The 995,120-nt window shown below is 35.3% G+C and overlaps 4 protein-coding genes across 9 annotated transcripts; 2 read left to right on the forward strand and 2 right to left on the reverse strand.

Moving 5' to 3' along the window:
• The first annotated feature begins 20,446 nt into the window (after nucleotides 1-20,446).
• Nucleotides 20,447-179,706, forward strand: DCTN4-p62 (dynactin subunit 4). Of its 2 annotated transcripts, XM_090399205.1 has the most exons (14): nucleotides 20,447-20,761; nucleotides 32,421-32,491; nucleotides 58,905-59,083; nucleotides 67,817-67,860; nucleotides 73,186-73,287; nucleotides 93,016-93,080; nucleotides 107,394-107,503; nucleotides 118,817-118,926; nucleotides 133,495-133,568; nucleotides 133,668-133,722; nucleotides 145,156-145,260; nucleotides 145,444-145,541; nucleotides 161,788-161,863; nucleotides 175,070-179,706. In XM_090399205.1, the coding sequence occupies exons 1-14, from the start codon at nucleotides 20,621-20,623 to the stop codon at nucleotides 175,199-175,201; spliced, it is 1,362 nt and encodes a 453-aa protein (XP_090255331.1). In that variant the 5' UTR covers nucleotides 20,447-20,620; the 3' UTR covers nucleotides 175,202-179,706. The 2 variants fall into 2 exon arrangements, with proteins under 2 accessions (XP_090255331.1, XP_090255338.1); XM_090399212.1 differs by lacking the exon at nucleotides 32,421-32,491 and having other exon boundaries at nucleotides 20,627-20,761.
• An 11,177-nt stretch (nucleotides 179,707-190,883) lies between these two features.
• LOC150110418 (S-adenosylmethionine synthase-like) lies at nucleotides 190,884-251,962 on the reverse strand. Its single transcript, XM_090393622.1, has 9 exons — nucleotides 251,780-251,962; nucleotides 240,138-240,215; nucleotides 237,414-237,536; nucleotides 234,454-234,566; nucleotides 218,731-218,874; nucleotides 215,082-215,300; nucleotides 210,766-210,948; nucleotides 204,148-204,281; nucleotides 190,884-191,480 (listed from the first exon to the last, which is right to left on the reverse strand). Exons 1-9 carry the CDS (start codon nucleotides 251,943-251,945, stop codon nucleotides 191,378-191,380), a joined length of 1,263 nt encoding a protein of 420 aa, XP_090249748.1. The 5' UTR covers nucleotides 251,946-251,962; the 3' UTR covers nucleotides 190,884-191,377.
• Nucleotides 251,963-386,701: 134,739 nt separating this feature from the next.
• Tbcd (tubulin folding cofactor D) lies at nucleotides 386,702-678,145 on the reverse strand. Of its 2 annotated transcripts, XM_090399238.1 has the most exons (15): nucleotides 677,722-678,145; nucleotides 630,342-630,526; nucleotides 601,088-601,226; nucleotides 592,248-592,458; nucleotides 579,978-580,176; nucleotides 576,093-576,241; nucleotides 555,070-555,295; nucleotides 534,041-534,184; nucleotides 510,672-510,964; nucleotides 502,180-502,341; nucleotides 477,085-477,285; nucleotides 456,199-456,503; nucleotides 438,430-438,581; nucleotides 398,088-398,283; nucleotides 386,702-388,296 (listed from the first exon to the last, which is right to left on the reverse strand). In XM_090399238.1, the coding sequence occupies exons 1-15, from the start codon at nucleotides 678,082-678,084 to the stop codon at nucleotides 387,709-387,711; spliced, it is 3,513 nt and encodes a 1,170-aa protein (XP_090255364.1). In that variant the 5' UTR covers nucleotides 678,085-678,145; the 3' UTR covers nucleotides 386,702-387,708. The 2 variants fall into 2 exon arrangements, with proteins under 2 accessions (XP_090255364.1, XP_090255373.1); XM_090399247.1 differs by lacking the exons at nucleotides 630,342-630,526; nucleotides 677,722-678,145 and adding an exon at nucleotides 612,534-612,660.
• Nucleotides 678,146-678,239: 94 nt separating this feature from the next.
• LOC150110420 (eukaryotic translation initiation factor 4B-like) lies at nucleotides 678,240-955,930 on the forward strand. Of its 4 annotated transcripts, XR_016548405.1 has the most exons (14): nucleotides 678,240-678,452; nucleotides 720,264-720,401; nucleotides 737,261-737,445; nucleotides 764,302-764,418; nucleotides 767,900-767,945; nucleotides 782,027-782,137; nucleotides 823,806-824,072; nucleotides 857,582-857,773; nucleotides 893,983-894,190; nucleotides 911,400-911,553; nucleotides 911,792-911,924; nucleotides 927,616-927,818; nucleotides 936,821-936,952; nucleotides 953,889-953,945. XR_016548405.1 is itself a non-coding variant. In XM_090393633.1 (13 exons), the coding sequence occupies exons 1-13, from the start codon at nucleotides 678,440-678,442 to the stop codon at nucleotides 953,964-953,966; spliced, it is 1,845 nt and encodes a 614-aa protein (XP_090249759.1). In that variant the 5' UTR covers nucleotides 678,240-678,439; the 3' UTR covers nucleotides 953,967-955,930. The 4 variants fall into 4 exon arrangements, 3 of the variants coding, with proteins under 3 accessions (XP_090249759.1, XP_090249771.1, XP_090249779.1); XM_090393633.1 differs by lacking the exon at nucleotides 936,821-936,952 and having other exon boundaries at nucleotides 953,889-955,930; XM_090393645.1 differs by lacking the exons at nucleotides 857,582-857,773; nucleotides 936,821-936,952 and having other exon boundaries at nucleotides 953,889-955,930.
• Nucleotides 955,931-995,120: the final 39,190 nt, after the last annotated feature.

Genomic DNA, 995,120 nt, shown 5'->3' on the forward strand with positions numbered 1-995,120 from the left:
GTTACCGTTTTGGATTTTGTTTAATGGTACTATGAATATCAGCTTGCTAATACTCAACCTTTACATTCTTATTCAGATAAGGATTAGCAAGCCTCGACTTCAAAACGTTCACGGAAAAGCGTCGGACTGTTAGAATTCAAACTGAATAACCAACGAAGAATAGAAAAATTGTTTATATACGAATCTATTTAAATAATTAAATTATTTTTAATGAAACTAGCAAATGATCGTCCCCATCTTCAAAAAAAGGAAATGATAATGAATGTCAAAACTATAGAGGCATTAGCCTTTTAAACACCGTATATAAATTATATTCAAGTCTCTTAAAGACTAAATTAACAAAATATCTCATCTCCTTTCATCTTCCTTTTACCCTCTTTTACCTTGCGGTGTCGAGGGTTTATTAATCATCGGACCTCAAACCGCTCACAGGATAAAGTGATCAGCCCTATGCCTCGGTGTATCCTATGTCTGTAGTGTTGAGTTCTCAAGGCTGGTTTGCCTGCTTTACGGGATGAAAAACCACAGGATAAACTGGGGAAACAATCCTACCGTCCGTGCCCAAGACCGGCTAACTTGGCTATGGCTGAGGAAGATCCTTCAGCTCCTCATGTCACTGACGGGAATCGAACCTAGGACACTCCTTCCCCAGGCATATGGTTGCGAAGTGCACAGCCACTAGGCTATGCGGACTTAACCAAATAATATGAAAAATATTTTTGGAAAGGAACAAAACGGTTTCCGTCAAGGCAGATCCTATATTGACTCCTTTTTCATGCTCAAGCTCCTGATAGAAAAAAAGAAGAGAATTCAATTTAGCGAACCAATATATTATTCATCGATTATAAAAAGGCTTTTGATAAAGTAAACTGTAATAATCTACTGCTGGAAATTTTAAGAGATTACAACATTCCTAACCAGTTAATTAAAGCAACTGTCAATATATATATAACAGCAATCAAATCGCAATAAATATATCCGCACAAAAATCTGTATCACAGAACATAAATGCAGATGTCTGACAAGGATGGAACTATCGCACACTTCTGTTTAATATCTATATTAATAATATTATAAGAGAGTGGAGGAAAATAACCAGTTTTGGCATTCACATAAATGATTACACCAACATCGATACAATTTTATTCGCCGACTATCAGGTTCTAATTAAAGATAACGAAGATTCGCCACAGCGAACAGCCTTTTCATTAAATGACTAGCAGAAACATATGGAAATCTCTGCTTCCAAAACCAAAGTCATGGCATTCAAAGGCCGAGACCCAATTAGAAGCAAAACTTGCATCAACGATGATATTATACAACAGGTTAATACATGCAAATATGTAAGCTGACACTTTTTTATGAAAGAGAGAAAGACATGCAACATAAAATAACCAGTTATATACGAATGACAAAAACTATCAATCAAATATTCAATCCAGATTTAATAAGCGAGAAAACAAGAATAAGAACCCATAACTCAATAGCAAGACCTAACCTAACATATGGTTAAGAAGCTCGGACCATAACCCAAGCAGATAGAAAAAAGACTGATAAGCTTTGAAATGAGATTCATGGGCAAAACAGCTAGATATAATAGACTAGACTTCAAAAGAAACAGCGACAGCTTAAAGGAATTTCAGGTGATATCTGGTTTAGACTGCATCGATCTTTATAGTGAGATGGGGTGAAGGAAGACTTCCAAGAGAGATAAAGAGATATCGATCTCAAGAGAGAAGGAATAAAGCCTTTGAAAAGATGGGAAGAGACTTTAACAGGCCTATTACTGGAAAGGAAGAGGAAGAAGCAGATTTTTAAAGAGCAACAGGAAGATCCAGTATTATTCCGTATAAGGCAGAAGTGCAAGAAGTATGAGAAAAATTTAATATCTTATTTTTGATCATATTTTTGATGTTATATTCGTTAAGCCCTTATTTATATGAATAATGTCAAATCTTATAAGTAAAAAATTAAAACTACAGACATATCAGTGCAGTAACATTTTGAACCATCATATTCTCCCCTGTTGTTCTGGGATGATGACACATGGCATGGGGAGAAAATGCCAGTCACTGACATGTCATGAAAATAAGCGAAAAATATGCTGATAAGATTGCGCATTCACTTGCAAAAGTAATGCCGAAAAGCAGGGCCATACTTACACCTTATCCGAGGTGAGAAGGGGCCCGACGTACTCTGGGACTTGTCCTTCATTCTGTTTGGGACTCTTAAATTGGCCCTAATTTTGTGGAGCCCGTTAGCTAGAGTCTCGTGCACCTGTGCATGCGTACAGACCTACAAAAGTGAGAATAAATGTACAAATAGTACACCTATGAATGTAATAAAGAGACACAAAGAAACACAGAATAACAAAATTATAAAGCATATACAACTTAACGGTTTGCAAAAAGATTTGAGCTCCACCAATTTAATAATTGCACAATGGAAATTGCCAGAACCGCAATCTGTGGAACATTTGCCACAAACTGAAAGACTGAATAAAGTCATTAGGAACTACGTAGAAATATTAAGCAAAAACATTCTTGATCATAATCATCATCATCATTTATATTATTTCTTCTCACTTGAGGACTTCAGTTTTACAAGAGGTTTTTGTTGTTGGACTTTTTTCTTTATGCTGATGAATAGATATTTTGCTCTTGAATCTGGATTACATTTCTTTTACTATCTTATTTTTCTGGAGGTTCTTTATTTTATCTAAACGAGATCAACGCATTATGTTTCGTTATTCAGCTGCAGTCAGTGCTTCATCCCTCAGCTTCTTGAGATCTGTTAACTTCGGTTTCTTAATTCTTAATAAAAAGGAGAGGGTTGATTGATTCATAAGATGTGCCTCGACCACTGACGCCAGAAGACCTTGTGGATGAATGGCGCGTCTTCCAGATGGCCAGACGGTCAATGGTGAGTTTTATCTCGAAGTTTTGAAGAAATTGATAGCTAGAATTCATCACGTACGGCATGAATATCATGACGACCGACCGTTCGTTAAAACACACTCTCCCTCTTGGCACTATTACTCGGCTTCTAATGAAACAAATGTCATAAACAGTTGACACAACACTAACGAAGGTTGCCGCTTTCGACAACAAAATGATATAACAGGTGGCGCCACTAGTTTCTTCTATTTTCGAAAAGTTTGATTTCTTTTGGACAGAGAGTGTAGAGGTTAACAGTTTTTGAAAGGTGCGAGGCACAACAAAAAAAAATTCATTTCTTTCTAAGCAGCTAATTCCAGATCACTGTTTCTGAGTAATCCCATCACATCAGAATTAGGAGTCATTTATCATTACTTTTCTAATGAACACATTGCACTAATCAGGACGACCATCTATTTTCTTTATTTCTGAAAAATCGTTCTATTTTTGCATTTGTTCCTAAACTCAAACTTTCTCCAGTGAAAGAACAATTATGTTCGAATTGCCTTTCAATATATTTCCCAATCATATCTGTAGAACTTGTAGTATTTTGACAGGTCAGAATACCTGAAGATGACCATTCGGAGTAACTGTGAAACTGAGAACTCCCTTTAATTATATGGTTTTGTTTTGGTCCAGATTATAATAAATTTCTCACAGGACAAACTTAAGAAATATCTAATATGAGAGAGTAGTTTGTTTTATAAGTTTTATAAGTTTGTTGTATAAAACAAGTAGTTTGTTTTATACAGCTGTCTGAAGCAAATGTGTTGTCTGTATCCCTTGAAATGGATAAACTTCAGTATCGTGCGTTGATAAAATTCTTTGTAAAAGAAGGTTTAACACCAAATGAACTCATTCGAAGTTCATAAAAGTTTATGTGTTTTGAAATTTGTTGCAGAGTTTGAACGCGGCCGTACCAGCCTTGAAGATGATCCACGTGAAGGACATCCAAGTGTAACAACACCAGAAATCATTGATCAAGTGCACAATATGGTATTGGATAACCGACAAGTCAAAGTGCGTGAAATTCCACAGACTATAGGCATTTCAAAAGAACGTGTAGGATATATTTTGCATGAAGAATTGCAAATGGAGAAGTTTTGGGCAAGATGGGTGCCGCGCTTGCTCTCACCAGATCAAAAAGCACTCGCATGAAAATCTCTGAACAGTGCTTTGAGCGTTTTAACAAGAATAAAACAGATTTGTGCGTCGATATTACTATGGATGAGACTTAGATTCACCATTACACACATTACCATTACACCAGAATCCAAACAGCAGTCAAAACAGTGGACAGAAGCTGGTTGTTCAGCGCCAAAGAAGCCAAAGTTGGTTCCATCAGCAGGAAAGGTCATGGCATCGGTATTTTAGAATGCTAAAGGGATTATGTTTATTGATTATCTTGAAAATGGTAAAACAATAACCTCGAATATCATTCCGATCTTTTAACCAGACTAGACGAAAAAATTCGCTAGAAAAGACCCAGTTTGCAGAAGAAAATAAACATCTTTCATCAGGATAATGCATCTGCCAACAAAGGTGCTTTGGGAATGAGAAAAGTAAGAGATCTGCTCTGAATTGTGGAAACATTCACCCTATTCCGCAGATTTGGCTCCCTCTGACTTCTGTCTCTTCCCAAAAGCTGACACTCCTCCTTGCTGGTCAGCGTATTTCTATGAATCAAGAGGTGATTGCTGCTGTAGAGGGGTATTTTGCAGATCTTATTGTGAGCCACTACAGGGGTGGGATAATGGCGCTGGAATAAATGTATTAGTCTTAAAGGAGATTACGCTGAAAAAAAAATTGAAATTATAAATTCGTTTTTTCATTTTTAGGCCGAGAACCTTTCAGACCACCCTGTACCGTTAATGATTTAATGAAACATGCTGAACAATACATCTAGACCTGATGTCTTAGTGAAACAAAATTTTATGCAACTTCATTTCAAATTAGTGAGATTATATTAAAATGCTCAGGAGACAATGAACCAAAAGGCGATTTTTTCTCATGAATTGGATGAAAAAGCTAAGTGATTTACAACGGTATCTGTAACCTGGAAACAATCAAAGAAAATTGAAATTTTGGCCTCAGTAATCGTTTCTGCCGAGCAGTGTGGGCTCGGAATTTTTGCATTTGTATTTAAATCAAAAGATCTAGGTTTGAATTCTTCCTGCGGGGTGAATAACAAGTGAATGTATGACGATTAAGAGCTTAAGCAGATAGTTTTATAAGGGGGTACTTCACGACATCGCTACAAGATCCTGTTTCCCTGGTGCGAAATTAATAATATTAGTAATGCTGTTAGAATTCAGAAAAGAAAGGTGAAAGAATTAGAATTGATTGTTTTGGTTGAACCAATGACCTGAGAGGTGAGAAGTATTGTGTGAGGGAGGATGCGAAAGAGTTTTTGGAAGAAGAGAAAAAGAAGGTAGAAAAAATGAAACTTTTGGGTCTACTGCATGATTATGATAGAAACGATCTGAGAAGAAGAGGGATGATAGGTAATGAATCTATACGAAGGTTGTGGACTATACAAGGTTGTGGACTTTATAGATTGTACAAGTACAATCTATACAAGGATTCACGTTGAGTTTGTGGACCGCTGCGTTTGATAGAGAGATGAATTTGTACAATGCTCATGGATTCCACTTAAATAAATTCACAGTTAGGTGTGTAGAAATAGCTTTGAAACTGGTCATTGTCATACTCATTTACTTCAAGGTATCTTTACATTTACTTGTCTGCATTCGACATAATTTCATTATTTTTCCCCACTTTCTGTTTTGACACTCTAAGTGAAAGTGGAGAAAACTAATGAAATTAAAGCGAATGCAGACAAGTATAGGTGAAGATACCCTACCCTTGCAGTAGATGAGTGTCAAGAATTTAGTCTTTCAATCAAAATTATTCAATAAGGTAATCAATTTCGTAGGTTAAGGTAGTTGGGGACCTAATGGGATGCTGCAGAGGGAGGCGTTTTTTGGCATTGATTAATGTAACCTCGTCAAACTTCATAAGTATAGGTAAGACTTTTCTAACTGCAGATGGTGTAGTTACAAGGATAGAATGTGAAGAATTTAGTACTTTCAAGGTACTTTTTAGAATATACAAGATGGGGTTGGGCATTGTTGATGAAAGTAGGTGAATTGCAATCAACAAGAGTAAGTCGAGCAGGTGGCAGTTCTTTTTACAATATGGTGTGACATATTTGAGGTCAATAGAATAAAATATAAAATTGTTTGCTGCAATATGCAAGGAATGATGTGGAAGACATACATCAGCAGAATACAGTAGTATGTGTGAAGTCAAGTAATTATTATTGGAGAATTCACCTTCAGAGACATAGGTTGAATAAGGATGAAAGATCACTTGGCAGGAAAGAAATCAAATTTATCCACTTACTGAGGCATAATTCCTTGAAGCAGAATGTGACGAGGGTTATAGAGATACAAGAGTACTGGATTTTGTTTTTGTTTTAGGATGAGAAGTCGTTCGTAATTCGGGGGGGGGGGAGAATCAAGGAGTATCTGGAGGAAGAAATATCACACTCTATATCAAGGTAAATTGGAATGGAGTTAGCTAGATGAGTGGGGTCATTAAGCAAGAGCTGCAAACAAATAAAATATTGTATGAGGTATATAAGGAGAAAGGTGAGCAAATGCATGAACAGTACAAGAATAAGAAATGAACAGCAAGTTAGAAAGACAAAATCAGATTACGAAAAGATATCAAGTTTCTGGGCATAACTAAATGGTGGACAGAATATAGATATTCAAAATGGCGAGAGAAAATCCCAAAGAGTTTTTTTCATTATGTGGAAAGCAGGAAGAAGAAGAATGATTATAGAAGGATAACTTTAATGAGTGCAGATGTTAAGAGATAACAGAGGCAGACGGAATTTTTGAGCTACTAAATCATCATTTTGCAAGCGCATATCATTCAATTATGGTTTAATATTATCATTCAATATTCTTGTGAGAACATAGGTTGAAAATTATAGGCACTTATGATGTCGCAGTGTCTGAATTCAAATACAGCTTGGGATTGGATGAGATATCGGCTTGTGTTTTAAGAGAATATGTAGGGGAATGGCGATTTTTTTGACTGGGCTGTTTAATTTAAGTTTCAGCTCAGACAAAGCCCCAGAGAGTGGAAGGAGGGGGAAATAATTGTTTTCCATAAAGGAGGATGTGTAGCTCAGTGGATGTGGCGTTTGCATACCACAGCGCTTGGCAGCACGAAGAAAGACCTGGATTCGAGTCTAATCGACGACTAGAGGAAATTTTTCTAGACCTTTTTTCGACCAGTTCCAGAGTAAGTAGATCTCTGGCACTGGCAATCGGGTTTTTTCTCCTGAAAACTCGGGTTTTTCGTCCCGTAAACTCAAGAAAATCGACCATAGAACCCACATTATTTCAGACATTAAATACGAATGTTAGGGCTCAGGACCACGAGTGGCGGCACATGTAGTGCCGTCTCTCTCTCTCTCTCTCTCTTCACTGCGTGTCGCTTAAGTAGTGATAGCCTTGGGCCAGCTATCTCTGATTGGGTACCAGTGGAGATTGAACTGCACACTCAGTCTCCAAAAAAGTTGGATAGGGCTAAAAACGGCCTCGCCTACTCCCTGTATATACGAGAATAATAAGGCGTTAGCTGATTTTTTTTAATTTTTTTATAAAGGAGGATCTAGGTCTGTATTAGCAAATAATAAACCAATCAGTATTTCAGGGGTAGTAAAAGTACTGGAAACATTGATGAAAAAAAAGAGAAATCAGGAATTGTTGGGTATGAACATGATACTGTGTGAGGGGCAGCATAGCTTTGTGAATGGTCAGGCATGTCTTTGTAATCTACTAACTTTTTATAATAGAATGACAACTGACTTGGACAAAAGGAAATGGCTGCGCGATGATACTACTGTACTAAATTTTCCAAAGACGATTGACTAAATACTACGTGGAACTCTGTGATGTAAGCTGCAGTAAATGGTGATGGACTGGAAACTTGTGATATGGATACTGGGTGGCTGATCGACAAATAGTAAAAATGTACTATATAGAGGAAACGAATCAGAGAAGGCGTGGGACTGGTGGTGCGCAACAGAGCTGTGTGCTGGGACTGCTGCTGTTTAATTTGTTATATGGAAATAATTTAAAGCAAGATATATTCAGTTTTTTTGGTGATATTGTCTCTTTAGCTAGGGTAATAATTAATCAAGATGACGCAGAAAACTTGCAGAATGATTTGAATGGCATACACAAAACATAATGTATGTTAGTTTAATGTAGAAAGGTGTCATAAAATTGTGGTACTAAAAGAAATTGATGAATCCAGGAGATTCATGATGATAGTAGAAGATAGAAAGTTAAAGTTTAGGAAGCATATTGCTGAAGTCCAGCATAACCAACAGGATTAGTTGGTTATTGATGAACACATTAACATTCAGAGATAAAGAAGTAATCTTTCCCGTTTATAATGCCTTGACACTACCACATCTGGATTACTGTGCTCAGGTCTTGTCACCTGAGTTTATCGGGAATGAAGTGGTCGAGAGGATGCAAAATCTAGTGATCAGGATGGTGAATGGTTGGTAGAATGCTCCCAAGGAGAGTTTGAGGAGTTTTGGATCACAAGATTTGGTTGAAAGATTGCAAGAGTAGGAGAAAAAAAAAGGCGTGCGATATGATATAAAATTGAATTTACTTAAAGGGTGTTATAAGATTGATCCAGAGGAAATGTGTCAGCACTTAGATAGTGGGACCAGAACAAGAGATCATCCGTGGGCAAGAGTGTTGTTAGCAAGTGCATGAGGACTAGGTTTTTCTGACAGGGAGTGATAAATGAAATGAATGGGTTGCCAGAGTCATTTGTGACTTCTTTGTCTATCATTGGTTTCAAGGAGAGATATGATAGGTATTATATTGATAGTTTGGGTTACCCATGATGAGTCATTGTACTGGAGTTGTCCGTGCAATAATAATAATAATAAGTGTAGGTGAATAATCAGAACAGCAAATCGGTCAGCGAATATTCAAAGTTAAAATGACCTATTGATTATTGGTTTTCGTTGCCTGGTTCGCAATTTCAGTTAAACAAAGCTGTAATCATTCGTTTTATAAGAGTAGTCAGTTCAACTACGGAACTGGCTGAGAACTGCTGCTGTGATTCCTACGTTAGTTTTGAACAGTCATTAATTTCAGGTAATTCCCAAAATATTCGATATAATATTTCCCTTAAGTGAAGAACATTTAAGTTATTATATCTACTAATAAACTGTTATGAATGAGAATAATAATAGGTTTTGAAAGGAAGTTTTTAAAGTGAACAGTATTCATGTTGTTTTCATTATAACCGTTACGACTGCTTGCATAAGCAAGTGAAGAACAAAGTTGTGATATAACAACGTATGCAAAAATAAACAATACTTTCATCTACAATACGTGTATGCTAAAATTAATTAATTTAAAATGATAAAACAATATGATTTTCCTTACACAGATTAATTATAAGTAGGATGTTGATTTTTTAGTTGATTCTTAGTTATCTAATTAAAGGTAATAGATCCCTGTATTTACACCATGTGTAAAATTAGAATATAATGAGAAGCCAATGAGTGCTTGATTGAATGGTATTTAGCTTGAAAGAGTGCAGGATAATTATAGCTACACTTAGAGTGCTAATGAATTTTAAAATTGATCCACTAATTTAAGAACCTGTCTTTCTGTCTAGTTTTTATTACCCATTGCAAGATAAACCTGTTCATTTGAATCCAGGCATATACTGTGCAGTATTATGATGTGTTGAAAAGTCACCTTGGTAAGCTGATGATGATGATATTGACAGAAAGATTGAGGATACAGTTGGAAGTATACCTTGCAGAGGAGCAAGCAGGATTTAGGAAAGATACAAAAACAATTCAACAGATTTTGACAATGCAGTTAATACCAGAGAAAGCTAGGAGAAAAACAAAAACATACTTGCTTTGTTGATTTTCAGAAGGAATTTGACAGTATCGACAGAAAGTGACATTACCAATGCTAGAATCCTATGGAATTGACTCAATTTCAGAGCTCAATTCCCAATTCCTAAAGAGCTCATTTGAGGTTATTTGGTGTGAGATTGAGACTGGCAGAACAAAATATACAGTTGGGTGCTGCTATAGACCAGGTGATGGAATAGATAATGGAGATAGTATGCATAAACAAATTGATTAAATGAGTGGAAGGAGGGTAATTATTATGGGGGATTTCAACTATGGTAACATTGGTTGGAAAGAGGAGAGGACACATGTGAGGAAGGAAATAGATTTTATTCAATTGTTAAAGGTTAACTATCTGAGACAGCATGTAATTGAAAATACTAGGAGTTTGAGAGTGCTTGACCTGGTAATAGCATCTGAGAATTTGACCGTAATGAATATGATCATGTTGCCACCTATTGGTGAGAGTGATCATAAGGTCTTGACCCGGGATTTGGCTAAAGGTGTGTAATTTTCGATTAAGACAGGGTATATGTGGAATTACCATGCTGGCTAGTATGACAAGCTCAGGAGATTGCTTGGTTCAGTGCGATGGCATGAAAAACTGCAAGGGCTGGATGTCGATAGAGCATGGGAGGTGGTCAAGGAGCATTTACAGGAGGTTATGGCTGATTGTATACCTAGGGTCCGAATAGTAAAACAAGTAGGGGCTAAATGGATGAATAACACCATTAAGCTAGAGCTGCAAAAAAAGGAAACAACTGTGGAGCGAATTTAAAGAGAAAGGTGAACTGCGCGATTATGAAAGGAAACTAGAATCATTTTGCTGCAAACTGTACATGGCAAAATGATTTTAAGGAATGATGATGGTAAGGAGGTCACTGAATCAATCGATATAGTGGAGTTAGTGAGCGGGCACTTTGCAAGAGTATATCATCCAGGTGGTGACATTGAAAAAATGAAGGAACCATTAGTTTATATGGGAATTGTGATGAATGAAGTGGAGGTGAATAGTCTATTACAGAACCTGTGCCGGTATACCATCCAATCCCACAGAATACATCTGTGGGATTGGATGGTATACCGGCACAGGTCTTACGTGAAGCGGCTAAAGAATTATCAGTGCCATTGACCATGTTGTTTAATCTGAGTCTCGGGTCTGGTTTAGTCCCGAAGGTGTGGAAAGAGTAGAAAATAGTTCCACTGCATAAAGGAGGATCCAAGACTACTGTTGCAAATTACCGACCGAATAGCATATCAGGAGTCGTTTTCAAGGTCTGGGAGAAAGTAGTCAAGGGAAAAATACAGGAATGGATTGATGAAAATGAGATGCTGTATGGGGGACAGCATGGCTTTGTGAAGGGTAGATCATGCCTCAGTAACTTGCTCAACTTTTATAACACAGTGACGGCTGAACTGGATAAGGGTAAAGGGTATACAGTGATACTGTTGGACTGGCTAAAGCCTTTGACAGGATACCACATGGAATTCTAATCTGTAAACTGCAACATATGGGAATGGATATAGGATTGGTGAGATGGATAGGTGGGTGGTTGAGGGAGAGATATCAGAGCGTAGTTTATTGTAGTGCAAAGGGTGCTCCGCACCCCCCCGGCTGCGGAGCACCCTTTGCACCCTCGGGTTGGCGCAGCCCTGGTCACAGCTAAGGTGAATGTCACGGCTTTCTCGCAAACAAGCCACCAAAAACTTTAAACAATATGGTATATCAAATTCTCATTACTTGAGTTAAATAAAATAAAATAAAATAAAAAAGGAAGAAAATTAAGAAAAATTACATTAGCAAAATACAAGTTGTTATTCAGGACTGTGTGTTTTCCCTTTTGCTTTTAATTCCCGTTCCTAACTTTACTTGTAGTTAAAATTTAATCATTCTATTTTTGTTACTTATAGTTAATACAATTTTTTTATAAAAAGTATACGTAAAATAAAGCTGATGAATGTGAGCTTTAAAACATCACAATACAGTATCGTACTATAGAATAACGTGTATGTCACAAGAGTAAATAACTTTATTATTATTATTATTATTATTATTATTATTATTATTATTATTATTATTATTATTATTATTATTATGTAAATATTTCATCTTATGTATCATCAGTAGTGTGCATGCTCAAATTGGAATCCTTCTATGTATACAGTCTTGTTCATGGACTGAAAATTATTGGGCTGAAACTAAATTAAAACATAGCTGATGAATTATCAAAAAAAAATCAGCTAACGCCTTTTTATTCCCGTATATACGGGAGTAGGCGAGGCCATTTAGCCCTATCTAACTTTTGGAGACTGAGTGGGCAGTTCAATCTCCACTGGTACCCAATCAGAGACAGATGGCCCAAGTCTATCACTAATTAAGCGGTACACAGTGAAGAGAGGCGGCTGAAATGTGCCGCCATCTCGTAGTCTCTAACCCTAACACAATATATTTAATGTCTGAAATAATGTGGGTTCTACGGTCGATTTTGTTGAATTTACAGGACGAAAAACCCGAGTTTCCGGGAGGAAAAACCTGCTTGCCCGTGCCAGAGAGCAGGTTTTTCCTCCCGGAAACTCGGGTTTTTCGTCCTGTAAATTCAAGAAAATCGACCGTAGAACCCACATTATTTCAGACATTATTGAATACAAATCAAAAATCAAAAATCAGCTAACGCCTTTTTATTCCCGTATACGGGAGTTCAATGAGGATAACAATTTCCCAATTTTTGGAATAGTTTGACAGTCATTTCGATTAAGATTAGGTCTATGAAGTAAGGCTTCAGCACTTTCTTTATACAGTATAAACGTTCTTGTTAATATGTGTGGTAGTAACTTGGCGTTACTTGTAGTAGCCGTGTGTTAACCGTGTAGTAACTTGGCGTTTTAGCATTGGATATTGTGGACAGCATTTTCGATTACACGTTAACAAGGCCAGATTTTGCGGATTGATAAGGCGGATGTGGTCTCGATGTTCAGAGATACGTTTATTTATATATCTTCTTGTTGTCCATAGTAAGACAAGTTATATGAACATGCTACTTGGTATATGCTAGGTAGTATCATTGGTGAGAGTTTGTCTTTTGGAGAAGGTAACAAGTTGCTAATTTGGTTGAGGGGTTTGTAGATAGCAATGAGTTGATGTTTTCTCATAACTTTTGTCATACGTTCAGAGATGCCTTTTGAATATGCCATTTGAATAGGATAGATTGAAGACGATACAGGATAGGTGTTAGTTTGGGGAACAAATTTTTAGCACAATAGGTGAGGTACCTTTAGGATAATATGACTTGTTTGTGTTCAGGTTATTAAGGATTCCTCAGATTTTTTATTGTTGTTATTAGAAGAATATGGGTGACATGTTCTTGGTGGATGGAGGGAACTTTTCCCAAGTCATCAATGCAGGAATTGGAAGTGAAGAGTGATACCAGATAAGTTGACTTTGTCTTTAGATGAGGTAACTACAGTACTATTCCGATGTGAGAGTGGTGGAAACCTGAGTGAGCAGAAGTTGTGCTCAATGGTTGACAAGGGAACAGAAGGAGCAACTGCCATTTGGGCAGGATGCTTTAAAGTATGATTTGGGGATGATTCTTTTACTACTGATGTGGGTGCTGTATAGGCAGAGTGAGCAGTTGGAGTTCTGGTCTAGAGCCATTCGTGGTAAGAAGGGGTTTTTTCCTTTACAGCATTGCACACTTTTTTGAGAACCAATGCTTGAATGGTGTCTGGGAATTTGAAGTGGAATAAGGAATGAATGCCTTCATTCCTGTGAGGATGATTCCTGTTATTCAGTCTGAGCAGGTGTTTGGATCAAAAGAACTGAAGCAGAAGTTAAAGTTATGGAGGTCCTCTCGGTTGGCACCCTTGTAGTGCAAAAGGACACGAGAAGACTGTGAATTGGTGTGTGAAGGTTGTTCTGTGGCAAAAGAGACTTGTATGAGATTGTGGTCTGAGTTTCCAAGAGGAGAATCGACAACTACAGTATACCTGGAAGGGAGTATGTTAGGAAAAGGTCAAGTGTATAAACGAATTGGAGAAGGGGTTGTTTGGTATTCTCGTTAGAAGTTTGATGATCTGAGATAGGTTATTACTGATGGCAAACACCTCAGCATCCCTGCTTGCTTAATCGGTGAAACTGAAGGAGGAGAGGCAATGTGAGTTGTGGACATTGAAGTCCCAAAGATGGACGACCTCACTATTGAGATACTTAGACTGCAGAAAGTCGAGCTTTATAGTGAGAAATTTGAAGAGCTCACAGTGGTTGATGGAGTTTGGAGCGATAGAGAGAGTGCATATCATTTACATCGCTGTAAGTGATATGCACTACCAAATCCACTTCACCACAAATGTTGGTGAAGTGGATATGGCATCTTTTTTTTGAAAGAATTAGTATTGGCAAGTTGTATTGTTAGATTACTGTTGGCTTTTTGGTGTTTTTTGTGGTATCTGTAACTATTTTTTGTGAGATACGCTGCAACTAATAGTAATGTTGTCCTGTTCCCGCATGTTCGTCCGTATACGGGTGGGATTTCAGACACATTTATCGTATAAGACAATAATGCTCTCATCAAGAGAAGAAGGTGAACCAATATATTTAGCAACAAACCATCTTACATATTGAATTGCCTGGCAGGTCTCCTGATTTTGGTCATATTTAAGCATGTCTGGAATGATCCATTTTTGCTGATCTGAACCACTTTTCTGAAAACTTTATGGGACATTAGAGAATTTTGCAACACACTGATTTTTATTACCAAATGAGCCCTTTGACCCCATTTTCCTGTGAGAGTTGTCGACATTCCTTATTGACCTGATTTTGACAATTTTATTTTGAACTCTCTCTCTCTCTCTCTTGACTATTTCACATGGTGAAGGGAAAATGAGTTAAAGTTGTCAATTTAATGTTGCAAAATGTAAGGTTATGCATTCAGGTAGAAAAGGTTACATACTGTGTATCACATTAATGCTACTGAATTGCAGAATATTGATGAGGCCAGGGATTTGAGGTTATTTGAGGTTAACGGTAGATATAGAGTTGAAATATAGAGAGCTTATTGCAGTAGTTGGTAAAATAGCTCAAAGGATTAATTGGATATTGAAAGGCATGCTAAAATTATACCGAAGTTATACTTTATAAGGCACTGCAAAAATCGCTTACAAAAATATGCAACACGACATCAATCAAATCACTAACTGGTTAACCGAAAATGGCATATATATAAACCCTGGAAAAACAAAGCTAATGATATTCAAAAATCCCCAAACCCTGCCCATAGAAACTAAATATCTCACTATCAAACATTCATCCTCCTATACACAAAGTGCAGAACCTAAAATCACAACCATCACACAGGTGAAAACAACACGCTACCTTGGACTTCACTTCGATGCAGATCAAAGTTGGAATAGCCATACAAACTACCTACATACCAAGCTTAGGATAATAGCAAGCAAACTATACAGATTAAAAGACATTGCCCCAACCCACATAAAAATACTAATCTATAAAGCATTATGTGAAAACATTTTAAGATATGCAATCACATCATACGCATTCTGTGCAGACTACAGACTTAACAGGCTACAATGGTTGCAAGATAAAATGATAAAACTGATATTCTGGGAACAACCCACTCTTATGCAGGAAGCATGGACAAAACACAAAATATTTAAGGTGAAACACTTACGCCACTACACAGTCATGTTAAAACACTACTACAGCCCTACATATAGAGTAACCAGAACAACATATCAAATAACAAGACCACAGCCAACAAACTACATAACATATAAGTACAACAATCATCACGGCAAAGCCACCCGAAACTTCTACGTACCTGACATGATAAACAAACTGCCGTTCGACAACAGAAACCTAGGAACATACAGATAGCTGAAACAGGCACTATATAAATATTATAGCGAGAATGAAAATTAGAGCAATTCCTGTTTCTCTCTCCCCCCCACCACACATACACACACACACAAACCTACGACAACCCCCCCTCTCAAAAAACTACCACTACAAGAACACAAAGAAACAAACACACCATGTCTAAATCCAACCCTATTTCTACAAAAAAAAAAGTTAAACTGTAATAGCAGACCAAGTCTTTCAAGCACGTACCAACAAACAGTGAAATCAACACCTGGCTTGTGACCACTATAGGAACACAACCATGAAACCACCACCCTCTGTCATCTATTATCTTCCTCAGATAAGCTCTGCTAAGCTTCGAGGAAGAAAATTACTAACTTGCAAGTATCTGTTATACACACTTGTAATGCGTTATAAATATTATATACATATAATTACTACAGCAACTATGTATGCAATTCATCTGAGACATAAAAAAAAAATTCTGTATAATCCTTATTGTAAATACTGTAAATATTATTATTGTATGTAACTTATACTGAGACACAATAAAATGTAAAAGAAAAAAATTATTATTATTATTATTGAATTGTGTGTGTATGCTGCATTACTGCATTGTATCGTGAATTGTGTGCACATTGGTGCCAATCCATATTTAGCTAGTTTAAAAAAAATGTATATTCATATTTATAAAATGTACTCTGCATTTTGTATATCGAATTTTCGTACTGTACAGAAAAGATATGTTTTTCATTGTGTGTGTGCAGATACTCTGTGTGATAGTAAACCTTATCATTTTCATTGTAAAAACAAATAAGTCGTTTATAAAAAAAAAATTTTTTTTAAAATTATTATTATTATTATTATATTCTAAATTCAAAAATTCTGTATAAACCTTGTTGTAAATATTGTAAATATTATTATTGTATGTAATTTATACTGAAACATAATAAAATGTTAAAAAAAAATTATTATTATTATTATTATTTGACACCTCCAGGGTCTCGTCGAGGGAGGGCACGTGCTCTACAACTCTGTCTCCACCATCTCAATCCACCAACTGACCGCAACTACACCAATGCCATCTATCACCAACCACCACCACTGGTTTTTGACAATCACAAACATCCACGCCCACTGCTGGATTCGAACCCACCGTCTTTTTGGCCGAAGAGCAGATATGCTAACCATATAACTAGCCAGGCTTGCAGGCTATGATTTGGCTATGAGTGGCGTTCACAGATGTGTTCACCTGTGTTTTTGAGGGGACCAGGAGGTGGTAGAAAAGAATCAGATACAAGTGAATAAGCTGATGACAGATCTGTGGAATGCTTCTTATGAGAATAGGTGGAAGATGCGCATGTAGGGGGTTTCAAAGTTTAATTGATAGGTGGAAAACCAGAGACATTATAGAAACTTTTAAGATATAAAAGCAGATTTTTTTTTTAATTGATGCAAACGAAAATTTTCAATATAGCACAAATTGTCAGACAAGTAGAGACCATCCATGGAGTTTTGTAAAAGTGTGGTTAGTAGAGCTGTGCCAACCAGGTTTTTTTTTCATGTTGAGTGGTGAAGGGATAGAAAATATTACCATAAATAGTTGTGAGTTCCCTGAGAGTGAATGAGTTTAAGAAGAGGTATGATAGGTTTTGCGTGTGTAGCAGTTACTTTGGATCTCCCATGAGCAGCTTCTTGATTTCATTGAGATATTATATTAAAAAAAATCAACTAACGACATTTATTCCCTTATAGGGAGTAGGCAAGGCCTTAATACCCTATCTAGCTTTTGGAGACTGAGTGGGCAGTTCAATCTCCACCGGCAGCTAATCAGAGATAGCTGGCCCATGTCTATCACTAATTATAGCAGCCACCGATGAAGAGGCTGGCAAACAAGTGTTGCCATCTCTTGGTATCTAACTCTAACAGGATATGTTACAGTCTGAAATAATGTGGGAACTACGATCGATTTTCTTGAGTTTATGGGATAAAAATTCTCGAGTTTCCGGGAGGGAAAACTATGCCCGTGCCAGAGATCAACTAAATCGGGAATCGGTCGAAGAAAGTCTTAGAAAACATTCCTCCAGTCGGCGACTAGACTTGAACTTAAGTCTGACTTTGAGCAACCAAGCACAGAGGATGCAAGCGCCACTTCCACTGAGCTACACAGACCTCGATATTATATGATAATAATAAAAAATACTACTACTATTTTTTTAATTTTTTTTATTATTATATAAAAATATAAATAAGCGTATTATTGTTTATTATTAGTAGTAATACTAATACTACTACTAATAATAAACAATAATACGTTTATTTATATTTTTATATAATAATAAAAAAAATTCAAAAAATCAGCTAATGCCTTTTTATTCCGATATAGGGAGTAGGCAAGGCCGTTTAGCCATATGTAACTTTTTGGAGAATGAGTGGGCAGTTCAATCTCCACTGGCAGCCAATCAGAGATAGCTAGCCCAAGGCTATCACTAATTAAGCGGTATGCAGTGAAGAGACAAAGAGACATGGCTCAATAAGTGCTACCATCTCGTGGTCCCTAACCCTAACACAATATATTTAATGTCTGAAATAATGTGGATTCTACGGTCGATCTTCTTGAGTTTACGGGACGAAAACCCGAGTTTCAGAGAGAAAAAACCTACTTGTCCATGCTAGATATCGACTTACTCGGGAACCGGTCGAAAAAAGTCTTAAAAAAATTTCCTGTAGTCGACGACTAGATTCTAAACAAAGCCTTCCTTCGTGCGGTAAAGTGCCATGGTGTGCAAACGCCACATCCACTGAGCTAATCCATGTGCAGGTGTAGTAGGGGAGACATTTATCCTACACAATGATAATTCTCATCTCGATGGAGCGAAGCTGGTGGACCACTATCTTTAAGAAGATATTATCGAAATCCTATTGAGCATGCATATGTCGATGTGTTGCTGTCCCTAACTCTTGTTCCCAAAACCTTGACAGGACTTTGTAGAAATTTGCAGTAGCAATAGGTTTAATTACCAGCTGAGGTTTTGAACACCATTATAAACTGTTAGAGACATCCTTGTGAATGCTGGATTTATGTGAGGGGAAAAAGGAACCATGTTCCTTATTGATTTACTTTGATAATCTGATTTTGACCTCTTGATTTTGATGATTGTCTTCACGTACGCATTGGTTACTGAATTAAACTATTCATTTACAATTGTTGTGGGTGGGTCTTTTGCATCTCATTCAATTTTACTTTTCACCATATTGCATTAAATTTTATCATGCAGTTTTTCAGCTATAAGGATTTGTCTCATTTCTCCTTTATTTATGGAAATCAGTGTATTTTTGCAGTTCTTTCTCCTTACCAGAGTCCGTACTTTTGCTCTGTGAGTTTCGATTTGTGTCTTCTTGATACATATCTTAATGTAATTATTCAATGCTTTCTTTTCTTTTTCTGCTGTTTGCTCGACTTGCAAAAGTCCACGTTTTTCACCTTTTCTCCACGTATAATTATAATTATATGTAATAATTATTATTAGTAGTAGTAGTAGTAATTGACACCTCCAAGAAGTCCAAAGATACATCAAGGGATGGCACTTCCTCTACAGCTCTTTGTCTCTGCCACTTTATCAGCTACAGCGAACCGCTGCTGCCATCATCATCTACACCAATAGCATCTACTGCTCACCACTAGTATTTTTGTTTGTAAATTGTGTGTGTTCTCAAGGCCGATTTGTCTGTATGTGGAATGAAAAACCCGAGTTTTTCATCCCACATAAAGACATCTGCTACCAGGGAAGCCCCAGTAGTGTCCAGCGCCTGTGTGCAAAACTTTAGTTGGCGCCCCTATCCCCCCCCCCTTTAATAAAAAATCACTTCAAAAATGCTTTTTTTTTTTTTTAAATATTTCCTCCTATTTGGCGCCTGTATGCGTCACACACATTGCACACATGGCCGGCGCGCCCCTGTCTGCTACCTAAGTGTGAGATCGGCTAACTTACCTTCAATTGAAAAAAAAACAAAAAACATATTATTATCATTAAACACCTCCAGGGAGTCCAAAGACTCATCGAGGGAGAGTGCGCCAACAGCATCGAACGATTGGTCCCCTTCCAACTGCGCTCAAACTTACTTAACTGGGCCATTAGTTGCAGAGGCTCTACCAATCGACCAACCTTTGCCGGCATATAAAAATTCTTCTCATCACTTAGTCGAACTTAGGCCTTTTCCAGTCGAAAGGAGCAAACGTATAAATCGATCTATTTATATGTTTAATATTCTAATAGCTGACTGTATGAGCTTTGTTTTAGGTTTCACAAGTTAGTTAATTTTTGGCGCAAATAACGTCTGTTTTTTTCTTCTGGAAATTCGGATTTTTAATTCCACAGCTCAAAAATTTGAAAACAGACATTGCACTACTAGCATAAATCTGGCACTCAACTAACATTCAAGGCCGAAGTTTGGGGGAAGGCTTACAAGTGATCATCAAATAGTTAATGTGGGCTGAAGGAGCTCTGTCTACTCAATTTGGAGAAGGAAAGGCGTTAGAAAATTTATATTGGATTATTTTCAATTACTGAAGTTGCAGAAGCACTAGGTGGCAGTTACACAATGTTGGTTCTTGCAACTGACACTTGTGCTACTGAAAATGATGTTTAATCTTACGCTTCAATAGTTATGAGTTGTTGAGTCATAGGGTAGTGTATGTTGCAGTATGATTTTATATTTTGAAGATTTCGTACAAATGGATATCCTCACCGTGTGACACGTATATAATATATATATATATATATTTCTTAACTTTGAAGGTCCTATCCACGCCAAGTATTAGAAATGGGTGATAATAGTAATATTGTATTTTTGCGTGATAGAGTAAAATATGTTTGTACTTGTGGATCCATGCGACCGATAACAAGAATATATTTCTGTCGGCATTGTTCAGAACTCAGGTGTGGTGACTGCGTTTCTCACGAGGTAAGGAATTTAAAAAGGAGTGGTAAATTTGCGGTTTCAGTGAATGTATTTTTCGATTCAGTGAATCTCTACGAATGGTGCCACTGGTTTCATTCCCCCCCCCCCGCCCGTTCTCTGCTTTATTTTAAACTGCATGTATTTTCCTTTGGATTGCCTGCTTATCCTAAACCTGCTTCCTGAATTTATGAAAATATTCATATTTAATACCTTTTATGATAGTTTTTACATCATCATATATGCAATAAAATATAGCATCATCTGAGACCTGCAAGGAATCAAGGACTCATCCATGGAGGCCGTAGATGAGTCACACCAACTGTTGTTATTATTATTATGTGACACCTCCAGGGAGTCCAAAGACTCATCGGAGAGGGAGAATGTGCAAACAGTTTCGAACGATTGATCCTTCCAACTACTAACTGCGCTCAAACTTGCTTAACTTTTTGCGAGCCATTGGTAGCAGAGGCCCTACTAATTGACCAACCTTTGATACCCACTCTTAAACTCATTCACACTGGATGTACCACTATTTCAACAGGCAAACTTCTTTGAGAGAAAAAAAAAAAACTAACTCTTACTACGTTCTTAACTGCACCAACAACTTTTATAGATGCTCACTTTTCACCTACCATGTAAAAAATAAAAAAAAAAAGTTTCATCAGCCAATAAAATATAGCATCCTTTTAGAAGTTTAAGACCTCTATCATGCATCCCTTTCTACTGTTAACTACATTCCATAATCCTAATATCATCTTTGTTACTCTTCTTTGCACCCTTTCCACATCTCTGAATCAAGGAGACCAAAGCTGTGTACAGTAGTCCTGGTGTGGTCAACCAAGATTTTGTAAAGAGGCAGAAAGACTCCTTATATCCTTTCATACTAATGTTCATTTGAACATTGCAGTTATCCTGAAATGCATTTGCAATTTTTTTTATATGACTTTTGAACTTCAGTTCCCTATCCACCATAACTCCAATATCCCTAGCCTTATAAATTTCTTATAACATAATCCTGCTAATATAATATGCCATTGGAAATCTAATCATGCCAATATGCATAATTTTACATTACTAAAATTGAATATATATAGTACACCCAATTAAATTCCTATAATAGGGTAATCAGTCTGTATTGTGGGATGAGCTATTTATTATTACATGTTGGAAAATTAACTTCTCTTTTATGATCATTGTAGTTAACTGTGTTGCTTGTATAACAGTTGGAAAATTTTACCTATAAAGCATGTGATTTTGCGTGTTGGCGACCATTTCGTACGCCCTTCATTTCTTTCTCCCCTTCAGCATGAATCGACTATTCTTGGCATGACACCAAGCATAGATCTACAGACTGTGGGCGAACTATAGCCACTGTCATTTGCCCATTGTCAAAGCTTATTCAAATCATTTTGTAAGTGCTATATATCAGTATGCTCTGCACTGTGAATAATGTGTTTTCAAAGCTGTGTGAGGAGAAAGGAGTGCGGTTTCAGAACATGTGGGATGAATGTAAGCATTATGGAGGATAAAATAAAATTTCACGAAGGATAAAATGTAGTGCGGAGAGCATAGGTTTTCAAGACTTGAAAGTGCATTTGGAAAGATGGACGAGATGAAGTACATTCAAAGTAAAACAAGAATTGTAGAAATTGAATAAAATAGTGTGGAAAAATGGAATGGAACGTAGCCATGTGAAAGAGGGAACATGATTCATCAGTGACTCTTTGTGGAGATTCAGTTATTTTTACCTGACACCTCCAAGGACTCATTGTGGGGTACTCTACTTCACTCCATTGCATACTGTCTCCCTTACTACTTAATTTTCACACTACACACAACCACAATTAATGCCATCTACTGCTCATCACCATCAACAACAGTATTCCCTGTCTGAATTGTGTGTGCACACATGCTGATTTGCCTGTACACAGGATGAAAAACCTAAGTTTTTGGGAGAATAAACCCTGCAAACTCTGTATGAGATCAGCTAACTCACCTTCAACTTAAAAATCCCATATAAAGATTCCTCTCAGCATGATGAGAATCACACTCAGGCATTTTCCAGCTGAAGAGCATGCTAATAGTACCTCCAATTGCACTATGGAGGCACTATTAGGTGAGTGAGAAGGTACACAAGGTTTATTCTTCTGGAGGAATAATAAGCAGAGTGATTGAGATATTGGACATAAGAAGGTATGGCAAGTGAGCAAAAGAGTTTGTAGTGGTATTAGGATCAAACAATTTAGTTAGGAAGAAGGAGAATGTGAGAATAGATATCAGAAGACTGTGAAGAGAGCGAAAAGTAACTGTGTCGAGGTAAAGGTAGTCAGTATGTTGACCAGGTATCACATTGCATTGAGACTCTGAGCAGTTATTGTGAATAATGTGTTTTCAAAGCTGTGTGAGGAGTGCAGTTTCTGAACATGTGGAATGAATGTGAGCATTATGGACTGCATTTAAATGGTTTTGCTTTGCTGTGAGTTAAATGGAGTAGTTGTTGCAAGGGGGGAGTAATGACTGCAGTAAATAGATATGAAAAACTAAAATATGATGTGTTAGAGCAGAGCAAGAGATTGAAGCTGCACTTGTGAATGGAGAGATTAGTGTGACAATTTTAATTATACTGATATTGACTGGAATAAAGAGATGCCATCTGGAGGTGGGAGGGAGAGGGAAGAGAATGAATTTCTCATGATTTTGAGGAACAGCTACCATAGGCAGTATGTAACAAAGGGAGATGCAAAGGTCTTGGAACTGATTTTCATCTCAAGATTTATTATAAAAGAATGCAAACAGACAAATGGGGAGGTCAGGGTGAAAAGAGAGACTTTTTTTTTAGGAAGAGCAGATGCTGGATGCAGAAGTGAATATGTGAGCAGACAAAGGAATAGGATGCAAGGGGAGCATTTGCATCTGGAGAAAACTATGGAGTGAGTAGGATAGAGAGGAATGGCCAAGGAGAAGTCACACCTGCGATATATTTTTTATGATGCTCATAGGAAATATTAGAAATAAGGGAACCAAAATTTGAATAAGTGGGATGTGGTTGGATGAGAACCTCATCCTGATGGTATTATAAATGGAGAAAAGTAACATATTTTGTGAATATAGAACGGGCATAAAGAAAGAAAGAAAGACAGAATACCATTGATAGGAGAGGACTAATATCCATGCAAGAGACAAATACCGGCAGTATGGTGTAAAGTAGAAGTGGACAGGATAAAATATTAAGTTGGATGTTGCTGTATATCTGTATGTGGAGTGCATTAATAAGGAAAGGTATAGACAAATTATTGTAGCAATAAGAAGAGTAATCATTATGGACAATTTTAATTATACTGATATTGACTGGAATAAAGAGATGCCATCTGGAGGTGGGGGGGAGAGGGAAGAGAATGAATTTCTCATGATTTTGAGGAACAGCTACCATAGGCAGTATGTAACAAAGGGAGATGCAAAGGTCTTGGAACTGATTCTCATCTCAAGATTTATTATGAATGGTGTGGTGTTGAATCTCTCTCTTCCAAGTTGATGGGAATGACTATGAAGTTGTCACTTGAGTAGTGGCCAGCTATATGATGACCTCTGTATATGTGGAACTACAAGGCTGGTATTATGAAAAGCTCTTGAAACTGCTTGCTGGCCTGGTTGGCCGAGTAGTTAGTGTACCTACTCTCCAGCTAACAGGCTGTGGGCATGGATATTTGTGATTATGTTTAGGTGAAAGATGAATTTCATCACCTGGTGTGAGCCCACTGCCTCACTTATTGGAGGACTGAAGTGGCTCAAAAATGTTCATGTTTGGTTTATAGAGCAGTGTTTCTGAGCTGTAAAAAATAAATTTAAAAGACATTAGGACCTGATGATATATCACTGTGTGTTTTGAAGGACTGTTCCAGAGACTTAACAGCCACCTTGATACTTGTTTAACATGAATCTTACATTGTGTCGTTCACTACTAAAGAAGCGGAAAGAGGGCAGAAGTGTTCTACTTCATAATGGAGGTGATAAGACTGAGGCTTTAAATTATAGATTAATCGTGTATATATATATATATATATATATATATATATATATATATATCATGTAAAGGCAAAAATACTTAAGGAATATAAAATCAAAGTAGTATTTATCCCTTTCATCAAGATGAGTTGACCACTCTGATTCACAAAACCTCGACATAGCTCACAAAATTAATTGAACAACATTGAAGAACACGTTCGAAATATTGATTACCATAGGAATGAAGTCTCAGCTTTGTCATCGCATGTACTCTCTTCAGCTAACCCACAAGACACTTTGCAAACAAGACATCAGTTGTTATGAGATAAATCGGAACTATTACACCTTTTCAGAGAAAAAAATTGGGGAGTATTTGGCATTAGAGCCTTAACATCTAAATATTAAGCCATATATCAACTTGTCAGAATACATCCTGGCCTTCATTAGCCAAACACGTGTACATAAATGCATAAACACAGGCAACATGCAGTTAGAAATATTTTAAATTAACATCAGTCTCTTCTATAATAGTAGCCACTTTTGTTAGTCCTTACTGTTTTGTCTACTAGTTTGTTTACACCTGAAGAGATCCTGTGCAATTAGGATGAAATAGCATGTTGTCAATTAAAATAATGGATGCAGGTCAATTTTCACAGGTCACCACTGGGTGACCTGTGAAAATTTAAGTGGGATGCTGCATATACAAAATAAGAAAAATAATTAATTTTTTTCTAATCAGTAACCAATTTATTAATAAGTAAATTTATATATTAAACAGTTTGCTTTATTAAAAATATTTGAAAATAAAATCCATTCTTCTATTTTTGCCTTAAACTTTTGCTAAAAATATTTCACCCTCACAGTGAACACATACCAATAATAAAAGTTTCATATCTCACAGAAATAACGCATGCAATTTATCTGTAGCAACACTACTCAACGAGCAGTGTTGGATTCACTTGTTACGTGCAGTGACAAGTGCAAACAAATATCCGCGAGTCTAGCCGAAACTGACGAAACGTGATAATTCAGACACAGCATTAGATCACAGTGCATTTGTTTTGTAATCCAAAGCGTTAATCAAACATTTCCAATTATTAACTATTCAATCAATGTTGAAACATAAGCTGTAACCTTTAACATGTTTGTATTGCATTTATATAATGTTGTAAGCATCGTTATTATTTATAAACACAAACAAAATTTAATTTTTTTTGTTTTTTTCCTTTGGGGTGCCGCAGTGTCTATGTACAAGCTGCCACTGTTATCATCTTATCCTAATGTTATGCCTTATAAACTCTTAGCCACACACACCTCTCATCCCACCCAAGAGATACAAGAACCTATAACACATCAGTGTCGTTAAAGAGCTGTTGGTTGAAATTGTTGGGAAACACATGCAGGAGGCTGTTTCAGAGGACAGAAATAGATGGATAAATTGACTTTGCTTCCCATACTTATAAACACTAGACTTATAAACTTATAAACACTAGTGTCAAAGCAGAATTTTGCACTACAGTAGATTAAATTTGATATTCCACAATATTTTAATATTGTTCTGTTTGATGAAACTTGCAAAACCCTGCATCATTGCCCTAATCTTAACTGATTGGGCTGAATGCCTTTCTCAATGTTTTAGCAAGTAATCATCATAAACTGTTCATTTTTATATCAATTGTAGTTAAATTATGGAGCTATGCTTGATTCTCTTGAACTGTGATAGTGCACTGTCCACTTCATTCAGCTGTGACTGAGACGTGAGGAAATGTACTCATGCTATATAACTCATTCTGAATTATGCTGTTGTTGCAGTGGGCAAAATATGAGTTTATATTAAATTCTAATTTCCTATATGTATGTAAATTGTTTTCAAAATATATATTACTATTACTAACTTCCTGTCAACAATTTTCCTCCAAATTAATGTTATCTTTCAGGACTCCAATATCATCAGATCTTATATTTCAAACTTTTAAGGCACTTCTGTGTTAGTCCTCTAGATCTTGGTCTTCCTGTAGGTCTTTTTTCTTGCCATCCTGGGAAAAAATACTTGCTTTTGCTTATTCCTCTCCCATTCTGATGAAGTGACCATATCATCTTTGATTAGCTTTGCTCACATATTTCCTGAATGCTAACAATGCCTAGGTGGTGCCTTTCTATAAGGGGAATTGGAAAGTAATCAATTATTTTTAATAGGTCATTTTTAGCCGATTTAAATAACACATAAATTATTAAATTTAGTCTTTATTTGAGTTGTGAGTCAGCAGTTAGAATTGAAGGAAGTACAGGAAGATGGTTTAATGTTAAATCTGGTGTGAGACAAGGATGTACGTTATCCCCTCTGTTATTCATTATCTATATGGATCACATTATGAAGGAATATGGTATTAAACCTGATATCAAAATTGGAGATGTTAATGTCAGCTCTTTGCTTTATGCGGATGATGTTATACTTCTAAATAAATCCGCTACAAGTCTGCAAGATTCTCTGACTAAATTGAATAGCTGTTGTAATAGATATGGTATGAAGGTCAGCAATAAAAAGACAAAGACAATGAAAATAGGCAGAATCATTGAAAATGTCAACTGTGTTGTGAATGGAGAACCTGTGGAACAAGTAAAACATTTCAGCTACTTAGGCACAATTTTTACTGAAGATGGTAAACTAAATATAGAAATTGACAACAGAATCAGCAAAGCTGGTATCGTGGGAAGTCAGTTGAATAAATTCATATGGAATAAGAAAGAAATTAGTCTGAACACTAAATTAGCTGTATACAAGACTGTGTTCAAACCAATTTTAACTTATGGATCTGAGAGCTGGGTCAGAAGTAAAACACTTGACCAAAGACTAGAGACCGCAGATATGAGAGTCCTGAGAAAGATTAGAGGCGTGAACAGATGGCATCAATGGCAATATCATATTAAAAATGAAGATATTAGGAAAGAACTTGACATTGTCAGCATCCAGGAATGCGTTAGCAGAGCTAATCTCAGATGGTATGGTCACTTAAATAGAATGGGAGAGGAAAGATTAGCAAAACAAGTGTTCTCTGCCAGGTTGGCAGGAAAACGACCCAGAGGAAGACCAAGATATAGGTGGATTGATACGGTACAAAGTGCCTTAGACGATAGAAATATAAGATCTGATAATGTTGGAGTCTTGACAAGTAACAGACTGATTTGGAGGAAAATTGTAGATAGTAAGTTAGTAATGATGTAATTTTTTCATGTAGTACTATCATATCCTGTACACCCCTTGAGGGTACATGGCAGGAATTTGATGATGATGATGATTATTATTAAATTTGATTTTTATTTAAATATTAGCATTACTATTTAAAAAATCTGTTTTTTTTTAAATTTTAGATTATTATTTTTTAATATGGCGGACTTTAAAGTTGAAGAGCATCATTTACGTCATTGTATGCTGTTTTTGTTTCACCAAGAAAAGAATGCTACCAAGGCTACCAAAATCATTTGCTCAACTTATGGAGACGTATTGAAGGTTACAAATGTCAGCGATGGTTTAGGAGATTTGCAGAAAAAAATTTTGATCTATCTGATTGTCCTCAATCTGGAAGACCTCTTGCTCTAGATGACGATGCTCTTAAGAGTCTCGTTAAATCAGATCCAAAACAAACCATACAAGAATTAGCAGAGAAACTTAATTCATCATAGTCAACTGTCCAAGAGCACTTACATAAGAGTAGCAAGGTTCTTAAACAGGGTGTATGGGTACTGCATGAACTGTCAGAAAACAATCAAGCACAGAGATGGGTGATTTGCAATTCATTGCTGACCAGACAACAAAATAACCCCTTTTTGGAACAAGTCGTAACTGGTGATGAAAAATGGGTACTGTATAAGAATAAGTTTTTTGATGGCTTTTTCTACTGCTTGTGTTAATATGCACTCCTGTTGAATATTTTCTACCACTCTTTTGTCACTTCTCATCTCAATTAGCAATCTTTTAAAACAATTATATCTGATATCCAGAATATCTTCAGTTTTATTATCACCTTAATCATATGCAATTCATTTTACAGTAAGTATTCTTTCCTCTATTTCTAGGCTTTTTTCAGTAGCCCCAGAACATTTTGTCTTCCCGATGTTTATCTTCTTACCAAAGTCTTTCCATGAATTGTTTAGCTGCTTTCACTCTTGCCTCCCCTCTCTCTCTCTCTCTCCCTCTCTCAAATTTTTCTCTGTATTCTTTCAGAGCTCATGTTGATTTATTTGCTTGGAACTTTTGATGTGCTCTCTTCTTTTCATGACTGCCTCTTTACTTTCTTGAGTCCACCATGCAGTTCTAATTTTTTTTTCTATCCTTTCAAATAACTTCATCATATGCCTCCCTGCTGAAGGTCAGTATTTCCTTCCAATTTTGCTAGTGAGTCTCCAAGGTTTGGTTCTCGTCTTCAAATACACTCATTTCTTCTTGAATAATATTTATATAATTGAGTCTATGGTTCATCCCTGTAAACTGCTCAACTGTAATCATTTTAAGTTTCTTATACTCTTTTCAATATGATATTCAGTTTTATCTTCTACAGAACTAAATGGTGATCTAGTTCAAACCCCTTGCGTGCTTGTGTCATGAACCAGCTTGAAGATTTCATTATCAACAACAACATAGTTAGTGAAAACATAATTCTTCTTTTCATGTGAATTTTTTCATATCTTCATATTTGAACATGGCATTAGCAATGACTAGTCCATGCCGTGAATAGAAATCCAGTGGCTATTTACCATTATTATTAACTTTGCTCTTTTCTCCAGATTTTCCCAAACATTTTTATATATTGGGATATGTTTCAATTCTTACTATCATCATTATCACGAACCATGGGCTCACTGCCCATTGGTGTCCAATGCCTCCTCCACTATCTTCTTACACCTTTCTTTGTCCAGTGCACACTGTTGCAGTTTCTGTATACCCATTCCGCACGAGTCCTTTATGTTGTCTACCTCTTCTGTTTACACCATCCATAATACCAAACATGAATATCTTTATCTTCGGGTCCTCACTCATTCTGCAGATGTGTCCAAATAATTGCAGCTTGTGTTTTATAATCTTCTGCATTAGATTCTCCTTTGGTTGTATCTTCCAATAGAGTTCGTCATTTGTGACTTTCTGTACCTATCCTATTCTTAGAATCTTTCTGTAACAAGTTCTTTCAAATGCCAAAATTCTTTTTCTTGATTCCTTATTTATTACCCATGTTTCAGATCCATACAGTACACTGCTGAAGATGCATGTTTCCAGTACTCTTAGTTTTGTTTGCAGGCTGATCTTCAGTAATAACAATGTCATCTGCAAACATCAGATTGTTAATTCTCATCCCATGCACTGATATTCCTTTTGCATCTTCCTTCATTTTATCCATTTATCTTTCTAAATGTGCAATGAAAATGCTTGGCAAATTGGGTCCTCTGTCTAGTACCTCTGCTTGTTTTAAACCATTTCTCCAAATCATCACCTATTCTAACTGCTGCAACTGCATTCTTATAAACATCTTTTAATATAGCCATTAGGTTTTTGTCAATTCCATAGGATTCTAGCACTACTGTCTGTCACTTTCTGTTTGATACTGTCAAATGCCTTCTGAAAATGAACAAAGCAAGCATATATGTTTTTGTTTTTTCTCCTAACTTTCTTTGCTATTAACTGCATTGTCAAAATCTGTTGAATTGTAGTTGTATCTTTCCTAAATCCTGCTTGCTCGTCTGCAAGGTATGCTTCCAATTGTGTTCTCAATCTTTCTGTCAATATCATCATCACCACCTTACCAAGATGATTTGCCAAGGCAATGGTTCTATAATTTTTACATTCTAGCTTATTCATTTCTTGTATAATGTCACTAATATCGATTTCACCCACTCCTCTGGCATTTTTCCTTCTTTCCATACCATATTACATAGTTGGTGCATCTCTGTAACCATACTTTTGCCACCATATTTAATCATTTCTCCAGTGATGTTATCATTACCAAGGCTCTTGTTGTGTTTTAGCCATCCTATTGCTTTTTCTACCTCTCCTCTTAAAATGTCCATATACTCATTACCCAGTGGTGATATCTGCTTCAATTCTTCAGTCAGTTTCCCAGCACTATCTAAATCTAGTTTTATTCATGTAACTCACTACAGTGGCTTGTCCACTGCTGTACAGTTTTATCTTTATTCAAATACTTTGCCTTTTTCGTCTTTAATTGTTGTCTGTTTTGGTTGCCACCTTCTATTAATGGTTCTAATAATTTTCTTACTATGCTGTACATTTATGTCAACAAGGACTTTTTTTTTCCAGTTAGCTCTTGTCTAATTGCATGAAAAATTCCTTCCCTTTTTCCTTTGCAGAAACTTCTCTGGAACCCATATGCACAAATAACTTTCATTGTCCAGTTCTCCATTTTTATGTTTGCCTACATAACTACTTAATGTTGCCTGTCATAAGATTATTATCCTTGTATTTAATATTGAATACTGTAGTTACCCCTTCCTATGTCTGATTGCTATTGCTTGAATATAACATCTTGTATTTGTTATTTAAAAGAATGTCACCTGTTTTTGTCTTTGTTTTGGTAACACCAGCTGTGTTAGCCTGGTACTTCTCCAATTCTTCGTCTGCTATTTCCACTTCTTTGTTGATGCCTCTTATGATGATAGTACCAAATTTGAAAATTGTTGGAGTTTGTATTTAGAAACATATCTGTATACAATTCATTATTTATATATGTATCTTCTTCTTTCACTATGCGTTATTCCCCACTTCCTATGCAGGGTCCGCGTGTTACTGAGATGCGACCTTTGTTATTACCACTCCCAACCGACCTGTCGCTGCTGCTGCTGGGGGGGATATATTTTTGACTGTAGAAGTGTATGTTAACAGGGCCGGTTTGCCTGCTTGTGGGATAAAAAATGGCAGATAAGCTGGTGGGAAAAACCCTACTGCCCGTGCCCAAGACTGGGTAACTTGGCTATGGCTGAGGAAGATCCTCAAGTTCCTCATGTCTTCGACGGGAATCGAGCCTGGGACACTCCTTCCCCAGGCATATGGTTGCGAAGTGCAAAGCCACTAGGCTAGCCGTGCGGACCATTATTTATACATGTTTATAATACAGAAAAAAAAAAAAGCGAGTATGCGGACCATTATTTATATACGTATATATATGTTTATAATACAGAAAAGAAAAAGCAAGTAAACTTTCATTTCCACGAATTGCATGTGTTCTTTCTTCTGGCTAGCTGCCTGTTTTGTGTGTGTGGATGTGTGTGTGGTGGCGGATTGTGCCATTTCTTTTCGGCAATTACAAACTTGCCTTCAGTTGATGAAAAACTCTTATAAAAGTTCTTTGCATCTTAGATTGGATTTGACCCAGGGATCGTTTCAACCAAAGGTCATTATAGAACTGACTGAGTTGCAGAGGGGTCATTTTAGGAATAAAGTAATTTATTTTGCATGTGAGGATTTTTTTAAAGAGTTTTTGGAACTTGAATAAAACTTAAAACATCCTTTTTTATATCAGTACTGCATATTGCTGAATAAACTTTTTAATCATAATTTTAAATGGTGATTCAAAACATCTAGGATAATGTGTATCCCTACCCATGTCTTTGTAATTTTATTATACATACATGTAAATAAATTCTTTCATTTTAGGTTGATTCACATTATTGCCCAAACTGTTTAGAATATATGCCTTCACCAGAAGCAAGACTCAAGAAGAATAGGTAGTTTTTTTTCCCCCTCTCTTAATATTTAAACTCTGTAACATGCTTATTATAAAAACTAATCCTGACCAAAACCTTTTGTAGAACCAAAGCTTTTGTGATTTCCTAGAACAAATATTTGCTATAATAAACTATTTCTTTGGTTTCATTGGCTTTATTGTAGTAAGAGTTAACTTAAATAGCCAGTAAATAAATAAATAAATAAATGTCTATGTGGACACCTTAAATTTAAAATATCAGTTGGTTTTTATTATTATTAACATCTGACCTCCACGAAGTCAGAGACTCATCGTAGAAGATACACACTATTGCATACAATGCTCATCCAACTGTGCTATAAACTGATTCAATGTGTCTACATTTACAACACACTTGGGCAATGCATTCCACTCACCAACCACTGGCCACCTTTGTGAATCTTCTCTGGACCCTTTCCAATATTCTCGTATAATCATAACCTCTCTGTTTCTGCATATCAGGGTCCTCTGCATCATTGTCATTATCCGATGTGACATCTTCACAACTTGTGAAGTTTCGCATCCCATCATTGCTTACCAAATCTGAAAACCTTACACTTTGCAACATTGAATTGAAAGTTCCATTTACCTGCCCATGCTCTCCGCAGTTTTGCATCATCTGCAAACACCTGTATATCACTAGTTAAACCCATCCCAATATCATTAACATAAAAATTAAACAGCTATGGCCCCAAAACTGATCCCTGCAATACACTGCTAGTGACCTTCTCTTTTGGGATACTGTCCCCCCTCCCCCCCACCCACACACACATACAACTTTCTGATACCTATCTGACATCCATTCACTGATCCAACTCAGAAGTCTGTTATCCAGTCCATCGGTTTTATTCTCGTATAATGATAACCTCTTTATAAGAGCTTGTCATGTGGCAGTCCATCAATAGCTTTGTCAAAATTCACTTACATCACTGTATGTGCATCTCTCCTGTCCAAGGTATTTGTCAGCTTGTTATAGTATATATAGTACAAACCCATGCTGATAACCACAGAGAATACTGCTGTTTTCAACCCATTTCTGTATCCTACTTCTCACCAATCCCTCCAGTACCTTCACCACAACTCCATATATACAGATTGGCCTATAATTTGAAGCTACAGCCTTATTGCCACTTTTAAGCAGTGGAACAGTTTTACCCTCCTTCCACTTCCTTGGAACCTGTGCTATTGCAATACTCTTATTAAACAGGCATGCCAATGCTACTGCCATTTCCCTGCAACATTCCCTTATGATGCGTGGTGATACTTCATAAAATCCTATCGCCTTATTGACATCAAGTTTATTTCCTCAAATATCTCCTGCTCACTCACAATTAAGTCATCCTTTCATGTCCTCTACATTTAAATTCCTTATGATTTCACCCTGATCAGGATGAAACACCCTTATAAATTGATCACTGAATACCTCACTGATTACTACTTGCCACATCTCTAAAAAAAACTCTAGGATTTTTCTTCACTTGGTTTACCAATTTCTGCTCATACTGCACTTTTGTTTCCCTTACTAACTGAGTCATTCTCCTGAGTCAATTTTACCTGCAATAAGTATACTAATGGAAAAGGATACTTTTTTTGTTAACCGACTATGCTCAAATCAGGTAGTAGTAGTAGTAAATAAGTGATGGTTGATGATATGGGATGATTTAAATATGCTGACATTATGACAAAGGATAATGAGTACCAGTTTACTGTGATAAAATCAGCAGGCTGCTCTTTAAATTCTCATCGCCAGAGTCCTGTATTTTCTTCCTTGTTAATTACCCCCTGATTTCAGTATATCACCTACAGCTATAGGCTAGTATGGACTAGCCTAAGCTGTGAAGAGTAATTTGACTTCCACCTTTGTGCAGCAGTATAATTCTCTTCCTTCTGATTTCCCTTTCATTCTTTGTACAAATGAAGCTGTGAAGAGTAATTTGACTTCCATCTTTGTGCAGCAGTGTAATTCTCTTCCTTCTGATTTCCCTTCCATTCTTTGTACAAATGTAAATTTTTTACATTTGTCATGTATATTTACACCTTAGCTGCTTATACACAGCCTGATATTGATGTCCTTCACCATTTTGGGATGAATCTAGCATTTACTATATAGCATATAATGTTTAAAGGTTTTATTACACTGGTTTACATAAATTAAGGAACAGAGAGAAAAATCATGATATCTCAAAAAACTATGATGAATTTTTATGCAATTTGATTAAAAGTAGTATGATATGTAAAAGAAATGTCCACAAAAATTGTAAATGAATAGGTGAATGGGTACATGAAGACAATGGTCAAGAACAAGTAGTCAAAATAAGAAATGTAGTTAATTAACCTTCACAGCTAAATACAACACTCATAGTGATGTTTTTCATACTGTTTATAATGGTGTCCAGGAGCTCAGTTAATAATAACAATTGCTCCTACAAAATTCTCTTAAGTCCCTCAAGTGTTTTTTTTTTTTTTTCCCTAGGAGGTTTGAAACTATCAACACATCTATCTAGAGCATCTCAGATATGTTCAAGAGACCTTACTGGCTAGTCCATATGTACAGTAATCTGACGAGCTTTGCTCGATGAGGATAAGCATTATCATGATGCAGGATAAATGTTCCCCTATTGCACCTGTATAAGTATGAACATATGGATCAATAAGTTGCAGCATTTATGGTTCTGCTAGTAAGCACATACAGGTTAGTGCATCCACTCAATGAAATAGCTCCCCAAACCATCACACCACTTTCATCATAAGTGTCCCTTTCACATATATTAGAGGGATGATAACGTGCCTGGTTTTCTCTCAGATCAGAGAATGCCTTGTATTGCTTTGTACAGCAAATCAGGACTTGTCTATAAACAGTACTACCAACCCCAATTGGTCTTGAGTCCAGTTGATGTGGATCCTGGCCTATTGCAAACATTCTCTCCTGTAGTATGGGGATAAGGGCATGCTGATTATCAGTCAGCTAGCTTATAGACCACCTTTGAAGCCTTCTGTGCACAGTGAAAGCAGATATCAGTGTTCCTATACAGAGCCAACAGCATGGGTAATACCTCAAATCATGGCTTATTTGAGGTATTACCCATGCTATGGTGATCAGTTAATCGTAGGAGGTTTAAGAACTGGTATGACATTCACACATTGCCTGTCATACCTGTTCTTAATTCCTTGATTGACTATGCCTCACTCCTGGTAATCCACTCCAATCTCTCCCAACTGAGGTTGTAGCCTGTGGCCTTCCTTCATTGTCTTTGGGGTGCTGTTTGTGATTGTTCGAATTGGTTCCACAGTCTGTGAACCATGGAATGACTCATGCAACCATCTGGCTACCTCTGGCTGGCCTCTAGTCTTACGATGGCTTGTCGTCTGAATGCATCAGTTAAACAATGTTTTGTAACCATATCCAAGAATTTTGCTATCACGAAGTGTCTTGTTCTCACTCCAAAAAATTAAATGGAAAACCACCCCTAAGTGCCCACTTTTATGTTGCATGTGTTTACATCCCCCCCCCCCAAGTTATCATGATTTTTCTCATCATCATCATCAAATTCCTGCCATATACCCTCAAGGGGTGTACAGGATATGATAGTACTACATGAAAAATTTACATCATTACTAACTTCCTATCTACAATTTTCCTCCAAATCAGTCTGTTACTTGTCAAGACTCCAACATTATCAGATCTTATATTTCTATCATCTAAGGCATTTTGTACCCTATCTATCCACCTATATCTTGGTCTTCCTCTGGGTCATTTTCCTGCCAACTTGGCAGAGAACATTTGTTTTGCTAATCTTTCCTGGCCCATTCTGTATACGTGACCATACCATCTGAGATTAGCTCTGCTAACGCATTCCTGGATGCTGACAATGTCACGTTCTTTCCTAATATCCTCGTTTTTAATATGATATTGCCATTGATGCCATCTGTTCACGCCTATAATCTTTCTCAGGACTCTTATATCTGTGGTCTCTATCTCTAGTCTTTGGTCAAGTGTTTTACTTGACCCAGCTCTCAGATCCATAAGTTAAAAGTGGTTTGAACACTGTCTTGTATATAGCTAATTTAGTGTTCCAACTAATTTCTCTCTTATTCCATATGAATTTATTCAATTGACTTCCCACCATACCAGCTGTGTTGTTTCTGTTGTCTATTTCCATATTTAATTTACCATCTTCACTAAAAATCGTGCCTAAGTAGCTGAAATGTTTTACTTGTTTCCACCGGTTCTCCATTCACAACACAGTTGACATTTTCATTGATTCTGCCTATTTTCATTGTCTTTGTCTTTTTATTGCTGACTTTCATACCATATCTATTACAACAGTTATTCAATTTAGTTAGTGAATCTTGCAGACATGTAGCAGATTTATTTAGAAGTATAACATTGTCCGCATAAAGCAAAGAGCTGACATTAACATCTCCAATATTGATATCATGTTTAATACCACTTTCCTTCATAATGTGATCCATATAGATAATGAATAACAGAGAGGATAATGTACATCCTTGTCTCTCACCAAATTTAACATTAAACCATCTTCCTGTAATTCCTTCAATTTTAACTGCTGACCTACAACTCAAATAAAGACTAAGTATTGCTTGATATAATGCCCCATTGACACCATATAACTGTAGTGTATTGAATAGCTTCTCTCTTGGCACCTTGTCATATGTCTTTTTCAAATCGACAAAGCTTAAATACAGATCTTTGTTATATTCCCATGATTTCTCCACTATTTGTCATAAAGTGAAGATCTGATCCTGACAGCCTGTATTTGACCTGAATCCAGCTTGTTCTTCACCAAGCTTTTCTTCCACAATTCTTCTCAACCGTTTCTCAGGTATACTTGTATATATATCTTACCAGGAACACTCAGTAGAGATATACCTCTGTAATTCTCACATTCAGTTTTATTTCCCTTTTTATATATGGGTACTATGAAAGCTCTACTCCAATCATTGGGAATTCGTCCCTCTGTCCAGGTCTTCTGAACTATGCAGTGCAGCCACTGTAAGACTCTTATACCACCATACTTCAGCATTTCTGGTCAAATATCATCTACTCCTGCTGCCTTTCCACATTTCAAGCCTTTGATGGCTTTTTCTACTTCAAGTATGGATATATATTCCTGATTGTATGCCTGTTGAGTGTTTTTTGCCACTGCGCTATCACTGCTTGTTTTATTTAGCAATTTTTCGAAGTAATTTCTTCATACTTGAAGGATATCTTTTTCTCCCATTTTCATGTCACATTTATCATCTCTAACTCCTTTTACAGCACTGTTTCCTCCATTTCTAAGCTTCTTCAACAACCTCCAGAATATCTTACCACCTTCTTTATATTTATTTTCTATGTTCTTGCCAAAGTCCTCCCATGACTTTTGTTTAGCTAGTTTTACACAGTGTTTAGCATTCTTGTATTTGTCTCTATGTTCTCTAAGAGCACAAGCTGACTTATTTGCCAGTAACTTTTGATATGCTTTCTTCTTTTCCTTCACGGCCTCTTTAACTTCCTGTGTCCACCATGGAGTTCTAATTTTTCTATCCTTGCAGACAACTTCACCACATGCCTCTCTGGCTGAATCAATCAGGGTTTTCTTCTGGGCTTGCCACTGAATCTCCAAGGTTTGTTTCCTGTTCTCAAACTCTTTCATTTTTTCTTCAATAATCTTTGTGTATTTTAGTCTACAGTTCATATCTGAGAGCTGCTCAACTTTTATTTGCTTTAAAACTTTCTTACATGTCATTCTTTTCAATATGAAATTCAATTTTATCCTGCTCAAGACTAAATAGTGATCACTTTCAATTTCAGATCCTCTGTACACTTTGGTGTCCTGCACCAGGGAGAAAACATCACTATCAACAATAACATAGTCAATGAGACTTTTCTTATTCCTTGCCTCTTCTCTCCATGTGAATTATGATTTTTCTCTTTGTTTCTTAATTTATGGAAACCAGTGTATTATTAACTGGGAATCTCCATGACATTCCGAGATTAATCATTGGAGATTTATCCAAATCATCATTCACACACTGCCTGTCACACCTGTTCTTAATTCCTTGATTAACTATGCCTCACTCCTGGCAATCCATTCCACTCTTTCCAACCAAAATAACCACCTCTTACATTTTTGCCAACTGGATGCTTACTCATTTTTCAGAGGTGACTTCTTGTTGTCTTTCACTTCTGTCTTGTATTTAAAAATTTATTTTGCATGTATCTTTTAAAATCCCATTTGTTTTTATAATATCCTTGTCCATCAGCCAGGTTTTGCAATCTAAACTTTCAGTTTATCCTCATCTCTCATGGCCAAATCTAAATACTATAGTCTACATATAGGACTTATCATGAAGTGACAATACTATCATTATTCTTATTAGTGTCTTTTTAAAAATCCTCTTGTTAATTTGTCTGTGTTTGAAATAGAACTAGAGAATCTGTGGCCACCATCATCCTCATATCCCTAAACTTGTTAATTTTTTGCAGTGCAATTCTGTCGGTGTAATACTCAGCTTATAATTTCTTCACTCCAAAATATATACCCTTTGTGGCATTACTAGCAACCATTCTCCTTTGCTTCCAATATTGGTCTTTTCAAATTTCTGTATGATCTTTACATATTGTTGCCTTTTCTGGTTTAACATCATCGACAAACAGTTGGATGTTCAAATTGCACACAATATTATTATGAATTAAATAGATATGGTATAATCCAGAATGCTGTGTACATCACAGTGTTAAATCTTGAAGGAAAGAGAATTTATATTATTACCTTTCATTCAGATTTAACAAATATCTAAATTCTCAATGTAATACTTGTATATAAAAAAATTTTGAAATTGAATGTAAATGAAATGATAATAACATCCTTGATTTGAAATTTGCTGAATATTGTATTGTCAAATGTTTTATGTGAAAAAAAAAGAAAGAAAGAAAGAAGGGAGGAAGCAATTTAGGAATGGGTGAAGTATGTGTTAGTATGGCTAAAACCCCAGACAAGATAAGAAGATTAAATCATGACCTGAGGCGATCACGTACACAAAGGTCTATGTTGCACGGGGGGGGTCTCCTGTGGACGAGAACGAGAAGCGTTGGAACAGAGTGCAGAAAATTTGAGGTGCCGTGTGAAGGTCATCGAGGGAGTATATATTTTTTTGCGGCACGAAAACAAGGCTTTTTTCCTTTTGGCTTTAGCCTTCAGTCCGTTCCATTCATTCCCGGAGAAAGGAAGTTCCAGTGAGGCCAGGGTGAGATGAATGAGAGAGGCTATGCAGCCAAGTAGAATGGCAATGTACGTATAGGTCACGGCATAGCAGAAGGTCAGCGTAGGCCGAGAAGGATATACGGAACCTTGTGGACCGACAACGGCAGCAGTGCTTCGTGAACGTCGTAGGCAACTAATCGTGATCATATTCGCATATCTACCTTCCAGAAGCAAGAACCTAAGGAAACTATGAGCCAGGTAACTTCGTCGAAAAGGGACCAGATGAAGAAAACACGAGCCGTATTGTTCCAATTGATGATCGCAAGTGTAAGCCAGTGAAATCCCGACACCTCGGTGAAGTAAGAACCTTTCATATTTTGTATACAAAGAAAGTTAGACTGTGACGGTAAAAGGGACTAATTAGAATTGTGATTTATGAAGTGTTGTAGGACTTTAGGAGTTGAATCACGAGTATGGAATGATTGATCTGAGTCAGAAAACTTGGATAAGTGTAGTGTGAAAATATTTTAATTTATTGTCAGGTAGTTCTTGAACCAATAATTGTATGAAAATTATCTAGGAATGTTAAGTAATTAGAAGGACATCCAATTTAAATAGTATTAGATAATATTTCATGTTATAAGGGAACTAGAATGTCCATGTTACGTCGAGTTATCTTATTTACCTTTCATACCAACATTTATTTAAGTTAGTGTCTATGAAAATAATTGTAACTAGCTTTATTAGTAATGAATAAATTTTTTCTTGTCAATCAAATAACTTGCCTGATCACCAATCTCAATGCACCACTCATAAAGAGAACCTATGCGTAAATATATTGGGGATAGTCATGACTGCAGTGCAAAAATAAGAATATATTTGATTATTGTGTTTAGAAATAGAGAAGGAAAGGATATAGGATCGTGTGCCATACTAGGTGTTTGCTCTCAGATAAAGAAATTTCTCTTATCTATAGAATTTTGGTGGTGCAGCGTAAACAAATAAATTTTCCAAAATTTCAAACAGGGTTAACACTAATATTCTAGCAAAGAAATTGTCTCTAGCCAGAGGCATTTCCTTTGTCTATAGCAGTGCTTCCCAAACTGTGGGCCGCGGCCCCGTTGGGGGCCATAGGTTTTGTTGAGGGGGGCCGTGAAATAATGAAAACAAATTTAAAATGTTTTAAGACTAAGTATATTTTTTTTTATTTTAAAAGAAACGTATTTAACTTTTATTATTTCTTTTTTGCTATTTTTTATATTTTAATGGAAAAATTCACACAGTGGTAAACAACACGCCCTCCCTAAGAGCCACTATACTGCAGAGGTAATAAAAATAAGTATTTTTATTATGCCAGTGAACAAGGTATGAGGAGTCTGTGTAATATATTTCTCAACAAATAGTGCAATTAGAGACAACTGGGATAAAAACACACTAATTAATGAATCACATGTCCCCTCTACAGAAACTATGCTGTATAGACTGAAACAAAACCATATGTTGCATGGGCAAACACAGTATCTAACTAAACACTATTGTTATTAATTAGATGTGTGTGAGTTCGATTTCCCAAGGCAGCAATAAAATTCAACGGAACGTGTTAAAATTCGTAAAAGTGTTAAAACTAAGTAACATATATATATATAATGAATGTTATGGCAGTTTCACATATGGAATTCAGTTGAAGAGAGTTAGCATTTCAACTCAATTGTCAGCTATGCTTTTATCTTTCGGTTGCGCGATCTTTTGTTAATACCGCACCAATCATATGCACATTTTAATAAACAGACTGCCTTTGCTGTCTGTTTCGCGTTAGGCTTAATTATCTTAAAGGGAGAAAAGTCACAAAAGAGAAAAATGTTCCTGGTCTGGAGATTCCATTATTTAGGTAATATTCACTAATTTCATGTTATCAGTCTGTGGTGTACAAGTATCGGTAAGTGGTGATATTATTTGATCTATTCTACATTAAAAAATTTAATCCTGAGATGGATAAGTGGTTGATAAAAAATAAAAAAAAATCCCGCGAACAATCAGAAGAAGCAGAAACAGAATAAAAAAAAAAAAGGACAGTATATCATATGTTACCAGAACAGCCCGCATCGTCTTCAGAACCAAACGGTAAGAGGCAAAAAATGTAATATATGCATTTGATTTTTGCAATATTCGCTGTGTATGTTTTGTATTGAATATAAATACAATAAATATTATAATAATATATCTCTATTACGATTTTTTTTCAAGGGGGGGCCTTGACATCCAGAAGTTTGGGAAGCACTGGTCTATAGAGTTTTGCACACGTGGGGAATACACTAATAGCGGCCAAGGGTTAGAGGTAATAACAAGGGTAGAGTCTGTAAGAATTGTATAGGACAAATATTTTGAGTTGAAGAATTAACAAGTAAAATAAGAATAATACAACATAAGCCAAGATTTAAGGAAAGGATATAAGATCATAGAGCAGCGCTTCCCAAACTGTGGGCCGCGGCCCCCTTGGGGGCCGTAGGTTTTGTTGAGGGGGGCCGTGAAATAATGAAAACATATTTAAAATGTTTTAAGACTAAATAGATTGTTTTTTTTATTTTAAAAGAAACGTATTTAACTTTTATTATTTCTTTTTTTGTTATTTTTTATATTTTAATGGAAAAATTCACACATTGGTGTTGGTTCACAAACTTTGCTTCCTGCGTATTTCGGCGCTTAATGAATATTAGCAAATATTGCTTATTCATATGTTTCATTTCAAAGCAGTGGTTAATTGTATTTACTTCGAATGCTCGCCAGGGAAGCTCCAAATCTTCCTGTCCCTTTCATCACGCGTTCGTAATCAGGGACTGTTGATATTGACTTTATATACATATCAAAACTCGTTTTATATTATCACTGTCATCCGAGCTAGTTTTCTGTTACCAATAAAAGTTTCGCATATACTTCACACATGAAAAAAGGCTTAAACAAGTTCATGTGTTGAAATAGTAACTCGCTTGCAGTGGTAAACAACACCCCTCCCTAACAACCACTATACTGCAGAGGCAATCAAAACAAGTACTTTTATTATGCCAGTGAATAAGGTATGAGGAGTCTGTGTAATATATTTCTCAACAAATAGTGCAATTAGAGACAACACACTTTGGATAAAAACACACTAATTAATGAATCACATGTCCCCTCATACAGAAACAAAACCATATGTTGCATGGGCAAACACAGTATCTAACTAAAAACTACTGTTGTTAATTAGATGTGTGTGAGTTCGATTTCCCAAGGCAGCAATAAAATTCAACCGAACATGTTAACATTCGTAAAAGTGTTAAAACTAAGTAATATATATAATGAATGTTATGGCAGTTTCACATATGGAATTCGGTTGAAGAGAGTTAACATTTCAACTCAATTGTCAGCTATGCTTTTATCTTTCAGTTGCGCGATCTTTTGTTAATACCGCACCAATCATATGCACGTTTTAATAACCTGCCTTTGCTATCTGTTTCGCGTTAAAGGGAGAAAAGTCCCAAAAGAGAAAAATGTTCCTGGTCCAGGGATTCCCTTATTCAGGTAATATTCACTAATTTCAAGTTATCAATCTGTGGTGTGCCAGTATCGGTAAGTGGTGATATTATTTGATCTATTTTACGTTAAAAAATGTAACCCTGAGATGGATAAGTGGCTGATAAAAAATTTAAAAAAAAATCCCGCGAACAATCAGAAACAGACTAAAAAAAAAAAAAAAGGATAGTATTTCATGTTTTACCAGAACACCCGCATCGTCTTCAGAACCAAACGGTAAGAGGCAAAAAATATTGCAAAAATCAAATATGCATTTGATTTTTGCAATATTCGCTGTGTATGTTTTGTATTGAATATTAATACATTAAATATTATAATAATATATCTCTCTATTACGATTTTTTTTCGAGGGGGGGGTGTAAAATATTTTAATTTTTGCATACTAGTATTCTAGCAAAGATATTGGCTCTAGCCAGAGGCATTTCCCTTGTCTATAGAGTTTTGCACACGTGGGGAATACACTAATAGCAGCCAAGGGTTAGAGGTAATAACAAGGGTAGAGTCTGTAAGAATTGTATAGGACAAATATTTTGAGTTGAAGAATTAACAAGTAAAATAAGAATAATACAACATAAGCCAAGATTTAAGGAAAGGATATAAGATCATAGAGGACTAAACACAATCAACAAATAAAATTTAATTAAAACAACATATTAAACAAGATAAAGATAAATTTTACAGAAGGTCACCCATCTTCTGTTTTTTTCTCCATAACTATTGATATTAGTCTCTTAGCTGTTCTCTTTTCCATATCACTAGCTTCATTTGTTCTGGTTTATGTAATAGAATTCTGTTTGGTATCCTAAAAGTCCAGCAGTATCATGATCTAGCCATATTTTCCTTATCTATTACTAACTAATATTATAATGGAATTAACTCACGTAAATTATTCTTTATTCGTAGAATTTTTGCCTGAGTATCACATGCATCATCAGTACAGGTCATCATCATCATCATGCATATCAAGGATTTAGGCCTAGCAGGCCTGTTCCGGCCTTAGAAGTCATCGTTTAAGAGTATGTCCTGGTTTTCTTTTTCCTGATGGCTTGTACTTTAAGGCTTGTTTTGGTAATCTTTCTGTTTTCATTCTTTGAACATGTTCCATCCATTTATGTTTATATTTTTATATTTTTTCTATTACTGGTTCTTGGTTTAATTCTTTCATAATTTCTTCGTTTCTTTTGTGATCAAATAGGGTATACTTTGCAGTTTTTCTCATAAACTTCATTTCTGCTGTTATTAATCTTTGTTTGTCTTTTTGTTTTATTGTCCAGATTTTGCTTCCATACATTAAGACTGGTAGGGCTAATGTATTGTATACTTTTAGTCTGGTTTGTTTTTGAATTAGGTTTGGTTTAAATATAAAGTTAATTACACCTGTTATTTTTTAATATGTTGCAATTTTTACGTTTATATCTTTTTCATTTTCATATGTGATCATACACTCTAGGTAGTTAAATGAATTCACCTGTTCTAAGATCTTGTTATCTATTACTATTTTAGTTCTTGCTGGATCTTGACCTTTAAAGGCCATAGGTTTTGATTTTTCTGTTGATATTATCATACCATAAACTTTGGCTATCTCATTTAGATCTAAAATAGCTTTCTGTAAGTTATCTTCAGAATTTGTAATTATTATTTGGTCATTGGCAAAAAGGAAAGTGTTTAAGTTCACTGTAGGAGAAAGTTTATTTCCTTGACGTAAATTTTTATTCCATTTTATTATTATTTCAATTAAGTAGATATTTAAAAGAGTTGTTGAGAGGGGACATCCCTGTCGGACCCCTTGGTTTATCTCTCTTGTATATGATACCTCGTGATTTAATCTTATTCGTATTTGATTATTTTCATATATACTTGTGATAGCTTTTAGGATATTATTTGGTATTTGTCCTTCTTTTAATATGTTAAATAATATGGTTCTTTTAACTTTGTCAAATGCTTTTTCAAAGTTAATAAATGCAATATGTGTTTCTAAATTGTATTCTCTTCTTTACTCTATTATTAATTTTAGGGCAAAAGACCGGGTCTATACATGATCGTCCTTTTCTAAATCCATTCTGTACTTCTAAAATAAAGTTTTCAGAATATTTCATTAGTTTGCTATTTAAGATTCTGCTATATATTTTGTAACAGGAATTTAGTATACTGATACCTCTATAGTTTTTAGGGTAATTTCTATTACTTTTTTAAAGATAGGAATCACAATTGCTTTTTTCCATTCTATTGGGGGGATACCAATTAAATAAATTTTATTTAAAAATAATAAGAGTCTTTCTTTGAATCTTGTTCCTGCGTATTTATATAGTTCTGAACCTAGCTTATCTTCTCCAGGTGATTTTCCGTTTCTTGTTTCTTTCAGGCTGATTTCTAATTCTTTAGTTATTTCCGTTTCATTTTCGTTAATTGTTTGCCAGTTGTCTTTTGTAAAATATTTGTCTGTCCACAATTCTGTGTAGTAATTTAGAAATTCTTCTAATTTCAATTCGGTGTTTAATTTTATGTTTTCTTTGGTATCTGCATTTAAGTGTTTCAAAATCGTATATACATTGGGTCTTATTTTATATAAATCATGTTCTAAATTAGAAACAAATTTGTTCCATGATTCTCTGTCTTTTTCTGACCTCTCTTTTAGCTAAGGCTCTTATTCTTTTATATTCTATTACATCTTCTAATCTTTTACTGCTTAACCATTTGTGATAGGCTTCTTTTTTCTTTTTGATTATTTCTTTGATTGTATCATCCCAGATCTTCAGTTTTTTCCTTTTATTGAATTTTTTGGTCTTTCCTTCGCTTTCATTTGCTGCTGCATTTACTATCGTTTTTATATTAAGCCATTCTATTTCTATTTCTTCATTTTGTTTTATTTTATCTAGATACTAGTTAATTCTTTGTTCATGTAGCCATTATACATTTGTGTCATTCAATAGTCTAGTTTTATAAACAAATGTTTCAATTTTTCTTTCTGTTCTTGTTACTTGTAGCCATTTAGGTGGTAATCTTAATTTTATTTTAACAAGGAAGTGGTCACTGCTTATTTCATATCCTCTGTGAACTCTAACATCTAGTGAAAATTTTGATGTCTTTTCATTTAATATGAAGTAATTTGATATTGATTTCCATCCTTTTGCTGCCCAAGTATATTTATGTATGTATGTCTTTATGTTTATAGAAGGAATTCATTATTTTTAGGTTATTATGAACTACAAAGTCGATCATTTTTTACCATTCCTGTTTAGAGTATGTTCTCCATCTATTCTTATATTATTACTAGGGGTCTCTCCCCCCCCACGCCTACGGTGCCCAACCCCCAGAGTTGTTCCAGACTCGTAGGCCAGTTCTCCTTGAATTTTGAAGACTTGAAAGGGGGTTTCGTAGCCCCCTCCCCCCCGAGTTCTGGACTGGTAGGCCGGTTCTCCTTGAATTCTGATGACTCCAATTTTGAAAACTCGACACTCGTGGTAGTCCCTGAGTTTCAAAACGTTTCAAATAACTTGACAAAAAAACATGACACAAAAATTTTACAAAAAAAGGCTTATCATTTTATATTATAGAGTAGATTAATTTTTGTGTTTCCAATTCTTGCATTTAAGTCTCCTGCTAAATTACATAATCATTTTTATTTATTTTATTATATATGTTTTGTAGCTGATTATAAAAATCAATATTATCCTGTTCTCTTCCTTCTTCTGGAGCATATAAACCAATTATTCTTAAATAGCCTCTATCTATTTTTATTCTAGCTTCTATTATTCTTTCATTCCATAATTTATAATGTTTTAACTGTTTTGGAAGGGAGTTATGAATCCAAATCATGACTCCTGCTTGTGCTCTTTGGTCTCTGTCGACTCCACTGTATATCACATTAAAGTTTTCGGTTCTCATATTTCCTTTTAATTTCTTTTTTTTTTTGTTTCAGTGATTATTGCTATTTTAAAATTTCTTTCATTTAATAGTTGGTCTAATTCTATTTCTTTATATGCTATTCCTGTTACATTCCAGTTTGCTATGTGTATTACATTTTGTCGTTTCCATTTTTGTTTTACCTTTTCCATTCCAGGGTCATTTTCCATAGATTCAATCCGATTTTCTTTTTCTGTCAACTTACAAGTAGAATTATGTTCTCCATGTCAGGGGACTAGCCTGACGATGGAATAGTTCAGTGGTAGGGCTGCTATCTTAAGTCTTCTGAACTAAACTAGCCTTCTTCCAAATTTAAACCCATAGGAGGAATAGGGTATATTGAAGGAGGAAAGAGTAGATTATAGAAGAATTATAGTAAGGTTTAGAGAGAGGGCATAGTTGTAAGGCCAGAAATGAAAAGATCCCATGGCCCTCGAGTACTCTAATAGCATAAGGGTCATAAAATAAAAAGAGTTGGCTGATAAGGCCTTATAGGAAAGATTAAAGTAAGTGGATCTTTCTCAAAGTAGAAGAAGAAGAGGAGAGATCCAGCTAGGGATCCATGGGAGTGCCACTTCCCTTACAATCAAGATGATTGCCCCTTATGGCCCTGTTTGTCCACGAGTCCTTATTCAGTATATTCGGACCACCCCACCATACACACGCACACACATGGTGGGCTCCTCTATCTGCCACCCAGGGGACGTGCTCTCTAGGGGGTTACAGGCTAATTAAACAATAACTGTTATATTTACAAAGTGGCACCTAAGTAGCTAAGTTAAATTTCCTAAATTTATTTAAAAAAATAAAATAAAATAAATAATTTTATTTATTTATTATTATTATTTTTTAATATATATAAATACATATATATGTGTGTATACAATTACAAGTTAGGAAAGATTTGCTGTTTTATAGAGTACTATCTCCCACAAGGGGGAAAGACGTAGACCATCGGATCTGTTTAGGTTAGGGGAGTGAAGTAACGTTTTGCATGTTTCTTTTTAAAGCTGTTCCATTAGGAACCGACTTTTGAGAATGACTTTTGTCTTGTTCCACTGAACTCTATGTCCGGTGTTGATGGCATGCTCTGTAAGTCCAGACTGTTCAGGTTCAAGGTACTGGATGTATGACTTGTGTTCTTCTTACCAGATCAGAGCAGATCTTCCTGTTTGTCCGAAATATAACCCACAAGAGCAGGGAATCTGGTAGACACTTTAGTAGCTGAGATGTGGGAGCTTGTCCTTTGGAGACATGAGGAATGTGGAGATTTTTGTAACGGGTCGAAAGGCCACACAAATATTCAGTTGTTTTAACACTTTAGCTATGCGTTCGCTAATGCCTTGTACATAAGGGATAGGTATATGCGTAGGTTCTTCTGTATTTGAAGAGGATGCTGGAGCATGACTGCTTAAAGCTCTTTTTATGAAGGAATTCTTATAACCATTGGATATGAAGGAGGAATTAATACATTAATTCCTCCTTCATTGTAATAGTTCTTCTGAAGAACAAAACGAGTGGGCTATATGAACCAGTGTTTTTATGGTACCTGCCTTTACCAACCAGAAAAGCATATATCTTTGTTTTATTGATTACACCAAAGCATTTGGTTCAATAGATCACAAGAAATTAATACATATCCTACAGAATAATGGGTTAAAAGGAAAAGATCTACGTATAATTACAAATATATGCTGAAATCAAATGGCCTCAATGAGATATAAAAATACATATTCTGGCAACTTTGAAATCAAAAAACAAGTAAGGCAAGGATTGTGTCTTATCACCCTTACTGTACAATATATATAGTGAGCAAGGTTTTAAAAATATTTCAGAACTGAAGAGTGTAAAAGTCAGAGGTAGGAACTTCAACAACTTCAGGTATGCAGATGACAGTTGATCTTCAAAACTTAGTCACAGAAATTTACAACAGAAGCTTAGACATGGGACTAATTATTAACCTAAAGAAAACAAAGTGCATGATTATATCAAAAGAACCAATAAATAAGAAAACATAACTGTTAACAAAAAGAAAATTGAACAGGTTCAGTCTTTTATATATTTGGGACAAATGTTTACAGACTGAGGAAATTCCCTTAAAGAAATAAAAAGAAAAATAGAGATATCAAGAAAAGCCTTTACTGATATGAAAACTGTTCTAACACCCAGAGACATTAATATAGACACAAGAAAAAGATTAATAAAATGCTATATCTGGTCAAGCCTTCTCTACAATAGTGAAACCTGGACACTAAATAAAGAAGCAGAGAAAAAATTAGAAGCTTTCGAAATGTGGGCCATCAGAAGAATGTTGAAAATACCATGGACAGAGAAAACAAAAAATGAAGATGTTTTAAAGAAAGCAAAAATGAAAAGAACGTTAATGAAAATAATTAAAGAACGAAAACTTAAATATTTTGGACATCTAACTAGACAAGAAGGCACATTCAGAAATTAATATTAGAAGGGAAATTGGATGAAAAAAGAGGGAGAAGTAGACCCAGGAGAATGTGGTTTGAAGACATTAAGGACTGGAGACTGGCTTGAATTACCATAAATGTTCCAGAGCAGCAAAAGAAAGAAAAAGGTTCCATGACATGGTTGCCAACCTCCTCCTAGGGGATGACACTTGAAGAAGATAGAATTTGTGAGTAGGATTCACAAAAAAAAAAAAAAAAAAACTGCACATCTTTTTTTTATTTCCATCACATCAGTTGCCGTGCTGTCTTCATCTGGATAATATAACTTGTCAAAGTGATCACCTACTAATTCAACTGCTAATTGCATTAATTAAAGTTATCTATCCATAATCATTTTACTTTTTTACTTGCTGCTTAGCAAAAGAACTCTAAGATTTCTTTTGGCCTGCTTGGCTAATTTCTTTCTATAATAAGATGTCTTCTTTACTATTATCAGGGGTGATGTACAATTTGCATTCTGCCTTGGGCCAAATTGTTACAGCAGTTTGGCTACATTTTTTAAAGCTTAAATTTTTAGGGAAAAATAAAATGTACAGGGTGTTTCAAAAAGAATGTCAAAAAGAATTGATGTTGTCTGTGCAGCAGGTGGAGGGCACATTGAGCATTTGTAATTGTGGTGAGTGAAACTTTAGGCCTTACTTCATACTTGGTAATTTATTTTGTAACTGTACCACATTTTCATTATTAAATATAATTATTTGAAATTGGGTCATTCTTTTTGAAACACCATGTATATAAAGTTCAGTAGATATGTTTGTTGAAAATAGCATTTTAATATGATAAATTTTATTTTTGAATCAACAATTTTTCAGATATCCACTGAAATTTGAAGTTGCTGTGTTGTGTATGTTTTTGTAAATTTTTTGCACACTTTATATCAAAGTGTCTTCTTCTTATATTCTTTGTGCTTAGCAATTGATCACGGCATATCAGACATAACAGATTTAGTTTTATATTTAGTTAAACAATACTTATGCATTCATTCTTCTTTAAACTGCATGTGTAATAAAGTTTTGTTTTCTTTTTATCCATATTTAGGGATAAATTATCTAATATATAGTTATATATACAACTGGCTGCTTTAGTAACTACTTTACAAATTGATGAAATAAATTTTACCACAAATTTACATAGACATGGAATCACATACAGAATAATGCATAATATTCACTATGACTTGAACATATGATGCAGCAACAAGACTACCCACATGCTAATTATAAAATAATGAATTGTTTACATGTGGGCATTACTGGTGCGAAGTTGAGAAACCGACTAATAAAATTTTAGTGTTTGTTTAGTGCATGTACTATTGTAAAATTCGATGTAGCTGGGAATTTTACAAGCACCTTACATCGACTTTTACAGAGGTCACATCTCAAAAGATTGTGATATAAAAAGAATTTTTGTAAAAAAGAATATATTTAATCCTATAATAAATTTAACCTGGCCAAGACACATTAAACAAAGAATGAATAAAGTTTGAGAAACAAAAGAAAATGCTATGTCACTCCAACCTATATGTTATTGTTTAACTAAGTGCTTTTGAAACCATTGTTTACAAGCTCTGTGTGTGCCCACCATCAAGATCATTCTTAAAAGGGATGGCACAATTCACAAGTAGTTCCAGTGTCCGTGTAATTGGATTTTGTGTAGTATACCAGGAGAAGAAAGAATGGGTCGGTCGAAACAGAAGATCAAAGAATTGGCGTTTTCTTCTGCCTCTAACTGCTGATGATTTTCTGTCGATCTTCAATGCCTTTTTATTTCACCGTCTCTGGGGCGTTGTGTGAAGCGTTGAGACCGACAGAAAATCATCAGCAGTTAGAGGCAGAAATATCGGGAGTAGGATCCAGTGGACAGGACGTTATGGTGAAGCCATGCCAGAGGAGAAGCTGATGGAAATGATGAGATAAAAATGCCAATGTAAATTCAGTTTCGTTCAGATGTCTTTAGCTTCAGGAGGTCAACCGAAGCCAATAGCCGCAGAACGAACTTCAAGCGCCTGAGAACTTTCCTGTATGCTGAAACCTCTTGCCTGAGCTATTCAAGTGCCGGAGATTGAAGTCCAAAGCCCGCTACTATCCTGATGAAATGCCCCTGAAGCAAGACACTTCAGAAGGAAGCCTAAGGCCCGAGATGAAAGGAAAAGCATAGGGTGTGACACAGAGCCTCTGTAAGTTTGTTCCATCTTTTGTTATACGTTCCCTTTTGTAATCTAGGAGATACGTTATAGATGAGCTGATAAGAATTAAGTTAATAGTAATAAGATGTGTTTATAAGAGAGTCATTTGGCAAGTTAATAATTAGTATAAAAATTGTGAAATAACTTGGCATAGTTAGCTAACCTCCTTGTATATAGACTAAAGTTTCAATAAGTTGAATTTTATAAGCAGAGAGTAAATAAGTAATCGTGCTATAGTTATTTAGTATTGAAGTGGAAAAATTCTCTTTTTTCACTAAAGGTTTAACAGATAGGTAGAGAGGGAAACCTCCCTATCATTTGATTGATGTACCTTTTATACTAGTGTAAATAAAATGTGTTTTGTTTTGTGACTATTCCTATTCTTACATTTATTAACCTGAAGATATGGAGGTGTGCATGCATGCACCCACTCACTCACTCTTACCTTTACATGCTAATATGTCCTCTCTAATACTGCACATTTTTTCTCACTGGCCCATACTTTTTCCAGATATCTACACAGGTGTCAGAATTTTCTCCCAGAAACTTTTATTTTTTTTAGAATAATAACAGGCCACAAGAATATGCAATTAACCAGTATAATATACTGCCCTTATAGCATTATTTGCTTTGCCTGTGCTTCCAATACAATGAAGATGCTTGATTCCCAATTTGTTTGTATAGACCAGTGCTTCCCAAACTTCTGGATGTCAGGGCCCCCTTTGCAAAAATTAAAATATTTCATGGTCCCCCCTCGAAACAAAATCGTAATAGAGAGATATATTATTATAATATTTATTGTATTTATATTCAATACAAAACATACACAGCAAATATTGCAAAAATCAAATGCATATATATTACATTTTTTGCCTCTTACCGTTTGGTTCTGAAGATGATGCGGGCTGTTCTGGTAACATATGAAATACTGTCCTTTTTTTTTTAGTCTGTTTCTGCTTCTGATTGTTCGCGGGATTTTTTTTTATTTTTTATCAACCACTTATCCATCTCAGGGTTAAACGTAGAATAGATCAAATAATATCACCACTTACCGATACTGGCACACCACAGACTGATAACATGAAATTAGTGAATATTACCTGAATAAGGGAATCCCTGGACCAGGAACATTTTTCTCTTTTGTGACTTTTCTCCCTTTAAGGTAATTAAGCCTAACGCGAAACAGACAGCAAAGGCAGGTTAAAACGTGCATATGATTGGTGCGGTATTAACAAAAGATCGTGCAACTGAAAGATAACACCATAGCTGACAATTGAGTTGAAATGCTAACTCTCTTCAAACGAATTCCATATGTGAAACTGCCATAACATTCATTATATATACAGGGTGTTCGGGATAAATTTGACATATTTATAATTAATTATATTTTTCCGTAAGTTACATGTATTAACACACACTTCTCTTCATTTAAAAGTTTGGACCCTTCTTCATTCATATACAAGATGTCAGAAAGGATGGATAGCTGGAACCCACCTGAATCATGGAAGAGAATAACTTGTATCATGATGATTCGTGCCCGCCATCAAAATAAGGATATTACGACTGCTGCCCAATGCTCCCTGAATACAGTAAAAACAATCAGGCATGAACTAGAGACTTGCAATGGTGACTACGAGGATGTAGCAAGAAGAAAGATCCCTAGCAGACGATCTGATTGCGTTCGTACAGCAGAATTCCTCGCAAATCTGCAGGAACAGGTGTTGAAGAACCCTGGCATTGGAATTCGGGCTTTGTTCGTGGAGTTGCTAACTGTAGTCAAGCCCTGGATAACAAGGGTAGCCAATGGTAGGCCGTATGTATGGCAGCAGGATTCGGCCCCTTGCCACACCTCTGGGAAAAGTCAAAAATGGTTGTCTGAAAATTTCTACGACTTCACCAGTCCAAATGTTTGGCCTCCAAACTTCCCAGACCTTAACCCCATGGATTATTTTGTATGGGGCGCAGTTGAAAAAGACACCAATCGCACTTCCAGTAATACAAAAGCCCAGTTAATGGATAAAATTAAAACAGTTTTTGCGGCCCTTCCCAGGGAGACTGTAGCATCAGCTTGTTCGAGGTTCCGAAGCAGAATTGAAGCTGTGATCGATGCTAATGGTGGTTATTTTGAGTAAATCTTGTTGATAGTATTGTAATTAACTCTACCTGTAATGTTTTTTTGTCAATTCATTAAATTTAATAGATACAAAGAAGATTTTCTTTTTCCTTACAAAACTGTCAAATTTATCCCGAACACCCTGTATATATATATATATTACTTAGTTTTAACACTTTTACGAATTTTAACACATTCAGTTGAATTTTATTGCTGCCTTGGGAAATGAAACTCACACACATCTAATTAATAACAGTAGTTTTTAGTTAGATACTGTGTTTGCCCATGCAACATGTGGTTTTGTTTCAGTCTACACAGCATAGGTTCTGTATGAGGGGACATGTGATTCATTAATTAGTGTTTTTATCCCAGTTGTCTCTAATTGCACTATTTCTTGAGAAATATATTACACAGACTCCTCGTACCTTATTCTCTGGCATAATAAAAGTACTTATTTTTATTGCCTCTGCAGTATGGTGGCTGTTAGGGAGGGTGTTGTTTACCACTGCAAGCGAGTTACTATCTCCCCACATGAACTTGTTTTAGCTTTTTTTCATGTGTGAAGTATATGCGAAACTTTTATTGGTAACAGAAAACTAGCTCGGATGACAGTGATAATATAAAATGAGTTTTGATATGTATATAAAGTCAATATCAACAGTCCCTGATTACGAACCTGTGATGAAAGGGACAGGAAGATTTGGAGCTTCCCTGGAGAGCATTCGAAGTAAATACAATTAATCACTGCTTTGAAATGAAACATGTGAATAAGCAATATTTACTAATATTCATTAAGCGCTGAAATATGCAGGAAGCAAAGTTTGTGAACCAACACCAATGTGAATTTTTGCATTAAAATATAAAAAATAACAAAAAAGAAATAACAAATAATAAAAGTTAAATACGTTTCTTTTAAAATAAAAAAATCTACTTAGTCTTAAAACATTTTAAATTTGTTTTCATTATTTCACGGCCCCCCTCAACAAAACCTACGGCCCCAAGGGGCCACGGCCCACAGTTTGGGAAGCGCTGGTATAGACCATCATTTATAAGTCTTTTTTTTTTTTTTTTTTTTTTTTTTTTTGTCCTTAAGAATCACTCTTTCCCAAACCTATGTATTGACTCATGTGTTATCTTGGACCTGCTTCTCAATTCACACATATACTGCAGCAACTGATGCAGTCTTTACTCCCTCTCTCACTTTTTCTTCTTTTATTAGCTCTTTTATAACTCTCATTCTGTATTTGTCACCTTTCATTCTCCCTCTTTATATTTTAACAATATCACTCATCTTTAATTTTCATATCTGAAAAATAGTTTGTCACACTAAGTACAGCTCTGATTATGGGTTTGCTGTACAATACATAAAAGTTTGGTTTTCTCCTTTGCATGACATTGGGTTCTTTTCAGATCCCACTTTGAATCTATTTGTTCTTGATTATATCAAGATATAATCAAGAGGAAATCAATTTGATCCTGGGCATATGTAGTGAAATTATTCTCCTATTTACAGTAATTTCCATTATCTAATCGCAATGGGTTGAGTTTGCTTGTTCATTAACTAAGGGTAAGGATTTTTTACTCATCATGCCTTAGAACATTGGTTCCCAATTGGTGGTACGCATATCCCCCCCCCCCTCCTGGGAGCATGTTAGGCCATTCAGGGATACACGAAAATAATCAGTAATAGCGGAAAAACGGATTTAAGACTGCATCTTGCAGTCTTAAATCCATTTGTCCTTTGAGACACTGAACAAAACTGTCAGTATTTAAAAACAGCTTTTTAAAACAAGGGGTACAATTTATAGAAATGGGTTTAAAAGGGGTACACAAGTGGAAAAAGGTTGGGAACCACTGCCTTAGAACATCTAAGACACAGTACGATGAGCTTTGTGTGTGACAGCGGGACTTCTCATGATGATTTTTTTCATACTGAAATTAGATAATCATGTATTTCATTATATAATTACATTATCAGAAAGATAATTATTATTAAACACAAAGAAATTAAATAATGCAGGATAGTTTTCTCATATTCTCTTTTTTACTTTCTTTCTTTTTGCTTGTTATTTGCCTCTTTGGCATATCACTGATAACAGTGTAAGAGCTGCTCATTTTACTTGTCTCTTCTTAGAGAAGCAAGAAGTTTGAAACAGTATTGTCAAGTTATTGAAACTAAAAAAAAAAAAGGAAAGAGAAATCTTAAAGAGCAAGAACGCAATGCTTCAGAATTGTATATTTTAAGTAGTATATTGAGATAAAGGTGCGGGGAAAGCTCTGCTGAGAGTGATAATAGCATTGTGTTCTAGAATGAACTGTATAATGGGAAACGTGATACAGTTCATTCTAGAACTGTATCACGTAAAATTAGCAAACAAATATTTTGTACCAAAACTAATAGTACATCATTAGTATGGAATAACAAGGTAATTTAACCTCTCACAGCAACTGCAACACCAAAAAGATAATATCAAAGAGATAATCATTTCTGCTGTTTATATAGGACAGTGGCGAGAGCGAGATTGCAACACGTGCGCGGTTGCTTATTTACTTACGCTTATTCGATTTTTGCGCATAGACATACAAGTGAGCGTTAATGTTCTAAAATTCATCAGCATACATATTCATTTGTTATTCATTCATGAACTAAACTTCTCTGTGTTAAAGAGTTGAGCAGGGTTGGTAGTTTTGTACATCCTATAGAAATACGTGAGTAGGTATATTATTTAGACTTATTACTTTTGCTTACTGACTTCAATTTTCATTATTTTGTTACAACCCCAATAACCACAATGGCAGCTTCAGATTCTAAAAAGAAATGCAGACAGTATTCATTAGAATATTTGAAACTTGGGTTTATTGCTTCATTAAGAAACAAAATTAGGCCTATATGTCTTCTTTGTGAAAAAACTTAGAATATAGAATTCCGTGGCGATTTAAGGTTGAAACTTACTAATTTTGAACCCAACATTGCTAATCTTGTCAAGAGTCATGAAGCACACCTTCACATTGACAACGTTCGTAAATTGTATACTGAGTTAATAAAAGTCTTATTTTCATATATATATATATATATATATATATATATATATATATATATATATATATATATATATATACAGGGTGTTCGGGATAAATTTGACATATTTATAATTAATTATATTTTTCCGTAAGTTACATGTATTAACACACACTTCTCTTCATTTAAAAGTTTGGACCCTTCTTCATTCATATACAAGATGTCAGAAAGGATGGATAGCTGGAACCCACCTGAATCATGGAAGAGAATAACTTGTATCATGATGATTCGTGCCCGCCATCAAAATAAGGATATTACGACTGCTGCCCAATGCTCCCTGAATACAGTAAAAACAATCAGGCATGAACTAGAGACTTGCAATGGTGACTACGAGGATGTAGCAAGAAGAAAGATCCCTAGCAGACGATCTGATTGCGTTCGTACAGCAGAATTCCTCGCAAATCTGCAGGAACAGGTGTTGAAGAACCCTGGCATTGGAATTCGGGCTTTGTTCGTGGAGTTGCTAACTGTAGTCAAGCCCTGGATAACAAGGGTAGCCAATGGTAGGCCGTATGTATGGCAGCAGGATTCGGCCCCTTGCCACACCTCTGGGAAAAGTCAAAAATGGTTGTCTGAAAATTTCTACGACTTCACCAGTCCAAATGTTTGGCCTCCAAACTCCCCAGACCTTAACCCCATGGATTATTTTGTATGGGGCGCAGTTGAAAAAGACACCAATCGCACTTCCAGTAATACAAAAGCCCAGTTAATGGATAAAATTAAAACAGTTTTTGCGGCCCTTCCCAGGGAGACTGTAGCATCAGCTTGTTCGAGGTTCCGAAGCAGAATTGAAGCTGTGATCGATGCTAATGGTGGTTATTTTGAGTAAATCTTGTTGATAGTATTGTAATTAACTCTGCCTGTAATGTTTTTTTGTCAATTCATTAAATTTAATAGATACAAAGAAGATTTTCTTTTTCCTTACGAAACTGTCAAATTTATCCCGAACACACTGTATATATAAGGAAGATTGTATTATTGTTATTTTGTTATCTAAATTAAATTTTATATTTTATATATTATTTATCCCTTCTATCGAATAGGTAATGTTAAGAAGGATGTCAAAAACAAAAACGTATCCCTTTGACGTTAAGCGAATATAATAATATACACTATATTATACATACAATAAACACTGTACTATAAAATAAACAATCTAAAAACTCATATAACATCTTTTTTGCTTGTCAATTTTTATATTTTATTATTATGTAATAATTACGTAATAATAAAATAGAAGGGGTCAATAAAAAGTCAAGAAACTCTTGAAGGGGTCAACGGTCAAAGAAGTTTGCCGACCCCTGATATAGGATAAGATTCCTAAACTTTCAGGATAGAGGCAGTCATTCTAATTACCTGTGAACTTCTTTAAAAAGACATTTAAAACTGCTCCTATGAAGATAACATCATTCTAGAGGATACTATCATCTATACTCTCAGTACTGTTTAGGGTCCAACTTTTGAGGTTCGAGTTATTTAATGTTGTCTTTACTAATCCTTTTTCCCACAGAATTATCTATCTGTCCAAAGAAGACAGGCTGTTGTTCTATGCTGATATACTGTTAGTTTCAGTGTAAAATGTTTGCTAATTTTCAGTAAAGTTATATACCCTAACATGTTTCACACTTGATTACTATGCCGTAGGTTCTATTAAAATTAATAATGCTGTTATCACTTCCTTTAATGCAAAGTACTCATATTTCTGTTCTACTTATCTGATGGGAAAGATGGAAGAAAAATGTAATATAATACTGGTTTTAGTTTCTCTCAATAATTTGACTCTTCCTTTATATAGGTTTATTTTTTCAATAGGGTGAAGGTATTGTTGACCCTGCTACATTAAAGATGTTAACTTTTACAGGTGTGCTAATTGCTTTGATTGTCCAAGTTGTATGCATACATTATCAACACGTGCAACTAGTATTCAGATACCCAGCACAGATGATCCAAATAAAACTGTTCCAAAAAAAGTATATTATCTTGTTTGTGGATTTTGCCGTTGGACCTCCAGAGATGTTGGCATTTCTGACCAAACTGTGGGTAAGATTATCTATCATACATAATTATTATTTTTTTTTAATTTATTTTTTTATGTCAGGAATTCCTTTACATGAATTACTTGAGACTAATAAACAAAGTGATAAATCAAATGACAGAAAAGCTGTAATAACAGTTTTTGGTTTAGGTTTGGATTTGCTCACTATAGCAAACCTAGGAACTGGAAAAATAGTTTATTAGCATAAGGTTTGTGATAGAGAATTTCAGGGAGGGGGAAAAAAAAAGACACCCTCTTGTCCTCCTGGCCACCTCATAATTTCATATTGATTTATTTATTTATTTCTGGAGTTATTCGTATGGAGTTTCCACCCTTTTCTCTCCCATCCCTATTCGGGTGAGTTGAGCCCCCTTGTGAGGGGGTTAAGTATTTATGACTGTAGATCCGCGTGTGTTCACGGGGCCAGTTTGCCTGCTTGTGGGATGAAAAACCCCAGATAAACGGGTGGAAAAAACCCTGATGTCCACGCCCAAGACCGGCTAACTTGGCTATGGCTGAGAAAGATCATTAAGCTCCTGACGTCATCAACGTTAATTGAACCTAGGACACTCCTTCCCCAGGTTTGCAAAGCGCAAAACCACTAGGCTAACCACGCAGACATATTTAGTATTATATTACTTCGTGAAAAAAAAATTCAGATTTTAGGCTTTTGCAGGGAAGACATTACTGACATAAGCATATCGAATTGAAGGTTTTATTTTTACCAGTTTGGTGTTTGGTTCAATTTTATATTCCTAAAATCTGAGATTAAATAAAGCTGAATAAATTTATATGGAATGAGAGAAATTAGCCAAATCATCAAACTAGCAGTATATAAGACAGTGTTCAAACTAGTTTTAAGTCATGGATCTGAGAGTTGGCTTAGAATTAAAGCAAAGACTGGGGACCATAGATATGAGGGTTCTGAGAAAAATTAGGGGAGTGAACTGATGGTTTCAGTGGCAGAATCATATTAAAAATGAAGATCTTAGAAGAGAACTTGACACTATTAGCATTCAAGAATGTATCAGCAGAGCTAATCTAAGATGGTATGGCCACATAAATAGGTGAGGAAAGGTTAGCAAAACAGGTGGTGGATGCCAAGATGGCAGGAAAAAGATCAGAGGAAGACGAGATCTAGGTGGATTGATTCAGTCAGAAGTGCCTTAGAAGAATGACATATTAGATATGACAGTGTTGGAGTGCTAACAAGTAATGGACTGATTTTTAGGAAAATTGTTTATAGGAGATTAATAATAATGTAAACTTAATCATGTAATGCTGTCATAGTAACCTGAACACTCTTTGGGGATACATATCAGGAAACTGAAAATGAATAAGCTGTTTCTGACAAACTTTTTAACTTTTAATTTCATATTTAAAAAATATTGTATATTGCACCGTATTTCTTTAATTTCCAGTATCTGTTCATGCCAGTTGCCCATCGCAATTAGAAAGCTGACTTCTTCACAACTGCTGTGCTGATCACTTTCTTCTCCCATCGTAGTCTGACTAATTCAGGTTACCTCTTCATCACTTGTGTTTACTTGCTGTAATTAGTGCATGAATTTTCTGCAGTTTCCTTTGTTCTGTTTCCTCAGTGTTCCTTTAACTGATTTTGATTACAGTATGAACCTTAAATTCATCACTGTTCACAGGTTGTCTTGACTATAAAATATTGGGTATTTATTAGCTCCCCCCCCATGTAGTAGTGTGCAATGTAGAATTGTGATAGTCCAAAATCTGTATGCTACTGCATCATGCAAGTTTACCTTCTTGACTTACCCTCCACATCCACAATGCTAACACATTTTATTATTATTATCTGAGACCTCGAGGGAGACTGTAAATTACCCAACCCAGCTATCATATCTTCCCTTAAATTCATTTACACTAGATGCACTCACTACCCCTAAGGGCAAATTATTCCATTCACTCACTGCTCTCTGAGAGAAAAACCTAGCTCTTACCCCTTTCTTGATTGAGAACAACCTTAACTTCCATGGATGCCCCCGTGTTCTCTCCCCCACCTTCCATATAATGAAAAATTTCATCTTTTGAAATGCTATAACACCCATTCAAAAGTTTATAGACCTATATCATATCACCCCTCTTTCTCCTGTTAACCAGAGTCTGTAATCCACATACTCACAATCTGTCCTCATAATCTAAATCTCATAATCCAGATATAATATTTGTAACTCTTCTTTGTGCCCTTTCCACAGCTTCTTTATCCCTTTGGAACCCGGGAGACCAAATCTGAGCACAGTAATCCAAGTGTAGTCTTATCAAAGCCTTATAAAGAGGCAAAATTACTTTCTTATCCTTACATGTCAAGGTTCACTTCAGCATAGAAATTATCCTCTGAGTTGTATTTGCAACTTTTGCTATGCGACCTTTGAACTTTAAATTCTTATCCACCGATACACCAAGATCCCTTGCCTCTTCAGTTTCTTGTAGCATAACCCCGCTAATATAATATGCCGCTGGATCTCTAATCACGACAAAGTGCATAACTTTACACTTACTAACATTAAACTGACAGCCATTTTTGTTTGCTCAGATTTCCAGTCTATTCAAATCATTTTGTAATTGCTGAATATCAGTAGCCTCCCTGATTGCCTTCCCTATCTTTGTGTCACCAGCAAACAATTGCAAATCTGATTATAGACCCCGCTTGAAGTCATTAATGTATAGATTGAACAATAATGGCCCAAGGACTGAACCCTGAGGTACACCACTGGTTACCTTAAATCTGGCAGATTCACACCTATTGTATACCACTTTTTGATATCTGTCTGTTAACCATCCCCTGATCCAAGTCAATAGATTATGTTCCAATCCCATATTTTCCAGTTTACACAACAGCCTATCGTGTGGTATCCTATCAGATGCCTTAAAAAGTCTAGTGCATCCATTTCCTTTATCCAACTCGGCTGTAACATTGTTATAAAATATGAGCAAATTGCTAAAACATGACCTTCCTTTAGTAAACCCATGCTGTTCCCTGCAGAGTATAGTATGATTGTCTACCCATTTCTGTATGCGAGTTCTTACTAACTTCTCTAAAATCTTCACTACCACACCAGAAATACTAATAGGTCAGTAGTTAGACATATCAGTTTTTGCACCACTCTTGTGCAATGGGACTATATTACATTCCTTCCATTCCTGTGGTATCATTCCTGAGCTGAGACTCAAGTTATACAAATGTGTGAAAGGCCTAGCCAATTCAGCTGAACATTCCATTAACATACAGGCAGATATTCCATCTCCCTATTGACAAATTCTTATCCAGGTTATGCAAAAGCTCTTCAACCTCATTTTCATGAACCTCTAACTCTTCATCCAATTTAGCAGTAGCACTGTGCACCATACTACATATACTTGGTTGATATATCTTAGCAAAGGGAGCACTCATTAACTGAACAATCTCCTTAGCTTCCGACACTCGTGTACCATCTCCATTCAATAAAGTTATTCTTCCACATTCATTCTTTCTTTTGCTTGCAGCATAATGATAAAATTCTTTTGGATTTCCTTTAGCTTGCATGGCCAATTTCTTTTCATACTCCGTTTTATCTTTTCTCACTATACTCGTTACTTTTCTGGCCTGAGCTTTATATATTTCATAACTTCTCTCACTCTTATTCTCACGATACTCTTTCCACATCATCTTCTTGTGGATTTCTAGCTTAATAAGGCTGCACACCCAACCTATTTACTCTTAGAACACTAGGGATACATTCAGATATTGTCTCATTCAAGTGCTTTTTCAAAGATTCCGATGCATTGCTGGCATTTTTTCCATTCAGTAACTGATACCATGGGACTAAAGATAGTATTCTTCTGAATCGATCATAATTTCCAGCTTTGTAGTTCAGCATGTAGCCTGTTTTAATAGGACTTCAATACAAGTAGATACTTCCCAAGAAAGAACAGCATGATCACTGTCATCAGTTGGTGGTAAAATAGCTATATTCTTGAGAGATCCCTTCTGACGCTATGAGCAAATCCAACATTCTTTGACCTTGAGTTCCTTCTTTCACATGCTGCTTGAGAAAGTTATCCCGCAACAATTCAATAAATTTCTGTTCTTTCTGATTATGAGATTTCTCTTCTACCTAGTCAATGTTTGGAAAATTAAAGTCACCCATAATGATCATTTGCTTGGTACCCATAAGGCTAAATTGGTGATGCATTTCTTCGTCCCCTACAATTGAGCTGCCAGGTCTGTAGCAATACCCCACCATATATTTCATTCTGTTAACCTCCACTTCACACAAAATAGACTCAAGCTCATTGCCACATGGGACATTGTTACCAAAGTTGTTTTCTTGTATTTCTACCCTAACTGGACTAGTCTCAATCAAAAGAATCACCCGACATGGCTTTGTCGGGTGATTCTTTTTTTCTGTTTGTGGTAAAATTTCCAAATAATGAAAATCCCGATTCCTCCTGATATTCTCTGATGCTGTAAGTTCATCCATTCCAACAAAAATTGAGATAAATTGATCTCTAAATTTTAATGCAGACATTGCATTAAAATTTAGAGATCAATTGTAATCATGTTATAAAATTGATGCGCATTTTGAATGTATACCTCAAAAATGCGTATTGCCAATTTCTTTGGCCATCTAATTGTCTTTCGTAAGGTGGAATAGTATGAAAGCATTTGATCAGAAAGATCGGTGCCTGACATACCCAAATTATAATCCCTAACGATATTCGATTTTGCGCTTCAACCATTTCAGATTTGTGCATATTTGAAATGGAAAGGACTTCCCTCTTATCCTTCCATTTGCTGACTACAACAGGACCTCGTCTTCGCCATACAAATTCCCCTTTCTTTACTTTCTTCTGAATAACATCTGGTGGATTGTTTTTCCTATTATTTCTCAGCGTTCCACACGCATACATTTTTCTGTTGGTAAGCGATTCTGTTAGAGCTACAGAATTATAAAAATTGTCCATATGCAATACATAACCCCTGTCTAAATATTCTTCCATCAAGTGGAATACAACATCATATGCATGACCCATTTTCGCTAAAGAGGATTCAGATTTTCGTGTATAAATTTTTATTTTTATCACCAATCCATTTGATTCGCACAGTTCATAGAATTTCATGCCATATTTATGTTTTTTGTTTTTTATGTATTGCCGAAATGCCAGTCTACCGTGCCACAACACCATTGACTCATCAATACATAAGTTTCTATCTGGTGTGTATCAATTTCGCATTACACTATTAAAATGATCTAGGACTGGTCTTAATTTGTGCAATTTATCATTAGCTGCTTGGGAATTACCTGCGAAATGCAAATGACGCAATAAAATTTGAAATTGATTTCGGCTCATTTTAGAGCGCCAAAATGGCAAACTGTAAAGTTGATTTGTACTCCAATAATGCTCAATAGATGGTAAATTACAAGGACCCATATGAAGTAAAAGTCCAAGAAATAATTTCATTTCAGGTATGTCTGTTGCTTTCCACTTAGAAATTCTTCGACTTTTTTTGAACTGCGCTCGGCTTTCCTCAATATTTTGTAAAACATATAAATTGGTTTGTTCTACTAAAATTGTGAGAAAATCTTCAGAAAAGAAAAGTTCAACTAACCTTTTCATACTGAAATTTCCAGTGTCAATTTTTAAACCTGCAGTTTCAACAAAGTCAAATTGTGGGGACTCTTCTTCTTAATTTTCCTAATAAGTTGATGTATTTGGCTGGTTGCTAACTTCATCTTCAAAAGTTTCTTCATCATCGGAGTCACCGCTGCAGTCATCTGTAGGATCATCTTCGGAATCGGAACCAAATATTTAATGAAATTCATCATCGCTCATATTAGCATAAGCTTCTACTTCTATATCAGTAAGTTTTCTTTTACTGGCCATGGTGAAATTGAAGGTTCTTAGAGACTAGAAACTAAAACTGAACTAGATGCAATAAACACTGGCGTCAGCACATGTAATATATATGTGGAAGTCATACCAGATTACTCGTAGTTGGCCTATTAAAAAAAATTCTGCCTGATAAGCCAGCTACGAGATTACTCGTAGTGACCTTGAAGATGGGAGTGATACGAGATTACTCGTAGTTGGCGTATGAAACAAAATTCTATCTGATAAGCCGGCTACAAGATTACTCGTAGTGACCTTGAAGAGGCGAAAGCGCTTGGCGTGTGGGAACAAACTATGACTGAGTAGCGTGGCAGCGAACGTGTTAAGGGTCAAATCTGTATAACTGAGAGGAGACCTCCACATAGCTTTTAATGGAATGCGGAGAACCGACCAGGGCTTCTGACCTAATGTCCAATCCTCACCTTCTCGTTGAAAGTTTATTTTTCACTTGGTTAGAGTATAATAAATTTAGTTTAATCCTTTATCCAAGTGTGAGCAAACAAAGTTTATGCCTGAAAGTATCTTCAGGACTGGGGTATGGTGGTACACCTGGGCACTCCTTGCAAAGGTGGAGCAAGCTATGAACACTCCTATCTCGGTATCTCCCATAATGCAAAACACATCTCCTTGCGGATATATCTAATGTTATGCATTAAGGGAAGAGCCACAATCCAGACTAGTTTCAACCTTTATTGAGGTCTCTTCAGTGGGAGCCAGGCCCAAGTGGAGATACCAGGCAGAAGCATTAGCAGGTCATCTCTTCCTGTAGGAGTTGCCAAATGGTGTGCCACCCTTTTTTAATAAATTACCCTGGATTTAGAGAAAGATGTTGAAAGTTTATTTTTCACTTGGTTAGAGTATAATAAATTTAGTTTAATTCTTTATCCATGTGTGAGCAAACAAAGTTTGCGCCTGAAAGTATCTTCAGGACTGGGGTAAGGTGGTACAACACCAGGGCACTCCTTGCAAAGGTGGAGCAAGCTATGAACACTCCTATCTCAGTATCTCCCATAATGCAAAACACATCTCCTTGCAGATATGTCTAATGTTATGCATTAACGAAAGGGCCACAACCCAGACTAGTTTCGACCTTTATTGAGGTCTCTTCAGTGGGAGCTACTCCTACAGGTAGAGATGACCTGCTAATGCTTCTGCCTGGTATCTCCACTTGGGCCTGGCTCCCACTGAAGAGACCTCAATAAAGGTCGAAACTAGTCTGGGTTGTGGCCCTTCCCTTAATGCATAACATTAGACATATCCGCAAGGAGATGTGTTTTGCATTATGGGAGATACTGAGATAGGAGTGTTGGTAGCTTGCTCCACCTTAGCAAGGAGTTGTCCTGGTGTTGTACCACCTTACCCCAGTCCTGAAGATACTTTCAGGTGCAAACTTTGTTTGCTCGCACTTGGATAAAGGATTAAACTAAATTTACTCACCTTCTCGTGGTGCACCCTGTTGGGTATCTACTTGGATACTGAACGAACGAGGATGGGCTGGCAATTTGGAATTTAGCCGACCAAGTTGTATTCTTATTGGTTAAACCAAAAAAAAAAAATGATGGTACAACATTTTATGCCGGCTGGGGGGAACCCCCTTTCGAGTCTTCAAAATTCGAGTCATAAGAATTCAAGGAGAACCGGCCTACCAAGCTGGAACTCGGGTGGGTTGGGCGCCATAGGCATCAGGGGGGGCTATTTATATATATATATAGCCCCCCCTAGTATATATAATGTATATAATTAAAACAAATATATAAATATATATTGATTTAGTTATATACATGTATATAACTAAATTAAAGAATTTCTGAAAATTCACCAGAAGACAGAATGAACATTCTGAATCTAAACTGTGATTTGATACATGTCAGCAAGATTTGATTAATCCTGTTATGTGAACAATAACAGTTTGCATTACACCATTTAGTATGTTGCCTTCATTTTGAAATTTGTAGCTTTATATAACCATCAAAAATAGTTTTAATAATATTATTTATTAATATTAATTTCTAGAATGCAGCAACACTTTTTAATTGATAAACCATTGATTGTTGTGTGTACATTGTATTCCTGTTTCTCTGATTCACTTGTTATTATGTACTAATGAAGTACTGTTATTTTTAGTACGAAATATACGTACTTTCATTTCATTAAAGTTAATTAGTGTGGTTATCGTGTAATTTATTTAAATTTGCAGCTTTTTTTTAACTGTGTGTATACATTATGTTTATCTATATCCTGAGATATTTTAATGATAGTGCTAAATCTATTCTATAAAATATAATTTAGTACACCCAATGTATGTTTTCATTTCACATTTCTTAATGGCAGTATTATACCCTTGTTAAAAATATATTTTGCTGGATTCAATTTTATTTAGAACTCTCCTTTTGTGGGTATACTGGCTTATCTCGCCCTCAATATATGCAAAACTATTGAAGCTTTTTTTTTTTTTTGTGTGTGTATATATATATATATTTATAAAAATAAATTTAACTGACTAGAACCCGAGAAAGTATAACAAAAACCTTTAATACATCACAACTAGTTTACTTTTTTACCGTGTTATTTTATGTCTTATGTTTTTATTTCTCACCTGAAGAAGTCGGATCACCGATGAAACTAGTTGTGATGTATTAAAGGTTTTTGTTATACTTTCTCGGGTTCTAGTCAGTTAAATTTATTTTTATAAATGTATACATCCCGAGTAAATCCTAATTTCAACAATATATATATATATATATATATATAAAATTCATTTTTATTGTTAGGCAAGTTTTTTTTTTTTTTTTTTTTTTTTTGCAGACTATTAACCTCATTTATTTTTTGTCTAACAGCAAGTGGTGGCTGGCAAGAACCAGAAAATCCTGATAGTAAACGAGTAAGTAGTTAAATCAGAGAAGTACTAATGGAACTAAATATATTGAATATCATTAAATAAAGATTGCTTAAGAGCCAGAGCTAAATAACTGGAAATGACTGTCTTGTAACCTATGAGGAATGTGGAGAAATAACCACAACTTCTAACCCAACATTCATGCTTTACCTTCTCATAGTGTGCCATTATTAGGTCATCTTCTTGATAACACTACTTATATTAACATAGTATTTGTATATTACTCATCTAACTCCACCTCTTTCTTGTTGATACTTCTGATGTTCATGATTCTCATCTTCAGTTCTGTCGAGTTTGAGGTTGTTCCAGTAGCTGACATTTCACTGCTAATTTATTATGGTTCTCTGATGAAAACATCAGGCCTTGTTTGCTTAGGTACTACCTCAGCCAGCGTAATGTTTGAAACACATTGTAATTATATTTGGGGTTTAAACTAATTCAGAAGACATAATGGTTGGCTTATTTCCAAATAGGTACTGTATTTACTCGAATATAAGTCGCCCTTGTGTATATCTCACACTACTGATTTTACTTTATAAAAAAAAGAAATTAAAAAGTTTCGATATACCTCTCACACGAAAAAAGTTTAAAACTTTAAGAAATGGATAGCGAATGTTGTTATGGCAATTTCAGATATTTTGGAATTCGGTTGAAAGGAATCAGCATTTCAACTCAGCAATCATCATCTTACCTTTGTCGTTGAGTTTGTGCCTTCTTTTGTCAATACTGCAACAGTCATATGCACAGAGATGGAAGCAACCAGTAGAAGAAATGTTGGAGTGAGTACATTAACTTCTACTTGATCTTGGATTGCACAGGGGTGGATTAAGTTTAAGAGACCATCATTAGAACTGTTGTGTAACTGAATTTTGAGAGCTTGGGACATTATTTTGCCAGAAATAATTAATTTAATTATAGAAGCATTGTCAGCAAAAGATTCAAATATATATTGCATGATGAAGGTGAGTGGCCAATCGCTTAAATAACATTAATAATTAAAATTTAAATGCATTCATTTTATAAATAATGTGAGCAATTATAAATTATAATGAATACCGAGGATTTAATTATAAACGTCAATTTCATTTTTTCCTGAAAAACTTTATAGTTTCCAAAAATCCCCGCATATATCTCGTACCACAATTTTCGTTTTGGGAAAACAAAAAAGTGTGTTATATTTGAGTAAATACGGTAGGCTGTTTTTTGATCATACTACAGGAAGGTGAAGATTGAACATTGGGTTAGAAGACTATCAGTTCTTCAGTGTTTGTAGATTATATGGAGATTGATGGTAAGGCTTATGTGTTGACTATTCATAATTATATTTTTTTAAGGAAATTGCAACACAGACTGTTAATTACAGTAAATTTAATTATGCCAAGAAATTATATTCTTGTTTAATCTTTTATTCAAGTGTAAGTAAACAGTTTGTACATGAAGATTCTTTATGACTAGGCTATTTGTGTATAGAGGCTAATAACTTCACATTAGCATGTGTATAATTTACATTTAGGTTTGTATAATGCTATGCATTATGGGAAGGGATTCTACCCAGACCATTTTGACCTTTATTGAGGTTTCATCTGATAAAGTTTATACTTGGATAAATGATTAAATAAGAATATAATTTCTTGGCATTTTATAATTTAATTTATAACCAAGTGAAAAAACTTTCTACAACTATCTCTTTTCCAGAGTATTTTAATGAGTTACACCTTTTCACTATTTCTATATTGAAACTTGTACTTGTATTTCACTTCTATATTGAAACTTGTACTTGTATTCACTACTCTGGAAAGCAGAATGTCTATGGCTATCCATTTTGTTTGTTTGTAGAATTTTCCTTGCCAAACAAAATAGACTGAATTCATAGTGAACTTAAATTGCAGTGAGATATTGGTAGAAAATTCATCATAAATAAGGTGTAGTGTCTTTAAGTGGGGCATTGATGAAGTCAGAACTGACTATGATGTCATTGTGTTGGAATGTAATGATTTCTAAATTGGCTTGAAAGCAGGCTGAGTTTTTTTGTTTTTTTTTTATCTGCCAGTATATTGGGAGAGCATTTTGGCTAATTTGTATGTGAGTTAATCAGTGCCATCTACAATTCAGCACAATGGTACATTTTGTTTCTGGATTTTTGGCAGTTCATATATTTGGTATATCTGAGAGAGGGGATTCTAGAATTGTATGATTTTAGTTTATTAGTGATTTCAGCAGGCCAGGAAGTGATCTTTTTAAGGAGCTTATGAAGCAGTTTGATCTGTGTATTTGTTGGGTCATAGTCTAGAGGAAGGTAGGTTGAGCAATCTTTAAGCTGAGGCAAGTTCTTATGTGTAATTGTGTAGTTAAGAACTACGGCATTTTTCTTATCAGTTTTAATAATTACTATTCTGTTCTTTTTCATTTCTAATAATGCTTCATATTTCTTGTGGGAGAGAGAGATTACTTTTTAATGGTTTTGCTCGTGTCAGTGGCCACATCTGATATTGTTCAGCTAAATTGAATAACTATTGTAAGAAATCTGACATGAAAACCAGCAATAAAAAGACCAAAACGGTTAACATATACAGGAACATATAAGACTTCAGCTGCATTCTCAATGGAGAACCTATAGAACAATTTCAGCTATTTAGGCACAATTTTTAGTGAAAGTGACAAATTAAATATGGAAATAGAGGAAATAGACAATAAAGTAAGTAAAGCTGGTTTGGTGGGGAGCCAATTGAACATTAAATTAGACACCACATGAGTAGTATACAACTGTGAAAACTAGTTTTTGTACTTATGTATCTGAGAGGGGATGAGAAGTAAAACACTTGATCAGATACTAGTGACTATACCTAGGAGAGGTAATAGAAAAAATAGGAGATTAAACAGATGATATCAATAGTAAAAACACATTAAAAATGAAGACTTAGAAAGGAACTTGACATTGTTAACTTTCAAGAATGTCAGCAGAGCTAATCTAAAGAGATGCAGTTATTTAAACAGAATGGGAGGTAGAGAGAAAAAAAGATTAGTGTTGTTTGATGCCTGGATAGCATGTTTGTCAAGATGACATGTAAACTGAAGGTAATGACATTCTAGATATTTGGAGTAATTATTTTGAAAGATTGCTAGATAAAACAAGAAGTGAAAAAACAGTAGTAAAAAATTTTCAAAAAAGAGAGAGATGCAATGAGACATATCAGTATTAGAGGTTGAAAAGTGAATATCTGACAAGTGGAAAGATTGCTGGAGTAGATGACACTTGACCAGAAATGCTCAAATATGGAGGTATAAGTTTTACACTGCCTGCACTTCATAATACAGGTGGTCTGGTCTAAATGTCAAATTCCAGATGATTGGAATAGAGATTTCATAGTACCCATTTGCTAAAACAGAATGAATCTACCAATGTACACTTGTCTGTTACAGTTATTCTACAGCTGAATGAAATAAACGACACCAAAATTATATATTTGTGAATCATAAAAAAAAAAATGGATCTAAAAATAGACCAAAACCATCACCAAAAGTGAAAGGCTATCTGGAAATTAGCATATGATCTACTGAATACTTGATTTAAATAAATTTGGCTGTAAAATAACTGTCAAATATTTTAGTGTTTTTTACTCTCTTAAAAACAAGGAAACCAGTAGTCGGTGATTGTATTTAGAAGACATAATCTGTACACGAGGATGCTAGATTGAAATTCCATGCTTGTGATTGCCCTCACATTGAGAACTGGAGTAACTCTGGATGAAATACTGGTAATACAATATTTGCTTTTTTTTTTTAACCTGATAAGCTGTTAAACTTTTATTATTACTAGTTCAAGTCGGTATCTTTTATTTTTTAGCAAAATTTTCAGATATGCTGAATTTCATTGGCGATCTTCAGTGCAGTATGATTACTGCACAAAAATATTTTGAATAGAATAATCATGCAGAATAAAAAGTGAAACAATAATGAGTATAATATTTTAATGCAGAAGGATATATTGGTCAGAACTACCAGTTGCTAATTGAAATAAGGGTAGAGTAACTAAACACTGTTAAAGGAATCAGAAGTGATAAATGTGATGTAGAAACTGAAGATAAGAATATTCTGGATGTATCAAGTAATTATTTTGCAGAATTATAATTATTATTAGAACAGGATAGAAACTATTCAGGAGAAATGCATTCAGGATTCTATATCAATACTCGAGGTAGAAAAGGCAGTAAAAATCTGAAATATGGAAGGCTACTGAAGGAGATAAACTTTGACCAGAAATGCTAAAATGTAGAGGTATGAAAGTTTTTCAGTGGTTACACTGCTTAATTCAAAAAGTCTAGTTAGAAGGCTGAATTATATATGTTTAGAGTTCTCATAGTATGTGTATTCCCAAAGAAGAGATGGAGGGAGCTGGTAGAAGAGGACTTGAGGATGAAGAACTTGGATGTGGTGACAGCCCAAGACAGGAAGGTGTGGAGGAGACTCATTATCAACAGTGACTCCACTTAAGTGGGAGAGCTGCAGAAGAAGAAGAGTTCTCATAGTATGTATTTGTAAAAATGAAAGGACTTCAGTTCTTTTTCCAGCAAGTGGAGTGATGTGGCTGGAAGAAATCACATGCTAAAGCATTTGTTAAACTCCTATCTTATATTGTTTTCATGTTCCTGTTAACAGACAGTTGCTGGCCATGGTGTGATAGAGCACATGACCAAGACGCTTGACAGGCTTGCATTGATAATAGATCGAGTTGGTGTGTAGGATAATGTGAGAAGAACGTTGTCTTGCAAGTCAGTCAGAAGAAACCCCCAAATTTATAGAACTTAGGAGACTGACACATTTTTTAGATTAACTGGTGTATTGAATGATAGTCATATGAACATTTTCTCAAGGATTAGTTGTGCGTGCATGTGTGTGTGTGAGAGAGAGAGAATCAGGCTCAGTTGTCTAATAAGATCCAATCTGATTGTCACGTCAGTATGATAATCCATTCCATTCTTAAGATATTCTCCTTTTTTGTATAGTAACTTTTTTTTTTTTTACCAGGAAAAAAAAATTTCATTCGGATTTATAATTGCACATAGACACAAAATTTCCATTAAAATGTCTAAACATAAGAAAATAAATTATACCAAATTTTAAAAATCATTTGAATACAGTTAAGAATCAAGATGATGCAAAGCTTAGTGCAAATCTGTGTTAAAAATAGGTATTTTTTTTAATGGAGTAATAGAAAATAAAGTATTTTTGAGATATGAAGGATAGTAAAATGGAAATTGTATTTAATGGCTTATTTTTACAGTAGTTTATTTTAATTTTCGATTAACTTAGATCAATGCCCTCTTTGAATACTATCGTTCACTTGCTCAGAAGGAAAAATTAGAAAAAGAACGCAAAAAGCTTAGTCAGCGTTGTGGTTACCTGCACTTTTCTGTAAGTAATTTTTTTTTTAACTTATCATTAGTATTCATGCCAATGTCCTTATTTTTCCAAGCAGTTGATATTTCAAATAAATGGCAATTTCTTGGAGTAATTGTAAAATAAATAAACCACATGACACGAATAAAATACTACATATGAAAGAAATACTACAGAAATAAAATACTACACGAAATATGACACGAATAAAATACTACATATGAAAGAAATACTAAAGAAATAAAATACTACAGGTGAAAGAAAAACAATCTAGCTTTAAAAATTTCTTCAGTAATTAGTAACTCAAATTATTAATAGGTTTCACAATAAATGCTGTTGTAATTTCTGAAACTTAGCTTAATGGTGAGGTTCTTGATAAAAATTTGTACAAAGGAAATTATGATGTCAGAAGAGAGCAACTAGGAAAGTGAGGAGGAAAGCAATAATGGAGGAACATTATTGCTCATAAAAAAAAAATCTTGAGCTGAAATTGACAACTGTTTAAATTTGTATACTGAAGAGTTTGTGACATTGTGGTGCTTAATAATTGTGGAGACTGTACAATTAAATGTTATTGCACTAGCGAATTTAGTGATATTATGGAATATTGTTCAGCAAGTTAAAAAAACAAACAAACCGAGCACTGAAAGTGGGCAGTTTTAATATCTGTCCAATTTCTATTTTTTATTACCAGTTTAATGCTCAAGCTGTGTGCTTTTTGATCTATTTGCATTTTCATATAATCAAATTATTTTCAAGATGGTGGTAGCTTACCTTGAATTGTCCTGATTGATCTTTTTTTCCAATTTTGCACTCTATCCTATAGGCTCCATAAGTTTGATTTTTGATTGAAGCTTTTACCCCTATGAAAATAATTGCATCCAAATTTGCAAAAAAAAATTAAAAACAACTGACTTTAAATCCTCACTCCCCCCCCCCTTCCCAAAAAAAAACATGGGAGGAAGAACCAAATAAAAGCTTGAAATTTTTTGAAGTGCTCTTGATAAGTGGCTATAAAGAAAAATTGCTTCTGTTCTGTAATTTTCATTTGTTCAGCTTAGACAGCTTTTTGAAATTGGGGAAAATTGAAATTAGTATTATTTTTCTTTCCAGTGTTTTTACCATTATTCACTTTTTAAGAGTTCCTGGGCGGTGTGAAGTAAGCAGCACCAGCTATCAAAAGTAGAATAAAATGTTAAATAGAATACTTATATAGTATTAAAAATTTGTAACAGCTGTGCAGGTAATTACATTGTTAGCCAATTTTACTTAGCAGTTATTTTTATTACCAAGTTATTACCATTTAAATGTAATTTTTTTAATTCTATCATGGTGAAATGAGCTTTGATGATTAGATGACTGCAACAAATTCAAAGCTGTCTGAAGCTGAATAGTGGAGGATAGCAACATTTTTCTCATTAAGACAGCTATAATACATTCTTATGTTGGCGGTCTGTTTTCAGTTTTGTCAGTTTTCTATTCATGTTATTGTCTTTACTTGGTTTTTCCGTTTCAGTCGTTTCCGACCATAGGTGACTTTGTAGGCATTGCCCACAAAGTATTTCTGGGTAGTTCGCTATTGCTTCTCCTCCCCCTCCCCCCAGTTTTATCCAGGTTCAGGACTGGTATATGGCTGGGACGTATTCATGACTGTAATCCGTGTGTGTGTGTGTTCACGGGACCAGTTTGCCTGTTCTGGGAGATGAAAAACCCAAGTTTCTGGGTGGAAAAAAAAAACTCTACCTCAATATGAGACTGGCTAACTCACCTTTAGTCGAAAGAGACCAGATAAAGGTTCCTCACGTCACTGACAGGAATCAAACCCAGGCCTTTCCAACCAAAGGTCTTCGTCTATGCTGACTGAGCTACAGAGGCTCACTTGTCTATACTAGATAATAAAAAAAGAATTTCATATATCAGCAGTGTTGCTAGAACAACAACACTGCTGATATATCGGGTTGCCGCTAGAGGGCTACATGGTGTGTAGTGTTTTCAGAGAGCTCCCAAAAGCCAAGTATAATTTTGAGTGAAAATTGGAATATAGGTTTAAATCATAACGTAGTATTGTCTCATTTTGGTAGCTTGTTGTGTCTGTGTGATGTTGGTGTGAATTCCGTTTTATTTAATTTAGTATTTTAATGATACGTTTCATAGAATAGCACATGGCGGCAATGCAACGTAAGATAATGGCGTCTAAAAATATGACGCCTTTGTTCAAAAACTGTAATGTGAGGGAGTTTGTCCAATGTAATGTGGGTGGGATGTATGCATTCCCGAAGGAGGCTGGAGTTTGGATGGAAAGTGATAGTGGTCGGAGAATGTGCAGAAAGTGTAAGCAAAGTGAGGAATTGAAGTATGTGTCAGATTGTGAGATAGTTATGTGAGTGAAAATAGTGGCTTGATAGGGAATTGCGATGTTGTACAAGATGGCAATGAGAGTGGTGATCAAAGAGAGTGAAAGCAACTATACAGAGAGAGAGAAAATGGTTTAAATGATGAAAAAAATGAGGAATTATTTGTAGGGAGTGAGATCGCTAGGTTGTGCGCAGTGATACAAAATGTGCAGCGGCAATTAGAGCACCTGCAAAACTCTTTCCAGAGTGCCTCGGCTAACGTAAATAAACAAGTGTTTGAAAGGAAAAATAAGCATAAGAGTGGAAGAGTGTTGTATGGTGACTTGTTATTAAGAGGAGTGATCGATAGGAGTTTAACTAAATCATACTTACCGAGTATGATTTAGTTAAACAGAGGGTGAAAGAATTGATAGTTGTGGCGGGTATGAATGAATTGAAAGGAGATACATTTTTTATGAGAGAGGACTTGAAAGTATTGTTAAAGGTAGCGAAAGAAAAGAGTGACAGAGTTAGGATGGTGTGTCTGTTGCCATAGTATGACAGAGAGGAGTTTAGAAGCAGGGGCCATAATCGCAAATGACATTATGCGCAGGTTATGCAGACAGTGTGGAATGAGTTTGATGGGTGAAAGGATTTATACAAGATCGATGGGCTGCATTTGAATGGATTTGGTGTGTGGAGACTGGAAAAAATGTTGCTGAATGAAGTGAAAATGGATGTGCAGAACCAGGGAAACTAGAACTACCAAGGAAGGGGGGGGGGTGGATATGCGGACATCAGTAAGACAGTTGAGTGTAAGAATGTATATGATGTACCCGAGCCAGTACTAAGGACAAAAAAAATCGTAATGGGATAGTTAGAATAACGCATCAAGATAGGGGTGGGACAAAGGGACCTCTGCATTTCATGTATACTAATGCCAGGAGTATTTAGGAACAAGAAGGATGAATTTTTGGCCTTGATTGGCTCTTCCTGGCCACAGGTTATTGGCATTAGTGAAACATGTCTGACGGAAGATGATATATAGTGTTATCTTGCTAATCCGAACTAATAAAGAACATTAGCGAAAAGTTTGGAGTATCGAACTTTTCCCCAAGAGACAACAATAACTAGCGTTTAAAATAATCAGATTTTAATGGTGCATCAATTTAATTCTGTAAATAAATGAAGTAACTAATAGAAAAAAAGCTACTGTACTGTAATGTAAAACAAAAAAAATAATACAGTACACCAGTTTATTTTAGTAAAAAATTTAATTTGCACGTACCTGTACTGTATTGAGGATTCTAATTTAATAAAATTGCATAGTTCAGTGCATAACTTAATTTGTGTAAAAAATATCACTTGTACACAACACAAAAAAGTTTCACAAAATAACACAAAAAAAGTTTTTTATTTCTTTGTAAAAAAGTCACTAATTTTCTTTTGCTTCTTGGAAGTTAAACTTTTTTCGAATGCTTCTTCTCGGAGCTGCATCAGCAATAAAAATTTTGTGGAATGGCGTATCATTCTTCTTAACACATTCTGTACACATATTAAAACTGTCAACTGCCTCTTCATATTTTACTTTTTTTTCTTCAAGTTCTTCATCGTCATCATTGTCTTCTAATTCATTCTGTAGCGTCATATTTATAATTTCAGCATCTGATTTGATTTCAAATTCACTTTCGGTTCTACCTGTAATCCATTCCATAACATCTGTTTGTGAAATTTCAACATCTGGATTTATATTTTTAACCAAATTATGCACATTTTGAGTTTCCTCTTTTTGTGTATATTTGTGATTCATGCCGACAATACAGTACGTACTGTACAGTATAAAAAAGCAAACTTTAACACACAATACATCAAAATAGGCCTCCAGTATAACCGTACAATCGACAGTATGAAACAAAATTACTGTACTGTAGTAATAATATTTAATAATTATTAAATAAAAATAATAGTATACAAAATAATAATATGTGATAGATAAAACTTTTTTTCTTTCAAACAGCAGTTTGGATTATGGAGTGTTCGGACTAAAGAGGTTCAGATTAGCGAGATACCAATGTAGTTAGTGGAAGAGAATAAAATGGGGGGGGGGAGTGTTATTGATGATAGCTGATGAACTGCAGCCAAGGAGAATTGAAGTTGTATCGCAGGATAGTGAAAAGAGCTCATTTCAGGCTATTTGGTGTGAGATTGAGACTGGCAGAACAAAATATACGGTTGGGTGCTGCTATAGACCGGGTGATGAAATAGATGATGGAGATAGTATGCATAAACAAATTGATTGAAATGAGTGGAAGGAGGGTAATTATTATGGGGGATTTCAACTGTGGTAACATTGATTGGAAGGAGGAGAGGACACATGTGAGGAAGGAAATGGATTTTATTCAATTATTAAGGGATAACTATCTGAGACAGCATGTAATTGAAAATACTATGGGTGTGAGAGTGCTTGACCTGGTAATAGCATCTGAGAATTTGACTGTAATGAATATGACCATGTTGCCACCTATTGGTGAGAGTGAACATAAGGTGGTTTAGCCACCTGGGAGGTGGCTAAATGTGTGGAATTTTAGATTAAGACAGGGTATATGTGGAATTACCATGCTGACAAGTATGACAAGCTTAAGAGATTGCTTGGATCAGTGCAATGGCATGTACAACTGCAAGGGCTGGATGTCGATACAGCATGGGAAGTGGTCAAGTAGCATTTACAGGAGGTTATGGCTGATTGTATACCTAGGGTCCGAATAGTAAAACAAGTAGGGGTTAAATGGATGAATAACACTGTTAAGCTTGAGCTGCAAAAAAAGGAACAACTGTGGAGGGAATTTAAAGAAAGAGGTGACCTGCAGGCACACGAATGGTATAAAGTGCAGGCCAGAACGGTAACGAGTGTGGTAAAAAAAAAAAAAAAGCAAAAACGGATTATGAAAGGAAACTAGCTATGCAAGCTAAAGAAAATCCCAAACAGTTCTTTCAATATGCTGCAAGCAAAAAAAAACTGTATACAGCAAAATGATTTTAAGGAATGATGGTGGTAAGGAGGCCACTGAATCAGTCGATATAGTGGATTTACTGAGTGAGCACTTTGCAAGAGTATATCATCCAGGTGGTGACATTGAAAAAATGAAGGAACCATTAGTTTATATGGGAATTGTGATGAATGAAGTGGAGGTGAATAGTCTATTACAGAACCTTAATGTGAATACATCTGTGGGATTGGATGGTATACCGGCACAGGTCTTACGTGAAGCAGCTAAAGAATTATCATTGCCCTTGACCATGTTGTTTAATCTGAGTCTCGGGTCTGGTTTAGTTCCAAAGGTGTGGAAAGAGGGGAAAATAGTTCCACTGCATAAAGGAGGATCCATGACTACTGTTGCAAATTACCGACCGATCAGCATATCAGGAGTCGTTGTCAAGCAAGGTCTTGGAGAAAGTAGTCAGGGGAATAATACAGGAATGGATTGATGAAAATGAGATAACTATGAGGGACAGCATGGTATCTCATGCTGTCCCTCATAGTTCCACTGCTGGACCTGGCTGAGGCATTTGACAGGATACCACATGGAATTCTAATCCTTAAACTACAGCATATGGGAATGGATATAGGGGTGGTGAGATGGATAATGGGTGGTTGATGGAGAGATATCAGAGCGTAGTTTATTCAGGAGTAGAGTCCAAAAGACGGCCTGTGACTAGTGGTGTGCCGCAGGGTTCTGTTCTTGGACCACTGCTGTTTAATTTGTTCATTAATGATATAGGGAAGGATCTAAGAAGAACAGTTCGTTTGTTCGCTGATGATGCAAAGTTGGGTAAGGGCAATAGTGAATGCAGAAGATGTCAAAATCTTGCAGGACGACTTGGATAGATTGGATTTCTGGGCTAAGGAGAATGGATGTCAATTTAATGTGACAAAATGTAAGGTTATGCATTTTGGGGTGAAAAAATTCGCAGCAGTATACGACATTGGTGGAACTGTACTCCAGGAGATTGATGAGGCCAGGGACTTGGGAGTGTTGGTAGATAGGGAGATGAATTTTAGGTGGCACATTGCAAAAGTAGCTAAATCAGCTCATCAACTCACTTGGTTGTTGAAAAATACCTTGACGAGCAGAGACAAGCCAGTTATTGTACCTCTGTACCGAGCCTTGATAAGTCCTCATCTCGACTACTGTGCCCAGATTTGGTCACCTAGGTTTCTTCTTGATGGGGAGGAGGTGGAGAGGATCCAGAGGCGAGTGACCAAGATGATAGCAGGTGTATGGAATGAACCATATGAGAACAGGTTGAAGATTTGTGGGTTGCAGAAATTAGTTGATAGGCGGAAAAGAGGAGATATGATTGAGACATTCAAATTGCTAAAGGGTTTCTACAGTATTAATTCAGAGGATATTTTTGAGATCAGGACTGGTGGTGGGAGAACTAGGGGACGCCTAAGGAAGCTGGGCAAGAGTGTTGTTAGCAAAGGTGTTAGAGCTGGGTTCTTTACTTTTAGAGTGGTGAATGAGTGTAATAAGCTGCTGTGGGTGCTATGACAATGAGTGAGTTCAAGGCAAGGTATGATAGATACTGTGAGAATGTCGTATAGTTGTGTGGACATGATGTTTAGGGCCTCCCTCGATGAGTCTGACTCCCTCGAGTCGTCCGTAATAATAATAACATTGTAGTTCTGTAGCTTTCACAGTTTTAACATGTTTGGATATGATGATTTGTGTTTTATTTGGTTCTTGTCATGTCCTACTCTTTCTTTGATTAAATTATCACCATAACTTAAGACCAAACCCTTGGTCACCATATTTCTTTATCATCTTTAGTTATCATAATGCCATTCTCTCTTCTAAATGAAATGGAGTGAAATGTAAAAATAGAAATTAAATTACGTATTAAAATTACGTATTGTTTTCCTTCAATTAGATATTTGACATCAAATTTTTCTTTACGTAAATGTTTTTTATTTTTTTAGTATTCCTTCATTTATATTTTAGTCCCATATTTGCTCTTATCACATGGCACGCCACTCAGGTCATTAAAAAAAAATTGTTTTGATAACGAAATATGCTAAATGCCACAAAAAAAAAAAAAAAAAAATCAGATTTCTTCATTTTCTAAAGGCTGTTTAGACTGAATGGATGAAAATAACAGAATGGGACCAGTATTCTTTTATAGCCACACACTGAAACCAAAGTGATGTTTGGAGCAAAATTTTTATTTTGTTTCCCACATAACATAACTTTTTTGGGATTCAAAGTAAATTAAATTTTGATTAAATTATTACCTGTCTTATAATTTCACATACATTCCTTTCTCTTTGATACTTCTGCATGGAAGAGGACAACATCTACAGGAATAGAGATGTTTTTTGCAAATTTTGAGGTAATTTTTTCATTGAAGAAAGTTTCAAGGAAGATGAGCAAATGCTTAACAATCATGAACTCTCCCTTCTTAATAATGGAGTTAATTATAAGATATATGTATTAAAATTTAGATATCCCACAAGTTTAAAATATAAAAATTAATTAAAGTTAAGAAATTTGGAATAAGCTACTATTTTGTTGTTATTACTTATATGGGTACTTCATGGAGTTAAAAGACCCATCATGGGGGATCCATTAACACACTACCTATCGTACATCTCCTCAAACCTGTTCACTGTTGGGGCACTCACAACCATCTCTAGTCTGGCAATTCATTCCACTCATTTACTGCTCTCCAGGAAAAGAACCTAGTCTGCACACCCTTACTAACCACACTCTTAGACAACTTCCAAGCATGACCCCTTGTTTTTCCCCTACTCCCCATGTATTGAAAAATGTCTTCTGTATCAATCGTCTGGAATTTCTTTAGTACCTTATAAGTTTTAATCATATCCCCTCTCCTCTACCTGTCAGCTAAACTCTGCAACCTGCATACCTTCAATCTCTTGTCACAGGGAACATTCCACAGACATGTCAAAAGCTTGGTCACTTGTCTCTGAATTCTCTCCACCATCTCCTGATTCCCAAGAAAAGCTGGTGACCAAATCTGTGCACAGTAGTCAACATGTGACCAAGTGATAGTCTTATAAAGAGAGATAATAACTTCCCCATCTTTATTTGTCAGTGTGTTCTTCAGCCTCGAAGTAATCCTCTGAACTGTTTTGCCAACTCTTGCAATATGTCCTCTGAATTTCAAATCTCCATCCACTATTACCTACAAATCCCTAGTCTTATTAATTTCCTGTAAATTAGTACCATCGATATGATATGACGTATGCAATCTTTTTCATCTCAAATTGCATTACCTTACATTTTATAACATTGAATTGACAACCATTGTCCTTTGCCACACTGCCAATTTATTTAATTCATCCTGCAAGATATATTCATCACCTTTATCAGTTATTGCCTTCCCTAGTTTTGCAACATTGGTAAACAACCGAATTTCCCCTTCATATCTTCTGCTATATCATTATTGTACAAATTAAAGAATAATGGTCTTAGTACAGGGCTTTCCGCTAGTTGCTCTCATTCACCTTGGTTTGCACTTCATCCTGCAACATCTCACTGTGATGGTTGGTGGAATATGAGACTTCTGAGGAAGTGTCATACTCCACCAACCATCTATATTCAGTTATTTAATGCACACAATGTAGCACACTCTGATTTCCTTCCCAGATGGGAAGCATAGATATGTTAATGGTTCAAGATCTGAAACCTCTGTTGGTTGTGCCTATATTGTCAGGATATAGTTCCTGACGTTACTATACCCCACCAGATATCATTTGATTTCAGTAATTAGACTACAGAGTTGCATGCCATTCAACTTGTGCATATAAAAAAAAATGCTACCTAAAGTGTATAATTTATACAGACACATTGAGTTCTTAACAGGCCATCCCATCTACTGTGTATAATCATTTGTGAGATTTTACAGCTATTGTACAAAATGAGACCTTTGATTCTGATATTTGATCAGCTGCTGGATCAGCTCATAATTTTTCCATGTACTGTTTGAGTCCTATATACAAACTTCAGACAGCATATAAAGATAAAAGCTAATTACCCAGTGGCAGCCTTTATGGCATGAAGCACTGACAAACAAATTGCATAAGATTAAGCCTGAAATTGAGCATTGGCTGTCTAGTCAGTGTAGAAACAGAAAAGAGAAAGTTTTTGCCAGGCGTACACATTTTTATTTACCAATGGCTGATGACCTCACTATGCATGAAAACAACACGTGTCTCACCTTTTGTCATGTTCTGGTGAAGTGCCACTTCACACTATGCTAATCAAGCTGAGCCCTATACACTCAGCCAGATGTTATCAGATTTAACTTTTTTTCAAAGAATTATATATGCATATTTGATTATGAATGAATATTTTGTGTCAGTATTGCATTGCTTAATTTATAAATATTTTAAAATTTGCTTTTTTTGTACAGAACATTATTTACTAATTTATTGCTTTATTACTGTTTATTATTACCTTGCATATGCTGTAACATTTGCTTTGGCACAGTATGACGTTTGCTGTCTTTGAGCCAATAAACCATAAATCAGTCAATTAAACCTTAACCTGCAGAGCTACTATGAAGATCATCTATGAGGAAAAGTGCGAACCTGAGAGAGAGAGAGAGAGGCTTTTACTGTAGACGATGATGAAACAGAACCATCTGGATATCAGAGGTGCGATCAGTGCTTGGGACAGAAGCATGATTGCCATTTGAACATTGCAAGTTTATTGCTCTTTTGCAACCAGTTTTGGATGTGTTGACAGTAAAGGAAGACTGAGATTGGGATAAAAGCCAATTATGGTATGCTTGATTCTTCTCTTGTGCATACTTGGCACACCCTTTTGAAGAGCCAAGGCTTAGATTAGATGGGAGACCAGAGTTTAGAATAGAATGGGTGATAACTGTTTCCATGCCAATAATAATTACTTCAGTGATATGTTCAATGCATGTGTTCAGGTCAGAATGCCAAAAACAATAACCCAGCATAGAATTTGCAAAGATCATCTCACTTGGCATTCTTATAATGCCAGACAGCTCCTGGATGAGAGTGGCTGATATCTTGCTCTTATGGCACTCCAGGTGAAAAGAGATCTATACTGGATTGTGATGTGAATTACCTTGAGGACAAATAACATTTGCAGTATACTTTGAAGGATCACTAGTGAGGAAGAAATCATGGGTTGTCTGGAGAGCAGCTCAGATTATCTGGCATTCTGGCAGAATGTGCATTAGTATGTATAAGATCAGTGGTAGCAGCAAATCTTCATTCAAACATACTTAGTCTGTGCATTTAGGGAGGAAAGCCATTCGGTGTTGTGAAGATTAAAATCTCTGAGTAAGATGATTTCATTGTTAGGAAAGATGGACTGAAGAAAATCAGCATTTAAGGAAAGGAAGTTGCAAAGTTCAGAATTTTTGGTGGTATTCGGAGAGTGATAGAGAGAGCAAATGAATTTGATACAGTTGAGCAGAGAGATTTTCAGGTAAAAAAGGTCAATATCAGGAGATTTCAGGTTTGATATTCTCTGGCATGGTATATCAGAGTGAATATATGTACAAATGTTACCTTTGAGATGATCGAATATCCTTATGCTCTAACAGGTCGCTGTCAGGTTAATATAATTTTTTTTTTTAAATTAAAAACTTTAAGTCCGTAAGCTTGGTGCAAAGAATGAAAGAACAGAGATCCTTAGGAGCCATTTAGGGAAGGTGGCTGAATGCTTCATCAGTGAATGGAGTAAGGAGAAATATGATAGGTATTGTGTAAATAATGGATTTCTCGTGATGAGTCTTTTGACTCCATATAGATACCTACATAATAATAATAAATGTATTCAGTAGGGTGAGCATATATATATATATATATATATATATATATATATATATATAATTTATCTGTTTATTTTATTTTTTTCTCTCAATTATTGCCTAATGAAATTTAAATCCTGCTGGCATGGTCACATGAATTATATGTGATATGGAAGATTGGTATATTAAAGTAAAAGTAACCTGTAAGCCATTGGCAATAAGCGTAAAATTTGGGATCATCTTATACAGCAAATGTATCACAAAAAATACATTTTGAAAAGAATTTTTGAGGTTGTCTTATATTCCTGGTCAACTTGTACACTGGCATATTTGGTATGTGCATTTAGCAAAATGCATGAGCCACCAGTAGGGATATTTTAATGACATTTGATATTTGGAATCAATTTTAAGACACACACGGGTGGTTTCATAAGTTTCTGGCGACTAACTTTTGCAGCTGATAGAAAGAAGAAAACAACTGTGTTACTTTTCAACATAATCTCCCTTTACTTCAACACATTTTTCACATCTTTGAATTAACATTTCTATGCCCTTGAAAAAACAGTCTGTACTTTCTTCTGCAAAATTTCCTGAAACTGCATCTTTCACCTCATGTCATCTGCTATTGCCGTTCTTAAATTTTTATATATTTATCTAAAAACCGAGATTTTCTTGTTTGTAAAATACAATACCGTTTGATAGTATTTTATATAATTCATTTTGTAGCAATAGTTAATGTGCTGTGCGGACTAGGGCTAGTATCAGTACTAGCAAGTATACTCAAAGCTGAAGCTGCATTCAATGCAGACCGTACCAAATCACTACCTAGTGGGAATAACGCAGTGGGTGTAATGCGTAATTTACGTGCAGTTTGGGCTGGCTGATAGCATTGCAGCCCCACCACTACAAATTCTAACATGCCATCACTGGACCCTATCCATGCCACCTGCCTCGTATTTCATTATTATTATTATTATACGGCACCTCCATGGAGTGCAAAGACATCGCTGGAGACTCAGTCTATCAACACAACCTATCATAACTCTCCTTGAACCCATTAACAGACAAAGCACTCACAACTGACTCTGGCAACCTGTTCCACTCATTCACCACTCTCCAAGCAAAAAATCTAGTCCTCACACCCCTACTGACTACACCTTTATTCAACTTCCAAGGATAACCTCTTGTTCTGGCTCCTCTAGCCAATTCTTCCTCGAAAGTCTGTCTTCAGTTTCGAGAAGAGGTAGTAGTCACTGGGTGCTAGATCTGGGCAGTAGGGTGGGTGTTCAATCTCCTGGAAGCCATAGTCCTTCGCTGCAGCCTTTGCAACAATAGCCATACGGACTGGAGCATTGTTGTGAAGCAGGCGAACACCATGACTCAACATTCCTCATCTCTTCTCCTTTATGGCATCGTGCAGTTTTTGCAGAAGTGAAGCATAATTCTGCATTCACAGTGGTGTTCCTTTCCTTGAAGTTAATCAAGAGAATTCCCCAGCAATCCCAAAAGATTGTTTCCATGGACTGAGTGACGGAGTGACGTTGGTTTTTCTAGGCAGCGCTTTGCCTAGTTTTCTCCACTCCATGGATTCCCTTTTGGAAAGAGAATTGTAATAATGAACCCTGGTTTCATCCTCTGCTGTCAATGGATTCTAGCACCTCTCTTTGATTCCCTTGGCAAAACTCTAAAAACTTGCAGGAACAGGTCACATGATGCTCTTTCTGAATTGAAGAGCAGTCAGGGCACCTGCCTTGCATTGAACTTCATCATGTGAAGCTTCTCATGAATGGTACAAAAGATGGTTATTATAGAAAGCCCCAACCTTGCTGAGATTTCTTTGAGCTTCAGCCATCTGTCATTGAACAATTCCTCCTCAACGAAAGAGACATTTTCCTCAGTCATCACGAAGATCATCTTCAATGCTCTCTCTCTACTTCTTTCCATGAAAAACTTTATCCCATTCCTTTATGGTGGAATATGAAGGAGAAGCTTCCCCATAAATACCATCTAATCACTGTTTGAAAGCACTTGGAGAAAGCAGCCCTTCTTCTTCTGTGAAGAACTTTATCACAGCTGGTACTCAAATTTTAACATTACAGCCACTTAGCGTGCCATGTGTTAGTCAAACGAGTGTCTCCAACTGAGTGACGCAGTTAGAGAGTTGAAACTGGTACACTAAGCTCCAGCTCTCCATAGATGGTGCTGTCACACGGTGTTTTGAAATTGGTGCGAATTTTGTATGGCAGGCCAGAAAATTTTGGAACCTACCTCATGTGTGTATATATATATATATATGTTAAAGATACCAAGTAATTTTAAACCTGGTTTTACTCCATTTCCCAAGTAAGCAAACAGACTAAAAGTCAAGTTTGCGCCTGCAATTGATGCAAGTCTAACTGATCCCACAGGTAGTGCAGGACCAGGGCAACTCGTGGCAAAGGTGGAACAAGCTCCGATCACTAATCTTAATATTTACCCTTAATGCCAAAACACATCTCCAAGAAGGGGATGTATGATGTTTTGCATTAAAGGCAAGGGGCCACTACCCAGACCGGTTTCGACCTTTATTGAGGTCTCGTCAGTGGGAGCTAGGCTAGAAATAGAAATACCAAGATTTTGTCATACAGAGCTTGTAAGTATTTCTACAAAACAAGTTACCATAAGGTGATCGGAGCTTGTTCCACCTTTGCCACGAGTTGCCCTGGTCCTGCACTACCTGTGGGATCAGTTAGACTTGCATCAATTGCAGGCGCAAACTTGACTTTTAGTCTGTTTGCTTACTTGGGAAATGGAGTAAAACCAGGTTTAAAATTACTTGGTATCTTTAACATATAACATATTTATACCCAAGGTAAAAATACTTTTCTACATATATCATCATCATCATCATCAAATTCCTGCCATGTACCCTCAAGGGGTGTACAGGATATGACAGTACTACATGAAAAAATTACATCATTACTAACTTCCTATCTACAATTTTCCTCCAAATCAGTCTGTTACTTGTCAAGACTCCAACATTATCAGATCTTATATTTCTATCGTCTAAGGCACTTTGTACCGTATCAATCCACCTATATCTAGGTCTTCCTCTGGGTCGTTTTCCTGCCAACCTGGCAGAGAATACTTGTTTTGCTAATCTTTCCTCTCCCATTCTATTTAAGTGACCATACCATCTGAGATTAGCTCTGCTAACGCATTCCTGGATGTTGACAATGTCAAGTTCTTTCCTAATATCCTCATTTTTAATATGATATTGCCATTGATGCCATCTGTTCACGCCTCTAATCTTTCTCAGGACTCTCATATCTGCGGTCTCTAGTCTTTGGTCAAGTGTTTTACTTCTGACCCAGCTCTCAGATCCATAAGTTAAAATTGGTTTGAACACAGTCTTGTATACAGCTAATTTAGTGTTCCGACTAATTTCTTTCTTATTCCATATGAATTTATTCAATTGACTTCCCACGATACCAGCTTTGCTGATTCTGTTGTCTATTTCTATATTTAATTTACCATCTTCAGTAAAAATTGTGCCTAAGTAGCTGAAATGTTTTACTTGTTCCACAGGTTCTCCATTCACAACACAGTTGACATTTTCAATGATTCTGCCTATTTTCATTGTCTTTGTCTTTTTATTGCTGACCTTCATACCATATCTATTACAACAGCTATTCAATTTAGTCAGAGAATCTTGCAGACTTGTAGCGGATTTATTTAGAAGTATAACATCATCCGCATAAAGCAAAGAGCTGACATTAACATCTCCAATTTTGATATCAGGTTTAATACCACATTCCTTCATAATGTGATCCATATAGATAATAAATAACAGAGGGGATAATGTACATCCTTGTCTCACACCAGATTTAACATTAAACCATCTTCCTGTACTTCCTTCAATTCTAACTGCTGACTCACAACTCAAATAAAGACTAAGTATTGCTTGATATAATGCCCCATTGACACCATATAATTGCAGCGTATTGAATAGCTTCTCTCTTGGCACCTTGTCATATGCCTTTTCCAAATCGACAAAACTTAAATACAGATCTTTGTTATATTCCCATGCTTTCTCGACTATTTGTCGTAAAGTGAAGATCTGATCCTGACAGCCTCTATTTGGCCTGAATCCAGCTTGTTCTTCACCAAGCTTTTCTTCCACAATTCTTCTCAACCGTTTCTCAAGTATACTTGCATAGATCTTGCCAGGAACACTCAGTAGGGAAATACCTCTGTAATTCTCACATTCAGTTTTATTTCCCTTTTTATATATGGGTACTATGAGAGCTCTACTCCAATCATCGGGAATTCGTCCCTCTGTCCAGGCTTTCTGAACTATGCAGTGCAGCCACTGTAAGACTCTTATACCACCATACTTCAGCATTTCTGGTCGAATATCATCTACTCCTGCTGCCTTTCCACATTTCAAGCCTTTGATGGCTTTTTCTACTTCAAGTATGGATATGTATTCCTGACTGCATGCCTGGTCAGTGTTTTTTATCACTGTGCTGTCATCACTGCTTGTTTCATTTAGCAGTTTTTCAAAGTAATTACTCCATACTTCAAGGATATCTTTTTCTCCTGTTTTCATTTCACCTTTATCATCTCTAATTCCTTTTACAGCACTCTTTCCTCCATTCCTAAGCTTCTTCAACAACCTCCAGAATATTTTGCCACCTTCTTGATATTTATTTTCTATATTCTTGCCAAAGTCCTCCCATGACTTTTGTTTAGCTAGTTTTACACACTGTTTAGCTTTCTTACATTTGTCTTTGTATTCTGTAAGAGTAAAAGCTGACTTATTTGCCAGGAACTTTTGATATGCTTTCTTCTTTTCCTTCACTGCCTCTTTAACTTCCTGTGTCCACCAGGGAGTTCTGATTTTTTTATCCTTGCAGACAACCTCACCACATGCCTCTCTGGCAGAATCAATCAATGTTTCCTTCAGAGTTTGCCACTGAATCTCCAAGGTTTGATTCCTGTTCTCAAACTCTTTCATTTTCTTTTCAATAATATTTCTGTATTTTAGTCTACAGTTCACATCTGAGAGCTGCTCAACTTTTATTCGCTTTAAAACTTTCTTACATGTTATTCTTTTCAATATGAAATTCAATTTTATCCTGCTCAAGACTAAATAGTGATCACTTCCAATTTCAAATCCTCTGTACACTCTGGTGTCCTGCACCAGGGAGAAAACATCACTATCAACAATAACATAGTCAATGAGACTTTTCTTATTCCTAGCCTCTTCTCTCCATGTGAATTTGTGCACATTTTTATGTTGGAACATGGTGTTAGTAATAACCAGTCCATGTCCTGAGCAGAAATCCAACAGATATTTGCCATTATTATTAGCTTTGCTCTTTTCTCCAAATTTTCCCAAAATATTTTTGTATGTCTCACAATCATTTCCTACTCTACTATTTAGATCCCCAACAAGGACCAACTTTTCTTTTTTCATTGTGTCAGTTGCTTTTTCTAAAGCCTCAAAAAATTCCTCCACTTCTACCTTAGTAGAACCTTCTGTGGGACCATAGGCACAAATAAGTCTCATTGTCCAGTTCCCCATTCTCATATTTGCCCACATTACTCTACTTGAGACTGACTGCCATTCAAGAAGATTAGCCACGTATTTTGTCTTGAATACTATGGCTACTCCTTCTTTTCCTTGATTGTCATTGCCTGAATATAACATTTTGTATTTATTGCTCAGAAAGATCTCACCAGTTTTGGTCTTTTTTGTTTCAGTCACCCCTATTATGTCGATCTGGTACTTATCTAATTCCTCAGCTAGCTCCATTTCTTTGCCATTCAGGCTTCTTACATTGATAGTACCGATCTTTAACTCTGGTGATGTTGAGTTGGGGTTTGTTTTCAGATTTGTTCCAGTAGCTGACTTTTCGCTGTTCGCCCTGGTTCCCTGGCGAAAACAACGGGGGCCTTGTTTAACCGGGCGACGCCCCAGCCGGCATGAAATTTTGTCAAGTTGTACCATCATTTTTTATTTTGGTTTAACCAATAAGAATACAATTTGGTCGGCTAAATCCCAAATTGCTAGCCCATCCTCGTTCGTTCAGTATCAAAGTAGATACCCAACAGGGTGCACCACGAGAAGGTGAGGATTGGACATTAGGTCAGAAGCCCTGGTCGGTTCTCCGCATTCCTTTAAAGGCTATGTGGAGGTCTCCTCTCAGTTATACAGCTTTGACCCTTAAGCACCCCTTCTACATATATATATATATATATATATTTTTTTTTTTTTTTTTTTTTTTTTTTTTTTTCCCCCCATATATATTTTAATAATAGTCGGATCTATGCAAGGCATTTCAAAACTGTACAATAGACCTCTGGCTGTGTGGAATTAAATATAAAATTAGGTATTTAGGGTGTATATAATGCTAAAACACATCAATTCAATTTTGGTTACAATTAGATAATTTTTACTTGCAAAACGATATTATTATTATTTGACACCTCCAGGGAGTCCAAAGACTCATCTACTCTCTGTCTCTACCACTCACTCCACCAACTGACGGCAACTACACCAGCACCATTCTATTGCTGACCACCGCTTCCACAGACAATCACAACACATCCATGCCCATGCCTGGATTTGAATCCGCAGCTTTTTGGCTGGAGAGCGGATACACTAACCACTCAGCCAACCAGACCGACAATGATTCCATTCTGGTTGAATCAAAGTTAATGAATTTGGTATTTAGCATTTCATTTAAAATGTCTTGCATCATCTCAATTTTGGGTTGCAATATTGAACCAATTCTTGTCTTCATTAATATTGAGACCTTTTGTAACAAAAATACATAAACTATAGAGAAAGCTGAGAAAATTGGAATTTCAGTTTCTGTCATTAAATTTAAGTTTTTAGGTATTGCAGATGAGATGGAAATGAACACTTAAGGATTTCAAAGGCTGTGAAATTTGCTTTTGATTGCATAGGGCATGCATGTTTCCTATTCAGTGTTTGTATTCCGGTTCCACGATCTCTATTAGTGGTGCTTGATTTCCATATTTTATAGTTTTGCTGCATGAAATTCTAATCAATAAACTACAGGACATGATTATGTATATAAAGTTGGTGAAGTGGATAAGAGGGTGGTTAATGGAGAGATATCAGTGAGTAGTTTATTCAGGAGTAGAGTCCAGAAGAAGGCATGTGACTAATGGCATGCCACAGAGCTCTGTCCTTGGGCCACTACTGTTTAATTTGTACATTAATAATAATGGTTGATAATATTGATGGAAATGATCTTGTTCTCGCTGAGCAAAAGTAAGATCTGGCTACACTTGAACATGAGATAGGTGAGTATTGTCTTCAAATTAGTTGTTCACAGCTAGCTGTAAATTCTGATCTGCTCATCATTGTATTACAGGTCACTTTTACTAGAAGTTAGAAGTTTGATCCATTTTTTTTTTTTTATTGTGATGACTGCATTATATTTATTTTTGGCATTGACTATTTCTTGAACTGTCAACACTGTGTGGTTGTGAAGTATACTTAGGACTTTCATTGGAAGGTGCTGATTATGAGTCATTTCAAGCTTAGTGTCTGTTTTGTTTATCACTCTAATCAAAGAGTGATTAGAGTGATAAAGAAATGAACTTGGTATTCATTCTCCCCTTTTTTCTCATAGTCTTGATTAGATTGATAAAGCATTGTTCTATATCAGTATTCTATGGTTAAAGGACTGTTTATCTGAAGAGAGGCATAGGATAGAAAAAAGGCTAATTGAAGTTCGCAAGATGATTTTGTGCGAATTCATCAATCTTTGCACAAGAAGCATGTGACCACTGACAACAGAAATCACACATATGACCATTTTTGCATCTGCAGTTGCAATACCTCAAATCTCAATGATATTGTTAGTTGACTGCACTGCAATTGTGAGACCTATAGTGTGCCCCGTCATCATTGGACTTTGTTGCTGCTGTCTTTGTTTCATGCAGTATGCATTATGAATGTCTGAACATGGCTAATATTAAAACAGGGGAAAATTCTATTTTGAAACACTCATAGTACTTATGGGTTGCACAAGGAATATTCAGTCCCTTAGGAATTATTGCCATGATTTCATTTGGTCTGGAAATTTCGAGGAGATAGCATTTAAAATTGATAGAATCAGAGAGCTTAAGTTTAAAGCAACATATTTCAAATTGCCACCACTCATGAGGGGGTGGGGTGGATTGACTTTAAACATAAATTATATCAGTATTCCTCCTCTCAGACAAACTAGCTAGAACATGTGGAGCTGAGTGGCATAGCATGCTGTGAAAATCACAAATTTATATAGGATAGGCCAAGATTACTTGGCCTGTCCTATTTCAGGATAGGCCAAGATCTTGGCCTATCCTGTAATTTTGCTTAATATGTTAAAAGAATATGAGATCACATAGATCAAAAATTTTGGATGCCCATTTCTGTGCTGATTACTTTAACTATCCATAAAGTGGAAAATTGTCTTCTGTGTAATGCATCATAAAATAATGTTAGGCAAATATCTTTTCAAAGTGACTAAATTGAGTGATTTGTTTATTGTTTATTTATTTATTGATTTGTGCCATATCATATTATTAGGATAAATATGGTATTTCTGCAGTAGTTGCAAGAAAACTGGCAGGGATGTCTCCAGGTTCCCTTGGGTAAGTAACAATTAACACATTTATTTTTTAATAAAATGATAAAGGTAGTAACTTTTGACCTTATGACTGAGTCAACTCATATCACTGGAAATGAATACTAAAATAAAAAGTCAAAGTATATATTATTGGACATCAAATATGTTTGTGTAGACATACTGCAGACCAATATTAAAGAGAAGTGTTTACATTATGCCTCTAGTATATATCTGTGGGTATATCATGACTGGTTTCTGAAAGACAGCTTTTTTTTCCAGGGTATATTCTTATAGTAATACCCTACCTTATGATCCTTTGCTTTATGATGATCTGCTTATACAATGCCACATTCACTCATATGATAGTTTTAGTAACATGACATTGCCGTGAATCAGCCAATGTGCAGTATTTGTGAACAAAGTTTATTTACAACATTGTTGCTTGTTATATCTCTGTGTTTTGGTGTTTTGCTGTGAATTATAGACTGTTTATAACAATTTTATTTTATTGTTAGTACCCAAGATACCACATGAAAGGCTGTTGCATAAACTAGAGAATGTGGGATTGGAATATAAACTACTGGCTTGGATACATGGGTGGCTGATGGACTGGTATCAGAAAGTGCTTTATTGGGGATGTTAATCTACCAGATTTTAAGGTGACCAGTAGATGTTAACTCTACTGGTCACCTTACTTGTCTTCCTGTCTGCCCATAGTAGGCCAAGTCACAGTCATGTAAGAATAAAAATATTGTTATCATTAAAGCTGGTAAGGGTAATGCAGCAGTTATCATGAATCAAGAGGATTACAACAAAAAAAAATACATCTCAAATGCGACAGTTCTACTTATCAAATTATAGATCAAGATTCCACTATGTCTCAAACGAAAAAGTCTGCAAATTATTGACAAAAGTGACTTCTTGGCCCAAAGAAATCAACAACAAAATAAATCAGGGCTGGTAAGTATAACAAGCTTAGGAGATTGCTTGAATTAGTGCCATGGCATGTGACACTGCAAGAGATGAATGTTGATTAGTGCATGGGAAGTGGTGAAGGAGTGTTTGAGAGAAGTAATGGCAGACTGCATACCTAGTCAAGAGAGTAAATCAAGTGGGAGTTAAATGGATGAATATAATCATTAAGCTGGAGCTACAAGAAAAAAAGAAAAAAATTGTGTAGGGAATATAGGGAGAAAGGTGACTAGCAGGCATCATCAAGGTAGAGATATTGTAGTAACGAGAGAGAGACAAAGACTTATATGGGAACAGGGGCGAATATTCTGGATGTGTGGTGCATGCCCATGTAATAGCAATATCACTGATATTATATTTTTGCATTTATTCCTGTTAAAGACTCCCCTAATTGTTTCCTGGCTTTGCATGCCTAAAATTAAACACATTGTATTAATGCTTCATGAAGAGGATACTTTTCACCATGCAAAAATCACATTGCATTTGCGTTAATAGCCTGGGTGTGCGATCAGAAATATGACACCTCTGAGCCCTTTAAACAGACATACAAATGCTGCAGTGTATCAAATTCTTAACGTTCCAATGGTTTTAAATCATCCAGAAGGTGAGGCAGAGCCTGGACTGAAACAGTATCACCCAGAATCCATAAGTGGCTGTGATTGGTTGTCGCGTAAAGCAATTCACTTGAACGTTGTCATTTGTCATGAGTTGCTGTTTTTGTTTTCTGAGTTTCATCTGTTTTATGTGCATGATGTGTGAGTTGATGTGTTTATGACACTGATATAGACAAGTTTTTAATATATATTTACAATTTCTATAAATAATTTATAACTTTTTTGTCCATATTTACAATGGGAAACAATGTTGACAATGTACTGAATGTCCTGCTTTCTACTAGAGCTTTTACGAATTGTATGATTATAGTTGAATGAGGTTGGAACTTATGTATAAATATGTAAGTAAAATGAGTTATTTCAGCCTTTCTTTAGTTCAATCCAGAAAAATAATAATTTCTCAAGTGAATTACTTTCTCCATTTCTGTGCATATTATATAGCTGTATGTAAAAGTCATATCAAAATTCAAATTATCCATGTCTCGCTCTAGTATTTGCCAATGATAATCTAATCTCACCACAAAGCATGAACTCTTTGTTATTTCTCACATGAATGGCGTGCGTGTGAAGAATAGCTGTTGTTCATTTGACTTTTATGCTTTCCATATTTAAAATTATATTAATTGATAAATTAAAGTATTCAAAGTATTGATAGAACTGTACTACAATTAATTGCATTGGGCCAATTAAGGTGAGTGCTGATGTGCTGTGCACTCTTAAAACTTGCATACATCAATTAAAATGCAATTATACAGTCAAATTGACATGAATTTTGTAGCACAGGTTGCATAAGCCACATGACAGCACACCTAACCTAAATAATTATGCCACTGGTGGAAATTGAGGTAAATGAAATGGAGGTGCATAGCATAATTACAGGTGCTAGGGAAATGTTGGTGCCTTTGATCACATTGTTTAATCTAAATCTTGACTCTGGATTAGTCCCAGAGGGGTAGAAAGAAAGGAAAATAGTTCCATTGGATAAAGGGGGCCCCCAAGACTGACGTAGCAAATTACCAACCATTCAGTGTATCGAGTGTTGTTGTCAAGGTACTGGAGAAGTTGGTCAAGCAAAATACAGGAATGGATAAATGGAAATTGGATGCTGTATGGAGAGGAGGGGGGGGGGGACAAGATGGTTTTGTGAAGGGTAGGTCATGCCTCAGTAGCTTGCTCACATTTTATAATACAGTGGTAGCTGAGTTGGATAAAGATAATGAGTTTACAGTGATACTGCTGGACTTTGCAAAAGCCTTTGACAGGATACCACATTCAATTGTAATCAATAAACTGCATCACATGAAGATGGATATAGAGTTGGTGAGTTGGATAAGAGAATGGTTGATGGAGAGATATCAGAGAGCAGTTTATTCAGGAGTAGATTCCAGAAGAAGGTTCAAGGTTCTGTTCTTGGGCCACTACTGTTTTAATTTGACATTAATGATATAGGAAAGGATCTGAGAGAAACTGTTCAGCTGTTTGCCAATGATGCAAAATTGTGTAGAGCAATAGTTAATACAGATGATGTTCAAATTTTGCAGGATAGACTGGCAGTTCTGAGCAGAGGAAAATGGATGTTAGTTTAATGTGGTAAAAGTGTAAGGTTATGCATTTCAGGAAGATTACCATCTGCATACCATGTTGATAGAACTGTACCAGGAATTTGATGAATCCAGATATTTGGGAGTGATAGGGAGTTAAAAATTTTGAGAGCAAAAGTAGCTAAAGCAACTCATCAGATTACTTGGTTACTGAAGAATACTTTGCAGGTTATTATTCCTCTTTATTGAATCTTTGTGCACAGATCTGGTCACCTGGGATTTCTTGGCAATGAGGAAGAGGCGGAGAGGATCCAGAGGTGAGTGACTGAGATGGTAGCATCTCTATGGAATGAACCTTACGAGAACAGATTGAATATTTGTGGGTTACAGAAATTGGTTGACAGGCAGAAAAGGGGTGATGTGATTGTCTCAATCACATCACCCCTTTTCTGCCTGTCAAATTACTGAAAGGTTTTTACAAGATTAATACAGAGGAAATTTTTCAGAACAGGTCTGGTGGTGGGAGAACTAGGGGCCATCCTTAGATAGTGATCAAGAATGTAGTTAGTAAGCATGATACAACTAAATTTTTGCAGAGTGGTGAATGAGTGGAATAGGTTTCCAGAGTGTTGTGGGTGCCATGACTGTGAATGAGTTTAAAGCAAAATATGATAGTTACTGTGCAAATGTTGGATGCTTGGCATGATTCCCTTGATGAGTCTAAGGACTCCATGGAGTAGCCCGTAATGATAATAATAAAACCACTTCATGTTAACCACCCTGTATTTATGGAACCTAAAATCCACAAATCTAATATGTCCTGTAGTCAAGATGAAAAGCCAAATGGCTATTTTTTTCTGTGCGAAGTTGATAAATTAAGGGGATAAAAATCCCTTATTGTTTTTCAGCCAGTATACAAAACTCTAAGATCGAAAACTATGATCTATAAGTGTTTCATGTCGACGAACTATCGGCGAATCCAAGTGTAAGTGATCACTTGGTAGTACCATACCAAGGCAACTCGATACAAAGGTGGAGCAAGTTCCCTCACTATTTTTGATATTTTCTCATAATGTAAAAACACACAGCTCCTATGAGATGTAATACTGCTTTACATTATGAGGAGAGGTCACCACCCAGACCGGTTTCAGCCTTTTTTTTGAGGTCTCATTAGTGAGTAGCCAGACCTAGATGTCAAAGTTTAAGTGAAAAGAACTTGCATACCTTCGCTATATGAATGCCAGAAAGGTGTGCCACTATGTTATATTATAACATATTATAACTAAGATGAAAAGCCAAACAGCTATTTTTTTCTGGCAAAGTTGATAAATTAAGGGGATAAAAATCCTTTATTGTTTTTCAGCCAGTATACGAAACTCTAAGATCGAAAACTACGATCTATAAGCGTTTCATGCCAACGAACTATCGGTGAATCCGAGTGTAAGTGACCACTTGGTAGTACCACACCAAGGCAACTCGATGCAAAGATGGAGCAAGCTCCCTCACTATTTTTGATATTTTCTCATAATGTAAAAACACACAGCTCCTATGAGATGTAATACTGCTTTACATTATGAGGAGAGGTCACCACCCAGACCGGTTTCAACCTTTTTTGAGGTCTCACTAGCTACTCTAAGAATGGTATGTTAGCAGAAATGTATGGAGAGAAAGGAATGTAGTTTGTTAATGTGGAATGAGTTTGAAGGAAGAATTGAACTGTAATAAGAATGACAAATTGCATTTGAATGGTTTTAGTGTGAGTCATTTGGAGAGACTGCTGCTGGAAAGTAGAGAAATGAGTGCATAGAATGAATCTGAGCAAGTAAGAAGTGATATGAAAGAGTGGGAGAATAAGGAAATAGAGATTGAAGTGGTGCTTATGAATGAAGAAGTGGGTAGCATGAGTGTAAATAATGAGAGGACAAGTGTGCAAGGAAAACAGGAAAGTATGGAGAAGTCACATCTAATAAGTGGTATCAGTGAAACTTGTTATAGATCCAGGAATGAGCTGCTATATTTGCAGGCAAATGCTAGAAGTATCAAAAACAAGGGAAATAAAATGGTTACATTGATTTTGTTCACCCTAAAATTGTTGGAATTAGTGAGACATGGTTGGATGAGGATGACATATTGACAGGAATAGAGATGGAAGGGTATAATGTGTTCCATGAAGAGAGAAAGGGTAAAAAGGAAAGTTGAGTGTTATTGATGATAAAAAAAGAGTTACATCCTTACAAGGTGGAGATGCAACAGGGGAAATAGTGGTAATGGTTTTGAGGGAGTATGATGTGAGATTGAGGTGAATAGAATGAAATATGTTGTTTGATGTTGCTGTAGACCTGATAATTTGGAGTCTAGTGACCAGTAAATGTATAAGCAAATTAGCCAAGCAAATGGGAAAAGGATGATCATTATAGGTGATTTTAATTATGACAATATAAATTGGGATGATGAGATAACAACCATAAGTAAAAATGAATTTCTTTAGTTTTTGATTGACAACTACCTCAGGAAGTACATAACAGAGGACACATGAGGATTGAGAGTCTTGGATTTGATTATCTCACCAGAGGATGTTATTATAAATGAGGTGTAATCTCCCTCCAGTTGGTGACAGTGACCATGAGGTAATTACCTGGGTGATTGACAGCCATGTGAGAACTTATGTGTGTGTAAAAGGTATATGCAGAACTCTAAGGCTGGTGATTATGAGACGCTCAGAAGACAGCTTGTAGCTGTAGCATGGAATGATGAATTGGGTGGGAAGTTCAGTGCTGCTTGGGTTATATTCAAGAACTATCTAGTAGAATAAATAATTAATAAGGCTGTGGGACTTGATGATATATTACTGCATATTTTGAAGGAATGTAGCAGGGAGTTGACATCTGCTTTGACATATTTGTTTAATATGAGTCTTACATAGTGTCGTGTTCCAAAGGAGTAGAAGGAAGGAAGGAGGGCAAGATTGTACTTCTTCATAAAGGAGGTGACAGAATTCAATCATCAAATTATAGGCCAATATGAATTCAGGTGTTGTGGTTAAAGTGTTGAGAATTGGGATCAAAATTGGGTTGACGAGTGGTATTATATTTCATGGACAGCACAGATTTGCTAAAGGGAGGTCATGTTTTAGTAATCGACTTACTTATTACAATAAGGTGACAGTGATATACTGCTACTTATTACAATAAGGATGTGAAAGATGGATACACAGTAGTATACTTAGACTTTGCAAAGGCCTTTGATAGACTACTACATGATAAGTTGATAGTCAAACTAGAGTAGCTGGGGTTGGATATTAGACGACACTGACTTCTAGAAGTAGGAAGATTCTGGTTCCATTCTATAAGTTTCTGATTAGGCCACATAATGGGCTACTCTGCACAGATTTAGTCACCTGGTTTTCAAAAGGATGAAGAGATGTTGGAGTGGGTGCAAAGATAATTCACCAAAATAGTTTCTGATCACTGGAATGTTGAATATGAAGAAAGATGGAGACAATGCTGTTTACAGAATCTAGTGGATAGTAGGAAGAGGAGTGATATGATAGATGTACAAGTGTAAAGGCTCTATAGAATTAACGTTGAACAGGTTTGCATAAAATGGTGAGGGATTGGAGGAGAAAAGAGGTCATCCCTAGAAGCTGTATAAGGAGGGTGTGAGCAAGAGAGTGAAAAGCACGTTATTTTGCATGAAGAGTTGTGAATTATTGGAATGTATTGCCTGAGAGTGTGTCGTCTGCAGAGAATTTGAATGTGTTTAAGGTTTTAGTATGATGAGCTGCATGAATGCAAAAAAGGACTTCTAAGATGAGTCTGTGACTCCATGGTGTTTTAGAATAATAATAATAACAGTTTGCCTTTTCTTGACACATTAGTCACCCACCTTTTAGTGGGATCAATATCTTTTTCCATTTACAAAAGCCAGTACACACAGGAAGATATCTACATAAGCAATCACATCATCATCCAGCCCAACAGTATGATATGTTTAAAACACACAGAGAGGCAGAGTAATTTGTTCTAATGATACAGCTCTTTCCACAGAACTTAAATATCTGTGCCATATTTTCTTGGCCAGTGGCTACAATTCCTACAAAATAGATAAAATACTACATAGCCCCAGTACTTCTCCCTCCTCTAATACACAAGAATAAAACATTACTATTTCTATTCCATATGTCAGAGTACATCAGAAAAAAATAGTCAAAGTACTAATAAAACATGGCCTGCAAGCTACATTCAAACTCCATGTTAAATTAGCAACTCTGATCCGCTATCCTAAGGATAAACTCCATTCTCTAGCATATCTTGGAGTGTATATGAAATTCCTCATGACTGACTTGGCCTACTATGGGAAGACAGGAGGATCTGTTAACATCCATCTTGGAGAACATAAAAAATACATTAGCTACCATTATTATGGCAAGTCAGGACTGACATACCACACTTTGGACACCCATGCAGACAAGAACTCAAATGTGTTATTTAGAAGTCATTACAGATCAGAAAGATTATTTTTAAAGTTAGCCATGGCTGTGAAGAATTCTCCTAACCTGAACAAGTATGGTTGCATTAATTTGACAAAATTTTGGGAGACTGTTATCTTAAGATCGACTCCTTCATAACTGTAATAATTCTTTTTTTACATTAGAAGGTGCTAAATTAGGACTTTAGATCATTTGTATCCATTACAGTTTGAATTGTTTCACTTATTCATTGTCACCTTTAAACTATAACATTCTGCTTTGGACTCTGAAGATGCAGGTTTGAAATCCAGCAAAATATAAGCCAGTTAATAAACATCTTGTTTATAAAATAGTTCGTTCAGTGTTAATACCATTAAAATAAGTTATGCATATCTTGGAAAAGATCTGTATGTAGGGAAAGACTTAAATCTGTTTAAGTGGTCATACCATTTTTGATTATCCCTGCTTATGCATTCATGAATATTAATTACTTATATATCGTCATCATCAAATTCCTGGCGTGTACCCTCAAGGGGTGTGCAGGATGTGATAGTACCACATGAAAAATTTACATCATTATTAACTTCCTATCTACAATTTTCCTCCAAATCAGTCTGTTACTTGTCAAGCTGCAACATTATCAGATCTTATATTTCTCTCATCTAAGGCACTTTGTACCGTATCAATCCACGTATATCTGGGTCGTTTTCCTGCCAACCTGGCAGAGAACACTTGTTTTGCCAAAATACAAAATGAGGGTACAACATAGTTAATATATATATATATATATATATATATATATATACAGGGTGTTCGGGATAAATTTGACAGTTTCGTAAGGAAAAAGAAAATCTTCTTTGTATCTATTAAATTTAATGAATTGACAAAAAAACATTACAGGCAGAGTTAATTACAATACTATCAACAAGATTTACTCAAAATAACCACCATTAGCATCGATCACAGCTTCAATTCTGCTTCGGAACCTCGAACAAGCTGATGCTACAGTCTCCCTGGCAAGGGCCGCAAAAACTGTTTTAATTTTATCCATTAACTGGGCTTTTGTATTACTGGAAGTGCGATTGGTGTCTTTTTCAACTGCGCCCCATACAAAATAATCCATGGGGTTAAGGTCTGGGGAGTTTGGAGGCCAAACATTTGGACTGGTGAAGTCGTAGAAATTTTCAGACAACCATTTTTGACTTTTCCCAGAGGTGTGGCAAGGGGCCGAATCCTGCTGCCATACATACGGCCTACCATTGGCTACCCTTGTTATCCAGGGCTTGACTACAGTTAGCAACTCCACGAACAAAGCCCGAATTCCAATGCCAGGGTTCTTCAACACCTGTTCCTGCAGATTTGCGAGGAATTCTGCTGTACGAACGCAATCAGATCGTCTGCTAGGGATCTTTCTTCTTGCTACATCCTCGTAGTCACCATTGCAAGTCTCTAGTTCATGCCTGATTGTTTTTACTGTATTCAGGGAGCATTGGGCAGCAGTCGTAATATCCTTATTTTGATGGCGGGCACGAATCATCATGATACAAGTTATTCTCTTCCATGATTCAGGTGGGTTCCAGCTATCCATCCTTTCTGACATCTTGTATATGAATGAAGAAGGGTCCAAACTTTTAAATGAAGAGAAGTGTGTGTTAATACATGTAACTTACGGAAAAATATAATTAATTATAAATATGTCAAATTTATCCCGAACACCCTGTATATATATATATATTATTTATTTAGTGTATGGCTCACACATGATAAGTTACATTACATTAATTCTTAATATATATGGACATAGTAATAAACATATGTACAATAATAAGACATAGTACAGTCATAAAAGAGACACTCAAGAATAGGCTACAACTGTATGTTTAGGTTGATTATTCAGTCAACTGCATTTGGTGTAGCATGGATGAAGTTTGACAGGTTTCCACTGAATGCACATTGTAATATGATTAATTGTCTGGTGGGGTGATCCACTGTTGCACTTGGGTGAGGCAATCCTGTCTCATTTGTAAAGGTGGTCTGCACATCTGCCATGATTGGTGCGGATTCAGTTAAGGGTAGACCAAGTTTTCCGAGGTAGGTCAAAACCCGAAAGCATCTGTATTGGATCCACTAATTCATGGAAGATTCCTGTTGAAGTGTTACACCAGGACTCTTTCCACTTCTCCTTCATGTTGAAACTTGCCTCTGCAAGATTTTTTGCTGTTAATATTGGAGGGTGCCTTGACTTTACCCTGTTTATTTCTAGGGATGGGATATCTTTGTGGATTGGAAGATTTTGGATTTCCATGATTTTGCTGTATCCATGTAGAAGAAAGTTGGATCTGTGGAGGTGGGATGTTGCTTACACTGGGAGCCAGTATGTTGCGGTTGATTTTACAGTTCCAGAAATAAGGCGCATACTGGTGTTAAGTTGAGCATCAACCAAATACACATGGTGCTGTTCAGCTATACGAGTGAGCAGTATTCAGCTTCAGAGTAAACGAGGCCAAGAGCAGTGCAGTGAAGCATTGTTGCTGAGACACCCCAAGTTGTTCCACATAATTTTTGCAGTATTGTTTCTTGTTTTTTTAGCTTGGATGCTGTGTTAATGAAATGTGGTTTAAAAGATAGAGTTCTATTCAGAGTGATGCCCATATATTTTGGGAATCTGTTGTAGTGTAGCAGTTTGTGGTTGAATTAGACCATAAGTTCTTTGTTAGCCTAGTTATTGTTCAGGTGGAAGCATGAAACTTCTGTTTTGCTAGGATTTGGGCGTAATCTCCATTTGCTGAAGTATTCACCTAGGACTGCAAGGTCATTTGTTAGCATATCTTCCATTGTAGTAAAATTGGTGTGTCTGGTGACTAGAGCAATGTCATCAGTGTAGCTAAACTTCTTGGAGGCTGTATTAGGCAAATCTGCGATATATAAGTTAAAAAGGAAGGGAGCCAGAACTGACCCTTGTGGTAATCCATTATCTAGTGTTCTTTGTTTACTTTTATTCTCGTCCATACACACTTGGAACAGGCGGTTGCTTAGCATGTTATCATTTAGTTTTCTATTGTTTTGCATGGGACTGCACGGAGCAACTTGCAGACTGCACCATGCCTCCAGACTGTATCATGAGCTGTGGTAAGATCTAGAAAAGCTACAGCTGTTTTCAGGCATTGTTGGTAGCCTGCCTTTATATGTGTGGTAAGTGACAGAACCTGATCATAGCTGCTTCATTTATGTCTGAATCTGGTCTGTTCCTAAGATAATAAAACAGTCTGGGACTTGTTTTATTATCTTAGGGGCAATTCTATTGAGGATGAGCCTTTCTAGGAGCTTATAGCAGTGCTAAGTAGGGCAATTGGTCGGTAGTTTCCTAGTTTGTTGTTGGTTTTTCTTGGTTTTAAGATGGAGATCATTTTTGTCCTCTTAAATTCTTTTGGAAGTCTACCAGTCTGGAGGATGTCAGAGAAAAAACAAGTCAACCACTGTCGAGCTTTTTGGCCTGTCTTCAACAGGAAATCAGGATGAATTCCATCGAAACATGGAACCTTGCCTGGTTTCATATCCATTAGAGCAGTGTTAATATCTTCAAGAGTGAAAAGTCACGAATATAAAGGGTCTGATGGCCTGTTATTTTTCAAATATGTAAGTTCTCTTTTTATTTGAAGAGTGTGTTGTTTGTCTTGATGGTATATCTTGATGTGTTGACAGTATGTGATGCATATTGGTTAGGAGGAATAGCTGATTATTCTCTGGCAGTCATGGTGCCACTACCTAGTTGTCTTTGAAGGCTCCATGCTTTTCTACTGGAGTGCCAAAAATTGCATCTTTCTACTGTCTCAGTTCATTTCTTCTGTCGGCTGGTGTCAAGGCTGTGAATGAGTTCATCTGCAATGTCAGGATCGCCACACTCTAGATATTCTTGATACAGTTTATTACTGTCATCATCCCATCCAGGGATATATTCCTTCCAGAAGCCTCTTGGTATGGTCTTCTTACCTACAGCTAATACATCTCCCATGAATCTCTTGTAATTGTTGCTTGTTGGAAGGATCCAACGGACATATTTGTCAAGATAGGCAGCAAATGTACCCCAGCTGGCTTTCTGGAAGTTCCGGTGGATGGATCTGACAAGGGGTACCTGCTTATCTACCTCTAATATAATTGGTCTATGTTGGCTTCGGGGAAAGTTGGAGAGAACTCTTCTTGATGTAGGTAACAGTTGTCCATTGTTGTCTTCAGTGACGAAGCAGAGATCGGGGTTGTACTCCCTGTTCCAAGCTGCTGACTTGAAGGAAGATCTATCTTTTGCATCGAAAATTAGGTGCATGTCGTGAATTTCTGTCCATTCACTCAAAGTCTCCACATTCATTGTTTGAAGCATATTTCCATAGCATGTTGTGGCTGTTAAAGTCACCTATATACATCGCAAGGTGGTTGCACTGGTAGAACTTGTGGAGGCCACAAGAGGGCAGGGTATTTATACACGTTGGTTGGTAATGGTTATGTTCCCTATCATAGTTGTTATCAGATGCACGCCGCCGACAATGCTAGTTGTAATGAGGTGGGAATCTTCTAGGGTACTACGTACATATGCGTGATGATAAGTGATTCCAATGATAATGTAACCAGGAATTTGGCCCTTGCAGTGGAGCTGATCCTTATCCTTACAGTGGATCTCTTGAACAAGAACAATGTCAACATTGTTGTCATATAAAATCTTTGAGAGGTATTCACATTTTGCTCTACATATACCCTCACAATGTTAATTTGGCAAATTCGGACAACAGATCCAATATTTCTAGTTATCTTGCCCTTAAGAGAGCTAATTTGTGTGTTTGAGTTCATGTGTGCTGTAACCAGGAGATCAAGAAGATAGTCTGGTTGCCAAGTCGCTCTAGCTCTTTAGCATTATCCAGGGTGCACCACGAGGAGGCAAGCTAGAATTGCACCCCAATATATATTATATATATTATTTATTGCTCTATGCATTTCATCTCCAGAGTCTAATATATTAATTCCCCTATAATTTGAATAGTTTGATTATCTCCTTGCCTATGTTTTTGGGGTTATGATGGGCTAGCGAGTATAACTAGGAAAAGCAACATATAGGCATAGGCCATAATGCAAAGAAAAATAACTTTACATCACTTTTACACATTTAATATATATTTAAAAATGATGCAGAATTTGAAGTTGAGTAAAAGAAAATTAGCTCATTTCCTATATTGAATATCAGAATACGTCATTCTTGTGAGTTCTGATATAAAGACCACATAATTCGAAGATAAAACTTTATGAGTTCTATACTTTTGTACCAGTTACATATACCTTTCTGTACACTTCTTCATGAGAGTGTTAGATATCATTTCGTAATGTTTTACGTTTCAAGGAAACAAAAAACTACAAAATTGTCTGAACCTTAAATGCTCTGACTGTGTACCAGTATCATAGTTTTGTTAATAGTAATCAAGTGATTACTATTAACTTTTCATAATAATAATTTTTTGAACTTTAATTTATTTAATTGCAGAAAATTATACACTTGTTCCTTTGAACTCTTAATAGCATAATCCTGTCGACTCTGCTGCAACCAAAACATGAGCTTGTAAGGAGCATATGTTATGTGATCAAAGATGATCAAATTTGAACCAGCTGGAATGAAGAATCTTTGTCTGGTTCCAGAACTCTGATTTAGTGGCCTGAAAAGCAAGGCTGGACTTGTTGGATTCCAAAATACAACATAGCCTTGATGTTTTTGGATTCTAATCAAAGCAGAGCATTCACTATGTCCAAAGTAGCAAAGGTGACATGAATAGCAGGTAGAAATTTGACCTTGAAACATATAAAAAACTACAAAATTGTCTGAACCTTAACTGCTCTGTGTACCAGTTTCATAGTTTTGGAAAGTGATTATTAACTGTTTAACTATTAACTTTTTATTAACTGTTCATAATAATAATTTTTGAACTTTAATTTATTTAATTGCAGAAAATTATACACTTGTTCCTTTGAACTCTTAATAGTATAATCCTGTTGACTCTGCTGCAACCAAAACATGAGCTTGTAAGCAGCATATGTTGTGACATGATTCATGTTTTGAATGTAGTTGACAATCTTTCTCCTTGGCAATGTCTATGTTACATTGAATGTAACATATTTGAGGGTTTTTTAAAATAAAATTCGATATTTTTTCTACATGTGTAAGCCACATAAGTATCTAGAAATGTCTAGTACACATGTTCCTTAAAACCTTAAAGATGCAATAACTCTTATGTCTAGCATATAAAAGAAAAATTTCTGAAATACTTTGACCACATGACATACAATAGCTTTCATCTCACTGTGCAAGATCTCAAGATATTTTCATCCTACTGTGCAAGATTTTAGATTTTTTTAAAATCACCTTCTTAACCTGATCATCTGTTCTCTTAAAAGAATCGAGGATTTATAAAATCTTCTGATATACCACATGTCAGAATGTCAACATAATCAACCGATGTATTTGTGTATATTTTGCTTACTGTTGCATTGTTATTTCATTTTTATTTTATACACCTTGCACTTGTTAAATAATTTATTGAATGGGAAAACTCATTTTACTTTTTTATGAAAGGCAGATTAAGAGTTTTAGTGCAGATAACTAGCAGGGGTGGGGGGTTAAATTTTTTTGTTTTTCATATACATTTCGGCTGTCTCTTTATAAAGCTGTATTAAATATAGTAAATTGCTTTTACTGTTTTCAAATTTAGGGCCAAAGAAGAAGAATGCAAAGTTGCTGAAGAACACTCTTCTGAACCAACAGAAAATGTGGATCCCTTACCAAATGAATTCTTGGATCAACCATTAAATTTGAGCAAAAGTAATATATTATTATTTTGTTTGAAATGTATAATATTTGATTTTGTACAAATGTGTCTTCATTTTTATTAGGATTTGTAGGATATTATGGTATCCCATGGAAGTTAAGACTTAATTTAGTTTTTAGATGATTATCTTCCAAATTATTCGATTATTTACCATTTCAAAATTGACCCCTTTGCAAAACTTTAGTTACCATTCTTCTGTTTAAATGATCTTACCACTGTAGAATTTCAACAAAATTTTAATAATGCTAATTGCCTTTCTAAATATAGGTGACTTGTTATAGCAAATTTATGTGATCATGAAATGATCAAATGGGTTGTGGCTAGCCATATGAAGACTTCTGTGAGGAAAGGATATATGTGGAAGCACAAGGCTCTAATTATGGCTCCTAAACTTGTCATAATTATTGCTCATCTCCTCATCCGAATGGGATGAGGAGTTGAGCAATAAATGATGCTTGGGAATTGACAAAGAAATACACACACACACACACACACACACACACACACACACACACACACACACACACACACACACACACACACACACACACACAGCATCTGTGTGTGAGTGTGAATGTATTCAGTATGTGAAGGTCAAAAAGTTGAATAAGGTAGGTTCAGAATGGATGAACGAGTGGATTAAGCATGAAATCTGGAAGAATGCACTTTTGGAGGCAGCACAAGATGAATAATGGCAATATTCAGTTGCCTGCAGGCCAGGTGAGTGACTAATCTGGTAGGTCCAATAAAAGTGCAGTACAAGTAGAAATTAGCAAATCAGTCCAAGTAAAACCCTCATGAGATTTTTTGATATGTGGCAAGTAGAAGGAATAATGATTAACCTCATCCTACCATAATCATTCTTCCTTCTATTTCCCATATATCTGATGAAAGTGATAGATTGGTGACTGAGAGACATAGTTGAGTTGTTCAGTAAGCAGTTCATCAGGGTGTTTCATCCTCAGTGTGAAATCAGAAGCTCAAGTATAGAGAATGAAATGAGAAAAACTTAATGGTGAGCGAGTAAGAAGTATAGGAGGAGTTAAGTAAGCTAGATGTCAATAAGGCAGTAGGACTTGACATATCAACACATCTTAAGGAAATGTTTAAAGGAGTTAGCATCAGCCTTGCTCTACCTATTTAATAAGAGTCTTGCAACAGCACAACTCCCAGAGGAGTGGAAGAAAGGCAAAATTGTTCTGCTTTGCAAAGGTGGTGGTGATAAGGCTAAGGCAACAATTATAGGCCAATTCTGGAGTTAAGGTATTGGAAAGATTGGTGAGATATAGGATACAGAAGTGGATCGATAGTGGTATTCTTTGTGTTTGTCAACATGGGTTTATTAAAGGGAGGTCGTGTTTTACAAACTTGATTATTACTATAACAAAACGATGGATGTATTGGATAAGGGAGATGCATAAACAATGGTATATTTAGATTTTTTTGCAAAGCCTTTTGATAGATTGCCACACCACATGTTGGTCACTAAACTGAAGCAGATAGGATTGGATGACTAGTGAGTTAAATAAGTGAATTGCTAGCAGATAGGTATCAGCAAGCTGTGTATTGGGGGGGGAGGCACTATCTCGAAAGAGGAAAGTCGAAGTGGTGTACTGCAAGGGTCAGTTTTGGGACCATTGTTATTTAATTTATATAATAATGATATTGGGATAGCTTTAATGCAACTGGTGATATGCAACTGTTTTCAGATGAAAACTGGGGAGAATGATGAGGAATCAAGCATAAGTTGTGACCTTACAGGAGGACTTGAATAGATTGTACGAGTGAGCAAGAGTATGGAAGTGTCAATTCACTGTTGCCAAATGTAAGTTTCTGAAATTTGGTAGGCAACAACAGGATGTAAAGTACATACTTTACAGGGAAATTTTGGAGGAAGTTGAGAAGATAAGAAACCTTGCAGTGGTGGGGGACAAGGATCTGAAGTTCAGAGGTTACATTGCACAAGTTGTTCAGGCATCACATCAGATTATAGCAATGATGCAGAGGAACTTGTAGAAATAAAGAGGTTTTGATTCCATTGTATAAGTCCTTGATCAGGCCTTGTATGGATTATTGTGCGCATATTTCATCCCCTGGTTTTCATGGTGATGAGGATATATTAAAAAGGATCCAGAGAAAACTGACTAAAGTCATAACTGGTCTTTGGGATGTGGAATATTAGAAGACTGTGTGAATGCAGTTTGCAAACCCTTGTGAATAGAAGGAAGAGAAGGAATACAGTCGAGACATTTAAGTTGGTAAAGAGTTGTTACCGGGTTAATGTGGAATAAATCTTTTGTAGAATGGGGGGGAAAGATCTAGAAGAAGGGAACATACCTAGAAGTTGTATAAGGAGGGTGTGAGCAGGAGCCATAAGAAGTAGGTTCTTTGCATGGAGAGTGGTTTGTCAGTGGAATGTTCTGCTGACATTGTAGTGAATGCAGATGCATTGAATGAATTTAAAGCATGGTTTCGTGGGCTTTGTGTGTACCATTGTTTGCCACCTACAAATGAGTGTTCTGACTGCAAGGAGGTCTGGTGTTAATAATTTATAGGAATCACAGGAACAGTTGTTATAGCAGATAGATTGTGATAGTGAAGAGTCTTTAAAATGGCACTGTGCCTATGGGACTTTGTTCAGGACATGTTTTGTTTGTTTGTTTGTTATGGTGAGAGTTAATTGTACAGTGAATGTTTGCTGCAGTAAATTCATTAAGGCCAGAGAAAAAGTTTATTGCAGTGCAAAGTGTGCTCTAGAGTTAAAAAAAATAAATCTTCACCCCTCTGAACTGATTCTTAGAAAAATATTGAGAAACTACTGGCATTTGTACAGGATAACTAATTTTTTTTTTCTCTTCTACATTAAGCTTTCAGAATGGGATCATGGTTTCCTTCTGCCCTGCCCTACCCTTCCTTCACTTCCCTTTCACACTTGCTTACCTATTTCATACTTAACTTTGCTATGTAACTTTTGCATTGATTGAAATGATTTTAATTCACATTATAAATCTACTTCAACACAAGTGTTGTTCAAAATTTTGTTAGAGTTACAGGAACGACAGAGAAAAATGGCAAGGGGGATTCAAAATAATTCGCGATAAATTTATCATGCTCCAGCGTGAAAAATTCACTATAATGACAACTTGATAATATAATGCTTATTATTGCTTTAAGCAACAAGAAGGGTCTTGATTTGGCATTGAAAATTATTAAAAGAAAGGATAATAAATATCCATTACTGTTTTATTGCTAAGTAGGCAAAGTTTGATATGTCAGTCTTCTACTGACAAGTGATAATCATAGTAGAATGATGTATAAAATTTGACGAGAAACAAAGTAAAAAAAATTAATTATTGGCTTTATGGTTCATTCATCCATTGAACCAGAAAGGATGATCTGCAAATCATTTAGGAGACAACACATAAAAATAAAAAAAAATTAAAAAAAAGGAACAGAATAAAACACTGTTGTTAATGAATTAAGAAAGAAAGAAAACTAAATTTTAGAAGTGAAGATAGAGAAGAATTTTAAGTTTTTAAAAAAGTTGTAATTTAAATTGTCTATTTCTGAAATTCTTTATAATGAACTAAATATCTGTGATTTGTCTTCTGACAAAGAAAAATAACGAAACCTTTAAAAGAAATTAGACTTGATTCTGTATTCCAACTTGTGAAAAGTTACCATTGAAGAAAATGACCTGATGGATAATCCTATCCTATAAATAATTAGTGATGGCATGACTGATTATAAAATTATCATGCCAACAATTTTATAATTGAAGCCATCAGTCATGAATAGAAGACAGAATGTGGTGGTAGAATTACTATGATAAAACACTTGTTATACATTAGTCAGCTTCCTAAATAGTGGTTTCAATTGGAGGGAAGGGACACAAGTATGGAACAACATTCATTGATCTGATATCTGTGAAAAGATTTCTGTGGAGATATTGGAAAAAGAAAAGTGAGTTGTATGTATTAATTCTTTATCCATAAAATAAGAACTGTAGCATTATTTTTAGATGAAATCATCACACAAATCAGTTCCTTTTGCCTGTAAAAAGAAATGTCTTAGCAAGTTTGATATATGTAACAGAAAAGTTTCAGAGGAATCTAGTTTGTTTTTTAATATGTATCAACTTCACAATGAGGGTTGCTACAAAATATCGTCAGTGCCTTGTGTGTGGGCTAGTTTAAGAAAGCAAGAAAGGAACCTGATTTATTTTTTAACAACTGCAGGTTGCAATCCTTAGGAGAAATTAGTGAGATAAAGACTGTTACAAAGGATAGAGGTTGTTGATAGTTTTTTTGGCTATAACCATTTTTTTTTAAATGGTTACAGCCAAAATACTATCAACAAAATTCTGTACAAGAATTTTGTTGATAGTAAAATCCCAGTCATCACTTAAAAACAAAAATAAACTAGACTGCAATAAAACTGTAACCATTCCATATATTAAAGGGATATCCGATAAAATAAACAGAATACTACAGAAATACAACCTTAAAGTCACTTTTAAACCTCCTGCAAAGTTAAAGAACTTAACTCATCCAAGGATCCACTCTCTCCGCTGGCTCATCCTTGAGTATACCGTATTCATTATACCTGTAATTTGCCCTATAGGGGAAACAGGATGCACAATTCTTATTAGAAGAAAGGAACATAAATGAAATGAGTCATTAAATATAATAACTATAGTCAAGTTGGCCTTTCTGATCATGCTCTAAACACTTTACATAGAATTGACTGGAAAAGCACCTATTGTTTACATCACAATAAAACATGGTATCAATGTAAATTTAAGGATGCCTGTGAGATTCTTATCAACTACCCTAATCTTAACAATAATGATGGTCTAAAAATCCCAAGAATATGGAAGGCACGTGTTCTACTCACTTAACCTTTCTCCCTAAGAGTTGATTATAAATAGGACCATAGGTAATCCAGGATCTTAAATCTAATATAACAATTGTCATGTTAAATTAAGACATCATTTTTACTGTAATAAAACTATCTATATGAAAGAATGTTTCTCTGATGTTGTCTTAAATAGAATATAACTTTGATGTAGTTATTTTATTTTATTTCTTTATTTTAATTTTATTTTCACTACAGATCATGCCAGTAGAATAACTGTTGATCAAATCATTGTCTCTTTAGCATACTGTGTGATATGTAATTTAGCTTGTCTCTGTATCTATCTCTCTATCTATATATATATATATGTATATATATATATATATGTGTGTGTGTGTGTGTGTTAAAGATGCCAAGCTATTTTAAACCTGGTTTTACTCCATTTCCCAAGTAAGCAAAGAGACAAATAAGTCAAGTTTGCACCTGCACATAGTGCAAGTCTAGGTGACCTGCAAAGTAGTGCAAGTCTAGGCAACTCGTGGTAAAGTTGGAATAAGCTCTGATCACTATTCTTAATATTTACCCTTAATGCAAAGCCCATCTCCTTGAGGAGATGTATGATGCTATGCATTAAAGGCAAGGGGCCACTACCCAGACTGGTTTCGACCTTTATTGAGGTCTCATCAGTGGGAGCCAGGCTTAGAAATACCAAGGTTAAGTAATAGAGAGCTTATAAGTATTTTCTTCTGCCTTTACCATGAGTTGCCTAGACTTGCACTACTTTGCGAGTTACCTAGACTTGCACTATGTGCAGGTGCAAACTTGACTTATTTGTCTGTTTGCTTACTTGGGAAATGGAGTAAAACCAGGTTTAAAATAGCTCGGCATCTTTAACATATATTATACCCAAGGTAAAAAACTTTCTACATATGTATGTATACTCCAGATGACCTTAATATGAAGGTCAAAACATCGGGAAATTAAAATAGTTATTTATAACACAGTTGTAAAGTCCATAATTTGTCAAAAATGAATGCTGATCACTGTGTAACACTAAAGGAAAGGATATATATGTTGCTCATCATCAATCCATTAATGGTCCTAATGCCATATATCTTGATGAACTTTTCATATGTACAAATAAAACAGATTTCTTCCTATCATTCTTGAAATAAATTCTTGACATCCTATTAGAAGTCAATGAAAAAGATAATAAACTTTCTTTCTCAATGTATAGAAAACCCACCAACACAGGAAGATTTCTTAATGTGGCTTCACACCACCACCCTTCGCAAAAAAAATACGTCTAATAAAAACCCTGAGAGACAGAGCTTATAATATTTCTAGCACAGAAAAACAGAGAAATGACGAATTGTAATATTTAACACAGATCCTCAAAAAAAAAATGGTTATGAACTCAAGCCTATCAAAAAAATCCTCCACACACCTCCTACAAGCATCTCACAGAAATAAGATTTCAAAAACGCCATCATGCTTCCATATATCAAGAATGTTACAGACAAGACGGCTAAATTACTAAACAAACATAACATCAAAGTAGCCTTTCTGCTGGAAAAAATTTCAAGATTTCTATATTTCCCGAAACCTCCACATCATCCTTTAAAAAAAAAACGTGTTTATAAAATTTGTTGTTCTTGTGGCATCTGCTACGTAGGACAGACAGGAAGATCTGGGGAAATATGCATGAACGAACACCAAAAGGATGTACAAAACAGAAGAGAACACAAATCGGGTCTAGCTTTCGATACCACTTCTGCCAGCCACAATGTACTCTGAAAGAAAACAAACATGTCTTATATAGAAAAAAACTGTTACATAAGGAAATTTAAAGAAGCTGCAAACATGCTTAGAATTTCAACACAATGCAATAAAAACTAAGGCTTAATTCTACACCAAGTTTGGTCAGCTTTGATAAAAAAATATACCTCAGTCTGACCTCGGACATTATGATCGTGAACAACAGAACATGGCATCATCCAGCATTGTTTAAACTTAGCACTGCTTTGAATCTGCATTCCGAATTTTAATTTTATGAACAGTCAGACGTCTACAACTGTATAGTATAAACTATTAATTTCTCTTTTTTGTTGTTCCCTGAAGATGTAAGCCACACGACTTACGAAACTTGTCGGGTTTTATTTCTTTATTGTGATTTTAGCTTAATAAAAAAATGTGGTCCAATTACCGGAATATGCCTTATGAACTTCTAAACCACAGAAACCTCCACTTACAATTCTCTATTTTTTGCTAGATAGACCCTCACTAAGTAAGTTATGGGTAAAGCTACCTATTGAGGTTTAACTCATCATTTAGTGGAGTAATAACTGCTGCAGCCAAAAATGTTATGAGTTACTGTGAGTGTATCCCATGGGTGTTTTATGACTGCTATCTCAGCTTGTGGCTTATGTTTATCACATGTAAAATTTGATTCAATGAGGCTGTGATTATATTCAAAAGTTGTACTTGCTTTACTTAAAATATTTTAAATCGCTGCAAGCATGCACACAGGCACATGACATTCAAAATAATTTATTTTCACATTTCAGGAATTTAAAATATGAACCAAATAGTGTTATAAAGACAATAATTCTTAATACAAGTATGTAAAAGGAAATAACAGTATTAAAGTAAACATCAAATGTTGAAGGTCTAGAATAGTATAAAATTTCTAAAGTTAAAATCTAAATTCTGAAACAAACTGGATCCATTAAAAGTAGAGTCAGAAATAGCAATTAGCAGTTTCTTCTACAACTAGCCATTCTGGCAATAAATTGATCATTAAATGGTGTGCATGCATGGGAAGTTCATGATCTTCTTGCAACCACATCACCCTGCATCGTTGGAGAGTGAATGCATTTTTAAAGTTCTGTCCCTAAAATAATTTTGAAATTTACATTTCAATTTTTCAAGTAAAGTTTCTAATCTTCTGCAAATACGTACTTAATAAGTTAATACACTGGTGTCTAAAACCTAAGGACAAACACCATTTCTGAAGATTACAACTACAAATTAGCTTATGGAAATTTGTATAACTGTTGATTTTGAGTAGAAAGTGGGTACACATTCAAATTTTCAAATAAAAAAAGGGGTCATGTGGTAGCACTCAACAGGATAAAAAGCTGCGCCTAAGCAAATTGTTTTTGAAGAAGCTCTTTTCGTGAAGAATAAAGTTGCAAACTTGGATATCTTGTAATGTCTCAAAGACATCATCTCAGTGATTTCATATGGGTAAAAATTATTGGAAAGCTTGAAGCAGGCCCCAGAATTGCTGATATTGCCAGATTTGAAATCTCACATAGCATTGTATCCCAGATCTGGGCAGCATTTGAAACCAATGTAATGTTTTCCAGATGTTTGCTAAAGGTCACCCTCATTCTACCACGGAGCATAAAGACAGATTTTTGGTTATAACAGCAAATAGTAATCAATGCAGCATGGCAAGTCAGCTTGCAAGTTGGCTCCATTCAAGTACAGTTAGGCATATATCAACAAATTGTGGCAAAGATGTCTGCAACAAGTAAGCCTATGTGCCCAAAGCCTTGTAGTCTGCACCCCTTTATCCACAGCTCATCATAGAGCATGGTTTCAATGGGTTTGCCCATAAAAAGTTGGACAAGACACCAGTGAGCTAATGTTATCTTTACAGATGAGTCTTTTTAGTCTTTCTTCCAAATTTAGATGACAGTTGATTGGTGGGAAAGTGGTACTGCTTATCATTGCAAGAATGTTCTTGCAAGGGATAGATACGGCAGTGCCTGGGGTCAGGTGTGGGGAGGCGTTATGCGTAATGGACACACTGAGCTACAAGTGCTGGAAAAAGGGACTATGACTGTGAAAGATGTTGCAACAAAGTTCTTCAACATCATGATTGATTGTTCTTTGGTGCTGTGGGCAAAGAATTAATTTTTATGGATAACAGTGCCACACCACATCATACACGAGCGGAGATACTTCTGGAGACCGAGAATATTAATTGAATCGAGTGGCCAGCACGCTCCCCAGATCTCAACCCCATAGAACACATTTGAAACATAGTAGGGAGATGCATTGCTGCTCAAAATTCCTCCAAAAAACAAACAAGGCCTTATCCTTGCTCCGAAGGTGGAGTTTGCCTCAAGAACTCCTGAATCACTTGGTGCTAAGCATGGTACAACGTTGTGAGAGCTGCATCTCAATTCAGATTGGACATATTCCATGCTGAAATGTCTCTCTGCATAGTTTTCTGTAAACACTGTACATTAATTCCTTAACTACATCCTTAGGACATTTGTAAGTTTTGCCAAAAATGTATTGCAATTTAATTTGTAAGAAATTCATCACACATTGTGCATTATAATTTATTATTATGCTGGGAATAAATTTATATCCACATTTGGCTGTAATCATGAAAAATTTTTCATATACAGTGTATAATGTAGTTAGTTTGGGGACAGTGTATTATATAGTTGATTTTTTTCAGCAGCTTTAAAAAATAGCGTGCATGTTTCAGTGCTTCACATGTCAAAAGTAATAAAAAATAACAGTGTTAGAGAATTAAAAAAAAAGTTGAAGAAATCGCAATGTATATATACTTTCAGGGAAAGAAGAAGTAGTAGTTTCTTTGTGCAGCTTTTAAGTTGAAGATAAAGCAGTGAAAATCATTAAAAGATAATTATTAATTTTTATGGCTGTTTTGCCTGTTTTTGTTTAGGAGTGCTTCTTTTATTATGTCATTAGCTTTTTACTCAATTTTTTGAGCATTTGATGTTTTAAAGACATAGATATATATATTCTATATATATCTATGAAGAAGAAGATTCTATATATATATATGAAGAAGATATATATATATATATTCTTCATAGATATATGAAGAATATAATGAAGGAATAATTTTGGACATACCTTTGTAGCATGTTCCTGGTTGTCATCTTATTGAGTGGCATCTGGTGTATGGCAATATTACTAAAGTATGAATGAAAGGAGGTGGGGTTGGAAATGTGGAGATAGATGTGGGAGAATTGTGGGTAAGACATAAGGTATGTGAAATTTAAAAATCCAGGTTTTGAGGGTGGACTGGGAGTTCTTTGGGAAGAAGATGAAAGATGGAAATTTTATAGGAAAAGGAGAAGGATAGAATATGATGAAACAAGATTAGGAGTATCAGGGTGCAAGCCATTTCAACTGTGTGACACCTTTGGAGCTCGTCAGAAAAGTGGAGGCTATGTCATGTTGGTTGGTGTTTTTGTCTTGGGTGTATCTGTGTTGTTTTCTATTGGTCGGAGTTGTGGCCTAATTTTTATGTTTTGGAGCTTCCAACTTTCGGAGATTATATAGGAGCAGTGAACGTTTATTGAGTTTTTGTTGCATTTTATGGCTATTGTTTTCTGATATTCTAAGCATTGTTTCGTTTTCTGTATGTCTACTATTACAGCTTGGTCGATTTGTGGGCTGTGCTTCTGTTCAAGGGTGTGGATTGCTATTTCTGTTTTTCCTGTATTTTGTATTCTGTTTTTCTTTTGGTTATTACGTTTCTTGTTGCTTAAATGTTCTGGAATTGGTAGGCTGCAGTCTCGGTAATGTTCCTGTAGTCTTGCCCGTAAAGATCTAATCATGGAACCTGTGTAGGCGACATCACAGTCTTGTTAGGCAAGGAAATTTATATACCACATTGTTGTTCTAGTATTTCTTTGTATGTGTGAGATTTTCTAGATTTTAGAAGTGTTGCCAATTTTTGGTTCGTAGTGAACACTAATTTATAGTCACAGTTAATTGGCAGTTTATTGACACTTTGATCCACTGCCAATTTCTTTCCTCACAATTGTTGACATGCTTTACCTGATGTCACTCTGCATTACCAGTGCATTTTTATAATTATATTTAAAATACAAGGACTGATAATCTAGTAAACATAAAAACTGTTTTGTCTTCCTCTTAAAGCAAGCTTTCACTAGGCTTGTTGAAAGTTTTTATAAACTTACTAAGCTTCTTAAATCAGTCTTCATGCTTTGAAAGCTTATCATATAGAATCCCAGAATTCCTAGTTAGTCTTTCTGTCACTATAGCAAATATTGGGACATTGAACTTACTGCATCCGACTATCCCAAAATCATCAGTACTGTTCCACAGGATGACTGGTGAACTTACTATGGCTGAAGCAGTACATTTAAGAGTAGATTATGCATTCTTATTTCTTTCATAGTTCAGCCAAATATAAGCTGCACAAAAATAAATCTAAGGGTACATGTCACTACTGTCATACAGACTGGTATTGATAGTTGGCAGGGTATGCAGTGGTTTGAACTAGTAAACCACTAAGAACTCTTAGATGGAGAGAAATTTCATGCTTGGCAGAATATATTTAAACAGAATAGGATGTATATAATTTTGTTTTTAATCAACAGTTGCTTAAAAAACAAACTAGAAATTTTGAATTTTCTTTGTTATAGTCTGTTCACTTAATCAGAGATTGATGCATCCAGAGTTCCAGCCATCTCATACTAGCCAGATGTTTCCTCGCCGTAAGCATCTTCTGATCAAGAGATCCCAACGCTGCAGAGTATGTTGATTATTTTACTTCTTCAGAGATTTGTCTGTTTCTATATTTTATTGAATATGTAATATATAACAATTCTAAATTTTTAACTTTCTCCTTTAATCACCCATGCTTATTACAATGGACACATTTGCATCCATGTAATTATTGATGTGCATACATGTCAATTATTGGAGACATTTGAAAAGATTGCCCAGAGATTGGCATTCACGGTAGCAGTGAGCTCCTCTTCCAGTACACAAATCGCTCAGTTGATGTCAGTGAGTAGAACATGTATTGCACCCAATCTATCATATAAAAGGGTGAAGATGGTGTGCTTATATATGTGAAGCACCTTTGGTGAATTAAAGTGGTGTTTTTATTTAACAAAGTTAAGGATGATGTTAGATTGTGACATTTCAGAAATGCTAACCTGTTCAGTTGTCTAGAAAACTTCAGTTTTAACTTACCGTACTGACAGGCATTACATGATGTGAAATTTCAGTGGATTTATAGTAATTCTAGTAGTAAGGCTTATATACTGAAGGAAGTTAAAAACTTGCACTAACATGTTAATTAGAATAAATTTGGCAATTTGACTTTGCCAAAATATTTCTAATATTTTGGCAAAGTCAAATTGCCATCATCATAGAAAAGTGAACAAACTGATGCATACAGGTGCTACATTAGGTAAGCATTACCAAAGCACAACAACAAACACACGTCCTAAATATTGTCCCTCGTGGGCTGGGATAGATGTCCTTGGCTGTTGAGCTGAAGTTCTAGGATAAGTGTTTCCCAGATTTGAGGCAGTTACATAAAACCAAATTTGTTCATAGTTGAGTGGCTCCTTAAGACAGAGGCAGATTTTAGGGAGCCTTTCGTATTCATATTTGCTCCTGTAGAGTAAGGTGGTCTTTTTTTTTTTTTCATCATATTTTGTGGTGGAAGTCCATGGAGTGGTCAGCAAGCTGTGAGAGGCCATGGTGTTTGAACTAGATGTAGTTTTTGTATTTGGTGATTATGATTGCTCCCAGCCTGTTTGGTGATAGTAGGAGTTTACAACATAGTACCCAGTGGATGCCTGGCAAGTCTAGAGATTGTTCCTGAGGTTGTGGCCATAATTATGCTCTTACACCTAAAAAAAAAAAAAAAAAAAAAAAAAATACCTACCTACCAAGAAAAGTATGATACAGACCAAAAGAGGGATTCACAGCCTTCCTACCTACCCCAGTGACAAACATTATCAGAATGAATGTTGTAACTCAAATAAGACCATAAAAAAAAAAGCAGCTCCTCCTGCCAGCAATTTGAAGAACTACTAGAGATATGAAGGATAACAAAAGAATTATAATTACAAAAACAGATAAGGGGAATACCACTATAGTTCTTAACACACACAAACTTACCCTCTGCTTAATAATCATTCCACATACTACCCTTTGGACTTGGATCCTACCAACACAAATCAGAATCCTCCACAGGCTCCTTAAAAAGGTTACCTCTTGGACTGTGGGAATTACAAATAAACTTAAACAAATACAATTTCAGATTCCCTCCCAAACCACCACTACCTGTGTGTATTGGTTCTCTGGCCTTTCTAGACATCAAACTTACCAGGTTGTCTGATACTTTAAAAATCTCAATCTTCAGAAAAACCTACACATACAGATAGATACCTACATGCATCCTCTCACCACTATCCACCACAAAAATTAGGCATCATACCAACTCTCGCTCATCATGCCAGTTCTGTATTATTAGACAAAGAAGAAGAGTCCAAAAATGAACTGAAACATCTTAAAAGGACCTTCATAAATAATGGTTATTACTCTTCAAAAAGTATTAACAAAATATATACCACCATCATCAACATACTAATGAGGTTTCTACTAACCCCCAGAGCCTACATCTCCTTACCTTACATCAGTTCCCTCTCCCCTAAACTGGCAAGAATTTTGAACAGGTTCAATATCGAAATGTGTTTCTCCACTTGGATACCAAAACTTCGGTCAATCCTAAGCCACCCCAAAGAAAATCACTCTTCAGTTTCCAGATGTCTACAGTATCGTATGTGATTGTGGGAAGCCATATTACGGCCAAACTGAAAAGTCAATCTTTCTGCGTCTCGAAGAACACCAGAGAGACATCTCATATCAGAACCCGAGCCATGTCCTCTCCATCCATGTCTTGTTCTCAATTAACTCCAATGATGAAGGCCACCAACATCAAATAGACTGGAATTTAACATCCAACATACATAAATGTTATGATGAACTAGAACGTTGTATCTTTGAATCAAAAGAAATAATCCTCGACTCTTTCCACATGAACAGCAATCTCAGTTATAGTTTGCCAGACTCGCAAAGCTCTGCTATTCAGTATTGGCGAACAAGAGAAGTCACACACTCGCATGTGCATAACACTAGAACTGTAGCTTAAACTCCAATTCAAACATAACTACAGTTTTTATGTTCTGTTGTTGTAGAAGTGCAATGTTTTTTACGGTCTTTTATTTACTTTTGTGTTATCACACCTGAAGATGTCGGCATCCCGACAAAACTAGTTGTGTGGATATATTAAAGTTACTTGTTTCCTTATAATCTTGGAGTTCAGTCATTAGATAATAGTTAATATATATATATATATATATATATATATATATATATATGAGCTGCTGAAATTTCACAAATAAAATGTGTTATGACGACCAATTGCGGAAGGCACTGATTCACATATAAATTAGCTGAACATTTAGCCAAAGTGCTCACCCAATATAATATTGCAGTACCTCTACACAGATTAAAAACTCTGCCTGCTTTAAGATCAATATAGGAAACCTCATATTCCAGTATACTGACATGTTGTTAGTTTTGATGTCTCCCCTGTATGTGAATGCAGTATTCACGTATATAGTATTCCTCTTAAGGACGTTTTAGAATTTTCCTTGACAAACAAAACTCTCGAGTTCATGGTAAACTTAAATGAGGCTGAGATATTAGGTAGGGAAGGAAAATTCTATGAACAAATGGAGCTGACAGCCATGGGTCTCCATTTTTCCTTCTCCCTCTCCTCCTGATAAACTACTTCATGGAAAAACTTGGAAGAAAAAGCCTTAAACGTCTGCCTCAAATAGACGTATGGTTTGGTTTTGCTATGTACAGGATATGTTCTCCATTTAGTTGCATGGCTCTGAGGCTATTAACCTTTCTAACACACCTTAATAACAAGCACTCCAGGATTCAGTTCACCTTGGAAAAAGAAAACAACATTCTCCTCTTCCTAGACACTAATTATGTACTATGATGAATCCTTGGCATTCTCAGTTTACATATCCCCCCTCCCCACACACACAGACAGTCACCAACAGCTACAAACCCTCCCAACAGTATGAGATTATTTAATTAAAGCCCTGAACAAACAGGACAAAATTATCTTCAACAGTGATGACATTGAAATTGAACACATCCACACTTTAGCCACTAGCTAACAAAAATTCTACAAAAAAAAATTTTAACCACTTACATCTATCCATCTATTCATTGGACATTATAAGATGCCATATGGCCACTCAGTTGCTCAGTGATGTGCTACACCAATCATCACCATGTGGTCCTGTTGTATGCTTTTCAAGAGGCTTCAACTCTCTGAAGATCAGTCACTCCATACACACCATCCATTCATCCATCCATCCATCCTTCTAATTGATGGTCTATCCCTATCTCTTTTTTCAGGAACTTGAACCTTCTATTACTGCTTTGAGAAGTTCTCTTTCTATCCTTTCAATGCATCCAAAGCGTTTCAACTTTCTTCTCTTGATATTCTTATAGAGCCTCAAAGTTCTGCCAATCCTTTCTAATGCCCATCCATTTGCTTATGATATTCTCAACAGCCTTCTGTAATACCACATCTCAAAAGCAGCTATCCTTTTTTTATCAGACTTCTTTAGGTTCCAAGTCTCACATTCATAAGTTGCTGTTGGAAAAACATCTGCATTCAAAATCCTAAACTTTGTTCTTGTGGAGATAGATCTATCTTTCCAGATTTTAGACAAATCTTTTACTGTTGTTTAAGCCATTCCTAATCTTCTTCTTCTGAACAATGTAAAAATTATTATTTTTTTGTTAATAATTGTTTTTATTAATTATTGTTATTATTATTTTGTTTTGTCGGCCACGCCATATTAAACCTTATAGTATCGCATCGTAATAATTTCCTTTATATTTACTTATTGTTATGTTTTTCCCCTTGTCTAATCTTAATCTTAGGTAGTACTTCAAGCTTATGGCTGCTACTAATATATTGTTCAAGTGTGTGAAACTCTGATAACAAAGACAGTGCCTCGGGCTAGAGCCAAATTCTTTGTTAGATTACTAGTGCTCAATCAGATTAAAAATTTTGGAAATTTATTTGTTTAAGCTGCACCACCAAAATTTTACAGGATAATAGAATTTTCTTTATCCAAGATTAAGACACTCAGTATGGCTCACAATCCTTAATTCTCTATCTTATTCCTATGCAATAATCATATATGTTTCTCACTTTGCAGTCATGACTGTGTCCAAATACATACACATAGGTTCTGTTTATGAGCAGTGCATTGAATTTAGTGACCAGGCAAGTTATTTGTTTGACAAGAAAAATTTATTCATTACTAAGAAAAGGAGAAATACAATTGTCATTCATAAAATTTAACTGAGTCTAGCATATAAGATCTATTAAGCAACTCAATATAATATGTACATTCCTGTCCCTTAACTAATTTTGAATCTTTCAGGTACCACGTGCCTAGAAATTTACTCCTTAAAACTTATCTTATTTTAGACTATCATCATATAAAATTCAGCTTCAGGAATTATCTATTAACATCAGATTCTAGAATTTCACTCTATAACTTAGCTATGTTCTCTAGCACAGAGTAATTGATCTCATCTAATGGTATAGTTCCTAAAGTCCTGCATTACTATATAAAGTACAATTCCAGTTAATTTTTCATTCACCATCACAAAAATTTACTAATTTTCTTCCTACTAGACATATGGAAAGTTCTTACTTGGTAGTGAAGTCGGAATCTCTCTGGCTTTTACTTGTGAACATCTTTTGAATTCCTGTGGCTCGTAATTTCACATCAGTTTCTTCCTAGACGAGTTTAACTGCTACGTTCCTCTAGACTTTGCTTTGTGTATGTAGGTCTGGGAATACAGTCACAATTCATTGCCTGTGATCCTTGCGTAGCTTAGCTGCCATTGTCCTCCTCCTATTTCCACACAATCTCCTCGGGTTACGTTGACTTCATTGTCGTAAGCAGTCCTAAATCTCACATCGAATTCTGCTTGATCACATAACTGCACTCGGATACTCCACTCTCGACAGTACTGGAACCACAATTCTCAGGAAACAACAGGAAAAAAAACCCTCTTTCAGCTTAGTAAATTTCTATATATATATATGGCTCCGATGACCTTCCCGCGCTTACGTCATCGTCCACTTGGCACCTCGGTGTCCTGCACCCGTCACCCTTCTCAATCATTGTGTTCAGGTGGAAAACCCTCCACTCACTGTTGACCTTCGAGGTTGCAGTTGCCCCAGGTCATTTGTTAATACCTTAATCTGTCTGGAATTACAGGTGACTAAGAGATTTCTTTAGCAATTTATCTTATACTCATTTTCCTTTGTTATTTTACAATAATTTTTTAGGTGACAATATTCAGTAATATACAAAAAATATTATTTCCAATTTAAAAAAATATGAAAATTTCTCTATTAACTCGCAAGTATTTTTAGTGAATTTTGTTTACCAGTAAAATCGTTAGATTTTACTGGTAAACAAAAGGTGATCCGGTAAGTGTGATCCTATAGTGTTCTGGTAAAATACTTATAAGCTCTGTATTGCTAAAATCTTGGTATTTCTAGCCTGGCTCCCACTGATAAGACCTCAGTAAAGGTCGAAACCAGTCTGGGTAGTGTCCCCTTGCCTTTAATACTTATCATTATACATCTCCTCCAGGAAATGTGCTTTGCATTAAGGGTAAATATTAAGAATAGTGATCAGAGCTTATCCACCTTTTACCATGAGTTGCCTTGGTCTTGCACTATGTGTGGGATCACCTAGACTTACAATACTTGCAGGTGCAAACTTGACTTACTTGTCTGTTTGCTTACTTGAGAAATGGAGTAAAACCAGGTTTAAAATAGTTTGGTATCTTTAACATTTATTATACCCAAGGTAAAATACTTTCTACATCTATCTCTCCTCCTGAGATTTTTATTTAATAAGGTTAAAACACCTTATGGTAACTTGTTCTGGTAAAATACTTATAAGCTCTGTATTTCTAGCCTGGCTCCCACTGATGAGACCTCAATAAAGGTCGAAACCGGTCTGGGTAGTGGCCCCTTGCCTTTAATACTTATCATTATACATCTCCTCCAGGAAATGTGCTTTGCATTAAGGGTAAGTATTAAGAATAGTGATCAGAGCTTATCCACCTTGTACCATGAGTTGCCTTGGTCTTGCACTATGTGTGGGATCACCTAGACTTGCAATACTTGCAGGTGCAAACTTGACTTACTTTTCTGTTTGCTTACTTAGGAAATGGAGTAAAATCAGGTTTAAAATAGCTTGGTATTTTTAACACCTGTTGTATAGTGTTTTCACCACTTCATATTGTTATGGGGGGAGGGGGGGATTGTTGGTGAATGTACCTGCCTGAATGGGTGGGTTTTCTATAAACTAAGAAAACCAAGGTTCCATCAGGCTGTGAGGTGACTAGTGTGTCTAGGAAAGGGAGGCTGTTGTTTTCCTCTTTTTCCAGAGTGAACTTGATTCTGGGATGTTGGTTGTTTAAGTGTATTAAGAAGGAGAGGAGTATATCAGAGCCATGTGGCCAAATAGCGAAGACATCATCAACGTAGCAAAGCCATATGGTTGGTTTTTGTGGGGCAGAGGATAAGGCTTTTTCTTAAAAGGTCTCCATAAAGAAATTTGCCAAGGGTGGGTAGAGTGGTGAACCCATGGCTGTCCCCCCTCTATTTGTTTGTAGAATTTTTCCTGCCAAACGAAATAGCCTGAGTTCATTGTGAACTGAAATAGGGCTGAGATATCAGGAGAAAATTTAGCTTGGATTAGCTCTAAAGTTTCCTTGAGTGGGACATTTGTGAATAAGGAGGAGACGTCAAAGCTGACTATTATGTCAGTATGTTGGAGTGTTAAGGTTTTCTATGCTGGCTTTGAATAGTGGGCTGAGTTTTTTATGTGTGATGGTATGTTGCCAGTATAGTATGTGAGCACTTTGGCCAAATGTTTAGCTAATTTGTATGTGGGGGAATCAATGCCATCCACTATGGGACGTAATGGCACATTTTCTTTATGTATTTTTGGAAGTCCATAAATATGGGGGGGGGGGTATAGAGTTAAACGGTTTTAATCTGTTAGTAACTTCTACAGGCCAAGAAGTGACTTTCTTAAGGAGCCTGTGAAGTTTTCTGATTTGTGAGTTGGTGGGATTGTATTCGATAGGAAGGTAAGTAGCCTAGTCTAATAGTAGAGCATTATGCTTACCTGTGTAGTCCGTTTGGTTAAGTACTACAGTTGCATTTCCCTTATTCGCTTTGGTGATAACTATTTCTTTATTATTCCTCATTTCCTGCAGAGCTTTATATTCCTTGTTGGATATGTTGGTTTTTGGTGGTCTTGCTTTGGAGAGGACACAAGCTACATCCAGTCTTACACTGTTGGCGATTCGATTTGATTCAGAAGGTGGCGGATTCCATGTTCGATCTGGATCATAATATCCTCACTAAGTATTTTTCTGGGAGCAATGGTGAAGTTGTGGCCATGTGAAAGCATGTTGAGTACTTCAGGCTTCAGGGTGACTGAAGCCTGAAGAAAGGTTGATTACGGTATTGGTAGGAAGTTTTGAATTGACAGTAGAGTTCTTTTTTAATTTTTCGAATATTTTGATCTGTCAACCTTGTATTTTTTCAAATTCTTTGTCTGCTGCAGTACATGAGACGTCATGTAAAATTGACAAAATCTCGTGGTTTAAAGTGCATAAATAGCTTTGTTAATGTCCACTAAGAGAAACTGCGTGGCGGAGAAACACAATAGCTCCATCACTTCGTTCTCAGTTACTGTGGTGTAGTGCTTACGTGCACGTGCCTTTTTTTCAAGTTCCTTTTGAAGATGGCAATGTGATGTTGCCGAAATATCGGAAATATTTATTAAAGTGTAATTTAATTTATATTCTTATCTATGTTGTCAATTCCTTAAGTGATTTAGTAATAATAATAATATCATTTGACCAACATGGCATGGCACGAAGGCTAGGCACTAAAAGAATGGACAAGATCAATCCTAATACTGATTCACAGAAAAAGGAAGCAAAATGGACTGCAAAATCTGCAGAACAATTGCTCTAATGAGCCATGTGGGAAAAGTACTAATCCTAATTAAAAAAACACCTTTTTTTTGCCAATGGCTACACCTCCCAATAGATAAAAAGAATTCTCTCACCATGTGCCCACAGTCCTACTCCCCTTCCCAAATATAGATTACAGCAAATCCATCAACATCCCTTATATTCATGATGTTAAATTGTGAATGAAGATATTTATGTTTTAATACTTCATTCACATTTAACATAATCCACCATGTCATAAGCAAGCCTTGTAAATATTATTCGTTTTTAGTCTCTTGCTTGTATTATATTATTCATATAAATGCTTTGAGTTTTATTTGTTATTAATTAATTATTTAATCTTAGAATATGTAATAATAATGAAAAGACTATATAAACATGTCATTCATTTTGTTTAGTTTATTCTGTAAAATTATTATAAGAAACTATGTATGTAAATTTAAATATATATCATATGAATTTTGATGTATCTTTTATTTCTGTATGTATGTGTGATTTTATGTGATTCTTTTGATTGGTTGCTGAAGGAGAAATAGAGTTTGTTTTAGTTAGCTCATGCGGAGAACGTGAGCTACAAGGTATAAACAGAGAAGCCAGTGGATATAAGCTGAACAGGTTAGAACCGGATTTTGGCGGGAAGAAGGAACAGAGTTGATTGGAAAACGAAAGTAAGTAATGAGAGAAGCTTTAGAGATAGAAAGGAGACCAGTTGTGTGTAACAGAAGGTGGAGTTGATATATGCTGTGAATCAACTACGAAAGGACCGTGAATTAATAGACATCGTGAATTACTTCTATGGGAGTTCTGACACTACAATATTTTCCAAGTGGTTTGTGGAAGAATAGTGCAGAACCGAAGTTAATACATAGAAGAAAATAAGGAATTAGTAGATAACTGAAACCTAGTGCATCAAGACTTGTATATTACTTTGTCTATAATTTAGTTAATATTGTGGAAGATTTCTTTAGTACTGTGTTGCCATAAAGTAAAAAGTCAATAAGAATTTCAAGTGTGTCTAAGCGTATTCGATATATAGAAGCAGTAACTCGGTAAGAATTCTCCTTTCTGTAACTTGTGAAATTATAACTGTTAACTCTGTCGGATATATTTTAACCTTAGCTGTGGTGTTATGTCAATTAATGGTCAGCTGTTAGATGTACTAAAGTACTTTCCCCTCAAAATGATAAGCCTCATGTTGTTCTGTTGAGTATTAGCTGACTGAGAAAAATTATAGTGTAGCCTGTCATAAGATTAATTATTGTAACATCTGGAAGGTCGGACTTTTAAGAACTATTTTCAACTTGATAGACTGAACATAAAGAACTGATAAGTGAAAGTTAGATAATTTATGGATTGTAATTATTCTGAATACTTTAAACTAAGATAATATATTTATGATGTGATTCATCCAATTGGTTAGAGTGAAATATGTCAGAGAAATACTAATGCTTTGTGATTTAATAATTGTTAATATTTGTCTTGATCCTCAAACCTAATTGAGAAGCTATTAATGTATGAATGTGAATTCTTATAATATTTTAATCAGACAACCTTTTGGCAGATAGTTATACTTAAATGTATATATTGTACTTTTCCACATTAAATGTTTTCTTTTGTTGAGTTAAACTTGGTGTTTGCCTGATTTTCTTTCATTACACCGCTCATAAAATTATTCGGATCTTTTCAGAAGCCACCCTAATCTGAATATAGGGTGGCGCAGTATAAATATAAATTTCTTTATATTCAGATGAGCATCAATCAACAACTAATGAATAGAAACGGAATTTAAAGAGTTAAAGATAAGTCTGACAAACCAACATAATTGAATCAGTCAGTTAGGAAGAAACACGATCCAACAATGACATCTTAAAAAAGGTGGCCCAGTATATTAAAAAAGATAATCTTGTGACCACTTATAAACTGCACAGAAAGCTAGCAATCCTTATCTGCTTCCCAAAGACTAACTACAATCACTATAATTACCTGTAGTATACCAGGTACCCTGCAGCCGCAACCATTTTCATACTGTGGCCAAACAGCAGGACAGCCAATATGTGTATATATATCAGAGCACTAGGACTACATCCGTTTTCACCATTATGGCCTCTCATGATTAGCAGACCATGCCCTGGATACTTGGCACAGGATCCATTGGGAAAAAAGCCAGTTTATTCCACCAAATTTAAATTTGAGAGGCTTTTCCTTGAATCTGCTGCTTATCCACTATCCCAACGTAAACAAATATGGTTGGATCGAATTGTTTCTCATATGGGAAACCTCTCATCTGCAGACATTCAGCCTACCGGCCAAGAACACCCAATCAAAGCCATTAGGTGGTGTGATTAAAGGACTTTAGGTCATCCCTGAAGGTGCCAGTTTACCTTTGGCAAAATATAGGAAGTAATAATTTAAATTTTCTTTAGTAATTATCTACTGCATGTTGTCAATTTCCCAAAACAACACAATGCTGATTTTGAATGTTGTGAAAACCACTTAAGGAAAGGTCATTGAAAGTTTACTGTTGAAAAGATGTTTTATTTTTGTAATAAAACATCAAAGCTGGGAGACAAATAATTACATCAATAAATTTTTTATAATTATTGATTTAATTAAATAATTACATCAATAAACGCCTTTTAGCATTTTTTGATGTAATTATTTATCGATGTAAACTATAAATACAGTACATTATTTTCATTTTACATCGATTTTAATGATCCTTAATTCTTGGGGGGAAAAAGTATTCAGAATTAATACAGTTTTTAGCACAATTTCATATATAAAAAAATTGATAAATTTTATAAAAAATCAACTAATTAATTAATCCCAAAATCCTAAATTAAATTATTTCAGTTTAAAAGCATAAAAAAATCATAAAACTAAAAAATAAAATGATATTAAATTTCATACACTTACCTTTTAAAAACGTCTTTTTCGGTTTAAATTTGTTTCACTATAAATTTACGATTTACACTTCACTCAGTGACTCACTAGACACAGAGGGCAAATGAACTGGTCTCGCTGTTCACAAATCAGAAAAAGATGAACCAAAAACAGGAACATGTGTTTTATTGTTGCAATAAAACGCGTATTCTTTGGCTACCTCGCCATAGGCCGAAACAGGCCAATGCATAATAAAATTTTAAGATGGACAAAACTTTCCATGATCAAGGGTTTAAGGTTACATATTTCAATCACTCTTATCTTTATAATTTGTCGAATTTTTTTACTCGAGCCTTGCAGGGGAGTTCCCTGTTTCCCCCACCACCACCACCCTCTGCAGATGCCCATGACCGTATGATTGCATTTTTGTCAATGTATGAAAGTTTGAGAGTATAACGCATCAGCACTCATCTTAATTGGTCCAATACAATTAATTGCAGGGTAGCTTTGAATACTTCTGCATAGAGTGGGGGAACAATCTGTTTGTTTTAAGATTTATTAGAAAACAACAATGAAGGAGAATGTTATAGTTGGTTGGTATATTTAAAATGTTCAAAGATGAAAATATGCGACCATAATTTTTAAGACATGTTAGAATAGGAAATGAAAAGAAAGAGTAAGTGTGAGTAGAAATACTTTCATTAATGGTAAACGTATTAATAATTGACATTTGTGATATGTGTGCCCTATAAGTTGCTGGGTTGAGCGAATAGCATGATCCTATAAAATCTAGACATGAATAAGTGAATTTATGATGGCATAATTCAAAATAAAACTTACGAGGAGACAGAGAATGGCAGGAATAAATATTGTTTGATGGAGTAGCAAATCATCTTGTAAAATTTGTTGCCCATGTTATGTGTATTTCTCTGGTTTGTGTATATTTTGTTCTGTTTTCCAAGAAATTTCTTTTATTTACTGAGACTCAGTATACATAACATCTGATCATTATCAGAATTATCCACACTTTCAAGAATCCTACATTCATCAATTTTTTAGTATCAGCGGTGGTTCTTTCTTATGAATCTGATATATGCTGATATTTTGTTGTAGATCAACAACATTTTATAATACACAGAATATTCATTTTTATTCAGGAATAGATATTTTTTTATTGTCTGTTATTTCCAAAGACTAGAATAAAAATGTCTATACCGTTAAAATGCATTCTCAACAGATGCTATACCCATAGCAAGAGAAACATTTAGGTTTTTTCTCCTAACATCCACTTTCAAATTTTCAGTTCCAGAAAATGTGTAACAGCTGTTTGTAATACAGTCATCAGATACAGAAAAGTGCTCAACTCATGACAAGTGACAATATTCAATTGGATTGGTTGACACAATGACCAATCACAGATGCTAGGTGCTGGATGAGCTCAAAATGTTAGCTCACCCAGTCTCGCCTTCTCAGTGGTTTAAAAATATTAAAACGCTAAGAATGTGATCTGCTGCACCCTCTTGACATCTTTTTGAAGGCTCAAAATTGTATGCATTTTAAAAGCACACCCGAGCTATTAACGCGAATGTGACGCAATGTTTACCGTTCGAAAAGTATCCTCTTCATGAAGCACTAATGCTTTATTATCCTTGTAAAGAGGAACAATGAAGCATTAGTATATTGTGTTCAATTTTAGGAATTGTGCGAAGTCTGCAAACAATTGGAGTCTTTAATGGGAATAAATGCAAAAATATAATATCGATGATACTGATATTTCGTGGATGAGTACTGCACACCTAGCACACCTGGAATATTTGCCCCTGATATATATATATATATATATATAACTCAAAGGTTTGTGGAACATAAGTTAAGTTCCAACTGTAGGTTGTATTCCTGATATGCATCTTATATGTGTGATGTTATATAATCTTGTATTTTGAATATAGTTTTACCATTTCTTAGCTCTCTCTGAAGATGCCTCTGTAAAAAATAAAATAAAAATTAGGATGGAGTAAGGCTAATAAATAATAATTTTTACATGTTCTTAAACCGTTACTCAAATTTTTAGTAAGTTTGTCATGCATGTTTCACTAAATTTTGTGAGTGTGCAGTTTTTTCTGTTGGAATAGAATGAAAAAAAAATAAAAATTTCATTATAAAATATTTATTCATTTTTGCACAGTGCAGGTCAGCTAGCATGTATTAAACCTATCTTATGTACATGATTCTATCATATTCGTCGTCGGCGTCTGGTAGCTCTAGCAAGAGGGTTGCAGCAGATGAGCAGCTCTTCTCCATTTCTCTCGGTCTGTCGTCTCCGTCATTCTTAAACCAGTCCATTCCACGATGTCATTGAACCACTCTCTAGTTCGTCTTCCCCGTCTTCTCTTCTCCTCAACTTTCCCTTGTAATATAGTTCTTGTCAGGTGTCCCGAAGAACCTCTCAGAAGAGTCCTGCAAATCTGGTCTTTCTTTGCATATCACATTTATAAATAAATCATTCATAGCTTATGACATTTCCACTATGTAGAAATATGGAAATCTTATTTGTTCTTAAATTACTGTTGTATTAGTTTCTTATTAAAAAAAAAAAAGTGTTCATTTATGTTTGATAAATGAAGTTAACTTCATTTATCAATCATAAATGAAGTTAACTAAGATGCTTAACAGACTTCACTTTTATAAAATAAGTTAACTTAATAGCAAGTGAAGTCTGTTAAGCATCTTAGTTAACTTCATTTATGATTGATACAGTCAATATATATGTTTCGCTTTCTTTACATTCGTTCACTTACAGATAGCAAAAACTGTTGTAGTATGAAACTTAAACTGGTGTTAAGCTCTCCTTTTTTGCTTAATAGATAGCTTGTTCACTTTGTAGTTCACATACTGTTCAAGTCTCACTCTGGTATGGATGTTTGTGAATCTATAAGTGGTAGATGATTTTTATTGCACAGTGTGAAATAAGATGACTGACATGCTTATTGGGAAATGACTTAAACTGTCATGTTTGGTTTCTCTGTAGAACAAGATTTCCAAATTATTTAAACCATTATTCATGCTCTAGTACTAATATAATTTAATTTTACAACAACCTTTAATGTTTGTGATTTTTGTAAAAATAAGAATATATTTTTCACTTATCTTGCTTTCATTTTTGTTCTTTTTTTTTCCTGATCTGTTTTGTTTCTTTTATGGTAACCCAATTAAAACCTACTATTCATTAATTTTATTCATTAAATTTTAATTTTTAAAGCTGTTGTTTTAATCTACCAATGTTATGTTTCAGAAATGTGAACATAATTTGAGCAAACCAGAATACAATCCCTCATCCATTAAATTTAAAATACAGCTGGCTGCTTTGTAAGTATATTTTTCACGTATAACAACATGCATAAATTTGAGTTACCTTGTTAATTCAGTTATCTTTACTAGTTAACAGACTTTTCTTTAACTTTTTAGTTATCATATTCCCGAAATACGTATCAAGAGTGTACCACCATTGCACCCCCAGAAAGTAAGACATATAATAAATCTTTTGTGCGAGATTTTGTTACAAAGTTAAATTGGAATCTTTATCAAATGCTTATTTTTTGCTAACTGTAGATTTTTGTAATCCATGTTTCAAATGTATTTATTTTTTGGATAGTACTGAAATTTAGTTTCTGCAAATCCAGCTGTATTTCAGAACTTTGTGCTAGTTAGATATTATTAAAGAGTTCATGTTATGTAAGTGTAGGGTGATTATTATTAATACATATTGAGTAAAATAACTGTTTATAACTGCAAACACTATTCTGTGTGCGAGAGAAATACTATTTAAATATGCTGCAGGGGATAATCACTTGGATAATCTTGAATCCTGTCTCTTATGCTATGTGAATCTTGGGTGTGGATATCTATATAGAGATTAGAGAGATGGATATCACACTAACATAACCACTAGTACCTGTACCATTCCTCCTGGAACTTGATGCTTGGTGGAGATAAAAATCATATAGATGGGCCCATGAACTTTTTAAAACTAGTCCTTTGAGATAGTCATCTGTAACATGCCATAGATACAGTAGAATCCCACTAAAGCAACTAGTTTTAATGGACTTTCACAGGAATAGTCTGCTATAGTGAATTTCTTCTCACATAACATGGTACCTATGTGACTTTGGTATTGTATTTGCACTTATGGGACTTTTTTTTATAGTGAGCAACTTCTAAATTGTATGACAGAGAATCTTTTAACACACAAAATGAATATTTTGTGTGTTAAAAGATATATATACAAAATATTTATTGTGGCAAAGGAGACACATCATCCAGATATGCTCATTGTCATTTTTGTTCTCTTTTAGCTGGTTAGTTAGTCCCTGCTTTTTCGAAGCATCAATTAAGAATTTAGTTTCTCACAGCATGCAAAGTATCCTGCAAATCCATACAGCAGTAAGTCTGTATATATATGGTCAACAAGGCTTTGTGGCTCAGGTTGTATTTAATGTGTTTTTTTATATTTAAAAAAAATTATTTTATTCTCTTTGATTGGAACTTAGTTCTTTGTCTAGGAAAGGAGGGATAAGATCCTTACAGGAGCTGTTCTGATTTATGCTGATTCTTTTCAAGAGGTCTTTGGAATAAGGAATAATGACTGTTTCTTTGTATTCAGTCATTTACACTTGTTACATAATTTTTTTTTTTTTACATATTCTTTTTATACATATATTTTTATATCTGTTTATGCTATTATTTTATATATTTACTATGTATTCATCACGTTGTACAGAGCCATGACATGTATTGGTACTTAACTGTCCTTGCACCATCATTATCAGTTTCTTCATATGTACACTCAAGGGGTGTTCAGGCTATTATGACAGCACTACATGATCAAGTTTACATTATTATTAATCTCCTATCAACAATTTTCCTCCAAATTAGTCTATTACTTAGCAGCACTCAAATATTGTCATATTCGAGTGTCATGTTCTTCTAAGGCACTTCTGACTGAATCAATTCACCTCGACTTTGGTCTTTCTCTGGATCTTTTTTCCAGTCATCTCAGCATCAAAAACCTGTTTTGCTAACTCCCCTCCTCCCAATTTTATTTAAATGACCATACCACCCTAGCTCATGCGTTCTTCAGTGCAAACAGGGTCAAGTTCCTTCCTAATGTCTTAATTTTTAATATGATTCTGCCATTGATGCCATCTGTTCATTCCTCTAATTTTTCTCAGAACTCTCATATCTCTGGTTTTTAATTTTGATAAAGTGCTTTATTTTTGATGACTGCCAGATCCATAACTTAAAATTGGTTTAATGACTGTAGTAGTGCTAGTTTAGTGTTATGGCTAATTTCTTATTTATTTCATATAATTTGTGCAACTGGCTCCCCACTATATACCAGCTTTGCATATCGTATTGTCTATTCTGTTGTCTATTTTTATTGTCTATTCTATATTCTGTTGTCTATTTTATAAAATGCAGGCCAGAAAAGTAATAAGTATTGTGCAGGAAGCTAATCAGAGTATAAAAAGAAATTGGCTATGTAGGCTAAAAGCAATCCAAAAGAATTTTGTGCTGCAAGCCAAAGAAGGAAAGAATGAATGTGGAAGAATCCTATCTCTCCTTCTCATCTGTCTAGGATGGGTTGAATCCTCTCCTAATGAGGGGTTACTGGCATATTAATGCAGCCGGATTGCCACTCCTCTGCTGCATCCCGTAAGGGCGATATTCATGACTGTATCGATGTGTGTTCACGGGACTGGTTTAGCTGCTTGTAGGATGAAAAACCCCAGATAAACTGGGGAGAAAAACCCTGCTGTCCATGCCGAAGACCGGCTAACTTTTCTATGGCTGAGGAAGATCCTTAAGCTTCTCACGTTGTCGACAGGAATCAAACCTATGACACTCCTTCCCCCAGGCATATGGTTGCAAAGTGCATACTACTAGGCTAACCGTGTGGACTGTGGAAGAATAACTTCATTAAATGCAGATGGTACTCAAGTGTCAGAATCTAATGAGATTGTTCGATTAATGAGTGTTCACTTTGCTATGATATATCAACCAGGTGCTCCATATAACATAGAGCACACTGCTACATTGGATGAAGAGTTAGAGGTGCATGAGAATGAGGTTGAAGAGCTGTTTCATAACCTTGATAAGAATTTGACAATAGGGATAGATGGAATATCAGCATGTATGCTAAAGGAATGTTCAGCGAATTTACTAGGCCTTTCATATATTCGTGTAACTTGAGCCTCAACTCTGATGCCACAGGAATGGAAGAAATGTATAATAGTTCCATTGGACAAGGGCAGTGCAAAAAACTATTGTGTATAACTACTGGGCTATCAGCATATCTGTAGTGGTGAAGATTTTAGAGAAGTTGGTAAGAACTCGCATACAGAAATGGGGTAGACAAACAAGCTATACTCTACAAGGAGCAGTGGGTTTACTAAAGGAAGGTAATATTTTAGCAATTTGCTTATATTTTATAACAATGTTATGGCTGAGTTGGATAAAGGATATGGATACAATATGATAGAGTTCAGTCCTTGGGCCATTGTTGTTCACTCTATACATTAATGATATTAGGATGTGCAGTTGTTTGCAAATGATGGGAAGATAGGCAGAGCAATGAGGGATGCTACTGATATCTAGCACTTACAGAATGATTTGAATAGGATGGAAATTTGGGCAAATGAAAATGGCTGTCAGTTTAATGTTATACACTTTGGCATGATGATATTTCCAGTGGCATATTATATTAGCATGGTTATGCTGCAAAAAAACTGATGAGGCTAGTGATCTTGGCATAATGGTGGATAGGAATTGAAAGTTCAGAAGTCACATAGCAAAAGTTGCAAATATAAGTCAGAGGATAATTGCGATGTTGAAGTGAACCTTGACATGTAAGAATAAGGAAGTCATTGTACTTCTTTATTGGACTTGACTATTGTGTGCAGATTTGGTCCCCCAGTTCCAAAGGGATAAAGAAGAGTTTCAAAGATTATACTAGGATTATGGGATTTAGATTATGTGACAGATTATGAGTATGTGTATTACAGACTCTGGTTAACAGGAGAAAGAAAGATGATATGATAGAGGTCTATAAATTTTTGAATGGGTATTGTAGGATATTGTATGATGACATTTTTTGTTATATGGAAGGTGGGGAGAGAACAAAATGGCATCCATGGAAGTTTGTTCGCAGTTAAGAACAAGGTAAGAGCTAGGTTTTTCTCTCACACAGCAGTGAGTGAGTGCAGTAATATGACTTTAGTGGTAATGAGTGCATCTAGTGTGAATGAATTTAAGAGAAGGTATGACAGCTGATATGGGTGATTTATAGCATCCCTCGATGATTCCTTGACTCCCTGGAGAAAAAAAGCACATGTGAAGTGGAACATTGTCCAATATGAACATGCTAAGTCACATTTCCCCTTTAATCTTTAAAAGCACCTGTAGCATAATGATCAGGAGAGAAAAACACACACACTGTAAAAAAAAAACTTGAATGAAATAGCACAGATATTTCATCTGAAATTAATGACATTCAAATTGATGTGCAAGGTAAATACAACAATTGGTTGACCATTGAAATGGTTGATGTGTGTTGGTAGAATCATAATAGTAATAAAAAAAAATTCTGATATATACATAAAATGAAAATCTCACTTTCAGGAGAGAGGCGATCACTCCATTTCAAATTAGGACAGTGTAAAAGGGCTTTGCTACTTTCTTTGAAGAGATGTTAATATTTAAAACTGCATCTATGGGTAAGACAAACATCATTTCAAAGGATGTTATGTATAGTATCACTACTTTAACGTGGTAGACCATATTTTTGAGGTTTAAGGTATTCAATATAATCTTGAATACCTTAAACGTGATATTTTCTCTCCAATATGTTTCCCCCTCTGACATTTTTGAATTATTCAGACTCTCCATTTTATTCTGATTATTTTTCATGGAAAGGAAAAATATATAAACAACTAGATGAGATATGGGACTTCTAAAGGTCTTCCCCCACACACACACTAGCCAATTTTTATATAGAATTTCCACACAACCAAGCATTCACCACAGCTACAGTTTGACTGTTGCTGTGATGAGTGCTTGATTTTCTGGAAATTCTATATAAAAACATTATATATAAAATTCTGTATAAAACTCTGTGTATGTTTGTTATTTAGCCTTATGGCCTATACACATTAGTTGATATTTTAGTACTTTTAAACAGCCAACATTCAAAAACATATTTCAATATAGTAATAATATTTTTGGTTTACAGATCAAGTGTTGATCAATTTTATTAACTTAACCAACTAGTTTCGCCACACGGCATCTTCAGGGCACTTACATATAGGCTGAAACAATCTCACAATTATGTGTAACTGTAAAACTGACAAGAATAACTGTAAAAAAACTGACTAGAATAATTACAAATAAAATAGTATTGAACGTGCGTGAAACACGTATTACGTGTACAAGATTAGCTAGCTGTTGCTAAGGAACTTTCTGTATTTAAATTAAGGGGATATTAAATCCCACATTGTTTTAAAACTGAATAAGAAACTCAGAGAGTTTCATGCCAAATATAGTAAACTATAAAAATATTGGCGAATACTAGCATGAGCCAATGCAAGTAGCCATAGTACAATACCAGGCAACCCATTGCAAAGGTGAGTAAAGTTCTGATCGCTGTTCTTTGATATTTTCCATAATGTAAAAACACACTTCCTAGGAAATGTATGCTGTTATTACATTATGGTAGGAGGTCACCACCCAGACCGGTTTCAGCCTTTTTTGAGGCTTCATCAGTGAGTAGCTAGACCAAATTAATACCAAAGGGTATAGCAAAAAGATTAAGCTTTTAAGCAAAAGGAACTTTCTGAGTTTCTATTAAAGTTTGTTTCTTTTGTTTTTAGAGATTTGATTAGCGTTTTCCATATCTCTGGGAGTATTAGACCTCGATTTCTGTTAAGGTTCACAATACCAGTAGAACGGACGACTGTGTGCCGCTTCTTTGAAAATTCTTGAATTGTAATCTTCCTCTAAGTAAGGGGAACAACTTTTCTCCCACTCGATGACATGGTTAGTTGTAGAGAAATGAGACGCCAGAAATGTCCTGTCTGTTGTTTTTGACATAGCCAATGTGCTCTTTTTGCCTATGTCAAAAACAACAGACATAGGCAAAAAGAGCCTATGTCTGTTGTATGTCAAACATTTCGAGAAGCCTTGAAAACAACTGATTTCAAGGCTTCTCGAAGTCTGTCCGATGTAACTAGAGCCACACGAGCATGGAATATTATAAACTCCAGCATATTTATAGAAAGGGTGGTTGTCTTTTGGAGATCTTAGTAGTTTACGAATATATTCTATTGGTTTAAATTTTACTCTTATTTTGTGTTGTTTGAGGAGGCTGGCGAGCTTGTTGGAGATGCCACTTACAAACAGAATTGCAATAGTTTTTATATATTGAATATCTTCTTGTTCTCTTTGTGGTGGTTCAGAGAAAAGGACTTTATTGACTAGTTTTCTTGGATAGCCATTCAAGTACAGATTGTGGGAAATTAATGTTAACTCATCTCGAAGGGCCTCGTTGTCTGTTGTGATGCAAATCGCTCTCTTCTTTAACATATGTACAATGCTGAGTTTATGTGAGATGTGGTGAGAGGAGCTGAAATGTAGGTAGCAACCTGTATTGGTCGGTTTTCTGTACACTGATAGATCTATACTGCCATCAATTTGTTTTTTGATTAAGATGTCTAAAACCGGTAGTTGTTTTTCTCTTTCAAGTTCCAGAGTAAATTCCAAAGTTCCAAAGTAAAGAGAATGATGGAAGGAGTTGATATTTTTGAGAAAATCATCTAGGTCATCTTTGTTGTTGTTCCGCATGATGAAGATATTGTCTACATATCTGAACCAAATTTTAAGTTTGGGAATAATTTGGAATAGGATTTTATTTTCTAAGTCTTCCATAAAGAGGTCAGCACATGAAGGTGAGTGAGCTCCCCATCGCCAAGCCTGTTAATTGTTGGTAGATCTTATTTTTCCCAAGAAAAGTAGTTAGAATTTAGGCAGTGAGCAAACAACGTGGTTATATCTTGTGGGAACAAGGTACTTAAGATGTCAATGTTCCTGTAGTGGAGGTCGTTCGATACTATTTTATTTGTAATTATTCTAGTCAGTTTTACAGTTACACATAATTGTGAGATTGTTTCAGCCTATATGTAAGTGCCCTGAAGATGCCAGTAGTTAAAGTGTGGCGAAACTAATTGGTTAAGTTAATAAAATTGATCAACACTTGATCTGTAAACCTAAAATATTATTACTAATTCTCATGATCAAGAAAATAAACCTTCATTATGAATATTTCAATATAGTTATTCCCGTCTAAACAGTTCATTAAAAAACCGAATGAGATCTATACAGCCATTAATGCGTGTTAGCTGGAAACAATGCTATTTGTTTTTGAATTCTGTGGTTCACGCTCACACTGTCCGAGGCCTAAAATTGGTAAATTTTTAATAAATGATGACCAAACTTGATTTAACGAATTGTTTAGATGTTCACAATACCAAGAAATGAACTAATTTTTGTAATTTCTAGTAGTTTGTGCTTTAAACTTTTAGTTCTCTTTACCCTGGAAGATGGTAGTCTGACGACTAACGAAACTTGTCGGGTGTTTTTTTTAGTACTTGTTTAGTTTTAAAAACAGTTTTCTTTAATAAACATGTGGTCACAAAACCAGAATAACTATATTGAACTTCTTAACCACAGAAACGTCTGCAGGGATAAAAACATATTTCACTCTAGAAAAAGAAATTGTCTCCCTTTTCTAGATGTATTAGTGACTCAACTTCCAAATGATTTATTTTCCTTCTCTGTTTATAGATAACTTGTGCAGACACACACATGGGAAGGTACTTATATAAACAATCACACCATCACCCATTCCAAAAGTATGCCACTTCAAAGTACTCACACAGAGCCAATAGGACTGTTTTTTCAAATGGTGCAGCCCTGGAAACTGAACTCTGTACCTTTTGCAACACTTTTTTTTTAGCCAGTGGCTACAATCCCCATAAAATACACAAAGTACTGCATGTTACCCTTATCTCTCCTGCAGCTAATTTCATAATAACACAACAGAACTATTCCCGTCCTTTATATTAAGGTTGCATCTGAAAAGATAGCTGAAGTTCTCTTCAAGTATAATCTTAGCACTCAAACCACATTCAATGAGTAAGTTTTGCACATTTTTCCCAAGTATCAACTTCATCCTGTTGCACATCCTCATGTGTATAAAGTTCCCTGTGCCTGCAACTTAAACTGCTTTGAATAGGCTGGTAGATTTGTAAACATCTGCCTTGAAGAACACTAATAATATCCAACATCTGGATTCTGATTGAGTGCTATGTGTATCACAGTTGTGATTTGTGCTCTCATGCTGATTAGAAAACTAGTGAAATTTTGGTAAAAATTAAAAAAAAAATAATAATTCACATTTGATGCCGTAGACGCCATATGGTCACTCTCATACCTCACCGAGTTTTTGGAGTGAAGTCTTCTGCTAGAATAAGTGGTAGGGTCGCAGATTCTCTTTCCACATAGAGTTAGTAGGACAATCACAAACATCCATGCCCATGGCAGGATTCAAACCCCAACCTCTTGGCTGGAGAGTGGATACACTAACCACTTGGCCAACATGGCTGGTGATTTGGTAAGTTCAATAAGTTATTTAGTTATTGTTTTTTCTTCTCATGTTGTATATACCATGAAGCACTGTTATGAATAACCATTAAATAACCACTAAACTGATATTAATCATTTCATTAGGCTGTTTTATTCCATTAAACCTGAAGATGAACTTAAACCATCACCTAAGCCCCAAACACACACACATTTTGGAACTCTCACACACAAAAGGTTGTAAACCTAATTGTACATTAGTACTATTGATGGGCTAAGGGGTTTATTTTTATTATTTTAGATGTATGTATGTGTATATATATATATATATATATATATAAATTTGTGACAATGATACTTACACTGAGTTTAATAGATCATATTAAATATCATCATCATCATCAAATTCCTGCCATGTACCTTCAAGGGGTGTACAGGATATGATAGTACTACATGAAAAAAATTACATCATTATTAATTTCCTATCTACAATTTTCCTCCAAATAGTCTGTTACTTGTCAACACTCCAATACTATCAGATCTTATATTTCTATCGTCTAAAGCACTTTGTACCGTATCAATCCACCTATATCTTGGTCTTCCTCTCGGTCGTTTTCCTGCCAACCTGGCAGAGAACACTTGTTTTGGTAATCTTTCCTTGCCCATTCTGTTTAAGTGACCATACCACCTGAGATTAGCTCTGCTAACACATTCCTGGATGCTGACAATGTCAAGTTCTTTCCTGATATCCTCGTTTTTAATATGATACTGCCATTGATGCCATCTGTTCACGCCTATAATCTTTCTCAGGACTCTCATATCTGCAGTATCTAGTCTTTGGTCAAGTGTTTTACTTCTGACCCAGCTCTCAGATCCATAAGTTAAAACTGGTTTGAACACTGTCTTGTATACAGCTAATTTAGTGTTCCGACTAATTTCTCTCTTATTCCATATGAATTTATTCAATTGACTTCCCACCATACCAGCTTTGCTGATTCTGTTGTCTATTTCTATATTTAATTTACCATCTTCAGTAAAAATCGTGCCTAAATAGCTGAAATGTTTTACTTGTTCCACAGGTTCTCCATTCACAACACAGTTGACATTTTCAATGATTCTGCCTATTTTCATTGTCTTTGTCTTTTTATTGCTGACCTTCATACCATATCTATTACAAGAGCTATTCAATTTAGTCAGAGAATCTTGCAGACTTGTAGCGGATTTATTTAGAAGTATAACATCATCCGCATAAAGCAAAGAGCTGACATTAACATCTCCAATTTTGATATCATGTTTAATACCACTTTCCTTCATAATGTGATCCATATAGATAATGAATAACAGAGGGGATAATGTACATCCTTGTCTCACACCAGATTTAACATTAAACCATCTTCCTGTACTTCCTTCAATTCGAACTGCTGACTTACAACTCAAATAAAGACTAAGTATTGCTTGATATAATGTCCCATTGACACCATATAACTGCAGCGTATTGAATAGCTTCTCTCTTGGCACCTTGTCATATGCCTTTTCCAGATCGACAAAACTTAAATACAGATCTTTGTTATATTCCCATGCTTTCTCGACTATTTGTCGTAAAGTGAAGATCTGATCCTGACAGCCTCTATTTGGCCTGAATCCAGCTTGTTCTTCACCAAGCTTTTCTTCCACAATTCTTCTCAACCGTTTCTCAAGTATACTTGAATAGATCTTGCCAGGAACACTAAGTAGGGAAATACCTCTGTAATTCTCACATGCAGTTTTATTTCCCTTTTTATATATGGGTACTATGAGAGCTCTACTCCAATCATCGGGAATTTGTCCCTCTGTCCAGGCTTTCTGAACTATGCAGTGCAGCCACTGTAAGACTCTTATACCACCATACTTCAGCATTTCTGGTCGAATATCATCTACTCCTGCTGCCTTTCCACATTTCAAGCCTTTGATGGCTTTTTCTACTTCAAGTATGGATATGTATTCCTGACTGCATGCCTGGTCAGTGTTTTTTACCACTGTACTGTTATCACTGCTTGTTTCATTTAGCAGTTTTTCAGAGTAATTACTCCATACTTCAAGGATATCTTTTTCTCCCGTTTTCATGTCACCTTTATCATCTCTAATTCCTTTTATGGCACTCTTTCCTCCATTCTTAAGCTTCTTCAACAACCTCCAGAATATTTTGCCACCTTCTTGATATTTATTTTCTATATTCTTGCCAAAGTCCTCCCATGACTTTTGTTTAGCTAGTTTTACAGAGTGTTTAGCATTCTTGCATTTGTCTCTGTATTCTCTAAGAGCACAAGCTGACTTATTTGACAGGAACTTTTGGTATGCTTTCTTCTTTTCCTTCACTGCCTCTTTAACCTCCTGTGTCCACCAAGGAGTTCTGATTTTTTTATCCTTACAAATTCATTGATTGATTCTCTGGCAGAATCAATCAATGTTTTCTTCAGAGTTTGCCACTGAATCTCCAAGGTTTGATTCCTGTTCTCAAACTCTTTCATTTTTCCTTCAATAATTTTTGTGTATTTTAGTCTACAGCTCACATCTGAGAGCTGCTCAACTTTTATTCGCTTTAAAACTTTCTTACATGTTATTCTTTTCAATATGAAATTCAATTTTATCCTGCTCAAGACTAAATAGTGATCACTTCCAATTTCAAATCCTCTGTACACTCTGGTGTCCTGCACCAGGGAGAAAACATCACTATCAACAATAACATAGTCGAGACATATTAAATATAGATACTTAAATCAACTAGTTTTGCCACATATCCTTAATCGCTTAATTTAAGAGAACATATGCTTGTTCTCTTAAGTAATGAAAAGCAATCTTTTAAAACATATGCCTGAAGGTACTGTATGTGCATGCACATGCAAATTCACCTGTTCAAGAATTTTTTTTTTTTTTTACTCCAGTGGGAATTATGCATTTCAGTGTATTTTTCTGTTTTTGGAATGCAGCCTGTCCTACATTGATCTTTCTCCAATTTTGATTACATAGCATCTGGTTGGTTTCTAGATAGTCATAAATATTTTATTTTTGTCTGCATTCCCTTCAGCATAGTTTCCTGTAACTTTTCTGAACAATAATTTTCACAATGTTCTCTTGATGTTAACAAATTTCACTGTCATAACAATTTGATCAAGAAAGAGAGAGAGTTGGGTGAAATGTATAAATTATTCTTGAAAAATATTTTTTTTTTTTTTTTTTTTTTTTTTTTTTTTTTTTACATAAATTTTCTTGTTCCATTATTCAGGAATGCAAAATAGAGTTGACAGTATGTAATCCATCTCCTCATTCAGTTCATATATCATTGCTACCTGTGGAAGATCCTCAAGTATTAAAATGTGTAACAGCCAAGGTGGGTAGTAGTGAAAGTGTATAGTTATACTGTTAATATTTAATATACTGATTGTCATATTTAGTTAGAAATAGCATTGCGGTTATGGGAAAAAAATTCTCAAACTTCAGATAACTATTTTATTTTATCATTCATATTTTCAATAGTCTCCAAATACATGTATTTCTGTCATTTAATATCTAGGTTACCATACCAAATGATGAGCTTGTTTTGCCAGCAAGGGATGACACAGCAGAATTTGATGACATAAGTGACAATCAGATATATAAGGATGATCCACAGTAAGTTTTTCTGTAAGGATTTATATATTGTAGCTGAAATGACTTTGTAATTTTTTGGAATAATAACAAAAATCATTTTAAAATTTCAATATTCTTGTGAATAGTATTGATTACAAAATAATAAGAGTAAAGATGGTAATAATTTTATGATACTTGGACACATGTTATCTTTTAACTTCTGGTTTCAATATTTTCATACTGAAAGTTCTTGAGATATTTCTTGAAGAAATGTTCTTTTCATCAAAAAAAAAAGTATGATTTGACTGATATCGGATTGATAGCATTTCAGATTCAGGTACTGTGGTGATAAACAGTTACTCACTGAGTAAACTGATTTCACTCTCTTCCCTTCAAACTATATATATATAATAGATCACAGTTTTTTTTTTAGTTACATTTTGTAAAATCTTGTAAACATTATAAGATTAATTTTGTCTCTGTCCATACACAAGTTATTTAGAGACTTGGCTTGGATTTTACTGACCATTCTAATTTTCATTTGAACCTTTGCATTAATTATGTATTGCAATAATTCTACTCTAGCTGACTAATTTACTCTTAACAAGAAATATTGTATTTATCTTTTACCCAGCATGAGCATGTGAAATTTCTTTGTAACTAATCTACTTCCGTATGGAGGTGGGTAATATATAAAATTACCCTAGTAGTATCCCATAACATGCATTACACTTCCTTTTGGAAAAATGACCCAGACTGGTTTTAACCTTTATTTGAGGTCTCATCAGTGGGAACTAGACTCATGAGAATAAGAGATCTGAATCAGTGGTTTTTTTATAAAGATTTATAAAAATATATAAGATTTATAAACCTATAGCACATTTGTACTGTTGGTGTGCTAAGGATTTTTCTATTTCTGTTAATTTTGTATATTTTTGTATTTATTTATTTACACAATTTGAAAATCCTGCTTTAAAAATCCAACACGGAACTTTTTAAGTCGGTCTTCCAGTGAGCAGGGCAATGGTTTAAAACCAGGCAATGAAATTTATTTGTCACTTAAAGACAGCCATAAACATCCATGCCCACAGCAGGATTCTGTTGGTTGGAGAGTAAATATGCCCAAACACTTGGCCGGCTGGACTGGTGATTTTAATAATATGATTATAGTTATTTATTTTAATATCATCACCATATTTTAAAATACTCTGAAGTACAGATAGTTGTAGTTAGGTTTGTCACATGGTTACAAAGAACATATTTGTGAACACATGTAGTTACTTTGCTTGCATCTTCTTGGGTAAAGGATAAAAGCAAGAATTATGTATTGTTAAGTATAATTTATTTTGTAACCAAGAGTTACATAGTAAACAAAGTATCTATCTTCCTGAGACAAATCAAGGGTTGCTGGGACTCTTTCCTTCTCAAGTGTCTTCAGCATCTTCTACCAGTCAGGAAAAAAGAACAAAAAATATAACTGGAATGGACATCCACAAACTAGACTCCCACAACATGCATTGAAAAAAGACCACTTCATCAGATGAAAGAATGAAATTTATTAAAAAAAGACTTTTTTAAAACTAAACATGTACTAAAAAACAAACCCGACAAATTTCGTTAGTAGTCAGACTGACATCTTCAGGGGTAAAGAGAATTAATAGTTTAAAGCACAAACTATAAGAAATTATGAAAAAACAAGTTCATTTGTTGGTATTGTGAACAACAAAAAAAGTTCGTTAAAAAACTGAATAACAGATCTATACAACCGTTAATGTGTGTTAGCTGGAAACAATGCTATATGATGTAGCGTTCTGTGGTTCACTTTCACTCTGTCTGAGGCCTGAACCCAGTTCAGACCTCAGACTGAACCTCGGTCTGGGTAAATTTTAATAAACGCTGACCAAACTTGATTTAAAATCAAACCTTGATTTTGGTTGCATTGCGTAGGAATTTTAATCATATTTGCTGCCTCATTGAATTTTCTTGTGAAACAGTTTTTATCAATGTAGGACAAGTTTGTTCTGTCTCAGAGTACATCATGATCAGTAGAAGCTGTGTGAAATGCCAAGCGAGACTTATTTTTCTCTCTTTTTTGTACGTCCTTTTGATGTTCGCACATGCAGATTTCTCCCAATCTCCACGTCTGGCCTACGTATAGTTCAGTTTGTAACCCAGTGGAAAATCATTGTACTAATGGAATGAAGATGTATACTAGAATACACACACACACACACACACACACACACACACACACACACAGTATGTATATACAATATGTAGATGTCCAGTTTTGGTTTCAGTTGGATCATTCTTAGTGACAAATTAATTCCATCTGTAATATAATTCTGCTCTGACTGAATGGAATTTAATTAATGAAACAAATTAATGATATTAGGAAAGGTCTAATAGAAGATGTGCAGTTGTTTGCCAATGATGTGAAGATAGGCAGGGCAATAAGGGATGCTACTGATATCTAGCACTTGCAGAATGATTTGAATAGGCTGGAAATTTGGGCAAACGAAAATGGCTGTCAATTTAATGTTAGTAAGTATAACATTATGCACTTTTGTGTGATGAGATTTCTAGTGGCATGTTATATTAGCAGGATTATGCTACAAGAAATGACAAGGTTAGATATCTTAAAGGAATATGGAGAACCTACCAGGCTTCTGACCTAATGTCCCATCTTCACCTTCTCACCGTGCACCCTGTTAGCTATCTATCAGGATACTGAACAAACGAGGATGGGCTGGCAATTTCGGATTTAGCTGACCAAATTGCATTCTTATTGGCTTAAACCACAATATAAAATGATGGTACAACACTCAGAGAATTTCATGCAGCTGGGGGCCCAGGTAAACAAGGCTCCCATTGTTTTTTTGCCAGGGAACCAGGGCGAACAGCGAAAAGTCAGCTACTGGAACAAATCCTAAAACACACCCTAACTCAATATCACAAGAGTTCAAGATCAGTACTATCAACATAAGAAGCCTGAATGGCAAAGAAATGGAGCCAGCTGAGGAATTAGATAAGTACCAGATCAACATAATAAGGATGACTGAAACAAAAAAGACAAAAACAGGTGAGATCTTTTTGAGCAATAAATACAAAATGTTATATTAAGCCAGTGACAATCAAGGAAAAGAAAGCGCAGCCATAGTATTCAACATTAAATATGAGGCTAATCTTTTTGAATGGCAGGCAGTCTCAAGTAGAGCGATGTGGGCAAATATCAGAATGGGGAACTGGACAATGAGACTTATTTGTATCTGTGGTATCACAGAAGGTTCTACTAAGTTAGAAGTGGAGGAATTTTTTGAGGCTTTAGAGAAAGCAACTGACACAATGAAAAAGGAAAAGTTTGTCCTTGTTGGGGATCTAAATAGTAGAGTAGAAAATGATCATCAGACATACAAAAATATTTTGGGAAAATTTGAAGAAAAGAGCAAAGCTAATAATAAAGCCAAATACCTGTTGGATTTCTGCTCAGGACATGGATTGGTTATTGCTAATCCAATGATCCAACATAAAAATGTGCACAGATTCACATGGAGCGAAGAGGCAATTTCTTCCTGGTGCAAGACACCAGAGTGTACAGAGGGTTTGAAATTGGAAGTGATCCCCATTTAGTCTTCATCAGGATAAAATTGAATTTCATATCGAAAAGAGAAACATGTAAGAACGTTTTAAAGCGAATAAAAGTTGAGCAGCTCTTGGATGTGAACTGCTGACTAAAATACACAAACATTATTGAAGAAAAAATGAAAGAGTTTGAGAACAGGAACCAAATCTTGCAGATTCAGTGGCAAGCCCTGAAGAAAACATTGATTGATTCAGCCAGAGAGGCGTATGAGGTTGTCTGCAAGGATAGAAAAATCAGAACTCCATGGTAGACACAGGAAGTTAATGAGGCAGTGAAGGAAAAGAAGAAAGCATATCAAAAGTTCCTGGCAAATAAGTCAGCTTGTGCTCTTAGAGAATACAGACAAATGTAAGAAACCTAAACACTATGTAAAACAAAAGTCATGGGAAGACTTTGCTAAGAACATAGAAAATAAATATCAAGAAGGCGCAAGATATTCTGGAGGTTGTTGAAGCTCAGAAATGGAGGAAAGAGTGTCATTTAGCAACTTCAAAAAATTGCTAAATGAAACGATCAATGACAGCACAGTGGTAAAAAAACACTGACTAGGCATACAATCAGGAATACATATCCATACTTGAAGTAGAAAAAGCCATCAAAAGCGTGAAATGTTTAAAGGCAGCTGGAGTAGATGGTATTTGACCAGAAATGCTCAAGTATGGAGGTATAAAAGTCTTACAGTGGCTGCACTTCATAGTTCAGAAGGCCTGGACAGAGGGAATTCCAGGTGAATGGAGTAGAGCTCTCATAGTATCCATATGTAAAAAGAGAAATAAAACTGAATATGAGAATTACAGAAGTATTTCTGTACTGAGTGTTCCTGGTAAGATTTATTCAAGTATACTTGAGACACGGTTGAAAAGGATTGTGAAAGAGAAGCTTGGTGAAGAACAAATAGAGTCTGTCAGGATCAGATCTTCACTTTATGACAAATAGTTGAGAAATCATGGGAATATAACAAAGATCTGTATTTAAGTTTTGTCGATCTGATAAAGGCATATGACATGGTGCCATGAGAGAAGCTATTCAAAATGCTACAGTTGTATAGTGTCAGTCGGGCATTATATCAAGCAATACTCAGTCTTTATTTGAGTTGTAAGTCAGCAGTTAGAATTGAAGGAAGTACAAGAAGATAATTTAATATTAAACCTGGTGTCAGACATGGATGTACATCATCTCCTTTGTTATTCATTATCTATATGGATCACATTATGAAGGACAGTGGTATTAAACCTGATATCAAAATTGGAGATGTTAATGTCAGCTCTTTGCTTTTTGCAGATGATGTTATACTTCTAAATAAATCTGCTACAAGTCTGCAAGATCCCTGACTAAATTGAATGACTGTTGTAATACATATGGTATGAAGTCAGTAATAACAAGACAAAGACCATAAAAATAGGAAGAATCATTGAAAATATCAACTGCATTGTGAACGAACCTAGAGAACAAGTGTAACATTTCAGCTACTTGGGCATGAGGTAATTAAATATGGAAGTAGACAACAGAATCAACAAAGCTGGTATGGTAGGAAATCAACTGAATAAATTTATAATGAACAAGAGAGAAATTAGTCAAAACACTAAATTAGCTGGACTTGACAAGATATAGGTGGATTGATACAGTAAAAAGGGGTGAGATTTCTTTAAAAAATTTATATTTCAATCTTGGAAGAAACTGTTCAAACCAATTTTAACTTATGGATCTGAGAGCTGGGTTAGAAGTAAAACACTTGACCAAAGACTAGAGACCGCAGATATGAGATTCCTGAGCAAGATTAGGTCGCGAACAGATGGCATCAATGGTAATATCATATTAAAAATGAAGATATAAGGAAAGAACTTGACATTGTTAGCATTCAGGAATATGTTAGCATAGCTAATCTCAGGTGGTATGGTCACTTAAACAGAATGGGAGAAGCAAGATTAGCAAAACAAGTGTTCTCTGCCAGGTTGGCAGGAAAAAAACCCAGAGGAAGACCAAGATTAGGTGGATTGATATTGTAAAAAGTGGTGAGATTTCTTAAAAAATCTTATATTTCAATCTTGAAAGATTGAAATATAAGATCTGATAATGTTGGAGTCTTGACAGGTAACAGATTGATTTGGAGGAAAATTGTAAATAGTTAGTAATGATGTAAATTTTTCATGTAGTACTATCATGTCCTGTACACCCCTTGAGGGTACATGTCAGGAATTTCATGATGATGAATGTCACATAGTAAAAGTTGCAAAAACAACTCAGAGGATAATTGTTATGTTGAAGTGAAACTTGATGTAAGAATAAGGAAGTCATTTTGTTCTCTTTATAATGCCTTGATAAGAGTGCACCTGGATTTTTGTGTCCAGATTTGGTCTCCCAGGTTCCAAGGGGGATAGCTGTGGAAAGGGTGCAAAGAAGAGTTACAAAGATTATATTGGGATTATGGAATTTAGATTATGTGACAGATTACGAATATGTGGATTAAAGACTGGTTAACAAGAGAAAGAAGGATGATATGATAGAGGCCTGTAACCTTTTGAATGGGTGTTGTAGGATATTGTATGGTGAAATTTTTTGGAGAGAGAGAATATGAGAGAATTCATGGAAGTTGGTTCCCAGTCAAGAAAGGGGTAAGAGCTATGTTTTTCTCTCACAAAAGAAGGAGTGAGTGGAATAATTTGCCTTTAGGGGTAGTGAGTGCATCTAGTGTGAATGAATTTAAGGGAAGGTATGACAGCTGATTTGGGTGATTTATAGCCTCTCTGAGTCCTTGACTCTCTGACCTTTCAGATAATAATAGTATATCTGTTGACCATCATAATCTTTCAATGGATGTGATATATCCATTTTCCCTAAATTTTACTGTTTGCTAGTACTTTTTCAAGTATTTTGTCTTACTTCGCATCTCAGATGCTGAGGGTGTAATTTGACTAACTCACTCTAAAAAAAAAACAAGTCAACATTTTTTCTGCGACCCGCAGTCTTTCCAGTAGAAAATATGGCCCATGGAAGGTGAAAGGTTGAAGATCACTGCCCTAGAGCATTTCCTCCAACACACAATGATTTATTGTCAAGTTAAACTTGATGTATAATAAGGCAGTTGGACTTGATAATAACTCACTCATCATCAATCCCTCCACCACCATACCCTGTACACTTCAACTTCACATGATGTTGCCTTCACAAAGATAAAATACCCTAAGTAACTGCTCATTAAATACCTCAACTATATCCTCTGCAATAATTACCAATCTACTATCAACTAACACCCTCCCATAGTCATTCTTTCTTCTGCTTGCAACATATCGAAAGAACTATTAGGATATTTCTTGACTTCATTGGCTAATTTATTCTCATTCTGCACTTTTGTTGTCTTTACCATCCAAGTCACCTTCCTGGCCTGTTCTTTGTACTCTTCATGCAACTGATTATTACCAGCATTCATGTCATATTGCCTCCATAATGCCACCACCTTCTTCCAGATTTCATGCTCAGTCTCTTTGTTCATCCATTTTACTCCTTCCTTATTTAGCCTTTTCACTTTTGGAATACTGTGACATTGCTGCTGTTGAATAGCTCTTGATCAGAGCCCAAGCAATGTCTTTCTTTTCACTCAACTTCTATTTCCATGCTAGAGCTCCTAGTTGTCTCCTAAGTTTTTCAGTCACTGGTCCTTCTTCACAGAAGTTCTCATATGACTGAAAATGACCTATGTGATCACTTCATGGTCATTCTCACCAACTGAGGGAAGATTAAATATTCCATTCATAAGTACATTGTCTGATATGATCATTTCTAAGACTCAACCCAGTGCTTGCCATTACATATTACTCAAGATAGTTTTCCTTTAAGAATTCAAGAACTTGCATGCTCTCTCTCTTCATTCCACTCAATACTGCCATAATTAAAATCACCCAAATGATCATCCTTCTCTTGCTCACTAAGCCAAGTTGCTTATACATTTTTTGTCTCCACCCTCAACATTCTCCCTGCATATAGCAACACCCAACTAAATATCTCATCCTGTCAACTTCCACCTCATGCCACTATTTCAAAACCACTAGTGTTATTTTCCCCTTGTATCTCAGTCTTGGGTAGACATAATTTCCTGCTATCATCAGCCGCACTCCTCCTCCTCCCTTCTTCCCTTTCCTATCATGAAAAACGTCATACTCTTCCATTTCTATTTTGGTCCAGGATATTATTCTCATCTAACCAGGTTTCTCCTATCCAGCTATTTGCAGACAAACAAACTCAACACAATTTCATCTTCCTTATTTTTAATATTTCTGACATTTATAAGTATAATAATTCATTTCTTGGTCTATAACAAATCCTACCCATGCCACCCTCTCATCTCTAACTTCTCACCTGTAATGCTCTCGCTTCTGTAATGGTACACATAAAACCATAAGAATTGTTAATTGTATATAGAAGAGGGCAGATTGTCAAATATGTGAACCCTTTCTCATACTTCTTTCAGTTTTCTCACAGGTATTCTTATAGCCACTTTTATGGACATTGCTCCACCAAATTGGCCATTACCATTTCTCTACTTTCTCTTATCATGTAAGACGTAGAGCAGCTGCCTGCTAGTCATCATCCATCCACAGTCCATCTCCAAACATATTGAACCAACTTCACATCTTCTTTCATTTTGTCTATTTCTGTTCTTTGGAACAGTGTTATCCAGTGAGTAATCCTCCCCCCGTGCTTTTCAAGGAGCATAATCAATTACTTCTTTCTCCTTTATCTCTTGTCAAAACATGGCACAGCTGTGTTACAGGTCTTGTGATGTGTGTGTGTGCGTGCGCATGCCATTAAAAAAAAAAATCGAGATGTGACATGAATAACATTCCTCACTGAAGTCACACAGTACCCTTAAATAAAATCAAAATACTCACCCTGATGATCTCAACTATACAATACTATTTATAAAATCATTTACCAGTAAAGTTATGATTCCATGTGCATTGGATCTTGGATTGTTACATCCTGAATGAAGAACCTTTAAAAGGAAACAATTCATTCAGGATTTAACAAGTCAGAAAAATCAGCTGAGAGAAAAAACTTGTACTCGAGCAGAAGAAATAAAGTACTAACTGTAAATAGAAATAGAATTACCTCCTTTTAGTGGAATTGTAAGACCATGTAAAGAACTTTGTGTATAAATTAGTATTATATGAATGCCTCATGTATACAATGAATGGGTAAATTAGATGTAAACAATAGTCCAAAAGTCACGGGCAGGCCTGAGGCATTGGCAATCTTGGAAAGCGACACACATTTGTTTCCCGGAAGATGCTGCTAGAGATCTCGTGATGTGCCAAAATTCCTGCGGACGAAGAAAGTAGCGGGCGAGAAAAGAAAGAGGGTGCTATCACAGCTAGTAACAGGGTGCTAAAAGGGGGGGTGAAGGGAGAATAAAAAGGATTTGCACCCCTTTCTCAAGGCTTTTTTCGCCTATTTTGCTGGATGATGATTCGACTTCTCCCATGGACTGGAAGTTCCTGATGGTGTTTCTTGGTGATAGTACGATATCGTACGCTGCGCCTTTCCCTTCGATGTCTGAATTTCTGCCAGTACTAAAGCGTGAGATGTCAGCATATGCTGTCTTCACTCCTTCACTGGAAGTTCCGACGGAATAATATCGCGGATGTATCTTTTGAACCGGCAGTAGAAATGACGATGGTCCGAAACAGATAGAGAATAGACGGGGGGAAAACGCCAGGTGCAGAGCATAGCTTAATCTGATGACCATATTGACTCACCACGTGGACACAGGCTTATGGAAGTATCGAGAATTAATCCAAACAAAGGAGGACAGTTCAGGCGGACCTGGAGATCCTGCCCCAAGAAATGGTAAAGTACAGATTTTGTTGTATAATTACCCAGTCAGTAAAAGTGAAATATCATTGTAGTGTAATAATCAAGTATGGACAGTATTTAAGAACTTTAAGTGATTATTTAGCAGTGGCTAATGTCATAAAACATTGTCTGAAATGATAATAGATGATTGTGACTGGTTTAATGTGCAAGACTAACTTAGTAGTTAGAATATTGATTAGAAGTGTATAATGTGTATATTATGTGTGTTTATTCTCTAATTTAAAAGAAGGATTTATTGTTCATGCATTAGAGTATTAATCAGTTTGATTTAGCATGTCATTGAACTAATTGAAAGTGAGCTTGGTCTAAGTGTATATTATGTTTTTAGATTCCGATAAATGTGTTTTTTTCTTCTATGCCTGAGTTTTGCCTGTGATATGAATCAAAACTACCACTCATTAATCTGAACCATAGCTGGGAGAATTGAAAGAAAGGTATAACATGTTGTTGTTGTTGTTATAGAGGTTACGACTGAACCAGAATTTATTTAGCCACAGTAAAACATTTAATTGAAGTGTTTAAGCATTAAATTTATTCATCTATTTGCACCAAAAGTCTTCCTGAATAAGAGTCCCCTCTATTCTAAGATATTGGCTGTCGCAGCTTTAAAAAATAAATTTGTCAATATATGAAGAGGAGACAGCCCCAGAAAGAAATTAGAGGATTCGTTTCTTTTAGCAAGGAATAACCTTTATCAGTCAGGGTAAGCACATGAGTAAAATTAGGAATCGGCTAGAGATATAGAATTTGCTTTCCTTATAGAATGAACACATAATAAGTGATACAGATATTAGAGTCAGGGAAATTTTCTAAGTCTTATAGTTATTATGGAAAGGATTCATAAAGGAAGTGTTAGATCCTGAATGGAGGATTTTCTAAGAAGTTGTTCATTCAGAATCTAACATGAAAATTCTAACTAATTTAAGATAATACCTGCACACCAGCAAAAAGTAATAAGACCTTGTTTATTGTATAAGAGAATGCATATTAATATGTGAATTGTATTAGAAATATTTATAGTCAAAAACAGAAAACTAAACTAGAGAATTATGTCAGATTAATGATTCTATGTAAAAGAAATATTAGGTTAAATATGTGTCCTATTAAGCTATCTCAAATAACGTAAGTCACCAGACAGGTAATGAGTAACAGTGCAAAGTTCGCATCTGAAATGTACATATCGGTCGTAATGCCGGAGGCTACAGCGTACGCGGAAAATAACGTAAGCGCTCTTTCCTCGAAGACAGCACCTAACAGTAATAGGGAGAGTAAGGATCATCTTAAGGGCATTATCAGCTATCTCAGCATGGCATTAAAACTAAGGGTAGTGCGAAAAAAAGGATACGGCAAAAAGAGGGCGCTAGAACATAGAATATAAGGCAATATGCGCCATATTACAGGGCTGTTTATTCTGAATTTCATCTTGAGGATTCTTGACCGGTGGTCGGAGAAAGCATGAGCCAGGGTTCTATGATGTTGGACAGTGGGCTGTTTTCCTGATTATGCTGAACAAGATTCCACACGGAGCCGTACGCAAATCATCAGCCTATGCAGAAATCGTGCCAGCTGCTGGATGTCCCATTGGAAAGGAGTGGAGATAGCCCTTAGTCGTGGAAGAAAATAGTTGTGTCCGGCAGCAGTAGAAAGGACGACGTAGCCAAAAGCCAGGCGCTGAGATAGCCGATCGAAGGATGACCAGAACAACACATGGTAGTTAATATACCTTCGGAAAGAACTGGGTAATGTAGAGATCTTTGTTATTTGTTATGGAAGTGATAAAAGATAGAAATTTGTGTTTGATTAAGTTATGTGGGCAATCTTTAGAGAACTTGGATAAGATTTCGTATTTGAGACAGCAAGTTCTGTTGGACACGGAATTGTCAGGAATGAATCTAATTGTATGTGACTGAAGTAATATATTTTGTTTAGTAGATAACCTTAACTGAGAAAGCAACAAGTTGTATAGTATGTACTCTATGATTAGCATGCATGAGAGAATCTTAATTTAATGTAATATTGTCATTGCTTTCTATTGTTCTGTGTGATTAACAATTTGATCTGTCTAGGTGAACTTGATTAATTTAGAATTGTTTAATTATCTTAGCATGAGATTTAACCTTAGCAAGAGATTTAGAAGTTTTAGTAATTTGATTCAAATTTAGTTGTAATTGTCATTTAGTTCCAATAAACATGTTTTATTACATATGCCTGAGTCATGCCTGAATTCGCGATATCAAATTGCCACTTATAAAATTAGAGCCATAGCAGGAGAAATTTTAGATATATATGTTTAAGTAATAAATCATTGATCACGACTGCAAAGTACCAATATCTATTTAAGTGTGTATTAGAGTGTATGCCAATGAATCTAGGAATATTTCCCTGAACTTGAATAAATTCCTGTTATAGGATACTGGCTGGTGCAGTATAAATACAAATTTGCCAGTATCTGAAAAGGAAATATCCCTAGGTAGAATCTAGTTAGGCTACACACAAGAAAAGATAATAGAGGTAAAAGAAGTATATAAAAATAAGAAAATTATTAAGGAAAAGTAACGACATAACAATGGCACAGAATAAAAATATAACAGGATCAACGCAAAGGGCTTTTTTTTTTCCCCGAGCCATTGATCACTTCAAGATTTTGACCTCTATATAACTCATGACTACCACAAATAAACAAGAATGCTCTTGCCAAACTAAAATAAATTGTCAGGATATCTTTTATGCAATTGATACGATGTATATGCCTAAAATTTGAAATTGCTGCCATAACATTGCCCATGGATATAGCCACATTTTCCTTATTGAGTCTCTCTTGTTGAGGAAAGAACTATTCTATAAATATCACATTTCAGTGTTGTATTGCCCATATGGAGTACTGAATCACTTTGCAGCATATCTTTAAAAGCATAATAATAATAATAATAAATTCCTTACCTCAATCATCCACCAGTTTTTTCTTTCCTCAACAAGAGAGACTCAATAAGGAAAATGTGCACAAAGTAAGCTATGCTTGACATTCTTTTGGGTAAAGAATAAAAACAAGATATTTTTTCATGCAGTATACTTTCTTTTTTTAAACCAAACTCTCATTTATTACCCAGGTTTGACAATGTTATGGAGTTAAAGGATGTAGCCCTTCCTATCAAATTTCTCTCCCACCTTCATCCTCTCCTAAATTCTTATGATATACGCCTGTTCCTTCTTCATACCTCTTTTTGCCTCCTTTTTAAATGTCTTTTTATTTAACCCTTTTTTTTTTTTCAGTGCTTAATTTTGTTAGCCATCATAACTACCCAGTCCAATATAAGATGTACATTTGTTTAATAGTGATTTGATTTTGAGGTTCTGGTGCAAGGCTATTTTGTATGAGAATGATGCTTATTTCAATCTTCTGTAAGATAGGTGATTTTGATTTGGGTGTTTTCTTATAGTGAGTCTATTTTTAGTACATTATTATGGTTTTCACTGGATTTGCTGGATTTGGTGCATTTATGAATATATTTCTAGACATTGTTAATTTCAGATAATGCTTTAAAAAATGGTGCTAAAATCCCAATAAAATAATTAAGTGGCAAATAAATAAATAAAAGCAAAGGCTACCATCGATGCTAGAGACAAAACCTTTGCCAAAGAAAAGCATTACAATGCTGATATTGATCTTAAGAAATTAAGGTAATTTGACTTATATTTCCAGATTAAAGCAGATCATTAGGTGATTGACTCAGGATCTAGAAAAATGTGAATGTCTGAAAAAAAAATAGGCAGTGGTTGAATTTAATGTAAAATTAGAATGTAAAAAAAAAAAGAAGAAAAGAAATAATATGCTATGGTGAATCACTCATTAAATTTGAAGTTGAGAAACAGAAAAGTAAGAGAAATGGTAGTGCACATAGGAACAAGTGATTTAATTAGTGATAAATGAAGAATGAGAGAGGATATGAAATGATTGCTGGAAGAAGGGAGAATAAAGTGATTATTTTGGTTTTTATTAAACTGAATTTTTACTCTAACACAGTAGTTTCCATAATTTTTATGATGAAGGGAGAATAAAGACTGAGTGAATGAAAATTGTTAGTCTGGTACCAAGATATCATATGACTGGGCTGTGAAAGAGAACTATGATAGCAAGTGATTCATAACATAAGCAGTGAAGAAGATAGGGATGTGAATTTTTGGATGTTGAGGTGAGTTTGATGGTACTAAAGACTTGCATAAGAGGGATGGCTGCCTTGAATAGATTTGGCATCAGGAACATGGAAAAATTATTTATTGAGATGAGATCTAATTCAGAGAGTTAATTTGGGGAACCAATAATCATGGAGCAAACAGCGAGAACATGTGTAAGTTCAGCTATTGTATGCAGCCATGATAATGATATGTTGTTGAGCATGGTTATGAATCTCATGAAAGAGTGGATCTGTATACTCAGGATTTAGACTTGGAGTGTGTGGGGGCAGGGGGAGCAAACAGCGAGAATGTGTAAGTTCAGCTATGGTATGCAGCCATGATAATGATATGTCGTTGAGCATGGTTATGAATCTCATGAAAGAGTGGATCTGTATACTCAGGATTCAGACTTGGAGTGTGTGTGGGCAGGGGGTAGAAAACACAGGAAATAGAAAGCTGTCCATCTGGGCAAAGCAGACTACATATGTAAGAATATGAAAAAAGCCAAGGGGTAATTTGTTATGTCTATATACAAATACAAGGAGCAAATGGGTGAATTTTGTTTCTTTGGTGAATATTTTGTGACCTAAGATTGTTAGTATTGATGAAACCTAGCTCTAAGAGTAAGATGTTGTAACTGGAATTGATAAAAAGATAGAAGAGATAGGAGGGGGGGGGGGTTCAGCTAATGATATTGAATAATTTGAGTCCAGTTACAACAGAAACTCATGTTAGCAATAATAGTAATAATGTTCCATGCAGTTAGTATGAGGCCATCTTATCCTGCGTAACTTACACTTCAATGTGTAAGTTACGCAGGATAAAATATATTCTGGATGTTGCTACAAATCTGATGGTTAGTTCAGTTGCTGGGGACAATGAAATATGTGTCCTAAATGAGTAATCATTATGAGTGACTTAAATTATCTAAACATTGATTGCATAATAGAGAAAACTTGATAAGTATGAAAGAAAATTTAATGAGCTGTTGTGACATAGCTTTCTTAAGCAACGTGAAAGAAGGAACTCAAAGTCAATATGTGTTAAATTTGATCATAGGATCTCAGTTAAGAATGTGACTGTTTTGCAACCAGTTGATGACAGTGATCATGCTATACTAATCTGGAAAGTTGAAAATTATGGATGTTCCAGTTAGGAAGGGTTATGTGCTGTGAACTACAAAGCTGGAAATTATACTATGGAGAATACTGTGTTCAGTCCCAGTCCTGTAGTATCAGTTACTGAATAGGAAAGATATCAGCAGTGCAAGAGAAGTTTCAAAACATGCTTAAATGATGTTGTATCTGAATGTATCACTAGATTTTGACAAATAAGGTGAGACTGAAATGGGTGCAATCTTATTAAGCAAGAAATATATAAGCAGGTGATGCAGATGGAATATCATGAGAATTAGGATGAGAGAAGATATAAATATATAAAAAGGCAGACTAGAAAAGTTAAGAGCATTGTATGGAAAGCTGTCAGAATATGAAAAGAAGTTGGCTGTGCAGGCTAAAGACAGCACAAAAGAATTTTGTTATGTTGCTGTATAAAAGAAAAATGAATGCGGAAAATAATTTTACTGAATACAGACAGTGCACTTGTATCAAAAGTTCATGAAACTGTTCAAATGAGTGCTTACTTTGCTAAGATCAATTCACTTGGCTAAGATCAACATTGTTCTCAGTGCTACCACTACATTGGATAAAAAGATAAAGATGAGATGGGCATGAGAAGGAGGTTCTAGAGTTGTTGTATAACCTGTATAAGAATTCAGCAATACGAACAGATGGGATAGCAACATGTATAAGGGAAATTGAGTTGATCTGGTTAGACCTTTGACATGTTTGTGTAATATGGTCTCAGCTCAGGAATAGAAAGAATGCATTAAGTCCTCTTGCAGAAGGGTGGTACAATAACTGATCTGTCTAACTACTGACCTGTCAGCCTTTCTGGAATGGTAGTGAAGATTTTATAGAAGTTGGTGAAAACTTGCATACAGAAATAGGTTGACAGATGAGCTGTGAAAGGGTGCAACAAAGAATTACAAAGATGATATAAGGATTACAGTAGATTATGAGGATAGATTGACAGTATGTGGACTGCAGATTCTGGTAAACAGAAGAAAGAGGAGTGATATGATAGAGGCCTATAAATATTTGAAAGGATGTTATAAGATATTTGTTGATGAAATGTTTTGTTATATTGAATTTGGTGAAATGCAAGGCACATCCTTGGAAGTTGAATTTAATAGAGTTTAAGAAAGGAGTGAGAGCTAGATTTTTCCACTCACTGAGCAATGAGCGAGTGAACCAGTTTTCCTATTAACGTGATGACTGTATTTAGTGTGAATGAGTTCAAGAGAAGTCATGACAGCTGCTATAGGTTCTGTGTGAGCACCCTTGATGAGTTCTTGACTCCCTAAAGGTCTCTGGTGATGATAGTATTGCTTGTGTGCACCACTTTTACTAATTTTAGTTTGTTATGCTCGACTGTGCTCTTACTTTGGGTTGTAGAATGAATCAGTGCTATATTATTAGTTTTTTTTTTGTTCATATGACGTTTGTGTAATAGAAAATTCTATATTCTATTCATTTTAAGAGTTGTGACATTTCGCAAATCAAATAAGATTGGTTTTCTCATTTCTGTGATTCCTCAGGAAGAAAAGGATGTTAAGGTAAGTATGTTTTTTTTTTTTTAAATTAACAACAGAGACTTTTTAAAAGAAACTTTAAATCATTGATAGTATGTAAAAATCATTATGCAATTAGCCTAAGTAGAAATGTTTTGTTTTGTATCCCAGTTATGACAACTTGGCTTAATGTAAAGCCAAGTTGTCATAATCAGTCTGCTCTGTTTGATATTTGTTTCTTTGAATCAAAATGATTCTTACTGAAGTATTTCCAACCAAAAGTTACCATCCCTAATAACTTTGCTGTGGAAGTGTTGCTATAAATTATAAGAATGTAATTCTCTGTTTTCATTTTAGAAAACCTCTTCAAAAACAAAATGTCTAAATATTTACAAATCTGTATAACTCTACCTTTTATGCATCTTCATATTATGTTGGTGAGCAAAACTAGGCACAGAGAAAGATTAGAAAGAATCGACTCTTGTTGCATTTTTAAACTTCATTCTGTGGCACATATATTCACATCCATATAATTTATTTCTCTCTTATGTCTTTGTGACCCTTATAAATATTAAAGTATGTCTTGTAAACTAAATGGCTTTACATTGTGTATATTTATCTGATGTTATTGTTTTGTATGAAGTGAATTTTGGAGTAATACTTTTACTGAATATGTTCTGTTTAATGTTGTATGGAAGTGTTTTTTTGTTTCTGTTTATTGATTATCAAAATCCTGATGATCATAGCTAAATAAAGGTTTTAGGAATTTTTGGAATTAGTATTTTGTTCAAGTTAAGATGAGAAGAAAAATAACTGTTTAATAAAAACTAGCACTTCAAACTTGGAATACATTTTTAGAGTTTTGCCACGATCCATATAATTTCCTAAAGTATTTCATATAATCAGCAGTTAGTGCTGATTATTCAAATTATGGATTAGATAAATCTATTTATTGAATGTCCAGTCATAATTATAAAAAAAGTAATTACTGTATAACAGAAATGGAAGAATTACTATGAAGTGATTACCTGGGTGTTTGCTAACCATGTGAGGAATGGGTATATGTGGAACTACAAGGCTGGTGATTGGGAGAAGCTTAGGACACTGCTTCCAGTTGTAGCATGTAATGATGAGTTGGTTGGGAAGACAAGTGCTGTTTGGGTGATATTCAAGAAGATTAGATATGGTAGGTGTGAAATGGATCAATGACGAGATTAAGCATGCAATATGGAGAAAGAAGGCATTATGGAACTAACATAAGAGGAGTGGTAATAATCAATTCCACGAGGAATACAAAGAACAGGCTAGGAGGATAACTTGGTTGGTGAGGGTAACAAAAGTCCAGTATGAGCAGCAGTTAGCTAATGAAGGGAAAAAAAAAAAACAAGAAGAAGAAAGAATGGTAATTATGGTAGGATGACATTGATTTGAGAAAATGGAAAAAGGACAATTGCTGCAGAGGATATAGTTGTAGTTGAGATATTTAATGACACTTAATAAAGATCTTTCATCCTTGTCAATGTGGCATCATTGAGAGTTTGAGAGCAGATGATGATGCGGAGGGACTGACTGTGAATGAGAAGAGGTATATGGGGAATTAAGCAAACTTGATATTAATCAGACTGTGGGACTTGCTGATATATCACCATGTATTTTGAAGGAATGTGTCAGCGAGTTGACATCTGCCTTGGCATGTTTGTTTAATATGAGTTACATTGGGTCAAATTTCAAAGGAGTGGAAGGAAGGCAAGATCGTACTGCTTCATAAAAGAGGTGACAGAATATAAGCATCAAATGATAGGTCTCAGGTGTTGTGGTTAAAGTGTTGGAAAGGTTGGTGAGAATCAGAATCCAGAATTGGATTGACAGCAATTGTATTATCTTTGATGAATAGCATGGATTTGCTAAAGGGTGGTCATGTTTTAGTAGTCTGTTTACTTATTACAATAAGATGACAGCATCATTGGATGTCGGAGATCGATACATGGTCGTATACTTAAACTTTGCAAAAGATTACTTTGCTGTAAGTAATCTTTTGACAGATTACTGCATGATAAGTTGATAGTCAAACTAGAGTAGATGGGGTTGGATATTAGACTAGTGCATTTGAGTGGAGATTGGCTGTCTAATAGGTATCAACAAGTTGTGTGTTGGGGAGCAATATCCCAGAAAAGGAAAGTCACTAGTGGTGTGCCTCAGTTGTCTGCTTTAGGGCCATTGCTGTTTAACCTGTATGTTAATGATATTTGAGGAAGATTTGAATGAGGATATTCGGTTGTTTGCAGATGATTCAAGTTGGAACTATGAGGAGTAGAGAAGATGTTGTGACTTTACAAGAAGACTCGAATAGACTGAGTTAATGAGCACGGGAATAGGGATGCCAGTTCGACGTTGCAAAAATATAATGTTTTAAAATTTGGAAAACAAAGATGGGATGTAGAATTTACTCTTGGTACGGATATGTTGTTGGAGGTGGAGAAAATAAGAGATCTTTGGGTGATGGTGAATAAGGATCTAAAATTTAGAGGACATATTGCCAAAATTGCGAGGACAACACAATGTATTCTGGCAATGATGCAGAGGACACTAACTTATGGAAGTAATAGATTCTGGTTCCATTGTATAAGATTCTGATTAGTCCATATATGGACTACTGTGCACAGATTTGGTCACCTGGTTTTCAAAAGGATGAAGAGATGTTCGAGTGGGTCCAGAGGTGACAAAATAATTTCTGATCTATGGAATATGAAGAAAGGTTGAGATAACACAGTTTGCAGAATGTAGTAGATAGGAGAAAGAGGGTTGATATGATAGAGACATACAAGTTGGTAAGGGGTTGTTATAAGATAAACATTGAGGAGGTTTTCATGAAATTGTGGGGGATTGGGAAAAAACAAGAGGTGATCCCTTGAAGTTCTGTAAGAAGGGTGTGAGCAAGGGAATGAGTGCAGTTTTTTTTCATGGAGAGTTGTGAATGATTGCCTAAGAGTGTAGTGTCTGCAGAGAATTTGAATGTGTTTAAGGCACAGTATGATTAGCTGTGTGTAATACAAAAGGGACCTCGTAGGTGAGTGTGACTCCATGGAGTATTAGGATGATAAGAATAATGTAGTTAAAGAACTGTATAAACAAGTAAACTGAATTTCACAGGGAAACAATTTATTATATTTCATACTTCTTTTATATTTGTTTAATGCTGTTTCTTATACAATAAATGTAATTCCTCTTTAATTACACTAGCAGTCTGACATGCAGAAGAAATTCTAGGATATGAAAATAAGTTAACGCGTTCGCTGCCAACCACGAGTATACTCGTATGTCGATTTACCGACCTCCTATGCCAAACACGAGTTAACTCTTAGTATAATTACCTTAATTTGGTCTCTTGGATTCTGAATAAAGTGGAGAGCACGTCTAGGGGCTTGGTAGAAGGGAAATAATTTCAACTAAAATATAGTATATTATATATGTGACTCAGAAGCCAACTACGAATACTCGTAGGTCAATTACCAACCTCCTATGCCAAGTGCAGGCTAATCCGTAGTATAACACGTAATTTGTAAATCAATTTAAAACTGATAAAATTAATAACAATAATAAAATGAAATCAATAAAATAAAACCAATTTATTCAAATTACAAATGATACACTTTGAAACAATTTTCCATGCACAATGTTGGTTTTTCCTGGCAAACAGGACAATAATAACGTGTTTCACATCGTTGTTTGTTTCATGTACATACTCAGCATGGCTTTGTCGGTGAATATTTTTTTCTGTAGGTGGTAAAATTTTCAAATAATGAAGATCCCGAATCCTGCTGATATTCTGTGATGCTGTAAGCTCATCCATTCCAACAAAAACTGGGATAAATTGATCTCTAAATTTTAATGCAGTCATTGCATTTCCAGTAATTATATTATATAATTTATGTGCATTTTGAATGTATATATCAAAAATGCGTATTGCCAATTTCTTTGGCCAGCCATCTAATTGTCTTTCGTAAGGGGGAATAGTAATAAAGCATTTGATCAGAAAGATCGATGCCTGACATACCCAAATCCCTAACGATATTTGGTTTTAATTGAATTTTACCATTCCGATTTTTTGCTTCAACCATTTCAAATTTGTGCATATTTGAAATGGAAAGAACTTCCATTTGCGATGAAGAATTCATTAAATTCATAATCGCTCATATTAGCATAAGCTTCTAATTCTTTATCAGTAAGTTTTCTTTTAGTGGTCACAGAGAAACTGAAGGTTTTTATAGATAAGACGCAATAAACACATTCGTCAGCACATGTAATATATGGGTGGGGTGATACGAGATTACTTGTAGTGACCTTGAAGACGCGAAAGCGCTTGGCGTCTGGGAACAAACTTTGCCCGAGGAGCGTGGCAGCGAACATGTTAAAGAGATTGGTTTAATGAAGAATGTGCTCAAACAGTAGTAAAATATATATATATATGTAGCATACAAAGAACTTACTGAAAGACCAAGTAGATTAAAGAAAGAAAACAAAAAAACTGAGAAAAGATGCAAATAAAATCTGTTAAAGAAAAGATTAGCTCTTAGTAGAAATATGCATAACAGAACAAGATATGAAAGGATAGGATAATCAAAGAAAAAATAAATAGATGGAGATAAATAATAAATTACAAGATAACCACAGTAATTAACTTTAATGAAAATAAAAGCACAGATATTTTGTACTGAATAACAAATTCAAAAATACATTCAGGATATTTCAGCTGGAAAAACAAGATCTATAAACAAATTGAAGGTACTGCCTTGGGTATCCTTCTGTCTTCACCTTTGGCAAACTGTTTTTTGAACCATTTGAAGATACCTTGTTCTCATCCATTCATCCCCAACCCTCTCTTTGGTTTCAATATGTTGATGATGTCTTTGCTATTTGGCTGTTCTGAAGAGGAATTTACTACTTTCCTACAACAGATCAATAGCCTTCACTCACGCATTCAGTTCACCATGGAAAAAGAAAAAGATCAACATGGCAGCATTAGAAAGATTGTTATTACAATTTGTTTGTATGAGAAAGGCTTGCAGGCTCTAAGTGTAAACATCTGCTAAGTCAGTCAGAAAGGTTCAAACAACTTTCCAATGGCTGGCAACTTACAATTAAAAGAAAGCAGAGGAGAACAAAAGGCGTGCCGAACTTGAAACTTAAGATGAAAGAATCATACTGATTCTTTGGGGGTTGCCAAACTTCATGCAAGGTCTCAGAGGAGGTATAATAAAAAGGGACTGAAGCAAACAGAAGAGGCTGCACAGATCCAGAGATTGCTGCAGAAGTAGAGGGGGCCCGGTTCTAGAGACGTCCACAGAGAGACATGAGAGGCTGCCCGGTTCTAGACGCTGTCAAAGAGGAGGCAGCTCGGTTCCAGACATTGCTAAAGCTGCCCAGTCCCAGATATTGCCGAAGAGAGACAAAGCTGCTTGGTTCCAGACATCATCAGAGAGCATTCCAGATCCAGATGTTGGTTGAGAGAGGAGTTTTCTGCTTCCAGAAAGGAGCTTCTCGGTTCGAGACGTCGCTAGAGAGAAACGACTTCTAGGCCACAGACAGGGCTTTCAAATTGCTGAAAGGAGAAGTCCCAAACGCCATAGAAGAGAAAAGTTTCCAGTCCAGAGGGATCCTGATCAACTGCTGACAACAGTTTCATTTTTCTTGGAGGCGGCATTTTCAGTTCTTAGAGGTGGCAATTCAAGCTACTAGACGGCAGTCGTCCAGGCATTTTTGGCGAGCCCAAGTAGAGGAGAAAAGGCGAGGCAAATTTCCCGAAGTACCTTCGCTCGTAAGTTTTTCTTTTCGCCGTGGGAGAATAACATTTTTCCGGAACTGTACAAGTCCCGCTACATTCCCAAATGATATAGCCGAAGCCAAAATTCCAGATGAAGATCTGGGATGAAAGAATTGCCATAGAACTTTTAGTGAAAGACTTTTGACTAATTGTGAGATACAGAGCCTTTGTAAGTTCAAAACTTATATAATTCCTCTTATAGTTGTATTAGAAAGACTTTTAGGATATATGTTTATTGTTTAATAAGGTTAAGAAGTGCCCTTAAAAGAATCAATTGGCATGCTAGAAGTTGATATCAAATTTGTAAAGATAACTTAACAGAGAGATTTAGGTAGCCTCTTTGCGAGTAAGCTTGCAGTTTAATAAGTAAAATTTGTAAACTGAGAGTAGATAACGTTTTGTGTTAAAGAAAGTATTTTAAAGTTGAAGAAAAAAGGTTCTAAATTTTGCTAAAGAGTTTTTATAGAAGGATAGAGAAAGCATTCTCCCTAATGTTTAAATTCGTGTACATTTCATAGTAATGTAAATAAATGTTATTTGACTTTCTTGTAAACATAGCATGTAATAATATAAACGAGAGATTCTGAGAGAGAGAAAGTGTGCACAGCTAGATTAGAATAATGGAGAATAAAGTATAAGGTAAAGAAAAAAGACATCACAAGTAATTAATAGAAATTACAAGTATACAAAGTTAAAATAATAATAAAATTTTACAATGTCGCACTAATGATAAGATAGCAACAGTAGATTTATAACAGTACGCATCTCGATAGGCTACTGGCCGTAGCGCAGTGCGGACTATTATTTCGTCTCTGTGTCGTGTTGTGTAATAATTTCTTGTGGGTATAAAATAGAAATGGAATCAGAAATTAAAAAAAAAGTTATCTGCTGCACAAAATCGTAAGCGTCATGCTGCGCAAGAAGCAGATGTTAAGAAACAAACTGGGGCTCTTAATAAATTTTTTAAAATATTAAAATATAAAATATTCTGATGCAGATTGTAACCAACTCGATACATCAGAAATCAGAGTTGAAGAACCGTGCACATCATCCAGTTTGCATGAAAGTACTATTGCAACTATTGAACAAGATAACAAGATGTGATTTAAGTGAAAAACAGTTAGAACAAGATTTAGCTGTAGTTGACCACAAAACTAACACATTGTTAGTCGCTGTAAATTTAGAAGATACATATGGTCGTAAATTTGGCGACACGTATTATAATAGAAAAATGGAAAATGGACATGAGAGCATAGACATGAGACTAGTTTAGCTCACATGAAAAATTTCTTAAAATGGAAGGAACTTGATAAAAATTTAAAAACCAAAACTACTATTGATTGCCAGACTCAAAGCATGTATGAAATGGAAAAGAAACATTCGACGAGTGTTTTAGAACGCTTGATTGAAATTATAAAATTCCTTGGTAGCCAAAATTTAGCTTTTCGCAGATCATCTGATAAATTATATGAAAGGAATAACGGCAATATTTTAAAATTAGTCGAACTGTTTGCGAAGTTTGATCCCGTTATGGAAAATCATGTTGAAAGGGCCCTACAAGGAAACAGTAGAGTACACTATTAGAGTAAAGACAGTCAAAATGAAATATTGGAAACTTTAAGTAATGCAATCAGGGATACAATTTTATTATCATTTCAAAAATCTAAATATTATTCCATAATTTTAGACTGCACACCTAATGCAAGTAAAACAGAACAAATGACCATTATTATTCGCTTTGTTTCCTGTGACAATGGAATTGTCAAGATCAGGGAAAACGTTTTAGGTTTTGCAGATATATCAGATTCCACAGGACGTGGTTTATGTGCAACAATAGTGAAACAACTGGAAAAATGGAATATTCCCATTGAAGACATGTGAGATCAAGGGTATGACAATGGGGCAAATATGAAAGGGAAAAAATATGGGCTCCAAAATTTGCTTTTGAACAAAAATCCTCAAGCTTTTTACGTGCCATGTGCTGCTCATACTCTAAATTTAATCATTAATGATGCAGATACAATTAGTTTCTTTGCAATTATTCAAGAAATATATAATTTCTTTTCATTCTCTTACAAACGTTGGGCAATCCTTTTAAAGTTCGTAAAAAAATTAACATTGAAACAGCCATCAGAAACGCGATGGGAAGGTAAAATGAATGCAATCTGCCCTCTGCAACATCAATTAGGAGAAATTTACGATGCACTTTTTGAAATAATGAAAATTTTAATAAAGAAACTTAGCATGAAGCACAAACATTATGTGCTAAAATGAAGGACTACAAATTTATTTGTTCTTTTATAATTTGGCATGATTTACTTAACAGAATAAAGCCTGTAAGTAAAATGCTTCAAGGCAAAAATATGAACATTACACCTGCTTTAGAATCTATCGAAAACTTAAAAATATTCTTACAAGAGTATCGATCAGATACAAATTTTAAAGAAGTTCTAAAACGGCAAAAGAACTGAGTGAAGAAGTGGACGGAGAACAAGATTTTAAAACTGGTACGGAAGTTCGACGACGAAAGATGACACGACAACTTGACTACGAGCATCATGACAAAACGCCACAATCGCCAGAAGATAAATTTAGAGTGAATGTGTTTTATACACTTCTAGACGTTGCAATGTGCGTTAATAGAACGTTTTGAACAACTAAAAACATATTATGATAATTACAATTTCTTGTATAGATTACTACAAATTAATAACGAAGATTTACGAAAAAATTGTGTCGATTTAGAGATTCTCTTGAAGGATGGCGACAATAAAGACGTAAATGCAATAGAACCACATGACGAGTTATGTGCTTTCCAGGATATTTTTCGGAAGGATAATTTAAATATTCAAAATCCTTTCGATATTCTTAATTTTATTGTGTCCAATAATTTATCTTTCCCTAACTTTTCAGTTGCTTTAAGAATACTATTAACTTTACCTGTTAGTGTAGTGAGCAGTGAACATTCCTTTTCCAAGTTGAAATTGATTAAAATCTACTTAAGAACAAGTATGTCACAAAAAAGGCTTTTTAGTTTGGCATTAATAGCTATTTAAAATGATGTATGTGCGGAATTAGACGTTAAGGCCATTATTTCTAATTTGGTGAATATGAAATCAAGAACCTTAAAATTTTAATAAAAAAATTTCAAGTATATTTATGTAATTTAATTTATTTTCTGTTATTCTGTAAAGATTTTATTTTTTGAATACTTATATTAATATCAATAAAATGTTCTAATTATTATTTCTGAATTATTTTCTTATTTTCTCATCAATCTTGAGTTTCTTTTATTTTCCTAAAAGATAGGTCCACTTATAAAAATTATTAAAAAATTTTTACAACTTACTAAGAATTTAATAAAATGCAAGAATTTTTTAAACTTTAGTTCAAATAAATTTTAACTTTAATTAAAATTCATTTTAATTTTGTTAGCAATTCTGGTCATTCCCTGTGTCATTATATTCAACGATTAAAGTGAAGTGGCTTTATCAAAATTTGCTTTAACTTTTGAAAATTTTTTGAATATTCGGGTTTTTAATGATTACACTGGCCAACAAAAAAAAATTTTTTTTCTGCTGATTATTATCTGACACTTGTTTTTTACTAATTTGGTTGCGCTGATTTCAAATATCAACCCCATTTTTCTCTATCACGTCAGGTTTTTCCTCTATGGCATTTTCTTTTTGCTAATTTGTAAGTTTTTGATAGTTTTAAGGAGGCAGTGCTATTTAGAGGATCAAAAAAATCGATTTTATAATATTATTTTCTGAAAGTATGTACTTTTAAAAATCTGTTCCTAACTTTTTATCAAGAAATTCGAAAAATTCCTGAAGATATAGCCTATTATTCAAAGCGGTGCGCAGATCAGAATCGGAGCGCTCACTGCTCTCGCTTGTTAGTAAACGAATAAATGCGTAAGAACCTGCAATGGCATGTACTGGCGCTTTGAATGCAAGAGAGGCCGATAACTGACCTAATACATTTAGGCGATGAAAATTAGGATGACAACTGCCTTAAACAAATAAATGAATGCTATATGCATCATAGCAGACAAAGAATGATCGAAATCAGTCAATCGTTAATCGATCGTGAAAGTATGATGAGCGCTTATAACGTTTCAATAAAGTCTCTGGTTTTTTTTTGTCTTGTTAATTGCATGTTAGTCGGCAGTGAAGAAAATACATCATATCTACTACTCGAAAATATGTCAATAGTGTAGATTCCTTCTGCTACATTTGTAGCAGCTTTACTGTTCCCAGTCAAAGGACAAATATCACTGATTTTGTTAAGAAAGTGTACTTTGCATACTTTGACGTAAAACTTGCAGAACAGGACAATTCATGGGCTCTAAATAAAGTGTGTAAGTCATGTGTAGAAAATTTACGACAGTGGAGCAAGGGAAAATGCCAAAAATTAGCTTTTGGCATTCCAATAATTTGGCGTGAACCGAAAAATCACATAGATGATTGCTATTTTTGTTTAGTTCAGACTTCTGGTTATAATAAGAAGAATAAGAAAAAAATTGTGTATCCAAATCTCAACTCAGCAATTCGGCCAGTTGCTCATTCCAATGAAATAGCCATTCCAATTTATAAAGGACTTCCTTTACTTGAGAACGAGCATGATCGGAATGTGCCAGATGTTCTTGAGGAACAAGACCCAGATGTTGATTTAGACAATGAAAATTTAATTTCTAGTTCTTGACTGCAACGTTTTACTCAAGCAGAATTGAATGACTTAGTAAGAGATTTGTGCCTATCAAAGGAATCATTGGAATTGTTAGCTTCAAGATTAAATGAAAAAAACTTACTGGAGCAAGATACGAAGATAACTTTTTATTGTAGCAGGGAAAGTAATCTTGTAATATTTTAAACACGGGTGTGGGTTTGTTACAGGTTTACTAACAGAAATGAGTGTTGTACAATATCATCCAAATGAGTGGTGTTTATTTATCGACAGTTCAAGCAGAAGTCTCAAGTATGTCTTACTACACAATGGGAGTGTATATGGGTCAATTCCTATTGGCTATTCAGTCCACTTAAAGGAAACATATGAGGACTTTAAAAAAGGTTCTGAAGTTATTAAAATATACAGACCATAACTGGATCATCTGTGTGGATCTTAAAATGGTGAACTTTTTACTTGGCTTTCAAAGAGGATATACAAAGTTTCCGTGTTTTCTATGCTTCTGGGATAGTCAAGCTAGAAACCAACACTGGAGTCAGAAACATTGGCCTCTTAGAATATCCTTAAATGTTGGAGAACAGAATGTTATAAATCAACCTTTAATCGACAGAGAAAAAATCATTTTTCCACCTCTACACATCAATCTAGGTCTTATGAAGCAGTTTGTTAAAGCTTTAGATTTACAAGGTGAGTTTCCAATACATATGTGAAAAATTTCCACAACTTAGTTATGAAAAAATTAAAGCCGGTGTATTTGATGGACTGCAAATTAGAACTTTAATGAGAGACCCAAATTTCATCAACTCTATGAATGAAATTGAGAAAGAGGCCTGGACTTCATTTACGATGGTTGCGAATAATTTTCTTGGAAACAAAAAAGCGTGCAATTACAAAGATCTAGTGGAAACAATGCTTGAAAATTTCCAACGCCTAGGTTGCAACATGAGCATAAAGCTTCATTTCCTATACGGTCATCTTGATAGATTTCCCGAGAATTTAGGTGCTGTAAGCAATGAACAAGGCATAAGATTTCATCAAGACTTAAAAACTATGGAAGATTGGTACCAAGGAAGATGGGATTCTCACATGATGGCCGACTACTGTTGGAGTATTCAAAGGGATTGCCAAAACAGAACACACAGCAGAAATTGCTACTAACAAAAATTTATTCCCTGAAACTCATGTGTAAGTAAAATTGTTATTTTTTTATAAATATTCTTGTAATTTTTAATGAATATTATTAAGTAGTTATGTATCTAATTATCGGCCTCTCTCTCTCGCATTCAAACCACCAGTACATGCCGTTTGCAGGTTCTTACGTATTTATTCGTTTACTAACAAGCGAGAGCGGTGAGCGCTCCGATTCTGATCTGTGCACCGCTTTGAATAATAGGCTATATCTTTAGGAATTTTTCGAATTTCTTGATAAAAAATTAGGAACAGATTTTTAAAAGTACATACTTTCAGAAAATAATATTAAAAAATCGATTTTTTTGATCCTCTAAATAGTACTGCCTCCTTAAAACTATCAAAAACTTACAAATTAGCAAAAAGAAAATGCCATAGAGGAAAAACCTGACGTGATAGAGAAAAATGGGTTTGATATTTGAAATCAGCGCACCCAAATTAGTAACAAACAAGTCTCATAAAAGTCAGCAAAAATTGTGTTGGACTGTGTTATCCTGCCTAGTCAACACCCCCGGTTCATTACATTTAGCGAACCAATGTGTGGCTGTTCTGTCAAAATTTATTTAAGAAATTTCAAATAATTTAAATTTTTATTATCTTAAAAGAACCACACATGCCTGGATCATTACAGGGATGCTTAGATAGACATTGCATGTGGGTGGCAAAGACCCTAGTGCCAGCTCTGGTTAGTGGCATCACTATGGACAGCATTAGCAACCAGAATGAAGGCGAAAATCCTGTATCCATCGTTTTAAACCCTCCTGACACCTACTATGCTGTGTGATATCCAAATTCCATGCATTAGTGTTTACAACTCCCCTGGTGGTGAATTATAGTACTACATTTTTTTTCCTCAGATGTTGCTTCCAATTGATGTACAATGTATTCCTGCAAAAATTTCACACCGTTTTGATCATTTGGTGGTGCCCCATAAGGCCTTAAGCATGGATACATTAATTTTGATCACCCTGTATGTGGGATGAAAGGGGGGCAGTGAAGTTGGTTTGGTGAATTTCGACATGGATTGTAAAAGTGTGTTGTTTATATGAAACTAACTTGCCTTCAGTTTCATTTGGAATCCTTTTATAGAGGTACCTTGCATTTCAGATTGCTAGAATAATTCCTTGGGCTTAAAGCTGATTCAAGGGGTCAGTTTTTTTAAGGTCAAACGAAACCTTTTAAAGACCATTTCTTTATAGTATGTTGCTTTTTTTTTTCATTCAAATTTCCCAAGAAATTAATTTCAATTTATTTATGGAGTAGTGGCTGTTACTTGTATTCTAAATCATATTTTATATTACGTAACAAGCTTGTTTTCATACAGAAATAAGATTAATATTGAGTTAAGCTAATAAAAATTAGATCGAAAAATGTTTTCTGTTTATGATTATAGTAAGCTTTGTCATGTATACACACTGTTAATTTCTGTGTGGCAGAATTTAACCAGTTCATATTGAACTGTGAAAACATTGTCACATTTTTCAAAATTTTAAAAATAACATTGTAAAAATATTATGTAACACTCTTTAATACTTATTTTATTTCCTATGTAGGTGGCCATCAGAATGAAACATGATTTTGTTAATATTATAATGCCTCTTCAAGGAGAGCAGCGAGAACCACAAATTATATGGCTGACTCATTCATTTTTACTGAGCCTTGGTACTCTCAGTGGAGAATCTTAGGATAATGTGAAACCATTGATGTAATTTAAATATAAAGCATGTTTTGAACATATTTGCTTATGAACATTTTTTGATTGTGAACAGTAAAAACCATGATATTTTTGAGATACTAATCTCCTCTGAATATACTCAAGACTTAATGGTATGGATAACACATATGGTAATTGAAATAATAATACTGTCACTATTGTATCCCAGTCAATCAAGTATTTTCAGGTTACAAAATTCATATGATATAATTACTATCACACAAAGGTAAACTAGAACTTACACTGTTGTCCTGACATCTTTGTTTCATTTGTAGCCTGTTTACAAATTGAGATGTACTATTTAGTACCTCTCAATTTTCCCCTCAAGTCTTTTCTTCTTTAAAGTGGCTTCTTTTTATGGGCAGTAGCTGTTTTTTGTATGACTGATGAAGGTTTATTTTATTTATTCATATGATGATACAATGCCCATAAGGCCCCTTTTATAGGGAAGTACGGCACCATCTCAATCCCCCCAAATTTTATCTGGCCTCGGGACTGATGAGGGTATCCACTAGATACCCTCATCAGTGTTCATTACCAAGGAATGCTGCAATACACTTAGTACCACACTAGTACTGATCTCTGGGTCTACCTTATTTGTTCTCTTGACTAGTTTTGCATTGGCTTTTTTTTTTTTGCCTCAGATGTTATTTATTGAACATGTTGGTTTATAGCATACTGTTAAATGATGCTGTGCAACAGCTAGAAAAATAGCAAATGAAAAAGATTAAAGGTGAAAAAATCATAGGTCTGTCATGTTGATTGGGCTATATGTTATAATAAGGCTGTAATGGTGACTTATCAGCAGCATGCATTTTTCAATGTGTGAAAGAGTTAGCTCTACCCTTGACCTGGTTGTTTAATGAGTCTTGCACTGGAAAGAGTTCCTAAGGAGTAGAAAAAGGCAAAATGGTGCCACTGCACAAGTATAATTCTAAAACCAAAAAAAAAAGTTTCCAATTATGAACCAGTTTATATATTTGCAGTTGTAATTAAGTTATTGGAGGTGTTAGGAATGGAATATAGGATTGGGTTGATCTACATAAGCCCTTTATGATGGTTAGCATGAGTTTATAAAGGGTATCTCCTGCTTTGGCAAATCTGCTTGCATTTTGTTCTTGGATAAGGGAGACTCATACAGTTAATATTGACACTTTGCAATTGCATTTGATGAATTGTCACTTGATAACCTGGTTGGCCAGGTGGTTAGTGTAGCAGTCCGCTTTCCTACATAACCTAACCAGCAGGCTATATGTTTGAATCCTGCCTTGGGCATGGATGTTTATGATTGTCTTAAGGTGGGAGATCAATTTCATCATCCTGTGTTTGCAACCACTGCCTCATTTTTCAGAAACCTGAAATGCTCGCGCTTCATGTTTGTTTTTTTAGAGCATTGTTTCTGGATTATTTAAAAAATAAAAATAGAAAAAAAATCATCACCCCCATCCACAATACTACCATACTATAGGTTTACAATCTTTCATCCTATACAATCAGTCACATAAAAAAAAGAATAATAAAAATAAAAATTTTAAAAAAATGAATTGGCGATTGGCACTCTAAATCACCAGTAATTGTGTGTGGTGGAGAGCAGTGTTCGAGAAAAGGAAAGTAACCACTAATATTCCACAGGGTTCTGTTCTTGTTCCTCCCCTACTGTTTAACTTATTTGTTAATAATATTTCATGTGGAGTGATTGATCGTAAATCTTCAGTTGTTTGCTGATGTTGCAAAGTTGGGTGGAGAGGAGTTATGAGGAATGAAGCTAACAATTCCCTTCAGAAGATTTGAATAGACTGATTGGACTGATTATTGGAATTGCATTTTTGATGTTAATAAGTGCAAGGTTATATCTCTGTACTTTAGAATGCTGAGTAAAGCTCTAATGTTCTACTTGAACACCTACACAATTTAAGTCAGGCTAGAAAAATCATCTTATCTTATATCCTATAGTCAGATGGATATTTACACTGTTCAATAATGGTTATACATTTTCAGAATATACTGAATTTGCACATAATTCATTGTAATATTTTACTGTAAAATATGGTCTTACATATAGTTCACTCCATCCTATAATTTATACCATCCACATTCAATAATCCTTTCATTATTGACATTTATTTTTCTATATGGAATCTCATTCCTGCGCACACACACTTCTTATTTCTAGGTTATTGGTTCATGAATAATTCATTCTTCTCTTGCTAATTTATACCCAGATGTGGACATTATCTTATTTCTTTCCCTACTACATAGTTTTGGATTTGATAGAAAGTGCACACAACAATTTGTGTACCTGTGAGCAACTACATCATGAGACATTTGGTTCCTGCACAACATAGCCATGTGAAAGGTAAGGAATTAGTTTCTTGCTGATTGAGTTGCATGCATTCTGTTTGTTATCGAATCCCTTACTCTGGATAAGACCAAATACATGGCTTGCCATATAATGAATGCCCTTTACCCTCATAGATCTTCATCTGTTAAACAGCAGGCTGGCTTGCCATGTAATGAATGCCCCCTACCCTCTGAGATGAAAAATTCTATTATTTAAAATAAGTTGTTTCAAAGAAGCAAGACATTTTGAAAAATTGCTCATGATATCCAGAGCATCTCACACCTCAAGGTTTGCTGGAAAAAAAAAAACTGTTTAGTATGAAAAAGATTTGAAAGGTCAATTTTAATCATGGCCAGAAGGTACAGACTGGAGTAGGATAGTGTGTGAGCTATTTTGATTGTATTAATTGCTTCTTTATTCTTAGTCTGAAGATTCCTCAGGAGTAAAACAGTGATACATGTAGTAAAGTTTATTTAATAATGAAATTTGTTGTTATTAATACAATTAAGTCTAGAATCATGTCTAATCAGCACATAAGTCAATCCTGATATTTGTTTATTCATCTGAGTATACTTTATAAATAGTAGATATTCTTCAAAAATTTAAATCTTGTATGCATGGTAATTTTTTGCTCAGCTTGCTGCTTATGTTATAAAAGGTCAAGCATCTGTAAATGCACTATGTCTTTTGTATATTCATAGGATTATTGTAGTATTCCAAGAATATTCAGTGGAATGGTTGATTTTCTTGACTTTAGACAGCTTAGTAGTTTTTATCATATCCAGTGATTCAAGCATATTTTGGATATCATTATTTAAAAATAGTTATGTCTACTAAGTTGTGTATAAGCTTGAGCTGCATATGTGATCTTGTAATATTCTCTGTCATTTTGTATGCTACTGCTTGTAACAGAAGATATGGTATAGTTGTCTCTCACTATGGCAAACAGCTATAACAAATTAATAATCAACTACTGAAAAATTCTTGCTAAATTCTCCATAGCTTTAATGCTGATTTAGAGGACTCTCATTGTAGTTAGCTTTCACTGTAATAAACTTCCTATTGGTCCCTACAAGTTTACTGTAGTGAAAGCTAACTGTATTTTTATTTTGGTACAGGTGCAGCTTGCAAAAAAAAACTTCTCAGATTATTAGCATATCATTTCCTTTTTGACATAGCTAATGAAAGAAAGATGGCCTTAAGAATTAAATGGCATCACATAATATATAGAGAAATCTCTATTTCAGTATTCACTATTTTTTTTTCACTCATTTAATAATAAAATCATGTTCCTATAAACAGAACTAAGCTGTACTTCATAGGTATTGAGCACACAAAAGCTGTCTTGTTTCCTGTCATTCAAAAGCTGAACACTTAAACCTTAAATGCTATGATTGGCATTGCTTGCCTACATTCAGAGAATATAGGTTGTTTTTTAGATGGCCTGACAACATTAAATCCTCTTTTCTCAGGCATAGTGACATCACAGTTATCCAGTGATTTGTTTCATGTATTTCCTTTGGCAGCTTATTTATTCACAATTCTGCTGAAGACAGTTTCCCTTCCACTGACTTATTATCTGTGGGGGAGGGCAGGGATGGGGTGAGCAGGGCATGTACATTTTGAGTATTCCATTTATATTGTGCATATAATGTACACAAGCGCTTGCACTGTAAAGTTAAATATTTCATAAAATAATCCTTTATTAATGCTTTTTAGAATATTTTGATAAGTTTGCACTCTCAGCTCTTATAGGAGGGATATCAAATATCCAATTCGTAAACAGTTTTTTTTTTTTTTTGGAAGAGGGTAAAATAATGCTTTTATGCTCGAGTATTTTTTTTTTCTTTTCCGCATGACCTGTTTTTTTTGTTTGTGAATTCATGTATTTTGTCTTTGTTCTATGGAATTATGTGTATATATAAAATAAGGTGCAAATATCTGCACCACATTTTTAATTGTTTGTATATTATCTGAAAGAAGATTGATATAAAAGTAATTTTCTAACATGTATGTCTAGACAGAAATTGTTACATAGCTGGTTGCTTTTTATGTATTTAACAATATTGGCAGCAATATTTGTAGAAATAATCCTTATTTATATGAAAATTGAAATAAAAACTTAGTCTGCATATTGCATTGTTCTCATTAGATTCCATTTAATTAATCTTAGTTTTTTAAAAAAATTGACACAGATAATTTATAACTATGTACCAGTTTTCTGATTTGAATTACCATAACTGACTAAAATTCACTTTCTTTTGATGTATATAGCAGGGGTCTGCAACCTTTTTTGACGGGAGAGACATTTTGTTAAAAATGGCATTCACTCAAATATTTTATGTGCTACATTTGAAAAAAAAATGCCAGAGTAATAAAAAAAAGTTCGATATTTCTGATTTAAATTGATTATACACGTTTACCTTGAAATAAGTTTTTAATAATAAAAAAAAGATCATCCTCCAATTATTTGCCTAAATTACAGCACATATGTGGTGTGGCATAGATTCCACAAGGTGTTGGATTGCATCTACAACATACTAGACATTCACAAGACATTCCTTTAATTGACTTGGATTTGATGGAAGAGGACTTTGCTCCTGGATCTGTTTTTTTAACATCTAATCCATTCTCGAAGAGGTTCAGATCTGGGCTTCATGGTGGCCAGGGAAGATGGTGGAGGTTTCTGTCATGCTTGCTGAACCACTTATGAACAATTTTTGCGCTATGGACATTAGCTTTATTGTTTATGAACTGTCACCTATTAGATAAGAAGTCAACATTGCAGGAGGGATTGGCTACAATGTTCATATATTGAAAGTTTTTTTCACTTGGTCAGACTATAAATTATATATTTAGTTTAATCCTTTATCCAAGTGTAAGCAAACAAAGTTTGGTCCTGAAGATTCAGGCACAAACTGTTGGCTTACACTTGGATAAAGGATTAAACTAAATATGTAGTTCAGATATTCTTTGGAGGACACCTGACCTTCCAGCAATATCAGGGGACCAATTCCATACTAACAGAATATGCCCGACACCATGACATCTTCAGAACCTTGAGTTGTGTTTAAATGGCAAGCTGGGTTCATTGCATCATGGGGCTCCTTCCAAACTCTCTACCTACCATTGGTACAGAACAAAGTGTACTGATTTCTCACACCACATGACTTTTTTTCTAGTCTTTCAGTGTCCAGTTATGGTGTTTCTGACACCACCGTAGATGAACTTCCCAGTTCTTCACAGAAATCATTAATTTCTGTATAGGCATGTAACTGCCAATACTGATCCTCTTCAATTCCCTGTGCATAATTTGAGGTATAGGTTGGAATGATCTTCATTAAAATGCTTCAGTCAATTGCTGCACACAGGATGTTCTGTTTGTCTGTACAAGCCCTCTCAGATGACGTTGATCTCATTCCTGACAGAATGTCTTAGGCCCACGGTTACACCTCTTAGACAAGCAATGTGGATTATTTTTTCCACTGGTTAAACACCTAGGATATTATACCTTTTTAGAAACCAGTCTGCTCTGCTGTTTTCAAAATGGTAGCTCCTAGACCCAAAATAAGCCCTTTATTGAACTCTGAAAGATCTTTTTTTTTTTTCCCACTGTGATCAACACTGTAGATGATTACTGACAACAGCAATCTTAAATAGTTGCCTAAAGCATATGGTAATGTATGTGACCAAGTATTTCACATATATGCTGCATAAGTAGCATTTACATAATTCACTGGCTTGGTGTGTGTGTGTGTAGTTAATGTGTTCCAGCTAATTTTCATTTTTTATTGTTGATTTTTATACCAAACTTATTATGAGAGAAATTAATCCTAAAGACTTGTACTAGATTTGTTTATAATCTGTATAAAGCAAAGAGCTGAATTGAATATTTCCAATATCTCTGTCCAAGTTTAATGCCACTTTCCTCATCATATGCCCTTGTCTTACATTTGATATTGCATCAAACTTCTTCCTTTGATTTTAATAGCAGATTTTCAACTGAATATAGGATATATTAATCTAGATAATGTCCCATTTACATTATATAATTGTATAGTTTGAACAGCCTTCTTCCTCTTGGCACTTTTAACAAATATGCTTTTACAGATCCTTATGTTCCCATGATTTATCAACTATTTGTTTTCAACTAAAAATCTTATCATGACAACTTTTATTAGACCTGTATGTAGCTTATGCTTACCTAAATTTCTCTTCCACTTTTTTTCCCCCTTTTTTTTTCTCTCTTTACAAGTGTTTGCATAAATTTTACCAAGAATCCTCAAGTAGGGAAATTTCTCTATAGTTCACAGTCAATTTTATTTATTTATATGTGTGCGTGCGCGTGCACTGTGAGAACTCTGATCACCTAGAATTTGAAACAATTCTACAATTTTTCGTTAATTATACATGTAAACTGCAAACCTTTATAAGTACATATGCGACCATTTCTGGTTAAATATTTTCTACACTAGCTTCTTTCCACATTATTCTGATGGCGTTTTCTGCCTTAAGTTTGTGCTTGCTCTCCTCTTGAATTATCATGGTTAATATATGTTTGTTAAGGCTTAAGCACTGAGAAAAACTCATGATAAAAGTTTAATGGACTGAAACAGCACTAGGAAACGATTAAAAGTGGTATTTAATGCTTCCAGTATTTCATCTCAGTTACAGACATTGTCAGAAAGTACAAAATGAGACTTTAACATACACACAAAGGCAGTACAAAACTAACTAAAACACATGGACAAAAGACTAGAGTCCTAATTAGGTGGGGGCATCCTCTATGGACCCTATCTGTGGTCTAGGATGTAAACTGGGATCTTGAAGTGTTAGTGCTTCCCATATTTTCGAAGTTTTATGCAACCGTATTTATTTAAATTAGGCTGATTTTTAAGAGCAACAGCAGATTCGAAAAATAGTCTTCCTCTTCTGAATTTACCGTGATGGATCATTTGATGGTCTTCTTCCAATTGATTCTGTAAGCTGTATCCAAAGCATGGTCATCGTGGTTCATTTGCTGTTTTCAGACGGTAGCTTCTGTTGATTCCTTGAACCAAAATTAAATTTGAATTTGATTCAAAAATTAAATGTGGTATTCTTCTGGCAACTGGATACCAGTTGGAAATAGATTGATCATATAAGTTTGACTTAATTTTCCTTTCACATGACATTATTTGTGTGTCTACAGGATTGTAAAGGGTGGAGTGGTCTTGGCAACTGATATTTTCTACTAAAGTTTTTATGGCACTAGTTTCTTGACAAACTAATAGTGAGCTATTTGTGTTCTACTTACTCAGACTGGGCATTAATATGTAATGTTACATGTGAATTTTTTGACCCCACATGCGAGAATCACAAAACCTATGAAACAATACTACCCTATGTATGAGCAAGTGGTTAGGAAGAAAGAAGAAATATGTTTAGTTTTTTTGAGAAGCTAGAGTTCGTATTCAATGAGTAAACAGTGTGAAGACTGTAATAAAAATAAATAAATAAAAGATAGATGGAGTGAAAGAATGAAATAAGAGACTGTTTCAATGTTTAGAGTTAAAATGTGTACAGATGTTTATCAGTGGCTGCTTGTGCTCTTATATGATCAGAGGAAAGCAGAGCATCATTAGTAGCCAGTTCGGTGGAACAACACCCATGAAAGTATCTATTAAAAAATAAAAAAAAAACAATGTAGAAAACAGAGGACCTATGAGAAAGTGACTGGAGTGATTCAGTGAGAGAAAGTCCACTTGAGAGAGGTGCACTACCTTCTTCAGTAAACAATCAAAAATTCTTAAGGAGCTTTTGGGTGTGGCACTGCAAATGTAAGAAGAGTATTCTGAAGTTGATTGGAATAAAGTGTCAGAAATTGAGCAGGAGAAAAGCACTGTTTTGAACAAAAAAGAGTAGCAAGGTTTTTTAGATGTTTTGGGAGCTATGAATGCAGTATTTGTCATGATAAGCTCAATGTGAAAGTACCCAAGAAGGTGAAATTGATCTTGAATGGAAATCAGAACACGATTAAAAGTAAAAGCGATGTAGAATGAGTGATAGAATTTTTGTTACAGTGAGCAGAATTAAGAATGTGATTAGATAGTGTATTGGCTCTAGTTCTGCCATATGGGATGTCTCACATGCTCTTCCATATGCAACTCAGTGAATTTCTCCATCTGACCAAAATATAGCACATTGCAGTTACACCAAAGATGGTAAACTGTGGGATACTTTAGGCATCCAGTGATCTGGAACAAATCGGAATACATTGTTTCATGCTATGATGAGCTGGAGATAAGAATTGTGCCAAATAAATCAATTGCATCAAGTATGTGTGTATTTTTTTTTTAAATTATTTGTAAAAGATTAATTTTAATGGAACCTGTGACATAGTAATTGATAAAGAAAAAACACATTAGACACAATAAATGATTATAATAAAATCAGCACAAATTTTTCAAACTGAAACTAGTAGTACAGCATTATTAATACTTCATCCCACAGGACAACCTTCTTAATGTACTTTTGGAAGTCCGTATAAATGTGGAGTCCTCCCAAAATGTGAGTTGTTTGCTCTTGTCATCTCAGCTGAGAACTTCATCAAGGATCTGTATTCAGTTGCCTAATTTCAGTCATAACTTATTTTGTGATAAGTAGATGTATCCTGCAAAAGGAGGTTTGTCTTCCTCTCACAGTTCATCTTTATCCATTACTACTACAGTTTTCATTTATCTGCTTTCATAATATTTTTTTTTTTCATTGAAAGTAGTAATATTCTGAATTGAGTCGTAGGTAAATTAGAAAGTGCAACTGGCTTTAAATAGTGCAGTGGAAACTTCAAACCATAAGTTATTAGAATCATCACTTAGAAAACCAGAAAGACTGTACTCGATATTATGTAAAAACATCAAGATACAGAATGACTATATACTGCTAAATCATGTTCTTCAGCTAGCAGACTAGTTTCAGCTTCAGTCAATAGGCATCAAGAAATGCTAACAACTATTTGTCAGTAGGGGGATTTCCACCAGTATATTTAGAGGTTACCAAAATAATAATAATATTTGTGTGTCTTCAATATAACAAAGCATATTTTTCTTGAATCATTAAATGCTTCTCAAATGAGCAAGTTAATGATTGTTTAGAGACATGAAGAATGATATCTAGTAATTTGGCATTAGTTCATATTTAAAAAACTGCTTCTATGGAGCTTTATCCATAGAAGTATTTTTAAATATGAATGTCTCTTTAAAGAAAGTCCTGATACATACTCCTGTTATGCTGGCTTAATTTGAATCAGAATTAATGCTTCTCTTTGTGAAAAGTGAGTTATCATCCTGTGTAAATATCAGAAATGACTTATTATATATATTTGATATGATTCTTCTAGCATGCAGCCCTTGCTATTATTAGTTAACTGATTGTTGCATTTGCTTTGTATTCTGTCTCTGAATTGCTTGTGTTCCACACTAATGATGTAATGTTAGCTTTGGTATGAAATTTATATTAGTTTTTGTATTATTTACTCTAATGTGTTTTCGCTTGATGATTTGGAATATTTAATCCATTTAAGTTAATATTCTAAGGAAGTTTTTATCTGTTAATATTGTTAATATCATTCAAGGCTCTTGTCTTTATAGTCAATATGAGCTGCTTGTTTCTTGTTTAAAATTCTTCTTGGTTTCATAATTTTAAAGTAAATTTGAGTTTATGTAACAGCAGCTTAATTTACAATCCATTGTGTTCTTCAGATAATTTATTTCATATACTTCTGTTTAGCTTCTTCATATGTTTACTATCTCTCTCTCTCTCTCTCTCTCTCTCTATATATATATATATATATATATATATGTAGAAAGTATTTTATCTTGGGTATAATAAATGTTAAAAATGCCAAGCTATTTTAAACTTGGTTTTACTCCATTTCCCAAGTAAGCAAACAGACAAATAAGTCAAGTTTGCGCCTGCAAGTATTGCAATTCTAGGTGATCCCACACGTAGTGCAAGACCAAGGCAACTCATGGTACAAGGTGGATAAGCTCTGATCATTATTCTTAATATTTACCATTAATGCAAAGCACATCTCCTGGAGGAGATGTATTATGCTATGTATTAAAGGCAAGGGGCCACCTACCCAGACCGGTTTCGACCTATATTGAGGTCTCATCAGTGGGAGCCAGGTTAGAAATACCAAGATTGTAGTAATACAGAGCTTATAAGTATTTTACCAGAACAAGTTACCATAAGGTGTTTTAACCTTATTAAATAAAAATCTCCGGATGAGAGATAGATGTAGAAAGTAAGTTTGCGCCTGCAAGTATTGCAATTTGTCTGTTTGCTTACTTGGGAAAATGGAGTAAAACCAAGTTTAAAAGAGCTTAGCATTTTTAACATTTATTATACCCAAGGTAAAATACTGCTCAAATTTGCAGTGAGTTTTCTTGATTTTCTTTGTGTTTTGTTGTTTTTTTTCCATAAATTATTATTAATTAAGCCACCATGGGGCTGCAGAAGAATAGTGATAGCAGCAAAGCGAAAAGAAAAGTTGTTAGAACCACGATAGAGATGAAAAAAGAAATCATATCCAAACATGAAAATGGCATTCGTGTCTCGAATCTTGCTATGCAGTTCGGTATGTCGAAATCAACGATATGTACAATACTAAAAAATAAAGAGGCAATCAAGAAAGCTGATGTTGCAAGAGAAGTGAAAGTTCTTACTAAACAAAGATCACAGGCTATTGAAGAAGTGGAAAAATTGTTGTTGATTTGGATAAACGAGAAACAATTAGCTGGTGATAGTGTTTCTGAGACTATGATTTGTGAAAAAGCGAGGTGATTACATGATGACCTGTTAAAGAAAAACCCTGGTACGAGTGCTGATAGTGATGTGTTCAAAGCTAGTAGAGGGTGGTTCAAGAAATTTAAGAGGAGAAGCAGCATACATAGTGTGGTTAGGCATAGGGAGGCTGCAAGTTCAAACCGAGAAGCTGCTGAGAAATATATGCAAGAATTTAGTGACTATGTAAAGGCTGAGGGTTTTCTTACCCTACAAGTGTTCAACTGTGATGAAACCGGCCTATTTTGGAAAATATTGCCAAAGAGGACCTACATCACTCAGGAGGAAAAAGCATTGCCAGGACACAAGCCAATGAAAGGACAGGCTGACTCTTTTGTTACGTGGACACGCAAGTGGGGACTTCAAGGTCAAGCCATTGCTTGTATACCACTCTGAGAATCCGAGGGTGTTTAAGAAAAATAACGTGATGAAAAGTAAATTGCCTGTTATGTGGAGGGCTAATAGTAGGGCTTGGGCAATTGTTTATTGAGTGGATCTCGCCCCAAGTGTGAGAAAATACCTTCAAAAAAAAATTTGCCAATTAGATGCCTTCTTGTGATGAACAGTGCTCCTGCTAACCCTCCAGGCTTGGAGGGCAAGTTAGTGGAGGAGTCTGATTTTATCACAGCGAAGTTCCTGCCCCCCCCCCAACACAACTTCTCTAATTCAGCCCATGGACCAGCAGGTCATTTCGAACTTTAAGGAACTCTGACACAGAATTAACACTCAGAGAATTCTGGAAAAATCACTTCAACATTCTCCATCGCTTAAGTATCCTTGACAAAGCCTGGGCACAAGTGACTTATAGGATGATGAACTCAGGAAGAACTGGAACACCTTCAGAAGGAGCAGCAAAAGATGGAGGTGGAGGAAATGTCTTCAGACACAGAGGAAGGGATTGAGGATGTTCCTAGTTCTTTGATCAAAGAAATGTGTGCAAAATGGGGGTGAGGTGCAAAGTTTTGTGGTAAGATATCACCCTCAGAAAGCTGTAGCAAACCGCATCATAAACCATTTCAATGACAGTGCCATGTCTCACTTCAGAAACATTTTAAAACACAGGCAAAAACAAATGTCATTGGACAGGTTTTGAGTGAGACAGAGGCCCAGTGTGTCTCAAGCAGAGTCGAGTGGTGCCAAGAGACAGAAAAGAGAAAGAGAAAAAACCCCAGAAGGAGTTTTCCCTTCTGGGGGTCCCCTTATTCACCTTCTTCCACTTACTCCATCAACTCTCCTCTGTATGTATAGTTTAAGTGAAATTAAATTTTCGTTTTTATTTTATCTATTTATTGTGTTTATTCTTTTTATGTAAGATTTTATGCATTTTCATTATGTTTGTATACGATCTTATGCATAAAGTACTGTTGTAAAGGTTTAAATAAACAATCACCTGGGATTCGGGAACGAATTAATCCATTTTACATTAATTCTTATGGGAAAATGGTTTCAGTTTTCGAACAATTCGGTTTCCAAACAGCCTTCGGGAATGAATTAAGTTTGACAACCAAGGTTCTACTGTATATATCTTGTATGCTGAATTGTGTAAGCTCATTCCCATATAGCTGTTGCAGTAATTTGTTTCCTTTGTCATAAATTGGTATCACTAGTGTATGAGCCTAAGGTTTTTCTGGTATTCTATATCAAATTTCAGGAATCTAAGTTTTTTTGTTTTTTTTGAATGGTTTATTAGTATTACATGGAATCCCATGAATCATTATATTTGTTTTTTGGCCAGGTTGGCCTGTTATATTTAAAGAAAGACTTTATTTTTTTTCATGTGAGACTAACTACCTCACCTTGTTGAAAAAGTTATATATATACAGCTTGGTCATAAAAGCCATATATATATCTGCTTCTTCAAGTGTCATCCCCTAGAAGGAGGTTGGCAATCATGTCACGGAACCTTTTTCTTTCTTTTGCTGCTCTGGAACATTTATGGTAATTCAAGCCAGTCCAGTCCTTAATGTCTTCAAACCACATTCCTGGGTCTACCTCTCCCTCTTTTTCCATCCAGTTTCCCTTCTAATATTAATTAGAATATATATATATATATAAACTGTGATCTTGTATTGATGCAACTTTATATGTTAATAGGTTTATTTTCCATCTTATTTGTTGTTTTTAGCCATCTTGGTGTAAATTGGATTTTTGCCTTTACCATATAATGACTTTAATTCAAAACTTGATAATCTCTTACATCTAGGGTTAATTCAAATAATTTAGCATTGGCAATTACGTAGTCAAGAAGTGATTGATATCGTCCAGCTTACTGTGTATGTTTCTTTGTTTAAGCTTTGAATTCCTTTATTCTCATAAAATCTCATAGTTTGTACTCATTTTAATTAGTTTCCCAAAATTTACTTATATTTGATTAACTTTGCTCCTTATTCCAGTGTTTAAATCCCCTGGAAGTAATAAGTAATCTGTTATGTTAGTTTTATCAATCACTTTCTGAAATGTATTTATAAAAATCATTTTCCTCTCTTCTTTCTTCAAGTGCAACATTAACACCATTTATTGTGATGTAGCCTGATGATAATGTTTCAAACGTAATATATTTTTTCATTCCAGTAATTTTAACACAATATTTTTTTTCTAGTTTTTAGTATCAGAATAATACATCATGCCTTTGCCCTTTTCTCATTGTGTGTAGGATTTTCTTGTTGCCTTTTAGCTTTTTTCTTTGTTTCTGTTATTATTACACATCCATCTTTATATTCACATGTTGGCTTGTGCATACAGTTCATCTTTATGTATATGTTGTTGAGAGTAATTAATTTTTTTCTGCTAGCTTGTTGCTTAGTAGTAACCACACCACTGGATGGGCATCTTTTACAGCACTCCTTCAAATAGATATTGGAGCTATATATCCCATTATTGAAATTTATACTTGGGAACCATTATTGTATTAGTGGACACTCAGGTTTTTTAATTATATTATTATTTTTTTTTTTAATATCAAAACTTAAATTTCTGTAGTGTGTTACATAAAAATTATGTTCAGCTTTATTTTTTATCATTAGTTTTTGTGCCATATTGTTTATCCATGGATGGTATAATAAACAAAAAAACATCTGGGTAAAAATCAAGTATTTTAAAAAGTATTGTGGTTTGTTTTATTGTACTATACTATTTTTGCAGTTTTAAGAGAATGTGTTTTGTATCCTATGTACCAGTTAAATATGCATATGTGGAATTACAGATTAACAATAAAAATATTAAAGTTTAAATTAAATTTAAGCTATTCCATAAATTGTCATTATGAAGTACTCGGATTTTTTGTTCTTGCAAAATACATTGGCCTGAAAATGGGCACACTACAGATGGATGGAACTAATACTTCTGCTGTTTCACAGGCCTAGCTACCTTACTTTAAAATACAAAATGAAGTAAGCTGTTATAGTTATTTTTGAAACTGCAACTGCTGTACACATACAGACTTAGGAGGTTATTATTATTATTATTTCATGATACCTTGTATCAATAATAATAACCTCCTTTCCAGTAATAATAATAACCTAAGTCTTATTATATCCATGATATTATATTATTATTATATTTGTGATACCTCAAACTGTGTGGAAAAGAAATCTGTGACCCTACAACTAATTCTAGCAGAAGACTTCACTCCCAAGATCAGGTGAGGTACTGGAGTGACCATACCGTGTCTATGGACGTCAAATGTTTTTTTTTTGATACCTCCAAGGAGTCCAAAGACTCATTGAGGGAGGGCACCTACACTACAACTCTATCTATACCACTTCCATCCATCACCTACACTAATGCCATCTACTGCCCACCACCACTAGTATTTTTTTGTCTAAATTGCATGTATCCCAAAGGCCAATTTTTCTGTATGCGGGATGAAAAAAACCCGAGTTTCTGGGAGGAAAAATCCTGCTACCTCTGTGTGGGCAGGTTTTTTTCCTCCCTGCTAACTCACCTTCAATTGAAAAAACCCATATAAAGATTCCTCCCTTCACAACAAGAATCAAACTTATGCCTTTTCCAATTGAACGGCACAACATAACCATCGTTCTTCTAATCGCATAATACAGGCGATTAAAAAATTTCACACTTTCGATGAGGATAGGATTCAAACCCACACATGGAGACCCCAATGGATTAGCAGTCCATCACCTTAACCACTCGACCACCTCATCCTGTAAAAAATTAATGCCAGCAGCACCCAGGGTTCCCTGGTGCTTACCCCCCCCCCCAAAAAAAAAAAAAAAAAAAACTAACTGGGCTCAGGTTTGCTTAACTTTAGTGATCAGACGAGAATTGGCTCTTTCAAACTGATCGGGCCACTAACATGTTTGACAGGTTTATGTAAGAAAGAAAATAGTACCTATATTCTTTGACACAATCTCATACTTTCTTGCATATGAAATGCAAACCTGTTGAAGGTGAGATTTTCCTATATATAAAACCAGTGCTTTTTAATTTTCATTTATTTATTTATTTTTGAAACAGTATGCAATGATACAGTGTACTGGTACCTTTATTAACAATAATACACGACATATAAATGCTGTATCATATTAATTTTCAACTTTCCTGCTAGCAAACATCTATACTAGCACACCTATTGACAAAAAAAAAAGCTTTTATACTATACTATACTTTGCATAAAAGTTTTATAATTTGTAAACTTTTATCCTTTTACATTTCTAATCATTTGGATAATATATATTATCCATGAGTTTCTTCCATGAAAGCATTAGTAATATCTTGCATATCAAATAAAAGGTGGTCAGTATTGCTTTATTGTTTTTTAATGTTTGCATATTAGAACAAGTGGAATTGACATGTCTGAACGAACAGTACTTGGTGTTTACTGTAGGTTAATATGAAGGGATGCAAAGACGAAAGTTTGCATAACATTCCTTCTCATTCTTGATATTTAGTAGGAAAAATCCAAAAATTTGTCATGTTTTAAAAAATTTATATTTTTTACATAATTGCATGTAGCTGTTGTCAAAATACTAGCAATTTAGGCTGCTCCCATGGAAATTCTGATCTACCAAAATGACCATAAACACTTGTATTTTGATAAATTGGATTCTTCAGTTTTAATTCTCTGAAAGAAAAGAAAAAGAGAAAAAAAAATCACTTTATGAATTCATAAGACTAAGGAGTTCAGAGTAGAAATCATTAAAGTCAAAATTGGCAAATTTATTTGCTTAGATTACTGTAATTCATGGTTACCTTAATTTTGTGATTGGTAGCCAAAGGCATAACATATATTTAAATTTATGAAATAATTGCAATTGATTCATTTGATCTGGTTTAAAAAAATTCAGTTTTTTAGTAGACAGAATTGTTTGATTTTAGTTTATTGAAAATTTTTGCAAAGAACTCATTTGTTTTTATATTTTAAGGGACATCAAAGTTTCGTGCATATTCGCATGTGATTTGAAGCAGAATGTTTATATTGAAAGTAATCTCCTTTTGACTGACTATTGCTTTACAAAAGAAGTACTCCTCATAATAAGCAAGCAAATCAGTTGGTAATCACAGTGGGAATGAATGATTTGGTTGGAAACAAGAATGTAAAAATGGTTATCAGGAGTTGCTGAGAAGAGTAAAAAAAATAGTGTTGTAGAAAAGAAAGTCATTGTTTTGCCTAGGTGATGAGCTGAGACAAAGCAAGTATGCACAGATGTGGGAAGAGAAAGTAATGCAGTTTGTGAATGTTTGTGATGAGTTTAAGAGACAAATGGAACTATATAAAAGTGGACCATATTTAAATTTAAAAAAAATTAAAAAAAAAAAAAAGTAGCACAGTAGATAGCTTGCCAGTCTCATAATCTGAAGTTCTTGAGTTCGATACTCACCTGGGGCAGAGAATTTTTGCTTTCTTGGTTGGCCAAGTGATTAGTGTATCCGCTCTGCAGCCAAAAGGCTGCAGGTTCGAATCCTGCCATGGGCATGGATATTTGTGATTTCTGTAAAAGTAGTGGTGGTGGGCGGTAGATGGCATTGGTGTGGTTGCAGTTCGTTGTAGTTGGTGGATTGAGTGAGTGGTGGAAACAGAGTTGTAAAGCAGATGCCCTCCCTCGATGAGTCTTTGGACTCCCTGGAGGCGTCACGTAATAAATACCATCAGTTTAGGCTGGTATTTAAATATGGCATTTTATATTTAAATATAAAATTTTTGTATTTTATATTTAAATATAAAAGAGAAAAATAAATTAATGTATGAATTCATAATTGTGATCTGGAGGAGCTGTTGCTGGAAGGGAGTGTAATGACTGGAAAATAGATCTGATGAAGTAAGATAAGATACTGTAGGAGAGATTAAAGAAATACTTATTCATTGAGTGGTGGGCAAAGAGCATGAGAGAACAGGAATGCAAGAGACCCGGAAATAATGAGGCAGGATGGATGGAGGGTGTAGAAAGGATTGTGGCATCTGTAATGGGATAGAGGAATGTTTCGAGGATTCGCATCTGAGAAGTGGTTGGTGGCACTCGATAGTAACAGAAAGATCCAGAAATGAATTATTATATTTATATATGAATGCCAGAAATAAGAATGAAATGGCTGAGAGTTTGTTCACTCAAAAATTTTTAGAATAAACGAGTCTTCTTCTTCTTCCTAACATGGAGTTTTGGCCAAGTGGCCTGTTCCGGTCTCATGCCATCTCTTTCTTGGTCTTCCGATTCTTTTCTTTCCACTTATTTTGTATGTGTATAATATTTTTGGTAGTCTGCTGTTGTCCATTCGATTTAAATGTTCTAGCCATTTTTGTTTATACTGTCTTATGTAGTGATATTATAAATTGGTTTTATTTTCGGGGATTGTAAGATTTCTTCATTTGTTTTGTGGTCCCACTTGGTATATCCAGCTGTTTTTCTGAGGAACTTCATTTCTGCTGTTTGAATTCGTTTTTCATCTTTCCTTTTCATGGTCCATGTTTTGCTTCCGTATAGTAGAGTTGGTTTTGACAAGACATTATATAGTCTGATTCTAGTGTGTTTTTGTACCAGGGATGGCTTAAATATATTATTTATTATGCCATTTACTTTGACAAAGTTTGATATTTTAGTGTCTATGTCTTTTTCTTCTTCGTATGATAGATCACATGCCAAGTATCTGAAAGTGTTTACTTGTTCTAGTATTTTATTATCTATCACTATTTTACTTCTTATTGGGTTTTCTCCTTTGAATGCCATTATTTTTGTTTTTTCTTTGGATATTGTCATATTATATTGCTTTGAGATATCATTTAATGATTTTAATGATCTTTGTAAGTCATCTTCTGATGTAGCTAATACTATTTGATCATCTGCAAATAGTAGTGTATCTATCTTCATTTGTGGGGTCATTTGTATACCAAATGGGTTATGCTGTTTCCAGATTGTTAATATTTCATTTATATACATATTGAAAAGCAGAGATGAGAGGGTACATCCTTGTCGTACTCCTCTTGATATATCTTTCCATTCTGAGGTGTGTTCTAATTGAACTGCTATTTTATTTCCTGTATATATATTTCTTGAATAGATTGTAAAAGTTGGTTTGGTATGTTTAAATCGGTTAATATTTTAAACAATTTTTGTCTACTAATTTTGTCAAAGGCTTTTTCATAATCAATAAAGGCCACGTGTATTTCTTTTTGAAATTCTCTTCTCTTTTCTATTAATAATTTTAAAGTAAAAATTGGATCTATGCAGGATCGGCCTTTTCGGAAACCATTTTATTCTTTTTTGTCATTTGATGAGAACAACTTCCTGACAAGAATAGTTATGGAGAAATATGCTGTTTTTTGTGAAGTAGAAAGGGGAAAAAAGGGAGGGGAGGGGTCAGAGAAGTAATGCAATTGATGATAGCAGAGGAGTTATGCCCATCCAAAATGAAAATGCAAGTGGAAAATAGTAGCAGTGGTTTTGAGGTTCTCATGTAAGGTACAAGTGGATAGAATGAAAGATTTATTGGATGTTACTACAAAACTGGTAATGTGTAGTGCAGTGACAGTGAAATCTGTAAACAAATGAGCTTAGCAAATAAGGAAGATGGCCATTAAAAGTGATTTTATTTATAGTAATATGCACTATCTGATCAAAAATACCTGACACCCCTTTGTAGTAATGGATATGACTATTGTAGGCTGCTACATTTACAACAGCTCAGTTTAGGAAATTTCTGCTCTGCTGCAGCTACTCAATCAATTGTAAGTGATGTTATTGTGTGGTGGAAATGCCTAGGAACAGCAGTAGCACAATCACAACCTTGTAGGCAACATAAAATCACAGAGTGGGACTGCCAAGTGCTGAAGCATGTGGTATGAAAACGTCCTCAGTTGAAACACCCATTACCAAGTTAATAAAATGCCTCTGCAACTACTGGCAGTACCACAACTTTTCAGTGGGAGCTGAAGAACATTGGTTTCTATGGCTGCACACAAGCCTGTCAGCAAAAACAATTCTGATTGCAAGGATTATATATTGGTTATTCATAATAATATTAAGGAATTTACAATATTCACTGTATATTAATTAGAGTACTTAATATTTCCAATATTAATTCTTCTATGTGTTAGGCCTACTGGCCTGTTGCAGAGCTATCCTAAGCCCTTCAAAGTCGTACCCGTCCCAAGGATAAGGTGACTAGCCCTATCCCTCCCGGTATATTCTATGGCTGTAGCTGCATGTGTTCACAGGGCCAGTTTTTCTACTTGCAGGATAAAAACCCTGCCCAAGACCGGCTAACTTGGCTGTCTCTGAGAAAGATCCTTAAGCTCCTCATTTCGATGATGGGAATCGAATCCAGGAAACTCCTTTCCCAGGCATATGGTTGCGAAGTGCATAGGCACTAGGCTAACTGCACAGATTCCAATCTTAAATAAAAGATATTCTTTTAACCAGTTTGTCAGACCATTTAAAATTCCATCATATCCTTCCCCTTTCCCAAAAATTTTCTATTTTCACACCCTCCCAAAGTATTCTCTGCCCATCTTTAATAATATAAAACAACTCTAGTTTTTCAAAAAAGTTCACATACCCCTTGCCTCACCCACCTCTCTAACCCCACATTTTCCAACCCCCCCCCCCTTCCTTTCAGTCATACTTCCTTCCTTTTAACAGCAGATGAATATATATTGCCACATTCCGGGATGCCACTGACATCCTACAAAGGTATGTCAGAATTATTCCTTCTATATATTTCCCTCGATGAGTCTTTGGACTCCCTGGAGGTGTCACATGATGATGATAATAATAATAATAATAATCTTCATATATCTGTATATATAAAACATCAGTAATGCCCTGAAATTTTGAGTAAAAAGCCAATGACATTAAAAAAGGAGGCTCTCCTAAACAAAAATAGGCTAAATAGCCATAAAAATAATATTTGCTTAGAACATCAGATCCCAAGCAGTGGTATGTGTACCCCCAGGGTTACATGCTGGGCCGTTCAGGGGTACACTAGAAATAATCAGTAATGGTGGAAAAACAAGTAAACTATTTTACATTAAGATAGGCACTGGGAAAAAGTGTCAGTATTTAAAAACAAGGGGTCAATTTATAGAAATATGTTTAAAAGGGGTACACAAGTGGAAAAAGGTTGGGAACCACTGGCTTAGAGGAGTAACATGGGAATTTTCCCAGAAATAATAATAATACCTAAAAATTTGGCTTTCCATATCCACTCTCTCAAAGACCTGCCAGATACTATGCCGCTGTAAGCTGTCATATTACAAACAAGACAGAAAATTTAAGAATTGCCAAATACAAACTATCTGGTTCCACCACTACAGTCACCCACAACAAGATACAATAGAAAACTCCACAGGCACAAATTTAAATATGACACTTCTGAGAATTGCTTCAGACAACTATCCAAACCTAAACAATTTTGGTTGTATGAAGCTACCTGAAATCTGAATAGCACTCAGCCTTAAAATTTAGCCCAACAGCCAAGAACATCAATCTAGTAGTTCAGACTTGCCTTTGTTGTTCTCCTTCAGTCATACTTATCTTATGTAATGTTTGTGTGCACATATCAGTTTGTTCATCGTTCCTTGAAGGTGGCAGTCAAATATTGTGAACACTGTCAAAATATTGGTGGTGGGTGCTAATGCCTTTTATTCCCTTACAGGGAGTATCTGAGGCCATTTAGCCCTATTTAACTTTTGGAGACACTGAGTGGGCAGTTCAATCTCCACTGGTAGCCATTCAGAGATAGCTGGCCCAAGACTATCACTAAGTGGCATCTGATGAAGGGACAAGTGTTGCCATCTTGTGGTTTCTAATGAACTCACAGGACCATAGAACCCACACTGTGGGTTCTGTGGTCGATTTTCTTGATTTTCCAGGAGAAAAAAAAAAAAGACCCAGAGATCGACTAACTCATGAACCAGTAAAAAATAAAATGTTTAGAAAATATTCTTCTAGTTGGCAACTAGAATTGAACTTAGGTCTTTCTTTGGGTGACCAATTGCCACTTCCACACAGGCTATTCAAAGCCCTTGCTGTTACATTAAGTAATGTATCAGCAAGGGCTTGCTGCCATTGGACTGTGGAGCAGTGGAAATGGATTCTCTGGAATGAATTGTGCTTTACCATCTGGCAGTGTCATGGATGAATCAGGATTTGGTAGATGCCAGGAAAGTGAAAGTGCTACCTGTCTGGGGTGTTGTGCCAACTGACGTTTGGTGGAGTGAGTATCATAGTTTATGCTGGGACCCCTAATTTCAGGGTCGAGAATCTAGGCAATTCTAACTTTATGGCGACAGTTCTGTAAAAGTCCTTTTTCTTTATGAACTAAACTATTCCTTCTTGCATAAAGCAAGATCTGTACGGGAATGATTTGATGAGATGGGTGTTGAAGAACTTAATAGCGCTGAGTCCCATTGAGCACTTGTGGGATAAACTGCAATACTGATTGTGAGCTAGGCAAAATTGACCAACAATGAACCTCATTAATGCTCCTCTGGAAGAATGGAAAGGAATGACCAAAATGTACCAATGTACCAAAATCTAATGTAAAACCTTCCCAGAAGATTGCTGTTATAGCAGAAAATAATGAATTTTTTCAAATTACTGAGAGGTAACAAAACAGACGGCATGCGAGAATCATAAGTTGGATTTGATCATCTCATCAGAGGATGTTATGAATGGAGTGTTCGATCTCCATCTGGTTGGTGAGAGTGACTATAATGTGATTAGTTTGGTTGGGAACCGCTGTATGAGACTGCGAGAAAAGATATACACTGGTTTCTATAAATTAAGGAACAACGAAAAATAGCGATGATGTGGGTGGGAAGGTAAAAACATGAAAGTGAGGTACATTATGTAAAAAAAAAAAAAGTGATGCTCAGAGTTTATCGTATACCACAGCCTAAAAGCAGACATTTTGGAGTGGTATTCCATTTCTTATCTGGAGCAAAAACAAGACGTTTTATGGTAGCAAATATCTGGAATGTGGCTGCAAGACAATCAACGAATTCAGGTGTCAAGTTATTTTAAGATGAGGCTGGTCAGATAGCCAGATGATTGTATACGAGTTATTCTGTGATTCACAGACTGGAACCAATTCTTACAGTCACAGACAGCATCCTGGAGATGAATTGAAGGAAGTTCATGGGCTACAACCATGGTGGGTGATATCCCCAGTTATCTGCTTGCCAAAACAAGATGTGCTACCCTGAATCAGCTAAAATCTGACCTCATGTTGTTACAGGAGCATTGGTATCTGCTTCCAGTGTTGAACAGAAGGCTTCACAAATGTGATCTGTATGCTAGGTGACAAGTTAGTCCAGGAAGTGCTATCCATGCCACAAGAGAATGTTTATAATGGACCAGGATCAACCAGCTGGCCCAAAGGCCAGTCCCAATTTGCTATATATAAAGTGATATAAGGTATGCTAATTTGCAGTGAACCAGGGACACTTATGGTGGAGGTAGCATGATGATTTTGCGAGTTTCTCATTAGGTGGATTCACTGGCCTGTATGCGATTCCTAATAGAACTACGGTCTGCAATTTATAAAGTTGTGTGCCCCTATGTTCGTCCATATGTGGGTGCGATAGGGAAGATAATATATCATGCATGACTAATGCTTGTTCATCAACATCTTTAAGAAGATGCTATCATGTGTATAGACTAGTTAGCCAGGTCTTCTGAATTTAATCCTATCGCGCATGTTTTGGGTGCTCTCAATCCCCCCCCTTGCCGGGGGGGGAGTGTTGAATGACTTAGGAGAGTTTTGCAAGACTGAGTTGTTACTACAAAGCTCCTGGACACCATTATAAACAATATGAAATCTTTGTGAGCGCTGTATTGCTGACAGGAGTGACAATGTTCCTTTCTGAGGCACTTTGACAATCTTGTTTTGACCATTGTCTTCAATGATCCATTTGTTACTGAAACAATTGTTTGCAATGTCTATGATTGTTTCTTTCACATCTCATATATAATATACTGTTTTTTTACCAAATTGCATAAAATCTATCGTACAGTTTTCTACTGATCGTAATTTTTCTCTTGCTTCCTTAATTTATGTAGCCAGTATAGTCATGCAAAGGTTGGTCAATTGGTAGAGCCTCTGCTACTAATGGCTTATGCAAAACGTTAAGCAGGTTTGAGCGTAGTTAGTAGTTGGAAGGGATAATCATTCGTTACTGTTGGCACACTGCTCCCTCGATGAGTCTTTGTAGTCCCTGGAGGTATTACATCATAATAATGTACTATGTTGACAAACGCATTTGACTAGTTGTGGTCAAAAACATGCATTTTAATTACATTTCAAGTACTGAGTGGGACCATCTTTGACCTGAAGGACAGCAACTATGGGTGTTCATATTAGTTAAAAGCATGCTTTCAACCAATTTCTGATACATGGCAACAGGAATGTTCTTCCATTCCTCATGCAAAGCTACCAACATTGCTGATGCTGATGATGATGACCATTGTGATCTGGAACGAATTCAGCATTCTAATTTGTCTGGAAGATGTTCAATGGGTTCACGTCTGGACTCTGAGCCGGTCAGTCCAACTTTTCAACGTTGTTTTGTGAAAATCAGTCTCGGACACACGTGCAGTATGGCATGGAACACTGTCTTGTTGAAACATGCAAGGGTTACTGCCAAAGTACTTCCACAGCATCATAAGTCTACCTGAAGTTGTTCAGGTAGACATCAGATGTCATGGTTTTGGGCACTTCCACCAGTGGACCACTCCCCATCCAACTGAAACACCCCATACCATTTCCGAGTCTTCACCAAACTTGACAGTTGGAATAATGCACTTCTGCTGAACTGTTCTTTGGGTAATCTTCATATCCAAACAAGATCATCAGAGTGAAACATTTGGAAGTGTGATTTGTCACTCTGCACAACCTCTTCCAATCTTTACAATTCAGGAATGGTGAAAGTAGCTAATTCAAACGTTTTTTGGAGTTGTGGGGGAATATGTGTGTGGCTTGTTCACAGTAGTTCTGCCGTGATAACCAAAGGCATGTCGCATCTGTTGCACCCCCCCGGTCCATCTGCCTGGTAGGTGTAACGTGATTCGTCACTCCGTAACACATCTTTCCAAGTTTCTGTGTTCCACTGTACATGCTCTGCACTGAAGATGATGCTCATGGTGCTTCAGGTAATGAGAGGCTTGCATATTGTGGTCCTACCATGGAAACCCATGTTTTGAACCTCAGTTCTGAATGTTTTTGGTAGATTTATGTTCTAGTCAATGGCCAGAACTCCACATTCAACATGTTAGCAGAAGAATGACAGCTTTTTACATATTATCCTTCATAGCACCCTACGGTCACGTTTGGTAAGTTTACAGGTAGCACTTGCAGTTGATTCCCTGCACTCCATCTCAGTATGTGATCACTGATTGTGGACCTGCCCAATTTGTCAAAGATAAGACCTGAAACATGGCATCCTATCATGCCTATTTCAAACTCCATCAGTTCCCTTCTCACAGCCATTTCACCTGGACACAATTGTGCTGATTTGGGAGCATCATATTCCTCCAGTTTATACCGGCCACAAACACGTGACCTGTTATGTGGCATGATGCAACTTGGCCATGTGGGTGTCCATTGATTTCTTGCCAAGTAGTTTATAGGGTATCTTAGAGCAAATAAGAGCTCTAGTGATGGTAAACAAGGACCTATAATTATCAAAAGATAATTGCAATGCTGAAACAAACTTTCATGTGTAAAGATAAGGATGTCATTTTATCTCTTTATAAGGCCTTGATAAGACTTCATTTGGACTATTGTGTACAGGTCTGGTTTCTGTTGTAATTCTGATACAGTGGAGAGAGTATAAAGGAGAATTAAAAATGATATCAGGATTGTGTAATACTGATTATGAAGACAGATTGAGAATTTGTAGAATGCACGAGCAAACAGGAGAAAGAGAGGTGACATGATTGAGACTTACAAATTTCTGAAGGAGTTACAGGATTTCAGTTGGAATTTTTCATTTTATGGAGGATGGGGAAAGGACAGGAGGGCATCCTTGGAAGCTAAGAAGGGAGTAAGGACAAGATTTTCTTCTCATAGAGTGGTGCGTAATTGGAATGGATTGCTATTGGATGTTGTGTGCAAGCAATGTGAATGAATGCAAGAATGATAGCTGGTGTATGCATATGATAAACATGCTCGAAAAACATGTCTTGCTGAGTTCCTGACTCCCTAGAGGTCTTTCTCTTAATAATAATTTATGGAACATTGCTAAAATTGTGGACAGCAGAAGGCATTCTGGTAGTTATAGTTATGCAGAAGACACTATCATATAGAAGTAAGGAGATTATAGCTAAGGCCTGGATTACTGTGCACAGATTTGGTCACCTGGTTTTCAAAAGATGCAGAGGCAGTTGACTAAGGTGTTTCTGGTGTCTGAAATGTTGAGTAGAGAAGGTTGAGAGAATATAATTCACAGAGTGTAGTGGATCTGAAGAAGAGTGGGGTTATTACTAGATTAATGAAGCTGATGTTTTTCATGGAGTGGTATGAGAGTGAGGGAGAAAGATCGGTCATCCCTGGAAGCTATATAACAGGAGTAGCCAAGTTTCCTATGCCCAAGCCTAGCAGGATTTTTTAAATGCTCGCGAAACCCTAAATATTTTCTAAATATAAATATAGATCCATATTTATATTTAGATATTAAATATAGATTTAATATCTAAATATAAATAATATATTTAGATATTAAATCTATATTTAATATCTAAATGGAATAATATAAGATTAATAGATATATGTATTTATCGTATTATTGTGAAAAATAGAAATGTATGAGGAATTTTTTATGATGTGTACACACACAAGACACAATGTACCTTGCTCATGTAACGAGTCACGTGTTTTTAGCTGGTATAATTTGGAGGAATGATGCTCCCAAGTCAGTGAAACTCTATAAAATGGCTGAGAGAAGGATAGTGACAGAGTTTGAAAGAGCAATTGTAATAGGATGCCATGTAACAGGTCTGCCTGTTCAGCAAATTACTGACAAATTGGACCACCCTCTCATCAACAATCAGTAACACCATACTGAGATGGAAGTGCAGGAGTCAATTGCAAGTGCTACCTGCAGTAGATGACCCACCACACTCGCCAAACGTGACCGTAGGCCACTACGATGGATAGTTTGTGAAAACAGCCATTCGTCGCCCAATATTTTGAATGTGGAGTTCCGGGCATCGACTGGAACACGAATTTGCACAAAAACATAATGAAGGCTCATAACATGGGTTTCCATGGTAGGACCGCAATATGCAAGCTCCACATTACCCAAGCCAACATGCAGCGTCACCTTTCGTGGTGCAAAGAGCGTGTACAGCGGGACGTGGAAGCTTGAAGTGTTATGGATCGTCGAATCGTGCTACACCTTCTACCGAAGAGATTGACGGGTATGGGTGTGGCAGATGTCCGGTGAACGTCTCTTACTAGGGTGCGTTATGTGATGCTATGAACACTGAACTCCGAGAGGTATCTGAGCATTCTGGCCAATGCAGTGCTTCCTACATTTTGGCTGTTCTACAGAACTGACCATTGTCTCTTTCATCAGTACAATGCATGGTATAAGGCTGCTGCTGTAAATTCGTAGATTGTGGACATGAATGTCATCACACTTGATGGCCTCCATGTAACCCTGATTTCAACCCTACTGAACATCTGTGTGATGAACTTGAGTGTAGGATGAGATCAAGGGATGCCAATATACACACACACACACACACACACACACAACACTCCAGAACCTCATTGCATGCCTACAGGAAGAATGGTTCAAAATTCCCATTGCTTGCTATCGTACGCTTGTGGGAAGTGTCCTGTAGCATTGCTGCAGTCATTTCAAAAGGAAGTCTTATCTTATTAAGGTGGGCGCCATGGTTGTTTGTTCCTCATACTATGGTGTCTGTTGACTTATTTCCAAGCAGAGTATACAGCTTGATCATGATATTACTGTGGGTGGACTGAGGTTTTGATACTCCATAAAATCTGCTCTACAGATTAAACATAGAACTTTTTCAGGTCTCTTAAGTGGTATGAGGGCAGATGTAACCATGGCAAACCAGGCTGGCTAACTTGCAACTTGCTTTATTTTGTAGAATGTGAAGGATATTATAGTGGAAACGTTTATTAGAGGGAACATTTGAGTGATTCATTTGTGTCACATGCTTTCAAGACTGTGAAAGACATCTCTCCAACTGCAGTTGTTGGCCTGCTCCTGTGTGCACAACCCTCCTCCTCATTAACATAATGTGTAACTTATGGACAAGTTCACTTTGCATTTTAGAAAATTTTATGTGAAAGTGAAAAATTGTTGAGGGTGGTTATTGAACTGCATAGTGGCTTAATTGTATTTTCCGTTTTACCTTTACCATGCAGTTCACATATTCAAATATTATCCGTAATCATAAAACATAAACACTCTAACATCCTTTTGCTTTCCATAAGGAGCACTCCCCCCCCCCTTTTTTTTTTAACTGATATACAGTTGGTCTTTACTTAATATTCATTTGCTAAATTTGAGTGCATTCTTTTGCTGGTGGTAGATGAGACACTCCCAACCCTAAATTTGTGTTCTGTGTAGCTGTGCATGAATGATATTTGTTCCATAACAACAGACTTTCTGCCAACTAGCTGGCTTTATTTTTCCAAGCTGGCTACCAAATTAGTCACTCTTTAAAGGCAGATGCAAGATTTTTTTTTCTGTCCCAGAAACTTGAGGTTTTTAACCAAGCAGCTCAAAACTGGTAAGACTTACTATTTCAGACATTATACCTGTTAGAGTAAAACCACAACACAGCAATGTCTGTCATACACTGTCTCCTGAAGCCTGTGAAATCATTGATAGTGGTGAGCTAACCTGTTGTTGGAAACAACCGGCTGCCAGCACTTCATACTCAGTTTGGAAATATTAGAAGATTTATTTATGAATGCGTTCTTCAGTTTGGTTTTTCCCTAAATTGTTGAGCGATTAAAAACTTGAGTTTCTTCATGTGAAGGAAGGATGAATAAATTAGTCTGTGCCAAAATGTCTGAAATCTGCTGAAAAAAAAAGTTTGGAAAAGTTCCTCTGGTTGATCAGAATCTAACCTGTAGTGATTTTTCTAATGCAGATGTAGCATCACCATCACGCACGTTACAAGGTTATGTACAAATGCATGTATTTGAACTAATGTGTAATGGAGTAGTGTGTTCTCCCACGATGAGTCTTTGGAAGTGTCATTTAATAATAATTCTAAGAATAAAGATAATCAGAAATTAAACATATAACTTACTTAATAATTTTTCCTGGCCGAAGATCGAAGTTATTCTTTACAATCTGCAGTAATTCTTTCTGAGATTTTGTTGAAGTTCCATAGGAAAATATTGCTACTGATAAGGGTTCAGCAATTCCAATGGCGTATGACAGCTGTTATGGAAACAAAAGAAATAAGGGTAGCAAATTACATTTTCTTTTAACCTAATTGAGCTCACACTATTGCCTATGACAAAGTCAGATCATTCTTCCTGCTTCTCTTATATCACAGTAGGTACATTGTGTAATGTAGAATGGCCTCCTGGGATTGGGCCTTAGAGACCATTTTGTGTCATAATAAAAAAAACACGGAAAGGAACTTTCGCCTTTAAAGTCTTAAGATATATTTAATTGATAGCAACATTTCCATTTAGACACTATTCATCGATTGTCCAACGAGCATATTGATTAGAAAAAAATAAAAGTAATGCATTTCAAAATGCCATCTGAAAAATACACATCAATTTCCTACTTATTATTAATGAGTTATCTCTTTGAGTAAGCACAAAAACAATCATATTCAGCTAAACCAATTTTAACTAACATCGATTTTTAAGTTATGCAATTTATGCTAAATTGCATAACTTAAAAATATTTTGCATGAAAATAGACAGCAACATGGAAAACGTGATTTGCATTCTGTTGAGAATCTGTAGAACGTAAAACATTTCAGCTATTATGCACAGTTTTTAGTGAAGATGATAAATTAAATATGGAAGATAAAAAAATAAGCAGTTCTTTAAGGTGGAAAGCTGGTTGAATAAATTTCGTACGGAATAAGGAGAAATTGGCCAGAACTCTTAAACTAGTGGTGCACATGACAGTGTTCCAATCAGTTTTAACTGATGGATCTGAAAGTTGTGTTAGAAATGAAACAGTTGATCAAACTATAGACCACAAGATATAAGAGTTCTGAGAAAAATTAGAGAGTGAACAAATGGCAAGAATCATTTAAAAGGATGATGTTAGAAGAAAATTGAAACTTTTATTTATTATAAAAGAATTGTCAGTAGAACTAATTTATGGTATATGATCAATTAAACAGAATAGGCAAGGAATTGTTATCAAAATGTGTTTGATGGCAGGACAAAGACCAAGAAGAAGAAGAAGACTTAGTCGAGAGAGTGAGAGAGAGATCGATAGATAGATAGTAATGCTTACAACAGGGGTTCACAAAGTACGGTACGCTTACCACAGGTGATAGGCGAGCTGCTGCTCAGTGGTACGAGGTCGTTGGTAGAAAATACAGGTTGCCCTCGGTTTACGACTGTTCAATTTATGCCGATTCACAATAATGCCGGATGCCTGTGCGCATCTGGCATTATTGTGAATCGCTTTCTTACTGTAGTGTGGTCTGACTGAGAAACGACGTTTGGGTGTTTACAGAGCTACCACGACGTATATGTATCAAACCTAGTTTTACTGTTGAATCTACCAAATTGTTCTATTTGTTTTTTTTTTTATATACGTATTTAAATTGATAAAGTACGTAATTACATACCATGTCTGATAAAAGAGGTGCAGAAAAGTTAGCAGAACTTGGTGTTAAGAAGGCGCAGAAATCAATCGCACTTGAAAACAAGGTGGATGAAGAATGGAAGATGGGCAGACACATGCTAATATCTGTAGAAGTATGAACTTACCTACATCGATTGTTACTACAATTCTGAAAAATGCAGATAGAATAAAACAGTCTGCGCAACAATCTACGGCAGTACTAAATGCAAAATATGTAAGTTATAGCAGGGATAAACTCCATGAAAAAATGGAAAAATTATCATTATGGGTGGATGTTTTGAATCATAAAGACATTCCTCTGATGCAGGCTGTTATAACTGAGAAAGCAAAAACAATTTTTGAGGATCTTAAAAAGACAGATGGAGGCGAAGAAACATTTTTAGGAAGCAAAGGTTGGTTCATGAGATTTAAGTCTCAAAGTAAGTGCCATAGTGTCGAATTGTGGTGAGGTGACAAGTGCAGATGTTGCTGCAGCGGCTGCCTTTCCTAAAGAATTTCAAGACTGTAGAATAAGGAAGTTATCCTCCTGATCTCATTTTTAATGTTGATGAGAGTGTGCTCTACTGGAAAAAATTCCATCATGCGCCTTCATTTCCCGTGAAGAACATTCCGCTCCAGGTTTTAAAGCTACAAAAGATAGACATACTTTTGTTGGGTGCAAATGTCTCTAAACTTTGAAGCTTAAACCAATGTTGGTGTATCATTCCCAGACATCACACGCCTTCAAGAATCTAAAAGCCATGCTGCCAGTCTATTGGAAATGGAACAAGAAAGCTTGGATTACACAAGACGTTTTTATAGATTGGTACACAAATTATTTTTCTCCTACCGTACTTCACTTCTGTGAAGAAAATGATTTGCCACCCAAGGCATTGCTTCTCTTGGATAATGCCACTGAACATCCTCAAAACCTTGCTGAAATAAGAACACCATTGGATGTCAAGGTTGTTTACGTCCCCACACACAACAGTGCTTTTGCAACTGATAGACCAGGGGATTATATCAATCTTCAAATATTTTGAAGGGCATTAACAACATCAAGGCAGCTTGGAACGAAGTGTCAGCAAAGTGTTTAAAAGGAGCATGGCGAAAACTTCTTCCAGCATTTATGCACGACTTCGAGGAATTAGAGCAAGAGGAGAATGTTATTGAAGTTACCAAGCTTGCGTGAGAGGTGGGATTGGACGATATTGAAGCTGAAGATGTGACAGAAGTCTTAGGTAGCTATGATAAACTGCTTTCCAATGAAGACCTAAAAGAATTATCCGAACAGGTAAGTCAACACCCAAAGGAAGAGAAAGAAAACGAAGAAGGTCCTCTGAGAGATATCAAAACGGCCGATTTAAAGAAAGAAAAATAAAATCTAGGCAGCTAACACCGGATACTTTTTCAAAAAAATACAGGTGATCCGAAATCAGGAACTTCAACATAGAAATATGTAATATCTTTTCGAAGTTTCATATTTTTTGTATATAATTTTGTTTTGTTTTCGTTATTAATAATTTTATTTTAACAAATATATATATATATATATGTATTATCAAAGCTTTAAATATAATAATGTTACACATACTTCATGTGCATATTTTTTTGACTGCACGGAACATAACTTTGCACCTCCCATTAAAATTGGGTTCGGTTTACGCCCGTTTTTTCAGGAACGAAAGTAGGGAGTAAATTGAGGGCTGCCTGTATAACGTAATATACAAAAATAAAATAAAATGCGACAGGAAGTCAAGGTTGAAGTTATTCATTTATTTTAAATGTCATTTACATGACGTCCATGAATGCCTGACGAAACATGGCCGCAACACAAGCAATGAACACAATGAAGTTGCCAGTCAACTTGAATAACTAATTCGACACAATTAGATTAACAAGATTCACATTCCACAAAAAATAAATCGCTTTTATTAATTCTTAACTCACTACAAGGGTGCAAACGCCTCAACTAGAACGTGCTTTCAAAAGTTACATTAATAATACAGCTGCATTGCTGTCACATTGTTCGCAGCGATTACCAACATACAACCAATCCATGGAGGAAAAAGGCATAGTCTACCGAGACGATGAAAAAGCAGAAGCCTTTGCAGACACCCTGGAACTGCAATTTCAACCAAACTACACTCATGCGGACTTGCGCTTAATTGAAAAAATCCACAGGCAAGTACGCTATGCACTTCATCATACCACCAGCTGTGACAACACAAATTATATTACGCCAAAGGAAATACACAAAATCATCAAGAACCTCAACAACAGAAAAGCACCAGGTCCTGATCAGATTTCAAACAAAACCATAAAAGCACTCCCTCACAAAACAATAATGCATCTAGTGGCAATCATCAATGCGATGCTAAGACTCAACTACTCCCCCACTCGCTGGAAGCAGGCTGATATAATCCTCATGCACAAACCGAGGAAAACACCTCAGTTCCCCCAGAATTACAGACCTATCAGCCTCTTGTCAGGCCTTGGGAAAATTGCTGAAAAAGTAATACTAAAACGCCTTCAAATCGAAACGGACAATCTAGACCTAATCTCAAAAGAACGATTTGGTTTTCGAACCGGTCACTGCACAACTCAACAAATCCACAGACTTATAGAATATATAACTATCGGATTTAATTGGAAACAACATACAGGTGCAATTTTCTTGGATGTGGCGAAGGCCTTCAATAAAGTGTGGCACAAAGGCCTCATCCACAAAATAACTGCAAAATACTTAATAAACCTCATCTAAATCATAGATTCTTACCTGAAAGATCGAAAATTTCAAGTGAAACTCCGTGGACTCAGATCCGCTACAAGAAGTATAACAGCAGGTGTCCCGCAAGGCTCCCTATTATCACCGCTACTCTTCAACATTTTTATCTCTGACGTCCCAAGCACAGCATCAATCACCATGGCTTTCTATGCAGATGATATGGCGATTCTGACCAGATCACTCAGACCATACCTAGCCACACAAAGACTTCAAAACGCAGCAACGAATCTTGAAGAATGGTTACGGAAATGGAGGATAGATGTCAACGCCGACAAGAACACGGCCATAGTGTTTACAAGAAGGAAAGCAGCCCACCACAGATCAGTCACGATGTTCGACACTGATATCCCATGGAAAAAAGAAGTAAAATACCTGGGAATCAAACTAGATAATCATCTCAGCTTCAACTCCCACATCTCTCATGCCTACAACAAAGCAAACTCAGCAATAGCTCAATTCTACCTTCTACTCAACCGTAGAAGCAAAGTCAGTCCAGAAAATAAACTAAGAATATACAAAACAATCATTAGACCTATACTAACCTACGGTTCACCAGCGTGGAGCCACACCTTCCCTAGCAACATCAAAAGATAACAAATAATCCAAACCAAATGCCTCCGAATGATCTTCGATGCCCCGTTGTTTGTGAGGAACGCTATCCTCCACCAAGACAGAAATCTGTCAGATATACCCACGTTTCTACTCCAGATAGCAACGAAGTACTTTGCTCAAGCATCACTCCATCCCAACCTTCTCATTCGTAAGTCATCAGATTACGATGAAAAAGAGAGATGGAAATGTGAACCCAAAGACGATCCTGATCACAGATTGAAATATTTCTACACAGCCCTAATTAGGGCGAGCCAAGTGTTCAAAACTTTCTTTCTGTAAACAATTAAAAAACAAAATACCGATTAAGGTATAAAAACACAAGGGCCTGATATCCATCCAGCCATAGAAGTTAGAGGTGTCACATTGTTATAGAAACTTAAACTAAACGTTGCTTCCTGATCAACTTTTACAATGCCCTGTGTTAAATCACGAGAACTGCCGAAGCTCAAGACTCAACAAGTAGCATTCACAATCATATTTCATCCATTATTTTCAAATTAATGTCGTCATTTCGGTCCAGATAACTAGATAAACATGGTGAGGAAGCAGCGTTGCGCCAACCGCCTTTATACCCATAAACCTTCAAATTGTCAAATTATGATCCTCCCCCCCCCCCCGGGGAAGTTGAAACCCATTGTGGTACATAAACTAAGCTCGGTAATGTAGAGTGGTACGTGGTTGAAAAAGTTTGGGAACCCCTGCCTTAGAAGATAAAACCAATATCTAACAATATTGGAGAATTGCAAATAAATTAATTTGGAAGCAAACGGTGATTAGAAAGCTAGTAATGTAAATTTAATTATGGAATTGAATGATGGAAGAATTCGGTCTTTGATGGTTTACTCTTCTATTAATATGGACAGCATAGAAAAGTGATTTGTGACTTGGTCTAACTAATTTATGACCATACCAAAAAAAAACAACACGTTGCATGTCTCATTGATATTTTTTCGCCAGAAGACATCTGAAGAATCTTGGCAAACTTAACATGTTTGTAAATCTGAAAACACCAAAATTATCATAGATATCTAGTCAGGTTTCTACACTAGTCAAGCTCTGCTGAAATGTTGTAGTTTTTCTTCATTCCATTGGTATTGGTAGGAATATGAACTACCTGTCATGGCCATTTTTTTTTTTTTTAATGTTAAAATATTTACATAGTATCAAACCAGTCCGGATCAGATTGGAATTATGGCCAAAGCAACTAAGACCATGAAACCGGTATATGCATCCAAAATTTTCTTATATTCTTCTGGCTGTTTTGTAAAATGAAAACCTGAGTTTGAGGAAGTGGGGGGAGGGGAGAAAACTGACACTTTTCTATAAAACTTGATGTAATGTGTGTGTGTGTGTGTGTGTGTGTGTGTGTGTGTGTGTGTGTGTGTGTGTGTGTGTGTGTGTGTGTGTGTGTGTGTGTGTAATTCACACACACACACACACACACACACACACACACACACACGTATGTACGTGTGTTCTTACTGCTTTTCAGTAAGAACACACGTACTTACAGAAACAATGATTGGAAGTAAGAATTGTATTTAAGAAAGAACGCAGATCGTTCAACTCTCATACATATCTACATTCCTTTTGCAACTGATATCCTCTAGCATTTCGTTATTCAATGTTTTACTCAGAAAGTCGAAAAAAATATCAAAATATACTAAAAATTCTGAAATTGAGGGGGAAAAAAATAGTTACCTGTACTAAACATCTCTTGCAAAGGTCTGCTTTCACTAATGACATTGCAACCCATCTGGCAGCATACGCTGCTGATCTGTCTACCTTAGTAGGATCTTTACCAGAAAATGCTCCACCGCCATGGGCACCCCATCCTCCATATGTGTCCACGATGATTTTTCTACCTGTTAGCCCAGCATCAGCCTAAATAGGACACAACGAACATTGTGCAGGTATTAATAAGTTACGTAGACATGTTATAACGTATAAGTGGAAATAAAGGGAAAACTCAAAATACCCGCATAAATTAAATAAATTATTCCTTTTATTAAAAGAGAGTATACAAGATATATTGGAACTAATTAACCTTTACGAAGATTAATAGCCAGTCAATCTTCACCTTAGCTATCTGGCTGACCAAGACTATCAATCATAAGCGCTTAGCAAAGGCTGGTCGATTGGTAGAGCCTCTGCTACTAATGACTCACGCAAAAAGTTAAGCAAGTTTGAGCGCGGTTAGTAGTTGGAATGAGTTCAATCGTTCGATGCTGCTGGCACACTCTCCCTCGATGAGTCTTTGGACTCCCTGGAGGTGTCACATAATAATAATAATAAATTGGAAGAACTATGGGTCATTCGATTCTTGTCATTACGAAAGGAATCTTTATATGGGCTTTTTTAATTGAAGGTGAGTTAGCTGATCTCTTATGATGGTAGCAGGGTTCTTTTATCTTGAAAAAAATCGGATTTTTCATCCCATGTAGAGACAAACTGGCCAATTTACTATCGATAGTGGTGGGCAGTAGAGGGCGTTGCGTATTGATAGTGGTGGTAGTACCGTTGTATGTAGTTTGGAGAATTAAGTAATGGAGACGGTGAGTTGCATCTAGTGGAGTTGAGTACCCTCCCACAATGGATCCTTGTGGGTGTTGCGTAATAATCATAATAACCAAAGGGCATCCGAACTCAGAATATTTCAATGTGTTAATTTCAGTTAGCACATTTTATGAATAAACTGTGAATTTATAAATTAATACTTGAAATTTATTTTAATTTCAATAAAATGCCCTCGTGACGTCAGTGCTATATCCCTATCAGAACAGTTGACAGTTATGAAATGTGCCGATGCTCACCGCAAACAGGCAGTAGGTAGGCATTAACTAACCTAATAGATGTTGACTCGAAATAATGAAATAAAATAAAGATAAAAATGTTTTATGCATTATTTTATTTATCATGTTGACAGCGTTTACTCGCTAATAAAGCTATGTGATTTATTTAAAAATTATTACTTGTATCTGGAACACACTAGAAATGTACAGTTGGGTGTACAGTATTATAACTCGAATTTTATGGCATACCATGTGATTTTCAACAAGTAACATAGCACAATCAATATTTCTATGCATGTGAATATCTTAATGTCATTAGACTCGAACATAAAAGTGGTTATGTTCGAGATAAAAAAAAAAGAAATGTACACAGGATTAAAAATAGTTTGTTTATGCAGCATTGAATAAATCTTTAAATTCTTAGTCTGTCATCATATAAATTAATATGGAGATAGCTTCTTTTATTTATTTATTTATGGTTATATTTCTGTTTACTTAAACCAGAATATAAGAAACCAGTAAAATAAACAAAAAATACTAACTAATAAATAATAAGCCGTCCATTGAGAAATCTTTAAAATGATTAGATAAGTTGGATAGCATAAGTACACGGTATAAAGAGCACATATGTGCTATGAAACAAATTTTAGACAACAGCATACAAATCACTGCTTGAAAGATCTAGATCATGCAGATAAGCAAAGTCAAAAGATTGTAAAGATAGCTATAAAAAGGTGGACTTGAATATGACTAAAACAAAAAGCTCTTAACAAGTGCTAGAAAGAAATTAAAATCAGCTAACATACTGTTGAAGTAGTTAAGAATTTTACATATGTAGGAACTGATATTGATAATGAGGTCCATCCTCATTATGACAACGATACAACAATGAAGATTGACGAAATCAAATACTGCTTTTGTAATACTGAATAAAATATATATGGAAATCATCTACAATATATATTCGAATCAAAATAAAATCTATAGTAATGTGAAGCTATATTATTATATGGATCACAGACATGTAAACTGACCAAATTAAACAGTTTCTAATATTTTTTTTAATAAAATATATCTGGGAAAGTTTATAAATTATTAGTTATATAAACAGACAAAGCACAAGAGTATTGCCAGTGGAATAATAAGACTCAGATGGAAATTGATTGGCCATGTACTGAGATTCGATAGAAGAGAAATGGTAGATGACATGGATCATGGAGGAAGGGGCTAAACTAACTTGGAAAAGAATGACAGAAAAAGAACGAGGCATGATTAATATTGCTAGACAGAACAGAATGAGTTGTCAAAAGGGTAACTAGAGAAAATGAATCTCATGTACCACAGGATTTGAAGAGGATAGGTGGGTTTTTAGGATCACAAGGCGAGCTCTGGAATTTCTAAAGAAACTTTGCTTTATTATCATTATATAGATGCTTTAAATTTTAATGATGCCATCAACAATAAATATATATAAAACTTAACAATTACGTTGTGAGGCATGCGGAAGCTATATCTGATAAAAAAAAAAAATAGTTTCAAAATTCACCATCAGGGACGCTGTATAATGTACCGAACGAAGATGTAATGTTTTTTTCCTCTTTCTATCTGTGTATAAGGAGAAAAGCAACATAGGGCTGGTAAATTATCAGGATGATCCCAATTAACCCTGTATTTTTTTTTTCATTCCCAGAGTAAGAAGTCAGAAGGGGTCAGATCAAGTGAACGAGGAGACCATGCATGGGAAACTCACGGCTGATCACGCTCTTATATCATTCTGCTATATTATTAATTTTATTTTTATTTTATCATTTTCTTTTGTATGATTTACATCTGTCTTGGGGTGGTAGCAGACAAATGCTGCGAAGAATATTTGCAAGACTAGGAAGTAGGAAAGGTAAGAGCACTGTAACACTAAACAAGGTCAAATAACAAAGATTACACATGTTTATTGCTGAAGTTTTCCGTTTCCTTGTATCTTTTTAATCTGTAAAAAGAAACATTTCTTGAGGCAAGATTTAGTTGCACGAATTTCGAGAAATGGTAAAACTAAGGGACAAGTTCAGAGATAAGTATGCAGAATAATATTAGGAGGTGTGGATATTGTAATTAAGCTAAGGATGATGATAGAATGGAAAATATCTCAGTCAGGTAAATAGGATAACATTATCATGAGCTAAATAAGCTGTGGAGAAAAGTTTACCAAACGGTTGCAATCTTTCAATGGCTGATAATGTGGAAGAAGATGTGGCTGATCGACTAACTCGGGAACCGGTCGAAAAAAGCTTAGCAAAATATCCTCTAGTCGTCGACTAGCTTCGAAACAAAGTCTTGCTTCGTGGGGTCAAGCGCTTTGATGTGCAAACGCCACATACACTGAGCTACACATGAGATCTTGTGTAGTACTGAGATCCTCCAGGAAATTCGCTTTTCCCTTTTCACATTTCACATTTCCTGATACTAACTTTATTTCTCATCTCTTAATTTTGTTCCACCACTTCTGCTTATAATACGTGTTTTAAAACAGTTTTCTTTATTATCTCCATTTATTTAGCAAAAAATAATAATAATAATTTTACTACATCAATAATAATATTAAAACAACTTATATTAGTGCGTATATTTATTTTGTGTACACCCAGGCCTGTGTAACCTTGTGGAAATGACATTTGTATCACTAGTGCTAGACAGTCCAATGAAATGTCATTCTAAGTTCGATTCTAGTTGCTGAACTTTTTCCAAGTTCAGCAACCAGAATTAACCAGATGCCAAGACAGTCGATCTCTGGCGCAGGTGAGTAAGGGTTTTTCTCTCTGAAACTCGGATTTTTCATCCTGCAACTCAAGAAAAATTGACTGTATAACTCGCACTATTTCAGACAACGATATATGCGAGATGGCGGCAGCTTTCTGACATAATCTCTTTCCCCGGATGCCAATTAAAATTGCTAATAGTCTCAGCACTAGTTATCTGAGATTAATTAAAGGTGGAGATTGGCTATTGCACCTCCAGTTTCCAAAAGTTAGGACTATTTATTTCTTTATTTATAGTTGTACACTCTCTGGGATCTAGTGAAACTACTGATCATTTCAATAGCGCACAAAAAATAAATAAAAATAAAATAATAACTATTAAATTTCAATTACGTAAACGATTTGAATGCTTAAATGAGTGGAATAATTAAATAATGAACAAATAATAAGCCAGCATTAAATTTTTAACACTCACACTTGGTCCGCCAGCAGTGAATTTTCCACATGGGTTCAGGTGATAAATTGTTTCATCGTCGAGGTATTTATTTGGAATTACTGCTTTTACAACATGTTCCATTACTTCTTTCCTTACTTCTTCTACACTTATCAATTCTGAATGTTGTGTCGATATCACAACAGTATGGACTCTCAGTGGGATGGCAGCACCATGATCAAAATAATATTCACAGGTTACCTGAAAATTGTCACAAACATTATTGCTTACTTGATAATTGTACTGACAATGAATTATTGGAATGAAATATTTAGTCAACTGCTGCAGTTTTGTTAATTTTGCAAAATTTAGAAATTATATACGAAGTGCCACCCATGAGCTCGGGGTTTTAATAGCTCGCCTGAACCGATTGTAGTACAGCCTCCCGCCGCTATAAGGGACGAACAGAACCTTTTTGAATCAGTATGCCAACAGCTGGCAAGCTGAGAGACTGTGTTATTGGGTTACGTGCGTTTTTTTAAAGTAGTGTTTTAGTGGTTCGGTGATTTTCTTCTCCAACTGAAAATGCGGATTTTAAGAAGCAAAAAAAAATCTGCTGCTGAAACCCTACGAATGCTCGAGGAAGGAAGAAGCGTTTGGTGATAATTCTATGAACCAAAGCAAACCGTTTTTTGTGATACAAACGCTTCAAGGACGGACAAACGTCTGTCAATGACTACAAGTTGCATTGCAAATGTGTGCGAGGCTACCCTTGCAGATCGTGAGCAAACTATTCATAATGTTTGTGATATCGTAAGCAAAATGTCGTCCACACATTACTCGTTGTTCGACAGTACCTGGCTTCCAATAACACAAGTCATTCCCCATCCTCCCCTATTCGCTTGATCTCGCTCTCTGCAACTTTTTTCTTGTTTCCCAAGATGCAATTCCGATTGAAAGGGCGTCGTCTTGATACGAATGAGGAGATTCAGGCAGAAGCTGTTCAACACAGTCACACTTGAAGATTCCAAGGATGCATGGAATTACGGAAAAAGCGCTGGGGTCGTTGTATATACATGCCCAAGGAGGACTACTTTGAAGGAGACGGTAGAATCCAGTAGTTAGAGTAAGTAATATATATATTTTTTCCCTTAAGATGATATTCCTCGAACTTTTGGGTAGCACCTCGTATATATTTAATCACGATATTTGATTTTAGCTAAGCATTTCACTAAGACTGCACTGATAAATTCGCTAATACTTTGCATTCCTTTTGTTTCATAAAGTGAGCTGGTCGCATTTCAAATAAAAAGCTTCATATGAAAATTTGTAATATATGTGTTGAATACCCAACTGACATACAAGTACCACATTGCAACCCAGTGATACGCTGTATTCTTTTGTTTCAAATAGACATATTTTTGTTTTTACATGATACTCGACAATAACAAAATATGTTATTTGAATTTAATTTTGTTGGTAGGAATACATTTAGCCATCCAACGATGTATATACAATAAAACGAGATTTTAACACACAAACTATTAATTATTGCTGAATATTCTTCTTTTTTAGCTTCCGCCTTAGTCTGAGAACATTTACAAAATTGTTTGTTGAAATCCATCTTTCCACCATATTTTTGGTCTTCCAACTGGTCTTCTAGTACTAGCACGTATAATTATTCTTTACCTTTGCATTCCGTTAACACACTTTTGCCATTCCTTTTTCTTGTTTGCCATCAAATCATTTATTGCTTGTAAGGCACATTGAATGGCGCTAATTAAGTAGTAATATCGACCTTAAAAAGTCGCAAAACGTCTCTTATAATATCATTAAACACAACCTGCTCATAAGTTGGAATTTTAAAAAGAAGGGTTATTGATAAGAGCCCTTCTCCTCTCAGCCCAAAAGAACTATGGCTGTTGAAAACAACTTTATATTAGAATACTATATTATTAAGAACATCTTCCTAACATCGTGCTGCACTTACCTCAGTTATCTTTTAAAATCATTGCACTTTATTCTGGCGTTAAGTCAAAAAAAAAAAAAAAAGACTCATTCTGCAAGAAAAAAATGAAAATAGCATTTTTCAGTTGTAGTTAATGCGTCGGCACGAGGATGATAAGACAATAACCATTTAGTTGAAGTGGCATAAAAAAATTAAAAAAAAGGCTCAAATTCAGTCCGGGACGAAATGAATATTCAAGACTTTTCAGTTGAAAGTGAGTTTGCCGTCCTCATATGGCTGTGGCAGGGTTGGATGTTTCCTCTCAGATGCTCTGTCTTTGCATCCTGCAAAAGCAGACAAACTGACAGGGGAACACACACACACACACACACACACACACACACACACACACACACACACACACACACACACACACACACACACACACACACACACACCAGATATTCATTGGCCTTAATCTTAAGTTGTTTCAATATAATTAAAACCAAGCAAGCCGGCTCTTTTTATTATTATCCCACAAATATTTAGTGGAAGTTCAGATCTCGTCATGGATGTACTCCATTGCCCGAAAAAACGAAGTTACCGGTACTAATTTTCCTGAAACTACTCTTGCACTGTTTGTGCTACGGCGTGGAGCATTATTGTGCCAGAAGTAGCCATCACAATGCGAATAAACACTCATCAAGGGATATCTCTGTGTTGCAACGAGCTCTATATAGGATATTGTGACTATGCATTGTCAAATGATATTAGAAGACAGCATTCTCCATTACCTTCTTCAGCAATCGACTACCCGATACTTCATAAACTTCGTGTCGCTATTTCTGTACATTGTAATTAAAATGTATTCGTAATTCACCCGATCAAATACCTTTTTCCAGTTGATGACATAAGTAGCACTTGGCTTGGCTTGGCTATTATAGCTAAAAGAAACAAGAATATAGGTATAATTTCGATTATTGTTTGTCTTGTTATCGGGAATGTCTGACCAGTTTAGATATCATTTAATTTCTTGCATTCGAATGCATTTGTCGATTAATTGTTTTGATGCATATAAGATCATTTGATATTCGAATTCCAAAAACATGGTTACTGTTTGTATTCCAGCAACTTCTCTTTTGATGCCTACACTCAGAAGGACATCAGCAAGTGCTGATATTACGAACAAAATCTGTTAAATCGCGATTTTTATTTATTGTTTAAAATATCACAAACTACTGCACACTGCACACCAACCACATGGACATAATGCTAGGAAACAGTAGTTACGTGGTTTGAAGACCCCTAATAGGTCACTGAGAACTGACATTTCTTCTCATTACTAATAGGTCAATATTCTCTATCAAGAACAGTTTTGTTGTAACTACAAATCTTTTTTGGATTTTATAGTAGGGTTAGAATAATTTTGGGTTGGATATATTCTCAAATATTTCAGTTCGCCTGAACTAAATAAACCTCTTAGAAGAATTCCTTACTGTCAGATGTTTAAGCTTTGTATAGCTGGTTTGCCTCAAACGAAAAATATAGCCTCCCACCTCTAGAAACTCAGAGGTGGGGCTATATTTTGTTGTTGATTAGTTGAAAACTAGCCCACGAGAACACAAGCAATTAACAGCATTGATCTCATAGCCTCTTCGACCGTTCACAACCAACTAACCACTATAGATCATAAATAAAATAGTATTTCCAAGGGTGGATGACGCTTTTTATCCATATACTTACCTGACTTTTAGTGTCTGGCCTTGCCCACCAAAAGGTTCCGTTTCTTCTCAGCTCAGACAACTTTGAATTGAGCTTGTGGGCTAAAATCACAGTCAGTGGCATCGCTTCTGTTGTTTCGTCAGTCGCATAGCCAAACATCAGTCCCTAGAATAGTAAATAATTTATACCTTCAGTTAGTTTCATAATACTAATTCCACAGATATTTAACATTTTTAATTCAAACTATATACGAATATATGAGTAGCGGTAATCAGTGAATCATTTCATGATAATATCATTTGAAATTTCAATGAAATGTTGATTTTGACCGATGTAAATTCTTTGAAAGAAATAATAAAAAAATAAAGAAACAAACTTATTATTGCAGGACGAATTTATATAATTTCAATTCAATTTACTTTTAAATTGGGAGGAGAATAATTGACTTTAAAGTTGCACAGTTCCAGTTCTGCATAAATTGATACCAAAAGAATATTAAAATAAAACAACGCGAAAAGAAAAGGAAACTGCGTGACGAAAATGATAATTAAGAGAACTATATCAATCGAACAAGAAGCTGAATAAAAAAGAACGTTAAAATTGAAGGGAACGAAGAAGCAAAAAAAATGAATGGAATAAAAATAATGGCAATGAGTGGAGGGGATAAATTCTTGTTTCGTTCTTTTTGAGTGTCTTCAGTTAGTTATGGTTGCAGGCCGTCAGGATGTTCCTTGGGTTTGACCGAGTGCCTTCCATGTGGGAAATTTTTTGTAAGTGAAGTAGTGTCTGTTTTCTCAGCCTGAAAACGAACCCACCTTCTCATCCCATTTCATCTCATCCCATGAAAACGAACCCACCTTCTCAAACCTATTACTGAAGGCATTCCTTCAGTAATAGGTTTGCTCTTTTATCCTTTTTTTTATGTGAAATCAAAATGAGTTTAAAAAAAATATGCACTACTTTAGCAGTACCTGCATTATTGTGGAATTTGAACGATAAATAAACAAGAAAAACAGAGATTAAAAACGAGTGAAATACGATTTATGAGAACTGCAAAATACACATTATTAGACCAAAAAATGAAGGAAGATATTTAAAAAGAGCTGAAATTAGAAAATCAAACCAATCGAAGAAAACCTAAGCAAAAAAAAAATGGATACAACATATAAACCGAACGAACAACACTCGATTTTCTAAATTAATAAAATATAAACCAAATGGGAAATAAAAGGTCTGGTAGACCTCAGACGACGCTATTAGGTTAAAATGAAACTGGATCAGATCATAAAGTCTATCCGTATTTAGTGTTACGGCGATGATCATCAATTAAAAACTAAGCATTAGACAATGGGCTGCTATTAAAATAATAACCATAGGGTTTATCCGTAAATGGCATAAAACTGCAGAGTAAGGATGTTAGCAGTGTATGAGATATAGTTAAAGGTATTTTAGCGGATGCAATATTAAATTGTATACCTATGCTAAGGAGGATTAATCAGACAGGAGTTAGATGGATTAGTAATATCATTAAGAACGAGCTGCAGAAGAAGAAAATGCTGTGGAGGGAATATAAAGAGAAAGTTGACCAGCAAACTCATGAACAGTACAAGGCTCAAGAAAGATATCCAGCATAGCAAGGAAGGCAAAATCAGATTATGAGAAAAATCTAGCAGAGCAGCCCAAAGAGGTCTTTCGTTATGTGGCGAATAAGAGGGAGAATGACTGTGGAAGATATATCTTAATAAGTGATGATAGTCACGAAGAGACAGAAGTGGATAAAATAGTTGAGCTACTAAGTGACCACTTTGCAAGGGTATATGATTTTAGTAAGGTTACTGCTTTAACCTATATGACAGACTCTAATGTGGGAACAGAAGTAGATGAATTGATGGTTCTTAGGATATTGCAGAATCTCAATGTAAATAAAACTGTAGAATTAGATGGAATATCAGCTGGGATTTTGAGAGAATATGTACAAGGGAGCTGGCAGTGCCTTTGACTAGCTCTTTAATTTAAGTCTCAGTTCTGGTAGAGTTCCAAGAGAGTGGAAAGAATACAAAATAATCCCCTTGCATGAGGGAGGTTCTAAGAGTGCAGTAGCAAATTATAGACCAACCAGTATCTTAGGCGTGGTGGTAAAATTGTACTAGAAAAATTGGTTAAAAAGAGAATTCAAGAATGGATAGATAAAAATATGATACTGATCAACATGGCTATGTGAAGGGTTAGTCATGCCTTAGTATTTACTAACTTTTTACGATAGAGTAACAGCTGAGTTGGATAAAGGAAATGGCTACACGATGATTTTGCTGTAGTTTGCAAAGGCATTTGACAGAATACCACATGGAACACTGTTACACAAATTAGAACAAATGGAGATGGATATGTCTCTGGTTAAGTGGATAAGAGTGTGGCTGCTGGACAGATATCAAAAAAGTGGTATACGGAGGGGAAGAATCGAGGCGAAAACGGATGACTAGTGCTGACTCACAAAGTTCAGTGCTGGGATCATTGCTGTTTAATTTGTACATAAATGATATGGGAAATAACCTGAAAGGAAATATCCAGTTGTTTGCCGATGATGCGAAATTAGGTGGAGTTAATCAAGGGGATGTGAAGAGTTTGTAAAACGATTTAAATAGGCTGTCAGTATGGACAAAAGATAATGGGTATCAGTTTAATGTCGAAAAATATAAAGTTATGAATTTTGGGATAAATAGATTACAAGCCATGTATCACATTGATGGCACTGTACTCCAGGAAATAGATGAAGCTAGAGATTTAGTCGTGGTGGTAGACAGAGAGTTAAAGTTTAGAGGATATATTGCTAAGATTGCTAAGGTAGCCCACAAAATTACTTGGCTATTGAAGAACACATTAACATATAGAAATAAGGAAGTTGTTATGCCTCTTTATTAGGCCTTGATACGCCCATATCTGAATTACTGTGCTTAAGTCTGGTCCCCTGGTGGGGATCAGGAATCAGTGGAGATGATTCAGAGGGGAGTGACCAAGATAGTGAGTGGCCTGTGGAATGTTCCATATGAGGAAGGATTGAAAGTGTATGGATTTCAGAAGTTTCTTGAGAGGAGAAAAAGAGGGGATATGATAGAAACTTCAAGTTGCTTATAGGGTTTTATAGGATAGATTCAGGAGAAATGTTTCAGCACTTGGCTAGAGGGACAAGAACAAGGGGTCATCCCTGGAAGTTGAATAAAGGTGTAGTTAGTAGGGATGTGATGGCTAGAGTTTTTGCTTGGAGAGTTGTGAATGAGTGGAATGAGTTGCCAGAGTCAGTTGTGAGCACTTTGTCTGTTAATGGGTTCAAGGAAAGGTACGATAGATTGGTCTCCCGCGATGAGTCTTCGGACACCATGGAGTGCCCGTATAATAATAATAATAATAATAATTTTTTTTTAATAATAATAATTTTTTAATGATTTCTGAAATATTTACACAATTACAATAATCATCTTTAGTGACATTCCAACTTGTAATTTTTATAAAATTCAGCACTAAGTGCTGCATATGTATTCATTTTCTGCATTGCATTTGAATTAAAATTTTGATAATAATACTTCTTTGCATCTATATTTACAACACGTGTTCTTCTAATATTAACAATGAAGATTACACGGAATTTTTGAATAATGGATAATAATAATAATAATAATAATAATAATAATAATAATAATAATAATAATAATAATAATAATAATAATAATATGATAATGTCTCAGATAAATTACATACATATGATTATTACAGACATTTTTTGCATGTTTACACATTTTGTATAAAATAACAATTTGTCTATTTATTTATTTATTTATTTATATTTTTTTTTAAGTTTGAGAAAGAGTGATTATTCATACAAATTTCTGCATTTGCTTATAAGGATTACTTGTAGATGAGTGAGGCAAGTTAATCCCACCTACTTCGAAGCTTGGGTTAGCTTTTATGAAGAGAGTGGGATTTAGCCTTCACTATTTGTGTTGTTGCTACTGTTTATGTATGGGATGTAGGCATTGGATGCTAGTGATTTATGATGTGTATATTAGTGTTAATGGTTTCGTAACTTTGTTGGTATATTTTCCAGAGTTTGTTTTTTAATGTTCTGTAGTTATCTACGTGTTTTAACTTTCTTGGTAGGTTATTGAGTTGCGTGGGTATCTGATGTGATCTCACAAAAGAACCGTATGAGTTGTTGGAGGGTGTGGGAATGTAGAGAGTTGTTGAAGGTTGTGTTATACGGTATGTGTCTCTGTTGTTTCGGTAGGTGATGTTGAAATAATTCCTTGTTAATGTCATGTAGTGTTTCAGGTTTTTAATGCTCAGAATTCCGTGTATCTCCGTGTACTTGTCGGATATTGGTTGTTGCGTAAGTTGTCCAGATCACTGTTGACACGATTTTCCTGTGTAGTGTTTCTAATTTTGTTAGGTGGCTGTTTGATGTATTTGCATAGACTGTTATTCCGTATCTGAGTAGGGATTCACAGATACTGTGATATAGGAGTTTTTTTTATGTTGGGTGGAATAATATCTTTAACATGGAAGAGTTTTGCTGCGATGATCCGGAGTTTGGTGTGTAGGTATTCTATATGTGTTGTCCATTTAAGGTGGGAATCCATATAGAGACCGAGGTATTTTGCGTGTGTTACAGGTTTGATTTCGGAACATTGGCAGGTATTTTTGCTGTTAATGCAGCGGTATGTGTGACAATGTATCGATAGTGATGCAGGGCGTATGATTCTTGGTTTGTGTATTATCAACATCTGCGTTTTGGTGCCGTTATTTAGAATTGCGTTTTGGTGGAAGTATGTTGGGATTTTGTTTAGGTCTTGTTGTGCTTTGCAGAGAGTTGTGTTAATGTCTGTGTGGATTGCTAGTAGTGCAGTGTTATCTGCGTATTGAAATATTTGACTTCTTATGGATATGTTATGAACATCGTTAATGTATATGTTGAATAGGGTGGGTGATAATATGGCACTTTGAGGTACACCGTGTTTTACTTGTATACTTCGACTGTGACATGTACCTATTTTTGTTACTTGTGTTCTGTTTAAGAGGTAGTTCTTGAACCATGTATGCAGTGTTCCTCCTATACCTATTGAGTATAGTTTGGTGAGTAGTATGTCATGTTCAAGTGTGTCAAATGCTTTGGTTAGGTCCAGCAGTATAAGGACGGCGTACTTGTTTTTGTCGAGATCTTTGTTTATTTTTGTCGGCGATGTCTTCTAATAAAGTAATGGTGCTTTTTGTTTTCTGAAAGCCGTATTGGTTTTGTGAGATGATGTACTTCTGTAAATAGTTCTGTAGTCTGGTGTGTATTATTTTTTCTAGAATTTTTGAGATGACTGGTAGTGTAGCTATTGGTCTGTAGTTCTGAGTATCGTTTCTTTTGTAGTGTATGTATATTGGCGTAATTACTGCAGTTTTTAGTTGTTGTGGAATAATGCCTGTGTCGAATATTATGTTCACGAGTTTCAAAAGTATTGGATTTATTTGTTCAAAATGTGTTATAAGGTCTGTGAGTCTTATTTTGTCTATTCCTGGAGTGGTCTTTGGTTTTAGTTGTATGATTGCTTCTTTCAGTTCCTGTTTTGTTATGGGTGGAAAATACATCGTTTGTTGTTGACTTTGCGTCGGTAGTTTTTTGTTGATCGTTGGTAGTTTGTCTTTTTTGAGTTGTGTGATGTTGTTTGTGAAAGCATGGTTGAATGAGTCTGCTAGTTCCTCTTGGTTTGTGACCGAAGCTTTTTGCAATAAAATCTTGTGCTGAAGTTTTCTTTTTTCGGGTTACTAATTCGTTGAGTGTAGCCCATGTTTGCTTAATGTTGTTGTTATATTCCATGAATTTTTGGAAGTAGTATCGTCTTTTTGCCCTAAGAATTGTTAGTTTATTTCTTGTGTTTTTGTATAAGGTTTGTAAATGTGTGTTACTGGGTGACTTTTTAAGTTTTTTCCATAGATTTTCTTTTTCAGTAATAGTATTTAGTATGTCGTCATTTATTCATGGATTGTTGTCTGTTTGTCGCCTCGTTTGTGTAGGTTCTGTTGCTTTTTTGTATATTTCTGTGAACTTTAGTTGAAAATTCTCGTATAATGTTACAGGATCGTTTATTTTAAGTAGGGAATTCCAGTCTGTATTTTTTACTTGGTTATCGACAATGCTCTTTAGTATGATCGAGTTTTGTCGACTTTTGTGGTGGTGGGAGGGGGGGGTAGGAAACGTAATAAAACGAAGTTGAGACAAAGTAGTGATCGGCAATTTTTATGTTAATTACTGATGATGTATATGTATGGATCGGAGCCCGTATGTTGATATGATCAATGCATGATTGTGTTATTGAGTATTTCTTCTCTTGTTGGGGAGTTAATAGTAGGGTTTATGTTGTACTGACTTAGTATATCAAGATATGTGTTAGTGGTTGAAGAAGCGTGGTCAAGAGTATTTATGTTAATGTCTCCTATTAGGATAAGCCTGTGTGTTGTACGCGGTTCGATGCCGCTTAGCCATGTTTCTAACTCGTGAAGAAAACTGAGTGGATTATTATCTGGGGGTCTATATATTGTGTTTATTGTGTATTTGATACTATTGTGGCTATTTGTGAGTTCCAAAATTAGTGTTTCCGCATGTTTGAAGTGAGTTTGTTTTTCTGTCACATTGTATTTTTCTTTGATAAATGCCACAATGCCACCTCCTCTTTTTTGTTTGGTCTGCATAAGTTGTAGGTTTGATAATTGTTTATGTTGTATGCGTAAATTTCTGTGTCATTTATTGCAACTTCGGTCAGTATTAGCGCATCTATGTTTATCATGGTATAATTGAGCTGTGTTATCAACGTAAGCCAGTGTTTTTTTTATACTTCTTATGTTTGTGTGTATGATAGCGAAGTTGGTGTTGGTGGAAATGTTGTCTGACCATTTCTTCAAAGAGTCAAAGACCTTGAAGTTTATGTTGTCTGACTGGATATGTTCGCCTATGTTTGAGATCTCCATTATATAGTTTTTAAATGAGTTCTAATCTTATTCTTAAGGATGTAAAGAGTTAGTGTTTTATATTGGTAGGCTGTGTAAGTCGGATTCACTTGTAATTATGTATACTCGAGTGTTTTCATTCTTTCTCAAAAATATCTGGGAATTATTTGTCACACAGGAACTTGTAGTTTTTCTATGTTTTTGTCTTCCTTGCTTGGTGTAGAAGATTTTTGAAGTATGGAGTCCAGTGTTCCGTTATATAGATTGGTGTTGGGAGTTTCTTATCAGTTAGGATCGTTGTTCTCGGCCTTGTTTTCTTGCTTGCTGTAAGAATGAAGTCTCTCAGATTTCTGTTGGTAAAACGAGCGATAATTGGTGGCGGTCTCTCTTTATTTTTTTGTGGGCCTCGGTTGATACAGGTGATATCTGTGGTTGCGATTTGAATTCCAATTTTGCTGCCGATCAGTTGCATTATGTTACTTAAGTCTTCTGTATTTTCTTTCGTTATTCCCCCAATAATAATAATAATAATAATAATAATAATAATATCACTTTTCTTTTTCAAATTCCACCCGATTATAAAGTGTCGCAGACCTTTAATTTTCAACTGTAGTGCACTCAGAATATCTGGCATCAACTATGGCTAATGTCATTAAAGATGAAAAGATGATGGTGAAAATAAACCGACAAACAGAAGTCAAGCATACAATAAACTGAAAGAAAAGGAGTGGAAAAGTGCTGAAAGGGGTAATGCATCCATTTCGATGTCCATTAGTAAATTCTCCCAATCAGGAGTTCAAGGCATGTACTCCTGGGTGATGTAAAGGTTAGAGTGCGCAGATATTCTGGATATGAACCCAATAGTGCATCTTTGGAAAGACTTGGAATGTAGAAGGACAAAATAAATGCTTCAAACTCCAGTAATGAACTGGCTGCTAGGAATGAGCCAAATATCATGTGTTTGTTTATCAACATTTAATGGAAAGTTTTTCCAGGAAAATAGAATTAGAGTCACTTCCCAATGCGGGTTGGCAGTGTATTGGTTTGTAAAAATGAAGCGTTTGCGAATACTGGAGTGTCCGTATAATTCTTGCAATATGCTTTATATGTAATACGGCACAATGAATGACTAATATCATATTTTCGAAATGCTTTCACTTTGATGATTCTCTTCATTAAATACCATTTATTGACCTTATTAAAACAAAGCGGAATGTAATTATGGAACACCAACTTCCTGAAAGAAATTACGAAAGAGTTATGTAACAGTCCGAACTATATTGATTACTGTAAATAAGCCATCAAGCTAACATCTGGACGAGTTCAATAGGTCATCGCCTGATGCGCAGTTTACGGCTTATCAGTAGTTAAGCCCTGAGAACCCAGTGTTTCTAGAAGTGTTCGATGACTTGAAACAAGGTTGCAGCTGCTAAAGCAGACAGGATATTATAGCCTGAATTAGGGCTTTCTGAGAATATATTATATCTAATTATTAGATATAATTATTAGATATATTAAATCTAATATATTAGTATATATATTAGATATATACTAGAATTATCTTAAAATACAAATTAAAAAAAACATATATATATAATTTTTCCCCTTTGCTGCATCTTCAGGAGACTAGCTAAAGATCATGATTAAAAGTTGTGATGTTTCAGCAAAAACGTTCAATTGGTGTAGCTTTTTCATATGGGCGCCTGTTCATCCATTTGTTTCATCCATGCTTGGTCTATAATGAGAAATTAACTGACATCTGAAAATATTATAACTATAGAGGAGAGCGCGTAAGGCATTTTCCGTTAGTATGCGATAATGAAATAGCTTCCATGAATCACTCTTAAAAGTGATGGTTTTCAACCGACTTCTTGAAACGTTGCGAATCTCGTACATTATTATCATGGATGGGATTACGTTAAATAATTCGTAAAACTTGTTCTAGAAACCAAACTTGGAAATTTTTCAACACTAAATTCCTGTAAGCAAATGATAGTTTTATCCCGACGAAGACCTAAGCATCCATCTGCAATGTGGTTGTTTTAAGCATCCATTTTAAACTCCCAGTATAGGAAAGGCAACAACCTTTAAGAGGAAAACGAATAGAATGTTAGTGAATGGATTCCTGAAAATTAATATTTTCAGGGATCCTGTTCATCCGTACTTGGGAAAAGTTCTGAGTTTAATATAATACTTGTTTATTAATAGCTTAAACCCGGGGCAGAGCTGACTACTACCGGGTGCGTCCCCAGGTGGCGGATCGGGGAACAGCCTTCAGATATGGAGGTTAGCTGCGATATAAGCAGAGCAATCTGGCGAATAAGCAGCCGTGGACCAACAGCGACTGAGCTATCAGGGCGTGGGGGAGCAGAAGTGGCAACTCTGTCTCACTTAAAACCTCACAAAGCCCAATGACAACTCGGTGACATGGCGAGTAGTGCCGCCATTAAATAAGTACCTACTGGGGTCACCGCCCCTGACATTGGGAAGCAGCATTGTCAGTACTGACACAAGGTTGAAGCCAAATGATGACAGAAAAGCTTGTGATCAGAGATTTTCAGATGGCAATATGATTATATTGTGTACGTCTGTAATACTGCGGAGCAGAAAGCAAATGGAGAAACTACTGCTCTACCTTATCTCCAGAACAACCACCATGGCGAGCAAACCCTTACAATTGGCCCCAAGTTCCCGGCGTCCCTTAAATGGGACAGGGGTGCGAAGAATCTCCGGGCTCAAAATGGTGTCCACTTTTAAAATTACAACTTGGAATGTCAGAACTCTGTATCAAGCTGGCAAATTAAGAAATGCCACAAGAGAAATGAAGAGGCTGGGCATCCGGATTTTGGGAATTTGCGAGACAAGATGGCCAGGATCTGGAAAGTGTCAACAAGATAATATGACAATGTATTACTCTGGGAATGATGAGAACAAACATCGACATGGTGTAGCTGTAATAGTAGATGAAGAAATCAATAAATCAGTAATAAATTGGATTCCATTTTCTGAAAGGATAATGCTGTTACAACTTAAGGGAAACCCCGTTAACATAAATATCATCCAAGCTTATGCACCCACAGCTGACAAAAGTGAAGAAGATGTTGAAGAGTTTTATGAACACCTAAAAGAGATTAAAAACCTAACAAAGAAATATAATATAAACATAGTGATGGGTGACTTCAATGCAAAAGTGGGAAGAGGGGGTGATGGAGAAATTGTTGGCGAACATGGCTTAGGCACCAGAAATGACAGAGGAGATCGCCTAGTCCAATTCTGTCAGGAAGAAGATCTAACAATAGCAAATACCTGGTTTAAACTTCCACCCAGAAGACTGTACACTTGGAAATCGCCTCAAGATAACCAACATAATATTGTCAGAAATCAAATTGATTATATACTGATAAATAAAAGATTCCACAGTAGTATAAAGAGTGCAAAGACTTATCCTGGAGCAGATATCTCATCAGACCACAATCCCACAGTTGCAGAAGTACGTCTTAGATTAAAATCAGCTAAAAAATCACAAAAGAAGAAAAAGAAAATTGATGTAGAAAAACTGAAAGACCCGAACATAAATAAAAGTGCCAAGACACAGCTTAACCTGCGATTACAACAGATTAACATAGAAGAAAATAAAAGTGTGGAATCTCTTTGGAATAGCTTAAAGAATGCCATCGTAACAACAAGTATTGAAGAAGTAGGTTATGTGAATAATATAAAACAACAGGAATGGATGACAGATGAGATTCTTTCTCTTATTGATACAAGAAGAATGTATAAAAACAAAGACCTAGCCAGGTATACAGAAACACATAACATCATCAAGAAAAAAATAAAAGAAGCCAAGGAAAATTGGATGAAAAATTTATGTACTGAAATTGAACTGCTTCAAAAACAACATGATAATTTCAATCTGTATAAGAAAATCAACGAAATTTCCGGGAAAACTGAGGAAAAAGCAAATAGTGTCTCTAAGAGACGAAAATGGAAAAATAGTTCTAGAAGAAGAGAATAAAGCACAGATTTGGATAAAATATGTAACAGAACTTTTCAATGATACTAGACAGAAACCTATAAATATAAAAGATAACATTCAAGGACCAGCAATCATGAAATGCGAAATAGAGAATGCTATACAAACAAGTAAAACAGGAAAAGCCAGTGGACCAGATGGTGTGCAAACAGAATTTTTAAAATTAATCGAACCAGATAACATCAAACTTCTTGAAAAACTATTTAATAAAATATATGAAAGTGATGAATTTCCATCATCCCAAAGAAACCCAAAGCGAATTCCTGTGGTGACTTCAGACTTATTAGTCTAATGAGCCAAACATTAAAAATATTTTTGAAAGTAATTCAGAATCGCATTTATAGAAAAAGTGAAGAAACTCTAAGTGAAACACAATTCGGCTTTCGGAATGGTTTTGGTACTAGAGAGGCCCTTTTCTGTACCCAAATATTGATACAAAAATGCATAGAAAAACAGAAATCTGTCTTTATGTGTTTCATAGATTTTGAAAAAGCATTCGACAAAGTCAGACACACCAACTTAATAGAAATCCTTCAACAAATAAGGCTAGACGAACAAGACATAAGACTAATAACAAATCTGTATTGGAATCAGTCAGCTACCGTTCAATTAGACAACATTACCACCAGTGATATTAACATCAAAAGAGGAGTGAGACAAGGATGTGTGCTCTCACCACTCCTGTTCAACATATATGTAGAGGTAATCTTTAAAAAAGCATTGGAAGAATGTCCAGAGGGAATCACAATAAATGGAAAGATTGTTAACAACCTACGATATGCAGATGACACCGTGCTAATTGCAGATAACATTATGGATCTCCAAAAACTCGTTGACAGAGTATACATAGAAAGCCAAAGAATGGGAATAAATATAAACATCAACAAGACAAAATACATGATCATCAGCAAACATCCAGCCTCATCAATGAAACTGACACTCAATGGGAAAAATATTGATCAAGTGTCAAGATATAAATATCTTGGTTGCTGGCTTAATGAACGGTGGGATCCAGAAATAGATATAAAGACAAGGATTGAAGTTGCACGGCAGTCCTTCATGAAAATGAGAACACTATTCTGCAATAAAGACCTAAACATGGAAGTCAGATGCCGAATGCTGAAATGCTACGTGTGGTCTATTCTGCTCTATGGAGTTGAAACATGGACATTGAAGGCGACAACCATCAAGAAAATCGAAGCCTTTGAGATGTGGCTATACAGAAGAATGCTAAAGATATCATGGACAGAAAAAATTACCAATGAAGATGTCTTAAGCTAAACATCTTGTACAAATAATCAAGAAACGAAAAACATCATATCTTGGACACATCATGAGAAACAGCAAATGCCAACTTCTACAAACTATTTTGGTAGGAAGAATTGATGGCAAAGGAACTAGAAGAAGAAAAAGAATATCATGGTTTGACAACATCAAGACGTGGACAGGAAAGAGCAGTGCACAACTGCTCAGATTAGCACAAGAGCGCAGTTTGTTCGCCAAGATGGTCGCTGACCTTCGATAGAAGATAGCACAATAAGAAGAATAGCTTAAAAATAAAATAACTGAATTAAGTACAGCTGCAATACTGCATTTGTATTAGCCTGTGGTGCTGAGTCGTGTAAAATTTGTGATTTCATAAGCTATTCACCAGACATTTATGATGATTTCATGCAGATATTCACATACGTGGACATGGATGTTTGTGATTATCTTTAGGTAGTCGATGAATTTCGTAGCCCAGTATGAGATTACCGCCCCGGGTTACTTGGGGCCTGAAGTCGCTTGTAAAAATTCCATGTTTGGTCTCTGGAGCAGGGTTTCAAGAAAAGGTAGAAAATGCTAAAAAAAAAAAAGTAATAAAAATTATCGTTAGCCTACTCGCAGTACTAATGTACTACAGGTTTTGTAATCTTCTGTGGATAGGATTTACATAAATAAATAAAGGAACAGTAGCAAGATAGAATTGCAGTGTTAACGATGTGTATAATGGGACAAGGATAGTAACACAGTATTCAATCAAGACTAATTACTGTGTTATTCGTATCGATCAGAGACCGAAATGAAGAGCTTTAAATGATTCTGTATTGCACACACTATATCTGTGCATGTTTTTCGAATATGCACAGTTGTATCGTTCAGAGTTCGACTACCAAATTTTGCAAGGTCTTCCTCTTTTGACTACAAAGAATAGTAATAATAATAATAATAATAATAAAACAGTAAGCTGTCTGAATTCTAAACTTATTCAGTGAAACATTTTTTTTTTTTTTTTTTTTTTTTTTTTTTTTTTTTTTTTTTTACCCAGAGTAAATTATAATACGCATGTACAAATACCACACAGAATGGAATAACTACATACATTAAAATATGTAGTCAGGAAAAAACAAACAAAAAGACTGGAGCTACTGTAAATTAGTTTTATTTTATTTTATTTTATTTTAGCATTTCATTAGATCTTTTTGTTTCTGAAATTAAGTCATTCGAAGCAGCATAATTTCCTGCAGTTATCGGTGAGTATCCATAAACTGTGTATTGTTATTATTGCGCTAATTACATCAATGAATACACTTAAAATTTTATAAATTACATTTCATTCATTAATAAAAATAGAATAAAAGCTTAAGCAATATTTAATCCAGTATTTAAAGGGAAAATAATAATAGAGAGGAAATAGACGGAAAATAATAATAAATCATTAGATTGACAACTATGTGTATTATTTTTTTCTTTTTAATAATAATAATAATAGCATTAAGTACTACCTAGTGCTAGATATTTTTGGTAACATATTCGTATTTTCTAAAAAGGACTGAGGTGTTGAAATAGATCGTTTGGTCTCGGAAGAAGGATTTCCTTATATATATACTAGCCCTTCCGCGGTAATAAAAATGTGCTATAATTTGCAACCATTCTTGGATGTGATTGGTATAAAATAAAGGATGTTTTCAGATCAGGGAAATGAATGAAGAACAAACGAGGTAGTATCTATTGTCTTACAACAGCATGAACATTAACATTGACTGCAAAGGCATATTAACAATTTTCCATGCTATTTTTGAACAAATCAGTTCTAATACTAGATGAAACAGATATCGACCGTGTCTATGATTTTTGTATACATCTATGATTGACAAATTCAGAATAATACCGCGTGAAATGTCATTAATTAATCAAATTATATATTTGGTCTAATCCAAAAATATTGCTTTAGAATCTATAACTTATACGAGGGTAATCTGAAAGGGTCTCGGCCTAACAATGAAAAAACGAATTTCAAAATTATTTTTATTTTTCAACTTAATGCTCCAGCGCCATTATCCCGTCCCTGTAGTGGTTCTCAGTAAGATCGGCAAAATGTCCCTCTACAGCTGCAATCACCTCTTGATTCGAAGAAAAACGCTGACCAGCGAGGAAGAGTTTTATTTTTGGGAGGAGGAGAGAGAAGTCAGAGGGAGCCAAATCTGGGGAACAGGGTGGATGTTCCAACAATTCATAGTGCAGATCCATTAATTTTCCCATTGCCAAAACACCTTTGTGGGCAGGTGCATTGTCCTGATGAAAGACAAATTTTTTCTTCTGCAAACTGGGTCTTTTCTCACGAATTTTTTCGTCGTCTGATTAAAAGATCGCAAAAATATTCCTCGGTTATTGTTTTACTCCTTTCAAGATAAGTAATAAACAAAATGCCTTTAGCATCCCAAAACATCAATGCCATGACCTTTCCTGCTGATAGAACCGACTTTGTCTTATTTGGCGCTGAACAACCGACTTCTGTCCACTGTTTTGACTGCTTTCATTCGAAGTTCATAAAAGTTTATGAACTTCGAATGAATTTCTTTTGGCGTTAAATCTTCTTTTATAAAGAATTTTATAACCGTGACGATACTAAATTTTATTCATTTCAAGGGTTACAGACAACACTTTTGCTTCAGACAGCTCAATAAAACAAACTACTTGATAGAATGACTTGCAATTTCACATGGATGCTTATGACAGATGTACCAACTTAGAAAAAAAATTGTCGAGGCTGAGAACTTTTCAGACTACCCTCGTACGTAAACATTATAAACTACTAATGTCTTTTATTTCCATAAGGAAGTAGCAAGGCCATTTAGCCCTAACTTTGAAAACTAGAGGACAGCCAATTTCCAATCACAGATAACTGTAGTAAGACTATTAATGGTTTTTAATTAGCATCAAAAGACAGGAGTATGGTAGCCAAGTGATACCGTCTCATGATCCATAATCCTATCACTACATATTATTGTCTGGAAATAGGGTGAGTTCTAAGGTCGATTTACTTGAGTTGTAGGAGTAAACCTCCTCGAGTTTCCATTATTCCAACCAGCCCACTACATTCTATAGTTTTCGGCATGATAATCGCTACCTCAGAATGCATTGCTGAAATTAATACAACTTTATATCGAATCGATATTTTAAATTCTGAAATCAGAAACTAAAATATTTTGAATTAATTCTAAAAGTCTCTAAAACATATTTAGAAATGGGTAAGTTAGCTGAAAATAAATGAAAACTATTTTATTATTTTTCTGCAACTAAATAGCAGCTGAAGATTTATCGTCGGTGTCCGTTTTTTAACATTTCTATGACAATTTACATACCATAATATATGCAGTACGTCCTCCCCCTCATCGTTTGCGTACTGCCAAACAAGCATTAATCTTAAACTAATCTAATTCTATAGAAACCATTATTTCTTCACCTACCTGGTCACCTGCTCCTAGACTTTCTTCATCCTTGTTATGATGAACTCCACTAGCAATTTCTAAATGTTGCTCTTCAAGAGCGACCTCAATTTTGCAGGTCTTGTAGTCAAGTCCTGATAAATTATTAAATTTCATGAGTGTAAAGTTACAATAGTTCATTTCAACTTTTAATTTTTCACCCATTCTCCCAAAATATAATGTGCATAGATACTTTCTCCAATGTTCCTTTTTGAACTGCACAATTACAGATCACATGATATCGACCTCACCGGGTAAATCTTTTTACAACGCTAGTGACAACAAGATGAAATATAGCCACCCACTCTACTGACTGATCTATTCTGTAGGCCTTTCTTTAAATTGCAGGTTAGAAAGAAAGAAAAGAAAAGGCATTAACAAGAAATAGAAACCTATTGACAAAAAATATTCAGGATTTTCCACCTGTTTCGTTTACAAGAGAGTATTTTTTTCTTTTGTCTTCCAAGTATATGTATTGCCCTCTACCTCTGCTACAGGAGCTTATAATAAAAAAAAATTAAGACCTTGAATAAATTCCATCTATTTCTTACTGTTACTACTAAAAATCAATTTCTGAGTTAGCTTGCGAAATTGGTAAAAATAACCTGTGAACAAGAAAGGAATTATATGTTGTTTTATTTGTGCTGTTAACAAAATCACTGATCCAAAGATAAATATCTCCTCCCTCCATCCACCCTCGAGATCCTTGTCATTTATGTAGTTCTCAGTTCTTAAATTTCTCACAGTGCCGTCGAATCAGTGATTACATTGTTGTACTGGCGAGACTACTGCAAGGAAATGTGAAGAAAAGAGATTTAGGAGAAGAAGTGGACAGGAAATTAACCAACTGGTGAGAAACGTAGAACCATCGCTATCAAAAACATTGGTTTCTTAATGTAAATCAAACCAACTTGTGTTTTACTTGGTTTTAAAAAATAGGGCGATTTAATCTATTTCACTGAATATTCAGTAAAACGTTTAGTGAAATGTTTTAAGGCTATCAATGAAGATAAAATATTTAACCTATAATCCATTTTACAAAATGATCATATTTGACTATGCAAGTATTTGTTTGTTAAATTCTGGAAGAACGTTTATTACAGTATAGAGTTTTTACATGCCATAACAATGCAGCACATGCCTGAAAATATACACATGGTGTACATTCATCGTATTCTCAGGTGTATTGAACAAAACTGAGAATGTTGGGGACCCACTTTTGGTTTAAATGACAGTGATGTTCTGTGGAATGCTCAACAAATCTATATGAATAAACTATTAGAGCTCTACATGATCTATATCCACATGAATAAACAATTATCATCTGAGGTCTCTATAATTCTAATTGCGACCTTCTAAGCTTCAAATTACCACACTTAAATCAGTTACAGGGGCGGTCAGGACTTATAGAATCAAGATTCCGAGATTGCGTTCCGAGATCCCGTTTGTGACGCCAAGAACTTCTAAAAAGGCTTCTGAACTGAATATTAGCTATTCTCATACGAAAGTGAAATGGTTTTTCTCCTAGAAACTTGGATTTCTTCTTGGATGTGTATACCAACTTCTTTGGTATAAAGGTGCAGAACTGAAGTAGCTTAAAAATGCTGTCTTTGTTTTTAGGGCAGGGTTTCGGAGATCATCTAATTCTTAACAGCCCACTTAGCGCTAATGTGCGATAGGTGTCTATATAGGATGATTATTAATTTCGAGATTATTCACATCTCGAAATAGTGACGACCGATTTGTATGCAATAATCCAAACGAAGTCGTCTTAAGTAACTGCATCTCTACTCGTCAATATCCTTCGCAGAATTACCGCAGTTCTTTATATCGTATTTATTATTTTCTCAGTGTGGCAGCCGTTATCTTCCTGTTTGTCTCATAGTCTTTGCATTTTCAATATAGCGCAGTCGAGTCAATTATTACATTGCTGAATTGGCGGAACTGCATCAAAGGGACTAAAGAGAAAAGTCAAGGCGTAACAGTGGACAGAAAATTAAAATTCAAGGAAAACGCTTCCGAATTAATTAGGACACATCCAGCACTTCTCTTCGATCTAGAATTCAATATCTTACACTTGAAACAATGAACCTTGTCTCCTACGATAGGCCTATCCAGGTCCTTCTGAACAATATCAGAATTATTCCATATCGTTTTTGCAACTCTGAATCATCAGGAAAAAATTCGTTTCATCATCCGCATTATCATTAACATACATTAAGCTGTAGCGAGTGGCTCGAGGAGTCTGTGGTATTCTGCTGGTCATAAACTCAAAAAAAAAAGTGAGAACTATTATTTAAGCTTTTGAATTTTCACCTTCATCTTAATCAATTCAGTTATTTCATTGTTGTTGTATTTCTTAATTGTCTTAAGTAAAAAAAAAAAAAATTGATGGCACGACATAGTCTTTGCTGTTTCGCCCCCTTTTCTTACTAGACTGGTTAACGTATATACAACAATCGCTTTGAAGTTTGAAACGTAGGTTGTTTACTTGCTACGGCTCATTTTATTTAGTATACCTTCAGAATGCTGCTAAGGATTAAATGAGCCATACATAAGAAGGCCTATAATATTCCTATTGTCTTTAAGTGGAGGGATTTGAACTCTCGTTCGAAGCGACTCCTGGACTGTCGACTATGCCAAATGTACTTAAAAAAAATTACACCATTAAAGATAAGTAATACAATTGTCGATTAAGTACCTAGTAATTTTTAAGTATTAACATATAATGACACAATTTAAATTATGGATTTATTTTATACACCCCATCACGAACTATTTTAAATCTGATGTCGCTTAATATTGCAAGTTCACATTCCAGAGGAAACAGTTATTAGTTGTACAATTATACCAAAGTTATAATTTCGTTTCATAGTAGTGAAATTGCGATATTAATCTCCCTCCCTCAACTTTAATTCATCAGCAGTTGCGTCAGTACTAACCTTTCGATTCATGATCATATCCTACATATTTAATGGTATTTTTTACTACATCCTCGTGGTTGACATTGGCTGTTGAGGTAATCTCTCCACAAACCAACACTTTTCCTGCCTTAGTAACTGTTTCTAGAATAAAAAGAAAGATAAAATAAGCTATTAGTAAAAAAGAAAAAAAAAGAATAAATTAATCCTAGAATAGGATTTTTCGAACAGTGTGAAAAATAACTTTCACTAGGCAGCGAATGCGCACAGGCCTTGAAAGAAGCAGTGAAAAAGTGACTGAACAGTTTTTAAGTCACAGTTTATTGGACACATAATGTACGTGCTAGAAGATGTGCCGTAGTTGCATTGGTTGTAAATGAAAAAATCAACAACATATGTTTATTTTAACATTATTGAGCTATGAATTGGAAGAATGACATGTTCATCAAATGAATCAAATTTATAACTGTGGCATCGTAATTTCTACAAATTGAGTTCAAGGTGCATTACAGGTACTTATCATCTACTGCATAAGCAATCAATGAGTATGTACGTTCTTTTCACTAAAAAGCATCTTTAAATCCTGAGTTTTAACATAACTGACTAAGCAAATGTGAAGTATTTTTTTTTTTAAATAACGAAACCTGTGGTGCTTCATAATTAGAAGAAACACACGTATAAACCACAGTGAAAATTATTTAATTGTAAATATTTCATCCTAAGTATCTTAGGACATCATCAGTACAGTATTTAAACAAAAATTAGGAATAACATACAGTTAGGGCGCATGATTACAATAGAATCTCATGAAAAACGTGCATAACGTGCTAAAGTAGTACAGAAAAAAAAAAAAAAACGTTAATTATTTAACACAGTTTTGTATGATAATTTCCCATACTTTAGGAATAGTAAGAACGTCGTTGCGGTTTAGGTTTGGTCTGTGTAGTAGGGCTTCAGAACTTTCTTTATATAAACGTTCATGTTTAAATAAAGATCTTACTTTGGACAGACAGGTAGGTCTGTTCAGAAACGCATCTCGGAACATCAAGACCACATTCGTCTTCTTAAACCGCAGAAATCTGGCCTCTCTCAACACGGAATTGAAAATCCAAACCATAGGATCCATTGGGAAAAGGTTAAACTTTACGTAGATCTTTATTTAAACATGAACGTTTATACAAAGAAAGTTCTGAAGCCCTACTACACAGACCAAACCTAAACCGCAACGACGTTCTTACTATTCCTAAAGTATGGGAAATTATCATACAAAACTGTGTTAAATAATTAACGTTTTTTTTTTTTTTGTACTACTTTAGCACGTTATGCACGTTTTTCATGAGATTCTATTGTAATCATGCGCCCTAACTGTATGTTATTCCTAATTTTTGTTTAAATACTTTACTGATGATGTCCTAAGATACTTAGGATGAAATATTTACAATTAAATAATTTTCACTGTGGTTTATACGTGTGTTTCTTCTAATTATAAATGTGAAGTATGTTCAGTCAGAACATACTTCGTATTTGCTTAATCAGTTATGTTCGCCTTCCCTCTGCGCGTGAGCACACTGATATCAACAGAAATAATTATGAGCACGTTAAAACGTTTGCTGGATAATAGCTGATCTGTTCACGAAATTGTAAATAGCACGATGATTTCAATTTTGCAATTAAAGCGTCTATACCATGCACAGTGATTTTTGTCACCGGACGGAATGTTAGGTTGCCAAAAGGTCAATAGAATTCGGACATTTTCATTGTGTGTGTGTGTGTGTGTGTGTGTGTGTGTGTGTGTGTGTGTGTGTGTGTGTGTGTGTGTGTGTGTGTGTGTGTGTGTAAAAAATAAATGGAATTTAAATGTAAATTATAAAGTGTATGTAGTCATTAAATAAAGCGGACTTGACAAAGAATGTGAAGACATTCTGAAATGACTGACCTGTTCAAAATTTGACGGCGTTGAATTTGTAGCCGATTGTAGCAGAATTTTTATCTCGTGATTTACTACAATTAAATATATAGTTTTTTTTTTTCATCATTCGCTGTAGTTGAGTAATTTTTTTCCTCTGTTTCTTAACCCAGGTTGGGTACATTTGTTAAATAAGCCAGAGTTTGTACATCTCGATATATAATACCGTAATAGATACAACAACATTTAAAGCACTATTTTTTATATATTTATTTGATTGAAATATTTCATGATGCAACATATGGCCCTACACTAGCTCATTTTATACACGTATCAATTCAAATTACGTAGATAAGTAATGTATATAAAACTTTTTACACTGACAAGAGAGAGAGAGAATGCTTCAAAAATATTAAACACTAAATCGAAGCTAAATTCTCGAAAAGTGTGTCACAGTAATGATGTACTATAATCCTGTTCTTTTTAGGTAACGTATTCACGAGTGGCACCATGTTGCATTAGTTTTGTCACTCCCTTCAAATGCTACTGAACTAGCGTCGTACAATGAATTCCCATGAAAATCCCAACAAGAGTTTCTTATATAATATTAAATAAAGTTATTAACGTTCTCTTCCAATTTTTTAGCTTATTGGAAAGCTTTCGATTCTTGACAGTAATAAGGAGGAATTAAAAAGTCTTACGGACAATCTCCTAAAGGGATTGAAGATAAATGCAAAAATAAAAATAAAATAAAATAAAAGTGTAGAGAGAAGAAGAGATATCTTTAAAACATAAAATAGATATCTCCTCACGAACAATGTTTTTAATCGTGGACTTACCGCAGGCTACCTTGGCGTCTGGATCTTGTTCAAGATGTGCATCTAAGACGGCATCACTGATCTGATCACAAAGTTTGTCTGAAATGATCATAAATTAAGTGAAATATGAGAAATGTAATATGGACATTAATCGTGAAAACCATCGGTATTCTAAATTTCACCTAAAGAATCTGTAACACAAAAATATCGCCGGTTCTTTAAGTGAATAGCTGATCTACTGTTTATTACATTTCGTATATATGCTTTTCTAGATTTCATGCATGCATCTTCTTGTTAAATGCAAATATATTCACTTAGTGGAAAATGTTGTCTACTCAAGTGTCATTTCCCTCCAACCTACGATAAACAATTTGGGTGCTTCTGTCAAGTTATTAATATTTCAAAGCCACTGGAAGTTTTAAAATATTAATGACGCAGTAAGTAGCAAGATGGCATTTGGTTGACAAAATCTGGATTCGAATCGTCTAGAAGGTGAGAGATATTTCATTTTGAGGATAGTTAGAATCTCACATATGAAAGTAGCAGGATTTTTCTCCCTACAAAACAGTCCAACCAGCTGACATAACAGACAACTCCGTCATCAAGATTGTATTCCATTTCATAGCATTAATTAGATTTATGTGCAGCCAAAGCCACTTGATCTGATACATAAAGGAAAATGATGAGAAGTGATCGCATCTCGAACTTTAGCAAATTCAAAGATCTTTGTTTTTGATTTGATTTTCAATACTCAGTTTCGACAAATTCACACTTGGATTCAAACTTTTTCACTGTATGAGACAATGATTGCGACCGTTTACAGCCACAAATGAACTTAAAATAGAAAAACAAAACAATGTTAATCATAAGGAAGTTAACTTACTGGTTAACTTAAGGAAAAGACCAAATTAACTTCCTATAGATGGTTATTTCATAAGCTGTCAGACTACGTACTTCATTCGACGATGCACCGATCTTGTGTTAAGGGTATTTAATTTTGTTTTGCACAGTCTCAGACCGGATGATATCGATTTTGCCATTAAATAGCTATCAGAAGTAGAAGCAGGTAACATTAAATTGCAAGATGTACTTTCAATTCAAAAATTCAAGCCTCTTTAAAGTAATCTTGCAAATTAAAAAATGCCATTAAAAATATATAGAATTAACAATTATTTATTTTGTAATAAAAAAGTATTAAATGCTATCGAACAATTATTGTTGAATTCATAATTCCATAACAAGTAATACCATCCTGCGTTATAAGACAGTATAAAATCTGAAATTTAAATTTATTCAATGTAAAGATGAGGAAACGTCATACATTAACAAAAAAATAAATAAATATAAATAAATAAACCTGCATCCATTAAAATCGAACTTTCGAAGTGTGGATGCTTTCCTATCTTCTAAAGCTAGAAATATATAAATTAACTTGACTCTGTTAGTTATCAATAAAAGGCGTGTCATGTTAAATAACACAACATGTTATTTGAACATTTATTTGTTATTTGTTATTTTTTGTTATTTTATTGATTATTTGTTATTATAACATAACATGCTATTGAGTGACAGCTGAGAGTTGGATAAGAGTAATGGGTTTACAGTGATACGCTGGACTTTGCAAAGGTCTTTGACAGGATACCACGTGAACTTGTAATCATTAAACTGCAGCATATGGGGATGGGTATATGGGGTTGGTGAGATGAATAGGAGGATGGTTGATGGAGAGATATCAGAGAGTAATTTATTCAGGAGTAGAGTCCAAAAGAAGGCCTGTGACTAGTGGGGTTCCGCAGAGTTTTGAGTTAGCTAGATTAATGCGTAGATGGTGGATTTACGCGAATATTTTTAGTCAGTTAATCACTTCTTTCAATAATTCTCTTTTTCACTCTCTAAAAGTATCTGGAAGAAGAAGTAACCATAAACAGATTTGGCACAATATATAAAATAAAAAATTCATCTAAATTTCTGAAACAAAAATCACCCTGAAGTAAAATTACGAATATACTCTCTCCTTATTAGCCATCCTAGCAAAATCCCGTTAAAAATATTATTATCAAGAATCGAAAAGAAAATAGAAAGCAGACAGACTCTCAGATGAACAAGCAGGTTTCCGGAAGTCCAGAAGTACAATCGACCATATTTTTACAATACACATACTAGGTGAAAAATACATAGAGCATAACACAAATAATTTGTCACAACTTTTTTTTTTAGACCTTCAAAAAGTTTTTGAATCAATATGGAACGAGGCATTATGGAAAATTTTAGAACATTATGGCATTGACAACAAAATCATTAGGATTATTAAATCTCTTTATTCCTCATCTGATATGAGAATTGAAATTAAAAATTACAGCAGTGAACTGTTCCGGGCAGAACGGGGGGGGGGGGTAAGACAGGGATGCATCTTGTCCCCTCTTCTTTTTAATTGTTTTCTGGAATATGTCATAGATGAAGCTCTTCATGAATATGACATTGGAATAGTACTTGGCGGACTAAGAATAAACAACTTACGTTTTGCAGACAATATCGATCTTCTGGCAGAAAGAAGAATTAGAGATAACCAGCCACATTTTCGGAACATTAAAAAAAATCGATTATACATAAACCTGCAAAAAACAGAAACAATGATAACCTCAAATTCAGACATCGAACCTTAAAGATACAAATCGACAATAAACAAATTGAGATGTAAACAAGTTCACTTATCTAGGAAGCACGCTGAATCAAGATGGTCGCTCCAAAACCGACATTAAATACCGAATTGCTAAGCAACTGTGTCCCTACAAAAGTTAAAACTATTGTGGAGAGATAACAGAATAGCAATCACAACCAGACTAAGACTAATTGACACTTGGGTGAATTCTGTCCTCTTGTATGGTTGTGAAGCCTGGACTTTATTGAGGGGAAGATGAGGGGAGACTCCTGTCTTTTGAAATGAAAACTTACAGAAGACTCTTGAGAATTCACTATACCGCCACGAAACCAATGAAAATCTTCGGAAACTGATTAATTTAATAGATGGGGAAAAAAAGGGAAAATATTCTGACAGTCATCAGAAGAAGAAGGCAGATGAAATCATTCGGTCATGTGGAGAGGGCTAATGGCATTCCAAAGCAAACACTAGAAGGAATCGTTCCGGGATCAAGAGTTAGGGGCCGACCTCGATTAAAATGAACTGACAACATCAAAAAATGGACAAATCCTCCCTTTCTCAAACGACATCAAGAACAAGAGACCGAGATGATTGGAGGAGGATAACAAATAACATCATCTACCAGCCATGAATGACCCAACGGTCCATTTAGGACTATGGACGAAAAGAAGAAAGACTCTCTCCTTACGCTATGTTAACGTATGAATTGAAAAATAATTTGGCCACCTTCTCTATCAGATGTAAAAAAAAGTTGGATAAAGTATATGTTTACTTGGCACAGACAAAGAAAAACACCTTTCCAGTATCTCCTGTAGAGTGGGTGTCAGAATTTTGGACAGAAAAGAAAAGAACCCTAGTCTGTGGTAATAAAATGGAATTAAAAGCAAACTATTTTGAAGATTTGATCAATATTGTAGAAACTTTCTCTAGAAGAGTCTAAGTTATGCGAAAAACCCTTCACATTGCGATAGAGTCTGCAGTTTGATAACGAACAAATCTAGCAAAAATCGTGGATGTTATTCAAAAAAAAAAAAAAGTCAAACAGTTTTGGATCTGTTTTTCTTTTTTATCTCCCAGAGAGAGTAATAGATCCAAAGGAAGATAGAGAAAGAAATGGAGAGATACGATCATAGTAGCAGGAAACGACTGGACGGGACGACCCGAAAAAAAAAAAAAAATCGAGAGGTCTTTTCTGAACAGTGGGATTCTACTGACTGTTATCATCATCATCAAATCTGACATGTTGAGGCAGTGGCCCAACAACGACTTTCCCATTAGTGACTTTATTTGGCCAGAAAAATTAGCTACCGTTTTTATTATTTGTTTATTTTACAAAGTGGACTATCTAAAGATTTTAAAGGGCCTGCCATAATATTTCTGCGAAAATTGTAGTTATGCCATTGGTCTTAAGAATTCTCTACAAGGAGAATCTCTACAAGGTTCATAATATTCGTTGTTTTGATAATACCATTTAAATAAGCGAAGAAACATGGTCATACTATTACCTTTCCGGGTTTTTCTGATAATATCAAAATATATTTGGATATAAACCGCAAAATGTGAGAACTCAATGCATGAAATTTATTGCACTGTTTTTAAAAGCATTGAATAAATAAACTTCAGTTTAAAAAAATTCAATAAGTATAATTATCGTATTTTATATTTAGTATTGATATTAGTATTGCTTCCAAGACCCCATGAGGTTTAAATGCTCGTCGCAGGAGGTTGAACACTCAGGGACGATAGTAATCATCATACATTGCCTTGAAGACATTCAGTGCTAGAGTACTCACCACCCACTCCGGCAATGCACTCCACACATTCACCACTCGCCATGTAAAGAATTTTTTTTTCACCTCTGCTTACATGACCTTTGTACAATTTTCCGAGATGACTTCTCGTTCTCTCATCATCCAATCGCCCTGCTCAATAATCCTCTGAATCTTTCTGATTGGTCCTTCTCACCAATTTTTACATCCCAATCAAATCCCCTCTCCCCCCCCCCTCTGCTCTTAAGCTCTGTAGACCATATTCCCTCACCTTGGCCTCATGCTCAACTTTCCAAGATCTGTAATTATTCGCCTCTTCACTCTCTCCAATGTTTCCGTATCGTCACTATAACCAGGTGCATAGAAATCGAATTGTATCCTGATTAAAACCTTATGTAGTGGAATCATCACCTTTTCATCCGTACCTATGCATAAATAAGAAACATTCATATTTTTCATAGTTTATTTTTCAAGTTTTGCGGAAATAGAATATAAATGTGCCTATTTTAAAAACTAGGCATCTTGTTGTGTTATCTAAATTCATTAAATGCAAGCAAGTATATTGGTATGCTTATCATGCTTATGCGATTTATTTGATTTTCTTATAGTTATATAATTACCATCTATTATGGTTTGCTTACTTATGCTCTTCAAATACAAAAATGGGTACGTTTGCTTATACAGCAGGTGTAGAATAAGAACTTTTCTTTCTTTTTTGGCCAAGTGCCACTTGGTGGTCTTCTGTGTCCAACAGTAATTTGTATACGACCCTACAGAGACGACTGTTGTCAAAAGAAAAGGGATGTGGGGAATTTGTACGCTACGTAAGACAAATCCAGGTAAAGAATATTTTTTTCATTTTGCATTTTCGAATTGCAAAACCGGAAAACGATTTATAGCTGATCCTGATGTGTCATAATTATAGATTAATTACGGTACCTAAAAAGTAGCTGTCAGTGTTAAATGAGGACTTAGTCAAGTAAATATCTTCTTATTATTATGGCTCTAACGCCCAAATCTAACGCCCAAAACGTCCAAGTCTCAGAGTATCTGCCATTGGCAGAGTATGCCATCCACTGGCAATGAAAGCCAAAGGCAAAACATAACTGGGGAAATGCAGCCTATAAAATACTAATTAGACAGATAGGTCTTCTGTATCTGAACATGTCAGAATCAACCACAAGAATTTCTTTAGACCTTTCATTTGTTTATGTAAATGTAGGTAATGTTAGTTACGAGATCTACTGTTGAACAAGGACGACTGAATCCATATTAATGGTTGCTACTTAATTGGTTGGCCTTCAGCTAGTGAAAAAAATTGATTGTTGATGATCTTATCCATTGTTTTCAAGAGAATAAAATTGAAGGCAATGGGACGCTGGCTGACATTAATCTCTCTTTTGGAAATGTGCTCAACACGGCGTTACCTCCATGCCGTAAAGTAGATGCTAGAAGAGTGAAAAATTGCAGATATTTTTCTTGTGAAATATCATAGGGGGAATGTAGTAAGCCATTATAGTGTCAGGTGATTTGCATTGTTCATCTATACGGGAGTGATGTTATGAGGATACCAGTGTGTGTATGTGAGAGAGAGAGAGAGAGAGAGAGAGAGATGTCTATAGAAATGGTGAAATATTTCGGCTGTTTAGGCACGGTCTGATGAAGTTGGTAGATTGCAGCATTGGACAGGAGAATGGTCAAAGGGTCTTAGGTGAAAGAATTTGCATGAGCTAGGTTGGTCTGAGCATATTCTATATGAATCTGAGGGTTTGATTCGAGATGCCATTTGATCCCTCCAGAATCAAACTGCAGATATGGGGATTGGGAGGAGAACTGGGACAAGTGCAGATGCCATTGGTGACAGAATCATGTTGAGGGTGCGGTTATTAGGGAGGTGTTTAACATTGTTGACGTTCAAGAGAGTGCAGAAATGTGTGAGCGAAGTCGGCCTCAGGTGATGCGGTCAGCTAGAGGAAGAGGAATGTCTAGTTGCATTTAGAGATGACTTGAAAGATGGAAGTATTGAGCTGACAACATTGGTGTTGTGACCGATAACAGACTAAATTCTAGAGGCGTTTTCAGTACGAAGCTAGTAATAATGTAATCTTTTCATGTAATGCTTTCATGATATCCTGACCACCGTTTAGCGTACATACGGAATTTGATGATTATTATTTTTCAATTATTTGGATTTTGTTAATTTAATCAATATAAATTCAGTTATGTTGATGTTATGTCACTTTATCATGCACATCAAGATGCGGGTAAATAAATGATAATATTTATTATTTACCTATTATTTATTACGTAAACAATAAATAAAGAACACCAAAATGCTCATGCGCTATGGTTGAAAACTTTTTTGGGGGTGGTACACATAAAACACTGAATGCAAACAAGCATGGAAAGAAAATTTTGAGCTACCGAGAAGAAGACGGACTCAAGTTTGACATATAATGTAATATCTGACAAATGCATTGAAATCCTTGTGATGGAATGTGAGTTGGTGGACAGTAGTTGCTGAGACTGCCAGCTGAGATTCTGTAGGCAACAATTGGTCTAATTGTTCTGAAGTAATGGTTCTTATCTTGTTATCCATGTTTGTCTAGTTGCATTTAGAGATGACTTGAAAGATGGAAGTATTGAGCTGACAGTATTGGTGTTGTGACCGATAACAGACCAAATTTTAGAGGCGTTTTCAGTACGAAGCTAGTAATAATGTAATCTTTTCATGTAGTGCTTTCATGGTATCCTGAACACTGTTTAGAATACATGCAGAATTTGATGATTATTATTTTAGGCCTTAAAAACTAGGCTTATGAGGAGATTGGTAATAATATTAAAACTCCTACTCTTTGTACCTTTCCAACACTATTCAAGAAGTAGGTAAGGTTAGAAGTCATGCATAATTCCAAACGTTCTTTTTCTTACTTACTCATTATAATAATTTGAGATAAAATCAGAAAACAAGTAATGGAACATTTGGAATGTGTAATATGAGATTCAAGATGTATCTCGATAGATTATGCTTAGCAGCAAAAGACAATCCAGGTCATTACTCTTCTGCAGAATGTCCACCTGAAATGCGGAATCCACACGTAAGATATGTATAGTAAAATCTCAATATAGGGGACCTGATATCATTAAGAAACAATATACGTGCATGATTTGTCGTGTCATATAAAAATATCAGCAACGTTCAGAAGTTCCATGTAACCAGTAGCATATGGTTCTAAATTCAACTTTAATGGCGTTCATTTTCATTCCATCCTTAGAAGAAATGCTCTGCTCCATCCATTCTGTTGCTCATATAGACTAAATTTGGAATTTAGGCCGGATTGCAAACCTAAATTTAGAATTTAGACTTGCATGTTGCAGTCTTACATATCCATAATATTATTGCAGTACGGCATGAATACTTAAAGAAAGTGATTAAAGTTAATGTTCTCCAGTATAACAAAGCATCTTCAGAGCTAACGTAATTTAATACAAAAACCATAGAAACCGTTAAGGAAAAGTAAAATTAAGTCAGGTGCTTAATTCTGTTCGAAATATAAGGCGAGCTCTCTCTCTCTCTCTCTCTCTCTCTCTCTCTCTCTCTCTCTCTCAAGGGTCCCATCGAATGTGAAACGCAGAGGCATTTGAGACACTTCAGGATATATCATCATTTCCATCATCATGATTTTTGTAGTTGCTATGCTGCAACAGATTCCCGAAATATCTGGGTGTCACTCTGGATAGAACTATATCTTTTAAACCACATCTCATTAACACAGCATCCAAGCTGAAAACAAGAAATAATATACTGCAAAAACTATGTGGAACTACCTTGGGGTGCCTCAGCAACAACGCTTCGCTGCACTGCTCTTGGCCTCGTTTACTCTGCAGCTGAATACTGCTCACCCGTATGGCAGAACAGCGCCCATGTGTAGTTGGTTGATGCTCAGCTTAACACCACTATGCGCTTTATTTCTGGAACTGTAAAATCAACTCCAACCTACTGGCTCCCAGTGATAAGCAACATCCCATCTCCACAGATCCAACTTTCTTCTACATGAATACAACAAAATCATGGAAATCCAAAATTTTCCAATCCATGAAGACATCCCACCCCTAGAAATAAACAGGCTAAAGTCAAGCACCCTCCAATTTTAACAGCAAAAAATCTTACTGAGACAAGTTTCAACATGAAGGAGAAGTGGAATGAGTCCTGGTGTAACACTTCAACAGGTGTCTTCCATGAATTAGTGGATCCAACCCAGATGCCTTCGGGTTTTGACCTACCTCGGAAAACTTGGTCTACCCTTAACCGAATCCGCACCAATCATGGCAAATGTGCAGACCGTTTTTATAAATGGGGCATGATTGCCTCACCCAGGTGCAGTTGACTGGATAATCAACCTAGACATTCAGTTGTAGCCTATTCTTGATTGTCTCTTTTATGACTGTATCATGTCTTATTATTGTACATATGTCTATATATATTAAGAATTAATGTAACTTTTCATGTGTGAGCCATACGCTAAATAAATAAATTAATAAAGGCATATTTTTACTAAAGGATAGATTCCAAGGGTGGCTTGACAAAGTGAAATACATTAAAAGTTCCACGTTTTTTTTTTAATTTTTAATTTTATTTTCTTAGTTTAAGTAAATAAATCGCAAACAAAATTTAGAAATCTCAATTCTCTTTTGCTATATTTTACATATATAATGTGAACTGCATAAGTACAGTTTTTTTTTTTCAACCTTAAATTACAATTTTGTCTGAAATTGTTGACTTGATGGAGGTTTATGTTATGATTATTACGTGCAACTAAGGACTCCAAGGACTCATTGTGGGAGGTCATTTCACTCCAGAGAATCCACTACTTAATTCCCCATCTATATACACAAAATCTAATTTACTACTGACCAATAGTATTTTTGTCTGTAAATTGCATATTTCTAACCGATTTGCCCGTATGCATTAATGTAATTAAGATCTGATATTAATACATGCACGTATGGTGATGATATATTATAACTTAATGATGTATTAATGACATAAATTATAACATATGGCTTTAATGTAATATTATAATTTATTGTTTCGAAAAGATGTTTACTTTCGGCAGACAAATAGTCTGGTTTGATTTGCCTTAAGACTAGCAACTAAAACTATTACACTTTTTTGTTGTTGTTTGTCTTTGAATTCCATCCAAGGAAGATTGTAAACTTATAGTACATCAGTAATGTAAGTGGGCCTCTTATACTAGACTAAATAATCTTTATTGGACAAGCTCTTCATTATAAATGAACATCCGTCCACTTCTATATGCCCATTAAGCAATGCGAGTCAATCATGTAGACAAAGGTCGATACTCCACTGATTTCGTGGCTGTTTATCGCATAATCAGTTTATGGCCTCATGGAGTTCTGTGATGACAGACGACCCTTCAAACTAGAAATGGGAAATATCAACAGTTAGTGAATGAGAATGAATGTGATGATGCAAACCCGGATGAGAGCATAACAGCTCTTGCCTGAGTGATGTGCACTTGTTAGGTCTCACAATACTTAGTTTTCTCCCTTTTTTTTTTTTTTCTCGTTCTTGGGATAAAAACAGGATGACATACCATTGAAATAATTTGTTTATTTGAGAATTAACTGACCATTTACTTTTTCTTAAAATAATGATTTTTAATTGTGACAATATAAATCTTGAGATTACTGCAGCTCTCGAAAAATTAAAAAAAAAGTTCACCCCGTCAACATTTTAAAATATAAATAGTGAGAATCGCAGATATGCCTTATGAATTATTTAATAATTATAACAAAACAAGTACTTATATAACAAAACACATATATAAATGAGTATACATATGCAAACATGAAATAACATATATCGACGAAGAGAGATCGGAATGCTATTTGCATAAATAAATTCGCTAACGCCTTTTATTCGCTATAGAGCAGTGGCGCACTCAAGATTTAATCCTGGATGGGGGGGGGGACGAGAATCATGGTTTAATCTTGGGGGGGGGGGTGAGTTGAGTAGACGATTTCAGAATACATACTACGCATTGCATACGACCTATGACTGAGCATTTGCAGTGATCGCCAATACATGAAACCCGTGATCGCTGGCAGGCTCTGGCAAACAAAGTATCGCCCGAGCACTACTTCGTTCGCCTCGCGTTCACAACGGCCGTGATTCCCGATTTTTTCCGGTATTCCCAGCTTATGTGACCGCTAATTCATAAGTAGTATAGAAATAGAAGACACGACACAACATGAATAATAATAATAATAATAATAATAATAATAATAATAATAATAATAATAATAATAATAAAAAGAAATAAAGAATTTTAATTAGGAAAAGATTTTTGGAAAATGTTTTAGTCTTTTTTTCCTTTTTCTTTTTTTGTGGCCAGGGCCCCCTCCCTGGGTGCGCCAATGCCATAGGGCGCAGGCAAGGCCGTTTTAGCCTGTCTAACGTTTGAAGACTGAGGGACAGTCAATCTCCACTGTAGCAAATCAGAGGATAGCTGGTTCAAGATTAACTTTAAATTCAAGAAATAAAAATTCACGTGTACTGCAAGAGAATTTTTGCGCCATAACTTGGACACTGGTATTAAACATTTGTTGTCACAAATATATGTGTGTGCACCCTCTTTATGAGCTTTCTTTCATGAAATTATAATACTATGTGACTACTGCAATAATCAATCGAAAGATTGATTCTCTGCGACTATGTTTAAATAGGAAAGAGAAATGTTTTATAAGTCTAACATTGTGACGTAAGCATTGAAATTATGCAAAACCGATAATGATACTTTTGGAAAGAAACTCATCGAGACGGTTTATCTCGAAAAATTCGAATGTTTCGCGAGCAAAACCCTTGACCATGAAATTTATAAAGGAAGACTAAAGAAATTATTTTCTGTTTGCAACTTTATTCGTAATAGTGACAATAAAGCAATAGAAATATACACGGAATGAAGGCATATTTTTCCAGCACAATGCAACCACACACACGGCCATAACAACTACAATCCTCCTGAGGTGGAGGTGTGGGGAGAAAGAATGCCACGTCCATTAAAGGCGGTATTTCTCCCGGTAGCTTCATTAAACATACTGTCTATTAATTTTTAAAAACCTACACTACACACACACACACATAGAGAGAGAGAGAGAGAGAGAGAGAGAGAGAGATAAAATTAATTAGTTATTAGTAATCAAGAATTTACCTGGATGTCCTTCACCTACAGATTCCGAAGTAAACAAAAAGTTTTCGCCGACACCGTGATGTTCACGAAGCCCATCATGTCGATTTAGACAATGCACATTATTTTGTTCCACTACATTGTTCATTATTTCAGGGTCCGAAGGTATTCTTGCTCCTAAGGTTGCCATCGAGTGCACGTCTTAAGTTTACCAGGGTTGTATAGAAAAGTGACTACGCGATGTTTAGTTTAATATTAATCAACAAATGCAGACCACGTGTTTTCCCCTCTCTTCCCACTTCCGCTCTTAGTGCAACGCAACAGATACGTTTCAAAAGTACTTTTTTTTTTTTTTTTTTGGCTAACATTGCACCACATCCATTTGTCTTCGCTTCCGATTAGATTAGAGTATCCAATACTAAGATCAAATGGAAACGAAGGACGCCCAACAAAAAAAAAATCCTGTTTTCAGACGCATTTTCGAGGTCACAGTTTTAACCATTTAAAAAAAAAATAATAATTACAATTTTTTAAGTCTAAGAAATTATTTTATTGAGGTATTTAGGATAGAAATACTGTAATGAAAGAAGTTAAATAGTTTTTGAATTACAATGAAGGGGTGTTTCAGAACTGAACCAATGTTCGATTATTAAGTTGAAATCAGTGACGATTGTGATTTATTTAGGTGGCAGTTGTGCTGTGTCACTCTTTCTATCCATCATTGACCGAAGAATAAAACATTAGCAAGGTCAAGTGGTTGTTTGAAGTTGAAAATAAAGTTGTATATACATAAAAAGTTAATATATATACATACATAATCATAAATATGTTTACATGTTACGCTTGCTAATTGTATTGCATGCACAACGCGTACACGTAAATAATGGCTTCCTTCTACGAAGTTATTATTAATGATGCAAGGACTTCTCTAAAGATTTGCACGACTGCCCGTCCAAAAATAAATAAAATAAGCATCTGTTAATTTGATCCACATCGTTGGTCATCCCTATTCTGGAAGTTCAAATGAGGCAGAGGAGGCGTTTCCATACGACTTTTTCTTAGTTGAACCTTGTAAAAGAACTAAACTGTATCCAGATTTATGATTTTATCAACAAGAATTTAGATAGATTTAGTAAATTTGTACGGATCATGCAAGAATACGCAAGAGGAAAATGTGAGACTTTGACTATGAATAACAACAATCTAAAGTAAGGATCAGCAACCTCTTCAGACTAGTGGGCCACATTCAACTTTTATTTTTAATAATCAGGCCGCAAGTGTTTAATTAAGTAAAAATAGTGAGTGAAAAAAAAAAAACTTAAATTATCAATTTTTATTACATCAATCTTAAAAACCACAGAAATATATATAAAGTACCAGATATGAAACAAGCATGAAAATGAAACTGAATAAAAAATTATCACGTAAAAAACAAAGCAATATAGTGTATCCATCACAATATGTGCATATGTCTCCCGGCTTAATTGTGACTTTTGTGATTGTTTTCCCTTAGCCAAATTATCTAGATCCACTTTATAACCTGAGGTGCATTCGAATCGAAGCATGCAAATATTTATCAGTCAGTCGAGAAGAAGTTTTATTTTTTCTAAAACTCATGGCAGAAAATGCTTATTCGCAAATGTAGGTGCTTCCAAATGCGACTATCATCTTTGCGAAACTTATTAATCCTTCAATTTTTTAAAAAAATTTTTTTAGGTAAGCATCGATCAATGCCGACATTAAAAGCGTTCAAACATAATCATATTTCGATGCTATTTTGTATGAAAATCCACAAATCTTGTTGAAAATTCCGTTTGTAAATTTTCAATAATATCAGCAAAAGTTGGTGTTTCCAAGTTGCACGGGAGATATCACGAAGTATAGGTATGAAATTATTTTTAATTTATTATTCATATTATAAAATGTATTATTTAAATAATTCAACATGCGGGACACATGCCGTGTAAGTATGGTCAACCTTTCATGGGCCGCCAAAAATGCACGTTTGGGTCGCATGCGGGTCGCCGGTTGCCGATCCCTGATCTAAAGTAAAATATAAAAAATAACAAATATTAGATAGTTTAGAATTCCTTATCCCCGATGGTTTATGTATGGCGACTATAAGTTCAATAATTAGCACATTAGGTTGTTAATGTTACCAAGGCGAAATGAAAATAATAATGATTTGCATAATTTTGCAGAATGGAATTTCAGGCTTGCTTACTGCGGAGAGATGTCTGATTTAATTGAGATGTTTTGATTAATTTTGGTAAAGATTAATAACATCAAAATTTATCCGATTTAAAAAGACAGCGGTATAATAAAACTGCTGACAAACTACTACTAAAATTTCAATATATTCCTTAGTAATATAAATTATTATTATTATTATTATTATTATTATTATTATTATTATTATTATTATTATTATTATTATTGCAGCATACCCCTTGGCTTCTCATAACAGTAGATATATTTCAATAACATAACCACCCTCCAATCGTAGCCAAAATTTCACACACACACACGATATTACCTTTTATTATTATCATTTTTTTACCTTTGTAAGGCTTGCTCATCTTCTCAACTCATTCCATCAAATCTGTTCGCAAATATTCCAGGAGTCCAGGTGCGATCTATACTGGAATGACTACCTCCTTATCTTTACTTGTTAATGTTCCTCTTACAGTAGTATCACTTTCTGTGCTGTTTTCACCGCGTTTGCAACACTTCCTCGAACTTCAGCATCTTATCTACCATTATCCCCAAATCCCTTGTTCTTCTCTCAACTCTGAATGTGGCACATCGTTATATTTACCATTTCCAAGTTGCAAACCTATTGAGCTGGTAGACATCCTCACTCTTCTGCCACAGCTGGTATATTCAAATCGCTCTAAACCACCATTATATATATCAACAGTGACGCACCCAGGGGGGGGGGAAGGGCCCCTGTTCCCACAAAGAAAAAGGAAAAAAAAAACACTAGAAAATTTTTCAAAAATCTTTTCCTAATTAAAATTCATTTTTTTTTATTTACATTGTGTTGTGTCTTCTGTTTATATGCTACTTATGAATTTGCGATCATTGCAGATGTTCAGTCATAGGTCAAATGCGATACGTAGCGTGTATTCTCAAATTGCCTACTCAACCCCCACCCCCCCAAATACCGAAATATCGCCGTACATGAATATGAAAAAGAATAAGACGAATAAGATTGAATAATGTGATTACAAAGAGGATACGCCTTATACACCTTATTACAAAACTTAACCAGATTAAAAACAAGACCACCCTTAATGATCCATGTCTACTATTATCTAGAATATTTCCATTATCTCTCGCGCCTGTATTCATAATTAGCTCATAATTGAAAGATATCCGTTACTATAAATAAAAATAATGCTTACGAATCTATCTTGAGCAACTTAGTTCAAGACATCAGATTTATAAAATAAAATTTCTAAAATTCATAAGTAGGAAACGTAATTATTTTACGAATATCGCATTCCATTCCCTAGAAATGTATTTACTAACGTATTTTTATATTGTGTGTGTATTGTATATTAAAAACCCCTTCGTTGATAACCACAAAGGAACTAATATTCTAATGTAAACAACCATAACGATTGTAGACAGTTTGGTATAAAAACCAAATATCAGATTTGAAGAAAATCCTCCAAAATGTTCTTCTTCTTCTACCCTTCATAGACTTCTATCTTGGATCGTTTTGTGATTTCTGAAAATTTGAAATCAGTCTTTTCAAAAGTCAGTCTTTAACATGAGAGCACTGCCATTTTTCAAAGATCTATTTCAGTTCTATACAGAATCTTGTCGAAATCCACATCTGAAAAATAGTTTTGTTTACTGAGGAGATATCAATCAGTTCCTTCTATCCAGCAAGCGCATGAAGACGGAAAAGTAAAAAGTCCCACAAATGGTCCTCCTTCTGGATTAAAAGGATCGAAAGATACCAGATGATGGTAGGAGTAACGCTGCCGACAGAAGGATTTATAACCGGGAACCACGAAAGAGCAAGAAGTGTGGTCGGTTCTGCGTAATAAACATAAATAAGTATTAGAATACAACCAAATCTAAAAAATGGCGACAATTTATTATAAGAAAACCAAACATAACATTTTTACAACAGCAGTTATAATTGTATAATATATGTAGAAGGAAATAACGTATTTTAACTTATTATAACGTAACTGCTTTTACTTGTAAATCCCAGATACTTTCAATTAAATACGAAAATCAATTATGACAACAAAATTTAGAATTAGTATCTTAAAAAAATGTTAAAATATAAATAAAAACTGTAAATACACATACTTAAAGGGGGTTGATTTCATTACTTATCACCTTTCAGTAATCTTGATCCATTTCTCGTAGATCAAAGAATAGGTGATCTCCAAAACAAATATTTAACGTATTTATTTATTAATTTATAATTAATTATGAATTATATAACCAATAAAAATAAGATCAGTGAACTAATTAGCAATTTTAAAATATTTTTGTGAGTCTAATTTCTACAAAAGACAGTAAATCTATGAGCGGACTAAGGTTTACATAATCCGTAAACTCAGCTCGAGCCTCCGTAGTTCGGTCAGTATAGTCGAAGCCCTTTGGTCGGAACACCTGAGCTTGATTCCCGTCAGTGACGTGAGGAACCGTTATCTGGTCACTTTCGAGAAAGGTGAGTTAGCCGGTCTCATACGGAGGTGAGATTTTTTTTCATCCAGAAACTTGGGTTTTTCGTCCCCAAGAACAGGCAAACCGGCCCCGTGAACACGTACGGATTAGTCAGGAATACTGCCCTTAGGGGGATGTAACAAGGAGTAACTACCCGGATGCATTTTTATTATTATTATTATTTGACACCTCCAGGGAGTCCTAAGACTCATCGAGGGAGGGCGCCGACTTTACAGCTCTCCGTCTCCACCACTCAACCTCATCCACAAACCGCTTCATCTGCACCAACGCCATCTACTGTCCACCATCACCACTATTATTTTCACAGACAATCACAAACATCCATGCCCACAGCGGGATTCGAACCTGCAGTCTTTTGACTGGAGAGCGGATACACTAACCACTCGGCCAACCAGGCCGCCATTAATTAGTCGTAATTTCCCTCCCCCCTGTTAGGGGGAACTAAACGCGTCGTAGGATGGATGAATGAGGAGAATAGGAAACTCAGCTCTGAAAACCATATCCCAAATCTTTTTTTTTTTTTTCAAAGTCATTGTAAATACTCCCACTGAGTAGGGGGGAGATTCATTTCAGCAATTTGGTTATAGCCTTCCCAAACGAAGAAATTACATTTTTTTTTTAAATTTTACTATTTCGAGTATGAGTTTTTAATCGCTCAAAAAAAAAAAAAAAAAAAGAAAAACAAATCGATCTCCAACAAACTATTTAAAAAATAATGCTAATTTTCTAGTTTAAGATTAGGACTACGAGATGGCGACAGTTTCTGTTGTAACTGCCCTTTCGTTGATATTCTTCAGAGAATGGTTGCCTATTGATTTCAAAAGTTAGGAATAAAAAGCTGTGGAGGATTTATTAAACTTATTAATATTTATATACGCACCAAAAAACAATATCGGAATTGAAAATTTTGGTAGAACAACTTTCGGGATAAGGAATACCATTTTACACACAAAATGGTGTCACGTATTACCCGAAGTTTCTCTAATATTGTTGCCTATCGATAATGATTATACTTAATTCTATTATTACTAACAATATTAATTACGTCTAGCTATTTTTTACAATCACTACATTGATATTAAGTGTGAATAATATGAAATACAATTAATTAAATAATTAATATTCAGCGGTAATTAGTGAATAATCACCTATCACTGTATTCGTAAGAAATGTTCTTTAAAATTTACAGTATGATAATTAATTATGATAATTATCTCATTCATTTTTAAAATTATTTAAATTAGCAGTATCCTTAATCCGTTGTTGAAGGATACTCCACATAGTCTCCATAAGACACATTTGAGCAAAATTCGGGTATAACTCGTGAACTAAACTTGTCAACTTAAATTAAGTGATTTCTCTTTCTTCCGAATTAAGGTCAACCAGTCACAGGGGTAATCGACTGAATTTTATTAATTACCATGACATAATCCTTTCGGATTTCCTTATTGGTCTCTTCTGAATGCTTTCGATTCTCTTGACATACGTTAAAAATCCGAGGGAACAAAACTGATATCCGTAATCCAATATTAGCCATGTAGCAACGACTTATGTAAGAATAACGTAATTTATTTCTGTTTACAAGTGGAGTATCTTTGAATTAAAACAACAAATTTTGAGCTTTATCAGCTATCTTTTCAATAGAATTTTCGAGTTTAAATTCGTTATATCATATATTGGGAGACTCCATCAACTACCGGTTCTTAGCCTACCCTCTCATTTTGTTAAAATAATTCTACTCTGCCTTTGATCCCCCCCCCCCCCCCTTATGTCAGTCAGCTGATCTAGAATCAGGTAGGAGGATTTCTTCGTAGTGTTCCGTCCCACTCATCACATTACACGTCCAGAACCGTTACGATAAAAAAAAAAAAAAAAAAAAAAAATCAGAAGAAAACGATCAAGCACGACAACGACGCCATCTACGTTTATTTCTCGCTTGCATTCTGTATATTATATTACGTCACATTCATCTAAGTCAAGGGTCTGAGAGATTATATATATGCGCGCATGCACACACACACACACACACACACACACACACACACACACACACACACACACACACAATAAAGAATGTAATTACAACGTATTTGTAATTATTTTCACCGTAATAAGATTTATTTATTTATTATTTATCCAACTTACTTGCAGGATTCGATCATTACTTTCTGGCTAATTTTCTTAGAATTGAAGACAACCACCCACTGTCCGGATACATTTCTGGCCCAGCCAGGCTGTAATATTTCTACTTTGGAAGGACAAATGTATGTTCCACTGCGTTTTTCGTTATGGCCCGAGGCACGATCGTCTGAATTCTCTGTTGAATCAGTGTGTAGATTTTTCAGCAATACCTGAAGCTGATTATGGTGCTGATTTGTCAACGTGTCGCAAGCATTACTGAAATATATAAAAAGAGCATGAGAATTGAAGGAAAACAATTTTCCTTCAATTCTCAATATAGTTCCATAAAACGATTAATGTCTATTAAAATTTGAGGATAATAAGGATTTCTCTAAATTGAATGGCCTTAATTTAGCAAGAAATTCGTAAGAAAAGGATGATGTGGAAGGAATGCCATCTGCATAAGGATGATGTCCGTTATGAAAATTATAAGCAGTAGGCCAGAAGAGTCACAACTGTTGTACGGAAAGCTAAGTCGGAGTAAGAAAAGAAACTGATTCTGAAAGTTAACGATAACCCAAAGAATCTATCGATATGCTGCAAGTAAAAGAAAGAATGAATATGAAAGAATAACTCAACTGAATGCAGATGGCGTGAAAGTGACATATGCAAAAGATGTTGTTCAACTGAGTGCCCATTTTGGTAAAAACTATCAACATGGTGTACGCGACATTGAGCCCACTGCTACCTCTTCACTGGAGGAAGAAATGCAGGTGTATGAGGATGAGGTATTAGAGCTGTTGCACAAACTGAATAAGAATTCAGCAATAGGGGCTGATGGGATATCAGCACGTATGCTAAAAGAGTGTTCAGCTGAACTGACTATTTCATTCACTAAACTATGTAATTTGAGTTTCAGAACAGGGGAGATTCCACAGGAGTGGAAAGAATGTGTTATAATCCCATTGCACAAGGGTGGCGGTGCAAAGACTTATGTATCCAACTATTGACCTATCAGTATCTCTGGAATAGTGGTGAAGATTTTGGAAAAGTTAGGACTTGCATTCAGACACGGGTTTGACAAAGAATCTCTACTCTTGCAATGAACAGCATGGGTTTACTAAGAGAAAATCATGTTTTAACAACTTGCTCACATTCTATAACAATGATTTCATTATTATATTATTACATTATTATTGCCATCTACAGAGTGGAACACTGATGCATAAATTGAAGAATATAGGACTGGATTATGAAATATTAGCGTGGATATAGAGACGCAAAGAAAGGTAGGGTAATCAGGAATTGTGGACATGGGAATGGATATCAGCCTCAATGTCAGTAAATGTAAAGTCATTCACTTCGGCATGATTAGATATCCAATGGCGTATATATTGTTGGGATTACGCTTGAAGTAACTGATGAGGCTACGGATCTTGGAGTGTAAGTTGAAGTTCAGGGACCATGTAGCAAGACTGCAAATATAACTCAAAAGATAATTGCAATGCTGAAACGAACGTTCACATATAAAGATGTCAATTTGCTTCTTTACAAGACTTTGATAAGACATAAGACCTCATTTGGACTGTTGTGCATAGGTCTGGTCTCCGTTGTAATTCTGATATATTGTTGGAGAGAGAGAGAGAGAGAGAGAGAGAGAGAGAGAGAGAGAGAGAGAGAGAGAGGTTAAAATTGATATCAGGATTGTGGAATACCGACTATGAAGAAAGATCGAGAATTTGCAGACTGCAGACACTAGCAAACAGGAGAAAGAGAGGTGATATGATTGAGACTTACAAACTTCTGAAGGGGTCATACAAGATTTCAGTTGATGGAATTTTTCATTTTATCGAGGGTGGGGAAAGGACGAGGGGGAATCTTTGGAAGCTGATAATGAATGCTGCCAAGAAAGGGTGAGATCCAAATTTTTCTCTCATAGAATTGTGTGTGATTGGAATGGATTGCTATTGAATGGTGCGTGTGTTCAAGTAGTGTGAATGAATTCAAAAACAAGTATGACAGCTGGTGCAGGTAGGGAGTGACCTCCCTCGATGAGTCCCTGACTCCTTAGAAGTCTCTCTTAATAATAATAATAATTAACTAGCTCTGTGACTTTGCTTCTTCACGTCATTTTAAACAAATGTTACACGTGTACGTGTGTGTGTGTGTGTGTGTGTGTGTGTGTGTGTGTGTGTGTGTGTGTGTGTGTGTGTGTGTGTGTGTGTGTGTGTGTGTGTGTGTGTGTGTGTGTGTGTACGCGCGGTTATAATCATGAGTTTAAATAAAGCTGAAGTTTTGCTGAGACGCTAACTGTGTTTTCGAAATCCCCCCCTCCTCCCCAACCTTTCAGAATAACGTTTAATCTGTGAACAAATTTAGACTTTTCTTTGCTAGCAGCAAATACTTCATTTGTAGCAAATTCAATGATTTCCGTAATCCTGACAAGCCTTTTATGGATAATTCAGGAATCTTTTTCAACACACCTGTGACATTCATTTACAGTTAAATTGTTTATATGAGTTGCACACATGAAAGGTCACCCATTACAAAACGTATCATATTAGTATCCTGTGTAGTTGGTTAAGATCGTTAAGAACAGAATAATATTTTTTCAATAGCTGAGTATTTTTGAATATAGGGATCACTTCCTGAAAAAAACTTATTTAGAGAATAGCGGGAGGCGAAATGAAGATAAAGAAAAGGAATTAGTTCACTAGGTTTAAAGCTGGAATGCGAATGTCAAAGCAATCACTGCTCGTGTAATTATCGACTTTGCTGAAATAACTCACTTGTGGAAAATATAACAGGAACAGAGCAACTTTAAGATAGCGGTTGGTGTGAGTATGTAAAAGTGAAAGATTTTTAATTCGCCGAAATTAATTTTTCGATAAGATTTTCTTTTTTTTTTTTTTTTGCGATGCACTTGAAGCTGAAATAAAGATAAATATCAGAATAGAGTCAGATAAATGAGAGAGAGAGAGAGAGAGAGAGAGAGAGAGAAACCTGATCTTGAAGGTAAACCAATACCTGTATTAAGGGGGAAAAAATAAAGGATTGTGTTTTCTTAGTACTGATGTTCACAGGGTTGCCCTCACCCCGCTGATGAATAGCAGTAAAGTCAGGTTTCAGACACTGTTGTAGAAGATCTTGAAGCCTTGGAATGTCTGAGTCCAAATGAGAAGATGAGCAGGATATGGGGTCAGTGAAAAATGCCATTCGTGTATAGCAGTAAGAGAGGGGTAATATATAGAATACAACTCGAAGGCATTCCTTCGATGGCAGAGTTGAGAAGGATGGAATACTTTGCGACGATATTTTGCGAAGCTTGCTTCCGTGTCATATCCAATTACATGTCCTTTAAATATCATGAGTGACTGCTAAGATTATACAAAACGGTACATATCCGCTGACATGGAAATTATAATTGATTTACCATTTCATTCGACTGTAAATGAATTTGATCAGCAGATAAAAAAACATATACACATCTTATAAAAACTGCATGTACATATCGAATTCCACAGCAAGCCAAGAAAACGCTTAGGATTTTTTTTTTTTACGTCTAACATATATTGATAGATAAGTATTGTATAAAAAGAATGCGAAAAATAGGAATATTAACACACAATATTGAAAAGCAAAGCATAGGTGAGATTTCAAGCTCATAAGATTAATTTCATATTAAAAATGCTAAAACAATATTAAATATTGAGATATAAACAGTTAATGTCATATTACACATTGTGCCTCTTCTACTTATTGATTTGATCTCATTAAAATACAGATTTATGGAAAACAGATGTGCGATCGATGAGCGAAAAGTGACTTTAGTCTACTGCTCCTATAAGCAGTAATTATTTTGCTCAAAACAATATATAGAGATCATCCCTATAAATTTTTATTGTCATTAAGTTTATTTTTATTTAGTTCTATTTTTAATACTATATTACATTACCTTGTTGAAAAACAATATTTATAAATATATATTATCACTCTTTCTGCATCCATAAATCATTTATAAATAGTTTACCTTTAGTGGAATTAAAATTTATTCATTATTTGGTTATTATCTTTGGCAAGAATGTCTGCATTGGAAAATTGCCCTAATCTGAGCTAAATCCGGTGCGCTGGTACTGTTTCTGACGTTTACAGCAGCTGCCGAGAATTCATCTATATAAAGTCAAATCCATCTTCACGATGGACATATCATTATTATTATTATTATTATTAAGACGTACCTCCAGGGAGCCAAGGACTCATTGAGGAAGGCCGCATACTACACGCACCAGCTGCCATACTTATTCTTGAATTCATTCACGCTGCTTGCACTCGCAACATCCAATAGAAATCCATTCTAGTCACACATAACTCTATGAGGGAAAATCTAGATCTTACCCCCCCCCCTTCTTGACGGCATTGATTCTCAGCTTCCAAGGATATCCTATTGTCCTTTCTCAATCCTTCATAAAATTAAAAATTTCATCAACTGAAATCCTGTATGACCCTTTCAGAAGTTTATGTCTCAATCGTATCACCCCTCTTCCTCCTGTTTGCTGGTGTCTGCAGTCTACAAATTCTCGATCTGTCTTCATAATCGGCATTTCACATTATATACAATAAAACCTGACAACGCCAGAATCATGAGTTGGAAGTGTATTATACCGATTTGCATCGATATAATACACTTCCATGTTATATTAATGTGGACCAGTAATAACACGTGTAAAATATCTACATTCTTCAATAAACGAACTAAAAATGTACGATCGTATGAGCATTTGGGAAAGTCTGTTGGTAGACAAGTGATTTTTGTACTTCGGTGTGAGAACTGTCGCCCTACTTACAGAATTCCTAAATTAGTTTGAATCTTTGGTCTCTAGTGCAGGGTCTTTTTAGCTCTTAATCCAATAAGAGTGCTAACGTATGATAGAGATACAAACTTGAGTGTGTGTGTGTGTGTGGAATTTATTTAAAAATTTTAATATATATATACTGTATATATATATATATATTTTACTCATTTCTTTTATTGTGACAATTGTCATAAACAATCACCTTGTTTATGACAATTGTCACAATAAAATAAGTTTTTGTCACAATAAAGGATATTAACCGTCATACCTGTGTAAAATTTTGAAGGTAAAGATCGTAAAAACTTGACAAAAGACTTGATCAGAACGGAGACCGTATACAATTAATAGTGATAAGCACAAGATACCAACAATCGAGTGCAGAAAATACATTCAGATAAATAAAAAATGTAAAACGAAAAAAAAATAAACACAGATGAATTATACAAATTTTGCATTTGAAAGAGCACAATAAAGAAAAGGAATAAAAACTTATGTGAATCACATTAAGTGAATGTTATTCACATCTGATGACGTTTTAACGAAACGGCCAGCTCTGTTTATGTTTGTTGTTGCTTACTATGTATATAACCGAACCGGTTTTAATTCCTTTTCTTTATTCTCAGTTTCTTCAAATCGAAAATTTGTATAAATCATCTTTTCCGTGTTTATTTATTTATTTTTCGTCATTTATTTGCCGCACTGAGTTGTCTGTATCTTGTCATCACTTTTGATTTCACACCGTCTCGGCTTTGATCTAGTTTTGTGTCAAGTTTTTATAATCTTTATCGTCAAATATTTGACACACGTATGTAAATTAATATCCTTTAATTAAAAACTGATTTAATTATAACTTTTTTCAGCCTGGTCATTATAAAGGGACCGCTCCATCGCCAAAAACAGCTTAGCTTTTTCTTTCCTACTTGAACCAATTTTAGGAGCATCATGACTTCAGAAACTTTACAGTACTTAATATATTTAATATTATATTAAAGTAACGTAAAGTCTTATTAACATATACCTTTAAGTCCTCCAAAATTGTATGATAGAAACGTAAGAAACTTCGAGTAATGTGTCAACACACGCTTTTCCTGTAAATAATCTAATGAGAGAAATCACATCACAGAAGATACGAAAAAAGTAACAAAACGAATGTGTTCAAATTTCTTTGGTTCACTTTGTCTTATGGCCCATTTCTCCTTGTCTTCATACAGAAGAGGAAACAGAACAAGTTCTTTTTATCTTCATTTTATTTTGACATCATCTTATTGGAATGCAGATTCGTAATAAGAAGCGGTAATGGCCATCGTGAGAAGCGAGACCTTCCTGTCAGCCACACAGATCACGAACTCGAATTATCACTATCACTTTAATCTAGCACTAAAGTGAAGGAAGAAGGTCAAGGACCTGTCTTGAAGTTTTTCAATTAATATAACATCTTTACTAAGAATAGGGTGTTTAAGGTACTGCCTCCTTTATTCGTAGAAAATTATTCTACGATGTATCTAGGTCCTGTTTTTGTATTGTAATAGAGGTCACAGAGAAGCTGCACCAACGATGTACTTCATGTCAAAAAGATTGTTCAAATAATTTGTGTGCATAACTTTCTTAGCTGTTTTTAAATGTTTTATTTTAATAAGGACACACGTGTATGAAGTGGAAAAATAACTGTAAGAGACCTTAACCTAATTCAGAATTCTTCGTTTTTTTTTTCCATGAAAATTCCAGTTTGTTCATGCTTTTCACAGCGGAAACGAAGGGCTACGAAACATTTTTATAACTGATTTTTTTCTTTATAATTAGAAGTGCCATTAATATAAAGGAAACATGCAGTACATCACACACGTTGAATAGTCACATATCAAGCCATCTTGTTTGAAAAGCGCCAGATGTGTATTGTAGATGATGATGATGATGACAACGTCCATCGGTTAATAGACATCTGCTGATAACTACAACTAGTGCAGATTGTATCTAATAGCTACTATTGAGCAAAAATGTCTCCCTAAATTATTATTTCAATATCGAGAAGATTCAAAATCAGTAGCTAAGAAAAATAACTTAGTTCTGTCCTGCTATTAGAAAAGCATAAACTTACCTGGGATACTCTTCCAGATGCGAACAGTAACCTTGAAAGTCATTGGCGCATTGAGGCAGTTGAGTAAGTACAGCATTCTGGTTTAAAATCTTGCCTTTTCCATCAACCTTATTCCGATGTTCTTGATGGTAATTTTTAGAGGAGAAACTCCAGCCTCTAAAACTTCCTCTGGCTAAAGCAGGAAATACTAATTTCGTTTTATGACTCGTTGACGTTTCATTTGTTTTACGACTGTCCCTAACAGATGTTTCGGTTTCATTAGATAGCAGAGACGAGCTCAGTAGAGCACCCTCGTGCAAGAGTTCATCTGTGGTTGCCTTTTCTAACTGAGGCTGAGAGAAATTTTCGTTTCCCATAGGTTCTACGATTGCCCGTTTCCGGACGACAGACTTGAGAATTTTGACCGAAAAAGGTGAATGAGAATACTCAGCATCATCACGAACATCTGTTGAATTCGCTGTTAAATATACAGATATATTAGAGTCTTTAAGATTTTCAGAAACTGAAGAAACTTTCGAAGAACATCCTAATGTGTAAGGGATCAGCAGTACCTAAGATTATAAATGTTATTAGTAACAGATCTATGCTAAAGTTTGAATAGTAATCGATATGCTGTTCAAAACAGACATTTGAAATAAAGTATGGGTTACATTTTACAAATGAGACAGGGTTAAAGAACGTGTATGTGAAACATAAAAGGGGAAAGAAACAGACGAAGTAAGCTAATAAAGTCTCTGTAGCATAGTTGGGAAAACTCGCTACTTCTTGATCGCAAAGTCTGAGAGTTTGAATCTCCCGTAAGGCATGAATATTTTTTCAAAGTTTGCTCTGAACAATCTTCAATCTTTGAATTTTATATGACTTTCTAAAAATACGTGGATATATGCTATAAAATGGAAGTAGAACTTTAAAATTCTTCATGTGTTTTAATTAAACCTTCACTGAATGGTTTGAAATATATTATCAAAAAGGTTATGCGAAGATTTGTGTGTGTGTTGAATGATTGATTTGAGAATTTTGAGAGAAGAAGGGGAATGAGAATGCTCTGGGTCGTCACGAACAGCTTTGAATTCGCCATAAAGTTCTTGACATTTCATTAGAAATATCAATGACTTTGTGCAATATTATAATATCGAAATAACGTCCCGTAAAGAAACAACGGAACTGTTTCTAATAATATTCGCTTGCCACTGTTTGGTTTGTTAGATTATTTATAAAATTATCCGTTACGTTATGTATAAAATTTAACGAACTTTATAAGTCATGTAATGTAAGGTAGAAAAAAGTTATTATATATTATAATAACATAATATTAATATTCTACATATTCCCCATGTATAACAAAGGTTATACATTTGTTACAACGCTGTTGCATCATTAGCAATCCTCGGAGAAAAAACATCTTTCCCTTGTTGCACATACCAGTCATTTTTCATTTTTGTTCTAGGTGTTATCAGAACTTTTCAGCCCCCCCCCCTCCTCCTCGTAATAAGAAGACTTCTGTTTAAAAAATGTAAAGGACTTTGTACGATATTATAATATCGAAAATTATTTCTAAAAATTAGAAAAAAAATTCTTGTCTATATTGCTACCAAATCTTTAAATCAGCGTTATCAGTTACAAATATTTATATCTTGGCATTGAAACCACGAAAACTTCAATAGTAAAATTTCTTTAATTAAAGAGAACTTAAATAAAGAAGGACAGAAAAGATGTATTAAAATTTTATTAAATAATACAATAATTTATGTCACGTTCACCGAACTTCGGTGTTAATATGTTGTCCAGCTCCGAAGTTCGGAGCTGGACAACATATTAAAGTGATTTTCCGTTATCATTCATTTGCACAGAATAAAGCACGTTAAAACAGATCATCGTATGTCAGGCTTCATTTAGAGTCATTGACCAAATATGAAGTGGGTCTGGTATTCTCCGTTTGCGACAAACCCTAATCCTTGTAATACAAACACTTTTCGATTGCTTGATGAATGCTAATAACGAGATTTCACAAATCGGTTAGGCGAGAAGTTGGTAGAAAGGGGGTGCTATCCGAACGTTCCGTTCTGCAAATAGCGATCATAAAAACCTGTTCTATAGTATTAATGGCAAATTAATAATTACACTGACTTAAAACAAGATACCTTAAGTGAAATTCACTTCGAGAGAGAGAGAGAGAGCTTAGCTTGACATCGCATAAAGTTCCTCACCAACAAGAAGTCGTACATTGAACTTACCAACAGCAGAGCAAAATAAAATTTCCTGATAATATGACGCCATAGATTCATCATCTCGTGGAGAAACTTCTCGTGTATTTATGATCTGCACCTTTGGTTATGTATTCAGTGGATACCGCACGATATGAGAGAATGAATAAAGAGCGTGATAGACGTTGAACTCCTCCTTCCGCAGGCTAAATGTCATCATCATACAACGGAGAAAGTAGCATGACAACCTCCGACCGTGACCACTGTGACGTCATCTACGGAAGAGATTGTATCCTCTGCAAGTTATATTAATAGGAGGATCGCCTGAAGGTGTTCTGGCCACATGTAAACAAACGTCGAAAGACCTTAGTAAAGTGCATCTGAAATGGCTGCGGCCCTATGTTGAAAATAGCTCTGATTTCAGCGAAGGCGGAGGAGAACAGCTCTAAAGTGATGTGTGATGACATCTTACAAGTAGTTTTATATCATCCCATGAAAATAGCTTAGAAACTTTTCAAATGAATATATCTCACTAGTACGCATATGTCAGGAATATACAGCTGATTATATATATATAAATGTATTGTTTTACTCTGCTTTCTCGTTGATAGGGGTGTGTTCCACAAAAGGGGTTCTTGTGGAAGAGGATATTTTTTTCTTTTAAAGCATTTTCTCATAGTTATTAAAAAGTTGCAGTTAACCCATTCTGGCAAGAAAATAATGTCGAAACCTTATGTGAAATGTTTTACGTGATTAGATAGTTTAACGGAGAATACTTATTTTATTTTTACTTTAAGGAGTTTCCGCTATTCAACGGTTACCTTTAATAAGGCTTTTTTCAAGGTACACAAAAATTTATCTTGTTTTCTGCCCTTTGGCAACTCTTTTTTCCCCTTATGATCTGTTGTGTTATGATGATAATATTATCACACAAGATTTTCCGGGAGTAAAGTCAGCTTGTTCATCTGACATACAAAACGTAATACCTTTCTCTAAGTTATAATTTTACTTAACAACCTGGTACTCGTGGAGGCCATCACATTAATATCTCTTTAATTTGAAGGATCGTTCTTATTATTCTTTTTAAAAATGGGAGTTATATAAAGGGTTATATGAAGAGTTATATAAAGGGAGAATAACGTATAAAAATTAGCCACTGATGTAAAGTCCTGGTATCCAAAAATAATGTCAAGGTTTGAATTTCTAGCCAATGATGCACTCTAAAGCCATACCATTGATTAGACCAAAAATCGAAAACTCTCTTGCAATTCGGTCTGTATTGCAATAACCTTTTTTGCAATAGACACCGAAAGATATTGATCAGGAACTAAGGAGAAAGGAAAAAAATATCTTACAAATCTTGGCTTCGGATTTGATATTGTTTAAAAAAAAAAAAAAAAAAAAAAACGGAGCCAAACCTTTATTTTTGGATGATTATCCTCATTTCCTTATTTTTTTTTTTCTCAAAGGCGGATGGATACCGGTCTTTGAGAAAAAAAAATGTCCTTAGAAAATATCAAATATCAAATGCCAGTGTAAAGTGTCAATAGGAAAAATAAAGCTAATATAAAAAATAAATTAAATTAAACTATCTAAATGTGTAACGATAGTTTATTAAAGTTTAATGACATGCAAATACATAATACACATACATCCATAGAAAATACACTCTTCATACGGGGTCTCGTTTCCTGACAGATTGGGTTACGCGGTGACGTCACTCTACTATAGAAGACCTGAACCGAATAAACCGCACATTTCGAAGTAAAGCGTTAAGCAATCAGTTCACACAATAACAACAACAAAAGTACGCTGTAAAAATACACATAAAGAGATTTTATCAATCACATTTGTTTTTACCTTCTCATCTTCGATTTGATGAAGTAGCCGAAGAGGAATACAACTAAAACAGCCTAGTTCATGGTGGCCTACTTAGGCGACATATTTTATTTCTTTAAACGAGTTAAATTTAAAATTTTAAGGCCCTAACATAAATATTTTACATAATAAGAACAGCAATATAAAAAAAAATTCGCTCGCGGATACAGTGAGTTTAAAGGAACATTTTAAGACTTTTTGTTTTTTAACTGAATTACAAAGGAAATAACCTGCAACTGACAACTCAGATGTGATTTGTGCAGCAATTAAGAAACGCCTTTGAGGACTTCCATCGAGCTTAAATGAATATTTTCCTCTAACTGATGTCAAAAAAATGAGTCCAACATCCGTTTATTACTCATAATACGGAAAATTAAGAAATATTATAATTAATAAATCACAAATTCATTAAATGGATTCATTTCAGATTCATTCATTTGTAATTTCTGATCTGAAATAGGAAACTCGAATTTCTTTCCCTCCCCCCCACATAAAGTTGTCATGCCATATCATCATCATCATTCAGATCAACATTATCATTCATATTAATTTAAATTCATATTTATTTAAAAAATAATAAGAAATACCTAATAAATAAGGCCTGATGGTTGAATCAGCGATGAAATTGGGTTTCGTTTCTTTATTTAAACCTTTTCATTGCAAAGGGAACTACATGAAATTCGAAATGTTTGTTCTCTTTTTTTAACCAAGCACCATTAAAGTTAATAAGCTAATAATTTATATCATTTTTATGTCACTATTTCTATCTTATGCTGTTTATATCTTATCCATAGTAATTTTTCAAGTTTTCCATTCATTTTCAAGTTCATAATGGACAATATCCAAACATTCTTTTCATAATACATTTTTAGTTGTTGTTTTTTTAAATAATTTCAAAGTTAGAATTTCAAAGTTAGTCAAAGTTAGAACAAAGATCTGCATCTCTTGTGGGTGATTTTAATTTTGGATGATTAGTGGGGGTCAATATTATTGTGAAAAAGGGAATCTCAGAAACGGAAATTCATTCATCAAGTTCACATAGGCATCTGAGTATTTTATTTGATAATAAATGGATTCAAAGATTTTTTTTTTCTTTTTCTCAACAAAATCACTTTCAGTTCTAAACTATTTTAAGACTTTGTTTTGCATTTCTATACTTTTTGTCGATGCAGGCAACTCACAAACATGATTATGTTTGTGAGTTTCCTGCTGAAGCATTTGATATATTCTTTTAGTCTAATTCGTAATATTCCTTATTTAAAACAGACGTCAATAAACCTTTATGTTTGGCAATAGATATCAAGGATAATAGTCCAGTGGGTGTTAATTATTATTCTTGAACTGAATTTCTTAAAGTTCTTAAGTCTGTTTCAGAAATGTTTCTTATAAGTAGACTTAGAATCGCACGCATATAATTGAATGATTCCCTCAAGACCATATCCGATGTTATTAATATACAAGTTAAATAGGAATAATCAAGGACAGAACCCTATACTATCCCACTAGTCACTCTCATTCTCTTATATTCGTCTCCTTCATACATCACTCGTTTGATACCTTTCAGATAATCACGCTCCAATCCATGTCACAAGCTTATTTTACATACTTAACCCACTGAGTTTGTATAATAACCTCCTGTGTGGTTTGTCCAATACTCGTACTATGGAAAGTTTAAACTAGTTATTGTGTACTAATTCTCCTTATTCATCTTCGCTGTCACTTTATTGTAAAGTGCTAATAGATTGGTAAAACAATACCTATCCTTAACAAATCCATACTGTTCTCTCTCAAGTGTGTGTTATCTAAAATCTAAAGATAAAGGTATTATGTATCTAAATCTGGGTGTCATCCAGAGATACAGATTAGTCTATAAATGGTTGCATCGGTTCTAGCCAATTTTCTATGGTGGAATTATCCTGCCCTTCTACTTCTAAACCGCGTCCGTGTTGAGACTCAAGTGAAACAGTCAGGTTAAGGGCGTAGCTAATTCTCTAGTACATTCTTTCAATACCCGTGCCAATATTTCATCCAAATTCACTGTTGTGTTAGTGTAAAGCTCCTGCGATATTTTAAACACCCCTACCTCTTTCGCTTCTATCTTTTCATCCAAATCCATCCAAACTTGAGTAGAGCTAATGGATCTTTAAGGAATGTTTAGCTTACCAAAATGCTTAACAACTCGTTTTTTAGCAGCTTATTTGACATTTTACTGCCATCTGTGTTTACTAAGGTTATCCTTGATCATTTTCCCTTTTACTAGCTACATAGCGAAGCTATTCTCTCGGATTTCCTTTTATTGTTCGGCAATTTTTTTTCTATTCTGATTTCATCTTCCTAGCCATGACTATCAACTCGCCTGGCCTGTACTTTGTACAGGCCAGGCGAGTGACAAAAGCTTTAAAGCATGACGAAAGCTTTAAAGCATGTGCTGGATCGTATGAACATGATGAGCAGCACATGCTTTAAAGCTTTGGTCATCCATTTCGCATTCCTATGATTAATTATTCTGACTCTCGGAATGCAGTCAGTTAAAGCTTCATTAAAACACACCTTGAAAACTTCCTATACACTGCTACGTATATACCTATACAGGAAGTAGTCTCTCTCTCTCTCTCTCTCTCTCTCTCTCTCTGCAGTTGCTCATCTCATATCATCAGCTGCTTTATAATTTCACATATATCCCTTTTTGGTTAAAATTCTTACATACATTCTCACACCCCCAAATCAAAATTCTATGACTATTTTGCCATTTGAAAGCAAAAAAAAAAAAAAAATTACATTGTTTACTATTACTATCAGATTACCAGATGCTGTTATCAGATCTAATATTCTTGTAACATAAATCCTTTCTATAACGTTCTGCCTAAGGAAGTTGTCCTTTAGTAATTCTATAAATTCTTATTCTTTCCTCCAGTTAAAATCTTCCATAAAGATTCCACATCCACAAGATTAATTTGCCTGAGCAGTTCCGAGTTCTCTTCAGTTGACCCTGATATAACTATAACATTTTGTTCCAGTAAACGTCTACTTGACACAAAACAGCCTCTTGAACAGCTCCCATTAATTCCCAATCTCTATTCTAGTCAGAGGCGTAGCTAGAGGGGCGGAGGAGGCGATCCGCCCTGGGCGGCACACTGAACCTTTTTGAACTTTTGTAGTTAATTCTAAAATGCAGACTCGAGAACTCATTTCCAATTGTAATACAACTGCGAATTTTTCTCACAATTGCTGTAAGTGTTGCTAGTTGTGAGAGGAGTGTTTCTAAATTAAAATTGATTAAGAATTACCCCTCTATTACTATGAAATAGACTTCGCCAATGTTATCGAGATTTTGCTAACAGAAAAGCAAGAAAAATAACATTTTAGAATGTTGGAATTAAAGTTTTACTTATACGTCGTTTTGACTCTTTGTTGTATTTTTGATGTGTATTGAGAAGGCGGCAAACTCAGGGACGGACCGCCCCGAGCGGCAAAAGCTCTAGCTACACCGCTGATTTTAGTTGACTACAATTCATTTGTAATTATTAGCAATCTACTCCTTCCTTCTTGTTCTTCCTATTTTCCGTGCATACAATGCATCAAACAATAATTCTGTCCCCATAGCATTCTATCCCACTGAGAATAACTGTTAGCTAAAAAGTTTAGCTGTTCTCATACTTTTTCTTCTAATAGAAACTATTTACGGACTTTGAAACATCATTTCAATGAGTGTGATAATACGTGGAAAAGGTGAATCAGAAGACTACCTGTAGCAATTGAGCCATGTAAAAATATCTGAGAGGACTCGAGATAAATATGTATGAGGACTTGCCCGCTTCCTCTTGAATGCAAAACAAGCATCCGTTATAAGGGAAGCCGGGCGTGTAAATCAACAGGATCCACAAATCATAGAATTAAGTTTGTAAACTGTACGTGGTTAACAAAATACTGCATTATAAACCGAATATTCTCTTTTATTATTCTCTGGAAACGTGATCGACAAATGAATCGACAATCTTCCTTATAAAAAAAAAAACTTTTTCATGGTTGCGTGCAGATTTAACGCGAGAGGCGGATGTGCTACTTTCAAGAACCGAACAAATGCTTGAAGACGTCCTTTTTTTAGCTGGTAATAGTGAACCCGTTTCCTGCTTGTCGAACAACGGTTTATGTAAGTCATTTGTACGTCATCTAAAAAAAATATACTGAAACATGCAGCTCCCATTTCTGATCAGCACTGTGAGTTTTTCGCATTTATTTTTTTCACGTAGGTTTTTTATGGTCAGTTCTTAGTATTGTTCAATTGATTTATTTTCCACATTTGGTTGTGATGCTTTCTTTTGACATTTCTCTTTTCTGTTGTGGAGCTAAAGGAGAATTTTAATTTCTCCTTTAGCTCCCAAGCCACTTTTCTTCACGTATCACATATAGAATTATATTATACATATCTCTGTATATAACGAAAATTTTCGTTTCATATCAATTTGACGTCATCTGATACTTGAGTCATGGAGGTTGTGATATTATCTGATTATTCTCATGGAAATATTAGCTTTTGCATGCTTCTAATTGGCAGGGTCTGTCCTTTATGTTGTCAACGACAAAATATGTTCACTACTACTTTTCAATGTACTACATGCAAATCTAATTTACGTCATAAGATGTATACGATATTTTATCAAACAATGAGAGTCAAAGCTTTAGTTATTAAACATGGAACACGAGAAGATTTGAAACAATGATTAAATACAAAACTAATATTTGTTATATGAAATTAATATTAAAATTATATAGTCAAAATTTAATAGATGGGGGGAGGAAATTAATGTTGTTGGCTATTGCTTATGAATAGCTCGAAATGTGATGCTGAGTAGATAGCAAACCCGCCCTCTACAACCCACAGGTTGTAGGTTCGAATCCCATATTAGGCATGGATGTTTGTACAAGCCTTTAGAAGAGCATGATAGCTCTTTTGAGTTTATAGGGCTTGTCTTGATTGTAATATATATATTCCTTTCCCAAAGAATTTACATGGCAAGGCTGTTGGTATATTCTTACAATTCGGTTTCATCTTCCCTATCGATATCATAATTCATTATTAAGTTATTAAGGAAGATAAAAGCTTTTTTTTAACGATAACACTACGACTAATATAATACACGAACGACGACTTAAAAGTCGATTCATATTCTCCGAAAGTTTAGAATTTGCTAGGATTAATTTCGAAATAGCCTGAAGTCAACAGAATGAGCTAATTGATCAAGCGAACTAGGCTGAATACCTCAGCTGGGTAGTCACTTAATCTTGTGTTATGTCCAACAACAAAAGGTGCTTTATGATGTGTTTTATCAAGCAAGATATCAAAACCCTTGTAAATAATGCAACAAATGTACATGCTACTCAAATAGACGCATTACATTATGAAAGAAATATATCATGCAATCTGGTAAATGGCTGTGTAAATTTATGTCATATTTAGATAAATAAAGCACCAAAACTGTCACATGTTTACTTTAAGTGTTCCTATCTGTGGCATCTATAAGTGTGTGTGTGTGTGTGTGTGTGTGTGTGTGTGTGTGTGTGTGTGTGTGTGTGTGTGTGTGTGTGTGTGTGTGTGTGTGTGTGTGTGTGTGTGTGTGTGTGTGTGTGTGTGTGTGTGTGTGTGTGTGTGTGTGTGTTCCATTCTGAAGGAAGCACGATAAGAGGAAGAAAGAAACAAACAACAAAACATCGTGACCTTGTTCACTAGAGACAAACCTGTCCCAGTTACGGTTGATAAGGATATTAGAACCAACATCTAGCAGTTTCTTCTACTACTACTAAGGTTGTTCTGTGAACCAGAACCGCGCCTTCTGCATCTAATGACGCATGTGACATCAAGAGATTGACAATTACTTAAGTGTAATTACTTGCCGCATGTAACAATTAACAGACACCAGTATTTATCGGTTTTTACTGGAAATTAAAACCACTACTTTCTTGCATCAGAAATACACAGACCACTGCCACACTTAAGAGGTACTTCATTGTAAGAAGAGGAATCACCAGTTATGAGGAAACCGGGATGTTTGAAATGCGCTATGACCTACTGAATTGCAAGCACGCGATGACAGTCGGGTCTCAAATCATTTCAAAGAAAGCCCAAAATTTGAAAATTTCAAGGTTTACGCTCCAATAGTAATGATCATTACTATTATTTTAATTTTATTGTTTCAACAAGCATTTTTGTTATGGTTGAAAATAATAAATCGTATATAGGGTATATAACCTAGTTACAAATATGTAAATTTGACCTAAACTTTCGACATTAACGGAAGTTTGAAGTACATCGTATTCCAGCGTCGTTTGGCTAACTGAAGCAGCTATCATTATTAGGATAGGTTTAGTATTTTTATTTCTTCAACATTTCGTTTATTCATTGTCAAATAAAATCCTCCTTACGTTATCCAGACAAACTAAAATTTTTAATTTTGGTTATTTTGAATGATCGGTTTTAATTTCATGTAGGAGAGATGATCGTTCATGTAGTTCTCCCCATGATCTGTTGCTGAGTGCAGTTCACTTGAACTAATGCTATAAAACTAGTGTATATTTCCCGTTACTTTCAATGCTGAGTGTTTATTTAAGGCCCAGGAAATTAATTCCTTAGTATTATAATGGTATTTGAATTCCCAGTAACCAAAGATGCCAATGAAGTCTCAGCGCGCATAGCTTGGTGATTAATATACTACTTAAGTGTCCAAGCACGTAGTATCATATATAACAGCGTTCTAATGTTATCTTAAAAACGGAACTAAATTATCGTTTAAGAAAGTATTTTTTAAATAAATATTCATTGACCAGAATACTATTGAATACTATTTTTGAATTTTTTAAATACTATCTAAAAATAGTATTCAGATCTTGAAAAGTACTTATGAGGAAGAGCTGACGATAAATTCAGAAATATTCCCTCGAAAGCAGTAACCGCTTGGAGCATTTTTTGAATAAAGAGCGCGAGAAGGTGAAGCTCTTATAAGGGTTAAACATGATTATCTCCTTTATAGTGTAATTTGGTGTTTGCTTCCTATTTTCTGTGTTTTTCTTCGTTTGCTTTGCTAACATTAAATGCTTTTCTTTCCTTATGTACTCTATAATTTTCTATAAGTAAAACTCTTCCTTATTTATCTCGGTCACGTATGAAGCTTTTCTCAAAATTATCAACACGAAAGATTTAGATTGAAAAGCCGACAAAGCGAAACCATAAAAGTGTGACCTTCCCACTTTAGACGCCATTGGAGGCATTTAAGCAACCGAACGAAAATCCCAGATTGTCACTTTGACCGATAAACTAATCCTTTAGGGCGTAATCACCGAAGTCAGAAAGCTAATTCTGAAACTTCAGGAAGAATAGGAATGGCAGAACTTTTCAAGGAGAATTATTTAAGACGTTGATCATAATTTCTTAATATAGCAGAAAATAATGAGAGTGGGGAATCAATGTGTTCGACTAAAGTAATGATACAGTATCATTCGCCATCAAGTGTGTGTGTGTGTGTGTGTGTGTGTGTGTGTGTGTGTGTGTGTGTGTGTGTGTGTGTGTGTGTGTGTGTGTGTGTGTGTGTGTGTGTGTGTGTGTGTGTGTGTGTGTGTGTGTGTGTGTGAGAGAGAGAGAGAGAGAGAGAGAACCGGAAGGCTGCTCTGAACCGAAAAGAGTAACCATTGAATCCGGAATTGGTTAATTCGATCTTGACATAGAAATGAAGGAGAAATATTCTGCCAGTTTCTTCACAGACTTCCCTGTTTCTCCAGAAACGACTTCTCTTCATCATTTTAATTTAATAAAAATTAAATGATGGAAGTATTTAGTTGAACGTATCGCTTTGATTTTTTTTTTGTTTCGTTTTGTTCTACTGCGAAATTCCCACGACTTCCTAGCCTATGAGGAACTTATTTGGACTGCCTTCAGAAATTTATCATCATCATCATCATCATCATCATCATCAAATTCCTGCCATGTACCCTCAAGGGGTGTACAGGATATGACAGTACTACATGAAAAAATTACATCATTACTAACTTCCTATCTACAATTTTCCTCCAAATCAGTCTGTTACTTGTCAAGACTCCAACATTATCAGATCTTATATTTCTATCGTCTAAGGCACTTTGTACCGTATCAATCCACCTATATCTTGGTCTTCCTCTGGGTCGTTTTCCTGCCAACCTGGCAGAGAACACTTGTTTTGCTAATCTTTCCTCTCCCATTCTATTTAAGTGACCATACCATCTGAGATCAGCTCTGCTAACGCATTCCTGGATGCTGACAATGTCAAGTTCTTTCCTAATATCCTCATTTTTAATATGATATTGCCATTGATGCCATCTGTTCACGCCTCTAATCTTTCTCAGGACTCTCATATCTTCAGAAATTTATGGTATACGAATTTTTTTTTTTTAACCTGCTTTATTAACAGGGTTAAATAAAATAGAATTTTAACATCACATAATATACTTATAAATAAAGCGATTCGCTTTCATCTAATTAAAAACGAGGCTTCATTAATTACGACATATTAGGAATGAGAAAAAAGTGACGAAATAAGGTTTCCTTTTTTTATTTTCTTATGCAGTTCACGCTCTCCCTATTGCAAACACCATTATAACGACAAACTAACAAAAAGTTCCTACGAGTTCGCAAATAGTGACTGTTGACTGTACTTTCATTTGTTCGATAATGGACAAAGTCATTGAAAGTCAACTTCTTCAGCACATAGAGGCAGACTCGCTAATCAGTGACTACAACATATTTCCTACTTTTGATCCACAGCGGTTCCACCAACATTGCCCAACTATGGACAAAATTCATGGCAAGGTTTAGAGAAACCGTGTATATATATATATATATATATATCTTAAAATTTTCATGGCATTTGACTGGATCTGGCATAGAGGCCCAATGCAAACTACCTACCATTCCATTGTCTGTCCGCTTTCCATTCCTTGCGTTTGGGTTGCCAGCTTCTTCTCTAGTCATCCACTACGTATCAAAACAGACGGCTTTCTTAATTCGGATTTACCTCAACAACGTTTGAAATATCCCATGGCTCTTTACCTTCACTCGCGCTTTTTCTCTTACATATAAATAACCTTCTTTTCATTTCACTGATCTTAAATCAAATCTATAGTTTTGTTGATCACAGAATACACTTAATTTCTCTTTTTCATTTAACAAAACTTGTAGTGCGCAAGCATTCTTAGCTACGTTTTTATTTAAAAAGACTTAAATCAGAATTCCCGTCTAGAATGCGCAGAACGTTTAAGGACTTTTCACCTGAAGGTGAAATAGTCAATCTCACATGGAGGCAACAAGGTTTTTTTCACTCAATTTTTTATTGTTTTTTTTTTTCTATACGGCGAAACAGGCAAAACTCTTAGAAGAAAACGTAATCGACAACACAATACAACCTCTTAGTTACTTCGTCCGTAATTTCAAACAACAAGAATAACTGTTGAAAATCTTCCAACTAACTAATAACACCGATCTCTTTGCGAATCTTGAGTGGGATGAGGACAGCCTCCTCAACTTTAGTGCTACCAAAACACATCCGTTTTTTTTTTTTTTTTTTTTTCACAAGAAGAACGTCACTTCATCTCCTCCTCTTCCTCCTTACCTTTGATAACACCCAGATCTCTGAAGTTTCTTTTCTTAGAAAACAACCACCTCTATCATTTCCTGGAACAAACATATTATAACATATAAACATATGACATCTATTTCCCTCCCACACCCGTCCAACAACTTGGTGTAACTTTCGGTCAAGATATTTTCTTAATTGTACATCAGCTAATCTTATACAAATTGAATCTGTCCGATACTCAGAATACTGTTTGCCTGTTTGAGTGATGTGCCAAAATTATTCCTAAAACTGCTGGATGCTATTCAGAAAAGAACAATCCCCTTAATAGATCTTTCTCTCTCTCTCTCTCTTAATGATCACGTTGTTTTAGTGTTTTGGTTTTGGTTCGTTAATTGCTAAGTTCATTTTTTTTTATTTAATAGATTCTTTATCACAAGCGACCTCAATCGCGATCCACCAGCGTTGCTTTATTTTATGAACATGTTTAACACCTCATAATTCTCTCTCTCTCTCTCTCTCTCTCTGTTATCTGGGCACAGATTCGTATTTTCGGTACTGGGTTTTTTTATTGTAAATCTCATCCACAAAAAAAAGTTGGCAGTATGTGTTCTTTTACATCGCAATAGCTTAAGAGTTAGATAAACTAGGGATTATGTCCTGTCCTGCAGAGTAAATATGTTTTTTTTTCATCCTCTAACAAAGTAAAGTAGAGATGCCATATTGGAACAGTTAAAAATAATGTCAGTTCTTTCATAAATGTTCACAAATATGCATCTCTCAGAAATTCCACCAGGATGGATATGAAATTATTTTGTCCTCTATGTGGATCATAAATGAAAGACGTTCCGCTATGACAAAAAATATCAGCAGAACAGGAATAGCACACAGCAACGAGGAATTCATTCTATAGCCGGTCTTAAACTTTTGATTAAGCACTCAGTTATGATCATTCCTGAATTGTATATCGAGTCATATGACTGAAGACGTTAGGTCAAAGAAATGAACTGAGGCGAAATATTGGAAACAAGATTAACAGAGCAGGGTAGTGCTTTTTTTTTCAAGGATGGGTTCTAAATAATAGAAGATGGCTCTTTGTACATACAAAGATTTTCAAAAACCTAGATGATAGACGTCATTACAATGATTAATCTACTAAGTGGATGAAAACAAACTACGGATTAGAATACCAACATGTGCACGGATGCTTGTGGATGTCTTTAGATAGTACACGACTAATGTCATCACCCGGTTCTTTGTTTAGTCCGTAGGATGTGGTGATTTAGGAGATTTCAGATGATTGGAGATTTTGTTGATTGGTAGAAAGCGACCGTTAGGGGAGGATGGCGAAGTAATCTTGTTATTTTATCTGTGATTAATTGTATATATTAGAGAATCACTGCTCCATTATATTTTTGATTTATTTGCTCTTCTGCTTGTTTTGGAGGTTGAGATAGAATTTTTTTTTTATTAATATTCCGTTGTAGCCATTTTTTGGAAGGAAAGGATTAAGATATTATAGATCTTGTTTTGTTTTTTTTATTCATGTTCGTGGAAATTCTGTACGCTCTATAGTGTAGGGAACGGATGATGCCCAATTTTTGCGCTGGGTGGTGATGAGAAGTTTCGTGTAGACAACGTCCTATGTTAGCTGGATGAACAGAAAGAAGGATTAGCTATGGACTCTTCCTTCTCTGCTATGTTAGCTGAACTATTCATGGAATGGTTCGAAAGAATAGCCCTCCGATATCAAGGAACACAACTAAACATTTGGCGAAGATACGTCAACGATATTTTTATTATCTGGCCAAGTTCTACTGCCTCAATTAGAATATTTTGTTACATTCCTCAACAATATTCATTCACAAATTAAATTCATAGTTGAAATAGAAATAAATATGTTTTACGTTTTTTTGGATACATTAGTTGAGATATCAGAGCAAAACACTCAACTTCTCAGTCTACAGGAAACCACCTAACACAGGACATTATCTACACGCAACTCCTCATCACCACCCAGCATAAAAAAGGAGGAGCTTCATTCATTCGTTCCTTATGCTATCAGAGCCTACAGAACAAAAAAAAAAAAGAAAAAAAGAAAGAAAGAAACCAAGAACAAGAGCTACAGGATATCTTATTTCTGTCCTTCCAAAATGGCTTAAACAAAACATTAGTCAAATTAAATTCCATCTCAACCTACAAAACAAATAGGAGAACAAATAAACCAAGAATACAAAGGAGCAGTGATTCTCCCATATGTGCAATCAATCCCGGATAAAATAGCAAGATTACGTCGCCAAAAAAAAAAAAAAAAAAACCTAAAAGTCGCTTTCTACCCAATCAACGAAATCTCCAATCATTTGAAACCTCCTAAACAGCCACATCCGCTAATTAAAAAAAAAAAACAAGTGTCGACAAGATCAGTTTCAGTTGTGGGCTATACCACGTAGGAAAAACTGACGAGATATGTCGATCGGAACACATGAAGGACGTTGAGAATGAAAGAAAATACAAATCAGGACTGGCAGCAAATATAACAAATACAAAACATCGAGTAGAATGGCAACAAACGGAAATGCACCACATTGATTATTGCTTTTACTCAAGAGCATTCAGAGAATCAGCTGAAATATTCTCTACAGTGTAACAAAAAACGACCGATGATTTTACTTCAAATCTGGTCTTCCTTAATCCATCACAACACACCTTGTATCTAGTAGTAGTATACAGCAACCCACGAACCTGCAGCCAGCATAACAACGAATGTACACTGTCCATTGTACCATTTGGAATCCATTGTTTAAACGATTTCAAATATTCTTCACTAGAAATGTTAACTGCTATTAGTTTGCTTGTAGTGTCTTAATTAATTCGTGCTATTTTCTGATGAATTGAATCAAAGTTTTTTTCACGAAATTAGTCAAATTAAAACATAATTTCTTTTTGATTTCTTTGTGTGTTTTAATACAGAAAGATAGTGATTCTAATATGTCCTTCCTTTCTCCATAGAAGCCTGCACAATGAGATATTCAGTCCTTTAACTCGCTTACTGGCAAAGAAAATTATGTACAACCTTTCCTGCATGGGATTCACCTTAAAAAAATTATACAGTACGAGCTTTTAATCAAAGCAGAAATAAAGTTTTTATTTTCTTTTGACACTGATTAACAATGATCTTTGAAGCGGTGCATTGTTATTTCTTAGGAACAGAAACATGTCTGATACTTCATACTGATGGAAATGTTAAAGGAAAATTAAAGCATGCGTGAAAAGCAAAACAAAAACCGAAGTACAATAAATAACTTAACCAACTCTAAGCTGAGTTGGTTAAGTTAACACAGGGGTCCGTGTTTAATAATAATATAATTTCATATTATAAATAAAAACAAAAATAAGAGTGTTTATAAAACGCTTTTGGAAACATTTTAAGGAATGATCAGGTAGGATCTCTCTTATTTATTAGCATATATGGACCAAGCTTAACTATTTGTATGTTCGCAAGTGGTTTAGTAAACCAAAAGAAACTATGCTTGTATTTAGGGGGGGGGGTTGGACTACTTCATCATTGACCATAAAAAGGAACAGAAATGCATTAAAATAATTAAAAAAAAAAACAAGGAAGCTATAGAGTTCAAAAGGTTACAAACGAACGATAATCTGATCCACTGTGGCAGTGGATCAGATTTTCGTTCGTTTTATGGCTTTTATGAGGAAGGAAAAAAAAAGAATTCTTTTTTTCTTCCTCATAAAAGCCATGTAATAAGATTACGTAAAATCCTTTGCTATTGTTGGGTAAAACAAAAGGAACAGAGAATGATGTCAATACGCATCACATTGGAGGAAACAAAAGAAAAAAAATTCAAATTATTAGTACAAAGGCTATCAAATTTTTATAATGCTCTTTTTTTTTTCCCTAGAAGTTCACCAACGGAGTAAGGTAGAATGCTTCCTGAACTGTTCTTATAAGTCACAACTTCTTGAAAAAGACTTCGAAATTTGATACAGGAGATTATATAATTAATTCTGAAAGCAAATGACACATTTTGCTAGTTAAAAATGAGGTTAAAGTAACGATCTCTTTCTCTCTAACTTGCCAATTACTATCTTTCTCAGAATGGTGTGAACATAAAGTGACTAAAACGACTTGGGTTTGCGACAACAACTCCAGGTTATAACTTGTTTATGTTCGGCATCACAAATTTCATAAAGAAAGGTTGAACGACGGTAATGCAATCAGTGAACTGCAACTAATACATACATACCGTTCTAAAGGTTGTCGAAAATACCCATGTCGCACTTAAAACAGTTCCCCTACAAGATAAGGTTGTAGTTATAGTATGTAGTTACAGATGACTGAAAGCGTTTCTTGCGTTAACAGATGTCGACTAAGAGAAGGATGTAAACTGGAACAAGGGAGAAGATTGATTGTTTCGATAAGCATAAGGATATTGGTTATTCTCGAAAAAAATACTACACTTAGCCTTCTCAGTTAAGAAAAGTGAATAAAGTATTATTTTAATTTTGTTGTTTGCTCAACATCATACAGTAAAATTTAGAAAATGCTCTGCCACAGACAACACTGAAAATCAGTAATTAAATATCATTTGTGAAAGCAAGAATACTTTAAATTTGTAACGTAATTAAAATTCACCTGAAACAAAAGCATCTTCAGAATAGATAGAAATAGGGGATATTAAAGTTCCACTTATTTCATGGGCAGAAGAAAAAAATTGATTTTTTTTCTTAGGCCCATGAAATAAGGATGAAGCGTCGTAGCTAATTGGTATAGACAAGTCCTCTGGTGGGAAAGACCAGTATTCGAATCCCTTTTAACGTGAGGAATGATTTTTAGGTGTATTCAATCAATGGTGAGTTATCCGGTCTCATATGGGGAATTTTTCCTCTCGGAATGTTGGGTTTTTCCCTCAAAACTCACACCTGCCTGGTGAAGAAACAGATCTATAGGTATAAGGAAGGAATGGCAAGCAAGATGCATTGATTGGCTAAAAAGATCTAATTAGGAACTCATCGCAGAAATGAAACCTTTGGCTCTTTTTTTTTTTTTTTTGATTATTACAGTTTACCTGACCGAAATTCACTTATATAAAAGTTAACTCTCTCCTTCACACATTGCAATGCTTTGGCATTGAATGAAGGATTTTTGCCCTCTCTAAGTTAATCCCATTTAGAAAAAAAAATTAAGCACCTAGTAGCCATACTATTCAGATAGTTTCATTTTTAAACTAATATAATTGATAATAATTAGTGAAATATTGTTATTTTCTATCATCAATATCATCCTGACTAACTGGTTGAAATATGTTATCGTCTGAGTCAGAGTAATTTTTATTCCTCTAATTTTTTTTAAATATCCGTTTTAAGTCATTCTCAATAGAAATACATTCTATTTATTAGAACATAATTTTTCTAATATTTTAATTCTAATTCCAACTTTTTTTTCTCGCAAAAAGGATCTCAGATCACTAACCCTTAACCCCAGCAATGCACAAATTACCAAAAAGAAAACGTTATCTCATTGGACTGACATTTACTTTCATCCTCTCCTGTCATCCTTTCACACACACACACACACACACACACACACACACACACACACACACACACACACACACACAAAACTAGGCATTCTCTTCCTCTCAAGATACTATTTTTCATCTCCCATCGTTAGATCTCTTCACATGTTTGGGGTGATGCATCTAAAACCCCACCCCTAAAATTCTCGATGCTTTCCAGAAGAGAACAGTTCGACTCATAGATAATCTCCTTCAGACTCACTTCAACCGTTTTCTCACATTCGCTCTGTTTCTCTTCTACAGATCTTCCATGGTCACTGCTCTAGGGAACTAGCAGCCATCATTCTTCAGCTTTCTATTGGGTCTATTAAAAAAGCAGCATCTGCCCAATATCCTTTTCATTACAACTGCAAACACATCGAATCTGCTTCTCCTCTTCCTCAATTATTCTCTCTGCCCCCTCCACTCTGGAACAGCCTTTCCCACACAAGGGATTTTCTAACAATGACAACCTCCAACTCTTCAAGAAAATTCCAATAGAGTTCTTTCTCAATCCTCCAACTTCACCTCATACACGGCACTGATGTGTTACTGCTTCTTCTTCCTCTTTGTTGCATGAGATAATTATAAAGAAATAACATTTCACAAACGAGATAAATTATATCATATTTACAGACTATTTAGATATTCTAGCCGTTGTATAAATTGTATGTAATTATTATAGATTTTACTTATAGATTTATATTATATTATATTATATATTTTAATTATTATACATTATAGAATATACGCTGTCAATTCCTTAAGTATTTAATAATCATGTTTAACCAGCGTATAAGCCTTTCAAGAATTATTATAGATTTTAAATTTTGCATAAAAATATTGGATTTCATAAATTTGAAATACTGAATTCGTTTGATTTTGTTCAGCTGTGCCAAAACTCAGATTTTATACTGCTGCAGAACTTATAACATCACACCTATTTTGGAACGTTAATTTTATGCTTTCCATATTAATTTTTTATGCAGATCATGTTTCACTGTTTGAAAATGATACCTTTTTAAGGTTTCATTAAAAACATAATACCTAAAGTGACTTGAATGGTATCTTGAATAATAACTTGAATGGCACTTCATTAAAACAATCAGCATAACTGAATCACAGTAGTTTTTGATTTCAAGAAGATAGTAAAATTTCCATCAAAACGGATATCATAAAATTTATATCAAGAACTAAATAGCATGCGGTGTCCTAACGAAAAATTTTAATTTTTCGTTTAAGTTTCGAACATGATTTTCGAAAATCATGTTCTTTAACACACTCGCTAATTTATCAGAAAAGTTATTTAGCCAATTGGTGGAATTCAGACAAAACTAATTCCACTTCTCCTTTGAATCGGAAATCGGCAAATAAACAACTAGAATTTTATCTTTGAGAATTATACAATGATATTCAATAATAAATAAAGTTTAATCAAAATTTAAATTTTAATTTTTAATCTTAAAACCTAAAATTGTTACAAATTTATCATTAGATAAAAATATCACAACTATTATTCAAATCCTAGATCCTGGTTATCTGGAGAGGAATGTGTTTGCTTTCACAAAAACAAGTTGTGACTTCAAATTCTACTGTGGCATGGATATGTTCAGGATTCTTTCTAGCTTTGAAAATGTATGAGAATTAACAAAAAAAAAAAAAAAAAAAAAAAAAAAAAAAAAAACGTGATACCAGCATGAATATTATTTCAATCTTGAAGTATGAAACCCTATTTTATATATTGAGAATCCAAAGCTGGAATCTCATTATATCCCGGTGTTTTCTTGTTTTTTTTTTTCTGTAACCAGAATTTATAATTAGTTCCCCTTGTATTTTTCTCAATATGTAGTTAAAATAATTAATATCGAATATAGACGGAAATTAAATGACAAAAAAATGACACTAATGGACAATTTTGAAATAAATGTAGATGTAGGATACGACCGACTTACATTAAATTGAATAGCGTCATGAAAAGACTGAAAATTATTTTAAAGTATAAAATATTTTATACGATTTTATATGAATGAGTTGACACACACACACACACACACACACACACTGATTTTCTTGTATGATAAAAGACGTACTTAGAGAGTAAAAATATCTGCTAAAAGTCGGAAGCTATCCAATATAAACCATACAATTCCTAGAACTAAAGTAGACAACAACACCATAATGTGTGATTAAAACAAATGCTAAAAAGTGTGAAAATGTGTAAGAATACTAAATAATATTTCTTATTTCTGAATCTTTTGGCCAAGGCCAAGTTATAACGGCTGTTTAGAACTAAAACGCACGGATATCTGAGACATTGAGAGACGCCAAGTTTTAATTATTTGTGCTCACTGTCCGGTTTTTTCGGTTTTTTATTCCTAACAATGTTAAATTTAAATTTCCCTGCAACAAATCTAAAAGAAAATGCGCATATCTACGATAGCTGAGTCTTGGTACAAATGATCATTTTTATTTTCTCTTCTCAACTTCGATTTATGACCGCGATGCGGTAGAAATGGACCGGAACTTACCCTCAATCCCTAAATTCACATGAATTTTCATATCAAGGTTATAAAATAAGATATTTGATTTGCCTGAAAAAATTATCCAATTTTATAAACTGAATCTGTGCGTCCTACCTAGAACAGATGCAGATCCTTAAATCAACCACTTTTTTTTACTATTCTTGCTATTTTTAAAGAAGCAGTTTAATCAATAAAAGTTTGTCTTAAAAGAAAACGAATATTTAGAATTTATATCAAGAGTAGGTTGTTAACTTTCTCGCAATGTTAAAAATCAAAAAGAAAAGGTGAAATGGAATCAGAATAATTTAACACAACATTAATATCACAGAAGATTATGAACAAAGGAGAATTCGTTTATGGAGACATAAAAAAGGCTTTGCCATATGCGTGAATGCCTTTTTCGCTGCAAAGAAGAGTTACGATATTTAACTTTTTTTATCGTAACGAGGAAGAAACACAAGAGTATTCCTAAAAGAAATTTTGGTGGGCTTACAGGTGCAAATAGAGTTCATGCTGAAAATACTGAAATGAAACAGCCAGTTATTTTTACTATATTTGAAAAACAACTCTCTCTTTCTATCTCTCTCTTTTTTCGTTCTTGTAAATAAAAAAAAACATTCCTGTTGGCCTTAATATCCATGGCGCATCGTTTGTGATGATTTAGGCTTTGCTTTGCATGTTTCACAATGCTCAAGAGTAACGTCATCCTTTGTGCTGATGAACTTTCCATCCGTATCTGATTGCTCACCTGATGGGTAGTTGGGAAGAAACACCCAACGAATATCTCACTGAATTAGTGCTTTATTAGTGGTACAATTTTCTCTAATAGGAGCTGACCAACTGCTGTGTACTGGGACCATTGAAGCTGCCTGCCATGGATGAATTAGCGCGCGCGCACGCACGCACACACACGCGCACACACACACACACGCGCGCACACACACACACACGCGCGCACACACACACACACACACACACACACACAAGCTCCTAACTAGATCTCGCTCCCCAGGCAATGAAAGAAGTGAAGAGAATAAGTAATTTTTTGTCTTTTATTTATTGTTGTAAAATTTCAAATAATGTATTTCTATTATTGAGTCAAACGCATGTTTATAGTTTATAAAGGTAAAGATTTATTTATTTTTGCTGCATTTCCTCCGTATCTGTTCAGCTAATTGTAAAAAAAGAGTATAGACTGCATCAGCTGTAAATCTCCCTTTCCTAAATTATATTTTATCTTCTAAATGTGCCTCATAAGTTGCTTTAATTCTGTTTTGCATAACTCATAAATATATTCGTATATCCGATGGTACTGCTTGAAAATATTTCGTCAATCGTACCAGTAGCTCTTTTCGAATGCCAATGTTCAATGCTTTGGAACCATAAGGTTTAACTTTGTCCGAATGATGATTTGAACCAAACTTCAGCTTAATTATTATTGCTGTGTGTAGGAGGGACTGAATCCGTTTCAAATCTTGTGAGAAAATGGTTTATGAATTCACAATTCGAGCAATGTACAGTATATTGAGTATTTGTAGAGAATTAAAAGCTTATTTTACGTCTTTAATGTGCTGTAATGTACTCGTACTAGGATAACGAACTTTTTATTTCTCTTCCCAAATAAAACAATAGTTATGAGTGAGTAGAATATCTAAATAGTCTGAATTTCGCTTTAGTGACTTTCAGGTAATTGCTTGAACTTTGACAAATCACATCAGTTGTCCTTCTCAGAATAAATTGATAGTAAGATTAACCTTGGGAAGGTCGAGAAGCTATACTTGCTACTTGCTATTATAAAAGATTGTTTTCTATTTTTATTCTTTTAAATGCATTGTGTTGTCTATTCATATCTAAAGATCATTTTACTAGATTATCTTACACTGCTCATTATCTTGTCTAATACTGTTCGTTATCTCGAACAATACAAGGCGCATTGAAAGTGTTCAATGTCGTGAGTAATACAACTTTTTATAGTAATTAAAGTGACACTGTTAGAGTGAACTTTGGACATTCACCGAGATGAAATAAATTCGTTGAGATCCTTTTATGAATGAAAGTTACATAAGGAAACTTGGGTCAGTCACGAAGAACTTATTTGATTTGTTTGGAGTCAGAGCACGTTTCTGTTGTTTGATTCGTTATCGAGGGACGACTTGAATTCATAAATAATCGTAAACAGTAGGGATGTGGGGGAGAGAAATCGAAACTACTCCGCAAATAATTGTTTTTGATATCCATCGTGAGAACGGTTCAGCTACTATAGATAGTAACCCCGAAATGCGTGGAATTTTTGTAAGGAGGTCCACTAAAAGCCTTTTGCAGTGGAAGTGGGAAGAATCCAAATAAAAATTACAATGTATTTTTATTTTTCAGTAATATACTTCCGCGCACTTTAAAAATCTGTAATAAAGTTCCGGTCACCAAAAATCTTTAGCTTCGAATTGCACTAAAAACGTGAGTTGATTTGGAGTGATTTTGCGATTTGGATTAGTGCAATCATATGTGAACAAAAAAAAGAGCATTTTATGTTTAAATTAGAATTGGTATTCGTTTACGAATACGATTTCTCTGACTTTTCTCGTTTTAATACAACGCAATCAATTATTTCATCAGTCTATAGTAATGATAACGTTTTGCTTTCCATTGCGTCAGAATGATCAACTCGATGATAGCTTTATATGATTACTCCATCGCACGTGATTTAACTAATTAGGTGTTACTAACGTCCAAAGCATTCGTTGTTTGTTTAATTTTCCCCACCCATCTTTGGCTGTGTTTTGCGTGCTGTCCTTCTGAGTCTAAAGTCGAAGGTTGAGCTTAAAACACACACAACCGTTTTCTACATATTTAACGTTATGCTTGCTAACTTATCATTTGTTATCAGCTAATCTGTTTGTTTTCGCTTAAATTCTGTGGCACGTAGAAAGAAATACTGGGGGAAAAAGGAGTTCAAGTTTATATATATATATATTATTTTATAATATACAATGCAGCTGAAAGTCTTGTTAGAGAAATTATTCGGTGCAAGTTTCATCTACGTGAAAATTTTAATCGATGAAACTGATCTAGTTTCCTCAATTTATAAATTTTCACATTAACGTAAGTGAAGATAGTTTCGTCATAAGGAATAAAATTTTGCTGCAATGTGAAAGTTTGATCCGTTATAAAAGCCAATGGACAGATGCCAATTAAAGCAGTGTGTTGGGTTGGGTTGGGTTGCGTTGATATGAAGTATGGCTGACACAATTAAGGAAATGCAGCCAGTCTATTATGTTTGTCAATTGCGTTTATTATCTAGCGGCTCTGTGTGTTTTGCGATATTAAAATCCCTGGAGCTTTCGAGAGAAAACTCCGTACTAGCCTGGCTGGTTACGTACAATTAAAAAAGCCATTTTAAAGGGTTCCTAGTCCTAGGCGGGATTCAAAATGGTCTTACCATCCGAAAGGACAATGTCGGGAAGTCCTTGCGACTCACCGAAATAACATTGGTATAATATGAATTAAAAATAAGCAAATTTTATTTGCTATTTTTTTTTTCTATTCGCTTTCCAACTAACAGGGTTTGAATGTCAAGGCGACATGGACGCCTCGCAATGATTTTAGTTGCTAGCTGATTTTTATCACTAGGTATGTGGTATTTTTCACCTATCACGTGGGTTACTGGAAGTGTGAAGTGGGTTGAAAAAGTTTTATGATTATCTCGCTCATAGGTCCTCTACGGCACTAATGAATAAGTTTATATTCTTTCAGAGGTGGAATTCTTGCCCCTTCAAAACAAAATTTCAACAATGTCAACTGTGAATCATCTACTGTACTGTCAATCTACAATAAACCACTATTCTCTCTCTCTCTCTCTCGCTCACTCTCTTCTTTGTGATTCGCAGATTTTTTGATTTATGTGGCTTGACAGGAAAAGTTTTTTTTTTTCTTTTTAATGATATTCTCGTCCCCTAAACCTATACATACATATAGGTTTAGGGACGAGATACTGTTATCCGGAACCAAGGTCATTTTAGTTATTGAAAAATTATTGCTGTGAAATCATAAATCCAAAATATGCAACTACAGAAATGTTTCCATGCCCTCATCGGTACTTAAGTGCACGTCTGTCTGAGATTACTTTTAAGCATTTTAACTTGCAGTTTTTATTTTTATTTTTTTTCCTGGAGAGGGAATATTACGATTTTTTCCTTGCTTTAATAATATCACTTTTTTTAAATCTTTAATAACAGGTTTTTGTTTTTAATAACATTTGAATTTTTATTTTTAAATGCGTTATATTCTCTCTTTTTTAATCTCTGAAATTCATCATCAGCGTTAATATTAATCCCCTATACTTGTAGTTTCTGTTCTCTCTAAAAGAACCGACAGAATGATAATGAAATATTTAAATAATCCAAATTTTGTTTCTTAAATAAATTCACATATTTAGAAAGACTTAGTGACAAACACATTTAACACAGTCAAATACCAACTTAACAATAATTTTCAGAGAAAACGTTTTGTACACTAAATATAGGAAATATACTAAATTAATGGTTCTTTATTTTATATGGCACAGAAAGAGGAGGGAAGGTTACTCCAGGATATCCAATTAAAATAATGCCAAAGTCAATGACGTAATATTTTTCATATTTTTCACCCAGCGAAAGTTAATTTTATACCAATTACATTGTTTGAATGAAAGAGTTTGTTAAATATTATGAAATGCTTATTCAGAGAGAGAGAGAGAGAGAGAGAGAGAGAGAGAGAGAGAGAGAGAGAGAGAGAGAGAGAGAGAGAGATGAAAATCCTTATTTCATTCCACTGAAAATTTTCCACGGAATTTCTTTATTTTCGAACTGCATTAACCAAAACGAATGACACATATGCATACAAATTCTTCATAATTTACTCACACCGAGCACATCAAAGATTTGTTGTTGTTGTTGTTGCTGTTGTTTTCATCTATTACGGCCCATATATATGAATTTTAGGAGAAGTGTTATTATTTGCTTTAATCTATAATCGCAAATCAAATCGGGTAATAATAATTAAATCAGAGAACATCTCTAATTTTATCACATTGAGGAAAGAGTAAAAAAATGATATTTTTTAAGGAGAGGATTATATCTGGAAAGAATATCGTAAACGAAAAGTGGAACCCTTTCTAAGAGACATTTTGAGAAAAGATATGCTTCACATTAAAGCAGTTTAATTTATTTTTTTTAAATCATAGAAGAAAAGCAACATTGACGGATGCAAAGAAAATCCCATTAATAAAAAAAAATAAATGAAAGAAAGAAAGAAAGAAACATTTTTGACACTGAAACAAAAGTTCTGTATTGCTAAAATAAAGAGCCAAAAGGCTTCAGTTCGGCGATGCAAAAATTACATAAACAAAGGGGATAATAGATCCGTCATTATTTCAAAGCCAATGTAGAAACTATGAAATTTTCGTAATAATAAGTTGACCAGAGAGCTTTCACTTATTTTTTTTATTTGTACTTTTTTTACTTATTTTTACAAAACTTTCATAGTTTCTACATTCAGCTTTGAAATAATGCTGGATATAATATCCACTTTACTTAGTTCTGTATTACTTTTGAATAAAGGAAGAAAGGTGGATTCCAACGTCTCCCTCCTCCAAATATTTCAAGCAAATTACTTTTACAGTTCTGATTATTATTATTATTATTATTATTTTACATCGATTTCGCAGTTTATTGTAGTACAGACAAGTTTAAACAATAAACACGATTAATCTAAATACTTCATCAGCATCTCATATTAATTTGTATTCAGTGACGTCTGTATGCTAAACGACATCGAGGCTAATACATCTTCATAAATTATAAAGTAATCCGCAATCTTCTCCTTTTCCTCTGCGCTTTATTCCTATGTTTCTTCCTTCGCCTCCGGATGCAGATAACCTTTTATCTCGTGCTCACTAAGCCGAACGGCTAATAAAGTTCAGCTTGTATGAAATCTGCTTCAGGGTCGTGAAATAATGAATGACTAAAATGCTGTGCTCGAACGTTTTTCGTTTTGGTTGACCGCATTCCCACTCAATAGTGAATGGATATAACTTTGGCTTCCAAAATGGATCTGATTTATTCAGATTTATGTGTTTTCTATACGGGAGAGATCATTCGATTTATGAAGAGTTTTGATGAAATTAACTATCACGTGACAACGCAGTAGGAAGGAAGGAAGAAAGAACACGCGTCTAGTCCAACTGGAGTTTTTCAACATTTAGAGTTGTTAATGACCTACTTTGAGTAAAAAAAAAAAATGGAAAATCCAGTGATCTGTAGAATGTGCAGTAACTTTTAAGAAACGAACAATTTTCTTTGACAGTGGAGAATGAAAAGAATTACATGAGTGTAAGAGGGAATAAAATAACAAATTTACCCCAACTATTTAACATTTTTTTTATGCTCGTGATCAGTGGCGGCAGGCTGCGGAACTGCAGCACCCCCAATTTTTCTCGATACATAAATGTATTTATTAATTTATTTATATTTGCTTGTAATATTTAATTTTATCATCAACAATCGTATAAAATTCTCTTATTTTGTATAAAAAATAATAAAAATCCATCTTGTAGCACTTAGGAGAGTGAAGGACACTAGCAGTACTGTGTTTACCACAGTGACATACTGCTATGCTACGCTCAAGCATTTACACGTCACAGCGAGATGCGAGCTCTTGTATCTGTAATGCGGCACTGTCCGTCGCGCAGTTCCACTGTTGTTTATATGCAGTTTGCGCCAATAGTAAAGTGTTCGTAGTGCTTATCGTGTTTACTCCGTCTCTTTAAATATTTAGACATTGCAATTAAAGACATAACATTTGTTATAGTTTTTATTTTAGAACCTTATTGTGGTTATGATAATGGATTTCATGTATAATTTTATCGATAATAAACAATATTTTTTCATGTTTAATTTTTACCATAATTTATCCAAACACGTATACACTGTACTTACAGCGTGTATGTATATTTCGAAAGTTACAAACACCCCCACGATTTCAAGCCACGAGCCGCCACTGCTCGTGATGAGGCAGTAGTGCCTTGCTATTTTTAACTGACATTTGAAACGACTTTGAAGTGGAACGAGTAAATCCTTTGTTAATTGAGTTATTGGATTTACTCCACACTCGTTGTTTCAGTTACTGGATAAGTTTAGTTATCAAAACTAGTAATTTAGGCGCTACTGCGCAACGGTTTCAATAAATGAAAGTTGGTGGTGCGTCACTGAAGCATTTGTTTCAATCAGTACATTCGCCAAAGATGGAAGTAATGATCCATTTTAAAGTGATCTTTCCCGTTTCTGATTATTCATAACTGTTTTTGAATTTGTTGGTTCATACCTTTTTTATTTACTTGACTTTAGTTTTCAGTACTGACAATGTCAGTTGGAAATGTTGTTTTTCCAAATGACATTGTCATGGACCTGTCGACTGAAAAGCACTATAAAAACATGGAGCTTTAAAGAATTCAGAAGAACCTCTATGTGAGAGAAGGATGAAGATAATTTTTAGATGAAATTTAATGTCATTTTATTCACTTGGTTTCCCTTTTCCACTGATCTTTATAACATTTGGATATAAAATGTCATTTTCCGAAAATATTTTAGATTCTTTTCTTTTACTCTTCCAAAAATTTCCTTTTCCCTAGGAGTGTGCTTTTTCATTTACTCCTGCGATCTGCCTCCTCTATCGTAAAGAGGTGGCGGGATGTTTCTTCCCGAAAACGTGGGGCTCTCATTATGCTAAATAGAAACACTGGTCAGAACAACACGCAGTTTAGACATAACACGCTGGCGTCATAGTCTCAGTGCTTCAGCATAATCCCAAACAACAATTGCTCATCCATATGAAGCAATTCGAGAACAGATGAACTGAATTTGATGAAATTTAATATTTGAAGACTTTGAAGAAACTTTTTCGAGGAAGATTTTTTTTTATTAAGCTCGGACAATAATGAGTACGACTTATTTACCTACTAGTTACTTACTTATCCTGTTCGTGCCTCGTGGCGCATCAAGCCGAGTTCCGTTTCTTTCAGATGCCTGTGTCCCGAGCCACTAATTCGTCAGCTAGTCAATCTTCATTCCTTTTCTATCTTTCTCTGCCAAGTCAACATACCATAATTTTATAATAACATACCATAAATGAATTGTTTAATCATTGTATGCAATTAAACAATTCTAACTGTGAAACAGTTAGAATATAATTCCTTTTCCCTTCTTGTACCTATAACTTGTCTCATAATCCAATCGATGACTATATTAAACAATAACTTAAGACATTACACAACCCTGCCTTGCGCTAAATCTTATGTCAAACCATTCGGATGTTGTTTGCTGTGCAATTACCTAACTTTTACTCCCTTGTACATTTTTGATTATTCTCACATATTTGTTGGGTATTCCATAACTTTCAATGATTAACCATAATGTTTTTCTGTCAATACTGTTCAAATGCTTTAGCAAAATATATAAAATTTAGGTATAATGGGCTTCTAAATTCTATGCTTTTTTCAATGATGTTCTTAAAGTAAAAATGTGATGCACAGTACCACTTACTTATTTTAATCAAAATAGCTTTTTCATTGCATCAATGAAGAGTGCTGTGAGAATAATTTATAAAGCGCAGTTACTCTTCGGCGGCAGTGGTTTTATCGGTACCCTTGAGATATGAATTGTTCCCGGCAAAATAATATCGCACGTCTTTTCCCACATTGATCTTTATTAACCACATTAATCTTTTCTACATTTTGTTTATTAGATAACCATAGCTAAATAACACGGCTCAAGATACGAAATGTACCAGCAATGTTACGTTATTACCAAACCTAATCTCAAAATATTAGTCGACCAATCATTTCCAAGAATGGAACAAGTTCTGGGATTATATTTTTCTTAAGGAGAATCCCATCCAGAAATTATTATAAACCTATTATCCATTATCATACCACCATAAGTGGATTAAGAATCAGATAATTCGGAAATAATTATCTGGATTAACTGAACAAGATTTCTAATTTTGACTAAGGATTAGAAATGCCTGTCCTATAAACCAGACATGGACCTTTTTTCTATTATTAAAAGACATACATAAACGTCTATACCTACGGTGAGATCTGAACTCATGTTTGGAAAGCATAAGTACTAACAATCAGGGGCGAATTCTCCATGCTTACTGCGCAAGCTCATTAATTGAGAAAGAAGTAATATTTATTTGTTAATAAATACATGCATTTATAAGCAGTCCATTTAGGCTTTTATTTTTGTAGACAGAAGACGTCTTAAGCTTGCGCGGCAATAATTGAGCTTTGCGTTGTGTATCGAAGGCCGATGCTTGCTCGTCTAGTCAAAGCTACCTTGGTCTGCTCGGTTGTAGGCGCTTCCAGGTCCTCGCTGCAGCACTGTGATTTCATGAGCGCGCATAGCCATTTCCGCTCCCTTCACGTCGTCTTAAACACAAGGCCACACGCAGTGAAAGTAGCTCTAGCCAGTGAGCTTCAGCCAGCCTTTACAAGTGTGCGTATTGCTTGGGAAAATTAAATTACAACCAACTTTTTATGACGATGTTATTGACCAGTTCATCAAGAAGAACCGTAGGGTAGAATTTGTATATTGTAATTTGTATAAAAAGATAGAATATCATTTGTAAAATAAATGTTCTATTTGTATGATTAAATGTACATACATTTCTAAATATATAGTTTTAAATGGTCAGTAATTCATTATTCCGCTAATCAAACTTCAATCACACCTCTCACTCCCTGAATGATAACAGGAGCAAGCGTGAATTTCAAGACCAGCATTCGCTCCTGCTAACAATCCGTGCTCGTCTCATATGGAGGGCCGGCATGATACCCCCAAAACTCTGATTTTTCAATCTCCCCAAACAGACAACCTAAACACACGCCTTTACCAGTCACTCAGATAGGCAACACATTTGCAAGAGCAAACTAATTTTGTGAATAATATATGCACGTAAACACAAGAAAGATATTTAATTAACCAAATATTTCGGTCTGGAAATAGCAGACCATCTTCAGTGGCACTACAAGAACAGTTTTAAAAAAATACAAGGTGGAATACTAACAATAGATCATTTAAAAATAGAACAAGTCGCGTGATGTTATATCACGCGGCTTGTTCCATTGTTATACGCTTAAAAAAGATAGTAATTAATAATATTAAACAACATAACATTAATATGAATTAATGAGTTATCCTGATTAGACTTTCCCAGATTTTTGATATAGATATACAGTCATTCCGATTCCGGTTAGGACGATGGAGTAAGGCCTCTACGCTTTCTTTGAATAAACGTTCAAATTTATAACGGGATCTATGTAAGAGGCGAGTTTTTGACCAAAGGATGTTGTGGTTAGTTTCAATCCCGTGCTGAGACAATCCAGATTTTCCAAGTTTATTGTGATGAATGGAGGATTGATGTTCTTGGATTCTTTTTTCAAGAGAACGTCCAGTTTGTCCAAAATAGGAGAGATCACAGTTGCAGGGAATTTGAATAGAAAATCAAATTTGATAAATGTAACTGTGATCTCTCCTATTTTGGATAAACTGGACGTTCTCTTGAAAAAAGAATCCAAGAACATCAATCCTCCATTCATCACAATAAACTTGGAAAATCTGGATTGGCTCAGCACGGGATTGAAACTAACCACAACATCCTTTGGTCAAAAACTCGCCTCTTACATAGATCCCGTTATAAATTTGAACGTTTATTCAAAGAAAGCGTAAAGGCCTTACTCCATCGTCCTAACCGGAATCGGAATGACTGTATATCTATATCAAAAATCTGGGAAAGTCTAATCAGGATAACTCATTAATTCATATTAATTTTATGCTATTTAATATTATTAATTAATATCTTTATTTCAATCATGTCTCTGTTAAAAATATTCCTTTTAATACTTAGTGATATAACATCACGCGACTTGTTCTATTTTTAAATGATCTATTGTTAGTATTCCACCTTGTATTTTTAAAAACTGTTCTTGTAGTGCCACTGAAGATGGTCTGCTATTTCCAGACCGAAATATTTGGTTAATTAAATATCTTTCTTGTGCTTACGTGCATATATTATTCAGTCTTTATGTCACAAGTATCCTTAAAACATCAAATTAATTTTGAAATATTCAAGAGGGAGTAATTTTAAAATACTTATAAGAAATATTTCTGAATACTTTTATTATAAGAAGTCATTTCTATGTTTACAACCCTATATTTACATATTGCATAGCATTTCAGGAGTTGTTGATGATGGCAACAACTCCTGAAATTTTATATATATATATATATATATATATAGACACACAAACATACATATGCAGTGTCTCCCAGCATACACTTATGTTTACCCATCAAGGGAAATTGTCAACTGTTCAGCCATGAAGCGACTTTTGATGACAGGATTGCAAAAACTAAGTACTGAGCAATGATGTCCAAACCAGGTTTATAGGTCTCTGATTGCTTCTATCAGAGAAATAGTCCAAACCATCATCTTCTGTACAAAAAATAAAACATAAATAAATCAACGGGAAAAGGCATCTGTTTGAGTTAGGAAACAGACTGTGCCATATGACATTCACCGTTTCTATCACTACCGAAACTCTATAGCAAACCTCGTGGCAGCCAATCTGTTTGAATGCAGTCAGCAAAGCAAAACACTCGATAGTTTCACGCTTGAATTCCTGCTCAAAGTCATCACTAGGTCGAAGAGCCGTTACCAAGTACAGGTTACTGGACTAGCTACTTATTTCCGACACTATCTCGCGGAACAGTCTGATGGGGGGATGGGGGAGGAGAAGGAAGAGAGGGATGTCATTCCTTACGCTATACTCTTCGTTGAATTAGAAACAAGGTCAAGAGAATCAGAAGGAAGCACTCAATACTGTGAATGGTTGGACTGCATTCCCTCAAACCTAGAAGGTGGCGAAACGACTGTCCCCAAAAATCGAATGCTGTCCCGCTCAGTTTCTACCAATGAGGGCGTGCTCTCGTTCTTATCCCCTTCTTACGTGGCGTGTGCCATAATAAAAAGCTCTTATAGAGCCCATGGTTGATTTTTCTGCCTCTTTCTTATCTGGGAAGGTGGAAGAAGGAGTTTCAGTCGCGACATAAGGGGGAATACAATATTGGTGGTAGTTCCTGTGTTTCTTCGATGCCTACTGCTGCGGTAATCATGGCATCTTGGTCGTTAACAAACCAATTTTTAAGAAAGGTAGGACATTCTCTTCTTTAGATGGTTTATTCATTGTGTAAAGAGCGAGGTTGTTATATTTTTCTTTTATTTTTTATACTTTTGAATCTTGCAAGGTGATGGAGACAGTTAAAATAAAATGATTATATTTGGTTAACTAAAGTTCATTACGATTTTCATCTAACGACAATGGGACATAAAGATTTAAATTTAGGCTCCCAATTTGGGTTGCGATTATGATTGACTTATATTTTCGATTTCATATTTCAGTTTATGCAAAACTTGGTCGCCTCTTTAAAATATTTATTATTATTATTATTATTATTATTATTATTATTATTATTATTATTATTATTATAAAAAACCCTCCATGGATTCAAAGATTCATCGTGGGAGGTCCCACTATTAGACAGTTCACTGTCTCTGCGCTCACCACACTCTCGGGCAATGTATGTGGGAATACATACACTGTGCAAAATATGTTTCCGAATAAATTCGGCTATAGACATGATAAAATTATCATTTATTCCGAGCTAAACAGAGTGATGATCGTGAAATGGAGAAGTATAATTAAACGAAACCTCTTGTCTAAATGTGCGACATGTTTTCAATTATTACAAAGTCAGTAATATATTCTATTACAATATTTAAATACTGCTGAATTCATCGACGGTATTCCGTTTATTAATCTATTACCGGGTACTTGAAAAAAGTAGTCATATTTCTAGTAGTGACACTTGATGACATTTTGTGCTCATAATTTATCTGTGATATATTGCACTTTGTTGACCTGTAAACACCTGTAATGCTGGCACAATTACAACTCTTGGATGCCATTCTGATCAATTCCCTAGATCATTTTACTGTGTATGTGCATTTGCGGATATCTGAATAACAATAATAATATATACAACAGAAGTATACATATTTTCATATTTTGGAAGAACCCAACTATGCCTTAATAATTTTTAATTGTTATTAGATGCAACAGGCTGGGTTATTATTATTATTTTTTTAAAAAAATAAAGTATCATTTGACTATCAATTTATTTGCAGTGTTTTGAAAACAATCGTATTTGTTAAGTTCCACGACTTGGTCATTTGAATAAAATAGATTGACTAGATATTTATGGGTGCATTTAGCAAAATGCGTAAGCATCTAAGCGTATTTTACATTACTTTTTTTTTCTTTCATAAAATGCCACTCTGGACCGACGGATTTCCTTGAAATTTTATATATATTGTGATTAAGTTCTTTGTAATGTTTATAGAATGGCAGTCACTGATGTTAAGATTTGCGCATTTTATTTTAACATGTTCTAACATTACACTATATGCTTCCACTGAAATATCGAAATCACTTCTGTCAAAGTTCCAGTATATTATATGGTGGTGTAATTATCATTCGGGCAATCAGTCGATCTTGAATTGTTTTATAGATAGCTTTTTTTTATTGTCCTTCGCAACACGGAGATATCAATATCAGTTGGAATTGTTCTGCTAATCCTTCCTAATTCACGCATAGGCCCACACTTTACCGGTTCAAAACTAAATCCGAAGGAATATAGTGATTAATACTAATTCCCGTAATTTCCTATGTCTGTATATTGCGTGTGTTCTGATAGCCAATTTATATGTTTTGACTGCGGAGGCTCTTGCCTAATGTTACTTACTTAAAAATAGTCTGTTTTCCAAAATTTAGATAACGTGATATACCTCAGTGAAGATTCTAAATATGAGCAACCAACCAACGTACCAACGCTGGTTTCGTACCAACCAACCTTTGGAGTGGAACAATTTCACGCTTGAATTTGATATTTTGAAATGTTTTTGTCTTATTATTCAATGTAAATGGTTCGACTCAAACCACAGTGAGATCGCAGAACATATTTTAGCAGAAATAGAGTTTGGAAACGACACAAAATAATAAGATGATAGTAATATATATATATATAGGCAAACTGGCTAGAGAAGAAAAAATGCTTTAAGTTTATTTGTGTAGATAGTGAATAGTGGGGACAGTGTATGTCGATGGAGGATTAAATAGCTTAGTGGGTGGTAGTGGTGAAGCGTGCCCTCAAGTGATAAATCCCTTGACGCCTTGAAGGTGTCAGTAATAATAACGATATACTCTTTTTTTGTGGGGAAGTTACGTGAGAATTTTATACAAATGCATAATAAGCATTTTTGAAATATTGTAATTTTGTAGCTTTTTTTTCCTACAACGAACCTACTAGGGATATAACTAATATGTTCCGATTATGTGAACTCTTGACGGCAAGACACTAAATAAAATAAACAAGACTTGCTCCAACAGAATACAAAACAACAGAACAACCTGATTCTGAACGATCACCTATATTCTCACTCCACCGACTGTTTTTTTTTATTTTTAACTTCTGTCAAAGCTTATTAAATAGTAGCTAAACCTTTTTTAGAACCCATAACGTTTGGTATGATTGCAGTCTAGTATGTTGTATTTTCTTTGTTCTGAAACATTTCAATTTGTTAAAGGGAAATCTGTGGAATCTATGGATAAGTTTCTGGATCACACATTTTTATACTGTTTTAAATGCTTTATTACGTAAAAGAAAAACAAGTTTTCCGAACTAAGTTCGTTAAAGAAAAATTGATCAAAATATTAATTCTTAAGAATCTGTGCCTACTTCTCAAAACAATTTTACCTTAGTTAACTCATTTCAGGTGTGTACTGAAAATATTAAGGCAGTCGTGATTAGTACGAAACCGTAAAAAACGCGCTTCACTTCTGTTTTTGTTAACTATCATAAATACGTGTGAAAACAAGAGTATATTTTTTGCATAAACAGTGTCTTAGAGAGTGTAACATTGAAATGTATTGTTATAACTGAATTCCTCAAGAACGCTGTTTTCTAAGGCAGATATTAGCTGTGGAGTCGCCTGTCACTTCGATTTCAATCCTGCTTTTGACATGTATTCAGATTATTAATACAACATTATTCTGAACTTTATATCCCTACATCAAGGTTGTTTGCTGACAGATTTTTCTATATATCACGCTACAGTTACACTCGAGTAACTCCATTAATAACAGCTTCTAGCAGAGGCATCGCACATGGCTGAACAATCCAGGAAGGCAGTAGAGGATGGTAAAAAAAAAAAAAGGAAATAAAAATAAATAAAAATGAAGACATTGATGGATGGTATTGCCTGAGAGGTGATCATGTAATATTTTGTCGTGGAAAACTCAACTTCCAAATATAAAGCAGAATCCTATTATCCATGTTAGCGATAATGAAATAAAAATTCCATAATTGCTTTCATTTAAACAAAAGTTTTAAATATTTTTTTTAGAGTGTACATGTTTTACTATTATTAATATTTTAGCAAACAGATACATGATTCAATTAACATTATTTTTGCTGGAAATTAATCCTATTATGAGTTTCCGCTTCTACTTTTAAGAAAAATGTTCTTTCTAGAATTTCAATCTATTTATATGCGAAACAGTTGAAAAAGAATGAAATACTTGAACAGTATTTTAAAAGTTTTATTTTCACACTCTCCCAGGAAATAGAATAAGAGAATATTATATGACTACTATATAAAGAACGATAATAATGATAGTACGCTCTATTATGAGCCTTCCGTATCACCAGTATATATCTGCACTTAGAGTGCAAATAAATAAATAAATACGGACATGAACAAACATGTCCGTATTTATTTTTCAGTGTCTTTACTGTTCACCACAAAGATTTTCTGTGATTTTCATACGAAGAATAAAGGATATGGCTGTAGGCAATTATAAAAAGATGTTTCGTGATAACATTCTTACAGAAAGATATTTTAAATTTAAATGAGATAGCCAAAGATTATGGAATGATAATATAAACAGGGAAAAAAAAAGCGCTGGCCTTTAAAGGACAAGATCCAGTAAGAAATAAAATAGCAATAGATAAAAAGATTTTAGAATAGGTGAATTCATTTAACTGCTTAAGATGTATGATTACATATGAAAATGAAAAAGATATAAACCTAAAAATTGTGAAATATTAACAATAACAGGTGTAATTAACTCTATATTTAAACCGAACCTAGTTCCAAAACAAACCAGACTAAAAGTATACAGTACATTAGCCCTACCAGACTTATTGTATGGAAGTGAACTCTGGACAATAAATCAAAACGACAAACAAAAATTAGTAACAGCTGAAATGAAGTTTATGAGAACTGCAAAGCATACTCTATTTGATCACAAAAGAAATGAAGAAATTATGAAAGAATTAAATTAAGGAATAGAAAAAATTAAAAAATATAAACATAAATGGATGGAACACGGTGAAAGAATGAAAACAGAAAGATTACTAAAACAAGCCTTAACGTACAAGCCATTAGGAAAACGAAAACCAGGACATCCTCTTAAGAGATTCAACGATGACTTCTAAGGCCGGAACAGGTCACTCTAGGCCTAAATCCTTGACAAGCATGATGATGATGATGATAATGTGATAACATTCTTACAATCTGGAATTACATTCTGGAAAATCATAAGCTGGGGCATGATTTTCCAGCCAAACTTGGAAATTTCATAGACAATCTGTTAACCATTATAATTAGCAATTTGTTAGAATAGTGTGTGACGGATATGAATGCAGTAAGGTCTTTTTATTTTAGGATTTTTTTTAGCTTTATTCACAGTTTTCATAACACTTATCTTCGTGTATAAAGTTGATGAATTTATTTGGATATTAAAGGTCTGCCAAAATAATGCTTCCATCCTCTCAAAAGACAACTCTAAGTTTTGTAACTTGGATTTTTTTTTCCCCTCGCGTGTGGCGATTTACACTTCAGTTCTCGGGATTGGTGTTTTCAGTGACATAGTCTCGTTATTAATAGTAACATTCTTGAAAAAACGAGGAAATTTCATAGACCGTGGCCGATCTTTAAAAGTCTCTGAAATGTTTCATAAGTTGGTATCCACTTACAAATTTTCCGGTATCATTATCTGGACACTAAGGGTGTTGTTCCACCTCTCTGATTTCAGTCAGATGAAGTGTCCAATAGTCCATTTGTTCCGTACCGATCTTCTAAAGTACTTTTTACTGATTTTATTTTGCTACTCCATAGCACTGTTGATATCAATGGTTTCTGAATTACGACAATGAACAATTCTCATATTAAATTCACGGATGTTTCCTCTCCTGATTTGACTATGAACTCAGTGAAGACATGCTACCCATGCGGACATCACTTGCACTAGCAACTGCTAAAAACCTTCAAAATAATAATAATAATAATAATAATAATAATAATAATAATAATAATAATAATGTTAGTTTTATAGAAAAGGTAAAAAATTCATAACTTTTGTAATGACTTTTGCGATTGAAAAAGTTATTGCAGATAAGTATTAGTTCCTGTCTGGAAAATCCTGCACAACCCAGCGCCACTGCAGGTATATGATCGACCGAGGGACTGCGAAAATAATGAAATAATTCTTCTAGTGTTTCGATATGCGGGCACAGAAATACAAAATTCGCTGATAAATTAATGAAAACAATATTAAAATGAAAGTTGACTAAATTGAGAAATGAATGAAAAAAGAAAAAGAAATTAAAGATTGTTCTCACATAAATAAATTTCGAAATTTTATGCTGTTATTAATTGCTATAACAATAAACACGAAAAAGCAAATCATTGAAGTAATTAAGCTCTTCCTGTTATGGTAGTTATTATCGTTATGTTATACTAGTTGCTCTATTAACAAGAAAATGGCTTCTTAATTTCCTATCAAGTCCAGATCCTTACGAGTTTCACCACACTGCCAAGACGATTGTCTGTTTGATGCTTAAGCGTAGATCCACATCATATCATGCAAGTTTCCGAATCTAGACCCAAATGGGATGGTAAACCCTTATTTCCAATAGTTTCATATTTTTATATAGTGCATGTTCTTCTGGCTGTACGTTTCCGGGGGGGGGAGAATCCTTCAGCTAACTCACCTTCAGGTGAAAAGCTCGAATAAAGATTCTTAGAGTTCAAGAGGGATTCGAACCTAGATCTTTGTGACCAAAAAAAGCATCGTTAAAAGCGACCGAGCTACGGAGGCACTCTTCCGGAGAGCTACAAAGCCATAGTCCTCCATACTGAAATTATTTTGACCGCTTTAAAATTTCCATCGTTAATATATTAATAATAAAACAATTCCTGGAATATCTACTTAGATTTTACGGTAAAAATCTCATTACTGAATCAGAGCAGCTAACTTGCTCTTGTAACAATGAGGAATTAAAAAAAAGAATCATTTTTCACGACGTCCTTTACAAAGTCTTCCTCACTCTACACAGTTTTAATTGTTCTCCTTAACTGCGAGCTATTAAATTTAAACGATGTAAATCATAATATTGTTATATGTACGTTCTAATTTTAACCGGAACTTTATTTTCCCTTTGCTGCGTTCGTCGGTCAACTATAACACTGTGCCGATTTTCAGCATGACCGAAAACGCTTTAACATCTTATGCTTCTTCTGATAAACACCATTCCAAATATCTGCAAAACACAGGTTAAGAATTATCGGGTGAGTGATTTGTAGGCTATCCGAACAAATACAAATCAAAACTACTTAGTTTAGAGGTTAGACAGGTTTATTTTAAACAAGTCAGAGCATATCGGTTCACTGGATTTTCTTTCTTATCACAACCATACTAATGGATAAAAAATACAATAATAACTGCTTCGAATTCTTCAGAAATAACTATTTCACTGTAGAATTTTAGGAGCATGAAATAGGATACTGGAACATCTGGGTGATTTCTTCTTATATACGTTACCGACAGAGGATTCTATTGTCAGCACAGTTATTGGAACGAGGACAAATTTATAAGTGGAAACACAAAATAATGTAGTACTTTATTCCCTTATTTCTTTTTTTTTTGTTCAAAACTTTCGTAGATATTTCTTTCATTAAAGCTGATTTCTTTTTCTTTTTGGAAGCAGTATCATCTTCTCACGTTTCCTTTAAAGTGTTAGCTCTGAGGAAGCAAAGCTTTATAACATCGGGAAATAAAGAAAATCGGTTTCCAGATCGTTATAATACTGAATTTATCAAACTCCAATGGTGATCAAAGAAACGCAGAAATATGTTTCTTAAAATTATCCAAGAAATAAACCAATTAATATTCGGAGAGCAGCGTACTTCACAATTACAGCCACATGAAAAGATATTCGGGAGAAGGCTCTTTGACACCATTATTACCCTCGGAACAGCAACAACTAAGTGTGGTTTGAAATTTTTCTGTTGTTGCTGTTCCGAGGGTAATAATGGCGTCAGAAAGCCTTCTCCCGAATATCTTTTCATGTGGCTGTAATTGTGAAGTACGCTGCTCTCCGAATATTAATTGGTTTATTTCTTGGATAATTTTGAAACCGCGAACTCACCTTGGTATTTATGACAAGATTCTGACCAAAATGTTTCACAGTGAGACACACACATGGGTGTGACTATTCAATTTGGGTCACAAGCAGTCATATTTTGGCTCCTTCTATATCAGTATTGTAGCGTGCTACCAGCATTCGTTCCTCTGATGAATCCTGTTGAAACTGCAAATCGTGCTTAGTAGCATGCTACAATACTGATATAGAAGGAGCCAAAATATGACTGCTTGGGACCCAAATTGAATAGTCACACCCATGTGTGTGTCTCACTGTGAAACATTTTGGTCAGAATCTTGTCATAAATACCAAGGTGAGTTCGCGGTTTCAGATACAAGATTTCTCGAGAAATCAGAAAAATCTTGTTGCGAAAATATGCAACTTACAGATACACATGCCAAATGATTGGCTACATTAGTATGGAAGCAATTAGTCATCAGAGGCTATGATTCTTATTTCCACGCCTTCTTCTGATTTGCCCTTTTTTTTTTTTTTTTTTTTGAAGAGAAAGGAATAACATTCCATAATTCGATTTGAGTTTCTCATTAACAGATAGAAAGTTTGTGGTTTTAGGCTTCTGTAACTCTGTCTCTATCGACAACGTCGTTTAGACTGAATCGAATCACGTTTAGGACAAAAAAACTATATATATATACAGTATATATATATACTATTTGCATTTAGGACCAGAACATTGCTAGCTATAGTTGCCTGCGTACTCTCTCTCTCTCTCTCTCTCTCTTAATGCCTTTGAAATCACATGGTAGCTCTGTTAGATCTCAATCTTTAACCCTCGATAAATCTTGCTTATTAACTGCCAAAGATATAGCCAGTTGCTGTCGATTTCCAAAAGTTGGTTAGGATAAAGCAGCTTAGACTACTTTATGAATAAAAGAAGTTAGAGGATTTTTTTATTATTATTCATTTATTTATGTATTTATTTATTTTTATTGCCTGAAGGGTGTTGTAATTACGGCCTGGGAACTTAAGACTATGGGGGGGGGGTCATAGTTAATTCGTGTGGTACTATGCCAGTTTTGTAGAGTTTTCGATGTAAAACCACCACACCACAAGGGATATCTAACACTATAAGTGAAAAGAATTCATAATCAAGTTTCCTTGTGTCATAGACAGGATTCGAACCCGGGTCTTTCCAAACAAAGATCGTCGATACTGATTGAAATATAGAGACTTTATTTTCATATCGACAAATGTTCGAAATAGCAATTTTACGTTTTTAACTCGCGGCATCAGTTTCGAGATGGCCGGACTTTAAAGCACGATGAATAATGAAAGCATGGTCATGAGCAGAGGCGCACAGCATGATCTGCGTACCACACTTGCAGAAATTCATCGACAGCTGCTTTAGATGTACCGAGAAAACGTCATGATATGAGACACATTTATGTGTGGTTAAATCTTTTGCTAATGGGAAGACAAAAAAAAAAAAAAAAGTCGAGCCTATCAATAGCTGGTGAGAATGCTACAAGCGAGAAGTTCTGAACCACCCACTACACTGCCTTGATTTCGGATTTAGTGATTTTCGTCTGTGTGGGCCACGATAAGAACATCTAGCTGGAATGTAATTTGCGATGTGTGGCATTTTAACGTGTGTGTGTGTGTGTGTGTGTGTGTGTGTGTGTGTGTGTGTGTGTGTGTGTGTGTGTGTGTGTGTGTGTGTGCTGTTTACACATATATAAACAACACACACATCGCTTGCCCTTTATATACACGCATATAGATTTCGTTTTTTTTTTGTTTTTATTTTTACATTCCTTAGCAGTTCTCAATTTTGAGACTGATTCCGTTGAGAAAGAAAGCTATAATGATTACGAAATATTATTCATGTTAATAATTCATTACTAAACGAATCTTGAAATATTTCTTTCCTATGGTTCCTCACTTCTCGAAGTTAATTTTTTTTTTATTTTCACAGATATATATTGTAACTGCACCTACAAATCTGAAAGATGTCATTCATTGATTTGTTGTGTTCTTTTCCTTTCAGATCGCTGCTTTACTGGTTATAGCCGTGCTGACAGAGACCACGCCTTTGATGCACCAGCGGTTCAGGCTATCTACTCGACCTCAGTTTTTCCTAAATCCATGGCGCCCCCTTCTTTCATTCATGCGAGATCCTTTAAGAACGTCTGCTCAGAGACATGTTCCTACTAAAATACTACCTCCTCCTTTTACTCCTATCTATCATCCATTAAGACCTTCATCTACTATTACGGGACCCTTGGTCGTACCTCCTCCAACCAGATTCATACCATTTCCACAGAATTTCGGACAGTCTAGTTCAAAGTTCATTCCTCAGATGTCATCAGCATCGCCCGCTATTACCTTATTACCCCAGTTACCCTCTTCGCCAACAGCGGTGATAATCAACCCACCAATGTCTTCTTCCATGCAGTCGTTCCGTCCAACAACTAGTTCGACATACAGTTCTCAACCGTCGAGGATTAATTTCAATAGCATGGCCCTCTCCCGTCCGATGAAGACCAGTGTCCAAGCAAATAGTCCAATGCCACACTCTATGAATGTTGTCCAATCGTTGTTAGACTACCAACAATCTGATAGCTATCCCACAATCATGGTAATTGAAGAAGGTAATCAGGAAGAGGAGGAGACGCAACAAGCCTCTTCGTCAACGGAAATGAGTTTTTCAGACAACTTCAAGGCATCAGGAAGTCGTTTATCAATTCCACTGGTGTTGCCAGGACCATCTTCGGAAACCAGTGAATACACTATGGCTGAAACGAATAATGATGAGAAAGAAATCAACTCCGGAAATGGTAATCAACAAATTTACCTGCTGGTTGCAACAAAGAAAAACCGAAATCAAATGAATAATAAGGAAGAATTTATATCTTCATCACCAATGATGATGAAAACAAAGAAAAACCGATTTGTGTCTCCTTATTTTACTACTGAAGGAATGGATTCTTCTGATGGTCCTGTTTGGTTCGTGAAAGAGTAAAGAGTTAAGACATCGGATGAACTGGGCATTCTATTATGGTACTATTTTTGCATCTGAAAATTATAATTCTCATTAACATGCAAACACACTCTGATAATGAAATATTCATCACTTACTACGCTCTGTCCTTGCACGTTTTGATTGAAGACTCTGTTAACAAGAGAAGAATGAAATTAAGAAACACGATCTTGAAGATTCCGAAGAAACGTCAAACTGATAATATAGATTATTAATATGTAATAAGAAGGAAATGCGATCAAGTTAAAGACAGTTAAAGAATATTACCATTTGAAGTATATTATATCTTAGAAAATTTAACACACCAGATGGACGTCATCACTTGAATATGATCACGAACAAATCCTCTCCTGAAGCCTTTTGTAAAGTTTGGTTTGTTTAATTTGCAAAATTGAAACCTTCGATCGATGTAAACCTGTTAAAGAACGACAAGCTTGTTTTATGAAGAGCTCCCATACACATACACACACACACGCGCGCGCGCGCAGACACATTATTTTCGGGTATGTTTCTCTTTGTGGATAGCCTAGATATGACTTTTTTAAATAAAAATTATGATACATGATTACAACATTTGCATCCTTTTTTTTTTTTTTTTTTTTTGAAATCGAGAATAAACAGACATCTTCCTTAAAACAACATCAACAAAGGAAGCTGTTAACACATACGCTGGAACGCCGAATCTAAAGAAGCAAAAAAAAAACGAAACAAGAATCGAAATTATATGTCAAGCGTTTACAGAAGCAAAAAAAAAACGAAACAAGAATCGAAATTATATGTCAAGCGTTTACAGAAACAAAAATATATAAAATGTTAATAATAACTGCGTAGCATTGTGATAAGATGAACTTTAGATTCAATTTTTCGTTGCCTGCTCTTGCCAGCACAACATTCATAATTAACACTGTTAAGTATTCTTTTTTAATTTTTAATTCAATATCGTTTTGTAGATGCATATTCGTTTTTGAATTGCAATTATTAACAATTGATCTTTGTCAAATTCCTCCTTGATTTCTTTTAAACATAACGATCTGATAGGTGTTATTACGTTAGTTTATTATTTTTGGTTTATAGCTCAATTTAATTTTACAAAATCCAGACATAAAGGTAGATTCCAGAAATAAATAAATAAATAAATAAATAAACTTAAGAAATCTCTAGAGCGCCGTAAGAAACCCAAATCAAGTTTAAAATCGCTTAGAAATAATGGATTACATATCTATTTTCCTGGCTATCGTTTTTTTTTTTTTTTAAATCTCCCCATAGCAACCCCGTATGGATCACATATTCTAAATCAGGAACTGGAGCTCCACGTATCATAAGCTTGCTATTCTTTAACTAATTTATTTATTTTATGCAAACTTTGAATGCTACGTTAATACTCAAGTCAAATTTGACACTTAAATAATTGACACAGGCCTGCTATATTTATGAGGAAGTCATGTGTTTTATTGTAACAAACAGATCAGTTTTGCTTTTTATGAATTGTGGGTTGCTTGCGGTAGGAAAGAGGAATCCAAAGCACATTTGAGCATTACCGACCATAACAGTTACATAAAATATCTCCGAACATCAGAACGATCTGAAATAATTTCCGTAAATATTTCTAATCAGCGATAGCAGCTTTCGACATATGGTATTACTGAACTTAAACGCAGTTAACGGATGACAAAAAGTGTTTTGGCAAAAAAGTCTTACATGATGAAAACATAAATAATGCTTTGTCATTATTTGTGATTAGGGGATAATCTATACGCACCGCTGTATAAAGATAAGAGGTTTCAATTTGTATTCAATAATCTGCACAGATTGCTCATAACAGCAAAACGCACTAATCGCACTACCTACTTGCCTTATTAAGGTTTACACCTGAGGAGTGTTCAGACTAACTGGACACTCAGAGAAATGAAATTTAAAAAAATTATCAATTTTTTTTTTTTTTTAAGAACACAATTCACATTTTCTTGGTAATATTTCATTACGGAACACAACTGGGCATTCAGACAAATGAAATTAAAAAAATGATCAATTTTTTTAATTTAAAAAAATAACATAATCACGTTTTCTTGGTAATATTCCTTTATAGAGCATCCATAGCTCAGTATGTATCTACAATGCCTTTTGGTTGGAAAGATCGCGGTTTAAATTTCGTCTAGAAAGCAAAGAACTCTCATAATAGCTTTTCAGTTGATGGTGAGTTAGCTGGTCTTCGTCAATATGAAAGAATTTAACAATGGGGAAAACTTGGTGAGCATTATTGTGATTCATGGCTTACAGTTTTAAGAAAGTATTAGAATATATCTGCATATATTTTCTGAGGAAGTATAAAGAAACTTCGAATTTCTTTTTAAGCAAGTGAAAACGTCAATTATACAGATTTTATGTCCAAGGTGACCTTTCTGCTTTGTACTAATACCTCATAAGGAGAAAGGAAGATTCTAGAAATCCAAAAGTAATAGCCTGAAATGCTCATGATGAGCAAGTGGGCAATTTGCCACAAGCGACAAATTAAAAAAAAGTGCTGTTTCACAAAACATTTGAGCCTATTTAATCGTGTTCAAAAGAAGTTATTTGAATGACTGTCGAAGAAACTAAGGCAGTGAATTGTTTAAGTTAAGGGATATTACATCCCATATCGTTTCTTAGCCGAATAAGAAACTCAAAGAGTTTCATGCCGAATATAGTAGAAACTATATAAAGTTCGGCAATTCCAAGCGTAAGCAAATACCTGGATACTGCAGCAACTGACCCTTAAGGTAGTGCAAGCTGAGGCAACTCACGTCAAAGGTGGAGCAAGATCCGATCACTATTCTTGATATTTACCCATAATGTGAACAGCTCCTAGGAGCTGTGTTACTGTTCTACATTATGAGAGAAGGTCACTACCCAGACCGGTTTCAACCTTTATTGAGGTCTCATCAGTGAGTAGGTAGACCTAGTTAATATCAAGTTTGTAGCGAACAGAACTTACAACCCTTCTATTCTAGAAATATATTCTATTGTGATACATAACCATGGTTTCTACTATAGGTGATATAATATTATAGTAATTTCTAGGTGGCTGAGATTCCCGTAATAGTAAAATTAATTCTTAGCAACTTCATCGCCACCATCACTGCAAACCACGTTTTCCTTTTATAGTTCAAAGCTGCAATGTGAACCGAAAATTGACTTCAAATAGTCTGCACACAAAATTGCGTTTCTATTTATATGTGCAATAATAAATATATATGATACATTACAATCACGCCCTCCAGAACATGAAAATTACTGGGATGTTCATAGTTTCATATTTATAATCTGTAATCGCTAGACATTACTCCAAAGCACAATTAGATAAATATCTGAACTTTGTTTCTTGAGATTCATTTCTTCTATGTCAGGATATTTTGTGCAACTTTAATCGCAAGGGAGAATGCATATACAGAAAAAAAACCCGAAAAAAATGCAGTACTTCAACTTAAAAATGAAGGAAAAGATGCTTGGTGGTACTTCGAGTATAGCAGTCCTATATTACTTCAGTGATCCAAGTGCAGGCAGCTTGGAAATAAATACTCATTTAGAATATCTTAATAATAAAAAACAGATATTATTCTGCATCTTTATGTGTTTGTTCGTGTGTATGTCACTGTAGATAGCATACTTCTAAACATCTGCCGCTGGATGTTTGCGATGCTTGTGCTTAGAAACAAACGGTACAGGCTAACGGCAATCAGATGTATCCATCACTGTTTATAATTAATAAAGCTTTGCCATTTCAAAAATAAACGGTGTGATTTATTTTTAAAACAACACACTATCTCAACACAAATGCCAACTTTCATTTTAGTGAAACTTTTGTTCGCACTAGCCTCCATTTTTCGATGGTATATTCTTTTATTATTCCTTTCGGGAATAATTCTGTTTTTCTATTTCGTTCTGTCTTTTTATTCTCATCTCATCATTCCTTCATGTGAATAATTCATCATATCCATCAGGTTCATTATATCATTTGGCTTAAATCTCAACAATACATAGAAGAATATTATTATACATTGCAAAGTAAAGCCAAAATTTGAATGATATAAATTAGATCATAGCCTTCTAAAATCTGGAGACCACTATAATAAAAACGGATCACAGCAAATACAGAGAGGAGTATTTGCTCTAGGTAGCAAATTTTCTTTTCAATAATTAATTTCTGAAGTGGATTATTACATTTTGATGAGGATTTAAATAATATGTAAACAGTCTCCAGTATAATCCTTATATGCCTTATTTCTCAGAGGAGCATAAAAGTAATTGTAATCATAAAAGTATTGGGCTGTTCGAAAGGTTATAAAATATCAGAGCATGTAGTAAATCATTCTTTGAAAACGTTATCTGATGTTGGTGGACATAACACTGGTTACATATATTAAGAAGAGTGCGCCAGGTCTGTACATGCAAAAGTGGCACTCAAAGCAACATGGCTACGAGACTAGAGAAATGGAAAATCTAAAATTGAGGGGTGCGATTCATATGGGCCCAAATATATATAATGAACAATTAATGGAGAGGAAGCAAGGTTTTATGTGCATTGCGTTCTAAACTGTATATGGCGACCTTAGCGAACTTAATGGACAAGAGTTATGAAATTGGGTAGATATTTTGCCCTTTGCATGAAAAACTTATCAAATATATCAACTGTTTTCTTCAACATTCCAACCGTGCTGTATCCATTTTTTGTTTCATTGCTACTTTGGTAAATGCACAGATTTAGCATACTCTTTTGCTTGTTGAAGCAAATAAATAATCTATTTGACCTTAATATAAAAACAATTGTAGATTGAAACTGTAAATCACAAGTGTCTTTAGCACTCCTTCAAATTCGTAAAGAAATTTATCCTTTATAAAATAGGATAAAGGGGTGTTGTCCACAGCGTTTTATGTTGAATTTGAGTATTCTCTCGAAGTGATAGATAAGAGCAGATGTTATATTCCTAATTCTGCCTAGTGTTTATTTGTATGTACTCGCACGTGTGTGTGTGTGTGTGTGTGTGTGTGTGTGTGTGTGTGTGTGTGTGTGTGTGTGTGTGTGTGTGTGTGTGTGTGTGTGTGTGTGTGTGTGTGTGTGTGTGTGTGTGTGTGTGTGTGTGTGTGTGTGTGTGTGTGTTCGTTCGTTCGTTCGTTCGTTCGTTCGTTCGTTCGTTCTATGGCTGATTTTCCTGAGCTGCGGGATTAATAATCAGAGTTTTAGTTGAAAAAAAGAAAATTGCTACTTTCATTTCTTAGTGGTCGACTAATTATCAAATGAAAAAAAAAAATCTCAGAAAAAAAATGTTAATCGGTGATTAAAATAGCATCTAATGAGGTCTTCTATTGCAGACCTAGCATCACGTAAATTATCACGCACCTATGCAGACCGTTTCTCCTGTGAAGATGCATCAATTGTTTAATAAATTAGTGCAGTTATAGAAGAAAAATGACATTTCCCATTTAAATTTATTAAACTGATAATAATAATAATAATAGTTAGGACACTTTCAGCACATTTTTTCAGTAACAGAGAGAGAGAGAGAGAGAGAGTCGATCAGTTTTTGTCTCGGATGTTCTCTTTTCTTTTCTTTTTTTTTTTCTTTCGTTTTCTAATATCAAGGGAAGTAGTAATGAACAAAATTCAGATGAGAGTAAACCATAACAACTGTCAGCATCATTGAGTTACAGTAAAATATTGGGTTCATTTGGTGTATTGTCTAAAAACTGTGAATTAGAAATTTGTGATATCTCTGCTATCGTGTCATTCCAAGTATCGCGTTGTGGTTATTAAAAACTTGAGAACAAGAAATGTAAAGATTACAAAGATAATCAGCAATGAGCTGTCGAGTGAAATTTTTCTCCATTTCAGAAAAGTTTGTTTCTGATGCAAAAAACATAATCGCTTTCATTAAAGTTGACTAATTTTCCTCAAATATATCACTTTAACTCTTATAAAAGACCATGCGCAATATATTGTGACACATGTTTAAGGTGAAGGAGACTGTTTTTACATGAAATTTTGTAATATGCAAAATTATTATTTTGGTGTATTATCCTTTTAAGTGAAAAGTAATACTTTTGCGAACAGTCAAGTCATTACCCCCCCCCCCCCCAAAAAAAAAAAGGCCGAATATATGGCCATAGTACGTGGAGAATGCAGGCTAGATTTCGTAAAGATAAACGACTAGACTTATTTTCTGGAAATTTTCTACATATTTTGGAGCTTTCTTTTCTAATTTACACATCATTATACATCAGAGTCTCTCATGGTTTCAACAAAGGATATCAGCAGTGAACGGAAAACTCTGAAAATATACTTGAATGATGGAGTGAATGTATCCTTCGAGTTAAAAGAACAAATAGGGAGTGCATGGATGTGCAAGCTTATTAAACAAGAGATAGCAAGAAGGAATATCATAACAATGAGGATGAGAGGAGCTATGAAATATACAAAGCGCAGGGCAGAAAAGTTATGTGTATTGTACGGAAAAAGCCAGAGTATGAAAAGAAACTGACCAAGTAGGATAAGGCCACACAAAAGAATTTTAATGGTTATGCTGTAAGTAAAAGAAGGAATGAAAGTGGAAGAATAATTTATTGAATGCAGACGGTCAGAATCAGATGCAATTATTCAAATAATGATGGCACACTTTGCTAAAATCTATTAAACCAGGGTGTATGTCACATGATGTTACTACACTAGATAGGATGGTGTGTGTGTGTGTGTGTGTGTGTGTGAGAGAGAGAGAGAGAGAGAGAGAGGGGGGGGGGTTGCATGACCCTAGAACTGTCGTCTTGACTAAATTTCGGAAGTCTGGACAAATCGGATAAAACATGTATGCTAAAGGAATGTTCAGCTGTATTGATTGGGGACTAATGATTGTACAATTTGAGTCTCATAGCTCAGGAAAGATCCCACAGGAATGGAAAGAAAGATAGTCCTGTTTTACAAGGACGTGCAAAAAAAGATGTGTTTAACTACCGACTTATCATTTTCTCTGAGGTGGTGGTGAAGATGTAGAGAAGTTGGTAAAGATTCACATACAGAAATGCGTTGACAGTCGAGATACTTTGCAAAAAAAAAAAAAAAAAGAAAAAGAAAAAAAAACGAGTTTACCAAAGGGAGGTCATGTCTGAACAATTTGCCTATATTTCATAATAATATGATGGCTGAGTTGGATAAGGGTAAAATAGATATACTATGATCAGTGGCGGCCGGTGAAAATTTTAAATGGGGGTGCTGCATATACAAAATAAAATTTTTAAAAAAAATCTTTTTTTCCTAATCAGTAACCAATTTTTTAATAAGTAAATCTGCATATTAAAAATTGCTTTATTAAAAATATTTCGCCCTCACCACGAACACACACCAATAATAAAAATTTCGTACACAGAAATAACGTGCGCAAGCATACAATATCGGTAGCGACACTGCTCAACGAGCAGTGTCGGTTTCGACATTCCAACACTTTTGTTTCGTTACATATTTGTTTCGTGTAACGATAACTGAGAAAATATAATTCTTTTCATATTTTCAACAGTGACACTAGTCATAATTCAGCCTTGTATCTATAATAAATAAATAATTATATGTTATTTTAACAGAATAAAATAAGATTTATCAACAAATATTTCGCCCTCACCACGAACACCAACGAAAGTGATAAAAGTTTCGTCTCTCACAGAAATAACGCGCGCAAGCATACAATTTATCTGTAGCGACACTGCTCAACTAGCAGTGTCAGATTGACTTATTATGTGCAGTGACAAGTGCAAACGAATATCGGCGAGTCTAGCCGGAACTGACCGAACGTGATAATCCCGACACTGTGTTAGATAGCAGTGCATTTGTTTCGTAATCAAAAGCGTTAATCGAACGATTCCAATCATTAACTATTCAAGCAATGTCGAAACATAAGTTGTAACCTTTAACATGTTGTATTGCATTTATATAATGTTGTAAGCATTGTTATTATTTATAAACACAAAAAAATATAATTTTTTCGTTTTTCCTTGGGAGTGCTGCAGTGTCGCAGTGCTTATGTACAAGCCGCCACTGACTATGATACTAATGGACTTTGCTAAGACTTCACAAGACACCTCATGAAAGTCCTTTGCATAAATCAGAAGATGTAGGATTGGAATATAAATTATTGACTTGGAGAAGAGAGTGACCGACGGCAGTTATCAGGGATTGGTGAATGAGTGGGGGAGTGAGTTAGCCAGATTTCAGATAATCAGTGGTATTTCACAGAGATCAATCCTTGGACTCCCAGGATTGGAACATTGTTCTTCAAATCTACACATCAATGATATTTTAAAGGATTTGACAGGAGATATACAAAAAGAGGCTACACTCAAAATATATTTAGTATGTACATTTAGAAATAGCTTAACTGAATACATACATTCAACGCGTAAACTGAAATATATCCACGCGTGAAGTCGAATATTTTTAACTTTCAACTAACGGCACAAAACTCATATGAGGTAATTTCAGAAAGATGTTGGAGAAAGCTCAAAGTCGTTTAACAGGACCAACGATATGAAACCTAACTCTTTTTGAAGATGAAGATTATTCATGCCATGATTTATACTATTTTAAAAAGACATCAAGGAGATCTTATGGGACAGTCAATTGCATTTTTTAGAGCGTAATTACAAAATAATTTATTAAAACAGAACTTTTATGTATAAAAATTATCCCATGATTTTAATGCTATTAAATACATACAATGAAGACACGAAAGTATAAGCAAGTTGATGATAAACTAATTTTTAAGCGCAAGAAAGATAAAGTTAGATAGGAACGGAACAAAAATCCTCTTGAATAGTTCGGGAACACAATACGCCATTGCTATCCTTAAAAATGTTGCAATATGCTAATCTAAACAAATAACTAATCATTTTCATCAAAATTGAGTATCTACAATTTTACATAAGTCTGTAAAAGAATAAGGTATACTTGGCAGGTTTCGCTTTCTTCCAAGGCAAAGTTCCCGAGCAAGACGTGCTTTTATCTGTAAGATATGAATACAATTTAAATCAATTGGAACTGTTAAAGAGCAAAAGAAATTGTGGATATAAATATGTGTGTGATCAGAGTTGTTTTCATTTGATATTAACTGACTTTTTAAATACTGTTTCTGAAATACACTTGGGAATTTTAATTAAATATGGTTTTGAAATTAAAGATTTAAAAATGTATTGCTTACTCTACACACAGAGTAAGCAATACATTTCAATGAATTACTCGAAAGAAGATCCGAGACATTTGTCATTATGCAATGTTTCTTTGAAAAGTGTTAGCAGAAATCCTTGAAAGAAAAGGGAAAAGAACATAAACAAGAGCATACGATTAGTTTTTTTTATTTTCAAATAAACATATTGAAGTTGATATTATAAATAAGTAATATCAGTAACGATAACATTCCTGATATTTCTTTTCCAATATATTTACCAGTCTGAGTGGCCAAGTGTTAACATACCCGTATTCTAAACAACAATCTACGGGTTCGAATCCCCGAAGGGATGCTTTCGAAAGCTTGAAGCGGTTTGAAAACGTCCCATGTTTGGTCTCTAGAGCAAGAGGGTTGCTACGTAAAAAACAAATAAATCGAAAAAAAAAAAAAAAAGAAAAACCTTAGCCCATCCACTGTACTATAGATTCCTAAACTTTTGTGGGAGGCAGTCCCAGTGACTCAGTCGGTTTCGACGAAGCACTTGGGTTGGAATCCCATCTAAGAGGCGCAGACCCTTTATCAGGGTTTTTTCAAATTAAGGTCAGTTGGTAGGTTTCCTACGGTAATGGCAAAGTTTTTTCCCGAAAACTTGGATGTTTCATTCCACAAAAACAAGCAAACCGGTCCCGTGAATATAAGAAATTCCTAGACATAATAGATCATGAAGACAGGATTAACCGCCCTCTCAAAGTATTAATTAGATTTGTTTCAAACAAATCTAATTAATACTTACTTGGCAGTCACAGGCCATTCAGTCTAATACGCAAGGGAAGGTGGGATGGGATATATTATTCAATACCTTTCTCATATTTAAATATGTACAAGAAAGGAAAAAAGGGTTGAAGCTGTCGAGTCCAATATGTAAATCATTTCCGGATTAAACTCACAGACTGCATTTTTCATAGGCATTTTGAAACCTGGGTTGCAGGTGGTCACCAGATAATGCCACCAACTAAAAAGAGTAATATACTTTACAAGTCATTTAAAATAATCTACTATCTCTATGATGATAAATTTAAAAGCTTAATATTAAAAAAATATTTAATAGATATAATTAAGTTTTTTAAAATGCTTTAATAACATGATTTAAAAAATTTTAAACTTTAAAAGGGGTAATGCAAAGTAGTATTTATCAGCGTTATCGCTTTTAATAGTGTGAGTGGGGAGGAGATAAAAATTGCTCGAAAAAAATTCTTCGACTAAATATTTTAATCTCAATTATTAGCATATAATTACAATGTGTTTCAGTTACCTTAAAGATCCTACTACAACGTCTTATATTGTAAGGCAATGCATTGTGCAATAACTTATGGATCCCAAAGAAGATACGAATTGCAGCCCAATGTGGTTTAGGGAAAATAAATGGAATTTTTTTTTTGATGTATGAAATTTTCGGATTCATTCTTATTAAAATAATATATATTTAACCACAGTTTTACAATGCACTTACTTTCGTTTTCCAGCGGAGGTCATTTAAATCCATGGTAAAGTTGGAATCTTTAATCCACGTTGGGAGTTTGTCGGTCAATAAATCCCACCCTTTTATAGAATTAACCCAGAAAGGCATGTCCAAAATGGTATCTTCGTTTCTTACTTGTCTTTTATTGGAAGATCCTACATCATCACAGTTTTTTGAAATAGAAGGTCCATCTAGCAAGGGAGTTGAAGAAGAAGAAATGCAAAATGCTGAACAGTTCTCACCACCTCGGTGATTAGTAAAGGAATCAGGAATCGACAAAGCACTGTCACTCGAAGATCTCAGTTTGGTAACAGTTATGTTGCCATCCTCTGGGCTCAAACATCGAACTAAACCACTAAACTGTACCTTAGATTTCTTTGTCTCCAACAATGACCACGTACGTTTTAATCTGCAGGAGATTTGTAATGATCGAACGTATGATTCAGGACTCTTGTCCACGAAAGGTGAATGGTGGAGATTCTCTGGAGCTAGAGGATCACCGAATTCTTTACAAGATGGAAACAAATGCTGAAAATTTTAAATATATATATATTTAATAACATTCACCACAATCCATTAGAAATGTTTGAAACATTCAAAAAATAAAATTTAAAAGTACATTGACTGAACAATCACACTTTTGAGGTTATTTCTTTCATCTATTTTTCAACGTTTCCGAAAGAAACCTAACACTACTAGCATACTTATATCTATAACTTCTATGAAAAACGTTTCTATACCTTCAGTATGCAAAAGGTATAATTATGTATAACGTTTTTAATCCATATTATTTCATATTCCGTTTTCTTCACAAGTCAACAGTGGCCTGTTATGACCAGTTACGTTGCTTCACATATCATAACCTATAATAACAATAAATGCTACGATAAAAAAGAAACTTGAACTTTCGGTAGAAAAATCCCTTCCAAAACTGTCTATGAGATCGGCCAACTTCAGCAGAAAGGTTCGGAGTAATAATTATCGTGTCCTTACAGGATTCAAATCCAAACTTTTCCAAAAAACAAAACAAAAAAAGGGCATTGGTACTACATATTACACTATGATTATTTTTTACATCAATAAGTCTCCTGATCTAGATGACATTCATCCTTCTGTGTCTCAAGAATTAACATTGTATCGCCTATATAAACTGCCACATTCATCTGGCATCTATATGGCAGTTTATATAAGTATCACATATTTATATAGCGATATAGCCTTTATATAGCTTGGACCTAAAAAGAGAGATATAAAAGTAATCAAACTATTGTCCCCATCTCTCACCTCGGTGCTCTCGAAAGTGATGGAGATGGTCATCAGCTTCTTCACTACTTGGAGAACCATCAATTACTTAGCGATCAATAGTATCGATTCCGCCATTCTCGTTCTGCAGCCGAACTCCTCGTTAACCTTATCCCTGGACATAGATCATGGAATGATTTGGAGAAACCAACGTGGTTGCTTTTAATTGAATTTGACGTATCTGGCATTGAGACCTTTTGAACAAGCTACCATCTTATGGGTTCCCTCCTGCCGTCTGTGATTAGATTGCTAGTTTCTACTCCAGTAGTTCGTTGTGTGTCATGGTGGATGGCTTCCTCTGATCTAATTTCTTTATCAATGCTCCAGTATTAGTGTTCTGTGTACTTTCACTTATGCTCTTCGTCCTTTACATCAGTGACCTTTTTCTGTCTGACTTCAAATCCTATTTAGTTTATTCTTTCTTTTTTTTCTGATGACAGTACTCTCCATTCCTCTTCTTTCACTCCCTGTAGTACTCAAATGATTCAAGCTTCATGATCCTTCATAATTAATGACTTAAATACTGATCTTCTCACCATTCTCATGTGAGGTGAAGACAACTTAGTAATCGTCACTGCTATTAAAACCCACCCCAGTCTTATTACTCGCAAGAAAGATCCAACTTCACTCCCACTTTTGATAACGTTCCGATATCCTTCAAGATCAGTTTTCTCTTCTTGAATTGACTGTCATATTCAGCTTATCGTTGCACAATCATATTATAAATAGTCTCCTCAGCCATGGTACTATTTTCCGTGTAAAACACTACTTCTCTCCAGATCAGTTCCTAATAATTTATAAGTCTCAGATCAAACCAATAGTGTTATATTGTTCTCAGATTTGGGGTGGTACACTCTAAACCTCTCTAAGAATTATTGATGATATACAGGAAAGAAATCCGTACAATAGGTGACCATCCCTCACAGACTTTCTTCAGTCGCTTTCCCGTAGGTTCTGTTTCCGCATTGTGCCTTTTCTATAGGTAATAAACATTGTTCTGTCTTACTAATTTTATCTAATGAGTAAAATCCCCAACTTTTTAAGAAACATATTAAGAGATTTCTTCTTTCTCCTTAACCACTTCCCCACTCATGCCGCTATTGTGTTATAGATCTTCTGACTTTCACGTGTGGGTTCATTAAACAGAACAAACAAAAATCATTATAATCATTAAAGTTCTGCAGAATACTACTGTACGATAGTACTATATGAAAGTTTTTACACTATTAATAATTTTCTATCGACTATTTTCTTCCAAACGAGTCTGTTATTTTTCAGGATCGGAATCTTATATTTCGACATTGGTCTTCTTTTGGGTCTTCTTCCTGCCATTATAGCATGAATTACCTGCTTTACTAATCTTTTCTCTCCCTTAAGTGGCCATACCAACTTCCATTAGCTCTGCAAATACATTCTTTTTTTTTCTCTTTCTGATTTTCATGCCAAATGTGTTATACCAGTTATTCAATTTAGATAGGTAATGCTGCAGACGTCTACCGTAAGTATTTAGGAGTATAACATGATCTGCATAAATCTGCAACGGGCTGTGTTTTACGTCACCAATTCTGGCATCAGGTTTAAGGTCAATTTCCTTCATAGTGTGATCCATAGAAATGATGAATATTATTGGATATAAGCGTGTTTCTTGTTTTAAACTTGAGTTATCAAACCATCTTCTGTATCTACTTCAATTCTAACTGCTGACTTGCGGATTCCTTTTACGGTTCTTTTCCTTCATTCATTTCTAATCTTGTTCAATAGCCTCCAGAATATTTTGTTACCATCCTGATATTCATCTTATATATTTTTACCACAGTAGTCTTTTCATGACTTTTTGTTTGGCTGCTTTTACACATTACTTCACTTTCTTACATTTTCTCTGTATTCCTTCACAGCATAATTCTGTGAGAGAATGCAGAGGAAATATTTAAAAATATATACTTGCTTAGGAACCTTCGGAACGCTTTCTTCTTTCTGTGACTGCCTCTTTAACTTCCTGAGTCCACCATGAAGTTTTGATTTTTCGATCCTTGCAGACAATTTTACCAAGTGTTTCTTGATGAATCAGTTAATATTTTCTGCAGATTTTGCCATCCAATCTCCAAGATTTTAAAACTGCTTCACTTTGATTATGTTTTAAAACCAGCACATGTTTTATTTCAATATGTTATACTAATTTTTATCTCTCTTAAGAGTAAATGGTGATCACTTCCTATTTTAAATTTTCTGTACACTTTTCTGTTCTGAACTAGTGCGATTTCGCACAACAATAGCATAGTCAGTTTAGAGCTTTCTTATTTCTTGTGTCCTCCTCCATGTAGGTTTGTGCACATCTTAATGCCGGACGTTTTTCTCTTTTCTGCAAATGCTCCCAACGCATTCTTACATATCTGGTATTCATTCCTAAACTGCGGCGTAGATATCCAACCAGAATAGAATTTTCCTTTTTCCTTATGTGAGCTGCCTTCTCTAAAGATTCAAAGAATTCCCCCGCTTCTTCCTTACTAGAACCTTCAAATGCGACCATAAGCACAAATAAGTCTCATCGTATAATTCACCATTTTAATGTTTGCTTACATCACTCTGCTTGACAATGCTTGCTATTCAAGAAGCATATCCTCGTATTTAGTGTTGAACACTACTTCCTTTCCCTGATCATTATTGTCTAAATGACATCTTGTATTTGTTATTTAGAAGAATTTCTGTTTTCGTTTTCTTTGTTTTGGTAACACCAATTACGTCGAAGTGGGACTTTTTAAAATTTTCTGCCATTTCTACTTCTTTTCCGTTGATTGATACTTCTTATGTTGATGATGTCTAACTAGAATTCTGCTGCTGTTGACTTGAGTTTAATTTTTAAAGTAATACTGCGTGTTAAATTAAAACTGAAAAAAAAAGTAGATGCTAGTTTCTAATTGTTCCCGGTCCCTCTCTATCTAATATTCATCACAGTCTGTTAACATATTTGGCTTTAAGTTGTCTTTATAACGTTCGTTCCTTCTTTCCATTGTGAAAATATTATTGAAATTTTTTCCAGTAAATTCACTAGAGATATGATTATGCAAAGTTTGCAAGAGAAATTGTAGCAAAGAAAATTCCAACCGAAGTTGCATTTTTCTTCTGCTTGAAGGTCTAGAATAAAGAGAGTGTTAAGTCTCCCACCCAGGAATTTGTTAAAGTATAGTATATTTTGTACTGTGGATGGACTGAGGATTTTTTCCCTATTTTTATCAATTATATATATATAAATCTAGTGATTATGACAAGTGAAGAACACGTGTCATAATCATATAAAATGCAGTAAAATAATATTTTTGGAAGCACAAAAAACATCATCATTTCGGGACAAAGTCAAGTACTGAGAGGCTATTTCTTCCCTTTGCTGCCTTAAGGCATTCACATAAAAATCTTTATATTGAAAAAACGAGCAAGTTTAAAATTTCATTCGGTGGATGAATTCTGAACTCAGCGCTACTATCACGAATGATTTTCATGCTACTTCCTTTGTAACCAGAACGGAGAAGCACCTCATATGGTATGCCATCGTAAATATTACTGAGAAGCATTCTAAAAAACTCAGAAAGTACTAGCACCACGTTATGAAAAACGACCTCACGTCTCAAACTGTTGTGTGTTGGCCCGGAACGACACACCACATGACGTCAGATGCGACGCTAAGCATCCATATATTGTATAATGTTGCCGTAGAATTCATTTCACGGTCAAGAGATAAACTTGCCAACTGCAGAACTAATGTACAATATAGTTTGAAGGAATCACATTGGAAGGCTGATATGAGGAGTTTTATATGATTATACGAACTCATGCGTAGTGCATACAAAAAAAAAATTATTACATCATTTTATTTATAATATCAGTTATTACATCATGGTACGATGCGAGAAATTACAGTGGCCCACAAGAATTGTTAGCGTTTCAGATGTTAAAAAAAATGAATACCCAATTAAACAGAATTATCAATCATCGTTTGATGAAATACATAAACTATTCCTTATTTTATGCACAATAAAAATAGGGCAAGGGAACTTTATGGTTTCCTATATGCGGGCGAATTATGTAAGAAATAGTACTAATTCAACATATTTATTATTCAGTTACATTTTGAAACATAACTAGTTTGATCAGTACATCTCTTATTTATTAATAAAGGATATACTGTCGACAATCTATAAAAAACAAACCTACGAATCTACTTATTTTATTTTTTTTATTTTTTGAAGAGATGGTCTTCATTAATGCTTTGAATTCTGCACCAGGGTGAAGAAAAAGAAAATTCCGATTTATTAGAGAAAAATATACTTCCATAAAATCCTGCATACCTATTCTTTCGCTAACACCCGAGACCAAAGCACTACTATTCCTATCTCATACACCAGTAAGTGATACACATCTGAAAGAATAGCTAAAGTAGTAAAGAAGAAATATAACCTTCAAACCAAACTTCAAACATGCAACCCAATCCGATCATCAAAAGACAAGTACTACAAATACAAACTCCATCCTGAATTAAATCTTGGAGTGTATCACGTGCCCGTGAATGCAACTTGGCTTATCATGGAAAGACAAGAAAATCTGTTAACATCCCTCGGAGAACACACGAAGTGCATTCGCTACCATCATTTGTGGCAAGTCAGGACTGGCAGACCATGATTTAGACCATTGGTCTTCTGACACTTGTGGAATGCTTATCTCTAATTATGATTTCTATGGAACCCTATCCAATTCAGCCTACTCGTATTTTTAGCTATAAAAACGAATTAATTTTTAGAATTGTAATATTTTTTGAAAATAATAATACAATAACAATATCAAAAAATAAGGATTATAATGAAATCAAAAGGGTAGAGCCATACTTATGCACAGTTGCACGAGGATCTAGCTGGGGCCCCGAAAAATTAGAGCCAATTTAAAGGCTCCAAACAATGAGAAAGGGGTCCCGGAGAACTTTCGCACCTCTGCCCCTTCCCGCACCTGGAAAAGTGTAAGTACGACTCTGCAAAAGGGGCATATTCAGAGGGTGTTAAGCAGCTAAACTGTTTAAAATCAATTCGACTTGGAACGGCTCGGTACTCGAAAATATGCATAATTTCCATGGGGAAAGCGTGGTTTGTACAGATATTTAAAAATTTTAAGGGCATACGTTTTTATATTTATTTATTTATATTTTTATTTAAATTATGAGTTTTATTTATTTCAATAATTAATTGAAATAAATAAATTTTCTAATATATAAGAAAAGGACAAAAATCAGAATTGTATTAAACATATTTCTGAGGAACCTCCGAATGTCCCACAGAACATGTATGATTGGATGGAAAAAATCTAAATTATTTGTAACATGTTCTTGTCCGCGCGGTCAGCCTAGTGGCTGTGCGCTTCGCAACCATATGCCTGGGGAAGGAGTGTCCTAGGTTCGATTCCCATCGGAGTCGTAGGGAGCTGAAGGATCTTCCTCAGTCATAGCCAAGTTAGCCGGTCTTGGGCGCGGGCAGTTGGGTTTTTTCTCCAGTTTATCCTGGGGTTTTTCATCCCGCAATGCAGACAACCCGTCCTTGAGAACTCAACACTACAGACATAGGATACACCGGGAGTAGGGCTGGCCACCTTATCCTGTGAGCGGTTTGAGGTCAGATGATTAATTAACCCTCGACACCGCAAGGTAAAAGAGGGTAAAGGGAAGATGAGATGAACATGTTCTTACATAATTAGAGGAAAGGGGCGGTCGCCACCACTGTCAACATCCATATACAGTTCAAATTCAAACATATTAAACCACCTTCTCATCTTTTATTTTATCTATCTGATCTTTGGAACAGCCTTTCCCATGTTTTTCCTAAAGAATTAAACCCACAACTTTTAGGGAAATTAAGATCCTTCCTTCTCCTTGACCTTCTGAGGAACCTCCGAAAATGTCCCACAGAACATGTATGATTGGATGGAAAAAATATAAATTATTTGTAACATGTTCTTGTCCGCGCGGTCAGCCTAGTGGCTGTGCGCTTCGCAATGTAAGTTTATAATGGCAGTGTAAGTTTATAAGTTTTGTGATATCATTTATGTGACCAATACTACTACTACTACTACTACTACTACTAATAATAATAATAATAATAATAATAATAATAGACAGCTGAAAAAAGTGGATTTAAATACTAATAAAACAAAAGCTCTTAATTTTGATTTGAACAACAAATGTACCCAAAGAAATTAAAATAGCCCATTATATAGTAGAAGCTAAGAATTTTGTATACTGACAACTAATGTTCATGCCGAAGGTGGAAATGAAGAATGTCACACAAACATTGATGAAAGCAAAATATTGCTTTAAAAAGACTGAATAATACGAGGGTGGTCTGAAACGTTCTCTGCCTAACAATGAAAAAACGAATTTATAATTTCAAAATTATTTTTATTTTTTAACATAATCTCCCTTAAGACTAATACAGTACATTTATTCCTGATAATGGCGCTGGAGCATTATCCCGTCCCTGTAGTGGTTCTCAGTAAGATCTGCAAAATACCCCTCTACAGCTGCAATCACCCCTTGATTCGAAGAAAACCCTAACCAGAGGAAGAGTTTTAGTTTTGGGAAGAAATAGAGGTCAGAGGGAGCCAAATCTGGGAAATAGGGTGGATATTCCAACAATTCAGAGTGCAGATCTCTAAATTTTCCCATTGCCAAAACACATTTGTGAGCAGGTGCATTGTCCTGATGAAAGATGGATTTTTTTCTTCTGCAAACCGGATTTTTTCTCACGAATTTTTTCGTCTAGTCTGGTTAAAAGATCGGAATAATATTCCCCGGGTTTTGTTTTACCCTTCTCAAGATAATTAATAAACAAAATGCCGTTAGCATCCCAAAACCCCGATGTCATGACCCTTCCTTTTGATAGAACCGACTTTGTCTTCTTTGGCGCTGAACAACCACTGTTTTGACTGCTGTTTGGATTCTGGTGTGTAATGGTGAATCCAAATCTCATCGATAGTAATAAATCGACGCATAAAATCAGTTTTATTCTTGTTAAAACGCTGTTAGCACTGTTCACAGATTTTCATGCGAGTGCGTTTTTGATCTGCTGTGAGCAAGCGTTGTGCAAACCCATCTGTGCAAAGCTTTTTTATTTGCAATTCTTCATGCAAAATATATACTACATTCTTTTGAAATGCCTATAGTCTCAGCAATTTCACGCACTTTGACTCGCCGGTCATCCAATACCATTCCATATCATGCACTTGATCAATGATATCGGGTGTTGTTACACTTTTTGGACGTCCATCACGTGGATCGTCTTCAAGGCTGGTACGGCAACGTTTAAACTCAGTAGCCCATTTCTTAATTGTCGAAAACGAAGAAGAGTGCCCATAAACTTTTTTATGAACTTCGAATGAATTTCTTTTGGCGTTAAACCTTCTTTTACAAAGAATTTTATAACCGCTCGATACTCAATTTTATTCATTTCAAGGGATACAGACAACACTTTTGCTTCAGACGGCTGTATAAAATAAAATACTTGATAGAATGGCATGCCGTTTTACATGGATGCTTATGACAGATGTACCGACTTAGGAAAAAAAAATCTTGCCGATAATGTTGCTATCTATGGTCGAGGCCGAGAACATTTCAGACCACCCTCGTATATGGAGGTCATCCAAATATCATAGTAAAATAAAAACATAGAGCATCACTAGCAATTTGAAGAGCTTATAATTATAAGGATTACAGATACGAAAACTGAGGAAGAAACAGAAAGTCAAAGTAAAGAACTATCGAACAAAGTGTTTTGGGTAAAATATAAAAAAATATTTTTGTCACAACATAAAGTCGCGATATAACAAATAATGAGTTTTATAAACATAAAAAGCAAAAAAAAAAAAAAAAAAACTACTGTAAGTGAAATAAAAAAAAAATGAAAATGAAAATCGATTGGCCATGTAAGGAAAGCTCTAAAAGCAAAACACGGCAGGCAAACACAAAACAACGAAAAAGAAAGAAAGGTGATTGGTCAGGAGAGTTACAGAAAAGCAGAATAGTCGTTTGAGACAGGTAATTGAAAAACATTCTCTGCTTTATGTGAGATGGGGCACGAAGAGGATAGTAGGTAGGTACAGTATGCGTGGACATCCTCAAATTGTTTTGTGTTTATGTAAGTTTGAAGTGATACTTCCAATGGGACCAGGACAGTTAGGTTCGCTTTATATTAGCAGAAAAAAAAATTAATGCAGAATTCAATTAGAAGTCTTTTTCAGACAAAAAGATGAACCCACGAATATAGCGGAAATGAAGGGGAAAAGCAAGAGTAAAGAAGTTGCTTCCTCAATAAACAAGAATAAAACAATATTGGGAATTTTCACAGTTAAAATAACGACAATAGCCCCTATTTGCTTTTGTAAATAATAATTCAAATTAAAAGTTTGAAATTAATGGCTTTAATGAAAATGTGAAGTAAATTTTTAATAAAACAAGAAATGCTAAATATTTAATGTTTTTCATTCCTTCCTTCCAATATCTGTCAATCGTCTCTCTCTCACAAAACTAAAATCAAAGTCCGTCGCAACAAAAAAAAAAAGTCTTTCTAAAAAAGCTATTAGCAGATTTAAAATAGTACATGAAGTTAGACAATAAAATACATTTATTCGATATATCTTGATTTCAAATAGTTTGGCTTTAGAGGAGCCAAGCATTTAAATATATTGGCAGAACTATTTACTGTTCCATTACATCTTAAGTTCTTTTAAGAATTTCAACTCGTTAACAACTTTTATAATTTTATGTCAGATATATGTCACATTTTTATCAGTTAACATTTTTAACATGCATTTTTACTTAAACACCTTTTTTTTAAAAAAAAGAAGAAGAAGAAGAAGTAAAAACTATTGCTTAAACATTTCAGGTGTTTTGAAAAAATCCTATCAATTAACGACCCTTTCTAAGCTTTGTGCCCGATCAACCTATTGATAAAACAGATAAAATTATTCTGCAACGGCTAATAGCAGTACAGCAAAAACAAAAAAAAAAAAAAAATTGAAAGTCTAGAGTAGACACCATTCTTACCTCATCAACTTGGTAACCAAAAATATAATCGAGATGAACTAGTAGCATCTTTACTACTAACGCCATCTTGTAACGTTTTTCTGGAAAAGGGTTGGCAATAAATCCAGTTTTATATGACCACATCAAATAAGGCCCAAGGAACCAGCCAGCCATGATGGGAGTAGTGAGAGTCAGAGGAGCAGCGCGACATATCTTACGAACCACCACTAGGAGATAAATGAGAACTGTTGAGTAGTCTGGGGGAATGCAGCCTGCAATCCTAGTGAAAACGAAAAGGAATACATAAAATAATACATAAAAATGTATGAATCACAAGGAAAATGGATAGATCATTAATAATTAATTGCACTGCTAAATATATATTTATATATATAAATACATTATAACTTCTATAACGCGCTTTATTCTCAAAGATAGAATTGGCAGAGCTCATTTAGCTCAAGCTCATTTTTTTGAATATAAGTGGACAGCCAGTTTTCATCATCAAAATCTTCGCTAACAGTGAGCACAAATTATTAATGAATCAAAGATTTTCAGAAGAAAGTATGGCAGACTAGTGACGCCATCTCTTGACCCTAAACCCAAACACTACTATTCTTAAACGGGTAGAAAGGCTTATGTGTTCGTCATACATGTTGTTTAATTTTGACGGTATATATCAGAACACAGAATTATTGCTGATATTTTGCTGGTGTTATAACCAGCATCTTCAGAGCACAAAATCACAGTTTGTCACAATACGCAAAACTACAACAACATGGTGTAACAAAGGGACTAGTTTAACAAAATTACAGCAACAACTCGAAGACTAAAGTCCTAATTAGGCGTCCTCTATCTAAAAAAAAAAAAACTATTCTATTTTTCGATTCACAGGATACGAACGTATCTAACAGTTTTAACAGTTTTCCTTGTTTACAGTTTCCATTGTCTTTTTAATTAATTAATTACTATTACGTGACACCTTCAAAGAATCCAAAGATTCATTGTACGAGGACACTCAGCTTTACACAATATACTTACACTACATCATACCAAAAAATTCCTGATATGTATCCTTTCATGAAAAAGTTAAATCATTACTAACTTCCTATCCGCAATTTTCTTCCAAATCAATCTGTTAGCTGTTCAAGACTCCAGCATAGTCAGATCTTATATTTGTAACTTCTAAGGCACTTTTTACCATATCAATCTGCCTATATCTTGGATCTTTTTCTCAACAACCTGGCAGAGAACGCTTGTTTTGCTAATCTTTCCTCGCCAATTCTGTTTAAGTGACCTGAGACTAGCTCTGCTAACACATTCCTGGACTAACATTGTCAAGTTCTTTCCTAATATCCTCGTTTTTAATATGATATTGCCATTGATGCCACCTATTCACGCCCCAAATCTTTCTCAGGACTCTCATATCTGTGGTCTCTGGTCTTTGGTCAAGTGTTTTATTTCTAAACCAGCTCTAATTTCTCATATTCCATATAAATTTATTCAGCTGACTTACTACTATACCCGCTTTGTTGATTCTGTTGTCTATTTAAATATTTAATTTACAGTCTTCACTAATAATTGTGCCTAAGTAGCTGAAATGTTTTACTAGCTTTATAGGTTCTCCATTCACGATGCAGTTGATATTTTCAATGTTCTGCTTATTTTCATTGTCTTTGTCTTGTTATTGCTGACCTTCATACCACATTGATTACAACAGTTATTCAATTTAGTCAGAGAATCTTGCAGACTTGTATTGGATTTATTTAGAAGTATAACATCGTCCGCATAAAGCAAAGAGCTGACATTAACATCTCCAATTTTAATATCAGGTTAAATATCATATTTCTTCATAATGTGATCCATATAGATAATGAATAACAGAGAGGATAAAGCACATCCTTGTCCGCCACCGGATTTAATATCATCTTCCTGTACCTCCTTTATTTGTAACTGCTGACTTACAACTCAAATAAAGACTAAGTATTGCTTTATATAATGCCCTATTGACATCATATAACTGTAGCGTATTGAATAGCTTCTCTCTTGGCACCTTTTCATATGCCTTTTCTAGATCTACAAAGATTAAATACATATCTTTCTTATATTCCATGATTTCTCAACTACTTGTCGTTAATTAAAAGCACAGACATTATTCTTTTAATAATGTCTGTGCTTTTAATAATTCTAAAGTGAAAATCTGATCCTGACAGTCTGTATTTGGCCTGAATCCTGCTTGTTTTTCACCAAGCTTCCCTTCCACAATCCTTCTCAACCATTTCTCAAGTATACTTGCATAAATCTTACCAGGAACACTCAGTAGAGAAATGACTATGTAATTCTCACATACAGTTTTATTTCCCTTTTTATATATGTACTATGAGAGCTCTACTCCAATCATCCGGAATTCGTCCAGGCATTCTGAACTATGTAGTGCAGCCACAGAAAGACGTTTATACCTCCATATTTCATCATTTCTGGTCGAATATCATCTACTCCTGCGCCCTTCCACATTTCCGGCCTTTGATGGCTTTTTCTACTTCAAGTATGGAAATGCATTCCTGACTGTATGCCTGTTGAGTGTTTTTTTACCACTGTGATGTCACACTGATTGTTTCATTTAGCAATTTTTCGAAGTAATTACTCCATACTTCAAGGATATCATTTTCTCCAGTTTTCATGTCACCTTTATCATCTCTAATTCCTTTTACAGCACTCTTTCCTCCATTTCAGAGTTTCTTCAATAACTTCCAGAATATCTTGCCGCCTTTCTGATATTTATTTTCTATGTTCATACCAAAGTCTTCCCATGACTTTTGTTTAGCTATTTTTACACAGTGTTTAGCTTTCTTACATTTGTCTCTGTATTCTCTAAGAGCACAAGCTGACTTATTTGCCAGGAACTTTTGATATGCTTTCCTCTTTTCCTTCACTTGCTCTTGAACCTTCAGTGTGTACCATGGAGTTCTGATTTTTCTATCTTTGCAGACAAACTCACCACATGCCTCTCTGGCTGAATCAATCAATGTTTTCTTCAGGGCTGGCCGCTGAATCTCCAAGGTTTGGTTCCTATTCTCAAACTCTTTCATTTTTTTTTCAATCATGTTTGTGTAGTTTTTTCGTCTGAGAGCTGCTCAACTTTTAATCGCTTTAAATCTTTCTTACATGTTATTCTTTCCAATACGAAATCCAATTTTATCCTGCTCAAAACTAAATGGTGAGCACTTCCAATTTCAAATCATTGTACACTCTGTTGTCTTGCACCAGGAAGAAAACATCACTATCAACAATAACATGGTCAATGAGACTTTTCTTATTCCTTGCCTCTTCCCTCCATGTGAATTTGTGCTCATTTTTATGTTGGAACCTGGTGTTAGTAATAACCAGTCCATGTCCTGAGCAGAAATCCAACAAGTATTTACCATTATTATTAGCTTTGCTCTTTTCTCCAAATTTTCCCAAAATATTTGTGTATGTCTGACAATCATTTCGTACTCTGTTATTTAGATCTCAACAAGGACCATCTTTTCGTTTTTCATTGTGTCAGTTGCTTTCTCTAAAGCTTCAAAAAATTCCTCCACTTTTACCTTAGTAGAACTTTCTGTGGGACCATAGGCACAAATAAGTCTCAATATCCAGTTCTCGATTCTGATATTGGCCCACATCACTCTATTTGATATTGCCTGCCATTCAAGAAAATTAGCCTCGTATTTTGTGTTGAATACTATAGCTACTACTTCTTTTCCCTGACTTGCACCACTTAATCTTTTATTAACTCATAATACTTCTACCACAATAAACATACCATACCACCTACCACCCACTAATAATTTTAGTCTATAAATGTGTGTGTGTGTGTGTGTGTGTGTGTGTGTGTGTGTGTGTGTGTGTGTGTGTGTGTGTGTTTCTTATGATGATACAACGGCCGTGAGTCCCCTTTACGGGAAGGTACGGCAATATCTCAATCTCCCTTCCCCCCCCCCCCCAAAAAAAAAAAAATTATCCGGGCTTGGAACCGGCATAGCTCACGAATCAGGCTTATGGCTGGGCCAGTATTCCTGGCTGTAATCCGTGTGTGTTCACGGTGCCGGTTTGCCTGCTTGCGGGAAAAAAAAAACTCCAGATAAATTGGGTAGAAAAACCCTGCTGTCCACTCCCAAGAACGGCTAACTTGGCTATAGCTGAGGAAGATCCTTAAGCTCCTCACGCCGCGGACGGGAATCGAATCTAGGATACTCCTTCCCCTGGCATATGACTACGAAGCGCAAAGCCACTAGGCTAACCGCACGGACTGTGTGTGTGTGTTCTCTGAATTATTTGGCTATAAGTTTATCAACGTTTTTTCATATTGTAGTGGAGGGGAGATATGTATTTCCTGCAAACGTTAGGGCGTTATTGTCCACTCACTCTCCATTCTTCAAATAGTTTCCATCTTTTCTTTAAACGTTATACATTTGCTTGGTTTTTTAGCAACATTTCCATCGGCAGATACACTTCCGCTCTTGCGACCTGATAAGGTTCCAAATTCCATTATTATTATTTTATTATTTTATTTTAACGAACAAATTTATTAAAAAGGCACAATGTAGAATAAACCTCGATAAAGTAGCACAGCTATTATAAACAGAGTACAGTATTTAAGGCCACAAATCGAGTTCTAAAAGAAATTTACAGTTATTGTTAAGAGCCCCTACTGAACGGGACAGAGAAATCTGACATAGTGAAACACAATGCTCAGTCCGCACAATAACTGCACAATGACTTTCTAAATTTAAAAGTAGCGGCACTGAAGAATTTTCGAGGGAATCTAAAGAAATTCTTAGAAATTTCTCAAACCGGGATATTCAAACAGCGGAAATCAAATGGTAAATGGAGGCCTACTAAATGCTCTTACAAAATGAGTAAATATAAATAACAATAAGTTGCAAAAAAGTGGGAATTTTTTTTTTTTTTTTTGGTTGGTGTCCCCTATTTTTCAGCTGAAAAATAGTGAAGGCAAAAGAAGATCTCCACTCAATGCAAATAATAATAATAATAATAATAATAATAATAATAATAATAATAATAATAATAAAGTTTGTATGCCTGGAGTTGGTTGGTCTGGTTGGTGAAAATAAACAAAGTTTAGAGGCAACGTGCCCGTGTGCGAAAGGAAGGTGCAAAGATAATTTAGGGAACAGATATTTGTGAAATATTTGCGAAAAGTACGTCCGAGTCAAGTGGATGCCCTAAGATGGTTAACTCTCGACCTGCTTGCAACAGATTAGAGCATTTTTGCAGGGCTTTCAGTGCCCCAGATAGTCGCACAGATTTGAAATCCTAACACTTTTATAGTTATCATGAACAGGTGTGAGTTTTACTGACGATTTCTCGGAGTTCTGGTGGTCTAGCATTATGGAATCAAAAATGTTGTTACATGGTTATCCCTCTGAGAAAAAAATCATAATTCATATTTACTAGCGCTGAATAAACGCTGATCTGATCCTTACTGTAGAAGAATGGTTTGAATCAGCATTTAAGGAAGTAGAGATAGATATTCTAGAAAAATGAATGCTTCAGAAGGAAAAGGCAGAAGTGTGAGATTATTACAAACATTGAAATTAGCACAATGGAAGAATGTATAAATACAGAAGACATTCATTTTTGTTAGCATAAAAAAAAACAGAAACATTATGGAATTTTTTCGGGCCATAATATTGCTGGAAAAAAGACGTTTTTTTCCACCAATAATATTAAAGAAACAAAAATCTTTTTCCAGCAATATTATGGCCCGATACGCTAAGCTCAAATTTCTCTCTCTCTCTCTCTCTCTCTCTCTCACACACACACACACACATACACACACACACACACTGATTTCATCTCGTTGCACGAAATGGATTGATTATTTGTAAATGGAGTCCTGAAACTACAAGACATTCCAAAGGAAAAAATATAGTGACAAAAGTATAATCAAATCACTGGTTATAATCAGCAAAGTACTGTTAGAAAAATGCAATGTCTAATCTAAAAATAATTTAAAATGTGATGCTATAATTGCAATCGTGTTGTTTTGTTCTTAAGAGTGGGGGTTTTCTTTAAATTACAGGGAATATTTTATACAAAATTTTATACTTAGTGTATTGAATTTTGTATTAAACATTTCAAAATGCTTTATTTGAAGTGCTCCTTGTCTTTCGGAGTCAAACTCTGAAAACATCATGTACTGTACGTTTTTGAAGTTGTTCGTATTCAGGAGAATTATTTTACTAAGCATAACTTAGAGATGCACTTTCTTATTACAATTGCTCGAATTGAGAAAAAAAAATCTTAAATATTTTGGTAAGGCATGAAAAACATAACATTTGAATTACTCGCAGTGAATTATTTTTAATGAGAGTTTTATCAAGAATACAGTTTGTAATTAAGAAATAAAATGATATCTATTTCCTTTTTATCATGTCTAAGACATCTTGATAGTAGTTGAAGTCGGTTAACAATTGAACTTACATTTTCGCAGCTTCTCTGTGACGCTGGTTCTTACAATCCATGTTCGCTCTCATCCATCTTTCGTAGAGTTCACAGCAAAGCAAACAGTCAGGCAACTTTTGAAGGAAATTCTAGAAAAATAACAGATCACTAGTCTTCCACTACTAATCAAAGTTCTCTTCGGAGTACTACTACATACATACTAGTGTTTACATAGATAGTGAACAAGAAATAGTAGAGGTGTGTGTGTATATATTATTGAGAATTGTGGAGTATCAGCATAGTTATAAATTTCATCGAGATGTGAACTACACCATAAATAATCAATATGCGATTCTTTGCTGCTTTGAGAAATAAAATATAGTCGAAAGGAGAGAGTGGGGGATAAATAAAAGCCAGTCTTAAAAGTGTGAATGAATTTAAAAGATTGTATTCTGAAATGCAGAGCATTTCAGTAGCACAGACCAATAATTACTAAAACTGCTTGGAGGAAAATTCCGACTATGAAATGTTGGCGTACAAAATGTTTTGCTTCTTTCATTACTTATATTAGACCACTAATAATACCATATAGTTTATCCTTAAAAAAATAGAACAATCAAAGCCTTCTGAAATATATTTCTTTAATGTCAGTCGAATTTGTTTGTGATGAAAAACATACAGCCTCTCAAGTTAACTCTGCCTTCCTGTTTCCACCAAAAGGACACTGGCAATACCAGTGAATATTCCCACTGTGAAAGGATACCTTCTGAATTGTAGGGAAATGCTAACTAGACCTACCAAGTGGTACATAACCTTCATTGCCCTTCATGAAAAGAATACAGCTCATTATAAGGGGCTTTAATTCACAGCCTACAATGAAGCCCGAAACAAGTGTAAAGTCATCATTAACAGGGAAAAGTCTGACTATGAAAGGATCAACATATAGAAAACTCTCCGTCTGTGTCAATGGCAGTCGTGTCTCCTGGTCACTCGCAAAACCTGTCGAGAACAACTTTTATCTACCTTTTGCTTCTGCCTCTCTCTCTCTCTCTCTCTCTCTCTCTCTCTCTCTCTCTCTCTCTCTCTCTCTCTCTCTCTCGCCTTATACAATGCCAGAACAGATGATCAAGGCAAATCAATTCCTACAGCAGGAATTGATTTGCACTGCATGCCTCCTGTGACCCTCCACAAGAAAGATATCAGAAGACTCTAGACCTAGATAACAAAAAGGCTTCTAGACCCTGTGGTATCCGACCAATGGTGCACAAGTGATGCGCTCCTGAACACTTATCACCTTTATAATATATCATTATATTATACTCAGGTAGCATCCACCCTACAGCATGGAAGCAAGCCCACATACTGCCCATTCAAAAAAAAAAAAGAAAAAAAAGGTAAGTGTCCACTATAAAACTGTCAACATAATGCTCTCACTTCAATGCAGAAAGTCAACAACAGTTAACTTCGACACCTTGTGAACCGTCATCTAATCAGTGAACACCAATATGAGTTTCTCCAATCACGTACCATGAAAAGGTTTGCCTTCTAACATTTGTAATCGGATTTCCAGTTTTTTCTTAGGTCATTCCCTACTGTAGTACTGGAAGATGTTCTCGTTTCAGATTGTCCTATTAATGCTGCTGGGATCTGTTATTTCATCCACTGACTTCCTCATATACATAAAGGACCTGCTCTCACTGACTTCAAATACTATTCACAGTTTTGCTAATGATAGCACTCTCTCTACTCAGCCTATTCATACGACAAACCATGCAGTGCTCAAATATTTCAATCATTAAGATCATCTAATGTGTCCTAAATACTGATCTCCATACCATCCTTCAATAAGCGCTCCAGCTCAAGAAAAACCAAGTCATCTTCAGTGCTTCTAAAATACAGTTTTGTCTTTTTTTTTCTCTCAAAAATAAATTATTATTATTATTCTCTCTTACCTTTGATAATGCTCAACTGAATAGTCAAGACCGGGAATGACTCTTTTTCCATTAACCACTTAACATACAAAGACGTCTGTGACACGTCTTTTGTTTATTGCACCAAAATTGATTTTGAATTTTGGTTTCACATATAAATACAACTGAATATAGACGCTATACAATCTTGTGCCTATTTCCTTTCAGCCGAAAAAAGTTGCCAACGGTGTGTACGGCTATTTCGTTTGCGTTTGCACAAATTCATCATTATATTTCAAATAATGATGAATTTGATCCAGCAAATCACTCTCGCCCAAACAATTGGCAGAAAAACGACCGCTTTCTGATTTTTAATTGGTACGTTAAGGGGATAAGAGTCATTCCAAAAGGCTTTTTGGAATTACTCTTACTCCTAACTTTCTTTTTTTTTTTTTACTTGCCCAGTTGTTTACTTTGTGTCAATCCCAAATTCACCAAACCTTGAAATACTCCTGTTAACTTTGGGGATGGTACACCTAAAATTAAAAAATTCTTAATGCTGTTGAGAAGAGAGTGGTTCGGTCGATTGACACCTCGCTCTCACAGACTCTCTTCAGCATTGTCTCTTCTACTGATATTTACATGGGTGTTGTTTGGCATAAGTGACATTCAGTACAACTAATCTGCTAAGCGAATCAAATTCTACTGACTCGCTGAGCAGGTTAGGTCAATACAAGCAGCTTCCCCATTCTTCTCTCATTCCATCTACTTACGTTCTGTGGAGAAGCCTTTCCCAGAACTGAAATCTCCAGCTCCTCAAGAGGAATATCAAAAGAATTACTTTACCCTTAATCCCAGCCTACACACGTCATCTATTTACAACACTCTATGTACTGCTGGTAACCTTAACGCCAAAAAAACCTCAAATCAATCGATCATCTATTTGCTATAGGCCTTGCGGCCATCATTGTGCGGGAGTGATTAAAAAAATCTTCATAATAATCGTGAATTTGTAGGCCTCATTTTCGAGTTGATAGCGTACCGACTTTCCAATCAATCCCGCTTGAAGATTGACGTTTGTGAATTCTTTTATTTTTATTTTTTAGATGATACTGGTGACGGTGATTGTTTTTAGATGAGATGAATTTCACCGTCAAATGTGAAACCCTTATTCTGCTCATTGGAGACTTGTAGTGGCGTGACGAAGTACATCCTTGATCCGTACAGCAGGATTTCAGTATTATCTAATCCTTAGCCAACTAACGGCACTAATACTAATTTACTATAATTTTACAACTTAAAAATTAGTTAAGAGAAGAAGACAGTTAAAAGAAGCTGAACAATGTCTTTACCTTTAACACAGAGGCGACGGTGTAAACAGATTCTTTGTGCCAATTCACCTTGCTGCCAGAAGAAAGTTTGTTTTTTAATTTCTTACACATCTTCACATCTGGGGTTACTCCAAACAAGTACATTTTTCTGGTTCCTTCAGTATAGAGAAATTCCAGCATTGACTGTAGAAGAAAGGCAAACGGTTACATTAACGGTTAGCTATTAGTGTCATACACTGGTCTCATACAAGAGAAAAACAATTAAATTCAATATACTCTCCAGTGTGTGTTTATAATGAGGAATGGACACAGCGATATCCTATTGAATGCCTTTAGCTTTGTTTCACTTTGTTAAAGCAATAGGTTGTAAATCCCCCAAGATACACATGGCGGGTTCTTGAATGTTTCAATGATGCTTAACAGCAGGTTACGGTAACTACCAGGAAGACCACACAAGTCAGATGAGTCTAAAATGAGAAGCCAGACAAACTAACAGTCTTCCACCCTAATCTTAATAAATAATAAATAATAATCATAAATATTACTATTTTTATCATTTAATACATAATACATAAATGCTATATAATAAATGAACAGTTGCAGTGTGAGGAAATCATCCAAATATATTCGTATAAAGCTTATATATATATATTAAAGAGTTGAAGCAAAGAAAATCATTGAGAAACTAAAGTTAGGACTTTAGAATTGAGAAACTAAAGTAAAGACTTCCAGTAAAAGGAGAAGAAGAAACACTTGAATTTTGGAAGTCAAACCAGGAATAATCCTGATAATAAAAACACCTCATTCATTATGGAAAGAGAATGAAAAAGGAAAGAAAAACAAATGATACGTAATTATTAACAAAATAATCAGTGCAGAAGATAGAAAACTGAATAACCAGACTTCATGGATTTTCGTTAAGCATCGAACCAGCCTACATAGTCGAAGCATAACAATTCATTTGTTTGAATCAGACTCAGTCTAAGATTGGATGATTTTTGGTCATACATTTCTCTGCATGAAAAGGGTACAAACCGAAATAATTATCGTCCAATAACACGCTTCAACCACTTTTTTCTGCAATCTTGACGAATTACATATATCACTATTTGTCAAAGAATCAAATTTATTCGAAATGAGCAAAATAGCAACTTTAAAAAGATATAGAACGAAATATCAGCTACTTATTGTACAATTTTTGAGGATACTTTTATCCTCAAAATTCAAAAGAAGGAAAATGAACTTCAACTTGGCACAGATATTCAATTGCTTTCTTGTAATCTATCTGACTACAACTGACTCTCTTTCACATTCTTTGATCTTAAAATTATGAAAGATTTCAGAATTAGCAGAAGCATATGTACAATTTTTTTGCTGCCGCTGTGAAAATTTAAAATAACAACTTGAATAGTCAAGAATAAACAATTCGGAGAAGTTTTTGTTGGATTTGTTGATGAATTCTTAATTATTAAGAGATACATCCAGACCCTTCTTCACTACTTCGACAACTATTCAAAATTAAAATACAGAACAAGTGCCGCATTTCGTTATTATTCACAGGTGAAGATGACCATCGCTTTATAAAAGTGTGAAGAAAGTAGGTATTATTGATTGGAATGTGATGAAAACACACACACACACACACACACACACACGAAAATTAAAGTCAGTAGAGTAAAAAGAAAACGATCATTATAAGAGAATTTGATCACTTTTCCAATTCTCAATCTTAGCTTATGCCTTATAAGTACCTTCTGTGCTTGTCAGATTATAAAAATAATCAAGAATCAAGAAAATATGATTCTTTTCCATCAGTTTCCGTTAGATAAACTATTGTACCGTATTTTAAGCCAGTCAATCTAGGCGGTGGAGTGTTATTTCTACGGAAAATCATGTTTGCCTCAAAACAGGCAAACCGGTTGCGTGAACACACACACACATATATATAGCCATAGGATACTATTGGACAAAGGAGCAACGAGAAACTACCTTATTCTGTAATAATATTTCCTTAGTAAAGGAGAATTGCTACCCCAACTAACCATTGGTTTGAAGGAAAACACATACTGTACTGTACTGTACTGTACCGTAATGCACTGTACAATACAATCAAGCAAAACAACATTTGGCTATTGAATGCAGTTCGCTTTGCTTTTTTGAATTGGATTGATACTAACTTATACTAAAATGAGATTTAGGCCTAGAACTCTGCAACAAAATACGTAATAAAATGTTAAATAAGATCATTCAGTATACAAACAGATAAGCAGCTTACCTTCAGAACAACAGGAATTCGATTCCTATAACACATAAACTCTATAGGTATTCCGAACTTTAGCCTACGAACAAAATACATTCGGGTGTAATTAAAGTAACAACATCTTTAATCTTGCATATACTCAAACAATAATTCATTAGTATCGTAATGTGGAAAAATTGTTGAATTACCTGTTCAAAGAATTCGAAAACATTTTCGGCTTTGTTTCATCGAAACATATGCTTCCGGGGTTGGTAATTATCAAAAAGTGGCAGATATCGATTTTAAAAGAAATCAATACAATACTAGCTAGAAAATTAGGAACTATACCGTGTAGACGGTATAGTTCCTAATTTTCTATAAATAACTATACCAACAGAAACTATTGACAACAAACAGAACTCAGCATTGCGCTGTCTGAGAGAATTATTCAACTTTTGGGACTAAACTGCAATACCGGAACTGTTTATGTGCGGTGAAATTTTTCTACAATTTCAACAATCCGATTACACAAAACCAATATATTGAATTCGGTGGAGAAACTTTCAATTACCGATAAATAGGTTAATAAACTCTTACCTGGGGTATCTCTATAGTTTTATCCTCAGCCAATGCTTTGGTTTAATTGAACTGATTTAAAATGAATCAACACAAGAAATAACCTTTGTTAAATCAGTAGTTCACAAAAAAAAAAAAAACATCCATGGTTCTACAAATTTTGAAGAACATTTGGACTAGTTATATATTTTCAACAGCAGGGAACTGAACTAGAGTTAGATGTCATATCGAGGGTGAGATAAGAATAAGAAACCATTTTTTTGAAAGGGAGAGGAGATTAAGAACCGTTTCGATAAACATCTAGGCAGCTATAACTGCTTATTAAATTTGCCATCCTCACAACGATATTAAACGGCAGGTTCAAGACTGTTATGCACACATAATAATTATTGCACACAGTACTGTTTTTAACAGTAAACGGCATGCACTCCTTCTCTCACTGGCTTAAAATTAGTCAAAAAAACTGCAAACCTGCAAACTAGAGGAACCGGTAGCATGACAACATTTAATATAACTTATTAATATAATTTAATATAATTTAATATAATACTACTATTTACCTTTGTGTGTGCGTTGAATACACTATTTGATGAATAGCGTATATAAATTAAAAAAAAAAAACTCTTGAACAGAAACAAAATAAAACATACTGACGTTAAACATCGATTCACTCGATTTTAATAATTTTTTTTCATTGCTTTGAAATATTTATTGCCTAATTAATTGTAATGGAGAGGGAATATTTTCACTATTAGTTTAAAAAGAAACAAACAATTCTACTAATTTTTGATAGAACAACGCTTAAAAAGTTCAGAAACAGCTTAAGTGAATAACAACAGGATTATTCATTCAATTAAATAAGCGTACAATTAATAAACCACAACTTCAGAATAAACAATATAGTCTTCAACAGTTAATAAAAAATACGCATAAACTGTACTTTTTCTTGTTCTTTAGCCAGTAACCATAACCTTGAGGATTCCAAGGAGGACAGACTGCCATAAACTCATCTATGTTGATTTCCATTAACTTTTCCATGGTTCTTGTTGTGCTACAAGTAGGATATCAGAAATTTAAAACAAAGCTATAAACGATTACACTAAAATCAAGGAATATATTGAGATAAATAAAAAATATTCTTCCAATATAATCAGAAAGTACTAGTAAATAATAGAGATAAATTACTTATACTTTTGTAATATATATAAAATTATGCCCGAGGTCACACACACACACACACACACACATATATATATATATATATATATATATATATATATATATATATAATGTAGAAAGTTTTTTACCTTGGGTATAAAATATGTTAAAGATACCAAGTTATTTTAAATATAAACCTGGTTTTTTTTACTCCATTTCCCAAGTAAGCAAATAGACAAGTCAGTCAAGTTTGCGCCTACAAGTGTTGCAAGTCTAGGCGACCCTGCACGTAGTGCAAGTCCAAGGCAACTCGTGGTAAAGGTAGAATAAGCTCTTATCACTATTCTTAATATTTACCCTTAATGCAAAGCACATCACCTGGAGGAGATGTATGATGCTATGTATTAAAGGCAAGAAGCCACTACTCAGACCGGTTTCGACCTTTATTGAGGCTCATCAGTGGGAGCCAGGCTAAGAAATACTAAGTTTTAAGTAAGACAGAGCTTATAAATATTTTTTACCAACACAAGTTACCATAAGGTGCTTTCACCTTATTAAATAAAAATCTCAGGATGTATATATATATATATATGTGTGTGTGTGTGTGTGTGTGTGTGTGTGTGTGTGTGTGTGTTAAATATACCAAGTTATTATAAATATAAACTTGGTTTTTTTACTCCATTTCCTATATATATATATATATATATATATATATATATAAGAATTGAATGACTAGAACTGAGAAATGAAGTAGCTTTTTCTATTTTTTGTAAGTAGTGTCTCCTTTGGTATAAATTTTCCCTCCATAAGATGCAAATCTTCTGCGTATTGAATCAATCTTTATTATCAATAGCGCAAAACCACCTGCAGATAACATTACCTTAACAGAACGCAAAGCTATTAAAATTTTAAAAACAACAGAGATATAATTATCCTTCCTGCGGATAAAGGCAATGCAACAGTAATCCTCAAATCTGAAGATTACCTGAATAAAATGCTTGAATTACTACAAAATGATACCTACTCAATACTCGAGAGAGAGATCCAACTCGTGAACTTCAAAATCGTACAAACAAATGATTAAAAACAACCACTGAATTATCCCGTAACGTTCGCTTATCTCTACGCTCTCTCCATCAGAACGCATATATGGTGTTCCTAAAATCCATAAAGAGAACACCCCATTACGCCCCATTGTAGAAGGTATCAATTCTCCGACGTACAACCTTTCAAAATATCTTGCCACTAACTAAAAGGTTTTTCAGGCAAGTCACCATTCTTTATCAAGAACACTACATAATTCGTTACATACATCAAGGATATAACAGTTAATGAAGAAAAAATCATGGCTAGCTTGAACATAACTTCTTTGTTCACTAATGTTCCAACAGATGAAGTTCTAACATTACTCAACGACAAGTTATCCAAAAAAAATGTTAGCCTTGCTTACACATTGCATCAAGTCCGGTTAATTCAAATTTCAGGATACTATATACAAACAAAATCATGGACTGGCTATGGGTAATCCTTTATCTCCTGTTCTCGCAAATATTTACTTAGAAGATTTGAAACCAAGGCTATCTCTTCCTTTATTTTAACACCTAAAGTTTGGAAACGCTATGTAGACGATGTCTTCATCATTTGGAGCCATGGACATGATTCTCATATGGTTTTCCTCGAACATCTCAATAGCCAACATCAGAGTATTAAGTTTACTGCAAAGCTTGAATCGGATAATTCCCTGCCTTTTGTTGATGCCAAACTGATACGCTCCTCTGGTAAACTCAAAATATCGATGTATAGAAAGCCAACGCATACCAACAGATATCTGCATAGTCAGTCCCATCACTTCCCTCCTCATAAGATTGGAATAATTTCCACCTTGGGACATAGAGCCCATTCTCTTCTGGATGACCCAAATGAACTTCTTACAGAAATAAACCATCTCAAAATTTCTTTCAAAGTTAATGGATATTCCAAGAGAATCATTGAAAAATTCCTTCTAAATCCTCCTAGATATCACTCAGAAGAAACAAATAGATTCAAAGGCAATATTTCTATTCCTTACATAAGTACAGTTTCACATAAATTAGCAAACGTTCTAAGAAAATTCAATATCAGAACCTTGTTCACTCCATTTCCAAAAATCCGTTTCTTAATAAGCCACCCAAAACCTTGTCATCATCAACTCAAATACCCTGGTGTATATAAAATATTGTGTGATTGTGATATTCCTTATTTCGGGCAAACAGACAAATCTGTCGAATTGCGTATGGAAGAACACATGAGGGACATTACTTACAAGAGACAACGAGCCAGTGCATTATCAAGTCATATCCTTTTCTCGGCTAATCCTAATGATGAAAGCCAAAGTCACAAAGTTTCTGGGAAAAATCTACTAACATCTTCCGTTGCAATGGTGAACTAGAGAGAAAAATCGTAGAATCTAGGGAAATCATCTTCAATCCTGTTCATCTAAATAATAACTTCAGCTACAACCTCCCAGATAGTCATTCAGCTGTAATCATGTACTGGCGTTCAAGAGATGCTACTAGTACGCACTTTCCCAACAATACCACAAACGAAAGAACAGCTTTAAATACAATCACAACGTTTTGATGTTAATTATGTATAGACACTCTCTATGATGTTCTTAGTTTATTTAAGCTTCAGTGTTTTAGTGTTTTTTCGTTTTTCTTTCTTTTATAATGTCACCTGATGAAGACTGTTACAAGCCGAAACTAGTAGTGTTTTAATATTAAAACCTTTTTACTATATATATATAAGAAATAAGCAAGTGATCTTTTTAGACCTATTTTTATGGATGAAAAATATTTTTCATTCTTCAGAAGATAATGGAAAACCATACTTTTTTAGTACTTTAAAAGAGGTTAGTGAAACGTTTGTAACAGTAAGTTAAAAAAAGAATTTTCAGAGTATATATTTTAATCTAAAGCATTACATAAACAGCGGCGGTAATCTGACTTTTTATCACCCAAACTTTGAATACTAACAGAGCATGCACAAATCAAAAACCAGCAATGTTCACATATTTTAAATGTGTAATGTCTTATTACAAAAATATAAATAAAAATGCGCATAACGCCTTTTCTTCTCCCAAAGAATCTGCAGAAATGCTTTAGCACTAACTTTTTGGAAATCGGCAGGCAGTAAGAGTGCATTTGTGCGACACGCTTGAAAAAAGCAATGTTACTAATGATAACTAGTATTTATTTGCACGTAATTTGTTTTTTGTGTGTTATACAGTAGATTTTGACAATTTTCTATGAATTTTTGCTCCTGAAAGAAACTTAGATTTTCTTCAATTAAAAAATCCAAATTTCTTGAAGATCTACAGGAAAGAAAATCCACGAGTTGTGACGAATTATTGACAACTTCTTGAATTAATACTCGAAAGCGCTTGGTAATTATAGAAACATAACCTTATAATACATGCATGTATGTATAAGTATTCTACAGATGGAGTGGCTTCATAATCCCCCCCCCCCCTACACACACACACACACACACACACACACTTTTCTCACATCCTCCAAACCGGGGGATTTCGTGGTACTGAATTAATACCCATATATATACCTGAAACGTAGTTCAAGTCTAAAGGTGGTGCAACACCAGGGCAACTCATTGTAAAGGTGGGTAAAGCTCTGATCACTATTCTTAGTATTTTCCATAATGTAAAGCACATCTCACTAAGAGATGTATACTGCAATACATTATGGGTGGGGTCACTACCCAGACCGGTTTCAACCATTTTTGAATGTAAAAGTGAAACAGGCTCTAAAAATAAGATAAGACGATCCCGAAAGATCGCCCAACTCTGCGTTGTTCCACTCAATAACAGGCTCAGCCCGTCACCGAGAAGAACTTCTCAGTATTGGCTCTACCCAGTGACAGACTCACCCCACCACCAAGCAGAGCCATAATCTCAACAGTGGCCCCACTCAGAGACAGACAAAAACCTATCCCTAAGCAGAGCCATAATCTCAACAGTGGCCCCACTCAGAGACAGACAAAAAACTATCCCCAAGCAGAGCCTCACAGAGCCGCCCACCGGTTTCAACATTTTTTGAGGTCTCCTCAGTGAGTAGCTAGACCCTAAAAATACCAAGGTTTTAGTAATACAGAGCCTTATCAACTTTACTATGCAAGTTGCTAAAATGTGTTTTTATTTTGAATAATCTCTGGAGGAAATATAGATGTAAATAAGATTTTTTTTAACTTGGGAATAATGTATATTAGGGTTACCAAGTAATTTTATAAACTTGGTTATTACTCCTAATCCCAAGTAAGGAAACAGTTAAGTTTGCGCCTGAAACGTAGTTCAAGTCTAAAGGTGGGTAAAGGTGGGTATAGCGCCTCCGTAGCGCAATTGGAAGAACGACATTGCGCCCTTCGATTGGAATAGGCCTAAGTTCGATTCTCGTCGCGACTGGAGGAATCTTTATCTGGTCGATTTCAATCGATGGTGTTTTTTCTCCCGGAAACTCGGGTTTTTCATCCCGCATACATACAAATCGGCCCTTCAGAACACACGCAATTTACAGACAAAAATTACTAGTTGTGGTGGTGTTGGAGGTGGGCGGTAGATGGCGTTGATTCGTAGTAGAGGTAAGGTGTAGAGACAGTTGAAGATGTCCTCCCGCGATGAGTCTTCGGACTCCTTGGAGGTATCAGGAATAATAATAATAATAAATCACTATTCTTAGTATTTTCCATAATGTAAAGCACATCTCACTAAGAGACGTATACTGCAATACATCATACAATGAGTTGCCCAGGTGTTGCACCACCTTTAGACTTAAACTACGTTTCAGGCGCAAACTTAACTGTTTGCTTACTTGGGATTAGGAGTAATAACCAAGTTTATAAAATTTCTTGGTAACCCTAATATACATTATTCCCAAGTTAAAAAAATCTTATTTACATATATATATATATATATATTTATTTATTTATTTTTATATGAATCTCTTCAATGTTACTGTAAATCTATCGTACATTTTGTACGATGGATGAGCTAAGGATAAAATAATCCGGTAATTCTTACCTAAAGATCAAACACTGTACTTTCTCAAGTCACTTCCGATCTCCAATAAGCAGACTGCGATCATCTCACAACGAGCAACGAAATCTACTACAGTTTAGGGACTATCAAAAATAAAACGAGCATGAACTGCATGATTCGAACACAGCATGGGAGTTTGAGAATGGAGACATCCAGGCAAGCAATTCTTTAGAATGGTTCAGATATTCAGAATACAGATTCTAACGGGTGTTTTTAAATATAATACTAATAATTACATTAAATATAAAAAAATTAAGATGCTGATGAAAACGTTAAAATTCAAACGCTCACATTTTAAACGTCTAAAACATTCCTGTCTTTTCAGACGTAAAATCTTCTTTTGCAACAATCAAATTAATTTACTTTTCACTTATAAAAGGTAAATATATACAACAACCTGGACACTTAATATATGCACATATCGTGTCTAAGAAGTGTAATATAAAATATTAAAATACTTTCCGTTATTTAGAGCATGTTGACCAAAGATGTTATCAGTACGCATGCGCTTGAAATCTCGAGTTTGAAGAAGCGTATAAAACTATTTTGATTCGTACCACTGCTCTAACATAAACATATTTAATAATAAATAATAATAATAATCAAATTTATTTCAGATAATAAAATTCCAAGAAATTCGTTATGTGTAGAGGAACAATACTAATTAATAACAATTAAAAAGAGTATATACGCAGTTTACTTTTCACATTTTTTTGTGGTTATTTTTAAAACTCATAAGGCAAAGCCTTCAAAATGTAAACGGTTTTGTCCAGACACTGTCACACAAGAAGTATGAAAAATCATATGTCATCTCTTATTTTTCGATGACTGACATTACTTAAAAGTTACGATCCCGACGGATATTGTACTTTTAATTAATATCAATAAGTAAATGTTTAATTCAAGAAAAAAAAATGGTTTCAGTGACGTCATTGTGGTAACAGGACAGTTCAGGCGTTTATAATACCTATCGAGGCTGGATACCAATTCCAGCTTTTACTTTGGCCACCAGAGCTCATATGAAAGCTTAGCCTTGCCAATAACATATTTGTCTTCAACCTATTATGTATTTGTATTACATAATATTAGTATTATTATATTATGTATTTGTTTTTATCTACTGCTTAGCGTTATTCAAGCTATTATCTCCTTATGTTTATAAAGAGCGCTAGGCTAAACTGTGTAATTACATATTTGTGAATATCTTCAAGTGATAGATCAGTTTCATCGTCTAGAATGAGACCACCACCCTGCTTATCAGTACCCGAAGTGCTTTGAGTTTTATATTTGTTCTCAAGAGTAGGGTTTTTGGATTATCTACCTTTACACATATAGGATTACAACCTTTCACCGATGAAATTCACATAGAAAAAAGTTAAAAGGCTAACTCAGTACGTGTGCATTTTAGTTATCAAATAACGGAGTTAGAAGGGATACATAGAGACAAAAATAACTGTCACAGTGAACAGATGCAATGGTAGTGAAATGGAATACAGAAAATTCGAGAATTTGTTTTGCTATTTACAGCAGGAAAAAAAAAAGAATAACCATGGGAGAATCTCTGTTGAGTGATGTTGACATAGGTTGACCAAGGGGCAGAAAAATTCAGTACAACTATTTAGTGTTTATTTTGTTCAAGTATGAAAGACAGATAAAAATTATCTCCAAATTGATGAAAAAATGAATTTGATCTTAAGGTAGAATTGAGGTAAATGAAATGAAGAGGTTTGGGATTTAAAGCCCTTTGGATGGACCACACGACACCAGATAGTGTGAAAGGCTAAACTTCAAATTTGATTTGTGCTTGATTTGGTTGTTTCATGAAGGTTTTAAATCTGGAAGGATACTAGATGAACTCAAAGAGAATGGGAATGTAACTTTTGCATGAAAACAAAAGACAAGGAGAGGCATTGCGCCCTTCGGTTCGGAAAGGCTAAGTTCGATTCTCGTCATGATGAGAGGAATCTTCATGTAGGTTTTGTCAATTGAAGGTAAGTTAGCTGACCTCATAAAGAGGTACAGTAGCGAACAAATTAACCGGAACAAGCCAAATTTCGTCAAGTTTTTGGTTTTGGTTTTAGTTCACTGTTTTTGTTGAGTGCTGTGTGTTTTAACTGTCTCTACTATGTTTATTAATAGTGTCGTGCATTTTTAATAGTGTAAACAAGGTGACATTCATAGTGTTTTATTCATTTTGTGTAGCTATAAAATGGATACAACTCCAAGAAGACATATTGTCAATGAGTGTGGTGCTGGTTTGGGCGCTGTTAATGCGATTTTAAAGAGGTTTAGGGATACGGATACCTTTTTTCCTGACAGAAAAGGAAAAAGGTGGACGAAACAGGAAAACTACACTGATTCAAGATTGTTTACTAGTTAGGAAAAGCAAAATGAATCCAAGATTGTCTACTGTAGACTTAAATAGAAACTTCGTAGCTAGTAGGATTAATGTATCGGACATGACCGTCCATCGAAGATTGTTGGAAGCAGCGAGGACTGCCCACAGATCAAAAAAAAAAGAGAGATGTTGATGTTGATGAAAGCTATGCAGAAGAAGAGGCTACAGTTGGCAAAAGCACACAGCTAAAAAATATGTTCTGGGGTTGTTTTACACATGATTGTCCAGAATGACTGTGCCTGCTGATGGTATGATGAAAAGTGACGAATACATAAAATATTGCAGAAAAGAGTGATCTAACAGATCCAGAAAGACAAAGATCTCATCTTCCAACAGTATCTCACTCCATGTCACAATTCAAAAAAGTGAAAGGATTCCTCAAAAATCACATCCAATTGCTTCAGTGATCTGGTAACTCTCCTGACAACCTAGAAAATTTATGGGCCATAGTGAAAAAGAGACTTGGAAAATTAAGTTGTCATACAAAGGATAATGTAATATAAAAGTGTATTATAAAAGTATGGTTTCGAGATGTAAAAATAAGAAAAATGTGTTCTACGTTGGTAGAGTCCATACCTAAGCGAATCAATGAACTTATTAGGAACAGAGAAGCAGATATAAATTATTAGGTAAAGTTGAAGTTTAATTTTTGTACTTATTTTCTTGCAAAATTAAAATTTTTCTTTAAAATGTGATTGTTCGGATTAATTTCTTCGGTACTATAGCAGGTTTTTTTTCCTCCCGGAAACTCGGATTTTTAATCACGCGTAGATGCAAATCGGCCCGAGAATACACGCAATTTATAGATAAAAATACTATTGGTGGCGAGGTGGTTGGCAGTAGATGATGGTAGCAACGATTCAGTGTAGTTAGGATTAAATGGTGGAGACAGAGAGTTGAGTACCCTCCCTCGATGAGTCCTTGGAAGGTGTCACGTAATCTCTCTCGGATCTCCTCATATCTGAGGACTCGTAACCTTTCTGATGATGCTTCGCCATTTCTTTCTCTTATTGCTTGTTCTAGTTTAAGTCCAGTGATTCTTGATATCTGGTCAATCCACCTGTTAGGAGGGATTTTCTCTTTTTCTTTTCCCACACTATTTACTTTGGATGATTACTTTTACCAGGCAGTTGCCTTCCCTTCTATATATGTGTCCAAAATATTACAGTATTCTCTTTTCAATTATGTGTTATCAGTCTTGTGTGGATATTCAGTTATTCTAGGATACTTTTATTTGTTCGCTTTTCTGTCCAAGACACTCTTAACAATCTTCTCTAGCACCAGAGCTCGAATGCCGCAATAATAATAATATAGTAATAATAATAATTAAATTACAAATCGGTTTACATTTCTAGAGTAGCAGTTTAGGCTTGGAAAAGATTTATTACGAACAGGATACGGAATCGCTAGATCAGTAAAAAAAAAAAGATTCTATATAAAGGGGGGAAGTTTATTAAAGTTGATCTTGTTTTATATAGTGGTTAGATTTTACAATGAGGTGACAACCGTAATGGATAAAAGGATATACATTATACTTCGATGCCACTAGTTTGATAAAGGCATTTGATAGATTGTTACATGGATGATTAGTGTATAAGTTACTGCAGATGGACTGGATAATCGATTTGTGAATTGGATAGTCCACCCAGGCCTCTCCAACCAAAGAGCATCATCAATGACTAAACACAGGTGTGTGTGTTCAATATCAGACACATTGTATCTTATATTGAAAACAGCATGCTTGTATGTTAATGATCCTGTGCATAGTTTGGAGGGCAATATTTGACGTTTACAGATGATTCAAAGCTATCGTTAACTAGTTGAAAGTAGCAGCATCTTTTACATTAATTTCTTTAGCACTGACAATAAATTATATGTATTAGAAAAGTATTTGTTTTCGTTGAGTTTAAAGATGTTTAAGGTTTTTCACATGGAATAAACTTGTTTTTTAATTCTACAACTGAGGAACAATCGACTTTACAACTCAGAGAGTAATAGTATATAAGAACACACACACACACACAATCGCTCCACTGTGTTCTTGATAGTCAATAATTAAGAACACAGAGTAGCGACAGTCGCTACTTTATTTATTCCATCACACCGTCTTATAGCGATGACGAAGGCTGAATTCTACCCAATGCCTCAAATGCCTAGGACTAAGGAATGTGGCATATTTACTTTATGTGTTGAATAAAAAAAGCTCAGCAAATTCATATCCATGACCAGAGAGAGAGAGAGAGAGAGATCATAACATGATATATACAGTATATATATATATATATATATATATATATATATATATATATTATTTTATTTTATTTATTTATTTATTTTTGGACGAGAAAATCGATATACCTTGTAATCATTTGCAACAACGAAAACATTTGCTCATCTTTTGATTAAACGAAATCCGGAATTTCGATAAGCAGTAACTTATTGAAAATTATGAAACTCATAATTTCTTCGTTATTTGGAGATTGTTATTTTGAAGCAGGTGTTTTAAATTACCAGTTTCGGGGAATTGTGACTCATTCATGCAATTCAACACTACCGTTTTGACGTGTCATAAGTTCTTACAATGGTGTGACATTCAAAAAATAATTTTTTGAGACTTACTTCAGCAGAAATATCGATATTTTAAACTTATTATATTGTTAATTAACATATATAAAACAAAACAATAAAAATAACATTGTTTCCATGCAGATAGTAACGTAACTCCCTCTATTCACAATTTTGATTTCAAATTTGGCGAATAAACCATATAACTTTTGATACGACCAACTGCAGGTATTCGGGAGTTGTGCCTGCTCTAGAAAACCCATGGGTGTTGATCAATACCATGTTATTCATTTCCAGAGAAGATTACGTGATGAGTGGCTACAGAAGTCCATTCACAGATCTCCACATAGATCTACGAAAGAACTTCTGTGGCTAATCCTCACGATATTGAGAGACTTTCTTTTTCGTGTTCTTAAATCAGAAATTCATATATAAACTTTTTTCTGTCCTACATGCTTCTTAATATTCCGCACCCTCGTAGTACTTTTGTATGAGGAAACAGGTAAGTGAGGTAGGTAACCCTCGTGAGCATAAACATCACCACACACACACACACACACACACACACACACACACACACACACACACACACACACACACACACACACACACACACACACACACACACACACACACACACACACACACACACACACACACATCGGTTCAAGGTGAAACGGTGGCATAAAACCAAGCGAATGGAATAATCCCAAAGATATTAGTGCTCTCTGCTCATCCTACTCACTCGACAAACCATGCCGTACTCTGACATCCCAGTTTTATTCCGTCCACTTCTATCCTCTGGAACAGCCTTCCTCGTGAAGAAGTATTCCCAAACAATTGAAACTTGCAGCTCTTCAGCAACAACAACAACAAACCCCCCACTATCTAGGTCCTCACCTGCACTCCACACAGCACTAATGTGCTTATAAGTTTCTTGACCTCTAGTGTATGGGATCAATATATATAAAATACCAACACTAGCAAGAAATCCTTCAAGCAACTCATCTTGAAGGCTTTCTGTGTACGGAGAGAAAATAATTAAGCCTAATCCAAATAAATTACTATTAATAAAAACGGTGTGTTAAAATGAACAAATGAAACATTCATGGTTTTCCTAAGAACCGTTCAGTTACAGATCACAAAAGTACCACTTTTGAGGACATAAAATGAAAGCAGGCGAAATAACCATTATCGATATGCGGTAATTGATTTTACACGTGCAAGATACTGGAGGATTGCTGTACTATGTTTAATTCGTCCTTTTAGTTTTCTTTGTGTTATGTCTAGGAAATACATTGTACACAGACTATGAAATGTTATTACTGTAAGGAACTAAATGAGAAAGCAGATGACAGTACTACAAAATGCGTGATATATTTTATAACACTACTATGAATAAGCTAATTTTCTATAGAAACCAGATGATTCAGTTCATTTTTTGTTCATCTCGTGAACTCTATAAAATGTAAGCTCAATTTGGAATTAGCAATAATGACATCTAGCAAGATTCGAAATTCCATCTTGAAATTCTTGTTCATAACTGAAGAAATCTTCAAATACATGAAATATAAACAAATATACTTATGCAATGTTGGGCTAATAAATATGTTAATGATGCTGAACAGAAGTTGGAATCAATATATTACGCTGTTCCCACTGTAGATCTGATCTGATATACACTATCTACCAATAATTGTCTGGACACTAGCAATTTCCAATTGATACTAGAAGGCGAACCCGAATATCGGATATGTTTACCTTCGGTTTTGATCACCTTCTGCATCCATTAAGGGAGGCTTTCCGCCAATGTGAAGCAGACATCAGGCGGAATTTGTTTCCATTCCTCCATCAAAGCAGAACCTAGTTCAGCGAAAGATCGAGGATGTTCTTCTCTGGACCTCAATCGCCGCTCCAATTCGTCCTACAGGTGTTCAGTGGGGTTGACGTCAAGACTCCGCATGCCAGAGCATTCGTTTAACACCCATCTCTTCATACTTCCATAACAGCTGTAGCTTTGTGGCATGGGACATTGCATCTGTAGCTTTGTGGCATGGTACATTTTATGGAACGATCCGTGATAGTAAAACGGATCGTTCCATAAAAACTCCGCAGTGCAGGCAGCACCTGATTATCCAGAATATGAAGTTATTGAGCTTCCTTCATGGAACCATGGAAAATGACTATTGGTCCAGCTGAATGCACCCCACACCATTACACCTCCACCAAGCTGGAGGTGTAATGGTGTGGGGTGCATTCACGCCACACCAAGCTTTATTGTGAGTACAACACACTGTGATAACACGCATTCACCAGGCTGCCTCCACACCCACACCTTGCCATCAGGCTGGAAACAGATGAACCTTGATTCATCGTTCCAGAGTACCATTTTTCACTTGTGCAATTGTCCAGACCAGATGAGCCGCGTTGTTCGTTGTTGTGATGTTCGGCTTGTGTGCCGCTGCACTTCGGTGGAAACCCAGTAAATGGAGTTCGTTTTGTACAGTATTAGTGCTCACCATGATGATACTAGTGCTCTGGAACTCATCGGATGATCTATGCCGATTGTAGCCAGTTTTCGCGAGCCACCCGTTTTAACACCCTCCTATCCCTGTCAGTCATTTTCTGTGGCCGCCCTGGTTGTTTTCCTACACTAGTGATGCCAGAAAGCCTCCATTTCTTAATCACATCGCCAACCGTTGATTTTGGATGCTCCAGTTGAGAGGCAATGGCACGTATTGACATGCCACGAATGTGACAGCCAACAATGACACCTCTCTCAAAGTTCCAATTGCATCTAGAATATTTCGAGTTAGACGCTGAGTGTGATAGTGATCATTTTCTAACTCGGCCCATTCTTAGGGTCAAGTAAATACTAAATATTTTACAGTACACATAAATCAACCGAGATAGGATATTAGCAAAGTGGATAAAACAAACGAGGAAAGAAATAAGAGACTCAATTAAAAATAAAATAAAATAAATAAATAAATGGAATTGAAGACTAAGCAGCTGAACACTACTAACACCTGGAAGCATATCAAGTATAGTATGAATGTAACAGTAGTTAAAAAAGCGGGGGGGGGGGGATCTGGCAGTAAATAACTATCTATATAAATCATCTGATATTTAGGCTACTGAATGGTAAAACAGAGCAGTAAGGAAGCGAATAAAATATTCAGACAACAAAACTACATGGACAGACGGAACACATCCAGTAACAATTTATGGTAATTGACTAAATAAAATTCTTCTATGAATTAGAAACCGAAAACCTGCCACACATGAAAATAATAACAATCTACAATAGCAATGGACAAACGTTAGCTATTAAATATGTAACAGCAAACAGGTGAAGGGGGGGGGGACTTTCTCTCTCTCTGTCCACCTGTTTGCTATGCAATCTTCAAAAATTTTCATAGAGAACTTTGAAAGATTTTCAAAGAGAACTTTTCCTTAACGGAATCAGATCTAAACCTTTTGCTGTTAAGATAGAATGGAGACAATGAGATGTACTTTTACTCACCCTATTTAATTTAGATTTTAAAAAATACACACTGCAGAAACTGCAAAGGATAACACAAGCAGATATACACTGGTGTGGAAAAGCTAAGGACAAACTACATTTTTACCTGTATATGAAAAAAATTTTCATGACTACAGCCAAATGTGGACATAAATTTATTGACAGTGCCCTAATAAATCATATTACACAAAAATGTTCTATAAATTTCGTACAAATGAAATTGCGATACGTTTTTGGCAAAAGTTTAAATTTCCTAAGGACGTAGTTAACGAATTAATGTACAGGGCGTACAGACAACTATGCAGAGAGGCATTTCAGTATGAAATATGTTCACCCCGAACTGCGATGCAGCTCTCACAATGTCGTACCATACTTAGCTCCAAATGATTCAGGAGTTCTTGAGACAAACTGGCCCACTCCTCCTTCAGAGCAAGGATAAGGACTTTGTCGTTTCTTGGAGAGGAATTTCGAACAGTAATGCGTCTCTCTATTGCTTCTATGGGGGTTGTGATCTGTGGAGCGTGCTGACCACTCGATTCGATTAATATCCTCTGTTTCCAGAAATATCTCCACTGTTCGTGCACAATGTGATGTAGCATTTTCATCAATAGAAAGAATTCTTTGCCTACAGCACCACGGAATAATCGAACTTGACGAAGGACTTGGTTGCTATATTGTAAAATCTCTCATGATAAGTAATGGAATTACTTTTCATATTCGGTTTTACAATGGTTTTAATTCAGGAAATATGCTAAAAAGGTATGTAGAATGTTTAATGAAATATTATTCCTTGTAAGTCATTGTGTTCAGCAAAAAAGGAATTTCCTTTGTTATTATAATATGGCACATGACTCAGCAAATGTACGTTGAGATTATTAAACAACGAAGAGGATTACCGCAAGAGAAAAGTTACAGACTTGCAAAGAATGACGTCATTGCATCAAAAAGTCAGAAAGTGACAAAGAATTCGAAAAAGCGCGCGAAGATGACATCACACACACTCGAGGGTAAGCACGTGACAAGTTCGAAAAGCGCGCGAATGCGAAAACAAAGGAAGCCTAGGCATAAGGCACCTCGACAGTAAACAAAATTATCTACAGGATTCTCAATGCTTACTCTTGCCTGTGATCGTCGCCATCCTTGGTCAGGAAAAGAAAGAGAAGCTTCGTTGGTCCATCTTCAGAGTTCTTAAGGTGCACTCTTATCTGAAGAACACGGCCATTCGTGGTCGGGAGAGGAAAGAGAAGTTTTTCGGCTATCGTCTATGTGGATCGCCAATACGAGGGAGACATTGTGTCAGGACGTTACGAAGGAAAAGAACAACACAGTGAGTGAAAGAAAAAAATAGGAATATTCCTGTGGAACATTGATTAATGCGAAGGATTGTTTGTAAAAAAGGAAACTTGTAACTGTATTTCTGAAAATATCTGTAGTGAACGCATGAATCTATTGTATGTAATGTGCCATTGAAAAATTGTATAGGTAATAGTAATGTAGGCTTGCGATATAATGTTAAGTTTAGGTCGAATGATAACTCCGATCTAAAGTTTAAGAGAATAAGGAATTTGTATCTATCTAGTGTGTATACTGTAATTATTCTTTGGGTTTTAATAAATGGTTTGTAAACAACGTACAAATGATGTGTCAACGCACTATCTCCAAAAAAATTTGAATCTGGGTGCTAGTAATATGTACGATTATTATTTAATTGCCACAACTGACTAAAGGACAAAATAAGTAAAATCGGGAAATACGAATACGATTTAAGATGCCTGTATTGTCTTTGAATAACGTCTTATACTCTCTCATTCTCAATATAGTCTAGCTAGCGCAGTTGATAAATGAATTTGCTAGACTATACAGCGTGAGAGATAAGACATAGCATATACATGGCGGCAGTCAGAAATTAAGACGGCCGACCAAAATAAAGAAGGTTAATTAAACACAATGGCAAAGTCGACATTGATAATCTAAAACGATTTTACAATATCATTTACCAGCCATAGCCCCTTTTTCCACCACTTGTTGCCAGAGGCTGACTAGGTCTAAAAATATTGGTTGCCAGGAGACAAAGGACCACCTACAACTATAAGGCTATCATTTCATTTTTATAAGAAATAAATAAAATTTTCAAAAAATACATAAGTGTTAAAAAAGGTACAATTAAACTTTTTGCGAAATAAATGTATATTTTTTTAGTAATTACAGTGTAGATATATTTATTGTACATATTACTGGCGGTATACAGTATATATTAAATGTAAATACAGATTGTTATAATTGAATTAATTTTTTTTTTTAATTTTAAATAGTTTTCTTGTACTGAACATTTTACACATTAGCAGATAATTCAAAAGCATATTTTTTTCAATCCAATATAGTAAGAGGAATCGTTTGTATTCACTAGATGATTGCGCAAATCTGTCAGTAATTGCTTCTGCATCAAGTTCATCTAAAAATTTCTTTTCAATGGATTTCCAATATAGTAAGAGGAATCGTTTGTATTCACTAGATGATTGCGCAAATCTGTCAGTAATTGCTTCTGCATCAAGTTCATCTAACAATTCCTTTTCAATGGATAGCAACATGTATGATTCCAAGTTCTCCTCAGACAGTGAATTTCTTAGCCTTGTCCTTATGATCTTTAGCTTTGAAAATGTCCTCTGACATTGGACTTGAGTAACTGATAGTATGCAGATGACTTTATAAAGTTCATAAAGGTTATCATGTCTTGTCTTGAAGTCTGTTGGATGCCAGAATTTTTAGTACACACGATGGGGAAGTGCCACAAATTTTACACTTGTTGCAACTTGCCATCGGGCTGACACCCTGGCCAGTCTGCCCCCCTGCTTGTAGCTCGGTACATTCATTAACCATAATGCCTTCCCACACCATGAACTAGCACCGCCGTATCTATCCCTTTCAAGATTTTCTCAACATTTTCTCGATGGTAAGCAGTACCACTTTCACGCCAGATCAAGTGCAGTCTAAATTCGGAGGAAAGGCTAAGACAGCTCTTATCTATAAAGAGTACATTAGCACATTGGCGTCTTGTCTATTTTTATGGATACGACTGAAAACGTGCTCTGCGATGAGCTGTGAATAGAGGGACGCAGATTACAGGCTTCGGGTCGGACAGGCCTACTCGTCGCAGATGCCTTGCCACAGTTTATCAAGATATCCACGTACTTGTGTTTGAATGGAGCAGACTTGTAAGTTGACCTGCCGTGGTGCGCCGATTACGTTTTGCTCTGTCGATGCTCCTTGGTAGAGTGAGAGCAATCTCTTAGCAAGCGCAGTTTGAAACGTTGTCCAGAGCCTGGATACAACGCTACGCGAGATTCCAAATTCTCTGGCAATATCAGTAATTTTGCGTTCTTATTCAAGCTTTCCAATAATTTTTGCCCGCGTGAATCATCTAGATGACGATTACAAGACATCCAAGCTTGCAGCTATTTCTTCAAACACAATTCGCTTATCGCAGCATTTTATCCTGTTAAGCGCTACCACGTAAACCCTTCGGACGCGATTCGAAAATTTGAATGTGTACCCACTTCCTACTCGAAATCGTCAGTTATACAAATTGCTACAAGCTAATCGTCTGATTATCCGGTTGTAATAGTAATATTACTTCAGTAATAGTGTCCATCCTTAGGTTTTGGACACTAGTGTATTATTACAATATGAAGGTGATATTTGATTAGTTTGCAAAAATCTGAAAACAGAATAACACAGAAGCTCAAAACTACTACTGAAAAACTAGGGTTACAAATCAACCAGTATACAGTCGAATATTTATAAGTGTGTAGGATCACATATATTTGATTAGAAACATACTTTTAACAACCAAGTGGGAAATGACCACTTTAACTATACATAATTATCATAATCAGTGGTTCTAACAAGCCCATAAGTGAGCCTACATCTTTCGAGTATCCTTGGAGTTTATTTGCTGGCCTGGTTGACGGAGCAATTAGCATATCCGCTCTCCAGCCAAAAGCAAAAAGTGGGCATGGATGTTTGTGATTGTCTGTGGAAATACTAGTGGTAGTGGTGGCAGGCGGTAGATGGCGTTGGTGTGGGTACGGTTAATTGTAGTTGTGGAGACAGAGAGATGTAGAGTAGGTGTCCTCCCTCGATGTCTTTGGACTCCCTGGAGGTGTCACGTAATAATAATAATAATAATAATAATAATAATAATAATAATAATAATAACCGTAATTCTAGTCTAAGGTGATAGGCCCTATAACAGTTAACATCATTTTCTAATCAGTTTATATTTATTTTTTCTAATTGCTTCCCAGAGCGTAAGCCCAAATGAGGGAAATTTTGAAAATGATGTTGCATTCGTCACCTCATCACCGATGTAGTCAAAAAATCACCATTGTCGGCGATAAATTCTGTGATGGCAATCTGGTATCACAGAAAAAATTTACTCATTTCTGAAAAGTAAACTGTGCCGATTTAACGTCGTGCAGTTTTTGTTGTAGAAACAAGCCAAGTTTGTTTAATTTTTTTTATGTATTATCAATGTAAAATTTTTATGCTAGCAGGTATTTTTTATTTTCTTTTTATGTAACATTTTTACATGTTAATTTTCTGGTAACCCAAAAGTTGCGCTACTATCAATTTAAATATAAAATGAACACTTTGCCATTGTCAATTGTATTAGGTTCGTTTGACAGTGGAAAACATAAACAATATTTCGTTTATGTCTCTCATAGTTCGTCGTTTCTTTTTCTCTGCTTGTGACGGTAAACTTCAAATTTTTACTTTTTTTATTATTTTAGCTTTTTATTATACACGTGTTCGTAGTAGTATAAATACATGTTATATGCCATCAATTTCCTTGTATAATCCACACATGCGTACAGTATATTTCATAAACCTATTTTTTTTTCCCATTCCAGTTGCTATGATGATAAAATGATTAGCGCAAGCAAGAAAAAAGTTCGTCAGTATTAGGATGAATATTTGAAGTTCGGTTTAATACCCGCTGCTGAGGATGAATGGTCACCATTCTGTCTATTGAGCGAACACTGGTTAACCAACGAATCAATGAAACAAGTTCGTCTCGAAGCACATTTGAAGGCGAAATATAGCGCTTATGTGAATTATGATTTGGACAGTGGCTGGAAAATTCACCGTAAAAAATTAAACTAACAATCTGCTGACCTTACTAACCAACGAATGAGTTAGAGGAAGGTAATTTCTTTAAAATCAAGCTTTCTTCCTAAGCATCAAATTTAGATAACAACTCTTCATTTCCGATGCCGTCTTTAGCAAATATGTCTCGCAATATTAGAGGCTGCAGGCAAAAGAAAGGCCAAGCGCCACCAATCGCAACTGGAAGAAGTGGATATAAGTAGTAGTATAAGGAATCGTGACACAATTGGTTGTTGAGATGATGACGTCATTGTGTGTGACGTCATGGGATTGGAATTTCCCCGGGGGAATATGTGTCAATGGCTTCAGTTCTTGTGTTTTGTTCGCGTATGGAATTATGGGTGATGTTAGAGATAAGGTTTCGTGTCGTGATTGGTGGGACACTTCGAACAAGATCAAGATAAAATAACGAATCGTGTCGTGGGTGTGCGTTGTTATCAGATGTAGATAAGTGACGTCATTTGTTAGTTATAAATAAATGGCGTTATTGTTTTGAATGAAAAAGGAAGATATTATTATTATTATTATTATTCCTGACAAGTCCAAGGAGTCCAGAGACTCATCGCGGGAGGACACTTACAACTGCCTGAACCACTACACTGAACCTCTACTACGAATCACCTCCACCACCACAACTAGTATTTTTTGTCTGTAAATTGCGTGTGTTCTGAAGGGTCGATTTGTCTGTATGCGGGATGAAAAACCTGAGTTTCCGGGAGAAAAAACCCTGCTATTCTTAGTGGATAAGGATTCGTGTCATGATTAGTGGGATTATGAACAAAATAGGGATAGGGTGAAAAGGGGGGAAGCGATGTCAGTGTCTTGGATGTGTATTGTTATGAGTTGTAGATAAGTAAATGGGTTGCGTATGGCATTATGGGTGATGGATATTGATAAGCTAAAGTTTGGAAGTTCGCTGGGTCACCCCTTCTGTCAGGGACATCACGTGGTGCATTGTGGGTAATATTTAGAGATAAGGAATCGTGACGTTGTGTTTGGAAATTTCTGGGGAACATATGTCTCTCTGTGATATCACATGGTGTTTTGGTTTGCCTATGGAATTGTTGGCGATGTTTTTGAAATAAGATATCTTGGAATTTTCCCATGGGTGACACACATCTGTCATTGTCATGATTTTTTGTCCTTGGTTGTCTATAGATGGCTGCACTAATTTTCCAATACATTTTGGGTATTTCTTTCCTGTTAAAGGGTGGGAATTCTTAGAGTAGAGTCGTGATGGCGGCAGTGATTAGGCTTTTCTGAATAATTTAATTATATGCTGGTGATCCTCAAACACACACTTTTTTTTTACATAGCTAATACATATTTTATTCTATATTTATATTCTAAAGACTGGGAATTCTTAGAGTAGAGTCTAGTGGCGGCAGCGTTTATGCTTTTCTGAATAATTTAATTATATACAAACACAGACTTTTTTTACATAGCTCAGACATTTTATTCTATATTCAAATTCATATTTTATTCATACGAATATTTTGATTTTTCTAAAATTAAGATCTTAAAGTTCAATAAATAAATCGTTTGTGAATTCACTGTGATTTCAAGTGATCTTACTTAAATATGCATAACACATCAATGACACTAGTAGTAGGGTAGTCACTCTGAACAAGATCAAGATAAGGAATCGTGACGTGATTGGTTGTGGAAATGATGACGTCATTGTGGGCGTGACGTCATGAGATTGGTATGTTAGGAATTTCCCTGGGGCATATGTATCAGTGACGTGAGTTCTTGTGTTTTGGTTCGCGTATGGAATTATGGGTGATGGTAGAGATAAGGATTCACGTTGTGATTGGTGGGACACTGAACAAGATCAAGATAAGATAAGGAATCGTGACGTGGGTGTGTGTTATGAGATGTAGATAAATGACATCATTTGTTAGTTGTAAATAAGTGACGTTATTGTTTTGAATGGAAAGGAAGATGTGTTAGAGATAAGGGTTCGTGTCGTGATTGGTTGTGCACTAGTGATAAGATCAAGATCAAGATAAGATAAGGAATCGTGGTGTGAATGCTTGTTGTTATCAGATGAAGATAAGTGATGTCATTTGTTAGTTGTAAATAAGTGACGTTATTGTTTTGAATAGAAAAGGGAGATATATTAGTGGATAAGGAATCGTGTCATGATTGGTCGGCCACTTCTGACAAGATCAAGATCAAGATCAAGATAAGGAATCGTGACGTGAATGTTTGTTATAGAGTTTGGAATGTTTGGAATTTCGCTGGGTCGCCCCTTTCTGTCAGGGACATCACATGGTGTGTTTGGTTCGTTTAATGCACTGTGGGTGATATTTAGAGATAAGAATCATGATGTTATGTGTTTGGAAATTTCTGGGGAACATATGTCTCTCTGTGATATCGCATGGTGTTTTGGTTTAGCTATGGAATTGTGGGCGATGTTTTTGAGATAAGATATCTTGGAATTTTCCCAGGGTGACACTCATCCGTCATTGTCATCATGTTTTGTGTTTGGTTGTCTATAGATGGGGTGTACTAATTTTCCAATACATTTTGGGGTATTTCTTTCCTGTTAAAGGGTGGGATTTCTTAGAGTAGAGTCGTGATGGCGATAGTGTTTTGCGCTTTTCTGAATAATTTAATTATATGTTAATGTCACTCAATCATACACTTTTTTTACCCATACCTCCGTATTTTCTTCTATATTCAAATTCTAAATCATATTTTATTCATAACTCATCCGAATATTTTGATTTGTCTAAAATTTAAGATCTTAAAGTTCATTAAATAAATAAATAAATTGTGTGTGAATTCACTGTGATTTCAAAAGTGGTCTTACTTAAACATACATAACACATCAATGACACTGTCTGTTCTTTTAAGTTTACATATTTATTTCATAGATATTATTTACAATGCAATATGCAGAAATAGGAATTTACAGATATCACCAATGCATATGGTGTTTTTCTTGTCATAACATTTCTTTGATGAGACATGTTTGATTGCCTGATTTTGATACCGCTTCCCAGATGATTATGGCAATTTCTGCATACACAAATATTAGCAGTACTGCTATAAAAGCAAGTATCTGCCACTTTTGCGATGGTTCTTGATTTTCACCTGCAAAGAAAAAAAATCATTGATAGTAATGGAAAAGTTAGCAGATTACTATAATCCTAATACAGTAGTTGGTTTCGGAAGTATCAAAGCTTTACAGAGACATACAAATTTGCCACATGAAACCGTGAAACGTTGGTTAGCAACACAGCCTACTTATGTGAGACATAAACCCATTAGAAGAAAGTTTAAACGCAATCAAATCAAAGTCCCGATACTTTTACACACTTTTCAATGTGATTTGGCAGATATGTCATCCCATGCAAAAGAGAATGAGGGTGTGTGTTTCCCTCTTGTATGCATTGATTGTTTTTCCCGATTTGCGTGGGTTCGAACCCTGAAGAAGAAATCAGCATACGCTGTTGTTAATGCTTTCGAGTTTATTTTTAAAGAGCAAGTGCCCTGTTACCTAAACACTGATCAAGGAAAAGAGTTTTGCAACAAGAAAGTTCGTGCATTGTTTAAGAACCATAATTTTCATTTCTACACGACCAGGAGTGAAATGAAAGCACCGATTGCAGAAAGATTTATCAGAACATTGAAAACAAAGATCTACAAATGGATTATGTATACTAAAAGTAAAAGTTATACGAAGGTATTGCCGACCCTTGTACATACTTATAACCTCACACCACACCGCACTATTGGTATGGCTCCTTCGGAAGTTAACCTTCACAACGAGGATCGTGTTTGGAAATATTTGTACGGAACCCAAGAGGAGACTACCGAACCAAAATTTCAAGTAGGTGATAGTGTGGTTTTAAGTGATGATACCCACAAATTTAGAAAAGGGTATTGGGGTAACTGGACACGAGAATTGTTCACTATTGCTCAGGTTATTAATAGAAACCCTGTAGTATATAGAGTTCGCAGTCGGGACAGAGAGATAGTGGAGGGAACTTTCTATGAACCTCAACTGCAAAAGGCTGATATACCCAATGAACTTCCGGAAGACGTGTGTCTAATCTAACAAGTACTTAAACACCGCAAACAGAAAGGAAAGCTTCAGTATTTTGTTAAGTGGCTCGGGTTATCCCTCATCGTATAATTCTTGGGTTCGTAGCAAAGATGTTTTACATAACCCTTCCCAGTAACGCCAGTATGAAAATGTTTCCTACAAACACGCAAACGAAATTTCAAGTGGAATTACCACACGAGATCAGACTTAAAGGTAAATGGGAAGTTGCTCTTGCCGAAATTCATCTTCCGGGAGAATTTAATAACATCGATTCCGGTTACGATGAGTTTCATATGTTATGTACAGTTGGAGGAGGAGTCAACAATATCGACAACAACATCCATTTCTAATAACATTTCTTATGAGGAATATGTAAAGGGAAACGTTCTCTATGGATTTGACTTATCGCCAGATCAAAATGCCGTTGTCCCCCATGTCAGCCTATTAAAAAGAGGAAGTGCGCGACTCGAAGTCAAATTTGCTCAACCTCTTCCTGAAAACATCACAGTGGTTCTTTATGCAGAATTTGAGTGTACGTTACCCGTAACAAAGGATCGTTCTGTGTTACTGGACTATGAACACTGAACAATTAGTAAGCCTACTAGAGTTAGAACCCACCACAAGAAAAGTGGGTTTAGGAGTTTGTGCTCGTGATGAATTGCCAAACATCAGATCAGAAAACAACAGTCAATGTTCGTCGTGAACACAGATCCGACCTGGTTGCCAGGACAACATTGGCAAGCTCTCTATATTAAAGACAAACACGGTGATTTTTTTCGATAGCTTCGGTCGTCCACCCGAAAACGATAGTTAACTTTCTGAATATCAACACTAATAAATTGCATTACAATTCTGTAGCTGTACAAGCTAAGGAATCTGTCGCGTGTGGTTTGCATTGTGTATATTTTTTAATATTGAGATGTCGTGGTCTTTCTTATGCAAAATATTATTAGCAAATGTTATTCTAAGGATTTGTGGTTAAATGATATCGTAGTAACTTATGCTGTTACAGATCATTTACTAAAAATAAAAAATAATTTAAAAAAATTGTTTTTTTCGCTTACCATTTTTTCCACGCCAGTTTCTTATTCCCACGCAGCTTTCAGCGAGATAAAGAGATGAATTTGGTACTCCTTCGAGCTCTCTTGCGGGCAGGGATTGGAGTGGAAGCATTTTCCTCACTGGAACTGGGTGACGTTGATGGAAATGGTTTTGGGTATTCAGTTTGTTCAGTGAAGGTTCTGGACGTGGCAGTCTATGTTCCTGTTGCTCTCCTTCTGTGTGAGCCAATTGTTTTTTCAAACCTAAATACTTTGGCAGAATATTTAAATATGCTTTTACTTTTTCATCTGCATGTTTATTTCCTATTTTTAAAATGGCACTTATTTCATCATCTAATGTGTATAGTTCACACTCCTCTAGTGAATGGAGTGGTGTACATTTTTTAAACATATTCATTTTCTAATAAGTGAACTCAATAAAGGAACAATGATACTGCTTAATAATGGAAACAGTGGTCCCTTGTGCTGTAAAACCAGTTTTCTTCTAGTAATGAAGGGAAGCGATTTGTTACTTAGTGCTCTTATAAATTTTTTTTCCTTCGTAGGCGTGACTTCTGTTTATGTTTTAATGGAATATTTCCACATAAAACATTTTTGCAGATTTCACAGAGTGTGGTGATTTGGCTGGAAGTGCAGTGTGTTTTTAAGCATCATTTGCTTGTTTGGGAGAGGAACGAGATAAGTACTTGATGAGATATTCATAGCGTTTGAGTCTATCAGCCATTCAGGAATAAACACTGTATTGGGTTCTACTCCTGGCACAATCCGTGACCTTAAGCATAAAATGTGTTTCCTGTCTAAAGTCTAATACTAAATATGAGTGGGGTTCGCATGTTGCATCTTTATAAATCTGAACTAACACGTTCGTTTTTCCTGGAAATACTTGGGAAGCTAAATGAGAAAACTGCAAAGAGTCTGGGATTTTTAAAAGCAATAACATAATGGCTATTGAGAGGAATTGTACGAAAATGTGTTCCTTTACAGAATAAATTTTGTGTCAGTAGAATGACACTGAGGTTACGGTGATGCGAACCTTTTATGAAAACATCAGCTATTTCCGTGCTGTCCTTAGCCTGGCGAACCAAATCATCGATTATGAGTAAATTTCACGTTAGAATCAAATTCAGGTAACTTCAAACCATTCACGAATTCCATGTTGGTAAATTTTTAAATTTATCCTGATTTTCACTGTAACAGTAAACGATTCCCTCCGATGATGGTTTGATTAGTTGATTACAATGTTCTATGAGCGATAATACGAATGTTGTTTTTCCTGAGTAGCTCCCGAAATAATGCATGTAAATGGATATATGAACATATCGAAAATGATAACATAATTAGACTGTGGTTATTTTTATATAATCAGAGATCATGTAAAAACAAATAGATACTTGCTTTTAATATCAAAAAATATCCCCATCGAGATTTTTTTTTTTTTTTTATCACAGTCACCATGTAATCATGCCAAGACGAATTTTTTCTTTTTAAAGTCTAAGAAAGAAAAAAAAAGCTATTGTGGAATAATAGTAATAATAACAGTGATGTGAAAACTGTACAAGAGAATGGTGACACTGCAAATTATCGTGTGGTGAAACAAACATGGATTTTTACCTACCAGGTAGAATGTTGTTTAGTTTTCTGTCCCATAGATGGCATTTTTGCTTATGGGGTATGTGAGTGTAAGGAATTATCCTTTAAAATACCCATAGGGAAAAGTGCATGTGTCTGTTGACACTATGCACTTCGCAAAAGTGTATCCAAATCTTTTTGTTACAGAGGTCGTTTTTAGTTGACAGCTCCATTTCTCTATGGACAGAAAATGGTACAGGAATTTGGATGTTTAGTGGCTCACACCTTACTGCTGCTATCATAGATTCCAGATTAATCTCAGTGGTCGCACGAGAATTTAAAGTAATGCCTTTGAATTTGGTCACAATCTTATCCCCCCCCCCACGTTCTGTAGGAATAAGATTCAGGGCCTGTGGTAACAAACTCAAATATAAAGTCATCGCCAAGCTCCCCAAGATAGCGACCAGTGGAAGGTGAGTAATCGCCCATTTTTTCACTGAAAATGACAGAATCAGTATCTGTGTATAAAAGCCATCTTTGCAAAGGTTCCATGACCTCCTATAACTTTATCCTAACGTAGGCAGCTACAAATGAGGAGATGACAGCATTCCCTTTCCTATTTTCAGGCTCAGTGCCTTCAATAGGAGAGTAAGCAACCATCATCTGCTGTTCTGAAACTAACCTGGCATCTTGGGTAACTTTACTGTTATCTAAAAAAAGTTCTACGAGGTCTTCATAAGAGGAAATCACCTGGGTCTGAGTTCTTAAAATTCTCATCCCAAGTCTTCCCCATAGAAAATTCAAACAAAGCTTAGCAAGTGAACGTTTACCAAGTTTTTACTGTGTTCATTATTTAACATAACCTTCCCTTAGCAAAAACTCGTCCAGATAAGACTGTCGGGTTTGACTTTCAGGCCATCAAGATGCTTCCTGTTTCAGCTTCAGAAAGGTATCAATGTAGTGAGCAAAGAAGTTTTCTTCCCCTTCAAATTTTTGAGAAAAATGCCACACCTCGTAAAATTTTATAACTGCGAGCATGTGCTAAATCTAATTCTGGAGTGCACCAATAACCTGCAAATTATCAGTCCATATGAGAGCATAATGGGGCCATTTCGGAAGCACAATTTCCACACAGGGGGAAGATTAATTTTTCGTTAACTGTGATGGGCAAAACCGGTAAAAAGAGATCGGTAGGTACTCCCACTTTTGCATGGCAAATACCAAAGTATACCCCAGGAGAATAGTCGAAATTATCGAGAATAACTTCGGGATGCCCCATAGGAAATACCTGGTATTTCATTACCCATGAATAAAGGCTATTGAAGTCCAAATAGCGAATAACTTCCCCTTCTGACTGAATTTTGTGATACATTTTTAACAGTCGATTCTGCCACCATATGAGGTAAAATGGGATCTGGAATATTCAGAGCAGCAATAAAGAATTTAAAAGCTGTTTTCAGAAATTTCTGCATTAAATTGGCATTCCCAAATTGAGATGTCGAATCCTTTGATACAAAAATAGTTTTCGCGATCCTTCGTTTGCTCAAAAAGGAAAATCATGTCTGTGTTCCTGTTATGGTTGGAACGTACTTGGTCTGTAGCAATTTTGAAACCCATGGAAGAAGCAACTGTAATATTCATATAATAGCTTCCACATTTCCCATTGACAAAATAAGGTCCAATGCAGACCTCCCCCAACAGAATGTGCATGTGGTATGGTTACATTGTTCTTGCCATTTGAGCCAAGCCAAAACCTTTTGACTTTGCACATTTGCCTCTATGTAATCCCAAGCAGGAAGTATGGCCAATGTGTTAGGTTTCAAAACATTTTGGAGAAATACTCTCAAACATACTCCTGCAATTGTAATGTCATGGAGAAAGGGATCAATCTGGGTGAGCTATATGAAGAAAGTGTGAAAAGTATTGCAACTGTCATGCAAAACATGCACATCATCTTTTGTATAAGCTAAAAGTTCCGCTTTCAGACAGTATTCAGAGTCTAGCCGATTTTCGTACCAAGTCTCGAACTCTGTACGAGTTTCTTTGTTCATAAATTCCGGCTGGAAATATGATTTTTCAGGGATGACCACAATAATCTAGAGAATTGGATGTGTGAAACTTATGAGGAAAGAAACCCTTATGAACTTCTGGGAGATCGAACATGGCTTGCAGTTTCGTAAGAGCGACACTAATGTAGGAAAAACTGTCAAAAAATATGTTTAATGGTCATAATAGATAGCAAGTATCTTTGATCTGTCAAACACTACACAGGGTTTGAAATTTATTGTAAAAAGATATTCCAAAGTAAAGTACCCGTGAAAACCACAAAAATTGTGTGCAATCCCACGGATATTTTCGTATTTTGGTTTGACAGTCCAAAGAATCCTGTCATCTTGTCCCCCTTTCATATTCTTGACAGAAAACAGCTCATCTAGGAATTGACCCACACAGTTTTCACCCCTGAACTCGCGTTCGTGACTACCGAAATCAGCTATACATAAGACTGGTACATGACGATGATTTTTAGCTATACTTTGTGTCAAAAAAATCATAGAAACTTGTTTATTTGAGACCTCGATTTTTGCACAAAGCACATCTGTTTTGGGTGAACTAATTTGCAGTGGTTGCAGAAATTTTCAGGTGGACAGACGTGGCTTTTATCTGTGGAGAAAGTAGCCAAACACTGTCTGCAACAATGGAGTTTTGAACAAATATTATTTTGTATGTGCAAATTCAGACATTCGCTGCCGTAGAAAAAATCTATTGCATGACTCGCACAAAAGAAGGTTCTGCACACTATGAATGGCGTTTGTATGACAATGGATGCATACATTTCGACATCTATGCATTTGTAATTTGCTAGACTCTGGGAATGTTTGAAAGCACGTGGGGCAATAATAGATACTCCCAAACAGAGCTGGCATGCTACACACTAAATCATAATGCTGTTTGTGATATAAAAGACAGATATGTTTACTTGCATTTGGCCCCTGAACCACCACAGAAAAATCAGCATCCGCCAAAAAAAATTACGATTTGGTATTCCAGAGTCAAATGCTTTTGAAAGAGAGCAGCCTCTGGAATACCACAAGAACCAAGCTGAACCCCTATACTTTTGTGCAGAGTTAAAGCCTTCTTTGTTTATATCTTTTTACAATCTAATCGCACCTTTATGTTTTGACATCATCAGCATGTGATGAAACACCCAGCACAAGTGTTCGGGCCATACAAAGATTGTATGGCCCAAACACTTGTTCTTTTCACACTCTCTTCTTTTCACATTGGTTCTTCCCCCACCATTGTTACAGATGTTAATCAGTACAACATCGATAACAAGATCATTTGCCAAAAGAAACTCACGTTTCAATTGGGCGACAGCATAAAAAGCATAAACTATCCTTTGGATAGTTCAGAAAGCAACATGAATGGCAAGTTAATGTTGCTTTCTAAACTGGATGCACTAACACCCAACCGAACAAAAGTTCCTGAACGTGATAAACATTGAATGATCTCATTAAGCATATCTCAAAATATTTCAAAAAAACACTCTGGTGAAAAGAGTTCAAGATCACAAAATCGAATTTGATACTCCAATTGACAAGTTTGATACTTGATAGAATTACATGATCAGGCCACTGAAACAGTATAAAAATCCATGTAGAGTGAAGGTTCAATAGTAGAAGTAGACTTTAGTTTTACATCCAGAAAATGAATGTAAATTATATAATTTTTTTTTTTTGGGGGGGGGGGGGGGTCGCGACTTCCTCCAGCCACACCAGCAATTGTTACATGAGGATTAACACCACGTCCTATGCTTTGTTCATTTTCTCCTGGCAAATCAACCTGTACAAAAATGGGGTGATGATTAAAAATATTCCCATCACCATCAATAAAACGAATAATCGCTATAAAAAAAAATTACTTTCTAGATTTCAGAAATATCGTTTAGAAATAAAAAATAAAGCTCAATGTCATCCTAAGGTGATTTTTGCAATTTCAACACTACACGAGGCTTTCACTAACACACTTTTACTAAACATCAGCCCTCAAAATTTTTCCCAAAAATCCTAACCAAAAAAAATAAAAATCGTCGTTTTTTGCAATTTCGACACTACGCGATGGTTTCACTAACACAATATTACTAAATAACCACACTCAATATCTTTTCCCAATCAAAAAAAAAAAAAAAAAAAATATATATATATATATATATATATATATATATATATATAATGACTTATGGGATTTCACTTAACACAAAACAGATTGAAAATCATGAACATGCTTTTTAATTTTCCATTGCAAAAACCACCTTATAACTTTATAGACAAAAGTCGCCAATATAGTCACTAAAAATTCAACTAATGTTAAATTTTCAAATGACAAAATTAACTTACCTTTTCTCCAGAAAAACTCATTTTGGAACTACAAGCTTCTGAATGCATACAAATATTACAAATACCAGAAAGACAAATGGAAGCAGCGAGCCCATTAGTCTATTCATAAAAAAAATCAGAACCAATGGAAAACCAATAACGTGTGACATTGAATAACTTAGTTCTCATCAAATCACGAGGTCAAATTGCAAACCTTTGCTACCCAAAAGTAGTGTAATCAATTCCTGTATCACCTTGAAACAATTAGTCACAACAGAAAGCTTGAGTAATACATAATCCTGGGAAAATTTACGTTTGAAGAAACCACGATATGTCTATGAAAGGAAGCAATTCGAATAACTTAGTTCTCATCATCACATGAGGTCAATTGCAAAACTTGGCTAACCAAAACTAGTGTAAACATTTAGTCACAACAGAAAGCATGAGTAATACATAATCCTGGGAAAATTTACCTTTGAAGAAACCGCGATACGTCTATGAAAGGAAGCGATTCGAATAACTTAGTTCTCATCATCACATGAGGTCAATTGCAAACCTTTGCTAACCAAAACTAGAGTAAACATTTAGTCACAACAGAAAGCTTGAGTAACATATAATCCTGGGAAAATTTACCTTTGAAGAAACCACGATGATAATTTATCTGACAAATGTCTACCTAATGTTCCCAATCTCTGAACGATGACTGACTGACCGGATATGAGTCACTCGGTTATCTACAAACAAGTTTAATGAAAATTAACAGTGTGGGAAAATAATTCACACAAAATTTATTTATTTTACTCATTTATTCTGGTTATAATATGTAGTTAACTGAATTTTAAAAGTAAAATACAAAAAACAAATCAGCATTGAGAGAAGGAAATTACTGATCGCTGGTGGATATATTAGTCACCAAAAGACAGTTGTTGTCAATGTTAGCCCCAGTAACCTATAATGAAAAGTCAACTGCATTTTCAGACTTGTGTTTGTGTTCTATGCTGTGAATATATGTTAAAAATCAACAATTTGGAATATTCAAAAAACCTAGATAGTACCAAGCAAGATGTTCAAATTCTGGAAAGAAATGTAAGTTAATTTTTTTAAACTTAAACATAACAATTGATAATTGTAATTTCAATAATCACTGCCCGTATGTTTTGGTAACCATAATTCTAATACTGAATAGTTTTTTTATGCATTGATGATACATGTAAATTCCTATTTCTGCATATTGCATTGTAAATAATATCTGTGAAATAAATGTGTAAACTTAAAATAACAAACAGTGTCATTGATGTATTATGTATGTTTAAGCAAGATTACTTTGGAAATCGCCGTGAATTCACACACGATTTGTTTATTTATTGAACTTTAAGATCTTAATTTTGGACAAATCAAAATATTCAGATGAATTATGAATAAAATATGAACTTGAATTAGAATATGAATATAGAAGAAAATACGGATGAGCTATGGAAAAAAAAAGTGTTTAAGGTCCCACCAGTATATAAATTATTCAGAAAAGCTCGAAACACTGCCGCCATCACGACTTTCTCTAAGAATTCCCACCCTTTAACAGGAAAGAAATACCCCAAAATGTATTGGAAAATTAGTACAGCCATCTATAGAAGGGAAAAAAAACTATGTTTGAGTCACATTAGCATATAATTAAGTTATTCAGAAAACCCTAAACACGGCCGCCATCGCGATTCTACTCAAAGAATTCTCACCTTTTAACAGGAAAGAAATTACCCAAAATGCATTGGAAAATTAGTAGCCATCTATAGAGAATGAAAGACAAAACATGACGGATGTGCGTCACCCATGGGAAAATTCCAAGATATCTTATTTCAAAAACATCGCCCACAATTCCTAGGGCAAACCAAAACACCATGTGATATCACAGAGACATATGTTCCCCAGAAAAACACATAACGTCACGATTCGATATCTCTAAATATCACCAATACTATATGCGAGCCCAACACACCACGTGATGTTCCTGACAGGGGGGACCCAGCGAAATCCCAAACTTTAGCTTATCAATATCCATCACCCATAATGCCATATGCAAACCACTTACTTATCTACAACTCATAACAATACACATCCAAGACACTGACGTCATTTCTCCCCATTCACCCTGCCCCTATTTTGTTCATAGTATCCCACCAATCACGACACGAATCCTTATCCACTAGTAATCTTCCTTTTCCATTCAAAACAATAACGTCACTTATTTACAACAAATTACGTCACTTATCTACATCTGATAATAACAAACATTTGTCACGATTCCTCATCTTATCTTGATCTAGTTAAAAGTGTCCTACCAATCACGACACGAATCCTTATTCACTAATATATATTCCTTTTTCATTCAAAACAATAACGCCACTTATCTACATCTGATAACAATGCACACCCACGACACGATTCCTTATTTTATCTTGATCTTGTTCAAAGTGCCCCACCAATCACGATACGAATCCTTATCTCTAACATCACCCATAATTCCATACGCAAACAAAACACAAGAACTGAAGCCATTGACACATCTGCCCCCAGGGAAATTCCAAACACGTCATGATCTCAACAACCAATCACATCACAATTCCTTCTCTTATCTTGAACTTGTCAGAAGTGCCCCTACTACTACAACTAATATATAATTTGAGATGAGTATAAATTTCTAGAAAATGGTGAGCAGTCTTTATTATACGGTAGTGATGATAATGAAGAGAGTTTTGATGTTTGCTACACAAGCTGGATTAGATGACCTTGAAAAGAATAAGGATTAGTAATGTGACGGTACTTTTAAATTAAGTCCAAATATATATTATCAGTTATTCACACTACATATAATAATAGGAAGTATTAGCATCCCACGTCATTTTACTTTGCTTCCTGGAAAATCAGAATTAACGTACAGCAGATTATTCAGTGCCTTAAAGGGCTTACGTTCATCATTAGATCCCCAAAACATTAATGGTTGACTTCGAGAAAGCAACTATCATATTTACATCAACATCGGTTGTTTGTTTCGTATGGCACAAAATATTTATCGCAAAATTGTTGACATTGGTTTAAAGTTATGCTATCAAACAGATGCTGAATTCAACACAAAAATTAAATGTTACACAGCATTAGCATTTCTTCCAGTGAGATATGTTACTGATGGATTTGTTGAATTTACTGATGATGATGATTTGCCCCAAGAATTCGTATCTTACTTTGAAACGAACTATATAGGAGAATGGGGCCACAGTTTGGAAGGAGAAGAATAGAGCTGACATTCCCCATAGAATTGTGGAATGCTGTTGAAAGAACTTATAACAATATGCCGAAAAAGAAACAACACTATAGAAGGGGTCCACAATGCAATGCAAAACTCCATTACCAACATGCATCCAAGTATCTGGAAACTCATAGCAAACTTGATGAGGGAAGAGAGTTTAGCAAAGAAGAAAAAGTGTGATGCAGATCGAGGAGACATAGCAGAAATGAAGAAAAAAGTATATCGATGCTAATACAAGACTTCAGCGAGAAGTGCTTCGACACATTATCACTGACATTCGGCTAAATAAAGATTTGCCTTTTTAATGATTTTATAATACCCTTTATCATCCATTGATTATTTAAAAAAATTATGGCAAAACGTCTTATAGTGAATTTTCCTCAAACCGATTTGAATGAATTTAAGTCTCTAAAGGAGAAGTTTGAGAAAATATCAACAATAGATTCATTGTTCTCTGTACGAACAGTTACCAAAATTGTATTCTTGAAGCTAGTTATGAAATTTTTCTGCTCATAGCTAAATCAGGAAAAAAATCATACTATAGAGGAGGATTTAATTAAGCCAGCAATATCAACTTTTCCCAAAACAGTTTTGGAGAAAGATGTCAAAGGAATGTCACTGAGCAATAACACTGTTAGCAAAAGAATAGATGAGATGGCTAAAGATATGGACACTTTGTTGAAAAGTTGAGATCAAGGAAATTCTCAATACAGATGGATGAATCAACTGTAAGAGACAGTGAAGCTGTATCGATGGCCTATGTAAGATATAATGGTGAATTTGTTGAAGAGATGTTCTGTGAAGCATTGAAAAAACCACCACCACTGCCATTGATATATACAATAAACTCAAAAATTATTTATATGAAGCTCAAATATTAATGAAAAATATTACATCTTGTGCTCCTGTTGTGATGGGCACGAAACATGGCTGTTTAAAATTAATGAAGGATGACAATCCTGAAATGTTGCTTGTACATTGTATATTTTCTCTGTACATTGCACAGAGAAAATATAATTTCCAAAAAACTTCCACCTCTTCTAAATGAGATATTGAATTCAGTTATAAAATGCATCAACAATATCAAAGCTAATGCCAAATGTGAGCATCTCTTCACACAATTTTGAGAATAAAACTGCTGACCATGTAGGATTATTGGCTGAGAAGATTCATGAAACTATTTGATATTCTTAGTGTCTTTGAATGACAAACCTCAAATGAAACTTGTGGGTTACTGGACAGATATCTTTGAAAAGCTGAATATGTTAAGTAAGTAACTGCAAGGAACAATTAAGACCCTTGTTGATGCAAAGGCTAATGAATTTCTGCAATTATGTCAAAATAATGTTTCAGCCAAAAAATTTGACCAATTTTATTGGCTAAATAAGTGAGGTAACTGATGCTGCTGCACTTGTTAGTGCAGATCACCTGAGCAAAATGGCCTGTGATTTAAATGACAGATTTTCTGATTTAAAAGAAATTGATTTTCCATCTCGGAAAACTCAGCCAATGCTAGTGAATTAACTACTGTGTCCATGCAGTATCAAGAACTCGCAGAAATGCAAATTGATGAGTCTATAAGAACTTTATTCAACATAAAAGGAACAATGGCATGGCTTCGTGACAAGACAGAAACAAAATACCCAAATTCAACTAGTTTTCAAGAAAATTACTGTTGCCCTTCCCATCGTCATATTTATTTAGCTGAATGTGGCTTTAGTGATGTAAATGACTTGTTTCTGAACAAGTCATTTACATCACTAAAAAAAAAAGAAATCGTCTGGATATCACAAATGCTGGGGATTTGAGATTGAAATTGACTAAATTAGTAGCTCAAATAAAAATTCTTTGCAGCAGACATCAAGCTCAAGGATCACATTAACTTGGATTTTATTTTCCTGAGTTGCTTTCTACTTATGTTTTATAATGTACAAAGTATAAGATAAAATTTATATTCATTGAAGAAAGTCAAATTAAAAAGTTTTACCTATATTCCTTTTTTTATTTAAAGTACCCATTTATACACCCACATTCACATCATTCCTTCCTCTATAATTTAGTTTCCCCCGACTCTCTGTGTTAGGCCTCATATGAGTTTTCTAGACAACTGATACCAAACGCATTGAGGTGTAGACCATCCCTCTTATACAAATCCAATCCAAGCATGAGCAAAAACAAAAATTTGTGTAAAGGATCTTTGTGATTATGCTACTTGACGCGTGGATAGGCTTATGTGTTCATCAGACATGTTGTAATAGGTTTCACGGTATAATAAGAACACAGATGATTAAGAAAATAACTATTTATTAACTTAAAGCTAATATTTCACTGGTATTATATCCAGCATCTTCAGAGCACACAACACAAAGTTTGTTACAAATGTAAGACAACCACAATCCAGTGTAACAGTGGAGGCTAGTATAAGTGATTGCAGCGTGCAACACAAGACTAAAGTCCTAATATGGCGCCATCTAGGTAATAAAAAAAATAAAATAAAAGTTTTGAAATAGTAGTCAAAAAAATTCAAATTGAAAAAATATAAATTAAAAAATATTAATTTGGTCTTAGGATGACTGTCTCCCAAATCTTTGGTAGATTTATACAGCCATACTTGTTAAGGTTTGGAGTATGTTTTAAGGCTTCTGTTGATTCCAGGAACAACCTCTCTGACTTGTAGAAGCTTCTGTGCATTACTTTTGTTTCTTTCCAATTGATCCTGTGTGTAAGGGTATCCAAAGCATGGTCTGCCAGATCCGCCTTACCATAGCGAAAGTGTCGGATATATTTTTTGTGTTCACTGAGGCAGATGTCCACATTTCTTAGCTATCAACACAGCCACTCTCAAACCTAGTCTCTGGCTAAGCCATGTTGACGATGTGTTTGCTATTTGGCCACACGGCCCAGACACATTGAATACATTTTTAGTGCATCTAAATAGCCAGCACCCTAAAATCCACTTTACAATGGAACTAGAAGCCAATGACTGCCTGCCCGTCTTGGACACACTGATCACATGTCTTCCAGAAGGTTCCTTATCATTTTCGGTTTATAGAAAACCCACACATACAGGGAGATACCTACAAAACAATCACACCATCACCCTTCTCAACAATATGGTAATCTTAAAAACACTAACCCATAGAGCCAGAGCAATCTGTTCCAATGACATTGCTCTCACTGCTGAACTTTCTCACCTATGTCAAATCTTCTTAATCAATGGTTATAATCCCCACAAAATAGATAACATACTAAATGCTACCCATAAATCCCCTCTATCTACCACAGACGACTACAACAAAAAAATCACTATCCCATACATTAAAGGCACATCTGAAAAGATATCTAGGGTGCTTAACAAACACCAACTATGCACAGTATTTAAACCTTATAAAATTAGCAACTCTCATCCGTTCACCTAAGGACAAATGCACTCCTTTATCACATCCAGGTGTCTATGAAGTGCCCTGTTCTTGCCATCAAGCCTACAACGCACAGACAGGAAGAAATGTGGACATCCGCCTCAGTGAACACAAAAAATATATCCGACACTTTCGCTATGGTAAGTCGGGTCTGGAAGACCATACTTTGGATACCCCTGAACACAGGATCAATTGGAAAGAAACAAAAGTAATGCACAGAAGCTTCTACAAGTCAGAGAGGTTGTTCCTGGAATCAACAGAAGCCTTAAAACATACTCCAAACCTTAACAAGTATGGCTGTATAAATCTACCAAAGATTTGGGAGACAGTCATCCTAAGACCAAATTAATATTTTTTAATTTATATTTTTTCAATTTGAATTTTTTTGACTACTATTTCAAAACTTTTATTTTTTTTTTAATTTTTTTTTTTTTATTACCTAGATGGCACCATATTAGGACTTTAGTCTTGTGTTGCATGCTGCAATCACTTATACTAGCCCCCACTGTTACACCAGATTGTGGTTGTCTTACATTTGTAACAAACTTTGTGTTGTGTGCTCTGAAGATGCTGGATATAATACCAGCAAAATATTAGCTTTAAGTTAATAAATAGTTATTTTCTTAACCATCTGTGTTCTTATTATACCGTGAAACCTATTACAATATAATACTTGAATACACAGGCCGACTTTGCAACATATTGTTTCAATATGCCATAATGTATAGCATCTCTTCCCCCCCCCCCACTTTTGGAGTTGTATATTTCTGTAAATTTCTGGTCTGGCTAACTTGCAGAGGTGATAGAAAGAAAACTGTCACTTTTCAACATAATATCCCTTTACTTTGACACACTTTTCACATCTTTAAATTAACATTTCTATGCCCTTGAAAAAATAGTCCACTCTGCACTTTTGTTGGCAAAATGGTCTAAAACTGCATCTTTCACCTCATTGTCATCTGCAAATTTTCTTCCTGAAAGGTCTTTCTTCAGTTTTGAGAAGAGGTAGTGGTCATTGAGTGCTATATCTGGGCTGTAGGGTGAGTGCTCAATCTTCTGGAAGCCACAGTTCCTCACTGCAGCCTTTGCAACAAAAGCCATATGGACTGGAGCATTGTCACAAAGCAGACAAACACCATGACCCAGCATTCGTCTCTTTTCCTTTATGGCATCATGCAATTTGTGCAGGAGTGAAGCATAATATTCTGCATTCATGGTGGTATTCCTTTTCTTGAAGTCAATCAAGAGAATTCCCTGGCAATCCTAAAAGATTGTTGCCATGTTCTTCTTGATGGACTGAGTGACCTTGGCTTTTCTTGGTGGGGCTTTGCCTGGTTTGCACCACTCCATGGATTCCCTTTTGGAAATAGGATCACAATAAATGACCATGGTTTAATCCCAGTTACAATGGATTTCCAAAAATTTGTATGTCAGGATGGAAACTTTTGGAATACCTACCTCATACCTTGCATTATGGGATGGATCACTACCTGGAATGATTTCAACATTAATCTCTGATTCCCTTGGCAAAGTTCCAAAAACGTGTGGGAACAGGTGACACAAAGCTGCTTAATTGAAGAGGATAGCGAAAGATGGTTGTTTATAGAAAGCCCCAAACTTGCTGAGATTTCTTTGGGCTCCAGCCATCTATCATTGAGCAGTTCCTCAACAAGAGAGACATTTTCCTCAGTCATCACTTCCACAGGCCAAACATCATGAGGATCATCTTTGATGCTCTTGTTTCCTAGGCAAAACTGTTTAGCCCATTCCTTCACCATGGAACATGAAGCTTTCCTATAAGCACCATCCAACAAAAAAAAAATCTTGGGTGACCTCCATTCCTGCAATGTACTGAAAAAAAAGTCTCCAGTGTCAATTCTATAAAACCTCTTTAATAACTTATTATGCTTCTATTGGGTCCAAAAATAGGTTTGAGATGTCTGGTAGGTAATTCTATTGTAGAATAGAGTGTCTACTACGATAACTTTTTCCTCCATGGAGTGCCCGTATAAATAATAATAAAAAGATAAAATCAGTCAAAATGACTATATCACTAGCTCCGAGAGCTTTTTCTTTTCTTACGTTTTTTTTTGTTTCAAGCAGCAATATATGATATATATCATATATTGAGTTTACTAAGAGTTGCACTAACTCAATATATATCATATATTGATAAAATAAAGAGCCAAAAGGCTTCCCTTCAGCGATGTAAAAATTATTTAAATTAAGGGGATATTTAATCCCACATTATTTGGTCTACCTACTCATTGATGAGACCTCAATAAAGGTTGAAACCAGTCTGGGTAGTGACCTATCTCCCTTAATGTAAAACAAGATACATCTCCTAGGGGATGAGTTTTACATTAGGGCAAATACTAAGAATAGCGATCCTAGCTTTATCCACCTTTATTACGAGTTGCCCGGTATTGTACTACCAAGGTGTTTGCTCACGCCTGGACTCGGCAAACTTTTATATTTGCTATATTCGGCATGAAACTCTTTGATTTCTATCTTAGAGTTTTCTTATTCAGCTTTGAAATAATGTGGGATTAAATATCCCCTTAATTTAAATAATCACATACAGTATTGAGTTTGTGAAACTTTCTTACTTTCTATAATAATGTTACCATGAATTAGACAATAGGAATGGATACACCACGATGCTTTTGGATTTTGCTAAACCTTTTGAGAGAAAACAGTATGAAAGTGTGTGTGTGTGTATATGCACAGTCATCCCTCGACATATGTCCTTTTGAAGATACGTCCGTGATCCCATAATGCAAACACTTATACACACACAATACTTATCATACCAATCACAAAGTAACCAAGACTGCCGCTGGCAATCTATTCTCTTCTCCAAGCAAGACATTTAATCCTCATGTACTCATTCCCTCTGTTTCATCCTGTCATCCCATGAAAAATTTCTTTTGCATCTATCATATAAAAGTTGTTCAAGAGATTTTATAGATCTAATCTTTTATATTATCAACTAAAATTTACTAAATTTAGTTGATAGCAAAAAAGAAGATGGATCAACCACTACTAATTTTACAAACCTTAAATCTATCCTCATAGCAAGCATTCCCTAATCAGTCACACCATCTGGAGTCTCATCACAAAGAAACCCAGTGACTACAGTCCCAATGTGGTTGAGTCAAAGCCTTATAAAGAGAGATAACTTCCTTATCTCTAACTGTGACTGTATGTCCTTTAATATCTAAATGATTGTTTGAGCTACTTTGTATTCACTTTTTGCAGTATATCCTCGGAACTACAGCTCTATTTCTGCCATCTCTCCCAGATCCTTAGTCTCATGAGGTTCTTGAAGCAGAGTCTTATCAATGTACTATATGGTTTGTAATCTTTTCATCTTGAATTGCATAATCTTGCACTGCCACAGTGAACTAGTAACCATCATCTTTTATCCACATTGCCAGTCTATTCAAATAATCCCAAGATATCTCTACTTTCCTTTATTAATTGCAGCTTAGCATCATATGCTAGCAGAGTGGGAAGAGTGGATTGCATACCTACTCTCCAACCAAACAGGTAGTGGGTTTGAACCCTATGGTGGAATGGGTGTTTGTAATAGGTGTTTTTGCTTATTAACCTCCCTACAGGCCATGTGGGTGAAATAGTAAGACCAAACTGCACTTCTTATCCATGTTATTCAATGGGTGTTACAGAATCGTATCCATATTTAGCTGGACATCTATCGATGTCATGGCCAGTTTGGGTGGGGGGGGGGGGTTAAAGGCGGCTTGCAAAAGTTTCTTATTTGGTCTGTAGAGGAGGGTTCCTGGATCATCTAATTCTATCCTTAAATCTTCCCATATAATATTATTAATGTACAAATTAAATAGCAGTGGCTCATGTACCTGTTGCATGTACCAGTCTCTCTGTTGTACACCACTATCATTTGCCTTTTCCTTGATTATACTTCACTGTACATTATTCTTTTTCTGTCCATCAGTTATGTTCTTATTCATGGTTGATATTATCAGTGTTCTTAATATTATGAATCCTTATTAGGAATATAATACATATTATATAAATATGTAGATGAGTAAAAATAAATATGTATAATAAAATAAATAAATTTATAAATAAATAAATAAATATGAAGAGTAAAACATCAAAAAGTAAATAAAAGACTGAATTACTCAATAAATTAATACAATTTAAAAATTTTTCAAAAGCACCTGACAATAAACACCATACTAATGAGTAAAATTAATGATTGGTATTATATAAGAATTAGTGAAAAAAAAAAAATGAAAAGTCTGATAATCAAAATCCAAATGATTCCAGGAGAAGGAAAAAATTAAATACTACTACTGAATATCCAAAGGCATATACTGTATTTTAAACGATAAATTTCTACAGAAAATTGACAATACTTCTACAGAAAAGCTCTATTCCATCAAAGTTCAAGAGATTGCCAAAGCAGTTCTACAGCCCACGGTCATATCTAGAAGCTCTTCAGTGGACTCAACAACAACAAAGGATAAATTTAAGTCCCAAAAGAATTGCATTTTACTAATACATCACATATTATGTGTTCAATACTGAGTTTAAAAAAATAAACTCAGTATTGAATTGAAATAAAGCAAGCAAGCAACATTACAATCAACTCACACAATAGCAAACACCATTATTATAGTGAACTAACTCACTATAATATTAATAATTTTCTGAAAGGTCCTCAACAAAAGCATCAATACTATTTTAAAGGTTCATAATAGTAAACCATACATCATAACAAACTGTTATGATGTATGGTTTGATTTTGACCTTTGATTTCTGTTAGCTATAAATGAGAGATGATTATCATTAATGAACATAAATCACTATGCATTACTAAGGAAAAGTCATTTCTTGAAGAATTACAAAAAGTCATGCTTTATAGTTAGTGGCGATTTATTTATAAATGCAATGAAAACAGAACTTAAATAAAATTTAATTAACCACCTCACCGGCCATTATGGATCAAATACGCATCATCATACGCTTTGTATCCATCATATATTTCAATGTAATATCAACGATATTATAATTTTAATATGCACTTCGCATCTATTATAAACTTGATGTCTATAGACGTCTTGGCCGGTAGCGTGGTTAATATTGCCAAATATATTCAAAAGAAATAGCATAACAATACCAAGCTTGTAGCCTTTTCTTTTTTAATTGTGTTACAGATATTTATCATTTTTGATAATTAAAATGTATATATATATATATATATATATATATATATATATATATATATATATATACATACATACATACATATGTAGATTTCACACAGGAAACATGCTAAAAGTAATTTAATGCCTTTTGAGGAGTTCATGAAACAACTCAAAAGGCTCAGCTGTCAAATTTTTGCTTTAATCAGGTAATTCTTATACTACTTTTTAGTATTAGAATGGCATAAAATCTAATTTTACAAAACAAAAACAACAAAAAAAAAAAAAAAAAAATATATATATATATATGCACTATCAGAATGTATAATATGGGTTTCTTTCTTTTTTTTTAATTGCTTATTTTGTTTATTTTTAGAGAGAGAGAAAGAGAAAAAAGAAAATGTTCTCTGTATACTTCAAAGGAAAAAAAATGCCACTACATAACTCCAAAAGTTATGTTTAAAAAGTTACTTCTTATAGCAGACAATGAAATATTTAAATAATGACATCCAGAAGTATGGATTTGGAAGGATATCATGGAGGAAGGACAAGAGAAAAGAAATAGCATAACAATACCAAGCTTCTAGCATTTTCTTTTTTAATTGTGTTACAGATTTGTAGCATTTTTGATAATTAAAATGTGTGAATACTATAACTAAATCCTTTTACAAAATGATAACTAAACATTCAAGCTTACATCTATTTGAATCTATAAAAGAGTCAATTCAATTTAAATAGAATGTCTTTATAATATAGCTTTGAGCGATATCAATAAAACTATTAAAACAAAGGAAGAAAAGAGAGGAAGAGTTCTACAAAATCTTCAGATTAGAAGGAAATATCAACAGTTATTTGATAAAAAAATAATTTTCATCTCTAATACTGCTTGAAGCAAATCCTGATGTCTGTTCTTTAAGCATTTAAATCTGAAATTATTAAATAGATCAATTATCAAGTGCAAAACACTATTTCACTAGATCCTATGCACAATTGTCTCAAAGTTCAAGTTGGATTTTCTTCTTTGCAGTATGAAATAACATTCAGAGTGAAATATAAAAAAAATGCAAAATTAAAAAAAATATTAACACTGGAATGAATTTGCCTTAAAAATATTAACATGCTCATATTTCGAGTCAACAATAGAGAAATATATTGCTTAATCTGGACAATGATCACAAACAAAAAGTTTACGCTCATTACTGCACTTCAAAATATGCTTCTCTTTCAAAGTTTTGCAAAGTATATACATGGATTAAAACAAGCCCCTGTGGTGAAAGCATAGTTAAGTTTTAAGATTCCTTCTTCTATTAATTAGAAATATTCTAAGGTGTCTTAGGATTGCTTATTAGCCTTGGAGGAGGAATTTTAAGCATTTCACAAATGTTGTTCCTCACTGGTCGGAGAATATCTAAAGATGAATTCCAATCAGTCTCACTAAGAATGGTCATAATATCATCTAAGTACTCCGTAATTATTACATCACTGTATGACAAGAATGACTCGTACATTTTATTAGCAGTCATTTTACGTACACGGGGAAATCGATGGCAAAGAAATATGGTAAGATATGCAAGTGCTTTCCTTTGGCAGCTGACTGGAAATTGCAATAATCCACACAATACATCAACGCCAGCTATTAGTTTTTGAGGATCCTTTGATTTAGATGTGATCTGCCAACAAAGCTCCAAGAGCTGTTCTGGGAAAGAATCACCTTGAGATTCCTGAGGAACCTGAATTACACCTGAAGTTAGAAGATAATCTGACATTCTAAAAAATGGAAGAATAACTCTCACATCTTTTACATGGTTATTGAGAATTTGAAGAAGTGTATCACAGACAGATTTTAATTCCTCTTCATCTGATTGGATGGATGTCAGATAAGCAAGGAAAGAAGACTGAGAGTGCTTCACCTAAAGCAGAAAAAAAAAAAAAAAAAAAAACAATATATCACACACATGCGTATGTACAATACAACACTATAGTTTTGCAATTAGTGTATTTCTTTCTTCTTGTGAAGAAAGAAAAAATATTCTTAGTTAAAAATGGAACTTCAGAAAGTGTAAAAATTGAAGCAATACAACATATAGCCAAATGACTCACATTTCCATATTACCTGAGCAGTACTAAACATTAAATAGAGGAGTAAAGTGCAGGTATAGGAATTCAACAATCTGCATGATCAAAGTGTTTGCCCTTTCCTCAGTATTTTGTTTGTATACCTTTTTCTTTTATTACTGTGCCACATCTGTTTAGTATGTTGGAAATCACACCATGTATAATGTACTGACAAATCTGATGACACCACACCTGTATCATCAGCTCTGTCGCTTGTAATATTGTTCTCTTGCATTTCCTGCATGTATTCTTGGTACCTTACCTATTATTCTACTCAACTGCCAGAAGTATTCAAAAGGTTCAGATCTCCACTGTTACCAAGCCATTGTAGTGGAAACTATAAGCTGCCCAACCATTTTATTCACTTGACATGTAATTCCCTGATGAAGTCTCTGTGAGTGAGATGAAATATTGGAAGCATCAAAACAGTTTAATTCTTTTCCCTTTGGTTGGAAAGACCTGAGTTCGAGTTTTGTCTATGACATGAGGAACCTTTATCAGGTATTTTCAATCAAATGGTTAGTTAGCTGGTCTCATATGGAGGTGGAGGGTTTTTTCATCCCTCAAAACAGGCAAACTGGCCCTGTGAAAACACACACATCTACAGATATAAGATACTCCTGGAATAAGGATTTTGGTTTCAAATGCCTGCACAGTGAAATGTGGGTCTACCTCTGCAAACTGACAATGACATCAGCAATTTGCAGAGGTATATGTCACCCACAGACCACCACTATTTTTCCACTCCTAAATTCAAGAAAATATGTAAAATTAAAAAAAAAAAAAAAAACAGCATTTTTATGGTTGAGATACAATTTTGCCTCCAAACTTGCCACTGTCATCTTTCTGCAGATATATATATAATTTTACATTCTGTTACACCGAAGTGAGAAATTATTATTTATCATTTGACCAAAATACTCTCAGTCTACTTGACAGTGTTAAGACCAAATGTTTACTTTAACACTTGTAAAATATGTTTATTTTAATGCTCTGATGGGTATTACATTGTGAAATGTGTTAATTACTGAAATGAAAGTGTTCATGGACACTATAATTTCAGTATGCTCTCTAATGCTGTAAAGAATAATTAAGTGCCATTTATTGTGTCATTACAAGATAAAGCTTGGAAGAATGATTTTTCTTTCATAGAGCGGTGCATGATTGGAATGAATTACCATTGGATGTTGTGTGTGCAAGCAGTGTGAATGAATTCAAAAACAAGTATGAAACTGGTGCATGTAGTATATGTCCTCCCTCAATGAGTCTCTAGAGGTCTCTCTTAATAATAAAAATATTGTAATCAGGGTTTGAAAAACTGTGTTGGCTCACCATTTAACAAAATATTTTACTCTTCAGATGTAATCCTGGGTGCATTCTGCCATGGTCACCAATTATATTATACTCAGGTGTGTATTCCTGGATTTGGTCAATTAACTGTTACCTTGCAATACACTATAATGATGCATGTGTTATCTTTTCACATCATATTTAATTACGACAAAAAACAGTGATAATTGACAGAACAAGTATTTATAATGACCAGCATTCCCCAATAAATGTGATGTGATAAGGTAAGCATACAAAAAATATTTATGACATAAAATACAACTGGTATTACATAATTAAAACTGATGATTATTTTTACATGCAAAAGATGGAAGCAGGTGCTGAGGCATGAGAATCTTCATGTCCGCAGAGACTGGTAATGAGTAAATGCAGCAAATACTCACTGTTTGCTAGGTGGCTCTAACTAACACTTAACTGACAGTTTTATTATCTCTACAAACGATGTGTATTGAAATATTTATGGATGGTTGTCTAATAGTTGTAAATGAGTCCTAATATTTATTTTGATTTATTTTTTTATACTTTTCCCCTGCCTTTTCTGGAGATCCAATGTGAAACTTTTTGATGCCCTTTCAGATCTCCGATAAGAAGAATGCTGATCTCAAATCAGGAGATGCAATTCATCTACCTTCTGAAGAAATTCACAAATTTATGCCCACAATGGGATTGAAATCCACAATCCAGTGATAAGAAAGTGGATTAAAGGAGTGTTTGTACATGTTCATGCAAAAGGCTGGATGGATGGAGGAGGAATGAAGTTATGGATAGATAAAATTTGGTCTAAGGGGGCCCTGCTGGACTGTTAAAGAAGCCTGCTCTTTCCTAGTTAGACTGGGTATTTGTTGAAAGTAGGCCTACTTATTACTTTATATTTGAAATACTGTAAATTCATTATAATATTCAGTGATAAAGTTTTTTTTCCCTAAAAAATGTGTACAAAAAAGGGGGTGTGTCTCATACGCCAGCAAACATGGTAATTATTTTTCAGTTTGCTCCTGACATCATTACATCTACAGATACAATTTTAAGCTATGTAGCATGAGAACACAAGAGCTGTACCTGGTTGTATAAATTGGAGTTATGAATTTAAATCATTTCCCTACAAATGGTTTTTGTTTTTTCTTGAAAATATAATTCTCTAATATCTAATTAGATTATTTTTAAGTTAAAGATGAGTTTAGCAAGAAAAAGCAATGTCTGTTCTTTATTATTTCAAATAAAAACATCAAACATCAAATTTTGTTCACTTACTATTAAATCCTCTTTAAAATTATTCATGGCATCAAACAAAAAGTTTTTCTTTGGTAGCATCTTCCTTTTAAAAATCAATAGTGGTGGTTGGGGGTGGCCCGAAATGCCTCTCTGCAGCCCTGTTTCCATGTTCTTTAGTATACACAATCACACGTAGCTTGTATGCAATATTGTAGCAATGCCGACGTTTTTCAGCCATAATTTGTCAAGAAATTTAGAGAAAATTTAACAGCAGAAATAATCACTGTTCACAACAACAGCGACAACAATTGGAAAGTTTAAACGAACAGGAACACAGCTGTGATCGTCGATTACAGCACATGCGCATCCACTGAACTCTACGTAACTCGAATGCTCTCAAACACCGCAAGAAAGCAAGAAAGAAATCGCTTAATAACTCGGAACAGAGAAAATTTCCAGAAATGAAAGTAATAAAAAACTGAGTATCGGCGTATAAGACGCACTCTATTTTTTCAGACCTATTTTCAAAGAAAAAAGTGCATCTTATATGCTGGCAAATATGGTGATTCCATATATGTAAACACAGGAAATAAGGTTTCTCCTGCTCAGTCTTATGAAAGAAAAGGACAGGGTGCTTTGTTATTTAACATCAAGGTGTTTTAAAGTTGGAAATGAATTACAGCAATATGGAAAGAAATGAAGAAGTTGGTAATGAAGGAGAAAATACAATGGGTTAGACAAGCCATTAAGCAATTCAAATACAATTTCGTTTTACTGAAAAAGGAAGAAGTATACTTTCAAATATGCTGCATGCAAAATGCTTTTTATTGTAATCCTGGGTATTAAAAAGAGACAATTTGTAGACCTTTTTGATTACAAAAAAAAAAAAAAAAAAAGACAGAAATAAATAGACAACAAAACTTACCCAATTTATCAAAATGGCAGTTACATACTGGATTCGATATAAGGTTTCCTCCCAAAGTTTAAATTTGATGTTTATATATATACAAAGTGCAACTAATATTTATCAAAGCAAGGTGTTAAGACAAGTTAACTCTCCAGTTTTTGCAGATTGATCTTACTCTCAGAGACCCAGTAACTACTAGAGAGCATGTCCTCCAGGTGATGAATTGGGGATCCTATGAGATATGGCAGAGTGTTCCAAATATATTGGATAAGGACCCGTGACCCAACAGGGCCACATTTGGCTATCAACTAAATAGCAAGGGAAGTGGCTCTCCTATGATCTTCTACCTGGTCTCTTCTTCCTCTTATTTTGAGGAAATTACACTCTTCTTTCTTTTATCTGTTCTATTTGGTCTCTCTCTCTCTCAACCAACTCTTGTTTTCTTCTGATCCAGATGCTATTAGAGTATTCTTTTCTGACTTAATTCCTAGATTGGATAGATATGACTCTTTAGTGCCACACCAAAGAGAAGATAACTCTGAAATCAAACCTTGGTCCAACAGGTTGGGAGTTCCATGACAGGTCAGCTCCCTGTCTAGGTAAAAAATAATATTGCTCTGAATCTCTGGAAGAAAGGATATATTGGTGGATCTTTTTTCAGTGATAACATTGCAAGCAATGGACAATGATTTTTGTGACATGGAATATACGAAGACTAAATGCTAAATATCATGAGATAATTCAGGAAGTTGAAAAATGAAGAGTAGATATTATGGTCCTAAGAAAATCAAAGAAGGTAAGGATTTTGAAATAATGGGTAAATATTTACATATATGGAATGGACTGAATAAAAACAGAATGGCTGAAGGTGGGAGTATCTATCCTCATAAAAAGCAGATGGAAGAACCAAGTAAAAAGGAAGAAGTAAATGAAAGGCTTATAAAAGCAAATCTTGACAGTACCAGAAGAACAATCTGGTTTTATAGCAGGAAAATCTTGCATGGATAATGTATTCTCTTTATGACAAATATCCCAAAAAATGGTTGCTAAGGATAAAGAACTCCATTTGATTTTTGTAGATTTAGAGAAAGCTTATGATACTCTCCAAAGGAAGATAATGTGGCAGGTATTGATAGGAGTAGAAACAGATGAAGGAACAGTAGAGATGGTACAGAGGATGTACCAGGGATCAAGGTCTGCTATACAGATCGGCAACAAATTTTCAGAAGAATTTATTAGTAGCAAGGAGCTCAAGCAGGGTTGTTGCATGTCGCCAATGTTGTTTAAATATACTTGAATGTGGCCTTGCCTTGGAGAACTGGAACAAGGAAATGCTGTGGAATGTACCCATAGTGTAAGTCCTACATTCTCTTCGTTTTGTTGTTGATCAGGTGATTCTTACACTGGACAAAGAAGATGCAGAATACCAGATGAGAAAACTGTTGGGGCCTGAAAGTAAATCTGTTAAAAACGAAGTTAGAAGTGAGGATCATCAAATCAGTGGATGCCTTCAAATATCTTGGCTCCATGACAGAGTCCAGCCAGTGTGAAGTGGACATTAGAAACCATGAATAGTGTTTTATGGAGTGTCAAGGAAAAAATAAGAAGATTCTGTATCATGTGATTACAGAGAGTATACTCTCTGTAATCACATGATATGTAATCTCTGATTACATCATATGTAATCTCTGTATACTGACCTATGGAAGTTAGTGCTGGACACTCACTAACAGCCAGAGGAAATAAGTAGAAGTGTATATTTGTGGAAATGGGTTACTTCAGATAAAGATGAGAGCCACCCATATGGACTGTCTGAGGAATGCATATATTTGAGCAGGGATGAAAGGCGAACAGCCTGTTGCAGAGAAGATAGAGGCATGTGCTTTGAAATGGTATGGACTCACAAAATGAGAGAAGAATGATGCCCATTAAAAATTATGATGAACTGGTCACCCCCCTGGAAGGGAAAAAAAAGAGCAACATGGGAAAGAGACCATTGTCAGAGCAATGGAGAAAAGAGAAATATGATAAGGACCTAGAGAAATCATACAGAGGTGAATCTGAGAAAGGGCAGCTGCTGTCAAGTAGAGAAGCTGATCTTAATAACAGTTATGAATGCTTAATTCACAGTAACTGTTCTTGCATTTAGGTAAACATAAAGGATATCAGAATTTAAGGTAACAGACTATTTTCATACTTACATTTATGTTCATAGAAACTGAATCATCTTACATAAATATAGTTTATGTAAGAGTTTAGTAGTAGTTAAATGATCATTTTCATTGGTTTATCATTAATATTTTGTTGTATTGCATCATCTATCATTCCCACAGGTTTCTGTATAATGTAATACTTACTGCATTGCATCAGAATTTTTTATGCCAGAAACAGACAGCAAGAGCTAGTTTTCACATTTTCATGCTGAGATTGCTATGGCTAGTTATGTGCAGTTAACACCTTGGAGAAAAAGCGATTCAAGCTTTGAGTAGAGAAAGCTATTCCTCTCATGAAATAGCTAAAAGGGTGTCCTGTAGTCAATTTACTGTGCTATGGCTGCTGTCAAAAGGGAAGGAAGCCAGATCTTCTGAAAGGAAGAAAGGGGGACAGGAAAAAATCCACTATGCCAAGATCAAGTTATAAAGTGACTCTGCCCCAAAAATTGCTGTGTTGTCTGTAGCACTCAAACAGACATGGAAGAACAAATGGGAAGCTGTAACTATCAGGAGAAGACTCATTTGACAGGGACTGATAGCCAAGCATCCTAAAAAGAAGCCCTAACCAAAAAATGGTTAGGAAATGATTGGCTAGCTAAACTGGTGCATAGAGCATGCCCAAATGGACCCCTGATCAGTGGAAAAGAGTAAGCTTTTTCTGACAAGAAGTTTAATGTGCCAACTGCAGACAGACAGTTTGAAGACGATCAGGGGAAAAATTCAACCCTGACTGTCTGGTGATAAGTCAAATTCTCAGCCAGTCAGATGACCTGCGGCTGCATGTCATATCAGTGTGTTGGTTGTTAAGAGGAATGGGGAGAGAGTTATGAGTTAAGAGGGATAAGAGTTGAGAGTTAAGAGGAATGGGGAGAGAGTTATGAGTTAAGAGGGATAAGAGTTGAGAGTTAAGAGGAATGGGGTTTCCATGGTCAAGCAACCACCCATAAACCAAACATTTCTCCTGTGAATGCTAAGTGGCACCTGCAGTGGTGTAAAGAGCGATGCCACTGGACAGTGGCCAATTGGAAATGCGTGATTTGGATTTGGAATGATGATTCACGCTTTATCATGTGGCAGCTAGGTGTGGAGAATACCTGGAGTATGATTCCTGCAAGCATGTGTAGTGCCAACAGTGAAATTTGGAGGAGGGTGCATTATAATGTGGGGGTGTTTTTCATGGAATGGACTTGGCCCTCTCATAACACTACACAAATCTAAATGCAGAAGGTACAAGGACATTTTGGCCGTTGCATACTCTACGGTAGAAGATCAATTCGGTGATGACTATTGTCTATATCAGCAAGACAATGTTAACTGCCACAAAGCAAGGTCTGTGAGGGAATGGTTTGTGGACAATAACGTTCCAGAGATGGACTGGCCGGCCCAGAGCTTTGACCTGAATCTCATAGAATACCTTTGGGATGAATTAGAACACCTACTTTGCTCCAGACTCCCAACGACCCACATCATGAACTGCTCTAGCTACAGCTCTTCAGGAAGAATTTTTACCAGGTGTTCCAACACCTGGTAAAAAGCCTCCCCGGCAGAGTTAGAGCTATCATAGAGCAAAGGGGTAGACCCACCCAGTATTAATGTCCACGACTGGAAAGTGTGTCACAGGGAAAGTCTGATTATAGTTTCAAGTAGGTGTCCGGATACTTTTGATCAGATAACGCGCATGTGTTTTATTGTGGATCAGCCTGTGTAAATATTCCTTTTTGATTTAATTAAATGGTTTGTGAACACATTGGACTGATTCTGTCAATGCGCTATCCTGAAAATTTCGAACCTGCATAAGATAAAGTTGTAATCAATAATTAAGCTACAACTAATTAAAGACAAATATTAACATAAGCAGGGAATGCTAACAATATCTGCTTTGTCTTTAGTTTAAAATCTTATAATCTCACACTCAATACATCGTCTAACTGGCACAGTCGTAAAACAAATAAATTTGTTAGACTACAGAGAGTGAGAACATAAGATCTAGTAGAAATAAATAAATAGTGGCAGTCAACCATTCACGACAATTGATGAAGTTTAAGTAAAAACAAAGACAAAGTAGGGTTGCAAAATAGAAATAATGTCAAATGCAACTCTAAAAAATACTCAAGTTTTGATAGCAAAAACTGTTATATATCAATTTAATTTATTATGATAAACTCATTCATTATGACAAACTCCTGAAAAGTTCCAGCCAAAGCACTTATCATTAATGCTGTGCTAAAGAACAATTGCTATAACAAATATGCCAGTAAACTGTTGCTTTGGTCCCTACAAGTTTTGGAAATAAATACTCTTTTCATTCCTTGTGGTTCGACAGTTTCTCTGATTCATTCTCAATGGGATGGTGGATTCAAATCTCACTGTGGTGGATAGAATTTGTAGTAGATGATTTTTATCACCTGGTGTCAGACTCAGGATTTATTCAAAGTGTAAAATCACATGGAATAGTGTTTGGTCTATAAACCAAAATTATTTGTTTATCTAACCTTTAGCATACCTACTGCTGTGGGTTTTGTCAGTGGAATTATCATGAAAAAACCTCAACTCAGCAAGCATGAATATCACACGGAACAGAAATAATAATCCCTAAGGTGGCTCAACTCATTCATCATCTATTACAGAGAGAGAGCTCAGTAAAAAACCATACATATTCTAGGACACATGACATAATTAATGAAGCATGTTTTAAAAATCGTTATCCTTCAAAATAACTTCCTTCTTACATACAGCTCTCTTACTATAAACACCACAATAAAAAATTCATTCACTATAACAAACTACTGAAACATCCCAACCAAAGCCACAAAAGTAAACTGAAAGGCTAAGAGGCCTATTCCAGCAGTCTTTGTGAGATTACTATAGAGAAAGAGAGTTGACTATTTCCTAAATTTGCAGATCTTTAAATCTATTAACAAGTTTCTTCTTTCTACCCAATTATGGTGCTAGTGTACTATCAGTTAAATGACCTCGTGTGTGTGTGTGTGTGTGTGTGTGTGTGTGAGATTACTATAAAAAAGCATTTTTATATAAATTATCAATTATATATTTGGTTAAATCCTTTATCCAATCTTGCATCTTGCATTAGATAATGCTATGCATTAAGGAAAGGATCACTACCCAGACCGGTTTCGACCTTTATTGAGGTCTTAGTAGTGAAAGCCAGACCCAAAGTTTGCTTAGTATCACACCTCTGGGTCTGGCTTCCACTGCTGAGACCTCAATAAAGTCGAAACCGGTCTGGGTAGTGATCCTTTCCTTAATGCATAGCATTATACATGTCTGCAAGGAGATGTGCTTTGCATTATGGGATACTAAGGCAGGTGATGAGAACTTATACCACCTCAGGTGATGAGTTGCCCCAGTCCTGAAAACACTTCAGGCACAAGCTCTGTTTGCTTACACTTGGATAAGGAATTAAACCAAATATATAATTCATAGCATAGCCAGTGAAAAAACTTCTATCAAATTATATAAATTATATTATTACTGTCCAACCATACATGTGAGAACCCTGGCTGGCACAGTGCCAAGAAGAGTCAATTCATGTTGAAGGGGAGAAAGGAATAAGGCAATGTACAAATTTGTCACCAACATGCAAAATCACATAAAATTTTCCAACTGTTGTACAAACAAAATAATTACCACTTTAAAAACTACAATTTTCATAAAAGAAAAACTAATTTTCTGACATATAATAATAAACACTTATCATTGATTATCCTATTATTGGAATGGATTCACCTTCTTCTTGCAGAAGTGTTGAGGGGTCTTGCATCTGTGGTCAGACAGTAATTTTAATATTTTGTTTGAGATCTTCACTAATATCCTTGAAAAAATAGCATATTAGTTGTTGCTCTTCTTTGTCATTCAAATGATAGCAATTAACATGTAAGCTTACCAGAGATTCTGTCAGGCCACCAATACTAACAGTTAGACCAAGCAATAAATTATATTTATATGTAGGAAGATGCAGAAGTTTCACAAACAAAGGAAAGGTATCTCCTGCAGACTTCCAGTTGAGATTCTCGCAAATATCTTTTGTAAAAACTTCTTTCAACTCTTGATGGTGAGGAATGTATGGAATTTCAGGTTGGCTAAAATTATAAACAAAAATAATTAAATTTATACATAACTTGGGTTTTGTTTTAAATTTCAAAAACTATAATTCTAAAACCAATTTTGTAAAATAAATCATTCTTTTATATAATTTACAACAGAATATATCCCCAACTGATTATTCAATTATAACAAGAAGATCATCTTAGATAAAGAATAATAAAGTTGGCAATAGCTTAAAAAAAAAAAAAAAAAACTCTTGGTCTTGATTATCTGAGAAATGATATGCCTTATCATTTATAATATAATTCAACTTGCTAAACATGGCTAATTTACTAGAGAAAATCCCATATTTCACTTTGGAAATGTGAAAAGAATCATCACCACCTCTGGCATATACCAAACATAATGACACGGAATTTCATGTTTTGATTAACCTTTTTCCAAATTGGTGTGTTATGTGTCTGGTCTGTGATTCAATCAATTCCTATATTTCAGTCTTCTAACACACTCCTCACTGCATAAAACCACTTACATCTGTCATCCAATGGGACTCCCCCCCCCACCATTTTTGCTTCAAACACTTTCACCACCTATCTGGTTTTAGTGACCATTCTCATCTTAATAAGCTCTGCTTATACATTCTTGAATATTAGTAATTTAAAGTTCTTATTTGACATCTTTGTTTTTAATACAGTTTGGCCAGAGCTGCCACCTGTACCCATTCCCCTAGTTTCCTCAAAACTCTCATATCTGTAGTATATGAAATTTAATCAAATGTTTCATTCCTACCTCAACTCTGATCAATAATGTTAATACAGATTCTATCACTCTACTGCATATAATGCTAGCTTTGTCTTTTCGCTGATTTCTTTCTAATATATTGTGGAGGTGAGTAGTCTATTGCAAAACTTCAATGTCAATACATCTGTGGGATTGGATGGTATACCAGCTTGTGTCGTACGTGAAGCGGCTAAAGAATTATCAGTACCCTTGACCATTTTGTTTAATCTGAGTCTCGGATCTGGGTTAGTCCCGAGGGGGTGGAAAGAGGGGAAAATAGTTCCACTGCATAAAGGAGGTTCCAAGACTACTGTTGTAAATTACCGACCGATCAGCATATCAGGAGTTGTTGTCAAGGTCTTGGAGAAACTAGTCAAGAGAAGAATACAGGATTGGATAGATGAAAATGGGATACTGTATGGGGGGGGGGCAACATGGTTTTGTGAAGGGTAGACCATGCCTCAGTAACCTGCTCATGTTTTATAACACAGTGACGACTGAACTGGATAAGGGTAATGGGTTTACAGTGATTCTACTGGACCTTGCCAAGGCCGTTGACAGGATACCACATGGAACTCTAATCAGTAAACTGCAACAGATGGGGATGGATATAGGGTTGGTGAGATGGATAGGAGGGCGGTTAATGGAGAGATACCAGAGAGTGGTTTATTCAGGAGTGGAGTCCAAAAGACGGCTTGTGACCAGTGGTGTGCTGCAGGGTTCTGTTCTTAGACCACTACTTTTCAATTTGTTCATTAACGATATAGGAAAGGATCTGAGAGGAAGTTTTCACTTGTTTGCTGATGATGCAAAGTTGGGTAGAGCAATTGTGAGTGCACAGGATGTCAAAATTTTGCAGGATGATTTGGATAGTTTGGAGGACTGGGCTAGGGAAAATGGATGTCAATTTAATGTGGCAAAGTGTAAGGTTATGCATTTTGGAGTGAAAATATTAACAGCAGTATATCACATTGGTGGAACCATACTCTTGGAGATTGATGAGGCCAGGGATTTGGGAGTTTGGTGGATAGGGAGTTGAAGTTTAGGGGCACATTGCAAAAGTGGCTAAATCAGCTCATCAAATCACTTGGTTACCGAAAAATACTTTAACAAGCAGAGACAAACAAGTTATTGTTCCTCTATATCGAGCCCTGATAAGACCCTATCTGGACCACTGTGCCCAGATATGGGCACCAGGGTTTCTTCTTGATGGGGAGGAGGTGGAGAGGATCCAGAGATGAGTGACCAAGATGGTGGTAGGTCTGTGGAATGAACCTTATGAGAACAGATTGAAGATTTGTGGGTTTTCCAAAATTGGTTGATAGGCGGAAAAGGGGTGATATGATTGAGACATTCAAATTACTGAAGGGTTTCTATAAGATTAATCCAGAAGATATTTTTGAGAATAGGACTGGTGGTGGGAGGACTAGGGGCCATACATGGAAGCTGGAAGAATGTGGTTAACAAGGGTGTTAGAGCTAGGTTTTTTACTTGGAGAGTGGTAAATGAGTGGAATAAGCTGCCAGAGTCTGTTGTGAGTGCTATGACCCTGAATGAGTTCAAGGCATGGTATGATAGATACTGTGTGAATGTCGAATAGTTGTTCTTGACTTGATGTTAGGGAGTCTGTCGACTCCTTGGAGTTGCCCAAAATAATAATAATAATAATAATAATATTCCACATAACTTTATTCAACTGTATTCTACTATATATATAAGAAGAAGATTCTACTATATTCCATAATGCCAGACTTACTTGTTCTATTATCTATTTCCATATTTATTTCCACTTGTCATTTCACTAAACATTGTGGCTAAACAGCTAAAATTTGAAAGCTGTTCTACACATTCACTAATGAAAATGCAGTCTATATTTTTTATTTTCCTGCATGTTTTTATCATTGGTTTTCATACCAAATTTATCACAGCAATTAATAATCTGGCTAAGACACTTGCAGAATATTTAAGAGGATAACATCAAATTCATAAAGCAAAGAATTAAGCTTTTACTTCCTATTTGAATATTAAGAGAGAGAGACTTCTATTTCCAGCTCATATAAATAATAGTAAGAGAGTGTATGCAACCATGCCTTACAGCAAATTTAAGAGTACACGATCTTCCTGAACATCTATCAATTCTAATTGCTGATTTCAACTTAAATGTAAGCATGAAATGAAATGGTGGGAAATGAAAAGAATAACCAGATGGTAATGGAAAACATAGTGCACTTAAGTGGAATTCTACACAAACACAAAAAGTGAGATTGAGTGGTTGGAGAAATGCCTGGTAGATGGTATGACACAGAAGCAAAAGAAGAGACAGATGCAAGGGAGGAGAAAGCAGGGTATGAAAGAGCAAAAGCATGAGAAACATGAATCAAATCTTGTATTTATAAGAGGAATGTTTGAGGAGAGTGTGTGACAAAATCATGTTTTCCTGGTGCCATTATTATTATTAAGACCTCCAGGAAGTCAGGGACTCATTGAGAGAGGCCACATACTACATACATCAGCTATCATACTTATTCTTGAATTCATTCACACTGCTTGCAGTCACAACATCCAATGGAAATCCATTCCAATCACATACCACCCATAAGAGAAAAATCTAGCACTCATCCTCTTCTTAGCAGCATTCATTCTCAGCATCCTAGAATGCTCTCTGGTCCTTTCCCCACTCTCCATAAATTGAAAAATTACATCGATCAATATCCTGTATGACCATCATATCACTCCCCCTCTTTCTCCAGTTTGCTAGTGTCTGCAGTGTACAAATTCTCAATCTGTCTTCATAATCAGTATTCCACAATCCTGATATCATTTTTAACACTCACCTTTGCACTCTCTCCAATATATCAGAATCACAATGGAAACCAGGAGACCAGACCTCTTGAGGGCTTATCAACACCTTGTAAAGAGGCAAAATGACATCCATGTCTTTACAAGTGAACGTTTGTTTCAGCATTGCAATTAGCTCTTGAGTTCTATTTGCAATCTTTGCTACATGGTTCCTTTCCTTCATGGTTACACAGCGATAAGCATTCATTATACAAATTATGGAAACAACTACCATGTTAAAATAAAACTTCAGTTTAATATAAACCAAAAGAATCACTCAACATATCAACTGTCTTATTAAGGTCATCATCTGGAGTATACAAATATACACAAAGAAATGAGCTACACTACAATCTACATGGTCATTGCTAAAGTTACATTAATTGGTCAACTGTTAAGACTGCTGGCCTGACCTCTGGAAAAATAAAATAAATAAATAAAATAAAAAAGAAACCCTTACTACATCAATGCTAGAGTCATGTCATGATCTATTTGGTTACATAAAATAAATTAAGCTAGAGAGCAACATGGTCTCACATAATTTCTCATATAAGTGCCCATATAAATTAGAACAAAACAGTATGGATAGTGGCCAATAAGAGCTGAAATTATTGCTTAGGGTCCTAAAGTCAGCGTTTTGTTGGAAAACTTGAAAACAACTTAAGTGGACTGAATATGTGTCATCCAAATTCTTGGGATTTTTATGCCACCATTATTGTTAAGATAAGGATGGTTGATCAAAATTTCACAGGCTTCTTTAAAATTCTATATATCAGAGACTAACTGATTCATTTGATAAATGTAAGTTGATCTGTTTAGGAGGACAGTGGCATTACCTTTGTCCAATTTTGTTACAATTATATCCTGATTAGCTTTTAATGACTTGACTGCTGCTAATTCTGTTTTGGTAAGATTGCTACATATAGCTTTCATTTTATTCAAAACATTGCTGGTTTCTAAGCAAATTTCATTAGCTATATTATTTGAAAGAAACTTCATGTCTCATTCTCTTTGGTAAATTACATCCAGTTAATATTACACCAGTCAAACATATTTTGGAAAGTAATAAACAGAAACTTAAGGCTAAATTTCATATATTAAAACAATGACGAAATTTGAATGCCAATCATACAAATCTAACCAATCAGGATATTTCTTCCCCAGCATGTTACTCTAACAGTGAACAACAAACAAGTGAGATGAGGAGTGACCAAACATATGCAAGCAATGACCATGTGATCAACCTATCTAGCCACACACCCTAAACTTTCCCTGCTTAAACTTTGCAGTAGCACCTAGAACTGTTAATAAACTGGATGTAATTTACCACATAGAAAGAGGCATTAAGTTTCATCCAAATAACAAGGCCTGTGATACCAATCGAGCGATCGGGGTTGGATTGAAAAGTGGGATACCGAATGGAAACAGAAAATGAAACTAACAGAACTGTTATCAGTAGGAACGTGGAATGTGCGGACACTCTGGATGTCAGGAAAATTAGAAATACTTTGTGAGGAAATGAAGAGATATCAGCGGGATATACTAGGATTGGCAGAGATGAGATGGACATCATCTGGAGAGATCAATGGATGCGAAGTAATATGGTCAGGACATGACACCATGCAAGAGCTGGTTTCCTTCTTAACAAAAGAGCTCGAGAGGCACTGTTAGGCTACAATCCAGTCAATGAACAAATCATAGTAGCAAGATTTCAGGTAAAACCATTCAACATATCAATAGTCCAGATATATGCACCCACATCTGACAGCACAGATGAGGATATTGACTTATTCTACAAAGATCTGACAGAGACAATAGAAACAATACCAATGCAAGATGTGCTAATTATTGAAGGGGATTGGAATGCCAAAGTTGGAATAGATAATGATGGTTGAGAAAGAGTCATGGGAAAATATGGTTTCGGAGAAAGAAATGAACAAAGTGAAAAATTGTTAGAATTTGGTGTGGAACATGAGCTGATGATCTGTAACACAAGATTCCAACAAAAGGAGTGTAGAAAATGGACATGGTGATCAAATGATGGGAAAACCGAAAACATGATTGATATGATTATGATTAAAAGAAGATGGATAACATCAGTACAGCAATGTCGAACTTTTCAAGGAGCGGATATAGACTTGGACCATAGTTTAGTGATTGCAAACATCAAGTTGAAATTAAAAGAAAGAAATATAAACCCCAACATCAGAATAGAAGAGATACAGCATGAATAAGTGAAGCAGATATAGGCAGAAGGTACAGAACAGTGTTAGAAGAGACACTTAAAAGTGTGGAGAAAGAAAGAAAAAAACTCTAATTTAAGAGTGAAAAGAGTAATGAAGGTGATGCAGTTGAAGATACAGTACCAGAAGAAGAGATCAAGAAGAAATGGATTACACAAGAAACACTGAAGTTAGTACAGGAGAAAAGAATGTTGAAGATAAGAAGGGATACATCAGAACAAATAGAAGAGCGATATAGAAGAAAGTGTAATGAGATGAAAAAAGTAGTCAGAATGGATAAGATGAAATGGTTAGAAGCCCAATGCAACAATATAGAACAGTACCATGGAGAGCATAAAACAAGGGAGGTATACAAAATGATCAGAACCATTAATAGAAAGTGGCAACCAAAACAGACCACAATTAAAGATGAAAAAAAGGCAAAGTATTGCTGAATGAAGAAAAAATTGTACAGCGGTGGACAAGATACTGTAGTGAGTTATATGAAGAAAAACTAGATTCAGATAGCGTTGGTAAACTGATTGAAGAATTGAAGCAGATATCACCACCAGGTAATGAGCATGATATGGACATTTTAAGAGGAGAGAAAAAGCAATAGGATGGCTAAAACACAATAAGTGTCCTGGTAACGATAACATTACTGGAGAAATGATTGAATATGGCGGTGAAAGTATGGTTACAGAAATGCACCAACTATGTAATATGATATGGAAAGAAGGGAAAATGCCAGAGGAGTGGGTGAAATCAATATTAGTAACATTATAAAAGAAAGGAAATAAGCTAGAATGTAAAAATCACAGAAAAATTGCCTTGATAAGTCACCTTGGTAAAGTGATGATGATCATATTGGAAAGATTGAGAACACAATTGGAAGCATACCTTGCAGATGAGCAAGCAGGATTTAGGAAGGATAGAACTACAATTCAACAGATTTTGACAATGAGGTTAATAGCAGAGAAAGCTAGGAGAAAAAACGAAAACATATATACTTGTTTTGTTGATTTTCAGAAAGAATTTGACAGTATTGACCAGAAATTGACATTAGCAGTTCTGGAATCCTATGGAATTGATAAAAAACTAATAGCTATATTAAAAGATGTTTATAAGAATGCAGTTGCAGCAGTTAGAATAGGTGATGATTTGGGGAAATGGTTTAAAACATGCAGAGGTACTAGACAGGGAGACCCAATATCACCAAGCATTTTCATCGCACATTTAGGAAGAGCAATGGACAAACTGAAGGGAGATGCCAAAGGAATATCTGTACACGGAATTATTATTATTATTATTATTATTATTATTATTGTTCCGGGAAACTCCAAGGAGTCGACAGACTCATTGAGGGAGGCCCTAACATCATGTCTGGAATAACTATTCAGCATTCACAGTATCTATCATATCTTGCCTTGAACTCATTCACGGTCGTAGCACCCACAACAGACTCTGGAAGCTTATTCCACTCATTCACCACTCTCCAAGTAAAAAACCTAGCTCTAACACACTTGTCAACCACGCTCTTGCCCAGCTTCCATGCATGGCCCCTAGTCCTCCCACCACCAGTCATATTTTCAAAAATATCTTCTGGATCAATCCTATAAAAACCCTTCAGTAATTTGAATAACTCAATCATATCACCCCTCCTTCGCCTATCGTCCAATTTCTGCAACCCACAAATCCTCAACCTATTCTCATAAGGTTCATTCCACAGACCTGCTATCATCTTGGTCACTCGTCTCTGGACCCTCTCCACTTCCTCCCCATCACGAAGAAACCCTGGTGCCCATAACTGGGCACAGAAATCCAGATGGGGTCTTATCAAGGCTCGATACAGAGGAATAACAACTTGTTTGTCTCTGCATGTTAAAGTATTTTTCAGAAGCCAAGTGATTTGGTGAGCTGTTTTAGTCACTTTTGCAATGTGCCCCCTAAACTTCAACTCCCTATCCACCAGCACTCCCAAATCCCTGGCCTCATCAATCTCCTGGAGTACGGTTACACCAATGCGATATACTGCTGCTGTTCTTTTCACCCCAAAGTGCATAACCTTACACTTTGCCACATTAAACTGACATCCATTTTTCCTAACCCAGTCCTAAAACTATCCAAATCATCCTGTAAAATTTTGACATCCTGTGCACTCACAATTGCTCTACCCAACTTTGCATCATCAGCAAACAAGTGAACACTTCCTCTCAAATCCTTTCCAATATCATTGATGAACAAAATGAAAAGAAGTGATCCAAGAACAGAGCCCTGCGGCACTCCACTAGTCACAAGCCGTCTTTTTGACTCCACTCCTGAATAAACCACTCTCTGGTATCTCTCCTTCAACCACCCTCCTATCCATCTTACCAACCCTATATCTATCCCCATCTGCTCCAGTTTACTGATTAGGGTTCCATGTGGTATCCTGTCAAAGGCCTTGGCAAGGTCCAGTAGTATCGCTGTAAACCCATTACCCCCTATCCAGTTCAGCCGTCACTGTGTTATAAAACGTGAGCAAGTTACTGAGGCATGATCTACCCTTCACAAAACCATGTTGTCCCCCATACAATATCCCATTTTCATCTATCCAATCCTGTATTCTTTTCTTGACTAATTTCTCTAAGACCTTGACAATGATTCCTGATATGCTAATCGGTCGGTAATTTACAACAGCAGTCTTGGAACCACCTTTATGCAGTGGAACTATTTTCCCCTCCTTCCACCCGCTCGGGACTAACCCAGACCCGAGACTCAAATTAAACAAAATGGTCAAGGGTACTGACAATTCTTTAGCTGCTTCTCGTACTACACGAGCTGGTATACCATCCAATCCCACAGATGTATTGACATTGAGGTTATGCAATAGACTACTCACCTCCACTTCATTCACCACAATTCCCGTATAATCTACTGGTTTATTCGTTTCTGCAATGTCACCACCTGGATGATATATTCTTGCAAAGTGCTCACTCAGTAACTCAGCTATCTCAATTGATTCAGTTACCTCCCTACCATCGGCATTCTTTAAAATCATTCTGCCATGTACATTTTTCCTTTTACTTGCTACATATCTAAAAAACTGTTACGGATTCTCTTTAGCCTGCATGGCCAATGTTCTTTCGTAATCCTTTTTTGCTTTTCTTACCACACTCGTCACCCTTCTGGCCTGCGCTTTATACCGTTCATGTGCCTGCCGGTCACCTTTCTCCTTAAATTCCCTCCATAGTTGTTTCTTTTTTTGCAGCTCAAGCTTAATGGTGTTATTCATTCATTTAACCCCTACTTGATTTATTATTCGGACTCTAGGTATACAGTCAGCCATTGCTTCATGCAAGCACTTCTTAACTACCTCCCATGCACTATCAACTTCTAGTCCTTGCAGTTGTACATGCCACGGCACTGAGCCAATCAAACTCCAAAGCTTGTCATACTTTCAAGCCTGATAATTCCACATGTACCCTGTCTTAATTGAAAATTCTATACCTTTAGCCACCTCCCAAATCAAGACCCTATGATCACTCTCACTGATTGGTGGCAATGTGGTCATATTTGTTACAGCCAAATCCTCAGATGTAATTACTAGGTCAAGCACTCTCTGACCCCTAGTATTTTCCATTACATGCTATCGCAGATAGTTATCCCTTAATAACCGCATAAAATCCAATTCCTTCCTCCCATGTGTCCTCTCCTCACTCCAATCAATGCAACCATAGTTGAAATCTCCCATAAGAATCACCCTCCTTCCACTCATTTCTTCTATTTGCCTGTGCATACTGTCACCACCATCTTTTCCTTCACCTGGTCTATAGCAGCACCCAATTGTATATTTAGTTCTGCTAGCCACAATCTCACACCAAATGGCCTCAAATGTGCTCTTTTCTCTATCCTGCAATTCAACTTCTATTCTCCTTGGCTGTAGCTCATCAGCTATCATCAACAATACTCCCCCCGTCCCCATTTTATTCTCCCTGTCATTCCTGAACACACTATACCCATCACATTCAATCCCACAAGCTATATCATCTACAGTCAGCCATGTTTCACTAATACCAATAACCTGTGGTCTGGAAGTGCCAACCATGGCCAAAAACTCTTCCTTCTTGTTCCTAATACTCCTAGTATTAGTGTACATGAATTTAAGACCCCCCCCATTAGCCCCAACCCTACCTTGATGCCTTATATTAACTATACCACTCTGGTCTGTTGTCCTTATTTGCTCTAGCATATTATATTCATTCTTACATTCAACTGCCTCCCTAAGGACTGTATATCTACTCCCCCCCATTAACAAATCTAGTTTCTCTGAATTTGCACATCCACTACATTCAGCAACACTTTCTCAAGTCTTCTTACACCATAACCATTCAAATGCAAGTCATCCATCTTATATAGATCCTTTCGCCCATCAAACTCACTCCACACCTCCACAAATTCCACACCACTCGTCATACATAACCCACGCATAAAGTCATTCGCAATTATGGCCCTCCTTTAAAACATTTCACTGTCATACCGTGGCAAAAGACTAATCATTCTAACTCTCTCACTCTTTTCTTTTGCTACCTCAAACAATTCATTCAGGTCTTCTATCATTTCCCTTTTATCTCCTTTCAAATCATTCGTACCTGCCACAACAATCATTTCTTTCACCCTTTCCTTTTGCTCTCTAATAGACTCAGTTACATCCTTTATGGTCGCACCAGGTTGGTACGATTTTGCCAAATTCTCTACTAACACACCTCGTACTAACGAGTCTCCATACAGCACTCTATCCTTCATTTTGTTCATGTTCACATTCATACGCCTATTTTTCCTGTCATACCTTTTATTATTGGTTGGTTCATTCAGTCGACTTTTGTTCATGCACTCTAGCTGCTGTTTCGCCCTTTCTATCGCACCATTCAACAACGCGATCTCACTCAATGCATCTATCTCATCTTTTTTATTCTCTGAGAAACCATTAATACTATCATTCACACTCTCATAATTCTCATGTACAACCTTGCCGTTTCTTGTCATATCGCTATTTTCTTCACAAAAATATCACACTCACGATCCGAAATACACTTCAATTCCTCATTCTCCCTACATTTTCTACACACATTCAATCCTTTATTATCATCTATCCACATTCCAACCGCACTCCGCAAAGCGTACATTTCACAGCTAGTACACTGACTCATTTCTTTTATACTACCGTTCTTTGATAAAGACGGCGAACCATCATTACTGGCCGCCATTTTCCTTCATACAGGTTCCATAATTATTGCAACGTGTTTTATCGAATAATATATTACAACACACCAAAGACACACAAATAGACGCACTAAAATACGCAAGGCAAACAAAACTACGCAATATCAAGTAATTTTATCAACGATAACTGAAAATAATACTTATCTTATCAGGAGCTTGCACGAACACTACACACTATGATATAACCTCGAACCGAACCCTGAGATTTGCAGATGACATTGTTATTATTGAAGAAGACAAAAGAGACTACAAAAAACACTGAAACTGTTAAATAAGGAAGGGAAGAGATTTGGACTTGCTGTGAACTTGGAAAAAACAAAGACAATGGTATTTGGTGAGAAGAACATGAAACAAAAGATTCAAGTGGATGGAACTGATATAGAAAATGCAGAACAATTCACATTGTTAGATTGTGATAGAGTGGAAAATTATGTATTCCTATCTTATCACAGTCTAACATGCTTTCCAAACAAAAGAATGAGATAAATACAGTAAATTGCCTCTAAGTGTAGAACAAGTATTATGTATATATAAATCAAGTGAGTTCTTTAATGAAAGGGTATTTTGTGCCGTTCATGAATATGATTAAATTGATATTGAAGGTATAAAACATTAGCAGAGCATTATAAAATATGTATAAAAGAATTATAAAATGTAAGCACAAATTCAACGGTTGGGGGGGAGTCAAGTCCAATGGTTACGTGAGAGAGTGGCTCGCCCAAGTAAACAACGTGATGTCAAGGTACATGCGATTAGCGGCGGAGAGACGATGGACGCCGTGATGTAGTAGTTCGCTGGACATCGAAAGGGGCGAGAAACGCCGAGAAAAAGGAGGGTAATATAAGGGTCATGCGACCCTGTAGCAAGGTTTTTTCTCTTGGATCTCCTGTGGTTCCCTCGTGGCGAGGAAGGGTGCCAGTGCCCGGTACCGGCAGTCGCGGGTTTCGGCGACAGTATCTCCGCGGAAAAGTCCGGCTGTCCACAGAAGGCCAGTTTCCTGTGAACTTATGCCATAAAGAACCATAAAGGAAGATAAGTAGACTTTGTGTTTCATTGAATATGAATGAAAGATTTGTGCCATGTTAACATGTTATAAAAGGGAACATTAATGATATAGGATAAGGTTGTATTGCTAGGACTTTAGAAGGATGAATTTATGTTTATTATCTGTCGTTGTGTTGAAGTTCGCCATTATATTGAATGAAATCAAGGATATGTTTAGGGTAAAGAATTGGCATAATATTAAGAGATTGTGAAAGATATGAATGTTATCTTGTGTAGTCTGACAGAGCTACGGAGTCTTAGATTGATTGTGATAATAGTACATGATTAATGCATTAGCGAAGGTTAATTTAATTCTTACTTTAGGAAGCTACTGTATAATATTTTATAAGTGTAATAGTAGTGTTTGAATTTTATATACCTTGCTGAAGTCTGAAACTCCCTTAAGATGGGATTTAATTTAGTGTCATCATGTGTATCAACTTTTGAGTATAATAAACCTTGCTTTTGATTCTAACAAAGAGTTTCTGTAATTTCTGGAATCCCATGCACCGCTTATAAAATATTAATGCGAACCTATGTGGGATATTAAAAGGGTATATTTTGGCCACATCTGCAGAGTTGATAGGTATCATTAAGTACTATCCAGAGATTACCTCTTGGTTGTTAATGTTTAATAATCTAATAGCGCTAAGTGGTGCAGCGAAACAAATAAATTTCTTGGCGTTTTACGAGAGGTAAATCTTAGACACTCTGATACTCTGGGACAGCCTCTATCTCGAGGAAATTCCATTGTCACTCAGAGGTACCACGTGCTACCCGATAGTGTATTACAGAGATAAAGCAACAAAGGTTTAAAATAAGTGTGAATAAGAAGAAGCGACACAACATAAATGGCGCAGGGGTAGGATAGTTATAATAAGGAAGAAAAGGTTACAACATAAATAGTGCAGCCGATAAGGTTAATATAGAAGGAGGTTTAGGTAGAAAAGATTGAATAACAAAAAATACAACCGTTGTAATATAAAAGACAAAGAAACGTTACAACATAAATGGTGCAGTCAGCCGACAGGATGTGGTTTATATAACTAAATAAGTGCTTTATATAAAACACAGTAAACAGGTTTCAGATTCCAAACAGAATTTCTTAACAAAGGCAAAGGTTGATTTTATATTTGTGTAAACTTAGAGGCAAATATGTCTAACCCTACGAGTAGCTCAATAATGGAGGACAATGAGTTTTTTAGATGTATTAACCCCCAACAAGTGTTCCCCAGTTCTCAGGCGAAGACTCTGATGATGTCATTTCGTTTTTCTCAGAGGAACTAAGAAAAGTTGGAAGATGGACTGACTTTCAGTTACTGTTCTTGCTCCGAAGTAAACTGATAGGGAAGGCAAAAACCTTCCTATACTCTTCTCCCATTCTAAGAGAAACCCTGGAGTATTCAAAGTTTAAAACGGTCCTAATTTCCCAATTCTCTTAGGAAGTTTGGGGCCTAATTTATGGAAACTCCAGAGGTGCACTCAGAACGACAGGGAAAGTGTATCTGATTTTCAGAATAGATTAATAACGGTGGCCAGTACCCTGAGTGACCAGAATGAAGAGAAACCTCATTTGGACTGGGCCATTTTCCAGCAATTCTGACAAGGAGTAAGAAAGAAATTTAAGGAAACTGCCTTCGATAAAAAAGTGACTAACTTGGATGAATGCTACAATGCAGTCAGAGAAAGGGAGCAGATACTTGGAGACATACATCCCACATCTGCTGCTGGTCTGGTAAACTTGGTTGAGCAAGAATGCTGCCCAATAATGAACCAAGACAAGAAAAGGAAACAAAGGAAATAATAGTGAGACAGTAAATAAGCTAACTGAAATCCTGCCTGAGACTTTTAAGATCAGGGACATAATAAAACAGGAAGTGTAACTGCTCCAAAAACCTGTCATGGAGCGAATGAACGATGTCATGAAAAGATTAGAGTCATTATCAGTGGATGCCCAAGAACCAAATATCTCTGAGGCGGTCGAAACCAAATGTCTAATTAGAGAAGAGGTAGAGAGACTACAAAGGCCCCTTCTTGACCGACTGGACGAGGCAATGGAAAAATTTTCAGCTATTACCTCTCAAGAAAAGTTTGTAATACCATCAGAGCATAGGGTCAATGAGCAAGGAAATGGAAGATAGCCTCCCAGATGTTATAGGTGCGATAGAATTGGGCACATGGCTCGCAATTGTTTTAAGGGCAGGGGACGTTTTAATAGAGGTCATGATGACGAACCTAGATCGCATACTTATGCTAATAGAACTTGGAAGAAGGGACAAGGAATAAGAGGGCAGTCATATGAAATGATAGTGAAGACCAGTGTCTTTAGAGAGCATTGCAATGCCCTACTTGACACTGGAGCGCAAATCTCCATCATTTCTGGAGACTATTTTAAAAGGTTAGAACTCTATATTAAGGACAAGATTACTTACCTCAAGAAATCCGTGAGAGTATTTGGGTGTACAGCCTCAGCATCTCACGCTTCTAAATCAGTAAATCTTAAAGTGTATCTGCCTGAGTTCAGAATGTGTGTTTGGCAAGAGTTTCTGGTCTTGTCAGGATCTTCTCTCCCACACATAAAGCTGATTCTGGGCAATGATTTCTTAATGAGATACAACTTTAAGTGTGATTATGCGAGGAAAGAAGTATATCTCCTTGGAAGAAGGCAAAACATGAGGAAAGGAATTCAGTCAGAATTGCAAAATAACAGATGCAACTCATCAAGAATCTGAGCTTTCAAGGGGAGCCTTAAAACCCAAGTGAATAAGTCTAAAGGTGAACTAGCAGATGACTACTCAAACATGAAGGAGCACACTTTGTCAGCAGAGACAAGCCCTCATGTGAATCAGGTATCCTTGGTAGCACAAACTTCACAAGGAAGTTCAATTGGCACTGGGAGCCTAGAAGTAGACACAGTTAAGCCAAGAGTAAGTCATGGTAGAGCTAGGAAGAAGAAACGGAGGAAAATAAGAAAGCCTAGTCCAATCATGATAAATAACTTAGCAGGACTAGTTGCCTCCAATTCACAAGGCAATTTTTTGGCAAACAGGACACCTCTAAAGGGTTGAAGGGGGATGGAACACAGATGGTAGTGAGTGAGAAAGAGGAATCCGAGGAAACTGAGTAAAATAAGGCACTAAGTGAGACGCAAACTATCATAGGGGCACACATATCAGGAGTAGACGAAACCCACAACATGAAAGTATGAGATTCCATCAAAAGAGACCCCGCCCTTTTAAACAGTAAGGAGGAACACTTGAGAGGAAGAAAAATTTTGGAAAAATTTTTATTGGAAGGGGAGGCCTATGTTAGATTGTGATAGAGTGGAAAATTATGTATTCCTATCTTATCACAGTCTAACATGCTTTCCAAACAAAAGAATGAGATAAATACAGTAAATTGCCTCTAAGTGTAGAACAAGTATTATGTATATATAAATCAAGTGAGTTCTTTAATGAAAGGGTATTTTGTGCCATTCATGAATATGATTAAATTGATATTGAAGGTATAAAACATTAGCAGAGCATTATAAAATATGTATAAAAGAATTATAAAATGTAAGCACAAATTCAAAGGTTGGGGGGGGGGGCAAGTCCAAAGGTAATGTGAGAGAGAGGCTCACCCAAATAAACAACATGATGTCAAGGTACGTGCGATTAGAGGCGGAGACGATGGACGCTGTGACGTAGTAGTTCACTGGACATCGAAAGGGGCGAGAAACGCCGAGAAAAAGGAGGGTAATATAAGGGTCATGCAACCCTGTAGCAAGGTTTTTTCTCTTGGATCTCCTGTGGTTCCCCCTCGTGGCGAGGAAGGGTGCCAGTGCCCGGTACCGGCAGTCGCGGGTTTCGGCAACAGTATCTCCGCGGAAAAGTCCAGCTGTCCACAAAAGGCCAGTTTCCTGTGAACTTATGATGCCATAAAGAACCATAAAGGAAGATAAGTAGACTTTGTGTTTCAGTGAATATGAATGAAAGATTTGTGACATGTTAACATGTTGTAAAAGGGAACATTAATGATATAGGATAAGGTTGTATTGCTAGGACTTTAGAAGGATATTGAATTTATGTTTATTATCTGTCTTTGTGTTGAAGTTCGCCATTATATTGAATGAAATCAAGGATATGTTTAGAGTAAAGAATTGGCATAATATTAAGAGATTGTGAAAGATATGAATGTTATCTTGTGTAATCTGACAGAGCTACGGAGTCTTAGATTGATTGTGATAATAGTACATGATTATAATAATAGTAATACATGATAATAAACGTTACAACATAAATGGCGCAGGGCATTTATGTTGTAACATTTCTTTGTCTTTTATATTACAACGGTTGTATTTTTTTTTATTCAATCTTTTCTACCTAAACCTCCTTCTATATTAACCTTATCGGCTGCGCTATTTATGTTGTAACCTTTTCTTCCTTATTATAACTATCCTACCGCTGCGCCATTTATGTTGTGTCGCTTCTTCTTATTCACACTTATTTTAAACCTTTGTTGCTTTATCTCTGTAATACACTATCGGGTAGCACGTGGTACCTCTGAGTGACAATGGAATTTCCTCGAGATAGAGGCTGTACCAGAGTATCAGAGTGTCTAAGATTTACCTCTCGTAAAATGCCAAGAAATTTATTTGTTCGCTGAGGCACTTAGCGCTATTAGATTATTAAACATTAACAACCAAGAGGTAATCTCTGGACAGTACTTAATGATACCTATCAACTCTGCAGATGTGGCCAAAATATACCCTTTTAATATCCCACATAGGTTCGCATTAATATTTTATAAGCAGTGCATCGGATTCCAGAAATTACAGAAACTCTTTGTTAGAATCAAAAGCAAGGTTTATTATACTCAAAAGTTGATACACATGATGACACTAAATTAAATTCCATCTTAAGGGAGTTTCAGACTTCAGCAAGGTATATAAAATTCAAACACTACTATTACACTTATAAAATATTATACAGTAGCTTCCTAAAGTAAGAATTAAATTAACCTTCGCTAATGCATTAATCATGTACTATTATCACAATCAATCTAAGACTCCGTAGCTCTGTCAGACTACACAAGATAACATTCATATCTTTCACAATCTCTTAATATTATGCCAATTCTTTACCCTAAACATATCCTTGATTTCATTCAATATAATGGCGAACTTCAACACAACGACAGATAATAAACATAAATTCATCCTTCTAAAGTCCTAGCAATACAACCTTATCCTATATCATTAATGTTCCCTTTTATAACATGTTAACATGGCACAAATCTTTCATTCATATTCAGTGAAACACAAACAAAGTCTACTTATCTTCCTTTATGGTTCTTTATGGCATAAGTTCACAGGAAACTGGCCTTCTGTGGACAGCCGGACTTTTCCGCGGAGATACTGTCGCCGAAACCCGCGACTGCCGGTACCGGGCACTGGCACCCTTCCTCGCCACGAGGGAACCACAGGAGATCCAAGAGAAAAAACCTTGCTACAGGGTCGCATGACCCTTATATTACCCTCCTTTTTCTCGGCGTTTCTCGCCCCTTTCGATGTCCAGCGAACTACTACATCACGGCGTCCATCGTCTCTCCGCCGCTAATCGCACGTACCTTGACGTCACGTTGTTTACTTGGGCGAGCCACTCTCTCACGTAACCATTGGACTTGACTCCCCCCCCAACAGTTGAATTTGTGCTTACATTTTATAATTCTTTTATACATATTTTATAATCCTCTGCTAATGTTTTATACCTTCAATATCAATTTAATCATATTCATGAACGGCACAAAATACCCTTTCATTAAAGAACTCACTTGATTTATATATACATAATACTTGTTCTACACTTAGAGGCAATTTACTGTATTTATCTCATTCTTTTGTTTGGAAAGCATGTTAGACTGTGATAAGATAGGAATACATAATTTTCCACTCTATCACAATCTAACAACATATTTGGGAAGTAAAATGACATGATTTGGACTGTAAAAAAGAAATAAAGATCAGGATTGCAAAGGGAAGAACAAATCTGAAGGCCATGGATAACATCTGGAAAAGTAAAGTGATCAGCCTGAAAACAAAACTAAGATTACCAGAAACATGCATCTTTAGCGGTGTACTGTATGGATCTGAAACATGGATAATAAATAAGGAATCAAGAAAAAGAATTTTGGCATTTGAAAGAACTTGTTATAGGAAGATTTGAAGATTTGAATAAGATACAACCAAAACAGAATCTAATGCACAAGATTATAAAACAGAAGCTGCAATTATTTGGACACATCTGTAGAATGAGTGAGGACCGGAAGATAAAGACACTTATGTTTGGTATTTTGGATGGTTTAAACAGAAGAGGTAGACCATACAGAGAATGGATAGACGATATAAAAGACTGGTGTGGAATGGGTGTACAAAAACTGTGACACTGTGCACTGGACAAAGAAAGGTGAAAGAAGATAGTGAAGCAGGCATCGGACATCAACGGGCAGTTAGCCCATGGTTCGTGATGATGATGATGATGAAATAATGTAGCTGAGGAAATTCACTTAGAAACCAGCAATGTTTTGAATGAAAATAAAGCTATATGTAGCAATCTTACCAAAACAGACAGCAGGCACAACTTTACAATTATATCCTAATCAGGATATAATTGTAACAAAATCAGACAAAGGTAATGCTATAGTTGTCCTAAATTTTTGTGATTTTTGTTGATTTATTAATATTTTGTTAGATTTAATTGTGTAATTTTAGTATATTATTGTAGTTTTATTAGTGTAGTTAGTGTACTAAAGTGTTTTATAACATAATCTATGTCGGGAAGTCGCCGCTAGAGGGATTCGTAATGTGTAGTGTTCGTGAAAGCTCCAGATAAGATAAGCGTTATTTTCAGTTATCGTTGATAAATTTACTTTAATATTGCATAGTTTTGTTTGCCTTGCGTATCTTAGTGCGTCTGTTTGTGTATTTTTGGTGTTTATAATTTATAATTTGATAAAATACGTTACTAGTAATGGCTCCAGTACGAAGGAAAATGGTGGCCAGTAATGATGGTTCGCCATCTTTTTTCAAGAACGGTAATGTAAAGGAGATGATTCAGTGTACTATCTTGTGAAATGTACGTTTTGTGGAGTGCGGTCAGAGTGTGGTTAGATAATAATAAAGGAGTGAATGTGTGTAGAAAATGTAGGGAGAATGAGGAATTGAAGTGTATTTCGGATCGTGAGTGTGATATTTTTGTCAAATTTCAGAATGAAGAAAATAGGGATATGACAAGAAACGGAAAGGTTGTACCAGAGAATTGTGAGAGTGTGAATGTAGAAAGTGTGAATGATAGTATTAATGGTTTTACAGAGAATAAAAAAGACGAGATAGATGCAACGAGTGAGATCGCATTGTTGAATGGTGCGATACAAAGGGCAAAACAGCAGCTAGAGCGTGTGAGCAAAAGTCGACTGAATGAATCAACCAATAATAAAAAGTATGATAGGAAAAATATGCATATTAGTGTGAACATGAACAAAATGAAGGACAGAGTGCTGTATGAAGACTCGTTAGTATGAGGTGTGTTAGTAGAGGATTTGACAAAATCGTACCAACCTGGTGCGACCATAAAGGATGTAACTGAGTCTATTAGAGAGCAAAAAGGAAAGGGTGAAAGAAATGATTGTTGCGGCAGGTACGAATGATTTGAAAGGAGATAAAATGGAAATGATAGAAGACCTGAATGAATTGTTTGAGGTAGCAAAAGAAAAGAGTGAGAGAGTTAGAATGATTAGTGTTTTGCCATGGTATGACAGTGAAATGTTTAAAAGGAGGGCCATAATTGCGAATGACTTTATGCGTGGGTTATGTATGACGAGTGGTGTGGAATTTGTGGATGTGTGGAGTGAGTTCGATGGGCGAAAAGATCTATATAAGATGGATGGCTTGCATTTGAATGGTTATGGTGTAAGGAGACTTGAGGAGAAAGTGTTGCTGAATGTAATGGATGTGCAAATTCAGGGAAACTAGATTTATTAAGGGGGGGGGGGGTAGATATACAGTCCTTAGGGAGGCAGTTGAATGTATGAATGAATATAATATGCCTGAGCGAATAAGGACAACAAATCAGAGTGGGATAGTTAATATAAGGCATCAAGGTAGGGTTGGGCTAATGGGGGTCTTAAATTCATGTACACTAATGCTATGAGTATTAGGAACAAGAAGAAAGAGTTTTTGGCCATGGTTGGCACTTCCGGACCACAGGTTATTGGTATTAGTGAATCATGGCTGACTGTAGATGATATAGCTAGTGGGATTGAATGTGATGGGTATAGTGTGTTCAGGAATGACAGGGAGAATAAAATGGGGGCGGGGGGAGTATTGTTGATGATAGCTGATGAGCTACAGCCAAGGAGAATAGAAGTTGAATTGCAGGATAGAGAAAATAGCACATTTGAGGCCATTTGGTGTGAGATTGTGGCTAGCAGAACTAAATATACGAATGGGTGCTGCTATAGACCAGGTGATGGAAAAGATGGTGGTGACAGTATGCACAAGCAAATAGAAGAAATGAGTGGAAGGAGGGTAATTATTATGGGAGATTTCAACTATGGTTGCATTGATTGGAGTGAGGAGAGGACACATGGGAGGAGGAATTGGATTTTATGCGGTTATTAAGGGATAACTACCTGCGACAGCATGTAATGGAAAATACTAGGGGTCAGAGAGTGCTTGACCTAGTAATTAAATCTGAGGATTTGGCTGTAACAAATATGACCACATTGCCACCAATTGGTGAGAGTGATCATAGGGTCTTGACTTGGGAGGTGGATAAAGGTGTTGAATTTTCAATTAAGACAGGGTACATGTGGAATTATTGGGCTGGAAAGTATGACAAGCTTAGGAGTTTGATTGGTTCAGTGCCATGGCATGTATAACTGCAAGGACTAGAAGTTGATAGTGCATGGGAGGCAGTTAAGAAGTGTTTGCATGAAGCAATGGCTGACTGTATACCTAGAGTCCGAATAATAAATCAAGTAGGGGTTAAATGAGTGAATAACACCATTAAGCTTGAGCTGCAAAAAAAGAAACAACTATGGAGGGAATTTAAGGAGAAAGGTGACCGGCAGGCACATGAACGGTATAAAGCGCAGGCCAGAAGGGTAACGAGTGTGGTAAGAAAAGCAAAAAAGGATTACGAAAGAACATTGGCCATGCAGGCTAAAGAGAATACTAAACAGTTTTTTAGATATGTAGCAAGTAAAAGGAAAAATGTACATGGCAGGGAGGTAACTGAATCAGTTGATATAGTTGAGTTACTGAGTGAGCACTTTGCAAGTATATATCATCCAGGTGGTGACATTGTAGAAACAAATAAACCAGTAGATTATACGGGAATTGTGGTGAATGAAGTGGAGGTGAGTAGTCTATTGCATAACCTCAATGTCAATACATCCGTGGGATTGGATGGTATACCAGCTTGTGTCGTATGAGAAGCAGCTAAAGAATTGTCAGTACCCTTGACCATTTTGTTTAATTTGAGTCTCGGGTCTGGGTTAGTCCCGAGGGGGTGGAAAGAGGGGAAAATAGTTCCACTGCATAAAGGTGGTTCCAAGACTGCTGTTGTAAATTACCGACCGATTAGCATATCAGGAATCATTGTCAAGGTCTTAGAGAAATTAGTCAAGAAAAGAATACAGGATTGCATAGATGAAAATGGGATATTGTATGGGGGACAACATGGTTTTGTGAAGGGTAGATCATGCCTCGGTAACTTGCTCACGTTTTATAACACAGTGACCGCTGAACTGGATAGGGGGTAATGGGTTTACAGTGATACTACTGGACCTTGCCAAGGCCTTTGACAGGATACCACATGGAACCCTAATCAGTAAACTGGAGCAGATGGAGATAGATATATGGATGGTGAGATGGATAGGAGGGTGGTTGAAGGAGAGATACCAGAGAGTGGTTTATGCAGGAGTGGAGTCTAAACGACGGCTTGTGACTAGTGGTGTGCCGCATGGCTCTGTTCTTGGACCACTGCTTTTCAATTTGTTCATCAATGATATAGGAAAGGATTTGAGAGGAAGTGTTCACTTGTTTGCTGATGATGCAAATTTGGGTAGAGCAATTGCGAGTGCACAGGATGTCAAAATTTTACAGGATGATTTGGATAGTTTTGAGGACTGGGCTAAAAATGTATGTCAATTTAATGCGGCAAAGTGTAAGGTTATGCACTTTGGGGTGAAAAGAATAGCAGCAGTATATCGCATTGGTGAAACCGTACTCCAGGAGATTGATGAGGCCAGGGATTTGGGAGTGTTGGTGGATAAGGAATTCAAGTTTAGGGGGCACATAGCAAAAGTGACTAAATCAGCTCATCAAATCACTTGGCTTCTGAAAAATACTTTAACATGCAGAGACAAACAAGTTGTTATTCCTCTGTATCGAGCCTTGATAAGACCCCATCTGGACTACTGTGCCCAGTTATAGGCACCAGGGTTTCTTCGTGATGGGGAGGAAGTGGAGAGGATCCAGAGACGAGTGACCAAGATGATAGAAGGTCTGTGGAATGAACCTTATGAGAATATATTGAAGATTTGTGGGTTGCAGAGATTGGACGATAGGCGAAGCAGGGGTGATATGATTGAGACATTCAATTTACTGAAGGGTTTCTATAAGATTGATCCAGAAGATATTTTTGAAAATATGATTGATGGTGGGAGGACTAGGGGCCATGCATGGAAGCTGGGCAAGAACGTGGTTGACAAGGGAGTTAGAGCTAGGTTTTTTACTTGGAGAGTGGTGAATGAGTGGAATAAGCTTCCAGAGTCTGTTGTGGGTGCTACGACCATGAATGAGTTCAAGGCAAGGTATGATAGATACTGTGTCCATGTCGAATAGTTGTTCTTGACATGATGTTAGGCCTCCCTCGATGAGTCTGTCGACTCCTTGGAGTTGCCCGGAACAATAATAATAATAATAAATACATTCAAATGAATCAATTATTCTCTGATAACAGCACTTATCAACTTGTGAACATTAATCCAACTAACAGGATTAAGAAAAAGAAAAAAAAAAAATAAAATTACTTAATTCGGTCACTTCTTGGCCATCAGACACCATCATGCCAGCCCTCCCAGAATATATGGTGTTCCCAAGGTACAAAAACATAACATTCTGCTTGGCCCAATAGTTGAAGGTATAGACAGACCTAATTATCACCTAACAAAGAAATTAGCATCAACACTCAAGGATATAAAGAACTTACAACACTTCATAAACAAAATTAAAAACATAACACTCAGCAAAGTAATTTATTAGCCAATTTTGACGTTCCTGCCCTTTTCACAAATGTCATAATCAGTGACAACTCTTCCCTTACAGAACAAATTTCTGCTTGATATTGTGACTCTTTGCTCACGTACTATGTTCTGGTGACTTCGTGTGGCAAAATATTTACCTACAAAAAGAAGATACACCCAATTGCTAATTTATATATGGAAGTTTTTGAGCAATGTGCTTTAGATTAATTTACTTTGAAACCTATAGTTTGGCTTAGATACCTTGAGTGTGTTTTTGTGATCTGGCCACACAGCCACCAAACATTAAACACCTTTCTCAGCCACCTGAGCACATACTACTGAAATTGAAATCAGAACTCACTTCCTTTCCTGGATACACTGGTCACACATCTTCCCTCAGGCAGTCTATCTTTCACTGTCTACTGCAGACCTACACATACCAGCCAATATGTACATGCTAACTCTTATAACCACTATCCCCAAAAACTTGGAGTCATTAACACCCTCAAAAACAGAGCTATAACAATTTGTCTAATGGACAAGTTCTTAAACAAGAATTACAAATTATTAGCAATACATTTATAAATAATGGCTATAGCAAAAATACTATCAATAAAGTTCTTCATAAAACTTCTTCAAAAATTAAATATTTTATTATTATATCACACCTCCAGGGAGTCCAAAGACTCATCGATGGAGGGCATCAAATCTACAATTCCTCGTCTAACTACTCCACCAACCTTCATCATCTAACACCAATGCCAACTACCACCACCACTAGTGCTTTCACAGACAATCACAAATATCCATATCCACAGCGGGATTCAAACCCGCAGCCTTTTGGCTGGAGAGCAGATACGCTAACTATAGCTATCCCATACATATGGGATACCAGATATAGGGCTATCAGAAAACATAAATAGAATTCAACACCATTATAATCTTAATGCTACTTTTAAACGATCTATAAAATTAATAACTTTGTCCTTTAAGGATCCTCTCACTCACTGGCTTACTCTGGAGTACATTGCATCCGTTGCACCTGTAACTTACATTATATTCATGAAACTGGACATACAGTTCCTATCCATAAAAAAAAAAACACAAATGACACATTAAATTTAACAATTTTGGCATCTCAGATCACACCCTTAACACCCTACACCAAAATGATAGGAAAAGTACCTGTTCTTTACATCACACAAAAAACCAAGTATGAACATAAATTTAAAGAAGACTGTGAATTTTGATCAGCCATCCTAATCTCAACAATAAGGGTGGCATAAAAATCCCAAGAATTTGGATGGCACACATTCAGTCACTTAAGTTGTAAAGTTTTCCAGCAAACCCTGACTTTAGAACTCTAAGCAATAATTTCAGCTCTTATTGGCTACATCCATACTGTATGGTTAAGTTTCAGTAAGGAAATACCGTGAGTAGACATATTACTTATGATTATAATGACGGAATTAACTCATGTAATATATTCTTTATTAGTAGAATTTTCAGCTGAGTATCACAGGCATCATCAGTACAAGTACAAAGTCTAATTAAACAATAACTGATATATTCACAAATCGTCACCTAAGTAGCTAAAGTAAGATAACTAAAAGTGGTCCTTAAATTTCATAAACTTATTTTGAAAAAAAAAAAAAAAAAAAAAAAAATTATATATATGTGTATACAATTACAAAAGTTAGAAAAGATTTGCTGATTTATATCTTATTTGCTGATGTGAGTACTATCTCACACAAAGGAGAAAGACATAGACCATTGGATCTGTTTAGGTTAGGGGAGTGAAGTAATGCTTCACGTCTCTTTGTAAAGCCGTTCCCTGAGGAACCGACTTAAGTGAATGACTTTTGTCTTTTTCCAGTGAACTCTATGTCTAGTGTTGATGGCATGCTCTGCAAGTCCAGACTGTTCAGGTTCAAGGTACTGAATACACGACTTGTGTTCTTCTAGCCAGATAACAGCAGATCTTCCTGTTTGTCCGAAATATGATAACCCACAAGAGCAGGGAATCTGGTAGACACCTGGATAGCTGAGATGTGGGAGCTAGTTCTTTGGAGACGTGAGGAATGTAGAGATTTGTCTGATGGGTTGAAAGGCAACACAAATATTCAGTGGTTTTAACACTTTAGCTATGCGTTCGCTAACACCTTGCACATAGGGGATAGGTATACATGTTATTTCTTCTGTATTTGAAGAGGATGCTGAAACATGACTACTCAACATTCTTTTTTTGAAGGAATTCTTATAACCATTGGATAAGAAGGAGCAATTAGTATATTGTAATTCTTTCTCTAATAGTTCTTCTGAAGAACAAAAGGAGTGGGCTCTATGAACCAGTGTTTTTATAGTACTTGCCTTTTGACTGGGATGGTGATGTGATTCAGCATTGATGTAATGGCCCGTATGAGTCTCCTTCCTATAGACTGTGAATTGTAGGTAAACATCTGGTTGGCGAAGAATTAAGAGAGCTAGAAAGGCTGACTGCTTATTTACTTCCACTTCTAGGGTGAACTGGATCCTTGGATGAAGTGCATTTATTTTTGAGAGAAACTGTTGTAATTCTTCCGAAGTGCCCTTCCATATGACAAAAATGTCGTCCACATATCTGAACCAAAGGTTAGGTCTGGGTGAAATGTCAAAAATATGTTATTCGAAGTGCTCCATGAAATAGTTGGCAATAGCAGGAGATATAGGATTGTCCATTGTCGTTCCTTTGATTTGTTGGTATAACTGATTTTTGAAGGAAATATAACTTGACTTTATTAACAAATTCAAATAATTTGACTATGCATGGAGGAAATTCTTGGTGCAGTAATTCAATGCTGTCCACTAATGAACATTCAAAATGTGCAAAAATTCTTTTTAATTTCAAGCCTCCTCAGCCGAATCTATCGTACTCTGAACTAAAAGCACTGAAAAATAAGAAGAACCTAATTATTACAAAAGCTGACAAAGGGAAAGCTGTAGTTATTCAAGACAGAAGGGAATACGAGAGAAAAATGTCACTGTTACTACACAACTATTCGACTTATAGGACCCTCAATTCAGATCCTACAGGTAGTAAAATAAAAAGACACTGCTCTTATAGATAATGTATCGATATGGGATAAAGATAAAAAGAAAACACTAAAAACCCCCTTTGGGAACCCTCCTAGATTATATGGTCTTCCAAAAGTACATAAACCAGGAATTCTGTAATCCCTATTGTAGACTGTATAGGTTGTCCCACTTACAAAATTTATGTGAAATTTACTCTCTTCTTCAACTAGAAGAACTGCTACGTATATAAAAAATTCTTTGGATTTCAGAAATAAAATTTCCGATCTTCATCTAGACGATCTGGATATTATGATTAGTCTAGATGTTGTTTCTCTATTTACGAATGTTCTGTTAGCAGACAGCATTGAATTACTGCACCAAGAATTTCCTCCAGGCATAGTGAAATTATTTGAATTTGTAATAAAGTCCGGTTATTTTTCTTCAAAACCATTTGTACCAACAAATCGAAGAAAAAGCAATGGATAATCCTATATCTCTTTGCTATTGACAACTACTTCATGGAGCACTTCAAGATAGCTGAGATGTGGGAGCTTGTCCTTTGGAGACGTGAGGAATGTAGAGATTTTTCTGATGGGTCAAAAGGAAACACAAATATTTAGTGGTTTTAACACTTTAGCTATGCATTCGCTAACACTTTGCACATAGGGGATAGGTATACATGTTATTTCTTCTGTATTTGAAGAGGATGCTGAAACACGACTACTCAACACTCTTTTTATGAAGGAATTCTTATAACCATTGGATAAGAAGGAGGAATTAATATATTGTAATTCTTTCTGTAATAGTTCTTCTGAAGAAACAAAAGGAGTGGTCTCTATGAACCAGTGTTTGTTTTTATAGTACCTGCCTTTTGACTGGGATGGTGATGTGATTCAGCATGGATGTAATGGCCTATATGAGTCTCCTTCCTATACACTGTGAATTGTAGGTTACCATCTGGTTGGCAAAGAATTAAGAGAGCTAGCAAGGCTAACTGTTTATTTACTTCTACTTCTAGGAATGAACTGGATCCTTGGATGAAGTGCATTTATTTTTGAGAGAAACTGTTGTAATTCTTCCGAAGTGCCCTTCCATATGACAAAAATGTCGTCCACATATCTGAACCAAAGGTTAGGTCTGGGTGAAATGTTGTAAAAAATACGTTATTCAAAGTGCTCCATGAAGTAGTTGGCAACAGCAGGAGATATAGGATTGTCCATTGCGTTGCCTTCGATTTGTTGGTATAACTGGTTTTTGAAGGAAAAATAACTGGACTTTATTAAAAAATTCAAATAATTTGACTATGCATGGAGGAAATTCTTGGTGCAGTAATTCAATGCTGTCCGCTAATGAAAATTCAAAATGTGCAAAAATTCTTCTTAATGTCAAGCCTCCTCGGCCGAATCTATCGTACTCTGAACTAAAAGCACTGAAATATAAGAAGAACCTAATTATTACAAAAGCTGACAAAGGGAAAGCTGTAGTTATTCAAGACAGAAGGGAATACGAGAGAAAAATGTCACTGTTACTTCACGACTATTCGACTTATAGGACCCTCAATTCAGATCCTACCGGTAGTAAAATAAAAAGACAATGCTCTTATAGATAATGTATCAATATGGGATAAAGATAAAAAGGAAACACTAAAAACCCCCTTTGGGAAGCGACCTAGATTATATGGTCTTCCAAAAGTACATAAGCCAGGAACTCCATTAAGACCTGTTGTAGACTGTATAGGTTGTCCCACTTACAAAATTTCTGTCAAATTTACTCTCTTCTTCAACTAGAAGAACTGCTACGTATAGGGGTTGGCAAACTGCGACTCACGAGCCACATGTGGCTCTGAAGTAAAATTGAAAATGAAAATAAAACTATCATAGTTTCATTTATAAAATTTTTAAAAGATTTTATTCACATAACGGTGACTAATTAGGATTAGATTTTAGGGTGCCTCGACGTCTGAGGTCATTTGCAGAGCAACAAAGTGAATAATAACTGAACGCTCGGGTGCCCTCTCATGGGCAAGGCAGTGTTGGCAATGGTGAAATGCGAAAGCCGAGTCTGGGTCACTTTGCTCTTTCTGCAACTTAGTATTCTCTTTTGGCTGGGTGCATCCAGACGAGTACAAAAGACAGTAGTGTGTTTGAAAACAATACTAGCTTGATTTCCAAATAAACGTAGACTACGTGCTGCCACGAGTGCTTATGCTGTTGTTGATATGGAAAGAATCTAAAGAAATTTCTCTAGATTCGACAATCTTTCTCTCAAGCTCATCATAGCACACATGGATGCAAGAAGTTTGCATCCAGTTCACAATGTGTTCGCAGCCTTCTTCTGAGTTAACTGAAAAGAGAACATGGCTAGAGAGAGTGCTGGCTCTGATCCTGTTGTAGGAAATATCTCTACAGTGTTCTTCCAAATGTAGAAGGATGGATTTAGCAGTCTAGCCATAGTTAAGTCATCACGTAAAATCTTGTACACTCCTTAAACTGAGTTGGAAGATGTTTCTCTTTAGGTTTACTAAGTATGGAGCGAAGTTTTGGGAGCGTAGTAAAGCAAGTTCTGAAGTTAAACTTCTTGAGAATTTTTGCCAGTTTTTGGTGAAAGAGAGCTGATGTAAGGCAAAGAGATGAAGGTTCTGGGGAAAAAGGGATCTTCAGAAGTAGTTGAGTGACTGGGAGAAAGAAATTTGTCAATCTTATTAGGAGAGAAACCATTATTAATAAAAGTCTTTTTAAGAAAAAGGAGTTCATTTTCAATTTCTTCTTCTTCTGTAAGTAAAGTTTTGGCTCGCTGTGCTAATATCAATAATATCAAATTTTTGTGGAGGATAGTGATGGGAAGAAGCATGTTAGTATGAGTAGGTTTTCTAAAAATTGAGATTTTGATACTCTCAGCACATCTGGTAGCTTCAGGTCTAGAAAGGGGAGGCAGTCATCGGATTCCAGTTCAAAGGTAAAAGAGATATTCTCATGATACTTGTTTAGGTGTCCAAAATTAAATTGAGGCTGTTAACACCATCTTCCCAGATGAGGAAAATATCGTCAATATAACGATACCAAAATTTTGGTTTAAGGGGAGGAGTTAATAGCTTTTTCTTCAAAATTGTTGAGAAATATATCTGCGAGAATCAGAGAGAGTGGGCTGCCCATGGCCAGACCTGATTTTTTGTAAGTAGATTTTATTGTCATATTTGAAGTATCCTGACTTTATACAATGGGAGAGTAAAGCAAAGAGCTTTTTGATAATTTGTTCTTGAGAAGATCCAGGACTTCAAGCAGGCACATTTGTAAAGAGAGAAACAATATCGAAACTGGACATTAAATCTGTTTTTTTAAGTTTGATGTCCTTGATTTTTTAAACAAAATCTGCAGAGTTTTTAATATGAGAAGAGGAAATTCAAGAAAGATTTCTTAAAAAATTCGCAAGATATTTGGAAAGGCTGTATGTAGGTAGGAGAGTGTAAGCCTTCAACTATTGGTCTGAGTGGGCAGTTTGTCTTGTGTATCTTGGAGAGACCATACAATCGTGGGATCAAGGGATGAAGTGATCTAAGAGAAAGACGGGTGTTTCTTTGTAACTCCAAGGCGGTTTTTAATAAATTATTAGTCCTATTGTGCAATTCAATCATAGGGTCACTATTAATCTAGGAATAAGTATCACTGTTTAAAGTTCCAAAATTTTATTATGGTAATCAGACTTGTCTAAGATGTCAGACGCATTCCCTTTGTCAGCCGGTAGAATAACGATGTTATTATTATTTTTTAAGTACTTAACATTTCTTACTCTGAAAGAGCAACTATTGACTGGTGGAGGTCTAGCATTATTTATGGTGAAAATGGCTTCCATAGAGAGGAGGTTAGCTTCTTTGTTTGGTAATAAAGTTGCTGCCTTTTCTATCTTCGTTAAGAGATGTTCTTTAGGAATGGAGGAAGGAGCAGTGACAAAATTGAGACCTTCAGCAAGTATGCTTTCTTCTGCCAAAGACAATTGATGGGAAGACTTCACTTCATCCCACGATTGTATGGTCTCCCAAGATACACAAGGCAAACTGCCCACTCAGACCAATAGTTGAAGGCTTACACTCTCCTACCTACATACAGCCTTTCCAAATATCTTGCGAATTTTTTAAGAAATCTTTCTTGAATTTCCTCTTCTTATATTAACAACTGCAGATTCTGTTTAAAAAATCAAGGACATCAAACTTAAAAAAACAGATTTAATGGCCAGTTTCGATATTGTTTCTCTCTTTACAAATGTGCCTGCTCAAGAACAAATTATCCAAAAAACTCTTTGCTTTACTCTCCCACTGTATAAAGTCAGGATACTTCAAATATGACAATAACATCTACTTACAAAAAATCAGGTCTGGCCATGGGTAGCCCACTCTCTCTGATTCTCGCAGATATATTTCTCAACAATTTTGAAGAAAAAGCTATTAACTCCTTCCCCCCTTAAACCAAAATTTTGGTATTGTTATATTGACAATATTTTCCTCATCTGGGAAGATGGTGTCAACAACCTCAATTTAATTACAAAGATAATCAGCCTAAAAGGCTATTTTACCGGCGAATTTAATGATTGAGCGGGAGATGGTAAATCCTGTTTTGTTTTATAGCTGGGTACGAAACTTGGGTCGAAATCCATCGACATCCATAGAGTTTCAATGCCGAAAAAACTAACGGTGGAACCAAGTGTAAATGATCACTTGGGTAGTACAACACCAGGACAACTCCATGCAAAGGTGGAGCAAGCTCCGTCACTAACTTTAATATTCTCTCATAATGTAAAATGAAAGAGATGTATGTATATACATCTATACATATATACAATATATATATATATATATATTGTTTTACATTATGAGAAGAGGTCTCCACCCAGACAGGTTTAAACCTTTTTTGAGGTCTCATCAGTGAGTAGGTAGACCTGGAATATCAAGGTTTTAAGTGAACTGAAACTTACATACCTCTAATATTGAATTGCCGAAGTGGTGTACTATATACATTGTTAAATATTGTTAATTACAAAGATAATCAGCCGAAAGGCTATTTTACCGGCGAATTTATTGATTGAGCGGGAGACGGTAATTTTGTAATTATCTTTGTAATTAACAATATTTAACACCACTTCAGCAATTCGATAGTAGGGGTATGTAAGTTTCAGTTCGCTTAAAACCTTGATATTCCAGGTCTACCTACTCACTGATGAGATCTCAAAAAAAGGTTGAAACCGGTCTGGGTAGAGTGACCTCGTCTCATAATGTAAAACAATATATATACATATATATCTCTTAGGAGCTGGGTTTTACATTATGAGAGAATATTAAAGTTAGTGACGGAGCTTGCTCCACCTTTGCATGGAGTTGCTCTGGTGTACTACCCAAGTGATCATTTACACTTGGTTCCGCCTATAGTTTTTTCGGAATTGAAACTCTATGGATGTCGATGGATTTTGACTGGCGTTTCGTACCCGGCTATAAAATAAAACGGGATTTACCATCTCCCGCTCAATCAACCTCAATTTAATTCTGGACCACCTAAACAAGTGTCATGAGAAAATCTCTTTTACCTTTGAACTGGAATCCAATGACTGCCTCCCCTTTCTAGACCTGAAGCTTACCAGATATGCTGAGAGTATCAAAATCTCAATTTTTAGAAAACCTACTCATACTGACAGATACCTTCATGCTTCTTCCCATCACAACCCTCCACAAAAATTTGATATTATTTCCACCTTAGCACACCAAGCCAAATCTTTATTTACAGAAAAAGCAGAAATTGAAAACGAACTCCTTTTTCTTAAAAAGACTTTTATTAATAATGATTTCTCTCCTAATAAGATTGACAAATTTCTTTCTCCCAGTCACTCGACTACTTCTGAAGATCCCTCTTCCCCCAGAGCCTTCATCTCTTTGCCTTACATCAGCTCTCTTTCACCAAAACTGGCAAAAATTCTCAAGAAGTTTAACTTCAGAACTTGCTTTACTACGCTCCCAAAACTTCGCTCAATACTTAGTAAACCTAAAGAGAAACATCTTCCAACAGTTTCCAGGATTTTATGCGATTGTGGAAAGCCATACTATGGCCAGACTGCTAAATCCATCCTTCTACATTTGGAAGAACACCGTAGAGATATTTCCTACAACAGGACTAGGGCCAGCGCTCTCTCTAGCCACGTTCTCTTTTCAGTTAACTCAGATGAAGTCCGCCAACACATTGTGAACTGGATGCAAACTTCTAATATCCATGTGTGCTATGATGAGCTTGAGAGAAAGATTGTCGAATCCAGAGAAATTTCTTTAGATTCTTTCCATATCAACAACAGCATAAGTTTTAATCTCTCTGAGGCACACGTTGCCTCTGTTCAGTATTGGCCCACTCGTGACAGCGCATCTACATTTATTTGGAACTGAAGCGCGTATTGTTTTCAAACACACTACTGTCTTTTGTACTCATTCTGTTAATGTAATTTTAAGTGTCTGTAGTTTTTTATATATTTCTTTCATTGAGATACCTGAAGATGTTGATCAATTCAACGAAACTAGTAGTATCTTTTCAAATAAACCATGTCATCTCTTTATCTCTCGGTATCAGTCATTAAAATTTATTAATAATATTTCCCACTGAGTAAAAATGAATAATTATAATATATATATATATATATATATGAAGAAAGTATTTTACCTTGGGTATAATAAAAGTTAAAGATACCAAGCTATTTTAAACCTGGTTTTTACTCCATTTCCCAAGTAAACAAACAGAAAAACAAGTCAAGTTTGTGCCTGCAAGTGTTGCAAGTATAGCTGACCCTGCATGTAGTGCAAGACCAAGGCAACTCATGGTAAAAGTAGAATAAGCTCTGATCACTAATCTTAATATTTACCCTTAATGCAAAGCACATCTTCTGGAGGAGATGTATGATGCTTTGTATTAAAGGCAAGGGGCCACTACCCAGACCGGTTTCGACCTTTATTGAGGTTTCATCAGTGAGAGCCAGGCTAGAAATACCAAGATTTTAGTAATACAGAGCTTATAAGTATTTTACCAGAACAAGTTACCATAAGGTGTTTTAACCTTATTAAATAAAAATCTCAGGAGGAGATATAAATGAAAAAAGTATTTTACCTTGGGTATAATAAATGTTAAAGATACCAAGCTATTTTAAACCTGGTTTTTACTCCATTTCCCAAGTAAGCAAACAGACAAACAAGTCAAGGTTGCACCTGCAAGTGTTGCAAGCATAGCTGACCCTGCACGTAGTGCAAGACTAAGGTAACTCATGGTAAAAGTAGAATAAGCTCTGATCACTAATCTTAATATTTACCCTTAATGCAAAGCACATCTCCTGGAGGAGATGTATGATGCTTTGTATTAAAGGCAAGGGGCCTTTAATACAAATTAAAGACCTCAATAAAGGTTGAAACCGGTCTGGTTTCAACCTTTATTGAGGTCTTATCAGTGGGAGCCAGGCTAGAAATACCAAGATTTTAGTAATACAGAGCTCATAAGTCTTTTACCAGAACAAGTTATCATAAGGTGTATCTCCTCCTGAGATTTAGCATACCATGTAGCTTGTTTCTTTGTATATATGTGTATACTCCAGATGATGACCTTAATATGCAGGTCTAAACATCGAGTGATTATTTTGGTTTATATTAAACTGACGTTTTGCTTTAATATGACAGTTGTTTCCATAATTTGTATAATGAAAGTAAAAGGAGAAATGACTATGGAAAATCAACTCTGAAAACTGATGATGGCAAGGTAGGTAATAGAAGCAAATCTAATGATCACTCAGAAATCCAAGATTTCTGAGTGATACCTATGCTAACACCAAAAAGCAACCTATCAAAAAAGAATTCAAAGCTCTGCAAGAAATGAAAAACAACAGAAAAATAGTAATAACTAGAGCAGATAAGGGAAATGTCACCGTGGTTCTAAACCAATCAGATTACACAGGTAACTTGCCTCTTTACTTTTAGATCGGTCTACCTACCTCCCAAGAGAATATGATCCCACCAGCACCCAAATCAGAACACTCCATAGGCTCTTTAAGAAGGTTACCTCTTGGCCTGTGGAAGTGACTAATGGACTAAAACCTTTTAACTCTAGAACCCCCCCCCCCAGATATATAGACTACCAAATGTACCCTTATGTCCCATTGTGGATGGCAATGATACAAATTAGCCAAACATTTAGTTAAAGTGCTCACACAACATACTGGCAACCCACCTACACACATAAAAAACTCAGCCCACTTTAAAGCCATTATATAAAAACCTCTCACATTTTGGACGTCATGTTTTGTTTTTTTATTACACTTTCCGCGTGTGTGTTCAGGTGGCATATAAGAAAATTTCTAAGGGGGAACTGGTAAAAATATAAACTTTCTTTAAATTAGCTTTTATCTGGACTTGTCCTAAAATGCCCAGTGGCTCCATAGCATGCCACAAGGTATTTTAACATCAGAAAGATAATATTAGAAAAGAACCTAGCATTAACATTCATGGATGTGTAAGCAGAGCTAATCTGAGATAGTGTGGTTGCTTAAACAGAATGAGGGAATGAAAGATTATGAAATAAACAAAATAAGAACAAAAATGTCAGGATAAAGACCAAAAGTGAGGTGAAGATATTACATAAAATGCTTTTTTTTTTTTTTTTTTGAATAATGTTGATTCCATTCATGAGATGTTGGTTAGTAAAACCTAAAGTACATTAGTACCACAGATGGGAATTAGGAACAAAGGTAGAAAAGAAGCTGATCAGATCAGAAACCTAACAAACAGACTAATTCAGAAGAAAACTGCTGATAGTGAACTAGTCCTGAAATATTGTGGTTGACTGTTATAATACATATTTTTAAAATTTTTTCATTTATTGATGTGACTCCCACCCACAAAAGGTAAACTTATGGTAGTAGTATTGTGGGTGAACTTTTTTTTTTTTTTTTTAACATTATCAAGAAATCTTGCTCTAAAGACCAAATGTCTTTAGAGGTTTGAACCTGCTCTTTCAAGCAGGTTCAAATCTCTAATAAGCAGGGGCAATGAAATTCATCTTTCCTTTAAAAGCAGTCACAAACATGCATACCAGAGCAGAATTCTTGCAACCTGCAGCTTGATGGGAAAGCAGGCATATTATTCACTACTTAGCTAAACAGGTTAGCAAATTTGATACGCCCTAAGATTATACATTAATCATGTCATCTATCCAATTTAATGTTCAGTAAAATCATCTTCCTGCCTTCTGAGCAATAAAGAATATCTGTCCATCTAATTTTATACATTTTCTTTTTCTGGCCCATTATCTTAAAAATGGGAAAGGCTGTTATCCAATCCCATCTGTTTCAATTTATGTAACAGCTTCTCGTGTGGCAGTTTATCAAAAGTTTTTGCAAAATCCAAGTACACCACTATATGAGGTGTGGCTATTAAATAATGAGACCAGTCGCAAAAATGTGGTTTATTATTACAATTGTACAACTTAATTGTTATCCCCCCCCTTCAACATACTTCCCTCCTCTATCTATACAACATTGCATACGAATTTTCCATTGTTGGAAGTGTGCTGCCGTTTTCTCCTTTACCCCATCCACTGCAAGTGCGGCTGACAGCGGAGCCTAACTTGCAGGAGAAGATCAATGTATGTGATGAGATGTGGATCTTCCAGTACGATCCAGAAACAAAGAGACAATCATTGCACTGGAAAACTCCCATATCACAGAGAATGAGCAAATCAAAACTGAAGGCAATGCCGATCATTTTTTTTTTTTTATATCAATGGGATGGTAATGATTGAATGTGTACCAGAGGGTCAGACAGTTAACCAATATTATTACCTTGAGGTTCTGGTCAAGATGAGAGAACAAGTGAGGAAGAAGAGATCCAATCTGTGGAAGAACAACACTTGGATTCTCCATCAGGACAACACTCCAGCCCACAGTGCACTGTCTGTAAAGCAGTATCTGGCTGATAAGATATCTGGCGGATATATCATTCTTTATGATGGTCTGCATGGATTTATAAAGGGTAGGTCTTACTTAAGCAATTTACTTGCATTTTATAATCAGGTAACGAGTGTGTGTAAGATAAGGGAAAATCATATAGAATGATACTCTAGACTTTGCAAACGTATTTGATATATTATCATATGATAAATTGGTGTACAAAGCTGCAAAGGATGGGAATAGATAATATATTGGTTAGATGGATTTTAGAGTTGCTCTCTGAATGATACCAGCAAGTTGTGTACGATGGAGTATCATACACAAGCAAAATCAGGAAAGCAAAATTATTATTCCTTTGAAGAAAATGAAAATTTATAAAATTATTTATATAAACTGAACAGTAGCTTTTTTTTTGGGGGGGGGGGACCTACATATAAATGTGCAAATTGTACCTTGCAAACACAACAACCATGTAGCCACAAGATATTTGTGAGTCAGAGTTCAAAAAGAACTGGTTGTATATTGGAAAATATTTTCCTCTTCAGACATTAATATTACCACTTTCAGCAATGGGACAGGTAATGGAAATGAATGGACATTATTCATGTCAATTCCATAAACGACCAGTTGTGATAATGATATTCCAATGCTAGACATAACTTCTGGTGAAAAGTTCTAAAACCAATTAGGGCAATCTGGACATAATGTGTACTTTTAATGATAAATTAGATATATTTTCCTCTTTAAAGCAGTCGTTTTCAATAGTTTTGAATTTAAAGCACCCTTTGAATTCCACACCTTGTGGAATCTATTTTCAAACACTGTCCTGAATCAATGTATTATAATTGTTATTTAATGTATTTTAAACATTAATCAAAAGATATTTTAACACACACTTATTTCTTTTTATTTCAAAATTATAATAATTTTTATATAATACTGCACTGTATAATTAAATAAAAACTGCAGATATGCTTATTTCAGATTTATGGCTTAAGTAACTAAGGCTAGAAGACTGGTGTATTATGTCCATTTGTTTCCAGCAGAAAAAAATCTGCCACTTCCATATGAAAATGATATGAAAATTGCAAAAAGATAAAGCAATATAGGTTTTTTTTTTTTTTATATAATATTGCACTATATAACTGATATTATCTTTCTGATGTTGTTAAAATACCCTGTGGCATACCATGGAGTGTGGATCTCACTAATTTTGTGAGTATTAAAAGAATTTATAGACGTAATTAACCATTACGTAGGTAGGAGGTAGGGATATAACTGAATCAGTTGATATAGTGGAATTACTGAGTGAGCACTTTGCAAGAGTATATCATCCAGGTGGTGGTATTGTAGGAATGAAGGAACCAACAGCTTATACGGGAATTGTGGTGAATGAAGTGGAGGTGAATAGTCTATTACAAAACCTCAATGTGAATACATCTGTGGGATTGGATGGCATACCAGCTTGTGTCATACGTGAAGCGGCTAAAGAATTATCAGTGCCCTTGACCATTTTGTTTAATTTGAGTCTCGGGTCTGGGTTAGTCCCAAGGGGGTAGAAAGAGGGGAAAATAGTTCCACTGCATAAAGGAGGTTCCAAGACTGCTGTTGAAAATTACCGAGCGATCAGCATATCAGGAGTTGTTGTCAAGGTCTTGGAGAAAGTAGTCAAGAGTAAAATACAGGAATGGATAGATGAAAATGGGATATTGTAAGGGGGACAGCATGGCTTTGTGAAGAGTAGATCATGCCTCAGTAACTTGCGCACGTTTTATAACACAGTGACGGCTAAACTGGATAAGGGTAATGGGTTTACAGTGATTCTGATGGACATTGCTAAGGCCTTTGACAGGATACCACACGGAATTCTAATCAGTAAACTGAAGCATATGGGGATGGATATAGGGTTGGTGAGATGGATAGGAGGGTGGTTGATGGAGAGATATCAGAGAGTAGTTTATTCAGGAGTAGAGTCCAAAAGACAGCCTGTGACTAGTGGTGTGCTGCAAGGTTCTGTTCTTGGACCATTACTGTTTAATTTGTTCATTAACGATATAGGAAAGGATCTGAGAGGAACTGTTCATTTGTTTGCTGATGATGCAAAGTTGGGTAGAGCAGTAGTGAATCCACAGGATGTCAAAATTTTGCAGGATGATTTGGATAGTTTGGAGGATTGGGCTAAGGAAAATGGGTGTCAATTTAATGTGGCAAAATGTAAGGTTATGCATTTTGGGGTGAAAAGATTAGCAGCAGTATACCGCATTGGTGGAACTATACTCCAGGAGATTGACAAGGCCAGGGATTTGGGAGTGTTGGTGGATAGGGAGTTGAAGTTTAGGGGGAACATTGCAAAAGTGGCTAAATCAGCTCATCAAATCACTTGGTTACTGAAGAATACTTTGACGAGCAGAGATAAGCAAGTTATTGTTACTCTGTATCGAGCCTTGATAAGACCCCCCATCTAGACTATTGTGCCCAGATTTGGGTGCCAGGGTTTCTTCTTGATGGAGAGGATCCAGAGATGAGTGACCAACATGATAGCAGGATGTGGAATGAACCTTATGAGAACAGGTTGAAGATTTGTGGATTGCAGAAATTGGTTGATAGGCAGAAGAGGGGTGATATGATTGAGACATTCAAATTACTGAAGGGTTTCTATAAGATTAATTCAGATGATATTTTTGAGAACAGGACTGGTGGTGGGAGGACTAGGGTCCATCCATGGAAACTGGGCAAGAGTGTGGTTAGTAAGGGTGTTAGAGCTAGGTTTTTTATTGGAGAGTGGTGAATGAGTGGCATAAGCTGCCAGAGTCTGTTGTGGGTGCCACGACTATGAATGAATTCAAGGCGAAGTATGATAGATGCTGTGTGAATGCTGAATAGTTGTTCTTGACATGATATTAGGGCCTCCCTCGATGAGTGTAAGGACTCCTTGGAGTTGCCCAGAATAATAATAATAATTATTATTATTATTCTTGGAATGTATAATATTTTAGCATTTATAGAGTTTGCTAAAAAATACTATACAGAGGCAAAGAAGTAAAATCTAAAATTCTGTGAGACTGAAGTTATATGTAGAATCTCTTGGTATGCTGGTACCCCCATTTGTGATATAGTTCTTTGGAGTAATATGCTGTCAACTGAGCCGAATGCTTGTCTGACAGCAATAACTGGGAAATGCTGACTTATTTTATTCAGGAATCAAGAATAGCAACATGGTATTTTTGATGCCATCTTCAGTATGCTGGCATGCATTCACCCTTGAACAAAGGGAAAACATAAAGTAGAATACGATGCTCACTCAGTAATTTTGGAAATTTACTGAATAACTGTTCAGGAATATCTCTTTTCTTGGTGAAGAGCAAAGAACAGAACCATTCCTATTTATGACTATAGAATGTACTATATGCTAACAAGCCTGTAGACATGTTCATTCTGGATAGTTTATGAATTATCTCCAGTTCTTTTATTTTATTTTTTTATCTGCGATTGTAATTTTTTTTCTATTTTTATTGTTTGTCCCTTTCCAATATTTTCTATTTTAATTTAGAAGATGAATGGTATTAATGGACCAATAGTGAACAGATACAAATTAAGCATGTGAGCAATAATAACATTAAATATTTCTTTTAATTTGCATAACAGATGCTGAAAGGCTGGAAACAGATGAAAATTACCCAGATCCTAACAATGTGGCAGAGTAATGTTGGAAAAAAAAAAAAAAAAAAAAATTAAATTTACTTATGCAATAGGCCTGCAAATGCACTTCCTGCTACAAGTCTGGTTCGATCGATTTTCTCCAAACACTGCTGAAGAAGAGCACAAAAAGTCCTTTGAATTACCGATGGTGAAATCAGTTCTATATCCTTTTCTACTACCAACTGAGTTACTTCCTGCAAATTATATGAATAACACTTATATAATATTTAATTATTAATTTTAATTTGTTTTGCATTATATGAAAAAATCTTATTAATCAAATTCTCTAGTTACTTTATTACTGAATTACTATATATATATATATATATATATATATATATATATATATATATATATATATATATATATATATATATATATATATAATGTACATTTATTTATTAATTTTTTTTTTTTTGATAAAATGAATAGTTTGATCTTTAACCTATTTAACTCTACAGAACTGAGAAATGACAAGTATGGAGTGATAAGCAAGGAGTGTTCAGAAACAATAAAAACTTAGTTGTGTGCATGTCAGGGAGGTGGGAGGATAATAATACAGAAAAATCAAAGAAGCATCTTTTCTAAAAAAAAAAAAAAAAAAAGAGAAAGGGCACACAGAAATCAGAAGTATACACAAGTATGGATATAATTTAAGAGAATGATTGTCAAAAATCTCAAATTCTCTTTGCGGTTACCTCATACAGATGCTTCAGCACGTCTCATCCTGCAATCTCCCCTATATAATTTATAAAACATGCTGTAACTGTTACATTACATAAATCAGGATGAATACGATCAACAACAGAATGGACAATAATGTAATAACTTTTCCATTTATTCTAGTGATTAGTGGAACAATCAAACATGCTTTTGGGTAATGCTTAGCTTACTCAGAGTTGGGAGTAGCACAATAGCACAGCTAGATGTTTCAAGGGATCATGTGTCATAGTCATTTATTATGAAATGAATAACAGTTAGCACATGTACAAAAATATAGAATTTATTAGCTCCTATATACTTCTTGCCTGATACAAGGACATCATCAGAGAGAAAATAAATCATTTACAACATACAAAACTAAAGTGTCACGTACCACGTGTTTACTACTCGTATCTTGGTTATAGCCATGTAAACATTTTTACAAGTGCTAACCATTATATATTTCAGAATGTCTACAATACGTTTTGTTAAAACATCTAGTTACTGACTATGGCAAGAAATGCTGGAGAGCTGTCAGAAGATTCACTAGCCATGTCTTACAAAGAAGCAGTTTGTTTTAAATAATGCTCAAATTAAAGTGCCTGAAAAGCGCCTTAATCTTTTAGCCAGAGCATTTTGAATTAATTGATAGAATTTCATTAATCTTAGCCAGATGAGCCAACTTTAAATGCAAGCTTAGATTAATTTAGAATTTAAATTGAGTATAAATAAGCTGCAAGAGTATTAAACCATTATTCACCAATGCTCTCAACAAATCAACAAATGCAAGATGAATTAAATGCATTATCAAAAGGTCCTGATATTACCTCAAACCTTTGATGGATATGATATAAATTATGGTAAGTGAAGAAAATATGTTTGAGAATTACACACAGATGAAACACAAAATGTTTTAAGGCTTGAAGCTGCTCAATTCCATACAAAGCATAACCTCTGCCTATAAATACACCTTTCTCAGAACTGCAAACTCTTTTTTTGTTTGCACTATAGCAATTATATCATTGTTACTAGGGCCAATAAAGTAATGCCACTGTTCTGATGAATACTACAGAGAATAATTGTAAACTCATTATTTTACTTGGGTAGATTTATTTACAGTGTAATCAGTTGAGAACAAGCATAAAGCCAATTTAACCAAACAAATAACTGGATCACAGACTGTGAATTCTTCATGTTTGTCCTCAATGCATCTGTGGGTCTTCCTGAGATGCTTTAATTACATCCTATAGCTAACTGCATTGACCCCCCACCCCACACACACTGATGAATAAATACCTTTCCAGTCTCCTTGGAGACCTTACTGGTCATTCTAGTTCTTATATTAAAAATCGTGTCAAGATACAATCATATATTGATGTTTGTTTAACAATAAAACAATATTATGAGTGAAACAATTTCTTCTGATATAGTTTCACTATTCACTAACATATTACTTCAAGAATCTCCAATTCTTATAAGCTTTCCCCTGAGGAAATTGTTAACCTGCAAAGTTCACCATCAGCAAAGGCTATTTTTGACTGGCAAGTTTACAGAAACAAATTGAGGTAAAGCTATAGACAGTCCTATGTTACTAGCTTTAGTCAATTATTTTTTTGAAAAACCAACTCTTCAGTACCATTTTTCTTCACCTTGTATTTGTTATTGCAGATGACATCTTTGAATATTGGTCGCACTCTCAGACTAAATTACTACAATTTCTAAGTAAAATAATCCAGGTGTTTCCATATTAAGTTCACTGGTGAATGTACATCTAATGCTGCCTTCCCTTTCTGAGCATATTAATAATCCACACCTTCACAGGCGATATTAAATTTTCTGTTTATCAAAAACCTTCTTTTACTGGGTACATCTATCCTTCCTCACACCATCATCCACCATTACAGAAGACAGGTATTATCGAAATTCTTATACACTCCCTCCTCTTGAAAGAACTAAACAAAATAAAAATCACCATGCATGTAAGTGGGAATCCGTCCAGAGAATTATTGATAAATATCATCCTTCAATTAGACTGAAATTCGATCTTAAAAGAGATCTCTCTAATGTTCCTACATTAAAGGAACATCAGAAAAATTACAGAGGTTCTTTGCATGTTTAATTTATGTACTATCTTCAAACCACTTTCTAAAATTGTTCTCTTTTCTACTATCCACTAAGGATAGATTACCATTGCTCTCTTTGCCTGGATTTATTGAGTAAAAACAATGAGGGGGAAAGACAGGGAGGAAAAGTAAGCAGGATGACAGATAAAGAAATGAGAAAAGTATTATTTCTATAATTTCAGATTTCATCTAAGTGAGAAAGAGAGGGAGGAGAGAGAGAGAGAGAGAGAGAGAGAGAGGTCACATTTCGAAAGCCAACAAGTAGAATTTTGTGCTACATATCACAACACAAACATATTTTCTATTAGCTGTCTCAGTGATATGTTACAGAATTTATAACAACTCTGGAAAAGGAGGGTAGAGACAATTTCTCATTCATTTAAAATTAATTATTGGTACAAGTATTATTATTACATTGGCACCTCCATGGAGTCAAAGAGTCCAACGACTCATTGTGGGAGACCCAATCTATCATACCTCTCCTTCAGTCCATTAACAGACAAAGCGCTCACAACTGACTCTGGCAACCCATTCCACTCATTCACAACTCTCCAATAAAAAAATCTACTCCTCACACCCTTACTCAACTTCCAGGGACGACCCCTTGTTCTAGCCAAGTGCTGAAACATTTCCCCTGCATCTATCCTATAAAACCCTTTAAGCAACTGAAATGTTTCTATCATATCCCCTCTTTTTCTCCTATCAAGCTACTTCTGCAATCCACACACACACACTCTCACCTCTTAGTCACTCAACTCTGAATCCTCTCCACTGCTTCCTCATTCCCAGGAAACCCAGGGGACCAGACTTGAGCACAGTAATCCAGATGTAGGCATATCAAGGCCTTTATAAAGAGGAATAACAACTTCGCTATCTCTACTTGTTAATGTGTTCTTCAATAGCCAAGTAATCTTATGGGCTACCTCAGCAATATATCCTCTAAACTTTGACACTGTCTCCCACCACTCCTAAATCTCTAGTTTCATCTAGTTCCTGGAGTACAGTGTCATCAATGTGATACACGGCTTATAATCTATATATCCTAAAATGCATAACTTTACATTTCTAGACATTAAACTGACATCCATTAACTTTTTCCCATACTGACAGCCTATTTAAATCATCCTGCAAGCTCTTCACATTGCGTTGATTAACTATTACTCTACATAATTTTGCATCATCGACAAACAAGTGAATATTTCAGGTTATTTCCTACATCATTTATGTACAAATCAAACAGCAATGGTCCCATCACCAAAGTTTGCAGCACACCACTAGTCACCTCTTTTCACCTCAATTCTGTCCCCTCCATATACCATTTATTGATATCTATTCAGCAGCCACCCTTTTAACCTCTAAACCAGTGTCATGTCCATCCCCATTTGTTCTAATTTGCACAACAGCAATCCATGTTAAATGCTTTTGCAAAATCCTGCAAAATCATCATGTAGCCAATTCCTTTATACAACTCAGCTGTTACTCTATTATACAGAATATAATAAATTTAGTTTAATCCTTTATCCAAGTATGAGCAAACAAAGTTTGCGCCTGAAAGTATCTTCAGGACTGGGTTAAGTTGGTACCACACCAGGGCAACTCGTTGCAAAGGTGGAGCAAGCTACCAACACTCCTATCTCTTTGTTTGTTTTTTTGGTTTGTCTTTATCCATGTGTGAGCAAACTTTGTTTGCTCACACTTGGATAAAGGATTAAACTAAATTTATTATACTCTAACCAAGTGAAAAATAAACTTTCAACATTTCTATTATACAGAATATCTTGCGGAAACAAACTAATAACACCATTTACGTCGTCCCACTAAACTTAAAGGTAAAACAAAATGAAATTTAACAAACAGAAAGCAAATTTGAAATTTAAAAGATCATCATCATCATCATCATCAAATTCCTGCCATGTACCCTCAAGGGGTGTACAGGATATGACAGTACTACATGAAAAAATTACATCATTACTAACTTCCTATCTACAATTTTCCTCCAAATCAGTCTGTTACTTGTCAAGACTCCAACATTATCAGATCTTATATTTCTATCGTCTAAGGCACTTTGTACCGTATCAATCCACCTATATCTTGGTCTTCCTCTGGGTCGTTTTCCTGCCAACCTGGCAGAGAACACTTGTTTTGCTAATCTTTCCTCTCCCATTCTATTTAAGTGACCATACCACCTGAGATTAGCTCTGCTAACACATTCCTGGATGCTGACAATGTCAAGTTCTTTCCTAATATCCTCATTTTTAATATGATATTGCCATTGATGCCATCTGTTCACGCCTCTAATCTTTCTCAGGACTCTCATATCTGCGGTCTCTAGTCTTTGGTCAAGTGTTTTACTTCTGACCCAGCTCTCAGATCCATAAGTTAAAATTGGTTTGAACACAGTCTTGTATACAGCTAATTTAGTGTTCCGACTAATTTCTTTCTTATTCCATATGAATTTATTCAATTGACTTCCCATGATACCAGCTTTGCTGATTCTGTTGTCTATTTCTATATTCTGTTGTCTATTTCTATATTTAGTTTACCATCTTCAGTAAAAATTGTGCCTAAGTAGCTGAAATGTTTTACTTGTTCCACAGGTTCTCCATTCACAACACAGTTGACATTTTCAATGATTCTGCCTATTTTCATTGTCTTTGTCTTTTTATTGCTGACCTTCATACCATATCTATTACAACAGCTATTCAATTTAGTCAGAGAATCTTGCAGACTTGTAACGGATTTATTTAGAAGTATAACATCGTCTGCATAAAGCAAAGAGCTGACATTAACATTTCCAATTCTGATATCAGGTTTAATACCACATTCCTTCATAATGTGATCCATATAGATAATGAATAACAGAGGGGATAATGTACATCCTTGTCTCACACCAGATTTAACATTAAACCATCTTCCTGTACTTCCTTCAATTCTAACTGCTGACTCACAACTCAAATAAAGACTAAGTATTGCTTGATATAATGCCCCATTGACACACCATATAACTGCAGCGTATTGAATAGCTTCTCTCTTGGCACCTTGTCATATGCCTTTTCCAAATCGACAAAACTTAAATACAGATCTTTGTTATATTCCCATGCTTTCTCGACTATTTGTCGTAAAGTGAAGATCTGATCCTGACAGCCTCTATTTGGCCTGAATCCAGCTTGTTCTTCACCAAGCTTTTCTTCCACAATTCTTCTCAACCGTTTCTCAAGTATACTTGCATAGATCTTGCCAGGAACACTCAGTAGGGAAATACCTCTGTAATTCTCACATTCAGTTTTATTTCCCTTTTTATATATGGGTACTATGAGAGCTCTACTCCAATCATCGGGAATTCGTCCCTCTGTCCAGGCTTTCTGAACTATGCAGTGCAGCCACTGTAAGACTCTTATACCACCATACTTCAGCATTTCTGGTCGAATATCATCTACTCCTGCTGCCTTTCCACATTTCAAGCCTTTGATGGCTTTTTCTACTTCAAGTATGGATATGTATTCCTGACTGCATGCCTGGTCAGTGTTTTTTATCACTGTGCTGCCATCACTGCTTGTTTCATTTAGCAGTTTTTCAAAGTAATTACTCCATACTTCAAGGATATCTTTTTCTCCTGTTTTCATTTCACCTTTATCATCTCTAATTCCTTTTACAGCACTCTTTCCTCCATTCCTAAGCTTCTTCAACAACCTCCAGAATATTTTGCCACCTTCTTGATATTTATTTTCTATATTCTTGCCAAAGTCCTCCCATGACTTTTGTTTAGCTAGTTTTACACACTGTTTAGCTTTCTTACATTTGTCTCTGTATTCTGTAAGAGTAAAAGCTGACTTATTTTCCAGGAACTTTTGATATGCTTTCTTCTTTTCCTTCACTGCCTCTTTAACTTCCTGTGTCCACCAGGGAGTTCTGATTTTTTTATCTTTGCACACAACCTCACCACATGCCTCTCTGGCAGAATCAATCAATGTTTCCTTCAGAGTTTGCCACTGAATCTCCAAGGTTTGATTCCTGTTCTCAAACTCTTTCATTTTCTTTTCAATAATATTTCTGTATTTTAGTCTACAGTTTACATCTGAGAGCTGCTCAACTTTTATTCGCTTTAAAACTTTCTTACATGTTATTCTTTTCAATATGAAATTCAATTTTATCCTGCTCAAGACTAAATAGTGATCACTTCCAATTTCAAATCCTCTGTACACTCTGGTGTCCTGCACCAGGGAGAAAACATCACTATCAACAATAACATAGTCAATGAGACTTTTCTTATTCCAAGCCTCTTCTCTCCATGTGAATTTGTGCACATTTTTATGTTGGAACATGGTGTTAGTAATAACCAGTCCACGTCCTGAGCAGAAATCCAACAGATATTTGCCATTATTATTAGCTTTGCTCTTTTCTCCAAATTTTCCCAAAATATTTTTGTATGTCTCACAATCATTTCCTACTCTACTATTTAGATCCCCAACAAGGACCAACTTTTCCTTTTTCATTGTGTCAGTTGCTTTTTCTAAAGCCTCAAAAAATTCCTCCACTTCTACCTTAGTAGAACCTTCTATGGGACCACAGGCACAAATAAGTCTCATTGTCCAGTTCCCCATTCTCATATTTGCCCACATTACTCTACTTGAGACTGACTGCCATTCAAGAAGATTAGCCTCGTATTTTGTGTTGAATACTATGGCTACTCCTTCTTTTCCTTGATTGTTATTGCCTGAATATAACATTTTGTATTTATTGCTCAGAAAGATCTCACCAGTTTTGGTCTTTTTTGTTTCAGTCACCCCTATTATGTCGATCTGGTACTTATCTAATTCCTCAGCTAGCTCCATTTCTTTGCCATTCAGGCTTCTTACGTTGATAGTACCGATCTTTAACTCTGGTGATGTTGAGTTGGGGTTTGTTTTCAGATTTGTTCCAGTAGCTGACTTTTCGCTGTTCGCCCTGGTTCCCTGGCGAAAACAACGGGGGCCTTGTTTAACCGGCGACGCCCCAGCCGGCATGAAATTTTGTCATGTTGTACCATAATTTTTTATTTTGGTTTAACCAATAAGAATACAATTTGGTCGGCTAAATCCCAAATTGCCAGCCCATCCTCGTTCGTTCAGTATCAAAGTAGATACCCAACAGGGTGCACCACGAGAAGGTGAGGATTGGACATTAGGTCAGAAGCCCTGGTCGGTCCTCTGCATTCCTTTAAAGGCTATGTGGAGGTCTCCTCTCAGTTATACAGCTTTGACCCTTAAGCACCCCATTTAAAAGATCAAGCTTTCATAATTCAAATTACGAGGGTGGTCTGAAAAGTTCTCGGAATCGGCCATAGATGGCAACACTATAGGCAAGATATTTTTTTCTAAGTTGGTACATCTGTCATAAGCATCCATGTGAGATTGAAAGTCATTCTATCAAGTAGTTTGTTTTATACAGCTGCCTGAAGCAAAAGTGTTGTCTGTATCCCTTGAAATGGAAAAAAATTGAGTATCATGAGGTTATAAAATTCATTGCAAAAGAAAGTTTAACGGCAAAAGAAATTCATTCGAAGTTAATAAAACTTTATGGGCACCCTCCTCCTTTGTTTTCGACAATTAAGAAATGGACTGTCAGGTTTAAACGCGGCCATAACCAGCCTTAAAGATGATCCACATGAAGGACGTCCAACGAACGACAGGCGAATGTAGATGGGTGCTGAGCTTGCTCACAGCAGATCAAATCCGCACTTGCATGAAAATCTTTGAACAGTGCTTAGAGCATTTTAACAAGAATAAAACCGATTTTGCGTCGATTTATTACTATGGATGAGACCTGGATTACACGCCAGAAACCAAACAGCAGTCAGAATAGTGGACAGAAGATTTTGTTCAACACCAAAGAAGACAAAGTGTTCCATCAGCAGGAAAGGACATGGTATCGGTGTTTTGGGAAGCTAAAGGAATTTTGTTTATTAATTATCTTGAAAAGGGTAAAACAATAACTGGGGAATATTATTCCATTCTTTTTAATCAGACTAGACAAAAAAATTTATGAGAAAAGACCCGGTTTGCAGAAAGAACAAAAACATATTTCATCAGAACAATGCACCTGCCCACAAAGGCATTTTGGCAATGGGAAAATTAAGGGATCTGCACTATGAATTGTTGGAACATCCACCCTATTCCCCAGATTTGGCTCATTCTGACTTCTATCTCTTCGCAAAACGAAAACTCTTCCTTGCTGGTCAGCATTTTTCTTCAAATCAAGAGATTGCAGCTGTAGAGGGGTATTTTGCAGATCTTACTGAGAACCACTACAGGGATGGGATAATGACACTGGAGCATCGATGGAATAACATATGTATTAATATATGTGTTAATATGTATTAATATATGTATTATGAGTTTTTAACCTTGAAATTTTAGCTACGTTTTTTTAAAAAAAGTAAGGGGTGCTCAACTTAAATTTACATCAGGGTGCAAGGACCCCTACAGTTTTTTCGGCAAGTATAATTTAATTGATAGCTTAAGTCAGTTCATGAAGAATTAAGTCTCACCCCCTCCACATTTCAATTTTGAAAGAGATTTATTTTATTCTTATCTTTCATAAAAAGTACTTTTTTTTTTTTTTAGAAGATTAGCAGTAACTATCATTTCAGAGCAGCAAGCCTGAACACTAAAATTATTACTGAAGGTGACAGCAAGAGAAGGATGTGTCACACCTTGGATTGGAGTTGTTAATTATATTCACTGATAAAATGATAGACTAAGCAAAAACTTTAGTAATATGTTGACTGGAAAGACAGAAATGGACATTAATAGATGAGAGAGAGAGATTGGGGAGTTACAGTGGTTAGAACAGAACTTTTAAGCTTGACTCCAGCTACCTCTCAATTTTTAATAAAGTGAGGCACATGTCATTAATTTGGTTAATGATTTGGATTTTTTTTTTTTTTTTTTTGGCAATATAAAACAAAATACAATGTACAGGATATCTCGGAAGGAATTTGCAAACTTCAAAAACTAATTTCATGGATGATTAAGCAAAAAGAGTCAACACAATGGGAAATACTGGCAAGGCATGCAAAGCAATTGATCGTCAAGAAATGAATGCCAATAAAAATTTTATGATAGTGGATTCTTAATGATCAATTGCTTTGTATGCCTTGCCAGTGTTTCCCATTTGGCCATGTGATTTTTTCACAATGAAAACACAAGGTGACCAAATATGAGCACAAGAATGATACATAGTCTGATGAATACTTTATAGTGACATAATCACCTTTTTATTTCTACTTATCAATGTCCTCTTTATCATAGCAGCAATGATGTGTAGTCTTTGTAACAAACTAAAGGGTATCCCATAAGTCCCGAAATATTTCAACAATTTACAAAAATAAGAAAAATTAGTATATTAGAGTGTGGTTTGGACAAAAGTGAATCGCAAGGAGGAGAATTTTTTTGGAAGGAAGAAAAAATTAGTTCAAATTTTCAGCGACGGGTGGGGCTGTATCACATGCCTCATTTGCAAATATGTGCACATGAGTTCTATAAAACACAGAGTGTTGTATACCACTGGCAGCTTGTAATGAATGCATGCGAATTCAGTGGATAAGGCATTGTCCTGAAGTTGTTTTATGTAAGTGAGGAATTGGTAGCAGAAGTTTTAAGAAAGTTTTGAATGCAGAAAAGAATGAAGAAAGGTCAAGGTCCTATCAATCCTGCCAGACTACAGTCTCTAATACGACATTTCGAGGAAACTGGAAATATGTCAGATCGCCGTCACACTGGCAGACTAGTGTTATCTGAAGCCCATACCAGTGTGGTGGTATTGCAAAGGAATGCCCTAGCAGCACAATCAATAAGTAGTGTAAGAAGCAGTGCACAGGAAGCTGCAAGAATCACAGGCATAGCAAAAGTGTCCACATTCTGCATCCTTCGTGGTGTGTTAAACTTGTATCCATACAAGCTGAAATCTCCTCACCAGCTGTTACCAAGTGATACCACTAAGAGGGAGAAACTCACAATGTGGGCGTTGACAAAAGTTGCAGAAGATCAACAATGGCTGTACAACATCTCCGGACAGATGAAGCCCATTTTAAATGGGACAGTTAATATGCATAACTGTCAAATTTGGGTGCAGAACAATCCACACATCTACAAAGAGGAGACATTGCATTCACCATGACTCACTGTTTGGTGTGGCTTCACTGCATCCATCATTGTCAGTTCCTTTTTCTTTGAAGAGCCACATGCAACAAGGGACTGGAAGACATGCTCAGTAAATGCAAAGCACTACTTGCAACTGCTATATGAAAATGTGGTACATGCTGGTGGGATAAAAATGTTCATAGAACAATCACGTTCATGCAGGACAGGGTGCCACCTCATATCACATCTCCTGTGAAGCAGTTTGTAATCAGCACATTTGGCAAAGAATGACTAACCAGCTGTAACTGCAACTCTGCATGGCCCCACCTTGGTTCCTGGACTTGACACCAGTAGATTTTTGGTTGTGGGGCTATTTTAAGTCCCGAGTGTACCTGAGCAGCCTGCTTCCTTACTGGATTTAAAAGATGCCATTTGCTGTGAAGTTGCTTGCATCCACCAGGATATGTAAATGGTGTTCTTACCTGCTTGCAGAATGTAATTGCTTGTGGTGGCAGACACATTGAACAATTACTGTAGTAATATGTAACAGGTTTACTGCATATGATTAAATAAGTTTTCAATGCTATTCTGATTGTCATTGCTGCTTTCGCCCTCTATCAGTGAAAATTTGAACTAAATTTTTGCTCCTTGCCAAAAAAAATTCCCTTCCTTGTGATTCACATTCATGCAAATCACACTCTAATATACCAATTTTTCTGAGTTTTATGAATTATTGAAATATCATCAGCATCAAATTCCTGACACCTGTACCCTAAAGGGGTGTACAGTCGAGAAAATATTTTGGGACTTATGCAAGACCCTGTATTCTCTGAAGTTGCTGATTTAAAGTCTAGCACAATAAATATTCCTTTTCCATCACATTAATAATCCAAAATATGAAATTTATTTTATTCCTCTGGAGGAAAAAGCACCCTCAAGTGTTCACTATCAAAATTCATAAAAAATTCTCTGTGTGTCCCATAACTTTATAATTTTGTCCAGTCCTAAAATATTGAATGACTTCTTTTTGTGGTTACCATGCAACAAAAGGTTATAGTAAATATGTACTGTGGTTTAAGGATTTTTTCCCCCTTTTTTTGTCAATATATATATATATATATATATATATATATATATATATATTCAAGGGTGGTCTCAAAAGTTCTCAGTCTAACAATGAAAACACAAATTTATAATTTCAAAATAATTTTTATTTTTTTGAAATTATAAATTTCAAATTTTGTTGAAATTTATAATTTCAACAAAATTTCAAATTTCAAATAATTTCAAAATTTGAAACAAAATTTTGTTGAAAGTGTCAACAAAATTTTCTTTCAACAAAAATCTTCTGTCAACATAATCTCCCTTAAGACTAATACATTTATTCCAGCGATGCTCCAGTGTCATTATCCCATCCCTGTAGGTTCTCAGTAAGATCTGCAAAATACCCCTCTACAGCTGCAATCACCTCTTGATTCAAAGAAAAAAGGTGACCAGTGAGGAAAAGTTTTAGTTTTGGGAAGAGATAAAGTCAGAGGGAGCCAAATCTGGTGAATAGGGTGGATGTTCCAACAATTCATCGTGCAGATCCCTTAATTTTACCATTGTGAGCAGGTGCATTGTCCTGATGAAAGATGATTTTTTTCTTCTGCAAATGGGTCTTTTTCTCACAAATTTTTTCATCTAGTCTAGTCAAAAGATTAGAATAATATTCCCCAGTTATTGATTTACCATTTTCAAGATAATTAATAAACAAAATGCCTTTAGCATCTCAAAACACCGATGCCATGACCTTTGCTGCTGATGGAACCAACTTTATCTTCTTTGGCACTGAACAACCGGCTTCTGTCCACTGTTTTGACAGTTTGGATTTTGGTGTGTAATGGTGAATCCAAGTCTCATCCATAGCAATAAACCGACACACAAAATCAGTTTTATTCTTGTTAAAACGCTCCAAGCACTGTTCAGAGATTTTAATGCGAGTGCGGTTTTGATCTGCTGTGAGCAAGCGCAGCACCCATCTACATCGTGCACTTGATCAATGATTTATGTTGTTACACTTTTTGGACGTCCTTCATGTGGATCATCTTCAAGGTTGGTATGGCTACGTTTAAACTCAGCAGCCCATTTTGTAATTGTTGAAAATGAAGGAAAAGAGTGCCCATAAACTTTTATGAACTTCGAATGAATTTCTTTTGGTGTTAAACCTTCTTTTACAAAGAATTTTATAATCGCACGATACTCAATTTTATATATTTCAAGGGATACAGACAACACTTTTGCTTCAGACAGCCGTATAAAACAAACTACTTGATAGAATGACTTACAATTTCACATGGATGCTTATGACAGATGTACCAACTTAGAAAAAAAAAAATCTTGAAAATAATGTTGTCATCTATGGCCGAATACTTTTCAGAACACCCTCATATATTATTTTTTGTGTGTGTGTAATTTTTTATTACACACACATTTACATGGTCTGGAAGTGCTGTTCTAGAGACCAAACATGAAACTTTTTCATCCACTTCAAGCCTCCAATAAGCAGGGCATTTGCCGAAGATGAATCAGGCGATGAGATTCATCTTCAACTTAAAGATGTGGATTCAAACCTGCGACCTGTTGGTTAGTTGGAGAGTGGGTATGCTAAACACCTGAACAACTAGGCCAGCAACTTGGTTTCATGTTCAACCTGATTAACATTCTTTTCCTAATGATTACTTTTCACTATTATACACTGTCATAAAATGATCAGTAACGAAATAATAGCACATGCTTATGTTGCTACATAATATAGTTAGTGTGTGTGTATATCAGGAGCAAATATTCATGTTATATTTTTGCATTTATTCCCATTAAAGACTCATTAATTGTTTCCTGACTTTGTGTTACTCCTAAAACAAAACATAATATACTAAGCTTCATAAAGAGGACACTTTTCAACACGTAAACAATGCATCATGTTCACGTTAATAGTCCGTGTGTGTGTGCAGCCACAAATACATACACCTTTGAACCCATTGAACAGATGGCTCAGCAGGTCAAATTCTTAGCTTTCCATTGGTTTTAACCACTGAGAAGGCAAGGCAGAGTGAGCATTGAAACAATAACAGTGGTTATTGTGTCAACCAAATGACAATTGAGCATTGTCAATTGTCATGAGCTGCTGTTTTTGTTTTCTGAGTTTCATCTGTTTTAAGTGCGTGAAGTGTGAACTGACATGTTTAGGTCACGGAGACAAGTAATTTTCTATAAATAATATATAACTTTTTTTGTCCATATTTATAATGGAAAACAGTGTTGATGATCTACTGAATGTGCTGTTTTTTGCAAGAGCTTTCGCAGATTGTATGACTTATTATAGTTGGAGGAGGTTGGAACTTGTGTATAAATATGTAAGTAAAACAAGTTATTTCGGCCTTTCTTCATCATCATCATTATCATCATGTGTATCAAGGATTTAGGCCTAGCATGGCCTGTTCCAGCCTTAGAAATCATCGTTGAATCGTTTAAGAGGATGTTCTGGTTTTCCTTTTCCTAATAGCTTGTACTTTAAAGATTGTTTTGGTAATCTTTCTGTTTTCATTCTTTGAACGTGTTCCATCCATTTATGTTTATATTTTTTAATTTTTTCTATTACTGGATCTTGGTTTAATTCTTTCATAATTTCTTTGTTTCTTTTGTGATCAAATAGGGTATACTTTGCAGTTTTTCTCATAAACTTCATTTCTGCTGTTATTAATCTTTGTTTGTCTTTTTGTTTTATTGTCCAGATTTCACTTCCATACATTAAGACTGGTAGGGTTAATGTATTGTATAGTTTTAGTCTGGTTTGTTTTTGAACTAGGTAATTACACCTGTTATTTTTCTTTCATTCAATCCAGAAAAATAATAATTTCCCAAGTGATTACTTTTTCTGATTTCTGTGCATATAGAATACACACAGAAACCAGACACACGAAAGCACCCCCAACCTAAATTGGCATGCAATGCCACTGATATATATACACTAGTGGCCAAAATTGTGGAAACCTTTTGGAAAAAGTGTATTTCTGAAGTTTGATGGCTCATAACACCACTTTTTTTGGAGTAATACCATAAAATTATATATCAATGGAAAGATAATTTAATCAAGAATGTAATGCAATAACTTTTATCAAGGATTTTTTTTCTTAGAACAGCAGTTATAAAGAAGAAAAGTGAAGCACATAGAAAAAATTAGATATATAAAAATTCTCACAATGTGAGTTAATACTTAGTTGGATTTTAGCATTAATTATGGCCTTACAATGCCTTCCCATGGAGTGAACCAAGTTTTTTAGTTCTGCAGCTGTTATAATGTGAAACCAAGATTGAATTATTGCTTCTATTAATTGGGTTTTATTGCTGGGTTGCTTCTGAGTAACAAGTTTCTTTAGTCGGCTCCATAGATTTTCAACTGGGTTAAGGTCTGGGCTATTCCCAGGCCATTCCAGCAGTGGAATATGATTATCTTGAAACCACTTTTTGCACACAGCAGCAACATGACATGGAGCTGAATCCTGTTGAAATATAAATGCTTCATTATCTTGGGAAAGATTACGTGTGAAAGGCTTCAGTTTGGGCTCAAGTATTTCATTTATGTATTTTTGGGCATTTATATTCCCATTAATCACGCAAATTCTGCCCACACCTTTTGATGTCATACAACCCCAGATCATAACACTAAGTGTGTGTTTCACGGTAGGTGTAATGCAATTGGATGCAAATCTTCTCCGATTCTTCTCCTTACGTATTTTATGCCATCACTACCAAACTGGGAGATTTTGGTCTCATCACTCCAAATAACACTGTTCCATTGTTCCACTGTCCAGTTAACATGGGTTTTAGCCCAGTTTAATCTTTTCAACCTTTGTTTGAGAGATAAAAATGCCTTTTTTCGTGGAATTCTAGCATTTAGACCCAATTCCTGCAGTCTGCGCCGAACAGTCCTTGCACTCAACTTCACATTGTATTGCGCCATTTCATCTTGTATACACCCAGATGATTTTCTTCTGTCACGTAGGCACAGTCTCTCAATTCTTCTATCATCACTTGCTTTTGTGCACCTTTTCCAGTCTGGTTTTATAGTGATTGAGTCTCCTTATACCTTTTCAAAAATTTAGAAATACCACCTTTGGTTACGTTTCCACCAATTTTTCTTCTAATTTCTTCATAACTGTAGCCTTGTTCACTGAATAGTATTATTTTACATCGCTTTCTGGGTGACCAGTCAACTCTTTGCACCATTTCTTTAATTTTATTACATTTTATAAGCTCACTAAATGAAAGAACACAAAAAAACCAACCAACCAACCAACTTGATAGCAATCACATAACACACTGACGAATGTCCTCCTCTCAGCTCCAATACACGACATCAATAACGGAATCCTACTTGACTTTATTGGCTCATTGCCAAAACAAGATGACACCTGATTGGCTTTCTAAACACTCATGCTCATTGGCTACATTCAAATGAAGGAAAGTTAATTCATATAAACCTAAGCAAATTGTGCTTCTTTTTTCTGGTTATTTGGCTATAACTTTTTGTAGAATACAGGTAATTGAACAAACTTTGTTGCATTACATTCTTGATTAAATTATCTTTCCATTGATATATAATTTTATGGTATTACACCAAAACAAAGTGGTGTTATGAGCCATCAAGCCTCAAAAATACACTTTTTCCAAAAGGTTTCCACAATTTTGGCCACTAGTGTATGTGTGTGTGTGTGTGTGTGTGTGTATATATATATATATATGGTTATGAGGTATTGTCAAGTTATGGTAAATCAGGCTTAACCAATGTATGTCTTATAATTGAGTAATGTTATGTTAAATTGCAAACAATCTCAGAACTAAATTCTATAGTAGTATGGAAATTGTGATGAACTTGTGTATATATACTGTATTATTCTGTAAATATTCTTTTAGGTTTAATTAAATGGTTTGAAAACAACATGCTGGACTGTATTTTGTCAATGCACTATCCTGAAAAAATTCGAACCTGTATAAGAGAAATGTATATGAATTTTATTTAAGCTACGACTAATTAACAGTAAGAGTAAATTTAAGCAGGGAATACAAATGATATCTGCTTTGTCTTTGGGTTAAGAACTTATACTCGCGCAATCAACATATAGTCTAACTGGCACAATCGTTAAACAAATTCGTTAGATTATAGAGCACGAGAGATAAGAGGAATAAACATATGGCAGCGGCTCATAGCTTTAGGCAGTCGACCATTAATAATAATTAAGTAATAGAAGATACAAAGGCAAAGTAGGATAGTGGAAATACATAGTTTAACAAAAGATGCAGCCGACAAGAATACAGAACATACAACCACCACACAGCGATATTACAGCAACCCTATGAACTTCAGCCCAGGATACAAACTGTTCAGTGCGCTTTGCTCTTTCTACAGAATTGTATTTAAAAATCATATCAAAATTCAAATTATCCATGTCTCACTCTAGTATTTGCCAATGAAAATCTCACCATGAAGTGTAAACCCCACATGTTTCTCACATAATTGCCATGCATGAAGCATAGCTACTGTTCATTTGACCTTGACACTTTCCATATTTAAAATTATATTAATTGATAAATTAAAGTATTTCAAGTTATCCTACAATTAACTGCAATGGGCCAATTAAGATGAGCACTGATATGCTATGTACTTCAAAACTTTCATGCATCAATAAAATGCAATCATACGTTTAAACTGATGAGAATTTTGTAGCACAGGTTGAATAAGTCACACGACAGCACACCCAACCTAAATTGGCATGTGATGCCGCTGATATATAAATAAGTCGTAACAACAATACAAATAATCTTACCTTCAGTGCTATCATAGCAGCTTCTCTTACAATGGACCCAATATCACCTCTGCTATCAAGAGTGTAATCATCTAGTGCTGCTAAGAAACATTCATAAAGTTGTTGTAAATTAACCTTGCAAATAGCAGTGTCTGGACTATTTTCAGATGTTATACCAACAGTATTACAAACACTTGTCAGTGCCTTAATTGCATCCCTACGAACTTCAGCCCAGGATACAAACTGTTCAGTGAGCCGTGCTCTTTCTTCAAGTGCCTGAAGAGTTTCTGTTAGTTGTCCAGCAAATATATAACTTGGAAGTGAACCTTAAAACAGTATGGAAGGGAAAAAGATTTAGTGCAGAGTTTCATTAAGTAAGTATTATTTGAATAAGTATTTTATATTTAATAAAGTTATACAATGACATTAAATAAACTGCTAGAATAATTGCTATCAACCTTTATAATTTATGAAATAAGATAAAGTTCACTAAAAGAAAATATAAATCCAGACAAAATATGCAATGGAAGCATCAAAGAGTTTAATAAAAAATATATATATAATAACTTTGTATTCTTCTCATAGACAAGCTTATACGTTGGTTATGTATTACTAAATCACTTAAGGAATTGACAACATAGATAAGAATATAAATTAAATTACACTTTAATAAATATTTCTGATATTTCGGCAATGTCACGTTGCCATCTTCAAAAGGAACTTACAAAAAAGGCACGTGCACAACTTCCTACCAACACTGTAATCAACTGTTATATCTGTAATTCGTCGTCTGTGTTATTGTTATATCCTTACTTTCATATAATGTTATTTCGTAAGTCGTAAGTTCAATCTTATTATACATTAATTTACTGTCTCTAGAATCTATCCTTTTGCTTACTCGAAACTTTGTACAATCAAAGTCCTACCAGCTACTCTATTGTTATGTCGCTATCTCTCTATATTATATCTTATTCTACCTCTATAATAACTCTCCTTCTAATCTATTGTCGTGCTCCTAAAATACTAATTCAGATTTATTTCCTCTTCAGATATTGGCAAAATTTATATTTTGCTGCGCCAGCCAATATCCTATAACAGAAGAGACTCTTGTTCAGGAAAATAATTCAAAATTTAAAAGGATACACACAATAATTTATCTCATGCTAGCGCTGTGCAGATTCAGTTAGCAGTCGTAGACCGAATCTCACTTAAGCAATTCTATCTAAATTCCTTCCCACCAAAAGGTTCAATTTCATAAGTGGTGGTTTGAATTCGTAATCAGGCATAACTCAGGTATAAGGTACAAAGCATGTTTAGTGGAAAAACATAAAACATTTTACAGTTATTTAAGTTTAAATACTCAATGGATCAAAATTCACTCTAAGTTGAGGGTTATACTAAATCACAATGAATCAGAGCAAGTTAAATCCTTCAATTATGAAAGGACAAGATTAGGTTTAAGCAAAATACTACTACTATATAATTCCTTTCACAAGTTACTCACAGAATACTTATTGAACACTTTCATTAATACTCTATCAATGATTACCTTAATTCTAAATTTCATTTAAGCAAGTCTAGCCATTCACAAATCACTGCCTATTTAACAACTCTTCTTTGTTCCACAAGGGCTTAATTAATTCAGTCAAATTCTAACTAAAAGTTCTCTACTAGTGTCCTTTAGTTACAATGCACACAAATTTCTTGTTCTTCTAAACGAATTTTAACATAGAACGAAAACTCTTACATTACCGGATCTTCTCAGATTTCATGCTGCCATCTCATGTAGGTCTGGATTACCTTACTGCATATTCTTCGGCTGTCATTGCGCCTGGCGATGTACTATGCTTTTTCTTCTAATCATTTCCGACTGCTGCGTGCTGTCTACCGCTCCGCAGGAAACTTTCTCCGATGGGACATTCTGCTAAGGCTCGATTCCACATGGGCCATCATATCGCAATCAGCTCTGCTTGAAAATCTACAAGCACTCTCAAGAAAAGAACCTGCCGTCTGTCATTACCGTAGAAGACCCACCGCTCTCTCATGAATCCTCCGACCAACTCCCCCTAAAACTCGAATCCAGCACTCCAAGATTAAAAGGTCAAAAAGGCCCCTTAAAACGATGTGCTTCATCTTTTATTCGCCCTATTCGGGCGCCCTCTATTCAATGCGGTTTTCACCCACGAACCCCATCGTTCATACCCCTTGGGTGATCCTACACTCTCGCTAACCTGTCCGGTTACATTATTCTAGGTAGGCGCTCTGACGTCATATTTCCGCGTAGGTATAGCCTCCATCGCTACGCTCGACTCGTACCGATTATACGCGATTATTCCGGATTACTATTATAAACTTTTCTCAGAATTTCGCAAAGTACTAGACAGTTTACTTGGGAATTACAAATAACCTAACAATAACTTTCACTATATCACACACATGGACTACAATTATTACAAAACATAAAATAATACTTTATAATTATTAGCTGATGTGCAGATATCTCCTTAATAAGTAGTAGTTTGTCATGTTAAATCCTGAATAAAGAATTTATTTGTAAAGCTCTGCATTCAGGATCTAACACAACCTTTCTTCAGTCACCCTGAAGCACTTTCACGTGGCCACAACTTCGCCATTGCTCCCAGAAAAATACCTAGTGACCAGATCGAATGGGGAATCCGCCACCTTCCAAATCAAATCTTCGACAGTGTAAGACTGGATGTAGCTTGTGTCCTCTCCAAAGCAAGACCACCAAAAACCAACATATCCAACAATATAAAGCTCTGCAGGAAATGAGGAAGAATAAAGAAATAGTTATCACCAAAGCAGATAAGGGAAATGCAACTGTAGTACTTAACCAAAAGACCTACACAGGTAAACTTAATGCTCTTCTATTAGATCGGGCTACTTACCTCCCTATCGAATACAATCCCACCAACTCACAAATCAGAAAACTTCACAGGCTCCTTAAGAAAGTCACTTCTTGGCCTGTAGAAGTTACAACAGATTAAACCGTTTAACTGTATACCCCCCCCCCTCCAGTATTTATGGACTCCCAAAAAGACAAAGAAAATGTACCATTACGTCCCATAGTGGATGGCATTGATTCCCCCACATACAAATTAGCTAAATATTTGGCCAAAAGCTCACACACTATACTGGCAACACGCCATCACACAAAAAACTCAGCCCACTTCATAGAAAACCTTACACTCCAACATACTGACATAATGGTCAGCTTTGATGTTTCCTCCATATTCACAAATGTCCCACTCAAGGAAACTTTAGAGCTAATCAAAGCTAAATTTTCTCCCGATATCTCAGCCCTATTTCAGTTCACAACGAACTCAGGCTATTTCGTTTGGCAGGGAAAATTCTACAAACAAATAGAGGGGACAGCCATGGGTTCACCACTCTCCCCCACCCTTGGTCAATTTCTTTATGGAGACCTTTGAAAAAAAAAAAAAAAGCCCTTAGCCTCTGCCCCACAAAAACCAACCACATGGCTTTGCTATGTTGTTGTTCATGATGTGTTCGCTATTTGGCCACATGGCTCTGATACACTCCTCTCTTTCTTAAGACACTTAAACAACCACTACTCCAGAATCAAGTTCACTCTGGAAAAAGAGGAAAACAACAGCCTCCCTTTCCTAGACACACTAGTCACCTGCCATCCTGAATGGAACCTTGGTTTTCTCAGTTTATAAAAAACCCACCCATACAGGCACGTACATTTAACAACAATTCCACCACCACCCCTCACAACAATATGGAGTGGTAAAAACACTATACAACAGGGCTAAACTAAACACTGAACTAAATCACATCCTCAAGATTTTCTCAGCCAATGGCTATCCCCCCCCACTGCAAAAAAAATTGAAACCAACAAGCCCCCCCCCTTTCACAATAAGGATTACTCTAAATCCATCACCATTCCCTACATCCGGGACACCTCGGAAAAAATTACCAAAATCTTAAAAAAACATGACTTGACCTCCTGTTACAGCCCATACAGAAAATTGGCATTCCTTATCCGCTCCACTAAAGACCAACCACTTCCCCTAGACCTACGTGGTGTATACCAGGTCCCTTGCAGCTGTAAGGGACCCGGTATACACATACAGGACAGCGAATATCAGAATTTCAGAACACAAGGACTACATCCGGTTTCACAAGTACAGCCACTCTGGTCTTGCAGACCATGCTCTGGATACACGCCACAGAATACGGTGGAAGAAAGCTACAGTAATATACCATAGCAAATACAAATTCGAAAGACTATTCATGGAATCAGCCTCAGCCCTAAAAAACTCTCAAAAAAACCTCAACAAATTTGGTTGTATGAGATTGCCCCAAATTTAGGAGGCTTGCATCAGCAGACCTTCAGGCCAACGGCCAAGAACACCTACATAGCCCGCTAGGGAGCACCATCAGGACTTTTAGGAGAACAATAGTTTCATCACTTCATTCTCAGTTACTGTGTTGTAATGCCCACATGCACGTGCCTTTTTTGTAAGTTCCTTTTGAAGATGGCAACATGACGTTGCTGAAATATCGGAAATATTTATTAAAGTGTAATTTAATTTATATTCTTATCTACATTGTCAATTCCTTAAGTGATTTAGTAAAACTTTGTATTCTCTTATACATAACTAGTAAGCCTATACATATACTCACAGTTGCTAAAATATTAAAGACAACTTCATGGTGAATGGAATACAATAACATGCAACCAATGACATTTGAGGAGTATATACCTTGCCATCTACTTTCAAGTGCATGAAATAATAAGGAGAAGTTATGACATTTTGAACAAAGAATGACAGGTAACCAGAGGACTTGGTTATATACATTTAATATACTGAGTATATGAAATGCACAGCACTATTTTCATATACTCAGTATGGTATGCTAAACAAAAAAACACCAAGTCAACTGTGGAATGTCGTTCAAAACAGCTGTCAATGTGAGAGACAGAAAAAAGACTAGAGTACAATAAGCAAGCTACAATTGGTATTCATCATTTCTTTCTAAAGTAACAGAGAGAACCAGCAACATTCAACTCCTATCTGACCTTGAAAGAACTCAACTAATAAATGATCACAAGTATGGATTTTGCCACTGTCGATTAACAGTAGATCTGCTTAGTTATTTCCACAAGTTGTTTTCACACCCACTCTCTTCCTTCTGTATATCAATGACAACTACAATTTGATTTAAATTGTTTAATTTACTCATTGCTGATTGTTTACTGTAACATGTACAGTGTGCTATGAAGATGCTGGTTTGAAATACAGTGAAATATACAAGTTAATAAACATCTTTTTTTTTTTATATATATCATCATCATCATGCCTATAAAGGATTTAGGCCTAGAGTGGCCTGTTCCGGTCTTAAAAGTCATTGTTGAATCTTTTAAGAGGACGTCCTGGTTTTCTTTTTCCTAATGGCTTGTACTTCAAAGCTTGTTTTGGTAATCTTTCTGATTTCATTATTTGAACATGTTCCATCCGTTTATGTTTATATTTTTTAATTTTTTCTATTACTGATTCCTGGTTTAATTCTTTCATAATTTCTTCATTTCTTTTGTGATCAAACAGAGTATACTTGGCAGTTTTTCTCATAAATATTGGTTTAAATATAGAGTTAATTACACCTGTTATTTTTAAGTATTTTGCAATTTTTAGGTTTATATCTTTTTCATTTTCATATGTAATCATACAACCTAGGTAGTTAAATGAATTCACCTGTTCTAAAATCTTATTATCTATTACTATGTTAAAACATTATTTTCTTGACCACAAAAACTATGGAAATGACTTCTATTGGGATTTACTGATCAAGTATTTTTTAGAACAACTATGTTATACCAACTAGTTTCACCAACTGAGGCTATTGGCATCTTCAGGGTACATAACTGATATAAGGCACTTAAAGCTAAAAACTGTTACAGACTATAAATCAACCGATTCCAATTATATTTGACAAAACAGAACGCATACAGTACAATATTGAAAGCTTATTTTTCAGTAGGTTAGAATATAATAAATTTAGTTTAATCCTTTATCCCAGTGAGAGCAAACAAAGTTTGCGCCTGAAAATATCTTCAGGACTGAATATAGTGTTGTACTATATTCACCTTTGCTACGAGTTGCCAGGTGTTGTAAGTAGTACAACACCAGGCAACTCGTAGCAAAGGTGGAGCAAACTTTGTTTGCTCTCACTGGGATAAAGGATTAAACTAAATTTATTATATTCTAACCTAGTGAAAAATAAACTTTCAACATCTTTCTCTAAATTCAGAGTAATTTAATAAAAAAAGGTGGCAAACCTTTTGGCAACTCCTATAGGTAAATATGACCTTGCTACTGTTCCTGCCTGGTATCTCCAACTCTGGGCCTGGCTCCCACTGAAGAGACCTCAATACAGGTCGAAACTAGTCTGGGTAGTGGCCAATCCCTTAATGCAGAACAGTATATATATCCACAAGGAGATGTGTTTTGCATTATGGGAGATACTGGGATAGGAGAGTTGGTAGCTTGCCCCACCTTTGCTACGAGTTGCCTGGTGTTGTACTACTTACCAAGGTAAGATAGTACAACACTATATTCAGTCCTGAAGATATTTTCAGGCGCAAACTTTGTTTGCTCTCACTGGGATAAAGGATTAAACTAAATTTATTATGTACAGTACAATAGTTGCCTGTTCTGTACAAAATCTTAATTACAGGAACCAAGGATTAATCTTGCACGAGATCTGGAAGACCCTCATTATATCTCTAAACATACAAGAACTGAATTATAGTGGCAATTATAGAATGTTCCTAAATAACAACAAGTGAGATCATACATGCACTATGCATGTATTGCATGCATTCTGTTTTGTCAAATATAATTGAAATCGGTTGATTTATAGTCCGTAACGGTTTTTAGCTTTAAGTGCCTTATATCAGTTATGTACCCTGAAGATGCCAACAGCCTCAGTTGGTGAAACTAGTTGGAATAGCATAGTTATTCTAAAAAATACTTGATCAATAAATCCAATAGAAGTAATTTCCATATCTATTACTATTTTAGTTCTTACTGGATCTTGTCCTTTTAAAGGCCATAGTTTTTGATTTTTCTGTTGATATTATCATACCATAATCTTCGGCTATCTCCTTTAGATTTAAAATAGCTTTCTGTAACTTATCTTCAGAATTTGTAATTATTATTTGGTCATCGGAAAAAAGAGAGCATTTAAGTTCCCAGTAGGAGAATGTTTAATACCTTGATGGAAAATTTTATTCCATTTAGGTAAATATTAAAGAGTTGCTGAGAGAGGACATCCCTGTCGGACTCCTTGGTTTATCTCTCTTGTATACGATAGCTTTTAAGATATTATTTGGTATTTGTCTTTCTTTTAATATGTTAAATAAAATGCTTCTTTTAACTTTGTCAAATGCTTTTTCAAAGTTAATAAACGTAATATGTGTTTCTAATTGTATTCTCTTCTTTTCTCTATGATTAATTTTAGGCAAAAAGCTGGGTCTATACATGATCGTCCTTTTCTAAATCCATTCTGTACTTCTAAATTAAAGTTTTCAGAATATTTTATTAGTTTGTTATTTAAAATTCTGCTATATATTTTGTAACAGGAATTTAATATACTTATACCTCTATAGTTTTTAGGGTCATCTCTACTACCTTTTTTAAAGATAGGAATCACAAGTGCTTTTTTCCATTCTATTTGGGGGTTACCAGTTGAATAGATTTTATTTAAAAATAATATCATTTTTTGAACCTAGTTCCTGCATATTTATATAGTTCTGAACCTAGCTCATCTTCTCCAGGTGATTTTCCATTTCTTGTTTCTTTCAGGCTGATTTCTAATTCTTCTTTTGTTATTTCCTTTTCATTAAGTGTTTGCCAGTTATCTTTTTTAAAATATTTATCTGTCCACAATTCTGTATAGAAATTCTTCTAATTTCAATTTGGTGTTTAATTTTATGTTTTCTTTAGTATCTACATTTAAGCTTTTCAAAATCTTATATACATTGGGTCTTATTTTATATAAATCATGTTCTAAATGAGTAATAACAAATTTGTTCCATGATTCTCTATGTTTTTTCTGACTTCTCTTTTAGCTATGGCTCTTATTCTTTTATATATATATTTATATCTTTTTATATATACAGGTATCCCTTGATTAACACGATTTTGCTTAATGCAGGATATGATTAACGCGCCGAAATTAATTGCGGCAATCCCTTGATATATGCAGCAAGAGTTTTGATTAACGCGCCTTTAACCCTGCAGAGCTCGCAGCTGATCTGACAGATACATGCAAAATGTTTAATATAAATATTCTTACACAATTCAGTGTATAGCTTGGAGGTCATGAGTAGCTGTGCTTTCATATGTTACGAGTGATATTCCGCACTGTTTTTTGCTGTCAGTTTGGTTTAACGCATGTTATGTAAAGGTTTGTGATATTTGACAATAAACTGTATCTGAGCGATACCATGACCTCCGATGCCAGTACAGTATGGTTTAGTTGTTTTTTTTTTTTATTCATTGTTCAATAATTTCTAGATTGTAACTGAAAATAAATAAACCATCAAGTATTACTGAAATAGAGAGCCAAAGGCTTATTTTTATCATAATGTCCTCTAGGAGATGTGCTTTACATTATGGAAAATACTAAGGAAATGATCTGGAGCTTATTCCACCTTTACTACGAGTTGCTTAAGATTGCTTATGCTTGCATCCACCGAAAGTTTTAGTTTCTATATATTCGGCATGAAACTCTTGAAGTTTCTATATTCAGCTATGAAATAAAGTTGGATTCAATATCCACTTAATTTTTACCATCATGTATTATATTTGCAGTATTTTTTCTTTATGTTTTATTGCATTTTAGCACATACTAGTAATGAATGTATCTCTCAGACATACCACGACCTATGCTGCAATTTTTACCACCGCGAGCTCTGCAGGGTTACATTTACCATGCAAAAACGTGCAAGCGTCATGGCGTGAGCATGATGACATCATTCCTCCTACGAAGTATTAATACAATAATCGATCATGGATAAATTGTAATTTTTACCATAGATTATTAGATTTGATTAACACGATTTTGATATACGCAGTAACATCGAGGGATTAATTAACCGTGCTAATCGAGGGATACCTGTATATATATAATTTAGTTCATTTGGTGTTGTAATACCTTTAAATATAAGTTATGAAACACTTTTAGTAGATTTATATCATGATATCATCTGAAAGAATAAGAAATGAGCTCAACTCCCTGCAATTTTAGAGCAGGTTTAATATCATCATCTTCAAAAAGTTATATTTAAGTTGGAAGGTCATTAAACTGACCATAACAATTAACATCTTTTGACTGCTGAACACGTGTTTTAGTGGGTCATTTTGTATGCTTTTGGAAGGAAGGGGGAACCCTATCATCTGTTTAAACTGACTCAACTTGCTTGAAAAAAAGGGAGGAGAGGGAGGGGAGTAATAAATTCCTCCTCCTTCCAGATAGGATTTGAATCCAGATCTCTTTCCTAAGAGATCTGAGTACTTTATTTTTAACTTAGTTCTGTGATTCATAAGAATTCATTAGAATACCATGTGAATGGGCATATTAATAACAACACAAGACAGAAAACTCATGTGGAAAATCTTGATATTTAATTGTAAAATTTTCAGTACATACATAAATGGAATAGCAATTAAACAACAGACAATTCTAAAATACAACACTATAGTAGCCAAAGTAAGGTAATATAAACATTCCCCTAACTTTTGAATTTTTTTTGGTTACAAAAACTGACTATTTTGTTACCTACTTTAGCAACCATGGTGGTGCTTTTTAGAACTTTCTATTCTTGTGAAATTGCTGTTCCATTTATGTACTAACAGGTGAAAATTTTATAATTAAATATCAAATTTGAACAGTTATGTATACAACTATTTTACTGATTTGACTAATTTCTCTCTTATTCCATATAAATTTGTTCAATTTACATCCATTACCATCAAAATCAAACCAACTAATGGTAACAGAAAACCCAAACCACCTCCTTCATTCATAAAAATTTTTTGTAAGCTATTGCTGTTATAACTCAAATATAGACTACATATTGCTTGGTATAATGTCTTGGCATCTTGTCAGAAATGTCTCCAAATCTAGAAAATTTAAATACAGATCCTTGCTGTATTCCCACAATTTCCCAAATATTTGTCTTAAAATGAAAATCTGATCCTTCTAATCTAGATCTATTTGACCTGAATTCAACCTGTTCAAGTTTGCTTTCCACTATTTGTCTTAGCCTCAACTATGCTTGCATAAATCTTAACTGGAATACTCATTAGGGAAATTCCACTATAATTCTATATTCAATTTTATTTCACTTTTAACAGATGGGTACTCAGAGTTCTATTCCAATCATCTGGAATCATGCCTGTTGAAGTACGCAGTACAGTCATGATGGTAAAATTCTTATACTCCATATTTGAGCATTTCTGGTCAAATATCATCTACTCCAGCTGCCTTTACAGCTTTTTGATGTTTTTTTCTATTTCAAGTATTAATATGTAATCCTGATTACAATCCTCTTGAATATTTTCTACTATTGTTCTGCCATTTATTTAATTCAGCAATCTTTCAAGGTTTTCATTACCCCCAGACATCTAAAATATAATTTATCTTCAGTTTGGAAGTGTCACCTTTATCATTTGATTCATTTTACAGTGCTCTTTTCTTCATTTCTAAATAGCCTTCAGAACATTTTTTTCCACTTTCCTGATATTTTTTTTTATATTCATACCAAAGTGTTTGCATTAAGCCTAAGTTTATCCCTTTACTTAAACAATCTGGTCCATGAAATCGCACATAAAAGTAAAGAGATCATCTACCTCACACCTAACTTAACACAAATCTAAGTTTGACGTTCTACAATTTTTAGTGCTCACATGCAACTCGTGTATAAACTATATTCTGCTGCATATATGACATGTAATTTTAGTGTTTTGAACAGTTTTTCTCTTTATTTGCAAGTCAAGACTATAACATTTACAAAAAAAAAAAAAAAAAAAAAAAAAAAAAAAAAAAAAAAAAACTTGTTCTTTACTGTAATTCATGAGAATGATTTTTATTGGCCCAAAAAAAAATGAAGATTATTTGTCTTAGAGTAAAAACTAGTGAATGTATCTCTTTGCCAAGTTTTATTCTCAAACCAAAAATTAATTTCAAACAATCTCAGACTGATCCACATTTCTTGTTGCAGATTTTTGTAAGCATGTCGTAATTTTTTAAAGAAGAGCATGTCCGTATATTCTGGGGAAAATTATACCATATACTTTGAATTAAATTTCCATAAAATCAAAGAAATAAGATAACTAAATGAATATTTAATGATGACAAGTATTCACAATCTTTAATATGGTGTCCTGTATTAATTAGCATACTTTCCAACAAGTGCTGCCAAAGAAAAACACAAAGAATGATAAAAAAAAAAAAAAAATAAATAAAATAATTACTCCTTCCATTCCACATAACGTATGCACATAGTTATGATAGAGTTCTCTGTCATAATATAACTGTACAATTATAATATGAAATACCTGCTAGATTTCTGTTCAAAACATGGATTAGTTATTACTAACACCAAGTTCCAAGAGAAAAATGTGCATAAATTGGCATGAGTATCTTCACATTGGTTCGGAATAAAGAATACACTGGGGATTTGAAGCAAGAAGTGAACAATATATTGAAAACAAAAATATGCACAAAAGTTTTAGAAAGAATCAAAGTTGAACAGCTTTCAGAGGAAATTTCAGACTGAAATATACAAATATTACTGCATAAAAAATTAAACAAGAAGAATGAAAACAAGGACCAAACCATGAAGACTTGGTGGCAAAATCTGAAGAAAATGTTCACTGATTCAACCAGTAACACACTTTGGGAAAGCTGTTTGCAAGAATAGAAAATGACCTTCATGGTGGAAAACAAGGAATCATATTATTCTCCTTAAAGAATGTGAAAAATAATTAATGAACAACTAATTAATGTTAAAAATTAGTTAAAAAGTAATGGGAAGACTGAGTATGATATAGAATATAAATACCATGAGGGTGCTTCTGGAGGCTGTTAAGAAAGTTAGAAATGAAAGAAACAAGTATTGTTTCTTGATGTTTGGAGTAATTATTTTGAAAAACTGTTAGATTACATAAACACTGAGAGAAGAGTGGTAGAAAATATTCATGAAGAATGCAATCAGAGATATAAATTCAAGCTAAACAGTGACTGTGATCCTGATTTTTTACTTTAAGACAAATAATCAAGAAATCTTGGGAGTGTTAGAAGGATCTGTATTTCATAAAGTTTATACGCTACTTGGAAAGAAGTCAATGGACATCATAGTGTTAGGAACAAACAGCCATGGCACCAACCTTAATAAGATGTAGGACCTCCTTTCACTGCGATGACTACAGCAATCCTATTAGGCATACTTTCCACAAGCATACGATAGCAATGAATGGGAATTTTAGACCATTCTTTCTGTAGGCATATAATGAGGACCTGGACTGTTATGGGGACAGATGTCCCTTGACCTCACCAGATACCCAGTTCATCCCTAGATGTTCAATAGGGTTGATGTGTAGAGGGCTAGTCAAGTGTGGCAACATTGACAAATCACACAGTTACAGCAGCCTAAAATCTGACTATTGTCTCTTTCAGTCTTGCTTATAGAGACAATGGTCAGATCCAAAGAAATGCCACAAACTTAAGAAACATTGCACTGTCCAGAATGTTCATAAACCTCTCAAAGTTCAATTTTTCTGGCACCACAAACAGAGGTCCAAGGCCAACCCAGGACCATAACATCACACTACCATCTCTGAATTTCACAGCTGGGGTTATGCACTCTGGTAAGAGATGTTCACTGGGCATCCACTACACCCATTTATCTGTTAGTAGAGGGATGCAGCATGATTTGTTACTCCATAACACAGCTTTTGAAATTCCACGTTGCACTATACATGCTCTTTAGAAGATGAGAATGCATGTTGGTTCAGGTAATGTGAGGCTTGCATATTACGGTCCTACCATGGAAACACGTTGTGATTCTCAGTTCTGAATGTTTTGTGCAGATTTGCATTCCAGTAGATGCCTGAAACTCTGCATTCAACATGTCGGCTGATGAAATGCAGTTTTTACATATTATCCTTCGTAGCACCCTACAATCATATTCAAGAGTGTAGTGGGTCATCCACTGCAGGTAGCACTTGCAATTGACTCCCTGTGCTTCCATTTCAGTATGGTATCACTGATTGCTAACCTTGGATGGTCCAATTTGTCAACAATTTGCCGAACACCTGGACACGGTTGCAGTGACTTGGGAGCATCATATTCCTCCTATTTATACCAGCTAAAAACATGTGACTTGTTACATGGCACAATGTACCTTGCCCATGGGGTGTCCATTGACTTCTTCCATGCAGTGAAAATTCAACCACAGAGAGAGAGAGAGAACCCTTGACACTTCTGCGCATGGAAGGCAGCAAATCTATTCCGATAATAGGGTAATCAATCCATTTCATGGGATGAATGTTTATTATTATACTTGATAAAATTAGCTTTTCTTTTATGAACATTCTAGTTTTTAAAGAGGTAACTATTTTGCTTGTACAACAGTTGGATAATTTTATGTATAAAGAACATGATTTTGCATGTTGGTGATGAATTTCTACATCCCTTATTTTTTTCTCCCCTTCAAAACCAATTGATGTCTTGGCACTCTGCCAGCTAGTGCCAAGAAGATTTCATGCTCTACAGTTCTTTCAACTGTGGGCAGACTATATATCATATCATTTTATAAAGTTTATACATCATATGATTACTCACTAGTAGCACTATGCTTCAGCATGAAGATGTGCATGATTGCCAGCATGGTTGGTTGAGTGGTTAATGTATCCACCCTCCAGCCAAAAGGCTGGGTTCGAATTCCACCATAGGCATGGATGTTTATGATCATCTGTAAAAATACTAGTGTGTGTGTGTGTGAGTGAGTGTGAGTGAGTGAGTGAGTGAGTGAGTGAGTGTGTGTGTGTGTGTGTGTGTGTGTGTGTGTGTGTGTGTGTGTGTGTGTGTGTTGGGGGGTGAGCAGTAGATTGCATTGGTGTAAATGATGATGGTAGTTGTGGTTCGTTGTAGTTGGAGAATTGGGTGGAGACAGTTGTAAAGGGTGCCCTTTCTCGATGCGTCTTTGGACTCACTGTAGGTGTTACATAATAATAACAATAATAATAATTAATAAATTTGCATGGTTCAAGGAAGAAAAGTGCTAACGAAAAAACCCTCTTCAAAATACAATTGCATGGTATAAATAGGAATTATACAAAACAATATACAGTGGTTTTCTACTTACCATAATATTTGCATTGCTATGATTTTTCTTTTGGAATGAATTAAAAAAGTCACAGTCAAATACACTTGTGATGATCCCTCTTCCCAGTTGAAATGAGTAAGATTTGATTGGGAATAATGCATTGAACCCATTAAGATATCATACCACAAAATAAATAATAAACAGAAATTCATATTCTGTGTATTTTTTCAAGCCTACCAAACTTTTACCCATATGTTCATCATCATTATTAATGGTTTTAAGAGGCTCCTCAGTGCCTGCAACTCTTCTTGGGTCTCTGGATTTCATAACTGTGGATAAGATGGTTAAGCCTTATGGGCTTTTTCTCTACCAACTGAACTATGGAAGTCCATTAAAAAGTCCTTATAATTAAAATCATTACTGGGTTTAACTCTGTATTCAGAAAGAATTTTAAAGACTATCTATCTACATAATAACAGAAATATAAACTTCTGTTTGCAGTTTTACTGTGAATATAACTTTATGTGTGATTCCTTAGAAAGATAATGAAGTATAACTTAATATTCAATAATATGTTTCATCATCACAATAATGAATGTGAAATAACTCAACCATCAAATAAACATGAAGATTTGATTATGGTTAACATTTCCACAATTTCCACATTTCCATTAAGTAACAGAATAGGTTGGATAATGAAAAAGGGTGTGGTGTATGAATACTACTACAGTAGCATCATGGTTATTAAAATAGTGAGGATGATCAAATTCTTATAGATAATGCTAACACTTTTTTGATTTTGCATAATACCACATCTGTTCAACATTGCAATACTGAACAGATCACATATCATATTAAATTTGAAGAAAGTAGTCACAGTTGCACAGATATACATATCAGACCAAACAAAGCAAAACTGACACCATTAAGTTCTCACTATAATCAAACTCTGAAATTTTTGATTTTAGAGAAAAGAAGTGCAAAAAAAATGTTTTAAGTTCCCTATTTTTGAATAAATATACTGTAGAAAATCAACCTCTATTCAACAGTGTTAATTCCCTCTTCAAGCACATTTCCTTAAAATCTTCATGACAACTCAAGTAAGGACTAAAAAATCAATTCAAAATTACGAAGGTTATGAAGTAAAGCAAAAAAACTTCAGTAGGTTATTTAAGTGAATTCCACCAACAAAACAGTATAACCTATAGTACGTTAGCACTGTGAGTGAGCTAGACTTAATCAAGAAATTCTGCTCTAGAGATTATACATGGAACTTTTTCAAGCTACTTTAGGTCTCCAATAAGCAGGATAGTAGTCTTGCATCAGGCAATGATATTCATGTACACCCATGTACACACTAGGATTCCAACTTACTGCTTGCTGACATTCAATACCTCTTGTTTGGTTATGAGAACTTAAATAGTATCAATTTTGTTCCATTTATTTTGATATTTATTTGGTGCAAATGTGATTACCAGATCATGAAGATTTTCTTGAAACTCTTAATATGATGAGGTAGACACTATGCATTTGGCCAATAGGCCATTTTCCTGTTTGACATCACACGTGCAAGGAAACTTCAAAGATCAATCCAAATAAAACCTTTGAAATGTTTCATGTTATTGTATTACGAACGATCAACTGCTCTGATGTGGAAAAAAGTAATCTGACTTAAAACTCAAAGTAATGCAGATCTAAAAACAAGTTTCAAAATCAAATGTAATTCTTGAATTACATGGAGACTGAGATAAAAGAAGGCAGTATAAGAACCAATATAGGAGAAAAAATTACCGAGAATGTGGAAAGATTCTTAGACAATTAAACTTCATTCATGTAAAAACTTGTGCAATTTGTAAAGTTGCAAATTTCTACAGTCGTGTAACTTTAGAAATTCTTGGTATAACACTAGAGAACTATGGTGACATTATAAAAGAAACCTGCAACATAAAGCAGACAATCAAATATAATGCATAGCAAAACATCCTTCAAATAAAAGAGATTTTCAACTTGGAGCTTCACAGTGATGTAAGCAATAAGATATGCATATCAGTAAAGTATACAATTCCAGACAGACCCATTAGCTCTCTATACATCAAAAACAAAGTGGATGATATAATACAGGTAAAAGAGGTATTGAAGCTATTGCAAGCACACTGATTCAAATACATCAGTCAGACTGGATGAGTTATTCACATGGGTGGTGCAGGAATATGCAAGAGAATTAGCAAGGTCTCTGACCTAGTTGTTTGAATCTCAACACAATTTCTAATGATTGAAAGAAAGAAATACAATTCCAATATACAAGGGTGGGGCTATAATTGAAGTAGCAACTTATAGATTAATCAGTATCTTTGACATGGTCATCATAGTTTTAGAGAAGTTGATTAAGAACTGTATCAAGAGGGAGGCAGAGAGACCCGGATTCTCTACAGAGATCAAACTCAGATTAAAGTTCTCAGTCGGACAAGATGAAAAGAGAGATTTCCTCTAATATCCATGTTGTATAAGTCTTTTGGTATGTCAAATCTCCAAGCTGTTTCATAAGCTTGATATGGAAAAACAGCCTCCATTCTTTCCTTTCTTCCAGTAGTCAGAGCCTACTGGATGGTAATTTGTAGAAATTTGTGGACTTACCTGGCTTTGGAAATGTGTAATAACTGCTTTTTAGCAGGAATCTTAAAATTCACATTCAAGAAAATTCTGTTAAAGATGTAGAGCAGATAATCCATAAAAGTTGGTGACAGATGTTTAACTACTCACAGTGGAATCTGGCCCTACAACAGTTTATTGACATTAAAATAAAGCAGCTTTTAGTTCTTATATCTTGAATGGCTTATTATAAGGTTCCAGGTCATTTCAAGTAAACAGAGATTGACTTTTTTTCTACTTATGCTTCTTAAGGCCAGAAACATGGCTGTGGTGGGGGGACAGGATAGGAAATATGACAGATCTTTGGGCAGACTCTCCCCAAGAGTATCTGCAAATGCTTGTAGGTCATCTATTGTGTTCCAGGATTAAAAGTAGGTGGTATCTTTCCTTCAGTTTTCCAATTTTATCTCATATCTCTTTGATGTGGATTGATCTGGTTATACAAGATGTACGTCAGATACAAGAATCCTTTTGCCTTGACAACAAATATATATATATATATATATATATAGTGCATGAGCCAGAACACATTTGACTGTCATCAGACTTGTTGCAGATGAGATTATATATACTCACATATACAGATATTATATGCAGAAGACACCCAAGCTCTGAGCTTTCTGCTGCTGTACATGCAGCATTCTGCCATGGTTTACAGAAAGGTGGAAATGTGACTAGATTGGGTTGGTTTATGGTTTATTAGTGCAAGAAAAGCAAAGGTCATACTGCACCATAGTAATGACTTATTTCTTATTTTTCATGGTATTAACAACACCACAAACACTTTTAATCAACAAAGATGTTTTATTAACGCTAATATTTCGCTGATTTTCAACTCAGCATCATCAGAGCACAACACACTTGTAAACGCGACAGTGAGTGAGTGAAACAACATAATTGCAAAAGACAAAAGATCTAAAGTCCTATTTCTTGGCGCCCCCTAGCGATAAAAAAAAAAACAGCAGTTATCCAGGAGTTTTTCTTAGGATAACCGTCTCCAAAATTTTTGGCAAATTAATGCAACCATATTTATTAAGGTTGGGAGAATTCTTCAAAGCCATTACTGACTCAAAAAATAATCTTTCAGATCTATAACGACTCCTAAATAGCACATTCGTTTTCCTCCATCTAATCCTGTGTGAAGGAGTGTCCAAAGTGTGGTCTGCCAGTCCTGACTTGCCATAGTAATAGTAGCGAATGTATCTTTCATGTTCTTCCAGGCGGATGTTCACTGATCTTCCTGTTTGCCCATAATAGGCCAAGTCACAGTCACACGGAACTTCATACACTCCTGAGTGTGCTAAAGGGTGAAGTTTATCCTTAGGCGAGCGGATCAGACTTGCCAGCATGACATGAGGTTTGAAAGTGGTGCGAAGGCCATGTTTCAACAATACATTGGCTATCTTTTTTGATGTACCTCTGATATAGGGAATAGAAATGGTCATGTTGTATTCTTGTGTATTAGGGGAGGGCAGAGTAATAGGCCTATGTAGTATTTTATCTATTTTGTAGGGATTGTAGCCGTTGGCTAAGAACGTATGGCGCAGGTATTGGAGTTCAGTGGTCAGAGCTGTATCGTTAGAACAAATGGTTCTGGCTCTGTGTGTAAGTGTTTTTAAAATGCCGTACTGTTGGACTGGATGATGATGTGATTGTTTATGTAGGTATCTTCCTGTGTGTATAGGCTTTCTGTAAATAGAAAAAGATAGTGATCCATCTGAAAGGTGGGTGACTAATGTGTCAAGAAATGGTAAACAGTTATTTGATTCTTTTTCTACTGTGAAGTGAATTTTGGGGTGTTGGCTGTTTAGGTAGGTGACAAAAGCATCCAAAGTGTCTTGTCCATGGGGCCAGATGGCAAACACATCATCTACATAGCATAACCACACTTGTGGCTTGTATGTAGCTGTGGTAAGTACTTTGTTTTCAAAGTGTTCCATGTAAAAATTTGCTAATGGGGGAGAGAGGGGGGAACCCATAGCAGTACCATTAATCTGTTTGTAGAATTTCCCCCTCCCCATGTAAAGTAATCTGCATTCATGGTAAATTGAAATAATTCAAAAATATCTGGGGGAAATTTAGACGTGATTAAATCAAGAGTGTCTATAAGTAGTATACTGGTAAATAAGGAGGTGACATCGAAACTAACCATTATGTCTGAATCTTTTAGGATTAGATTTTTAACCAGTGTTTTGAAATGGATTGAATTTTTTACAAAAGTAGAGGAGTTGCCAATAAGGGGGGCAAGCGACTTGGCTAAATGCCGGGCCAGTTTATATGTGGGACTATCTATGCTATCAACTATGGGGCGTAGGGGAATATTAGTTTTGTGGATTTTTGGTAATCCATAAATACGAGGTGGTTTAACATGAATTGGTTTTATTTTCCTGATGATTTCTTTGGGCCATGATGTCACTTTTTTCAGTAATTTTCGGACTTTTTTCTTTTGAGACATCGTAGGGTCTCGATGTATAATTTGATATGTGGAACTGTCACATATGAGATCTTACGTTTTTCTGTTATACTCTTCTTTATTCATGATAACTGTTGCATTTCGTTATCGGCTTTTGTAATAATAATATTTTTATTATTATATAACTTTTTTTAGGGCAGTTATTTGCTTACGTGGCATACTGCTTTTTGGAGGCTTAGCCTTGTTTATAATACTTGCTATATCTAGTCGTTTTTTTTTTTTTTCTCGCTAGAGGGCACCAAGAAATAGGACTTTAGATCTTTTGTCTTTTGCAATTATATTGTTTCACTCACTCACTGTCGCATTTACAAGTGTGTTGGCTCTGATGATGCTGAGTTGAAAATCAGCGAAATATTAGCGTTAATAAAACATCTTTGTTGATAAAAGTGTTTGTGGTGTTGTTAATACCGTGAAAAATAAGAAATAAGTCATGAATAACCATCAACACCTAAGCTTATCTGTTAGATTGCACCATAGTAAATGTTGAAGTACACAGTATGCAAGGTTGAAGGTTGCAGCAATACATAAATAGTCAAAAATAAATTAGTAAATAATATGTATGCACAAAAATTAAGTTAAGCAATGCAGTATCTACATATAAATCAAATTACATTCAAATGAGTTTGTACAAATGAATTCTTTGTAAAAGTTAAAAACATCATGCAATATGTCTGAATATGATAACATCTGCCTGAGTGGGCTAGATAGGTAAAAATTTCATTCCTCTCTGTGTAAAGTGTTGGCACTCCACCAGAATGTGACAAACAGTAAGATGCATATTGCATTTTTCACACACAACTGGGTCATCAGCTTCAGTAAATAAGAATGTGTACGATAGCCAGAACAACTTCCTCACTTCTCTTTCTATGTTGACTAGAATGTCAATGCTTAATGTCATGTCATTTGTTTGTCAATGCTTTATCTTAGACTCTTTATTTTTAGGCTCCTTACTGTTGCATCAAACACAGATGGCAGAGTAATAACATGCTTATAGATTTCAGAGTGTGACCATATTTCTGAAACACCTCAAAACTTAAGATGCTGTATTTCGATTAGGGTAAAGCTCATGCTCTAACTAACAGAAGATTGCAGAAAAAGCCATCCATCTATTCAATCAACCCAGCTGGCAAAACAGGACTATACTAACAGAATTAGCTTAATCAAAGTCACACTGCTTGGTGATAATAAACCATAGGATCATTTATGTTAATGGCAAATGAATGATTCAAATAACAGAACAATTTGGGAGATAACTAGTAATGAAATCCTAACTGTGTTCAACTATATCGCTTAAGGACATATGCCAAGAAATGATGATAATATTTACAAACTGTTATTCAATTTTTCAAAATCCAAGTTATCAAAGTTTATTATCAAAATAAACTTTGATAATATTTACCTATAGCTAAAGCATAACCACAGCATATCTCTTGTTGGCTACTCTGGAGATGAGTCAAGAACTTATTTAATACAACTGAATGTGTGGGATCCTCTGCTGGATAATACTGTCGGCAGAAGGGGGATAGTGCAGTAACAGCTGCTGCTCGCATGTTTTCTTCTACATGACGTAGGCACATATCCAACACATTATGCCACTGTTCTAGTATAAAAAAATAATGAAGACACAATTGAGATTGTCTGTACAATAACTAGCATTAAACTATTACTATATCAATTTTAGTATTATCTCATTTTTAAAATTTTAGTTACGATGCCTAAGTGAAGCCTTTCAGACTCCTCCAAATAATGTCATTTGCCTTTCAATACAGGGAGCACATCAACTGCTTAATTTTTGACATAATATTTGATTTATGTTTGGAGACTTTCTAATGAAAATCCAAAGAGATGAAATGACTCCAGGACAGTGAAAAAGGTACGATAAGGCAAAATACATAAACTTGTAAAAAAAAATTATCAGAATATTTTGTACCATTCTTTCGGGGGACCCTGTAACCTCTAGAGAGTGCGTCCCCTGGATATAGTGAATAAGGACTCGTGGACCAACAGGGCCATAAGGGGCAATCATCTTGATTGTAAGTGCACTCTCATGGTACCCTAGCTGGATCTATCCTCTTCTTCCTCTACTTTGAGGAAGATCCACTCACTTTAATCCTTTCTATGGCCTTATCAGCCAACTCTTCTTATTTTATGACCCTTATGCTATTAGAGTACTCAAAAGTCGTAGGGTCTTTCCATTTCTGGTCTATATCTATGTCCCCTCTATAAACTTCTACTATAATCTACTCTTTCCTCTATTCCTCCTATGGGTTTAAATTTGGAAGAAGACTAGTCCAGAAGCATTAAGGTAGCAGCCCTACCACTGGACTATCCATTGCCAGGCTAGTCGCCTGACACGGAGAACATTATTCTACTTTTAAGCCGACAGAGAAATGCAATTGGAATGAATCTATGGAAAACAACCCTGGAATGGAAAAGGTAAAACGAAAATAGAAACGACAAAATATAATACATATAGCAAAGTGGAACATAAGAGGAATAGCATATAAAGAAATAGAATTAGACCAAATATTCAATGAAAGAAATTTTCAAATAGCAGTAATCACTGAATCGAAAAAGAAATTAAAAGGAACCATGAGAACTGAAAATTTTAATGTAATATATAGTGGAGTTGACAGAGACCAAAGAGCACAAGCAGGTATTAAGATTTGGATTCATAATTCCCTTTCATAATAGAAGCTAGAATAAAAATAGATAGAGGTTATTTAACAATAACTGGTTTATATGCCCCAGAAGAAGGAAGAGAACAGGATAATATTGAATTTTATAATCAGTTACAAAACATATATAATAAAATAAATAAAATAATTATGTAATATCAGCAGGAGACTCAAAACAAGAATTGGAAACGCAAAAATTAATAATAATACAGGAATGTATGTGGAACATACTCTAAACAGGAATGATAAAAAATTGATAGACTTTGTAGTTTATAATAACCTTAAAATAATGCATTCTTTCTATAAACGTAAAGATATACATAAATATACTTGGGCAGCAAAAGAGGATGGAAATCAATATTAGATTATTTTATCTAAAATGAAAAGACATCGAAGTTCTCTTTAGATGTTAGAGTTCACAGTGGATATGAAATAAGTAGTGACCACTTCCTTGTTAAAATAAAATTAAGATTACCACCTAAATGGCTACAAATAACAAGAACAGAAAGAAAATTTAAAACATTTGTCTATAAAACTAGATTATTAAATGACACAAATATACAATGGCTATATGAACAAAGAATTAATTAATATTTAGATAAAATAAAACAAAATGAGAAATAGAATGGCTTAATATAAAAATGATAATAAATACAGCAGCAAATGAAAGCTTAGGAAAGACCAAAAAATTCAATAAAAGAAAAAAACTGAAGATATGGGATGATACAATCAAACAAGTAATCAAATTGAAAAAAGAAGCATATCATAAATGGTTAAACAGTAAAAGATTAATAGATGAAATAGAATATAAAAGAATAAGAACCATAGCTAAAAGAGAAGTCAGAAAAAGACAGAACAAATTTCTTTCTAATTTAGAACATGACTTATGTATATAAAATAAGACCCAATGTATATAAGATTTTGACACTTAAGTACAGATACTAAAGAAAATATAAAATTAAACACTGAATTGAAATTAGAATTTCTAAATTTCTGTAGAGAATTGTGGACAGATAAATATTTTAAAAAAGATAATAGAGATGAAAGGGGGAAATAGTGGCAATGTTATGAGGCAGTGTGGTGTAACGTGGAGTTTGAGAGGAAGACATATATAGTTGGATATTGTTATAGGCATGGGAATGTGGAAGGTGGTGATGAAGAAATGTATAAACAACTTGGATTAGTGAACAAAGGAAGGGTAATTATTATGGGTGATTTTAATTATGGTAGTATAGATTGAAAGAAGAGATAGCATTTGGGAATAAGGAAAATTAATTTCTCGAGTTCTTGAGAGATAACTATCTCAGGCAGCACGTAAAGAAAGGCCATGCGAGGATCAAGAGTTCTAGATCTCATCATTTCATCAGAGGATGTAATTGTTAGAGGGGGTTTCACATTTTCCTCCAGTTGGTGAAAGTGATCATGAAGTAATCAACTGTGTTGTGGCTAGTCATATGCAGACTTTTGTGAGGAAAGGATATATGTGAAATTATAAGGCTGGTGATTATGACAAGCTTAGGAGACAACTTCGAGCTAACATGGAACGAGGAGTTGAGTGGTAAGGAAATAAATGCTGCATGGGAACTTACAAAGAAATATATAACAGCATCAATATACAAATGTATCCCAAAGGCCAAAAGGCTGAATAAGATAGGTGTAAAATGGATGAATGTGGAACTTAAGCACGAAATCTGGAAAAAGAAAGTACTTTGGAGGAAGTATAAGATGAATAATGGTAATCAGTCACATGAAGAATATAAAGAACAAGCCAGGAGAGTGACTCAGTTAGTAAGGAAAACAAAAGTAGAGTATGAGCAGAAATTGGAAATCAGGTTAAGAAAAACCCTAGAGAGTTTTTTTTTAGATATGTGGCAAGGAGAAGGAAGAATGATCATGGAAAGATGAAGTTAAAGGATGAAAGTGGTAGAATGGTAACTGCTGCAGAAGACATTGTTGAGATATTCAGTAATCAATTTATAAGGGTGTTTCATCCTGATCAAGGTGGAATCATGAGGAACTAAAGTGTAGAGGACATATAGGAGAGGATAGCTTAATTGTGAGTGAGCAGGAGGTATTTGAGGAGATAAATAACCTTGATGTTAATAAGGCAATAGAATTTGATGACATATCATCACACATTTTAAGAGAATGTTCCAGAGAACTGGAAGTAGCACTGGCATGCCTGTTTAATAAAAGTTTTGCAGCACAGGTTCCAAGGGAGTGGAAGGAGGGTAAAATTGTTCCACTGCATAAAGGCAGTGATAAGGCTATAGCTTCAAATTATAGGCCGGTCTGTATATCTGGAGTTGTGGTGAAGGTCCTGGAGAGATTGGCGAGAAGTAGGATACAGAAATGGGTTGATAACAGCAGTATTCTCTGTAGTTATCAGCATGGGTTTGTTAAGAGGAGATCATGTTTCACTAACTTATGTACTATAACAAGGTGACAAATAACTTGGACAAGCATATACAGTGGTGTACTTTGATTTTGCAAAGGCTTTTCATAGACTGCCAGGGACCGGATAACAGATTTCTGTGTTGGATCAGTGACTGGCTGTTGGATAGGTATCAGAAAGTTGTATACGAGGTGCAGTAGAGAGAAAGGTCACCAGTGGTGTGCTGCAGGGGTCAGTTTTGTGGCCATTGTTGTTCAATTTGTATATTAATAATATTGGGTTGGGTTTAACTAGTGATATCCAGCTGTTTGCAGATGATGCAAAACTGGGGAGAGCAATGCACAGTCAGGCTGATGCTAATACCTTACAAGAGGACTTGAATAGATTACATGAATGGGCAGGTAAGTGTCAGTTCAATGTTGCAAGTGTAAGGGTTTGAGATTTTGGTAAGCAACGATGGGATGCAAATGTATACACTTGGTGGGGAAACTTTAACAGAAGTAGAGGAGATGAGAGATCTAGGAGTGATGGTGGACAAGGACCTGAAATTCAGGGGCCACAATTGCACAAGTTGTGAAGACACCACATTGAATAATGGCAATGATGCAGAGAACCCTGACATGCAGAAATAGAGGTTATGATCAGGCCTCATATGGATTATTGTGCACAGATTTGGTCACTGGGTTTTCATGGTGACGAGGATATGTTGGAAAGGGTACAGAGAAGATTCACAAAGGTAGTCAGTGGTCTTTGAAATGTGGAGTATGAGGACAGATTGAGAGAATGTAAGTTGCAGAGCCTCATGAATGGGGGGGGGGATATGATTGAGACATATAAGCTGGTCAGAGGTTATTATCAGGTAGACATGGAAGAGATTTTTCATAGAATGGGAGAGGAGAACAGAACAAGAGGCCATTGCTGGAAACTGTATAAGGTGCAAGCAAAGGAGTGAGAAGTTCTTTGCATGGAGGGTGGTTCGTGAGTGGAATGCATTGCCTGAGTGTGTTGTGGATGTGGACACATTGAATCAGTTTATGACGTGGTTGGATGAGCATTGTATGTAATAGTCTCTGACTCCATGGAGGTCAAATGTTAATAATAATAATAAATATTTAATAAAAATGAAAAGGAAATAACTAAAGGAGAATTAGAAATCAACCTGAAAGAAACAAGAAATGGCAAATCACCTGGAGAAAATAAGTTAGGCTCAGAATTATATAAATATGCAGGAACAAGATTCAAAGAAAGACACCTATTATTTTTAAATAAAATCTATTCAACTGGTAATCTCCCAACATAATGGAAAAAAGCAATTGTAATCTCTATATCTTTAAAAAAGGTAGCAGAGATGACCCTAACTATAGAGGTATAATTATACTAAATTCCTGCTACAAAATATATAGTAGAATTTTAAATAACAAACTAATAAAGTATTCTGAAAACTTTATTTTAGAAGTACAGAATGGATTTAGAAAAGGATGATCATGTATAGACCCAGCCTTCTGTATAAAATTAATAATAGAGAAAAGAAGAGAATACAATTTAGAAACACATATTACATTTATTGACTTTGAAATTGATTTGACAATGTTAAAAAAAGCATTTTATTTAACATATTAAAAGAAAGAGAAATACCAAATAATATTCTAAAAGCTATCATAAGTATATATAAAAATAATCAAATACAAATAAGATTAAATCATGAACTATCATATATGAGAGAGATAAACCAAGGAATCCGACAGGGATGTCCCCTTTCAACAACTCTTTTTAATATTTATCTAAATGAACTAATAATAAAAATGGAATAAAAATTTCCATCAAGTATTAAACTTTCTCCTATTGTGAACTTAAACACTCTAATTTTTGCTGATGACCAAATAATAATTACAAATTCTGAAGATAACTTACAGAAAGGTATTTTAAATTTAAATGAGATAGCCAAAGGTTATAGAATGACATTAACAGGAAAATCAAAAACGATGGCCTTTAAAGGACAAGATCCAGTAAGAACTAAAATAGTAATAGATAACAAGATTTCAGAACAGGTGAATTCATTTAACTACCTAGGATGCATGATCCATATTTAAACCAAGACTAGTACAAAAACAAACCAGACTAAAAGTATACAATAAATTAGCCCTACCAGTCCTATTGTATGGAAGTGAAATCTGGACAATAAAACAAAAAGACAAACAAAGATTAATAACAGCTGAAATGAAGTTTATGAGAAAAACTGCAAAGTATACTCTATTTGATCACAAAAGAAACGAAGAAATTATGATAGAATTAAACCAGGAATCAGTAATAGAAAAAATTAAAAAATATAAACACAAATGGATGGAACACATTGAAAGAATAAAAACAGAAAGATTACCAAACAAACCTTAAATTACAAACCATTAGGAAAAAGAAAACCAGGACATCCTCTTAAAAGATTCAATGATGACTTCTAAGGCCAGAACAGGCTACTCTAGGCCTAAATCCTTGATAGGCACGATGATGATTTTGTATCATTACACAATACAGCACTAGAAGATGTATTTATGGTGCATCAAAAAAAAAATATTTGTCATAATTTGAGAAGAAATTATGAATCTATTCAAGGTAAAACAAGAATACATATTTAAAGAACAAAAACACAGTAACATTCATATTCACAATTACAATCTAATCTTCTACAAATATTCTGCTTAAGTTTTAAAATGAAACTGCATTTTTTCATTTAATTTCCAGTATGGAGCTTATGTATTTCTAAAGATAAACAAAACAATATAACCTGACAAGTTTTGTAAGTCATCAGACTTACATCATTAGGGGAGAAAAGACTTGCATAATAAAAGACTGAAAAAAAAAAAAAAAAAAATCAATTACACACAGCAATGTTATAAGAACGTCAAAACCAGTACATATAAACAAAGTAACCAGAAAAACAGTTGTATTAATATGTAAGGGTTGAAACTGTTTTAATTGTTACCATCATATTCTGTGGCATAAAGTGTGTCTTATTCCAAAACTTGGTGTAGGATTAAACATTGGTTTCTGTTACACTATGTGAGGATACGGAGCATTTCTGAGGGATCTTTAAATTTTCATATAAAACAGTTATGATCAATATACAGTATTTCTGTTTTCTGCCAAACTACTTGGCAGCCTGTATTTGTTGAGTGGAAGGTCAATCTTGATCTGTCTTTTTTTAGTTTCCTTTTTCCTCAACATCCTTTACATGTTTAGACATGTGTATCTCTCCAGACAGTCCCATCTGATCTATACAGCAAATGCCACAACAGCAATAAATTTTGTATACCCTTGGTTTCTTTATGAGAGAATATGGAGGGTTGGTGACTTTTTTCCTAATCTTATACAATGGGAAAGAAGCCACTTTAACATCATAACCATGAAGCAACATCGTAACTTTGTCCGTACCATTCTTGATGTAAAGTAACATAATTGCATTTTCGAAATTTGTTTATTTCAAGAAGCTGTCAGATGCATATCAAGAATTTTGTTACTCATCTTCAGTTCAAAGCCAAGGAGTATATCTAAGTTAATGCATTTTTTTTTTTTTTTTTTTAAAAGTACTAGAAATGTTGTAGGCTCTATCCTGTAAATGTTTTGATCATGCCTATCTTTTGTATTCAATGGTGGTGTTAAGCAGCATATATATAAGAATCTTCCAGTTGTTGGTTTTCTGTATGCTGAAGAGATTAATCTTTTTCCTTCCTCAAATATTTCAAGAAGGATGTCAAGAAATGATAATTTTCTGTGATTTTTCCAGTTCAAGGGTGAATTTTATGCTTAGGTGCAAGCTGTTCAGATAATCTTTAAATTGATTGCCTTCTGCTGTTTCCAACCACAAAATGAAAATGTCTGATAATAATAATGCAACCAAGTTTTTGGTTTCTTAATGATATTTTCCAATAGTTCTTTTCAAAGTTTTCCATAAAGAGATTTGCTAGGGCTGGTGATGGGGGGGGGGGGGGCACAATGACAAGTCCTATTTGTTCCTAATATTTATTCAAACTGCATTTGTCTAGAATAAGTTCATTCCTGAAAAATATATTTCTGGATTCAAAGCTAACAACAGAATTTGAAGTTACAAATTTCACAAGCTTTATGGAGAGAGGAAATGATGGAAAATTATCATAAAAGTAGTTAAATTATTAAACAATAATGTTTGACTTTCTTCTGAAATTATTCTAATTTTGACAATTCATATTGAAATCAATTTTATGAATTGAAATAATAGCTTTCTTTTGCTCCACCCCACCAAGTTTTTTCAAGCAGTGTAGTACCAAGATAGTTCTAGAAACTTACACAGCACTTGTATGTCTCAAATATGCTGGCTTGTTCCATAAAACTATACAAACGTTTGCCATAAGGGAGCAAGTCCTTCTATCCGCTGTTCTGAACCAGTTCTATATACAAGATTTCTTGAAGAATGCAGTTCGTATGATCTGATTTTCTTAAAGAGGACTACAACTTCCTTTAAATTAAATAATTAATAAATTAATTTACTATTTCTTAATTTAAAGAAAATATAAACTTTTTATACATTATTTATCGATATGTTATCAAGGAGTAACAAAAATGCAATACAATGACAATATTTGCGAAAGTTTCTCATTATCATCATCATTAGACCGTAAAGTCCAAAGACTCATTGTTGAAGGTTCTACAGCTGATCATATCAGGCCTTAAACCTTAAATGCATTTACAATCTCTGCATTCACCACACACACACACGCACACACATTCCAATCACCTACCACTCTCCATGCAACAAACCTGCCCCCCCCTACTACTTACACCTTCCTTATACAGCATCAAAGAATGACCTCATATCTTCCAAAATCCCCTATTCTAGGAAAAATCCTCTTCCATGCTAATTCAATAATAACGCTTTAACCAACTTATATGCCTCAATCATATCTCCTTCCCCCTCCTCCTATCCATTAGACTGCAAATTGCACTGCATCAAAACCTGTTTCTAATAGAGCATTCCAGAAATCAGAAACCATCATAGTCAATTGTCTCTGAATCCTTTCCAATATCTCCTGATCCTTTTCTAAAACCAGGATGATCAAGTCCACATGTGACCTGATAAAACAGAACCATAATATCCATACTTCAACATGTCCTCCAACATCACTGCTATAATCCTCTGTGCTGCCTCCACGATCTTGGCAATGTTTACCTGAAATTTTAGTTCCTTGTCCTCCATTACCCTGATATCTCTCATCCGCTCTACTTTCTCTAAGATATATACAAATAAATTGTATACTCTGCATCCCATCTTTGTTTCCCAAGTCTCAAAACCTTACATTTTGCAACTCTGAAATGTCAACCCAACTCATTTGACATTTACCAAATCTATTTGAGTCCTCTTGCAAATGTACAATATCTACTCTACTCCTCAGAAATGTTCCCAACATTGCATCATCTGCCTGTCACAATTCAAACCTCTCTTGTCATTCAACATACATTCCTCCTAGGGACAGGTCAAGTTCTCTAATTAGATGTCACACCAAATTAATTCAGCAAGTATGCCACTCTCTGCTGCATCCTTTAAGGACAGTAGAGCTCTAAAGTATTTATACCTTTAGATGTTCACAGGATTGGTTTATCTGCTTTGAAGGATAATAAACCTGAGTTTCCTGAAAACAAAAATTCTCTGCTGTATGAGACTGGCTAACTCACCATTTGACTGAAAAGAACTGATAAAAGCGGTTTCTCACATCATAGACAGAATTTAAACTCAGGTTTTTCCAACCAAAAGGTTCATCTATACCAACTGAATGATGGAGGCTCATTCAAACCTTTCACAATATCATTAATATACAAGTTAAACAGCAATGGCCACAAAACAGACTTCTTCTGCAATGTTGTTCACTCAATACTCAATTTGCTCATAAAGACAACCAATCTATAATCAAATGCACTAATCCACTATCCAATTATATCTGTTCCAATTTAATTGCTAATTGTCACATGGCTATCTATCAAAGGCCTTCGCAAAATCTAAATATACCATTGTATATGCATCTCCGTTATCTAAAGCATTTATCACCTTGTTATAAGAATCAAGTAGATTGATGACATACAATCTTCCATTGAAAAATTGTGTTTGGAAAATCTTGGTCTTTACTAACTTTTCTAACACTAATGGAAAATTGGTGTTAGAGATGTTATTAAGTCATGCCAATTTGCATGTCTCCAGATACACAGCTTGGACTATAATTCAAAACCTTAGTCTTAGCACCTGTCTTATGAAGTGAAAAAATTTTGCCTTTTTTCCACTGTTGTTAATTCTCTGGAACATTCCTTTAAAGCATGCAGTAACATGTCAACAAGCCCTACAGCCCTACTAATATCAAGTTTACCGATATTAATAATTTCCCTCTAGCTCATTTCCCTTCCCAATGTACTCATGTTCTACATGTAGATTTCTGTGGTTAAGCAGTTCTGTGGAAAGTTTTTGGTATTGAGGCCACATTATAATAAAAATAAGGAATTTATTAAAAATAAGAATAAAAATTAAAACTTGACAAGTTTTGTACGTCATAAGACATATCATCAGGGGTAGTGGTACATGGAAGTTTTACACAACAAAAGCCTATTAACAATTAATTATGCATATTAGATGTTTTTGATAACTTCACAACTGCTAAATATAACTGATAAACCAGAATACAAATGATAAATTCATTACTGAATGCATGTTGGAATGTTGCTAGTTGTTGCTATCACATTCTGTAGTATCACACTTGCTATATCCTAGGTTGATGGCAGTTAAATTTTTGATGAAATCAGACCATACTTGATATAAAATTAAGTCTTCATTTTTATTGCATTGTGTAGGGATCCTAAGAATTTGTGAGGCTTCTTTAAATTTTCTTGTAAAACAGTTATTATCAATATATGACATTTTTGTTTGTTGCCAGAGTACTTGATGGCCAGTAGTGGTTATGTGAAATGTTAGGCCTGATTTATGCTCTGTTCTTTTTTCAACGTATTTTAAGTGTTCAGACAAGTGGATATCTCCCAACTTTCTTGTCTGGCTACATAACAAATGCCACAAAAGTAATCAATCTCATTCATAGACACCTGTTTTTTTCTTGAGAATGATGTGGAGGTTTTGGTGAATGCAGGAATCTTGATTTTTTTTTGCAAAGCACTGTTCTGCAAGTACAACATAAAAGTGGCTTTTTTATTTTTTTTTATCTCAAGCTTTAATTTTACATCAAGTATGGTTTATTTTCATCAAAAATTTAACTGCCACAGACCTAGGAGAACGTGACAGCAACAACTAGTAATGCTCCAACATGCATACAGTAACAAATTTATCATTTGTATTATGATTTATCAATTATATTTAACAGTTGTGAAGTTACTAAAAATATCTAATATGTGTAATTAATTGTTAATAGGCTTTTGTTGTGTAAAATTTTCATATACCACTACTCCTGATGATGTAAGTCTTACAACATACGAAACTTGTAGGATTTTAATCACTTATTTTTAAGAAACTTCTTATTTATATTATAATGTGGTTTTGATACTGAAAACTTCCACACAGAAAACAAAACTGCTTATTGTAAGTGGCCTTGAGACAAAATCTCTGGCTTCAATCATACCCTACAGTAAAACCTGCAACAATCACAAAACCACCATTTATAGGGCTAAGTCTGATTTTGAAAGGGCTAAATGCAGAAAATTATGATCTGTACTAATGGTAACTGTGCCTTCTGGTCTCCTGCAAAAGCTGCTGGCTGTGCTTCCACTTCTAACTAGTACAGATCACAAATTTTCTGCATTTAGACCTTTCAAAATCAAACTTAGTCCTGTAAATGATGGATGTGAAGATTGCCTGGCATCATTCTTCACATCCAACTCTAGAACAGATGACCAAAGCAAATCACCTTCTTTACTTAGAACATTGCATTGCATGTTTCCTTTGACCTTCTGTCAGGAAGACATCAGGAGAATCTTGAAAAATCTGAATACCTAAAAGGCTTTTTTTTGTTCTGAAGAATCACAAGATATAACTTTTTTGTTATTATCTGTATATACTTAAGCTGGCATCTGTCTTATAGAATGGAAGTAAGCTCATATACAGCAAAAAATAAAAATAAAAAATTTAAAAGTTAATAATAAATAAAAAATAAAAATGTGAGTAGTGTCTACCATCAAACCCTTAGATCTATTTCTCACCTCAGTGTTGTCTAAAGTAATAGAGAAGGTCATCAATAATCAATATCTTTGACACCTGAAAACTGAGAGATAATCAGTCAGTTTTCAGTCTACATGTCATGAAAAGATTCGAGAAGTTTGTACCATTGTAGTTAACATTTCATAGGTAATTGAGGTTTGGTACCAAAAGATTCTCAGCAAATTGTAATCTTATATTCTGCTTTTCTCCTTGTAACTGGTTGCAAGTTTTCTCTCAGGTTATTCACAACACATTTTTCAATTAATGCAGGTGTTCTTCAGGATTCTACTATTTCACCCCCCCCTCTTCCTCATGTACATAAATGACTTGCTCTCATAACCTCCAGTGACCCCAAGTGACCATAAATCCCAATTTGCTATGACAGTATTCTCCACTCATCCTACTTATATGGTAAACATTATACTGCTCCAGCATCTCAATGCTCAGGATCATCTACAATATGTGTCCTAAATGCCAGTCTGACTGACATAGCATATCTGCTCTCCAACCAATAGGTTGTAATTGTGGGCATGGATCTTTGTGATTGTTTTTAGGTGGAAGATGAATCTCATCACATGGTATGAGACCATTGCCCTGCTTCTTGGGAGTTTGAAGTGGGTTTAAAAAGTGCTACGTTTGGTTTCTAGACTATGAGGGGGGGGGGGGGAACATAATTAAAAATAAAACAGAAAAAAAAATTCTAACTCCACCCACAGTATGAATGTACTATAGGTTTAAAAAACCTTTTGCGAGCATAAAAAAATCTCCACACTATCCTACAATATGACAATAACAACCTAGTCCTCTTCAATACTTTCAAAACACAGATTTGTCTTTTTTCCTCACAAGAACTAAGATCTTAGTTCTTTTCCCCTTATCTTTGACAATGCATAACTTAACAGTTCAAGAACAAATCTCTCTTTTCTCAAATTGATTCTCACTCCTAGCTTTTCCTGGCATAATCACATCATTTCTGTAGCATCCTCAGCTTTCAGAACTCTCGACATCCTTTTTCACTCAATATGTTACTTTTCATCTGTCTGGTTACCTTCTCTGTACAAATCCCACATCTGCCTGACCTTGGAATACTGCTCTCATATTTGGGGGGGTACATTTAAAGTCTCTCTAAAAATTCATGATGCTGTTCAGAAGAGAGCAGTTCAGTTGATTAATTAACAACTCCTTTCTCATCGCTTCTGATCAATCACTGTCTCACAGATGTCAGTTTCCACATTATGTCTCTTCTACAGATATTTCCATGAGTTTCATAAGTAGAACTAGCATCCATTATGTTCCCATTTCTACTAAACCTATAGCAATACATGTGACATGACAGCTGCCCAAGATATTTTTACAGATGAACTACTCCCAGTCATCTTTCATTCCATCTACCCCAGTTCTGTGGAACAACCTTCTCATGAAGTATTCTCTGAAGAATACAACCTTCAGCTCTTTAAGAGGAACACTGACCAATTACTTTGCTTTTTATCCCATCCCAAACATGGCATCTATTTGATAACAGATCCTGCAGCCTCTTGTGTGTGGGAGGAAAAAAAAAAAAGGCATATACTATTGAGGAAGTGATTTTTCAGCATAAAGGTTTATATCAATATTATGATTTGTTACAAGTAGTAGATAACAAATTACAATTGTAAATGTAAAGTCAAGCACTTTAGAATAAAGTGTACAAAAAATGTATACTGAGGGAATTGAACAGCAGGAAATTAATGAATCCAGAGAATTAGGAGGTGATTATTGACTGGGAGTTGAAGTTTACAGGACATACCGCAAAAGTCACCAAAACAGTAAATCAGATTACATGGCTGTTGAAGAACATGCTGACAACTAAGGATAAGGAGGTTATTATTCCTCTTTAGAAGGTTTTAATATTACCACATCTGGAGTACTGTGCAGAGATCTAGTTCCCTAAATTCCATGGGGATGAAGTGGTGGGAAGGATCCGGAGGCAAGTGATGAAGACTGTAGCAGATCTATTGCATACTCGCATATAAATTATTAAAGGGGTTTTGCTAGGAGTGACACAGAAGACTTTTTTCAGCATATGGATGAAAGGGAGGGGGGGTCACTCTTTGAAGTTGTATAAGTTGTATAACAGTGCGGTTAATGAAGACATTAGTAATAGATTTTTTGCATGAAAAATGGTGAATGGGTGGAATGGATTGCCAGAAATGGTTGTAAGTTTGGTTGATCAGTGAATGAGTTCAAGAAGTGTTAGGATGGATTTTTTGTGAAAACAAAAGTTAGAGTGGGTCTCCCAGGATGAGTCTTTGAATCTGTGAAGATGCTCAAGAAATAATAATTATTATTATCATTGTAACTGGTATATTTCATTTAACTGACATGTGTACTATTATTTATAGTTACTTTACTTTTATACAAAACATAAAGTAAACAGTATTACATTACATTTTGTAAGTTGCAATTTAAAACTTTTTTTAACTCAGCATTAGTAAGATGGGGTGTCACAGACCCCAAAGATATAGAAAGAAATAATGGTGACACTGCCACCTTACTAACACCAGGTTTACAAGCAGCAGAGAATACTGTGTGCTTTTTTTCTTTTTTTAAAACATTTTAGTTTTATACGTAAGATTCTAAGTCATAATTACAAGAACAGATTATAATTTATACCATTACCACTAATGTATTTGGATGACAACAGTTTCCATTACTACTAATGTATTTGGATGACAACATTCAGTATACAACTGTTTGGCAACAGTTGTATACTGAAGTGCAAATTAATTAAAGTATTATAATTAATACAGTAGTAAAGAACAAGATCAAGGAAAAAAGAAAGAAAATAATAGAGGAAAAGCAAATTACAGAAGAATGACATGATAGTAATGCAAAATTCTGTAAAAATGTAAAGTTGCTGAAATAAAGGGTAAATTTATAAAAGGAATTTGCTAAAATATTAGTAATAGTAATGACAAAAAAAGATGGTGAAAACATGTTGAAATGGTGTAATTCCAATGATTTCAAAGTTAGGACAAAGCAAAATTTTATGAACAGAGTGATTAACATGCACCATTTATGTTGTTTGGCAATATTTATGGATGGAGTGTAGGCAATGGGCATTGTAGTTCCTACATGATCTACTAACTGTGTTGATACTTACTGTCATTATTATTCATCCATACTGTGTTTGATGTTATACTCTCCCTTGTAATCTTCTTTCAGTAACTTTAGAATTATGCAGTTGATTATAGAGCTACTATAAATCACAGTCAAGTATATTACTGACCTATGCTGTATACCGCTAGAGTTGCATAATGGTTAATGAAGTAACTTATGAGTTAGCTACACATATGTAATAATATCATAAATATGACTTTTTGTTAACGCAAACCCATGTACGAGAAGTTATTCAACCTATAGTTATATCAGTATATGGATGGGCAGAAATATGAGAAGAAAGAAAAAAAAAACAAAAAAACTGTTAACTTTGCATTTGAATACTTGCAGATTGGTACTCACTAGGAAGTAAAGAAGAGTTTTATTTGGAGTTAACTATGAAAGGATGCTGAAAGTAACTGTATGTATTTTAAAGATTTAGAGGAAATTGGAGGAATTACTAATGCCAATTCTAATAAAATGGCCATGGAAACATTTGTAGAAAATGTAAGCAGTAGAAACTTAACATCAGTGTGAAACATTGAAGACCAAACTGAGAGGAAATGCTAATGAATCTAATTGCCTCTCTTCTGTGGTGAATCAAGGATTTCTGAGGAGCTGCGAAATGAGCCATTGCAAATGTGAGAAGCATTCAATGTATTTTGCAGTCTGTATAGAAGTAATAGCTGTTCAGAGATAAGGTAATGCCTTGAGCAAAAGATAGAGCCTAATTTATTGAATGCTGGGGTAACATTTGTAATATCATTATGCCAGGAGAGACTGGTGATAACATCCCAAAAAGAAAAATTACATCTTTTTTTCTTTTTTAGAAGACCCAAATATCTTTGGATGTTGCCAAAACTGGAAGAAAAGGGTTCTTTTTTGAGATTAAGACGGCAAGACTCAGTTTTACTGGCACTGAAATTGATAAACTTATAAGAACTCAACTTAAAAAAATAGTCTAGCAATCAGCATTTAAGGGAAATTTTGGTGATTTGTGCAGCAAAGTTTATCTAATAAGGAAATATGAGTACAATATGCTCTCCTCAACAAAATTCAGAGAGAGAGAGAGAGAAGGTAAAGCAGAACCTTTGAAACCCTATCATTAATGGCAAAGCTGGAAGATAAGGATCCATTTAACAGTATAGGTAGTGTGTTATGAGAAAGCTGATTGTAAAAGTCAGAATACAAACCATATAGTGGTAGCTTACTTAAGCCAGTTGTGACAAAAACACAGTCAAATGCCTTACCTAGAGTAACCTCAGATTCCCCAAAGCTTTTCCATTGCATTTGATCAAAGGTGATGGACATAAGCAAGAAGATCCCTCAGTTAACTAACAGTGGTAGAATTGATCCTGGTAAACTGTTTATCAGTCAAGAGATTTCTAAATTATAATAAAATTGATAAAAATAAAAATAAATAAATAAATAAAAAAATTCTTGGCCTACCCAAGGTACAAAAAATACTAAATGTTTGCAAATAACCTTTTGTGGATAGGAGCAACATAAAAAAAAAAAAAAAAGTGAGAGAAAATGGAAAGGGATTTGATTGTAAGAGTTGCCATATTTCTTAATTTTCAAGTCTAGCTTTTTCCGTGCTTATACATAGAACATCATAGTGCAAAACAGACAGAAGGGGTCAGACAAAAGTTATCACCAATAGCTATGGCAAGAATCACAAAGCATGACTACTGTTTTAACAAAATGCAAGTTTCCTGCTTTTATGCTTTTTTTTTTTTTAAACCTTTTTTTATACCTTTCAAAATCAGTTCTGGATGTATTGATAATTCCTTGGCAACTATTCCTTACTTAATCAGACAAGATGGAGAATTTGATGAAAGCAGTTGTAGTATGCACTTGGTGGTGATCACAAATAAAGTCAATGATCACAATAAAATAGAAGAAATTCTGAATGACCAAAACACATACTAAAAATAGCAAATGACCTTACTCCAAATCTTGTGAAACAGATCAATAATGTATTACATGAATTAAAAAATCAAAATAAAATAGACAACAATACTCAAAAATAAAACAGATCATTTGTGCTCCATGTGTCTTCAGACAAGTCAAAATTCATAAAGAAGGTTACCTGATACGTTCAATAATTTCATATAAAGATACCACATCACTTCTATCAAAATTCATAACAAAATGACAAACCATTATTAACCACATTTCAATTTATGATTAAAAACATCAATGATTTTTTTCCCACAAAATATCAAACCCAACTCTATTCCAAAATGAAGTTCTAACTTCACTAGATGTGACAGCTCTATACACCAATGTTGATGTCTGCAGGGAATTAGACATCATTCACACCTTGCTTCTAGAAGACGATTCTTTAGATTCATACAAGATTAACTGCCAATGAAATTCTAATCTTCATAAATTTAATAATCTTGGCAAACTTTTTCAAATTTAAAAACGATAATTATATTCAAGCTTAAGTGCAATTGGCTATCTGATTAAAATGAAGACTGCTATGCGCGTTGACTTCTAAACCAATAGAATATCCTTTAGAGGTCACGTGTTTGCAGGAGAGGCTGGAAGGAGCGTCTCTTTTATAGTCATTCAGTGGGGGGTGTGTTTGGTTTGTGTGTTGTGTAACATGGTAATAGTGCACAGTCCATTTTTAATGTGCATTTAGTTTATGGGAGGGGTGCTTAAGGGTCAAAGCTATATAACTGAGAGGAGACTTTCACATAGCCTTTAAAGGAATGCAGAGAAAACACTACAGTTCTATGGTGTCAATGGAGCATTATATCAAACAATACTTATTCTTTATTTGAGTTGTAAGTCAGCAGTTAGAACTGAAGTACAGGAAGGTGGTTTAATGTTAAATCTGGTGTCAGACAAGAATGTACATTATCCCCTCTGTTATTATCATCATCAACTACCTGATATATAACCTCAAAGGGGTATACAGGATATGATAGTACTACATGAAAAATTTACATCACTACTAACTTCTTATCTACAATTTTCCTCCAAATCAGTCTGTTACCTGCCAAGACTCCAATATTATCAGATCTTATATTTCTGTCTGAGATTAGCTCTACTATCGCATTCCTGGATGCTGACAATGTCAAGTTCTTTCCTAATATCCTCATTTTTAATATGATATTCCCATTGATGCCATCTGTTCGTGCCCCCTAATCTTTCTCAGGACTCTCATATCTGCAGTCCCTAGTCTTTGGTCGAGTGTTTTACTTCTGATCCAGCTCTCAGATCCATAAGTTAAAACTAGTTTGAACACTGTCTTATATACAGCTAATTTAGTGTTCCGACTAATTTTTTTTATTCCATATGAATTTATTCAATTGACTTCCTACCATACCAGCTTTGTTGATTCTGTTGTCTATTTCCATATTTAATTTACCACCTTCACTAAAAATCGTGCTTAAATAGTTGAAATGTTTCACTTGTTCTATAGGTTCTCCATTCACAATGCAGTTGATACTTTCAATGTTTCTGCCTATTTTCATTGTCTTTGCCTTGTTATTGCTGACCTTCATACAAAATCTATTACAAGAATTATTCAATTTAGTCAGGGAATCTTGCAGATTTGTAGCAGATTTATTTAGAAGTATAACATCATCCGCATAAAGCAAAGAGCTGAGATTAACATCTCCAATTTTGATATCTGGTTTAATACCACTTTCCTTCATAATGTGATCCATACAGATAATGAATAACAGAGGGGAGGGGTGTTTAAGGGTCAAAGCTATATAACTGAGAGGAGACTTCCACATAGTCTTTAAAGGAATGTGGAGAACTGACCAGGGCTTCTGACCTAATGTCCAGTCCTCACCTTCTCATGGTGCACCCTTTTGGATATCTACCTGGATACTGAACGAACGAGGATGGGCTGGCAATTTCGGATTTAGCCAACCAAATTGTATTCTTATTGGCTTAAACCAAAACATGAAATGATGGTACAACATGACAGAATTTCATGCCAGCTGGGGCGTCGCCCGGTTAAACAAGGCCCCCCGTTATTTTCACCAGAGGAACAAGGGCAAACAGCGAAAAGTCAGCTACTGGAACAAATCCTTAAACCCACTCCAACTCAGCATCACCAGAGTTCAAGATTGGTACTATCAACATAAGAAGCCTGAATGGCAAAGAAATGGAATTGGAAAAGCTGAGGAATTGGATAAGTACCAGATCGACATAATAGGGGTGACTGAAACAAAAAAGCAAAAACTGATGAGATCTTTCTGAGCAATAAATACAAAATGTTATATTCAGGCAATGACATTCAAGGAAAAGAAGGAGTATGTAAATTTTTCATAAAAAAAAAAGGAAAAAAAAATCAACTTTGCATTGTCTGCATTGTCTTCACACATTAGTCACTCATCTATCAGATGATTCACTAACTTTTTCCATCTATAGAAAGCCAGCACACACAGGAAGATATTTACATAAACAATCACATCATCATCCCACCTAATAGTATGGAATTCTGAAAACACTTACGTACAGAGTTAGGGCTATTCGTTCTAATGATGCAGCTCTTTCTGCAAAAATCAACTATCTCCGTCATATGTTCTTGGGCAATGGCTACAGCTCCTACAAAGTACATAACATACTTATATGGCCTGCCTATTCCCCCCCCCCCCAAACATACAAGAACAAAACACCACTAATCCTATATCTGAGGTACATCTGAAAAGCTAGCCAAATTACTAATAAAATATAACCTTCAAAAACACAAGTCAAATTAGCAACTTTGATCTGCTGCTCTCTTAAGGACAAACTCCATCCTCTAGCATATTCTGGTGTGTATGAAGTTCTTTGTGACTGTTACTTAGCCTACTATGGGCAAACAGGAGGATCTGTTAACATCTGCCTTGAAGAAAATAACAAATACATTTGCTACCATTATTATAGAAGTCTGGACTAGCAGACAATGCTTTGGACACCCCTTCACAGGATAAGGTAGAAAACCAATGCGCTATATAAAAGTCATAACAGATGAGAAAGATATTTTTTGAGTCAGCAATGGCTATAAAACATTCTCCTAACCTTAACAAGTATAGCTGTATTAATTTGCCAAAAATTTGGGGGGACTTATCCTAAGATCAACTCATGCACAATTATAATACTGCTTCTTTTTTACAACATTAGAGAGTGTCAAATTAGGACTCTAGATCTTGTGTCCTTTATTATAATTTGAATTGTTTCACTTAGTCATCATAGCATGTAAACTAATGTGTAGTTTGCTTTGAAGATGCTGGTGTAAAATCCAGCAAAATATAAGCCAGTCAAAAAACATATTTTGTTATAATTTAACTTGTTTGGTGTTGTAATACCATTACAATAAGTTATGAATTGTTTATTGTACATTTTAATTTCCAAGAAAGCGTGTGAGCAAATTATTTATCAATCAATAATTAATGGCTTATGTATATATGTTTACTAAATGAGTGTATCATTGCTGTAATTAATATATTGATTAAATTATGTGTTTGATAAACTTGAAGTAATCACTGACTTCAGCTATAATAAATAAAGATAGTGTTCTTTGAACTGGGTTGAATACTTGAGCGCGAACTTAGTAATAGCATTTCCGAAAGAAACTAAGCTGATAAGTTTAAAAAAAAAAATTAAAAAAAAGGAAAATCATCTAGACATTCATCATCATCATTACAGGTAAAAGTAGCCACTGATACCATTACTTTGTTGCAAACCCATTTATAATATCAGACAGTTTCATTTCATTCTTCTGAAAAATGTGAAACAAGCATGAAACTAGTCAATATATTATAACTTGTTTAACCAACAGTTTCCATATAATAAATATACCAGACATTTCCAAGTCATTGAAGCAATGTATTTTGATATTTAGAAGAGGACAAGCTAAATGATAACTCTCTCTCTCTCTCTCTCTCAAAGATTGACTCGAATTACTTTCTCATGGACTCAGCAATATTAGCAATCAAAGGATCCATATGACATCACGTTTTTTTTTTTTTTTTTTTGACTGGCAACAAAGAATACTAGAAAATAACAAGGAAGCAGCATAGAGAGAGAGAAATGGTGAAAAATTCAAACATTACAGAATAATATGGATCCAGACTTTCTGTAGATATTTTCATGAGAAGTATTCAGATGAACTGACAGTCATATTTTCTCCACTTTCCTTCAGGGCTGTTAAAACACAAACAAGTGGACAACATTCACCTCTTCACCAGCTTTGAACATACTAAATCAACTTCTCTTACTCCTTTTTTATTCTATCTAACTCTGCTCTTTGGAGAACTACTCCACAAACTATACATCAAAAGGATCCTACTTTAATTTACATAGTACTAAAAGTTGTTATATAGGTTTGGCAACCTCTCTCTCTCTCTCTCACTTTCTTTTTAATTGACATGACTGCCACTTGCAAAGAGTTGTAAACCTAATGCACATTTATCACTGGTGGATAAGGGTTAGATATGTTAAAAAAAAAGTAGTATCACCATTTATTTGAAATGCACATGCCTGCATATTTATTAAGTCTTATATACATCAGCATTGAATATATAATTTCTTCAATTGCTCTAGGAAAAAAAATGCTTTGCTATCTACTGCAATGTAACATCCTCAACAGATAGCAAAGGACAAGTACTTAGATTACATGCCCTTTATCAGAAAGATGGGAAGAACAGCAAGATAGTTTTAATGAAACAAACAGTGCTGTTACATAGTCTTCCAAAAGACAAAGCACAAGCTAGAACAATCAGAGAAGTATAAATGAAAAATGACAAGCAATTATTTTCTTGGTTTCATTCTTTATCCAAGTGTAAGCAAACAAAGTTTGCATGTGAAGTAACTTCATGACTGGACTACTTGTATATAGAGGCTAATGACTTCACATCAATCGCCTTACTATCCCATAATGCAACACCCATATCCTAACAGACTTGCATAATGTTATGCATTATGGCATGGGCCACTACCCAGACCTGTTTCAACCTTTATTGAGGTCTCATCCATGGGAGCCAGACCCAGAAGTGATATCAAGGTTGAAGTAATGCAGAAGTCATATTTCCAGTCGTGAAGTTACATCAAGTGCAATCTCTGTTTGCTTACACTTGGATAAATATAATATAATTTCTTGGCATCTTTAATTTATAGCATAACCAAGTGAAAAAAAACTTTCAAAATCAGAGAAGAGTCAGGCAAGTGGTACAGCAGAGAAGAAAAGTAAAAGAAACAAGGTAAGAGGAAGGAGTAAGGAAAATATTAAGAACAAAAAAGGGAATTATGAAGACAATATTGTATGGTAATTCCATAATTAGAAGTGTGCTTGAACAGTGAGTGATGAACATGCACTTTCTTTCAGACACGTATAATGCTGTGTATATAAGAGATCTCAATAAAGATTAAAACCAGTCTGAGAGTGACCCTTCGCATAATACATAGCCATATACACATCTGAAAGGATACGTGTTTTGCATTATTGAATACTAAGGTAAATGATGTGAAATCAGCAGCCTCTATATACAAGCAGCCAAGTCATGAGGATACTTCACACACAAACTTTGCTTATACTTAGATAAATGATTCAACAAACATATAATTTCTGGACAAGTATAATTTATTGTTGCAAGTCTTGAGTAGATAGATCCTCAGTGTAAGACTGCAGCAGCTCCTCAACCATCTCCATTCTCCCCTTCCTCAAAACTAACTTGTCCTGCAAGAGCAACACAACTTGCTTTGAGAGAGTTCATATGAAGTCTACAAAATAAAAAAATTAAATCAGAAGTTTTCACCATATACAATGCAAGCAGTCTTATGTTACATCATTCCAGGCCTCCACAATGATATCAATAGGAAGTTTGATGTTAAATCACTCTAGAACTCCAAAACAGTTTGTGTATTCAGAAGCACCAATTAGTATCTTGAATGTTTACCTTACATAATAAGCCATATACAGGGTGTTCGGGATAAATTTGACATATTTATAATTAATTATATTTTTCCGTAAGTTACATGTATTAACACACACTTCTCTTCATTTAAAAGTTTGGACCCTTCTTCATTCATATACAAGATGTCAGAAAGGATGGATAGCTGGAACCCACCTGAATCATGGAAGAGAATAACTTGTATCATGATGATTCGTGCCCGCCATCAAAATAAGGATATTACGACTGCTGCCCAATGCTCCCTGAATACAGTAAAAACAATCAGGCATGAACTAGAGACTTGCAATGGTGACTACGAGGATGTAGCAAGAAGAAAGATCCCTAGCAGACGATCTGATTGCGTTCGTACAGCAGAATTCCTCGCAAATCTGCAGGAACAGGTGTTGAAGAACCCTGGCATTGGAATTCGGGCTTTGTTCGTGGAGTTGCTAACTGTAGTCAAGCCCTGGATAACAAGGGTAGCCAATGGTAGGCCGTATGTATGGCAGCAGGATTCGGCCCCTTGCCACACCTCTGGGAAAAGTCAAAAATGGTTGTCTGAAAATTTCTACGACTTCACCAGTCCAAATGTTTGGCCTCCAAACTCCCCAGACCTTAACCCCATGGATTATTTTGTATGGGGCGCAGTTGAAAAAGACACCAATCGCACTTCCAGTAATACAAAAGCCCAGTTAATGGATAAAATTAAAACAGTTTTTGCGGCCCTTCCCAGGGAGACTGTAGCATCAGCTTGTTCGAGGTTCCGAAGCAGAATTGAAGCTGTGATCGATGCTAATGGTGGTTATTTTGAGTAAATCTTGTTGATAGTATTGTAATTAACTCTGCCTGTAATGTTTTTTTGTCAATTCATTAAATTTAATAGATACAAAGAAGATTTTCTTTTTCCTTACGAAACTGTCAAATTTATCCCGAACACCCTGTATGCTGCTATAACATCTTATTCATGGGGCTGTAGTAGAGAGATGGTGTTAAGAGGTAAAAGATGATCTTGATGTCTGGGGAGAGCTCAGCAACTGTCAGAGGATGGCTTGATCTGTTGTCAAGAATGATAAAAATTTTGAAGTCTAAAATTTATTCTTGGTAAATATCAGCTAAAAGTTTAGTAAAGATCTGCTCAAGTCACCCAATCTCTCTTGCTAGATCTAAAGTGAATAGCTAGGCTAGACTCCACAATATCTTTTAAAACCTGCAGGATGGTAGCACAACCAACTATAACTGGTTTTAACTTCAAGTCTCCAATGGCCATTACAGACACAATCTTTCCTTTACTTCTTCCTTAGAACCTTCTGTGGGAAAATAAACATAAAGTCTCACTATCCAATTCCCTATTTTCATGTTTACCTGCATCACTCTACTTGATATTTCCTGCCATTCAAGATCATCCTCATCATGTTTAGTGTTGAATACTGTAGCTCCTCCTTCCTTTCCTTGTTCATTATTGCCTGAATACAACATCTTGTAGTTATTTAGCAAAATCTCACCTGGTTTTTCATTTGTCTCTCTTCTTTGTTTTGATATCATCAATTATGTCGATGTAGCATTCTCTAATTCTTTTGCAGTTCTACTTTTCCACTGATATTTTTTATGTTGATGTTATCTATCTTGAAGCCTGCTTATGATGATAAGTTTGATTTTTTCCCTCCCATTGGCTGACTTTCACTATTCATCCTAGTTCCCCTGCTGAACACAACTGAAGCCTTGTTTAACTGTATATGCCTTGGATGGCATGACATTTCATCTTTTTGTAACATCACTTTTTTTTTGGTTTAAGCCAATGCAGAATACAATAGTCAATTAATTTCCAACCTGCTAGCCTACCTTCGTTTGTTCAGTATCCAAATAGATGGATAGATACTAATCAGGTGCACCAAAAGAAGATTTACATCAAATTAGATGCCTTGGTCAGTTTTCTGTATTCTTTAAAAGGCTATGTGAAGGTGTTCTTTCAGTTATCTTTGACTCTTAATCACATAATCTAATTCATACGTATTGAAATTATTTTAAAACAATATTACAACTGACAGGTTAAGCAAACTACTCAGAGAACTAAAAAAGCAGAATAAATAAAATTCAATTTTGTTATTAATTAGAAAGAAACATATCAACTCAACACAGAACAGTTTCAGATAAATCTGTATTTATTTACCAATGATCTCCTTATCTTCATGAAATGGCAATACAGCTAATGATGCCTTTTCTATTAACCAACATACAGCCATCTTCATCAATAATCCTCCGATGCCCTTAAAGAGCTGTTTCTCATTCAGGATTGGTACAATATTCCTGATTCCATGAAGAACAGAATCATCTAAAAATCAGAGAGTGATATTAGTTAACTATAATTTCTGAAACTTTCATTCATCATGTTTACAAAGAGATGAATAAACTATTTCAAGCCACTATTTTGTCACTAAATTCTATTTAATTTGAAACTTTGCAAAACCAAAAATTATCAACTTTTTTTTCTTTTTTAAACCTACTATTTTTAATTTATAGGTTGCAAAACCTATAATACCAGCAATGCTATGTATGGAAAATCTAATACTATTTATCCCATGGCTCTTGGAAAAATGGTATGATAAAAGCGGTTCTTTGGAAAGCACAGAATATGTAAAGAGTCCAAGAAGCTGCTTGAGTTTTAATATATTTAGAGGAAAGCAGAAGAACGTTAGTAGTCAGTTTTGTGGAGAAGTACCCATGAAAAAATTCAGAAATGGAGTATTTACAAGAAAGTGACTAGAAGGAATATTTGTGTCTGTGTGTGTGTGTGTGTGTGTGAGAGAGAGAGAGGGGGGAATCACCTATTAAGTAGTCTGCACTCTTCTGGATAGCATCAAGCATTCACAGGGAGGTTTTTGGTGCACCACTCCCAAATGTGAGAATGGTAAACTAAAGATGGCTAATTTGGAAGTGGAATTTGGATGAGAGGAAAGATTAGCAAAACAAGTGTTCTCTGCTTGGAAGGAAAAAGACCCAGAGGAAGACCAAGATATAGGTGGATTGATATGGTACAAAGTGCCTTAGAAGACAGAAATATAAGATCTGATAATGTTGGAGTCTTGACAGGTAACAGATTGATTTGGAGGAAAATTGTAGACAGAAAGTTAGTAATGAAGTAAATTTTTCATTTAGTACTATTATATCCTGTACACCCTTTGAGGATACATGTCAGGAATTTGATGATGATGATAATTTGGAATTTATATATAGTGGCAGGAGTTGCACAGGGAGGATGAAATATCTTAGATGGAAGAGGATATTATTTTTTTCAGGCTGAGAGTATGGATATTTTGTGTTTTTGTACTTTGTATTTTGTACCAGAAAAACTACAGAAGTAAGCCAGCCTAAGTCAGATTCTGACTGGAAAACTGAATATTATCCAAAAAGTAAGAGAAGTGAGTTGACATTCATTTTACAATAGGACAGGATTGTGTTTTGGAGGTGTTGAATTTCAATAGATTATCATTAATGATGGAGCAAGTTATCATTAGCAAAAACTATGGATAGGATCTGTGATTAATGATAGTAGGCTGTCAATGTATAGGAGTAAGAGAGCATGAATGCACAGATCCTTGTGGTAACTGAGAACTGTTCAAGAAATCTAAAAAAGGGAAAGCCATCCACTATAACATATAACTAAAGGAAGATAACAATCTATTCTAATTTCCAAGAGCTGAGAGTAGACTATAAGACTAAGTTAGCTAGCTAACTTAAGGAGACCTCAATATCAGGCCTGACAAAGTCCTGGAAATGTCAAGGACTCTCCCACAGCTTATGTATGTCCAGAGATGGGATAAGATCAACTAAGAAATCCACTGTGAAGAATTGCAGAATCCATATTGATGATCATTAAACAAATTGATGGACCTCAAGGTGGTGAAGATGATGGTTGCTGATGACCATTTAAATGTTTTCAAGAAATGTGAGCACAACAAAAGAGTAGGTAGATAGCAAACTTTAATCAATCCTCTTTTCTTAGGGATGAGCTGGATACAGGCTTGCTTACATATGAGATATATGATGAATGGTAATTTGGAAGTGAAGACTTTGAGCATAATTGAGAGATGGGGGAGGATCATCTGGATCAGAGAATTATGAGTAATCAGACTAATGACAATTGTCATCTATTTTCTAGCAAAAAAAAAAAATCAGAGAACATGTGGTAGAAGTGGAGGAATTTTTTGAGGCTTTAGAAAAAGCAACTGACACAATGAAAAAGGAAAAGTTGGTCCTTGTTGGGGATCTAAATAGTAGAGTAGGAAATGATTGTGAGACATACAAAAATATTTTGGGAAAATTTGGAGAAAAGAGCAAAGCTAATAATAATAGCAAATATCTGTTTCACATGGAGAGAAGAGGCTAGGAATAAGAAAAGTCTCATTGACTATGTTATTGTTGATAGTGATGTTTTCTCCCTGGTGCAGGACACCAGAGTGTACAGAGGATTTGAAATTGGAAGTGATCACTATTTAGTCTTGAGCAGGATAAAATTGAATTTCATATTGAAAAGAATAACATGTAAGAAAGTTTTAAAGCGAATAAAAGTTGAGCAGCTCTCAGATGTGAACTGTAGACTAAAATACAGAAATATTATTGAAAAGAAAATGAAAGAGTTTGAGAACAGGAATCAAACCTTGGAGATTCAGTGGCAAACTCTGAAGGAAACATTGATTGATTCTGCCAGAGAGGCATGTGGTGAGGTTGTGTGCAAAGATAAAAAAATCAGAACTCCCTGGTGGACACAGGAAGTTAAAGAGGCAGTGAAGGAAAAGAAAAAAGCATATCAAAAGTTCCTGGCAAATAAGTCAGCTTTTACTCTTACAGAATACAGAGACAAATGTAAGAAAGCTAAACAGTGTGTAAAACTAGCTAAACAAAAGTCATGGGAGGACTTTGGCAAGAATATAGAAAATAAATATCAAGAAGGTGGCAAAATATTCTGGAGGTTGTTGAAGAAGCTTAGGAATGGAGGAAAGAGTGCTGTAAAAGGAATTAGAGATGATAAAGGTGAAATGAAAACAGGAGAAAAAGATATCCTTGAAGTATGGAGTAATTACTTTGAAAAACTGCTAAATGAAACAAGCAGTGATGACAGCACAGTGATAAAAAACACTGACCAGGCATGCAGTCAGGAATACATATCCATACTTGAAGTAGAAAAAGCCATCAAAGGCTTGAAATGTGGAAAGGCAGCAGGAGTAGATGATATTCGACCAGAAATGCTGAAGTATGGCGGTATAAGAGTCTTACAGTGGCTGCACTACATAGTTCAGAAAGCCTGGACAGAGGGACGAATTCCCGATGATTGGAGTAGAGCTCTCATAGTACCCATATATAAAAAGGGAAATAAAACTGAATGTGAGAATTACAGAGGTATTTCCCTACTGAGTGTTCCTGGCAAGATCTATGCAAGTATACTTGAGAAACGGTTGAGAAGAATTGTGGAAGAAAAGCTTGGTGAAGAACAAGCTGGATTCAGGCCAAATAGAGGCTGTCAGGATCAGATCTTCACTTTACGACAAATAGTCGAGAAAGCATGGGAATATAACAAAGATCTGTATTTAAGTTTTGTCGATTTGGAAAAGGCATATGACAAGGTGCCAAGAGAGAAGCTATTCAATACGCTGCAGTTATATGGTGTCAATGGGGCATTATATCAAGCAATACTTAGTCTTTATTTAAGTTGTGAGTCAGCAGTTAGAATTGAAGGAAGTACAGGAAGATGGTTTAATGTTAAATCTGGTGTGAGACAAGGATGTACATTATCCCCTCTGTTATTCATTATCTATATGGATCACATTATGAAGGAATGTGGTATTAAACCTGATATCAAAATTGGAGATGTTAATGTCAGCTCTTTGCTTTATGCGGATGATGTTATACTTCTAAATAAATCCGCTACAAGTCTGCAAGATTCTCTGACTAAATTGAATAGCTGTTGTAATAGATATGGTATGAAGGTCAGCAATAAAAAGACAAAGACAATGAAAATAGGCAGAATCATTGAAAATGTCAACTGTGTTGTGAACGGAGAACCTGTGGAACAAGTAAAACATTTCAGCTACTTAGGCACAATTTTTACTGAAGATGGTAAACTAAATATAGAAATAGACAACAGAATCAGCAAAGCTGGTATGGTGGGAAGTCAACTGAATAAATTCATATGGAATAAGAAAGAAATTAGTCGGAACACTAAATTAGCTGTATACAAGACTGTGTTCAAACCAATTTTAACTTATGGATCTGAGAGCTGGGTCAGAAGTAAAACACTTGACCAAAGACTAGAGACCGCAGATATGAGAGTCCTGAGAAAGATTAGAGGCGTGAACAGATGGCATCAATGGCAATATCATATTAAAAATGAGGATATTAGGAAAGAACTTGACATTGTCAGCATCCAGGAATGCGTTAGCAGAGCTAATCTCAGATGATATGGTCACTTAAATAGAATGGGAGAGGAAAGATTAGCAAAACAAGTGTTCTCTGCCAGGTTGGCAGGAAAACGACCCAGAGGAAGACCAAGATATAGGTGGATTGATACGGTACAAAGTGCCTTAGACGATAGAAATATAAGATCTGATAATGTTGGAGTCTTGACAAGTAACAGACTGATTTGGAGGAAAACTGTAGATAGGAAGTTAGTAATGATGTAATTTTTTCGTGTAGTACTGTCATATCCTGTACACCCCTTGAGGGTACATGGCAGGAATTTGATGATGATGATGATGATGATGAGATACCAAAAAAAAAAAAAAAAACTCTTTCATGCCACTTTAAGTCTCCAGCAACCAGCGTGACAATGATCACACAAACCAAACAATTTAATTAATTTACCACCTAGAGAAAAACATCCAAAAACACCTATTTCCACAGTGTGAATCAAACTTAAAATCTGTTAGTTGGAGAACACAGTTGATATTTACTGATTTACTTGCACAATGATGATAAATGAATTATGATGTGGTAACCCAGCCATGGAAAATGCTATTATCCCTAGACAATACCTCACTTACCATTGCTAATTAATTCACAATAATTTCAATCTTATAATACAGGGGTGGCCAGAGTTTTTGCAGCAAGAGCCTTAAATTACCTACCAGAAATTGTTAAGAGCCACATCCCAAAGATTTATGCCAGTCATATACGTACACATATAAATACAATATCATTTATAAGGAATAAGGAAAAAAAAGTTTTTGAAACATTACATTTATTATTACATATTTTTTTACATGTATTTACATTTTTTTATTTACTCTTTACTAGTAGAAGGTTTATGGATTTCTAAGTTAGCAACTAATTTTTGATAATTTGGTTTGTAATTAGTAATTGAACTTCTTATTAATTATTTCAAATGTTGGTTTGTTAATTGAGAACGATACTTGGATTTTACAAATTTTCATCGTTGAGTGCAGTGATTCAACATTATACGTCGATCCAAAAATTGATAATAAATGATATGCTGCATTTTTTAAATGGCTGTACTTTATAGTAGGTACACATTTCCAAAATTCATTGATTGAATTTACGGATTTATGTAATATTTTAAGACCTTCGTCTTCTTGCATTTCTATTAACTCCATTTCTCCTGATGCCATTCCAGGAAGTAAGCTTTTTAAAAGTAGAAAACCGTTGTTAATTACATCAATTTCAAATGGATTTAATAGAAATGTGATAGATGGTTTTAATTCTTGTAAGTCTATAAATCGTTCTTCAAAAATCATCCAACAGGTTGTGTAATTTTGCTCGATAGTTACTGATGGTTGTAGGAAGAATATCACATCCTGAAGTCGCTTTTTTCAAACGTGGAAAGTGATTGAATGTCTTTTCACTTATATTTTTTTGAAAAAGTTGTAATTTTTTTTTAAAACTAAAAATGCTCTGACTCAATTCTGAGATATTCTTGTCCTTGCCTTGCAGCGACACATTGAAATTTTGTAAATGTTCCATTACATCGGTAAAAAACATTTAAATCCTGGATACATTTGTTTTTTAATTGCAGATATGATTGCATTTTTATATCTAGGAATTAGAGAATAGGTTCCAATAAAGCTACAAATTTGTTCAATACATCGTACGTAGATAACCATCTCACTATGCAGTACAATGATAAATCATTTATTTGTTCATTCAAATCAAGTTCATCAATAAAATTTCGAAACTGACAGTAGTTTTTTGCATTGGTCTGAATGAAATTTATGATTTTTATGAGTGGTGTAAACACATGTTCAAAATTAAAGTGTTTTGCAACAAGATGTTCTCGATGCAAAATACAATGAATTGGGAATGCTTTCATCTTTTTTTAAAAGTCCAATTAATCATACATTCTTACCCACCATTGCTGATGCTCCATCAATAGCCACACTTACTAATCTACTTTTTGGAACATTTTTAAGGACAACATCAAAAGTTTAATTAATATCAATGCCACAAGTACCATCTTTTAATGCAATTAAATTTAAATCTAATAATTCTTCTCACGTCACTCTGTCCTCAAGAACGAAATGAATAAAAATTGCTAATTGTGGTTGGTTTGTAATGTCAGTTGATTAGTCAAGCGGCAAACTAAATGGTACACAATCTTTTATATTGTTTTCTAATTCTGATAATAAATCCACATTTATTTCTGAAATTCGACGTTCAATTGTATGTTGTTGTGAGATAGGAATGTCGGTAATTAACTTAAAAAGTTTTGAATTATTAGGGTGCAGTGACTCAATTGTATCAAGAATGTTTTGCTTAATAAATTCCCATTGGTATTAGGCCGTTTTGCATGTGCATTGTTCCATGATATTTTAAAACTAGCCTCTATTACAGTTTTAGATTCTTCAGTAAATTTTGTCATGAAGTTAATTTGGTTATTAACTGAAGTTTTCAACGATTTAAGCTTTTTAATTCATATTTCGGATTTTTCCGGATATTGAGACAAAAACTCGCGATGGAATTTTTCATAATGACATTTTAAATTCCCTACTTTGAAATTGCTCACTGTTGAACTACAGATGAGGCAAAAAGCTTTACCATTTTTTTCAATAAAAGCATAGTCTTCTTCCCATTCTTCCTTAAAATTTCTATGTTCGTCAATATACTTCCGCTTCTGTTTATTTTCAAGAGTCATGCTGCAAAATATTCTATAATAAAATTTTAAAAATAAAATATTAATATTTAAATCATTTGGAATTTAAATTATTACCTTTTTATTAATATAAGAAGTACGAAATTCAGTAATGTATCTTTTTAAATTTTCTGACAAGGTAATATAAATATAACTACATTGCCGAACAGCATATGAACAGCAAATTTCATCAAGCCACTCAAAAACACTGACCAATCGAGCAGCAAAATACAGCTTATTAGGGATGGCAACCAAACATCGATGATTTTTAGAGAAAAATCGTCCTTTTTTTTGGCTTTGCCTCGAGTTTTTTTAAATTATTATCATCATTCAGAAAAACTTTATTAGGTGATTGCCCCATGTCTGCTAGAAAATTAAGAAAAATTATAAATATTTTTTATTTGTTAGTTGAGCCGCAATAAAACTTAAGAGCCACATGCAGCTCGTGAGCCGCAGTTTGGCCACCGTGGTTATAATATAAAATTTTATAAAATAATCAAATCATTTTAATAATTTTGAATTCAAGTATAGTAGTTTGGTAGATTTCTAGAAAGAAAGGGGGGGAGGGAGACAGAGATAATGCCTGAAACCCTCCTGATATTTAAATTCTAGCTTCATTAGTTGATTAATGATGCCTCCAGATATCTGTTTTGTGGATTCTTAAATGCTAGAAAATGCACAGATAGTGAGCAAATGACCTTCCTTCTGTATGCACGCATTATAAATTGAGTTTTCATCTGCCCTGAGAGGCCAATCATTACTTTCATTTATTTTCTAGTATACTTCTACAAAGAGCAGTTATGGGCCACATTGTTCTCAAAGGTCTGCTTTCATGAGTTTATTCTGCTTACTCTTAATTTATTCTTGTAACCATTCAGCTAAAAGCTAGCTCTGTACCAAATTCCTTCCCCCCCTATCTCTCCATCTCCACATTTCCAACCCCCGCCTTCCTTCCAGTCATACATCAGCAGTAGTACAAACGTATATCGCCATATGCCAGATGCTGAATAAGACAACCAGGAACATCCTGCAAAGGTATGTCCAAAATTATTCCTCCTATATATTCTTCATGTATCTGTCTTTAAAATATTAGTAATGCCATAAAAAAATTGAATAAAAAGAAAATGACATTATAAAAAGGGATATTCCTAAACAAAAATAGGCAAAAATGGCCATAAAAGTAAATACTTATTTAGAGCAGTAACATGGAAATTTTTCCAGAAATAAAACCTATAATGACTACAATTCTGCGAACTCATTAACATAGCATATATTTCCCTCTGGTTCTTTGAGTTTATATATCCAATTATTCCATTCTTTCTTATTTGTGAAACAAATTATAAATTGTCTATCAAAAGAAATGTGGATTTCCATTTTGGAATCATTACCAGATACTTCCAAAATGAATATTTCTTTATAACTGTGTCCATCTGTTTCTAATCTGCATTACCCACATTTTTTTTTCTTGAATGATTCATATCAATAATTATTTGTAATTGCTTTATCATTTAAAATAAACTTACCAAGGAAATCCTGAATCTTTTTTCCTTCTTTGATCCCAAGAAGAGATAAAGAATAAATTATCTCAGCTACTGCAATAATTGAACCATGCCTAGTATATAAATCTATTCCTGTAGTTAAAGGAAGAAGCCGTGGAAGGACGGTCTTGGTCATGTAATCTGGATCAGTAGGTGTAAGGTTATGCAGAGATTTAGCAGCCAATTCTCGAATTACTACATCCCAGTGATTTACTTTCATTTCAACCAAATGATTTATCAATGGAAGAGTATATTCTGGAAACGTGGCAATGTACACACTGTAAAAAATATATATTTAAAAACAATATAATAATTATAGTAGCAAGGCTTACACGTTGGTAATACATAACTGGTAATTAGCTTACGGAATCAACAATGCATATAAAGGATATTAATTAAAGGCAACTTTAATGAATAACTTCAATATTTCGGCAACGTCATGTTGCCATCTTCAGGAACATAAAAATATGGTAAGTGCATGCAGGCACTAACAAAAGCAAACTAGGAAGAAGGCAAGAAACTAATATTGTTCCTAAAGTCCTAATGTGCCCTCTGGCAGGCTAATTTGGTTGTCTTGGCCGTTGGACTGGAGTTCTCATAATGTAAGTCTCCCAAATTTGGGGTAGTTTCATGCACCCAAATTTGTTGAAGTTTGGAACGTAGGTCTAGGGGAAGTGGTTGGTCTTTGGTAGAGCGGATAAGGGATGCCAACTTTTTTATGTGGTCTATAACAAGAAGTCAGGTCATATTTTTTGAGGATATTGGTTATTTTCTCAGAGGTGCCCTGGATGTAGGGGGATGGTGATAGATTTGGTGTAATCTTTATTGTGGAGGGGGGGGGGGGGTTACAGGTTTTAGTATTTTTTGGGGGTTATAGCCATTGGCCAAGAAAGTGTTGAGGATGTGGTTTAGTTCAGTGGTTATGGCATCATCTGAGTAGATTAATTTTGCCCTGTTATATAGTGTTTTTATAACCCCGTATTGTTGTGGGGGGGGGGATTGCTGGTGAATGTATCTGCCTGTATGAGTGGGTTTTCTGTAAACAAAGAAAACCAAAGATCCATCAAACTGGTGAGTGATTAAAGTGTCTCGAAAGGGGAGGGTGTTGTTTTCCTCTTTTTCTAAGGTAAACTGGACTCTGGAGTGTTGGTTGTTTAAGTGTGTTAGGAAGGAGTGGAGTGTATCTGAGCCATGTGGCCAAATAGCGAACACATCATTCACGTATCGAAGCGAAATAGTAGGTTTTTGTGGGGCGGAGTTTAAGGCTTTCTCTTCAAAGGTCTCCATAAAGAAATTGCCCAAGGGTGGGGAAAATGGTGAACCCATGGATGTCCTCTCTATCTGTTTGTAGAATTTTCCTTGCTAAACGAAATAGTCTGAGTTCATTGTGAACTGAAATAGGTATGAGATATCGAGAGGAAACTTGGCTCGGATGAGCTCTAGGGTTTCTTTGAGTGGGGCATTAGTGAATAGGGAGGAGACGTCAAAACTGACCATTATGTCAGCGTGTTGGAGTGAGAGGTTTTCTATACTGGCTTTAAAGTGGGCTGAGTTTTTTATGTGATGCCAGTATAGTGTGTGGGCGTTTTGGAAATGTCTGGCTAATTTATATGTGGGGGAATCAATGCCATCCACTATGGGACATAATGGCACATTTTGTTATGTATTTTTGGGAGTCCATATAATCGGGGGGGGTCTAGAGTTATAAAGTTTTAGTTTGTTAGTGACTTCCACAGGCCAAGAAGTGACTTTCTTAAGGAGTCTGTGGAGAGTTCTAATCTGAGAGCTGGTAGAATTGTATTCAATAGGGAGGTAGGTAGTACGGTCTAGTACTAAAGCATTAAGCTTACCTTTGTAGTCCTTTTGATTGAGCACCACAGTGGTGTTTCCCTTATCCGCTTTGGTGATTACTATTTTTTTGTTTTTCTTAATTTCTAGTAGAGCTGCATATTCGTCTTTGGATAAGTTGGATTTTGGAGGTTTTCAAAATCCAACTTATCCAATAAAGAAATTTTCAATTTCTATATCCAGTCTGACATTGTTGGCAATATGGTTAGGAAGGTTGCAAATCCCACGTTCTATTTGGATCGTGATTTCCTCGGCAGGTATTCTTTTAGGAGCTAGGGCAAAATTGTGGCCATGTGAAGGAGTGGTGAGTGCTTCAGGCTTTAAAACTACGGACGAGAGGTTGACTACAGTGTTGAGTGGTGGCTGTGGTAAGGAAGTAGAATTCTTTATCAGGTTTTCGTATTTTTTCAAGTGCCGACTACGTATTTTTTCGAATTCTTTTCTGGCCGAAGCGCATGAGACATCATAAAGAATTGTCCAAAGATCATGGGTGAGCGTATCTGAAAGCTCTTCCTCTAGCGCCCGTAAGGTTTTGTTTTTGTCAGCAAGGAGAACACGTGTCGCGGTAATTTGTTCTCTTAATAGGGCAAAGCTAGTGCGATTATAAATACGGAGAGCTTTCTGTGAAGTAAAAGGTGCTTAAATTTAACACAATTAGGGATTACCTTGTTATCCTGGAAGCATTTTAGGAAGGTCAGACGATATAGTTGTCTCAATATCTTCAACCTCATTTTGCCGTAATGATGGGCCTTTCGTGCGATGGAATCTCCGTGAATGATCGTAATTCTGTAGCAAGGCTTATACATTGGTCATAAATAACTGGTAATTAGCTTACGGAATCAACAACGCATATAAAGGATATTAATTAAAGGCAACTTTAATGAATAACTTCAATATTTCAACAATGTCACGTTGCCATCTTCAGGAACATAAAAATATGGTATGTGCATGCAGGCACTAACAAAAGCAAACGAGGAAGAAGGCAAGAAACTAATATTGTTTCTAAAGTCCTAATGGTGTGCCCTCTGGCGGGCTAATTTGGTTGTCTTGGCCGTTGGGCTGAAGTTCTCATAATGTAAGTCTCCCAAATTTGGGGAAGTTTCATGCACCCAAATTTGTTGAGGTTTGGAACGTTTTTTAGAGCTCTAGACCCCCCCCCCCCCCCCTGATTATATGGACTCCCAAAAATACATAAACAAAATGTGCCATTACGTCCCATAGTGGATGGCATTGATTCCCCCACATATAAATTAGCCAAACATTTAGCCAAAACGCTCACACACTATACTGGCAACACACCATCACACATAAAAAACTCAGCCCACTTTAAAGCCAGTATAGGAAATCTCTCACTCAAACACACTGACATAATGGTCAGTTTTGACGTCTCCTCCCTATTCACTAATGTCCCACTCAAAGAAACCCTAGAGCTCATCCAAGCCAAGTTTCCTCCTGATATCTCAGCCCTATTTCAGTTCACAATGAACTCAGGCTATTTCGTTTGGCAAGGAAAATTCTACAAACAGATAGAGGGGACATCCATGGGTTCACCACTTTTCCCACCCTTGGCCAATTTCTTTATGGAGACCTTTGAAGAGAAAGCCTTAAACTCCGCCCCACAAAAACCTACTATTTCGCTTCGATACGTGGATGATGTGTTCGCTATTTGGCCACATGGATCAGATACACTCCACTCCTTCCTAACACACTTAAACAACCAACACCCCAGAGTCCAATTCACCTTAGAAAAAGAGGAAAACAACACCCTTCCCTTCCTAGACACTTTAATCACTCACCAGCTTGATGGATCTTTGGAACCAGTAATCCCCTCCCCCCCCCACAACAATACGGGGTTATAAAAACACTACATAACAGGGCAAAATTAATCTGCTCAGATGATGATGCCCTAACCACTGAACTAAACCACATCCTCAACACTTTCTTAGCCAATTGCTATAACCCCCCAAAAATACTAAAACCTGTAACCCCCCCCCCCCTCCACAATAAAGATTACACCAAATCTATCACCATCCCCTACATCCAGGGCACCTCTGAGAAAATAACCAATATCCTCAAAAAATATGACCTGACTTCTTGTTATAGACCATATAAAAAGTTGGTATCCCTTATCCGCTCTACCAAAGACCAACCACTTCCCCTAGACTTACGTTCCAAACTTCAACAAATTTGGGTGCATGAAACTACCCCAAATTTGGGAGACTTACATTATGAGAACTTCAGTCCAATGGCCAAGACAACCAAATTAGCCTGCCAGAGGGCACCATTAGGACTTTAGGAACAATATTAGTTTCTTGCCTTCTTCCTCATTTGCTTTTGTTAGTGCCTGCATGCACATACCATATTTTTAAGTACCTGAAGATGGCAACATGACGTTGCCGAAATATTGAAGTTATTCATTAAAGTTGCCTTTAATTAATATCCTTTATATGCATTGTTGATTCCATAAGCTAATTACCAGTTAAATATAATAATTAATATATATATAAACACCCACACAATTATATTATACACTGCTCAAAACAATCAGAAGATATTTTAGTTTGTATCGGATAATTATAAATTTCTGCAAATAATTATATCAACAACTATTGAGCACTTTATACATGAATAAATATTTCTTACTTATGGATAGGGTGTAATTGATGAAATACTGTTTAAATAATCGATATTTATTACAAATTTAACAAATTATACATTTTAGCATGAAATAATTTTAACAAGAATAGCCAAAAACGCTTTTGTTAATTTTTAATAGGGTATATGGTCTCCATTAACATCCAAAACAGTGGTACATCTTGATTGCATGGACCAGATAAGATGATCAATCACTTCTCGTGGGATACTTCCCTACTCTTCTGTGAGCGTAATTTTGAGCTCTTGAAGCAATCATGGTGTCACTAGTCAAGCAGAAACATGCCTACCTAAAGCATCCCAGGCATGTTTGAATGGATTACAATCCGGTGAACCGGCAGGCCAGTACATTCATTCAATACTGTTTTCCTCAAACCACTCTTGTACCAAATTTGCACAGTGTGGACGAGCACTGTCACCCATAAAAATGAATTCTTGGCCAATTGCAGCAGTATATGGACAAACTATAGGTTCCAAAATCTCATCGCGATACCTTTTGGCTGTTAAGGAACCATTTCTGATAAAAGAGAGATCAGTATGGAAACCTATACTTATTCCAGCCCATACCATCAAGCTCCCACCTTGATGTTGAAGATGCCAAGCAATTTTAAACCTGGTTTTACTCCATTTCCCAAGTGAGCAAACAGACAAAATGTCAAGTTTGCGCCTGCAATTGATGCAAGACTAGCTGATCCCACAGGTAGTGCAAGATCGAGGCAACTCGTGGTAAAAGTGGAGCAAGCTCTGATCACTAATCTTAATATTTACCCTTAATGACAAAACACATCTCCAAGAAGGGGATGTATGATGTTTTGTATTAAAGGCAAGGGGCCACTACCCAGACCGGTTTCGACCTTTATTGAGGTCTCATCAGTGGGAGCCAGGCTAGAAATACCAAGATTTAGTAATGCAGAGCTTATAAATATTTTACCAAAACAAGTTACCACAAGGTGTTTTAACCTTATTAAATAAAAATCTCAGGAGGAGATATAAATGTAGAAAGTATTTTTAACTTGGGTATAATTATGTTGAAGATACCAAGCAATTTTAAAACTGGTTTTACTCCATTTCCCAAGTGAGCAAACAGACAAAATGTCAAGTTTGCGCCTGCAATTGATGCAAGACTAGCTGATCCCACAGGTAGTGCAAGATCGAGGCAACTCGTGGTAAAGGTGGAGCAAGCTCTGATCACTAATCTTAATATTTACCCTTAATGCCAAAACACATCTCCAAGATATCTCCTCCTGAGATTTTTATTTAATAAGGTTAAAACACCTTATGGTAACTTGTTTTGGTAAAATACTTATAAGCTCTGCATTACTAAATCTTGGTATTTCTAGCCTGGCTCCCACTGATGAGACCTCAATAAAGGTCGAAACCGGTCTGGGTAGTGGCCCCTTGCCTTTAATACAAAACATCATACATCCCCTTCTTGGAGATGTGTTTTGGCATTAAGGGTAAATATTAAGATTAGTGATCAGAGCTTGCTCCACCTTTACCACGAGTTGCCTCGATCTTGCACTACCTGTGGGATCAGCTAGTCTTGCATCAATTGCAGGCGCAAACTTGACATTTTGTCTGTTTGCTCACTTGGGAAATGGAGTAAAACCAGGTTTAAAATTGCTTGGTATCTTCAACATAATTATACCCAAGTTAAAAATACTTTCTACACTCCACCTTGATGTTGGAGTCTTTCAATAACAAACTGTGGATTATTTCTTATTCCACTTTCATGCCATATCAAGATACATCAGTTATCTGGTTGCAGACTCAACCTGGACTCGCCACTAAAAAGTACACATGAACCCAATCCTCATTTATCCAATTGTGATGTTTCTGGGCCCAAATTCTTTGGGCTCTTTTGTGATTTGCAGCAAGTGGAATTCAAACCATGGTCTTTGAGCATATAAATCTATGACATGAAGACGATTTTGCACATTTCCCGTTTCCAGAAAGTGATTAAAAAGTTGTGAAATTATGCTTTGAGATACACGGCATGCTTGAGCAACAACTTGCTGCATTTGTCCAGCTTTTAATTGACTAACAGCTCTCCAAGCCATGGATTCCAGGATTTGTTGCTCTGCCATTTTTAACAAAATAATGGGTGAACAGCGACACAAGTTTACAATTGAAGTGATGATTATGCACTGTTGAAGTGAGTGCAACAAGCCACGCTTTTATATCCCCACATGCTAATACAGCTAAGACACATTTCAACAAGTCTTAACATGATTTTGTAAGCAGTTGTGTGTTCTACACTGTTGTATATTAAGAATATTCGAAAATAAATATGTTACATTTATAAATTATTTTTATAACTTTATAATTTACAAGAAAACCAAAATATTCTCCTAATTGCTATGAGCAGTATATTTTACTGATCCAAATTTATATATTAAGATAGGAATAGTATCTGATTAGAAATTACTTTGAGCTTTTCACGGTCAGGATCCAAACAGGTTTGTTACTGATGGAGAAGTACAAAGTATTATAGGATTTTATGCTGGTTTAAATGATGAATAACTTATAAAGATGACTATTACTACAGAACCAACTCAAAGGGCCACAAAAAAGATTGTTATAGAATAGAAATATGGGGCTTTTGTTGGAACTTCTCTGAAGTTTGCTATAATGAGCAAGTCTGTTAACTGATGTGTGCTATAGTGAAAGCTCTGGTTGGATGAACAAATAGTAGGCCCACTTTCTTAGCAGCAGGCTGTGGAGTTAATTCTACTATAGGCAGGCCCGGTTGGTGGCGTGTGCGATGTGTGCAATATATATACACAGGCTCCGCAGAAGAAAAGGTGCCTAAAAGATGTCAAAAAATATGTTATATTGTTTATAAATATAGCATATGGTATATGTCATATATGTACCATTCTGTACCAACAAATGGTACAGAATGGTACATATAATTATGAATGCACGTTGTCTTTCGTTCGGGCCCGTTCAGATCTTCCCGGAAATGAACAAATAAATTCTGAAATTGTATCCTGGACCCGATTATCATCATCATACGTATCAAGGATTTATGCCTAGTATGGCCTGTTCCGGCCTTAGAAGTCATCGTTGAATAGTTTAAGAGAACGTCCCGATTTTCTTTTTACTAATGGCTTGTTTTGGTAATCTTTCTGTTTTCATTCTTTGAACGTGTTCCATCCATCTATGTTTATATTTTTTAATTTTTTCAATTACTGGTTCTTGGTTTAATTCTTTCATAATATCTTCGTTTCTTTTGTGATCAAATAGGGTATACTTTGCAGTTTTTCTCATAAACTTCATTTCTGCTGTTGTTAATCTTTGTTTGTCTTTTTGTTTTATTGTCCAGATTTCGCTTCCATACATTAAGACCGGTAGGGCTAATGTATTGTATACTTTTAGCCTGGTTTGTTTTTGAACTAGGTTTGGTTTAAATATAGAGTTAATTACTCCTGTTATTTTTAAATATTTTGCAATTTTTATGTTTATATCTTTTTCATTTTCATAAGTGATCATACATCCTAGGTAGTTAAAATGAATTCACCTGTTCTAAGATCTTGTTATCTAATACTATTTTAGTTCTTGCGGGATCTTGTCCTTTAAAGGCCATAGTTTTTGATTTTTCCGTTGATATTATCATACCATAATCTTTGGATATCTCATTTAGATTTAAAATAGCTTTCTGTAAGTTATCTTCAGAATTTGTAATTATTATTTGGTCGTCTGAAAAGAGGAGAGTGTTTAAGTTAACTGTAGGTGAAAGTTTAATTCCTTGATGTAAGTTTTTACTCCATTTTATTATTATTTCATTTAAGTAGATATTAAAAAGAGTTGCTGAGAGGGGACATCCCTGTCGGACCCCTTGGTTTATGATAGCTCGTGATTTAATCTTATTTGTATTTGATTATTTTCATATATACTTGTGACAGCTTTTAGGATATTATTTGGTATTTGTCTTTCTTTTAATATGTTAAATAATATGTTTCTTTTAACTTTGTCAAATGCTTTTTCAAAGTCAATAAATGCAATATGTGTTTCTAAATTATATTCTCTTCTTTTCTCTATTATTAATTTTAGGCAGAAGGCTGGGTCTATACATGATCGTCCTTTTCTAAATCCATTTTGTACCTCTAGAATAAAGTTTTCGGAATATTTCATTAGTTTGTTATTTAAGATTCTGCTGTATATTTTGTAACATGCATTTAGTATACTGATACCTCTATAGTTTTTAGGGTCATCTCTATTACCTTTCTTAAAGATAGGAATCACAATTGCTTTTTTCCATTCTATTGGGGGGGGATACCAGTTGGGTAAATTTTATTTAAAAACAATAGGAGTCTTTTGAATCTTGTTCCTGTGTATTTATATAGTTCTGAACCTAGCTTATCTTCTCCAGGTGATTTTCTGTTTCTTGTTTCTTTCAGGCTGATTTCTAATTCTTCTTCAGTTATTTCCTTTTCATTTTCATTAATTGTTTGCCAGTTGTCTTTTTTAAAATATTTTTCTGTCCACAGTTCTGTGTAGTAATTTAGAAATTCTTCTAATTTCAATTCAGTGTTTAATTTTATGTTTTCTTTGGTATCTGCATTTAGGTGTTTCAAAATCTTATATACATTGGGTCTTATTTTATATAAATCATGTTCTAAATTAGAAACAAATTTATTCCATGATTCTCTATGTCTTTTTCTGACTTCTCTTTTAGCTATGGCTCTTATTCTTTTATATTCTATTTCATCTTCTAATCTTTTACTGCTTAACCATTTGTGATAGGCTTCTTTTTTCTTTTTGATTATTTCTTTGATTGTATCATCCGAGATCTTCAGTTTTTTTCTTTTATTGAATTTTTTGATCTTTCCTAAGCTTTCATTTGCTGCTGCATTTAGTATCGTTTTTATATTAAGCCATTCTATTTCTATTTCTTCATTTTGTTTTATTTTATCTAGATACTGGTTAATTCTTTGTTCATATAGCCATTGTACATTTGTGTCATTCAATAGTCTAGTTTTATAAATAAATGTTTCAATTTTTCTTTCTGTTCTTGTTACTTGTAGCCATTTAGGTGGTAATCTTAATTTTATTTTAACAAGGAAGTGGTCACTGCTTATTTCATATCCTCTGTGAACTCTAACATCTAGTGAAAATTTTGATGTCTTTTCATTTAATATGAAGTAATCTAATATCGATTTCCATCCATCCTCTTGCTGCCCAAGTATATTTATGTATGTCTTCATGTTTACAGAAGGAATTCATTATTTTTAGGTTATTATAAACTACAAAGTCAATCAATTTTTTACCATTTCTGTTTAGAGTGTGTTCTCCATGTATTCCTATATTATTATTAATTTTCGTGTTTCCAATTCTTGCATTTAAGTCTCCTGCTAAAATTATGTAATCATTTTTATTTATTTTATTATATATGTTTTGTAGCTGATTATAAAACTCAACATTACCTTGTTCTCTTCCTTCTTCTGGGGCATATAAACCAATTATTGTTAAATAGCCTCTATCTATTTTTATTCTAGCTTCTATTATTCTTTCATTCCATAATTTATAATGTTTTAACTGTTTTGAAAGGGAGTTATGAATCCAAATCATGACCTCTTTGGTCTCTGTCGACTCCACTGTATATCACATTAAAATTTTCAGTTCTCGTAGTTCCTTTTAATTTCTTTTTTGTTTCAGTGATTACTGCTATTTTAAAATTTCTTTCATTTAATAACTGGTCTAATTCTATTTCTTTATATGCTATTCCTCTTACATTCCAGTTTGCTATGTGTATTATATTTTGTCATTTCCATTTTCGTTTTCCCTTTTCCATTCCATGGTCGTTTCCCATAGATTCAATCCGATTATCTTTTTCTGTCAGCTTACAAGTATGGTTATGTTCTCCATGTCAGGGGACTAGCCTGACAATGGAATAGTTCAGTGGTAGGGCTGCTACCTTAAGGCTTCTGAACTAGCATTCTTCCGAATTTAAACCCATAGGAGAAATAGGGTAGATTATAGAAGAAATATAGTAAGGTTTATAGAGAGGACATAGTTGTAAGGCCAGAAATGAAAAGACCCCATGGCCCTCGAGTACTCTAATAGCACAAGGGTCATAAAGTAAGAAGAGTTGGCTGATAAGGCCTTATAGGAAAGATTAAAGTAAGTGGGTCTTCCTCAAAGTAGAAGAAGGAGAGGATAGATCCAGCTAGGGGTCCATGGGAGTGCCGCTTCCCTTACAATCAAGATGATTGCCCCTTATGGCCCTGTTGGTCCACGAGTCCTTATTCAGTATATTCGGACCACCCCACCATATATATATATATATATATATATACAGGGTGTTCGGGATAAATTTGACATATTTATAATTAATTATATTTTTCCGTAAGTTACATGTATTAACACACACTTCTCTTCATTTAAAAGTTTGGACCCTTCTTCATTCATATACAAGATGTCAGAAAGGATGGATAGCTGGAACCCACCTGAATCATGGAAGAGAATAACTTGTATCATGATGATTCGTGCCCGCCATCAAAATAAGGATATTACGACTGCTGCCCAATGCTCCCTGAATACAGTAAAAACAATCAGGCATGAACTAGAGACTTGCAATGGTGACTACGAGGATGTAGCAAGAAGAAAGATCCCTAGCAGACGATCTGATTGCGTTCGTACAGCAGAATTCCTCGCAAATCTGCAGGAACAGGTGTTGAAGAACCCTGGCATTGGAATTCGGGCTTTGTTCGTGGAGTTGCTAACTGTAGTCAAGCCCTGGATAACAAGGGTAGCCAATGGTAGGCCGTATGTATGGCAGCAGGATTCGGCCCCTTGCCACACCTCTGGGAAAAGTCAAAAATGGTTGTCTGAAAATTTCTACGACTTCACCAGTCCAAATGTTTGGCCTCCAAACTCCCCAGACCTTAACCCCATGGATTATTTTGTATGGGGCGCAGTTGAAAAAGACACCAATCGCACTTCCAGTAATACAAAAGCCCAGTTAATGGATAAAATTAAAACAGTTTTTGCGGCCCTTCCCAGGGAGACTGTAGCATCAGCTTGTTCGAGGTTCCGAAGCAGAATTGAAGCTGTGATCGATGCTAATGGTGGTTATTTTGAGTAAATCTTGTTGATAGTATTGTAATTAACTCTGCCTGTAATTTTTTTTGTCAATTCATTAAATTTAATAGATACAAAGAAGATTTTCTTTTTCCTTACGAAACTGTCAAATTTATCCCGAACACCCTGTATATATATATATACACATATACACACACACGCACGTGCATGTACACACACACACACACATGGTGGGCTCCCTTATCCGCCACCCAGGGGATGCACTCTCTAGGGGTTACAGGGTCCCCTGAGAGATATCACTGTAATTTTTTATTAATATTTAGGAAAATATACTTAAAATAGTTCTTTATTTTTTGATGTATCATAAATCAATTTATGATTAATTGCTGAGTTCCGTGTAAAAAAATTTGTATAAGGATGGGTGTGAGTGTGGCAGGACTAATCCATAGTAACATTATACTGTAAAGCGGTTTTCATTTGTTTTTCATTTCCTGTTCATTTTATTCACAATTTATTCAAAAAAAACTTTTTTGGAAAGGTGCCGAACATTAATCGCACACACAAGAAAAATACTAGGCACTGGCGCTGACTATAGATACCAATGCTTATGAATGCCTACAGGTAGAAGACTTTTAATCACCTAATGTGATACAATGATCTCGCTTACTGGAAGTCTCAGGTGACTTAAAAATTACTACCTGGTTCTAGGGGGGGGGGTCAGCAACTTTTTTTTGACAAAAGAGCCATTTTGGTGAAAATGATGTTCAACTGAATATTTCAAGAGATGCAGTAATAGAAATAAAACAGAGTCATATTTTTGATTTAATCAGATTATATATGTTTACAGTGAATTAATTATTTTTTTAAAATAAAAAACCGAAATAAACTATTCCCCATTCTTTTCATTAAAAAAAAATGCCAAAGAGCCACATGGCACATAGGGTTGCTGCCCTGATCTGACCTAGTTTACCCATGGTACTAAGTATATGATAGATTTACAACCATACATGAATGGGATTCACACAAAACACAGGGGGAAGTGAAGGTACAAAGATCCTGTATAAATAACTATAAGGATATAATTAATGAAAAATAATTATAAAAAAAATAATGATTTCATTATTGAAGACAATATCTTCAGAGTGGTCTAGCATGCAAAAGATCCGAAACAGGCAGTAATTCACCATTCCAGTCTTGCATGGCATAAAACAAGTAATACATTAAAAAACAAAAATGAATAAATATTTTGAAAAGAATGAAAGTTAAACAACTTTTAAATGTGAACTGTATACTTAAATGTACAAATCAGATAGCTGTATTCAATGGCACTGGCAAAAACCAGAAGGCTTGAATGATGTTTGAGAAGGATGCAAGTTTCTGCATGTTCAAAATCACATTTTTTTTTTTTTTTTTTTTGCAATTGTAGTAAGTTTCAGTGTGGGTTGAATGTAAAGCTGGAATTATGGTTCCATGTCACTTTTGATATGCTGGATTTTTTTTTTTTTTTTTTTTTTTTTTTTTTACTGCTTTCATACATCTTGGAAAATCTAGAATTGTATAGTTAGATGGATTTTGAAAGCATTCTAATAATTAATTATTCTAGTATGTATTAAATATTAATTGTTATTTAATATAAAATATTAAATATCCAATTAAGTATTATTTATATATTAAATCAGAATAGAATGAATGCCTTTAAAGTCCAACCAACTATCATAAATCATATTTAAATCATAAAAAAGAAGATTCTAGATTCAGTTTTCTCTGACATGAAATGACAATTTAACGAATGCACTTATACCAGTCTTGTAAAGTGCAGTTTAGATAGCTGAGGTGGACAGCATTTCTCCATTTAGAAATAACTGGTCAGATTGAGAGGGCTGTGAGTGGTGATACATATAATTTAAGTTAGTATTAGGGCAATAAATGTTTGAATGTGTATATAGATACACTGCTGGGAAAAAAGTCAATGGGCAAGGTGCATCATGCCATGTAATGAGTCACAAGTTTGTAGTCAATATAAATTGGAGGGATATGATGTTCCAAGTCGGTGTAACTGTGTCTGGATGAAATGGGTGCGAGAAGAGAACTGAAGGAGTTTGAAAGGCACGTTGTGATAAGATGCCATTTCACAAACCTATCTGTTCGGCAAAGTTCAACAAATTCGGTGATCCCAGGTCAACAATCAATGATACCGAGATGGAGGTGCAGGGACTGAACAGCATAAACTGCCATTTGTCCACCAACAAATGAATGCGGAGTTCTGGACATCAAATGGAACACGAATCTGCAAAAAAACATTCAGAACCGAGGCTCATAACATGGGTTTCCAAGGTAGGACCACAATATGCAAGCGCTCCTACACTGTCCGAACCAACATGCAGCGTCATCTTCAGTGGTGCAAAGGGCATGTACATTGGAACACAGAAGCTTGGAAAGATGTGTTATGGAGTGATGAATCACACTACATCCTCTACCAAGCAGATGGATGGGTGTGAGTATGGCAGATGCCCAGTGAATGTCTCTTACCAGAGTGCATAACCCCAACTATGAATACTGTAGGTGATGGTGTTGTTGGATTCTGAATGAAGAGAAATTTAAATTATTAATACTCTCCTCAGAATCCAACATAAGCCACCATGGCAAAGGCTACATTTGTAAATATTATTTAATGTAAATCACTTGTTTATAATTTAATATTCATATAACTACCTTTAATTTTATCTAATATTTAATTATTTAATCAAGAACGTATGTATTAATAGTAGAAAAACTCTGTGATAAAATATTATTAAACTATTTTAATTATTACTATGTTAATATTATAAGAATTTGTATTTGATAAATTAACTGCACATTATTTGAAATGTAGATATTCTCTATTTATTCCTGTTTGTAAAGTTTAACATTATGTAATAGCTCAATTTTATTTATGTTTTGTTTTGTTGTCATGGAAACGTATGTAAGTGAGCGAGCACGTTTTGGAACACCACGTGAGGTTTATTGAAAAGAGTTTTAGAAAGAAATGACGTGAGCAATTTAGGGGTAAAAACGGATATATAAGTGACGAACGCTGGAATTATTAATGAGTTAAGAGGATGAGAGATTTATAAGAGAAGGATTGGCATTAGGTTGGAATCGGGCATTCGGCAATCACAGTGCGATAATAGCGAGTCGGCAAGTCACTTGAGCAACTAAATAAAGTCTACAAGTTGAGAAGCAGTTAGCTAATAAGTTTCTGAATAACAAATAAAGCAACGGAAGATAGCTGAGTGACTACTGAATGACTAGCGATATTTTAGTTGAGATTTATTTTCAGGGCTGACCTTTCAAGGACACACTGAAACGTGAAGCATAGTAAGAAGTAACTAGAGAATAAATAGAGGCAACAGGGTTGTGTTTAATGATAGCGGTGTTTAGAATTATAGTGCCTAAAGAATTATTTGAATGCCGGAGGAATGAACATCTGTACATATAAAACCCCAAGTTAAAGAATTATTGTGTATTGCCCTAATTCAAGAGTAATCAGTAGTGCTTCATACAAGAACATCTGATTATATGTATTGTGCCCGTAAATTAATTCAGTTAATGCTAGAAGATTTATTTTAATGAGTGCTGTTTATTGTTAAAAGTGTTTACAGTTATAAAAAGTGTATGTTGATGAAGGAAGAAGATTAACAGTAAGATTATTCAAACTTTAATATTTCTGTTCAGAGAAGTGTGTGAGTTTCATCTAAGAATTCCCTGATGTTAACAGTAACTATCGCGGAGAATTAAAAGAAGCGTAAAATTAAAAGTGTCTGTTTATGAAGAGGTATTACTGCAATTTTTATTGTATTTGGAACTTAAGGAACTATGAAAAGACAGTGATATAGAGATAACAGATTTATCTTGTCAGAGTTTGATTGTACTTATCGGAGAAGCTGAAGTGATTGTGATATCTTAATTACTGATTTGAAGTTAAGTGTAAAATTTATGATTTTAAAATTAAATGTTTGTTTTTGTTAATGAAAGGTTGTATTTTGCCTGAATCTCTTTTACTGCACCATTCATAAAATATTCGAACCAAAGCGGGAAAATTAAGTAAGTTAAATATACTCGGCTAGTATATATATAATAACATCACATAAAAGAGGATAGTTGTGAGTTGGTTTTTCTTCAATTCTTGAACTAATTCAGATATAGAGTGGCGCAGTCTATAAATATAAATTTTCTCTATATTGAATTAGAAATCAACTAGCAACTTATAATTTTGTTTAAGAACATCATAGTGACTAACATGTCGGATCCAATGTATAAATTAAGAAGTGGGATCCAACAAAATTATAAGTTGCTAGTTGATTTCTAATTCAATATAGAGAAAATTTATATTTATATACATCACAGTCTTTTCATAGTTCCTTAAGTTCCAAATACAATAAAAATTGCAGTAATACCTCTTCATAAACAGACACTTTTAATTTTACGCTTCTTTTAATTCTCCGCGATAGTTACTGTTAACATCAGGGAATTCTTAGATGAAACTCACACACTTCTCTGAACAGAAATATTAAAGTTTGAATAATCTTACCGTTAATCTTCTTCCTTCATCAACATACACTTTTTATAACTGTAAACACTTTTAACAATAAACAGCACTCATTAAAATAAATCTTCTAGCATTAACTGAATTAATTTACGGGCACAATACATATAATCAGATGTTCTTGTATGAAGCACTACTGATTACTCTTGAATTAGGGCAATACACAATAATTCTTTAACTTGGGGTTTTATATGTACAGATGTTCATTCCTCCGGCATTCAAATAATTCTTTAGGCACTATAATTCTAAACACCGCTATCATTAAACACAACCCTGTTGCCTCTATTTATTCTCTAGTTACTTCTTACTATGCTTCACGTTTCAGTGTGTCCTTGAAAGGTCAGCCCTGAAAATAAATCTCAACTAAAATATCGCTAGTCATTCAGTAGTCACTCAGCTATCTTCCGTTGCTTTATTTGTTATTCAGAAACTTATTAGCTAACTGCTTCTCAACTTGTAGACTTTATTTAGTTGCTCAAGTGACTTGCCGACTCGCTATTATCGCACTGTGATTGCCGAATGCCCGATTCCAACCTAATGCCAATCCTTCTCTTATAAATCTCTCATCCTCTTAACTCATTAATAATTCCAGCGTTCGTCACTTATATATCCGTTTTTACCCCTAAATTGCTCACGTCATTTCTTTCTAAAACTCTTTTCAATAAACCTCACGTGGTGTTCCAAAACGTGCTCGCTCACTTACATACGTTTCCATGACAACAAAATAAAACATAAATAAAATTGAGCTATTACATAACGTTAAACTTTACAAACAGGAATAAATAGAGAATATTTATATTTCAAATAATGTGCAGTTAATTTATCAAATACAAATTCTTATAATATTAACATAGTAATAATTAAAATAGTTTAATAATATTTTATCACAGAGTTTTTCTACTATTAATACATACGTTCTTGATTAAATAATTAAATATTAGATAAAATTAAAGGTAATTATATGAATATTAAATTATAAACAAGTGATTTACATTAAATAATATTTAAAAATGTAGCCTTTGCCATGGTGGCTTATGTTGGATTCTGAGGAGAGTATTAATAATTTAAATTTCTCTTCATTCAGAATCCAACAGTGTGATAGTATTGTCCTTTGTTTCCTGGTGTGGCCTCAGACCTCTCTGGTGCCACGAACATTGAACTCTGAGAGGAATCTGAACATTCTGGACAATGCAATGCTTCCTACTTTGTGATAATTCTAGGGAACTGACCACTGTCTCTTTCAGTAAGACAATGCACCCTGTTATAAGGCTGCTGATGTAACTACATGATTTGCGACATGACCATCGCCACACTTAACTGGCCTCCACAGAGTGCTGATCTCAAATCCTACTAAATATTAGATGTGTCAAAGAAGCATTCTTGCACTATTTTGTTCTAACATGCATGCTCCGGATGCTCACGGGGAATGTGAGCGAGCAATTAGTGTTGTTCGTTTGTTCAGCTATTGAGGTTGAGTCACTGCTGCTCACTAAATTATTAGATATGCATTGGATGCAACCCTCAAATAAATGTTTTTTTTTTAATGCAGCCCTCAGATTATCTAAGGTTGGACAACCCTGTCTTACATTATAATATTATTACATATATTAATCACTGGCTTGACTGGTTGAGTGAATAGCACCTCTGTAGCAGAGGTGCGTGCTATCTGCTACTTACATCCTTAAGTAGTAAATGATTTTCATTGCTAAGTGTGGAAACATCATCCTAATTATTGGAAACTTAACACGTTCGCTGCCACGCTCCTCGGGCATAGCTTGTTCCCACACGCCAAGCGCTTTCACGTCTTCAAGGTCACTACGAGTAATCTCATAGCCGGCTTATCAGACAGAATTTTGTTTCATATGCCAACTATGGGTAATTTCATATCACCCCCCACCCATATATTACATGTGCTGATGAATGTGTTTATTGCGTCTAGTCTCTAAAAACCTTCAGTTTCGCCATGACCAGTAAAAGAAAACTTATTGATAAAGAATTAGAAGTTTATTCTAATATGAGCGATGATGAATTTAATGAATTCATGATCGCAAATGGAAGGATAAGAGGGAAGTACTTTCCATTTCAAATATGCACAAATTTTAAATGGTTGAAGCAAAAAATCGGAATGGTAAAATTCAATTCAAAACAAATATCATCAGGGACTATAATTTGGGTATGTCAGGCATCGATCTTTCTGATCAAATGCTTTCTTACTATTCCCCCTTATGAAAGACGATTAGATGGCCAAAGAAATTGGCAATACGCATTCTTGATATATACATTCAAAATGCGCATAAATTTTATAATATAATTACTGGAAACACGACTGCGTTAAAATTTAGAGATCAATTTATCGCAGTTTTTGTTGGAATGGATAAGCTTACAGCATCACAGATTATCAGCAGGATTCGGGATCTTCATTATTTGGAAATTTTACGATCTACAGAAAAAAATATTCACCAACAAAACCATGCTGAGTATGTATAAGAAACAAACAACGACGCAAAACACTTTATTATTGTCCTGTTTGCCAGGAAAAACCACCATTGTGCGTGGAAAATTGTTTTAAAGTGTATCATCCGTAATTTGAATAAATTGGTTTTTATTTTATTGATTTCATTTTATTATTTTTATTGATTTTTATAAGTTTTAAATGGATTTACAAATTACGTGTTATACTACGGATTAGCTCGCGCTTGGCATAGGAGGTTGGTAATCGATATACGAGTATATTCGTATGTTGGCTTCTGAGGCACATACATAATATACTATATTTTAGTTGAAATTATTTCCCTTCTATCAAGCCCCCCAGATGTGCTCTCCGCTTTATTCAGAATCCAAGGGTCCAAATTAAGGTAATCATACTAAGGGTTAACTCGTGTTTGGCATAGGAGGTCAGTAAATCGACATGCGAGTATACTCGTAGTTGGCAGCGAAAGTGTTAATTGCACAAAAATAAAAGAACTATAGTTAATCTCGAATATGGTTTCTAGACTATCTAACTATTAGTCCACAATAGCAATAAATATGAGCAGTAGGTTTACAACTTTTCATGAGTGGAATTTTCATTCAAAAAATAAGAAGTACAGCCTCCTAAAATTTTGAGAGAAGCAAAATCTTATTTATCATTTGCAAAGGCCTTACTAGATTCTTGAAAGAATAATAATGGGGAATATTTCTGCACAAAATTATAATTGTTATATACGTTAATCACTGGCTTGACTGGTTGAATGGATAGCACCTCTGCAGCATAGATGTTTATGTATGTCCTCCTTAAGTCATCATCACCATTAAATTCCTGACATGTACCCTCAACGGGTGTACAGGATATTATGATAGTACTACATGAAAAATTTACATCATTATTAACTTCCTATCTACAATTTTCCAACAAATCAATCTGTTATTTGTCAAGACCCAACATTATCAGACCTTATATTTCTGTCTTCTAAGGCACTATTTACTGTATCAATCCACCTATATCTTGGTCTTCCTCTGGGTCTTTTTTCCTGCAAACCTGGCAAACAACAATTGTTTTGTTAATCTTTCCTCCCATTCTGTTTAAGTGACGATACCACCTGAGATTAGCTCTGCTAACACATTCCTATAATGATACTGCCATTGATGCCATCTGTTCACATCCTTAATCTTTCTCAGGACTCTCATATCTGTAGTCTCTAGTCTTCAGTCAAGTGTTTTATTTCTAACCTAGCTCTCAGATGAATAAGTGAAAACTGATTTGAAGACTGTCTTATATACAGCTAATTTAGTGTTTTGACTAATTTCTCACTTATTCCATATAAATTTATTCAGTTGACTTATTACCACAGTGGCTTGGTTGATTCTGTTCTCCATTTCCATATTTAATTTACCATCTTCACTAAAAATTGTGTTTAAGTAGCTGATATGTTTTACTTGTTCTATAGGTTCTCCATTCACGATACAGTTGATATTTTCAATGTTTCTGCCTATTTTATTGTCTTTGTCTTGTTATTGCTGATTTTCATACCAAATTTATTACAACAGTTATTCAATTTAGTCAGAGAATCTTGCAGACTTGCACTAGATTTATTTAAAAGTATAACATCATCTGCATAAAGTACAGAGCTGAGATTAACATCTCCAATTTTCATATCAGATTTAATACTGCTTTCCTTCATAATATGATCCATATAGATAATGAATTACATAGGGGGATAATATACATCCTTGTCTGACACCAGATTTAACATCAAATCATCTTCTTGTACTTCTTTAATCCTAACTGTTGCCTTACAACTCAAATATAGACTAGTATTGCTTGATGTAGTGTCCTATTAACACCATATAAGTGTAGCGTTTTGAATAGTTTTTCTCTTGGCACCTTGTCATATGCCTTTCCCAGATCTACAAAACTTAAATATAGATCTTTGTTATATTCCCATGATTTCTCAACTATTTGTCTTAAAGTGAAAATCTGATCCTGACATGGCTTCTCTATTTGGCCTGAATTCAGCTTTTCTTCACCAAGCTTCCCTTCCATAATTCTTCCCAATCTTTTCTCACATACAATTGCATAAATCTTACCAGAACACTCAGTAGGGAAATACCTCTGTAATTCTCACATTCAGTTTTATTTCCCTTTTTATATAAGGGTACTATTAGAGATCTCTTCTAATCATTTGGAATTCATCCCTCTGTCCAGGCCTTCTGAACTATGCAGTGTGTCACGACAAGACTTTTATACCTCCATACAGGAGCATTTCTGGTCGAATATCATCTACTCCTGTTGCCTTTCCACATTTCAGGCTTTTGATGGCTTTTTCTACTTCAAGTATGGATATGTATTCCTGATTGCATGCCTGCTGAGTGTTTTTTACCACTGTGCTATCAGTGCTTGTTTCATTTAGCAATTTTTTGAAGTAATTACTCCATACTTCAAGGATATCTTTTTCTCTTGTTTTCATGTCACCTTTATCATCTCTAATTCCTTTTACAGCACTCTTTCCACCATTTCTGAGGTTTTTCGACAGGCTCCAGGATATTTTGCCACCTTCCTGATACTTATTTTTTAAGTCTTCCCATGACTTTTGTTTATATAGTTTCACACAGTGTTTAGCTTTCTTACATTTGTCTCTGTATTCTCTAAGAGCACAAGCTGACTTATTCGCCAGGAACATTCGATAACTCCCTGTGTCCACCATGGAGTTCTGATGAATCAATCAATGTTTTCTTCAGAGCTTGTCACTGAATCTAAAAGCTTTGGTTCCTGTTTTCGAACTCTTTCACTTTTTCTTGAATAACATTTGTGTATTTTAGTCTATAGTTCACATCTGAGCACTGCTCAACTTTTATTCACTTTAAAGCTTTCTTACTTACATGTCCATCTTTTCAATTTTATCCTGCTCAAGACTAAATGGTGATCACTTCCAATTTCAAATCCTCTGTACACTCTAGTGTCCTGCACCAGTGGGAAAATATCACTATCAAGAATAGCATACTCAATGAGACTTTTCTTATTTCTAACCTCTTTTCTCCATGTGAATTTATGCACATTTTTATGTTGGAACACTGTATTAGTTATAACCAGTTCATGTCCTGAGTAGAAATCCAACAGGTATTTGCCATTATTATTAGCTTTTCTCTTTTCTTCAAATACTCCCAAAATATTTCTGTATGTCTGACAATTATTTCCTACTCTGCTACTTAGATCCCCTAACAAGGACCAACTTTTCCTTTTTCATTGTGTCAGTTGCTTTCTCTAAAGCTTCAAAAAACCCCTCCACTTCTACCTTAGTAGAATCTTCTGTGGGACCATAGGCACAAATAAGTCTCATTGTCAAGTTCTCCCCATTCTGATATTTGCCTGCATCACTCTACTTGATACTACTTGCCATTAAGAAGATTAGTCTCATATTTAGTGTTGAATACTATGGCTACTTCTTCTTTTCCCTGATTGTTATTGCTGAATATAACATTTTGTACTTACTGCTTGGAAAGATTTCAAGTAAAATGACCACAAGTAAAATGATGGTACAACATGACAGAATTTCATGTCATTAAGTAGTAAATGATTTTCATTGCTAAATGTGAAAACATCATCCTAATTATTGAAAACTTACTAAAAAAAAAGAAAAGAACTATAGCTGGTTTCAAATATGGTTTCTAGACTATCTAACTCTAAGTCCAGCCATAGCAGTATTATGAGCTGTAGGTTTACAATTCTTCATGGGTGGAATTTTCATTCAAAAAATAAACAGATAAATAAAAAGTACAGCCTCCTAAAATTTTGAGAAAAGCAAAATCATATTTATTGTTTGCAAAGGCTATACTACATTCTTTAAAGAGTCTTTTATAATGGAATGTATTCCTGTACAAAATTCTTGGTTTCCCTATTGGATTTTGGTACTTGGAGCTTGCATAATGGTCAGATAGTTGGTTGCCTTATCCGACCTTAGGGTACAGATATAATCATTATATCCTTCAGCTAATCTATTTATTTGTTTAAAACAGCACAGATTTTGTTCAATAAGTTGAATAAAATATAGAAAGAATAAAAATGTAGAATAATTAATTCAGCCAATAAAAACAAAATAGACCACGTAAGACACACAGAAATAATAAAAGCAATCTACAACAGCAAAAGAAGATGGGCAGGACATCTTGCCAGAATGAGAGACAACAGATGGACAGTCAGAGTTACAAACTGGTATCTGAGAGATACCATAAGAAAACTTGGAAGACCAGCTTTAAGGTGGGAAGAGCCAACGATTAAGAAAGTCGGAAGAAAATGGAGAAGAAAGGCCCAAGACAGGAATAGCTGGACTCTTTACAACCTGCAGTCATGGAGAAATCCTGACTGAAATCACAGGTCCATCAAGGTAATTAATTCAGCCAAAAAATTGCCCAACAATAATATGAGCAGCTCAGAAGATATAACTCTAAATCAAATTGAACTTGATAAGAAATTAAATTCTTGTTTAAACTGTTTTCCAAATGTAATCAAACAAAGTTTGTGTATGAAGCATCTTCATGACTAGGCTGCTTGTATATGGAGAATATTACAAGTAGCTTAGTGATGAAGATACTTCATGTGCAAACTTTGTTTGCTTACACTTGGAAAAAAAATTAAACCAGAATATAATTATATAATTTCTTGTCAAGTGATAAACAAGTGAAAAATAAAAACAAAATAACTTTTAACTCTAAATTAAAATTACATGATATTTAAAAATTGTCTAACCTAATATTGAGAAATGCATTTTGTCTGTTTCCAACTGCAAAATAGTCTGCTGTTGTGACAATATCAATGCCATGAGGGAAAGTTCCTTGTCTTCCTACATTTTCTTGAAATGCAGCAGAGGCTGCTCGACGACAAGGTACCTCCCTAAATAATAATAATAAAAAGAAGAATAATAAATCAGTTTATCAGAGTTGAGGTTATATTAATATATCAGTGTAGTATTTACACACATTCAACTATTTGAGAAATAGTTGAACTAAACATATATAAAAAAAATCACTCTTAAACATATTAAGCGTTGATATTTCTGAGTGAAATTATTAATTATTCATCAATTCCACTTTTATTGTGATTCATTTCTTCAGATACCATGTACTTATCCAGTATTAAAGAAAATAGAATTCATACTGAATCTTGATTTCTCTGATTGTATACCCACCTGCATAAATTTTGTAACAGAATCACAAAACAATATTTATCTATTATTATTTCAACTGGCTATTATTAAATTCATATTAATCCATTGCTGTTTTTCAATCTATTGTTAAGCTGGTTTGGCTACACACATAACTGCTGAAATTGTGTTGAAGTTTTTTCTGAGTAACAAATTTTATAATAGGAAATTTGACAATTACACTTATTTGTGCATACAGTCCCATGGAAGGTTTTAGCAAAGAAGATGCAGAATTTTTCGAGTCATCAGATAGAAAAGCTAATAAAAAAAATAAAGAAAGATTTACACCTAACTCATTGGTCAAGCAAACTGTGTTTGCTCTTTCTAACAGACAGTTTAGATCATATTCTGACACAGATATGAGTTTTTTTTTAGGTGGAAGATGATTCTCACGGCTGATGTGAAACCACCACTCTGCTTGACAGAGACTCAAAGAATTGTCATGTTTTGTTTAATTAGAGTGGAACTTCTGGATTATTCGACACTCTGTCCTCGCTTATGATACCAAAATATGCTCTAGGTTATTAACAAACAGGATGTGATTTACATAAAAAAAAAGCAAAATAGGAAAAAAAAAAATCCTAGATGTAGAAATTTTCGTCAACTCCATCTTCAAGAGACTATATATGCTGCCCTCATTGGCCAAGTGGTTAGTGTATCTGCTCTACAGTCAAAAAGGCTGCTGTGGGTTCAAATCCCACCATGGGAATGAATGTTTGTGATTGTCTGTGAAAATAGGAGTGGTGATGGTGGGCAGTAGATGGCATTGGTGTAGATGATGCAGTTTGCTGTAGTTAGTGGATTGAGTGGTGGAGATGGAGTTGTAGAGTAGGTGTCCTCCCTCGATGAATCTTTGAACTTCTAGGAGGTGTCATGTAATAATAATAATATATACTGTGTATTATCAGCCATATAAGGACTATTCACAACAAAAGAATTGCTTATGAACTTTTGTCCAATGTTGCATAGTTTCAAGATGAAAGTCTTGAAACTATGCACATTGGACAAAAGTGCATACATTCATAACTAATGAATATATACTGAACAAGATATATGTTTGCTTATAATACTTATATATGTACTGGACAAACACAGACAAAAACCAGTTTGTGTACAACCAGTATTTGCATATGCTTGCAATTTGAGTCTAAGAAATGAACGTTATACTTTCAACAAAATTATTAATATGCAAATGGAGCATAGATCCATGAAAGGCAACAAAAGAGTAATGCAAAAGAACATTTTATCAGTTTTGGAGTAATCAATCAGTGGCTTAAAGAGATTGATATATTGAAACAAAGCTGTCAAAGTGGGAGCATAAACAGCTCCAAAATGGAGCTTGTATTGCAGATTATCAGTATTAATCTTTAATTACTTTGTATATCATGCCATGAGCAGCAAATTCCACCACCTCCATGCATAAAAGATGAAAGAATTGACATTAAAGGATTAGCAGCAAAGATGAGCACTTTGCCAGTGATTTCTTCATCTGCACTGTTTATAAGAGCTAGTTCTATTAATGATCACACATACACATGTGGACAGATGAATATCCACATTCTATAACAGAAATATATCAAGAGTATCTTTCCAGTAATGTATAGTGTCACATGCTTAGCACCCATTTACTGTAACCATGTCTTTCCTATACAGTTCATAGGACAACTTTATCAAATGATTTATCTCTACACATCAACACGAGAATGTGGTTTATGTGCAACAGTGCACTTATGCATTTTAATGACAAGTCACATAGGTCCTGTTTCATGAAGAGGAATCTCAAAGATTTTCACCAATCAGTAATACATTGCTGTGTCCTACGTACAGAGCTGGACAGACAATAACAGCTGCTGTATTTAAATACAAACTTAAGACCAAAAGGAATACAAAACCCAAAAACCCATAAAAATGTTACTATATTCTATGTGTAGTTTTTCCGAGCTTTATGGGGGAATTACACAAGATACAACAAAAATTCATTTTTATTCTCTTCTTCTTCCTTTTTTTTTTGGGTGGGGGTTTCACTAATTTTGATACACATCCTCAATAATATGAGGGGAAAAGATTAATGGAAAAGTCATACATGTAAAATTGATCTATATAATCATGGATAAAATGAGTCAGAACATTTGCTCTATTTTTAATTTGGAATAAGCAATAAAAATTTCAGTATGCAAAATCTTATATATTACTGCAATATATCTAAAAACTTACCTTAGTAATTATTGGAAAAAAGCTTAAAAGGCTTCCTTTTGACAAAGTAAATTAATAAAAATAGGGGATATTATAAATTCATCCTTATTTCATAGCTGATGATTTTTCATCCAACTTGCCTAGGTTTGCGCTAAAAGACATGAGCTCTGAAGGAACCCATATTCCTACCTTAGTTTCTCAAATATAAAGAAAATTTTTACAATTTACAAAGAATTCATTTGTCATAGCCATGTGACAGTCCTTTCTATTGGAACTGTTTTTTTTTTTTTTTTTTTTTTTTGTCAATCAAATGACATCAAGTATTTTTCCAAACAGAAATGGAACAGGAGTCTATTTCATGTTTTCTATTTTTTAAAAAAATAAATAACAGTGGGAACAGATGCCTGTGTACTGCTTCTCATAAATAATCACACTACACACACACACACATGTAAGTAATCAACTACATATATACTAACCAAAGGGCTAAAGACAATCATTTTTAATTATGAGTTTGTGTTTTAGATACATTGTGGCATTATCTCCGATTTTTATTTCAAATTTTTAATTTTTTTTTTTTTAAAAGGCATTTGGGACAAGCAGAGAAAATGAAATCAGAAATAAGATATTTTTCTGCGTGTTTTAAGTACTTATAATTTATTTTCATTCTTCAGCTATAAATATCAGCTTTTATCTTGGTGGCAAGACAGAGCACAATGTTTTGTAAAACATGGCATCTTATGTTTTGTCCAGGGCTACTGAACAAATGTCCACTCCTCATCTTCTCATGGTGCACTCCATAATCTGCCTCAGCGAATGAATGAAGATGAATTGGCAATTTGGGATAAAGCCAACCAAACAAAATTTTCAGCACTGGCTCAAACTACAAAAATAGATATGATGATACAACATGATGATGAAATATCCTAGTTGGAGTATTGCCTAGTTTAGCAAGCTACCTAATTCTTTTGTCAGTGAATCACAGTAAACAGTGAAAGGCTCAACTACTAGAACAACCTCAAACTTCACAAAAATAAAGTAAAGCTGAAAGAGGATTGCAAAAACACCATAATGATGTACTTCTAAATGGTAACAATAAGCTGTTACATTCAGTGAAAAGTTTTCAAGAAAAGGAAGAAGCAGCTACAATAATGAACAGTAAACATGAAAATAAACTTTCTGAATAGCACACAATATCAAGTAGTGTTATAGGAAAATTGAAAAATCAGAAATTAGGCAATGAGACATATGCATTTATGAGAATTTGAACCTTCTGTGAAAACCTAGGTTTCACAGACAGTTCTAATAAAGGAGCACATGAATTTTTAGAATCATTCAAGAGTGCAACAGATATATAAAAAAAACTGATTCTTCTTCTTGTAGACAAATAACAAAGTAGGCAATAAATCAAAGCCAGGTAGAAATGTTTTGGAAGAATTTGGAGAAAAAAAGAATCATTATGTATCAACAAATTTCTACCATGCAGTAAATTGAAGGGGTGTAATGTATACTATTATAATACTACATAATTAACTTTAAATTGTTTCAAACCTCCTAACAAAAACTTTCCTCCAAATTAATATGTTGTTTGTCAGGGATCTAATACTGTCAGATTTTATATCTCATTCTCCAGGATATTATTGCTAGCATCATTCCACCCAGATCTTTGTCTTCCTCAGACTTTAACTACCTTCCTAGTATAAAATACATATTTCATACAAATTTTCCTGTACCACTTTTTAAGTCATCATACTATATTAGAACAATTTGGCTTGCAATGAATGCTCACAATGTCAAGTTCCTTTCTAATATCCTCATTTTAAATATGATTTTGCCATTGATGTCATCTATTCATTCTTCTAATTTTTTTTTCAGAAATTTCAGATCTTTGGTCAGCCATTTTATTTATAAGCCAACTCTTGGATCCATAAATTACATTTCATTTCACGATCTGATTTGTGTACAATTAGTGCTTTGGCTAATGTCTCTCTTATTGCATATTATATATTATTCACAACTGCCATACCAACATACTAGCTTTACTTATTCTATCATCATATCCTGCAGTCCAACTGGACTGCAAGATATTGATGAGACTAGGGATGTGAGGGGTAAAGGTGGGCAGAGAGTTGAAGTTCAGAGGCCATACTGAAAAATAGTCAGCAAAATATATGAGACCTAACACAGAGAGTCAGGGTAACTAAATTATAAAGGGAGGAATGGTGAGAATGAGATATAGAATGAGCATAAGAGCAACAATGTTATATAGCTGTGTTAATGAAGGGAATGGGCTTCGTCATGGAAATGTTGATGAGAAGAGAATAATTCAATTTGTGTTCGTCTGGTTCAGACCAATCAAGCATGTGCAAAGATGTCTACATGTATAAGGCAATAGAGAAGAATAGCGATCTGAAAGTTGCCCAACTGTGTAATGCAGGCTGCAGACAAGAGTATACAAAAGAACATGTAGGTAGATTTTTATGTCTGTACATGAATGGTAGGAGTATCAGAAACAAAGGGGGTAGAGTTTGTTGCCTTAGTCAGTACAGTGGGACCTCAGATTGTAGGCATTAGTGGCCCTGGCTATCAGAATCAGACATACTAACTGGTATTGAGTGAAGGGTACACTATTTTTAGGAAGGATAGAAAGGAGGGGGCATGTTGCTAATGATATGGGATGACTTCAATCCAGTTAGAGTTGAGACCTATAGTAGTGCTACTATTAACAGTATTACTTTGGCAGTAAGTTTGAAGCCATTTGGTGTGAGGTGGAATCCAACAAGATCATTACACAGTGGGGTGTTGTTACAGACCTGGTAGATCAGTCACTAGTGATGAAGAAATGCATAACCAAATAGAAAAGATGAGTGTGAAAAGAGTAATCAAAATGGGAGACTTTCATTATCCAAATATTGATTGGGTAGCAGTAGAATCTCAAGAGAAGAATGAAAATGCATTTATTGAGCTGTTGCAGGACAACTTCCTCAAGCACCATGTGACAGAAGGAACTCGAGGTTAAAGAGTGTTAGATTTGATTATAGTGTCAGAGGGCGTTTCACTTAAAGATGTAACTATTCTGCTTCCAGTTGGCGACAGTGATCATGCGGTACTCACTTGGGAAGTGACTAAGTGACTTTGTGAATGTTCCATTCAGAAAAGGTTACATGCTGAACTACAAAGCAGGAAATTATGACCAACTGATGAGTATACTGAGTTCAGTGAAATGGGATCCATTGCTATATGGGAAGAATATTGACAGTGCATGGGAAGCATTTAAATGATACTTAAATTATGCAACTATCAGAATGTATCCCAAGAGTTCAAAGAATAAATAGAGTAGGAGTCAAATGGTGTGTAATCTTATTAAGCAAGAGATACATAAGAAAAGAATTATGCAGAAGGAATGCCGTGTGCATAGATGATGTCTGTTATGAAAATTATCAGCAGCAGGCTAGAATAGTCACAACTGTTATACAGAAAGCGAAGTCTGAGTATGAAAAGAAACTGCTTTTGCATACTAAAGCCAACCCACAAAAATTCTATCAATATGCTGCAAGTAAAAGAAAGAATGAACATGAAAGAATAACTATTCCAAATACAGATGATGTGAGGGTTACAGATTGCAGAAGAGGTTGTTCAACTAATGAGTGCCCGTTTTGTTAAAAGCTATCAACCTAGTATATTGGTATATACGACATTAAGTGCACTGCTACCTCTTCACTGGATGAAGAAACTTAGGTGTATGAGGAGAAGGTATTAGAGCTGTTGCACAATCTGAATAAGAATTCAGCAATAGGGACTGATGGGATATCAGCATGTGTGATAAAAGAGTATTCAGCTGAACTAGCTATTCCTTTGACCAGGCTGTTTAATGAGTCTCACAACAGGGAAGTTGTGAGCCTCATTAAACCCTTGTGCAATGGAATTACCATACATTCTTTCTATTCCACCAGAATAGAAAGAATGTATGGTAATTCCATTGCACAAGGGTGGTGCAAAGACCGATGTATCCAACTATTAACCAATCGGTATCTCAGGAAGATTTTGGAAAAACCGGTTAAGGCTCACATTTAGAAATGGGTTGACAGTGAATCTCTACTTTGCAATGAGCAGCATGGGTTTACTAAGGGAATGTCATGTTTCAACAACTTGCTCAAATTCTATAACAATGTTACTATTGAACTAGACAAGAAGAATGGATACACCATGATACTTTTGGATTTTGCTAAGGCTTTTGACAGAATACAGCATGGTAGACTGTTGCATAAATTGGAGAATATGGGTTTGAGTTATAGAATATTAACGTGGATAAGAGGATGGCTGGCTGAGAGAGATCAAAAAGTGGAATATAGGGGATTCCGGTGGTGTACCACAAGGATCAGTGCTTGGTCCACTGTTATTCAATCTGTACATTAATGATACTGGGAATGATTTGACAAGTGACATACAGCTATTTGCTGATGATGCAAAGATAAGTAGGCTAATCAGAAATGCTGCTGATATGCAGTACTTGCAGAATGATTTGAATAGGGTGGAACTGTGGGCATGGGAAAATGGATGTCAGTTCAATGTCAGTAAATATAAAGTCATTCACTATGGCTTGATTAGATATGTGATGTCATATTATATTGGTGGGATTATGCTACAAGAAACTGGTCAGGCTAGGGCTCTTGAAGTGTTTGTAGATAGGAAGTTCAAGTTCAGGGGGCCATGTAGCAAAGATTGCATATACCACTCAAAAGATAATTGCAATGTTTAAACGAATTCACACGTAAAGATAAGGATGTCATTTTGTCTCTTTACAAGGCCTCGATAAGACCTCACTTGGACTATTGTGCACAGGCATGGTCTCCTAGTTTCCATTGTGATTTTGATATATTGGAGAGAGTGCAAATGTGAATGTTAAAAATGATATCAGGATTGTGGAATACTGATTATGAAGACAGATTGAGAATTTGTAGACTGCAGACACTAGCAAACAGGAGAAACAGGGTGTGTGACATGATTGAGACTTACAAACTTCTGAAAGGATCACACATTATTTCAATTGATGGAATTTTTAAATTTATAGAGGGTGGGGAAAGGACAAGAGTTAGGACATCCTAGGAAGATGAGAATGAATGCCACTAAGACAGGGTCAGGGCTAGATTTTTCTCTCATATGATGGTGCATGATTGGAATGGATTGCCGTTGGATGTTGTGAATGCAAGCAGTGAGAATGACTTCAAGAATAAGTATGATAGCTGAAGCATGTAGTATGTGGTCTTCCTCAATAAGTCCCTGATTCCCTCTTAATAATAACAGATTTGGATAAGTGGCTTTCTTGGGGATGGGAAGTGGAAAGAATTCAGAAACGAGTAACTAAACTAGAGTCTGTGAAATGCACCCTATGATGATAGACTGAGGGTGTGTAGGTTGCGTCTAGATCATAGGAGGACAGCAGCAGGCCCATAATGTAATTTTGTGCGGCCTGTGGCAGGATAAAAACTATATTAAATTATATGTATTATCAATTTAGCTATTCGTTGACCACAGATTTTCTGATTGATATACTAGTTATATTCATTATTTCTGATGACGGAAACAATTTATATTCTCAACACGGAATCAAAATTGCTTTAAAAAAAGATTACTCAATTTATAAAATTTACTGCTTCTCTGTGTGAGTTGTAGTAGTGGAAGGAAGTGGCAGATTTCTATGTGCTCCAGAGTAACGCATCATTAAAAGTCACTTGCTCTACTGGTTACAGTGATCAGTTTCACAGTTAACAGTGTTATTGTTGCAGTTTGTGTCCCCTGGTCAGTTACTTCAGCCTTTGTGTACTATGAGTAAGAAACGTAAGATCTGTGAATAAAACAGGTCATTTCAGGAGAAATGGGAAAATGAATTTATGTTTACAAACAATAATGCCAACAAACCAGAGTGCCTTGTGTGTTTGCAAGTATTTTCTGTGCACAAGGAATATAACCTCAAGCACTACATACAGCACCATGCCGCTAAATACCAAGAATACGTTGGACAAGTATGTACTAAAATTATACGTAATTTGAAGAGAAAGGTTAGTGCTCAGAAACCTATTTTTACTAAACCAACATCGATACAAAAAAGCTCACTCTTGGCATTGTTTGTTGTAAGTGCAGAGATAGCAAAAGCAAAAAAATTATTATCTGATGGTGAATTTGTAAAACACTGTTCTGTGAAAATGGCATGTGCATTTGGGGAAAATAAAATTGTCAGTGAGTTTGAAAGCGTCCCACTATCAAAACAAACTGTAACAAAAAGAGTCGAGGAAATAGGTTCTCACATATTAAATAAATTAAAAAGTGTTATTACAGATTCAGCTTACTTCTCATTGGCTCTGGATGAATCAACTGACATAACAGATACAGCTCAACTTCTAATTTTCATTCGAACTGTTTGCAAAGACTTTGTTATTAACGAAGAGCAACTAGCATTAGTCACTGCATAACACAGCCAAAGGTCAAGACATTTATGATGCAATTATGAAGGTTGTAAATGGTACTGGTGACTTCAACAATCTCACAGATATTGTGACAGATGGCACCAAATCAATGCGTGGCAAACAGGCTTAGTTGGCTTACTAAGGCTGGAATCAACTGCGCTGCATTATACATCAGGAGGCTCTGTGTGGTAAAATTCTGGAGATAGAGGATGTTATGAAAACTGAAATGAAGTGTGTGAATCTAATTAAGGGCAGAAATCGGGCCTTGACACATTGCAAGTTTCTTTCTTTTCTAACAGAAATGGAGGCAGAATATGATGATTTAGTGTTGTACACAGAAGTACGTTGGCTAAGCAGAGGGAACTGTTTGAAATGGTTTTTTGCTTTCAGAAAGGAAATAAAACAGTTTTTAGAGGAACACAAGAAAACAAACAAAGAACTAATCATAAAACTATGTGATCCTCATTTTAACAGCTTACTCGCCTTTCTAACAGACCACATGAATGAACTCGACGTGAAGTTACAGGGATGTAACCAAACAATCTCAGATTTAGTTGGACACCTAGATGGGTTTATAAGTCGACTGAAGGTTTTTAAATTCACCCTAGTCAGAGGAAACTTGGTACATTTCCCTTCCTGCAGGGAGTCGATGGAGGAGAGCCATAACATTGACTTCAGGTTTTCTGTGCCAATGTTAGACCAATTTTGGGAGCAATTCAGTAATCAATTTTCTGACTTCAGTGACATGCAGTCACAACTGACATTATTTAACAACCCAATGAAATGCGACATTTCAGAGCAGCATGACACTATTCTGTTGGAGTTGTGTGACCTTCAAAGTGACCCCTTTTTCCAGTCATGGGTGGAGACAGGCATCGACTTTAGAAAAATGGTACCAAGGGAAAAATATCCTACATTAAGTGATTTCAGCTTGAGAATTGCATGTATGTTTGGAAGCACATACATACGTGAATGCATTTTCTCAACTATGAGGGCAATTAAATCGTCACAAAGAAGACAACTGACAACCACCTTCAGGATTTGTTACGAATATCGTCATCATCGTTGAAAATCGACTTTAATGAGCTTGTTGCCGCACATGAACGCCCACAGTGTTCTCATTAATTTAACTTAACTTATATTTAAATCAATCAAGTATTTTATATTGTTCTCCCAGTATTAAAATGATTTAACAAATATAGTAATTCAATACATATAATTATTGCCTTGAAAAAATGCAGAGTTTATATTTATTTAAGTTCTGTCTAAAAGTGTGCAACCAGTGACGCTACCACTCATCATATATTGGCCCTTGTATAGAATGAAGTTGGCCACGCCTAGTCTAAATGACAGGTAGAAAAGAGGGGACATGATAGAAACTTATAAGTTAATATCTGAGTTCTTTAACATTGATAAAAAAGAAATTTTTCAATACATGACAAGAGAGAGAGAGAGAGTGAGATTCACTCACTACACCCTCTGTCCAAAAAGAAACTGAACGTTTTGAAAATAGAATAAACTAGTGGCGCCACCTGTTGTATCTTTTTGTTGTCGAAAGTGGCAACCTTCATTAGTGTTGTGTGAACTGCTTATGACATTTGTTTCATTAGAAGCCGAGTTATAGTGCCAAGAGTGACAGTGTGTTTTGATGAACGGCCGGAAAATGAGTTTCAAACAGAAAACAGACTGCGATTGACTTTTGTGTTAAACTTGGTAAAAGTTTTATCGAAATGCATCAAATGCTTCAAAAAAGCATACGGTGATGAATGCTTATCCCGTACTCAAGTTTATGAGTGGTTTAAGTGATTTCAAAGTGGTCGCGAGACACTTGAGGACGATGAAAAGCCAGGCCTTCCAAAAACTTGACTGAGCGAAGTTAAAATCCAAAAAGTGCATGATTTCATCAAAGAAATCCCGAAATCATCCATGAGATTGATTGAAGATGAATTGGGGATTCCAAAATCAACTGTGCACAACATTTTGACCGAGAGTTTGGGCCTTCGTAAATTGAATTCGCGATTTGTTCCCCACATGTTGACCGACGACCAAAAAATGTATCAAATTGAATACTTCAAGGACCTCATTAAAACCGATGTAAGGACTCAAATAGCAAAAAAAGATACAACTGCTGACACCACTAGTTTCTTCTATTTTCGAAAAGTTCGGTTCCTTTTTGGACAGAGGGTGTACTTCAACAGTTTGCCTGCTGAAGTAGTGAGTGAATCTAGTGTCAATGAGTTTTAAAGAAAATATGACAGCAGGTATGGGTGATGTATGGCCCCTCTTCAATGAGTCCTTGACTCTCTGGAGGTCTCATGCAATAACAATAATAAGAGAGAAATTAGCCAAACATACTAACTAGTAATATACAAAAAACTATTCAAACCAATTTAAACTTATGGATCTGAGAAATAGGTTAAGAATAAAAGAGTTGATCAAAGACTAGACCACAGATGTGAAAATGTTCTAAGAAAAATCAAAGTTGGATCCTTATCAAAAATGAAGACATGTGAAAGAAACTTTCACATTTATCATACAGGAATGCGTGAGTAGGGCTAATGTAAGATGGGTATAATGATTTAAACAGAATGAGAGAGAAAGGTTGTCCAAAGAAGTGTTTAGTGCTAGGATGAAGACCCAAGGTCTAGGTAGAGTGACCTTGTAAACCAAAATCAGGATAAATAACAGAATTACATTGGAGGAAAACTGTGGGCAGAAGGTTACCATAACGTAAACTTAGCTGTGTAGTAGTATCATCCTGTAGTGGATGATACCTAGATACTTATATATATATATATATAAGCAGTGAAGTAAGAAGATATATACAGTATATCTTCTTCAACCTCTTGAGGAATTTGATAATGACACAAAATTTATATATAGATTCTTGTTACATTCCCATGATTCTGCAGCTATTTGTCATAAAATAAAAATCTGGTTCTGTGTACATCATTCCTCTATGGATTATACCATTATATATTAAATGTAATTCTACCATAAGCTTGCTTTTTAATTCTAAGTAGTTTAATTCTTAAAAAAAATCTAACACTAGATTATAAATCAACTTTCTAGCTACCCACAAAGATGAACATGGATTCATTTCCAGGACATCATATACTTAATCACTTAATTCAACTTTGATCTATTAACCTATTAATTCATTTATCCATTAAAAATAAGTGAATCAACACCTTTATAAACAAACAAAAACAAAAAAAATTTCATTTTCAAAAACACAAATATATACAAACATTACCAGAAAATGAATATATACTTATGATTTAGGCCTATCATGTACATATTTCTCTCCATAACATTAGAAAAGAAAAAAATCATTTAAACTGATCAACTTTCTGAAACACAAACCTTGTCATGGTAGTGTACATCACTATTCTGCCCTCAACATAGTCTAGTGCATTATATATTTGATATGCTCCTCAGCGGACTACTGTTATTTTATACTAGCTAACTGTAACCGATTTCTTGGACTGAATGCTCCCTGTGACAATCTGCTGGCATCTCATCAAAAGATCTCTCTCATCACTGGACTACTCCAAGTACACTCTGAACACTGAAGAACATACACTCCAGAGAGATGGCAGATTCATAATGCTGCCTACACTGAGACTTAGGTTGCACTGTTGATCCATTATTGGCATGAAGTATACATGTAAGCTCTCTCAGATCTGTCTATCTGCTTTTTATATCCCCGGATATGACACAAAGCACCGATGTCCTTTCCTTTAGTGTTACACGATTCATTTCAGACAAATTATGGAGACTACAACTGTGTTAGAAATAATATTTCAATTTCCCAATGTTTTGACCTTCATATTAAGATCATCACCTGGAGTAGTGCTTTTTTTCTGGAAAAAAAGGTGCTAGTACTCACCATGAAGATATTACAGCAACTTCCATACTTTTAACATATCCTCCGATATACCCTCGTCGTCTCTAGATTGCTTCTTGCTTTTGGTATCAACTGCAGAATGACGACCTTGGAGCAGCCATGAGTCCACATATTTGCTAGGGTTGAACTGAGTGAGAGGAGGTCCTACTATCCTGATGAACATCAGTGCAGAAGTTGTCCATATATGCAGAGATGACCTAGATGAAGTTACTATAAGATTCATCTGAGAGAAACCCCATTCACTGGAAGATATTGCAATTGTGCCCAAAGCATGCTTTAGAGGAAGTAGTATGTTGGGGACTTTATTTTCTTGAAGATATTCAAGGAAAACCATGAACTGCTTCTCTTTCATTTAAGCAAAATTTGCATGCTAACTTTTTAATTTCAGCTTCACCAAATGTCAGATGCTTCCCAAGATTTTCTGGCCAATACTTGGAATCTAAAATCTTAGCACATTCAGGCAAATCAACATCGTCTCCTTCAAGCAGATGCTTTCCAACAGCTTCTTTCAGACTTTTATAGAAAGCAGATGAACTTATTGCAGGACTGTGTCTTTCATTTTTGTGGAGCTCAATCCCTTTGAACTTCATGTTCTTCTGACTTTGAAGAGAAATACTGTAGTACAGACCAGGATTTTCAATTCTTTCTTCAAAAAGTTGAACTGTATTCTTTATCTTCCTGTCTGCTTTATACAAGTCAATATTTCTCTCTTGTAAATCTAGACTTAGTTCACTAAGTTCTTGAAGAGCATCACACATAAGGTCCAAATCAAGAACAACCACGCATGACATTATTTTTCTTAAAAGGCCCTCATAACAGACAATTCAAGGCAATGGTCAGCACAATGCCAGAAAATAACACTAGGAAACTTCTCTTGCATTAGCCTCCTTACACCATTACGCAACCAAACAACACGGCTGCACCATCACAAGTTACAGACAATAAATACCCGTTTAAGTAATCTTCAGATAATCCTAAACACTCAAGATGACTAATTAAAGAGTTTAGAATTCCTCTAGCAGTTACAACTGATAATTCGATCAAATCTAGGAAAAGACTCACAGGAGCCAAAAGTTCAAGAAGAACTACACGAACAATAACAATCAATGTCATTGTGTTACTCACAGTTGTTGATTCATCGATAAGTAACGATATTTTGTTCTTGGAGTTCACTATATTGTCTATTAATGTTTTTCTCATTTCATTTGCAGAGTTTAAGTTCCTGTAAATTTATTTCATCTTCAAAGTTGTTAAATAATTGATTTCTCCTCAGAACTTTGTAAGTGGTTCGAAACACTTTTCCTGTTACGTCTTTATTATGAGACAAAGTATTTAGGGAAAATTTCTCTAATGTTTAGTTTTTTGCTTCAGATTTTATTTTTTGGCACGCTTTGTGCGTGGCACTTTCCTTATGATCGTAAATCTTTTTTCTTAATAACATTAACTGTTGTTTGCGAGATTCTCCAAAATGACTGATTTTACCATTTACCCACTCTGCTGAAATTTTCGTTCCCATGTATTTATCGACGGCAAGACTTCTGACATCACGATACACTTTACAGCCCAACATTTTATACAAAAGTGTCCAACATTTGGGCCAATCATTATCAGAATCTGCTTCCTTCTGACCACATGGATCTTCAGTCTTGGTTTCATGATTTTTGGTGATAGTTTTCTGTTTTACAGGATCACAAGTAGATTCAAAAATTTCTGCTTCTTCAGCCTTCCTTTTTTTAATCATTGGCATAAAGTAACTACTTATTTTACTCATTGTGAACAATGATTGCATTGCTTTAACTTAGATTAATTCAAAACTCATGTGAACACCTGCCTGTTGCAGAGTGAATATACAACTGATAAACTGATATTGGAATCAATCGGAAGTGAACACAACTTGTTCAACTTGAACACAACCAGTTGCATACCAACCTATGAAACAGGAAAGCAGGGTACCAACTTATGAGTAATCAAAACTGAAAATTCAATTCGTGAACACAGCACCATCTACTGGAATATTTATAATACATTTTGCTGTCAATAAATCGCAAATTTTTAAAAACTTAAGAAAAATGGTGGTGCCGGTACTGCGTACTGCCAGAAAAAAAGCACTGACCTGAAGTATACACATGTATATATACAAAGACAAGCTATATTACATTTCACACAGTATGCCAAAGAGACAATGATTTGTTCAACAGTTATTCTACTGGACTGATCTCTAGTGAAAAATAAAATAAAATAATTACATCAAAGCTACGTTCTGGCTATTTTGTATGTCAAAACACTTTCCATCAACATAAAGAAGGCACAGAGATAGGCTCACCATTATCACCCCCAATTGCTAACTTTTATATGGAAGCTTTTGAGCAACATGCTCTAGATTCCTTTCTTTTAAAAACCAAAGTCTGGCTTAGATATGTTGACGATGTTTTCGCTATCTAGTCCCATGACCACCAGACATTAGACACTTTCCTCAGCCAAACTTAACAAACAACACAAACGTATACATTCACAAATGAGATTGAAAGACAGAACAAGCTTCCTTTTCTAGATACGCTTGTCACATATCTTCCTTCTGGCAGTCTTTCTTTCACTGTCTTTCTTTCATTGGCCGGTGCTTTCTTTTACCAGAAAGCACTGGCCAATATATATACACACATAAATTCCTACCACCACCCAACACAAAAACTAGATGTCATTAAGACACTAAAAAAACAGGGCTCTGAAGATTTGCTCCAATGAACAAGCACTTAAAGATGAATTAAAAGTTATTAGCAATATCTTCTTAAAAAATGGTTACAGCCAAAATATTATCAACAAAATTCTTCACAAGACCTCACCCAAAAACAAAAATAAACTAGACTACAATAAAACTGTAATCATTCCATACATTAAAGGGATATCAGATAAAATAAACAGAATAATACAGAAATACAGCCTTAAAGCCACCTTTACACCTTCTGCAAAATTAAAGAACTTACTCAACTCATCCACGGATCCACTTCATCTGCTGGCCCACCCTGGAGTTTACCATGTTCATTGCACCTGTAATTTGCCCTATATAGGGGGAACAGGATGCACAATTCTTATCCAAATAAAGGAATATGAACGGCACATTAAATTTAATAACTATAGTAAAGCCTGCCTTTCTGATCATGCCCTGTATACTCTACATAGAATTGACTGGAAAGGCACCTGTTGTTTACATTATACCAAAACATGGTATGAACGTAAATTTAAGAAGGCCTGAAATTCTTATCAACCACTCTAATCTTAACAATAATGATGGTCTAAAAATCCCAAGAATATGGAAGGCACATATTCTACCTGCATAACCTTTCTGCTTAAGAATCAATTATAAATACGATTATAGGTAATCCGGGAAGTCTAATATAACAACTGTCATGCTAAATTAGGACATCACTTTTGCTGTAATAAAACTATCTATATGAAATTGTTCTCTGATGTTGTCATAAATAGAATATAGCTTTGATGTAGTTATTTTATTTATTTATTTATTTAATTTTTTTTTCACCAGAGGTCAGTCCAATGGAGTAACTGTTGATCAAATCATTGTCTCTTTGGCATACTGTGTGAAATGTAATATAGCTTGTCTCTGTGTGTATGTATGTGTGTATATATATATATATATATATGTGTGTGTGTGTACTCCAGATGATGACCTTAATATGAAGGTCAAAATGTCAGAAAATTAAAATAATTATTTCTAACACAGTTGTAATCTCCATAATTTGTCTGAAATGAAAGCACTGATGTGATGAAAGTGGTGGCCTCTCTCAGTCATTATCATTCCTGATATGATTCTCAAAGGACATACAGGACACTATGATAGTTCCATGCAGATAAATTTATATTACTAGCCTCCTATTAATAACTTCCAAATAAATCAGTTATTTCTTAGATCTTACATTTGGGTCTTCAAAATTGCTAGTAATAATTGATTCCATAGGTATAGCTAATAAACTCACTATATAGTTGTCGTTATCATCATCAAATTCCTGATATGTACCCTCAGAGGGTGTACAGGATAATTATGATAGTACTACATAAAAAAGTTATACCATTGTTAACTTCTGATCAACAATTTTCCTCCAAATTATCTATTATCTGTCAAGATTCCAATATTATCAGATCTTATATTTCACTGTTTTAAGGTGCTTTATACTGTATAAATCAATCTACATCTTGGTCTTTTTCCTGCCAACCTGGCAAAGAACACTTATTTTGCTAATCTTTCCTCTCTCATTCTGTTTAAGTGACCACACCACCTGAGATTAGCTCTATTAACACATCCTTGAATGCTAACAATGGAAAGTTCTTTCGCACTATCCTCATTTTTAGTGTGATATTGCCATTGATGCCATCTATTTACTCCACTAATCTTTCTCAGAACTCTTATATCAGAGGTCTCCAGTCTTTGAACAAGTGTTTTACTTCTAACCCAGCTCTCAGATCCATGTGTTAAAATTGGTTTGAACACAGTCTTGTATACAGCTAATTTAGTATTTTGACTAAGTTCTTTCTTATTCCATATAAATTTATTCAGAGGATTTCCTACCATACCAGTTCTACTAATTCTGTTGTCTATTTCCACATTTAATTTACCATCTTTGCTAAAAATTGTGCCTAAATAGCTGAAATGTTTTACTTGTTCTATCGGTTCACCATTCAGGATACAGTTTCTGCCTATTTTCATTGTCTTTGTCTTTTTATTGATGATTTTATACCAAATTTATTACAACAGTTATTCAATTTAGTCAGGAAATCTTGCAGACTTGTACCGGATTTGTTCAGAAATATAATATCATTTACATAAAGTAGAGCTAAAATTAACATCACCGATTTTGATATCACATTTAATATCACTTCTCATCTTAATGAGATCCATATAGATAATATACACCCTTCTCGTAGACAGGCTTATACGTTGGTTATGCATTTCTAAATCACTTAAGGAATTGAACAACATAGATCCGAATATAAATTAAATTACACTTTAATAAATATTTCCGATATTTCAGCAACGTCACGTTGCCATTTTCAAAAGGAACTTACAAAAAGGCACGTGCACGCAGGCACTACAACACAGTAACCAAGAATGAAGAGATGAAGCTATTGTTCTCCTAGAAGTCCTGATGGTGCCCTCTAGCGGGCTAAGTAGGTGTTCTTGGCCATTGGGCTGAAGGTCTGCTGATGTATGCCTCCAAAATTTGGGGCAGTCGCATACAACCAAATTTGTTGAGGTTTGGAGAGTTTCTTAGGACTGAGGCTGATTCCATAAATAGTCTTTCGAATTTGTATTTGCTACGGTGTATTACTGTAGCTTTCTTCCACCGTATTCTGTGGCATGTATCCAGAGCATGGTTTGCAAGACCAGAATGGCTGTACTTGTGAAATCGGATGTAGTCCTTGTGTTCAGAAATTCTGATATTCGCTGTCCTGCCTGTTTGGCCAAAGTAAGATAGTTTACAACTGCAAGGGACTTGGTATACACCAGGTGGTACCTTCAAGTACCTGGTAGAAGGTATCTTCAAGCACCGTTTTGTTTCACAAAAAGCTCTCCGTATATATAACCGCGCTAGTTACGCATTGCTTCGTGAACAAATCACCGCCACGCGGTTTCTCTTAGCAGAAATTAACGAAGCCATTCGTGTCTTTGAAGATGAGCCATCACACGGAAGGCCCGCCAATACGGTAAAATGAAGTTGAAGCTGTCTAGACAATTAAATCGTCTAACTTTCCTGAAATGCTGCCGGGATAATAAGGTAATCCCGAACTGTGTAAAATTCAAGCACCATTTTGTTTCACAAAAAGCTCTCCGTATATGTATAACCTCACTAGCTACGCGTTGCTTCGCGAACAAATCACCGCCACGCGGTTTCTCTTAGTGGAAATTAACGAAGCTATTCGTGTCTTCAAAGATGGGCTTTCGTGCACTTTAAATCACGAACTGTGGTCTGTTTTACATGACGTCTCGTGTACCACTGCAGACAAAGAATTTGAAAAAATACGAAGTACAGATGAAAAAATTCGAAAAATTAAAAAAGAATTCTAATGTCAATCCAAAACTTGCTACCAACACCGTAATCAACCTTTCTTCAGTCACCCTGAAGCACTCAACGCGCATTCACGTGGCCACAACTTCACCATTGCTCCCAGAAAAATACCTAATGAGGATATTATGATCCAGATGGAACGCGGAATCCGCCATCTTCCACATCAAATCGCCAACAGTGTAAGACTGGATGTAGCTTGTGTCATCTCCAAAGCAAGACCACCAAAAACCAACATATCCAACAAGGAATTTAAAGTTCTACATGTAATGAGGAATAATAAAGAATTAGTTATCAACAAAGCGGATAAGGGAAATGCAACTGTAGTACTTAACCAAAAGGACTACAAAGGTAAGCTTAATGCTCTTCTATTAGATCGGGCTACTTACCTCCCTATCGAATACAATCACACCAACTCACAAATTAGAAAACTTCACAGGCTCCTTAAGAAAGTCACTTCTTGGCCTGTAGAAGTTACCAACAGATTAAAGCTGTTTAACTCTATGCCCCCCCCCCCCATATTTACGGACTCCCAAAAATACATAAAGAAAATGTGCCATTACGTCCAATAGTGGATGGCATTGATTCCCCCACATACAAATTAGCTAAACATTTGGCCAAAGAGCTCACACACTATAACTATAGGGTTCTGAAGAGCTTTCTTCTTAGATCCTTATCATATACCTTTTCAAGATCAACAAAACTTAAATACAAATCCTTGTTATATTCCCAAGATTGCTCAACTATTTGTCTTAAAGTGAAAATCTGATCCTGACATCCTCTATTTCGCCTGAATTCAGCTTGTTCTTCACAAGCTTCCCTTCCACAATTTTTCATAGCCGTTTCATAAGTATACTTGCATAAATCTTACCAGGAACACTCAGTAGGGAAAATACTGCTTGATATATTGTCCCATTCATACCATATAACTGTAGCATACTGAAAAGCTTTCTTCTTAGCTCCTTGTCATATGCCTTTTCCAGATCAACAAAAACTTAAAATACAAATCCTTGTTAGATTCCCAAGATTGCTTAACTATTTGTCTTAAAGTGAAAATTTTATTCTGACATCACGTCTATTTGATCTGAATTCAGCTTGTTCTTCACAAGCTTCCCTTCCACAATTTTTCATAGCCGTTTCACAAGTATACTTGCATAAATCTTATCAGGAACACTCAGTAGGGAAAATACCTGTGTAATTCTCACATTCAGTTTTATTTCAATTTTTATACACAGGTGCTATGAGAGCTCTGCTCCACTTAACTGGAATTCGACCCTCTGACCAGGCCTTCTGAATTATGTAATGCTGCCACTATAACACTTTTATACCTCCATATTTGAGCATTTCTGGCAGAATTTCATCTACCCCAGCTGCCTTTCCACATATCTGGTTTTTGATGGCTTTTTCTACTTCAGTATGGATATATATTCCTGACTGCATTCCTGTTGGGAGTTTTCTACCATTTGTTGACACTGCTTGTTTCATTTAGCAGCCTTTCAAAGTAATTACTCCAGGCATCTAGAATATCTATCTTCAGTTTTCATGTAGCCTTTATTGTCTCTGATTTCTTTTACAGAACTCTTTCCTCTATTTCTAAACTTTCTCAAGAGCCTCCAGAATATTCTGCCACCTTTCTGATATTTATTTTCTATGTTCTTACCAAAGTCACTATTTAGTTTAATAATAAAATGAATGGTGTGTATTACTATCAATTAGTTTTCTATTTTCTTTTTTTCCTTATTTAATGTCAGTGGGTATCCCAAAATTCACATTAGCAATATAAAACAGACAATTTTTCCATTGAAACTGGCCTCCATAGATATGTGATAGCAAGACCTGGCTTTATAACTGATGGAAGAAGAAAAGAATCCACCAAACCCTACTTGAATTAAATTATAAGTTATTGAAAATATAATCAGAAGTGAGTTACCAACCTATCAAACACTGCAGTAATTACAAGGGCACTAGCAATATCGTTTACATATGGTTTCATCACCTGTGGATCATATGCTCTTGCAAAAGACCAACATACATAGCATGCAGCATCACGGATGTGAGCCCCAACTGAAAATGTACCTCTTGGTTCATCATATACTAGAGCTCTGAGAACAACAGGTACTACTTTATCAAAATGTTGGGGAAGAATTAATCCTCTTCTACCTGGAGATCCAAAAAGAGTGCAAGATATAAGTTTATGTATTTGAAATAGATGATATGAATGATAAATTTATCTTCATATATAATAATATATTTATCTGATATTAGTAAAGGTTCTAAAGGATTCATATCAGAAAACAGCATAAAAATCCAAAATTGAAAATGATAATATGAATGAATTATAAATATACATATATATTGTATCTTCACATACAATAATTTTCTTTGTTGAACTTGAAGCAAACATACCATATATACAAGCAATATTCTCAATAATTTTTATTGGCCCATGAAAAAACATTTTGTGTGCAAGTTTCTAGTCTCAGATTCACTGCGTATGATAGGCATCTGCTCACAACAGCAAAAGTCAAAAGTCACAAATGGTAATGTTGGTGCTGCTGTTTCAACACATTTTGTCCAGCCATTCAAATTTAAAAGAATTTGCAGTTCTTTTCTGCTTTAACAGTAACCTTTTGAGGGTTTACTGCACTAAAACTGCTAATGTAACACTTCTCATAATTGATGTGGCCATTTTTTCGACCATCTATAACTTGTAAAACTGTTAGCACTAAATTACTTTGCTTAAATCCAGGTAGCTACAAAAATCCATCACTGTTTGAATGATTTCAAGCGACTGTACTGTCTAGACACTAAAGAAATATGCCTCTGCAACTTGCTGACATCAGTAATGACAAGGAGCAGTCTAAAAGTAATTAATTAGAATCTATTAAACTGGAATGGGTTAGAGTAATATTGAAGTGGAGAAATTACTAAATAAAATAAGTGACAAGAAGTATGATTTATCATAAAATTTGTTTTTATAGTGTGCTCAAAAATTATTAACTATAAATCAGAAATTCTGAAAGCAAAAATTTTGTGCATGCAGTTACTAGGTTGTGTGTGTGTGTGTGTGCGTGCGTGTGTGCACACATGCATGCACACACACATCCTAGAGAGAACACTGCATAGAGATATGGTAAAATTTTTATAGGATAGAACATGCTTCATATCAATGGACAACATCAAAGTCTAAAAAATGAAACCAGAAGCTCAGTAATGACACCAGTTTCTTCTCCTTTATCCTAATCTAATGCATCAGGAATATTCTTTACTCAGGAATAATGTCTTAAGATAAGTATGGTGAAAATCTGAAACAAAAATATGACAAAATACATTCTCTGTCTCTCCAAGTGAAGTTTATGCTTCTACAGATTAAAATCATCTTTTGCACCTTTTTTTTCAGAATATGCATAATGAATATATAGTAGAAATGTGATTAATCAACCTAATTAGAATATAATTAAATAGAACAAAAACTTCTGTAAAAATAATATGTAATAGCAAAACTTAGTGGAAATGGACTAGTCCCAAGGTAACCAAATCTACAAGGCAAGTCAAATTGATTAAAATTACTAATTAAAATGTATTTAAAAAAAACAACAACTGAATATTCTTGAAAGGAAAGGTGATTACCATATTTTGTAAAACTTCAGATTTATTTACTTCAGAGATGTTTATTATTATTTTTATTTGTTAGTGAACTCATAATGGGGCCAAAAATAGTATCAGGATGAAAATAATGTAAAAGTGAAGAATCAAGATGTGTGCATTCTTGCTATTTCATGTTGCTACATGAAATAGCTAGAATATAATACAATAAAACAAAAAATTCTGAAATAAATGTAAATATAAAAATGTATAATAAAAAGCCATTTTTGTAAGTAAGATAATATTTATTATCACAACACTTCAAAGAAGTCAACAGATTCATCATCAAAGGTCTCACTCAACATATCTGTCATAACACACCTTAAACTCATTTACACACTTGACATTTGCATCACATTCCATTCACCTACCACTTTCCATGTAAAAAGTTCTGCTCATTCACCAGTCTTAGGATAAAAGAAAGAGAAGTTGGGACATCTCTTAAAATGCTATCCCCCAAATCTTTAGTAAATCAATGCAGCTATATTAACCAAGGTTAGGAGAGTGTTTTACAGTTGATGCTAATTCTAAAACAGTGTCTCAGATTTGTATAATTTCTACAACATAGCATTCTTCCATTTAATCCTGTGTGACAGGGTATCTAGGGTTGCCAGTCCCATTTTGTCAAAATGATCTAAGTCCTTCAAGGTAGATGTTAACAAATCTTCTAGTCTGTCTAGAAGACTAGTTTGTCTAGAAGAAAGTAGGCTAAGTTGCAATCATATAAAACTTCACACACTGCAGGTTGTGTAAGTGTGTGAAGATGTCCTTAGCAGAATGAATGCTAGTTGGATATGTAGTTTAACTCCTCTTCCTTTTATCTTAGTGGGCACTACAACAGAATAAGTTCCTTTTTTTAGATCATCATGATAATTCCTGATATGTACCCTCAAATAGTGTACAGTACACCATGATAGTAGTGCCTGTTAAGTTTACATTATTACTAACTTCCTATCAACAATTTTCCTCAAAATCGGTCATTTACAATTTCAATTATTTCTGCAACCACTTAGTGCCTATGTTCTGCAAGAGATATCCAGCATAATATTAGCAATTTCATAAATAATATATTCACCCATTCCCTCTGATGTTGTTAAGACCATGAAGCAATATTATGAATGTCCAATAAAATACTTGACATCTGCATAGTATTGAATGGAAAAGACACACCATGAAAACAGACTAGGGAATGTCAGTTCATTCATCTTTTAAAGAATGTCGTGGAAGATAATTAATGATTCCACAAATCTCTGTTAATATAATTTAAGTGACTCCAATTTATTAGTTTAATGTCAGTTTAAACTTCTTATGAGATATTACTCTTTACGAATGAGCATAAATTGAACATTACACAATTTTTGTTTGCTTCCTCACCCAAAATAGCCAGGATTTTATTAAAACTTAGTGCTTTTTGATAAAGCCAAACAGATCCCCATTAAATGATTATAATCTTTAAATTCTGATTATAATTCCAGATAGATTATAGATTATAATCTATCTGGAATAATATCCAAATAGACTATAATCTTTATCCAGATAGAGATAACTCTAGATTATAATTCTTAAATTCTGACTGAAATAATGAGCTGCCATAAAATAATCAGCATTTGTTCTGGATCATTTTTTGAATTTCACTATCAAGATAGTAAGAAAGTATGTTATTCTGAAATTTATAAATTTTTTAATGATATCAGGATTATGGAATGTAGATTATAAGAAAAAAACTAAGAGTGTGGAATGCTGACACTGGTAAACAGCAAAAAAGAGAGGTGAGATGACAGAGGCCTATTAACTTCTTAAGGGTGTTCCAAGATATCAACTAATGAAATTTTTTGTTATATGGAAAGTGGGGAAAGGAAAAGGGATCATCTGTGAAAGCTATAAGTTTGTAAGCAATTAAGAAAGGGGTAAGACCTCATTTTATTCACTTACAGAACAGCTAGTGAGTGGAATAGTTTGCCTGTTGATGTGGTTAGTGCATCTAATGCGAATGAGTTTAAGAGAAGGTAAGACAGCTGGTGTGAGTGATGTATGGCTTTCCTTGATGATGACAATAGTAATAATCCACCAATGAAAAGTTGTAATTTGTAGTACATTATATTAGTCCAGTGGATGGTCTATTAGATAAGATGGAAAGCTTGATCAAGAGGACCAAATATATTTTTCATGCTACTGAAGATTTTCCAATAAACAGAATAGTGGTCAAACAGCTGGTAATAAAATGGATCTGCTATCTAAAGACTTTCACAAATTCATGCTAAAGAATGATTTAAACACATACTGTCGAAAGTAAAGCACAGGAACTAGCCACTCAGGCTGGAAATTATATGATAGTGTTTTTTAACAATAGTCATGAACCAAAGGTATAAATGCAAAATCATTTAACTTAACTTTATACCATTTTGTCCATTATATAATACAACAGCTGTAAACAGTAAAATACTCATTGCAGTCGGCAAAGTCTAACAGGTTGAAATTCTGTTTTACTTTTGATTATTTGCAAATGGTTTCTTCTTTGTTTGGACTGGTAAATTGTAATTGATTTTAACAGTGTGTTAAATCTACTGGGAATTTTATGCTTTGTAATTTTTTGTGTTTTATGCTAAAGGAAATCCAAGATTTTTTTTCCCCTGGTATTATTATCATCATTATGAATGCTCTTCCATGGCACACAAGGAGAAAACCCATTTAGACACTCAGTACTCAAATACCTATTGCATCTCCCCTTGAATACAATCACTGAAGACATGTTCACAGCATCTATTGGTGGTCCAGTTCACATGCTCACTACATGACATGAGAAAACCTGAACTTCATATGCATCCTAATTACGCATTTACTCTGTTCTAGGAATGACCGCGAGTTCTACCTGTACCAGCCATAAGCTGCAAAACCTCATTTATGTCTACTGTTAAGATACAAACTCTCAGTCAATTCTCATATGCTTGTGCATGAATTAGCATAACTAGATATCATCTTGTTACCCATCACCAGTTCTTTTTAACGGTCTCTTCATCTTTTCTGAACGCATGTGATCATATCTTAACACAGCAGTCAATATGTGGACTTATCAAAGCCTTGTGCAGTGAAAGAATACCTTACTCCGCAAAGTTAGTGCTCTTCTGAACATTGCAGTTATCTGATGCGATGATTAACAAACTTTGCAATGCAATCCTTAAAATTTAACTCTGTCCATCGCTCCCAAAGCATCTAACTTCAATGATTACTGGTGGCAAATTCCTGTCAAAAATATTCTGTCTGCATAGCCTTACATTCAACAACATTAAACTGACATTCACTGTCATTTGCCCACAGAATTAGTCTGTTCAAAATCATTCTGTAGATCTCTTTCAGATATGTTCCTTATCACTCACCCCACTTACATCAAATCATTAATATACAAGTTAAACAACAGCAGTCCAAGAACAGAATCCTGTGGTACACCACTGGTCATCCTCTTAGACCCAGCAACTCCATAAAATCACTTTCTAATGCCTATGCAATGTGGAATTCTGTCAAATGCATTAGCAAAATCTAGAAGTCTCCTTAACTATCTGTTGTAATCTATTACAGAGCATGAGCAGATTGCTAAATCTGAAAGATTTACCTTTAACAAAAATCATGCTGTCCTACAGAGATGATTCTAAGTGCTGCCTTCTCACCTTTGAATGGAATCTCCAAGCAGCCTTTTTAGTACTATGATGATGCCACATAGTTCCACCCTTGTATAACAGAATTATCTTGCTTTCCTTCAACTCATTAGGAATCATACATGAGCTGATATTCATGCATGATTCCTAATGTTAACATCCTTGCTAATATTCAATCCAATTCAACTGCTATATTCATGATGCACTCTTGTGTTAGCTTTAATACCTCTAACTCATTTCTTTTTATCTTTCTAGCACCACACTTGACATCCAGAGGGTTAATAGGTCTAACAGGAATGTATATCTTAGTATAGTGAACAACTCAGCTTTTTCTAGTGACACACTTTTCTACAATTCATATTCACTGTTACTTTCTTTTACTTGTTAGACTGCAATATTCTCTATTTCCTTTAACTTACTCAGCTAACCTCTTCATAATTCAATTTGGCATTTCTCAACATGGCCATCACTCTTTCTTAGCCTACTCACTCTTTAAAGTGCTTCTGAGCTTCATTACCCTTCACATTATATTGGATTCACAACACTGTATGCAGCTCCTATTTAAAGCACTATTCATCCTGTCAACTCCCATGAGATTACTTCTTGTATCTCTGCAGATGCAAGATTCAGATTCAGCTTACTTCCATAATTCCCAAGCACCGTTGCTTCCTCTATTATGCAATTTCTCATGCCAAGGCACTTAAGCTGTTTTAAAGTTTGTTAAAGTATATAATCATCTGCTTTCCATATATATATATCCCACCTTACTCAAAGTGTAACATGTAGTGTCATCTCCCAAGTTAAAACTGCATGATCACTGTTGCCAGTATAATAGTCAACTCATTTATACACAGATTCTCAGATGCCATTATTAGATCCACTACTCTTGTACTGTGAGTACCCTTCCATCATGTGCCACTTAAGATAGTAATCCCTGGGTAATTCTATAGATCCACTTTTCATTGGCATGTTTACCCCCTTCTTTCAATCTATATCCCGATAAGTGAAATCACTCATAATAACACTCCTCCTTGTATCCATGTAGTGTCATCTCCCAAGTAGTGTCATACTGAGCCATGATAAGACCTCATCTCGACTACTGTGCCCAGATTTGGTCACCTCGGTTTCTTCTTGATGGGGAGGAGGTGGAGAGGATCCAGAGGCGAGTGACTAAGATGATAACAGGTCTATGGAATGAACCATATGAGAACAGGTTGAAGATTTGTGGGTTGCAGAAACTAGTTGATAGGCGGAGGAGGGGAGATATGATTGAGACATTCAAATTGCTAAAGGGATTCTATAGGATTAATTCAGAGGATATTTTTGAGATCAAGACTGGTGGTGGGAGAACTAGGGGACACCTATGGAAGCTGGGCAAGAGTGTGGTTAGCAGGGGTGTTAGAGCTGGGTTCTTTACTTTTAGAGTGGTAAATGAGTGGAATAAGCTGCCAGAGTCTGTTGTGGGTGCTATGACGGTGAACGAGTTCAAGGCAAGGTATGTTAGATACTGTGAGAATAGATACTGTGGACATGATGTTTAGGGCCTCCCTCGATGAGTCTAAGGACTCCTGGAGTCGCCCGAAATAATAATAATAATAATAATCCATAAGATTTTTCTGTCCATGCAGTCTACAGTCCTCTTAATAATTTCTCCAGGCTCCAGATGAGCCTGGTACAGTACTCAATCAGGTATTTTGTGTTAACCTCTTGTTAAAAGAACTCTCTTTATTCCTCATGCTTCTGGAATTAGTGGATACACATGACAGGCTGATGAGTATTCAGGGAACTCTAAAAACATAACCAGTTTAAACAGGAAGTTAGAGGTCAACCTTGAATCAAATACCCACCACCTTTCCACAGTTTCACTTTTCCTTCTTGACAAATCTATTCCTACATTTACTGGAGCATCCCTAACAGACTATCATCCTGTCTCTCTACATCATTACACTCATAATTTCAAACCGCTTAATTTAATGCACACATCCATGTTTTCTTATAGCCGCCATGGCAAATCTAGTTTATGCTTTCACTGAACAATAATTTCTCTAACACCTAATACCAAAAAATTCAGGTATGTTCCATTCTTCAAGCAGAAATCCTTTCCACCATCAAAACTATCCCGTCCATCAACATATCACTTCTCCTAAACAACCCACCTGAATCATATGCAAGTAGAGCTCTCTCTGCCTCCAACAAATTCACAATCTCAACTCTTTTGCATCACTCAACAACTATTTCATATCATCTGTCACACCATACTTAATCTCCTTTTAGATAATTTGTTCTGAAAAACACAATCATGTCACCCACACATTCTACTTGTTTGCATACTGCTTTAATTATGCCATAAATCTCAGCTCCTGAAAATCATGTTTTCATTATTCATTTGCCAAGCATGTTTCTGATCATGGAATCACCGTGTATCACCAGTTTCTTTTTCAACCATTTCTTTTTTCTTGAACCCTTCTTTTACTTCTTCTTACCAAGGGATGTGTTGTGTTAATTTTTTTTTAACTACTGGTTCACTATATATATATATATATATATATATATATTAAAAAAAAAAAAAAAACCTACTCTTTCTCCAGAAGCATAAATGAATTCCATTATCAGCAAATGTCTGCTTACTTTTGCCTGGACCACTTCTTCAAGAACAGATTAATGACCTTATTAGATTCATGACAATTCTAGAACTGTGAAATCATTAACAGACACTGAGCATGGAAATATCATTACCTTAAGAATTGGTCACTGGAAGAATAAAGCAGATATTTGTTGAAAAATAACATTCCTGTAAACCAGAATGTAAAACTCCTAGAACAAATAATTCCTATACAGGCTGCTAGCATGAAGGGGAAGAAAAGAAGCACAAAGGGTGCTGAAATAAGTTCACTACAGCTGGATTTTCCATGTCACCATACACAAGCTTATTGCTCAAATACCATTAACCCCTCTGCACTAAAGTGATGCCATTCTACAGTTTATAGCCATTGTCAATTTAAAAACCAGGTTGCAAAATTCTTGAAATTTTCACAATTGGTTTGTGAGAACTAGTGTGAGCCAGCTCCAGCACACCAGTGCTTTTACAGCTGTTTGCCAAGCATGTTTCTATTCTCTCTCTGACTCCCAGAGAGCATTGTGCAGCATTCATATCAAAGCTTCAAAATTTCCAACACTGTGCTATGTTCTCCCCCCATTTCTTATCTCCTTTGTCATGTGCTCTCTCTCCTCTTTCCCAATGATATCACCATCTTGCATTCTAACACCTGCATTCTGCTAAGCATGTTACTACTTGCCACATCATTTCATTTACTCCATTTGAAATTTTGCTAACATTCAACATTTTACACTCCTTAGTTTGCCTAATTAGCACACATTTCTAGAAAAGTTTAAAACCACCATCATTTCCTTTTTTATTCCATAAACTACTCACATCCACCAATGCATACATTCCATTCATTCAGCATCAAATGAAATTTCTATGTCAAATTCAAAATAACTATAAAATAAACAATCAAGCACATATGCAATTAATTAAAAACACTTGTAATTATTAATTAAAAAAATGCTATAAAAATCCATAATAGCACCAAGAAGAAGCAATTACCTGAATGATAAAAGTAAGGAATGCATGTTGGTAAATACAATAATTGGTATCCCTTCACAGAAATGTCTACTTTTTTTTGATAATTTTCATTATAAAAAAGTATAGATGCAACTTCTGTGTAATTGTTAGAATAATAGCTTCAATTTAATATAAAATAATTACCCAATATTTCAACCTTCATTTCAAGGTATGTAGAGTACACACACGCATGCACATGCGCAAACAAGCAAGATACGTTATACTATACATAGTATAATGAAGCCATACTCGTTTGGTTAGCCAGATCTCTGATGAAAAAAATATCTATTACATTAAAGCTAGATACCTGTTATCTGTTTGTCTAGAAATTACTCACAGATAAATTAGAATAAAAACAGAATTGATGGTAGACAATATATGAAATAGAGTCCTAAAGTTTGCTGGCAAACTTAAAATAGAAGCTGTTGGAAGTTTATTTTGCACTTGTTCGACTATAATAAATTTAGTTTAATCCTTTATCCAAGTGTAAGCAAACAAAGTTTGCGCCTGAAAATATCTTCAGGACTGAGCAATAATGGTAGTACATCCCTTTGCAACTCGTAGCAAAGGTGGACCAAGCTCTTAATGCATAGCAGTATACATGTCCGCAAGGAGATGTGCTTTGCATTATGAGAGATACTGAGAAGGAGTGATGAGAGCTTGGTCCACCTTTGCTATGACTTGCCAAGGGATGTATCACCTTACCTCAGTCCTGAAGATATTTTCAGGCGCAAACTTTGTTTGCTTACACTTGGATAAAGGATTAAACTAAATTTTATTATAGTCGAACCAAGTGCAAAATAAACTTCCAACAACTTTCTCTAAATCCAGAGTAATTTAATAATAAGGTAGTACGCCGGTTGGCAACTCGTATAGGTAAATATGACCTCTCCATTGCTTCTGCCTTAGTATCACCACTCTTGGTCTGCCTCCCACCGACGAGATCCTCAATAAAGGTCGAAACCGGTCTGGGTAGTGGCCCTTCCCTTAATGCATAGCAGTATACATGTCTGCAAGGAGATGTGCTTTGCACATTATGGGAGATACTGAGACAAGGAGTGATGAGATCTTGGTCCACCTTTGCTACAAGTTTCCAAGGGATGTACCACCTTACCTCAGTCCTGAAGATATTTTCAGATGCAAACTTTGTTTGCTTAGACTTGGATAAAGGATTAAACTAAATTTATTAAAATAGAAGCTATGCAGGTTGAATGTGGGCCATCCACATTCTTGGAATTTTTAGGCCACCATTATTGCTTAGATTAGGAAGGTTGATCAAAATTTCACAGACTTTCTTAAATTTATATTCATAACAAAACATAAAAGGGAAGATGGGCAATATATATATATATATATGTGTGTGTGTGTGTGTGTGTGTGTTAAAGATGCCAAGCTATTTTAAACCTGGTTTTATCCCATTTCCCAAGTAAGCAAACAGACAAATAAGTCCAGTTTGCACCTGCACGTATTGCAAGTCTAAGCAACCTGCAAAGTAGTGCAAGTCTAGGCAACTCGTGGTAAAGGTGGAATAAGCTCTGATATATATATATATATATATATTGCGCAATGAATATGAACAGCATAACTTAGAGTACTTGTATATTTGACTATTCACAATAAGGAAAAAAAAAAATAATAATTTTTTTATATTATTATTCATATTATTCCATTTAGATAATGAATGCAGATATATTTTTGCTTCAGTAAAGTTTTTCATGATACCAGTTTAATATGCTACAGTTACAGAAATATTTTCACCAGGTGACTGTGCTTAATGTTCTGTCTTCTTTCTAGAAACAGAAAGTTTTCTTTCTGAAGTTAATAAGATCCACTGTTGAGAACAAGATCCAAGAAGTTCAAGATGATCAACATCACCTTCCTAATAAGTACCCTCAAGGAGTGTACAGGAAGTTATCTAAAAATAAGATCTTTTGTTTTCTTTTGTGTAATCAGATGTGGTTTGATGAAAACTTCATAAATGCTTTCATCTAACGATGATAACTTGTATCCACACTGGAATTAAATAGTTCTTCATCTGCGAGTACCACAATATACTGCAATGATGGTGGACCAGGTGCTGAAAGATAGGAATTAGCGAGGCACTGACTTTACAGTAGACACTAAACTGGGATGATATCAAAAGTTTGTTTTTCACAAAAAAAAAAAAAACCATATACATTATGTAAGCAAAGTAATAATCTGTTATATGTTCCTTTGGTTCTTTTCAAATAGCATCCTGAAATTCAAAGATCAACCTCTTTTCCAAACCCATTAAGTCAAATGACTTCATAAGACACAGGAATAATGAACAGAAAAATTTTTCTTTTGTCCGTGGATAACTATTTCACACCCACCCAAAGTTATGAAAGTATGCAATCCTTACCAGGTGAGTGACATTGTGTTGCTGCTCAGCACTTGTAAATGAATTATGTATGTAACAAAGGCAGTCCATTCTTGTTTTACAGCCTCTAATTTTTTAAATGTGCATCAACAGTAAATTTAAAAAAAAAGAAAACTGAGAGATTTAAAGCCATTTCAGTGCAAGTGAGAACAATAACAGTAATTTATATCACAGTATTCCTTGATATATGATATGTTCAGATATATCAGCCACACCTTTATTCATTTTCCAAGTACCATTACATATCTTGAGAGTAATAAGAGCTACAAAAGATAATCAAGTAACATAATTTAAAGTATTGGCTAATTCATACTTAAATCTTCCAAAAATCAATGAAAAGGGTACATATCTTAAAAAATAAAATCCTTACATGACAGAATTTTTTTGGGAATTTAGAAATTTTGTTTCAGCACTTTAAACTACATTACAATGACTTAAGTATCAAAAAAAAAAAAAAAAAAAAAAAAAAAACATTCCATTCATTGACCAGCATGATGTATGATTATCAGAGGATCCAAGTTTGTGATTCCTAAAGAAAAATAGGTGCTTTAGTATAAAATTACAAAGTAATTTTTTAGCACTAAATACTGCAAGTTTTCAAGCATAGCTATGTTCTGTACATTGCACAGTTAATTTGGAAGGCACAAGTACAAGACAAAATAAACACTTGACAACACAGCATTGTGCTGCCAAACATGGATTAACCTCTTCATTCGCTGCTGTGCTGTAGTGTGCATGATTCCATCTTTTTAAGGTTTTTAAGATTTAAAAACCTACTATAGTATTTAGCCTATCCAGTGTAGAGTACCACTGTCGATGGGCTCAAGGTTAGATAATTTGGAAACAGTGCTGCCTGACATATATAATATTTTATATATATATAAAGTATATTATGCATCGAAACCTATAAGCCCATACACATCAGGAGTAGTCTGGTAATGATTATCCCATTCACAAAACATTGAAAAACTTATAGCTTATAACTTTCTCAAAATACACTCACAAATATACATGGTCTCAGTTTTACAACTTCAATATGGTGTTCATTTCCATCTCGAGTCTGCAAAACATCACCTGCATTTCCTGAAAAACGCAAAAAATGCAACTTCGTCAAGTACTACCACTATCAGTTTTCTCAATTACACACTCTGATTCATTTCAACTCAAAGGTGGCATCTGTGCTTTGATATTTGATATGCTCTGATATTCCTTACCAAAGATTATTCTCATCATCTATTTCCTGATATGTACCCTCAAGGGATGCCAGGAAACTATGACAGCACTACAGAATTAAGCTTATCGTATTATTATTAATCTCCTGTCAACAATTTTCTACCAAATTCATCTATTACATCTGTTTTGTTAATTCAATCCTATTTAAGTGACCATACCACATTAGATTATTCCTGCTCAGACATTTTAACAATGCAAGCAATGTCATGCTCCTTTTGAATATCTTCATTTTTAACGATTCACCATTGATGCCATTTGTTCACTCCCCTAATTTTTCTAGGAACTCTCATATCTGTGGTCTCTAATATTTGATAAAGTGCTTTATTTATAACCCAACTCTCAGATCCATAACTTAAAACTGATTTGAATACTGTCATGTATACTGATAGTTTAGTGTTTTGGACAACTTTCCTCTAATTCCATATAAATTTATTCAACTGGCTTCCCATCATACATTTGCTTATTCTGTTGTCTGTTTCCAGATTTAAATTTGTTATCTCCACTAAAAACTGCACCTAAATAGCTGAAATATTTTACTTGTTCTATAGGTTCTCCATTGAGAATGCAGCTGAAGTTTTCTATGTTCCTGACCATTTCCATAGTTGGTCTTTTTATTACTGATTTTTATGGCAAATTTGTTACGTCTGTTAATCAATTTAGTTAGAAAACCCTAGAGATTTGCACTGGATATGTTTAGGAGTACAACTTCATCTGCATAAAACAAAGAGCTAACTTCAATATATCTAATTCTAATATCTGGCTTAATGCCACTTTCTTTCATAATATGATCCATATAGATGATGAATAAGAGTGGAGATAATGTGCATCCTTGTATTATCCCTGATTTTACAACAAACCATTTTATGTATTTCCTTCAATTCTGACTGCTGACTGACAACTTAGTCAGTCAGCAAGATATATAGGCTATAGACTATGTACTGCTCTGTATTTAGTTTAATCCTTTATCCAGGTATAAGCAAACAAAGTTTGCGCCTGAAGTATCTTCAGGACTGGGGCAACTTGCGGCAAAGGTTGACTGAGTTCTCATCGCTTTCCTTAGTATCCCATAATGCAAAGCACATCTCCTTGAGGATGTATAATGCTATGCGTTATGGGAAGGATCACTACCCACACCAGTTTCGACCTTTACTGAGGTCTCTTCAGTAGGAGCCAGAACCAGAGATGATACCAAGGTTGAAGCAATGCAGAAGTCATATTTCCATATGCCAGTTGCCAAAAGGTGGACTATTATTAAATTACTTTGGATTAGAGAAAGATGTTGAAAGTTTTTTTCACTTGGTCAGACTATAAATTATATATTTAGTTTAATCCTTTATCCAAGTGAGCAAACAAAGTTTGCGCCTGAAGTATCTTCAGGACTCCCACTGAAGAGACCTCAATAAAGGTCGAAACCGGTCTGAGTAGTGACCCTTCCCATTATGCATAGACATGTCCACAAGGAGATGTGCTTTGCATTATGGGATACTAAGGAAAGTGATGAGAACTCAGTCCACCTTTGCCATGGGTTACCCCAGTCCTAAAGATACTTCAGGTGCAAACTTTGTTTGCTTACACTTGGATAAAAGATTAAACTAAATATATAATTTATAGTCTAACCAAGTGAAAAAAACTTCCAACATCTTGCTCTGTATAATGTTCCATTCAACCCATATAATTGTACTGTTTTGAAAAGCTTTTCTCTGGGCACCATGTCATATGATTTTCAGATCTACAAAACTGAAGTACAGATTCTTGTCACATTCCCATGATTTCTCAACTATTTGCCATAAAGTGAAAATCTGATCTTGACAACCTTTATTTATTTGGCCTGAATCTAGCTTACTCTTCTCCCAATTTCCCTTCCACAAATTTTCTCAGCCTCTTTTCAAGTATGCTTGCATAAATCTTATCAGGAACACTTAGTATAGAAAATCCTCCATAATTCTGACATTCAGCTTTATATAATCCCTTATTTATAGATGGAAACTATGAGAATGCTACCCCCAATCATCTAGAATTTGACCTTCTGACCACGCCCTACCTATTTAAGCATTTCTGGTGTCAAATATCATCTGCTCCAGCTGCCATTCCACATTTCAAGTTTTTGATGGCTTTTTCTATCTCAAGTATTGATATGTACTACTCTCTTGGGAAATTTTCTACTACTGTTCTGTCACTGCTTGTTTAACAGTCTTTTTAAAGTAATTACTCGAGGCATCTAGGATATCCTTATGTTCAGTTTGCATGTCAACTTTATCATTGTTTATTCGTTTTACAGTGCTATTAACTCCGTATATAAGCTTTTTCAATAACCTCCAGAACAATTTGCCACCTTCCTGATATTTATCTTCTTTTTCTTACCAAAGTCTTCCCACCCATGACTTTTGTTTAGCTACTTTTATACATAGCATAGCTCCTTTGCATTTTTCTCTATATTCTTTTAGGGTTTGTTGACTTATGTGCTAGGAACTTTTGGTATGCTTTCTTCTTTTCCAGGACTGCTTCTTTAACAGCTTGTGCTCACCATGATGTTCTTATTTTTTTTATCTGTGCAGAAAACTTCACCACATATCTCCCAAGCTGAATTAATCAATGTTTTCTTCAGAGTTTGCCATCGAGACTGCAATGTTTGGTTCTTGTTTTCAAATGGTTTCATTTTTTCTTCAATATTATTTTTACAGTTGAGTCTACAGTTTACCTGTAAAAGTTGCTTAACTTTAATTCTTTTTAAAACTTTTTTAGATACTGTTCTTTTTAATATGATATTCATTTATATCCTACTTAACACTGAGTTATGGTCACTTCCAATTTCAAAACCTCTGTACACTCTTTTATCCTGAAGCAACATGAAGATATCACTATGAACAAGGACATAGTCAATGAGGCTTTTCTTATTTCTTGCGTCTTTAGTGCTTTTATTGCTGATTTTCATGCCAAATTTGTTATATCTGTTATTCAGTTGTTTTCCAATCCTCTTTCTCCATGTGAACTTATGCACATCTTTATGTTGGAAGATGGGCATTAGCTGTTTTTTTTTTTTTTCCCCATGGTACTAACATCATGTTCCAACACAGAGTGAAACTTATTTGTGCATGTGGTGCCACAGAAGGTTATCTTAACTGGGGGAATTTTTTGTTATTAGCTCAGGCAGCTGACATAAGGAAAATAAAAAAAAAGTTTAGTAATGACAAGTGTGTTTCCTGAGCAGAAATCCAACAGATATCATTATTACTGAACTTACTCTTTTCTCCAAATTTTCCCAAACTGTTTATATATGCCTGGTGGGATTCATTTCCTTCTCTGCTGTTTAATCTCAAACAAGGATTACTTTTTCCATTTTCTTTATGTCAGCTGCTTGAGCTAATGACTCAAAAAAATTCCCCCAGTTAGAAGAACCTTCTGTGGCACCACAAGCACAAAATAATTGCACTATCCAATTCCCCATTTTGAGGTTTGCCCGCATAGTCAAGGATTACAGAACTTGAAATCTTGCAACTGTGACCTCCTATGGCTGAGAAATCTCTCTACACTACTCTATCAAATTCATTGGCTACTTTTTTTTTTTTTTGAACGTTGATTTTCTTTAATCTAAATTTCTAAACAGCACAGTCATCTTCCTTGGAGAATTAATCTTGACAACATGAAATGGCTTTCCAACTGCACAGACAAGGCAGGTAGATATGCTGAGACATTTGCTATCACCAATGATTTTACCCAAATTGTTCAAATTACTCAAATATCAGATAACCCTAGCCACTTTCCAAACACCTTGAACCTTTTACTTACTAGTGATCCTTATAAGTACACTGTTAATGTTGTTTTTCCTTTAGGTAATTCAGACTATAATCCAGTGTTGATCCCCCCCCGCCAAAAAAAAACTTATATACCTAATTTCCTTGATGAGATACTGTTTCCAGCCGACTCAAATATATGTACTGAATATGTCACTGAAATAATTCTCATTGGTATGGAAATATGTATTCCATGCAACATTTCCAGCCCTTAAGCAAACCTTGATCCTCCAAACAGTGGGACAAGGCTGTACAAGTGAAGAATCAAGCAAACTGTACTAGCTCACATTCAGAAATCCATTTTCCTTTACCGTTTATATGACCAGAATAGCTGCAAGAAAACTATCACCTCATCCAAAATGGATTTTGAAAGAGCTAAAAACTTGACTTGCATCCTGTCCAAATGACAGTCATATCTTGGTTATGCTTCTCTTGGCTGAAACTTCCCTCCCAGATTGCTCTTACTACTGTTACTCAGACAGTTCTATTGCATCATCACCCACAGAAAAGTCAACCTCCTGGCTTCCTAATTTCCTGCTAATGAATCCGTCTAACCATTCAAAACACTCACCACACAAGGCCCTCCGCTTGTCTAAATTACATACAAAATCATCATCATAATAATAATAATAATAAAAAGCCTTCTGGTTCTGAAAGTATTTATCCAAACATCCTACAGGTATGCACTCTTGAGTTAACTATTGACATTGCCTTTTTATGCTTCCATATTCAACTTGTATTTATCCTGCAGTATGGAAATTAGCCCATGTACAACAACAAGGGCTAATTTCCATACTGCAGGATAAATACAAGTTGAATTTGGAAGCTTAAAAAGGCAATGTCAATAGCTCAAGAGTGCATACCTGTAGGATGTTTGGATAAATACTTTCAGAACTAGAAGGCTTTTTATTATTATTATTATTATTCTGTATGTAATTTAGACAAGAGGAGGGCATTGTGTGGTGAGTGTTTTGAATGGTTAGACGGATTCATTAGCAGGAAATGAGGAAGCCAGGAGGTTGACTTTTCTGTGGGTGATGACGCAATAGAACTGTCTGAGTAACAGTAGTAAGAGCAATCTGGGAGGGAAGTTTCAGCCAAGAGAAGCATAACCAAGATATGACTGTCATTTGGACAGGATGCAAGTCAAGTTTTTAGCTCTTTCAAAATCCATACAAATCTTTACCATCAAAATTACTGTCCAATTTCTTTCACCAGTTTTCTATTAAGTAATGGAAAGAACCATCAACTTTTATCTCCTACACTACTTGGCAGGTGCGCAACTATTAAATGATCACCAGTACAGTGATCATTTATTAGTCAATCAATGGAGGATCTGCTTACCTATGTCACCCATTTGTGGACAAACACCATGGAAGAATTTAACAATTCTCAGGTGACTGCACTTTACAGCTCCAAGGCTTTCAACAAGATATGGTACATGGATCTATTATGTTAATTCCCATCATTTGGTTTGTCCTGATTTCTGCAACTGGATCAAAATAGTTTCTGACTGGATGCACAATAAACATAATGGATGAGAATTCCTTATCCTCTAACTATGCAACCAATGTCGGGATTCCACAGAGCTCTGTTGACTTACCCAACCTCTTTCTTCTATATATCAATGACCTACTCAAGTTGACTGCCAATCCAATACACAGTTTTGCTGATAACTGCACACTATATTTCTTCTTCTCATTTGACAAACATACTAAACAAATCACCCAAACTTCAAGAACAACTACCTCTACTAATCTAAATTCTCATCTCCAAACTATTTTTCAACAGAGTTCAGATAACCTTCTCAGTTTTAGTTCTAGCACAACAAAGATCTGCTTTATCTCCCACAGTCCATGAGGTTAGTCTAGTGGCTTTGTGCTTCGCAACCATATCCCTGGGGAAGGAGTGTCCTGGGTTCGATTCCTGTCGCCAATCTGAGGAGCTTAAGGATCTTCCTCAGCCATAGCCAAATTATCTGGTCTTGGGCGTGGACAGCAGGTTTTTTCCCCTAGTTTATCTGGGATTTTTCATCCCGCAAGCAGGCAAACTGGCCCTATGAACACACACAGATCTACAGCCATAAATACTTAACCCCCCCATGAGGGGGCTCAACTCGCCCCAATAGGGATGGGGCAGAAAAGAGAAGAAACTCCATATGAATAAATGAATAAATAAAAATCTCCCACACCAAGAACTATTTTCTTTCAGTCTTACTCTTGACAACACCAACCCTCTAGACAAGATGAGACATCTCTTTTTGGGATTACTCTATCATCAAACCTCTTTTGGCAATAGGCATTATAGCTATTGCTTCCTGGGCATCTAAAAAACTAGGATTTCTCTTTTGCTCAAGGCACTACTTTATCTCTGAACAGCTATTTACCATATACATATCACAAATCTACCTGACACCATTGAATACTATTCATACATCTAGGGATGTCCCTAAGAACTCCCTAAAAATACTTGACTCCATATACAAAATGGCACAATTAGACTGATTAATGACTCGTCTCTCAACAATTCACTTCACTCATGCTCAGATGTTCAGTTTCAGCTGCTTGCATTTTCTACAAATACTTTCATGGGCAATGTTCATCTCCACTAGCATCAATAATTCTTCCACCCTCTGCTTTAATAAATTTACCCATTGAAACATATGGCAACTATTCAACACCTCTTCAGAGTTCAACTCCAAAGCCATAGAACAAATTTATCCTCTTCATTCATCTCTTCTACTGCTGCCCTCTGGAACAGTGTCCAATTTTTTATTTCCCAAGGAATACAATTCTACAGCTTTTCAAACCAGATGTGAAAAGGTTTCTTCTTGCTCATCCATGATACTAACATACTATAGGATGGCCAACCTCCTATATATGGGATCATCATAAAAACCTGTAGGACCATCATTCCTACAGGTTTAAGCCACATTTTAGAAAAAAAAAACAATAATAATTTAGTTTCCAATCTGAAATTACTAAGGGAAAGCCAAGCTACTTGTTTCCAGATTGAAAAGTTGGAATTTACTCAAAAAATACTGTATGCCAACAATGGCTATTTTTGTAACTTAAAAAGATGCTCTATCAATTTTATCTGTAAAAAATAAAAAAATTTTAGCTATTGAACTGATGTGAATGATTTGATGGCTGTTTTTCAGACATTACAAACCACAAGAATGGAGAGTATTCAAGTATTGCTGTTTTCTATGTGAATGGGCCACCTAGAACAACTGAAGTCATAAATGACTGGCCATGTAGGCAACTAGAAGAAAAGAAAAATCTTGCTGATCCAAAGAAAATCCTTTACATGTCAAATTAGGACCTATTAACAATGTTCGATCACACAGATAGACTTTGAAGCCAGAAACTGTTTCACAAGCAGTGCACAGTGCATGGGCATGAAACAAAACCAATTGTTGTTGTGGAACAGTTCTTTCCTGACACATCACATGTGGGCATACAGACATTGCATTACTCCTAAATAATTGACTGTTCACTATAGTGCCCTCAGGAACAAATTCATGGTGGATAGTTCCAGTAGCATTGAAAAAAACAATGACCATTGTCTTGACATGTGATTTTTGTAACCTGACTTTCTTCTGCCAGGGAGAAGACGTTCCATGCCATTCCACATTCCGGCATTTCATTCCCAGATCATACTGAAAGCACCAACTTTCATCACCAGTGACAATTCTTTGCAACACATCATGAACAATCTTGATCAACTGCATGGATGAAATTTTGACAACTTGCAACCCAGTGCTCACTCTATTTGGGTGTCAATGCATGCAGCACAAATCTCGAACAAATCTTCCTCCTGTGCAAATCTCTAAGATTGATCTGGTGATTTCCTTATAGACACCAAGGTGTATAGTGCTAGTAGCCTAGTGGTTATTCACCTGTCATGAGCAACAATTTCTCTAGCTTTCACCACATTTTCATTTATCCATGCAGAAACTGGCCAGACAAATGACTGGCCGTCCACAGTGTGATTCATCCTCCAGGGACTCTCTTCCCTCTTTAAACATTGAAAACCAGCAGAACACCTGTGTACAGCCCAGACAGTCATCACCGTAGGTCTTGACACACTTCTGTAGCAGTTTTTCCTAATTTACAGTAAAATTTTATCAGAGCTCTTTACTCGATGATGCAACTTCTAACATGCTCCACTCACACATTCTTATTTCAATGGTTGCAACATAAAAACTGCTGCGTCATCCAACTCGAAAGTTGCACTTGCGATTATAACACACTCTAGTAGTCAAAATTATAAACATGTTTGTACTTTTATTCAAAGAGCTGTCCTGTAAAAAATCAATCTCATTACTTAAGAGGCACACTATGTAGATACATAGTGTGCCTCTTATAGGGATGTTGAAACATTGGCCATAATTTTAAATAAGTTAATATTTCTCTAAGTGCCACAAATAGACCTTAAATCTAATAACATCTGAAAACATAAATCTTATTTATCTATCATCATTTTCAATTAATCTATTTTTCCCCTCATATCACCATTTTATAAAATATTGAACAATTTTTAATATTTAGTGAATTCAGTATTTGTTTGGAAAAAAAATAAATAATAATAAATGAAATGTATCTCATACCAAATTCTGCCAGAGCCAAACAACCTCCATGCCATGCCCAGTCACTTTCTCGGAAACTTAACAACTGAAGAACAGAGGTAACAACATCATCAGCAAGTTCCTTTGGTAGCCTTCCAGTTATTCTTCCTATACCTTTGGCAGCTGACCATCTGCAATTAAGAGAAAAGTATAAATCTCACAGTATTTCAGTGCTATTATAAAAAATACATTCACTATAACAAATAACCAAAAAACCTTGATAATGTCTTCAAAATATGATTTTAGGAGTTTCACAATTCTTTACATTAATGCATAATGTTTTTAAAAAAGTCAACCCACATATAATGGGAGTTCTGAAACTGGACTCAATGGAGAGTTCTTAATGAAAAATTAAACAACACGAGCTATAATATCAGAAGAGACCAAGGAGGAAAATGGGAAGAGGAAGTATTAGTACCTATTAGTACCAACACACTCCTACTCTTAAATAATAATTTAAGAGTAGGAGTGTGTTGCTGCAGCAAAGAAATTATGTGATGGCAGTATGCACAAGTTATACAGCAAGTTAGTTTTTTTTTTTTTTTTAAATTATAATCTTGCCGGCTTGGTTGGCCGAGCGATTATCGTATCTGCTCTCCAGTCAAAAGACTGTGGGTTTGAATCCTGCCGTGGGCATGGATGTTTGTGATCACTAGTATCTGTGGAGATACTAGTGGTGGCAGCGGAGACAGAGAGATTTAGAGTAAGTGTCCTCCCTCGATGAGTCTTTGGACTCCCTGGAGGTGTCACATAATAATAATAATAGGCGATTTCAATATCGGCGATACTGAATGGGTAAGTGATACAGTAATAAGAATAGGTAATAATTTCTAAGAATTAATTCAGAATCTCAAAGAAGGAACAAATGAGATGATATGGCAGGTAGTGACACATGTTAAGAGTAATGTAAGCATGAATGGAGGGAGGTGTTGGTGTGCAAGATGGAAACAGAAATGTAAAGGAGGTAGAGGAACGGGATGTAACATAAAAGCAGTAGAAAAGAAGAGGAGTTCAGTAGAATGTTAAAAACTGTAAAATTCCATGCGTGCTACTCAACAAAACACTGGATCAGGGGTAAAAGATGTGCTTGGTAAATGGAAGCAGAGGTGAGAAAGGAACCATGTGAAGAAGTAAAAGGAAGTTACAAGAAAGTAGAAATGTGAGAAAAGGGGATATGATGATTTCCTTAATCTGATGATTCTATGTGATGTGTTGGGCAAATGAACAATAAAAGTGTGCTTTCCAGGAGCAACTCTGCTCCTGGACTTGTCTGACACTTTATTTAAGAAAGAAAAAAACGTGTGGAAGATATGACTGTCTTGGTCAGAACTAATAACTTGAGAGAAAAAAGTTTGCTGTGTGATAAGATATATAAAACAGTTGCTTAGTGATGAGAAAAAGAGCAATGAGTCAAAATTGTAAGCCTGTTGACAGGGTACATGACAGGAATGAACTGAGATGGGAAGCAACATGGAGTAAACTGTGTAGTAAAAATGGTGTGCAATATGTTGATGTGTGAGCTGATTTTGATTATTGAAAAGATTCATACTTAGATAGACTACATCTGAATGAGTTTGTTAGGTGTTTGGCAAAACTGTTGTTCAGTGAAAGAGTGAATGTGAATAATCAGAGAAACTAGATATGTCTGGGTGTTTGCATGAAAGCTACACACACACACTAATTTCTTCACTCTTCAACAAGAGTGAAGACACTATCCACCTGTCCAACAAGGCTAGCAACTATATGGATACCATAAATGTCAATAATGACTTCAGGCTGTAAATCCCAATACTGGGCAAAGACATCTCCCAAATGTCTGTACTCCACATTTAGGATCTCTCCAAAAATTTATAGATTCACTTAATTCTCATTTAAAGTAGACAATTACAGTGACAAAACTCCATGCTACAAATGACAAATTAGCTGTTCCTAATACACACTCTCTCTCTCTCTTTTCTTACATGAATTCCATATAAGAAATCCTATATGATCTCCTTTGGTTCTTAAGAATTGGGGGGGGGGGGTATATTATACTGATTTCAGTGCAAAGGTAGAAAAATAAAATCAGTTCACAATCTTTTATCAGTGAAATTCATGGAAGAAAAAAAAGAGAGAGAGTACTGAGAACAACTGATTTATTGTCATTTGCAGAATGTAATTTTGTATTTATTGCACATCCTGTGTTACCCAACTTCATACTAGGGAAATTGCAGCTGAGTTGACAGGATTACACTATTCAAATTCAAAGGAACAATCACTTCCCAAAACTTGGAGATTAGTATACAGTGAGAGTCATTCTCTGGAAAGTTCTTCAAGTTGCCACTGAGTCTAAGAGATCAATAAGTTCACATAGCTTTGCTACTATCATACACCTCTAAAATGCAGTTCCAGAGGTAAATTTTGGTATGATGTGGTGTTCTGACAAGTGGAAGTGGACATACCAAGTCTTGGTGTTTAGCATACCAGACAGCCATCTCATGTGGCTGCTCAGCACCTACAACTTGAGCATCAATAACAACTATTCATTAATGTACAGGAGCATTAGTACCATACATGGGAAAAAGGCAAATAGACCAAATAAATAACTTTCAAGCCATCACAGGCACTCAATAAGCAAGGTGGTGGTTGTTGATAGGCAATAAAATTTATCATCATCTCCAAGTTTCTGATACATACTCTCAAAGGGTATACAGCATGAAATGATGGTACTATGTGTATAGTAGTTCACATAATATGCCTACTAAAGTTTCCCTCAAGCTTTGTCAGCATTCCAATGCTTTCAGATTTTTGCTAACTTTTCCTCTCTCCATTCTGTTTAAGTGATATACTATCCGAAATAAACAATGCACACATTTCTGAATGCTAACAGTCAAGTTTCTTCTTACTATTTCCTTTTTTTTCATATAGATTTGCCACTGATGGCATCTGTTCACTCAGCTAATTTTTATTGGGATATTGGGATTACACTATTCTAATTCAAAGTAGCAAGAATGATATGATAAGACCAGGGTACTTGATAGACACCTGGTGAGAGAGGTGGTGATGTATCTTTTGAAGATGGTAAGAAAGTTTAAAGTTTCCAGCTGGTGTGAAGGAAATGTATAGATTTAATTTGTAAAGAATCCATGCTATTTGTTTTGAGATTTCTTTAGGGTAGGGTAGGTATTGAAATTATTTTCACATTGGATTATAATCTGGTCGGTGGATTATAATTATCAACAATTTTCTGAATGGTAGTTTCAATGTATTCATTAGACATCAAATTGCTTTTAATTTTATTTAATTCATCTAACAAAAGGGAATCAAAAGAGCAGATTGCATGAGATCTATGCACAAGACTTTTGATAATACCTATCTTCTGCAATGAATGATGGTGTGAGGACAAGTGAATGTATCAGCCAATAAAGGTTGGTTTTGATAAACAGAAAATTCAACATAAGATTTCAGATTAATAATCCAAAAGGGATAGACAGTTATTGCATTCACGTTCAGTAGTGAACTCAATACGGGAGAATAAACAGTATTGTTTTCTAGGAACTGAAGTAATTCTGATTCAAAGTGGGACCAAACCACAAAGATATCATCAACAAAATAAAACCACATATGAGGTTAAAGAAAAATAATGTGCAAGAATTGATTTTTTAGATGTTCCATAAAATAATAAACTGAAAATGGAGGAATACTCATTACTTCAATTTACTTCAAAAATAAGTTGTTCTTCTGACTGTAGTAAGGAGTTGTAATAAACTGTTGTTTCCGATATTTTATTTAGGTGAAAAAACAGTAAATATTGGTAGAACTAAGAAATAAACATCCACATTACAGTATGACGAAACTTCGAATATTATTAACTTAACTATTACACACCTAATGACAGTATTTTTATCTCGCAGTCCAACTAAAAGATGTTCAATAACATCTTCTGTTTCATCTGGAATATCACATTCGTCGTCTTCAATTTCCTGTTCAGACTGACCAAAAGTAGAACCACCTAAATTGGCTGCCAATGAGCGACTTCCTCTACTATATCTCCAAGGAGCTATTTTAATTCTCAAAAAGCTTAATCCTGAAAAAAAAAAAAAAAAGGAAAAAAAGAGTAATAATTAAAACCTATTATATTAATTACTGTGATTTTTATAAAAAAAATTATCACTGACCTCTGGTGTTTACTCTGAAGGTATACAAAATATTATGACAGTTTAATACAATTAAATTGTCATGGCTAGTTTGCAATCAGCAACTCCGCCTACCCCAAAAGTCTATTATAATCAGTTCTTTGATTTCATCACCTCAATATATTTCATAGACTAGTTTTCTGATATTTTATTTGCCATTCTATTTAAGCGACCATCAGAAGAATCATGAATTAGCTATGCTCGTAATACTGGTAATACTACCTGTACACTACTTTAATGTTCTAGACACTTGCATCTCTAGTCTCCAGCTTTAAAATAATTTCACTAAGTGAAACCGTAGCAGCAATCGCAAAATGATTAATATAGTTCGCCCACCGATTAGAGATCCTTCGACACTTCTGCGCATGTCAGAAAAAGGAGAATCCATTCCAATAATAGGGTATTCAGTCCGTATCGTGGGATGAGTTGCTTATTATTACCGGTCGGAAAATTAACTTCTCTTTTATGATTATTGTAGTTAACTATGTTGCTTGTATAACAGTTGGAAAATTTTACCTATAAAGCACGTGATTTCGCGTGTTGGTGATCAATTCGAACGTCCTTCATTTCTTTCTCCCCTTCAGCATGAATTGACTATTCTTGGCAAGACGCGAAGCAGAGACCTACAAACGGTGGGCGAACTATATCATGGAGAAACCCATAAATACTCTTTAAGTGCCCATTAACATTTTTTTATTCATATAATATCATCCACATGAAGCACCTGCTAATGCCTACCATAAAAAGCAAAAGGAAAAATGGCTGCAGTAAAGCCCGACATGACACGGTATGCTGGACATATCCAATGCAGTACAGCCATTAAGCACTGACAAATCCAATGATGCGATTGTTGTTACAAATGTTAATCTGACATTTGCAACACAAACTAGACATCACAGACACCAAAAAAAAAGGCATTCTATGCAATTTTTGTCATCAATGGTTGCATGCTCAGTGCTTAAACACTGACAAATTGGCATACAAATTTTTTCTAAACTTGAACCAATCTTTCTTTTGCCCATCGTGCCTCCTTTCAGTGAAACAGCTTTGAAATAATGCTGGATTTAATATCCACTTGATTTATATAATTTTGATCATCAATAATCTCCCCTCCCTCCTTCTCTCTCTCTCTACCAAATCTAGTGAAACACATCCAGCTACCACGCAACATCCAGTCACAGTCAAACTCCATACTCATAGAACATGTTTCTTTTCCACCTCCTTCATTCTTACTGCTGCTGTATTGTGGATCAGCCTTCCCTCCCATGTGTTTCCCAAGGAATACAATACACAGGTCTTCAAATCCAATGTGAACAAGTTCTCTTTTCCCAATTCTCTTCCCACACAGTACTAATATACTATAAGTTGACCAACCAACCTCTCATGTATGGGCCCAACATAAAAAAAAAAACAGTCTTATTTCTAGCTTCAAATTTGTGCTCCAGCTCTCCAATTTATATGTTATAACTAGTTTGAACATATGGTCTTAGCTTGTCTTTTGGCTGATCTCTCTCTCTCTCTTCTTCTATATTAATGTATCAGAATACCAGCCTTACTTATTATTTTATTTATTTCCATATTTAATTTATCACCTTAATTAGAAATTGTCCTAAACAATTAAAATTGTGTAGCCTCTAAAACTGTCTAAATGGCTAAAATGTTTTCTATAGGTTTGGTTCAGTAATGAGAATGCTGTCAATGTTTTTTTATTTCTCTACCTATTTTAGAAATTTTAATCTGTTTATTTCTAGTTTTCATAACGGATCTGAAAATTTTTAATCTGGGCTAAAAACTTGAAGTCTTTCAACAGATTTAATTAAAATTTCATCTAAATAAAATAAAGAATTCAGTTTAATATTTGCTATTTGAATATCTAGTTTAATATGACTTTTCTTAACAATAAATTTCATATGTAGCTTATAAATAACAGTTGAAATACTATCCTGCCATGACGCAATGAGCTACCATCAAACGACATTTCTATACATCCTTCAATTCTATATGCTAATTTGCAATTTACATATAAGCTATATATTATTATTATTATTACATGACACCTCCAAGGAGTTCAAAGACTTATCAAGGGAGGGCAATCTACTCTACAAGTCTCTGTCTCCACCACTCAATCCACCAACCACAGAGAACTACATCATCATCACCACCACCACTAGTATTTTCACAGACAATCACAAACATCTATGCCCACGGTGGGATTCGAACCCGCAGCCTTTTAGCTGGAGAATGGATACGCTAACCACTCAGCAAACCAAGCCAACAATATGACTCTGTATAACATGTTACTTACTCCAAACATATTTAATGTTTTAAAGAGTGAGTTTCTCTCTTTGTACCTTATTATATGTTTTGATGAAGATGAACAAAGCTAAGAGTAAAAATCTACTGTGACAATCCCTATTTGGTCTAAACCCACATTCTATACCAATATTCCTATAGAATTGCTACCTTCTCTCTCTCTCTCTCTCTGATGACCTGAAGATTTTCTCTACTTCTTCTCTAATAAAATCTTCTACGATACCCATTTTCTATGATACCTATTTTCCAACTATGTGGCATAAATAACACAAAAAGAACAACATAAATAATTTGTTGAGTTACTAATATTTTGCTCGATCTCAAATCAGCATTTCCGAGTTCAAATTATCACTGTAGTAAAATGCATAGCATTCAGTTAGAATGTAGAAGGTTCAATTTAAATTATAACTAAAAAGAAACTGATTTACTATTAAGGTGGAGGTAGGGAATGTGATCTAGAATGACTGTCTCCCCAATCTTAGGCAAATTAATGCAGCCATGCTTATTGAGTTAGAGGAGTGTTTCACAGCTGATATCAATTCTAAAAACAGTCTCATAGACCTATAGTGACTTCCATGCAGCACAATCTGTTAAATCATGGTGAAGGAGAATCCAGAGGATAGTCTGCAGTCCTAATATGCTATACACATATTTGTAATGTCCTCCTTATGTTCTTCAAGCTGGATGTTAACAGACCTACTAGTCTGTCCAAACCAGGCTAAGTTGGAGGCACAAGGAACCTTATATCCTCCAGAATATGCAAAATGCTAATCTTCTGGAGAATGGATGAAGACTTAAGCCAGATGGGAGGTTTAAAGGTGGCATGAAAATTATTATGAAGAACTTTCATTATCTTTTCAAAAGTAATTGGATGCAAGTACCTTCTAGTCTATGTGCTTCCTATAAACAGAATAGGATGAACTATTTGATAATACTGTAACAGGCATGTATAGGAAGGAAAGAAAGAAAGAAAGAAAATGGTTTCATTTTTATAGTGAAATATACTTTTGGATGTTTGGCTGCTTAAATGCCTTAAAAATGTATCTAATGTGTCTAAGCCATTTCATCCAGTATGAAATACATCATCTACATAGCATAGCCAGCCTGTCAGTTGGTGTGTGTGTGTGTGTGTGTGTGTAGCAGTGTTAAATGCTTGGTTTTCTAGAAATTCCATACAGAAATATTGGCTCGGGGAGGGGGGGGGGACTCAATTTAGATCCATCTAGCTGTCTGTATATTTTCCCTTTTCCATGAAAAGTAACCTGCATGTAGATGAACTGGAAAAATTCAAATATGTGATGGAAAATGTGGCTTAATAAGGTTAAGGGTGCCAGTGGTACACTGAATAATGAAATATGATTATGATGTCTGAATTCTTTAAGATTTTTTATTACACTTTTAAAGTGAACAACATTTTAATGAAAGAAGGAGATTTACCTGTGGAAGTTGGGAGAAACAGGGATTTTGCTGTTTGGAAAGTTTATAGGTGTATAGTGTATGATATTATCCATAAAAGAAATGAATATTGAATTTGCAGGAGAAAATGGGGTGTGGGGAAGAGCATTTAACTAGGATAGTTTTAATTTTTTGGTAATTTCTTTAAAGCCAAGATGTTTAAGTAATTTGTACATTTTTTTTTTCTATAATCTGGGAAGTAGAGAATTTTTTTTAGAGGCTTGTTTGTTTTCTAATTATATTCTGCTTGACCTATTATGATAGTTGCATCATTAGCCTTAGCTGCTTTGGTTATAATAATATTTTTGTTGTTTTATAAGTATTTTAAGGCAACTATTTCTTTTGGTGGAATGTTACTATTAGGAGATTTGGATTTTATCAGAATGCTGGCCACATCCAAATGAATGTTGTTAGCCAATGTGAAAGATAAATTGTAGATCAATATTCACACTGCAATGATTTCTAGAACAGATACTGTCTATGAAAACTTATGACTGTGACTAATACAGGCTACTATGAGTCTTCTGCAAGTAGCTATGACAAATTCACCAGCTATGGAATCCTGTCAAAGATGTTGTCAGGATTTTTTTCACTTTGTTGGAGGCAGTTTAGTTTTCATTAGCCAGGAATTGTTTCTTTTTGGAGAATTGTGGATTGCTAGTATCCATCATTTCTTCATCAAGAAAAATATCCAAAATGTCATCAAATTGAACTCATCCTCTAGGGCAATAGGTATACTAATTGTCTAAGGAGAATACAGGTATCCAAGCCATCTATTAATGGGTTTGGAGACATGTCTATGATCCACTGTAGCACACTTTCCATTATTTTTTAATTAGTGGATTCTTCTGTAGTAAGACTATTCTGGCATGTTTTCAGGAGTAAGCCCATATCGATTTTTCTCTTTTATGCACTCTATAGAGATGGTAAGCAAATCATAGGATTCAGGGATGTAGTTGGTAGGATCAACATATATGTATCACAGTCCCTACTGATACTTTTTTAGCGTGACAGGGTTTACAATTAGATATAGCTACAATTGTAGTATACTGCTTCCTCGCATCCTGATGAGAGATTCCATGCCTGTTTTTATTTTTTTAATCATCTTTCCATCCTTCAGCTTTGGCATGCTCAAGAGCATGCTGAGTGAATCAGGGCATTTCGGTGTTATGCTCTTACAGTCTGTGCTCTCATTATCATTATTGTCACTGTGGACAGAGATGGCAGAGCCACAACAGGCAGTTTGAAAATGGTCATACTTCTGGCATTTAAACTAAGATAAAAAGTTCTAGATGAAGAGCCTAACTGGGCAGGTTAGATATCCTGTTTTAATAAATGTTGGCAGTTTAGGTGTGTTGAAAGTAAGGATGATATACCTGGTGGGAATATCATCCAGGATATTCCAGATATCACCTGGAATATAATTCCAGGTGACCATTCCCATATGTATGCGCATTCTAGTTGTGAATGTCACTCCTTGATCTTTTGTTTCAGAGCAGATCTCTTCATTTGGTATATCAAGGAAATCCCACTCCAATATTACTTCTTGAGTAGTTCAAAATTTTGTAGAGGGATAGTTGTAAGTTTTTCCACTTGGTTATACTATAAATTAAAGATCCCAAGAAATTATATACTTGGATTAATCCTTTATCTAAGGTTGAAGTAATGCAGAACTTCAACCTTAGTATCCCCTCTGGGTCTGTCTCCCACTGATGAGACCTTAATAAAGGTTGAAACCAGTCTGGGTAGTGATACTTCTCATGTCTCATATCTGACCCTTCTCATGATGCATAACATTATACATGTCCAAAAGTATATGTGCTTTGCATTATGGAATACTAAGGCAAGCGATGTGTAGTCATTAGCTTCTTTATACAAGCTGCCCCAATCCTGGAAATAGTTTAGGCACAAACTTGTTTTTGCTTACACTTGGGATCTTTAATTTATTTGTGGAGGGAGTAACCATTATTGGCACCACCACCCCCAAATGAATGCTAAATGAAGGAGATCCTCTGATTGTGTCCGCATTGATGTTTCTATGAGAATATTGAACAAGGTTTTTTCATTGATTTTTGTTCATCCTGCAAACCCTTCCGGATGAACAAAAGTAACATTTTCCTGAGTGGACGTTCTTTAGTTGAGTGTAGTATTAAAAAGATTGGTACATCTCTTGCTGCCTCTGATGTTTTTTACTTTTCCATTTTGTTTCCAGTTGAGGCTTCAATGATTTCTGGATATGCTGGTGCTTGTGAGAGCCTTGGATAAAATTGAGGATGAAAAATTATTCATTCTAAATAGGAGTTTGATCCAGCGCAGAGCTTCGTACCTATCATGGAGCCACACACTGATGAATACTCACCAGCAAGCAATGACTGTGCTTGGGAGTGGAATGCCAAGGTTATTCCAGACAACATACCAGATGGCAAGCTTTGGGCCCAATCCCCAGACTATGGGAGAACAAAGACTTACTGCAACACTGTTGACCCTTGCAAGCCCACTAGCCAACTGATCTTGCCTGGGCCATACAAGACTGCTTGGCTTGTCAAAGCAGAGACCATTGGGATTCTCCTTTCTGGATGTCCATAGATTGCACAATGTGGTAAACACAGTGGTGAGGCAATGAATTCCAGTGATGGCAGTCTGGAAGACTGGACAGTAAAATTACTTGGGAGAAACAGAGTGAAAAACATAAAGAGAAAGGCATAGAAAAAGAATAAGGATGAAAGAACCAGTAATAACATCAGGGGGGAGGATGGGCTGAAGAAGAGGCTAAGAGAAACTGTAGGAAGGGAAACCCAGGCAAGTTGGTTCAAGTCAAATAGAGGTTGTCAGGATCAGATTTTTTTTTACAAATAGTCGAAAAATCACAGGAATAAGACTATTACACTTTTTTATAAAATCTTTATCAAGTAGCTTTATTTTTATCCTCCTACATGTTTCGCCAATCTGTTTCTATTGGCATCCTCAGGGAATACAAATCAGTAAGCACAAAATGAAGGTTACAGACTAGGTTATAACCGATGGTTCTAAATCATACAAAAATTGGTATTGTGCGTGACAATGTGCGTGTCTCGTTAACGTGATTTATTCGTGATGACTCATGACGTAATTGTTATGAAAGTTCATTTCTTTGATGTTTAATGATCTGACAAAAGTTTTCCAAATTTCTGGTAAAATTAGACCTTGATTCTTGTTTAGGTTTTCAGTTTTACGGGCGAATGTAGCTGCTTCTTTAAAGGTTCTGGAATGGTAGTTATCTTCTATGTATGGCATAAGGCTCTTATCCCACTCAATGTGATGGTTAGTAGAGGCAAAGTGGCATGAAAGGCCTGAAATGTCTTGTCTGTTATTTCTGACATATCCTATGTGTTCTTTCTTTCTCGTTTCGAAGCTTCTAGATGTCTGACCTACGTAACTAATACCACATGAGCAAGGAATATTATATACTCCAGAGTATTTGTAGAATGGGTGAGGATCTTTCGGTGATCTTAAAAATTGTGATAATTAACCTATCTAAACACGTTTTAAGTAAACCTGAGATCTCTATCCTCAAAAAAGGTTTCAACTTTGCTTTAAAACTCACTGTCATTCCTAAAATAGAGTTCATCTGCAACTTAGAAAAAGCCTTCTCATTACTACCAGCTCCCACAGCTAATGATTTGCGATTAAAAAGCAGCATAATTCTTTCAGCTCAGTCAAGATCTCCTAACACCAACTCTAACCAAATGGAAAGAAGAACGCTTCTCAAATTAAGGAATAATAAAGATATCATCATACTCAAAGCCGACAAAGGTAATAATACAGTTATATTAAATACTTCAGATTATAAAGAAAAAATTAAAAATCTATTATCTGATAGGTCTGTATATGAAGTTCTCAGTAGAGATCCTACCACTAAAAATCATAATGACACCAATGAATTATTACGTGGAATGAATAATTGGCCTATAGAAATTATAAAAAAATTAAAATCTATGCACCCACTTACTCCTAGATTGTATGGTCTTCCAAAAATTCACAAAGAAGGTATTCCATTACGTCCAATAGTTGATGGAATCTATTCTCCCACTTACCAACTATCCAAGTATCTTGCGAAGATTTTACAACAACACATTCACGTCTCGGATACTTATATTAAAAACTCAAAACATTTTATAGATAAAATAAAAAACATCCCTATTTTTGAAGAGGATATACTAGCAAGCCTGGACATCACATCTCTGTTTACTAACATTCCAGTGGTTGAAGTCATCAACATCTTAGACAAATTGTTCCCAAGAAACATCACTACTTTGTTCAATCACTGTTTAACTTCTAACTATTTCATTTGGCAAGAAACGATCTACAAACAACTCACTGGATTAGCTATGGGTAGTCCCCTCTCACCTCCTTGTGCTGACTTATTCATGGAAGATCTAGAGAAAAAAATCTTAACCCAGATCTTTCCAAAACCGAAAATTTGGTACAGATATGTAGATGACATCTTTATCATTTGGGATCATACAAAAGAAGAACTAATGAATTACCTCAACCAAATCAATAGTTTCCACAATACCATCAAATTCACATTAGAAATGGAAAAAGATAAAAAACTGCCATTCCTTGACATTTTAATAAAGAAACAATCCAATAATAGTATCAACCTATCTGTATACAGAAAACCTACAAATACTGGACGTTACCTCCATTTCAACTCAGCTCATCACATAGCTCAGAAACTTAGCATTATCCATAGTCTCAAGAAAAGAGCTATACAGTATACGACAGACAAGGATGACCTACTAACAGAATTAACCACAATATCCAGAGAACTTTCTTTAAATGGTTACCCTAAAAGACTCTATAACAAGATTCTATTTACTGATATACCACATCGACAACGTGATGACGTCCAATACATCAGTACAATTACAATTCCTTTTGTCAACAACCTTTCCAAAAAATTAGCTAACCTTTTAAAACCATACAAGATCAGAGTGGCATTCAAACCAATCAATACTATTCGGAAATTTTTAAGATCACCGAAAGATCCTCACCCATTCTACAAATACTCTGGAGTATATAATATTCCTTGCTCATGTGGTATTAGTTACGTAGGTCAGACATCTAGAAGCTTCGAAACGAGAAAGAAAGAACACATAGGATATGTCAGAAATAACAGACAAGACATTTCAGGCCTTTCATGCCACTTTGCCTCTACTAACCATCACATTGAGTGGGATAAGAGCCTTATGCCATACATAGAAGATAACTACCATTCAAGAACCTTTAAAGAAGCAGCTACAGTCGCCCGTAAAACTGAAAACCTAAACAAGAATCAAGGTCTAATTTTACCAGAAATTTGGAAAACTTTTGTCAGATCATTAAACATCAAAGAAATGAACTTTCATAACAATTACGTCATGAGTCATCACGAATAAATCACGTTAACGAGACACGCACATTGTCACGCACAATACCAATTTTTGTATGATTTAGAACCATCGGTTATAACCTAGTCTGTAACCTTCATTTTGTGCTTACTGATTTGTATTCCCTGAGGATGCCAATAGAAACAGATTGGCGAAACATGTAGGAGGATAAAAATAAAGCTACTTGATAAAGATTTTATAAAAAAGTGTAATAGTCTTATGAATAATTGTCAAGAAAAAATTCAACATAAATCACAGGAATATAACAAGGTTTTGTAGAACCTTTAGAAATGTATCTAAGTTTTGTAAAGCCTATAGAACAAATAAGACATTTAAGTACAGTTGTTAGTGAAGATGGCAAATCAACAGAATTAGCAAAGTTGATATGATAAGAAGTCAAATGAGTAAATTTACATGGAATAAGAGACAAAAATTCAAACAACTAAACTGAGTATACAAGACAGTGCTCAAAGTGATTTTAACTTATGGATCTGAGAGCTGGGTTAGAAATAAAACACTTGATCAAAAACTGGAGACCATAGATATGAGAATTCTGAAAAAGATTAGGTGAGTGAGCAGATGGCACCAATGGCAGTACCATATTAAAAACAAGATGAAATGATAAAGTAAGAAGTGCTTTAGAAGATTAAAATATAAGATCTGATAATACTGGAGTTTTAATGGATAATAGTCTGGAGGAAAATTGATAGGAAGTTAGTAATGTTTCTTGTAGTACTATGATAATGATCAATGCATCCCCTGAGGATACATATCAAAAATTTGATAATCATGCTGATTAATGCTAAGCTCACCCATGCACAGATAAGTGTAGCTTTATTCATATGAAAATTTATGTTTTTCAAACAGCTGAGAATGGTATTAGTGCCCAAACATCTTTTAAGAATGGCAAGCATATTGAGCTGTCATGTCCAATTTTAGTTTCCAGTTACATAATTGACACTCTTTATGTACAATAACTTCTCTATGCAAAATTTGTAAACGTAATAATACATCTATGTGCTACTGGCTATTTATAACAGTAGTTTAAAATATAAACACCACCAAAAGAAAGGGGAAAAAACATTATTGAGTTACTAATATTTCAATAGATTTCAAATAGCATCTTCAGAGCACAAGTTACATCAGTGGAAGCAGGTGACTGATGAGACTTCAGCAAAGGTCAAACAATTCTACGTAGTGACTCTTCTCATAATTGAGTATCAATATGAATGCCCAAACAAAAAAAAAAAGTGTGCTGTGCATTATGAGATAATGGAATAAACTGATGTGAAGTCAATTGCCTTCATATACAGTACAAACCTAGTTATAAAAGTACTTCACACACAAACTTTTGTTTGCTTATGCTTGAACTAGATTAAAGCAAGGATATAATTTATTGTCTATCATAATTTATTTTGTTTGGGTAATACTACAATGGTAACATTTGGGTGTGAGAGTAGCAGAAGGGCAGAAGATGCACCCAACAGCTTTATCATAGGATCAGAAAGGTCAACTTTCATTTGAGCAAGAAAAAAATTTTTTTGCACTTGCCTTTCCAAAGTTGATATGAATTTTTTTTTTTTTTTTTTTAATAAATGCTGTGTTTCCAATGTAGACTGAGTGTGAAATTTAGCTTTCTGACTTGAACCACTTCTTGAGATATGTATTTTTCTTTTTTTTTTTTCAGCAAGGAGTCAACTGCAAGTACTACCAGCAGTGGATGGCCAATTATATTCCCCAAACGTGACCATAGGGTGCTACAAAGAAAAATATGTAAAAACCACCATTTGTCCGCCGACATGTTGTATATAGAGTTCCAGGCATTGACTGGAACACAAATCTACAAAACATTCAAAATCAAGATTCAAAACATGGGTTTCCATGGTGGGACCGAAATGTGCAAGCCCCACATTACACAAACCAACATGCAGCATCATCTTCAGTGATGCAAAGTGCTAGACATGGAAGCTTGGGAAGCTGTGTTATGGAGTGACAAATCATATTGCATCCTCTACTGAATAGATGGATGGGTGTAGGTGTGGCAGATGCCTGGCGAGCATCTCTTACCAAAATGCATAACTTCAACTACAAAATTTTGAGGTGAAGGTGTGGTGGCATGGTCCTGTTTATCCTGGTTTTGCCCTAGACTTCTGTTTGTGGTGCCATTAACACTGAATCTGAGAGGTATCTGAACATTCTGGCCAATGAATGCATTTCTATGATGACCATTGTCTCTTTCAGCAAGACAATGCATTATTGTCATAAGACTGCTACTGTAACTGTATGGTTTGTGGGCATGGACATCACTGGCCTCCACAGAGTCCTGATCTGAACCCTATTGAAGATCTGTGGGATGAACTGGAGCATTGGGTGAGGTCAAGGGACGTCTGCCCCACAACATGTCTACAAAAAAGAATGGTCCAAAATTCCCATTGATTGCCTTAGTATGCTTGTGAAAACTAGGTTCCGTAAAATTGCTGCAGGTCATTGCAGAAATCTTAGGGTGAAAGGAAGTCCCACATCTTATTAAGGTGGGTGCCATGGCTTCTTCATTGACTTCTTTCCACATTTGGAAAGAATGTGTGTGTGCACACACGCATGTGGAGAGAGAAGAAGAAGGTCTAGCTCTTCACATGTGTGTTAGACATTTAAAAAAATACATAAAATAAAATAAAAATGTATGAAAATTTTCTATAACCAGTTTATTTCATAGAAAAAGAAAAGAATTTTCTCCAATGTCATTTTTAAATCATTCTTTGCAATAATAACAGAAAATATCTTACCAATCCTATGAATGAGCTTTAATGCCATCTTACGCACAACTATGCTTTTGCTGTTTTCAAATCCACACTCAAGGATTTTTTGCAAGACTGGTTTGCCAAAATCTTTTACATCTTCTCTTTTACCATTTTTAAAGATTAAAGCCAAAGCACTAAGCATTCCTGACTGCACATTAAGTCCTGATGTTTCGTTAGCATCACTTGTTACCAACATCTGAAAAACAAACTAGAACAATTATTCACTGCTATTAGGTCTAAATAAATTTACATTTTCTGGTTTATTATTGTATTATCAACTATCACTATAGGAAACTTCCTATAACAAACTACATTGAACAAGCAAACTCTGTTTAGCCTTGAAGCAAAATTAGTCGAGTCAGATTAATTAATTAACATTCTGGAATCAAATATTATTAAACTATCCAATCACTCTAGTTTTTCAAGAATTAAAACTACATGTTGACATAATAACTATATTTTACATAAACCTATTATGTGTATATATACAAATTTACTTAGAGTTTAAATAAATCCAAATGTGGTATGTGAAAAGCAGATCTTTAATGCTGCATCTCATTGTAGTATGAATGCTATATATGCTTGTAGTATGTCATATACAAGAACTCTGTCACTTTCAACAGGCACAAAACACTGGTAGTAACTCTTAAAGCATTCCATTCTACTAAATGGAATGATACTGTTATCTTAGTATCAATAAAAGTCACTGCAAGAAACTATTATTTATAGGTGTATGACTTTGGGCCAATAAAAATGTCTTATTTAATTTTTCACCACTTATTCCTGAAATCATGTGCTTTACATACTGGAAAATAGCTGCTTTTTTTTTTTTTTCTTTAAAGCCTTAATGAAAATTTTAATCAAATTAAATTTAATGTGGAGTAGTGGTAAAAGATTTGTTTTGAAATTCAAACAGGGAGGATGTGAAACTTTCCTGACACTATGAATGTCTAATTTTTTTCAACATAAAAGGGATGTCTTTAGTTCAGCTATCCCACTTACATTAAAAAAACAACATTTAGTGAGACTCATTTGCATGCCCATTAAAACTGCCATCATTCTGAGGTCATTGCAATGTTACACATATATTATTCATTATAATTAATGCAACTATGAAGCAAAATGATATTCTCATTTTGCTTCATACAGGATTCCTTCATACAGATAGCATAAACTACCAGAATAGGTGGATATTTATTTTCAGTGTATAGACGTTTAGCCTTCAAACAAAGTGCTGATGTCTATAAATAAACACTATTAATCACGATCATGTTTTCTCCCCAGCATTTTAATTAATATACTGCAAAATACAAGGTATAAAAATCTAAATTCTGCTGATTTCAAAATGGTGATTTTCATGCCCTTTCTGAGGAAGTTCTATTATATACTGAAACCTGTGGAGTATTTGTAACTATAAATTCACACGTATACCACAGTAATTAAATTTTAATAATATGTGGATATTTCGTCTTAGGTATCTTAAGACATCATCAATACAGTTATTACAAACAATACTAGGAATTACATTCAAAAGAACAGTTCGTGTGCATGCTTATGTTGGAATCGCTCTATGTATACAATAACATGTTTGAAAACAAAAATAAAACAAAACAAAAATAATAATAATTAATTCGGCTGTAATTAAAATGGATAGTGAGACAGTCATTATGGTTCAGATTGGGTCTATGACGTAAGGATTCAGCACTTTCTTTACATAAATGCTCATGTTTGTTATAAGGATCTATGTAGTAGCTTGGTGTTTTTCCATTGGATCCTATAGTTAGGGTTTTCAACTCCATGTTGTGCGAGGCCAGATTTGTGCAATTTGATAAGACGGATGTGGTCTTGATGTTCAGAGATGCATTTACTTATAGATCTTCCTGTTTGTCTGTAGTAATACATCTTACAAGAACATGGAACTTCGTATACGTCAAGTAGCATCATGGATGAGAGTTTGTCTTTTGGAGAAGGTAGCAAAACTGGATCTGGTTGATTGGTTTATAGGTAGCAGCGAGTTTGTATTTCTTCATAATTTTTGACAGACGTTCAGAGATGCCTTTGATATATGGTTATAGGAGTCCTATGGGCTTCTTCCTGTCTGGATTGATGTGTAGGGAAGTGGTTAATGATTTTTTTTTTAAGTTGTTTTTGGATTGTATCCATTTAATAAGGCTGTATCTTTAATGATTTCCAATTCTTGTTTTAAAGAATCTTCAGAGGAACAAAATTTGTATGCTCTAGATATCAAAGGTTTCATGATGCCATATTTTCGAGATGGATGGTGAGCTGAAGAACTGTGGATGTAACAACCAGAAAAAGTTGGTTTACGATAGACAGCAGTGGAAATGGAACCACCTTGTTTTTGTTGGATGTGTATATCAAGAAAGGAGATGCCTTGTGATGATTCTTTTTCTAGTGTGAATTTGATGCGAGTATGAACATTATTGATCTTATCTAGAAATTAGTATAGTTCTTGTTCAGAGTGACTCCAGACTGCAAAGACGGCATCCACATATCATAGCCATATTTTTTGGTTTTGGTTCAAGAGCAAAAATCTATCTTCTAGATGTTCCAGAAAAAGGTTGGCTCAGATAGGTGAATTAATTTTTTTTGGTCCTCAAACATGCTAAATGTATGCATAGAGGGATTCCAATGTAAGCATGTGCACTAACTGTTCCTTTGAATGTAATTCCTAGTATTGTTTGTAATAACTGCACTGATAATGTCTTATATAACAAAATATTTACATGTTATTAAACTTTCATTACTGTGGTATATGTGTAAATTTATAGTTATTTCTGAGGAGGATGCTTGAATCCAGACTGTTACAGCTGCACTTCCTTGTAAAAGAAACAATGATTATCTCATGTGATACTCACAAAAATGATAGGCTGAAAATCAGGCACCAGTTCATGAGAACATGATGCTGCTATGCTTTTCAGTCTACTAGTAGAATTGTCTTCATCCACAGTTCGTGTCTCAAGAGTTTAGGAAATGGCAGCATACCATCATAAGGTACTTGTATCACAACTGATAGCAATTTTGGGTGTTTTTTTATATTCCAACTCTGCAGAAAAGTCAGAGTTCTTTGTTAAATAGAAGTGGCAATTTTTCATTCATTTTGGCTTCTTCCACACCACTAAGATAACAAATGTCACTGACAAATGTGTGTAACTTTTAACAATCTTCTCAAATGCTATGCACAACTGCTGAATTGGGAAGTCCAGATCTAGTCCTGATCTACCATTTTACACCGAAGGTACAACTCATTTGTTTGTTTGTTTTTTCATCAGAGGAAAAAATGCATTTGCCACTCACATAGCAAAATAGCCTGCACTGTTCACAAACACACACGAGACATTGTGCAACTGCAACTTTACACAATCATAAAAACCATGCAATAAAACAAATTTCACAAAGTCATTTTAAATACATTACTATTTGAGAGAAAGAAAATTTTCAATTACATGGGTGAAAAACAAGATACTAGAGCATAGTGGTCATACATCTGTTTACTTTTGCTCTTCATGGTAGTGGACCACAGCACATAAATGAAGCTGTTTCATTGGACAGCGGCACACACACACACACACAAACATTTACATGATGCACCAGAGAGCAATGACGAATGAACTGACTCAACGTAACTGCTTGCAGTATATTGGTTATTGCTGAACAACAGATGTTTTCTTAAGTAATCTGTAGATAATGAAACAATACGGGTACAAATATGGTATCATTGTATGCAAATATAGTAAAATCACCTACTTTTGCTACTGGCAAATTTTAGTACTGCACAGTGATGTAAAAAAATCCTACCTAAAGGTGCACAGGGGAAAAGGAAATTCACTATAACAAACAATACCTATGGTCCCAGTAAGTTCACTGTATTATTTATTTATTATTATTTAATATTAACACACTGAGGTTCAAGATATAACAGACTTCCTTAAATTAGTTTCTTCATGTATACAATCCTTGGGGGGGGGGGGGGACTACATTCCAACCAGGTGTGTCCACCAGGTGGCAGAAACCCAAACAGGTTGCTCTGAATAAAGAATAAATAGCTATGGACAAAGGATGTAGCAGAGGCATGGCAAGCCGGCTACATTATTATGCCAGTAACTTCCATGAACTGAAGCAGATCTACAAACAGAGAAAATGCTACTGTGCACAGGATACTTGTAAACCAACAAAACAACAAAGAGAATAGAGAGAGATAAATATAGAGCACTAAAAATAAAGTTAATAACCTGTTCAAAAAAGTCAAAGAAAAATGGCTAGAAGAAAATGCTGAAAAATGCCAAGAAGCATACCAACAAAACAGCCTAAAAGTCTTCCATGACACTACAAGAGAAATTATAAAGGAATTCTCAGCAAAAGCAGTAACAATAACAATGATAAACAACAAGATGACTGAAACCAGGGATATTGAAGAGATAAGGAAAATCTGGTCAAACCATTTTAAGATTATCTTTCATCAAAGAAATAAAACTACAATGCCAACAATAGGAGAAAATAATGATTACCCAAAAATCTTAAAAGAAGAAATTAGATACACAATAAAACGAATGAAAAAACAATAAAGCACCAGGTACTATCCCTACTGAACTGTGGTCATATGGAGACAGCACATCAATAGAATATTTAACAACCCTATTCAACAAAATACTACAAACAGGAGATATACCAGAAAGATCATTCCAATATACAAGAAAGGGGACAAAAGAGATTGCAGAAATTACAGACCAATCAATTTACTCTCTCACACCCATAAAATATTTGTAAGAATTATATAAAATAGATTAAAAAGCACCTATGAAGAACTGATAGGCACAGATTAAGCTGGTTTCAGAGGAAACTATTTAACAATAGACCAGATTTTCAGAATATCAGAACTCAGCTGGGAAGACCATAAAGAGCTATATTGTTGTTTTGTGGACTTTAAACAAGCTTTTGATAGCATCAATAGAGAAATTCTTCTTAAAATTCTACCAGAAAAAGCAATAGATAAATATATAATACAGTTCTTGATAAAATACTACTCCAAGACAAATGCAATAATTAAAAAGGACACGCTCTCACAACAGAATCCATAGAGATTCAAAAAGAAGTAATGCAAGGATGTCCACTATCCCCATGCCTATTCAACATATATCTAGAAGAAGTTGTAAAGAATGCAATAGATAATGAGCCTGGAATCAATATCAATGGACTAAATATAAATAATATCAAATATGCAGATGATCTTGTTGTTTTGCAAGAACCCTAACTGAACTACTAAACAAAGATTGAAAAACAAACTAAATGGTAATAAATATACAAAAGACTAAAGTGATGAAAATAGGGAGAAACAAAACTAACATCTCAGTCATCCTAAATGGAAAACAAATAGAACAAGTTGATAACTTCATATATCTTGGATCAAAACTAACAAAAACAATAGATGCACTTGAAACAATCAAACACAGAATAGCGATAGGATGGACCACCATGGGAAAACTACAGAAAATCTGGAAAACAAGCAAGATATCTAAACAAGTCCAAATCAAAGTAATGAATCAATAATCATACCAACAGTTATCTATGAAACAGAAGTATGGACAATTAAGAAAAGGAAGGAGAAAAAACTGTTGGCATTTGAAACAAAATGCTTAAGAAAAATAAGCAAAACAAGTCGGATAGAAAAGAAAACATATAGCACAGTTAGACAAGAATTATCGTATAAGAAGACAATATTAGAAAACAACAACTGAGATGGTTTGACCATGCTGCATGCAGACAGACTACCTAACATTCTAATAAATACTTTTACAACCGAAAGAAGAAGACCCAGGAAACCAAGAATCACCTGGCTGAAATCAATAAAGAACATCTCAGGATGTAGAACTCATAATGACCTTTTTCGAAAAGCAAGGAATAGAGAAGATCCTGCTCAACGGAAGACTCAACCCATCTTAGACGGAAGAGAAGAAGACGTATACAACATTTCAAGCTAATGTAAAAACAGTCATTTACATAAAATCGAATTCCCTATAAATATTTAAAAGCATATTAAAACACAGGTGGGTTGGACGGACGGACGGACACACTCGCACTATAACTTACACTACTTTCAGAACTAGAACACTTCCAGCTCAACTATATAGTTATCCCTGATTATCTATCCCATACTACTAAGCTAGCTATGATCAGTTTTAAATGATGTATAATAGTAGTGATTATACATATAGAAAGATTACAAGGGCAGAATACAGATAGTGCATCCTAAAGTAACAGAAGATATGTGAAATTTAATTTAACCACGTTGCCATCAATATGGATAAAATACATCACTCCTCTACACTTCGTATCCATCACATATTTCAATGTAATATCAATGGTATTACAATTTTAATATGCACTTCGCATCCATGGTAAGCTGGACATATATATACGTCCTGGCCAGTTGGGTAGTTAATTAGGATTAGCCATATCAATGCAAGAAGTAAGTATGTCATAAAAATGACTAAGTAATATGAATGATTAAGTAAGTTATATGTTATACTTATTTCATAACCAATGTATGAGGTAAGTATAACACATAAATGATGGTAATCATATTAACATAACAAAGATAAGTAAATATACAATAAGCATCAATGTACATAGGAAGAACATGATTAGAGTATGTGGAAGAGGGAGAAGAGTTTGATGCTTGCCTTGATGAAAGTAGTGGAAGCCTTGTTATCTGAGCAATGATTTACTGGCATGATTTTAAATTATGCTGTACTATTATAACACTTATTTTTAATGAATGCAGAATACAATTCAATCAGCTATGTCCAAAATTCTCAACCCATCCTTAATCATTCATTATCCATCTAACAGATAAGCTTAGGTATTGATGGTTATTCATGACTTATTCTTCACGGTATTAACAATACCACACGCTTTCAAAGAGATGTTTTATTAATGTTTATATTTTGCTGATTTTCAACTCAGCATCATCAGAGCACAACACACTTGTATACGTGACAGTGAGTGAGTGAAACAACATAATTGCAAAAGACAAAAGATCTAAAGTCCTATTTTTGGCGCCCTCTAACTTTTCTTTTCTTTTTTTTTTCTTCTTTTTTTTTCTCCGTTAGTGGGCGCCAAAAATAGGACTTTAGATCTTTTGTCTTTTGCAATTATGTTGTTTCACTCACTCACTGTTGCATGTACAAGTGTGTTGTGCTCTGATGATGCCGAGTTGAAAATCAGTGAAATATAAATGTTACTAAAACATCTCTTTGAAAGTGTGTGGTGTTGTTGTTAATCATGCTTATTTTTCACGGTATTATTTCGCTGATTTTCAACTCAGCATCATTAGAGCACAACACACTTGTACACGTGACAGTGAGTGAGTGAAACAACATAATTGCAAAAGACTTTTTGGCACCCTCTAACTTTTCTTTTCTTTTTTTTCCCCACACTACAGGACTACAGCTGGTATTAGAAAGCCCAATTTAAATGCAAAGAAGGATAAAAGAGTTTTGGTTATTGATGCACAGATAGATAGTGGGTACTGGTGCCCACTTGTTGTCAGTCAAAGGAACAAGGTCTCATATCATGGGCAGAACATAGATCTTGCTTGACAGATTGAAGAGGAGTCTGGGGCAGCCCCTCATTTCACTAGTGCTACCATCTCCCTTCATGGTATGAAGAGAGATGCAATGAGAGTTATAAAGACTTAACTTTGGAAGACATTAAAATCTTGTTGCCTAGAGATTTGCAGGGCACACTGGTGGCTTACTGGTCATTTGTTGGTGGCATCACCAACAAATGACTTCTAGAATACCTCGTACTGGCATGGGATAGATCTTGATGTATTTTGGCTTCAGCCTTTCTGGCCTATTGGGGCAAAGGAATCGGACTTTGCTATGGTAGACCATAGCACTGCATTTCAGTGCAAAGATTTTTTAAATAAAATAAAATATTCTTAATCATCCATCTGCATTTAATTCTTAAGCAATCCTTATTATTATTTTTTCTAATATTAATCCCATATGAAAGAAGCAGAACCTAAAAGTGCTATGTATAGGGATTCCTGAGGAAAAGGAGAGGCATACTCAACGTGTTTGCAGTTAGACTCAAAAGAGATGCTATGCAGCTATACTGCCCTTGTTAAAAAAAAAAAAAAAAAAAAAAAAACAGAATGATGGTTGCCAGTCAAGTGGAGCAATAACCAGGAAGTACTTATAGAAAAAAAAAAAAAAGAATTAAAATAGTGCAACTGTAAAATAATGTGAGACTCAGTAAGGAAGATTCAGTCAAATTGTTTTCTTCTGGACAGCATCCATATTTTAAGGATGGGTGGATTTGGGATTTGTAGCATCTTGAAAAGAAAAGAATGACTAGTTTTTTATAGGCTGAGGAAGTTAGTGATTTGATCTCATTCCTTAGACTGACCTCCTGTCTCTCTCTCCCTCCCCCTGTCATAAGCACATCACATCAACAGTGCCTAGCTTTGTGCACTACTGAGGGAAAGGGTAGATGAACGAGTTCCCTTTTGCAGGAAAAAAAAAAAAAAAAAGACCACATTTTGATGGGAAATTTGAAGAAAAGGAGCCATCTATTATGACATATACAATGGGTAACAAGGAAAGCTTACAACCCAATTACAGAAGATGGCAGGCAGGCCAAAGGATGGCAATTTACTGAACAGTCCTTGATGTCACACACAATCAAATGCTTTGGAAATTCTTGAGATCACCAATAATACTGATGGCAATAAGTATAATATATGAGTTTCAAGTATTCAAAAACAGTAGTTTAACTAATATCACATAAATGCATCATACCTTTAATGACCAGTCTAGGAACTCAGGTAAATAGGACAGCTTAGCATCTGGACGTGTGACAAAACGAGATGCTAATACAGCTGCAGCATCTCTTGCTTTATCAATTACTGTTAGATATAGCTTGATTACATCCATAATTCTATAAAAGAATATTAAAAAATACATAAATGAGACAATAATTAGATGGCAAGAATATTATTATTATTATTACATAACACCTCTAGGGAGTCCAAAGACTCATCGAGGGAGGGCACCTACTCTACAACTCTCTGTCTCCACTACTCCACCAATGCCATCTACCGCCGGCCACAACTACTAGTATTTTCACAGACAATCACAAACATCAATGCCCACGGTGGGATTCGAACCCGCAGCCTTTTGGTTGGAGAGCGGATACGCTAACCACTCTTTTTTTTTTTTTTTTTTTTTCCAGTCTTCTAATTCAAGCATTTTGAATGAACACACATGATAACATTTATTCCTCATTCCTTGAAATTCTCATTCCTTATCTAATGCTTGATTTTCCAAGAGGAGTACTAAGACTATACAAGAGAACTGGCATACAGCAATTGGCTTTTGTCGATGACTTCATCATCCTGTTTATACCAAAGCCTTAAATAGCTGAAAGCAAATTATCAGCATATCTAACACTGATGATTTTGAAAAGCAGGAAACTTATATTATGTCCAAATGGCAGGCACACTTTCTTGTTTCTTGACCATAATTTTTGTTCAACTATGTTTCTGCCTTTCCTTTCTTTTTCACTTGGATGGTTCCTGCATCATCCCACAAACACAAAAATGTCCTAGTTTATTCTTTTCCTCCAATTCTTGCAAACTACCCTTCTACTATTTCACAAAACATTTAATGCTTCTCCTAGTTTGATATGTCAGCAGACAGATATCAGAAGAATATTGTCCAAACTATATGAAAAAGTTTTGATGGCATTTCTTTGAAGATTGCAGTGCACCAGAGATGATTTATGCTTCGATATTGACCTTTTGATTGTCTTCTATTGCATTGTATATATCCTGTAGCTTGGAAATTAGTTATATTTTCAATCCATTCCTAAGAAGGGCAATAAATCTTTGCCATCTAATTACTACCCAATTTCACTCACTCACTTCAGTTGTTTCTTAAATAAGCTAGTAGGCTTGCTTGCAAGGGTCAATGGTGTTACAGTCTCTCACCCCCATGGTAATTGTAAATCTCCCTCTCTCATCCCCAGGTCCAGGATTGGGATTCAAGACTTGCTATGGTGCTGGTATAGCATCTGGGGATAGCCATGGCGATCCACTCCCAAGCACAGACATTGCTTGCTAGTCAGTGGGCATCCATGTGTGGCTCCGTGGTGGGTGGGGGTGGGGAGCTCTGGTGCCAAACCAAAAACCCCTTGAACATGAATTCTTCATCTGCAAATGTTTCAGGGGCTCAAACAAAGTCCCACTGAAGTAATGATACTGTGGGTACATCATTTGGTAATAGCAGTAAGAAACAAAAGATATATGATACTAATATAAATGTACCAGTGTTTTTGATTATCCATGCAACAGGTGAATACCTAATAGGGAAAATGTCACCCTTCTTTAATCAAAATGGTTTAGGAAGACTGGCAGGATCTCTCAAAACTATTAAGAATTTAAGTCCTGGTGATATCCTTGTAAAAACATTGTGTCAGTAATATTCTGAGAAACTATTTGGAGCAGCATCAATGGGTAGAATACCAATCACAGTAACACCTCATAAAACACTCAACTCTTGTAGAGGAGTGATATCAGAATGGGATCAACTTCATGTTCCTGATGAGGAGATATGTTCAGAACTTAAAGATGTGAGGTGTATTGTGATATGTAAGGATGGTCATCTGGTCCCAACCAGGAACATCATCCTTACTTTTAATACACCTACGCCTCCAGCATCTGTAAAAGCAGAGTATCTGAACTGTCTTGTTAGAGCGTACGTCCCAAATCCACTAAAATGCTTTAAATGTCAGAAATGTGGGCATACCTAAACTACCTTTCATGGCTCACCACCTGTGCCTGATGTGGTAGTAAAGCGCATGATAACAAATCTTGCTCTGCAAAAAAAGCCAAATGTGTTGACTGTCAGGAAGCTCACCAGCTTACTCTCATGCACGTCAGAAGTAGAAAGATGAAAAGAAAATTCAAAAAATTAAAACAGAACAAAATATATCATTTTAGGAAGCAAAAAGGAAGGTAACCACCACTATACTTATTTTGAGATCCTCATGCTGAGAAGGTGGCAGCTATGAAAATGCAACAGCATCTGAAACACACGTCTATTCCATCACCTGAACATTATGATCACGAATGCTCCTGTGTTGAGCACATCCATTGTATGACCTATGGTCTTACTCCAGAGGATACTCCAAAAATGGTTCTGTTTGATGAGAACCCATTTGTCAAAAAAAATTATGCAAAGATATCACTAAAAGATAAACCATCAGACAACCCACAGAAAAAACGGATACTTTGATATCCACTGAAAGTAAATCAAACTTGCCAAATGATTCTGACACATCAGATTTACTGAATATTTTACCAGAGAAAGAGATGGACACTGGCCATCCATATTTTCCAAAAACAATTGATAAATATAAAACTGACAAAGGTAAGAACTCAACTTCCCAAAAACCAGACACATCAATAAAGCCAAAACAACAGGAAAAATTTTCAAATGTAACTGTTGTGGGTTTCACCAGAATATTGGTTATATCAGGACCCTTTCTGTATCTGTCTTAAGATCCAATGAGAACCCCCCCACACACACACACCTTAAGGAATTTCACTGTTGTATGCAAAGACAGAACTGGAGGTGGTCCTGGAGGAGTAGCTATCCCAGTGGCCAGTCCTTTCCATCACGTCCAGCTTAATACTGCTCTGGAAACAGTAGTGAGTGATATGCCTATCCATTTTCTTATTACAATATGTTTGATTTATTTACCACTGAGTGCTTAGTTAAATGAAATTGACCTTGATAATTTTATCTTGCAATTGTCTGACCCCATACTTCTTATGAGTGACTCTAATGGTCACAATTCTCTGTGGGATGCCAACATAAATAGATGAGGTCAAATCATTGAAAGAATCCTTGACGATAATGACCTCTCTCTTTTGAATAACAAACTTAATACTTTCTTCAGTATGTCTACCTGCTCATATTCTGCAATTGATCTTACAATCTGCTCCCCTTCCATTCTTTCACTGCCCACATGGGATGTCAAAGAGAACATATATGGAAACGATCAATTCGCTGTTCTTTACAGAATGTCTTTAGAGGAACCATGTTCCCTTACAGAGATGTCCATATTGGAAAATGGACCAGGCTGACTGGAACACTTTTTCCCATTTGTAAAACTTAATGCTGATACAGTCAGTCAAACACCTATCAATGAAGCAGTAAAGTATGTAACAGCCTGCACTGGCAGGCAGAAACAGCCACCATTCTGAGAACATCATTTTGATTTCCACTCTATCCAAAGCCTTGGTGTAACAGAGAAATGCAAGGCAGTCAAAAAAGATCAACACAGAGAATGGGGTATATTTCGTAGATACACCACCACATCAAACTTAATAGCATCTAAGTGTGCTCGGCCCAAAGCATGTTATGTGAGACATCAGAGTCAAAAACAATCTTGGATCCAATTTACCTTAAACCATAATGGATATGTTGTTGCTGATCCCAAAGCTCATTCAGACACTTTGGGAGAAACTTTTGCCTGAATCTCAGCAACAGTTTCATATCCTCTTGAATTTTTAATATTTAAAGAGCAGCGAGAGAAAAAAGGATATATTTTTCTAACATTGAGCTTGAGACATACAATCAGCCATTTGTTAAGAAGGAACTAAAAAGAGCACTTTAATTGTCTCACCCTAGTGCAGTAGGGCCTGATATCCATGATGAAATGATAAAACATTTACATCATCTTCTATGGATCTTCTTCTTTAAATATACAAGAGAATATTTGCAGAGGAAGAGTTTCCAGATTCTTGACATAAGTCAGTTTTCACTGCTATCCCAAAAAGCAGGAAATGATCCAACACAAGCAAATAATTATCAGCCTATTACTCTCTGAACAGCTGCCTTTGTAAGATATTAGAGAAAATGGAATAACAAAGAAAATGGAATAACAAAGATTTCTTTGGTATTTAGAAAGAAATGATCTTCTCTCCAATACACAATGTTGCTTTTATAGACATCACTCAACTTTAGATCATCTGGTCTGTTTAGAAACTTGTATAAGAGATGCATTGATGCAAGAATATCTAGTTTCAGTTTTCTTTGACATGGAAAAAGCTTATGCCACAGTCTAGAGATGTAGCATATTAACACATTTGCTGCCAACTACAAGTATACTCGTAGTTCATATATGAGCTACACAAGCCAGCTACGAGTATACTCGTATGATGCTTACCGCCAGCAACGAGATTACGGTACTGACCTTGAAGAAATGAAATTGCTTGGCGTACGGGAACAGACTATGCTGAAGAAGCGTAGCAGCGAACGTGCTAAAAGACCTCTATAACTTAGGTCACAGAGGCCACCTTCCTGTATTTATTAAAAACTTTCTGTCTGGGCCAACTTTCCAAGTCAGAATGGGATGCTATCTTAGCCATATAATCCAGAACAGGGTATTCCCCAAGGCTCTGTCTTAAGTGTGACACTTTTGGTTATCAAAGTTAACTTGGTTATTGAACAACTTCCTCCCACAGTAGACAATGTCGATTTGTTGATGACTTCAGAATTTACTGTCACTCTCATAACATGAGGGTAATTGAAAGACAACTTCAGCAAATATCTGATTGTGTTTCTCTAATGGGTTCAGGTTTTCAACAGAAAAAAATGTCTGTGTGCATTTCTGTCGAAAATGTACTCTTCACCCAAATCCTGAATTAAAAATGGGATGAACTGCTATTCCAGTAATAAAAAGTCAAGTTCTTGGAACTCATCTTTAACAGAAAGCTTACATTCCTTGCACACTTTATTGCACTTTTCTCTTAGCTGACAAGAACAATGAATCTACTTCGCACTCTATCCTCTACTGAATGGCGCACAGATCAATTTTCATTTCTTCGTCTTTATCGTAAACTTGTACATTCAAAGCTGGATTATGGGTCTCAAGTTTATGGTTCTACAAGGCAGAATAACCTGCGATGGTTGGATCCCATCCAACCAGTAATTATACTATAGAGTTGAATTCCATTCAGCTTGCACCTGTGCATATAAAAGAAAACTGCTACCAGGGGTGTGTGTAATTTATATAGACTCATTGAGCTCCTCACAGGCTCCTCTCCTATGTATAATCCACATCCAGTACTGTCTGAGATATTACATGTGTTGTACAAAATGAATTCCTAGCCACATTGGAATAATGAAATTGAGACTGCAGCTGCTAGATCGGCTTATATAAGGTCAAAGCTAACTACTCAATGACAGTCATCATGCAGGAAGCACTGAAAAACAAATTATATGACATTAAGTCTGAAATTAAGCATTGGCATGCTAATCATTGCAGAAAGCGAAGAGAGGAAGTTGTTTTTGCTAGGCTCTGTATAGGTCATAGTCATCTTACACATTCTTATTTATTGAGGGCTGATGACCCTCCTGTGTGTGGAAAATGCAATATATGTCTTACTATTTGTCATATTCTGGTGGAGTGGCAGCACTTTGCACGAGAGAGGAATGAAATTTTTACCTATCTAGCCAAGCCATATACACTCAGGCAGATGTTATCAGACTCAGACAGATTGCATGATGTTTTTAACCTTCTATAAAGAATAAATTTGTACAAACACTTTTGACTAATTTTGTTTATATGTAGACACCGCACTGCTTAACTTTTGTGCATATATATTATTTACTAATTTATCTTTGACTGTTTATATACTGCTGATATAATACTGTAACCTTTGCTATAATTTTATTTATATGATAATGCCATCCAATGTACTGCATTGTTTAACTTAATTTTTTGTACATACATTTGCTAGTTTATCTTTGACTATTTATGTACTGCTGTAGCCTTTGACCTTGTGTATCACTGTAACCTTTGCTGTAATTTTATTTATATGTGGACACTTCATTGTTTAACTTAATTTTTCTACATAAATTAGTAAATAATATGTATCTTTGACTATTTATGTACTGCAGTAACCTTTGATGTGATTTTATTTATATGTAGATACCATGTTGCTGATGATATACTGTCTACTAGTTTGTCTTTGACCATTCATGTACTGCAGTAGCCTCTGCTAATTTTATTTATATGTAGATAGTGCATTGCTTAATTTTTGTATATAAATTAGTATAATATGTATCTTTGACTACTTATGTATTGCTATAACCTTTGACCTCCCGTGTGGGGACACCTGTAATAACCCCCCATCGGGCACGTGCCCTGGTGGCGGATCGGGGAATGCTCGTCATAGTTTACTATGAAGGGTAGGAAGGAAATAAAATACCTCCCGTGGACCAACAGGATAGCACTTGTCTCATAGGTCAGTCTGGGGAGCCTTGAAGGTGGCAGCCTCACCACCAGACTCGGGTGCTGAAGAATAATCCCTTCCACGCCTTAAATTTTCACCCATTAAAAAAAAATAACAAAGAGATGCCTAAATGGTTAAAGACAAAGCGAGGAAAAAGCTACATGAGATACGGAACATGGAACATTAAAAGTCTACATGGACAAGAAAAGGAATTAATATATGAATTTAAAAAATCGAGATTGGATCTACTAGCAGTCACAGAAACAAAAAAGAAAGGTCAAAGTTGCCAGAAAATGAAAGATGGAGATATACTTTTCTATTCAGGGGTAAACCCAAGAGAATGGGGAAAACAAGGGGTAGCACGCATAATTAAACCAGATCTCAAAGAATATATTACTAAATGGCAACTAATACATTTAAGGTTGTTGACAATCACTATAGATTTTAAATCAGATAACCAAGTATTCACTGTAATTGTTGCATATGGCCCAAATGATAATGCTAATAAAGAAATTAAAGATGCATTCTTCGAACTCTTACAAAAAATTGAAGAAGCTCAAGGGGATATTATACTACTAGGAGACCTTAATGGCCCAGTAGGGAATCAAGTAGAAGGAAACGAAACGGATCACAAAGAGAAATAACTCGGAATAATAATGGAGAAAGAATAATAAATCTTTGCCTTATAAATAATTTAGTAATAGCAAATACCATGTTCAAGCATAAAGAAATCCATAAGTTTACCAGGGAAGAGCCCAGTAGAAATGAAAAATCTATAATTAACTATGCCATCATAAGCAGATCATACTGGAAGTATACAAAAAAATGCAAGAGTCTATAGAGGTCCTGAAATAGGCAGTGACCACTACTATTAGTATTGGAAACGATCCATAAAATAAAAGTTGAAAAATGTAGAAAAAGTAGCAAGGGAATAAATGTTAAGATAAAGAACTACAAACTAAAGAAAGAAGAAACAGCCATTGAGTATAAAAGTAAAATAGAAAAGAAGATGAAAGAAGTAGAAAAAGAGATATATGAAGACCAAGATGTAGAAAGCCTATGGTACAGGTTCAAAACACTTATAGAAACAAGCAAAGAAATTTGTGATGTATCATTAAATAATAAACAGAAGAAACATAAAACACTCTGGTGGACTGAAGAACTAAAAGAAGAAATTAAAAAGAAAAAGCAATTGTGGAAGAGATATATAACATCAAAGCTGCAGGTTTATAGAGAACTATACAACAGCCAAAGAAATAAAGTTAAAACCTTAGTGAAAGAAGAGAAAAGAAAATGCTGGGAGGACTTCGGACATACTTCAGAACAAAATTTTAAAGGAAACCAAACTCTCTTCTATAATGTTTTAAGAAGAATGAGGTTAGAGAAAGAATGCCTGATAAAGTTTATCAAAAATAAGGATGGAAAGTTACTCACAAATTCTGAAGACATCATGGAAAGGTGAAAACAGTACTTCCAAGAATTATTGGAAGATGCAGGACATGGAAAAAATAGAACCCTAAGAGCAAGACATGCAAGCAAAATAGAAGATCGAAGTGAGGAAATTCATGCAAATGAACTGTTAGCAGCAATAAATAAAATAAAACTGGGCAAATCAGCAGGCCATGATCAAATAACACCAGAAATGGTAAAGAATTTAGGAATGAAAGCCATAAAATTTCTTTTACACCTATTCAATGTCATATGGAAAAAGAAAATTCTTCCCAAAGACTGGGAATAATCCCTATATTTCAGAAAGGAGATAAACCATAAATGTGAAAACCATAAAGGGATTTCGCTTTTAAGCGTTCCAGGAAAATTGTATGCCTGTATTTTAGAAGAGAGGAGCTTAGGAACCAAATAGAGGATACAAGGACGAAATGTAATATGGCTTTCGAAAAAAATAGAAGCACACAGGATCTTATCTTCAGTCTTAGACAAATATCAGAGAAAACATTGGAATATGGAAAAGAACTACATGCATGTTTTATAGATTTCGAAAAGGCCTTTGACTGAGTTCCAAGATACCTAATATGGCAAACATTAAAGAAAAACAAGATACAAGATAACTTAATAGCAGCCATACAAAGCCTCTACAAAACTAATAGAAATTATGTAAGAACCTGTAATAATAGATCAGAAGAATTTGAAACAAACGTAGGAGTGAGGAAAGGCTGTATACTCAGCCCTCTTCTTTTCATTATAGTAATGGATGAAATTTTAAAGGCATGCCACACAAAAAAGTTCCACTTAGGATACAGGAAACTGAAAGAAACCAAGATTTCACACATGGCTTTTGCAGATGATGTGGTGATTCTAGCAAATACAGATGAAGATTTGCAGTACAACATCAACATTTGGTATGAAGAAACAAAGAAAAGGAATATGACCATAAATATAAATAAAACTAAAACCAACCAAAACACATAATAAAAATAGAGAACTGTTAACTGGAACAAGTTCACTCCTTTAAATACTTGGGATCATATATACAAGAAGTGGTAGACTAGACACAGATATTAACAACAGGATAACAGGGCAGGAAAAGCTATTCTATGCAATGAAGGTTCTGTTCAGTGTTTGTACCAACATTAACATACAGTTGCGAGTCCTGGTGTTTAACAACAGGAAACATAAATAAACTACAAACAATTGAAATGAAATATCTTAGGAAAGTGACACAAAAAAACAAGACTGGACCAAATAAGAAATCAAACTATAAGAGACAGCCTTCAAGTTGCACCTCTGAACCAATTCATAACACAAGCCCAGATGAGGTGGATTGGACATCTTAGTCGAATGGAAGAAGGAAAAACTGTATATGAAAGCCAGAAAATGGGAAAAAGAAACATAGGCAGGCCTAGGAAAGGTTGGCAAAAGGAAATTAAAGAAAAATTGGAAAAGAAGGGAATTAACTGGAAAGAAGCAAAAGAACAAGCCTTGGATAGTAAAAAAACACACGTATTAACCACAGTAATGACTATTTAATTCGTAAATATTTCATCCCAAGTATCTTGGGACATCATCAGTACAGTAGTTCAAACAATACTAGGAATAACATACAGTTAGGTGCATGATTACAATGGAATCTCAATATGCATGCAGTAACGTGTTATAGAAGTAAATTAAATATAACTGAAAAAAAAAAAATATATATATATATATATATAAAGATTATTTTACACAATTTTGTATGACAATTCCCATACTTTAAGAATAATAAGAACATTGTTGCAGTTTAAATTTGGTCTGTGTAGCAGGGCTCCAGCACTTTCTTTCTATAAACATTCATATTTATATAACGATCTGTGTAAAATTTCGACTTCTCCCAATGGATCCTATGGTTTGGATTTTCAACTCCGTGTTGGGAGAGACCAGATTTCTGCGGTTTGAAAAATCATCAGTCACCTTCCCACACATCAACCCAGACAAGAAGAAGTCCATAGGATTCCCATACCTTACGTCAAAGGAATCTCCAAATGTCTTTCAAAAATTATGAAGAAATACAATTTTGCCACTATTACAAAGCTATCAACCAATAACTTGTTACCTTCTCCTAAGGACAAACTCTCACCTCTGATGTTACCTGGCGTTTATGAGATCCCATGCTCCTGCAAATTGTCATACTTTGGTCAGACAGGTGGGTCTGTTCAGAAACGCATCTCGGAACATCAAGACTACATTCTTCTTTTCAAACCGCAGAAATCTGGTCTCTCCCAACATGGAATTGAAAATCCAAACCATAGGATACATTGGGAGAAGTTGAAACTTTTACACAGATCTTTATATAAATATGAACGTTTATATAAAGAAAGTGCTGTAGCTTTAAACCGCAATGATGTTCTTACTATTCCTAAAGTATGGGAAATTGTCATACAAAATAATCTTTATATATAAAAAAATTCAGCCTATCTTCTACCCACTACAGGGTGAAGGCCTCTCCCATTGTGGGAGGTTTTTGGGTCTACTACTCCCATGGTGACCCAGTCCATATTAGGAGAGAGGACAATCACAAACATCCATGCCTATGCGGGATTCGAACCCACAGCCTTTTGGCTGGTGAGTGGACACGCTAACCACTCGGCCAACCAGGCTGGCTGGCCGAATCTTTATATATATATATATATAGTTTTATGAAAAAATTGAATGACTAGAACTGAGATTTAAGTAAAAAGGTTTTAATATAAAAACATTACTAGTTTCGGCCTGTAACAGCCTTCTTCAGGTGACATTATAAAAGAAATAAAACTAAACATTGAAGGTTAAAAGACTATGAACAACATAGACAGTCTCTATACATAATTAGCATGAAAACGTTGTAGTTGTATTTGAAGCTGTTCTTTCGTTTGTTGCATTGTTGGGAGAGTGCATTCTATAACCTTCATGATGAGGCTTCTATTATCAATAATAAAAGAAACTTCAACAAGACACTAAAGAGGATTGGACTAAACATCAACAGGTTGGTCTTCTTAAAACATTGCAGATTCCAAGCTGTCTTTCCTAAATTTATATGCTTTAAAGAAAACATAACAACTGAACGTGCAAAGAGAATCTATCATAAAGCTAAATTAGACCTACTGTCTGAAAGAATCTCGGATACTACACGAACTCTCGCTTTTCTTTTCAATAAAAAAAGAACCATAACTGAAAAACTCGAAGAATCTCTAGATAATGAAAGTTGAAAGTTGGCATACCTTTAATACATACTGTGAATCTCAAGCAGCTAGAATACAATATAATAACAAAGTAAATCTTATAAGTAAATTTGAAGCATTAAAAAGATTACAAAATAATAGGAACTTCTCAAAACCAAACGTCAACATTGACAAAGTCATTATCAACAAATCTTCTTATATACTTTCAGATGTAGAAAAAAGCATCCTTAATAAAGGTCTAAACTTTATTCCTTCCCCAAAATTAATACCAAAGGAGACACTACTTACAAAAATAGAAAAAGCTACTTCTTTTCTCCCTCCACAAGATGCAAATCTTCTACGTATTGAATCTATCTTTATTATCAATAACGCAAAACCACCTGCAGACAACATTACTTCAACTGGACGCAAAGCTATTAAAAGTTTAAAAAACAACAGAGATATAATCATCCTCCCTGCAGATAAAGGCAATGCAACAGTCATCCTTAACTCTGAAGATTACCAGAATAAAATGCTTGAATTAATAAATAATGATACCTACTCAATACTCGAGAGAGATCCAACTCGTGAACTTCGAAATCGTACAAACAACTTATTAAAAACAACTGAATTATCCCGAAACGTTCGTTTATCTCTACGCTCTCTCCATCTGTTAATTCCTCGCATATACGGTGTTCCTAAAATCCATAAAGAGAACATGCTATTACGCCCAATTGTAGAAGGTATCAATTCTCCTACGTACAATCTTTCAAAATATCTTGCCAAATACCTAAAAAGTTTTTCAGGCAAGTCACCATCCTTTATCAAGAACACTACAGAATTTGTTACATACATCAAGGTATTACAGTTAATGAAGATGACATCATGGCTAGCTTGGACATAACTTCTTTGTTCACTAATGTCCCAACACATGAAGTCCTAACATTACTCAAGGACAAGTTATCCAAAAAAATGTTAGCCTTGCTTACACAATGCATCAGGTCCGGTTACTTCAAATTTCAAGATAATATACACAAACAAAATCATGGACTGGCTATGGGTAATCCTTTATCCCCTGTACTCGCAAATATTTACTTTGAGGATTTTGAAACCAAGGCTATCTCTTCCTTTATTTTAACACCTAAAGTTTGGAAACGTTATGTGGATGATGTCTTCATTGTTTGGAGCCATGGACATGAATCCCTTATGGTTTTCCTCGAACATCTCAATAGCCGACATCAAAGTATTAAGTTTATTGCCGAGCTTGAAACGGATAATTCCTTGCCTTTTCTTGATGTCAAACTGACTCGCTCTTCTGGTAAACTCAAAATATCGATATATAGAAAGCCCACACATACCAACAGATATCTGCACAGTCAGTCCCATCATTTCCCTCCTCATAAGCTTGGAATAATTTCCACATTGGGACATAGAGCCCGTTCTCTTCTTGATGACCCAAATGAACTTCTTACAGAAATAAACCATCTGAAAACTTCTTTCGAAGTTAATGGATATTCCAAGAAAATCATTGAAAAATTCCTTCTTAATCCTCCTAGACATCACTCAGAAGAAACAAATAGATTCAAAGGCAATATATCTATTCCTTACATAAGTACTGTTTCACATAAATTAGCAAAAGTTCTAAGAAAATACAATATCAGAATATTGTCTTCCATTCCACTTCCAAAGATCTGTTTCTTAATTAGCCACCCAAAACCTTGTCATCATCAACTCAAATACCCTGGTGTATATAAAATATTGTGTGATTGTGATATTCCTTATTTTGGGCAGACAGACAAATCTGTCGAATTGCGTATGGAAGAAAACATGAGGGACATTACTTACAAGAGACAGCGAGCGAGTGTATTATCAAGTCATATCCTTTTCTCGGCTAATCCTAATGATGAAAACCAAAGTCACGAAGTCTGCTGGCAAAAATCTACTAACATCTTCTGTTGCAGTGACGAACTAGAGAGAAAAATCGTGGAATCTAGAGAAATCATCTTCAATCCTGTTCATCTAAATAACAACTTGAGCTACAACCTCCCAGATGGTCATTCAGCTATAATCATGTACTGACGTTCACGTGAGGCTGCAAGCACGCACTCTCCCAACAATGCAACAAACGAAAGAACAGCTTCAAATACAACTACAACGTTTTCATGTTAATTATGTATAGAGACTGTCTATGTTGTTTTCATAGTCTTTTAACCTTCAATGTTTAGTGTTTTTTATTTCTTTTATAATGTCACTTGAACAAGGCTGTTACAGGCCAAAACTAGTAGTGTTTTTATATTAAAACCTTTTTACTTAAATCTCGGTTCTAGTCATTCAATTTTTTCATAAAACTGTGTATGTTAACCAAGTTAATGATCATTCTGTCATATATATATATATATATATATATATATTTTTTTTTTCCAGTTATATTTAATTTACTTTTATAACATGTTACCACACACATATTGAGATTCCATTGTAATCATGTGCCCTAACTGTATGTTATTCCTAGTATTGTTTGAACTACTGTATTGATGATGTCCCAAGATACTTGGGATGAAATATTTATGAATTAAATAGTCATTATTGTGGTTAGTACGTGTGTTTTTTTTAGTGATGAATTCACCACAGGTTTCATTATTTAAAAAGCCTTGGACAGGACGGCATGGAAATCTCTTTGGCAAAATCTCGACGCTTAAAAGCACAAAAGATCATAGACAAAGAATGAGATAACCTTTGACCTTATGTGCTGCTGTAACTTTTGCTATGGTGTAGTATGAAGTTTGCTATTCTTACACCAATAAACCATAAACCAACCAGCCAACCTCAATAAAGGGTGAAACTATCTAGGTATCTGGTAATCCAGAGTATTTTAATAATAAGCTGTGACACCTTTTAGCTACTCGTATATGGAAACATGACTTCTGCATTACTTAAGCCTTGGTATCACCTCTGGGCCTGGGTCCCATTTCAATAAAGATTGAAACTAGTCTGGGTAGTGACCCATCCCATAATGCATAGCATTAGACATGTCCGTAAGGATATATGCTTTGCATTATGGGATACTAAGGCAAGTGATGTGAAGTCATTAGCCTCCATATATGAGTTGTCGCAGTCCTAATAATACTTCAGGTGCAAGCTTTGTTTGCTTGGATAAAGGATTAAATCTTTAATTTATCTGGGTAGCAATCCTTCCCATAATGCATAACAATATACACATCTAAAAGGAAGTGTGCTTTACATTATAGGATACTAAGGCAACTGATGTGAAGTCAACAGCTTCAGTATACGAGCAGCTTAGTTGTGAGGTTACTTTATGTACAACTTTGTATGTTTATATATTTGAGTAAAGAATTAAATAACAATATAATTTCTTGGCAATTATAATTTACTTTGCCTATTTATTAAGATTCCATTACACGGGTTGTCTTCTACCCTCTGCAAATAAGTTACCAGCTTCCTCTCTCTGGATGCACCTTATGTACAATGGTAGATGGATCTTTATTTTCAAACTTTGCAGCTAAGGCTGGTGTTCCACTTATTCTCTTCTTTCTATACATCAATGACCTTCTCCAGTGATTGGAAATCGAATATACGGTTTTGTTACTGACAATATACTGTACTTTTCTTTCTCATTTGATGTCTTGCACAACACAAATCATCGAAACTTGCATCATATCTACAATAACAACTTTATAATATTAAATTCTGATCTTTGAACTATTCTTCAATGGGGTTCTGATTCCCAGTTAATCTCACTGTGAGTAAAGCAAAATCCTTTATTTCTTGCAAAAAGTCCAGTCTCACTTTCAACAATACCCAAATCTTTAAAGAATGAGATTTCTCTTCTTTAGATTAATTACTCTAACTTCAAATCTTTCTTCGCATCAATATATTACCAATATCGTAAAAATATTTGACTCGTTATAATCAGGTTGATTTATGAACCAATTCTCACTAATTCACTCTATTCTCACACAGACATTCACACAGTTTCTGTTATCTGCATTGCCTACAAATATTTCAATAGACAGTGTTCATCAGCATTCTCTTCTAAATCTGTTAAAACATGTAGCAGCTTTCAACATTCCTTCACAGTTCAGCTCCAAGTTAATTATTCTATTAATGAATATTAATAGAAGAATATTAATTAATATTAGAATAATTAACAGGAGTTCTCCAAAATGATTAATAGTGCTGTACCATTTGAACTTTTTTTTTATTAAATAAAAAATATCCTATTTTGTCTAGTTTGCAGTTATTCACCAAGTAGCAAAATTTACTTGCCATGGATGGACAAATATATCTGTCCATGGCAGAATCATTTTAAAAATGACAGTAGAAAGCAACTTGACATTAACAATGTCAAGTTGCTTTCTCACATACAGCCTTAGAATGTATGTAACATTCTATTCTAAGGCTGTATGGTCACTTAAATAGAATGATAGAGATAAATTTAGTTAATGGGGATAATAAATCCCTCATTATTTTAAAGCCAGATGCGAAACTCGGAGATCGAAATCTAAGAGTTTCATGCCGAAGAACTATCGGCGAGTCCAAGCATGAGTCAACACCTGGGTGATACAACACTAGGGCAACTCGCAGCAAAGGTGGAGCAAGCTCCATCACTATCCTTAATATTTTCTCATAATATAAAACGCATCTCCTAGCAGATCTATTACTGTTTTACATTATGAGGAGAGGTCACTCCCCAGACCAGTTTCGAACTTTATTGAGGTCTCATCAGTGAGTAGGTAGACCTGGAAATACCAAGGTTTAAGTGAACCGAACTTACTTATATATGGGTACACCGGTCTGGCAATTCATCAGTAGGGGTATACGTAAGTTTGGTTCACTTAAAACCTTGGTATTTCCAGGTCTACCAACTCACTGATGAGACCTCAATAAACGTCAAAACTGGTCTGGGGAGTGACCTCTCCTCATAATGTAAAACAGTAATACATCTCCTAGGAGCTGCGTTTTACATTATGAGAAAATATTAAGGATAGTGATGGACTTGCTCCACCTTTGCTCCGAGTTGCCCTAGGGTTGTACCACCCAGGTGTTGACTTACGCTTGGACTCGCTGATAGTTCTTCGGCATGAAACTCTTAGATTTCAATCTCCGAGTTTCGTATCCGGCTTTAAAATAATGAGGGATTTATTATCCCCTTAACTTGATTAACGCCGCCAGGAAAATAGCCTCTTGGCTCTTTATCGCAGTAATAATAATAATACAGTAAAACCCTGTTTTTACGTTCCCGCAATTTACATTTTCCAGCCATATACGTCATTTTCCATTGGTCCCGTCGTAAGGCCTATTCTTACGATATATTGTTTTCCCGCCATTAACAATTTGATGTGGATGTTATTTCCTGTGATTTGCATTTTTTTCTCGGGTGGCAATACTGATTTTCGAATCGATTTCTGCGGAAATATGGGCATTTCTGTTCCCAGATGGCGTTGCTTTCGGCTGTAAGTTTCGTTTCCGCCACCATGGTGACTTGCATGCTTGAAGCAGTAATGTAGTGATGAGTGATACCGTGATTTTTCACTCACAGTACGAATTGATATTGCAGAATTTCTGTTACGTAATTTAGCGTCTGAAAGTTGCTTTCAAGTTGCGGTGGTGGATTATCCATGTTAGTAACATGGAGAAAAAAAAAAAAATGTATTTCGGTAGAAGAAAAGATGGCAATTTTGGTGCAGATTGGCATGGGGGAACACTTGTGCATTTAGGAAAAGATCTTGGCCTCTCCGTGTTCGCTTTGAACACGATAGTAGAAAACAGGTCAAGCATTGAACTCAATGCAAAGCAATCTGGCGCTATGTCAAAAAAAAAAAAAAAAAAAAAGCAAAAACAATCAACAATTAAAGATTTTTTTAAATAGATAAATGTAAGTAATTCTAAATTCATTTATTTTCAGTTATTAAATTTTGTAATCAAGTATGTAGACTCACATACTAGCAGCAAGTCATCTTTTAGCCTTTTTTTTAAATGTTTTTTTTTTTTTTACATTTCCTGCTATTTACACTTTTTTCCATCAGTCCCCTGAAAAGTGTAAAAAAAGGGGTTTTACTGTATATGGGTACACCGATCTGGCAATTCGTTAGTAGGGGTATATGTAAGTTCGGTTCACTTAAACCTTGGTATTTCCAGGTCTACCTACTCACTAATGAGACCTCAATAAAGATCGAAACCAGTCTGGGGAGTGACCTCTCCTCATAATGTAAAACAGTAATACATCTCCTAGGAGCTGCGTTTTACATTATGAGAAAATATTAAGGATAGTGATGGAGATTGCTCCACCTTTAACACAAGTTGCCATAGTGTTGTACTACCCAAGTGATACGCTTGGACTCGCCGATAGTTCTTCGGCATGAAACTCTTAGATTTCGATAGATATCGATCTCAGAGTTTCGTATCCCGCTTTAAAATAATGAGGGATTTATTATCCCCTCAACTTAATTTATGCTGCCAGAAAAATAGTCTCTTCGCTCTTTATAGAGATAAATTTAGAAAAACAGATGCTTGAAGATAGCTGAAAGACCCAGAAGTGGGTCAAAATCCAGCTGGACTGATGCTGTTTGTCAGTCCAGCTGGATTCTCAAATCAATCTATTGTCCTAATAGATTGATTTTTTTTTAAATGTTGCTTTCAACCCATAAAGGTTATTTGCAAACCTAGAGTACATTTTGTATACCATGGGTGAACCAAGGATATTTTTATCAATATATATATATATATATATATATATATAAATTTTTAATTTATTTTTTTTTTTGCATAGACCAGAAACTCTACTCTAGAAACAAAGCAGGGAACGTTTTTTCCAAGCCACTTCAAGGCCTTACACTAGTGATGAAATTCATACTGGTTTCTTTAAAAATCACAGAAAACTTGGTGAGGAAGCTAGTAATAATGCAAACTTAATCATGCAGTACTATCATGGTAACTGGTGCACCATGCTACATATCAGGAATTTCATAAACTTTAATTGTTCCTTTCATTCAATCCTTTTCAAATAATTCCTTTACTTATTATGTTCATTTCCCCTAAAAAAAGAGAGTCTAAAAGTTTTTTTTTCCTGGTATTAGAAACACTTAAATGGAAGACTCAATTTCCTTTAAAGTTCTCTAAAGTAATCAATGCTTAATAAAATATTTTTGACATGACCTTGACATTATGTTACTTAAAATGCATGATCTCTTCACAAGAGTCCATAACATTTGCCTTTTATAAAATACTTCTGATTAAGACTCTCAATAGCCTAATGTTCTGAATTGTAGACCCAGTCAGAAATGCTCAGCATATTACATCATCTCATGCTTGAAAGTTAAGCTTTATAAGCCTTATAATTCTTCATAAACGAATCTCTGACCAGTGTGTGAGAGTACAACTTCAAAGAAAAAAGTTTAAAAGGCCTAATCTTGGTGTCAGAAACTATTAACTGAAAGATAATAAAAAACAGTGACTGCTATTTTATAGCAAGTAGCAAACGTGTGCCTTGAAACTTCAGAAGTTTAGAAACTCACTAAAACCTAAACAGCCTACTTGGTATCCGAGACATCCTTTAGCTAGAAAGACCCAGGTTTGAAACCTGTGCAGGATATAAAGAACTTTTATGAGGGGGGGGGGTTGAAAAGTTCTGATAAACACCTAGAACAAAAATGATATTAAAGCAACTGGTATAACCACAAAAAAGAACATATCTTAAAACTCTTTAACCCCCACATTTCATCAAAATTGTAATAATTTGTTCTTTTTTCTTTCAGGATATACAAGAAGACATGTCAGAGGTTTTGAAGAAATTCAAGAATTACAAGAATTTCTCAGCACACTCTCATATAAGAGCTTTGTAAGTGAAGGTGAGTTAGCCACTTCATGGAAACTTGGGTTTTTCATCCTGTAAGAAGGCAAATGTAACTGAGATACAGCAGATAGGACTAAGCATAATTGTGATATGAATATCACAATTAGATTTTTAAGAAGTACTTATATGATAGGCCAGTGACCACAGTATGTAAGGAGAAGATGAACACAAGTGATCAAGAATTATGAAAATGCAAACTTCTATACTTTATTACATTATCTTCATCTATAATTATCTTCTTCTTCTTGGCTTCCCGTATTAGGCAGTTACTTGCCTGTGACATTTTCAAGGGTTTAAAAAATCTGCCCATCTCCTCCTGGGTCTTCCTCTTGATCGGTGTCCGTTTGGTTTATATTTCCAGGTAATATTTGGCCATCTGTCCTCATTCATTCTTTCTGCATGGTTTTTCCAATTCTTTCTATAGTTTGTGATGACTTCTGTTATGTTAATTATGGATAATTGTTTTCTTATTTCTTCATTTCTGCAGCTTTCACTTGTCTTTTATCTTGTTCTCCCCAAGTCCATGTTTCACTGTCATATTTCAGAATTGGTTTGGCTATTGTTTTATATAGTTTTATTTGGGTTGTTCTAGAAATCTGTTTACTGAAGTGTCTATTCAACGTTCCAATGACTACTAGGAATTTTTGCTTTTTATATGCAATGTCAATTTCTCTATTGGGCTTATGTAATTTCCTAGACATTTAAATTTGTTTACTTGTTCTTTTACATTGTTGTGGATGACTAGTTTGCATCTTTTAATTTCTTTACCTTGAAATGCTATTGATTTCATTTTATTTATTGAGATTTTCATGTCATACTGTTCTATTGTTTTTGTTCAATATGTGTAGTTTCTGTAATTGGTCTTCATTTTCAGCAAAAATAACTTGATCATCAGCATAGGCTTATTACAAAAGGCTGGCTAATTCTTTATTTCCTATGATTTTGTTTTGCCTCCACTCTCTTGAAATTTTTTCCATATATATTAAATAATATTGGTGATAATTCACTTCCTTGAATGAAACCTCTATTGGTTTTAATTTTTTTAGTTATTTCATTATTAATTTTAATATAACTTTCTTCCATGATATGTGCTACTGCTTTGAGGGGGAACTTTCAATTCACACAGTATATTAATTAATTTTGATCTGTTAATTTGATTGTATGCTTTCTCATAATCTAGGAAGGCCATATATGTTGGCAGGTTAAATTCTATTCTCATCATCATCATCATCATCATCATCATACGTATCAAGGATTTAGGCCTAGCATGGCCTGTTCCGGCCTTAGAAGTCATCATTGAATCGTTTAAGAGGACGTCCTGGTTTTCTTTTTCCTAATGGCTTGTACTTTAAGGCTTGTTTTGGTAATCTTTCTGTTTTCATTCTTTGAACGTGTTCCATCAATTTATGTTTATATTTTTTAATTTTTTCTATTACTGTTCTTGGTTTAATTCTTTCATAATATCTTTGTTTCTTTTGTGATCAAATAGGGTATACGTTGCAGTTTTTCTCATAAACTTCATTTCTGCTGTTGTTAATCTTTGTTTGTCTTTTTGTTTTATTGTCCAGATTTCGCTTCCATACATTAAGACCGGTAGGGCTAATGTATTGTATACTTTTAGCCTGGTTTGTTTTTGAACTAGGTTTGGTTTAAATATAGAGTTAATTACACCTGTTATTTTTAAATATTTTGCAATTTTTACGTTTATATCTTTATCATTTTCATATGTGATCATACATCCTAGGTAGTTAAAGAATTCACCTGTTCTAAGATCTTGTTATCTATTACTACTTTAGTTCTTGCTGGATCTTGTCCTTTAAAGGCCATAGTTTTTGATTTTTCCGTTGATATTATCATACCATAATCTTTGGATATCTCATTTAGATTTAAAATAGCTTTCTGTAAGTTATCTTCAGAATTTGTAATTATTATTTGGTCGTCTGCAAAGAGGAGAGTGTTTAAGTTAACTGCTGTAGGTGAAAGTTTAATTCCTTGATGTAAATTTTTACTCCATTTTATTATTATTTCATTTAAGTAGATATTAAAAAGAGTTGCTGAGAGGGGACATCCCTGTCGGACCCCTTGGTTTATCTTTCTTGTATATGATAGCTCGTGATTTAATCTTATTTGTATTTGATTATTTTCATATATACTTGTGATAGCTTTTAGGATATTATTTGGTATTTGTCTTTCTTTTAATATGTTAAATAATATGTTTCTTTTAACTTTGTCAAATTCTTTTTCAAAGTCAATAAATGCAATATGTGTTTCTAAATTATATTCTCTTCTTTTCTCTATTACTAATTTTAGGCAAAAGGCTGGGTCTATACATGATCGTCCTTTTCTAAATCCATTCTGTACCTCTAGAATAAAGTTTTTGGAATATTTCATTAGTTTGTTATTTAAGATTCTGCTATATATTTTGTAACAGGAATTTAGCATACTGATACCTCTATAGTTTTTAGGGTCATCTCTATTACCTTTCTTAAAGATAGGAATCACAATTGCTTTTTTCCATTCTACTGGGGGGATACCAGTTGAGTAAATTTTATTTAAAAATAATAAGAGTCTTTCTTTGAATCTTGTTCCTGCGTATTTATATAGTTCTGAACCTAGCTTAATTCTATTCTTATTTCTATAATTTGTTTGAGTGTGAATGTGTGGGATCTGTGCAGGATCTTCCTTTCCTAAAGCCGCATTGTTCTTCTCCAATAATTTCCTCAGCCTATGGTGTTAATTTAATTTTAATTATATCTAGGTATATTTTATAACATGTATTTAATAGGGATATTCTTCTGTAGTTTTAGTTTCCACAATCCTTTCTGTTTCCTTTTTTTGAATATGTTTATGACTATTGGTGTATGGGGTGTACGGAGAGGAAGCACCTTAGTATCAATGTCAGCCGCCGATCTCAGGGTCAGGATGTTGGGCTCTGGTCCTCACATACACTCAACTCTCACTTATGGCTCCAAGAAGTTGGTAGTGCACACCAGCAGCCACACCCTAGTAAACCGTCTCGGCTGGCAGACTAAACTAAGTGAGGGTATCAGCAATATAGAATGCTGTAAATACGGAATGTCACCCCTTATGTGCACAAAATCTGGAATGGCCAAGATGGCAGAAGAATCGACACTCACTGATCAATGGCATGACAGCAAGATGTGTGGCACATCGAGGGCACACACCTGACATCTAAAGGACTTATGGCCAGCCGTCGTGGAAGAGATCGGAGCCTCACCACGTATTTATCCATTGTCAACCATGAAACACACCATGTCACAATATGAAGTTAGAGATGTGGTTGAGACCCCTGCAACCATCAGCTCTTATAGCTACAGAGAAGAAGAGCTTGAAACTGGGAATTGTAAGACAAGAACTACTATGAAGATAATATCCCAAACCCTCCAGGGAGGATATTCTCAGATATCCCTTGTCTGAAAACCAGGAGCAATCTCTTGAAAATAGTAACACGGAATGTCAGAACACTCTACGTGGCGGGCAAATTAGATAACCTACTCCAGGAATTAGAAGTGATGAAGGCCGATATTGCAGGTATCAGTGAAGTGAGGTGGACAGATACAGGCATAATAAGAAAAAAAATCACACTATAATCTACTCTGGCAGTGACTTACACCTTAATGGAATAGCGCTTGTCCTAAGTAATAGAATTGCAAAATCTCTACAGGGATATTGGCCCATAAATGACACATAAAAGCCAAAATAACTGCACAACCATTCAACCTGTATATTATCCAAGCATATGCACCAACCCAAGATCACCCAGATGAAGAGTTGGAACAATTTATGAAGACATCCAAACTGCAATCTCCAGTGCTAAGTCAGATGATGTTATCATACTGATGGGCAACCTAAATGCAAAAGTGGGCTCAGAAAAAATCTCATTTTGCATGGGAAACCAAGGGCTTGGAATCAGAAATGAATGAGGTGCAAGATTAATTCAATTCTGTGAAACCAATGACCTAATAATTGCCAACACACTGTTTAAACATCCTCCCAGAAGACTATATACCTGGACAAGCTCTGGGGACATCTATAGAAACCAAATTGACTATATAATAATAAGCAAAAAGCAGGAAAGCCAAAGAGGAATGGATTAAATATAAATGTATAGATATAGAAAACCTTGACAGAAAACACAGAAGCAGAGAAATGCATGAAGATCAGAGAAATGACAAGCAGGACAAATACAGTAAACTATGCAAGTGTCATTAGAGACTCAAGAGACCATATTCTAATGGATAAAAAAGAAATCATGGAAAGATGGATTGAATACACAAGGAAATTATATGAACAACAAAGAAATGATATTCCTGAACAGACTGATTTAGAAGAACCATCCATTTTATTCTGTGAAGTTGAAAATGCCGTCAGAAAACTAAAACCACATAAAGCTGCAGGAATAGATAACATCTTGGCAGAATGGTTGAGAGCTCTCGATGAAGGAGGACTGAAATCTAACAAAATTATGCAATAAAATATATGAGACTGGATTTCTACCCAAAGATATTAATCACTCAATTTTCGTTCCAATTCCCAAAAAAAACAAAAGCTACAAGATGTGAAGAGTTCAGGACAATCAGCCTCATCAGTCAAGTATCAACAGTCCTTCTATACGTTATTCTTGAAAGAAATAAAAGAAAAATAAACATAGAAATAAATGATACACAAAGTGGCTTCAAGGAAAATGTAGGTACAAGAGAAGGTATTTTCAACGTCAGAACCATCATACAAAGATATCTAGAAAAACAAAAAGATGTGTACCTTTGCTTCATAGATTACAAAAAGGCATTCGACAATGTCCAACATGAACAATTAATTGAAATCCTTTCAAAAATAGGCATGGATGGAAAAGACATTAGGCTATTAACTAATCTTTACTGGGAACAGACTGCATCTTTGAGAATAAATAGAGAGACCTCAGAAGATTTCCCAGTTCAGAAAGGTGTGAGACAAGGCTGTGTCTTTTCTCCGATTCTCTTTAACCTATACACAGAAGAAATATTTAATAAAATTAGTAACATCAAAGGAATCACTGTAGGGGGCAGAAATATAAATAACCTAAGATATGCAGATGACATGGTTCTTCTATCTGAAAACAAATGTGACCTCAAAACTCTTACGGATGAAACCCTCAAGTATAGCGAACGGTATGGCCTCAGTTTCAACTTTAAAAAGACAAAAATCATGATAATTTCAAGAGAAAAGAAAATACCAAAAATATGCATCGATATAAAAGGAAATAAATTAGAACAGGTGCAAAAATACATATACCTCGGACACTTGATCACAGAGCATGGCAGGACAGAAGATGAAATTAGAAAAAGGATTGAAATCGCAAGGTCAACTTTCAACAGTATGAAAAATTAAATTATGAGAGATTAAAGTATGAGAATTAAATTTGAAAACAAGACTAAGAATCTCCAAATGCTACATATGGTCTACATTATTATATGGAGTAGAGACATGGGCACTCTCCAATCTGAGTGTGAAAAAACTGGAGGCCTTTGAAATGTGGATGCTGCGAAGAATTATGAGAATATCATGGAAAGAAAAAAAGACAAATGAAGGGATACTTGAGATGGCAGGCATCAATAGAAGCCTGATGAAAGAAATTAAAAAGAGAAAAGTCAGATATTTTGGACATATTCTGAGACATAACTGCTTACAAAGGACACTTCTCGAAGGAACTGTTGAGGAAAAGAAAAAGAGAGGAAGACAAAGACTGGAGTGGATGAAAAATATAGAAGACTGGACCTATCTCTCATATGAGGAATGCAGCAGAGAGGCACAGAATAGGACATGGTGGAGACACATGGTAGTCAATTTCCTGGAGGGAGAAGACACCTGACAGACAGATGACTATTGCTGTCTTCTATTTTTGTGGGATGTTTCCTTCTTCCCATATTCTGTTTAGGAATTTAATTAATCATAATTGAAATGGTTTAGAGCTGTATTTGTACAGATCTGAATTTATTCCATCTTTTCCTGTAGCTTTTCTTTAGAACAGGGTGTAGTGATTGGTCCATTCTTTTTGGGGAAGGGTCCTTCTAATTATAACTTATCCTTTGTTTCTTGAGTCATTTATGATTTTATAGCTCTTCAGTTGAGGTCCATTTATGTCATGCTCTAACTTCATACAAATTTTTCTCACTCTTGTCTTCTGATTTTCGTGGTTTCTCTTCTCGTTATTGCTCTGATTCATTTATATTCTATTTCATTTCCTATGGTTCTGTCATTTAACTATTTAAGGTATGTTTCTTTTTTTCTATTCTATTTCTGGGTTCCAGGTTCTGAGTCCTTTCCTTTTTCTTTGCAGTTGTGTTCCTATGGCTTCATATGCTGCTTATTTTACTATTTGTTTGGTGTTTTGCTATTCACTTTCTATATCTGTATCTTCATTTATTTTCTTTGTATGGTTTGTAAGTCTTCTTTGATATAGTTCACTGATACTATCTTGCTATAACACTTTTATCTTAAATTGCTCCTGCTTTTGTTTTTGTGTTCTTGTATTGTTTCTATTTCTCTGGTTTGGGATCTTAATATTACTGAATAATAAATGATGGTATGAGTCGAATATTGCATCCTCTGTATACTCTGCAATTTCTTACCATCTTCTTTAGTTTTTCACCCGCTATTATATAGTCAATGATGCTTTTATATCCTCTGGCTTCCCATGTGTATTTATGTATATCTTTATGTTTAAAGAAGCTGTTGGTGTTTTACAAACTATTATAGGCCACAAATTCACTGAGTTCTCTTCCATTATTATTTATGGTGTTTTGTCCTTGATTACCTTTAAATTCTTCTGTTTCAGATTTTTTTTTTCCTTCTTTAGGTACATATATTCCTATGATTGTAATAAATTTCTTATTTAAGTCTAGACGTTATTATTCTTTCAGAGATCCAGTTACATGATTCAATTTTGTCTTTCCATTTATTACTTATCATGATGGCTATACCTGCAGCTGCTTGTTTTTTGTTGGGTACTTCACTATAATTATATTTGCTTTTTTTGACTGCTATGAGCTCATAGCTGTTTCAAAGTGCTGGTTATCAACAGAGACTAGGCAGACATTCTCCAAACACTATGGTTTGTTTCGGGTTTAATAGTGCAAGGACAACTATGGTCATAACGTACCAATACAAAGTAACAAATAAGCAGCATAAAAAGGTATAAAAATCAGTATATAAAAATAAATGTAGGTGTGTAGATACATTAATATAAACATTTATAAAAAAAAAAAAAGGTGATGAACGCTTATATATACTAAATTCAACTAATAAAACTAATATGTACATAATTTATATAAGATGATATATTGTACATTAACACTCAGTAAAAATTCAAAAACTCATGTAACTTGAGTGTAATGACTCAAATAGTGACTCTCATTGTTGACAAATTGAGGACAGTTGATTAAAATATAAATGATGGTTAGTTTAGCACCACACTACTCACACATAGGCATGTCATCACCCCTCAATAGGAAGATGAGTGTGTGAGATGACTGAACTATGTGGAGTTGAGCAAGAACAACTTCCTCTTTACATAGACTAGACTACCAATTTGATTTCATGCTTGAAATCAAACTGTGGTAGTCTAGTCTATGTAGGAACTGTAAAAAGGAAGTTGTTCTTGCTCGGTTAATGGGTGTGTTACTGATGAACTTCCTCATCCATAGTGAAATGCCTTCCAGAAATTTCTAGAAGAAGCCGAACAAATGGAAATCTGAAGGTGCTATAGTAGCAGGAACATGGCAGAGTTTCCCAATGATTACAGTACAACCACTCACAAGCAGTGTGTGCGGTGTATGGAGTAGCATTGCCATGCACCAAAATCATTCCACTTGTCAGCAGTCCTGGTTGTTTGCACTGAATGTTGGCTTTCAGTTTGTCCAACATTGCACAGTAAAGTTCTGCACTGATTGTTCCTCCCTTCGGCAAGAAGTCCACCAACTTTAGCAATCCCAGAACACTGTGGCCATGACTTTTTTGGACAGTGGGAACAGGTTTGAAATTTTTGCACACAGGAGATCGGAGATATTTCCAGGTCTTGTTTGCTCGCTGAGGTAAAGTGGTGAATGCATGTTTTATCTCCTGTAACTAGGCAAGTGAGAAAATCCTCACCTTTGTTGTTGTATCACAACAGATTCTCTATACACATGGGGATATGTGTACAGAATGTGTAGAGGATGTGCGTGTGTAGGCAACACACATCCCCATGTGTGTTGCCTTGTGCTCCTCAGACAACTGTTAGGGTACCCAGTAGGAGCACACCTTTCGAAAGTCAAGAACATCATGAACAGTGGACTTACTCAAGTTCATCACTTGTGCAATTTCACTTGCTGGTCTTCAAGAACAATGCCCTTAACATGCAAAATGTTGTCTTTTGTCTTGCTCGATCAAAGCCTGACACCTGATGTCGATCTTCAATGGCCATGAAGGTCATTGAAGATCTTCAAGGCATGCTCTTTAAATTCACTGCACCAAAAACACACCTGCTTCTCTGACCACTATTTTGCAATACACAGCCACAAGTTCATGGTGAATGTCACTTTTTGCTTACAAAAAATGAATAACTTCCTACATGCCTGTTTTGGACCACACTTGCACAATAGTCACCATCTTGTAACCAGAATTAGCTATGAGTTAAAAGTAATCACACACTGAAATGGCAGTCTTTTTGAACGTTATTAATGTTTCAGAATGTTTTCTACAATTTTTTAAATTATATCCATTTTGTGTAAAAATGAGATTGAGGTTTTTAGAATCAGCGGCAGCACTCAGAAATCAACAAATAAATAAGTACGGTTGCATAAAACTTCCCAAAATTTGAGAAACATTAATTATGAGAGATCCCACTTTACATCTAAGCCGCCTACAAATGTCCACAGAGGGCATTTTAGAGTCACCCACATGTTTCACTTAGTATTGTGTTGTATATGGGTGTGTGTATTACAATAGTTTTTTTGTAATCTCTGAAGATGTCTCAGTGACTAAGATGTAATATTGGAAGCATTAAAATCAGTTTTAATCCTTTCCTAGTACTGTAAATATTCCATTAAACCTCTAACATGATGTCCTCACAGGCGCTTAAGCCTCAACACACACACACACACACACACACACGCACGCACACACACACACACACGCACACACACACACACACACACAGAGAGAGAGAGAGAGAGAGAGAGAGAGATTGAGGTGTTTGAGTTCTTGGTTTCTTTTTTTCTGCACCACTGCCAGAGATATTATGCCCTATCTTGCAAATTTTTATACTACCTATTTTCTCTGATAGTTAGTGGAAGGATATTGCATAGAGATATCGTCCAGGGTACTTAAGCTTTATGTAGACTGAATAGCTGAATTATTTTGTTTCATCTTTCCCACCCACAAAAATCTTTGAAGCACCCCAACTTATATCTGATTTTATTATAGAATATGACTTTACATTTAAAATACACATTCATAGCAAAATATTTTACAAATGAAAAAAAGAAATATTTATAGTCATACCCACACTAATAACAAACTTGTAGAGATTGGCAATAGGCTGTTACAATGAACATTTAAAATACACATTCATAGCAAAATATTTTACAAAAATAAATATTTATAGTCATACCCACACTAATAACAAACTTGTAGAGACCAAAGCAATAGGCTGTAACAATGAATTTCCTTCAGAACACCATCGATGACATGGTGCTTAGAATTAAAAAAAAAAAAAAAAACTTTTTTTTTCCTTTTTTAAATGACAGTCCTACCCACAAAAGGAGGTTAGAAACCAACAGTACCTTTGTAGCAAAAGTCGGAAGGGTAAGATACTCTGGAAATCCTGCTCAAAAGGACCAAACAACCAAATTTAGGGCTTCAGATAAATAAGCCAAGCCAGGGTGTTCAAACAGTGAATAAGTCTGCTATAGTAATAACTTACCATAATAAAGGAAAAGTGTAAATTATCCTTTAAATACTTTTTAAATTTATTTGGGAATACATAACAAGGCAAAACTGCTGTCAGTGCATAAAAAACAAGTCATGATGACCACATGCACTGGATCTGGAAATAGTCTAAAGCTTCTGCCACCCAAAGGGAGGGGGATGTAACATGAAGTTTTTTGTGTAATTAGTGGTTCACAGATGCCAAGCTTTCTACTCACAAATTAATAATATAGTAAACAGTTAATCATCTTATAACATTCTAACAAGCAATTTCTTACCTTTCCATTATGGGCCTCTTTTTTAATTCACTATTATCAATTGTATTATCGAGTCGGGACATGTGAAAAGGAATCATCACTACAATTGACAACCAAAGCAGCAACATATATCTGCTTTCCCATGTTTCTGGATCTTTGGGATCTTGCTGATTTAGTAAAGTTAGAACAGGCTCAAGATCTGCAACCTAGTATTATAAAGAAAATAAAATCAAATTATATAAATTATTACAAGAGTCTTCCAAGGAGTCAGGGACACAATATCACTCACACTACCTGTCATACTTTCTCTTGAACTCGCCACATCCAAATGCAAGCCATTCCAATTATGCACCAATCTATGAGAGAAAAATTTAACTCTCACCCCTTTCTTGACTGCATACATTTTCAAATTCTGAATGCACTCTTGTTTGTCTCCCCACCTTCCATAAAATGAAAAATTCCAGACTTTTTCAGAAGTCTGTAGGTCTTTCATATAATCTCTCTTTCTCCTGTTTGCTAGCATATGCAGTCTACAAATTCTCAATCTTTGTCATAATCTACATTCCAAGGTCCTGATATCACCTTTAATACTTTCATTGCACTCCACTGTATCTGCATCACCCCAGAAACCAGGCTAAAGAGGCAAAATGATTTCCTTATATTTACATGTCAATGTTCATCTCAGCAATACAATTATTCTCTGAGTGGTATTTGAAATCTTTGTTATATAGTCCTTGACCTTCAATTACAAGATCCCTAGCCTGGTCTGTTTCATCTAACATAATCCCACCAATATAATATGCCACTAAATATCCCTTTACACCAAAGTGCATAACTTTACATTTATAAAGTTATGTGATCATTTTCATGTGATCAGAAATCACATGAAACCTATCAAATCATTCTGCAAATACTTTATGTCAATTGCATTACTAACCCTACCTTTCTTCACATCTGTCAAATCCTTCGCAATGTCATTAACCACAAAACTGGCCTTGATGTCTTTGCATGTCAATAATCACATGTCCATTGAAGTTAATATAACATTTGGATACTACTGAAATAAGTAACACTGAGTAACAATGGATTGTTACTCAGTCTCTACATTAACCACTCAAATGGCCATATAGATAAAATATATAAAACATATAAGCAGTGTACCCCATCTTATGTCAGTAAGAAATTCTCTTATTCCAAACTAAATTTATAATCCAACCCCATAATCCTCCAACTTGCACAACAGCCTTTAATGCCATCTCTCCTATCAAATGAAGTGAAGTCCAAAATTTTTTTGTTATCACAGTGCTAATATTGATAAAATGGCAGTATAATGTTACAGATATTTTTATTTTTAAAAAAATTCGCGATTTAAAGGACTTTCAATTTAGCAGACACCCCTTAGTCCCTATTAGTCCATTAAATCAAGGGTTTACTGTATATCATCAGTCTCTATTACTAAATTCTTATTCAGTTTATGCAACATCTCTAGTATCACGTCTTCATAAGCCTCAGTTTCTACATCCAGTGAAGAGATAACATTGAGTTTTATGATGCATATATCAGGTTGATAGCTTTTAGCAAAATGAGCACTCATTAGTTGAACAATGTCTTCTGCATCTGTCACCCTCACACCATCTGCATTCAGTAGTTATTCTTTCATATTCATTCTTTATTTTACTTGCAGCATAACGATAGAATTCTTTAGGATTGTCTTTAGCTTGCAGAGACAGATTCTTTTCATATTCAGACTTAGTTTTCCATACAGCAGTTATGATTTCTGGCCTATACATTATAATTTTCATAATTAATATCATTCTTATACACAGTATAATAATGATATTAGTTCCACATCATCTTTTACTTTTCATTCACCTCAGCTGGTCATAATTTCCTGCTTTGTAGTTCAGCATGTAACTTTTCTGAATGGACTATCCATACACTTTACCATTTTTAAGGCAGTAGAGCATGATCATTATTATATCATTAACTGAACTAAAGGCAGAAGAATCTCTTTTTTTTTTTTTTACTGAAACTCTCCCCCCCCCCCAACATATAATCAGGTCTAACACTCTTTGACCTTGGATTCCTCCTGTCACATGCTACTTAAGGAAGCTATCTCACAACAGCTCAATAAATTTGGATTTAATCTTCTCATGAGACTTCACTACTGTTCAACCAATGTTCAGATAATTAAAGTCACCAAAATGAACAATTGTTAGTAACCATTAGGTTTTTCGATGATGCATGTCATCATAATTAGCAGCCGATCAACTAAATCTGTAGGTCTGTGTAAAAAATTGTTACTAATATTACAACAACTACAGTTTTTTACCCTAATTAGACTCAAATCATCTGATATCTTTATCATCATACTTCCCTAATCTCTCCTAAAATATACTGTATCTTTTACACTCAATACCAGACCTTAATAATGCCAATAATTTAAGGCCACAAAGTATTCATTAAGGCAACAACAAAGTCATCCCCTTTATTTCTGGTATTCCTGGGCATTTGCTTACAGACATAAATTACTTCCAGGGTTTTTTGGATGCTCCTCTCTGTAGCCTGCATGATCCAGCTGGACAACTTTCAGAATGCTTCACTTATACAAACATGCTTGCACATAGTTAACAAGTCAGAACTTGATGAATGCATAGTCATAACATTAATATAGTTGTATAGATTAGTTGATTTTACACATAGATCCTCACTTCCTCCAATGATAATCTAGTTTCCCTAAATCTCTGTATCAGGTTTTATACCAATAAAATGATTTCTCCAGACTCCTGATACCAAAGGCATTCAAGTGTACGCTGTCCTTATATAAATTCATTGTCCCTTCAAACTCACAACCATTTCTATACAGCATATGCATCAAAATAATACACTTAGTTAAATAATTTAAAATGTATTTACTCAAATAATTAAAATTTAATTAAATAATCGATACTTATAAATGTTTATACAGCATGCAGAAAATTGCTTTAATACTGTTAAAGTGATTTTCTAAATACCATAAAATAACTGAATATTTGATCCCAATAGGTGATATCAAGAAGATAAATTTTGCACTATTAATGAGACTACAAAAACAGTTTCATCCTATGTGCACACCTTAAACTGTTTCTGTTAAAATTTTAATTAAAAATGAAGATGCATAATCTAGTATGGATGCTTGGACATTGATTATCACTCATGTTGACATTTAATGGAAATAACACACATCTAAAGCAAATAACTAAATTTATGTAGCTAATATTTTATTTTTTTTATGTTGAGCCCATACACAGGAGGTTGGTTGGTCAACCTATAGTACATTAGTACCATGTATGGGTGGTGGGTTGGGAAAGGAGGAATTTGTTTACATTTGATTTGAATGACTTTAAATGGGAGACTGTTCATTCAAATTGAATGACTTTAATTTGGATGAACAGTCTCCCACAGCAGGTGGGAGACTGTTCCACAGCATAGCAGTTGCAGAGATGAAGGAAAAGGAAAAGAAACTTGTTCTGTTTGTTTCTAGGTGAACAACTGTGAAGGGATGTTGTGCAGCAGCTGTACGTGCTCCAATGAGTTTAGTAATGAGCGGAGGAATTATTGATGATATTTCTGATGAGCAGTTCCCATGGAAATATTTGTAGAATATACATACTGCAGAGACCATATGTCTGTGTGAAAGAGAGGGGGGGGGGGGGAGGAGTTGGTAAGGGATGGATCATTGATAAGTCTAACTGCTCTCCTCTGTATTGAGTCGAGCATTTTGAGAGAGCTTTTTGAGGCCCCACCCCATATGTGAGAGCAGTATTCAATAGTTGGGTGGATTTGTGACTTGTACAATGTTAATAGCTGTTCGGGGGTGAAGTAACATCTTGAGAGAAAGAGAAATCCTAGTTTTTTTGAGACTGAGGATGCAATGTTTGAGATATGTTTATGCCAGGAAACATTTGATGTGAGGATGATTCCAAGGAGTGAGATCTCAAACTGTCTGGAGATTTGGGTATCATTAAAAAGGATATTGGGTAAAAATGGTTCTTTTATGGGAAATAGTACAGAACTCGGTTTTATTGGCATTGAAATTTATGAGGTTATCTGAATCCCCATTGGGAGTTGGTGAGAGGACAGAACCCTGTGGGACCCCAGCATTAATTGAGTGGTGAGAGGAAAGGGAGCCATCCACCATCATACAGAGTGTGCGTCCAGACAGAAAACTGGCTATCCACCTACAGAAGCTCTGGGTCAGACCGAATGATGGTAGTTTGCCTAGTAGGCCTTAATGCCAGACCCAGTCAAAGGCTTTGGAGATATCCAGTGCAACCACTTGAGATTCTCCAAACCTCTCAATAGCCTTCGTCCAGAGATGGGTGACGTATGCGAGTATATCTCCTGTTGATCGGCAGTGGCGGAATCCATACTGGCTGTCATTTATTTGGTGAGTGTCTTCAAGATAGCGTACGAGTTGGCAATTGATGATTTTTTCCATTACCTTCGACAAGACTGAGGTAAGCGAGATAGGACGGTAATTGGGCAATGACTTGTCACCCTTCTTGGGGATGGGCTGAATATAGGCCAATTTCCAGTTTGTGGGATAGATTCCAGTGGAGTAGGAGAGTATATATAGGTGACATAGGATAGGGATCAGTTCTGGAGCACAAACTTTCAGAACAATTGGGGGAATGCCATCGGGGCCAGGAGACATTTTTGTGTCTAATTTGGACAGTATTTTTCGGATCTCATCCTGGCAAAAGGATATGGGGGGGCATTGTATGTTGGGTGTCCGGAATGGTTGGGGGACATTTACCATCGTCAGTAATGCATGTATTTGAAGCAAAGTATGAGGCTAGAAGATTGGCTTTTTCTGTGGGTGATGATGCAGCAGAGCCATCGGGGTGTGATAGGGGTGGGAATAGTGTTGGGCAGAAATTACGACCAATTGCTTTGGTGAGAGACCAAAAGGCTCGGCTGCCATTTGGACAGGCTGCTAGTTTCCTGCTTTTTGCTCTTTCAAACTCTGATTTGGAAGCGTTGATTGTTTTTTTGCATCTATTATGGGCTTCAGTGTAAGCTTTGAAGGAGGATGAGGTTCTTGATTTCAGCCAGTTATAGTATGTCTGGTGTTTCATCTCTACAGCCTTGCCACATCTTTTGGAGAACCAGGGGTTCGTTAGGAAAGGGCAGTTCAGGGTGCTGTGTGGAATGTATGTATTCATGCTGGTGAGAATTACTTTGGTAATAAGCTCAGTGCATATGTTTGGGTTGGAAGGCTGGAAGCAATAGTCCAACCATGGGAATGCGGCATAAAAGTTGCGGAGGTTGTCCCACTTGGCACTGTTATAGTGCCAAACTACGCTTGTGTGGGAGTGTCTGTGTAAACGTTGTTGCATGGGGCTCACTACTTTCACTGTGTATTTGGAGGGGTCACTGGTGAGGAAGAGATCTAGGGTGTTTGGGGAGTGGTTTGGGTTGTCAGGTATTCTGGTTAGCATCTGGACTAGTTGTGTAAGGTCGTTAGTGATGGCAAATGTTTCGGCATCTCTGCCTGCAAGATCTGTACAGCTGGAGGAGAAAAGCCAGCTAGTGTTGTGGACATTAAAATCTCCAAAGAGGATGATTTCGCTGTTGGGAAAGTGGGATTGGAGAAAGTAAATTTTTAGGGAGAGGAAATTAAAGAGCTCAGGGTGGTTGGTTGTGTTGGGGAAGCGATAGAGACATGAATTGGACTAAGTGGGGAAGGGATATTTTCAACCAAAGGAGGTCAAAGTTGGGTGATTCTAGGTTGGGTGCTCTCTGGCAAGGTATGTCAGTGCGGATGTATGCGCAGACACCACCCTTGGGACGAAAGTTGTTGAAGAGTGAGTAGTTTGGAAGGTTGAGATAAGTGGTGTTCCTGAGAGGTGAGATTTGTGTTTCTGCCAGGAAGAGTAGGTGGGGATTTGGTAGACTGTAGGTGGTAGTGGACACTATTCAGGTTGGAGTTTAGGCCACAGATGTTAGTGAAGTGGATGTGCAGGGTTTTGTGTGACGTATGTTGGACTGCATGGGTCTTGCACATTTCCTATGCGGTGCCTGTATGCTGGTCTCCTTAGTGGCATCACTTGGTTTTTTCACCAGTTTATCTTGTCTGTAGCCGATGGTCCAGTTGTTGTCACCGTTTTGACGTTTTTCTTCGAAGCTGGCGTCTTTGTTCCCTTTGTGCAAATGATAGGTCTGGTTGTGCACGTATGCGCGATTGGGGGGCAGGTGTCTTTGAACTCGTTGTTGATCGCTGAAGAAGGGAGGCACAGCGAATAGAAGAACGGCTGGTTAAGTTCGATAAGTAGCATTTGCGCAGCTTCATCAATTTTCATGCAGGAAGCGTGCAACCAGTGGCAACAGAACTCGCAGAATATGCCCTTTTTTCTGTCTGTGACACCAGTTTTGCAGCTGCGGCATGTAGTAGGTATGTCGGTGGCGGTCGAAGGAACTGAGCTGGCGAGACTCGTGGTGCTCGTTCGCCGTTGGCTTTTGATGCCGCCATCTTTGCTGCATACAGTAGGCATCGTGTGCGCTTACATGCGACTGATTTAGAATTGGAAGAATAGTTAGATCAATACACTATAGGTACTTAGTTTGTACTGAAGTATTCCACTGTTGGGTTTCCGTTTGATGGTTAATTTCGATGGAAAAACATTCGCAATAACAATAAAAGAAAGGATTATTTTCATTCATTTGTTACATGAAATTACAATTGATTTTGAAATTTTTTCCTTAATATGTTTGCTGATTGTTCTGTATAGTTCAATCCATTCAATTTGATTCAGTCAGCAAGCTTCAGTTAATTTCATTCTCTTTGTTTCTTCATAAGATGTTTTGTTTCTTTGGAAATTCTCTTGTTTCTGTTTTATGGGTACTAGCTATTTCAAGTGAGCAGCGCAAAAGGCTCTGAGTAATATCATTACTTTCCGAGAGTACGATTCTATCCAAGACCTCCAGCTAGTCAAGGACTCAAGGCTGTAGATCAACCACACGAGTTGTAATGCCTCCTTTTAAACTCATTTACACTGGATGCAATCACTATTTCAACAAGCAGATTGTTCAACCCACTCTACTCTGAGAGAAAAATGTAGCTCTCTCACCACTTTCTTAACTGGAAACAAACTTAACTTTCAAGGATGCTCCTTATGTTCTCCCCACTTTCCACATAACAAAAAATTTTATCATTCGATAACCTATAACACCTTTCAGAAGTTTATAAATCTCTATCATATCACCCCACTTTCTCCTGTTTACCGCTGTCTTCAATTCAAATGTAAGCTACAAGTAGTAGCTTACATTTGAATTGTCTTGTAGCTTACATTCCATAATACCAATAACATCAATGTTACTCTTCTGGTACCCTTTCCATAATTTCTTTATCCCCTCCTAGTCCAGGTGCAGTCATATGCTTGTGCCAGGATAAACTAGATGCAACAGTCAACCCAAGATGAGAGTTTATCTTGAAAGGAAACTAGAACATTATCAAAAATGAGAAGGGATGAGGAAGGATTTTTCTTGTAGGTAATAAGGCAGGGTTGAGTTTTTTTGGCATTAATATTTACTAAGTTGTCTTCACCCAATTTCAGGATGCTGAGGAGATCAGTGTTCAAGTCACTGATTATGGAAGCTCTTGAGGCATCTAACATTATGGTACTGCAGAGTTTACTGAATTGATGAAGAGGAATAAAGAATACTCTCATCAGCAAAGCTGTGAATAAGATTTGAAGAAAGAAAAAGGAGGACATCGATAAAGGAGGAATTGTATGGGTGAGAGCAGAAAACTCTCGGGTACTCTAGCATTGAAGAAATCTGATAAAAGGAAGTCATCCACTGTGACACAAAATGAGTAACCAGCGAGAAAGCTGGTAATCTAATCACAGAGCATAGAAGTGAGGCCACCTAAGATGGCAGTTTGTCCAAATCTTTCCATGGCCTGAGTCCAAAAGTAGGTGAGATTAGCTAGGAGGTTGGGCTATAAATAATGGAATCCATATTGGTGATCGCTAGTTAACTGATAAGTCCCCAGATAATAAAGAAGCTGGTTGTTGATAACCTTCTCCATCACTTTTGAAAGTATTGAGGTGAAAGCAAAATTAGATGGCTGACTTTTGTCTCCCTTTTTGGGTACAGGCTGGATGTGAGCTTGCTTCCATGCTGTTGGTAGATGCCAATAGAATATGAAAGTTTATATAGATGATACAGGATGGATGCCAATTCTGGAGCACAAGTCTTGGGCACAACTGGAGGAATACCATCTGGACAAGGAGCCTTATCAAGATTAATGAGAGTTTTTCTGATGTCCTTCTCTTGCATCCTGAAGTGAAATCGGGATGCAAGAGAAGTGGCAACATGGAAAGGCAGAAGTTATGCTCAACATCTTAGCAATGGGCCAGAAGGCTTAACTGCCAGTTGAGCAGGAGGTGAGTTTACTGCATTTCAGTCTTATGAAGTCTGCTTTGGAATCATTGATAACTTTTTTTTATATACATTTCTAGCTGTTGTATAAGCCTGAATGAGAAACTGGAATTTTTAATTTAAGCCATTCAACATAAATTGCATTTATCATGGACAGCAGAAGCGCTTTTTTTTTTTTTTTTTTGAGAACCAGGGCTTGGATACAGGTCAGGGGTTTGCAGTGGAGTGGGGAATGAAGGCTCTCATTCCATTGAGGATTATTTTGGTTACTAGAAATAATGAGCAGGTGTTTGAATTATGAGAGTGAAAGCAGTAATCTGACCATGGGAAAAGTAGCATAAAAATTGCAGAGCTCATCCCAGTTGGCACAATTATAGTACCATAGGGTACATGACTGAGATTGGCTGGATGGAGGTGAACTGTAGAGAAGGAGACTCAAATAAGATTGCGGTCAAAGTTACTAAGGGGGAAGAGCAGACATCCAAAGTTTAGAAGGAGAATTGGTTAAGAAAAGGTCAAGAACATTGGTATAATGATGAAGACCGTCTGGTATTCTGGTGGGTAGACTGACTATTTGTGTTAGGTCATGACTGGTGTTAGGTGATGATTCAGTTTGCCTACCCAGCTTGATCTGTGAAGTTGGAGTAGGGGAGTCAGTTTGTGTAATGGATGTTAAAGTTCCCAAGGAGGACAACCTCACAATTTGGGTAATTAGTTTAAAAAATCAATTTTTAGTGATGGGTAGTCAAAAAGGGTAGCAGGATTGTCAGAGTTAGGAGAGTGGTAAAGGCAGCAAATGCAGGCTATAAAGTATAAAGTGAAGTAAGGAAATCTTGAGTCAGAGCAGAGAGAAAAGTAGGGATTCTAAGTTTACTCAATTCCTCATATACCTTCGGTTTAATCACCATCAGTGCCTGTTCTTCCCTTCCCAGTGCACTAAAGTTCATGATGTAACATTCACAAGGATGAAATATCTTTATGAACTACTCATTTAATATCTCAACTATAACCTCCATAGTGATTATCAATCTGCCATTTTCACCAATTAATATCATACCTCCATAAACTTTCTTTCTTCTACTGGCCATGTATCGAAAGAACTCTGTGGGATTTCTTTTGGCTTCATTAGTTAACTTCTGCTCATATTGCATTTTTTCTATTCCTTTAACAAGTAAGTTACTTTGTTTGCCTGCTCTTTGCACTTCTTATTCCACTGATTATTGCCACTCATCTTGTGCTGCTTCCATAATACCTTCTTCCAGACTGGATACTTCATGTATTCAGTCATCCACTTTCTACCTAACTTATTTAACCTGCTGATCTTTGGAATACATTCAAGATTACCTGTGCCAGATAACTGTTGAGTAGGGTTCAAGTTGGATTGAGTAGGGCATAAATCTCCTTCTCATCCAATTTCTCATTCCATGATTTAGCTGCAAGCTCATAAGGCATCTTCCGGTAATTGGACCACATTTTTTTTATTAAGCTAAAAGCACAATAAAGAAATAAAACCTGACAAGTTTCGTAAGTCAAACGACTTACATCTTCAGGGGTAAAAGGTAACTGAAAGTTAAAACAACAAAAAATAAATTAACAGTTCATGCTATATACAGTTGTAGCCGTCTGACTGTTTATAAAATTAAAAAAAATCATAATGCAGATTCAAAGCAGTGCTAAGTTTAAACAGTGCTGGATGATGCCACGTTCTGTTGTTCACGATCATAATGTCTGAGGTCTGACTGAAGTATATTTTTTTTTATCAAAGCTGACCAAACTTGGTGTAGAATTAAGCCTTGGTTTTTATTGCATTGTGTTGGAATTCTAAGCATGTTTGCAGTTTCCTTAAATTTCCTTATGTAACAGTTTTTTTCTATATAAGACATGTTTCTGCCAGAGTACATTGTGGCCGGCGGAAGTGGTATGGAAAGCCAGACCTGATTTGTGTTCTCTTCTGTTTGGTACATCCTTTAGGTGTTCACTCATGCATATTTCCCCAGATCTTCTTGTCTGTCCTATGTAGAAGATGCCGCAAGAACAATAAATTTTATAAACATCTGGTTTTTTTAAAGGATGATGTGGAGGTTTCTGGGGATATAGGAATCTTGAAATTTTTTCCAGTGGCAGAAAGGCTACTTTGATGTTATGTTTATTTAGTAATTTAGCCATCTTGTCTGTAACATTCTTGATATATGGAAGTGTGATGGCGATTTTGAAATCTTGTTTCTGAGGGATGCTTGTAGAAGGTGTGTGGAGGATTTTTTTTGATAGTCTTGGGTTCATAACCATTTCATAAAGGGAATGCAACAGTAGTTTTGAACTCTGAAGATTATAACAATAAAATGAAAACTCTTCTTGAAGATTCTAATACCTATAGACCTTTAGACAGAGATCCCACGTGGCATGCTCACAATAAAACCAATGATCTAATTAAAAAGATGCCTAATTGGACTGAAGAACTTAAAAGAACTCTACAATCAAAACACCCATTAGTTCCAAGAATTTATGGTGTACCAAAAATACATAAGATAGGTATTCCCTTAAGACCGATAGTGGATGAAAGAGACTCTCCGACTTCTAATTTAGCAAACTCATTGCTTTCAAACCATCTCACTAACATGATTTTACTTCACACAGGAAAAACATCTTCCTTCATCAAGAACAGTACACATTTTATTGAGAAGGTAAAAGATATTTACACTGGACCTTCAGACATCTTACCAAGTTTGGACATTATCAGCCTATTTACAAATATTCCAAGAAACGAAACTGTGAATCTCCTTAAAGACCTCTTTCCTCCGGACATCGTAGATCTTTATAAACATTGTATAAATAATACTTTTTTCATGTATCAAGACAAATTTTGAGAACCAAAAGAAGGATTGCCTATGGGCTCTTCCCTCTCTCTGGCTTCAGTTAACCTATTTATGGAACATTTTGAAAATAATGCTTTAATCAATTATCATAAAAAACCAAAAATTTGGCTATGCTAGGCAGATGACATTTTCATCATTTGGCCAGGAACAACAGATCAACTCATTGCTTTCAAAAATTACCTGAATAATTTACATAAGAATATAAAATTTACTTTAGAACAAGAGGAACTTAGAAAACTTCTTTTTCTTGACATCCTATTAGAAGTCAATGAAAAAGATAATAAACTTTCTTTCTCAATATATAGAAAACCTACCAACACAGGAAGATTTCTTAATGCGGCCTCACACCACTACCCTTCGCAAAAAATAGGTCTAATAAAAACCCTGAGGGACAGAGCTTATAATATTTCCAGCACAGAAAAACAGAGAAATGAAGAATTGGAATATCTAACACAGATCCTCAAAAAAAAATGGTTATGAACCCAAGACAAAAAAATCCTCCACACACCTCCTAAAAGCATCCCACAGAAACAAGATTTCAAAAAACGCCATCACGTTTCCATATATCAAGAATGTTACAGACAAGATGGCTAAATTACTAAATAAACATAACTTCAAAGTAGCCTTTCTGCCGCTTGAAAAAATTTCAAGATTTCTATATCCCCCGAAACCTCCACATCACCCTTTAAAAAAACCAGGTGTTTATAAAATTTATTGTTCTTGTGGCATCTGTTACGTAGGACAGACAGGAAGATCTGTGGAAATACGCATAAAAGAACACCAAAAGGATGTACAAAACAGAAGAGAACACAAATCAGGTCTGGCTTTCCATACCACTTCTGCCGGCCACAATGTACTCTTGCAGAAAACAAACATGTCTTATATAGAAAAAAACTGTTACATAAGGAAATTTAAAGAAGCTGCAAACATGCTTAGAATTCCAACACAATGCAATGAAAACCAAGGCTTAATTCTACACCAAGTTTGGTCAGCTTTGATAAAAAAATATACCTCAGTCAGACCTCAGAACATTATGATCGTGAACAACAGAACATGGCATCATCCAGCATTGTTTAAACTTAGCACTGCTTTGAATCTGCATTCTGATTTTTAATTTTATGAGCAGTCAGACGGCTACAAGTGTATAGTATGAACTATTAATTTCTCTTTTTTGTTGTTTTAACTTTCAGTTACCTTTTACCCCTGAAGATGTAAGTCGTTTGACTTACGAAAATTGTCAGGTTTTATTTCTTAATTGTGCTTTTAGCATAATAAAAAAAAATGTCGTCCAATGACCAGAATATGCCTTATGAGCTTCTAAACCACAGAAGCCTCCACTTACAATTAGCTGCAAGCTATCTCCTGAGTTTGTCATAATTACAAGCCTTATAGTTCCATGAATATGCCATTCTCACAGTAGTGTTCATTTGGCTGCCCACAACCCAAGTGATCATTTTGGTCACTTTCACCAACTGGAGGAAGATTTGATACTTCATTTATAATAACATAATGAAATGATCAAATCCAAGATGCTTAACATCATGTGTTCTCTATTACATACTGCCTAAAATAGCTGCCCCTCAAAACCAACAGAAATTCATTCTCTTTGTCTCTAGGTTTTGTGTTTTCCTTCCAAGCTATATTATCATAATTAAAGTCACCCATAATGATCACCCTTTTCTTATTTGCCAGGCTACTTTGCCTATATATATTTCTTGCTTCTTGCTGCCCTGTACATTACTAAGTCTATGATAACATCCAACTAAATATTTCATCCTGTCAACTTCTATGTCACACCATACTGCCTCAGAATCAATACCACTATTTGTCCCTTGCATCTCCACCCTGAATGGAGATAACTCCTCTGCTACCATCACCAACATTCCTACTCTAATGTCATGTCTTCACAAAGAAACATCATATCCTTCCACCTCTATTCCTGTCAAAATATCTTCCACATCCAACTACATCTCACTTGTTCCAACAATTTTGGGCATGTGAACTCATTAAATACATATGGTACTTTAATTTTTGCTTCACTACCAAGATTATTAAATGAACCAGAAGCATTTTACATTTTGTTAATTTTCATAAAAAAAATTGTGAAGTGCTTTGCATCTGGTATCAGTTTCAGATAATCATAATATAACTGCACCTACCAAAATTTATTTTATGAAAATGCAGACTACAATTTGATGTTTCTTGTACACTACAAACCTTCCATCTGAATGTTTCAACATTACATTCTTTTAAGAAATTCAACATGTAATATTCTAATTGTAATATCAACATGTAATATCATCTAATTATCATTAGATGATAATAATTACATATTGATTACTAGAATGACCTTCAGGATTTTCATGCTTCTTTTCCATGGTCTGATTACTACTCTCACTCTCCTGATCCAAGCACTGCACCAATCAAATAATTAAAATTATTCTATGCTGGAATAAGTTCCTTTATTCTCACTCTACTCAATTCCCAAATGAGCCTTATCCATGCTCTGGATCCCCAAAACTGTGCCAGAGCTTTGATACATCTTGGAAAATCTAGACTTGGATAGTTGGATGGATTTTGAAGGCATTCTAGTAAGTGTCAAATATTAAATATTGATTATTATTTAATACAAATATATTTAATATAAAATATTAAAAATATTAAATATTCTAGTAAGTATTATTTATATATTACATCAGAATAGAATAAATGCCTTCAAAATCCATCCAACTATCATAAATCATGTTTAAATCATAAAAAAGAAGATTCAGTTTTCTCTGACATGAAATGACAATTTAATGAATGCACTTATACCAGTCTTGTAAAGTGCAGTTTAGAGAGCTGAGGTGGATAGCATTTGTTCAGCTCTAATAAGAAATAACTGGTCAGATTGAGGGGAATGTAAGTGATGATGCATATAATTTAAATTAGTATTAGGGCAATAAATGTTTGAAAGTGGATATAGATACACTGCTTGGAAAAAAGGTCAATGGGCACCCCCTATGGGCAAGGTGCATCATGCCATGTAATGAGTCACAAGTTTGTAGCCAATATAAATTGGAGGAACATGATGTTCCCAAGTCAGTGCAACTGTGTCTGGATGAAATGGGTGCGAGAAGAGAACTGAAGGAGTTTGAAAGATGTGTTGTGATAAGATGCCATGTCGCAAACCTATCTGTTCGACAAATTGGGCGATCCCAGGTCAACAATCAGTGATACCATACTGAGATGGAAGCACAGAGACTCAACTACAAGTGCTACCTGCATTGGAAACCTACCACACTCACCGAATATGACATAAGGTGCTATTAAGGATAACATGCATAAACTGTCATTTGTCCGCCAACACATTGAATGCGGAGTTCTGGACATCAACTGGAACGTGAATCTTCAAAAAAAACATTCAGAACCGAAGCTCATAACATGGGGTTTCTAAGTTATTCAGTAGTGCAAAGAGTGTATTGGGACAGGGAAGCTTGGAAAGATGTGTTATGGAGTGACGAATCACACTACATCCTCAACCAAGCAGATAGATAGGTGTGAATGTTCAAATTCCTCTCACAGTTCAATGCTGTGGCACCAGAGAGGTCTGAGGCCACACCAGGAATACAGGACAATACCATCACACCACCACCTATGAATTTCATAGTTGGGGTTATTCACTCTGGTAAAAGACATTTACTGGGCATAACCCCAACTATGAATTAACACCACCTACGAATTTCACAGTTCGGATTATGAACTCTGGTAAGAGACATTCACTGTGCATAACCCCAACTATGAAATTCGTAGGTGGTGGTGGTGTGATAGTATTGTCCTCTATTTCCTGGTGTGGCCTCAGCCCTCTCTGGTGCCACTAACATTGAACTCTGAGAGGAATCTGAACAGTCTGGGCAATACAATGCTTTCTGCTTAGTGACAATTCTAAGGAACTGACTACTGTCTCTTTCAGTAGGGCAATGTGCCTTGTCCTACTGATGTAACTACATGATTTGTGGACATGACCATTGCCACACTTGACTGGCCTCCACAGAGTGCTGATCTCAAATGCTACTGAACATATGTGGGATGAACTGGAGCATGAGGGGAGAAGGGATGTCTGCTCCACAACAGTCCAGGACCAGATTACCAGCATAGTCTGAAAAGTTCTTGGCCTAACAATGAAAAAACAAATTTATAATTTCAAAATTATTTTTATTTTTTAACATAATCTCCCTTAAGCCTAATACATTTATTCCAGCACCATTATCCCGTCCCTGTAGTGGTTCTCGGTAAGATCTGCAAAATACCCCTCTACAGCTGCAATCACTTCTTCATTAGAAAAAAAATGCTGACCAGCAAGGAAGAGTTTTAGTTTTTGGAAAGAGACAGAAGTCAGAGGGAGCCAAATCTGGGGAATAGGCTAGATGTTCCAACAATTCATAGCACAGATCCCTTAATTTTCCCATTGCCAAGACACTTCACATCAGCAAACCAGGTCTTTTCTCACAAATTTTTTCATCTAGTCTGGTTAAAAGATCGGAATAATATTCCTCAGTTATTGTTCTACCCTTTTCAAGATAATTAATAAACAAAATGCCTTTACATCCCAAAACACTGATACCATGACCTTTCCTGCTGATGGAACCGACTTTGTCTTCTTTGGCATTGAACAATCAGCTTCAGTCCACTGTTTTAACTGCTGTTTGGATTCTTTTGTGTAATGGTGAACCCAAGTTTCATCCACAGTAATAAAGTGATGCACAAAATGAGTTTTATTCTTGTTAAAACGCTCCAAGCACTGTTCAGAAATTTTCCTGCAAGTGTGTTTTTGATCTGCTGTTTGCAAGCATGGCACCCATCTTGCGCAAAGCTTTTTCATTTGCAATTCTTCATGCAAAATATATCCTACACTTTCCTTTGAAATGCCTATAGTCTCAGCAATTTCATGCACTTTGACTCGCCTGTCATCCAATACCATATCGTGCACTTGATCAATGATTTCTGGTGTTTTTACACTTTTTGAACATCCTTCATATGAATCATCTTCAAAGCTGGTACACGTTTAAACTCAGCAGTACATTTCTTAATTGCGGAAAATGAAGGAGAAGAACTTCGAATGAATTTCTGTTGCTGTTAAACCTTTTACAAAGAATTTTATAACTGCACGATACTCAATTTTATCCATTTCAAGGGATACAGATGACACTCTTGCTTCAGACAGATTTTATCAAGTAGTTTGTATAAAACAAACTACTTGATAGAATGACTTGCAATTTCACATGGATGCTTATGACGGATGTAACAACTTAGGAAAAAAAAATCTTGCCGATAGTGTTGCCATCTATGGTCAAGGCCGAGAACTTTTCAGACCACTCTCATATTCCACATAAATTTATTCAGCTGGCTACCCACCATATCAGCTTTCCAGATTTAACCTTCCATCTTCACAATGTTTTAAAACACAGACGACTGGCTGTGTTTTAAAACATTGTGAAGATCCTGCATTGTTCTAAACCTCTGTCATCAACAAGGACAAAATAAAGAATGGATCAGCAGTTGAAGGAGTTGCTATCCTTGTGGGCAACCATACCTATTTCAAGTAAGTCCACTCAGTATTGACATAAAGGCAGTTGCCACTTACCTTCCAGTTCGATCTCTTATTACAATATGCTATTCCACTCAGTTGTAGATATTTCCTAGAATGACCTTATGTTGGTTTGCTATCCCTATAGTCTTAATAGGGAATTTAAATGACCAAAGTAATCTGTGAAGTAGTGTACTCACTAACATCAGAGGAAATGTTGTGGAGTGCATGCTCAATAACAGTAACCTATCTTTCCTAAAAATTGTAAAACCTTCTTCCACATGTTGAAAGTTTTTAAACTTGGTTATAATGCACATCTCCTTACAGACATAATAAATTATGTCTGTAAGGAGATGTGCATTACATTATGGATACTAAGGCAATTGATGTGACGTCATTAGCCTCTATATATGAGTTGTCCAGTCATGAAGTTAATTCGTGCAAAACTTTCTTTGCTTACACTTGGATAAAGGATGAAACCAAGAATGTAATTTCTTGGCATCTTTAATTTATACTTCTTCCACATGCCTGCCCAAACATTCATTGCTATTATCATCATCATTAATTTCCTGATATGTATCCCCCCCCAAGGATGTTCAAGTTACTATATAATTAAGTTCATTCACATTATTATTAATCTCCTAGCAACAATTTTCCTCCAAATCAGTTTATTACTTGTGAGAACTAACATTTCATGCTTCTGCTTCTGACTGAATCAATCCACCTAGACATTGGTGTTCCTCTTGGTCTCTTTCCTCACCCATTCTATCTAAGTGAGGGATATGATTGAGACATTCAAATCACTAAAGGGTTTCTATAGGATTAATTCAGAGGATATTTTCGAGAACAGGACTGGTGGAGGAGGACTAGGGGCCATCCATGGAAGCTGGGCAAGAGTGTGATTAGTAAGGGTGTTAGAGCTAGGTTTTTTACTTTTAGAGTGGTGAATGAGTGGAATAAGCTGCCAGAGTCTGTTGTGGGTGCTATGACTGTGAATGAATCATAGCACCCACAACAGACAAGTTCAAGGCAAAGTATGATAGATACTGTGTGAATGTTGAATAGTTGATGAACATGATCTTCAAGGCCTCCCTCAATGAGTCTAAGGACTCCTTGGAGTTGTCCGTAATAATAATAATAATAATAAAGTGGCCATGACACCTTAGATGAGCTCTGTTGACACATTCTTGAATGCTAATAATGGTAACTTCCTTTCTAATATCTTCATTTTTAATATGATTCTGCCATTGATGGTATCAGTTCAATTCCCTAATTTTTCTCAGAACACTCATATCTGTGGTCTCTGATTAAGTGCCTTATTTATAACCAAACTCTCAAATCCATAACTTAAAACTGGTTTGAACACTGTCTTATATACTACTAGTTTGGTGTTTTGGCTAATTTCTCTCTTATTCCATATAAATTTATCCATCTGGCTACTGACCATACCAGCTTTGCTTATTCTGTTGCCTATTTCCAGATTTAACCTGCCATCTTCACTAAAAACTGTGCCTAAATAGCTATAATATTATACTTGTTCTATAGGATCTCCATTCAGAATGCAGCTAAAGTTTTTTATGTTCCTGCCTATTTTCATAGCTGATTTTCATGCCAAATTTGTTACAGCTGTTATTCAATTTAGAGAATCCTGGCGACTTGCACTAGATGTGTTTAGGAGTACATCATCTTCTGCATAAAGCAAAGAGCTAAGTTGGACATCTCCAATTCTAATATCACACCTAATGCCACTTTTTTTTCATAATGTGATCCAAAAGAAGAATACCAAGTTACCATCTTATGATTTCCCTCCTACCCTTTGTGACTCAATTGCCAACTTCTTCTCTGATTACTTGTTTCATATCAGGAAGATTCCCTGTTATTATATGGTTCCAGTAATGCTTGAGTAACACAGGGCTCTGTGCTTTCACGTGCAATCTTCCTCCTATGAATCAATGATCTCTTGCCAACATGGAATTCTATTTATAGCTTTGCTGATGACCGCAGACTCATTCCTCTTCCCTACAAATTTCTCTTATAGTGATCAAATGAGTCAAGCTTCAAAATCTATGACCATGGCCTTAAACACCAATCTCCTTGCATTCTTCATGAAGAATGCAAGGAGATTGGTGTCTAAGTGAATATTCACTAGAATAATCTAGTGAATTTTAACACTGGGAAAACGGAATTATATTTTCTTTCCCCAGAAGGAACAGTATGCTTCATTCATTCTTAAGATAATATTCTGTTCAGCAACCAAAATGAGTTTTTCTCTTTCACATCTAACCTATCATGGCACAATACTCCATTTCTTTTCTTCATTCACAAAACTGTGTACTGACTTCTTCTTCCTATCATGGAATATAGGCCATGTGGCCTGTTCCGGTCTCATGCCATCTCTTTCTTGGTCTTCCGATTCTTCTTTTTCCACTTATTTTGTATCTGTATAATATTTTTGGTAGTCTGTTGTTGTCCATTCGATTTAAATGTTCTAGCCATTTTTGTTTATACTGTCTTATGTAGTAATTAATTGGTTTGATTTTTAGGGATTGTAAGATTTCTTCATTTGTTTTGTGGTCCCACTTGGTATATCCAGCTGTTTTTCTGAGGAGTTTCATTTCTGCTGTTTGAATTCGTTTTTCATCTTTCCTTTTCATGGTCCATGTTTCGCTTCCGTATAGTAGAGTTGGTTTTGACAAGACATTATATAGTCTGATTCTAGTGTGTTTTTGTACCAGGGATGGCTTAAATATACTATTTATTATGCCATTTACTTTGACAAAGTTTGATATTTTAGTGTCTATGTCTTTTTTTTCTTCGTATGATAGATCACATCTCAAGTATCTGAAAGTGTTTACTTGTTCTAGTATTTTATTATCTATCACTATTTTACTTCTTATTGGGTTTTCTCCTTTGAATGCCATTATTTTTGTTTTTTTCTTTGGATATTGTCATATTATATTGCTTTTGAGATATCATTTAATGATTTTAATGATCTTTGTAAGTCATCTTCTGATGTAGCTAATACTATTTGATCATCTGCAAATAGTAGTGTATGTATCTATCTTCATTTGCAGGGTCATTTGTATACCAAATGGGTTATGCTGTTTCCAGATTGTTAATATTTCATTTATATATATATTGAAAAGCAGAGGTGAGAGGGTACATCCTTGTTGTACTCCTCTTGATATATCTTTCCATTCTGAGGTGTGTTCTAATTTAACTGCTATTTTATTTCCTATATATATTTCTTGAATAGATTGTAAAAGTTGGTTTGGTATGTTTAAATCGGTTAATATTTTAAACAATTTTTGTCGACTAATTTTGTCAAACGCTTTTTCATAATCAATAAACGCCACATGTGTTTCTTTTTGAAATTCTCTTCTCTTTTCTATTAATAATTTTAAAGTAAAAATTGGATCTATGCAGGATCGGCCTTTTCAGAAGCCATTTTGTTCTTCTAGTAATTTGTTTTCTACAATGCTGCTTAGTTTCTCTTTTAATATTCCTGCATATATTTTATATCCTGTATTCAGCAGGCTAATTTCCCTATAATTATTGCAATTGTCTTTATTTCCTTTTTTATAGATTGGGATGACCAGTGCTTTTTTCCAAGAGTTAGGGGTTTTTCCAGACATCCAAACCATATTAAAAAATTTCAAAAGTCTTTCATTAAATTTTTCACCTGCATTTTTGTATAGTTCTATATTTATATTGTCTTCTCCTGGCGTTTTCCTATTTTTCATCTTCTTTATTATATTTTTCAGTTCTAACATTGTGATATTTTCTATTAGGTCATTCTTTGTCTTATAAAATTTTAATTCATTGTTCTCATCTGTCCAGATGATTTTGGAAATAGGTCACCCATTTTTCTAAATCTATTGTTTGTATTTTTATCTTTTCTTTTATTTCTTTATTCATGTATTTTATTACTTTATAGGTTTTGGGTTGTGGCTTAAATAAATCCTATTCTAGTTCTGTTACGAAATTGTTCCATCTTTCTCTATGTTTTTTCCTTACTTCTCGTTTTGCAATTGCACTATTTCTTTTATACTCTATTTCTGCTTCTATTGTTTTGGAATTTAGCCATTTCTGGTAACTGTCCTTTTTGGTTTTTATTATATTTTCTATTTCTTTGTTCCAGTCTCGTAGTCCTCTTTTTCTAATCCATTTGTGCTTTATTCCTAAGGTTTCTGTTGCTGCTTTTGTGAGAATTTGTTTCAAATTTTCCCATTCATCTTCTATGTCACTTGATTCATGTGTGGGTTCTGTTTTTAAGTTTGTGCATTTTTGATATTGTAGTCTAACTTGAGGATCCTGTAATGAAGAAATTTTGTAGCTTGGCTGGTAAGAATTTTCAATTCTATGTGTTTTTAGCCACTTTGGTTTAAAACGAATTTTTGCTGATACCATATAATGATCAGAGTTTAATTCAAAGCCTCGATATGCTCCTACGTCTAAAATTAACTCCGCTAATTTAAAATTTGTGATAACGTAGTCAATTACTGATTTGTATCCTCTGGTTAACCAAGTATATTTATGTATTTCCTTGTGTTTAAACATTGAATTCATTGTTCTCATATTATTATAAATGACAAAATCGCGCAATCTGCGACCATTTTGATTACATGTACCTTCGCCAAATTTACCTATGTTTGTTTTGTATTTTTTGTTTCCTATTCTGGCATTTACTGACTTAAGATCTCTTATGTAGATTAAGATCTCTTATGGTGTACTGACTTAAGATCTCTTATGTAGAGGTGAGATAATAAATAAAAATAAAATAAAAAGTTGGTGATTGAAGGATATCTCTAGCAATGAGTGTCGAATGCATGGAGGTCAAATTCATAGTTTATTTTTTATTTATTTATTTATTTATTTTCAGAGAGAATCAGAGAGAAATGAAGACACTGAGTGAGGAAATTACAGGAAAGTGTATAGAAAAGTGCTCAAGGAAGAATCAAATTCCATTATGAAAAAGGAACTGAAAGATGGAAACAACCAAGTAGTGGAACAAACAGTCCCAGAGACATGAAAGCCAAAGAAGAGGTGGAGCTCACAGGACATTAAAGATAATTCAAGAAAAAAGGGTTTTAAAGATTAGGGGGAAGAGAGAGAGAACTCTGCATAAATGGAAGAACAGTATAGAGCAAAATGCAATGAAGTGAAGAAGGCAGTTAGGAGAGACAAATCAAATTGGCTAAAAGAACAGTTTGAGGATATCAAATACTTCGGCAAACGTATTTGATATCAATTACAAGAGTAGTATATTCGCCTATATAAGATGATCAGAAAATACTACTGTATATATAAGTAGATCAGAAACATCAACAAGAAATGGAAGCTACAGCTGAAAGTGGTCAAATCTTGATGAACACAGAAGAAATAGGAGAGAGAGAGATGTTGAGGTCCAAAAGAAGTTAATTGATAAATTGAGGGAAATATCACTACCAAGCATAGATGGAGAAACATATATATACTAAGGAATGAGGTTGTAAAGGTAGTAAAACATCTGAAAAACTATAAAAGCCCTGGGGATGATGAGATCACTAGAGATGTTGAATGGTGGCAAGGTGATAATAGATGAACTATACCAGTTACATAACATGATATGAGAACAAGGCAAAACACCAAAAGAATGGACAAAATCAATCCTAATACCCTATGCACAAAAAAGAAAGTAGAACGGACTGCAAAATTACAGAACAGTAGCTCTAACAAGTCATGGGAAAAGTACTTATGATGATATTAACAGAAAGAGTAAGGAAACTAATGGAAAAAAATCTGGAGGATGAGCAAGCAGGATTTATAAGAGACAAAGGTACTGTGCACCACACATTAATGTTAAGATTAATTATGGAGAAAGCTCAATGTAAAAATAAAAATGTTTATACCTGTTTTGTTGACTTTTAGAGAGCATACCGTAACAGGACTGCTTTTGAATCTGATAGGCCTGTTTTATCATAGTTCCTGTTCTAAATACCTCCATGGTAAAACAGGCTTATCAGACCATGCACTCCAAACATCGCTACAGAATTTGACTGGAAAGGCATCAAAACCTGATTTGATTTGATTTGAGAAAATTCAAAGAAGCTTGTGAAATGCTAAATTATGAATTAATCATTCCAAGAATGTGGAGGACCCATCTGCAACCCTTACAACATCCAGAATAAGCCCAGAAAAAAATCTCAATACGAGATGACTTTAGAAATGTTTAATGTAGTTCTGTTTTTTTTAATTTATTTGTATTTTAATTTTTTATTTTATTAATTTAATTTATTTTATTAATTTAATTTATTTTATTAATTTAATTTTTTTATTCAATTTTATCCCTCAAGGCTCACTTTAGTGAGTACAGGCATGGCAAACCCGAGGTACCTGATGCTGGACCATGCATCTGTTATATTATCTGTAGACTGGCCTCTCCCCTTCTTTCTTTTCTTCTTGCTTCTTTCCCCCAAATGCTATTAGAGTATTCGAGGGCTAGGAATGAATCTTTCCTATTTGCTATTTCATCTCATCTTATGTGGAAAAGGGCCTCTGCAACAGTACCACTTCCTTCTTGCAGCGACTTCACTCCAAAATGCTAATATGGTTGTACCTTATAACACATCTCATGCTGCATTGTCACGCAGAATAATCAGAGCCACGTTCAGAACTTAGGCAGAGGGCCCTTTCGAGAAGTATATTACAGTCTTCATCAAAAGTCAGTGATATTGTGAATGATCAACACAGAAGGTATAAGATTAATCTTAGAAGGGAATTTTACATAGGCAAATGGAATGTTCAGGGGTCTACAGATGAGTACTCTTGAGACTGTCTGTAAAGAGATGGATAGGTATAAAATTGACATCCTAGGAATTACAGAAACCAGACAGAATGGAGAAGGTCACTTCAAAAGACAGGATGGTAAGCTAATTATTTACTCAGGTGGTGACTCAAAACATCATGCAGTAGTTGTGATACTGAAGACAGCTCAAGCAAGAACCCTTCGTGGTTATAATCCAATTAATGATAGGATTGGTACATTGGTAGGCTGAGCCTTAAGTCTAATGGAAAGTATAGTGGTAGTTTATGCACCTCACATGGATAAGCCTGAAGAAGAGAGTGAGAAATTCTATGAAAACTTACAAACTGTTTTAGACTGCCCACAAAGAAGAAACATACTTTACATCTCAGGGGACTTAAATGCAAAAGTGGGAAAGAGTATGAGAGTTAGGCCAGAGTGTGGCATGTTTGGTCTGTGTGAATGTGACACCCGTCATGAAAGACTGTTGGAATTTGCCCATGCTAACAGATTAGTTATTACCAATACCTGCTTCCAGAAACACCAACGACAGACCTATACTTGGATATCTAACACTGATAGGTCAAAACATCAGATTGATTACATCCTGGCTCTTCAGCAGTGGAAGACGAGCATCTTTGATGTGCATACTTGTCCTGGAGCAGATTTTAGTACAGACCATCAGCTAGTAAGAGCCAAAGTAAGACTAAGACTCCGAAAACTTCCAAGTCAGGCACATCCCACTAGATTGGATGTTAGAGTAATTCCCAGTGGATTCACAGAAGAAACATCAACTCAGTTGGGTGATTTTTTGAAGACCAATGAGGAAAACTCATCAGAAATGCTTTGGGAAGGAGTCAAGGTGATAAATGTGGATACAGCGAAGAAGTATCTCAGTCCAATAAGAAGACCAAGAGACCCATGAATATTAGATTCATTGGAACTAATCAAAAGAAGGTGGTTGGAAAAACAAAGAGACACAGGGACTGAAGAATATAAGAGATTACATAGACAAATCAGAAGAGCCATCAGGCAGGACAAGGAAAAGTTTTATACTAATAAATATGAAGAGATAGAGATACTAATAAATGTGAAGAGTTCCAGATGAGGAGGGACAATTATAAAAGGATGTTTTATTTAGTTAACTTAAAGCACAAGTTTAAGCCCAAACAGAATGTCATCAAAGGAATGGAGCATTACTAACAGTAATGCTCCATTTCCAACATAGAAGAGTTGGAAATCAAAAACAGATGGAAAGAATATTGTGAGAAACTGTACAGTAGAGTGGATAAAGAAACTGTGGAGCCCTTGCACCAGGAAAATTTTGATTTGGAACCTCCTCCACTTAGGCATGAAGTTGAAAGAGCAGTTAAGCAGCTTAACAGCAATAAGACCCCAGGTGCAGATGAAATCCCAGCAGAGTTAATTAAGGCTACAGGGGATAGAGGGATAAGAGTGTTTCACAGATTGATTACAAGGATATAGGAGACAGGATCATTGCCTAGAGGAAGAAGTCAGTTTTCATGCCACTACATAAGAAAATTGATACGAAGGCAAGCAAGAACTACAGAACTATTAGTTTAATACTTCATATAAGTAAAATTTTATTGAGGATCATGCTAAATAGGATTATGGCCAAAGTTCAGGCAGAGATGCCCAAGGAACAAGCAAGTTTCAGGAAATGAAAAGGGAATCAGAGATCAGATCCTTTGCCTTAGGTAAATTCATAGAAAAATATAAATAATTCAAACTTCCTTTGGTAATGTGTTTCTTAGACTACTACAAAGCTTTTGACTGTGTTGAGCATGTGAAATAAAACTGTGGGAAGTAATGAAAAGAACCGGGATTTCCTCAACACACTATCAAGTTAATAGCCAACTTGTACAGGGAACAAGAAGCCACAGTAAGAACAGGTGTTGGATTCACTGACTGGCTTCAAGTTGAAAAAGGAGTTAGGCAAGGATGTTTACTTTCTCCTCACTTGCTGAATATAAATGCAGAAGACACAATGCATGAAGCACTGGATTAACCTTAAGACAGGAATTTGAATAGGAGCTAGATTGATCAGTAATCGGAGGTATGCTGATGATACAGTACTCCTTTGTAATGATATAGAAGAACTAGGACTAATTCTTGACAAAATTAACAAGATCAGTAATAACAGAGGACTTCAACTCAATCCTAGTAAGACAAAGATTATGGTTCTCAAAGGAAATATAAAGAGGGAAGCTCTCGAGAAACAAGTGTACCTTAATGGAGAAAGAATTGAGAAAGTCAGCAAGTTTGAGTACCTGGGATCCATTATTGTGAAGAATTGCAGTTCAGAAGAAGGTTAGAATGAATAAAACAAAACAACAGTCAGAGACTTGTCTAAAATCTGGAAGGATGGATCTATTCCCATGGGAACAAAGTTGAGGATTTTGGCTGCAGTTGTTTTTCCAACAGTGACCTATGGATGTGAGACTTGGAACCTAAAGAAGTCAGATAAGAAAAGGATAGCTGCTTTTGAGATGTGGTGTTACAGAAGGCTATTGAGGATATCATATACTGAAAGGCATACAAATGAATGGGTGTTAGAAAAGATCAGTAGAACTTTAAGGCTCCTTAAGGATACTGACAGAAGAAAGTTAAAATATTTTGGACACGTTGAAAGGATGGAAAGGGGACTTCTCAGAACAGTAATAGAAGGTAAAGTTCCTAGTAAAAGAGGAAGGTGTAGATCATCAATGAGATAGATGGATATATGCCGTATGGTCACTCCAATGGCTGAGCATTGGAGTGACCATACGGCATATATGGATGCCCAGTGAACATGGATAGATAGATTCTATTTTATTTATTTAATTTTTTTTCCCACAAGAGGTCAGGCTAGGTTAAAAGATTAACACGCATATAGATTCATTTTACTTTTGTATAGTAATTACTTACTTTTATAAGTATAAAAAAAAGTATATTTTGTATAAGTAATTATTCTAAAGTAATTACTAGGCCAGCCTGGTTGGCCGAATGGTTAGCGCATCTGCTCTTCGGCCAAAAGGCTGTGGGTTTGAATCCCACCCCGGGCATGGATGTTTGTGATTGTCTGTGAAAGTACTAGTGGTGGTAGTCGGCGGTAGATGGCATTGGTGTTAGATGAAGGTTAGTTGAGTAGTGAGACAAAGAGTTGTAGAGTAGATGTCCTCCCTCAATGAGTCTTTGGACTCCCTGGAGGTGTGATATAATAATAATAATAATAATAATAATAATAATAATAATAATAATAATAGTGCAGTGTCATGTTTCTTATATCTTATACATATCTACTTTTTCTGATGATGACCTCAATACAGAGGTCGAAATGTCGAATGTTAATTTCCTAATGTTAAGAAAAGTAATTATTCTAACACGTGTGTTGTGTCTCCATAAATTCTTCACTATGAATATCTATATCTGGGGTTGATTGATAGAAACCTGAAATTTAGGGGACATATTGCAAAGGTGGTGAAGGTAACACAGACGACTGCTGCAATAATGAGAAGGAAGCTGACCTGCAGAGATAAAACAGTTATCATTCTGTTGTATAAGCCCCTGATCAGGCCACACTTGGACTATTGTTCTCAGATTTCGTCCCCAGGATTTGAAGGGGATAAATTAACTGTGGAAAGGGTACAAAGGCAGATAACAAAGATGGTTTCAGGACTGTACAATGATAGTTATGAGGATCGGCTGAGGGAAATGTGGACTGCAGAGCTTGGTGGATAAAAGGAGGAGGAGTGATATGATTGAGAATTTTAAACTGTCGAGGTACAGGGTTGACAGTGGGGATTCTTTCGCTTGGTTGAACAGCGGGAAGGAGTGATGACAAGAAGCCATCCCTGGAAGTTACGAAAGGAAGCTGTGAGCAAGAGGATGCAGAGTGGTTTCTATGCATGGAGGGTGGTTGAACCATGGAATGCATTGCCTGATGGAGTCGTGAGAGCGAGAATGGTCAATGAGTTTAAGAAGTGGTATGATAGACTTTGTGTTTCTTAGGAAGGACCTCCCACGATGAGTCTTTTATTTTGACTCCATGGAGGCCTGAATAATAATAATAATAATATCTTGTCTGTGTCTATATAGGATGTGCATAGAGTTAGTCCAGATTTTGTTTTTTATTAATTTTATATATATATATATTTTTTATTATTTTATTTTTATATAGTCTTGAAACCCTGTTCTAGAGACCAAACATGGAACTCTTTCAAGCCACTTCAGGCCTCCAATAAGCAGGTAATCTCACACCAGATGATAAAATTCATCTCCCACCTTAAGACAATCAGAGACATCCATGCCCACACCAGGATTCGAATTGCAGCCTGCTGGTTGGAGAGCAAGTATGCTAACCACAGGGCCAACCAGACAGGCAATGGTCTACATAAGATTGGCAATAATAATGGGATTAGAGCTGTTCACTTTGCATCCTTCAGATGACTTACAGATGAGTAGCATGTTTTTTGAAGAAGACATATTTATAAACAAACATGGTATTCTCCAGCTGTAACTGCAACCAAATATAAACTAAATAATGATAAACAATAGATACAAGGCATGTATAAGAAATGTATGTACCCACAGAGGGCTAGTGACTGACCATTAGCTGAAACTACACATTTCAAGCTGAGACTATATCAAATGGGAAATTGTTAACAGAAATACTAATCAAAACAATGAAAGTATGATAACACACACATAACAAAACATACACCAAAACAAAAGAGAAGAAGATACAATATTCACCTTCTCCTATAAATGAAAGAGGGATCGAAAAGAGAATTAGATTAAATATATTAATTGTGGTACAGATTCAAATCACAAATCGAAAAGCAAATGATTTAATTAGACATGCAAGAAGGCTATAAAGAAATGCAATGAAAGAATGTTAAAATGTTACAGGATTCTCCACTAGTGAATGCTAAAAGACTGTAGGCACTGCAGAAATTTAAACAAGTAAAATACTATGCTAAGAGACAGTAGCGCACTCAGGATTTAATCTTGGGGGGGGCAGTTGAGTAGACAATTTGAGAATACAAACTATGCATTGCATACAACCTATGACTGAGCAACTACAATGATCGCTAATTCATAAGTAGTATAGAAATAGATGATACGACACAATATAAATAAAAAATAATAAATTTTAATTAGGAAAAGATTTTTGGAAATTTTTCTAGTTTTTGTTCCTTTTTCTTTGGGGGGGTCCTTACATCCCTCTCTAGGTGCACCACTGCTGAGAGAAAAGGTTGTCAGAGAAAAAAAATAATAACTCAAAGACAAATACAATACAAATAACCCAGGAACTAGAATATTGTTTAACGACCAATGGCATTTAATTACTCAAGAAAGAGAAATTGAGGAATTTAAACAATATTTTGAGAGATTATTAAACAGATCACCACCTGATAGAAACCTTATGCATGAAGGAACTTCAGATAGTTTTTCCTAATGGAAATCATTTCAGACTGAAATTAAAAATGCTAAAATGTTACACTGAAAGTATGAGAACACACATAATGAAACATACATAAAAACAAAAGATACAATATTCACCTGCGTCTATAAATGAAAAAAGTAATGAAATAAATGAATGAAACATTAAAAAATAACAAGACATTAAGTGAAAATAAAATAGCCACAGAACTTCTAAAAATCAGGAGCACCTTTGACAACGATTCATGAACTAATTCAGTTAATATGACAAAAAGAGCAATAAACAATAAATTATACAATAATCACAGTAATTAACTTTAATTATGTAATATGTTGCTGATGTCTTTGGATTGTTGGTCTCATTCTGAAAATGAACTTACCACTTTCCTACAACAAATCAATAGCCTTCACCCACACATTCAATTCACCATGGAAAAAGAAAAGCCTGTAGTTTACCATTCTAAGACATCCTTCTTATGCGCACAGCCTTTGGTAATTTATCAACCAGTGTTTATCGAATTACCAATCGAATTTATCAACCAGTGTTTATCGAAAACCTACCTTTACTGGCAGATACATTCATCGAAAGTCTCCTCATTACACCTCTCAAAAATTGGTGTTATTAAGTCTTTAATTAATAGAGCACATAATGTGTGCTCCTCTCCCTGAAGCTTACAACAAAAACTTCTCACTATCAAAACAGGGTGGACGGGGGGGGGGGGGTACACAGCATGAGAAAGGTGGATGCTCCAAGAGGAGGTATGTATAGGCAGGAAAGGAATGGGATGACGGGATCAAGAGGAAACAGTTGGAATTGAAAAGAGTTTTAAAATGAAGAAGCAGAAAGGGAAATGGCCCCAATCGAGCATGGAGAGATCACATCGAGTGAGTGGTATAAGTGGAACTAGCTGTAGATCCAGAAATGGGCTGTTGTGTTTGTATACAAATGCTAGAAGTATAAGAAACAAGATAGATGAAATGGTTGCATTAATTGCGTCTGTTCACCCATAGATTGTCGGAATAAGTGAGACATGGTTGGAAGAGGTTAACATCCTGACAGGAATAGAGATGGAAGGGTATGATGTGTTTCGTGAGGATAGACAGGGTAAAAAGGGAGGGGGAGTGCTATTGATGATAGGGAAAGAGTTATGTCCATATAAAGTAGAGATGCCAGAGGGAAATAGTGCCAGTGGTTTTGAGGCAGTATGGTTTGAGATAGAGGTGAATAGAATCAAATACTTGGTGGGATGTTGTTATAGACCAGGTAATGTGGATGGTGGTGATAATGAAATGTACAATCAAATTAGCAAGTAAATAAGAAAAGGGTGATCATTATGGGTGATTTTAATTATGGCAATATAGACTGGAATGATGAGATAACAACTGGAAGTAAAGAAGATGAGTTTCTTGAGTTTTTTAGGGATAACTACCTCAGACAGTATGTAACAGAGGGCACATGAGGATTGAGGGTCTTGGATTTGGTCATCTCATCAGAGGATGTAATTATAAATGAGGTGTCAAATCATCCACCAATTGGTGAGAGTGACCATGAGGTGATTACCTGGGTGGTTGCCAGCAGTGCGAGGACCTCTGTGAGAAAAGGGTATATGTGGAACTACAAAGGGGGGGGAGTGATTATGAAGAGCTCAGGAGACAGTTTGCAGGTGTAGCATGGAATGAGGAGTTAGCTGGAAAAGAGATCAATGCAGCTTGGGGGGATTTTCAAAAACTGTTTAGTAGATGCAATGTCTAAATGTATTCCAAGGGTGAGAAGGTTAAATAAGGTGGGTGTGAGATGGATGAATAAGCATGCGACACAGAGAAAAAGGGCATTGTGGAGGCAGCATAAGAGAAGTGGAAATAACCAATTCCATGAGGTCTACAAAGACCAAGCAAGGAGGGTGACTTGGTTGGTGAGAATAGCTAAAGAGAGGTATGAACAGCAGTTGGCTAATGAAGCCAAAAAGAATCCTAAGGAATTCTTTCGATATGTAGCCAGCAAAAGAAAGAATAAATATGGAATGATGACATTGATTGGAGAAAATGGTATAAAGACAGCTGATGCAGAATGTGTGGTGGAGATACTTAATGAATAGTTCATAAAGATCTTTCAATCTTGAATGTGACTTCATGGAGGGATTGAGAGAGCAGTTGATGATGCGGAGGAGAGACTGACTGTAGGTGAGCAAGAGGTGTATGGGGGAGTTGAGTAAACTAGATGTTAATAAGGCTGTGGGACTTGATAATATATCACCACGTATTCTGAAAGAATGTGCCAGGGAGTTGACACCTGCCTTGACATATTTTTTTAATATGAGTCTTGCACTCAGTCAAGTTCCTAAGGAGTGGAAGGAGGGCAAGATTGTGCCACTTCATAAAGGAGGTGATCGAACTCAAGCATCAAACTATAGGCCTATCTGTGTGTCAGGTGTTGCAGAAGCTTGTGAGAACTAGGATTCACAGTTGGGTTGATAACAATGGTATTAACTTTGATGGACAGCATAGATTTCCTAAAGGGAGGTCATGTTTTAGTAATCTACTCACTTATTACAATAAAGTGACTGCTTCCTTGGACAGAGAAAAAGGATACACAGTAATATACTTGGATTTCGCAAAGGCTTTTGATAGAGTACCTCATGATAGGTTGACAGTCAAACTAGAGCAGAGATATGAAAGATATGGAAGAGTAAAGATATGGAAGTTATTATTCCTCTTAATAAGGCTATGACTCTGCCACATGTTGACTACTGTGCACAGATTTGGTTGGATATTACACTGGTGCACAGATGGGGTTGGTGACTACTGTGCACAGATGGGGTTGGATATTACATTGGTGCACTGGATTGGAGACTGGCAATCTGATAAGTATCAACAAGTTGTTAATGGGGGAACGATATCCAGGAAAAGGAAAGTCACTAGTGGAGTGCCTGAGGGGTCTGTTTTAGGTCTATTACTGTTTAACTTGTATATTAATGATATAGGTGAAGATTTGGATGGAGATATTCAGTTGTTTGCAGATGATGCAAAGTTGGGACGAACCATGAATTGTAGTGAAGATGTTGTGGCCTTACAGGAAGACTTGAATAGATTGAGTGACTGGGCACGGAAATGGGGATGCGAGTTCAATGTTGCAAAATATAAGGTTTTAAAATTTGAAAAACAAAGATGGGATGCAGAATTTATGCTTGGTGAGAATATATTGTTGGAGGTAGAGGAAATAAGAGATCTGGGGATGATAGTGGATAAGGATCTAAAATTTAGGGGACATATCGCCAAAATTGTGAAGACAACACAAAGGCTTCTGGGAATGATGCAGAGGACACTGATGTGTAGAAGTAGGGAGATTCTTGTTCCGTTGTATACGGCTTTGATTAGGCCACACATGGACTATTGTGCCCAGATTTGGTCACCGGGTTTTTCAGAAGGATGAACAGATGTTGGAAAGGGTCCAAAGGAGACTGACTAAGGTAGTTTCTGACCTCTAGAATGTCGAGTATGAGAAAAGATTGAGAAGATGTAATTTGCAGAGTCTAGTGGACAGGAGGAAGAGGGGAGATATGATAGAAACTATAAGTTGGTAAGGGGTTGTTATACGATCAATGCTGGAAAAGTTTTACAGAGAATAGTGGGAGATCAGGGGAGAACCAGAGGTCATCCCTAGAAACTGTATAAAGAGGGTATGAGTAGGGAGTGAGAGGCAGGTTTTTTTTCGTGCAGAGTTGTGAATGATTGGAATGCCTTGCCTGAGAATGTGGTATCTGCAAAGAGTTTGAATGTGTTTAAAACATGGTATGATGAGCTGTGTGTGTGATAAAAGTCAAAGACTCCCAGATGAGTCTTTGACTCCATGAAGTCTTGGGGTGGTAATAATAATAATAATAATAAAAGGCTAATGGAATTTAATGGTTACAACCCTAATCAAATCCAGCAGATAATTGACTGCTATTTTCCAACACCTCAGTATTCTTATATTTCTAGCATCTCTGAACCGAATGATAGAATTTTGAAGAAGTATCATCTCATTCCCACATATTTTCCTATCTCCACAAAATTTCTCATCTGTTGCCATCTAAAAAAGACAAACTGTCCACTCTATCATTAGCTGGCATTCTTAGAAACTTCTTTTTCCAGGTACATTCATCAAGCTATGAAATAAAGAACTGGACTTCACCAAGAAGATGCTTTCTCAATGACCCTGTTCAATTTAGCAATGAAGAAAATAATTTGAGACAAATGAACAAAAAAAAAAAAAAAAAAGGAGCCAAATGGAGAAAATATTCTCTTTGCTTATGCTGATAATAGTATCATTACGTTATCTCTTTGGGTCTGGTATAGTCTGATCGATCTCTCTCTCTCAGGGTATCACTCCTGGGTTTGGCTCCCACTGATGAAACCTTATTAAAGATTGAAACTGCTCTGGTTAGCGATCCTTCCCATAATGCATAGCAATATACTCCAGAAAGGAACGTGCTTTGCATTATGGGATATTAAGGCAATTAGAAATTAGAAATTATCAACTTCTGATTCCAAAGAATTAGAAATTATCAACTTCTATATACAAATAACCTTGTTGTGATGATACTTTGTTTGCTTACACTTTAAAGGATTAAAAAAGAATACAGGGTATGTCAAAATTATATTAACACTTATATGGAAAGAACATTTAAATTTTATTTTAAATTATATTTTAAAAAAATTTATTTAAATTTTACAGTTGACAAGTTTAAGACAACAGAATAAGCAAAGTTCGTATATTCGATAGCTAAATGACTAAATTAATATAGAATAAGAGAGAAATTTGCAGTATATAAGACAGTGTCCAAACCTATTTTAACATATGGATCTGAGAGCTGGGTTAAAAATAAAACAGTTGATCAAAGACAAGAGAACACACATATATAAGTGTTTTGAGAATAACTGGGTGAGTGAACAGAAGGCTCCGGTATCTTCTCTCATCTTCTACCCTTTATAATCACCTCTTTAATAATCCAATAAAATCCCCACATCGATGGCAAAACTGTATTAAAACTTAAAATATTAGAAATGAAACTAGACACTGTCATCATTCAGGAATGTGTGAGAACAGCTAATCTTTGGTGGTATGGTATTAAATACAATGGGAAAGGAAATGTTAAGATTAAGTGCATGATGCCAGGAAAAAAAAAAGACTCAGAAGAAGATTAAGTTAGAAGTGACTTATTTGAGATCTGAATATTTTCAGATTTCATATTGCAAATGAAACTGCTATGTACTATAGCAGTTTCATTTGTTTTTGGATCTCTAAGTTAATTTTTTGTAATGTGTATCCTACAAATGAAACTGATATAGTACATTATTAGTACCATCAGTAGACTAAATGCGAGATAATCCAGAGATCGAACAGAGTACTTTCTCTCTCTTTCCCATGCTACTTCACGCTTCCAATAAGCAGAGTGGTAGTCTTACACTGGGCAACAAAATTTATCTACCACTAAACACATTCATAAACATCCATACCTATACACTAGAATTTGAATTTTCACCTGTTGGTCGGAGAGCAAGTATGCTATCTACTCAGATATCATTATCATCACATCCTCCATGGAGTCAGCAAACTCATCATGAGAGGTTCATCCAACTGACAACATATTTATCAGACTAAACCTTGAAATTCTTAACACTCCATGCATTCATAACATATTTTGGTAACGTGTTCCATCCACTCACAACTCTCCATGTGCAAAATATCTACTCCTCACACTTGCTCAATTTCCAGGGATAGCCTCCAGTATCTTCTCTCATCTTCTACTCTTTATAATCATTCTTTAATAATCCAATAAAATCCCCTCACTAACTTAGCCAGTCTTGGCCGTGGACAGCAGGGTTTTCTCCGCCAGTTTATCTGGGGTTTTTCATCCTGAAAGCAGGCAAACCGTCCCCGTGAACACACACGGATTATAGTCAGGAATACTGACCCATGTCACCTTTTCCTCCTATTCACTGAACTCTGTAAATGTAATTTATATTCCTTTAACCTTTCTCCATAGCCAACATTCAGATTCCTGATATTGTCTTAGTCACTCATCTCTGGACATTTTACAATGCTTCCACATCATAATGAAGACTAGGTGAAGAAATCTGAATACAACAGTCCAAGTGTGATCTGGCCAGTGTTTAATACAGTAGCATGAACCACATTCTTATCCCAAAATGTCAGTGTACTCCTTATCACAGTGGCAATACAATGTGCAACATTTGTAAGTGTTACAAATGTTGCACATTTGTTACAAATGTTACAAATGTGCAACATTTGTAACACTTACTATATGTCCTCTAAACTTCAGTCTACTGCAGTGGCAGCCGGTGAAATTTTAAGTGGGGGTGCTGCCTACACAAAATAAAAATTTAAAAAATTATTTTTTTCCATCATTAACCAATTTATTAATAAATAAATCTACAATTTATTTATTAATAAATTGGTTACTAATTAGGAAAAAAATATTTTTTTTTAAATTTTTATTTTGTTCAAGCAGCACCCCCACTTAAAATTTCACTGACTGCCACTCATCTATTGTCAACTATCCACTGCCAGATCTCAAATCTCATCCATTTCCTGCAGCAGGTTTTCATCAATATAGTACATAGTGTTATACTTCTATACTTGAAAATGTAACATCTCGCATTTATTAATATTGATAAAGGATTAGTGAAGCTTTAAGTTTGCAGAAGAAAGAAGCAAACAAATTAATTATTTTGGCAGGAACAAATGATTTGAAAAGTGAGAAATATGCAATGAGAGAAGATATGTAAGAGATGGTAGAAGAAGCAAAAATGAAGAGTAAGAAAGTAAAGATTGTGAGTCTGCTGTCTTGGTATGATAAGATAGAACTGAGAAGAAGGCCCATGACTGCCAACGAGTCAATGAAAAGATTGTGCAGGAGGAATGGTGTACAGTTTATAGATGTGTGGATAATGTAACGAATTTGATGAATGTAAGGACCTGTATATGACTGATGGACTGAGCTTAACTAGGGAGGACAATAGTTGATAAAGGTAATGCAGATATCTTACAAGATGATTTAAATAAATTGGCAGTGTAGGCAAAGGACAATGGTTGTCGATTCGATGTAAAATGTAAGGTAATGCACTTCGGAATGAAAAGATTACACACTTTGTATCATATTGATGGTACTAGTTTACAGGAAACTGATGATGCTAGGAATCTTGGGGTGATGGTAGACAGAGATCTGAAATTCAGAGGACATACTGCAATAGCTCAGAGGATTACTCAGATGTTGAAGAGCACAGTGACAAGTAAAGATGTGGAAGTTATATATATAATAATAATAATAATAATAAATAATAATAAATAAATAATAAATAATAAAAAATAATAAATAATAATAATAATAATAATAATAATAATAATAATAACATCCAACTAAATATTTCATCCTGTCAACTTCTATGTCACACCATACTGCCTCAGAATCAATACCACTATTTGTCCCTTGCATCTCCACCCTGAATGGAGATAACTCCTCTGCTACCATCACCAACATTCCTACTCTAATGTCATGTCTTCACAAAGAAACATCATATCCTTCCACCTCTATTCCTGTCAAAATATCTTCCACATCCAACTACATCTCACTTGTTCCAACAATTTTGGGCATGTGAACTCATTAAATACATATGGTACTTTAATTGTATATATATGTAATTATATATATAATAATAATAATAATAATAAATAATAATAATAATAATAATAATAACATCCAACTAAATATTTCATCCTGTCAACTTCTATGTCACACCATACTGCCTCAGAATCAATACCACTATTTGTCCCTTGCATCTCCACCCTGAATGGAGATAACTCCTCTGCTACCATCACCAACATTCCTACTCTAATGTCATGTCTTCACAAAGAAACATCATATCCTTCCACCTCTATTCCTGTCAAAATATCTTCCACATCCAACTACATCTCACTTGTTCCAACAATTTTGGGCATGTGAACTCATTAAATACATATGGTACTTTAATTGGTAATTGGTCCTTGGTAAATGTGGCGGTCGAGTTTAGCTAGTCTAGAAAACGTGTTTTTAAAGTTAAATATAGTGTGGCTTTTTGTCACAAATTGTGCTGCAATTGTGCATCGGTTAGAAACAAGTGTCCTTCAGTGGTATTATTGTTTAGAACTGTGTTGTATATATTGTGTTTTCACTGCCGTTTGTTTCACTATATCAACGTGTAAAGATGGCGTCCAACAAGAAACGTACGTCAGCGGCGCGCAGGACTTCTACTACTACAAGAAAGGCCGGCTCAGCGTTAGATTTTTCGCAATGGATGCGTTGCGGAAACTGCTATATGTATGCACCGAAAAATGTGAAGGATCTGTGGTCGGTCTGGCAAAATGAGAAGAACGAAAATGTCGACGTATGTGAGAAGTGTCGGGATAGGCTGGAGCGTTTAGGAATGGAAGCTGACATCGAGACCGTAGCGGAAGAACTTCGGCGGGAGTTTATGAAAATGAAAAATGACCTTCATCTTCTTCATGAGGAAGTGGAAGTGATCGGTAAGGAGATACTGGAAGTTAAAGCGGAGTTTAATGTGTTAAACAGAGAAATTAGGACTATAGAGATTACTTTAGCTGAAGTAACTAGAACAGGATTACATATGGGTGAGTCTTTGGTGAATGATTCAGTAATAAATAGTATGGGAGTGATTGGGAGTCAATATAATAAAACCACAAGTGGCCTAGAAGAAATGAGATGTAGTGAGAGTGGGGGGGTAAGTAATAGAGAGTTGAGTAATGAAGCTGGGAGAGTCATGCTGAATAGTGTAGAGAATGAGTCCATGAGTGTGGACTTGAATGAAGTTAAGAGTGGTAAAATATATGGTGATTCTATGATTAAGGGTATGGAGAGTGGTATGCATGAGGAGTGCTTGGCTGATGGGACAATAGAAAGAGTGGCTTTAGCAATAAAGAGAGGGCATGAAGCAGACAAGATGATAGTTATGGTGGGTACGAATGACCTGAGAGGTAGTATAAATCGGGTAGGAAAAGATTTAAGAACATTATTAGATATTGTGAAGAGGAAAAGTGTCAATGGGAGAATAGTGTGTGTGCTGCCTCGTTTTGACAATTACGAGTTAAGTAGACGAGCAATGATAATGAATGATATGATTGCAAGAATGTGCAGAAAAAGAGGTCTGGAGTTTGTTGATGTTTGGAGTGTGTTTGAAGGAAAAAGGCAGTTGTATGCTAGAGATGGACTGCATCTTAACATGGAAGGACATAAGCGATTGAAGAAGTTATTGTTTTCTGAACAGGTTGAAGTTATTGGGCAGGGAAACTAATATTGAAAAGGTTGAGTGTAAGAGAGAGAAACTTTAGCACTGATTGTGTATTTATTGATCCTTATAGACTGAATAAATTGCAGAAGAGAGGGGATAAAAATCGGCATAGGACTACGGTAGTTAGTGACTTATATATCAGTTCTAAAGCCGGTACAAGATCTAGAGGGAATCTGCAATTTTTGTATACCAATGCTAGAAGCATTCGAAATAAGAGAGAAGAATTTATGGCATTAGTCAGTGAAATCTCACCAAAAGTTGTAGGCATTAGTGAAACTTGGCTGTCAGCAGAAGATGTGGTCACTGGAATTGAATGTGATGGGTACAGTATTTTCAGGGAGGATAGAGAAGATAGAACAGGAGGAGGAGTACTGTTGATGATAGCTGATGTGTTGCAGCCAAAGAAAATAGTATATCATGATGATAGACATGTGAATGAGAGTTCATTTGAGGCAGTCTGGTGCGAAATAGTGACCAACGCAACCAAATATACAGTTGGATGCTGCTATAGGCCAGGGAGTACGGGGGGAGATATTGAATTCATGCATCAGCAACTTAGTGCAATGAGTGAAGGCTTGGTGATTATTATGGGGGATTTTAATTACGATGATATCAATTGGAAGGAGGAAATATCACGTAGCAAAAAGGAAATGGAATTCATACATCTTCTACGAGATAATTACTTGAAACAGCACGTAACTGAAGGGACACGTGGTGTGAGAGTGTTGGACCTGGTTATTGGTTCAGAGGTTATATGCATAAGTAAGGTGTCCTCGTTACCTCCAGTTGGTGAAAGCGATCATGTGGTATTGACTTGGGAGGTTGCAAAATCTGTGGATTTTTCTATTAAGAAGGGGTATGTACGAAACTACAGGTTAGGCAATTATAACAAGCTTCGGAGTGAGCTTGCAGCCATCCCATGGCAGAACATATTGCAAGGGAAAGATGTTAGCAGTGCTTGGGATAAAATCAGCGGGTATCTGAGGAAAGCAATATCAGATTGTGTCCCCATGGTTAGGAGGTCAAACAAGGCAGGCATTAGATGGATGAGCAGTAGTATCAAGCTTGAACTGCAAAAAAAGAAAATGTTATGGAGAATTTACAAGGAGAAAGGCGATCAGGACACCCATGAGCAGTACAAGGCTCAAGCTAGGAAGGTTACCAGCATAGTAAGAAAAGCTAAATCAGATTATGAGAAGACCTTAGCCAAAGAGATCAAGGGTAATCCCAAAGAGTTCTTCCGCTATGTGGCAAGTAAGAGGAAGAATGACTTCGGAAGGATAACCTTAGTGGGTGCTGATAGTATTGAGGTGACAAAATCAGATGTAATAGTCGAGTTACTGAGTGATCACTTTTCAAAAGTCTATCACCCAAGTGAGGATATCTCTATACCTACAGCAATACCTAATGTGAGAATTGAAGCTAAAGAATCAGAGGTATTAAATATATTGCAAAACTTAAATGCAAACACTGCGGTAGGCTTAGATGGAATATCAGCTCGGGTGTTGCGTGAATGTGCAAATGAATTGTCAACCCCTCTCACCTGGATATTTAACTTAAGTTTGAACTCTGGTATGGTCCCTAGGGAGTGGAAGTTAGGCAAAGTGGTACCTTTGCATAAGGGTGGCTCTAAAACTGTGGTATTGAATTACAGACCAATCACCATCTCAGGAGTAGTGGTAAAAGTATTGGAAAAGTTGGTTAAAGACAAAATTCAAGAATGGGTGGATCAGGATATGATACTCTATAGAGGCCAACATGGTTTTGTTAAAGGTAGATCCTGCCTTAGCAATCTATTAACTATTCATAATAGAATAACATCTGAGTTGGACAAAGGAACTGGCTACACAGTGGTACTTCTGGATTTTGCTAAGGCTTTTGACAGGATACCCCATAGAACACTGTTACGCAAATTGGAGCAGATGGGAATGGATATTAAATTGGTGATATGGATAGGAGAATGGCTCAGGGAGAGATACCATAAGGTGGTGTATGGAGGAGCCGAGTCCAGAATGAGGCAGGTGACCAGTGGTGTGCCTCAGGGCTCTGTGCTTGGGCCAATGTTGTTTAATTTGTATATAAATGATATAGGAAACGGCTTAAAGGGAGATATTCAGTTGTTTGCTGATGATGCAAAGTTGTGTAGTGCAATAAAAAATCAAGCTGATGTTGAAAGTTTGCAGGAGGATTTAAATAAGCTGGTAAAATGGGCAAAAGAAAATGGATGTCAGTTCAATGTGGAAAAGTGTAAAGTCATGCATTTTGGGATTAAAAGATTACCAGCTGTGTACTACATCGATGGAAAGGTACTCCAAGAGATTGATGAGGCTAGGGACTTAGGGGTATTGGTAGATAGGGAGATGAAGTTCAGAGGACAAATTGCTAAGGTGTCCAAGATTGCAGAGAGGGTTACTTGGTTGTTGAGGAACACACTGACATCCAGAGATAAAGAGGTTATTATTCCCCTTTATAAAGCATTGATACTTCCACATTTGGATTACTGTGCTCAGGTCTGGTCACCTGGATTCCTTGGAGATGAGGAGGTTGTGGAGAGGGTTCAGAGAAGAGTGACCAAGTTGGTGAGTGATATAAAAAATGCTCCCTACATTGATAGATTGAGAGCTTGTGGATTGCAGAGATTGGTTGATAGGCGAAGAAGAGGGGATATGATAGAAACATTCAAATTACTAAAAGGTTTTTATAGGATTGATGCAGGGGAAATGTTTCAGCTGTGTAAAAGTGATGGAAGAACAAGAGGTCATCTCTGGAAATTAAAGAAGAGTGTGGTTAACAAAGGTGTCAGAACAAGGTTTTTTGCCTGGAGGGTGGTGAATGAGTGGAATTCATTGCCTGACTTAGTTGTGAGCTCTTCGTCTGTAAATGAATTCAAGAAGAGATATGACAGATATTGTTTTGCTAGTTTGGGTCTCCCGCGATGAGTCTACTGACTCCATGGAGATACCCGTAATAATAATAATAATTCCTCTTAATAAGGCTATGACTCTGCCGCATGTTGACTACCGTGCACAGATTTGGTCACCTGTGTTTCTTGGGGATTGGAAGGTTGTGGAGAGAATTCAGAGACGAGTGACCAAGCTGGTAACAAGTCTATGGAATGCTCCCCATGAGGACAGAATGAGGGTCTGTGGGTTGCAAAGTTTACCTGACAGGTGGAGGAGAGGAGGATATGATAGAAACTTATAAGTTACTAAAGGGATATTATAATAGTAATACAGAAGAAATTTTTCCATAAATAGAGAGTAGGGGAAAACAAGAGTTCACACTTGGAAGATGTCTAAGAGTGTGGTTAGTAAGGATGTGTGGACTAGATTATTTTCTTGGAGTGGTGAATGAGTGGAATGGGTTGCCAGAGGTGGTTGTGAGTCCCCCAACAGTGAATAGGTTTAAGGAGATGTATGATAGGTATTGTGTTAATGAATAGAGCAGGTCTCCCATGATGAGTCTTTTGACTCCATGGGGTGTCCATAAATAATAATAATATTAAAACTACAACACAACCTCATCTGCTCAAGTTAAAAGTCTATTCAAATCTTCCTGTAGGGCAGTGATGATGAACCTATGACACGCGTATCAGCACTGACACACTTGAGGGTTTCAGGTGACACACCTTGGATGTTGAAAAATATTGGTATTCTGATGAAAAAACTAATTTCAGTAATTTCAGTTTATTAAATTAATTGTATAATATGAATTCATAGATTGTATATCAATGTCCTATTAAATAAATAGCCTAATATAATATGTATAAGTCATCATCTATGATTATGTAGTTAAATTTATAATGCATGTTTGCAAGTAGCACATCAACAATGTCAATATTTAAAAAAAAAAAGATGTTTGACACACCTGGGTAAAAAGGTTTGCCATCACTGCTGTAGGGAATTAAATCAGCAGTGCTCTTTGAATGTCATCAAAGACAAGAATGAAGCATTAATAACAAAAGAGTTGGGAATCAAAAACAGATGGAAAGAATACTGAGAGGAACTGTACAGTAGAGTGGATAAAGAAAATGTGGCACCCTCTCACCAGGAAAATTTTGATTTGGAACCTCCTCCACTTAGGCATGAAGTTGAAAGAGCAATTAAGCAGCTTAACAGCAATAATGCCTCAGGTGCAGATGAAATCCCAGCAGAGTTAATTAAGGCCACAGGGGGATAAGAGTGTTTCATAGATTGATTACAAGGATATGGGAGACAGGATCATGGCCTAGAGAGTGGAAGAAGTCGGTTTTCATGTCACTAAATAAGAAAAGTGATATGAAGGCATGCAAGCACTATAGAACTATTAGTTTAATATCTCATTATTAAATAAGAAAAGTGATATGAAGGCATGCAAGCACTATAGAACTATTAGTTTAATATCTCATTCAAGCAAAATTTTATTGAGGATCATGCTAAATAGGACTGAGACCAAAGTTCAGGCAGAGATGTCAAAGGAACAAGTAGGTTTCAGGAAAGGGCACCAGAGATCAGATCCCTTGTCTTAGGTAGATTCATAGAAAAATATAAAGAATTCACACTTCCTTTGGTTGTTTCTTAGACTACTCCAAAGTTTTTGACTGTGTTGTGCATGTGAAACTGTGGGAAGTAATGAAAAGAACGAGTTTTCCTCAATACACTATCAGATTGATAGCCAACTTATACAGGGAGCAAGAAGCCACAATAAGAACAGGTGTTGGATTGACTGACTGGCTTCAATTTGAAAAAGGAGTTAGGCAAGGATGTTTACTTTCTCCTCACTTGTTTAGTATATATGCAGAGGACATCATGAATGAAGCATTGGATGAGCTCAAGACAGGAATTTGGGTAGGAGGCAGATTGATCGGTAATCTGACGTATGGAAGAACTAGGACTAATTCTTGACAAAGTTAACAAGATCAGTAATAACAGAGGACTTCAACTCAATCCTAGCAAGACAAAGATTATAGTTCTCAAAGGAAATACAAACAGGGAAGCTCTTGAGAAACAAGTATACCTTAATGGAGAAAGAATTGAGGAAGTCAGCAAGTTTGAGTACCTAGGATCCATTATTAATGTGAAGAATTGCAGTTCAGAAGATGTCAGAAGGAATGGATAAAACAACAGTCAGAGACCTGTATAAAATCTGGAAGGGTGGATCCACCTCCATGAGAACAAAGTTGAGGATTTTGGATGCAGTTGTTTTTCCAACATCGACTTATGGATGCGAGATTTGGAACCTAAAAAAAAGTCAGATAAGAAAAGGATAGCTGCTTTTGAGATATAGTGTTAAAGAGGCTGTTGAGGATATCATATACCGAAAGGTGTATAAATGAATGGGTGTTAGAAAAGATCAGTAGAACTTTAAGGCTCCTTAAGGATACTGACAGAAGAAAGTTAAAATATTTTGGACACATTGAAAGGATGGAAGGGGGACTTCTCAGAACAGTAATAGAAGGTAAAGTTCCTGGAAAATGAGGAAGGGGTAGACCATCAATGAGATGGATGAATGGTGTGTGTGTAGAGTGACTGATCTTCAGAGAGTTGAGGCCTCCAGAAAAGCAAACAACAGGACTACATGGCGAGTCCTGGTGTGGCACATCGGCATGACCATACGGCATCTGTGGATGCCCAGTGAACATATAGATAGATGTGCTCTTTATAATTTTCCCCAGCTTTGCTTCACTGGCAAGCAACTGAAGATCCCCAGTTTAATCGACATGAAATATTATTAAAAAATAAGTTAAACAGCAAAGGCCCAAGAACAGAACCCTGGGGCACACCACTAGTTACCCTCCATTTTTTTTCGTTTTTTTTTTTTGAGACCCTGCTCTTACACAACTTGCTACTATCATTCAGAGAGCCAATCTCTGACTAATATACTATCCATTCTCATCAGCACCAACCTATCACGAGGTAATCTGTCAAATGTTTTTTCAAAGTCCAAAAATATCACTATAGATGAATCATTGTTATCTAACACACTTGTTATCTTATTTTAAAAAAAATTAAGTAAATTGCTAAAACAAGACACACCTTCTACAAACCCATGCTAACCATCATAAAGAATCCTATATCCATCTACCCCCCCCCCCCAACCAACTCTCTAATTCTCTAATACCTTAAATACAACTACAGATATGCAAAATGATCTATAACTGGAAACTTCTATCCTAGAATCATGCTTTTGGAGTGGTACTCATTTGCCTTTTTTCAACTCCTTAGGAACTGTACCCACTGCAGTAGTTTCATTAATAATCAGGTAAAGGGAACAGCTAACTGTTTTGCACATTCTTCAAAAATGCATGGTGATATAGCATCCATTTCTGCAGCTTTATTAACATTGAACCCAACTAACATCTGATACCATCTCTGATTGTTTCACTTTTAGCTCTCCTAATACTTGCTTCCCTTCTACATGTTGTGCAGCATCATTTACACCAGTAATAAAATACTTGTTTTTTTTTGTTTTCACTTCATCTGAAATTGTACAGAGAACAACATGACATACAGTAGTAAGGAAATTCTAATTTCCTTTACAACTCCTATATATTTTGCAGATGATGTGAAGCTGGGAAGGGTTATTTTAGTAATAGTGCAGATGTGGCAGCCCTGCAAGAGGATTTGAATAAACTAGAAAGATCGGCAAATGAATGGGGGGGGGGTCGGTTTAATGCAGCAAAATGTAAGGTTTGAAGTTTAGGATACATCGATGGGCGGCTGCATACTCGATTGGAGGAGCTGTACTGGAGGAAGTAGGGGGAGACGAGAGATCTGGGGGTGATGATTGATAGAAAACTGAAATTCAGGGAGCATGTTACAAAGGTGGGGAAGGTAACCCAGAGGATTGCTGCAATACTGAGAAGGACGCTGACCTGCAGAGATTAAAGAGTTATCATTCCATTGTAAAAGACCCTGATCAGACCACACTTAGACTATTGGACTCAAATTTGGTCCCCAGGATTTGAAGGGGATAAATTAACTGTGGAAAAGGTACAGAGACAGATAACAAAGATAGTTTCAGGATTATAGAATGTTAGTTATGAGGATTAGCTGCGGGAATGTGGACTGCAGAGTTTGATGACTAGAAGAAGGAGAGGTGATATGATCAAGACTTTTAAGACTTTTTACAGGGTTGACACTGGGGAGTTCTTTCACTTGGTGGAACAGCGGGAAGGAGCAATGACAAGGGGGTCATCCCTGGAAGTTACGAAAGGAAGCTGTGAGAAAGAGGGTAAGTAGTAGTTTCTTTGCGTGGAGGGTGGTTGAACCGTGGAATGCATTGCCTGATAGAGTGGTGAGAGCAAGAACGGTCAATGAGTTTAAGGAGTGGTATGATAGACTTTGTGTTTCCTGGGAAGGACCTCCCACCATGAGTCTCTTGACTCCATGGAGGTCTGAATAATAATAATATTTTGCTCACAGAGAGAGAGCAAAAGAAACGGTTACAACATTCAAAATATTAATACAAGAATGAATCAATTTGTCTTGCTTTTATGTGTCTCAGCTGCAGCTGAGTAAGCAGGAGACAACACTATTAAAGTTCCAAGGTGTGAAATAGTTTTGTAATTAAAAAATAATAATAATAAAAAAATTATAAATAATTTATAGTGATCACTTCCAAAACCTTGAAGATAGGCATAAAGCCTGTTTGATTATGATTAGGACAATGATGTAGTGTTTCATAAGTTTAAAGGAATGAATTAATTTAAATCTACTACAGTGTAACATCTTTGTTTGATTCCAGTGAACTCCATATTGGGTGTCCCATAGACACCCAATATAGAGTTCACTGGAAGGTTGAGAGCAAGGCCTCAACCTTCTGATTCCAGAAATCTTATTTACTCTTGGTGTTTCTTGGAATTCTTAGCAGAATGGTGAGTTTGCCCAAAGTAGCAAAGTCAACATGAACAGGGTACTTGATAGACACCAAGTAAGAATTGTGGAGATAATTTATCTTTAGTATAATTTTCATGCTAGTTTGAAAGTAGTGTGCAGATTGTATTTGCAGAGAATTCTTGCTATTTGTTCAGAAGTCCCTTTCAAGTATGATACAGAAATCCTCTTCATATCAGATTGTAATCTGGAAGAAGGATGAGAGTTATCAATTAGTTTCAAGATGGGTTTCTTTATATCCATTAGACAACAAAGTCATTTGTATTTTATTAATTCTTCTGAAAGAAGGGAGTCCAAAGAAAAAATTGTATATGAACTATGTACAAGACTTTTGACAATACTTGTCTTTTGTGAAAAATGATGTGAAGCTGGGTGGATATACCTGTCAGTGAAGGCAAGCGTCCTGTACATGAAGAATTTATTGCTGCCTGTAAAGTTAACATTTTGAATGTTGTAACCAATTCTTTTGATCTCTCACTGAATGATGCTCATATTACAGTGAGTGAAATATGTAGTTGTAAATAAATTCTAATTTTCTTCACATTAGAGCAATGATGTAGTGTTTCAGTTTCAAGGAACAGACAATCAAAATCATTTTATAATATAATTATTTTAATTTATCCTTATGTCTACACGATTTTATGTCCAGTAACTATTAGCATATAGTACACACAAACTGAAAAATTAAAAATAGGAAAGAATGAATTGGTGGATGACCTAAATATGTCTTTTGAACCTCATAATTTTAAATTCTAGTATACTCACTGATTTCTTTGGTAAAAGGCGCAACATGTGAGTTTTTGATATCTCGCAAACAGATATGCCGATGTTGGAAATAATTAATACTTCATATATACTATATTATACCATATTTATTAATACTTATTTGGTAGTGCCTATCAGTGGGGAAAAAAAGTTTCAAGAACAATCCCTAAAACAGTAAATGTCAAGATTTCATGTTTCGTGTGTGATGAAAAAAAAAAAAAAAAAAAAAAAAATGATGATTTTTTTTTCCCCATAGTGAAAAAATGAGAGTACGTTCGAATGAATATAGGAATGAAGCTTAAGATGAAAGCATGCCACTTACCTCATGTGGTAAATGCCTCACAATGATTTTGTAATGTCTCACTTTGGTGATAACCCAAAGAAATTTGAACGCAACATGGCGTAATTTATCCGGTGTACTGATGTCTCTTGCTATGGAGAGAAGACTTTCTAAAAGGATGTTTAAATGAGAATCAAGCAGATGTGGCTGCTCTTGATACTGAGAGAGAATATAGATGAATCGCTCATAACAATCTTCAGCTACTGTTTGATTATTATACACCTCTTTTAAGCGATTAATAATACTTAAAACTTCATCATATTCCCGAAACATTTCAAGAGCACAACCTAAACCTATGTTTTCATTATCATCACAAATGTCATCTTCCAAATCCATTGCTGCCATCTTCCACACCGACAAAATTAACACTAAATAGCAGTTTCTCACAGAAAAAGGCTACATCGAATAAAACAAATCATACCTGTAGACAACCCCAAGTCACAGCCTTAAAATTTGCAAGTAGTGCCATCTAGCGATAGAGTCTTCTAATATGGATGAACCTATGCGATTGTTAGTGTGTTCTGATTTAAGTATAGAAAGCATTCAGGTGAAAATATATATACAGAAGATACTCAGTGATCCATCTAACTTGTGAACTATACGGATGCTATTTCAGTGAGAAACTTCATAAGTAAACATTGTATTACGGTCATATTTTTTTTTTATTTATGTCATTTTTGATAATTGCGTCTGCTCCAAGATGGCGTCCTCAGGTAAGGTGGGATGTTTGGTTCCTTCTTAGAAAACTACTTTAGGTGTGTATTTCGCATTTACTTTAATCGCACCTAACTCATAAATTTACCTGAACTATGGTTCACCATTGCAGATATAAATAAAAATCCATATAATAAAGAAACAGTTATATATCTTTAAAGTAAGCAAAGTACTTAATGATGTTTAAATGTTTCTGTCACTCTCGTACAGTGGTTAACATAAATTTAAAATTCGTTTTTGTTTCATTAAAGAAAGGAAAAGTGTCCGTGCATACTGTTTTAATGAGAGTATTTTCGTTTCATACTATAGGCAGATATTGCGCTAATTTCTCCCTTGTTTATCAGGAGGTGTCATGCTTAAGATATGAACGTTATAAACTTGTGTTTCGTCGTTGATCAAGAATTGCTGTATCAATCTGAAGTAATAATATTATAGAGGGAAATCGTGGTCATTGAAATAGGGTACTTCTGCACTAAATTTTTCATGAATCATTTTCATTGTGATCATATATAACGTCCTATGGATTGTGACCAAGTTAAAATCTTGCACGCGATGTGAGAAGCATTTTACTGATGTTATTCTGAATGGTTCACGCTAATCATTGTTTAGAAGCCGCTGTTTATACGCGCTGTTTTCATTACACTTTAGCTACAACCATAAAGACTGCTCAAAGAGAGAAAAAATTGAAATGCATAAAATAGCCTTAATCTGGTTTACAGTGGTGATTTAATTTGATAATTAGTATCAGACAATTAACATACATTCATTCCACTCACAATATAAAGCTAGCCAATTGAATAGCATCTGTGTTTTACAACCTATAGACAGCAGACTATTTGAGTATGGATGTTTGTAATGTCTTTTGGATAGGCAATTAATGATGATCATAATCAGAGTAGCAGTCATTTTTTGCATGGCTGCTACTCTGATTATTAGCCTCAGAGCTGCTTGAGAAAAAAAAAAAAAATGTCTGGGCACTAGAAAAGGATTCCTAAATTATCTAATCTTCAGCACTAATATGCTACAGGTTTATAACTTCTTGTGGCTGTGATTGTCATAATATATCATAATCAATTCCAAATCTGTATCCTTGAGTTCTGTGCAGGAGATACAGATAATACACAACAACAATGGCTCTCCAGTAACAGAAAAAGAAAAAAAAAAGTAAAAAAAAAAAACCACTGAACATGCATACACATCACACATAATTGACATCATAAAAGTTATGTTAATCATGTGACATTTTACTAAGAAGATAAGAAAATATGATTCATATGAGAAAACAGTATAAAGCTATGGGAAAAAAATAAACTGTAATGACAGCAAAAACCACACAACAACAATAAAAATATAATGAAATTAATAATATAATAGTGTGATAACGTTCACATGCATGAACGTTATCATCCATAACACCACACCACCCATTTGTAATATGAAAAAATGAAGACCGATGCAGCAAACACATCAAGAATGCGGAATGACTTTTAATGGGATTATATTGATCAAGTGCATATAATAAACAACTATGTTATACCAACTAGTTTCACCAACTAAGGCTGTTGGCATCTTCAGGGTACATAACTGATGTAAGGCACTAAAAAGTAAAAAACTGTTACAAACTATAATCAACCAATTCCGATTATATTAAACAAAGAACAGAGCGTGTACAATACATGCATAGAGTGTGCATGATCTCACTTGTTGTTATTTAGGAACATACTAAGTTGGCACTGTAATTCAGTTCTGGCGAGTTGAGAGATCTAATAAGGGTCTTCCAGATCACGGGTAAGATTAGTCCTTGGTTCCTGTTAAGGTTTTGTATGCAGCTGGCAACTGTTGTGGTCTCTTTAAAAATTCGGGAGAGGAAGTCCTCTATGTAAGGAATTGTGCTTCTATCCCACTCTATGGTATGGTTCATTCTTGAGAAATGAAAAGCTAACCCTGATTTTTCTTCTCTGTTATTATTGACGTCACCTATGTGTTCTTTTTGCCTGATTTCAAGGCTCCTTGAAGTTTGGCCGATGTAATTCAAGCTGCACGGGGGTTTATTGTTATTAACTCCAGTATATTTGGAGAAAGGATGGCTATCTTTTGGAGATCTTAAGAATTGTCTAATCGTCTCTGTAAACATTTTTTAACACATCAAGAATGTGTTTGCTGCATCAAAAATGTCAAGAGAATCCAGTGTAAACATAACAAAACACAAACAAATAAATTAAAATTACATTAAAAACTCCCACTAAAGAAATACCAGAAACATCATTGATATTAAGGGGTTTATTATTATTATTACCCCAAGACCTCATTTAGTCAAAGACTCATCTGGGAGGTCCTTTTATCACACACACGCAACTCATCATACCATGCCTTGAACACATTCAAACTCCTTGCGGACACCACACTCTCAGGCAAGGTATTCCAATCATTTACAACTCTGTACGAAAAAACCTGCCTCTCACTCTCCTACTCACATCCTCTTTATACAGTTTCCAGGGATGACCTCTGGTTTTCCCCTGATCTCCCACTATTTTCTGTAGAACTTCTCCAGCATTGACCCTATAACAACATCTTACCAACTTGTAGGTCTCTATCATATCTCCCCTCCTCCTCCTGTCCACCGGACTCTGCAAATTACATCTCAATCTTTTCTCATACTCGACATTCCAGAGGTCAGAAACTATCTTAGTCGCCTTTGGACTTTCCAACATCTATTCATCCTTCTGAAAACCAGGTAACCAAATCTGTGCACAATAAGCCATGTGTGGCCTAATCAAGGCCTTATATAATGGAACAAGAATCTTCATACTTCTACACGTCAGTGTCCTCTACATCATTCCCAGAAGCCTTTGTGTTGTCTTCACATTTTTGGCTATGTGTCCCCTAAATTTCAGATCCTTATCCACTATATCCCCCAGATCTCTTATTTCTTCACCTCCAACAGTATATCCTCACCAAGCATAAATTCTGCATCCCATCTTTGTTTTCCAAATTTTAAAACTTTACATTTTGCAACATTGAACTCGCATCCCCATTTCCGTGCCCAATCACTCAGTATATTCAAGTCTTCTTGTAAGGCCACAACATCTTCACTACTCTTCATGGTTCGTCCCACCTTTGCATCATCTGCAAACAACTGAATATCTCCATCCAAATCTTCCACAATATCAGTAATATACAAGTTAAACAGTAATGGCCCTAAAACAGACCCCTGAGTTACTCTACTAGTGACTTTCCTTTTCCTGGATATCACTCTCCCATACACAACTTGTTGATACCTATCAGTTAGCCAGTCTCCAATCCAATGCACTAATCTAATATCCAACCCCATCTGCTTTAGTTTGACTATCAATTTATCATGAGGTACTCTATCAAAAGCCTTTGCGAAATGTAAGTATATTACTGTGTATCCTTCTTCTCTATCCAAGGAAGCTCCCTTTATTGTAATAAAGTGAGTTCTTTCTTTGTTTTATTGCAATTCGATCCACACATCGTCCAAATCTTCTATACTTCTAATGCCATAATCTCCACATTATGCATCGCCTTCCTCACCCTTTATTATTATTATTAAACAAGACCTCTGGAGTCAAAGACTCATCTGGGAGGTCCTTTTATCACGCACACATCTCATCATACTGTGTCTTAAACACACTCAAACTCCTTGCAGACACCACACTCTCAGGCAAGGCATTCCAATCATTCACAACTCTGCACGAAAAAAACCTGCCTCTCACACCCTCTTTATACAGTTTCCAGGGATGACCTCTGGAAACTGTATAAAGAGAATAGTGGGAGATTCTCTGTAAAACTTTTCCAGCATTGATCGTATAACAACCCCTTACCAACTTATAGGTTTCTATCATATCTCCCCTCTTCCTCCTGTCCACCAGACTCTGCAAATTACATCTTCTCAATCTTTCCTCATACTCGACATTCTAGAGGTCAGAAACTACCTTAGTCAGTCCCCTTTGGACCCTTTCCAACATCTGTTCATCCTTCTGAAAAACCCAGTGACCAAATCTGGGCACAATAGTCCATGTGTGGCCTAATCAAAGCCTTATACAATGGAACAAGAACCTCCCTACTTCTACACGTCAATGTCCTCCACATCATTCCCAGAAGTCTTTGTGTTGTCTTCACAATTTTGGTGATGTGTCCCCTAAATTTTAGCCCTACTTATGTTTTCTGTTTTCCTGCTTATCTTTATAGTTCTTGATTTTTCAAATTTGATTCAAGATTGTTTGAAGATGATGTTTGTGAATTTATTTAAGAGGATAACCTCATCTGTACAGAATAAAGAATTAAGCCCCAAATCTGCAATTTATACATCAGATTTGCTTTCCCAATAATTGAATTGCCTTCCTTAATAATGCGATTCTTATAGATTAGAAGTAAATAGTAGTGAAGCCAGGTACAACTCTGTCTCGCATCTGATTAATCTGACATTTCCTTCAATCAAAAATGATTGTCACTTAAGTATAAGCAGTACATTGCTCTATATATAAAGTTCTCCATTTATGGTCTTTGAGTAGTTTTATCTTAGTAACTTGTCATATCCTTTTCAAGATTAACAAAACATAAATAGAGATGCTTATTATACCTTTTGATATCTCAGTTATCTGTTGTGAAGTGAAAATGATCTTGGTTAACTTCTGTTTGACCCAAACTCGGCTTTTTCTAAATCAGATTCCTTTCACTAGTGTTTCTTAGTTTTTTTTTTTTTTTTTTCAAGTACAGTATGCCTGAATAAAACAACACTCAGCATTGATATTCTGCTATAATTAACATATTCAATGTTAAAGATACCAAGTAATTTTATAACCTTGGTTTTAATCCTTTTTCCCAAGTAAGCAAACAGACAAGTAAGTCAGGTTTGCGCCTGAATGTGGTTCGAGACTTATGGTGGTGGTGCAACTCGTGGTAAAGATGGATTAAGTTCTGATCACTTTCCTTAGTATTTCCCATAAATGTGAAACACATCTCCTAGGAGATGTATGATTTATACATTATGGGTGGGGGGTCACTACCCAGACAGGTTTCAACCTTTATTGAGGTCTTATCAGTGAGTAGGCAGACCCTGAAATGCCAAGGTTTAAGTAATACAGAGCTTATCAATTTTACCTATGCAAGTTGCCACAAGGTGCTTTGACCTTATTAATTAATAATCTCCAGATAAGAGAAAGATGTGAAAAGTTTTTTACCTTGGGTATAATATATGTTAAAGATACCAAGTAATTTTATAACCTTGGTTTTAATCCTTTTTCCCAAGTAAGAAAACAGACAAGTAAGTCAAGTTTGTGCCTGAACGTGGTTCAAGACTTATGGTGAACCACGTATACGTTCAGGCGCAAACTTGACTTACTTGTCTGTTTGCTTACTTGGGAAAAAGGATTAAAACCAGGGTTATAAAATTACTTGGTATCTTTGACATATATTATACCCAAGTTAAAAAATTTTCATATCATATTCAATTCTATTTCATTTATATTGTGTATATATAAATTTTATTATATATCTAAATTGGTATTCAGCATTCTAACCAAGCCTTCTGAGTTATGCAACATAGCTAACATAAAACATTTATATTCTTCTCATATTTAAGCATTTCAGGTCATATATTATCTGTTCCAGCTGCCAGTACATATTTCAAGTTTCCAATGGCTTTTTCTGTCTCAGGTACTTATATATATACCACTGGTTACATACCTTGTGGATATTTTCTACCACTGTTTTATCATTTATGTGTGTGCATGTTGTGTATCTCAGCCACAAAAGGCTTTTAGCACATAATACATCAGGATTGGCACTGTGGGTGAGCTAAGGGTTAGATAATCTGAAATTCCTGTTCTAGGGACCGAAAATGGAACTTTTGCAAAGTGTTCAGGCCTCTGATAAGCAGAATGATTGTATTAGCATCACACTCAATGAAATTCATCTACTATTTCATTTTCATAAGACATTTGTGCTTAAAGTAGGATTCAAGCCTATATCCTTTTGGTTGATGATCTAAACAAACTGCCAGCCAAGCGAGCAATCTTTTTTACCTCATTACTTAATAATTACTTCAAATATTCAGACTATCTTTCTTTATCTTCAGTTTTTGTATCACTTTGGTTACCCTCGATTCCTATGTGTTACCATTTCCTGAGTTGCTTTCTTAGTAGTTTCTAAAATTGCTGGTAGATAACCATTTTGGAAGGCTAAATCATTATCAGATTCAATGATGATCTAACCACATTTAGATTTCCTACATTTTTGTCGGTATTTTCTAAGAAGACTTGTCAAAATAACTAAAAGGTTATATTAAAAAAAAGAAAATAGAAAAAAAAAAAGCATTTTTAAAATTCTGAATGTATATATATTTTTATTTCATGTATATATTTAAAAACAGAATTTCTTGACCAACATTTTCACTTTCATTTTATGATAGTACTAGTCAGGTACTTTGGAATATTTCTTCTTCATGGTAATCATCCATATACATATACCTATTAATCCATATACCATTCTTGTATTGACTGCTCTGCACAATACATCATGGATTTCCAGTGTCACAGGACAAGACATTATGTTTGGCATATGTTTTGCCCGTTATATAATGTATTCTCCCTAGACTGAACTCTAGGGAGAATACATAAATGCTTGCTTTCCTCCAGAGGCCACAGAAAATGGTCCCAAACAGACCGTACATGAAATATATCCCTCCTGTTCATACTCCTATTAAACCTGATTATTAAAAAATAATTATAAACTTTCCAATTTTTAAACATATAAAAAAAAAAGATATAGCAAAGTATCACTTCTTTGAATACCTGGGATCTGTGATATCAAAAACAACAATTGTAATACTATGTCTACAGATAAAACTTTGATTTTGAAACATAAAACAAAATATCATTTTTGAAATTACCATTACTATAACCATGGTCAATATATATCGTTTCGTGGTTTCCTTTGCTTCACGATCAATTTTGTATCAACATGAGTGAGGTACTGAAAGACCTCAAATTAACAATAACTTAAATTATCTTTATTATTAAAAAAAGGGAAAATACAGCTTTTGCTGTCATGCATAATTATTTATTTTATAAATCAAATTTAAAAGCAACAGATATCATATCTAAGCTTGTTTTATGGTAATAATAATAATGTTTATTATGAGCATTAGCCCAATTACAATTTGTTACAGATGGTTGTGAATTGCACAGTAAAAATAGGTAATATTTTTACAAAACAGAATACAAATTACATGCATTAAACATACACTATGTAAATTATAGTAGTAAAAACAAAACATAAAACATTGGTATTACATAAATTTAGATTACATTGACTGACGATGATAATTTTGTCGAACTTTAAAATAAAAGTTTGGCATATAATCAAAAAATAATTTTACATGAAAAATTACTCAGAATAAACAACTTATGTAAGTATGTTTGTAGTTTACTCTTTCTCTTAAGGTGAATAAAATATTTTAAATGCTGTACACATACTCTGGTGTGCGGGACCGGTAAATGCTGTACATCTGGTCACATAACCTTTGTGCAACTTATAGGGATGGCCTGTCATTCTTTCATTTTCACTTTTTTTTACATTGATTGACGATGATAATTTTGTCGAACTTTAAAATAAAAGTTTGGCATATAATCAAAAAATAATTTTACATGAAAAATTACTCAGAATAAACAACTAATGTAAGTATGTTTGTAGTTTACTCTTTCTCTTAAGGCGAATAAAATATTTTAAATGCTGTACACATACTCTGGTGTGCGGGACTGGTAAATGCTGTACATCTGGTCACATAACCTTTGTGCAACTTACAGGGATGACCTGTCATTCTTTCTTTCCTTTTCACTTTTTTTTATAATCCTCCTCTTTATGAATCTAGTAAAATGCCCTCACTAACATATCTATCTTATCACTCCTTTTCTGTCTGTCCACCAGACTCTGGAGTTTACATTCCCTTAACTTCTTCCTACTACCAATATTTCATATTCCTGATATTGCTGTGGTCATGGACCTGTTCTACTTCTTTCACATCAGAGTGAAACTAATTGACCAAATTTGAACACAAAAGTCACCTGTGGTTAGACCAATGTTTTATATACTGGCACAACCAACTTCTCATCCCTACTTATCAGTGTAATCTTTTCTACACTTGCATTGTGCTTTGGGGTTGCATAAGGATCAAAGCTAGATAACGCGAAGGAGACTTCCACTTAGCCTTTTAAGCAATAAACAACTGACAGAACTTCTGTCCTAATATCTAATCTTCACCTTCTCATGGTGCTGAAAAACTTGTCAATGTAGACTTGGATATGGAACAAATGAGGAACTGGCAACTTGGGGTTGACCCAAGTGTATTCAGTATTGGCTTAAACCAAAAAGCAATGGTAGTGGTATAGCAAGATGAGAAGTCTTGTCTACTGTGGTGCTTTCCTGTTAAACCAGGTCTGGACCCTGCTGTTTTGTTAGGGAATCAGAGTGAACAGAAAAAAGTCGGCAACTGGAACAAACTGAACATCGTCAGAATTAAAGATTGGCTTCATAAATATAAGAAGTATTGATGGAAAAGATTTGGAACTGGAAGAAGAATTAGAGCACCACCAGATCAACATTGGTGAAACAAAGGCAAAAACTGCTGAGAATCTTTTAATTAACAACTACAATATGTTGTATTCAATCAATCATGTGACAATCATGAAAAAGAAAGAGTAGCTATAGTCTTCAACACCAGACTTGAAGATAGGCTTCTTGAATGGCAGGTATTATCAAATAAAGTGATGTGTGGAAACATCGGAATTGAGAATTGGACAAGAGACTTATTTTTGTGTATGGTCCAAGAGAAGGTTCTACTAAAGAAGTGGAAGCAATTTTTGAGTCATTAGAGAAGGCAGCAGATATAAAGAAAAGGAAAAGCAAGTCCTTGTCAGATATCAAAACAGCACAATAGGAAATTATACCAAACATAAAATGTATTAGGAAAATTTGAAGAAAAGGGCAAAGCTAATGAAAATCACAGGTACCTGCTGGATTTCTGTTCAGGACATAGACTAATCATCACTAACATGGAGAGAAAACAAGGAATATGCAAAGCCTTGTTGACTTTGCATATTCCTTGTTTAAATTTTTTAAATTTAAATTTACATGGGGAGAAAACAAGGAATATACAAAGTCTTGTTGACTATATACTGTGGATAGCAATTTTTTGATGCTAATTCAAGACACGAGAGTGTACATGGGATTGAAATAGGAAGTAATCACAATTTAGTTTTGAGCAGAATAAAATATCATACTGAAAAGAAAATGTAAGAAAGTTTTAAAAAGAAGCAAAGTTAATCAGCTTTCATATGTGAACTGTAGATTAAATTATACAAATATTATTGGAATAAAAATGAAGGTGTTTGAAAATAATAGATAAACCTTGGAGACTCCAGTGGCTGAGAGCCTCCGTAAAGCTTACAACAGGACTGGTAAGGCAAATCACTGAGCATCGGAGTGACCATATGGCATTTGTGGATGCCCAATGAGCAGGTGATGATGATGATGATGACTCGTTGGCAGACTGAAGAAAGCATTGATTGATCTAACCAGCAAGGCATATGATGAAGGATAGAAAAATCAGAATTCCATGGTTGATTCAAGAAGTAAAAGAAGCAGTTATGGAAAAGAACAAAGGATATAAGTTCCTAGCAAGGAACTCTGGATGCTTTCTGAGAGAATACAGAGAAAAATGTAAGAAAGCAAAGCAGCATGTAAAAGTAGATAACAAAAATCCTGAACTTTTGTAAGAGTATAGAAGATAAATATCAAGAAGGTGGTAAAGTGTTCTGAAGTCTGTTGACATACATTTAAGAGAACTCTAAAAGAAATTAGAGATGATAATGGTGACATGAAAAGAGAAGATAACGATATTCTTGATATCTCGAATAATTGTTTGAAGGAATGCTGAATGAAAAAAAGTGATGACAGGCAGTGCAGTGATAGAAAATATTCAAGAGAAATGTAGCCAGGACTATAAATGAATACTTATGGTAGAAAGCACTATAAAATCCTAAAATATGGTAAGTAAACTGAAGCTGACTAATTAGTAGTATCACAGTACCTAGACTCTACTGCTTCTGGAAGCATCACCCAAACTTCAACTAATGTGTCTTAAAGCTTAGGTGCTGGTTTAAACTCCTAATTTGGTTTTATGGAATGAAAATAGCACAAAAAAATTAAATACAAGTTTAATAATTCCAATATTTTGTCTCTGTTACAGGCATCTTCTGGGATTCAATATTAACATTGCAATAAGATACATGAAAAAAAATAACAACAAACAAATAGTAAGTGAAGGATGTTAGATATCCTCAATAGATGCCGGTAACTAGTCTTCGCTGTTGACCAGGTGGTCTATGAAATACTGTTTCCTGTATCTTGAGAAGGGTTTTAAATCTGCTGCTGATTAAAAAAAAAATGATAAATAAATATGGACTTTTTCAATCGAAGGTGAGTTAGCTGATCTCATACGGAGGTAGCAAGGTTTTTCCTCCCGGAAACTCGGGTTTTTCATCCTGCATACAGACAAATCAGCCCTTCAGAACACATGCAATTTACAGACAAAAAATACTAGCTGTGATGGTGGTGGTGGGCATATATGGCGCTAATGTAGATGATTGGTAGTAGAGGATCGGTATAGTGGTGGAGACGGAGTGTTGTACAATAGGTGTCCTCCCGCGATGAGTCTTCGGACTCCTTGGAGGTGTCACGAATAATAATGTTATGTTTGCTACGGTGAAGTATTATACCTATCATAAGTTTTTCTGCTGTGTAATGTATGAGAGTCATGGTCAGCTATATGTGACTTGACCATAGTGTCTCATTTTACTGAAAACCTACCCATACTGGGAGATACAAGTATTTCCATCCTCCCTGCCCAACAATATTGATATCATAAAAACCCTTGCTAACAGAGCCTCAAACTTCTGTCCCAACTAGGGTTTCCTCACACTGAGCTCACTTTTTCGCCATACTCTCCTGTCCACTGGCTACAGTACAAAAATAAATAAATAAAAATAAATAACAAAATAGTTCTTTTCCCATCACCTTGCATCTCTCTCAACATACAGGTTACAGTAATGCTATCATTATTCTCTGTATCCCAGGCACCTAAAAAAATAGTCAGAACTTTATAGAAATGCAATCTCTGCACTACTCTCAAACCTCATATGAAGCCTACTGTCTATATTATTATTATTATTATTATTATTATTATTAAACAAGACCTCATGGAGTCAAAGACTCATCTAGGAGGTCCTTTTATCTCACACACATCTCATCATACCGGGTCTTAAACACATTCAAACTCCTTGCAGACACCACACTCTCAGGCAAGGCATTCCAATCATTCACAACTCTGCACGAAAAAAACCTGCCTCTCACTCCCCTACTCACACCCTCTTTATACAGTTTCCAGGGATGACCTCTGGTTCTCCCCTGATCTCCCACTATTCGCTGTAGAACTTCTCCACCATTGATCCTATAGCAACCCCTTACCAACTTGTAGGTCTCTATCATATCTCCCCTCTTCCTTCTCTCCACTAGTCTCTGCAAATTACATCTTTTCAATCTTTCCTCATACTCGACATTCCAGAGGTCAGAAACTACCTTAGTCAGTCGCCTTTGGACCCTTTCCAACATCTCCTCATCCTTCTGAAAACCAGGTGACCAAATCTGGGCACAATAGTCCATGTGTGGCCTAATCAAAGCCTTATACAATGGAACAAGAATCTCCCTACTTCTACACGTCAGTGTCCTCCTCATCATTCCCAGAAGTCTTTGTGTTGTCTTCACAATTTTGGCGATGTGACCCCTAAATTTTAGATCCTTATCCACTATCACTCCCAGATCTCTTATTTCCTCTACTTCCAACAATATATTCTTACCAAGCATAAATTCTGCATCCCATCTTTGTTTTCCAAATTTTAAAACCTTACATTTTGCAACATTGAACTCACACCCCCATTTGCTTGCTCAATCACTCAATTTATTCAAGTCTTCTTGCAAGGCCACAACATCTTCACTACTCTTTATGGTTCTTCCCAACTTTGCATCATCTGCAAACAACTGAATATCTCCATCCAAATCTTCGCCAATATCATTAATATACAAGTTAAATAGTAATGGCCCTAAAACAGATCCCTGAGGCACTCCACTAGTGACTTTCCTTTTCCTGGATATTGCACCCCCATACACAACTTGTTGATACCTATCAGATAGCCAGTCTCCAATCCAATGCACTAATCTAATATCCAACCCCATCTGCTCTAGTTTGACTGTCAACTTATCATGAGGCACTCTATCAAAAGCTTTTGCGAAATCCAAGTATATTACTGTGTATCCTTCTCCTCTGTCCAAGGAAGCAGTCACTTTATTGTAATAAGTAAGTAGATTACTAAAACACGACCTCCCTTTAGCAAATCCATGCTGTCCATCAAAGATTATACCATTGTTGTCAACCCAACTCTGGATTCTAGCTCTCACAAGCTTCTCCAACAACTTAACCACAACACCCGACACACAGATAGGCCTATAGTTTGATGCTTGAGTTCGATCACCTCCTTTATGAAGTGGCACAATCTTGCCCTCCTTCCACTCTTTAGGGACTTGACCAAGTGCAAGACTCGTATTAAAAAAATATGTCAAGGCAGGTGTCAACTCTCTGGCACATTCCTTCAGAATACGTGGTGATATATTATCAAGTCCCACAGCCTTATTTACATCTAGTTTACTCAACTCCCCAAACACCTCTTGCTCACTTACAGTCAGTCTCTCCTCCCCATCATCAACTGCTCTTAATCTCTCCATGAAGTCACATTCACAAGATTGAAAGATCTTTATGAACTGCTCATTAAGTATCTCCACCACACATTCTGCAACAGCTGTCTTTATACCATTTCCTCCAATCAATGTCATCCTTCCATAATCATTCTTTCTTTTGCTGGCTACATATCGAAAGAACTCCCTAGGATTCTTTTTAGCTTCATTAGCTAACTGCTGTTCATACCTCTCTTTAGCTACTCTCACCAACCAAGTCACTCTCCTTGCCTGGTCTTTGTAGAACTCATGAAATTGGTTACTTCCACTTCTCTTATGCTGCCTCCACAATGCCCTTTTTCTCTGTATTGCATGCTTAATCTCTTTATTCATCCATCTCACACCTAACTTATTTAACCTTCTCACCCGTGGTATACATTTAGACATTGCATCCACTAAATATTTTTTGAAAATCCCCCAAGCTGCATTGATCTCTTTTCCAGCTAACTCCTCATTCCATGCTACACCTGCAAGCTGTCTCCTGAGCTCTTCATAATCACCCCCCTTGTAGTTCCACATATACCCTTTTTTCACAGGGTCCTTGCACTGCTGGCAACCACCCAAGTAATCACCTCATGGTCACTTTCACCAATTGGTGGATGATTTGATACCTCATTGATAATTACATCCTCCGATGAGATGACCAAATCCAAGACCCTTAATCCTCTTGTGCCCTCTGTTACATACTGTCTGAGGTAGTTATCCCTCAAAAACTCAAGAAACTCATTTTCTTTACTTCCAGTTGCTATCTCTTCATTCCAGTCTATATTGCCATAATTAAAATCACCCATAATGATCACCCTTTTCTTATTTGCTTGGCTTATTTGACTATACATTTCACTATCACCACCATCCACATTACCAGGTCTATAACAACATCCCACCAAGTATTTGATTCTGTTCACCTCTATCTCACACCATACTGCCTCAAAACCACTGGCCCCATTTCCCCCTTGCATCTCTACCTTGTATGGACATAACTCTTTCTCTATCATCAATAGCACTCCCCCTCCCTTTTTACCCCTTCTATCCTCACGAAACACATCATACCTTTCCATCTCTATTCCTGTCAGGATGTCATCCTCATCTAACCATGTCTCACTTATTCCGACAATCTCTGGGTGCACAGACGCAATTAGTGCAACCATTTCATCCGCCTTGTTTCTTATACTTCTAGCATTGGTATACAAACACAACAACTCATTTCTGGATCTACAGCTAGTTCCACTGATACCACTCACTCGATGTGATCTCTCCATGCTGGACTGGGGCCATTTCCCTTTCTGCTTCTTCATTTTAGAACCCTTTGCAATTCCATCTGTTTCCTTTTGATCCCTGATCATCCCATTACTTTCCTGCCTACACATTCTCTCACCTCCTCTTGGAGCATCCACCTTTCTCACGCTGTGTATCCCTGTCCACCCTGAGCCTCCCCGTTTCCCTGCTCCTCTTGCACACCCATTCTCTCATTATCTATACTCATACCACTCACTTCCACATTCATTTCCACTCCTTCAATCTCTCCTGTCTTACTCTCCTGCTCTTCCACATCACTCCCCTCTTGATCTGATTCATTCTCTCTATTCACTTCTCTACCTTCCAGCAGCAGTCTCTCCAAGCGACTCACACCATAACCACTCAAATGCAGTCCATCGCTCCCATACAGCTCACTTCGTCCCTCAAACTCATTCCACACATTAACAAACTGTACTCCCATCTCCTCACACATTTCAGCCAGAATATCATTCATAATCCTTGCTCTCCGCCTCATTTCACCACAATCATACCTAGGCAACACACTGACCACCCTTCCTGTCACACTATTCTCCTTTATCTTTCCAAGCAGTCTCCTGACATTCATTTTGACATGCTCTTTGTTCTCTCTCAAATCATTTGTTCCAATTAATACAATTAACTCTTTTGCTCGTTCCCGCCTCATGTTCAATGCCTCAATCACTCTACTCAATATCCACTCTTTTAAATATCAACTTCTCTCTCTCTCTCACTCACTCACTCACACACACACACACACACATGCAGTTTTGACAGGGTTACTTGTTCTTGCATCTTGTCATATTATGGACAAACTGGAAATCTGCCTTGAAGAACACAAGAAATACATCTGCCACCACTACTGTGGAATATTGGAATTATTAAATCTATGTTTAATTATTTCTCTGTGCTGTTTTTATTCCATTAAATGTAATTATGAGTTATAATGATTTGTCATTTGAACTCATAATGTGAAGATTTTTTTTGCTTGATGCCTTCACTAAAGAATTTTACATGTGCAAATTGGACATTCTTGTCCTATAGGAAGTGAAATAGACAGGAAAGGATGATTCAAAACAGTAGCACTTGATTCATATTTTCAAAATGTGAGGACAACAAACATCACTAAGGTGTAGGACTGCTGCTTAATAGAAATTCTGGTAAAGCTCTTTAGATTAACTGCATTAATGAAAAGCAGCTGTTAAATTTTAAACTCAGATTAAAGTTCTGAATGTAGTTAACTGCAGTGTTTCCTCAGGACTCAGAGAATGGAGAGTGATTTTTTTTTTTTTTTTAAACTAGCTCCTAAAATTCAGTAGTTTTAAGAAAGATGATATAACAGTTATTTTTTAGGATTTCAGTACTAAGGTTGGCACTGATTCCAGTTAGTGGGCATGAGTAATGGACCATTTGGCATTAATAATTGCAGTAATAACACTGGTAAAATACTCTAGTTATGTAAACTGAATAGACTGAGGATAACCTCACCTATTTCAATCATAAATATATTTATAAGTACACAGTCTGATCTGATGGTTTCCACAGGAACATAATTCTGTAATTATTATTGGCTATTGACATTGTGCTACTGCAAAAATTTACCAGAATGAGTTGATTGGATGTCATCAGAGAGCTAGCCTCCAAGATCAAGTGTATGGAATAGTTTTCCATAAAGCTGTACATGAAACTGGCTCAGTCTGTTTTAGTGGGTTAGAGGGAGTCAAAAACAGAAATAATTGAGCAGTAAAGCAATGCAATTAATTGCTAAAAGAAGGGAATTCTGGAAGTAGTTGGAACATCCCAGTAATCAGAATAGACTAGTATATGGAAATTAATAAACAAATAAATGCACTATTGGAAATAGATGAAACCTTCTAGTTTAACAGCATAGCAGAAAAGGCAGCTAGAAGAATCACAAAGGACCGTATTTCAGCTTCCTTCTGTCGATATCTTTAACGATCCAATTTTTCTAGCACCCATCCATTTGACTGCCTTTCAGTATATGATATCCTCAGCAGCCTTCTGAAAAGCTGAGGATATCATATACTGAAAGGCAGTCAGTTTAGGTTCCAGGTCTCACATCCATGTTGAAATTGCTTGGCCTTGAAAGAATTATAATCTCCATCCATCTTATTAATAACTTATTATTAATAAGTTATGTAATAAGAGAGAATGGTGTGAAATCATTGAAATATAAAAATAGAATACAATTGATGCCATCATGCAATGCAGAACATTTTGATAATATTTTAAATAATATTCGTTATTGTGAACCAGTTGCTCTTAGTGAACTGACTAGTTCACTAAGAGCAACAGGGATGAAAAAGAAGCATGAGAAGTTGGTTTGGTATGCTTGGAGTTTACAGTGAGTAGGTGTTGACAGCAACTGCTCATGTGTTTGTGGATTTGAAGGAAAGTGGAGAAATAGTGTCATCCAATATGGCAGAACATCATACTTGAGAATATCTATAGAAGAACCAGTCACTGTGAAACATAACTTAGTCACTTGAGTGTGAGAATGGTTATCATTTAACCAACCTGTCCTCTTTTACAGAGCTTTTTGGTGTACCATTACCATGTATGAAAACAATATTCTAAGATAGGCATATTTGGGATTTATACATTTTTAGGAATTCTGTAGGTGAGAACCAGTGTTTTGAGCAGAAAAGCACACAATTAGTTTTGTGGATAATGTGCTTATGCTAGAAGATATTACTGATGTAAGCCAGTCAAAGAAAAGAAAAGATATCTATCTGATCTTGCATGAAGATCAAAGTATTATCAAAGGTGACAGGAGATGAAATACAGTCTTTGTGTGAAATATAACAACATTGCTTTGATGACATTGAAGTTGACAAGGTGTCCTCATACCACTGAAATTGAAATATAGCAAGGAAATCAGTGATTAAGGCACTGATTATAGAAGATTATCAGTTGTTTGTTTAGGCTTAGGTGCTAATCAAAGTTCATGTTATGGTTTAATAAAGTGAAAATAGCACATAGAAGAAATTAAACACGGGTTTAATGGTTCATTTCAAAGAATACCATATATATATATATATATACTATAAAATGATAAGCTGAAATTGGCAACGGACGTGACGTCAGCTTGAAACAGATGTAGGCTGTAATGTTTTTTTGTAACGTTTTTGTCAAGTTATTTGAAATGTTTTGAAACTCGGGGGACTACCCTGATTGTCGAGTCTTCAAAATTCGAGTCATCAGAATTCAAGGAGAACCGGCCTACCAGTCCGGAACACGGGAGGGTTGGGTGCCCGGGGGCCCCCTTTTGAAGACTCGACACCCAGGGGCTACCCTGAGTGTCGAGTCATCAGAATTCATCAAAAGGAGAACCGGCCTACCAGTCCGGACCAGGGGGGGGGGAGCATCAGGGGGAGGGGGAAGAGCTCCCTAGTGTGTGTGTGTGTGTGTGTGTGTATAGTTTTTTTTACCTTGGGTATAATATACATTAAAGATACCAAACTATTTTAAATGTAAACCTGGTTTTAATCCATTTCCCAAGTAAGCAAACAGACAAGTACGTCAAGTTTGTACCTGCACGTAGTGCAAGTCTTAGGCAACCCGTGGTAAAGGTAGAATAAGCTCTAATCACTATTCTTCATATTTACCCTTAATGCAAAGCACATCTCCTTGAGGAGATGTATGATGCTATGCATTAAAGGCAAGGGGCCACTACCCAGACTGGTTTCGACCTTTATTGAGGTTTCATCAGTGGGAGCCAGGCTTAGAAATACCAAGGTTTAAGTAATACAGAGCTTATGAGTATTTTACCAAAACAAATTACCATAATTTACCTTATTAAATAAAAATCTCCAGATGAGAGATTTGCCTAAGACTTGCACTATGTGCAGGGTCACCCCAGACCTGCACTACTTGCAGGCAAACTTGACTTACTTGGGAAATGGATTAAAACTAGGTTTACATTCAAAATAACTTGGTATCTTTAATGTATGTTATATCCAAGGTAAAAAACTTTCTACATCTATCTCTCATCCAGAGATTTTTATTTGATCAGACCAAAGCACCTTATGGTAACTTGTTTTGGTAAAATGCTTATAAGCTCTGTATTACTTAAACCTTGGTATTTCTAAGCCTGGCTCCCACTGATGAGACCTCAATAAAGGTCGAAACCGGTCTGGGTATTGGCCCCTTGCCTTTAATGATAGCATCATACATTTCCTCAAGGAGATGTGCTTTGCATTAAGGATAAATACGAAAAATAATGATCAGAGCTTATTCCACCTTTACCACGAGTTGCCTAAGACTTGCACTGCTTGCAAGCACAAACTTGACTTACTTGTCTGTTTGCTTACTTGGGAAATGTAAACTTTAAACTGTAAAATTTAAATGTAAACCTCGATTAAAACCAGGTTTACATTTAAAATAGCTTGGTATCTTTAACGTATATTATACCCAAGGTAAAAAATTTTCTACTTCTATCTCTCATCCGGAGATTTTTATTTAATAAGGTCAAAGCACCTTATGGTAACTTGTTTTGGTAAAATACTTATAAGCTTTGTATTACTTAAGCCTTGGTATTTCTAAGCCTGGCTCTCACTGATGAGACCTCAATAAAGGTCGAAACCGGTCTGGGTGGTGACCCCTTGCCTTTAATGATAGCATCATACATCTCCTGAAGGAGATGTGCTTTGCATTAAGGATGAATACGAAGAATAGTGTTCAGAGCTTATAAGTGATGGTGATAATATCCATGCTGAATCTCATCACCATCCCAGTCAAAAGGCAGGAACCATTAAAACACTGGTTCATCGGGGCCCACTCCTTTTGTTCTTCAGACGATCTATTACAGAAAGAACTGCAATATATTACTTCTTCCTTTCTATCTAATGGATACAAGAATTCCTTCCTCAATAGAGCTTTGAGTAGTTTCAATATGTCTTCCTCTTCAAATACAGAAGAAATAATGTGCATTCCAATCCCTTTTGTACAAGGTATTAGTGAATGTATAGCAAAAGTTTTAAAACCACTGAATATGTTTGTTGCCTTTCGACTGTTCAGAAAAATCTCCACCTTTCTCACTTCTCCTAAGGACAAGCTTCTGCATCTTCATTATCCAGGTGTTTATCAGATTCCTTGCTCTTGTGGATTATCTTATTTCGGACAAACAGGAAGATCTGCCTCTATTTAGCTAGAAGAACACCAGTCTTATATTCATTACCTTGAACCTGAACAGTCTGGACTTGCAGAACATGCCATCATCACTAGACATAGAATCCTTCACAAAAGTCGGTTCCTCATGGAATGGCTTTATAAAGAAACATGTGAAACTTTACTTCACTCTCCTAACTTAAACAGATCTGATGGTTTACATCTATCCCCTTTATGGGAGATAGTATTTTATAATTCAGCTAATCTTTCCTAACTTTTTATTGTATATATAATTTTTTTTTTCTTTTTTTGTTAGGAAATTTATTGACCATTTTAGTTATCTTACACTAGCTACTTAGGTGGCGCTTTTTGGAATCGTCAGTTATTGTTTAATTTGAGCTTAAAATGTACTGAAGATGCCTGTGACACACAGGCGAAAATTATACTATTAAATAATGTTTTTACGTGAGTTTTTCCGTTATTAATTTTGTATTTATATGTCTGCTCACTGTTTGCCATTATTAAAACTTAGTAACAGAATACTTTTTCCTCATTGCATCTCATATCCCATTCATCATAGAGATTACAGTAATGCTATAACTATTCCCTGTATCTGGGACACCTTAGGATAAATAGCTTGGCCTTGAAAGAATTATAATCACCATCCATCCATCAGCTCATTGAACATCATCAGATGCCTTATGGACACTCCTTTCCTTGGTAATGTTCCTCACCGGGTAGTCCTGTCAAAAGCTGGAGACATCACTGCTCTGAAGATCAATTACTACAGGCACACCATCCATCTATCTCATTGAAAGTCCACTCCTTCCTCTTTTTTTCAGGAACTTTACTTTCTATTATTTGAGAAGTCCTCCTTCCATCTTTTCAATGTGTCTAAAGTATTTCAGCTTTCTTCTGTCAATATCTTTAAGGATCCTTAAAGTTCTCCCTATTTTTCTAGCACCCATCCATTTGACTGCCTTTCAGTATATGATATCCTCAGATGCTTATGGATGTGAGACCTGGAACCTAAACTGACCTTTCAGTATATGATCCAGGTCTCACATCCATAAGCCACTGTCAGAAAAACAGCTGAATCTAGAATCCTGGACTTTGTTCCTCTGAAGATAGATATATCCTTCCAGATTTTAAACAGCTCTCTACTGTTGTTTTAGCCATTCCTAGTATTTTTCAGATGTCTTCTGAACAGCAATTTTTCGCAATAATAAAGGATCCCAGGTATTCAGACTTGCTGACTTCCTCAGCAAGTTTGCTGTTCCTCCTTTAAGATATGCACTGTTAGAAAAACAGCTGCATCCAGAATTCGCTCATTATTTAATAGAGCAGAATCCTTCTTTATTCTGCTCTATTAAAGATCAACTCCCTCTCAGTTATACCCCTCCCCATGGGTCACCTGTTCTTGGTGGAGGAGACCTCCCATGGAAGAAAGGATAGTAAAAAAGACTCTACTTCTCTTGAAGTTTTTTTTTTAATAAAAATATAAAACCTCAACAGAAGTAGAGTCTTTTTTACTATCCTTTCTTCCAGACCACTATCAGTGGGATCAGTGCCCTGCTGTCATGTTTTCTTATGCGGTACCACCCAATCCGTGGACATCCAAAAAATGGGAATCTTAGTAGTCTTACACTACTTTTGTCTCTGCCTCAGCAAGATGCGTGGTCCTTGATGGCCCTTGCCAGAATCAGTCAGCTAGTGGGCTTGCCTGCAAGGACTAGTGTTACAATAAGTGTCTCATCCCATGGTCCAGAGTCAGGACCCAAGGCTTGCTGTGATGCTGGCATAGCTTCCATGGCAGCCCTGGAGTTCCACTTCTGAGTGCAGTCATTGCTTGCTGGTCAGTGGGTGACCATATGTGGTTCTGAAGTAGGTGGAGAGCTCTGACACACAAAAACTCCTTTGAGCATGAATTCTTCATTCTCAATTCTTTCTGGATCCCTTAAAAGGTCCCAACCATGAACTGATACCATAGATACATCATTTGATAACAGAAGTAAGAAACAAAAGATGTGATACCAGTATAAATATACCATTGTTTTGATCATGCATGCAACAGATGAAAAGCCATTAGGAAAATGTCATCCTTCTTTATTCAGAAAGGTTTAGCAGGACTGGCAGGTTTCTCCCAGAGCGGTTAAGAAACTATATTGTCATGCTATCCTTGTTGAAACATCATGTCTTCTGAAAGACTGCTGAGATCACATTAACACCTCATAAAATACTCAATTCTTGTAGAGGAGTGATATCAGAATGCAATCTTCTTGATGTTCCTAATGAGGAGATATGCTCAGAGTTTAAAGATCAGGGAGCAACAGGTATGAGATGCATCCTGATACATAGGAGTGGTTACCTGGTTCTCACTAGGAATATCATCTTTATTTTTGATACACCTAATCCTCCAACATCCATAAAAGCAGGATATCTCAACTGTCCTATTAGACTGTATATGGCCGCAAAGAGCATGATAACATTATCTTGCTAGGCAAAGAAAGCTAAATATGTCAGCTCTCAGGAAAATTATCCAGCTTACTCCCATGCATGTCAGAAGTGGCAAGATGAAAAAGAAATAAGAAAATATTAAATCAGAACAAAATATATCATATCAGGATGCAAAAAGGAAGTTGGCCACCACCACCACACCTATCCTGAATTTGTCTTATGCTCAGTAGGTGGCAATTAAGAAAATGTTGACAGCAACTCAACCTCATATCTCTATTCTACCATCTGATGATTTCACTATACCTGAACTTTATGATCATGAGTGTTTCTCTGTTGATTGTGTCAATCGTATGACCTATAGTCTCACTGCAGAAACAATTCCAGAAATGCTTCCATTCGATGAGGGCCTTAAAGATAAACCACCAAACATCCCCACACAAAAAATGTATACTTTGGAATCCATTAAAAGTAAATTAAACGTATCAAATGAATCTGACACATCAGATGATGTATTGAATATTTTTCCAAAGAAAGTGATGGATGTTGGCCATCCGTACTTTTCAAAATCAATTGATAAATATAAACCTAACAAAGTTAAGCCCTGAAGCTCCTGGAAATCAGGAGACCATGCCAAAACAATAGGAAAATCTATACATTGGAATTGTTGTGGGTTTGCCAAAATGCTGATAATATGAAATTGTTGCTGCAGTAACACAAGCCTTTGTGTTTCTGTCTTGCAGGAAACATTTAAAACCCAGTGAGGACCCTGCCTTAAGGGCAATCATAATGCTTTCCATTAAGTTCAGTTTAATACTGCTTTGTAAACAGTAATAATTCACCTCTCTGTGGGATTTCTTATTACAGTATTTTAATATATTTACCACTGCATTATGAGTTAAATGAGATTGAACTTCGTAATCATGTATTGCAATGGCCTCAGCCTATACTTCTCGTGGGCGACTTTAATGGACACAATATTCTGTGGAATAGCACCAGCACTTCACTCAAGAGAGGAATTGAATATTTACATATCTGGCCATGCCATATACACTTAGAAAGATATAACTGGTAATTAGTTTACAGAATTAACAACACATATAAAGTATATTAATTAAAGGTAACTTTAATGAATAACTTCTATATTTCGGCAACGTCACATTGCCATCTTCAGGAACATAAAGATATGGTATGTGCACTCAGGAACTAACACAAAGCAAATGAGGAAGAAAGCAAGAAACTAGTATTGTTCCTAAAGTCCTAATGGTGCCCTCTTGCAGGCTAATTTGGTAGTCTTGGCAGTTGGGCTGAAGTTCTCATAATGAAAGTCTCCCAAATTTGGGGCAGTTTCATGCACCCAAATTTGTTGAGGTTAGGAACGTTTTTTAGAGCTGCTGAAGATTCTTTGAATAATCTTTCATATTTAAACTTGCTGCGATGAATTATTTTTGCATGAAACTGCCCCAAATTTGGGAGACTTTCATTATGAGAACTTCAGCCCAACTGCCAAGACTACCAAATTAGCCCGCAACAGGGCACCATTAGGACTTTAGGAACAATACTAGTTTCTTGCTTTCTTCCTCATTTGCTTTGTGTTAGTTCCTGAGTGCACATACCATATCTTTATGTTCCTGAAGATGGCAATGTGACGTTGCCGAAATATAGAAGTTATTCATTAAAGTTACCTTTAATTAATATACTTTATATGTGTTGTTAATTCCGTAAACTAATTACCAGTTATGTCTAACCAACGTATAAGTCTTGCTACTAGAACTTAGAAAGATGTTATCAGACTTAGACAAATTGCGTGATGTTTTTAAATTTTTACAAAGAATTCATTTTTATAAACTCATTTGATTATAAATTCTGTTTATATGTAGATACCATATTTCTTAACTATTTATTAATTCCTGGTGCTACTATAACATTTGGTGTGCTGCAGTACGACCTTTGCTCTCCTTGCACCAATAAATCATAAATCAATTGACCAATCAGACTTACACAAGTTTCCTTGTTCTTGCAATTTGTCTTATTATTGTGAAACTGGAACAAATGCCAACAGCTATCTTAAAGAACACAAGAAATATATCTGATGTCACAGTTATGTGTCATCAGGTCTTTATCACAGAATCAAAGGGGAAAAAAAACCACTGTGCATCTCCACAACAAATACAAACATGACTTTTTAAGTCAACAACAGATTTAAAAAAACAGCCAAATCTTAATGGATTTGGGAAACAGTAATGCACAGACCTCTCACTGAACAAAGCTGCCTATCAATCCACAAAGTGTGCTTATCTTAAAAACTTTAGGCTTATAATCTAATATACAAATAGGATGTACTGGAATCATCAAACCTATGTTTAATTCTTTCTTTGTGCTGTTTTTAGTCCATTAGACCTTAACTTGAGCTTATGGAAGATCTTGTGACTTGGGATATATTGGTATTGCATGGTTTGTCAAATACAAAAACACAAGTTGAGTACACTGTTGTCAGCAAAACTGCAGATAGGATTCATGTTAGGGATAGAAGGTCACTTATCAGAAAGAAGAAAGAGAGCATATGCAGACCCCTGTGTGCACTCTTTCTCCTATTGATAAATGGAGAAAACAGAGGTAGATCCTGAATGAAATGGATTGAAAACATCAAGCAAGACTTTAAGAGAAATAAGGTCTTATTTTATGGTTTTATAGAATTGTTTTATAGTGGCATGAAGCAGCAGAAGCAGACACTTAGGCTAGACACTTCTTGTGCAGGAAGCTGTTTAATGTGGTTAGACCTGTTGGTTTACTTGAGAAAATTGTGTGTGTGTGTGTACGTACAGTCCCACCACAGATGTAAGAGCCCTCGACACTTCTGTGCATGGCAGAAGAAGGCAAATCTATTCTGATAATAGGGTAAATAGTGCACTTCTTGGGATGGTGTTTATTATTACACATCAGAAAATTAGCTTTTCTTTTATGAAAATTCTAGTTTTTAAAGTGATAACTATTTTGCTTGTATAATAGTTGGAAAATTTTACATATAAAACACTTGATTTTGAATGTTATTGACAAATTCATACATCACATTATTCCTTTCTCCCCTTCGACATGAATTGACTCTTCTTGGCACTGTGCCAGCTAGGGTTCTCAGACAGCTGTGGACAGACTAAAATTAAGTACAGGTAACTCCCATATCACACGGCATTCCTGCAACACGGTTCGAGAATTGAGGAAATCTCCGTACAACACAGGGCGTGATGAGAGCTTTTAAGAGCAAGCACCGTCTCATTCGATATTTTTCATTTGAGCGTGTATATCGTGTCAGATTTACATACAGAATTTTAGAATTTATTATACTTTTCAATTCATTTTGTTCATGGAGTATTAAACATATTTTAAGACTTTCACTGTTTTTGTTTTTATGCTATTCTTTGTATGTATTATTGAACCTTTTTTAAAGAAGTGTTAAATATTTCTTTTTTCTGAATTAATTTGTATTCCTGAACAATGTCTGCCGGAAGTAACAAAGTACCTCTTAAAAGACGTTCAATCTCACTAGAATTAAAAATACAGATTTTGGATCATCTTAAAAAAAGGGGGGGGGAGAGTATCTACTTTTATTGAGGCTCCGATTAAATCAGGCTACATGCTGAATTACAAAGCTGGAAATTATGATCAACTTAGAAGAATACTATCATTAGTCCCATGGTATCAGTTACTGAATGAGAAAAAATGTCAGCAATGCATGGGAATCTATGAAAAAGTGCTTGAATGAGGTGGTATCTGAATGTATCCCTAGTGTTCGAAGAATAAATAGGTTGGAGTGAAATGAATATGCAGCCTTATTAAGCTAGAGATCCACAAGAAGATGACGTGGTAAGAATATCGTGAGAATAAGAGTGAGAGGAGTTATGAAATATATAAAGCTCAGGCCAGAAAAGTAACGAGTATTGTGAAAAAAGCTAAAACTGAGTATGAAAAGAAATTGGCCATGCAAGCTAAAGGCAATCCAAAAGAATTTTATTGTTATGTCGCAATCAAAAGAAAGAATGAATGCGGAAGAATAACTTTATTGAATGCAGATGGTACACGAGTGTTGGGAGCTAAGGAGATTATTTAGTTAATGAGTGCTCACTTTGCTAAGATATATCAACCAGGTGTATGTAGCATGGTGCTACTGCTACATTGGATGAAGAGTTAGAGGTTCATGAAAATGAAGTTGAAGAGCTCTTGCATAACCTGGATAAGAATTTGTCAATAGGGGCAGATGGAATATCTGCCTGTTTGTTAAAAGAATGTTCAGCTGAATTGACTAGGCCTTTCACACATTTTTATAACTTGAGTCTCAGCTCAGGAATGTATGATAGTTCCATTGCACAAGGGTGGTGCAAAAACTGATGTGTCTAACTACCAACCTATTAGTATCTCTGGTGTGGTAGTGAAGATTAAGTTGGTTAGAACTCACATACAGAAATGGGTAGACAAACAGTCTATACTCTGCAGGGAATAGCATGGGTTTACTAAAGGAAGGTCACGTTTTAGCAATTTGCTCATATTTTATAACAATGTTATGGCTGAGTTGGATAAAGGGAATGGATACACTATGATAATGTTGGATTTTTCTAAGGCATTTGATAGGATACCATGCGATAGGCTGTTGTGTAAACTGGAGAATATGGGATTGGAACATAATCTATTGACTTGGATCAGGGGATGGTTGACAGACAGATATCAAAAAGTGGTATACAGTGGGTGTGAATCTGCCAGATTTAAGGTATAACCAGTGGTGTACCTCAGGGTTCAGTCCTTGGGCCATTATTGTTCATTCTGTACATTAATGACATCAAGCAGGGTCTATCGTCAGATCTGCAATTATTTGCTGATGAATCAAAGATAGGCAGGGCATCAGGGATGCTACTGATATTTAGCAATTACAAAATGATTTGAATAGACTGGAAATCTGGGCAAACAAAAATGGCTGTCAGTTTAATGTTAGTAAGTGAATTGACTAGGCCTTTCACACATTTGTATAACTTGTTATACATATGCCTCTTCAGTTTCTTGTAGCATAACCCTGCTAATGTAATATGCCGCTGGAACTCTAATCACACCAAAGTGCATAACTTGTTCCAGCGGCATATTATATTAGTGGGGTTATGCTACAAGAAACTGAAGAGGCAAGGGATCTTGGTGTTATTGGTGGATAAGAATTTAAAGTTCAAAGATTACATAACAAAAGTTGCAAATACAACTCAGAGGATAATTGCTGTGTTGAAGCGAACCTTGACATGTAAGGATAAGGAAATAATTTTGCGCCTCTTTATAAGGGTTTGATAAGACCACACTTAGATTATTGTGCCCAGATTTGGTCTCCTGGGTTCCAAGGGTATAAAGAAGCTGTGGAAAGGGTGCAAAGAAAAGTTACAAAGATATATCTGGATTATTGGATTTAGATTATGAGGACAGATTGCGAGTATGTGGATTACAGACTCTGGTTAACAGGAGAAAGAGGGGGTGATATGATAGAGGTCTATAAACTTTTGAATGGGTGTTATAGCATGTCAACTGATGGAATTTTTTGTTATATGAAAGGTGGGGAGAGAACACGGGGGGGGGGCATCCATGGAAGTTAAATTTATTTGCAGTCAAGAAAGGGGTAAGAGCTGGTTTTTTTTTCCTAGAGAGCAGTGAGTGAGTGGAATAATTTGCCCTTACGGTTAGTGAGTGCATCTAGTGTGAATGAATTCAAGGGTAGGTGTGATAGCTGGGTTGGGTAATTTACAGCCTCCCTCGATGAGTCCTTGACTACCTGGAGGTCTCAGATAATAATAATAATAATAATAATGTTGCAAAAACCTTGGATTTAAATGAAGCAACAATCCAGACCATACAGAAAAATGAACAGAAAATTAGAGTGCAAATATGACAGCTTGTCCCAGAGCACCAATATTTGAAAAAATTCGAAAAGCTTTTAGTATTTGAATTGATGACTGCTCAAAAAAATGGATCCCACTGGACACCAATGTTATTAAACATAAACCTCATCTGATGCACTCAGTGGGTGAACCAAGGGGCCTTGCCCTTCCCCCAAAGAAAAAGGGAAAAAAAACACTAGAAAATTTTCCAAAAATCAAAAAGTTGGGGATGTCAACCATCCCTAACTTTGTTGCTTGTAAAGGTTGGTTCAGCCGTTTTAGAAAACGCTTTTCATTGCAAAACATAAAAATACTAGGGGAAAGCACATCAGCTGATAACGAAGCTGCCAAAACCAAAGGAATTGCAAAAAATTATTGAACAGGATGGATATACAACACATGAGGTTTTTAATGCTATCAAGACGAGCCATTGGTGGGAAAAAATGCCCAAGAGAACATTTATTTCAAAAATGTTTTTGAAATAAATGTTTTATTTCCAAAACTTTTTTTGAAATAAATGTTTTATTTCCAAAACTTTTTTTTTTTTTCAAAACCATTGAAATAAATGTTTTATTTATTTTTGATGCTTTAAAACCTGTTTTAAAGCATCAAAAGTCCATGTAACATTACTTATGTGCGGCAATGCTTCAGGCGATCACATGGTAAAACTCATGCTACTTTATAAATCCCTCAATCTTCGTGCAGTGAAAACCTAAATAAGAGTGCTTTACCGGTATATCGGACGGCAAATAAGAAAGCTTGTAACTACGGATTTATTTAAAAAATGGTTTCTAAACTGTTTTGTACCAAGTGTGGAAAACTGCTTAAGCAGAAAAATCTAGATTTTAAAGTTCTGCTGATGTTGGATAATGCACCCAGCCATCCGAAAGATTTGAATCACCCAAATGTCAAAATAATTTTCTTGTCACCAAATGCAAGTTCATTACTTCAACCGTTAGATCAGGGAATTATAGCTACATTTAAAACTAATTATTACATCAGGAAATCATTGCAATGGGTTTTGAATAAAGTCGACGACGAATCTATCAAGTCATGGAGGCATCGAAAATTTTTAGTTTTTGACTGTATTAATCTCATAGCTGTTGGAAAAATATATGGCCAGAGTCAGTTCAAAGCGAAAATCTAATCAAGCCATCAGGAGTATTGTTGATGATAGCTGATGAGCTACAGCCAAAGAGAATAGAAGTTGAATTGCAGGATAGAGAAAAGAGCACATTTGAGGCCATTTGGTGTGAGATTGTGGCTAGCAGAACTAAATATACAATTGGGTGCTGCTATAGACCAGGTGATGGAAAAGATGGTGGTGCCAGTATGCACAAGCAAATAGAAGAAATGAGTGAAAGGAGGGTAATTATTATGGGAGATTTCAACTATGGTCGCATTGATTGGAGTGAGGAGAGGACACACGGGAGGAAGGAATTGGATTTTATGCGGTTATTAAGGGATAACTATCTGCGACAGCATGTAATGGAAAATACTAGGGGTCAGAGAGTGCTTGACCTAGTAATTACATCTGAGGATTTGGCTGTAACAAATATGACCACATTGCCACCAATTGGTGAGAGTGATCATAGGGTCTTGACTTGGGAGGTGGCTAAAGGTGTAGAATTTTCAATTAAGACAGGGTACATGTGGAATTATTGGGCTGGAAAGTATGACAAGCTTAGGAGTTTGATTGGTTCAGTGCCATGGCATATACAACTGCAAGGACTAGAAGTTCATAGTGCATGGGAGGTAGTTAAGAAGTGTTTGCATGAAGCAATGGCTGACTGTATACCTAGAGTCGGAATAATAAATCAAGTAGGGATTAAATGGATGAACAACACCATTAAGTTTGAGCTGCAAAAAAAGAAACAACTATGGAGGGAATTTAAGGAGAAAGGTGACCGGCAGGCACATGAATGGTATAAAGCTCAGGCCAGAAGGGTAACGAGTGTGGTAAGAAAAGCAAAAAAGGATTACGAAAGAACATTGGCCATGCAGGCTAAAGAGAATCCTAAACAGTTTTTTAGATATGTAGCAAGTAAAAGGAAAAATGTACATGGCAGAATGATTTTAAAGAATGCCGATGGCAGGGAGGTAACTGAATTAGTTGATATAGTTGAGTTACTGAGTGAGCACTTTGCAGGTATATATCATCCAGGTGGTGACATTGCAGAAACGAATGTACCAGTAGATTATACGGGAATTGTGGTGAATGAAGTGGAGGTGAGTAGTCTATTGCATAACCGTGGGATTGGATGGTATACCAGCTCGTGTCGTACGAGAAGCAGCTAAAGAATTGTCAGTACCCTTGACCATTTTGTTTAATTTGAGTCTCAGGTCTTGGTTAGTCCCGAGGGAGTGGAAAGAGGGGAAAATAGTTCCACTGCATAAAGGTGGTTCCAAGACTGCTGTTGTAAATTACTGACCGATTAGCATATCAGGAATCATTGTCATGGTCTTAGAGAAATTAGTCAAGAAAAGAATACAGGATTGGATAAATGAAAATGGGATATTGTATGGGGGACAACATGGTTTTGTGAAGGGTAGATCATGCCTCAGTAACTTGCTCACGTTTTATAACACAGTGACGGCTGAACTGGATAGGGGTAATTGGTTTACAGTGATACTACTGGACCTTGCCAAGGCCTTTGACAGGATACCACATGGAACAATAATCAGTAAACTGGAGCAGATGGGGATAGATATAGGGTTGGTGAGATGGATAGGAGGGTGGTTGAAGGAGAGATACCAGAGAGTGGTTTATGCAGGATTGGAGTCTGAAAGACGGCTTGTGACTAGTGGAGTGCCACAGGGCTCTGTTCTTGGACGACTGCTTTTCAATTTTTCATCAATGATATAGGAAAGGATTTGAGAGGAAGTGTTCACTTGTTTGCTGATGATGCAAAGTTGGGTAGAGCAATTGTGAGTGCACAGGATGTCAAAATTTTACAGGATGATTTGGATAGTTTGGAGGATTGGGCTAGGAAAAATGGATGTCAATTTAATGTGGCAAAGTGTGAGGTTATGCACTTTGGTGAAAAGAATAGCAGCAGTATATCGCATTGGTGGAACCGTACTCCAGGAGATTGATGAGGCCAGGGATTTGGGAGTGTTGGTGGATAGGGAATTGAAGTTTAGGGGACACATTGCAAAAGTGACTAAATCAGCTCATCAAATCACTTGGCTTCTGAAAAATACTTTAACATGCAGAGACAAACAAGTTGTTGTTCCTCTGTATCGAGCCTTGATAAGACCCCATCTGGACTACTGTGCCCAGTTATGGGCACCAGGGTTTCTTCGTGATGGAGAGGAAGTGGAGAGGATCCAGAGACGAGTGACCAAGATGATAGCAGGTCTGTGGAATGAACCTTATGAGAATAGGTTGAAGATTTGTGGGTTGCAAAAATTGGATGATAGGTGAAGGAGGAGTGATATGATTGAGACATTCAAATTACTGAAGGGTTTCTATAAGATAGATCCAGAAGATATTTTTGAAAATATGACTGGTTGTGGGAGGATTAGGGGCCATGCATGGAAGCTGGGCAAGAACATGGTTGACAAGGGAGTTAGAGCTAGGTTTTTTACTTGGAGAGTGGTGAATGAGTGGAATAAGTTTCCAGAGTCTGTGGTGGATGCTGTGATAGTGAATGAGTTTAAGGCGAGGTATGATAGATACTGTATGAATGTCGAATAGTTGTTTTGACATGATATTAGGGGCTCCCTCGATGAGTCTGTCGACTTATTGGAGTTGCCCGGAACAACAATAATAATAATAATCAGAAAACAGAATGGATGCAATAATAGAACTTGCTAAATCTCTAGGAGGGGAATGTTTTGATGATATGAATGTTGAAGATATTCAAGAATCACTGGTGGAAGAAGAGACTGATGAATGGTGGAAATGGCATCTGGGATAAATCAGATTAATTCAGAGGTCTATAGCACAGATGGAAGCAATGAAATAAAACATTTTACCTTAAAAAGCATAAAGAATGGCCTAAACTTAAGCGAACAATTGGAGTTATATTTTCTAAATGAAGATCCTTCCACTAAAAGAAGCACAGAATTTAAGAAAGAACTTCACAAGTGCTTAACTCCATACAACGAAATTTATAAAGATCTCTCAGCTAAAAGCAAAGTCAAAAACAACAGATTTTTTGCAAAAAGTAGAGCGTAGAACTTAAGATGCTGCTGAAGAAAGCTCAGAAGATGAGGATATTTTGCCAGAAAGAAAATGCCCTTGTTTAATGGTGCTTAGTAGTGATGACGAAGAAAACATTATGTAATAATATTAATATGTAATACTTTTGATCAATTATTGTTTTAATAAACATACATTTCTCGTAGTTATAAAAAGAAAATAGTTTTTTTTTAACTTTTGAAACCTAACCATGTTATACAGGGGTTACACCTGTATATTAATAATTATGATCGTTTACTTATTTATTTATTTTTTATTTTTTTATTACACACAAATTTACTATAACATAATGTAGTTTCCATGTGAGGCTTTCAGACAAGCATATTGCTTCTTGTCATCCATTTTACTTACTTCCAAGGCTTGCCTTGATAGTAATTCCTAATAAATCACAATTTTTTCACAATAACGTCCCCCCCCCCCCATGTTTCAAATGACTATATAGGATATCAGTGCCATATGTGGTTAAGTATTAAGAGACAATATTATTTTCATGGATATCTTCATAGTGGGAGCATGTACTGACCGTTATTCACACAATACTTAATGCACTTCTTCTTGAACTCATTCACTGATGAAAATACAGTAATACTCCAAATAAATTAAAGATGCCAAGAAATGATATTCTTGGTTTAATCCTTTATCCAAGTGTAATTCTTTTTTTATTACAAACACACAAATTTACTATAAGATAATGTAGTTTCCATGTTAGTCTTTCAAACAAGCATATTGCTTCTTGTCATCCATTTTACCTGTTTCCAAGGTTTGCCTTGATAGTGTTGAAAAATTAGCTTTTCTTTTATGAAAATTCTAGTTTTTAAAGTGGTAACTATTTTGCTTGTAAAAAAAAAAAAAAAAAAGTAATACTCCGCCTTACAGTGCTTTTCAGTTATGACCAGTGCCCATTTATATGGTGCACTGGTCATCATCATGAAATTCCTGCCATGTACCCTCAAGGGGTATACAGGATATGATAGTACTACATGAAAAAAATTACATCATTACTAACTTCCTATCTACAATTTTCCTCCAAATCAGTCTGTTACTTGTCAAGACTCCAGCATTATCAGATCTTATATTTCTATCGTCTAAGGCACTTTGTACCATATCAATCCACCTATATCTTGGTCTTCCTCTGAGTCATTTTGCTTCCAACCTGGCAGAGAACACTTGTTTTGCTAATCTTTCCTCACCCATTCTGTTCAACTGACCATAACACCTGAGATTAGCTCTACTAACGCATTCCTGGATGCTGACAATGTCAAGTTCTTTCCTAATATCCTCATTTTTAATATGATATTGCCATTGATGCCATCTGTTCACGCCTCTAATCTTTCTCAGGACTCTCATATCTGCAGTCTCTAGTCTTTGGTCGAGTGTTTTACTTCTGACCCAACTCTCAGATCCATAAGTTAAAACTGGTTTGAACACTATCTTGTATACAGCTAATTTAGTGTTCCAACTAATTTCTCTCTTATTCCATATGAATTTATTCAATTGACTTCCCACCATACCAGCTTTGCTGATGGGTCTAGATGTCAGATTGGTCAACTAGATTCAAGATTGGCTGTCTGATAGATATCAGAGAGTTGTGTATGGTGGAGCAGTTTCAAGGAGGCAGAGGGTTACAAGTGGGTTCCCACAGGGCTCAGTACCAGGACCTATATTGTTAACCTTTATATCAATGACACTGCAAGGGGATATTCAGTTGTTTGTGGAGGATGTGAAGCTGGGAAGGATTATTAGTAATAGTGCAGATGTGGTAGCCCTGTAAGAGGATTTGAATAAGCTAGATAGATGGGCAAATGAATGGGGGGTATCAGTTTAATGCTGCAAAATGTAAGGTCTTGAGGTTTGGGAAACATCGATGGGATGCTGCATTCTCTATGGGAGGAGTTATACTGGACAGAGTAGGGGAGACAAGAGATCTGGGGTTGATGATTGATAGAAACCTGAAATTTAGGGGACATATTGCAAAGGTGGTGAAGGTAACACAGAGGATTGCTGCAATTATGAGAAGGACACTGACCTGCAGAGATAAAAGGGTTATCATCCCATTGTATAAGTCTCTGATCAGACCACACTTAAAACTTTCTTACATGTTATTCTTTTCAATATGAAATTCAATTTTATCCTGCTCAAGACTAAATAGTGATCACTTTCAATTTCAAATTGTCTGTACACTCTGGTGTCCTGCACCAGGGAGAAAACATCACTATCAACAATAACATAGTCAATGAGACTTTTCTTATTCCTTGCCTCTTCTCTCCATGGGAATTTGTGCACATTTTTATGTTGGAACATGGCGTTAGTAATAACCAGTCCATGTCCTGAAAAGAAATCCAACAGATATTTGCCATTATTATTAGCTTTGCTCTTTTCTCCAAATTTTCCCAAAATATTTTTGTATGTCTCACAATCATTTCTTACTCTGCTATTTAGATCCCCAACAAGGACCAACTTTTCCTTTTTCATTGTGTCAGTTGCTTTTTCTAAAGCATCAAAAATTCCTTCACGTCTACCTTAGTAGAACCTTCTGTGGGACCATAGGCACAAATAAGTCTCATTGTCCAGTTCCCCATTCTCATATTTTCCCACATTACTCTGCTTGAATCTGACTGCCATTCAAGAAGATTAGCTCGTATTTTGTGTTGAATACTATGGCTACTCCTTCTTTTCCTTGATTGGCATTGCCTGAATATAACATTTTGTATTTATTGCTCAGAACGATCTCACCAGTTTTTGTCTTTTTTGTTTCAGTCACCCCCTATTATGTCGATCTGGTACTTATCTAATTTCTCTTGTTGATAGTACCGATCTTTAACTCTGTTGATGTTGAGTTGGGGTGTGTTTTCAGATTTGTTCCAGTAGCTGACTTTTCGCTGTTCGCCCTGGTTCCCTGGCGAAAATAACGGGGGCCTTGTTTAACCGGGCGATGCCCCAGCCAGCATGAAATTAATTTTATCATGTTGTACCATCATTTTTTATTTTGGTTTAACCAATAAGAATACAATTTGGTCTGCTAAATCCCAAATTGCCAGCCCATTCTCATTCGTTCAGTATCCAATAGATACCCCACAGGGTGCACCACGAGAAGGTGAGGATTGGACATTAGGTCAGAAGCCCTGGTCGGTTCTCTGCATTCCTTTAAAGGCTATGTGGAGGTCTCCTCTCAGTTATACAGCTTTGACCCTTAAGCACCCCTGCACTGGTCGGCATCATATCGCTCATACGGCGGTTTTAGCGATATAATGCCCCCTTGAATCAGCCAACAGCCAGTGTGCAGTTTTCTTGAACTGCTTATTTACTACATCGCTGCTCACTGCAACTCTCTGTGTTTTGGTTTTTACTGTGAATTATAAACTATTTCTAACTATTATTTTATTATGTTGTTGTCAATAATGAAAAAATATAATTCAGAGTGAGGAATCTGTTGCTTTTGGTGAAAAGAAGACACGCCTATTACGTTAAATAGTAAGATTAAAATTATTAAATTTAATGATAGTGATTTATTAAACACTGAGATATATGCAAAATAAACATACCTTGCAGTACTGTTATCTGACAATGCTAATTGCCTGTTGAAAAAATATATGTCTGTACTTTATTGTTTCATGACTTTATTTAACAAGTCTTGAGTTTTTTTTTTTTTTTTTTTTTTTTTCCATATTGGGCCCATATACGAGAGGTTGGCTGATCAAGCTATAGTACTTGAGTACTGTATATGGGGGTAGTGGGTTGGAAAGAAGAAACTCGTTGACATTTGATTTAAAAGCTTGTATATTGTATTCCTTGGGAAATACGTCAGGAGGAAGACTGTTCCACAGTACAGCAGTAATAGAATGAAGGAGGAGGAAAAGAGACTTGTTCTGTGGATTTCAAGGTATACTGTGAAAGAATGTTGGGAAGCAGCTGTATATGTTAAAACAAAGATAATGTGAAATATAAATCACATTTAGTTAGTACTGCAATTAACTCTAAGTGTGACAATCTTATTGCTGAAATGGAAAAACTTTTAATGATGTAGAGCAAGCGATGACCAAACTGGTTGATATATTCCCTTCAACTAAGCTATTTAGAATTACTCTTATGTTTGCAAAAATTATTCTAAATTTTTCATTTGTCTGATGTAAATTAATGCTTTAATTATGTCATTTATGCAACATATATGACTGCTAAAAAGGTTATTAAATCATCACATATACACGAGTGGAAAAAAAAAAGCAGTGGTTTTGTTTGTGACTGTAGTGTGGAACCTAACATTTTGTGTGACAGGAATATGTCTGTACTTTGTTGTTTTCTTTATCAGCTAGATGTTGTAGTCCTTCCTTGAAAGGAAAGAAATAGGTGGAATGAAAAAGCAAGATGAGAAGTAGTTCATTTTAAAGTTTGAAGCTGAAATGTGAATTGATGTTGACTGCAACCTCATGCATATTTTTTACAGGAACGTGAGGAAATGGTGGAAGCTGGTTAGCAGAACTATGTCTGTGAAAACACATATATGAAACAAAGCATAGGTCAGAAACAAAATGTCTGTGCAAAACTGAATCTGTAAGAGAGAGAGAGAGAGAGACAGACAGTAGTGTCATCTCTTAACTGGATTGCCCTCTTCTGGATATCATCCAGGCTTTTTTTTTTTTTTTTAAATTGAGAAGTGTTTCATGCACCATCCTAATTTGAGCACATCTTCTTCGGCTGAGCACAATGAATGTGCTTAGCCCAAGAAGAGAAATCTAATCTTGTTTAAATATCTGGATATTAACAGGTATTAACAAAAGTAAAGAGATGATTCCTTTCTTTTAGTGTTGCAGAGTGGTCAGCATTCATTTTAGAAATTATGGACTTTACAACCGTGTTATATACAAGGACAAGCTGAGTTGCATTTCACACAGTATGCTAAGAAACAATGATTTGATCAAATCATTGTTTTAAGATCATCAGATGATGACATTAATATGAAGGTCGAAACGTTGGGAAATTAAAATAATTATCTATAACACGGTTATAAAGTCCATAATTTCTAAAATAAAGAGATGTTTTTTTTTTTGTTTTTTTTTCTCCCAAGAAATAAGACAGTTATGTTTTGATAGCATTGAAACTAAAACAGTTGTCCTTATCTTATTGAAGAATGGCAAGGAGATGAGTGTTTAAGGTGCTGATTATAAACCCATCATAAAGCTTGGAATGTTTTGAGCCTTTTTGAGAATTGTTAATTAAAGAATGGAGTACAGTCATTTGAGGTTAGTAAGAGAAGGTCATTTATGTTTGGCAAGAAGACTGATATATATATATATATCAGTCAACCATTCTTCATTCCATTGGGAAGTTTGTACTATTTCTTATTGTTTCATGACTTTATTTAACAAGTCTTGTGGGTTTTTTTTTTTTCCCCCCATATTGGGCCCATATACGAGAGGTTGGCTGATTAAGCTATAGTACTTGAGTACTGTATAACTGTATATGGGGGTAGTGGGTTGGAAAGAAGAAACTCGTTGACATTTGATTTAAAAGCTTGTATATTGTATTCCTTGGGAAATACGTCAGGAGGAAGACTGTTCCACAGTACAGCAGTAATAGGATGAAGGAGGAGGAAAAGAGACTTGTTCTGTGGATTTCAAGGTATACTGTGAAAGAATGTTGGGCAGCAGCTATATATGTTCCAATGGGCTTAATACAGAGTGGGGGGAATTATTGATGCTGTTTCAGATGAACATTTTCCATGGAAATATAGAATATACAAATTGCAGAGACTAAACATCTATGTGAAAGTGAGGGGAGTGAGTTGGTAAGAGATGGGTCATTTTTCAGTTAATTGCTTTCCTCTGTATTGAGTTAAGCATTTTGAGGGATCTTTTAGGAGCCCACTCCAAATGTGGGAACAGTATTCAATAGCTGGGGGAATTTCTGATTTGTATAAGGTTAACAGCTGTTTAGAGTAATGTCTTGAGCAAAAAAGAAATCCTGAGTTTTTGGAAGCTGAGGATGCAATGGTTGTGATGTGTTTATCCCAGGAGAGGCCTAATGTCAAGTTAATTCCAAGAAGAGAAATCTTATCTTCTCTGGAAATTTGAGTGTTATCAAAAATAATACTGGAGGGGGGGGTGCTTCTTTTTTGTTGGAAATAACACAGAACTGAGTTTTACTAACGTTGAAGTTGATGAGGTTATCTGAGCCTCATTGGAGGATGGCTTGGAGGTCAGAATTAAAGGAGGTTGTGGTTGATATTCTGTGGGTTGAAGTGAGTTGTGTAGTGTAGGTTTATCAAATGAGAGGGGAGGAGTGCAATGTGCTGTGATCTGCAAAACTCTATTGGGTTGAAGGTCAATGGAAGTAGCTCATTGATATACAGAAGGAAGAGGGTCAGTGCGAGAACTGAACCTTGTGGGACCCCAGCATTAGTTGGATGGTGAGAGGATAGGTTTCCAGACAGAAAGCTGACAATTCATCTGCAGAAGTCCTGAGACACCGATTGATGGGAGTTTGCTTAGTAAGCTTTTGTGCCAGACCCAGTCAAAAGCTTTAGAGATATCAAGTGCAACCATTTGGGATTTGCCAAATTTCTTCATGGCATTTGTCCAGTGATGGGTAATGTATAAGAGTAGATCTCCTGTTGATCGGCATAGACAGAATCCATACTGGTGGTCACTTAATAGCTGGGTATCTTCAAGATAGAGTAGGAGTTGAGAATTGATGGGTTTCTCCATCACTTTAGATAGGACGGTAGTTAGTGCCAGCGATTCCCTTTTTTAGGAATGGGTTGAATATAGGCCATTTTCCAGGCTTTTGGGATGTATACCAGTGGAGTAAGAGAGTATGTACAGGTGGCATAGGATAGGAGTCAGTTCTGCTTCTCAGATCTTCAGGACAATTGGAGGAATGCCATCAAGGCTAGGAGCTTTTTTTGTGTCTAATTATCCTGCCAGAAAGAAGTCAAAAGGATACAGGGGGCATTGTATGTTGGGCAGTTGAAATGACTAGGGGGGGGGGCATTTGCCATTGTCAGTTATGCATGCATTGGAGGTGAAGTGTGAAGCCAGGAGATTAGCTTTTTCTGTGGGTAATGTTGCAATTGAGCCATCTGAGTATGATAGGAGTGGGAATAGTGTAGGGCAAAAGTTATGACCAATTGCTTTTGGCAAGAGACCAAAAGGCATGGCTGCCATTTGGACAGACTGCAAGTTTCCTGCTTTTTGCCCATTCACATTCTGTTTTGGAAGCTTTCTAGCTTTTCCATAAACAGATCTGCACAGGGGCGGCAAAAGGGGACTGCCCATAGTTAAGCCATTTAGTTGCTCATATATCGTTTCATTCCATTTGTAATAATTAGATTTAAGGCAGTGACAAAACAGACATCCTCTCAAAATTAGACCCACAACCTTTAGTGTGGTGGAGGTTTGTAGACGATGTCTTCATAATTTGGAGGGAAAACAAAAACAGCTCTTTTGGGCTTTTTAACCAAAATTAATTCTTTTCATCAAAAAATACAATTCACTTTGGAACTGGAAAAAGATAATCAACTACCATTTTTGGATACCCTAATCAAGAAACTAGCAGATGGACATATCAAACTAACAGTCTACCGCAAACCAACACACACTGGACGCTACCTTCAGTGTCCAGTATGTGTTGGTTTGCGGTAGACACACACTGGACGCTACCTTCATTTCATGTCAACTCACCATATTTCCCAGAAGCTCAGCATAATACATATGCTCAAAAATAGAGTTACAAACATCATCTCAGAAGAAAAAGAACTCTATGATGAAATTACTCATATATCAGAGACATTAATAAAAAAATGGCTATTCAAAGAATCTAATCAACAAGGTTCTTCATAGAAACCCCCCACAACAACAACAACCTACCATCACTCAATACAGTTCATCCTTAGTTATTCCTTATGCAGGTACAGTGTCCGAAAAGATCGCAAAACTTTTTAAACCTTTCAACATCAGAGTTGCATTCAAACTGGTCAAGACTGTCCGTCACATTTTAAGATCTCCAAAAGATATTAATCCTTTTTTTCAAACATGCTGGAGTGTACAACATCCCATGTGCTTGTGGTCTAAACTATATAGGACAGATGTCGAAAAAAAGAACATATTGGGGATGTTAATAACAACAGAACAGACAACTCAGGTCTAGCCCATCATTTCGCGATTACTAACCACATCGTTGATTGGGATAGCAGCTCCATGCCTTACCAAGAAGATTTCCCATTGTAAAAATTTCAAAGAAGCCTTTTGTAATCCTCCATTCTGGAGAAATCTTAACAGAAACCAGGGAATGATAATAGCTGACATATGGAAAACCTTAATAAGATCACTCAGTCTGCCAGAATTTAATTTCGCTCAAAACTACAGAACGTGCTCTCATAACAGTGACTAACACAACATGCTCCATGCATGTAATGGAATGTTACACGTTCTGTTTTAATGTTTAATTTATATGATAGTGTTGCTCCATTTTCTCTGTACTAGCCACTTTGAGCTTTTTCTCTTATCGTTATAAGCCCTGAAGAAGCCGGACAGCCCCGTCGGCAAAACTTGTTGGTATTAGATGTTTATAAATCATGGTCAATTAAAGATCAATATACAGGGTGTTCGGGATAAATTTGACATATTTATAATTAATTATATTTTTCCGTAAGTTACATGTATTAACACACACTTCTCTTCATTTAAAAGGTTGGACCCTTCTTCATTCATATACAAGATGTCAGAAAGGATGGATAGCTGGAACCCACCTGAATCATGGAAGAGAATAACTTGTATCATGACGATTCGTGCCGGTCATCAAAATAAGGATATTTCGACTGCTGCCCAATGCTCCCTGAATACAGTAAAAACAATCAGGCATGAACTAGAGACTTGCAATGGTGACTACGAGGATGTAGCAAGAAGAAAGATCCCTAGCAGACGATCTGATTGCGTTCGTACAGCAGAATTCCTCGCAAATCTGCAGGAACAGGTGTTGAAGATCCCTTGCATTGGAATTCGGGCTTTGTCACGTGAAATGAATGTTGCAGCCTCTACTATGAAGCTTGCACTCAATGAAGACCTCCGCTACTACTCATACAAGCGCCGCAAAGGTCAGCTGCTTACAGAAAAGGCCCGTGAAAAACGTTTGATAAACGCGAAGAAACTTCTAAGCAAAGTGAAACATCCTGCGGAACCACAAACAATCTGGTTCTTTTCCGATGAGAAAAACTTTTGCCAGGATCAAAAACACAACACGCAGAATAACAGATGGCTTGCATACAGTACAAAGGATATTCCTCGTGTAATGCAGACTAAATTTCCCCAAACTGTGATGGTTTTCGGATGTGTATCCTCTGAAGGCAATGTGATGCCTCCGCATTTTTTCCAAGAGGGCCTCAGGTTGACTTCAGATGGCTACGTGGAGTTGCTAAACACTGTAGTCAAGCCCTGGATAACAAGGGTAGCCAATGGTAGGCCGTATGTATGGCAGCAGGATTCGGCCCCTTGCCACACCTCTGGGAAAAGTCAAAAATGGTTGTCTGAAAATTTCTACGACTTCACCAGTCCAAATGTTTGGCCTCCAAACTCCCCAGACCTTAACCCCATGGATTATTTTGTATGGGGCGCAGTTGAAAAAGACACCAATCGCACTTCCAGTAATACAAAAGCCCAGTTAATGGATAAAATTAAAAGTTTTTGCGGCCCTTCCCAGGGAGACTGTAGCATCAGCTTGTTCGAGGTTCCGATGCAGGATTGAAGCTGTGATCGATGCTAATGGTGGTTATTTTGAGTAAATCTTGTTGATAGTATTGTAATTAACTCTGCCTGTAATGTTTTTTTGTCAATTCATTAAATTTAATAGATACAAAGAAGATTTTCTTTTTCCTTACGAAACTGTCAAATTTATCCCGAACACCCTGTATATTTCAATTTAATTATATGTTTGAATGACCAAATATAATTTAAACAATGAACAGTCTTATTTTATTTATTTATTTTTTCTAGGAAAAAGTAAGCGTAAAGTAAAAGGAAAAACTCTAGATTTAAATACGTTCCTAGGAGAAGATCAAGATGCACCCTCTGGATTTGCTGTGGTTCGTTGTTCTGATTGGGCTGATGTTATGGAAAATGAAGATGTTGATGGTTAGGACAACACCTATTTAAAGTTTTGAATTACTTAATGTAGATTGTTTTATGCAGTCACCTTACAGTTTTACAGTTTCATATTGGTACTATTTTTTTTTTTTTTTTTTTTTTTGTTAGCTTGGATGATTTTTATGAATATACTTCATAACTGTATTAAAGCTTGAAGATCAGAAAATATTCATGAACTTATAATTAAAAGAAAAAAATTCACACAATTTAAGTATAAGGCTACATTGTTAATTACTAAAAGTTGATTGTATTAATTGTATTAAAAATGATTTATTACAAGCTTCCACAGTGGATAGAACAAGTTACTTGATCCTGCCCATTATAGAAGCTTTTAATTACTCACTGGAAAAATAGATAAATAAATGGGGGGGGGGGGGATTTCTCTACTGATAAGAATAAATCAATATGTAAATTATAGGATAGTGCCAAAATATATATGTATATCCAATTGTATATATGAAAACAAACATCGTATATATGTAAACAGCAACTTATTTCTTAAGATAAGGTAATAACATTGTATTAACTCACCATGTAACTTATGCTATTTGACCAAAACTCGATAATAAAATAATAATAATGAAGTAAAAATGAAATGAAATAAAAGTCCTTTATAATAAAAAGGCTTAAAAATAGGACTTTTTAAAGACATCTGGGCAGCCAGTCTCCATTCCTCAAAACTTCTTTCAGGAGGAGGGGGGGGGGGAGTATGACAAACAACTTGCCCTAAACTCATATTATTATCTGTAATGGTATACAAGTTCTGTATGTTAGCTGAGATGATTTGAGATGCATGATTAAAAACCATACTTGACCAAAAAGTAAATCCGGAAAACAACAAATAAATAAATAAATTCGCTAGTCAGGGTGTGGATGTCAGCCTCGGCAGAGTACCATGGTCAGCTGATATGTATCACAGTTGCATATTTAGTTTTGTGCAACTTTTTTTAGTCTAATCAGTTTATAAGCTTTTGTTAATGCAGTGGAGCATTAACATTTTTATCCTGTGTAAATACCAGTGTTGAGGCAGTTTCTTACTTTTAACTGTGAGATGAATTTCATCACCTGGTGGTGTGAGATCACCATGCTGCTTATTTTGAATGTTTAAAAAAATTCCATGTTCAGTCTATAGAGAAGAGTTTATGAATTATGTAAAAAAAAAATAAAATAAAATATAAAAAACTTAAGCTCATCCAAAGTATTAATGGAGTATAGTTTTGAATGTGTTAAAACAATTTCTTTTGTGCCATTGTCAAATGGCTCAAATGAAATGTGCTATTTCACTCCTTACTGATAAAGTGACAGTAAGGAGTGAAATAGCACATTTACATTGTATCCGTCACAGAACAAAATGGGAACTAGAACGACTGGAGAAATAAGTATTGTGTGGTATAGCAGGTGGGAGAATGGGGAAAAAAAAAAAAAAGTGAATCCTGAAAGTATGAAAGTGCGAGAAACTGCAAATGAGGATATGGTATTGTATGGAGATTTGAATGTAAGAGGTATATTTAATGAGCAAGTAACAAAAGCAGGTTTCCCAGGTGTAGAAGAAATCAAGGTTGTTGGTGATGTTTTTAGCTTGCAGAAGAGAGAAAGAAATGAAAGAGATGATTGTTGTGGCGGGAACAAAGGATTTGAAGAGGTAAAAATATGCAAATGCAAGATGATCGTTATGGGAGAATTTAGCTAAGGGGACATAGATTGGAGGGAGAAAAGAGGTATGGCAAGATGGAAGTAGAATTTATACAATTTCTAAGGGATAATTCCATGAAACACCATGTTGTAGAAGGGACAAGGGATTTGAGACTGTTGGATCTGATAAAAAAAAAAAACATCAGAAGATATATCCATAAGTTGGAGGATTGACTATGCAGTCTTGTTCTGAGAAGTTGCCAAACATGTGGAATTCTCTGTCAAGAAAAGCTTATGTTGAACTATAAAGCTGGTAATTATGACAGACTTAGGAGTCATCTTGAAGTAATGCATGGGAAATGATCAGAGATTGTTTGAGGTGAACATTATCAGACTGCATACCCAAGGTCAAGAGGATTAACCAAGTGGGAATTAAGTGGATGAGCAGAGATGTAAAGCAAAAGCTGGAAAAAAAAAAACTATGGAGGGAATATAAAGAAAAAGGTGATGGGCAGTGCAGAGTGAAAGCAAAAAGGGTGACTAGTTTGGTAAGAAAGGCCAAATCAGATTGAGAGAAAATTAGCTAAGTAGGCCAAAAGTAAACCCAAAAGAGTTATTTTTGTTATGTGGCAAGTAAGAGAAAATAAGATGACTTTAAACAGTGCTTATGGTAGAAAGGTGACAGAGGCAATAGAAATAGTTGCATTGATGAGTTGATTTTGCAAAAGCATATTATCCAAGTGGAGACTTTGCAGTTGCTGATATGATACATATGCATATCAAAATTGAGGTAAATGAAAAGGAGGTGCTCAGCATATTGAAAAATATGAATGTGAATACAGCAGTGGGACTGAACATATCAACCCATCAATTGCATGAATGAGCAAGAGAATTGGCATTACCTCTGATGAAGTTGTTCAATCAAATCTCAGCTATGACAAGGTTCCAGGGGAGTAGAAAGAGGGTAAAATAGTTCCATTGCATAAAGGTGGCTCCAAGACAGAGGTAGCAAACTACGAAAACCGATTGATATATCAGGAATCGTCATTAAACTATTGGAAAAATTGGTTAAAGGTAAAATCCAACATTGGGTGAATAGGAATGCATTACTCTATAGTGGGCAGCACAGCTTTGTAAAAGGTAAGTCCTGTGTTAGTTTGACAGAATATCACATGGAAAACTATTATAAAAGTTGGAACAAAAGGGAATGGATATGTGGGTGGCTGACAGAGAGTAGTAGTATATGGTGGAGTGGAATCTAGGAGAATGAAGGTGACCAGTGGAGCACCTCAAGATTCTGTACTAGGACCACTACTCTTGAATTTGTATATCGATGATATAGGGAAAGATTTAAGAGGGGGATATTCAGTTGTTGGCTGATGATGCAAAACAAGGGAAAGCATTAGTTGTTAAAAGTGATGTACATATCGGTTGCTGGTTGGGAAGAATATTGACAGTGCATGGGAAGCATTTAAGAAATACTTAAACACTGCAATATCAGAATGTGTCCTGAAAGTAAGAAGAAAAAATAGGATAGGAGTCAAATGGATGAGTAATCTTATTAAGCAGAGATTCTTGAGAAAAGGATGATGTGGAAGGAATACCGTCTGCATAAGGATGATGTCCATTATGAAATTGTAAGCAGCAGGCCAGAAGAATCACAATTGTTGTACGGAAAGCTAAGTCTGAGTATGAAAAGAAACTGGCTCTGCAAGCTAAAGGCAACCCACAAGAATTCTATCAATATGCTGCAAGTAATGAATATGAAAGAATAACTCTTCTGATTGCAGATGGTGTGAAGGTGACAGATGCAAAACAAGTTGTTCAATTGATGAATGCCCATTTTGCTAAAGCTCTCAACCTGGTGTATGCAACATTGAGTTCAGTGCTACCTCTTCTGAAGAAACTCAGATGTTTGAAGAGGAGGTATTAGAGCTATTGCACAAACTGAATAAGAATTCAGCAATAGGGACTGATGGGATATCAGCACGGGTGCTAAAAGAGTGTTCAGCTGAACTGGCCATTCCTTTGACCAGACTATATAATTTGAGTCACAGAAGAGGGAAGATTCTGCAGGAATGGAAAGAATATATGATAATCCCATTGCACAAGAACAGTGCAAAGATTGGTATTTTCAACTATCAACCAGTAGGTATCTCAGGAGAGTTGAAGATTTTGGAAAAATTGGTTAGAGGGCACCTTGGAAGTTGGAATTCCACTAAGAAGAGGGTCAAGTCTAGATTTTTCTCTCATAGAGTGGTGCATGATTGGAATGGATTGCCATTGGATGTAGTATATGCAAGCAGTGTGAGTGAATTTAAGAATAAGTATGATAGCTGTGTGTGATATGTGGCCTCCCTCGATAACTCCCTGACTTGTCTCTCTTAATAATAATAATAATATCCTGCAGGATGATTTAAATATTAGCATTGTGTACAAAGGATAATGATTGTCGGTTTAATGTTGCAAAATCTAAGATTATGCACTTCAGGTTGAAAAGATTGCATTTGGTGTATCATATTGATGGTATTGAATTGTAGAAATTGATGAGGCCATGGACTTGGGGATAATGGTGAACAGAGGGGTTGAAGTTCAGAGGACACATTGCAAAAATTGGTAAAATAACTCAAAGGATTTGGATGTTGAAAAATAAAAAAATAAAAAAAATAGGTAAAAATAGGGAAGTTATTATCCTTCTTTATAAGGCTGTAGTTCAGCCACATCTTGACCACTATGCACAGATTTGGTTACCTGGGTTTCTTGGAGAACCAGGAGGTGGTAAAGAAGATTCAGAGACGAGTGAAAGCTGGTAACAGGTCTGTTTAATGCTCCTTATGAGGACAGGTTAAAGGTTTGTGGATTGCAAAGTGCAGTTGATATTCAGAAAAGAGAAGATTGATAGAAACTTGTAAAATATTAAATGGGATTTATAAAACATGTACAAATTTTTTTTTAATATATGACAAGTGGTCAGAGAACTAGGTGGGTCATCTGTGAAAGTTGTGTAAGAATGTAAACAGTAGGGGGTGTATGTGAGATCAGATTTTTTTCACGAAAAGTGGTGAATGAGTGGAATGAATTACCAGAATTAATGAATGCCCTGACAGTGAATGAGTTTAAGAAGTGTGTCAGGATTTCTGTATATAATTGTTAGTTTGGGTGTCCCCCCATGGAGATAATGTATAATAATAATAAGCATTGGGTTACATTTGTAGGATCAATATACAGAAATTACATATTTCGAGAAAATAGAAAAAAAAACTGCAAAAATTCTTTCACAATTTTTTAACTTTCTGCATGTATTCCATCATTGATTATGAAATAAACTAATTACCATGTCTGCAGTCATCATCGTCATCATACGTATCAAGGATTTAGGCCTAGTATGGCCTGTTCCGGCCTTAGTAGTCATCGTTTAAGAGGACGTCCTGGTTTTCTTTTTCCTAATGGCTTGTACTTTAAGGCTTGTTTTGGTAATCTTTCTGTTTTCATTCTTTGAACGTGTTCCATCCATCTATGTTTATATTTTTTAATTTTTTCAATTACTAGTTCTTGGTTTAATTCTTTCATAATATCTTCGTTTCTTTTGTGATCAAATAGGGTATACTTTGCAGTTTTTCTCATAAACTTCATTTCTGCTGTTGTTAATCTTTGTTTGTCTTTTTGTTTTATTGTCCAGATTTCGCTTCCATACATTAAGACCGGTAGGGCTAATGTATTGTATACTTTTAGCATGGTTTGTTTTTGAACTAGGTTTGGTTTAAATATAGAGTTAATTACTCCTGTTATTTTTAAATATTTTGCAATTTTTATGTTTATATCTTTTTCATTTTCATATGTGATCATACATCCTAGGTAGTTAAATGAATTCACCTGTTCTAAGATCTTGTTATCTAATACTATTTTAGTTCTTGCTGGATCTTGTCCTTTAAAGGCCATGGTTTTTGATTTTTCCGTTGATATTATCATACCATAATCTTTGGATATCTCATTTAGATTTAAAATAGCTTTCTGTAAGTTATCTTCAGAATTTGTAATTATTATTTGGTCGTCTGCAAAGAGGAGAGTGTTTAAGTTAACTGTAGGTGAAAGTTTAATTCCTTGATGTAAATTTTTACTCCATTTTATTATTATTTCGTTTAAGTAGATATTAAAAAGAGTTGCTGAGAGGGGACATCCCTGTCGGACCCCTTGGTTTATCTCTCTTGTATATGATAGCTCGTGATTTAATCTTATTTGTATTTGATTATTTTCATATATACTTGTGACAGCTTTTAGGATATTATTTGGTATTTGTCTTTCTTTTAATATGTTAAATAATATGTTTCTTTTAACTTATGTCTGCAGTTCGTTTAGTTATTCACATTATGCTTGAACACTCTAAAATGAATCATCTATCTCCAATCCTTTTATGTTTCATTTTCCATTTTGACAAAATCAGTGATAAGAAGTGATATTGCCTAAAGACTGTTCTTCTCAACTTTTGTTGAGAAGAACAGTCTTTAGGCAATACATATATTTTCACAATGATTTAGAGGAAGACTGCAACAGACTGAACCCTACATCTTCAAGCTTGTCATGTTCAAAACCACATATTGTGGTTTTCAATCACATGCAGAACCAGATTTTGTCAAATTTCATGATAAGGAGATAAATTGTTGCTTTTTTTTTTTTTTAGCATTATCTTTTGTGTAAATTATTGATGGAAAGTTTCTTAGAATAATGAATATGATATGTAACCAAAATAATATTTTCACATTGAAAATCGTTTCTTCACAAGTCAGAACTGTCTTTATTGATTGTTATTGATAAAAAAAAATGCTCAGCTTATGTGAAGTGATACCTCACCAGTTAAGTTTTCATTTATTTCCACTTCCAAGGACTAATAAAATCTCATGCAAGCAGTATTTAGAAACTGAGGATTATGAGTAGTCTCTCTCTCTCTGTGTGTGTGTGTTATTTATGTAAATCTCACTCATGAAAAGTTGTAAAGCTATAGCATATTGGTATGAGCAGCTCAGGGCACTTTATCTACAGACCAAACATGAACTTTTTCAAGCCACCTGAATCATCCAGTTGGATTCATCTACTGAGAGATTTCATTGTCCATCCCTCCCTCCCTGCATTATACTACAATCATGAATGTTAACAAACACCAAATTATAATATCATTGTTGTTAAAATAAAACTTTTTTTTTCCAAACTACCCTAACCCTCCAATTGGATTCATTCACTGACTTCATTGGTCATCCCTCCCTCTACTATACTCTCATCGTGAATGTTATCAAGACATTATATCATCACTGTTATTAAAATAAAATCTCTTATATAAATGCAAAAAAAAAAAAAAAAAATTGCCACAATAACAAAAATACACCTAAAAAATCCAATAAAACAACAAAATTCCATGTAAAAAACACTTCCATTTTGACTTCCAGCATCTGAGCGGTGGGGGAGATCTCAGTGATATCCACCATTAGACACCACACAGACATTCAAGTCTGATCTTTATTCATTATTGAAACTCAGCCAGCTTGTCTCGGCTTTCCATATAACATCTTTCATACCTTCTCTAAGAAGAATGTATTTTTTTCAGGTATGGTATCCCATGTGAGCAGTTATCAGACTTGGAATCCTCTGGAATATAATTTGGCTCAAGATTCCCTTGCCTCACTTTATTGCCTTCATTTGGTGTCTTTACCATTCTAATTCTGGTGACCATACTGACATTTTTCATTATTTACTTCTGAAATTGATCACATACAGTTTAATTACTCAAACAATCAGATGATAAATCAGATAGGAGTTAGATGAATAGCTTCATTAAGCAGGAATCGCGCGCACGCACGCACACACACACACAAACACACAAACACAAAGTTGCAGAGAGATTTTAAACTGAATGGTTGATCAGCATGCTTATGAGCAGTATAAGGCACAGGCAAGAAGGGTGACCAGTATGTTAAAGAAGGCTAAAGCTCATTATGAGAGAAAGCTAGCTGATAAGGCCAAAAAGAAAACCTAAACAGTTCTTTTGCTATGTGGCAAGTAAAAGGAGAAATGACTATGGCAGGATGACTTTAAAAAAAGTGCTGATTGTGAAGAGATAACAGAACCAAGCCAAATAGTTGAATTACTGAGTGGGCATTTTGCAGGAGTGTACCATCTTGGTGGTGTAACATTGACTGATAGGAGAATAGAGGTTGAAGAAATGGAGGTGTTTAAAATATTGCAGAACATCAATACAAACACAACCATGGGATTAAATGGACTGTCGGCCCATGTATTATGAGAATGTGCAAGGAAATTATCATCTCCTCTGACCAAGCTGTTTAATTTAAGTCTTAGTACTGGGATGATAGCAGTGGAGTGAAAATAAGGCAAAATAGTCCCTTTGCATGAAGGAGGCTCCAAGACAGAAGTAACCAATTATAGGCTAATCAGCATCTCAAGAGTTGTGGTTAAGGCATTGGAGAAATTGGTGAAAGATAGAATTCAGAACTGGGTGGATAGGAATATGATACTCTATAAGGGACATGGTTTTGTGAAGGGTAGGTCTTACCTTAATAAATTGCTTACTTTTTGTACTCAAGTAACAATGGAGTTGGATAATGGAAATGGTTACTGATTATTGCAAAAGCATTTAACAAGATTCCATATAAAACTCTATTCCATAAATAAATAGCAAATGGAGATGGATATGAATATGGTGATTTGGATTAGAGGGCTGATGGGCAGATATCAAACAGTGGTTTATGGAGAAGTTGAGTCTAGACGAAAGAAAGTGACCAGTGATGTACCACATGGCTCAGTACTTGGTCCTCTGATGTTTAATTTGTATATCAGTGATATAGGAAATGATTTGACAGGAAATATTCCGTTGTTTGTTGACAATGCTAAACTGTGAAGAGAAATGGTAAATGAAGCTAATGCAGAGATACTTCGGGTATTAAACAGACTAGCAGTATGGACAAAGGTAAATAGATGCCAGTTTAATGTGGCTAAGTGTAAGCTGGTGCACTTTGGGAAGAGATCAGAAGCTGTGTACTATATTGATATAACTGAACTGCAGAAAACCAATGAGGCCACAGACTTTGTGATTGTGGAAAAGAAGTTTAGAGGACATATTGCAAAGGTAATCAAAACAGCACATCAGATTATGTGGTTGTTAAGGACACATTAACAAGCGGGGATAGAGAGGGTCTTGTTCCTTTATACAGGGTGATTCGGAACTCTTGGGTCAAACTTTAAGGGGTGATAGAACACACCTAAACAAGCACTTTTCATCATACAATGCATGGTCCGAACTCAAATGGTGAAGTGCTAGGGGTTAGCAACTACTGTGTCAGGAAATTAAGAAACACAAGAATGACAGAGGAGATTTGAAACAATTGCAGAAATTACAGAACATAAATTAAAGAATTTTATTGAACAAATTACAGAAACTGCTCAAAAGAGCAACCGCTAACATTAATGCAGGCTTCACACCTTCGACGTAGTGATTGGCGTACATTGGTGAAAACACCAGGCATTTCTCGTACATTGGTGGCAGCAATAGATATCCTGGCAATAAGGTCCTCATTGGAATCGATGGGGCTATTGTAGATCAGGCTTTTCATATGGCCCCATAGGAAAAAGTCCAGACATGAGAGATGGGACAATCATGGCGGCCAAGCGATGGGACCAATCGATCGTCCTGGGAACGATGTGCGGAACGACTTGGATGCAAGTCGTTCCGTACATCCATGCTGAAATGGGGTGATGCTCCGTCGTGCTGGAGCCACATACGTGTTTGAATGTTTGTTGGAACAGGGTTCAGTAATTCTGGCAAGACCTCTTGTAAAAATATGAGGTACGTTCTCCCATTCAGTTGTGCTGGCAGAAGGTATGGACCAATCAAATGGTCATGTAGGATTCCAGCCCAAGCATTTATGGAGAAATGCCACCGGTACGAATGTGGACATGTGCCGTGCGGATTTCTGCTCACCCACACATGATAATTGTGAGCATTGAAAATGCCCTCACGTGTAAAGGTGCAATCATCAGTGAGTAAGACGTGCATCAAAGTCTGGCTGTACTGCAGTCTGCTGCAGGAACCACTGTGCAAAATCCACACGAGGCCAGTAATCTGCAGGTGTCAAGGCGTGCACCTTCTGTGCATGGTAGGGGTGTAATCATTCGTCTCGTAGAACTTGCCACACCATCGATTGGGGCACACGTACGGCATGGGAAATTGCTCGTGTGCTACATTCGGGATGATCTGTGGCCCTACGTAGAATTTCCTCTGTAACATGTGGTGTCCTTGCACACCCTGTATCCTGCATGCCGCTGACAAAGGAGCCCATTTCACACAGATACCAATGCAATCGCTGAAAGGTTTTATGATCAGGCAGATGTCTGATCAGAAAGTGCTCTCAGTACAGTCTTTGGGCTTCCCCTGCATTCCCGTCCGCAGCTCCGTAAACGAAACGCATGTCAGCCTTCTCTTGATTTGTGAAAGAATCCATCCTTTTTGTACTCCACGGTAGTAATAACAATGACTGCAAAAACCAGCGCTTATAAGTGTTCACTGGAAAGTGCCCTCTAGTGCTTCACTGCTTGAGTTCGGACCATGTATTGTATGATGAAAAGTGCTTGTTTAGTTGTGTTCTATCCCCCCCTTAAAGTTTGGCCCAAGAGTTCTGAATATAAGGCTTTAACAAGTCCACATCTGGACTGCTGCACACATGTCTGAAATGCTCCTTTTGAGAATAAATTGACATCTGGTGTGTAGTCTTTAAAAATTAGCTGATAGGTGAAAAAGAGGAGACATGTTAGAAGCATTTAAGTTATTAAAGGGGTTTTGTAGGATTGATACTGAAGATGTTTTATCAGTACATGGCTAGAAAGGAGAGAACAAGGGGACACCACTGGAAACTGTCTATGAGTGTGGTTAGCAAGGATGTTAGGACTAGATTTTTTTGCTTGGAGGGTGGAATGGGTCGGTTGCCAGAAGTGGTGGTGGGTGCTTCATCAGTGAACGAATTTAAGGAGTGGTATGATAGGTATTGTGTGAATGATGGATCTCTCACGATGAGTCTTCTGACTCTATGGAGATTCCTGTATAATAATAATAATTCACACTGGCTCCTTTTCTCTAATGCCATCGGCCATGCTGGAAGCTGTATGCTATCAGTAATGATTTAACACAAATTATTCACCAGTCTACCCAGAATATCAGTTAATCTTCATCAATCATCCCTGGTTGTTGTTTTTTTTCACTAGCTCTCCTTCCAGATATGCTGTTGATGTTATTTCTCCTCCTGACAACTCTTATCATAACCTTGTCCATGTGTTTCTTTTTCTTTAGCCACTCTCAGTCTCATATCCTATGGCATCTCATACCCAAATGGCATTGCAACTGAAATTATTGAGTTTTCCATGTCTGATTATTGCTTCTGTTCTCTCTCATGGTCCTGAAATTATTCTTTCTGGAATGAATGCCTTTATTCCCTTTTTCAGTAATAAATCCTGCCCCTTATCCAAGTTCTGGTTCTACAATAGATATTCCACAGCAGTGAAAGACAAAAATCTGATATCTCAAGTTAAAATTCCAGCTTCTCACTCAGCTTACACTACTGCCACTATCAACTGTGAAAAAAGCATCAAAAAATCCAAAGCAGACTTTGTAAGTGTAGTGTGAGATGCAGTAAACTTGCCTATTGTTCAGCTGGCATTCAAACTATCTGGTCCCATTACCAGCACAGTTGGGCACAACCTCTACCCTTTTCTCTTTTTTTCATATAGCATCTCCTAAAAATATGGCAAGCTCCTTGTCATCAGTCTTTTCCTCTAACTGTTTGAGCAACTAAGGCAAATTTCCATCAACTATTCCATAAAACAAATCACCTACAGTATTTTTCCTATGATCTTTTGTTAGAAGAACATCAGAAAAATACATAGCCTTGATAGCAATATGTCCTTATAAAGGTCCAGATGGCATTTCTTCAGTTGCGCTAAAAGTTTCAGAGACAAACTAAATAAATCATGCCTTTATCTAGCCTGTCCCTAGAAAAGGATGATAAAGTTAGCCATGAAACTAAATTTCCACTTTCCTGCCCTCAGTATTCTCAAAAAGTGATGGAGAAGGTCAACAAGCAACATTTTCACCCTGGAGATCCACCAGTATAGATTATTCCATTCTCATTCTATAGCAGATCTCTTCACTGATTATTCTGCTTTGGATGCAAGCCAAGGAAAGATTTGGAGAAACTCACATAGTTTCTGTTGATATTTCCAAGACATTCGATTGTATCCATCATTGAGTTCTTACTAAGATCTCTATCCTGCATTTTTGCGACTGGATTGCCAGTTTCTTCTCCGATCATTCATTGCGTGTCATCGTAGATATCTTCCTATGTTCAGATTTCATTATGAATGCTGGAATACCTAGGGTTCTATATTTTTGCCCATGTTTATCTTCCTATATACATCAGTGATCTTCATTCTAACTTTAAATTTCTATCCATAGCTTTTCTGATAAGTACTCTCTTTATTTCTCTTCGTTTGAAAAACTTGACCGAAATGATTCAAGCTTCAAGAATCTTTACAAGTGTCTTAAATACTGACCCCTCACTATTCTAAATTGGAATGAAGATAAACTAGTAAATTTCAATCTATCAATCCACAGTTTTGCCTTCTTATCTGGAAGAAATATTTTATTTCACTACTTCTTATTTTTGATAGTGTTCTGATTTTCAGTTGTGAACAGTTTTCTCTCCTTGAGCTGACTTTCACATCATAATTTTGAGGATGCTATTGGTGTGATACATGTCACATCAATAGTCTTGTAGAAAACAAGGGTCATGTTCTCAACAATGAAATTTGACCATAGTAATGTTAAATAAAGGTCAATAAAACAGAAGTTTATACCTATACAGTGATTTATTTATTCAGAGAAATGAAAACTGCTCATCATATGGATTAGTCATTACTAATACCGTGTTCCAACATAAAGATTTGCACAAGATAAGGAAGACACAAGAAATAAGAAAGACCTCACTGACTATGTTATTGTTGATATCTTCATGCTGGTGCAGAATTCAAGAGTCTATAAAGGATTTGAAATTGGAAGTGGCCATCACTTAGTAGGATAAAACCATATCACATTGAAAAGAACAGTGTGTCAAAAAAAGTTTTAAAAAGAATTAAAGTTGAGCAGCTTTTACAGGTAAACTGTAGGCATAACTGTACAATCATTAAGAAAAAACTGAAACAGTTTGAAAAGAAGAACCAAACCTTGGAGTCTCAGTGGCAAGCTGAAGAAAACACTGATTGATTCAGCTAGGAGAGGTATGTAGTGAATTTGTCTGCAAGAATAGAAAAATAAGAATGACGTGGTGGACACAGGAAGTTAAAGCAGTAGCAGTCCTGGAAAAATAAGTATACTGAAAATTCCAGGCATTTAAGTCAGCAGATGCCCTGAAAGAATACAGAGTAAAATGTTAAAGAGCTAAACTATGTATGAAAACAGCTAAACAAAAGTCATGGGAAGACTTCAGTAAGAATATAGAAGATAAATATCAGAAAGGTGGCAAAATTTCTGAAGGGAGCACTACTGAAAAAGTTTAGAAATGGAGGAAAGAGTACTCAAAAAGGAATCCTAGATGTCTAGAGTAATTATTTGAAAGACTTAAATGAAATAACCAGAGAGAATACTGTAGTAGAAAATGTTCAAGTGAAATGCAAACAGGAGTACATATTAATACTTGAGGTAGAAAAAGCCATCAAAAACTGGAATTGTGGGAAGGCAGCTAGAGCAGATGATATTCAACACCAGAAATGCTTAAATATAGAGGTATAAATATTTTCTGTGGCTGTACATAATTTAGAGGGACTGGTCAGAAGGTCAAATTGCAGATGATTGGGGTAAAGTTCTCATAGTTTTAATCCAGGGGTCGGCAACCTTTTCAGACTCTCAGGCCACATTAAACTTTTATTTTTAAGGATCGGGCCATAAGCATTTAAATAAGAGAAAATAGTGAGTTAAAAAATACTTAAGTTATCAATTTTCATTATATCAATCTTAAAATACACAGAAATATTTAAAGTACGAGATATGAAACAAGCATGAAAATAAAACTCAACGAAAAATTAATATCACTTAAAAACAAAGTAATATAGTTTATGCATCAAATATGTGTGTCTCCCTACTTAATGACTTTTGAGATTGTTTTCCTTTAGCCAAATTATCTCTAACCACTTTATAATCTGAGGTGCAAATTCGAATCGAAGCATGCAAATATTCATCAGTCAGTCGAGAAGAAAATTTGTTTTTTCTAAAACTCATGGCAGAAAATGCTTGTTCACAAATGTATGTGCTTCCAAATGCGACTATCATCTTCTTTGCAGAACTGATTAATTCATCATACTAAATACATCACTGAATAATTCAAATATGGGCCATATGCCATGTAAGTATGGTCAACTTTTATGGGCCGCCAGTTGCCGACCCCTGTTTTAATCTATAAAAAAAGGGAATAAAGCTGAATGTGAGAACTGCAGAGACATTTCTCTACTAAGTGTTCTAGGTAAGATTTAGACAAAGCATACTTGCTTTGTCTAAATCTTACTTTTAAAATTGAAGGAAATAAAGGAAGATGGTTTGGTGTAAAACAAGGATGCACATTATCTCCATTCATATTCATCATCTATCACATTATGAAAGAAAGTGAGATTAGACCTGATATTAGAATTGGAGATGTCAAGAGCCACCATAGCAGTCAGTATAGACAAAACCCTTTAGTCAGAAACTCCTGAGTTTGATTCCCATCCAAGATGTAACGAACCTTTATCTGGTCTCTTTTGATATCGGTGAGTTAGCCAGTCTTATACCGAGGTAGGGGGTTTTTTCACCCAGAAACTCTGCTTTTTTATCCCCCACAGAATAGGCAAACCAGCTCCATGGACATGTATCTGCAGCCATAAAAATTGTTTCCCCACCCCCAGTGCCAGGCTCTGCGACAAACCAGTTAGGTTTTCCTACAGTCGCATAGTCATAGTAGCCATGCACCAAGCAAGATAAATATGCTATGAAGAAGAAGAATATTAGAATTAGAGATGTCAGCCCTTTGCTTTATGCAAATGATGACATGCTCCTAAATACATGTGCAAGTCTCCAGGATTCTCTAACTAAATTGAATAACAGCTGTAAAATATTTATATTTTAAGTAATAAACAGAATTTACTCATCAGTAAAACACAAAATATTGATTTCACTTTATACAGAATAGAAATATTATAAAAAAGTAAAATAAAATCTAATTAAATAAATAATATAGAAAGAAACTATATTTTCTAAAATATATCTTGTTTAACATTAGTTTTTCATATATATCTATCATTACAATATTATTTCAATTTTCTCATGATGAATTTTCTCTGCGAAGAATTATCTCCACGATGAACTGTATGGCTATGAATTTTCCCATGATGAATTGTGCAGCCACATCACATAAGAACACAAGCATCAACTATTTAACATCCGTGCACAGTTCAACTCTGAACATATTGAACTAATTTCTCATCATCTACCTTCATTCCATCTACCTTTATTATTATTTTATTGTTATTCTTAACAGAGCTCTCTCTACAGAACTCGGTTATCTTCATGACACTTTTTTTTTTTTTTTTTTTTTTAGTAAATGGTTGCAGTCCCTATAAAATAGAGAAAATACTGCATTCTCTATTAAAGATACTAAGAAATTATATACTTGGTTTTAATCCATTACCCAAGGAAACAAAACAATTTTTTACGTGTGAAATGTATTCACACCTGAGTTACTTGTGTATAGAGGTTAATGACTTCACATCACTTGCCTTGACATGCATCCCATAATGCAAGCACACGTCCTTTCGGAAGTGTATAATGCTATGCAGTCATTAGCCTCTATAAACAAGTAGCGCAGACATGAATAATTTCACATGAAAAAATTGTTTTGCTTTCTTTGTTAAAGGATTAAAACCAAGTATATAATTTCTTGGTTTCTTTAACACATAATAAACCCAAAGTAAAAAACTTTCAATTACTGCATTCTCCTCTCCATCTCTTCCATGCTTGATACACAAGATCGCATCAAACTATTTGGGATACATCTGAAAAGACAGCAAGGTTCTTTATAAATATAATCTTCATGTTAATTTCAAACCACAAATCCATCTGGCATCCTTCATCTGTTTTCTGAACATATTGCACATCCCAGAATTTATAAAGTGCCTGCTTTGAACAGACCAATAGATCTCTTAACACCCATCTTGAAGAATATGAACTCTACATTTGCAATCATTTGTACGACAAGTCATGAGTAACGGACCATGCTGTGAATGCTCCTTTATACAGGATTAAATGGAAGAAGACAACTGCATTGAAGTCTGTAAACTTGAAAGACTATTTTTAAAATCAGAATCAGCTATGAAACATTCTCTCCCTTCACCAACTTAAATAAATTTGGTTGCATTAATCTACCTAAGATCTAGGAGGCAGTCATTGTAAGACATTTAGCTTGACTTCTCTGACTTTTCAGCCCAAAGGATGCTTGATAGGACATTAATTTCTTTTTTAGTTACAATTTTAAGATGCCTTGATACATTGCTTCCTGTTTAATTACAATTTGAATTGTTTCTGCAACAATTCAGATTGTTGCAGAATTATTACAGATGCATAGTGCTCAAATTAATTGAGCACTATGCATCTTACCAGAGTTGTAATTTTTGCACTGAAATATTGGTTTGAAATCCAGCAAATTATTAGTAATTCAATAAATTATTTATTTTGTTCTTTGATGGTGTTTAAATCACTATTAAGAGTAATGCTTACAACCATTCATGCTTAAAATATGAATATATTTCTGAAAAGATGTGTGAAGGCATAATTGACCTTCACTATAAGACACACTGTCATATCAAATTCACTCATTGCATTCTAACAAAAGTTCCTCACCAAATCTTCATAGGCACAATGCCATTTTGAAGAAATTTACTAGTAAACTATCCATCAATTAGCAGACTATTCCATGGTTCTTATGAGTTTGCTCTAGTGAAAATTAACTGTTTATGATAATATTTTTTATTTACATTGAGGTGTTAGATTTAAAAATTTCATTGAAGTCACTTAGAATGAACATTGCATGAAGTAATTTAAGATTATTAAACATATTGCATAACTTGTTCCCCTGCAGAAAGATACACTTCTGATTATAAAAAAGATGAGAAAATTGTATTACCTACTGCCCCAAAAGCAGTACGTGGGCCAGCCATTGACCTTAGTAAAGTGCCAGTAAAACCTCCATACACTGCATTCCTTGGTAATTTACCTTATGATGTTGCTGAAGATGATATTATTAGATTCTTCCGAAAATTAAAGGTGAGTTTATCAAAAAAATTACTTATTTATGGAACACTTGATTCTTTTAATTGTTAAATAAATTGGAAAAAAAAGTAAAGGATAAAGTTATCAAAATCAGATGAGACTGAGCAGTCATTAGTTCAAAATTGTATATCAAGTGTTCTTTAAGTTTATTTACATTTATTGGTTTAATGCCCCCCCCCCCCAGCGGCTATAGTCAACTTGTTATAATGAACTTGTAAGGACTAAAGAAATGCAGTAAATCACACAATATCCAGTCACTAATTAGTACATCTTATATTCCAACTAGTATTTCAACCACGTCTCTGTGACTATCATACTTGTTATAAGCAGGCAGTGGGTAGGTCATTATTAGTGTGGTTATTTCAGATATGATGGTTTAGAGTATGAGCTGAATACTAAGTAACTCTATAATGTACTGTAATTTATTAAAGTGAATGGTTTACTGTAATGAATTGTTTTTAGAATAATATTATGCTGTGAAGATCACTTAAGGGTCAAAGCTTGATACCCAGGAGAAGTTGCATTGCTTCTAAGGAATGCAGAGAACTAACCTGGAGATTCTGATCCAGTATCTCATCACAAGCTTGTGGATGCTCTGTTATTGAGTATCTGCATGGATACTGAACAAATAAAAGTGGGCTGCACATTATAGGGAGGTGTTGATGGAAAAGAGGTGACCAGCATAATCATTGCTGTGAAGACAAAGAAAAGAAACAGGTGAGATACTTAAAGAGTGTGTAAGAACATACACACACTCTTTTCATTAATACTGTTACATCTTCTGTACCCTCCGTGCTGCCCACAGAATTGTGCTAGTTGGTTGCTAGTTTCGCATGTTTATCAGTAAAGAGAGTTGTCTAGCTGTATAGGTTAACATGCAGTGAGGAGACAATGAGAACCGTATAGCTGTAATAGCATCTCACAAGGTTGGAATGCAGCCACCTTTATTGTCAACATGCTAAAAACACTCAGGATTAGTAGGATGTTTGTGTATCGGACTATTAACTGTTATAACAATACAGAAGACATATCTGACTGCCAAAGAACAAGTCAACCACGCTGCGTTAGAATACAACAACTTGCGAGGGCTGAAGTCATGCCTCCGCTATAATCCTGCAAGAACACAGAAAGTGATATTGTAAGAGATGAACTTTTCAAAGTGAATGATGTCATACATACTAACTGATGACCTATTGTTGTTCTACTAGACACTTCCTAACACCACAACTTATGTGGCAGAGGGTGATAAAATCAAAGACATTTCTCTGGCAGTATGTAAACAAGAGATATAGAGATATCCTCTTCAAAGATGAGAAGATTGAAGAATCGTGTAACTGCCTAAATGATTGGCTATATGTCCCGGATAGCATATACCCAAGATTCAGAGAGGTCATCACACTATATTACTGTTTGGTGAGAGTAACATATCAGGGATATCCAAGTTACATTTCTGTGAGAAAGGAGTCTAAACCTCTGCCAAAATGTACCAAGACACCATGCTGGAACCTGTGGTATAGCCCTGAACAACACCTTATTTCACAATAGGCAGTAGCCCTTCTAACAGGTCTCAGCCCCTACGCACACAAGGTGAGGACCACACAACAGTGGTTTGAGGTGAATGTGCTTGACTACATAATACCATCTGATTGACTGTCTAGAAGTCCTGATCTGAATCGGTTGGACTTCAAATTGTGGCCAAAGCTTGAGAGAGAGTAGCCTGCAAGAAATGACACCCCCAGAATCACCACCCTGAAGGTGGATTGAAGCAAGCAGTGGCAGTGTTTCTGTTGGATGTTTTGTGTGTGCTGCCATTGATATGTGGTCTCCTAGACTTCAGGCATGCTTGAAGGCAAAAGGGGGAGACATTTTGAACATTGAGTGCTGCTATATTCACATTATGTTTGTATGTGCTGAAAGCTGTAAATGATTTACTGATAGATTAAAGATTTATGCACTGTTCAAGTTGTAGCAGTATTCATGGCTAAACTAGGTATATTTCAGTAACAGTGATTAAGCAAAGAAAAGGAGTACAATTCAGCATGTGCAGAAAAAACTTCTGGGGAATGGCATGTAATTTCAAGTTGAATGAAGCAGACAAATTTCAAAATGGAATGTGAAAAGGAGACTCACTTATGTGCTTATGTTTTAACAGAAGGTTCTGTCAGATATTAGGAAACTGGCAGAGGAATTTTCGAGTTATCAGAGATGCAACTGATATGAAGAAAAGCTGGTTCTTGTCAGATGCCTATTTTCATGTGTGTCCTACACACAGAAGCTTGTTAACCTGTTGTACATTAGTAATGAGGGTAGAATAAGGATTATGTAACTATTAAATTATTTAAGGAATTTACAACGTATACCGGAATATTAATTAAAAGAAACTTTAATAAATACTTCCTATATTTCGGCAACGTCACATTGCCATCTTCAATGGGAACATACAACTATGACACATGCACGCAGGCACTACAAAAAAGCAAATGAGGCAGAAGAGAGAAACTAATGTTGTTCATAGAGTCCTAATGGTGCCCCCTAGCAGGCTATATTGGGCTGGGCTGATGATCTCGTGATGCAAGCTTCTCAAATTCGGGGCAGTCTCATGCACCCAATGTGTTGAAGTTTGGAAAGTTTTTTAGAGCGGAGGCTGATTCTATGAACAATCTTTCATATTTAAACTTGCTGCTGTTAAATCTTGAATAAAAAGGATTTTAGTAATATAATACCTTTTATTCAGATTTTACAAGTATACTAAATCCCTGCTAAAATACTTGTATATCAATGAATAAACTTGGTGTAATTGTAATAGAAATAATGTTTTTTTTTTTTTTTTGAATTATGAATAATGTATTATCAATAGTTTTGTGTAAGAACAAAGGAGATTGTATTGTGTCTAAGTATGCCATAGTGAACAAAAAATTCCAGTCAGAATTAAGAAGATTAAGTCATGACCTGAGGCTACTGTACACGTGCAGCGCAATGCAATATTATACGGGGGTCTCCCATCTAATTGCACCGATAGACATGGGTGTCGGGTGCAGAAAATTACGGTACCCAGTGGACGATGACGTAAGCAAAAATGAAGGTCATCAGGACCGAAACGAGGTCTTGTATTGCCTTTTTCTTGGAGTACGAGTTCAAGTCGACCCAGTGTGTGTTCCTGTTCTCGGGTCAGCGAGAAGTTTCGAGGTCACGTGGGGTTACGATGTACACTATGGCAGCAGAGTTTTGCTAACAACGTCGGAGATAAATTGTAATCGCCTTTGGAGACCTGTGTTCCAGATAGAAAATTGCTGAGGGACCAATATGACTAAGCTAAGCTGTTTTAGAAGAAATTAGATGCCGAGTTTCCATGCTGCCAAATTCCCGATGTCCGCTGATGATAAAGAAGGATATCTCTCAAAACCCAGAAGAGTTTCCCTGAGTTCAATGCTAAAGTCGAACGGTAACAGAAAGAATTGATTTTATGAATCATTCAGAGAAGTACAGACCTCTGTTCAAGTAAGATCTTTTATTGTTTAGCTAGAGAAAAAGACTGTGATGGTGATTTAATTAAGGGACTTGTTTTATAGTGATACTTGAGGACTTGAGGCCTTATGCTGATAATTGAATTATTTTGTTATATGTGAGAGAAGGTCTGGCTGAAATTTAAGGTGAAACATAGAGTATTTAATGTTATAGCTATTGCCTAAACCTGCAGAACATTATATAAAAATTGATCTGAACTTTACTAAGTTTAACAAGAGAAAATTATAGACACGTGGTCTTACTAGAATTATTTATTTTCTAAATCACTTAGGGAATTGAACAACATAGATCCGAATATAAATTAAATTATACTTTAATAAATATTTCTGATATTTTGGCAATGTCACGTTGCCATTTTCAAAAGGAACTTACAAAAAGGCATGCGCATGCAGGCACTACAACACATTAACTGAGAATGAAGATATGAAGCTACCGTTCTCCTAGAAGTCCTGATGGTGCCCTCTAGCGGGCTAAGTAGGTGTTCTTGGCAGTTGGCTTGAAGGTCTATTGATGTATGCCTCCCAAATTTGGGACAGTCGCATACAACCAAATTTGTTGAGGTTTGGAGAGTTTCTTATGGCTGAGGCTGATTCCATCGTATTCTTCTTCCACCATATTTTGTGGCGTGTATCCAGAGCATGGTCTGCCAGACCAGAATGGCTGTACTTGTGAAACCGGATGTATTCCTTGTGTTCAGAAATTCTGATATTCGCTGTCCTGCCTGTTTGGCCAAGGTACGACAGTTTACAAATGTTCCACTCAAGGAAACTTTAGAGCTAATCCAAGCTAAATTTTCTCCCAATATCTCAGCCCTATTTCAGTTCACAATGAACTCAGGCTATTTCGTTTGGCAGGGAAAATTCTACAAACAAATAGAGGGGACAGCCATGGGTTCACCACTCTCCCCACCCTTGGCCAATTTCTTTATGGAGACCTTTGAAGAAAAAGCCTTAGCCTCTGCCCCACAAAAACCAACCATATGGCTTCGCTACGTTGATGATGTGTTCGCTATTTGGCCACATGGCTCTGAAACACTCCTCTCCTCCTTCCTTACACACTTAAACAACCAACACCCCAGAATCAAGTTCACTCTGGAAATAGAGGAAAACAACAGCCTCCCTTTCCTAGACACACTAGTCACCCGCCAGCCTGATGGAACCTTGGTTTTTTCAGTTTATAGAAAACCCACCCATACAGGCAGATACATTCACCAACAATCCCCCCCCCCCCCCTCACAACAATATGGAGTGGTGAAAACACTATACAACAGGGCTAAACTAATCTGTTCTAACGACATGGCCCTAAACACTGAACTAAATCACATCCTCAACACTTTCTCAGCCAATGGCTACCCCCCCCCCACCCCCAAAAAAAATATTAAAACCTACAAACCACAGCCTCCCTCCCCCCCTCCACAACAAAGATTACTCTAAATCCATCACCATTCCCTACATCTGAGGCACCTCGGAAAAAATTACCAAAATTTTAAAAAAACATGACCTCACCTCCTGTTACAGGCCTTACAGAAAATTGGCATCCCTTATCCGCTCCACCAAAGACCAACCACTTCCCCTAGACCTACCTGGTGTATACCAGGTCCCTTGCAGTTGTAAACTGTCGTACTTTGGCCAAACAGGCAGGACAGCGAATATCAGAATTTCTGAACACAAGGACTACATCCGGTTTCACAAGTACAGCCATTCTGGTCTTGCAGACCATGCTCTGGATACACGCCACAGAATATGGTGGAAGAAAGCTACAGTAATACACCATAGCAAAAAATACAAATTCGAAAGACTATTTATGGAATCAGCCTCAGCCATAAGAAACTCTCCAAACCTCAACAAATTTGGTTGTATGCGACTGCCCCAAATTTGGGAGGCATACATTAACAGACCTTCAGCCCAACGGCAACGGCCAAGAACACTTACTTAGCCCGCTAGAGGGCACCATCAGGACTTCTAGGAGAACGATAGCTTCATATCTTCATTCTCAGTTACTGTGTTGTAGTGCCTGCGTGCACGTGCCTTTTTGTAAGTTCCTTTTGAAAATGGCAATGTGACGTTGCCGAAATATCGGAAATATTTATTAAAGTATAATTTAATTTATATTCGGATCTACATTGTTCAATTCCCTAAGTGATTTAGAAATGCATAACCAACGTATAAGCCTGTCTACAAGAAGTAGAATTGATTATGATAAGGATCTAAATTGTAAACGTAGTCATTAGTTGTGATTTGTAGCATAGAAGCTAATTTACTTAGTACTTAAAATTGACCCATTGTATTTCATTGATGTTAAATAAATTGTTTTCTTGTTTAAATAACTTGCCTGATTTCTAATCCAATGCACTACTCATTAAACTCGAATCTGTGTGAGCCTTAAAAATAGATATTGTCACCACTGCATAACAGGAAATTTAAGTTGATAGATTTACTTAGAATTAAGAGAGAAAAGTTCCATGTGGTTTACTGTGTGTTATTCTTTGGAGGGAGATTCACCTCCCACCCACGAATTTGGTGGCGCAGCTAGAAACTAAATAAATTTTCCAAATTCAGTTGAGAATAAACACCAGTGGGTCAGACAAAGAGATTAGCTCCAGCCAGAGGTGATTTCTTTGTTCTGTAAGTTTTGCACGCATGAGCTTTATGTTATTTTCGGCCATAAGTCAGAAGATAGTAAAGGTTAAGAAGAAAGGTTTAAATGAAATAACTATAGTTTTTTTTTTAGAAAGGTGCAGAAGACAAGATATAATTGAAGACATTTGATAACATTTAAAATAATCACATATTTAACACCGCGGTGTATTAACGTGGCTTTCTTCCAACATATTCTGTGGCGGGTATCCAGAGCATGGTCTGGATACTTGCCACAGAGAAACAAAAGAAAGCCTAGAGTCCTAAATTGCTCCACGTAGTGGACTTTGGATGTTTTTGGCCATTAGGCTGATTGTCTGATGATAATATCAAAAATATTTTTTTAAAAAATATTGATTTTTAACTAAGCTTACTTGTTATCTGGTATTCACAGCGTGTTGATGAAGAAGGACAAGATTGTAGATGTGTTAAGGTTTGGCTTTTATCACCTTTTTTTGGATAAGATTCAAGTATTTCAGTAGCTTTCAAAGTCTTTTTTGACATCGTGGTTTTATAGAGCTTTCTTCATCCAATGTAATTCTACCAAGCTTTCTTAATTCATCAATTTTTCTTTTGGGATACAAATCTGTATCCCAAATAAGGCTAGATATTCCTCAGTATCAGAAGTATAGTTGGAAGTATCTGTTTACAAGCAATTGATTTTATAAGAAAGGTGAGATCATCTAGAAGTTTCACTTGAACGACAGTAATTAATTCAGAAATTTTGTTAACCGTACGAACTTCTTCAGTGTTTTGATGCAGAAAGAGTAAGAAGACTAGGTCTTTTCATATTTCTACATTACATATAAAATTTTGCAAGTATAGCATTTTTCATCTTCTCTCATATTAAAATGAATCTTTAATCCAAGCCACTGTGTTATGATTCTTTCAATGGTGGGTTCAATGAAAAGCTATGTTGGTTTACAGTCTCTGAGAATTTTAAAGGGTTTTCTTCTTCATTTATAACTTGATATAGTCTTTTATGAGATAACTGCCTCATTGATGATAGACAACTTCTGTGTCTCTGTAATAAGAAATTGTAATTTGCTTGGAAGAGATTCTGAACATGAATGTGAATCTGCTCATTTAAGCAAATGACATATGCATTTCAATAAAATCAGTGATAGAATTGCTGTCAGATGCTATTATGAATACCGACTGTCATAGTTGCATAATTAAGTAGGTCTGCTTTCTAAATATTTTATAACAAAAAAAGAATTTCTACCATAATTTATTTGTATTTTCACTTAAAAATAAAAAATAGCTAATTTCAAATTACTGATCTAATAATTGAGCCTCCATATCTCAGTTGGTATAGATGAGCCTTTGGTTGGAAAAATCCAGGTTCAGATCCCATCTATGATGTGAAGAACTCGAAGTGTTTTCAATCAAATGGTGAGTTAGCCAGTCTCATACAGAGGTGGAGGATGTTTCCTCCCAGAAACTCAATTTTTTTTTTTGTCCCTCTAAACCAGCGGGTCTTAACCTTTTTAGTGATTGGCACCCCCTTGAATCTAAAAATAAGTTCTCGCAACCCCTTGAAAAATGTGTTTCTATTTCTTTATTTAGGAAATGACATCTATTGCAAGATAATTTATTTATCGAAAAATAAACACATACATTACATATACATACAAAACAATATCTCAATTTTTAATGGCTGTGTTGTTTATTCATAATAATACTTTTGAAGTGAGGCTCCTTTTTTGAAAGAGCTACGCATAAGTCATCACTTGCATTTAAGCGATTTTTGGCTTTTGTTTTTATGTGCAAAAGTGATGAAAATCCCATTTCACACAGGTAGGTGGTGGCAAATGGTAAAAGTGTCTGCAATGCAGCTTTTGCCAGTTGTGGATAAGGTTCTAACTGTGTACACCAGAATTGTTCTAAGTCCAGTTTTTCAAATTCCATTTGAATACGTGCATTGGCTCATATTTCAATAAGATTGTCTTTTATTAAATAGCTGTTGTCCATCGAATCTGGGTCAAAATTTAGAAATTTCTCTCACATCCCCAGGGGTGCACACACCCCAGGTTAAGAACCACTGCTCTAAAGAGATAAACTGGCACCATAAACACAGATCTACTGGCATAAATATTTGCCATTAGGGGGATGCAGGAGAGAAATGGCAAGCTAGCTGCATTAATTTCATAAAACCCTCAGTTAGGGATTCGATCCATCTTGAACAGATTAGATGGATGGATCTGATCATTTATGGAAATTTGTCCCTAAAAAAAAATTTGCTATATTATTTTAAAAGAAAGCTATATTTTAAGCTATCCATCGTATGATTATATATATATTTATACACAATCTTATTATAACTAATACTTGTTATAACTAATATAACAAGTATAGTTATATTAGTTAGTAGATAGCATTGAAATTTTGATCTAACAGAAAATGAGCTAAATTGGCAACCCTGATCGATACAGGCCAAAAGAGACATTTTGTTTAAAACTTGTTTTAGAATTTTTTGTTACTGAATTATTGCAATTCAGTAACAAATATAAAAAGTTATCAGAATTTATAAATATGCTGTGCCCCATATCCCCTAAAGACCTTTTGTATTTCTGATACCCAAATTTATACACTGCTATTCATCCTAGTGGTTTAGGAAGACAGTTACTGCATAGTATAGAAGATATAAGAACTAAATAATTTTAGTTATTATATTTCTTGAATATGTCCATGCCTTAATAAAATACTCTAACCACTGCAAATCTTTCCAGCCTGGTTGGCCAGTTGCCAACCAGCAAGTTTACAAGTTTGAATCCAGCTGTGGGAATGAATTTCATTGCCCAGTATGAAGTTGTTTCATACTTGGGCACCTAAAGTAAGTTATTGGAGACCTAAAGTAGCTTAAAAAGTTCTGTTTGGTTACTTGAGCAGAATTTAAAATATAAATTTTATATTTTTATTAATATATTAGAAAATACTTAGGAAAAAATACAAGAAAATGAAGACATCAAGAAAGAATTGAATAATATAAAAAATATTATTACATGAGCAGCACATGAAAGTCTAAGAACTCACAAAAAAATCATTAAAATTTAAAATTACATATATATGACAATGAAATAAAAACAGTAATTGAAAATAAAAAGATGGTTAAGTGGCAAAAAACAAGAAGATGAAATTGAATATTAAAAAAAAATGATGAACAATAGTCAAAAGAGAAACAAAATTTGAAAATTCATCACTCCACTTTCTTTTAAGACGTCCTCGGCCTCGTTTCCCATCTTTTGGAATCCAGTTTGTTAGCATGGTGATCCATCGCTCATCTTCTCTTCTGGATAGATGTCTGGTTCATTTCCATTTTAGTTGCTTATGGTGAAGAATGATGTCATTGATATGAGTCTGGCATCTTATCCAGGTGTTCATTTCTTATCTTTTAATGTGATGCCTAGCATCAACCTCTCCATTTTTCTTTAAGCTGTTGTTAATTTATTTGCCAGTGCTTTTGTTAGTGACCAAGTTTCACAACTATATGTGATGACTGGAAGTATACACTGGTTAATGTCTTCCTTTTTAAACAGAGTGGGACATCATTGTTTTAAAAAATGCTTTTCAATTTTTTGAATGCACTCCAGGCAGGTTGAACTCCTATTTATTTCCTTTTGGAGTCGACAGTTTAGATCAATGAGATGACCTAAGTATGTATATGAAGAGACTCTTTCCAAGAAATTGTTTTCTATTATTATGTTTTTTGGTGTTACAAAATGATTAAACATGATTTTAGTTTTTTCTCTGTTTATTTTTAGACCGACTTTTCTGCTTTCATTATATAGGTCTTCTATCATTATATTAAGGTCTTCTGGAGTGTTTGCAAAAGTTTCTGTTATTAATTTTTATACCAAGGTTTGTCCAGTTTATATTATTAAATATTTCTTGAAGGACTGATGTAAAGATTTTGGGTGATAGAGAGTCTCCTTGTCGGACACCTTTTTCAATTGATATTTTATTGCTACTCGTGTGAAATTGGATTGTTGCTGTTGCAGTGTGGTATATTGCCATATATTCTCCAGGAATTCCCTGATTCTGGAGTACTTTGATTATTGCTTTAGTTTTGATGGAATCAAAATTTTCATAATCATAATTTTTTCATGTCAATGAAGGCTTTTTCATAATCAATGAAGGCTAAACAGAGAGGCAGTTGGTTTTCTTCTGCTTTATCTATTATTTTCTATTATTTCTTTTTCCATAAAATACTAAAACACATGAATTCAGATATAAAAGAAATTGCAAAGTAGATTTAAAAGATTCTTGGATTAATTTACTGATCTTTAGACTAATAAAAAAAAAAAAATTACACCAAAAACTTACAAAATGTTTTAAATGGTATAATAACAATGAAAGAATTAAAGGACAACCTATGTAAAATAAAAAATGGTGAATCAGCAGAAGATGGGATAAACTCCAGACTATAAATTTGCTGGGGAAAAAAATTCATCAGAGATTATTAAAATTTTTAAATAAAATATATACAAATGGACAAATACTTATAGAATGGAATACAAGTATAGTAATACCTAGTGGACTTGGGGATGTGGACTTCACCCTTCATACTTACCTGGCGCTGGCAAAACTTTGATCTACAAGGAAGTTTGCTCGGCCTTTTGGCTTAGATCAAGTGTGTAGTATAAGTGATTAGCAAATTGTTTAGCTAAGTGCAAATTGTAGTATAGTATATAGTATTATATATAGAATAAATAGTAATATAGTAATACCTATATTTAAAAAGGGAGATAAAACAAAATCTGCTAATTATAGAGGTATTAGTTTAGTGAATACATTCTGCAAAATATGTAGTAGAATACTTAATGAAAAATTGAAAATGTACAGTGAAAAAATATTATTAGAATGTCAAAATGGATTTAGAAAAGGATGCTCTACAATGGATGCAACTTTTTGTTTAAAACTACTTAATAGAAAAAAGAAGAGAATATAATTTTGAAACTCATCTTTTGTTTATAGATTATGAATAAGCATTTGACAAAGTAAAAAGATATATGCCGTTTGATATATTACAAAGAATAAATACCTAATATTTTACTACATGCAATATTGAATATATACAAAGATAATGAAATAAAAATTAATGAAAAAATGTCGAAAAAACAATGTATAAACCAAGGAGTGAGACAGAGATGCCCTCTGTACTTCAACAGTATTCAATATTTATATTAACCCCCAATTGGTCATGACGTCCAGCTAAATCTGGATACAATTCTGTAACACCTTTTGAATAACATGGATAAGAAGTGCAATTTGGTCTTACTATTTCATCCACCTCGGCCATTAGGGAGGTTAATATAGGAACACCTTAAACATCCAGGTATAAAAATTGCCTACAATAACAATATAAATACACTATTATTTGCAGATGATCAGGTAATAATATCAGATAAGGAAGACAATTCACAAAGAGCAGTATATAATTTAAACATTATAGTAGAACAGTTTGGAATGAAAATTTCCATAGATAAAACTAAACTAAAACAATGGCATTTTGTGGACATACTCCAGTTAGAAGTAAAATAGTTATTAATAATAAAATAATAGAACATATAAATACTTTCAGTTATCTTGGATGTGAAATATGATATGAAGGAGAAATATACATAAAATTAAAAACTTCAACATTTTTACAGATTATAGGCCTGATAAATAGAACACTCAATCCAAATATAGTACAAAAAGAAACACGCTTGAAAATATACAATACTTTAGCAGTGCCCACATTATTATATGGCAGCAAAAATTGGGCAGTAAACAAAGAATAAATGCGAGTGAAATGAGATTCATGAGAAGAACTGCAAAATACACATTATTAGAGCAAAAAAGGGAATGAAGATATTTTAAGAGAACTAAAAATACAATAAATAGAACACGTAACCTGAATGGCTAACACCTGATATCCTAAACAAATAATAAAATATAAACCAATTGGAAAGAGAAGGCTGGGTTAGACCTCAAAAGAGGATATTAAATGGATAATGAGCCTGGAATAGACCGGTATGGTCTATATCTTTAATTAGCATTATGATGATAATGTATATTTTTATTTAAAATAAAAATTTAATAAAAACAAAAAAAATCCTTAGCCCATTCATGGTGCTAATATATAATAGGTTTACAACTTTTCATGGGTATAGTTGTATTTTAAAAAAAAAAAAATGAATGTTTAAATGCTTCACATCTGTGAAACGTGCATCCTCCAGCAATCAGCCAAGTGACGAAGAATATCAAACTGAGTGCACCAAACAGCACAATTTAAGACTCTAGGCCTGTCTTTATTTTTCAATGTCAGTCTCGATTACTGTTCTGCTACCTGTGTACACATATCTGTACAAGTATATTTGTTTGTTGATGATGTCATTTCGACACTGGGGAAATACTGGATGTATAATTAAATCTATTCAGTTATGATAATTTATGCTTTGTCTCTTTCTTCTTAAAACATCAAAACATATATAAAGTCATATTTTGGTCTTCTAATTCACTTTTAATTTTTCCTTTCCTATTCTGTATAAGTGAACATACCACTTTAGAATAGCTTTGCTCACACATGCTTGAATGCTCATCGGGATCAAGTTTCTTCCTTTTAGGCTGTATATCATAAGACTCTGTCATTGTTTCTAACTCCCATAACTCTGATGGGTTTGAACATTGTTTTGAACTTTTGTATACAGCTGTTTTCATGCTTTGACTAATTTCTCTCTTATTTCACATATATTCAGTTTGCCCTCATACCATTACTTATTCTGTAGGTTCTCCATTCAGGATGGCAGTCTATATTTTCCATGTATCCCCTATTTTTGTAGTTTTATCTTTTTGTTAGGTAACCAAAAAAGTTCTTGTTATCTTTTCATAATAAAAATTAAACAAATGCAGATATTTTCAAAAATTGTTTTATTCATTAAAATAAGTACTTTACTTATTTTAATGAATCTATCCCAACAAGATACAAGTTTCTAAATTCCATTTAAAGCTGCATAACTGAGAGGAGACCTCCACATAGCCTTTAAAGGAATGCGGAGAACTGACCAGGGCTTCTGACCTAATGTCCAATCCTCACCTTCTCGTGGTGCACCCTGTTGGGTATCTACCTGGATACTGAACGGAGGAGGATGGGCTGACAATTTGCGATGTAGCCGACCAAATTGTATTCTTATTGACTTAAACCAAAATACAAAATGATGGCACAACATGACAAAATTTCATGCTGGCTGGGGCATCGCCGGGTTAAACAAGACCCCCGTTGTTTTCACCAGGGAACCAGGGTGAACAGCGAAAAGTTGGCTACTGGAACAAACCCTAAAACACACCCCAACTCAATATCACCTGAGTTGAAATTGGTACTATCAACATAAGAAGCCTCAATGGCAAAGAAATGGAGCTAGCTGAGGAATTAGATAAGTACCAGATCGACATAATAGGGGTGACTGAAACAAAAAAAGACAAAAACTGGTGAGATCTTTCTGAGCAATAAATACAAAATGTTATATTCAGGCAATAAAAATCAAGGAAAAGAAGAAGTAGCCATAGTATTCAACACTAAATACGAGGCTAATCTTCTTGAATGACAGGCAGTCTCAAGTAGAGTGATATGGGCAAATATCAGAATGGGAAACTGGACAATGAGACTTATTTGTGCTTATGGTCCTACAGAAGGCTCAACTAAGATAGAAGTGGAAGAATTTTTTGAGACTCTAGAGAAAGCTACTGACACAATGAAAAAGGAAAAGTTGGTCCTTGTTGGGTATCTAAATGGCAGAGTATGGAGTGATTGTCAGACATACAAAAATATTTTGGGAAAATTTGGAGAAAAGAGCAAAGCTAATAATAATAGCAAATATCTGTTGGATTTTTGCTCAGGACATGGACTGGTTATTACTAACACCATCTTCCAACGTAAAAATGTGCACAAATTCACATGGAGAAAAGATGCAAGAAATAAGAAAAGTCTCATTGACTATGTTATTGCTGATAGTGATGTTTTCTCCCTGGTGCAGGAGACCAGAGTGTACAGAGGATTTGAAATTGGAAGTGATCACTATTTAGTCTTGAGCATGATAAAATTGAATTTCATATTGAAAAGAATAGCATGTAAGAAAGTTGTAAAGCGAATAAAAGTTGCAGCTCTCAAATGTGAACTGTCGACTAAAATACACAAAGATTATTGAAGATAAAATGAAAGAGTTTGAGAACAGGAACCAAACCTTGAAGAAAAGTCCGGTTGTTTCAGCCAGAGAGGCATGTGGTGAGGTTGTCTGCAAGGATAGAAAAATCAGAACTCCATGGTGGACACAGGAACTTAAAGAGACAGTGAAGGAAAAGAAGAAAGCATATCAAAAATTCCTGTCAAATAAGTCAGCTTCTGCTCTTAGAGAATACAGAGACAAATGTAAGAAAGCTAAACACTGTGTAAAACTAGATAAACAAAAGTCATGAGAGGACTTTGGCAAGAACATAGAAAATAAATATCAAGAAGGTGGCAAAATATTCTGGAGATTGCTGAAGAAGTTCAGAAATGGAGGAGAGTGTGCTGTAAAAGGAATTAGAGATGATAAAGGTGGCATGAAAACTGGAGAAAAAGATATCCTTGAAGTATGGAGTAATTACTTCGAAAAACTGCTAAATGAAACAAGCAGTGATGACAGCACAGTGGTAAAAGACACTGACCAGGCGTGCAGACAGGAATACATATCCATACTTGAAGTAGAAAAAAACCATCGAAGGCTTGAAATATGGAAAGGCAGCAGGAATAGATGATATTCGACCAGAAATGCTTAAGTATGGTGGTATAAAAGTCTTACAGTGGCTGCACTGCATAGTTCAGAAGGGGGTGGACAGAGGAACAAATTCCCAATGATTGAAGTAGAGCTCTCACAGTACCCATATAGAAAAAGGGAAATTAAACTGAATGAGAGAATTACAGAGGTATTTCCATACTGAGTGTTCCTGGTAAGATTTATGCTAGTATACTTGAGAAACGATTGAGAAGAGTTGTGGAAGAAAAGTTTGGTGAAGAACAGGCCAAATAGAGGCTGTCAGGATCAGATCTTCACTTTATGTCAAATAGTCAAGAAATCATAAGAATATAACAAAGATCTGTATTTAAGTTTTGTCGATTTGGAAAAGGCATATGACAAGGTGCCAAGAGAGACGCTATTCAATATGCTGCAGTTATATGGTGTCAATGGGACATTATATCAAGCAATACTTAGTCTTTATTTGAGTTGTAAATCAGCAGTTATAATTAAAGGAGGTACAGGAAGATGGTTTAATGTTAAATCTAGTGTGAGACAAGGATGTACATTATCCCCTCTGTTATTCATTATCTATATTATTATTATTATTATTATTGTTCCGGGAAACTCCAAGGAGTCGACAGACTCATCGAGGGAGGCCCTAACATCATGTCAAGAACAACTATTCAACATTCACATAGTATCTATCATACCTTGCCTTGAACTCATTCACGGTCGTAGCACCCACAACAGACTCTGGAAGCTTATTCCACTCATTTACCACTCTCCAAGTAAAGAACCTAGCTCTAACACCCTTGTCAACCATGCTCTTGCCCAGCTTCCATGCATGGCCCCTAGTCCTCCCACCACCAGTCATATTTTCAAAAATATCTTCTGGATCAATCTTATAAAAACCCTTCAGTAATTTGAATGTCTCAATCATATCACCCCTCCTTCGCCTATCGTCCAATTTATGCAACCCACAAATCTTCAACCTATTCTCATAAGGTTTATTCCACAGACCTGCTATCATCTTGGTCACTCGTCTCTGGACCCTCTCCACTTCCTCCCATCACGAAGAAACCCTGGTGCCCATAGCTGGGCACAGAAGTCCACATGGGGTCTTATCAAGGCTCGATACAGAGGAACAACAACTTGTTCGTCTCTGCATGTTAAAGTATTTTTCAGAAGCCAAGTGATTTGGTGAGCTGTTTTAGTTACTTTTGCAATGTGCCCCCTAAACTTCAACTCCCTATCCACCAACACTCCCAAATACCTGGCCTCATCAATCTCCTGGAGTATGATTCCACCAATGCGATATACTGCTGCTATTCTTTTCACCCCAAAGTGCATAACCTTACACTTTGCCACATTAAATTGACATCCATTTTTCCTAGCCCAGTCCTCCAAACTATCCAAATCATCCTGTAAAATTTTGACATCTTGTGCACTCACAATTGCTCTACCCAACTTTGCATCATCAGCAAACAAGTGAACACTTCCTCTCAGATCCTTTCCAATATCATTGATGAACAAATTGAAAAGCAGTGGTCCAAGAACAGTGTCCTGTGGCACTCCACTAGTCACAAGACGTCTTTTAGACTCCACTCCTGAATAAACCACTCTTTGATATCTCTCCTTCAACCACCCTCTTATCCATCTCACCAACCCTATATCTATACCAATCTGCTCCAGTTTACTGATTAGGGTTCCATGTGGTATCCTATCAAAGGCCTTGACAAGGTCCAGTAGTATCACTGTAAACCCATTACCCCTATCCAGTTCAGCCGTCACTGTGTTATAAAACGTGAGCAAGTTACTGAGGCATGATCTACCCTTCACAAAACCATGTTGTTCCCCATACAATATCCCATTTTCATCTATCCAATCCTGTATTCTTTTCTTGACTAATTTCTCTAAGACCTTGACAATGATTCCTGATATGCTAATCGGTCGGTAATTTACAACAGCAGTCTTGGAACCACCTTTATGCAGTGGAACTATTTTCCCCTCTTTCCACCCACTCGGGACTAACCCAGACCCGAGACTCAAATTAAACAAAATGGTCAAGGGTACTGACAGTTCATTAGCTGCTTCTCGTACAACACGAGCTGGTATACCATCCAATCCCACAGATGTATTGACATTGAGGTTATGCAATAGACTACTCACCTCCACTTCATTAACCACAATTCCTGTATAATCTACTGGTTTATTCGTTTCTGCAATGTCACCACCTGGATGATATACTTTTGCAAAGTGCTCACTCAGTAACTCAACTATCTCAACTGATTCAGTTACCTCCCTACCATCTGCATTCTTTAAAATCAATCTGCCATGTACATTTTTCCTTTTACTTGCTACATATCTAAAAAACTGTTTAGGATTCTCTTTAGCCTGCATGGCCAATGTTCTTTCGTAATCCTTTTTTGCTTTTCTTACCACACTCGTCACCCTTCTGGCCTGCGCTTTATACCGTTCATGTGCCTGCCGGTCACCCTTCTCCTTAAATTCCCTCCATAGTTGTTTCTTTTTTTGCAACTCAAGCTTAATGGTGTTATTCATCCATTTAACCCTTACCTGATTTATTATTCGGACTTTAGGTATACAGTCAGCCATTGCTTCATGCAAGCACTTCCTAACTACCTCCCATGCACTATCAACTTCTAGTCCTTGCAGTTGTACACGCCATGGCACTGAACCAATCAAACTCCTAAGCTTGTCATACTTTCCAGCCCGATAATTCCACATGTACCCTGTCTTAATTGAAAATTCTACACCTTTAGCCACCTCCCAAGTTAAGACCCTATGATCACTCTCACCGATTGGTGGCAATGTGGTCATATTTGTTACAGCCAAATCCTCAGATGTAATTACTAGGTTTACCTTAATTACCTTAATAATATGGATCATATTATTAAGGAAAGTGGTATTAAACCTGATATCATAATTGGAGATGTTAACGTCAACTCTTTGCTTTATGCAGACAGTGTTATACTTCTAAATAAATTTGAAGTTTATTGACATCTGATAATGCATGTGGGACTCGTTTGCTTAGGTTCCATGATTTTCCCTTTTTAAACGAATTGTTTCATCACTAACGATAAACATTTCTGAAAGTTCTTAACATGTTAATCTGGAATTATATTCAACAGTGGTATTTTAATAATGGCAGAATTCCATGGTTGAAATGGAGTTGCGTACTTCATTAGTCATAAGAAATTAGTTTATAATAGTCATGTTTTAGCTATATAAATTTGCTAGTGTAAACTTTCAACGCAGTTTGTAGTTGTCTTTAAAAAACAATGATGCACCTCTCTTCTCCATTTAAAATTTGGACTGTATATTCTAGTTTCAGCTGAGATTGCAGTTGTAGATAATCAATGGTCAACGTGTATGACTTTAATTCTCACCTGTGTTTTTCCAACTTGAGATATTGCAATGTAAAGGGATGAACTGCAAATGATTTTACATGTTTCTGTAGCTCTTTTTTATTTGCCTTCTTGACCTCATTTTCTTGATTATATTTTTAATGTTAATGTTATATCAATCCAGACTTTATTAACATAGTACCTACAAGAATTCACCAGTATTTGTGGTGAATAAATAAATAATATACAGAAGCTAGCAACATAGCAATTAGTCCATATCATTTTAACCTGCATATGAAAATATTTTCATGACTACAGCCAGATGTGGACATAAATTTATTGCCATCATACTAATAAATTATATTACACAAAAAATGTGTTATAAATTTCTTACAAATTAAATGGCAATACATTTGCAAAACGTTACAAAGTTCCTATGGATGTAGTCAAGGAATAAAAGTACAGTGCTCACAAAAAATTATGCAGAGAGACATTGCAGTATGGAACATGTTCACTGTGAGCTGCGATGCAGCTCTCACAACGTTGTACCATGCTTAGCACCAAGTAATTCAGGAGTTCTTGGAGCAAACTGGCCCACTCCTTCTTCTGAACAAGGATAAGGACTTATTTGTTTTTGGAGGGGAATTTTGAACAGCAGTGCGTCTCCCTATTGCTTCCCAAATGTGTTCTATGGGATTGAGATCTGTGGAGTTGCTGGCCACTCAGTTTGATTAATGTTCTCAGTCTCCAGAAGTATTTTCACTGCTCATCTATGATGTGATGTGGCATTGTCATCCATAAAAGTTGAAAGTTTGTTCACTTGGTTATATATCCTTGAGCTGGTTTGGGTAGTGGCCCTTTCCATAATACATAGTATTATACATGTTCGTAAAGATATATGTATCGTATTATAGGATAGTAAGGCAATTGATGTGATGTTATTAGCCTCTATATACAAGTAGTCCAGTCGTGAAGTTACTTCACATGCAAACTTTGTTTGCACTTGAATAAAGGATGAAACCAAGAATATAATTCCTTGGCATCTTATAATTTACAGTATAACAAGCAAAAAAACTTTCAACATCTATCTCTAATCCAGAGTATTTTAATAAGAAGGTGCGACACTTTTTGGCTACTTGTGTATGGAAATATGACTTCTGCATTATTCAACTTTGATATCAATCACTTCTAGTTCTGGCTACCGCTGATGAGACCTCAATAAAGATTTCTGGATCTGGCTCCCACTGGTGAAGTTGTTTACTGTGAGTGTGGAAAGTCTGCTGAAGTGGTCTTTTGTGGCTGTTTTGGTGGATGCTTTTTCCTGGAATATGAATGACCCTGCTCAGTGATAGGGTGGACCTGCTACTGGGTAGAACCACTGCTGAGGGTTTTGCTCAGTGATAGCATGAGCCTGTCACTTTGTAGAACCACCACTGAGTATTGAGCTAAATGATCCTTCGGTTCACTTGCGGTTGGGTGATCTGAGGGATTGCACACATTTTTGGAGAGGTATCCCCACTCAAACATATTTCAATAAAGGTTGAAACCGCCTGTCTGTAAGGATATATGTGTTACATTATGGGATACTAAGACAATTGATGTGAAGTCATTAGCCTCTATATATGTGTTACATTATGGGATACTAAGACAATTGATGTGAAGTCATTAGCCTCTATATACAAGTAGCCTAGTCATGAAGTTGCTTCACGTGCAAACTTTGTTTGCTTATACTTGGATAAGGATGAAACCAACAATATAATTTCTTAACATCTTTAATTTATATCATCCATAAAAATGAATTCTTCATGAATATTCTCGTGATAGTAAGCAGTACCACTTTCATGCCAAATTAAGTGTCGTCTAAAATCGGAGGAAAGACTAAAATGACTCTAATCTGTAAAGAATACATTATCCCATTGGTGTCTTGTCTTGTCCAATTTTTTATGGATACAACACTACTGAACATACTCTACGATGAGCTGTGGATAAAGGGACTCAGGTTACAGACCTTTGGGTGTATAGGCCTACTTGTTGCAGACATCTTGCTACAGTCCGTTGAAATATTGTTACCTGTGCTTGAATGGAGCAGACATACAAGCTGACCTGCTGTGGTTTGTTGATTGTTTTGCTGTTATAACCAAAAAAACTGTCTTCATGCCCCATTGTAGTGCAATGGCAACCTCTTAACAAATGTCTGGAACACATTACATTGGTTTGAAGTGCTGCCCAGATCCTGGATACAGTGCTTTGGCAATAGCAGTAATTCTGTTACCTTATAATTCTTCCCTGCATGAAATCATCTGGATGATGTCTTCGAGACATCCAAATGTGCAAATTTACTTCTTCACAAAAAAGAGGATCCTTCAAACACAATTCGCATAGCACAGTATTTTCTTTTATCCTGTTGAGCGCTACTGGTATCTACTTTCTTCTCAAAATCGTCAGTTATACAAATTATCACAAGCTGATTCATCTGAATTTGCAGTTGCAATCTTCAGAAATAGTGTTCATCATTAGATTTTGGACACGAACATGTTAGACCTGCTTAAGCATTCTTTTTTTCAACTTGGATCAGTCCACTGAATAAATGTCGAAAGTTTATTTTTCACTTGGTCAGACTATAATAAATTTAGTTTAATCCTTTATCCAAGTGTATGCAAACAAAGTTTGCGCCTGAAAGTATCTTCAGGACTCGGGTAAAGTGGTACAACACCGGGCGACTCCTTGCAAAGGTGGAGCAAGCTACCAACACTCTTACTCAGTATCTCCCAAAATGCAAAACACATCTCCTTGCGGATATGTATAATGTTATGCATTAAGGGAAGGGCCACTACCCAGACTAGTTTCGACCTTTATTGAGGTCTCTTCAGTGGGAGCCACGCCCAAGAGGAGATACCAAGGCAGAAGCATTAGCGAGGTCATCTCCTCCTATAGGAGCTGCCAAACGGTGTGCTACCTTTTTATTAAATTACTCTGGATTTAGAGAAAGATGTCGAAAGTGTATTTTTCACTTGATCAGACTATAATAAATTTAGTTTAATCCTTTATCCAAGTATGTGCAAACAAAGTTTGCGCCTGAAAGTATCTTCAGGACTGGGGTAAAGTGGTACAACACCTGGTGACTCCTTGCAAAGGTGGAGCAAGCTACCAACATTCCTATCTCAGTATCTCCCATAATGCAAAACACATCTCCTTGCGGATATGTATAATGTTATGCATTAAGGGAAGGGCCACTACCCAGACTAGTTTCAACCTTTATTGAGGTCTCTTCAGTGGGAGCCAGGCCCAAGTGGAGATACCAAGGCAGAAGCATTAGCAAGGTCATCTCATCTTATTTCATCTAACCACTCTTCCTTTTTCCTTCTTATCTCTCTTTGTATCTCCCTACTCAAGTCTTTATACTGCTTTTTTTCCTCCTCTGTTTTTCTATTAACTAACTTTCTTCTTTCTGTTATTTTCCTCAAAATATTTTCCGTCATCAATGGTTTCTTTCTTTTCTCTCTTTCCTCTTCTTTTTTTGACTAAATGCAATTCTGTAGCAGTAATTATGCTTTCCTTCAGAATCTTCCATTTTTCACTTGCATCATCATTTTCTTGTATATTTCTCTTCATTTCTTCCTCTACTTTCTTTGAGAATTCATTCACCATACTTGGTATCTTCAGCCGCTCCATGTTCCATGATTTGTTCCGTTTCCCTGTAGTTACCTTTTTTAGATTAATCCTTATCTTAGTTGACAACAATATGTGATCTGTATCACAGTCTGCTCCTGGATATGTTGTCACATCTTTTATAATGTTTCTATATCTTTTGTTTATCAAACCATACTCTATCAGATTTCTTCTACTATTTATATCCTCCCCTGGGGCTTTCCATGTGTACAATCTTCTTGGATGTTTCTTAAACCAAGTGTTCATAATTGCTAAATCATGCTTTCTACAGAAATCCAACAACATATCTCCTCTTTCATTTCTCACTCCCAATCCATATATCCCAACAATATCTTTCTCCCTTCCTCTTACGATTTTTGCATTCATATCGCCTTGTATTATAATTATATCTTTTGTTTCTTTACATTTCAAGCCCTGCTCTATATTGCCATAAACTCTCTCTACCTTCTCATCCTCGTAATCACAAGTAGGTAAATATATCTGGATAAGTAGAATATTTCTTGGTTTTGCTTTCAACTTTACCACTAAAACTCTGTCTGAGATTTGCCAGTAGCCTTCCACACATCCTGCCACTCGTTTATTCAATATTATTCCAACACCTGCTTGATGTTGCTCTTCCCCTCCTGAGTAAATTATTCTTATTCCATCCTCTGTTCTAAAATCTCCTTTTCCTTTCCATCTCACCTCAGCCATTCCCAGAACATCTATTTTCAATCTTAGCATCTCCATCATTACAATCTCCAATCTTCCAGTTTGATGTAAGGTATTCACATTCCAAGATCCAATGCGAAAATTACTTTTAGCCCCTTTTCCACATGAATACTTTCCATCTTCCACTTCTCCACCTCCCGCAAGCTTTAGTAAAGAAGATTCATATGACTGACATGCAATCTGGTCCATATCCATACTGGAACAAGTGACCTCCCTGGTAGCCAATTGCGCAGTTCTGGACCCAGGGGACCCATCCTGAGCTGTGCATCATTCGTCATTTTGATCTTTACTGCTCATCCAAACTAGGGGAAAAGTAGAAGCATAGTGGTTTCCCGTTGCCTTCTATACGTGAAGAAATGAAAAAAGTAGAAACATTGAAAGAATCACCCCTAGCCCTCGATTACTCTAATAGCATTGGGGGGGAAGGAACAAGAAAGAAGAAAAGGATAGAAAGAAATAAGAGATAAATAAACTTATTTATTGGAACAAATGCTATGTTCCTCTATGTTCACATTTCTTAATGCAGTTGTACATCTATTATTACTGAATCCACCATATTAATAAACAGTGATACAAAATGAAAACATAAATATATTTTAAATAGTCAACTTGCTTATCCTGATATTGTAGTTCCTTAAGGAGCTACGTGTGTTGATATTGTGTATGTATGATGGTTGTGTTATGATAGTTCAGCATAATTGCTGTGCTAATTGCAGACATGTTAGCATTTGAATCTTGGTAATGGGCATGTGCATTAGTATCTTTGAACAACTGTTACCAAGAAACAGATGCTAGCTAGAGTAAGGAATTTGAGAGGTAAGACACACTGAATGAATGAATGAATGAGCAGAAATAAATAAAAAAATAAAATAAGCCAAAGAAGACAGCAATTGAAATTATAACCAGAAGAAGTGAAGTTCCTCGTGTAATCAATAATGAAATCATAGAACTTTTAGCCAAATGCTAGACTTGACATCATTTGCCTTAGTATCCCATAATGCAAAGCACATATCTTTATGGACATGTATAATGCTATGCGTTATGGGAAGGGCCACTACCTAGACCAGTTTGGACCTTTGCCCCAGTCTCCTGAAAATACTTCAGGTGCAAACTTTGTTTGCTTGCACTTGGATAAAAGATTAAGCCAAGTATATAATTTCGTGGTATCTTTAATTTATAGTATAACCAAGTGGAAAAACTTCCAACCTCTTTAATTCTGTGGTTCTGGTTGTTTAAAACTTCCCTGGAAGACTGTTGTAAGATCTTTTTTATTATGTAAAAATTATATTTCTATTTAATCTTTTACTTAAATATAAGCAAACAAAGTTTGCACATGAAGTATCTTCACAACTAGGCTACTTACATATAGAGGCTGTTGACTTCACACCAACTGGCTTGAAGATACTTCACATGCAGACTTTTTTTTTTTTTTTTTTCACTTGAGTGAAGGATTAAATAATAATATAATTTCTTGGCAAGTATAATTTACTTTGTAACCAAGTGAAAATACTTTAGACATGTTTTATTATTTTAGGTTCATAACCAATTTCAGCTACAGTTATACTAAGATGCTTCAGTTCTTGGTTCTTATCATCATGTGAAATAAAGGATCAGCCTCCTGAAAACTAAAAACATTTGCAGACTCCATATTCAAGTGACAAATATTTTGCTTAATACTTACCATCCCTGGCATTATCACCAAGCCACTGCTGAACCATCATTCAAACTTAGCTGTGATTTATAACAATGAAATCATTACTTGGAGCTGACAAAGGCAACTTTGCAGTATTATGGATAGCAGTGTCTATCAAAAATGGAATGCACATGACCCAGACATGTACCGGCTGTTGAGTGATGACCTAGCATAGTTAATCCTACACATACGCTTAAAAACTACCCAAGGAAATTACAGATTGCTTGACCTTCAGATGCCTTATGGAGCCCCGAATATATGTTACTCCTAAAATTCACAAGATTCATCTGCCTTTACACCTTGTTTTCGATTCATGTGACTTGAAAACCTCTAATCTGATTAAATGTTTATCCAGATTATTAGCCCCACATGGGAAATCAACAGTCAAGTATTCATTAAGACAATGGATTTAAGCTACTATATGTACTTCTCCTGGATAGGTCAGCTAGTCCAAGGCTAGCTGACCTATCCAGTTTACAGGAAATTAGCCTATACAGTAATGTACTCATCTCCACAAACCATATATGATAGGGTGCATAGCATTTTACATGATGATGAGAAGAAGAACCAGGATTTGGAGTTTTTTAACCACTACCACAAATTAGTTATTAATGTACAAATTAAAACAATATCTCACAGCAGTCTTCCATGAAAGCCTTAAGCAACCAAGACATTTGGAACTGCAGGAGGAGCTATAGTAGTCTCACCTTATATTCACCTTATGCATATATGTGAAAAACAGAATAGAATAGCAAAGATATTGAAATATTTTGAAGAGCTCAAGGCATTACTTTGCTTCTGAACAGCTGTTTACCTAATATAAATTGCAACTCTGCCCAACTATCAAATATTGTTCTCACATTTGGAGTGATGTCTCTAAGAACTCCCTAGAGACATCACAATTAGTTGACCCAATACAGAAGAAGGCAATTAAGTTGATTAATGACCTATCTCTTACCAATTCATTCTACCCAATTTCACACAGGCATTTGGTTTCTGCAACATTCAAGTTCTCTTCATACTTCCATGGTAGTTGTTCATATGAACTAACCAGATCAATAATTTTCCACTTGTTACTAAATCCATTAAAATGTGTGCAGCTGCCACTCAACATTCCCTTACAGTTCAATTCCAAACTCACAGAATTAACTTCGTATCCTACTCTTCATTCCTTCTACTGCTACATTCTAGAACAGTCTCCCTTCTTCTGTCCATCATAAAAGTTATGGAAACAACTACTGTGTTAGAGTAATTTAATATAAATCAAAATAAAAACTCTACATTTTGACCTTAAATATGAAGGTTGAAACATCAAGTTTTTATTTTGGTTTATATTAAACTGAAGTTTTACTCTAACACGGTCATTGTTTCCATAATTTTTATGATGAATTCTGATCACCATATAACCACGAAGGAAAGGACTCCCCCCCCCCCTTATGTGTTTCTCAGGTAATGCTGTTCACAGGTATTGAAATCAAATGTGAAGAAGTTTCTCATTTCCCAATTCTCTAACCATGCACTTTGCTAATATTCTACAGGTTAGCTAACCAATCTCTCATGGATGGAATTAACTTTAAAAAAATAAATAAATAAACAAAATAGTTTTTCTTGTACTTTTGTCAACATGAATCAACATCGTATAAGTATATAAGCAACATTATTTACTGTATTTATTTAATTATTTACCTATTAGGCATACACATGTTCTCAGTATCTCTGCCGTCACAAGGATGGGGTGGGGGGGGGGGATATGTATCGTTAACAGTAATACAGTAACATATCAAACACAACAAATAATGCTGTTGTTAATATTGCTGCTATTAGAATGTCTTTAAAAAAATTCATTAGAATTGTAAGTCAATTTTGAAGTGAGCAATTTATGAGTTTCCTAGAGTGGCTGAAAAACAGTATAGGCTTAACTTAATTTTTAACTTAAATTAAAAATCATTGTAGCCCCTTGTGAATTAGTGCACAGCCCATTATTTCTGCAGTGGTGGAAACACCTCTATCAGTTTTCCTATCCTATTCAAAGGTTTAGTATGTTCTCATACTAATTTGAATGTTCTGAAATCCTCATCCTTTCAGTTGCAATTTCATGTTAGTAAATACAAAGAAGTTGTATATCTTGTGGGGTGGGGGGGTGATACAGAAGATGTGAGGGCACAATCGACGTTGTTCTCAGTCAGAAGTGTTTCCCAGTCATAGTATGCACCATGGCTGCCATGTACTTGGATGTGTTTTAGTAGACGTCTTAATGTACCTTGGCAGTTTGTTCAGAAAAAAATTTCTAATACACAGCTACTTTGCAGTAAAAATAAATAAATCATATTATAACATCTTCATCAGCAGTGTATACTTCTTTGTGTGAGTTCAGGAATAATATATGTACAGCTCTTTTGAGGAGTAGCATTTGTGTATGGTTTATATTCTTGTTTTAAAAGAACATTTGTGTAATCAGTGATGTTTTACTAAAGTAACTTTTGATTCAGGTATCCAATGTACGTCTTCCACGGGAAGGTGGAGAAAGAGGACGGATTAGAGGCTTTGGATATGCTGAATTTGAAGACAGACAGTCTCTAATAGAAGCATTATCACTAGACAATGAGGTAAGTTAGCAATAACTTTTAACTTTGTAATAGCATTACAAATCTGCATCTTTATAAGTTTTCATTAACGGACCTTATTAGTTTTGAATGTTTCATTAAAGTTTTGTGTGTGTGTGTGTGTGTGTGCGCACCATACTAAAAATAAACATTTCATCTCTATGAATCCCAAATCAGCCCAACTATGGAATACCATTCCCGTGTTTGGGATGGTACACCAAATACTTCTCTAAATATTCTTGATGTCAGGAGGAAGTAGTTCAACTGAACAATGATCTCACTCTCTCTCTCTCGTTGACTCACTTTATCTGCTATTTCACAGTCTGTTTCAGTCTTATGTTTTTACTGCTGGTACTTCCATGAATGCTGATCCACTAAATTAGCATTTATCATTCTTTTCTTTCCACTAAGCCTTTTAAGCAGCATCCTTTTACAGTTTAACTGTAAACCCACTGAACCCGCTCTTCTTCTTTTTATTTTTCATTCCATTTCCTTTTATTCTCTGAAACAGCTTTTCTCATGATAAGTTCCAATAACAACAACAATTTCATCATCAATTCCTGACATGTAGCCTTGAAGGGGGTGGGGTATATAAGATATTATGATAATACTACATGAAAAAGTTACATCATTACTAACTTTCTACCAACAATTTTCCTCCAATAATAACTGAAAAGACCTCAATAAAGGTCGAAACTAGTCTGAGTAGTGGCCCTTCCCTTAATGCATAACATTATAGATATCTGCAAGGAGATATGTTTTGCATTATGGGAGATACTGAGATAGGAGTGATTTTAGCTTGCTCCACCTTTGCTATGAGTTTCCCGGTGTTGTACTACCTTACCCCAGTCTTGAGGATATTTTCAGGCATAAACTTTGTTTGCTCACACTTGGATAAAGGATTAAACTAAATTTATTATAGTCTAACCAAGTGAAAAATAAACTTTCAACATCAAAAATTTTCCTCCAAATTAATCTGTTATCTATCAAGACTCCAATATTATCAGATCTTATTTTTCTCTCCAATAAGGTACTTTTCATCATCATCATATGTATCAAGGATTTAGGCCTAGTATGGCCTGTTCCGGCCTTAGAAGTCATCGTTGAATCGTTTAAGAGGACGTCCTGGTTTTCTTTTTCCTAATGGCTTGTACTTTAAGGCTTGTTTTGGTAATCTTTCTGTTTTCATTCTTTGAACGTGTTCCATCCATCTATGTTTATATTTTTTAATTTTTTCAATTACTGGTTCTTGGTTTAATTCTTTCATAATATCTTCGTTTCTTTTGTGATCAAATAGGGTATACTTTGCAGTTTTTCTCATAAACTTCATTTCTGCTGTTGTTAATCTTTGTCTTTTTGTTTTATTGTCCAGATTTCGCTTCCATACATTAAGACCGGTAGGGCTAATGTATTGTATACTTTTAGCCTGGTTTGTTTTTGAACTAGGTTTGGTTTAAATATAGAGTTAATTACTCCTGTTATTTTTAGGTACTTTTAACTGTATCAATCCTCCTACATCTTGGTCTTCCTCTGGATCTTTTCTTACCATCCTGACAAAGAACACTTGTTTTGTTAACCATTCCTTTCCCATTCTGTTTAAGTGCCCATACTGCTTGAGATTAGCTCTGTTAACACATTCCTGCATACTAACAATGTCAGGTTCTTTCCAGATATCCTCTTTTTTAATATGATACTGCCATTGATGCCATCTGTTTTCTTCCCTAATCTATCTAAGAACTCTCATATCTGTGGGCTCCAGTCTTTGATCAAGTGTTTTATTTCTAACTGAGTTCTCTGATCCCTTTAGTTAAAATTGGTTTGAACACTGTCTTGTATACAGGTAATTTAGTGTTTTGACTATTAATTTCCAACCTTCTCTAAAAATTATGCCTAAATAAATGAAATGTTTCACTTGTTCTGTAGATTCTCCATTCAGAATGTAGTCAGTGTTTTCAATGTTTCTGCCTATTTTCAGTGTCTTTGTCATTTTATTCCTGATTTTCATACCAAATTTATCACCTTCATTATTCAGTTTAGTCAGGGAATCTTGCAGACTTGTACTGGGCTTATGTAGAAGTATAACATCATCTGCATAAAGTAAAGAGATGAGATTAACATCTCCAATTTTTACATCAGGTTTAATTACCACTTTTTCTTCATAATGTGATCCATATAGATGATGAATAACAGAGGGAATAATGTACATCATTGTCTCACACCTGATTTAATATCAAACCATCTTCCTGCTCCTCCTCCTTCGATTCTAACTGCTGACCTTATAACTCAAATATAGACTAATATTGCTTGATATAGTGTCCTATTTACACCATATAACTGTTATTTTGAACAGTTTTTCTCCTGCCAGCTTGTCATATGCCTTTTCCAGATCTACAAAACTTAAATACAGATCCTTGTTATATTTTCATCCTGACAACTTCATTTTGCCTGAATCCAGCTTGTTTTTTTTTCAAGCTTCCTTTTCATAAATTTTCTTAGCCGTTTGTCAGGTATAATTGCATATATCATACCAGGAACACTCAGTAGGGAAATTCCTATGAAATTTTTGCATTCAGTTTTATTTTCCTTTTTATAGATGAGTACTATGAGAGCTCTACTTCAATCATTTGGAACTACACAGCCAAATTCAGAAGGCCTAACCAGGCCTTCTGAATTTGGCAGTGTAGTCACTGTTAAACTTTTATATCTCCGATTTGAGCATTTCTATTTGAATGTCACCTACTCCATCTGCCTTTCCACATTTCACTTTTTTGATGACTTTTAGCAATCTTTTAAACTAATTACTCCAGATATCTAGAATATCTTTATCTTCAGTTTTCATGTTGGGTATCTGCTTGGATATTGAATGAACAAGGATGGGCACACAATTCGGATTTAGCCAACCAAATTGTATTCTTACTGGCTTAAACCATAGTGCAAAATGATAGTACAAAACAACTTCTTGCTTTTCGGTAAAAATATCAGTAGCGTGAATACTGTACCAGTGTACTATATGCTCTGCAACCTCTTGTGAAATGAGAGAGGGATTGATTTAAAAAGGAAAAAATATGTAGCACTGTGACTCCCATAAGTTTCTGAAGACCCAAGATGAGGCTACACAAAACATCAGGAACCTCTATAATAATGACTTTTCAACAGAAGTTAGTCATTCTCATACTAGGTGACACGTGGCATTTAATCCTATGTAGTAGAATTAGCTTCCCTATCATAGCATTAATTAAGTTTATGTGTCATTGAGAAGCAGAAGATTGTATGTGAAATAATAACTGATCTGATGTCTGTGGTATACAAATTGATTACCTTTTTTTTTTTTTTTTTTTCAGTGGGGGGAGGGGGGGGGGGCTTTCCTGCTACTACACTAGACACTGTGACATAATAGCATATTTTGAAATTGATTAAATCAGTGTATTTGTTGATATAACTGATTAGGTTGATTTCATTTCTTTTTTTTATTTTTTAATTTCAGACTTTGAAGAATAGAACAATCAAAGTTAGTTTAGCAGGAGAACATGGTAAGATTTTTTAAATTACATAAAAATGATGAAATTTAGAATTCTTATATTATCATTTTTAACAGCACTGTTGTAGTCTGTACTCATATTACTTTGTGGGAAAAATACATTAACAAATATTGTGTGATGGTTTAGCCTGTTGTCATTGTTCATTAACATTAAATTATCTAGAACCTTTAATTGTTGCTAAATTAATGTTTATTAGACAGTGCAGGTTTATATTAATATTAGACGATTTAGTTAGTTTTTCATCATCATCATAATTTTAAGGAATAGTCACTGTCAAAAGTTCTCTCTTCCAGATCATATTATTTCCTGCTTTCATGTAGTTTATAACCTTTTTTGATTAATCTAATACTTTCTCAAAGAATGTATATTTCAGTCATCCTCTTCTCTTTTCCCTGGTATATTTCCTTTTACTATGTTTAAGATCTATTTCTTATGTTTCCATACATGCCCCAGGAATTTTATCTTTCTTTCTATGATTGTCTTCTTTTATACAAGACTTCATTCATTTTTTTTTTCTTTCTCTCTCCAGTTTTCTACTAGCAGTACTCTTCAACAGTATAATTTCAAATGCTTCAGTTCTTCAATTCTTATAATTTCATTTTTTTTTTTCCATGATTATCTTCTTCACTGGTTGGTTCTATTTTATTTCACACAAGATTTCATTTCATTGTTTGTTTGTTTTTTCTTTCTATCCAATTTACTCCAAGCAATACTCTACAACTGTACATTTCAAATCCTTCAATTTTTTTTCCAGTCTTCTGCTGTTATAGTCCAAGTCTATACAAGAATATGCTCCAAAGAGATATTTTTATAAATCTTTTCCATATGTCCTTACGAGGGTGGTGTGAAAAGTTCTCAGCCTCGACCATAGATGGCATCACTATTGGCACAATTTGTTTTTCTAAGTTGGTATATCTGTCATAAGCATCCATGTGAAATTGTAAGTCATTCTATCAAGTAGTTTGTTTTATACAGCTGTCTGAAGCAAAAGTGTTGTGTGTATCCCTTGAAATGGATGAAATTGAATATCGTGCAGTTATAAAATTCTTTGTAAAAGAAGGTTTAATGTCGAAAGAAATTCATTTGAAGTTCATAAAAGTTTATTGGCACTCTCTCCTTTGTTTTCGACAATTAAGAAATGGGCTGCCGAGTTTAAACATGGCCGTATACCAGCCTTGAATAAGATCCACGTGAAGGATGTCCAAAGAGTGTAACAACGCCAGAAATCGTTGATCAAGTGCACGATATGGTATTGGATGACCGGCGAGTCAAAGTGCATGAAATTGCTGAGACTATAAGCATTTCAAAAGAACGTGTAAGATATATTTTGCATGAAGAATTGCAAATGAAAAAGCTTTGCTCAAGATGGCTGCCGCACTTGCTCACAGTAGATCAAAAACGTATTTGCATGAAAATCTCTGAATAGTGCTTGGAGCATTTTAACAAGAATAAAACTGATTCTGTGCATTGATTTATTACTATGGATGAGACTTGGATTCACCATTACACACCAGAATCCAAACAGCAATCAAATCAGTGGACAGAAGCTGGTTGTTCAGCGCCAAAGAAGACAAAGCCAGTTCTATCAGCAGGAAAGGTCATGGCATCAGTGTTTTAGGATGCTAAAGGCATTTTGTTTATTAATTATCTTGAAAAGGGTAAATCAATAACCGGGGAATATTATTCTGATATTTTAACCAGACCGGACAAAAAAATTCATGAGAAAAGACCCGATTTGCAGAAGAAAAATATCTTTCATCAGGACAGTGCACCTGCCCACAGACGTGTTTTGGCAATGGGACAATTAAGGGATCTGCACTATGAATTGTTGGAATATCCACCCTATTCCCCAGATTTGACTCCCTCTGACTTCTATCTCTTCCTAAAACCAAATGCTGGTCAGCATTTTTCTTCGAATCAAGTGGTGATTGCAGCTGTAGAACGGTATTTTGCAGATCTTACGGAGAACTATTACAGGCAGGGGTGAACTATAAGGGGCTCGTACAAGCCCTTTATAGTTCACCACTTTATGGTTTATTAAATTTTTCTCAAATTTGCGAGCCCCTTGTTCTTCTTGTTTAATAATTTTGTAGAACTAGAAAATACCACCATGTAATGTATACATGCTACTTTAAATTCATATGGGTTTTCTGATAACTATATAAAAATCATTTCATTGCATTTTGTTCTGATGGAGTTAATGTAATGTTAGGAAACAAATCAGGTGTTGCAATCAAACTTCTACAAAAGTTTCCCAACATTGTGATTGGACATTGCGCTCATCGTTTACACTTAGCATTAGACAATTTGATAAAAAACACATTAAAGAAATAAATCATTTTGAAATATTTATGGATAAATTATATGCTTTTTATCATCAATCACCAAGAAATTAACAAGAATTAAATACGATTTCAAAAGACCTCAGTATTGAAATTTTGAAGATCGGCCATGTGTTTTGACCACGATGGGCAGCTTGCAGTTTACAAACGGCTCATACTTTGTGGAGAAATTACCCAGCTTTATGCAAGTATTTTGCATCGAACGATAAATATAAGGGCTTTTTAAACCGACTTCTCAATTTGGAATTTTTAAAAGATCTAGCATTAATGATTGATATCCTACAGGAATTATCATATCTGTCAGAAGCTCTACAAAATTGCAATATAAGTATTATAATGGTTAAGTTAGGTTTTTTTTTTTTTTTGCTCGACTATCCGAGCCCTTTGTTAAAATTTCCATAGCTCACCACTGATTACAAGGATGGGATAATTGTGCTGGAGCATCGCTAGGAAAAATGTATTAGTCTTAAGGGAGATTATGTTGAAAAATAAAAATAATTTTGAAATGATAATTTTTTTTTTCATTGTTAGGCCAAGAACTTTTCAGACCACCCTTGTACTTATCTTGCTTGTAATTATGCCATAGCAGTTCTTCGTCGTTTCTAAATTACATCTTCCATTCTTTTTGCATAATTCATCCAAGATATATGAACAATCTGACTTGTTTAATATTCTTATCTTCAATCACTATTATAACTATTTTATTTTATTTCTTTAAGCATGCTACCATTTTAGTTTTTTCTGCATTTATCTTAAGCTCATAATAATAATAAAAAAAAAAAAACATCGTCCATCCTACACTGCTTTCCATATTAAGGAACAAAGAGAAAAATCATGATAAATTATTACTATTATTACGGGCAACTCCAGGGAGTCATTAGACTCATCGAGGGAGGCCCCAAATCATATTCATCACAACTATCTGACATTCATACAGTATCTATCATACCTCGCCTTAAACTCATTCACTGTCACAGCATCCACTACAGACTCAGGGAGCGCATTCCACTCATTCACTACTCTAAAAGTAAAGAACCCAGCTCTAACACCTTTACTAACCACACTTTTGCCCAGTTTCCATGGATGTCCCCTAGTCCTCCCACAACCAGCCCTGTTCTCAAAAATATCTTCTGAATTAATTTTATAGAAACCCTTCAGTAATTTGAATGTCTCAATCATATCTCCCCTCCTCCGCCTATCAACCAATTTTTGCAACCCACAAATCCTCAACCTGTTCTCATATGGTTCATTCCACAGACCTGCTATCATCTTGGTCACTCGCCTCTGGATCCTCTCCACCTCCTCCCCATCAAGAAGAAACCTAGGTGACCAAATCTGAGCACAGTAGTTTAGATGGGGTCTTATCAAGGCTCGATAGAGAGGAACAATAACCTGCTTGTCTCTGCTTGTCAACGTATTCTTCAGCAACCAAGTGATTTGATGAGCTGTTTTGGTCACTTTTGCAATGTGTCCCCTAAATTTCAATTCCTTATCCACCAACACTCCTAAATCTCGTGCCTCATCAATTTCCTGGAGCAGGGTTCCACCAATGCAGTAAACTGCCGCCAATCTTTTCACCCCAAAATGCATAACCTTACATTTTGCCACATTAAACTGACATCCATTCTCCTTAGCCCAGACCTCCAATCTATCCAAATCATCCTGCAAAATTTTGACGTCATCTGCATTCACTATTGCCCTACCCAACTTCGCATCATCCGCAAACAAATGAACTGTTCCTCTCAGATCATTACCTATATCATTTATGAACAAATTAAACAGCAGTGGTCCAAGAACAGATCCTTGTGGCACACCACTAGTCACAGACCGTCTTGTGGACTCTACTCCCGAGTAAACCACTCTCTGATATCTCTCCGTCAACCACCCTCCTATCCATCTCATCAACCCTATGTCCATTCCCATATGCTGCAATTTACTGATTAGAATTCCATGTGGAATCCTGTCAAAGGCCTTGGCAAGGTCCAGTAGAATCACCGTAAACCCATTACCCTTATCCAGTTCAGCCGTCACTGTGTTATAATACGTGAGCAAGTTACTGAGGCATGACCTACCCTTCACAAAACCATGCTGTCCCCGATACAGTATCCCATTTTCTTCTATCCAATCTTGTATTTTCCTCTTGACTATTTTCTCTAAGACCTTGACAATGATTCCTGATATGCTAATCGGTCGGTAATTTACAACAGCAGTCTTGGAACCACCTTTATTCAGTGGAACTATTTTCCCCTCTTTCCACCCGCTCGGGACTAACCCAGACCCGAATGTGATATGTGATATTTGGTGGGTATGTATGAAAGTACATTAAAGTACACAGTCAGTGGTCTATGCAAATGAGCCACAGCATTAAAGTGGGCATTTTGGAGTGGTTTTCCATTTCAGGATAGCAAAAGGCTGAATATAGAAGCAGGACATCATTTAACTGATGAATTCAGGTGGTCCAGCCATTGTTAAACTAGATGCCTGCCAAAGTCAAGCAGAGATAGCCAGATAGTTGCATGGGAGTCATTCTGTGTCACAAACAGCATCCTGAAGAAGGCCATAGCAGGTGACCGATATCTCCAGTTATCTACTCACTGAAACAGGAATGCCACTCCAAATCAGCTACAATCTGATCTCACGTTGGTTACAGGAATATTGATATCTGCCTCCTTCCACAGTGCACAAACACTTCACAAAGGTGGTTTGCATGCTAGGCAACTGATGGATGTCTTCTTTCCTTTTTTGCAATCTTCCTTAACCTTGTTCCTTAGTCTTTTGATACTGTTTTTGCCTTCTACAGTCTTTTTCCATGCCTTATTTCTTTTTTCTGTTCATTTTAAGTATCTCATTTGTAATCCAAGGCTTCTGCAGTTGTAATTTTATAAATCCTGACACTTTGTCTACTATCTTTTAGCCATTTCCTTGATGACCATCCAGTCTTTCTTGCTATTCATCTCAAGCATTAATCTGTCTCTTTTTTTTGTTAATTCATAATTGTATCTGATGTCTTCAGTAGTTCAATACCATTTTCTCCTCCTTATTCTATGTTTCTTATGTTTTACTGAACATTTTACAATAGCAAGTGAATGGTTACTCTCTTTCAGTTCCTGGCTAGCTGTAGCATGACTTGATTTCTATATCTCTTCTTGACTGTTATATAATCAATCTGGTAACATGCAACATCTCCTTGTGATTTCCATGTATAGCATCTTCATTTTGGTACTTCATGTTACCAACTATAAGACCATGTTGTTTACAGAAATCTAACAATCTTTCCTCTCTTTCATTGTTCCTGCCTAGTCCAAATCATCCAGTTTTTTCACATTCACTGTCCTCTGCAACCACTGCATTAAAGTTCACCTGTTATAATTAAATTATCTTTAACTAGTGGCATTAGTTCCTGTGATTGTTCATATGCTCATGATCTTCTGAATTAGTTGTTGGCTTCTATATTTAAATTATGGCAAGATCCACTGGGGTTACTGTTAAGGTTATCATCAGTATTCTGTCATTAAGAGTAACTTTTTTTTTTTTTTTTTCTCCCCAATCATTTCTTAGTAACAGATAGTGGCAGCCCGTACATAAGCACTGGGACACTGCAGCACCCCCAAGGAAAAAATGAAAAAATTAAATTTCGTCTGTGTTTATAAATAATAACAATGCTTACAACATTATATAAATGCAATACAACATGTTAAAGGTTACAGCTTATATTTTGACATTGATTGAATAGTTAATAATTGGAATTGTTCTATTAATGCTTTAGATTACGAAACAAATGCACTGCGATCTAACGCCGATATTTGTTTGCACTTGTCATTGCATGTTACGTCATTCCCACACTGCTCAAACGGCAACGTATCTTTAATATCCTTACACGCATTTTGTTGGACTTAGTGGAATGACTTTCACATCTGGGACAGCCCTAAAGAGTATATACTCCTGACATGCTTTGCCCATTCCAGGGTTATTAGCTACTGCTGGTCAACACTCATTTACAATCAGCTACAAACTTAAGAAACTAACTTCCACCTCTTCCTCTTTCATTCCTATACCTCTGCTCTTTGGAACTGGCTCCTGCAATCTATTTTCTCCAAACACTATTATAACCTTCAGCTGTTCAAAAAAAACATACAGATACTTTCTTTCTTCTTACACTCTTGCCTGTATAGGTCTTGCAGTGTTTCATGTATCGGTCATATATATATATATATATATTATTACATAACACCTCCAGGAAGCCCATAGGCTCATCGAGGGAGGGCACCCACCCACTCTACAACTCTCTTTCCCACCACTCAATCTGCCAACTACAACAAACTGCAACTACTCTCATCATCTACACCAGGGGGGTCAGCAACCTTTTCAAACTCATGGGCCACATTCAACTTTTATTTTTAATAATCGGGCCACAAGCGTTTAATTAATAGAAAATAGTGAGTGAAAAAAATACTCAAGGTATCAGTTTTTATTATATCAATCTTAAAAAAAAAAAAAAAAAAAAAAAAAAAAAAAAAATTTAAAGTACAAGATATGAAACAAGGATGAAAATGAAACTCGATTATTTAAATTAAGGGGATATTAAATCCCACATTGTTTCAAAACTGAATAAGAAACTCAAAGATCAGAATCAAAGAGTTTCATGCCGAATATAGTAAACTATAAAAGTATCGGTGAATACTAGCGTAAGCTAAAGCATGTAGTACAAACTAGGGCAACTCGTAGCAAAGGTGGCTAAAGTTCCGATCACTATTCTTAGTTTTCTTACATTATGGAAAATACTAAGAATAGTGATCAGAGCTTTATCCACCTTTGCTACAAGTTGCCCTAGTTTGTACTACGTACTTTAGCTTATGCTAGTATCCGCCGATACTTTTATAGTTTACTATATTCGGCATGAAACTCTTTGAGTTTCTTATTCGGTTTTGAAACAATGTGGGATTTAATATCCTCTTAATTTAAATAATGTTACATTGCCGAAATGAAGCATATTGGTTCTTTATTTAAGTAATGAAACTCAATGAAAAATTATTATCACGTAAAAACAAAGTGATATAGTTTTATGCATCACAATATGCTTGTCTCCTTGCTTTATGTGACTTTTGTGATTGTTTTCCCTTAACCAAATTACCTAGATACACTTTATAACCTGAGATGTAAATTCGAATCGAAGCATGCAAATGTTCATCAGTTAGTCGAGAAGAAAATTTATTTTTTCTGAAACTCATGGTAGAAAATGCTTATTCACAAATGTACAGGGTGTTCGGGATAAATTTGATAGTTTCGTAAGGAAAAAGAAAATCTTCTTTGTATCTATTAAATTTAATGAATTGACAAAAAAACATTACAGGCAGAGTTAATTACAATACTATCAACAAGATTTACTCAAAATAACCACCATTAGCATCGATCACAGCTTCAATTCTGCTTCGGAACCTCGAACAAGCTGATGCTACAGTCTCCCTGGGAAGGGCCGCAAAAACTGTTTTAATTTTATCCATTAACTGGGCTTTTGTATTACTGGAAGTGCGATTCGTGTCTTTTTCAACTGCGCCCCATACAAAATAATCCATGGGGTTAAGGTCTGGGGAGTTTGGAGGCCAAACATTTGGACTGGTGAAGTCGTAGAAATTTTCAGACAACCATTTTCGACTTTTCCCAGAGGTGTGGCAAGGGGCCGAATCCTGCTGCCATACATACGGCCTACCATTGGCTACCCTTGTTATCCAGGGCTTGACTACAGTTAGCAACTCCACGAACAAAGCCCGAATTCCAATGCCAGGGTTCTTCAACACCTGTTCCTGCAGATTTGCGAGGAATTCTGCTGTACGAACGCAATCAGATCGTCTGCTAGGGATCTTTCTTCTTGCTACATCCTCGTAGTCACCATTGCAAGTCTCTAGTTCATGCCTGATTGTTTTTACTGTATTCAGGGAGCATTGGGCAGCAGTCGTAATATCCTTATTTTGATGGCGGGCACGAATCATCATGATACAAGTTATTCTCTTCCATGATTCAGGTGGGTTCCAGCTATCCATCCTTTCTGACATTTTGTATATGAATGAAGAAGGGTCCAAACTTTTAAATGAAGAGAAGTGTGTGTTAATACATGTAACTTACGGAAAAATATAATTAATTATAAATATGTCAAATTTATCCCGAACACCCTGTATGTGCTTCCAAATGTGATTATTATCTTCTTTGCGAAACTGATTAATCCTTCAAATTTTTTGGTAAGCATCAATAAATTTTTTGGATATTTTCTAATGAAAATGCGTTCTTTAATATTTCATTGTGTTGCAATTCCAAAACTTCCATCAGTAATCGGTTTTGTAGGTCATCAATGTCGACATTAAAATGGTTCAATATCCACAAATCTTATTAAAAATTTCGTTTTGTAAATCTTCAATAATACCAACAAAAGTTTCCTTTTGTGTTTGCCATCCAACTGTAGATGCCGATTTGCAACATATGTAATCATGTAGATTTTCTTCAACAGACATAGTTTGCCTTCAAAAGCATTTATGTCAGAAAACAGTTCTGATAGTAATTTACCTTGGCCCTACAGTTTCGAATTAAGTTCATTTAGGTAGTTGTAATGTCTACCATAAATGCAAGAGACATAATCCATTTTTTATCCGATAGTTGTGGGACAGTATTTTCCTGTTCCGTCATGAAATTATCTATTTCTTCATGTAAATTCAAAAATATTTTTAGCACAGTACCTCTCCTTAACCATCTGAAATGCCCATTTCAGTTAGGTGTGTTGCTGTGGCTTATGCAACTTGCACTACAAAATTCACATCAGTTTGACCATATGATTGCATTTTTATCAATGTATGAAAGTTTTAAGAATTTATAGTACATCAGTGCCCATCTTCATTGGTCTAATGCAGCTAATTGTAGGATAACTTGGAATACTTTAATTTAACAATTAATTATAACCAAATATGTGCAGAGTAGGGTATGTTGTGTTTGTTTTAAGATACTGTATATTGGAAAACAGTAATGAAGGAGAATGCTATATTTGGTTGGTATATTTGAATTACTCAAAGGTGTAAAATTTGGAAGAGGAGGATGAAGCTTATTTCCTTCGACTACAATACTGTTTCCCATTGTTCATTTAAATTTATCAAAACTTATATATTAAAAACTTGCTTACTATGTCAGTTCACACTTCACACACACAAAACAGATGAAACCCAGAAAACAAAAACAGCAACTCATGACAAATGACAGCATTCAATTATATTGGTTGACACAATCATCAGTCACAGCCTCTAGGTGCTGCTGTCTCAGAACTCACCCTGCCTCACTTTCTGTGCAGTGTAAAACTACTAGAATGCTGAGAATTTGACTCGCTGCACCATCTGTACATCTTTACAGAGAGTGCATAGGTGTATGTATTTTGAATGTACACCCAAGCTATTAACGCGAATGTGATACAATGTTTATGCATCAAAAAGTACCCTCTTCATGAAGCATTAGTATATTGTGTTTACTTTTAGGAATCACACAATGTCTGGAAACAATTAGGGGAGTCTTTAACGGGAATGACTGCAAAAATGTAATATCGATGATCTGAATGTAATCTGAATTATCATGTCAGTTTCTATTTTTATGCTTTTATAGACCTTCAAAGAAATGTTGATTTAGTGCCTCAGAAAAGCTCTTCAAAATACTAAATCTGCATGACATAAATGACAGTGATATTGATTGTCATTAAGCTGAAGGATATCATGCTAATATATATATTGTGTTCTATAGCCATTTCGCCTGTTTTAAAAGTTTCTGGAAGTTGTGTCTCCTGGATATTCAACAAACTAGAATAAGCTGGCAGTTTGAGACTTCGCTGACCATATTATATTCTGTACGAGGTCAGTTGGGAAAGTTCTGATAAACACCTAGAACAAAAGTTAATTAATTTTATGTCTTCTTATATATCCTAAAAAAAAAATACAATTTGATGAAACATTGGGATTAAAGGGTTTTAAGATATGTTCTTTCTTGTGGTTTTATCAGTTGCTTTAATATCATTTTTATTCTAGGTTAATCAGAACTTTCCCTCAAAAAAACACATGCAGATGTGATAGCATAACATAATTGAAATGTTTGTACCCCCCCCACACACACACACTACTACTACCAACTTTCCTCTCTGTTTTTGTAAGTGAACCAGGAAGAACAGTGACATGCTGTCTACTATGAAAACTCAAATTCAAAAAATTGAAGATATAAACCATCAATGTGTCAAAAGTAAAGTGCCGGACAGGGCTTATTATAGAGCTGGATAATTGGCAGGTGATGCACAATATATAGCCTCTCCCTGTCAAGTCAGTCCTGCTTCTCCTTGTTGTGTCCTGTTCCCACAAAGCGGTTCTGGCAAACCCTGTGAGTACTCCACCACAAAAGAATATACTGTATATTTCCAAGCATGTGCAGAAGTAAACAGATGTTACTAAATGTTCAGCTGTTCAGAAGTTAAAAAAAAACATGACAGCAGGAGAGTTGTATACTTTGTACCTTCATTACGAGGGTAGTCTGAAAAGTTCTCGCCCTCGACCATAGATGGCAACACTATCTGTAAGATTTTCTTTTTTTCTAAGTTGGTACATCTGTCATAGAAGGTTTAATGTCGAAAGAAATTCATTTGAAGTTCATAAAAGTTTATTGTCACTCTTCTCCTTTGTTTTCGACAATTAAGAAATGGGCTGCCGAGTTTAAACATGGCCGTATACCAGCCTTGAATAAGAGCCACGTGAAGGACATCCAAAAAGTGTAACAACACCAGAAATCATTGGTCGAGTGCACGATGTGGTATTGGATGACTGACAAGTCAAAGTGCATGAAATTGTTGAGACTATAAGCATTTCAAAAGAATATGTAGGATATATTTTGCATGAAGAATTGCAAATGAAAAAGCTTTGCTCAAGATGGCTGCCGCACTTGCTCACAGCAGATCAAAAACGCATTTGCATGAAAATCTCTGAACAGTGCTTGGAGCATTTTAACAAGAATAAAACTGATTCTGTGCATTGATTTATTACTATGGATGAGACTTGGATTCACCATTACACACCAGAATCCAAACAGCAATCAAATCAGTGGACAGAAGCCAGTTGTTCAGCAGGAAAGATCATGGCATCAGTGTTTTGGGATGCTAAAGGCAATTTGTTTATTAATTATCTTGAAAAGGGGTATAACAATAACGAGGGAATATTATTCTGTTCTTTTTACCAGACTAGACAAAAAAATTGGTGAGAAAAGACCCAGTTTGCAGAAGGAAAAAATCATCTTTCATCAGGACAATGCACCTGCCCACAAAGGTGGTTTGGCAATGGTAAAATTAAAGGATCTGCACTATGAATTGTTGGAACATCCACTCTATTCCCCAGATTTGGCTCCCTCTGATTTCTATCTCTTCCCGAAACTAAAACTCTTCCTCGCTGGTCAGCGTTTTTCTTCGAATCAAGAGGTGATTGCAGCTGTAGAGGGGTATTTTGCAGATCTTACTGAGAACCACTACAGGGACGGGATAATGGCACTGGAGCATCGCTGGAATAAATATATTAGTCTTAAGGAAGATTATGTTGAAAAATAAAAATAATTTTAAAATTATAAATTCGATTTTTTTATTGTTAGGCTAAGAACATTTCAGACCACCCTTGTATATAAAGACTGAGCAGAAATTAGAAGAAAAGTTAGAAATGGAAGACAGACAGAGAGGATATCCTTTAAGCAAGAGACAAGTGTGAAGGCTATTTCATTTATTAATCTGTCTAGGATTTATTCATTTAAAACTGAAAGATACTTTATTGCTCTCCATTTCATATAGAAATGGGCCCAGTAATGTGAGTGTCTTGTTTTATTTAAGATTCTTAGTCCAAAAGGTGATTTGAATCTTTTTATTTGGGTTAATTATTTCTTCAGTGAAGTATATTGAAAATTTTACATAGAAAGTAAATTCAGTAACTGATGAAATGTTGGTTTGGTTTTAAAACGGATTTTAATTTATTCAGAGGAGTTTGCTGGGACTTTCATATAGAATGCTAGTTAAGCTATTGAAGTGTTTTTGGATCAAGAGACAAGATATAATGTAACAAATAAAATATTTGTAATATCATATTATGAATAATATTTGTAATATTATTTGTAATCCTAATATTACTAATATTAGGATAACAAAAATATTCACAATCTAAATGAGAAATATGTGCTTGCATCAGACAACATGAATTATCAATAAATTAAAGATGCCAGTAAATTATATTCTTGGTTTTATCCTTTATCCAAATGTAAACAAACAAAGTTTGCATGTGAAGTAACTTCACAACTGGACTAGTTGTATATAGAGGTTAATGACTTCACATCAGCTGCATTAGTATCTCATAATACAAGGCACACGGACATGTATAATGCTATATTATGGGAAGGGCCACTACCCAGAGCAGTTTCAACATTTATTAAGTTCTCATCAGTGAAAGCCAGACCCATAGGAGATACCAAGGTTGCAGTAATGCAGAATTCATATATTTCCCATATAAAGTAGTAAGAAGGTGTCACACCTTATTATTAAAATACTCCTTATTAGTAATAGATAGTGAAAATTTTTTCACTTGTTTATGCTATAAATTAAGGATGACAAGAAATCATATTCTTGGTTTCATCCTATATCCAAGTGTGAACAGAAAAGTTTGCATTGTGAAGTCATTAGCCTCTTTATAAATTAGCTCAGTCGTGAAGTTTCTTCACATGCATACTTTGTTTGCTTACACTTGGTAAATGATGAAACCAAGAATATAATTTCTTGACATCTTTAATTTATAGTATAACCAGGTGAAAAAACTTTCAACATAAATTATCAATGTTGCACTGTTTGTGCCTTAAATATCGATCAGCATACTATCCTCAATGGGGTAAGGACAATCTGCTCACCTTCAATGCTACCTAAACACAGTTTCATCTTTTCTCTCACAAAAGGGGAAACTGAGCTCATCTATCCTTACTCTCAGTAATGCACGAATCACCAGACAGAATCAGATCCCTCTTCTTGGACTGATGTTTATCTTCAGCATCTCATGGCATAAACTCATCATATCAGTAGCTTCTTTAGCATCCAAAAAACTAGGCATTCTCTTCAAATTAAGATACTGTTTTACACCCACCCAGCTGCTTTATATACAAATCCCAAATCTGACTGTCGAATACTGCTCACATGCTTGGGATGGTGTTCCTAAAACCTCCTTAAAAATTCTCAGAGCTGTCCAGAGGAGAGCAATTTGACGCATGGATGATCCCTCCTTACAGACTCATTTCATCTCTGTCTCCACAGTGTTTCAGCAGTGTGTCTATTCTGCAGGTATTTTTATTATTACTGATCCAGTGAACCATCATTCCTCACTTTCTGTTGGGCTGTTTAAAACAAGAGCAGCATCTGCCCAGCATTTCTTTTCAGTGCAATTACAAATACACCAGACCTGTTTCACTTTCTCTTTTATTCCATCTATCTCTGTTCTCATGAAGTATTTTGGAATAATTATTAGCTACAATTTGTTAAGAAAAATGTCAATGAATTTCCTTCTCAATCTCACCTGCACCCCTACACATGGCACTTATGTGCTTATAGGTCCTTTGACCTCTCATTCATTTATGGGATTAATATTAAAATAAAAAAAAACTCAATATGTCTAAACATTTCATATATATAAAATCAATATTTTTTTAATACAGACAATGACAGAGATCGTAGGGATGAGAGGAATGATAGAACAGCAGGAGACTGGAGGGCAGCACCTAGAGAAGAATCATTCTCACGAGATGATCGACAAAGAAATGGCTCATGTATGTTATGCATATTTGTTTTATCTTTATTTTTATATTGTTGTTTACATGTTCAAGGAATCATTCTCACACGATGATCGACAAAGAAATGGCTCATGTATGTTATTCATATTTGTTTTATATTGTTATTTACATGTTCAAATGTTATTGCTTGTTTTCTGTTTTCAAACTTTTCTCTTTCTGATTAAATTTATTAGCATGTATTTGTTGTCGATTACAGTTATTTTGTGTTTCACTGTTTTATTTACTTTTTTTATTGTTGTTTTCATTTTCTGTTTATTTATTTCCTTTTTTTTCTTTTTTAGTTATTGTTTTAGTGAACAGTACATTTGTAAAGCTTGTCAATGGGGAAAAAAAAAGTATTTAACAGAATTTTATTGTCAAGCATCAGTCAGTTACTTGAAAACTGCAAGTCCTGATTGTGGGGGGGGTCCATCCCAATCGTTACGAGGAAGTAATTTATTTCCTACATGTTCCATTGCATGCAATGCATATATTACATTTAGCTTCCAAGTACTGATTAACATTTATATTCTTACATTTATATGTACATATTCCGACCTTTACATCCATATTTATATTTATATTTCCATATATACATATATTTACACTATATAATTCACACAATATCAGTAATTTATGTTGCATTACAACAACTGGAAGTTGATCTTATTGGTAAAATTAATTAATTTGTAATACATTTGGATAAGTCTTTGTTTTGACAACACTGGCCACTTGTCTCCAGAAGTGATGACAGGTTGTATTAGACTGAACTCCAGGTGGAATCCAGCAGCTGACAGTCATAAAGTATGGGATCGACAGTCTGTTGAAGGTGTGGACAACAGATACATGATGGCAATTCCTGGATATAGAATCTCTGTAGGTAGTGTCTTAATTTTCCATGTCCCATTAGTAGCATGGTTAAACCTGGAGAGTGAGCATATTTATTCTGGAGTCGGCTTCTGATACTTGGCTAGAATTCTTTCGCTATTGATCCGTTTTTTGATGTTTTCCACTCTTCTTCACACAAGTTTAGGCTTTTTTCTTCTGCAAGCATTTTTAGTGCAGATTTCAAGCACTTCTGGTAACTTGTTTCAAGCGGTTCTAACTGATCTGCTCTCTTGTTTCCTGCTATGTACCTTCACCTATCAGAACTTGATTTCCCATCCCTCTAGAGCAGCGTTTCTCAACCTTTTTTGCCCTTGTGGAGCCCTTGAAATAATATCCATGTTGTAGGAAACCCCTACATAATAATTATTATATCATCATCATCATCATCCTTATACCCTCTTTTACCTTGCAGTGTCGAGGGTCCATTGATCATCGGACCTCACTCCGTTTACAGGATAAGGTGGTCAGCCTTATGCCCCGGTGTATCCTATGGCCTGTAGTGTTGAGTTCTCAAGGCCAGTTTGCCTGCTTTGCGGGATGAAAAACCCCAGAATAAACTGGGGAAAAACCCTGCTGTCCACGCCCAAGACTGGCTAACTTGGCTATGGCTGAGGAAGATCCTTCAGCTCCTTACGTCACCGACGGGAATCGAACCTAGGACACTCCTTCCCCAGGCATATGGTTGCGAAGCGCATAGCCACTAGGCTAACCGCGCTGATTAATTATTATATATCATAGTTAATATCTTTCTTTATTATTTATGATAACTTTATCGTTTGTCATTATAATAATAACTTTATCGTTTATTTGTCATTTTCAAAATAATAAGATAAATCGAAGTAAAATGTCATATAAACAAAAACATGTGCCAAAGAATTGTTATTTTTGAAGCAAATATGAATAATAAAGTTTAATTTTCTAATGTGAAACCTGTGCTTGTCTTTTGGTACACAAATACTTAATTCAGGGTCAGATTTTAGATAAACAAACACTGATTTCATCTTCAACAGAAAGGAGACGATTTCTGTCTTTGCTCTTAATACTTGTCAAACAAGAAAAAGCTTGCTCACACATGTAAGATGTTGAAAACTGCAGCAATATATTTATTGCTTTCCTATGAATAGTAGGATACTCTTCTTTAACAGAAATCCAGAACTTGTCCAGGGACAGGTCAGTAAATCTCATCTTGAATGTACGATCAGATTACAGCCCACAAAATTCTTCCTCTTCTCTTAAAGTCAAGTTCTCTGGATGAGCAGAAGATTCTGAGTATGGATCTCTCACCCAATCATACATTTGTGTTGGAAAGGACGGAAAATAATGTTAGATTTTTATCATCAAGTCTTCCAGGTGGGTTACAATAAGACTTGAAATTTGATGATATCCTTCTTTACTTTTAAGCCCTTCCAGTAATTGAAACATATCAAGATTCCCTTTTGCAACATCAGCATTTTCTTCTTTCACATGAGAAACAAAACCTCTTATGGAGCAAACCATGGATGGAGCACCATCAGTACAGATGCCAATACAGTTCTTCCAAGAAAGTCCGTTTGTTACAACAGAGAAAAGTTTTCTTGAATTTCACTCTCATTAACAAATCTTACAAAAGCTACAATGTAACAGTTATTGGTAAGATCTGATGACTCGTCAACTTGGATGGAAAAACTGATATTTTTTTCAGTTTATCACACAAAATCTTCTCGACGTCATTTGACATATCCTGGATACGGTGACTTATCGTATTGTTTGAAAGTGGAATATTTTCAATTCTTCTACTGCATCTTGTCCCAGCATTTTACCCTATAATTTTACATGCTGGCATTATTAGGTTCTCACCAACTGTGTGACTTTTCCTTTTCTGTGCAATAATTTCTGCTACCAAATAACTTGCTTCCTGAGTCTTTTCACCGACACTGAATTTATTCATAAAAACTGCACTCTGTTTCTTTCGAGATTGCAATAGCATTTTAAAATAATCAGCAGTTTTATTTTCCATATTGTGATTTTTCGTGAAATGTCTTTTCAATTTTTCTGGAGCCATTGCTGTATTTGAAAGTTGTTGCCACAGACGAGACACAGTGGAAGTGGACAATCTAGATCACCAGTCAAAAGCCCATTGATAAGTAATTTTCATTGTAAAGACGAACCTTTTTTGTATTCGTTTTTGTATTTGTGTTTTGAAATTCGGTATGAGATTCTAATTCTTTATCACTAGCCTCTTCAGAATTCTGGATTTTTTTCTCTTCAAAAATTTCCACATTTTAATGGATAGAAATTTCTATAAAATAAAAAATGTAAAAAAGATGATAAATTAGATTAATAAAACTGAAGTACAAAACATAAATAAAGGAAAACAAAAGAAATACATGGGAAAACGGGGAGAGAGAAAACAGAACAACTCCAGCATACAGTGATTGTTGTTTATATCTTGCAAAAGCACTTATGTAACCTTATTCATCATTCATAACAAACTATCGATATATCAAATTGAAAGTGTGAATATATTTTCACATAGGTTAGCTAACAGTGGTTGCCACATAACTCAAATGAAATTGGTCTTGAGGCAATAAAAATACTTAATACATGCGACACTATCATTAATCATCATCAAATTCCTGACATTTACCCTCAAGGGGTGTACAGGGCATGATAGTACTACATGAAAAATTTACATCATTACTAACTTCCTACCTACAATTTTCTGTCAAATCAATCTGATACCTGTCAAAGCTACAACACTGTCAGATCTTATATTTGTATATCTATCTTGTAAGGCACTTTTTAACATATCAATCCACCTATATCTTGTCTTCCTCTGGGTCTTTTCCCTGCCAACCTGGCAGAGAACGCTTGTTTTGCTAATCTTTCCTCACCCATTCTGTTCAACTGACCACACTACCTGAGATTAGCTCTACTAATGCATTCCTGGATGCTGACAATGTCAAGTTCTTTCCTAATATCCTCATTTTTAATATGATATTGCCATTGATGCCATCTGTTCACGCCCCTAATCTTTCTCAGGACTCTCATATCTGCGGTCTCTAGTCTTTGGTCAAGTGTTTTACTTCTGACCCAGCTCTCAGATCCGTAAGTTAAAATTAGTTTGAACACTGTCTTGTATACAGCTAATTTAGTGTTTTGACTAATTTCTCTCTTATGCCATATAAATTTATTCAGTTGACTTCCTACCCTACCAGCTTTGTTGATTCTGTTGTCTATTCCCATATTTAATTTGCCATCTTCACTAAAAATCGTGCCTAAGTATCAGAAATGTTTTACTTGTTCTATAGGTTCTCCATTCACAATGCAGCTGATATTTTCAATGCTTCTGCCTGCCTATTTTCATTATCTTTGTCTTGTTATTGCTGACCTTCATACCATATCTATCACAACAGTTATTCAATTTAGTCAGGGAATCTTGCAGACTTGTAGCGGATTTATTTAGAAGTATAACATCATCCGCATAAAGCAAGGAGCTGACATTAACATCTCCAATTTTGATATCAGGTTTAATACCACTTTCCTTCATAATGTAATCCATATAGATTATGAATAACAGAGGTGATAATGTACATCTTTGTCTGACACCAGATTCAACATTAAACCATCTCCCTGTACTTCCTTCAATTCTAACTGCTGACTTACAACTCAAATAAAGACTAAGTATTGCTTGATATAATGATCCACTGACACCATACAAGTGTAGCGTTTTGAATAGCTTTTCTCTTGGCATCTTGTCATATGCTTTTTCCAGATCTACAAAACTTAATACAGATCTTTGTTATATTCTCTCATGACTTTTCAACTATTTGTCATAAAGTGAATATCTGATCCTAATAACCTCTATTTGGCCTGAATCCAGCTTGGTCCTCACCAAACTTCTCTTCCACAATCCTTCTCAACTGTCTCTCAAGTATATTCGCATAAATCTTACCATGAACACTCAATAGAGAAATACCTCTGTAATTCTCACAATCAGTTTTATTTCCCTTTTTATATAAGGGTACTATGAGAGCTCTACTCTAATCATCTGGAATTCGTCCTTCTGTCCAGGCCCTCTGAACTATGCAGTGTAGCCACTGTAAAACTTTTATACCTCCATGCTTGAGCATTTCTGAGTAGATGATATTAGACTCGAGGTACCTTTCCACATTTCAGACTTTTGATGGCTTTTTCTACTTCAAGCATGGATATGTATTCCTGATTGCATTCCTGGTCAGTGTTTTTTATCACTGTGCTGTCATCACTGCTAGTTTCATTTAGCAATTTTTCGAAGTAAGAACTCCATACTTCAAGGATATCTTTTTCTCCAGTTTTCATATCACCTTTATCATCTCTAATTCCTTTTACAGCACTCTTTCCTCTATTTCTGAGCTTCTTCAACAATCTCCAGAATATCTTGCCACCTTCTTGATATTTATTTTCTATGTTCTTACCAAAGTCTTCCCATGACTTTTGTTTAGCTAGTTTTACACAGTATTTAGCTTTCTTACATTTGTCTCTGTATTCTCTAAGAGCACAAGCTGACTTATTTGCCAGGAACTTTTGATATGCTTTCTTCTTTTCCTTCACTGCCTTTTTAACTTCCTGTCCACCAGGGATTTCTGATTTTTCTATCCCTGCAGACAACCTCACCACATGCTGCTCTGGTAGAATCAATCAATGTTTTCTTCAGAGCTTGCCACTGAATCTCCAAGGTTTGATTCCTGTTCTCAAACTCTTTCATTTTTTCTTGAATAATGTTTGTAGAAAGTATTTTTAACTTGGGTATAATTATGTTAAAGATACCAAGCACTTTTAAACCTGGTTTTACTCCATTTTTTCCCAAGTAAGCAAACAGACAAAATGTCAAGTTTGCACCTGCAATTGATGCAAGACTAGCTGATCTTACAGGTAGTGCAAGACCAAGGCAACTCGTGGTAAAGGTGGAGCAAGCTCTGATCACTAATCTTAATATTTACCCTTAATGCCAAAACACATCTCCAAGAAGGGGATGTATGATGTTTTGTATTATATATTTGTATTATATATCAGAGTTTGCTCCACCTTTACCACGAGTTGCCTTGGTCTTGCACTACCTGTAGGATCAGCTAGTCTTGCATCATTTGCAGGCGCAAACTTGTCATTTTGTATGTTTGCTTACTTCGGAAAAAATGGAGTAAAACCAGGTTTAAAATTGCTTGGTATCTTTAACTTGAATAATGTTTGTACATTTAAGTGTACAGTTCACATCTGAGAGCTGCTCAACTTTTATTCATTTTAAAACTTTCTTACATGTTCTGCTTTTCAATATGAAATTCAATTTTATCCTGCTTAAGACTAAGTGGTGATCACTTCCAATTTCCAATCCTCTGTACACACTAATGTCCTGCACCAGAGAGAAAACAACGCTATCAACAATAATATAGTCAATGATACTTTTCTTATTCCTTGCCTCTTCTCTCCATGTGAATTTGTGCACATTTTTATGTTGGAACATGATGTTAGTAATAACCAGTTCATGTCCTGAGCAGAAATTCAACAAGTATTTGCCATTATTATTAGCTTTGCTCTTTTCTCCAAATTTTCTTAAAATATTTTTGTATGTCTGACAATCATTTCCTACTCTGCTATATAGATCTCCAACAAGGACCAACTTTTCATTTTGTGTCAGTAGCTTTCTCTAGTTTCTTTGCCATTCAGGCTTCTTATGTTGATAGTACGGATCTTCAATTCTGGTGATATTGAGTTTGGGTGTGTTTTAAGATTTGTTCCAGTAGCTGACTTTTCACTGTTCGCCCTGGTTCCCTGGCGAAAACAACAGGAACCTTGTTTAACAGCTACGCCCCAGTCGGCATGAAATTCTATCATGTTGTACCATCATTTAATATTGTGGTTTAAGCCAATAAGAATACAATTTGTTCAGCTAAATCCCAAATTGCCAGCCCATCCTCGTTCATTCAGTATCTAGGTTGATACCTAACAGTGTGCACCACGAGAAGGTGAGGATTGGACATTAGGTCAGAAGCCCTGGTCGGTTCTCCATATTCCTTTAAAGGCTATGTGGAGGTCTCCTCTCAGTTATACAACTTTGACCCTTAAGCACTATCATTAAAGGTATTAGTTTTTAAAAAAAAATTGGTTAAATTAAAGGGCCAAGAAAGTTAGTTTATAAAACAGATTTAGTTATGTTAGTAATATAATATTTAGTAAATTAATAAAAGTATAATAAAAAGAAATTAAACAATCATGAAAAATCGGATGGCCCCTGTTATTGCATAAGTACCAAATAATGTATTAATAATAATATTTCATCATCATCATCATGCGTATCGAGGATTTAGGCCAAGCATGACCTGTTCCAGCCTTAGAAGTCATCATTTAAGAGGACGTCCTAGTTTTCTTTTTCCTAATGGCTTGTACTTTAAGGCTTGTTTTGGTAATCTTTCTATTTTCATTCTTTGAACGTGTTCCATCCATTTATGTTTATATTTTTTAATTTTTTTCTCTTACTGGTTCTTGGTTTAATTCTTTCGTATTTCTTCGTTTCTTTTGTGATCAAATAGGGTACACTTTGCAGTTTTTCTCACTAACTTCATTTCTGCTGTTATTAATCTTTGTTTCTCTTTTTTGTTTTATTGTCCAGATTTTGCTTCCATACATTAAGACTGGTAGGGCTAATATATTGTATACTTTTAGTCTGGTTTGTTTTAAATATAGGGTTAATTACACCTGTTATTTTTAAATATTTTGCAATTTTTACATTTATATCTTTTTTCATTTTCATATGTGATCATACATCCTAGGTAGTTAAATGAATTCACCTGTTCTAAGATCTTGTTATCTATTACTATTTTAGTTCTTGCTGGATCTTGTCCTTTAAAGGCCATGGTTTTTGATTTTTCCGTTGATATTATCATACCATAATCTTTGGATATCTCATTTAGATTTAAAATAGCTTTCTGTAAGTTATCTTCAGAATTTGTAATTATTATTTGGTCGTCTGCAAAGAGGAGAGTGTTTAAGTTAACTGTAGGTGAAAGTTTAATTCCTTGATGTAAATTTTTACTCCATTTTATTATTATTTCATTTAAGTAGATATTAAAAAGAGTTGCTGAGAGAGGGACATCCCTGTCGGACCCCTTGGTTTATGTCTCTTGTATATGCTAGCTCATGATTTAATCTTATTTGTATTTGATTATTTTCATATATACTTGTGACAGCTTTTAGGAAATTATTTGGTATTTGTCTTTCTTTTAATATGTTAAATAATATGTTTCTTTTAACTTTGTCAAATGCTTTTTCAAACTCAATAAATGCAATATGTGTTTCTAAATTATATTCTTTTCTTTTCTCTATTATTAATTTTAGGCAGAAGGCTGGGTCTATACATGATCGTCCTTTTCTAAATCCATTTTGTACCTCTAGAATAAAGTTTTCGGAATATTTCATTAGTTTGTTATTTAAGATTCTGCTGTATATTTTGTAACATGAATTTAGTATACTGATACCTCTATAGTTTTTAGGGTCATCTCTGTTACCTTTCTTAAAGATAGGAATCACAATTGCTTTTTTCCATTCTATTGGGGGGATACCAGTTGAGTAAATTTTATTTAAAAATAATAAGAGTCTTCCTTTGAATCTTGTTCCTGCGTATTTATATAGTTCTGAACCTAGCTTATCTTCTCCAGGTGATTTTCCGTTTCTTGTTTCTTTCAGGCTGATTTCTAATTCTTCTTCAGTTATTTCCTTTTCATTTTCGTTAATTGTTTGCCAGTTGTCTTTTTTAAATTATTTGTCTGTCCCCAGTTCTGTGTAGTAATTTAGAAATTCTTCTAATTTCAATTCAGTGATTAATTTTATGTTTTCTTTGGTATCTGCATTTAGGTGTTTCAAAATCTTATATACATTGGGTCTTATTTTATATAAATCATGTTCTAAATTAGAAACAAATTTATTCCATGATTCTCTATGTCTTTTTCTGAATTCTCTTTTAGCTATGGCTCTTATTCTTTTATATTCTATTTCATCTTCTAATCTTTTACTGCTTAACCATTTGTGATAGGCTTCTTTTTTCTTTTTGATTATTTCTTTGATTGTATCATCCCAGATCTTCAGTTTTTTTCTTTTATTGAATTTTTTGATCTTTCCTAAGCTTTCATTTGCTGCTGCATTTAGTATCGTTTTTATATTAAATCATTCTATTTCTATTTCTTCATTTTGTTTTATTTTATCTAGATACTGGTTAATTCTTTGTTCATATAGCCATTGTACATTTGTGTCATTCAATAGTCTAGTTTTATAAACAAATGTTTCAATTTTTCTTTCTGTTCTTGTTACTTGTAGCCATTTAGGTGGTAATCTTAATTTTATTTTAACAAGGAAGTGGTCACTGCTTATTTCATATCCTCTGTGAACTCTAACATCTAGTGAAAATTTTGATGTCTTTTCATTTAATATGAAGTAATCTAATATTGATTTCCATCCTCTTGCTGCCCAAGTATATTTATGTATGTCTTTATGTTTATAGAAGGAATTCATTATTTTTAGGTTATTATAAACTACAAAGTCAATCAATTTTTTACCATTTCTGTTTAGAGTGTGTTCTTCATGTATTCCTATATTATTATTAATTTTCGTGTTTCCAATTCTTGCATTTAAGTCTCCTGCTAAAATTATGTAATCATTTTTATTTATTTTATTATATATGTTTTGTAGCTGATTATAAAAATCAATATTATCCTGTTCTCTTCCTTCTTCTGGGGCATTTAAACCAATTATTGTTAAATAGCCTCCATTTATTTTTATTCTAGCTTCTATTATTCTTTCATTCCATAATTTATAATGTTTTAACTGTTTTGAAAGGGAGTTATGAATCCAAATCATGACCTCTTTGGTCTCTGTCGACTCCACTGTATATCACATTAAAATTTTCAGTTCTCGTAGTTCCTTTTAATTTCTTTTTTGTTTCAGTGATTACTGCTATTTTAAAATTTCTTTCATTTAATAACTGGTCTAATTCTATTTCTTTATATGCTATTCCTCTTACATTCCAGTTTGCTATGTTTATTATATTTTGTCGTTGTCATTTTCGTTTTCCCTTTTCCATTCCAGGGTCGTTTCCCATAGATTCAGTCCGATTATCTTTTTCTGTCAGCTTACAAGTATGGTTATGTTTTCCATGTCAGGGGACTAGCCTGACGATGGAATAGTTCAGTGGTAGGGCTGCTACCTTAAGACTTCTGAACTAGCCTTCTTCCGAATTTAAACCCATAGGAGGAATAGGGTATATTGAAGGGGAAAGAATAGATTATAGAAGAAATATAGTAAGGTTTATAGAGAGGGCATAGTTGTAAGGCCAGAAATGAAAAGACCCCATGGCCCTCGAGTACTCTAATAGCATAAGGGTCATAAAATAAGAAGAGTTGGCTGATAAGGCCTTATAGGAAAGATTAAAGTAAGTGGATCTTCCTCAAAGTAGAAGAAGGAGAGGATAGATCCAGCTAGGGGTCCATGGGAGTGCCGCTTCCCTTGCAATCAAGATGATTACCCCTTATGGCCCTGTTGGTCCACGAGTCCTTATTCAGTATATTCGGACCATCTTCTGGCTTCATCTTCTGACTTCATTCTTATGACTTCATATATTAGAGAGAATTCTTGCATCTACAGGGAGATCAATGTTAGACCAGCAATAACGCAAGCTGCCTTGAAAGATATTGTCCTATATCCCTTAATTATTCATATGGTTATAATGCTTGAACTCTGTTTAGCTTTTGTCAGTTTTTCTTCCATTTTAGTGATCTTTCCAGGCAGGTGCAGCATAGCTCAGGTATATATTGTTTTCAGCACTCATTGGCCTAATCCTCACTTTATCCTTGCCAATTTATCTAGAAGGTTTACTATTTGTAAGCTTTTTTTTCAGCAACGTCATCTTTCATCTGTTTTTATCTATTGTTACTCCTACTTTTTTATTTCAGCTCAATGGCTAACCCGAGAACCTCCCAGTTTAAGGAGACCATTACAGGTTGTTTTGATTTTTTACATGAGATGTGGAGCACTTTAGACTTGGTGCTTTAACTTTCTTCTCACGTGCCCACTCTGCAATTTTAAAGAGTTGTTCCTTGGCCTCTACTTCTAACTGTAAGCCGTTGTGTCCCCAAATCGTTATTATCACATCATCAGCAAAAGCTCTGAGTTTTGATTCCGTAGTGAAAGTCTTGATAGTGAGTCATACTAGATGTTCCAGAAACCTGGTCTACAGCAGGAACTGTGCAGATAGCCTCGTTTGACTTCTTTCATTACAGCTGTGGTTTTTAATGTCATGGTTGCTTCTCTGCCTGTAAAATAATTTTTTGTATGGTAGGGTAGATTTTTTGGACATTTCAGTTCTCTTAATTGATCAATTATGCTGGCCACCACACAGCATCGAAAGCTCCTTTTACATCAAGTGAGATCAGTAGTTTTTTTTTTTTTTGTGTACTGTCTTCTGTGAACATCTACTGTGCTTGATTGAAGTCTAAATGCATACTGATTGCTATTTAATAGGTCTCTTGAGTAGACAAAGTGCATTGTTTGGTTTATCAGAAGTCTTTTTTTAGTACCTTACCAACAATATTTATGAAACTGATTGGCCTGTATTTGCTAATCTCATCGGATATTTCTTTTCCTGGTTTTATTATGGGTATAAGTTTAGCGCGTTTCTGTAATAAAGGAAATTGTTCTCTTTTTAGCATTTGTTGTAAAGTGTTGTTATGAATTCAAGGAATTTGACAAACGCTCTTAGGAGTATATTGCTGGTTATTCCACACTCTCCAGGAGTTTTTCTTGGATCCATTGATCTTAATATCGACACGATTTCATGAGTTGTAAAGAAATCGTCGTTTAGAGTGTCTATGTCTGTTTCCATTCTTTGTCTGTATGTTTTGTGTATTTCTTCCTCTGTTGAATTGTCGTCATCAGGAATAAACTTGTTTATCATAATAGTTGCAGTTTCTGCTAAGTTTTTAGTGTAGGAGCTGTCCGTTTTCTTACTAGTTGATTGGCCTGTGTTTGCCAATTTCATCGGATGTTTCTTTGCCTAGTTTGATTATGGGTATAATTTTAGAACATTTCCATAATAAAGGAAACTGTCCTCTTTTTAGGCATTTGTTGTAAAGTGTAAGGCAACACATATAAGTGTTGCCTTATTCTTACTGGCTGCTAATTTATATATGCAGTTCCAAGAATTTGATACGGTTGAAACAGTACAGAATTTTTTCCATGATTCTGTTTTTGCATTTGTAATTTTGGACTGATAGCTGTATTTGGCTTTATAGTAGTTCTGTCTTAAATCTTGATTATTGTGTGTTCTTTGATATAGTCATCCGAGTGCATTGACATATTTTCTTAGGGCTGTTAGTTCGTCGTTTCACCAAGGTACTGATTTTCTTCCGTCGATGTTTAGCTTGGTTGTTCTAAGTGTTTGGTCACTGTATTTTTTCAGACCTGATGAAAGCATAGTAGCAAGGAAGTATATCAACTTGTGTTGATGCCCAGATGGCAAGGTCCTTATCTAAGCTGAGCTGTAGTTCACTGATCTCATTAAAGCGATACTCCTCAGAGCATTAGCATTCAAATTCTCTTTTTAATACTTTTGCAAATATGTTTGGTTAAGTACTTGTTAATGTGATGGTTTGTCTTGTGTATTCCATTTAAATTTTTGTTACTGATAATGAAACGTAAGCAGTGATCAGAACAGCTTTCCTCTTCCTCACATCTCCATTCAGAAATCTGGGATAAAATAGCTTTGTTTGCTATTGTCAGATCAATGAAGCTGCTTCCTCTGGTGTTTTCAAATAATGGGGTATTACATTCGTCACTTAGTATATGTAGTGAATTTTATGCTAAACACTCTTCCAGATTTTTACCTCTATTGTCTGTGCTCTCATTAAACTACAAAACTGAATGGGCGTTACTATCCATTCCAAGAATTTGGCCATGATTGATGGTAAAATCCATGATGTTGCCCATTATTTCTATGTCAGCATGATAATCTATATACATACTCACAGCTTAAGTTTTAATTCTGCCATACATAATTTCAATAAGTACCAAGTCCTCGTTGCTGTTCTGAGAAATTAATATTGCCTCAACTTCAACGTTGACCATGAGTATTGCAGCTCTTTCTTTCTTTCTGATCCTTTGGAAAATATTTTATAATTAGTTGGAAAGCCATATATTTTGTTGTTGATGTAGGGTTCTTGTAGTAATGCTAGTGCTGTATTTTTTCTATTTATGAGTTCTGTTAAGTTATTTACAGCCTTGATAGAGCATTGAAGATTTATTTTAAGGCATGCCAGGGAAGTAGTGCTGTTTCTGCTAGCTTATTGCTTTGCATAATCTATGGTTTGAATTTTGAGCTGTCTATTGTAGTTGTATATCAGGCAGTCTTTACTTAGTGCCATGTGTTTGCAGTCATTTTTGGTGTTGGCATGCATGTTATGATTTTGGCAATTTATGCAGTTCATCTTAGACTCATTTCATGGACACTTGCTGAACTTGTGTTCTTTAGAGCAGAACAGATAGGTGATTTTTCCCAGTCTCTCACCATATGGTGAGAGTCTGCAGTGGAAAAATCAAATCTAGTTACATCCAGTTTTCCAGTTCAATACCACACAAAATCAAGGTAAAAAGAGGAGCAATCTCAGGCACGTCTGAGCCTACTTGTATTTTCTGTGGAACTTATTGCACTTAAAGCACCTCAGAATACTTACGTGGTCTGCACAATGTCAAATTCTCCATAGCATTTTTACACTGGTTTTCAGCAAGTTGGTCCTCGCCATTGGATTGACTTCAGGAATTATGTTTCTCTTTTTCATGTCTTTCTTCCCATAAACTCAAGAAAATCGACCGTAGACCCCACATTATTGCAGACAGAAACATATACTGTTAGGGTTAGGTACCGAGAGATGGCAGCACTTGTTTGACCGTCTCTTTGTCGGTTGCCACTTATAATTAGTGATAGTCGTGGGCAAGCTATCTCTCATTGGCTACCAGTGGAGATTGAACTGTCCACTCAGTCTCCAAAAGTTAGACACGGTTGAAAGACCTCGCCTACTCTGTATGAGGGAATAAAAGGTGTTAGCTGATTATTTTTGATTTTTTTTATTTGTCATGATGAATTTCTGTGTCATCTCTTGTACTGCCATTGAAAAGTTTTTTGTTCTGCATGCGGATTGAGTCAACTGCATTGTTCATATTGATTTCACTGGGAATATCATATATAATTAATCTTGGAAGATGTTTCTTACTGGGATTTGCTACTAATGTGTCTTTGTATTCCTTAACGATTTCGTTATGTAGAGTCTATGTCAGTCTTTTCTCTGGATTCAATTAAGACTCTATTCTTAATACTTTTCATTTTTGTGATTCCAATTTTGATTTTTCTTGGATCTATTTTTAATTTTATGATATTTTTGGTTTCTTTGCTGTTTAGTTCAGCTATCAGTTTCACAATTAATTTATAGCAAGGACTGTTTTCAGATTTGTTTTTAGCATTGTTTTTAATGACTTGTGAGTATAGCTGAGTAGGCCGAGCTAAGTTAGCCTGTTCTTGCTTGTTTGTAGTAGACCGTAGTTCTTTTGATACTTTTGTTTCATTTTACATTTTATTTGAATACCTTTGTTAGTTTGCTCACTGTCCTTTTTTAAATAATTTCTTAAATTACAGCTTACTTTGGTAAGGTCCTCTTTGAATTCTGCTGTCCCATGTTTAAGAAATATACTTATAATTTGCTGCTTGTTTCTAGAAGTGATGCTTCCACTGAATTAGACTTTAGAGGGTTGTGCCACCCAGTGGCACCAGCTTTGGGGGGGGGGGGGTAGCCCTTGCTATAGCAGTTAATCCTATTATGAGAGGGACGTTGTCTTTAAGGGTAGTTGAACAACAATTGATTCAGCCTGACCAGCAGTACTCAGTCCAAAAGGATACAATAAAAAAATCACTCATATGCTTAGAACTTAAATACTATGCAGTATATTCCTCACTGTTAGAAAGAGCACTGTATAGGCTATCAGTCGGTACTAGATCCAGTTTTCCAGTTCAATACCACACAGAATCAAGGTAAAAAGAGGAGCAATCTCAGGCACCTCTGAGCCTACTTATATTGACTGCATGTGTGTGAACCTAGCAAATTCTTATGACAACATATTTTGTATCAAAGTAGTGTCTTTATCAGTTTTTCCTACTTAAGTATTTGGCATTATTCATCATCTTTATTTTCCATGACAATGCCATATCAAATACATAGAACCCTGCCTTATTTCAAGGAGTGAGCTTAAATTTGCAATACAGCTAGAACACATAGCAGTCATTATTAAAGTCTAGACAGAGTATCTCAGTATAAATATACTACATGATCTCCATTAAAATGAAATTAGCATATTGTAATGTTCTTTTCGACCACTGATTATATACAAAACACATAAACTGGGTTTAACTGGTCAGAGGTTGTTTTTTTATTGTCGGCGAAAATAGTAGACTATTACTTTACAATAAAAAAAACCTCTGAACAGTTAAACCCAGTTTGTATGTGTTTTGTATGAAATTAGTATATAATAAACATGAAGATTTGCATGTGATTATAAGTTAATCCTTTATGTGTTCAGTTCTATAAAGTTGGCTTACAGTTGATAAGAAGACTTCAAAAGCTCTTCTAGGAATACTTAGTAGTTGGCACACACACATGTTGAATGATTTGTGTGAGTGAACTAAATTTTTTTCAAAATGTGTTTACATTGTATTTTTTATTATGTGCCATAATAAAGAATTATAAATGTTTTGTATACAAAATTAAAGGGCTTGATCTTGAGAGTGAAATAATGTAGAATGAATATGTAGGAGTTTTTTTTTATTATTATTATTTAGAACAGGTGCCCAAAATGATAGAAGACCTGTATCGTGATATCAGAAAAGTCGGTCTAAAAATAAACAGAGAAAAAACTAAAATCATGTTTAATCATTTTGTAACACCAAAAAACATAATAATAGAAAACAATTTCTTGGAAAGAGTCTCTTCATATACATTCTTAGGTCATCTCATTGATTTAAACTGTGGACTCCAAAAGGAAATAAATAGGAGAGTTCAACTTGCCTGGAGTGCATAAAAAAAAACTGAAAAGCATTTTTCAAAACAATGATGTCCTCTGTTTAAAAAGGAAGACATTTAACCAGTATATACTTCCACTCATCACATATGGTTGTGAAACTTGGTCTCTAACAAAAGCACTGGCAAATAAATTAACAACCCAAAGAAAAATGGAGAGATTGATGCTAGGCATCACATTAAAAGATAAGAAGCGAAACACCTTGATAAGACGCCAGACTCACATCACTGACATTCTTCACCATAAGCGACTAAAATGGAAATGGGCCAGACATCTATCCAGAAGAGAAAAGAAGATAAGCGATGGGCCACCATACTTACGAACTGGATTCCAAAAGAAGGGAAACGAGGCCGTGGATGTCCTAAAAGAAGGTGGAGTGATGAATTGTCAAATTTTGTTAGGCAAATTGGTCAACCATTGCCAAGAACAGAGAAATGTGGAAAGAACTACAGGAGGCCTTCGTCCAGCAGTGGATAGAAAATGGCTGAAAAGAAGAAGTCCGTTCACCTTGACTATATCATATCTAGTTATGTAATTCTTTTAAGTGTTCTTCCAAAGCTTGTAAATGGTGTTCTTTTGTGTGTGCTGTTAGATTGACTGGGTTTAATTGCATGCAAAGACCAGGCATCCATTTCATTTACATTTTTTTTGCTGCTTGAGGAATACTGGTCTCAATTTCCAGGTTGTTGTCCCTAATTTGATTAGTTTTTAATTATATGTTTGGTTTTATCCTTTATCCAAGTGTAAGCAAACAAAGTTTGCACCTGAAGTACTTCCAGGACTGGGGCAACTCATGGTAAAGGTGGTATAAGGTCTCATCACTTCCTTTAATGCATAGCATTATACATGTCTGCAAGGAGATGTGCTTTGCATTATGGGATACTAAGGCAAGTGATGAGAACTTGTACCACCTTTACCGTGAGTTGTCCTATCCTTGCAGGACAACTTTGTTTGCTTACACTTGGATAAAAGATAAAATTAAAAATATAATTAGTAGCATAGCCAAGTGAAAAAATTTCCATTGACTAGTTTTTATTTATATTTACCAGCATCTTAGGAAAGTGGATCATTTGGTATTGTATATAATAGTGACATTAAACACCAAGTTGAAAATACAATCAACTCTCAGTATAGCAGACTTGTAAAGACCAAAGGTATAGTTTATCATACAGGATTGAAAATGACTATGAATGTATCTCTTCAAAATTTTAGGAAATTTTGAAGAGATACATTATGAGCCACAGATGAATTTTGTTATTAAGTGCTTACAAATCACCATGTGTGTGGATACAGTTTATTCATTGATGAATTAACTGTATTCTCACACGTGGTGTTTACTCAAGATGGAGTGAAAATTGCATTCTTTGTGTGCTTGTCAAAATCCTTGTCCAGGCAGTCAAGACAATCCAATACTGAGGTTTTCCAGTAAATGCTTGATGCAAATTTCTTGGGAACCGGTTAATTGAATCTATCTTTATTATCATCAAATTCCTGAAATATACCCTCAGAGGATATGTATAGGATATTATGATAAAGCTACAATAAAACAACTACATCATTCTAAACTTCCTACTGACAGTTTTCCACCAAATTAATCTTTTATCTTTCATGACTCCAAAATTATCATCATTATAGTATTGTCAGATCTTATATTTCGCTCTTGTATCAATCCACCTAGATCTTGGTCTTCTTCTGGATCTTTTTCCTGCTATCCTGGCAAAAAAAAAACATTTGTTTTACTAACCCATTCTGTTTAAGTGACCATACCAACTAAGAATAGCTCTGCTAACAATGTCAATTGCAGAATCATATTTTTAATATGATTTTGCCATTGATGCCATCTGCACACTCCCCTAATTTTTCTCAAAACTCTCATTTCTGTTATCTCTAGTTTTTGATCAAGTGTTTTATTTCTAAGTCATCTCTTAGATCCATAAGTTAAAATTGCTGTGAGCACTGTCTTCTGTGTTCAGAGCAATTTTAGTGTTCACAACTAGTTTAATGTTTTGGTTAATTTCTCTCTTATTCAATGTAAATTTACTCATTTGACTTCATCTATCACCTATGCTAATTTTATTGTCTATTTCCATATTTAATTTGCCATCATCACTAAAATTGTGCCTAAGCAGCTGAAAAAGTTTTACTTGTTCTGTAGGTTCTCCATTCTTCAATTAATTGAAGTTATTAATTTAGTTACAGAATCCTGCAGACTTTTACTGGATATTATTTAAGAGTATAACATCATTTGCATAAAGTAAAGAGAAGAGCTGAGATTAACATCTCCAGTTTTGATATCAGGTTTAATGCCACTTCATAATGTGATCCATATAGATGATAAGAGTGGAAATAATGTTCAATCTTGTCTGGCACCTGATTTGACTGTTCTGTATTAACTGATCACTGTTTCTGTGCAAGTGATAAAAGCATATGCACAAAAGATACCGGTACAAATAGGATGCACTTCATTGGAGAATTGTAATTCTAAAATAAATATTCTAATGGTGTTTTAAATTTTTCTTATAATTGTCATATCTCCTTATCATTTATAAATTAGAACTGTATTGATGTAAACTTTTTTTTTTTGTCTAATAATTGCTCAAGAATTGATCACTAAAATTCCTCAGGTTCTTGATGCTCTGATTTTTCAGAAATATTTTGTAAATATTTAGTTTATTGTTGAAAAATGTCTATTTTTATCATTTCGATAAATAGTTTAATGACCAAGACAAAATTTTTATAATTCTTACTTGACTTGAAAATATTGGTCTCAGTATTTTCAAGCAAGAGTAACAGTCAAAAATTTACAACTGCATAACTGTCAACATTAATTTCTTCAATATTTTGTATTTCTACATCCAGAGAAAATGATTTGAGACAGCTGGTAGTTCACTGAAATCCTAAAATAAAAATTAAAAATAAAAATAAAACACAAGAATGGGTCACTTAATTAAAGCTACGTACGGGAAGGACACTTTCACATAGGTTGTAATGATTTCTAGAACCAATAATAGATTTCTGAATCATTATTTGATCCTCACCTCCTGTGGTACATCCCATTACTGGATATTTAATTAGATACTAAACAAACTAGGATGGGCTGGCAGTTTGTAAATTAGCAAACTGAATTCTGCATTGGCTAAAATTACATATACATTATCGTGATACAACATAATTCGAAATCATGCTATTTGAAGCATGGTTCAGTTATATCAAGCTCATTCTTTTCATTAGGACAGAAGAATTACAGAAATATCATGTTTAATTTAATTGGTATTACTTAGTTTAAAATGGTCAAGAGAAGAAAGACCCTTCTAAATAATAACAATAAGATGTCCTTAGTACTGAGAGTTTTTGCTCACTTAGGTTTCTGCCTAGTCTCTATGAAAACTAATGAGTTTGAAACAGCTGTCAGACTAGTGAAACCTTATCAAAATGAACCAATAAGAGGCGAATATACGGGCGCTTTGAATGTTTGTCGCTCCTATAAGGTTTGGCTAGGACAACTCATAGTATGGCGGCAAGTGTATTCCCACAAGCTCTCTGGTCAATTTTTGCACGAAACTTTTATAATTTCTGTATATTCAGCTTTGAAATTATGTTAGATTTAATATCCACTTAATTTATATAATAAGGTGCCTGAATTATTCTGGCAATAAACATTGCCCGAATCAGGTAAAGTAATGAGTACTAAAGAAAAATTTAGGGAAATTTTTCAGCATGGAAAATTGGACAACAAGACCTTAAATGTTGTCCAATTTTTTCCAATATCCAATGGGAAAAATTAAAGTAGTCATTAAATAGAGAGAGCAGCTTATACACAGGTTTAAAAAAAGGAAAATCTGGTTCTTGTTTGAGACCTAAATGACAGAGTAAGAAACAAATCCCTTGATATATATAAACTGCTTGGAAAAAATTCGAAGAAAGAAACGCGATTGATTGGCAGCAATTGGCATTAATTTCTACTTAGGTCACTGATGGGGATTTTTACTCAAGTCACCATATTGTAACAAAAATGTGGATAAATTCACATTAATGGAACATGCACAAAACAACAAAAGTCTTATTAATTGTATTATTCTTGGTATTGATGTCTTCATATTGGTCCAAGATACAAGAGTGGATTTGGCATAGGAAGTGACACCACCACCGAGTATACATCAATCTTTCATAGTGAAGAATTTATGGAGACACAACACAGATGTTAGAATAACTACTTAACATGAAACAAGTAACAATCGACATTTTGACCTCTGTATTGAGATCATCATCAGGAAAACACACATTTATACAGTATAGTTTGTATATATGGGCATATATATATATACAAACTATATATGCTATATGCTGTATACAAACTATATGCCACTGCACTATACAAAAGTAAAATGAATCTAAATGTTTGTTAATCATTTATCTTAGCTTGACCTCTGGTGAGAAAAAAGAAAGAAAAATTGAACTACATTAAACAATTTCTACAGTCCTTTTGTATTGAGATTTTCTTTCTGTCTGGGGTTGTTCTGGTTGTTATATGGGTTGAAGATTGGTCTTCCACATTCTTGAAATAATTAATCCATCATTTTTGTTCAGATTTGGATGATGTACAGTTACATTGAATTTTGTAAACCCCTGGGTGGACGAGGTTTGGAAGAGGATCTTTGGAGGAACTAAGTAAATTTCTTAATTTTGCCAGGAGTTTGAAGATTGTCTTGATGTTGTATTTAAGTAGTTTCTATCTATTTTTTCTGAAATGCCCATAATGTAGGGTATGACATTCTTGTAATGTTTTTTGCTTTAAATGGCATTTTTATGGAGGATCTTGTGAACTGTTTTTTATTATAGCCATTTTTTACAAATGTTTGGTTAATGATTATACATTCCTAAGCCACCTGAACAAACAACACAAACATATCCATTTCACCATCGAAATTGAAAACAACACTCTCTTCCTTTTCTAGACACACTTATCACACGTCTTCCCTCAGGCTGCCTCTCCTTCACTGTCTATCACAAACCTACACACACAAGCCAATAAATACATAAAAATTCATACCACCATCCAACACAAAAACTTGGAGTCATCAGCACCCTCAAACACAGAGCCCTATGAATCTTTATCTGGTTTTTATGCTGTATTGTTTTTTAATATTCCCTGTTAAATTAAATGAACAGTTTTATTATGTTGAAATGAAGCACATTATGGATCCATCTATGTTTTATTGCCAAATGCAGAGATAAATTAAAAAAAAAAAAAAACTTTAGAAAGTTTACTGGAGAGCTTATGAGAACAGTCAGAATCTCTCTGGCTTGTACTACTTAAATAAGAATTCTATCCAGCAGCCCAAATATTTGCCTTTTATTAATGCACTAATTACCGTATATTTTTGCGTATAATGCAATCCACGTATAATGCGATCTGTTAATCTTGTTCCCTAACATTATAAATAAAACAATATGAATTAATGAAAGAAATATTTATTTTAAAACAAAATGTCAAAATCCTTTAAATTCTTCATCTTTAGAGTCATCAAACATTTCATATATAAATTCATCTGTAGGCATTGCGTCATCAGTGTAACAGTTGTCTTCATCGTCATCATGCTCTCCATTTTGTTTGGCATCATCCTCGTTTTCTTATATATTCCACATTTAAGAAATGAGCGTTGAATCATTTCAGATAGTATCAAATCCCAAGGTTCTTTAACCCAGCTGGTGACTAGGGTGATCTCAGGCTTCTGAAAATTCCCACCCTTTGTCATCTTCACCAAACCAGATGACATCCATTCTCTCCATTTTTCATGTAAGTGATCTTTAAACATCTTAATCAAGCGGCTGCAAAACGGAAGTTAGACCACCCAGTATGACTGCTAGGTTTGTACGTAGCTCACGTGCTTTCTCTTTGCTTGCCTCCATTAAATGCGCCTGGAACATATCCCAGACTAGCATGCTGACGTAACAAGCTGCCTGGACGTATGTTCCATACTTGATCCAGCCACAATTGTACACCTTCTTCATCCATCCAACCTTTCTGATTGGTGCGAACAAAGACACCTGGTGGAAATTTCATATGCTTCGGAATTGTCTTCCTTTTAAATATCACTGTCGGCTTTAATTTGGTTCCATATGCCATGCATGCTAGAACAATGGTAAAATGCGTTTTTTCATGTCCCGTTGTTTTTATGAGGACACTCTTTTCACCAACTGAGTTTACTGTTTGATTCCCAGGCATATCAAAGGACATGGGCTTCTCATCCATATTGCCTATTTGGGAAAGTTCATATCAGTGACACTTCTGTAATTTTATTATAAAATTATGAAAGGACTCCACTTTTTCTTCAAGCTGCTTTGGTAACTTCTGCGCAATTTTTGTTCGGTGTAATGTTACTGCTTTGCGTTCCATAAATCTAGTGCACCATCCAGGTGAATCAAGAAAAGATGAAATACCTGGTGTGTCCTTGATTTTACCATTCTTGAGTTGTAGAGCTCGAAAATGAATTGGATTTCTTGTTACTATAATGCTATCTTGTCGTTGCATCAAAATCCATTCATTTAGCTCTTCTTCGAATTCTGGAAAGGATGCTACATCTCCATAACGGACACGTTTCGTTTTGGGGATTTTTTCAGGACTGTCTTTTTGCTTATGCCAAAGTCTAATATTACTCTCTGCTACACCAAATTCTCTCATAGCAATACTGTTATTATGTTCTGCAAACTGCACGACACGCAATTTAAATCCAGCTTCAAAAGATGAATGTTTACGTTTTTGTTGGTGCATTTTCAGGCTAGGTTTGTTTAACGAATAATATTTAAAATAAACTGTGGTTAAACCGATATAACTGTGCTAATATCTCGCCAAGGGGGCGGGATATTAGCACTACTTACATTACTGGCTTTATGTGCAGATATGATGCACGCTTGGTCACCGAATGCGAGTGGGTCAAGTAGATTTGGTTGCATAGGCATTAGGTAGTATATATTGTATGTGCAAGTCTAATAAGATGTTGTATTTTTTAAGATCTGCATATAATGCGAACCCCTAACTTTAGACCATAAATTTTAACCATAAATTTTTCACATTATATGCGATAATATACGGTAAGTTTCCCTTGCTCTGTTGCTGCTAGTTCTCATCAGAGACCAGGCTTCAAATTCGCAATTTGAAAATTTTAAAAGCACTACAAGCTGAAACGAAGTCAAAAGGTATAGCAGGCGCAAAATGGATGCATAATACTGTATTATGCTATATTAAAGTATAGAGATAAAAAGCAAGCATTTTTCATAAAAATATATAAAAAGTAGAGAATATCAAACATGAATACTATCCAAATTTTATAGCCAAATATAGAAAGAAACTTAAGTTGTTGTTTTTTTCTATACAGTGGTATCTCATTAATCCAAACCTCTTTAGTCCGAACCCTTCAGTAATCCGAACTGCAGTTTGAAAGAAAAAGAGTGTTATTTATTACGTATTATTATTTTTATTTAATAATTATTATTTTAACTATTATTATTTATTTTATTATTATTACAGTACAGTATTTTTTCATACTGTCGATTATACGGTTATACTGGAGGCCTATTTTGATTTATTGTGTGTTCATGTTTGCTTTTTTATACATGCTGTACAGTATATACTGTATTGTCGGCATGAATCGCAAATATACACAAAAAGAGGAAATTCAAAACATGCATAATTTGGTTAAAAATATAAATCCAGATGTTATCAACTCGGCCAGTTGATAACAAATATATAATCATCCAACATCCACTCTCCAACATAAAAAATACACAGAACAGTAAAACCACTGCAATCACTCAGATTGAAACAATACGATACCTTGGAATTTACTTCGATGCAGATATGAACTGGAATAGCCACATAAACCATCTACACAACAAACTCCGAACAATAACTGGCAAACTCTACAAGTTAAAAGACATAGTTCCCACATGCCTAAAAAATACTAATATACAAAGCACTATGCCAAAATATACTAAGATACGCTATAACAACATACAGTATCGTTACCCCAGCAAGCAAAGAAAAACTAAATGAGCTATTACTGTTAGCTGACAAACATGATGTTGATATTATCTGCATCCAGGAAACTAAACTTCAACAAACCAACAGACTAAACATTAAAAACTATGAAATCATAAGACAAGATAGGCCTACGGACCAAAACGGAGGAGGGCTTCTGACACTAATCCGAAACTTGTCATATAAAGTTGTTGAGTTAGACATAGTATCAGAAGGAACTGAAATACAAGGAATCCAAATACTGGAACCAAGTTAAAAGCCATTAAACATATTCAATTGTTATCATCCTCCTGACAACCCTGGACCAAATCTTTCCAACCTTCCCATCTCATTGAAGAAAACTCCATTATCTTAGGAGACATGAATAGCAAACACCTGTCATGGGGTTCTGAGGAAATAAACCCAAGAGGAGAAAATCTGAGTAATTTCTTAGATGAAACAGGACTAATAACTCTCAACAGTGGGAACCTACTTATCTGTCTCATTCTTATGGTGCAAAAGATGCCCTAGATATCACTGCGGTGTCTCCTGATCTTCACGACAAAGCTATTTGGTCTGTTTCGGAACCAGTACGAAGCGACCATACTCCAATATTAATCAATCTGAACCCAAAAAAGAGAATATCATTGGAACTTCCAGAAGGCAAATTGAGAGAAATACAAGGATGTAATAAGTAACATGCTGAAAGATCACACATACCATCGTGACTTAGACAAAGACTATATAACTTGGAAGAATACTATCCTAAATGCAGCAAAGAAAAGTATCCCAAAAGGCTACAGGAGAAAAGTTATTTCAAACCACACAAAGGTTCACCAGGAACTTGCCAGTAAAATAACTAAACGAAATTAATTATTTAACATCTTAAAAATTGGAAGCTCTCCAGAAACCAGAATCGAGTACAACAAGATAAATGCTGAAAATAAACAAAAAAATATAATATATTACAAAGAACTAGGTGGCAAGAATTTTGCCACAACTTAAATTCAAACACTTCAGATACCAAACTTTGGAAACTGACTGCTAATTTACAAAGAGACCTACCAAAGGCAAGTGAGACTAACACGCTAAAAGATCCAGATGGAAATATCAAAATTGGAGATAGAGAGATCGCAAATACCTTTGCCTTTCATTTTCAAAATAAGCAAACTAGAGATGAATACTAGGAAAGACCATCAAATATCAAAACAGGCTTGACAGCAAAAAAATGCTGCAAACTCCCCAAAATATCAAAACAAACTATTCTGGGATCCATTTACAATCTCTGATTTGGGAGATGCCTTGGAGAGACTAGATATAAATAAATCATGTGGACCAGATAGCATACAAGGAATTATGATCAAACATCTTCCTTCCCTAGCCCTAGATTGGCTACTTCGCCTATACAACAATAGCCTAAAACAAGGAAAAGTTCCAAAAGACTGGAAGACAGCCACAATCATACCAATCTTAAAGTTTAACAAACCGCAAGACTAATCAGGAAGTTATAGACTAATTTCACCGACTTCAATTCCAGGCAAATTAATGGAAAAAATGATACGCTAACGTTTGAATTACTATCTAAACAAAAATAGTATACTACCACATTTTCAGGCTGCCTTTAGAAGAAATCACTCAACAACTGATCAGCTTTTCTACTTAACCCAGACAATTCAAGATAACTTCCAGGCCAAACCTACCAAATCCACCATTGCAGCTTTTATAGATTTTAGCAATGCCTTCGACAAGGTGTGGAGGCAGAAACTCTTTTCCAAACTTTGTCATATTGGAATAGAAGGGAAAGTTCATTCTTAACTGGATCTATGACTTTCTAAGAAATAAACAATCCGAGTTAAAATAATACCTTTTCCAAGAAAGTGAAAATAAGACAGGGACTTCCTCGAGGTAGCATTTTGAGCCCACTCCTTTTTTCCATCTACTTAAATGACTTAGATAAAAATATAAATAAAGAAACAAAGATAGCTATGTTTGCTGATGATTTGGTCCTATTCTCAGCTCACAACAACCTAGAAACAGCAGAAGGTCACTTAAACAAAGCCATTGAAAGTTTAGCTACATACTGTGAAAACCAAAAAATCAAAATTAACTCTACTAAATCAGAAATCTATGTTTTTACTGTTAATAACCACCTGAGAAAGCAGAGACCAAAGATTAAGCCAAACAGTCAACTGATTACATTTAATGAAAACCCCAAATACCTTGGAGTTAGTCTGGATCCATCGCTAAGCTTCAATAAACATATCAACAATGTTGCAGTCAGAGCAAAAAGAAGACTAAATATCACAAAAAAGTATCTCAGGTAAAGAATGGGGAGCCGATGCTAAAACCTTAAAAGTCACATATACCTCTATTATCCGTCTCATAATGGAATATGCTTCGCCTATCTGGATGCAAACATCACAAACCAGTTTAGACAAGCTTATAAAAATTCAGAAAAATGCAACTAAAATCATATGTGGACTAAGGAATACAACACCTGGAAAAATAGCAGAATTCGAATCAAACCTTGTTCCTTTAAAAATTAGGTGGCAAGAAAATTTTACCAAATTTGTAGAAAAAAGAGCCAACCTTGCACATCATAGAACAAGTGAACTTTTTAAAAACTGGAAATCAACAAACAGAATAAAGAAAAAATCAACAATGCATGAAATCATAGAAAATAAAATTCTCTTGGATTGTCCACATAAAATAGCTGACTACCCAGCATTTCCTCCAAATCAAGACAGGAAAAATATAGTTATCAACTCTGAAATAAGGAAACATGAGAAAAAAAGACTAGAAAATCCTGAAATCTTGAGATCATTAGCCCTTTCAAAAATAATGGAATATGGACCTGACTCGATAAAGATCTACACAGATGGCTTAAAAAATCCAAATGGCAATTCTGGAAGTGCCGTACTCATCTATGACTCTCATAATATAGAACTAAAAACAACTAACAGTATTGGATGCAACTCATACCATGCAGAATTAATAGCCATTAACACAGCACTGCAATATTTGGACAAACAAAACCCAAAGGAGTTTATATTTTTCACAGATTCCTTAACATCCCTTCAAGCTATTAAGAACTGCTACACTAGCCATCAAGAAATACTTAGAAACATAGCAAAAAACATAAACAAACTACATAAGGATTCCGAAATAATCTTCCAATGGATCCCATCTCATGTGGGATTAAAGGTAAACGAAACTGCAAATTAAGTAGCAAAAATGGCCGCAACATCAAGTGATACTACAGATTTTGATCTTTTTAAAACCACCCAAAAAGAAAACATAAAAAGAACAGTTCTTCAGGATATGACTCACCACTGGTACTCAGCAGAAAATCCAGGAGCTACCATCAACTCCAAGTTTAATGGCAGTGCCACTACCATGATCTCTCGCCTCAAGACTGGCCACACAAGACCAATCAAGTTTAGCAATGGCTTAAAAGTCTTCCCCACCTACAAAATCTGTAACATCGAGGAAGCATCACGAATGCATTTGCTAAACTATATGAATATTTCCAAATGTGAACTCTATAACAACCCAGAAAAGGTGCTGTATAAAATACGTGAACTTGACCTCTATGATCTGGTGTAATAATACCATGAGATAATAATAAAAAATAATAATAATAAATGCTTTTTGTGCACCCTACAAACTAAATAGATTAAATGTCGTTACAGTACAAAATGATAAAACTGATCTTTTGGGAACAAAGAGACAATAACGACTTTATATACACTGCAATGTCAAAACACAAAATACGGACCGTAAAACACTTATGTCACTATGCAGCTTTGCTAAAACATTAATTTGATGCAAACTACAGGACAGTCAAAAATACATACCGTATAACAAGACCTCAGACAACTAATTATATCACGTATAAATACAATAATCATTACGGAAAGGTCACACGAAAACTTCTACATCCTAGACATGATAAATTACCTTTCGAATACAGAAACCTTACAAATCACAATAGCCTGAAAAGAGCTCTAAGGATATACTATGAACAAGAAACATGCACTCAAAATACCATATAAACTTAATGAAACACAATATATTTGTTCAGGCTTCCAGTTCAACGATGCATCAAGACATTCCAAGCTATCGTGTGTGTGTGTGTGTGTGGCGTGCTCGAATTTCTCAATCAACGGCTGCAGTGAAAATCAAACCTATTAAAAATAGGTTTGATTTCGTAACTTCCCAACACAGCAAACAAACCAATAAATAATAACTAACTGGTGTCATCCTCAGACAAGCTTACAAATAAGCTTCAAGGATGAAAGCTGAGAAATTATATCTCATCCAAGATTTAAAAAAAAAAAAAAATCCACGTTTCAGTGCTACAGCGCTTAAATATAATAATAAAAAACAAAATTGTAAATATATGTAACTCATTGTTAAATGAATAAATGCCGTATTATATTATTATTATTAATGCATTATATGGGGGGGGGATTGTACGAATTTCATTGTCACAAAAAAAAAACAGAATTAAACCTGTTGTAAATAGGTAATCTTATGTGTTGTAAATATGTACTCACAATATTAATCATAATTTTAATAATAAAAAAAGGATTGAATTTTTTTAAAAGAAAAATATGTAATCGAGTATATATCATATGTAATCAAATGTATGTATGTATTATATGTAATAAAAATAAATAAATAAAAGAAAAAAAAAATTATTACATAACACCTCCAGGGAGTCCAAAGACTCATCAAGGGAAGGCACCTGCTCTACAATTCCGTCTCCACCACTCCACTAACCACAACTACCTTCATCATCTACACCAGTGCCATCTACCGCTATTTTCCAAGACAATCACAAACATTCATGCCCACGCCGAGATTTGAACCTGCAGCTTTTTTGCTGGAGAGTGGATGTGCTAACCACTCGGCCAACCAGGCCAGATTCTATCGGATTAATATAGATGGAATTATAGAGTTGATGTTAAGATGGGAACTGGCAATTGTATAAAGAAGGGTGTGAGGAGTAGATTTTTTATGTGGAAAGTTGTTAGCGAGTGGAATGCATTGTGAATGCAGGTAGTGTAAATAACTTCAAAGTTCATTATGATAGACATGTTGCTGGTTGAGTGGACACTTCATGATCAGTCTGTTGACTCCATGGAGGTTATCAAAATAATAATAATTATATCTTTGAGTAGGTGAATAATAATAGATTATACATTAACAGTGACGATGTGCATTAAGAATTAGAATTGAGAAGATCAAGAAAATCTAAAGAGAAGTTATGTTTATGTTATCTAAACTTGACATTACTCTGTTGTCATGAAACTTGGTCATCAAGAAAGGGAGAAAATAAAAAATTTATTACATTTGAAAGAAAAGTACTAAAAAGGTGTTTGGACCATTTTAAAGACCAAATGCGGGATGTTAAAGTCCAGGTTCAGGAATAAAGTTAAAGTTCAAAAAACTGGACTGTATGAGAAAAGATATAAGGAACTATGAAACCTGTTTCAGAGATCCAACATTCTATCTTTAAAAAAAAAATAATAATAATAAGAGAATCAAGTGGTTGAGCCATGTTTGAAGAGCAGATGGCCAGTTGATCTAACAAGTCCTTGGTAAAATTGACAAGAAAATACCTGCAAAAAGACAGCTGAGTGAACACTTTACTCCATATCCAGCCTATGATAGATGGAGAAACCTCATGGTGGCATTAAGCTTTTGAAGAAGAATATATGTTATGGCAGTTCTTATTTTGTCATGCCATTTACAACAAGCTATAATTAAAGGACCAGAAATATAAAAATATATTGTATATGTTTAGTCTGCATAATGTCTTATTTAAAATTAGAGCTACCTTGCATCCTGTAAGGCAGGATTTCTCAAACTTTTTCTACAACGGAATACTTCACAAATCCGGAAATGTTCACAGAACACCTTGGTTATTTTGCAATGTATTAATTAATAATTAATTGGTAATTTAGCTTATTTTTATTGTTAGTTAATAATTGATAATCAATTATTAATGATCGATAATAATTATTAATTAATAATTAATTAAACATCAATTAAACCATCATTAAATTAATATGTGCTGATTTTCATTGACATATCCCATTCTGATCGCCAAATATTTATTATATTATTATAAGTACTTACGAATGCAGACTTTTTCTCCTGTGCTGGTTTTGTATGGTAGGTAAATATAAATAAAATAAATGAGTAAATCTAAGCGTTAAGAAAAAACAATCATTTATTGTCAAATGTTAATTAGTAAAAACAAAACACATAAAAATAGTAAAACACATATATTGCAAATTAAGTTCTTAATGACTCCGATGTTTTTGGGTCTTTGAATTACAAATTCTTTTGATATCAGGCACAATATTAGAAAGTTGAATTCTCATATTTGGTGTAGCGTCGAGTCTGTTCCTGGACTTTGATTTGGTTGCAGCATAATATGAAAATCCTGCCTAGCATAAATATGTCATCGTAAAAGGAAGTAAAACAAGAATAGCTAATTTTGACACACTTGTGTACTCTTCTGTTAAATTTGTCCAGAAATCATTTATTGACAGTTCCTTGTATTTTTGTTTTAAATCAGAGTCACTAATTAAGTCAATTAGATTTTCATAGTCACTTGCACTGAAGCCTGCTGGCTTAGCTGTCACTGTAAATGGATTCAGAACCCAGGAATTGTCCTCACTGGATTTTGAAAAATATTGCAAAAGGGTTGATTGCAAGTCATGCAAGTGTTCTAAAATTACGTTAGAAACTTCTTCATTTACTTTAAAATTTATTTCAGTCAAAAATTCATGCAAGGTGGGAAAAACGATCAAAATTATTCTGTTCAACTGTAGAAATCCAGAATTGCAACTTCCTATCAAAAGATGCAATTTTATCTCTTGTATTAAAAATTGTAATATTCTTTCCTTATAATAAATAAATAAATTCCATGTGATGATACAGCTTTCCCTTTTTTTTTTATGGGAGTTCACGGTACCATCTAGTCCCCCCCCCCCCAAAAAAAAAAAAAAAATTTATCCGGGAACCGGCATAGGCTGACGAATCAGACCTATGGCTGGGTCAGTATTCCTGACTGTAATCCATGTGTGTCCTTGGACCAGTTTGCCTGCTTGCGGGATGAAAAACACCAGATAAACTGGTGGAAAAAACCCTGCTGTCCACGCCCAAGACTGGCTAACTTGGCTACGACTGAGGATCCTTGAACTCCTCACGTCGTTGACGGGAATCGAACCTAGGACACTCCTTCTCCAGGCATATGGTTGCGAAGCGCAAAGCCACTAGGCTAACTGCGTGGACTCCTTGTAATGATAAGTTAATTTCATTGCACTTTGTAAAAATATCTGCCAGATACGCAAGACTCATCAACCATGAAGAATTTCTTAATAATTCAATAAAATTTTATCCTAAATTATCTGACATCAAGAAGACCATTAACTCACTAACTAGTTCAAAAAGCCTCAATAATTATTTTCCTCTGGATAGCCATCTCATTTCAGTATGTAATAAAAGTGCGTTATGTGCACTACCCATTTCATTGCACAAAATTTTAAATAATCTGGATTGAAGTGGTCGAGATTTTACATAGTTGATCATTTTTACGGCTTCATCCAAAATAGTTTTTAAATATGCAGGAATTCTTTTTGTTACTAGTGCTTGTCTATGCACAATACAATGACTTTTGGTGACACTTGTAGCTACTTGTGGGATACGTGTTACCACTCCCTTCATCTTTCCTACCATTGCTTGAGCACCATCTGTACAAATATCAATACACTTCTTTCAACCGATTTCCTGTTTTGTAATATAATTATTAATACAGTTGAATATATCTTCTCCGGTAGTTTTTTCTTGTAGATATTCACACATGAGTAAATATTCTTCAATACTTTTATCAAATATGTAACGAACAAACACTACAGCGTGTTTGTTCGAACAAACACTAGTAATACAGCGAGTCCTGCGACATCTGTAGATTCATCCATTCGCAATGAATATTCACTGCAAAGTCTAAATCGATGAATTAGCTCTTTTTCTATGTCAGCAGAAAGATTTTTGATGTGGCGTGAAACAGTATCATTTGATAATTGTACTGCATCTATTTTTTTAGCAACCTGCTCATTTAACATGCATGATACAATGTCTTTCACACAAGGCTTAATGAGCATCTCACCAATTGTATGAGCTTTACCATGAAGTGCAATGCGGTAACTCATGCGAAACGACACCTCTGTTGCATTTTTAGTTGTAGCAATTGTAGCCATTTGAAGTTTAGATTTTTCTAGCGAGTCACGTCATCTCTTAAAAAAATTTATATCTTTTCCTTTATAATCAGTGTGTGTCGTTTCGAAGTGCCTACAAAGTTTTACCTGGACCCAAAGAACTGTTTACTAGTATTTATTATATAAAACACACATTGCATCAGGAGCATGTGTATTGCCAATACAGGTAAATCCATAATTTAAATAACTTTCATGGTACTTCCGTTTTGGTCTGTTCTTAGGTAAATCTTGTTCTTTAATATTAGCTTTTGAAGAAACCACAGTTTGCAATTCCATATCTTCTCCAATCATATGAGTAGATGTGTCAGCAGAAGTACTTTCTCCTCCTTGTATTAAAGTTCCTGTCTTTAAACAAGAATCCATGGGTATTTTTTTCAATAATATTCAAATTCCAATATTTGTCAGAGCTATAATAAAAACAAATAGAATTGTGTTGTAAAGGTAACTTTAGTATGAAAAACAATAAGATTATAAAGAAGAAATGTCAAATAATATAAAAATAAATGAATAATGCAAAATAGTAAAAAAAGACTGCAACACACAAAAGTAAATATGAATTGTAACAATACTTGTAAGAAAAGTATACTAAACCATATCAAATAATGTAAAAGCAATTGTAATAAGAATGATTTGATAAAATGTTCAGTAACAAAAATTAAACAGTTCGAAATAAATCAGATATTAATTATAAAATTAGTTAAAAGAGTAACAAGAATTCTCTTTTTAAGAGCCGCCTCGTGTACTCCCTATATACGGGAATAAAAAGGCATTAGCTGATTTTTTTTTTTTCTTTCTCGGGGCCCGGTTTCGACAAATTCACTCGTAAATGCCTTTCCAAATTTTTTTAAAGTTCATACATTAACATAAGTATTGATAATTAATTATGGCATAATCATAAAGAGTATTAGTACACTTATGTGTACAGTGTGGCATGTTGACAAATATAAATTACATTTAAATTAGTTATTATTATTATTATTGTTGTTGTTATTCCAGGCAACTCCAAGGAGTCGACAGACTCATCGAGGGAGGCCCTAACATCATGTCAAGAACAACTATTCAACATTGACACAGTATCTATCATACCTTGCCTTGAACTCATTCACGTTCATAGCACCCACAACAGACTCTGGAAGCTTATTCTGCTCATTCACCACTCTCCAAGTAAAAAACCTAACACCCTTGTCAACCATGCTCTTGCCCAGCTTCCATGCATGGCCCCTAATCCTCCCACCACCAGTCATATTTTCAAAAATATCTTCTGGATCTATCATGTAGAAACCCTTCAGTAATTTGAATGTCTCAATCATATCACCCCACCTTCGCCTATCGACCAATTTCTGCAACCCACAAATCTTCAACCTATTCTCATAAGGTTCATTCCACAGACCTGCTATCATCTTGGTCACTCGTCTCTGGATCCTCTCCACTTCCTCTCCATCACGAAGAAACCCTGGTGCCCATAACTGGGCACAGTAGTCCAGATGGGGTCTTATCAAGGCTCGATACAGAGGAACAACAACTTGTTTGTCTCTGTATGTTAAAGTATTTTTCAGAAGCCAAATGATTTGGTGAGCTGTTTTAGTCACTTTTGCAATGTGCCCCCTAAACTTCAATTCCCTATCAACCAACACTCCCAAATCCCTGGCCTCATCAATCTCCTGGAGTATGGTTCCACCAATGCGATATACTGCTGCTATTCTTTTCACCCCAAAGTGCATAACCTTACACTTTGCCACATTAAATTGACATCCATTTTTCCTAGCCCAGTCCTCCAAACTATCCAAATCATCCTTTAAATTTGTCATCCTGTGCACTCATAATTGCTCTACCCAACTTTCCATCATCAGCAAACAAGTGAACACTTCCTCTCAAATCCTTTCCTATATCATTGATGAACAAATTGAAAAGCAGTCGTCCAAGAACAGAGCCCTGCGGCACACCACTAGTCACAAGCCGTCTTTTAGACTCCACTCCTGCATAAACCACTCTCTGGTATCTCTCCTTCAACCACCGTCCTATCCATCTCATCAACCCTATATCTATCCCCCATCTGCTCCAGTTTACTGATTAGGGTTCCATGTGGTATCCTGTCAAAGGCCTTGGCAAGGTACAGCAGTATTACTGTAAACTCATTACCCCTATCCAGTTCAGCCATCACTGTGTTATAAAACGTGAGCAAGTTACTGAGGCATGATCTACCCTTCACAAAACCATGTTGTCCCCCATACAATATCCCATTTTCATCTATGCAAGCCTGTATTCTTTTCTTGACTAATTTCTCTAAGACCATGACAATGATTCCTGATATGCTAATCGGTCGGTAATTTACAACAGCAGTCTTGGAACCACCTTTATGCATTGGAACTATTTTCCGCTCTTTCCACCCCCTCGGGACTAACCCAGACCCGAGACTCAAATTAAACAAAATGGTCAAGGGTACTGACAATTCTTTAGCTGCTGCTTGTACGACACGAGCTGTATACCATCCAATCCCACTGATGTATTGACATTGAGGTTATGCAATAGACTACTCACCTCCACTTTATTCACCACAATTCCCGTATAATCTACTGGTACATTCGTTTCTGCAATGTCACCACCTGGATGATATATACCTGCAAAGTGCTCACTCAGTAACTCAACTATATCAACTGATTCAGTTACCTCCCTACCATTGGCATTCTTTAAAATCATTCTGCCATGTACATTTTTCCTTTTACTTGCTACATATCTAAAAAACTGTTTAGGATTCTCTTTAGCCTGCATGGCCAATGTTCTTTCGTAATCCTTTTTTGCTTTTCTTACCACACTCATTACCCTTCTGGCCTGCGCTTTATATCGTTTGTGTGCCTGCCAGTCATCTTTCTCCTTAAATTCCCTCAATAGTTGTTTCTTTTTTTGCAGCTCAAGCTTAATGGTGTTATTCATCCATTTAACCCCTAGTTGATTTATTATTCGGACTCTAGGTATACAGTCAGCCATTGCTTCGTGCAAACACTTCTTAATTACCTCCCATGCACTATCGACTTCTAGTCCTTGCAGTTGTACCTGCCATGGCACTGAACCAATCAAACTCCTAAGCTTGTCATACTTTCCAGTCCAATAATTCCACATGTACCCTGTCTTAATTGAAAATTCTACACCTTTAGCTACCTTCCAAGTCAAGACCCTATGATCACTCTCACCGATTGGTGGCAATGTGGTCATATTTGTTACAGCCAAATCCTCAGATGTAATTACTAGGTCAAGCACTCTCTGACCCCTAGTATTTTCCATTACATGCTGTTGCAGATAGTTATCCCTTAATAACCGCATAAAATCCAATTCCTTCCTCCCATGTGTCCTCTCCTCACTCCAATCAATGCGACCATAGTTGAAATCTCCCATAATAATCACCCTCCTTCCACTCATTTCTTCTATTTGCTTGTGCATACTGTCACCACCATCTTTTCCATCACCTGGTCTATAGCAGCACCCAATTGTATATTTAGTTCTGCTAGCCACGATCTCACACCAAATGGCCTCAAATGTGCTCTTTTCTCTATCCTGCAATTCAACTTCTATTCTCCTTGGCTGTAGCTCATCAGCTATCATCAGCAATATTCCCCCCCCCCATTTTATTCTCCCTGTCATTCCTGAACACACTATACCCATCACATTCAATCCCACTAGCTATATCATCTACAGGCAGCCATGTTTCACTAATACCAATAACCTGTGGTCTGAAAGTGCCAACCATGGCCAAAAACTCTTCCTTCTTGTTCCTAATACTCCTAGCATTAGTATACATAAATTTAAGACCCCCATTAGCTCCAACCCTACCTTGATGCCTTATATTAACTATTCCACTCTGATTTGTTGTCCTTATTTGCTTGGGCATATTATATTCATTCTTACATTCAACTGCCTCCCTAAGGACTGTATATCTACTCCCCTCCCCCCTTAATAAATCTAGTTTCCCTGAATTTGCACATTGTTATCAATCACTGGACTAATGAATTCTTGTAGCATGCCGTAGTTTCTTCAGGCAAACATCATTAAATTAATTTGTGCTGATTTTCATTGATATATCCCATTCTGATCACCAAATATATTATAATATTATTATAAGTACTTGAATGCAGACTTTTTCTCCTGTGTGCTGGTAGTTTTCCCCTCCTTTTGTACATCCTGGAGATCTTTGTAAGCTTGAGGTTGATGACTCACTGTCTGTTCCGTCACAAACACCTTCAATAAGAGATTTCTTAATACCAAAATTAAACAAAGTGCCTTGTCTCTTATTCATATTAGATTTTAACTCTTTATTCCTATTACTTTTAAAAAATCACTGCACTGCGGTATCAGAACAAACACTTACACGCAATACGAACTTGCTAAGAAAGTATTCAGTAGTAATAGATTTGAGAACTGGATACAGACTACCTTGATCTTCAATTTCAGTGGAAAAATTTTCTTTATACTTCCTTGCTGATTGGTCACTGACATTTGCAACGTAGATGTTATTTCGTTCAGTTTTGAGAACTCGCTGCCCATTGTTGTAATCGGCTTTTTATGATCGGTCATGAACGGCAGTATTCTCTTTCCAGATTGTTGAAAGATTTCAATGTGTGAAAATTAACGATAATTCATGAATATTTCCATGTTTAAAAATATGCTGCTTGGTCACTGACATTTGCAACGTAGATGTTATTTCGTTCAGTTTTGAGAACACGCTGCCCATTGTTGTAATTGGCTTTTTATGATCGGTCATAAACGGCAGTATTCTCTTTCCCGATTGTTGAAAGATTTCAATGTGTGAAAATTAACGATAATTCATGAATATTTCCATGTTTAAAAATATGCTGCTTGGTCACTGACATTTGCAACGTAGATGTTATTTCGTTCAGTTTTGAGAACACGCTGCCCATTGTTGTAATTGGCTTTTTATGATCGGTCATAAACGGCAGTATTCTCTTTCCCGATTGTTGAAAGATTTCAATGTGTGAAAATTAACGATAATTCATGAATATTTCCATGTTTAAAAATATGCTGCTTGGTCACTGACATTTGCTACATAGATGTCATTTCCTTCAGTTTTGAGAACAGAGGATATGACACCAATTGTTGTAATGGGCTTGCAGGCAATTTTTATGACCCATCATAAACAGTGGCATTCCCATTCCGAAATGTTGAAAGGTTTCGATGTGTGAAAATTAACGATACACAGATGTTATTAGGTGTTCTGGGTCTGAGCTTTTCGACATATTCACGAATATTATTCTCCTCAGAATATTTTTACTATAAAATATTTATTCATGAAAAATGCTTAGAAAACTAAAATGACAAATTCCAGAACTTCTCGCGGAACACCTGTTCACCTTCCGCGGAACACAGTTTGAGGAAACCCTGCTGTAAGGAACTATATGTTTCTTACTTCCATAATTATTGGCTTTGAAAAGTAGCTGTGACTACTGCAAAATGTGATTTCATCATATTTCACATTGGAAAAGCTGTGAACACTTAAACCAGATTATACTTGTGTTCCCAGCTGCTTCTCAGAGCCAATGATTATGGAAGCAAGAAACATAAGTTCTCTGCAAGATGCATGGTGGCTCTAATTTTAAATAGAGACATTATACTGACTAATGCATACAATATATTGTTATATTTCTAGTACTTGTGTTCCCAGCTGCTTCTCATAGCCAGTGATTATGGAAGCAAGAAACATAAGTTCCCTACAAGATGCATGGTGGCTCTAATTTTAAATAGAGACATTACACTGACTAAATGCATACAATATATTTTTATATTTCTAGTCCTCTTCATCATTTAATTATACTTACTACTTATCCTCTTTGTGCACCATGGACCATAAGGCTGAGCTCAACTTTTCCAGCTCAGCCAACCATTCTTCTTTCCTTTTCTGTCATTCTTTGTAAAGTTAATTTAGGCCTTTTCTGTTTTACTTCTGAGATCTATGTCAAAGCCACTCTAGTAATCTTTCTGCTGCCCCTTTTCAGTATGTGTCCAATCCATTTAAATCTGCATTTTTTTTTTTTTTTTTAATTTCATCAATGATTCTTTTTTGCTTGGTCAGCTTACATAAGTCATTGTTTGTTATATGCTGGGGGCAAATATTTTTATTATTTTATGCAGACATTTTGTTTGTAAACTATTTAATTTAGCATCCTGTTTTTTGATGAGCTCCCATGTCTCTGATCTGTATAATAATATGGTCTGCCATTGAAGATCTTTATTATGGTTTCCATATATTATTTAATTTTCTGAAAGCAGTATGTGTCAATCAAATTCTTAACTCCTCTACAGCATGCTGATGATTTTAATTTTCCATAATCAGGGAATTTTTATGGAAAAGGTTAATTAGCGCTTTGTTGATTATTAAACCTCCCTCCTTTATGTGGGATTGGGGGAAGACCCCCCCCCAACGCAAAGGTAGAATTAATCATTTAATTATGGCTTGTTGTAAATGCCAAGACAAAATAAGAATTGCCATACCATAATGTAAAACTCGATTGTAGCTTAAAAATATCAAAGTGCTTTACATCGATTTTTACAGAGGTCAAGTCTCATGAGAATTGTTACAAAAATAACTTTGTTTGTCTCTATGTATTTTATGTTAAAGATTAATGTAAATAACCCTATGGGAATTGATTGTATCTACTGTTTTAACTAAAGTTTCTAGAATGTCAAAAACAAAGGCAATGCTTTGCCATCGGAACTTTGTATAATGTATAAGAGCACAAGAAAGTTGTTTATGATGAAGTTTGTGAGAAAGTTGTTTGTAAGCTTTGTGCATGAACACCTTCAAAGCTAGTATCAAAGAGGTCAGCTAGTTTCAGAGAAGTTTCCGCTAACTGACAAGACAAGGAAAAAGAGTGCACGGAGGAAAAAAAAGAATAGGCCGACCTTAACAAAAGGATCAAAGAGAACTGCCAATTTCTTCGGAGTTTACAACCCTTGGTGCAAGGTCCCGAGAAGACAAAAATAAAAGGGGACTGAACTGATCATCGTGAGGAGAGTCCAGGTCCAGTTGCTGACAGAGAAGAGCCGAGATTAGTTGCCAAGAGAGCAGAGGTGAAGCGCTGTTGCCGAAGAGAGCCAGAGAAAAATTGGGAGAACAGCCGATGCCAAGTGCCAGTCGGATGTCCTAGTGCTGTGGGAAGTCAGCGGAAGCCAAAAGCCGCAGAACGATCTTCAAGCCTGAATGCTGAAACTTCTTGCCTGAACTTTTGAGCACTGGGAAGATTGCAGTCCAAGACCCGCCAAATATTCCGATGAAGCGCCCCCTGAAACAAGACTCTCCGGACGGAAGGCCTGCAATGATAGAAAAACCATAGTGACCTCGATGAAGGACCTATAGAAGGTGTCATGACAAAGAGCCTAGGTGGACTGATAAGAAATAGTAATAAGAAATGTCTATAAGAGAGTCCTCTGATTTGTTGTTAACTGGAATATAAATTGTAAGATAACTTGCCATAACTAGCTAATCCCTTTATGAGTGAATTAGTCTTGGCAATTTATTTTTTTTAAGCAGAGAAGTAACAGAGTAATTATATATATTGTATAGTCATTTAAATTTGAAAAGAGAAAGTTTGTCTCTTTATACCAAAGGCATAAAGGATAGGTAGAGAAGAGTAACCTCCCTATCGCTTATTTAATGTATTTTATTTTAATGTAAATAAATGTGTTTTAATTATATGTCAATAGAGTGCCACCTGATTGTTTATTTTACAATGCAGTGTTCCTAAAAAAATTATTGGACTTGTGAGCGGGAAACCAAGTGAGATAGCCAAAGCATATAGTTAAGTGCAAATAGACCACGACTGTTTGCGTAAAGTTTTACTGAAGGAATTTGTGTTAGAGAAAGAGAGAGAGAAATCAACTGGTCGTATCACCAAGTTTTATGCCAATTAAATGATATTAGTGCCATAGTCTCAATAAAATAAATTTTCTAGTATCCATAGGCATAAGACTCATAGTGCGAAAGGTAGATAAACATAGTATGCTTTAGTATAAGCAAGAAAAGTTACAAGAGAGAAAGCATGCACTGCTAATTAGAATAATGGTATTTCAAAGGTGCAGTAACCAAACAGGCATTACAAATTGCAAGAAGTAATAGCATCACATATCGTTACAATAACATATATATATATATATATATATTCTTCAAAAGCTTAATGGAGCAGTTAGGTCTAATGCTGCCATCAACAGGTTTCTCCATCTATCATGGGCTGCATATGGAGTAGAGTATTCATCGAGCTGTCTTAGATCTTTCATTTCCACATCTGCTCATCATACTCGAGTCTTCCTGCAGGTATTTTCTTGTCAGTTGTATTTGTAAGTACTTGTTTGGTAACATGTGATTGATTTATATTACATCTTTAAATACTTACAGACTAATCATTAATTGATAATTATAATCTTTGAGGTATGATACATTCTGTGGTAAGTGTAGGGATAATGTTATCTCCATCAGGTTTCCAGAGAGACAAAGTAATCTTGATATATTTTACATTAATCACTGTAGCAAATGTGTGTACAGACCAATGGAATAGTTTTATAGTAAAATGCTGCTATAATGAACTTCCTTTATCTAGCATTCATTATATATGTTTAGCCAGATTTTATTGGCAGTGTATTACATTGAACTCATTCATGCAACCATATCATGAAAATTCTCCATAAAATTAAGAGAAAATCAAAAATCACCTTAATTGCTGTTTTTTTTTTAAACGACTTCTTTCATATGTTTTTCATACATGTTAAGAAATTTTCTGAATTACAGCCTGCAATCTTGAGATCACTATTAAATTTCTTAAATAAATATAAAAAAGAAAGAAATTTTCTCAATAAATTATTTATTAGATAAATATCTCTCAGTAAATAAAATAAATATTAACAATAAATGAAATAAATGTGAATTGATAAATTTCTTACTATCACCACTTTCAGTAATACATTTGTAATTAATTTTTTGTAATCTGGGTTGGTGTGGGAATCAGGATTTTCAGAATTACAGTTTTCACCTATTGAAGTGATATTATAATAAGGTTGCCTGAATAAGTGTTTGAAGTTGGTGGCGGGGAAGGGGGATTCCAATGGTTGGTCTGTAGAGAGCAGGATTTTCTGTTATCTTCTTTTCATAGGTAAAATACACATAAAAAGATAAGGAAAACTGTAAATGAACTGAATTCTTATGCTGATATTTTTGCAAATTTTATTTGTTGTATGACATTCATCATTATTTTTTCCATTTTACATATAGTAGTTTTTACATTTAATAAATGTAACTGATAATTTGCCATGTAAATATATACTCCAGTTTTTACTTCAATTTCAGATGGAAGTCAGCAAAATAGAGGATATCCAGACCGTGAACCATACAGGCAAGGGCGAAACTATGACAGAGAGTCTGGTTATGGTAGAGATAACTATGGAAGAGAAAGATACAATCGTAATGATAGAAATTATAACAGTGACCGCTTTGATCGTGGAGAAAGAAGTTATAGCAGTGATCGAGACTGGGATCGAGGGTTTGGAGATAGAGAAAGAGATCGTGGATCTGAAAGACCATATGGAGAAAGAAATTATGATTCCTATGATAGAGGTAATTTGAGTTATTCTATTAAATATTATCATTTCTTTTGGCCCATACTTGTAAGATATGCTTATCATGATATGTTAGTCTGATGCATTTAAGATTTCATTTTGAGTTCGCTGTCCACAGTTTCCTTCCAAATAATATAAAGAGTTTTTAAAATAAATAAAATAAAAAAAAAATTGCTAGCTGCCATAGATTTGAATCTCATTGTGTGAGTGTAGTGTAGATGTTTTCAGAACTCTTTAAAAGTTTTAAAAAAAGTTCTACTGTGTGACAGAAGCATTGTATGTTTCTCCTCGTTAATAAGAAAATAGATAGTGCATTATAGTGATAGAATGCTCATTTCTACTTGACTCTGTTTTGTTCAACTTGCATAAAATTTTTTTTTTTTTTTCCATTATGAGAATTTAAAAGAGGGTTGCATGCCAAACATGTAATTAATTTTTGAAGAACTGCTCATAAAAGTTTAGTCTGTTGCACCATACAGTTTAATCCCTCTAAGTCAGTGGTCGGCAATCTTTTTAATATGAAGGGCACCATGACGCTCGTGGGTGCTGCGTTGCTGACTCCTCCTGATTTAAATAATTAAACTTAAAATTACAATTAGCATGAATGGTTTTGAAATGTCTTTCTATATTATTTTTTTAGAAATAGCTACACATTATTGCATAATGAACAAATACATTTGCCATTATGATTGATAAAGCAAGGCGCTCTCGCATCTGATCCGACAAATACATGCCAATTGTTAACATGAATATTCTTTAACGGTTAAAGAATATTCATGTTAACAATTGGCATGTATCTGTCGGATCAGATGCGAGCGCCTGAGTGGACGAGAGACCTAATCATAAGTAGTTTGAGTTGTTGACGTCATCTAGTTATCAATGCGACTGCTCTCACTATCCTTCACACCATTCATTTCTAAACATTGTTAGAACCCTTTGTTTTTTAGTATTTGTTGAATCACTCCTGCTGTCAGTGCAAATACTTTGGTTTACAAAGATATTTCTAACCCTTTATAATGGATGTCATCAGCCCTCCGTAATTTCCAAATTTTATATTGTGGTCTTCATATTAAAAAGGTTGCTGACCTCTTCAAGAGATGTGTTTTGCATTTATGAAAAATACTAAGGAAAGAGGTCTGGAGCTTGCTCCACCTTTACTACGAGTTGACCATAAGGCACTACTTATGCATGCAGCCGCCGAAACTTTTAGTTTCTATATATTCAGCACGAAACTCTTGTAGTTTCTATATTTGGCTATGAAATAATGTTGAAGTTCAATATTCACTTAATTTGTATCATCATGTATTATATTTGCAGTTTTTTCTTTATGTTTTCTTGCATTTTAGCACATACTAGTAGTAAATGTATCTCTCAGATATACTGCAAAATTACCGCTGCAAGCTCCAAAGCAGTTTACAATAATTTCTCTGGGGGGGTGCACTAAAAATTCACTGGGGGGCACCTGTGAGCACTGTGTTGCCGACCTCTGCTCTAGATAAAATTAATAGGAACTACATGAATAGTTTGTTACAGTGGATAGTTTACTATAATGAAATTTCTTGAGAATGGTAGTGTGCCTGACACTTCAGTTTGAACTTTTCAGTAATTTGTTATTGTAAGTGAGTTTGTTATAATGGTGTTTCTCTAATGAGAGGCAACTGTATTAAGATATTTTGGTACAGTTGCCTCTCATTAGATAAACATCATTATGACAAACTGGATGCGACATATTCACATATGTTGCATCCTTAATTTTATCAGATTTCACCTATTGTTTATTGGAAATAAATCATGTTTCAATCTAGAATATTGTAATTTGCAGAGCTTATTTTGGATATTCATGTAAATTTATCATTATTTCCTGGTATGTATCCTCAATGAATGCTATAATAGTATTACATGAATAAATTTACATTATTACTAACTTACTATCACCTGTTGGGATTCTTGTTCAAGGTTGTATAGTGCAAAGGCAGTTTATTGAACAATCGTAATTTTTTTTATTTTATTTTATTTTATTTTTTTAAGAATAATTAGTGTGTTACAGTATATTGCTGCTTATTTTTGTGTATTTATTGTATTTGGTATATTTCCTAATATTTTGTTTCAATATTGTAATATTGAGTAGTACCATAAAATGACACCAAAAGCTATTAGACAGACAGTGAGGGAGTGGGAAAAGGTCAAATGATTAGAGGGGCATTGAAAGGACAAAAAAAAGGTAAGCAGCAGAAGGAAAAACAACAAAACAAGCTCTTAAGCAAGTAAGATATTACATAATGATAATCAGGTAGATAAAATAATTTATGAAAAGAAAGATATTGTATGGTATGGTGATTTAGTTATGAAATATGTGATTGGCAACCATATTAATTACTACTTTGAGTTTTCCTGCTGAAATCAAAAATTTAATGAATATAATTGAAAAGCTGCATGAAAGACAATGGAGAATCACCATGCACACTTTTCACTTTCTCCAAGTAATGATGAACAAGTCAAGATGGAAGAATGAATTATGCACAAGAACAGATGGGACCCTTAGGTCTGATCTTGTGCAATATGCTACCAGGGAGGGAGTCCCAAGAGGATAAGATCTCAAAGGATGCTGCAGGATCAAAGTCTCCTGGAAGTTCTGGAGCTGATGTAAGGACATAACATAAGAAAATGAACCTCAAGGAAAATACAAATATAGGCACCTGGAATGTTAACTAAATGTATCAAGCAGGGAAGATGGCTAGTGTGATCAGAGGAATGAAAATAATTCTTGGAATCTGAGAAGTTAGATGGAAAGGAGATATAAGAACAGACGATGGATTTAGATTTATTTACTCAGGAGGAGAAGAACATCAAAGGGAGTGTTGGAATAATGTTAGATAAATATTGGCAGAGATCTGAAAGAGTGATTGCTTTGAAAATAAAGGCCAAACCTAGAAATATCCTTATAATTCAAGTATACTTGCCTACAACAGATCATATAGATGAAGAAGTCGAAGAGATTATCAACAAATAGAGGAATGTTTACATTTGAAAAATAACAGAGATATACCGATAGTAATGGGAGATATGAATGCAAAGATAGGAAAAGGAAGAGAGGATGGTCTGGTGGGTCCTTGGGGAGCTTGGGAGAAAGAAAAGGAAGGGAAAACAGACTGGAGGAGTTTTGTAGAAGACATGAATTGATAGTGACTAACACCTGGTTTCAACAACACAAGAGAAGACTGTATACTTTGAGAGCACCTGGACAGAGAGATGAAGAAATGAGAAATCGGATTGATTACATACTAATTAACTCAAGATATAGAAATATAATAAAAAATGCAAAAACTTATCCTGGAGCAGACTGCAATAGTGACCATAACCTGCTCATAATTAAAGTAAAAAATCAGATTAAAACGAATAAATAAATAAATGAGAGAGATGATGAACTAAAAATAAAAGATATCAGAGAGAAATATCAAGCTGAACTAGAAAATAAGAAAAGATCAGCATTATTGATACTGATAGACCCTAGAAGTAATCTGGACTGATTTAAGAGAGAAAATCAAGGACTGTGCTAAAGGTCTTCTGGGTGAGGCAGGAAGAAGAGGAAGGAAGTCCTGGAAGTGATAGAAAAAATAAACAAAAGAAGAAATGGAAGAATAAGAACAACAATGAAGCTCAAGTCAAATGTAAAGAGATCAGTAAACAAGTAAAAATTCTGGCTAAAAAAAGGCAAAGGAAGACTGGCTCAATCAGGTCTACAAGGAAATAGAGGAAAATGATACAGCAAAGGATATGAGAAAGGTCTATGTAAGCTTGAACTTGATTTCAGGGAAGAAGAGAAAGACAAAAAGCGGTGTGCTTTTGAAGGATAAAAAAGGAAAGATTTTATTGGAGAAAAAATGATAAGGTGAAGAAATATGTAACAGAACTTTATGGAGATGAAGATAATCTGGAATGTGATCAGATAGAAAATGATGAGCAGCCATTAAAAGAATAAAGGATTGGAAAGTTCCACGAGTGGATGATATTCAAGTAGAGCTGCTGAAGGCATTGGAAAAGGAAAGAATAAAACTTCTATCCATCATCTTTAATAGAAGTCTGGAGGAGGATAGAATACCTAAAGACTTCGTAAGATCTATTTTTATTCCTATTCCCAAGACTACAGGAACAATGGATTGCAATAAGCACAGAACTATCAGCTTGATTAGCCACATTGCAAAAGTCTTAATCAACATAATATATAGAAGAATGGAACAGATGATAGAGAAAGAATTAAATGAAGCACAATTTGGTTTCAGGGGGAACCAGGGAAGCTATTACAACACTATGGATATTGAGGGAAAGAATGATGAGTGCAATAAATATTTATATCTATGCTTTGTGGATTATGAAAAAGCTTTAGATAATGTTAATCACTCTGTTTTATTTAATATTTTGCATAAAATAGGAATAGAAGAAAAAATTATCAGACTGTTATTTTGAATATATAAAACCCAAGAAGCTTGGGTTAGATTTGAAGGAGAGGATATTGAATGGATCCCCATAAGAAAGAGTGTGGGATGTCCCCACTCCTTTTTAATGTTTATAGTGAATGGATGATGAGAGGCCTTGGAAGATCTGAAGGATGGAATAAAGATAAATGGACATCTGATAAATAATATAAGATATGCAAATAATATTGTACCTGTAAGCAAAACAGAGGAAGTGTTGCAAAGAATTTTGAATAGCCTGAACAGGGTTGGAATGAGAGATATAAAATGAAAATAAACATGCAAAAGACAAAAGTGATGAAGATTTCAAGGGAAGGAAATAATGGGATGGAATCACTTTGAATGGACAAATAATAGAGGATGTAAAAAAGTTTTGAATACCTTGGGAGTTGGATAACAGATGACAATAGATCTAATTGTGAAATTAAGAACAGAATTTAAAAAAAGCAAAAGCAGCATTTTTCCAAATATACCACATATTAGGAAACAGAAATCTGAACAAAGTTAAAAGTAATAATCCTCAAGACAATGATCTGGAACATTGGGACATATGGATGTGAGTCCTGGACGATCAATAAGGAGACAAGTGACCGATTGAATGCATTTGAAATGTGGTGCTTGAGAAAAATGGATCGTATCAGCTGGACTGTAAGAGTGAGCAATGAAGAGGTTCTTAAAAGATTCAAGATGAAAAGAGACTATATGGTTAGTATCCAAAGAAGAAAAATAGCATTTGCAGGACATTTGTTGAGGGGTTCTTCTGGAGAGCTCCCCAGAATCGTATTGCAGGGGATGGTGGAGGGAAGGAGAGGAAGACCCCCGACTGCAGTGGAAAGACAGCATCAAAGACTGGGTTGGCAAGAGTCTTACAGAAGCAAGAGATAGAGAGGCATGGAAGTAGACTGTTCATCAGCTGCAACCCTCTTAATTGAGGAGGCCACAGGATTAGATTAGAATTGAAAAACGGAAAAGAAAAGTAAAATATATGGTAGTTCATGTAGGAGCAAGAGTGAAGAGTGAGAAAGTGAAAATTCTTAATATATTACCTAGATATGATTGCACCGAGTTAAAAAGAAAGAATATCATTCAAAGGATTTGATACATAGGCTTACATACATAAGTAATATGTATAGAAAGAATGATACTTCCCTCAAGGTCAGTTTGAGGGAAGAATGGATTTACATAAGAGAAATTATCTGCATTTGAATGCGTTTGGAGAAATCGTGTATTGGTATGAGACCTGATACAAAGAGACAGGGAAATTAGATGATGTTGAGAGCAATGGCAAGAATCATAATAAATTATTTAATTATATTACTCATACAAATATTGGGATGAATGGATAATTTTATGCTCATCTAGTTTACACTTATTAAGCATATGTAAGGATGTTGATTTAAGTGAAGCATTAGATATGAACAGGGATCTGAAAGTTGTCCAACTGAATCATGCAGACCACAGAGATGAGTATACAAAAAAAAAGCCTGGAGGTAATTTATTATGTCTGCATACAAATGCCAAGAGTATCAGGAATAAAAGGGTTGAGTTTGTTGCCTTGGTGAATATGTTGTTACTTGAGATTATTGCTGTTAGTAAGACCTTGTTCTCAGAAACAGATATACTAACTGATATCAAATGTAAAGGGTAAATATGATAGGATACACAAAATAGGAGAGGATAGCAGGGAGGGGTACTGCTGCTAGTGATATTGGATGATTTAAGTCTAGTTAGAGTAGAAAACTATGATTGCAATATTAGTAACAATTTCCATGAAGCAGTAAATTTGAAGCTATATGGTGTGAGGTGGAGTCTAACGAGATGAAATATATGGTGGGGCAGTGCTACAGATCATTTGCTAGTGACAATGAAATGCATTGTCAAAAAAACATCATGGATACCAAATGATTAATCATCATGGTTGACTTTAATTATCCGAACATTGATTGGATAGCATTGAAATCTTATGAGAAGAATGAAGCTGAATATTGGGCTGTTGCATCAGAAGAAACTCAAGGTCAAAGAATAGTCATTAGGCATGGTAATCAGAAATGTGACCAACATGCAGTATTTGCAGAATTATTTGAATAAGGTGGGCATGTGAAAATAGCTATCAGCTCAATGCTAATAAATGCAATGGTATACACTTTGAACTGACAGCCATTTTTCACAAGTTTTAATAGATTGACAGTTGAACCTCAAGGATTCCATAAGAAAGTTGTGGATATAACTCAGATGATATTTGCATTGCTGAAACGAACATTGACATGTAACAATAATGAAGTCATTTGATTTCTTTATAAGGTTTTGATATGACCTCGTTTTGACTATTGTGTGCATATCTGGTCTCCTGGTTTCTGGATTTGGTTCAGATACAGTGGAGAGGTTGCAGATGAGAGTGTTAAAGATGATACTCTGGACCGTGGAATATAGATTATAAGGAAAGATGGAGAATTTATGGACTCCAGACACCAGTGAACAGGAGAAAGAGGTGGTTGTGGTGAGGGGGGGGGGGTGCACAGAATATCATTAAGTGGTATTTTTCATTTTATGGAATGTCAGGAGAGGAAAGGAGGAAATGCATTCATTCTCAACTACAGAAGTTGAGAATGCATTTAAGAAAGGGGCGAGTGCTAGATTTTTCTATCTGAGCAGTGTATGTGATTAGAATGGCTTTCCTATGGAGGTGTTGAGTAGAGATAGTGTAACTGAATTCAGGAGAAGGTATGATGGTGGTGTGAGTGATATATGCCCTTCCTCAATGTAACACTGACTACAAGGTCTCTTATAATAATTTTATTTCAGACTAATCCACTTTTTTTTAATCAGGTCTTCAGCATTGCCAGACCTTGTCCTTCAGTCTTTCAAGGCACAAATAACTGCATTATTCAACCTATACATTAGTTGCTAGTCTTCTCTGAGTTTTTCTTTTCCCTACCATCTTGTCATCAAACACCAGTTTTGCTAGCCTTTCTTCTTCTATTCTGTTTAAATTATCATGCCACCTAGATTTTACTTGGAACACAAAGTCTGTTTGTAGTCTCAAGTGTTTTATCAGTTTTATTTCTAACCAGACTTTTACTCTACAAGTTAAAACCAATTTTAATAATGTCTTCTACTAAAACTAGGTTTCTTGGCCAGTTTCTGTATGAAAAGGTGCCAAAAGAAAACCTGTTCAAAATGATACAGTTATATGCTATAAATGGAACATTATATCAAGCAATATATTGTCTACATGTAGCACTTTGTATGCAACCTTTGTTTGTTTACACTCAGATAAAGAAGTAAACAAGAATGTAATTTATTGGCAAGTATGACTTTTTATAAAGGAAGTTACAGGAAGATTGTTTCAATGTTAAATTGGGTGTGAGACAAGAGGGCACATTATCTACACTGTTATTATCATCTATATGAATTAGATCATGAAGGAAAGTGGCGTTAAACCTGATATCAAAATTGAATATGTTAATCTCAATTATTTACTTTATACAGGTGATGTTATACTCCTTAATAAATCTAGTACAAGCCTGCTGGATTCCCTGACTAAATTGAATAACTGCAGGCAGTCCCCGGGTTACGGACAACCCAACTTACGTTCGTAAGTACGGAACGCCATACTTACGAACGGGCTCCCCATGAGGATAATTAATAATTAAATTAATAATTCAGGAACTAGTTTCCTCTGCACATGTATGAATTTGTTTTTATGTTCTGTTTGTTTGAATTAAAAGAAAGAGCACAATAGTTTCTGTAACTTATTGTTTATTATTATAGTATAATAATAATTTAATAAGGGTATTATTACAGTACTACTGTATTATTATTGCCATATATGAGCCATTCTAGATTGTTATTATTATTATTATTATTATTATTATTACCGCATATGCACTGTTCATCCGGGATCCAAGTTACATGCAAATCTAACTTAAGGATGGTCTCAGGAACATATCTCGTTCATAACCCAGAGACTGCCTGTACTTTAATAAAGTTGGTATGAAAATCAGCATTTAAAAAATTAAAAAAAAAAACTCAACTGCATCATGAATGGAAAACCTATACAAATAAAACATTTCAGCCACTTAGATACAAAAGAGACAACAGAATGAGCAAAGCTGATATGATAGGTGGTCAAATAGATAATAAATTTATATGGGGGAAAAAAAAAAAAAAGAAGAGAGAAATTAGTCAAAATGCTAAACTAACTGTATACAAGACAATGTTCATTCTAGTTTTAACTTATGGATCTATGTGGCTGGTCATATATATGGTTAGAAATAAAATATTTGATCAGAGACTGAAGATCACAGATGTCAAGGCCTTCTGAGAAAGATTAGGAGAGTGAACAAAGGGTATCAATTATTAAATATGAGGATATTAGGAAAGAATTTGACTTTATTAGCAGGGCTAATCACAGGTGGTTTGGTCACTTAAATGGAATGGGAAAGGTTAGCGAAACTAGTAAATTTGACAAGAATGACAGGAAAAAGACATAAAGGAAGACCTAGATCTATGTGGATTGAAACAGTAAGAAGTGCGAAGACTGAAATATCATCATCAATTTCTAAATATTATTATCAAGAGAAAGCTCCAGGGAGTCGGAGACTCGTTAAGGGTAGCCACATACTACACGCACCAGCTATCCTACTTATTCTTGAATTCATTCACACTGCTTGCACTCACAACATCCAATGGCAATCCATTCCAATCACGCACCACCCTATGAGAGAAAAAATCTAGCCCTCACCTTCTTCTTAGTAGTATTCATTCTTAGCTTCCAAGGACTCTTGTCCTTTCCCCACCATAAATTGAAAAATTCCATCAATTGAAATCCTGTATGACCCTTTCAGAAGTTTGTAAGTCTCAATCATGTCTCCCCTCTTTCTCCTGTTTGCTAGTCTCTGCAGTCTACAAATTTCTCAATTCTGTCTTCATAATCAGTATTCCACAATCCTGATATCATTTATAACACTCTCCTTTGCACTCTCTCCAGTATATCAGAATTGCAACGGCAACCAGGAGTCCAGACCTGCGCACAGTAGTCCAAGTGAGGTCTTATCAAGGCCTTGTAAAGAGGTAAAATGACATCCTTATCTTTACATGTGAATGTTCAGCATTGCAGTTATCTTTTGAGTTGTATTTGCAATCTTTTGCTACATGGCCCCTAAACTTCAACTTACACTCCAAGATCTGTAGCCTCATCAGTTACTTCAAGCATAATCCCAACAATATATACGACATTGAACTGGCATCCATTTTCCCATGCCCACAGTTCCAGCCTATTCAAATCATTCTGCAAGTACTGCATATCAGCAGCATTCCTGATTACCCTACCTATCTTTGCATCATCAGCAAATAGCTGTATGCCGCTTGTAAAATCCTTCCCAATATCATTAATGTACAGATTGAATAACAGTGGACCAAGCACTGATCCTTGTGGTACACCACTTGTTACCTTAAACTTTACAGACTCACATATCCCATATACTACTTTTTGATATATGTCAGTCAGCCATCCTCTTATCCATGCTAATATTCTATAACTCAAACCCATATTCTTCAATTTATGCAACAGTCTACCATGCTGTATTCTGTCAAAAGCCTTAGCAAAATCCAAAAGTATCATGGTATATCCATACACCTTGTCTAGTTCAATGGTAACATTGTTATAGAATGTGTGCAAGTTGCTAAAACATGACCTTCCCTTAGTAAACCCATGTTGCTCATTGCAAAGTAGAGATTCACTGTCAATCCATTTCTGAATGCGAGTCCTAACCAGTTTTTCTAAAATCTGCACTACCACTCCTGAGATACCAATTGGTCAATGGTTGGATACTTCAGTCTTTAAACCACCCTTATGCAATGGAATTACAATACCCTCTTTTCATTCCTGCAGAATCTTTCCTGTTCTTAGGCTAATGTTAAACAGCTTCGTCAAAGGAATTGCCATTTAGCTGAACAATCTTTTAGCACACATGCTGATATCCCATCAGTCCCTATTGCGGAATTCTTATTCAGATTGTGCAACAGCTCTAATACTTTGTCCTCATACACCTGAGTTTCTTCATCCAGTGAAGAGGTAGCAGTGAGCTCAATGTTATGTACACCAGGTTGATAACTTTTAACAAAATGGGCACTCATTAATTGAATAACCTCTTCTGCATCTGCAACCCTCATGCCATCTGCATTAAGAAGAATACATGTTCATTCTTTCTTTTACTTGCAGCATATTGATAGATTGCATAGCATGCAGAGCCAGTTTCTTTTCATACTCAGACTTTGCTTTCCATACAACAGTTGTGACTTCTAGCCTGCTGCTTATAACTTTCATAACGGACATCATCCTTATGCACACGGTATTCCTTCCACATCATCCTTTTCTTATCCTTTCTTTTAGAGTTACACGGTGATCAGCATTCATTTTAAAAATTTATGGACTTTACAAAAATAATAAGACTGATAATAAAAAAGTTTTTTAACATGGTTGTAAAGTCCATAAATTTTTAAAATGAATCCTTTTCTTATGAATCTCTTACTTTATACGATTACACATCCATTTGACTCCTACCCTATTTATTCTTCGAACTCTCGGGACGCATTCTGATATCGCATCATTTAAATATTGTTTAAATGCTTCCCATCCATCAACTGATCCCATTCCACTGAACTTATTATGCTCCTCAGTTGGTCATAATTTCCTGCTTTGTAGTTCAGCATGTAACCTTTTCTGAATGGAACATTCACAAACTTGGTCATTTCCCAAGTGAGTACCTCATGATCACTGTCACCAACTGGAGGCAGAATAGTTACGTCTTTAACTGAAACGCCCTCTGACACCATAATCAAATCTAGCACTCTTTGCCCTCGAGTTCCTTCTGTCACATGCTGCTTCAGAAAGTTGTCCTGCAACAGCTAAATAAATGCATTTTCATTCTTCTCATAAGATTCTACTTCTACCCAATCAGTATTGGATAATTAAAGTCTCCCATTATGATTACTCTTTTCGTGCTCATCTTTTCTATTTGGTGATGCATTTCCTCATCACTATCAACTGATCCACCAGGTCTGTAACAACATCCCCACTATGTAATTGATCTTGTTGGATTCCACCTCACACCAAATCGCTTCAAACTCATTGCCACATGAAATACTGTTAGTAGAAGTACTACAATGATAGGTCTCAACTCTAACTGTATTCAAGTCATCCGATATCATTAGCAGCACATCTGCTCCTCTCTATCCTTCCTAAAAATACTGTACCCTTGACAATCTACTAGGTAGTAGGTCTGATTCTAATGCCTACAATCCGAGGTCCTAACATATTGACTAAGGCAATAAACTCTACCCCTTTGTTTCTGATACTCCTAGCATTCGTGTACAGGCATAATGATCTACCTGCATGTTCTTTTGTATACTCTTGTCTTCAGTCTGCATGACACATTTGGACAACTTGCAGATCTCTATTCTTCTCTTGTGTCTTATATATATATAGACATCTTTGCACACGTTTGATGGGTCCGAACTGGGTGAACACAAAGGTAAATCAGTCTCTCCTCATCAACATTTCCATGATAAAGCCCATTCCCATCATTAACACAGTTATATAACATTACCTTATGCTCACATTCTCACCATTCTCCCTTTATAATTTAGTTTTCCTGACTTTCTGTGTTAGGTCTCATACAGTTATTAGTTTTTCCCAGACTCTTGATACTAAATGCATTCAGGTGTAGGTTGTCCCTCTTATACAAATCCAATCTTCCCTCAAACTCACTCCACACATCCAAAAACTTGCATCCATTTCTTCTATACAGCCTATGCATCGAATTATTTGCCATTATAGCCCTTCTTCTCAATTCATTATTATCATATAGAGTTAAAATACTGACAATTTTCACTCTCTCTCACTCTTCATTCTCGCATCTTCCAACAACCCTTTCATGTCCTCTCATACTGAACTTGTCACTAGTTGAGTACCTACTACAATTACGATTTCGTTTACTTTTCTTTTCTGTTTTTGAATTGCTTCCTTTATATTCTTAATTTTTGTTCCAGGAAAACGTGAAGTTATAACTCACTCATCAATACATGTTTTATTATAGAGTCACCATACCAAATAACTTCTTTGTTTTTACGAACAACGTGACTTACCTGATTTCCTTTTTTCCCTGACTTACCTGTTTCCATGCTTTGTTGTTTCTTATTTTCCTGCATAACTTTCTTTTTCTCCCTGTGCTCATTTAAATGGCTCTTGACTTTTTGTAGTTCCCACATCATCTCTCTGATAATCTGCTTCAATTTTGCTATTTTGGAGATTAATTCCTTTTTAATTAACCTCCTCCATATCTCTAATAACCTCATTAGCAGGAATAATTCTTCTTGTTCTCGCCTTCAGCACTTTTTTTAGCAGTACATTTCTTGTTCTTTTTTTGGTGCATTTTAAACTTATAATTATAATAGAATATCTTAATAAAAATATGTTATAAAATACCAAATACACTAAAATCTACACTAATATACTATAAAACGCTAATTTTCTAAGTTAAAAAACTCAATAAAACAGACAGAAATCACCAATTTTACAGGAGCGCTAAATTCACCAACCAACCACAATGTATCCTCGAACCAATATCCAATTCAATATGTCCCCCTCAAGAGATGTTCAGGCTACTGTGATAGCTCTACATGATTAAGTTTAAATTATTATTAACACCTCAACCAGCCATGACGTTTATAGACGTCCAACAAAATCTTGATACGATTCTGTAACACCTATTGAATAACATGGATAAGAAATGCAATTTGATCTCACTATCTCATCCACCATGGCAAGTAGAGAGGTTAATCTTCTAGCAACAACTTTCCTCCAAATTATTCTATTACTTATTAGCACTCTGACTAACGACCCATCTGGACCTTGGTCTTCCTCTAGGTCTTGTTCAAGATACCTCTCTCTCTCTCTCTCTCCCTCCCTCCCATCCTGCAGCTTGTTAGTTAAATGAAAACAAAAGATCACCTCCAGCAGCCAAAATAGCTGATAATCTGCTGACCTTTCTTTTTCCATTCTGTTTAAGTGACCATACCACCTTAGATCAGCATCCATCCGCCTGGAGGAACACAAGTCGTACATCGTTAAACACAACTATAGCCATTCAGGCTTGGCTGACCATGTTTTGGACACCACCCACAGAGTATCATGGAAGAAAACCACCATGCTCCACCACAGCAAATTCAAGAAAGAGAGACTTTTCTTAGAAGCAGCAGCAGCGCTCAGAAACCAACCAAATCTTAACAAATACGGTTGCATTAAGCTTCCGAAGATTTGGGAAACACTCATCACCAGAGGTCCCACCTTACATTCCAGGCCACCTACTACCGCCCTTAGAGGGCGCTCCACCTAGATAGGACTTTAGTGTCACCCACGTGGTTGGGCTTAGTATTGTAAGTTTTTGTGTGCATGTTACATTAATTGTTTTTGTAATCCCCGTAGATGTCCTAGTGACTAGGACGAAATATAGGAAGTATTAAATTCTATTTTAATTCTTTTTGAGTGTTGTAAAAAATCCATTAAACCTCCAACATAATGTCCTCACAGCACTTAAGCCTCTACACAAGAATTCTAATCATCCATGGAGAAGATTTAGCACGTAAATCCAAGCAATACGGTAAGTCAAAACTACGACTATCTAGACAACTAAATAGGCTGGCCTTTTTAAAAAGATGTCGGGATACAAGAGTGATACCGAAATGTATTAAAATGAAGACCAATTTCCATTCCAAAAAAGCACTCCGTATATATAAACGTGCCAGCCTAGCATTACTACGCGAGCAAATCGCCTCTACTCGTGCCGCCCTCACAGTGACGAACGCCGCCATTGGCTCCTTACATTCAGAGCTCTCCACCGTTCTTAACCCTGAACTTTGGTCGATTCTCTCTGACATTTCGGAAACTTCCGCACAGAGAGAATTTCAAAAAATAAAAAACAAACACGTCAAGAAATACAGCAACCTGGTTAAAGACAAACCACAACCACAAATTCAACCGCTCCAGACAGTAATAAACCTCTCTTCCAAAAGGCTCAACGAGGATGCCATCAGCGCCCTTTGCCTCAGCCGTAATTTTGCCGTCGCCCCGAAAGAAGTGCCGGTGCTCGATGTAATGGTTAACGTCGAACGGGGGATCGGTCGCTTACCGTCGGAGGTAGCCAACAACATCAGACTCGACGTAGCCAACATCCTCGCTCACTCTTCGCCTCCAAAAAGTAACTTATCTTATGCCCAACGCATGGCTCTCCAGAAACTACGCAAAGAAAAAAGTATCGTCATCACCAGAGCGGATAAGGGTAATGCCACAGTTGTTCTTAATACCAGCGAATACAATCGTAAAATGAACATTATCCTCCGCGATCGTGCTACCTACATCCCGCTAGAACACGACCCCACAAAAACACAAGTTAAGAAATTAAAAATCTTACTTAAAAAAGTAACCTCCTGGCCCCCTGACGTCACGAAAAAACTTAAACCTTTCCGCTCCCATCTCCCCTCCCCCCCTCCCCCCGAATATACGGTTTACCAAAAATCCACAAACCCAATTCCCCACTCAGACCTATAGTAGATGCCACCAATTCACCTTGTTACAGACTGTAAACAGCTGGCCAACTCTCTGTCCCCCCTCACCGGAAATTCAGCTTCCTATATAAAAAACTCGACCCACTTTAAAGCCCTCACAGAAAATTTAACCTTGAATATTATTATTATTATTATTATTATTATTATTATTATTATTTTTGACACCTCCAGGGAGTCCAAAGACTCATCGAGGGAGAGTGTGCCGACAGCATCGAACGATTGGTCCCCTTCCAACTACTAACCGTGCTCAAACTTACTTAAGTGAGTTTGAGTGAGTTTGAGCCCTTAACTGACACTTTATCTCTCTCTTAGAAAACGTTTTCCCCTCTGACATCTTAGATCTCTTTTCCTTTGCCATCAACTCTGGGTATTTCTCTTGGAATAACAAAATCTACAAGCAGATAGAGGGAACCGCCATAGGTAACCCCTCTCACCCTCCTTGCTAATTTCTATATGGAAGATTTCGAAAAACGAGCCATAGACTCAGCCCCACTCAAACCTTCTATCTGGCTAAGATATGTAGATGATGTGTTCTCTATTTGGCCTCATGGCCCAGACACGTTAGACTCCTTCCTCGGTCATCTCAATAGCCTACATCCAAGAATCCAGTTTACTATCGAAAAGGAAAAGAACAGTTGTTTACCCTTCCTAGACACCTTAGTCACGCGCCTGCCTAATGATACACTTGCCTTCACTGTATACAGAAAACCCACACACACAGGCAGATACATTCACAAACTCTCCCACCACCACCCCTCACAACAATATGGCATCATTAAAATCCTTACCAAGAGAGCCCACAATCTTTGTTCCAGTGGAACCGCCCTCACTACTGAGCTTAACCACATACACAGAACTTTCCTCTCCAATGGCTACAGCGAACACAGTATCAAAAAAATAATCAATTCCTCCCCCATTCCCCGTCCCTCTCGTCAACAAGATTTTAAAAATGACATCACCATACCCTACATCCGAGGCACTTTGGAAAAAATAGCCAAGATACTACAAAAGTATAACCTACACACAGCATATAAGCCCTACTGCAAACTTGCTACCCTTATCCGTTCTACGAAAGATCAGCTCCCTCCTCTCTCTCTGCCTGGAGTTTACAAAGTACCCTGTTCCTGTAAGCTTGCGTACTTTGGACAGACAGGCAGATCAGCATCCATCTGCCTGGAGGAACACAAATCGTACATCGTTAAACACAACTATGGCCATTCAGGCTTGGCTGACCATGTTTTGGACACCACCCACAGAGTATCATGGAAGAAAACCACCATGCTCCACCACAGCAAATTCAAGAAAGAGAGACTTTTCTTAGAAGCAGCAGCAGCTCTCAGAAACCAACCAAATCTTAACAAATATGGTTGCATTAAGCTTCCAAAGATTTGGGAAACACTCATCACCAGAGGTCCCACCTTACATTCCAGGCCACCTACTACCACACTTAGAGGGTGCTCCACCTAGATAGGACTTTAGTGTCACCCATGTGGTTGGGCTTAGTGTTGTAAGATTTGTGTGTGCATGTTACATTAATTGTTTTTGTAATCCCCGTAGATGTCCTATTGACTAGGACGAAATATAGGAAGTATTAAATTCTATTTTAATTCTTTTTGAGTGTTGTAAAAAATCCATTAAACCTCCAATATAATGTCCTCACAGCACTTAAGCCTCTACACAAGAATAAATAATTAGATTAGCCCTGCTCACACATTCTTCAATGCAAACAATGTCAAGTTCCTTCCTCATGGTTCAATGTTCGTATGATTTTGCCATTGATGTCATCTGTTCAGGCCCATAATTTTTCTCAGAACTCTCATATCTCTGGTTTCTTTTTTTTTTTTGATCAAGTGCTTTGTTTCTAACTCAACTCTCATATCCATAACTTAAAATTGGTTTGTATACTGCTGGGTTGATGTTTTGGCCGATTTCTTTTTTTTATTTCATACAATTTTATTCAGCTGGTTTTCCAGCTTTGCTTATTCTCTTGTCTATTTCCAGATTTAATATGCCATTTTCACTAGAAATTTGCTTAAATATCTGAAATATTTTACCTATTCTATAGCTTCTCCATTCAGAATACAGCAAAGTTTCCTATGTTTCTCTGCCTGTTTTCATGCCAGATTTGTTACAGGTGTAATTCAATTTAGTTATATAATCCTGGAGACTTGCACTAGATGTGTTTAGGGGTACATCATCTGCATAAAGCAGAGCTAAATTTGACATTTTCAATTCTAATATCAGGTTTAATGCTGCCTTCTTTCACAATGCGATCCATATAGATGATGGATAACAGTGGAGATAATGTGCATCTCTGTCTTATGCTTGATTTCACATCAAACCATCTTCCTATATTTCCTTCAATTGTAACTGCTAACTTACAACTGTGTATTGCTTTGTATAGCATTCTATTTCATCATCATCATACGTATCAAGGATTTTGGCCTAGCATGGACTGTTCCGGCCTTAGAAGTCTTCGTTGAATCGTATAAGAGGACGTCCTGGTTTTCTTTTTCCTAATGGCTTGTACTTTAAGGCTTGTTTTGGTAATTTTTCTGTTTTCATTCTTTGAACGTGTTCCATCCATTTATGTTTAGATTTTTTAATTTTTTCTATTACTGGTTCTTGGTTTAATTCTTTAATAATATCTTCGTTTCTTTTGTGATCAAATAGGGTATACTTTGCAATTTTTCTCATAAACTTCATTTCTGCTGTTGTTAATCTTTGTTTGTCTTTTTGTTTTATTGTCCAGATTTCGCTTCCATACATTAAGACCGGTAAGGCTAATATATTCTATACTTTTAGCCTGGTTTGTTTTTGAACTAGGTTTGGTTTAAATATAGAGTTAATTACACCTGTCATTTTTAAATATTTTGCAATTTTTACATTTATATCTTTTTCATTTTCATATGTGATCATACATCCTAGGTAGTTAAATGAATTCACCTGTTCTAAGATCTTATTATCTATTACTATTTTTGTTCTTGCTGGATCTTGTCCTTTAAAGGCCATAGTTTTTGATTTTTCTGTTGACATTATCATACATACCATAATCTTTGGATATCTCATTATGATTTAAAATAGCTTTCTGTAAGTTATCTTCAGAATTTGTAATTATTATTTGGTCGTCTGCAAAGAGGAGAGTGTTTAAGTTAACTGTAGGTGAAAGTTTAATTCCTTGATGTAAATTTTTACTCCATTTTATTATTATTTCATTTAAGTAGATATTAAAAAGAGTTGCTGAGAGAGGGACATCCCTGTCGGACCCCTTGGTTTATGTCTCTTGTATATGCTAGCTCATGATTTAATCTTATTTGTATTTGATTATTTTCATATATACTTGTGACAGCTTTTAGGAAATTATTTGGTATTTGTCTTTCTTTTAATATGTTAAATAATATGTTTCTTTTAACTTTGTCAAATGCTTTTTCAAACTCAATAAATGCAATATGTGTTTCTAAATTATATTCTTTTCTTTTCTCTATTATTAATTTTAGGCAGAAGGCTGGGTCTATACATGATCGTCCTTTTCTAAATCCATTTTGTACCTCTAGAATAAAGTTTTCGGAATATTTCATTAGTTTGTTATTTAAGATTCTGCTGTATATTTTGTAACATGAATTTAGTATACTGATACCTCTATAGTTTTTAGGGTCATCTCTGTTACCTTTCTTAAAGATAGGAATCACAATTGCTTTTTTCCATTCTATTGGGGGGATACCAGTTGAGTAAATTTTATTTAAAAATAATAAGAGTCTTCCTTTGAATCTTGTTCCTGCGTATTTATATAGTTCTGAACCTAGCTTATCTTCTCCAGGTGATTTTCCGTTTCTTGTTTCTTTCAGGCTGATTTCTAATTCTTCTTCAGTTATTTCCTTTTCATTTTCGTTAATTGTTTGCCAGTTGTCTTTTTTAAATTATTTGTCTGTCCCCAGTTCTGTGTAGTAATTTAGAAATTCTTCTAATTTCAATTCAGTGATTAATTTTATGTTTTCTTTGGTATCTGCATTTAGGTGTTTCAAAATCTTATATACATTGGGTCTTATTTTATATAAATCATGTTCTAAATTAGAAACAAATTTATTCCATGATTCTCTATGTCTTTTTCTGAATTCTCTTTTAGCTATGGCTCTTATTCTTTTATATTCTATTTCATCTTCTAATCTTTTACTGCTTAACCATTTGTGATAGGCTTCTTTTTTCTTTTTGATTATTTCTTTGATTGTATCATCCCAGATCTTCAGTTTTTTTCTTTTATTGAATTTTTTGATCTTTCCTAAGCTTTCATTTGCTGCTGCATTTAGTATCGTTTTTATATTAAATCATTCTATTTCTATTTCTTCATTTTGTTTTATTTTATCTAGATACTGGTTAATTCTTTGTTCATATAGCCATTGTACATTTGTGTCATTCAATAGTCTAGTTTTATAAACAAATGTTTCAATTTTTCTTTCTGTTCTTGTTACTTGTAGCCATTTAGGTGGTAATCTTAATTTTATTTTAACAAGGAAGTGGTCACTGCTTATTTCATATCCTCTGTGAACTCTAACATCTAGTGAAAATTTTGATGTCTTTTCATTTAATATGAAGTAATCTAATATTGATTTCCATCCTCTTGCTGCCCAAGTATATTTATGTATGTCTTTATGTTTATAGAAGGAATTCATTATTTTTAGGTTATTATAAACTACAAAGTCAATCAATTTTTTACCATTTCTGTTTAGAGTGTGTTCTTCATGTATTCCTATATTATTATTAATTTTCGTGTTTCCAATTCTTGCATTTAAGTCTCCTGCTAAAATTATGTAATCATTTTTATTTATTTTATTATATATGTTTTGTAGCTGATTATAAAAATCAATATTATCCTGTTCTCTTCCTTCTTCTGGGGCATTTAAACCAATTATTGTTAAATAGCCTCCATTTATTTTTATTCTAGCTTCTATTATTCTTTCATTCCATAATTTATAATGTTTTAACTGTTTTGAAAGGGAGTTATGAATCCAAATCATGACCTCTTTGGTCTCTGTCGACTCCACTGTATATCACATTAAAATTTTCAGTTCTCGTAGTTCCTTTTAATTTCTTTTTTGTTTCAGTGATTACTGCTATTTTAAAATTTCTTTCATTTAATAACTGGTCTAATTCTATTTCTTTATATGCTATTCCTCTTACATTCCAGTTTGCTATGTGTATTATATTTTGTCGTTGCCATTTTTGTTTTCCCTTTTCCATTCCAGGGTCATTTCCCATGGATTCAATCCGATTATCTTTTTCTGTCAGCTTACAAGTAGGATTATGTTCTCCATGTCAGGGGACTAGCCTGACGATGGAATAGTTCAGTGGTAGGGCTGCTACCTTAAGACTTCTGAACTAGCCTTCTTCCGAATTTAAACCCATAGGAGGAATAGGGTATATTGAAGGGGAAAGAATAGATTATAGAAGAAATATAGTAAGGTTTATAGAGAGGGCATAGTTGTAAGGCCAGAAATGAAAAGACCCCATGGCCCTCGAGTACTCTAATAGCATAAGGGTCATAAAGTAAGAAGAGTTGGCTGATAAGGCCTTATAGGAAAGATTAAAGTAAGTGGATCTTCCTCAAAGTAGAAGAAGGAGAGGATAGATCCAGCTAGGGGTCCATGGGAGTGCCGCTTCCCTTACAATCAAGATGATTGCCCCTTATGGCCCTGTTGGTCCACGAGTCCTTATTCAGTATATTCGGACCACCCCACCATATATATATATACACACACGCACAGGCATGTACACACACACACACACATGGTGGGCTCCCCTATCCGCCACCCAGGGGACGCGCTCTCTAGGGGTTACAGGGTCCCCTGAGAGAACATTCTATTTACCTCATATAATTGTAGTTTTATGAAAAGCTTTTCTCTTGGTCAGATCTACAAAACTTAAATACAGATTCATGTCATATTCCCCTGATTTCTCAACTATTTGTCGTAAAGTGAAAATCAGATCTTGACAACCTCTGTTTAACTTGAACTCAGCTTCTACAATTTTTCTCAGCCCCTTTTCAGGTGTTTGCATAAATCTTACCTGGAATACTTAGTAGAGAAATGTCTGTAATTCTCGCATTCAGCTTTATTTTCAATTTTAGTAGATGAGAACTATAAGAACTCTACTCCAATTTTCTGGAATTTGATCTTCTGACTAATCTCCCTGAATTATGCTTGTTGCCACTCCAAAACTTTTATATCTAAAAATTTAAAGCCATATTTCACCATTTCTGGCTGAATATCATCTACTCCAGCTGGATTTCCACATTTTTATTTTTTGGTGGCTTTTTTCTACCTCAAGTTTAATATGTACTCCTGTTTGCATTTCACTTGAAAATTTTCTGCTACTGTTCTGACCGAAATATAAAATATGGTAATCTTCGAGTCTTGACAGGTAACACATTAATTTGGAAGGAAATTGTTGATAGGAAGTTAGTAATGATATAGCCTTTTCATGTTGTGCAATCTCATAATATCCTATACTCCCCTGAGAGTACTTTCAGGAATTTTATGATGACAAAGCTAATTTCTATCATATTCCATATAAATTTATTCAGCCCTCTTCCTATAGTTTTTCTTATTTTATTATCTGCTTCTATATTTAGTTTGTCATCATCACTAAATATTTTGCCTGAATAGCTTTTGTAAAGAGCTGAATTAAAAAAATTAATTCACAATAAATTTTACATCCTGTAACTCTTTTAATCTGAAAATAAGTAATTCTTATTACTTATTTTCTTGTATAGGATATATAGGACTTGTATAGGATATAGAGTAGACCTTCTGCTTTATGATCCTCTCCCCCCCCCATGCTTTCACAACTGGTAAAAATTTGCTATTATTAATACATGAAATGCTATATCATAAAAGCAAGGTGATCATGATGCTTATCTTTCTACCTGAAGTTGCTGACTTACTGTGATTGAACTGCAGAACTAAGAATAAAGCATTTTAGTTAGTGTGAAATTTGTAATAACTGAATCAACATGTTTTATTTTTTATTCATTGATTGAGTTTTACATCATAAAATATTGCATACATACACATATACATGCATTTAAAGTGAAGTTGTAATTTGCCTCACTCTTCATTTATTATCTCTTTAGTGTATATTTATAATGCAGTACATGTTTATTCCTTCAAAAAGTCTAGAAAGAAAAAAGCAGTACCATAGAGTTCCAACTATTTCCAGGAATGTAATTCATGACACTGTGCCTGCATAAAATTAGGGTTCAGTCTGTACAGCTTAGTGATAGTTGCCTAGTAATCAATTAGGTCATATGAGTGGGAAGGAGACTACCAAATAGTGTTCTGTATAATGACCCATTTACATCATATAATTGTAGGGTGAGTGGGTGTGGGTGTGTTCTCTGCTGGCACCTTATGCTTTCTGCATAAGGTCGAGGATTTTTCTACCTTTAACCACTACTATATCGAGGATAAGGTGGTTAGCTGTATGCCTTCCAGTGTTGTCCTATGTCTGTAGATATGTGTGTGTACAGACCAATTTGACTGTTCTAGGGAACGAAAAAAATCCTACCTCCGTATGAGACTGGCTAACTCACCTTTTGTCGAAAGAGTTCCTCACGTCACTGACAGGAATCGAACCCAGGTGTTTCTGACCCAAAGACTTTGTCTGTATTGACTGAGCTGTGGAGGCTTATATACGCACACACACAAACGGTATGGTGCAAAAAAAAAAAAAAAAAAGCAGTACTGAACTTCAACACCCCTTTAGCATACATGCTATGAGATATGCCATTTAACTGCATGCACATTAATAGACAAGCACATATAGAGTCTACCCCATGCTGTAGCAGTGGTGTTGACATTGGAAGAAAATAAATTTATTGTTGAGCATCATTCTCGTTCATATGGAGCTGGTAGAGCAAATGGTCCAAGCCTACAACATGTTTATGAGCAGTTTGTTTGTCATTTCCATAAGTGTGTCCAAAGGAATAGTGCTAGCCAATGTCTATGAAGCTCCATCCTTTCTACATAATGTCTGGTTCTTAGAAAAGTGCATTTCCATCTAAGCAGTTGTGTAAACAGAATGAATCTACAGGTTTCTTGGGTTCTCAAGACCTGAATTTGTCCTTAAAAACCTCTTCATAGCAAGAAGGTCACCGCATGGTGTGTGGTTTCCAGCCATGGTATAATTGGGCCCTACTACATTGCAGAGGGTGGTGTGACCATGACCTTGAATAGCGAATGCTACATCAAGAATGTGTTGGTTCCGTTCACCTAGGACAGTGATGTTCAACCTTTTTTACTACGTAAGCTACTTTTCTATAAAAAGTTATTCAGTGATCTACTTTCTTATATAGATCACATTCCACCAACCTGATATCTGATTAGGCACAGATAAACAACTAAAAAAAAATACACAACTAAAAACTTTATTTGTGTATTTAAAAATTTATTTATCACTTTTAATTATTTTAATACAAAAAAAAACAAAACAAATATATTGGAATAAAATATTTATTTCTCTATTTTGGAAAAAACCAAAGTTAGAAAAAACAACAGATTGATTACAAACTCACAAGTTACAGGAAATGCTGGTTGATTAAAAAAAAAAAAAAGTTAATGTGAAATTTGGCATTGTTTGGACCTTGCAATGTTTTCATAGTCAAGTCGATTTGAAGAAGTGGCCAATCGCAGACAATCATCCAAATGATCATTTGTAATTTGGTTTCTTAATTGATTTTTTATGACGGTTATATTTGAAAAAGCGGATTCTGACAAGTATGTCGATCCGAAACACGACAGAATTTTTCATGTGCATACTTCCAAATGACTTCATTGTTTATTGATTTTAAATGTAAACTATTCTGAATGTTTATTATCTGAAGTTCTACTTCAGCTTGGTTTATATCAAACAGCCCAATAATTTTATTTGAAATTTCTGTGATGTTCAAGTTTTCTTGAAATGGATTATTGATAAAAGATACAATCATTTCAGTTTTATTAAAATCTTTAAATCTTGAATTTATTTCTTCCTCAACTAATTCTATTTCACGAATAAATTCTTTTAAATCATAGCGAAGCATTTCTTGATTTTGTTCAAAAAATTTTAATAAATATGGGAGATGTCTAAATTCGTGGTCATTTATATTTTTCTTTAATAAAAGTAAGTATTGTTGGAAAGTTTTTATTGAACTTAACATGTCAATTAAATTTTTATCTCTACCTTGTAACACTAAGTCTAAATTGCTTAATTTCTTACAGAAATCTACTAAAAATGATAAGTGTAACAACCATCTTTTATCACTCAATTGTGGATAAATATCTCCTTTTTCATCAAGAAAAATTTTTATATCATTAATTAATACAAGAAATCTTTCTAAAAATTGACTTCTGCTGAGCCAGCAAACATTATTGTACAACAGAAGTTTCCTATCATCATCTGTCTGTAATTTAAATAAACCGCCGTTGCAGGGCTTTTCCTCGAACAGAATTTACAATTTTAAATGTAATATCCAAAACATCTTTTTGTGTTTAATCTTTTACTACACAGTACTTGTTGGTGAATAATACAGTGGTACGTTAAAAAAATCTGGATATTTGTCATCGTTTTTACATAATGAAATGAAGCCTGATTTATTACCTATCATTGCAGAAGCACCATCAATAGTAATAGACACAAGTTTAAAAAGCAGAAGTTTGTATTGTTTCACAAATTCATCAAATGCCGAAAAAATGTCTTCTCCCCTAGTCCTTCCCAATAATGGTATAATTTTCAAAAGTTCTTCTTTACTTGAATAATCTTGAAATACCATACGAATAAATACCATTAACTGAGCAATATCAGTGAAGTCGTTTGATTCATCAAATTGTAATGAAAACGCAACACACTGGTGAATGTCTGACATTAACCTGGCCTGGAAATTTTTCTCCGGCAATTGGAACTCTTCCTTTTGGCAATTTGAAACCTTGTTTGCAGCCTAGAAGTAGTCTATCTCTAGCGATGTCTCGAACCGAGAAGCTCCTTTCTGGAAGCGGGAAACTCCTCTCTCAATCGACATGGATCCGGGCAGTCTCTCTGACGCCAACTCTGGACCATTAACTGAGCAATTATCAGTGAAGTCAATACCATTAACTGAGCAATATCAGTGAAGTCGTTTGATTCATCAAATTGTAATGAAAACGCAGCACACTGGTGAATGTCTGATATTAACCTGGCCTGGAAATTTTTCTCCGGCAATTGGAACTCTTCCTTTCGGCAATTTGAAACCTTGTTTGCGGCCTAGAAGTAGTCTCTCTCTAGCTACGTCTCGAACCGAGAAGCTCCTTTCTGGAAGCGGGAAACTCCTCTCTCAATCAACATGGATCCGGGCAGTCTCTCTGATGCCAACTCTGGACCAGGCAGCCTCCTCTCTGACAGCAATTCTGTAAACGGGACCCCTTCTGCTTGCTTCAGTCCCTTTTTATTAGGCCTCCTCTGAGACCTCACATGAAGTTTGGCAACCCCCGAAGAATCAGTATGAGTCTTTCATCTTAAGTTTCAAATTCAGCACGCCTTTTGTTCTCCTCCGCTTTCTTTTGATTGTAAGTTGCCGGCCATCGGAAAGTTGTTTGAACTCTTTCTGACTGACTTCGGAGATGTTTACACTTAGAGCCTGCATGCCTTTCTCATACATACAAGTTTCAATAACAATCTTTCTAATGCCGCCATGTGCAGCTTGGCGACAAAAACATTGCCTTTGTTTTTGACACTCTAACATATTCTTATTAAAGCAGTGTATACAGTTAGCTTCAAAAGAGTTATTTACAAAAACATCTAATACAAACTATACCGAGACAAAGTTTATTTTTTTACAATATTCACATGGGACTTAACCTAAGTAAAAAATTGATGTAATGTGCTTTGGAATATTTAAGTTACAATCGAGTTTTTACACTTTGCTTATAATCATATTCACTTGGCTCACTGTTTGACTTCCACTGATCCAAATTAATTCATTTACTCGGACTTATAAGAAATTACTGATTTGACAATTTTAACGAAAAATAAACAATAGCAATATACTTAAAGCGAATTAAAAATAATACAAAATAATGATAAATAAAATATTATGTTTTCAGTTTTAATTAAATTTGTAAGTAAGGAGGAATATACAAGAGATCGACCAAAAATCGCTCTACGATCGACGGGTTGAACACCCCTGACCTTGGATTTGCACAGGATGTGTTGCACAAAAAATATTCTGTTTCGTGTACAGGGTTCGGTCACATCACATGATTTTAGAGCCTATTTATCAGTACTTCCCCAAGAGGCTCATTTCAAGGTTCACAGAATTCCCATACCCTTCACATTCTCCTGATCTCTCATCACTTGATGTCTTCATTTGGGGTTATGTTGAAGGAATGGGTATTCCACTGTGATCCGCTTCAAACCTTGATGAATAAGAAATAAAATTACACGATATGTCCAGCAGATGTCCCAGCCCTTGTTCTCCAAGATGACAGAGAATCTTCGCATGTGCTATGCAGCCTGTCTTGAAAGACGAGGTGCCCATTTCAAGCACATAATCTAGAGTCATTAATGCTTTATTTGACCAAGATTCCATCGATAGATGTACATTTCATCATGTATAAACACATATTTCATTGTTAATAAACCAGTTTACTCCATAACACACATCATTGTAGTTATTCAGTACTCTTTTTTTTTTTTTTTTTTTTTTTTTTTTTTTTTTTTTTTGTGTGCAATACTGTATATGTTTGTCATCATCAAATTACTCACACACCCCCTCCCTCCCCAAGGGCTGAACAGAATACTATGATAATATTACTTGATTAAGTTTACATTATTGCTAGCTTTCTGTCAGCAGTTTTCTACCAAATTAATCTGTACTTTGACAGTAGTACTCCATTATTGTAAGATGTTTTTTTGCAGTCTTCTAAGGTACTAACCGTATCACTCCACTAGAGTTTATGCTTAAATGGCCATTCTGTTTTACTGTAGTTCTGCAAACATTGTTAAATGTTAACAGTGTTAAGTCCTTAAGGATACTTTCATTCCTGATATGATTCTGCAATTTATGAATTTGTTCACTATTGCGAGAAATAATAGATAAGGCTTTGGTGTATATATGATTATAACAAATATCTTATATTAATTTCTGTTAGGCTATAACTTTGGTGAAGTAGATATCAAAGTTTTGTGTGTGCTCGTGGGCACGTTTTAATGTAGCTATATGATTTTTATTTTTTGGACAAGATTTTATTTATACATGTGTATTATTACTGTGAATTTTAGTGGTATCTTTCATGGTTGGTAATGTCAGAAACCTATTTTGGAGGAATAAGGATCAGAGATTCATAACATGTCTCCCACACAGAGGGGTACTCAGTTTCTTATCTGTGTGTGTGTGTGTGTGTGTGTGTGTGTGTGTGTGTGTGTGTGTGTGTGTGTGTGTGTGTGTGTGTGTGTGTGTGTGTGTGTGTGTGTGTTGGCCTCAACTCTTTTCCCTGATCATCACTATCTTTGGACCTACTTCAGGCAACTCTAATACTGTAATGCATTAATGTCTGGAGGAGGCCCGGATTCTTGTCTAGCTTGAGCAGCATTATCTCTTTGTATCATGGACCTAGCTTCCATGTGCTTTGTGTTTTGGTATATTAGAGAAATGTTTGAAGTAGGTGTGTTCTATAACTTTGTTTCATAATTTGTTATATGAAACTGTTATTAAAGGTAGAAATATTATAGCAGAATATGGGTGTGTGCATACACTTGAAGGTGTGTACATACACTTGAAGGTGTGTACACACATATTCAAAATATATTTATTTGAAATAGAATTCACATATCATATAAAAGAAAACCTATAATTCATGCTGAATATTTAAATAATACAGCTGAAATTTTGTTTTTCTCTAATTTGATATCTTTTGCCTAGTATTAAAGTATACTACTGTACCATAAGAACCTGTGGTTCTGAAAGTTGATGAATCACAGGTTCTTAAACCTTTTTATCTGCAACCCCTTTTAAATAATCATGTAATCATGCTTGATAACATTTATTTCTGCATAAAACTAAACAAATATGTTTATTTCAAATAAACCTATTCAGTACTTTATATGATTTTTAAATATCAAAACTATTGATATTAAAAATATCAATAGTTTTGATATCTAAAACTATTGAAATAATTTCAGTAGGTTTAAATATCAAACATTTTTCAATGTTTGTGCAAGTCTTAGTATCTTTTTCACGATACCCTGGAGGGGTTGTGACTCACAGTTTAAGAATCACCGGCATAAACAGTCAAATGATTGTTATACACTGCTGAAACAGCTATCCAAGTTGTTTAATAATGATAGTAGATGGTTTATCCAGAGTGAGCAGGTGACCTGTGGGCACTGATTTTATCCTTGAAAACAAATACCTGGGAAAGTATGCATTCAGTTTGGTAACTAAATGTTTTTTGTTCTTTGCCAGCACCACACTTTGGCAAGATGATGATTTTCTCTCCTAACCCCTCCCCACTCACATTACTATGCTGCACTCATCGGCATTGACAAATGAAGTATTTTAAGCTGTTGAATTTGGAATGGTTAAACAAGAATCTCTTGTCACATCATAATTTCATATTATTTCAGTTTAAAAAAAAAAAACATGAATCCAAGGATATGATCAGTTTTTCTTTTGGATTTTAGTGTACTGGCAGAAGTGTAAATTTAATTCATATTATGAACCAACTTGAAGACCATTTCTTATAGATAAAAACGTTTTTTTTTTTTTTTTTTTTTTTTTTAAGTTATATACAACAACAGGAGAGAAAAATAGGGTTGTGAAGTAACTCAAGCTAAAATTCAGCAAGCACCACGAACAGTTCACCACCATTACACCTCTCCTGCAGATAATTGGGTCTAGCATTATGAATTACCAAGAGTATTATTGCAGTTTAAATGTCGTTAGAAGTAAAAAATAAAAAACTGGGGATTCCTCATACAAATTTTTTTATTGCAAGTATTAATATAGAAAGATGAATTAATTCTTAAGTTTCAAACTGCTATGATAGCATAGAATAATATCAGTTTTGATAATAAACTAAATATCTGATTTAGTTCATTATTAATGACTTGAGCAATGATTAGTATTACTTAGTTTAGTAAAGGTCCACATAACACTAAGTTTGCTCTTTCTACTCACATCAGTAATAGCATTGTAAAATAGAACTTGCCACTAATGAACTTTCTGTGATAGTTATGGACTTCTTGGAAGTCAAAGCATAGTTCAAGTTACTAGATATTTAGTAGAGATATGCATGTTAGGCATAGTATCATTTTTTTTTAATTAATGGCTTCACACATGTAAAATTATACTATAGTTCAAGTTGAAGTTTTTGGCAGCCTTGATCATTCAAGAGTGGGGGTGTACAAGTGATGGACAGCTGTGGGTAACCTTGGAAATAGAGAAAACATCTTTTTAATGTATTAAATTTTTTATATATTAAAGTTATATAATTAATTTATTCATAAAGAAAGAACTATTAATGCAGAAACTAAAAGCAAGATTGTTATAGATGAAACCACACAGATTTTATCAATCCTTCTTATGAAAGCATGTCATTTGCTACATTTCAGTATCAGAAATGTATTTCCAATAAATGAATCATCCAGTTAAACTCTTAATATGTATATTAATAAAGGAAGAAATTGCTTCCATTTATGTTTCTTTAAAGAGAGTTGAGGGGGGGACAGTTAATTCTCTATATTTTCTCTTAACAAGAAAACTTTGTTTGTTTGTTTTTTTTAATTTATTGATATTAGCTTAGCAATATAATAGCTGTAATAGAAACTGTTATGAACACTGCTTTTGCCATACCACAGGTATTCACTGAAGGCTTAAAAAGAGCAAGTCTTTTAAAACTGCTGTTCTAGTTCTCACAATATTATATGATTATTTCACACAAAATTTGTAATACTAATGAAACCATGATCATATTCAAAACACTTTGTTGTACTTGTCCCTCTTAAAAAAAATGGTATACTTATTTAGCAAGTAAGCATAATCTATTCAAAAAAAACTCCTGTTCCAATTTTTTGGAACCATGCATTGAAAAATGAATAAACTTAAATAGTGTACATAAAAGAAGAGTATAAAAAATAAAAAAAATTGCTAAAAACATTAAAATACCAATACAAATTTTATAAATGAATTAAAAGAGATAAAGAGTAGAAATAAAGTGGTCGCTTCAAAAATAATGAAACCAAAAGCAGCCTGAAAGGATTAATCATTTATTTCTACAGTTAGCTTTGTAGGCAGTAAATTAGTTTTTAATTGGAGTGCATGATGCAAGCTCTCAACAGTGACCTTAAGAACAGTGTTAATGCCTGTTATTGCTGGCCATTGGACTCATACTTGAAATAATTATGGGGGGAAAAAAGTTTTCTTCTGAAGATCTTAACTGAAGAAAATGATAAGTATCTTTATAAATATTTTCTGAAAATAAAATGACTTTGCAATTTATAACTACTTTGTTTTATTTATTTATTATGGAAAACTCATCCATGAGAGGTGGGTCAACTTATAGTACACTAGTATTATGAATGGGCATTAAGGAACTTATTCACATTTGACTTGAAAATCTGTGGGCTGTATTCTCTGAGAAGCATATGGTGGATGACTTCCAGAGGGCAGCAATAGAAGGGATAAGTGAAGAAGAGGAGAAATTTGTGCTGTGGGTTTGGAGTTGAACTGCGAGAGGGTGTTGGTTAGCTGCTACATGCATTTGGACAGATTTGGAAGCAGATAGAGGAATGTTTGATGTCAATTCTGATAAGCAGCTGCCATAGAAATATTTATAGAAGACACAGGTGCAGAGACTGAATGCCTATACAAAAGTGAGTGGAGTGTATTAGTGAGAGAGATAGGTCATCAATCAATCTAACTGCTCTTTTCCATATAGAATCCATTATTTTCAGGGAGCTCTTAGGAGTGCCACTCCAGATATAAGAGCAGTATTCAATGGTCAGGTGGATTTGTGATTTTTGTAGAGTTAGGAGGTGTGTGTGTGGGGGGGGGGGGTCTATACCATGGAAGTTACCTCTCGAGAAGTAACACCTCAAGCAAAAGAGAAAGCCTAATTTTTTGGATGCAGAGGAGGCAATATTTGTGATATGTTTGTGCTAAGAGAAAGATAGATTTAAGGTTAGAGTTATTCTGAGAATATGAATCTCACCTTGAATAGAAATTTGAGTATTGTCAAGGGTAAGATTTGAAGAACAGGGTTCTTTTTTGTGGGAAATAATGCAGGGCTGTGTTTTGCTAGCATTGAAGTTAATAATGTTATCTAAACTCCATTGATGAATGTTTTGAAGATCAGAATTTAAGGTAGTAGAAATTAGAGTTCTGGAGGTTGTGGTGATTTGTGCTTAGCAAGGTTTGTTAAATGAAAAGGAGCAGTGCAATTTGCTGTCATCAACAAAACTATGTACTGGATTGGCAGTCAGCTGAAGTAGATCGTTTATGTATAGACGGAAGAGGGTGGGCAAAAGAACAGAGCCTTTTGAGACTCCAGCATTAGTTGTATAGATAGATTATAAGAAGCCATCTGCCATCACTTGAAGTGAGCATCCAACCGGAAAATTGGCTAGCCAATTGCAGAAGTCAGAGGGCAGACCAAATGATGGGAGTTTTCTTAATAGACCTTTGTGCCAAACTCAGTCAAAAAGCCTTAAAGATATCAAGAGCAACCACTTGAGATTTGCCAAATCTTTCCATGGTGTTGGGCCAGAGATAGGTGACATAGGTTAGTAGATCTCCCTGTTGATCGATAATGATGGAATCCATACTGTCAGTCATTTATTAGATTATAGTCTTCAGGGTAGCGTAGGAGTTGACTATTGGTGGTTATTTTCATTACTTCAGAAAGAATTGAGGTGAGAGAAATCGGACATAGTTTGAACATATTATTGGACGATAGTTTGTCACTCTTCTTAGGAATAGGTGGTATATGGGCTACTTTTCAGACTGCAGGATAGATTCATTGAAATAAGAAAGTGTAAATAGATGGCATAAAGTGGGAGTCAACTCTGGGACACATACCTTTTGGTGTCCAATTTGAGCAAAACTTTTCTGATCTCTTTCTGGCAAAAGGTCATACATGGCATTGGTGTTGAGAAAGTGGCCTCTTCCACCTAAAACATGATTACAAAGTTATACTCCTGTTGCAACTTACATTTAGACTTAACTCTCCAGTCTTTTAAAGTTAGACATTTGATCATCTAATATATTGAGTTTTTCCATTATTTTAAAAAAGAATGCATACTACAGGATTTCACAATTTAAGGCATGATTAATTTGCACATGCAACCCGACAAAATTATTACATTTTATATAGAATCATATTCTACCAAGGATGAAAAATGTATTTCAGTCAGCTTGATATATTTTCCATTACGATATCCATGATAGAAGAATGTAAATAGTTTTTATATTCAATTATTTATTACAGAAATTAGGATATAGTGATATCAAATAAGCAAGTGTCAGAAGTTTTTTTTTTTTGTTGTTGTTTGTTTGTTTTTTAAGAATAAATAAATTCACTGTGAGCTTTCATGTGTGTAGCCTGGCATATATATCCCATCTGTAAGTCATATTTTGCTTTTCACAGCAGGTTGACATTTCCAGAGTAACTGTTGCTTCACTGTGTCTAATGTGGCAATGAAGTTAGTTTGTTGTGTACAGTTTAGCTTTTAAATAACTCTGTGGGAAAAGAAAAATCCAAGGTCAGGACTGCAAGGCAGCCAGTAAATTGGTTCTTTTCTACCCAATCACCTCTTAGGGAAGTGAGCATCCAAAGTTTATGCACAACATTTCCAGAATGCAGAGGCACAATCTAGATGAGAAATGGTATCTGGTGATAAATGATACTAAGAATGACATAACAACATATGCAGAAATAATTTTTGTATAAGGCTATTCTGTTGTTGATAGTTTCATGAATGTTTATGAATAATTATCAACTTACCTGAACTTAACTTGGCCCCTGTTCAATATAATGTACTATACATGTATAATATCACTATTCTTAAAGTATAAATAATAAATCTCTCAGGTAAACTGCGAAAATTATAACCAAGATATTTGGTTTCTGTTAGTTTTTAAAACTTTTCTTGTGAAGCAACTCTGCCAGGCTCTTGACTAATCTCCTCTTCAAGTAGAGATTGATGAATCATTCGAGATCAAAAGTTGATAGATGAAGATGATGATAATAATCTCCCCTAAATTAGGTTATAAGACTAGCTGTACATTAATTACCTGATAATTAAAATACTCAGGAAGTTTGAGTCTTTAAAATATTTAAATAATGTGTAAATATTAACAGTATTATTATTGTGTTATTGATAAAATGTATATTAAACATTTCATTAGGATATGACAGAGGTGGTCGAAGTGGAGGAGGTAAAAGAGATTTTGGGAGTGGATTTAAGGATGGTTTTGATAAATGGAGAGATGATAGAGAAAAGACTAGCTATGATAGGAGAGATAATTATGATAAAAGAAATAACTATGAACAAAGGGATTTGTATGAAAGGAAAGATGATAGAGAAATTCTAGAAAGAGGTAATAACCTTTCTCTGTTGTCAAGCATATAACTAAATTTATTTCTTTTCATTGAATTTGTTCTTATTTGCATTATTCTTGTTACTATTCATAGTTGAGGATCATATTGTAGTACGGTACTGTATATTCTTGGTGATATATCTTGAAGAAGGAATCCTAAAGATTATTGTTGGAACAAAGGCTATGGTGAGTGAGATTTTGAAGGTTAGAAATGAGAGAGAATATGTATGGAATACTCCTGGCTTTGGGATTACATTGCATAACACAGATGAATGTAAGGAGATGCAAGAATGATTAAAATGATTAAAAGTGTTAATTTGAATTAATAGAAAGTGATAGTGGGAATGATGTGTGATGAGAAGATACTGGTGAATATAATATCTAAAAAAAGATACATTACACTAAACTTCATTATTTTTCATAGGTACTTTTAAACAAGAAATGGATTTTAAAATGAGAGGGCTGAAGCATATTAATTTTAAGATTTTAGTATTTACATTTAAAATAGGGGTGATTAAGGGTCAAAGCTATATAACTGAGAGGAGACCTCCACATAGCCTTTAAAGCAATGTGGAGAACTGACCAGGGCTTCTGACCTAAAGTCCATTCCTCACCTTCTCGTGGTGCACCCTGTTGGGTGTCTACTTGGATACTGAATGAACAAGGATGGGCTGGCAATTTGGGATTTAGCCGACCAAATTGTATTCTTATTGGTTAAACCAAAATAAAAAATGATGTTATGACATGACAAAATTTCATGCCGGGTGGGGCGTTGCCCGGTTAAACAAGGCCCCCATTGTTTTCGCCAGGGAACCAGGGCGAACAGTGAAAAGTCAGCTACTGGAACAAATCTGAAAGCACACCCAACTCAACATCACTAGAGTTAAAGATCGGTACTATCGACATGAGAAGTCTGAATGGCAAAGAAATGGAGCTAGCTGAGGAATTAGATAAGTACCAGATCGACATAATAGAGGTGACTGAAACAAAAAAGACAAAAACTGGTGAGATCTTTCTGAGCAATAAATACAAAATGTTATATTCAGGCAATGACAATCAAGGAAAAGAAGGGGTAGTCATAGTATTCAACACTAAATACGAGGCTAATCTTGAATGGCAGGCAGTCTCAAGTAGAGTGATGTGGGCAAATATCAGAATGGGGAACTGGACAATAAGACTTATTTGTGCCTATGGCCCCACAGAAGGCCCTACTGAGGTAGAAGTGGATGAATTTTTTGAGGTTCTAGAGAAAGCTACTGACACAATGAAAAAGGAAACGTTGGTCCTTCTTGGGAATCTGAATAGCAGAATAGGAAGTGTTTGTCAGACACACAAAAATATTTTGAGAAAATTTGGAGAAAAGTGCAAAGCTAATAATAATGGCAAATACCTGTTGGATTTCTGCTCAAGACATGGACTGGTTATTACTAACACCATGTTCCAACATAAAAATGTGCACAAATTCACATGGAGAGAAGACGCAAGGAATAAGAAAAGTCATTGACTATGTTATTGTTGGTAGTGATGTTTTCTTCCTGGTGCAGGACACCAGAGTGTACAGAGGATTTGAAATTGGAAGCGATCACTATTTAGTCTTGAGCAGGATAAAATTGAATTTCATATTGAAAAGAATGACATGTAAGAAAGTTTTAAAGCGAATAAAAGTTGAGCAGCTCTCAGATGTGAACTGTAGACTAAAATACACAAAGATTATTGGGAAAAAAAAAATGAAAGAGTTTGAGAACAAGAATCATACCTTGGAGATTCAATGGCAAACCTTTAAAAAAACCCTGATTGATTCAGCCAGAGAGGCATGTGGTGAGGCTGTCTGCAAGGATAGAAAAATCAGAATTCCATGGTGGACACAGGAAGTTAAAGAGGCAGTGAAGGAAAAGAAGAAAGCATATCAAAATTTCCTGGCAAATAAGTCAGCTTGTGCTCTTAGGGAATACAGAGACAAATATAAGAAAGCTAAACAAAAGTCATGACAATAAATAATTCTTAATAAATATCAAGAAGGCGGCAAAATATTCTGGAGGTTGTTGAAGAAGCTTAGAAATGGAGGAAAGAGCGCTGTAAAAACAGTTAGAGATGATAAAGGTGACATGAAAATGGGAGAAAAAGATATCCTTGAAGTATGGAGTAATTACTTTGAGAAATTGCTAAATGAAACAAGCAGTGATAGCACAGTGGTAAAAAACACTCAACAGGCATACAGTCAGGAATACATATCCATTCTTGAAGTTAAAAAAAAAGCCATCAAAGCCTTGAAATGTGGAAAGACAGCAGGAGTAGATGATATTCATCCAGAAAAAGTATGGTGGTATAAAATTCTTACAGTGACTGCACTGAATAGTTCAGAAGGCCTGAACAGAGGGACGAATTCCCCATGATTGGAGTAGAGCTCTCATAGTACTCATATATAAAAAGGGAAATAAAACTGAATGAGAATTACAAATGTATTTCCCTACTAAGTGTTCCTGGCAAGATCTGTGCAAGTATACTTGAGAAACGATTGAGAATTGTGGAAGAACAAGCTGGATTCAGGCCAAATAGAGGCTGTCAGGATCAGATCTTCATTTTACGACAAATAGTCGAGAAAGCATGGGAATATAACAAAGATCTGTATTTAAGTTTTGTCGATTTGGAAAAGGCATATGACAAGGTGCCAAGAGAGATGCTATTCAATATGCTACAGTTATGTGGTGTCAATGGGGTATTATATCAAGCAATGCTTAGTCTTTATTTGAGTTGTACGTCAGCAGTTAGAATTGAAGGAAGTACAGGAAGATGGTTTAATGTTAAACCTGGTGTGGGACAAGGATGTACATTATCGCCTCTGTTATTCAATATCTATTGTGGATCACATTATGAAGGAAAGTGGTATTGAACGTGATATCAAAATTGGAGATGTTAATGTCAGCTCTTTGCTTTATGCGGATGATGTTATACTTCTAAATAAATCCGCTACAAGTCTGCAAGATTCTCTGACTAAATAGAATAGCTGTTGTAATAGATATGGTATGAAGGTCAGCAATAAAAAGACAAAAACAACGAAAATAGGCAGAATCATTGAAAATGTCAACTGTGTTATGAATGGAGAACCTGTGGAACAAGTAAAACATTTCAGCTACTTAGGCACGATTTTTACTGAAGATGGTAAATTAAATATGGAAATAGACATCAGAATGAACAAAGCTGGTATGGTAGGAAGTCAATTGAATAAATTCATATGAAATAAGAGAGAAATTAGTCGGAACACTAAATTAACTGTATACAAGACAGTGTTCAAACTAGTTTTAACTTATGGATCTGAGAGCTCGGTCAGAAGTAAAACACTTTACCAAAGACTAGAGACTGCAGATATGAGAGTCCTGAAAAAGATTAACGCCATGAACAGATGGCCAAAATGGCAATATCATATTAAAAATGAGGATATTAGTTAAAAACTTGGCATTGTCAGCATCCAGGAATGCGTTAGTAGAGCTAATCTCAGGTGGTAATGGTCAGTTGAACAGAATGGGCGAGGAAAGATTAACAAAACAAGTGGTCTCTACCAGGTTAGCAGCAAAACGACCCAGAGGAAGACCAAGATATAGGTGGATTGATACGGTACAAAGTGCCTTAGATGAAAGAAATTTGAGATCTGATAATGTTGGAGTCTTGACAAATAACAGACTGATTTGGAGGAAAATTTTAGATAGGAAGTTAGTAATGATATAAATTTTTCATGTAATACTATCATATCCTGTACACCCCTTGAGGGTACATGTCAGGAATTTGATGATGATGATGATGATGACATTTGAAATACACTGTATTACTCTATTGATTCACACTTAGAATGATTTTTATTGCTTTTCTTGCAATATTTCAAGTGTTATAGCTGAGCAATAATTATGTTTATTACTGCTAATTAGCAGCAATTATGTGATTAATGCAGGGGTGTGCTGGTACCCCAGTTTGAACTAAAAACTTTTGTAAGTTATAACGCTGTCCATTTAGTATTTGGCCTTTCTGTAATCTTACCAAGTACATGTTAACAGGACTAACATTTTCTAAAATATTAGCATTTGATAGTAAACTGGTGTCCAAAATCTAAGGATTACTATAATTTTACCTGTATATGAAAAAATTTTCATGACTACAGCCAAATGTAGGCATAAATTTATGCCAGAATACTAATAAATTATATTACACAAAAATGTGTTATAAATTTTGTACAAATTAAATTGCAGTGTGTTTTGGGCAAAAGTTACAAATTAAGGAATTAATATACACTGCTGGGGTGCTTAAGGGTCAATGCTGTATAACTGAGAGGAGACCTCCACATAGCCTTTAAAGCAATGTGGAGAACTGACCAGGGCTTCTGACCTAAAGTCCATTCCTCACCTTCTCGTGGTGCACCCTGTTGGGTGTCTACTTGGATACTGAACGAACGAGGATGGGCTGGCAATTTGGGATTTAGCCGACCAAATTGTATTCTTATTGGTTAAACCAAAATAAAAAATGATGTTACGACATGACAAAATTTCATGCCGGCTATGGCATCGCCCAGTTCAACAAGGCCCCCGTTGTTTTCACCAGGGAACCAGGGCGAACAGTGAAAAGTCAGCTACTGGAACAAATCTAAAAACAAACCCCAACTCAACATCACCAGAGTTAAAGATCAGTACTTCATCGCCCAGTTAAACAAGGTCCCCGTTGTTTTCGCCAGGGAACCAGGGCGAACAGTGAAAAGTCAGCTACTGGAACAAATCTAAAAACAAACCCCAACTCAACATCACCAGAGTTAAAGATCAGTACTTTCAACATAAGAAGCCTGAATGGCAAAGAAATGGAGCTAGCTGAGGAATTAGATAAGTACCAGATCGACATAATAGGAGTGACTGAAACAAAAAAGACAAAAACTGCTGAGATCTTTCTGAGCAATAAATACAAAATGTTATATTCAGGCAATGACAATCAAGGAAAAGAAGGGGTAGTCATAGTATTCAACACTAAATACGAGGCTAATCTTGAATGGCAGGCAGTCTCAAGTAGAGTGATGTGGGCAAATATGAGAATGGGGAACTGGACAATAAGACTTATTTGTGCCTATGGTCCCACAGAAGGTTCTAGCTTGGTAGAACCTTCTGTGGAGGAATTTTTTGAGGCTTTTGACACAATGAAAAAGGAGTTGTAAGTCAGTTAAAAGTTTATTCGAGTTGTAAGTCAGCAGTTAGAATTGATGGAAGTACAGGAGGATGGTTTAATATTAAATCTGGTGTGAGACAAGGATGTACATTATCTCCTCTGTTATTCATTATCTATATGGATCACATTATGAAGGAAAGTGGTATTAAACATGATATCAAAATTGGAGATGTTAATGTCTGCTGTTTGCTTTATGCGGATGATGTTATACGTCTAAATAAATCCACTACAAGTCTGCAAGATTCTCTGACTAAATTGAATAGCTGTTGTAATAGATATTAGTCGGAACACTAAATTAGCTGTATACAAGACAGTGTTCAAACCAGTTTTAACTTATGGATCTGAGAGCTGGGTCAGAAGTAAAACACTTGACCAAAGACTAGAGACCGCAGATATGAGAGTCCTGAGAAAGATTAGGGCCGCGAACAAATGGCATCAATGGCAATATCATATTAAAAACGAGGATATTAGGAAAGAACTTGACATTGTCAACATCCAGGAATGCATTAGCAGAGCTAATCTCAGGTGGTATGGTCACTTAAACAGAATGGGCGAAGAAAGATTAGCAAAACAAGTGTTCTCTGCCAGGTTTTGGCAGCAAAACGACCCAGAGGAAGACCAAGATATAGGTGGATTGATACGGTACAAAGTGCCTTAGACGATAGACATATAAGATCTGATAATGTTGGAGTCTTGACACGTAACAGACTGATTTGGAGGAAAATTGTAGATAGGAAGTTAGTAATGATGTAAATTTTTCATGTAGTACTATCATATCCTGTACACCCCTTGAGGGTACATGGCATGAATTCGATGATGATGTACAGTGCTTACAGTAAACTATGCAGAGACATTACAGTATGGAATATGCCCACCCTGAACTGCGATGCAGCTCTCACAACGTCGTATCATGTTTAGCACCAAATGATTCAGGAGCTCTTTAGGCAAACTGGCCCACTCCTCCTTCAGAGCAAGGATAAGGTTTTATTTGTTTTCTAGAGGGAGAATTTCAATTAGCAGTGCATTTCCTTATTGCATCCGAAATGTGTTCTATGGGATTGAGATCTGGCGAATGTGTTGGTCACTCATTTCAATTAATATCCTCGGTCTCTAGACGTATCTCCATTGCTTTTATGTATGATACAGTGCAGCACTGTCACCCATAAAAATGAATTCTTTGCCTACAGCACCACAGAACAATCGAACATGACTTTAAAGAACTTCATTGCAATCATTCACCATTTTTCCAGCACTTGTAGCTTGGTGCATGTATTAAGCATAATCCATCCCCACGCTATGATCCCAGCACTGCTGTATCTATCCCTTTTCAAGAAGATTCCAATCCTATTTCAATCCTTTTATCAAGTGAATCTCACAATGGTAAGCAGTATTACTTTCGCACCAGATCAGGTGTCATCTAGAATCACAGGAACGACTAAAATGACTTTTATCTATAAAGAGTACATTAGCCCATTGGTGTCTTGTCCGTTTTTTATGGATACAACACAACCAAAAACGTGCTCTATGATGAGCTGTCGATAAACTGACGCTTACATTCCGCTGTTATAATTGAAAATTTGTCTGTTCTCCATGTTAGAGTGAGGGCAGCCTCTTGGCAAATGTCTGAAACACATTCTATTGATTTGAAACTCTGCCAAAAGCCTGGATACAATGCTGTGTGAGATTCCGAACTCTCTGGCAATATCAGTAATTCTGTGGCCTTCTTTAAGCTTTCCAATAATTCTTCCCAGCGTGAAATCATCTAGCGATGTGTTTGAGACATTACAAGACATCCAAATTTGCAAGTTTATTCCTTCAAACCCAATTCACTTAGCTCAGCTTTTTGCCTTTTATCCTGTTGAGTGCTACCACATGTCCCTTTTACATGCAATTCAAAAATTTGAATGTGTACTCTCTTTCTACTTGAAATCATCAGTTATACAAATTGCCACAACCTGATATGTATCAATTTGTATCTGAATATGTAGTTATAATCCTCAGAAATAGTGTTCCTTCTTAGGTTTTGGACACCAGTGTACCTCTCATAAATGGGAGCTTTAATACTCTCCTGTATTCTTATAATATAAGTTACACTAGAAAAAAAAGTAATTTTTCAGCTGACTGTATAATGATAATAAACTTCATGTAATAATGGTACTATTATTGGGATGGCTAGGAGATGGTCGTTCTCTTTCCTTGAGGCTCAGAAGAAGCTTAATCAGGTAAGATTTAAATATTTTGCTATACCACCATTGTTCCTCTCTCCAAGTCATCATTCAAAACTTCAGTTTAGAAAACTTGCAATTACCAGAAATTCCTGTATCACCAGAACTCCTAGAACTGTAAGCAAGTGCAGAATTAATGATTACCAATTCTGAAATTCATTTGTGAAAAGAGCAGTAAATATCAATAACATAAACACTTGAAACCATATTTGATAGACATCTACTCTTAACCACAATAAACACCATTATAGCAAGAAAGAAGGAATGGTTGGCAAATCCCAAAATCAGTGAAAAGCCACTGAACAGGATTCTTGTTGAAACATCTCTTAAGCATTTGGAACAACTTCTTCTTTCAGCATCATTTGAGAAAATACCATTCATACTAATCTGCCCCCCCCATTACAAAATTCTGAACTTTTCTACAGAAGTAATATCAGAGTGGGACCTTCTCAACATTTCTGATAAGATCAAATGATAACTATAAGACAAATTCTCATACATAAGAATGGTATTCTAGTAGCAACCTGGAATATCATCCTTACATTTAACATCTCTAAACTCCCAAATGCAGTGAAAGCAGGGTATGTAAATTGTCTCAGTGGGCTCTATATAGAGCCTGACAGGAACCTAATAGAATATGAGAATAAAGATAGCAAGTGCAAAACACCTAGATACATACAGAGGATGATCGGTTAACGGACATAATCCATTCAAAGATGATGTTCGCTACCCGAATTGTTTGTTAACCGATCATCGATTTACTATAGATTTTTATGGGAATTTGATTAATTCGTTCTGGAGACCCCAAAAAAAAAAAATAATAATAATTATATAATTTCTTACTACGTTTATTTATAATAAAAATAATACATACATACACAGTCTTGCATTTTCATCAGTCATGTTTTTTTTTTTTTTCTTTTGCGGGGCGTTAAAGAATCTGTCCAATGTCAGTTGCTTTTCTCTCTTTTTCAGGATTTTTCGGAAGTGATTAATAGCATTGTCGTTGTAGAAATCCCCACCTATTGACCTCAACCTGGTTTGGGTGCCATTCTGACATCTGATGTTCTGACATCCTCCCACTTCTTCAAAAGATCTTTAATAGCAGATGTCAGCATCTGCTCTTTCGTCTTCCTGTTTTTCAGAAGAAAACACATCTCGCTGAGTTTCTTGGTGTTCTTCACTCAAGAGTTCTTGGAGTTCTTCAGTCGTCAGATCATTTTCTTGTTCCATTATGAGCTCTTCAATGTCGTCTTCATTCACCTCCAATTCCAGATCTCTAGCAGTTTTCACAATTTCATCCATAATTTCAAGGACATCATCTCCGTCTCCCTGAATGCAGGATGGGCACAGCTTTCGCCAAGCAGAATTCAATTGTTGTTGAGTGACTTCTGACCACGCCTTTTGAATGAGCTGGATAGCTTCAAGAATATCAAATTTTTCTTTCCAAAACGTTTTTAATGTCATCGATGAGGAGAACTGGCATGCTTCAAAACACTGACGAAACAGCACTCGAGTGTACAATTTCTTGAAACCCGCAATAACCTCCTGATCGATTGGCTGGATCAATGAAGTGGTATTTAGAGGCAGAAAATGAACTGTCAGCTCAGCCAGGTAATTATCTAAGTCAGATAAACTTGCAGCAAATTATCTTCAAAGTATTTTGGGTGTCCTGGTGCATTGTCCAATAGAAACAGTGCTTTCAATGGCAATTCATTGGTCTGAAGGTTGCCTGATGCTTGGGGGCACAAACTTGAAATAGCCATTCTTTGAAAAGAACCTGTATGACCCATGCCCTTTCATCGATCTCCACATCACTGGCAGTCTTTCTTTAATTATGGAATTCTTGTTGAATGCTCTAGGGTTCTCAGAGTGATAGACAAGAAGCAGTTTAAGCTTCATATCACCACTAGCATTAGCTCCCAAAAGTAACGTCAATTGGTCTTTCATGGGTTTATGCCCAGGAATATTTTTCTCATCTTTCATGATGTAGGTACATTTTGGCATGCGCTTCCAAAATAAACCAGTTTCATCACAATTGAAAATTTAATTTTGTGGACAATATCCTTCTTTTTTAATCAATTCTTGAAATTTGAGACAGAACTTCTCAGCTTCTTTATCTATACTAGCAGACTCACTGTGTATTACCACATGTTTAATGCCAGATCTCCTTCTAAACTTTGCAAACCATCCAGTGGTAGCCTTGAATTCTATCTCCTCATGTGATGAATGTGAAGTTTGTTTCTTCATTTCTTCAAAAATTTCTCTAGCCTTCTCTTGAATGATAGTCATACTAGTTACATCTCTTTTCATTTCCCTTTCTTTTATCCAAACTAAAAGCAATCTCTCTTCATGGATGGCACATCTTTGTTTCTCAGATGTGATTTTTGTTACTCCTTTAGCTGCTTGAGTCTTCTTGATTATATCTTTCTTAGCTAAGATTGTGCCTACTGTAGACCTATTCAAGCCATACTGCCTAGCAACATCAGACATCTTCTGCCCACTCTCTACCTTGGCTAATATCTCTTGCTTGGTTTCTGTGGTGAGCACAGTTCTTGACACTCCACTCTTTTTAGACCCCATAATATTATCAGTTTTTTTTTAATTAAAAAGTTCAGAAAAGCACTTACAAAAATTCAGAGAACAGAAATCAACTAGTGCACAAAAAGGTTATGTATACAACTGTCAAAGTCTTGTTCCAGAAACCGTTCATTGATGGCAGTAAAAATACAGTTCTACAAATCTTACACATAGCATCACTTCGTGTGTTCGATTTGCAGTCAGCAAACACGAACATGTGTTTATTGTCCGAACATAAAAATCTTTCGCAAAAGTGTTCATTGTCCGATCTGTTCGTTAACCGATCACCCACTGTACTACGTGCAAGGGAGAACACCAGTCTATTTTCAAACATGCTACAGGTCAAAGGATGAAAAGAAGATTAAAAAGATCAAGATCAAGTAGAACGTGTTTTATTATGAGGCAAAGAGAAAGTTTAACACTACACAACAACATCTAGTCGAAAATCCCCATGCTGAAAAGGCAATCATAAAGAAAATGTTTAAAGGGAATATTAACATATACGAGGAGATACCAAAAATAACCAGAATTTTTTTTTTTTTTTTTTTTCAATTATTAACATTTATAATATTATATTCTAGTTTCCTTCAAAGTACTCTCCATGTGAGTCAATGCACTTGTCCCAGCGTTTTTTTCTGCTGCTGGAAATAATTCTGGAACTGTTCAACTGGAATACTCTTTATGGACTCCAGCGACTTTTCTTTCACTTCATTCACATCAACGAATCACTGCCCTTTCATAGTTTTCTTTATCCATGGGAATAATAAAAAAAAAAGTCACATGGAGAGAGAGAGAGAGAGAGATCGGGTAAGTAGGGAGGGTGAGGAACAACCACCATGTTGTTTTTCATCAAGAACTGTTGAAACAGACAAGGCCTTATGGGATGGGGCATTGTCATGGTGCAGCAACCATCTCCGCTACTCCACATTTCTGGCTGTTTTCGTCACACACTATCACATATTCTTCTCAAAAATTAAGATAAAAATGTTGGTTCACTGTCTGCCCAGGAGGAACAATTCCATTCACATCCAAAATACAAATCGGCATTTTCTTGATGTTTGATTGAGCTTGACGTGCCTTCTTGGGTCTCAGTGAATTTGCACCAAGACCCAAGAAGTTTTGGACAAGAAAGTTCAGAACTTTCTTGTCCAGAAAAGTGGCCATTAAGAACTTGCTCCCTCAAATTGCAGCAAACATTCACATGATTTGTGTGTATTTTACATAAACACACACAAAGACCTGCATTTTACATAAAGCATCATTCTTCCTTAACGGCTTGCTGAAGCATAACAATAGTTTCAGCTGCAGTTTTATCAAAAAAAAAAAAAAAAAATTCATGCACACTCTGTTCCTTGTGGTCAGCCATCACAAAAATGCCAAACTTGCTTGTAAGTATTAACAAATAAGCACCCAGAACAACAAGCCAGTTCACATAGCGCCACTTGCCAGACTAGTGCAGAAAACTGCATACTCATGATGCCTAGCAGCATCATCATCCCTAACTAGAAAATGCACATATGCCAAGTTCAGATTCTGGTTATTTTTGGGTACATCCCTCCCCCCTCGTTTGTCTGTCCCACATTTTCACAATCACATCATTCCTGAGCAGTATGATTTGCTGCTTACATTCTCCTTAGAGTGAATTAGAGTTTTAAAAAAAGAAAAAGAAGAATATTGTATCGTTCCTGAATATACACACAAAAAAAGGATTTTAGTACATCTGAATCCACTCATTCAAGCAGTAAAGCAGTATGCACTACAAAGAATAAGAGACTCCTTCAGATTCATTAACAAATGGGAGTAGATACTTCTATTCTGCTTTCTTCTTTTTCGTCTTCTATAACTTTCTGAGCTTCTAGTTCTATAAGGTTTTCATTGCTCCTCTTCATACCATCTGCCAACTTCTCTACATCTTCATTATCAATCTTCACCTCCAACTCTAGTGGCACTACTTGTCACTAACCTCTTTTATAGCTCTATCAAATTGTGTGTATGTATTTACATATATTTTCAGCATCTTCTTCAAAACACACTATTTATACACCTTCCTGTCACCTCACTACATGTTGCATCTACATTCTTTGTATAACACAAAATATTATATTCCTTCCAAAAGTCTCTGAGGGTTTTCTCACTCTCTCAGTAGCAGATATAGCCTCTGAAAATTATTTCTTAGGTAGTCAATTTTGAATGCAGAAATAACACCCTTGTCCATAGGTTGCAGGAATGATATGGTATTCAGAAAGGTGTTAATAGGATGACTGATGTAGTACAAGTGGTCATGAGTTGAAGACTGGCTGTGTTTTAAAACACTGTGAAGATCATGCATTGTTCTAAACCTCTATCATCCACAAGGACAAGATAAAGAATGGATCTGCCCTTGAAGGAGTTGCTATCCTTGTGGACAACCATACCTATTTCCAGTGAGTTCACTCAGTATTGACATAGAGGCAGTTGCCACTTACTTTCCAGTTCGATCTCTTATTACAATATGCTATTCCACCCAGATATTTCCTAGAATGGCCTTATGTTTGTTTGCTATCCCTATAGTCTTAATGTGGAATTTAAATGACCAAAGTAATCTGTGAAGTAGTGTACTCACCAACATCAGAGGAAAAGTTGTGGAGTGCATGCTCAACAACAATAACCTATCTTTCCTAAAAATTGTAACACTTTCTTCCACATGTTGAAAGTTTTTCCACTTGGTTATATTATAAATTATGTCTGTAAGGATATGTACATTGTGGATACTGAGGCAATTGATGTGAAGTCATTAGCCTCTATATATAAGTTGCCTTGTCATGAAGTTAATTCATGCGAAACTTTCTTTGCTTACACTTGAATAAAGGATGAAAACAAGAGTGTAATTTCTTGGCATCTTTAATTTATACTTCTTCCACATGCCTACCCAAACATTCATTGTTATTATCGTCATCATTAATTTCCTGATATGTACCCCCCCCCCACAAAGGATGTTCAAGTTACTATATGATTTAAGTTCATTCACATTATTATTAATCTCCAAGTGACAATTTTCCTCCAAATCAGTTTATTACTTGTGAGAACTAGCATTTTGTGCTGCTTCTTCTGACTGAATCAAACATTGGTGTTAGTCTTGGTCTCTTTCTTCACCCATTCTATCTAAGTGTCCATGCCACTTAGATGAGCTCTGCTGACACATTCTTGAATGTTAATAATGCTAACTTCCTTTCTACTGTCTTCATTTTTAATATGATTCTGCCATTGATGTTATCAGTTCATTTCTTTAATTTTTCTCAGAACTCTCATAGCTGTGGTCTGGTCTTTGATCAAGTGCCTTATTTCTAACCCAACTCTCAGATCCATAACTTAAAACTGGTTTGAACACTGTCTTATATACTACTAGTTTGGGGTTTTGGCTAATTTCTCTCTTATTCCATATAAATTTATTCATCTGGCTACTGACCATACCATCTTTGCTTATTCTGTTGTCTATTTCCAGATTTAACCAGCCATCTTCACTAAAAACCTGAATAGCTATAATATTTTACTTGTTCTATAGGAATTCCATTCAGAATGCAGCTGAAGTTTTCTGTGCTCCTGCCTATTTTCAGAGTTTTGATCTTTTTATTGCTGATTTTCATGCCAAATTTGTTACAGCTGTTATTCAATTTAGTTAGAGAATCTGAAGACTTGCATTGGATGTGTTTAGAACAACATCATTTGCATAAAATAAAGAGCTACATTTTACATCCTCAATTCTAATTTCAGGTCTAATGCCACTTTTTTTCATAATGTGATTCATATAGATGATGAATAAGAGTGGAAAAAATGTGCATCCTTGTTTTACCCCTGATTTTACATTAAACCATCTTCCTGTATTTCCTTCAATTCTAACTGCTGACTGACAGCTTAAATATAGACTATGTATTGCTCTGTATAATGTTCCATTCATGCCATATAATTGAAATTTTTGAGAAGCTTTTCTCTGGGTATCTTGCCCTATGCCTTTTCCAGATACAGATCCTTGTCATATCCCCACAATTTTTCAACTATTTGTCTTAAAGTAAAACTCTGGTCTTGACAACCTCTATTTGGTCTGAACCAGCTTGTTCTTCTTCAAGTTTCTCTTCCACAGTATTTCTCAACTTCTTGCATAAATCTTACCTGGAACACTTAGTAGAGAAATTCCTGTGTAATTCTCACATTCAACTTTATTCCATTGTTTTTATAGATGGGTGCTATTAGAGTTCTACTCCATTCATCAAGAATTTGATACCTTCTGATCTGGCACTGAATTATGCAGCCACTGCCAAACTTTTTGGTTTGGCAGTGGCTGCATACCTCCATGCTTAGCATTTCTGGTTGAGTATCATCTACTCCAGCTGCCTTTCCACATTTCAAGTTTTTGACAGCTTTTTCTACCTCCAGTATCGATATGTACTCCTCTTTGCGTTCCTTTCGAAAATTTTCTGATATGGTTCTATCACTGCTTAGTTCGTTTAACAGTCTTTCAAAGTAATTACTCATCTAGGATATCCTTATCTTCAGTTTTCATGTCACCTTTTTCATCTTTGATTCCTTTCACAGTACTCTTTTCTCCAATTCAAAGCTTTTTCAATAACCTCCAGAACAATTTTTCACCTTCCTGACATTTATTTTCCATACTCTTACCAAAGTCTTCCCATGACTTTTGTTTAGCTACTTTTACACATAGCGTAACTCTCTTACATTTTTCTCTATTCTTTTGTGACATCAGCTGACTAATTTGCCAGGAACTTTTGATATGTTTTGTTCTTTTCCAGGGCTGCTTCTTTAACTTCTTGTGTCCACCATAGTGTTCTTATTTTTCTAAGACAGACAACTTCACCACATCCCTCCTTAGCGCAATCAGTCAATGTCGGCTTCAGTTTGCCACTGGGACTCCAAGGTTTGATTCTTGTTTTCAAACTACTTTAAATTTTCTTCAATAATGTTTGTATAGTTGAGTCGACAATTTATCTGTCAAAACTGTTGAACTTTATTTTCTTAAAAAACTTTTTACATACTATTCTTTTCAGTATGATATCCATTTTTATCCTACTTAATGCTCACTTCCAATTTCAAATCCTCTGTACACTCTTGTGTCCTGAACCAGTGTGTTGATATCACTATCAATAATGACGTAGTTGATAAGGCTTTTCTTATTTCTTGTGTCTTCTCTCCATGTGAACTTGTGTGCATTTTTATGTTGAAACATGGTGTTAGTAATGACCAGTCTGTGTCTTGAGCAGAAGTCCAGTAAATACTTACCATTGTTATTAACTTTGCCATTTTCTCCAAATTTTCCCAAAATGTTCTTCTGTTCATGGTGGGATTCATTTTCCTACTCTGTTGTTGAGATCTCAAACAAGGACAACTTTTTCCATTTTCTTTATGGCAGCTGCCAGTTCTAGTGACTCAAGAAATTCTTCCACTTCTTTAGAAGAACTTTCGATACCATAGATACAAAGAAATTTTATTGTCCATTTCTCCATTTTGACTTTTGCTCCATTCATCTACTTGAAACTGCCTTCCAATCAAGAAATTTATCTTCATGTTTGATCTCGAATGCTATCACTATTCCTTCCTTTCCTTAATTATTGTTGCCTGAAAAATAACATCCTCTGCTTATTATTTAGTAAGATCTCACCTGTTTTTGTCTCAATAATGCCAATTGTGTCCGCATGGTACTTTTCCAATTCTGCTGAAAATTCAATTTCCTTTCAAATTGTACTCCTTGTAGTGGTGGTTCTTATGTTCAGTTCTTCTGATGTTAAGTTTATTCTTCTTCTTATATATGTTGAGTTGGAGTTTGTTTCAGTAGCTGACTTTTCACTGTTTGCCTTGGTTCCCTGATGAAAACAGCAGTGTCGACCTTTTTAACCATGTGATGCCCCAATCAGCATGAAATCTCATCATATACCATCTTATGCATATGCAGTTTAAACCAATAGTGAGTATAATTTGGTCAGCTAAGTCCCAAATTGCCAGCCCATCCTCATTTGTTCAGTACCCAGTAGATACCTACTAACAGGGCATACTGTGTGAAATTGAGGATTGTACATTACGTCAGAAGCCCCAATCGGTTCTCCGCATTCCTGAAAGGCAATGTGAATTAGCTTGTTATTCTTATTTATTAATAATTCTAGCATGGATGATTGTTTAGCAGAATTATGTAATTTCACTTAAAGTTGAATAATATAAGTTAGGTTTTATGAAAAATTAAGGCAGTGTGTATTTTATTTGTACAAATATTCAAGAAATACATACTAAATAGAAGAGAGTCCGTTTTTATAAATACAAAGTTATAACATGAAACCATTTACTCACTGCAGACTTTTAGTGTATACTTCTGCCTCTTTAATACTAAGGAATTAGTACTGTTTATTTTTAAAGAAATAAAATAAAATTTTAAGAGAAATCTAAAACATTTTGATTTCTTTAAAAATGTTAGTAAATATATTTCTGCACCTTTCAATTAATTTGTTCTACTTTTCCTTAAGAAACTACGATTGCAAAATTCTAACTGGTTTAATTTCTGTAGTTACTCGTTGTGTATGAACTGCTGATTAAGTCATTCAAGATGCATTAGTGTGAATGTTTAGAAATTTGTTAAACACAATCGAAGGATATCCATCACAATTAATTTAACTTGTGACATTATTCTAGTACCTTTCTTGTCAGCAGTAACATCTGAGTTGAAATTCACACGTTTCATATGATAAATGGTATTTGTGTGTGATATATAAATAAGGGAAAGTGAAATGTTCATTGCTAATAACTTTAAACATAAGGAATGAACTTCTCTAATTCTGTTTACACTTATTCACACACACACACATCTCTGAAAAACAACAATAAATATTAGTTTCAGAATAGCTTCAGTACAATACTCTGGATTAGAGATAGTTGTTAGAAGTTCTTCCACTTGGTTTAATCTTTTATCCAAGTGTAAGCAAACAAAGTTTGCACCTGAACTATTTTCAGGACTGGGGCAACTCGTATATAGAAGCTGATGACTTCACACCACTTGCCTTGGTATCCGATAATGCAAAGTACATATCCTTACTTACGGGTATGTATAATACTATGCATTATGGGAAAGGTCACTACCCAGACCAGTTTCAACCTTTATTGAGGTCTCAACAGTGGGAGCCAGACCCAGAGGTGATACCAACGTTGAAGTAATGCCGAAGTCATAATTTCTTATATGAGTTGTGACACCTTATTATTAAAATACTCTGGATTAGAGATAGTTGTTGGAAGTTCTTCCACTTGGTTATACTATACTTCTTTCCATACTATACTATACTTCCAACTTACAATACCATACTTCTATCTGTAATCCAGAGTATTTTAATAATAAGGTGTGACACCTTTTGGCTACTCATATAAGAAATTATGACTTCGGCATTAATTCAACCTTGGTATCACCTCTGGGTCTGGCTCCCACTGATGAGACCTTAATAAAGGTCGAAATCAGTCTGGGTAGTGACCCTTCCCATAATGCATAGCATTATACATACATATGGAAAGTAAAAAACATCTATAGGAGCAGTAATTTCTCTGATATCCACTCTCTTATATGGGCAGCCATATTACTATGGAAAATAGATCAACCTGAATGGAATATGTTCTCAGCTCTGGTAGAATTTCGTTTTGCAATAATTATATCATCTCTTTATTAATGAAGAAGCAATGAATCATATTAGAGTTTGTAATACAACTGCAACACCCAAAACATCAAGTCAGTTCCCACTTTTCCCTAAAACACTGGTGGAATTCAGATTGTACAGTAGCTAAGAAAGAAAGCCCAAAACAAGGGATGGCATATCTTTCACATATACCCTACTATACAAAACATTTGCTTTCAAATGCATTCATATCTGAGAACAATAAATTCACTGTCAGGGCCTGAAGGACTCCTGGATTCAATTCACATCTTCTGTTGCCAGATCATCAATCACCAATATTCCACTAACCTGTCTTTAAAAAAAAAAAAAATCAGCTAATGTCTTTTATTTTCTTGTAGGAAGTAGGCAAGGCCATTTTTTTGTCCTGTCTGACTTTTGGAGATCGAGTCGAACCCTTCTTTAATTTTGAAAAAAAATGGATGTATAATTGCACATTCAAAAGCAATTGCAGATATGTTTGGAGCAAACTTTTCCAAAAATTGGCAGCACCATAAGAGCAAACCAGAAAAACATCAAATTCTGTTCACTTCAAACAGTCTGTATGACAACAGGCCATTCAAGAAATAGGGAATGGGGGACCGAAATCTGCTTTGTGTCAATGACAACCAACTATTGTAGGATCAGCTGCTGTATTTATTCAACAGAATTCTCTGTGAGAATAATTTTCTGGGATCCAGACAAAAGGTAATTATTATTGCCTTTCTGAAGCCGAGTATATGCTATCCGGTTTCTCTGACTAGTCACTGGTGTACAATCTTGGAAAAATTTATTAACTCTCATCTTTCAAAGTTTCCTTGATTTCTAAGACACAATCTGATTTCTAGAAGCATCTATTAATTTTCTTTGATGTGGAAAAAGCATATGAGCAGCTTGGAGGAGGAGGTTTGGCATATATTGAAAAATATGCACAACTTTGGTCCCAGAGAAAACTTCCCTCTCTGTATTAAAAACTTCATATCTAAGATCTAAACTTGGAAGATTTCTTCCAAGTCAAAGAGAGAGAAATCGAACCCTCTCTTGATCCTTTCTCCAAGCCAAAGCAGTTCCACAAGGTTCTGTGTGAAGTGTTATACTATTGCTGTTAAAGTTAACATGATAACAGAACAACTTACTTCCAGCATTAATTAAGGCCGCCTCCGTCCATCCATCTGCGCGCATGCGTGTGTGTGTGTGTGTGTGTGTGTGTGTGTGTGTGTGTGTGTGTGTGTGTGTGTGTGTGTGTGTGTGTGTGTGTGTGTGTTGCAACATTAGGGTCATAGAAAGACAACTGCAGTAAGCCATTAACCGTCTATTGAACTGTCTGCTTTCAAAAGGATTCAGCTTTTTCTCGCAGAAAACTGCATGAATTGTTGCTGCAAACACAGCCTTCATCGTGACCCCATAACTAAGATTAGGACAAGCAATAATCCCATTTGTAACAGAACACGTTTCCTGGGACGCTGATACATTCAACAAAAAACTAGCAGGTCAGAGATGTCATTTGCGAGATAAGTGTCAAAGAAAGATAAACATTCTTCATATTCGAGCTTCCATCTCATGCGTTTAAGAAAGATGTTCATTTCTCCACCTATGCTGAGCACATATCAGATCAAGACTCAATTATTGGTATCTTCAATTAACACTAAAAAACAAAGGATAAGTAGTACTATTGATTTAAAGGCTGAATATTACAGGCTATCATCAGTGGCGACAATAGTTAATTACAAAGTAGAAAGTGAACGGTTGATTGATTTGAAAAAGTAAGAGTTGTGTAATGTTATGCATGAAACAATGCAATCTCATAATGGTGGAGATATTGCAATATTGATACTTCATTAATTATATTTAAAAAAATATCAATGTCTGATTAAAATAAGACTTCATTATATCTTAAATAGAGAGAGGCAGTTCTGATTTAAGTACAGATGATGAAGTAAGGCCTCAGCGCTTCCTTTAAACAAGCATTCAAATTTATACCAACACCAATGAAGTAAGCATGTTTCAAACCATAGAATGTTGTGGTCTCTATCTATTCTATGCTGTGCTTTAGGTATAAGTTTGAATGCTTATTTAAAGAAAGTCCTTATTTCACCATCTGAACTTAAAATCAGAATGACTGCTCTCTTTATCTAAGATATGGAAAAGTCTTGTTTAATCACATATCGATCATTTTTTTAATAGCTAATGAATTATCAATTTTGCATTATTTCCTCAGTTATATCATTGCATTATTTTATGTCTAACACCATGTGGCTCTTACTTTTTGAAATCAATCCATTGTTTGTGTTCTACTTTGTAATTAGCTATTGTCACCACTGATAATGGCCTGTATTTAGCCTGAATAATATAGTATTAAATAAATAGTATCACTTATCCCTTGTGTTTTTTCATGTTAATTGAAGAAACCTCTCATGCACAAGTATCTCTTAAACATCAATTATTGGCTTCGAGTCTATGCTTCTGCAAGAGAAGTGCACTTAATGCTGATCTGATCACCATCAGGCTATCAGAATTGCATCTGGGGCATTTTGAACATCACCTGTTCCCGGTCTTTACATCAAAGCAAATGAACTACCTTTGTCATTCTGACAGTCAGCAGCTTGTATTATATGCAACCAAAATAAAATCCCTGCAAGACCATCCCACATAGCTAATTATTTTTTGTGCACAGTGGAAAAATTTGTACAATACCTTTCAGACTGCTATATCCCTTTGGTTTGCAAATGAAAACATTACTACAAGCTATAAACATCAGGGTAGCCAATACTACGTGAGACTACTAAATGTTCTACCACCATGGCATATCTACATTCCATCATGCACCCTCTTCTCCTTCTGCAAATTAATGAAACCATTCTATCCCTTTCCCCATCTGTCTGCCAGCAGCTCTTTCAAACATGGAGCAGAATACTCTGATTTTGTACTTGTCTATACAGACAGTCTGAAATCAACTAAACATACTAAACTAAACAACTAAACATAATAGAGTCTAAAATCAATCTCTACTGGGGTCAGCAGCTCTCTTCCCACACACCATAATCTCTCTCTCTCTCTCTTTCTCTCTATTTCCAGATGAATATTAATTATACTTAATAATAATAGCTGAGCAAAGCCTAAACACATCTCAGAGACACTGACAATTATGCAACCGTTAAAAGTTTGCTGATATCATAATTTTCAAATGTAGGAAAATTAGGACCTGACATTTGGAAAATTTATCACTGCATTCAGGGAGACTGTTTTGGAGTATTACCGCAAACTTTTGGGTATTGCTCAACAAAGATAAATCTATGAATAATTTAATGTTCCGTCTGAAGAGAGCGATCCGCTTTAGAATGGCTGTTGTTTCAACAATTTAGGCATGGTCTTAGACACAATTTGAAAGAAACAGCATATGAGAAAAAAGTTAAAAAGCATGAACAATGTTATCAGCTTTTTTGTTAGGTAAAAGGAGTGAATGGAATGAAAATAAGTCTAAGAGACATATTTCATTCCACCCACATTAAACAGGTTAATAATTCTTTTCAGTGTATTGAAATCCATTCATCTGACAGAGTGATTACAGATAAAGGGTGAGAAGGACAATTGCAAACATTAAAATGTGCTAAGAAAAAGAAACAATCTAATGAAATTTCTAAAAATTTAGCTAAAGATGTTCCAGAACCTGAGTCCTAAGTAAAATCACATGATTTTGGAAAATTGGAGGAATTAAAAATATTTCTTAGTGAAGAAATAGAGGCAACAGAGACCAATTGTGAAATGAAAGGAAACTTCTGTTTAAGATGATATCTGATTTAACAATATCTAAGAATCCTCTTGCACATAATTAATCATTATCTTACAAATCTAATGTTCCTGACAAGAAAATAAAACATCTCAAAAGAGACATGTTTCAGATGTTATAGACTTAGTCATTTTACTAATGACTGTTGTGTTAGGAATAAATTTTGTTATCAATATAAGAAATCTGAGAGTAAAGGAAAATTTAGAAATAATCATGACTCTAATATCATATTTGCAAAAAAAGAAATGTCTAGCATCATTAGACATTCTTCTTCTTTAAGTGCCATCTCCCATCGGAGGTTGGCAACTACCTTGGCAAATTTTGAGCGATCCTCAGCTACTCTGAGCAGTCTCTCAGAGTTCATACCAGTCTGATGTCTGCCAGCCAAGATTTTCTTCGTCTTCCTTGTCCTCTTCTTCCATTAGACATTAGTAATGCTAAAGGCAGCTCACTTCCTGAAAGAGAGGGTTTTTTTTTTTTTTTTAATGTTGGTCCCACATACGAGAGGTTGGCTGGTAACCTATAGTACGTTAGTATCAGTGGTGAGCTATGGAAATTTTAACAAAGTGCTCGCATCATCCAGCAAAAAAAAAAGAAAAAAACATATTTCTCACAAGAACTTTTATTAATACAGCTTGTGTACAAATTCCAATCAAAAAGTATGAGAGGACAATCAACCTCTATCATTTTTCAACAAATATTTCATGAACTAAACATGAAATATTTGCACACAATCAACTGTGTTAATTTATCTTACATAAGAAAAACATTTTTTAACTATAAAAATATAATAAGAATGAAATCTTTGATAATCTTTTACAAAACATTTGATTGGCTACCAGAAGGGAGAAGGGTAAAGATAGCGCATGTGCTTATTTTATTTTCAAACTTGGGTGCATTCATTATAGAGGAGTTCAAACAATAATTCCAAATAATCTATACACTGCTGAATAGACTAATTTTTGTTAGGTTACTGTATGAGTTTGTCGCTTAATATGTTTCAAAAAAAAAATTTTTTTTTTTTGAAAAAAATAAAAAAGTAAACAAGAAGAACAAGGGGCTCGCAAATTTGAAAAAAAGTTTAACAAAGGGCTCGTGCGAGCCCCTTATAGCTCACCACTAGTTAATACCGTATATGGGTAATGGGTTGGGAAAGGAGAAATTTGATTTAAAAGCCTGTATGTTGTATTTCTTGGGAAATACGTCAGGGGGAAGACTTTCACAGTACAGCAGTAGCAGGGATGAAGGAGGAGGAGAAGTTTCTGTGTTTCTGTGGGTTTCAAGGTGAACTGTGAAAGAATGTTGGGCAAGTTTGATGTAGCATTAGCTCCTTATGCTAAATGAAATAATCCGTACACTGTTTTACAAGGATTTATTGAGAATGGGCCTTGTGAAATCTTATTAGATACAGGTATACATATTTCACTCATTTCATATCCAATTAAACTAAAGAGCATATTTGAATCCGAAATTTCCACTGATAAGCAAATAAACACTTTTGTTTTAATTCCTTGTTTTGTTTTGTTTTTTTTTTGAAAGTTTGTCATCCATTAATATTTCTTCCAGAATCCTCTAATCCAAATGTTCAAGTTTTATTTGGAATTGATTTCTTAAAACATCATGATTTTGCACGTAATTTTTTGTAAATTACATGCAAAATCATGTAATTTACAAAATTTTACTCTATATAATTTCGAATGATGCAAAATCAGTTGGATGCATGACAGTTATTAGTCAGCTCGTTACCTTTAACTTTAAGCATAGTAATCAAATATGGCTGGAATTTGATTGGCTACCAGAAGGTAGCCAATCAGTGTTTCTTTGCTTGATTTCAATTCAGCTGCCTTTCTAAATTGAAAACAAATCAAGCATAGAAATGAACGCAGATAAATCTGTAGGGGGGGGGATAATGTTTTTTTTTTTTTTTTTTTTTTTAATAAAAAATTGGATGCCAATGCTACAGACCTTGTACTGGAAAGGAACTTAATGAAATAGTTCATATGAGTTCTGCACTACCTACTGTTAAAGTTGTTAGTGCCTGCTTAATTTATGTACATTCCTTTTCCCTTTCACAGCATGAATTAATAACTATAAAGCAAAATCTATTTTAAAATGAACTAATAACTTTGATTCAAGAATTGATTAATCCCAACTGCAGGTAGATATCAGGTAGTTGTGGTTTGCAGAATAAGTTTGAAAGCTAAGAAAAGCCTACTAATCATCATTATCATTTTATTGCATATATCCTCAAAGTGTGTACCAGGTATTATGATAGTCCAAAACAGTTAACATTTCATGATTAGTTTCCTATCATTGATTTTTTTCCAAACTTGAAGATATGCTGCAATATGCTTGAACATATTTCCTCAGTACTACAGTATCTTAAGGTGATGGTGAAGCATGTGATGGATGATTAAATAGTAAAGTACTAGTCTTACAGGAGTTTCTTTTCTTGCAGTACTGTGGATATTATAGATTATCGTTTTTTTTTTTTTTTTTTTTTAAATAGTCAAATAAATTGAAACTTAAAACTTTCAATGTTGACCAGAGATTGTATAAGAATATAATCCTCTGCATTAGAGTTGCCTTTGCTTGCCCTACTTAAAGGACGCATATTTTGATTGAGATTCCGCTAGCCTGAAAACTGTTCAAATGGAAAATATTAACATTTTTGAAAAGTTATTGCAATTGAAGAACTGATCATTGTTTACAACAAAACGATGATTTTTACTTTTGTTTGTGAATATGTCATTGAAAACATATTGCTTTGCAGTGTGGTGCTCTTGCACAATGATTATATATTTCCAAATATGAAATTTGATTCTTTAAGTGAGAAAGGACTGTTATTGAGTAGAATACATTGTGGAGAGGACAGAAGTTTTTCGGAGAAATGCGATATAGGGAAAAGACATTTTTATTTAATTCATAAAGCTCAGTAAAATCATTAAGGGGGATGTCAACAGTTTTCCCAAATTAATAGATGGATCTACTTTTTTTAAAGAATGTTAAGTTGAAAATGTGAATAAAACTGTTAAGGGATTATATGAATTTACCAAAGTAATGAAGTTTCTTTAAAATATGCTGAGCAGTGAACTTGTTCTGGTTCAATGTTTTAAACAAGGAAGAAATTAACTTATTTAATGCTCAAAGAGAGCAAAAAGTTTTCACAAGAAAAAAGGGGAATGTTGAAATTATTTTTTGTTGTATTTCCTAAGAAATAATATGCTCAAAGGAGAAATATAGTCATATTCATGATATGTGGGATCCAGATTGGATTTCAGTATTGTGCATAACTTTTTTTTTTTTTTGATTAGCAAGAAAAGAGCAAATATGAGTCATCTGATTTGATTTCACGACTAAGTGCTTATTATGTTTATTGCATTCAAGCTAGGCAGTGTCTGCACATGCTGTCGCTGCCTGTGGGAACTTGCTTTTACCATATGTACATCACTTCCACTTCAGATAGGCATTTACACAAAGTTGATGTGCAGCATGTTAGATGCAACTTTTTCATAGCATTTGTGAACTGTCTTGATGATATCGAAAATCTCAAATGCAATTAGAACTCACTGCGAGTTATATTATTTTATATATATATGTAGAAAGTATTTTACCTTGGGTATAATAAATGTTAAAGATACCAAGCTATTTTGAACCTGATTTTACTCCATTTCCTAAGTAAGCAAACAGACAAACAAGTCAAGTTTACGCCTGCAAGTGTTGCAAGTCTAGCTGATCCCTGCATGTAGTGCAAGACCAAGGCAACTCATAGTAAAAGTAGAATAAGCTCTGATCACTAATCTTAATATTTACCCTTAATGCAAAGCACATCTCCTGGATGAGATGTATGATGCTTTGTATTAAAGGCAAGGGGCCACTACCCAGACCGGTTTCGACCTTTATTGAGGTCTCATCAGTGGGAGTCAGGCTAGAAATACCATGATTTTAGTAATACAGAGCTTATAAGTATTTTACCAGAACAAGTTACCATAAGGTGTTTTAACCTTATTAAATAAAAATCTCAGGAGAAGATATAAATGAAGAAAGTATTTTACCTGGGGTATAATAAATGTTAAAGATACCAAGCTATTTTAAACCTGGTTTTACTCCATTTCCCAAGTAAGCAAACAGACAAACAAGTCAAGTTTGCGCTTGCAAGTCTAGCTGACCCTGCACGTAGTGCAAGACCAAGTTTGCGTAAAGCCAGGTTTATCTTTAACATTTATTATACCCAAGGTATAATAAATGTTAAAGATAAACTTATCTTTACTTGACTTCTTTCTACATTTATATCTCCTCCTGAGATTTTTATTTAAGGTTAAAACACCTTATGGTAACTTGTTTTGGTAAAATACTTATAAGCTCTGTATTACTAAAATCTTGGTATTTCTAGCCTGGCTCCCACTGATGAGACCTCAATAAAGGTCGAAACCAGTCTGGGTAGTGGCCCCTTGCCTTTAATACAAAGCATCATACATCTCCTCCAGGAGATTTACATTAATGGTAAATAATATTAAGATTAGTGATCAGAGCTTATTCTACTTTTCCATTGAGTTGCCTTGGTCTTGCACTACGTGCAGGGTCAGCTAGACTTGCAACACTTGCAGGCGCAAACTTGACTTGTTTGTCTGTTTGCTTACTTAGGAAATGGAGTAAAACCAGGTTTAAAATATCTTGGTATCTTTAACATATATATATATATATATACACACGCCATCTATCTCTGATTGGTACCAGTGGAGATTGAACTGCCCACTCAGTCTCCAAAAGTTAGATAGGGCTAATGGCCTCGCCTACTCCTGTATACGGGAATAAAAAGGCGTTAGCTGATTTTTTTTTTTTTTTTTTTTTTAATATATATACATATACATACAGCTGGCCTGGTTGGCCAGTTGGTTAGCATATCTATCCGCTCTCCAGCCAAGAGGCTGCAGGTTCGAATTCCACGTAGGCATGGATGTTTGTGATTGTCTTCCACCTTCATACATTCATTCACCCAAGTGTAGGTACACTCTCCCAGTATGGATTTGGTCACCATGGGAGTAGTAGACCCAAAAACCTTCTGCAATGGGAGAGGCCTTCACCTGCAGTGGGTAGAAAAAATAGGCTGTTCATCATCATCATTCATCATATATACTATATCATGAAAGCAGAAAAGTCGGTCTAAAAATAAACAGAGAAAAAACTAAAATCATGTTTAATCATTTTGTAACACCAAAAAACAATAATAGAAAACAATTTCTTGGAAAGAGTCTCCTCATATATAATACCTACTTAGGTCATCTCATTGATCTAAACTATGGACTCCAAAAGGAAATAAATAGGAGAGTTCAACTTGCCTGGAGTGCATAAAAAAGCTGAAAAGCATTTTTCAAAACAATGATGTCCCACTCTGTTTAAAAAGGAAGACATTTAACCAGTATATACTTCCAGTCATCACATATGGTTGTGAAACTTGGTCTCTAACAAAAACACTGGCAAATAAACTAGCAACAACTCAAAGAAAAAAGGAGAAGTTGATGCTAGGCATCACATTAAAAGATGAGAAGCGAAACACCTTGATAAGAAGCCAAACTCATATCACTGACATCCTTCTTCACCATAAGCGACTAAAATGGAAATGGGCCAGACATCCATCCAGAAGAGAAGATGAGCGATGAACCACCATACTAATAAATTGGATTCCAAAAGAATGGAAACAAGGCCAAGGATGTCCTAAAAGAAGGTGGAGTAATGAATTGTCAAATTTTGTTGGGAAAATTGGTCAACCATTGCCAAGAACAGAGAAAGATGGAAAGAACTGGAGGAGACCTTTGTCCAGCAGTGGACAGAAAATGGCTGAAAAGAAGATATATATATATATATATATGGGGGGGGGGGTTCTAAAAAGTTCTCAGCCTAACAATGAAAAAACGAATTTATAATTTCAAAATTATTTTTATTTTTCAACATAATCTCACTTAAGACTGATACATTTATTCCAGCAATGCTTTACACCATTATCCTGCCATTATCCTTCACATAAGTCGGGGTATGACTGTACATTATTTTCATTTTACATCGATTTTAATGATCTTTAATTCTTGGGGAAAAAAAAGTATTCAGAATTAATATAATTTTTTTGCAATTTTATATATAAAAAAATTGTGGAATTTTTACTCAATCCCGGAGGGGGAGTGTCCCATTTGCCTCCCCCTCCCCTAACCTGCTGACACCCATGACCATGTGATTGCATTTTCATTGATGTATGAAAGTTTTGAGAGTGCATAGCACATCAGCGCTCATCTTAATTGGTCCAATGCAATTTATTGCAGGATAACTGAATACTTCTTCATAGAGTAGGGGAACAATCTGTTTTAAGATTTATTAGAAAACAATAATGAAGGTGAATGCTATATTTGGTTGGTGTATCTGAAATACTCAGAGATGAAAATATGTGAACCATCATGTATAAGACATGTAAGAATAGGAAAGAATAAGTGTGAGTAGAAACACTTTCATTAATGGTAAACGAATTATTAATAATTATCATTTGTGATATGTGTGTCCTAGAAGTTGATGGGTAGAGCGAGTGTCATGATCCTATAAAGTGTAAACATAAATAAGTGAATTTATGATGGCATAATTTAAAAAAAAAAAAAATGAAGAGAGAGAGAGTATTGCAGAAATAAACATGCTTTGATGGAGCAGCAAATCATCTCGTAAAATTTGTTGCGTGTGTTGTGTATTTCTCTGGTTTTTGTATATTTTACTCCATTTTCCAAAAATTTTATTTTTTTTACTGAGACTCAGTATACATAACATCTGATCATTATCGGAATTATCCACACTTTCAGGAATCCTACAGTCATTAATTTTTTTGTTTTTTTTAGTATCGGCGGTTCTGTCTTATCAATCTCACATATGCTGGTATTATAAAGAGATTTGATCTCTGTTACCAATTAACTGGATCCTAGGCCTTTTAAAATAAACTTCACTTTAGAGATACCCATTCTCTGAATCATTCTATTACTGGTTTATTTAACATATACTTAATCATGTCTACTAGACTAAACATCTTGTTTACACAATAACAAAATGTTCATAGTCAGTTTCTTTGTTATGGCCTTTTTTCGAAGATATAAGATTCTCTTCTTTTTCCATAGAATCCTTTCTCATCACCGTTATGTAGCACACATTATTCCTCCTGACTCTGAAGTATGGGTACTTTTACTCATGCAGTTCAATTTTTGTTATTTTTGTACCAGCAGAAAAAGTTTCTATACTGCTTTATCTAAGTTGCTAAATTCCATCTCCTTTTCTAGTAGAAATAACAGATAGGTCTGGCGTCCTTAAAACAGATGAAATTTTCAATCAGCACTTCCTCGAACATTCCTATAGAACATCAATTGCAATATTTTCTTTTATTTACCAATACTTATTTACAGTCTTAACTCCTCCACTTTAAAGGCTCACAGTTCTACGATTCCTTTTTCAGAAACTTTTATTAATATGTCCCCGACTGTCACATAAAAACTTAATTTCCTAAGAACAAAATTTTACTGGCCTGCGTTCTTAAACTTCCATTAGCTTTCTTTTGTTTTTCCTCCGTTACTTCCATACTGAATGCTCCCTTGTTGTTTTCGTTACCTCGATACTGAATGCTCTCTCTGTCAGCTGTCAATCACCCATCAAACTCCCCGGCAAGCATATTCACTCCGTGAAAGTGGCAAGCAAGAGGTTATGTATAATAGCTGATGTCGTCTCTGTTTGCATTACTAGAATGTCGTTACAAAACACAGCACTTAATAGTTTTAAATCACAATAAAATTTCTGAAAGTAACACAACTATCCAAATCCAGTAAGCACATAATTTTTTTAAATGCTTCACATTTCATTTTGACAAAATAACATCAATAATGTGCACATCGCAAGTGCCGACAATGTGTATTATGAAACCAAAACTGATATGTACTAACATAAACAATTAAAAAAACAGTCATAATTTAAAATTATGAATATTTTTACATTGGTATTTTGTTGTAGATCAACAACGTCTTATAATACAAAATATTCATTTTTATTCACGAATAGATATTTTTTTACTGTCTGTTGTTTCCGAAGACTAGAATAATAATGTCTCTTCACTGTTAAAAAACTTTGGAACCTCAACAGATGCTAACTGCACAAGCAAAAGAAAAAACAATTGGCATTTTTCTCACTGACATCCACTTTCAAATTTTCAGTTCCAGAAAACATGTGTAACAGCTGTTTGTAATACAGCCATTGCCGCTCAATTCATGACAAGCGACAACATCCAATTGGATTGGTTGACACAATAACCAATCACAGCCGCTAGGTGCTGAGTGAGCTCAAAATGTCAGCTCACCTAGCCACGCCTTCTCAACAGTTTAAAAATACTAAAACACTAAGAATTTGATTCGCTGCACCCTCTTTACATATTTTCAAAGGGCACAAAGATGTATGCATTTTGAAAGCACACCTGAGCTATTAACGCGAATGTGACGTAATGTTTACACGTCGGAAAGTGCCCTTTTCATGAAACACAAATGCTTTATTACCCTCGTGAAGAGGACATTGAAGTATTAGAATATTGTGTTCAATTTTAGGAATCGTGCGAAATCTGCAAATAATTGGGGGAGTCTTTAACAGGAATAAATGCAGAAATTTCAAATGGGTGAAACTGATATTTCATGGATGAGCACCGCACATCCAGAATATTCGCCCCTGATATACAGTGTGTGTGTGTGTGTTTGCTGTACATGAGTCGTTTGCTTTCTTCACTCAGTGACGGCATTATAAACAGTTGTTACTGCATATTTTCTGCAGCTGAACATTTGAAAAAAGATGTTTGAACAAATATATTTAGTTGGATACCATGTTTGCTGCTACAATAAAAGTTTTGCTTTCTTGCATGCGTGCTGCATAAATTTCAAATGGGTGATACTGATATTTCATGGATGAGCACCGCACATCCAGAATATTCGCCCCTGATATACAGTGTGTGTGTGTGTTTGCTGTACATGAGTCGTTTGCTTTCTTCACTCAGTGACGGCATTATAAACAGTTGTTACTGCATATTTTCTGCAGCTGAACATTTGAAAAAGGATGTTTGAACAAATATATTTAGTTGGATACCATGTTTGCTGCTACAATAAAAGTTTTGCTTTCTTGCATGCGTGCTGCATAGTGTCTGTGGGAGGGAACATATGAAATATCACTCCACTTTTGTCTCTAATTACACTAATTGTTGCTAAATATAATACTCTATATGTAGTGATATAATAAAACTACTTGTTTTTCTTCTGCCATATAGTGTCTGTTGGGGGATGTTTTTCATGCTATAGAAACATTTTCATTCCATTCTTTGGAAAGAAAAGATGTAGTGAGTAAAAATTTATCTATTCCTGAATAAATATGAACCCCTTCTTGTATTATAAGAAGTTGACTAGCATATGTGAAATATTGACTAATGATAAGATAGAAAAGATGCTGGCAAAAAAATAATAATAATGAATAAATAAATGTAATTAACGAACATATGTGCCAAAAAAAAATAATAAAATTAATACAGTAATTCTGCTGATTGGAAATTATTTATATATATTACTGTTAAAAATAAATTTAGAAAACCAAGCAAAACATAGAAATATGCATAATAAGCACAACAAACTGTAATTTGTAATGACATGTAAATTAATGCTTTGTTTGTGCCATTAATTCACATATTCTAGTAGCAAGGCTTATACGTTGGGCATACATAACTGGTAATTAGCTTACGGAATTAACAATGCATATAAAGTATATTAATTAAAGGCAACTTTAATGAATAACTTCTTTTGTTAGTGCCTGCATGCACATACCATATTTTTATGTTCCTGAAGATGGCAACGTGATGTTACCAAAATATAGAAGTTATTCATTAAAGTTGCCTTTAATTAATATACTTTATATGCGTTGTTAATTCCGTAAGCTAATTACCAGTTAATTCACATATATGAGTGCTTAAAAATGTTATTAAACCATTACATGCATCTATAAATTGGGATTAGGGGGAGGCAGTATCTGTCATATGACTAATTAATACCTGTATTTGAACTTGCTGCGATGAAGCATAGTGCTTTTAGTTGTACGAGGAAGAAATTTTTAAAAAAAAATACATCTGTAATCATGACTACAGACAAGTTTAGTGGATATGATTACAGATGTATTTTTTAATTTCTTCCAAGTGTATGTCGGCTAATCTTCCAGTATGGTAATTTGCAGAAATTCTGTATACACACATGCATGCACACATGGAACTGAAAGAGTAGGAAATCGGATAAGGGCAACCAGTTTCAAGTGATACTGAGATTGTATTAAAAAATAAATTCTGGCTGATTTTTCTGATGTAACCTGGGCATAAGAATGTGGTAATCGTCACATTACTATTTTCTGTCTGTAGGTTGTAACCATTAGTTAAGAAATGCATGGACATATAATATGGTTAAGTTCAACTGCAAAGGATGCTTTATTTGCTATATTAATTAGTTTTAATAATACTATATTGCTTCCAGTGGAATGATAGGGAAATTTGTGAATACATCTGCCAGTAAAAGTGGTTTTCTGTTTGCTGAAAAGAAGGAGGGGGGGAACATTTGGAAGACATGTTATTGAGGTATCCAGCTAGCCTTTTGTTTAATTTCTTTTTTCATAAGATGGAAAAAGTGTAGAATTTAGTCTGCTAAGTTCTATTTACTCTGTGCTGCTTTTTTTTTTTTTTAACAATATTTGTTCTCCTATGCCCCTGTGGCAGAGATGAAATATTAGAAGCATTAAACTGTCATTTAATTGTTTTGGCATTTTCATTCCAGAGTATCTAGCATGAGTTCTAACTAGCATCTACACAATAGCTATCAGGCAGTTCATGCATAGTATCATCATGAGCTATACCATGGGTCCACTAATGGACAGGGATGTGCAATATCCAACCTCTCCTTGTCATGTCCATTCCACCTTCCTGCACTGTTTCCACAAAAGGGACTCTCTGGCACCCACACAATGAGCATTCCTACTCCAAAAGGATACCTTCCTAGTTGGAGGAAATGCCAAGTAGACACTATGTGGTAGATGTTCTTTGCCCAGTGAAATACCACTGCCCAACTTATTGGAGGTCTGAAGTGGCAAATGCATGTTTGGTCTCCAGAGCAGGTATTTCAGTTTCTGTTCCCCCCCCCCCCCTTCTCTGTGCAGTCCATGATAAACATACTTGGAGGCCCATAATCTCCTTAGTTTCAAGGATACCTCAGTTAAAAACAGTGGTGCCACAGGTTGGTCACCAGTTAGTGCACAGGCCCGAACCTGTCAGAAACACATCAGGAAGCTTCCTGGTTAACTTGCATATAATACCACTGCCACTTCTGCCAGGTCATGACTGGAGAGGGAATTCAAGTAGTGTATGTAGGAGATACTGTCGAGACCTCATCTTGTCATGGAAACTGGTTTCTCTCTATATGGAAGTTATGTCTGGAGTCCGTCTTCTCTCATTGGACTTCCCCTATCATATCCTTCCTGCTAATCATGATCAAACTTATTAGGGCTCCTGCAAGCAATGACAGTAACAGTGCAACAAAAATGAATCTCTCTCCCATAAACTAGTCGCATCACAAATAGACAACATACAAACCAAGCCAGAATCTCTTCACTAAAAATTCACTTTCACATTCATTTTACTAACATCATGGCATTAACACAAACATAAATGATATTCACCATCACTTGCAGCCTTCCTGACCGGACATCTTATTCCTGATTGAAACCCAGATTTCAGCTGCATCTACTAGTGTCCACATCCAATGCCCAAACTACATACTTCACAATTCTTTTCACCACAAGGTTGACTGACACCTATGCTTTGTAAAATCTGACATAGTCTGCCAGAGAATGGCAAATTTAGAATCCCCTGCTTTTGACCTTCTCTGACTCAAGGTTTCCTTGTCCCATTTAATAACATTCATTTGTTACTGCATTTACCGGTCTCCAAACGATAATCACTCAGACCTCTTCACATTCCTCTCCATGAAACTTGGCCATCTGCAATCGAGTTATCCAAAAATAGTAAGGTCATCTCATCTTCCTGGGTGACCTCAACATCCACAATTCCAACTGACTCCCTATTCCAATGCCACTGACTAAGCTGGATGAGAAGCAGACGACTTTGCTGAAGTAACAACCTAACAACAAAAGTCATACATCTACTTACTCAAATTCCTGATAGTCTGTTTCACTCTCCAAATAATCTGAACTCTTTTTGACCAGTTTTCCTTTCAGATACACCATACAAGATTATGACCCCAGTTGCCGAGGCAACTTGGGCCAATATTGTACGAGTCTTCTCTCTCAAATAACGCCACTCCCTAGCATTACAGAGGAGCCAATTGGGATGAACTTCCAGAATTTCTAACACCTGCTGCGAGTGAGTTACAAAAATAATCTCACTGGCATGAAGCCCTTCATTCCTAATTCAACCTATAATCTTCATCCACTTTCCACGCCCTGGTTCAACAGAAAGTGTATCAAAGTAGATGAAAAAGATTTAACTTAGCATACGTGGTTTGTATACCACATATCAAAGCACAAAACATATGCAAATCAGATATCAACAGATCCCAATCTGATTTCATAAAGGCCTATAGCCAAAAACTTGCCTCCTATCCAAATGGAAGCTGTGCCCTCTGGTCCCTCACTAAGGCCATTGGATGCAAGTTCTGCTCTCCTGCACGTCCACTTCTCTCTCATCCTGATGTCATCACCATTACTTCACCTATAGGTAAAGCTCACCTTGGGGATCACTTCCTTCCTCAAACTCCTGTATAGACAACCAAGGGAAATCACCTACTACCATACCAGAATCCAAGCACTGTGTGCCTCCTTTAGTGTTTTGATAAAAAAAAAAATCAGAAGGCTACTAAATGACTCAGATATTAAAAAGTCTTCTGATCTTAATGGCATCTCCCCAATTGTTCTCAAACATGGTGCTCCACAACTAACATGTGTCCTGAATCATCTCTGTAATTTATTATATATATCTGGTACTTATCCCAATACATGAAAACAATCTCATATCCATTGTATTCCAAAAAAAAAAAAAATGCAGTAGAAGTCAACTGTCAAATTACCAATCATCTGCCAACACCTCAGTTCTCTCCAAAATAATACAGAAAGTCAACAACAGCCAACTCCTCTACTGCTTAGAGGTCCACCAATATGCATTCAAGATCCAGAGCTGATCTCGTAGCTTACATCAGCCACTTCTGGACGTGTACCATGAAAAGGACATGTACCATCAAGGATGACAACTTATGTTGTCATCCTTGACATTTCCAAAGCTTATGACTCTGTGTGTGTGGCATTGAGGCCTACTAAACAAATTGCCATCTTATGGTCTCCCTGCCATTCTGTAATTGGGTAGCCAGCTTTCTGTGGTTGTTTTCTGCAAGTCATGATAAATTCCCCCCCCCCTCTCTTCGAGCTTCACCACCAATGCTGAAGTGCCTCAAGGCTGTCCTATCACCCACTCTCTTTCTTCTATATATAAATGACTTACTCACAATAACTAATAATCCTATCCACAGCCTAATAGATGATAGTACTCTCTACTCATCCTACTCATTTAACAAACCATGCAATACTCTGATATCTCAGGCTACAAGATCATCTACAATTAGTGCCTTAAACATTAATTTACATACTATCCTTCAATGGTGACAACAATCTTGTCTCATGTTCAATGCCACCAAAATAGTCTTGCCTTTTCTTTCACAAAAGAGAGATATCAGCTCATCTCTCCTTACCCTCAAGTAATACATGAATCACAGACAAGGTCAGATTTCTTTGCTTGGATTAACATATGTCTCCAGTTTTTCATATCAATAGCCTCTTTGGCATCCAAGAAACGGCTTTCTCTTTCATTCAAGAGCCTATTTTACACCTAACCAACTGTTAACTATACAAAACCTAATTGCTGTCCATTAGATCTCATAGATGATCCCTCTCTTACAGATTCACCAATCTCTATCTCACAGATGCAGTGTTTTAGCATTGTGTCTTTTCTATCGGTACATTCACTCCAGTGAATTGGCAAGTACCATTACTTTCTGTTGTACCAGTTAATACAAGAGCCATATCTGCTCATCATCCCTTTGCTGTGCAACTGCAAACACAACAAACTGGCTTCTTCTCTTCTTTTTCTTTCATCTCATCCATCTCTATTCTCTGAAAAGCCTTCCTCATGAAGTATTTCCAAACAACTCTTCCAAAATAAAAATAAATAACATCAATAAACTTCTGTCTCAGTCCTCATCTGCAACCACCCCCTACACACACAGCAATAATGTGCTTATAGATCTCTTGACCTCTCATGCATGTATGGAATCAATATAAAAAATAAATAATAAAAAAATATCCCTTCAGTGTTTATTTGATATATTTGTTAAACCTGAATCATGGATCCTATGGCACGGCAGTTCTTTTTTTTAGAAATTTCAAGTAACTCTGCTTCTAAAATTGGGACTATTTTAAGAAAATATGCATGTGTGCCTTAAATATCAGACATAATATAATATACATAAATATCAGATGATAACATATAATATATATATATAATTGGCTCTTGGACTAAAATAAAATAAATCCGTGTCCTATTTGTATATAATATAAGCAAGAATCTAATTTGCTATAAGATATAGTGTTAAGATCTGCTTCTTATGCTAGATACTCCTAAAGAAAGACCAAGGCTCCAGTTGAAACCTAGAACAGTGCCTCTAGATTTTAAAAATACACCTGCAAATACTCCATCATCGTCTGCAATATTTGGTGGTGCTAAACCTGTAGATACTGCAGCTAGAGAACGAGAAATTGAAGAGAGGTTAGCAAAAGAAAGAGAGAGGGAAGAATTACATCTGAAAGACCAAAGAGAAAGGTAATCTTGATTTTTAATGTCAGTTTAAAGATATATTGTGCTGATTCAGTCTCATAATAGTCACTCTCACTTAGAAAACTTGTAGAGACTATAAAAAATTTGTGTTTATGAATTGTTGTCAATAATGAGTTTTGGAACTTGTAATTGTTCACACCATCAAGCTTGATAGGCATTTCTTTTATGTGGAATAGTTGTTGGGGATATTTGAATTTTCAGTAGCTATCAAGATGTCACTAAAACATGTTTATTGTAACATAAGTCAACTTATTCATTAATTGTTCTGTTTTGACAGTTAATTGCAGTGCTGCAGTTTATTCTTGTTATTCACCTTTGGAATTTTTTTTTTATTTGATCATAATTTTGTTTGTAAAAAATAAGATACATTTTCAGTAAATGAAGATTCAATCAATTCACACAGTAATGTGAAACTTCCCTGAATTTTGATATTACTATAAAAATGTAGAAGAAATTGACTACTAGATTTGTATTTTATTTCCAAAGTAAAGTAGCAAAAAGATTGCTTTATTTTGACAAAACTGAATTTTTAATATAAAGATTTTCTGAAACTAGATTTCATGTCGCTCCTGATTTCAGCTAATAAGAAAAAATAGATATCATTACCTAATAAGCAAAACTTATTAGGTAATGAAGCTGCCACATTTCTTCAACCAGAGGCTAAGTTAAATTACTAATATAAAACTTTTAATTTATATTAAAAGAGTAATTAAAAAGACATACCTGGTTGTATGTTTTTGGAAATGAAAAATTTTTACAGCCAAGAATACTGTAAGAGGAAGATGTTGAAAATGAAGTATAAATAAAACTGGTAAACAAGGAAAATAATGAATCAAATGGACTGACTACAGATTTTGATAAATGAAAAATATGACAACTAAAAAAGTTTGAAAACTAAAAATTTTAAGACCCAAAAGGAACAAAAAACGAGCCAAGTATACATAGGACTAGGATCATGACATCTTTGCTGACTGTTTTGTGAGAATTGTCATCCAATAATAAACAGAGCAAAACTGACTATGAGCTGCCACATTGTTCAAGGTTATGTATTAAGAGGAGTTTGGTTGGTTCAGGAGTAACGGGGAGTTTAAGTCGTTTGAGATTAATGGAGAGTAATTTATTTTGTTTAATTACAAAAAAATTGAAATTAGATAGGATCTTTTGTGTTTACAGCATCCTGATTGGTTCTTATCACTAGGGATTTGGAGCAATGTAATTTGTTTTCATTGTCTTGAAAATCAGTGATGGTAACTTTTCAGTTTCAGAGGGTGTGTTTAGATTTATTGTGTACAATTGTAAAAATAATCATAATTTACAATCATGAATCTTTTTAAAATTGCTTCTGTGCATTAGAATTTTATTAGTTTCAGTTTCGTATGATAGGCATTTGTGATGTGCTCAATAAAAAATATATATATATTTATGTTAAAGAAAAAATGTAAAGAATTAGAAATTATTTTTACTTAACAGATTATGATAATTATAATGATTTCAGTGCTTTTTTTTAATCAGAATTGTTATGTAATGTTGTGAATCATAAAAACATTCTCTTTTTGTTAATGGTCACAGTGTATCAGCCATTATTAACGTTTTGCTTGCCATTTAGTTGAACTAGTGCACATGCTCACTGAGGAGGCTAATTGGAGATTGACAGCTGACAGAGAGAGCACATTCAATACCGGAGTAATGAGAGAAACAAAGGAGAGAATGAAAGTTTGAGAATGTGCAGAACAGAATTTTGTTTAGGAAGTTTCCTGAAAAACTTGAAAAAGTAGTAATAGAAGATTCTGAAAAGAAATCTTAGCAAGGTGAATCCTTTGACTGAAAAAAAATATAAATGTGTAGACATGGATCGAAGGACTGCATTATTCCTCCTTGTGTAATGTTGATGGACCGCACTTAAATTGGTTCATACTTAGGTATTTCAAGAAAACTTTGTTCAGTGAGGGTGTCAAAGCAACTCAGGAAAACTAAAGCTATTACAGTGGATGCAGTGTGTGTGTGTGTGTGTGTGTGTGTGTGTGTGTGTGTGTGTGTGTGTGTGTGTGTGTGTGTGTGTGTGTGTGTGTGTGTGTGTGTGTGTGTGTTTACAGGAACACGAGGGAAATGAGTGCGAGAATGACCAAAATAGTGAAATCTACTTAAGTATAAAGAGCTAATAAGCTTCATTTCGGCAATGAAAACATTATTTAAATTAAGGGGATATTAAATCCCACATAGTTTTAAAACCGAATAAAAAACTCAAAGATTGGAATCAGGGGTGCTTAAGGGTCAAAGCTGTATAACTGAGAGGAGACCTCCACATAGCCTTTAAAGGAATGCGGAGAACCGACCAGGGCTTCTGACCTAATGTCCAATCCTCACCTTCTCGTGGTGCACCCTGTTGGGTATCTACTTTGATACTGAACGAACGAGGATGGGCTGGCAATTTGGGATTTAGTCGACCAAATTATATTCTTATTGGTTAAACCAAAATAAAAAATGATGGTACAACATGACAAAATTTCATTCGGCTGGGGCGTCGCCCGGTTAAACAAGGCCCCTGTTGTTTTCGCCAGGGAACCAGGGCGAACAGAGAAAAGTCAGCTACTGGAACAAATCTGAAAACAAACCCCAACTCAACATCACCAGAGTTAAAGATCGGTACTATCAATGTAAGAAGCCTGAATGGCAAAGAAATGGAGCTAGCTGAGGAATTAGATAAGTACCAGATCGACATAATAGGGGTGACTGAAACAAAAAAGACCAAAACTGGTGAGATCTTTCTGAGCAATAAATACAAAATGTTATATTCAGGCAATAACAATCAAGGAAAAGAAGGAGTAGCCATAGTATTCAACACAAAATACGAGGCTAATCTTCTTGAATGGCAGTCAGTCTCAAGTAGAGTAATGTGGGCAAATATGAGAATGGGGAACTGGACAATGAGACTTATTTGTGCCTATGGTCCCACAGAAGGTTCTACTAAGGTAGAAGTGGAGGAATTTTTTGAGGCTTTAGAAAAAGCAACTGACACAATGAAAAAGGAAAAGTTGGTCCTTGTTGGGGATCTAAATAGTAGAGTAGGAAATGATTGTGAGACATACAAAAATATTTTGGGAAAATTTGGAGAAAAAAGCAAAGCTAATAATAATGGCAAATATCTGTTGGATTTCTGCTCAGGACATGGACTGGTTATTACTAACACCATGTTCCAACATAAAAATGTGCACAAATTCACATGGAGAGAAGAGGCTAGGAATAAGAAAAGTCTCATTGACTATGTTATTGTTGATAGTGATGTTTTCTCCCTGGTGCAGGACACCAGAGTGTACAGAGGATTTGAAATTGGAAGTGATCACTATTTAGTCTTGAGCAGGATAAAATTGAATTTCATATTGAAAAGAATAACATGTAAGAAAGTTTTAAAGCGAATAAAAGTTGAGCAGCTCTCAGATGTAAACTGTAGACTAAAATACAGAAATATTATTGAAAAGAAAATGAAAGAGTTTGAGAACAGGAATCAAACCTTGGAGATTCAGTGGCAAACTCTGAAGGAAACATTGATTGATTCTGCCAGAGAGGCATGTGGTGAGGTTGTGTGCAAAGATAAAAAAATCAGAACTCCCTGGTGGACACAGGAAGTTAAAGAGGCAGTGAAGGAAAAGAAGAAAGCATATCAAAAGTTCCTGGCAAATAAGTCAGCTTTTACTCTTACAGAATACAGAGACAAATGTAAGAAAGCTAAACAGTGTGTAAAACTAGCTAAACAAAAGTCATGGGAGGACTTTGGCAAGAATATAGAATATAAATATCAAGAAGGTGGCAAAATATTCTGGAGGTTGTTGAAGAAGCTCAGGAATGGAGGAAAGAGTGCTGTAAAAGTAAATTAGAGATGATAAAGTGCTGTAAATTAGAGATGATAAAGGTGAAATGAAAACAGGAGAAAAATATATCCTTGAAGTATGGAGTAATTACTTTGAAAAACTGCTAAATGAAGCAAGCAGTGATGATGGCACAGTGATAAAAAAAACACTGACCAGGCATGCAGTCAGGAATACATATCCATACTTGAAGTAGAAAAAGCCATCAAACGCTTGAAATGTGGAAAGGCAGCAGGAGTAGATGATATTCGACCAGAAATGCTGAAGTATGGTGGTATAAGAGTCTTACAGTGGCTGCACTGCATAGTTCAGAAAGCCTGGACAGAGGGACAAATTCCCAATGATTGGAGTAGAGCTCTCATAGTACCCATATATAAAAAGGGAAATAAAACTGAATGTGAGAATTACAGAGGTATTTCCCTGCTGAGTGTTCCTGGCAAGATCTATGCAAGTATACTTGAGAAATGGTTGAGAAGAATTGTGGAAGAAAAGCTTGGTGAAGAACAAGCTGGATTCAGGCCAAATAGAGGCTGTCAGGATCAGATCTTCACTTTACGACAAATAGTCGAGAAAGCATGGGAATATAACAAAGATCTGTATTTAAGTTTTGTCGATTTGGAAAAGGCATATGACAAGGTGCCAAGAGAGAAGCTATTCAATACGCTGCAGTTATATGGTGTCAATGGGGCATTATATCAAGCAATACTTAGTCTTTATTTGAGTTGTGAGTCAGCAGTTAGAATTGAAGGAAGTACAGGAAGATGGTTTAATGTTAAATCTGGTGTGAGACAAGGATGTACATTATCCCCTCTGTTATTCATTATCTATATGGATCAAATTATGAAGGAATGTGGTATTAAACCTGATATCAAAATTGGAGATGTTAATGTCAGCTCTTTGCTTTATGCGGATGATGTTATACTTCTAAATAAATCCGCTACAAGTCTGCAAGATTCTCTGGCTAAATTGAATAGCTGTTGTAATAGATATGGTATGAAGGTCAGCAATAAAAAGACAAAGACAATGAAAATAGGCAGAATCATTGAAAATGTCAACTGTGTTGTGAATGGAGAACCTGTGGAACAAGTAAAACATTTCAGCTACTTAGGCACAATTTTTACTGAAGATGGTAAACTAAATATAGAAATAGACAACAGAATCAGCAAAGCTGGTATCGTGGGAAGTCAATTGAATAAATTCATATGGAATAAGAAAGAAATTAGTCGGAACACTAAATTAGCTGTATACAAGACTGTGTTCAAACCAATTTTAACTTATGGATCTGAGAGCTGGGTCAGAAGTAAAACACTTGACCAAAGACTAGAGACCGCAGATATGAGAGTCCTGAGAAAGATTAGAGGCGTGAACAGATGGCATCAATGGCAATATCATATTAAAAATGAGGATATTAGGAAAGAACTTGACATTGTCAGCATCCAGGAATGCGTTAGCAGAGCTAATCTCAGATGGTATGGTCACTTAAATAGAATGGGAGAGGAAAGATTAGCAAAACAAGTGTTCTCTGCCAGGTTGGCAGGAAAACGACCCAGAGGAAGACCAAGATATAGGTGGATTGATACGGTACAAAGTGCCTTAGACGATAGAAATATAAGATCTGATAATGTTGGAGTCTTGACAAGTAACAGACTGATTTGGAGGAAAATTGTAGATAGGAAGTTAGTAATGATGTAATTTTTTCATGTAGTACTGTCATATCCTGTACATCCCTTGAGGGTACATGGCAGGAATTTGATGATGATGATGAGATTGGAATCAGAAAGTTTCTTGCCGAGTATAGTAAACTATAAAGTATCGGTGACCACTGGCGTGAGCAAATGCAAGTGACCCTAGCACGTAGTGCAATACCGGAAGTCTCGCAGCAAAATTGGTAAATTCTGATCGCTATTCTTAGGTATTTTCCATAATGTAAAAACACATTTCCTAGGAAATAAAATCAAGTGGGATAGTCAATACAAGGTGTAAAGGTGTTTTGGGGCCTATAGGGAGACTACAGTTTATATATACTAGTGCTGGAAGCATCAGGAATAAGAGGAAGGAGTTTGGGACATTGGTTGGAGCACTGCCGAAAGTTATAGGTATTGATAAGACTAGGCTGGTAGCAGATGATGTAGTTACAGAGAAGATTGAGAAAACAGAGAAGGATAGTAACAAATATAATCACATTGCACCAAATTGGTGAGAGTGATCATAGGGTCTTGACTTGGGAGGTGGCTAAAGGTGTGGAATTTTCAATTAAGACAGCGTACATGTGGAATTACAGGGCTGGAAAGTATGACAAGCTTAGGAGTATGATTGGTTCAGTGCCATGGCATGTACAACTGCAAGAACTAGAAGTTGATAGCGCATGGGAGGCAGTTAAGAAGTGTTTGCATGAAGCAATAGCTGACTGTATACCTAGAGTCCGAATAATAAATCAAGTAGGGGTTAAATGGATGAATAACACCATTAAGCTTGAGCTGCAAAAAAAGAAACAACTATGGAGGGAATTTAACGAGAAAGGTGACCGGCAGGCACCTGAATGGTATAAAGCGCAGGCCAGAAGGGTAACGAGCGTGGTAAGAAAAGCAAAAAAGGATTACGAAAGAACATTGGCCATGCAGGCTAAAGAGAATCCTAAACAGTTTGTTAGATATGTAGCAAGTAAAAGGAAAAATGTACATGGCAGAATGATTTTAAAGAATGCTGATGGTAGGGAGGAAACTGAATCAGTTGATATAGTTGAGTTACTGAGTGAGCACTTTGCAGGTATATATCATCCATTTGGTGACATTGCAGAAACGAAGGTACCAGTAGATTATACGGGAATTGTGGTGAATGAAGTGGAGGTGAGTAGTCTATTGCATAACCTCAATGTCAATACATCCATGGGATTGGATGGTATACCAGCTCGTGTCATACAAGAAGCAGCTAAAGAATTGTCAGTACCCTTGACCATTTTGTTTAATTTGAGTCTCGGGTCTGGGTTAGTCCCGAGGGGGTGGAAAGAGGGGAAAAATAGTTCCACTGCATAAAGGTGGTTCCAAGACTGCTGTTGTAAATTACCGACTGATTAGCATATCAGGAATCATTGTCATGGTCTTAGAGAAATTAGTCAAGAAAAGAATACAGGTTTGCATAGATGAAAATGGGATATTGTATGGGGGACAACGTGGTTTTGTGAAGGGTAGCTCCTGCCTCAGTAACTTGCTCATGTTTTATAACACAGTGATGGCTGAACTGGATAGGGGGTAATGGGTTTACAGTAATACTACTGTACCTTGCCAAAGCCTTTGACAGGATACCACATGGAACCCTAATCAGTAAACTGGAGCAGATGGGGGATAGATATAGGGTTGATGAGATGGATAGGACGGTGGTTGAAGGAGAGATACCAGAGAGTGGTTTATGCAGGAGTGGAGTCTAAAAGATGGCTTGTGACTAGTGGTGTGCCGCAGGGCTCTGTTCTTGGACGACTGCTTTTCAATTTATTCATCAATGATATAGGAAAGGATTTGAGAGGAAGTGTTCACTTGTTTGCTGATGATGCAAAGTTGGGTAGAGCAATTGTCAGTGCACAGGATGTCAAAATGTTACAGGATGATTTGGATAGTTTGGAGGACTGCACTAGGAAAAATGGATGTCAGTTTAATGTGGCAAAGTGTAAGGTTATGCACTTTGGGATGAAAAGAATAGCAGCAGTATAGCGCATTGGTGGAACCGTACTCCAGGAGATTGATGAGGCCAGGGATTTGGGAGTGTTGGTGGATAGGGAGTTGAAGTTCTGGGGGGGGGGGTTACATTGCAAAAGTGACTAAATCAGCTCATCAAATCACTTGGCTTCTGAAAAATACTTTAACATGCAGAGACAAACAAGTTGTTGTTCCTTTGTATCGAGCCTTGATAAGACCCCATCTGGACTACTGTGCCCAGTTATGGGCACCATGGTTTCTTCGTGATGGGGAGGAAGTGGAGAGGATCCAGAGACGAGTGACCGAGATGATAGAAGGTCTGTGGAATGAACCTTATGAGAATAGGTTGAAGATTTGTGGGTTGCAGATATTGCACGATAGGCAAAGGAGGGGTGATATGATTGAGACATTCAAATTACTGAAGGGTTTCTACAAGATAGATTCAGAAGATATTTTTGAAAATACGACTGGTGGTGGAAGGATTAGGGGCCATGCATGGAAGCTGGGCAAGAGCGTGGTTGACAAGGGTGTTAGAGCTAGGTTTTTTACTTGGAGAGTGGTGAATGAGTGGAATAAGCTTCCAGAGTCTGTTGTGGGTGCTACGACCATGAATGAGTTCAAGGCAAGGTATGATAGATACTGTGTCAATGTTGAATAGTTGTTCTTGACATGATGTTAGGGCCTCCCTCAATGAGTCTGTCGACTCCTTGGAGTTGCCTGGAACAAGAATAATAATAATAGTTTTACTGCTGATTATAGCAGATGAATTGCTACCAAATAAAAGTCAGAAGACCAGCATGTGGACAGGCAGTTCATTTGAAGCAAGCTGGTATGAGATAGTGGCCAACAGGACAAAATATATAGTTGGTTACTGCTATAGTCTCTGTGTGTGTGTGGGGCGGGGGGGGTTGATGTGGAAAATTAGCACAAAGAGTGTAGGTTGAGTATTATTATGGAGAACTTCACTTATGGAAACATAGATCGGAAGGAAGAAAGAACAAATGGTGGGAAGAAAATGAAATTTATTCACCTACTAACAGATAATTACTTGAAACAGCAAGTGATGTGACCCATAAACGCGTGGATAAAAAAGAGATCACAATGGAATCAACATGTTAATAGGATGGACCCAAAGAAGAATAGTTAAACTAGCAAAAGACTAGGAACCAAATATGAAAAGACCAGTTGGTAGACCAAAAAAATGTTGTTCTAGATTTTGTCATAATATCAGAAGATATGTCCATAACCACAATAGTCACATTGCCTCCAAATGAGGAGAGTGATTATATGGTCTTGAATTGGGTGGTTGTGAAATGTATAATTTTCAGTTAAGAGGGAGTATATGTGGAACTACAAGGCAGGTGATTATGACAAACTTGAATGGCAGCTTTAAGCAGCACCATAGCATCAGAATCTGTAAGGGAAGGATATTAGTGGTGTATGGGAGATAATTAAGGGGGTCTTTGAAGGAAGCAATATTAGACTGTATAACCAAGGTCAAGAGGATAAATCATTTAGGAGTTAGATGGATGAGTAGTACCATTAAGCAGGAGCAGCAAAAAAAAAAAAATGTTATGGAAGATATATTAGAAAAAATGTTATCAGCTAGCTCACTAGCAGTACATTGTACAAGCAAGTAAGGAAGGCAAGATCAAATTCTGAGAAGAAATTCGCTTATCAGGCCAAAAGAAATACCAAGGAGTTCTTAATGAGCACTGATAGCAGCAGGATGACAGAAGCTGACAAAATAGTTGAGTTACTAATTGTGGAAGTGTTTGTCATCCAAGTGAGGATATTGTTGCAACAGCTGTGACAGGAATTAATGTAAAAATTGAGGTTCATGAATTAGTACTTAGGAAATTGCAGACTCTCATTGTGTGGCCATGGGATATTAACTCTTATATTATGAGAATGTGCAAAGGAATTGACATTGCCTCTGACAAGGCTGTTTAACTTAGTCTTTGTTCTTTTAAAGTTCCAAGGGAGTGGAGAGAGACAAAAATAGTCCCATTGTATAAAGGAGGTTCCAAGATTGCTGTAACAAATTATAGATCAGTCAGTATCTTGGGAGTAGTGGTAAAGATATCAGAAAAGTTGGTCAAAGACGGAATTCAGGAAAGAGTGGATAAAAATATGATACTCTGAGGGGGAGAAGGGGCAGCATGGCTTTGTGAAAGTAGGTTGTGCCTTATTAATTTGATAACTATTTTATAATAGTTAGTTATCAATCGTAGCTGAGTTGGATAAAGAAAATAGCTACATGATGATACAGCTGAATTTTGCAAAGACATTTGACAGAATACCACATGGAACTCTGTTATGCTGACAGCCACAAATGGAGGTGGATTGGTAACTGGTGATATGGATAAAAGGGTGAGTGGTGAACAGGTATCAAAAAGTAGTATATGGAGGAACAAAATTCAGGAGAAGGCAGGTAACTAGTAGTATGCCACAGGGCTCTATGCTTGTATCACTGCTGTTTAATTGGTATATGTGTATAAATGATATAGGAAGTAATCTGAAGGGAAAAATTCAGTTGTTTGCTGATACAAAATTAAATAGAATAATAATTAAATAAGGCAATGTGTTGAATTTGCAGAATGATATAAGTAGGCTGTCAGTATGGGTATGAATGGTTACAGTGGATCTGGTGATGTGGATACAAGTGTAGATGATTGACAAATACCAAAGAGTAGTATATGGAGCAGCAGAATACAGAAAAAAGTAGTGGTGTGCTGCAAGGCCCTGGGCTTTGACCACTGCTGTTTAATTTGCACATAAATGATATAGGTAATGATTTGAAGATAAATATTCAGTTATTTGCTGATGATCAAAAATTGGATAGTGTAATAGTTAAGGCAATGAATAGAGCTTGAAAAATCATTTTAATAAGCTAACAGTATGGGCAAAAGATATGCCAGTGTAATGTGGAAATGTGAAAACTCTGTAGTTACAGTTTTCATTTTGTGCTGAAAAAATTACAAACTTTGTACCACATTGATGGAACTGCACTCCAGGAAATTGATTATTTTATTTATTTATTTATTTTTATTGCAAATGGAATACTAAGCAGCTACCAGTCAATGTCCAGTCCAGAACGCCAATCAAGTGCCTCATCCGTCACCTCGTGGATGTCCTGGAGGCCACCATGAAATTGGCACCTTGAGTAGTCATTCACAATAAGGATGGTCTGACAGTCTCCATTTATGTAGTAGGTAGCCACATCTGCCCTGTTAGTTCTGATCGTGTTGATAGACGACCAAATCTTCCTAGGAAGAGCAAAACCAGACTGTCGAGCACAGGGATCTTCAATCAGCAAGCTATTTGTTGGAAGATTGTTGGACCAGTGTTCTCTTGATGGTAATGCAACTGAAAAGAGTTTGTCCATGGGCCAGAAAGGGTTTCTTGATTTTAGGCAAAGATTAGGTGCATTTATGAGAGTCTGATGCAGGTCAGGAGCAGGTTGCTCATTACTTTATTAAATTGTGTAATCGAGGCTTGTCTTCTCCATATATTTGATGGAGCAATGATAGATAGGATAGGCAGCCAGGGAAGAAGGGTGCTTCGTGTCCCACTAATTGTGCACATGGTAGAATTTAGCTGGGTGTCTATAACAGTAGTGTGCGTACTTCTTTCCCAGACAGGAGCAAAGTATTTTGCTGCAGAGAATGCAAGGACTAGTACAGGTGACCTTAGGACTTATGCACCACAACCCCAGGTTGAAATAACCTGGGGTTGTGGTGCAGACTTGCTGAAACAGCAAGCCTTGAAATGATATTGTTTCTCATTTTAATTTTGTTGGACAGGTTAGTGATGTACCTTTTATAGGTTAGGCTTCTGTCCAGACTCACTCCAGTGTATTTCAGGTGAGGCTTATGTTCTGCCATTTTGCCACGGAAAGAGAGGTTGAGGTGTCGAGTTGCCTCTGCATTGTTCAGGTAGAATGCTGTGGACACTGTTTTTGTTAGATTTCGCTTCAAGTACCACTGTTTGAAGTACTCCTCCAGGATGTTCAGGTCTGTGTTCAAGGGTGTTTCCAGGTTGGCAAAGGAGGTAGATTGGTGTAGGATTGCTAGGTCATTGGCGTACATATATTTACTTGAGCTGGTGTGTGGTAAGTTAGATATGTAGATGTTAAAGAGTAAAGGGGCTAACACAGGGCTCTGTGTTAGCCCCTGTCGGAGACAGTTGTGGAAGAATTTGGGCCTGCCCTTCTTTTCACCAGTATGGACCCAGATCTTTCTGTTAGGGAGAATGGATTCAAAAAGCTGGAAAATTTTTTTTTTTTTTTTTTTTTTTGCACCTTATAATATTGCCTAGTTTTAGAAGAAGGTCCCTGATCCAGGCTGTATCACAAGTTGATGTTAGGTCAATGAAAGTGACTCCAGATTTAAGTTTCTTCTGGAAGCCTGCTTCAATCGGTGTCGTCAGGGCCAGGGCCTGGTCACAGCAACTTGTTTCTGCCTTTGAAGCCAGTTTGTTCCATCAGGAAATTAATGAAAGTAGAGTTTTGGGGAGTGTTAAATGATAGAGAGAGGAAGTTCAGAGGGCATATTGCTAAAGGTGGCCAGAGTAGCTCATAGGATTACTTGGCTATTGATGAACACACTAACAAGCAAAGATAAAGAGAAGTTATTATTCATCTTTATAGGGCTTTGATACAGCCAGATCTGGATTACTGTGCTCATGTCTGGTTCTGGTCACCTGGGTTTCTTGAGGATGAGGAAGTAGTACTGAGGATCCAGAGACAAGTGACCAAGATGGTAGGTGGGCTGGTTTGCTCCCTGTGATGATTGATTGAGAGTTTTGTGAATCGCAAAAGTTAGTTGATAGAAAATAGGAAATATGATAGAAACATTTAGGTTACTAAAAGGATATTATAGGATTGATACAGAAGAAATATTCCAGCACTTGGCCACTGGGAGAAGAACAAGGAGTCCTCCCTGAAAATTGAGTGTTGTAGTATGGTTAGCAATGGTGTGAGGACCAAATTTTTCACTTGGAGAGTAGTGAATGAGTGTAATGGGTTGCCATATTCTGTTGTGAATGCCTTGTCAGGTCAGTCACTGAGTTCATGGAGAGGTGTGATAGGTATTGTGTGTATGCTTTTGAGTCTCCCATGATGAATTTTTGGACTCTATGGAGGTACCTATGCAATGATAATAACATTTTACTTTGCAACCAAACAGAAAAACTTTCAACATCTATCTCTGATACAAGTATTTTAATAATATGGTAAAACATCTTTTTACTGCTGGTATATAGAAAATATTATTACTTCACTATCTTTCTGGATCTAGCTCCCACTGGTAAGACCTCATTAAAGGTCAAACCAGTCAAGGTAGTAATCCTTCCCATAATGTATAGCAATATACACATCTAAAAGGAAGTATGTGTTACATTTATTATACGATACTGAGACGATTGATGTGAAGTCAACAGCTTCTGATACAATCATGAAGATACTTTTTTTTGCTTATGCTTATATAAAGGGTTAAAACAAGAATATAATTTAGTTGGCCAAGAAACTGAAAGAAAGTAATCAGATAATAGAGAGGAGAGGTAGAAATCACTTTAGTGACAAAGGACATGAAGCTGAATTCCTGGTCATTTACATCAAATATTTAAGCATTTCTCTCAGCTCAATCAGTGGAGTTAAAGAATGTAAGCTGGTTTCAGTTTCCAAAGAAGATGACTTCATTGTTCAGTCACTTAACTAGCAGAAAATTCAAGATTTAGATATAAATTTGCCAGTCTGAAAGTGGTTAGCATATTCATTCTCCAACCAACTGACTGCAGGTTTAGATCTCATGTCCATAGATCAATTTCATCACCTAAAGAGAGACCACCTCCTTGCTTATTGGAAGCCTGAAATGGTTTGAAAAAGTTATGGTTTATATTAAACTAAAGTTTTACTCAAACACGGTAGTTGTCTCCATAATTTTCCAAAATGTGTTTGAAAAAGTTCTTTGTTTAGTCTCCAGACCAGAGTTTTTGTATTATGTAAAAATAACAAAAATACATAAAAATTGTAAAATTAATAAAAAAATAGAAGAAAAAAATCCTTAGCCTACCCAGATGATTAATATGCTATATTTACAACCTTTTTGGTTGTAAATATACAACCCAAAAGGTTGTATATTTACATACTAACTAACCTATATTTACAACCTTTTGGGGTTGTAAGTAAATATCACATTAAAAAATATATCATTTATTTCCTGATATGTACTACTTGGTCTCTTTCCTGTCATTTTGGCATCAAACACCTGTTTTGCTAACCTATCCTCGCCCATTCTATACAAGTGGTCATACCACCTTAGATTATAATGGTGTGTATGTACTGAAGAGTCGTGATAATCACCATGAAGGAATTGAGGTAGAACCATGTAACTTACACATTATTCTGCATATTCCCCACAAAGTGTTATACACTTGTTACAATGCTGCTGCATCATTCATTTCTCTGAGAAAAAAAAGTCTTTCCCTTGTTGCACAAACCAGTCCTCAGCTGCAAATATGACTTCATCATCTGTGATAAATTTTTTTCCTTTCAAGTGTTTCTTTAAATTTAGGAACAGGAAATAGTCAGATGAGACTAGGTGTGGCAAATAGGATGGGTGAAGCAGACATTGAAAAATCCAAGTTGTGTGTTATCTGTTGAGTTTCGTGAGTGGGTGTGTTGTCCTGCAAAATAAACATGCCTCTGCTCAGTTTCCCTACAGCATTTTTCCTTCAGTATCCCCTTTGGTTCCTTCAGGGCTGTTGAATAAACTGTTGCTGTAACAGTTTCTTCTTTTTTGAGGTACTTGGTAAGGATTACACCATCCATATCCCAAAAGACAATGGCAATTACCTGCTGACTTTGGAATTGGAACTTCTTTGGCCATGGAAAACCTTTGTGTCTCCCTCCATTTACTACGGTTTGATCTCGGGGTCATGGTGATGAAGCCATGGTTCATCAACAGTGACAACACAAGCCAAAAAATTTGCACCTCATTTCTCAAAATGACCCAAAATCCCTTGAGATGACAGCACACGTTTTCTCTTTTGGTCAGCATTGAAACATTTCAGGACCCACTTTGCTGAGAGCTTCTGCATGTCCAGATATTGGTGGATAATGACCCAAATTCATTCCCTGGATATCCCCCAGAGTCTTTACAATGTTTTTGGCTGGTATTTGTCTATCATCAAGGATCATGGAATGCACTGTGTTGATATTTTCTGGTGTGATCATTGTAGAAGATCTTCCTGACCTGGGAGCATCTGTTGTCTCAGGATGCCTAGTTTTAAACTTGCCCACCCATCTGGCAACAGTTTGATATGCTAGGGCACATTTCCCCTAAAGTCTCACACAAAGCTTGGTGAATCGCAATTGTGGACTGTTCTTGCAGCACGAAATACTTGATGACATCTCCTCTGTGTCTTCTTATATATCCTAAAAGAAAAAGAACAAATTATTACAATTTGATGAAACATGGAGGTTAAAGGGTTTTAAGATATGCTCTTTCTTGTGGTTATATCAGTTGCTTTAATATCATTTTTGTTCTAGGTGTTTATCAGAACTTTTCAGCTCCCATTCGTAGTTCTGCTGATACATTTTTAAATGCTAATAATGTCAAGTTCTTTTCTAATATCTTCATTTTTAATATGATTCTGCCATTGATGCTATCAATTCACTCTACTAATCTTCCTCAGAACCCTGATATCTGTGGTCTCTAGTTTTTTGATCAAGTGCTTTATTTCTAACTCAACTCTCAGATCCATAACTTTAAACTGGTTTGAACACTATCTTATATACTGCTAGTTTGGTGTTTTGGCTAATTTCTCTCTTATTCGATATAAATTTATTCAGCCTAGATGCTCACCATACCAGCTTTGCTTATTCTGTTGTCTATTTCCAGATTTAATCTGCCATCTTCACTAAAAAATGCCTAAATAGCTATAATATTTTATTTGTTCTATAGGATTTCTATTTAAAATGCAGCTGAAGTTTTCTGCATAGTTTTTGGTCTTTTTATTGCTGATTTTCATGCTAAATTTGTTACAGCTATTATTCAATTTAGTTAGAGAATCCTGGAGACTTGCATTGGATGTGTTTAGGACAACATCGTCTGCATAAAGCAAAGAGCTAAATTTGGCATCCTCAATTCTAATATCAGGCCTAACCACTTTCTTTCATAATGTAATCCATATAGATGATGAATAAGAGTGGTGGTAATATGCGTCCTTGTTGTACACCTGATTTCACATTAAACCACCTTCCTGCATTCCTTCAATTCTAACTGCTGACTGACAGCTTCAATATAGACTGTGTAATGCTTTGTATAATGTTCCATACACCCCATGCAATTGAAATGTTTTGAGAAGCTTTTCTCTGGATACCTTGTCGTATGCCTTCTCCAGATCCTTGTCATATTCCCACGATTTCTGAACTATTTGTCTTCAAGTAAAAATCTGATCTTGACAATGATCTTGACAACCTCTATTTGGCCTGAACTAGCTTGTTCTTCTCCAAGTTTCTCTTCCACAATCTTTCTCAGCCTCTTTTCAAGTATGCTTGCATAAATATTACCTAGAACACTTAGTAGAGAAATTCCTGTGTAATTCTCACATTCAGCTTTATTCTCTTTTTTTTATAGATGGGGTTCTCTGAGAGTTCTACTCCAATCATCGAGAATTTGACCCTCTTACCTGGCACTGAATTATGCAGCCACTGCCAAACTTTTATACCTCCATACTTAAGTATTTCTGGTTGAGTATCATCCACTCCAGCTGCCTTTCCACATTTCAAGTTTTTGACAGCTTTTTCTACTTCGAGTATTGATACATATTCCTCTTTGCATTCCTCTTGAAATTTTTCTTGTAGGGTTCTGTCACTGCTTGGTTCAATTAACAGTTTTTCAAAGTAATTATTCCAGACATCTAGGATACCTTATCCTCAGTTTCATGTCACCTTTTTCATCTTTGATTCCTTTCACAATACTCTTTTCTCCATTTCTAAGCTTCTTCAATAACCTCCAGAATGATTTTTTACCTTCCTGACATTTATTTTCCATACTCTTACCAAAGTCTTCCCATGACTTTTTGTTTAGCTACTTTTACACTTAGGGTAGCTCTCTTACATTTTTGTCTGCATTCTTTTAATGCATCTGCTGACCTATTTGCTAGGAACTTTTGGTATGCTTTCTTCTTTTCCAGAACTGCTTCTTTAACTTCTTAACTTCTGGATTAAAATTAAATAAAAAAAAATATGTAGATAGATAATCAAAGATGTCAAAAGTTTTATCAGAATTTGGAAAGTCACAGACAGCAAATGAATGAAACAAAGTATGGCAAAGAAATATCAAGCTGAGCATCTCGAAGAGGATATTCTAGGCTTGTCATTCTTTCATGTTGAATGTGAGATCTTATAAATACACACATATCGTCTAGTAACAGAAATAGCTGTGTATTGTATCAAGAAATAATGCTATTATAGTTACCTACATGGAATTATTTTAATATGTTTGTTGTGTTTTCAGTTTAATATGATAATGTAATGAAGTATTTTAATTATGTTTTAACTGTTTTAATTATTTAAAATGTGATATTCCTATTTAATAATCAGAAACATTTAACTCGTAAAATCTTTTCATTTAGGAGTGAAGAACCTAGATCAAGGAGGTACAGTACAGGTTCTGGGCTTAGTAGTCGGTCTAGAAGATCATCAGAATCTGGTCCTGCTGCATCCTTTAGAGATAGCTTTTCAGAAGATGACTCCCAGCCTTCAGGAAGACCACCAGCACCAAGACAGGTAAGATGTTAACATATAAATTTGGTCTGCACACACAAAGGATTTATCAAATAATCTTTATTTAGGAACAAAGTGTGTATAACATTGTATATCACTTAAAATAGCAGCTACTAGCAATATATGACTGAAACTGGAAATAAGCATTTTCTTCTTGAAGATTTTAAATAATTTTATACTTACTTTCAGTAATGGAGAATACCAATTTCAGTGGTCATTTTCCTCTCTTACTTTCTGGTAGCTGCCCACAGATAGTCAACAGTATAATACTTTACCAAGGATAAGGCAACGTCGAAACAGTGCTAGTAGTACTGGCAGCGATCGAGAGAATTGGAACCCCAGAGAAAATCATCCATCTGGAGGAGAATGGCAAGGTAGTCCTTAAGAAAACTTTCTTTAAGTTATAATTAAGTGAAATATTTGCTAAAAAGCTTGTAATGTAAGTCATAATTATCAAAGTAGATTAAGTTGTTTTTGAAATTTATATAGCTGGAAAAAAGATTAAAAAAAGTTTGCACATTCTCTGATTATCAACTTAATAATAATGATAGAATTAACATCATTATAATGTAGGAAGCCATAATCTTAGTTTTCTTATGAAGTTTTAGTAAACACTGTGAAAGCAGTGGATAGATTAAGAAGTTACATCTTACAAGATTTCGAATTTTTCCTTTCTTCTCAAAAGCATTTGCTTAAATAAATTGTATATTACAAATATTTTTGTAAAGGATACAATGGATAAGTAAATTGTTTGGAATGTATTTATTAAAATTAGCATAACACAGAATATACAGATGTATTATTTCTCAGTATAGTCCTAGTCCACTTGGTTATGAATTTACTTAGTTATACAGTGTTCAAGTGTTTGTATTCATGAAGGAGAGTACCCCCCCCCCTTTGCTGGACAGCAAGTGAATATTTCTAGCTGGTACACTTTATTTACCTTCCCTATAGTGAACCCATAAGGTTCACAGGAAGAAGTTGCTATAGGATAGTTTGCAATGGTGAATTTCCTTCAGAATAATATTGTGCTTATGGAGATTTTGTCAGGACTTTCCACTAGCTTGTTATAGTTGATCATAGATGATTTTTGTCACTCAGTATAAGATCTTTATTCAGTTTATTGGAGGGCCTGAAATGATGATGAAAAGTTCTCTCTTTCATCACTTGTTATTCCCAATTACTACTCTTAGTCCATCCATGGTACTGAAATATTCTGTAGATTTCCAAGTTTCCTGGGTAGAATTAATGTAAAAAAATAATACATTAATGGTGCAGTAGAGTAATATTTGGATTGTATGGAGGATGCTGTAGGACCTAACACTAGTGATGTTTGGAGTAGTTCCACAGTCTAGTAGGCAATAAATGGGTTGGCTGTCGTGTAGGAACCTTTCGATGATAGATGTCCTTCAGTGTTTACTGTAAATTATTGGTTTCAGATTTTCATGGAGCACCTTATTATAACATTCAATATTTATCATTATATCCTTTTCTAGTAATCTTTGAGGATTGGTTCTTGGAAATCCTAAAAGTTTGGAGCATCTCTTTTCCCTCCATTGTAATTTGAATTTATATTTCAATTCTACTCTTTGATTGGAAAGACTTGGCTGCAAATTTCATCTAGGATATGAAGAACCTTCATTAGAGAATTACAATAAAGGTGAATTAGCTGGCCTCATATATAGATAAGAAGTTTTTCATTTTTCGTCCTGAAAAATGCATGCAATTTACAGATATAATGCACTGGTCTCATAGTCCTAGTTGTTTCAGCTGTAATTTTAAACTCACGGCAATATTTGCTCTCCAGCTTGTAGTGGAGAGCAAACATTGTCATCACCAGTGGCTGATCCTCAGGAAAATGTCAGCAAAGGAGTCGTGCTATCCAAATGATTTTTTTCTGGTCATCCATAAGTTTTTAGGAACCCTCTTGCACACACTTCATTGATGACTTCACAGGCAGACCCATTACTGATATACAGCTGTACACATGCTTATTCAATATTATCACCATTCACTTATGTGGATGGGTGCCCTGATCATTTTCATCAGTCACACTTGCTTCAATTTTGAACTTGGAAATCTACTTTTGGTCCACAAAAATGTAAATTAAATATTGCATACATTAAAGATTTCACACTTACAGTTGTATGGTCATTCAACAGTAGAACCAATCATAATTTACACACATGCACACACATAATTCCGAAACACAAGATATGTAGAATAGTAATACACTGTTGCTTTGTGTGTAGGCAGGAATTAAGAGAGAAAAGGCATCTATTGATCATTATTATTATTACTTTATTTTTATTCTTTTAAGGGTTATTAGTTGTAATTATTGGGAAACACGTTGCAAGGATGACCATTGCAGAGAATAGAAGCAGCCAGAATGAAAGAGGAATAGTAGAAGTAGGTCTGGTTCTATAAATAAAACATTATGGATACTGTGACTGTCATGTTTGCATTCTATTGCATTAGATGTTTATTTTTATAGAGACAAACAGAAATTTTTATTTAAAAAAGAAAGAAAGAAAAATAAAAAAATAGGTTGCAAATAGCTAGGTTGTAAAAAATATCAATACTATTATGTGTGGAAGGAAAGTTCAAAGAGAATTATTTTCATTCTAAAAATGCCATTTGAGAAAAATTTAAACATCCTGATTCGGTGAAAGTGAAATGTATGTGAAAACTTTGTAGATCAGTTAGCTGAAATATAAATTTAAATTTCTCCTACAAAATTTAAATAAATGAGTAGTTATAAAGCCAAGGGACAGTGAGTAAGACAATTATGAAAATGAAATTATAAGAACAGAAAAAAACTTGCGAAATCCTTGTATAACTAAGTAATATGTGGTGATCACTCATTTGATGAGTATTAAGAAAAGGAAAGATTCCACTTAACATGAAAATAAACTTCTTCAGTGAGAAGCCTGTTTCTAACAACGTGATTCATACAAATTTGATTTGAGAAATTCAAACAATCTAAATCCTTGTGAAGGTGCCAATAACAAAACAGAAATCTTTGAATCATTGGACAGTGTATCAGAAAATTAGTGGGAGAAAAAGGTCAGTCGCACTAATAATAGTGGTAAATACCTCTTTTTTTTATATATATGCATGCAATTCTCCATTTACATGGTAGATTGGTTCCAGAAAAATCCATGTAAAAAAGAATACAGTGCATATGAAAAAATAGAAGAATGGTTCCAGATGTGAAAACCCGATACAAACAGTAAGTTAGTTTCAAAAAAAACATGAAAATCATTCAATAAAATACTATTTAATTTTAATGGAATGCACTGCATAGTTCAGAAAGCCTGGACAGAGGGACGAATTCCTGATGATTGGAGTAGAGCTCTCATAGTACCCATATATAAAAAGGGAAATAAAACTGCATGTGAGAATTACAGAGGTATTTCCCTACTGAGTATTCCTGGCAAGATCTATGCAAGTATACTTGAGAAACGGTTGAGAAGAATTGTGGAAGAAAAGCTTGGTGAAGAACAAGCTGGATTCAGGCCAAATAGAGGCTGTCAGGATCAGATCTTCACTTTACGACAAATAGTCGAGAAAGCATGGGAATATAACAAAGATCTGTATTTAAGTTTTGTCGATCTGGAAAAGGCATATGACAAGGTGCCAAGAGAGAAGCTATTCAATATGCAGTTATATGGTGTCAATGGGGCATTATATCAAGCAGTACTTAGTCTTTATTTGAGTTGTAAGTCAGCAGTTAGAATTGAAGGAAGTACTGGAAGATGGTTTAATGTTAAATCTGGTGTGAGACAAGGATGTACATTATCCCCTCTGTTATTCATTATCTATATGGATCACATTATGAAGGAAAGTGATATTAAACATGATATCAAAATTGGAGATGTTAATGTCAGCTCTTTGCTTTATGCGGATGATGTTATACTTCTAAATAAATCCGCTACAAGTCTGCAAGATTCTCTGACTAAATTGAATAGCTGTTGTAATAGATATGGTATGAAGGTCAGCAATAAAAAGACAAAGACAATGAAAATAGGGAGAATCATTGAAAATGTCAACTGTGTTGTGAATGGAGAACCTGTGGAACAAGTAAAACATTTCAGCTATTTAGGCACGATTTTTACTGAAGATGGTAAATTAAATATAGAAATAGACAACAGAATCAGCAAAGCTGGTATGGTGGGAAGTCAATTGAATAAATTCATATGGAATAAGAGAGAAATTAGTCAGAACACTAAATTAGCTGTATACAAGACAGTGTTCAAACTAGTTTTAACTTATGTCTGAGAGCTGGGTCAGAAGTAAAACACTTGACCAAAGACTAGAGACCACGGATATGAGAGTCCTGAGAAAGATTATAGGCATGAACAGATGGCATCAATGGCAGTGTCATATTAAAAACGAGGATATTATGAAAGAACTTGATATTGTCAGCATCCAGGAATGCGTTAGCAGAGCTAATCTCAGGTGGTATGGTCACTTAAACAGGATGGGAGAGGAAAGATTAGCAAAACAAGTGTTCTCTGCCAGGTTGGCAGCAAAACGACCCAGAGGAAGACCAAGATATAGGTGGATTGATACGGTACAAAGTGCTTTAGACGATAGAAATATAAGATCTGATAATGTTGGAGTCTTGACAAGTAACAGACTGATTTGGAGGAAAATTGTAGATAGGAAATTAATAATGATGTAATTTTTTTCATGTAGTACTATCATATCCTGTACACCCCTTGAGGGTACATGGCAGGAATTTGATGATGATGATGATGATATTTTTTATTTTAAATACTTATTTAATGTATATACATATCTATCTTTCTTAAAGAAAACAGCATGTTACTAATAAAACAGAAATTTGAAAAGGTCCAAATCCCATGCATATGATAGATTTAGTTTAATCCTTTATCCCAGTGAGAGCAAACAAAGTTTGCACCTGAAAATATCTTCAGGACTAAATATAGTGTTGTACTATCTTATCCAGTAAGTAGTGCAACACCAAGGCAACTCGTGGCAAAGGTGGAGCAAGCTACCAGGCACTTCTAACCCAGTATCTCCCATAATGCAAAACACATTTCCTATGTGGATATGTATACTGTTATGCATTAAAGGGATTGGCCATCTACCCAGACTAGTTTCGACCTTTATTGAGGTCTCTTCAGTGGGAGCCAGGCCCAGAGCTGGAGATACCAGGCAGAAGCAGTAGCAAGTCATCTGTGCCTATGGGAGTTGCCAAAAGGTTTATCACCTTTTTAAAAATTACTCTGGATTTAGAGAAAGATGTTGAAAATTTATTTATCACTAGGTTAGACTATAATAGATTTAGTTTAATCCTTTATCCCAGTGAGAGCAAACAAAGTTTGCGCCTGAAAATATCTTCAGGACTAAATATAGTGTTGTACTATCTTATCCAGTAAGTAGTGCAACACCAAGGCAACTCGTGGCAAAGGTGGAGCAAATTGCTCTCACTGGGATAAAGGATTAAACTAAATCTATTATAGTCTAACCTAGTGATAAATAAATTTTCAACATCTTTCTCTAAATCCAGAGTAATTTTTAAAAAAGGTGATAAACCTTTTGGCAACTCCCATAGGCACAGATGACTTGCTACTGCTTCTGCCTGGTATCTCCAGCTCTGGGCCTGGCTCCCACTGAAGAGACCTCAATAAAGGTCGAAACTAGTCTGGGTAGATGGCCAATCCCTTTAATGCATAACAGTATACATATCCACATAGGAAATGTGTTTTGCATTATGGGAGATACTGGGTTAGAAGTGCCTGGTAGCTTGCTCCACCTTTGCCACGAGTTGCCTTGGTGTTGCACTACTTACTGGATAAGATAGTACAACACTATATTTAGTCCTGAAGATATTTTCAGGCGCAAACTTTGTTTGCTCTCACTGGGATAAAGGATTAAACTAAATCTATTATAGTCTAACCTAGTGATAAATAAATTTTCCCATGCATATGGTTATTAGTTATTAAATTTTATTTGCCATCACTTTCTGATAGTAGCTGCATTCTTTTGTGTGAGACTGGAATTAAATCACTCCCATCACTTGAAACACGTTGGCCATCCTGTTCATACTGCAATGGCAAAACATTTTCTTCAATAAAAGGAATTAAATTAGTACTAATTATCAATAATTCTGAAGGTTGATTTTTTTTTTTACCACAAACTCTGTAATTTATCCTTGATATCCTGTTTTGACTAGATCTTTGTATAATTCTTCATATCGTACCATACATGACTTCAGTTCACATTTAAACCGTTCATCTTGTTCAGTATTTAGATCATGTGTATGAAAAACGGCTTTGCAATTTACTAGACATGTGAAGACTTTCCTTAATTAATCCTGCAGTGAGTGGAATCTCTTCATCATCATCACTTTTTTCTTTTTCATTGAGATTCTCAAGGACAGCTTCTATTATTTCATCATCACTAACAGCTTTTTCAATCATCAGTTCTTCAATATCTGCAGATGAAAAATCCTTCTCTGCCAACTGCATGTGCTAATTTGATTATATTGGGATATTCAGTTGTATGCAAAGGTACAGAGTTTTTCTTTTTCACACATTCTGGCCAAGTAGCTTTCCAGCATTGTTTCAATTCTGATAATGCCAACTTAGCAAGTTTGATGCAATCCAAAATAGAAAATTTCTTCCACACATCAATAACTATCAGTAGATTATCCTTATCTAGTTTATCCAAAATGTATTGGAATGTTCTTCTTATTTAGTAAGTTTTTGAAGGTAGCGATCATGCCCATCAAATAGCGTTTAACTTCGGGAATAAAACATTGATGGAACCATTCATTAAAAATTTCTTTTGTAACCCAACCTTTTTTTGTTTGCCTTCCAGTGCACTGGAAGGCAAACAAAATTCAGACCTTTCATTGCCTTGCCTGTGGTCTTAGACAAGAATTCTATTGCACGAACAAAACTTTCATGAACAAAACACAAGACGAATACCGTTTCGAATTGTAAACAAGAAATGATTGTTTAGCAACCAGCTTAACTCCTTCCAAGCAGCTTTATTTAGGCAGGCCTCCCGTAACACATGTAGGCACACACATACAAAAAAAAAAAAAAAAAAAAAAAAAAAAAAACATTTTTCAAACCAGACAAAAAAAATATCAAGAGTTTATGTGAAATAGGAGGGGATTGCCAGCTGGGCTAGAAAACTGAAAAATGTTTTAAAAACAAACCAACTTATCTTCAAGGAATCAGCCATAGCACCCTTCTGCTTCTAGGAACCAATGGCAAGTGAATATAATGCATTGGCTTAACTTTGGGGAATTGTAACTAGAAAATTTGATTTTTTTTTTTGGTGCCACAATTGTCTACATTCTGTAGCTTAATAATACATTCTGTAGTAATCCCTGATATTTAAAACATCAAGGGAGTTCCCCAGAATTCAAGTTTAAGTACATATGTGCCATTCTAGGAAATGATAAATATAATGGAAATACACTAATTAACAGAACTGAATTCAAATAGAAATTTTAAAAATAAGCACCATTTGAACTGTGTTAAATCAAAATATGCCATGTAAAAATAGAATTGCTTTTGTTTTTGACATTGTGTAAAAAAAAAAGTCATGTAAAAAGAGAATTAGCTGTATCTAAGAAGTTACTGACGTATAATGTCTAGTATAAACTGATATTGAAAGAGCACACACATACAAAAAAAAAAATTCTTGTTGTTGGTATTGATATTTTCAAACTGGACAAAAAAAAAATATCAACAGTTTATGTGAAATAGGATTGTTAGCTGGGCTAGAAAACTGAAAAATGTTTTAAAAACAATAAAAATTAACAAGTTTAAGATAAATGTAAATTCAAATATACAGATTCATTCTTCTATAAAAATCTTTATCCAGTCTTATATATAACAGCAATTATTATTATGAATTGAGTTCAGTTCTCATCGTGATGAGACAGATCTTTATATTAGCTTTTTCAATTTAAGGTGAGTTAGCCGATCTCATATGGAGACAGCAGAGTTTATCATCGCACATACAGGTAAATTGGCCAAGAGTACACATGCAATTTACAGATAAAAAATACTATTGGTGGTGGGTGGCTGATTATGTGTTGATCGTGGTAGTGTCGTGAGTAATTAATAATAAGTAGAGTGTCTCCCCACAATGTCCCCAAAGTGTTACTTAATTGTTATTATTAAGTAATAGTTAGCACATGTTACAAATGTGCTGACTACTATATATTTCTTCCTTGTAACAAGGAAGAAATATATAGCAGTTAATAAATCTATAATTTTTTTTACATGTGCTAACCAGTATTGAATTCATAGTCCTGTTTACTACACATGTTCCCTTAAAACATCTAGTTACAAACAGCAGTTAAGTTCTTATAAAATAATATGTAATATAGATGCATCTTCTTCTGTAAAGCATTATAGATGCTTTGCAGAAGAAGAAGAAGAAAGATCATTGTAGGTTCAATTATAATCATAATGGGAACATGTTTCTATGCCATTTATCAGCCACTTTTAGTGTTAGTTGATATTTGGTACTGTTAAGTATGTTGTTTTTTCTCCCAGAAGAAACTCAGGTTTTTAATCTTGAACAGAAAAATTTACCATAAAACAAACACACACCAAAGTATATAGAAACATGTACTGGTTAGGATTAAAAACAGTGGTTTATTACTTTTATCTAGCATTTAATTGGGAATATACTTAAGTTTGACAATAATGAGAAGTGGAAGCTAGCTGTCTGCTCTCTTCAGGCAATGAAATCTTTGAAGAGTACTAGAGGATTTAATTATTTATTCATATATTGGAAAAATTAGATTTATGTTCTAAGCTGTATAAAGTTATGCATTAAATTAAATGTTTATTTTTTTATATTAGAAACTGCAAGTTGTAATTTTCTTGGGTGCCAAGTTCAAATACACAACCAAATTCAACATGAACAATAATTGAATACCAGTACACTCAGAAACAGTCTGAAGTATCTCCATTGGAAAGTTAAGAGCAACAGTATTAAAAATACAATCATTAATTCAGTTTAATCCTTTATCCAAGTGTAGGCAAACAAAGTTTGTGCCTGAAGTATCTTCAGGACTGAGGCAACTCGTGGTAAACAAGGAGTGATGAGAGCTTGGTTTACCTTTACCACGAGTTGCCTCGGTTCTGAAGATACTTCAGGTGCAAACTTTGTTTGCTTACACTTGGATAAAGGATTAAAATAAATTTACTATAGTCTAACCAAGTGAGGGAAAAAAAAAAAAAAAAAACCTTCCAACATCTTTCTCTAAATCCAGAGTAATTTAATAATAAGGTGGTACACCTTTTGGCAACTCGTATAAGTAAATATGACTTCTCCATTGCTTCTGCCTTAGTATCACCACTTATGGGTCTGGCTCCCACTGACGAGACCTCAATAAAGGTCGAAACCAGTCTGGGTAGTAGCTCTTTCCTTAATGCATAAGGAAAGAGCTACTACCGAGTAGCTCTTTATTACCTACTAAATTTACTATAGTCTAACCAAGTGAGTGAAAAAAAAAAGAAAAAAAAAAAAACTTCCAACATCTTTCTCTAAATCCAGAGTAATTTAATAATAAGGTGGTACACCTTTTGGCAACTCGTATAAGTAAATATGACTTCATTGCTTCTGCCTTAGTATCACCACTTATGGGTCTGGCTCCCACTGACGAGACCTCAATAAAGGTCGAAACCAGTCTGGGTAGTGGCCCAATGCATAGCATTATACATGTCCGCAAGGAGATGTGTTTTGCATTATGGGAGATACTGAGACAAGGAGTGATGAGAGCTTGGTCCACCTTCACCACGAGTTGCCTCAGTCCTGAAGATACTTCAGGTGCAAACTTTGTTTGCTTACACTTGGATAAAGGATTAAACTAAATTTATTATAGTCTAACCAAGTGAAAAAACTTCCAACAGTATTAAAAATACATTCTAATGAAGACAAACAAGATTATCAAAGTTTGAAACAATTTTTTTCACAACTCTTCACCTATTATTATATTTCATTTGTAGAACCTAGAAACCTCACCCACCTCTAGTGATGAAAATGGGAGAAATGACAATGCAAGTGCATGTTGAATTGTATTTTTTCGCATGCAGTCGTAAGAATGCCAAGTAAATATTATACTATTAGGATCCAATGTAGGGTGCATGTGCTGCTTGACAAAATTAATAGAATAGTTTTTAATAAATTTTTTATGAGAAGTTTATTATGAATATTTTATTTTTAATAGTTCTTTGATATATATTTGATATAATAGGCATTCTGGCATGTCAATTCTGAGTGTCCAATAGAAATTTATCTACCGCTCAACTGGTTCTGTACATGATGTGAATCACTCATGCCTCTATGAACACGAGTGGCAACCACATCACTCCATTCCTATTTTTGACTTGCTCACTGGGTTAGCCACATCTTCAGGATGGCAAGTTATCATTTATTGACTATTTAGACGTATGTGCTGGTTTGAACTTATTATAAGGTTTAGTGGAATAAATACTGCACATATAAATAATTAAATAACACATTTAATTTAATTCATCTCAGTCACTTAGACATCATCAGGGAAACAATTTTAATATTTTTAATTATAATCGTTGATATATAATTTATACAATATATAATTATATATTATTATATAATGATTTTAATATATTATCATATATTACCATGTATATTAATTTTATTTATAATTTTGATATCGTTTCCTTGACAGTGTTTCAGTGACTGAGACAAAATATAGGATTGATTAAATGTGTTGTTTAATTATTTACATGAGCTATGTTTATTCCATTAAACCTTATAATGTGTCGTCATTAAACTATTCTTTGAAGTGCTGGGCCATTATGAAGCCAGGCAGTCATAAAGCATCACCTCGGCACTGTAGATGTAGTTTTAGAAGATAGGAACCATTACAAGAAGAGCTGGCCAAGGTTGTCCCAAACTACATCAACTAGAACAGACTGCTGGCTGCCTCTACCAACAAGATGGCACTCTACAATGTCCTCTCACAAAGTGTCTCTTGAGGTTGCTGTGGCCACAGGTGAAACATTTTCAGCTGGACTGTCTTAAGAAGGCTCAGTTTCAAATGGACTCTATGCAAGTAAGTTAGTGGTTTATATCCCATTAATCACAAACTACCACAGAGCTTGTCAAACTGGTACCATGAACAAGTGAATTAGAGCCCTGGCAAATGGGGTACAGTTCTTTTCTCTAAGTGCCATTTTAGCTTACAGATAGATTCTAGATATTTACATAGGTTCTCATCCTATATTAATATCAGAAATGATTTATTATATATTTGATATGATCCTTCTGGAATGTAGCACTTGCTGTTATTCGTCTATTCCTTCTCCTCATTTGATGCTTTTTTTTTTTTTGACTATAATTTATTATAGAAAAATAAATATTGATGAATCATTATAGATTAAGCTCTCCTTGTGCTTTTATTGTCATTGTAGCATATGCCTTTTTTGAAAATGGTCATAAAATATGACTGAAAACTTCTGTATTTATTTTAAAAAAATTTCTTTAAGTGTTTTTCTGTTGTTATTACTTATAACCAGTTGTTACATTTTCCTATTTTATCTCTTTGAATTACTTGTTCGTTCCACACTGATTGTGTTTGGTTATTAGTTTTGGTACAAAATATGTCTGCTAATTTGTGTCTAATGTGTTTTCTCTCTCAATTTCCATGTCACAGGGTCCAATGAAATTAAGACCATTAAGAATTGTGTCACTCTTTCTTAAACAAGAATCTCCTGCATATGTTATGTATTTCTGTACATATGCTATGAGAAATATTAGAAATACTCATGATGACATTCGCACTGCATTTGATTGAATCTACCATACATCCTGTTATCTTTCTTCCATTCTTGGTAACTGCATGACCAATTTCTTTTCTGGATTTCCTTCTCACTGTATGGTGGAAGTTTTCTTTTTACAGACATACTTAATAATACAAGCATATGCTGGGACTATTCTTTCACTTCCTCATTCTTCTTTTATATCATTGATGGCTCACTTACCTGAAATTCTGTTCATAGTTTTGCTGATGACAGCATTCTATTCCTTCTCTTCATTTGATGCTTATTTTATATTTTTATTATTTTTTTACTATAATTTATTATAGAAAAAAAATATTGATGAACCATTATAGATTAAGCTCTCCTTGTGCTTTTATTGTCATTGTAGCATATGCCTTTTTTGAAAATGGTCATAAAACATGACTGAAAATTTCTGTATTTATTTTTTTTAAATTTCTTTAAGTGTTTTTCTGTTATTGCTTATTAGCATAAAGAAATTTAGCACTAAGCACTTATATCCATCAAAGATGTGCCTGATCATTGTACATCTTTGATAGCATATGTTAGTATTTCTGAACAGAAGGGAAGTTAGGCAGTGTGTCAAAATTATTTAAAACTTGACAATAGCTTTCTTTTTTTCTGTTTCATATAACTAAGTTAACAGAGTGAATATTTTCCAGGACATGATGAATTAGATTGACTCTTGGATTGTTCAAATTTATATATCTTATATGTTCTTATATGATGAAAAAGATTGAAAAACAAAAAATAGGAATTAGTATCAATGGTATAAAATACAACAATCTTCGATATCCTGATGATACCATTCTCATTCATTAATTCATCTTCAAGGCCCACCTTTCCTAACTGGATTGTGGGAGCAGCAGCTACAAGAGGAACTTCCAACGGTCACGATCCTCCACTACCAAGCTCAGGTGTTCAGGTGGGACTCCTGAACATGTCCACCCAAGGTTTTGAATATAATCTATCCAGCAAGTCCTTGGCCTCCCACCCTCTGGCTTGGCAAAGAGGACCTGCTGAGGGAGCCTCTCTTGTGGCGTTCTGACCAGGTGCCCATACCAACGTAACTGTGATCTCTCAACACAAGAAGCAACGGTTGAGTATTGAGGGTTTCCCGAATTGCAGAGCTTCTGACTCTGTCGAGTCTTGTCAGCCCTGCAACGAGGAGTTGCAGGGCTGACAAGACTCGACAAAGGAACCTCGTTTCAGCCACTTGGATTCGTGTCCGCATTCTTTCAGTCATTACCCAACTCTCATGACCATAGATGAGGATGGGGACATAGACTGTATTGACGACAGCCAGCTTTGCCTTCTGGCTTAACTCCCACTTCAATACTACCGAAGACCAAGCTCCCGCAATATTGCGCTTGCTGATCTAATTCGAGTATCTAGCTCTGTGTCCCTCTTTCCATCACTTGTGAATATGGACCCAAGGTATTTAAACTTCTCCACCTGCCTCAGTGGGACTCCACTCACATGTAGAGTGCACTGGGATGGTTGTCTTGAGACCACAAATGTTTCAGGTTTGGCCACACTGATCTTCATTCCGGCTTCTGCACAAACAGCTACAAACCTATCCAGGGTCTGCTGGAGGTCATCTGTGGAAGAACTAAGCAGAACTAGGTCATCTGCAAAAAGCAGACGTCCAATGCTATATCTTCCAATTCTGACATACTCACTGCCTCGGCTGTGCCTATCAATCCAGTCCATAAATATTATGAAAAGGAGGGGTGGCAGAACACACCCTTGTCAAAGGTCAATGGAGACTGTGAAAGGTTCAGACTTTGTGCTGTTTACCCTGACACAAAACTACAGGCATTCATACATGGAATTGATGGCAGCTAATAGTTGGCCATCCACTCCATACTCCTGTACTACTTGCCAAAGCTTATCCCAAGGAACCCGGTCATATGCTTTCTCCAAGTCCACAAAACGTGTAGATAGTCTTGGCATGTTCCCAGGATTTCTCAAAAGACTTGCCTTAAAGAAAGGTTCAGACTTTGTGCTGTTTATCCTGACACAAAACTCTGGGCATTCATTATAATAGCAGAAAACAGATATAAATTAATCAAATTACTGCAGCTGCTAATTGAAGAAGGTAAAGAATTTGGATTAGATGTAAATACAAAAAAGACCAAATTTATGAAAATCCTGAAAGAAAACAGATCTGAGCCAGAAATATTCATAAACAATATGAAAATTGAACATACAACAGAATACAAATATTTAGGCACCTAGTTTACTGCAGATGGAAAGCAAGATAAAGAAATGAAAATAAGAACAGCCATAGCTAAAGATGCATTCTGGAAAAATAAAGATCTTCTCAGAAGTTCTGTGTATTGAGACAAAGAAAAGAATGAGAAGAACATTAGTGTGGCCAGTTTTCACATGTGGAAGTGAGACCTGAATATTCAAGAAGAGAGTAAGGCAACAGATTATCACCTTTGAAATGTGGTGCTATAGGAGAGCTCTGAAAATCTCATGGACAGAACATGTGACAAATACAGATGTCCTACAGAGAATGAGAACACAGAGATCTTTATTACAGGAAATATCGAGAGAAAGATGAGATTGGCAAGACTGAGGATACTAACAGTTTTGGAAGGAAAAATTATGGGAAAAGGATCAAGAGGCAAAAACGAAGGACATGGCTTGAAGATATAAGATCATGGACAGGATCGCATGGCTATACAAAAACAAAAAGGAAAGCCGCCAACAGAGAGAACTAGAAGGATATGGTGCTGCATCCTCCCACTGAGGAAGCTACATGAAGAAGATATGTTCTTTCCTTCTAACCATGGTATTCTCCTGTCTGTTCAAAATAATAGGTCCACATTGACAAGGGATGCAATCAATCCTAGGAAGAATATAAGATTCTGGTAGTTGTTATCTGTCTTAGATAAACCCAGAAGTCTGTCCATTAGCGTGTAGACCATTCTAATTTTAGTACCATGGCTTGTTTAGGAAGTGGAGCCTATTTGTTTTCTTTCAGGAATTTAGTAAGACTAATTTGTTCAGAAAATTTTAAGAGCCTGCTGTTGCAGGTTCTTAAAATTTTAAAAACTAAAATTTTTCGAAACTTTAGCCTTCAGTCCTGGTTTTGAAAATGCCTGCTTTTTGAGCAGGAGGGTGATGTGAAGCTGTGTGCAAGTATTGGTAGTTTGCACAGATTTTAGATAAAATGAACACATAAGGTTTCCACCTTTTAAAGAGTATATATATATATATAGCAAGGAAGATTAAACTTCCTGTTTATTTCAATTTCAAATGTTAAACTGATTCTAAGGTGGATATTGTTAAAGAAATATAGAAACTCAGAATGAAAATTTGGAAGCCATTATATCTATTATAAAATATTGAAAGTTTTTTTCACTTGGTTATGCTATAAATTAAAGATGTCAAAAAATTATATTCTTGGTTTCATCCTTTATCCAAGTGTAAGTAAACAAAGTCTGCGCATGAAGTAACTTCATGATTGAGTTACTTGTATATTAGATGCTAATTCTGGATTCGATGACTTCACATCAATTCTTATGGCCCTTCCCATAATGTATAGCATTATACATGTCTGTATAATGGTTTCAACCAATGTTGAGGTCTCATCAGTTGGAGCCAAACCCAGAAGTGATACCAAAGTTGAAGTAATGCAGAAGTCATGTTTCCATATACAAGTAGCCAAATGGTGTCACACCTTATTACTAAAATACTCTAGATTAGAGATAGATAGATGGTGAAATTTTTTTCACTTGGTTATATTATAAATTAAAGAAACCAAGAATATTTCTTGGCATCTATTGTCTGGTACAATCTTCATCATATACTGTTCTCCATGGATTATAACTTGTAGCTGTTGAAGAAAATCATGAATATGTTTTTTCTCTTTTCTCAGCTTCTTGTGCACACTGACCATAGTGTAGGTTTTGCAACTTTTTTTTTTTTTTTTTTTTTTGTATATATTAATATTAAAAGAGGAGGAGGGGAAAACATCTGTAAGAAAACATGAGATATGATTTAAAAAGAATATAAAAATGTTGCATTCAGAGTATGTTTAAGAAATTTTGATGTATTTTATCAAAAGTTATCATGAAACATGAATTGTAGTATTTTTTGCTATGCCTTATAATTAACAAGTAACTTGAAATGAATTCTTAATGAAATCAGTATATTTATAGTTTAATGTACCAAATGCTGACAGTTTTTGCTTTATTAAACATAATAAACTAAAAACTTTCAGATGGTAACGGTGGAACTGGTGTGAATACAACAGAGAGTTCTGTAGATAGCTGTCAGAATAAGAGGCAAACAAGTAACACAGAGATATGCCATGTGGAAGGAACTAGTGGAGGAAGTAGGTCAAGAAGCAGTCATCATCCCATGTTTGATAATTCCAAAGAAAGACCACCTCGCATGCCAACATATGAAGAACCAAAACCTCCAGTAAGAAGCTATTATTATTAAGTTACAATTAATTGAAGATATAAGATATAATAAAATTTGATTCTAGTTCCATTTGAAATTGTGGATCCATTTGGTTAAATAAACATCTTAAACACTGCTAGTTAATAATTTATAGACAGTTTATTCTCTTTTCTCATATTCTTAGCTTACTTGATTCCAGTATTTGGAAAAAGTGTATTTCCTTCATATTCATATCACTTTAACAAGTTCCCTAAGATAAAGTAGCTTTCATAAAAATATTCAGCTTGCTTGGAATATTTATTAAACTAGAAGTATAGTAACATGAATGATTACAAAAATAATGCTAAATTAAATATATTTTTGTAGATTCACTTCAGAAAAAAGATAGAAAAGAATTTAAATTCGGATTTAAGATTATTTTTGTAATTGTGTATGGTACTGTACTGCCAGTTTATGACTTATACAACAAGAGATGTTTATTTAACCAAATGGAAAGAATAACCTCAAACTCACTGCAGTTGAAAGCCAGCACCATCAAAGTAAGGTGCATCATTGAAAAGGAGCAGATTAATTGAAGAGATACCATGCTGACATAGTAACCAAGACAAAAAAAAACCAAATAGAAATGAGATATTTAGACAATTGGGATCGGGAAAGTAAAGAATAGCTGTAATATTGTGAACTTGATACAAAGATTAGCTTCTTGAATAGCAAGCAGTTTCATGTACAGAGGTGGATAAACTTCAAAATAGGAAGTTGGACAGTGAAATTAATTCACACCTTTGATTCCACACGAGTGAATAGGAAAGATGCAGAGCAATTTTTTGAGTTGTTGAAGACAGCAGACTAAGAAAATGGAAAGGCTGATCCTGGTCTGAGAACTAATCATCAGAGTAAAAAATGAATATTAGGCATTTTGTGGATTTTTGTTTAGAGCTAATCTCAGGTGGTATGGTCACTTAAACAGAATATGAGAGGAAAGATTAGCAAAACAAGTGTTCTCTGCCAGGTTGGCAGAGAACACTTTTTGACAGGTAACAGATTGATTTAGAGGAAAATTGTAGATAGGAAGTTAGTAATGATGTAAATTTTTCATGTAGTACTATCCTATCCTGTACAACCTCTTGCAGGTACATGTCAGGAATTTGATGATGATGATGATTGTTTAAAGCATAGAATACTCATTATTAACACCATCTTTCATCTTGCAGTATACTAGACAGTGTTCAAAAAGAAATCTTGAAACAGTTGATCAAAGACTAGAGACCACAGTTTATCAGCTCTGAGAAAAAATTAGAAAAGCAGATGAAAAAATGGCATCAGGGTAATCATGTTAAAAGTGAAGATATTAGAAAGGTTATTAGATATTAGACATTGTCAGAATTCAAGAATGTGGGAGCATAATTAATATGAAGTGTATGATCACTTAAGCAAAATGGGTAAATAAAGGCTGGATTTAGTTGTGTGAGACCAGGATATTAGGAAGATGATCCATAGCATGAGGAAGATCTTGTTGATTGCTGTAGTTATTATTATTATGTGATACCTCCAGGGAGTCCAAGCACTCATCGTGGGAGGGCACACTGCCCTACTTCACTAAATACATCTCATCCTATCCACTACTACTTAATTCTCCAATTACGACACTACTACTACCATCAACGCCATCTGTCGCCCATCATCACCAACATCAGTATTTTTTGTCTGGAAATTGTGTGTGTTCTGAAGGCTGATTTGTCTGTGCATGGGATGAAAAACCTGAGTTTCCAGGAGAAAAAACACACTGCTACCACCATATGAGATCGGCTAACTCACCTTCAACTGAAAAAAGCTCATATAAGGATTCACCTCGTCATGACGAGAATCGAACCCAGGTCTTTTCCAATAAGGGTGCAATGTTCCGCTATTCTTTCAATTGTGCTAGAGCGCTACAAGAAGTTAAATTGTTGATGCTAGTTCCTTATAAGACCAAAATATGAAATCTGACAGTATTGGAAACCTGAACAAAAACAGATAAATTTAGAATAAAATTGTTGATGGGAAGCTAATTAAAACATAAACGTAATTATATAGAACTATTATAATATATTGTGCACCCTCTTAAGGATACATTTTAGGAATTCATGTTGATGAAGAACAAAATGGAAGGTACTACATTAAGGAAATAAATTAAGCAAGTAAATTAAGGAAAGCATATTAAGCAAATAAATTCACAGAATAAAGAACAACAATTTGCTAATAGATTTTTTGATAAAGAGGAAAGAAGAACGGTGCAGATATAATAAAATACAAAAGAGTGACTCCAGATCTCAGAAGAATTTGGTTTTAAGAATAAGCTAAATTCTTTCTAGTCCTTCTCTTCTTAAACCATATATATATTATTATTATTATTATCTGAGACCTCCAGGGAGTCGAGGACTCATTGAGGGAGGCTATAAATCACCCAAAACAGCTATCATACCTTAACCTTAAATTCATTCACACTAGATGCACTCACTACCCCTAAGGGAAAATTATTCCACTCACTCACTGATCTCCTACCCCTTTATTGACTCTGAATAAACTTAACTTCCATGGATGCCCCCCCCCATGTTCTCTCCCCACCTTCTATATAACGAGAAATTTCATCAGTTGATATCCTATAACACCCATTCAAAAGTTTATAGACCTCTATCATATCACCTCTTTCTCCTATTAACCAGAGTCTGCAATCCACATACTCACAGTCAGTCCTCATAATCTAAATCCCATAATCCGGATATAATCTTTGTAACTCTTCTTTGCACCTTTTCCACAGTTTCTTTATCCCCTTGGAACCTGGGAAACCAAATCTGCGCACAGTAATCCAGGTGTGTCTTATCAAAGCCTTATAAAGAAGCAAAATGACTCCTTATCCTTATGTGTCAAGGTTCGCTTCAGCATCGCAATTATTCTCTGAGTTGTATTTGCATCTTTTGCTATGTGAACTTTGAACTTGAAATTCATATCCACCAATACGGCAAGATCCCTTGCCTCTTTAGTTTCTTGTAGCATAACCCTGCTAATGTAATATGCTGCTGGAGCTCTAATCACGCCAAAGTGCATAACTTTACACTTATTAACATTAAACTGATAGCCGTTTTTGTTTGCCCAAATTTTCATTCTATTCAAATCATTTTATAATTGCTGAATATCAGTAGCATCCCTGATTGCCCTGCCCATCTTTGCATCATCAGCAAACAATTGCATTTTTGATGTTAGATCCTGACTGATGTCATTAATATATAGATTGAACAATAATGGTCCAAAGACTGAACCCTGAGGTACGCCATTAGTCATCTTAAATTTGGCAGATTCACACCCACTGTATACCATTTTTTGATATCTGTCTGTCAACCATCCCCTGAACCAAGTCAAGAGTTTATATTCTAATCCCAACAGCCTTTTGTGTGGTATCCTATCAAATGCCTTAGAAAAATCCAACATTATCATAGTGTATCCATTCCCTTTATCCAACTTGGCCATAACATTGTTATAAAATATGAGCAAATTGCTAAAACATGACTTTCCCTTGATAAACTCATGCTGTTCCTTGCAGAATATAGCATGTTTGTCTACCCAATTCTGTATGCAAGTTCTTATCAACTTCTCTAAAATCTTCACTACCACACCAGAGATACTGATAGGTCAGTAGTTAGACCCATCAGTTTTTGCGCCACTGTCATACATTCCTGAGCTGAGACTCAAGTTATACAAAAATGTGAAAGGTATAGCCAATTCGGCTGAAAATTCCTTTAGCAAACGTGCTGATATTCCATCTGTCCCTATAAACAAATTTTTATCCAAGTTATGCAACAACTCTTCACCCTCATTTTTATGAACCTCTAACTCTTTATCCAATGTAGCAATAGCACCATCCTACATACACCTGGTTGGTATATCTTAGCAAAGATATATTAACCAGGTGTATGTAGGCCCCCCCCCCATGGTGGCTTATTTAATAATAATTTATAAAAAAACAACAAAACACAAAGAAAATCAAGAAAAGTCACTGCAAATTTGAGCAGCTGTCTACACTGAACGGAGGCTGTGGCATAACTGACGTTCTCCCACCCTACATCTCATCCCTCAGAGCATGTGGTTACCAGTTTACCTATTCAGGAACCGAGATTCTGTTCGGAAACCGGTGCGTTTTTTTGTTTGGGAATTGATTTGTTTGAGATGAGAGCCATTCGATTACCGACGTTCCACTGTATATATATATACACACATACATACATACATACATACATACAGTGGAACCTCGGTTGTCGAACAACTGTCATAATATAATATGTATGTATGCCCTTTCTGAGAAAAATTAGGGGACTGAACCGATGGCATCAATGGCAGAATCATATTAAAAATGAAGATATTAGAATGAAACTTGACATTATTGGCATTTAAGAATGTATCAGCAGAGCTAATCTAAAGTGGTATGGCCACTTAAATCTCAGAGGAAAACCAAGATCTAGATGGATTGATTCAGTCAGAAGTGCCTTAAAAGCATGGAATGTGAGATATGACAATACTAGAGTGCTCATAATATATATATATATATATATATATATATATATATATATATATATATATATATATATATATATATATATATATATATATATATATATATATATATATAAAAGGCCTGTGTAGCTCAGTGGAAGTGGCACTTGCGTCCTCTGTGCTTGGCCGCTCGAAGTTAGACCTAAGTTCTAGTCTAGTCGCTGACTGGAGGAACTTTTTCTAAGCCTATCTTCAACCGGTTCCTTAGTTAGTCGATCTCTGGCACAGGCAAGCGGGTTTTTCCTCCCAAAAACACAAGAAAATCGATCATAGTACCCACATACTTTCAGACAGTGGCATATCTTGTTAGGGTTAGGTCCAAGAGATGGCAGTACTTGTTTGCCAGCCTCTTCATTGTTGGCTGCTATAATTAGTGATAGACATGGGCCAGCTATCTCTGATTGGCTACCAGTGGAGATTGAACTGCCCACTCAGTCTCCAAAAGCTAGATAGGGTATAAAGGCCTCACCCTACTCCCTATTAGGGAATAAAAGGCATTAGCTGATTTTATATATATATATTCTTCTCCCTCAATCAAAAATGTCCATTTATTGTGTTTCTTATTATTTGCATTTATTCAAACTCTCTTTTTTTATGAATAAATACAAAGTATGAATAAGTACCAAAAGGAAGCAACAATAACCATTTTTCTTTCTTTATCCTTTTGTGGTTAAATGTTTTATGTTAGCTTAAATTAGCAAATTAAAATGCTTTGAACATGCAAACCATTGTAGAGTAGTCATATCAAACACAGGTAAGACAAGCAGTATTATCTATAATAGCGACATTTTTATAGCAGCTCATAATTTTGTTTTCAGTTAGTTCATAATATGGATTTTTCTTGCTTAAATATTTTATTGACAAAATTTTCATCCCAGTATCAGCTTTAGTATAATTTAAATTAAACAACCAGAACAGTAATTGGTAGATTCAACAATGAGCAGGTTAAATTTGAAAGTCATACTGGCAATGCCCTTGATACTGGAGTAAAAATTTTATGGCAGTAAAATACAGTCAAACTTGGTTATAATGAGTACCAGGAGACCAACTAAATTTCCTCATTATAAGCATTACTCACTCTAACGGTGATAAGTTAAATATAACTCCTTTTTTTTTTTTTTTATTCTCAATGACTCGATAAAATTTTTTTAAAAAAATGTTAGAGAGAACAAAATAATATAATTACACACCTAGATATTATTTTTATGAATATGCTTGTATAAACTACAATACTAATTAATAATAAACATGATTTCAATTAGTCTTTTTATGTGTGAATCTTAAAATTGATGTTTGTTTTAAAGATAGATAAAGATATTTTTCGATAGATAACATGCGTTATCTATACAAAAAAAGTCTAAATTCGTTAAAAATTAACATGCACGGTATACATTTGAAAGGTATGAGAGGTAAATCAAATGTAATAACAAAACTAAGGTAGAAGTATTACTTAATATTTATTGAACATTACACTATTCAAATCCAAAAAAATTCTTAATCAGACTCGATATTGAAAGAATCAATTGTCATTCATCACCCAGTCTTCCCACTTAGCCCACAAATTGTCTTTGAATGGTTTATTTACTGCAAGATCAAGGGGTTGGAGTTTTTTTTGTTACACCACATAGAATGACGGCCAATTTGGAATACTTACTTACAATTGTTCTGCTGTCATGTTTGCTCTACACGAATCCAACACTAACAAAGATTTTGGGTTGAAAAATGCCATTTTTCTCTTTCGCCACACATTCTCCAACCAAAATTTCATAACCTCGGAATTTATCCACCCTTTATCATTAGTAGTAACAATATTTTCGGAATTACAACCTTTTGGAACAGTCTTTCTTTTGAAAATCACCATCGGTGGCAGTTTTGAACCATCTACAGTTACTCAGAGAACCATAGAACCATTGTTGTAGCAACTGAAACTTCTTTTGCTCCTTTCAGATTCACAGTCCTAGAACTAGGCATGTCAAAACTTACGGGAACCTCATCCATATTCCCAAAGTGACAAGCATCAACCTCACACAAGTTTTCTCTCAGAAACAAACGAAACTTAGCTACTTTCACTTCCCAGTCACACTGCAAATTTTGTCCAACACTAGTAGATGAGCGCACATTTAAATTGTTTCTCTTCATAAATCCAAAAACACAAGTGGGTAGGCCCTGAAATCCTTTATATTATCATTTTGCACAATTCTTTTCAATTCCTGCAATGCATGGATAGTAGATATTCTCATACCTTTAGCTCTTTCACTAACAACCAATCAATTTTTTTTTTTTTTTTTTTTTTTTTTCTCTTCTATGGTGACTACAAGCACCTTTTAAACCTCATAGCACGTTTCCTCGTATGTAAACATTTCAGGACTGTTTCAGCCTTTCGCCATTCATGAACACCACTTTCTCCAACACTGAACAATCTACCAGCTTCACGATTCCCTTTTTCCTTTGCTACTTCTACCACTTCAAGCTTGAACTGCACTGTGTAGGATTTTCTCTGAGAAGTACTTCTGTCTTCCATGGGTAATTCAGATCTAATAACAAAATATGAACAAATAATGATTTACTTTATGAAATATTTTAAAACAGGATGTACGGAATAACCGACCACTGCTACTAGCAACGCAAGCACTTTTAAAGAATTCCTCCTTCTGTCTGTACTTCCTAACTGTACTGCTAGTTGGCGCATGCGCATTATACATTAGGTGCGTTATCTATCGAAAGATACGGTAATTGGATAAATGTTCAGTTGCTTTTATTATAAATAAATATAATAGAGATAATGCAGTGAAAGAGATAAATATTTTAAAGAAGTTTTAACTCAAAAACTCAAACAGAAAATTAAAATTTGTGAACTTTAGCTATCTCATTGTGAAATCTGTTTCAAGAAAACTTGATTTATGTGTCATTGACATCAGAACACAAACAAAATCCTCAAAACCAAACCAGTTTTGATTTCACACAACCATTTAAGATAAAAGTATTGTGTCCAAGTATAAACCACATGGAATGCTAGTCTGGAATCTCCTTGAATTTTTTAAGGATATCCAATTTTGTGATACTTTGTGGAAGTTTATTCAAATGACTGTGAATACTCTTTTATTAAAAGAATATTTCATTAAGTCTTAACTACCCTTCATTGGCTTAGCAAACTTCAATGGAGTCCACTAATTTATTGTCTCTAATGTTTGTAACTTACAACATCAAGGTTTTCCATATTGAAAAGACTTTGATTTTGTAAGATACAACCTTTGAAACAAAGGTTGTAATAAAGGTAGGCTATTTCTAAACTTTACTGAAGTTTAGAATAGCCATTTATGTAAGATGTCAGTCAGCCTGATTGCTCTCTTCTGCAGTTTCTTCAGTATATTGATGCTATTCCTTAGTTTTACTTCAAACTGGAATGTAATACTCTAAATTAGGCCTATCCATTGAGTTACACAGGGAAATAATTACATCTTTATGCTTACCAGCCAAGTTTTCACATAAATTAATGAAAGAATCCTATTTGCTGTTCTGTTTTCCACTGTTTACTTTATCTTTAGATAGTAAGTACTGCTACACAGAACCCAGATGAAGAACTTTTTTTTAAACTATTAAATCTTATTATTGAAAAAAATTAAGAACTACAATGGACCCACAACTAACTAACTTCTGTGCATTAAGAGGAAGATGTTAAATCCCGTTTTTTTTTTTATTTTTTTTTTTTTTATAGCCGGGTACGAAACTTGGGTCGAAATCCATCGACATCTGGGATTTAACATCTCCCTCTTAATTAACAAATTTGCCGGTAAAATAGCCTTTCGGCTTATTATCTTTGTAGTTAACTTCTGTGCAGTTTTGCAGGATGTGATTAGTCATGGATTCAATACTGCTCTGCCGTTGGTCCTTATAACTACCTCAGTACCTTCTTAATGCCATATTTCCTCACTTTGTAGGTATTGAAAATCCAAATACATAATGTTATTTCTTACATCTAGTTCTCTTTATAATTAGTAACTAATTTTGATAAACAGGATTTGCTCTTAACAAAACTATGTTGTGATTCACTTATACTTTTATTAGCATGTAAATATCATTAGGCTGTTCTTAACAATAAATTCCATTCTTTAACTTGCTATCAATAGTAGACTTATGGGCATATAATTTCCAAATTTACTTTTCATCTCCTTTATGGATTTGCATTCCTCTGTTAAATTTAGAGAAAATAGAGACTTCCCCTAAATCTTATGAAGTCCTCATTATTAAAATTAATAATTTGGCTATCTCTTTCACTGCTTGTTTACTTGATGGGATGCATCTCTGCTGCCCAGGGTCCTTATTAAGTTTCATGCACAAAAATATTTTGTCAAGTGCATTCTCATGTATTGAAATATCTTTAAATTCAATACATATGTAAATTAGGTTATGAGCTTTCTTTCCAATCTCTTCGATAGCTGTGAAGTAAACAAAGTTGTGGAACATTCTCCATCAGCTGAGACTTGGCTCCATCAGGCTTCTAGTTATTTTCTAAATTGAAGATATATCTCAGTGGTATCCATTTTGAAAATGAACAGATCAAATCAGAGGTGAGAAAATGGTTCTGAAAACACCCTGAACAGTTTTTACTATGACAGCTTTGAAACACTATTTATACAGTGAATACAATGTATTGAAAAAGAAAGATTTATGAAGTTGAGAAATTATATATCAAAATAAAGTAGACACTTCACGTTATCTTTAAGTTTTTATTTCACTAACATATCTCTATTGGTTTGGGAGCTATCATAGTGGAGGCATTACTTGGCAATCCTAGCTGAACTTTCTCATATTCTAAGTAGTCACACATTTAGTAATTTAATTACAAACATTATTGTATTTTTTCCTAGTGTAGGCAATTTTCTCTGAGGTATAATTGTTCCACGCAGCTTACTTTATCCTATCTGCTTTGTTACTTGTTATCCATTCCGGTTTGCTTCTAGAATGATTACATTTTAATGATCTGGTTGTGGAAGCTGATAGTAGCTGGTAGTATTAACTACCTGGAATGCTTTCCTCCTTTTTTTGTTACACACACACACACACACATGCATGACTTGAAAAAAATTGTACTGGCCCACCAATCAAGAAAATATCTCACTAGCCAGATGTCAGCTTGAGTTGAGTACTACAGTCATCTAATATATCACAGTTGCCATATTTAGTTTTGGATCTGGTCAATTTATAAGCTTTTATTAATATGGTTCATTAATGATATTTTTCTTCTGTGTAACTGCTGCTGTTGAAGCAATTTGTTAACTCATGACTGGTTTTCCCTTTCAGTCATTTCCGACCGTAGGTAACTTTTGTAGGCATTGCCCACAAAGTATTCTTGATGAGAATTTTACAGGGTAGTTCACTATTGCTTTCCCCAACTCCCCCAATTGAATCCGGGCTCGGAGACCGGCATATGGCTGGGACGTATTCACAACTGTAATCCATGTGTGTTCACGGGGCTGGTTTGGCTGTTCTGGGGGATGAAAAACCCAGAGTTTCAGGGTGAAAAAACCCCTACCTCCGTATGAGACTGGCTAACTCACCATTTATTCGAAAGAGACCATATAAAGGTTCCTCACTTCACTGATGGGAATTGAGCCCAGGTCTTTTTGACCAAAGGGCTTCATCTATACTGACTGAACTACGGAGGCTCTGAATGCCTCATGTGCTGTGCTTAAACTACTTCACATATTGGAGGATTGAAGTTGCTTGGAAAAATACTTGTGCTAGAGGTTTCTGAATTATGTAAAAAAAAAAAAAAATTTTTTTTTTAATCGTAAAAAATAACTAAAAGAACTTAGTCCCCACCCTTGAACTAATGGACTACAGTTGTTAATTAAACGCATTATATATATTTGTGCATTTATCAGTCTATGAGACAAGAAGAAAAAAACCAAACATCTTATGTGATTCATATTCATCTTATGGAGGCTCTGAATGCCTCATGTGCTATGCTTAAATCACTTCACATATTGGAGGATTGAAGTTTCTTGGAAAAAAAACTTCAGCTAGAGGTTTCTGAATTATGTAAAAAAAAAAATTTTTTTTTAATCGTAAAAAATAATTAAAAGAACTTATTCCCCACCCATTGAACTAATAGACTACAGTTACACAAACGCATTATATATATTTGTGCATTTATCAGTCTATGAGACAAGAAGAAAAAAAAACTCAAACATCTTATGTGATTCATGAACATTTATGATTTATTTATTACTGATTATGATAATTTTCATTTGCAGTTCTAGCGCTTTTAATCTATATCGAATCATTCTTTTATGAAAAAACTCGATTTTTTTTTTTTCTGTGGCATTGTAAACAAATGTTGAGAGTAAAAAATGTTCAAAATCATCATAAAAACTATCAATAAAATAGCACTGTTAGGACTACAAAGGCATATACTATATTAGAGAGTTTTTCAGGATCAAAATGGTCCCAAAAGATTTACAGACCATTAGGGCCAGTGATGTCCTGTGGCACAGCAGCAACTGAGAAAACAGTCGAAAAACCTTCAGTGGGTTTTTTTTTTTTTTTTTTTTTTTTTAGAATCAGTATAAAGAAATTGTATACTTTGGGAAAATAAAAAATTAATAATAATAAATAAAAAACTACAATAAATTTTCTCAACTTTCCAACTTTCTGCATATTCCATCTTTGGTCATGAAATAAGTTAATTACTGCTGTCTGTAGCACATCTATTTAGTTACCATGTTGTGATGAGTTGATTACTTTGCACTACAGCTAAGCACTTTTTTGAGGTTAAGATGATGGGTATTCTATTCTTATTGGTTGTATTCCTTATAACAAAATGCCTCATCTTTTTGATGATTAATGATAATTGACAGAACAGGCATTTGTAATGACTGACATGCCTCAACAGGCACAATAAATAAGATTTAAATATATATATATATATATATCATGGTTAGTGAAGAAGAAGTATATATATCATGGAAGTCTGCGCGGTTAGCCTAGTGGCTATGCGCTTCCCAACCATATGCCTGGGGAAGGAGTGTCCTAGGTTCGATTCCCGTGAGGAGCTGAAGGATCTTCCTCAGCCATAGCCAAGTTAGCCAGTCTTGGGCGTGGACAGCAGGGTTTTTTCCCCAGTTTATTCTGGGGTTTTTCATCCCGCAAAGCAGGCAAACTGGCCTTGAGAACTCAACACTACAGGCCATAGGATACTCTGGGGCATAAGGCTGACCACCTTATCCTGTAAACGGAGTGAAGTCCGATGATCAATGGACCCTCGACACTGCAAGGTAAAAGAGGGTATAAGGAAGATGTGATGTGATGTGGTTAGTGAACTAATATATGAGCTGCTCATTTGCCAAATTAACTCAATAAAACAAAAAGTGATAAAATAATATACATTGTTTTTTAAAATTCCTTTTAAAATATAAATTCAAATAAACATTGTAGAATGTATTATTGCAGATGTAGCTTTTATCTCACGACATTTAAAATGTATAAGATAGAATATCCTTGTAGTAATCGTTATTATTATTACAAGTTTTGCATGACTAAGGGTGTTAATCGATTTGGCAAGTGAAAAAAAGTAATAACATCAAATTCAGTCTTCAAATTATTTTTTTTATTACAGAAAAACTTCGTTATCATACATTTTTTATTAAAGATTTTTCGCAAAAATGAATAATAACTGTTCTGTTACTGTTACAATTATTATTATTAGTTTGTTTAAATTGATTCATCAGCAACATAAATGATGTCTTCTTCGTCAGCTGTATTTGAGGTCCTGTCGTGTCAATTTGTTCTTAAGTTTTTATAATAATCATGTTTAATACGAGGAATGAATTTCAACAGGTCCATCATATCTTTCCTCTTTTCTCTTGTCACAGTTCTACCTGTAGGATATAACAAAGGCTGGCCTACATTTTTCAGACCTAGTGGTCTACCTGCTACAGATTTTCTTATATTGATGGCGTGAAATTCTGAATCCTCATTAAAGTCATATTTGAATTATATGACGTGGGGTTTCGACCTTTCTAATTTTATCCAGTGCATTTTAAGCCAATTTACTGATAACCCTGTAACTGTTACTTTTCTGTTAATGATAGAATTTTCTAAAGGATTTGTTGAGAAAAAATCCTGATGAGTTGTTTGAACCATCAGGATTAAATGGTGCTTTCTTTTTACTGATTTTGATTATATTGTACCAATCATGTTCACTTACCAAAAATTTCATTTCAGTTAACTCAGCTCTTATTTCTGTACTTTGAACCAATTTCAATAAACTTAAGACATGTTGTAATAGATTTCACAATATGATATGAACACAGATGGATAAGAAAATAACTATTTATTAACTTAGAAGCTAATATTTCGCTGGTATTATATCCAGCATCTTCAGAGCATACAACACAAAGTTTGTTAAAAAAAGTAAAACAACCACAATCCGGTGTAACAGTGGGGCTAGTATAAGTAATTGCAACGTGCAACATAAGAATAAAGTCCTAATATGACGCCATCTAGGTTAAAAAATAAATAAAAATAAAAAATCCAAAAATATAAATTTAAGACAGTTTTGATATTTTATTTTGCCCAGTACACAAATCTGAATAGGTTATTATTTTTTCATAATTTTTAGCATAAGTCATTATATACTGTATTAGGCATGATGAAATTTCCTGAGACCACGAGATCCTTCAGTTTCTGGCCAAATGAACATGTGGCTTATATTTTTATTAAAATCGTGGCAACTGAAATTATAAACATATAAATTTCGCTTATAATAAGCTACCGATGTAGTAAGTTTAGGAAAGGCTAAAGCTTTTTCTAAGTCAGAAGAAAATTCAAAAATTTCTTCGGATGCTGCCATTCCATCTACAGCCATATGACTATGAGGCCTGTTCAGCCTCTTGTAAGTGGCGTCCTTTTCAAGTTTTGCCATCCGAATTTCCTCACTATCTGAAGACTGAATTTTTATTTGCAAAGAATCACAAGTTTTGCATGTATCTTTAGACTGTTGCTTGAAATGTGAATTATATTTAGTGGAGAATACCTTGTAATAATATTTTTCTTTCACCAGTACTATATCTTCGCATTGCACGATGTACAGTTTGTACCTTTTCTTAATATTTAGGTCTGGATTTAAATATTTTCATCTTGAATTGTGAGCTCTTGTGTAGTGAATAGTGTAGGCGGGAAATGAGTCTATATGTTTTATAACATGTGTGTCATCGATTTTATTGCCTGGAACATGGCAACCACGACAATCAATCAAAGACGAAACTTGTTCTTTACAACAACAGTCGTATATTCATTCTTCACTTATCTGATAAGTATCCTTAAAATATTTTTTGCAAACATAAATGTCATTTTTTCGGCTATTTCGAAAATAATATGTGAAAGAACATGATCTTGGCATTTTACTGTTATCCTTTGGGCGCCTTCTTTTTATTTCGTTAACTTTAATACAACCTCTTAAACAAATATTTTGCTCAAGTTGACTGTCTAAATTATAAAATGCCTCCATGGCAGCTTCTCTTTCATCCGAAGTAATTTTTTCATTGCACTTCTGACGACATCGACATATTACATCTACAGATGTTTTTGCAAGTATTAAATTTTCCCTTCTATTTCTGTATTCCAAACCTTTTATTCTTCTATGCTTTTGGATATTTCGAGCCCATTTATCAGAATTACAACTTCTTTTCTGCCCAATCGAATTATTTGTTGTAACATTTTCACTGCTACAATCAGATGAGGAATCCGAAGAAATACATAAACATTTTCTTGAGCCGAGCTTTCTGCTAATAAATCATATTGAAGAACATCAGATTCATCATTTTCCACATCCAAATAATTATTATTAGTCTCATCCATCTTGATATTATAACAGTATAATTTTTCTTTTTTCTAAAAACAACATACACTAAAATTCACAAGTACTTACTTCTGCGGCAGTTAGACTGTAACTGATTAGCACGTTCGCTGCCAACTACAAGTATACTTGTAGTTGGTATATGAGCTTCACAAGCCAACTACGAATATACTCGTATGTCGATTACCACCAGCTCCAAGATTATTCGTACTGACCTTGAAAGAGTGAAAGCGCTTGGCGTGTGGTATTAAACTACGCCTGAGGAGCATGATAGCAAACGTGTTAATTATTTTACTTTTTTGTGATGAGACAGCACTAAACAATTTACCATTATCATCAAGTACTTGCTTCTTCATTTGAAGTGCATTATTGCAACGATATACATTAGAGTACGGAGTTAATTAAATTGGCTTCTGAAATAAATTATTATTCAATGGCCAACAAAAATTTTGTCATTTAGTAGTGTTAATCCTTATTATTAGGGAAATTTATTATGAATATAAAAAGTTAGGAGTCGATCAAGTGCTTTGACACTAAAATTTTAAAAAATTCAAAAAGTGGAGTTAATCGATTTGGCTTGCGAATGGCTCATAAATGGTTAGTGATCATGGCGGCCGTGTTGAATTGTGCTGGAAAACGTGTTTTTAAATTAAAGTATAGTGTGCCTTTTTGTTTCAGATTGTGCTGCAGTTGTGCTTTGGTTGTATACAAGTGCCCTTCATTGGTGTTATTGTTTGGAATTCTGTTGTATATATTGTGTTTTCGCTGCTGTTTGTTTCACTACTTCAGCAACTAAAGATAGCGTCCAACAAGACACATATGTCAGCGGCTCGCAGAACTTCTCTACGAAAGTCTGGCTTTGTATTGGATTTTTCGCAGTGGATACATTGTGGAAACTGTTATATGTATGCGCCGAGGAATGTGAAGGATCTGTGGACTGTTTGGCTAAATGAGAAGAACGAAAACGTTGACGTATGTGAGAAGTGTCGGGATGTGCTGGAGCAATTAGGCATGGAAGCAGATGTCGGGACCGTAGTAGATGAACTTCAGCAGGAGTTCGGGAAAATGAAAAGTGACCTTCATCTTTTGCAAGAGGAATTGAAAGTGCTCAGTAAGGGGGTTCTGGAAATTAAATCCGAGTTAAATGGGTTGAATAGAGAAATTAGGACTATGGAGATTACTCTAGCTGAAGTAACTAGAACAGGATTAAGTATGGGAGAGTCTTTGGTGATTGATGAAGAAATAAATAATATGGGAGTGATTAGGAGTCAACAGAATGAAAGTACAAGAGGTCTAGAAGAAACGAGATGTCGTGAGATTGAGGGAGTAAGTAAAAGAGCATTGAGTAATGAAACTGGGAGTCATGCTGAATAGCATAAAAAATGAGACCTTGAGTGACTCTTGTTTGGACTTGAATGAAGTTAATGAGTGGTAAAATGTATCGTGACTCTATGATTAAGGGTATGGAGAGCAGTATGCCTAAGGAGTGCTTGGTTAGTGGAACGATAGAGAGAGTGGCTTTAGCAATAAAGAGAGGGCATGATGCATAAAAGATGGGTACAAATGACCTGAGTGGTAGTATAAATTGAGTAGCAAAAGATTTAAGAACATTGTTAGATAGTGTGAAGAAGAAAAGTGTCAATGGGAGGATAGGTGTGTGCTGCCTCGTTTTGACAATTATGAGTTAAGTAGACGAACGATGATAATGAATGATATGATTGCAAGAATGTGCAAAAAAAGAGGTCTGGAATTTGTCAGTGTCTGGAGTGTGTTTGAAGGGAAAAGACAGCTGTATGCAAGAGATGGGTTGCACCTGAACATGGAAAGTCATAAGCGATTTAAGAAGTTACTGTTTTCTGAACATGTTGAAGAAATTGAGCAGGGAAACTAAAATTGAAAAGGTTGATTGTAAGAGGGAGAAACTTAAGCAGTGATTGTATAATTGTTGATCCTTATTTGTGGAATAAATTACAGAATTGAGGGGATAAAAATCAGTAAGGGACTACTGAAATTAGTGACATGTATATTAGTTCTAAAGCTGGTACAAGAACCAAAGGGAATCTGCAATTCTTGTATACAAATGCAAGAAGCATTCGAAATAAGAGGGAAGAATTTTTGGCATTAGTCAGTGAAATCTCACCAAAAGTTATAGGCATTAGTGAAACTTGGCTGTCAGCAGAGATGTGGTCACAGGAATTGAATGTGATGGGTACAGTATTTTCAGGGAGGATAAAAAAAGATAGAACGGGGGAGGAGTACTGTTGATGATAGCTGATGAGTTGCAGCCAAAGAAAGTAGTATATCAAGATGATAGACATGTGAACAATAGTACATTTGAGGCGGTCTGGTATGAAATAGTGACCAACGCAACCAAATATACAGTTGGTTGTTGCTGCTATAGGCCGGGGGGGGGGGGGTGATGTTGAATTCGTGCATCAGCAGATTAGTGCAGGGTTAGTGATTATTATGGGGAATTTTAATTATGGTGATATCAGTTGGAAGGAGGAAATATCATGTGGCAAAAAGGAAATGGAATTCATACATCTTCTACGAGATAATTACTTGAAACAGCACATAACTGAAGAGACACCTGGTGTGAGAGTGTTGGACCTGGTCATTGGTTCAGAGGATATATGCATAAGTAAGGTGTCCTCGTTACCTCCAATTGGTGAGAGCGATCATGTGGTATTGACTTGGGAGGTTGCAAAATTTGTGAATTTCTCTCTTAAGAAGGGGGTATATACAGAACTACAGGTTAGGCAATTATAACAAGCTTCAGAGTGAGCTTGCAGCAGTCCCATGGCAGAATATATTGCAGAGGAAAGATGTTAGCAATGCATGGAATAAAATCAGCGGGTATCTGAGGAAGGCAATATCAGATTGTGTCCCCATGATCAGGAAGACAAACAAGGTAGTAGTATCAAGCTTGATGTTATGGAAAATTTACAAGGAGAAAGGCAATCAGTACACCCATGATCATTGGAGCAGTACAAGGCTCAAGCTAGGAAGGCTACCAGCATAGTAAGAAAAGCTAAATCAGATTATGAGAACACCTTAGCCAAGGAGATCAAGGGTAATCCCAAAGAGTTCTTCCGCTATGTGGCAAGTAAAAGGAAGAATGACTTCGGAAGGATAATCTTACTGGGTGCTGATGGTATCGAGGTGACCAATTCAGATATAATAAGAGAGTTACTGAGTGATCAATTTTCAAAAGTCTATCACCCAAGTGAGAATATCTCTATTCTCAATAACTAATGAATTTGAAGTAGCAATAACTAACGAATTTGAAGTTTAAGAATTGAAGTTAAGAAATCAGAGGTACTTAGTATATTGCAAAATTTAAATGCGAATACTGCTGTAGGTGTAGATGGAATATCAGCTCGGGTGTTGCATGAATGTGCAAAGGAATTGTCAACACCTCTTACTTGGTTATTTAACTTAACTTTGATCTCTGGTATGGTCCCTAGGGAGTGGAAGGAAGGCAAAGTAGTTCCTTTGCATGAAGGTGGCTCTAAAACTGCAGTAGTTAATTGCAGACCAATCACCATCTCGGGAGTGGGGGTAAAAGTATTGGAAAAGTTGGTTAAAGGCAAAATTCAAAAATGGGTAGATCAGGATATGATACTCTATAGGGGCCAACATGGTTTTGTTAAAGGTCGATCCTGCCTTAGAAATTTATTAGCTTTTTATAATAGAATGACATCTGAGTTGGACAAAGGAAATGGCTACACAGTGGTACTTCTGGATTTTGCTAAGGCTTTTGTCAGGATATCCCATGGAATACTGTTGTGCAAATTGGAGCAGATGGGGGATGGATAGGAGAATGGCTCAGGAAGAGATACCAGAAGGTGGTGTATGTAGGAGCAGAGTCCAGGATGAGGCAGGTGACCAGTGGTGTGCCTCTGGGCTCTGTGCTTGAGCCATTGTTGTTTAATTTGTACATAAATGATATAGGAAATGACTTAAAGGGAGATATTCAGTTGTTTGCTGATGCAAAGTTTGGTAGTGCAATAAAAAATCAAGCTGATGTTGAGAGGTTGCAGGATGATTTAAATAAGCTGGCAAATTGGGCAAAGGGTAATAGATGTCAGTTCAACGTGGAAAAGTGTAAGGTTATGCATTTTGGGATTAAAAGATTACTGGCTGTGTACTACATTGATGGAACGGTACTCCAAGAGATTGATGAGGCTAGGGACTTAGGGGTGTTCGCAGATAGGAAGATGAAGTTCAGGGGATACATCGCTAAGGTGTCCATGATCTGCACATTGGATTACTTGGTTAGGAACACACTAACATCCAGAGATAAAGAGGTTATTATTCCCCTTTATAAAGCATTGATACTTCCACATTTAGATTACTGTGCTCAGGTCTGGTCACCTGGATTCCTTAGAGATGAGGAGGTTGTGGAAAGGGTTCAGAGGAGAGTGACTAAGTTGGTGAGTGATGTAAAAAATACTCCCTATCTTAATCTCAATCTTGATAGATTGAGAGCTTGTGGATTGCAGAGATTGGTTAACAGGCAGAGAAGAGGGGATATGATAGAAACATTTAAATTACTAAAAGGGTTTTATAAGATTGATGCAGGGGAAATGTTTCAGCTGTGTGATAGTGACAGAAGAACAAGAGGTCATCCCTGGAAATTAAGAAAAAGTGTGGTTAACAAGGGTGTGAGAACAAGGTTTTTCACATGGAGGGTGGTGAATGAGTGGAATTCATTGCCTGACTCAGTTGTGAGTTCTTTGTCTGTAAATGAATTCAAGAACAAATATGATAGATATTGTTTTGATAGTTTGGGTCTCCCGCAATGAGTCTGCTGACTCCATGGAGATCACCGTAATAATAATAATCGTAAATATGTTGTGTGTGTGTGTGTGTGTGTGTGTGTGTGTGTGTGTGTGTGTGTGTGTGTGTGTGTGTGTGTGTGTGTGTGTGTGTGTGTGTGAGTCAGTCAGTCAGTCTCACTGATGAAAGGCTGCTAGGCTTTAGTATACACTAGTATTACTTAGTACTATTCATGGGTTAAAGTAATGTGGAAACCCTACACTAGAGACCAAACATGGATCTTTTTTTTTTTGAGCCATTTCAGGCCTCTAAAAACAAGGTGGTCTCACAATGTGATGAAATTCACTTCCCACTTAAAGACAGTCATCAAATATTTGTGTCATAGTAAGATTCAAGTCCATGGTGTGCTGGCTGAAGTGCAAATATGCTAACCACTTTACATTAAAGATACCAAGCAATTTTATGAACTTGGTTTTAATCCTTTTTCCCAAGTAAGCAAACAGACAAGTAAGTCAAGTTTGCACCTGAAGTATTTTCAGGTCTGAGGCAACTCCTGATAAAGGTGGAGTAAGTTCTGATCACTTTCCTTAGTATCTCCTTGCAGAGATGGGTGATGCTATGCATTAAGGGAAGGGCCACTACCCAGACTGGTTTCGACCTTTATTGAGGTCTCGTGGCAACTTGTATTGGTAAAATTTATAAGCTCTGCATTACTTCAACCTTGGCATCTCTGTGTCTGGCTCTCACTGACAAGACCTCAATAAAGGTTGAAACCGATCTGGGTAGTGGCCCTTCCCTTAATGCATAGCATTATACATCTCCTTTCAGAGATGTGCTTTGCATTAGGGGAGATACTAAGGGAAAGTGATCAGAGCTTACTCCACCTTTACCACGAGTTGCCTCAGACCTGAAAATACTTCAAGTGCAAACTTGACTTACTTGTCTGTTTGCTTACTTGGGAAAAAGGATTAAAACCAAGTTTATAAAATTGCTTGGTATCTTTTAACGTATAGTATACCCAGGGTAAAAAACTTTCTACATGCTAACCACTTGGTCAACCCGGCAAGCATTTATCATTAACATTTAACTCACTTCTCACAATATTTTATCCAATGAAATTTTATTGTGTTTTGAGTCTCTGTAGTTCATTTGGTTCCGTATTGATACTGACACTGCCCATTGTTTGAAAAGATTCTCATTTAGGAAGAGGTTAATGGAACTTAATATACGTAGGAAATGAAAACCTTTATAAGAGCCTTTCAATTGAAAGTGAGTTAGTCATTCTGATACAGAGGTGGAATGATTTTTCAAAACAGGCACACTAATCATGGAACAAATGCTAAATAGACATAATATGCTGACTTCATAACCTGAATTGCTTTGGCCATTTTTGCAGGCAACAACCTCCTGTATTTCTTTCACTAAAAAAAATGAAATTCCGTATATTTTCCTTTCATTTTTATAGTTGCATTACACATGGGTTATTACAAAGTAGAATTGCAAATATAATATTCTACTTTGCAAAATAAAATTGCAAAGTAGAATATTATAATCACCACCTGTATTGGTTCTGTAATCTGAGAATCTAGAGAAATATAGGAGATCTAGAGACTGATTATCTAAAGCTGTTAGTCTTTCTTTATAAAAGATTCATTATAGCCATTTTTCATAAAAGCAGATTTGATATAATTCAATTCTTGATGTAAGCGGTCTTCAGTAGAACAAATATTCTAAACATGATGATGATGAGAATTATAATGCTCAGTAATAGTTTCTTTTCTAAAAACAGAAAATTGTAAACTTCCATCTGGTTGGTAAATAATTAAAATATCTAAAAAAAGCTAGTTCATTGTTTTCTCCTTCTTAAGTAAACTGAATTCTTGGATGAATCATATTTATTTTTGAAGCAAAAAGCTTCAGTCATCAGTTTCTCACCCATGCACTTAATGAGAAACTTAGATTTCTCTGATAATGGATAGTGACTGTGAGATGAATATTCAGTTTATGTTGAAATTTTTCTTGATCTACTGTATCAGTAGATCGAGAAAAATTGATCTGCTGGTGCAGTAGATCAATTTTTCCAAGAATTCAGTTTACTTTAGAAGAAGAAGAAAACGATCAACTAGCTTTTTTTAGATATTTTAATTTTTTGTCAACCAGATGGTTGACTTTAATTCTTTATAAAAGCTGATTTCTTATGGAAGGTCTTTATTAAGAAACTTATGAAATATTGCTTCATTGTCCTAACTTAAATAGATCCAATAGTCTGCATTTATCTTTATGGGAGATAGTACTTTTAAAAAATTTTACAAATAAACATCAAGATTTTCCACATGAGTTTTCCTTTCTTGTATTTTATTCTTGGCTCATCTCTCTCCCTAGATGTTCATCTTTCATAAATGAAAGATGAACATCTAGGGAGATGTTCATCTTTCATTTAACTCATTCTAATAACTTAGAAGGTTCAGCATAACATACCAAATGATATTTTATGCTATGCACTTCAGCATAACATACCATTTGGTATGTTATGCTGAAGTGCATAGCTTTCTAAACATAATTTTTGCTAAAATAAGGCTGTGTGGGTGATGTCTGATAGGTGTGTTCTTTACTTACTTTCCTTTTCATTCAGAGATGGGTTGAGTCTTCCTTGTTTCTACAACAACCGCGAGGAGTCTCGGTTTCTTGCATGGCTGGTGAGCTGTCTATAGGTTTGTAATCCAGAATTAACCTTTATCGATATTATCCATTTAATTCTTGGTCTTCCTTTTTTCTTTTTTCTTGTAATCTTGGTTGGTAGCCTTTTTGGTGGCATTCTCTCGACATGTCCATACCATTGAAGTTGTCCTCTTTTGATCTTTTCTATTAATGAGTCTGTATAGTTTAGGTCTTGTCTTATGGTTTCATCTGTTTTCTTTTCTGTCCATTTTGTTTTATTTATTTTTCTGAGACATTTCATCTCAAAAGCATCCAGTTTTCATATCTCTGTCTTCTTGAATGTCCAACTTTCTGAAGCATATAGCACAGTGGGTATTATAATTGCATTATATAATTTTATTTTTAGAGGTTTGGAGATTTTATTATTTTTCCAGATTTTACCTAGTTTATTAAATGATGACCATGTAGTCGATATTCTATGTTTCATAGTGGTCAAGATATCTAAGTGTTCTGTTATTACTCTTCCTAAATAATAGAATTATTTTACCTCTTCAATTGTTGATCCACACAAGGAGAAGTTTACTTTTTTGTCATTTTTTCCAATTACTGGCATTTTTGTTTTGTCCGTATTTATGGTCATGATGTATTCTTTAGCCATATTGTTTAGTTTGGTTATTAGGCTCACTATTTTTTCTTTTGTGTCTGCTATCATTACAATGTCATCTGCATATTTTATGTTTTAAGGTTATAACGATTTAGGTTGACCCCTTTTTCTCCTTCCAATTGTCCTTTTTAACATCTACCATATCCTCTAGGTAGATGTTAAAAAGGTATGGGGGAGATGGACATCCTTGGGCTACTCCTTTGCTGACGTTTATTTTATCTGTTGTTATACTATTAAATTTAATTATTGCTTCTGTGAGACTATAATATTTTCTAAGAAATCTAGGGTATCTTCATCGATTTGTCTCTGTTTTAATATTCTTGATAAAGTTACTCTATTTATTGAGTCTAATGCCTGTTTAAAATCTATAAAACAATAGTAGATATTTTTGTTATGTTCCCAGTATAATTCTGCCAGTCTTTGTATTATGAAGATCTGGTCCAGTGTGGAGCGATTCTTTCTGAAGCCTGCCTGTTCTTAACTAAGACTAATCTCATATGTGCTCTTTATTCTGTTCTGTAGTACTCTTGTAAATATTTTGTAAGGCTGGAGTAATGATTGGTCTGTAATTTTTACAATTTTTCTTATCACCTTTTTTTTTTTTTTTTTGTAAATTGGGATGATAATTCCTATTCTCCAATCTTCTGTATTTCTCCTGATTTAATGATTTTGTTTAAAAATGTGGTAAGGAATTTTGAAGTTGTTTGCTTTCCTTCTTTCCAGAGTTCTGATGGAATTTGGGCTATCCCTTGTGCTTTGTCAGATTTCATTTACTTTACAGCATTCTCCACTTCTGATGGAAGGATCATTAAGGTATCATGTCTTAGTTAGTGTGGGGCCTTGTTATTAGGCAGTTATTGCTTTCATTCTTAAAGGTTTCTTGGTAGTGTTCCATTCATATTGCTTTTATTGCATTTGGATTTCCTGTTTCTTCACCCTGATGGTTGATTATTGTTAGAGGTAGTGGTGAAAAGGTTTTTGTAATTTCTTTAATTGTGTTATGTAATATTTTTGAGTTATGGTGTTTATATGCCTCATTGCATTTTTCTACTTTTTTGTTTAGCCTGTCTGCAGAGTTTATCAATTTCATTTTTGAATTGTTTGTATTTCTTATTGTTTTCTTCCGAGTTATGTCTGTTTATTTTTGTTTTTAGTTTTCTTTTTTCTTCACATTTTTCTCAAATTTCAGATGTTATCTATTTATTATTGGGTCTCTTATAAATTCTCTAAAATTTCCCTTGCCGAGTTAATTAATATATCTTTTCCTGTTTTCCAAAGGATTTCGATTTCATCTGTTCGAGTCCTATTTATTTCTTCAATTTTCCTAAGCAGTCTAATCTTACTTTGGTTACTTTTTAACTTTTCTGTGTGGAGTTTATCAATCCTATTTCTTTTATAGTTGACTTTGAATTTTATCTGCATTGTTGCAGAGAAGAGTTCATGGTCTGTATCCAGCACTAGGCTTTTGAGTGTTCTTACATTTTTGATTGAGGTTTTCCATTTATTTCTAATTAGGATATAATCTATACAATTTCGTATTTCTCTGTCTGGCGAGGTCCAGGGGTATTTAAAACTAGGTCTATGGTAAAACATTGTATTTGAGGTGATAAGGTTGTTTTCTTTGCAGAAATTGAGCATAGTTTCTCCCCTTTCATTTTCGGTTTCAATTCCAAATTTCCCCATTACATCTTATAGCTCTCTTCTGAAAGTTCCGATCTTAACATTGAAATCTCCGATTATGAATAAGATGTCTCTGGAATTAGTATTATCTATTTCTTTTTGGAGATCATTGTAGAATAGTTCGATGTCTTCTTCATTATGACTTGCATCCGGTGTGTAAACTGAATAACCTTTATGTGTAGTCCTTTGGACTTTTAGTCTAATTCCTATTATTCTGGATGAGATAGGCTTAATATCGGTTATACTTGCAGGAATTGCAACTCCTTCTCTATGTACATTGTCTCTTCTTCCCAAATAGAATAATTTGACCTCTGGGGTGTTTAGGCATCCTTCTTCTATTCAGTGGGTTTCTGAGATTTCTATAATATCCCACTTTATCCTTTTCAGGTTTTCTTGTAGAATTTGGAGTTTTCCTGCTTTGTATAGAGATTTGATATTTATAGTATCTATGTACTTATCAAATTTTGCTGACCACATAGAAGATTTCTCGGCAACACTGTGTGAGGCTTGTGTTGGTGCATTGGCTACCCCTTATGCAGTAGTATGAGATGTATTCCCAGTAGTCGTGTAATCCATGGAAGTTTTTGGCATTTTAGTGTGGCTGGCTTACCATTCCTCTGCCACACCCTTTGGTCCATAGCTCCTTATTCTTTATTCAGAGCAACCTGTTAGGACTTCCCTCATCTGCTACCCAAGGGATGCACCCTTGGGTAGCAGATGAGTCTGGTCTCCCCCCAAGTTCTTTAGTAACCCACATTCCACTGCAAAACAGAGAGATGTTTATCTATTTTGCAGGGCATGGGAATGATTCAAGTTTCTGAGCTGAAACTCCTTCCATCTCTGTACTAAACTAACTGCACACTGCACCTTCATTTAAAGAAATCTTTATAAATGTTTCTCATATTGTGAGATCTGAATCGAAGTTAGACCTAATCTGACTTGGATAATCTTATCACTTCTATTAATTGCATATATTCTTGCTGATTGGTCTTTTGTTAAGGAGGAGGAGAATTTTAGTTTCCCAGAAGGGAATCCTGTCATTTCTGTTTGGAACAGGCTTACTCATTTTGAGTTAACCTGTTTCAAGTTTTGAGTTGAAAAAGCTGTTATGAATGTTCTTCACAACATGACACAGCTGAAACCTATATCTTTTACAAAGGACACATAATATGTCATTCTTTTTCTTTTCAGAATGATGCTGTTCAATTTTTTAGTTTTCTTTTTTAACTGTAAAAGGATGTTTGAATTATTAATATACATGTATCTGATATATATTTTTACTTCAGATTATCATAATTACATCAAGCAGTCAATTCACCTGCTTAAGTGACTGAGTAGTTAACCTCTCCATCCTATAGGCCATAGACTCAAAGCCAACTGCAGCATGAATTTCTGAGTGTCTTTAGGTGATAGATGTTTTCTCATCACTGTCAGACCACCAACATGCTTATTGTGAAAACATTTCATGCTTGGTTTCCAGAGTTCCTGAATTATCTAACCTTTAGTCTGTGTATAGTATTAAATGTGCTATAGGTTTTCAACCTTTCATAGGCCAGATTGACAAAAAAAAATCATAAGTTTTGTTGTAACAATTAGTATGAATGGACATTAGAATTTCTCTTTTATACAAGTAGTGAATAAAGATAGTGGCCACTGAATAAAAAACAAAACAGTCTTTCATCTTTTTCCCAAAGTAATGTGAAGAGCATGAACTTTAGCCTTTCACTCTACACAGAATATTCTTCTTGTATTCACATCTAACATTAAGATTTGTTCTTTGTCAAAAAGTTTTAAATGTTGTGAACTGAACCTCTTTGAATTTCATAATCTAGCTTGTGTTGTGTTTTTAATTATTTTTTAGGTTTACACTTCAGCAAATAAGTTCTCCCACTTAATGAATGAAGAAGATGACATTGACAGAGGAAGTGCCTCTGATTAATCTCTTAGACATTCTCCCTGGAGAAATACAAAAGGGCCTTATGTGGCAGCAGCTAGATACATGCTGTCCATCCTGTCAGATATGTTTGTGTGATTGTTGGCTTTGTTTTCTACCTGTACAAATGTATTGTCTCATAATAGCAGCTTTTGCTTCATTTTTTGTGTAATTATGAGCAAAGAAACTAATACTTTGTGACTAAAGTAATTTGTATTTATATGCAGTGGCTTGTTACTTCATAGCTACTATAGTGGTCTCAAGTCAAATCGTAATGACCATATTCACAATGTTGTTTACTAGAAAGGGCCAGTATGTGTTCATTGTAGATTGTCATTTTTTCCTCAATTCATGCAATATTTCTACACTTTTAGACTATAAAGCTTTTTTCTGGACAAGACCTATTACCAGGTTTTATAAATACCGAGTGAAGAATATAAACTGAGTAATCGTCTGAAGGTGCGCCTGTGAATATCAGCATGTATTTGTCTTCAAGTGTAGTGATCCACTTGAAACTATAACCTTTATTTTAAAACAAATGAAAAAAAAATTTTTAATGTAAATGATTTACATTGTGATGAAAGATTTATTTTGTACATATTTTTAATTGTCATAAAGCATATTTCAAGTGGTTCACTTCTGTTAAATAGACTCCTGTTAAGAACAAAGAAATATACAATTATGTTTACATACATAGTTAATAAAATCACTTTGAAATGGGCTCCTTTGTATTATTTTCTGTAGTGATAATGGATACCATTAAAAGTGCTCTGCTTGTCTCCCTGTTTTATGTAGGAGATATGTTATGTGATTTTTTTTCTTGTAATTAAAACTATTTCTTGCCATTAGAGGCTAAATTAAAATCGTGTTATTATACATGAAATACATGTTATTTGTATATTACTCTTTGCATTGTTTTATCAGTGCAGATTTCATCAATAAATTGAGGATTTTAAATTTATTTTCATGCATAAAAAAATTCTAGACAAAAACATGTTATTTCAGTATGTAGTATATTGAGAATTATCATGAGTAGCATGATATACTGATGGTATAAGAGAAGTGTATCCCTCCCCTCACTTTTTCATAGAAGCAAAGTTTAGTAACTCTGGCAATTCACAGAATTTTAAATTAGCTTTAATGTTGAAGTGAAATGTGTTTAAATATTCTAAGAATATTCATAACATGGATGATATGAAGAACATTTATTAATGAAATGTTTGATTTTTTTTTTAATCCCAAATGCTGTAAAATAATTAAAAAAAAGATACTTTTTTGTGGATTTCATTGTCTTATTTAATGGTGTTTTTCCCACTATAATATTCTCTGCTAGCCTTAAAAAATTTAAATAATCAACTATAACAGCATATCTAATAATAATACATCATTATTAATGACATTATTAGGTCACATAAGTAGGAAAATCCTAAATTAATAAAAAACTTAGGATAGTATCAAATTACATTTGAATTCTTAAAAAATGATACATAAACATGGATCACCTAGCAGATCCCAATAAGATAATAATAATAATAAATAAATAAATTCTCTAACTGAATATACTGTGTTTCTTGTGCATTTACCATATTAATTATTATTAAGTTGTGTAGTATCTAAATTAACTGTAATAGCAGTACATACATATAATTTTTGAGTATGTGCCTGTTTCGATCCATTTAATTGCAGATTACCTACATACTTATTCTCAGAATAAGTAATATAATACAAGATTCTGTATCAGTTAAATGAAATATGCGATCCATATTGAACTTAATTCTGAATGATTAATATAAAACAGAACATTATGAGCAGTGTATGTGTGGAAGATGGAGGGGGGGGGGGGAGAAGAATGCTTTCAGGATGGTAAAGATTTTACCAAAGTAATATTTCTGTATCTGAACTAGTCATACTAGCAAAAACTTTTGCTGAAAGAAAGAGAGAGAAAGAGATATTAAGAAGACATAATGGTTATTTTAGGATATATAGATTTAAGTTTGCAAGCCTGAATATGTATGAAGTGTTATTTGTACAGTATTAAAATAAGCAGTTTTGTTTTCATTGCATCTGAGTCTGTTTTAAGTAACTTATAACAGAACCAGAACACAATAACATTCTAACTTTAAGCTAACATTTATAATAATTTATAGAGAATTTCTTTTTAATGGAATTATTAAATGCAGTGTTATTCCATTTGAAAAATGATTTTAATTCAGACTCTAGTTACCATGCCATTTATTTATGAACAACTCAACTTAGTGAACTAGCAAAACTTCACATAAGTGAACTGGCACAGAGCCTACTAGCTCCACTTCACCACAGTTTTCTCTATGTGCACTTTTATATTCATACATTTCACACTATACAGACTAGGAAGCAAAAGGATTGTTAGTTATAGTGAAAAGTGTTCTGACTTTTTTTTAGAATAGTACTGATAATAATAAGACTGGAAATTTTTGGTACTGTTCCTTATAATGATATTTGCCATAGTGAAAATTGTCTGTGTGCTGTATTAAGAAATACATAAATGACCAAATCTTTATTTTTTCAACAGCTGTTTACAAGTATTACTGACTTCTTACCAATTGCTAATAATTATTAAATTACTACAGAGCATAAGACAAATAGTAAAAAGTACTATTTTTGTTGTGAAACATGGTGCCTTCATAATAGGAACATTAATAAGAGCATTTCAGCTGAAAGCAAGTTTAGCCAATCTCACATCAAGGCACCAGTATTTTGTTTCCTGGAAATACAGATCACTCCTTCAAGTACTTTTTCGTCTGTAAAACATACAGACTTGCCAGAAAACACTTCACATACTATTAAAATAACATGAACTGTGCTAAGCGAAATGCATTTAAGAGAAGCAAATTTCCAAGTAACTTTGCTTCTCTTAACTGATAAGTTATTCAGCTTAATGCATGGAGCCTGTGTAATGCAGTGTTGTCACAAAATTTGTCCCTAACTTTGAATGATATGAATTCAGATACCACTTCTGATGTGATGAACTTCTGCAAAGGCTTTCAAGTAAAGATGAGTTAGCAGTTGCTTTCCTCAAAACACACTAACATGCCCACTTAATAGACACTATACCAGCAACTCAACTCATCCTAGCTTTGAAGATATATAAGCGACATGTATGCATCATCATTTTCTAGTGTATACTCTCAAGGCATGAACCAAATTTGATAATCGAACACAGTTGAGGTTTCATAACTAGTTCTGAACTGCAACTTTTTTTTTTTGTGTGCGTATTTAGCCACGTCTCCAATTTGATCAGTTGATACATTTCTTCTGTAGTACTTCTGTCTGCATCGATTTACCTGTATCTTGGTCTTTATCTACATCCTTCTCCTGCCATTTTTATTTCAAGCTTTTGTTTTTCTGTTTAAAACAAACATTATCTTGAATAATGATGATAATTATTATCATCATTCAGGCTCTGCCAAGGAGTCTTTGCTTGGACACACAATGTTTTCCATCATGTTCTTTCCTGGTGTTTCCCATATTTCTCTCTCTATGCAATCATGGGGGGGGGGGGGGGGCATTGATTTGTATCACTTCTGTTTACATTATTTTGAAATAACACTGGTTGTAAAGGGGGAAAAAATAAATAAATATAATAAAAATTTAAATAACAAAAGAATTATTTTCCTGAGGAAATGAAATGAAACAGAAAATTCTGCACAAATTCAGCATTTAGTGAATATCCACTATCTCACTTAGTGAACCTACCTACTGCACGTGTTGCAATAGTAACCTCACGGCAAAGCATATGCTGTGTTATTTCTCATTCAAGTACATGAAGTGTGAATAAGTGCACTGTTACAACTGTGATTTTTATGTGCATTATGATAACTAAATTAAATCTTGTCACATTACAAACTGTGCATAAAGTTCTATACTGTTTATAAAATTGGGAAAAAAAAAAAAAAGAAAAAAAAAACAGTTGCTAATAGTGTGAATGGCCCTGTTGAACATGGGGAAAAAAAAAAGATGTGCAACTCCATAATTTTGAAAGAAAAAAAGAAAGTCTAAGAAGAATGAGGACAGTTTATTTTACATTTTCTATTTTATTTATATGCATTAGTAATTAGTGTTATCTTTCTGTTTAATGGGCTAAAATAGATGGGAACAGAATCAATTTTAGGTGGGGGGAGGGAGATGGAGAATTTTTGGTATACAAATATATCTCGTGGACTCCAGTCATATGAGTTTATTTATGCTGCTTTTGTTTATACCAATACCTCTAGCAACCTAACTTCAGCATAAACAAGAGTCCACTCCCTTTCCCTGATGTTTAATTTGTCTAGAAAACTCTTGAATCAGATTTATTGAAAAGGATAATGTCTGCATAGTAGTTCTTTACAGAATTAAATTTAATATCTCTTTTTATTTATTTTTTTTATTCCATACATGAGAGGTCAGGGGATCTATAAGCACATTACGTGTGGGGTGCAGATAAAAACTGAGATAGAAGTTTATTGATGTTTTTTAAAGGGATGCAGATGGGAACACTTCATAATAAAGGCTGGTCATGGACAAAGATGGATGGAATAAAAGAGGATGAACAGAAGCAGGTTCAGTGTGTTTGCAGTTGCACAGTGAAGGGATGAAGGCAGCTGCCCATCATCATCCCTTCACTGTGCATTAACAAGCAGTTCATGTATTAGCAGGTGCAACAGAAAGTGGAGAATGATGGTTGCCAATTCATTGGAGCAATGACCATGGAAGTACCTGAAGAATAGACACAGTACTGAAACACTGTACCTCTGAGACAGAGGTTGAATTAAATCTTTAAGAGAGAAATTATCTATGAGCCTAATTGCTTGTCCCTAGATGGCATCAAGGATTTTAAGGGAAATTTTAGGTGCACCCCCAAAAATGTGAGCAGTATTCTAAACATGGGCAGATTTGGGATTTGTATATAGTTAAGAGTTGGTTGGGTATAAATAGCTCTTGAATGAAAGAGAATGCCATGTTTCTTGGATGCTGAAAAGGCTATTGATATGATGTGTTTATGCTGGAGGTATATGTTAATCCAAACAAAGAGATCTAATCTTGTCTGGTGATTTATGTATTACTTGAGGGGTAAGAAGAGGCAAGGTGATCTCTTTTGTGAGAGAAAAATGCAAGACTTTTGTTGGCATCAAACATGAGACAAGGTTGTCCTCAACCCATTGAAGGATAGTATGTAGATTAATGCTTAAGGCACTAGTTGTAGATGATCTTGTAGCCTGAAATATCTGAGTACTGCATGAGTTGTCAAATGAGTAGGATAAGTGGAAAGTTCTATTGTCTACTAAGCTGTGAATAGGATTATTGGTTAATTCATTTATATATATATATATAGAAGAAAGAGAGTAGATGATAGGACAGTCTTGAGGCATTCCAGCATTGGTGGTAAAGCTCGAAGAGAGGGGGAGCCATCTATCATGACTTGCAGAGAACAACGAGAGAAAGATGGCTACCCAATTACAGAGTGGCAGGGAGACCATAGGATGGCAATTTGTTTAGTAGGCCTCAGTACCACACATGCGCAGTCAAAAGCTTTGAAAATGATATGGGTGACAGTACAAATTTCTCTGAACCTTTCCATGGTACATGTCCAGAAGTGGCTGACATGAGCTACTAGGACAGCTGTGGGTCTTGAATGGTAGAATTCGTTCTCATGGTTGCTGATTAATTGGTGGGCCACTAAGTAGTGGAGGAGTTGGCTGTTGTTGACTTTCTCCATTATTTTGGAGAGGACTGAGGTGGTGGCAGTTGGTCAGTAGTTTGATGGTAGATTTCTGCTGCCCTATTTTGGAATAGAATGAATGTGAGATTGCTTCCATGCATTGGGATAAGTACCAAATATGTATAATAAATTATAGAGATGATTCAAGACACATTAGTTCTGGAGCACCATGTTTGAGAACAATTGGAGATGCCATCAGAACCAGAAGACTTTCGTATCCAAATTATTTAGTAGTTTTCTGATATCTTTTTGTCAAAAAACTATGGGAATCATATGGTGCTTGGATTCTGGTATGGTAGTAGTTAATTTCCCTTGGTCATGTATGTAGGAATTTGAGGAAATTAATGATGCCAGGAAGTCAGCTTTATCTTTTGGTAAACTAACATGATATACTTCCAGCTCTCTCATCAGGATGAGAGCGGTGGAAGTGCAGGAGAATAGAAGTTGCATCTAATGCTTTACAAGGGACCAGAAGTCATTAATGTCTAGGTATGTTTGTTATGACCTTGAAAGGTATCATTCACACTGCATTAAACTGGCATTAAACTGGAATCCTTGCTCTGGACACCAAATATTACATTTGCTATTTCAGACTTCCAATATGCCAGGCAGTAGTATTTCACCAGCCGATGAAGTTGGCATTTCCTCCAGTCAGGAAGGTATACCTTTGTAGCTTGTGTACTCGTTGGTTTTGCCAGAACCCCCCAGAAAGTGTCCACATCTCAGAAAGGCAGGATTGACTTCACAGGGAGAAATGCTGAATGTTGTGCATCCATGCCCATTAGTGGCCCATAATTTGAATTTTGGATTTTTTTATTACTACTTTCCTTAAAAATGTGGTCTGTATAGATAACAAATAACAATGGAGATAGTGTTGTTCTGCTTTCACCTGATTCAATATTAAACCAGCTTCCTTTTCATCTTTGAAAGAATTCAATACAATATTTCAGGGCTAACCGGTTCAAACTACTAAGATCTGAATTATATAAAAAATTATATACAGATTGTTACAATGGCAACTATAATTCAGTTATAATGCACACCTGGGAAAAAGAAAAATTGCTGAATTGAAAAACAAGTGAGATTTAAGAACTTCCAAGACTATAATATAATGAAGATATTTAGTCTTGGAAATTCTTAATCTCTTAAATCTAGCTTGTTTTTCAATTCAGCAATTTTTCTTAGCCTTTTGTGCTGGCATAAATCATTCCTGGAAAACTCAAGAAAACCTCTGTTATTCTCACATTCATTTTGCTCAATTTTATTTCCCTTTGTTTTCACTAAACATATAATGCAAGCTCTACTTTAATCATCTGGGATTTAACCTTTTGACCAAACCTACATTTATTATATTATGTCAGGCAGGAAATGCAATATTTCAGATCAAATATCATCTTGGAACAGTTTTGAATGCCAGCCTTGTTGGTTGAGTTAGCATATCCATCCTCTAACCAACAGACTGTGAAATCGAATCCTAAAGAATGTACAAGGTGTCCATAAAATAACTTTCCCCTCTTTGGAGGCATCTGCAAAGCTAAAACCAATAAATGGAATGAGACCAAATTTTATATTGAGACTTTTGAAGGCATTGGGGAGATGAATTCCACGAAAAAAAGATTTAGTACCAAAAGTCGTCAATAGGGGAAATTTTGGCATTGGCAGAGTCGAAAACAAGCAGATAATTACATTAAATGCAGATATAATGGAATAATAACATTTTGACGGTGTAAGCGACAGCTGCATCACTCATTCCAGCTGGATATATGGCGCTTTACAATGATAAGAAAAATAATAAGAATTAAACTAAAACAACTTGCAAGAGACACAGAAATTAATGTAGTTTGAACTCGCATCCAAAAGTCACTCCAGGTGACTTTTGGCTGTGGGGGTATTTGAAATCTGTTGTGTATGTTGGTGGCATTCTCAACTTGCATGTCTTGAAAGAGAACATAAAATGGGCTGTTATGAACATCCAATCCGACTCCTTACGCTCAGGTGTAGAGCATGTCGCACACCGGATGCAATTTGTTGTACACAAGAAAGGTCAGCACGTTGAAAATTGTGTATGTGTTCCAGGGGACCCTGATTCTGATGAATAAAACATTATTTCCTGCGAATTCAATCACTACATTAATTTTTGTGTCTCTTGCAAGTTGTTTTAGTTTCATTATTATTATCATCATTGTAACGTACTACATATCCAGCTGGAATGAGTGATGCAGCTGTTGCTTACACCGTCAAAATGTTATTATTCTATTTTATCTGCCTTTAATGTAATTATCCACTTGTTTTCTGCTCTGCCAGTGCCAAAATTTCCCCTGTTGGCGACTTTTGGTACTAAATCTTTTTTCTGCAGAAATCATCTCCCCATGCCTTCAAAAGTCTCAATATAAAATTTGGTCTCGTTCCCATTATTGGTTTTAGCTACAGATGCCTCCAAAGAGGGAAAGTTATTTTATGGCCACCCTGTATATTCATTACTATACCAGGATTTACTGTCTGTTTCACATTGAATGCCTCATAAGATAAGCTTAACTACTGTAATATCCCATAGTGGCAAATATAATCCAGATGGCAAAATAACTCAAGAACAAAAACAGACTAGGATATGAGTTGGTTCAGGCAATGACTGCAATTGGGGACAAATGGTGATCTTACCATAAGTTGGCTGAAGTTTAGATAATCCATAGGGTCCTGCTCTAGAGAAACATGAAACCTTTTCAAGCCACTGTATGCCTGCAGTGAGCAAGGATGAATAGAATGATAATCATACCAAGCAATGGCATCCATATCTATGGATGTCTTGAGGTGGGCTTCAAATCCACAACCTGTTGATTAGAGAACAGATAGCCAATTATAAGCTAAAATAATGTAAAAGTTGTTAAACTAAATAATAAATGTTGAGGCCTAAACTGAAATTTAGTCTTGCCATTCTAAAAAAAACATACCAAAACTTGCTATTCACAGAGCTATATTACTTGGCTTTGTTAGAGTCCCAAGGGAGTGGAAGGAGAAAACAGTTATGTTGTTATAATGGAGGCACCAAAATAGAGATAGCAAATTATAGACCAATCGGCATTTTTGAGTGGTGGTTAGCATATTGGATAAGTTGGTTAAGACTAAAATTCAAGAATGGGTAGATGGGAATGATACTGTATAATGAGAGTGAACAGCATGTTTTTGTGAAGGATAACATGTGTCTCAGTAAATTACTTTGTTACCTAAATTGGACCAAATTCAGCAAAGTTATGAAGTTAGTGATGTGAATAGGAGAGTGGCTAATGAACAGACATAAGAATAGTTTATAGCAAAGTAGAAGGCAGGTGACTAGCACTGTACTGAGGGCTCTGTACTCTGGCTGCTGCTATTTAATTTGTACATTAAAGATATATGAAATAAAACAGTCAGCTGTTTGTTGATGATGCAAACCAGGGGTGTAGTCCTAAAAGAAATAGTACCAGGGCTCTACCTTGGAAACAAAAATCATAATAATGCCGCACGAAGTGTGGCATTATTATTATTATTGTTGCGACAGCCATATGGCAGAGAGATTGCCTTGTTTTCTGAAACGAAAATGACGAGTGGCAAGCTACTGTTTTTTGACCGAAAGCTGGAAATGCATTATGTCTCTTATTATAATGAATTTAAAAATTTTGATAGTTGTAAAAAAGTACCAGGGCATCACCCTGGCTCGACTACACCCCTGGGTAGAGCAATAGTTAAATACCCAACCAGCCATGACATATTTGCACAACCAAAACATGGATACAAAGCATGTATTAAAATTGTATTATCATTGATATTCCATTGAAATAACCACTTACACTTCATAGAAGTTTATCAACCATCTTGCACTTCATATAAGTGTAAGATGGTTGATATATTTCACCACATGAGTTTTGGTGGGTAATAAAGGTGATATATAGGTCTTGGAGGATGATTTAAAAAACTGACTGTATGGGCAAAGGACAATAGCTGCCAGTTTAATGTAGCAAGGTGCATTTTTCTGATGACATCATCTCTTTGAGCAAGACAATGCACCATGTAATAAGGCTCTTGCTGTAACTGTTTGGTTTGTGGGATGAAACGGAGCATCGAGAGGTCAAGGGACATCCTCCCCATTACATTCCAGGACCTCAATACATGCCTACATGAAAAATGGTCCAAATTTCCCATATATTGCTATCATATGGTTGTGGAAAGTATGTACCATAGGATTGCTGCGGTCATCGCAAGCACCTACATCTTATTGAGGTGGGTGCCATGGCTGTTTGTTCCCTGCATTATGGTATCTGTTAATTTCTTCCCAAGCAGTGCGTTTTGTTTAGCTATGCCCAGTCAATAACATGGCATCGCAGCACATGAACTCAATCAATAAAAAATAAGTTTTCATACCATTATTTTTTTATTTCAGTCATAACTGCAGTGCCTTCAAACTTCAACATTGTGCTTGTAATTTGTGGACATTTTTGAGTTACCACACCTCTGGAACCAAAGGTAACGACACTATGGGGTTATGACTACACTTGTTGACAGCTATTTGGACACCTTACGTGCGATGCAAATTTCAGATCCTACCACATGCAAATATTCAGGGGTGCGGTGTGTGTGTGTGTGCATAAGTCTATTAATAAAACGTGGGAGCTGTTTCATGTTTTGCACTGTACTCAATGTCAAGATGCCACGTTCAGCTGAACTGACAGACTCTCAATGGGATGGTAGTTGGGTGTCGTGAGTGTTCTTTCTGTCCATGACATTGCTATCCATCTCACTATACTGAAATCCACTGTTGTCAATGTCATTCATAGATGGAACGTTGATGGGATTAGGCAACAGGACAACATCCTGAGAAGCCACGGACACTCGCTGACCGAGATCGATGAGTTCTGCCTCGGAATGTTTGAGCATCCCTCATATCATCATCGGTGGATCTCACATTCAACCTGGAATATGTTGCAAGAACATCTGCACTAGAACAGTCTGAGAGTTGCATGTCTTAGATTACCATGGCAGAACTGCTGCAAACAAGCTACACATCACCCTCAATGCTAAAATATTTGGATTGGTGTCTTTCATGTCAGTCCTGGATCATAAATGATTACAAAGGGTTCTGTGGAGTGACAAATCATGCTCCAAATGTATCACTCTGGTGTTCAAATAGCTGTCAACAAGTGACAAGGAACTGTTTTCAGGTAATCTGGAGATTACCTGAAAACAGTTCCTTCAAGATTACACCACTCCAACTGTCAAATTTGGTGGAGGTTTGGTAATAGTATGGACATCTTGGACAACTTCATGCTTCCAATATGTACAGGTAACCATAAGATGTTATGATTTTCGTCACAACTACCAATGAATCAAGCTCCATCCAACTGAAACTTGCCCCTACCACAGCCTCAACCAAACTTTCAGTTGGAATGGCATAATCCTGCCAGAACTGTTTCCCGGGTACTCTCCAAAACTAAACACAACCATCAGTGTGAAACATTTGTGACCTTTTCATTTTTCAGCATGGTAATGCTCAATGCTATACTGCACTGCATGTCTGAGACTAGTTTCCACAAAACAATGTTGAAGTGCTGGACTGGCCAGCTCACAGTCCATACCTGAACCCCATCAAACATCTTTGGGATGCTGAAGACCACAGACCATCATCGGCATCAGCAATGTAAGTAGATTTGCATGACAAGTGGAAGAATATTCCTGTTGTGAAGTACTCTGTCAAAAATTGGTTGAAAGCATATCCCAAACAGGTACTGACATTCTGGCCAAAGGTGGTCCCAATGAATACTAGAAATGTAATTAAAACGCATTTTTACCACAACTAGGTGTCCAGGTCTGTGTAGCTTAGTGGAAGCGACATTTGCATCCTCTGTGCTAGGCCACCCAAATCGCTAAATAAAAGAACTTTTTCTGTCTTTCTTCGACCTGTTTCCAAATTAGTAGATCTCCAGCATGGGAAAGGGGGTTTTCTTGTGGAAACTCCAGTTTTTCGTCCTGTATACTTAAGAAAATTGACCATAGAACCAACCCTATTTCAGACTACCATATTCTGTTAAGGTTAGAGACCACAAGTGGCAGCACTTTTTTCCCATTATCGTCATCTGGTGCCGCTTGTAATTAGAGATAGTATTTTGCCAGCTATCTTTGATTGGCCACTGTTGGAGACTGAACCACCTGCTCAGTCTCCAAAAGCTAGATATAATTAAAAGGCCTCACATACTCCCTACAAGAGAGTAAAAGGTTAGCTGATTTTTTAGAACTAGGTTTCCAAATACTATTGTCAATATGGGGTATTTCGAACTTCATCAGTGATTGAGCTGAAAAAAAGATGTATTCTGATGCTATAAATATTACTGAAATTACAAATTACAAAGCTGTAAATAGCAAGGGGTTTGAGAATACGTGTGAGGGACTGCTCATTTAACTGCTGAGGAAGAATGATGTTCATATTATTATTACTGTATGGGTACCTCTGTGAAGTCTAGAGTCTCCCACCATGAGTCTCCAAAATATAAGCACGTTAGCTACCATAATTGAAAATCCTATGACCTGTCATAATGAATAATATGTACAGTAGCGAACAAAGAAGAATCCGAATTTATGTCAATTTTTTTTGGTTTTGGTCTCAGTTCACAATAATTTTGGTTTTAGCTTCAGTTTATTATTTTTGTTTGGTTTTAGTTCACTATTTTGGTTGAGTGCCGCGTGCTTTCACTGTCTCTATGATGTTTATTAATAGTGGGTGTTTTTAAAGTCTAAACAAGTTGACATTCGTATGTTTTATTCATTTTGTGTAGCTATAAAATGGATTCATCTCCAAGAAAGCAATCAAAATATGTACACTTTCTCAACACATCCATGACTCCAAGACAAATCTCCAATGAGTGTGGTGTTGGTTTGGGTACTGATAATGCACTTTTAAAGATAGGTACCTTTTCTCCTGAAAGAAAAGGAAAATGTAGGTGAAAAGAAAAACTAACTTGCTCAAGATCGTTTACTAGTTAGGAAAAGCAAAATAAATCCAAGATTGTCTGCTGTAGACTTAAATAGAGATTTGGTAGCGATTGGGATTAATGTGTCTTAGATGCAGTCCACTGAAGATTGTTGGAAGTAGGGAGGACTGACCACAGGCCAAAAAAGAAACACCTATTGACAAAAGCTATGCAGAAATGAGCCTCCAATGAGCAAAATTGTACAAAGGTTGAATTCTTGAGAAGTCGAAGGTCATGTTTTCAGATGATAACCATTTTTAGAGCCTCTATAGTTTAGTCAGTATAGAAGAAGCCGTTTAGTCAGAAAGACCTTTTCTATTCCATTTTGATTCCATGTTTGTCTATGAAAACTGTTTGACGTTGATTCTTTTTAAATCTTTCGTATTTGATTCTCTTTTCAATGTGATAATCATGATTGTCATGATCAATATTAAGTATTGAGATAGTATTTCAACTTCTCTACATACTTTTCTATCCTGTAGTAGAAGATATCGTTGATAGTAGCCTAGTCGATCAGACTTCCCTTATTTCTTGCGTTCTCTCTATGTGGATTATAAATATCTTTACTAAAACCTTGTTTATTTATGAAACAAGGTTTTAGTAATGACTAATCCATATCCTCAACAGAAATCAGAGTAGTTGCCACTTAGTTTTGCTCATTTTTCTGTATATGCCTATGTTAGCTTCATTTCATATTGTGCTGTTCAGGTCAACATGAATAAGCTTTTCATTTGTATTCATGTCACATGCATCCTCAAAAACGTTTCTTTACTTTTACATGTAGTTGCATATGCACAGAAAAGTTTCTTATTCTCCAATTTTCATTTCTTAAGTGTTTGACTACATCTCTTTACCTAAAAATTCCTACCATTCGATAAGTTAATTTTAAATTTTAGTGTTGAATACTGTCGCCACTTAATTTCCCTGATATTACCATTATTGTTGAACTAGAACTAGAATTTGGAAGTTTTAAAGTTAGATAAATAAGGGAGAACTTCCACATAGCCTGTAAAGAAAGCAAAGACCAGACCAAGGCTGGACTGGATCTGATCCACTCCTTTATTTTTAGTGACCAACCATGGAACTTTTCACCCGTTGTAAGACTTTCTTGCTTCTGTAAAAATGTCAAAAATGAATATTATCCCCAAAGTCTCACAACGGGTGATAATATTCATCTCCCACCTAAAGATAATCATAAACATATCTATTCCCACGGACGGATTCCGACCAGCAGCCTATTGGTTGGAGGATAGATACGTTAACCACGCGACCAAACTAGGCCAGCAAATGCAACCTAATGTGCACAGTTTAAAAATTAGATCTTAGAAAAGAATGATGTATTGATAGTTGATGTATTGAAGTATTGCTGTATTAACTGTAATAAAGTGCTTCAAGTGCTCGCAGTTATTTCAATATAAATGTACATGTACCGACCACTGAGTTAGAAACCTTTATGCAGATATACGCAAACAACACTACGTAGCGTGTAAGCAAAATACTTAGCCGCTTGCGTCCCCACGTGTTCTCGCAACTATTTAAGAATGATGAAGATCAGTAATCGTCAATAGTGTTAATCACAAAGGGGAAAACAAAGGATCTTTCTGAGTTCGACAAAGGGCGAACTCAGAAAGAGAGGAGCCCCTTCTGGCTGGAATCATGATTCTGGAAACAGAAGAGCTACTTGTTTCTCAAAATGTGAGATATCCCGGGTGTTTAATCAGTGGGAAAATGACACATTGCTTGTCTAAGAAACGTAACTGTGATCCTAAGATAGGGATCACAGACGTCCTGTAAAATACGGGATCGTCCCGTTTTTGGCTAATGCGTCCCATTGTCCCGAGAAAACTCTTCGGGACAGCTTTTTGTCCTGTATCCCTGGAACAAATGCATGTGTCGAAAGATTATTTTCTCGCATGAACGCACTATGAACTGATGAGAAAAGCAAATTGTCTGTAAAAACTGTAAAATCAATGCTTATTGTAAAATCATTCTTCAGTGAGGATTGTGTAACTTTTCATGACATGATTCTTAAAAACAAACAATTGTTAAGTGAAATTCATTCTTCAGAAAAGTATTGCAAGAGTAAGCAAGACTGATTGATTAAGAATATTGTCAGGTGAGAAGAGCATTACTGTATTAACAATCTATTTTGTATCTATAATAGTAAGTAAAGAACCATTTGAAGGGCAACTTAAAGTGGCTTAATGAAAATATGCAGCCTAACAATTGGATTTACTATTTGTTTACTTATACTTAGTAAAGTGTGTGCATAGTAAACCTTACCACGCACACACTTGGAAAGTTAGAATCATTTTGTAAGACTGGCATATGTGACGAATGCGCATGCTAAACTTTCACCTTCAGTCATAAGTGTCCCGTATTTTTTGCCAATGTATCTGGGATCCCTATCCTAAGACAGTCTGTCGAGAATGAGATCGCTGTCGTCTGAGAAGACATACGAACAAACAGAACTTCCTGTGTGCAGCAATTGACCGAACATTTAATGAAAGTTGTTGCTCATATTTCACTGAATTATGTTCATGGAATTGAAGAGGATTGGTATTGGCAGTCGGAACTTCTTGATTAAGGATGATGGCACTATTGCTTTGGAGCACGTTTACGGAATCGACGAACAAACTGCTAACAAACATGTCGCAGGCTTGGACCGTTTGCTCTACCAACTCCGTATGAACGAAAATAATGCTCAACAATAAACGTCTTTTCTTCCAATGTCAACACCATTGCTACAGCTAAATGTAATGACGTAGACTCTACACATGCTCTTCTGTTAATATGCATGCAGTCGAACGGCATGCTGTCCGACCACAGATGAGAGATCCCTCAACACTTTTGCGCATGGCAGAAGAAGGCAAATCCATTCCGATAATAGGATAATCAATGCTCAGTGTTTATTATTAGACGTCGGAAAATTAGCTTTCTTTTATGAAAATTCTAGTTTTTAAAGTGGTAACTATTTTGTTTGTACAACAGTTGGAAAATTCTACGTATAAAGCAAGTGATTTCGCGTGTTGGTTAGGAATTCGTACATCGTCTTATTATTTTCACTCCTTCAGCATGAATTGACTCTTGGCAATCTGCCAAGTAAGGTTCTCCTCGCATCTGTGGTTGGACAGTATCTCATAGCGCGTGTAATGAGTCAAGTTCAGTTTTTTTTTTTTTTTCCATACTGTATGATGTGAGCTGTAATATAATCCATTAGTGAATGGCATGGCGTTTTGTTATTGTGGATTTCACAAGAGTTCATTTGTATACACATTAAGTTTTTTTATTATTATAATTTACTAAAAATTACTTTTGTCTCATATGTATGCCTCGATTATTCTGTAAAACAATTAGTTATGTATTGATGGAATGCAAACTCTTAATGAATGCTTCTCAGTCCAGGATTTTATTAACTTCTCAAGAATGAAGCTAGAGGAAATGCTTATTATATATGAATTAGACATAACATTGTTCTACCATGGTTGGACAAAATCTGATGAAATTGAGTGTTAAAGTTCTAAACTTAGAATATATCCGATTATTTCTTTTGCATTCAATTGAAGTTTTTTTCTTTTTTTTACGTTTGACCTCAATTGGAAAAAAGACAGTATACACATTAAGTTATGAAAATTCAAGTTTTTAAAGTGGTAACTATTTTGTTTGTACAACAGTTGGAAAATTTTACGTATAAAGCAAGTGATTTCTCATCATGACCAGAAGAATCTGCATATGAGCTTTTTCAATTAATGGGGAGTTAGGCGATCTCATACGGAGATATCAGGAGTTTTGCACCTGAAAATTCGGGTTGTTCATCCCTCATACATGCAAATAGGCTAAGAGAACACACGCAATTTACAAACAAATATACTATCGGTGGTGGTATAGATGGTGTTGTGTGGATGGTGGATTAAGTAGTAGAGAAGGTGATTGTGCCCTCCCTCAATGAATCATTGGACGACTTGGAGGCATCATGTAATAATAATAATAATAATAATAATAATAATAATAATAATAATAATAATAATAATAACAAAAAATATAAAAGTATGTGTTGCAGTATGATAGTGCGCAAAAGACGTGATAATAACTGATGCCACGTGCACCAATACCGTTATATCGTTTCTTTCCCCGCGAACTGATTACCAGAACATTATGAAGATTTTTTTAAAAGATTTTTTAAGAGAATTATAAATAGGCTCGTTGCGTGTTTTTCAGTTAGTGGGTCATGAACTGGTCACTAGAAATATTGTGAGAATCATATGAAATCAAACAGCAGGGTTTTTCCCGCCAGTTTATCTGGGGTTTTTCATCCCACAAGCAGGCAAACCGTCCCCGTGAACACACACACACGGATTATAGTCAGCAATACTGACCCAGTCATAGGTCTGATTCGTCAGCTATGCCGGTTCCGAGCCCGGAAAAAATTATGGGGGACTAAGATGGTGCCGTACCTCCCGTAAAAGGGACTCGCGGCCGCTGTATCATCATACGAAAATTAATTAATTACCAGTAGCTTGAAGGATGGAGACTAGTTGCTCATTAGTCTGCAGAAAGTTAAAACTAATGGAGCTTTGCTACTCCCTTTGAGGAATTATCTTTTTTTTTAATCTCACATTATTGTTGTACTATTTTATTTATGTTTAGGGAGGTGCATTCCTAATGTGGAATGGTAGTTAATTTTTGTAATATGCAGCATAAATGTCGCCTATTAAAAGGCCATAAAAGATATGTGACCCAATTAGCTGGTCATCCACGACATCAGATAATAGAAAAATGACACTGAAAATTGCTTTTTACTCTTCCACGTGGATTGTTATACGTGCGTAAATGGGAATTTCTGGTATGATGCAGCGATGGAAGCAGGGTGAGTATTACACTAACAACAGAATTTACGAGTATTGAATATGCAAAGGAAGAAGTTTCTTAGGATACTTAGAGTGTGGGCTGTACTTTGATATATGAATAACATTTTCTTCTTGATCAAAAAAAAAAATAATAAAAATTGTCAGAATCATACGTAGAATCTCAAAAATCTGTGGCATCAGCATTAGATGATGCTCTACTTACAGCTTTAAAATGAATCGTATATAATAATGCAATTAAATTATTCATTATAAATTTATAAAACAGTCATGCTTGTTTACACGTATTGAAACTCGGTGGAGATATCGGAGAGTGTTCTTCCTGATCACTGTTATAATTTTATCATTTTAAATCTTCGCAATAATTTCTTCCAGTCGTAATTGTTTACTTCAGATTACTATAAATATCGAAATAAGATTACAAGTCTTGAGAGATTAAACATGTAACGTTTATTAAATAAAAGCTTAACAGCTATATTACACACACATCAACAAACTATTATCAGAAATATTGGCATTTGATTTAATGGATCATCTTGATATTTCTCAAAAAGGCGTTATTTTTTTTCTTCGTAATCACTTGTTAATATTAAGTTCAAGAGAGTTTGGTAATCCTTTCCAGTCAATTCTTTTTGTAGTAATTTGCTTCCAGAAAGCTGTTGATCTGCATAATTCTGACCTTGATACAATGGACGGCGCGAAGAATCTAGAACAGGGTTAAGTAATGTTGGATGGTTCTGAGATTTTTCCTGAATGAAGTTCATCATGTCTTGGTGTTCTTGACGTTGGTCTTGATCCTTGCTGCGTTTACCATGACCTACAAGAAAAGGTGATTTAAAGCATTATTTGTTAGGATATAATTATTATTATTATTATTACTAATAGTAGTAGAAGGAGGAGGAGGAGGAGAAGAAGCGTTATAAATTAATGCTGATTTAAATTTAATTTTAGCAAGTGATTGTAGTTTTTTAGCACTTTATTACCAGAATTTAAACAAATAACGCGTTTATACATTAAACGAGTTATTTGTCTAAATCCCTCTCTTACTGACTTTGTCTTTCAGCCTTGTCTTTTCTATAGGTATTTCCATGAATAATGTTCTTCTGAACTGGTCACATCACTCCTCTTTCCTTTACTTGAGTTTCTACAGTCTTCCCAGACTATAGAAACTCAAGCAGTTGCTAGTTATCCATTTTCTCTTCATCTTCAATCTTATGGAAGCAAATTCTCTTCCTTCCCATCTATCTCCGTTCTTTGGAACAGTCTCTTTCACACTCTCTTCCCCCAAAGAGAACAACTTTCACTTGTTTAAAGAACACGTCAAAAGATTCCTTCTTACTTCCTTTTCTTACTCCACAGCCTCTAATGTGGGACAGCTTATGTTTAAAAAAATACAATGTTAATACAACTCTCTGACATAGAATTGCTATGATAATAAACAGAGATTTTTCGCTTTCTTAAGGTTTCTGCTTGATCTGTGATACGAATCAACAGTACGAAACAGCTGTGAGGCTAGCTAAACCTAACAGCACTAATAAAAGGCGAATTTACGGGGTTCTGAGCAGAGTTCATCTTTCAGTAGTGCAAGCGAAGACACCTCCGATACTAAGGGTTGTATTCTGATAAGCACTCTGGTTTATTTCTGGAAATTTTCGAGTTTCTATACATTCGACTATAAAATAAGTGTGAATTTATATTCTATTATATTCTAGTTCTATTATAGTATTTATATTTATTGTTACTCTAGACAGTCCCACATTTTTGTGCAAACATGACTTTCAATAATATATATATATATATATATATATATATATATATATATATATATATATATATATATATATATATATATATATATATATATATATATATATTTGATTTATGTATAAATAAATAACATGCATAAATAAACCTCGCTAGTGTTCGATACTTTCATATAATAAAAATGCATGGCCAACAATCCAAATATACATCTTATCTGGATCTTTTTTTTGAACAGATAGATCTTATATATATAGGGTGGCCATAAAATAACTTTCCCTCTTTGGAGGCATCTGTAGCTAAATCCAATAAATGGAATGAGGCCAAATTTTATATCAAGACTCTTATGTAGTGATTGAACTCACAGGAAATAATGTTTTATTCATCAGAATCAGGGTCCCCTGGACCAAATACACGATTTTCAATGTGCTGACATCTTTCTACACAAGAAAGAGACGTTACACAAGAAAGGTGTAACAGACGTTACACCTTTCTTGTGTAACGTCTGTTACTGTCTCTTCTTGCACTGCTTTCCGTCCTCTGCCAGGTCTAACCCCTTGTGATCCAGTTTCTTCAAACTTCTTAATCATAGCTCTCAGTGCTACAGTCCTACAGCTGACATAGGGCCTGTACGCAGGTTATGAAGCCTTCTAAATTCCCGAAGGGCCGCTATGGCATTGCACTGTTGAAAGTAAAACAACTTAACAAGTAAAGCATGCTGAAGCAAAGTAGAACGCATATTGGGCACAATTCGTCAATCATTCGAAAAACAGCCTAAACGTTCCCGATCCCTTTTTAAGTGGAATTGGTGGTGCTGCTATCACGTACGCACAGTAAAATTTGAATAATCCTTTTTACCTGCGTTTATTGCAAATATCTGACTGCTTTCGGCTCCGCCAGCGCCAAAATTTCCCCTGTCAGCGACTTTTGATACTAAATCTTTTTTTTTACAGAAATCATCTGCCCATGCCTACAAAATGTCTCAATATAAAATTTGGTCTCATTCCGTTCATTGGTTTTAGCTACAGATGCCTCCAAAGAGGGAAAGTTATTTTATGACCACTCTGTACAAAACGACAATGCGACTAAAATGTAAATATTTCTCTATATTATGAAATGTTGCTATGTTGCTCAGTTTTCAGTACACTAATAGTGTTAATATTGTTCATTTAAAAATAAAGTAAGATATATTAATATTATCAATATACACTGCTTGGAAAGAAGTCAACGGACACCATAGAGTACGGAGTAAACAGCCATGGCCTCCACCTTAATAAAATATTGTACCTCCTTTCACTGTGATGACTGAAGCAATCCTAAGGGGCATACTTTCCACAGATGTACGATAGCGATCAATGGAAATTTTGAACTATTCTTCCTGTAGGCATATAATGAGGCTCTGGACTGTTGGGGGCAGACGTGCCTTGACCATACCAGTTAATGCCACAGATGTTCAACAGGGTTGAAATAAGGGCTCTGTGGAGGCCAGTCAAGTGTGGTGACGTTCATGTCCACAAACCACGCAGTTACTGCGAGAGCCTTATGACACGGTGTATTGTCTTGCTGTATTGTACAACGTGTATTGTACAATGGTCAGTTCCGCTGAAACGTCACAAGGTAGGAAGCATTGCATTGTCCACAATGCTTAGATACCTCTCGGAATTCAGTGATCACGGTACCACAAACAGATGTCCGAGGCTAAACCAGTAAAAACAGGATCATGCCATCACACCGCCTTAGAATTTCATAGTTGGGGTTAACCACTCTGGTAAGAGACGTTCACCGGGCATCTTGCCACACCCATCTATCTGTACAGTGGAGGAGAAAACGTGATTGGTCGCTCCATAACATAGCTTTCCAAGTTTCCACGTCCCACTGCACACGCTCTTTGCACCACTGAAGACGACGCTGAATGTTGGTGCTGGTAATGTGAGGCTTTCATATTGTGGTTCTTTCATGGAAACCCATGTTGCGAGCTTTGATTCTGAATGTGTCTGTGCAGATTCGTTTTCTAGTTGATGCCTGGAACTCCGAATTCAACGTGTCGGCTGACGAATGGCAGTTTTCACATATAGTATGGTGCAAAAAAATAGTACTATATAACTACTATGATATATGTTATGGAGTATAAACTGGTGTCGAAGTTCAGTACTATTTTTGTTTTCGCCGTATCGTATTATCCTTCGTAGTACCATACGGTCACGCTCGGTGAATGTGGTGGTCATTCAGTGCAGGTACCAGTTGCAGTTGACTCTCTGTGCTTCCATCTCAGTGGTATCACTGATTGTTGAAGATGGGATGGCCCAATTTGTCGAACAGATAGGCTTGCAACATGGCATCCTATCACAACGCTTCTACCAAACCCCCGTCAGTTCCCTTCTCGCAGCCATTTCACTCGAACTTTTACTTGCACGGACTTGGGATCATCATATTCCTCTAATTTATACCGTCTATAAACACGTGACTCGTTACGTGGCACGATGTGTCTTGCCCATTGGGGTTTCCATTGCCTTCTTTCCAAGTAGCGCATATATGTATTATGTTATTATTTTTGCCTTGTGAATCTCTCTCTCTCTCTCTCTCTCTCTCTAGCTTCGCGTTTTCAGTATTGTTTTCCGATCTCTGTAATGGTTCTATGGCAAAATATTTTAAGAATCCATCATTTGTCACGAGTATATATTATTTATCAATTACCAAAAATTAATATGAATGAACTGTTGTAGAAATTTTAATTTAACTTAAATTCAATTTAGTTTAATTATGAAAAGTTAAAAGCAGTATCCTATATAAAATAAATTAACTGTAAATAAGGATGTTAAGAAAGTTTTATTTAGCATGTGGAGTAACTTTGAAACATATAGCTATTTTCTTCAGAACACTTACCACCAAGGCATGAGTGTCCATATTGTTGACACAAACCTAAACCAAAAGAAACTATAATTATACAAGAGATACCCGAAAATGATTCCAAAGATGTTTCTTTTTAATAATTATAGCAGTAATTATTCTCACAGTAATCTTTTGGAATAGCTAATAATGAACACTATTGTATATTTCAAATATAATCGTTTAAAATGAAATTAATAAAATGTTTAAATCCAGTTAATAAGTAAAACTGGCTGGATTTAATAATCCGACAAATCAACATTTCATTAAACCTAACTAAAAACTAATTTCTTATATTAAATCGGACATACATACAATGTTAGTTCTGGAGAAGAAAGGACATTGAAGTTTGAGTCTAGTTGACTAGATATTTAATCCAGTTTTGAACTCAGGAAGTAGATTTTGTTAATCAAGCAAGATTATGTATATTCTATTCCTGTCTAGAAAACTATGGAGCTTCATCGGCAACTGTGGGAAATAGGGCTAGTGATTTCTAGTTTAATGATGTAGCTCAGTGGATGCGGCATTTGCATACCACGGCGCTTAACCGCATGAAGGAAGACTTCTTGGTTTCGAATCTAGTCGGAGACTAGAAAAAATTTTTCTAAACCTTTTTTCTACCGGTTCCCGAGTTAGTCGATCTCTGACACGGGTAAGCGGGTTTTTCTTTCGGAAACTCGGGTTTTTCGTCCCGGAAACTCAAGAAAATCGACCGTAGAACCCACATTATTTCAGACATTAGATACGAGTGTTAGGGTTAGGGACTACGAGATGGCGGCACTTGTTGAGCTGTCTCTCTTCACTGCGTGCCATTTAATTAGTGATAGCCTTGGGCCAGCTATCTCTGGTGGGGTACCAGTGGAGATTGAACTGCCCACTCAAAAACTCAAAAAGCAGAATAGAGTTTTGCTTTTTGTCCTCTCCTTTTATTACTACCTGCAGTTTTGGTGTAGATCTCATTGCTCACGTCCTACATACTATAATCGCGAAGATTATGGTATGTAGGAAGTGGTTTTTATTTATTTTATTTTTTTAATTATTATTATTATTCTCCACTGCACTTTCAAAGCCCTTTACCCTTATCCAAATCCTGATTCTCCAAGCCAAAAATGCATCACACATCTAAGTGTCAAGAATTCCACTCAGGTTACACAACACCCCGCAATAACTATAAAAAGGGGGGAAAAAATCCAAAGCAGACTTTGAAAGGGCCATCGTATACTGTGTTGTGATTACAGCACTAACGTTTGTCTTTTGTATTCGGCAATAATCTTCACACGAGCTACCATGCTGATCGTAGATTTTTAATGTGACACTTTTATTTTGAACTGTGCATTCTTACTACAGCCAAGATTAATCTAGTTTTTTTCTCTATATTTTGTTCTCTTTTGTTTGATCCACTGTAGGATGCATCTCTCTAACAATCTTTCAGGTTGCTCTTTTTATAGATCTTTGGTTCTACTTTTATTAGCACTGTTAATTTTTTTAGATTTTATTAGCTGTTATCTACTGATCTCGCCATCGTGCCTTCCCCCCGCCCCTTTGTCTTTTCATTCTTCATGGTAATCAATCTCATCGTCTTTTACCTCATCAGTTCATACCGCATGTGTTTCCATTTCCGTTTAGATCTCTTAATATGTGCTTTTTATGTTTGACACTACGTTTTTCATAATAGCTCGCTTCACAGGACAAACCGCGAAATCAAAAGGCGGCAGAAACAGCAAGGCAACAGTCGAATTGAGAACAGAAAAAAGAAAGCAATCCGACGCCAAAAAAAAAGAGCGTAAGTATATTATTTTTACGGCGATTCTATGATAAAGGGAATACTTCGCGAAAGCGCCATAAAATCTTCTTTCCGTTGTGAGAAAATTAATAATAATACGAGCTGTTAAAATACAGAAATGGAAGGTGAAAGAATTCATTGTTTTGAATAGAACCAATGAGATAAGAGTAGTATTGTATGAGGGAGGATGTGGAAGAGTTATTGAAAGAAGCGAAAATAAGAACGAGAGTGTGAAGGTTGTGAGTCTGCTGACAGGCTATGATAGAGGTAAATTGAGAAGGAGAACGATGAGAGCTAATGAATCAATACGCAGGTTGTGCAGAAGGAATGATGTAGAGTTTGTGGACGGAATTAAGGCCTGAGTTTGATGGACAGAAAGATAATGCAAAGTCAGGAAAACTAAATCAATGTGTGTGTGTGTGTGTGTGTGTGTGTGTGTGTGTGTGTGTGTGTGTGTGTGTGTGTGTGTGTGTGTGTGTGTGTGTGTGTGTGTGTGTGTGTGTGTGTGTGTGTGTGTGTGTGTGTGAAGGCACCCATGAGCGAATGAGTGTGTGTGAATGGAACAAAATATGCGAATCTAGTCTCTCAGGCAACAATATCGAATGGGGTAGTCCATTCAGGGTGTAGTTGTGTTTGGGTGGCCTAAGGGGATGATAATAGTTTTTTATACTAATACTTCAGGAATAAGAGGGAGGAATTTTTGGCATTTATTAGTGCAACTTCGCCAAAAGTAGTAGGCATTAGTGAGACTTGGCTGACAGCAGATGAATTAGTTACAGGGATAGAACGTGATGGATTTAATATTTTCAGGGAGGATAGGATAGAATAGGCAGGACAGGGGTGAGGTACTGCTGGTGACAGCAGATGAATTGCAGCCAACAAGAATAGGAATAAGTTGGACAGATGATACTTCTTTTGAGTTAATATGGTTTGTGATTGAAGCTAATAAAACAAAATTAAAATTGATTGCTGCTGGAAGACATGCATGGGGGACTTCACCTTCAGAAACATACTCGTAAATTGGAAGGAGTAAAGATCAGATGGCAGGAAGGAAATAGACTTTACACACTTACTGAGAGATAATTACTTGAAAATAATATAACGGAGAGGAGTCGTGGTACAAGAGTATTGGATCTTGTTATAGGATCAAAAGACCTGTTTATAATTAAGGTGGCTACATTGCCTCCAATTGAGGAAAGTGACCATGACTTGGGAGGTAGCAAAACATGTGAAAATTCCATTTAAGAAGGGGTACATATGAAACTACAAGGCAGGCGATTAGGAGTCAATAGATGGATGCGTAATATCATTAAACACGAGTTGTAAAAAAAAAAGAAAGAAAATGTTGTGGTCATTTTTTCATTAACAATACAAGGAACAGGCAGTAAGAAAGATAACAAGCATGGTAAGAACGGCAAAATCAGGTCATAAGAAATTTACAGAGCACGCCAAAGTTTTTTCCTTATGTGGCGAGTAGGAGAAAGAATGACTATGGAAGAATAACTTTAATGAGTGCAGATGGTAAAGAAGTAACAGAAGCAGACAAAATGTTGAGCTACTGACTGACATTTTGGAAGGATATATCATCCAAGTGAAGATATTCTTATGGCAGAGGTGATAGTGATTAATGTGAGAACAGAGGTTGATGAATTGGAGGTACTTAGAATATTGCGGAATGTGAATGCAAATACAGCTGTGGGATTTGGATGAGACATTGGCTCGCATTTTAAGAGAATGTGCAGGGGAACTTGCAATGCCTTTGACTAGGTGGTTTTGTTTAAGTCTCAGCTCTGGCAAAGTCTCGGGGGAGTGGAAGGAGGGCAAAATAATTCATTTGCATAAAGGAGGATCTAAGTCTGTGGTTGCAAATTATAGACCAATCAGTATCTCAGCAGTGATGGTAAACGTAATGGAAACGTTTGTCAGAAAAAGAATTCAGTAATGGATGGATAAGAATGTGATACTCTATGGATGGCAGCACGTTTTTGGGAAGCGTTGGCCATGCCTTAGTATTCTACTGATTTTTATAATAGTGTGACAGCTGAATTGGATAAAGTGAATGGCTACACAATGATTCTGCTGGAGTTTGCAAAAGCGTTTAACAGGATACCACATGGGACTCTGTTACGTCAACTGCAGTACTGGTAAATGGATGAAAGTGACTGGTAAATGGATAAAAGGGTGGATGATGGACAGATACCAAAAAAAAAAAAATTATATTATATGGAAAAGCAGAAACCAGCAAAAGGCAGGTGACTAATGCTGTGCCACAGAGCTCTGTGCTTGGACCACTACTGTTTAATTTGTACATAAATGATATAGGAAATAATTTGAAGGGAAATATTCAGTTGTTTTCTGATGATGCAAAGTTTTTAACCCACCACTAAATTAGAAACCTTCATGCAGATGTAAGTAAATGTCATTAACACAGCGTATATGCAAAATACATACTTGGTCGTTTGCGCCACCACGTGTTCTAGGCAACTATTTAAGAATGCTGCTAGTCACTACTCGTCAATTGATCATAATGGAAAAAACACTGGATCTTTCGGAGTTCGATAAAGGGTTTATTGTTAGTACCCGTCTGACTGGAACCACAATTTTGAAAGCATTAGAGCTGACTGGTTTCTCAAAAGGTGAGATATCGCGGGTGTTAAATCAGCGGAAAATAACCCAAATTGTTTGTCTAAGAGGCGACTATGGTTCTAAGACACTCTTTCAGGAACTAGATCGCTGTCGTCTGAGAAAGCTTATTCGGACAAACAGTTGACCGAAGCATTTAATGAAGGCTGTTCGCGACCCATAAATCACCGAACTATGTTCAGGGAATTGAAGAGGATTGGTATTGGCATTCGCATATCTACACGGAAACTACTGATTTCTGAGAAGATTCTAATTCATGGCTGGTATGTGTAGTTAATCAATGTGATGCAGGGAGCTTGTAAGATCATTTAAATAGGCTGAGTATGGGCAAACATAATCGACGTCAATTTAATTTGAAACGTTAGGCATTTTGGAATACAAATATTAAGATGTACTACATTGAGAGAACTGTACTCCAGAAAATTGATGAAACTAGGCATTTTGGAGATAGTAGTATATAAAGAGTTGGAGTTGAGAGGTCGTATTGCTCAAGTAACCAGGGTAGTTCACAGGATTACTTGGTTATTGAGGAACAGGCTTACAAAGAGAGAAAAGAAAGTTATCATCCATGTCTATACAGCCTTGATATGACTACATCTGGATTACTGTGCTCAGGTATGGTCAAACCCAGGAACGGGCTTCCCTGGAAGTTGAATAAAAATGTAGTTAGCAAGGATATGAAGAGTAGGTTGACCATATTTCCTTGAGACAAAAACGGGACATTGAGATGGCAAAAACGGGGTTATGTAATATTCTGTATTCATGAAAAAGTAAGACGATAAAAAAAGTTTTATTACATAAACATATTGAGCTTACCATTATTCTTCAGTGACAGAACTCATACAAAAATTTAGGTAGACGTAGAGGGGGGGGGGCTGTATTTCAGATAAGGAAATAAATCTATAATTTTGTCTTGAAAACCACAATTTGCCAAAAAGTACCGCACAACGATTGGAAAAAGTTTGATGTCTTTTTTGTTTGATACATCTAAACTGACTGTAATGCTTTTTGTTTTATTCAAGTCCTCTATTACTTCACCCAATATGTATAGTGATAAAACGTTGGTAATTATTACTTCTGATTTGTTATGTGCTGATGAAAATTTTCATTCATAAATTTTCTTTATCAATATCGACAAGCAATCATTTGCGCGAAAACTTTGGCTGTGATGCACAGTATGATAAGCTTCACTTGTTGCAATTTTATCACTTTCACTATCATCACGTCTCACCATAAACAAGCTGATATATTTAGCTGAATCCCGAGTCTTTTCAGCATCCTTATGTTTCTGGCTACGGATGTTGATTGATGTCGCTTCTGCCTCCATGAGCAACGGAAAAATGGACATTACAATGTTGGCATACCACTTTTATTTCATCACTACGCAGCTTGTCCAGTTTAATAAATTTGAATTCTTTCTGGAGATCGTCATTAAAAGTGCAGTTTCGCCTCTTTGACATTGCAAGGATAGACTCAAAGCTTTAAAAAATGTGAAATTTAAACCATCGGCATTGAATAACAATCCACCAGTTAGCATACAAGCAAAACAAAAAAAAAAACTAACACTACAGCAGAACAGGCACGGGTCTGAGATGCGCAATTGTTGCGGACATGTATTTTTTATTTTCTCTGAATATCGATATTACTGCTGATATCGATATTTAGTATCGAAGAATGCGACTCCATGGTTATACAAATTTCTGGTATCCATGATATTGATATACGATTATAGGTTATGAATAATAATTTATGATAGACCAATATTAAAGTATATTTATAGTTTTTATTAAAAACGGGACAAAATTGACATTTTTATTAAAACGATGGGACTGCTGGGAAATATGAAAAAACGATACTGCACCGTTCAAAACGGTACGTATGGTCAGCCTAACTTGGAGAGTAGTGAAGGAATGGAATGAGTCAGCTTAGTCAGTTGTGAGTGCTTTGTCTGTTAATGGTTTCAAGGAGCGGCATGATAGATACTGTGTTGATAGTTTGCGTTTCCCACGATGAGTCCTAGGATTAAATGGAAGTGCCCGTGCAATAATAATAATAATTCAAGCATTATTTTGGTAATGTCCAATAGAGTATTTTCCATCATCTATGTACTACCCAAACTTATGTATTGAGTTAGAATTTAGCGCTAGTTCAAATCTATACATCATTGACGGCAATTCTTTCCTTTATTTCCCATTCCACAAATTTCCATCGCCGTCATAATTATAGTTAAATTTGTCAAGCTATAGAAGAATCATAATTATTTTTAATGTTTCGAAAATCAAATGATGCAGTCGTAGCGAAAAAAGAAATGATTAATTCAAATTATTCTGCCAACGAAGATGGAATTAGAACGAGAAAAATTCTTCTCCAAGCGGTCTTGAACATAGGAGTAAAATAACAACGAAAACGATTGTTGATTGTTGTGCATCAGATGAGCATTTATGATTAACAGTCTTTCTCATAACTGTTTATATACAGTCTGAGTTGAAGCTGCTTACAGTCGAATTTTCGATTATGCACATTTTCATGTTTTATTTTTTGTTTTTTTTTTCGCAAGAACCATCGTGATGTCTGCGATTACGCTAATATTAATCCAGATTGCTACGCTTTGAAATCAGAAGACGAATCATTACTTCAATTCTGTTTTTTTTTTTTTTTGTGCCAGAGTTTGCTTGTCTGTGAAAATGCTTGTCGGATAGCATCACAATCGAATTATAATGCATTCATTTTTTTATCACTATAGTACTGGAAGCATCCAATGTGAAGAAGTCTAAAAATTAAACCGAGGATATGTTTTCGGCATGGCCAGCGGCAAAATTGGAATAGTCATTTAAAGAAGGCATCTGGCTATTAATGGCTATGAATCTGACTTACTTTTTTTTTAATAAAAACTAAGAATGTCTATTCGAAGTAAGAAAAAATAAATATTAATATGTCAAACTGCCATGCACTGTGTTCTTGAAAAAATGTTACATGCATGCATATTTTAACCCAGTGTTGGTATAGCAAACTTGATATAGCGATTTTATCCGATTAATCCTATATCTATGCGAAAATAACACTGCTACTACAGACGATCTCTAGCACACAGAGTGTTCCCGTGATAAATAAGACTTATAAACCTAGGAATTTTCAGAGGATTCGATAATTAGAAGCCTCAAATAATATTCATTCATGTTCTCCAAATCAGGTATTCTCGTACGTTCACTGGTCCTATTGACCCAAAGAGAAACAACTGGTTGGAGTCACTCAACAATCCACTGCCTCCTTTTGACAGAAAATAGACGTTTTTTTACAGACAGAAAAAGGTTATTGGCATACTTAGAAGGTATACCAAGAAATATGACAAAGAGAAACAGCTCCGGTAAGGTTAATAAAGCTTAGATTTTATTTTTAAAAGTATATAAAAATCGTAGAATTCAATAATGTCACAATACACACATCAATAAATTCTTCATTACCAAAAAATATTCAAATGCAAGAATCTTTACAGAATAAAATATAATGGCATTAGGTTATTTTAGTTATTGAAATTTTGCCAGTTAGCCTATAAACCACACATACCAGCCACTAAATTGGAAACTTTTATTTAATACCGTGTTCAACTTCTTTTAGCGACAGCCAATACCGATCGTGTTCAATTTCTTGCGCATAACTCGATGAGATATGGGTCGGAGACAACCTTCATTAAATGCTTTGGTCAGTTGCTGCACACTGGAAGTTCTGTTTGTCCGTACAAGCCTTCTCAGACGTCGGTGATCTAGTTCCTGACAGACTGTCTTAGGACTACAGTTACATCTCTTAAGACAAGCAATGTGGGTTATTTTCCCACTGATTGAACACCCAAGATATTTCACTTTTTTGAAAAACCAGCCAGCTCTTCAAAATCGTGGCTCCAGCTAAACGGGCACCCGCAGTAAGTCCTTTATAGAACTCCGAACGATCTTATGTTTTTTCCCCCTTGTGATCAACACTGATGATCACAAGGAGCCGCGATTACTGACCAGCAATTGTCTAAAACACGTGACCATGTATTTTACTAATATACGCTGCATAAGTGACGTTTACATACATCGCTTCTAATTTAGTGGCCTTTACGTGTAGTACATCATACTATATTTATAAATTTGTGTTTTAGGAGAGGGAAGGCTAACTAAAACCAGGAATATACAAAACGCTAGAGATAGGGACTTTGGGATCACTGTATGTTAATACACAGTGTATGCCCAATATGCTATTGTCTAGAAATTTTCCTGCATTTATAAAATTTTGTGTGTGCTGCAGAACTTTCTTGATGTATGTATTTTTATACACCTATCAATATGAATAACATCTGAAGTTTATTCTAGTGGTGCTTACTGTTTAACAATAGAGATGTAGCAGTACGAGGATGCGCACTGTCAAATCCAAGATGAGGACCGCCTCTATCTCTCATTCTGTTCTTCTTATACCAATCCAGTACGTTGTTGTCTGCAGAATGTAGGCACTGTTCAGCTACTATCGCTGGGAAAGAATAATACTAACAGATAGTGTTGTGCTTTTTTGTTGCTAATTAAATTACAGAAACGGTGTTTTCTTTACTTCGTTCAGATCATGCAACGAAGGTGATGACAGTACAGGTGCAATCGAAGAACAGTACTGTTATAACATTGTGAACGTCTCATGCACAGACTTTTCAATACAAGTGCGGAACAAGCTTATCACTTATGGTAGCAAAACTGTAGGACGGTTCACATGATTGCTTACATAGTAATTAAAACATAATTGACAGGTAAACTACACTGGTTTCTCAGTGGCGTCCAAATTTATTTTTATTTTTATCACATTAGCTGTAATAGTTTCTGGCATAAAATGTTTTCACCATATCTAATCAAATATCAAATTATTTTCTTGAAAGAATGGTGTAATTTTTATATGGGTGAATATCAACGATAGTAACTGTTGCAACATAAATTATATTTGAATGCATTAGCATACAAATTATATTAGTCAAAAATTCACAATATTGTACATTTTTTAACAAAGAAAACCATAGATATATTTAATATTAAACATGCATTGTTTTTATTGTGATAAAATGGTGTTCTTGAAATCAACATATTGAAATTCGGCATGGAACTAAATAGCGCGTATCCATATTTTTATCCTAATTGTTATTATACTGATATTTCCATGGAGTTAGAAGGTTCATCGCGGGGAGACCCATTATTCACACATTACCGATCTACTACTAAACCCTTACTAACCGCATCTTTACAGTTTCCATGTGTGATCCCTTAGTTTTCTCCCTTTCTGCTATGTACTGAAAAAAAAAAAAAAAAAAGGTTTTCGGTGTTAATCCTATAAAACCCCCTTTAACGCGAAGTACTCACAAACGTTTATCTTTGGTCTTTACGCTACATGCGACTAGTGGCAATGAGGTTGAACAGAGAGTTATATAAACGAATCCCTATGCTTTTATCCCCCTTACAGTTATCATAATCTTAAAAAAAACTACGTTGTAATTTGTGCTTAAAATAATTAAAAGTGACTTGTAAACACTCCTGATGAATCATTAAACCCTCTTTATTTCTTCCTTTTTTGTAGCACAATTATGACGTAAAAATGCGCTCTGAGCTTTTTTTTTTTTCTTCGTATCTTTCAGTCGTTACAAGCGAGATATTCACACTGGACTGTAAAAGTCTGTCCTCCAAAGATACACGCAAATATCCATTCCACACACACACACACACACACACACACACACACACACACACACACACACACACACACACACACACACACACACACACACACACACACACACACACACACACACACACACACACACACACTAGGGTGACCAACTTTCCCGTATTTTCCGGGAACTGCCGTATTTTAGCTAATTTTTTTGGATCCTCCCGGCTCCCGTATTGATCTTCAAATACTCCCGTATTTTTCATAATCAATCATTGTCGTTAATTTTTTAATGCATATTATAACCGCCAAATACAATTTGACACTAATATCGATAGTTTAGAAAATTCTCTAATTGATACAATTCTGTTCCAGCCAACGAATATACGTGTACATGGTGTTTCGGCATAGTTTATATGCGTACGTGCTGGGTTGTGATGATGTGAAATACATTTGTTATCGTGGGTCGCGTCTAAAAAGTTTAAAAAGCACTTCCATAGCATCAAAAAAACAAACTTTGTACGGTTTTTCAGGTGAAGGTGGATTAGCCGATCTCATACACAAAGTGTCAGGATACTTTTCTATCCAGTAAAACAGACAAATCGTCTAACAACTGATATCGTCTTATAAGCCGTCTTGCTATCATATGAAACAACTCTGACCTTAATTTATCATTAAATACGAATCGTTATACCGCACAAGCCAATAATTTCCAGCAGCACAATTTGAGTTAAAACTTTACAGATGCAGATGCATCGCATAGTTTATATGTTTATAGTTTATATTGTTGCGTTGATCTTGTAAGCTTTGGCTCCATTTTAATAATCGATACCCATTCGGAATAATCCAATATACACTTCCAGATTTTGTTTATCTGTTTCCTATCTTGCGTTCTTACCAGCCGTTGTATCTGCATTCATTCTCGAAGTATTTTCAGTATCCTTGAACATCGAGTACTCGTGGCTAAAACCCGTGCCATCCAACGTTCACCAAGGTAATTGTATATTATGTAAACGAGACTTCAGTATCGCCCATGGAGGTAATAATGACTGCAAGAACATTCTAGCACTGAAGGACATAAACGGAGAGAGAAAGATGTGAAGACTTCTTCGAATTTGAAGCTCTTTTTTGGTAACACAAGTATTTAAACAACACTGCATGTGAGCTAGCGTTTAGCTTTTCACACTGTAAAACACAGCATCAGTTATAGAAGCATGGACTGCGCAAATAAGCTATCAAGGAACATTTTCTGTGACTCGAATTTGGCCAAGAAGATTTCATGTGGTCGAACAAAGGCAGAAGCAATCCTGAATGTTCTGGCTCCAAGCACCAGCAACTTTTTTTCAATCGCAACGGATGCCTCGAACCATAAAAATAGAGAGATGTTTCCTCTAGTTGTGATATATTTTGACCCTCTAAGTGGCATAAAAAACAGGGCTCCTGGACTTCATTGAGCAAGCTGATGAGACAGCTAACTCCATTCATAGCATGATAAAGTCTTCCCTTGATGAGCACAATTTAGATGTAAAAAAATGTTACTTCATATTGTGCAGATAATGTACACGTGAATTACGGGAAAAAACATAATTCTGTAATGAAGCTGCTCACAGAAGACAATGAAAACACGGTTAAAGCAAACTGCTGCAATCATATTTTGCAAATTATAAATAAGATTAATCTAAGAAGTATGGATATTTTAATTGTATGTAAGTATAAATGTTTAAAATTATATTAAATATTTTGATGTGCTATAATTTAAATATAAACCATCCTATCAATTAATGTCCCAAAATTCATGTCCCAAAAATTCCGCTAAAATTTGTAGTGACCTATCTCCCTTATTTTTATTAAATGTTTTATTAACATTTAAATTGTAATAAAATCATATTTTCGTAAGCGTGACGTCCATTTGTGTTTTATAGTTAGATTTGAACACTTGGACAAAAGGAAATCAATGCGTTTTCAAGCTAAGACACATACGAGATTTACTGTGGTCTTTCTATTGTTTCATTAAACTGATTTCATAACCCACAAATGGGTCTCTATTCACTAGTTCCAGAAGATTTTGAAGATCCTGAATATTATCAGCAAGGAGAGCTGTGTCATCCTCTCCCCACAGTTTGAAAGACCATGTTTCCACCCAAAGGACATGTCGTTCTACCTCTTGTTTTGTCTATTCTGTGTCAATTATATATATCATTAGCAGTTTATTTTTAAATGATATATAGTATACGTTCTTGAAAATTATACGAACATCCTGGTGTTTTAAAAATAATTAATCATTGACTTATACTTCGGAAAATATATGTGTAATCCTTACGAGAATAAATGATTTTATGTTCTTTATTGAACATGAGAACACACACACACAGTGCGATAGTTAAACTTCTCGTAAATTCATATTGTATTATAAAATAATAAACAAAAACAAACGTTTGCATGACACGTGCAAAATACAGCTTGAAATCAAATGATAAAATAGTTTTGGTGATAATCTCTAGGAAGGCTGTAAGAAACAAGATCATGCTATAATGATTTCACAAGTGCTGTGAGGTGCAAACAAAAATTATTATTTTCCCACCTGGTAGAGAACGAAGCTGAGCCGATTCCTTTTCTCCTGAAAAAAGTAAACAAATTTAAATGCAAAATATCAGAGTTCTCAACTGTGAGATTCGCATTCCTCTTTTGAAGGCATGTGAAATGCTTTTAATTGTCCATTTTGAATAGCAAGAAATTCATTAATTATTTCTTCTGTTCAACAGATTAATTGCGTTGGATATAACAGCTCCATAGAATTCATAGATGCTTCATTACCATTAAACTTTAGTTAAATTCAACGTTTATCCTCCACTTAATAAATAGAAAAATGACGGAGGACAAAAAAAAAGGGTATAACAAACAAACTATGAAAAATTCAACAACAGTTCATAATATGCAGAAACTGTGTATTAGGTTTAGGTTTATTGTTATTATTTAATAGCTAAACCAGAGTTTCCCCGGAGTTCAAAGAACTTTTTGGAAGGGGGGAGGGGATAGGATGCTGACAGGATTTTATCATTGAACAAGAAACACTCAATATATCTGGAAATGAACAGGTCCGTATTTTATATTGATATTCAACATACAGTTTAAAGTTTGATTTTGTCCGACAGACATAATACTCAATGCTGTTCTGTTCATTAGATTTTCATCTTACAGTCCATTTTACTTTGGTTTGGAGAAAGGTGTATGAATTGATTTTATAACTTCTAAATTTTTCATATTTGTGGATTACACGACTTACGATTTCGACGACTACAGAAATGTTGGGGGAAAAAATTACTAGTGTTCTCTCAAGAACAAACTCTTTTGTGTGTATGTAAGTAAGTAAGCTTTCAGAGTATAAAAAGTAAGGGCTGTCATAAAATTTCAATATCGCTTGATCATAATGTTGCTTTGAGCGTAAAAGACACAAAGTTTCAATTATGAGATCTTATTGACTTTTATTTTTTGTTTACTTGATACTTAGGCTCTACGAAATAGTGTTGCTCATTTGACTGTTAAGGAATCAATTGTCCACTCGTCAGGAAATGGATGAAATGGGATTATGGATGAAACACTTTTGTAAATAATGTCTATTTAACATGTCTGAAACTTGAAGACAAAATTAAATAATGATCCTAGATTCATTGGGTTGGAAAAAGTTACTGACTGGTGACAAATATAAATCGATTCAAAAACAATAAATTGTTCTTATACCTCACAACTATAGCATTTTTTTCTTAATTTATCATCATAATAATTGTCGCGCTCACATTCCGGTTCCGATGTTGTTGTACTAAAGGATTATAAAATTTTGCAAAAATATCATCTGTTACTAATTTTGTTTAATAAAGGTTTCCAAAAGTTTGCATAGCATCATATCCGATACCTTCGTATTTAATATTATTGGCAAAATTACATAATATTTGGGTCCCAGTTTTGTATATGTCATTTATCTTTGTGTCATAGTTATTATTATTATTATTATTATTATTATTATTATTATTATTTAAACATAGATGGATGGAACACGTTCAAAGAATGAAAACAGAAAGATTACCAAAACAAGCCTTAAAGTACAAGCCATTAGGAAAAAGAAAACCAGGACGACCTCTTAAACGATTCAACGATGACTTCTAAGGCCGGAATAGGCCATACTAGGCCTAAATCCTTGATACGTATGATTATTATTATTATTATTATTATTATTATTATTATTATTATTATTATTATTACGTGACTATCTAGTGTTTCGTGTGGGGAGGGAGAAGATCCTGCTTAGCGGCATAAACGAAAGTATCAAATAAACTTATTTTAGTAATTATGATTATGAAATTATTAAACCATGATGATTTGTATTTTAATCCTAACGGCGAACGACTGTAAACCATTTAGGGGTTTTCTAAGAATTAGAGAGTCGGAATTCTGTTCTAGAGGCCAAATATGCTTTTTTTTTTTTTTTTCGGGCCATGCCCCAATAAGCTGTATGTTGGTCTCACAGCAAACAATTACAATCATCGCTCATCTCAAAATACTTACGAACGTTCATGCCATAGAATTAGATTCGAATCTGTAGTTTGTTGATTAGACATTGCAGATGATGTCACTTCAACCAACCGAGCGAGTCAGTGAAGAAAATATTAATAAGTTATACTCACATCGGTCACATCAGCATAGTAATGTATGGCAATGTAATCGCTGAGGAAATTAAAATAAACATGCATCTGATTCAGGAAACAGAAAATCGAGGAATGGATTCTTTTAGAATGGCTGTGATTCTCCAAAGAGTCCGACGTTGGCAGCATGTTTTATTTTCCATAAGAATGAATCTTCACTATACAGTTTGGTAAGAAAATTCCGAAACTTCGTTTCTTAATTTCCATAATCCCCATTTCTGTGCTAATATGAAATACTATTATTTTTTAATGAATTAACGTTATTTAATTTTTATACTGAAACAGGACTACAACATCTATTGAACAGATTATTGGAATCCTGTATCAATTATGGAATGAAAATTAACATCAGAAAAACAAAGGTAATAAAAATAACAAGGAAAGGAGCAAATATGGATATCAGAATAAATGGGAGAAAATTGAATCAAGTAAAGACATTTAAATATCTAGGAAGGTTTATTAGCAGTGATGGAAGATGTAAAAGTGACATAAAAGCAAGAATAGCGATGGGAAGAGATGCCTTTAATAGAAAATGGAATTTATTCAGAAGTAAAATGGATAGAAACCTAAAGAAGAGACTAATAAAATGGTAAGTGTGGAGTGTCGCCCTCTATTCAGCTGAAACTTGGACATTAAAGAAAGAAGAAATTAAGATTTTGGAAAGCTTTGAGATGTGGATTTTGAGAAGGATGGAAAAAATCAAATGGACAGATAAAATAACTAATGAAGAGGTCTTAAAAAGAAGAAAGGTCTTATAAGAAGAAAGGTCTGTTAAAGAGGACAAAAAGAAGCAAGGGAAACTGGATCGGACATATTCTAAGAGGGAATGGAATCATCAGAGATGCCAAGAATAAGGAAAACAATACTAGATGACATGCTGAATGGAGACAGGCACACAACCTTGAAAGAGAAGGCTCAGAACAGAAGAGAGCGGAAGGAAAGTTTCTGCTACTAAAAGAAGAACCTGTTCAATTGCAGAATACTCAAGAAGAGAAGAAGATTTAATTTTTGTTAAATTCTTTTAAATTTTCTTAACAAAGAAAACGGAGATTTTTTCTTCTCGACGTTTCCCTACAAAAGTAATGATGAGAGTTTTAAAAAAATGCTAAAAAAATGGGTCCATTATTTTAAAAACTTAAAACTCGAAGGAAGTGAACGAAGTTTATCAAAATTAGGCTAAAATCAGCTAAAGGTGATGACGCAATCATTCTGTTATAGCCATAGATAGGGTGCTCAAAACTTCACTCTATTACAAACTGGGCAGAGCGGTACCACAGGATTTTTCCTGGCTTGCAATTGAACTGAGAAGTCATTGTTTCTGTTAAAAACGAAGGTGAAAAGTCAATTTAAATTGCATTATCAAAACGAAATATTATACGGAATATCTACCTTATAATTCTTGAAGTACTGCAGCAGTGCACGTTTTCTGTAAGTTTAATCAATTTAAACTTACCACCAGAAATAGTGGGAAGTTTAAATTTTATACCCAGATTAAGTCCATATACCTACTAGTGTACTCGGAGAGAGTATTGCGATATATGAATAAAGTATACTCGTATATGGACTTATATACCTTTGCGTGTATATATCCGCAAAAGTACGTTAAGCACCTTCTAACTCATACCTAACTGATTGCACCAAATTGGTATCCTCTGAAAGGATTTTATGTATCAAAATTGCGCTGATAAATTTACAACAGAGTTACATTTTGCAGTTAATAAATTTACTTTTACTCCGTTAGCGAAATAATAGAGAAGTGTTGCTAATAAAAGTTGCCTGAGCTTAATTCTTTATTGTGAAAAAAATAATAATAAATAAATTAACTGATGTTAACATTAGGAATTGAAACCTTTACTTATCTCTTCAACGAAATAATATTATAAACAGGCATTTTTACTTATTATTGGATTCAGAAACCTTTACTTACCCCCTTCCACGAAAGGGTATATGCACAATATGTGAAGACCAACGATTCCAACCACGATCACAGTTTCCATCCACTTACATTGGGTCATGGTTCCGACTCTGCTAAAACGAGAACAAATGTTTCATGTAGAATCGAACTACCCCTTAAATAAACAGCCGCCAATGACCAGAAGTTCGTATTAAGCGTGCGCACACACCTGACGACAAAGGGCGTGTAAACAAGAGAGACACCAAAAAATTCGAGGAAATAGACAGCACACTCCGTCATTGTGTGGGAGGGGATTCTCATATGATGTATCCATTCAGGTGATCTGAAACAACAGCAAAACAATACGCGATAGTAGGTGGCATTCTTCTTTTATTCACTACATGATGTAATTATACGACTACCGTCCTTTGTCTGGGATAACAAACAGTCTTTTATTATTTAAAAATATCTTAATTGCTGCTCATTTAAATGTTTCATTTAAAATGTTTCAGGTTGTATATTATTGATAACAATTTTGATGGGTTCTCCGTAAGATTAACGTCATTCTAAGAGGGATTAGAATTACACGAACTTATGAAGCAACTAAGACAGACAGATTAATATATATATATATATATATATGGTTTACGGTACACAGATTTGGTCACTTGGTTTTCAAAAAGATGAAGATGTATTGAAAAAGGTCCATCGACGATGACTAAATTGGTTTTTGGTCTTTGGAATGTTGAGTATGAAGAGAGATTGAGAAAATGCAATTTGCAGAAATTGGTGGATAGGAGAAGAGAGGATTTGATCGAGACGTAAAGCTGTTATGGGGTTATTACTATATTGAGCCTCCGTAATTCAGTCGGTATGGACGAAGCCCTTTTTATCGGAAAAGCCTGCGTTCAATTCCCGTTCATGACGTCAGGAACCTTATCCTATCTCTTTCGACTAAAGGTGAGTTTAGCCGGCCTCATATGGAGGCAGAGCGGTTTTTTCTCCCGGAAACTTGTGTTTTTCGTCCCTCAGAACAGGAAAACCGGCCCAGTGAACACACACTGCTACAGTTAAATACATACTTAATCTCGCATTAGAAGAGCTCAACCAGTCCTAAGAGACGGTCGAGGAACTGGGGAGAACCCCACACGAATAAAACAAAACTAGATTAATGCGAGGGTGATTTTGCATAGAATAGGTGAAGATAGGGAGAGAACAAGAGGTCATCTCTGGAAGCTGTATTAATGAGAGTGTGAGCAAGTTTTTTATTTTTTTTTTGCATGGAGAGTGGTGAGTGATCGGAATACATTGCCCGAGAGGTGTGTTGAGCGAGGAGCAGTGAACTTATTTAAGGCGCGCTATGATAAACTGTGTGTGTGTGTGTGTGTGTGACAGTGGGACCTCCCGCGATGAGTCTTTTGACTCCATAGAGGTATAATAATAATAATAATAATAATAATAATAATAATAATAATAATAATAATAATAATAATAATAATATATTAGTTGTATGCAAAATCAGAGAATGAACTCGGATCGTTTCTTAACACTGTGCACATATTCAGTCAAGATATATCAATGGATTTTGGCTTAGACAAATGTGCAATTACTGAATAACAAGAGGAAAGTTTGAAGATCTGAACGAAATCGAGCTGCTCAATGGTGAAATAATCAAGGCAATAAAATTCGAAGGCAGCTACAAATATTTGGGAATTTTAGAAGCATAACAAATTCTGCACAATAAGATCAAAGAAAGAACTAGAGTAGAATACATAAGACGATTAAGAAAACTCCTGAAGTCAATGCTTAATGCTGGAAATTTGATAAAAGCAATTAATACCTGGGCCATACCTGTTCTGAGATATTCAGCAGACATTGTTGAATGGACCCAGCTAGAGATGGAAGATTTAGACCGAAAAACTCGAAAATTAATGACAATGCACCATGCCATTGATTGGCTCTATTTATCACGCAAAAGGAGGTAGAGGATTATTACAAGTGAAGCAAGTTGTTGAAGAACAAAAACGAAATTTGAATGATTATCTGCAGCAAGCAACGGAAAATTTTCTAATTGAGATAAGGAAAGAGGGTTTATTTAAACCCATGGAGACAAAATTGGAATATAAAACCAACCAAGCAAAAATGAGAACTGAAAGATGGAAAAATAAGGCATTGCATGGAAAATACCTTCACAGCATAGAAGACAGCGCTGACAGCAAC

This window comes from Typopeltis vanoorti, chromosome 1, assembly GCF_054136105.1.
Source record: "Typopeltis vanoorti isolate ZY-2024b chromosome 1, IOZ_Tvanoo_1.0, whole genome shotgun sequence".
In the NCBI taxonomy this organism is placed as follows: Eukaryota; Metazoa; Arthropoda; class Arachnida; order Uropygi; family Thelyphonidae; genus Typopeltis; species Typopeltis vanoorti.

Coding starts and splice junctions, on each gene's coding strand:
- DCTN4-p62 (XM_090399205.1), top strand. CDS start 20,621: ATGGGTGATAATAGTAATATTGTATTTTTGCGTGATAGAGTAAAATAT. Junction 20,762..32,420: donor GTGACTGCGTTTCTCACGAG/GTAAGGAATTTA, acceptor CTTTCATTTTAG/GTTGATTCACATTATTGCCC. Junction 93,081..107,393: donor ATGTCTCCAGGTTCCCTTGG/GTAAGTAACAAT, acceptor TTTCAAATTTAG/GGCCAAAGAAGAAGAATGCA.
- LOC150110418 (XM_090393622.1), bottom strand. CDS start 251,945: ATGGCAACCTTAGGAGCAAGAATACCTTCGGACCCTGAAATAATGAAC. Junction 218,875..234,453: donor GTCTAGGAGCAGGTGACCAG/GTAGGTGAAGAA, acceptor TTACTATTCTAG/GGACTGATGTTTGGCTATGC. Junction 191,481..204,147: donor CGGCCAGGAAAAATTATTAA/GTAAGTTATATG, acceptor CTTTTCTTTCAG/AGAATTAAAACTGAAGAATC.
- Tbcd (XM_090399238.1), bottom strand. CDS start 678,084: ATGGCAGCAATGGATTTGGAAGATGACATTTGTGATGATAATGAAAAC. Junction 580,177..592,247: donor AAAGCTCATTCATAGGATTG/GTAAGATATTTT, acceptor TTTTTTTTTCAG/GATTAAGCTTTTTGAGAATT. Junction 477,286..502,179: donor TGAAGATAAGGAGATCATTG/GTAAATAAATAC, acceptor TTTTTATACTAG/AACAGTGGCATAATGTGTTG.
- LOC150110420 (XM_090393633.1), top strand. Junction 764,419..767,899: donor CATTATCACTAGACAATGAG/GTAAGTTAGCAA, acceptor TTTTAATTTCAG/ACTTTGAAGAATAGAACAAT. Junction 894,191..911,399: donor CTGAAAGACCAAAGAGAAAG/GTAATCTTGATT, acceptor CTTTTCATTTAG/GAGTGAAGAACCTAGATCAA.